Source organism: Cardiocondyla obscurior, linkage group LG14 (assembly GCF_019399895.1).
Source record: "Cardiocondyla obscurior isolate alpha-2009 linkage group LG14, Cobs3.1, whole genome shotgun sequence".
Lineage (NCBI taxonomy): Eukaryota > Metazoa > Arthropoda > Insecta > Hymenoptera > Formicidae > Cardiocondyla > Cardiocondyla obscurior.
In genome coordinates this window covers 21,934-1,163,196 of record NC_091877.1, presented here as the reverse complement: position 1 = coordinate 1,163,196, position 1,141,263 = coordinate 21,934, and the positions used below count along the sequence as shown (strand labels likewise).

Genomic DNA, 1,141,263 nt, shown 5'->3' with positions numbered 1-1,141,263 from the left:
AGAAGTCGACGAAGATTATACGTTGGGTTTTGTAAGCAACTCTGTGTGTTAATTACGCTACACCAACGTGACAACATACCGCTTGCGGCTTCCGGTCGCGGCGCAGGCCAATTTCTGCAACGGCAATCGATGACGGGACGATCGCGCAAACGCATCATCATCGCGCTAGATATGGAACTTTTTAAATGCGCCGAGACAGGCGACGAGTTATTGTGCAGTTGCGAGTAATACGAGCGCGTGCAGTCGTAATGCCAAATTGCGCCGATCGCCGACGTTAATCACTCTCCTAAATTTGTTTCGCGTTGAGGAATATTAGAGGTCAACGCAACCTGTTGCACTTTAGCAGCCGAGGCGCCCTGCCGATTTAAATAATCGCGCATTAGTAAGTATACCTCTATTCTCTTCTCTTTTGCTTTTCCGACGCGAAGAAAAATTGCGCTCGATTCACTTCCCTCTTCGTTCGCGAGAAGTTTGTACGTATACGACTGTGTGCCGAGCGAGATACTTGAAGAACGATCCGTCTTTAACTGGATCCTATTGCGCTGATTACCGTCGCGCAGATTTATTCTGCCGTTAATAATTCATCCGAGTATGCATGCGCGAAACACATCCGTGTACGGAAATCCGTTCGCTATCAGCTTTAAAACAGCGTTCCATCGAATTACGAGATATCTCGCACTGTATAACGTGCCGAAATTAAAACCTCGCTCGGTACGAGTTTCGCTATTTATAATGAAGCTTACCAATAATTTCTCAACATATACTATACAGTGGACTCAAATCTCTCGCGCTTATTATTTCGTTGCCTGTTTAACGTGAAAAAAAAAAGAGGAATAAAAAAAAAAAAAAATTAACATTAACGTATACTGAAAAGCAGATCTGGCGTTTGCTGCGGCGACGGCAGCTAGAGTACACGATCTTAGCGTCGTATGCGTCGAGTTTCACATGTGCCGCATGTATTATATACCGCGCCGGCCGGATTGCCGAAGACTGATTTTCCCCACGTTCTTTCATCCCTTGCCTCTGCCGCCTAGGGTTACGTACGCTAGCCGCTGTCGCCGTAGAAAACGCCGTATCTGTTCTTTGGTGTACTTTGACGATTATCGCTCGTACGCGTCGCGAGAACTCTCGCGTTTCCATTTTAGGTTTATAGATCTACGTATTTTTCACGTTCCCGTTTTCGGGAAAAGCTTCGGCCTCGCCCCGCGACCGAAACGAGGACGCGGCACGACCGTCGGAAGGATCGACGGTGCCGTAAAATCGGAACGATGGCGCCGTGACTTGTCGCGGATAATTTTGCGACGAGAATACTCGCGATGCACCTGGAAGAGTACGTTGCGCCGGGTCTCGAACGGTCGTAACGTCTTCCGCGGTCTTTGACCCTCTGCCCGGTGTAACCCAGAAGCTCGTAGACGAGACCGCGAGCGTTTCCAATTTGGTGCGCGAATCGAGTGACAAAAACGGAATACTAACCCGCGTTCTATTTCAACGTTTTTTCAACTTTTTATTTATTCCAAATGCTGTCTCGCGCGATTCGCTCAGGCGATGTGTCGAAGGGATGGAGAAGATACGCTGGAAAATTCGCGTAAAAATCTTTATACGCATTTAACTGCAAAAAAAAAGATTATCTCTTATCGTGAAAAAACCTTCTATTTCAAAGGGTAAATTATTTTTTTTTAATAATCGCGAGCTTTTTCCCTAAGCGGCCCCGCATCCATCGAGGGAATCGTTTTCCGCGGTTACCGTAATGGAGAAAGCACTGGATCTATGCCGAGAATTCCGTTAGCCAGGCCGAGTATCGCGTTTTAGCCTCGAAAACTCCCGAAAGTGAATAGAAAAAAAGAGAAAAACAACCGCGAGATTCGCTTGCCGAAGTGCATTTCGGCCGTAATGCTGCAATGCGCCCTCCGTTATGGTTATGATTTAACGGGCGTTCGCGGCATACCTCGCGTGCGTGCGTCGCGAGGAAAACACGCGGGGAATGGCGCGCGCGTATTCTGCGTTCGACGAACTTCTCTCATAAACGGTATAAACGCGGCACGAAAGTTGCCGTTGGCTGGTGCTCGTTTCGTGCAATCGCCCGAGGTGATGCGAGCCGTCGCGTTGTCGATATTGCGAACGGTCCCCCCTGAATTTATGGGAAAAGGGAGAAACGCGCATAAATTAGGGTGACAATTATTTCGAGGCGGACGCGAAGTTCCCAATGACGGGCAATTAATCCGCGATGGATCGCGTCGCGGAAAATACCACCGAATCTAGACATTCCGCGCGGCAATCAAGCGCAAAAACTAGCCTGAAAGCAAGGGGAAAAAAAAAGAAAGAAAAAAAAAATATATATATATGTATATGTTACCGACGTAGAATGGCGTTTGCGCTCCCCATTTATTTTCACCAACGCATCGTTGCGGCTTGCGAGTTTTCGTGTAATCCACGATAGCGAATCTCATGTAATAAGCTTATACATGCTTCGCGCCGCCTTGGTTCCGACAGTTCGTTTTGTTACGACCGGCTATCACGTCGATGCATCCTCGCACGTTGCTCGTTCGCTTCTGCAGCCGCGAAAGGATAAAGGAGCGTTCGCCGCCGAACGATGGGAATCGAAATGCAATTTCTTTTCCACGCTCGCGTTTTATTTTCATATCTCGTTGTGTGTCGCTAAAGCATCGCGTGGCGAGCTCGGTGCCGTGCACCGGCGGTGTGACGGTCTCGCGTTTTTGCGATGCGGACCGGAGACGCCGGGCTTTCGCGTGCTCGCGTGACCCGAGCGACACATCGCGGGTTGACGGAGGGCGCGGGAGGGACGAAAGGGAGGGAGAAAGTGCTAACTCACATTAATTGCGTTTTGAGGTAGACGCGGGCGAAAAGTTTGATTAAATTCGCCGCTTTCGTTTCTCGAGATTCTTAAGCACTCTATCTATCGTCGTGCGTAATTATCCGTTTCGTAACAAGTCGTCGGGAGAAATAATATTGCTCTCTAAATCAGATCCAAGATTATAATTTTGTTTTTCTTTTTTTTATTTTTATTTTTATTTTTATTTTTTATAAGTGGAAATCCAACGAACGAAGCCTGCGCACGCTTCGAAAATTATCTCGATTTTCCCCGCTTGTTTTTCTTATCAATCGCGCGGTGTAAAAAAATAAATATAGATTTCCTACATAAATAAAGAAGTAAATATACTTTAAGATTTTTAAATAGATACTTTCCGTGCGATTGACGCTAGATCTTGGTTTAAAGTGTTTTTTAGAATATCGATTTCCAATTGATTCGCTTTATTTCGACTTTACGTCGCTAGTTCAACGCCACGCTAAATGCAACGCTGAGCTCTTTATGAACAATTCGCGACTTTGCAATTTGAATAAACGAGATCGGACGTGTGTATAATAATTCTAACAATAAGCGGTTCGATTTATGGTATACTTTTAACGCGGTCAATAAACCGCGGAGCTGCGTATATAAACGTTCGAGAAGTATTTTACGATTGGTTTTAATTATGATGATATATACACATGCGAATGAAAATATGATGTTTTCACCACGTAACTTCTATTATCGGTTCTAGCTGACGGTTTCACGAGGGGTTTATTCTCGCGAATAAAACACGAAGAAAAAAGAAATCAGCTGAATTCTAATAAATTAAATTGCGTTAAATTGGGAGTATATGTCAGGAATCGATTTTGCGGTTCGTTTTATTTAAACGCTGTTTCGAAAATATCAAAGAAACAATTTATACGCCGCACCACGGACAAAATACAATTTTGAACGTGTTCTATCTCGGGCTATTGATTTCCTCCCGATTTATCTGCGCAAATAATCTCAGATAGGGTTTCTTTATGCTCGTATTTTAATGCCGCGGAATATTTTTCGCGTCTCTCTCTTTCTCTCTCGAAAGGTGCAGATCCTCGAACGGAACTTTTCGAGCCAACCTTTTATTCAGAAGCGAACTACTGAAAAAGTAGACATCTTATTAGCGCGGTATCGGGCGCCGAATAAAATTTATTCGAGTTTATTTCTGTTTTGTGGAGATCTCGTGTTTGCAACTCAATTATCTCGAGATTATTTTGGCGATATTCGATCGGGTCGCCATTCAATACCGTCTGCATTGAGGAAGTCTGCCGAGATGTACCTCTGATCAGCCCGCGTTCGAAAAATTGCGTTAGAAATCCTCGCAGTCGCCCGCCGGGGGGACAGGGGGGAATGGGACACACGCGTAAAGTGGCGGGGCGCGCTTTTCTCGGGGACTAGTCTTGATTTAGCGACGTGAACGAAGGACGAGGGAAGCCGAAGGTCGAGAGGAGAATCCAGCCTTCCAGGACGGTGCGACGTTCGGTGGAAGCCTTACGTTTAGCCGCTCTCTCCGCCTCTCGATCGCGCTCCGTGGAGAGCGCCGCGCTTGTTTTTGTTCACGTGGCGCGCGCACAGCCGGCCTCCGGCCACGCACGCCACACACGCAATCGTCGTCACGTAAAGGCGAATTTACACGGTTCTTTCCTCGACGGACGGCGGGCGGGGTGAATCATCTTGCAGCGAGCGAGCTTAGAGACCGTCAGCGACAGTTCGTCCGGTGATCAATGACGCGTCGGCTCCGCTCTCGGCTCCCCGCGTGCCTAAAATCGCCGGGACAAAAGCAGCGAATTTGAAATTGTAATATAACGTGACCAAGCGCCTCGAGCCGGGACAAGAAGTTGTAAGATTCTGAGATTATTTCTTCGGCAGGTAAGAGGAGTGGACGAGGGAGAGAGAGACTCGACCTAGATGAATCATTGCCATTGTCACGCGTAATTGTAGAGAGCTCTCGCTCAGGTGCGACAGATCGACCCCACTCGCGAGAATACCGCTTTTGATTTTTGATCTTTCTTTCCTTCGATCAAGGCCGTCATCTGTCAAAAGCGTGGTGCCGTGTAAAGTCGCCTTAAGTATCGACGGTCCTACGTCTCTCAGCGTCAGGACCCTCGTCGCGGCCGTCAACCAGCAGAAGCGGGCGAGAGACGGCGGGAACGGAAAGGACGGGGGAAAGAGGTGGAGGGAAAGGACGTGGAAAAGGGGAGGGGGAGGGATACGACAATGCCCCACCCCGGTTTCTGGTATCGATCTGCCGCAACGAAAGTCGAGATACCGGCGTTGGGAAGTATCAGCCGGACGGATAAGTCCAAATTATATCGGGCCCGATATATGTGTGTACAGAGACGAAATGCGCGTGTAACCGGTGCACGTATACGTATACGTATATATCTCTTAGCGCGTAATATAGCCGCGTGTACGGCACGCCGCGGTCCTTCCAGCTGCTACCTGACTCGACGAAGGCCAACCCGGTCTCGCTGAACGACTTTTGTCTCGAAAATGTCGGTTGCCCGGCGCTCGTCCCTCGGTGCCTTGCGTCCGGGCTGATTTTGCCGCTGTTACCGAGAGCTCCCGGCCGAGCCGAGCCTCAAAAAACATTCGTGTTATCGCCACGTCGGGAATTATTGCCGCCAGTGGACCGGCGCGCTCGCCGGACGTCGCGCGGCGTGAAACGCAGTCGGGAAGGATGCGGTTACAAAGCCAGTCCGCGGTAGATAAAATCTTGTGAACCGCTGCTTGGAGAAAAAAAAAGATAAAAAAAAAGAAAGAACCTCGGGAGACGGTGTTTTTCAATCCGCGGGATTTTGCAAGGTAAACATTCGTATCGTACTCGGGAGATCGAATCGTCCCGAGCGGCGAGAGGCGGAAAGATGAGAATCGACGACGGGAAAGTTCAGGAGCACGTTTTAATAACATTCTACGCGCGAGAAAATTGCGATTAATTATATTAAAGCTTAAAACTCGGGCGTAATTAACCGCACGATAGCGTAGGATCCGAGGGAAAATTTTTTTTTTTTTTCTCACCGGACACTCTGGCGCGTCGTTTCATATCGAGGACTCGTGTATGACGGCATCAAATTAAATCAACTGAATTCTGACGAGATGTAACGCGCCGTAAATATATATTACGCGACACGTGACACTTGACACACGCACGCACACGTACGCGCCCGCGTTCTGGAATAATGCCGCGCTTTATCGTTTTACATGCAAATCGTGAAAGTTCTCCACGCTATAACACAGGCAACAGATCCGATGGATCGGTGCCGTAGGATCGCATTATAGCTCGCTGAATCTCTCTCGAGTGCTCGGCGGACTGTTGATTTTCGCAATTCTCGTGCGATAATTTGCAAAGGATTGAAAAGCCGACGATGCGTGCGCGCGCGCTCGCTCGCGCCGTTAAAAACCATTGAAAGCATCGAGACCATTGAAACGTGATCCCTGCCGGCTGAGAGGCAAGCAGGCAGCGTGGCAAAGCCGACAGCTGCAGGAGTGCTCTCTGTAGCAGGTATGATGTAGGCTGAGGCATGATGCGAAATTATGGCACCGCGATGTGCGCACAGTACACGCAGACCAGTGCGTGGTCCCCTCCGCGCGCGTAACCCGGGGCTCGCGTCGTCGCACGTGCGTATGAAAAATCGCGCTTTACGACCCGCGAAAGGCGAATCCGCTCTCTCGCAGCCGAGCGAGATGCAGACCGGCGCAATTTCGCATTGTTGCTGCGCGCTAAACGCGCGAAAAAAGTAAAATAAACGCCGGCGATGTATCAACGCCCACCGTCGCAGCGCGATAAAGGTGGGTCGATTATACGGGTCGTTCCAGAGGCGGTGGCGGCCACGACTAAACCTGCACCGCCCGAAAAAGTGATACGCGAAACGTCGACGGTGACTATTGGCTCGCTAAATTAAGTCGTGCTATTTCCGGGTTAATTTTCGAAAGGCTTCCGAGTTTCCGCGCTGACGCACAGTTCGTTACGTGATTATTCATTACTGGCGATGAATGGCAACATCCAGAGAGATATCAGCTGTATCGCAGCGTAACGCGAGATCGCAAGATGACGCAAAGTTAATGATGCTGCACAAGCATCGATATCATTAATGCATCGTCGATTACAATGTATATAGAACCTCACGTTCGCAAAGGCAAATTTTCGTAACTTCAACACGAAAGTGTTTGTCAAAAGATTATTGGAAAACGCAAAAGAAAAAAAAGAAAAGAAAAAAAAAAAAGAAAAGAATCTCTCGTTGTCTTTCGTGTCGAATCGATATCGAAAGATATCGAAATAAAATTTTTTTAATTTATTCCAAAGCTGACCATTCGGTGAATGCCCGGTCGCATGAAGGATTACGTTGCGGGACGCGTCAATTTTTGAAATTAAACTTGTTCGTTCTCGAGTCTCGGCAATTTTCAGTGTCCCACTTGAGCGGTGCAGCATACGGCCGCGTCACCGCTCCGTGGAGGCGATGTAGACGCGCACGCGCTCGTGTGCGTAGCTCCCGCTCATCTGCACTTATCAGTTAACACATTCCTTAATTAAACGAGGCAGTCGCCCCGACGTTAGGGAAAACGAGTAACGAGGCAGCGGAGTTCGGACTGCTCGTGTGCGTGCACCAGATATACGCGCGCCGTGTACACACACGTAATCACATGGCGGCATAATTATTGAGTGTTATCCGTGCTCGTGCACATTTTCGCGAAATGTCTTGAATTATCAAGTAATTTTGAGGACATTGTCACGGTTTAGAAATTTTTTCTTTTTTTTCTTTTTTTTTTTTTTAGAGCGCAGATGCTTTGCGTTAATAGATACGACGAGCACGCCACGTGTTTGACACGTTCGACACTGCGCTCCGCATATGGAACGTCGATATCGATTCCCGCGGCCGAAATCCCGTGTGCGTGACGCACAGAAGCAAGCGAGGCTTCGATATCTCCTCTCGAAAATAGATGGTACAATAATCAAGTCGCAATTCGATATCGGTTTTTTTTTTCTTTTTTTTATTTTCAACTTTAGCCGAGATTCGTAAGTCGCGCAAAAGTCGTCGTGTACGCGAGAGCTTGATGTTCGTTACTCGAGTGCCAGAAATGTTTTATTCTCTTCTTTTTATAATGCAGTTTAACAAAATTAAAAGGAGCGGTAAATTTTCTTTTTACTTGGTGAGCAGTTGTTAAGTGTAGCCTACGGGTCATGTAGAGCTTGTACGTTAACCGTCTGGCGCTTAAACATTGTTTGCGAAGTAGTTACGTCTGCTACATATAATATCAAGAAGTTGGCCGAACTCTCACGCCCGAACTTTCCGCACAATGCGTGACTTCAACCTGTATGCGACTACAATCGACATTTTACTCGCTCTCGCAGCCCGAGCGCAATCTGGAACGATAACAGCATCCCGCGGCGCTTAATCGGTACAAAGAAAGAACCTTCGATAAAAATCAATGTAATGGTGTTCTCCAATTATTTCGCAGTTTCGCGATATCGAGGCACGATGCTGCAGAGGTTGAGAGTTACACGCGAGAGCTCCCGTAACAAGCCGCCTCAAATTTACCTTACCTTATAGAATTCTATTTTAGCAGGGCAAGAAAGAAGCGCCTCCAATAAAAAAGTTGCCTCCTTTTATATTTGCATTTTTCAAGCGCAGTAGTTACTTCAACGAAAGCGGCAGGACCGCAAGTTTTAATAAAAACACGTGACTGCTGGATTTAGATACGCGCGGAGAGATGCTTGAAGCACGTGCGCCGCTCTTTCCATCATAGACGAGTTCGCGACGTCATTAAATTCGCGACAGGAAGCGAAATTGCAATAAAACCGAATTCCTTTTCGCCTTAATTAGTTGGCCAGTCGCGGGAAAGTTTCAGAAAGGCCCTCGTGAAACGCGCGGCTATATGCTTTGAAATCGAGTCTGCAACCTCGTCAGTTCCGACTGATACTCGCCGTCGCTTTGCACCTCGATATAAAAAAAAAAAAGCTGGTAAAAATGACGCGCGCGTCACGACTTTCGTTTTTCGTTTTACGCGGGGACGATCGACCGGCGACCGGGAGAAGAGAGATGCGTCGGCATGTGGGATAACGAATCATCTCGCGGAGACTCGTTGATCTTTATGGGCCTATTACAGGGGTAGGCCTTGAACACGTGTTCCTCGAGCTGCGGGGATCAGGACTCGCGAGAGCGGCTTCCTTTGTCTTTCCCCGCTCCGCGAGGAAGGGATTCCGCCGCTATTCCACGTAATCGGCCGAACATATTTCAATCGCGGTGACGCAATTGGTTACCTGGCGGCAGACGATCTACCGCGAACATTCACAAAATTCACCTTTAACCCCGTTCGAATTCGATTTCGATGAGCGGGACATTCTTAGGTTTGAAACGGCGAGCTCTCTCCGTGGGATTCGGCTCGACGTAATTCACCTGCATTACGAGCCATCGATATTTCGATTCGAGCTCGGGTAGTTGACAGAAAGTTTGCATGCCAACTACTTTCGAGCACCTTCCCTCTTTTAATCAACTCAGTTTCATCGACTTTTCTTTTTTAGTTCACGTCGTTACGTGTGCGGTGCATTCATTCTATTTTCCCCCCCCTTATTATTCTGTAATTTTATTATCGGGATATAGACTCGTAGGAATTGGGAGGCGAGTTTTTCTTTATTTTTCTTATCGCGATACATATAATCGTTATCGTCCTTCATATTCCTTTCGTTTCTATTATCATCGGCACGTATCCGGCACCCGGCGTAGTTATTAACGTCGAAAGCGCGGCCGTTTCTTCGCAAGCAATGCAAACAGAAATGGTATTTGCATCCGCTGAATAATCATCAGTATTGGTTTATGAATACTAAGAATTCCGCGTATATCGAGGGTCGCGATTCCGAGCGGCGCGGCGCGGGCGTCCGCGTTTGCGTCTGCACTCGCTCTCTCGTTCGAAGCCGATGATCGATCATTCCGTCGAACAAGTGGATACGTCTGTGCAATTCCGCGGAGGACGAGGGAGATGGAGAATGATAAAAGGAGGCAGAAACTAGGAAGAGGAGAAGCAAGGAAGCGCGGAGCGAAAGGGAAGCGAGAGAAGCCAGAGGGCTGATTTATGGGCGATGGCGTTTTCGCTGCGTAACTTCCGCCAATTTCGTTTCGTCTTGCCGCGACGTCAGGAGCCCCCGGTTTCCGGTTTCTAACCTGTACGGCTGACTGCGACTCACCGTGCTTTAATACGGCGCGTTACCGATGCTTCCTTGCAAAATGTTTCGTAATGAAGTATCGAGAGTCAACGTTGGATCAAGATACGATCTGCCTTCGGGTTTCCAACGTTGGCTAGTGATTTCACGAAAGCTATAACGATTACGGATATTTTTTTGCGTTTGCTACCATTTGATAGGAATTTACCGCGGAAAAGTCTAATGATTAATTAAATAACGACTGATGATAGGTGACGTTGTTAGTAAGTGATACTCGCGTATTTAATCGTTTATTTCTTACGGTTTTTTTATAAGCTGTGGATTCGACCGCCGCTCCTTGCAATTTCAATCTATTAAAAAGCAAACAAATATCCAGTTATATGAAAATTTTTACGAAAGCTTTTTTCAATTATCTCTATTGTTATTGACATTTTTTGTCATCTCTACCTATGATCGGCTCGCGCTGGTCTTTTGTTTGCTGGGTGACTTTTTAATCGTATCGTGCCTCTTTCGGTACTTGAAAAATCTCGATTTTTTTTTTCCCCGTCGACAGCGCGATTGTTACTTCCCCGATGAATTGCGCAAGTCAAACGCGCGGCAAAAATTTAACGAGCGAGGATTTCCGCAGAAGCGAATCGTAACGGAACGAAATCTAGGCCTGTTCGACTATGATTGTGAGAATTGGAACGCGCGTGCAGATGCGAAACGTCGCGGAATTCGAGAGGCCGAGATAAACGCGTATTTCCCTTTTCAAACTCGCATCTCGTCACACCTGGGTGACAGAGTTAATATTTTAAGACGTTAGCGATCTCCAGGAAGGTACGACATCGTCAGCAATAAGATTTCCAAAGTCGCAGCTGTCGCTTCTAAAAAAGAAACGAAAGGGAAGTGTCGCGTAAAACAACTCGCGCAGTTTCGCGCGATAGAGCGATCGTGATAATCGTGAAATTTTATTGTTGCATTGACAATTTAATTCGCATATAATTTATGGGACGTAAACCGACGTTTAGTATCGCTAATTACTTTTATTGTTGGACGTTATTAATTGCTTTCTCTGTCCACCGTATTAATATCCGCGAGAATATACACATTTTCTTCGTAAGCGGCAAGAAGTGTCTCTCGTATAGAATAAACGCAATGATTTTTACAGTCCATTATTTTTTTTATTATTTTTTTTTAATTTTATTTTTATTTTTTAATTTTTTTTTTTACTATAGACAGGTTAATCTCCGTTTCAGAGAAACGAACTTGCTCGAGGAAAATGCTCGTTTATATCGATTATATATTGCGACAGGTATAAACGCGTTTTGCGTCGCGGTGCTTCGCGAAAATTGTCGATTAAAACTTTGAGGTCGGCCATTAGCCTTCACCCACATTACTCAATCGTAAGCATTGCGCGATTGCATCAACTGTTCTCCGGCCGGTCCGTCGCGACTGCGTGACGTATCGAAGGTGTTGCTCACGGAATTAATTCATGCATTAATTATCATGAGTACTTAAGCCCCTCGTTCCTCGATATACATCATATACGCGCGCGCATACATTATTCCGCGTGATCGCTACTGCGCGAACTGCATTTGCAAACAGTGTCGCGAATTTTATATGCAGACCGGCCGGCAAGAAAAAGAGGAAACGCAGTCGCAGTTATAAATTTTACAGAGACGGATAATAATAAAAAAAAAATAAAAAATCCAAAAGTCACAGCTACAGCAAAAAGTGAATAAAGTCGCGCGACGAAAGCACACCGTTTAGTAATGGTAATTTTGATAAACAAGAAAGATATTTGTTCTTAATAACGTGGATTATTTTGTTATTCGCTAAAATTCACACCATTTTAAATTGCATTCGCTAGTTCTGCTATATTCCTCTCCCCGAGGTTTTTATTATCCTCTGCGTTTGCCCCGTTACTTATTTTATCATTTAAATTAAATATTGCGGTAATTACGGGAAATACGCATATTCCGGTATTAACAAGAGATAAAGTAATAACGGTAGCGATGACAGGACCGTATTACAACATTTCCGCTAACACGAATCGCCTGTATAGCCTATTCGAAATAGAATATTATACAACGCGGGGAAGATTCTCGTAATACTTTTTCGCATAATTCTACTCTAGCCGACAACGAAAAGCTTTTTAACGAAATCTCAAAAATACTGACGATAATTATTATACATTAATGCATCGAGAAAAGAGATACGTGGCCATTGCTTCGCGTTGCATTAGAGATGTTTCTCGTGGAATAAAATTGCGCGCATTAACATGACTGTTTAACTACATCGGTAATGACAGCCAATGCGACAAAGAGAAAAGCGGGCGAACGCTGCCGTTACATAATTAAAGGAACGGAGTATTTCGTGGAAATGTATTGTGGCGATAGCATTGCGCCGGGAACTTTCAGTCGTAATTAGTAGGATCTCGTAATTGATATCAGGCAATTTGATATTCTCATTCGGATCGGAAAAATCGTGCCGAACAACGATATCCCCCTTTTCGTTAATTCTTATCGCTATTACGAATTACGGAATTATTAATTGTTCTGATAATTCGATGTTTATATCTTCCAAGCGTGTCGGATGCCGCGTTTACGTCGGCAGCGCGACGTTTGAATTTATTACAAATCATCATTTTCATTTACGGAACATAATTATCGCATTTCTTCGCGTCGATATTTATTTTGCAACCTCGATGAAATACGTTTAATCCGAATCGGCTTGCCCGTCGATTTTAAACAATTTAATTTGAGCGATGTATAACTAATATATTACACGGTATTTAACCTCAATTTACAAAAAACTTTTTCTTCCGTAGCGTGAAAATCGTTTCGAAATTTTTATTAAAACAAAAGAGCGATAGGGAGGGGGGAGGGAAAAATCCGTTTTAGATCCCGTGAAAATCAGTCGCTGAAAATTTTATGCGGTGAGCGGGGCCCGGTGTCAAAAGATTTTTCGAGCGTGCATCAAAGTCGGCACAATGGGATTTCTCGATGACGAAGATTCAAAGTGTACGGGGTCGAAGATGATCACGCTCGCACGTCAAATCGTGGATCGAAATTGCCACTCTCGGGGAAGACACTGACCCAGATACCGACGTACATGGGGAAGGTCGTATGTAAACATATGTGTGCACATACGTCGGACCTATATATTATATGTATACATGTATATAGATCGACGGGTCTGTACGTACATACTCTCGAGTGAATAATACCCGAGCCGGGGCGCGTGCACGCGTATGTCCACGTACGTTTCACCCACACACGCACTTAGGCGGACGCGCACACACACCCGCGTGCGACGGGTGGCGTATAAAATAGAGGTTTACGTATTTTCTTCGCCCGCTCACGAGAGCTCGCGTGTGCGTCGCGCCCGTTTATGTGCACGCTGGTAATGGCAATGTACGCGCGCACGTCGTGCAATACGTATCGCGAAATGTTTGCCACGTTGATTAACCACGCGATAGGAACCTTTGAACAGAAGCGAAATTAAATTTGGCCACGCTCGTCGGTGAAGGGGTGTAACAATGAATGTCATCGTGTCTTTAGTAAAAAAAAAAAAGAAAAAAAAAATAGGGAGTGATTAAAGCGTTGCAATTTGTACACGTTTCATTAAAAGTGTAAGGAGGAAAATGAGAAAGAAAAATACTGCGCGATGAATTTTGATATAATCAACAGAATTCTGTGACATTTTTAAATTTAATTTAATAGTATAAAATTATAAATTATCTGATATATAAAATTACGCTGCTATCAGAAATGTTTCGCGACACGCTTGAAATTTTAGATTATTACTTTTTAATTACGAAATTCGTAATTGAAGAGAGTCTCGCGGGTAGATGATAAGGATAAAGTTACCTGATGTATTTTATATTTGTGTTCGTGTATTCGAAATTTATCGAAATAAGTAAAAAAAAAAAATTAATTTTTTAAAATTGAGGATCTATAAACTTCACAGACGTCGTGCATGCTCGCTCGTACACGCGCATTTGTACATATATGTATACATATGTATATGTATGTGCATCAGCGCGTAAAAACGTAGTGCTTGTGAATGAAACTGTAGTAGTAAAAGAACGTGCACATATGTGCGTACGTAAAGTTATATCGATGACTCAGTCGGTCTCGCTGACTCTCGTTACAACTCGCGCAATTTACAGGCGCTTTCTCAAGGGATCGTTGAACTCCACTGAGTAACTGTCTCTTTCGGAAGATTTTTTTTCCTCTTTTTTTTTTCCCCCCTATTACAGTAGATCAATACGGAAGTTAACATCGCTTATTTATTATAATTAACGCGTAACGAAAATTTTAGAGAAGTAGAACAGCTGAAACAGACTTGACATTGGCGATAAAAGATCTAAGAAAAAACAGAACGCGTGACGCAGACGTGTTTGAACGCGATTACTGTAATATTTACCACCTTAATTCATACACGTTACGTATTGCAATATGCGTCATTTCCTTTTAAAGTGCAATTATTAGAAATGTGAGAGTTTAAACGTGCTTTCCGCATTGCTCGATCGAGGTTATAATAATTGTATTTTACGTTTAGTATACGGCAAGAATAGATTCGCGGTTTTTCATTTTGGGCATAACAATTGAGTTGTACATGAATAAATGAATCGTGGGCAAGACTTACCATGATGGCCACGATAATCAATGGTTGTGGTTGATGGCATTCTACTGTCTGTATCAACAGTTAACAGCGGCAAAATGGCCATTTCGTGTTCCCTCGCTCGTCGTTGCGTGCCGATCTATAATTTAACAAAATGCACCGCTTCAAGTGATCGATAGTCGAAGATAATTATTATTCCGCACTTACACTCGCAAATCAGACGCACGGGAGTTATGTAATTGTGTTCCGCTTTGATGAGCATCGACGAGGCGCGTAAAGGCGTGTTCTTAATTAGAGAGCAACGTGATAGAAAGTTATGTAATATCTATGTTGTTTTTTTTTTTCTCCTCTCTCCCTTTCTTTCTTTCATTGTCGATACCGTCGGTCGTGTCTTATCGTATGTCTCTTTCCGTTTGAGATAAATGAAGCAAATTGCGTTGTCGGATCTACGACCGCAGCAGCGCGATAATGAAATCGGTATAATTTACAATTCAATACTTTATAATTCCATTTTACGAGGCACAAAAGTGAGCGGTAAAAGATTAATATGCTGACGCTTTGCGTCGCGGTATTGCCAATAAAAGTTATTGTTATTGCGAACGATGCCGCTAATTTAAATATCCGTGCGCGAGCGCGCGTTACGTGCGTACGTATATAGTATGCATATATGTGTGTGTACTCGCGATTGACGTTTGGATGACGGACGTCACGTTATTCATGAATTATGGATACAATTGAAGCGCTTGATATCGCTGAAACGTCGCGATGCGGCTTTTCCGCGTTCATACGCGACCGGACCGTGGGGAGGTGAAGAGGAGGCACCTTTCCACGCTCGATTGTGCTAGGTCGAGGCTTTTTGGCCGTTATCAATGCCGGCAGATAAGAGCTTTCCTCGTTAATTAATGAATTAATGCTCCGCTAGATAAAATCGGCCGAGGTCGGGCATGCCATTGAATCCCGAACTCTTCAATTTGCGTCACAGGGGGCACATCGCCTTCTACGTGTTAAAAAAAAAAAAAAACCCAAAGGTTGTGTCAGAGTGCACGTAATTAATTGCACAACAGATTATTGATTATTCACGGACGTGTCAAGAAACTTGAAACGCGCAAACGATATTAGATAGCGGCAAACTCTTGCCGCTAATGACATGGTTTTTCTCAAAGATACTTTTCTTAAGAGAGAAAGATAGATTATGGACGACTTAGTTGTTTGCTACGACAAAGATTTATTCAAACTTCCTGTTTGAACATGACTACTTCAATTACGCGAAGAACATGTCATATAAAATGTTATATTTGAATTAACAATATATGTATAATATACAGAAAAATTCTGAGGTTAGATTTCATTATTATACGTTACAATATAATTATAAATTACATAAATTTTTAATGACTGTTCATGCTCTTTTTTTTTTTTATCGTTTTAATATCAGGTATATTTGTTATTACGTACGTATCTCACGCTCATCGATAAGTAACACGGAGCAAAGAGCTTTAGGAGAAACTTAAGATAGCCGGGAATGTAAAGTTTGTGAGATTCCGAGGTATTTCTTGCTCAAGTTTGTTGAGAATACAATCTTCCTCACATAATAATGTTCCACGAGAGTATATCATCTCCAGGTCTGATTGTGAGTGGTAATTTGGTTTATGGGGCAACATTTGGATTGTATCCAGAACGCGGTTAGTGGACTCCGTACTTCACGGAGACCTATTTTCCTCGGTATACTTGTTGAGCGATATCAATGTTAATACATGCGCATCTTTTAAAAGAGGCTCCTTTATAAACGCGAGACAGCGTAAATTTTGTTCTCAAATTTGGGGTTTTTATTTTTTTTATTTTCTTAAATCTATTTAAAATTCTGTCAGAAATATTATCATTAATCGTGTCAAAATATCTCGATCACAACTTCGAACGTGGAGAAAGATTTAAATGGACCGACAAGTATCTTAAAACGACTTGTATACAAGATTAGCAAACGATTTATGTACTCCGCTGGTGCGCTATTTGTAACGATGATTGTTCCATAAAAAAAAAAAAAAAAAAAAAAAAAAGAAAAAAAAATCCATGTTACGTCGAAACCATAGAAACACTACGTGCGGATGACGGGAAATTGCATGTCGGTTTCGCAAGTGGCTCGTAAAAATCCGAAGTGCTCGGCGTTTAAAGGGACCATAGCCGGTGGTATTGCTCCCCGCGCTGGAGAACGCCGCCATATATACGATTGTCTCGGTTAGATACACACGTATGCGATATCCATCCTATCGATCATAATTTCTGTCGAAACGCGGAGTGGATGCGCGACCGAATAGCGACTTCGCAGCGACGAGGCAGGAGCTAACGCTAACATTGACTCGGCATTCATGCATTAGCTTACGCCAATGTAAACGCTTTGCTACATTCATGTGTTTCCTTTTCCGCGGCGAGCGCGATCGATGGCAAATATTACTTTGGTCAATTCCAGCCGGTAGTCTATTTACTTGTTTGTGGTATCACTTTGCCGCGCCGATAGGGAAAAGTCGGGAGAGAGAGCGAGAGAGAGAAACGAGGCGACGTTCGGGGGAAGACGAAAGGGTTCGGGGGAAGAGAGGGAAAGGAACGGGGGCGAATACCGATACGGATGTGATTCCACACGGTTTATATGCATGATGCGCTTTCGTGCATCGACTAGCGCACGCGTAGTTACGAATGCCAGATTCAGCCACTTATCTCTCCCAACGAACCTTTCGGCCAGTTAACTGTTACAATACGTACGTGTAATGATGACGAATGATTCGAAATTAGTCTCAATTTCGGACCGCTCGAAATCACGACCGTCACGACAGAAGTACGAAGTGAGAGAAGGTGTTTACCCATTTATGCATCATCGCTTACTTTATTTCTCTAAGTAAAAATAGAAATCGATGCCTTCTGACTTCTCAGTGTAAAAATAAGTGGAGTATTTTTAGACTTGGCGCGGGTATTTTTTAGCGTTAGAGAAATTATCTTCTTTTTAATTATTTGCAACACCAAAACGATGATAATTTAACCCTTAAAAAATTGTTTTTTTTTTTTTTAATTTTTTGCCGATAAAAACTGTTTAGCATTGTCGCTAACGATGCAACGCATTTCTGTTTCAGGTGCGATGGAGTCTCGCGGAGCCGGCTTCTACTATGAGTTGAGGCTTCGTAATTAATCGTGAGTACATGAATACTTAGCGCGAAGCGCCCGTCACGTACGTGTGCCGAACGAATGCCGCGAAACGATCGTTAAGCGATGCCCGGCACGCACGTGTATCGTGCATATGTAATATCCTCCAAATTGCAAATTTAATATTCGCGAATTTTATTGCGGCGCGCTCTCGCTTCCTCCGTTTCGTAATTTACGCCCGACAATTACGATCGCATTAATCGGCGGCGCTCTCGCGGCTCATTAATCGCGTCTTCTTCCACCGTGAGAGACGATAGAAAGTCAGTCGCATGACCCGCGGCAATTTTCGTAAGTGTACGCGCGGACCGTTTCGACGCACGATCGTTGATCTTTTTCTTCGTAACGCGTAACGAGCGGTAGGTGCGTCGGGAAATACGGGTCACATTAATATTTCACTATCGGGTTTTCTATTTTTACATTGCGAGCGTTGCGCGGGAACTTTATATGTACACCGGTGTGTGTCGTACCAACTTTTTTTTTTTTAACTCCTCATAAAATAGCGCATCTTCGAACTTCCGATATGACTATAGAATTATATAAAATGCACGTGTTACGATAGGAAGAGAGAGGGACGATAGCAATTTCGTTCTGGTGTTTACGAAGGATTTTTAAGTTTATAAATAATTAAAAAATTTTAATACGTTATTTTCTTCATACGCATATCATCGTGTATAATAAGTCATTATGCTTTATTAAGCGTTTCCATATACGATTTTATTATCGAGTAAAAAATCATTAATGATTATTTTGCAATATTTCGTGGGGGGTTTATCTCGAGCGCGCGCTCTCCGCTGCGGACCGCATTTATCCGCTGAATAAAGTGCTGTTTGAGCATTAATATGACTTCATTCCGCAATCGATTTGAATTCGATTTGCCTCGAGCGGGGGGTTGAGAGGGGGGGGATTTTCACCGTGGGCGTCGCGGCATTTTCGAAAGGGATTATACGGACGCCCCGGTCCGGCGTATTTCTTCGTATCGATCGCCGTCGCGAGTACTCCCACGTAATTCGCTTATTACAGCTTCCGCGTATCTCCACGTATTCCCCACGGTATAGCCGAGTTCGCGGAAAAAAAAAAGAAAAGAAAAAAAAAAAGAGTGTACGCGTTCGGTCAGGAGAAACACCTACTCGCGTTCGTGCAATCTCGCTCGCTGGCTCGTTCTCTCGCACGCCACGTTTCTCGTTTCTCGTGCTACGCGTTACGAGCATCGCCGCTATAATTGCAACCGATGCGACGTATGTACGCTAGCATGACACCCGGTCGTCCCGTTGCGTACCCGCGCGCTCTCTCATATCGGTGCACCACGGATGTGCATGTGCATCTGCGCGTGTATTCGGCGGACGCGTGGGGAAGTCCCCGTTAACGGCGATGTGGCGCGTTCATGCAACCGTTGTGCTCGCGCCGGTTCGAGAGAGAGATAGACCCCGAAGAAGGGACAGGAAGAGAGGCCACCGGTATAACCCGATGGAGAAAGGGAGAGAAATATCGGCGGCCGTTCGAAAAAGAGAGAGAGGGAGAAGCGACACGCGGAGTAGTAGTAGTCGAGGGATGGTTTTGCTCTGCTGGCTCTGTATTGATTGCTGTGCTGCTCCTCCACCTCCACCATCTCTTGCGACGATCTCTCTCTCTTTCGCTTCTCCTTTCCTCCCCTCGCTGCCGTTCCGCGATCCCTCTTGCCCGCGCGCCAACGTGGCCGCCCGTAATGCCGGCTCGGCTCTCTGCGAAACCATCAAGATCCGAAGTCCTCGCCGCGCCACGTATCTCTTCTCTCGAAATGCCCCCGACGAGAGAAGAGTCCGCCTGTAATTGACGCAGATAGGACTACCATCTGCTACGGCACCACAGACGGCCGGGGAGAGAGAGTGGACCTAATGTCCGCTGTCCTCGGCGACGTGTTCCATCTAAGGATTCATTGAATGGGAAATCAAGCCACCACTCTTCGCGACGCTGTCTAGGCTCGCGTGCTTCGTCGTCCCTCGGACGAGTGGCAAAGAACATTGTCACATCTTAGCGAAACTACTTGACGCATTTGTCGAGCCATTTCGATAAGCTTTTACCTTTGTCAAGCCCCGAAACTTCGCCGTTCGCTCTCCCCCGGAGCTCTTTGTAACGTTGTAATCGCGACGTCATCTTATCACGCAGTTACGTCGGTGCACATATTTATGTACGCCACCTGAAATTTTTGCGCGGTGTCGTTTTATTCTCTCCTTTATTGTACCGCGTCCCGCCTCCCCCGCGAGCTTTTACGAAGCGAAAATTCTGGCTCGTCAAAATATTATTATATTCACGTACATCTGGTTTCATTACGGCAATTAGCCGGGATAGCGATGGGCTTGTGTTGTAAATTGGCGTTCTATTTAAATTCGCTAATTACTGTTACGACATAACGATGATACGCTCGCTTCAGAATGAAACATTCATGTTGCAAGGTCCACGTAGTTGTATGTTTTTTCTTCGCGCTTGGGGGAGTGGAATCGGAGATAATTAACGTATATGAGAGTATTATCTGATGCGGCACAGTGACATCGATGCAACCCCTTCGTAATTACGTCTCTCCTTCAGCGTTGATCGCGAATCCGGAAATTTGCGTAAAAATATTTATGCCGAGCTTTCGCAGCGCACTACTCGGCTGCGGGGAGAAAAGATATTGCCGGCGTAATAATCATATTTGGCTTTGCTTCAAGGAACACGTCTATCGCGCAATCTCACGCTTTTTCTTTTTTTTTTCTTTCTTTTTTCTTTTCTATCTCGCTGTGTTAAAATAGGAAAACATTAGATACAGGTACCGCGTTCTGCATTACATTATTAATAAGCACGGACATGCGAATGTGTCATTAAGTTGCATTAGCATTCTAAATGACGCAACTGCGCAGTGTTGCGTCATTAACGCGGTACCGAATACCGTTTTTTTTTTTTTTTTTTAAACGCTTCCGGAAAAATTACGAGTTTTGGAATAACATTCTCCCTCTGAACGGACTGATTAATCCGGTATCCCGGGTTAAGCCGGCGCGAGATATTCATGGATTAATAAGGTCGAGATATCCGAGGCGGAAAGCGGAGGAAGCCCGAGAATAAACGCAATAAGTTGAAGTCGAACGCGCATTGTCGGCGCGAGGGCGTCGCATTTCGCGAACAAACGGCGCGTTTCTTCCTCGTCACCGGGGCTCTTTTCTCTACCACGACAACGACCGTGTTCCAGCCTGGCACCCGAGCTTTTCCCGGCCGAAGGAAAGGAGCGTAATACCGGTCGAGAAATCGATGGTCGTCCGTGTCTTCCTTTTGCTCTCGGTTCACCGCCCCCGCGTTCCCTTGCCTTAAGGCGTCCACCTCTCCTTCCGCGCACCCTTCTCAACCCCCCCCCCCCTCTTTCCTTCCTCTTCTCTTCCTCGCCAATTTACGAGCATCTCGAAGTGTGCCCGCCTAGCTGAAAACCGGGTGGCGTCGCGAACTCGCCCGGATATTCCGGACGCCGTGCAGATGACGATGTCGAATCGTGAATAGGTGTCTTTACGACACCTCGACATTGTCCGCGCGTGGACAGTTAATTTCCGTTATTGTTTTTCCGATCGCGATAGTTTAGTTGGAATAATAAAAAAAAATAATAATAGAATAAAAAATACAATTAGTTTCTTATTACGAGATTTTTTTTTTACGAAGTATTAGTGTCACGAGTGTTATAGCTACTTTGGATTAAAGTCGAATACATGCTCGTGAAAGAGTAATAAAAAAATATCAATATTTTTAGTTGCAAACCCGACTTGCGATTTGTGCGTGATATATACGGGAAAGAAACTTTTGAAGAGATGGTAGACGGTGCCTGCAGCAGTAATTGCGAGCTCGGTCATACCGTGTTATTCGGCGCGCCCGGGAGACGCGTCTAATTATACGTTCCTCGGATGTAGGTGATAATTTCGACTGCGGATTCTGATATCTCAGTACCATGCGCGAGGACTGAGGTTTCGAAAAATTATAAAAAATTGCCAAAGCCACGTAGAAGCATTTACGGAATTTTTTTTTTGTTTTTTTTCCTTCGATTTTCTTGCACATAAATTTCTTTGCGTCACTTGCAAATTTTTCGACACCGTTTGCACAACGAATTTTAACAGAGCTGCATTCGCGAATTTTTAAAGTTATTTAATTATATTCGCGGTATTTAAAAATAAACTCATTGCGATTAAATTGCGGCTTTATTATTAAAGCTGAAACAACTTTAATCGAAAATTGGATAATATCAGGAAAATTTGATAATGCCGGAGCAGAGAATCGATATTACTTTAACAACCGTCTATCGTGACAATCTGTTTTTAGAATTCGAAGCATTTAATAGACAGAAAATCATTCCTCCGTTATATTGATAGATTTCATCTCGAAATAAAATATAAGATAATGCAAGAAGCACTAATTTTGTGTAAAAAAAAAACCTTAATTTGTTTATAATAAAAGTTTAAGGTACAACAATTCAGATAACGCGTCATAAAAAAATTAGAAAATAAAGTACGAACTTCGAGCCAGGAGCATTAGTCTTTGAAGTGTTAATTTTAATATTTAAAATAGCTGAAGGTACCAATCTAATAGTCTAGTCTAATAATTATATGAAACTTGGAATTTTTATTAATTAAAGTCGATGACTTTTCGCTTTTACTAACAAACAAAGGAGCAGTAATAGTGGCAATAGTAGAAGATATTGAAAGGACGCTTATTCGGAGGATAATTTCCGGTGACAAAGGGCTTCCACGCGGCTTCTTTTGTCAATTACAAACGAGAGGCTTCGCACGACATCACCATTCACGAATTTGAAAGCGCAGTAAAAGCCATTATAAGAGTTCCTTTTTGTTAACTGCTTGGGATGCAAAATAATCGCGCAAATTCCGTGAATATTGAAAATATTATTGTGATATTTGTTAGTTCATAAAATTCATTAAAAATCTTGCACGTCGTCAAATGTCAATTTTTCCAGGATTATTAATTGCAATTAAATGCGACAAGAAATTACAAATAAAAACGACACCGAAAAATTATACCGTATTGATTTTCAAGATGATAAATTAACCTTTTAAGTACTGTGGACCGTTACCGTGAATCTGCGTATGCGGCGCAAATGACGAATTAAAATAGTCACCTAATGGTACATTGTATAATCAATTCATATTTCGGCACGCGGTGCGCGAACATTTATTGCGTCCACTGCTATTGCGAGCCGCAACGCTAGAGTATTTAAACCTGAAGAAACTTCGCACTTGAATAATCAGAAGAGGGTAGCGTAAATAAGAAAACGAAAAAGAATACGATCTGGTATATATTTAATTACAGATTAATTTTTTTTTTTATTGTTAAACATCTTAAGTGTCTCGATTTAAATGTAAAAGGGACATTTTACGATGATCCTCTTAGAGGTTGGCTTACAAAAGTAAAAGGAAGCCAATGAAGAAAGATACGCAGAAAGCGCGTAGACGCGCGTGTTAAAAGTATCTCTGAAATATTTAAATCGGATTATCTTACTTTCTTTCTCTCTTTCACCTAACCGATTCCATTCAATGGTAAGTGCTTTCTTTATCCGCCTTCATCCATTAGATTAACGAGAATAAAGACGCGGAATTATTTATACGTTACTTTCGCCATCATTCAACGGATCGATCACGCGACCCTAGAAATCCTGGATGCTTTGCGAGTCTCTCCAATAAGACCGTACGAACCGATAAGAACCGAGGGGCCAACTTGAATCAATACATCGCCGATAACGATCGCGTGACGTCGAGGCACGAATGAGGGCTATTGCGACGTGTAACCAGACCACGAGTGAATTTTCCCTATCGAGTTTATTCCGGTTGTGACATGATAATGTGCGAAACAGGAAGCGAATCGTGCATTAGATTTTTTTTTCCCGTCACGGGGAATACACTCCATCGGCAGACGATCGATTACGTGTCACGCGCGTAAATTCTCTCGTATATATATATATTTTTTTTTTTTCTTTCGAAGACGGAAGCTTGGAGCTTCCTGAATTTCGGCGTTACGCAAACTCCGAGTACATTCCTCGCATCAACGACACCGCCGTGACGCCTTCCGTCAATGTAAAAAAAAAAAATTCGTCCTCGACGGTGTCGGAATTAATTTGTCGAGCACGCGAATTCTTTGGCCGTTTGAAAACGCATTCCGGCCGCGTGAATAGCGACGGAAAATGCATCGGCGGCCGCTTGCTCGCGGCGGTGCACGGCCGTATTTAAGAAGTAACGAGTTAATAACGGTAGTAAATGCCAGCATTCCGTTCGTACCAAGAATCCGTTTATCGGCGAACGATGCGCTCGCGCCTTTTGAAATGACAGAAAGCGGGAGAGAAAGAGAAACGGAGATAATTCCACGCATAGGCGTATACCTTGACGTAAGCGGTCGCCTTATCGGCGCGCGGACTGTCTGGCGGGACAGCAACGGAGGCTCTCTCGGCTTTCCAGAGAGAGCCCGAATGAGCATATGAAAAATGGAGCCATCCCGTTTGATTAATTAAGGCAGTCGCGGCGGCATTAAAAATCACTCCGCCCTGCGTATGATAACCGCGTCGGGTGTATGATAATAGCGGCGCCGCCACCGGCGGTGCATCGTCTAGCCTAGCATCGGCCTAACCTAACTCAACGTTGTAACGATGTATATTTATACAACAGCTGGGCGGTGGAGGGAACGGTGGAGGAAAACGGTGGAGGTGCGCCAGTCAGCTGATTGAAGCACTGGAGGGGAAAGGATGGAGGGGAGAACGACCTTTATTTAAAGCGCTGCTGGAGGAAGCCTTTCTTCGACTGGTAAACAGTCGTCGAATGCAAATGTGTGCGAGCCACGCTTGTGTGTGAATATATACGAGTGCGCGCACTCGTGCCACCGATGTATATAAAGAGACCTTTTTATCTTCGACGAGAAAATATTTCCACGAAAAGAAAGAAACGCGTTTTCCACAGTCGTCTGCTTAATTTTGCCGGCCGTTTAAGCGGAGAAACCCCCCTTCTGCATTTTACGCGCCGATATTGAACGGTTAAAATGGATTAGATTTATTTATTTTACGCCGTGGTACTCTTTCGCGGCTATTTAATTAATTTAAAGTAGTAGGGGACTGAGGGGAATTATTAGCGGTAAGGGAAAAGAGAATTCTTCAAAGACGCCGAAGGCTCGGACGGCGCGGGATAGTCGATGCGTAACACGCGCGTTTGACAAAGTGTTAATTGCCGCAATTAGGAAAAGCCTATCTCCGATCCGAGACTGCGACGCGGTTTCCGTATTGTAGGCTATTGTTCACAGCAAATTATATAAGAAACAGCGGCATTCTTCTGGTATGATTTTTATCAACAAGATTATTTAAGGGAAATTTGATTATTCCCTATGATTACGAATTACGATCGCTCACGATGTGAAATTAAGATTTAATGGAGGAGTAATTGAGAATTTAATCGAGTAGTCTATATTCTCTGAATTTCGCTCGGAATTCACGTGGCTAATCCTCGGCATATATACAGTTAAAGTTTCATTAATTTAATTTAATAGCGCTTTTTACGAAGAGTTACGACATTGTTACGAACTCGTTGAATAATATGGTCTATAAACGCGTTAATAAAAAGGGGAAAAAATGTATCCCTTAAAGTTTTATTAAATCTCGAAAATCATATTTATTAAGTAAACAAGATTTTTTAATCCTCACCGCTATAATATAACCGACCGATACACCCAGCGCGTTCTCTCGTTTCCTCTTTCGTTCCTCCCTCCCCCTCTTTTCCCTCGAAAGTAATAATCCCCTACGTCGCCGAGACTACACGCCTCGCCGAAAATTTTCCCGCACCGAAATCTCGATGCACCGACCGCCGCCGCAACTCCGTCGTAAATATTGCACGCGGCGCGAAACCTGTTCCCGTCTCCCTTTCCCTCCCCGTCGGCTCTTTCGAGATAAAAAACGGCGAAGCGCGGAGTCCTTGGCGATGCTGCGTCGATCGCGTCGGTGCGCGCGTGAGAACCAACTTCTGTAACGAAACCATGGGTGGATGTTTCAGGGGACTGGCATGGAGAAGGAGAACTCCGCATCGGGCGGGGGCGGCGGAGGTGGCGGAGCTGAAGCGGCGGCAGCGACTTCGGGCGCCACCTCTACCTCCGAGAAACTCCAGGCGGACCAGGCCAATCCGTTGCTCGATCCTACTGCACTCTTCGGCGGTAAGTCATTTTCGCTTGTTCCTTCCTCTCTCTTTCTTTTTCTTTTTTTTTTTTTTTTTGTTTTTTCTCTCCTATCATTTCTCTTCTTTCCGCTCGGTTCCGACGACCGCGCGCGCGGACACGCCGACGTAGCGATAAGCGGCATCGTTATGCAGAACAGTGAAGATTAGACCGGGGAGAGAGAAGTCTGATAATAGGAGAGCGCTCCCCGCGCGCTCTAATGACTGGGATTTCTTCGGCGCCGTGCTAGTTCTATCCGTAAAATATCCAGCATCTACATTGTAATCGGTTATCTTACGATACAGCCCCCGTCTGACAGTTAATTACGGGAGAGATCGGCGAAACTAGCGTAACGTCAGAGATAGCAGATTCGAAAGGAGCGAACTCGCGAGTGGTCTGATCACAATGCGGATGACTTTCGTATCAATGGCGCAACAATGGCGTTTGTTCATTAGCTAATGATCTCGTTTGCATCTCATTGCGGGCAGTTCCGCCTCTCGTTCTCGAATATCAGGCCCGTTCGCTCTCCATTTATTTTTTTCTAATTTGACCGGCGTCCATTTGGGAGCCGTTCGGTTTTATTTGATCCGCGCGAATCGTACGTGATATTGTTTAGACAAAACAAGCAAATATTTTCCGTATAACGGACGGTTTGTGGATGCGCGCGTTCGGTATTTCGAGAGGGTATACGCGTAGTTTCGATGGCATATTTGTTGCCGTGAGTTATCGTGCTTGTCCAGGAGGAAGTTTACTCCTGGCGATTCCGGTTTCGGTCGTCGAAGCACGTTTCCGCGACGAGTCGAAATCGCGGGAGTACAAAGCTGACAAATTGCGACAAAGAAACTAAGAAATAATGCGACGAAGCTCTATTTCTTCCGGCAGGATGCACCGCGAGTCTTTTCGATGCTGTTTCTTAACAATCACAAGTCTTTCTAATATCGACTTCCTCTTTAAAATTGTACATTTTATTATTGACCATCTCTTTTGTTTTCACTTAAATATTTACTTGTTAATTAAATTTAAATACTTTTTTTATGCCATTTAAAAATATTTTTTTTTTTTTTTATTCTGGGCGATAAAAACGATAAAGCTCGTCACGCGAATAAGCTCTCCGATGAAATCGGGGATTAAGCGAGATATATTTCACGGTCTAAGATTATTTTTCCTGCGTGTGTGTACGTGTATTACGGCGTTACGACGCCGTTGCACTTGCCGTGGATTTACAGGGTCGTTCGAAAGCCGGACGCGTGATGCAAAACGGGCCCCAATGCGCTCTCGCGCGTCAACGCGATATATATCAGTGCCGCCTTAACGAGCGAAGGGTCTCCTTTCTCTCCTCTCTGCCCCGGCCCGAAATCAATTAGTCCCGCGCGCGCACATCCTATCCAGCCTTTCTCTCCTTCCAAGGTTATCGAGGCTCCTTCCGTCGATCCTCGACCGCTTCCTCGCGACAAAGAAGAACTCGCGCGTCCAGACTCGTTCCGTGAGCCGTTTCTAGATACATCGTCCTAAACTTTTTTTTTTTTTTTTTTACACACGCCCGAGTGAAAGCCGCATTAAAGTGTGAGAAATGGAATCGGCTGGCAAATTGTGATCTCTCAATGGTTTAGTATAAAAGTTATTTAGTTTGAAATTTTCAGCATCAATCCTTAACGAGGCACGCTTCTACCTTTTCATTTTCCATTGCCGGGAAAAATGACTTCTACTGAGAAATGTTTAAGAGTTTAATTAAATATAATTCTGAACGTGATTATATCGGATATTAAAATAATTACTAAGATGCTTATAATTATAAGTAACTAATAACGACTTGCAAAGACTATACCTATACATGTATGTTTGTTTGGTAAGCCACGTGCGTTTCCTACACGAGGATGAAACAATCGATCGTTAATGCAGCTAGGGGTGGGTGGGTGCACTCTGCGCTCCTCATTTCTCGGCTCGTCTCGATTTCATCCCGAAAGCCTTTCTCGTTCTCTCGCCGGGCAGGATCTTCGTCGCTCTGGACGAAGACGGGACCTCGCCGTTTATTTCGTCCCTTCACCTTCGACCCGCCGTCCCTCTTCGTATTTCCTGGACCGCCATCGAGCCGCGCTCGCTCACCCCGCGGCCTTCGGGCGGGATTTCTCTCTCCGAAGTTGCCTTCTGCCGTGTTTTCTATCTTCCTCGGCCCTGCCTCCACTCCACCCGGGGTTTCCTGTCCATCGCTGTCATCCGTCTCCGTCTTCGCCGGCGACTTTTTTCGTCCGCGCCATCTCGCTCGATCCTCCACCCCGGTCGGTTTTTCTCCTTTCTCGCTCCGGGTTTAGGTCCGTAGGGCTTTGGGGACGCAAGAACGAACGAACGAACGAGCGAGCGAACGGTCGGACGGACGCAACTGGCGAGGTGCTCCTCTCTCTCTCCTCGTCGTTCTCTCGCTCTCGGTCGGTCGCAGCTCGTTCGTTCGTTCGTTCGTTCAGCTTGCTCGCTCGCTCGGTCGTTCGTTCGGCCACCCTTCGTCTCCCTCGCTCTTCACCGGTTCTGTATATTTATTGATTGCCACCTCACCTCGCCTACCACGGGCAGACCGAGGTCTGCGGCAGTTTCCCCACCTCTCCTCCCGCGTTCCTCGTTTCCCTCGTCCCTGGTTCATTCTGCAGCAACAGCAACAGCAGCATCGTGCGCTACGAGAAGCCTCTGTCCCTCTTTCTTACTCTCTTTTCGCGCTATCAGGCTCTCTTCGCTCTTCCTCTCCTCCCCTTTCTTTCTCGCTCGTTCTTTTGGCTATCTCTCGTTTGCGCTCGCCGACCCACACTACGTCCTGTTTCATTCGAAGCTTCATTCGCCTTCTCTTTCACGTTCTACCTTTATCCGTGTCTCTCTCTTTCCCTCTTTCTCTTCTCCTGCCTCTATCTTTCTCTATCCGCAACCCCGTGGTGCTTTTACCTCCTACGCTCGATACAAACTCGTTGGACGCGGCAGAGTTTTCGTTTGAAGCTACCATCCGGGGCTTGCGATATATACTCGCATCCATACCGTCACCGCCGCCGCCGCCGCCGCCGCCGCCGCCGTCGTCGCTTCTTGACGTCGACGTCGACCTCTCGGCATCGTTAATATCTCGAGGGCGGAGAACTCACGGCGGTATCAGAGCTGCGGAGTACGCCGTGAAATGAGAAGACGCCGTCATTTAAGCAAAATAGGGAAACCAAAGGTCTGCGCGGGTAAACGATACTTCTCCGCCGTGCCACAATTTCTCTACTCAGTCTCTGTTATCTTCTTGCTCCATTCTCTTATGTGATAATTATTAGGGATCATAGACACGCGCGAGCACTTTCTTTCCTTTTTCGATTTCGCTATACTCCAAATTATCGCGACAACGTGAAATCCACACGTAGCACTTGACAAGTAATGGCGCTGCTAAGAAGTTCGATGATCGTACAAGTAAGGCTTCTTAAGAAGTCATTGACGGAGTGAAATTTTGCAAAGTGCTATATTATACAACGTCAACGGCACCAGGGCCGCGCTCGCGCATTATCAATTTTTTTTTTTTTTTTTCTTTTCCATTTCTTCATCAGCAACACTCTGACTTTTCGCTTATCGGAGTCTTTATCGCGCTCGTTTGTCTCCCGCGCATGCATCATCGTTAGCCTGTGTCGTATGTCGCAAATAAAACGCTGTCATTCGTGGGAAATAAAAGGCGAAGAATCGAGCGCAGGAAAAAAAATTACTGTCTCTCTTCCTTCGTTCTCTCTGTCCCTCCGCCGCCTCGTTCGTTCTTTGTGTTCCTGTTGCGTTCTCTCTCCCGCATCCCCGCGCCGCCTGTTTCTCCTCCTCCGCCGTCTCTCTCTTTCGCCGCTCGTTTGCGATTCCATTGCTCTGTGACCCTTCGCGACCTGACGGTTTTACCACCCACACCCGACACGAACACCGCCGGGCGAGCCACGGTCTCCTCTTAAAGCTCGTTTGTTGTCGAGCTCATCGTGCCGCCCTGCGCGCCAGCGAGAGCTCGATCGAAGACGCGAACGGAGACGCGATTAAAACCTGAGTGACGCAATAAATCCTCGTGAAACATTTCCAGCGTTCTTCTCCGCTTGCCCTCTAGTCGCACGAAAAATCGTCCCTTACTCCAGAACCAAAGTATTGGCTCCCGCCGGTTCTTTCTTTTCCCCAATTCTATCCGAATATTTGAAAAATCGAGCGTTCACTCTCTTTCCCGAACTCGCGGTGCCTCCATAACGATAACGTCGCTTATAATGGGAAACGCGAGTTTCGTTTTCGCTAAAAGTACGCCCGGCCGCGATTGACGCAAATGCGAGATGGAAATTGGACTTTTAATTTAGCGTGAAACGCGCCGTAAAAATACGCGCTGCGGATTTGTATTTTTACCGTTTGCTCAATGTTAAATAATCCATTAAATGTTATTAAGCGCTGAAACAATTTACGGCATCGATACGACTCGATAGAATAAAAAAAAGGGAAAACCTTTTTGGATCGCTCCTAATTTTCATCCTATTTGAGAGACGTAGAGAAAGAGGGACAGAGATTTGCTTTTATCAGCAAGTCTTAACAGCTTTATTTTATTTGGGATAATCGTTTGCGCGTGCAAAAAAAAAAAAAAAGAAATAGAAAATTAAAAAAAAACAGGAAGAAAGAAAGAAAGAGACACGAGTAGTTACGGCTATTATAGCAGGTATCTACATGGATTGCGCGTTATTTGCATAGATTACATCTAGAAAGATCATTTGCATAGTTTATGTGTGCGCGTAAACTATTGTCGTTTGCGCGTGCACGTGGCCGGCGCGAGGGAATGCGTAAATGCGAGTACATACTTTAACTCGGCGCAAATGACGCCCCTCGTGTTTGTATTTACGTGCGCGAGAACGATAGTAACGCTGGGACTTACACGCGGCCGCCGGCTATGTCCGCGACTAGGGTGTAACTATCGCGAATCCAGGTGTACGACACACAACGCACGTCGTATCTTCAACGCGCGAGAAAATGCACGAGAAATTTAAAGCACGGAGGAAACAAGCTTCATTCCCGCGATTTTCTTTATTCTCGATCCTAATTGTCAATCCTTGATCGTTGGGGATTATTCATAATAATTTTAGTAAAATCGATATTCGACGATTATTTATATACCGTTATTAATATATTTACGTTGCGCCTGACGTAACTTTTACGTGACAATGATAATTCAATATTAGAGTACAAAATCAACATTCAACGTCAATCTGGACTTATCCATAATTCATAATTCATTACCTACCGTTGAAAGCAGATACCGTACTCGATAGTGTTGCCTGCCGTACGTTCCCTTGATTGATTACGTTTGAAAATTCTTTTAGTTTAAAGTGCTTATAAAATTCTTTTACCGAATTTAATTCCACAAGTTTGCATATATATATATTTTTATATTTTCCGTGCGGTCTGATGTTGCGCGGTTACGGATTAATAAAACGAAAGCTTTGCGTGTGTAATAACAACGTAAAAATTTAAACTACGCCACTGATACGAGCGCGCGCTCATCGCTCTTTCGTTTCCACTTGCCCGGTGCTCGCGCGGCTTGATAAATGCGTTTACCGTGCTTCGAATTCGTACGTACACGCGCCTCTCGAGGCGATGGGAAAAAAACGACCGCGAGAGAGAGAAAGAGAGAGAGAGAGAGAGAGTCGAGAGAGGAAGAGGCGGAGGAGCAGAAAGCTGCAGGGAACACATACGCCCGGCGAGATGCGCGACGTGTGTGTTGCTCGTGTGCGCCCTATGAGACGCATTCATCCGAGAAATACAAAAGTATCAATCGACTTTCGGAAATATACGTTTCCGCGCCACCCTCCGTGCATCTCCCGTTGAAACATTAAGCCGCTGAATTATGTAACTGTGAATTTTCTTTTGTGCGATCGCCCTTCCGGCGAAAACATTCCGCGTGTCACGGCCGGCTCGGCCAGTAAGCTGCATAATGCACGTGGCGTCGACTGGACCTCGAACCGCCGATATTCTCTCGATGTATACGCTCGTAGTATCTTGTTTGTCGAACGATCTTATATCTGGAGCGAACGAGAGAAGACGGGAGTGATCGGCGGGGACGGCGCGAGAATCGTGCCGTTTTCTGCCACGTCGAGAACGAAAGAAAATACACCGTGGATATTAGAATGAATTGCGGGGAAATATCGTACATGTGCATTTTCTTTGTACCTTCGATGCCGAAGGGACCGCCGTACTTAATCATCCAATCGTTTTTTATATTTAAAATTACAAGCGCCGCGCAATATTAATAGATTTGACAGGCTGAGTATTCTATTTACGTCTCTTCTCCTCTATTGTTAGACAGCGCTCAAGTTCACGCTAGACAAATTAAATTAAATTAGAGATAATTCTCTGCGCAATTGAATCGCAACATCGTCGAAAGCACAGATGATGTTGGCTTAAAGAGATTTAGAGCAACAGCTGTTCGAAATATATTTCACCGCTGAGGCTAAGCTATTCGAAGCTAAAAAGTTTGCGGAAACGAAACTTTATACATAGAATAATTTATTCCCAACTCTTTCCTGTATGTATGTTTATCTAAACGTAATCAGATATGTACAACTATACAGTAATACTGCCCTATGGTACCTAACTTTTTAAACGCGGAAGATAGAAAAAGAAAAGGGGGAAAAAAAAATCCCCTTACCGTTTTACTCATTTGCACGTAAGTGACCCTTAACCTATTAATTATTAATCTATTTGCGTAGCGTAATACCGTTTACGGTATCGCAGACGTTAATCAGTTATGCCTACGCACGTGGCTAATCCAACCGGGGTGTCGAGGCACTATATCTTAATAAATAATTGAATTCAGACCCTTAGGAAGTCCAGTCGTGAAGTTAGCGGGCAATTAAACGTTGCGGAGAGACAGGCTCGAATTTTTCTGCAAAATATCCGTGTACCTTTCGTTCGCGGTACGGGGCGTGTGCGCGACGAGCGTACGAATCGCCGGGTAAATCTATTTTCTTCTTCAATTTCGCTCGGCCTGTCCACCTGCCCTGTGTTTCCCTCTCCACACTTTTTTTTTTCCTGACCTAACCACGCCGATGAATCGATAGTCCCGCGGACCTCCTAACTGAAATTTCGTCAAGTTTACATCGCGACTAATAAACTTACGCGTTCGGCTCACCCAGTTATATCCAAGAAGGAAATACACCAGCGGCGAGAGTAATGCGATTAGGTGGCACAGAAACGAGTTAAGCCCGGGGCTATCTTAACACCGACCCTTTCCACCCACGATGATTCGAGTGTAAATTCCAGAGATTTTACCGTATGCGTCACGCGAAAATTCCTAACGTTCAACAATAATTCGTACGGGACATTTTGCGTTTTTTTTAATCTTTAATAACTATATTATTAAGTGTTTAACGGGCGATTAAAAAGTTACGAAGCTGAGGAAACCACATTTTATAATAATATAAAAATTGTCTGAATTTTGCAAGCAATTTAAGAGTTTTTAATTACGCGAAGCCGCCGGTAATTTGCAAAGATAGTTTAACGCAGGATTCTTTCGTAATTTACATATTTCAAAGCCGGTATTGTTAAAAAATAAAATAAAAGGGGGTGAACATAGAGAGAGAGAGAGAGATACGCGCCGTGATTTAGGTTTGCGGTCATTTAAATACTCGCTTAAACAATGATTTTCTTCTTTTCAATCGGCGCGCAATCAGCTGTTCGATGTGTCGATCGTGCGTCGTTGGTCACGATTGGTTCGGCTAGACGTGAATACGACAAATCTCGGTAATCCCGTCGCGATGCATCCGCACGATTCTGGTAAACGGGCAGCAGCCGGCAAGATTGCCGTTGCCGTTCCTCGCGTCCCGTAAACGAAATTAAACGGATTTGGAGGCGAGCCAGCCATCGTGTCGTCGTCGCTCGTCGTTATCTACTCCCGTCCCGACATTCCGATCTTTCGATCGATCATCCGCCGACCTCTCTTCGTCACAAAGAGCCTGCGGAGGGTGGTGGAATCGTCGCCCCTCGATCGGGATTGGACGGTTATGACCCGAAATAATGACGAGGCCGCGTCGCGAAGCAACGGTGGAAAGAGAACGCGGACGCGAGCCCGGGATTTTCCTCGTATCGACTTTGTATTAGGTCGAACGCAGTAATTGCGGCTTTTTTTTTTTTACGAACGTCAAAGCGCCCGCTTAAATTCCGAGGGTGGAGGATCGCTCGGGCCTGCGGATTTCAGTATGTTTGATGTCGCCCAACTGTTCGTCGTAACTTGTTACCGGCGGCCAATGGACGGAAAATGCATCTCGCTTCGTTGTAAATTATATTATACGAGTTACAGTTACGCGCTAGTTATAAACATCGGAACGGCAAGTATAACCGCGGAACGTTATCAAACTTGCACGCGGCAATGCTGGCGGACGAGAGAAATTTGACATACAGAAAAGAGAGAAAGAGAGAGCGGACGGCTCTCGAGAGATGCTGGACGACTTCGAAAATAATAACCTGCCGCGGCGAAGTTGTAAAATCGCAATTTTCACATCTACCACGAACGCGATTATCGTAACGCAGAGTTGGCCGCCACGCAAGGTCTCGTTAAATATTTTTTATTAATTTTTGAGCGCCGCGTGTCCAAGCGGGCTGTTTCAAAGCCGTAATTGGGGACGGGGCCGGTTTATTAAGACCTCGTTCGGCAAAGCGGATTTTGCTCGTGACGCGCGAAATAATGCACTACTAGAGGCGCGATATTTTGTGCCACGCGTTTGCGGGTGAAAACTCGTTACGCGCTCGGAGTAGATAAATTATACTACATCTTGCTTAATGAGCTAACCAATATTGAATCCAATGGCGTCTCCATATTGTGCTTGAAACGTTTGGTATTTCGTTCTACATATTTCATTAATTTTAATTTATATGATTTAATATCGAATGTGTTTAAATATATAATAACGTTTAAAAGTGTATTTTTTACAATTTATTTTGCATATCAAAAATCTCTATTCGGTAGAGACTCGAGTTACATGTTGAATTATTTTATTCCGGTGGAAGGTTGGTAAATTATTTTTATTGCGTGTCAATTGTTACACATAATTTTATTTCCACGCGTATATATTTCTCTCCTTATAATATCAAGAAGAGGAAAATTACATTGCGGGAGAATAATTTATTTGCGTCATAAGTACATTGAATGTTCTATGTGTATATAATATATATATATATATATAAATATATATATTGTATATGCACTATACATATATCGAGGAAGAGGGAATACGAGACAACCGTCGAGATTCCAAGTGAATTTATTCCACTCGCGCACAGATGCCGGCAACAGTTTATTTTATAAGAACAGTACTTTTGCGCGAGTTTGCGACTTATAACCCTTTGCTTCCCTGGTGCCGTGAATTACACACGTGAAGCATAGTTCCAACATCTGCTCGTGCAGAGATTTACGATCTATAAATTGTTCGATTTTTTTATCGTATTGATTTTGGCACGGTGTGAATGATAGTGAGTTTAATCGGAAAGCAATGATGCGACATTCGGAAAATCTATGATCAACATAGCCGTGACATGGATAGAAGTTCAATATTAATTGTCCATACCCCGAAATAATTTAATATTAAATGTTGCATTTTTAACTTGCTTTTATTTTTTATTTTTTTTTTATTTCGATAAATCTTTTTTTCTAATATTTCACGTACTTCGCGACGTAATTCTTTTTCAGAATAAATATATTTCTAAATTACTGGCACCCGTAATACTAACGTTGACTCGCATAAATAATTAAATGACCAACGCGCTTTCTCGCCGACAGGTTTCAGAATGAATATCTCACATCGTTTATGCACGGCATGTCTAATTGTTGCTCTTAGCATGCACGTGTTTGCGGCCACGGCGACGAGTTGATTTTCGTGGAACTTGCTCTTGTCGTCTTTTCAGACCGTAAGATCCGCGTCGTTACGCGACGCGCCGTTGGTCCGGGCTATTTTCCTCCTGGCGCGTTCCTGTCGTCGGGGCCTGTGCACCGAAAAAAAATTCCAGCCGTATATTCTGCGTCCCGAAAATAGCGACGAGAAGTTACGTTACGCTGTTCCGCGATGGTCGGGAGGTAGCGCCTGGCCATTTTCATGATCCGACGACGCCGCAGTGCGAAGAAATTACGGGCGAATAAATGCGCGTTTCCTACGTCGCGTTTCAACTCGCGGAAAATCGCGGGATCGTTAACGTCGATCAATGAAATTAGCGTTGTAAAATGACCGTGGGGAACTCGATAACGCGCCCAGCTGTGAGTTTTTTTTTCCTTCCCTCTGTTCGCGTTTGCACTATATACTTATGCGTCGGACATCGCCGGCTAATTAAATGTATTTAATTATCAAAGCGTTATCGATTTCCTAATCACCTCTTAAAAAAACAACTACCCTGCAGGCTCCTCAAATTTCTATTTAAATATGCGGAAACGGTTTCTGTGTACATTATTTTAAAGTTACCTAAAGAAGACCTCGGTAATGAAACGGAATCCAAGAGTCGCGTTAATTTTTTCTTCATCGGCAAACCTCATCTCGGGGCTTTTTTTCTTTTTCATTTTTATTTTTTTTTTTATTTTTCCTCTACCTCGCTCTTTCAATTCTTGCTCATTTTCACCGCGCGGGCGAGCAAGCACCGAAAGTATCGGGTGTACACAGGTCTCTGCCTGCTTTCTCCGGAGCGAGTAAGGGCCACCACTCGTAATCCTCGGTCCCTTTCCACCGGTCGGCTGCCGCGCGCGCTCATCAGCCCCGCGTATATCTATAATACGCACGTCGCCCCGTCTTCTCCACCTCGCCCTAAACCCCAGGCCCGGCTCCGACCCCTCCTCCACTGGCCGGAGCACCGATCGATTTAATAACACGGCCATTTTCCCGGCTCACGGACCGAACGAACACGCTCCTCTCCTCTCCCGACCGAGATGCTGCTGCAGCGCGACCGCCGCTCTCATCTCGTTTCATCTCTCGCTTAAGCCCGCGGCGCACAGAGCGTGTTTCGCTGCCGTGTCGGAATTCTCTCGCTGTGCGTGCATAACCCGCCGCATATCGAGATACGCTCCTTGTATAGACGCGCCGAGGCACCGGCGTGCAATCGGACCCATCGGGGGCCAATCACTGCGGCAAAGATCGAATTCAATCATCTTGCATTACTTGCGTTAAATCGCTATGTTAATTATCACCATTATCGGACCGGTATCTTAGACTGGTCCCGTACACCAAGCGTTAATCCGTAAACGTTTCACGACGCCTCGCTAATTATTATTCGATCGAGTTACTCGTACGAGTTGGTAACTGGAATAATCGTTTCCTTATGGATTTCCATTAATTTAGTTTAATTCGTCGGGCTTCGACGATGCTGCTGAGGGCACTGCTGCTCGCAGACCTCGCCGTGCTGGGAAAGGATTAAAAATGCGCCGTCTCTGCGGTCGCAGCCTCGCTTATTATAAACGGCGCACGACACCGCGCGGCGGCTGCAGCTACGGTTTTATTAGAAGCGGGGTCGGAACGTTTGGTAGAGACGAGCAATTCCGATTTAAGCCGCTGGATGTCAACGATCTACCGGTCGGGGGCATTCTCGCCGGCTTGGATTGGCAGGAGCTAAATTTGCCATGGCATCCGATATATCCGCGGATAAACGTACTGCCAGGACCATACGTTTAAATTATATTCTCATGTATTAACTATCGATTGTCGTTTCCCATTTTGCCTCCACCGTGTACAGCCGGTAGTGCTCTCTTGAAATAAAATGTTAATTATTCGAGGACCGTACAACGGACGGATATCCTGCGCTAATTGATTTTTCGAAGCTGACTTTGATTTCTTCTGATAACACGTTCTGATTCATCGAACCTACGCATGTAAAATAAAGAAAAAAAAAAATTTGCTGTAGTATCACGACCCGACATTACTTTGAAACTCGCGAATGAAGTGCCGACAGAACGAGGCGAGCGAAAGTCGTCGGGAAGTTTCCTAATACAATCCGCTGTTTTTCTAGTGTTTTACAAGCTGCGTGAGCTTTCGTTCTCGTATGGGAAAAAGTTACAACACCGTGTCTTCGCTTTTTTGACGTATAATGAAGATTCGAATGATTCAGCAGACGCGACAGGGAATAAATTGCATATAATTATTACGAAGACATATTTTTATGACGCGCGGACGGAAAGGAAATACGGAACCCCGTTATTCTGCGGATATCGAGCCGGGAGGGAAAAAAAAGAAAAAAAGAAAAGAAAAGCAAGGGGTCAAAGTGACCACGAATATTTGCAAGAGCGCAACCGATTTGCGTCGGTTGCACCGACCAGCCGGGAGGGGAAAAAAAAAAAGGAGCCCCTCGTCGCTACCGGAGGCTCTCGAGTCCGTCGATTAGCGAGGGAGAAACAATGTACGCGGGGGTGAGAAAGAGAGTCCTTCATTAGCGCGGCTACGAAAAACAGGAAATTAGCGTCGCGACGCGACGCGTCGCGTCGCGCCGCATCGCGCCGCATCCGAACGAACGTGGACGGCGACGACGGTGACGTGTGCCAACCGGACGAACGGCGATGACCCCACCATGGGCCGGAGAGGTCCTCTCTTTCGCTCTCTCGTGGTCGCCAACGTCGTCCCTCCGCGCTTCTCCGCGATCTTCCCCTTCCAACGCGCGCTCGTACGAATGCTTAATCACAAATCGATAGACGTGACGCATCGCCGCGGCCTCTGAGATACGTCGACTTGCCGCCGGCTTCGGCTTATCTGCATTTCCAACCGCCTCGTTCGCGCGTGACTGCCGCCGGATTAGGGATCTCGAAACGGCCTGATCACAATCGCTCGCAAGGTTTACCTCCACGAATCTTGTCTCAGTTCTCGCCGCGCCGCGCCGCGCTCTCGTTTGCTCGATGGGCAATTAATTAACGTTTGGACCCAACGCTCGCGGATACGTTTGATTCGATTCGCTAACGCGCGCCGTGGTTGCATCGAATTTCCTCGAACCCGCGAGAGAGTCTGCGCCGCGCGTCTCGAGGTCTCACGGAGTGACGTGTCCGGATCTCTTTCTCGCCGGTGAAAAGTGACGTAAGCCGCATGTAAAATCTCGGGAATGCAGTCAGGGGACAGCCCGGTTGCTTCATTTCGTTCAGTCGCGCTGTGGAACTGTTAACGCAGGTACCGGAGCAAACGTGGCTACCACGACGCTATAATGACGAGAAGGAGAGGCTGCGCGCGAGCGAAGTGCAGTGCAATTACGTTCGAGGATAATGGTTCGTATTCGCGCGCGTACACCGTCAACGTTCAGCGTTGCGATTCTCGCCTGCTTCTCTCCCGTCACGGTACAATTACGATTCGCGTTTGCCCCGCGGAGAGGATCATCTCCCCGGGTCTCGACTGTGGCTTATTCGAGAAGAGCCTTCCTCCGGCCGTATTTACTTTACAAATATCACACGCGTGTGAGATCTACTTCCGACTTTCGCAGTGTCGTTTGATATGGCTCTTATCTCGAATAACGGGCAGGTATCTTAAATGTATTACAAGGTTTTTTTTTTTTTTCTTTTCATTAAAATTCAGAACGGGTAATAGACGTCGTTTCAAGTGTTAAAATTATTACCGACAATTATATATTTTATTTAATTTTTTTCACGGGAATACGCTCGTCGTATCAGGATTATCAGAATAAAATTTATTAATTTATTCGAGACCGTTTGCGCGATATGGGTAATTTCTGTCCGGCGATTATAGGTCATGAGACACGTGGATACGTGTTAATGTCGCTTCATGTCGAGTGGAAAGGCAGCGAAGGAACGCGTAAGCGTTAGCACCCACCGGCGCTCCTTCCAACGGGCGTATATTTTATCGGCTGTCTTTACGAGCCCCGGCACGGCAACGTTACATCAAGCTATGTATGTATCCGAAAATGGCGGCCGCGTTTAATACGTTAGCTGGTCGACGGTTGTTCGAATAATGGATTGCCGTTAAAGCATCTAGATTAAAGAGGAGGGCACGATACGACTTTCCGCTCGTCGTTAAGTCATTAAGAAAAGAAAATTGTTCCGCGCGTTATTGTAAGGTCGCCGCGGATAATCGAGGTCAGAAGCCGGGTGGTGTGCGCGGGCCGTATTGTATGGCAGCCAGGCAATTGATGGTGAATGAAATTACGACGGGGCTTAGTGAATTAAAAAGCGCAAAGGGTATGGCTGGGCTATTGATTGATACTTTTTTTTTTTTTTAAATATCATTCGGTTACCTTTCTTTCTCTCGGTTATCGAATCTCTTGGCACATCGACATTTTTTGGAGCCGCGCCAACTTTGAGTCCGCGATTTACTACTAACGTTGAACGTTGAAAAGGAAGATTGGATAAATCAGAGAGAGAGAGAGAGAGAGAGAAAAAAGAAAGCCGAATTTTTAGCGTCTCGTAAAAATGTTGGATCCCTCGTCTACGTTCTCTCGCGTTTTGCGCAAAAATGGAATTTTAAAGACCCATGGAAAATCGACGACGAATGAGAAAGTTCGATTCCACGTGTTTCATTCACGTGGCGGTGCATTGTAAGCACATGCGTATGCACGTAAAACGATTATGCGGCTGCAACGGCGACGATGGCTGCTCGCCGGGTGAAGCAGTCGTATGAGCCGGAGTACGGAGTTCAACGACCGGTATAAATTAAAGCGGCGCTCGGATTTCAATGCCACGGCCTTGCTCAAGGCCGTCGCACTCGTAGAAAATCAACGGTACATTTGCACCGGCATTCGTAACAATAAATTGCGCGAATACGACGTGTGCGATCGAGTAAAACCCACCCGAAAAATGAAAACAACATTATAAGATAAATTTAAGTTTCTGCAAAAATTCTTTCCGCTTCTTTTGTTAAAAGTGTCATAAATTTTGTCATAAATAACGTCGTAAATTTCAACAATGAAAAATAAGTTATTTATTATCTAAACAAGATCTCTAATAAATTAAACTTTTCTAATCTTTGGTTTAAGATTTTAAGGGAATGATTTAGATTTAGATTTCGGCAATGTCACGATTGATATCATCGAGACGAAGTTCTTTCTGGCATTCGTGTATTAGTTTCTATCGCATCTGCGCCGGATGCACGTGCGTTCAATTTCTAAAATTATAACACATGCACGCACGATTTACTCAATTACATCATTTATGTGCTCTTGCGTTACGGGGTGCTTCGTTATGATTATTATTAACGCGCGTAACGGTTAACGCTATTCGATAGAGAGTTTAATTACGGGGTTGTTAAGGAGGCTGATTTATTTCGACTCTCTCTCGGCGCGAGTAATTTATAAGGAAAAAAAAAAAAAAAAACGAAAAAAAATGAAAAAAAAACTAATAATTCGATAGGACACGTATTTGCGCTCGTTACCGGGCGTGCCTTCGCCTCGCGTCGAATATACAAAATATATTTCACGCGGATGGAAATAATATTTCGCAAAATTATTGCGACGTGTTTAACACAATCTCGAGCTCTTGGCAAACATTTACGGTGCATTTGCAACGAAATCATTTCCCGATGAGCGATGTATTTATTCATCGCGCGTGAGGATTTACGTGCTCGGTTCGTCTCGGTCTGCCGACACAATTTTTCCACGAACGCGCAAATGTATTCCGTTGCACGATAGATAGAGCACGATAAATTAGCATTATTACTCTAACGTGCGGCATTATCACGTAAACAAATGACATACACATTGCTCACGGGTAATTAATTAATTTACTCAAATTGCCGCGGGCAGGCTTCGATATGCAATACGGTCGTATCGCGCTTAGGCATCGATATGACTCTATGCAAAACAGTTGTCGTGTACTGTGTGTTCAGTACCGCAAAATCAAAGGGATCACGATTGAATAGAGTAATACAGAATTAGATTCCACAAAGCTCGAACGATCACCGCGCTCTAACGAATATGGGTCTTTAAATAAGTTGCAAATTGAATTTTGCAACTTAAAAAGATCTATTTATACGAATATATTATAAATAATGAACGCAATGTACTGTCACAAAAATGATAGAAATAGAATCTCATTTCGCGGAAAAGTAGAAATGACTCAGGATTGATGTTTCCGTTCTAGTGACGGTGGCTGAATCTACCGGACAGACCATTTTTTTTTACGACTTTATTTTTGCCTCGAACATCAACGCGATTTCCGAGACAGCGTCGCTCGTCGACGCATAGACTTACGTAAGGAATACCCACAAAATTTTGCACCCATTCATAACGGCCTCCTCGATCTTAATTTTAGCATACTGGCCTCGAGGCGACAGTGCAGCGTCGTCGCTCTTCGGCGGGATGCCGGGTGGTTATCTGGGAGCCCCCCATTTGCCTTCGGCGTACGCTATTCTGGGCCGAGGGGGCTCAGCGCCTGGCTTTGGGGGCCATACAACCTCGGCGCCACCCCCGTCTCCGTACCCTCACAGCAGCATCGGTACGCTCAGTGTGGCCGCCAGTCAAGCTGCGAGCTTGGGTAAGTAAATTTTTCGCCAACCCCTTCTTTTTATTCAGTACACTTTTCCATGCAATTCCCATCGAATCACGATCTTACACCGTTGAAAACTAACATCGATAGCACACCTTTCGCTAGATTGTTCTCGCGATAAACATAATAAAATGTTAACCGGGTTTCGACTTCTCTGAGTCTTGATCGTTTCCGAGATTGCTCATTTATTTATGTAGAACGACGATATTTCTTTTGGAAAGTTATTTTATTAAACCTTTTCTTTCCGATTATTTGTCCGAGAATTGAACGACGGGTCGTGTTTTCGAGATCGATGTTTTACTGACCGAGCGGATTTACCGAAGGGCAACGGTTCACGTTACAGGCATGAATTCAGCGGCAAGTGCATGGTGGACAATGGCCTCTCATCTGGCGGCGCAAGACTACCTCGCGAGGCTACAAGGAGCGACAGGACTCCCAGGATTTCCGCCCGGTGCCGAGAGCCTCCTGTCACCCTATCCCGCCTCTCTACTTAATCCCCCGTCCCTCTCGTCCCACAAGTCCAGTAAGTGTAAGTAACAACAACGATCAACAATGCTACAACGCTCGAGAAACGCTCGCTTCCGTATGCTTAATCCTCGATCGTCAAGTCCTATCGAGATAATAACGTCGCTCGCAATAGCCGGATGGTATATTTTTAACCGATATGTCTTTATCCTTTTTTTTTTATTATTTTTTTTTTTTTAATTTTACATTAAACTTGACACGAGACACGATTTTACTTCTTGGTTCTTTTCTTATTTTAATTCTGTTTTACGAGCAAGAATGTTTGCGTATTTTACTTATGTTCGCATTTTTTTTTTAAATTTTATTTATATCTGAAGTTATAATTCTAAAGTTTCTCCTAAGTTTCAAGTTGAACAAAGTTACTTGTTAATGTGATAGAGACTTGAGACTCTTTACGAACTTCGTGAACTTTCCTGCAATAATTGACAACCACTGGATCTTGGATTGATATAACGCGAACGTTTCTCCAACGGTAATTCGAATTAAGATCGTAAATGTATAATTATTACGTTTATCACGACCGAGCAGCTAAGTCAAGCAAGAGTCACAAGACGCCAGCTAGCAGTAGTAGCTCAACGACACCGAGTATGACGAGCAGCAGTCTGCCGGTGTCCACTCAGCCACCGGTGACGTCCTCTCATCACAGCACCCCGGTCAGCAGCACGCCAAATTCGCAATCGAACGTTGTCAGGTGAGTGACCACTTGTTTCGCGTACTACATTCACGACGCAAGACCATAGATTGGTGTTATAAAAACCTGTATTTTCACGCTATCGTTTTCGCGACAGTTCTGCGAAGGAAGGAAGGTGAATAATAACTACATCAACGCGATAATTCTTTCACGACGCTCTATGACATTTTGCCATTAAAATCTTAACTGTAGGTCCAGTTTTTAGACCTCAGTGTAATTGAATTCATGAGCCTCGTTGTCTGATTATCATCGTAATACAATCTACTTCGATTATCGTAAAAGATAAGCAGTTTGACGGAGTATTGTTTTTTTAGTGATCCTAGCAGTATATTGGGAGGTGTGCGCCTACCTCCTGACACGGAAATTATCAAGTATACGTCGAGTATAGTCGGTCCGAAGGTTCCTGGGACGACGAATCGTGGCAGAAAGAAGACAATATCTTTGGACACTCCTAGCGTCAGCGTCCATCCGCCAACCGTCTCTGCTCTTAGCGGTCATCAGACAAATACAACGTCATCTACATCACTAATGATGGAACCGAGAAAATATAATCGCACAGGGGTACGTACAGCAATCGCACGTGTTGATTGCAATCCGGAAATATATACGAGAAACCTAATCTAATCTAATTTAAGCATTAAATTTTGTCTGTCAGTTATTATTCTGTTGCAATAAAAATTAATTATAACAAATTTCAAAATTTGCTCTTTTGAGCATATTATTTTGAATCTGTAATTACGCGGGATGTATCATGTAATCATATATTTTTTGTTTCTTCAGACCGACTCGAATGAATATAGAGATTCTGTGGATCGAGTAGAAGTGATTAAACTGCCGGCCCATTCAACGAACGGCTCCGTTCTGTCGGCGCCGCCGACGTATACTAGCAGTGGTAGTAGCGGTAGCAGCAACGCGAACAACAACATCAACGATTCGGACGCACCCCTAAATCTCTCTCTGAAGCCCGCCACAACGAGCAGTAGCTCGTCGATTTCTGGTAGTCAGCCGCTCAGTCAGCTCAGTAATTTAAGCCAATCGTTACTTGCCTCTGATCGAACGTGTAAGTATAACAACTGTGCGCGACATTTTCAGTCGTTACTTTAAAATTATTATACAATAATGTAATAATTTCCAAAACGTCAATTTTTTAGAAGTATGAAATTAAGATAATTAAAAGTGTATAAATAATTGCAGCGAGACGAAAGCCCGGACCAAAGCCGAGAAGAGTACCGCAGAATTCGGTACCGGTACCGGCGTCGCCTAATCCCTCCTTGGCACAACTTTTCGCCGCTGCGGACTCGCCACAGCGACCGAGTAGCGGTAGCGAGGAGAGCGAAAGTGCGAGCAGCACTGCCACCCATCATAAAGACGGTAGGCCGCGAAATCTCGGCCGCGGTGTATCGAAGCCTAAGAAGAACACGGTCGCATCGTTGTTGGCTCAAAGCAGAGCTCTAGGAATTAAACCCACTCAGACTTTGGATCCAAGTGTGCCATTGTCTCATCAAGTGTCGTTGCTGAGATCGAATATACTGGCGGCTCAAATGCACGCTACTAGCCAGAGTGACGATAAAAATCAGGTAAAAGCCAGTTATCAGGCTCAACATGAAATACCTTTGTCTTACAATCAATTTATCATTATATTTACATCGTATTTTAATAGAGTATTATTTTTTTTATTCTCTTATTCTTCTGTAATTATCTAATTTCCATATATCTTTACGATTATCTTTTGTTAAAGTACTATCACTTGCTAACGAAGATACAGAAGAAGAAGCGACCTCGACCAATTCGGGCTTCGTGGGCGAGGAGCCATGTTCGTTTTTCTTTTTTTTTTTTTTTTTTTTTTTTATAATTTTTTTTATACTTATGATTTTGCACTAAAACCATTCTCCCTATATAGAAATCTTTGCAGGAAAAAATGAAAAACAAGTTACTGGAGGCCTCGGGAGAAGAGAGTAACATGGACGTGACCAGCGAGAGTGGCAGTAATACCGACGTTGTCACGGATACCGATGACGACAATACGGAAGGCACACCCAGCGCAAAGAGGAGAAAGCTCAAGCCCAGCGAAAGAGACCTTCAAATACCGTTAGAACGCGGCTGGAAGCGTGAAACGGTTATCAAGGGACTAGGAAAGACGGGAGTGATAAAAGGCGACGTGTCGTATTACAGCCCCTGCGGGAAAACTTTTAGGAGCAGTCCCGATCTGGTGAAGGTTGGTTGCAACATATTACGACCAGTTGGTGTACGTTATCAAAAGTGATTCGCATGAAGTTGTTCGAAGTTCGAAGTACTTTGCTAAACTTTCTATCGTTGCTTTCGCTATTATCATGATATCTACATCGTAAAATATAATAAGAGGACAACATAATTATATAAAAATAAGATTAAATTTAGATTTACTGAGCTTTCTTTTAAGATAAAATCTCTTTACTATTTCAGTTTCTGGAACATCAGAATCCAGCTGAGTTAACAACCGCCAATTTTTCGTTTTCCTCACGTCCATTGGTCGGAGAATTCCTGCAGCCAACGATGGGTCTAGCGGAAGCTGAGTTCGTCAGACTTGGAGCTCAAGAAGTAGCGCGAAGACTAGAAGAGCTCAGAGCGGTTGGTGGCTTTAGAGATGTTCGAACAAACAATCAGTACGAGAGAGACAAACTGGCTTACGCGAAGAAACTCGCGAAAGAAGAAGCGCAACGGCACAAAGAACAAGCTAGGTAAGACGTTTCATTATTTTAATATGATGGTTGCTGCTTGTCAAAGTAGAAAGCTATCAAAAAAAAAAATAAAAATAAAAAATCTAAATAAGTAGTTATTGGCATATGTTAAAAGATAAAAGAAAAATTGATACATTCATATTACTGCATAAAATTATAGAATCATGAATGCTTGATAGCAGTCAAATAAATAATAGAGTATTAATTTCCTTATTACGCGCAAACAGGTACTTTTTCGCTTACTGTATAATTTATTCGAGCTTAATTTGAAGTTTTGCGATTGCAAACGTGCACATGTTGATATTTTAATTAACGTGTATTCATAATTTTTTACTGTAAGATTATTAATGTGCATATAATTATAAACGTTATCGAGTAAAAATCTAAGAGTAAATGTTATGGATCGGTATGTTAATTCGAACTCGAGTTTTTTTTTTAAACGTTTATAAAATTTATAGACAACTAGTCACAGACAACCTTTTCTTAATGATTTGTTTGAACGTTTTTATCGTTTGGACATTACGTAAACCTAATGATCCTATTGTAGGCTTATTAAGGAGCAAGAGAAGACTGAACGCCAGGAAACCTTGAGACGAGAACGAGAGATCAGAAATCAACAGCTGCTCGAGGTAAGTCGACGTCCACCACCGAGTTTCCTTCACGTTTGTCTCGATCTCGTTGTTTCATTCACACAAAAAACTGTTCTCTTATTCTATTTGGGATACCTACGTTTTTTTGTATTTTGTCCACCTGTCGTGCGTGTCGCATGCTCTCTGTGTGTGCCGTATTTATATATATATACATATATATATTATCTCCGTATATATATATACGTCTGTCTATATATACATATTATATACGACTTTTTTTAATGAATATTCTTGTATAGAGAACTCTTTTCTTATACTATATACGCCCAATGAACCTTTTACAATCTCTGATGTCCCAAAATACACGAGACACCTATAGCCAACCAATAACCGCTAGCGATAGTGACAGGAGAACCCAGCATGTCCTCCGACCTTAATCCTCCTACCCGCTCTATTTGATTTTGTTACTCTTTTTCATTTCGCAAAATTGTTTAATCATTCGATGAAAGTCGTTGAGAATTTAGCGCAGTCGCGATTTTGTTTTTATCGAACAAATAACTATTATAGAAGAGAAACAATGAAACAAAAAAAATTGTTTTATCATACATATGAACGGTTTAATAAGAGGAAAAGTACAATTCCTTTTACGAGCCTTTGTTTCCTTTCGGCGTTTGCTAAAATAAACGCGACAAATTTTTAGTTATTTTTTTTTTGTTTTAGTTGCGAACGCGAGAATCGTGAATAAATTAATATGGATACCAATATTGGTTTAAATTCTAAAATTCTTCGCACGATATTCGATATTTCATACACCGAGATCTGTTTTAAAACAATTCCATGTGTTCTCAATCGATAACGCTGATGGTTTTATGTACGCCGTAAACAGAAATATCGTCGATACGTTTTGTTTCTCATCATTTTTGTCGACATTTTGATAATGAGACAAATAAATAATTACATTTCATTAAGAATTGTTTTTGGCAATGGGAATATTAAATACATGACAAATAAATATCCGGTTATCGAAATAATAGACATCTATATGGAATCGTACTATCTGAAATTTCAATCTCGTGATCGAAATTATAATTTTGATCGATATACAATTCCATTTTTATGTTCTAACTAAAAAGGTAATTGTTTGTTTCATTCATATCAGACGCTTTGAAATTCATATCAAATAATGTATTGCACAGTAATCATTTTTATTCGTCACCGATTATCTATTTTTTTTTTTCTTTAAGATTAAAAACGAATTTTTCGATTTTAATTTACGTCCTTGGAAAAAAAAAAAAAGATGAGGATACATTTCGATATTGGAATACGTGTTTTAATAGGATCGACGTTATTCGGGAAATTTCTCTGCGCGAGAGAAAACCTCGACGAAATAGAGGCGCGCGATTGTAGAAATTTCAAAAGTCCATCCATTGTGATAGTCCTCCAAACTACCCCATCGAAATTCTCGCGCAAGCCAGATTATCACCCTGTCCCCCTCAATCACTGTCACTCGTTCGTTCATGTTTCCTCGCATTCACACACGCATTCCACATCCACACGCACATCACTGGCCCGAACATACACACACAGCCCGTGCAATTTGAAAGAATAGAAGGAGACGTCAGACGACACAATAGTGTAGTAACTGTAGCTACACGTGGACTCATATGTAGTGGAAAACGCGAAATAGGGATGCCCAGATCGTATATAACCGATCCTAATCGATTTTTTCTTTTTTTTTTTTTACTCCCACCTCGGAACGTAGAGAACGAAATATGAAACGGGTGTATATTATCGATGCACATTACGTTTAGACGAGCTAACTGAGCGTAACTTAGCAAGTTATTGATGTAATTGAAAGCGTTATTATTTTGTTATGTGTGTATTGTGTTGTTACGTTGTGTTTCAATATTACAAGAGATAGTCGAGAAAATTATTTCGCATTATTTGATAGTCTTCATAAATAGTCAACAAGTATGTCGCGTGATACTTTTTCTTTTTTATTTTAAATGGTAACCGCTTTTATGTGCTTATAGTATTTAAAATTGGCTTTACCGAAATTACACATACTTTAGTCTTTTTAAGGGTGGTACGCGGAGTTCATAAAAAACGTAATTATTAATTAAAGTTAACGCGAGCAATGAGACGATTACGGATTAATTTCTCGATGATATCGTTTTATTCTTAATTTGTTCTTGAAATGTTAAATAAAGCTACATTCTAAATCGTACGTTTCGTAAATCGGTGATACATCTTGTGTGGGAAATACTTGAAAGCCATTGCAATTTACCCTCGTGTATTATCGCATGATCAATGTAAAGTGATCTCCGTGTATCGCCCCCAAACTTAATCCCCGCTGGTCGACCGGGAACGACCGGTCGCACGTGGTTGCTAACCGCCCATCTTCCTTCCGATTAACGCGATCGATTATATATTGGGCATCCCTGTACAACCACCACCAACGCAGGGTCGAAAGCGGCTCGCGTTCACGATCAAGCAGAAAATGAAGATCATCCAAGAGATCGAGCGCGGCAAGAGCAAGAGCGACGTGGCTCGCGAGCTGGGTCTGGCGAGCAGTACGGTCGCTACCATCTGGAAGAATCGCGAGAGCATCGCCGAGAGCTGGCGCAACCGGGACATGATGCATCAAGCGGACGTCGAGGACGTGCCGTCGAAGAAGCCGCCGTCGATGTCCCTCGCGCCGACTACCGCCGCGCTCTGCAACCCGGTGTCGTTGACAACGATGACGACGACGAATGCGATCACGACGACGCCGTCTCTGGCCTCCGGCGTGGTCGTGCCGCCACCGCAAGTGCAAGTAGTACCGCCGGTGCTACCGCCGCCACCCTATCCCACCCTGACCCTGCCGCCGGTGTCGGCGGGCCTTGTGCCGTCATCGCAGCCGTCGACGCCAATCTCCTCGTCAACTACCACGTCGACCGGCACGACGACCGCGTCCATGCCGCCGGACAATACCCAGCAGGCACAGACCCAGACGCAGAGCCAGGAACTTCTGGAGGTAAGATGTCGTATGACGAATTCCGATCTCCCTTCCCCTTACCCTCGCCCGGATCATCCTCTACGTCTACGATCTTGTCTGTCCGGACCCGCTGGTTCCCCGATTATCTTTTCTACTTCATTGCTGTCCCTCACGTAATACCTCGAAGCTCGATATCCCGACATTTGCGCCACTTGAATCCATCATCGGCCACATCATATTCACTAATGAGTGTTGTCATATTGTCTTGTGAGTCGTTATTACTTTCCGGATGACCCCGTTTCTCTCCTTTGGCTTTAATTTTCCTCCGCGATCCGGACACGGTTTGCGATATAAGGGCGAAGAGATCCCCCGGAGGTAAGAACCACCGTGAGTATATCCCACTCACGGCCCGCGATTCTACATGTGTTTGCGTGGAGTGAAATAATGTAAGTGCTTCCGGTACTCCCGTAGACAAATATCGTGTGAATTTTATCACTTTACGTCAGCCTTCGTCGTCTCTTCAATATTCTTTTCAACGTTTTATTTTGAAAAATTACATCTACAGTAAAATAATTCTATTGACTCGATAAAAAAAAATATTAATTGTCATAAATTTGCCTTTTTTAAATTTTATTTTCGAAAATTATATAATTTAAAACAGTCTCTGATTGTGAGATATTAGTCGTCTAAATATTTTAAGTCTACGAGCTGAAACTAAGATAAATCGATTTACGTTATAAAATTCCACGTTTTTTTAATGTAATTGTGAACTCTATTATCTAGTCATTATACTTTTCCAGTCGTTTCATGATCCTCCAATCCTACTCATTATATTGTTCAAAAGTTCTCAACGTGATGACGTATCGCCAAAATGAAGAGACGAACTACAATTGGCGTCGTAAATTTACCCCCGTCTACTACTTTATATCGCGTTATAATTAAAAAAGAAAAAAAGGAAATACCACACATACACACATTTACGCATATAGATGCTCACCATCGTGCTTTCGTAGGGTTGAACGTAGGTCGATCTCTTCGTCCGAACGGATTTCGAAATTCTACTTTTATTATCAGTCAACTGATCAGCTTTGTTAGCTGTGCATTTCGTTTTGAAAACAACGTTTAATTGATTATATCAACGCATAAATTAATAAAGAAATTGAAAGTGAGTTTTTCATTAAAAATATAAAATATGAAACTGTTATTATGAAGCAGAGATTTTATTTTATTTTAATTTTTTTTTGTATCGATGAAATTAATTATTTAGTTTGTTAACAAATTTAGTTTGAATTCACACATACTTAATTAATACGAGTCATTTATTTAAACGTAAAAGGTTGAAAATTAATATTTATCATAATTGCATTGAAATTTACTTTGACTCCTCATTAAAAAGAATCCCAGCGGTAATAAAAATATTATTTAAAATAAATTGATTTACTCAATTCACGTGTAATTTAATTCAAAGTACATTTTTGTCACTCACGTTCAATTTATAATCCGTTAAACTTTCTTAAAGGACAGAATTAATTCCGGGCGAGGAATTCGAAATCCGTTGGATTTAGATAAAAAAAAAAAAAATATATATATATAGATATAGCTTTCGTGTTCTCGTTGACTAGCGTATCTTCCGAGATCGACAACGGAAAGCGCGGTTCATCGAGAATCACGGGATCCAAATGCTAGATCGACACTGCGATCGAGGCACGTTAAGGCTGACGATATACGTAGGGCACGATATACATATATGATAATATATGAACCAACTGTCGCAATGCTATCCTGTGCCTAGCTTCTCCTGTCACTATACAAAATAACAGCTAGCTACATGATTATCCAGCATGCCATACTTTTCGAGGAACCTGTCTCTAGTATTCGAGTATTCGCTACACGAGTATATACAAGAGCTTACCTTTACCTTTCTCGTTGTATTACGAACAAAAATGACACACGAATTATCCGCGTAATGGATATGTGACACCTATACTTTATATATACATATATATATATATATATAAATATAATACACGTGTTATATATATTTTTATTACTATGTATATTATCTACTGTTACATTTTATATGCCTAGGTGACACGACACGATAGCCTTAATATTTTATCAGCTTAAGCGATGGTACACATCGTACCGTTGATATAATATGTGCATACATAGGCGAGTATTGCTTGGCTCCTTGCATGCTCGGCTGAGATTTTTCACTTTTCCACGTTATTCTTCTTACTTCTCTTCGGTCTCTGTTCATATTCTTGTACAATGGTGTTGGTTTATAATAACAGTTTACGCTCTCTCATTATCTCTCATATTATAGTTAACTCTTATTCCACCTATTTTTATATAATCATTAAATATAATTATTTTAATTCGTGTACTTTTGCTGTCGAGTTTGCTCTCAAATTTTTCACGAGCGATTCAATCTTCGTTATGCTTGGCTGCTGTCTCAGCGTATACGCGTCACTTTCTTGATGGGGTTTTATATTAAATCGCATGCCTTTGCTACTCTTTTTCTCTCTTTCTCTCTTTGTATTAAGGATTTTTTACGAGGACCTATTGCGCTAATTGAATATGCAATGTTTATCGGTATGTAGAAACTGAGCGTGCGTTATCTCACGGCTGTTACGATGGGCCTAGCATTATCCGATGATAAAGAGTCCACGAGAGCGCACTAATCGGATCGCCGAATCGACGGAAACGAACATAAACTACGTGCATTATTTAGCAGAGCAGAGATATCAATTCAATTTTTTTAGCATGAGCCAAGAAAAATGCAAAGATTTAATTCTCCAATGTAATCAATTTTGTTTTTCCTTTTTATCACGTAAACGTATTAACAAAGTAGGCTATTCTTTCTTCAAAATCGGAATAAACTCTATAAGCATTTTCAACACGATGTTTAAATATTCGAGATGGATTATTAAAAAGTTACGGGCACCTTTTTAGGAAGGATTCGCCTCAAATACGAATAATGTGGCATTAAAATATAAAGATGCATCCGTACTAATTTCCAGCTACATCCCCGAACTTTAGAGTAGTGCTTAATCCCTGATCTGCGCTATTTAGACATCGCTTTTTACACGTAGCCTTCGAATTACAATTACACTGTGAATATCACGAAATCAAAACTCGAAAAAAAATAGAGAAAAAAAATATATATATACCAAAGATGAAGAAATAATAGTTATATGTATAGTTAGCTACACGTTGAATTCCGATTTCAATAAGAGTTCATGTTCTATTCCGGAATATTATTTACGTATCGGAAAGCGGAAATCGAGGCGGTCGCTTAAAAATTTTATTAAAGAAATTTTTTTCTCAATATATTTATTAAATTATTTAAGAATTCCAATATTATTTTAATTTTTGGGAAAATTATATATGTATGTATATTTGCAAATTATTTAAAGCTTCTCTAAATTTTTTATAGACAAGTACGATTTTATTTCATGGTTTTTATAGACTTTTTAAACGTAATAATAAATTCTTAATGAGCATAAGCAAAATTTACGTTTGACGTAATTAAAAATTGAAACTAAACTTTGTAACTAATAAATAAACTAATTTCTCTGCTCTTGCAACCCTCTCGATTGTCGCTGTAAGAAGTCAGTAGGGGATACGGGAACTTTTTAGATCCAATTGTCCAATTATCAGTGCCAGTAACAAAATAATAACTTTCGTCGTTAAAACAATGTCCCTTTTTCTTGTCGTAAATGCCGAGCGGTTTCGCGAACGGGAACAAAATTACGTAAGTTTTCTCTTGATAAACATGATTACGGATGCGAGTGACGTGTGTATGGCGTATGCGCAGGCACGAAAAAAACGAGAGGAAGAGATGCAGAAGATCCGACTGGAAGAACAACAAAGGAAGCAACAGGTAATTCAACAATCGTTACTATGTTAATGCTCAACCTGGCTCTTCTCGAGCCGTCTAAAGTTAGATGTAATACGCAAACCAACGATCACCGTGATACCGTTTCTTAAGTGGTATTAAAAAGAGTCTTTTAATTTCTCAGGAACGAGAGCTAAAAAGGCAGCAGGCGGTCATGCTGAAAGAGCAGGTGAGTTCTCGTCTAAAAAATGTATTGTTCTTTGCCAATCGTTTCGTCGCTGTAGTTTAGCGTGAGTGTTTGCGTGAGTGTGTCTCTCGTAGACGTTGAGATGCTCTGTTTTACTTTTATCGTTGATTTTTTACGATGATATCGGAAATAAATTGATTCTACGTAGACGTCGGATAATCGGAAAATTCTTGTTTCCCGAGAACCGTGCACACGATTATTATTTCAGTGTAAATACATGAAACGGAGTCTATTTCACGTTATAATTTTAATTAATTATCATTATTACTGTATCTCGAAAACGGTGTTTGCTAGTAGTAAAAACTTCATGTAATTTGCATGCAATTTTTTTTCGTAGAAATGTTTGAATGGAACATTTGACTTTGATACGGTAAAATTTTTTTTTTACGAAAGTATTAATTTGATATGAATATTAATAGAGATACGACTTAAAGCCGAGTTGAAATTATTTGATATTTTAAAACGAAAAGTTGAGTTTCTTAAAAATTAAAAATCTTCCTTTGCGAACAATGGTCTTTTGGAAAATATACATTATTTCCAGTTTTGAAATATGACGCGTTAACATTTACACGGTTGTTTTAAAATATCGCGTTACTTATATTCACGTATAAAAAAATATAATGTTATTATTTTACAATTTACTTCAGTGTTTAGTTTCGTTATGTATTATTTTCACTCAGAAAAATCTAACATTATGTGTTTCGGGCCCACAGCTCTAACTCATTATTTATATTGTCAATATTCATCATGGAAAAGTAAAACTGCTGATGCGATTAATATATCATTTGCGGGGAAGTGTAATTCATTGCATATCATGCGCGGGATGTCTAATCTTCATCGGATTGAATCTCGTCTACGGATCATCTGATGTGATTTTAAATTCCTTAAATAATCGTTGGTTTCTACTATTTTTATTTTTCCCCCAAATAAGCTTAGATTTAACGAAAGTGAAGATGAGGCATCCCGCAATCACTTATCGCGCTCGCTTTACTTGAAGTCGGAAAAATAAATCCAGCATAACATTCCCGCGCATTGCTCAACAATAATCTTGTCGCGAAAGGGTTGATCACGCTGCCAATTTCGCGACACGATTTAACTCTGTGGCAGACAGATAGACCGATAAGTAGAGAACATCTACACGGTAGAGGAGCGAGGGAAAAATTGTTAGATTGAGTGTGACGGTTTGAGCACTAGTGGACTGTGGATGTGTTTTGTGCCGCAGATGTACATGCAGGAGCTCACCAAGCAGCGCGAGATGCTCTACACCGTCGAGCTGGTATGTCACGTACCCAATCTAGCGTCTAACAGACCGGCATTAACAAATTAGCGACTTGCTCTCGCAACTAACTCGCATCGGCTCCGCGTTACATCGCAACCTGCGGCGTGTACAGAACGGCTTATGCGTTACATTTCCATCAAGTTTCAACGGGCGTAAATTCGCGATTTAACGATAGCTTGTTATGGAACACGTGTCGCGATTTCACGTATTGTTCAACACCTCGATACACACCGTATCTTCATCCGTAACGCAATAAACTCGCTTACGTGATCGTATCCGCTTTCAGCTTCCACAAATCATTGCAGTTCATAAGCTTACATCTTAAGAGAAAGAAAAAAAAAAAAAAAAGAAAAGAAAAGCACACGTTCACACCTGGGGTGCTAGGAAAGCTGTAAAATTTATCACTTTTGCTATACGAAAACGCGTTCGATAAAAACTTCTCTTGAGATTTTTGAAAGTTCCAAGTTTGATCCGGTTGAGAGAGGCGTTTCGGGTAGTTTCGGTTTCACTAGATCTGGTTTGTTAGAATTGCACGGTTTTTTACGTACTGTAAATGTAATAAAAGAGCGATTTTACGCTACGACGCGCCGGATTGCTCTCCTATCAGTGCATCCGTTTAATAATATTGTTCGTAATGTGTAATGTGCGTGGAAGAGTATTTGGGGCGATTGTAGAGTTTGGCCCGTGGTCCATGCGTGACGCAGGCATAAAGTGGAAAATTACAAGAAACATTAGTTTGAATATAATTTGAATATTAATTGAAGTTTTTATTTTCCTTTAAAAATTTTAATTAATTTAACATTTTGAAATTACCAAATAATACATTTTTAATAGAAGAGAAAGAAAAAATTGTTTTATTTTTAAATAGATTTCTTTAAGAATTTTTTAATTTAGTCAAAAACGTTTATAGAACTTCTTGCGATTTTCCACTCCACACACATATTACGCTTTATTGGCAATACCTAACGGAAAATCTATATACACTACATTCGCAATTTTGTTTTGAGACGATATTATTTGCATGAACGCGCCAATTAATTTTGCTGTGTGTTATTGTAATAATGTACGATGACCGCAGGAGAGGGAGAGAAGGAGGCAGCATATGGCCCTGGTACGGGCGCTGGAGAATCGTCGGAAGATGGAGGAGAAAGAGAAGAAACGCCTGGAGGCTAGAGCCGAGAGGATAGCGACCAAGGAAAAGCGAGCGGAACAGAGAAGAGTCGAAATGGAGTTGATTGAACAAATTCGCAAGCCCGTAGAGGATATGGAGCTGACAGGTACGAGAACAAAGAGTAACTAATACTATGTTAAGAAAACTTTGTTTTTATGTCTAAGAACTTGAGTGTCAAAGTTCATGCGTTTCTAACGAGAGTTTTAGACTAAACGTTTTTTTTTTTCTTTTTTCTAATTCTAACTCATGTTTCAGATCACAGACCACTGCCAGAAATTAAAAGAATACCTGGACTTAAGCTTCCCGGACAAGCATTCGCAGACATTGTCATGGTCTTTGAATTTTTACATAATTTCGGAGAGACTTTAGGATTTGGTAAGATAATTCTACATCATTTATTAGAATAAAACTCACTCATTGTTTTATCTATGGGATTGTTTTTTATCGATTTAATTTTGTGCAGATATGGAATCGTTACCAAGCTTGAAGAGTCTTCAACTCGCTCTTCTCAATGATGAAGAAGCCGAAGAAGAAATGCTGTCAGTTATGACGCATCTGTTGGTGTGTGCCATTGAGGACCCGGGAATTCCGCAACCAGCTAGACATACTACTGGCTTGGGTCAGAGTTTGCGTCAGGCTGACATCACTCATGCCAATATCAGTGAAGTACTACGAATTTATTTGTACGCGAACGCAACCGGCGAAGTAAAAGCTCTAACAGGGGTGTGCCTTGAGCGTGAGCGCGATAAGAAATTTGCCGATCATCATCAGAACGGTGGCGATTACGCTTCAACTTGCTCGGGGAAGAACGCGCAATTTTATGAGCACTTACATAACAACGAAACGTGGAAAATGTCGGAAAGATTGCGAGACAAGCCTTTCCTTGCGTTGAATCCAACGCATAAGGCGCAAATGCTCGCTTTTCTTTGCAACGAGCTGCTGCAAAATAAGGCTGTGATCAGACAGATAGAGGGTAGCCTCGAGACGGTAGCTCAACTGAGAAAAGAGAGATTTGTATTGGATACTAAAATTAGAAAGTAAGTTGTACGATATATAAAAATTAAATAAAATTGATTAATATAATAATTAATAATTTCGTCAAAAATAGTCATAAATAATTCTTTTTTAAAAATATATTAGGAGAAGCTAAATTAAATTAATTAAAGATACGTTACGGATTAAATTGTACCTCTGTTATATAGGCTTAGACAATTACATAGCCGAAAAGTCCGAATGGAAGCAGTGGGCGTTATTGTGAACAAAATTGGAGACACAATTACTATCGAAAAGAAAGAAGGTGAGGAAGAAGGTAACACTACATCCACTGCGGTAGGTACGACTCCTACACCGGACGAAATTCATCATGAGGACGAAGTAGAAGATATGTCCGAGAATGAAAGTGAGGGTACTCAGCCAGAAGAGGTACATTATAAAATATTTATTTATTTATTTTATTAATTAATTGATTTCTTTGATACTCACTGTAGAAAAATTCTTTTTTTAGGAGGAAGATAAAAATTTGTCTGGCGAAGAATTGGGTAAAAAATTGGATAAGTTATTAAAGCAATCAGAAGAACAACTGCAAAAGCTGAATAGCTCTTCCAAACAGCTTCGTGCACATATATTCGGCCAAGATAGGTATTGGAGGAGATATTGGGAATTAGCATGCGCTGGCGGGATCTTTGTGGAAGCTATGGAAAGCGCCGAACCAGAAATTCTCGAACTCCAGGCTGACCTCGACGAAAAATATAAAAATATGCCGGTAGAAGAGAAGTCTGAGGTAAAGCAAGACGGTGAAAGCAAGATGAATTCTGAAAATCGTGAAAATGTGGCACCGAACGAAGTCAAAGATGAGAAAAAGCACAATTCGTGTGAGCAGAATGAGGATATTAAATCTCATGGAGATAAGCTAAAGTCCGAAGTCGAAGAGATTAACTGTAAGAAAGAGACTGTACAAAATTGCAGCTCGGAAAGTTCCGAGAATATTAAAGGGGAAAAAAGAAACAACGATGTTGATAGTACAATGACAGATGCGAAGACAAATGTTACGTCTGAAGAAATAAAACAGGAAACAGAGGTGATTATTACGGATGTCGATATGAAAGAGGAAGTAAAGAAAGAGAACGAAGAAATGGACGAAGATATTAAGCCTCTAGTAAAATCGATGGAGGATAAGATTGTAGAAACGATACCGAATGGCGACAACAAATTCAACCACGTCAATAATCTGCACAACGGGAAGGAACTCAACGGCTCATTTATTTCTAGTGAGTCTCTATAAATCTTTACCCAGGGCAGACTCTTCAATATTTCTAATTAATATTAGTCATGTCGATTATTTCAGATAACAGCAACACCGAGCCTAATTGGTTTTCCATCTTGCCGCGCGAAACGTGCGATACTCCGGGACCTAGCACTAAGCAAATCTTTGGTATAGCCGAACCGACCGAGCTTAGAATTCCAGTATTCCCACCGCCAGCTAGTCCAAGCTACGATAGATGCGACAGTCCAGCGCCTCTGATATTAACTCAAGATGAGGCAGTACAGTTAGAATATTTGAAAGTGCACGGTTTACCACCTCCTGGTGAAGCCAAACCAGTCTCAAAAGGTAAGCTGCATTAATTCGCGAATATTAAAATAAAAATACGAATTGTTTTTCAAATCTCTAATTAAAATATAATTTTATACAGATTTGAGATACGGTTGGTGGAGGATAATAGACGTTGATACGTTCCAAGAACTTCTTGAACATCTACATTCTCGCGGCGTTCGAGAAAAAGAGTTGAAACGCACAACGTGGGCGACAATGGAATCCTTTCTAGCCGTAACTGGTAAAATTAATGTGGATCCTGGCAATATCGCTGCCACAGAACTTCAAGCGGAACCAGATGACTCCAACACGCCCATTCCAAAGCCTGATAATCCGAGCAATTGGAGCGAGCAAGTTGCGCTACGAGTAGATGCTCAACTCTTGGAGCAAGTGGAAGCGCTTGAAGATAAAGTAGCTAATGCTAGTATGCAGGTGAAAGGCTGGAAGCTACCGCCGCGAGCAGGAACAGAGGAGGCCGAAGAGATTGAGAAATTAAATGAAATGGAAAAGATTAGCGCAGTCGAACAAGCGCGGCAAAGGCTACTATCTTTAGAGGCAGCTATAGAAAGGAGATACTTGAAACCGCCTTTAGGTGTTTGGTAAGATAATTTTTATTTATATTTTATTTACGATTACTGGACTAAACCATGCGCTCGTTACACGCGCGTTGCTTTTCGAAAGATTCTAGTTCGCGCGCGTTATTACATTCGGACATTTGTTAATTATAATAATTTTTTTTACAATAATTAAAATTGAGTCATCTACGGTTAACGGCGTGCTGCCGTTCACTTACCTTTATATTTTCCGGTTAGGTTGGGTTATTTTCCATCTGTTTGTCCGTCCTTCCTTCCTTCCTTCCTTCCTTCCTTCCTTCTGGTTGTAGTATTCTGGTTGTAATATCCTGATTGTAGTATCCTGGTTGTAGTATCCTAGTTGTAGTATCCTCGTGATAGTATCCTGAATTATCCTGACCTGTTGCAGCACTTCAAATCACTAGACACTATATTACACTGCTCTGCTTTTTTTTTTTTTTTTTTAATCACTATCACTAACACTATCACTCGACAGACGAACGACCGAAAGAATGACGGTGATTACGCGGCGATTTTTTACGATTTAAATTAAAAAGCGCGACGAACGATTGTTTATTGTATAAATTTGCACTTTAAAAGATCCAAAAATCATCATTTAATTCTTCGGTCATTTCTCGTCAGCAAAATGAACAACGCCGAGAGTTTGCGAGTGAGACGGGTCGCGATACGAAATGTTTCCCGCGCGCATTTTATTTTCCTCAAGTTTTAAAAAAATTACTTGTTCAAAACGAGTTAAGAATCTTGATCGCGGCGAAGACGGGCGAGATGCAGATCTCACTCTCTGACAATGGAAGTCGCTGGAATCCACTGAAGGAAGTGGCGAGTAAAGCGGATCGAAAATCGCGAACACGGCAAGATTCAAGTCGGACGCTTCGAGCGCTCCGAGCGCTCCGAGTGTTCCGCCCGCGATATAACCTGTTCTTTTTTTAAACACTTTTTTGAAACAAAAAACGATGAGTAGAATAACAAAAAGTACAAAAAATAATCGTTCGTTCCCGAATTAACGACGTTGACACTTATTTCGAATGCGAGGCTTCCTATTTCCGGTCGAAAATACGCGTAATTGCGGAGCGATTAGCAACACGTCCGCGCGCCCGAGTCTCCGCAATTAAACTAAAATGGCCACTAGAGATTTCGGCCCTTGGAGAGAAAGAGACAACCATGTATGAGGGAGTGAGACAGACGATACGATTCGATCGTCAATTTGAACTCTGTCTTTTTCGCGCGATCTCTCTAGAAGAGAAATCTCCGCAATCAGACTGAAATAAATATATGAATAAATCTTAAATAAAATATGATTGATTAGAGTGGTTTTTATTATCGCTCTTAAACTATTCAATTAACATTTAAATTGTTGTTTTAATTTTATAGCACGGGAGATCCTAACTTAGCAGCCCTTAAGGCGGAACAAGCGGCGGCTGCTAATGCAAACTCAAATAATTCTGAGCAGAATAACCAGGCGCCTGCACCGCCAGAGGAAACGACGCCACGAGGTCTAAACACTTGGCGGGAGGCGACGGCACGAGCGCATACATCGGCGCAACTTGCTATGGCACTCTACATGCTCGAGGCCAGCATCGCTTGGGACAAGAGCATCATGAAGGCTGTGAGTCTAACTACAGCTAGAAACTCGGTCTGCGCCAAGCTACGAAACCGCTGCGTCTCACTCAAAGCTACCAATCAGTACAAACAGCTATTGACTACTTCTCAGACCTCTGTGGGTATTCGCACTAACTTACTAACCGAATCGTTCTTTGCTATCCCTGTTCCCGATACCTTTGTCCTGTCCTTTGAATGGCTCACAGAGCGTACGTCGCCTCGAATGGATATCGACAGGTGTCTACTCGATCCGATGACCGGAGCCTAAATGATATGTTTCTCACGCGACAATGTTTTTACAATACATGCGTTTTCAGTATCATTCCAAAATTTTAATATATATTACGTGTGCGAAGAATAAGGCAATCAAATTTGCATACATCCGTTGGATTTCGCTCTGTTCTCGCGATACCTGAGCATACTTCTTTCATTCATTGTAATTGATGCGCGTCCACATGAATTATAAACGTGCGTTTGTCGATAGAACGATTTCAAAATTATAAGTTATTAAATATTGGAACACATAATGTCTACATACATAAATTCAATCATAATAAATCGTGAAATGTGCGTTAAAAATGTACATTCAATGGTGGTCAGAGTTTAACGTAACGGTTGCATGCAAAACTGCCGCTTACTAGTTATTTGTTGTTTTTTTTTTATTTTTTTTAAATTGTTTAATACTTTTGTTGTGTAACTTTTATATTCGCATAGCTTTAGTTGGCTTTTTTACGTTATATGCGTTTAAAGAAAAAAATCCCATTACTATTCTTGTTATTGATATGATTGATTTATTATGGCTGACATTTGTATTGTTGCACGAATTTAAATTATATTAATTTGAGTGCATATCTTATGTGATACATGAAAATCAAAACTTAAAAATATATTCCGGTTACTTATTATTTTATGAATATTTATTTATTATATGATTTTAAATTAATTTATTATAAATATTTTATTTAATTTAACTGTTATTTTTAATCGTGATTTTGTGCTTATTAATTGGATACACATAGAGCTTTAATGTTGCTTTCGAAAAAAAATGTGTAAATGCTCAACTAACAATGCTATAATCATGCTATTTTAGCTATACGAAAGATTAATTCTTTTATCCTCTCTTAAATGAGATGTTTATTTAATTTGGTTGCAGAATTGCCAGTTTTGTCATAGTGGAGACAACGAAGATAAACTGCTGCTCTGTGATGGCTGTGACCGTGGCTACCATACTTATTGTTTCCGTCCAAAAATGGAAAACATTCCCGATGGTGACTGGTGGGTAACATTTTTTAAAACATATTCTCATATTTGTTTGATTTTAATTTAAATTGTGTAAAAAACTTTAAATTTTTTTGTATTTAGGTATTGTCACGAATGTATGAACAAAGCAACAGGTGAACGCAATTGTTTAGTGTGTGGAAAAAGAGCGGGTAAAAACCTGGTTCTATGCGAACTTTGTCCTAGGGCTTATCACACTGACTGCCATAATCCAATCATGCCAAAAGTAAGTAATCGCCGAAATATATCCGTATTCGAGGCATCTTGTTAACAAAGTAAAGAAAAAATTATGCTGCTATCAAGCATAGATTTTATTGTATAAAACACGCTCCGTTTACAGATGCCACGAGGAAAATGGTATTGCTCTAATTGCCACAGTAAACAACCAAAGAAGAGAAATAGTAGTCGAAGGAGTCATACCAAAGGGGGAGGCGCCAGAGAAAGTGAAAGTTCTGATCATCCACCAGCTAGGTGATTACGTTAAAAACAAACAAACATTGTCAAGTTGCTGGCTTAATGACGTTTCATGCGAAGTATATTAGAACAGCTATAATGAATGATTTGATAATATTCATCGCAACCGCAAATGGCGGACAAGTATTATTCCCAATTAAATAAAGTAATCTCAAAATGAATCTAACTGTATACGAAAACTATCTGTATACACTGTACTCATGCGATTACCTATTTAATCCTCGGCCCGTGTCGCAATATCGCCGAGAATTTTTGTCGTCTCGAGGAACTTTTCCTTTCATGCAGGGTGTTCTATGAGAAGCTAGATCCAATATTTTGGTCTTTAAAGACGATTGTCGCCAATAGGTTTTCTCGAGTGATTTCCCTTCCTTCAGTGTTTTGTCTCAAGTTTCTCCGCCGGGACACCCTGTACATTCATGATACATCGTTGTCTAGTGTATTTGCGATCGCCGACTCTGGGATAGGTATTTTCTCAGAAATATTCATCGTAACAGTAGATCCGCCCTCAGATCGTATATGACGAGTCGGAAAAAAAAAAAAAAAAAAACGAGAGAGCGCAAGAGGGCGAAAATAGAACGGAAAAGTAATAAAGAGTGAACGAGAGACAGAGAGTCAGAGAGAAACGCAAATAATTCATCGGGAGCAGCGTACCCGTCTCAGCCGGACACACGATTGAATCTTATGCAATTCGTCCTTGCGCATTCGTCCAGAGGCTTTTATGACGGGAAACCTCCTGCAGAACGGAAGCTAATCGTGCAAATAATTTCTCTGTTGTTTTGCGCCGCAGTCCAACGCCATCAACTGCATCGAACACGCACGTAGAGGATGTCAGTTCGTCGGAACCGCCGACACCTACCGCCTCACCACGGAAGGAGGGTAACAATCGGACGCTCACGAAGAAGCAACAACGAGAGCTGGCGCCTTGTAAGATACTTCTCGAACAGTTGGAGCAGCAGGACGAGGCCTGGCCGTTCCTCCTGCCAGTGAACACCAAACAGTTCCCGACCTACAAGAAAATTATAAAAACTCCCATGGATCTCAGTACGATTAAGAAGAAATTGCAGGACTCCGCGTAAGTTGTCCAATATGCGCCAGCGATTAGTTAATGAACGTATTATCTTTAGCTGCCTTTCTCTCAAAATCTCTTGGTTTAAGACGGGCTCATAGATCTAACATGTATACAAACTAATCGCAAAAAAAAAAAAAAAAAAAAATTATTAACCGATCGTCAACTTTGGTCGGCAATTGGAAAGCTGGAGTTTTTCACAACGAGTGCTTCTCGATGCAGGTACAAGTCTCGCGATGAGTTTTGCGCCGATGTCAGGCAGATGTTCATCAACTGCGAGGTATTCAACGAGGACGACAGTCCTGTGGGCAAGGCCGGCCATGGGATGCGCAGTTTCTTCGAAATGCGTTGGACCGAGATCACCGGCGCACCGCCTCCGCACCCGCAAACACATAGCTGAGGTTCGGTACGTTCGCGCAACACATGCAACAGCTTCGCTCACTTCTACTATTAGGATATGCGCCCGCGTCACGGACCGCGATAGATCGACGGCTGTCGAAAGGGTCTGATCCACCCTCTATCACTTCACTTCCGAGCATTAGTCGGTCTCGTTCTAGCGGCCGATCAAACTTTCCATTGTACTAATAGTAATCGTTGTAAACGCGAATACGCTCTCGCCTGTCGTATCATCCATTCTTGTTGTTCATCACATACGTGAGTGCGTTCTTCTCGCGTTTCATATGACGTTCTAGTACTTCGAGTATACTGTGACACGAATGTCTCGTACTTTATTTCCTTGTTAGCATCTACGACGCGGTTTTTCGTCAAACTTACTCATTGTAAAGTATTATAGCGAGACGTTCTCAGCCGATCGGACATTCGGCTTCGGAATATTGCTGAAAATGCGAAGGAAGTACTTTGCACTTAAGTCGAGGATCTCGATTTGCGGTAACAAGCATCTCTCGACGTTGACGTGATTAATCAGATAGGAGTACACATGCATCGTTTCGATCCTCGTTGATTGGAGCAATGCGAATGGTCATTGTACTTACCGATAAACATGTGAACATTTGCCTAAGCGACAAAAATGTAATTTGCGATTGTATTATACGGGCTTAATGTCGGCACGTCGTCGGCAAAAGAAATATTTTGCAAAGTAATAAATGTGAAAAAGAGAGAAGTTATATATGTATATATTAATATGAATATGAATATAATGTATATGTATACAGAATCTATATACATATATTGTACACATGTCACTACATGCATACATTTGAACGTACATTTGCCCACGGATGAGCACGATAAGGGTATTATTCGCCGTAGAAGTAGAATAGACAAAACGATGAGTGAAATTAATGTTTGAATTTGTAATATGATAGTTCAAATACCCAGAATAATTTTTATTCCGAAATTATATATAAATATATATATACAAAGATTGATTTATTCTCGACACGAGGAAAGAGACGATCGGATAATTTGCGTCCGACAATAAATAATTTGACGAATAAAATTTATTTTGGCTATCCGAATGTTGTATTACAAATTGAAGGAAAGATCTTAACACCGTTTCGCAGAACCACTTTGGTTTCTTACGTCTGTTGCATTTAGGTCCGGATATCTTTAATTTGTGAATTGACAAAGGACGTGCATGATGTACACGGAGCGAAACTATTCGTAATATAAGAAGAAAATATTCATATTTTCACACATCAGTATTCTAAGACTATTTGTCTTCACTGTGACTGTTGTATTGATTCGCGAATATTTAAAATCTGGCAAACTAATAAGTATAGGATTTAACTGCAATTACTTTTTTAAAGGTGAAGAAATTTAGGCGGTTATTGTAAATGTAGTCAGTAATTCTTCCTCACTAATTGATTAACTGTGTGTCGAGTCTTGCGTACTCTGTGTATGAGTGATACGTTGAAAACTTTTTGTAGAAACAAATTTTTTTTAGAATACTCCATCTACTTGATTTTACGCAACATAACGTTGTTTCGAATTATACGTTGCGTGTTCAGATCCAAAATCTTTCACTGCCGTTATAGAGATTCGCATTGCGTTTTAAACTCGTCAATCTAAAATATTTATTATTTCAATGTAATTAATTGAGTGTTTTATGCGGAAATATTGTTCTCTATCCATGAAAACATAAGATTGATTTAGTTTTCTGTTTTTTTATTCGTCATATATCACAAAGGTTCCGAATCAACGCAACATATACACGACAAAATTATTCTGGGACGACATTACTAGAGATATTTGAATGTGTTAAGAGGAATGTATTGCAGCAGCAAGCGCTTTTAAAAGAACGAATTCTTTTTCGAGACTAACAAACCTGATTGCGTTTTTATTGTCATTGGAAAGATAGACTTTCGTAATTACACCGTGCGTAGTATTATTATAATGTAAGAATTGTATTGCAATTTTACTTGCATCCGTCGAGCTCGACGACGCGAAGGCTCGAGTCGGTTCTCTTCTATCAGCACATAATTTTTTTTTGAAACGACAATCGGTCGATTGTCGAAAGATTTTTTTTAACGAAGTGTCGTAATGTCACCGTAGAACAAACGTGAAGGAAATAGTACGACGTGAACGATAGATTATCAAATGGCGGAGAGTATATCTTCGATTATTAATAAACGTAGTAGTACCTTTGTGAATGCGACTATCTTACGCGAGACGGTGTCGACGATGTAACGAAAGCACATTAACACTTGTATCTTGTTTTGTATGTAATTGATGTACATTATTGCTCGTAATAGCAAAATAGTTGGTAATAGCGAGAGAAAAGAGGAGTTCAGCCGTAGTGTGACGTATTAAAATGGTTACGGTTTAAAGAAAAAGGAAAAAAAAAAAAACATTCGTAGCGTGTAAAAGTATTAGTTAGAATATAAATGCCAGCAAAGAAGCGACTACGAAGTAAAAAGTAATTAATATCGTTCGGAGTGCGACTGAAACGGGAGCGTCGTAACTTTAAAAGTGAACATCCGGTAAGATCGCTGACGAGATTGCGCGATGACTATAAATTCTATAACGTATAAATACGTCAAGCGCCGAGAAATACCCTGCCAGTTTTATTTAAAGGATTTGTTGAGTAGATTAAAATCCAAGAACTTAGAAAATCTTATAATTATAAGAACTTGGAAATTCAATTATTAGCGATTATATTTCTCAACATATAGTGTTTAAATGCGTCACGAAGACGCACGGCGTGTTAATTAGCAAAAATCGTAAATAATTGTATTAATTTTCCCTTTCGATTTTTGTTTCTACTTCTCAATACGTCTGATATCAGTTTAAGAAAAAAGAAAATGCAAACGGGGTTTTCGCAACATACGATAAGTTTTTGCGATTGATTTATGTATAAATTCATTGACGTAAAGCGCAGATTGTGGGGCATTTTGTCGATCTTACCGATTGTTCTTTATGAGGCCACTGGTTGTGCCGCTTGGAGCACCGCGCCTCGCATTGTCATACAGTAGCGGATACGTTTAGACATCTCATACATTCAGACGACAAAACCGACACGCAACAACAGAAACAAATAATTTTTTAAAATTTAATTATTATTTAAATAGTACAGTTAAATTGTTAGTACGAATAACGACGCTTTTTATACGAATTTTAGTTTTTAAACGTCGATCTTACGATATATATATACATATATATATATAGTATAAATAATGAAATAAATAAATATATATAAATATATATTATATATATATATAGTATATAAAAATGAGAGACAATGGTAATAGTAATAATAATTGATATCGATTTACGGAGCAGATAAAGAGAAACGAAGGAAGTGTGTGGGAAAAGAGTAACTGAGCAAGCACGAGAATGAAAGAAAAAAGAGCGAAAGATAAATGAGAATGCATGGGTGCGAATGACAATGAAAAACAGAGAGAAAGAAAAAAAAAGAGAGAGAAAGAGAAATGTTTAAGTTAGGTGATTGTTTGTCTATCGTATACACGAAGGCATACGTTAGGTAGCCTCGATGCTATTTAAACAGACTTAATTAATGTATTGCAAATGAATTAATAAAGTGTAAGCGAAGCGTGTATCTATATAGTGCAATTTTTTTTTTTCTTTCGCCAATTACGTGCACAGTTAAGACCTCCTGGCATTTGAAAATAAAACTTTACAAGTATAGATTGATGTAGGCTTTAAAAAGAAGGGCAAAGACTTTATAGATCTATAGGTCAATTTTATTTTAATATTAATCTTGTTAAATTAAAATAAATTTTAATACTAAATCTTGATGACCTAAATATATTTTGAGAAAATCAAATGTATTAAACTTGTTTAATTCGTACGTTCAGATATTTTAATCATTCTTAAATTAAAACTGATTTCAAACTTGATATTTATTTTATTTTTTAAAGTTCTTAGACAATGTTAATGACTCGTTGCGATTTGAATTTGCCACCCTCGCGGTACGTGCAGTACTTATCGGTGCAACAAAATTGACTTTAGAGTGGCAATCTTGACTTCAGAATGGATCGCATCGGTTACTTCTGGAGGCGCAAATCAAACCGGAGGAGTCTTCAAAAGTTGGAGTTTAGAAATATCGTACGTATGTATAGTGTGCTGGAACGGCCTAGCGTACGTGATTTTTCTCGTCTTGATTTTCTTCCTCGGCCGTTAAAGGGCGAGTTCCTTCTCAGCAGTCCTCGGCGACCGGCGTTCTACGGCACATCTACGTACGCGCTTCGTGTGAGATTCGACGCACACCACAGTAAGGTTACGTACGCTAACAGCTATCGCTCCAGCTATCACATCTGCCTTTCAGTGTACCTACGTATACATATATGCGAAGAGAGCGCTAAGAACTTGCTGAACGTAGAATCAAAGGCAAACGTTTACTCCCCGTCGTGGTAAGAATCTCTCAATTACTGTGACACTTTTTTTTACCTATAAAATGTAATGTAATATCGTCTCAATGATGCGTCGAACAGAAAAAAGCAACGATAACAGTTTTTATCTTTATTTAATGCATCGTTGAGCTGTTTAAATGTGTTATTCGTCGATTTATTTGATTTGACATTGATATACGTAATACTTAAATTTCTGGTTTGCTTTAGAATGATTTAAAGTATTAAAATTATGCAGAAACTTAAAAAGATTGTAACGAAATTGGAAAGGATGAATAAATGCATTAAAAGTGGAAAATTTTTTTGAATTGATAGTACGGTGAGCAACTTTTATGGGGTTGTCAGCCGTGTGCAGATGTTCGCGCCGGATACGCAAGATGGCAGAATCATTCACTTCCGTGTCGCGTAAGCAAGCTTTAGAAGCTTCAGGACTACACACGGAGCTAATTCTTTACGATATTATGTCTCCATCCGTTCTCGTGGTAAGAATTAAATAGGAATAACCGCTTTTTTATAATGGTAAAAATAATTTTCAGAGCATCTTTATAACTTATATTTTTTATTTGCATGTTACAAGATCGTCGTGGCTGTGCTGCTGCAATTCTGCCGCTACGCATCGAAACGGTGGGCAACATCGTTCGCTTCCTCGTCGCGTAGACTGCAAACTTTAGGACTACCCACGGAACTAATTCTTTATGGAATTGCCATTGCCTCGTTCGGTCTCGTGGTAAGAATTAAATAGGAATAACCGCTTTTTTTATAATGGTAAAAATAATTTTCAGAGCATCTTTATAACTTATATTTTTTATTTGCATGTTACAAGATCGTCGTGGCTGTGTTGCTGCAATTCTGCTACGCATCGAAACGGTGGGCAACATCATTCGCTTCCTCGTCGCGCAAACTGCAAACTTTAGGACTACCCACGGAGCTAATTCTCCATGGAATTACCATTGTTACGTCCGGTCCCATGGTAAGAATGAAATTGGAATGACTTGTCGTCAGAGCTGTGTTGCTGCAACTCCGCCGCTGCGCATCGAATCGGTGAGTCAGTAATTTTTGTATTTTTTATTATGCGTTTCGATGTCGAGATCTTAAGATATTGTACAAATTGTACAATGAAATCAAAATCATATATTTTAACAAAATAGTTTAATATATAAAAGCGAACTTTATAGTGAAGAGAAAAGCTAGTTTCATAATGGTTATAACGTGAGAATTTGCAGCACAGCGAGGAGCAAATATTTCATACTCTGCGTTATAATAGTGAATAATTTTAATAACGATGAAAATTATGTACATATTTACAAGGCTTGTAAACACTTATTCGTAATATGACACGTATATTAAGGGTCTTAATTATTTGTATGAAACACGCGCTTTTCTACTTGATTAACGGATACAAACGCGGCATGCGCGGCTGTTAGTTTCGCGTACTCCGAGTCGCGACGTAAAATGTTGTACTTCTAAGTATCTATAAGAAAAATATATCGAAAGGGTATACTTTGAGCGTATCGAAATGCCGTGTGCTCACGTTTATTCGGAAATAATAATACAAACGCACCCGCATAGCGCACATTTTTTTGTGGTTATAGAAAGAGCGAGGCCCCAATTTCTCATTCGTTGCATATCTCTAACTGACGTGAATGATTGAAGAGAATCAAATATCGCGCAACTTTAAATAAAAATTGGATATCCCTTTAATAAAGCGAAAAGAATGCTGTAAAAAATAAAAAAAGTATAAAAAAACAGCACAATGTTCTTCCTTCTTTTTGTTTCTACATTTTCGAATAGAAAATTTTAAATAAAATTATATTACACCAGTTAATATTATTTAATGACGAATTATGTAAACTCTTATATGTATAATGCTATTGATAATTAGCTCTCTTCCGTTATTCATCTGACGGATAAATTTAATCCGGCTTACGCTCCGGCGTAAAAAGTAAGAAAATTGTCGGAAGCTATTTCCCACGCTCGAATTTGGTTATTCTGGGGCTCTCGCTCTTATCTTTCCAGGATAAACCGCGCCAAGTTGACGTCGCGAGACGCCAAAGAATCGCAAAGGTCCCCGTCTTCTTCAACAGATATGTGTCAATTTTTCCCTGCTCTCTTTTCGCGCGCGTGGCACCTTTTCCGCTTTACAAGGGAAGTACACCATTTGTTCCGCGAAAAACGGAATTCCGTCGAATATCTGTGTCGCATATTTTCCACCGTGTGAAAACGCTCAGAGGGAGAGGCGCGTTTCCCCACTCGGGCGAGGACGGGATATCATATGAAGCGATGATCATATCGAGAACCTTTTTTTTTTTTTTCTATCGCATGACCCTTTTTCTTTCTTTCTTCTTATTTTTTTTTTTCTTTCCGAGTATTTTTGCGGGTGAACTTATAGGCTTCGCCGAACGCGTAATACGAACTTTCATCACAAAAACATTTTTCTTTTTATACTTTTCACTCGTATAAGGTAATAACTATGCCGTACTGTCTGGTTTGGCAGCTACTCGTTTCCAGTCAAAATACGCTTTTAGAATCGAAATATATCTGACCAGCTTTAATTGCGTATCGATCGGCGCCGACAGTTGATAACGCGTGGATTACCGGTGGTGATTTTCCGGTCTTTGTGCTATTTTCGTGTATTTTTGTATTGCGATATTTGTTTGCATATATATATGTGCATGCATGTAGGTAGTTAGTACTCCTTTTTTCTTTTTTTACGATCAGATTCTCGTTTACCCTTACGCAAAAGATTACGATAAAAGCACCTGGAATCGATACAACAGCGACGAATAAAGTGACCCTAATAGTGCTCGCCAGGTAGCTGTAACTTTCGACGGAAGGAACTTTATTCCAAGTTATTATTCGATAAAGTTGGCGAGTAGTATATTATCGACTGCACGTGGCGTTCACCATCGGCAGAGCGGGATAAAATTTCAAAACGATGATTTTGCTTATAAAAGTAATCGACGCCACGCAAATTTGCGCGAAAAAAATAAAAATAAAAAATTTAATAAACGGTTACCTACATTTTTCATAAAGTTTTACGTATTGTGATGAAAATAGATGCAGTTTTTGGGTTTGAAGCAACTCAATGCCTCTTTTTTTTTTATCCAGTTCGGTTCACGATAGCGATTTGATTCTACCTGGTTTTGTACGAATATAGATCCATTGAAATTGTCACGTTACTCGTACCTACTCGTTGCCGATCGACGCCTGGTGTAATTCCCTTGCTTCGGTGTGTAGTTACCGAGAAAAAGAAAAAGACGCCGATTTGAGCTGCGCTTGCCGATGTCGTTTGTCCGATACCGGCTTGGAATTACGGGATTATTGTTAATTACGATGACACGTCGGGGACGAGCGGTGAACTGGCGTCCTCTCCTTTAGGCTCGGTTAGCGCGCACTGTGCCGGGAATATTTCAATATCGATCGAAAATACGATAGTAATTTCGTACGCGTGACATATTCCCGATATGAGATTAACTATGCCTTACAATTAGTCAGAAGAGGGACGACAGCGACCCGATTAAGCGTTTCGCGTGGTTATCGAGCGGGATTCAACTCGATCGCGCTACGACGTCTGTGACATATGACCACGGAACTCCGATTTGTATAACGAAAGAGTCATTTATAAAAGATACTTCGGAGCGAGTCGCGAATCAATTGTTGGCGCGATGTCACACGGCGATAATCGCGACAGTGATTGGAAATTATCACAAAGAGGTTTTTTTTTCGCTGAATGCTTCTTCTCCTACGCACGTTTAAAGATATTATTATACCGAGATAACGTTATTCAGTAAAGAGCTACTTCTTTAGCGGCATTCGACATTTAATTCCATACCGACCGTGGAATAAAAACCCCCTGGGCAAACACACCCCCTGAGCAACACGGTTAATGAAGTTTTAAAATCGAAGTAAATTAATTTTGAACTTAGGCGATTACATATCGAGATTGAAACTGGTTACGTTAATTTCACAAAATATTTTCACGTTAATTAATAATTTTCTTTGCGTTATCATTATTTTTTTTTTTTTGTAAATCTTACACGAATGATTTATCTACCGTACGCGATTATAAAAAAAATTAACTACTCGCGACTGCCCTCGTGGCTGTTATAATAGCCCTGGTTTGTACGAGAGGATCATTGAATGACCTCCCGGAGGGAGACGAATACGGGCAGAGGGACAATAACGATTTCGGTGGAAGCGTAATCACGGGGACCAAGCTCGGCCCAAGAAAAAGATCATCCGATTTCAGGAAGATCGTTGTTCGGCGCGCGATTGCCGTATGAATAGAAATGATATGTCGTGAAAATAGAAAATTCCTTTGTAAAGACCGTAGTAAGGATAACATCGAATCATATCTCGAAAGCGATACAAAAGGCGTCTTCTCCCGTGACGTTGCCCGGTAGAGAGACTTTGGACGATCTAAATGAGCACGCGGGGAGCGGGATCGTTTGTAGATCTATGGATCGCAAGACGATTGACCGATCGATCGATCGTCAGTCAGTTTTTTTTCCCAGCGCGGGCACGATAATACATTTAGAGCGCACGTAATTATTTTTTTTTTTTTACGTACGCCACGGCGACGCGTAAATGGACGTACACTTATTATATGTATATCGCGTTATTAATGATTACGCGGTTTAGGAATTAGTAGTAGATAGGGTGGAAAAACCGATCTCCTAACGTTTACAAGATTTAGGAAGCAACGTGGAAAAAATGGGGGAGGTGGGAAAAGAAACGGGCGAAAATATGTGGAAAAAGAAAAACCCTCGTCGTTATTATCGCGCGGCTGCGATCGATGTGATCAGGGCGACGACTAGGATCGTCCATTGGACTGCAACACTTGCGGATCCTGGAACATTAAAGACGAACTTTCGTTAGCTTCTCTTTTCATTATCTTTCACCTTGTAAAGTCGCTAATTGCCTTTGTTCGCGAGAGTGAAAATATCCTGGGTTCGGATGAAGCTTTGACACCGGAATTCTCTCTGACGTCGAAGAATTGGATCGCTGATAAAGCCTTGAAGAATTTTTTTTTAATTGAAAAGACCGTGCTCGCGCAAAACGCCCGGGAGTGCAGCTTCGCGAGTAAAATGCGGCTGTTGACAATGCACTTGCGCAAGATGCGGACTCGCGGGGAGGACTAGCGAATTTGCGATATACATCCCTTAACGGTTAATTCGGACGCCGAGCTATATCCCCCGTATTCATTTCGCGAAGCCCTCGTTCTTGCCGTAATTTAGTTCAGGATTTGAATACAGTGTGGCTGTAATTAATCAGTTTTTATTGCGGGACCCGGGCGATAGCGCTATCGCGGATTAGAGCATCGAGTAATTAGTTCCCGTTGTGATTAATGCCGCATACACGATTACGGGGATACGTTTTAATACTTGGGGCATTAATCCGAGACTCCTCATTACTTGAGCTGGGGCCGGACACTTTTCGGTGTCCGGAAACGAAGTCGCCTCGCGCAATATTACGGAAGTATACCGTCGCGTTTAAGGATTACTCTTCATCTCGAGACAAATAATATCTGCGAGAGTTGCAGCGCTTGAAAATTCGGCGCATGGCGCGGAGCATATGCATATTTACAATCGGTTTAGATCGCGAAATATTTCCAACGGAAAGCAAAAAAGTTCTTTACCGCGGCGAATTAATCGCACACGTGTACGCGCGGACTGCGGAATTACGCGCAATGTTTTTCCGGTCGACGTGAAGCTCTCGAAAAACCGCACGCGTCGAGTGGAACAAAAAAAATTGGCCGTAATATTTCGGTACGAGGGTGCGGCGATCGCTCTGCTCTTTGCTGCTCAAATCTGACAACGGAATAATTTACCGGGCTTCAAGTATTGAGAGTTCATAACCGACGGCTCGATCTAAGTGAATTTTTCATCGCCCACACCCCTGTTTGCAATCGATGATTCACCGCGACTGCGAACCGCAGAAGCGCAAGGGGGTTCGAAAGAGAGTCGTGAACGCACGAACGTGGTGAAGAATGCAGCGAGAGAAGAAGTGCTAAGTGACGCGAGAAGTAGCAGCGCGAGGGGTGGTAACTCTTTAATTGAATACACGTTTCATCCCCCGTAACGGAAACTACAGGGCTATAGCTTCGATTCCTGGTAATTACGGTTATACCAATAATCAACGCCGGTGCACCGGACCTTAATTATTTTAACTCTCGCCGCGAACTTTTAGACAGGGTAAAAGTTGAATTCAGCATTTGGGAGGGTTAATCGATAACGGGGGAACGTTGCGCAATTGCGGGCGGCGTGCGGGGTAGGAAAGTAACGGAGGCGATATCCGAAGGGGGGCTGGCTTACCGTTCGTCAGGTCCTCGCGAGTGTGGCTCTGTGCCCGGGTCTCGCGGCTCTCCATTATAGGCGTTTTCAGAATGCTCTCGTCGCCCTCCACGCTCTCCTCGTTGCTCTGTAGATAGACCGTGGCTATTGTGGCCAAGCACTTTAGCTTCATGTCGCCCCGCCTGAAGTGCTTGTTCGCGACACGGAATTTCAAACCGAGCCTCGCGGTCTCCAGACCGTTTCCCTCGTTGACGATGTTAGGCCCTGTCAAATAGTCGGTGCTGGCCTGAAAGACGATGCGCCGCGTCTTTACAATGATTTGCGAGAGGCATAATTTTATTGTGGCGAAAAATCGAGATGCTCCGCGTGGATGATACAGACGGGAAGGGAGGTAGGTGAGGGGATTGATGGGATCGAGCAATTAAGTACATTTTTATTTGGGACGTAGACTCGCGACCTGGATTACGCAGGCATCGACGGCACCAATTAGGCGCGTGGAAGATAGAAAACAGATACGCGATTCTGTAGAATGCAATTTGAAAACAATTAAGAACGAGAGATTGCGCTCTTTTGATCCCGGATGCAAATTTTTTCGTGAAACCAATTACGCAAAATTGCATGAAGCGCCGAAGCAAGATTCTAATTATCGCACGATAATGATAATAACATTCATCAGCAAACGCGCGCACTGCGGAGATAAAGTTATTTTAAAGTTAATCTTTAATTCGGTTAAGCTACGCGTCCGCAGGTCGAAAAATTTTACTGGAATATAACGCGGTAACGAATTTTCTATAAAAAAAAAAAAAAAGACGCAGCTTCGTAAATATTAACGATACATAAATGGGATCAGATGAATGGAAAATACAAGAACGTCAGAGATCGATATCCAACGTTGATACGAGAGACAGTCGACGTTTCACCTTTAATTGATAACGGTGACTAGTGCTTTATCAAAATAAATGTTTAATTAGAACATTATCGAGAAATAATTCCCGAGATTAAAGCAAATAAATACACGCGGCACGCGTACGCATATATATTTTTTTTTTTCAATGAACACAGAACGAAATAACATGCTTCGATTTATTTAGCAAATTGTATATACCGCAACTTCGTTGTACTCAATTTCTTTCTATCTTTTTTCCCGCTTTCTTTTCATCCCACTCATTCTTTTCGAGTACGCATTTCGTCGCGTCGGTTGGAAAAGTTTAGCGAAGCGTGAAACAAAGGTTACAATTATTTCGTCGACAATTTAAGTGTCTCACTTACCGGCTCGTCGTTGATGAACCAGGACAATAGCGCAGGTGGTTTAGAAGGTGCCGACGTGCAGTTCATGTGAACGACATCGCCCACCTGATACTTGGAACGACCACCGGTTATCTTCGGTCCTTCGTTAGGTAGAACTGAAACGTTGCCACGACCCTTTCTAGTGCTATTGTCGTACCCTCGGATTAGATTCCCCCTTATCTTACCGCGCGCATTTACTGTACGTATTCATTTATCTAGTTTCGCCTCTCGCAAATTACGTCCGAGTAACCGTCGCGCCCTAACGCAGTTTATTCGAGGAATAAAAAACCTTCGGTGTCTCGAAGCGTTTGTAGATTTAGATTTTTATCAGTAACGCCGAGTCAATGCGATCGCGGGGGGGTGGGGCTCGAAATGAAAAGCTGTCTTCAGCCCTTTTCAGGATTTTTCCCCGGCTTAATCGAACACGCTCGCGTTTATTTTCCATGACAATACTTACCGACTACAGTCATGTCCCCGTGATCAGAGACCGTCTCAAAGGCGGGAGCTTCACCCGACACCTCGCACCGATACCTCCCCGAGCTCGTCAGATTCACGTTGTTCAAGACAACCGAACTCTCGGTGGACTCGTCCCTCTGAATGCAAATTCGCGATTACAAGCTGCTGCGCCCGATCGAGCGTGACGCCGGGGCCTGCGCGATGCACAGCGTAGCGAACAAACCAGATTCTATCGGGATCGAGCAAAAAGCTCCTCGCGTAGTAAAGGATGTACAAGACGCATTATGCATGCCTGTACGTTTAAACGTAGACGGGTAGGGGAGAAAAAAAAAAAAGGGAATTAAAAAAGCTATTACTCTTTCTTCCGCGCTCGAGCATCGCGCGACTCCGCTCGCCGTTAATTCGAATAAAACATTAAAGCGAATCAAGTTTGCGCCACCGAAGAGGCTTTAATATAGCAAATTTATATCAATACCTCGGGAACGATGTATGTTATCCGATAAACTTTCGCGGTAAGTGTCTCGACCGCGTGCAAACGGCAGAATATTACGCCTCGCGTGAAGAAAAGATCTCGCCTGACCGTTCTCCGGTTTGAGCACTGTCAGGTGGCAAAGGCCAGGATTCCGTTCGCCGGTATTCTAAACGTCCCTCGCACAAGCTCGTACTCACGTTTACGTTTACGCCCGGCAGCGGGAACGTTACCACCATGGGCGCGTCTCGGGGCGTGTAGCGATAAAATTCGTGGCCGTCCTTGTACCACTTCACGGAGTACAATAGCTCTTTGTCCAAGTTGAAGTTGCACTGCATGCGCACCGTCTCATTCAGCACGACGTGCTCCGGTATCTGCAGAGACGTCATGCGTAGGGCGACAACGACGACGACGACGCCTGCAAAAGATTTCGGATTGTAGTTTGCGGGAGGATTGCGCGCCGCGCAAGTGGACCCTGCGGGATCTGGACTCCACCCCCGTTTTCAGCCCGCACAGCTGCAATTGCAGCTGCGTGGGAAACTTGGCGAATTCACGTGGGGCTCATGACGCTTGACGAAAGAGAGATAGAGAGAGAGAGATACTTCCGCGGGAGCTCCTCGGTACGATCACGATGTTGCGCCGAGCTACAATTTCAATCTTCAACGTAGCACGCGACGCGCGATCAATTCGACGATAATATTCGTATGCGTAATGAGTGCAGCAAAGTTTGTCGACAGTGAGTCACACGTGATTCACGGTAATGAGCGCTTTTTGAATCATACAATGTGATTCATATTCGGTGCGCTTAACGAGAATAATATCTGCATCTCGCGGGCGCGCTCGTTCGGCATTTCATTCGGTAACCGAAGGGAGATCGCGGGGAAACATTATAAACACATTTCTTTTCGGACGTATTTCCTGTATTCTGTTATATTCGTGCGTTTATATACGTTTACGCGACGTGCTTTAGCGGAGAAACACGGCGAAAATGAATTGATCTAATAGAACGGAATGTTCTTCCTAGAACCCGCGATTGCATGTCGAAGAGCTGAAAGGCGCCGTGACTTCGATATCGACTTCGGCGAATAATTGATAACCAAAGAACCGTGTCGAGCGCGGGCTCACGTATGCCGTTTTAAAATTGCAACGACCTTTGAGACGTTGAAATTTCTTCGACAATGTACTTTCTCCGCGCGTGTTTCTTTTCTCAAAACGTATAGCGAACCTTTAAACGTACGGGCAACGTAACACAAATACGCGGCACATATAACCGAACGACCTAGACTGGCAATCTCTTTCACCCATAAATAGTTGTATTCTAAACCGAGGAGAGTGTTGGTTTTTTTTAATTGGAAAATTTTTCATTTCTGGATGGGTGCCTTGCTCGGGGCCAAGGTTTCGCGGATTTTAATTGAAAAGGGATTTAATTTGAAGCACAATTGCCGAGATTCGTGCGTCACGCAAATTGAAAGCTCGGTAATATATTCCGGAATCAATTTTCGCAAAAGAAGGGAAACAAAAAAAAAAATCGTGAGCTCGCTAAAGTTTTTATTTTAGAGGGGGAAGAGAGGAGGGAAGAGAAAAATGTCCGGATCATTCCGCGTACTACAAAGTTTGTTACGACCGAATTGCAAACAACCAAGCGTTCCATGCCGTAATTGTGGTCGAGCGCGCTGTGCAATAATGAAGCGGGGCGCGCGAGACGCGTTTGCCGAAATTCTTTCCGCACACACGTGCCTTCTAATCATACCGGATGCTTTTGTAAAATAATACAATCGAGGTGGAAAAAGAAGAACGAGTGATGACGCTTTGCTTTCGTGAACATGGCGCTCGCTCATGCCATTAATTAATTCTGCTTTCGCACGCGGGTCAAAACCAGGATTCGATGATTACGTTATCGCGCCGATGTTCGCCGATGTTTAAAATTCCGACGGTGTCTTAAATTAAGCCGGCTAATGAGTGAACCGGCCGAATGAGATTGCCGTTTACATCGCCGGTCTTTATCGCGGCTATTCGCGCGTGCGTTGCGCACGTGCACGCGTTGTCATTGATTCGATAAGCATCGGTGTCACGCAACGCGACGTATCGCGCATCCAGGAATCGCTGTTAGAGCCGCCCGAACGCGACGGATCCTTTTATCGGTAGTAATTAATTTTTTCCCCGGGTCGTGTTCGTTGATCTCCGCCAGGTACTCGCAACGTGCGTAAAATTATATATGTAGTATATAAAAAAAAAGTACGACTACACACAAGTGAACAACTTATTTTAACGTGAGTGGCCGTGCCAGCGATGGTGTCATTCGTAACTCGCATCGATTGGAAATTGTTCACATTTTTTTTTACGAATTCGAAATAAATATTTCTCCGGCGAGAATCAAATTTGCATCGAGGTGCATTCCAGTGAAAGATAGTTCGCAATAAATTGTATTTTTTTTTTTTTTTCAACAACTCTTCACTATTTAAATCGCGAAAAAAGTGCCGTTGTTTCTCCTCATTTAAAATTTATTTATTTACAATCGAAAAAATTAGGAATTGATTGTCCGGCAAACACGCCAATACGTTTGACATTTGTTTCGTATCGTGGATTGTGTGTGTTCACGGGGTGGGAGAGCGTTGGGAGGAAATCCGGAAAAATATCGGGAAAACATCCGCGTCTGACCGCCGCGCTGGGGGTGAACCGGAGTCGAATTTCCAAGCGCACCAGGTGTAAGTTTCCCTGTTGCAATCTTGTCTCGCACCTGATACGCCTTACGATTTTTTGCTCCCATTGTACCGTGACTGGCGGGAAAGATTGCGAGTCTTATTTATCGGTCTTGACATTGCCAAGTTTGAACGGTGGGGTATGTCCGTAGCTAAGGAAAGATTCAACGCGCGCAATAAGCACCTCTCCCATCGCTTTCTCCCGTTTTCCCTCCCACACCTCCCTTTTCTCCCCCTGTTATGCTTTGTATCTCGAAGGCGTAAAGCGTGACAAGATTAACGAGATAAAGGGATCTGAAAAGGCGTTTTATTTCCCGCCGTTTCGTTTATACCGCGAGCGAAATGATGGTGTTAGGTGGCGAAATAGAATGCGGCCGTATTGTACGCCGTGAACAAACTTTAGTATCACAGATTCTTCGAATCTTTACGAGGGCGTTAAATATTAAATTTAAACTAGCAATGTTTAATTTTTCGTCGTCTTTATTTAATTTAGTTATAAACCTTCACGGCGGCGTTCTGAAATATGCGCTCGCATATACCCGCGAATTAATTTGATTACAGACGATAGAATAAGAAAGTTTTCATGATTAGTTTTACGATTAGGTTTATTTTTAGGTTTATTTAGTTTTAATTGTTGCCGGTGTCGAAGTCCGTGCCGGCTGACCGAGAATCTGCGCGTGGCGGATGCGCGTGAATTTTCTCGAGAGTAAAGTGACCCTCGTACTGTGCCGAGATTCGGGACGGGCCCGTGCCAGCTGGCCGAAAATCTGCGCGCCGCGATGCGCAATAGTTTTCTTGAGAGTAAAGTGACGCTCTTACTGTGCCGGAATCCGTGACGAGGCCCGTGTTCCGTGCCGATATAATGACTGAGATTGTTTAATATTCACGATAAATGAACGTCTAAAGGGTATATCTAACGATTTATTAATATTATTCGCTTCTTATGCATTTTTGTCGCGGCTGTCTCTTTTCTTCTAAGGGTCGAAATCTCGAACGATCACTTCAGTCTAATTGCGGAGGCTCGGGCGTGCGGATGTGTTACTAATCGCTCCGCAATTACGCGTATTTTCGGCCGCGGATAAAAAGCTTCGCGTACGAAATATATGTCGACGTCGTCGACTCGGGAACGAGCGATTATTCTTGTACTTTTGTGTCGGTCTATTAATCGTTCTGTGCTTCGTTTTGTGATTCGAAGGAACGCTTTGGAAAGGACAGGTTACGTCGTGAACGGACCAGACGGAGCGCACCGAGTGACCGACATTTTCGACTCGCTTCACTCGCCACCTCCGTCAACGGGTTTCGTCGATTGCGACTGCTAGGATGTGAGAGCTGCACCTCGACCGTCTTCTTCGTCGCGACCGAGGCTCTCAACCTGTTTCAGACAAGTGACTGGAGGAACTTCAGGAAGATAAGTGCGCGGGAAACATTCCGTGTCGCGGCCCGTCTCATTCGCCGTCTCTCTCAACGGGTTTCGTCGATCGCCATTGCCGGGGTGTGAGACCTGCACCTCGCCCGTCTTCTTCGTCGCGGCCGAGGCTCTCAACTCGTTTCAGACAAGTGACTTTGGATGAATTTGAGAAAGATAAGTGCGCGGGGAACATTCCGTGTCGCGGCCCGTCTCATTCGCCGTCTCTCTCAACGGGTTTCGTCGATCGCCATTGCCGGGGTGTGAGTCCTGCACCTCGCCCGTCTTCTTCGTCGCGACCGAGGCTCTCAACTCGTTTCAGACAAGTGACTTTGGAGGAACTTAAAGAAGATAAGTGCGCGGGAAACATTTCGTGTCGCGGCCCGTCTCATTCGCCGTCTCTCTCAACGGGTTTCGTCGATCGCCATTGCCGGGGTGTGAGTCCTGCACCTCGCCCGTCTTCTTCGTCGCGACCGAGGCTCTCAACTCGTTTCAGGCAAGTGACTTTGGAGGAACTTAAAGAAGATAAGTGCGCGGGAAACATTTCGTGTCGCGGCCCGTCTCATTCGCCGTCTCTCTCAACGGGTTTCGTCGATCGCCATTGCTGGGATGTGAGACTTGCACCTCGCCCGTCTTCTTCGTCGCGGCCGAGGTTCTCATTCGAACAATTAAACGACGCTACGAATATCGAGTGTGGAAATTTGTACATCTGATTGTTCGCCGCGCTGCCTAAATTGAAGTGCTACAACACGTCAAGATAAATCAGGATACTACCACCAGGATACTACAACCAGGATACTACAACCAGGATACTACAACCAGAAGGAAGGAAGGAAGGAAGGAAGGAAGGACGGACGGACGGACGGACGGACGGAAAATAACTTGACCCAACCTAACCGGAAAACACAAATGTAAGTAAAATTAATATAATTAACTAATGTATGAATTTAATATCGCGCGCGCATGGTTTCTTTCATGAATTAAAAATTGCACTCTATATTTAAATAACTCGACTTTCGCAATTGACAAAAAAAAATAAAATTGAAGATTCAGATAATCGTAGCGGAGCACCTGGTATTGGCTCGCAATTATTCGAGCTCCTTTTACGTATCTGCCAATATTTATGCATTCTGCATTATTGTTTACAAACCCATTTGCGAAAACAAAATAGCACCGCGAAATGCAGTAGTTGTTTTTGAAATAATTCAACGTAATGAGAAATGTTTGAAAAACAGCATTATCATAATTTAATTTATTCCTCAAACATTGAACCCTTTGACGATAATAATCTCTCGGTCGGGAGTCGCAAAGATCACAGGACCACCCAGCGTTATCCGCACGGAATGTGTGTTTTTTTTTTCTTTTTTTTTTTCTCCCTCTCATTTTCTCTGCCACGAGACAATTTCGAATCGCAGAACGGGCAATTACCGGGCGTATGAATATTTAATCGGACTTTCGGTGACCGGTTGTGCTCAATGCAGCTCACCATATAATCCCGCACGTCAAAATACACACCCCGCCGCGTGATCAGCAGAGGGTTAAAATGTTGGCGCGCCCCGGCGAACTGAATATTTATGGCTCCGCGCGCGCGTACGTGGCCAACATTGTTCTTCATTACTTTCGCGCGTGAAATTCATGACGTCGTCCGCGAGAGCTGCACGCTAGAAACCCCGAAGAATCCAGTCCGAGCTTTTTTTTTCTTTTTTTTTTTTCCAGCGAGTTAAGAGATACGGGTTTGCGCACTTGACGCAAATTAATAGTCGGTATTCTCTTTTTTTTTTTTTTCCTTCATCCAGATAGCCCCCGAGTAGTCCGCGGAAGATCGTGGTATTCGTTATTCGCTGTCGTCCGCAAATTGATACGGATGCGAGCCGCGGATAAGTTAAAAGAGTTACGAAGGACTGTCGGCGAAGAGAGATTTATTGGATCGACCATCTGGTCGTGTGTTTTTTCGCCGGAGCGTGAAAAAATCGTTACTCAACGGAGCGTTACCTTCTCGAGAAATGGCTCAAGTTAAAGCACCGACGTATCCGCGGTATATACGGAAAGAAATATTGTTGAGAACTCCGTACCGCGGGAACTTACCCGGTTATTTCGTAGTAAGGGCCAAGGTTGCCATAGATTTTTCACGTACCTGTCGTTAGACCTTTAAATCTTTTCGCAACTCGCTAATCTACGGCGTTAGGTTTCGTATCGAAACTCAATTAAAATGAGACATCTCGTGAAACATCGATCCGAGTTTAAAATTTAAGTCGCGTGAAATCTTAATCTGGCCTCGCCACCACGTGCGCTGAAAATTTAATTCGATCACCTAATCGTTTTCTCAGCATCCCCCTTCCCGTCTAATAGTTTACTCATTAGAGGGTATAAATAAAGAGACGGGCATCCGATTGCGTCGTCGTTGCGTGTTCAATCGTTTCGTGTCCGATCGCGTTTCACTTTCTCTTAAGCGATCTTGCCGAGATCGTTTGAAAGTCACTTTGTAGGTATCGCCGGATGGCGCGCGACGGCTTGGGGCTTTCGGGGCGAAATAAAAAAAAAACCGCTCACGAATGTCCGATCGAACACAGCCGATAAAACGCCTTGCGAGATAAATTAGTCCCCCCCTGTCCGTATAAATATTCCTTTCAACTGGCGGAAATAAGCTGCTGCGATAAATTCAATACCGACGGCCCGGCGGTACTATTCCCGACGCCGCCGCCGCCGCTGCTCCTTGAACCCGATAATTGATCCTCGCCGTATGTTGCCTTGTTATTTTCCTAAAGCACCGCGAGCCGATAACGCGGAGTGAAATATGCGCGACGGCCTCGGTCGATTTTACCAGTTAATATCTGCGCCCCTGAATTTAAATCCCACGCCCGTCGCGGAATGATAGAGCGAAAAACGAGCGGCCCCGGTTATCGCGCGGGGACGGAAACAGTTTCGCGAAACGGACGGGACAGACGTACCTACATGTACGTGACGCTATGATAATTATCGCGCACCGGAAATATCACGATGTCAAAATAATACGCTCGCTGATATCGCCGTGTGATTTCAACAGATGCTGCCTCCCTCGTTTGACAAATTTTTTTTTTTTTATTTCTTTGTTTTATTTTATTTCTATTTTTTTTTCTTTTTTTTTTTTTCCTCCCCGTGTTGTATTCTTCAATGCGATACAGCAGTTTTGTGCAATTGTTGATTCGCTATCAATAGCTTTTATTAAACTCTCGTATCGCGTCACGTTGTTGATTGGCAACAAAGTGATTAAACATATAGGAAAAAAAAAAATAGCTGACGAAGTAATATGCAAAACGTATGGCCACGAAAGTGAAATGGCGTAACAATAAAGTGAATAGATGGCTGTTCATCTTTTGTGTTACAAATAGCTGATTGTTTCGAATTGTTCACGTCACTTGTTGGTTCGCTGTTACACGATCCTTCATATAACGTCCTAGTCAATGCGGTTCTTCCCGCTTTTCATTCCGGCAAAATGGATATTTGTAGTCCAAGTGTAGCGGCGTACGCCCGCGAGATGCAGCTTCATTTTTTTTCATCCCGCTATATATTTAATAAAGTTTAGATTACTGATAGCCGGCCGATACCTAATTTTCCGCGCAAACCGTAAGAGTAAACAATTCTTGAAATTACCCTCGGAGCGAAACGATTGCGTACCCGGGTAGCAATCGCGGAGTCGATTGAATTGTTAATCTCTCGGAGTTCCAAAATCGATTTCCGTCTCTATCGCGGACCTTAAGCACTCGGGCGACTCGTTTATTTTTCGCCGCTATTGAATCGAGAACTAACGAACCTCTTTGAGACGGGAGCGTTTTATACGGACGTTAGCCCGCTGCTCATCTGGCGAAATTTCGATATTAATGCGAAAGCACAAGACGACGCGGTTTAGAGCCTCCTTCCCCGTCGTTATCTCGGTAAGACGGCTCCGTATTCAGTCGACCGTAACTTGAAAGATTCTGACGCGCCGCGAAACGAAATCACCGCGTCGAAATAAACAGCGTTTCTCTTAGTTTGGCACTCGGGCGTTCCCGCGTCCTGAGTGAAAATCTAGTCGTGCCTGATTTATCTTCTTCCTCATCCATCTCTTCTACATACGAGAATTACGAGACGAAGAAAGAGGAAGGGAGAGAGAGAGAGAGAGATAGCGATTTTATTTGCGCGGTCTCATAGCGCGCGGTGAGATACACGTCTCGTAAGCGCGAGATGCCGACCGGGCCCTAAGACGCGAACAAATCTCCGGCTCTTCCTCGCGCATGTAAATACAAAGCCGCGTACGCGTTAAGCCGCTCGGGCACGCGCGAGAAATAAATTGGATAAAAGCGGGCGACGATTGCCGCGGCTTCTCCCGTCCCGACGCGACGCGAACGCGACGAGGATGTTGCGCGACGTGGGTGTGTGCGTGCGTGCTCGCCGGCGTCTGTGCACGTATACGTGCCCGCGTTATCGCGATCCCCGAGCCGCGATATTACTCCGCACTCTGCAAATTTGCCTCGCTTCGCGCTAATGAAACATTTACCATTACCGGCTTGTATCTTTTTGGCCCATCGAGAGAGCGACGCGCCGCCTTCGCCCGCGCTTTGCCTCGGCGACGCGACGTGACGCGGCGCGTTTGTTAGCACGTGCTCGTGACGGACGCGGACACGGTCGATTTAATTAAACGCGATTGGGGAGGCGTACGGAACAAGGAGGATCACGCGACAGAGAAACGACGAAGGCGGCGGGGTCGGTCGGCGACAACGACGAGCCAACCTGCGGACAAGGCTTGCATCCGCCGAGAGAAGATATTTATTAATTCGCTTGCTTATTCGTACGTCAACGCCGCTGCATCCATCCGGGCGAGGAGCTACTCGCGGGCGCGCGCGTGATTTGCCACTGTAAATCAAGACCGTAATGCGAGGATTAATCCCCGCTGCTGAACGTATCGTCGGCGAGATTATAAATTTGTTCGCCGCGCGGCGCGGGGCGTTAATCCGCAACTACACCTCCGGAGACTTCCAGATTTTAGGAAATCCCGACGTTGCGTGATGCTCGGAATAGGCGGCGGAATGTGTATGCACGCTGCAAGTTAGATTTATGTGTTTATTTAAATGGGGCTTTAGGCGCCGGCGGCGCGGCGCTAATTCACGCCGCTGATAATCGGTCACGTTTATTAAATAGTCATTTCGGATATCTGTACATTAGAACGTGTATCGCGTGCGCATTTATCTCGTGCGGGGAAAACGAGTCACGGGAGCGGGAATTATTTAAATGGCCGATCCGCCGAAATTATCGAAACGCACTCGAGCCCGCATCTACGGCTCTGATGTTTCAGCATGCGCGTGTGGCAATATTTGTAATTGAAATGCATATGCTGCATTAGTTCCATTATTACTCATATTATGTATTATTAGTCTATTCGAGCGTGTGATTATTTTAATATCCGCCGTGCGAGTACAGCGATATACGAATTAAACTCGTCGTCATTTCGTAATAAAGAGGCGAGAGGAAAATCCGACGTGCGTATATCACTCGGCCGGATTTCGTGGGTAGAAGGAAGGAAGGAAGGAAGGAAGGAAGGATGGTAGGGTAGGTTGGTAGGTGGAGGAGTCGCGATCGTTTGTTGCCTTATTATTTTATCTGCTCACTCGCTCGCGCGCTGCGATAGCTACGACCGTGCGCGCTGTTTTCCCTCCTCAAGCACACAAATATTGGAATTTCCCGTGTAATAAGGGCTCAACCGAGGAAAAGAATCTGCTAAAGTCAGCCATCCGTGTACGAATGGATACGCGTTGCGGGAATACAATACAGGCGTCTCGGGGAGTGCGGTATAAGTCAAAGTTAAGGCGAACGGCGAATCGGAAAACGGGATAAAAGATAAGCCGGTTAACTCGGGTTAACAGCACGAGCGAAGGGAAAAAGGGCGTAATTATGCGTTTTATTTGCGGTCTTCGTCGAATCCGTAACCGTCTCGTATAACGTTACGGCGATATAGCGCTTCACGACGGGCGGAAAAAGTGATAAAACGATCGAGTTGCTGTAATTAATCACGGCGCAGCAGCGCGAACAGCGGGATGCCCGGGTAAGTACATAATTTTGACGTGCCGCGATGATAATGCTTTCCGATAGATTTGCTTCGCGTGTGTAATTAATGGCCCGCGAAAAGGAACAAGTTACGCCGCGCCGCGTGCTTCGCCGTTGTCTGCCAACGGGAATCCTTTCAAGCTAGACGAACAAAATACACGCGCAATAATTATATATCCGATGCATGAATAAGTCTTTTTACTGGTGCTTCTCGCTCGTTGAGCGAGCAGGCGGCTTGTTAAATTACTTGTGAAACATTTTTACACGATCTCTGCGAAACTTTTTGGTAGTATCTCTTTTCTCTCTCTCTCTCCCTCTTTCTCTCTCTTTCTTTTTTTTTATGACGCCATCTAAAAAATCCAGTTTCGAGATCTGAGCAATTTTCGCTTCATTTTATTGCCACGCTTAACTACGGTTTCGGTGTTAAAAAAAAAAAAAATAGCTTAAATCAAGACTCGGAATATGAGCATACAAGCAGGCTGTAAAATTATATGTTTATATCGCAAAAAAAAAAGTAAAAGAGGTATGTCCGGGACGGGAACACGTGGGTGTTAATCATTCGGACAAACGGTCGTGTTAAACGGTACATGCACTCCTTATCCGGGGCATCGCGATATTTTTTCGCGTTTTTCCACATTCAAATGATATGAAATTAGAGGTGGCGGTGGTGGTAGGGGAGCGACTGGGCAGATAAAAAAAAAATATTAAATTTACCGCCTCCTAGAGGTAAATTAAGGCCGTAAAATAAGCCCGAAACCGGAGGAAAATTATGTGCGAGGAGGCGTCGTTGGGAGTCGAGGGCGGGTTACGCACCGCATTGTCGAACCAGGTGAGAATTGCCGAGGTAGAGAACGGGCACGCAATCGACGTCCGATACCTCTTTTACTTGCGCGTGCATATATCTTTTTATTTATTCACGGGCGTATCGTAAACCTCCGCGATGCATGCGGAGAGAGTGATAAGCAGAATTACCTCGACAAGTGATTCTGTTTATTTTAACGACGCGGGGAGGGGGACTCGCCGCTTGGAAACTCGCTGTATGCGAAGCGAGCGAGCGCGAGATACATACGGGCTCGCGAATATAAAAAATACAACGCGCCCGCTTTGTTATCTTCCGACAACGACGAGTGCGGCGACGTGCGTGATCACGTAGCGCGGAGATTCGAGATTATGAGACAATTATTAAACAAAGCCCGTCCACCCTTCTCCTGTCTGCGACATCCGCTATCGATTTATGCGACCGTCACCTTTGGATAAAGCGAGCAAATAAAAAGAATATAGACGGAAAAATTCATTTAGCAAGAGAAATGGAGATTATCGCAGCTGAACAAGATTCTACATTGATAATGGTATAAAATTTAATCTTATCGAGCATTTCGTATCAAGTCAGATTCATTTGTATCTGAAAATGGATTGAATTAAATAAATGAATTTATTAATCAATTCCCTCTTAAAACTTGATGGGGTCCCCGAGCTTTCATAAGAGCTTTTACAAGAGTATCGTACCTTGGCGTGAAATTGTAAAATCCGCGAGCACGAGGATTCATGAATCAATATCTGATTCGATACTTTTGTATCGGGGTCCGTCAGTTTTCCGCCCGCGAGAAATGACGGGACACTCGTGACAGGCTAATAAATCTCGTCTGAACATAATTAAGTTTGCCGGACGTTTTATATATTAAATTATGCGCGACGTCGCGCGCGGTACGCGCGATAAAAAATGTAGTATCTTTGATTACTGTTTTGCATGGAGATTCATCGAGCGAGGAGGGAGCTGAAAGTGGAGGGGCTCGGGGAGAGGAGCGACGCGGGGAGCGAGCAAAGTGTCGGTGTGCGTGGTATTGTTTTATTTAAGCGGAGTCGTACAGTGCCGCCGCCATTCGGTCGGGCTTTATTGGAAATTGAGCCAATTATGGTACTTGGGTTAACGATCCATTGTAACACAGTTTCGCGCGAACGCTATCTACCGATTCCGAAATCCTCGTGCGAGATCGCCGCCGTAACGCGGATTGCCTCACACGGCCGTGCCCGTTCGCGGTGGGCTCCGATTGGGAAACGTCCCTCGAAAAGACGCATCGTCGCCGTTCGCGCTCGCGGGAAAGGAAACCGCCGGCCGCGATGACGATAAGCGAGAAGTCGTGTTCTTTCGGTTTCGAACCGGCGGAGCCACGATAGCGTGCGTTAACTCTCAGTCCCACACACTTTGCCATCAGGTTTTGGTTCCAGCGTCGCGATCGCGGTTCAAAGTTCAAACTCGATTTAACTTTGAAATCGGGTCCGCTCGCGTTGACCGGTCGATGGCTAAGTGCCGCCGCCGCCGTCGACCTCGCTGACGCTCTTCCGCAAGTGTCCCGAGTATTCAGGCTCTTTAATTGTCGTGGCCGCGATATCGGCTGGGTCTTGACATTTTTACGCGACGTCGCCCACGCGCGCTAATGCGGGGCGAGTTTATGCATTTAACGAGGGGTACGCAACGCATGGGTTGCTTTTTTTTTTTTTTCTCTCCTCTCTCATTCTCCTCTCCCGCCCTGGTTCGCCCGTGCGAATGAAATTTTCGCGATTTGCCGCGGTATGAAATACTTTGAATAATCCGTGACGCTTGTTGGCCAGGGAATGCAAATTTCGCGTTATATTTCTTTTTCTCTTTCCTCGACTATCGTTGTTATTTTAGGCTCGCCGCTACGTAGATTTCGGTCGTTTCTTCGCGGATTAGCTTCAGAAGGTTCAGGTTGGATCGAGGGGTGAAATGAGTTAATTTATAAATATTCGATTCGTCGTTTCCGTTTTTGGACACGTTCAAAATTAAAGAACATCGAGTCGTCCTAATGAATAACAGATGTCATGTTATTTTGACGTAAAATATTACATCCCGTGTACACATATATATATATATCTAATTTATACATATAGATATATTTATGGCGTTCTGTTTTTCAAGATTAAATATTACTGCCGTTCTGCCGAAAATTAGACCCGTTCGATTTTTAACTTTAAAATAGTTATCAATCGGTAGAATATATTTTCCCACGAATAGCCAATATGTAAATTTTAGAATGTATAATGAAGCGAAAACATTTGTACAAATAGCTCTGTCATCCGATAACCGGTCACGCGTATCGTCGAAAAGTGTGTGCGCAGCCGCGATATGTTAATTCTCGCAAACACGGTAATAATAATAATTTGCAAATTGCGCGGGTCAGATACGCGCCGTAGTTCGGCGCGCTTTAAAATAGTATCGCGCGATCTCGCGAGGCGTATCGCAATGAGATAAACGAGGCGAGGTACGGTAATTGGCCGTTATAAATAAAACGTGATCGTAAAGACGTTCTTAGAAATCTTAATCTCACTTAAACGAACGTAACGTGACAATGCGCATTTAACGGCTGGCCGGTAAGACGCGCTAAATCGTACGGGTTTATTCCGACTACGGTTGATGTGTAGTTGCGAGCTGAAGGGGGGCAATTTCCGAACGATAATCGCTGTTTGAAGCTGTCGATCGTCCCATTACCACCGACCCCGTCCGTCGATTTACAAACGATTAGTTACCCATCGCAAACTCGAGCACCATACGCGAAGACGCCGCTCGCGTGTCGAATGTTTTAATTAATTAAGAGATCGCGGCGAAAATTTCGCGCGGCGGCGGTGGCGGCTCGCTAAAAATACGTTCGTCAAAAGAGAATTGGGTTAAAGCGGTCAACTAAATTCAATTCAATCGCGAGGGCACGCCGGGCGGGTTCGATGAACGCCGAACATCGAGGACTGAAAATAAAAAAAAGAAGGGTGGTATTTTGCAACTTCTTTAGTGACAATTTCTGAATTTTGTTTATGGCGATCGATGCGCACGACGAAGCGCGGTGAAAGGGCAACCCCCATCGTTCCCGAACGACAATGGTTTGTTCGAAGCCGCCGCCACCGTCGTCGTCGCCACCGCCGACCGTTCCATTATCTCGACCGATTCGCAAACAGTAGTTATACACTCCACAAACTCGGTATTTCATAGGTAAAGACGGTCGGCGGCGGTGGCGGCCATGCCTCGCGATCGCACGGCGAGTGTTTTAATTAAGTACGAACTTAAAACAAAGTTCCGTCGTGGATACTAAAAATGCGCTCGATACCAGACCGGGGGAGTTAAATCAGCCAACTAATTTCGAAGCGAAACACCGCGGGTTCGATTGGACCGATATAATGCGAAGGAAAAAGTACGGAGCGGCGTGGGAGATTTCGGCGATTTTTCTGCCCGGCTGTTATTCCAATTTATTCAGGCTGAGCGAAAATAATTCGCGAGCCACCGTCGCTGTGTAAACCGAGACGCGGCCATTTAAATTCCATTTGACTCTTCGAGATTCTCTGCCGGCCCGATAACTTCGCCGTAATTCAATTATATCGACTCGCGAATTTTTGTTTATCGCGATCGAAGAGGTCTTTCGTAAACGCGACTAGATATTGTTATTCCCGGCGCTTTGCATGGATATACATAAATGCATGGCGCTTTGTGTACTAGCTTTTATTCGTCTAGCTTTTATTCTTCTGGTTTTTATTCCTCCATGTCACGTTGCATTTTGCCGCGCGCGAGCAAGCTAGACGAGCCGTGCACAAGGGTATGCATTTGTCAATACACGCGTACATATCCGGCCCCTCTTTGTCGGCGATTTAATCGAGCGATTTCAAGATAATTGCGACATTTGCGTCGAGCGTTTAGCTGGTTCGTTAATTTACTAATTCGCATCTCATATAATGAACCTCATCGCGGTGGGCGAGCGAAGTAGCTCGAATTATTTTTTCGCGCGGCGCTTTATTTCGCAAATCAGTTGCGATTCATGCTATTGAACTTGGACGGAACAATGAAAATATGCCTGGCACGTCAAACGCGCGTACGCACGAAAAAAAAATGGAATTTCGGTACCTCCTGCTCGCAGGGAGGGCTTTGTTCCCGTAGATTCGTTATTGTCGACGCCGATTCACAATAGTGACCACATCTTCACTGCACGGACTGAAGATAGTTTTACGTTCGCGATTCAATTTAACTCAATCCTATTCAGAGTCTTTTTTTTTTTTTAATCTTATAAAATTTACCCATCCGGCTTATGTGAAATATATATTTCTAAGTATTAAAATCTTTTAGCATGTAGCGTGTTATCAATGGTTATCAAATCACAACTATTTGCAGTTCTGATTATACATACATTTCTCTCTCTCTTTCTCATTCTCTCGCGTCGTTTCTCTACCGATTTCGGTGTTAAAAATCCACTCCGAGACTTTAATAGAACGTCGCTTTATTCGATTGTGAAAGTTATACGCTTATCCGAGAAGAACGAAGTGCGCCTTAGAAACCTAGATGCGACAAAATCCGTCTCTCTCGATCCGCGTCTCGCGCGGTGTAATATATTGCACTTTATCTGAGAAATATGACCGATCGCGTACCTGAATGGATCAGCAGCGACAACAATATGAGGAGCCGGGGCAGTAGGACGGCGAAGGCCGCGCGCAACATCCTCGCTCCCGCGAGTGATCCTGGTTCTCCAAGATCGCCGGGGACGCTCCGCGATGATGATGCGCTCGGCGCGGCGCAACGCAGCGCAACGCGACGTGGCAGGCGGAGATCGAATCTATCTCCGTACCTTCGCGACCGCTGTCACTGCCGATAAGTCGTCATCGTTCTTCACACAGGACGAACGGGAGATAGGATAGGAATCGAGTCCACAACGTGATCCCGGTAAACACTCGACCGTCGCGAACTCGTACGCGCTTTTCCTTTCCTTTTTGTTGCCCGTTTTTTTTTTTTTTTTTTTTTTCTTCTCTCTGAAACGCGTCGGTGAGCAATCGATCTTTCCACGTTGACCGGCCGCAACGAAGCGCAACACGCGCGCAATAAGACGCGACGCGGTACCCGCGCGCGGGAGGCGCACGCGGTTTCTCCACTCGCGCGCGCAACGAGAATCGCAAAGGGTAGCGAGATCCGAATAGCACGATGCTGACGGCGTCGGCGGCGGCGACGGGTTTTTCAAGTACTCGCGGTGACTCGCGGCGACACGCGACACATAATTTCCTACACAGCCGCCCCTTGACTAATTGAAAATCTATATACGGCCGCGTTACACGGGTTTCCACCTTCCGCGGAAAGCAGTCAGTACTGCGGCATCGGTACCGGAGGAGGACGAGGCGCCGAGGCGCACGCGAGAGGGTCGGTGCGGCGAGTCGAAAGGAACGGGGCGAAGGGGAGGGGGACGTACGAGGGAAAGAGAGGAGAGACGGAAGGAGTGAGGAAGAGAGAAAGAGAAAAAGAGAGAGAGATGCGACGAAGTGTCAAGGAGGTGGTAGCGACGGCAGTACTGCTGCTGCTGCTGCAACTGCTACTGCTACTGCTGCTGCTGCTGCTGGTACCGCTGCCGACTGTGGTGCTGGTGGTGGTGGAGGTGATGGCAGTGGTTCTGGCGGTGGAGGTGGTTGTGCCCGATGGTGGCGGCGCTTGAGGAGGGTAGAAGACCACCTGGCAGCGCGGGGCGAAAAGCGGGCGAGAAGGATAGAACGATCGGGTAGAGGTCGAGGGGAGTCCACGAGAGCGAGAGAGGGTAGCGGGACGGAAAGCGGGGAAGTAGGGGGCGGGCAGGGTGAGTGAGTTCGAGTTGGTTCCTGGGCGACTGCGCCGTTCTCCAAGTCGATGATCGCTGCAAAATCTTCCGTCTCTCTCTTTCTGGCGCGAGGACCGCCTCTCTCTTTCGGTGCGTTTCGTACATACGCGTTTCTCACTTCCACGTTCGCGCGCGCGCGCGGGTGTAGGTACGTGCGTGTATGCGCAGCGGAGGGTGAGAGCGCGCGCCCGCGCGTCCGTGCGGGCGCTAACGAAATTGGCGAAATACGCTCCGGTCGGTGGAGCGCGGACGGAGGCTGCCGTCTGTCCCTCTCTCGAACTCGCCGGCGTATCGCGTCGTCGTCGTCGTCGTTTCCTCACATCGGACCGCTCCGTACCGCCGCGCGCCGCCGCTACCACGACGTCGGGTCTCCGCTGCGGGAAAAACGATCGGCGGACGAGAGGATAACGCGGAAGTTAGTTGGCGATCGTCCGGGGCGATCTTCCGTACATCGGGCTTAATCCTGTGGCCCGGTAATAGGATCGACCGGCGATCCCTCTGGGAGTATCCGGCGCGACTCTCGAGATTTTCGAATTTATGGAGGAATTGCGGGCGTACGTACGCTTCTTGGACGCTGCCATATGGAATATGCTTCTCGCCATAAATCCGAAATTCCGAGTGGCTCGAACGACGTGGCTCCATTGTTGGCCCGAGAGTGTAAGGAGAGTCATCGTCCCGCGATTGTCCTGCTAGACCGCCCAATGACATTTGCCAGAGAATTCAAGATATATTTTATTTATAAATCAAATCTACTTCATTTCTGTCCCGATTGAATTTGATTGGAGAGAAAAAAAAAAATTTGCCCATATGATTCCGATTCGTTTGAACGATATATTTTCTGATACGTACAACATTCTCTCTAACGCGTCGTGTTCGAAATAATACGTATATATATAGATAGATAGATAGATAGGATTTTAATGCTTGAGAGGATACCGTTTTAAGCCTCGGTAGGTATCGATATCTGATTACCCACACGTAATACTAAATTGTTTTTCCTTTTTATTCCTCAAAAAACTTTATTTAATTTTTATCACGCATTGCGTGCAACTTGAATCGATACATTTCAAAATTACGAATCCGTCAACGTCAACGTAATAGCGGTGCCTGTTCCGGCGACGGTGCGCGGTACAATTACAAGTCTAAATCGCGAGTAAAAGAAAACAACGTTACGTTAACGAACGTAATTAATGTATGCCAGCCTTCGCGACGCGTAGCTACTCGAGATATGTAGCTACACAGCCGGTACTCCGGGAAATCTCGGGATGAGTATTATTCCTTATTTGAACCATAAGCTCGGGGTATCAACTCGCCCGCAGCGGCGTAATGGGCTTCTTCTACGCGTTACGTAAAAAAAAAAGGCGTAAAAAGAATAAGAGGTAGGGCGTTTCATGCAGCCACTCGCACTCGGGGGGGTAGAAAGGGGGGGAAAGGAGCACCCCCATATATAGCGAAAGAATTTCTCTCGCATTTCGAGTTATTGCACTTGACAGGTTTCTCGCCCCCGTACTCACTCCGCCACGTTACCACGGCGAGTGCAGGCGAGCTTGCGGCGAGAAACGGGAAATGGGAGGATAAGGCGAAAGTTAGTTGGTGATCGTCCGTGCATCGAGCTTTAATCCTTTGTCCCGGTAACGGGATCCTGGCGTTAAATCCCTTCGGTCTCGCATCCGCGGAGGATCTTTCGTACTTGTCCAAATAAGGGCGGTAATTTAACACCGTGGAGACGAGCGAGAGCGAACGGTCATTTCCACCGCTCGCTCGGAATCTCGGCCGCCGTAAAATCCCGAATTTCGCCTCTCAATTGACTTCAACATTATTTTATCCTTCCACCAATATTTCGCTCCCTTTTGGCTTTTAACTGCTGTACACCTTTATACGAATTGCTGATAGATTTTTTTCTTTTTTTTTTTTTTTTTTTTATTTACAATTGCAAAGATTGAAACGATAGATTTTGAACATCGACGAATTTCGGACAAATATAATTTTATTTGTTTGCCCGATAAATTCTTGCATTTTTTTTTTCTCTTTTTTTTCCTCTCTATTTCGATTTTGCATTATTTAATTTTTAACAGCGATCGGTCTAGCGGTTATTTTTTAAGGCGGAAGCACCCAAAGCAATCGTTTCAACCACCAAATTCCAAATAGGGCACTTGATAGACTTTTGCGGTTTTTCGCTTTTCTATCTAGCCTGCCCCCTTATAGTTCTCCTGCGCTTGCTGAAATAACGCCGGCGGTCTTGTAATACTGGAAAGATCGAAGCGGCGATTTTGTCCGTCAGGGAATTTTAAACGTGAGTAATCCGGCTTTCTACTTGAGAGATTCCTACATTTTTCAGTCTGTCCATTGCGCTTTCACGCTCTTTAATCTTCAGCGGTAATCGGGACCGCTATATAAATAGTTACGTTTGGAGAAAAGTAGTTGCTCTCTGCATAGACACAAGGACTTTTTAAGTTTCTTTTTTTTTCCCCGCGGTGGAGAAAATTGCACGCAGAATCTGTTAATTAATTTTGACGATCCGACGATTTTCTAACTTTTGGAAAAGAGGAAATTCTGCTAACGACATAGAAGCATAATATTGGCGCAAACGGTATACCACTAGTGTTAAACGTTATTCGAGGATCGAATCAGAGTCGCGTCTTCGTCGCGCTCTTTGCATAGTTACACGTTACATAAAGCAGGTGGAAGAGTGTTTCGCATAGTTTCTCGTTGCCACGAGATACGCGCCGTGATATTATAGAATCTCTTTCGCATTTGTGAAGTTATCGCGCTTGGCTGTTCTCTTTTTCTTCCTTCTTTTTCGCTCTTATGCAAATAGGATATTCTTATAACGCAAATTTCTGCCTTTCTCACATATATATGTATTTTCGTCGTGTTTTCTTTTTATTTCATAAGATTTTATTGATAAAAGAAAAAAAAAAAACAGCGTGGACAAGTGCCAGAGGCGCGTGTTAAGATTCACCGTTGATCGTTCGAAATGATTTCCTGTGTATCGAGCTGAATCCCGTAATCTGATAACAAGATCAGTCGCCGCGGAGTTTTCAGACGATTGGAATTTCGTTGGCTTTATTTAACACGCTCAATGTTGCGCGGATATATCTCGCGAAAAGATAAAGAGAGGTCATCTCAATGCTTGGAAATTGTAACAATCATTCCTATCCATTGACTCGGAAATAGAAGAAAAATATCTATGGTGAAAAATATCCTCCAAGTAGGATATCATATATTCTTTCAATATTTGATTATCTGTCTTCGAGCGATATTAAGACTCCAACAAATAGATTCCCATCCTCTTCGCTCGATTAAACATTAAGAGAGGGCGACGGAGGAAAGTTGGAGGCGACTAAAACTGATCGACGAGACCATTAAACCTGATATTCGCCTGCGATCGGACCCGCGAATTTTTGTTTAGACCGTTATGCGAAACAATCCGAGTGGAAATTGAGTTTAACCATTATTTAATGACTAACTAATTTGTAGTTTATCTCGTGGCTGTCTAGCAAAACTGTCCAGCACCGAGCCAGAAATATAACTCCTCCAAACGCTTAAGTAATAAATAATTATTACTAGTTAATAATGAGTTAGAAAAAACTAAATATATGAACATTTTTCGCCGCATGCTATTTTATTGCGCTTACTGACCTATTCCTACGCGCGCTTGACTGCCGCGGCCGTTGACCTCCGGGCCCGCCGACCACGCGGCCTCCCCTTACCACGTGGAGGCCCCGCGCTAAGGTAAAATGACCACCGGTCGAGATAAACATCCACGTGCTCCCAACTGACCGCGGCGGCCGGCGGACTCGGCAGTCGAGCGCGCGTCAGTACACGCAATAAAATAGCACGCGGCGAAAAACGTTTAGATATCTAGCTTTCCCAGTTCATTATTACAGCCAGCACCAAGCTGGTTACTAGCTAAGGAATTTAATCAATTTAATAGCCACGAAATCAGAACGGCTAGATGAACTTCCACTCGGGACGCATCCGAAATTCGTTAGGTATCGCTCATTTCGCGTTGCGTCGATTAAATAAATTTTCGCGAGCGAAGTGAGGGCAGAAGGAAAGAACGCGGTGAAAACATTAAAGAGTTTCCTTCACACTCGGGAGTTTCCGTAACTCGATAGCTTTCTCGCCTTAGCGCACTCCCGGCCGGTTCTTCTTTGGCCGACTGGCGTCGAGCTGCACAGGATAAACGGCCAGTGGATGAGACGATAACGTGAAAGTTACTTGGTGATCGTGTAAGGCAATCGTCCGTGTATCGTGCTTAATCCTCTGGCTCTCTGGTAACAGGATCAACATCGGGGGAGAAGAAACTTTTTGGAAGGCTCGGACGCGCGCTTGCCCGCGCGCTTGCCCGCGCCGATTAAATGCATCGCGTATTTACTGGATCGTCGCGCAGTCGATTCGCCGTCGAATAAATATTTCAAACGATATCGCAAATTGGTTGAAAAGTCGGTTCGGAAAGTAGCGGAAGAAGATGTCGAACGTGCGTAATTGATTAAACGCGATTTAATGAATTCGCAAGCGACAAGAGAATAACGACCTGTTGAAAGTGACGCTCCGGCACTTTTTTTTAAATTCATTTTTTTTTTTTTTTTGCCTCCCTTTGCCGACCGTCGCACTCGTCAGTCATTTGGCGATTTGCGCATTTAATTATGCATATTGAAATGCAGACTACGCGTATGAACACTGTGTATTAGAGGCAAGGTCCATTATATAACAATTGAAAATAGCACGGTACAAACGTGTCGGTTTTATATCCTGTAAAATGAGCGCCAATCGATATTCGAAAACCATTTGATGAAATGATTGCCGTCGAGTGGATTAACCGGAAGTTCGGAACAGGCGATGGTAATTACAATAGATCGCTCGCATTTGGATCTCCATTTATGGATGGATAACTCTGTAACGTTCTCAAATTTCTGACAGCTTCGAAGTGGATTATGGTTAGGATACTTTTGTAAAAGAGAGAGAGAGAGAGAGAAAGAGATATCAGTTTGTGTAGAAAGCATATATTACGCGTAATTAGCAGTCTAATTCACAACTCGTAATCGATATATTTGAAAATAACTAAAATCGACATAAAAATACAGCTGAATAAAACGGGTTAAGCCAAATTAAAAAAGTTAATGTTACATTTCGAGTATCTACATTGATGAGATTTGTCACGTCTTTAAAATTTAAACAATTTATTCGTTTCATTTTTAGTCTAAATTTAAAATTTGATTTACGTGTACACTTACATATCGCGTAAAATCACGGTATTAGAAACCCTCTTCTAGAAAGAAAATCAAATTAACGAAACTCTGTTAAAAATGTATTGAACATGATTTATATTCAGCCAGGTTTAATCTAACCGAGAAATTTCGGCGTCTACACCGGGGGGAGAGCTGGGTCGATGTAATGTCGCTCAGATTGCGGACAGAAAATTTTGCGCTGATAAATATTGCATAAATATAAGATGTAAAAAATGCAGGCAGCCAGCGGGTTGAGGAATTTCCTTCACGTTCCGAGATGCTGGCGCTGCTGCTTTCGACGGTGCCAGGCGGCGTTGTAACTCTTCGACGGACATTACCGTAGGGTTCTGCAAGAAACGCGGCCGGGCCCCGCCGCCAGACGGAACGATCCCGCATATCGATCTTAATTCCGCAGTCTGGCGAGCAGATAAGCTCCCGGATGCTTAGCATTCAGACGATTTGAATTTTTAGCCGGCTAGCCAAATTTAGTCGTTTCTCTCCACCGCTCCTCCCCGCTCTGCACTTTCTCCGTAGAAATCGCCCGGTGCGATTTGCTTCCGAGCTCGTCCTTGCAAATACGTTATTCAGACGCGAATCCCCGAATACCGGCGGATCAAGATATCCGGAGACACCCGCGTTCCGTGTCGTACGTAAAAGAAAATCAATGAAGGAGCAGAGACTAGACTTTTGTTGCTCTGTAAAGCGTGGAAAAGTCGCGCGGCGCGCGGATCTTGTTGTTTTAATGGAAATTTTTATTTTCATCAATGTTCCTTTGATGTGTGCGGAGTTTTGCATGAAATGATCTTCACGTGCCGCGGAACCGTGGATATTTAATCCGCCACCGTCGGAAAGAAATATATTATTTAATTGAAAACTGTTTTTCTTCTCTTTATTCAGCTGGCGCGGACACGTGGCATAAAAAATGTAACGGGTAATCAAAGATATGTATGTCGACGTTTCGCTTCCTCTCGTTCCTCTCTTGTCGCTTTTACGTCAATGATGTCCACCACACGTGGAACGTCGACGCGGGCATGACGGCCGGCATGAAAGTTAGATGGTTATCGTCTGGGGCGATTTTTATGTGCATCGTGCTCGTCTGGTTGGCTCGTATCAAAATTAACACGCAGACCAATGAAACTTTCAGCATCGATTTTTTTTTTTTCTCTCCTCTCCTCTTGAAACTTCGCTACATTTCGAGCCGAACGGGAAAGCGAGGAAGCGTTTCAGCGGCGATAACGAATTAAAAAAAAAAAAGCAAAAAAAATAACAAAAAAAAACGCATAATGAATTTTTTAATTACAGCCAATCTTCAAATTGAAACATTTTCATTAAGTCGGACTACACGCAGAGATACTGTTAAACTAATTAAGGAAAAAAAGTGAAACTCGCGAGCGGGAACCTCGCATGATGGGGAAAAGAGTATAAAGTGAATAGCTATTTTATTCGGAAATTTATCCGTCCTGATTCGCAATCCGCGCACCTCTCACTCCGGTCGCGCCGCTTTCATCTTTTTTAACCAGCGTTTGTTAATTGATATGAAACAAACAAACGAAATAATATTGCGAAAAGTTCTGTACACACGATATCAAATATTGAATTAAATCGTTTTTAAAGTAATAACATGCACGCGGGGAGCGGAAAAGCGGCAGCGATATCGTCTGTAATCAAAACGGTTGCCATTTACGGATAAATTTTCGATAAAAATCGAAAGGTAACGCGGTGGTTTTCGGCTCAATTAACTAATTCGCGAAAATGTCACTCCCGCGGGGATAATTTTATCGAGGGCCGCGCTCGTCGCGGCTAAAGGGAAAGGGAAAGGACGGAAGACGCCGTCGCAAAAGGTACGCATTAATTCCGTCGCTCGTTGCGCTTGCATCGTTTACGTGTTGACGATGTAAATGAAGCGAATTGCCAGGCACTTACTGCGGAGCTATTTAAGAAATCATGAATCCCGGGGCGCACCGGCGTTTCGACATAGACCGTTCCCTTCATTTCTCTCTTCTTCTCTCATTATTTGTGCGCATTTCCCGATTCCGCGATCTTGCCGTCGAGGGCTCAAGTTGTCAGGAACGAGCGATAACGGACCGAAAGCCCGCGATCATTGTAATTCATTCGTCGTTTAATTCATGAACGTAATAACGAATGCACCGCGCCGGCGATAATGTATTTATTCCGCGATTTACATTTGGGGGCGATTTAAATTATTGTAGGGACAATTATTGCGCTTATATCGCTCGTAACGCGTAAACTCATTTCCATGCGGCATTTCGTATCTCCGATGAATGTACACGTCGCGTGACTAGCGCACGATCGCACGGAGAATAAACTGCTGGACGATTAAACTTGGTCGCTGAATCAAAGGTAGACGTTACGTCCGTCGTGCGCTCGTCGATCAAAGAGTTTCGCTCGCCGTAATTTTCTTTGTTTTCTTTCGTTTTCGTTGTTTTGTTTAATTATATCGTTCGAACCGCGGCGCTGAATTGTTGCGGCTATCGCGACGGAAGTGAAGACGTACCGCCTAGATTGCGTCCTATCGACACGAGGGAACGTATTGTCCGCAAGTTTAAGACGCGGCGACTTACGGGGGCTGACCTATCGTTGACACGCCGATAAAATTGCGCGGCGACGGCGCGACGCAGCACTTACGCCGGGTGGGGTTGCTTAAAAAATTATGCGAGCTTAAAAGTTGCCGTCCCCGAGAACTGGAGATCGTTCTCACGGCGGCGGCCTCCTCCGCCGCGCCTTCCGAGAGAAAACCGGGATGTTAAACGGGACGATAACGCGAAAGTTACATAATGGTCGTCTGGCATGATCTGTGTTCTTAATTCCGGCCGAATAAAAAGCCGGATAATGGCGGAAACTTGCTCGCATGCTTCCTCGGAAACAAAATGCCCTCTTCCCCTTCCCCCCCTCCTGAAGACGAACGTGCCGCTATTACCGCGTCGACGAAAAAGCATTCCTTTACTTCCGTGCCGGTCCGGCCGATGGGTTTTCGTATCGCGATATTTGCGAGAGAGCGAATGGACGAGGCCGATATGTAACATTCACGGCTACATTTCCGAAGTGCTCCGCTGCCGACTTTAAACTTGAATTGATTGTCGCTGTAGCGCGATCTATTGTATCCGTTCTCTATCCGCGGGGTTAACTCCGCTAAAAACTGCGGCACCGTGTGAGAAATTGATTGTTCGTAGAATGCCCCGAAATTGATCTTCAATCCCCGCTACGCTGTTTGATTAATCGATCCTGAGATAATTCGAAAACAATTTATTTTTTTTTGCAAATCCTTTTTTTTATTCTCGCAAGAAAATCCCTTTTTTTCTCGTCCGCTAAGGAGTTGTAATCGAATTTAATCGTAAAAATACGGTAAATTGTCAAAAAAAAAAAAAATTAAAAAAACCAACCTTTTCTTTCATATCAGAAAAATTAAATAAAGACACTTAATGGTCTAGCGTGGGTTGTTTCACGGCGTCGCCGTTTGCTCTTTACTGTGCTTTTCACCGTAGGACGCGATTAAAAAGCTGCCGCGGCGACGTCGTCGTTTCTTAAAGTTGTCTCGCCTCTAAACGCTAATGAAACGGCTGAAATAAGTTGCCGGCGCTCGCCTCGGACGACTTACAAATTTACTGTATTTTGAGCAGCCGCTTCGCAGTCCACCCCCGGCTCTATCTTACGTAATGTGAGAAAAACGAGGGTGGCGGCCGAGGCGGCGGAAAAGTTGGGCGATTACGGTATGATTTTTTTTACGCTGTTAGCCGACTGCTAATCGATTCAACGCTACTCTCGTAGGCTTATTTTCTAATACGCGATTACCCGCCCGTCGGCATTGTTCTTTACGTAACATCGAAGCGAAAACAAAATACCCGATATCGAGTCGTCGATGTCATGTCACGGCTTATAAGGTAACTATTCAATTAGGTACGTTGCCCCGCTGGTCAGCACTCCTAAACCGAGCTCTACGCCAAAGTCTATTGATAATACCGTAATCCAAGATAATATAATGAGAGCGAACAGTCGAGTATAACAGAATCAGGTTAATCAAGTTGGTCGATACAACTTGGTCCTCCTTACTTAGAATCCCGACGTTAGAGGATAACATCATTGTCTACATCCGTTAATAAATCGCGCATCGTGCATTAAATTCATTGCACGTTTTATTCGATACTCGCAATTTCTCCACGGTAGATAAGATTCTCTACCTCATTTTTTTTTTTTTTTTCTCTCTTTTCTCTATTGAAATATCGCGCGGTCGCTTTGATGAAATTCCACGGCGCGATAATTTGCGCTCCGATCGCTCGGCAAATAAAAATCGTCATTTTGATAGAACGCGACCAAGAGGAAACGCATATTTACTGCGACTTATAAAAAATTACCGTGCATCACGGTGAGAGGAAGAAGCGCGTCGCGTCGCGTCGCGTCACGTTCGCCTCGCGGGATGCAAGAAGATTTAATTATATATCGTACCGCAGCAGCGTCGTCTCGGTATCTTAATTCAGTAGATATCTCTCGGAACACAGGCGGAGCGACTCGGTGCGAGAAGTAAAGGCAGGCGGGATTACGAGGGATGTGTAAGCGTACGCAAACTCCGGGGCGAATGTCGTTGTTTCCCCGCGCGCGCCGAGATAGTTATTTTCTTGCGCGAGGAAATTCGCGCTCCTTCTCGAATAACATTCAATGATACGCTGAAGCAGTAAATCTGACGAAGATACGATCGTGGACGAACTCGCCGCTTGGACTGATTCCTCGGAAAATGGCGGGGCCGCGTAACAGCTCGGTGTAAAGGAAAGAGGCGAATGAGATCGGTGTGATTTTACGTTTTACTTCGTACCTCTTTCGCCCTCTTTTGAGCCAGCCAGCCAGCCAGCCGGTTTCGGAGTCGGGGTGCTTTCTCCCGGATACCCCGGCTGGATCACACGCGGGTAAATGGACGGACGTTAGAAATTCCCTCTTTTCGTCGTAAACGCGACTGAAAAGGAATCGCAAACAACACCTCGTCCGAAACATTCTTGTCTCGCCGTTGCTTTCCGCTGCTAACGCGGATTTACTATTTCCGCTAAATTTCACTCTCCGATTTATATAATTCCCCTTGTATCGTGCCTCTCGTTTAAATCGTAATATAAATTGCGGCAAAACAATCCCCGGCCTGCGTTAATTTACGGGCGCGAGTTTACGCATAAACTTTCCGCTTACAGCAAATGCAAGGCGGATTACGTGCAACGTGCACCGAGGTGTAACCTTAATACTTGATAACGATCATTTACTTTTCTGGCGGCCAAGTGTTCCCGTAATAGCCGTTTGATAGCACCGCGTATCTCTTTATCGAGGAGAAAGGATTTTTCCGAAAATTCTGCCGCTCGAGGCCCCGTTTTACCTCGAATCTTTTATCGCGACGGAAATCGGCGCGCACGAGTGCTTAGCGAAATGGTTCATTCATCGCGCGATTCGCGCTGATAGCCGAGGAGAGTTATTCTTTCCTGCAAGGTTATTCCTGTGCAAATACGAAGGGCTGGCTGGTTGGCGGCTGGTGGAATGGATCGGGGCACGTGCCGGGCCACGCGCGAACGGTATCCTCTCTCTCGATCTCTCACGCTTCATTCTTCATTGGATTGAATTGGCGGTATACGCCAACTGTTATAGCCACCGTTACGCTCATTCTATTATAGCCTCGGGAGACAATTATGGGCCAGTAATGGGCCGCGCCCGAAACTGTTATTGTGGCGCGTCAATTTCTTTCGGCGCTTTTTCCTTTCCTTTCGACGACAGACGTTCTGACAAATTCGACGAAACTGTCGCGTCGCGACTGACCGTGACAAGAAACGTCACCGACAACCGAGAACACCGTTTAAAGAGAAATTGACATCAATCAGACTTGAGTGCAAGTTCTTTTTTGAAGGTCCTTATTCTTCTCCCCTTTCTTATACGCGGACTGATGAAAAGAATCGGTTTACGTTACAAAAAAGGAAAAAAATAATATATATATATATATTCTACTTAAAAATTTAGTGCGTCAATGCATCGTTAAATTAAAGTATATTATAGACGGAATGATAAATTATAAATTAAACGCAAATTTTTGTTTATGCATACGTCTCATTACTCGAAGAGAATTGCTAATTCAACAGGTAGATAGAATCATTTTATTTAGAAAATAATTGGATAATATGTGTATATATTGCTTTGGAATTATCTGCGCGGGGTATTTAGAAATGTACAATGTTGATCAAGTATTTACAATGCATATTATGAATAATGACTAAGTAAAATTAATGCGGCAAATAATCTCTGATAATCATATACGTTTTAGTTTATGTAATACGGATAATAACGAAATCACGAAAACTAATTTATTTTTTATATCGGTTTTTTTTTTTTTTTTCATAGTATTTTTCGAGCTCTCGTATATGATTTATCGAAACAAATATCCGTTTGCGGAATTAAATTCTTTGTAATCCGCTGTAACAAAATACTTGTAATTTAATATTTTCATTATATTTTTAATATGCTTTTCTATTACATTATCTGTCGCTTCTCGTTTTTGTAGCGATTAAATTTTTTTTTAAATCGATTGCTCAATTAACGCGAAAGCTATTTCAATCATGAAAATCTCGATGAAATACACGGTTCTGCTTTACAACATTTCGGCGGAGAAACGCCGGAAGGACTTTCGAGAGCTAAGAAGACGCGTTCCATTGTAATCCTTCGCATCGTCCTCTCTTATGCGCACGGAAGTTGGAATTTTCGAAGTAGCGGAGCTAATGCGTCCGTCCGACCAGAGCGCGGTTTCATCCACTAAGTTAGCCATAGTATTAAGCCCCCGAGCTAAGAAAATGTTTCAGACTACAATTTAGTGGTTCGAAATATGAAAAGAAATTTGCAATGTCAATTACGTTCTTTCTATCAACAAGTGATATTAATTCATTACCGTGCTGCAGAAATAATAACTTAAATATATATATATATTTTTTTTCTTTTTTCCGAAAAATATCTCGCAAGCATAAAGTGCCATAGCCGCTTTATTGGAAAAAGATATTGACATACGCGTATATCACATAAAACACAAGTAAATTAATATTTATAAAATTTGAGCAAAGAGTAATATTAATATTTAAGAATACAATTTTATTTTTCCTTCCACCTACGTATGTTGCCTTAGTAGAATTTGAAAGGTCCGCATTTGACCTCTCTATATCTTCCTTAGATTAAATATTATATAAACTGCCGTAGCACAGAGAAAATAATACTTACCGAGTTTTTCAATATACGTATCGTATCATATAAATTAGAAAAAAAAAGAGAAATTTTTGAAAAATAAACTTTTCCACTTTTCTATAAATATAATTATTTATTAACGCATCGGTTTTATGCGGTATGCATCAACGATTAATCCTTAATTTTAAATCCACTGTGATATTTTTATTTCAAAGTTTTTTTTTCGGTTTATAATATTTATCTCCGGAATACGGTGTTACAACGCACTGATTGTGGAGTATTATGTATTATATCATTAATGTAAGTTATATTAAATTATCATAAATTTATAATGTTAAATCGAAACAGCGCACTGAATAATTTATTCTTAGCAAAATACAAAATTCATGACGACAAAGAATAAATTTTCAATATTTTATTAAATATTGAATGCATTATAATACAATATTACGTCTTGTCAAAATTTCCTCTGCTTATACGATACGCGGTTGAGTTTTCACATATTCGATAAAATATAGGGCGGGCGATGTTTAAAATTCGAAAGTATATTTATCGATATCATACGTATACCTACAATTATTTGTTACGCCATTGTTCCATTTACGCGATAAGCGATCGAAATTTTTCATTTTACTTTTTTTTTCTTTTTTTTTTTCCAATAGCAAAGCTAATACTTTACGAGTATCTGACGTGCCGATACGAAACCGTAACATTTCATACCTTGGATGGGTTCCGGCTTCTGACTTCTAAGATCTCTATTTGCATCTTCGTCTTTTTCAATTTATATCGCTCGGTCAAGAAACAAGCACTCAGAGGCGTGCCACTCACGAACAATTTGAATATTTCCTACAGCACTCAACCGTTGAGAGGATCAATAAAATATGGCAGTAATTGGAGAGTCCCTTTGCGGAAACGGCAGCATCCGTCCTCTTTTTGATATCAGATAGAGCACAGTAAAATCTTTTGTACATGAAATTAGGTCGCGGTACTAGTTTATTAAATAACTGTCCAACTAAAATCGATTTGTCCTCGGTTAGGATTTGCAAGGAGGGAGGGATATGCTAACGCTTGATTTTTAATTCAAGTAAACTCTGTCTGAATACCCATTAGCAATGCACAAACGTGATATTCTCTCTGTGCGTCAATTCTATATTAACAGCTTTGGAATTGTTGATATCGCCACAACATATCATCGTGACTTCGCCGAGTTTTTTTTTTTTTTTTTTTTTCTTTCTTTTTCTCCTCCTCTCGTTTTGTCTTCCGACTTGAGAACCGGAAAATAAAACCTTATTCATTTTCTTCGCGTAGTTTTGTATCGCGTGTCGAAATTCGTGAAATGTTGCCGTTCCGTTAATATTTCGCGAGCCCGCGCAGCTATTATTATATAATCTCGGAATATTATTCATGAGCCACGAAACTTTAATTACAACAAAAAATAGAATTTATATAGTTTAAACAGAACTCAGTCTCGCTCGAGATAGTTAATCAAATTCAAACGTGATACTATCTGGAGAATACGAGATACTGATCGATCCGCACTAATATTACTCGTCTGCTCATTTGCCGATTCTGTCCGAAAGAAAAGAAATACGTGCCTCGATTATATCTATAAAATTACATACGTGTAAGAAGCTACGTACGTATTCATATTTCGTGGTAATGCTCGATGCCGTACGTTATCTTTCCGTCGTGACGCTACTCCAACTGAATTGTTGGCCTTTATTACGAGACATGGACGAAAAGCAGTTACGATATCTCTTCCTGTGTACACGATTACGGTGTTTGCGCCATTTCCGGAACGGCGAAACGACACTAGGCAGTCGAGTGCCGTGTTAACGGGATTGAGTTAATTCGAAGTCAAGATAGTAAACTACGTTCCCGTTCATAAATACGAGTGGTCCGTACAAGTGGCTACTCCCGTTTTCCTACCCTTTCTCTGTCTGTCTCGTCCCCGTTCGTGCGGCTGTAACACGCGCAAAACGCGACAAGTACCATTTCGCGTAATAAGACTCAAAACAAAATAGCGCGCCGAAATATCAATTCGCTCCAGCCTGTTGAGTACGGTTCACGTCAGCTTTACCGCCATTATAAACGCCGCCGATTCAGCCGTATTATACCGTGGCCCCGTATTCAAAACGTAACTATTCGTCATTACAGGCACGGAAAGATTTTTTTTCCCCCGCGAATATGAAAGATTTTTTTTTTATTACCGCGAAACACGACCAGGCGGCCAATAATCCCATTCACCCCGGGCTTTTTGTCCCTCAGTCTTGACGGAATCTTTCGACTGGATGGAACTCGGTGGGATAGAATTGTTAGAAACTTGTTAGAGTTATACAGGATGGTTTTCTTTCTTTTTTTTTCTTTTTTTTTTTTAACGTCGTCGCGCGCACAATTGTGACGTTCAAGTCTGAGCACCTTCGGGTTTGGGCTTTGTATTCAAACGCAGGGTGACGCGTTCAAAGCCTCTACGCTGCGACGCAATGGTATTACCGCTCGTCGAGCAGATGCAAAGCGCACGTTTATAGTCGAGCTAAGAATCCCGGTACTAACGTTGCCGCCGCGCGCTACGGAACTATAATAATCCTTACGTGAACGATACCTCGCGTTCGCACAGCTGCGAGCTCTGCGAGCTAATTATACGCCGGGGCGAAGAGACGAGCGACAAGACGAGTCCGGCTGCAATTTTTATAAACCGTAATTTTCGATAAAAGCTACTCTCGTCTCCTCTCGTATCTCTCAGCGTCGCGCCTCTCTTTCATTCGGTGTGCCAAGGAGGTCTTCTTGTTTTCTCGAAGCCAGCTCCTTTTTCCGCCCTTTCAGATTGCACGTAGCTTTAATTTCTCCTCGAAGGTCCTTCGCTACTTTTCTCGATACCCGAGTCGAATCGAGCCGGGTCAGCGGTAGTGCCGGTGGCTTCGTTTCCGTTTCGACGAGGAAATAATAAAGCTCGATTATCGAAGGTAGAAATTAATGTCGCGCGCCTCGGGAATTTATTGTTATTAACTCGCAGCTATATTTATACCCGCATGAGGTAAAATTATGCGTGTTTTTTTTTTCTCTCACTTATTTAGCAACGATTAAAGCGAGCGCTAGTCGATAAGTTTTACGGGCACGCTGCGTTATTCGAGTGTCGTATCGAAAAAAATGTTATTTGACGTATTTTAAATATAAATATAGTCCTCGGTATTTCTTTCGTTAAACGTTTTAATATTTATTTATTATTATACTTGGGCAGTCGAAACTTCCGAAAGAAAATAAAAAAAAAGAAAGAATCACGGTTAACCGAGTGTAAATTTAACGTAATATAAACGAAATTACATAAATTGATATGTGCGAATAAATCTGAGCGTTTCTTTACATCTCGTTGTTTAATATATTTAAGAACGTTTCAGCATTTCGATTTCTGACGTTGGCGGTTACACGGAAAGGTGAACGGAAAATATCGAGATCGCCGTGAAAACGTAAACTCTCTCGGTACACCTACAAATACGAAGTTAAGTAATCTGTGACGCGATATTTCAGCGAGTATTAGCGATATGCGAAGAAAGCACGGATAAAAGCGCGGCTAAAGAAAAGGAAAACTAGGAGGAACGGCTCTTAAGGTAGAAAGCATTTCTCCGTAAAATTCCGCCGTCTTAAAACGGATAGACGGGAAGGGTCTTTGAAAATATGCAATTAGTTAATCTCTACTTTCCCTCTTCCCTCCGTGTTTTTGTAGCAAAGGTACGACAGTCAGTGTCCAATTAGCTGATTCGCGAATAATGTTTAAAAATCAATGAAAAAAAAAAGAAAAAAAAAAGTCAAACTTTACATTACGTGATGTGTATCGTTCGAGTTGCGTCGGATTCTGCGGAGAACGGTAAAAGCTCTAGGGGAGGTCGATTAATTTTTCTTATCGTGGCCCTTTCGAGATTCCGCGAGTATATTTTATTTCCATTCCGTAGCGGCATTGAAATTTACAATTGCACAGGCTGCACGTACGTTTATCCGGCGTGTGTACTTTTAATTAGTCTTGGGCTACGTTTTTGTTGATATTTTAGGCGATTATTAACGCGGCGATTCCCGGGATATCCGGGGCTCGTGCCTTCCTTTTACGAGGCGAAGTTCACCCCTAGCTACAACGCCTAATGGATGAAATGGCTCTACGTTTGGTATTATTGCGCCACCGCTGTTACTTTTCGCGAAGCGAGGCGCAGCAAACGTCCAATACGCTCCCATTAGGCTGCTCTCTCGACGGCGAGCGAAATAATGAGTTAAAGTAGTACGACGAGATGAGGAGGCGCGTCTCTCTTTCCATTTTCATGGCCGCGCGCGTTCGGGATACCAGGTAATTATTTACGCCGTTCTCATCTCCGGCAGCCAATTATCATCGTATCATCGCGCGGCCGGGTGATAACGCCGGTCGAATTTTCCGGCGCGCTTTTCGTGAGGCAGGATAGTCCGAGATACCGCGAACGCCTTTCCTCTTCGCTTGCGGCAACTATTCCCGTAACTTTCTGCATTATAGCCGTGTTAACGAAACAATTGTCAGCGCATTACACGGGGGTTGTGTCTCGAGTCGCTTTTTCTTACCCCGGCCGAGATTTCCTCGGCGCGGCGCGGAGAGACGATCCCCCCATTAAAAGTTGCTGAAAATTCGTGATCTCTTGCGCCGTATCTTTAATTCAATTATAAATTTAAGCAGCGGAAGTTTCGCAGAATTATGGAACAGACTTATCGATCCCGCCCCCCCGCGTAATCCCGCTTGAAAAAGCTCCGCAGCTTCGCCGTCGAAAATTACAGACTTTGTTATTACGAAACAACCCGGAATTGGAACATCGCGCCGCAAAATTTCATTTCGCTCATGTTCGATGAACGCCGTATTCCTTTCGAGAATTAACGTGATTCCAGGACGTCGGGCTATTTTTCTAAGCACCGCGTTGATATAATCCAACGGGTGTGCTGACGTTTTTTTTTTTACATATCCGTTTATATAATTATATCCGCCACCGAACGTAGGACGTGCCGACGAAACGAATCGGTTATCTCGACAAATCACATAAGTCAACATCTATCAGAGCGTATTATAATTGTTCCCTTCGGCAAAGTGATCGCAATTTCCAAGATATCGCGCTGCGCGGGCTAATTATGTAACGCGATATATATAATTACAATTTACTAATGAAATTATTGATCGGGCCGGTGCTCACTTAGTCAGAGAGATCGAAAGGTAATAATTTTTACAGGTGCACGCGTGATCCGCTCAGTTATTTATCGAGAGACGCAATTAATTGTAGCGCTACTTCGAGCGCAAAAACATCTCTATTTCTCGGAGTGAACAATACTCTAATTAAAAATAGATTAGCTCTCCTGAGCGCAGCATGCGATTGCAATAGCGGAAATCAGAAGCAGCATCCAATTCGCAATCGACAGACCCCTGATGGGGCTGATTAAAGTAACATCTCCTTCAGCAACTCTCACACACATATGTCGATCCCTAGAAAGAATCGACGCGGCAAGAAGTGTATACGAAGTTTCGGGCTCCGACTTTCTTCGCTGTAACTTCAACGTTATCGCATAGTATGAGCGAGGAAAACATCTTCTAATTAAGGCGTACATCTTTTACGAGTGTCGAATAGTGTTCTATTATTTTATTATTTTTGTTAAGTACTTTTTTTTTTCTTTTTTCTTTTTTCTCTCAAATCCGCGCGCTAATTTTGGTGGAAAAAAAATACATGAATTAACTACGGTACTCGCGCGCGATTGCATCGCGAGGCCAATCGCCGATCGAGTCGTCGATGATCGTTTCAATCGGTTCCGTGCTTCTCGAAAAGTATTTTTCTCAGTGAAGTACGCGAATGTTGAAGTTACCCGAAATAAAGCCTCGGTCGCACGAAGCAGCCGTTCGTGGCTCGGGCCACGACGTAAAGGAAGTTGCTCAACGACCGTTGCCTTTACTGTTTATACGATCCCCAATCCAATCTCCAGTCTGAGGATCTTTGAGAGAACGAGTCAACTTTCGGAGGAGTGTCACGACTGTCGGGCTCGCTCCTCCGATACTCGAGAACGAAATTACGATAACGAGGGATTTCGTAGCACGTTACACGATCCTGCGCCAGCCACCCTTTCTACCCCCTTTCCCTCCTCTTCTCGTACCTCCTTTCTCTCTCTCTCTCTCTCTCTGTCTGTGTCTCTCTATTTCTATCTGTCCGTCTCCTTTATACCCTACATTTATTCTTCGTCTCTCGGCACGGGATTCTTAAATTCTTGAAAGTACACTAACTTCTGGAAGTTTTCGCGAAATCTGGAAAAGAGATAGAAAAAAAAAAAGAGTAAAAGAGAAAACGAAGGTAGGAAAAGGACGAAAGACATCACCCCTGAATTGGCGATAGTAATTGTAAGGATCTACTCGACATTTTGCCGTTCCTTCGAAGTTCGCCGTTGACGAAATTGGGGAAATATACAGCAACTGCAACAACATCAGCAGCAATACTAGTAGGAAGTGGAGAACGCAGTAACCATTGAAATCGGTACGGTTATTGTTTCCACCGGAGTTTCTAGCGTCGGCCTTCTTTGCTCGCTCTCTCTCTCTCCTCGCCTTTCTCTCTTTCTTCTCTCTTTGCTCGCTTCTTCAGTCGTGACAAAATTGAGGAAACACACGGTGGTCTCTATGTATGTAAGGGGCCAGCAACGGACCGGCGGTGCACGGCACCACTTGTTGCAAAAATGATAATGAAGTAATAACGGAAGAAATCGCTTACGCGATCGTTGCGGATTTTCCGCTCTTCCGCTTTTGCGGCGATACCCGTTACGTGGCGAACGTGCAACGCCGGGCTAAATCGTAAGGCGGAAATTGCGGAAGTGGCCGAATTTATGGAATCGGCTAGCTCGGCGCTCAAAGACCCGGTAATAGAGAGGATAATGACGAATATCGAGCGGCTGAATTCCCTCGTTTTGTTTCTTCTGTTTGTGTTCGCAAGTCAAAGACAATTAAAGACTTTCCCTACAGCGTGCCTTACAAGTGGCGGCGTGAAAGTCAATGCCAATAGTGTATACGTTAGCGCGGGTCGTGCACGTTTTAGACATTGCTCAGAATAAATCTTTATGGAGCGCGAGAAGTGAAAATAACGGTCGAAGCGTAAAAGAAAGGAAAAAGAGAAAGAGAGAGAGAAAAAAAAAAGGAGAAAGAAACGAGCTAAATCTAAAGTCAGAAAATTTTCTAGGAGAGAAAAATGAAAACGTAATCAACATAAAATCGGGCGTGCCTTGTGACTTTGATCAAGGTTTTATTGTTTCTGAATGCTTTTGCGATTCATAGCAGCCGTATTTGCGGAGAGAGAAAGAGAGAGGGAGAGAAAAGGAGCGTGGGAGGACGGGCGAATCCTTAATTCATAAGAAATATCTGCGTGATCGTTCGTGATTTTCTCAGCTTTGCCGAGACGCGGGAGCTTTGCATCACCCGTGTTATTCTTCACCGATTGTCGTCGGTATATCTTTGCGGCGAGCGTTGAGACGGTTGAAATCCCCGCCCGACGAAAGAAAATTATTCGCGCTGAATGCAAACCGCGTACTTTAATCTGCATTTTAATCTTTTAAGTCCCGTATTACGTAGCACACGCGGGCGTTACACAGGTGCAAAGTTTCCGTGGACCCCGCGAGGCTAACGCAACTTGGACAGCAACCAAGATTTGTGCGTCCTGGGAGAGATCATTATTATCGATCTTCGATGTCGAGATTAGTTTAGGAAGTTCCGTTCGGGAGATTTGCCGTTAAAAGCGGGGGCTTCGGCGAGTTCTCGTCTTTCGCTTGAAACGTCCGCAATAATGCCTTCGATGCGCCGCCGGTTGAGCTAAATCCACGTCAATCAATCCAGGAATTAATGCAAATTTTTTTAGTCCCGTGGGGGTTTCGGTATAACGACGCTAGTAAAAGCCGGGAAATTAGTTAAACAGGCAAAATCAATAGCGACGTCGGCTGCGATGTGCCAGAAAGAATGCCTTTTACCAGAGGCTCTCGATATCTACGCGGACGCGAGAGACAGACAGTAGGGCGCGTCTCTCCGCGGATGTATTTTACGGTTGCCGGGCTAATCTCGCATTGGCGAATATAACGCCGGCGAAACTGACACGCGGGCCGGCGAAAAATTATGAGATAACGTCGGTGAATTTCGTTTCGCGTGAATGACGGCAGAGTTGTAATACCTTAAAAACCGTAATTGCGTGAAAGCGCTCCGCGGAACGCATCCGACATGTGAAACTGTGTGAAAAATAGAATCCCCGGGAGGCGGATAAAGGGAAATGTTTCGCGAGTATTTGAATATAAATCACGCTCCACTAGGTTCCCGAGTGAAGTCAATAGGCACGTCGCGCGGCCGAGTTTTTCCCCGTCAAGTGTTTACCTTTCCTTAACAGCGGCGTCGTTCCTATCGCGGGTATCAGCTCGACCGTGAAACCGTCTGATAAGCTTCTTTAACATATAATATCCTCGCCCGCCCGTCGAAGATAGGACATCTTGAGAAGACAATTTTGAATACTGCCCCGAGCGATGATTTGATAATAATTTGAGATATGCCATAGACCATTACTCCATTACATCACGTAGCGTTGCGTTAGCTGGTACTTAGGAAAGTTAGATTGTTAAGCGCGTTCGAGAGAAATTGAATTGCGTTCCTCTTCCTTCTGAGGAACGAAGAGAGAGAGAGAGAGAGAGAGAGAAAGAGACTCGACCAGTGAGAGAAGGAAAGGGTAGGTCCACGTCAGGGAAAAATGTAAATACGCGGATAAAGATCTTAATCCGTTGATGGGATATCATAAATGTCCGACGGACACGTGCTAAAAATGATAAACGTCACGGTAGGAACGGGTAGAATAAATATCACGCAATTTTGTAGCTACGTTTGGCTTTAATTTCTACATATGAGACTGTTCCTCCGCGTTTTAATCCGTATTTATTATTTCATTTATTCATGCTAATAGCGCGTTTTTTTTTTTTTTTTTTTTAAACACATCGTAAAGCACGCCGTGTACTCTCAGGATGGACGTCGCGCCGTTGTCGATGCCCGATATCTCGGCATTCGAGTCTAAACTCTTCGATATCTGGTTAAGTAAATGCTTAATATTATAAGGTTAATTTTAATAAACCGACGCACGCGCGCATGTAGAAACGCACACGCAGCTCGCGTAAAGAATTATTAAGCGAAAGTCGTAGTAATGCTTTTAATCGTATCAATTCGGTTGCGATTCTACCCACGTCCATATTGCAAGTCTGTGTATCGCGTAACACGCTAATTCTAATAATATTATCGATTCTGTCTATGACGCGAGAATAGTGAGCAATTAAATTCATGTATTGAAGCACTCAGTGCCGATATTCGGCGGGGAATAGCGGACGCCACAATGTTTGAGAACTGCTGTATCGGGCGACACATTGCGTTATCTAAAATGTATTATACTATCGGTTTATCGATCAAATCCGGAGTGGTGGCGCGTTACCCCTTTATCTCGTATTCGTAGCCGTACGTGTTCTTAAAAGAGCTCTGATAGCTGCGCATACGTATCCCTCGCGCTATCACGCGGGCACGACGAGTTCGGAAGATTTCACCAAGATACAGGAGGTTACGTGTGCGAGCTTAATTTTACGAGCGCGAGGAGAAGCGTTTGAAAATCTCGGTCGTATCAGCCAATCGATATGAGGAAGGAGAGAAAGAAAGAGAGAGCGAGAGAAAGAGAGAGAGAGAGGCCTCGACGAGTCTTCGCTTCAAAAGAAAAAAAAAAAAAGAAGAAGAGAAGAGAGAGGAAAAAAGAAAAAAAAAAGAAAATCACAGTATTTTCCTTTCGGCGAGGGTTCGCGAGATCGGTGAACGACTTACGTATCGCGAGTATCGCCGTCCGCACCGTACGTTTAAAGTAACGCGTGTAAGCCGCGGCTTTAAGCGCTTATCGCGATTAACACTTAGTCCGGAACAATTTCAACTGCCGGCATTGTCGCGCGAGGTGGAGTTTTTATATGGCGAAAGAATGGCGCGGAAATAGAAACGGAATTTTCGGCCGTTATATTCAGTTAAACCGTGTGGAGTATTATTTGTATATACAGCAGAAGGAATAATTGTTACATTTACAATTGTACGGAGCTTACAGACACGTAACGGGAAGGTATTGGAATAATTTAACAAGTAGAAGTAAAAATTCTGCCCGCTTCGTTTGTTAAAACATAATACGGCCGTCTGCGAGGTGAGAGTGAATAGCTAAAGTCGTCTTGCAGCGAAAGATTAATCGAAAGTTCTGCCTCCTAAAACAGCTTGCCGGCTGCCTGATTCCTTTCGAGGCCGCGTCATTGAATCGTCGTCCCTCCCCCCCCCCCTTCCGAAGGGAAGCGGTAATTTGTGCTCGTTAAATCGCGTTGCGCCATCCCTTACACGCCACTTTATGCAGCATACAACGGCGGAGAGCGCTGGTTTTAAGTATTCACCGGCAAAGTCGCGCAACGTGCTGGCGCACGAGAGAGGCCGGGAAAGCTCGCTCGCGACTAACGACCCTCGTCGAGTAATTGGGGTACCAGTTGCACGCGTCGGGATAGATTTCATCCCCCGAAGGCGGATACTGTGGCAGCGGCAGCTAGAATCGCGAGAATACCGTCAGCAGCAGCAACAGCGGCAGGAGTGGCGGGGCGGCAGCATGAAATCATGATTCTGTTATATCGGCGTTGCGTATATGTGGCACGCGTCATACGTCCCGGCCGCGAGAAACCGGCGTGCATGCATACGACCCAGATGCGACGTCGTTACTTATTAACGTTTCTCAAGCGTCAACGGCGAGGGTGACGCGCCCTTATTTCTCGCCCCGTCGTTTCTTCCGCGCGAAACTTCCCTCGGCCACGAGAACGCTTATCTCCTCTCCTCGGTTCTTTACGACGCCGAAAGAAGGATTCAGTCCCCCGAGGACGCATCCGGCGAGGGCGGAAAAGCGAGCGATGATCCCCCCATTCCGGGACGGAGAGAAGTTAACTAGGCTAATGTAATCTGGAGGTCCATCTTTATTCGTCCAGGGGAAAGGCCTCTGAATTTTTCAGCGATCGAGCGCGGCGCGAGTGTTTATCGCTCGTTCGTGCCAAATCCGGATCGCAAGGAGCCGGCCAGACTTATATAATTTTAGAACAAGTGATCCCTTACTCTCGGCGGGGAGTCAAACTTGTCACCTTGTCCTTTGTCGTTCTCTCTCTCTCTTTCTTTCTCTCTCTCTCTTGACTTCCTTTTATTATGCAAAACGTCCTCGCTAGACACATCTGAGTCTATACGATATACCAGTCTTTCCCTCTTCAAAGTCGGGGTTGAAAATTGTAACAGCTCAGTGAAAGTATTCGCTCGGTGAGAACGTCAGAGTGCCCGGTCGTCGAATAACATAGAGGTGAAGGAAAGGAGACGCGAGAACCCGGAATCGCGTGTCGAGAGGGACTCTCGAGGAATAATTTCCTCGTGGCCGCATTGGGAATCCACAGAAGAGCAACGCAACGTTCGTCCGACAGTACACCCGGTATAAGCGCCGCACGGGACGCATGCGCTTATTTATTAGCGCGACCGAAAATCGATATCCGCCCGTCTCGCTCGCACCACCGGCTAATATTTCCTTCGGCTTCGCTTACCCGCGCGAAAACCATGTAATTCCGCAGATCGCAAGCGGCAGAAACGAAGCTCCGCGTCGTTTCTTTTTGTGACGTTTACGGCCTCCGGTGCATCGACACAGAATTGCGCTGAAGAAAGGGTAGCGCACGAAACCGAGAAGGGGTGGGTGGAACGAACTAGAGGAAGAGAGAGAAAGAGGGTGGGCTTCGTTATTCAAGGAATACCGGATCTCTTAATCCGGGCAAAGAGCCTTAAATATTCATGTTTCATCTCCTCGCGAGCGCAATTTTAGCGGCAGATTTACAGCCGTAATAATGAGTTACAGGGCATGTAAGTAAATTAGCACGACGCTCGCGCGTTTCCTCGACTGGCAATAATAGAATCTCGGAGTAATTGAATGATCCGTCGATTTTTTTCCTCTCTCTCTTTTTTTTTTTTTTAAAAGTTAAACGCGACGAGTTTCTCGCGAAGCTACGTCTTCTTCGAATATATATCAGTTTTCGAGGCGTGAATAATTAATTAAAAGCCGGATTGGATAGATGAGCGGATGACCTGTAATATCCCTTTACGTATGCAATGTAACATGTAGCAACCATCTGAAATGCATTGTCCCGTAACATTGCGCATTCAGGATGAAATTACGTTAGCATCGAAATTATGGACAAGTATTTTCTAAAATTCGCGGAATTAGGGATGTAATCTCGCGAAGTAATCCAATTACAGATAAACCAACTAAATCTCGCCGTCTAAAAATCCAATATCGTGTAAAAAATAATTGCATTTTCGATCCGCGATTCGTATTTCTGAAAAGGTTTCGAATGAAATTTAGATTATTAGACGATCGAGCGATCGGCGGGCGCAAGCCGTGTATCGCGTTCGCGGCTTTTTAAATCGAATCTTCTCAAGCTTTTTCGCGTCACTCGGTGGCGGCGTCATATTTCTTGGTCGCGCGACTAAATTTCTTCACGGTAGACCGCTTAAATAATTTCGTTACGTCACGAACGCTGCGACAATTCCAAGCTTGACAACGATAACCAAAGTAATTCGACTTCGTTCTTCTCCTTTCTCTCTTTCTCGCTGTCTCCATCTCCGGCGAAGGTACGAGACGACGAGTCAGCGGCGTGTCCCGAGACTGAAATTCCACTCGGCGTACTTCGAAACAACTTGGCATTGAGCGACAGACACGCGTCTCGGCTCCGCATCGCCGCCCACATCGATCAACCATCCGCGAGGCAGGCGTACAAGCAACCCGGCCGCGGAAATACACCCGCTGTTGAACGCGAAATCAGAGCGCACCGCCGAAAAGCCGATGTGTGTCATTGATCCCATAAGCGGACTTAGCGAGGTCGAGTGCGCCGTAATCGAGAACGGGTGGTTGAGCGGGACAACGCGGTAGGATAAAGTACTTTATCGGGAGATACGCGGTAGCGTGCTCGCGCAATGTCTGCCATATAATGGATATATCAAGACTTTCGAGAACCTCGGTCAAAAGAAGCCGGTGGATAAAGGATATAACTCGGTAGATCCGCGGGACGTCGTGGACCCGTGCCCTTTGAGACGACGTAAGGATGTGCGGATCGTTTAAAATCGCTAAGATCGACTGAATCGAAAGTACACAGTTATCTCGAGCATTATTAGGAACACTGGGTTTAGGCTGCTCCGGGGAATTTCGATCGCGCGCGCGCGCACGGTAGGGAAGCGGCCGGCAAGATTCCGCGTGCGGCCGAGCGTATCTCGGACGGGCGGTGTGATTCCGACGCGAGGTGAGGCGAGACGAGGTGAGGCGAGGCGAGGCGAGGCGAGGCGAGCCGTTTCTCCCTCGCTGCACCACGGGAAAGGAGCCACTTACGCGTCGGCTCGGCCCGATATCGCAGGAATCAGGACGCGCTTGTCGGAACAATTTCCGTCGACGGCCATAATATCGCCCGGTCCCGGGATAGGAAGCGAGAAAGGGAATGGGAGAAGATGGGAGAGCCGCGCTGACTCCGTCCGGTCCGGCTATTCGTAAAGTGCGGAGATACCTCGCTCCTCGCCGGATACGGCTAACTTTGACGGGTTCTACGTGGGACAGAAGGGAAATCGCGTCGAATTCGGAGCTTTTTATTCGTTCTTCCCCCTACGATCATATCTTACCCTTGACGTATCTTTCTACCCGTCTCTCGCCTCGTTCTCTTCCTCTTCTGGGCCGGTGGAGCGGGCGGCAGGATATCCTCCCTTCGCGCGATTTATCGAGTTTTAATTTCAATCGCACCGCCGGCGAATCCTACGGGTATACCGCTGCGATTTCCGGCGCCGCCATCCCTCGATCGTGTCTACTTTTATTCGCGCCCCGGTGTGCGCCATTCGATTTCAATACTCGGGCGCTCCTCCGCCCGACCGTTCGCCGTCGCCCTGCGCGACTCTTATTATTTTCCGCTACTTCGTCTCCGTCATCTCCCGTGTTTGCCGCCGACGTTTAAGTTGTATCTTAACAGGCGTCCTGTAATTTACATTATCGATTTCAAAAACACCCCTGTCGGGATCCGCAACGACTTTATATTCAAACGAGGTAAACCAGGTTAACCCAGTTTTAAGTATCGTAGGAATCTCAACCCGTTTTCGCATCAGATCTACACGTAAGAGCGATGAACACACTTTCGCCGGCGAGCTCGTTCAATATTGTCATTCAAGATTCTCAATTTCATTCAATATTGCGCGAGGTGATCGTAAAACAAGTAATCTCCGTTGAACTTTTTTCCTTTTTTTTTTTTTTTTTCTTTTTTTACGAACGCGGACGGAATTTCTGAGGAATGTCTGACAGGGGATTGCGCGACGAAGAAAACGGCTGCTTGCCGTTCGCCGTGACTTCCATCCGGAGAATTGCGGATTTGTCTGCCCTTTAAGTCCATCGGCGGACTTGTGGTCCACCGCCGCTATACTACCTCATAAATAAATCGCGATTATGCTCCGTGCTATCCCGGTGCGGTGACGATGCGGCTCGCTCGGATACGAGCAAATTAGGGCGTGATTAAGCGAATAATTAATAACAAATCCGAGTACGCGGTACGCGGCGACCAATAACGAACGACGACGTCGCATGTCGGGACTAAGAAGCATTATAATATCGCATGTACGGCTGATTTGATCGTCATTGAAAAACGGAACGGCCCCGTAATCGCTTTGCTCTCTCGAGCGTGGCATGCGACGTTACTTATGTAATGGCTCCGCTGCACCACCGTCGAATGCATTATTAATTATTTCCGTGCGCCCCCGCGCGTGTATCCATCTTCGCCGAGTAGAGCGTGCGCGCATTTATTCGCGGCCCGAGCCGAGTCTCGCCGCCGCCGCGGCGTAATATATCGGGACATGATAAATCTCTCGCGAAAAACCGGGGGATACTCCGTGCCGGACCGGAGCGCGTCACGGCACGATGACAGCTACAGAGCGATTTTTTATACCGCCGTGCTAAATCGACGCTCCATTCCGCCGCTCTATGCGATCGCGGGCGTTTGCCTCTCCGTGTCTCTCAGCGTGGCGAATTGAACGTTTCGTTAGCGAGTTTAACGCGGCACGGCCGCGCCGATATCGCCGATTCTTCTTCTCTTTTGAGACTTCCCCCGTGGAGAAATTCACCTCCAACTGGCCGAAGAATTTGTCATCAAATTTATGATCTGCAACAGTTCCGAGACACCCCGTGTATATTGCACGTATCTCCGCATTTTCTACGCTCCTCTCTCTGGAGAGCCGTTCTGTAAATTCGATATCTTCCTCTCTCCTCCCCGTCGCGTCCTCTCGTTCCCTTTTTCTCTCGCTCGGGGTCTATATATGTGTGCGCGAGCTTTTTCCGGATACCGCTATATTTTTCTTAGATCCGACCTGCTTTGCGATGGATAACGTCGCGACGCACGTTCCGATCTCTCTCTTCTTTTTTTTCTCTTTCTCTCTCTTACTCTTGCAATAGCAGCGTAAACGCATTAGCGTAGCTGAATTACCGTTGCGATAAAGCAATTACGTTAACGGCACTTACGCCGTTTAAGATTCATGGCGTAATCGTCCCTCTCGTTTTCGGGAACGGAACGCCGCCGGATTGCGGCAAACGCCGATCACGTATTCACCCTTTAACCCATTTCGATACCAGCTGCACCATTAAAAAAAAAATAAAAAATAAAAAAAGGAAATCTTATACGTATATGCCGAATTCTTGCATGCTCCCGTTACTTCGTAGGAGAAAATTATTAAAATCCATTTCGGCATTTAATTGAATGATGATAAACCACCGTGAGGACTTTTTATTTTTTTTTTTTTCTCCTTTCCTTTAACGGGAAATTTGGGCCATATATATGTGTGGCACTAATTACGGTTTATTTTTGAAAGCTAATTACGCGAGAAGCTCTATCATTTCTCTTAATGAATCAGCGCGTGGAAATTACGCTGATTAAAAACTCATAAACTGCGCTTGGTGATGAATAGCCGCGCGTCGGCCGATAATTATGCGGCTTATCCCGAAGTATTTTCGAAAAGCGTTATCCGCTTTTATCACGGAGATTTCGCCGTCGTAACGCTTCCCGACGTCGCTGAGGGCACGAAGGGGTTAGAGAGAGAGGGGGGGAAGGGGGAAAAAAAGGGGGGGCGCACGGTTCGTTCGCAGCTTACGCCAAGTTTTGACGTTGTTGCGCCCCCGATTGAAATATGCGCCAAGTGCACCGTTGGAGCTTTTTAATCCAACGGCCGGGAAAGTATCGGATACGTCGTTACGGAGTAAGATGTATAGTCCTCTTCTCCCCGTCGTTTTCGGCCGGAGCGATCGATCACCCTGCGGTGGCGTATCGTGTTTTACGAGCATAAAAATATTTAAGATAGCGGCCGATTCTCGCGCGCGGCGAGAATCCTCGCGCCGCCGCCGTTCCACCCCCTAATTTATTTACCCTTCGCTCGCCGGTAACGACGCGCCGGGGGTTTACGGTGTCGCGCAGAAATATCGCTGGGTCGAAGCGCCGGATATGCACACTTTTCCGACGTGGCTTAAAACGCGTAATCATTGCGGTCTTTCAATCCCGCCGACCGCGCTACTCCCCCGTCGGCCGTTTATTATCCCATTGTCGATCATTCGCGACGAATTGAATAACACACCGGGCGAACTGATGAATCATCAAGCACGAACGAACGTAATGCCAGTCTCGATATTTTCATATAATTCGAATTACGTTGCAAAGCTGCACGTAAATTACGTAGAAAACGCGAATACATTGGGGAGATTGTTTTCTGCATTGATTTAAAATACTTTCCTTTTTTTTTTCCATTTTTTTATATTTTTTATTCATTTTTCGCATCGTTACTTCGTATCCAGCCTCGGTGTATAGGAATTTCATGCTTAAAATAGATATATGAAACAGATTACTGTAAAAATACCATAATGAATGGTATTATTATGTTTACAATGCATGCGCTTTCCTGAGAATATTTTTACATTATTGTTACCTCTCTTTCATCGCGATACACGTTACACGAAAACCGTTTCAGATTCTTATCAAGTACGGCCGGGGCGCTTTTTTCCTTCCCCTACCCTCCCTTTCTTCGCCCCCTCGCAACTTTCCAATCTCAGCTTTGATAAAACACAGAAGAACAACTAGCACCGGGACTTGCGCGAGAAGTTACTTGCATTACAAGTTTTTGTACTCGTAGACATTCGAACAATGCCCGACGAGTGTCGGTCGAGGATAGTCTATGCAAGTTTAAGTTAAATATTGCTGCAACGGGCAACTTCCCGCAGACAGAGGGAAGTTGCGCATTCCAATACGTTCCAATTAATTAAAGCAATCAATATCTGTTTTAAGCAAAGCTGGAGATAGTTACGTTGTAAAAATAAAGGGCATTGAACCGAAGTGGACGACCAGAGAGAGAGAGAGAGAGAAAAGCCGTTTTCAACGATTTCGCGCGGGCGTACAAGCTACGGGGCATTAAAATTATATCGAACGTCACGCCACCGTCGATTTCAATAATTCTAATCATAATATCGCCATTAGAATTTAAAATGTGTCAGTGCACCCGATGCTACGCGTATCTAAATATAAGATCCATAATTCCACCGATATATACATACAGCGTAATCTGCGGTTTTAACAACGCACAGAGATTCCCAAAGCTGCCGAACTACTAACGAATGAAGTTCGTTTTACGGATTAATGTGGACTCGATAATTTACGGATTTGCAGATCTACATACCTAACAACTCGTGAATCGAGTAATTTACGCATTCACGATGCCACGGGTTTACCTATTATGCGGAGTTTAATATCGACGTCTAATAATACCAGTCAGCGATCTTTTTGTCGCTAAGTTTATTCATTTTATTTTTCGTTCCCTCCTTTTTTTTTTTCTTTTTTTTTTCTTCTTTTTAGTAAAGCAACAGAACTCGCGCCAGTTTCCGCAGGGTGCAGCACATCGCTTTATGTCTCGGCGCACGTAACCTTTATTACGATAAAACACACGGGGGAAGTACGCAAAACAGAAATATGCGAGCAAGCGTGCAGCGTCCATTCCGTACGGACGAACGGCGTCATAATTTCCGCGTTTTTGTAACCGACCGGCCCCGGCCGCGCCGGCCGGCGCTTTATTTCGGCACCATTGTCGGTCCGGTTGCGTAATAAATAGGATGCTTGATTCCCTGTAAATACATTTCCTTTCGTCCGAATCATTTCTGCCGGCACGACGGCCGAATTTCGGCCTTTTGTTCTGGCAAATCGAGGAAATCGATCATTATGCGTGTCATAAACGAGCCGTTCGTTTTGAAAATCGCGTAAATCACGCCGGGGGAAACCTTGTTAAAGCGGATGGATCGCGTCAATTTGTATTCAGCGGTCCGCGATCGGCGCGAACAAAGCGGGCCTACTCCTTTAAAAAATTTCGAAACAAAAAAAAAAGAAAGACGGACAAATCTACAGCGCCGAAAAAAGTTACAATAATGAAGAAGTACTTATTATTATACATATACAATTATTAAATGTTGTATATAAATCTCGTGCGTAACATACATATGTTAATTAATACATTTAATGAAATTTAAGGTAATACGTGCGACACAGTTTTAATTTACTCTTTATGGTTTAATATTTGTAATTATCTTTATGCAATTTTTCACATTTAATAATGAACATTACAAATATCCAAATTAAAATATTAAAATTGAAAATGGTTTTTTGATGACGGGATGTTTAACCGGAAATTAGCATACGTCGGATATATAATATGCGCAACACCAATTGGATTCGCAGAACCGGAAGGGATTAAATTCATTAGCCCGCATCCACATTCCGCATTTGAAGGTAAATGCGGCGGTATCGCTCTCGCCAGCGACATCGGATGCGATCTTCATATCGGGCAAATAAATCGCCGCGTCGAATAGCTGCGTTTAACGTTAAACGCGGAACACGAAACGCGCCCGTGGTTTGATTTACTTTCGGAACAAACTGCTCGAATCACTCGCCGTCGCCGGACACGTTGCAGTTGTGCCGTGTAACAGCCGCATACATTATCCACGCGATGAAAGTAACGTCGTCGTTACGGATGCGGAGATTCGGCAGTGCGGCCGTTCTGATGGCTCGCGGAAGACAGATCGGTCGTAACATCGCGTGGCCCGACCGCACTGCGGTCGGCTCAACATTTTCCGGCGTGTTAACCCTTGCACGGGGCACCCCCTTGCGCGATACGTGTACGTCCACCCCCCCACGACTTTTGCGCCGACCGAAACGAGCACGATACGAACAACGATGCCCTGCCTCGAAAGTTTCCTGGGGTACCTCGCGAACTATATCGAATGCGCGACAATTAAAATGAATATCGTATTACCTTTCAACGTTTGAAAAAGTTCTTACGCATTTCTCAAGCGTGATTTATTTTTACGAGAGATCCGTGATCGTTTGCTCTCGTTAAACCTTCGATCGAGCCGGTGCTAAATAATGGAAATGACACGGCGATACCTAATCCTCGCGGAGTCTACTCATTTTACGACCATGCCACCGATTATTCCCTATTACCGGCGATCATTGTACCTGCAAATTTGCGCCAGTTAATTTATCATATTTGAAAAGCGGGGGCGATTTATCGGGGTGACGTCACCTGTGTCGCGCGTTTCGTCGGCAGCAAATCGCTTTGATGTATTACGGTTGCATCGCCGGCGATTGACCCGCGATCCGGCGCGTTAATCCACTGACGTGTATAAAGTTTGTCGGAGCGATGTCGCGAAATGTTATTCACCGAGCAGGGCCGCGCGCCGGCGACCGGGTTTTGCGAAATTCGCGCGGGCGTGCGCGCGGCTTTATGTAACACGCGGGTTATTTAGTTTCATCTCTGGCCTCTTCTCTCCCCGTCGCGCCCAGCAAATCGCCGTGTCACACCCGCGGGAAAGTTCGTCGGCCATGCGATAATCCGTTTCCGCCTCCGTCAAAATTGCGCGGCCCGGCGCGGGTGAGACTGTGACGCGCGTCGCCCGTAATTGAACATAATTGAAAATACGTATCGTTATTTCGAATTACACCGGAATCGGCCGGTCCGGGACGACGGGGCCAGGGAGGAGACGTTCATTAACCCGGCATTAAGCGTTACGTAAAAGGGGATTGCGTCGACGTTAACGGCATTTACGTCGTTAAAACTTGGCGCCGTGTTCTACTAGCTTGCTCTCGCCCGCTCTCGATATGCGCGCTCATATTTGCGTGCAAGCTCAAAGACGGGGTTATTCGCGCACGGACGTCGTAGCTTCTTCCACTTCTACTTCCCTCCTCTTTCTTCCCCCCGGTCTCTTATTCTCCTTTTCTTCCTAACTTCCGCGCTCTTAAATAAGTAAGAGACACGGAGGTACCAGCTCGCGCGCATACTACACTCGCAGCAGTGTTATCGGTTGCATTCGCAAAATCCGAGCCGCCTTTCAAGATTACCGTTGCCGCAGCGGGGGCTGCGAGCGCAGCCTCGGAAATTGCTTGAATTTCGATGTAGAAGCCCCGACCGCTTCTGCGACGCCGGGGATCCCGTTCCGCCCGAATTATCGCCGGCGAATAATTTGAATATTTTACACGCGCCTGTAACGAATATGTATACCACGCCTCCGGCGAGAGACGCGGGCGAGATGGGAAAACAATCGGATTCAGAAGCGGTATCGCCGATAAATCCGCTTTGACGTCCGGGCGCGGAGCGCCGCGCTTCCGCGCGCGCGGACATTTGATTTATAAATACGCCCGCGCGTTCGCCGTATGCATCTATTCGAGTGATAAATAATGCTAATAACGCCGTGCCGCTATTCGAAATATTTCAGTGTCGGATTTGCGCCAGGGTGGGAAACGCCGACGCCGGCAGGGATAACGCAAAAGTCGCAGCTCGTCCTTCAACGTGTCGAGATACGAGAGGAAAGCCGTCTTCTTCGGGTAAGTCGGCCGCCTTGTTTTCCGCCGCCCGATGCCTCGCTTCGAAATCGAGCCCACGATGGCCGGCCGATCACGTTCACGTTTACGCCGAATTAGCACGCTTGAAATATTTACGTGCCGTCTCACGTATCACAATTGCGCGCGTGAATATTTAAATTACGTTCGATTGCATCCGCGCCGCATTTAATTACAAACGGCGCGCGATAATGACAGCGATAACGCGGATTATCGGCGACACGATGACCTTTCCACCCTCGCCCTCCGTGACGCTATAAAAATTCGCGATGCCGATCGCGACGTGATAGTTGACTGCTGCCGCCCCGTCACGTTCCATCGACTTTCGAAATACGTTTCATAGAAAAATGGTCGGTAGAGATTGCGGAAAGTCGATATATTCGCGCGTGTTATACGTTTCGCTCTCTCCCTCCCTTTTTTTTTTTTTTTTTTTTTATTTTTGTAATCTATATCTCTAGTGCCGATTGCTGGCATATTCGTCGAGAATGCGTTACATAGTTCGTGCCATCGATGAATTCGATGCATACGGAAAATATTTTGTTAAAGCATTGATCCTGGACACTGGCGACGCGAGAGAAATTAGTAAGACAACGGAGATGTAATTGAAATATTACGAGATAATTTGTTTTTTGCAAGTAATTATTTTCCGATATCTTGCGACGTGAAATATTCTCGTTTTCCTTCCTTCTCACTTTTTTTTTTTTTTCTGAAGTAGCGTCCTAACTTGTTAAACGATTGTTTCTCAAGAAAGGACGATTGCCAAGAGGAAGAAACAGAGTTTAAAACGTGCTTAAACGCGTTAGGTGACATTAAACTTTTCAAAGTGCGCACCGGCGCGATTCGTCGATCTGCAAGTTGGTAGTTTCGTAGAAAACGGGACTAGCAGCAGGACGCGAAAGGCATGGGGAGTCAAAGGGCGACTGGGATAACTCGCGACACGCTTTATTCGCCGGTGCATTCTAGCGCGTCGCGCGAGCATAAATGCAGATCCGCAAATCTTGTATTAAGAAGGGCGGGCGAGGAGCGTGCAGACGACACGCGGAATTTACGGTCGGCGGAGCCGAATTTTTGAGACGTGGCGGCGCCGGCCCAGGATTTCGCAGGCGACCCTTTTGGCCCACCGTGTATTCAATTTAACCCTCCACGGGCTGTCGGCCCCGAACCGAGTCGGCGCGGTCGTGTACCCGGTGTCTCGTAAATAAACGCCCGAGGAATGTTGCGGATGCTCGCGCGGGTATAAAACGGACGTAAAACAGACGTTCGCGAGCGTGAGGAGGACGTGGAAGGTTATAAAATGATCCCGGGCGTGCGGCGCGCCCGGCCGAGGCATGTAAAAATGCGGCGAAATGTCGCCCGCGTCTCTTATGGCCGGTCCGAGCGTTAAAGGGATGTAACACGCTTCTTTTTTTACTTCCGCTCGACGTCGCGCGCGCATATTGAAAGACCGGGGTAGCTCGATGAGAGGAAAAAAAGTGATCGATCTCCTGTATTATGCGCGTCTTCCGAGGGTGAAGGCGGATCCCGCGCGGGAAGGGAACCGGGGCTTGATTTCTGCTCGCAAATTGTCCGCAGCCCCGCGGCGAGTGAGTAGATGCCATTAATAATGCAGAAAAACACGCAAGAGCTTCTCTCCCCCTTGCTACCTCTCTTTCGTGATGGTTCAGAGCCATGGGCTCCTCTCGCTCATGAAATTTGTAAATACCATGTTTTTCAACCAAGCCATACGGTACATCTACACCGTATTACAAATGCAGAGCGCCGTCGGTCGAAATGTGTAAAGTTACTTAAAATAAGGCGAAATATTAATGCGCGGTGGATAGACGGTATTGTTGTTGCTTCAGCGTCCCGTCGTTATTCCGTCACTATCGCGTCGCCGCGTTGCAAGGCAGCGGGCCCGATATCATCGAGATTTACGATCTTACGGAAGGCTCCGATCGTCATCTCGTCGGCGTAATCGTCATTATTTATGTACGTCACCGCGCAGCACAGCTATCCGCCCGTCACTACGTCCATTCGTTTCTCTCTACCCGACTCTATTCCGTGGACAAAATTAATCTCGCGCCAACATTCAATATTTGATTCCGGCCGGCATTAGTATTTTGTCATCATGAATCTGTGATGTAGTTCTCAAATTAAGTAAATTAAGTACTCGCGGTTTATCAATTCCTATACTCACTTGATCCGCAGCGTTATCGCGACACCCTCGAATTTTGCATTAAAATATTATTTATATTGATCCACGCGATGCCGCGGAAACAACGTGTTCGCGTAGAAATTTTGTAATTTCGATAATTGATATTACCTATATATATATATTTTTTTTGTCTTTCACCTTGCGCGCAATATAACCGTTGAACCTTTGATTGAAACCTGGGGGATTGTGTCGATTAATATAAAATATGTACCCACCCCGTTTGAAATTAAATTTGCGTGGAACAGATTTTTCCGGCGGAAATATTAATCTACGTCAAATGAAACGCCATGAAACGCACAGACTCAAAATAATTCCGCGCCGTGATATCGAAAGCCGCAACATTGTTTTATTATACATAGGGTGAGCGGGCGGGCGGGGTGGTTCTCGTATTAAATGTAATGTTCTGCCATAAACGAGTAACAAAACAAATAAAATTTCCGGCGATGCATATATGTATACGCCGGGCGACAGATATGTGCGTAATTATCGATATTGAGATATGTATATATACATATATTTTTTATTGTAAAACGAAATTACAATAAACGTTACGCATGATTTAATCGCAATCGTCGTACAAATGAACTCTCTCGCGCGTTACACCGCCATGTAGGTAGGAAACACGCGAATGGTTAGCGTTATTATTTTTCTGCCCCGCCGTCACACATTTTTGCGCATTGCAGCTGCATTTAATGATTCATGAATCTTATCTGATGCGACGTTAAATATTTTAATTTAAAAAGTTAATTTTTATACACATATCCGTGACACGTAACGTACCCGGCCGCCAACGTGGCTGATCGCCGAGCGAAATCATGACCGGCTAATACGTTTTGTTCAATGATTTATGGTTCTTCCGATTCCGTATTAAATATTTGCGTAATTAACTTTTATATTTATTAACGGACGGAATAGCTAAATGCTCGTGATGTAATTGTTGTTACAGCCAATATTATTATATAACGCGTATTACGTTATCATGTAGTGCCGGGCGATCAATATTATTTTTCATTCGTAATCACGTCGCATTTTCGCTGAATACTACTGCGCACTAAATGATTTATGAATCTCGCTCCACACAACATTAATAGTTGGTATTTTTAATAACGGCTGTTTGTAATTGTAATTTAAAATTTTATCGGGATTATCTGTCGCTGCGGGACGAGGTGTCTGAAGCATTTCGAACCTCTAGATATTACTTGAAATAAACCATAAATAAAGTTCATACATAGCCCAAGTTTATTTGGAAATGCATATGCGTGTAAAATTTTTATGTTGTGCATTTTTTTTTTTTTTTTTTTTTTTTTAAATTCTCGTAAATACTGTCATGTATTTTCGCGCCGGTTTTTCTGACAGATGGCAAAACATATCGGCTGATCTCCGTTTTTGGTAATTTTTAAAAGCCCGATCTCGCCCCCCTGTATCTCGCCAGAGTTAAGCGGTGATATATTAATCTTACGATGGGCGCGCGCCTTCCTTCTCCCTCGCTCGACATCAATCGTTAGCGTAACCGTGCCGGCGAAGTGTACACGGGATAATGAGGCCGCTACCCAATTTCGCGATGTGTGAACTCCGCATTGTTTCCCGCACCGTTTTCACAGGGGCAGCGCAATTACGACCCGGACCTTAAATGGCCCACGGTCGTGTCCCGTTCTGCGTCCGGCGTGGTGCGCGCGAAGACGGATTTCCTCTCGTCAAGTACCGCGCGCGCGCGCGCGCGGTTTCTCAAACGTAATTACTTTGGACTCGTGTCTACTTTGTTCATCGACGACGAAATCTTATTCTGCGCTAACGAGCAAAGCGAAACTTCCAAGCGCGTCTTCCCTTCCCTTCCCCCTCTCTCCCTTTGGATTTCTCCCGACCGCCCCGTTACACCCGCGCCCTTTTTTACCCCCTTTTTTACGTTGTAACGACGTTCGGACAAAGGACGTTAACAAAAGTAGACGAAAAGGGAGGTGACAGTGGAAGACGTCGGACGGGAAGCGCAGGAGGAGGCGGAGGGGAAGGAGCCGAGCCAAGACAAAGATAAAATAAAACGAGGATAGTCCGGCGACGACGACGTCGTCATCATCGTTGTAGGGCGGCATTTACCGTCGCCGGGAGAACGCAAAGTGGGTCATCTCGGGGAAAAGTCCGTAAAAGCGTGAAACGCAAAAGTAAAACGACGACGCGGCGCGCGGTACGGACGCGAGGGACCGGCGCGGCGGGGTGCCGTTGCTGCTGATATACTTCCGCTGATGATTTGCATAAAGTTCCGCCGCGAGTCCCGACGAGAGACCGGGTCGACGTCGACGTCGACGCCGACAACGAGACGAGGGACGAGAGAGCAAAATTTTGCCTCTCGCTTGCCCGATTTTTCGGCCGCTGATCGTTTCTATGGCAACCGCGGCCCGCACGTACCGACCATGATATCTGTCATTGCCGGGATCTACGATTGTTTATTGCATTTCTGCAATCGCGTTACAGTATATTTTATAGTAAAACGTCAAATGTCACGGGGGTGATTTTTATGTGGGATTTATGCCATCGCGACGTTTAAAGGAACGCCTCCAGAGGGACTGCATTACGAGATTGGGTTTCAATCAATCGCTGTACCTATCAGACTGCACGCTCCCTCATTTTCCCGGCGTCGCTGTTCATCGGCGACCGTTCCGACATTGCGTGTCTTATAGTGTAATCGGAAATTAGAAAACTTGGCCGCATTACTTTTCACTTAGCGCGCGGATGCGCCGGTCGGAATTTTAAAACCGGGGGTGGAAATTATTTCGCAAAAATGTCAAGGCGAGCAGATGGAAGTTTCACCGCGTGACTTTTCGGGGAAAGTCTCCGCGCGCTTGGATGTATTTTTACGAGACGTGTCTTTAAACGTTTCTTTAAATTTCAGTTTAAGTTTTTCGTACATTAAAAAAAAAAAAAAAAAAGAAAGAATGAAAAGAGAGAGAGAAAAAAAAATTATTATTAGGAACAAAAATAAAATAAAATTCGTATTTGTACAGAAAATATAAAGTTGTCTATATTTCTAATTTACCCTCGTAATTTATTTTCATTATCGTGCGTTTGTTAAGTTTTGGCGACAACTGACAGCGAGACGAGATTGCCTTTTTCCGCGAACGAGCGAATATTTCCGGAAAGTTACGTAGCTACCGAGATTCGCGCGATAAAAGCAAAGAGACGCAATGTAAGAGGAGGCTAACGTAATTCACTGGTAACGAACAGTTCGAGCGAGTGTTACTGCGCCACGCGTAAGGAAAACCGGGCGCAGCCAACTTTCTTCGTGTCGCGATTAATTCATCCTCGCGCGCGCACTCTTCGCTTCGAAACTTCGCCGGCGCGATGAGAGTTTGTTTTCGTAACGCTCGCCCGAGAGCTTTGCAGCTATCCAGTGTACACTCTCTTCTGCCCTTTCGTTTCCTCCGAATTAACTCTCAGAAAGTGTATATTTTAATCTTTATAAAATTTCGTATAATTATGATTAGCAAAACTCTACTCGGGGAGAGAAAGAGACAGAAAAAGGGAAAAAGAAAAAAAAAAATAAGAAAGATGTTCTACAGAAAAATAGAATAAATATATAAAATAATTATACCCGAGTGGAAATTAAGCCTAATCGTTATTTAATGACTAACTAATCCATAGTTTATTTCGTAGCAGTCCAGCAGTAAGCCAGAAATATAATGCTCAAAATATCTAGGTATTAAATAATTATTACTGGCTAATGACGAGTTAGAAAAGCTAAGTATCAACGTTTTCCACCTCGCGCGCGGAAGGTTAATACGCGGCGAGAAACGTTTAGATATTTTTCTACCTCGTTATTATGACCAACGCCAAGCTGGTCACTAGCTAAGAAACATATGTATGTATAATTTTGCGCGATCTAACCACTAACTGCAAAATTAGAATAGATGAATTTTTACTCGGATATTTAAACGGGTCGGATTCACGATCGGAACGCTCCGTTTTAATTTTGATGATAAACTTTAGGACGAACACGGAATTAAGTTTTTTTTTCTTTTTTTCTTAATTCATGTCAAATATGATAGATCACTGCCGCGCGATAGCTTGCGCGACGCAAAGGGAAATATTTTCCGCCAAAAGAGCTCGTTCGTTTTGTTAACCTGGCCCCATCGTTGAACAACAGGATTTTTTATAAACAATAATTGCAGACGAGAAACAGGTATCGACAGCCGATGCGTATACTGTCATGCGGAAATATGACACGCGTTTTCAACGCGAATTACGAGGAGCGCAAATCCTGGGAGGGAGCAAACGCGAAAGGGAGATAGCGGGTGACTCTTTTTTTTTTTTTTTTTTTTTTTCCATGAGTAACACAGACGAGGTTTTTCGAAAACTACGCCCCCGATAACAATATTTTTACAGGAAAGCAGTATCGTGCGTTGTGAAAAAAATATGCGCGCGAGACGGACGAATGTTTTATTTTCATTTTTCACAGAAAGAGCGAGCAAACGCGCAACTGAAGCGATCCGCGAAACGGACGGCTTTCACGGGCATTCCTTTTTACGGGCGCGACATTGCAACCGATTCATTCGATGTGTTCAGGAACGCGGTTCCTTTTTTAAATCAAAAGAGAAAAGAGATCGAGTAAAGGGAAAGAGAGAGAGAGAGAGAAAGAGAGAGAGAAACGTAAAAAGGGACACGGACCAAATTGCGTCAAATACGGGCGTATTTGTCCACGGGATAAATTGCGACTGCAGTTTTGTCGAGGCGAAATGTAATCGTCCTTGCTTCCGGCGCCCAGCACTGAAGACAAACGCCCTTTTCGTCTTTATTAATTCCACGGCTGACGTGAATGTCTTTTCGGTTAATTAGAAATATTAGGAGATCGGCGAGTCTCATTTTATCTCGCGATTCTATTTTCAATTCGGATTTTACGAAAGCGCGATCCGATGCTGCGCTTTGAGCCAATCGAAGCTAGAGAAATCAGGCTATGAATTTATTTGTTGTTGCACGGGGGAGATCGACAAGTCGATCGATATCGGAATATAGCAGCGAGAAAAGCCCTCGTGTTTTCTCCCCCTTTTTTTTTTTTTTTCATACACGAATATCGAATTGTAAGCGTCAATAAATATTTTAGTATGGCTTGCGCAATTGTTCGATCAGCCAATATTTGCATGTCACCGTTGCAACACGTGCCGCGCCGTTTTTTTTTCTCGCGTTACCGTATCGTGTTCATTCGAACAGAACCTGACGTCATACTAGCCGGGGATGAGTATTTCGATTTAATTCCGCCGATTTTCAGCGTCGCCCGAGTCTTATACGCGTTTAACTTTCGTTACGGGCGACTCGCCTTTGTCACGGAACGCGGAGCTTCCAATTTCCTAGACAAAGACAAAGGCATATTCTCGCGCGTAGCGCATTTTTTTACGCGCCTCGCTTCGTCCCAAGAAATTTCCCAACGGCAATCGGAATTTACGGGGTAGAAGGGGAGGAGGGGAACAAATATACCAAGACCCGTTAATTTCCTAAAGAGATTATGTTAACGCGAAACAATTGTATCGAACGGGATACCGCTCGGAAATATGTTCCGTTCGTTTTCTTTTGTACGGCGTATACGCGGCGAATAAAACCCCCCGAAAACTGTTTCCTAGCCGTAAAAGTTGTCGAGTAACGTAATCCAGATAATTCGTTGGCCCGAAACGTTATATTATTTAGCGTTTTAAGGGATAAGCGTCTGGATTTGGCGAGCGGTTTGGCTTACTTTATGCTCACGAGGCGGTTTGTTAAAACGAGCTACGAAATCCCGGTGTAATTGGCGGCTCCCAGGTCGACCCTCGGCGGCAATTGAGCTTCCGTATATCGAGCGTCGCGCCGCTCCACGTCCTCGACACTCCCGTGGCCGTCAAAATTGGGCAGCTGTCGTGGCTGCCGTCCACCTCGCTCGCTTGAGGGTCACGGACACGAGCGAATTCGGGATGGCAGATGTGCCCGCCGGGGCCCGCCGAGATAATTGCCGGGTCCGCGCGCCGTTTCCGCGCGTTTCGTGCATGCCACTCCGACTCGATTATATCCACCCTCACATTGTCTCCGTCCAGACCGTTGCCTTCGCTGTTATCCCGGCGATTGCTCGCCCGCTTTGTCGTCGCGCCACAATAAGCGTTCGATTACTACGTCGCGACGATCGCAAGATCGATTGTTCAACATGCGAGCCACCAAGTTGTCGCATTGTCGAGGCCTGAACGTGCAATGCACACGTGTTCTTATCCGCCGATAAGAATTTTTTATCGTTTCTACTAGACGTCGTTCGTGTCTCGCATTACTATTTTTTTTTTCTTTTTTTTTTTTTGCTTTTCGGTTACACATAATTTATATATTTTTCTGTATTTCTTATATCTCGAGTCTGATTATCTGACATCTCCGTGAGTTGGTTCAGATTGGAGTATCTGCGATAATTGTTCGACGGCGAAGAATATTTATAGCAATGATATTATCACTGCAGCCAATTGCATTTCTTTTTATTACACTCTCTGCGAGGGTACATTAATCTGGCGACTCGCGAGAGATTAATATCCCGGACGAACTTACGTGACGTTGAAGTTGCGCGTTTCTAAAATTAGATTCTCCAAAACGTTTATCTTTTCTTTTTTTTCTTTTTTTTTTTGGCGCAACGCACTCTGACACATATGACATCGGGCCAGTGTGCACAAATTAATTTGACGCGACGACCCGGGCTAGCGCGACACGCAAATGAGTCAAATCGTGAGTTATTAAAGTCGCGGAATTATTAGAGTTAAATTGTACGGCGCGTCGGGCCGAATCAGATGCAGGATTTATCTCGCAAACGCAAGAATCGCGAAGAATGATTGCAAGATTTTTTCCCGGCGAGATTCGAGGTAAGGGGGAAAGAAGGGGGGGAAAAAGGAGGGCAGCAGGGGGTGGAGGAAGGCACGGGTGCGGTCGTCTATTTATCATCCGCCAGAGCGCATAGAAGTTAACCATCCCGAACGTTTAGAACGCAGAGAAGAATTTAAATTTTATCAGGGCGCACGTAAGACACGTAAGATAAATTATCATTCTTAATGCAGGGCCTCCTCTCTGCCTCCTCTCAGGGCCTTCCTCGTTTCTACACAGGATATCCCGAGTATCTCTCTCTCTCTCTCTCTCTCCCTTTCTCTCCCTCCCTGCTTGTCCCACGAGTCCTTTTTCAGGCCGGTATCGTGAATTTATCGTAGAAAATACGAGAGAGCGTGCGAAAGTCCCGTTCGCCTTTAAGCCGGCATCGACTTACGCATGACATTTCTATCGAGTATCGATTTATCGGTCCTGTAACGGCGGAGACGATACGGCGACGAACGGGGGAACAAAGGTCAGCCAGTTTACACGTTCCTCGAGTGAGTTATCGGCGAGCGCGTATAATATAGATATCGATATTCGGCGCCATAACCGTCGCATCAAAGTCAGTCGCGGAATACTCAAGAATGTCAGGTCCCTGTGCATTACAATGCTGATTTAATATACGTGCGGCGTTCCTCCGCTCATTGCTGAAATGCATACTGCATCCGGCACGACGTCTATTGCGACTGCCATCCCGCGGCAAGGCAAACACGCGTACATGCACGCGCCGGGGCGGCTCCTAAAGCGGTTCTATTAATCTTTTGCCGCACCGTGCAAATTTTATTATCTTATCGGGGGAGAACCCTGGGTCGCGCAACGTGTCGTAAAGTGGGTAATATCGAGGTCGAAATCTTCATCGTCAATTTTTAACATCGCCACCTCTCACACAAAATCCATGATTAACGCTCGATAATTCCTTCCGCACGCATTTTCGCTCTCGGTAATTTTATCCCGATATTTGGCGTTAAAAAAAAAAAAAAGAAAAAAAAGAAAGAAATTCAAGAAAGGAAATTCAAAAAAGCTGCCGGCTAGTCGCCCGGAAGGACCCGTGAATTTTTTTTGCCAATAGATGAACCTGTTACCGAAAGGGTTAATTTCCCGAAAGTGCGGTCCAATGAGATCCGGTGATTTTGTTAGGAATCCGAGCGAGCGGAAAGTGCGCGTCGCGCTTTTTCTCTCGAGCCCCGTTCGTACGCTCATAAGTCTCGATCAGATAAATTACGGGCGCTCTTAAAAAAACATTTTTCACTACGGCAGCGGTAATAGCTCGCTATTGATCCACTCTTCCGCCCGTACAACTGGAGAACTACCGGCCGCGACGGCGAGACGTGGCGAGGCGAGGCGAAACGAAGCGGAGAGCGCGGAGCGGCTGCGGGTGAAAGTTTTCGAAAAATTTCAATCTTTCAAATGGAACGAATGGACTTGGGTCCGGGGTAATTGTACGAAATGCGGGCTCGACGAGATGCACGCCTAAACGAGAAGGGTAGGAAATAAAAGCGTTACGACGGAGACCCGTTTTCAATCGACCTGCGCGCGTCCATATACGGGCAATAGACGTATAACGTATTGCACCGCGTAGTAAAAGGCTCCTTAAAATGGCTCGTGGCGTCACAAAACGCTACCTCCGCTACCTCCGCCTTGTCTCTATTTAGACGTAAACTCGAACCTCCGTTAAAGCAGCTCCCTACTAATCCATCGGGCTTAACTCTCGGAAATATCACCCTTTGTACTCGGCGCCTCGTTTAAGTGGCGATGTAACCCGCCATTTTTTCACGCGGAAAAAGGGGTGTCGTTGCCATGCAGATAGCGTTATCTGCCGTTCTTTTGTACACCATCTCCATTGCAAACTTGGAACAGCCTCATTAGCTCGCTTCTTTTTTCAACCGTCTCTTTTACGTTGGCAGGCAATCAGATTTTCGGGCATTTAAAAATTATCGCCTTGTCTACGAGACGTACCGCATCGCACACTGCGACGAGCGCGTACCACTACACCCGGCCGCCTCGCACACACCCGCACACGCACGCAGACTCAAACTCTAAAGTTGAATTAAAAGTTGGATAAAATCGCGCTTGGGTTTTCTCTCGCCAGTCAGTCGAGCGAGCGCTTGTAATTGTAGCGAAGCACGGTTTACCCAAGCAAGTATCTCTGCCGATTAAATAAGGAACGCTCGATATCGCGGCATACATCCGCGCCAGAATGCACCCTCGTTGCAGATATTTAGACGGCTCCGCTAAATCGTTCCCTTCCGCGTCTATTTACCCAGAGAGCCTGGTAAATACAGAGACATTCGGCAAACCCTTTTTCCCACGACAAATGTACCCGTCGTCGGAATTCTGAGGCGGAACGAAAAAGCGAGATAGAGCAAAAAGGAAGAAAGTGTGTCTACAGCGTGTATCAAAAATCGCGCGACGTCTCTCCCCTTCCTCACTCGCGTTATCTGTATATTTTCTATTCGAGCGAAAAGTATATATTCCGGCCCCGTAATTAATTCATAAAGCGACGTTTATTACATTAGAGACCGTTCGGTCTTCATTTGAAATTCCACGTTTTACCGAATTAGATTCGACGAATTATATTCGCGCTCCCGAAACTGTCACCCGAAAATTATTCCAGCACGTAAACCCCTATTACTCGAGTCGCCATTTCTCGCGCGACGACTATAGCCCTCGATTACAAAGTTTGAATCCGTGACGTTACGATTCCGGAACACCCGATATACGTGCGGAGAGGAGGAAGAAGAAAAAAGAAAGAAAAAAAAAAAAAAAAAAACAAAACCGGGGATCGAATGCTACGCGTCCGCGGATGCGGGAAGAAACGGGAAAATCGAGCGGCTACGCTTTAACGATTTATGCAAGTTTCTCGCCTTTCTTACGTTTTCCGCGCGAGAGCGGTTGCGGGGAAGGGTAAAAAAAAAAAGTCCACCGCGGCGGTATCGGACGTACAAAAAGTTCCTCGGCATTTCGAACACGCCGGAGGTCTTTATCGCCGAGGCCGGTCACGTAAGCGGCGCACGTAGACAAAAGTTCGAAATCACATGTAGTGATGTGCGCATCCTCCGGCATACGTGCGTCTCTCCTACGCTTTCTCTCTTCTGCTCATTTCCCCGTTTACCCACGGTATCCCTTTCTCGCTTTCATCCTCCGTCTCTTGCTCGCCGACGTATCTGCCCTGACGGCACACTCGCGGCGCCGCGCCGCGCCGGGCTCGCGCGAGCTGCCGGGATGTGCGGGTGGTATTTAAGCGCATATGGGCGCACTCGGGGTAGAACGTAAACATGCAGTCGCCGGTCTGCGGAATTTGCAACATACGGCCGATGCCGTGCAGGGGAGCTAATGGCCGCGCTAGCGATCGTTACGCTATCGATGTACCCCCAACAGAGTGGCGAGGCGTTACGTTACGAAGCCAGTTGCTTCCCTCAGCTCACGTTGCCTCGTGAAAGCCGTTTTCCCATTGCAATGCGTAAGTCACCCGCCCGGTGTAAGAGTATCAATTAACGCAACTGGGTTTTGCGCGTAGATTCAACGCCAGATTCGATAAACGTCCTTTACTCGCGCGAAGATGAAAGATTAATCGAATCGACGATTCGACGGCGAGTTAGCCGCGTTCGGATTTATCCCTCGCCGATGTACAAAAATAGTGGTCCCTTAAGTGATTTCTTGTTAAATCTCGCTCCCGTTCGCTCGGTCTTTTCTCGCCGGTGCTTGCGCCGCGTTGCAGGCGCGGTCAGAGACGTGAAAGGGCAGAATTCTTTTTTTTTTTTTTTGAACTCCCGAAAGGCTCGTCGATGATGAATTATTCCGGTCGACCGCCGTGAAGCACGCCCGCGGAAAAATATTAAAAAGCGCCGCGAGAACGCCTTGAAACGGAATCGCGCGTCTCGCGCACGAGGCGCCGGGTATCCGGCTCCGAAGAGTGACCTTTCAATTATCGCGCGATAATTAAAATCGAACAAGTTCGTCCTAATTGCAGACGGTGCCGAATTAATTATTTGCGCGACGCGACGTTGACGCGACGCGACGCCGGGCACGTCGCGGCCCAGGAACGCGAGATCAGACCTGCGACGAGATCCCGTAATCATCGGGGCCGGAGCTCCGACAATTAGCGATCCCGTCGCATCACGTGCACGGCGAAACGAGGCGAGGCGTTGATTCGAGCCGAACTTAACGGCTATCAATGTCGATCAATATACATTACACCGACGCCTGTTCCAGGTTACGATAGACGGACGCTCATCCGCGCGTGCGGGAATTCGCAAGTCCGCGTGACGATAAAACGCTAATTGATATCCGCGCAACAATTAGCGCCGAATTAACCGGCGCGGAGGTGTGTAACGGCCGGCGGACACGCGGCGGCGGCGGCAGCGGCAGCGGCAAATCGATTGATTCAACAAAAGTTTATCGAATAAACAGCACGGCCCATTTAATTAACAACGACTTCCGCCGCGAGCGGTCTGTTTATAAACGCGGCCACGCGTGCGCGCGCTCGTTGCAGAATCGCGTTCGAAGAGTCGTTTACAAAACGACGGCCGGGAATATCGAAGGGGAGGCCCGCTCGCGCCCCCGCAATCCAGCCGTTTATTAAAACGGCATCGGGAATAACGCGGTTCTCGCGGCCGGATAGAATTACCGACGACCGGGCCGTTTCGTACTATGACGCGCGCGAAAGGGCACAATCGACGCTTCCTTCCCGAAGAAAGAGTGCCGTTTAATTAATGCTCCGTATTTATCGCGCCGGACGGCTGAGTTATTGCGCGGCGTAATGACGTGGATTTAATTGCGCGTTGCGAACTATGGTATAATAAAGCCGATACGCCGCCAAACGACGTTGCACGCCGCAATTTTTACTAAATCACTCTCCGCCCCGGACGTCGTGAAAATCCGGAGCGCGATTAATGGTACCCGCCCCCGCGTTTTCTTCACGTATCGGTCAGCGTCGTTTGTCATTAAGACCCCCTTTTCCCCTCGTTTCATTCACGCAATCGGTATCCGTCGCAATTATCGAATTACTGGCTTATATACCAATGTAGTGATAAATATATGAAAGTACCCGTGTTTTTCAACGCACAGCGCGAAGGGTGAACTAGCTCCCGCCGTCGCGCATTTTATATACGCTGCAATAACAATTAATTAATGACGGTTAATTGTGCGAGAGTAGAGCCTCGCTTATACTACCGCGGCGAAACAATCATCGGAACGAATGCCGGATGATGAAATTACAAAACTTTATCGAATGAATGCAGAGAGCCACTTAATTAAGGTCCGGCGGCGCGCTCCTACGCCACGACCCTACCAGCGCCAAATTTAAAAGTGGGATAGAGATGAATTAATTAGTCTGCTCCAATTAGCGGCCGGTTAATACCGAATAACGCGCGCGGTAGTTGTCGATACACGCGTTAAGCGACAAAACGGCCGCGAAGGCGATCGATCCTGCATAAAAGCACACCAAGCGAACGGCATATCGCGATAATTGGATGTATTTATGCGGGGGAGGAACGCGGATTATACCGGCATGAAAGAAACCCGCGTTCCCGTATAATTCGGTGGAAATGACGGTTTAGAAATCGCGGAATTTCGACAAGACATATGACGCGTGAAATGGAAAATCTCTAGCGCGAAAATTCCTTTTTTGACCCTTCAATATTAAAAATTTATTGGAATACTAAAAAGCAAAAAATTTTTTTTTTCTCTCATCTGTAAATCAATAGAATCTCAATATTAGCTAAAAAAATTGTCGAAAATATTGAGATTAAATGTCAAATTTTTTTTCTGCGTTTTGTTCAAATTGAAAAATTTATTTCAACTTGGAACTCGTGTAATATCGTTTAAAATTTTTCGACATTTTTTTTTGTTTAATTTCGCGCTAAAATTTAGATAAGTACGCGATATTGATCCACCACGGAAACATGACAGCCTTTCAAACAATATGTCTACAATTGTTTCGCGGATGGGGAACTATTTGCGTTTCAATTATTTAAATGGCTCATTCGTGTCTGTTCGTGCGTCTTGTAAGCAAAATGGGAAGGAAGGTCGGATTATTGTTTCTGTTTGTAATTCATTATCATATATTATCATGCAGAGAGACGCTCGGAATACATCGTTATCCGCTAGTCATTCGTCTCATTGCCGCTATTGTGTGTTCACTTAGCTTCTTACCCGCTTATTACAAAGATCTAATGTAGTACCAATACTAATGCGACACTATACCAATTTCCACATGGCTTCTACACCAGCGAAAATTCTCGCGTTCTATTATAAAACCCTTGAAACTTCCAAAGGAGAAAAATTAGAAAAAAAAAAAAAAGCAAAACTTAACGCTAATAATTTTCTCTATTAATGCGAAATTTTTTATTTCTTTATTTGACGCAATCTTTAAAAAGAAACACTTATTTATCACTGTTGCAGGACAGCATACACTGTCAAGGTTAATGCTCTACGGCCTGGTCTCCTACGAATCGACGCCGTCTGGTCGGCGCGTCTCGCCGGCTGATTAAAAATTGTGCGCCAATGATAAATCAATCAATCGACCGCAATTAGCCGCTCGCTCGTTAATACCAAGCGCGGAGCGGCGCGTTCCATAAATGTGACTCGCGAGAGAGACCGGAGGATGAAGAGAGGGAAAGAGACAGCAAAAGAGGTAACGTCAAAGCACCGATTAATTAACATCCACAGTGTTATCTTCTCGATTAGTCGTTCTCGGTGGTATGTACACATCCGCGACGACGGGCATGCGGTAACTTTAAAGTTAATCCGCGCCTCGGTTTGCCAACTTAACTCATCGCGAGCGCGCGAAGGACCCGGGCTCTGTCCCCGCGCAACTTTTCCGCGGTTACTTTTCCGCTTAAAATAACTTGCCTTAACTCAATTATTTCTCATTAACTTAGCCGTTGCGCACGCGGGCTTCTTTTTTGTCCCCCCGGCCAACTTTTCACTACGGTGCACAATGGCCTCGCCCGCGCTGGAAGGAAGGCGGACGACGTAGACGGGGAGGGTTCCCGAGAGAGGGATGGGAAGGGCAGTCGACTAGGGCTCTGCACGCCACGTCGGGCTCGGGTATGTGGGCTACGGCGAAGCGCGATAAGTACACGACGGCGGAAATTTATTGCGCTCTCAATGGTCAAAATTAAAAGTTGAGAATTAAGGATTTCGAATTTCGCAAAAGATCGAGCGTCGAAAGATTCGGGAATTCTTTTCTAGCCCGAGAGCTTTGGGAATACAAAGAGTTCTTTATTCGCTTCTAAAAATACGGCACGACTTTTTTTTTTTTATTTTTCTCTTTTTTCTTTTTTTTTTTTTTAGATGTTGAATTTTGGAAAAATTGAACGGAGACTTCTTTCGTCGCATTATTCGCAGCCACGCGCAAGAGGATCGTCCTCACGCTTGCGCGGCGTAACATTTTCGTCGTCCTACGACATTTCGACCGCCACCTTTGCTAGGAGGAGCCGGGCGAGATTTACATGAGTAACGCTCATCGCGGCTTTATGGAGCGAAAGTGAGGCGTTCTTATCCGACTTTATGACTCAGCCGAGAGAGCGACTCCGCGGAGAAGTCCGAGTGAAATTTAGCGTGTAATATTGAATGCTGATTAGGATCGACGAATAAGGGAGCGGTGGGCTCGCTGGGAACACGGGGACGGTAATCTCGCTGTTTAAAATCTAGATTTATTCGGACGCTCGATTGTTGCGACGCGAATGTGAAAAGGTCTTTTGACCTTTTGAAACGGGGGAGGAAAAAAAAAAAGAGAGAAGAGAATAAGGAAACGGCGAAACGGGAGAGCTAAGCTACGGAATATTTGCAGCTGCCTTCGTCGATACGGTCGTCGAAGGCACAACTAATGCGCCTTTGAACGGAACGGTCGTTTCCCTTTGGTGGAATCTAAATGCCAGTGACAACGGCGAGGAAAGAAAGCGAAATAAGAACGCGCCGCGGGAGGGAGGAAATTATCTTTGAAAGTTAAAACTGGCGCTCGCGCGCGGATCGATTCGCGCGCTGCGAGAGCTCTGCAATTTAACTGCGCGATCCATCCCTCCGGACGCCCCTCGCTTTCCTGCGAGCGCCTTCGTATTCTCCGGTAAAAAGGATCCCGCGATCTTAATTCCAGTTATTAAATCTTTCAGTCGACGCGGACGAGCGCACCCACGCTTGTGTTATAGTCCCCCATGAATAGATGTTTACTTATTACAATTATACTTTATAATAGCCTCCCGCGCCGCGCACTTCGCCGGCAGAGAGAACGAGAAGCGCAACTTCTTCCTGCCTCTCAACTTCGCCGGAGTGCAGCTTTGCACCCTTTCTGAAACCCGGACGTGGCCGCGTCGCCGGCCGCCGGACCAAAGTTTGACGCAAACGCGCGCGGCCGGCTGTAATAATAAATATTATATTCATACGTCACTCGGAAACGCGAGCAGAATGACCGGGGACGTCGGGGCGGAAAATAGCGCTGCGGGTTTTACCATCGAAATAACTTGGCATTCGAGTCAATCAGATAAATCTCTTTGATCGTCTAACGATCCTCGTGAAAAAAAGAGCGTAAAAATAATAATTACTCGCGGACGGTCGGGATTTCCATGCCGACGTATGAAAATACAATAACAGGCATAATTGTACGTTTATCAGAGTTATTGATACGGACTGAGTTTTAGATAATTAAATATTATACAGCTGGAAACGGTATTGCTGGATGTGTCGCGTATTTTCGCGCAGTAACGGTGTTTACAATAAAGCGCAGTCAAGCTCTGTTGCAATATATTCATAATTTATAAATAATTTCCCAAACACGCTTTAAATGGAACGTCGATAAAAAAATGCCAAGTGCGGAAGAGCCGTTTGATCGCGCGGGAGACACAACGTACGGATAAATTTCGTCGAAATCTCAATGGAAGGGTTAACGTCAGCGAATCTCGCGGGCTTAACGCACATCAGGCTCCGCATCGCATGCAACGTTCTCGTAATAGCTGCCGGGCGAATCGCTTCCTACCTGCAACACGAAAGCGAGCGTGGGTTTACGGATGCGTCTTTGCGCGGGTTGCTCGCTCGAGCTGCTGCTACCCCCTGCGACAAGGTGGAGGGTGGCCCATCACCCTGCCTTATACCCTGCCCACCGAACTTGGCACAAAGCGGGCATTCCGTCACTTTGTAACGATAAACTCGGCGTAAGGTTTGTCAAAGCTAATTGGATGCGACTCCTCGCGTACATAGTGTTGGCTATGCAATACTCGAAATGTACAAATTCGCGCGAGCATGCGCGCGTGCGCACGCGATTCATTGACCCGGATATCGTCGGGCGTCGTCGTTTTCTCCGGGGATACCCTGGTTCGAGATTCGTCATATCGGCCCTTTTGCCAAGAGAGAAAGAGGAAGAGAGGAAGATAGAGGAAGAGAGAGAGGAAGAGCCGCTGGACCGCGATCGAGCTCTCTTGGCACCGAGTGAGAACGCGATTCCCGAACGCCGCTGCCAAATCGAATTTTTACCATACGCCGCGTCTCCTCGTGATAAATACGACAGCAAAATATTTGCGATATTCGAAATTCCTGTTTGCACGCCAGAACGGGAGAAGTTTCGCCACTCGCTTGCCACCCCGCCGATCTAAACTCGAGAATCGCCTTCCTTTTTTTTTTTTCCTTTTTTACAACTATCTTTTCGCAAAGCGCAATTTATCGAACGTCGACGATAAGTATCGCGGAACACATTCAAGATGCTTACTTGCTCGAGTGAATTTTTCAATTTCATGTAGCGCGCCGTAGTTCGAAATTAAAACGCGTCACGTTTTTTTTTTTTTTTTCCCCTCTTTCCTTTTAGCCGCAATTACGTCGCAATATATATATCACGAAACGACTAAACGCCTCTTCCCGCCGCCGCGTGTGCCAGATCCATACCATTACGCGATAATCTTCATTTAAATAACAACGTGTGGAACTTGCCGAACGCCGTTTCGCCATAACGTTTATTATCTTTCAATTATTCAATCGAGATCAAAAAGGGCAATAATAGGGACGCCGCCAAAGGTAAAGAATCGTGCCGCGTAATGTTAAATACATAAATGCAGGAGCCGCGATCTTGACTCGTTTTACTTCGCGGCCGCGCCAACATCGCTCGCACCCTCGCTCTCGTTCTCTTCGCGCGCACACACATATATATACGTGTGTTTCGTGTACAATACGGTATAGCAGCCGTTAACTCCATCTTCGCGTGTACCGCGGCTGAACGAGCCCCGATAGCGCTCAGTCGAATAACGGTACACGAAAAGTGGCCGTCGCGCACGGTTATAATTACACGCGTAATGATAAGAATATACGTCCTGATAAGGCGAAATGGGTGTACGCTTATCGTCTCCGCTCGATCGCCGCGGATTACATCGCGCTTATTCGACGTGCTTTTCGCGTCACCCAGTCGCGCGATCCAAGCCGGCCGCGTTTTTCCCTCAGCTATTTTACCCTCCTCCCCCCCTTCCCCTCCCCCCCCGGCCCTCGCCCGCGATACCGCGGCACACCGACGTCACGTCTGCAATCGTCGGTGGATATTTTTCATTTCGCGTCATGTCCCTCCCCCCCGCTCGCCAGCAAACCCTTCGCCGGGCGCTTTAAAAAGTATTACTTATCCTGGATTTTATCCGCCCGACTGATCCCGGGTCAGATCAATCACTTATTCGTGATCGATCGCGCGGCGCTTTAAGGATGTTTACGGGGGAGGGGAAGACGAAGGGTGGGAAGGTGATACACTCGTGTGCGATTCCCGATGACACGACGTGAAAAGCATGTATCGGTATTCCGCCTGCTTATGTATGAAATTATTTTCTCCCTCGGATATAATCCCGCTTATAACGCGAGTAGATTAGCGACGGGAACGGGAATTTTGTGATATTTCCCGTCCGCGATAATTATTCGGATAAATAACCGGCGAGTATACGCTCCGCTGGGCGTTCGCCGAAATAACGAATAGCGCGAGTCTGCATTTGCTGGTTTTTTGGATATCAAGAAACGAACGACGCGGCGCGTATCTTTCAAGTAACGTCAAGTTCGAATCTTAATTTCTCGCGGAAACAAAGCACTTATCGTGCTTCTCGATAATGAAGAGGAAAAAAAAGGAGGGGGAGGGAAAGAGGACGGCGACGAGTTTTTCGCGAAACGCGCTTTCCCAGCTTATTATTTGCGTTAAAACGAATTTTATGTATTCGCGCTCGCACTCGCCTCTCGAGTACTTAGCAAGTTCGGTACGTGCTTTATGACTACGGGGAGAGCGGAGCTGCAGCGTGCAACAATAGCGCTGCTTTTTCGTGATAAAGGGTTATGACCGTGGCTTGAACTTTTATAAAGGACGTGCCAAGTTTTGGAAGGCCGCAGGCGCCAAACGCGTCTTTGGAACATCGAGGGACTTCCGGTTGAGCGACGAGTGCGCGGCCGGAGGTGGGAATATCGAGGGTGTAAACCGACCAGCGTGCATTATCTATGCATCCCGATGTTTCGTAAATGCACGCAAATATGTCACATCCAGCTACAGCCGCTGGAGTTTTCAAGGAGGAGCGGGCGAAGGGACGGAAGGAGGATGGGGAGGTAGAGAGCTCTGAAATGCCGCGACGTCTCTCGTTTTATCGAACGGGAATTCAGGTCGTCCCCGGGTAAATGCCTAAAATATAATTTCACGCACAGATTTTGCACTCTGGTCGGAATTACTATTTTTGCCGGCGGCCGCGAATTCAACGCGGATCCACGATTTTGCCTCGCGTCCTAATTAACAACAGCGCGCAAAACATATGCATAGGAGACGAATATAAAAGCCCCTGGGAAATGTGTGCGCGCATTTACGAACGTTTTGAAAACTCACGCTCTCGTCCCTTTTTCCCTCCGCCCCTCGCCTCCGTGTAACACATTTCTCAGAACGTATTTCAGTGCTCGTCTCTCTTTCGCCGGCTTGGCATATTTTATACGTTAGAATACGCGGATGCGGGGGAGGATGTTCGAAGCGCTTCTATTGTGGATGCGTTTTAAACGAACATTAGCTTTGAACAAATGTTGTAACGCTTTTCGATGCGCGGGACCGGGGGGAGGCGCGTAATGGCGCGTATCGCGTAATTAGCGCCGACTGCCGGCGTTTAATGCCGAGTTTCGTCTCGTCTAATGCGAAGACCGCGTTTATTGTTATCGCGAGCTGACAACACACGGCCGCATTCAGCTCTAAACGCCCAGATATACGAAGACACGGCGTGGCACCGAATTCCGTATTCAAAGTTCTTCGTCGCGACTTGCTCGCTTCGGGGTCCCGTCTCTCCGCCGCCATCTTCAAGATAAACGGCTCATATATCCCAGATGTAATTCCGGACGCGCGCGGAGAGACGGGCGCGCGCGCGGAACAGTTTCGGCGGAAAAACTTGGCACGTTCAAGGACGAATGTTCGTTCCGCGCGACACAACTAGCGCACCGCCTCGCGTTTCCCGTCGCTTTGTTCTTCCTCGCGGCGACGACGACTTCCGGCCCGACGTTTTTATCACGCGGGACGTCCCCGTGAAAGGCGAGCTCGTCAGGAGGCGCAATTTGATGTATGGCTTGTTGGGCCAGGTAAGTTTGCTCCTCGCAAGGATGTCGTTGACCCGCTACTATTACGCTAGATAGGATTAACCCTTCCGCCCCACCGCCCACCGCCACCGCCACCGACGTCGCCACAGGGCCGCCTATACATGTGTACATATACCTGTATATAACGGTGTATACCGTGCCAGCGCTGCTGGAAGCGTGCACGGTACGCTCGTTAGTAGCCTCCGAGTCGAAACCCTGAAATTTCCATATTCGCAGTCGCGCACGGCACGATGTGGCCCGGCGCTCGGGATTTTTACCGCTTCATCTGTTTGCCTCTTGACTGCCGCGCGCCGGCCAGTTTCCCTTCCGCACGCGGCGAACGCAATCGAGTTATCTGATGTGTCGCGCTAATCACCGGAATTACTCTCTAGAAGAGCCGGCTACTCGCGCGCTATCATCGCCGACGGGCGAATTAACGCGAAATACTTTATTCATTTCATTCGGGAAATCTGTCGGTCGACAGAGTTCTTTGATTAATCAACGTAGTTAAGTCCTTAGATCCCATTAGCGATACCCGATAATTCGGAGGGGTGTACTCTTACGCTATATTGGTCAATAACAAGTAACTACGTATCCACGTCAATTTGGTTCGGGCTAACTATCGCGTAATTTCATCATGTTCATCATCGTCTCGAAATTACGTTCTGCAAGGCCGCATCCTTGTATACCATCGTGCCCGTGATTGTCGATGCTTCCGTTAATATCTTTCTCCGTTCCGAGTATCGAATAACTTGGTTACATTCGCTATCGAATCCCCGTTACGTCACCACGGCGGAATTAAATTCCGTGAGATCCGGTTTGTTCGGCGAGGCGGCCGGTAATTAGCGGGGCTGTTTGATTAAACGCCGGCGTCGTCCGTCGCGATAGCGCGAGAAAGAATTGCGGCGTTATCGCCGCTTTATCGCGCCGCTGATATGACACCCCGACGATAGCCAGTTCTTAGCTGCGCGCCCCTCGTCGCCGTGAGAATTAGGATCTGGAGGGGCCGCCGTCCGCGTCTATTATCCACGACGACCGGTAACTAAGCGCGACGGTTAACGCTCCGTTGTCCGTTTGTGCGGAGTATCGGGTAATTTCATTACCGCCGCGCGACGCCGACACCTCGACGCGCCCCGCGAGCGGATTACCGTACTCCCTGCGAGGGAAGGGTGGAGGGAACGCGTCCCTGTCGGCGTTGACCGGCGATGCGGCTAGTCACGGTGGCGCGATAGATAGACCGCGACAATGGTATCGGGCCAACGGTGGGCGTCTATCTCCTGTCGGATCTCCTGTACCCCGTCGTTAGTCCCGGGGTGCGCGCGCGCGCGCGTGCCCTTAATCTGATCCGCGTGCCTTGCAGCCAGACGGGAGAGGGTGGAAACAAACGACTCGGATCCCCGAGTATTCACGCGCCTCGCATACGCCGATCCAGGTCATCCGCATTGGCCGGTCCACCGTCCGGATCATCGTTTCGCTCCCGTTTATAAACGCGAATTACGCTGTCGTGTAAAGGGAAGTTTCGGAGGAACGGGGCACTCCCGTTTGCGTGCCGAGCCGCGATGGCGCATCCGGACATGCTGGCCGAGGGCTGCGGAAGAGACGGAACGAGGGAGAAATGTATCTGGGACGACGCGAGGGTGAGAAGGCACGGCGGCGCGGTTCTGATTACTTCGGAGGATCCAGTCGCCAGCGGATTTACGTGCCGGAGCTCAAGGTCTCTTCGTGCTTCCGAAATAAAAGCGAAAAGTAAAGAAAGAGATCGTCGTCCGGAGGGAAAAATGTGTCGAGCTCATAATTATTTCTTTTCCCGTTCCTCTTTCTTCGCGTTCTTTTGGGACGCGCAATGTTTCAGAGATGTACGGATCGTTGGATCGCCTGAAATTAATCGACCCTCGGAACGAGAGAAACGCCGGGGGAAATACGCGAATCAATTTGATGCCCTTTGAATTACGGCCAAAAACGCAATTAAATTTGCCGATATTACAATAGAAGTGATAATTAAAAACAGACTAGCAATTATTATTATTATTGTCGCGATAATTTATACCGCGAGAGTTTTCCCGTCGCCGCAGTGGCTCTAATTAATTGCATATCGCGCCGCCGCTGCGTTTTAAAAACGTTCTCAGGTGGATCAATATTTTGACAGATCAATAACGGGGTCTCTCGGAGAGAAAAAAAAAAAAAAAGGAAAAAAAACGGTGGCGCCCGCCGCTAGGCCCCGTGTACTATAAATCCGTCACATGATAGTTCCCAGTTGTACCTGACGTCCGCAAACACAACATTGCTTTCCATGCTCCCGCATATATCTGCTTCTCTGCATTTTCGCGGCCCCCTGGGAGCGTGAAACGCGCTATCGACCGCGTGGGAGCATTTTTCTAGGTTCCCGCTCGTCTTTGATTTTTGATATTAGAAATTCTCATTACGTAGCTCTCGTATTTTACTTGGCGGCGACCTCGCGCGTATACACACGCATTCGCGCACCCACACTAGCCGCGCAGAGATATCTCGGCCTTCCTCTACGATTACATCCCTGCCGCTCTCATTCGGTTTACTACGCCTTCAGGTGCAACCTGACGCCGTACGTGCTAGATGGAATTCGATATAAGCGTCGCTTGAACACGGAATCATTTAACATGAGGAGGAGGTAACTGAAACATTTCCAGCTCTTATTTCTCAAAGGCCTGATCCTTTTGCTTCTTACTACGAAGAGGTAAAAAAAAAAAGAAGAAAAAAAAAAGAAAGAAAAGAAGAAGGAAATTCGTACTGCAGTCAGTCTCGAAAGCTGCGCGGGACACGATACTCTCGATCTGTCTATAATGTATCGTCTTTGACGATACATCACTGCACTCCGCGGCGCGCGAGGCAATCTCGATGCTCGCAGACGAGATTTCACGCGTGTTCGTATATGTTCGCACACACGCGCGGACCGTGTGTCTATATGTACGTACATTTCTCTCCTCTCGCTCGCGTATTTGACTTCATACCGCATAGCTTAAAGTTCTGAAGAAAAACGTTCCGCATAACTCGGCGCACTTATATCGAATTCGCTCGAATGTAGACCGCATTACGTCACCATAGAAAGAGTTTAACCCGAAGTTTAAGAGGTATCGGGCGAAAGGCGCGGGGGCGGGCACTGCGGGGTAAAGGGGGAGAGGGTTAACTTTTCGGGGCCCCACTCAAGTCGAAACGATACAAGGGAAATCTTATCGCTCGCGAGCGAGAGAGAGGAGGAAAGAGCCCGGGTCGATATCCCATCTGTTTCCCACGGTTAGAGAAATGCTTAAGTTTAAGTGCGGATGTGCTCTTACTCGCGGGGAGGCTTAGACTTAATAGAATACGGATACTTTCAGCCAAGTCATCCGATATCGTGCCGCGAGATATTGAAGGGTCCCTACCCTGCGGAAATATCCCGCGACGATCCGGAGGAGAATCGAGTCGTAAATAAATGATACTGCAAACCGATGACTGTAATAACGCAAATAATTATGTAACGCTATACCCGGCGGATTTCCGTAACGTGGAAAGCGATTAGGAGTGCGATATGAAGCGCGTATTTATAAAAAAAAATATATATATATCAGGTTAATATCGAAGACATGTAGCGGCGTTCTTTATTTTATTTTATTTTATTTTATTTTATTTTATTTTATTTGAGAATAAATATTTTCCGTCGCGTTATGCGAGTGCGGGTTACATGGATCTTCGTTACACAGAGATTTTCAATACCTTGTAAATACATAATTTCGCATACTATAACATGATACATATTTTTTCTTTTTTTTTTTTTTACGTATTAAAATAAAAAATAATCAGTATGCAATATTTATCATTAAAAAGAATATTAAAACGCTATTTTAACTTTGCGTTCAATAGACACGGTTTCTGTTGTTCAGATAAAATTATTCCAGCTCGTCAGCGGTCCAGCTTACTCGTCGCTTGTTGCAAGAGGGAAGCGTCGCCGCTAAAAACAGTCGAGATAAAAGATTCGGTATTTCGATATCAATTTGCGAGCATTCTCGTCGCATTTTACGTTAACAGTCCGTCTTGCGACAGTGCGTAGAGTGCAACTTCCGCACCCTCCTACTTTGCGCTCCCGCCCTCCTTTCTCTTTCCCTCCTCTCTCTCTCTCTATCTCTATCAAATTCGTTCGGGCTCGTTCGTGGCGAGGTGCTCCTATCTCGGGTCTCGTGCTGCTCCAACATCGGGTACTCTCGGACGCGCGTGCGAACGACCGACAGAGAAAGGAACCCGGGCGTGCGAGAGAGGGGTTACTTCGCCTCCACCTCGAGGGTGGGAGACGGCGCCCCGCGCTTTGAAGCCTTGTAGGCCGCGCCGCCACCGCCACTACTCCGTACTCGCGATCATCGTGGGGCACGGACGCGTTCTCTCTCTATCTCTCCCCGAATGTCTCCTCGCCGCTGCTGCCGCCTGCTATTTCCGCGCGACGCGTGCTCGCCGCACGATCTAAACGCGTGTGCCCCGTGAGTGTCGCCGTGCAAGGGTTGACGAGTGCGCGGTGCCCTAGTGCCTCCGATCGGTGAGAAAAACGGTATGGTTTGGTGATTGAGAAAAGAAAAAAAAGGGAAAAAGAAAAAAAATAAAAAAAAATAAAAAAATAAAGAGAAAAAGAAACGATCGTACAGACTCGACGATTACTTCCTCGACGACGTGTCTTACGATAGCCCGACTGTCCGCGGGTGGGATTTTCGATGTGACCGCGCGAGGGTGGATTGTGAAAAGAAAAACGGAGTACAGTGTGCCAACGGGGGGTGAACGGGCTCGATCGTCGATCGTCGGCGATCTCGCGCGTGCGGCTTCGAGCGTCCAAGCGCCAAACTTACGACTCTATCTGGTGTCTCTTTCTCTCGGCAGAGTTGAACGACTGCTGCGGTCAGAGGCGGCAAGAAATCGGGTCGGATCATCATGGACTGGACCCGGGGGATTTGTCTGGCCGGCTTGTTATTGTTCTGCCTCGGATGGATCGGAGGTAAGTGTGCGCGACTGGTTTTTGTATCGGCCCGGCCTCGTGCGCTGACGCATGAATCGGGGTCTTTGTCGAACGGCAGGCTCCGCCGTTTCGCCGCCGTGCTGCTCGATCGATTCGATTAATCGCCGACGATCCGCGTCGGGAATTCGCGGCGTTTCGGACATCCGCCCGGGGCCCGGCCGTCGCGCGACGCTGTTTTGCTTTTGTTCGCGACGCGATGTCGATGGCCTATTTGCGGCCGCTATTATGAACGGCTGACGATAACGCGCGGTGTTAGCCCTGTTATCTGAAGGTAGCAATCGCAAATTGTTCCGCAACGGGGGTCAACACTTATCATCCCCGGGCGTTCCGCCTGATACAACTGTCTCCCACGATAAATACTTGAGCGGAAGCCGCCGTTGCTGCGTTTCGCTCGTTATCCTTTAAACTTGGGGAAACGTTCCCCATTTAACTTTAGTAATTTTTGACTTCGACTAGAATATCGCGTCTATATTCTCTCACCCGTAAATTCCCCGGCCCGTGTCCCGCTCACCGGCGCCCGAGAGTTTTTCGGAGAGCCTACGCTATTTTCTCGCCTGCCTGTTCTTGAAATTGGGAAAGTTATGAAATAGGAGAGATATAGTTCGGAAAAGGCCGGGGCCGCGTCCCGGGATATTACCGATTCTTGCCGCACTGGCCGTTCGAAAGTAGTCGTACATTTATTCCGCCACGACGAGAATGACGTTCTATCGGTAATAAGTAAAGCGCTGACTTTCTGAATTTTTAAGCAGAGACCCTCCCCTCCCCCCCCACCGCCGGTGACTTATGCATTCGTGTCTGCAAAGTGTAACTTTTGAATACTTAAGTATTGGAAATGGTTTAAGAAGCGATAAAGTACTTTTCGGACGCGCGAGAATATTTGTCGGCCGCGGGCGCGCACTCGATTTCTGATATCTTTGTTTAAAAAACAAATCACGGAGACGTGAAATTGAAGACAGCGCGCAAGTTTCACCGCGCTTCGCCGGCATATTGAATTTTAAACGATCGCTTAAAACTGCCCGGGGCTCATGTTCCACTCGGAGGTAAAAAAAAAAAAGTCGCGCGTCGAGATCCGCTAAAATGTTGCCAAGATCAAAGCGAATCGCATCGGGAATGTTGTCGCTTCGTTTCTCTTAATATACGCGGGCACATAAACATGCGCTTTATGACAGACAATCGTCGGCGAATCAGAGGAATATCTGGCTTACGAATGTAAAATGTGTAAAAGGGAGAAAAGGGCGAGGTAAAAATCGTACGCCGGTTTTTTGCCCATTTCTTTTTTTTTTTTTTCGAGCCTTTCCGCAGCCTCTGGCGTTTTTCCGACGCTCTTCAATTCGCGAAATGATTGCGGCATATGAGATATGCATTTCCGAGAACTCGTGCCTCATCTGTACCCTCGGATCCTACTCTCTCGCAGCTACGCGCACTCCCACGCCACTCATTCCGAAACTCATTTCGCGATATGGGATAAACAACAGCATTGTCGGAAAACACGAATGAAGCCCGAACGAACGTACCTCCACGGTGCCGTACGATCCAATTACTAGCGCGTTGCGTCGATTGCGTATGCAGGTGTGCTTAATTTAATGGAGTTCCGATACTGTCGCTGATTACTGATACGATATCCGGCCCAAGTAACCCGCTTTATTTTCGTTCCGTCATTTCGTTAATTTGAAAGGAAACGAGCGCCGACAGGGAGACGCGGAGAAGAAATAGTTTTTTTTTTTTCGCGCGACCGGGTTAAAGAACCGTCCCGTAGAGTTATCTCACTCCCCTTCACGGTCGATCGCTAACTAACGCGAGGGACGGTGATTAAAATGTCCAGCGAAGTAACGATACTTAAACGCTCGCTCACGGTTGACTTGACTCGCCCCGTCTCTCCCCGAGCTAATAAGTATGAAACGGTACGGCCGAGGGTTACGCCGATCTTCACGCCTGATACCGGCGGGGCAAAAAGAAATTTGTCGCGTGAGATCGATAAGAACGCGGAGGGGAAGGCGGGGGGAGAAAGAGAAGGTGAAGGGCCCCCCCGAGTGCATCGAAGAGAAAAACTGGGGTTGATATCCGCGGGGGGTTGGCGCACACGTCGCGCACGGCGCGTATCGCGGTAGGTACGTACTTACGTACGTTTATCGTGTATGAACTTCAATTTCGTGATGGAAGTGGATTAATACAATTTAATGGCGTCCCGGGAGAATTATATGCGCGTCGACATCTCGTACCTCGATCTGCCTGCAAATACGTGTACATACGTGCAATCCGCGAGTGTGCGCGCGCGGGGATGTGCGCGCACACACGGGCCCCCGAGATGTATATCGGGATTGAAGGGAAAGAGGGGGGCACTGGTACTCGGCGTGCTTAATGATAATGGGGATAATAATAATTTAATTTAACACTCCACGAGAGAAGGAGGTCGCGCTCTCGCATTGAACCGCCAGTCCTCTCTCCCTCCCCTCCTCCCCCCTCCCCTCCCCCTCTGCACCAAAATTCCACCCTCGCAGGGTGCAGTATGCAAATATCAAAGAGTTGCGTCCCCGTCTCACCGTTTCTCTTAGACGTCGCTCAGCTTCGGTCTTAATCTTTCCTGTTATTTATCTTGACTGTTTGTTCCCGGTCTTTTGCGACTATAGCTCTCTGTAGTTCTTTATCTCATATACCGTCTCGTGTAATTTTTGTTACGATCCTTGGGAGACTCGTTTCAGAAGGCAATTAATCTGCATTTATCCGTGTATCTTTTCGCTTGTCTTATTAGACGGAGTTTACGCTTCGTTTCTCTCTCTTCTCCCTTTCCACTCTCTCTCTTTCTCTCTCTTTCTGTATTGGCATAATTTATCGCGCATACTGTTTGGCAGTTATAATGAATGTATTCGATCTTTATCTTTATTCGATAATAACGAGGTAGTCGTTTTTCCAATATTGTCCAATACTTTCCGGTGTCGTTTGAGATAATTATTCGCGCGTGTTCTTAAAGAATCGAAATAGTCTCGAGTTTAATAAATTGAATTTTTTCTACTCTCTCTCTCTCTCTTTCTCTCTCTCTTGTTTCTGCTACGCTACGTTTTACTTGTGATAATAATGAGGGACTTTGTGTGTCATTACCTAATGCCTTTTTATAATCTGCTTTCATACCTACATCGCTTTTGCACTCTAATTTTATGACCATGTTTCTCTTTATTTTTAGGGACGTAGAACGCCTACAGAGCGTGTAGCAAATATCCCTTTTTTTGCTGACCCTCTTTTCCTCTTCGGGTTCTCTTCTCCATTTTCTTTTTCGCGAACTAGCGACTCACGTAGGACGAATATAAAAAATGCGTATGTATGGTGCCGAACAAAAAAACGAAGAGGCGACCGCGCGCTTATGAGAAATGCAAACGACGTCGCAGGATCCGAGGAACGACTGTCATGGTCGCGTTCATTTCTGCTTCTATTTCCATACGCTCGCTTGTGTACGCTCGCGGCGCGGAAAATATGAAGTCGCATCGCATGGAAAAGAGAAAAGGGCCGCGTGCAAGGGACGCGTAATATGGTGTTTAACCGATCTCCGGGACCTTCTCGACCGGGAATGCCGACCCCGCGCCGCCAATTTTTCACCGCCGTATTTCTCCGGCGATCAGATACGGGCCGCATATTGCTCGACGTCCGCGACACGAGATTCCGAATAAATCCGCGCCCGAGGCCCGTCGATCGCGCAACAAATCGCCCGCCCTACGATACTTTTACAACGGTCCAATTATTAATATCGTTTTTTTTTAACCTGTTGCAAAAACCTATATAAATTAAAATTTGCGAAAGAAATTACACCGTTTCCTTGAGGTTTCGCACAGCTCGCGGGGCATTCGCTGGAGTGCTCAATCCGCGCTCGCCAATCCGCAATTCCGCACGGATATTTTCAAATCACTCAGATGCCGAGTCCACATATTAATTAACTCGCTGCCCATGAATACCGTTTCTATACGGGTTAAGTAAACATGAAACGGCGGGACTGTCGGGGCGTTTCGGTATGTTCTGTTTGCTCGATTGTTGAATCGGCAAGGCTGAAAAGCCGCGACCGCGATAGCGGCGCAAGCCGACATAGCGCCGGGTGGGTTGACGAAGCGAGAGAGAAAGGGAGATGGCGAAAAACCGGACGCCGGGGGGTTAACGGGCACGCAGCGGCGTCCGTTGTTACCGTTGTTGCTATCGACGAAATTACGATACCCAGCGGGCGGGTAGGTTGGCTGCGGCGAAACTGCTGATCCCCGAACGATAGTTTCGAGACGGTAACGCGCTATTCCGCTTAACCCCCGCGAGCGCTCGTCGGCCGTCGGGTCGAAAAATCGCGCCGTTTCGCGCAGACATCGGCGCTTTTCCCGCCGCAGACTTCCATCGCGAGCGGAAATTGCGCGTGCCGCTGACGAGGGCACAAGAGACGCCCCGGTAGATGTACCTCGAAATCGTCGCGCGACATTTAATCTCGCGCCCGTAGCAAGACGTCTTCTTTCCATCGCTTCTCACGATCAATTCTTTTTGTCGAAGGGAGCCGATCGCGTTTAAAGTTTCAAATCCACGTCACGATAAAAAGCACCGCGCGCTGTCACGCGCAAATAGCGCATATCGCCGAACAGTTGAGCGGGTGATAATTTCGCGATATCGGAGAGCCGCGGTCATCACGATCGTCGATCGTCTACGGCTCGTTCGCCGCCTGGCTTTAATTGCCGCTCGTAAAGGTAGTCGGAGCGGCCGAAGTGCCCGTGATCAAGTTAACGAGGCAACTTTTACGCTCATGAAGAGGGTATATTATCCCGCCGACTGCATTATGTTATATTATTCCGCCCGCGTATTCGGCGGCGCGAGCATTATTTTCGCCAGGGATGCGCTCGTTCGTAACCCCGCGGTAACCCCCCCGTAACTAAGTATCTCCAGACGCGACTATCTGGATCGTCCTCCCGCGTGCGAGGCGTCCCCAAGTTTGTCCGCACGTTCTCTCATCCGCGGTGGATTCTTCGGCCAACTTTGGGACCGACTCCTACCCCTCCCCCTCCTTCCGTCCCCGCGGAGAAAATTCGGATTCAACACCATCTGCGTGCCCGAAACTTTTTGATACTCGACATTAAATATCTTTGTAAGCCTCGAATTAAAGTTCTATTTAAAGTTAAACTCGCTCGCGAAATTAAAAGCGATGGACAAGTTATCGTTATACGCGCGCCCGCGCCGGGAGTTTAATCGCGGAAAAATTTCTATTTTCCCCGCGCATATCGCCGGGGAAAAAAAAAAAAAAAAAACTTGTTTGATAAAAAATATTAATCGGGACGGTGGCGCCCGCGAGACTACGACGAAGCGGAAAACTGCGCGTCCCGGCGCGGAACTTTGCGACGAGGGGGATTATTTTACAAGCGCAGTTACGTCCAATTAAGCGATTAAAACCGCCGCGACGCCCGGCGCGTCGCGTAATGCGTTTTAATCTATAAAAGTTAATTTCACGCCGGGCCTCGTTGTCGGACGCACGCTATAGTAAACGAGTACACCTACCGGGTCCCCTCTTGGCATTGTTGCGAATTCCCGAAATTGTACATTTGCTGAAAATTAAAATGAAAAAAAGGGGGAGAATTTTAATAACGCGAAGGGGAGACCAGTCGCTCCGGTCGTCGATACTCTTATTCCCGGTCGAAATTAGGGGCGCGTAAACGTCCAACATTCGCATACATGAGATGTTTCGGGCCCGCCGCACATCTGTTCGCCGGGCGCTGCGGGGGATTCCTCTTAAGTGCGTAATTGATGTGTACAAGAGATCGACTGACGCGGCGATACGCGATGATTCATGGAAGGCGATCCGCGTGACGCCTGCGGGGGACGTTCGAGCGGAGGCCATCGATACTTCCGCGCGCTCGGCGTGTCAATAACCGACCACGAATCCGACACGACCGTTATCGCGAGGGCGATGCATCGAGACGCCAAAGACAACCGGGCAAAGTATCGAAGCCGGGCGTTTCGCGATTGATAACGAGACGCGAGCGTCGGAAGCGGGTGACATTTGGGGCATTTCGAGATTTTCTCGAGGCATGCGTGCATAACCCGACGAGTTGGAGAAACCCACGCCGTCGTCTCTCTTCCGAGCGAGATTACAACGCCCGAAGTAAGTGCATCGCGCACCCTCCGATCTCGCTCGAGTGCGCGCGATAGTTCCGCAGATATAACGACGCGCCATTCCGCGTGCGGCCGGCATTAACGCGAACTCGCGTCTGACACTCAACCCCTGATGAACAATTATCTTACGAAGCTTAGGTCGCGAGAGCGAGAGACGTTGGCGAGAGCGCGAGGGGTGAGAGAGATCCGCTCGTGAACCGTCGGGAAATGGGTCGCTGTAATGGCCACGGTAAAGTCCTCGTGAAAGTTGCACAGTTGTTTATGGCCGCGCTACACGCACTAAGCCGGGGGCGGCTGGACCCCGCGCGTACCCGCCGCGCGAGTCGCGTACCGGGCGAGCAGCGCGGATTTATTCCTCCGGCTACCCTCCGCCCGGCCCTCCGCGATGGTCGGATATAAACGTAAAAGTGGTAAACGTCGCGGTAAAACATCGGGGTGTATATGTCTCGCGCGCGTGCACGTGCATACGTATGCATATCCGCGCGCGTTAAATCGCGTCGCCGCGACCGCCGCTTGATTAAGGGAAATGTTCGAACGACGTGGCCATTACCGCGTTACGCCCCCGGCCGAAAAGAGGTATATTACCGGGTGCAGCGGTATCCGCGGATCGGTTATGATAACGATACGCTGCTGCGGTGCTGTTAACGCGCGACGGATGGGACGGCGAGACGCGCTCACGGCCGTTATACGGGCGTTTACGAGCGATGCGATAGCGAAAGCCAGGCATTGTGAAGAATAGGATATCGAGATATGAGATATAGCATTAGCGTCGCGCCGGGAATGAGGTAAATAAAGGTCTCGTAACGAGATTCTTTTTTTTTTTTTTTTTTTTTTTTTTAAGTAACAATTTTTCTAATAACTTCTCGACTCATTTATGCATTTATCGTTCACACGTTAAGCGGGCTAATAATGTTATCGCGCCGCTATATTGACAGAATTGTGATAAACGACACGCGACTTTCGCGACTAAATTTAGCGACGCCGGCACGAAACTTGATTTTTGCAACGGCGTTTCCCCAAACAGAATTAGTTTGTAAACGGCAAGTTCCGTGCACGATGACGGGACAATTAGGGAGAAATATCGAGATGAAAAGGGATTGTTTCGTGAGTTGTACCCAATTGTATCTACTGGATCGTATCAGTGGGGGCAATTAGTGTATTGTATTAATTTACGGCGGATACGGCATTGCTTTAATTAAAACAATTTCAGACAGTTCGTCTACGGCTATGAAACGCAAACTCGAAAATTAACGAGAACGACTCGGTGTCACCACGGCCCTCGCGCTTGCTTCTCGTAATTGTCCGCGTCTTGCCTTCCGTGAATCGCTTAAGGTGCCCAACTATCTCTAAGTCGCAGTTGTCATTTAGGCCAATAAGCCAAATTGAGTTCTTTGGAGGAAAAAAAAAAAAAAAAAATACAACTTACGAGAATGCGCGAGAGCGCAATGCGTACTAAAAAAAAATTGTAATCTCTCTATCTCTTTAAAGAGATTTTTTTTTTTTCTTTAAAATAATATCTCGCCTTTAATATAATCAAGCTATTTTTCCGACGAATTTCCGTGTGGTCGCAGACGTGAGCGCTACGCTCTGCGTAATCACGTCTTTGCGTCTCACGTCGCTCTCTGAATCGACAATCGGGACATTTGCATCGTCAGGCGCAAGTCGGGCGCGATAATAACCGGCTTCGTTAAAGACGCGGGACCTCGTCGCGATGATTTAGTTTTACGCGCGGCGGCCGCTTTATAACACCGGCGGAAAAATATTTCCAGCATTTAAATCCGCCGTTTCGCGGCTTATACATATGCATCGTTTTACGAAATTGCAAAGGCAACGACGACGGCACCGCGGGGAAGGGCGACGCTAGAAATTTCGAATTTAAACGAGCCTATTTGGATTCCGACAGCCCCGCCATCCATTTTTGTGCAGAATGTCCGGCGCGGCTGGTATCCGACAATCGGCAACCGGTAATCAAAATAATCGCCGGCGGAGCTCGTTCGACCCGCGGCGGAATAATCCCCCGGAAACATTTCTGCTTGACGTCGGGCACGTTACGCGTAAAGTCGCGCGGTCCGCGCGACATTTCTCGGCCAGGCCCCGCGAAACTTCCGTTTAATGTTTCGAAATAAAATTAGCGCTTTGCATGCCGCGTAATTTTATCGCGGCCATTTCGTTCCCGAAAAAGTTATTTCGATGTAATCCCGACGAAGACGCTCCGTCGAGTGTTCGGGCGATCATTTGTGGCAGATTTAAGCGATTTCGCCGGAGAAATGCCGCGCGAAAAGACGCAATTATATACGATGTAAAATGGAAATGACAGAAATATCCGAAACAAACACAGTCGGCGAAAATGTATATTTATGCGTATTTATATAAACGCTTATTTGCGGAAAATTGGCTGCCCGGATTTCCGGGCTGATAATTACGCGGTCAACCCCGGGGTCGAGCTTGTTTTTCCCGGCAACCGTAAAAATCCGTGGGTTAGTTACCGCAGAGTTGATTTCGGGACGCACGCGCCTCTTGCACGCATCGTGTGAAAAGCCGCTAAATTAATCGAAGGGTCGGCCGATCGAGCCGAGAGCCGTTCAATTAGGACGTAGTTGCTGTTGTAGCTTAATGAAAGATGCAGTTTACTCGGGCATAACGATCCCGCGGAACTGGGTTACCGATCTGCAGAAACCGTCGAATAGATTAAACCGCCGGCAATGTTCGCACCATCGTGCGCCGCGTTTCCAACGATAGAGCGGCAGGGTGATTCAGGTCCGCGGCTGCAATATTGAACTAACAATAAGTCTTCAGGAACTGAACGAACGCTTGATTATCCGTGCCGCCGAACTTCCCTCTCCTCCCCTACGTCGTAAATGGACTTCCACGGAGCCTCTTCCGCGCCGCGTCTCGCCCAATCGCACGTTTATTATAATAATAAATGCTGTGAAATTTTTAATGCCGCATTTTATGGCGTGCACGCGCGTCCTACCTAGGGAATAATAACGCCGCGGCTGTTAATAACGCCGACGAGGGAGCGACGCGCATTTTTATCACCTGGCACCGGCTGACATCGAGGGGCGAGGGAACGACCGAATTAAGAGTACGCGTCACCTGGAACAATCCCGCGTAAATTAGCCGGCCTGAAGTCGCGACCGATTAATCTCGAATCGCGGGCCGCGCCTTTATTCATTCCCGCAACGGGGCACAATCGCGGCACCGATTTTTGGTCCGATCGTCGGCGCCATCGACCGGTTTTATATACGATACAAACGCGCCGAAATTAAGCGACGGCGTGCACGGAATTCCGATCGCTTCATCGGGATTCGACGCAAATATGCTATTAAAACAAATGGGATCGACCCGCGCCGGGCCACGCTCGCGACGGAAGAATACGCTTAATTACGAGCCTTAGAATTCAATTACGGGCCACGTAGTCGCTTGTAAATTTCCGGCCGGTTACCGGAAACCCCGTGTAACCTCGGCGCCCTGCGATAATGCGGATACAATCGTAATTGCGTAATTACGACCCGTGAAGCGTAAATTTCGTCGTCGCGGCGCGCTTGGAAAATTTGTCGACGAAACAATACGGCGAAGCATTCGTTACGAAACAATTAATACGTTTGTTTTCCGTATTTGTAAACGCTAAAGATCCACGCTCGTGTTGATAAATTAAATCGCTCGCAAACCTAACGATTTTTTAGTCGACTGGAACATACAATGCGCTCGCTCTGCGCGCGTAGTTTTTTTACAAGCAATATTTTTATTTTAATTTACATTGATGAGATCTTGTACATTGCTAGTACAGAAAATTATTTTTAGAAAAAACTAATAATTGTTGAGTTCACTTATGAGATTAATTAAAGTATTGGTGGAGGTTAATTATCAGCCTTTCACTTTTTAACACACTTGATACGCTGATACACAAGCTTCATTGTATGCTCCGGGTCAGATGGTCTTGATTAGTCTCACAATTAGCTATCTTATGCATCACATCACACGTCATATTTTGCTCGCGGCAAATCGACCATCTCTTAGAGAAACGATCTCTTTGAGTGGAGCAAACAGATGATAATCATCCCGCTGTCGTTCATTACCGTAGGAAAAGCATGAGGTACACGAAACGTTTCTATTTATGCTCTAATGAATTTCATAAATACATTTCGAATTATTCATTTACCCACGCAATATTTTTATACCATTTTTTCCATATTTTTCATATTTTCCAATAGCTTTTCTTTTCCTAAAAATATCCATTAACCGTTATAATTGCTAATTGGAAAAATCAGAATCTCAAAATTACGATGGAAAAGCGCAGATTCAACCCGCCGTCAGGGGGAAGAGAAACGATTAATTAGAAAATGCAGGGTTTTAATTGCAGATCATATAAATGTGTGTGAACTCGCGCGTCACGGTAAAGTACGGTAAACGCGGACGACAATCGTAGTCGCGCATAATCACGTCTAATGACAGAAATTCCGCGTCAGCGTCTGTCCGAGGTATGTAGAAAATTTGGGAAAGCAAAACGACAATACGCGCAATTCGTCACGAAGCACGCGCCGCCGGTGATAAATCGCCCGGGTCCGAAACTCCCGGCGGGGTTAAAGGCATTTAAATAATTTGCGAAACTATCTATAATTAAATAGTTTTTTTTTACTTCGATTCTGTTGCCGCGAAGGATATTTGCGACGTAGCTTAATCGCGTTATCGCGGAGTGAATTATTTCTTTCCAGAAACTAATTACGGCTTTTAGCGATAACGGATCTGTTTAACCGCGCGCGCACTCTCTTTCTCTCGCTTTTCTCTTAATTCTCGAAAAAAACCTTGACTCAGAGGATACGTCTTGTTTAGATAATAATCCTATCACGCGCCCCCGATTCCGGCAAAAATTTAATGCAGAGGAAGGCGGGCGATGCGTCAGCGGCAGTAGCAGCCGAAAAAAAAAAGAAAGAAAAAAAAGAGAGAGAGAGAGCCCGTCTTCACCCACGTCATGCGTCACGCATGCCTCATTATACTTCTAGATAGACTTTTTACCGGAGAGTTTTCCCTCGCGTCGAACCCTTCGACCATTCTCAAAGACAATATCATGCAAGCGCGCGTCATCTACCATCGGGGGTCTCTCGTGTTACCCGTAAATTGACTCGTTTTCAATTAACGACGATTTCAGGCGATTAAAGCGTGCCACCGCACTCCGACCCTTTCCTTCTCGACGATGACGAGTACCATCTGTCGCGCGTTGCACTTCGAGCGCACGCGGCTCGTGACGTTGGAAAAGTCGAGCCGGGGCGCGCGACCGCGGCAAACACCATCGGCGTCCTCCGTAGGGACCTGGGGGCTTCGAAGGCGATAAAAACTCATGGAGGCGAGAATTTGAGTTACTGTTCGCGCGGGGCGAGGTCGACGAGGATCGATTTGACGACTCGTTGCTCTATAAATGACGTTCTTACGATGGGATCGCCTTTCGAGCGGAAATATGACATGTCGTAAAGAATAAAAAAAATATATATATATATATATTTGTGTATGAAACGACAAATAACTTTGGCCTCGTTTGTCAAAACGCGATATCTGTGGAATATTAAGGGATAAAGGTCCCGCCTGCGCCCATGGCCACTTTCGGTCTCGCGTGGGTGCGTGCGCTCTGTCTATCTTTCGCTTTTTTTTTTCCTCTCACGTACGAAACAGCTAGGGGTGGATATAAAAACGCTCACGCACGCTGTCGTCGAAAAGTCAGATGTCCAAAAACGTTCGTCGACAAAGTAATATACCACATTCGGGGTTGAGAGGAGAAGCGTGGCTGTCGACGTAACGAATAAATTATAAATATATTTTTTTTTGCTTTTTTTTTTTAATCTTTTACACGTTAAAATATATAACTTGCTTCTCGTTTATATAGAAATTTAGCTGATTGTTCCGTGACGTTGTTTTGTCACTCTTCAACATTAATAAACGATTAAGTTAAAATAAGCTTTGGCGCGAATGAAAAACAGCGAAGTTTAGTTTTGTCAATTTTTTATCTTATTCGTTATTCGTTTGCGAGTCTCCCCGAGAAATTCTTGAAAGTTAACCGACTACCTTATCCCGTTAGAAAATTGTCGGCCCGCAGATATTTTCCGCGTCCGGGCAACGTGCCGTCCACCTCTGCGTCGTCTCGGTCAAACGCGCGTCGCGCGACGTTCGTATGTCGTGACATGGTGGTCTGGGTTTTCTCTGTTATCGCTGCGCGGATCCCACAGCGAAGCCCCGCATGCTTGCCGTATGTGCGAGAAAGAGCTCACGAATTACTTCCGTGTTTATAAAATAAACGGGAGCAGCGTGGCGGATGGAACGGAGGGTGCCTTCTCGCTCTTTTCCTTTGTCTCTCTCTCTCCCCTTTGCTAGCTAGTCTGCTTTTACGCGCAAGGGAAAGTATAGCATGCGACCAGAAAGGTAGAGAGAGAAAAAGAGAGTAAAAAAGAGAGAGAGAAAGGAAGGGAGAGAGGAGGAAAGAGATATGCATTCCTAAATGTTTTCCTCATGGACGGTGCCGGCTGTGTTTTCCGCAACAATAGCGGAGACCCGCGCAAGTGTTATTGACGGAGCCGCCACGGTCGACAGAAGGCAGCTCGGACGTGTGATTACCGTGAATTGGGCTGCGCTACGCGATACGATAATAATAGGGGTAACAAACAGTCAAGAGTGTCCATCTCTCTGCGATTTTCGTCGGTCGGTGGCGCGTTGCGGCCAGGCGAAAACCGAAACGCGGAGCGAAAAGGACTGCGATATTTTTCAGCTGATCAATGGCATTAAAAATTGAACGGGAGATACCCGTGGTAATTTACACGACAGGACAACGTCCAGGAAAAATATCAGTTCGTTCTATATCGCGGCATGATACAACGTCCGGCGTTCGCAGTGCGATAAAATGCAATCCTGATACAACGTTTTGTCGCGCCGGCTATTTGCGGAGAAATTTCCGGAATGGTGGCTTCGATTTTCGTCGTAAAGAATTCATCCGGTTGTCTCTGAATCTGTTATTTCATAATTGGAGCAGCGCTCGTTACATCTCGTTAACGTCGATCGATTTGATCGCTGCGAAAATAAAATCGGTACTCTGACCTCTCGTTTCTTTTTTTTTTTTTTCTTTTTATTTTACACCGGCGGGGAATAAATTGCGGGCTCGAGGGGTGATATTACTCAGGTGCAAAGTCTCTCGGAGTTACTCCGATCGCGATTAAGGTTGCAAAAATAACGTTTTTCAACTCGAGCTGAAGTGCGCATTCCCGCCGTATTTTGAATCCGCTCGAGGTGGGATTTATTTGCATTTTTTTCATCCCCGCGAATAACGCATCGTCTGGCCGTGCCTCTTCAATTTGCAGGTATCAAGTGACACGGGGCTCGATAATGTCCCTACCCTTGGGCATTAACGGAAAACCGGTTTGCCTGGCGCTTTGGCGCGGCGCGATTCGCGACGAAATGGAACAATTATTACTCGACGTGGCGCGGCGATTATTAACGGCGCTAGACACATCTCGCTATTTATTTTTTTTTATTTTTTTTTTTTATTTTTATTTTTTTTTCTCCCGACCAGGTGGATTCCGAAATCACGACGAAGCTGCATTGGGACGGCGGAGCAGCCTTTGAAGCTGTAAGCGACAATCGCCCGCGCGTACTGGTCTCGTTTTGCAAAAGTAATTTTTTTTTTTTTTTTTTTTTTCGTAAACGAGATTGTACTTTTATTTGGCGTGTTATAAAATACACACGTTCGATGTACAGGGCGCACGTTGTAACGTTTCGCGCGTACACATGTACGCGCGTCCACGCGTAAATACGGCGCCGTTTAAATTTGCACAGGCTAAATAATCAGATCGCGCCGGGCATTACATTAATTATATTATTAGCGGCGAATCATCCGGGACGGAATCGCAGACGGGTAATTTTGCGTGCAAGCGCGTCCGATTACGGCGCGGGTATTGTGTAATACAACGCGGCGACGCTTGCTGTTGCAAAATATTTACAAAGGAGAGGATGCACCCGGTAGTCGATCGATGCTGTCGCATTTATTGATACGCCGTCGTCGATAGCTGCGCTTTTGCGAACCCTCCGTTCCCTCCGTAGTGACAAAAGAGGGAAAATTGGTGACAACCGGCGGTATTGTTTCTTTCGTTGGGGGCCACGGTAAATTCACGCCGATTGATTCGCTTTTAATTTATGCAATTCTCTCTTTCGACGGCTACTCAATCGCGCGGATCCTCGCGTTTCGGATTAGTTAACGGCGAGTCCCTTATCCCGCGGAAATAAAAGTCGCGAAGGAGGAGAGCCGTGCTGGAAATATGCCGAGTCATTTCCCTCCACGTCGGCGTCAGCGAGGTGTGTTTCATTGTATCCGGATTGGCAATTAAATTTTTTTTTTTTTTTTTCTCTCGTCGGCCGGAGAGCGTGAGAAAATTCATCGATAATTCCGCGACGAGTTTTCCAGGGAAATCGGCGGAAATGCCCGGTAATTCCTCGGGCCCCGTTAGGATGTAAATTACACCCGAAGCGATCATCTGTCGAGTTAACTGAATTCTCTTTCTCTCTCTCTCTTGCGCGCGCGTTACAGGCAGACGGCGGAGAGTCGCATTGACGCGAGAGGGACAGCAGGAAATCTAGAGACAGGGGGAATCATTAAGCGGAGTTAGTCAACCCGGACTCGGACTAAATTGCGACAGCCTCATTAACGGCGTGCCGAAATTGACAGTGTGGACTCAGGGCGTTCTGTTTCTCGAAACAATAGTGGCGACGCGCCACTATTTTCGTCCTCCGGATTTAGCGAAGCTTATTTTCACATTTTGCTATTCATATTTCGAAACGCGTGCACTCTTTGCCGCATCACGTTCGTTCGATAAAGAGAAAAATAAAAGGAAAAAAAAAAAAAAAAGACAAACTTGATGGAAACGAGCTCAAGTTATTTTATTGGAAGCGCCATGTTATTACGTATTCTGATATATCGCAATCATCAGGCATTGCAAATGAGAGAGCTTGAAATTATAGGCGAAGCGGTATCGACTACCTATCATCGCGGTAATGCGCAAATATTAATTATTAAATTATTAATATGCAAGCACTAATTAGTAAATTACCAGTGTGTAAATATCAATTATCAAAGGCGTCACTTGTCTTCCGCGTTGCATAATCCATATCGTTTATATAACCCGGCCAGGCAAGATGCCTCTTATCGCGCACGCTCTCAACATTTTGACGCTTCCCCGCTTCCTCCACCCTTCGCTCCCAAAAAAAAAAAAAAAAAACAAAAAAACGATTGGCTGACGCAATTGTCGTCCGTCGTAAAAATTGGAAAATATATCGCGGGTAACCCAGATACCCTCCTCCCCTTTGACATCGAGTATCGCCGCGAAAACTATATCGATACCGGACCTCCAGCGCGGCGGGGAGAGATCCATCGAGATCGTCGCCGCGTCCGGTCGCATTAATGACCGGATTACAGGCCGCGGCCTATTATTATTCATAACGTATTATGACAATTCCATTGTGCTTACACCGGCCGCGGCGTTTTAACGACGGAGCGGATCGCCCGCGCATTGCTGCGCGGGTATTATTATGTAAAACATCGCGATGTGGCTTAACGTGCGACGGACGCGTTGTATCAACATCGCGCGGAGAAGCTTTAAGTGCTTCCCGCGCGCCCTTAAAAGCTCTCTCCTCCCGTTTCTCGTCCGCTCCCCTCCGTGCATCGCCCTTCGCGCGCGCGTTGCATCCAACATATTGTACGCTTCTATAAAACCGTCGTTTTCGAACTTTTTTTGGGCGACCCCGTTTATATAAATGGGGACGGGGAAATGGCCGTGTTGCGAGGCCGCTTTCTCGGATACGCGAAATAGGATCGTGTATCGGAGGCAATCAATTTGGACGAGCTCGGGTCGCGGGGGTTTCCACGTGCCCTCTAAATAATTTGCGAGCGCGCCGATATACGCCGGGGCCGGGTCCGGATGTATAACAACCGTCGAATCCGTTAATAAAATTCCCCGGCGAAGTCGCCGCGAGTGCCCCGATAAATTCCTAAGTCTCGCCCAACGGCGGAAATCGTCCCGGGACGACGCAATCCTCCGTCGACGATGTAACGGGCGTTACAAGCGCATTTTCGAAATTGCGAGCCAGACACGAGGGAATAATAATTCACGGCGGGTCGCGTCAGGTGATTACTGAAAATTCGCGGTATTTGCTTTACCGTAATATGATCGCCGCAACGACGTCTAATCCCGTCGCAGGACGATCGCGCGCGCTCGTCCAGATTTCCACCACGTTGCTCTAATTATCGTGACTTTTAATGCCGCTTTAACGGCTACTCGCGGACTGTTTTTAATTAATGACACGTCGCGAGTGCCAATGCGCTCGTTATTCTCCCGCGCGGTGGCCCGAGGACAGGAGAATAAGTAAATTAAAGAGCGAGGTATCTCCTCCCACGTACGCGGGAGCGTTCGCGCGCGACGAAACGGCCGCTCGAGCGTGAAAATTTTAATTTCGGATAATAACTCGAACACACACGCGCCTTTCACGTTACCGCCGCGCATCCCTAATAAAAGGTGCTAATAAAACATCGCTAATAAACCACCCCACGCGGCGCGGAACGTAAAACGACCCGCTGTGTTCGTATCGGTCCTTTGTGCAACGCATACACGTCAACAGTATCGCGTGTTTTACGTCGCGAGAGCGGCGAGAGCTTCGTTAAGGCGCACTTCGTCCTACCGGCGAACAATAAGTGTCGTCGCCCACGACGCGAGTCATTTCCCACCTTTCCCGGCAATTGTCGCGCCACTCTGCCGAATTAACAAGGCGGAATTATGGGTTACGCTATTTTCACGAGGGGGAAGCGATTTCATTGTTATACACGATTAATTACGAGGAATATCGTTTTACGAAACTTGAGCCACCGGAAAATGGTTACGGGTAGCACGCTTTAATATTATTCGGGCGAAAATGTTAGGGGTGGCGGTGCAACCCGCCCTCGAATTCGCGGTTTCAAAATGCCGATCGCACCGAACACGAATGATTTGATGACTCGTTGGTTTACCGCCTTGTTAGGGACCGGCGCTCGTTTCCCTCTTGATCACCGTTCGCATTACGAGGAAACCCATTTTCCCAGTGCTCACTTTACCGGCGAGCGGAAGGTTCGCGGTTTGTCATTTTATAATATTCCCAGAGTAATAATCGCGATACGTTTCTTTTTTTTTTTTTTTTCAGTAACGATCACAGTCGCGACAGCTTTATTGCGCGTATATATACATATAACGTTGACCGATCGGATAAGTAAGAAGAAAAATAAATTTAAAAAAAAAGTATGCGCGCTTAGCAGACGAGACAGTTGTGACGCAACCCTATTATCGCGACGTTCATCTATGTAATGAAAATGCGATAATCGGACGGACGGAGCGCAAGATGAAACACGGACGCACATAAAATTAGACGGGATCATAGAGCAAAAGTCTCAGAGCTCGATTCTAAATACGAGCGCAATATTGCTGAAGATTGATAGCGAGGTTTGTTCGATCGCGCGGCAGCGCGGCGTAATGCGAGAGACGAAATCGGGCGGTAACGAATGCGTAATGAAAAAAGAATTGCATATATAATACAATATACATATATACCGCAGACAGCGGGGTGAAATAATATACTGCGGATATAACAAAGAATGTATTTCTCGGCGCTTGTTTCGCGGGGGAGATTTGATCCGAGCGCCGGTCGGCTGGACAATGTGGATCCGGTTTTACGTGCCTTGTCACGGCTACTCTCCCGAGAAGAGAGGAGTCCTTTTAAACAATGCACTTTACAATGCGCAACGTCAATAAATATCATAGCCGCGAGCGCGTGGAATATTTTCCGGAGCGCGAGCAAGAGCTAAAATCGCCACCGGCCAGGCGAATGTTATCGATGGCGCGCGGACCCCGATATACGCCGTACAAACTGATAATTGCTCGGTAAATTGTACCCGGCGAAAGCGTAACGTCGTGAATATTTAATCGATATTAAATTTATATTACATTTCGATAACAATTCCCTCGGCGTCGCGTCGAGGGCGGCGGTCGACATAATTATTTTACAGCGATCGCCGATACGAACGAACAACCGCGAATATCGGCTCGATTCCACTCTTTCCCTTGCCCTTTTCTTTCTTTCGCTTTTTCACTCTCTTTCTCTCTTTCTCGCGATCTACGTGCTCCGTTGCAGTTTATTGTGTATATCGCGTTACTTGTTTTGCAAACTGCGTCGGAGAGCTGTCTTCCCTCCGTATTACAAAGTACGATATTTATTTCGAACGCGCGTTCTAACGAGACATCGATCGCGCGCGAGGTAGAAGGAGAGGAAAAAAAATTCTCTCTGACATCAGAAAGTGGTAAGAGAGAGAAAGAGAAAGAGAGTTGAGTGCGGTATTTTCTGTATCTCTGTGCTGTCACTTCTCGCTGATTCGACACTCGAGTTCTCGAGACTAGCTTCCAAGGTGTGCACGTTCGAGTGCGCGCGGCGGGCTGCAACTGCTTCTCGGCGGAAGAGAATTGCGTTAAAAAATTAAATTCAATTACCCTGTCGTATTCGTAAGCGTTACATCGCGCGTGTTCTATATTTCATCGCTTTGGAACACTTTCCCCCGTCCCTCCGCGACTGCGATAATTAGCGCCGGTTACTCAGCCGCGATTGTTCAAAATCGATATCAAAACTAAGTTGAATAAACCCTCCGATTACCGTCCGCCGCAGCGGTGTATAAGTAAGAAATGAAAATCTAATAAACCGAACGTGCGATTAACCGATAGGCGAGCTTACGGTCCGCTCGACGGGCTTCCGCTTTTGTCAACGGACGACGTTAAAGCTCACCGTCGCCGATAATAGTATGGAATTTCAAATGTTGTTCGATTGACGGATCAGCAGCGGCTGCAAACGTCTCCGCTCGCGTATAAAGACTTCTAGGAAGCGAGGAATAAGGTTCCCACATTAATACCGTGGCGTTGGATGTTACAAGAGCGATTCCACCGCGGCGCGACACAGTTTCTCCCGCATTCGAGCGATATTAAACGTCATTTCGCCCGACCGCGTCAGACTCCGCCAGACACGCTCTCTCGCCGTCGACAATTTTATTCCCCGAGATCGGGCCCCGATAAAGCCGTAAAAATCCCCCGGTGATCGCTCGCGTGACCACTTTCAATTTTTGTTCATCAGCCATTCGCTGGTGGCGTTAACCGAGGGGGTTTCCGTTCTCCGGTCTGAATGAAAAGTCAAACGACCGAGTGACCCGATTCTATGGAAACTTTATATACGATTAATTTTACATGCAGGAATAATATCTAAGACGCCGCCGTCTACCGCGCTCTCGGCGAAAAAATGCCGTAGGGTCCGCGGGAGTTCTAAAGTCATCGCCTGTTTTTACGCAAAGTAATCCGTGCGCACGAGTGTCTTCGGATGCCGCAGATATAACGCCTATCGCGATACGTACCGAATAGCGTTACGACCGAGCAGATATTTCACGTGGACCGTATACACATAATTTCGAGACCGACGCGATTGTAATCTCGGCTCGCGGCGCGGCCGTTCGGGTAATAAAGCCCCGCGATACTCTTTCTTGGTATGCAAAATAATGCGATACGCTAGGCACTTTTGCGAGAAAGGTGGAAGAAGAGAGAAAGAGAGAGAAGGGCGGCTCTCGCGGAGCCCGATGGCGAAAATGGGGAGCTTTCGTGCGCCCGCTGGCGCGCGCGGGGGCGACGGGGGCATGGAAGCTCGGAACGCCGGGGCGAATTTATCGCGTTATTATTGTTATTCTTGTTATCGATTATCCTCGTACAATAAGCGCCGCTCCGTGGCTATGTACACCCGCCGGCACCGTGTCTATGTACCGCATAATGTAGTGTACGCGATACCGTACCCGTAAGCCGAGCCGAGAGAAACGGGGGCGCGAGCGCGGGACGTGTCGTATGGAAATAAAGGAAATCCCGCGGTGCACGCGAAAGCCCCGCGCCTACGATTTTTGCGGCACGAGCTAGGAAAAGTGAAAACGCGCGATAAAAGCGAGGCCGGCGTAGAAAAAAAAAAAAAGAAAAAAGAAAAAATATATATATATCGATGGGTGCAACGCGCGCTCGCCTCGAAACATCTTCAGACGAGCAGAAACGATGCTCACTTGATGAAAATTAATTACGTAAACAAGGAGAAATCGTAGGCGCGCGTGCGTCCCGTTTCGTTTCGTTCGGCTGCTCGCTTCGTTTCCCTTGAAGAGTGCAAGCTCGCGTTTTAACGTCCCGGGGTAAATGGAAATAAGAGCAAGACGCGCGGCGTAAAACAAAGATCCGGGAGAGACAAGATTAAAGAAACGAGAAATTCGCGCAATCAAAGGACAAAGGAGCGGCGGGGCGGGGCGGGAGGGAAGAAGACGAGGCTAATTGCAACGGTGGGAGTCTTATTATCGGCGCTAATTCTAAAATGCGTTGTTCGCGTCATTTTAATTTTGTTCTTACGATATTGCAAATAAAGGGCCGGGCAAGGGTGGGGGGAGAGAGAGGGACCTCGCCTCCTCCTGTAATATTCCTTCCATTTCGTTATGTAATGCAGCTCCGTAATCTCTTGCATCAAGCGCGGGAAAATATTCTCTTCTATTTTTCCGCCGGCGGAATTTTTCCGATGTTACTCCGGCGGATTACACGGCGTTGTGCTCCGTTCCTTTTATGCGCCCTTTTTTCGTTATTATTGTGAATCGTATGCGTTCGCGTCTCGACGAAAGGACGAGCGCGCCCGCGCGCGCGGAATGTCCTGGAGCACTGGGATATTTCCGAAACACGTTCCCCGGTCGTCGTTCACCGGGGCCTTTATTCCAGCACTGATAAACATCGTGGATACCGGAGCGGGTTAAGATTACATAAAAATAAGCTTCGCTTCGATCTCTTCCTTTTCCGCCGTTTATAGATATATCTATCTGGCCACCGTATGGAGATTCGAGGAGACGTTCCGCGGGGCAAAGTTACGCGCCTTTACGGTCGCGATAAATTTCTTTTTTTTTTTTTTGCGTGGCAGCCAGTAATTTGTCGCTACGGGGAAGGGCCTTGTCGCGTCGGTGGCGTGACCGGCGCCCAAAATTTCAGATTGAAGGGCTCGGGAGAAAAATGGTGCGCGATAAGGTCACCGTGGGGAAGAGAGAAAGGAGAGAGCGACCGTGCTCGAGTTTTTCCCTGTTCCCTTTTCCCGGTCGCGATACGCGGCGCAACACGGCCGCTTACTCTTTCATTACATATTCCGTGCCAATCGCGCGTCTCGAGATAATGCGGTACATACGCACCGGCGGCGGGGGTCGGCGAGGTCGACATTAATTCAGGGCTCGATGCGAGTTTAATCGCTCGCACGGTAAACGATAGCGTAATATCGGCGATCACGGATAACGGCGGGCACTCGATGAAAATTAATCGCGAGACAGAAAGGAACGTAAACTTCGTTTACGGCCACGCTTCGTAAATCCATCGCCCTTCGCTCTACTCGCGCACTTTTATCGTCCGATTACGATGCTCGGAACATGCTTCCGTTCCTCTTAACAGATTATAATTAAATCATACGGCTCGCGCAGCCAATAGCTCTTTAAAAAAAAAAAATAAAAAAAAAATAATAATAATAAACGATTTATTAGTATATATACTGTTAACGGCGTGTTATGTTATTAATATTATGTGTCTCATACATACGTGGGGGTGCCGCGATTACCGTATAACGTTTTTAATACCGTGTTCTGGGAGTTAATTAGAACTGAAAATATTAATATGGAAATGTCGAAAATGCTCCAACGCTTTTTGGGTTATGAGCAATTAAAATCGACCGATATTCTGTCGGAACAAAGGTAAATTTCATTTTTCGAATAAACGAGCTAAATTTAATATACTGCAGCAACCTATAAAATATATTGTAATCGATGTGAAACGTAAAAAGAGTAGAAAGTGCGTAGTCGATATTTATTTTGTATGTGTAACAGCATTTGCCGGTTTTCCTGAATCAGCTGGCTTGTTGTGATTTTCAAGTAACGTTACGTACTCGCTCGGAGCGGTCCGCAAGACCGCCGTCTTGTCTCGTGCCGACAAGTAGCATTTGTCGCACGCATGGGTGAGTCCCAAGTGGGTAGTTAGTGACGCGTATCATCTCATTATCTCGAAAACGTTATTACGACGAACACCAAAAGCAGTCAAACATGTCTCGATTGGGTGTCGCTCAATTTTAATAACTACCTCTGCCGCGGTCAATACCTGGGTGCTTGTAATAAATAGCATTTTCGCGAATAAAGTGTCGGTGCGATAAAAAAAGAAATAAAAAAAAAAAAAGAAAAAGAAAAAAGTGGCAATCGAAGGCATCGGGCAACACGAAACATATGGAATTAATTATTTGTAGTTACTCGCGCGCTATAATTATTTTCGATTATATTAATTATATGGAAACGCTACTGTGATATTTATCTTACTTTTCTAGTTCAATGTAATTATATATATATACATATAGTTCAACTCATATTGCATTACAATGATGGACGATAAATTATGACGTAGTTTTATTTCAGCTAACGATTCTGAAAATTATATAGAGTACATACGATTGGTACACTTTGAACTAAATGTAAGAATATTACAGATGAATATAACATTTTAAATGTATCTTTCAAATGAGCGTGAAAGATGAACAGGAGGTCAAATTTAATCTTTCATTTATCGCTCTATTATACATGCGAGATTAGAGCTTACAAAATTGTAATATATCACGTTTAATTACCGGTGACATATTTTAATCTATTTTTAATGTTAACTGTATCTACGTAATTTTATTAGAAAACGGAAAGAATATCACGACGTTATGGCGTTATAATAATATTACGTCAAATTTTTAACATATTAAATATGACACAAATGTCTTTGTAACGTAGGAACTTTTTTAATTAAACAAACGATGAAACTTAAAAAAAGAGACGGGGAATGTTGAGTTAAGCTGCAAAATTAAAATTTCTGCCCTTTGAAAATAAGACTATGAAATTCGCTCGTGGTATCATTATCCTATGAACGGAGTTCAAAATCTGATTGATATTTATAATATAATCGTTAACATTTAAGTGCACTTTTTCATTTGCCCTTTTTTTTCTCTTCTAAATTTCTTTTTAATAATATTCGAGAGATTTGTTTTATTTTTTTTTCCCCCTCGGTCTCTTTACATTTTTCTGCAAGTAAATATTATATAAAAATTCTTGCGCTAGAGAAAGTAATATATTTTTAAAGGTTTTTTTCAATATATACGTATAGCACGAAGATAAATAAAGGAGCGGAAAACATTATGTGAATCCTCGAAGAGTACTTTACCAAATTCATTTAATAAAATATCGTGCTTGCAATTAATAATTGGTGTTTAATATTTTATTATAATAAACTTTTATTGATTATATGGAATATTTATATCTAATATAGTACCACAAGGTATAGAATTTTTTTTTCTGCTATTAAGTATGCGCGTGTAAGCATAGTTACGTGTGACATTGCCCGAGCCGCGGCAACTTTTCGGAATATTATCGGTCAACTTGTTTCGCTTGTAATTCGAAAGCTATTGCGACCTCGACGCTTTCGTGTCAGGATTTTCGACTATAATTAATGTTGAGGACGCGCGGCCAAAGTGTCGTAAGCGGGGGACGCCGTGTGTATTATTATCGCTATCACTACATCATATCACGAGTATCGGAGATTTCGCCGCAGCGTGATGGACAGAGGGTGATTAATTGCGCCGGGCGTTGCTTTCTTCGAAAACGGGGCGGCGAGAGAGAAAGAGAGAAATCCTCTCTCCTCGCCGTGGAATTTCTCTCGTCGGACGCGCCACGCTCAATTTCCACGCACTCCATTCTTCCCGTCCGACGGGTATCCCCAATTTTCCCGACCGCCCCACGGACCACCCTTCACTTAACGCCACTTAAGAGAACGTTACGTCAGCGATCGCACCGGCGATCGTTACTCCGCCGCTCTCCCGTGCACGTCGTTGTTCCGATAACGGAGATCTCTCCATCTCTCTCTCTCTCTTTCTCTCTTTTTCCCGCACGTCATTATTTCGCCACAATACCGGCCCCGAATAGCGGCGGGCAGGGGGGAATAACCTTTGTTACGCGCGAAATGGAAAACGGTCGGACGATTTTTCAACGTCGATGCCCGGTCCGGTTCGGTTAAGGTCTCTACGCCGCGCGCCAGGTGAACTCGGGGCGACCTTATCGACGACCAAGTCCGATACGGATTTCCGGTACGACACCCGGTACACGAACGCAACTGCGGTGAGCGTCGGATGTGTGCGCGCCTGCGTGCGTGTGCGGTTGTACGGACCCAGCCATGACACAGGAGCCAATATTTGTGCGGGTGGTTGGCATCAGTTTCCCTGGGCCGTCGGATCCCCTCGAAAGCGACCTCCTCGTATTTATCGTGCAAACGACCGTCGATCTCGACGGAACTCGGCCATCAATCTATAAACGCTTAACTTGAAAATTGGAGCGGCCATCGTGACCGCGGCACGTCGGACGCTAGAAGAAAACCGTCTTCGCGCGCGCACACACACGGGAACAATAGCACCCTCCCGAAACACGCTTCGAGAAACCTACGTAATGACAGTAAGACGATACTTCGTCGAGTATTATTATCCGTGAAAGGTTGCGAGAGACCTTCCCCTTTTCCCTCTCCCCCCCGCGATATTGAGATCGGCATTCAATTATAGAGACAACGGGCGAAAATCGAGAGTTGAGTTTTGAGCAAAGTGAATGAATAGTAGATATCTCCTTATTTCACTTCTGGATCATTTCAGTTAGAAACTCGGTCACCGAGATATTAAATAGAAATTTCGACACTTCTGGTAAAGAAAATATCTGTCAGAAGGAGACCGCCGGCGGAATCCCGCTCAGTCATCGTTATATTGAATCCGGGAAAGTCCTCGATTTCAATCTCCGCTTTCGAAGAAAGGGTGTTGCTGCCCGGCGATAGACGATCCCTCGCGGGCCTGTGCGCCAGTCCGCCGCTATCACTCGCTCGTTACTCAGAATCTTTCATTTTATGAGATTACCCCGTCGAACGTTAATCCATTTTGCGCGACTTCTGCTCCCCGGGCGTCGTAAAAATCCTCTATTGTGTTCTGCCGTCTTGGGTAAAAGGGTCCGGCGGGACGCCTTTGTAAGAACGTCAATTCCTTCGAACGGCGGAATTCGCCGCGAGACTTATCCGCGACGAAATCGGACTTATATTGCGATCTTTTCGGTCGAGTTTGCGCGCGCAGATGTAAGAGTTACATCCCGAGGTCGTGCGCGAGTCCGATCCCGGGGCTAAGTTTGGATTCGGCTCGTAGCACGCTTGTCTTAATACGGCAATTAGGATTAGGATTAATGGGACGACAGGGATTAGAAAGCGGGAGCTTCCGGGCTCGGCTTTGACTTCCGCGACCGCGTCGGGAATAATTTGCATAGGCACTCGGTGAACGAGAAGCATTCGCACGCGGAGGAGAAAAATATGGAGATAATTAAAAGAAAAAAATATAAAAAAAAAAAAAACATAAGAATAAAATAAAATTCCGCCTTTAATTGTACGTTCGATTAAAAATTCCGCTCGCGAGAATGCCGGCTATTTCGAATGTGTACGCGCAAATACGTCGCACGGACCCCCGACGTAATCCGCGCGCAATCTTTACTCTCCCGCGCTCTTTAAACGCACCTGCTCCGGCAGGATAACGCGGTGACGTGGGAGAACCATTGACCCCCGGCCGTTTTGCAGCTCGCGGCTTAGGCTCTGGCCGCGTCCCGTGCAGGTGACGGCGGTGTAATTATATATCAAAAGCGTGATTAAAATGCGAATGCAATATTCACGCGCGCCCGCGCTCGCATCCGCTAATCCGCCCGCCGTCCGTTTCGCTCCTCCTGTCTCTTCTATCCAATTTCGGGGAGATTTTTACTTTTTCAAAACGCTCTTTCTCTCGCCGGACGCGGAAGGTCTATTATCATCGCACGGGACGCACGCTTCGCCGTAGTAAATGATAAATAATAAAGCGAATACAAAATTTGCCTTTTTCCACATTAAAATAACTTACTGCATTATTCATCGATATACCTTTCTTTCCCGCCTCCCCCTTTTCTTTCTTTTCTTTTTTTTTTATTCTCTTTTTTTTTTAAACTTCACAGAAAGCATCACCTGGCGAGACGCGTGACACGTGAAGCGAAATTCGCTCGCACGCGTGAAACCGGGCAAAACATTGGGGGCGATTTAAATCTCCGTCGTATAATCTGAATTACAAATACAAGTTACGTGTACGCTCGATCCCATTCGCTTTTTTTTTTTTTATATTGCTCGTGAAAGACGCAATACATCGCCGTGCGTTCGATAATATAACGCGACGAAGAGTTGACTTCTACGTGACGCGAATGTTACATCCCTAGTTTAATCCCCCTTTTTTTTCCCCTGCCTTCTCTCTTTCTTTCTCGCCCTCGCACAGTCACTCGGTCCTCTCCCTCGTGCGTTTTAGGGATTTTCGTAGAGCACTCTTCGTCAGGTAACGCTGATGTTGTTACATAGTAGCCGCGATCGAGCGAGTGAAAAGGTGACGAGAGATAAAGGTCGACGTATTGTAACGCCGTCAGCGTCGTCTTTTTTTTTTTTTTTTTTAACGTCGGGGAAAAAGGGAAAGAAAGACGAGAGAAGGAGCGAGTTACGTTGCGCCCGTTTAAGGCGACCCAAATAATTTCCCGCGCACCTAAGACGTCGAGATTTATACGTCTCCTCCGTTCGCGGACGACGAATGCTCGTTAAGCGTATCGCTCAATCAAACGGCACGTAAAAAGCAACGGCAATTGCCACGATCGATTACCGATAGTCGTCGCTCGGCTGGCCGATCGCGTTCGGCAGGGCGAGTTGTTTTCCCGTCCGGTCTACGTAATTAGGTTTAATGTCCGCGAACGAAGCTCGGGATAATTCTTTTCCGACCGGCCGTCAGTCATTTTTATCGGTACGCTAGTCTATGACTCGAGAGCAAAACCTGAGAGTTTTCGAATTATCATTTGATGCGAATCGACAGATTGTGTATTGACCGCGTTATTTCGGCATTTCTTCCCTTCTATATCGCCGGGGAATAAGTATGCTGCAAGCGAAGCGGGTTTCATCTTTTCAAGAGTGTACACGTATAAAGTATACGAGCGCACAGTAGAAGGCGTACTCCAAGCGGCGCGGCGCGGTAGTAAATCTGGTCATCTTCCGCGAGTAAGATTCGCCTGTAATCCGGGCATTGTGCCTTTCAAATATCGGACGCAAAAAAAAATGAAAAAAAAAAAAAAGAAAAAAAAAAATAATACCGCGCATTCGCCGAGCCGTATCTTCGGTCAGCGACGAAACGTCGATATGAAACTTGGAGTGCCGGCAAATCCATGCGCAATTTGAAAATCGGCAAGTATTCGGCGACTCTTTATCTCGACGGGGAATATTTTTGCCGCGGCGAAACTCACATTTTCCGATCTCCCTTCCCGCGACTCGGAAAAGTTTTTCCAAGTTTCCGCGGCGTCGCCGAGGAGAGAATCGGCTGGAAGGATCGAAGGATTTACAGAACGAGAGCCGATAGATCGTCAGATACGGTGACAATCGCTCGTTAATAGCCCGCGTCATTTATCATACTCGCGGCTTAAGCTGTTCGGCAGTATACCGATGTGTATCGATAGCGCGCAAACTATCGCGTACGAAAAGAGCGGATTCCTAGATGAAGATGCGATTGCGAGCGGCGGATCCCGCAGCGCGCAGTGACAGTAATAGCGCGGGCGGACAAAAGGGGCCTTCATTCAGAATCCGCGGATCCGCGATCGCAGATAAAAAGGTCGTGTAAACACCCCCGCCGACCGTACAACCGGCGGATTCCTCCGCGTAATATCGCGATCGGGAGTGATTAATGGCGGAGGCGCGCCGTTTAACCACCGCTTTCACATCCTGACACGGGGTGGTGGGGCCACCCCCTCGGGAGTGGTGGCGAATCGCGGGGTCGTGGGGGCGAGAGAGAGGTCTTTCGAGGGGTGAAGGCACGGTAAGAATAATACGAGGTCTATAAAGGAAACGTAGAATGGCTGTACAGATAAAGTGCACAGGAAATCAGCCACTGCCCCCCTCCCTTCTCACCCCGGCCAGCGCATAATATCCGTGCTTTATTCGCAAATCCTCGCGCCACGGAGCGAGCAGAAGAGGGAACGGGATGGGTAGATAGCGTATATCACGCGAAAAATATAGTTACATTAACTGCAATTTATAATGGATTTCGCCGCCGCGAATTACTCATTGTTCTGCGAGAAGCGTACGGCCCCCGCCGCGCTCGCCTGCTTGCTCCTCTGATTTATACTTCTGGTTTACCGGACTATTAACGCCGCGCAACACTGTTAATAATCGCCCCCGAGTGCAATCGCGACTTTTCCTTCGACTCCGAGCGCATCGCGATCGATGAGGCGGCCCGGCCCGGGCGTTTCACGTTTTCGATGGTCGCCGATGAGTTATTCCCCTTTTATTATGCGTGGTATTTCGGGCGTATAAAAAGACTGCCGGAGCGCATTTTCCCCGCTAGTGTCAATAGTTACCGAGTCTCGCAAACAATTAAAGTCGTAGATTTTTTTACGAATTAATAATGACCGCGGGATCGATTAATCCGCGGCCGGTTTTCGCCACGACAGATTTATGCAATATTTAATAGCCAGCATTCATTATTCAACGCATCAGAAAATAAATTCTTGTTCGATGAGAATGAAATGTGCTATTAATTTAATAGCACAACTATTTTTGTGGGAGAGGAGGAAAAAAAAAAAACAAAATGTGTCGTCGCAAAGGGATGGTCGATTTTAAAACGAATTTTGCGTTCAATTTTAATAACTAGCACATATCCTCTCGCGCGCGCGAGCGCGACTCTGATGCAAAGGGACGAAAGGAACAAATCCGCTTTTCACGGTAATAATGGCACGTATCCTTTCGCTATCAAGCCGCGATATTGCAATTTCTTGCTTGGATCGTCGACTAAAGCGCCTGCAACACGTTCTCCTGCACCGCGCTACATTTTTTTTTCTTTTCTGTTTCGCGGCACCGTCTCGCGAGAAACGCGTAATGCACTCTGGCAAAAATCGTTTTCGAATTATTTTAATTCCTCGCTATATACGTGCCAGTCGGAAATTCGGTGCGCGGAGGTACATTAAAATCACACATTTAAATAAAATACGATATCAACGTAAAAAAATATATAGCGCCGTCTGTTTTTACATGCGAGCTTCAATCGTCGACGAATAAATTTGGAATTTTTGTAAAAATAATTTTTCCGTTTGCCAAGAAATTTATAACTGCTCAACGCTGAATGTTCATTGACGCTTGGTGCCAAATTTTAAGACAATTACATTTGGATTGCCTTTATTGTATTTGCGGACTCGCCGTGCAAATATAACGCGATAGCGCCTAAATTCGGGATGTTTAATACCGTCAATCGAGCGTGCGGAAGGGCACAGACAAAACGGTAAACTATCGTCTATTAAATTGTAGAACTTGGAGCCAGACCCCGAGCTTGCGCGAATCATGCTTTTACAGGTAAGATCGCGATTTGTCGTAGGAGGTGCACGCTCGCTCGCTCGCACGCGCCGCTTCGCGTTAATTAATTTGTTAATTAATTCCGAACTACAGAGAACGCAGCAGTCAGATAATTCTAAAATTTACTTACGGCGCGCGCGCAATCTTTAGTTACGAACTAATTTATTATGACGATGATTTCTAGCGAAGAGGGAAACGTCGTCCCGTTTAAAAGCTCACGCAAATCGGGATCCAACCGCTGTCTGAGAATCACGACGGACGAATCGCCGGAAGTAATAAGCGGCGTTTCGTTGGCAGATACGCTTTACGACTCCGCGTCGTCGCGCCGGAACTAAATGCCGAGTGGTCGGTCGCGAGCGCGATCTCTATCTCTCTTTCGATTTTTTTTTTTATCCTTCCCTCCCGCTCTTTTCCGTAAACAAAAATGCGGAAACTGCAGCGCAACTACAACGGGAGTCAGCTGCGGCTTAATTAAAAGCGGCGGAGTCGGATTATTTTTCTTATTAGCCCCTTAAGGACACGCGCACTACGAATGTGCAATCCGCGTTTCGCTGCATTTCCATCTCCTGATTGCATGAAGAATGCATTATAATTGGCCGCGTCGTATCCACGATGTTTTTATAACGAGAGTAAACGGCAGAAATATGATCGTTAATGTAGCCGCGATCTAACAGCCATATATTCCGTTTCGACTTCTTCGCGTCGTGCTTGTAAAATCGAAAAAGAAAAATTTTCCAGAAGGAAAACACGAGTCGTACGTTATTCTCATGTAAATTTAAAGAGAGTTTTCTGTCTCGAATGTAGACGATGTTAACGCGTAAGGAATATTTTAAATCTTAAAATTAAAATGATTGGATCTACATAATGTCTTCTAAGAAAAGCTTTCAGGAAACAAAGCCCTTATTTAACTATCCGAATAAGGTTTTTTAAAGACGTGTTTTGCCACGTCAGCGAAAGAAGAAGGATGATTTCAGTTATAATAATAACACTATTTTACGACGCAAATCGCGAATGCGATAATATGAAACAAATGTAGGTCAACTGAGTAAATTTTAGATGAAGCGGCTCCACTAATTTTATAATATCGTTCACATCGAAAATAATCTCTATGTTATATAAAAGGAATTTAAAAAAAAATATGAGACTTACCGATCTGCATGAACTTCAGCGGAGTTGAAGAATTCAGCCGGTGACTGTAACATAAAAAGAAAAAAATTAATGTAGACATGTGAATTAATTAATAAAATTAATTTAAAAAAAAGTAAAAATTTTATTTTTAATTTTTAATTTAATTTAATAATGATTTTATTTAAAGAATTACTTCTCACCTAAAAGTTGCTCCGCCGATGCAGGATGCCCGTCCCGGGCCTGCTCCTCCTCTCAGATGGGACGTGTCGAGCCATCCTTCCGCGCACAAGTCACTCGCGAACACCCCGACCGTGATTTTACAATCGCGAAAATTACCAATCACTTTCGCGCGTTCCTGTCCGGCACTCGCGTTTGGAATGAAGCCACGGAAAAAATTACGCCCGGATACTATACGGAACTCCCGGAACGACCGACGAACCGGCTACAGTTCGTATAATTATTAGTTTCGGCGGTAACGACACTTTTGTTGACGGCGGTGGATGCAGCAGCGTCGATCTGTAACAAAAAAAGAAAAATAAAATTTAATTGTATGCTCCAAGTATTTAGTCTAAGTATTATTTCAAAAGATCTCAGCGCTCATCCTCTACTCCTCCCCCTCTGACTACTTCTCTCTAACCTCTACACGATTCAACGTGTTACACAAAATTTTTAATACCGAATATAAATTGCAAAAAAAGATATAACACAATTCGCGATTTTTATCCTGACGAACGCGAGGCAGAGGCGCGTGAAGGCCCTTGCTCTTTTGTGCGACTTTAACCTTCGCTGAAAAATGGGAAACGCGACCGGATGGCGCGCCTAATCATATCTCGTCGTCGGCCGACGTTAATTTGTTAATTATGCTAGTTACCTGTTGCGTTGTATAAGAGCGAATTTTTCGTCGAGCACCGATGCGGCCGACGCGGACAAATTTGCATTTCCAGACAAAGACCGGCCACCGAGCCGAGACTTAACGACGATAGAAATTGCTCCCTGTCGATACCGGATCGTCGAAGGGCTTCGATTGTTACCGCGAGGTGAATATTAGGGAAACGGTAGAAATAAATGGTTAGACGAAGTTGAAGCGTCGACCGAGTGTTATATATTTAAATGGCCCGTAAAATAAAATGTCGAGAAGCACGTGGTGCGGGCAACAATACAAATGGAAGTTTGCCCACTTGTCAGTCAAAGGATGGTACTGGGCAAACGAGAGCGGTTTCACAAGGAAAAGATACCACCGACCGCGAATTGCGTGTAACCGAAAAATTGATGAAATAAAATAGTTTTCGTCCGCTTTCCCGTCCGTATCGCGTACGAATCTCTCTCTCTTTCTCTCTGCAGGCTTTCCGCACAGTTTATTTTTAAAATTTCTCGTTTTTTAATTCAGCAAAACCCATTGGAGTGTTTTATCAAGTGCAGTATTTTACGAAATCTTACCGAAAAAGTATTCGGGAGACGAAAAGAATTAAAGTAAACATACGGCATATGCGACAAAAGCTGAATTTATTTTGCACACAAATTATTAGTACAAAAAAAAATGAAAAAAAAAGTAACTAAAAATATGTTTGCCTTAGTATCAAAGAAGAGAGAAAAATATAGAGTAACTAAATGAATTACATTTATATCATTTAATAGAAGCGAGTTCTCGAGCCGGAGAATTCGGAATGAAATTCGTCAGCTGTCATGGTGATTAAAATATCACGCAATACACCTATGCGTTTTATTTAATCTCGCGCTTCAGAGCGCTTGGTTTTATTTTCGAAAAACGTCAAATGTGCATACTGATAGGAATAAGAGAACGTCAGAATGATCTACACGTTATACTAATTATAAGAGGGAAATGTTTTACCTTCCGAGTTGTATTTTATCGAACAAAACACGCGATAATATATAAAAATTATTTCGTATCGATATGCATATCAATACGCGGAAATGTTGCAGCTGTAATTTACCGAAGACGGGTATTTAAACGGACGGACGGGGTTTTTATGTTCACGCTTATAAGAACGCGTACGTAATTTCTGAAATAAATTTCGGCCGCCTGAAAAAAAAAAGAAAAAAAGGCACATAACGTTTTACGTCATCTCGACTCGACATACGAAATAATGTGTATTATTTTTTGATCTGTTTCAATAGCTTTCTCGTATATTGGAATCGACGCGTGACAACAGCTCAATTTTACGAATTCGACAAGCCGCACGGATCGCCAAACAGCGCCAGTTTCACTACGCAGTCATCAAATCGTCCATTTTGCCTGCGGAATCGTGCCGCTTCCCCCGCGATCAATCGAGATTTAATCCGGCCAGTTAGCGCGCATCCGACTCACGGTGTACCTTTGGCAAATACGAAAATCTTTTTGGATTCCTTCGCACAGAGGGGATGCTCGTTTATATCTAGCCCGTTCAAACGGCCCTTGTGCAACCAACTAGCACTGCGAGATTGGATCCGAGAAACAAAGGGCCTTATAATATATGTATTACACGAGTTCTCAACTTGTGACAGTTCCCTGAATAATTTTCGAAGTATCTATCCTTGCTCTGAGACATAGGCACTATATAATCTTGCATCTCTCCGTATACGTGCAACATATATGCGAACATGTGGACGTATATAGATATGTAATATATATGTATATATTTTATATATATATATATATATATATATATATATATATATAAATTTATATTATAACATATACACATTGCATATATACAATATATATATTTTCTACATACATATCTACTTTTCTGTGCGCACGTTACCTGTATCTGAAATATTTAATCGCGGACTCGATTGGCCGCACGCGATTTCACCCGGCAATCCGACTCACGAGATAGCTGGAACTCTCAAAGCCTCGTGCTTTCATCCGAGTTGAAGCTTTTATCCGCGACGCGCATATATTCCTCTCGGATATCTGACGCGCCGCGCCGGAACTCGGCGTCGTGTTCCTTTCCTCGTTCGACGATAATATTTAATTTAATCCCGTAGCAGCTTCCCCGGGATACGCGCCGTAAAAATCTTTTATGCTCCGTAAAAAAAAAAAAAAGGAAAATAGCAGGGGGAGATGGAATGTGTCAGGTGAAAGACGGATACCCCGCGAGCGACGCGACGGTATGATTTTCGCTTAATTGGGTACCGCGAGTAGTTACAGTTTTTCCGAGCGCGACCTGCGGGCTCTCGAGGGTGTGCACATCGGGCAATACGTCGAGAGCCCTTCCCTCGAGATTAGCATTAATTTCAACAATGAACCCCGCGTTACGCTGAAACTGATTAAAAAAAAAAATAATAATTAATGTCTTAACAATCGCGCGCCGAGGTACAATTTACTACCCGCTTTGTTTCTTTTTATTTTACCCAAGATTCTGTAAACGATTAAAATTCTGTCGCGCGTCGCTTTTTCTCCGTTGGGTTTTTTTTTTTTTTCTCCTCTTTCTCCTCCCTCAGATTTAAATCCCATATAAAGATGGAAAAATACGATCGAGATCGCATCGACGCGCGTCGGTGGTCCGGTATTTTTCGTCCGGCATCAAATCGCAAAGTTACGGCGTAATGTCGTTGTTGAACACCCCGTGTACAACCCGCTCGTATATCTCTGATACTTACTCGCGAGCGAACATGATTGCGTCCCGTATAGATAGGAATCTCGCCGCGCGGTTTTATCCGGCAATCGGGCGCACATCGAGCGTAAACCTTTACACTGTTATCCTTAACCCTTATTTCCACGTCGATCGGCCTTTTTCGGTGAGATATTGATTGTATTCGATTAGCCGCGGGATCGTTTGGAACCTAAATAAGATAAGGAAGACATCGGCGCGACTGTATTTAAGCTCATTCCGACTATTTAAACCTTCAAATGACAAAATACAGAATTTCCGTTCGTCCGCCGGGCTATTTTAGCTTCGATTAATTCTTATTGTATTACGTAATTAATTTTATTACATTGTTGTGTTTGAGGAAATGCGATTTTGCTCGCCGTTTTCAGCAGCAATTACGTTGCAGCCGAATTTAGATAACTGGATTTCCATTGTGGAGTCAATTTTGATTACAAAAGCAGATTTTATGTTAATTCACTGACAGCCGGAAATGCAATCCTGCATTCCGGTAATTTTCACAAAGTATAAAGGAATGCCCGGCGAAATATAATTCGCGATGAGATTAAGCTTGTCGTAACGGTCGAAGGGCCGTTTCCTAATCGCGTGCGTATGCGCCGTGCTTAAAAAATCGCCGCTCGCCTGCACTTTTAATTCCGCCAATCTCATTGATTTATGCTTCTGATTTACTCGACTATTAAAACGCCACGCAACAATATTAACTTGGCGTTTTACGATCTTTTTACCATTTGCAAAAGCCCATAATATTTCCGCGTCCGATCGCGCCCGCGTTTTACGCCGCAAAGAGAAAAAATAATTTCAAATTAAGTTCCGAAAATATATTTTAAATTAAAAATATATCTGTTTGGGGGAAACTTTCAAAGAGCAATACGAACCGGTTAGCGAAACTGGATATCAGACGGGCGAACAGAGCGCGCACGCCTGTATTTTTACGAAACGCCCGCGCGTGTGCTTTGAAATTTAATAACGTTAGCTGTGAAATTTGCCTGTGGGGGACCAATTTTTTATACGCACTCGTTAATGTAACGAACTATTCGAGCCGGTCTCGCGCAAGCCCGAAAATTTGCTCCACGCGTAGGAACCAAGCGTGTGTGAAATTGGCGCGCCTGAAATCCGCGGCGAGAGTTCTAGCCCGCCCTTTCCCCGATAATCGACGGGGACCTCGAAATTGGCGCGCCTAAAACGTGGACGCACCGTAAATCGACGCGCCTAAAATTCGCTCTCGCAAGCCTTTATCGGCGGCACGAGGCGTGAAATCCGCGCCCGGCCGGATCTCATGATACACCCTGCCCGTCTCGCTGCGCGCCCCGGCCGCGCCGTGCCGGTCGATGATTCTAATTCGCCTCGGCGTGTTCACCCTAGAGCGGCCATGCACGCAGGTACAACGCGCCCGCCCGCACACACGTCGCGCAACACGCGGGAAAAGGGCTAGCGGGGGTCGAGGGGAGTCGAGCGGAGGCCGGGCGGAAATTCCGGCCGCCGAGCGATCAGTTTTGCGGATGCGACGTATCCGGTGATTTGGCATTGTTGCCTCGCGGCGAGCGCAGCGTCAATGGGCGCACGCAGGTAGAACGCGAGCGAGTGAGAGAGGATACGAGCCGCGCGGCCCCGTGTCATCGCCAGGTGGATCCTCCTTCCAGCTGTACCCCGCATCCAACCGCGCGTTTTTTTTTTTTTTTTTTTTTTGCATTCTCTTTCCCCCTCTATTTCTCTTTCTCTCATTTATCTCTTTCTGTCTTTTTTTTTTTTTTTTTTTTTTTTTTTTTCGAGCGACGGGGGGAGGAAGGGGTTTCGCATTCGGGGTTTTTTAGCCGGCCAATCGAGTTTCGCCCTGGAACCACCTCTTTGAAGTCCCACTCGCGGGAGTGAAGATACCACGTCACTCTCGATGGACGGCTTCAAAAGGTACCACCTTTTTGAAGTTACGCTCGACGGTACGCGTCGCGCTTCCCAAACGGTCGTTCCTCCGAGAGAGAGAAATTGCGGAGAGAGAGATTCAGAAGTCACCGGCGATCCGCAGGCGATTAAGTCCCTTCACTCCGGCGCTTATTCCGGCCTACGCTGGTCGCCCATTTCCCTTCCCCTCTCTTGCTTCCCCGTGCAAAAATATCGACCATTTCCTACACCCGCCGCGACGACAGGGAATAATAACAGGCGGAATGGAATAAACGGGCGAGTTTTTAATTTGATCGTGGGAAAATACGATATGGAAATTACGGAAGACGGTCGATAGGCGAGATATAATGTCGACACCGCCGTAACTATCGCGCGTTTATACGGCCGTTATAGTTACGTCAGCATTGTAAATCGTCCTATATATTATCCATTGTACAGCGTGAACCGCGTAAACATAATCTATATTATTAAAGGCGGCGCTTTCGCGCCGGGACGGTTTTATCGCGATGGGGCTTTATTGATGATATTGGCCGCTTCGCTGCCCGTTGCGCGTTTGTTTGCTCGTCGAAACCCGGGCTAGGTTTCATGGCCTAGGCGTCGATCGTAAAAGACGTGGCGCACCATCGACGACAGGTATTAGTCGTCGCCTCCGCCGCTTCGCGTTTATGATTTTTCCGGTACACACCGTTCCCCACCGCCTCTACGTCGCGTGGCGTTTTAAGCACGCCCGTTTCGCAATCGAAGCCCGTGCCGACAAACCGTCGCACCGGGGGCTACCGCATTCGGTTTCATTTACTCGCTTTTCCGTCTAATTTATTTGCACGCTCCGATTTACACGCGGCAAGGTAAATCGCGCGACTTCAAACGCACAACGCGAGAGATCCCCTTTTTTTTTTTTTATAACCGAGGCTCAAACACCCGGCTCTCAAACGCGAGCGAGCGCTCGAACGCGCCCCCGTTTTACGTAACGCGATCCCTCGATAAGGGAGGCGGAATGAGAATAGACGAAACAGACTAAACGCGGAGCGGCGATCTATAAGTTAATTAATCCGTTAATCTACGATTACGCACGCCGGGCGATTATCGTTAATTAGTACCATTTATTATAATGCATTAATTGTTTACAAAATTATTGTTCGGCGCTGCTGATACGCGGCAATTTTGTGCTGATTACGCTCCGATTATTAGAGAGATTATGGCGCTTACAAATGATCGTCGATTAATACAGAAATTATTCAGTTATTTAGAGATATTTCCGTTTGTTGAGTCTCACGAGTGACGGTAAGAAAAAAAAAAGAAAAAAAATGAAAAGAACTTTTGCGATTCGACCCTTCATGGGCCACGTTCAGAATTGGACGTCTCGCAATCTTGCGGAAGTCGGAAGAATATCTGGGGATGATGGAACGGATTGATAACGCGGTGCTCGACGGATCGGAGCGTCATACCTATTTACCATGAATGGTAATCAGAGCTCGCTATCGCGCGCCGGATGAAGGCTCTCCCGGCTCCCGGTAACGCCGGAATGTAAAATTTACGTAAATTCCCCCCTTCCTCCCCTTTCGCCGCCGCGTATCTGCTTAGATTCCGCAAGAACCGGAAATTCTCTCGCCCTCTTTCCGCGTGAATTCTTCTTTTTTTCTCCCCTCCGCCGCTCGCGCGGATCCGAAACTCCCTCATCATTCCCGTTAATAAACTGCGTGCGCCACGACGCATACGATATTCACCGCCTTGCTTATTCGCGTTACAAAGTAACCGTTACAACCAAGATTTTAATTGCACCCACTGCGGCGCATAGAGATGAGCGTGATAAAATTTAGAACGGAAATTCGGCCGTAAATTCGGAGGGAGCGTTATTAGTGCTGTTATAACGTGCTTTTTATTGACTGCGTGTTAAATCTTTATACGCGATGCGTATGGTAATATTTATATTTGCAAAATAAATTAAAATATAAGCGACGACTGATACGCATTCAATTAGAATCTAAAGATTTATCAGGGTAAAAGCGAGATAAAAAGAGACGACGTCGAGATATGAATCGTAACGTGAGAGAAATTGATAATTATGAACAGCAAATCGAAACCCTTTGTTCCCTTTATAACGATGACGTATAACACGCGATTAGTGCAGTCAATAAGTCTCGCCATGGTCCAGTCAGGTCGCCTTTTTTTGCCCAAGTTTCCTCGAGTTGGCTTCTCGCTTCCTCGCCAAAAAAAGTTAGCGAGTACGAAAGCGTGTTCGAGTCCTCTCTCTTTCTCTCGGTTTTTTTCTTTCTTTTCTTTTTCTTCTTTCCTTTTCTCTCGTCGAAAGCTTTCAATTAAAATTTTCTTTCCGCGAGGCGAGCCGCGAGACGCGAGTGCCCTTCCTCGGCGCATTTCACGAGTCTCTCGCAACCAGCATAGTAGCGGAAATAGCGCAGCCCCGCGATGACGGCGCGACGGTTATTTACCGGACGACTGATCGCATCGTCGCGCGGCCCTCTCGGGCTTCCGCGGACTCTATTACAAGGGCTGGTAAGGCGACGAGGAAAAACGGTGTCGGAGGAAAAGGAAAAGGGGGTGGGTATTCCATTACCCCGTCTGTTTGATCCCAGGGCGCTTCTGGTGTCGGGCATCGATTCTCTCTCCGGGGCCTTTTATCTCTTTCTCTCTTTCCCGCTACCGAACCCGCCCCCTTGTCCGAGGGTATTTAAAAGTACGACGTACCCCATACGTGCGTGTGTGCGGCAATAGGTATCCATTTGCGGACTGTAACATCCGTTCGGCCACGAAGAAGGAAAGGGGCTTTACTCCCTTTATCTCTCTCTCTCTCTCTCTTCCCGCTTCGGTCTATCTGGGTTATCTATCTACCTCTTTCGCGGCGGAGAGAGAGTGGTCGGTCCGACGTCGATTACCAGCGAGAAATCAATCGCGGACAAATACGCTCTCGTCGCCGCGCGCTCGCTCGACTCGCTTTATTTACGACCAGGCGACGCGACGCCGATGCATCTCGACTACGGGTGTATGTACCGCATCGCTTTCCCGAAAAGCCAAATCCGAAGAGCGTGAATTTCGGTAGAGAGTAATTACGTAGCGGCGGTCGGTATCTTAATTGATTGATAGATGCCTTTCATCGCGAATGTAATTATGATGAAACATTTGATCAAAAGGTTGCAATAATGACGAGCGTAAATTTTGAAACAAACATTCGCGGCGGCAGCAACAATAACGGCAACAACGGTGAATTACTTTGATAACGCGGCGTTAATTATTATTCTCCGGTTTGCAATGGGAATAATTTTACAACTATCCGGGAGTAGGAGCTCGAAACGAACGCAGTTGAACAACCGCCCCGTTAGGAGGAAACAAAATTTTACGCGAGATTTCGCCGAATTAATCTGCGAGAGCTCCGCGCGTTTCTTTTTACCGCGGCGCGAATCTAATTCAAAGAGACGATTCAAAAAGACCGAGGCACCGACGACTTTTCTTGCGACACTCACCGCGCCTTCTATTTTTTATCCGCGTAGGTATATAGTCGCCAGGTCGCGGCGACGGTTCAAAAGTGCATACGGAAAAGTTAGAGTTTCGTAATAATCGTCGTACGACGAGAGCGTCCTGCATAAAGAATCGTGTTTGACTTGGTGGAAAAATTATAAGCGCCGCCTGCGCGCGTGCATGGTGCGGTACGTGCGACTTCAAGTGCAGCGGCTTGTTTGAAATATTTATGCATTTCTTACCGCATAGGGCCGCGGCGTTGGGTTCCTAGCGCGAGAAACGAGCCTGGATCCGATGCCGCCGTTTCGAGCGGCCCGCAAAAAGTAGCGCGCGACGATTTAGCGCGATTACACGTTGCGGGGGTAAATATGAAGCTGCCGAGGAAATCGCGCACCTCTCGGCGGAGCTGTACCGCTAACGACGCATTTAACCGCCTGTTTATGCGCCGCGACGCCGCCCCGCGATTATTCTGTTGCACTCCTCCGCGAATGTGCCTCCGCACGCGTGTCTTGGACGTTTGCACGGCTCGCTGGCTCGAACTTACGTTTCGGAAAACTGTGCAGAAATTAATCTCACCCCGCGTATACGGACGCGCGAGTAAAGCCGAGCGCTTGCTTTCGGAAAACACGTACGAGCTGTATCGCTCGCGCGTTTATCGCGCGCGTGAAACTCTGAACGCTCCGTCCGTGCGGAATTACGGTTACGCGGCGGCAAATACCGACGTGGGAGAATATATTTATGCGCATTCGAACGGCAATTCGTAATCTAAATGATTGCACGGCGCATAATCGCGACAAATATTTGCTAAACGTGGCAGGCATTGTACGCGAGGTGTGTTTAAACTAAATTTGTATATGTATATATATAAGCTTAGGACGAAATCAAATAGCGCCGGATAAGTAGGTAAGTAATGTCCGAGACAAAGTTTCTTATTAAAATAAGAATTCCCACTCGCGAGGGAAGTAAGTGCTTCAAAAATATTGTCGTAAAGTTCTGACTTTAATTCTTTAATAACTTGCGTATCGGAGACCCTTATGAAATAAAAGTAAAAGCTGCGACATAAAAAAATCATTAAAATAAAATACGGCACGGCACGAAAGTTTATTGATGCGAATAGCGATTTAGTGCGTTCTGTGGAAAATTGCCTCGTTTTAATTATAATTAAAAGACCAGTTTCGCATTAATTTTATTTTTGTTCAACGTCGAGAGCGCAGGTCGGTCGGTCATGGATTCGAACGTTCGCCAGGTCAAAAAAAAAACACCCGCCCGTAAAAATATCCTTATTTTCGTAAAAGTATAATTAAATTACAGCATATATAATATATCATTTATATATTTCAGTCTTTTGCGTCCTCTCTAATTGACGCGAACGCGAAACGTAGACAGGCGTTCGTTTTTCGAGAATCTGTTTCGCGCGTTAACGCACTCTCGCGATTCTTTCCGCGGTAATTCGACGCGCGAGAAAGATAGCCGCCTAGATCCTCCGAAAACTTCCTATCGAGTTAAAAAATTCTCGTCGTTAATTGTCGCTTCCGGCGGTTCTCCATTTCTCTTTTCTCTCGCGCGGCCGGCGTTTCTTCGCCGTTGCAATAATAATAATAATAGCAGTAATAAAGGACAACGACGTGGATTGCGCGAGCGCGAATACGAGCGTTGTACCGAAGTTCTCTCGAGTGCCCCTCGTCATGCAACGACGCTGAGTATGACGGGCGCAGGGCGGAGGTCGCATGTCGCGCGGCGATAAGTTGCCCTTCCCCCCCGTCACACGTTTCCAAGTTCTCACGCCTTGCCTCGAGTTAGTTCGCGAGGACGAGGAACGGCTGCGAAGAGTCCGCCTAAATACCGACGAGGCCTTTTAAAAAATTAGCGATCGTGCAGCGACACGCGCAACTCCCTCTCTCTCCTTCCGGGCTCGAAACTGTCTTTCCTCGGTTGTGCAATCTGCAGGAAGTCTCGGGGAAGGGGGGCAAATCCCGCAGGACGGCCCCACGGTAACGTGTCATTTTCTCGTCCGCGTTTTCTAATACCACGCTCGGCCTAGCCGGAGATAGTTTTACGGTAAGTGGAAGTAACGGCGACGTTATATCGATCCCGCTCGAATTCACCGTCGTTCGACGTCTCAATTACGTCTATGGAAATATCCGTCCCAATAATTCGCGACCGGGTACGGGGGAACGCCAGAGGGGCACGCGAGGGATACCTTTCGTTACCTTGACTCGTCCAACAACCCCTTTGCCTCCCTCCCTCCCCCCTCCACCGTGCAGGGCGCTCGATTATTGACGTGCCTGCTGCGAGGTGTTTGCCAAAAACCGGAAACGGGAGCAACGTGCCTCTTTCCCTTTGATCTTTAAATCACGAGCGACGGACGAAGGGAGTCTAACACGTTTGTCTTTATTCTCGCTTTGCGTTTGACTTATTGTTTGTCGGTTAACATTTGACGGAGGAACGCCGACCGATTTGCATGAATCGCTGTAGGCAGGCGTGTATACACGCCGCCATGGGTCCGTATATATGAATTAATATATAAGTTACTCGCTAAAATTGAACGGGAGGGTCGCGCGAAACTAAGAAACTCCACCGGCAACTTCGCCGTCTGGCACCAATTACGTGTATCAGCCTGCAAATATCCTGCATGTCGCCTTTATTACAAACAATTCGAGACACCTGCACGCGCGTGTGTGCGCTTCCCGCGATTTCTTTCGCTGTTACGTTCGCCTTATCATGGCACGATGGCCCATCGCTTCTCTAAAGCGCTTCGGAGAACCGACTTGGAAAGGGAGACCCGCTAATTCCGTGGCTTTCGCGTTAAAAGTGCAAACCTCTTATGTACACTTTCAATTAACACCCGCGTGATAACGCGTTATATATTACATAGAAATGCGCGTCATCGGATACTCTGTAATTTATTGTCACCGGCTCGAGTAACAGAGCAATATTCACGCGATTTACCCAGGATACTAATGTATTTTAATGAATGGTTGCGCTGTATTTGTGTTCTTTTTTTTTTTTTTTTTTATTTTCCTCTTTCTCTCTTCTTCAAAAACGTGAATTCGAGGCGCGACTTTCCTAAAATGGGAAAAGCCCTGCTTTTCACGAGCTCTCGTCTCTGATATTCGACCCTGACTGGCCCTCGGCTCGCACACGTGTCACTTCGCAAAGCAACGCGGGACCGGGCGCGCGCGATATTGCATATCGCCATGCGACGCGCGCCGTTGCGGCACGTCGAGTTCCGGGGCCACCCCGTCCGCGGATGTCGTTCGACGTTTCCCGTCGCGCGACGTGCGTTGTTTTCGGCCTCGCGCGGATATTGGCGAGGCGACGTCCCGGCCATTCATCCCGCAATGACGTTTAAATACTTCAGAACGTGGCGCTGGCTCGTTATTGCACGCGGGCTCGCCCGCGAGAAACTCGCGGACGTGAGATGGATGAGAAATCGCGCGCTCGCGCGTTGTCAGTGCCTCCCAAACACTTCCGCGACGAGAAAAGTTGGCGTTTCCTCGTCTCCGCTTCTCGGGACACGATAGGACCCCGGGTGTTCTCGTTTTAGTACAAGGGACTCGGCAATTTTTCAAACGTGTACGCTGAGGAAATAATAGTCACTTTTGGGCTCGAACGTAATTTGATGAATGATATATATTTCTAACGATAAATGTGATTCAATCATTTTTATTGTTAAAACTGTCATAAAATTACGATTCGATCCAGAGGTGATCAATTATTTTTTCTCTCTCAGAGAATTAGATGCGAATAGAAACGAAAAGAAATGCGAATTTTAATGACGTTATTTTTTTTTAATAATTTGATTAATGATTATTTTAATTTAGACAATCTGCAAATATTTTTTTACTGCATTTTTAAGGCTAGTAGCTATTTTTCGTAAATTGATTTGTGATTTTATCATGAATTTTCAACGCGGATTTAACACCGCTCTTTTTTTTATAGACGAGATGTTTTCCACGGACATATATGTATAATGAAATTATTTTGCTAAAAGTGTATTTTGATAAGCTTATTTTTACGCCGCATTACTTTTTATTTCATCCTTCCCATAAATATCTCCACCCTTTCATCGTTTCGCTTGATGGATGGGGCTTAAGAACTTAATTTAATTATAAAAATTTATTTACTGATGGATATTTCCGACACGTATTAAACTATTAATCAATCAAAAATCAAAATATCACTCATATTCATCATATATTCATTAAGACGACGGTGAAGATACTTTAATTTCTCAGAGTATCAGCTGTGTTGATGAACCGTTTGATGCGCAAAGGCGAAGTTTACACGACGATAAATTTAAATATAAAAATAAATCTATAAAAATGCGTTCAATATACTGTTCGCTGTCAAAAAAATTTTTGCGCGATTAAGTTTTCAAGTTGCGTAATTAAAAAAAAAATATATATCTATTATTAATTGAAAGAAACATTTCTAACAGATTGAGTTATTGTAAAGTTAAAATTTTTTAATTAAAATATTTTTCTTTAATCGCGCCATCGAAATAAAACATGTAGAAAACTGTATGATCCCTCGTTAATATCGACATTGAATGAATTTTGATTAGCCGGGCGTGACTCGGCTGGTCATTAATTCACTCGCGCATAAGCCGTTAAGTTCTAACGCTGCGGTGTTGCGGGTGTTATTGCTAATTTAACGTCTGTATTTAATTCATGCCGATATCCAGATCGGACTCGATGAAGAACAGCAACTGTTTTACTACGCCATCGAATAAATTTTCAAAACGCGTTCCACGCGTACATCTCACGAGAAATATAAATGCGAGATACGAGATCCGCGCTGAGAAACTATCTTACATCGTGAAATATTGAGCATATGATCGCATGCTGCACTTTTTGCCGACATTTTTCGCGGCACGTATCCCGCCGGCAAGTTAGACGACGTTAATCTTTTTTTTTATTTTCTTTTTCTTTTTCCCTTTTTTTTTTTCCCTTCTCTCTGCGCGATATCGTATTCAGACATATGTACCGGGGCGAAATCTTCGCAGTTTACTGACGAGCTGACGCACGTGGGCCGCGCGCGTGTTTATGCCTCCACAATAAAAACGGCGAGGCACTTGTAACGCGAGACTCATCGAGGTTTAATGGTTTCAACGACAAGACTGCGAGCGAGTCTCGCGTTAGCGGGGCGCGTTAACGTGGCATTAATGGCTCGTAATTGTATATACGTTAGTTAATTAATTACCGCGCGCGCGTTGCCCCCTCTCCCCTCTAACCTAACCGTAAAGTTACGTTTAGATACGTCGGAAGTTAATTTCAGAGCGCGGAATGCACGATATATCAAGGCTCCGCCAGGATTTCAGATTACGCAAGGTTCTGACAATGTTTCGGGCGATTCTCCGCGATGCATACTCCTGCATGCGCGCCCGTTGCATCGCGCAATACGGCATATTTGTCCGTTTCGTTGTGATTACAACACATCGCGCCGGAATGAAACGCCACGCGTCATCCCCGGGATTTCCCAGCGCCGCAAAGACGCCGGAAAATCGCAAGAGACCGAGGAATCTCGAACGCGTCAATCCCGAAGCTCTCTGCGCCCGTAATTGGCAGCTCGCGCCCTGAAGCGGCGCCGTTTAAGAACGCACTTAGAATGCCCTCGCAATTTTATCGGCGCGATAAGATCGCGCGACAGTCAATAACGCGGCGAAAGGAAAATTTTTCGCTAACTCGTGCATTTTTCAAGCGCGCGGGTGCCGGGTAACGCGCGCAAATTCAACGTGCCACGCTAAAGCGAAAATTCATATCGCGATATCCATCTTCTTCGAGGACTTAAAGTATCGGCAAAGATGACTGTAAGAACTCCCGGAGAATGGACACGGAAAGTTTTAATCTTTTCAAACTTGTACCGGGTGAGTGGCTCGAACCTCCGAACGAACTTCCGCACTATCGACGACAGCCACGCGAGCAATAAATCTGTCCAATACATTGAATTCGCCCGCAAAATTTTTCCCGGATTTTTCCATCCGTCGCGGCCGATCTCCTCGCGATGGAGGAGAACGGTACCCGCTCGCACGGCACTTCCCGGAGTTGTCATTGAAAAAGTTTCATTGTACACGCCGCTCGTTACAACGTCGCTCATTAGCGTCTTCTCGGATATCGAGCCGTGAGGTATCCTGCCGCTCTCTCTATATATTTTCCTCGCGAAAATGCGCGTGTCGTCGAATAATCCGATTTTCCGCTTCCGAGTGGACGGCGATATTTCGGAGCGTTTTTGCAAAAATAAAACGCAGCCGGGAGTCGCGTAATCCGCCCGGCGACGTAACAAATACCGTTACGATTGATACACGGAATCCCGGAATGCTCTAATGAATATCCCGCGACAGAATTTTAATTAGAGGTCCATTTTAATTAGAGACAGAACGTTTAATAGAAATTAAGGGAGACGTAACCCGCCATAAAAATCGGCTGCAGCTTCGGGGGAGGGAGGAGGGCGCAGTTAGGGGTGACATACGGCAGGGACAGGGCTTGCGCCGTTAATGCGGGCGAATGTATGGCGAGGGCTCCAAGTTCCGCGGCGAAATTAGTTTGGGAAACACTGTCGTACGTCTCGAGCGAGGCGTGGGGAGGGGAGAGGGTCCAGCGGAGGAAAAAATTACTGCACGGGAAGTTCCTTTCGTTCTCTCTCCTTCTTCTTCTCCTCCTTCTTGCCTTCGTAGCACGCGACTTGCTGTCGGGAATGCCGATTAGCGCCACTCGAGGCGTCACGTACTCTCGTAGCAGTCCTCGTGTTTCCTTTTTCTCACCCGCCCGGACGACGACGTCTCTTTCGGTCGTGTGTTTGGAGAAACCTCTCTTACGCGAGCGTACGCGGATGGGATACGTGAACAGAGAGCAGTCCCTTAAAGTGGAAGCCGGACCGCACCTTGCCGTCGCACGAGCAAGTTAAATCGCGACGAGTATCAAGTGTTGCGTCATATTAATAACCCGTTAAAATCGATACCGCGAGCCGCTGTTTCGTAATGGCGATTCCTAGTTTCATTTATCGATGCCTTTTGTTTAAACTAACACCGAATTTTTGTCGGTATTATATTTAACCGGAGTCACGAGTCCAGGTGTTATTTATTTAGAAATGCTGAAAGTGCAATCGAGTGGCCGCTATTTTCTACCCGCGCGATATCGCCGTGGCGTGCCGACTAATAATAGTCGACGACCAGGAGTCCCGAACTATTCCTAGGACGTGCGACGTCACATCTGGAGCGCAACGTGGTCCTTATTAAGGGTGTTGTTGGACGAACTCTCTTAGGGCAAGTCAGCCAGCCAATCCCGCAGGTCGGTCGCGCGGATTCGAACGTCGACAATTGACCCCGCGTCGCAAGGAAGAGAAGCAGGGCTTAAGTCGACTTAGGCTTAAGTAGAGAAAATCGCCCGAGATAAGCGTAACAGATTGAAAGGGCCGGAACGGCGCGGGAAATTCACCGCGCGCAAATCAAGCACATCCAACGAGAGAAACGCGCACCCTATCTTTCTCTCTCACACACATACTCTTTTGCCGAAAGGGTCTTCGCTGGAAGCCCGTAATCCTGAAATCACTACGGCATATTCCCCGAGAAGTTTGATTGGCCGAACAATGCCAAGTCGTGCGTGTCGCCAAGTGATCTATGCGAGTTGCGATCGCGACCGTTTCGCCGCGGTGTCCCTCCCTCAAAGTTTACCCCCCTTTCCTTCCCGACGAGCTCGGCGGTGAAGTAGTTACAAGTTCTGAATGTGGGAACTTTATAACTTGTCTACATTAGACGTAATAATAATATTATCATAATAACATCGCAGTAATAACAGTGCGCTTAATTTTGTTACGCGCGTAGTATCTGCGATAACGTTACGCTGTTATTGTAATTGTTGCGATATTAGCAGCGGTTACTGTATCGCCGTATTCTTCGGATCTCGGCAGGTCCTTGCGCGTAAAAAGTCAGCCTCGGCGCGTACGTACCGACTTAACGGAATCCTGCGAGATCGGGAAGTCGCCTCGCCCCTTTCGTGCATAATCAGCGACGATTCTCCGGCGAATCGAACCCTAACTCTCTTCCCTTCGCCCTTTGCCCTTCTGCGGAATTCAGATTCGAGCCACTAAAGCCAGATTAAAATAGATCGACTTTGCATTCGCGCAATTTTCTCCAGCCTTAATTAGCTCCTCCTCGGATATAGCGACTGGTGCCGCGTTTGCATTCGAATACAGAGAAAACTGATTGAAATCACATCGCGATCGCGCCAAGTAACAAACGACACGGGCGAATCATTTTCATATGATTTGCAAAGCGATGAATTTTGCGTATCAAGGAAAGTAACGTAATGGTCATAAATTTGTAAAAAAAAAAAAAAAAAAAAAATTGTTTAGCCACGGCGATTAGGATCAACATTGAAAATCGTAATCGGCGGGAAAAACGGTAGAAAAACTTACGTTCGGAGGAGCGAAGTCTGGTTCGATGTAAGAAAAACCGCGAAGCAACAAATAAAAAAAAAAAGGAAAGAAAGAAAAAAATATTCATCTACGCAGGGAAAAGAGCGGAGAATTGAATGCCTCGCGCAACGTTCTATTTAAGTAACGTACAATGCGCATGTAAGCAGGGGTGAAAAGAGTTAACTCGGCGCGAGGTTGAAGGGGTGGGACGCAGGGGGGGAGAAAAAGAACGCCCCGAGGCTCCATGTAAATGCAGCGCGTAGACGGTAATCGGGTTTATTTTTCTTCGAGGGAAACGCGAGTCGTCGAGCGACCTATCGCGCCCGGTTTTGGCTCGCTTTGAAGCCACCATTTTATTTATCTTTACGGTCTTGTTCAGTCTCAACTGGTGACTTCGAGCTGGAGAACGTCGCGCGAAGAGCCTTTCGAGCGCGGTCGTCGGATCGATTGTTATCTCGACGAGTTAGGAACGATTCCATTCACCCTCACAATGGCCGAGGCACCTTACCGTCCGTGACACGCCGGCGCCAAGTTCGCCACCGCGATTACGACGATCGTCAGGCGTCTGTGACGAAAATTACTTTTCCTCGGCAGAGATTGTCCTTTTCCCGAACAAATATTACATCGCCGGCGAGACCCGTTCGTTTTTTTTCTTTTTTATTTTTTTTTTTTCCCCAAGTTAACGCTGCCCTTTTCTTATTACACTCGCGGCGCAATTAACATACGCGAACAACGCACGCGATTGTGTATTACATTTATCTCGCGGCTGATTACTTACGAGCTCTCTCTCTCCCCAGATCTTGCCCCGCTTTCGAAATCCAGAGCGGTAATTGCGAGAGTTTATTCTTTAATCTTTAAATAGCTGCATTACAATTATCACTCGGAACGATAAGATAAGTAATTTAATACACGCGCAGCCAGTTTCTCATTTGAATTATGTCGCGACGAAATTACTGTAATTGCCGCCGCGGCGACAATTTAATACGCGGCCGTATTTAATGAGTAAGCGAACAAATATTTTAATGCGAATATAAATGATTACATTTACATGATAATTATGCATTGCGCGGAATTCTTCATTATTCAGCTCGATAAAAGGGCCGCGAATGCGTCAGTGCCAAAATGATTAAAGACTAAGCGTCAGGGTTATATATTACATCATTACCTCCAGCACTATCATTAGCATAGCATTAATCTCAATTGTGATATTAGGGCCTGCCCGTCGTAAAACATTCGAATTCACGATTTCTATCAGAGCCAAATGACTCACCACCGCGGTCGACACGGAAGAGAGGCTCGTATGACTAAGCCGCCGAGTACATATGTCATCCTACTTCGTCCGAGGAAGTCCCTTTCGTCCTAAACTCAGCGAAACGGCGCAAATAAATTTTCGGTCGCGCGACACGAAAACAAGGAAGACACACGAGAGTTCGCAAAACACTCGAAATTACTTCTTAATGAACATTTTAGAAGACGCCGATTAATCACTTCAATCAAATATTATAGGAAAGGTTAAAAGATATGAATACCTCGAATGTAGAAAATGGAAAAACAAGAATATTAATTTGTTTGCACAGTTTTTGGAACTCGCGAGGCCTGTCGTGAATATTACTTAATTAATTCCATTTCGAAGGGAAGCTGTCTTCGACGAGAATTGTCCGCGGAGCTTAATGCAGATTTTACGAGTCCTTAACGGGATCGGATTTGTAGTCGGGACGTTTGTCACGATTAAACTGCGACTCGCGATTAAACATGTAATCGCGAGAAGGGAAACGCGACTGATCCTCCGTGTACGCTCTCGTCTAATAATTCAGCATCGACGGATGCGGTGTATCGAGCCGTAGGTGGTACGCTGCGAAAAAATAGCCCCGCGCGAAAAAAAAAAGGGGGGAAAAGAGAAAGAGAGGAAAAAAAGAAAAAAAAAAGAAAGAAAAAAAACTGGGTAGGAAGATAGAAAGACAGGGCGTGCGCGCGGATATCGAGAATTTATACGATCGCGCGAGGCAAAAGTGCGGGCGGGCGGATGTCACGGCTGTATGAATATGAATAAATATGGAAAATGGACTTAAGTCGGCTAAATCCGCTGGCCCATATTTGGTCGGTCAATCGCTACCCGCTTTTTTTTTTTTTCGCACGCGACTTTTATTCCCTTCCGCTTTTATTTTTTATTTTTTTTTCCCTCCCCAAACGCGCAGATTGGACGCGCGGCGCGCGATTTATATACCTCTGTGCACTCTTGTAAGCGCGTTCCATGCTACGCGCGTTGAACGTGCTTACGCTAACACCGTTTTTTTTTTCCACGGGGGTAGGGAGGAAAAATTGTTTAATTGAGCCTTTCGCAGCTTTCGCAGGTTGCGCGACCGTTAAAATACACATGTATGTATTTATTTTTTTTTTTTCTTCGTAGCGTTTAAACGGCACAGTTTTACAGATCATTGTTATTATATGCGAAAATGGCTTGCAACAAATTCGATTTATTTTAGTAAATAAGAGAGAGAGAAAGAGATTATCCTGCAAAAAGACTTCACAATCGTCTGGTTATATATTAAGATGTATATACGCTTAGCGAACGAACAGCAAACGCAGACATTTCAAACATATCAATCACTACAAAAATAAGACATCCAACAACACACATCCCCGACGAATGTTCGCGGTTGCTGTGTTTGATCAGCTCGCTAAATATATACACAATTTTAAGGAAACGAAAGCTCAGAATTATTATTTGTAAAGCTGGTTCTTTAAATTCGAAATTATACAAATGAACGAATAATAAACGTACAAGCACGTTTTAAAAATTTAGACGACTATGAATTTGTATTGCGCACCGCCTTGCAGTTTAATATTAATTTTATTTCGCTCGCTTACTCATCCTCTCTTGAAGGTAAATAAAACTCTCAATATACGAGACAGCGACGTAAATGAAATTAGAGAATTGTTGAAATTAGTTTAAAAAATAAAGAAAGAGAGACAGAGAGAAAAAAAAAGGGAAGGAGAGAAAAGTGATATGCGACGTATTATCGTTGCTCGCCGATTTTCCTGACAAATTAATAAGACGAATCATTAAAATTAAATGAAGAAAATTTAACCGCTAATAACACGAAGGAACAAAGGCTGATAAATGCCTTTTACTTCGATCTCCTTTTGCTCGCCTTTATTATTATCATCTCTATTATTATTATTATTATTATTATTTCATTATTATTACGAGAGCAAGAACTTCTTCGGAGTCTCTTCTTGGACTCGACAATTATAGACGCGAGGTTAAATATCGCGGTCAGAAAACGTTAAAAATCACATAAAAGCTGTTTTTGATCAGTTTATCATTAATGTAAAAGATTTATACATATTTGACGCGCGATATCTGACAAGTAACGCAACAGCAACTTTTATAAAATCCTAAAAAAGAAATATTGTAACTGTTTCAAATGGTTTCTGGTTATAAACTTTGGACGACGCTATTTGTAGGGTAAACTCGTAATTTATTGAGTACGTTTTTAGAGCAACGACGACTTCACATTTCAGAAGCCCGCATCATTGTGGACTCAAGTCCACTCTTTTTTTTTTCTCTCTTTTCTTTTTTCTTTTACTTTCGCTAAGATTCTCCGTACAAAGACCGCCCGTGACCCGTTTCGCTTTTGTAACCGGAAGGGCAAAACTGCCCTTCCTGCAAATGCAACGTCGCGTTCAGTTTCGCGAAATATTTTATTTACGAAGCGGCGTGTCATCGTTCGCGCGGGATCGGCTTTCCTCTCGCTCGCGTTTTCCGTCTTTCCGGGGGAAGGTGTGCGCGACATCTTTCGCTAGAGAAAAGTTCCGCTCGGTCGTTTGCGCGTCCTGGGAAATTTCTCCTCGACGTGAAAACTCGAAGATCTCTGCCCTGTTCCTCCCTTCCGTCTCCGCGGAAGCTGCACTTTTTGGCGCTCCCGCGTAACGCGTCCGAAAGTCGGGTAGATAGAATATCGATCGGCCGCTCTCTAATGGTGGAGCACCATTTATATCTTCGTCTCGCGGTAAAAAGTAATGTCGCCGCGTTATTGATCTCTGCGGAAAAGAAAGCTCTTCTCTTTCCCTCCTCCCCTCGCCCCGTCACCCGCAGCCTCTTTTCCTCCGCATCCGCGTCCCCTCGTTTATTACTATTGCGGCAACCGGAGCTTTTGTCCCCGCGCGTGTCCGCACATGTGCGATAACGCGCGACGGTCGTCGTTCCGCGACACTTTGTGGACCAAGGAAAGCGTCCCGTCACGCGATTAAGTCGCAGCAAAATTACGAATACCACCTGTCATTCGTGCGAAAAAAATAACGCAACCTCAAACGCTACGCGGCAAGAAATTACTCGAGCGACGTCTCGTTATTTTGCGACTTTACTTCGTTTCCCTGTCCTTAAAAATTTTTTAATTTTGTTTTACGATTACTGAATCATTGAAGTTTATTTTCTCTCTTCTCCACTTTTGTGACGTTTTCGCGCTGTATGTAATTTTTGGTTGTAATAAAAATATTGAAAGGTTGAAAAAATCAATTTTGCCGAGTTTTTCTTTTCAATACCCTCCCTCTTTTTTTTTTTGTCTTTCAACTAGTCAGCGAACAAAAGCCCTACTGCCCTTTGGTCGCGAAATCTTGCACGCTCGTTGATCAATTCCTCGGAGAGTACACGCCGCTAAAATCCTTCTACAACGCTATCGCGCGCAGCGTTTACTCGACCGGACCAATCTCGCGACTTAGGAAAGCTGCTGCATCCCCTCGAGCGTCGATAATAAACGAGATGACGTCAGTCCCCACCGTGAAATCAATAAATATCAAATCGCACGTGAAGCTGCGCCAATTGCGCCGCAATCGGGGCGGTTAATATTTCTAAAGGAAGAGAGAGAGAGAGCAGGAGAGAGAAAGAGAGAGAGAGAAGAGAGAGCGATAGAGGACTGGGATTCTATCACTCACGGATGTCGGCGAGATTTCACGAGTGTGATTTTTAATGCCACTGGATTTTCGAGTATGCACGAATTATTCAACCTCACAATCGAGATTCCCGATAGTCGATATAGATTTGCTGCGCCTTTTACGAAAATTCGCACAAATTCCAAGCAATCTCGGGAAGAGTATTAGGTCGCATCCGACGTGCGCCATAAAGCTCGTCCATCTCTTTACGTGTTACACAACTAATTTTTTTTCTCGCGCATTAAAATTTAAAGACCTTAATTTAATTACTTCATAATTTTTCCTCATTAAAAATCACACGTGGGCCGCGTAAAAGTTGAAAAATGTCCGCTATATTTAAATTTTATTTCAGATTTGTTTGACGCCCGTATTTAAATATTTCTGAATTTAAACTATGCAGTAAATTTTATTTTCCCGGTGTGGTTTGTCTGCAAAATTGATGTTTATAATCGCTATAAATATTTTTTTATTTTATCGTTGTTTTGTTAATGTATTTTAATATTTTAAAGTGCAAATCAAGCGCTTGGCTTGCGGATTCGAGTTGTCGAAAATTGAAACGTGGGTCAGTCTCTCTCGACGGTACCGGGCAAGTCCGAGCCCGAAGATTGAAACGCCGCGCGAAAGGGTTAAACTGGCATTTCACGACGGCGGTTTGCGAACCGACGCGGGCGGAGGGTCGGTGGTGTGTATTCCGCCAAGTTTCGCGATGCTCGGCTCGCTCTCGCCCGAGTCGTCGGATGCTACATGACTCCGAGAGATGCCGGGCCGAGATAGATTATCGTCGTGATTAGATCTTAATTCGATTCATTTGTCTAACTCTCGCCGACGCCACGGAACGCCGAGAGCGAGAGCTCGGGAGAAGTTGCAGACGGGGGGAGGAGAGAAAGCGAGAGAGCGAGATCGAGTTTCTGATTCACGAAGTTCGGCGTCTGATACATTCCGTGCGGTGTATTAAGCAAATTCCCCGTCATTACAGCGATTCCGTTGCCGCTGTAAACCGCTGGGCCGCGCGCGTGCCGCATAAAACGCCACCGGACCTGTTGATCTCGAATCATCTATTTTCACCGGCTTTGTCAGGCCTCTCTCGGTTCCTTTAAGTCGATCTCGCGAATTCCAGAAAATGACCCCTTTCCCATGATTACGCGGCGCGCGCGTGCAATTTTCTTTATCGCATCTACCAAAGTGAGGGACGGCGGCTTTTTTTGCCGCGATGGCCATTTGCGGGCGCGATACGAGGCACGCGAAAGTCCAGCCGCGAGTTGATCGTAATACGAAGTGTATAAATTCTAAAGGCTGTCTTTGCTACCGTATCTCGCGGCTCTGACAGTAGCGAGATGTGATATCCACTTGGAGTGTATCGTAAAAGTGCCGTAAGTGGCGATTCGGCTCGTTCACGTCGTTATTTTACGCTTGACGGGACGAGAAGCTACGTTTTAATTTCCTATTCTCTTAAGGAAATTTCTCAACTTCGCCGTTTCTCGATCCTCTCTGTTCTTACCGCTCGCGCGTTTAATAAGAGCGCGCGTTCGCTCGCGCTATCGATATTACGAATTCACGCGAGACACGTCTCGACTGCGCGATTAACAAAAAGGGCATTACAAATTAAAATCGTCGCTCGCGCGCGCTGAGAGCAAGTCTAACAGCGAGGCACGTCTCTCGTGCACGGGATCGGCTTTTCTTGCGCGAGCGATCCTCCTCAGGGAAGATCGCCCGGGCGTCTTCGGGGGGTTGGCGCCGCCAGCTCCCCGCCGCCTCGATAAGAAGCTCCCGGCGTCGTAACACGGAAATTACTGCAACAATAACTCTCGGTACCATAAAACATCGTCGCTAGGCGAAGCCCGCTATCTCGCGCGCGGCTACCCGAAACCCACCTCCCCCCTTCCTACTCCCCGTGCCCTCCGGGGCGAGGGCACCACCCCGTGACTCGCCATCCACGTGGGTGACCCGGACTTAATGTCTCTCGATGATATCGATCCTGGTAGCGGCCGGCAAGCGGAGACACGCGCTCGTGCGATCTACAGCGCGTCGTTTATTACTATTATATTAAATGTGTCCCTTCCACGAGTCCCTACGGTGGACGGTCCCGCGTGACCGTCCCACTGCGTGAGCTGAATGGCAGTGGGTCGAGAGAGAAAGAGAGAGAGAGAGAGAGAGAGAAATAGAGAGAGAACGGATAGCCCCGTCTCGCTCTTGTCGAGAGACTTATGGTGGTTTCCTATCCCCTCGGTATCCCCGCACCAGCCATCGATTCGCCACCGTGCACGACCGGGGTGTCTCCAGCCGACCGCACTTCCGTTAACGACAGATAGCGAGTGAGCAGATGAGGCGTGTGCGCGGCGTCGTTCGAGGAAATGTCGAGGGTCCAATAATTCCTCCGAGGTGGAGCGCGGGCGAGATTAACCGCTGATAAGGTATCCCGGTATCCTCTCGCTATTTCGAGGCGCGCATTCGACGATACCGTGAGGGAGGGATCTTAAAAGCCACCGAAAGGCTTCCCCGCGTCGCGTACAAACCCTCGAGAACGATCGTACACGCGCTTATTAGACGAGCGTGTTTTTCCGTCGACTGGAGACGCCGAGGGCTTAATCTCCTCCCGTCTGGAATGGCCCCGATTGAATCCTCTCAATAACCCCGCACGCCGTCCGAGAGTTATGGGGGAGCCGCCGGGGAAAGGAACAAGTTCGTCGCGGGGGAAGGAAGTACGCTCGGTCGAAGTCACCCCGGTATGACTATCTCACCTCCGCTATCTCCCGTGCGCGTACGCTACGCCGAGCACACGTCCGCGTTCACTCCCCCCCCTTCCCGCCTCTTTCCCGCTGCGTTCGTCCCCGGGGTGCCCTCTCGGTTAACAATGCCCTTTCGCCATCGGGCTGCGACCCTCTAACCCGACACACGACACCGCTTGCCCTCGGCGCGACGCGTCGCACGGCGCACGCACTCGGCAGATTGCCGGCTTCGGATAGTTTCCCCGCGACGGTGTACGATTTCCGTAAAGCAATACTCTCAAAGGGGTAAAATTAAGCGATCTAGTCGCGGTCAGCCTCGCGCGGCGACAGCGCTTTCCTCTCAGCCTTTAATCGACCTTGTACCCCCGACCGAGGTGGTTATATACTCGAGACGCTTTGGATACCGAGAGCACCCACGAGAAGAATCCCCGATTTCGATCGTAGATATACGACGCGCGCGACGCTCCACGTATCCCCTTTGTAATCGAGATTACTCCGGCGATTCGGCGGTATTCGAAGGACAAATTGGCGATCGAGATCGTGGCCGTAGGCTGCGAGACCCTTCCCACTCCCTCGATAAGCGTGTGCTGGGTTTGAAGTTTCCGTAATGGAAGTAGGTTACATATAAATTATTTCAATGGAACCGGCGCGCTTATTGGATCACGTTACTTTAACAATTTTTAACGCGGTAATGGTGAGTTTTGAATTAAAAAAAAAGCCAAAAAAAAAAAAAAATATATCGCGCAGCGAGCCGTCCACCGTGAGGAGATAATTTCTGCACAATCTATCGCTTTTAATTCTTCCGTTTTCGCGCCGTTTTCACGCAACAAAGGCCGTGCCGTTGAAAAAGCTATGTTACTTTAAACTCGCTATTGTAAAGACTCGGAATTGACTTTCAGCGATTCGGAATGAAATGGAGGGAACGAGGCGACAGAGCAACAAGCGAAGAGCTCTTCTCTCTCTCTTTCTCTCTCTATTTCATTCATATTATCGAATAAATCTTCAATACTCGCCCCGATCTCTCCCTTCTCTCCTCCCGCCGCACTCGCTCTGTACGTCTCTTTTTCGCATTGTTCTTGAGCGCGCGGCTACAGATATGGATATTGGAAGCTTATTGCAAAAGAATGATCAACTTTTAATCAATCGCGAGTGGAGCAGTCGGCAGAACTTTTTCGCATTTACATTTATTTTTCATTACATTTCTGTGTCTTTACGTAGTTTCATCGTTTCTCTCTGATAAATACGGGCGCGCGGCAGAGCTTAAAGGGAATTTCAAGTGGACGTGAATTCTTAGCCGAGGAAAAAGCGGATCGCGGCGCGCTTAAGTCGCGTTTGAAACTGCGTTCCCGAGATGAGATACCCCGAAACTTTTTACGTTGCTCTTGCGATTGCTTACATTCGCGATGAATAGAAGAGAACATAAAATGGAAATATAACGATTTCTCTTTTTAATTTCGTGGCTTGCTTAATTGTTACAACTTTTGCAGCCGCTCGCGGGGAGAACTCGACACGGTTGTTGTCTTTTTCGCGAGCCGTTACCGATTTCATCTCGTCAAATACGTCGACGAGACCCCGTAATTAAAGCTTAAACGTCGTAAAATCGTCGTACGATCGGAACGGAGATCCGCGAGAAGTGACACGGTAAATTCTTCGTGAATTATTCGACATTCGGAATTATTCGAACAATCCGCGGATGACGGACGTCGCGATAATTCCGAGAACAATGTATCTCCGTGGGCCGTGGGATGTCCGGAGGGCGGGGAGGAGGAGGGGAGGGGGTGGGCCGCCGAGTTCCGGATTATCGAATCGCGAGATCTCCGCGCTATCTATCACTATCGCGAGAAAAATGGGCGCGCGCTCCGAAAATTCCCGCTTGTATCGCGCAATGCAGATAAGCAAAACAAACGTCGCCGAGCGGTGTCTCGGCAATAATGGAATAACGATAGCGCAGGCTGGCCGAACTGGCCTGGCCGATCGGCTCGCCGGCTGGCTGACTGCACCCGTCGAAAGGAATTCGTGCGCGAGTACGATCTCCATCATAGCCGGGCTAGGAAATTAAAAGGTTATCCATGGAACGAACGGTTATTTTCACGGCATGGGGCGCGCGCGCTCACTTCGGAAGCCGCGATTGAAAATTCCGTGCCGGGGGACAGTAAATCGTCGAGTTAACTACATCGACTGCCCTTCGACACGCTCCCCCCCTGCCCTCTTCCACCCTTTGTCCTTCCTTTCCCTCTTTTCTGCCTCTTTCGCCGAGTGTCCGACCTGGATTGCGGGCGAATGGGATATCGCCGGCAGAGAAGTAATGTTCTATCAACCCCAAGAGGGGAGGTCGGGGGTGCGCGCGCGTTTATTAGCGCCATTTTTTTGCCCGGTTCCCCGCGCCCTTATTTGCCTAACGAAAAATACCCGGCTGTAAGGTAATCGGACCTCTCGATCGGCCGCGAAATTGCCGTGGCACGGCACAGGGTCGGATTTATCGTTGTTCAGGATTCCCGGGGCGATCGCGGCTGTTACGTGGAACGAACCCCCTCTTATCGTAACGAAGATTTATCTACGACGAGGCTCGTGTGTAAGGCGTTTTGTCTCGCGCAACGACGAGTTTGTCATCGGTATCGATTTGAAATTGAGCCGGCCGTCCAATCGATTATACACTTTTCACAAATCTCTCCGGCGAGCTTGGCAATTATCGAAAATTCGTAATTTACAACGTATTACTCGCTAATATTCGAGGAAATATATATCTAGCTAAAGCATTTTCTTGCGGCTCGCTCGCCGACAATGGGGGGTCCGCAAAACAATTGCGGAAAGAGAGACAAAACCTTAATTTTATTTTGTACAGCGGATGCACTTCTCGAAAGCACAAAGGCCATTGTGGGGATTTTCCTTGTCGCGGTTCTCGCCGACGCGCGATAACCACGCGACCACCGGGGGGTGAATCCGACCCTGATCGATACACTCGAGTTGTTTATACCGCGTGGGATGTGTACGTGGTTTTCTGTGCGACGCCGCGCCGCAAATGTAAAATGCCCGGCCATAAAACTCCGGCCGGCAGACAGCTGCGATCGCGACTTCGCCGCCGCCGCCGATATAGTAATGCCGCCGGTGAAGACGTATGCGACGTCCGCCAATAACGCGCGGCGAAATCGAGGGACTGTCCAAATATTGTCGGGACGGCGCGGGAGGATCCCGGGCTAACCTCAGGGGTAGGATTGACCGGTCTTTCCGCTTTCCCTCCGTCCTACCTCGCCGCCCCGGCCTCCTTTTTATCTTCTGATTTAAGTCACGAGGACCCCCTCGGCTGAAAAATCCCCGGTGAAAGGATCGCGGGCAATCAGTGTCGGCGAACCGATGGCGCGGAAAGCTCGAGCCCTCCCCGGGATAACTTATACGAGAGACATTCGGATCTTTTTTCGGAAAATACTGCAGCCACTTCTGCCGACGATTGCGGACCGCTTGTTCCACGGCGTCGGCCTGGGTGGGCGCGGCGTTTTCACTTTTATGCGGACAATGTTACGCGAAAGCGGGCGAAACGGTTTTAATTCGGTTTTGTTTCGAGGCGCTCATGACCTGATTGAGTAATAATTGTCTAACAAATTATTCTGAAGTTTTTTATTTTTTATTTTATTTTTACTTATTTATTTTATTTTCGGAAACAATCTTTTAACGTGAAAAAAAAACACATCGATAATTAAAGTTGGGGAAAATTTTTAAAGGCGCAATTTAAAACTTAAGTGAATAAGAAGTCGAATAAATATCTTTCTCTCGGAAATTTTTAATACGCCGAGATCTTTCAATTTGTCATTCTTTGGAGATAATTGACATTTTAATTGGGAAGATTCTATCATTAGGCCATAAAACACAAATCGCTTTCATTACAAAAACGTCGATTTGACGTCGAAAATTAGAAAATCTCTATCTGATTCGAGCTGCAAGATTAAACGAGTACCGAGGTAGCATTTTTCGGCAATTACCCGGCGGGGCTTTATTTAAGAGAAGCTTAATACTCGAGACTTAATTAACAAGATTATTCAATAACAAACTCCCCGAAAGTTGCAACCGATGGAAGATTCTCGCCGTAAGAAAAATCGATTCAACAATCTCGTTAAGCAACAACACAACCCGGCAGCTAGTTTTTGCCTTTCCCTCCTCTTCTCACCTTCTCTCTCTCTCTTTCTCATTTTGTTCGCAGGTCGTGCATACAGAATAGAATACTTAAAATAACGCATCTTAGTTAGCGAGTTAGGATCGCAAGTTTTGTTTGGTTTTCTCGAGTGACAAAAGGACAACGAGTGGTGGCAATAATTAGCACTTTCCGGTCCCTCCGCTTGAATAAACCACGCGGCGAGATGTCGCGACGCGACGAGGATAAATAATTTACGAACGGCTTCTCGATAACGAGGCGGGACCCTCGCGGAAAGTTCGGAATAACGGCCGAGTGACGGTTTTAAAAGGCCTGCGATGAGACTTGAGAGAAAGAGAATCGAGTCGCCATGACGACCCCACGATTTCGCCCACGCTCTCGTACGAGCGTCGGGCGAATTGAAGACCCTTCGGACTGAAGATGAGAAGGCCCGGCTAAGTGCTCGACGCTTGGGCTGAATTAATGATATCGACGAATGGCCTTCAATGACGGACGTCACGAAGGACCTACGTCTTTTTCTCTCTCCTCTCCTCGAATAAACGAAAGTTTCGCGCAATCGCGGCGTTTCGGATAATTTGCCCGCGGCGTTTATTTATTATTTAAGCGCCGGCGACGTAAAGTTTCAGGGAAACTCGCGAGATACCGACGAGAAGTCGCGCGCCATAATCCTCCTTTACAAACGACAGAAGTAAAAGTGGGAGACCGGCATCTTACTTAAGTTTATGCATCCACTTTGAGATATTACGCGAGTTGTTACCGGTATTTAAGGAACGTCCGTAAAAAGTGTGTATAAAAAAGAAAAGAAAATTAAATTCAATAACCCCCGTCGTTGGAAAACACGGGGCGTAATTAGACCTTTATCTCGTTTAACGGTCAGAAGAATGAATTTATTGGGCGGAAAGATTGAAAAAGAAGTTAAGGGACTCTTCAGAATTTATCTAACGCGGCAATCGTGATTATTGCCATAAACTGACCATCCTTCCCGTCGGGGAGTGGCTTTGTGCACGGACAAGGGTTGTACGCTCCCGTGGGGTAGCGGGATTAAAGAAGAGAAATTAATAAGGGAAGATTATGGCGGAGTACGATGATAAAGGGTGGAGGAAAAGTGAGTTTCTAACGCGAAACGCCCGCATAAAATTATATAACGCGACTTCCCCGCCGCTCGCGAGCTCCGCTCGTAAAAAAAAGGAAACTTTTCCCCTAACGTTCTACGCGATAAAGATTCTTCGCCCGGAGATGATGCAGGGAGTAAGTACCCTCGTCCGGTTAATGCGACATTGAGCGCCAACGACGTTTTTCCCGACGATGAATAGCCGGAAAAATGAACAGCCCCTCGAGGTGGTGGATTTGCCGATTTTCCACACTGTCTCGCGCTGAATTCGCGTGGCCGAGTTTTGCGGGCGGCAGTTATCGGGTAACGCGATAATGAGTGCCCAAAGTATGTCGGGAGCTACCAACCGTGGACGGTTTTGCCTTTTACCAAAACATTACGTGGAACTTATATTTTTGCTCCCAGCGTCTACAACGAACGAATTCGCGAGATACGTCTTCGGCGTATTGTTTAATTAATAAATCGGAAACTTCGTCGAACGTATCGAGGCTCTGGGGAAAAAAACGCGCGCGCGGCGTAAGAAGTTGAACGGCGTAATCCGAGTTGCTTTTGGGATAACAACGGCGAAGGGGTTAAATCGAGCAACTCGCCCGCGCGAAACCGACAATCGCGCCCGTTAAAACTAATCACCTGCCGTTATCGAGAGAAATATTTGCGCTCATTATCGGCCTTAGCCGCGTTTCGAGAACGACAGAGCGGGATATACAGAGTGACACGGACGCGAGTTAGCTGGAGCCAGGATACGCCGGGCTTCCACCTTATATCTCGGGATATCAACTCTCAGATTGGGAACAGGCCATGACTTTATTTATTCGCGACCGCACGGGATAAGCGGGTCGCATCTAATCCCGGGCGCTTTCCGAGCTCTCGAGTGCAGCAGCCCGAGGAGAGTATCTACCCAAGAAAACTCGGCTCTTCCCCCCCCCCGCCCCCGTTCTAGCCGTCTGACGATTCGCCATAGGTATTCAAGTTCAGATATTTGGTCAATATCATGTGATGTGATTTTCCCCGGTCAATACGATTGACTTTAAATCAACAAAAAATTCACGCCTATTACAATTATCCAACAATTAATTAAATATTTATCTCGGATTTTTCAAATGCAATCACGAAATATATTCCCCGTTTATTCGCGAGCGTCTTTTAGTTGTCCGCGATTAATATATAAAAACACCTTTTTCCGATCTCTATTAATAATTCACGCGAGAGTTATCGTAAGGATATTCCCCGTTGCCGTTTCCGAGTCTTTTCACTCGGTCGAGCAGCACGCGGTAGCGCATTATGTTAATTTCCCTCGCACGGGAACGGCGAAATCGGCGGAATTATACCGGCGCCGTAAGAAGCCGGCGGGCGATTGCTCTAGGCGGCGGGGAGAGCTCTTCGAAAATGGGAAACAGCGCGGGCACTTCTGCGGAGACGGGTTGTTTCGATTGGCGAGCCGTGCCGATTCACTCCTGCAGAAACCGATCCAATTATCCGTTACGCCTCGGGATCGCGGACCGCCGCGTGAGCGAGCGACCGCTTTTATCGCCTCAAATCTGCGGCCCCGCGACACCGCATCGACCCTATCTACTAGCTCGGTGATGATGGTGGAATACCGTGTACTGTACACTGTTCGTCCAGGCTTTTCCATACCGCGCACGGGAACGTGATTTGTCGAACGGTTTACCCGAGAACCCGTGGCAAATCGTGGGTTCGGGTTCGACGAACCGGATCGCTGTTTACGAGCCGCGTTCACTGCGTTTCTCGACCTACCCACTCCCCCCTTTCGATGAAACCGACGAAGGGCAGCTTCCGCTGGCTTTATCGGCGATAACACACGAGAAGGGGCAGCGGCAAAAGTGAGAGCGGAGGAGAAGAAAACGATCGAGAGAAACCCACCGAGAAAAAAAAAAAAAAAAAAAAAAGTAAAAAAAAAAACGAGAGAACCGGCTAGCTGGAGGTGGTTTGATGGCGCGCAAGAGAGAGCAAAGGAGAGTAAGATGGATCAGCCGAAAGTGCGAGAGCGTCGGGGCGACAGTGAGAGCGCGAGGGTGGAAAAGTAAGGTCGAAGAACAGTAATGCGAGAAACGGATAAGAGGGAACGAAGGCAGAACGAAGATGGGACGGCGAAGTCTGATAGGGACGAGAGCATCGAGGGACCAAAGTACGCGCGACGACTTCGTCGTCGAGAAAGCCGGCGGGAAGGATGGATCAAGCGGGAATAAGCGAAGAGCGTGGCGCAGGGGTGACGGGACGTGTCGGCGGAGGCTGTGAGGAAGGACGAAATAAAAGCGCGTCGAGCGTGAAAGTAATCTCGTGACGCTAAAGCGTCCGCGAACGCGACGGGCTATAACCGCCGCCCATGATTCCCATTGACGTCGCTGCGATATAACGGTAGTTAGAAGTGTCAAACTTCGAAGAGCCCTCTTTACAGCGCTCTCATCTCGCGTCTTCCGGCGCGCGCGCGAGGCCTTTTGTCTAATTAAAAATAATTTTTCTCAGCCAAGTTACGATCCACCCGCGGAAGTGCCGTTAGACTTGACTGCGTACAAGTTTATTAATTATTTTCGCTTACATCCCGGCGTACTTAAAACGTAGATATTTCGCAACCGACATCTGACGAGCATAAACGTCACGGAGGGCGGGAATATCTCGGCGGCGAGGCCTGATAGATTAGACGGGAAGTCGAGTGTTATCGCAATCAGCGCGCGAAAGCGGTATAAAAATTAAAGAGCAGGGGCGAATTCCATCTCTTTAAGTGTTAAGAGATTAATTAAACCTCAATCGTTGAGGCACAACTCTCCCGAGGGGAAACGCGGGCGAGCAACGTAATTCCCGTTATCATTAAACGTAAGAATGAATACAAGAGAAGCGGAAAAACCGCGTCGAGAGGTAAAGAAGAGAGGCGCTAGGAAACCGGAGGAAGGGCGGCGACAGGAAAGGGAAAGAACAGGCCAATCCGGCCGAAAAACAAAGACCGGGAGCGAAAGGGAGAGAAAAGGGGTAGGTGTCGAGGGGAGGAAGAGGGAGAGTGGTGGAGGATCGCTCGGGAAAAGATACAAAAACAGAGAAAAATAGCGAAACGCCGAGGGAAACGGAGGAAACGGAGGGGGGGGGGGGAAAGGATAAAAGGATCGGGAAGAGGAAGCAGGCGCGCGAGAAAAACACGTAGTCGAGCAGGACAGAAAGAGTAACAAAAGGGCGACATCGGAGAGCGCGGTGGTGCCAGGCGGCGGGGGGGAAGGGGAGGAGAGGACCACTGGGGGCTGAGAGGAAAGCGGAAAAGAGAGAAAAAGGAGCACGCGCGAGCGTGCTCTGAAGGTGGTGGTGCCGGTGGAAAAACGCGGAGAGGAAAAGCCGAGAGACGAAGGACCGGCGCGACTGTGGTCGTAAGCGGCGCAACAAAAGGACGCGCGGCCAAACGTATAAACAAATTAATTACAACTCGCGCGGCGGTGAGATGCGCGCCGCACCGCCGGAGGTAGGTACAAAACGCGAAACGTCACGTCGAACAATGAGCTCCCGATATGCCCGATAATGCCGCGCAATCTCGACGATAAGTCAGTCAGTCATCCCGGCAGCGACGGCGGGGGGAGGCTAGGCTCGGACTAGCGATTGTCGTCAACGAGTAATCGCAACGATAAAAGTCAATAACGATGATTTAATGAGTCGTACGCCTATATATAATTTCCGCGCCGCAATAAAATCCACATTCGTAGCTGTTAAACGCAAATGAAACGTGCCTCCTCGTTTTCCTCCCCCTTTCCCCGCCGTTCCTTCTCCCGTTTCTCTCGCTCCGCTCTTCGTCTCTCCCTGCGAATTAGCTTTGATAAATTGCAGACTATCTCGGTATTGTTAACGCTGACGGCGTAAACAACAGCGAAATATGCGGATTGACAGCGGCAGATCTCGCGCTGCTTCCCTCGGAAAAGAGAACCATAATTCTACGTCTGCTTGTTGAAACGCTTATTATTTCGACGGGTACAAAGCGAAAGAGCTCCGGGAAGACGGGGGAAAGAAAGATGAGAGAGGGGGAAAGATGGAGGAATAAAATCTTATCTTGATTCTTAACAAATAGGGCTATTTGGAATAAGTGAGTCTGCTGATGCAAGTTCCAGGGGTTCATAGTAGGATATCTACTCTGTAATTTTAATGCCCCGACTTTATTTCACCAGGCATTTCGGCCTGTTAAAGGATAATATATTTTTTAATGAGCAAACCTATCATTACTCACTCGTCTCTACATAATATATATTAACGATCCTGTAACGACTATAATAAGTACTGATGGATCTTTAATAAGCGTCAATTAAGTAGGTAAGGGTGGAGTCCACTTTGACATTTTCTTGTCGCCGAACACTACAAAGCTCGTTAACCCAGTCCCGCGCAAGGGAAAAATTCACCGTTAGCCAAATAGTCGATCAAACGTCGGCAGCAGATTAACCGGCGCGAGCACGGTGGAAAAAGGGAAGACGGGGAGCGTATTAAAAAATATGGCAAACAAAATGAATCATGTCGCGAGCGATACCGCTCGGGCGCGTATACTCCGAGCTTGTAAAATCGCGCGCGGAAGACAAATCGACGGTGGAGAACAGGGCAAAAGGGAAAAGGGCGAAATGAGCGGAAAAGAGAGACAAATTGGAAAAGCCCGGAGAAAAGGAACGGGTTCGCGGGGGCGACGTCGGAAGCTATCGGGAACAATGAGGAAGGTGAGTCCGAGCTCAAAGCCAGGAAACTGTGCGTCGGAAGGCCTGAAGAGGAGGATGTCGGGGGAGCGGGAGAATAGCCGCGGGAGAAAAGAAGAGCGAGAAAATAATTGAGGACGAGAAAAAGAGACGAGCGAGGGGGATGTTCTAGACCGGGGGACAACGCGAAATAAGCGCGCGGTAAACGAGCGGGCAGGAACGCCTCGGTGCGACGAGGCGAGCACGAAAGGGAGCGAGAAATCTATTTATTATTCTGCAGCGCGCGAGCCTCGTCAGGACGAAGGCCCAAGCACATAGCAAACTAACGAGGACAACAAAAGCGCGTGTGACGACTGACCCAAGAGATCGCGCGCGGTTTTGTCCCGTTTGTGATTTATTTTCCACGATTAAGTTAAAAAAAGGTAAATCTTGCCGCAACGTTTCCGAATATAGCTATCCTCTTTTCGCGAATTTTAGCGGATTGTTAGAGACGTGTTGTCGAGTGTATTTCGACTTCGAGAGTAGCTCGATAAATTTATTTTCGCCCCTTTCCATCCTGATATTTTACTGCAAAAATGGGAAATAATCTTTTTGCGAAATAAATGTAAAATCGTGAGAGAGAAGTTTGGGCCTGGTCGACTAGTCCGCGCCTTAGGTGCGAGTACTACTATTTTTCCGTCTGATGGCAGCACCTTTGAGAAAAAAATTTGTTCGGGCGAGCTGCCGCTCAGTCTCGTTTGAGACGTGCAGCGTGTAAGACGTACGCGGAGCTACCAAAGCGCGAGCGCCAAAGCGAAAATATTTTGTTAATAAGTACTATTGCTTATATTTTTTATTAAGAACTTAATTATATTTTTTATTACAGGCTTAATTAAATTTTTTTACTAATGCATAATTTTTTTTAATATTAAAAAACTTTTTTTCATAATTAAATTTGGTTAAAGTATGAATAAAAAAATTAATTAAAAATAAATATTAAATACAATTATAACGATTGACATAGAAATTATATTAAAAACACGATCAACGTTTATTTAATGCTTTTGAAATAATAATCTGCAAAATCCGTACCGATAATTACTTCACCGGCGATGTTCCCTTTTTACGCTCGCTTAAACATAATTTACGCTTATCAAAAAAAATTATTATATATGAGACGTTGAGTGCGCACCATTATTTTCGGTTTGCCCGAAATTAGACCGAGCCGTATGAGAAATGTGGAATATAATATTCGCAAATCGATCTAACTAGATTACGAATGGAGACGACGAGTGTAAACCGAAGCGTCAGGCAAAAGGGTGGCGAGACACATACGGAACACCGAAAAGAGGAAAAGTCTGTGTGGGTGACTGAGGGTGACGGGAGCTTGACGGTGTAGGACCTCGAAAAGGCACGGAACGGAAGGGGGCAAGGAGGAAGGACGAAAGGGGGAAATAACGAGTGCCACGGCGCCATCCGTGCTGCGGATATATGATTCATTCGGTACCGCGTTACGAATGATAACTCATGCATATTGAACGGAGGCGGCAGGGGGTCGGGTTTGCGCTCCGTGATTTAGTCGGCGACGGTGCAAGACGACGGCGATGACTATTCGGCAACCGGCGGTGGAATATAGCGAAGATAGCGTAACGATACGACGGCTAACGGCGGTTGGCGGTCGGTAGTTGCGGCGCCGGGGGTGACGATGACGGTGGCTCGAATCTCTCGATGAATAAGGGCGCGAGCTCGAGGGAACGTCCCTTCTATCAGCGGGGAAGCTCTTTGGCCCCCAAAGAGAGAGAATCGGTGCGCGCTTCCGACTCGGCGGTGCCGTTAATTAGGTCGGGCTTCACGACGACGACGACGACGACAACGGCGATGACGACGCAGGCGAGCGAGCGGGTAACGAACAAAAACCAATTTCGACTTAGTTCCCTGCGAAATTTCGACTTGGGAGCTTTCTCCGCTAAATGATAATATTTGGTTGCGCGTTCGTGTCCTTCTTTCTCGCGCCGTGTCTCTGTCTTTCTCTCTTACACGCGCACACGCTTCCTACGTCGACCTTTTCGGTAATTTCCTGGCTCTCGCTGTCGCTACTGCGGAAGCCGCCGCCGCCGCCGTCGCCGTTGCTGATGCATAGGATACACGGAGGAACGAATTCACCGTGTGAATAAACGCGCCCGAATTTTCCGCAGGTAACTTCGTCGCGCCGCCGTCTTCCGCTTCGAATTTAGAACGAATCCTCTTCGTTGCCGCGCCGTCCGCATAAGAAATCGGTTTCTTCCCTGACGCGACTCGCATTTTACAACTCCGCGAATGTAATATAAAAAAAAAAGTATTTCCTTTCTTCTGATACACTTTCGAATTTATTAAATTTTATATTATGCAAGCTAATGTACCAATTACTCACTTATCGTCTTATTGTATGAATAATTGTTGGAAAAAAAATATTGTATAACTTATGCATTTATCTATTTTATTATACGTTTTACCATTCAACGGAATATTTTTTATATAAATATAACATTGAATAATTGTGCTGTAGAATGCTAAAAATCTTCGTTCTAGTGAAACCGATGGCTACTCGTGCTAAAATACAGCTTTCGCCGCGTCAAATATTTTTCGGCGCCTAACAAAAATGTTTTCATAAAAGTCATAAGGGATCGATAGTTTTTGCGATGTTTCAAGATTCCCAAAAGCTCCGGATCTTCCCCTCCGCCAAAAAAAAAAAGGGGGGGAACGGGGTCAACGTGAATAAATATCGCCCCGCGATATATTTTTTTATCTCGTTTCTTTCGCTTGCCGTTGAAATTTCACCTGCGCGAACTTCCGTTGGGAGCCGCGAATGATAATATTTTCGGTCGTGCTCGGCTTTCGCAATGAGATTCGCGAGTAACTTCGAGTTTCTCGATAATAACGAAATATATAGGGGGGATTCTTTCGCGAACAATGCACTCGGCATGCATAAATAACCGCGGTATAAACGACTCTTTTTTTTTTTTTTTCACCCCCGGGACAAGGTTTATTCGCGGTCTCGGCGCGGGGTCGGCTCTCTGAAAATTTCGGGAAAACTTCGTCGGCGCGAACTTGGAGTCGACCGTCCTTTTTTCTCAGGTGCGCCGAGCAAAAAAAAATCAGTTAATATTTTGCCGTGTATTCACGTCGCGTACTCAGTCACGCTGGAGAAGCTTACGGTTTATCCGTTAAAAAATAACGTGTACGATATTTCATCGAAGCTCCGAGAGTTCAAAAGCACGGAAAAGAGACACGACAGCGAAAAAGAGACAGAGTCAGGGGAAGAGAGAAAGAGAGAGAGGAGGGGGAGGGGGAGAATTTTTCAAAAACGCGGGTTAAACCTACATGGCTCAACGAGACGATTGTTTCGCGAAGGAAATTGCTTTTTTTCGCAATTTCGACAGAGCGCGTCGACCGTCGATCGATAATATCTACGTTCTGGGGAGATCATCTGACCCGTTTCACCGTTAAAATTAGAAAAAGTTTATTCGACGAGATCAACTGATTGACAATTTCCATGAAAAATAAATAAATCGCTTAGCTCGGAACAGATACACCGGTATACGACGGCAAATAAAAACGAATTTTCCGAAATGCCGGGCTCTGCTATTTTTACATATATTCCTGTAAATAAACAATGAAATTTGATTTTCCATGCGCTGTTGTTTTTTTTTTTTTCGGAGCTTCGATTTCAGCGGGGCGGCACGTGTACGCGCTCGCGAAGGAATAAAAAAATAACGGTGCAGATAGCAGCGTAATCAATCACGCGTACGATCGCACGGAGCCGTCTCTCGCGGCGAGCAAAGCGTCCGTTTAGCAGTTAATAAGCGTCGCCTCGGTGGCCGTAAGCTCCTCAATAAAAGTCTTTAACGCTGCGACGTCTTTAATTAAGTCGACGACGACGACGACAAAGGACGGTTACTAGAAGCTCGGCCTCTCGCGCGATACTTTTTCACCCGACTCGTTACTATAATGAATCCAACCGTGATCCCATATTAATTGGCGGCTCGCTGCGCCGCGACGCGCAACGTTAACGTGGAAGGAAAAATAAAGGAAAAAAAAACCCCGATGTAAAACTGTAAAGATCAAGTGGCGGTGAGAGAGAAAGGAAGAAAGGGGAGCGAGCAAAAGGAAAAAAAAAAAGAAAAAAGAGAAAGGATACTAGAAAAAGTGCTCCTTTATGCGAGGAGAAGTTGCGCGTTTAATCCTACGTAGATTTCCGTGCTCGGAAGCGAGAGACCGTCGTATAAAAGAACGACGATGGGAAATAGGGGGAGCGCATGTATTTAAGGCGACTACGGAAGAAAAGAGACGCGGAAGCGGTTGGTTTATGAGAGTCGAGTGCGTGCGGACGCAACTGCCGTTCTAATGCCGCGGTAATTCCCCCGCGGTTATTTACGTTGATTAATAAAGGAAAGCCGGGGAAAACGGACGAGAATTAGCGGAAAGAGCCCCCAACGTTTGTCCGCCGCAAAAGAGCTCTGAGAACGAGATTGCGATTGGATTCACCGTTTTATGATGCCCGGCGTTATATCCGGCCGGGATTCCGTCGCGAATGGCTCGCTTATGCTATTACTACTGCGCAAGCTGCAAGCTAGAGAAAGGCCTAATCATCTTACCCCACCCGTAATCTTTCGTGTAATTTTAAAATCGCGGACTAAAATCCTCGAGCGCCGGGAACTCCCTCGATATCCGTGCTTAACGTTGACTAGCGTCGCTCAGTTAATTATCAAATGATAAATGTACATAATTCGATATTAAAAATCGGACGATCAGGCGAACATGAAAAATTACAAGAGAAACGGGGGGGGGGAGGGGAGGAAGGATATTCATATTTTATTAAGTCACCTCGATTCCTGTGAATCGCGCGCGCGACATGTCATTGATATTCTCGCGAGAGAGTTCCGAAGACGGTGGAAATACCGGCGGTACGGGGCGGTCTGCAGCAAAAATAAAAGTGCCTTTTCATGTCGGAGTACGGGAATAAAAGATGTCCCGTTTCCTTCCGCGGGAATGGCCCGCCGACCTCCGGCCGGCGCGCTGGATACCGCTGCGGTGGCACTCGGGGCCTTGTAACAGTCGTGAAATGGAGAGGGATGGAGTAAAGTGAAAACGCGCATAGAAGATACCGCTAAGATGCATCGCGGCAATTGAAACGTTGACAATAGCGTCCTTTATGTATCTTTTTCTTTTTTTATTTTTTTTTTTCTTTATTAATAGACTAGAAGAAATTTACTGGAAAACAAAACTCGAATCGGCAGTCGTACAATTATAGATTCATTAGAACTGTTCGCGACTTTCCTGAACGGAGTCTGCTTTGTCACGACGATAATGACGTGAAAAAAAATGGGAAAAAAAAGAGCAATTCTTTTCAAAGGTGTTTTACGAAGAATGGCTCTTTTATGTGTGCGTATATGTGGAAATAAATTTCATAAACTTCACGGTATAATTTAAAGTTTAATAAATTGAAAATGAAGAACGTCTCTCCGTCGCGCTTTTTAAAGTTGAAGAAGCTACGGAATCTGCCGGTCGCGAAGGGGGACTGCAAGATTGAGACGGTCATGCCGGTACATTAATTCCTAATACCCGGCAGGACGTCGGCGTAAAGAGCATTAAAGAAAAAAAGAGGAGACGGAACGAGAAGAAGGAGACGGGACGAAAAAGAAGCTACGGCGAAAAGGTCAAACAGCTTTTAGGAGCGCTCTTTTCGACGCGGAGTGCGAGAATGTCTGGCGGTGCAACGCGGATTTAATACCGCCGTAATTCTCCGCGGTTACGTAAGGCGATTAAAACAAAAAAGGATATAGAGAAGAAAGCACACGGCGAAATGGCGGTCGCGGCGGGTGACGGCGGTCCTCCTCCTGTCGCGAGATATCCGGCGGAAAACGCGCGCGGGTCAAACGGTGGCGAGCTAAAATGCGATCCTTCGCGAGCAGAAGCGCGCCGGCGAAATTCCGATTGATTTAACCGCGAACGGCCACATTAATTCTGCGCGCTGCGTAAGACGTGGAAAAATCGAGCATAACGGCGGGGCGACCCCCGCGAAAAGGTAATTTGATAAAATATCGCGGGACCTTCGGGCGTCGCGCGCCCCAGGCAGACGACGCGGAAAGTCGCATTAATTTAAGGGCGATTGTAATGTCGGCGCGGGAGAAAAGATTACTCGAACTTCGCCAATCGTCGCTATATATTCGCCTGCTCGCCGCGGCTGACTTCCTTTTTTTTATTTTTCCTTTTTTCCCCTCTCTTTTTCCTTTTTCTTCTCTCTAATTATGGCAGCGAGCGCGTCACGCGAATATTTCACGAATCGTCACCGAGATTATTAATATATTCCGTCCACTCCGGAGCTTTTATTTATTTTCTTTTCTTAATTCGCGATGCAACCTGCGCTGGTGTCATACTGCCCAGGGCACCATTATTCTTCCCACCTGGCTAAAAATTGTTCTCGTTTTTATTGGGCGCTCGCGGGCGGCTCAATTTATAATCTGTTTTCATCATTTTTAAACTAGCTTTACTCTTGCCTTTCTTTTGATTCTGAATGTTTTCTAAGCTGTTATTTTAAAATCCCGGTAGGAAACGACGGCTTGTTTAAACAATCGCTACGCTGTAAATCGGTCTCGTCGGCTCATTTTCCCCGGGCGTGCGCATAAATCCAGTAAATTACCCGTATTTCTATGAAAACCTATCGGCGAGCGAAACAGACACCTGCGCGATCGCGAGCGCGTGATGATTGCGCTACATATTGCACAGTAATTACGATTCATTAATGATAATTCGCTGCGGAAGTATCTCTCGCTCTCGTGAACCGCGTCGACCCACGTGATGTACGATCGTAACATTTCCTATCTAGAGTGAGAGAGAGAGAAAAAGACAGATGCACGCACGCGAACACGTGCGCTTTCATTGCGCCGAACTCCCGGTATTTTGCAAGATCGTTACGTCGAAAACGTTTCACCGCGAGCGGAGGAATGCGCGGGAGAAATACACGTCGTATGTTCCCGGAGTGTATTTTTCTCGGCCAGAGAGAACACCCTGGCACGTAGCATGAGCGGCATCTCGGTCAAACCGGTCGGTTCCCATCTCCGGGGAGATATAGAAAACGCAATTAAGGGCGAAATTAAGTTCGATCGCGTATGCGCCGATTATTGACGAAGATCAATGGCCGAGTGCAGCGACGATACGCTAATGAGAATCGATGACAAATTATGACGTCGAGCTTGACGTTAACCCTCGACGTTACCGTATGCCGCGACACTGTATTACCATAATATACCGTAATACCGCTAATTGCAATTTCCTTCTAAACGTGGACGTGCGACCGTTCTGCATGACACAATTTTTCTTTTTTTTTTTTTTCCTTTTTTTTGCTCTCTTTTTCTCTCCCGCGTGCTCGCATAACTCTACGTAATATTGTTTTGGCCCTTTATCGTATCGTGTCTCACGGGTGCATGTGGCGCATTGTTATTCGTTAGCGGTAACGAGAAACTTCAGTTGTAACCCTTTTTTTTTTTTTCCACAGTCGATTGTACCGATTACGGCCACCGCGGATCAGCGATTCACCGACAATACATCCGGATGTTAAATTATAATTGATCGATGCGATACGTACGTTCGGGGGCGAGAGCTTTTCGATGTTAATACGCACGCACGACATCGATGTTGCGATCTACGATAACGTCATGCATCTTTAACGTATTCGCTCGCTAGATATATGCGCGTGGACAGCCGTAATTACATTGCGGGGTCACGAGCACAAAATTCGTATCAGCTATGCGCGGTCGATTAAATTTCTCTGAACGCGTATTAACGATTGCGCGGCTGTCCTTTCTTCTTTTTTTTTTCTCTCTCTCTTTCTCTCTTTATCCCTTTCTACCGCCCGCTTTGATAAAAATCGTGTCGCGCTGGCGCGACACATATTTTTGCAGCCGCACCTTTGTTTATTATTTACCGCGGCCATGCGTCGTAATGCAACCAACGAGCAAAGTTGCATTAAAGCCGATGCCTCTCATACGGCACGTCGCGCGCTACCGAGTGACGTTTATAGCGAGCGAACTGCTGTTTTTTTCATCATTGATGCTTTCAACGGGAAACGACCGGTGTCCCCTTCCATCTGACTTATCGCTTCTTTATCGGAAAAAATCAGCCGAGAGCAAAGTGTTGTGAAAAATGAGAATGACGCAATTTCTGAGACGTCTATTTTTCTCGAGAGCGCGCTCAGTTTGTGTAACAATTACGGAAAAGAAAAAACACATTTTTTAGCTGTTCGTTTAAAAGCTAAAAAAAAAATCGAAGGAGGTTAACCCTCGTTACCGCAAAAATAATACCCTGCACTGTGTCTCTTGGAAATTTAAAACGTACTAGAATAAACGGGACCCGATTATAAGCTGCGAAAAAATAAATTGTGGGACTCACCAGTCTGCTAACTTCAGCGGAGTTGAAGAATTCTGGCGGTGGCTGTAACATAAAAAGAAAAAAATTAATGTAGACATGTAAATTGATTAATAAGATTAATAAAAAAAAAAAAGTAAAAATTTTATTTTCATACAGATTTTATTTAAAGAATTATTTCTCACCTAAGAGTTGCTCCGCCAATGCAGGATGCCCGTCCCGGGCCTGCTCCTCCTCTCAGATGGGACGTGACGAGCCATCCTTCCGCGCACAAGTAACTCGCGAACGCGTCCGGGTGAAGTTAAAATCCCGAAAATTATTTAACAAATTTTTCGACACTCCCGAATTAAAAAGAATCGTAAAAAAAACGCCCGGTAACTATCGGCAGCCCCGAACGACCGACGAACTGGCTGCAGTTCGTATAATTTCGAATCAACGTGCGGCACTGAGCGATGCGACGCAGCGGAGTTTCTCTTGACCTGAAACAGAAAAAAAAAACAATTATATAGTAGATATAAAATATAATTAAATAAAAAAGTTAAAAAACGTTATTAAAAATCCAAAGGAAAAATTAATATATACCCATGGGTTGCTCCGCCGGGGCAGGATACCCTTCCTGGGCCTCCTCCTCCTCTCAGGATGTCCGCGGGATGTCGGGCTGGTCCTCCTCCAATAGTAGAATATTACCTGAAACAGAAAATATACAGTTAATATACCTACTGTTCTGTTCAATGTCTTATTAAGCGCGTATTGTTTATCGTACCGCGCGCGTATGTTATGGTTGCGGGTGACCGGACGCACATTCCAGCGCTAGCACACTAGCACGCTAGCCCGCAACGTCCCTCCCCTTTCTCCCCGTGCTCCCCGCGCCTACTGTTACCTCATGATTCTACGACCAATTCTCGTCGGCGGAATAAACGACACCAAGAACTTGCACCAAGCGATAAACGAGACGGACCGCGATATGTAATGTTCCCCGCGCCCTCAACTTCCTCAAGTTCCTACTTTGATCTCGAACGCAGCAGCTTCGATGCTCGCCGTACCGTCGCCCGACTACTAATACACGAAGTATTATGGCAGAATAAAGAACGAAATGATTTACCTTTATCTGTCCGATCGAATGTCGGTGATTAACTAACAGCGGTGTTCTGTGAAGAACAGGTACACGACGATAACCCGAGAGAGATGTTCTCCGCGTGGTCGGCATGTCCTCTCGTTCACAGACCACAGTGGAATGAGTCACGTAGGCCCCTCGCGCGATCGCGATCAGGCAATCACGGAGCGTTGTGATTGGTCGGCGCGCTAAGGTGTTCGCTCCCACCCGACCGTCGCTGAGCGCCGACGATGTAGCGCGAATATTACGTACGCTGATGATTGCAGGTGAAGCGCGAAAAATCGCGTCTTTGCCCGGAATATATTAATTAATAGGAATAGAAAAATTACAACCCTCCCTTTCTTATTAAAAAAAAAATATATTATTATTAAATTTAGCCTAATTCGTTGTTACCGTTTTTCCGTATCGCAGAGTTGATTCCCTCGGTTGGCTATCACTTTGTGTCGCGGGAATAAATGTTTGCGCCCAAGGTGTTTTAATTTCATATTTTTAAACGACGCGGTACACGACATACTTATCAACGCCACGATAATATTTTTAGAGTACTCCGCTAATTAATGTGAAATAATTGACGACCGTCATTAAATGTATTACGCATATGTTACACAATAATATATTAAAGTGAGAATTAAAATAATTGAAAAATTAAAGAGCCGTGCTAACGGTGAGACTTAATATTGAGAAATGCACGCAATCGTATCGAGTATCGCGCGTACATCCGTAACGTTGGCCATTGAACGAAAATTATTAAATGTGAAACAGTTATCTTTTTACGCGCGGAAAGAAACAAAAGAGTAAATGACGCGCGCACGCTTTGTTATTACCTAGTGGAAATAAATTTTTGAACGCCGTACTTTATTTCTGCACGCGCAGAGTTTAACCCGATATTTATCGGGGGTAAAAGAGAGGCCTGATGTGCCGTTGATGATAAAATCTGGACGTGGCAAGTGGGTCATTGTGCGAAATTACACGTCGCAGATGTCACGAGAGGCTCAATTTCAACTATTTGCATTGCGACGTATGCCCCAGCCATAGAATGAAATTAACGTTGTTATAAGATTAAACACAGTCTGCGGCGGCTTGCCGGGACGCGGGGCGAACGTGTGGTGCTTGTATCGTGGCGCACGTTGAGGAGTTAAACATTGCGCCCCGGTGGCGTCTTGCGTTTTCCGTAGTAATTCCGCGCGCAATCTTTGCTGGCTTAAGATATTTAGAGATCCCTGTGCTTTCAACTTGGCACAAAAATTAAAAAAAAAAAAGAATTATAAAAATAATTGCTACATTATTTTATTATAATTATAAAACGTAAGGTGCGTGAACTCTTGCGAAAAAAAATATCACGATGTGGGTCTTTCTCTTAAATCCCAAAACCTGCGAAGTCGATGAAACAGTGGTCGATTGTTCGGTCGCTAATAGCCGCATTATCGCCGATAGTTATCGCACGGACGCTTTACGGCGCGCGCAGGACGCGATAACGATAACAATCGGCCGTATTGTAGTCGCGGACGATTAAAAAGCGCATTACAAGCGGCGTTATTGCAGGAGGAGTGTTATGACGATTTCATTACCGTGGAATCCTCGTCGTGCGCCGAGTTATGCCCCGTCGCTGGACGATGTCCGTGCTCGCGTTTGCGTCCGCGAGCCTTTTATTCGACGGGACGTAAAACATCGCGTGTACAGCGACCCCCGCTAGGTTAATAGCATCGGCGCGAAACCCCGCGCTCTCCCACATTCGCAGATTGCAGCCGAGTGTTCCCCTCGGTGAAAACACGTTCACCGGGCATTTGTAGGTCTCGTTTATAATAGACGGAAGGAACGAAAAAAAAAAAAAGAGTACTCGCAGCCGCGGCTGATTCCGCGGGTTTTGAACCCACGGCGAACGGCGCGACTTTAATTGACAAAATTTGAAGCTAGTTTCTTCCCCTCGACCAAAATCCCGACGAAATTTCGCGGTCGGATTCGTCAAGAAGTTCCGGGGGGGACTTTCGACGTACACCTCGCGCAGCAGCTCTCCGCTTGTACATGACAGAATAGGCACGCTTCAGAGGGTGGCGAAGGGACGGGTAATAAGTGCGCCGTGGGCTAGGGAGGGATGATAACTGCAGCCGGCGCCCATTAACGCGCCCCATTGTACGAGCGTTGTGCACGCACGTACGTGTCCGCGCTCACGTTAAACAGACGAGCTTCCGAGCGAACGAGCGCACTGTATTTCCAACGATAATTAATTTCGCCGTTCTTGGCTGAGCTCGATACGGCCGTCGCGTCGCAGATTCGGTCCTCCCGCAATTCGCGCCGCTACGAAAATGACGGCGACACGACGGAATTCGCGTTCGCCGTCCACGGTCGCGTCTCTCCCGCAAAGAGAATCTCGTCCTCGTCCTTTGTCTCTCGTCGTCGAAAAAAAAAAAAAAAAAAAGAAGGAAATAAATAAAAGCGTGAAACGTATCGCGCGTTAACCGGCGAGTTTTCGTACATACGTCACTCGCGGAACGACGTCCGCGTCGACGTAATTCAGACATATCGTCGACGTCCGCTGCGCGTAGATGCCGCGAATATATTTTTACGTTAGTTTAGCGCGCGTTAATTCGCCGCCGCGCGTCCACCTGCGACGTTCAACTCCGCCGGGACGCGCCTGCCGGGGTCGTGACATGATGAAAGAATAATATACGCGAGAGGAATAAGGAATAAAATACAATATGTCGCGTGGACAGGGCAAATCCGGCAAACTGTCAATATACGTAATAAGCTCACTTATTTATACGCTTGCATAATACGTGCACCTTTTCTTTTTTCTTTTTTTTTTTTTTTTTTTTTTTAACTCGCACGGAATATTTTATTACGCCCAACGAGTCCGTTCTTCCGCATTTCCGCGCGTTTTTAAAGGTAAAACCTTGTCATTTACCTCCGCCGACAATTGTACCCGCTAGTCATGGTTATTCATCTTGAATCTTGTCGATTCTTTTTCATTACGTAAAGTGATTTCGCTCGATCTCCAAACGGGTTTACCTTTTTCCGCGACAAGCACGCGATTATACTTAAGAGCCAATCGAAGGAATAAACTGTATTTTTTATGAAAACAAGCAGGTTTATTTTTCTTTTCCCTCCGCGCTTCCTCTCCTCCCTCCCTCTCTCTCTTTCACAAGACGGCGGGATACGGAAAAATCTTTCTCCCCTTTTGCAAACTGAAAAATCCGGCCACTTCATCGTCACGTAGAAAATTACAGTTAATTTTTATCAACGCCGCCGCTGAAATTTCACCAACTTCGCGAATCGAAGAGCATTGAAGGGGAAGCAGATTGCGAAAGTTTTTCGAAACATTCGACCCACATTCCGCTGCTCGCGGTAACGCACGGCACGGACGTCGTATCGCGGGGCGTAACTATTTCTTACGAGTGGAGAGCAAACTGGGGTCTCGGGGAATTATTACTTCGCTTGTATCTACCTTTTTCTTACGCGACAGCAACTCGTCCGCCTCGCCGCAAATGTCGTGGGATTTCAAACGTCACGCGCGGACCGAGGGTCAAAGAAAGGTAAGGTAAAGGGAATCGAAATTTTTCTCGTTACCGTCCGTCCTCGTTAAGACGCTCGCGGTATCCGGCGGTCATTTTTTAACGGCCCTCTTCTCAAGCACGTTAATTTTCGCAACGATCTCGACGAGCGCCGCTGCAACGGCCATAAATAAAGCGGCGAAACGACGCGTCGTGTATCCGGAATTCCGGAAAAGGGACTAGTGGGGCCTCTTAGTGCAAGAGAAGAGAGAGAGAGAGAGAGATAGTTGATGCGAACACTCAGGGGAAGGGCAATTCCGGCGATGTCAAGTACCACCATCAGTCTCTCGCCTTGAAGTATTCCTGTCTTCGAGTGCATCTCTCCACGCAAGCAACCGTAATTCAGTTACGCTTGCCTGTAATTGTTGTATACTCCGAGGACTCAATTTTCGAAACCCACAACCGCGTCGCAGACATTTACCATTAAAACGCGTCGCTTAATTTGTCGCGTCGTGCCGCGATATCGCGTTACACCATTACAACCCGCAAATGCCTGGTAATACTATCGTCACAAATATCCCGCGATAAAATCGCGTCAAGTTCAAGAGATCGCGATTCTCTCACTTTCTTTCTCTATCTCTCTCTTTCCTTCGTTTCTACTCTCTCGTTCCCTTGCCGCGCTTTAAAAATTTATCCCCGTCTTCGCGCTTTGTTGAAAAAAAAAAACAAAAAAAAATAGCGTAGATTCGCGGCACGGTTATATCTAATTATTACGCTTAATAAGAGGATAATAAGCATTGTAAGGGTGCTCAAGATGTAAATGTTTCTGCCGTGGAATTTTTAATTAACGTAACTTTTCACATTACTGCAAACTGCAAGACGGCGACCATTGTTACGGACTACATCACGTCGACAGACGCCCGCGTCTTTGCAAGTGTTATTCTATTTGATTCGGCAGTTATTCTCTCTGCGGAATATCAACGGTATGTCGTACGAACAATAGGAAGAATGGGTTTAAAAGCGGAGAGAAAAGTTTATACAGCAAAAATTCGCGAATAACAAATAAGGCGTTGGAACTTCGTTCGCGTATCGCGAATTGTACAATATAAAATGCAATAGAACTCGCCTCTCGCTCTTTCTCTCTCTCTCTCACGCATATATATATATATATATTTACACCCGTCATTTCATCCAAATAAAATTAAAACAAAGCTTTATCCGCGAACAATGTGGGAGTCGGGCCGTGCGTAATTGTGAAGGTACGTCGAATCTCTCGCATTTTGCGAATTTTTTAGATTCCCGACTAAACGGAGAGAAAGAGCGGAGCTGATATCGAAGTTTGGATACGGTCAGCATCGCCGCGATTCTCGATAATACGGTTAAATCGGCGGAAATTTATAGACGCCGACCCCTCTGTGTACGATTCATCCCTAAGAGAAGTGAAAAAAGGAGAGGAGAAAAGGGACGACGGGTCCCCGGGCATGCGATCAAATTCATTATGTTCGCATACTTTATGCAGCGGAAGGTCAGAGTTTACGTTAAATTAACCGGCCGTGCTACAAGAGCTCATTGCGGAGGGAAGGAGAGGGACGAAATAGGTATAGGATCGTTAAAAGACAATTTGTTAAAGCCGGTCTTTACACGCGAGGCTCTTTTACCTCTTCGCCAAAAAAAAAAATAAAAAAAAATAAAAAAAATCATAAAAAGGAAGAGAAACTCGAGTCGACGTCGCGCCGAATTACGTGATACGAAAAGTAAGACGTCTGTATCGCACGCATACTTAAAAATCATTTCCTGAGAGATTCCTTGCACCCCACTCCTACAGTGCGCTCTTGCATGACGGCACGTTATTATTCTAACAAAGAGAGAAAGACACCCGGGAGTGACATTTGCGATTTAATTTGACAGCCGCGATAATAATAACTTCGGTATCGTTATAAATGGTTTGATGGAGTAACCGATCTTCAGAAATTCATTAACCACGACATTTAGAATGACGAGCGAAGGTGGTATTAATACAACCGGGGCTCGTGTCGAAACGTCACTTGTCATTTAATTTCGGAATTTACCGTTCTGCCGCGCAAAATTATACGAATACGTCGGAGAATACCGTCCAACAAAGTGTTAATATAATTCGCGTGAGCGTGCGGGTACTCGTATTATTTTATATTAAATCAAGGGCGACGCGGGAATGCCCGGGGAGAAAAAAAAAAAAAAGAACGGAAAAAATGACGAATCGCGTCCCCGTACTCCGGATATTAAAGGTTGGGGGCTTCATCGCGGCCCCGGCAGTTTTATAATAAAATAACAGGCGCGGGGGACATTTATTAAGGAAGTTGCTCGGCGGCGTCGCGACGCTTCGAGGCGTCCGCGCGAAAAACCCGCGGCGTGAATAAGCAAGCCCGATAGATTTCGCTTGCGTTGCATCATATTATAAATCCGATTTAAATATCGAATTCTATTTCTGCCGCGACAACGGTAAATTATATAAAAGATTTTCTCAGTTAATCGTCCTCGGCGGGGGAAAGTCGTATATTTAAATATAATATGCAAGAATGTTAAATGCACCGTCGCTTAATAGCAAAAAGCCGCGTCTGCGAGAGCGAGAATAATACTGAAATACAGGAATACAGAGGGTATAATGCAATCAATTATGTTTACGATTGGAATAGATTTCTGCTGACGAAAAACCGATAATGCCGTTAGCGCGCACCGTATTCGATTCCCGTTTAACGCGGAAATATCATTCGTGACAATTGCATTAACTCTGATGCCGCAAATTAGCGGTTTAACTATTGGTCAACTATTCCAGGCGCGAAAGAGAAGAAAAATGCTCCAAATAATCGTTTATTTAAAAGGCGAATGAATTATTTAATTTAATTAGCAGCATTTGGTGGCGGTGTTTAGGAACGAAGAGAGTCATTAAGAACGCTGTCTTAAAAAGAGATATGTGTTGACTTAACTGTCGCCGCTTTTTCGCGATGCTAATTTATTATTTTGCGCCGCAAGAATAACTGTTATCTTTATTTTCATCATTTCGTTAATTATTTTTATTATTTGGACAATTTTTATTACTATCTATTTTACCCGAGTAATATATATTTCCTCGAGACGCATTATAAAAAAAGAAACCTTGACTCACCAGTCTGATGCGCAGCAGCGGAGTTTGTACAGCTTTATCGGTAACACTGCAAGATAAAAATAAAAATTTAAATGTAGAAATACTGAAAAAAATTGCCGCAGTTTAAAAAAAAAAATTTATACGCATCTTTAATCAATTAATTAAAAAAAAAAGTTTTTTAATATTAAAAGAAAAATTGATTCTTACCTAAAGATGAGAAAGCTCCGTTGAAGCAGGATGCCTTTTCTTTTCTCAGAATGAGATGTATCATCCTTCGGAGCCCAGGAAACTCGCGAACCGCGACCGTGAATTTATATTCGCGCGATAGTGCACGCATTCCCGTTTTAAAAAGTCGTGTAAAAATTTCACTCGTCCGATTACTTAACGATATTCGCGAAAAAACCGGCTGCGGTTACGGCACTTAATTTTTCTGTTGGATGTTCATCGAAGCGAAATTTATGCTTCTTCTTGAACCTCCTCTCAAGATATCTGACGTCTCAAATGGATTGTAATTTTTTCCGGATCTGAAACAAAAAGTGTTTTACTTGATTAGCGCCATGATTAATATTCGCGGAATGAATATTCCCGGAAAAGTTAAATTCAATCAAAAAGTTAAAGTAAATCACGAGTCTGTAACTGAAAACGCGAGAGAATTTGGCTAAACAGATCTGCGGGAGGATTTTTACCTCGATTTACTGGCAAATTTGTCGCGCGGTCTCCGCGAGCGTATTAGAAAGTTTCGTTTCAAATGGAACGTAGGAACACGGGAAAAAAAAAAAAAAAGATATAGTATTGATATAACTCTCGACTCTCGACGTGTAGCACGCACTTCCTTTGTAAGCGTAAATACACGCGGACACGCATGGGAATTCCGCCGTTCGTTTCGACGTGCAACGCGATCCGACGGCTCTCACGATTATCCGTGTCACGCATCGCCACGTCGCTGTGCCGTAACTACATTTTACTATTAACATACATCCCACTCTTCAAGCCTCGCCGGCTGCAAAGGGAATCCAAAAGGGACTGCGCGCGAAAAGGGAATTGATTCTTTATTTTATAAACTGCCGTCCGCGTTAGTGAAACAAGGGAGGGGAATTTCCCTCAATTTATTACCTGCATTAACTTCAATTCTCATAATTTAATTTAATAGACTTTGCAATTCCGGGGGACGGGTCTCTCGGGTTTTACCGTGCTATTGTCTTACTTGCAGGAAAATATGGTCACCCTGCCGGAAGCTGTAAGCCAGTTTCCCCGTCTTCGCAATGCGCGGACGTAACGAAGCGCAGGAATTATTTCTTATCCCTTGTCGTTTCAGAAATTGCACGGCGCGGTCATGGGCGCCGAGACGCAGTCTTCTCGGCTTTTCCACGGTCGGCAAGGGGAAAGTGGGGGGAGGGAAAAAAAGAGCGCGCCTGGTTAGAAATACCGCTTCATTATAATTTTCATGAAAGTCCTGTTACAGAGGCAGGAAATTTTACTGTACGCTATTAGCAGGATAATTGAAATAATCGCGAGAAGCAGTAGGGTAGTCGAGGGGAAAAATTCCGGCGGCGCCCATGCTCGCACTTATTCCACGCGCTTATCCTTTGTGCTTATCCCTTGTACTTATCCTCTGTCCACCGTAAAGGCGGCAATCAAAAGTACATTTTCACTTAACCCGCTGCACTGGAAATTCCGAGCCGGTACTTTGAAGCGGTACCACGCTCGTATTATTGACGTCTTCCCCATTAAAATTTACGCGGTGACTCAGACGCCTTCGCATTGTCGTATATTGAATTAAAAGGGAGAGAGAGGGGAAAGGCAAAAAAAAAAAATTGCTTCATTACTCGACCTCGCCAATTATGGACCGGAATTTAAAAAATCATGAGCAATCCATTTAATTGATAAAAATAGCTGCTTTATAAAAAAAGGGCAGTTAAGTAAATTGCAGAAATAAATTCTAAATTGCTCTGACACACATACGCAATAATTTATTACTGTTACTTTGGGGTTTTTCAATTTTTCTTTGGTTTAAAACAATTGTTTCTTTTTTTTTCTTTCTCTTTGAAGTACTCTACAACCGTGCAACTTTTCCTTCCGTAATAATCACCAATCAATATTTCGCGAGGTACGTTTTACTGGAATGCGACCTATTTACCGTCTAATAATAATCAGTGCCGGGTGTCGCCGGTGTAAAATAAATATTCAATTCACCTCGCTCGCGAACAGGAGTATGTCAAGAAATTAATGCCGTGTTTATAAACGTCGTAGACGTCGCCGTTGTTCGCGGCAACCACCTGTTTACCTGACGTTATCGTCATCATCCTACACTCTGGAGCCCCCGCCGACAACTGCGCTCGCCGCAGATTGTCTCTCACCCTCACCCTCACCTCCCTCCCCTCTCCTCTCCTTTCTCACGCGAAGCACACGGTAGGTTTGGGTGAATTACGTGCCTCGTGTTCTCGCGGAATATTCCTGGTGATGCGAATCGTGGGGAGTATCCCCTGTAAAAGATACGCTTTTGCCGTACACTTCTCGTCGCCGAGGCGTTTCTCGCGGCTCTCTTTGATCTCGTTCCCTCTTTCGGTGACGTCAGGCATTTCGCGAGAGAAACAGCGATCTTCCTGGGTCGCTCGCTCTCGAGTCTCGTTGAAAAGGAGGGTCCCACGATCCATCACGTACTTTGCGACATTCGACACGCATTATTTTTACGCTTCTTTAAAGTTTCTTTAAAATAGTATTATAAAACATAATCGAAACTTTATAGAAAAAAAAAAAAAGTAGTCCGCGCTGGACTGTAATTATGAAATTTAGTGGAACGCATTAAATAGGAGATTAGCATTTGATTGATTAAATTAGCAGAAATTATTTTGCCCCACTCTGAGAACGAGAGAGCCAATCGAAGAACAATCGAGCGGACGTAACCGATTAAAAAAAAAAAAAAAAAGGTAGGAATTTCTTTGCAAACGGCGTAAGAATAAAGGGCATTAATTTCAACAATCTTTTTCAATGTACAAGGAGGTAAAGAAGACCATGAATTCGAAACACGGCAACGTGCCTTGTTCTCTTTTGCCGTTTTAATTACGAACTGCTATTACTCTTCCACCTGATATTTGTTTTCAACAATAGAATTAAATGTTCCACAAAAACAGCTGCGAAAACTGTTACTCCAATTACCCGTGTCTAGTTTAATTTCCTTGAGCAAGATCTTCCCGTTGAAAAGCCGTTGTCTCGCGTTCGCGTAACATCCAACACAAGCGTATACGCCGTTCTCTCTCGCTCACTCTCTGTTTGCGCCTTTTCTCTGATCTCACATCCGCCTCCTGTGTGTGTGTTGCAGAAACAAACGGCCTGAGGATGCTGGAGCTGATAGTGCCGCAGCACGCGGTGCTCGGGCAAAATGTAAGCCTCGAGTGTAACTTTAATCTGGACGGCGAGAAGCTGTACTCGGTCAAGTGGTACAAGGACGGCAACGAGTTCTACCGATTCGTACCCCAGGAGAAACCACCTGCTCTGAAGTTCATCCATCCAGGCGTCACGGCAATCGTAAGGAGATAACTACTTTTCTCACCCTGCCCTCACCTTCCCCTGATACGAGCGCATCCTGCGTGAAGCTTTTCGCGAGAAAAGTAAGCGAATCGCGCCAAGACGCAAGTCGCTGCGTTCGGTGAAAAGGAAAAAAGAAAGAAAAAAAAAAAAAATAACCCTGCGACTAAAGCTGTTATAAAAATTATGAATACATTTGTTCTATGCTGCTTCTAGATTTAATTAAAATTAAGAGCGCGCTCCAATCAGATTTTAAAATTCTAGTTTTCCCCACCCGGGGAGAAGAAGGCAGGAGCTCGTTGCGCCGGCAGTTATGAGCGACGTTTCGCAACAGAAACTCCGCTTCCCGTGCATAAATAAATAGGTATCGCATGCAGAAGCGACCCACCCGAAATTCCCCGTCTTGGGACGGGTTGGCGCGACCAAAATGGCTTTCCATTCACGTCAAGACGTCGGATTAATGCTGCATTACGCGCGCCGAGCGGCGAATAAACAAAGACGGAGGCGACCACCGGCACGCGATCTTGGCCATAATGAGCCTTAATATTAACATTAATCACCGCGCGAGATTGGCGCATAGGAGCTCTCCTTAGAAATTATCGGTCTACGCGGTCGTTATCGCTGTTTATAATTACATCGATTAGTATAATGAATCGTGAAATGTGCTACCCTCCCCCTCCTCGCGCGCGAATGAAAATTGCGAGGATGCCGACGACGATGACCCGAGCCCGGGCCACGCCTCCCTCCGTCGCGTTCTTCGCGAAACTAATTTAACGCGGGGACGTTGTTCGTTAAGCGCGCCGTCGTCGCGAGCACGTCTAAAATTGCCTTTCGTCGTCGCCGTCGTCGTCGCCGCCGCAAAAGATAACGCATTACAAATTGATCCCGAGGGAGCCGCTCCTTCCTCGCCCGCCTCTTTCCTGCCCGGTGGCGTCTCTTCCTCTTTCGGGCTAATGATATTTCCAATAATTTCAATTCCTCGCCGACTATATCACTCGCCCGCGTTTTCCGCGCCATTGAGTGATACGAAAAAATCCCGGTCCTCCCCGCGGCGTGAAAACCACGGGCCTTCCGTACGTGCCCCCGGGGAGGCGACGGGGTGATTCACTGGGTCCACCGGCGGGGAAATTTCGACGGGAAGTCGTCGAAGAGAGGTTCATTTCGCGAGAAGGACGAGCATACGAATACGTGTATATATGTATATATACGTGTATATATATCTCCCTCTCGATTTTATTCGTTCATTCATCGAGATTTAGAGGGGCGAAATAAAAACCGGACACTTAATCCCGCTCGTTTTCCCCGAAGGTAACGTTGGAAACGCGAAATTTACCGCGGTGTAAGAAATTAATGGGCGGGCACTGTGGAAATAACAGTTTAATACTAATATGAGACGATCGAGACTCCCAGCGTGATTCTCCCGCTATTCTATTTCCCGCTGCTGGCGGAGCGAATAAATTGCGTTAGAGAAGATTTTAATTCCGGCACCGTGTATCTTGGCGAGTCGGTTGCCACAGTTTTCAGCCTGATGAATTGGCTATTATGTCGCAATCTCTCTTCCGTCTTTCAGGTCCACGAGTCCAGTCAGCGAGTGGTCGTTCTACGTTCCGTAAACCTCATGAGCACGGGCCGCTACAGGTGCGAGGTTTCGGCGGAGGCGCCGTCCTTTCAGACCGTTTCCGATCATTCGGACATGACGGTGATCGGTAAGGAGCGCAGATTCATATTAATTATTAATTATGTTAATTGGGAATTTTATCTCGCGAAGGAAATCGCGCGATAATGGCAGTCCGCGTCCCCCGCGCGACACCTCGTCCTCGCTGTCAATGTAAATGTCGCCACCAATCACCGAAGGGAGGGAGAGAAGACACTGCGCCGGCTAATCGCGGTTTCATTCCCGTTTGAATTAAAATCGAACCGTGAAAAAGAGATTTGTCACGGGCTGGGCGTAAAGATATGACTCGAAACGGACTTTAATTCCGAGACAAAGATTTATACGTGTCATTTAACGAGAAGGGATTTCAGTTTCGCGCTCTCAAGGAGAGGGCGAGAGGATTTTCTGCCACGGGATTAGGAATTTTAGCCTGCGGCTTTGAAGATTTCATAAGCGACTTAGCGCGAGAATTAAAACGAATCGCAGTTTTAATACTTTTTTCCCCCCTCTCCCCCCGGAAGAGTTAATTAACGTCGTGTCAGCTTTGATCTGTCGGAGAAGAAACGTTATCTGTCCCTCAAAAATATCGACCCGCCAATGACGAATCGCCGACGATTCGTCTCGCGACGGTAAGCTTCTGACTTTCGGTCGAACCGTTTTTCGCTAATCTCACCTTATTATCGCTACCACGGAAGCGTTTTCCTTCAGCCGCGGACGTTGATCAACTCGAAACCGATATTTCCTCAATTATTTACCACAGTTTTCCCATAAATTCGCCAACGTGAAATCCGCCCGCGCGCTCTTTCGTTTACCGTCGTTTTGAGAGCTCGAGCATTGAGCGGCGCTTGCGCAACAATTTTCAACAAATTGCAGCCCGAATTAATAATATCGACCGAGGGGCGACTACGTGGAGACTCCGAGGTCGTTTAACATAAGTCTAAATAAGATCCGTCCAGCTGACTCTTCCGCCCGATTCTTTCAATCCAGGGATCCGATTATTTATTCTGTCTGCCAAGAGACAAGATCTCGATCGCTCGGATATTTTTTTTTCTTTTTTTTTTTTATGTCAACCGGTTACCAGCTTCATCCGCGCACCTGTATACTGCACATAAAGTTAAACGCGTTATATCGAGTGCAATGATTACGGCGAAGTGTTACGCCATTAAAATTTCCACGCCGGTATAAGCGTAAACACGTTAAGCCCGCCGCAACAAAATTACTGGCTCGAGCGGTATTGCGTTAAAATATTCGAGCGAGCGTGCAAGTTAAAAGCCCGCCGCCCCCGACCTGATCGAAGAGCGTCACGTCCTTTTTGTCACGGCGGATTATTTCATGCGCATCTACATATTTCCAGCCTTGCCGGAAGAGGAGCCCATTATCAGGGACCGATCCATGGAGCGAGGGAAACAACGTTATCAAACTGGCGACGTCGTGCGGTTCAATTGCACTTCGAAGAAGTCGAAGCCACCTGCCACGCTCAGCTGGTTCATCAACGGCGACCCCGTGAGTGCTCGAGACGCAAAGCGTCTCCTCTCTCCCTTCGTACCCCCCCTCGTGTACCGCAGCCGTGAATACCTTCTCGGGCTGTCGGAAGCGTAAAAGTTTCGCGGCAACGTCAGCCCGACGTCCGAGATAAGCCACGATCCCGGCAAATCCGTCTAGAGCGGTCTGCGGATTCACGCACGTTTACGCACGATACAGCAGAACAGTGGAAGGAGCTTCTCCGGAAATTCTAACTGTGACGTTATTTTAACGTTTAATTATATCTCAATTTTTCAGAAATAAAAAAAAAAGAAGCGGTGATTGTTATCTCGAATTAATTTTTGTAATTAGAAGCTCTCACAGCCTCATATTTTTAGTCCCGACAATTTTTTTTTTTTTCTTTTTTTTTATTTAAGAGCAATTAAGCTTTTAATTGACGTTTGAGGTGAAATCCGAGATCGCGCGGATCGGGGAATTCCGACGGTGAAATATTCATCCGACGTTCCTGCGAATGTCAAAGTTGAACCTTCCACGTCTATCTTAATAAGGACTTTTTCTTTATAATACATCACGCTTTAACGTCATCGTGATACACGCGCTGCCAGGTTACTCCCGTAAATGCGCGCCCTTTGGTACGACTACGAGTGTAAGCGGAAAAGTCATAACGGTCCCTTCTATTTCTTTCTTTCTTTTTTTTTTTTTTAAAAAACGTCAAAAGTTTTCCACCGTCGCGAATTTCGTTCTTTCGCGAAAATAACGCACCTCTGTAACGACCGCGAACGCGGCCGGCTAATGTCTCGTTGACCCGCGATTACGCGCTAACAAAGCTCGGGGATTAATTTTGCAAAGTACATTCTATGGCGCGCGCGTGCGGCGCTTTTTCATTTTTCATACGCGAACAAATAATTGGTTCTTGGGTAATTAATCTTCGGCTGTTGCAGGCGCGAGCTTGCGCAAAATTACCCGATTGGCCTTTCAGCGTCTGCGTTCACTTCGCGTTACTTCGCGGCTTATTAAAATTGGGATTACGCTTAATCGGCGCGCTCGAATCGATAATCTTAGATCAAGAGATAATCTCCGTTACATCTAACGTTCGACGTGCGGGCACGTTCGATATTTCGCGTCGAAACTCGACGAGGGGAAAACCCGGCGGCTTAGCTGGAAAATGCGTCCCGAAGAAATGAGACGTTGAATAATTCCATTATCGTAATTAGAATTAGTGTTGTATGTTAGGGCGCTTCTTAATTTTTGTCACAGAAGTTGTAACGAAATTTAATGAGAGAGATAACAATCTCCTGCTGAACGATATTAAAAGTTTATATAGTGCCTCTCAGGGAGAGCTCGCGGGTCAAGAGTCAATTTTCTTGGAACGAAGTAGATTAGACAGATAATGCAGTGTATTTAATTTGCGATGATAAGCAATGACGCTGTTATTACATTTTATTAAAAAAATAAAAAAATAAAAAGTGGAAAAAATATTCTAACGAAAAAAAAACGCCCCGAGAATATAATAAAATTAAAATAGACGATAAACGTTGCTCATTTAATTTCTGAATTTTTATTCCGCCTCCGAATTAACTGTTTGGCTACCAATTTTCGCCTCATCCACTCGCTCTGTCGGGCAAAAGTTATACGTTTTAAAGTCTCTGGAGAAGAAGATCCTTCCGCTGTTCTTTAAGCTACATATGAAAATTTTAAAGACTCGTCAATGTACCGCGGGACATTTAAATGAATACGCAAGTGTATTCCCGGCCGCGAGGTTAATGCCCCCCGCCGTCATCGTCATCGTCAAGAGAGAATATACACTCCGCTTCTTCACTTCGATTAGGTCGACCCGCAGTTCTTGAGGCACCACCCTGTCGTCGTGGACGAGCGGGACGGTCTGGAGACCATCACGCTCGGTCTAGAGTTCCGTCTGCGCTCGAAGCACTTCAAGAAGGGAGACTTGAAGATCAAATGCCTGGCGAGGATATATACCGTATATTGGAAATCGAATGAGCTCAGCATAGAGGGTGAGAGGTCTCTGAAGATACCGGTAATGGAGAGCAGGGAGACAAGGGCGCAAGGGCACACGCACGCCGAACATATCCTAGGTAAAAAAAAAAAAAAAAAAAAAAAAAAGAAAAATTTCCCGGCCGGCCCTTGACTCGAGGGGAGATGACGTAGCGACAAGGGCGAAACGCCTGCTCCACGAGCACGGATTTCTTTGTCGCGTCTTTTAATTCAGCTGCCCTTGTTAGCCCTGCCGCGGAAAAGAAACGGATCAAAATTTCAAAAGGAGAAACCCTCTTTTACATTTCGGACTCAATTATTCGGGATGTAGAACTAATTTACACTTAAATGCTCTCTCGCTCTCTCTCTCTCTCAGCAATATTTCAACGTGGCACGGGATAAAGAGGAATCGCAAGTCAAAGCCTGATAAATAAAATTAAACCACCGCGAGTTTTGCTCACTGTATTATTCGAGTTTTAATTAAACGTCCGTGAAATATTAATTTGCTCGCGGCGATATTTTTTTCGAACAATATTACCGGACATTAAATTATTAACTTTTGTTGGGACACTTTATTTACCATAAATATCTACGGATTGAAGGGTTTATCTTTAAAAGCCATTACCTATCCCGCGCATAAAGAGGGATAAGAATCGTTTTCCGTAGAAAAAAAAAAAAAAAGAAAAAAGTCCTAGCGTTTTTCACAGTTCACGTCGTTAATATTGATTACGAGCCCGCAAAAAGTATAGGCTTTGTGGCCGCGCGAGAAGGGCTCGGCGACCGAAATAATGGATCCAGCCCTTTCGCTGTTAACATCTCCGGCTCGAAGCTCTCGTCCTGACGCGCGGATAGTTTAGCAACTCAACGTCGTTTCTCCGCGATACGCTGTTTTAGTTCTATCGCGCAAGCCAAAGGGTAAACACGTAACTCGTTTCGCGCAAAACCCACTTCGGAGACGGCCCCCCCCCCTCCCCCTGGAAGGGCGGGATTTCTCCCTTTACGAGCACACGCGGGAACGCGGACTGTCGCGCGCCTGATCGAATAAAAAAAGGAATCCAATTTCGCGGATTCTGCGTTGGCGGGCCTCCTTTTAATCCGGTCATTTTTTACGCCGCCCAACTAAGCGCAAATTCGTCTCGGCCAAATTCACTTGGCCCGAGCCTCAATTCCGAAGTTTAAACTTTGAATCTTCCCTGAATATTTATGAAACGTCTCCCCCCCTCCCGACTACGAGAGAAACAGGGGGTTATACAGCTTTTCCCTCCCTTCTTTTTTTGCAGCAAGCGGAGGTACAGCGTCGGGACCGTGCGTCGTGCTGGTGATCATGGGATTACTGATGCTGCGGTAAGGCACGAGGGACGCCCTTCGCGCTCACCCCCTAGGCCTGTGGAACGCCACCCGCCCCACCCGCGGCATGATTACGTAATACGAAATTACCCGTGTTGTTTATATTTTTTATAATTGCAATTAGTGGAATTAGAAACCACGTAATAATTGTAGGCAGACGACACATACTATCCGACTACTACTACCACCACTGCATTAGACCTTACTCGAAACGCTCGGCGGGAGCTTTCGCTGTGAAGAACGGAGTTCTTTTTCTCTCTCTCTCTTTCTCTTTTGTTTTTCGCCGATAGAGAGAGAAAAAAAATTTTGCGGCGACTCGATCGTTCGATTTTCGCGTTCACGAATTACTACTACGTCTCTGTGTATGGACAGTGGGCGAAAAGGCATGGCGAAAATCGTTATCCCGTTGTTATAATATTCGCCGAGGGGTCGACACTGCCAATACCGATCTACTATTTATCGCGAAAATTCAGAGCCGCGCGACTTTTTACACCGCCTGCCCGCGGCGACTCATGCGTGGAGTGCATAAATCGATTTTCCTCGGGTGCGTAGTACACACACACCGGCTGTATCCAGCCAAATATTCCGCAGTGTGCGGTTAAGCGCTTATCCGTCGTTCAAACCGCGGCTCCGCATTTTATTGAATTTTCATTAACCGGAGTCCGAAACGTCGGAATGCCGCAAGTGCGCTTTGCCGAGTTTCAAGACAATACGCTGTTAATTCGCAAAAATTTCTCGAACACGCGGGCAAATTGAATTGGTTTCGATCGTCCCTTCCCAAGCGTTTATCCGAGCATTTATTACCGAAATCTTGATCACTTGAAAATATCCGGAAAGCGTTGCTGCGACGAGAGATCAATTTATCGGCGCGCCGCGCGATCCGTTTCGGGCGGTGGATATTTAGTTAAGAAAACGAGGGCGATGCTGTACTTAACACGGCGCCGTGTATGTACGCTGCTGCAAATCAATAATATAAACACGAATCGAGGATCTAGCGCGTATGTACGTACAGCCGGGCAGCGACGCAACGCAAACAAAACAAATCGTCGTTTCTGTTCACCTACTCTGTAGCCCCTAACGATCTAGTCCGCTATTAATCGTACGTTAACGAGATAATATCCTAGGTATAATTGTACGACCGTGTGTGACTGTGTAGCGTGCGTTAACCAAAGATTTTTCGGACTTTTCACGCATTCCTAATTGTTAATTAATTATGGTGGCACGGTGTGTAGAGGTTTCGTCAACGAAACTTGCCACGCTCTTTATCTATGGTAGCTCTAAGAACACACGCTCTCTTGTACATATGTACATATATACATACATATTATATATATATAAAGTCGTAAGTCGGGCGATACATACTTGTCTTTAATTTAACGTTCCGAGGCGTTACGCCGTAATATAAGGCTACGAAAAAGAATCATTAAACTCTACTCAGCAGAAATATTTTCTTTAGTAAACCGCGTAAATAAATCTCTCCCGAAATGTGTTGTACATCGATCTAATAAAAATAATGAAAGATAGTGATGTTGAAACACTTACCACCGTGTTAATGGTACCAAACGTTTCTTTAATCCGTTTTCTTTAATCCGTTTTCTTTATTCCGTTTTCTTTATTCCGTTTTCTTTAATCCGTTTTCTTTATTCCGTTTTCTTTATTCTGTTTTCTTTAATCCGTTTTCTTTAATCCGTTTCGATCTGAATTAATTAATTGTAAAAATTCTTACTGTATATTACAAGCAAAGTATATAATGATAATAATAATTTCTATAAGTAGTTTATCTTACATCAATGATCTTTATAATTCCATTATGCGACTCCAGCGAAGGAACGAGCGAAATCAGCATAAAGCAAATATCATAAAACAGCCGCGTTAGACAGACAGCGTTCCGTAAAGAATGGATGCTTTTTTGTGTTAACGCTAGACGATTTAGCCGGGGACTTGGCGAAAAACTTTAAAATCTTCTGCTCGTTGGGGGTCTCCGAATCCTCCGCCTCCTCCCATTCCACCGTCAGCGCTTTCGACTGTAGAATCTGCTCGGCAGTGGACCAACTAAACCGGACGAGTTGCGGAAAGCCGAATACCTTGTCCACGTTCGCGGACAGCCAGGTTTTAGTCATTGGATCGTTAGGATAGCCGCTTCCATACTTTGCCTCGATATTCTCGCTCTCGCGAAACCGCCACGCATGTATCGCGTGATCCCGCGACACCTTCGCGCATATGCTGGCCGCGCTGACGATAGGATAGGTCGCGTCGGCCTTCTTCGCTACGACTATCTTGATACCGGGAAACACGCCCTTCAGTCGCGCTTGGTAGGACTCGGGCTTGCCGACAGTATCCACGTAGACTTCGGTAACGTTCACGCCTGCCTCGATCGCGCCCCGGATCAATTCGGTGGCGGATACCATGGAGACTTCATTCAAGGAGATCTTGGTGCGACGGTACATGCTGTTGGAGATTACGTTCGGCGATATCACGTCGATCGCCCAGCCAATACTGTCCTTATGCTCACATATATCATCGAATATCTTGTCTCGCGTTTTTTCCGTCAGACTCTTGGAATCGGCGCAGCCTAGATCGACCAGCAGCTGCTTCTGAGACAACGGAATGTACGAAATACCATAGACCATCGGACCTAAGACCGGACCACGACCTGCTTCGTCGACTCCGAGTTGACATGGCTCGTCCTTGCAGATTTGGGGAACCTATTTTTGCATCAATCACCCAGTATTACGATTAGATATTTATGTCTCCCTTTCTATTTATTTTTTGTTTCAATAGCTTTTGTAAAATTTTTGTAAAATAAAATATAATAAAATTATTCTATATGCAAAATATATCTGAAAAAGATTTATTATAATTACAAAAATGTCCAGAATACCCAGTTATTCAAAAACATTTCAGGACTGACGGATTTTCCGGAATTATCCACGGAATTAAAATTCACCAACATTTTATGTTACTTTTATACTAAAATATTATCACAAAAATATTCACCTCTGAAAAGTGAGCCTTATTGATGCTGTGGTCACTTTGTTCGAAGAAAAAATTAAAGTCCTTCGTGGAAGTGATGCTATCAACAGCCCCTCTGCATAAATCCTCCTTTTGATTGCCGCTATTTATCGAATTTTCATCGTTTTCATCCATTGTTACAATTATATGCCGGGCGGGAAAGCGCGAATGATTAACCTAACCCAATCTCTCAGCCAAGATAACCTCTTTTCTTGGAGGCCACAGACTCCAGCCTAGAATATCTTTATATAAAACGTAAAGTTAATTATCGCTTTCTTCACATTTTATACCAAAAAATGAGCTATAAGCGTAACAACAATATATATTTATATCTTACGTTAATAACAGCTGTTCTTGTCTCTCAAGTTCCGCGCGATCTGAATTTCACGGAAGGTTACCCAGACTGATCCAGCTGGCTCAGGACGGCTGGAGTTTGTTGGAGCACTTGGAACGCCCGGGCCCGCAGCCGATGAATTTGTGAACACGCTATCTCGGCGTGACGACGTTCGACCGTTCGACGTGGCCCGTGGCACTTCGTCACACAAGTGGTGCGCGATGAAGCTCGCGGCGAGGTTATTCTGCCTGTTCCTCGTGTTCGCCGGCTCGAACGCCGGCGGCCGGGTCCTCGTCTTGCTCGACAACCTCGCGACCAAGGAGACCCACTCGATATTCTTCAAAATGCTACAGGGTACTGGCACTTCTCTATTCTAGTCGACGCCGACAGTCCGGACCGCTTTCTCGGCGTGCACTACGCGTCTCCGTGGATATTACACGCGTCCGCGTATATACACGGGGAATAGTAACCGATGAGTTTTTACAAGTGTCAATCTGTCTCAATTTTTTCTCATTCTAATTTAAAGACTCTGGATCAAGTAGAACGTTGACTGTTTCTGGACCTTCGGCAAAATGTCATTTTTTAATTAGTTTATGTCATTTTTTAATTAATTTCATTAAAAAATAATGTTTTTACGCTTTAAAATGGTCGTTTCTAGTGCGACAGGTCTAATTTTTTTTTTTATATAATTCTATGTTATTTTATTACGATATATATTAATGTTTTACTTATATGTTTTTTTTTTTTTTTTTTTTAATATATAATTATTTATTTTTATCAAGAAATGATTAAATTTATTTAATTGATAAAATTAGTTGATAAGATTTAATAACATGTTATAAAATTATTGCAGATAGTCATTATGAGCTCACTTTTAAGTCTGCTGATGATGCAGCCTTGCAGCTGTCTAAGTATGGCGAATATTTATATGAACATCTGATAATATTCGCTCCTACAGTGGAGGAATTTGGTGGTGCTCTAAGCGTAGAAGTAATAACAGAATTCATAGACGGCGGTGGGAATGTTCTACTTGCTGGCTCTTCTCAATCTGGCGATGCTATACATGAATTAGCCTCAGAGTGTGGCTTGGAAGTAGATGAGGAAGGTTCCACTGTGATCGATCACATGAACTATGACGTGTCAGATGGTGGCTATCATACTACTATAGTAGCAGATGCAGCAAATCTGATAGATGCTCCAGTTATTGTTGGCAGTAAAGACATCCCTCCATTATTATATCAAGGAACTGGACTGATTGCAGATACAGATAATCCTTTAATTTTACGTCTACTGTCGGCATCTACCTCAGCTTACACCTATTATCCTGATCAACCAATCAAAGAGTATCCACACGGCGTTGGCACGAATACTCTGCTGATAGCAGCTCTACAGGCGAGAAATAACGCTCGAGTTTTGTTCTCCGGCTCGCTATTTTTCTTCAGCGATGAGGCGTTTACTAGCCCGGTTCAAAAGGGGCAAGGTAACAAAAAAAAGACTTAAATTCTTCCGCAAGGAAAAATTATTTTTTTCACTTAGCTTTTAAAAGATTTGTAACTAGCTATCGTTAATAATGAAATTTTGGTATCCAGAAAAAAATTATATAAGATTAAAAAAAACCATTTGCAGGTGGTCAGAGATACCCGAAGTCCGGTAATCAGCAGGTGGCCAAAGCGATGGCGCAGTGGGTATTTAAAGAAAACGGCGTTATACGCGTATCGTCTGTTCACCATCATCGCGTCGGCGAGACTCAACCACCAGCCGCATACACGATCATGGACGACGTCGTGTACTCGATCGAGGTCGAGCGGCTAGCGAGCGGCAAATGGGTACCCTACGAGACGAATGATCTGCAGCTGGAATTTGTACGGATCGATCCGTTCGTGCGTATGACCATGAAACCAGTGGGAAACGGCCGCTACGAGGGAAGGTTCAAAATCCCCGACGTCTACGGTGTGTACCAGTTCAAGGTGGACTACATGCGCATCGGTCTGACACATCTCTACAGCACTACGCAGGTCTCTGTGCGTCCTTTGCAGCACACGCAATACGAACGCTTCATACCTAGCGCGTTTCCGTATTACATAAGCGCATTTTCCATGATGGCCGGCGTGTTTCTGTTCTCCCTTGTCTTGCTACATTATAAAGAGGACACGAAGGCAAAATCCGAATAACATCTCGACGCACTCGCGGATGTTGTCTACGTCCGATTGGATATCTTTTTTCAAAGGCTGCGGTATCACCTCTTTTCGTTTCCGTGAGAAATGTGATACAATAGGAGAACTCGTCTTAATAGAAAAAAAAAAGTTCCATTTTAATACCACTTATTTAATGTTCTACGTCTTGGTGTATGCGATTCCCGGTATCGATATTGCATGCCGAGTACGGCATTTTACGGCGGCACGCTGTATTGCAAAAAGATCGCATTCCTATATGTACATGTAAGATTTTATAATGTTTCTTCAGAAGAAAACGGAAGATTGAGGAAATATTCATGCAGTTTATATTTGTTCCCGCATTTTTTTTTCTTTTTTTTTTTTAAGGACTAGAGCACTGTATATAAAAATCATTGCAATAGAGTGTATGTAAGACTGTACCAAAAGATCGCTATGATAATTGGAAGGAATAAATGTTAAAAATTATTTCTTATTATTTAATTTAACCCGCTCAGGCGATCTGGCTGTTCTGACTGTCTGGTTGGCTGGCTGCCGGAAATAATCGTAGCATGGCGTAGCCAATCGGAGAGAGGGACCTGCTTCGGTTTCACTTCTTTTTATTCACTCTACTCAATTCTACTCTAGAATCTGGAGTAAACACTGCCTCGACGCTCCGTTCGCGACAGTGAGTCACGTGTATACGAGTACAGGTGTACGTACGTACATATGTACGTATAAAAAGTGACAAGATACGGCACTCGATCGCCGCATGGCTTTTGCCGGTGAGAGGGGATCGGTTACCCGTCCATCGATTGATTGCGAAGCAACTTTTCATTAGCAACGGTTCGGTATTGCTTACGTGAACGCCTCGATCATCATGCAATGACGGTTTTTAAGTACCTCTGTGGAACTACTGGAACTGCCAGTGAGTATAACTACGTGGCTAATCATCTTTAGAGCAATTTTTCTTACGCATTTTTTTTTCTTTTATTGTATTCTGTATTGTGTATGCGTAGCACGCGTAGCAGTTACGTTAAAAAAAAAATGAGATCGATAAGATTTAATCGGCAGCCGCAGATGCCCAGGAAGAATGAAGACCGGGAAATCGACCTACACAGATATCTCGAAATGGAAATTTTCCCGACGAAATAAGCATTTATTGTCGCGCTTCTTTCCTCTTTTTATTTTTTTATTATTCTTTTTTTTTTTTTTTTTTTTTTTTTTACGGTAAAGAAATTTAAATGTAATCATTCCGTTTCGTACACGAAAAATGCAAGAAAAAGCATCAATACTTTTGTTTTACACAACATAATTTATATACTCGTGATAACGATAATGTTGACAATATTTCTAAAAAATAAAAACAATTTATAAAGAAAGAGATTTTAATATTTGCCGTATGGGATACTTAACTATCATTTATTAATGTAAAGAAGTCAGTTTCTTACGATGTTTTGAAGACAGATGTGACAGTTCGTTATTCTCATAATTATTTTTTTATCGCGTAGTTGAGTAAATGTCTCTTATCTCTGAAAGATATGTATCAGGTCAAAGGTAAATCGAGGAAACACTTTATCACGTTGTATTTTACAAGCGAATATTGTTTTTGCATATTATAATCTGTGCTAGAAACCAATTAATCTTGTACATAAGATAATATACATTGATAATCTAATTATCTGAAGCATGCAAAAGCAGGTTAATTGTGATAATTGATCGATATTCTTGATTTTTTTTTTTTTTTTTTTTTTTTAGGAACGTTGCAGCTTTTACAATCTCCTTCTACCAATGTACACAGAAGCCTGCGTTTTTTCTTTCGAAATGAATCCAGTTTTGTGCCTAAGAAAGTACTTATTGTGGAAAAATTGTCTCGATACCACTTCGAAAAATTACGAGAACCCAAACTCAACGAAGACCAGCTGAAGATGAAACTGATCAAAAAAGGTTCAGATTATGACACCATGCTTGCTAGCCACTTGGCCACCAAAAATGTAGAAAACCAAGTTATTCAGATTCTACAAAAGATGAATGTAGAGTATAAAATAATAAATAGGTGAGTTTAAATCTTTCTTAGTCATTTAATATTTATTGGTGATAAAAATATATTGCATTTTTTTTTAGAACAAATTTACATCCTTCGCTTTTTACATGGGCGGATTTGGTGCTACCAATTGGTGGTGATGGAACGTTTCTCTTAGCCTCAAATTTAATATTTAACAATAAAAAACCTGTAATGGGCATTAACTCATATCCTGAAAAATCAGAAGGCTATCTTTTATTATCAGCAAAGTTTACAAATGCCATACCAGAAATTTTTGAAATGCTAAGAGCTGGACACTACAGTACGCTCATGCGAAGACGAATACGAATCACTTTAAAAGGAGAAGAAATATGGCAACCTACTTTTCATATGCACGAGAAAGGACGTATTGCTGACAGGTATATTATATTAATATTATAATCAAATTAATATTTTATATTAGTTTTTATTTTATATTAATTTTTGTTTTATTAATAAATAATTAAATTAATTAATATTATAATTAAATCATGTATTATTTTATTTATTGATTTATAAGTGGTTTCGGCGATAATTAATTTTTTATTAAATATATAATTAATTATATATACTTACAGATTTTGTACAACCGAAAAATTTGAAAGTAAAGTTAGCGAATTACCAAAGGAAAGACGTTTACCTTGGTTAGCGCTTAATGAAGTGAGTTAATTAGTTTCTCGATACATATGTATATATTTAAAGTCGAGCGATTTGACTTACTTTTTTATGCATATCTCAGCTCTGGTATTTGTCACCAGGTTTTTATGGGCGAAACGTTATCAGCACGAACTAGTTCTTTATTTATAAAGTTTGATGAGGACCAAAAGTATCACAAAATAAAGGGCTCCGGTCTGTGCGTGAGCACTGGGACAGGATCGACGTCTTGGTACAAATCTATACACAGTTTAAATCACCAAACTGTACGAGAATTATTAAACCTCGTAAATAATAAACAGCAGTTTACCAATGATGAAATTGATACGATCTGCTCGACGTTCAACAGCAACTTACGATTCGATGCAGGTATGTGTGTCATGTAAATTATAAGGTTAGATAAACGTTAAAGAGTATACTTTTTTTTTACAGAGGATTGTAAACTGTGTTATTCTATAAGGGATATGATTATTACCAACGCGATGCCCATTTCGAAAGACGTACATACTCGTGGTTTCTGTAAGAAGGCTACTGTGAAATCGCAATGCTTTGATGCAAGTTTAGTTCTCGACGGTGGAATAGCAGTCCCTTTCAACTTCGGAACCATCGCAGAAATAGAGACTTATCCCGAAGACTCATTGCGTACCCTTACTCTTCTTGATTAAATTGAGCGGTTTTAAACGAATTTAAAGTATCCAAGTAGCATTTTTGTGATAATGTGAAACTTTATAGTCGTGTAAATATTATTCTACGTTCTATTATTTTTATTCAAATTACTTTGTACGAACATTTAACTTGTACAATATTTAATAGCAGTAATGTATTTTATGTTGAACATTGAGAGGTACACCTATACCAAATAAGATTACCAAATGTTACATTAATAATCTAGCCTTAAAAAAAAAAATTGGAAGTCTATATTATTGTTTCTTTTATACACATTACCAATTTTATTCCGTACAAATATAAACCAGTAAAATTTTTATACTTATCAATGTATTTGTTTACCGAATTAAATAAACTTAGCATGTATTTTTTAATTATCCTTATAGTATTTTTAATTTATTATTAAATAGTAATATATAATTATAATTAATCATGCGCCCTTGGTAAGCGATAAATTAAAATTAAAGTGTCGAAAGCCGTCAATCCCGAGGTTTTTCGGCGCGGAAGCTCTAAAAACGTTTGAAAAGTATTAGAAGTTTAGGAAGAGTAAGGCTGCTTTCTTTTTAGTAGACACAGACGACACGAGTGTCATTCTGTCTTTTATTGTATTGAACAGAATAACGAAAACAGAACGACACTTGTTCTCGTTTGCGGCATTCAAACGCCGTTCCCGCTAAATTCGTGGTCACGCCTCTTTTGTAATGGCCGTGACGCCGCTAATTCCATCTTTGAACGAAAGCGCAAAGTTCGAATTGATATTCAATCGACGGTAAAAGAAATGATCAAACGGAGAAATGCTGGAAACGTCTGACAGCACGATTCTGAAATGCCCAACGTCAGGCGTGACTGAAAACGTCATTGTGCTCCCTTGTTTATACTTGGTGATACGGTTTGATACGGTGTAACCAAATGATTTTTTTTTCTACTGTGTAAGGGCCTGCGGCACGATGCATGTATGTGATATCGTCTCGTCGATACACTATTCGATTACCTGGCTGCATTTATGAAATCTCCCGGCCGCAAAACGGTAAGTAACAAAATTAAGAAAAAAAAAAAAGGGGTTTAAACGAAAACGATCGAAGCACGATACGTCTTTGTTTGCAATGCCTTGGGTGCTAGCGAGAGCGTGTAAGCGTTTGATTTTATTACGAACTTTTCACATTTATCTGTTTGCGTCGTAACTAAGACGTAAACAACTGTGCTTGCAGTTTGGAGGTTAAGATTAATTTTTGGGATCAAGAACTGGAGCTGTGTAATATTTTTCCTAAATTCTTTTAAAAAATTTGTATTGGAACGATTCAATAAAATTATATTTACGTGATATATTACGCCTGTCTGTGCTGTAGTTAATTCTAATTAAATTCTGCACGAGATTTGTATGGCTTGAAAATAAATTAATAAAATTGTACTCTAGATTTTAGATTGTAAATTATTATTTGATTTAATTCGTAAAAATTATATTTTATTTAAAACGGTCATATTAATTTTATTATTAATATATTTTTATATATTCTATGCATACCATTTTAATCTACAACGATATGTTATCAGATATCTTTAATTTAATTCGTGAAATTCTTTATAAAAAAATGTGCTTGTGTTTTTTTTTTTTTTTTACTGCAGGTCGACCGTACGACGACGGTATTAAAAGTGTATCGAAACGATGGCGGAAGATGAAAGGCAAATAAGAACGGCTGCTGAAGCTATATTAAGTGGGTCTATCAATTCCCAAAGAAGTTCAGTTACACACCATAGTATAACACGACCGACGGATATAGTTCTCACCGAAGATTTGATTGCCGGAGCAAGACACAACGGCAGAATGTCAAATGTTAGACGTTTTTTTTGCCTTTTTGTCACCTTTGACCTTCTTCTTACATTCCTCATGTGGCTCATTTGTACAATGGTATGTTAGAGCCTAAGATATCTAAATCTAAAGAAGTTAAATTTTTTGCTAACATGGATAGATAGACGATTCATTTTTTTACACGCCTAAATTTTGTTCGATTTCATAGTTTTGCTATTTACAGATTGCAGGTGAAAGTTTAAGTACAGCTTTTACAAATCAAGTGATACACTATAATATAAAGTCATCTTTGTTTGATATTGTAGTAAGTATATTCTACCATTAATTTGTATTAAAATTAATAAAAATGACGACAGTGACGTTCAGTTCGTCATAATTTTTCATTGTTCATTGAAAACAGAGATTTTACGGATTTCATCTTCTCAGATGGCAGCGATTTGCAGGTTCACGGTCTTGTTGCTCTTTTACGCGCTACTGTATCTTAATCACTGGATCATTGTAGCTGTGAGTATATTTGGCAATTAAATCTTTTTTTACAAAAAATAATTTACTTATAATAAATGGTATAAAAAACAAAACATGTAAAACAAAGTAAAATATTTTTTGACAGACTTGAAAAATACGGAAAGCACAGAAAAAAATATGGAAAATGACAAAGATTTTGTTTTGCAGATATCAACTGCCACAACATGTGCCTTTTTAATTGCCAAAGTTTTTCTTTTCGACGTAAGTTAAAGTATTTTTTATTTCTTTATTATTAACTTTTATTTGATTTATTAATGTACTGTATTTTTAGTGGCCATCAGCTAATCAGCCAGTATTTCAAGTTCTATTGATCTTAACATCTTTCATATTAGCATGGGCAGAAGCTTGGTTCTTCGATTTTCGCGTAATAGCTCAAGAAACTCAAGCAAGAGATTGGATTCGAAGTAAGTGGTCTCTTTCTAAACAGCCTCATTTTTTCTTATCTTTAAACTGTGAGTTAATAAACTATATAAAAACTAATAAACCTGAACGTTTACAAAATTTATAGATTTTTCGGATGCAGAAAGAACTCCATTATTACAAGGCATTACTACTGATCGACAATATTTGGCACACGTTGATCACATGAATACATTTTTCACGCCTGTGGAATCTCCGACTCATTCTGATGATGAAGATATTCCTAAAAAACAAGAGGATTCAAGAAAACTCTCGAGATCCAATGAAATATTTATGTTCTTAGCAAAACTTACACCTGAAAAAGTTAGTAAATTTTTTTTTTTATTGATCGATTATTACTTTATAACAAGCATTAAAAAAAAAAGGAAATTTATTAAATCTCTAAATATTAATATTCTAACTAATTAAATGCTTTTTTTTAGATTGATGAATATAAAAAAAAAGTATCTAAAATGTTACAAGACTGTCACGACTTATTAACATCGGCAGAATGGAAAGATATAATTGTTACAAACGACGGCGATGAAATGGCCTGTATGCAGCTTCCACCTGAATGGAAATTAGACGGAAAGGTTCTAAAAATCACGGTGAGTTGTACATATATAGCATAAACTTAAAGTATATAAATATAAAAATTAAAACAATTTACTTATTATTTAAGGGTATTGTTAACGCGCCTGCTAGTTTTCTGATAGATTTATTGTATGATGATGTCGAGGAACAAACTTTATGGAATAAGCTCGTGACAGAATCAATGAAACTGCAGGTAAAATTACAGTTTTTTTTTTTTACCTTTTACTTTTCTTCTATATTAAAATGTTTTACTATAATTAAATTTATTTTTAATAGAATATTGACGAAAACACAGATATTGTTTATCAAGCAACAAGCCCTTTTGGTGGTGGGCTTATTACAGCGCGAGATTTTGTTATTTTAAGGCATCGTAAACAATTAGGAAATTATTATATCACTTGTGGTGTATCGGTTCCTACCGCGTCAGTTCAAGTTCGCCCAAATATGACAAGGTAAGATTTCTGAAGTAAATTATATAAAAAATAAAGAAATCGAGAAAAATTAAAAACTTATTTAACAAGTGCTACAAATTATTATTATTTTTTTAGGGGTGAAAATGGTATAAGCTGCTTTGCAACAGAGGAGTTACCTGATGATCTTCATAAATGTCGTTTTACTTGGATTCTTAATACAAATTTCAAAGGTTGGATACCACAAACTGTTGTAGATAGGTCTTTGTCTACTGGTCTAGTAGATTTTATGACATATTTGAGGGAACATTTGAATGATATGTAAAATCCATCGATCTAGTTTTCTCACCAAACTGATAAACTATATTATTTACTTTTTTTCTGTACACTATGTTACAATTTTATATCATTTTTTTTTTTTTATTTAATAAACTTTTCTTTTAAAATAGAGTTTATTACTAATTAAAATCAAATATATCAAAAAGTTACTATTGATGTTGACCCATATTTTTTAAACATCACGTAAACTTATTTTAATAGATATATACTATTTTTCACATGATTTATTTCTAATCCTAAAAAACGAACAAGAACATATTACTGTATTTAACTTTTCTTTTATAAAGTACGTTGTGTAGTAGTTAAGAACATATATTGTTATGTGCTTTTTATAAGTGCCTACAGTTAAATATATCTTTTAACATACAATATATGTATACATTACGAATATTGCATACATAAGAAATACGTATTATGTAATGATCATAATAGTATCTGGTATGCGTTTATCATATATCGTGCAAAAGTAATGTCGTGATATTTAAGACGTAACACGAAAACGTACATTTCTTAATTTTCTTTAGTTGTATAATAAATCGTAAAAACCAAATTGATATATGTATATATAATATGCATTTAATACAGTCATTAAATAGATGTCCATACGATTGATAGGGTGTTACTGTACATTCGATTTATTTCGTACAACTATTATAATAATAAGAATGAAGAAACGCACATTATATTTGCATACATCTAATCAGCTGTACTTTATATTTTTCGAAATTAGAGTATCTGTGCGATTCTGTATTCATTCCTGATTAGATTTTTAAAATTTAATTTAGTCTTAAGTCAACAATATCTAAGATAATAGGATATGCACGATGTCCGATAAGCGTTTAATTTGAAATGATACGATATATACATACAAATTTAAAATAGTCAATTTACGAACATACTTCCAAGATTATGATATTTTTTTCTGTTTATATCATCTCCGTTATGTGATTGATATTACGTAATTTTGTTATTTAGTATATGATAATAAGCGCAAAGTGTTATGAAATAAATATATTAGAAAGTATAAAGATAAAATAAAATGTTAAAAAACGTAAAAGATAGTATAATGATCATTATATCAAGAAATAAGCTGTATTTCTAGCTAAAAAAAAGTAATTTTAAACCTAATAATTGGCCTATGTTGCTATTATTAAAAAAAAAATGAATATAGTATATAATTTGATGATTTGTTAGAAATCTATTAAGGTTAATAAAAGCGTGTATGCGTGAGAGAGAAATATTTTGTGTGTGTACATATGTGAGATCGAAAGTTCTATGATAATATTACTTTTAAACTATTTAATGTTTAATGTATTTCGATTTTATACGTAATATCCATCTAATCAAACGTCTCTTTGTTTAGATATTTTATACATTGTGATCTATATTATTGAAAAGACTGTATAAATTTGTCATGCAAGTACATTACAAGATATGCGTACGTTCGAAAATTTTCTGTAAAAAAGGGAGGGATAAATGGGAATAAAAATACGATTTTATTTATATAGACGTAGCACTATATACATAAAATAGCAATTTATATTAAGATTTTTTACGTATCATTTGTCTATATCTATAGTGGATAATCCTGAATTTTTCTTATGAAAATGCCTGTGTGACAAGATGGTACTGTATTAAATAAGTCAATGATGTGTCCCGACAAGATAAATTGGGAATAAAATAATTAAAGATGACTTTATAAGTCCGACTTTGGTTCGGATGTAAAGATTTTATTCTTAGGCCAATAAATGCAAAGGAAAATCATACCGCATTATTTTCTTCGTGTAAAACCTCCAATATCTTAGGTAAGCTCAACGAAATAATAGCGATGCTATTTTGATCGTAAATTTTCATTTATATGTATTCGTGTAAAGTTCGTTCTACCGCCACATAAATTATCGAACATCTACCATTACTCATTGATTGCTAAATGCCCAAATATGTGAACACTATGGTGTATACGGCACACAAGAATGGAGATAGCAAGATTAATGACAAAACGGATAGAAGCGGTAATTGCGGTAAATCCATGTACTCTAGTATACATTAATTAACATGATTACATGGCAACTCGTACCGATATTGTCTTACAATAATATTACGCGACATAATTAAGCTCGTCGGGCCGTGTAATTAAAATTAATATAATTAAAATTAAAACAAATAAATTAAAAATTTCATATTAACGAAATATATACAACAGATAAAAGAATTATCTAGAGTTGTAATATCTCTTAGACGTTATAAGATGGTTTAAGTTGTTAAATGTTGAGCGATGTAAAATAAAAAAGAAAAAAAATTTGTCTGTTTGAATACATATTCTACGGTTACGAGATAATACCTTGGTTCATTAGTGGCTGCTTTGAATTTCTCGATATTGCGAGCTAATTTTCTCGTAATTCAAAGCTCGATACGGATGGTTTCATTAGTGCTTATGCAGTAGAGAAATGCAAGTGCATTCGATCAGGGTTTAACACAGCATTAAGCGTGTCATAATTTCCACCTTTTTGTAATATTAATTATTCGTTATCCATACTTGTTTCACTGCGTCATAAAGTTATAATAGCTTTTGCCCCTATTTTTTATGAATCTCTCAAATATTAAAATAAAGGGTAATATAAAAAAATAACTGGCTATCCCTACTGGCTACTATCGTAACCGAATGACATTAGGATAGGTGATAGTTGAGTTATTATTGTAGTAACAAGGATTACATCATCTGTCTCCATTACCGCGAATGCGATATTCGTGTGGACATTAGACATGCATCATGGATCATACATGGGACGTATCTGGCAAAGGTACAATGTCAAACCACGAATATCATTCGCGATTCCTGGAACGGATTTTATTCTATACTCTTTTCCTGCAAATTAAGTACTTTGCATACGCGTTAAAAAAAAAAAAAAAAAAAAAGAAATTTAATTTCGGTGGTTGATAAAGTTCGACAATTTCTAATAAAAAGAATTTCCTAGATGCGTCAACGATAAAAAATTCAGACAATCATATTTTTCTGTATAAATAGTTCATCAGGAGACAAATATTACTTGCATCCCTATTTTTTTTTTGATAGCTCGTCGCAAAGAAAATCATTAACGATATTTCGATTGCACAGCCCAGCAATTTAGAATATCCAACGAAGAAAATAATTTTTTGTGACACTGCACCCGCAATCGCGTTTATTTCATATCATGCGGCGCAACATTTTCCGCTGCAGCGAAATAAACTCCATTGCAATGGAAAACTCGAGAGGTGCCCGAGTTCCGCTGACAAACGCTAACGTGGCGTGCAAAGGGAAAGGAACTCTTCAATTAGTAAAATAAAAGCTCAAAGGGAAACAAAAGTGCAGCGAGGTAACGGTGAAAAGCCGACGTTTCAGAGATGTTGATTAGACGAGAGCGAAACAGCGCGCGATAAAGTCAAGCTTCACGCGTATTTATTACGTACATATTGTCGTAGATTACATTTAATTAAAGCGATGGAAAGTAATAGACCCACGATTCGAGTTCGACAAACGCGCGGCACGTGACATCTTTTCCAAGCCACAATAAAAAAGAATTTTCCACTAACAGAAGCATCATATTACATTACGGATTTAAATTAAGATTTTTAAAGAATATTAAAAAAAAATATTTAAATAATCGTGTTCCTACGTTCAAGTTCTTTAATTTTTTAAATTATTTTTTTTTTTTAGACTAGACGCACGTTCAGTTTCCTGAAAAATCTGTTATCAGTCGTCAGCGTTGGACGAGGGGGCAATGTTAATGGGAGATTTTCGCTTTTCGCGCGGGTGGACGGCTGCAGGGGCAGCATCCGTGTGAGGCAGGTGGCGCTGACGCAGGGGTTGGAGATTACGGCGGGTGGCCGAGCCAGTCGGTTCCGCGCTTCACGCGTGTGCGCATCTAGCGCTACGTTTTTTTTAACGTGCCGTCGCATCCAGCGGGCTTCGAACCAGCTCCGAGCGAGAAAGAAAGGGACGGGAAGGCAGAATTGTACGAAGCCGGAGGAGACGCGCCGATAAGACGTTCGCGTTGACGCTAGCGCGGCGGCCGGCGGCCGGCGGCCGGCGATTAAATCGGTCGTTCCGATTTATTATTCGCGCACGTAGATTTTCTCGTGGTTTACCTAACGACGGCTTGGACTCGGGACGCCGGCCGAGGAGGACGATGAGGACAACGAGGATGTGAGAGCGGCCCAGCACCCGGAGCGTCCGGCACGCGATGGCGCGGAAATGGTAAATACCCTGAACGCTTGTTATCTACCTTTGATGATTCGAGGGGCCTGTTTCTCCACGCGCGTTTTCATCGTCTTATTGCTCCGTTCCCCGCGACACGCGCCCGTTTTGCGCCGCCGGTTACGAGCTCCCTCCCCTTCGATCGCTCGCGGAAATCCTCGATTCACTCGCGCGCTCCGATCCGCTTTTGCGCTTTATCGCGATATGCAATGGGTGTGAATCGCGGATAGTATATCCCGCGCGAGTACATCGCGATTATCTTTGCAGTTAGAGTTAAATTGTCGAACGAGCGTCAATTATCAATGGTTACAACTTATCAAAGAGAATCGCGGAAGCTCGTGATACGTAAAAGTGCTTTATCATCGGGGGGAGATATATTGTCTTAAATTAGAGAAAGTGATAATTATAAGAGATATGTTCCTCTTACGTAGGGGTCGGAATTATAATTATACATAAATGTTATATAAAAACGTCGTCACTTTAAATACATTTTGTCTTCGTACGATTATAAAACGATTTGTAATTTAAATTAGGTTTGCACCGAAATAGAATATCAGTTTAAATTACAGTAAGATTCTAATACAGGTTCGTGTTGTATAGAGTTGAAAGAATTGGCTAATGAGTGGTTGATTATTCGACGATTTTTGTATATTAATTTTAATATTTATGGTATTTTGTTTAATGCACGTATTTCTCAATGTAATGTATTATTAATTTCTACCGGTGGCTCGACTTTTGTGCAACGATAAATCATTTCCGGAGTAATATATGTCACGCATTCGTATAAAAACTTTAACGTCAAATCTAATTCATCAAAGTACTTTCCCCCAATATTACAAACAGGATAGTTATAATCCGGAGAGAAATAGACTTGCTAATTTAAGGAATCGTTATGAAATTAAGGGTGATTAATTCGCCGTCGGTACGATCTAATGGTAAAGCAATCAGTCGCTAATATAAACATGCCGCGGTAATTAAGTAAAGTTTCTTCTAGAGTGCGGCAAGAAGTCGTTACTTATCTTCCCATCCACATGTCTGTTGTATCAACTTTTATGCGAGTCTTTACTCTGAATTGACCGAATAATAATTTCGTTATCTGAACATACGTAATATATACATACACTTCTTTAATAAGAACTAATTTTAAACTAGTAAAAAAAAGAATTTTTCGTTAAATATCGACCGTGGGATACTTGAACAATTTATGTAAAGGAAAAAAAAGGTCGATTTTTATTGACAGGATTATGTATTAAACGTGAGAGATCAGGTGATAATATTGAAATTTATACTTGAAAATTTAACCGTGTCTTTTACGTAACATGAAGAATAACTCCGACGAAAATGTGCGTACGCGTGAGTAAAATCGATATAAAAGTTTTTTTTTTTCAAGAAGTAAAGCAGGTAACGCGGCGAAATTATTATCTCCATGGCCCTCGATGTCGCCTTGGACGCGACATTGTCCAACGTCATTCAGTTTCAGTTTAAACAATTGTCATCCAGCCATTTAATTGCCACTCGTTCAAAATTTCGGCCCGCGGTTATGCAAAACGGAGCCATTGCGATGCCCTTTGTCGGCGAGAATTCCTCTCAACCTTTGACCTTCACCGCCAAGTTATATAGCATGATAATACATATGTATACAGGGTGTTTAAAATTCGAAGCTTTATTTCGGACACCTTATACCCTCGCCCGCGCGACTTGCGGCACGATGCACTCGTTCGGTAACACGAAAGGCGTAATCGCGCGGTTTCAAATGCATTAGCATCGGGACGAGCCTGAAAAAGCGACGCCAGCCCTGTTTTTGCAGCCCGCGTTTCCGCGGCCTGATAACTTAGTTTAAAACTACTTCGTGTAACTTACCAAAGGCTCGGGTCTCGCTACTCCATTGTGCACTCTGTCGACATTCGCGATTTTCCACACGAGCGCTCGAACGCAACGAATACGAAATCAAAAATCAATGGGTGCTTGTTGAATTTTCCCTACATTTAATCGGGTTTACAATACACCGTTAAGTTCGCGATATCGTAGGAAAATAAATTGACGAGATATCGAGCGGAAGTAGTATCTATAATAAAACAACTTAAACGTGATTAAATTTCTATTATTATTCCTTGTTAATGTTAACTGAGTGGCAACGAGAACTTGCGTATTTTATAAAAATAAAAAAGAAAAAAAGAAAAAAAAAACTTAACGCAGTTTTTAAAGTCGACAGATGTTACTTTAATAAAATTTCTACCACGCGTACGAGCGAGTTAAGTCTTCCAATTACATCTAGCAGTCGCGGAACACAAGAGCTGAATGCTTAACGAGAAGGCGACCTGAATTCGTCGCATTTATTCAAACTGAGAAATATATATATATATATAGATATATACATATATATACAATGTAACATATATTATATACGCGATTTGCACATTACATTTACTTTACGCGGATTTCAGCCGGAAAATTTTCAAGCGCTACGCCGGGCGCGTCGTGCCGCGAATCTTTCTTCGCGTCTAAACATAAACCATGACGCCGGGATTCTTTGCGAGTTTCCGCAATCGGATTGGGGGAGTTCGTTTCTGAAGAGTGATAGTCTATGCGTCTGTCAGGCGTATGGTAATAGTTCACGTGCAGTGCCCTTGGGGTTGTCTCTCCGACGGGCGGACTATTAATTTAAAGTTGGCTTTAATTCAAAACTAATCTACGTAGGTTTCACGAATAAATACTTGTACCGGAAATTTTGCGGCCTCTCTCGGGGGAAATACCGTGTGCCGCGTAATATGAGAGGTAATACCACCGCGGTTCGATCCTCGGGAATGTGAAACGCAAATTGTTGCGAGCGACGAGATGTGATTGTCGGCTGAAGATATCATTGGATACTTCGAATTAGAACTATCGCTCGCTTGAAGCATTCGATTGTTCGCGGCAACGTGCGCAGCGTCGAGAATAATAGTAATTATATTTTCGCCAACTTGTTATAATTTTTTTTTTTTTTTTTTTTTAATAAATATACCATTGAGGCATCTTGTTACGTGTTGTATATTGTGAATTATTACACACGCGACACGTGTCATTAATGAACGGGACAACTCAATAACGCGTCGTCTTCAGAAATGCCGCGTGTAGCGTCACATGAATAGGACGTTATGCAGAAGATTTCATCGTATAGAGAACATTATTGTCTTTTTTACGATGATTAAAGCGGGAAAAATAAAAGGGACAGAACCAACAACCTGTTGGAGCGCATTTTTTTCAATACACATGTTCACGAAAATACCTTTCATCGACAGAGTGAGTGTTTGTCAGAATCTAGATTTAACTTAGCGCAAACACGCTCCCGGCTCGAGCTGCAAGTGACATACCTGTCGTAAATGAAGCGCCAAATTATCCGTATCGTGTAGCGTCTGATATCACAGAGATTTAGAAAGAAAAAAAAATTGCTTCCGAATCGTAACGCTTAAGTTGTAACGCGCGATCCAAGATACCATCGATCCATGCATTTCGCTCGGCGTGACGTACAAGTAAACGTGACTTTCACGGTTGCTCTATGAATATGCATCGCTTAATTATATACTCCGCTCGGGGCGTTTGTAAGCGATTTTCTTCTGCAGCCAGACCGGAATTTCAAATAGCGTTGTCGCGTGTAAAAACCCTCGATCTTACCTCGCTGAAAATTCAAGGGCCCGTGCCAAGTATTTACCGTTAAATGTGCGATTACGCGGCTCCCGGCGCGTTTTCTTTTCTTCGTATCGTCTGCATTTCTTTCATTAAATTTCGCGAACAAAAGGTGCACTTTAGTGCGTCACGGCTACTAATACCCCGGCGTGAAATTTTTCCTCGAACCCCCTCCGACGATTTAATTATCAACGCTCCCATGTTATGCAAGTAAATTCCGCGAGTGGACACTCGTCTGCCGTTGAACGCGAAAAGCAGCTGGATCGAAATAAAATCCAGTTTATGTCGATAATCGGAATGGCTGTACTGTACGATTAAGTTCCACGTTCGTCATTCAGAACTGCTTAACCGCGTTAAGAACAATGAGCTTCATCGCGGAAGCTGCTGACTTCATTAACGCGCGCTTCATCAGCAGCAGTCGGGGTGCACGTGCGCGCACCGCTGATTTATTCAATAAAAAGGAACGCGAAATTTCTTTACGGTTCATAAAGTTGGTTTTTCTTTTGACTTAACATCTCGCAATTCTCTTTCACGGCATACTCCGACGGAAGGACCTTCGCCGCGCGACCGCGCCGCGAAAGGCTCTTTCTCCCTCACCCTTTTGTCCCTATTTCTTTTTTTTTCTTTTTTTTTTTTTTTCCAACATCTCCTTCGAGAGTTTCGCGCGTCTTTCTCTCATTTCCTCGTGTTTTCTTCACCCTTTTGCCCACCCCCGCTCAAGGTCAATCAACGGAGAATACGTTACCATGGCGACGCATTAGCTCAGGGTGACGTCCCACCCCCATCCCTTTCCCGTGTATCATGCACATGCCTATCAGCCGTAATACCGGCGTAAGCACGTCCTCGGCGAGAGCCGAGATGTGACATAATTTTGACGATGCCGTTGGCAAAAACACGTCGCGACATCCGACGTAGAGTGAGACGCGTAATTTTGAACGATCCGCCCCGAACAAAAACGTCACTCGCGACGAATAGATTCGGGGGAAAGCTGAAGATTATCCGTCGCGGTCTCGCGGTAATTAATTTCGCGCGAGCGACGCATATCGCTCTTGTCTCCTACAGTCTTAATTGCCACCGACAATCTAACCGACGAGCAGTGTTTGCACGTCGCATCTCGGGAAACGTGCGAGCACGCCGATACCGCACGATAAATACCGCAAAATTGCATTTCCCAGAAGATTACGCGGGCGCGAGGGTGTAAAAGCGCACCGATTGGAGAACGTTGAATTGTATTGTTCGCGAAAGTACATCTGGGACAAGTTGAACGAATTCCAGGAAGATCTTTGCCAAAGAAATTTTATCGTCTTCGCGGCTATTACGCGACGGAATATTTTTTAAAGAAAATACTGGAAAAGACACGACAAATATATCCATAAAATAATCAATTACGCCATCGTTAGATAATAAATTCCGAGTTTATGCCTAGCGCGACGTAATTCGTTTTCCCCTTCTTGAAAGTTTGAACAAATCGAGTTCAGTAATACGTTATTATTAGTCATATTTCGATATTCCGTGAAGAAATATACGAAAAGTTGAGTCGCTGCTAAAAATAGAGAATCGAGCTTCTTGATAGAACTGTCTATTTCGCATTGTGCAACTCGAGTACTTAGATTTTATTACAAAAGTAAATTTTATTTATTTATTCGCGATGGTTTAATGCGGAAAATTTTTTGAATCGACCGTCGCTATTGAATCCAGATAAAGTTCCTATTATTTTACGTGTTCGTACTGTAAGCAATAGTTTCGTAACCTGGGGGATACATGGAGGTAACCAGATTAGATGCGTGCCATTGACATCGAAAATATCAACCGACCACCTGTAGAAACTATCATTCAAGCCAACTTACTGTCATCGCTAATAATTATAGCAATTTACTAATTACGCATAGACATACACTAAGTGCATACATTTAGCCGTGATTGCTTTTCTCTTTTCCGCAAAAGCAAAAAAAAATTTTTTTTTAAGAAATTAATCGAATAGTTCCATCATTACTATAACAATTTAATATTTATTTAATAAATATCTGAAAATTTTCAAAAATTTAAACAAAACTAAAATATTCTTTGCGGTACTAAGCTTTTTAAAAAAAAACTTGGCAAAAATGTAATATATATTTTTAATTAAAAGCTCGCACGCATTTTTTCGAATATAGAACTATGTTGAATTAATACCATTTTAAGATAATTAAAAAGCCGAATTTTTAGCAAACTGACAGAGAGGAAAGGAGAATTTATTTAATAATAAAAAAAATAGAAAAAAAGATTGTGCTTCCACCTTTCGCGGAAAGCAAATATAATGTGTTTGAGACATATCGCGTTTGTCGCGGTACGAAGATCGGAAAGCAAATAGTAGAAAAGCCAGAGAAATGCATGAAACAATGGAGTTGACAAGTGCATTGTTTGTTTAGTTTACGCTACAATTCGGTACAACTCTGGAACTTGGAAAGTCGGACGCCGAACTTTGCCAGCTAAAATACCTATCGTTCGTATTCATTTCGCACAACCGTTTCCGCGACACGCATATTTATAATATATTAGTATAACCAGTTGCTCTCAGGAAATCAAGATTACCGCGAGTTTGGATAGATATCGAAGAGATTACATGCGTTAAATTACGCGGCACAAAAATGTTGCAAGAAGCAGGACGGTGCCATTACGTGAACGCTTTAACAGAGAACGCCCGAGGCGAGAATCCGTATTCGCGAAACGGGAAATAGAAAATATCATTCGGCACGACGTACGTACAAACCCCCAGGATCGCTGCATGCGAGCGAGAAAGTAAACGCGCGACGGAGAGGAAGAAACGTCAACCGATCACACGCGATATTTCCCGTCGAATTCGACGAGCGACGACAAGGCGCCGTCGGATTTTTACGCCGAGACGAATTTTTGACGTCGGTGAAGTTAACCCAACCCACTTTTTAATCGATGCTTTCATCGCTTTAATCGGCGGAACATTTTTCTAAAAATGATAGAACAATTTAAAACTCTTGCGGGGGCTACCAGAACTCTAAATTTTTTTTTCTTTTTTTTTTAAATTAAAAAATGAGAAGCTAATTTCATAGACGTGAATTTTTGACCTCGCACGCGCGTCCCCTTTTACGCCCTTTCGCGTCGCTCTTCTTCAGAGAGCTGACGGGCTTTTTTTCTGTCTTTCTTTCTTTCTTTCTTTTTTTTTTTTTTTTTTTAATTTTGCGCGCCTTTGTAACACGTGACATTGTTATCACGCTCTGGATACCGCGCTCGATTGACAGGTAATTGTCGATGCATTGTGCAAATTCTACGGCATGATTATAGCTACGGGCTACAGCACAATGGATTCGCTGCCCGATGATCGTTTGTTTTCATTCAAGGCGCTGGCGTAGAGACGGCCGGCATCGCATTTTTCTTAGGACCATGTCCATGACGTACGTATATAGTATATCTGCGAACTCAATGTGAAGCCCGCGCACGATGGCGATACCACTCCCGCCTGTCTCGCTATATATTCTTATTAACGGTATATCTACGTTGGCTCGCGGTGGTATATACCACTTACTTATTGGACGCAAACTCGCCGAAGCTATTCTTCACCTAAGCCATCTTCTCTCTGTTTAGTGCAACATCTCTCCATTGGATTACTTAGAACGGAGAATCGCGATGTTCTATCTAATCGGCGATTCTAGGAAAACCCTCGTGAACCTATAATCCACGAATATATTTCGTCAACGAAATCTTACTTTATCCTCGCAAACTTGCAGTCGTATTTAATACAACGTTAATAATCCCGCTCGTGCAATTTTTTTTTTCTTTTTTTCTCTCTCGCTTTCGCGTCCGCAATAAAATTAAAAAAGCTAAAAGATCGAAAGAAAAGATCGGATATGCCCGATAATGTGTTTTGTTATTCTTGATTTTAGTTTTCTAGAATCCAATTTTTCAGAGGCCTAGTTTTCCTTGGCGAGAACGCGACGCTGGTGTCATATTTTGTTATATTTTGCAAAGCGTATATCCTAACTAAACGTCTGTTTAGAACTGCGTGAATTAAAGAAGATTACTTATCGCAAATAATAATGAAACGCACGGATAGCGGCCTCTTGCTTGACAGTTCGAGACGTCAACGATCGCGTATCCACCTCCGTCTGTCACGCCGTGTTGAATGTATATGCCATTTGACGCATACAAGCCTGCACGCGACACAATCATGTCTGCACTGATTGCCAAAATTTTCAGTCACTTAAACACGTCCCTCTACCAGCCAAGTCAAGCGTAGTGCAATAAATTTCTCTAAATAAAGCTACCCAAAATAAATCTTATTCATTTTGAGTACACCGCTACAAGTTGACTATTAACTAACATTACTAATTAACGGAGATATATTTAATTTTCAATCGTAATTTCTAAAGAAACAGGTCAAATTAAAATAATTAATAATAAGCGCTTCAAAAATTAAAACGTAAGTGGATTAGAAAAAAATCAGAATGCATTACGATGTCAGTAAAAATCAATGATTGCCAAAAGGTAGGATTTACCTGATTAGAATCAAACGAAAAATGGTAGACTAAATTATACGATGTTACTTAAATTTTTTTTTCTGTTTTTCTTTTTTTTTTTTTAATTTTGCGAGAAGGAAACGTCCACGTTTTCGCCTGTATTTTCGGATACCCGGGAACTAAAAGGGAACTAAAGTGGCTGCGTAAATAATTACCGAACTATCGGGTCAACGCGCCCACGAATTCTCGCGCAAAATCGTATTTCTCTTCACGTCGTCGTCCAAGACTGTCGCCTTATCGCCCCCGTCTGTTCAATGTATCGCGAAGGAGTAGATCTTATCGACGGCAATTTATTTTCGCGAAAGAAGAAAACGACGTCGTGCCGTACAACACGCTCCACCCGGGCTGATCTCGCGGGGGGAGGAAAGGGGGGGGGGGGTTTCTTTTAGCGACGCGGAAAATTCGTCGGGAAAATATATTCGCGCATTGGCGATTGCTTTCACGTCGATCGTGTATGAAAATACGTTTCACCACGTAGCGGCGCTGGAATTTAATACACGTGGTATCATTGTCACGCATCGTCGATACGATTTTCATCGGGGGCAGTCATGACGCATACCGGGCGTTAAAGCGACTGGAGAAGCAGAAACTATTTGACGCTTTTGTTACAGTAATGCGAACGACGTGAATTCTATTTAAACGCTGTTCATCGCGCAAACGAATCCCTACCGAGAGGAAATCGATAAAAGTGAATTTTCCGAATAATCTACACGTTGGAAAATGTATTCGAGTATCCCCTCGAGATACTTTTGTCTTCAAGTCGGCGTGAGATATTACGACTCGAGTCGCGGGTGTTATTAGTTCACGTTACTTTCTCGAGACTCAACAAGATAAGCCCGGCACGGGTACCTCTCGCGATATTAATCGCTTATTAATTATTCCTTGGCGACGGCCGGTGGGACACGCCGAGACATTTTAGCCTCGTTATCGCGGGCTGCGACTATCGCGCGCGACGCGACAGATGTTATCGGCGATAATTTATCTGCCAAGCCTGGTGGGGCGGGAAACGATGCAGCTCCCCCGAGGTGCGCGCTTTATGACTCGACGCGTGAGAAAGCTGCCGACGGTGAAAAATTCTGCTCTTTATAACCCCCGAGCGCAGCCTACGTCGCGCCACACTGACAATAGCAAATCGGCCGTCGACATTAACACCCCGCAGTCACGTTTTCCTTCAAGATCAGACCTTGGCTGTACCGTCGCACGGGTTCTCGAAATAACTCACTCTTCTTCCCCGAGACTCCCGTTTAAATTATTTGCACGCGGAGCGCGTTTCGAGACACGGCCGGGCATTAATTCGAACGTACCGCGTTCCGCCTTTCCTCGTTTTGGTGCACTACTTTGGGAAATTAGGCAATATCTCAGCTGAGAATTTTCAGCTTATTCCGAGTTAGCACATCTCGCTTATCGGGGCAATTTATTTTAATAGACGTACTTCGTTCTTCAATTTTTTTTTTTTTTTCTTTTTTTTTCTTTAAACTTATTTTACTGTACGTATTTCATTATTCCGCTCTTATTAAGTCCTCTCGGGGACGGTCGAGATGTGCAAAATTGAAACTTACAAATCGGGGAATAACGGTAGATTAAAAGTCACTGTAATTCTTAACGTGCTGTTCGTTGGATTGAAAGGATACCGGCGATATTAAAAAAAGATTCAACGTCGTATAAGTATGCGTATATCGGAGGAACAGGATCAACACGCTTCTCTAGTTTCAATGCCAATAGCATCGGCGATACTGGTTCATTAGTTTGTTCACGGTCGTTCTAGTTTATTTACAGCCTCGAGGCAACATTTATTTTACGGCCACTGCTTTTTCACAAAATTCACGCTCTAACAGAATACGAGGCCTGATCATGTAATAACCAATATCAAAATTAAATCTGCCGAAGCGACAGCCGCTACGATATCCAGAATCGATGGTGACTTTTTAAGAAAGTTAAACTACTGGATCGTTTCGTTTATATTTAAACTTTTATAAATCAAGTGTTAGCGTTACACAACGCTGTGTGATTAAGAATACTTTTCTTTAAATATCAAGTTTTAATCCCGCTACGTTAAATCTGTTTTGTACGATATACTCTGTGATAAAATACCAATTTTTCAGCGACAAATGCAAAAAGGAGATATCGATATTTAACCATCAGCGCATAATTACCGGAAAAATAATCGAGCCCCGCGAATTGGATAGCATCGTTTTATGACGGCGCATAAAAATTTAAGTAAAAATCGTGCGCTCGCGCCGATGTTACTCGAATGCCAATCACAATGTATTTGCACGTCGGTTACGTGGCTTAAACCCCGCATGCGGATACATAGCAACCCGCTGTTTGTGCGAGCTGCGAGATGGCCATCGATCGTTACGGTATTATAGCGTAATAAATTTTAATAGGCAGGGTCGAAAGCGCGCTAGTTCGCCGATGCGTAAATCGCGTTATGCTTGCGGATGATCCTGTTTCGTGCGAAACACCCGCAATTACCTATAACTTGGTTGCGGGTATCGTCGTTCAGTTTATGAAAGCGGTAGATATGGTCTACTAGAAAGTAAGCAAGTAAGAGAAAGAGCGAGAGAGGAGGAGGGAATTTTCAATCCCTCAGCCACGCGAGCGTTTGCTTTAAAGTCCCAACGTTTTAGCGCCGATTGCTCGTCCGGCCTCACGCTTTTACGCAGCTGCGCCGCAACTTGAACAGGGTCAGGGTGGGAATATTCCGAGGTCTAATAATTCTTGGGAGCGACCAGTGGGAGTTTAACTGAGTACAGAAATGTTAAAAGGAACGTATCCCGCTTCTGTACATGCGTCGTTTAATTTTAAAGAATTGAAAAATGTTATCAAACGCAGCTACACTGTAAAATATTACTCGAACGGGATTTTAATCCGATTCATTTGCTGAGATATCTAGTGTAGGAATTCTTTTCCCTTTTTTTTCTGTAAAATACTTTAACTGTTTTTTTTTTTTTTTTTTATTAATCCTAAAATCGACAACTTCTTTAAAATTAAGACGTTGCTAAGAGCTCGTAAACTATTGGAAGAATTCGTATAGATTTTTGCATTAAAAAAACGCATTTTTTAAGTGCATTGTTTCGCACATAATTTATGCATAACCATTTCGTAAATAAGTCAATGAGTTTCAAACACATCTTTTTTTTTTCAAATAAACATTAACGTAGATAAGCGAAATCTGTTTTTGCGAGGCTCATTGGTGCACCCGAATTAATTCGGATTTATTGAGCGCAGTCATTAGGACTACCCGGCAAGATAATTATTACTTCATTATCTATTTATTTATTCATTGAAGCGCAATCGATTTATACAGATGTGCATTCGTATGTTCCTTTTTAATTTGCATTGATGATGTATGCAAATCAATAATGATAGTTGCGCATCGAAATATGAAATTCGTAAGAAAAATCATTTTTCATCGTTTATAACAATTATTAATATTTAATTACGAAACGACACAATCGCAATGATTTTTCTTTGTGATTATTCACTGTTACTTAATAAATTAAATAATAATGTTAAACTAATTAATTATCGCGTATCATTTTCAACGGCCGCATATCGTTATAATTACGTTATATTTCTAAATGTTAACGCGCTCCCTTTTTATATTTATAAATGGAAAGTGGATATTGGTGGTCCAGGTAATACAGAGAAAGTTCGTAACTCTTTTCAAGGACTCCAATTACTTCGTTACTGGCTAAAGGCTATTTAGATAACCGTTAACGCGATTATAAGTTTTCGAAAATGCTTCGAACGCGGATAATCTCATCAATAACTGTATTAATCCCAGATCGCTAATACGCGGGCACGTACGATCTCTCGCGCTGCGAGATTATGTATAATTTTCCAAATGACGCAATCACGATCGAAATTATTATCGTAAAAAGAAAATTATGTCTTTGAAACGCTCGAAAATTTTCTATATATTCTTAGCTGCGTTTGAATAAAAATATAATGCCGGCTAATGCACGAATTACATCTCTTTCATTTTTAATAACAATGCGTTGTGCAGTTTCGAAACAACAACGTATTATATATTTTTCTTCCTTTTTCCTCCGCGTTACAGTTCTGAGCTCTGATCTACTTTGTAATATCTCTTTATTCTTGCTTATCAGACACTCTTTGTTTCCAGTTTCTAGCTCCCCATGTTTCTAGTACAGTATTCTGAGCTGCTAGCTGCAGGAGCAGATTTTTTTTTTTCTCTTTTTTTTTTGTTATTATTACTTTTCCATTTTTCTCTCTATATATACCGATTCAAAGTCAACTCTTTATTTTATTCTGTAGCACGTGTCGTTCTTATATTTTTAATCTGCCTTAACACGGTATTGCTTTCATAACGATTTTTTTTTTTTTTTATGCGATAGGGTTGTCGGCCGTACGCCCAATCTCCTTTGTGGAGGACCACTTTTCCCCTGTCTTCTACCCCTGTTTCCCATCGGGATTGGTTACCACGGTCTTTCGCAGGATTGCTTAGATTACTAGGGTTCACTAGGTAGTGAGATTCAGAATTGGATAAGATAGACTAAGCGACGCTAGTAGGAAACAGCTACATAATATACCGCGTCGCTACCCTATTTGAACCCCAAAACGCGTTACACCGCGCTTTATTCGAGAAATAAAATCGACTTATAACATCGATATTGATTAACTCTAATTCTAATAACACGGTTGATTTTTGTTTTTGCCAATTTCAGACACAGGCAAACGTCTTACAATTAGTTAAGTACGACTGTGATCGAGCGTAATCGATGTTACTGAAAGCAGTTAATATTTAAAATTAGCTAAAACAATTTATTTATGCCTGAATATATGTATTTGTAAAACAGGTTAAATTTATAGCGCATAAATTTCGCTTCTTCTAGCAATCTTTCGGAATGTATATTTCGCGGGTTGCAAGAATAGTAGATAATAAATTCGAGCCGCAACCCCAAAGAGCTTCATTAAAACAAGGCGGCCTCAAAAGAACTTGTTTTTTTTTTTGTTCTTTTTTTTAATTCTCGGAGCGAATAAGAGGTCAAAGATATATTTCTTACTTGAAAGATCTGCAAGTATTAAGCTCTAGCTCTCTGTTTTTTTTTTTGTTTTTTTTTTTTTTGTTTCTTTTCAATTCCTTCTTTGTTCTTAAACTTTTTTCTGTATGCCTAATCTTTGCGACAGCAACGGGCGTTATTCAAATATCTTTTATTCGCGAAGACCTTAGCACGTAGGCGTCGAAGCGAATCTACGTGTCACTGTCAACTCGAATACCTCTCTAACTTTAACGTATCTCTCAACTTTCCTCGATCCAAGCTGACTGAGAAATTTCAACAGAACTGTATCGCGCGCGCAGCGAGATATTCTTGAAGTTGGAAAACGTAATTATGTCGTTGCATTACACATTATCTTAGTTTTTAATGCATTTGTTTTTTCAAAGGTATTTTTGTTTTACATTTATTTGTCTCGCAGATTATAATTTACATAATCTATAAACGACGGCGTCGATTTAGTTATTAATTAGGACATCGTCGCAAAGTTAGTTCGGCTAAATTTAATATTACATACAGTTTCGATGCCTAATTTAATATGCCCCGACATGTTCGATGCGCGGCGATTGTGATTCAATCGGTAAACAGATGTATGAACCAATTAACAAAGTCGCCCAATCTTTTCATTTTAGAGCTTGTAAACAGAATTCGGTTAACGCATTAATTACGCGTTAATTATTGACGCACCGTTTATTTCCGTAAATTCACCAACGCATTTCCAGTTCCGAGTTTACCAGAAGGACACAATTACACATTATATTATTCCGCGTATCCTTCTTCTCTTTTTGCTTTTTCAATGATGTATATCAGCGCAGTGCAACACGGTACGTATAATTTACTTCTGCGTACCGCTCGCTCTACATGCAGCGAGGTAAATTTCTGTCGATACGGAAAACGGCTTCGTCAAACCAAACGCTTCAAGGTATAAAGAAAAAAAAAAAAAGAAATAAAAAATAAAAAAGAAATCGATACCGTATCACTGATCGGATTTACTTACCGGATTTTACCGGTATTTATAGGAACGCGAAAAAGGTAGTATTACGGTTTGAATATCACTACCTCTCTCCCGGGATTCGAGAACATATACCTACGGACTTGGAATTAGGAACGCATTAGAGAACTACGGAAATATACAGTACAGCAATAATTAACATGTACGCGACCTCCATTAAGTTGAAGACATCGTAATGACGTGCGCGTCGTGGATTAAACCTCATCTGGAGAATCCTCTGAACATTCAAATTCGTGGTGTAATATTCAACTCCGCGCGATATCACGTTTAATATAGTAACGCCAAGCTTGAAAACAAGCAAATCAGATATCTCCTAATCACGTTAATAACCGTTCGATTTTGTTAATTCTTTCTATGTGTATTTAAATAAATTGTCAAATTGTAAAATAAAAAATAAATTTAAAAAAAAATAAAAAATTAATTAATAACAAAATAAATTTCGAACGAGCCACAGCTCGCGCGAATAAACCTGTCGCTAGGTCAATTGGCTGTATCAGTTCAGTCGGAGTTGTAACTTATTAAAAAACAAGCGGTGTCTTAATGAAAGAAGAATATTTAGTCAGGCATGGTTAACGCTAACCGACACCATCAAATGGTGCTCCTCGTCGTCGAAGGACGCGTGAAAAGCGTAGCACGGGCGAGAGGATCGTCGCGTAAGCGATCGGTGGGAACGGAGGCAATCGAAGTGTAATGATATAATTCGATCGGATGAACGAGGGAAGGCGTTGCCGAGAGATATGGACGAGAAACTGCGCCGCCTGTAAAAGGGTCATGACTGACTACACAGGAGCTTTCGAGGCGGGAATAGGTTGGGTCGCTTTAACGAGATCCCGGCGTCGGCTAACGAGACTTCCATGGGGATTTAGATAGCGTGTATAACTAGGCATAGCCGCGTTAATGACGCGACTTGGTGTCACGTTTGGTATCATTTTATGCTCAATTCGTTTTAGGATTTCGCGTCGGATCCTTTAAGCAGTGACGCGCTATATTTATGAATCCTATTGTCAATTACAAGACGCTCTCGAGACCTAAAACGATGACTTAATCTAACTGCGGGGCGTAAGGAATTTTCTTAGAAGAAAATCAATTTGCTTTATGGTTTTCAATGTTCTCGCGTGAGCTTGATTTTGATGGAAAACTGCATGCGAACCTTGGACAAACGTGTGGGTCGGTCCATACAAATCTCATAAAGAAAAATGTACGTATAGAAAGAAAATATTTGAATACCAGGGATAAAAATGTGTGATAAGTTTTCGAAACATTTTTCTTTTTCAAATAACATAATATTAGCTTATCATTACCCTTCGCGAGCAATGTTTCAATCAAAAATGTCGAAAATAACCGCGAGCAATTTCTGTTTAATAAAACAATATTTTTTTGTAACGTTAAACAATTTACGATTGTACGTTCTAAATTTCTCGAAACTAAACTTTTTTTTTTCTAATTATTTTTTGACAATTTCATGAATTCGTGGTTCAACGTCAATAAACTGTTTATGCTGTCGATAAAAAGTATATTCCGCTTTTATAAATATTGTATTCTGTCTCTACAAACCTAAAACAGTAACAAATTAAATCTGAAACTGGATAATTATTGCAAACTACGACTTTACGTCGTATTTTATATTTTACAACAGAGCAATCTGACCTTAGAAAAAATTAATGAGCACTCTAATTTATTTATTTATATTTTCGTTTCATAAGAGACAGACTTTGCAGAGGATTATTCATTGCTTTGTATTTTCTGGCATGAATTATGCCGTAATAAGACTTAATTCTTCTTAAATTTCATATTGCGGTCGTCACGAGTAGGCATCAGAGGAATTATAAGGTACATAATTCACCGTAAATTTACGCTAAACTCGCACCTATCCTATTTTTCTCACGTTTGCACCAAGTGCTGCTCAGCTGTGGTGCCTTAGTTCATAACTCGTCAGAATTCGTTTACGGTTTCAAGTAGAATTTTGGGTTACGCCCAGACCTTCCATTTCGCTAAATTTGCATATCACAATGTTATTCTGCCGCAATACGTACTTTGCCATTTGAATTATAGATCGAGAAACATTTAACGTTCTAATTAAACATTTACTAAGAGAGAGAAAGGAAGAGAGAAAGAGAGAGAGAACTTAGAACAAAATCAAATCTCGTGCTCGTTTCCGTGAGCTCATATATCTTTTTTTTATTATTATATCTACTTAATGAGAAAATGGTAAAGAATGCGCTTTATCGATGTGGTAAAACGCTTCCGTAAAAGAGAAAACGGTACTAAAATATTAATTTTTAATATAGAATTAAACCGAAATAAAATCTGAAATTCGTTGTCAGCCCAATCGCTAAATTTCAGTTGACTCAATGATATCTCTGGCGTCAAGTAATAATATTCTATGGGAATTTAAGTGTCCTGTATAATTAGCGGCACAGTAATGACTTGATTCACCTTCATTTTGTAACGCGTACTATCAACCCTGTGCAAGATTACATTTGTGGATTCAAATTATCTGTCATACCGACTATCTGCGGGTATGATTCGATTATGCCGCTTCCGGAAAATCTATTTTCTCACGTTAAAACCGCGCAAAATATCAATGACTGTTTAGATCGAATTAAAATAGAATAAAATTTTAAAAAGTTTAAATATATAATTAACAGATTGAATCATAAAAAAATTGCCGTCGACACGTTGAGAAGGCAAAGTTCACCGAGAACGGGGCCGACTTACTTTCTCCGTCACGTGAGAAAAGACGATGCAACAATTCAAGGAACTTCTTCGGAAGTTTATGAGACTTGCTTAGCGTAAAGCACGCGAGTTTTCTTGTTGGCAAACTTCTCAAATACGAAATATTGCGAAAGATGTCGCATAATTATAGTGCATGAGCAGAACTTACCGCAAAAATAATACTTCCGTCTAAATCAAAGTAACGGTATATGTTTATAAATAAATTAAAAAAACATTACAGCAAATAAGCGAGTAATATATGTAACCGAAATAACAGTAACGTTAATTTTATCTCGGAAGAAAGTAAATGATAAAGATACAAAAATCGAGAAATTCCTGAAAAAAAAAAGAAAAAAAAAAACGACACGCCTAAAGGTTTCTATCGCACGTAATACGAACACAATCATATCGGATGTTAATTATGTACAAAGGAAGTAGATGGAGGTGCAACAGATGCTCAGCGATCAGTGACTAATTAAGTGGAAACGCGAATGGAGCCCGGAGAAAAAGAAAAACGTACGGGAAAAGGAAATGGCGGGACGGAAGTTCCTTTACTTGGACGGAAAAGTTCGATGTTGCACAATGGTAACGAGATGCTGTGCTCGCCAACTCGCATCGTTTTTATCTCTTTGTCCGAAGAATCTTTTCCTTATGTTCTCTTCCCTTTCCGGATTTGCTTCGCAACGGGTTCGCGTCGCGACGCGTATCTCGCTAAAAGCGAAGGAGGATTCGTTTCCGATACAATTTCCGCATGAATTCGCCCCGGCCATTGATTACGCATCGATATCTCAGCGATGTGATCCGGCATTTCGCACAGTAATTTTACAGCTTACCGGGCACTGGCTCGTTAATTACTTGCGATAAACAGAGCAGCGTTAAAATTAAAGTTTATACGTTTCCGTTTAGTATATCCTTAAGCTTGGAGAATTAAAATAAAATAAAGAATAATAATAATTTGAAATGTATACATTCGTGAGCGGTGATAATTTAGTGCGATAAATTAAAACTGTTGACTGTGTCATTTAAATATAGATACTGTTACGTGATCGATGCGTGCAAATGAAATAATTGCCGCGTATCTCGGAGCGGCACAAGACGCGACATATTGCACTAGTCGCATGCGTTTAGACAGATTTACGTAACGTGCACGCGTGAATGTGCGTCATGTCACCGCGACGTATAAATGTATCCGCCCTGACGTTTACATAAATCTGCGTTACATGCGTGGCGCATTAAATACGCGAGTGCACCGTGTTGCGAATTGCCGTACAGACACATTTTGCAGTGTGGCATACGTCTGGCACTTTTGCGCGAGCGGATGCACGTAGTACGCCTGGCGCACATGCGGGCGAGATTTCGATATTCAGAACACATTGGCTTGTAAATCACGAAGGGGGGAAGGGAGAAAATTTATGCACCGGAACGTATGTAATATTTACAGGTGCGACAAAAGACTGGCGCGCGCGGCAGCCGCGGACTCGCCGGTGTTCTTTAATCGACCGGCGTAATCACGTCGCGCCGATTTCGCGGCGCGACGTAGAACGCATTCGCGAGTTGCACTCGTGCCAGCATATATAATTATGGACCCGGGTCCGGTCGTACGTAGGAATCGAGGCGCAAAACAATCCGCGGCAGCGGGACGAATAAATAATCGTAGGCACCGCAATAGCTTGACGGCGGCGGTTTGGAGTTTTAATGGCGGATCGTAGGCGGTGCCTGGTATCGCGGGTTAGATTATATTTGCTTGGGATGTATAACGTTGTAATTTATTGCGCAAAGCGGCCGCGGGTACAATACGATGGTGTTGCACGAAGCATCGCGGAGCGCAAAACTTACTCAACGCGAGCCGCGTACATTTCTATAACCGCAGCGCGTCGCGCAAGGTCTGTATTACATTTGCATTCCGCGCGTATTCACGATGACTTAACAATTGCGTGAGATATGCACGGACCGAAGATAAGATCGTAGCGCCCAAGCATTTTCATTGGAATTTTATTTGGAATTTAGAGTAATATTTCCCTTTAAACGAATATACCAGGATTAATTTATACAATACATAGATATGGATTCACTTGTGGCTGACCAATCCCGCGTTTTACTACTTGGTGGAAATATCCCGCGAAAAAAGATAGAACAATTTTATCGATAGAAATAATATATGTATATGGATAATTATACAAACAATGTATAACGCGGAAAAAAAATATTTAATGTCGTCAAAATTTTTTTATTTTTTTTTTACTCGTGTAATAAGCGTTAAAAGAAAGTTAGTGATATCGAAGCATGAAACTGGTGCTTTATCTGAAGCTGGCTATTCGCGACGGTAATAGTTCGTAGGTCACGCACATCTTCGACCTGCAAAACGGCCATTTCAGCGGGGAAATTTATGGACAAGCTTTCAGATCGAGTTCGCGAAACTCCAGCGTGAATATACCGACGTGGACGACGTACACTGCTGTTCGCTTAAATTTCATTTCTGCGAGTTGCCGTGATAAAGATGTACATTGTGAAATCACGCTGGTGACGAAAAGGCACCAACGCGTGCGTTACACGCGAGAACGTAGGCAATGCGGTCAATTTTTTTTTATTAAATCGTACACTTTGATTGTAAATAATAACGATCCTTTTTTTTAATATAAAAGTGCAACAGTTGTCGCGAATTCGCGATCAACGTTTATATTTCATAAAATAGTAATACGATGCGTGAAAACGCGTATATTACCAACGAGAAAATTTATTTTTGACAAAATTTCCATCTCACTTTTACCGAAAAACTACTTGTTTTCTTTTTGTACAATAAAGTTTTGATATATACGAAAATTTATTCACGCGCGTACAAACTCAACCATAAATTTCCGGTATGTCTCGAATATTTGCCGCGAGTAAACGGCAAAATGTTTGTTGTTTATCAAGTTTAATTTGCAAAATGGCTTTAATTCTAGATTGCGTCAAATAGGTTGTTAATTTAATGGGTCATCACCTTTGGAAGCTTGACGATCGCTGACAAGGCACGGGAATATTGTCTTTCATTAATTCTTTGTAAACTTAATAAGACCGTCATCAATCGGGACCGATCGATTTGAACGCAAACGGATCGAGATAGTGCCTCGTTATACGATTCTCTAAAAAACTAAATCGCCATTTCCCGTTCTCTCGAGCGGACTGAAATTTACAATTGTTTATACGACCTTAATCTTCGTTCGCATTAGCGTTTATACATGGGGGGAGGGAGGGGAGAAAGGGAGACCGAGTTAAACCGCACGCGAAGCCACATTGTGTTCTTAGCGTATGTCGAGCAACCATGGTCCGGTACGCGAAATCAAATTACCTATGTATGTTGTAATCTCGTCAAACATTTTGAATGAGAAGCCAAATTGGTTCCTTTGAACTTCAACCTTTGGCCGCTGCACCCCGAAGGAAAATTATTATCGTCGATGTGCATTATAATGAGAAAAGAAATCGCTTAAAAAAACAAGCTAAATCGTATTTTTTAATATTTTTATTTTTTTTATACTGCCGCGAGAATATTCGTAGCATCAATTTTGAATAGGGAATAGTTGAGATAAAACGAAGACAGTGATAATTAAGAAAAGTTAAAGAAAAAGCGAAACCTCACTGTATTGTTTAGAATAATTTTTGTTATAGTAACGTGGATGCGTGAAAAAATCTCTTACGCGTACTTTGCCAAACGTCGTGTCACAAATCATGTCACAATGCGCAGTTAAACGTAAAGTGAATCTCCTGTTACATTTCGGACGACCGTCAAGTGGTTATAACGACACGCGGGAAACGGCCTCTAAAAGAAATCTATTTTCATCAGCACTTAAGGACCGCAGTATGGGACTTGGCAATCGAGTGACGCTTGTCACTCGAGACTTCCGGTCAAAGAGGCCGATGACACCTGCCCGTCTAAATGACTTCGGTTTCCGTACAAGTTTGCAACCGGGACAGATTGGACGGTGCGAACATCGCTGGAAGAGGCTCTTTGAGGTCGCCTTAGTAGATACGGATCAAATTTCCTTTGAAACCTGCACGACTACGGATACCGCAAATTAGCTTTTTCTTCCGTTCTTTTTTTTTTTTCTTTCTTTCTCGGTATCATCTCGCGAGGTAGCGCGCTGAAGCAGCACCGTGAGCGTACGGGAAGGCAAGGGGAGGCGAACTCGGGGTATCTTTGCTTCGCCGCTAAAAGCGAGAAAAAGTCGGTCGCGAGAGCGGAAGAAGTTTCTCCGTCGTGATACATTGACACTTTATATCCATATACATAAAAGAAAGAAAAAGGAAAAAAAAGAAAAGAAAAAAAATAACAAATATATATACGTTCGCTATATAAGTTCCCCTCTCGGTAAAGATACTGTCCCTTATCAGCTCATTTTCTGGCGCGTCTGCAGAAAAATCGGGTCTGATTTTCAAACACGGCGAATCTTTTAAATTCTTTTCCCTCGCACTTCTTTCTCTCTAGTTGTGATTTTACGGTCGCTGTATACATTTCTAGGACTATTATCACAAATCACGCGTAGCACTTTTCTTGCCGAGCAGCCCTTTGCAAGAATTTCTTAGAAAGTTCACCGGGAAAAGCACCGAGAAAGAGGGCGAGCTACTACGTGCCGCGCAAAACGTCGATTTTGGCTTGAGAGTGCATTTCATGCGGAATTCTGAGAATAATATCGCGAAATAGGGTGAGGGGGCAATATTACGAAAGTAATATATGTGTATGCCAATACTGCGATCAAACGTCAATATTAATAACCGTACGTTTTAAGATGCTTTTGTGCAATGTTAAACATTTTTCGGCGATACAAACATCGCGCTGCGAGGATCGGAGATTTCGCGTGCTGAAACGATTTTTATTTTCGTTGATATTCCTGCGCTGTCTTGATAACGTTACTCACTACAATTTCAAAGCCGCAACGCCGTAATGCCTTTTATTTGGTATCTCAATTTTTGTTCGAGAGGAGGAAATCGATACGTTCTAAATCTAACAGTCTCCGTATTTGTCAAATTTATAATTAAACAATAATAATGATAAAAATTTCGCATCTTTCGAAGAACAATTTTACGACCTTTATACCGATTAAACGAAGGAAATGCTCGACTGTTAACGTCATATCGTTCTAATTGACGACCGCGGGAGCAAACATTACAGAATGTACGAGTTCCAATGATCATTTATCGACTAATGCTCGCTGTCAGTGACAAGGTATTTGAAATTTATCTTCGTACGGACTTGTGCGCTGAGAATACGCAGCTATATCACGTCGTGGGATCCACCTTCGACCTTATCTCCGCAAAAAGTGCATCGTTCGCGACGGCCTTAAACCGCTTTACAGACGAGCTCGTAAATTTCCTTCTGCTGATTCGTCCGTTCGCTCGCACGGACTATCAATGGTCTCTACTAACGCGGACGTGCACGTGCACGAGATTACGATTTCGTTCCCGTCGGATGCCCCGTAATTTATTGTCCTTATTGCAGCAAATACGACTTTCGGCCACCGCGCGCGAGAGCCGGAAGTTTTAATAAAAGCGCGCGAGACCTCGTCCCTTATATTAATTCGTTCCGTAATATAATCGTCCCTTAATACAAATTATATTAAGATAATTATACAAAAATTGTTCACGTTATATTTTTGCAAGTAATACTTGCGTTTGATAATTTTACATTTCTCTGCGTTTTCATCCACGAACTTTAATACGATAATTGCTTTCTTTTTCTATTTTTTTTTTTTATGCGATAAAGAAAATATTGACCAATGAAAACCTGGAACTTTAAACAAAACTTTGAAATTCGAATGTGCGGGGAGGCTTACTTCGCACATCCATCGAGGTGTCTCATATGTCAGCTCCTCTTTCGCTTCTCGCGCCGACCCGGCAATACGCGGATATTAAATTGGAATTACTAGCGTTAGAGTGAGTGGAATAAAGTTTCGCCAGGCACAAGTTTCCGCGAATAAAAGTAATTTCCATCTCGAGGCGGTAAACTTTAAAATAGCAGAACGTGGGGATGATCGAGGCAGAAACGGAATCTTCGTTTATACTTACAGGGGAGGATGGTTTTATTCTTTTTTTTTTTTCGTTGTATAATCGCACCCAAACGCAAATCAAGGAGTTAATTAAACTTAAAGATTTTAAATGCTCTCGTCTTTTCTCATCTCGTGCTTCGACAATTCCCTTTAAAAGACCATAGAATATACTTTAATAGACGCATAGAAAATACTGCACATAGGCTTGATCTATGGGCAACAGTATCGGTTCGTCGAATACGCGCCGAATAAGAGCTACTAGTTTCCGTTTGTAACTTTTCGATATTATTCCAAGTATCGGAAACAGCCTTCACCTCGAAATACGTCAAGAAAATGGAGTTTATGCTTTTACCTTCTCAGGTAAAAGCACGGTAAGCTAAAGTGTCGATATCTCGCGAGTGTCGCGGGTTTATGTACTTATCGTCGTCAGTGCTAACATCAGATGGAGCGTTGAATTTTAAAGCTCCCCGTATACGTGCGCAAACTTTGATGTACTACGGCCTGTATTTTTTTTTTTTTTCTTTTTGCGAAAACTTTTAAGCCCCGATGAAATCTTTGGAACGAGGACGTTCAGTTTATGTTGTGATTCAAGGTATCGATAACGATCTGAAGCCATCATTGGTTGCCGTCGTCGTCAGAGACGCTTCCAAGATTTGCATTAATTTCAAACTCGGGGGAAATTAAGAAAATCAAGTTAAAATTGCATCAGCGCAAAGAGACACAAAAGAGTGTACTGATTGCGTAAGCACGATTCGAGTTGGATTTTATCTTACCGCGATAACAAAAATCCGCGAGAAAAAAAGAAAAGAAATTTTCGACCGACATTCGCCGAAGTAATTTATTACCGTCGTGCTCGTGTTCGTCGAGCAACATTACACGCACCTTCGAGATGAATAATTAATTTGTAATGAGAAAAGTGCACGTCACGTCACTTTTATCGCGACGATCTTATACGAGAAGCGCTCTTAATCCAGACCGAGGAGAAAAGTGCGGAAAAATCGGCGAGCAATCACCGAGCATCGCGCTTTTTTTTATACCTGTTTCTCAGCGCCCGAAGAACCACGGCGAGAAGAGAGATTATTTTTCTTTTTTACCAACTAAAAAAAAGAGACGCGTTTAAAAAAAAAACTCCGAATTTCTTTTAAATTCTCTCTCTTTCTCGTCACCCTGCGCTGTCGTTCGTACGATCTTGTCATTTGCCGAGATAACAGCTCAAACGTGTTCCGGACGGTTAGTACGTATTGATTCCTTCCTGTGGCACTTTCCATCCTTTCCCCACAACCACAGTCCATCCCCTCGACACCCCGTCGACAGAAAAGCATTCTCCGCCCTAGGATTCTCCTTGGCACTGCTGCCACTGACGGCTTTTCAACAGATCGCCACTTTTGATCTCGTGCGTCTTGACGAGTAATAAGAACTCCGGTTAAGCAGATTTTCCGACATAAATAAGCGGACTGCTCGAATAAATACACGTGGAATTGTGCCAAAATTAGTCCCCATTTTGCGTTCGAGCGCGCGAATGATTCGTTACCGTAATATACCTAACAACTGGACGCTCGCTTCCGTATAAATCTTTAAAACTGTATCGCGAACCGGCGCCTATCTCGCAATAAAGGAATAACGATTTAGTTTTTAGTCCTCGAATGTGTTTCAACGAGACGTTAATATGTTAATAATGTAGAGCAACATGGAGCAATGTGTACATTGTAAAGAGGATACTCCAGATCTAGAAGAACAATACAATGGTACCGTGGAACATGCTAAAGTAAGCACTTTAGGCCAGCATAGATGAAAGGTAGTTTGCAATGGCGCAAGAAAGGTACATAACAACTCGGAGTACACACGCGAGTACATAATGTACGAAACATGTGTAGCATAACGTCAATTTTGTTTGTATTAAATATACCTAATTAATAGAATTAAAAGAAAGAAAAAAAAAAATAAAAAAATACTTGCCGCGTATGATTGCTCTCAAATAACGGACAAGCCCGCAAAGATTTGCGCTGGCTTTTGCTTTTAACCTTTTGTCAATTAGACTTATTAAAATTTCATTAACAATTCATTTGCGTCGTTACGGGAAAATTTTAATCAATCATCCACGTTTGTTTCACGCCCGCCGAGACGTGTGGCTTCACTGATTTATCTATCTCAATTAGAATATAATAAATCATTATTTTTCCCCTCCCCCTTCTCCCCCAAAAACTATTTTCCCTCGGTTATGAAAATAAATGAGTAATTTATGCGCGGTACGACAGGCAGCGTATATTATACAACAACGCGAAACGATACTTTGCGCAACTTGTGGTTATTGACAATATCGTAGTTTACACCGAAACCTTATTTAGTTGAATAAATTATCTCGTTAAGAACTTTGGGCCTTCGAGCACTAAGCAGACTAATAGGCGTCGCAAGAAGTGTGTTTCAAAACCGCCGGGGCCTTTCTTCCTACGCAAGAGGGATAATAAGGTCGTTGAGAAAGACAGGGGGAAAGCAGGGTGTTTAAACAATTAGTTTACTAATTTAAACACATGTATAATGGCTTGCCGAGCGTACGGGTGTATTTTTCTTACCGACAAAATACGCCTCGTCGAAAGAGGTAGGAACAAAGGAATTAAGTACTCGTCCGAGTTTAATGTAACAATGCGATTTCAGATAATAGTGATTAAACAAAACGAGCTATGAAACATGGTTTTTTTTTATCCTTTTAATTATGCCTATTTAATTAAAGAGAAACACGTATAAAGCTTGTACACGCGCTCCTTATTATCTGTCATAACGAGCCGCATTTCCCCATTCGACTCCGTATGCAAAGACAATACGCAGAAAGCGGAGCTCAAATCACGGATTCCCATGTTATTATCCTTAATCCTGTAAATTACCGCCGTATTTCACCTGGGATAATTCACTAATAAACCGAAGCACCCTAATAAACATCGTATTTGCCAAGTGTGTTGAGGCTCGTTCGGATAATTCCTGTAATTACCCCCTATGCAGGGCTACCTTTAATTAAAATCTCGCAGGATAATAAATACGTTTCACTAATTATCGTGGAATAACTAAATCAGTAATATTCCGTCGCGCAAAAAAAAAAAGAAAAAAAGAAGAAGAAGAATAAAAAAATATTCTAATAAGTTAATCAAATTTACACGCATCACCCGACGGCGGCGACATATTTACCGCTTCTGTTTCGCTATATTTTTCGGTTCATGCGCGAAATAAAAGTACCATTTGTTATTTCCTACACACCGTATACGGGAGACCGTATTCGTTTAGTCTGGATTTTATTTACGGCGACCCAGAAATCGTGGAAATTCATTATGGTTTTTACAACGGCGAATAAACCTCGCTATTCGTAATTCATCCGTTCGCTCGTCGACATCCGGCGCTGAGGCCAAGCCTCTGTTTTTAATTAAACGCCCGTGGTGTCCCTCGACGCATCTTTCTCGACTTTCTCCCTCGCGCTCGCGCTCGCTGCGTTCGCCACGCAAGCCTTTCTGTTTTTACAGGCATCGATCGTCCCCGCATCGTCGGCGAAGCCGTAAATTTAAAGGCCAAAGCGTTTGGTCGGAAACTGAATTTTCGATTCCACCCAACTTGGAATACCCGCAGGAATATTTATACGCGATTGAAGACCTCTTTATCTCCGTACCGTTTTAAAGTCACATTTTTTACTAAATCGGAATTATATGTCACAAAGCCTTCCGTAGCCTCCTTTTTTTTTTGTCTTTCTTTTTTTTTTTTTAACCGCTCGCGATTATACGTTTATAATATTTTTATCGATAGCATTGCAAAGGTTCAACGGGAATAATTTACATAAAGCTAAAAGCAAATACCGCTTTAACCGCACAAATAATAATTTTACTGCTAACACATTTACTTATGAAGAAATCTGCTTCGAGCATAACGTAATGATGCGTAAGAGTGTGAGATCAAATGCACTCTTGCGTGCGTGTGTGCGTGCGTAGATTGACACGTTCAATATGTGCTTTGCAATTTGATTTTCATATCGCTTTGATGTAACCAATCAGCATTGTGTATGATCTACGATATTAAATTCAAACGGCCGAAACGATATTAAATGAATACTCTTGTCGCATTGCCACGTACAGGATCTCAAATTATTTTTTTTTTTTCCTTTTTTTTTTGTCAAGAGCGATATTGCCCATTGTGACCGCGTATCGAATGCACGCGTCCCGGGTTTGACATTTTGAAGCCTGGAAATCTGATGCAACGCTTTTTATTACAACGTTGTTGCAGAGCAACACCTATCACGAGAATGCGTTTCATAAGGTTTCACTAGAATACAAGCGTTAATGTTGAAACAGAATACAAGTTACGCTGCTGTTGCGTACGCGGCGCTTTGTCGTACGCGGAAAATATATTTTATCGCATTACGTGTCTTATTTGTTGCTAGTAAAACGTAGACCATACCGAGAGGGTGAAAAAAAAAATTACTCCAGATTCATCGGAGGGTGATTATTTCACGGCGCAAATACGACGCTGCACGATGAGCTGGCGCGAAGGGATATTCGAGAGGATGCAAAAAAAAAAAAACCGAACGGATTTCACGAGAGAGCGTGAGAAATATCGAGCGCATTGGTACGTTATCACAACGGAATTGCGTGTCCAATGTGTCCGTATATAGGTACGTTGCGGAGTAACCGCGGCTGGATAAACACAAATTCCCATAGCTTAACATCGCCGCATTTTGAATCGCAAACAACAGATAGATGTTCGATTACACAATGGCGCTGCCATTCGCGTCGCTGTTATCGAATGATCTCCCATTATGACAAGGATTGGTCATTAGCACGTTACGTAATTACGAATGCATTATTCCAATACGCTTGCCGATATCCAAAAGATTCCTTAGGTAACGATAATGTAATATAATCTCGTTAACAGCGTCAATTAACGTTAATCACCGACCGGCGATAGAAATCAAGGTAAGACGTTCTCTCGAGAGAAATGGTTTAATGTTGACGTCTCTCCGAGACGCGCCATCATGCGCGTCGCTTATTATCGGCGAGGACGCAATTACTGGACGGTCGTGAGACGCTTGTAAAGATCGAGCTACGTACAACGCGTACGTTATTTGGAAACTCCATTCGCGACTTTAGAACGGACACGCGAGGGAGTCCATTTGATCGGGCTCGAAAGTAACGAAATTTTATTTGCCGATCCGCGACGCAAAATTTCTTCGGAGAATAACGAGCGATTTAAGAAAATATATTAATAGTCAAAATTATATTTTCCGACGTAATGATTCTAAATCCGGACAGAAATCACGTTCACGCAGAAGCGAGAGAAAAAAAAAAAAGAGAGAAAAAAATATGCGGCACGATTATTTTTCTTGAAAGTAAAACGAGAAGGCTTGCGTTGTGCTTTCTCTAACGGCTATATTTTTACTAACTAATTATAGCACCGGTTTGTGCTTGCTTGGGTTTTATCAATGCATAAAATCAGACACGTGCAACTCCTTGATAATAACGCCGCGTATATTGTGCGTAACAGAGAGGGATATTTCAGGCAGTTATTTTGTTAATAAAATAATAATAACGTGAAAGAATTATCCTTGCTAACGATCGTACTCACGGCTATTTTTAACGTTAGCTGAAACGTGTTATGTGCAATCAACGCGTAATACGACTAATTTTGAACTTTTGCACAAATGCATTACCGGAGCTAAGTACATGTGTGTAACATAGGTATACATACAAGGCGTAACGTACAAGGCGTGTCCCGAAGGATATCCTAATTACCCACCTAATCTAGTTAATTGCAATTAATGTGCAACTATTACGCGCAGCTGTTAAGAATCACACGAAGGTTATTAATTTCTTCGAAAAGTAAATATTCAATTATATTATTTACAAAAATGTTTTGCGTTACAGAATTGAATGTCGATTTCATTGTCTTGCCCTTTGCGGCTACTTCGCACGTAAAATTCATACAAAAATGTCGCGTGCATCTTAAATTTTCAACGCAATAATAATTCTATTATTTTCATAATTCTCTTTTTTTCAAATAAAAATTTTCATAAAAGATTTGATTTACGTTTATATTATTGCTACGTTTCCCGACAATATAATATTCATTATCGAGACTGCTCTTGAAATGTAATTTTTTTCTCTGGAAACAGAGAATTAATATTAATAACCGGGCAATTTCGTGTTTCACCGTCAATCGATTACATAATCTGTGTTTCTGTCGTTTTATTTTGCACGCACATACGAACGTCTTTATAAAGATTACAAAGGTCTATACGATTTTAATTACGAAGCGCATAATGGGCCCTAGCGCGGAATTATTTTATCAACGAGAGGGTGAAAAACAGAGGAGAAGAAAAAGAAAAAGAGAGTAAAGATAGGCTGAACTTTGTTGGGTTTCATGTATATTCCCGCGTTAAACCCTCCGTGCTTTCAGCAACGCGGCAATTTACAGCGACATTATCGTAAATCAATTATCGTTGTACCAGCGCGAACGAACGGCAAAGAATTTTTTATTTGGTCAATTCATCTATTTACCTCTTAATTTTTAATTTAATTAGGCCAGAATTGACAGAGATTCAAAAAGCTTCGCGATTATTTAGAAAAAATTAATAAATAATAATAAACTGAATTAACGAAAGACATTTCAAGACAAAAAATATATGTTTAATTTTTTTTTTTTTCTATAACGATGCGCATATATACTACACCTACTATTTCAAGTAGAATACTTAACGTTTATCTTGTCATCGGAAATAAATCCTTTCGAGAAAAAGCTCAGCTATTTTCGCGTCGTATCATAATTTACATGATATATTGCCTTATATTTCACTCTCGAGTGGTCTCATAACGGCTTTACTCCTTGTCAATTGCAGAAATCGCTTATCCGCGAAAGTAGTCAAGAAGCAGCTCGGTCATTTATTTGTACCGTAAGCTAAATAAATTTTTCTCTTTTTTTTTTTTTAATTAAAATAATTAATATGATACGTTATAAACAATTTATTGCTCATTGCTCATTTCACAAAGCATCACCACGGAAACGTATTTTGTAACGCATACTATCAAACTTCGAATGAAATGCTAATGGGTAATATTATAGGTAATATTACTTGTAATCGTATATTGCATTCGAGCTACTGATATACCGCGGGCTGCAATTGTCTTCGGCATGGGTTCCTATCATGGCTAACTGACGACGCTGTATATTTCATTCGGCTGTTGGAAGACAGGATAATAAATTTACTTAACTGCCTTCCGTCGGCAATTTCATTGGTCATTGTAAGCCGTTGTAACGCGAGACACGCCGTTCTATTCTGAATGATTCTCCTACACCGCGCGTAAGAAGAAACGCAATTTCTCTCGGGTTGTAAAAATAGAAAGAGATTAAATCGCACAGTGACAGCGTGTATAATTACTTTTAGTAATTGTGGCGTTCGTAGATTTACTCGGAAATTAGCGAGATAATTTTTTTATTTTTATTCGTTTCAAAATTTTCACATACGCGTTTTATGATCAAGGTTGGGCTAATAAGTTTTTAATTTGAAGTTGTCTGTTACAGAGAATAATAAATCTTTTTAAAAAGTGTAATATTTTTACGGAATGTGTAATTATACAATGGCACCATCAGCGAGACCGAAAAAAAAGAAAAGAAAAAAAGGGAGAAAAGTAAAAAAAAATCTATTTCAAAACCTGCGAATTTCAGTTTTCCAGCCGCAACGTGTTATTGCAATTGATGGGAGCAATTTGTCAATCGAAAAAGAACGTATGGGAAACTGTACGAATACGAGTTATATTTTTTCAATCGCGTGCGAGAGAAAAGAGACATTTTCTTTTTAAATAAAAGATTATACAGTCGTTGAAGGCGACGGTCGTTAAAAATTCGAAGCAAATTATTTTACATGTAACCTTTTATCGAACGTTACGTCGTAAGTCTCGAAAACAATAAATTCACTCAAAAAAGTAAAAAAGAACATTTTATTTCCGCGTGTATTGTGACTGTAATTAAAGTACGAATTTAATTTAATTTAATTTAAATTAAATGTTTACCACGCGCGTGTGATTATACAATAATACGAGCCACGCGTGCGATTTTTCGAAGCCCTTCACAACACGAGTGTCTTTCTAATTGTAAGATAAGCTTTCCTACATTTCCCTGGCAAATTCATGTACGCTTTCTCCTTGTTCTAGCAAAAAGCAGTGACAGGCTGTCACGAAAAAAGTTTTGCAATCGTTATACGTCCCTCTCCCTCCCGTGCAGGATTTATTTTTCTCACGGGAAATGGATTAAATGGCCGCGCCACGCCGCATCTCGAACTGTCTTTCATTCGGATTTGCGTGTGAAACTAATTACAACGTCGCGCGCGTCCGTCCGCATCGATTGGTGGCGTTTTATTCGTACACTCGGCGGCCAGAAATGGCCCGGCGGCACGCGGTAAATCACAGAAGCGACCGGCAAAGCAATAAAATTGCATTTCCCGCCCGTGGCGCGTGTGAAAACGCACGCAGGCAAAGCTACGCGTGCGAGTTCGCCCTGGCTTTGTTGTGCGTAAACTCTGATTACGTAGTCTTAACCCGATTATACGCGGAAAATTATCGGCGAAGTATACGCGCGCTCGCCGCGAGGAGAGGGAGGGTGATGGATGGAAGTGATCAAATCACCCCTCCGTAGTGAAATATTATGTAGAACAGAAGATACATCAGGATTAACGCGATCGTGCGTCACGTCGCGTTCACCGATTGTGCTCATTGTAGCAAGGATACGCCGTGAATTAAGGGCCTTGTGTGCGAAACAGCGAAGATAATCCGTCGATACTAATCTACTAAGTTCTTTTTAATTCGGCGCGTTATCGTTCGTTACGCCCCGTTATCGTTAACCCTTGCTTTTGAAGCGTTGCCGCACTAGCGGCTCCATTAATTCTAGTTCACACCCAGCTTATATCGAAAACCGCTGAGCATTAATGTGGCATTCAATCAATACCCGATCGTACAAATCGCAGAGATCGCGGAGATCGTAGACGGGGAGGGGAGGGAAGCCCGGGTAATAATTTAATTAATATTTAGCAATGCGAATTAGAAATATGTGAAGGAAATATTTTATAAACGAATGATTTACGACAGCGTTGCTATTAAATATTTGGAATAGCCGAGGTCATTGTACAACACGCTGCATTCCTCACTTTATTTAATAATTCTCTAAAATATTATGAGAAAAAGAGGCGTCACGGCGCGTAAAAAAAAAAACTTTTGCATTTGCAATTGCGTGGAATATATTTTAAATAATAATAATTATTATTGTATTAAATAGAGTGAGAAAAACAGTCATCGAACAATTAATCTTTTATTCGCTGGTTAGTGTCCGAAATAACTGGCCGTGGCAAATTTTTAAAAAGAAAAAAGAAAAAAAAAATATCCGATACGTTGAACGTGTGAATATCGCGCTGGCTTTTTTCGTGGATAAAGTTTTATCATCGTGGCTCAGCTAAAGACAGTACAGTGTAAAGGGATCGTGAATGTTCAAAGCGAACGAGCGAACGAGTTTCGTCGGACGGCATGGGTTTCGCTGACAGAGCATGTGTCCAGCCGTTGCTACATATTTGCGGGAGAAACACGTTCGATCGTTTCGGATTCCTCTCTTGCGCATAGGCGCGTTTACAGTGAGAGAAAAGCGGCCACAGGGACCGTAAATCTGTAATTTTAGCGCGTCGAGCATACGTTTACGATCGTATAAGCCACTAACAAATAAATAAACAGCAAACTTTCTTCTAAATTAATTTAGCAGAAAGTTTATTTAATTAAAATCGCACGATTCTCGGTAATTTTTTATGTCAGCTAATTTATTTGTGTTAATTAATTTTTATATTCTTCCCACCCTAAGTAACCAGCTTTTCGGTATATTTCCTAAATACAAGCATGGATCCGTCGTGTTAGACGTTATTTCTTAGATTAAAATATTTTTAAAGAATCCGAAAAAAAATTTATGAAACATTTATCAATATTCTGGATGGATTATTTTTCTTTTCTTTTATAACTTGAATTATTTCATTAATTTTATTTTACTATAACTTAAAATATTTAAGTATTAAAAAATAAAAATGTAATGTTTGTATGACGAAGTTGTGAGGTGGGATTTAGTATCAATCGCGTTTTTACAGATAGCGATATCTTTTGATTTCTAGGTGACGAATTTCAGCACCTAACATCTGGCCACTCGTCCTGAGGGACATATAGATCAGAAATAAAGATGGCCTTCCACTGGGATAAGCTCTCGCCAGCGGAATTCCAACAACTTCAGGATCTGGCAGCTTGTAAGTAGGAAACCGAGAAGGAAGTGCCGAAACGTGTAAAATAACGCGGATATATCACAACGAAGGGCTCCCCGTGCTCTTTTTCCTTTTTTTTCTTTTGAATTTTTTTTTTTTTACAGATCGTAAATCCCGAAGTCCGCGTTGCTGATGAAGTTTTAACAAACTTTGACTCATCTAGCGTCGGCAAATTTAGCACAAGTAACTTTATATACACCTGACTTAATTTTCGCTTAATAGACGCTCTTAGTAATTTGTGGACACTCTTAACGAAGATTAGTCTCTAAGTTAATTATTAATATGCAAGCTAATTTCTATAATATTCGTAGCTGTTATTACGAGATTTATTTTTAACGAAGATAAAATATTTATTGTAATTTTGTATTTATTTATTTTTAATACCGATATTAATGCATTAGTTTAATTTTTTTTTTGTCTTTTTTTTTTAATCTCTACGTTTTTATATCGCAATTTTGAGTCTACATTTAATTAGACGATTATTCATACAGCATCGCGCGAATAAATCAAATTGCGTGGCGTAATTTTATTTGTTATAAATCGGATCGAATGACCGCGATAATTTTATCGCGAGTTTACACATTGAATACAAATAACTTTTTCATGAAGCCCGTTGTATTCTTTAACAGTTTCGTTGGAATGAAAATACGTTACACGCAGACTGTAAGATGCGCTATTCTGGTGGCTATCGTCGCACGAATTGTATAATCGTTACTGCAAATTAAGTTATTTGAACAACAAAAGGCAACGAAATGAACATAATTATTCGTTCACTGCCAAAGTGTAAACCAATACATAAGTAAATATTCTCAAAATTATAGTCCCAATGATACTACTTTTTAATTACAGATAGCACTTAACTCGATTAAATATAATTGAAATGACATGATAATTGACTCTGTTCAATTATGTAGAATGAAAGTCAACAGCTGAAAGTTTGTTGAATGAAAGCTATTAAAAATACATCGGGATCGATATAAAACGTAAATATTGTCGCATCAAAAAGGGGTATCAAATAATCAGCAATTTACACACTTGAACTTTTTAAAATAAAAAGTGCATACTTTACACCTCGAATCTTCCGCACACAAATTCCTTATTTCCCCCCGAATATCTCCTAAATAAATTAATCTAATAAAGTTCCCGAGAGAAAATCGAATCTCTTTTCGTTAGAAAGTGTTTGCAATTCGCTGTTTACAATCCATTTGTGTGGACATTCAGTTATAAAATGATTGCTCAATAATCGCCAGCAGTTATGTAGGGTGACCCGACATCGAGGCGGAAACATGAATTTCAGCTGAGCGCGTTAATCATCTACCCGTCCGAATACGATCCATCGTAGCCGTCAATCGACTCGAAAATAGTAGACGCCTAAAAATATCTCGGCCCGTTAAGTGCATTATGACGTCGGTGCGGGTAGATTAGGCCAATGGCCTCCTATTATTAGTCAATTTATCGTCGTTGTTTCTTCTGTAAACAGTTGAATCCAAGATGGTTGATCAATCGCACTCAACCCTCCCCCCGCCCTCATCCGCCCATCGTTCTTCACTGTCTAATCTATCAGACGCAAACTCGATCGTGTCACATCCGCTGACATGTCAAATCGTACAACGAGAAGGAAGATATCTCGCGGAACGTTAATTTATTTATACTAGAAGAAACCATGCGAACGCTTCGCGTGTGCTATTTTTCGAAGGGTCGTACGCGTCATTTTAATTAGGGGCATTAATTAATTATAATAATTTTTATCCGATAATTACAACTGAGTAATTTATGGTCGACGACGTGTTGCTGGTTTAAGACACTTAATTAACAAACTACGTAAAAAAGTCATGCGACTTACCGAACTGCATGAGCATCAGCGGAGTTGATGAGTTCTGTCGGTGGCTGTAACATAAAAAAAGATTTAATGTAGACATGTAAAGTATTAATAAAATTAATAAAAAGAAAGTAGAATTTTTTATTTGACAAAGATTTTATTAAATAAATTTATCCTTACCTATGAGTTGCTCCGCCGATGCAGGATGCCCATCCCGGGCCTGCTCCTCCTCTCAGATGGGACGTGACGAGCCATCCTTCCGCGCACAAGTAACTCGCGAACGCGTCCGGGTGAAGTTAAAATCCCGAAAATTATTTAACAAATTTTTCGACACTCCCGAATTAAAAAGAATCGTAAAAAAAAACGCCCGGTAACTATCGGCAGCCCCGAACGACCGACGAACTGGCTGCAGTTCGTATAATTTCGAATCAACGTGCGGCACTGAGCGATGCGACGCAGCGGAGTTTCTCTTGACCTGAAACAGAAAAAAAAAAACAATTATATAGTAGATATAAAATATAATTAAATAAAAAAATTAAAAAACGTTATTAAAAATCCAAAGGAAAAATTAATATATACCCATGGGTTGCTCCGCCGGGGCAGGATACCCTTCCTGGGCCTCCTCCTCCTCTCAGGATGTCCGCGGGATGTCGGGCTGGTCCTCCTCCAATAGTAGAATATTACCTGAAACAGAAAATATACAGTTAATATACCTACTGTTCTGTTCAATGTCTTATTGAGCGCGTATTGTTTATCGTACCGCGCGCGTATGTTATGGTTGTGGGTGACCGGACTCACATTCCAGCGCTAGCACACTAGCACGCTAGCCCGCAACGTCCCTCCCCCTTCTCCCCGCGCTCCCCGCGCCTACTGTTACCTCATGATTCTACGACCAATTCTCGTCGGCGGAATAAACGACACCAAGAACTTGCACCAAGCGATAAACGAGACGGACCGCAATGTAATGTTCCCCGCGCCCTCAACTTCCTCAAGTTCCTACTTTGATCTCGAACGCAGCAGCTTCGATGCTCGCCGTACCGTCGCCCGACTACTAATACACGAAGTATTATGGCAGAATAAAGAACGAAATGATTTACCTTTATCTATCCGATCGAATGTCGGTGATTAACTAACAGCGGTGTTCTGTGAAGAACAGGTACACGACGATAACCCGAGAGAGATGTTCTCCGCGTGGGCGGCATGTCCTCTCGTTCACAGACCACAGTAGAATGAGTCACGTAGGCCCCTCGCGCGATCGCAATCAGGTAATCACGGAGCGCTGTGATTGGTCGGCGCGCTAAGGTGTTCGCCCCCACCCGACCGTCGCTGAGCGCCGACGATGTAGCGCGAATATTACGTACGCTGATGATTGCAGGTGAAGCGCGAAAAATCGCGTCTTTGCCCGGAACATATTCTCTCTCAGGATGTCTGCGGGATGTCGGGTTGGTCCTTCTCCAATGATATAATATTATCTGAAACAGAAAAATTGCAATTAATATACTATTCTGTTCAATATCTTATTAATATATTTTTTTATCTTCTAATACGTATTATAGAATAAAATTCAATCTAATGTAACAAATTATTGACTCATTAATTTTTCAGATTCCACGCGGAAGCTTCAGGATGTTTTGACTGAATTTTGTGGAAGCAACACGACGCCGAGCGGCGTGCCGAAATATCATCCGGACGGAGTGAGTCATAAAAATTGGTCCATATTTTAGTCATAACCGATAACGTATACACATCTTAAATCTGAGAGGGTATTTCCTTTATGGAAAAAAAAAAAAAAAAGAAGATGTATCGCTCTAAAGATAGGATGAAATTAGACGGAAAGTGTACATCTAACGTATATCATAAAAAAAAAAAAGAAAATATGTTTTGCAACGTTATCTTAATTCGATCTTTATCCGATATTACAGCGATACTTTATTTCGCAAATATTATTTATTGTAAAATATACGTTTTGTAAGAACGTCCGTAAGTTTTCTGTGTAAATCGATAGATGTGAAGGATTCTGCCGAACGCGATTTCATTGCCGTCTCTCGTCTCAGGTGCACTTCAGCCTTTCTATGAAATGAAATTGAATGATCGGTACGCTCGAGAGTGCACTTGAGCGACAAATATCTACTTAAGTTATACGCAAGCTGTTTAAACAAGTTTTCAGGAAATGTGATATTCCACGGAAACCTGTGACAGATACGTCAAAGGCAATTTATAAAGTAATTAGTACTTTCAGCTACGTTAAAAACGAGTTTGCGATTTTATAAAAAAAAAAAAAAGAAAAATAAAGTACGCCGTGGCATCGTTGCAGCTGTTCGCTGATGATAAATTTCTTATCGTCGTGGTAAAGAAAGAAGCTATTCTCTCGAAGGGAATAACTTCTTACCGCTTTATCTGTCTTGTATCGACTCAAGTACTGTCAGATTATATAAGCGTAGTTTATGTTTTGAGCGAAAGGTATATACGCGAACGACACATAAATGCGATAGTATAATACTTTTCGCAGACAACGAGAAAGCTTGTTCCGTAAAACGGTAAACTATCCTTGCTGGAATACATGCGGAACACGTACCGATGCTCATGGACGGGTTTCAGGTTATTGCGTGCTTGCGTTATACATATAAGGACAGACGTACAAAAGAGCTCCGTTCGACGGCGCATTAATGATCGACTCGAACTCCTCGCGGTAGTCGCGTGCAAAGTTATTTCTCGCGCGGAAAAATTTCTTTTCGCGACTAACACGTGCGCCTCAATCGTTAATTTAAAGTGCAGCTTATGTAAAAGTGCGTTAAAAAAAATTTTTTCCTCCCTCCATTTCCCCGAAATAATCGTCAAGTTTTTTTCCTCTTTATCCGGCACGGACGTTCGAACAACTATTCATTGCGCACTTTTTCGTCAACAATGCGAAAATTATGACGAGTCGCATTGTCGTAGATTGTTAATGTTTCGCAGCGCGCATAGTTTATAATGCGAGCGCGCATAAATTTATCTCGCGGATTTCACGATGGAACTAAAGCCGTTCCTCAAACTTCAACGCTATGAACCATTTTCTGACAGTCGTTTTACTTTTGCGTGCGAGGTATTGCCGGAACAATATGTAACATTGGCTCTACATACGTTTGTAAACGTAAACAGGCGGGAGTGCATTTAGCTCTTTCAAGGAATATTAACTCCAAAACTAAAACAGATTGCTAAAGTTTCATTTTTTTTTTTTTTTTTTTTTCGGTACTCGCCAACACCGCGTGTTTGCCGTTTGTCACAGTTTGTTTGTCGTAACACGCGTTGCATCGTGATGACGTATCGATTGGAGCTTTTTTTACGCGCGTCTTTCTCGTGACTAACAGTGCAAGCCTTTTGCATACACATTTCGCAGCAAGTGTCACGAGTCTTGTTAAAAATATTCGTACGGCTAATGCATCAGTGAAATATGCGCGAGAGTCATGCGAACTTTACTGCGTCAACTCTAGTTCTATATTTTTATTCGTAAAAAAAAAACTAATAAAAAAATTTTTTTTAATCTTTTGTTAACACTTCCATTCGATAACGAGACAGTTATTACGTTATAACGAACGGTAAAAGACGACGTGAAAACGATTTAAACGTTTTCTGTCAAAATTCCTGAACACTTATAAAATTGTCCCGGGAGTTACAACAGGAAGCCTAACTCCGGCGATAGTAATTCCGCGACGCGTTCCAAGTTGGGGTCCCTTTGAAGAGCGATCTAAATTACTTTCTTCTATATCGCTGGCGTCTTTCCGCAAATTCCGACCGCGCGGCACTTCCAGAGGAAATTTACTGCTCCGCCACCGACTGCGGTATAATCCACCCGTTCCCGTGTGACGTTCTCGTATGAGCGAGCGACCGAAATTTCAAGACATCAGTCCTACCGTAATTATTTTAGAACGGCAATAAAGCTCGAATTTCTCGCGGGATCGTAAAAAGTTACAGCGTCGAGACACTTGGATTTCGCGCTAGACACTCGTCTAAAGTTCCACGCTCCTCAAAGCAGAGAAGATGACTTGTGCAATTCATACGCATGTACCGTAATAATGCCTCAAAAGCTTTCTATCGTTCTATAACGTAATACGTGTTGCAGAGACACCAACAGAACTTGTTTGAGAGCATAGAAATTGCATTATTCTCACTAAGAGTGTTACAACGCTTACTCATCTTATTGCATACATAATAACAGTTAAAATCCATTAAGATTCAGCCATCGTCGCGAGAAAGATTTTGCAAAATTTTATTTAAAGCAGCGACCGTTCCATCGCGCCAACAAACATTAAAAGAATTAATTAATCAATCAAATTTCGGGTATAAAGTTTTATATTGTCTTTATAAACCGGGGAAGTAAATTTACATCGTCTGAAAACTCAGTTGATTATCTTCGCTAACGTGATATCAACACGAGATCCCGTTCACAAAGCCGCTGAAATCGGATCGACCGATATCGTGTCAACATTTGCAACTGGGGGATCCTTTGTGCAACAGAACGCAAACTTGGAGTAACCCTTTCCTATCCCCCACGGGACGCGACAATCGACATCGAATGCTAAGGGGTTACGTCGGTTACGATCAAGAGAGCCCCGGAAATTCCCCTGCGGACACGGTCTTTTGCCATGAAGCATAACCGATGTCGAGAACTCATAATTGGAGATTCCACCAAGGGACAAGCGTGCGTCAACGTCCGATAAGAGGCCACGTTCAACCGCAATTCTGTCACGCAAAATGCATATGGCACTCGACTCCCACGATTATAATTAGTCGAATTTGCGATTTGCTAATAGCAAACGAGATTTATCTCCGAGCAAATGAAATTGTTTTGCAAATTACCGTCCATAATTACGCTAATACCCACGACATTAACTTACGTATACAGTATTCGTTTCAATTTGTAATTTTATTAATTAAATACTAATAATAACAATCTTAATAAAAGATCGTTGCTAGAGGAACTTTAATCGATACGGCAAAAAATCACCGCGGATTTAAAAGTAAAATTAAATAGAAGGGGACTAAAAGCCCGTGACCCGACGGATAAAATTCGAGAAGTACACTTGCCAGTCTAGCTACCGTTGACAAAAACAAAAAAATCTTGAAACGAAAGTAATCGAACAAGTTAGATCACGATAAAGAGCTACAGAAAAGTAAGAGGAAAAGAGAAATGAAAGAGAGGAGTTAGTTACGTCGACCTAAAACAAGAACTTCCGAAGAACATGTAACTGGATCTGTAATTGTTAACGATGCTTCGATACGACGCGGATAAGATATTTGCCTCTCTGGATATTTTCCAACTATATAGAAGTCTATTACGAGGCTTCGTTATTATTGCAAAAATTCGCAATTAAAAGTAAATTTAATCGATGCCTTTAATAAAGCGCAAAACAGTATTGTTTTAATCAAGCGCATTCTTTTTTTTTAAGCACTTGAATCGAATTAACTAAATACGGCCGGGCAAGGGCATCCTCGTAATTGAAATCCGACGCGAAATAGACGGGATGGATCATTACGAGAAATCGTTATCCTAATACAGCTTTCCGTGCTCAGGTCGATTGTCTTACTCGCTATCTCGTCGCGCAGAGAATAGTATCATTACGGAGCACATAAAACACATTATTTCTACTCTCGTTTTCTTTTTCTCTATCTTACGTTCTCTCATATCACCCTAAAATTTTTTTTCATCTCTCGTCCCCGCGTCATTTACATTCTATTTCTCTCTCTTTATTACTTAGGTTGCATTAAATGTTATTAACGTCATTTGAATGCTAAAAAGGAACGAATTGTCGACTTCAATAAATTTGTGAATATTTCTATAGCTCGTCAAGCATAATTTTATTTATTTATTTATTTATATATATATATATATATATATTTTTTTTTTATAACGTGTTTAATGAAAGTACGATAGAACTCAAAATCATTCGCAGTTACAATGAAAGAATGTGAATATGTTGATTACGAGCACGGAGGAAATGTTTTATTCGCAACTCTTTTCACGTTTCATTTTCCGCAATACTAATTAAGAGGCGTTCGTTGCAACGGTTTTCATTTTGATGAAGAGAGAACGGTTAACTCATTGTTGCTAATTGAATGAATGCATCTTCGCGATTGTAGATATATTAACGTTCAGTAATGCGGGTAGCTCGGAGTTACGTAATGGTTCTCCTTATCTTCGCTTTGTATTCCGCGTAGTCACGCGAATAAGGGCTACCTCCCTCTTCGTATTACCTGTGAATTTCTTTATCGCAATTTTGGAGTGTTTCGCGGAAAGGCGAAGCGAATTGCAGGCTCTGTACGCGAAGCGAAGTAACGAATGTTCCGCGTAGAGACGTACAGAGAATAGAAAATTTATTTTAATTTCACTATTATCGTGGGTTCTCGCGAGAATCTCTTATAAGGCGAGAAATTGCTATTTCACTACGATATACGTATCTCCTTGTATCGTGCATACGTGCGAGTATTACAAAGACCAGCACGTCGCCGCGTAGCATTCATGCTTGACTATCTTCCTTATGTACACCTATGCACACACGTATATAACCGCACGAGGTGCAGACACGGATAAACAGCAAGGAACAACAAGGCGAAGCGCGAGAGGGGTGGCTTCTATATTAAGCTTTGTGAACGAGATATTCTCGGCGAAAAGTTCCTTACGAGGGTCGGTAACGGACAAGGACATATATCAATGCCGTGACAAGTCGCCTAGGATCGCATTATCGATGTCACTCCCCAGTAATGCACCTTGCTGCATCCCACGCCGACGCGACAAATCGAGTGTTATTTGACTTTCATGCGAGAATGATTAACGATTTTCGGCTTCCGCGACACCCGACGAAAAGTTTGATTCCACGATTCGGCAGACCGGACGTAAGTAAATCGGCGCGAATAACGTTTTACTCGCGGTCGTTTATCCTCCCTCCTGATTTCGCATGCGAATTTCGCGAAAGTTACGCTCTCCTATCGAAATCTTTGTATAAAATACTGATCAAATATCGAGGTAAAAAGGGAAACGTAAAAAGGGAGAGAGAGAGATAATTTAATGAATAAAATTCGTTTGCCCGAGAGATACACGTCGGTTTGTACAGCATAGACCTACATCGTTACCGATAACTTAATATTCAAGCTTTCGAAACAAACTCTATAACGAGATCGAACCTGGAACGTCGTTTGTAATTACGTTATTACGATGCTCTCTGACTGCGTGACATATTTCAAACGATTATCCCAGCAACCGGGAGAACTACGCGCTTCCTTCACTCGAGGGGATCCAAGGGACTATGTAACTTCTTATCGAACCGTCCCCGTGTATGTGCAGACGTTCCCCGAAGCTCGTCCTTCGGCACGTAAGTACGAAGGACAATGAGAAACGGCTGCTGGGGACGTAAGGCATGGAAAAACGGGTCTTCGTGGGCCGCAAGGGTGCGGTTGCCTAGCTACGTGACGTCATCTCTGACGCACCGAAAGGGAAGTATACCGACATCGGGGGGTGCGACAAAGAGCGGATACCACACACGCCGAGGTCACTGCGTCATCATCGCACGCACACACGAATCCGCGAAGAGGGTTCCCGGCACGGATTGAACGACCACTCTCTAAGAGCGAAGTTCGGATCGAAACCAAGTCCATCTTCGCGCGGCGGATCGACCCGCTGGCCCGAATGCAGCCGGCGAATAGAAATCAGGATAGATTGGCTCCTTCACAAGAGCATTCGAGCCGGCGTGAGTACAAACTCGCGGTGATCTAATAGATCCCTATCTAAGGAAAATCTCCAAAATCCACTCGTTGCCTTATTTGCGGTGAAAAGATTATTGCGACGACTATTTGACTCAATTAAGTACTTAAATTGCAGTTTGTCTCTCTAAGAACTGAAAAATTCCCATTTAAGGAAGATGCACTTATCGGGTTGCTTAGAACGTTGAAAGAAGCTATTATTGCCCGAGCAAGAAATCTCCTTACTTACTTACCGTTCTTTTAATAATAATAAAAATAGAATATTTCAATGAGGGACTTGAGTTTAATGCTTTTTTTAATCCCTCAATAGCGCGAGCGCGTTAATTTAGAATTAATTTATGAATATTTAGTTTATTATTTTCTTTAAAAATTATAAAAAGATTAAAATCGGAATTTTATAATTAAAAAAATAAAAGAAAATTAATATCTATTATTTAAATGTAAAAATTCTTAGACGTATCGTGTAAAATATCGCTCACATTTTTATAAGTGTTGAATAAACTGTTACGTGAATACATACTCAGTATTGTAATACACCGTAAATGTGTCGGTATCGCAACGTCAGCTACTGAAAAACACACCGTCCTATCTCTTTAAGAAAGCTATTTATCGTAAAACGAAATTTTTGCGCCGTCAAATTCACGCCATCGTTTTACGATGCTCGTAGCCTCCGATATACGAACTCGTAAAATATTGCTGCTCAGATTTTTCCTTGGCTATTCGATTAAATCTATTTTGCACGACAACATTTTTGACCCGCAAGTTCAATTGCAAAATTAAAACAAAGGAGATAGAAATTTTGCTTTGAAAATTTTGCCTATCAAGTACACGATTTATTAATTAGTTGCATTCTCTTTTAATTCATCTCTTTCCGCTGATTACCGTACCTGTTACTATATCCAGAACAATAGCTCCAAGTTTTTTTTTTTCCAAGCTACAAAAGCGTTCTATACTGTACCGAATATCACTTTATTTCTTTTTCATGTTTTATTTTTTTACTCTTCCAGCAAAAATATTCGTTCGACGACATTCGCGAGCGTGTGTGTGACGCGGCGGAGACCGTTCTTTGGAAGAAATATACCTCATAAAAATGTGACGTTCATGCTGTTTTAAATTTCACGAGTACGACAAAACGAGGGAAACGTGCATTCGCGGTGTCAGTGATGACTTACGCCGAAACTTAGGTATCGCGAGACGACCGGCGAAGTCGCGGTTGTGCCTCTCGCAAAAAGCGATTAAAAATTCAAGCGTCATCGTTCAGAGGCCATTCGCGATTATCGATCCCCCGCGGAGGGGAACCGATAACATTTTAGAGGTGGAAAACGTGATAATGGACGGATATTACATTTTCTTCGGGTCGTCTCACGTTACCTTGCCACGATTATAGACGCCGATGCCAAGTTGTTCACGCTCGACGGAGCGCGGTATGCTCCGGTAAAGGCACCTCAAAACGCAAAAGCTAACCCGGCTCGTTCGACGGTTTTCCACGCTTGCAACTTGTGCAAGGTCTCGAATATAAAACGAACATATCCCTTGTCTTCGCGTAAACGCGCCGCTACGTCTTCATATTAAATTATCGGGGTAAAGTCACGAATGCAATAACGTTCCGTTACCGGTAACAAAGAATTAGATTTCGCTTTTTTTTTTTTTTCCATTTTTCAAGGTGCGCGGCCCAAGTTTCTTTCTCCCTTTATTTCTTTTTGTCTTTATTTCTTTCTTCCACTAGCTACGGATGACTCTAGAATGTATAAATAGTTCTCTGCTGTACGGCCTTTTTCTCACCGTAGGCGAAACCTCGTGTAAGCTTTATTTTTTTTTTTTGTGTGGGATTATAAAAAAAAAGTAACAAATAAAATACTGAATAAAGCAACCCTTCCAGAAACTAAATAAAACAATGGGGATTATATTAAGCCTTTTCTAAATACCGAACGCGCATTACTTTCCGCCAATTGTATAATTATCCGAAATATTAACGCGCTTGATGAATCTTATTTGATTACCTCTTAACGATATCGTATATTTTTATGTCATAAAATATCATGCATTACGTGCATATCTTGTCATCTTTCTTTCCAATGAAAGCGTGAAGTTTAAAGGACAAAATGAAATACTTGAATAACAAAGGACGTTATTCATATTAAATTACTTTTTTTTATGCATAATTAAATGGTCAAATTTGCTTAGACGCTACAAAGAGGAGTGCAAACAAAGCAGTGGTCTTTTTCATGTGTTCAAAGAAAAGAGGTCAAGCTAGCATACTGTATCTTCCACTTAGCAATATACATTGTCTACTTTTTCGCATAGTATCCGCCTCATGAGTGTTTCGTCGGAAGAGACCACCGAGTGGTCACTCAAGCGGTGAAAATGAAAGCTTTTTCTCACAGCTGGGCCGCGAACTATTTCATTAATTTGAAACAGGTGTTACCTTCGCGCAGGAGGAACATTTTCCATTCGAAGTGGCGCAAGAAATTAAGGAAAGTTCCTTAAAAAGGATTATTTCCAAGGAACTTTTTATTTAAAGTATATCATACGCTTTTATGCGTACCATTAACTAAACGGTGTTAATAATATTAGTTAATGGACAAAGTTCCTTGCGCGGTACAGCTAATTCGATCTTAAAAGCAAGATAATCCGGAAACGATGTAGCTATTGCGCGATATTCGCCCGTTCTAACGCGCAGGTGAGCTTTAGAGCACCAAAACAAGGGTGAAACCGAAAAGAATTCGCGCGGTTAAATCTAGAAAGTAATGTCACGACGGGTAAACTGTGATGTTAAACCGAAGTTTATATTCCGATTTTTCCACTTGGCCTAGAAAGCTGGTAACGCAAAGAAGATTTATAAAACCGTTCTTCTCATGCTTCGCTGAATATTGTTAGTCGCGTTGCAATCATCCGTATAAATCTCGCCAAATCGCTTCTTATCTACATAATGTCTTAGTATTTTTAATACGATTGGGAAGAGACTCACGAATTTCAAAATACCTTCGAATAAGACGGCAATCAACCAGGGAAAAAACATGCAACTGTGCGAAGAGGGAAAAGAAAACTTTTTTAGTTTTTCAATAATTAATAAGCTTCTAAATTATTATCGCGTAAAAAATTTATATATCTCGTATGCGCTTTTTTTTCTTTTTTTATTAATTTTAACAATTTATTACGGCAATCGTCGTGAAACTTGCATTTGAAATCAGTACGATAGGTAATAGAAATTCCGTGCATAATTGCGCGAGTAAATTTATATACGTTTACGTATTTTAAGTGATTGATTTATTTTTGTACTAAATTATGCTAAGCTACGCTAAAGTCCGTTCAGTGATTTTGTTATAAACCCGCAGGATTACGTCACGTCGCCGAGTAAAAAGATCGATTGACAGCAGCACGGCTATTATTTGCTGGTGTACCGATACAGTAGCTATCAATTCGGCGACAGTGTCGACGGTGGCGAAGGATATATTGTAGCGTCAAAGGGATAAACGGCGGACGATGAAAATGTCGAGAGGCAAAGCGGTTACTCGTAAACATCGTGGCAATAAAGCATGCGGACGATAAAGAAAAACTTGTATCGCCGAGTGCTCGAATGAGGTTTTCTCACAGCGAGAAAGAAAAAAACGAGAGAGGAAAATGCGAGGAAAGAAAGAGAGAGCTGTATAATTCACAACTGTTTCTCGGTAAATGTATCAGCTATCGAGAACACTCGGAAAAGGGCAATTGCTGAGCTTACAGAGAAAATCTCGCTTCGCCCACACTCTGTTATTCAACGATGGAGTTAATATTTACCGAATATTATGCCCAGAGAGTATTTCGAAGAGATTTGTGTTTCCAATCAAGACAATAGCTCAATATAAACAGGGAAAGTTTTGTTCAATAAAATTTCAAACTACGGTTTTGCGCTTTAAGATTTTTCCAAACGGCGTGTCGCGCTGCTGAAGCGCGTTTACATATAAATCATATTTATCGCGTTCTCTTATCAAAGTAATATGAAACAATTTCACGGAATTTCTTCCAAAATCGTACGTAATTTAAAAAAGAAATTCCTCTACAAAGGCCAAAGTATCGTACGGACTAAACTTGAAAATTATGTTCGTACACGCGATCTCGGCTCTTAATTAAACAAGCTCCTCCCGAAGCAAGTCGGGCTGTAGTCACGCATGTACTCGAGAGATCATAAATCATTCGGATGCGACTGCAATATCTCCACTCGCTGCTGTAACGATGGCTTCTCTCAACGCGCGGAGATGAAAACACGTAAACACATGTAACAACTTTATTGCGTTCACGACAGTGCACCCTTGAAATCTAGGAGATTGGCAGTCAACGCCGGGCAAAATACGGAGCAGCTGGCAAGAGCTTGCACCGCCGTAATCAGAAATGAAATTTTTCGCGCTTTTTTTTCTCTCTCTCTTTCCCTCTTTATCTCTTTCTCTCGGCAAGAGGAGCGGCATTTCTCCCTTGCCGAATATAACTCGAATGTATCATCTCGAAATCGATGAAAGAAACGTGCAGGTAAAACGCGAAAGGGCGAGAAAAATATTATATAAAAGGAGAAGATCAGGTAAGAAAAGAAAAAAAAAACTACGAGCACGCAAAAGACCGGAGGCTGTACGTTTGCTGTTCGTCTTCGAGCGCAATAAAATTCTCCGCTGCTTTTCTAGCGACGCAAAGAAATATTTGCCGTCTGTTCGGCTAGCCATGCGCGCGCTTTTACCCGAGCAGAAAGAAGAAACGCGAAATTAAAGCGGCACTCGAGGGCTGATTCGCCAATCCGATTCCTTTTCTTCATTACATTCCAGACGATCTATCGTTTGCTCTTATTGCTGGACGGACGAGAAGATTGTAAAGTAGAGGCGCGATCGATTCGACTCGATCGGTATTAAATGAGGATCAAGGATGAAGCTGTCTCCGCCTTTTCATTCGCTATTTTACACTGCATTTCGGTCTCTCGGTTTTATTTGCATCGATTTCGCAAGAAAAGTTATTTATTTGCTAAATAAATATCAATTCGAAGCAATAAATGGATTAACAGAAATATATGTATATTGTACTTATTAATTTAAAGTAAGACTATTTTTCTCTGCATGTCGTATGACAGTTTTCTTGCCAAGTATCACAAAAAATTTAGGTGTAATAAAATGCGCACACAATTTATCCGGAGAATATCAAAATCATACCACAAATTCTAAACATTAAAAAAATAGCACGAGCGAAGGAACATGAGAAATCTAGAAACGCAGTGCAAAATACACGAAAGTATCATCGTGCAATATTATTGAGTGTTACAACGAAAATTTAAATGGAACAAGCGTTTTGTCGGGATTGGATTTTCATATAACATAAAGTTTTCATTTACAAAGCGGACAGGAAATGAAAAGAGACGAGCGAAGCACGAAGAAACGAAATTAAACTAGACTACTGCTAATTAAAATTAACCTTTCTAATTCATTATCTGGCATAACTTCTTCCTTCAAGAAAAAAAAAAAATATTTCTATTATCGTTGATTTATTACGTAACGTGCGTGCGGACTTTTGAAGCATTAGAACTTAATTAAAATTAGACGCCAAGTCTTTGCAAACAGTCTTTACCGTCCTTGTATACTTTGCGCCGAATACAATTTTTGAAAACTCGTCGTATGCATCACACGGTACGTATGACGTCATCGTATCCATGGAAACGAGAAGGGAGACTTTATCAATGACGTCACTACCTGCAGTTCAGTGCTTGCTCAGGATAGCCGAGGTCGTTGCCCTCGGAATTGCATCTGGCGTGCAACTGTGATACGACGTCGATATCTCTTTAAACTTGCAACATTTGTACAATCGCGTCGATGAACTTATGCGGTTGACCGTGGAATCTTTTTAAGTTTATCTATTCTAAACTACCTGACACCTCTAATCTTGTTCGAAAAAGCTTTCCACCGCAGTAAATTTTTCCATCATCACGCGAAATTTTTATTCGTTAGAAAAAAAAAAGAGTCATTCGCTTACGTGGATCGTAAATTTTATGGTCAAAAAGTGTACGAAAGCCTTTGCACTTTTCATAAAGCTTTAAGGATAAAAATTTATTTTATTTTAGCGCGCTTCTTGTCAATTTACTTTTTACGACTTATATATATACATATTCGTATGTAACTCTTTTGAGTGAAACAAAGTGCACATGTGCATTATAGGGTTACCGAGGAGAAAAAAAAAAAAAATCCTAAATGGCTCACGTATACATCGTTGAATAACAAATCTGAAAATCAATCCCACCATCTCCGAAACTGACACGAAATAAACTATATTAATAAAAAAGACAAACTTAAAAATATTTTATAATTTCATCAAAATAAACAGTATCTGATAAAAGATTACAAAAAAAAAATGCTTGATTAATTTATGATTCAACAGTTAAAGAAATGATTTTATGAAAGTAATATAAGCATGGATATTGCAAAATAATACAGGAAATCGTGAGATATAATTCCCTACATGCATAAAAATAGAAATTAGTAAACTGGAAGTACAGAATTTTTACGAATTTATGAATAAATGCTTTAAAAAGCCGAATACGGAGCTGGAGAGAACATTTCCAACGATTCTTATTATAATGCGCAACAGTTGTTTTAAAATTATAAAGATGTTGTTAAAATTAAATTTTCAAATAAATTTCAAAAATTCTCACAAAGGAAAAGTTGCAAGAGAAAACGGGAGAGAAGTAGAGAAAAATGTTATAAATACTATCTTGAGAAAATTACAATAAGAAACATAAAAACAATTTTAAAAAACGTTAAATGCGATTTGAGCCAGTTCCTCCAGTCATATATCTCGTACGTACTTTCGTAATTATTTCACTATCGTATGTTTCATTTAGAATGGTTCATTCATTTCGAAGACAAACGTATATCGTTTATACCTTGATCTCCGGCGCAGTTGAAACGGGTGAAATAATTTTATTCTAACGATATACTCATTTGAGTATATCGTTAGATAATGCCGCATGTAAATTATCTCTAAATTCTTTTATATTTCTTTTTTTTTTTACTGGTATTTTTTTACCTTCTCTTCATTTGTATTCAATTCAAATTTTTTTTTTCACGTCCGGTCTATACCTTCAAACTAAATACCGTGCTCGGTCGTAGCTTTAAAAGAGAAAGAACAACTTCAATTAATTCGTACGAGATTTAAAAAATGTTTTGTCATATTCTCGCGGATACGTTAGAAAAGGATTTTACGAAAAGAAATGTTTTTTCAACGTTCCACTTCCGAAAGTTACTCTCCGCTGAAAAATCGTTTACGATTAAAACCCTTTTTTTTTTTTTTTACTATTTTTGGATAACACGTCGTACAAAAGCGTGATCTCCGTGTGAGTTTATACACGCGTGCAGTTTATCGCCCCACCCGTGGATCATACGCGTGCAAAAACAACGCTCCTACGCACAAACAAACACCGAATTAAGTGCGTACGAAATTGTATGACGGCATAGTCGCCATTGCAGAAACAAACACAGTGGTCGGCTATTTCGAGAATATCGGTCGGCTGTATTGTATATTTAGATGATATGTATTTGCCTGTCGTGCTTATGGAATTGAGCGCATGGTATACACACGTATTGCTCTCTTTTTACGTTACCGCACTTCGGTGCCAGTGTCGTTCAACTATCCAAAATTAGCATGTGTTATATAAGAGATAACCGCAGTTTATATTTATGTACCGAGTCTAATTATGTTCGTCATACGCAACGTTACACAGATATTTCTATCTTTAAAATTTTTATCTTTAAAAAGCCATGTGTAGAGGGAAATTAAATTCACGATGCCGTTTTTCCGCGGTGCTAATTGCCTCTCCACTTCGTGCCGCGAAAGTAGATACATGCCAGATTGGTTGTTATTATTAAATTTTATTATTTCGCTTCGTTCAATTATTTTAATTATTTTTAAAATCTGAGTTATTATTTTTCCTCGCAGATATAAAAGTAAAATGTGACTTACTCCATCGATGCGGCAGCACAGCGGAGTCTCGGACGACTTGCGAAGGTGATCCGGTAATAGACAAATATAAGATTGAATTGTAGAAATGTGCGAATAATTGTAACGACGAAACAATGACTTTCCCCGCATTTTTACCTGAACGGAGAAGGATATTTTCTTGCTGGATTATAATCTCAAGAGCACATCCACCGCGGCAAGATAAATATATATAAAAAAATACTTTATAATGTGAAATAGAGATACGCGACGTACTAAGAGAACGTGTCGAACGCACAACGAATTAAATGAGCTACTACGTCACAGATAATTACACCTATTCTATGCAAAATTTCGCTCCGTGAATACTCTCTACTCTCTACTCGTAAAGATTAGCGATAGTGGGAATCCGAGAAGCCAATCCGCGGCAAAATCGGTAGTCTCAATCGTGAAATATCACCAACTTTTGGCTGCGTACGGCGAGAGCTCCGCTCTGTGCGTAACACGTGGCGCGAGTGACCTAACCCCACCCCCCACCCCCTAGCGCTCGATCACGCGAAGCACGTACACCCTTCGCTCGCTCGCCAAGTTTGTTTATATACCGCGATCGACACCCGTACGCGTTATAATACATTTTATGCGTACATTGAATATTATGTCGGATATTTAACGCAAAATACCTAACCGACGAATTCTTTGCGGTGTTTGTCGATTGAGTCTATCACTTGTAGTTAACGTAACTAGCTTAAAGGAAATTAATATAATTATGTATAATAATATAAACGCCTGTAAATTGCATACAAGGAACAAAAAACGTTTAAAACGCTCTGTGAGATGTGTACGTATATCTATAGTTTATTGCTAAAAATTATTGAATGTAAAAGAGCTTTTGTTGTTTTTTTTTCTTTCTTTTTTTTATTAATATAGGAAAAGGAAGATTAAATGACAGACTCGCGAAGCGGTTGTAATATTTAGTATAAATAAATATAAAATTAAATGACACAAGTCCACGCTAATCGAGACTAATTATATTTTTATCACGCAATCTTTATCATTATTTTACTCAACCTTTTAGCATTTTGTGTAATTAATTTTTATTGTGCAAAATTAAGTTTATCTTTGGCGTAAATAATTATCGTTCCGCGACGATTGCTCGAGCAAATAGCAATAAAGTATTTTGTAATCTTTTTCCCAATTTTTCACTCGACTTCAAACTCGATTCCGTCGTACAGAGTTTGCAGAAGATATTGAATTTAACGGCGAGAAATTCAGTCTCTTTCTCTGTCACTGCGGGACAATAGTTTTTTAAAGAGACGACGTGTTACACGTGTACCGTAAATGAAAAATATTAGATAAAATGCATATTTCGTTAAGATTTTATGATGGCAGGGAAAGACTCGAATTTAAATTTAGCCGCGAGAGAAGCTTAACTTGCTATTCAACATAAATATTCTATGTAATTTTCTGGTAAACGAACGTGGTAAGACCACATATTAAAAAACCAGGTCAAAAGCACTTTGCAGCATTCCCGTACAAAGTCAGAGCGATATCTAAAACGTTAAAACTTGGAGCTAACCTCGGTGTTTCATTTGTCGCGTACGTTTAATTCCATTAGATATTTCTGACGGAAATAAAAATTTATCAACGTATACTTTTTTGCTTGATTTATAGTAATATTAAAGAAATAATAAAAACAAAACTTATTTTAAATAAACCTTTGAATATTTCTTACGGTATTAAATCCTTTGTTATCGAAAGTATTAATAAAATCAAAGTCTTTGAATTTTTCAAAGAGACAGTAATGGAAAATAAAAGTTTAAAAAAAAGCCAAACAATTTTATTCCGCGCAATCTATATAAAAAGACAATTTAATTTTAATTGCATAGTATATAGTTGGAAAGGATCTGGTAAAATTAATTAAGAGTTAAGAGTTAAGCTCGCAATCGACGTCAAAATACCAGAGTCGGTCTCGAATGACTCAGCGTCGCTAAATACTCGGGAATTAACGTTATCATTACGCATAAGCGGCATAATTAACACGCGAAACTTACTCGATTTACGTAATGGAAATAGATAATGAAAGCACGACGCACGGAATTATTTCCGGTGAACGTATAATCTTCCTTTTCCCGGTACGTGCTATGTAGAAATAAATGGTTTCGGCGGCAAGCTGCAGTAGTAATTGCCTTACTTTGGGCGAACTTTGGCTGCCCGGCCGGAGGCGCCGACGGACCGAACCTGCTACAAAGGATCTGCGTTGGCGCTATATCGAATTGAATTAGCGAAACGACTATGCGATATGCTCCACCGCTCATACTCTATGGAATGCGATTCGAACGACGTTATAAGCCAAAGCGTAAGACAATGACCCATAGAGAAGGTCTCACACGGTAATAGAACTTTATAGTTTCCAAGCAAAGCGCGAAAGATATAAATCCAATATAGAATCGGTAAGAGAAATCAACCTTCCCTGCAGCGCTCTTACTGTTAAATCGAATTAAAATAGATAAACAAATTTATATTTTATTCAATATTATTCGTAATTCCATATCAAATAAAATAAAAAAAAATAAAGATAAGCAAATTGTTGAACCAGAAATATTCGTTTTTTTTTGTAAAGTAAGCCTCGTGACTTACATGCAGAAATAATCGTTTGTAAGCGCGTAAAAAGCGCCGCGTCTATACAAAGAAGGCACGCGAAAAAATAAAAAATAAAAAAATAAAAGAAAAAAAGAAAAAAATGTGTGTGTAATGTGATATATCCTGATCGCGAGAATTGTACAAGTGAGGGTGAAAAGTTTATTATGTTTGAGCAGGGTGTGGATACCGTAAGAGCTTTTAATTGAAGCTACCCCGCCTCGAGAACAACCGTCGGGATCATCTTATATCTAGGCGTACGGACAATTGAGCTATTCTCGATGCCTATAAATTGTTTACACTGCCACCCAACCTCCCGTTGAATAACCGCGATCACGAGTGCCGATGTGTGTGCTCGCGCACTTCTCAAACCGCTCTTAAGTATCCTTTACACGTGGAGGCTCAGCCTGTCTCGAGCACTGAGCGGCGATCAGAAGTTATAGATTCAATTCGCTTTAACTGAAAGTATCGAAAGGCACATCCGACGATAAACTTTATCGGCGCGCCGATAAAAGCGTCTACAAGTGAGTAAAAAATAATCGCACCCTCCTCGCGCTGGTCCGAGAATTATCTCGCTTGTAAAACTTCTATCTCCGAGGAGGGTCATACGTAAGAACCGCTGGCCGTTACGAGTCCACGGCGCTCTAAATCTACCGTGTACATCGTCATTTGAGAAATTGCATCGCCCACCCGTAACGAGATCAGTTAAGTAATGAAGCTTTAAAGACGCCGATAGCTTGCCGCGCGGAGGAATCACACTTCCGAGGCGCGGAATAACGCCGGTACGACGCGATATAACGGAGTAATGTGTAGCTATCACTTTCGACGTGAATCCGAGAAACCACAATTTCGCGCCCGCTCGCTGAATCGAGGGACGTGAAGGATGAAATGAACAAGTGGTGGGCTCCAAGTGACGCGATATCATCGGCCCGTGACACGGCGTGGTCTTGATCGCGATCGAGGTCAATCGCTATTTTCGATCCGGGAAGAATGCGGTTACGGTATTCGTGATTTCGCGGCGGTAGTATTTCCCGCGTTTTCGTTAGCGGCGGGTTTATTTTTATTGCACAGCCGGCCACCGGTGCACACATAAACCCGTCAATACTCTCGTTCACTAAACCGTGATCAAAGTGTACGCAAATGCCGTTTTATAAATTATTCATATAAGCCGATCGATGTTCCACGGCGCTGGAGATTCGAAAAAATTATCGTGACGTTGATAAATAAGCCGATACGTGTTTCGTATTAAGCTTCATTTCCAGCTTTCTGTCAACCGTCAATTTTCAGATAAATTTCAAGACAGCTTTTTGCGTAATGAAAATTTCACGGCGAGATTCACCTCTTCCACGCTATTCATACGGTCGTAATATGAAACTTATCTTAATCGCGATAAGCTCCAAACCAAAATCACAATCATACACTCTTTAGTAATTAAAGCTGATACGTAAATTAAATTTGCGAAAGAAATAAACATGCCGTTGCGATATATAAATAGTATGTAAATCAAAATTTTATCGTATTAATTAGAAACGATAAGGTACAACGAGTCTCGGAAGTAAGAATTTATATTGCGTTTTCTTTTTTTTTTTTTTTTCGTTGAAAATTTCAAAATAATTTCACGAATTAAATCAGTCTAGGAGAGAAATCTCAGAAAATATGTCATCTTCGAAACGACACGTTTTCACTTAACTGAGAATACACATTTTCTTCAATACCGTAATCGAGCGATCGGGTGATGCGTCGCGCTGTCTCACTCCCTCGCCCTGCGACCTATTTTTCCGTCGGAGTTATGACGTCGTTATGGTGACGTCACTGCTGCACTGACGTCACCACCACTCCCTTACGTGACCATTCAGGATGACCTCGTTTCTCTCCCTTCGAATTTCACCCTCTCCGATTCGTTCCCTCCCTAGCGGCTCTGTCCCTAGAGCTTAATGGCCACCTCCCGCGCCATTCATGTGAACATTTTCTCGCTTAACAGATGTATTTTATTTCATAAAACGATTTTGTTAAGCGGTCGGATAAACGCAAGATGGCCGTGACGCCCTCGACATAATATAACGCGTCTTCGGGATCGGAAATTTTTCCACTAGCTCCTTTAAATAACTATTACTTGTAATTATGTAAGGCTAGCGCGCGTGTTAAGAAAAATCTTACGCATGTCAGTGTGTCATATAATTGTATAGAGAGAAACGAAGTATATATCATGTTTAATTTAATTAAAATTTTAATAAGAAATGAACACCGGAAAATAATTGTGACTGTAACAAATTTACGTGTGGCTACACGTTAGTGGATTAAAGCAGTAAGACTAGATGGTTAGAAATATTATAGAATAATGCTGAATCATTTTAGTTGCAAAATGTCGATAATAGAACACGTTCGGCTGTACGCTATAACTACGAGATTGATGCACAAAATAGGATTATAGCCAACAGACGCATGCACGTTAACGGTTCAGTAGTAAATCCAGATATTTCGTCGACGTAGGAAAATTACGTGAAAATTCGCTAGAGATCGAACAAAAATTCACTGTTGGTTTTATAGTCTTTTGTAAAATACATAAAAAATATTAAATCTTATTCAAAAAAAAAAATAAATAAAAGAAAAAAATTACAGAAATTTATCAAGTTTTTTTTTTTTTTTATCGGAACCTTTTAAATTGTATTGATAAAATTTATCTTACTTTTATTTTACTTCTTACTATTATTGATTAAACTGGAATACACACATAATGACGTGAATTAGTCGCTACAAGAAACACGAAGTCTTTTTGAAGTTTACTTGAGTCTACTTATAAAACTTATGTTCAAAGTAAGGTCGAAGAATTTCCATTTAATTTACCACACAATACCGCGAGAACTGCAATGATCTTGCAAATTAGAACGGAAGAATGACTTATCCCGCGAACCAAGATGTTTTTATTAATAATAACAATAGCCTAATAATAACGGTTCGCTATTTCTCGATTATCGTTAACTTGATAATCGAATGGAGGCAAGGACAAACGTTAATATTTTATAATTATCAAACTAAGAATTATTATTATTATTATTTTTCTTTTCTCAGATAAAAAAATAGAAGATAAAAGATAATTTAATAATTAATTCTTTTCCAGCCAGATATTATTATTAATTAATTCTTAACGTTGTACGAACTACGCCCTTTGCAATCATTTTCTGCTTGCAATTTTATTGTTTATAGCGCAGGTTTAATGGAGCAAAAAAGGTGACACTCCGCGTCCTTGGCTAAGGTATCGATAAATGTCACAGTGGTTCTCTCGAACCTACTCAAATAAAACTCGAAACTAGGTTAACGTTTCACAAATCTCATCTTGAATAGGATTGTTGGTTTTTGATTCGACTAATTAAGTATTCTAAAAAGTTATGATTATATACTGTGAGACATGTATATTTAAGTTAATTAGTAACTTTATCCCGGCGAGCCGTTTTACTAATTAAAAGCTCTTGATTTTAATTTTTTGCATGTCTAAATAAATTATCCTATTTTAAATCGAACAAGACGACAAAGAGACCTTTTTTTCCTTCTTGCAAGTACACACTTTTTGCTATTTCAAAACGAATTCTACAAAAAAAAAAAAAAAAGAAATCATGAATTTCAGTGCCAAATAAATTTTTATCAAGAACGAATGCGCTTGTCCGTAGTTGATAAACTCAATGTCTATGCAAATTCGCTAGTCGAACAAATATAGGCTATGTGTCTTCGAAATTGGCCAACTTTTTCGCCCTGAAGAAGTTCGCGCAAAGACGCGCGAAAACTTCGGCTTCGATTGTGCACCGCGGATGTCATGTGTGACGCCGCAATTCTCCCGCTTTTCTCTCTAATTTTCTACCCGGAAAGCGAACGTCATCCAGCTTAATTGGCTCCTGCTTTAATTAAAGTGAATGAACTGGCTGCGCGGAAATATTCCGGATTTTAGTTACACTTTCGACATTTGGTGACCGACATTTTATCAACTATAGTACAATGTAACTTTATTTATGTTATAATTAAATTCTCGCTTTAATTTTATGCATATTTATAGAATCTCTGCGGCATACATTTATAAATATGTTTACCGACTAGTTCATTATCTATAATATTTCGTGCGCGCAATGCGGGAGTTTAACACCGATAGTAAATTTATACTTTTTATATATATACTTCACACTTTTCATTTCGAGCCATCGTGGATTGAATAGGTGCGTTATAATCTTCAACCACAATCGATTTTATATACCGCAGTGATAGGTATATAAAGATAGTTGATTTACGTTCTATTCAATAAATACGTCCACATGCCCGATAGACTTTTTGTTAAATAAAATTGAACGTTGTTTAAATTCAATATTGCAATTGCTTTTCTTTTACGAGGCGCGCGCTATATACTCGAAAGAAATGCAATAACCATTTCATATCCTTTGAAATTCATTTAACCGTGCTGTTATTTATTTTCAATTATAAATCTTTCGAAAATATTTTATTTTTTTTTTTTTTCTTTTCCCGAAATTAGATTTTTCTTAACAGTTGCGAGCGCCAACAATGCAGCATTGCGATTGCATGCAGTTTTCCGTTTCGAGCGCGACTGAAGAACGCTAGTGCCGCTTGAAAACTTTCGGATAGTTTTGCTGAAAGACTTCTCCCTTGGAAGACAGCTTCGGCGCGTGCACTTCGCCGTGAAACGAATTCCGTGAATAGCAATCAATGGAACACGGTTAATCGCATTAAATACTATCGATTCCATCCAGAACGTGTGGAATCCAAACACGCGTCGCCGGATGTAATTGTAATCAGTCAATTTACGAAATGTGCACCTTGCGGGATTCATTGTATCGACAGAAGCGTCACGTTTCGTTGGGCTTTAATCTTCCATCGAATAAATTTCATTTGGATCGAATAGAATCGGAATGAATACGAGAGACCGCGGCTTACGTATATCGGATTAATTAACGGCGGCACTTTTTTTCCTTTCTTTCTTTTTTTTTTTTTTTTTTTAGACGGTAGTGACGGAAATATTTTTAACTGCATAACTATCGATCGCAAAAAAAATGCGGCACGGTAATTCGATTACTAGTTCATTTAGTTTTTAATCTACCAATTCTTAGCTTTGATATATATGAATAATTGAAAATATATCCAAGTTACCTTGAGTAAGATAATTTCTGTGATTTGCGTCGAAATAGATTCCGTCGATATAATATTTTATGAAATTAAACGATGCTTTATTATTGCGTTAGAATTTTAACCGTTTAAAAAAATTACATACACATATTAAACAGCGTTTCTCTTTTAAATGTTCCAGGACATCGATTACGAGGGTTTCCGGAAATTCATAAATTCTTATTTGGAAATCGACACGCCGGATGAATTATGCCGACATCTTTTCCTTTCGTTTGTCAGAAAGAGCTCGCGCGGAGTGGACGGCAAAGCTTTCAAAGTACGTATCACCGCATGTTTAAATTAATAAAGATCGCACAGATTTCGCCGTTGCCTCGTGTAGATTACCGTAAGCGTGCAAATTAGCCGCGAAGAAAAAAAAGAAAAAGAGAATTTATATGAAGCTGTATTACCAACCCGGGACGCGCATTACAGTCGCAATAGTATCGCGTTGGGACAGGAAAGCGTTGTTGCGTCATGCGAGAGCGCGCTTTCGGCATAAAAAAAAAGCGACGATAAAAGATATTCGTAAACGAGACACACGTGCCTGCTCGTGCTGGGAATTAAAAGCCGCGTGTCGAATTAAAAGTCCGCGTTTGTTGACTCCTAGGAGATGGCCGTGCTCTCCTCGACAACCGCCTGTGCCGCAATTACATCGCACACGACTTCGAGCAGTAACGTTAATAGCACCGGCGTACCGGGCGGACCCTCCACGGAAAGCCACGTTGGATCCTCGCTGGCCGACAAAATTCACGGGATTACGGAAAAATTGCAAGCGCTCGGCCATCACAGAACGGAAAGTGAAATCTCGAGGACACGAACGGGTAAGGCGTGCTCGCAAAAGTCACTTCGCATTGATCTCTTCCGCTACTATCTTTTTTTTTTTATTAACCCCAGGCTTCCGACTGCCTCGATTCTTTTCTAGAGTATTCACGCCTTAGCAGTAAACGATTTTTCGACTGATAAGATCGATAGCGGTGTCTAACCGATGTTAATCAAAGTCAAATTTGTCGGAGCTAACAATGGTTCATATTATATCAGTAATATTTTAATTTTCTTTATTTTCCTCCCCTCCGAATATTTTTCTTCGCGATTTATGCTGACAACGACCGAACCTTTCGTTTCTCAGGCTGTATTTTTACGAATACCCTTGCGATTGAACAAAATAGGTCAGCGGTAGACAAAAAGAAAATGACAATTCCAATGGTATAATTTCTTTTTTTTTTTTTTTTTTACTCCGCGTCATATATCGGTGAATTCTATTGTTTCCTTCAAAATGGCGGATGAATAACAATCGATTCGATCCAAAGAAATTTCGAGTGAAGACTCTTTTAAGCGCTAACGGGCACCATTCGTTAAAATAAATTCACTCTGTAAATATCGGCTTGTGGTTCTTTAACCAGTTGATTTACAGAGACATTATGCAAATATACATGGTAAAACCCTCCCGCCTATATTTTTAATTCCTAAATACAACATTGTAGACGATAAATAAAGAACAAGAGAAAATACGGAAAAAGAATATTATTTTCCCTTAAAAATAGAGTCACTCTTGCGATATGGCGCCCTTAGCAGAAACAAGATACCGGGACGTTCCGTATAAACAGATATATTCCACGAAAGATACGAAATATATAGTTCTCGAGAACATTAGGCTGTCGGGTAATGAATATTTAGCCAATGAATCTTTCAAGATGCCGCGTCCCGCGTATAAAAGCTAAATCAACCTGCAGAAAACCCATCGATCATGCTGTTTGTTTTTCTTATGTTTCACGCAATCGCATGGACGATTCAGGAAGCGTGCACCCGATGTTAACGGTCACCCATACGTCGTACAGCTGTCACGATGTACTAGAGAAGAAGAGCACGGATAGCAGCCCAAGTCAAAGCCAAATGTCCCGTAATTCATCCAGGAAGTCGAACAATTCTCTCCTTGTCAACAACGGGAAATTGGAAGGTAGGAGCAATCGCTGAATCCAATACATAGGGTACATTCAGCGCAATACTGTTCGCAAACACGAAACTGTATTTCACCATTGAGATTATCGCAGAATAGATTTCTGCTCGGTCTCTCCCGTCATAGCGTTAATCCCACCGTCATATATTTCACCCGTTCTTCGCCGTTTATTAAGCCCGAAATTATTTCTCGCTAAATTAACGTGGTCTTAATACGCGCGCGCGCGCGCTCGCGATTCTTTTTTAAAGAGTCCTCGTTTCCTATATATCTCAGATATAATCTCCATCCGCTCTCCACTCTTTTCATTCTAGATGCTTGAAAGCTTACGTTCATAGGAGCTCTCGATAAAGAATCGGTCCTTCGTGATCGAGAGCTTCTTCGCGAAGAACATCCTGCATTAAAGTTCGAGCAGCTGTGTATGGCTTTGCCTGGAGATTATGCCCGGGATTAAGGGACGCTAGATCGTGCCGCTTAAAAGATTTCTCTTCCGCCGTACGTGAACTCACGTATCCGTGAAATTCAGTGCACGGCGCGGAATTCATTTTTGCCGGAGAGATCGCGGTATGACAAAGGGTCCATTTTAGTCGCCATCGATCTTACAGTGGCGCATTACTCTTCTCCTCTCTCACAAACAAAACCTGAGATCGTAAATGCCGCGGTAAATTACGGGACTCGAAGGGACGTGACATCTCTTTTAGAAGTGTACTTCGCCAGAATCGGGGCCGACAGTCGACGTAATCGAAAAAAATAGCGACCGCAATATATCGCGCCGATATATGTATACATATTCCGCCTCTTTTATATCGCTTTTTACGATATCGACGCAGCCATCTCTTTGCTTCGTTACGTACTTCCGCGAATTTCGCCGTGGCATTTCGCATCACTTTTATCCGCATCTCATACTTGCTCGATATACTGTGTACCCGAGTACAAGCACTCGCGAGTGCCGATAGAAAAATTATTTCGCGACGATTAAAGTGAGAAAATTCGATAATTTCCTTAGGGACGAGATCAATTATTAGTTCCGGCAATTTTCCAAGGCGCGTGACATGTAGATGGTAATCGATTTATATTACTCCAGCGAGACATCAACATCTCGCTGTTTACGTCTGCTCTAAATGAAGACGGCGCAGTAAGTGACGGAAATAATCGCACGCTTACGTTATGGATTTAAGGGAAAATATTTATTCACGTCCGCGGCGATCGTGGTATCGATCGCTTTCATAAACTTGCGTCGTCTCAGCGGAGATACAGGAAATGGATATCGCCGGCTTAAATTCGGATTTTACACGACAATCTATGCGAGCCCGAAAAAGACGGGTCAAAGCTTCACGAAATGTCATGACGTACGAAAAGCCTCTGTGCGCGATTGAGAAAACTCGATCCGGTTCTATTTCCGTATCTGTTTGACGAACGGGTCTGATCTTATCGCCTTTTCGTGAAACACATGCTCTTCCGCGTCGGAATATACCGTCAGAGGTGATGAAATCTCGAGTTAAAGCCTCCCGCGCAATTCTCGCTACACGTTACTTGTGAAAAATGCAAAGAAGAACCTGATACGATCCGAAAATAGAGAGAGTATATGACGAAGATTCCGATAACGCTACGATACCCCCGAGCCATTTTGAAATTGTTGCTGAGTCGAGTTAAGCTACACCTTAGAATCGTCTTTTACGAATCAGAAGATGAATAGTCGCCTCCAGATGTTCTCTTCGTAATAAAAAAGGTCGTAAAGTACATCATGTAAAAAACATAAAGACGGCAGGAATAAAAGGAGTGGAGGAATTGTGTCAATCGGCGTACATAGAAATATTCGGCTCCGAATGCGTAATGATAAAATTTAATTACTTCGCAATACCTCAACAATGAAATTTTATAATATCAGAAGAAACCATACGCACGCTACGCTCGCCCTATTTTTTAAAAGACCCTAATTACAATTAAATTACAATAAAAAAAAAATGATGCGACTTACCAAACTGCCTCAGCGGAGTTGATGAATTCTGCCGGTGACTGTAACAAAAAATGCAAAATATTAATTTAGGGACGCTGATATATCAATTAATAAAGTTAATAAAAAAGAGTAAATTTTTTTTTATTAAAGATTTTATTTTAAAACATGATGCTCACCTAAGAGTTGCTCCGCCGATGCAGGATACCCATCCCGGGCCTGCTCCTCCTCTCAGACGGGACGTGTCGAGTCATTCCTCGTGCTGGTCACCTGCAACAAAAGCCCAGATAATTAATTAGAATCGCGCGAGACTGTACGACACTTCTGAAACAGAAAAATCACCTCGGAGAGATGAGCGCGTAAATAAGGATGTAGCTTACTTTAAGGAAAGAAGACGTAGCCACAAGTGTTCTCCTCGCACAGAGAATGGGGAGGACAAGATAGTTTTCGTGGCGGAAGGTTCTCGTTGCGCGGAAATACGCGTTACGTTCGGCATACACGTGCTTGCTGTACAGTGCGTAGAGTACGTGTGTGCTCGCGCGACCGCTGGAGAAGGACAAAGCGAGAGTGGGAGTAGTGGGGGTATATTCCTAGCGCGCGGCACGTAGGCTCGCGCTCGCTCTCACTCTGTCCTCCCCCGCCTCACCCCACCACCCCCAGCGCCTATCTATTCGTTACTTTCGTTCGAAATGATTGTAATATTTAATTAGTATATCCAGACAAAAATACAGTACCTTCCCCAGGTCGTCCTCGATCTCGAAAATCGCGAAGACCGTCTTTGCCTGGACATATTAATTAAATATTAAAATTAAATCGAAAAATCGCCGACTTAACAGCCGACGTTGACTCTCGCTTAGCGTGAAGCAATCCAGAACCCTATTTTTTTAATCTATTTTTTTCTCCTTTTTTTTTCTTTTATTAGTCTATATTTTTAATATCTCTAATAATTGACAATTCTATCATTTTATCATTCCACGAAAAAATCGCAAAAAAGGTACTGCTAAATATAGAATAGACCCGAATGCCATTTTGCGTTTCCTCAATTAATTAACTACTAATGTATCTACTGCCGTATTGATCCCGAATAACGCAGAGTGGGACAGCGCGCGCTTCGAATTATTCGCGCGGCATACAAGCGAGTTTGCGTAGCACATGCACACGTGCCAGTGTCACCAAAATAGCTGTACCACCGGTATCATCCGGAATAAATGACGTCACAAATGTGTGAGAACGATACCAAGTTCTTGAGATCACGTCTCAGTGACTTTCGAGTCGTGGCGGAAGCAACAAGTGCTTAATTATTAACCGTTAGTATCAACACGCTTCGATAATCAAATTACCTTCTTATTCGGTTCTAGTTTAACACAGCGATATAAAGAGATTAAGTACGTTCAGTATACAGCAAGTTGTTCCATTTTCGTTGCTTTCAATAGTGAAAAATGGTCCAGGTACCAAACGTATCGGGAGTGAAGCTGAAGGAAGGTGAGATAAAGTATTACGATCTTTGACGATTCAACGTGTAAAATTTGTGCGAGATATTACCACACTGGTTATTAAAAGAAGAAATGTTTCTTTTTATCTTTTTTTTTTTTTTTGCAATTATAAATACACATAATTAATATTTATAGTGTTATTTGCAAATTTTTCTCCTCCCATGATGTGCGGTAAATATGTCAATTTATTTACGCCCAAATCAATTAAACCATATAATTTATGCTACAGCCCACAAATAATAATTAGTTCAATTAACTGAAGTCGCTCATTATTCATCATTATGATAAATTTTCATTAAAACAGGAAGCGCGACCGAATAGTAACTATTGTATACGGATAAATGAAAATTACGTGTCATAAAGTTTGATAAACCGTTCCCGCTAAAAGAAGAAAAATAATGAGGGAGAAAATATTCCCGCCCGAAGTACAGATGATATGAACGTTATTAAACAATGAAAAATAATTTAAAAGTTTTCATTCAAAGTTTCAAAGTTTTAGAAACGCTAGATGCTTACGGTGATTAATCGTTACATATGCAATCGATCGAAACCCTACCGTTCTCGTTACCTACAATTTTTTTTTTCTTTTTTAGTATCGTTGCCAATGCTTTCTCACTTGAAACAAATTAAATTGTTTAAGTAAAAAAATTACTCCGCATGGATAAAGCGCGTGACTGCATTAACTCGCACGACGCATCGTCTCGCACGAAAGTTTATTTTTAACTTGTTCATCGTCAAGCAAAATTATTCTTGCGAGACGCGCGATATCGTCCAAAAATAAGAGCGGAGAAATCGAACCATCGAAAACTTTTAATGCTAATTTCTGTATTAATGAAAAATACGTAATTATGTATTCATGAAACGTATTTGGAGTTACAAATCTTTTAAGACAGGATTGTAGATATACATCGATGTTTTTGATGTAAAACCAATCTTTAATAAATTATATTTTGAGAATGAAATTAACGTTAAATCGATTATAATAAAATTAATATTTTATAATTATGATTTCGAAGGCAATATGATGCTTATTAAAAAAAAAAATTGAAAGACATATTTTTTACTTTCTATTTTGTATCGTCATTTTTTTCCATTTCGATTCAGCAAGAAGTCGTTTCCTCTTATTCAAAATATAAATTTATTGATATTAATTTTTATTCACCGACGATTCAAATTTCAAAACCGTAACAAAATCGAAGAATAAATTTTATCGACGGCAATTCAATCGATATAAAGCCACGTTGAATCATGCAAAATTACGATGGCTCGGATATAAATAGGGAGCCAGAAATACGAGCTAGACGTCGTCGACCTGTCTGAGCCGCCTCTAAATTCTAATAATCTATTGTGACAAATCCAATTAATCTTTTACACGTATTGACAACCGTGCCGCTGCAGTCGGAGCAACAGGTCTTTTAAATGTTTAGCTGCAATTATTCAAAGCCTGCGTATTGTATGTTTATCTAAAAATACGGCTCAGTCGTTCTGCCGAAATCGCATCGTCGGATTTTCCCGTCACTTTAACACCCGAGTGCACCATGAATTTTCCACGAAAAATGGTTCAGATCCATCATATTGTAAGTCTGGCGATTCTCACTTCTGCCCGACGTCTAGATGCCTTGGCATCGACTTTTCAACGAGATGTGTCAAAAGAAAAATCTCGATAAAAATGTAATTCAACTGTATTGAAACGAAAACGGCAGTTAATTTCTACGATTCATTCACGATGATGTGCCGGTAAATTAAAAGATAATTCTTCTAATAACTGAATTAATAATAATAATAATATTGCATTAAATATGTGACTTTAATCGATCGGTAGATTATCTAGCGTTAAATTAAATTAAAAATAAATTTCTCCTTTTTTTTTTTTCAGAGATGAGACACCTTGTAAGAAAACAAAGCACAATAGATGTTCAGTCCGTTAAAGTCAGCCTCAAAGACATCGTTTGTTATCTCTCGCTTTTAGAAGCCGGTCGACCCGAGGATAAACTGGAATGTAAGTAATTGGCACGAAACAATGATTATCTCGGAATTCGCGAAACTCAGTTTTCATGCCGAAATAATTCGTTAGCGGATGATTGACGATACTTTGAAACAGACCCGGCATTGTTTTCCGTTGCCAGGATCGATGCTATAACGGTTACACGGTTGTTTCCTGTATAATCAAAAAACATGCCCGCGCATAAATCACAACGGAGTCGTTCGTTTTTAGGAGGGCGTTATCAGAGCGATATTTCACGTGCGTGTGCACATTAAATAGTGAAAAATTGTTTCGCGGAGTATATGTAACATGGCTGTAAATATTTTTCAAAAGCCTGAAAATCTAGGCTTTAATCTTTCTAAAAAATCGCGTGTTTACTTTCCAGTGTAAAAATTATTAATATCCACATGTGTGTCTCTTTAAAAACAAATTCGAAGGTATTTTCATAGAAAAAAAATAACTGCGAGATATTATTTGAGATACAGATATTAAAATAGAGTATTAAAGTAACAAGATTTAAGGAAACCGCCTCTCTTAACGTAAATGTACTCTTTGACTTACGAAACTTTAAAGGAACGCGATTACTTTAATCAATTAAATTAAAAATATATAACCGTCGAGAAGAAATTGAGACAACGTATATGAGAAAACAAGAAGAGAATGATAGACGTAGTAATAAAATTTACGAGGGGACTCGCGTGTCGACCGACAGTCATTCTCGATTTTCTGTCACGGTTGTTAGAAGTCCATTTTATCTGGACTTGTAGTGCAGCTGCAACTTGTTGCGCGGCAATTTCGGTTTGTGTTAACTTGATAATCCTTCTATTTTTTTTTTTTCAGTTATGTTCCGGCTGTACGATACGGATGGAAACGGCGTCCTTGATACAAACGTAAGTAATATAAAAATTTATCGTTATCAGTTAACGTGGATGACCACGATAAAACAGCTAAACGTACGAATAACGACCTGTCTTATAATATCACTCGTATTAAAAAAAAAAAAAAAAATGTGTCACAAATTGTCACATGTCTTACGGTTTACGATTTCAATGCATCGTTATATGATAATAAAATCAGAGCTGAATAAATGCCGTACTCTGACATTACGTGATGCTGAAATGATCTAACGATGAATCTGTAAGCAACAATGACGCGCGAGAAAAGATGTATCGTCGCTCAGTTAAAAAGAAAAAAAATTCTAATTCGAATTTACACCTGCGAAAACGGACTTTTTCCACGGCGAAAATAGATTGACCTTTGCTGCTTAAGTAACAACAATGGTATAGAATAGCTCCGGTTGATATTAATAGAAGAGATAAATACTTGTTCTATACTGCTGGCCGCACCCATAACAGGCACGTCAATTGACATGTACCCTATGCGATCCGTTACAATGTGAATTAGGTAGAACGAGTGTAATTTCCGGTACTTTGGTGACGCGCATTATTGACCTCTTTGCAATTGAGAGTCCGGAAAACGGTATCAGTTGACTAATCCATTGTTATTATGAGAAAAAAAAAAGTCTACTTTATATTAGTACTTCTTAATCATTACACGCTTATCATGTGCGTCAATAAAACACTGTCACAATACTCTTCAATTTTGCTTTTCTTTTTTTTTTTTTTCTAAAGCGCTAATTAACACACATTGTCATCATGTTAATTATTTTAAAATTAAAAGTCTTTCGAGTCGAAAGTTTCGACATTTCAATAATTAAGAGGCGTCTGTTTTTCGCGTAAATTTCATGGTAAGAACTTTGAAACTTCATTATTTCGCGAGATATTGATTTTTAAATATCGCGACGGAGTCTCACTTACGGAAAGGCAAAATAAGCGTTTTAAATTTGAAATTGTTTATAGCGTCAGGTGTTCGATGCATTTGTCATTCCGGTGCGAGGCGAGAGATACACGTGCATATTGATGTATACATGTATAGAGCGGCACCGCGATTTATGCGTTGACATGAAATTACGGCCAAGAAGGATCCCGGGAAAACGACGGTCGCCCGCATAATGAGTTTCACGTTGAATAAATCATCGATATCATGGTGTACAAATTGTGTGGTACGATGATAAATATTCACATTGCCGGTAACAGAGTCGCGGGAAAAGCAGATGAAAATAAAAATACGAAAAAGACGCTGCCTTCGTTTACATCGATTCAACTACAGCAAATAAACCGCCGAACAAGTAACGAACACTTAATAAAACATGTGTTAAAGTCGTAGCTGACGTTCGTACAAAAAGACGTGTTTTCGAAATAAATTTGTGAAATATCTTCTACAAAAAAAAAAAAAAAAAAAAAAAAAGAAAACGATGCAATCGTTCTATATCGCGTGCTTTATACGTAACTCAAACGCGCATCGTGAGATAATTCTTTATTAATATTACTGTCACATATGTCCAGGAAATGGACTGCATCGTGAATCAAATGATGAACGTCGCGGAGTACCTCGGTTGGGACGTCTCAGAGTTGAAACCGGTAAGAACAGAGCCTGCCCTCAAAATTAACTTACAGAATTAGACGATCGTCTCTCTCCATTGAAACTATTTTTATTTCAATTATTGTTTTAACGAAGCTGCAATAATTGGCGAGCGGAATGCGAGATTGATACGCAGAAATTATAATTTAATTTTAGATCCTGCAAGATATGATGATAGAAATTGACTACGACGCGGACGGTACAGTTTCGTTGGAGGAGTGGAAGAGAGGTGGCCTCACGACAATACCCCTGCTGGTTCTTCTGGGTTTAGATTCCCACGTGAAGGAAGATGGGAACCATCTGTGGAGGCTGAAACATTTCAGCAAGCCCGCGTATTGCAATCTCTGTCTAAATATGTTGGTTGGCCTCGGCAAGAAAGGGCTTTGTTGCGTCTGTGAGTAAGAACTCCTTGATATTGCTACTTCTACCTTGCAATATTAGAGCGAGTTAAGTCAAAAAATGCGAAAACGGAATTACGTGAAGAACATAGCCGACGTCTCTAAGAACGGGACACGTTTCATTCCAAACTAACAAATGTGTATGCGCGAGCGTTGTAATAAACATCGAATAATTAAAATCTCTCTTTTTCGAATCAGTTTGCAAATATACGGTCCACGAGAGGTGCGTGCAAAGGGCGCCACCCTCCTGCATAGCCACTTACGTGAAGAGTAAGAAGACGTCCCAAACAATGGCTCATCATTGGGTCGAAGGTAATTGCCATGGGAAATGTTCCAAATGTAGAAAGACAATTAAAAGTTACAACGGCATCACCGGCTTACGTTGCAGATGGTGTCAATTAACCGTGAGTGATTCTATTATATGTAACAATTTTATTAATTAACCGAATGAATAACGTGAAAGTACTATTCGCTAACTAACCATGTAAATGTTGTCACGAAATTATTGCAGTTGCATAATAGATGCGCGTCGCAAGTGCGAGCAGAATGTACGCTCGGCGATCATGCGGTGCACATCCTTCCTCCTACGGCAATTTGTCCTATTGTCCTCGATAGACAAAGGTCATTGTCGAGGGACAGCAAACGTGGTAGCAAACATTGTCAGGATAGCTCATCGGTTAGTTCCGTAAGTACGAGATACAATAATTCACATTAATTATTTTTTATTATTCAACACCCAAAATCTCTCGTAAAAACAAAAAAAAAAAAAAAACGAAAAAAGAATATGAAATGTTTAATTATTTAAATTATGATTCGAGCTCTTTAGATTAATTAATTTGACCGTAATTAAAAATAATCAAACATTGATTTGGAAAAGTTATATGGTACAAATTTAATGATAAGAAAATTAATGCAATTAATTTAATAGGGTAATTTCCTAAGCTGCACTAGTTCGTCGAATCAACAACCCGCTATGTCCTTTCAAATTACACCACCGGACGGAACGACGCCGCTTTTGGTTTTCATTAATCCAAAATCGGGTGGCCGGCAAGGGGAACGAATGTTACGGAAGTTTCAATACATTTTGAACCCCCGGCAGGTTCATAATCTAGCGATCGGCGGGCCTATGCAAGGTCTGCAATTGTTTAAAGATGTGGAAAATTTTAGGGTGATTTGCTGCGGCGGCGACGGGACAGTTGGCTGGGTTTTAGAAACTATGGGTACGCATCGATTTAATTACAAATGCGGATGTGCAATTAAATTCACGTCGAGAATGCGAATAAAGTGAATAACTGTTACTGCAATGGCAACGCACAAAAGCAGTACTTTGTAATCAATTATGCAATACTGCATGCTAATTGTTATTCGCGCGCGTATTAAATCCGATAATAGATTCATCGACATATAGACCAGCAAATGGCTAAATTTTAATAGACCCTTCCCTATTAATCAATTACACATAATAAGTTCATCATTTCGACGTTGCTTTTCGATGTCGCTTTAATTGATTATTAATAATTTAACGTTTGATGGCAACCACATATTGTAACTATTACAATTACATTTACGTTTATTTCATCCAGATCGTGTGCAATTCGAGAAACAACCTGCCGTGGGCGTTATACCACTCGGTACCGGTAATGATCTTGCCAGGTGCTTACGCTGGGGCGGTGGTTACGAAGGAGAAGCGGTTCACAAGGTGCTTAAGGTAAAGTTAGCGCTCTAATATACGTAATATATAAAAATACTAAGAAAATATTCCTTTCATATTTCCATACTATCAATGAAGCATTAAGTGTTTCATCATTTAATATTAAATTGTGCCTATAATTTGCAGAAAATAGAAAAAGCAACGCAAGTAATGATGGACCGCTGGCAAATCGAAGTAGATCAGAAAGACGAGAAAAAACCGAATCAAGATAGTATACCGTATAATATTATTAATAATTATTTTTCGGTCGGTGTCGACGCTGCTATATGCGTGAAATTTCACATGGAGAGAGAAAAAAATCCCGAGAAATTTAATAGCAGAATGAAGAATAAGTTGTGGTACTTCGAATACGCGACCACGGAGCAGTTCGCCGCCAGTTGTAAAAACCTCCACGAGGATCTCGAGATAATTGTAAGCATAGCCCGAATTTATGTATGAAATCTATTCAATTAATGAGTCGGTATATATATACAATATATATGTATATCGAGTGTCAAATAGAAGCGGAATTGAAATACGTGCGCGGAGCAAGAATTAATCAACCGATTCCATTCTAACATCGTTTATGAATACGTGCAGTCAAATCCGTAATCAATCAATTCAATGGAATCAATGAAATTCGTGACGCTACGTGCATTTCATCGATTGCAGTGTGACGGTACGCCTCTGGATTTGGCACACGGTCCATCTCTACAAGGAGTTGCATTACTAAACATTCCTTTCACTCACGGAGGTTCGAATCTATGGGGCGAATATCACACGCGGCACCGCCTCGGCAAGCGAAAAAAAAAGCGACCCGACAAAGAACTCAGTACCAGTAGCTTCAATTCCGTAGATCTTACAGCCGCTATTCAAGGTAAGCTCAGCGCGAAATATTCGCAAAGCTCCGCGAATCATGCAGCAATGTTACACCTCGTATACGGAGAGGCGTTATAAATAAATAAAGAAGTATTCAGTAATATTGAGGACTCACCCATTATCCGCAGACATCGGAGACAATTTGATAGAAGTAATCGGGCTGGAGAACTGCTTACATATGGGGCAAGTCAAAACCGGACTCCGACATTCGGGCAGGAGGTTGGCTCAGTGTAGTAGCGTCACCATCATCACGAGCAAACGATTCCCCATGCAAATCGACGGCGAACCTTGGATGCAGGGCCCTTGCACGGTGAGCTGAAACAGAATATAATACGTTAATCGTAACGAATACACATATATTTATTTTTTAACGTTACATCTTATATTTAATTTGTAAATTCTTTGGAGAGATCAACGATATTTCTCTGACCCCCAGATTCGCATTACACATAAGAATCAAGTACCAATGTTGATGGCACCACCGCCAGATAAGAGTAAGGGCTTCTTCCGATTCTTAAAGAGGTGAACGCAGCAGCTTTACGTTTTAACCGAAGAAAGATGGATACTGTCAAGTAAAAAGATTAATTCCACCTATCTCTACCCTCGTCATCGTCGGGCACGTTTATTCCTCTTTATCGCGATGGAAATGTATCGGTTCCGTCGTAGTCGCAGCTTTGATACACACAAACGCAAAGGATACGGGCGTCAAAACGCCTTAGGTATTCTTGTGTACAGTATTTTTCAAAATAAACGAAATTTTATGTCCTAATCTTAGATCACGCCAAGCGATAGGCGCGACCGTCTTAAGCCTTTCTAGAAATTTTCAATCCGTTCGTTTTGCCCTCAACTGGCAAAGTACGGACACGTAGCGAGAAAAAAATAATGAAAAAAAAAAAAAAAATAAGCTCGTCGACGCGAAGACGTAATCTTTCCAGTTAAGGGTCAAATTATTTCGCGCAAGTATCAGTCGCGCAGCGAGTTCCGAATTTTGAGTCTATCGCTTCTTACATGTGCAAATCGACTGGCACATGTATTTATGCAACAAATAGATGGCATATTAACGCGGCGAGTATTGTGCGGCGTCGTGCAAACGAGAGTGGAGTTATAACGGCCACTTCAAGTTAACACGCATGTGAATAACGATTCTTCTTTCAAGATCTATCGCCGAAAAAAAAAAATTAGCGTTAAAAAGAAAAAGTGAAGTAGATTGGACTAGACTGGTCGATATTTTCGCTTGTGATACACGATATATTCCTAATTCTGATTCTCCTTTGCACGAATCCGTCCGTCAAACACGAGTCACATACTTTCCTCAATTAACTCTAGGTTTTTTGTACCAAGGCTTAGCCATAAAACGCTTAGACATAAATCACGACTTATTTATTTATTTGTACTACGTATTTATTTATTATTTTTATTTATTTTATTTTATTTTATTTTATTTTATTTTTTTTCGTATTTTGTAAGTCAGAGCAATATATCATAAGCATATCAACGAGTAAGTGCAATTGCGTAGCACATTGTAATACTTGGTTGTTAAATATTTCTAATTGCGAAATTGCAAAGTGAATATCACTTCAACTTTCGCTATTTAAATAGAACATGTACCTGCGTTTTTATTATTTTAAGCTGTTGTATTGTTTTCAATAATTGTTCAATAATACTTTTCACATTCATATGTCTGCACTTCGTGTCCGCAAAAAAAAAGAAAAAAAGCTACAACCGAATTTCTCTTTTTATCTGGATTAATATACGTTGTCTTTTCACATATATGAACATCTATATTCTCTACAGTATACAGTATTGGTCGCTCTATGCCGATCTGAGTAACAGGTGCTTTAAAACGCTTTTCTTCTTCTTTGCCACCGTTATTCCAATTTAAACTTTATATAGTAAAGACGACCGATTCAATGTTATTTCTTACAATTTCTGTAAACGTTAAGAAAAAAAAAAACAAATAGTCCCTAATGTAACCATTAAGTGTCTCGTCTATTAAATTATATAGATTCTATATTTCCGTGCTTTGTTAGACATATTTTGTTAGTACGATATGAAATCTGAGATATATCAATTTTAAATCTAATTGTAGTGAAATGGAATTTTATGTTTTTGTAATTATATATATATACATACATATATACATATATATACGCAGCCAAAGAAATAATATATACAATTTAAAATCCCGCAGGGACCATCTCGATATATAAATAATAAAGATTTTAAATTTTCATATCTTCGTGCAGACCGAGATTTTAATCTTTTGTAATATTCAAATCGCCATTCTTGCGACATCTTTACATAGCTGCTATTTAGATTTTACTTGCGTCAGGCGTATTACGCGAATAAATTAATGAGCAACGCGTGGAAATTGATTCTAGTGCAGCAACTACTAAGTATAAAAACCGAAGTTTTACATAGCATAGTTTACATTTATGATAATTCGAAGTACAACATTACGCCTCCACTACGTAGATGGTTTAGCTTACTCGTCACTCACCGGTCACTCATGATCGTCATTGTTTTCTCATCGCGATTGCACAGATGATTTACAATTAACGCGGTCGATTAGTCGCTAGGTAAATCGAAATACTACGCTTAAAAAATAAAAATAAAAAAACTTGTAATCGATGAAGGAAGAAAAAACAAGATTTAATTAATTAGTTTTCGAGTCGTTACCTATTAGCAAGCGAGCTTTAGAGGAGTGAAAAACGATAAAAAGTGAAAGAAAATTACCACGGGAGTTTATCCTTGTGGACTCTACGTCCCTTCAATCTGTGAATACTAACGGCACAATAACGACGATATTGTTTTTCTATTGGATTGGCGCAGTGTCTCAGTGTGCTTTGTCGTTGTGTAACATTATATATGATACGAGAAGAAGACCCAAAAATTATTTGATACACGGCAGTATAAAGAAATGTAAGACGTTCGCAGCGAGATCTGTTGGGAACTTGAAGGCACAGCTTTTACGGCTACGATTAGATCTCTAATACTCAACAAAAGCCTGAATTTAAAAAAAAAACCTGTCGATAATGTTCCAAAGATCTCGTTGATATTTGTCACCAGAATATTTTGCCGTGAGGAATGCAGTCACGGCAAGTGAATTGGATATAAAAATTAACATTTGATTAATTAGAATCGTTATATTGACCCTGCTTTGCTAATGTAATGTACAGAATAAATAAAATAGCAAAGACATAATAATAATAAAATAGAGACAACTTCTGTAAAAGCAATGTAGAATATTTAGCAGAATTATGCAGAGCATTTGTCAAAAATATAAAATTAAATCAGGATAGAAATTTATTGCTGATGAAACAAGTGCTTAAATTTATTTTAAAGAAGTTTTAACGTTTAACAAGATTTTTAATTTTTTATCTCCTTTACTTTTTTATAAATTATTGCGTTAGAGTTTTACCATGTCGTTCTATAAGCAACATTAATTTTTAAAAATATATATTTTGTCATAAAATCTTAATAAAACGTGAACGTATAAAACTTGGAAAAAAACAAAATTATTATATATAATTAAATTGTATTACTTACAGTCAGATTCACTTCTTGTCTCTGCATTTCCGACGAATATACGTGATCCAAAACGATGTCTAGCATGCAGAAGGTACGCATCATCGTTGAGCGCAATTTGTGAAGCAGCATTAGTTGAATTTACTGCCATCTTTTTGGGTCTACGTACGTTTGAGCACTACTGCCATTTTCCAAAGAATAGACACGCGAACGAAAAAGCCTGTGTAACATAAAAAATAATTAAAATGTAAATTTATCGTGAATATCTTATAAAATATATCCACAATCCTTTCCCCACCGCAGCAAAAAAAAAAAGGTAGCTTTTTCAACATGAAGAGGGCATGTATTAAGATATTTTCAACTTTAAATCTATCAATATCATTTTTATGTTAAAAATTATACTTACGATCGACGGTTACGTGCGCCGCGCAAGAGACTCTCACCCGCAGCTTGGCCGATCGCCTGAAACATTTGATAATTCTTAATGAATCTCGAAAAGAAATGCCAAGCTTACGAAATTCTCCTTCGCTCTACATCGCCCGTCCATAAATACCTTGATTCGCGACAAATATCGCGTTGAAATTGCGTCTGACGACGACCCGACGACGTTCTCGTGCACGATTCTCGTCTGTAGTGTGCCGTATGCCGGCTGTTAAGTGAGTCTGGCTCGGCTACTTCAAATTTCTACCGCACGTTCTCATTGGCTGAGAGCGCTTGCATTTCCCGCGTCGACCAATCAGATGGACTGACGTCCATTTCGCAAGTATTGGTGCGTTCTGTTATTTACAGCAAATGCTGACGTTCCGAAATAAGTGGCAGAGAGTGTCATCTCGAAGTGTATATGACGTCTTTAATCTCGACGTGCTTCCTGTTGCGGCTACTGTGATCAGCGAGATAAAGCACCCGCAGTAGTGATGCGTTTAGTTTTGCAATCATACAGCGGCTCAAAAATGCACGAAACTAAAACGGAACGGCACCCGTAGTGTACTTGTGTGACGTCATAGTGCAGTGCTCACAGTGGATAACGGAACGCACCCACTGACAAGTGGGTGATGGCCGCCTGACGTTTCACTTTCGTTGGACTTCGCCGAGCTGGTTTCGCGTGTGTTTCGCGTGTATGCGATTGCTACGTCGGTTGGTGGAACAAAGCCGGTGATGACCACACGGCTGCTCGACTGATTTATTCGATTCCGTACGAAAATCACGGCGAGAAACAACGGTATTTATGCCCGAGAGGTGAGACCGAGTAAAAGAATGAACGATTCCGGAATGCAGATACTGCTGGAACAGGCAACCACACTGCCGGCTGGGGTTAGGAATCATCCGTGGTCGACTTTTTAACTCGTTGTTTTACAGGGACACGGCCGGCGACATGAGCAAGACCGGGGAGGACAATATGAGGCATCTCCACTATCAACAGACAGTGTAAGTTCCTCGAGCGTGCTTCAGAGCTTTTTCACACTCTCGAATCATCCTACTTTGAAATTTGATATGAAAGGTTGTATGTATGGCACTAATTGATATTTCATTATATTTTATTGAAATATATTATGGCTCTATGCTTCTAAAATAAATCTCAAATAAAAATCAAATTTTCAGTTTATCTGAAATAAATTTTTAAGTGACCTTGCTTAGGAATTTTTTTCTTTTTTTTTTTTTTTAGTGAATTTGTATTTTGTTTGTATTGCATATTATGTTTTTTTTTTTATTGAAAAAAAGATATCAATTATTATGTCTCGAATTTTGTAAAGATTTTTATATGTAGCATTTTATTTCTGCAGGGAGTTCAGTGGACGGGAAGATCAACATTCAGTTGAGTTATGTAGCACAAATGTAACCATTATCTCTTCTCCTGGTGATCATGATCATGGTAGTTCTAAAGTAAAATTGAAGAATATTGTTGATTTTACATGGGATCATCACCTTTATACTGGCCAATTGCTAGCTGTTCATGTATCTGGAAAATATTTAGCTTATGGTTTAAAAGGTAATATTTGATGAAATTAAGATTCTTTGACTGCATTTTTTATTTATTAATATTTTTTTAATTGAAATATGTTTTTTACATATAATGTTTTAATAAATTAAAACAAATTTATTAAAGTTAAATATATATTGATAAAAAATTCAAATTATTTATATTTGAATAAATTTTTTATTTTCTAGTTGGTTCCGGTGGTGGGGTAGTTCGTGTTGTATACAAAGAGTTAGAACATAGAGCTCTGCTGCGAGGAATGCGTGGTGCTATTCAAGATCTTGCATTTGCCCATGTTTCAAATGCAATTCTTGCGTGTATTGATTATACAGGAACACTTTTTATACATACATGTGAACCTACCCCTTCTGAACTAAAATGTACTTTAGTATTACAAGTAGACGCTGAAGACGTTTCTCCAACTAGTCACCGAGTAATTTGGTGTCCATATATCCCAGAGGATGATACCTCTGATGGAGATGAAGTATCAAAATTATTAGTCGTAACTCGTGGCTCTAAAGTTGAATTATGGTCGGTTGCAACAATAGCAGCAAGATTTAGTTCAATAGTAGAGGTATATATATATATATATATAAATATATATTTCTGTAATATTTGTAATATAATCAAATTAAAAAAAATTTTTTTTTTTTTAGGCAACAGATCCGAGTATTAAAGAAAGTGGTAGCATGATGGAAATTAGTCAACATTCTGGAACTATTGTAGAAGCTACACTTAGTCCAGATGGTACTGCATTAGCAACGGCTAGTACAGACGGTGAAGTAAAATTCTTTCAAGTCTTCCTTCATAATAATTCCCACAATAACCAACCACAGCCACGTTGTTTGCATCAATGGATGCCTCATGGAGGACGACCTATTTCTTGCCTGTTTTTCCTGGATGATCATAAAAATTATCAACCTGAGTAAGTTTGTTTTAATTTTTATAAAAATTTATTAATAAACTGAGTATAATAAAAATATATATAAAATATATAATATAAAATATATAAAAAATATATATAAATAAAAATATACTTTTCAGTGTTCAGTTTTGGAGATTTGCTGTGACCGGGTGTGACAATAACTCAGAATTAAAAGTATGGTCATGCGAATTGTGGACTTGCTTACAAACAATCAAATTTGCTCCAAATCCTTCTACGGGCAAAGTGCCGGTATTAAAAGCGGGATTAGATCTTAGCGCGGGTTATCTATTTCTATCAGATATACATAATAAAATTTTATATATACTAAGTCTTTCAAAAGATAAAGGTGAGGCGCTAGCATGCATAAGCACGGTATCAGAGTTTCTCCTGCCATATCCAATTCTAAGTTTTGGAATTGTTGACGCCGATCAACGTAAAATTCGGCCAATTAGCGAATCACTAGAAGATCTATGTGAAGAGATCGAAGAAAACGATGAAGAACTCGTTATTTACATGTATCTAGTCCAACCAAAGTCATTACAAGAATGTCACATTGCTTTCAAACCTGCCTCTCAAGCAAGAGGGAACTACCAAGGTACACTTACTCATGATTCACTGGATTATACAGAGGATATGCCTGATATGGAAACTGTTACTCATAATGGCATGTCTGAAGAAAATTGTGACCGAGAACGGTCTTTATCTACTACGATCGAAACAACAATTAATCATAGTGGTGGTGGTTTAAACTTAATGACACCAGATGCATTTAGTTCACCCGCAAAAAAAGAGAACAACGAATTGGAATCTAATCCAGATAGTCCAGATTTGAGAAAAGTTTTATCTAGTAGTCCTATTGCACAAGCAGTGCAAGCTTTGAATGCATCTGATCCGCCGCTTGTAAAAAACGAAATAGAAGAACAAACTCCTGCTAGTTGCGGTAGCAGTCCATCTAGAGAAGTGAGAGAAATTATGTCTCTTACTAAACCAGATGAAGAAATTGATATTGACGTCAAAACAGAACCGAAAACCAATGCCGATGAAGATTGGTCTAATATCCCAATGGTTTTGCTTAAAGACGTTAGCGTACATGCGATGCAAGAGTCAGAAGAATTTCTTGAAGACGATGAGACTAATGTGCAAAGGCAAAAAATAAAAGATGAATCGAAAACGTTAGCCCTCCCTAACGACGATCCTGGAATATCAGGAAGCTGGCGAACAGCTAACGATAGTATTGAATTAATGAACAGTAAATTGATATCTGTTATAGATAGTATTCAAACTCAGTGTGAAGAAATAAAAAAATTACGTACAGAAATTAACATATTACGACAAGAATCGCCAGTATCCACGCAAGTAGAATCTGCATTGACAAGAATGTCTCAGCAGCAAAATGCGAATTTAGAACAAACTCTATATAATCAAATGGGTCGACAACGTGAGTTTTTAAATACGTTTGAGACAACGATGAAAGATAAGATTGAAAGTACCCTGCCACGTACAATTGAAGACACGATAAAACCTTTAAAACATCAAATCAGATTAGATACAAATAAAATGGATGAACTCTTTCAGAGGAATATAATTGAATTAATAAACAGTTCTCAAGTAAAAGATACGTTATCTTTAACAGCTTCAAATGCTGCCAAACCAGCTCTGGATGTTGCTTTTAAAGAAGCTTTCACAACTGTTCTTTTACCTAATATGGAAAAAATTTGCCAAATTATGTTTAAACAAATTCAGGATACTTTTGTTAAGGGCACTCATGAATGTAAGCACTTTATTTCGTTATTTTTGTCAGAACAATTAAATATTTTGCTAACGAATTATATTTAACATTTAATTTTATAGATTTACAACATATTGATACAATTATCGATAAACAATATCAACGTCATAACGAACAACTAAGTGAAATGTTATCAACATTGATACGTGAAGAAATTCAAACTGAATTGAATAGAACTTTAACAACTATGCAAGATAATACTATTCGAACAATCCGAGATTCTATTCGAGAAAATCTAAATCAACAACTTACAGAAATTTCGAGTGCACGGTAATTTATTATATTAATTAAAAATTTTAATTACTATATATTATTATGTAGATAAATACGATTAAAACATTGTTTTTCTCCAAATCTCGTAGATCAAGAGCTACAACTCCTGCTATACCCGTAACCGCTGTAGCCGATGCTCAAGCACGCGTCATGTCGCTTCTTCAAAGAGGTCAACTAAACGCTGCTTTTCAACAAGCTTTGAGTGCAAGTGATTTAGGATTGGTAGTGTTAGTATGTGAAAAAGCAGAACCTGCAAGAGTATTTTCATGTCCAGGCGCCAATGGACAACCTTCAAGATGTATTTTACAGCAGCCTGTTATTCTTTCTCTTGTACAACAACTGTCGGCTGATTTAGGACATCGTACAGAATTAAAGCACAGGTATTTATGTGTTAAACATTTTTTAAATTTCTGTTTTATAATATAGAAATTAAAAATTCAGAAACATTACAACATATTTTGAGGTTATTAACAAATTAATAAACAAATTAATTAAGCTTTAAAATATTTTTTCAAATAAAAATTTCCTTTTTTTTTTTAGGTGGCTAGAAGAAGCAATATTGAATTTAGATCCAAGTGATCCCGTAACACGAGAGCATATGGGTACGGTGCTAATGACTTTACAAAATCAATTAGCAACATTTGTAGCAAGTAATCCGAATCATCGATCAACGCGTCGTATGAAAATGCTCGCTATGGCTACGCGTGCATTATTAAGTCAACATCCTTGACCATCATGTTTATGAGATTATTCAAATACATGATGTAAAACTTTTTATGTTTTGTTTAAAGACTACTGTCGTCTAAAAGCAATATTAACAAAAGTCGTGTTTAAGACTGGCAGTCATTTTCATGTGGAATATAAAGCAGATATAGATATGTGTGAAATCATTAGCACTTACGTTACTTTAACAAACATTTAAATTCAATTTAATTCTATTTAACATGTATTTAATACACAATAAATTTTCATTTATTATGTACACTGAAATATAGATATAGCGTTTGCTTTGACAACGGCGTACGGCTAGTGTACGTGACTTCCCTCGGCGGCCGGTGCTCCACGGCACATTCGTGTGAGATTCGGCGCTCATCAAGGCAAGATTACGTACGCTAGCCCGGTGGCCGTCGCCGCAGCTAACACCATATTTGTTTTTCAGTGTCATGTGCCGCGGAGTGAGGAAGAGCGCGCCCAATACTACGTTATATCTGCGCTCTAGTGTACCTAATACTTTGATTAAATTTTTTAATTATTTTTACCTAAACTATATCTGATTTAATTCTATAATAAAAAAAAGTTTTAAGTTAAATGTAATTTTGATTTGACGATAGATTAGTGCTAGAAAATGATCAGTGCTAAAGCTGAGGAAAAAAGTAATTTTTTCGTTCTATATTATTAAGTTCTGCATGAATGTTATGTTCTACAGTTGCGACAATTAAAAATATATTTTTACTTGTAATTTTATAATAAAAATTACAATAATTCTCTAAATTTTATAACCTAAACATAGTGCATGGATTTCATAACATATTATATTTAATCGTATTTGTATGAAAAATGCGTCTGTAAAAAATTTTTATTAAAGCATTTAACTTTGAAATTTTTTGATCGGAAAATATTCTATTTTTATGACTAGCAATATGTGTGAAATAGAAAAAAAAAATCTGTCAGAATAACACGCTACATAAAAATTATATTTAATTAAAACGGATAAAATTATTTTTCTTATACGATTGAGTTTAAATATTTGCACTTAATAAAAGGTTTATATTATTTAACTATGTATAGTAATAGATCTACTGAGATTTAAAAGTTGTAAAACCTTGATATGCCAAAGAACCACTTTCATATATATTTCATGGTTATGGCTTAAATAAAATAAAATATCTTCAGTTTTTTAACTTAAAACTTTGTATAAAATTTCTTAGTTTTTTTTATTGCAATAAAATAAAGAATTAGTTTTTGTACGTAATCGTACACGTTTATTATAAACACATATACATAAACGCACGCGTGTACAATAAAAACAATTAAATTTTCTATACCTATTTTTTTTAGATAGGATAATTATAAAATATGTACCGATTACACACGTGTACAATTCTATGCCCTATGTTCATTCTTTAGTTCTGCTAGTAAGGCATCTTTAATATGTGACGCAATTTTAATTTTTCTTTTTCTTTTTTTGATTTTACCAGATTTTGTATCACTTTTATTAGACGTTGTCATTTCTTTTTTCTTTTTTTTTAAACAACTAAGTGGATTTGGTCCTCCCTTTTTTCTTTTCTTCTTCATTTTAGTTTCCTTTTCTTCTATCCCAGCTTGCTTTCGTAATTCCTTTATATTTTCCTTTTCCCATGTAGTCATACCTAAATCCTTCTGCTTAGTTTCAGCATATTTACGACTTGCCGCTGAAGGAGAGTCTAATGTAGGTGCTTTTCCATGTAAATAAAGTAAAGGTACTCCTGGGATTATTCTCAACTTATCCTGAAGCTCACGGTCTTGTGTTGCAACAATATATCTGTAATATATTTTTTTTTAAACTTATATATATTCTTAATATTAAATTACTTATTTATTCTTTATTTATCATTAAATATACATTAAATCTCAAGCAATTTTCTAGGCCTTTACAATGTTATATCTGATATAGGATATGAACTACATATAAATTAAATACCTTGCATTATTATTTTTTCCTGTCATAGATTGTAAGCATTTTGAGCCACATATTGGTGTTTTTTCATGTCCACATCTGTGTATAGCATATTGTTTCACTATTTGTGTGGCACCATTTACTTTTGAAGAAAATATACCAAGTTTTTCTGTTTCAGAGATGACACATGCTGTTGTCAATAGCTTTATTTCAGATTGAAAATACTTCGCTAGCTGTTCATGTATATTAAATTTGTTCTAGAATATAATAAAACATAAACCTAATTAATAAAATAAATTATACATTATGAAATTCGGTAATAAACAAAGAGAAAATAAATTATAACCTGCAATGCTGCAAACGCAAATGTGCCGTCAATAAGAACTTGAAACGGTTGACGAAATTTATAATTATTCACGTAAAATCCAAGAGTTTTTCGGGCTTTTTTACCACGTGAAGTCTTCATTTTATAAAGATAGTTTCTCAATTATGTTATGTATTTTCGAAGTTATTAGATTTAACATTATAACTTTCTCGTGCTTTTCCTATTTGCACCACAACAATCTAATAAACTATTCAAAATTTACCGTAAAATAGAGTAGACGGATTATATAAAAAAAAGTCGAAAGAATAGTTGCATCGTTAAAAATCTTAGAACATGTGTACACTGAAAAGCAGATATAGCATTTGCTGCAACGAGCGGCGACGGCGGCTGGCGTACGTGACTTCCCCCACTCTCGGCCGCCGAGTACGGGGGGGGGTAGTAGGCCGCGTTCTCCCTCAGTCCTCTATGACCGGTGCTCCGTAACACATCTACGCGCGCGCTTCGTGTGAGATTCGACGCACATCACGCCAAGATCACGTACGCTAGCCGCCGTCGTAGCACCGTGAATGCCATTTCTGGCATTCCGAGTTAATCCGGGCGCGTTCGCGAGTGTCCAGTGCGCGAAAGGATGGCTCGACACGTGCCACCTAAGAGGAGGAGGAGGAGGAGGAGGAGGCTGAGGAAGTGTATCTTGCACCAGCGGAGCAACCCCAGGGTAAGTATCAATTTTTCTTCGAAATTAAATGGTTCATTATTTTTTCATTATTTTATTTAATTAGATGTAACATCTACGAAATAATTTTGTAATTTTTTTGTTACAGATCAAGAGGATCTCCGCTGCCGCGTATCGTGTTCAGTGATTAAAGTGCCGCACGCCGATATTAATGATAATACGAACCGCAGCCGGTTCGTCGGTCGTTTCGGGAGTGCCGCTAGTTTTCGGACGTTTTTTTTTCGGCATGGCTTTATTTTAAACGCGAGTGCAATCTAATTTTCGCGATTGTAAAGTCACGGTCGGGGTGTTCGCGAGTTTCTAGTGCGCGGAAGGAGGACTCGTCACGACGTCCAAACTGAGAGGAGGAGCAGGCCCGGGACGGGTATCCTGCATCGGCGGAGCAACTCTTAGGTAAGGATTAATTTTTTAAATAAAATCTTTATTAAAAAACAACCTTTACTTTTTTTTATATTAATTTTATTAACTATTTTACATGTCTACATTAATTTTTTTCTTTTTATGTTACAGTCACCGGCAGAATTCTTCAACTCCGCTGAAGCTCATGCAGATTGGTGAGTTGCATGATTTTTTATTTCGTAGTTTATAATTGGGATCGCTTAAAAAATAACGCGTACGGTTTCTTCTAATAAAATCAAATTTAATCAGTAATATGTCTGAATAATAAATTCGAAATATTTTAAAATATAGCTAGGCAAAGTACGGCGATAAAAATAAAATTAAATTAAAAACCAGTGACTTCGTTCTTATATAAATTTCTGCATTCTGTTTTTATTTTATCTTTGGACAAACATTTTTTATTCAAATACTGATCTCTTGTATTAATTTTATATTATTTATTGTTAGTTACGAGATGATACATACTAGATTTCAATCCCTGTAAATAAAATCAAATATTTAACATTAAATTTAGTTTAAAGTGAAAATAATTGTTTACAATATATTAAAATATATTTTATACGTACGATTTCCCAGGCATAAAAATGCATAGAAGTAAGCTTTTGCGACGGATTAACCATGTAGACATTTATACTTTGTGATTGATCGATAAATGGTCCACGAGAAGCAGCCATTTCGAAAAGAATCTTTTGTGGCATTTCCCAAACTGTCTTATAAAGCAATTTTAAATCTTTAGGTATACCTTCAATGTCCTAAAAATAAAAGATAGTTAACTTACATACGAACGTATCTGTTTCGTATTTATGCAATATAAAATATCACGTTAGAATGCAGTTAAATTAGATAACAAGATATTTACTTGTATAGATCCACCGTTAGTAATGATTTTATTACACATATTTTCATCCCAAAGACCTTTTTCGATTAGATCTCGTAGCAAACGTGGTTTAACAAATGAATATTCCTTTGATAACGCATATATCGTATATATATTACTCGTGTATGGCTCAACTGATATATTATTTTCCAACATTTGTGCCATAAATGGATCTGACATTTGCGCTATTAACAAAGAATTACGCACTCCATGCTTCGCAATTTTTGACTTTAAAATATCCCAATCCCATAACTTTGTTGGTTTTACATTCCACATATCGTACTGTAGAATCTAAAAAAAAAAAAAAATTATACGCCCAAATGCCATAACTTTTAGTAGCTGATAAATAATAAAACATTTTTTTTATATTACTTACACCTTTACTAATTGGACTGCCTTCATACGATTCGTAAGGACCTTTCTCAGTAGCCATTTCCCAACTAGCTTCTAGAGCACCATAATAAAGAGTTTCAAAAATTTGGACATTAAGTTCATTAGCTTCTTTGCTTTCAAACGGGTATCTCATTAAGATAAATGTATCCGCTAATCCTTGTACACCAATACCTAAAACGTTTAATACATTTTTTTAAAGCAATACATATAAATATCAATTGCACATAAATAACTTACCAACAGATCTATGTTTGTCAGATGACACCTTGGTTTCTGACATAGGATAATAATTGATGTCGATCATTTTATCCAAATTATAGGTGACAATTTTCGAGATTTCCTTAAGTTTATCAAAATCAAAAGTTCTCTTAGTAGAATTCACAAACATATTAACGGCGATTGAAGCCGTATTACATGTAGCAACTTCATTTGAATCTGAATATTGAATTATTTCGGTAGAGAAACCACCGCATTTAATTGTACCCAAATTCTGATGGTTTGATTTGCGATTACAATGATCTTTATAAACTATAAATGGCACATCTGTCTCTAATTGTATCTGCATAATGAGACCCCACAAATCCCTAGCTTTAACTTGTTTTCGGAAACGTTTTTCCTTTTCGTACCTAAATTTAAACACATATTTTTTTATAATATATATAAATTCTATATAATTTTAAATAACATTAGAAATATAATAACCTAATATACAAAGCCTCAAATTCATCACCCCAAACGTCAACTAATCCAGGACATTCATGTGGACACATTAAACTCCATATCTCATCGTAAAAAACACGTTTCATAAATAAATCAGAAGCCCATAATGCATAGCACATACCTTTAGCTCTCAATTGCTCTTCACCTGTAATGTTTAAAAAAATATTAATATATTGTATATATATTGAGTAACAAAAAAAAATAATAAAAGATAATAACCATCATTTCTTTTTAACTCTAAAAATTCAAAAATATCAGAATGCCATGGTTCTAAATATACAGTATATGGTCCTTCATTTTTGCCATTTTTAGAAACAGTCGCAATAGACGTATTATATGCTTTTAACATAGGCACCAATCCATTTGATACACCACCAGTTCCTCTTATAGGCGTGTTCTTCGCTCGAATACAATGTACATTGAATCCTATTTCACCATTGTGATGACAAAGAAGAGCAAATCTTTCTAGTGTATCTAATATTCCATCTATGCTATCACTAGACATTGTCAGTAAAAATGAGCTGTAAAAATATCGATTTATTTAGATATGAATTACAACATCCAATAGATCACAAGTAAAAATAGTTACCTAGCCATTTGTTGTATAGGAGTACATGCAGTACTTATTGCTTGAACAGCATGTGTGAAATATTGTTTTGACATATAATTGTAAGTTTCAATAACTTTAGTGATATCATGGCCATGAATACTTACAGCAACTCTCATCAACATATGCTGTGGTCTTTCAACAACTTTTCCATTCAGTTTCAATAAATGATTATCCTCAAGCATTTTAAAAGTAGCATAACTATAATTAAAATCTCTATCATATATTATTGCAGAATTTAATTCATTTGCATTATTTTTTATAATTTGATAATATTCTTCACTGATTATAGGAATCTGTTTATTTGTGATTAAGTTTTTTGCATGATATAAATCAGATATTACATCTGTAACATACAAATTATTAACAAATATTGTATTAATAAATTATACAATATTACATATTGTATAATTAATTTATAAATATTGGTGCTTCAAATATCTTACCACTAAAGACTTTTTTTGTTTCTTTATGCAAATTGGATATAGCTATTCTAGCTGCTAAGGTTGCATAATCTGGATGTTGATTGATCATAGTTGCTGCAGTTTCAGCTGCCAAGTTATCCAATTCAATTGTTGTTACTCCAGAGCATAAATTGGTTATAACTCTTAGTGCAATTGCAGACTGTAAAATGCAAAAATTATATTTCTTCTAAACCAATAATTATAAATTAAACTAAGCTTTTAAAAATACATTTAACTCAATAATGTAGTAGAAAATGACAAAATAGCAATATAGAAAAAATATTCCTTTCACTTAATAAAAACAAATATATATATGCAAGTGCTCACTGGGTCTACATAATTCATATCCAAACCATAACATAGCGTCTCGATTCTCGCAGTTATCTTGTCGAAATGTACAGCTTCCCTACGTCCATCTGACAACAAAGGAATAACTTACAATTAGACAGAAAACAGACGAACGTACACAGTGACAGTTTTGAGTAAGAATGTATAAAACTGCAACGAATATAAATAGGTTACTTTGGATTTGGTTAAATTACCGCGTTTAAGCACGTGCATGTTGTCCTCCTCGGACGCTTTCGAAGCGTCGTAGCTACACGATTGTACGAGGAATATTCCTTGCCAGCTAGCGAGTGACCGGCGCCGATTGAAAATGTTACGTTACTTGTGCGATTTACCCGCGAAACGGAAGTGACGCGCGCTCGTTCTGCGTTTCTCCCGCAAGTGTTCGCGAACGCTTGCGATTGGTCGCGCTAGGTTCAGTCAGGTTGTGCTCTCGTTCCGCTATTCCGCCAAATGGCTGCATCCTGCATCAGTTTGCGCCTTCGGCCTTCTCTCTCTAGTGTCTCTAGCCATCTCTAGCCCCGCGGATGCCGTTCTTACGAATCTGCCGCGTTTCTAAACCTCGTCGATAAACAATTGAGAAATATGGTACCTCTCGGCCCGTCGCCGGGACATCAAGCGTCCGTGAACAATTCCTCCAGCGCGGCCGCCAGCGGTACAAAGAACACAATAGTGGTAATGTCTATACGCAAGCATTATTTCAATTTCTGCACGATAAAGAATACGTATAGGTTAGATTATCGCCATTTACGTACCGGCTCGAGTACAAACGAAGCTACGTACGCGAAAAAGCAACGTAGATTATTCGATAAAAGACAGATTCTCGAAGCTGTCCCCGATCTTGAAACATTCCGAGATTATTGGACTCGCATTTGAATTAGGAACAATTAAAAATTCTACTTTGCGTACGAACGTATCTGTGCATTCACGTTACAGAGATAATCTTGTAAAAAACAATATAAGAGTATTTTCGTATCTTGGCTTTTCTCTTTGTAGAAGTCTAATTATACCTTGAAGTATACTTTGGCGGGCCATACCAAAGCAGTATCATCTGTCAAGTTTAGTCCCAATGGAGAGTGGTTGGCTAGCTCAGGTAGAGATAAATTTTATAGAGAACTGGTTACAAGATTCAAGATATACTAGATATACTAATCTTTTTATATATCTGTCCTCTCATGTATTCAGCTGCTGACAAACTTATCAAAATATGGGGCTCCTATGATGGAAAGTTTGAGAAAACTATAGCAGGCCATAAACTAGGTATTTCTGATGTAGCATGGTCTAGTGATAGCAGGTTATTGGTGTCAGCTTCAGATGATAAGACTTTGAAAATATGGGAATTAAGTTCTGTAAGTAATTTGTTACATTCCTTGAAATAGGATGAAAACTAATGCATTAATATAACTGTAATAGTTTTGGCAATTTTCCAGTTATATTGAGAATTGTTAAAAATTTATTGTTAATTGTACATAACATTTCTGTAATCTTGAAATTTAATTTTTTAGGGTAAATGTTTAAAAACGCTCAAGGGTCATAGTAATTATGTTTTCTGTTGTAACTTCAATCCACAATCAAACCTCATAGTTTCTGGTTCTGTAAGTCACATACATATAAATTAAATATACATTAAATAAACATTAAATTAAATTAAATTTAATTTAAAAAAAATTAAATTAAATAGACATTAAATATATATATATTTTAAATATTATATGTAAGATTACAAAAAGAATAACGAAGTTCTAGGCAATGTAAAATTCGATAGATTAATTTTTTTAGTTTGACGAAAGTGTACGAATTTGGGATGTGAGAAGTGGTAAATGTCTTAAAACCTTACCAGCACATTCAGATCCTGTAAGTGCAGTACATTTCAATAGGGATGGCTCTTTAATCGTTTCGAGTAGTTATGACGGATTATGGTACGTATTTTTTTTCTTTGCGCATTTACATATCACGTTAATGTGTGCGCAATTTGTAGTCGAATTTGGGACACTGCGTCAGGACAATGTCTAAAAACTTTGATAGATGACGATAATCCCCCGGTATCATTTGTCAAATTTTCGCCGAACGGGAAATATATTCTGGCAGCAACGTTAGACAATACATTAAAGCTGTGGGATTACAGTAAAGGAAAATGCTTGAAAACATACAGTGGTCACAGAAACGAGAAGTATTGTATTTTCGCAAACTTCTCTGTAACAGGTGGGAAGGTAATTACTGTGAAAAATTAATCAGTTTCAAACGTGTCGTGATTAAGAATACATGACAAGGGAGTTTGAAAATTATTTTAATCTCTTTTTCGTTCGTAGTGGATTGTATCTGGCTCTGAAGATAATATGGTATATATTTGGAATTTACAAACGAAGGAAATCGTACAAAAGTTACAGGGGCACACAGGTAGACTTAAAAAAAATTAAAATAATAAATATTCGAGTAAAAATAAAATAAAATCTTTTAATTTCATATATATATAAAATCAAATTTTTGCAATTATACATTTTTTTACTATATTATTTATTAAATAATCGCGTGTATCATTTTTAGACGTGGTACTTTGCACAACTTGTCATCCAACAGACAACATTATAGCTTCAGCTGCTCTTGAAAACGACAAAACTATTAAATTGTGGAAAAGCGATACATAAGAATAAGCGATATATAAATTGTAAATTCATGTTACTATGTACTGTACAAATCTCTGTGTTTTTATGTTAAAAAATAATTACATTGTAAAGCATAGATCATAGACATTAGATATAAAGTGCTATTTTATATCGAAATAATATTTTATTATTGATGATGTTACAAAAACTTTTATGTTAGAGTTAATTTTGGCACGTTAGCGTCTGCATTTACTGAAATATTAGAAATAGACGACTTTGACTGAGCAGTATTAATAATTCAAATCTCATCGTGATTGTACAAAATATGATTAAGTTTTTCGGCAATCTCATTTGCATACTTATATAACATATTGCACGAATTTTAATATCAGCAATTTCTTCAATTCTGCGAAAAATTTTATCATTTATCACTTTCTTATTAAAACAAAAAATAAAATAGAAATAATTCAACAAATTAATGATACAATTTAATTTAAATATTTTTTTAATAGTAAAGTAAAAGTTCTATAAATGTTTTAAAACAAAATTTTCAATTAAATTAATCTTAATCTTCTAAAAATTAAAATTTAATGATTTGCAGATTATAATAAAGTTTAAAACAAAAATTTAATGTTTCTTCTCCAGTATTATTATTCTTTTTCTTTTTTTTTTTTTTTTTTTTTTTTTTTTTTTTTTTTTAACATACATTTCGATGTTATATACATAATGAATTAGCAAAGCTAAAAATGTATATTGACTTTTAGTGTAAGGAACATATAAATATTTGACACAAATTTTTTCGTATAATTCTGACTCGTTGAATACATCCTGTACAGTCACGAGTAATAATAGTTAATTAATAAGTTTATTAAGTTTAGATCTATAATAGATAAGATAAGCTTTACACCATAAAAAATTGATTAATTGTTAATATTTTTATATTTGACTGCAATTGACCAATTTCTTACGTCTTAAGCTTACTATTATAGACTTAAACTAATACCCCTATCTATATAGTATACATAAACTATATTTATAATACAGAAAATATTATATTTATGTTAATAAACAATCATAAATATATGTATTGCGCTCTTTATATCTTCCTTACATAATCATTAACGATTTTAATTTACTAATAAATTTTTTTAATAAAAAAATATAAATATTTTACATGTAATATTCACATATTCTATTAGACATTACAGTTAAATTTATACTTTTGTAAAAAAAAAAATTAATCACTATAATTGCGATTACGATTTCTGTAATCATAATCAGTAATCTTGGTTTTTTTTTTTACAAGTAATCGTACTCGTCTAGTTATTGATTACCAAAGTAGTCATTACTTACACAGCTCTAATTACAGCCAAGATTGCCAGTTTACATACATACGACCCAGTATATTTAAATCTTTCGCTTGATCTAGTAAACAGTTCACCTGAAATACGAGAGATCAGTAAAATCAATTAAATTAAAAATTAAAAAATACATTATAAGAAAAAAATTAACGATTCTCATTAACATTAACCTGCTCTGTAGGCGTCAGCCAGTTTTTTCTCATTATCTCAGCAGATGCTCGTTCTTGTTCGATTTCATCGTTGCCGCTAACAATAGCGGAATATCTCGCAAAGTATTCGTCATTGTGCGCTTCTTTTAATTGCTCTAACGTGATGACTGACGGATGGATTCCGTTTAATTTCTTAGTAATAATTTCAATATTTTTAGACGACCATGCTAAATCTGCAAATCATAAAATATGTTAATTGTTGCACTTTTTTACAGGATAAATTTAGTACATACGATATTTTCTTTTAAATATATATTTTCTATTTTTCCGATTTTTCTTACCCGCATGAATATTTTTATCATCGTTTCTTGCTATCTCGTTTTTGACGCTTAATGATCGCTGAAGGAGTTTGTGGCTGAAAATATCCATGCAGGCGAGAATCGGACCCTGGTCCTCACGCAAGGCTCGCATTACGTGACTCATAATCGTTGCTAGGAGGTCTCGTTCCGTGAAGGGTCGTAGTAACTCGAGAATTTGTGGTGTCAAGCGGAATGGCACGAGCTCCGGTATCGGTGAACGTATGCCGCCGCCAAAAGCGTGGCCGAAATCGATGCCAAGGCAACGTCCAGTTTTAACGCACACCAAGGTGTTTTGCAGATTGCGATCGCCGATCCCCGCGAGCCAGTGTGCTATGCACATAGTCGCGTAACTAACAACGAAGTTGCGTCGTAACGTTACGAAACACTCCGGAGATGAGCTTATCGCATCGAACGTGTCGCGTAGAGCCGTCTGTTTTGAAAGGCTTATGAAGTATTTCATCTTCTCCGTTACTATCCGCCGGTCGTATTTCAATACGGCCACTTTGTACAGTTCAGTGATCTGATTCGTAAGCGCTGCGTTTGCTATCCACGTCGCGTATTTCTTGTGGATGTCCGCGTGCTTTGTATTCGATGCAGAAAATTTTATTAGATTCTCTAAAGATTTTGTGTTGTCAATCCATTGAATCAGACCGAATGAACTGGATAATGGAATAACCTGGAAAAATAACTCGTGTATCACAACGGTAGAGACATATAGATACTTATATTATAGAACAAATTTATGCGTATAATACCTCGTACGTGTCGATAGCCAGGCGTCTTTCCCTGCAGCTGGGATCGCTACGCAACGTTCTGTTCATAGTAGAATACAGTTGCTGCAAGCCTCGGTCGATCGTCAAATTTTCACCGAATTTTACTAAGAATTTATACTCTTTACCATTGTCACCCACTATACCGATTTGAATTGGTTGACGCAACGACGGCATAATTTCCACCTGCGACTCGAATCGCGCAATTTTCACGTGATAGCGCGATATAGGTTCTTTGTCCCCAGAGTATTGTCCAGGTATTTCAATATCGCCACTGCCGATGTATTTGTTCAAGAACGGGCTATAATCCTTTAGCTTCGCGACTTTAGTTACATTAAATTTTCGGAGGTTTTCGCTCAATATTCTTAGAGTGTTTAGCGCGGCATCACGATTATTAAGATCTAAATCTCTTATTAACTTCTCGTGATTCGCAATTTTTTTAAAGATAACGCCTTGTTGTGGATCCTCTTCCGTCGCGTTAGAATCCGGATAGATCTTTTGTAACAACGATTCGATGTCTATTGTTTTTCCTTGAGATAAATCTTTAATTGCCTCGTCAAGATAGTGCTTCAGATACAATGTTGGCTGTACCACATGTTTTATCGCTCGCAAAAATCGTTCATATTTATCCGCCTTGTCGCGTAAGAGCGTACGTATCTCCTGGATTCTCTCATCCTGAAGAATATTAGGATTTCTTTCAACGGCTAGGTGGTACGTGTAAATAATCGCGTCGGGATAAGTTTCTACGAGCCTCTTAACGATTGGTATTATCGCGGTTGCGATCGACGGCGTTTCTAAGTGGAAAAAAAGCAGGTCTCGCCAACGCAGGAACAGCCACGGTCGTAAGTTCGCACACTCTTGAATGAATATTTTTCGTACTTTCTCATCTTGGAATTGTTCAGGTCTCAGCAAACAGGGGAAATAGTGCGTAGCTTCGAAGTAATCGTGATACATGGATCTCAAAGTAGACAGCAGGAACTCCTGGAATATATTGTTATTTTTTGCGTCGGTGCTCATCAATCTACTGTAACAGTGTTTCGCTAAAGCGCAATAGTGCTCGCCGATTTTAGCAGTGGTCGTATTTTCACAGCAAGATCGCAAGTTGTCAAAGCTGTAGCGCAGTAAATGTTCCCGGATGTCATCTAAATTATTACCCGTCTGCTCTGTTATTCCTATGTTCGGAAGAATCACGGCGTTATACGCTAGCGCGTTGGCAAACGCATCGTTCTTTCTACTCAAAATTTCGATCCTCGAGGCCATTGTGCCAATACATTCTTTAATGGCAGTGCTCGTGTCAGCGTCGAGCTCGTTTCTCTGATTTAATTCGTGCAAGCTCCTCCAAGAAGTAGCGTATTTTTTCATTTTTTCGTACTCATCCGTCTCGATATCGGCGTACAGGCATTTTACTCTAGCCTCAAGCCACGCTATTGATAATTTGAGAGAACTAATGTCTTCTTCGTTAACCAAGTAATTCAGATATTTAGTTTTTCGCACGCAATTCAAATGCTTTTCGGCAATATGTTGATGCTTTTGATTCAACGCTGCGTCGACGATGCTCGATCGAAGCTCATAATCGCTTCGATATAGCCGCTTTTTAATTTTCTGTTTTGTGTAAATTTTCTGAAATAATGTCGAGGAGTATGTTCGACAGGCAGCCAATTTGTTCCATTGCACAAGATTATCTTTGATCGTGGGCGTTTTCATCGACCAAAAGTTCAACAGTTTCATTATTCTGTCTTTTTCTTCGTTTGGGCATTGAAGGACCTTAAGTGAGGCATCTAAGTCATTTATGATTTGCAGCTTGAACAATTTACGTATTCCTAATTCAGTAGAAAGGGGACTCAGCCCAACTAATTGTTTTCCTATCATATCTAAAAAATCGTTTAACAAATCGCTCGCTTTTAGCACGTCCTTTGCCAACAGAAATAATACTAGATTTTCACCTGTCGCAGGCATAAGATATTGCAATTTGGTTTTATCGTTTGTCCATTTTTGAATAGTAGTTATGTTGCAATTACTCCATTTTTCATTTTCCAGCATATGTACGTAAGAGTCGCAAACAAACGGAATCATCCAATTCCTCCACGGATCGTTCCACATATCGTTTATATTTGTGTTTTTCGAATAATTTTTCGCAAATTTGTCAACCTCTGACCAGTCACACATATTGTTTACAGATTCTAATAATCCTTGCAAACAATGTTCTTTGACTGACTGATAATCAGTTTCGTGGTAAGCTTTTGCGAACGCATCTCTCGCTCGAATCCAATCACCGTTTGCTTCTGCGAAAGCTGCTTCCTAAAAAAAAAAATAAAATAAAATAAAAATAAATTAATTAATTAAAAAATAAAAAATAATACTATTTTCACAAAGAATAATTTTTATCGTTGATTCCTCCTGCAAAATTTTTTATATTTTATGTGTAGTTAACAGAATCAATAACTGTTTTAATTAGTATGAATTATTATCTCAATTTTATAGCAAATTTAATTTTTAAAAATTACCTGCACATCACTACCGAAAGATTTTCGTTCTCGAAAGATACTCAGAACGACATCGACGTCATTCAATGATTTATAAAGAGATGCCAATTGTGCCCATTTGCTGGTGCTTTCGTTGCGACTGTAATCATCATCTAAACGCATTCTCTTAGGTAACGTGTTGCTCTCAACGGGAAGTAAACTACGTTCTAAAAGAAGAACGCCGAGAGCGTTTAAGTGATTTGCTTTAGACGCTTTCATTATATCTTGCGAATTGCAATCAGCGATTGTAGCAATAGTATCTCGATCCAATTGTAGCAACGTCTCCAAAATAACTGCATTGAAAGAATTGTCTGTTTCGCACGACTCGTGTAGAATTCGCTTTAAATTCTTTACAACGATTTCACAGAAATTAGATTTTTTCTTCTCGTTCACTTCTTTGATCAACGAATAGAACAGAGACACGGTCATGTCTTTGCAAATTAATCTGTCCAATTTAATTAACTGTTGAAGTGGCTTTATCAAACTTTCGTGAGATATCTCAACGTCGGGAAAGTTTCCGATTCTGTACTTTCTGAAACGAAAAAACAAAAATAACATTGTGCCAATTAATTTATCAAAAATAATCGTTTGATGATTTTACCTGTACAATCTCACGTTTCTTCTTTGTTTAATGATTTTTTGCTTCCTTATTTCTGCTTGTTCCTTTTGTCGCGATTGCGAAGTCTGCTCCTCCTGCAAAAACCTAGGGAATCTTTTATGCCTTCTCACAATTTGCGATGCTTCTCTTGATGTAGATGCGACCGATGTTGGATCGAATTCAGTATTGTGCAATGTATTGTCATCGTTGTAAAGAGTCGGTTCAGACTGCAGATCTTGCGTTGCGCGTAACTGAGACATGCTATACAAATCACTATCAACGCTTTGAGAGAAAGTGTTGTAGCTAATCTGGGAGGCAAGCGAATCGACGAACATTGGCGTCCTAAAGCTGAGATTTCGTCTTCGCCAGGAAACAAATTTATCTATCTCGTATTCTTCGAAGTTGCAAATTTCCTTCGCATCACACATTTTTCTAGTGTAGTCTAGTGTTTTACTTGCCAGTTGTAGCATAATCAATATCACAAAAGGCGCGAACACGTCCTCTTTCGTCGTCATTTCTGACGAATGCATGTTTAGAAGTGCGATTAGTCGGTCTTCCGAGCTCTCTACACACAGATCCGTCTCCTGTGTCCAGAATTTGAGTATTCTTTCTTGCAAATCGGGAGATGGATCCAGCAAACCAGTCAGGAGATTTTGCTTACTAATAGACAGAAGATTCTGCAAGGCCGCATTGTCCGCCGTAATGTCCGCCGAGTATCTTTTATAAATTCTCATGAGTGTATCGTAAACTAATTCCCGGCGCTCCGTGGTATTGTCATTGATGTACAGCAGCATCGGATCCATGTAGACCTGTAAATTCTCTGGTGAAACGATCATCACTATATCGCGAATAATTTGCAGTGTTATTTTCACACATTTCGACACTCGATTCGTTAGTATCTGCTGCAGCTTCATGTGACGCAGATTATCCACGACTTCTTGTATGCTTAGTCTTGACATCATTAACGCAAACACCTCGAGACAGTAGAGCTTGCCCACGTCCTTGGACATAGCACTAATTATCACGTTAATGTAATCTCTGGCTAGCTCGGGATAAGTTTTGCAGAGAACAGAGATACAATTCATTTGCTTATACACGCGTTTAATGTGCACCAAAGGAGAGCCGAGAATATCGAAGATTTTTTGTTTTAATTCTTGTTTCTTGTTCTCTTTTTCAATTTCGTTGTCACTGCTGTTATCCAGAGCGCGTAGATATAAGCCAAGACATTCGCAGCACTGCAGAGGTACCGGGTCCTCATCAGGTAGATCTTTATTGCTCAGTGACGTTAATAAAAAATTGACGACGCTTTTCGCGACGTCATCTTTAACGATGATCTCCTTCATCTTATCATTTTTAAAAAGTACCAGGATCAGCTGCACCGTGTTCGAAGTAGACTGCATTTTCTGTTTTAAAAACTCGCTCGACACTTTCAAGCAATCGTGCCACTTTTCTATCATACTTCTCATCAGGCCGAAATTATAACTGTACACACAATTATTGTCGGACTTATTTATTAATATTTTTTCGACGAATATCTCGAAGAGATCTTGAACCGCTTTATTTTCCTCTGTAGTACTCGGCACGGCCGTATCGTGCCAGTCCATCAATATCTGCAAAATGTCTGTAATTATGTAGTTCAAGTCGTATCGTTTAAGATAATCGGTGACGGTCTTAATAATCGGCGTCAGCATAATCTTGGCGTAAGACTTAAATACCTCGTCCGCCGTGTTTGTAATGATATTTAACATAAACAGCTGAATGTTCTGCTTCTGATTTCTGTCATGCCGCATGGCTGTGAGGAAAGCCGTGAGCCACTCAGGCGAATTGTCGTGCGGTATACTTTTGTATACTTTTGTAATATGCCGCAATAAGACGCAGATATAAGGCATACACTCGTGCTTATTAAAGTCGTTGCTCTCCAAGGCGATGTTCGTCGTACCGCAAACGGGATCGGTCAAGGCGGAACGACTGAACTTAGATGGCAACACGACGCATTTATTGAGATCGTAGGCGTTAATATCTTCGCTCAATGTACAAGTCAACAAATCGTAACTGTGAATATAATTACATTTTTGTGAACGTTCATTCCTACCGGTTTCCTCGGATTTGATGTTGACGGTGATTTCGCGGGTCTTTGGGTATTTCTTGATAGTTTGATTAAGATTGTATTGAACGTCACAGTCTATAATATTTTGCCAGATAATTAAGTTCTGCTCGGCAAATGCCCACGTTATAATTTTATTAGGCTCTTTGATTAGGCTTATAATCGCCAGAACGCAATTATATGCGGAACAGTGTAGTAAACGCATGAGTTCCCGGCATTCCGGTCGCATTACTCTTAATTGTCGGATATTTAAAGCAGTTTTGTATAATATTTTATAAAAATTCTTCCCAATCAAAATATTACCTTTCGTATCGTTTATCATTATTTTATCTTTATCCACTCTGGCAATCATGATTGTCATTAGCTCAAAGCATCCAATTTTCGACACAATTATCTGATTGATTGCATCGTCATTACTGGTAGGCGAAATAATTTTTGTGTGCATATCATTGATGTTATTTTTAAAAAACTGTTCGATTACAGTTGAGCTGCAAAGTTTGAACACCGGTAAAATAAACTCGCGCAGAATGTCAAGTCTTTCGATCTCTGAGGTATTGATTTCCATGAACGAGCAATAAGTCTGTTGCAGCGATTCTAAAACGTATTCGTTGGACATGTCGCAATAGTATTCGCACAAATGCTCTTCTAATTTCTCATTGAGAAGACGTTTGCCGGCGCTGGCGGCAACGTGTACTACAAATTCGAGTATTATCTTCGATTTGGTCGTCGACAGCAACACTAGCAGCGTCTCAAAGCAGTCGATCACTTTCATTGCATTCACATCATGGCTCGTTTCGGAAAGGTTTGAGCATAGCGATCGGGCGCTGGTTTTTAGAGACCGTAAGCTGATCTGTAGATCTTCGCGATCCGTCACGTCCGTTAGACAGATAAAGAAATTTTTTAGAATCTTTATCTTGTACTCGAAATCATTATTTATCGCAAATTGATCTCGAATCCACTGATAAATTTCATGGTTCTGCACGATCTCCGTAGGATTAGACTTGAGATGCACCACTATGCTATAAATATTTATTAATATCTCGTTGCGAATGCTGACATTACAGACAGCGTTCCTTAGAGAGGAGAATTGTTGCAGAATTGCATTGATCGTAGCATCGACGTAAGTCTGCAGTTCACGCCTGTGATGTTTTAAAAACAGCAGTAAGTTTTCGGTCCATTTTAGCAGGAAAGGCGGATGATCGCGCAGTATATCGAAGACGAGGGTAATCACGCCCACATGTGTTAACATAAATTTGAAGATTACACTCTTGAACATATTTAGAAAATATTTACCGTGCTTGATCATTTTAAAATCCATGTTGGTTACCAAATCATCTTTCAATATTAAGTTTATCAATGTCTCGGTCATCGACCGCGTGTCATCGGGTATTATCATTTCATTTGTCGATGAAAGTAGGGAGAACTGAAATTCCACCAGAGCTCGCAAATACGCGATCATTCGCACGTTTAAATCGCGACAGACAGACTCTCCTATGCGCTTAGTCACCAAAAATACGAAAATTTGCGTAATTACGTTCTCACCGTCCAGGAAAGCACTCTTTTCCAAAACCTTTTGGTCGAGCATATCGTATTTCTTTAACAAAATCAGACCGTTTACGTGCTGAATTAAATCGTCGTAATAATTGTTTTGCATGATCTCGTTTAGATCAAGAAGTTTTGTGATGTATTTTTGAACGGAACTTAAGAAACAGTTCTTGAAGGTATTTGGCAGTACGTAGTTGTATCTCGATTTCATAGACTTCATTAAAGTTTCCAAAACACATGGCAACTTATTTGTCATCTCGATGTTTTTAGTATCAAATCCGATCGTTCGTGGATGCATGACACATTTAATCATTAACGTGGATAATGGTTCATCCCATATTGATTCCGGCAGGTCGATCTAAAAACAAATAGTTTTCAAATATTAAAATGTAACATTTCCCAATTAATAATCGATTATTTATTCATGATTAATAAAAATATTCCGCTTTAACTATTACACAATTTATTAATTAAAAATTAAAAAATCACCTTAACAAATCTTGATTATATTTAAGAAACAAAAATTAATAATCAAAACAACTTACTTTAGCGTTTAGTAATACTTGCATGAAGTTTAACGTAGTCATTAAAACTTTGCATTGCAGTGCCTGTAGCTGTTCTAATTTTCTCGACTTCATAGACGGTCCCGTTGAAGGTTGCGTGACCGTCAACCAAAATTGATAAGCAAATTTGCGAATGCAGAGGAAAATCGGTTGCTCGCTCATATCGTGAACGGAAAAAAGTTTTTCAACCGGTAAAAGATTCTCATCTATTAGCCACACATAACAATCTAAAGCTTTTATCAGTGGCATCATATTATCAATCGTAGAAATGTCTTCCACGTTTGATTCCAAGCCTTTCAAGATAATGTCGTTTAATCGATTTATTCCATAAATCTCGATAAAGTCCTGTGTCGTTTTTCGCGCATGATTGCCATTATATCGTGACACATTAATATACAATTCCATACATTTTGCACGACAATGCTCGTCAAGGCTCCCGCATTGCGACAGCAACCAGTACAGAGTGTGTGTTAAAGTCGCATCATAAAACTCGTGAGGCTTTCGACGATTCTTATCAGTCTCCTTCAAAAGATCCGTCTTTAATATTATTACCTTTTTGATATTATTTAGCGCGTTTGTGATTGACGGGTCGTTGCAGCCGTTCAAACTATAAACGAAAGAGTAGAATATATCCAACCAGTAAATTGACACTGTGTAGTCATCCTCGAGCAAAGTCTCATAAAGATGGTTGAAAGCTACTGCGGCGGCTACACGTTTACGTGTTGATGGATGCAACGCGAAACTGTTGATTTTTTCAATAACGTTATCTACGTGTGAATTTGTTGACGATTTCAGTTGCATCTGCCTGTTAAATAAATTGATTTATTAGTCACTTAGAAATTTCATTACAAAATAAAAAATAAATAAAAAGATAGAAAAAATATTATAGATAATATATAATATATAGATAAAAAGAATAGCAGGAAGCGTCGTAAATGTGTACAATGTAAAACAGATGCTCACTTTAATAGTATTATAAAGTCAAACATCACATTGAAATACCTTATTGAGCAGCGCATAAATTCCGCCAAGCACACGCCGGAGAATTCACGTAAGGCGAGATTAGAGTCGTCGGTCAATCCGTTAAATAACGAATCGATTACCGACGACATCGGCGTGGACTCATCGCTCAGCCAATGCATCAACTGCAACGCCAACGGATGAAAGAGACCGTAAACGATCGCGTCGGGATCGCACCCGAGAACAAGCACAGCCTCGCATAAAATACCGTAAAGAGTAGCGTAGCGGTCTCTCGAATTACGAAGATGTTGCGTTGAGCCGATGAAAAGGGCTATGATTGAATGTAGAACCTCGCAGGCCGCAATCTTAGTTAGCCGATCGCTGGAGTCGCGCGCCAGCGCAATTATTCGAGGTAACATCCGATCAAAGTAAATGCTCAGTCGCGCGTCTGGCAACGGCAGGTCGTACTTAAGCAGTTTTTTCTGATCCCAGGATGCCCCAGTGCTGCGGGAAGCACGTTCGTGTACAAAGCTCGTCAGGAGATCGTGATCGAACGAGCCAAGGAATAGCAGCACTCGTCGTTGAAAATTTCGTAGCGTACATTCGGCATCGTTCGATATCTCAATAGAGCTTTCCGTGCTACGCAAGTATGGCTCTAGGTACACAATAATTTCGCGTAGCAACTCGTTCGTTTGGTCATCTCGTGATTGCTTCTGTGCCGGTGTCGTCCACGTCTCTAAAGCAATGAGCGCGTTGTATGCAAGTTCCAAATTGCTCAAACCAATTGTAAATGCGATCTTGAACATTGGCAAGGTACGCAATATCGTCTCTTGAAAATACACGAGAGGTGCGTTTAAAATCATGTAGAGACATGCGATTAATAACTCATTCGAAAATGTAGAAATTAAATCCAAAATGTGCCATAAGTAATTAGATAAAAGCTCTTTTGTTCTTTGTGATTCTGCGCTGTTCTCCTCTTCCTTTCGTGATACATGAATAAAAATTTTCATGCCAGTTTGAATCAATTTATAAAAGCCGGATATCAGCGGATACTTGTACGACAATTGAATGGTTTCGCAGAGAAATCTATGCACCGTGCTAGCGAACAACTGCAGCTCGGACGCATCGATTACATCGACGTAGAGATCCACAAGATTTATGAATACGCGGAAATCTGTCTGATTTTCGGCACTTTGGGTGAATGCTACATTGGATAGTACGGTATCTTCATTCTTCTGTTTAACTTCTATATTCAATCGGTTAATCAGCGTGATACATACATCCGTTATAGTGTTCGCCACGTATTGCGCTAGTTGCTCGTGACCCTCGACGCGATACTTATCGGGGTTTAATAGTTCCGTCCACAATGACAAATAGTTTTTGTAACATACTGGCGATTCTTCTCGATTCTGCTCTTCTTGCAACTCCACATCGAGAGCTAACGTATGCGAACAGCTCCACGCAATACCATCGTAAACTGACAATAAAGACAAGACATAAATTATCTAAACAAAATTAATTGAAAATTAATTTACTTACTTATACTGTCAAGATATCGCTGCAGCAGACTGTTATCGATAGTTGTAAGATTGTTGAAAGTTGTAGTCAACGCTGAAATGGCGCGTTCACTTGCAAAATCGGGGTATCTCTTGATTATATAAATACCAAGCTTTATAAGGACGTTAATATTTCCTGTTGTAACGTCAAGCATGTGACACAGTATTTTCGAAAGCGCTTCCAGATAGTAACAGACGTTCTCGATCTGCTCTGAATTGCTGTTCTCGCTTATAAAAAATGCAAATAAAAAGACCAATATAAAAATATTCCAATCTAATTTTAATATAAAGAATAAAAAATTGTACTCACATTATTTTATTTATATTTCTAATATCTTACCTAATACACAGCGGAAGAGCATAACTAGTTGTAATGGAATACATCTGTCCTACATCAAGTTTAGTCATATGCACTCTGCACGGCGCAGCCATTTGACTGAAGCCATAAATCATTAATCGCAATGTGATAAGATCTAAATTAGTATTTCCGAATTCTTGAAGGAAATTCTCCATAAAATCCTAAAACCAAAATACATCATAAAGTTAGAACTAATTAAAAAATGATATTTTATCAGTTAGTTTTCTTTAAGATTTAATCTGTAATATATATTTTTCTATATATAAAAAATTAAAATGCATCGTATCTTATCGGTTTTATAAATTATCTTACCGTTAATATTTTTTCGTTCTCGCTATTTTTAGTCATAAGAATATGTCCGATAATTTGATAAAATTTTTTCAATGCATGGCGTCCTTTATCACCACAATTCGTCGTTTCGAGTGATAATTTCCGAAGGATTTTATGCCAAAATTTATAATCGGTGTATAGGAGATTTTCGAACAAATTTATATGACGACTCAGAAAATCAATCGCTGATTGTATTACTTTTCTCTGTGTTGAGTGCAAATTTTGCTGCTCAACTAATTGGCTGAACTTTTTAATCTGCACGTATAATTTGTCGGAAATTTTCTTTTTTAAATGATCTGGCGGTTCCATACCGTCTAACATATCCGCGAGAGCATCAAAATACATGTAGTACTCATTAGATTTTTCAGGCTGCACACAAGATATATATATATGTATAATATCACATAAATTATTCTTTTAAATTAACAAATTACTTCGCATTTAAGTTTATATATTATTATCATTGATTATCTTACCATAATAAATGCATCTTGATGAATTTGTTGGAAAATTAGCAAATTTTGACTTGGTGAGCAAATGTTTTCGTTATGCTTGATTATTATACCAAGTACACAAAACATATATTTTCTATCTGTTGAGGTGATATAAATTAATATAATTAAATAATATATATATATACAATTTTAATTAAATGTTCTTACCTTTTTCATTAACAATATGAAAATGTGTAATAAATGCATTGATTGTCTTATCCAATTCTAAATTTTGATTCTTGAGTAATTTTATCAATTTTATAAAAGCTTCATAAGCATTTTTTTTAATAAAATTATGACATGTTACTATCAGTGCTTTCTGACACACGTTCTGTAATGCATCATAACACAGAAATATCATTATAATAAAACCATAAGATTGTATAAAAATGTAACATTATATTTTTCTACATTTACTTTCAAATGTTGTAAAAAAAAAATTAAAAAATTTAAACTATAACATATTAAAATTTTAGGGCAATCAATAAGATTTATCTCTTACAGATTTACCACTCCTTTTAATCCTTAGATATTAATTATTAAAAACTATTAAAATCTGTTTATATGTATATCTGTTTAAATAAATGGTGCATAATACCTTAATTTGACAAATATATCGAACAAAATTTGAAGTTGTATAACATTTTTCGATAAATAATTTCAAGAATTTAAATGCTGCTTTAAGTGCATCATCAGATGATGTTGTTATTCTATTCCTATTTTTGGAAAGTTCATCATTAAGAAAAGTTAATAAGCCATTTGTTTCATCAAATATACTGCATACAGAAAATTCTAAAAACAAATAGACATATAATCGTTAAAATTATTTAAATACAGGTAAATGAGAATTAATATAACAGTATAATGATAAAGCAAAGAAATGTCTTGTCATTAGCAAAATAAAATATAGCTACAAGATATTTTCACGTGTTAATTGGTACTTACCGCATTCTTCAAACGATGCGTTTTTGAGGACCTCATCGTCGTCGAAAATAATCTTTAAAATTCTGTAATCATTGCGTGATATCGCCGATTTCAATTCTTTCACGACAGCTTGTAACGAATCCATTGTTCGTCTCTTAGAGATCTATCTTTCACATCAAACCGCATTCGTCTGCGCTATCTCGCTTGAAACCACGTAGGCATTTGAAATGTGATACCTGATACGGGCTGCTATCGTCATGAAAGAACATTGTTTATTGTATGTATGCATATAAGTCTTTACGGTCCTTACCGGCACGTCAAGAAATGCCAAGAACAGTCAGGAATATTACAACAACACTGCACAGCAAGATCTACTAGTATCAAGAAAGTGCAGAAATGAACATAACTGTCATCCAATGGAAACACAGAATTAAATCTGATATCTATGTAACGATTCAAAGAATAAAATTTTGTAAAATTAATTATTACATCGAATCAGGGAGCTCTAAATTAATGTTTAAAAGAACTTTTAATAACGCGAAAAACAAGCGTAAAATATCTTGCGACTGTTCTCGATCAATAAGAACACATGATTAAACTTAACCTAACTCTGACTCGCCCGATTTCAATCCTCGATGGAAACTTAATTCATTTGACGAGCGTCATAAAAAGAAAAAAAAAATTAGCTGTCAAACCATCAGTTCGGTTCGATTCGAATAAATTTCTTTAATATTACGAAACAAAATATGTAACGTAATTCAACAAGTGCTTGTCATTAAATTAAAAAGTTGACATGGAAAAGAACGCGGACGAGTTGATTCTGAAATTGATTTCCGGCACGTATGAGGAATTCTGCGAAAGTATTGTTGTGTTTTTAAAAGTTGTAAGTATTTAGAAGCGTATATAACGTAATATATTTCTTTTCTGTCTATTCTTTTAAAAATTTCTTAAACAACATATTAATTATTGTGTAATAAATATTCCAGTATGACAAAAAGACCAGCTTTGAAGAGCTGGATAGCACTAGCTCGCGAGAGAAATTATGGAATAGATTATTTTATTATTTAACAGATTATGTTCATATAGATCAGCATCATCATTGTTTAGCAGCTTTGAGAATACTCAGGTAACTTAATTATGATATATGTATACTTTTATATAAAATGGATTTATATAAAATGGAGTACAATGTTTATTAGTAATAAAAGATGATAAAATTAAAAATATAGCAATTTAACAGCAATATTTTATGTATATTTATATATTTCTATGTTTTAGCCGCGATAAGACTAAACTAAATGACTTGATCACTGATGATGTGATAAAGATTATATTACAAAATGCAGGCTTGACAAAAATATGTGAAGGAGAACAAATCTTATGTACAATTGGTAAAAATAATTATTGAATTAATTTCTAAAATCTATGTTTTAAATCAATAGAAGTAGATTTGATCAACTAATGTTCAAAATTTATATTTATTTATATTAATATATGAATTTTTTTGGTTACAGTTACAATAGAATCATTGAAGTTATTGTGCAATTTATTATTTAATAGCACGAAAATGCAACACTCAAAAATATTAATATCTTCTTTGCCATATCTTGTTGAGCGAGTAAAAAATTATACGGATGATATTCCCAATGATGTTAAATTATTTGACTTAAGAATACTATTTTTACTCACTGCACTAAACACATCTACGAGAAATATAATTAAAACTGAATTGTATGGTGATGCGTATCTTATTAAAATAATAGAAGAATTTGCAGAGCAAAACCAAAAGAATAAAACACGTGTAGTTAAGGTAGAAAAATTAAATATTAATATATGCAAACATTATAATCGTGGAAACTGATAATACTTTTATATCGCATACTTTTAGGCTGAAGAGATAACGATAGTCTGCGAAGTTTTAAAAGTTTTATTTAATTTATATATACATTCAGATGATATTGGAGTTGAGGATCAAGAAAAATTAAAAAATTTAGTATTAATTTTATATAAATTGTTAACTTTTAAATATCCGATGCAGCAAGACGATATTGAAAGGTAAAATATATTTGTGATAACTTTGTTATTAGAACAATTTTAACATTTAATATTTTATTTCAGTAATATTGTAAATTTGCTGACCGTGATACCGTATAGCTGTTATATACCAATTGTACAGGCCGCTGAAAACAAAGATTGTAAAGATGTATTCCAAGAGATGGATATGAGCGCTATATGCGTTTTACTTAAGTTTTTGGAAAAAAGACTAGAATGTAAAACACATATATTAGAAAATTTTTCTCCAATAGTTACAGTGTTAGTCAGACTTGTTAAATCAGAAAAAATTATTCGTAAATATATAAGATTGCAGGTAAAATTATTTATGCAACTGTTTAAATTAAAATAAGGAAAAAATAGTTTAAAATAATGAAATTATATGAACACATTTTTATAGATTCTACCTCCATTAAAAGATGTCACGCATCGTCCTGAAGAAGGCGCAACATTAAGGGCTAAATTATGCAAATTATTAACATCACCTATTACACAGTTGCGTGATTTAGTTGCAGAACTTTTATTCGTTCTTTGTAAAGAAAATGGTATTTAATCACCATACTAAAACAAATCAAGTAAAATAATTTTATCTGAGATCAAAGCGTTATATCATTGCCAATTGTATTTTATAGTTAACCGCATGGTAAAATACACGGGATATGGAAACGCAGCAGGAATGTTTGCCGCTAAAGGATTATTAGGGCGTGAACAGGTAGAAACGACGTATTCTTCTGATTCGGAAGATAGCGAAACGGAAGAATATCAAAAGTATAAAGAACAGTAAGTGATCGGCGAAAAATAATCGCTCTAAGAGTACGCTCTAAGAACTTGTAAATTTTTATTTATTAATTTATTGTTAAGAATCAATCCAGTAACCGGGTGTCTTGAACATCCTAAACCAAATCCATTTGAAGGCATGACGGAGGAGCAAAAGGAATACGAGGCTTTAAAATTAGTAAATCTTGTTGATAAATTAACAAAGTGAGTAGTGTATATTAATATTTTATTTATTTGTCACAGATCAAAGATATGCGTAAAGACACAATCATATCAAGATTTAATGCTAAATAATAGCTATCGTTTTCATATATTTATAACATCATTATAAATTAGCAATATATTATTACCAGCTGCAAACGCCATAATAATAATACATATTTTTCTATACGTATAAAAAAATATATATTGAGATAATGTCGTTGCTTAGGGAAGGCGTCGTGCGTCCTTGTCGCATCGGCGACGATGGAAAACCAGAGCCGATAGAACATGTTCTTGAATTACAGAACGAATTACCGAAACAACAGTACGGTAGAAAGGACTCGGACTCCGAATAAATATATTATATATCTCCAAAATACAGGACGATCTCTATATATATATATATATATATACTATATATCTTGTAGATGTATCTTTCTGAATAAAGATATATGAGAAAATGTATCTAGACTGGTAAGTCGCTTAGTTTGTTCTAGTATATTATAAAATATTTATAAATACAAATTCATATATTGCATAAAAATTGAGTCAAAGATTCAAGTCGTTTTACAAAAATAAAATCGCAACCTGAGGTGATTAATAAAAAGAATTTGATATTTAGTCGATTACTTTATTGAAAAAGAACAAAGAACAACATTACAAATTAAACAATTGGCAGGAAATTAAAAATATATAACAGTTTCCAAAATTACATGAAATATTTAAACATTACAATTTTGGTAAAATGTGTTATGTGCTTTGTGAGCATCACAATATATTATTATTGCATTGCAGCCTATGCGCAGACAAGAATGTATATTTCTACACGTTTCAAATAACTGCATAGTGATATCATTTGAGAATATCTTAGTATAGGACAGTACATATGAATTGACAGGTAATGGCAAATTGAGTTGATATGATGAAGCAATGTACGATCAACAGAGAACATTTATTTTATTTTTTTTTTTTTATTTTAAGGCTAAATCCGTCCATCCTATAATAAAATATTTTCAATATAATACATTTGACAAATATATAAGTAGCAAATGTTCCGTATCTTTAATTATGTAATACAGTATGTAGATTAAAATATTTTTTTTTCTTTTTTTTTTTGTAAAAGTGTATATAGATGTGTATACGTATAATACCATAAATTTGAATATTTTATATAAAAATGAAACTAAAATTTGGTACAAGATAGAAAAAAAGCTGACTTGCCGCAAATAAAAAGAAGAAAAAAAAATAGTAATAGAAGAGAGTTAGATCTGTGTTACAGATATTTCGGGGACTAGTCTTGACAAACTTTGGAAGATTAAAAAATTATAAAATCATAAACTAAAAAGAAATATATAGATACGTATTCGAAATACTTTGATATTCAAAAGTAGTTTGACAGTAAAAGGATGGGATCATTTAATACAAAGGCTGAGTAGTCTCAAAGGGAACTGATTTGTGTGTACACAGTCGATCTCTGGACGTGTATAACTCTAAATAATACGTTACATTACAAGATGACCATGCTTCTTGGCATCCCATTAGCATATAAAAAATATATTGGTATACACGCTTTCCATATTGCATTACAATTTACCTCTTTTTTTTCTTTTTTTTTTATATTTTTTTTTTATTATTATTTTTCTTTTTATTTTCATCACTTGTACTATTCTTATACAATTTACATTTTGACGTGTAATGTGATGTCGGAACATTTAAGATCTTTTCTTTTTCCTTTCCACAATAACTCGTTCTATGCAAAATACCAATGGAGGTCTCAAGAAAACATGGTTTACACACAGTAATCCGCAGTATCGATTCAAGACAGCTGTTACAATATATTTTGCATGTGTACAACACAGGTTGACTCGTTAGAAAGTTCATTTCAGATATACGTAGTACATATTATTCAGTGTTACTTAGATAGACTTCAGAAACGACGCTAGAACTAATTTTGCGTAGAGAAATGTGACGGAGCCAGGCTTAACTTTCGGTAAAGCACAACCGCGCGTTCGATGTAGACGCTTATTTCTTTCGATTACGCGATAAGCCGCAAGTGAGCTTTATGAGCCTTTATGAACTTTTATGAGCTAGCAAGAAAGCTTTTACGAATCCAAAAAAAAGTCGCTTTACCGTAAAAAGTTCTCTCTCAGTCAGCCTCGCTGATCACTACTTAAAAATAAGTGAAAACACGGAGATCACCGAATGGATATATATTCGAGGGGTATGCTAACTCGACGCAAGTTTACGCTCTTCAGCATACCAAATTGGAATGCAACTGTATGTATGTAACGTGGTTTTCAGTGGTCAATTTGATATGTAAACAAAGTACCTCCAAAAAGGAACGTGGTAATATCCAAAAATAAATATTACACGTGTATAGGGCGATGGCAAAAGCGTTTTCCTTACCCTTTCTCTCAGCCTGTTAAGTATTACATCGAGTAAACTAATGCAAAATAAATAAAGCTAGTGCTGTTGAGGAATGAAACCAAGTAACAGTATATACGCCATTAACATGCCATTCGCGATACTTATTCCCTAAAGATAGAATATATATATATATAATATATATTTATATATATATATATTAAATATTTGTACTTTAACTGACTAAGCAAGGATTTAATCGTAATTTTTTTTTTTTTTGTCTTCTTACTCTAAGAACTTCGACACTCGCGCGCAAACTTAAAAAAGACGAATAAAATAAACTTATAAGGAATAAAACAAATTGTAAGCAATAATATACATGTTATATAAATACTCTGATTAGTCTGTTTTGGCACTAAAGAATTTAATTTTTCTACCTCATAAGGTGACAGGTAAAATGATCGATTTGGAATGCAATTAAATCGTTCAAATAAAATTAACTTCAATACTCATTAAGAGCTTAATCGCTTTTTTTTTCTGCCTTTTCCCACGAGGTTGTATGACAAGCTGTATAATATTCCTTGTCATTCCACCTCAGCTTGAGTATTTGAAACGTAGAAAAAAAAAAAAAAATAAATATATATTGACAACAAAAAAAAACGTAAAAATTAAAGCGACGGCGATAAACGTATGTGTGTATCTGTAAAGAACACAAAGTGAAATGAATTATAAGATAGAAACCGATCGATAAAGTCTTATCTATCCGAATAAGATACAAAACTGTATGACGAGAAATTCATAAAACCAATTAAACAAAACAATATATAAATAATACAAATACACCGAGAACATCTCCGATTTCTCGGATTGCCCAAATAAAAACGTAATAGATCAAAATTATATATATATATAGCAAGCTCGTACCACGTACTCTGACAATACTTGCCGTAAAAAAAAAAAAAGAAAAAAAAAAAAAAGATCTAATGCATTCACATAAGTATGCCATAATAGCTTACTCATTAGAAACAGCCAATCGAACACATAACGCTTGCATAAGAATAAAAATTAATTATATGTATGTAAGACGCGATGTATATAATCGAATAAGGAATAAAAATATTATTACAAAAATAACGCAGAACGCTTACACATAATGAGCTACGATTTTTATCTTTCTCCTATTCTTTTTTTTCTTTTTTTTCCTTTTTTTTGATCATAGATTGTTGACTCTCTTTTTTTTCTCTCTCTTGTATAAATAGAACTTAAATAATGCTGAAGGCATGTAAAACTTAATCACGGACTTTTTAGTATAATAAGCCATGTCCAGTAAAATGATGTAAATGTTAATTCAAAGCGCAATTCGTTAAGATAACTTTTCTTTTACGCTTTTCATATAATAACCAGCTATATAGTGTTAATTGGCCATGCCCTAATCAATATAGCAAAGTCATACTTTTTTTTTTTTTTCTTTAGGATTCTAGGAAGACTATGATTAACCGTAGGCTAGAATTCAGTTTATGTCGTGTGTCATGTTAGTCCTATTATTATTAATATAATTGTAGCTGTCTTGTTAATGCTTGTGAACGTCGCAGTAATTCTTATTGTATAATATATACGACTCTTCTTCTTTTTTTTTTTTTTCTTTTTTTCCGTTTCCTCTTTTGAAATCAGGAACATATTCGTGTGTGATATATAACAATGATTTCTCATCGGATACACGACATATTTTACGATTGACAAGTATTGTGTCTCACAATTTTTCACAAATTGTACGCGAAATTAGAAATATGTAAGTTAGAACGACCCGAGGCGCTCGTAAATTCGTCTTCCTCGTGTTGCCAAGTAAAATATAGTTTATATAAAATAAAACTGCAAGTTTCGAAAATAATTTTGCAATTAAAGAAAAAAAAAAGGACAAACGTAATCGCGCAATCACTAACTCCGATTTACAAATTAAATAGGTGGCAACTCTCTAGAACTATTTAATGAGAAGGAGAACGGAAATTGTATTTTTACTCCACAGCAAATACTACATCGAAAATTCGGCCATAACAAATATGTAAATTGAAATAATTCCGCTCGAAATTATGTCGGAGAACCTGTGGCACCTAAAAAAGGCCTTGGAAGTTGTATAGCAATAAAAATAGTACTGTTAAAAGTAATACACACAGAAACCTATCCCATGCTCGAAATACCATCTTCGATTTTACACCGCCAGTTGTAAAACTGTTTAGTGTGGATAGTTATTATGAGAGCTTTTCAATATTATTTAACAATGTAAGCAAAGTTTATCTATTACGTACAGAGTGACTATATAATTCTATACATATTAGGATAATAAGACTTTTGAGATTGTAAAAATCATCAAAAAATCTATCACAATTACCATTTACGTAACAAGTAATTCTCGTTCTTTTTTTTTTTTAATATATATTATTGTTGTAATTTAAACATCAAGGCAAATAAGGGGTGAATTTCAACAGTGGCCTAAATTAGCCAAGTAGTCTTCCACAGAGATAAAAATATGTAAAGAGTAAATCTATACTAAAATATTCAAGTATATATAAGGTGAGCGTAATATAATAATTTTGTGAGGTAAAAGACCCTCTCGTTAATGGTCATCCATTCGTTACACTATGAGTTTTTCTTTTTAAATATGACTGGCAAAAATTTTGCAACATGTTCTCTCTTTATTTTGAATATCTTTTTTTTTTTTTATTTTTTTTATTTTTTTTTTATTAATATTTAACGCGTATCAGATAGATACGATTGATGGCCCGCTCTGCATCAAGCGTTTATTGTGCTTGTAAAAACACCTGGCTGATGGCAATCAATAATATCTTACATTGATACGCTTCTAATTAATATTTACCTAGCAACAACATCAGAGACTCTTTAAGGACACAACTTATCCTGACGATACTATTATCACAGGCATTATTTATATAACTCTGCTAACCATGACTATTAAATATTTCAGAATTAGTTTTTCTTTTCTTTTTTTTTCTTTTTATATATAAAATTAAAACTTCTAACGTTATACGAGAGATGAGTACGACTGATTAGCTTAGGTGTATGTATGTAGGCTTCGTGCAATTTACTACAAATGCCGATGTTATGCGTGAACTTTAAAGTAGCCTCCTATATTACTGTCCCCTTTTTTGCGTTTTTTCGTTCATCTAAATCGTTTTCATTTGCTTTACATGAGTAATGAAACCAGACATTATCGATATAATTTTCTGTATGCAAACCGAATTTGATAAAGCTAGTCAAGTATAAATATATATGTGTGTATATGTATATGTATGTATGTATGTATAAATACGTACATACAAATACATATAAATGTATGCTACCTAGCATTTGGTATGGCAAGATAATATTTGTAATTAAACGTTATTGTAGATAATGTAAGGTAACACAGTATAGCAATCTGCCAAATATCCGATGTATGTATATGTTGTATACACATTGCATTTTAGTTCAATCAAATCTTAAGGCTGATCATGTAAACAACCCTAAAAAATATGTGTATTTCTATATATGTATGTGTCTTATGTGATTTTTTTTTCTTTTCATGTATCATGTTAATATATACATAAATAGAGGTTGTTTAGCAAACTGTACGTTATTCCCTTTTTTTACATAGATAAAGTATCGTCCCTATATGATATACCGGTGGTATGTTATGTACTTACGAATCTTATATAATATATTACATAAAATCGCCCCCTCCTGCATTGTAAAAAATGCATGGGAACGATTTTTGTAATTTTATAACAAATACATTTACATGGTATGGATACATTATTCACTAGCACCACGAACCAATAATTCACACACGCATATATATCATATTCATATGGTGGACCATAATAAAGCATCCTGAGTAAATATTGTAACCATTATGTGTCTCGTCTAATTTTAACAATGCACAAATGGGATCTACTCGTTTGTCTCGTAAGTGTAAATAATTGTTTCACTTTTCTTTTACGCTCAAAGTATCTTTTCTGTACGACACTTTTTTTTATATAAGATATTAAATGTTTGATTTTCAACATATCATAATCTATTCCTTGCACATTAACGTTGCTTTTATATTATGTTCTCAACTATCAAACGCGCAGAAAGAAATCAGGAACATAGCTCTCATTAAGCTTCGTGCCTGCTGCAATGAGGAGTATTGTTTCTCTCTTCTTTAGAAATACGATATGATAAGAGCAGGAAGTACTACCAACTACCTCGCAGCATGCAACATTCTTTTTTTTTTCTTTTTTAATGTTAAGCGAAAAATTTTGATCCTTTTATCGTAAAATTTATCCTGCTGAGTTTATTAGTTACTTAGAAGCTCTTAAAGGAAAACTTTTTAAACGTAATCTGTGTACTTATATGCATCTTGAAGCATCAGTTAGGACTAAGAAGACAAACATCCTTGATTAATAAAAAATCAGGACGAGAACGCCTTGTTCCGAGCACGAATCGAAACCGGCACTTAGAAAGTGCCCATCGGAGACTAGAATAATTTGATTTATAAACATACTTAAAATACTGACATGTCAAAAATGATGTACAACAACCAATTTTGACGGAAGGCCATTATAAATTGCTTTCTCTACTACAAGCGATCCAACTAACTAGTTGGCTGCTTACTGGTTGATATAGCTTACTGCTTCTCTCTTTTTATAACTGGTTCCATTTAGTTAATTTAATTTACTTTGGCAGTTTACCAAAATGCAAATTGCTAAGTTACTATTATACTGTTTGGTCGGAGACGTACGTTATCTTTCTGCTTTTTTTTTGTTTTTGTTTTTAACATTGTTACTTTCATTAAACGGGGACGCATTATATTTTACAACTATTAAAGCTGCATGCTGCACTTGTTTCTATTGCTTCAATAGGCCCAATATTCGAACGTAATGCCTTGGGCATGCCTTTTTTTATCTTTCGTTGAGAGCAGTTTCCAAAGAAGTTTCCACTTGCAGGAGGAAATTTATAACATACTTACTCGTCTGATGCCACTTCACAATATATAAAGAGTGTTTAATACAAGGACATGGTGGTTGTTTTTGGCCAGTGTTACTATGTATCCTTCCGAAGTTATTTTCAAACCACAACATCGAGACACCTGTAAAATATATCGTTATAACGTTTAAAAGAGTTATTACTTTTGAAATTTATTACATTTATAAATATTTTAACGAAAGACATGACGAGATAAAATGTAACATATTTTTTAACAAGGTATTATACAATTTAACTTTAAATATTAAACCAGTACGATAGATTATTGTTACTGGTAATTAATTAATTTTAAAGCATACATTTAGAATTAAATTGAAAAAAATATAATACTCTACCTTTACATATGGACATTCAAATTCTGATACTAAAGAGCCCGCTCTGGAGAAAACAGCTACATGGAAACGATTACCATGTGAATCTCCAATTAATACATCTCCTGCATCGCTAATATCAATCCCATTTGGGAAGTTTGTTACATTCTCACAGCCAATACGACGCAGGAATTTACCTTCTTCGCTGAACACCACAACACAATGTCCTTTAAAGTCGCAAACAAAATATTCTTTGCCTAAAAAATTACATAAAGATTTATATGCAATTTACTATTAATATTATAAAAACATTATTTTTTATTTAAAAAACCGTGTTAAAATTGCATTATTTTATTACGATTATTACTATTAAGAGATTATGCTTACCACTGATAGCAATATCACTTGGTTCTCTCATATAGTCACTACAATCAAACCATCTCAAAAGGTCTCCTGTATCACTGATTACGAACACAGTTGGCGACACACTGTCAACAGCCACAATATGACCCTGGCTGGTAACAGCTAGGCCAGCTACGATATCGATGTAACGAATAGCAATCTTCTTTATAAAGTGGCCATTCTTTGTAAATATCTGCATTCGAGATCGTTCGTTTCCACGATCGCAAACAACAAATTTTCCGTTATTTCTCATAACAGCTACTTTCCTGGGATACCATAATTGTCCCTCTTCTTTACCAGGAACACCAAATTGAAATTTGAAAGTACCAGTCTTATCAAAAATCTAGAAAATCACACAATACACACGGATTTATATAGTTTGCACTTTATATAGAATTTAATTTTTCACAGTAAAAAAATATTTAATATTATTAAATTAAATATACCTGAATTCTATGATTATTTGTGTCCGCGACTATAATATCCTCATCAGTCCCAAGACAGAATCCATGAGGCGAATTAAATTGCCCTTTACTGGGTCCTAATTGTCCAAACTTGCTTCGGATATGCATAGGCGTTAATTTTGTATTTTGCGTTCTTTGATGAGCAGGATAATTCCCTGTTCCTGATCCGGTTACGTGATTGGCAACGGTATTTCCTACTACTACAGGCATATTATGCATAGAATCACCTATTAGATCATCTAAAAATAAAATATCAATATTGGTAAACGTATGCAAGTAATTAAATATCTACATTAAAAAAAATAAAATTATTTTTTCTTAAACATTGTAATTTAAGATATAATAATTATATAAAATACGCTATATAATTAAGAAATGATTTTACCAGCACCCTGTGAAAGTATCGGCGAAGTGGAAGAGGATAATGATTGAAATCCTCCATTTAATAGACTATTGGCAGCCAAAGGACCTAAGTTTGGAGTATCTACAATAGCTGGCGAAGGTCCACGTCCCAATACTAAACCGCCACTACCATTTATGGTGGTATTTCCAAGATCTGTATAATACCAAATCAATTAAATAATAAAATTAATAATAATTAATAATTTAATTATTATAATTAATTAGTAATAAAAATTTGATAATTTTTTTACATATACTTATAATTCTTAATTAAAATTCAATATGTTAGATCAGTGCTCGGAATAAAATGCATATTTCGGCCCGATTCTAAATACTCCTCCTCCGTTCCCACTACTATAGCTCGAAAGCTAGCGGCCGAGTTGCCGATCGCGCGTGTAACGCTATGTCTCATTACATTTGTAAGATACAAACGCACCTGAGACATAGCGTCACACGCGCGATCGGCAACTCGGCCGCTAGTCTTTGAGCTATAGTAGTGGAAGCGGAGGAGTATTTAAAATCGGGCCGAAATATGCATTTTATTCCGAGCATTGTGTTAAGTAAAAAAACAAATAATACGTATATTTACATAGCACATTATTTCAGTTTTAAAATAAAAGAATGCTAAATCTGATCCTAATTTTGCATTTTTTCAAAGTATTTCTACTTTAAATCCAACATCAAAAAAATTAAATTTATAATTTAATTTAAATCATCATAAAATATAAATTCCCCATTTATAAACGTAATAACTTTTGTCAATATTTTTTGATAAAATTGCACTCTTATAGCTTTTAAATGGGGAGTACAGGTGGTCCAAAATATTTCTTGTTAAAATGTGTTATTTAAATAATAAATGTGTCATTTAAATTTAAATTTTAATAAAAATGGGTGTAAAATAAAAGTAATTAACAATAATATGTAGCATTAATAATGTAATTTTATGAAAATATCGAAAAAAAAATTTTTTTAACATGAACCAACAGTTTTTAAGATACCTGTGAATTTGTGGGAAAATCTGGAAATGTATGGGATTATGTCTGGAAGAAATAAGAGGAGGACATTGGTATTACTACAGTAAATTCATAAATCTTTAATGTTGTATGTCTTACCTTGATTACCGAGAGTGTTCCCTAACTTCGCGAGAGCTTGCAAATTGTTAATGGCATGGCTTGTAGAGCTCAGATCTCCAGCAAATAAATCTGCTAAAGTAAAAGATGGAGTTGGACTAGGATTTGAGCTAGGTCCAACTACACCAGTATCGCCCACCATTTCCACTTTCTCTGCTAAACTAGCGAGTTGCTGCAGATTGTATTCTTGAATGCTAGTCAGTCCATGAATAGGAACCGTACCTGGTGGAAGAGGTACAGGTGGTGGAGGAGGGGGAATATTCTGAGGACTCGAAGTTGGCGGTATAATATATGAAGGTTCACCTTCAAAGGAGGAATGCGTAGACGTAGGAAGTGAAATGGGAGAACTTCTGCTGATAGAACTTGGACAACCAATTGAGGTGGTATGGACTATTTGCTGATTATTAGAGACACTCGATACCGTTGTAATTGGTTCAGGATGGGCTTTCACTTCTAGTGTACTTTCAGTGTGAAATTTTCCAAATACGTCCTGTAATAAAATATTTTATACATTGATTGTTATAAATATACATATATAATTAGATAAAATATATTATCGATAACGCATATATATACCTTTACAGTTTTTTCGAATTGATCATAATCAGTTTGAAATTCAATGGAAAATGTTACATTGGGTTTCGGTGTATTTTTAATTAAATTCATAAATTGTGTTCCTACAATACGCCGAAGTGCTAAAATTTCCACTGCATCGCCATGTTCTAATAGCCTCGATGTGAAACGACAAGCATCTTCTATTTTTTCTGCAGTCTTTTCAACGCTGTAATAAAATTTTTATTATAATGCAGTGCAGTATTTTACATTATAAGATGTTAGGTAAGTAATTATTCCGATTAAATAAACAATTAAATAAGTATATACCTATGAAAAACATCCATAATTTCAAGTTCTCTGTTCGAATGCAATTTCTCAAGCTCAACTAATGCGTTGTCTTTACACTTTTCTAGTATGGCCTTGTAACTTTGAAAAGTTTCCATAATTAAATCTTTCGCTTGATCATGTTGCACTTGCAGCTCACTAAGTGCATTTTCCAGTTGGACTGTAACTTGATCGCATTCGGCAATTTTTGCTTTACTTTCAGTCATTAAGTTAATTATTTCCTCTTTTTGTCGCGGTTCTGCATCAGTCAGTCGTTCATATTGATGCTCTGGTGCTTTATGTTCCACAAGCAAACACTCATTGCAAATAGGTTCCTGATCACACAATTTAACATTTTTTTATTTCAAATTCTATTAATTATATAATAAAATTAACATAATTACTTGAAATATACATAAAAAAAATAAAATAAATACACGAAAGTATTTTTTTATACACGCGTATTTTTTAAGTAAATAAATGCATCAAATACTGCTTGCAATTTTTTTTTCTCTCGAAAATTATCTTAAAAAATATGAGATAATACGGCATCAAAAATTATCGTAAGAACGAATTGTTTCTATACTTGCCTGGCATGTGTGACAGTAGAATTTCATATTTTCGGTGGGATGATTCTCACAGAATATTGGTTTATGTATTGGAATAGCTTCGTTGGATTGCTTCAAATCTTCAAAGGCAATTACTTTGTGATGTTCAAAGCAACGCATAAATTGATGCGCGGTGTTGCAGTTAGGGCAAAGAAAATTCGCGCAGTCAGAGCAACGCGCCACAGCGCTCTCTTTGGCTTTACAGGAGGTACACAGTACTGCCATGTTCTCGATTGCAGACATATCCAATATATTGGTAAGAACATAATCACACACGAGTGATGAGGCGCCCTTAGAACTAACGGAAGTCTCTTGCTGGCATACTGGACACCTTAAGACAGAATCTACCTTAGAGTCTCCAGCTTCATCCATAAGCAATTTGTCCAGACAGGCCTCGCAGAAGACGTGCAGGCAGGAGAGCACCCTGGGCGAGCACAGCTTGCTCAAGCAGAGGGCACAGCCCTCGTTGCTGGTCTCCCCGTTGCCGCACGCCATTTCCTCCAGGGCATCGCCGGGATTGCCGCCGTTGTTGTAACCACCGACTGAACTGGCGTTGTTTCGCTCGTCGAATATGTCGCCGCCGTCGATCTCCTCGGTGCCAGCCGCGACGATGATGCCTCCATTAATGCTGCTACTACTGCTGCTGCTACCACTATTGTTGCTACTGCCGTTGTTGTTGCCGCCGCCGCCTCCGCTGCCGTTTCCGTTCGTCACCGTGGGCACCGAGGTAGCCCCGGATGGCACAGCCACCGTCGACGATGCCATCCTGCTCGCGCGCCCGCGCGCGCGATTCACAAGGCAGCAGGGAGAAGGGGAAGAGTGATGTTCACGACGTTCTCCGACCGTAGCTTCTCTTCTTCTCTCTCACGCCTGTCGCGGGAAGAAATTCTCGCTTTCTCGACTACCCTTAGCTTCGCTTCTTCCTGTTCCTCTTATCGCCGTCAGTCAAGGGAACGGACCTTCCGTCGGAAGCCACCAAAGGCTTATGGAGCCTCACGAAGTACGAAACGCCCGAAACATCGCACTGTCGGTGCGCCGATGCGCTCGTCCGCGCGAGAAACAAAACACCACGGGATCGAGATCGTCCAGGCTGGCTCGGTCCTTGCTGCACGCACCAGGAAACGCACGCGGGACGCGCGCGTGAATACGTGTGTGCGTTCGTTCGTGCGCGCGCACACCGCGTCAACGAGAAGAAGATAAACCTTGACGCGCGTTCGCTTTTTCTTAGAGCTTTGATCCGTGCAAACGGCTGCGCGCGCTTGCGAGAGATAGAGAAAGAGAATAAATTGCGTCTGGGTGTATGCGTGCGTGCGCGCGACTAACGGTTGTCGCGTCGATATATATATATATGTATATATACGTACGTATAGATATATCGCGCAATTTCTTATCTCGAGAACGTGCCTCCACCGCAGAAAAATCCCGGGCCCGTGCAATCGTCGATTTACCGATCGCGCGTTTGAACGTGCCTTTATTTACATCACGTCACCGGCCAAGCAGTACCGTCTCCCTCGTAGTCCTGTCCCTCGCGGATAGCACTTGAAAATCCCTCGGCGCTCAACGCCGCAGCTCGCGCATCAAGAGAACGCTCGTGCACGTTACGTCAGTGGCGTCCCGAGGTGCGTGCGTACGTGCGTGCGTACGTGCGTGCGATGCGGCACAGGACCTCTCTTTCACGTTCGCCGACCACGGCTGTAGCTCGGTCTCGTTATCGACGCCTTGGCCGCCGAGTATTTCACACTTCTTCATACGTGGAACAAACGAATATATCATTCGAACCGAGAAGAGCTCGTCTCCCCTCGATGCGGCAGGCGTCGGTCGTTCGAAATTTAGATGGGAAACTCTCGCGGATTTGCCGCAACCCGCCGCAGCCAATCGCCAAGCTTGCACGGAGAGACGCCAGTCGGCTCGTAACGAATTCTCTTAGAACTAAAAGAAAAATTTCATTACCTGATGGCCTGTGATGGACCAATCAGGTGTAACAGGATTCGCCGAATAGAGGTAGCGTGGGAAATCATGAAATACAAAATTATATAATTATATAATTTAATAATTTAAAAAGCAACTCCATTTGTCACTTTATTATTGAGATGTTTTATTATTTTCATCAATTTCATCATCTACGATTTCTTCTTCAGAATTTTCGCCACTTCCTGTAAATGTTTCCTCGTATAAAAAAGGTGGTGGTAGTCTTGTGATAAATTGCGTTGCCTGTGTTTCAAGAAGAATCTGTGGCACGGATGCAACAGATTCTTCATTTTTGTTCTCGCAGACTTCGATGGATGGTGCATTAAAGATTTTTTTCTCTTTCAGAGCTCTTATAAAATCGTTATTTTCATCTGACTCATTGGATTTTCTTCGGATAGATATGTTATTTTTAATTCTATAATTAGGAGAATTTAATTTTTCGTCATCTAAATTATAAAAAGTCTTGCTTGACGGTGTTGACCATATGTAGTAAGAAGGCATTGGCGGTGGAACAGGTATAATCTGATCGTTTTTGTCGTCTTTGTTACTCGATGCAGAATCTCTAGACGCATCTTTATACATACGTTGTAATGCCTTGAATTCTCGTTCGGACATAGACTTATGTTTGTCAATTAATGCTTCTTTTAATTCAGCCATAAAATTTTTTACTAGAAGTTTATCCAGTTTTCGTTGCTCTAATGAATATTCATCCACATTTTCGTCAGAGTTTAAATATTCCTGTTTAATATACTCTTCAAACACTTCATCAAGGATTTGTGGATCCGAATCGATTATTATTGGTAAATTGGAATTTTGATTTATCATGGTATCGTGAGCTATAGGTTGACCATGCCTCAGTTCACTAAATTTTGATCTTGCCATTAATAAAATAACAAATTCTGCCAAGCTTCTGGCCGTATTGATCTCTTTAAACGCTTTATCCAATTTTTGCATCAGGATGTCAGCAATTTCATTATCAATACCATTATCCTGATTAATGCTGTCTTCAATATTTTTAAATGTTGAAAATACTTGATTGTAAGCTAATTGCAATTTATAAGAAGCCAAATCCAGTTGTACTGTTGGATCACACCACTTAGCTTTATCCTGTGGTCTAAAAAAAAAAATATTTAGTACATTATCCGATGTAACGAATATATTTACCTATACTCACTTGTATCGAACTGGTTCTGTTTTACAAGTACGATATGCGTCAAAAACTTCCGACAATTTAACTCTATGTACCACCAATTCTTTAACTAAGACATTAATTATATTACTTAATTTAATTTCAGGAATTTTTTGGCAAGATGCAATCCAAGTAGTGCTATCATATGCAATAGCTAATAAATATAACATTTCTGATTGCACCAAAAGATAGATGTGATACAATTTCTAAAAAATAATAAATATATATATATATATATATATATATTGCAAAAATTATTATAAAACATATTTCGAAATTACATTATTTTTTTACCTTTAACGCTTGATAATCGACTTCGTCTGATATCACAAATGCATCATCCTCAAACTCTGTAAATAAGCCTTCACTGAGCATATTTGGCGGTAGCAATTTTGCGAGTGACAACGAACATTTGTAATACAGATGAGAAATATTTTCCATAAATTTTATTAAAGTATTTTTTAGAGACTCGAGATGTTGCAATTTTTCACCTAAGAAATGACTAGTACAAACAAACAGAAATAGAATACCAATAATATATTTATATTTAAACGTTTTTATTTGTGCATTTGGAAGATGAGCATTTCTATATATATATATATATATTTTATACTTACGAAAATTGTTGAAGACATGTTTCTAAATCCGATTTTATTTTATAATTACGTTGCAAAATTTTAAGGCCATCTTTACACATAAGAAGTAGTTCATTTTGCAACAATATAATATTTTTTAGATTTCTATTTGCATAAAAACGTAAGTATTTGATATAACCGACATAACAAATTGCAGACGACGCAAATAACGTTGACAATATCTTATATTTCCACAATGAAATATATATTGAAGAAACTAATACACCTCCAGATAAAATTAATTCTTGCAATCTTATTCTGCAAAAAACAAAATTAATAAATTAATAAATTAAGAATTTCTCTATTAAATCATTTTTTATCATAGATTCCATAAAAAATAAAAGATTATAACAATTATAAAAAATTATAAAAATAATAACATATAAATGTGTTTTATGGACTACTGCTTTAACAATAGATTTTAAAAATTAAAAAAATTTTGCAATTACTTTTTAGAATTAATATTGCACTTTGTTTTAAAACCATTAATCATGGAAAAGTGATCATTTAACAAAGTTTCTGCATTCAAAATAGTGCTCAATTGTTTTTTAGAAATGGTTTCTTCCTGTAAAAAAAAAATAATTATAAAAAGTATATATATATAATTGTGTAATTTTATATTAAGCACAGTTACTTTTAAAATAAAAAATACCTGCATTATCCAAGAATAAAAAGAAAATAAATCTGTATAAATCTTTCTTGTTGCATTCTTAATAATATTTTTAAAACCCTAAAAACATTAGAGAAATTATATGTAATTTATGCAAAGCCCGTTAATCTCTTGCATATGCATCTCGTCAATAGTATAAAAATATTACAATATTCCAATAATGTTCCTGTTTTAAGTTTTCCTTCGACACAGGTATACTTTCGAAATCGGTATAACCTAATTCTGAAAGATGCTTATGAAGAGCACTACCCTGCAACAAAAATTACAAACAAAATTTTATTAATATTTCTTCAGGTTGGTTTTTTAAAAGCTACAAGTTTTGAATTTGAGAAATTAAATTCATCGTACTTGTATTATAATATCCTCGTCTTCTTCGTTGATGTCACACACCTCCATCGTAATTATTTAATTATTTTACCTCACTGTATATATCAGCGATGTTGTATATTGCAAAACGTGTATCTTGTAAAACACAAAAAAGAAACTGCGCTTCGAGGCGTCAATAAATATATCGAGAGGTTAGAGAGACCGATCTTTCTAACTTCTCTCGATGTATTTGCGACAAGAGAGTCCAACTCGGAATCGCGGCTTCCACGCGTTCAGATACAGAGGCTCGTCCGTGTGAAGCCAGCGTTTCAGCTGCCGTCGGATAGAAGAACAGGCCAGACCTATACACTGTCTGTCCTGTTCTTTCGTGGCGTCGCCGGCACATATCGCAGATCCGCTTCTCGGTAACATCGCGGAGTCTTAAATAATTTTAAATAGTACGAAATCCGAGTCACCGAATTGTGTATTGTACGACATTTTCAAGATATAATGTAATATAAATTTTTAATGTACAATGCAGCAAAAATTTTCCGTCCCACTTAAACAGACTGCGGACTGTCGGTTGTATATACTTTTCATATTTTCTGCAAGTACAACCGGTGTGGTTAAAAATTTTTGATGCATTCTACACATCACTCACACCTAGTTTAAATTATTATAAAACAAGGAAAAATTGTTCGAATAGGACTTTAAAACTACTAAAATACGCGTCGCACAATCCGGCGTAACGCGAATCTCAAGCAGCAGATGCCAATTTCCCGAATTGCGTGCAGTAGCGCACGCACTATCAGTCACGGCTAACGAAACAGAAAACGACACTCCGCGAGGGACCGACGAATACTCCGGGCTGTACAACGATCAATTAAAAAATAAATTGAAAACGCGAATTATAACCCGAGAGCGCGAAACAATATTCCGATCACGAGAAAAGCGACCTTGTTTTATAATAACTTAAACACAACACCCCGTATAATATACAAAAACGCAAAACTGTACGCTCACACTCACACTCGCTCACATAATATTCACCGCGCACTTCATAACACTATGACTCATATTCACCGCGCATTTTATTACAATATCACTCATACTTAGTTTAAATTATTATAAAACAAGGAAAAATTGTTCGAATAGGACTTATAAAACTACTAAAATACGCGTCGCACAATCCGGCGTAACGCGAATCTCAAGCAGCAGATGCCAATTTCCCGAATTGCGTGCAGTAGCGCACGCACTATCAGTCACGGCTAACGAAACAGAAAACGACACTCCGCGAGGGACCGACGAATACTCCGGGCTGTACAACGATCAATTAAAAATAAATTGAAAACGCGAATTATAACCCGAGAGCGCGAAACAATATTCCGATCACGAGAAAAGCGACCTTGTTTTATAATAACTTAAACACAACACCCCGTATAATATACAAAAACGCAAAACTGTACGCTCACACTCACACTCGCTCACATAATATTCACCGCGCACTTCATAACACTATGACTCATATTCACCGCGCATTTTATTACAATATCACTCATACTTAGTTTAAATTATTATAAAACAAGGAAAAATTGTTCGAATAGGACTTATAAAACTACTAAAATACGCGTCGCACAATCCGGCGTAACGCGAATCTCAAGCAGCAGATGCCAATTTCCCGAATTGCGTGCAGTAGCGCACGCACTATCAGTCACGGCTAACGAAACAAAAAACGACACTCCGCGAGGGACCGACGAATACTCCGGGCAGTACAACGATCAATTAAAAAATAAATTGAAAACGCGAATTATAACCCGAGAGCGCGAAACAATATTCCGATCACGAGAAAAGCGACCTTGTTTTATAATAACTTAAACACAACACCCCGTATAATATACAAAAACGCAAAACTGTACGCTCACACTCACACTCACACTCACTCACATAATACTTCATCGCGCATTAGATCGCTCGCAGGATAGTCCACGACGCTTCCGTTAAATCCTCGATCTTGACAAAAGAAATATGATGTATCTTGATGTATCTTGATGTATCTTGATGTATCTTGATGTATCGTCGATGAAACTTTTATTTAATTATTACTCCTCAAGGCGCTGACTAATCGAAGTGACCGTGAACTTAAACTTGAACTCCGGTAGAGAACAGTTATCCCCCCTTTACACATCCGTTCCCGACTACATTTAGGCGCGAAATGAGGGTAGCGCGGTCGTGATAACGGTACTTATGTTGAGGGGGTAATTAATTGGCGCACTAGGGAAAAAACGTTCCCACCTATCAGGTGATAAGAGAAGGGTTGTAATTGGTCGGCATGGGGATGATACCGCGAGTGTCCAATGAGTGTGAAAAATTTTGTATTGCGACCCGTTTATTTTTACCGTTATGCGCACTTTTTTGGCGCCGTTCATTCCGCTGACAACAAACTTTTTGAAAAATAGCGGATGCAAAGCGTGCGCATGGTTTGTTTTAATATTCAAAAAAGAAAATAATTTAACCGGCTATGGACAATTTTTTCCCGCGAAGCATACTCGTAAAGGCAATTATTTAGACATTTGTCGGTATAAGAAAAAGAGAGTTCGCAGTTTTACAATAAGTTAATCCGTAGAAAGCGAGAGTGATAACGTGCAAAAAAGCCACTCAATTATTTCGACGATTATTGTGAATAAAAATTAGACATGCCGCTTCTCATCCGCGATATCGTAAAGTCAAATAGAGCTTTAGTGACCAGCACGCGCGAGTGATTTTCAGATACGCGGTGTAAAACGAACCCCGCCAATTAAATTATATGTAGAAATTTAATCCGCTCATTAACAATAAACGATCCGATCGATAGCGTTCGTTTTAATCTAGAAACGTGAGATTGAGTTATCGCATAATAGCTACGCGCATTAAAGCGCGTTTCACCGATGCACATATCGGCAAAAATCTTAAATAAATTTATACTCGTTCGCGATCGAAATCTTTCTCTCTACGAGCCGAAATCTCTGACGGTCAGTCTAATTGCGGAGCCTCGTGGGTGCGGACGCGTCGTTAATCGCTCCGCAATTACGCGTATTTAATTATAAAATCATTACAAAATCTTTTTATTTTACTGTTAAGTTTATATTTCTGCTCTCATCTTATAACTCGGCGATGCTAGTGTGAAGCGAATCTGTGATAACTGCCGGCGACGCCGCGAAGAAGTAGGACAGACAGTGTATAGTTCTGGCCTTTTCTTCTATCCGACGGCAGCCGAAACGCTGGCTTCACACGGACGAACCTCTGTATTTGTACGCGTGGAAGCCGCGATTCCGAGTTGGGCTCTCTGTTTGCGACGGTGATACCGGGAGTCGTTCCCGACAATCAAGGAAACGGCTCAACGCTTCCACGCACCATCGTATATGGTCATACGGTAGAAGATTTCAGTAACATGCCTCAACAATAAATCAGAAATTTAAAAATGAAATAAAGTTAAATAAAATAAAAATAAGATAAGGCAAAATTAGGTAAGATCACGTAGACTAGATATGACTAAACGATAAATATATATTTACTACTTTCTTCAAATTCCATATCATTGTGCGTGTGTGATTAATATACATATAATAATTATTGTAATTATATAACTATTAATAATAAGTAGTTACAATAATTTTCTTATTCAATAATTACGAGTTAATAAAATAAATCGTTAGATACTCCAAGTTTTCACCGTCTAATGTCTATTCGAACGAAAATGCACATTAATGGGAATGTAATTAATAGATATTTAAAAACTTTCTTTCATTTATAATAAAAATAAAGTATCTATAAAATCCGATTCCATCTCCTGCATTTCAGAAAAAGCTCAGAATTACGTTAAGCCGAAATACATGTTCGATTTGGAGGTTTTTGAGGGTGGACTTTATAGACAACTTGTGCATATAGTTATAGTGCCAGCTAATTTTCTCGCAACGTGCCTTAGTACTTAGTGTTTTAGAATTAAAAGTTAATTAATGTAACGAATTAACTTAAAATAATAAGAATACAGTGCTTTTAACACGTAGTGTGATTTACAGTTTAATTTCGAATATATCATTTTGATAAATAACGAGTGCCAATTATTAAGATTGATATTTAGTGCTTTTCTATGGCCATTATTTACTTTTAAGACGGTCTTTGGACTACGTGATTAACGACGAGGCATTAAGCGTTATATATTATATCATTATGCATTACTTTATGATTTAATTATATTGTTCAGGTAGTACATAAGAAATATCGTCCCACGGATGGCGGTAAAGACCTTGCTTTAACCTTTTCTGATCCATGTAATGGCCTAAAAAAAAATGCATTGAATTAATAATTAAAATTAGTTATATTCGTGTATTAGTTTCTTATAAACGTACAATAATGTATATGCTAATATATGTAAAATTATAGTCATACCGATAAATCCTATACTGCGACCGAGGACGAACAAACTGTTTATGGCACCTATTTCAATATATTCTTGCGCCTCTTCTCTCGTAAAGCTGCCACTATTCCGTAGCATATCGACGAAAGAGCATGCGATAATACCATCCACATTGAGAATTAAATTAGGCTTTTTGCTGGTCGTTATCTTTTCAACTTCTAGAGCATATTCAACCAAAGGTTTTGTCGGGAAGTTCTCCAGCACGAATTCCTTAATAAGTTTTACACGCATGTCTGGATTGTTAATTGACTTAACCCGGTGACCAATACCCATGATCAATTCGCCTTTCTTACGTGTATTATTTACAAATTCCTGTGGATGTAAGCCAGTATCGTACGCTTCAGAAAACATACGAGCTGCACCATCTAAAGCACCACCAAAACGGTCTCCCTGCAAATTAACGAATAAATAGAAATATTGAATCGATAATTATATCGTTTTCTATGGTTTTTTTTCTACTTACAATTGTCAAAAGTCCGGAAACAAGAGAGCTAACTAAGTCTTTTCCGGCACGTGCACAAACAATAGTATTGTGAGCTCCGGAAACTGCCGGGCCATGATCGGCCGTGAGCATCAGTGACATTTCGAGAAATTTACAATAGGTTGGAGGTAGACAACGTTGAAACCATAGAAGCGAAACAACGCCACCGATACCTACATTTTGTTTCAGAACTTCAGTTACAGGCATACCTGCATATAACAATTCCTGTCCACGTTCATCGCAAATTGATGTCATAAATGACGCAGGTTTGCGTATTAAACCAAGTTCCTGTTTAATTTTATAAAAAACAAATTATTTTATACGATATAAAATATATGTAAAAATGGTTTAAATATTTTAATTAATAATTCTAGTATATAAATTCTATAAAAGATTAGTAAATAATCAAAACTTACCCTGGCCCATCCATAATCCATTGGTACCGTTGGCACTGGAACTTCAGGTTCCGGAATTATTGTGCCATTCTTCACTAATTGTTCGTAAACAGTTTGTATAAGATCACCAAGATTATCGAAACTGTTTGGAACGTATGCACCGGCCTTCTTCAATGCTGCATTTTTCGCAGAAGCGGTTTCAAGATTTGAATTTGCTATAGAGCCGGCATGGCCAAACTGTACTTCAGAATTGAACATGCTAGCACAAGTACCAATGCACCAAGCTATCAGTGGCTTCGTAATTTTTCCTTTCTTTAATGCTTCGCATACTTCGTACTCTTCGACACCGCCGACTTCTCCGAGCAGTACAATTAGTTTTGCCTCGGGATTTTTTTGGTAACGCATAATATGATCCATAAAAGTAGTTCCCGGATAACGATCTCCACCGATTGCAATACCCTCTAACACGCCGTTGGAAGCTTTGGAAATTATATTATTTAATTCGTTTGACATGCCGCCGGAACGAGAAACATAAGCGACACTGAAAATAATATTGTTAATAATTAACCAATCAATTTTATTGACTATTATTAAAAAATTTAAATTACGTCTATATTGTACCTGCCAGGTCGATATAACTTGCTATGTAAAATGTTATCCATCATTCCGCCAGTGTTTCCAATTTTGAAACAGCCTGGCTTTACACCGCCCACAGTTGCCGGTCCAATTATAGTTACATTTTTCATTTGTGCTGATAAAATCAGTTTTCTAGTCATGTTTTCAGGTATACCTTCTGCAATTATAGCAATCGTTCTAATTTGCTGAAATTGTAACGTTTCCATGGTGCTTTCAAAAGCAGATCTTAATGAGGCAAACGTAATCATTACATCTGCATCTTTATGTTTAGCCATAGCGTCTTTCATTTGTTTGTAGACGGGAATAAGAACCTATTGAATTAATATAAAATAAAATTAATTTTATTTTAATATCCATGACGATAAAGATTTTATATAGAAATATATTTTGTAATATTACCAGTTCTTTTTTCTAATTAAAAATTTACCTCTTTATGACCCCAGTAAAACTTTTGTTTGTGATCGCCAGTAAAAGGATAAACGATAGCAGCGACAGATGGCTCGGATCTTCGACAAACAAAATCAAAATCCAGCATACTTTGTACCGCTCTTGTTTGCATACCCCAAATAATGGATCGTGTGTTATTGCTAAAAAGTTGTTTGCTGCTACTTGAGTCTACTGCATCTGCAGTTTTTAAATTGGATTGTTCCGATGATGAATGCATGTTATTTTTGGATGATGCGCATGGCGGTCCGACATCCTGTCCAGAAGGTAAGAGAAAATTCGCGGTAGAAAATTCTTGAGCTTCTGGATCGGGAATGGGTTTTTTTCCTAATGCCATAGCGCATATAGCTGTCATATGTGTCTCAGGACCAAATACATGAACGGGAATTCCTAAACGTCTACCAACTTCTCGTATAATTCTATTAAAACAACACACTTTTAAACGTTGTTCATATATATACGTAATATTATATTATTGTAATTAATATTACATTTCTAAAAAAAAAAAACAATTTTTTTTTACCTTAAGCCCTCCTGGTAATTAGGCCCAGCTCTTCTCACAAAAATTTTAATGTCATGTTCTACCAGCTTAGATTGATATTCTTGGAGAGCCTTAACAATGCCTTTAAATGTCGCGGCTACATTCGTAAAATTAGCAATACCACCACCTATAATAAGTACTTTTCCATCAGGATGTTTTACTTTTGTCATCAAACTCAATATAGTTTTTGCGTATTCGTAAGTTTGTTGTTCACTGGGGGCACCAGAATATTCGCCATAATTGGCTAATTCCCCAGCTGCTCCCAAGTCGCAAATCGTATCTGAATATATCACAGATGCACCTATAAAAATTAAATACAATATTCAGATAAGTAAGCAAAGAAATTATAAGAGGCGCAAGTATTTTTTAGTGGTGATCGTGTCTACCAACCACCGCCAGCAACCATAGTCCATATGCGACCATCTGGATTAAGAATCGTCAGCTTTAAACTCGCGCCAGATTTAGCATCAAGATCAGCTATATAGGCTTCTTCCGGATAAGCGTCTCTTCCAAATGGTGGAGGATAATCGATCTCTCCCCAATCTGGCTTACATATAAAGTCCGCCGTTGTGTCTAATTTTGCCGCAAGGTCGAGAATATAAATTGCAGTGTCCGTTATCACTAGTGGATTGATTTCCAAATACGTGAAGTATAAATGAACGTAGAACTTGTAAAGAGATTCTATGAATTCAGCGATCATTCTACAATACAAAAAAAAAAGTATAAACGAAAAGCTACAATACCTGTAATATAAATTAACATAATTAACATCATTACACTTTCTTGTCATCCATCACATTCGTCAAAAGTTTATTGATCAATGTAGTTCGATCAGGTATATCGCCACCAACCGGTATATCTAACTTTAAAGCTTTAGCATCGACATCTCCAATATCAACACCTCCCTGGTGATGAAATAATATTGTATCAGCAGTACGGTGAGAGTAGATACAGACGTAAGCTTCTTCTTCCTAAAATATAAATATAAAACAATAATCTTTGTACTAAATCTGTGTAATTTATTAAATAATAAATTTAGCTGTTAATACATAATAAAAATTCAAATTTTTTAATTATTAGCTAAAAATGAATATCATTAAAATTTTACATTAAACTTAATCAGCTACTGAAACGTATCACATAGCGATAAAAGTGTCCAAACAAGGTCTGACCATTGAAACAGAGATAGATAAAGTTGAAGGTCAAAAGAATATCGATTAGGTTTTTTGATTGAAAATTATCACAAATGCACAAGCGCCAAATAATCAAACGTTAAATTTGGTTTCTAAGTAATGAAAGTTTTTTTTCAAAGTTGATTAATAGTGTCAGTTTTACTGTGCGCATCCAGAACGTTTCTGTTTTAAACTACCTGATTCATAGATAATATAAATGCTTTCCATAAAAAAAAATAATGCAGCCTTTTGTTAAGACAATCTTAAAATTTTATGAATACATCGCATGTAAAACGATAAAACAAAGCTTACCGATTTGTGTGGTATAAATGGCTCGATAATAAAAGTTTTTAATTTTCCGACTGTCTTGCCGATACGCTGCTCCTTATTCATATGCTGTTCAATCCATTTTTGTACTCCGCTTAAATCTGCATTTACTTTAATTAATCCAAGTTTTCCTCGTCGCTTGATTAACTGATCTGGTTTAACAACTAGTCTTTCTGTTTTCAGCCACGGGTGATCATTAACGACATCGATCCATTTTGTATTTTCCGTAATAAGTACAAATCTACATTTTGCTGTTTTCGTTCCAACAGAAAGCTTACGATTGATCAAGTCCTTTCCGGTTGCTTCTCGAATTCCCTTTGCTGCCATTGTTTAGAAATTTCTGTCAACAGATAAATAATTATATTGTATAAATTTTTTATAACATTATTTGTTTTATCTTGCTGTACTAATTATATATATTTTTTTTTGCTATTAATTTAAATTACAAAATATAGTTTCATCACTAATTATTCTACTAAAAAAAAAAAAAATCCATCTTTTTTCGCACCAAATTAATGATTGATAAAATTATATATATTTATGCCTAAAATAATATACCTAAATAATATTGCTTTCTTCGCTCGTAATTAATCATATTATTAATTAATAACATCGATATTAACTAGCTGTTGAATATTCAATTGAAAAAAATTTCAAACAAATATTAATTTAAGTATTAATTTCACAAACCTCGAAAAATATTTGACTTAACGTGAATATCACAGTTCTTGCTATCACTTGCGGCAGCTAACTGAATGTTCAATGTGACACTATACCAATATGTAAAATTGTTCCGTCCTCACGCGATATCGCAAGATATCGTATGATTCTCTGAAGATTTTTTTATGTAATGTCTTTTTATCTCTCTTTTCAGTTCTCGTATCGCGCATACATACGCATAAATATATTAATGAACACACATTACTTATGAATCGCAAAAAGAACATTAATATATAATGTTTTTTCTTTTTTTTAATTTTTTTGTAAATTGATTCGTGTAAGATTAATCAGTTTAAATAATTATACTGTATTATTGAAAAATACAATCCATGAGAATAGCGTATTAAACTTTAGGGCAATTTTATTTTATTTAATAACTTTAAAAAGTTACACTTAAAAATATATATATATATATTTAAATAAAGTAAAAGGTTTGACAAAATTTTTTTTTAATAGAACATATGGTTTTTGTAAAGTTATGAGAAAGACGCGTGATTATGCTCTTGATATGACTTTTAATGAACGCTAAGGTTATTTCAAGACCAAGTTTTACATAAACAGCCTTTTAAAATAAAAAGAACATAGAACTCATCGCCTAAATTTTATTTTAAGAATATGCAGCTACAATAATACAATAACTTGATAAAAACTTCTACCTTGTTAATGAATAGAGAAAACCTTTCTAGCGAGACACACTCGCGGTATTGCGCAACACAGGCTACTTTCTTTTTAGAGAATACATTCCACACTTTCGACATAAATTGACAAGTTTCTTTCTATTTAAAATGTAAATTAAATCCAATAAACACACTTCGACGCCGCTTGAGAGAGAAAAGTCGGTGTACTTTCGACAAAAAAAAAAAACGCCTTCCTTTCGATTAATTAAAATACTTATTCATTAAGTGATAGTAACTTAAAACCATTTATAATTTTGTTTAAACTGTCGCAAAAATCTGGTTGACGTGTGCTCTTAATTTTAATCGAATTATTTATTCACAATTTTTACAACAATTGTAAAGAATCTTTTTCCGCTAAACTTGGACAATAGCTTCGTTCAACGACAATGAGAGAAGTGATACATTTGCGACTCTCGTAAAAGTTGTAAATGTGTGTAATGTGTGCTTTTAGATTCAACCAAGATATGAAACACACGCCGATGGATTTTACGATTTTTTGAGCAAATGCAAATCTATCACTTCCGCTGATTCCAGCCATTCATCATTGGCAACGTTCAGCAGAAACAAGAGAACACAAAACGTATACTTTACAATTAGTTTCTGACGTGTTGCATTTTTATCATTTCTTGTTTGCGTAACTGAAAAAGTAGAACAAACTTACGCACACTGGTATTACGTAACTAATTAGCATTTCAAATATCACAGCAAAAATCGATAGATAAAAAGTTTTAACTTTAGTTAAGATTCTCACGCAAAAATATTAAAGTTTCATTGGAATTAATACATATATGTATATGCAACATTATTCTTTTACAAATTTATAAATAAATGTAAAAAAATTAAGTCACTCAACGCAAGTTTCAAGCGTTTAAAAAAGAAAAAAAAGTATTAACTTTCTTTATATTATATAAACGATATTATATAAATAATTTTCCAAACAAGTTTTTAATAAAAAATTTATATAATATACATATAAAAATTAATGTTCGTGTATTTTCTCACATATAAAATAAAGACAGTTGTCTTGCTTATTAAAAAAATTTTTACTCTAGGAAGCTAGTCACTGTACTCGGTTCTTTATAAGCGTTTTATTAAAACTTTTGACTAAGTTGGTATCCTTTAAATACTTGCAAATAGAAGCAACAAATGTACATCATTACATATGTAATAAGCAATACAATCCTAACTGTATTCATGTTGTTATCAGATATACTATTCATCCTATGCCTTATTTGAATAAAACTGATATTCTTTCTAAGGCTACCTCTCTTATGCAAACTTGGTTTTTTCCTTTCTAATGCTTATATCATGCTCTTTCATATTCAATTAATATATTGTTTAAGTTATATCACTTGTTTAATGCTAAAATTTAAATTACAGCTTTAAATAATTAAATAAATCAATAAAATCAGTATAAAAATTATATTAATTAAAGTTGCCTACCTTTAAAAACAATCAATCAACTTCATTATGATATAAATAATTATTAATAATTAGATAATTCTTTTCAAAATTTCGATAAAAAACGATGTAATAACCTATTAAATTAATCACATATAAATTATATTTTCAATAATTAAAACAAGCAATAAAATAATATATATCTTAAATATGTGTAATCAATTTTGATTAACAGAATATTAAATATTAATGATACATATTATCGAGTGCCGAAAAAATATATTCCTTTGCTATTACTTTTTTTTTTCATATTGCAAATATAAGAACAAATGCTCTAAACATAACTTTATAAGGAACATATTTTTAATTACTTTCATGTTATTTTAAATATAAAGTTTTTCTTTTTTATGTCTTATTACAATCTCAAATAAAAAAATAACACGAAATAAACTGCGAACCTTTAACAGTGCACGATGAAAAGTTTGCTGGAATTTATTACAGCGATATGTGAAAGAGGTTAGAAAACCAAGATAGTTGTGCATTCAACTTAGACCACTATTTCTGTGCGGCATTTAATTGTATATTAATAAAGATTTTACTTACAAGCAAACAGCTCCGTTAATTTTGCGAACAGGTAATATTTGATAAATCCTGAATAATTCCAAGAGCGACACGACGTACATTATCCGCTTACTCTGCCATAAGATTGCTTGAATGTGGTTGACATTACACTTCTGTATGTGTCTCGATGTATGAGAATATTGCCAATACCGGAACGAAACATAACGAAAATTGTCTCGGTCGTTTACGATTGAGAATATGTCAAAAAGCGATATTTCTTCATTCCAAGAGCATACATGATTATCGCTTAGTAATAAAAACATGCAATAATAAATAATATTAATTAATACTATTTGTATCGCATATATATATAACTTTCTAAAACGTCAAGTTTCACGCTGTAAAGTTGGCTATGAACGCCATCGAACTGTATTTGTAACGTCAGAAGAAACGTCACATCGTACGATCATACGTGGAGCCGGTTAGAATTAGAGAGGTGCAATTTACAAAAAAAAAAAAAAGAAAAAGAAACACGAACATTGCGATTCCGATCTCTATAAGAATCATAATGTGCGCAACGTATCGTTCTCATTTTTAGTAGTTAAATTAGTTTTGATATTGTACGTTATAAAAAATTATACATTTTGTTGTTACAAATATTTAAATAATTAAATCATTACATTAATTATGTTATGTAACATTTAAAATTATTTAATTATAAAAAAAACAGATATTGATTATAATTTACGAACAGAATTATAAATATATACTATAAAATGCGAAAAATTAATTTTGTCTTTACAAATCTCATGCTTCTAAAAATTACATATTAAATCATATAAAATCACGTTATACATCATATACAGTGAAGAAGGGGCGACGATAAGCAACACGCCACCTGATAATGCTCAATTTTATCTATCACGTGTCTCTTACAGCTTACCACGCTTTTATTTGCGTAGGTATTTTAATTAATTACTTGATAATTTTTACAAATCCTCGAAAATAATGCACGACTTTTCGCCTCTGTTTCGCATAATCTCTACATCAGCTTTTGGCGTGACAACTTTATTTTTAACATTATAATATGTCTGATTTTATATTATTCGTAAACCGCTTTTTTTTTTCATCAAATCTTAAACACATACCGTTATTATAAATGAGTTTCGTTCTTCATTATAACAAATAAAATAATGTATTTTCAAAATTTATAAAATACATTTCTCTAACTAAATGCACGCTCTTATTAGGTATCCTATAAATTCTACATTTTTCGCAGCATTACTTTTAAATTCATAATCATTGACTTTATCATTAAACTTTTTTTTTTTTACATTTTCTTAATGTACATAACGTTTAACTATTTATTGCGTAGACGCCTGTATATCATATACAATTGCATTCATTTAGTGTCTGCTTTTTTATAAATTCAATATTCTTTTACGATATTTAGTCCAATTATTGTATCACGATAAAATATACAACTATCCATTATTTTTTAATTTCACGATCGTATCGTGTACATTCTCTATCACGCTATATATATACGGACGTTCCATTGGATTGACTTTTAACATCGATAAAATTAAATTTTGTATATCCTGAAAAACAAAAATTTAGATATCAATAATGGACAGATCTAAAAAAAATACAATATAAAATAAAAAATTATTACCTCATTATATGGGGTACCTTCAGGGAATGTTATATGTGCACTAATTACGGCAAGAGCTACACTATCACCTCGTTCATAAACGGTATCAAAAGGAGATTTAAAGTAGCATAATGCATACAAGATACATCCCAGCGACTGAAAAAAAATATATAAGTATAAGACACGTGTTAAAAATACTTATAGTTCAACAACTTTCAAAAAATAAATTTAAATAAGGGATAAAAATTTAGAACATTATTAAAATATCGAAAAGCTAAGTAGTAATTAGTTCTCTTTACCTCCAAACAATTTCTACTAAAAACTTTATAATTTAAAACGATACAAACTCTTGATTAAATAATTTCGTAAAATCAATTTTTTAATACAATAACGATCACCACCAGGCCCTTCTCGCGTTTGAGTTTGTAATTATCTACATTAAAAAAAATTAAACTACTTAAAATTAAACATTAAAGTATCGCAAATTTTACCCAGATATCTGTTCGCTCATCAACCATACAATAACTTTCAACGTTAAATAATTCTGGAGCTCTATATGGCATGGAACATCTTTCTGCTGCTAAATCTTGTAAAGTCCGTGCAGCTTGTGTACCACATATTTGAACTCTGGCAGTTGCTACAGAACCTAAAAAAAAATTTCATGTTTAATAAAAATTCGTATATATGTATGTAAATATTATAATAAAATATACCTAAATCCATAATAATAGGGGTTCCATCATCACTAAGCATTATATTTGCAGTTTTTAAGTCTCTATGAGCAAGAGGCTCTGGTTTAGCCTCATGAAATGCTTTTATACCTTCACAGATTTGTAAAAAAATACTCAAAATGTCTATAGGACTACTGTAATCACAATTTTTTGCTCGTCGTTCTAAATCATTTGCCAAAGTTCCTCGCTAGAATTAAATAAATAAAATTTATTAAAAAATAAATTAGATTTAAAATATAATATTTGTAAAAAAAAATTGTTTTAATTTACATGATAATATGGTAAAACAATTAACATTTCACTTGTTGTATTCATGATTGGGTCTGCTGTACCCTTACAAGCAGAATCTATACATTGTATCACATTTGGATGCTTTATCAGTTTATAATACTCAACCTCCTTCGCTGCTAATTCTTGGTCTTCTTGTCCATGACAAATAATTTTTTTTATAGCATACCTTTTATGTGTGACAACATCTTCAACTAAAAGAACTGTGCTAAATCCACTGAAAAATAAGTATATAATTAATTAAAACAAACCAATTAGTAAATTTTCTATTAAACTCACTAATTATTAAATAGTGAATGTAATAATAGAATAATAAAGATAAGAATTATCTAATAAAGATAACAGGCTTCAATAAATACTATTACTCTCTTTTGTCATTTAAAAGTTATCTACAAATAATTCCTATAAAAATAATGTCACACGACGTACGTTATAAATGAAATAAATTATATAATTATGAATAATTAACACTAGAACAAAAAAATGTTGTTAAATGCGAAAAATTAATGCTTAATAAAACTTGCCCATCTCCGAGGTGCTCGCATATCTTATACTTCCTCGAATTCACCGTAACAATTTCCTTGGTGCATAAACAGCCCATTCTAAAAATTATATTCAATCCCAAACTATTCATTTTCGGTGTTAATTATCATCGTAATAAAAATGAAAACAATTTGGTAAAAACTTTCATCGAGCGCTTCTTAACCTGTCCGTAGCGAGCGAAACAGACTTGACAAATCGGGTTCACATAGCACGAAATGTAGAAATTACTGTAATGATTAGATTAGCCAATCACGCCTACTCGTCAAAAAAATAAAATTGCTGTGATTGGGTTAGTCTTTTAGAACCGCAAATATCTATCAATCAGACAGCGCAGCTAAGAAGTTGCGCAATTGAGAGCGCACTTTTATGACGTCACGCCCAAAATGTTGCAAATAAATTTTGGAATGGAAAATAACCTTTATTGAAAGTATAGGAGAGAGAAATCAAGAAATGTTTTATATCTTTAAGTGGGTTGCGATTCTCGTCGTTTATTGAAGCGGTATCGGCATATAATGGAACCGAATTATTTTCGCGATGTCGCGAACGCGAAATATAGTAAAAAACACGACGAGCATATCGAGTACGGTACAGCTGGTTTTAGAACGAAGTAAGCACGAGTTTTTTAATAAATCGTAGACACTTGTTGATTCTAACATATGACGATCTGTAGATATCACAAACCGTCCTAGAGACACTTAAAATATGTATAGATATCCCAAAATTATACTTCTGCTGTCTAGAAATATAACGTATCGATTAGAAAATGTTTGTTATTTAATAATTATTAAACATTTTTGTTCTATAATTTGTACTAAATTTATTCTTTAATATAAATAAGATAAGGTTTAAAAAGACGTTGCATAATTAATAATTATTTTACGTATGATTTAGGTCGAATATTTTAAATCATGTTTTGTACAGAATGGGTCTCTTAGCTGTATTACGTTCTAAAGCAAAAAAAGGTGAGCCAAATGCAATATAATATCGTATTAGTTAAAAATTTTTTAATGCAATATGGTAGTTAAAAAATAAAAAAATTTTTTAATATTTTTTCTGAATAAATTTTTTATTTAGGTGCCATAGGTTTAATGATTACTGCAAGCCACAACTTAGAGCCTGACAATGGTATAAAACTTGTTGACCCAGCTGGTGAAATGCTCGAGGTTTCTTGGGAAACGATAGCGACAAATTTAGCCAATGTGCCAGATAGTGAATTAGCATCGATGTTAATAGAGATATCTACAAAGGAAAATATCGATTTGTCAGTACCGGCCACAGTAATCATAGGAAGAGATACTCGCATAAGCAGTCCTATTTTATTAAATGCAGCATTGGTAGGAATTAAAACTTTACACGGCGAGGTCACAGATTTAGGATTAGTCACAACTCCACAGCTACATTATATCGTCGTGTGTACAAATACTAAAGGTTCCTATGGTGATCCTACATTACAAGGCTACTATTTAAAACTAACAGCTGTATTTAAAAGTATTCGAGGTAACACGATAAATAATGGTAATTACACGAGCACGTTGATGTTAGATGCTGCAAATGGTGTTGGTGCTATTGCAGTGAAAGAGTTGCAAAGACACTTGGAAGGCATGCTGGATATCAAGTTATTTAATGATGGCTGTGGAGATTTGAATTATATGTGTGGAGCAGATTTTGTTAAAGTACAACAAGCATTGCCATTAAATGTACCATCTGAAAGAAATGTTAGATGTGTTAGCATAGACGGAGACGCCGACAGAGTAGTATATTTCTACATAGACAAAAATGACAAATTTTGTCTTCTGGATGGAGATCGAATAGCAACGCTAGTCGCCTCTTATTTCAAGGAATTATTGGAAACAAGCGGTTTAGTCTTACAATTAGGCTTGGTGCAGACTGCATATGCCAATGGTGGTTCAACCGATTATATTTCAAACGTGTTGAAAGTTCCGGTAGCGTGTGTACAAACTGGAGTGAAGCATTTGCACAAAAAAGCATTGGAGTTTGATATTGGAATTTATTTTGAAGCAAACGGACATGGAACTGTAATCTTCAAAGATACTGCTAAAGAAATTATTAAAAATTATACTAAAAATAAAACACATTCAGCAACAAAAAAAGAGGCCGCTACGAAATTGAGAGACGTAATTGATTTGATAAATGAAACGGTCGGTGATGCATTGAGCGATATGTTGTTAGTCGAGACGATTTTGCACGCTAAGGGCTGGAATATTATCGAATGGCAAAAAAGTTACAATGATCTTCCGAATAAGCAACTCAAAGTCAGAGTAAAAGATAGAAATGTTATAACGACAACCAATGCCGAAAGATATTGTTTGACTCCAGTTGGTTTGCAAAACAAGATCGACGAAATTGTTTCGAAATATCCAAGAGGTCGATCTTTCGTTAGGTATAATATATTTTTATAAACTTGATGAATGCATCATTTGCGAGGTGCATATTCAAAGATTCAAATTATTGTTCACTTTTCAAAATTTTATTTAAATATCTTGGGGTATGGGAAACTGTAATAAAAAAAAAATCACTCAATTTTCTTTTCAGGCCTTCTGGAACTGAAGATATTGTGCGAGTTTATGCGGAATGTGAAAATTCATCAGACGTTGATAAACTGGCCATAGAAGTAGCATCGCTCGTGTACGAGCTTGCAGACGGTGTCGGGCCACAACCTAATCTATCGTGATAAAATTAAAATTAATTATATATAGTTGTTACTTAAGACTGATCAATGTGCTTAATTTGAGTGAATTCCTTTAATTTTAAAGATAGAAAAAAAGAAAGAAAAAAGAAATAGTATCAAGAATTAACTTCCCATTTTTTTTATCGTATTATATTTTTATCGAGAGAATACTGCAATCAAAACGAATTAAAAAACTAATAAAATTAGTAAGTAAATATTTTTTAAAAATTACGTTTAACAGAATGGGCTTAAAATAGATGAGTATAATTTACTAAAAAAAAATTTTTTTAATTATTGCATTATATAGTTATTGATAGTTGTAGATATTACGCAATTTATACATACGTTAAAAATATATGCATAATAATTTCATACTTTATTTTCTGTGTGCTCACTTCTCAATATATGCCGCCAGGCATTATTATCCGTCTTCCAATTATCATTTCCTGGACGAGTTCAATGATAATGAATACTCCTGGGTATTATTAGTGAATCCCATTGAGTTCATCTCAATGTCCATCGGTTTGTCCCGTTCATCCCGTTTGTAATCTATTAAAAAAATTATATTATTATATAGATCGTATATGAGAGAAATTGCCCACTGAATTGTGGACTTCATAAGTAATAAAACTAGCTTATCATATATTTAAATATTTGCCAATAAAATTAACGAAATTGTTAATAAAAAAATTATTAACAATCGTAAGTGAAGTACCTGTTGTACTTGTCTTTATTTTTATTGAATTATTACGATTTTATTGACTTGCAAAATTAAACTTATGTGCGATTTGAAATAAAAAGTATATATTCATACATATATCACGGACATAGTCTGTATGGTGTACAATGCCAAGTCGCGTCAGCATTGCACAATGCGACCGGGCAAAGTCTGTTAAAACAAAACCATCAATAAACATTAGTGGACATGGATTTGATACGGGCAAAGTCAACGCTGCTCGCCCAGAAGTGGGAATATATCAGCAGTTATTATTACGCTGCAGACATAATCCGGGACTTAGCCCATTGCTCCAAGAGGGCAATGTCGAAATCGAGCTATATCCATTAATTACATTTAAATAGGTTTTGTCCAGTCACGTTGAGCGATAAGCAACGAGCTAGCGCAGCTTGAGCCTGAGCAACGCAGACACTGTACACCACGCGGACTTGGCCCGCGACATACATACATATATATATACTATTAAAGAAATATTTTATAATATATTTTAGACAAATACTTTGTAAAATTAGAGAAAATGCATTTTCTTCAGAAATATAGCAAGAGGCATAATGCATTTTGATTAAGTAGTTAATAGGAGTGCTGTACAGGTCGACAAATTAAAAAAAAAAAAATTTCTGCGACTCTCTTTCGTTAACATCAAGATACGAGCTGCTCTGGAAACACAATAGCGTGTCGTAGAACGTGGCGCTTAGTCTCGTCGCGAGAATACGAGGAAAATTTTAGAATTTAATTTGCGGAACGAGATTCGGCGGCGGTAACGACATAAAATGAACAATTCGCAAATTGCAACGGCAAAAGTTAGCAAGAAACCAGTGCTTCAATTCACGCATCGCAGCATTCGTTTTCATCTTACGCTCTAATTCCATCTCATAAAACATCGATAAAACGCAGTTAATTTAACGAAAACCATGATAGGTTTTGGCATGTTGTGAGAGATGCAATATATTAATTTCTTTTCAGTCTATTAAAAAAAATCACTTTGTTTTAACACATTTGACATCGTCTATTATTGTATCCAATCAGTTCGGTCATATTAAAATAGATTAGTTCGAACACAGAATGAAATTAAATAATACTAATAATAATCCGATATTATACGAAATTTTTCGGCAAAATTGTCTCGTAATGAAAAATATTTTTCAATAATAAAAAAAAAAAAGAATAAAAAAGAAAAGTGTACGAATCACTTAAATTGAGGAAACAATAGTCGCGTTCAGTAGAAAAGATTCCTTTGCAACTGTTGCAGAAATCACGAATCTGATTACAACAGTTGCAAAAGTAACACTTCTGCTGAACGCGACCAATGTATATCCATTTTAACAATATGTTTGATAGAAATCTAGACTAAAAGTTATAGTAGTTGCATCTTAATGAGAATTGTAGTGCGAATGTACATAGCAGAGATGGAATTAGAATCGATGCACTTTCGTCGCAATGTATAACACGCTGAGATTCTCAAGAAAATGCGGCCGCTTTACTTATTCACGCTTCGATAGTTCTTTTTTCTTTTTCTCGTTTGACAATACTACGTTTTGTTCGACCGGACATTCTCCATTCGCACTTATTAAGTATAGTGATAGAACTTCCCTTCCCTTCCCACCCCCCTCTTTCATCCCTTGAGAGATAGGCGCTCTCGAGTCTGTCTCAACAGATAAAATATAAAGGTTCGCACGCGTTGAACATACCTTTTCCTGGTTAAATTCAAAGCACGCCAGCTTTGAACGCAAACGCAATTTGTGGCGCATTTTCCACATATCGCAGGTTGCTTTATTCGCCGATCGCCGCATCTACGGGTAGCCATCTACGCATAGCGAGAGTTAATCGTCGTAATCGGTTTCTTCAATAATCGCAGGTCGACAAGCCGCTCGGATGCCACCAGGATATGTTTGGCAACGCTTTCATCGCACGTTCACATTACCGCCGTTTCGGTACAGGCCTAACTAAGTAAACTGCTGGAGATTGACTTGGCGTTTTGCATTGTTAATAAACTTTTTTTTTTCTTGACGCATCTTTCAAAGTGACATACAATCTTGTATGGTCCAGTGCTCGAAATTTGTAATTAATTCCGAGCACTGTTTCATACCGTATAAAAATATTTGTACAAAAAATAAATAAGTAAAAATTTTTCTCGTGTACATTACTATTCACCATAATTCTAGAAATGACACAAAGTTACAATGCAGAACGTCATCGAATTAAGAATGAACGTTAAGTAACATAATTGCACGCACGCTGGTTATTACTAATCGGCTTGCTGTGCTCGCTTCTACGAATGACACAAGTTGATATATTAGTTGATGGATAGCTAGTATTCTATTCAATATCGATATGCTGTAACTTAATACTCTCTTCGAGATGACGTTACGTAATGTCAAAGTGAAGACACTTTAGCAATCATAGTAAAAATAATATAAAAAGACGAGACAAAAAGAAATAAAGATAAAGTAGCTTAAAAGTAAAATGTATACTTTGTTTTTTTTTTTCACATAAACTAAAAGTATTATTACGTTACTTAATAAAATAAACCTTTGTAATTGTTACAGACAGACGTTGACAATTATTGAATAATTGAACTGAGTGGCAGTATTATTACATACAAAAGACGAGATAGAAAAGCGATAAATTATATTATTAGATACTATTGTAAAGATTGCTTTGAAGGATATCCATATCTGCACTTTATTTATTTTATATAAAGGTACATTGTGATAACTGCTATTTATTCTCTATCTTATAAACATTTGCAAATATTATTCAATTTCTTGTGTGTAAAAAAAGGTACAACGGATGTTATTGTAGCACAAGTCATCTTTTGTAAAATAAATGCTATGGGATAAAATCGTCTACACACTATGACGCGTTAAGAGAATTAAGTTGCGGAAAAAGTGTTAAACTTCTAGATGTAACATCGAGTTTCATGAGCCACGAAAAAGGGAGCAAGGAAAAAAATTGAACGTAAACTCCATGAATAATGTAATGCCGAAAGTTCTCTTCAAAAGTACATAATGGACTAACATAGTAAGTATATCAGTAATAAATTGAGTAATTGATAATTTATAGATCGATCTCTATACTGTGTTTAAAAAAAAAAAAAGAAAAAACTGGGCTTAAATTTAACTGATTGTTTATATGCTATCTCTTGATAGCTGTATCATTATCGTACTTTACGACACAGTTAAACGATATTAAGTTCTAGTGTAAGTATTATATAGTTTTCATTATAATTATCATGGACTTAATATGACGGACGCAGAGGGCGATTCCTAGGTAATAGAGTCCGATAAGCGAATGGTCGCTGCTAAAAGGTGATCTTTTGTTTACAGTTTCTTTTTTTTTTTTTTTTGTGTGTGTTTTTTTGCATTTTTTGGTCGCCTTTCGCATGCGCTAGCGCGCTTAGTACACTTTTAGTACCTTGGTGGCATCGCATCTGCCGGACCTGGGAAGCTAAAAGGTCAGAAAATGAAAAATCGCAGAATTAATTACGTTACCCTTGCTGCGCAAGGAGCAAGAAGAAAGTATAAGATGTGACACTGGCGTGCGTGATAATCATAGAACATAGAACACAGTCTATACGAATCGAAATTGTAGATTTCGATAACGGTATGATGTTAAGGAAGTCTTGTGGATATCCGTTCTTTTTTTTTATCATTTGTTTCACGTCGCAGCGCATATAACACAGATCGAGAGGCACAGTTACCAGATCTGGACGTTTTATCATCTTTACCGATGTATTTAATCGATTCACCATGTATGTACATTGCTAAATCCATGTCTTTTTTTTAGGTCGCACCAAAAGATTGAAATTCCATCACTCAAAGATGACGAACGTATTTACAAAATATATGTATATTGCAATTATTTAGCACATTGTAACACATTAAAAAATTTGAAGAACAATTGGATTTATATAAAGTAAAAAAAAAAAAAAAAGAAAACTAACTGCACATTCATGAAATTAAAATTGTCGACAAAAGGAAAGTTAACGCCCAGTTCTGACTAACTGTCATACATGTAAGAAGACGATCGAGACGTCGCAATCGGGCATTTCGTTTCTCCGTGCACCGTCGCCGCAAGTGCATTTAGAAACTGAGTCGAGCTCTATGGAGAATAGAAAAGTAAAATCTAACGATAGTCGAAATTTTATTATCAGATACTTGCCGCTGAGAGCGCAGAGGCTACGACGCAACGCATTATTTCGTCTTTTCATTTTCATCTTTTTTTTTTTTTAAACAAAACGTTTCTCGAATTGAGAGAAAACGTTTCAGATCGCGTTCCAGAAAGCTGTTAGAGGATAGGAAAAAAGCAAATGCGAAGGACGTGCATTTGTAGTATAGTTGATTGCAACTTTGCGATGTACATACAAGAGCACAGGATAGCACGACGGTCAATTCGTATACGGAAAGTGTGCAGGAATCGAAGATTTTTATCTCCAAGAAGATGTTCCCGAAAACATTCACGAGATATCCTCTGTATCGCGGGAATGCCCGCAGAGATCAGTTACGTAATCGATGTTCCGTTCTTCTCGTTTTTACGGAAAGGTTTCTACCTCTTTGAGCGCATCTCGCCATTACGGAATTGCCGCAGGCTGACTGCACAACGCTTCTTGGATGGACGTTCTGCTCAAAAAGCTTTATCGCAGAGTACGTAAAAGAAGAGAGGTGATATATCATAAATGTACCATAGTGATAGCAACAAGTCCTTCAATCATTGTAAGTCATATACCTTAAATATAAAAATGCACAACAGTAAAAAATTTTTATTTGTAAAAAAATTCTAAGCTCATTTGTAAAAATTAACTTTTTAATTAAAATTTCTTTTTCTCTTTTATTAATTCTTATATTAATTCTTTTATAATAATTAACTTTAAATAAAATATTAAACTGTTATTGTAACCGGTGACGTCGTAATTATCTTTAACTGCCCCTACATTGAGATTTGTTCAAGCAAAAAAAAAAAGTAAAATATCTACGTTACAACATTCGTAGATGATAATATAAAATTGTCGACGTGTAATCTTTCCTTCATATTTATCAAATATTTGTTATTAATAACGTACAATCGTTAGACTTGGGAATGGGACTTTTAGAAAAGTGATTTTCAGCCTCTGTTCTCTTTTACACTCATAAGATAGGGAAGTCGGTTCCCATGCGTGTATCGAAGGAAATCAAGGTTCATATACGCATAAACGACACCGTGACGCTGCAAAGGTGAGTACCTCCGTTGTCGCCGAGTGTCGCGCTAAGTGTCACATCTTATACTTTTACAGAAATATTCAACCTGCATCGAAATTCGCATAGAAACTGTATGTGTGTTACATATAATTGAGACAATAACGAGGGAGTAGTGTGTAGCGCAAAGAAAAAGTAAAAACGCCAGATTGATAAGCGTACGCAATAAAATGATTCTTTTTCGCTTTGTGAACGTCAACGTGTGTTACTTTTCATAAGTCGCAGTTTCGTCTTTAAGACAAGATCAAAAATGTACGAGGTATATAAATAAAATGAAAAACTTACCGTCCGCCACCACGTGGAGGACCATATGCGTCCGGTCTGTCATATCCCTCGGCATAACTGCAACACAATACACAACATATCGTTAGCTATGTATACGGAGGAGCTGAAAGAGGCGACGCGATCTGGGACACTTGTAAGAAATCAAGTAAAGATTTTTTTTATTTTTTTTTTTTGTAGAGGAAAGAAAAATACGATTTGCAACTTACCCGCCTGCGACCGGTGGATATCCACCACTACCAGGCACGGTACTACCAGGTCTTCTACTAAACATGTCAGCTTGCGGTCCTGGACCAGTACTGTAACTAGGTGCTCCTGTACTATAGCTAGGTCCAGTGCTCATCGGCCTGTCAAATAGCATATCATTATCGGAACCATTATTCTTTTCGTAGGCCATCGTATCTCCCTGATTTACCTCCCCCACCTCCCACCCGTCATATTTTCTGGCCCGTCCGGATAAACCGGTTAAACACAATTACCTTCATTACTTAGTTTTATTTTATCCTGGGTAACATTAACATTTTTGTTTTGTAAATTAATAATAATTATTTCCCTTTTTTTTATACTGTTACAAAGCTGTGGACATAGTTTTATCATTAAAAAAATGTTTTTACTTAACGATAAAATAAAAATCCTTTTAAATTCGAATAAAAATTACTTGTATACTTTATAATACATTTTATCAAATTGTTATTCCCTCAATTGTAAATGCATTTGTATCCAAATTTTTAGTAAACGATATATTAAACCGTATATTAATACCAATATTAATAAACTTGGCAATAAATTGATCGAGAACAGAAATTTAAATAAACTAATGTTTAATAAGAGCTGGGTAAAAAAATCAGATTCTTAAAAATAAAAAAAAACCCTACACTGAAAATTGTATAAAGTATAATAAAATTACGATACATTTGAAAATAAAACGGGAAAAAATAATAGCGTCTACATTACCAATGACTCTCATCATATCCCACGTCAGTGTATCCAGTTCCATATCCAGTAGTAGCAACAGCACCACCACCGTTTCTCATCGGTCCAGCTGCACTTCGATCGTAATCGTTTCTTGCTGTATAATCAACCGTGCGACTGGCACCGAAGTTATCAGTGCGACCATAATCAACTGGACCAGGTGCTCCACGATTGAAATCACCAGCCATGCCGCCGCCAACTACTGTAAATAACACTGATATTAAAAATCTGAATTACATAGACATTCCATGTTTGTTTCACTTGGAAAGTTTGCGTATCCCTTTCATCTGTCTTACAGAAATCGAAAATCAAAAAATTAATAAACTATTAAATAAGTAAATTAATACTCCTGCTGTCTACTCACCGTGACCATGTTAAATTGCAATAAAATTAAGATATTAAAACGCCGAAAAATGTTATATGATACTATTAAATAAAAAGGGACGAAGTCACATACTTTTAAAGCTGCACAAACACCACTCACCACCGTGATTACCATAATCTGTTCTAGCACCGAAGTCAGCGCGACCGTAGTCAGCTGTCCGTCCGTAGTCCGTTGCGCCAGTTGGACCGTATCCTCCCACAGCACCAGCAGCTGGCCCGTAACCGCCTCCCATTCCTGGCGCCGTCGAGGTGTAACCCATCGTCGCGCCACCCACGTTCTGGCCATAGGCACCGCGATCAGCATAGCCCGCACCGAAGTCCGCTCCACGGCCGCTAAAGTCACCAGCCCCGCGATTGTAATCGGTGTAGCCGGTTGCGACGCCACCTGCAGCAGATCCATCGTAACCAACGAGTTGGATCGGAAGAACTGTAAAGCACGCCGAGATATGGGATTTTTTTAATGTACACTATGTCAAGGTTCACATCATGTATTTTGGGAGCATACCAGATGTGCAGTATAAAACAGACACCATCAATCGGATCGTTTAGATAGGCAGAATTAGAATAAATTAATACAATCTGATTGGCAGCATTCATTTCGCACTGCGCGCATCTGGGATTCACTCATCTTTGTCATTCCAACAGACTATTTTCTCAAATGACTACGTTATATCGTTGCAGAGGATTACCAAGTAGTTTTCCAACCAGGCAAATCTATTTTCTACGCTGATTGATGCGGGACAGAAAAAATTAAAAAAAAAATATATAAAATATTAGCAAAAGATAGAAGAATATTATGAACTAAATGTAATAAACGGGGCGGCACAAATACTGAAAGCAAATTAAATGAGAAAATAGTTTTGTCGGAATTCACGGTACTCAGGTGTAAGCGATACCAACCTCTTCTATCATTGTATGGTCCAGGACGAGCGTCTCTACCACCGTCTCGTCCTCCCCTACCACCTCTCATTGGTCCACCTCTTCGGTCATCTCGGCGACCTCCTCCGCCACCGCGTGACTTCCCAGTCGATTGTTCCACGTTGATTGTCGCTCCCTTGAAGTTGGAGTTGTGAAGTGCCTTGATCGCCGCCGCTGCATCCTCCTCTCGCGCCATATGAACGAAGCCGTATCGATTCATCACGTCGCACTCGGTCACCTCGCCGAAACGCAGGAACAACTGCCGCAACTCATCGTCACGGCAATTTTCCGGCAGTCGGCCGACAAATATCTTTGTCTTTCTCTGCGAAATCATATACAGTATTTAGTGTTACTATTACTATTACGTTGAATATCATAAGCAATAATAATACATCATTATAAATGAAACAGACTGTTTCCACCAAGGGTTTTAAAACGTCGCGCTACTGTGCGCATATGAGCCTCGTTCAAAATTTGTATCTCAGAAACCGATCATACATTCTTCTATGGAAAGTATGGTGTCTGTTCGAGACTTGTTGTTGCTCAGTCAGGTAAAAGCACATTTTAATGGAACATAAAATAAAGCTAATAAAAAATTCACTGAGCTAATATCCACTATTAACAGAATCTAATTCATTTTCTTAATAAAATATTTAATGTCTTATTATATCCAGAAGGGTAATGATCAATTAAGTGAAAAGAGATGAAATATTAATTGCTTTAATGATCTTACCGGCTGATTAGACGACACCATCTGAAACAAATGTCCATCAAATTAATCCATATTTATAATGTATATAAAAATTAAAATATTTTTATAGTTTATATTTCCGTGATGTTATTCATATTGAATAATTCTCAAAAAAAACTTCAAGGTATAAATATGTGTAAAAATAGGAAGTAGATATTTCTGTCATTTTAATAAGTATCTAAATTCTTACCAATTGGATCTTTTATACTATTTACTTTGTCTTTTCAACTAAATATGTAGGTATATTGGTTTCATGTTCGATATATAAAACGAAAGCCGTTTCCAACATTTATAATCTCTAATCTTGGCTTTTACTAATTTAATTTAAAAAAATAGGAGATAAAACAAAAGTAAAACCGTAATAAATATATTATATTAGTGAATATGAGCCTAAAGAATTATCAAGTATTATTAAGAGATGACTGAAATTCGCGTGCGCGTGCATAAAGAATGATGGCTAAAAACGGTAGCCGGCTTGCTATCAATATATACGTATTTACGGGGCCTCAAGTCTAGATCGATTCCTCGCGTTACATGCGCGCGGCTGCGACGCTTCGGCGGAATATCAAGAGAAAACGAGGGGGGAAAAAAGAAAAAAAAAAAAGAAATAAAAGCGAGGAAGAAAAGACAATCGCGTAAGGCGACGCAACGAGGGGAAGAGCAGAGTGACGAAATGGCGGTCAAAATCGTCAGAGTCGGGTCCATTCTGAGGGGAGAGGGGGAAGGACTGCCAACCGTCGTCTACCACGAGAACTCGGGCTCGCGTCGCCGTGACGCTGTTCGTTGAACTTATTGATCCCCCGTGGGTTTATGCGGCCCGAGAAACGTGCGGACGACGCGATCGCGCCGATACACCGCGCGAAGAAACGAAGGGCAATGGGGGGGGAAGGAACAAAAGGAGAGAAAAAGTCGAAAAAAAAAAAAATGATATTACCGTTCCAGCCGCCGACGTCTCCGTGGTAGCGTGATAACCGACAGACGTGTCCATCGATAATCGGGTAGCGGGCGACGAGGGGATAAAAGTAGAAAAGAAGAAACTGAAATCGACGGTTAGACCGACGTGCGAGTGCCTATCGTACGCGAAATCTTTAACACTCGGAACTTTGCGCAATAACTACGTACAGCACTCCGCGACTCACGTTGAATATTACTATCCACGTACTACCTAAATACGTATACGAGCTGCGACGCTGATACTCGGCGTACCTGACGCCGTTAGTTATGCGGGACAGTGCTGCCAAAAGCATGCCTCGTCTTCATGTTCTTATGGGAAGTTCACATTGCGTACCACGGGCGACGATTGGCTGCTGATGAGCGAGAGTGGGAGACTTCCGGTTTGCAAATTCGTTGTAATTTTATATAAAGTTATTCTAGAAGCGGTTAACGATCATAGTCTTCATGGGTTCAAGAGGAATTTATTGGGGTTAAAATTAATTAAGACCAGGATAAGTTTTATTTGAACGATAATTTTATTTTAGAGAAATTAAGGAGAGCAATACATTGTATTTAAAAAAAAATATCTTCTGGACGTGACAAGATATCCAAGGCTTATATCTTTAAATTTTCCGCGAGGTTTAGTTGCTTTCATAAACCGTCTCGGAGCTAATCATTTAATTAAATGAGTCACTAGAAAGAATAGGTTATGTCAATTCAGCAGGATGCGATTGTGGTACGGAAATTCAAGACGTCAACCACGTTGTGTTCTCGTGTCCGATTTATGACGAACAAAGATAAGGATTTTACGAGGAATTTGATAAAATAGGAATTAGTCAACGGGAGTGGAACTGGCTGAGAAGAGAAGAGCTATCAACGCTCAAAACAATATCGTTTTGTGACAACTATTAAAAAATATTAATTTTATTTAAACCGACAAATATTTCGTCACAAATTTAACTGAAATTGGTAAAAAATAATTTTTTAATATTTCTATTTATATGACATGCTTAAATTTTATTTTTAATTATGTACTTATGATATCTTTCTGTTTGTCCAGGTTCATGCAAATTTTGATTAAAACAAAAATGATTCAAGCAAACGAAAGTGATATCATTAAAATCGGCGGAGTTCTGAATAATCCTGCCAGACCTTTGAAAGAAAGATTCCGCGCTTTATTCACTCTGAAAAATATTGGGGGAACAGAGGCAATAACTCAGATTCATACATGCTTCAAAGATCCATCAGCATTGTTAAAGCATGAGCTTGCATATTGCTTAGGTCAGATGCAGGATCCTGCAGCTATTAATATATTAAAAAGTGTTCTGGAAGATGTGTTACAGGAGCCAATGGTACGGCATGAAGCTGGTAGGTGTTTGGCATATATAATTTTTATCTAATCCTTACTAATCTGTTAAAAAAATTTTAAAACTGATTTTTTTTCCAGGAGAAGCACTGGGTGCTATTGGGGATTCCAGAGTAATACCATTGTTGGAAGATTATAGTAAAGATCCTGTACCTGAAGTAGCAGAGACTTGTGAATTAGCCTTGAACAGGTTGAAATGGTTGAAATCTAACAATACAAAAGATTTACAACAAAATTCATACTCTACTGTTGATCCTGCTCCACCAGCAGAAACAACAGATGTGAATGTTTTAAGAGATATTTTACTGAATGAAAGCAAATCATTGTTTGAGAGATATAGAGCAATGTTCTCACTGAGAAATCTAAGGACTAAAGAGAGCATTCTTGCTCTTACTGAAGGTAATTATATTAGTTTATAAATATAATATCTAGTACTAGCTGAATTTTAATTTTTTATTTTTATTTAAAGGTTTGAAAGCTGGTAGTGCCTTATTTAGGCATGAAATAGCATTTGTGTTAGGACAGATTCAAGATGAGATATCTATACCAGCATTAAAAGCATCATTGGAAGATACAGATGAAAACGAGATGGTTAGGCACGAATGCGCGGAAGCTTTGGGTTCCATCGCCACTCCCGAGTGTTACAGCATACTAGATAGATACCTTAATGATAAGAAAATAGTTGTTCGTGAAAGCTGCGATATTGCCTTGGACATGTGTGACTATAATAACAGCGTAGAATTTCAATACGCAAATGCGCTAGCTAAGCTTCCCATTGCATGAAAATGTGAGTTTTCCAAGTATTTTATTTATTTTATATATTGCGAATGTTCTATTTCGAACATGAATTTTGTACATTTATGCAAATATTTAAATGGGAAATCCAGTAAAAAATTGTTACATTTCTTATATCTTAAAATATGTGTGCGTGTGCGTGTATTCCTTAATTGTATTTTTTTCTGAATGCGCTGTTCGATAATTAGACTCGACAAATGTAATTAAATGCAGTGATCGGATTTGTAAGAAAGATATGCATGTTGTAATCGCGTAAGACTTAGCTTTTTTTTTTCGAGAAAACGGTAAAATTGGTAGACGGAATCGCGATAGTCGTGAATGCGGGTGTACCGCTAACAGCAAATGAGCTCGATAAGACTCGCGATACGAACACCGGGCATTACAAACGAAATCGATCAGCCGTTCTGTTTTTGCATTAATCGTTGAAACTTAGTCCATTCAGAGTCTCTCCTTTAATCGCGCCCGGAAACGTGTAGTCGTTGTGAATTCCCCGTGATGGAATTTCAAAATTGTCCGTGTTCAATTTCATGAATATCGCGTGCTGCCCCGCGCATTCATTGGCATATATTCGTTATTTTCAATCGTTGCGAACACACAATCCTTCTTTCCTTTCGTGCAAAAACAAGATTAATATTTTTTTTTTTCAGTTAATCACGCTTTATAATGCAAATGCGTCAGTCTCCGTTCGGAATATTCAACTCGACAAGAAGGAGAATCACCAGCAAGGATCCGTACTCGATTTCGAAAGAGCGATACTGAAACAGAACGTAATGGAAATAATTAATCGGGCTCAATGAAACAAGTCTGACGCGCTGCAAATATTAGACAAACGGATATAGCTCGTTCAAGCTTCGGGCACTAAATATGCCGAGGTAAAAGGGCGCACTTTGTTCGCAAACGGAGATAAGATCGCGCTGTAAACGTTACCTTCAAACGTAATTTCCAAAATAACGCTATGCGTCACGATACCTAAAGTATCGCAGCGCCGAGAGATTGCGTATATAGCTTTCCATCGATCGGCGCAGCTGATAACGATTAACCCGCCGTTAAAATATTATTTCGCACATCGTGGAACGAAATTATGCATTTTTTATCTTCCGACGCAGAAGATACTTTGACGATGATTTATTTTACCTGGCAAACCCGCGCGTCGAGGTACTCGCTGCGTTACGGCTCGCTGTGAAGTAAGCCGATTCTCGTCAGGGTGGGAGTCGGGGGTGGTCGATATTAACTGCGAAGCAGTTCTTTCCCCGACGAAGAACGCGGTAACGACAGTCACATGCCGGCTGCGGTCGAGAGTGCCCGTGCTTTTCATCAGCGCTTCACGTAAAGTAAGCTCTACCGCCAATTAATTACAATAATAATTAAACAATTGCAGCAACGAAATATCTTTACAACTGCACCTTCAAGCGTTCGCAGCTTATTTTACTTCGTTTCTTTTACCAGTAATATTTTTTTTTTTCATTCGTTCAATCGCGGGTTAGTAAGATAAAAGTTTCTTTCGCTTTAAAGCTCCTCGAAATTTTTCGTGAATTTTTCGAAAACCACCGTTCGCATACGGTAATATTATAATTTAATATCAGCAACGCCACGCTATCGTCGATTGTTCGTTATTGAAGTATTTTGTTACTGTCATGCATGTCACGAGGAAATATAAAAGAGTACGCACATTTCTCTCCCCCCATATTATGCAATCGCCTTTCGTGTGTGCTACTTTTTTTCCACGGGGTTTCATGTCGTGAGAGATTTAATGATAAAACCGGGCGACTTCCCTCTCGCAAAGCTTTTGCGGCTTTTCTTAAAAATCGCCGGCGATCGAGACGTCGACGCAGTGTTTAACGTTAATAATCGTCGCCTTCTTAGCGATCGGGATCGACGACGCCGAGAAATCAAATGGGTACGTGTTATTTTCGCGCTAAGTACTCGCATATTCCGGCTGTATACGTAACATTGTACATTCACGAGAGTATAATAAGTATATATTTTTAATATAACAAGTGTACGTATTTTTAATATAATAAATGTACGTATAATACGAGACGAGAAAGCGGAAAGCGTTGCGCGCGACTTGATGTATTATTGCTGATTTTTTTTTTTGTAATTCACGTACGAGACAGTTACACACGCGGAATAAGTATGCAGTTTGTCAATTTGTCTTGACCGCTCACTCATTCGCGTTGCATCTTTGACAGAGACGGCTATCTTTGCAACGTCAATCGCGCGCGGTACTTTGAAAGGTACATATGACGTTTTGTACACTCCGGAAGCCGGAAGTAAATCAAGTGTCAGTCATTCACTGTCGATTCCGGAGGGAGTCGTAAAAGTAGCGAGCTGCCGCGGTGGTTTGACCGACGTCTAGAAGGATTTGAGCTTCACCCGTTCGAGTAATAATTTAATAGAAATATATTAAAGCGAGTGAATCGGTAAGGCTTCCTCTGACGTCACGATATAATATACTCGCGGGTGCGATAATTGAGGGAGTAAATCGTACGCTTTGATTAGGTTAGGATTAGACATTTTGCATTTTTGCGTCAGTTTTTTAATTATTTCAGCAGCAGAATCGCTGCAATTTTTGAACAATAAAAACCTCAGCATTACGTGTCGATCGTTAAGTTGGCGTACTCTTATGTCAGCATATCCGGTCTTTACAATTCTAGTTAGTCAACTTTGTAATCAAGATCGATCTATACCTTTTTCCTCGATACCATTATCATCGTTACGCCGCTATCAGTTTCTTTTTTACTCCTTAATTATTTGAAGACCTTTTTGCTGGAAACGTTTTTCTTCTTTTTTTTTTTTTTTTCCGCGACACGTAAATTTGCGCAGGAAGATATATAGATGAGGGGCGCGAATGTGAAAGTTCAAAGGTAAAAGCGAGAGTATATCAATTTTATGCAATTTTATTTTAGCGTAGCGGATCGCGTACACGTGTACTTGCTGGATATATTCTGTATATGCCACTGGATCCATCGATGAAGGGTGAGATACCGGATTCGCGGGAGATGACGACGGACAGTCGGTGGTTCCTGAAGGACGAGACGTAGGGGGATATGTCCGGCTGCTTGTCGTCATCTATGACAGGCTCGACAGACGCGGGGCCGCTGCAGCCCCAAGAAGATCCGCTTCCCGTTGCACGACCGCCGTCGAGCTATGACGCGGAGGGCAACGGCTCGTCCGCGCGACGAGGTGGCCGTCATCGTCACCAGCCACGGCGTAGAATGACGTCCGCTCCGCCGTTCGGGCAAACCATCCAGCTGACACCTCTTTGGGAGCATGTGGTAAGCGACACGTTCGAGATAAGAAAATCTCACTTTTATCTTACGTTATTTTACACGTTTTTTTCCTTTCTGAATGCAAATATGATTGAGTTTAATGAATCAATTGTCTCTCCGGGTAGATACGTACGCGCAGATTTCCGAGCGAGGTCGACACGCAAGCCACCTTCGTCGAAATCTCTGAGAGACTTCGAGATCCGGAATGGGAGGTGCGCCAACACGCGCTGAGAGTACTGATAGACGTTCTGCCAACGTTGAACGTCGATGTCGTTGACAAGATCATGCAACCAGTGGTACCGGAATTGATCAATAATTTGGGACACCCAGCACCAGCAGTTCGTAAGGGCGCTCTGGACACGCTACGGGTTTACTTGGTTCATAGTTCCAATCGAGAGAATATGCTCAAAAACGTAAATATGTTCGCAATGCATTAACATTTTTTTTTTTTTATTAATAGTAGAAAAATATGACGACGTTTTCTTAATATTATAATAATTTTTTTTTATACCGCAAGTTTTTCGAAAATTTCTATACGTATTATATTTTTTATACAAGTAAAGTTGTAAAGAAAAAAACGCTATTTTTTATTTCAGATTCTTCACGACGGATTAAATCGTCCAGACGCTCATAATCCGTTTCAGACAAATGTGACGACGGGAGTGATTCTAAGCGCACCTCTACTGCTCTTTCCATCTTCCAACAGCCCTCCTCCGACGAAGCAAATTCTCAAGGAAGCTACCATTGCTTTTGCTTCACGATTAGTCCAAGTGCCACATCAGGAAGCCGTTCTCAAGTCTCTCATGAAGATCCGTGATGCAGTCGGCGAAGAAGAATTTGATAGCTATCTGGCAGATTACGATGACAAATTTAAACAGAACATTGACGTTCTCAACAAAATTTATAACATTAGACCGAGCAAAAAAAAGCAAGAGAAAAATTACTCGCAGGATATTATGAAAGCCGAAAAGAAGGAACGCGCCTTTGATAAGATTTGGGACAGTGATAGTGATACATCCGGTATTGTCGAGGAAGAGGACGAAATGCCGAACGCCGGAGGCACCATACCACCGGGGAGAGTTGTTCTGGAAACCGAGATCAAGTTTAATGAGAAAACTGCCATCACGATGACAATCTTGGAAGAAAAGGATGAAAATGACAGCGAGGATAACGAGAGACAGAGAAACGAAATTGGTAAATACGCGAGGAGCGACATGATCGAAGATCCGTTGTCTGCCGATAAACGTAAGACATCCAGACGTGTCCACTTCGGCGGCGAGATCGTCAAGTTAAGGACACCCGACAGCGACGAGACGGAGTCGATAGAGACAACACCAAAGACGAGGATACCGCTTCCGGTATCGCCGGCTACTAAAATGCCGGAAATGACGAGAAGACGACCGTCGTCGCAGCCCTGCAGTCCTCACGCAGAGAAGCGAAAATCGACAAGAGCCTCTAGATCAGCGTCCAGCAGTCCTAAGAGGGAGTACACGCACAACGCGCAGCTGAGTCCTAAAAAGAGCATCCTCACAAGAACAAGTAGCCCTCTTATTATTATCAGTTCGACAGCAGATGAAACTAAAAATGCAAAAAAAGCTCGAAGAAACGAAGAAGCGATTTTAGAAAATAAAATTCCACGCGTAATAAATAGCTCGCAAGAAGTTGACGAAATATCGAATAAAGAAGAAAGTTCATCGTTAGGAAATAATGAGCAGAAATTATCAAAAGTCCAAGATAATGTGTCCAAATCAATTCAAGTTGTAGCAACAGAAACTTTGAAAAACACACTTTCGAAGGATGAACAAGTTACAGAGAAAGACGTGGACGTGATTGACTCGAAGAAAACCGATGTTCGTCAAGTCTCATCAAAGCAAGAAAAAAATTACGCAACGATAAAGTCATCGTGTCCAGAACAAAAAAAAAAGTTTCGAGAGAATAAAGACGAAGGTATCGAGATAGAGAAGGGACATTTGGACGATCAGAATAACTTCTCTCGAAGATCTATCAGTTTTCCATTCGGATCGCCGGTTAACGAGTGCAATGAGCGAATAGATCGTCTAATCGGCGGTGATTTCGTCGATGATGACGATGACGACGAACGGGACGTACGTACCTTTGGCATGGTACCGGACGATCGTGCCACGACTGTCGTGAAATGTGGCAAAGATTTAGTTAGAGATGGTGACATCAATGGGCGAAAAAAGTGGCGCAATCAGCATGACAGAAAGGAGGAAAACGCGTCGGAGGGAAACGGAAGTGTGACTTGTAGCAGCAGCGAGGGCGAAGGTAAACCGCAGGAACCCAGCTGGGAGGAATTGGGGTTGGTTGGCCAGGAGGTATTGGACGACCTGCACAACAAGGTAAGAGATTGTATATTTATAGAGTTAAATCGTTGCGTCAAATATTTTACGCACGCTTCTTTTTTAATACGTTAGTTGATAAATATGAATCTCTTACACAAACGAATAATTAACAAAAAAATTAATATTAATTTAAAAGCCGATAAATTTTTTATATTACGCCGAATTTAATGTGATATTAATATTTAGCAATTATCCGTACATTAATTCGAATTATAAAAGTATTAATATTCGACGCTATGACTCAAGCCAATTTTAACTAGGTCATAGATTTTAATGTATTACAGTCGAGAAAAAAATGTGAATGTTCTTTAAAGAAATTTATAGGATGTGATTCCGTGAAAAGTCGCGTGAGACTCATTCGGCATCATTTCTGCCGTGTACTGGTAGGGTAATGCCCTGCTTCAAGCTGTCGCGATACTCGGCGATTAACGCGTTTATTCGAGGACCCTTGACTTTAGGACAAACTGCCGGTCCGATACATTAAGTATGGTGAGAAGTAGGTCGATCGATTTTCGTCGCCGACAAAAGTTCGTCGCGTGACGTAACGTGATTTAAGCTCCATCAATTACCAGGATTACGTGAGCACGCGTACAGGCTTTACGTATTTTTCTCTTCTTTTTTTCTTTTTAATTGCACGAACGGAGTACCCGCTCTTCGCGCTATCGGTAACTTACGTTAATTCGAGTCATGATGAATATATTACAAAATTACGCTTGACAAGCTGCAGTTGTGACAAGATCATTACGCTCGATCGGTTTTAATTAATCGACAGAAGTAGCATATTTGTAGTAAACATCTGGCGAGTAATCGAATAACTCAAAGTCCAGTCTCAATTTCTCGTACAATCTCTGCACCATCGCTCGATTTAACTGACTAAAATATATTTTGGAGGCGTTAGGATAACCGTTGCTATGCCTCCACCTGGGCTTGATTTTATTCTGCAATCCCAACTTATTTATTGCATACACTTGATCTCGCCATAGCGATTCTACCTGCAAAATTAATTGATATTCCAGAATCTTTGAAGTAATTATCAATGTAATATTTTAACAGAAATTTCAATACAGATTTAACATTTTTAAGATAAATATTTATTGTAAAACGTCAAGAGATCGCGATAATTAGAAATTTCAAATGTAATTTTTAATACCTTTGCAATAATGTCGTACTTGACGAGGCACGGTGTGCAGAAAAGATAATATGGCATCCAGTGATCGTCGCCGTAACTACCTAGATCAGTCTCGATCATGTAAGAGACGAACTCTCGAAATGTTGGTTCCACTCCGATCGGTGGCGGTACACCCTTACGTTGAATTATTTGATCCGGTCGTGGCTTCGTGAAATTTTTCTCTGAAAGTTTACCGTTCTTTAGTTTTTTCACAAAATTAAAACTTTGCTGCGCTCTCTTAATTTAAATGTTTTCTTAACGAATTTATCGTCTTTACGACAATAAGAGATTTTTATTTGCGCATTTTCTTTTCCTCCCGTGACTTACTGCGATATTTCCGCACGATCTTGGCTCCATACTTGCGATAAAAATGAAGCGTTCCATGTTCCCGTCCAGCGACGGAATTCTCCAGTTTGTCGCGATAAGCGCTCAGCAATCTTTCGAATGGATGCCGCACAATTAGCAATTTTTTACTCGTGTCTAAAGCGCGATCGGCTTCGGGATACTCGAGTTCCGGTATCACTCTCCTCGCAATAGTCGATAGCTGTTCCTTGCCGTTATTTAACGTCTCCTCGGACACGTCCATCAAGAGGCAGAGATTGTAAAGCCAGGTCGTGCTGCCGGCTTTGTATACCGGACAGTACGATATATTGTGTACTCTGCACATAAATTATCAGTTACGGATACCTCAACTCTTCAGCAATCGTTAACTATAAAAAAAATTTTTCTTTTCTTTTTTTTCTTTATTTTTTGTATCTACCTGTCCATATAAAATACGGCGTATTGTGGCGCGGGCGGGTGCTTGAACGGCGAATTGTCTACGAGCTTTCGGTAAAATCCTAAATTATAATTTTTACACACTGTTTCGATCACCAGTAACCGCCGTAAGTTGTCCGCTTCAGCTTCAATCTGAAACAAAAGACCCAGAGTTATACTTGATTTCCTTGAGATTTGAAATCTCGCGAACCGTGACTCACCATCAACTTCCTCAGATCGTCGTTGGTAGGAACAGGTCTACTCTCGTTGCCGAGAATGGCGAGAGATAGTCTCAGTGTCAAGGAAAGGACTCCGATACCAATGACGATTTGTAGCACTCGAAAGATTGCGCGTTTTCGTTGCCGCCACATGATCGTCGACACGGCAGAGATGTCACTTACAGAATAGCGATGAGAATCATGTGTCGTTTGCGACTTGTCAGGACCGGCGGGATTTTCTAAACTCCACAGGAGAAATATTCTCCTTACCTACTACTGAAGCTGACCGGTTTCGTGCACCGTTTCTCGACAGTGATGGATCTAAAGTCTATTAGCCCCAACCAATCCGTTTCATACGAAACGATTGTAATAAAGCGCTATTACGATCTATCTTTTCTTACGACTTCAATAATTTGGCCGGCTGAATTCGTTACTTCGCACAAGGAACTGCATCGTTTTCTCTAATGTCTCGTCATTTCCAACGTTGATTGTAGATGTTAAAAACGTGCCAATCGTACACACGTAGCGGTGTTTTAATTTTTAGTCTACTAAGATTTTTGTTTGGTTTATTTAATTTTAACAAAATTGATGAACGGGTAAATCGGTCCGGTGAATAGTCCACTCCTGTATGAAATCGGAGTGGGAAACGTCACGGCCGAAGAAATCCAAGTTCGTTGTAGCATACTAATTCCGTTAGCTCAGCTGTTCGAACGATGCGTCCCTTCGATAGAGAGCTCAAGCCAATGCTGGGCAAATTTTCGAATTCCGTTGATAATCGAACGAATTTATCACTGCAAAAGTCAATTTTATTAATATACTAATGAGATCTAAATTATAATAATTATATAAACCGCTGTTAAATCTGTGAGTGAACGTCGTATTCGTAACTACAAGCGATTGTCACGGTCGCAAGTGCACCTTATGTTCATTCAGCTAGTAACATCAAGGTCGCTGCACTAGACCTTTTTATGAATGCACGTGTGACCTCGTCGACGCGTGTCTGTGAAAAGAGGCATGTGAAAATGAATACCGATGCCACGATCGATTTCCGTGGGACGTCGTTTGCTGCAATCCCACGAAAAAGAAAATACATGTATATAACATGTATTGTATAACATGTACCTGTACCTCGACTTTTCACAATGTCGTATTACACTGCATAATTGATCCGCGATGTCACCCGTGGGCTCTGCCTTGTTCAGCTAGCTGCTTTATAATCTAACGCGTAGTCGATTAAGTAAAAATATCAAGTTGGACTTCTCGTCATTCAAGTATCTCTGAAATTAAATTCATGCACGATTAAACAGCGGCGCGTGATTTTTCTTTCGAGAAATAAAAATATAAGTGCCTTACATCGCATTTCCATTTCTCTTTGTCTTTCTCGCTCGTACACGTACTTGACTTTTAACACCCGGTGCCCAGGGAGATAAGCATTCTTTAAGGACGGCGGCCTCTCGCTAATTGATTTATGAAGAAAACGATAAATAACGTTCCTTCTGTTTCTCTTTCCTCCTATGAAAAATAAAGTGAGATTTATACGCGGGAATATATGGTTTGCGCCATGCGGCGCGATACGAGTTGCTGCATGGGGCCGGCTGATATCGGCGCCCGTATGAATATTCCGCAGGTGAAAAACGACGTGAGATCTACCTCGTGGATCGTTATGCCGCGGACGGGCGCATAAGAGAGGGGAAAACCGCAAGAAAATAATTAGGCACGTGTTGCGTGCCGCGTCGTTCAGGTCCAGGAAGGCGTCATTCCCGTGTATATGCAAATCGGTGGCAATTGTACCCGTCGTGGCCCGTAAGTGCAATTTTCAGACTGCTCTCTGATTCATTGTGGCGCAAGTAGGCTGATATACGTGGGGTAAATACGCCTCGCTGACACACGTTGCGTTTTGCGCAGCTTGAAAGCGTATCCTCGTAGAAGCGTGGACGTCCGAAAAATATAAGGCGTAATCACGACTGCAAGAAGTATGTAAAAGAGACGAATTAACGGCAAGTTCATATCGATTTCCGCAGTTATAACTCGATAGAAATGCACGTAGGAATGCGAATGGATTACGTTCAGTTCCGCTGCGACGATCGATAACGCTGACTCGTGAATTTCCAGCGACACTGCTCACTTCGTAATTGTACTTCCTGTATAAGGGAAAGGGACGTTTTACCATAATTTCTTATTGGGTAAACAAAGCGGTAAAAAAATCGCGTTTTTAGAATTAACCTGCACAGATGCATATAATGGTTTAGAGATGACTCACGTGTACAATTAAAATGGCTCTTTGGCAATCGGATACTTAAGTATTTGACCAGTTAATCCTGAGAACAGACGGATTAATGCGGCTTATTCTTATCACGTGTAATTGTTGGGAGATTTGCATGCGCACGCGAGACAATTGCCAAGTTTAGAGGTGGCCAAAGTCAGGAGTCAGGGACGCTGTTCCCGCCCAACGTCAGCGCCTTCTGTGATCGACAGCAAGAAACTCGTCGTTGCGTATTACTCGATGGTAAAAAAAAATTATCCAAATAGTAACCCGATACGATCGCACGTCCTCTTTTTTGACTTTGTTAGTGCTGCAGGAATAAATGGCGGAATGTATATTTAAGTTACATATACATATTTAGAGGCGTTGAAGAGATGTTTAACTTTTAAGTATTACGTACATTCATAGTTCGTTGCTAAAAAAGAACCTCTTATCTTTAACGTAGAAGAGTAAGGGTGAATAGAATGAATCTTATTATATGCAGTATAGTTGTCATTTTTCGTCTGACATCTTGTCACTTTTCCAGGACGATTGGCGGGCACGAGTCAGAGGTCTGGAAAGGGTTGCATCAGCTTTGCGGACGTCCTCGGCACTGATTGCGATAGAGTCGCGATTAGGATCGCTTTTGCATGCGGTGCTCGGCGGCGAAAGGAGCTGTCGAGTGGCCGCCGCCGGGTTAGCGGTGGCGAAGGTGAGCTCGTAACTCCTTGCCACCTCAAGATCGTCCTTAAATACTTCGAGATCTCGGCTAATTCATTACCGAGTGGCAGTCACCGGCGGATAAGGCTGGGCGAGTTTAGTTATTGCGTTATACATATACATGTATATTATATGAAAATAGTATCTGCTTACTTCGACGCGTAATCTCGACCAAAAAGTCTCGAAACAAACGAAGCTCAAAATTCTCTCAGTTTCCGAGACTTGTTACGTTCTTTAAGCCGGCTAAAAGTCTCGGTACTGGGAGTTTATCAATATATCCGCATTTCCTAGATTCCTATAGAAGCTTAAAGCACTTTAAACTTGAGTTACGAGTTTGAAACAAGGACACCTATAACATGTGTATCTACTACACTAGAATTGCATAGAAGATACTATTAGCGGAAAGAAAGTAATTCTGTAAGTTATTCCGTAACTTTTGTTTCGTAATATCAAAGGTTCATGACGCGTGTATAGTATGTACAGCGTTTATGTTATTCAACTTTTTCAGAACTTTTTTTTAAACGTTTGCATAGATACGTTTTTAGAATCTGATATATATTACAGGTGGTAGTTGCCGGTGTCTCGGAGGATGCTCTAAAGAAGAAATTGCCACAACTCGCTTGGGGTCTCGCTAGACAGGGTGGTCCAACTGCAGCCCAGCTTACTCGGATTACAATGCTACGGCTCAAACCCAGTCTTGTCTTGGAACAATTGTTGCAACCTCATTGTCTGAGTGCCAGAAATGCGAAGGTAATTAAAATGCGATCATTCGTGGCTATTTCGTGATTAATATATATTTATTATACGAGAGCATTGTCTAAAGAAACATTAGACGTTAAAAATTTTTTTTTTTTTTTACAGACGAGAGAAAATGCGCTGCAACTATTGATCTTCTCGCTGGTAACATTTCCTAGCACAGAGTTTAAGCTGGAAACTGTGGTCAATCGAGTGGCACCGATGATTGCGGATCGGCGGCGTAGAGTACGTCAGGCTGCGCTCGACACTTTGGCTGTTTTAGGCCAAATCTACGACTCCGAGGTAAAATTGTTTTAATTGCATTTAATTTATTCTGGAGCTTCGATAGCGAAATAAACGTTTAATTTATTTATAGGATGTTATCGAAGCGGGAAAACGAGCAGCCGAGGGAAACACCGACTCCGAAGCGATGGTGGCTGCCATCAGAGCGCGGTTGGCTAGAAAATTGCTACCCTTAGTGTCAGCCGATGGTCTCGTGGTATACGGTTTGCAAATTTCGTCGACTGTTCAGACAGCTACTGGTAATAATAACTGCGGGAATAAATGAGCAAAGCATAATTAATGCATTTACACAGATAAAATTTCACGATAAAATACAATCGTACGAGACGGTATTCTAACGAAGATACTTTATTGTACGAAAGTCGCGTTAGTATAAATGGAAACTTTGCTTTAATATTATTTATTATTTAACATTTTGTAATGTGAAAAAATCGATTAGAATTTTTTACATTATTGTAAAGAATAAATTAAATTACTATTATAGGCCCCGATATCGATTGGATCATAGCGGGAAGCGGTTCAGTTTCGCCGGGTACCGGTCGTACCAGAGGACAGATCATTGCCACATCTAGATCAGCACAGGGAAGAGCGTCTAGGTAATAAAAATTTAAAGAATCGTTATGCGGTTATTTGATAAATCTCGGCCACACTTGTCTACAATATTGTATTATCATTTCAGAAATGAAAATTTAAACAACTGCGAAAATCCATGGATAGAAAAACCCAATCTTGTCGCACTAGGTGTCGGACTGCAAACCAAGACCGAGAAACCAACGGCATGGCAAATATTAGCAATGCAAATTAGCGTAAGTAGTATTTTATATGTTGCATTTTCTTCTGTTACATATATATTTATTTGTTTCCCTTCACTTCTACAATTTTTTCTTTCTTTTATCTTTTCAAATTCCTATATAAATAAATTTTTGTATCGCGGTAATTTTACGCCACGCGTAAAATTTTTTTTTTTATTAAATGTGCTTTGTATCGTTACTCGTCAAGTACTGTATGATCTTTGCATTGCAAATATCAAAATATCAAGTGTACAACAAAGTAGGAAGTAGCAACAGAATAATGGAATTCAAGTTTTATTTTGCATATCACTGCGAGCGTTCGTAAGTGTTCCTCAAGTGTGAATTATGAATAAAGAGCTTCAAACACGAAAGGCACTAAGTCTCTGCGTGATTCAATAACATCATATTTTCGCAATTTGCATTTGCGTCTTGGTTAATATCGCCGAGGAATATTTAAGATCGTTAAGTTTTACAAGCTCGTCGATGTAACATAAAAAAAATTTACTACGGATCTTCAAAAATTTAATATTTTGACGGCATGTCAACGACACGTAGAACTCGTTTGTTTTTTTTAAATCAAAGTCGATAGTGTCTCGCAGCATGAAACGCAATATTTTTAAGATGATAGGTTATTCCAATTTTTCATTTTTGATCTTTTACGCATGAGTACTTTGTGCCTTAATATTTCGTATTAGATTATGTTGCGCTTAAAAATCACGTGTTTGTTAGAGACATTGCAGGTTCGAGTATCGTACGATTTATGCAAGCTTAATGTCGTATTTAAGCGGGTATCTTTTTTATCTATTACAGACCGGCAATGAAAGCGAGATAAAAGGACTGAACAGCCGAAACGTAAATGCGGGTAATGTATTTTAATACACTTTTTTTTTATTAACTTTAAAAAAATTTTACAAAATAATTTAAATTTTTTAGGAGTGCCTTCAAATGCAAATTTAAGATTTGAAGAGCAATTGCGATCATTTTACACTCCGCCAAAGCACGATTTTGTCGGAACGGATGTTAAAAGTCATAAAGAAGTCTCTGATAATTTTGACCAGAGAGCACAAAATTGCAAAGACATTAATGAAGTCTCTAAAGAAAAGGTAAGAATTTTCTAAGTAAGAATATCAAAATATTTTTTATTACTTATGGTTAATTTATGTTAAAATTATATGATAAAATATTGCAAATAATTAACATATACATATATTTAAATATTAAATACAGAAGTATGTAAATTAATCTATGTATACATTTATAGGAAAACGCTGTTCTTAGAGGAGAATCTCGAATCCCAGTATTACTGCCAGCACGTGAACGTCCCAAAATAACATCGCAAAATCGTGAAAAGTCTGTCAACTTAGAACGTATCAATTCAAATACTTTACGCAAGCAAACTACGGACCTGTTAGATAACAATAGAAATCGAATAAATCTGAGACATGAGAATGTCGGGTAAGCATTCTTAGCATTTTATAATAAAAAAATAATAAAACGTCTTAATTCGATATATTAACTTAATATGCTGCATTAATATACATCAGATCGTATGCGGCTATATATCAACGGCGGAAACGTTTTCAACAAGAAGAAAATCAGACTTTAAATCAGACATTTGATTCGCATTCTCATCGATCATCCTGTTACACAAAAACTTCAGGAATAACAAATAGAGAATACAGTGTAAGCTAAATATTAATAATTATTTTTCTTTAAAAAATTTTAATGAAAATTTTAGAAGATAATTATGTTTATTTTTAACAATATGCATATTACAAATGCAAATTGTGTTTATTGCTTTGCAGGACATCACAGGAAGCAGGGAAGCATTGATTTCGGATGATAGTTTGCACGACAGATTCGTGGATACCAATAAATTTACGAACGAGAACGAAGACACGGATTGTGCAGAGGGACGTCGGCGTTCGTCATCCAGAAATATGCAGCAGCAAACACTTGTCGAAGCGTGAGTTTATCAAATACAATTCTTGTACTAACACAAGAATCTGTTCATCCCTCGGAGTAAATAACGCCTGTGCATTCTGTAATTTCCTGTAATATTATAATTCTAATTAAACTGTATAGATACACCTCGACGCATGAGCGTCAAAGGAAGTTCACAGACAGAAATACATATCGGCCACTACGAACCGCTCCAAATCCGTCAACTCGTATGTATCACGATTCTCAAAATATGGATCTGCAAATATCTACGGACAATGCGATGTACTGGGTAAGTAAATAATTTTGTTGTCATTTTTTAATTTATAATTATTAAAATAAACCGGGCAAAATTTTAAACAAGAATCTTAATTTTAAGATTCAAATCTACTTATTCCAAACTTGGCTTTGAATACGGCGTACTAAAGACTGAGTGTTTCTGGATATTGATTTATGTAAATTATCGTAGCCCAAGGATCGTAAGGCGAAGGATACGACTGCAGCGCGGCCAAGGACTGAGACTGATTTAATCTCGCCGAATCTGCAGGAGAACGGACGTCCTTTTTCAGAAGGCTTCGCTAATTCTTATCGCAGGAGGTTGCGATCATTATCCCCGTCTCAGCTGCGCCGATCGCGGCAGGTTGTGAAGCTGGCTTCCAACAGATTTCACGCCGCGTCGATGTACGACATGTAAGTCCTCGCTCCATGAAGTTGAATGTTCGAAATAAGTCGTGTCGACACGCGATTGTTGGCCGAATTTTCCCCGCCCGTAACTACTTTTTTTTCTTTTTATTTATTCGTTTTTTCTTTCTTAAACGCTCCAGCAATCCCAGACAAGATCGATTCGGTCTTAAAATAACTGGCGAGCCAGATGCCAGCACGTATCGATCACGTAAAATGATATGCGTAAACGTCGCCCACTAAACATCGGCAACGAGCTTGTGCTTTAATTTCCAATTAAATGAACAGATATCTAAATCTGTAATGAATCGCGCGGTACAAGCAATAAAACGATCGAAGTCTGTTAGCTTAAAAAATACCACGTTTGCGATAATAATTTAGGCCGCAATGATTTTAATGACGATCTTAATAGCGCGTAAGGTGCGCGACCTCGTATTTCGCATAATCTTGATCCTCCCGCTTGACACATATTACTCTTAACTTAGTTTATGTAGTGAGATCCAAATTGCCGATAAAAGGACAAATTTCAAGTTGCTAAAAGTTGGCTTGCGTGCCGATTTTTACAGCCGATACAACTCTGATGGAGACCAAATTTATATGTATAAGCGCGCAATTTTTCCATTTCGTTATTCTATCGAAATCACGAGGATTGCGGTCTACATTTAACGCGCGCTCGTGAGATTTACGAAAAAGGTAATTCCCGACCTCTCAAACTGGTTCAAGCCGGATCGATAAAATTAAAAAAGTAAAACAGGAGAAGGAGGTGAGGAAAGAAGCGCGCGTGCCGCACGATAGGAAAATGCCTCGTCTTTTGTGCAGAGCTTGTGTGACTCAAAATATGCAACGATCGGGGGAGCGTGCAACGGGCGTTAACAACGCGGGTGCTGCGTACATACGTGGCATGTTATAACATGCGGGATCATTGTAGATTATTGAAACGCTTTGTCGCACTATCGTTCGTTCCTCCTCGCTAGATATTTCACGTCTGAGCCAGCAACAGCCACTGATCACTATTTAATATCCCGTAGTATTCGTTGTAATAGCAAAAACGCTTTATACATCACGAAAAATCAGCTTTTTTAATAATATTCTTATTGTCGCAACTTGCATTCTCATTGCAAAAAGAAAAAAAAACTGAAGGAAGGTTTGTCTCTACGAAAGCAGAAAAGCAAGTTTTTGAGGTAGCCTCTCGACTCACCGCGTTGATTTCTTTGAAACATCGATCTTTCACGAAATAATTTGCATGACTAAACCGATGAGAGAATCGGAAATTTCACGTGTCAGCAATTAGAATCAATTTCTACTGGGAATTAATTATGAGTGAGTAACAGTTTCGCCCGAATAATAGTTTGCATATCAGTGGTATTTAAAATGTAATTTTAATAACATCGTGATCTCTTTGGAATTATTAAGAACTTAAGGTAGACTCCAAGGCCGCTGAGGGGGCAACCGATAAGTGCGGTTGGCATCTGACACAACCTCCTTTAACCGCGTTTCACCTCGCATGACTCCGGCAACCCTTCTTTCGTGACTTCGTAAAGGGAGAAGGGTGAGTTATGGTCAGTCTGGTTTGCGGGTCTCGTGAAAGGACTTGGAGAGTGTGGTATCCGAGTCTTCTTAGAAACGTTAATGGTAGAAAATATCCTCGATAGATGAAAAGATTCGGGACTAACAATCTTAGAATATTTTATCAACCTAAATCTTCAATATTCAAATTTGTGTTTGGCTGCGTTATGTCTTAATTTTTATATTTATTCCACATTTGTTTTTTCCAGTCGTTTGAGTATCTTTTATTTCTCGGAGAGGTTCTTTTTTTTTATATATTCAGAAAAAAAATTTAATCTGCCTGATCTGATTCTTTATCGAGTTTTATTTAAATTCTCGTCTTTTTCTCTGCAGTTAAAAAGAAGCTAGAGGCCGAGAGAGGGAACGGACACGGGGTGGGCGCAACGTGGGGGTGGCGACGGTCAGCGTCGGGACGCTCACCGTCTCCGCTATGCCACCAGTCGTGCGTACGTCGTCGATTGTTACGAGCACATATTTCTTGCAATTAAATATGTCCCCTTGTCGTCGATCCTCGCCTGCACCCGCCGTGCCGTCTAGTTTCTCGCTTGAGGTCCACTGCGATAGAACACAAGGGGACCAGCCGATCGAACCCGTTTGACAGTTCACGCGCCAGTGTCATCGACCTGTGTCATTTAAATCGGAGGCTCAGTCAGACAGCCAGTGCAACGTGCGTGTTGTGCGTATTCTGACGACACGTGGATCCCGCGCGGTTCCTCGCCTTACGCAAGATTCGCCCTTGAAAAGTCGCCACCTGCGAATGATAGCGCGATGATGATCGAGTCGTCGGTAGCTCGACGCGTCTTACGCGACAGTCGTAAGATAATTGCGTATTCGACCGATTCGCGGGAAATGTGTGGTGACCCGATGCGACTTTCAGGCCGCAAAGTGTGTCGTTAAAATTGCGTCGAGAGGATAAAGATGGGGCAGAGAAAACGATACGCGAGGTGGATGAAAACCAGCGGATTCGCGGGCAGAGTGGACATAGCGTCGCATGTTTTCGAAGCACGAGTCTTCTGGACACCTGATCGATAACTTAATCTGCGGCTCGATCTTCTCGCGTTTCTGCGCGCGTTTCGCAGTTCGAACATTCCGACGGATTGATTTTGCACACACAACACACGCCCGGACGCACCGAGAGCGATTCGGTGGCGGAGCGTTCGCCAATAGTTGAAATTGTCATTAGTATCGATTGATTCTTCGGTGCCCAGCGCGCTTATTTCCTTTTACCATTTTAACGATTGCAAAAGGTCGAGACGGGCAACCTTTTTCTGCACCCGTGTCTCGTCATGCCATATAATATTAATTAGCTCGTTGCCTAAAATATTAAACAATATTTTAATATTAAATAAAAGAGATGAAAAGGTCAAGGTGAGACCTCCGATAAACGCAATAAAATCAGACGTAGAGTCCAGGTGAACGGTAAAAAAAAAAAAAAAGAAAAACTTTCTATGACGAAAAAGTGATACCTATTTGTATTTATCTAAAAAGAGGGATACCTCGCGAGCATGATTGTGGAGTAGGACAGCAACAAGTCGCTCGGACCATGACATCGCCGATCCCGAATCTATTGAATTCGAAGGAGCGCGCTTCGCGGCCGCGACCGAGAATTGTCGCACGGGATGATCTTAATGTCTTACGCGTGGCCGATTGAGATGAGGGAGGAGAATGGTGCGATCGTCAACGAGGTACGGCCGACGAGCAGGTCCGCTGAGCGCACGATCGCGAAAGCCATCCTCTTTTGCTGCCCGTGCGTCTTCCGGTGCAGGAAATCGGTCGGCATCGGCCGCGACGGTGACGTGGATGACAACGCGTCCATCTCGACCATCATCACCACGGCGACTACACCGGTGATCGCCTTTAGGCTGAACCGAAACAACGACACGGTGTACGTTGATCATTCGCGGATCGAATTCCAGATGTATGAAAGATGTTGGATGAATGATGCGCAATTAACTGTAAATTAATATCTATAACGTTACCGATAGGTGTAATACTCGATTTTTTATAAAAGAAAGATAGATGCGATATCGATCGAGAAGAAGCTAGGAATAATGAGCTCAAGTAGTGGAAAATGTTACGTATAATGTTTTATATTTAAGTCCACTGAACTAGGAAACGCTTTAACAGAAGCTTATTGAGTTTAGAAAATCAGGTAGTTTGAAGGGCAGCTTTAGACTGTTTATAATATGTTAATTTAATATTCTTTAATAAGTACGAAGGACACGTTAATTTTATATGACGTTCACGTTGTTTTAACTTATCGCGTGCCTTATGCGCGATTTCGACGTGTTTCAACTTCGAACTTAGAAACGTATGTACAAATATGTAGCTGAAGCTCGCGTGAAAATACCCTTTTGCGCGCCGATTCTGTCGTTACATGAAACATTAATGCAGTTGCATATAAAATTACTTCCGGATCGATTTCTATTTATGAATCTTTTGCAGTGATAAGGCGACGACGGTGAACGAGGAGGAATACAACGTGCGGAACAGACGTCATTTTTCATCCGAAGAAAAGGGCTACCACGTGCAAAGCTCGAACAAGGAAGAATCTCGGTACCAAGGTACGGAATCCTCCGCAAGATATTTGCAGAACGTTTGATATTGTTAATTTTCGTCTATTTAAATATTTAATCAAGCTACGTCATTTTTAATTATTATATATTACAAATAATCCACAAATTAACACTCTTTTTTTTTATATTTGTTCTTCGTGATACTTGGTTAATAAATATGACACGTTGCACGTCTCAGACGGAATCACTGATACCAGCGTAATTCGGAAAAAAATACAGAATAATTATAAATTAAATGCATATAAAGTTTCGGTCCCGCAACCGAGACACGCGGCTGGGAATACGGCGAAATGGAACAAGAGGTTCTTCACCTCGTCGCGCATGCATATAGACAGCGTTAGGCCTAGCTAACGCGCCGATTGCGGTAATCAATATTCTGCTGGTCAAGTCTAAGGTACGATCGAATGTCGCGCTACAGTGGAAAGTCGAATCAATCCGTCTCATTTTTGAAATTGCAAAAATATTTTAATCAGATCTTTCATCGAGACGCTCGCGATATTCTCAGACTTGCGGGTAAACTAAGAGAGCCAGTATTTTTATTTAAATAATTTATCAAACGCTTTATTTTTTAAAGAGCCGGATGCTGGATCTTTAGAAAATCGGCTATCACGTGCATTGTAATATTTATGAATATTCTAAATTTCCAGAGTTTCTACGTTCCTTCTCCATTGGTGCACGCGAACGTCCGAAAAGTGCGAGCAGCTCGTCGTCCGACGTTTCCAGGCACGATCAGCTAGGACGAGGGGAAGGTCAGGAAGCGACATTGCGTAATTACAATGGCAATGATAACAGCGGATCGTCGACCCCGCGAAGCCGGGACGCCGGCGATCCGGCGTTCGACGTTATCACGCAACAGACAGCGAGTCACGACAGCGTCGATTCCTTTTTCGTAAGAAATCACCTTTTTCTTTTTACCTTTTCGCTTTTGATAGCGCAACTGACAAGTCCAACTTGCGATCCGCAATTTTTGCATATACAGGGTGACCCGACACAGACGAAGAGTAACTCGATAATAAACTTTTTCGCATATTTGGATTTGTTACATTCTCAGCGAAAACTTAAGCGGAGTCTGTCACTTGACGCAACATTTTATTTCCCAACATTAAATAATACGGTAATTAAATTGTCAGATTAAAATCGAAATAGAGTCTGTTGGAAATTAGCTGAGAAGTAATTTAGCTCGATATTTAATTAATTTTTTTACTGCACTTTTATTTTTTGAATATTTTTTTTTTTAAATATGAAACTTTATAACTAATAACTTTTTCGAATAATTTTAGACGCCGCTGGATAGCAACAAAGTGGAATATCCGATCGAAAAGGCGACCGTCCTGACTGTGACTGACGCATCAAAAGAATGGAGCAGCGAGGATGACATGAAATTAACGAGTCGAGTCGGATCGATTTCGAGACACTCAAATCACAACGAGCTAATCGACGCGAACGACGAGAATTGCAATAGAAGCACGGAGAGCAGCTCCGGTATTGCCGAGCAGACAGAGAATAACAGATCGAGCGCGCGAAGAAGGTCCATCGTATCCGCATTATCGAACGAGCGCATTCTGTCCTATGAAGACACAGCGACATTAAAAGAATCGTTACAGTCAACTGCACTCAGTCCCAAAAGATCAGAATCGCTATACCTGTCACCTAATCACAGTGTTCATCACTCACCGATCTCCAGCTCACCGACCAAGCGGAATTCTCGATGCGGTTCACGCAATTTGGTCAGTAGATAAGTCATAAAAAAAATTACGAGCACGAAATACCGCGTTTCTATTGCATATTCTTAGTAACTGCAAATAATACACGCAATTTTTTTTTGTCGCGCATTTTAAATTGTATTAATTTATTTTTCTTTTTAATAATATATATTTACTCGATGAAATTTTCTATTAAACAATTCTGCAAATATTAGGCCGAGGATTCCAGAGATTTCAGCGAAGAGAAATTAGTAGCTTCCGTAATATCTAATGAAGATGCTTCCATTCGAGCATTGGAAATTGTTGGCCATCCTCCTATAGACAGCATGACCGGAGATTTACCAGCAATTATCATCGCGTCAAGGCCCCATTCTCACGAAACTGTCGAGAGTACGAGAAACGTCGAAAATGCTACTCCGCATAACAAAATTAATAATCAGGAGGTATGATTTATTTTTATACTCAGTCCACCTTTTTAAAATATTAAGATACAATTGATTTGCAATGTTAGATACAATGACAATTGTTCGATACAATTACAATTTCAGTCTACGGAAGAAGAATCCAGCGTAAACGAGGAAAGACAAAGTAAAGACAGCGTGAGTGAAACGAATACAGAACCAGGAATACTGAAGATCGAGGTACACTTTATATGGCAAGAAAAAAATTTTATTAGAACAACTTACGTTAATAAATGAACAATGGTTTTTCTCTCGCAGCCTGAACCCGTAGAAGATGTCGAATCGCGCCGAAGAATGCCTTCGAAAGTACCGGTGCGTAATCCGAGCAGAAATCGAATTCCTTTCAATAAACGAGCTACGGAAAAGCTCTCGGAAAAATCTAAACGGATGGTACAGCAGTGTTTTACTCAACTTGAGAATAAAGACTGGTACGTGTTAATTTCGCGAAATCAATTCCCTATGTATCGTCACGAGATTGCGTGACGTGTTATAAGGCATCTGCTGTCAAAAGAATCAATGAACGAAATTTTATTTGGAATTTATTTTTAGGGAAGTAACGATGAAGGGTTTAAAAGCTCTCTCTCAGATTTCAAAGCAGCATCCGGAGAGCTTGGACGTCTGCGCGGCCGGAACAATAGGAAGACTTCTCGGACGGCACATAAAAAATCTTCGTTCGCAAGTAGCACGAGCGGCGTGTCTTGCCGCCAGCGATGTTTTCAGCTCCCAAATCCGGGGTATTGATCAGGTAAGGATCGTCGCATTATATTTAAAAAATTCGTTTCATATTTTATATTACTGAACGAACGTTAATCTTTGTCTTGTAGGATTTAGACGACATAGTTGGACCGCTGCTTAACAGAACGGCCGATACGAATCGATTTCTCCGAGCGGACAGTAACGCAGCCCTGGATCAGATGGTTCAACATCTTCCGCCTCATAAAACTGTCGGTATCATCGTACTTCGGGGAGCAAGGTAAATTCGCAGTATTAAATTGTAATTAGAGAAACATTCTTTTGCACCGACATAATATAATTTTTTGATTGCGATTGTTCATCTAGCCATCAAAATGCTATCGTTCGCGCGGCGACTGCACGATTGTTATCAGACATAACCGATCGCATTGGTGCTGAGCATATTATGATTTTTCCACGTGATGTAAGAGATAAGTTACTAAACGCAGGTGCAAAACTGTTGATGGATGGAAATCTAGATGCGAGGTAATTAACTTTAATATCTTGTCATTTTTATTTTATTAGCTATTAATTAATTATAAAGTAAATAATATATGTATATGCATCCGTATAATTTCACATCCGCGCTTGAAACCGATAACGTTGTCACGATCATAATGGTGAGTGTAAATTTTCAGAAATCATGCGAAAAAAATGTTTCGACGACTGACTCGCTGCGAAGGCTTTCGAAAAGCGCTGATGGATGCTGTGCCGGAAACGACATTAAGACACATCGACAAAACAATGAAAACCTTGTAGTCGATATCTCTTAATTAAATTAGTGCAATGTAATATAATCGTCGTGTTACCGTTGCTCGAACTATCTCAAGACTGTTAATCACACAGGATGTTTTTACGATCCGCTAAAAGTCAATTTACGGCGTAGACATGAATTTTCTATAACGTACAACTGAAAGATATTAACAAAAGACAAGACATTCTCTCTTCTCCGTATTGTATTTTCCTCCTCAAAATTAAATGGAGATATGAGATTTAGATGAATCAAGAATCGAAAGAAATACGAATGAAACGCCAGGGAGAGTGTCGTTATGTCACGACTTCGACTTTGTTTTTCAATCGACAGATTTATTACGACGGAATTTTGATACTTGTAACTTTGATATATACACACATGTATGATAACTTTTTATATAATTGTATAAAGGAGTGCGCTTTAACATAAGCGTATTTGGAAAACTAGTGCCTTCACGTCGGTGATCGTAAATTACGCAATAGTAGCTCAATTACATTGTAGTGTTCGCGAATCGTGCATCGTCGACGTGACGTACATTGCCTCGTGTCTTAAAAAAAGTAAAAAACGTTATCCCGCTGTTGTCTTCACCAACTCTACGTTAACGAGTTGCAGGAAGAAAAACATATATATGAAAATTAAAGAAAAGAATTCATTGCTAACTGCAATGAGTCTGTTTCAAAATTGCTAACGTTCTTATGAATTAAAAGTTTAAATTTATTAACTTTATATTTGTTTTTTTTTTTTTTTTTGCAAATTTAATTATTACTCTTTAATATTTCGAAGCTGTAAAAACACCAGAAACAATTTATAAATTTTATAGAAAAATAATCAGATGCTAAAAGTCTATCAAAAATTTATGCATATAATATGAAGAGTTTATTCGAATACACAACTCTGATTTCTAAACTGTCGTTTAGTATCGTCTATCAGAGATCAACTTGTATTTGTATAAATAATAATTTATATGAATATATATATATATAAATATATATTTATCGTTATACAAATTATTACTGAAGGCACGTACATATACTACTATTAATAAATTATTATTGTTATATCTCATTGAGTTTTTATTTATAATTAGTGACCATAACTACATGAATTCAATTATATCCATGCCGATTTTAATAATTTTAATGTACTATTTTTTCAATTTTTTTTCCGCGATAAATACAAAAAAAGTTTTAAAGTTTTGGGTATACACAGCAATAAAACTTGAATAAAAAAATATATTCTGCCGTATTTTACTTACATTTGTTTTATTCTGCAGTATTTTTATTTTATTTTATTTTTACTGATCATCGAGAGAGGCTAGAAACATCAATGACATCGATTTTGATAGTTTCAAGATATTCCGCTTACCAAACGCTCTCGGCGCTACCGTCCATTTCGACGATCAGAAATACGGGTCAACGCGCCATCGTATGTCAGACGGTCGGAGATTTCAGTAACATGTCTCAACGATAAATCAGAAATAAAAAAATTAAATTAAATTAAATTAAATTAAACACGACGAAATAAAATAAAAATAAAATAAAATAAAGCGAAATACGGCATAATATAAATAAAATGATGCAAAATGGAAAGAGAATTTATTAAAATAATAACACGCCAGAGTGCGCAACCCAACTCGACTCTGACCCGATTTTAACCCTGGATGAAAATTTAGTCACTTGCGGCCAGTGAGAAATGGCTGCGGTTTTAAGGAGAGAATTTCGCACCGTGACGAGTGTTCTCGCCGGCAACGGGAGCCTGCCGTTACACGTAGCCGCACGGTAAGCACGAGAAGCCCGGCATATAAGTATTTATCAGCGTTTTCTCTTTTCTGACATATTCTCGGCGACCTATAGTCCGTGACTGCGACGGACGATAGCTCGGATCGTACGATCAGCTGGCTATGTTATTATTTTTCCACAGATCTCTGACAAGATCGTCGATTCGATGTGACATCAGTGAGGGATGGCTAAGCAAGCTCCTGGTGAGGAAAATCGAACCTACAAAGGAATCCCACTCGCGGATGCTCTCCGACAAGGAGCTTATTTATGCGTTACACACCCATAACATACGGCCAGACTCAATTGACAAATATTTGGTCAACTAGTGAGTGGACATCTTTGTGACCTTGCCTTCGAGTGCGTGTTAGTTCACTGACCTATAAATTCAATGGAATTGGATCGATTCATCTGAAACAGTCTGGCCAAATTGGACCCTCTTTACCTCTGATAACCTTACATTTTTTAATAGATGATATACCAAACTAAAGTTTAAGATTAGATCGCAACTTTGACGACTGTTTAATTCCAAAACCATTGCAAGAATTATACTGAAACTTTACATTCTTCGTCTCATACTCGTTTTAAGCTTCCTTGAATGCATCATTTATTGAAAAATTTTAAGTTCTAAAAAATGGTCAAACTCATGTAGCATTTTCTCTCTGTGCTTTTTAATGCTTCTAAATTATTATTTTTTTTTTTTAAGATATACTTAAGGCTTTTTTAGAAAATTAAACTATTTTAGAAAATATTAAAGCTTGTTTAAAATTTAGAAACAATATATATTATGTATATATATTGTTTCTAAATTTTAAACAAGCTTTAATGCAAAATGTTTTCTCATGGTTGATATTATTTCTTTCTTTTTCTTTGCTGTTTCAGTGAGGAGAATGTTAATCTTATACATTCAAAAAAATCCGAATTGAATTGTGAATTAGTGGGCTCATGGACAGTAGAAGTAGGAGATTTGGATCAAGCATTACATTTATGGCAATATACAGGAGGATACGAACGCATAGATCATGCACAGGCTGTGCTTTCCAAAGATGAAGTATGGAATAGCTTGCTAAATTTTACACAAAAGCCCAGAGATGTAGTGGCAATTGTTAATTAAAAGAGAATATTAATTTTTATAGGCTTACAAACGACTGCTCAAAGAACGAGGGAATTATTTGAGATCGCGTCATTTGCAATATTTGCTGGCATTCAGTTATTGGCCACCTCTGGAAAAACGAAAAGGCTCGAACAAATATGAGATACGCAGTTACAGTTTGAAACCTGGCACAATGATAGAATGGGGAAACAATTGGGCAAAGGCTATTAATTATAGACGTAACAATGATGAACCATTTGCTGGTTATTTTTCACAAATTGGTAGATTGTACAACGTTCACCACATTTGGTGTAAGTAAAACTATATATACTTTATGCTATTTTAATGTTTTAATTAAAAGCGCGTCTTTTGATTTATTCGTCTTCCTACACTGTATAAAAATAAATACGGCCATTCACAAAGTAGCTAACAACCGAACGCGACTGACTTATTGTTATCGTTATTTTAAGCAATCTTGTGCAATTGCTGTTTAGTTACCGATTATTGTATTTCTGGATACCATCCATGTGTAATGTTTTTACTTCGTGCAGGTTACAAAGATCTTCAATCCCGTAAGGAGACACGCGAAAGTGCTTGGAGATCACCTGGTTGGGATGAATGCGTTGCTTATACAGTACCTTTAATAAGAGAAATGCATTCGCGCATATTAAATCCAACTTCGTTTTCACCTACACAATAAAATTTTACGGGTGCGAACACAAATGCATTTGTATATTATACAAGTTATTTCTTATAAATACATATATAAATATATATGTATGGACTGTAATATTGTAAAAACATTTGTTACATGTATACACTGTGTAGATTTAAATATACGAGCTATTTAAGCGTACAAGAAAAAGCTACAAATTTTTGTTGTGTTATAACTCGCAAGACGTAGCTTGTTATTGTTGCTGTTTGTTACATTGTACATTAGCAAAAAGCAGAATCGCTGCTAAACGTTTGGTAACTGCGTGCGATTCGAATCTGGCGTCTAACATGTCTGTAATGCGACTAATGTTCGAACATATTTACGAGATTACCAAATAGAACGAAAAAATTTTGGAATGTTTTGGATGAATTATGTTTATACGTTTGTGAAAATTAATGACCATAAATAAAAGATAAAATAAAAACATATTCTTAAATTAATTGTATTGTAATAAAAATATTTGAATTAAAATTTAATATTTCTTTCGTTTTAACGTCATCTAAAGCATATATATTATGTTCAATTTTCATTACTATTATAAAAATAATATATTTTTAACAGTAATTTATGAAATTATTTTATATATATATATACATAAATTTATTTAATTATTTTAACTGAATTATACATGTATAACTAAATTGTTAAGCTAAATACGTCAAACTTTTTTATTTGCTGTTCGATATGTTACGAATGACTAAACTGAATGGAAAGATACGTTTTGTATATTTGATCATTATTGCACATGTGTTTTACCGTTCCTCTTCATTTAAATTATAATATCAATATAATTAAGACAGTAATCTTTGATTTTGTCATATCTGACGCATAAAATAAAAAAGTAAATGTTATCGCATTTACCGTATGTAAGAAATGTTACGGTTATTCAGAGACAAACGTCAGATATGAATCTGGTATAAAAAGGTAGTAAAAATTCTTGTCCTACCTTCAATTTGATTTTTGATCTGGTTGGAGTCAATCATTCATCATGCTGCCATTAATTTTTTTGGTAATCGGCATTTTTGCGCAGCGTAAGTAAAGCACCTATAATAAAACATGAAAAAAGTACGTGTATAACGTTTAGAATATTCTGTAATAATATTAATTTGTATATAGAGATATTCGCTGATGAACCTGAAGCGATTGTCGGCGGAACCGCTGCTGCACCACGCGAATTCCCACATCAATGTTCCTTGAGATATCGAGGTAGTCATATTTGTGGTTGTTCCATCATCGGTTCGACTAAGATTTTGACCGCCGCTCACTGCACGGACGACTTGTCCCCCAGCAGTTTAAGAGTTGCAACTGGTACCTTAAGCATCACCGGAGGAGAAATCCACGAGGTGAAGACCATTGTTGAACATCCGCAATACTCCAGACGTGTACAAGAGGCTTGGAAAAATGACATTGCAGTGATCACGGTAAGTCAACTGCGAGTAATCTTCCGAGACAATTCATTTTCGTTTCATAATTATAAGAGCGCCAGTTTATAATTTCTTTTGTCTCAATTTATTTTTATTTTATTTTATATTTTTTATGTTATATTATTAAAGATTATTAAACAATTTTGCTTGTATTGCTCATCTGTTTCGTTCGTTTCAGCTTAAGTCACCGATTAATTTCAATGAAAACCAAAAGCCAATTGCTTTGGCTACCTCTCGGCCTAAAGCCGGAGAGCAATGTACTCTCTCTGGATGGGGTCAAATTAGCACAAACGGACCACCTTCTCGTGTTCTTCTTAAAATGACTCAGCAAATATTGCCGCAAAACGATTGTCAGAATCAACACAGAACTATGCCTTTGACCGGTAGTCATTTGTGCGCAATCAATCGTTACGGAATTGGCGTTTGCTCCGTGAGTAATACTTAATTTATTAGTAGAATAATTTATCTGATCGACTAGTCCATCAGTTTTGTCAGACAGTCTATTATTGAGATACACATAGACACACACACGGATTAGTTATTAAACTAGTGCATCTGTCTGTATTTTTAGGGTGACAGCGGTGGTCCGCTCATCAGCAATGGAGTACAAATCGGCCTTACATCCTGGGGTCTTCCTTGCGCTCAAGGTAAACCTGATGTCTACACCGATGTCGCTTATCATCTTGACTTTATCAAAAGATCTTAAAAAAAGGATATAAAGACCATCTATCTGTCTACTATAAACGATACAAATATATTCAATACATCACGTTAATGCACCGAAAAGATACGTTGTTACGATGCAGCTGAACATCGATGATATATCGATCGCCTCCTTACACAAAATACTTTTATATGTACAATATCAATAAATAATAAACAAATATTATGTTTAAATCTGTTGAAACTATGAATTTTTAAGCGATATTAATAACAGCTTCTTCACAAATTATTAACTCCTTTACAATTCCACTTTCTTAATGTATAAAAAAAAAATAAAATAAAATAATTTACATGTTGCTTATGATTCTGGAATTGCCTGTATATCTTATATAGACAATTAGAGAAATCATCTACAGATATTAATAATCAAGATTATAATGTTACGTTTAATTAAAATAAATTTTGTCTTATACTACATTATTTTTTGAGTATCTAAGTTTAATATATAAAAACGTCATCTGAATGTTAGAAAGACAAATAAAAATAATCGCTAGATCTTTTATCAAATTATTTTTTGCATTAATTTTTTAGCGTTAGAGATTCCATATTTATATTAATATATAATAAACTCAACAATGTAAGATAAATTATTTATTTCGTATATTGAGTTAAATATATATAATTTATATCTTGCATAAATTAATAATTTCGATTATTAGACATTAAAAATAAATAATTTTAATTGCTTTTTTTTACGATCCAAGAGATATAATTTTTAATTAAAAATTAAAAAAGTTTTATATTGCTTTCAATGTAAATTTTTTTAAATTAATTAACAAGAATACATTCAAGTAATTATAATCACATTGACGATGACATTTTTTATTTCCCTTCACAGCATTCAAATGAACGAATTCTACAGTAATAATAGCAATAAAGAAACACATATGTTTTATCATTATCTTATGTGTATTCTATCATTCCTCTTCATTTGAGCCATAATAAAAGTGCGACGTAATTAAGTCTGCAAATTTTAATCTTGACGTAATCTCATTAAAATGCAGAATACGAGTGTTATCGCGTCTGTAAGAAAAGCGATCAGTCATTCGTGAAAATTGAGTTTCAGATATGAATTTGCTATAAAAAGGGAATGGAAATTAATGTTCGTGCTTTCAGTTTAATTTTTAATCTGACCCGGGTTAATTGTAAATTATGCTGCCGCTTATTCTCTTGGTAGTTGGCGTTTTCGCCCAACGTGAGTATAATATATCATATGCTATTGTATATAACATATAACAATTAAAATATCTTGTTCATCAATAATTAATCATATCCACACTGTCGTTTATTCTGCTATTCTAAGGCTAAGAAACTTACCATGTATTCGTCGTTGATTTGTAGAGACACTCGCTGAAGAGCCTGAAGCGATTGTCGGTGGGACACCCGCAAAATTAGGCGACTTCCCGCATCAATGTTCCTTGAGATCATCCGGTAGTCACGTTTGTGGTTGTTCCATCATCGATTCGACTAAGATTTTGACCGCCGCTCACTGCGTGGATGGAATCGCTACACCGCCTTATAATAATTATAAGGTTGCGACTGGTAGCATCGATATCAAAGGAGGAGAACTCCATGATGTAAAGACTGCTCGCGTGCATCCGCAATATACCGGCAGGTCTACAGATGCTTGGAACAACGATATTGCAGTGATCACAGTAAGTCGATCGCAGGATTCTGAAATCATAATTGCAAAGTCTTTAGTTTCAAGAATTTATTGTTTTTATTTTAGCTCAAAGCACCGATTCAATTCAACGACAATCAAAAACCAATCGCCTTGGCTACTTCTACGCCTGCCCCTGGAGCGCAAAGCACCTTATCCGGATGGGGCCAGATCCGCGGACCGATTGGACCACTTCCACGTAGTCTTCTCTATATGCACCAGGTCATAATGGATCAGAAAAAATGTCAGCAGCGTCACTATGATATGCCTTTAACCGGTAGCCACTTGTGCGCGTTCAATCGCTACGGAATTGGTGCTTGTTCAGTGAGTAACAATTTTTAAATTTATTTAATTGAACAGAAACGAGATAATAGATTAACAAAAATTGTTTCTGTTTTTTTTTAGGGTGACAGCGGTGGTCCGCTCATCAGCAACGGCGTACAAGTCGGTATTACTTCCTGGGTCCTTCCTTGCGCCAAGGGTGAACCAGATGTCTACACTAATGTTGCTCATCATACTGATTTTATCAAAAGTTCTTAAAAAACGCATAAAGCCAACCAATAAGACGTCATCAATCTATTCGAGCGTAGTCAACGAGTTGAAAGGATACGCTTTTATAAAGTCTTGGATAAATATCAACGATATATTAGCTGCATTTTTTTTTTTTTAATAAAATGTATATTAAAAATAAAAATGTATAAATAAACTGTGCAAAATTAAAGACATGATTTTTAAGCGACATTAGTATAAAACTTTTTAGACTTATACAAAAGTTTGCAGACTTCCATTCATCTGGTAACTCCGCTTTTTTAATAAAAAAATTTTCTTTTTTAATTTATTATATTTGTTCCAAAGAAGCTGTATTAAAAATTAAAATATTGTAATTGCAATGAATTGTAATAAAGATTATAATAAATATGTATCCGATAATAAGTTGTATAACACATTTCTCGTCATGATAATAATTAAAAATGAAGTACAATATACAATGTTATTTTTTAATTAAAAAAAAAACACATCAGAAATTATTGATAATAAACGAAAAATTTAATTAAAAAAGTTTCGTTACATTATCTAAGATTTAGATTTTCTCCATGCATTTCTTAATTAAACTGTTCAATATTTTTGACGTAATAAATTATAATGTATTATAGTAAATGTCCAAATAGTTGAAAAATTTAAGATTATCCATAATCGATTATAATTTCTACTTTAGTATAACAAATTTTATATCTCTACATTAGAATATGAAAGAAACAGTAAAAAGTATATTTCTATCATTAGAAAAAAATTATTCTATAAAAGTAATTATTCTATACATTTTTCTCTGATACGAAAATTAATATTTACATATAAGAATAATGCAATCCTTCTAAATTTTTTAAATACATTAAATCCAAATTTACATATATACATTTTTTTAAATATGTTATATATATTTTTGTCACTAATAATACTCTGTAATTAATTAACTCAAACACGTCAAGCGACGAATATTCTATTTACTCTCCGATATTCCACATTTTATCCAGACAAATGATCAGTTTCACAATAATAATGAAGAGATACCTCATGTTTAATCATTATCACGTACATTTTATCGTTCCTCCTCATTTAATTAATGTCATAATTAAATTTAGCATTATTTTATTTTATTGTATTTGTCTCATTAAAATGCACGATGCGTCATGACATTTATTTACTGTAACCAATGTAACCAGCTGTTCGCCGAGGTCAAAATATGAATCTGCTATAAAAACAGCGTGTAAAATGTCATCCTCACTTTCAGTTTTATTTCTGATCTGGTCTCAACTATACTGATCATGCTACCGTTCATTTTTTTGGTGCTCGGCGTTCTTGCTCAGCGTAAGTAAAACATAATATTCTATGTACATGTAGTCGTAAATATTCTCTCATTATCGTCTTTAATCAACATTTATCTCATCAATCGTTAGTACTGTCAGTCATTTGTTCTGCAAGAGATTCCATATATAACATTTACCACAATATTATATAATAATGTTAACAACTTATAGAGACGTTCGCTGAGGAACCCGAAGCGATCGTTGGTGGATCGCCTGCTGCGCCAGGCGAATTTCCTCATCAATGCTCCCTAAGGCTAAATGGCGCCCACATCTGCGGTTGCTCCATCTTGAGTCAGACTAAAATCCTGACTGCCGCTCACTGCGTGGACAATATGTCGAGTCCACCCTACAGTAACTTTAAAGTAGCAACCGGCACCGTTCAAGTCTCTACAGGAAAGCTCCATAACATAGCGAGAATTGTCATGCATCCACAATACAGTGGCAGACGGGAAGATGCTTGGAGAAATGACGTTGCAGTAATCACGGTAAGTCTTCGTCTTCATATCACGGTATAAAATCCTATCGTACGTTGCAATTCTTCGTAGCTTTGAAAACTCGCAATTTAATCTCTTAAATGTTCAACTATTGACTTCTAGTTTGTAGATCTTCCTGACATTCTCATTTATTCAAAATCGCTTATTTTAGTTGCAATCTCCGTTGACGTACGACCAATACACGAGACCAATCAGTCTGGCCTCTTCTGTCCCGGCTAGCGGTACTCAATGTACTTTGTCTGGATGGGGTAAAACCAGCACGAATGGACCGCTCGCCAGGACTCTTCTCAAGATGGATCAGTCTGTGGTATCGCCATCCCTGTGTCAGCAATATCATCGTGGTATGCCCTTAACCGGCTCTCACTTGTGTACACTGAATCGCGCCGGAATTGGTGCTTGCCAGGTAAATTTGAAAATCTGTCGGTCAAATCTTTTCGATCAACACGATGATTATTTCGCCAGTTGTTAAAAAGACATGATATTATATGGTGAATTAATAAAAACTATCTGCATTTCCAGGGTGACAGCGGTGGCCCGCTTATCAGCAACGGCGTGCAAATTGGTATTACTTCCTGGGTTGCTCCTTGTGCACAGGGCGTACCTGATGTCTACACTAGTGTTCCTTTCCACCTTAGTTTCATCCAAAGAGCTTAATAAAACTGCGTAAAGCATGAGACCTATTGCGATGTCAAAATATGCAGCAATGCAACTTCGGTTGCTATGACGTTTTTAAAAAACATTTGCGTCTCATAACTAATATTAATAAATATATTAATGCTGTAATTAATTGCATTTTTTAATTATAATACTTTCCCTATTTATATATGTAAGTTTTAAATAGCGCACGTTGAGAAGGTAACGAAGCATTATCGATCAAACGATTTAGTGTCGCAACACTCGCAATGCGAGTTCGGATCGTAAACTAATTCAGTTAAAAAATTATTTTTACAATATTTTAAAAGAATAATCATTTGTATTATGAAACACTCCGGTAAAGTAACAATTTTATATTTAAAAATCGAAATAATACGTATCGCTTTGAGAGTAATTTATTATCAAGTACTGCAATCGCGATTGTAGATACGGATATTTCCAGCAAGGAAATAGTGGAAATTCAAGATGCTTCGCTTACAAATCAATCCGAATCAGAGGAGAAACTCGACAAGTATAATTTATTCTTTGGTAAACAGTTACAATCCCCGATACTTGGTTACCATTATCAACTTCTTGATTTGCCGACAAATTGTATACCGTCGACAACTCTGGATACATCTTTGCTGCATGTAAGCAATATGTATTTTCGATATGTATTCGATATGTTAGATGTGTATTGTTATATATAAAAATTATATATTATTATATTTACTTAAAGATTCCCGTTTACGCTCATCTAAAGATTTATGACATAAAGCCTGTGCATTTGCCAAAGGCAGAATCAATTCTGTCTGCATTGCAGCTACAACTTTCGTGAGTCTTTCCTCTGCTTTATTTAATATTTAATTATTATACAAACTTTATTTTCAGAGAATACACAGTTCTCAGCAAATCCTCAAAAGAAATATCATCGACCACGCGATTAAGCGAGGAAAATGAATTATCTGCCTTGTTACAGCATTCGAAACAGTATAAAAATTACGAATCGGAAATAAATTAAAATATGAACTTATTTATTCTCGTCGTAAATTGGAACGTACGTGATTATCTTTTTAAAAATTCTAAAAATTATATATTGTACCATATAAATATAAAAATCTTTTTCATGAATTTAACTTACCGATGTTCTGTGTAGTAAGGTTTACCGCCGCATTTTAGGTAAAAAAAAAGGAAGCTCCGTCTCATAGCCATAACCAACACGCATACAATTTTGCTTCTAACCAAAGCCTATTTTTTCCGGCACCTCGTTCATTGCGATCGTGTTGTAGTAGTTGTAGTATCGCTGTCAATGACTCGTCGTCAATCAATTCTTTAATAATAAAATCATATTTAAGAATACGCATACCAATATTACACTTTAAAATTTCTTTACCTCTCAAAAACATGTTCTTTTTTGGCGACTAGCTGGTCGTCGCTGATCTATACCTTGAAAAGGTTAGCTGTGGACTTCACCGGACTATGCCTGCAAGTTGCAGGCTGCAACTAAAGAGCGAACTTTACGAGCGATCCAAAAGACTCGAGAAAACCGGTAGAATGTTGGATTGCTTTGACGACAAAATACACATGCAACAATAAATCTAGATTAATCCCGAGACTTTTCTTAGCGGCAAAGATACGAGCCGAAACGTTTGCGAAATAACAGAAATTTGAATGACTTGAACTTTGAAACGAGCGACGGAAGTGTCTCGAAACTAGGACGCCAACTTCGGTCGGCAGCGGAAAGCTTCGAGTTTCAATATTACGCGATGGTAAAACAAGGTTAGAGGTTAGAGCTGCTCAGCTGTAGTTACAGCAAGTTGTAGACCCTGTCGGCCGTCGTGCGCGCGAATCTTTTCCGTCCTGCGATCCTCCCGATCCTTCACACAAGTTCGCACTTGAATGTGGAGCTCGTGCGTGATTTAGCGATCTACCTCCGGGACCGGGACTATCCAAGTAATCCGAGTATCCGCACGATAGGGAAACCTGGATCTCTCGAAAGCCTTCTCCATTTTCCAACTAATCGGCACATTCAAACGACTTGCATGCATGACGTGTGCATAAAACATAAAACTGAAAACTCAAATGGAACTGATGAAACTTTTCGCATTCGTCTCTAGTAATCTAGTTGCCGTTTCTTTATTAGAGTCCGACCATGTGTTGAATGTCTCGTGTAAACAACAGTTTTGGTTATGGCCTCGTCTCCGAATTTTGATTTTAAGGAGCAATTAGATATTAGTTTCAAAGACACTGCAACTTTGAGTTCATTATGCAGAAATATAGCTTCCGGTATGTATATTATATTTTATTAAGCCTTTGAAACATTATACTATTCATGCACTTGTGTTACAAAATTAAAAATGGAATTTTAAGAAAGAGAGATAGACTACTGAAATTAATATATAAAATTTAGGAGTAAAATAATATGTATATTTCGTTTTCTTGAATTTTATTATTATTTTATTCCAGATTAATGTTTAACTCAATTTAATAATTTTAGTTTAACTTATATAAGCTTATGTATTACCTTTTTACAGTCATTGTTTTATTTCTTTCTTTAATAAGTATGTTAAAATTTCCAACTTTTAATATACAATTTTGTAATGTATTGAGGTTATAATTTAATATTATAAAAATAAAAATTATAAAAATGTTTTGTTTCAGAAATAGAATTAGGTTCTATGAAACTTTGTACATTTGTAGAAACACTAAGTACCTATATGACAGACCAAAATGTTCTTACAAGGGAGAAAGGAGTTATGGCACTCTCCTTGGTTATGTCACAGCTACCTAAAGATTATCTCATTGAATCAGAATTAAATTTTATTGTAACATTTTATTGTGACAGAATGAAGGATCACTATAGTATCATACCATCTGTACTAAATGGTATTCAAGCAATTGTGAGCATTTGTCTGCAAAGTCCTTTTATCTTTTATATTATTCTCCTTTTTTATTAAACTTTTTTTTTTAGGTAAACATGACTCACTTACCTCAAAACGCATCGCCGGCTCTATTAAGAGTTATGTTTGAACACATTCAGTGTCAATCTCAGTTGTTACCTGAACGGCGTAAAATATATTTTGTACTTAAAAGTTTAATAGAAAACAAATTAGATGATCTGAAATCTATGGGGCCAGATTTAGTTTATGGTATTATCAGCTCTATGGATGGTGAAAGAGATCCAAATAACCTCCTGTTATTATTTAATATGCTACCACATTTCTTAAAAGAATTTCCTTTAGGTCATTTAACTGAAGAGATGTTTGAAGTAATGGCATGTTATTTTCCAGTTGATTTTAATCCTGTAATTATATTATACTTTTATCTTTCTATTTTAATTTTTTTACATAACGTTTATTAATGCACAAATATATAATCTATCAATATTTTACAGTCAGGCATGGAGAATCTAAGTATATCTCGAGAAGATTTGGCAGAAAAATTAGCGCCCTGCTTATGTGCTGTCCCAGAATTTGCAAATTATTGCCTACCTCTTATAATCGACAAGTCATATTCCACACTCAAAGTTGCTAAACTTGACTCCTTAAATTTATTACGCGAGAGTGTTTCAACGTTTGGACTTGCGAATATAGAATCGCATCTATCAGATTTATGGATAACTATAAAGAAAGAAATAGTGCCAGGAAGAGACATTGAAACGAGAGACGCTGCTTTGCAAGCATTGATGTCTTTAATTAAAATTATATCAATTGATGAAACTGTTTGCAAAAATTTTGTTGATAAAATAATCGCTGATATGAAATGGTCATTATGCGATGTACAGCATAGCTTATACAGACCTGCTCAAACGCTACTGGAAACAATAGCTACAGTTAATAAAACGATATGCATAGAAATCTTGCAGATTGTAATACCTTTATGTATTGGACAATATTCTACAAAGAATTCATTAAACGACAAAACTGTACTAATAGACACGTTAAATAATTTTTTGAAAATATGTTCTAATTACAACTTTTGCATTCAAGGTAATTTCGTCATGATATAATATAAATATTATCATATTTGCGCTATTATTACTGTTTATTTAATTGTTAATTAATTTAATTGTTAATTACTACTATTTTATTTTAATTTAGATGTTCCAGAATTGTCATGGACAAATATACCTCAAACATATTTAGATGGTTTGGTAGAAGAAAGTATCGAACTAAAAAGTAAAATATTTCTTGGCGTAACAATTCAAAAAGCGCATTTAAACGACGTGCAACGTTCTGTACTATATAATGCGATATGCAATGAAATTGAAACCGGATGTGATAAAATACAAAGTACATGTCACTCAGTTATTATAGATTTTGCTGCATTATATCTAGAGGAAATATCAATATTGGTTAAGGAGAGATTGTTATCAAACACTGGTAAATCGAATGTTAATACATGATTAGTTTAACTTAACTTATTTTTGTCAATGTATTAAAATGTGTTATTATATTAACGAAATGTTTCAGATAAAATGGAAGTAGAATTGCTAAAACGTAAGATAAAAGCATTGTCAGCAATTGCAAAAATACGGGAACTAGGTTTTATCATACTCCCAAAAATTGTTACAATGTTAACAGACAATGTTAATTGTGATATACGTATCACAATATTACTGAATATCCAGAAATTAATTGCTTCAAAAAAATCTGATTACAACATATATCAATTTCTATATAAAGAATGCCACATTATTGATAAATTAATTTCATATGAGATAAATATCATTAGTCATAAAATGACGATATATAATATTTGTCAATTAATTATACGAAATCTTACAGTCGAAGAACAGCATGCGATTGCAGAGAAATATGCTGTAGCTTTAAATACGAAAAGCCCTGAAACTGATCTAACTATAATAATGAATCTCTTTATTTCTTTACGAAAAGATATCAATTTGAACATTAATAATAATATTGTAGAAAATTTGTTTAATTTAGCAACTGTCAGTTGCAATCCAGATTCAAGGCAGATAAGCTGTAAATTTTTATCTGTTTTATTAAACAAAATGAAACTGTCTGATCTCGATAAGATCGTATCTTATCTTGAAGATAAAATAAATAATAATTTAAGTATGGATATTGACATTGAATTAAAGCAGCATACAGTTAGTTTTCAAATTTGGATGACTAAAGCACTAGTTATGAAAGGCTACGCAAAGTCTCAATACTTTTTAGAGAACGTACGTATAATTGATGGAAATTATTTTAATTGAATGTTCTTATAATATAAATAAAATAATTTATCTCATTTTTATTTTTACAGATTACAAATTTATTAACTCGTGACGATATAGGCCAATTTATAGGTGAACATTATCAAATTTTAGTGAATAAGCACGAGGATATTTTAATAACGGAAAATTTCTGCGATGTAAAAATTTTATATAAACAAAGAGTGTTCGAATATTTATTACGACAAAATAATAATTTTACAAGTACGATCAGACAGAATTATCTTATTGCTTTGGTGCATTTACTAGGACAAATACCTGAAGAACTATTATTTTTGCATTTAACTGAGGTAAGTTTTAGAGTGAGTGAATTAATTATATTTTTACACTAAAAATTATATTATAATTAATGTATTATCTTATTAGTTGGTGCCGCTGTTAATCGAGTCTCTGTCTCTCAACAACGAGCGTTTAGTTCTTTGGACATTGACATCATTTAAACTTCTACTTGATACGAAACACGAAATATTTTCTGATAACTTACAGTGCGTTATACCAAGACTTTTACAATTATCAACGTATCGCTTAATGGTAATTATTTATATTAACTTCAATTTTTAAACTCTTATTATATCTATATAAATCTTTATTTTATTCTTAATAGGATATTAGAATTGCGGCTGTAGAGTGTCTAGCGCATTATGCTAATTATCCCGTTATTCTGATCAATCCGTATAAGCAGACTGTATTGGATAAGTTGGGAATAATAATCGACGATCGCAAACGTTTAGTTAGGAAGGCTGCAGTGGACGCGAGAATACGATGGTATCTAGTGGGTGCATCTGGAGAACAATCAAAAGAATAAGCAGTTATGGTCCGATTTTATATAGATACAACCAATACAATTTTAAATATTTTTTGCCTTACTTTACGTACATTTTGAAAAATCTCTTATCTAAAAAAATTTATGTTACGCGTGAATTAACTGTTTTTTTTTTTTTTATTAGGGGAATAAATTATGATTTTATTACGACGAAATTTATTACGTATGCGACACGATATTACGTATGCGATTTAAAAACGATATAATAAAGCGCGCAAAGCGCGCGCTCTGTAATCTCTAGTAAAATGTAAATTTCTCATTACTGAATTAACACGGTATGTCGATGGCTTTGTTGCAATTGTCTTTATTTAATATATGTTATTTACGTCCGCAGTATATTTTCCGTCTCCTAAAGCATTCCTACGTCTGTCTATCCTATACATATGTCTTAATTGAATAAAGAAATTGATTTTTGTAAATGGATTAAGACCCGCAACTAGCGTAGATGCGTTCAGTGTAGCGCAGGCATGGGCGACGGTAAGGATATCATTGTAACGTTAATTTTTTTAATTACGATTAGAATTATGATTTTAATGGACGACGTAGTAACGCAAAAATAATTTTTTTCATAAATTTAGAAGATTTTTTCTATTTAATACGAAATATGTCTATATTTGTCTGTAGGTGTGGCGAAGAATGGTGCGTATAAATATGACGATGGTACAAAATACATCGGTGACTGGAATCGCAAAGGGCTCAAACACGGTGCTGGTTTGTTAGTCTTTCCAAATGGAACGCGATACGATGGCGCGTTTCAAAATGGATTATGTTCTGGTTTGGGAGTCATCGTATTTCCCGATGGAGCAAAGTAAGTCACGTTGCAAATTTATTTCGAAAATATTTTACTTTAAAACATTATCGAGTATATGTGTGAACCTGCTTATACTTTTTCTTTTTCCGTAGGTACGAAGGAGAATTTATGCAAGGATGGTTTCACGGTCACGGTGTGTTTTGGCGAGCCGATGGAATGAAATTTGAAGGGGAATTTCGTGGAGGACGTGTATGGGGCTTAGGTACATAATCAAATTACGATAATTCATTGTTAATTGCTTCGTAATTTAAATGGAAGACTTACCTGTAATTTTTCTTACCTATAAAATCTTACATGTAACTTTTTTATTCGACATGTATAGGTTTAGTAACATTCGCTGATGGCTCGCATGGATTTCCGAGGAATGAAGGTTTTTTTCAAGACTGCAGATTAGTAAGGCGACGACGTTGTCCTGATATAATCCAAAGAGCGCAAAAAATTTCTATGATGGCACGCACTCAATGCAGTTAAACTGAAATAGAAAAAATCGTAGATGTATGGCCAATAAATATGTATATAATCTTCAACCACCAAATTGTATTATTCATTAATATCTAGTACTGTTTAATTAAAAAAAAAAATTTAATTATAATTATATATAAATATACAAATTATATATGTCACGAATGCGTACAGAATTGGAAAAAGAAATGCAGATTAATGTTGTGCGAAATTGAAATGCGATGTCGATAGTACCAGTTTCCTGAGTGCAGACTGAAATGTAATTGTAACGAGTTACGCCCCAAAAGAAAAAGTTTAAGAGGGAACACAAGGCTAGACTACTTTCCGCTCGGAGAGGCGTGGTCAAGCCGGATGTTCCAGTTTTGAAGACGCGAAGGTACGGCACCAATATACTTATACATAAAATTCGCATATGTAATTAAATACTATAACAATATAAAAAAAAAATTAGAATGTTAAAGTTTAAAGACATTGAACTGTAGAAGCCGTGATATTTTTTTGAAGTTCGATATAATTTTATAAAAGGTGACTAAGTGTAGAGTTTGAAAATTTTTAGAATTTAAATATTATTAAAAATATATATAGATAATTAATAAATGTTTAATATAATTTTGCATACTGTTAAACACAAGGAAAAACCTTTTAGATATTAATAAATCGGAAGCGTTATAGGTTTCAAGGGTTTCAAGGGGAGTCTCCCACTCAAGGGAGTAAGGCGTTCGGCGTAATGGCGCAATGGTGCAATATTAAATATGTCCTTGACACTATATCCCACCAAGGTAAGCTGTGGGTACCGAAAGATTTTGTACGGCTCGTCGTTTGTCCGCCAAGTATAAAAGTACCGATTGTCACGGATTGTAGCATTCGTATTTCAGCTCAGACACGATTGAAGTCATCGCAGCATCCACGCAAAAATCGCACAATAGCATCATGGCAGCTAAGGTATGATTATCTGTGATAAATTATAATATATACAAAATATATATGCGGGAAAAAAAAATTTGCATTCTTTTAATTAGAACTAAGGTTTCAAATACTTATCGAGAGTTCTATTTCAGTTGTTCGTAATCGCCTGCATTTTGGCTGCGGCTAACGCCGGCTACATCGGTGTGCCGTCCGCTCTACAGTATCAGTTCGCGCCGATAGCGCATGTTCAACCCCATGCTATCACGTCGACATCCGATAATATTTTGCGCAGCCCGGGTAACTTGGCACAGGTAGCCACGCAAACCAAGACCATTGATACACCTTTCTCTAGCTCGAGCAAAGCTGACATTCGCGTGACGAACCCGGCTGTCACTGCCTACGCTCATCTCGCTCATCCAGCTCCATTGACATATGCCGCAGCCGCTTTCCCGGCGGCTGTACGCCCAGCTGCTCTTGGAGTCGCTTACTCCCCAGCTGTTGAAGTGTCTCATATGAGCTACAGCAGCCCGATAGGAATCGCCTATGCTTATTAAATCAATCACATGCATATCAGACATTTTATATGACACACACCTACACACACATATATGTATTTATTCGAAAATGCTCAACATATGTAACTACTTTTACGCCTGATAAATTAACATTTATTGAAAGAACATTGTAAGTAGTTACGCAATAAAAATTTATATTCTATAAATATGTCTTAATTTTTCAATTTTAATACCCCATAAATGATTTTTCTTTAATCTCGTAAGACATTTAATAATTATAAATGGTAAGATATAGCAGGAGCCGTAATATATCGTTTCGTCGTATATTACTTTAATTTAGGATTAATTGAACTTGTGATAAAAATGCTTTTTGCGATAGAATAACATGCAAGTATTTTTATATATGAAACTTTATTATTTTATTAATTAATTAATTTTTTTTTTTTTTTTTGCGGAGTTTTATAATGACAATTTCAAGTAAAACGAAGAGAAAACTTTTACAGAAATAAAAAAAAAAGAATCAATCTGTGAATACTGCCTTCAGAAAGAATTGTGAGATGCATTAACGAATTGTATGTATCCAATAAAGAGTAAAATTAATTCTGTGATGGTAGGCTGATGGGTTGGCGGCGGGTTTCTTATATCTCATTGAAAGTAAAAAAATTAGCCTAGCTTAGGTCCTAAACCAAGAGGAGCGGCACCCCACGCGGCAGCGGCTGGAGCACCCCACGCAGCAGCGGCTGGAGCACCCCACGCAGCAGCGGCTGGAGCACCCCATGCGGCAGCGGCTGGAGCAGCCAGTTTAACAGCAGGAGCAGCAGCGGCCCATGTAGCAGCGGGAGCACCCCACGCAGCAGCGGGAGCTCCCCATGCAGCAGCGGGAGCTCCCCATGCAGCTAAAACAAATTTATATTATATTAGAATTATAATAATTGCGGATAAAAAAAAAAATTTTTGCAATTAAATTATCCGTAAGATTCATGTATGCGTTGCACGTGATAATTTTAACAAATCTAAACTCGTTAAAGCGCCGAGTAATATACTCTTGTTTTAATGCTATGTAAAATTGCACATGTTCTTTTATAATAATAAATTATCCGTACCTTTAATAGAAGCTGGGGCGATGGCAATTGCAGGTCTGGCTGATGCGATCAAACCAGCGTAGACATTTGTAATAGCCAAGAAGGCGAAGATTACCAGATACTGCAAAATTTTATAACGTTTGTTTAATTCTATGCATTAAAAGTTTTAGGTAGTATTATATCTTATTTACTGAAAAATAATATAATTAAATAACTTTAAGCTTGTCTTGTTTTTAATTATGTATCTATAAGTTCTAAAAAAAATATTAATTTTCTACATTGACAACCGCGTACTGTTTTAAAATTAAAATGTTGGGGAAAATGCAATGTATAATTTACAAAAGTACGTACATATGTAATACACATAATTCTATAAATATAATAACTTACTTTGATCATGATGTCCTTTATCTATATTTCTCGTTGAAATACAAGACAGATTGAGTGCTCTTGTCTAATTCTAACAGCCTTTTATACGCGTGCAGTAGCAAACCTGTCTGGTGTACACAGTACATTTTTTCCCAAAAACTTCTTTGTACGTGTACGCATTCTACAATATGTTCATAGTCAGCTGTTATTGCATCACATGGTTGTTCAGTTATGAATACATTTTATATCCTCTATAATCGATATTAATTGGCCTCTATTTCCTCGCTGCAATTGTGTTCCATCGTCACATCAGAAGCAAGAAACTGTAAATTTGTTTCTTTTTTTACCCTGTAAAATACGTTAAAATTAATAACTTTTTTCATACAACTTTTGCATTATATAGTAATTTAATAAGATAGTAAGTTATAAATTTAATAAGATAAGTTATAATTTATTGATTACAAAGTTATATGTATCTATGTATAGTTTCAGAATATGCATACAACTTGATTTCCTATGTAATGTTTAAATTTATGCTAATTGCACTACAATGTCAATACATATCTCGTACTTTTCATTATAATTCTTGCATCATAAATGCTGCAGCATACACCAATCTCCTCATTTACGATTGTCTGATGCAAGTTTACATCAAGTTGCACCGGATTCGTCTCTTTATTAACGCATGTTATAGGAGTAACTTGTGTCTATCTAATTTTTCTTAATAGACATTCGCTGCAATATGTGCGAAGAGCAAAAGTTTAAGAGAAGTGCACGAAATAGCTTTTAAATTTTGCGTTATCTTTAAAAATAATTTGCTTTTAGAATCCAGAAGATATGTCCGTAAAAAATATATTTTTTATAAGTTTGTAAGAAATAAAATTATAAAAACGAATAGCAGTTACGGTTTTTTTTTTCAATTTTGTACTTTTGTAAAGTATATCGTTCTAATTTTAATTTTTCGAAAAAAATGACTGATATACTTCCATAACTTTTAAGAGCATATCGTATATTGCGCAATTTATGACCTTGCATAAGATACATTTGAACCATGCTCCTGTAAAAAAAAAAGGTGAAGGTGACCTACATATGTGTGTCCGTACGACATAATGAGCCTGAGAATTGGAACTTAACCACGCCCTTTTATATCAATTTTATATAAAAATGAATAAGAGTTCCATAAAATTTGTTAATTTTTATAAATGTATAATATCAAATTTATATTAAAATTAAATTTGTAAAAATGAACAACTTTATTTTAGTTTTATTCGAATAATTTGTGGATTTAATTTATTTAAGGTTCTACATCAAATTTGTTATAATTTATTAATTATATTATCAAAATATGTGAAAGAAAAAGGAATTAAGCAAGGAATCACCTATGAAAATTTGTTGTAGGATTAATCCATGTAAGGTTAAGATAAAAAACATTAGAAAGAGTTCATGAAATATATATTACTTTAAATTTTCTTAAACATTTTTTAAACTTTCTTAGATTATAATTCATTAATAACATGTAAGAGTACCATGATTTCATTGCAATATGTATTCTGTAAAATTAAATTTAAATCCAAAACTCCGCTTACATTAATTAATAAAATGAATAAGTAGTAAAAACCAAAATTAAAAATAAATTTTAAAATAGAAAAAACTTTTAGTTCTAATAAATTCATAAGAATAAAAAAACTTTTATCATATTTATCTTTAAAAAAATGCTTGTTGTATATACCTGAAATAGATGAGCTATTATATTCCTATATTCTTCGATATATTTTTTATCATCCAGATAAAGTTTTCAATGTAATATACTCTGTTAATATATTGTATATTGTCAATTATTTTTTTGTGGTCTTTCACCAAAAATAGCAGTTCCCACTCTCACATTTGTGCTGCCTAATTCAATCTAGAATAAAAAAAAAATTGTTAGAAAAAAACCATAAAAATCAATTAGCAATACTCATTGCAAATAAATCTTACTGCTTGTTCATAGTCATTAGACATTCCCATTGATAACTCAATATTTTTTATATCAATTCCTAATTCATTGTGCACCTTTTCTCTGCATTTTGTTAAACAAATAAAATCAGGATTTGGTCCATTTGCAATATCATACCCATACTTTCCTATTGTCATAAGGCCAATAAATTTCAAATTAGGACAGTCCTGTATAACATACTTAACAAGATTTGACACTTGTGCAATATCACAACCATGCTTTTCTGTAATTATAGATATCTAAAGTGATCAAAAATTCATTTAAATAACAATCTATTTAATATAAAAAATATCTTATTACCTTGTTCTTGACTTGTATTAACTTGTACCATAACATTTAACTTGCTGTCATTACTTCTTTGAAATTTGGGCCATGAATTATTAAGAGTGTTTGCAAGTTTCTCACTATCAACAGATTCTATAATATATAAATTTGGCACACTTAAAATCTTGTTGACCTTATTCCTTTGCAAATTGCCTATAAAATGCCATTTGATATCTTTGCATTGTTCAAGGATCAAAGGATTGCTGGCCTTCTCTACCAACTCATTAACGTAATTTTCGCCAAAGTGTCTTTGGCCAGCTTCGTAAGCAGACACTATCTTTCCTGTGGGTTGCAATTTGCTAACAGCTACCAGTCGCGGTTCAAAATATTGATAATCCTGTAAAAATCGAAATAAGTATGATGTAAGTCTAACCTTAATCTTTCCATCATTCTCTGTCCAATCTAGCAGACTTTAAATGATAAATATAGATCTATATAACGAATAAACAGTAAATGGACTGAGTACAGAACGAAATACCGGTGCTCTCTTTACGACAGCGAGTGATATTTTGTCGAAGACAGATTTTAAATTTGCTGCGACTTCTGCTGCCATGGTGAATTTAAATATTGCCATAAACCATTTGACAGATAATCGAACGAGCTTCTTAGTCGTTTAAAATAAAATTAATTTCCGTGGTAATAATTATAAATTATTATATATATTTTTTTCGGTGTTATTAGTTATCACGTATCATATACTGTAAGTCAGCAAACTTTATCGGTTTTAGAACTTGGAGCTCGTGACTGCCAGATGATCACCTCTCTTCTTTATTTGTAGAGTTAAAACTCCCTAGACATATGATTGCTCCGGTTGCTCCAATGGCTCCAATGTGAAAAGAACTTCATTACCTCGCATGCGTCGTCAGCAGCTCAATTTGTGATAAGTGATTGTCGGCCATTGTGATTATCAACATGGCGTAATCCTATTATCAATATTGCGTTCATTTATTGCTATTTCCGTCGATAGTAGCAGCAGATTGCAATTATGAAGATAACCATTGAAATTTTATCCGTAAACACTAGCAGAAAAGTAAGTCCAAAGTTCATTTTGCGCGTCTATTTTTATCGTACATTAATAACAGATCCTTTCTATATTCTAACGCGTTTGACAAATTGCAGATTAGTCGAACGGTAACTCGGCCAAAATTCTAAAAAATCTTTGAGTGCTGCTACTAATTTTTTTTTCTTTGTATTATACAACTGTACAGACAATAGCACGTATATCGACTGTTAGAGAATAATATGGATAACAAAGCATCATTTTTTGGCATGTTATTTTGTGTATTATATTATTAATTAACGTAAAGAATCCAACCTTGGTGCTGGGTTTAAAATTTGATACAAAAAATGGGTACCTCGAGGCAGCAGGACAGATCCCTTGGTAGCGGAATTTCGTTGCCACAATGGATGAAAGGGAAAATGGATAATAGGTAGGTTTTATCTTTCATAAATTTTGCCATCACCCACATATTTAGAAACACATTCTTATAATAATCAATATATTCAAATGATTAAAATAATAGCTATGATAATATAATTAAAACATCTATTTGAAATTATTATTGCATTATTTGGTTGCACATATTTGGTACTTTGCCAAATCACCTGTATTATTTATAGTGAAACAGTTGCATATATTTTGGTACATAAATTGTTACTGTGCAGCTATGTTACTTTCTTTAATGACATTCGTTGTCTCGTTAAAATCTTTCAAAATTGTTTTATTAATGTAATTTTAAACCTATTTATTAATAAAAAAAAATTTTTTTTAATTAAAATAAAGAGAATTATTAAATTAATCCAAAAATTAAATATTATTTCGATCTGTGTATAAATTATATTAATTACTTTAACTATTACTACTTATATTACGTTACTTTATACTTGGATTTTTTTTTAGATTTGATTTTGACGAAGCTGCATTCAGTCCACCATCTTATGACGACAGTTTCTTTTATGCAAGATATCCGAGATCACAAAATACTCAATCACAACATGGATTGAAGCACATTGTAACTGAGGTTTTAAATGAGAATATTTCCAGCTCAACAAATCAAATAACGAACGAAAAGTCTATTTCTGATTTAAAAGAGGTCAAGCAGATTGATTTTAGTAAGCATCCTTTGCCATGTCAGCCGTTTATACCGGTTGTAAATAGTAAAGGTATATATTATCAAAGGTCTTATGTTTTTGCGAAATATTTAAATATTCATTACATAGTATATAATTAATATATATTCGTTCGTAATGTTTTAGCTGACGATCTTAAATCTCATAAAGCTTCAACGAGTGGAAATGTAAAACCTAAATCACAGGGAACAGACGACGGTTTTCATGGTGAACCGGCTCTTTGTGGCAAATCAATCGTTCATGTAGCTAGCCAAATGATGTCTGGCAAATTCACCAAGGTATTCACACCGGACTTGCATTCGCAACAAACAGAGAACTCGGTGAAAAACGTCAGCAAATCGTTACCAGCGACACCATTGACATCGCCGACAGGAACTCCAGATAGTTCACCAAAAGCTCGCAGGAAGATTCACGCTAATCGTTATTTTACCGGTGCTTTTATACCAGATAAAGAAAAATATCAGGGCAATTGGATTTTATCAAGCATATTAGGTCAGTCCAGGGAAGTTATTACAGCAAAAATAGACGAGGAAGACGAGCTCTTTCCAGACATGGAGCCACACAAGCCGCTTAATCGAAAGAAATCTATATCCTCGCAAAATCTTACATATATCGGAAAAGAAGAAAAATCGACGGATAAATCGTCCGTTTACGCTAACGTACTCGAAGCTAAACCATCTGAATTACGAGAGATGAATTTTTGGTCGCCAACTTCCATGTAAAATTTTACATTTTGTTTAATTTTAATTACAGAGTTATTCATCATGCTTCTACCAAAGCATATTAGATTATTTAGATAAATTTAGTTTAATTCCATGTTGTTGATGCACATAGCTGTAAATTTAGCTCATCGTATTACTAACTTGACATTTTCGTATGAGATTGATGTGAAATCATGTATTTTAATTGTCTTTCTACAAGTTTTTAATCTTAAAAAAAAAAGAGCAGTAAACTTATAACAGTATTTGTCTATTTAAAGTACAACGCAATTATGTTATATAAAATATACTTTTGCCTTTTTTCAGCTTATTTCAGGAGATATATATTTTAATAATTCATATTATATTTGTGTAAGTATTGTATTTATCTAGTTATATTACGACCATACTTTTACTCTCACAAATGTTTAGCAAATCTAATATGCAATGCGGTCTGTTAATTAGCTGTTTTACCTATTTATCAACATTATTAATATCATACATTGCAATCATTGTTTTTTTTGCGCGCTATATGCAAATTATGATATAACCCAAATGCATCAAATGTTTCAAATCTTGTAAACTTGAAGATGCATTTTATTAACGTCCAACTCCTATACTGTAAAATGTGATAATACAATGAACTTGAAACTCGGAACATTATATGAAATACAAGTTTTATCGTACCTACACTTATTATAAATTTAACTATTGTAAATTTGCACGAGAAACGTCGTTGGTTAAAGACAGGTTTTTATTCAACACAGATGAGTTACAAATTTATGCGGCTTATGTGAACTAATGTATATCAATAAAAGTACGAAATAACATTTTATACTTACGTTGGTTATTGAAAATTAAATGGATGAATGTAATTTCACGTAAGCTTTTCACGTGAAATTTCACGATCGATAATCCTGGCGAATAATTATAAAATAGACGTGAAACAGGCATCTTTTTTTTTATTAATTTATAATTTAATAAATTTCTGGAAATATATATATACATATATAATTTTTTAACCGATATATTACAACATTAAATCAATATTAATAATTTATTGTTTTAAGTAATTAAAATATAGACATTTCTGTGTTAAAAATGTCTATACAAATTATTTACAATTGTTAAGAACAACTGGCAGTTCTTCAGACGATAATTCTTCACATTTATAATATTGCACCGCTTGTACATCTGTAGATTTTTCAGAAGGATATATTCTATTAATTTCCGATATCAATTCTGACGTTGAGTCTAATATTATGGAATTAGCAAATTTATTTTGTGGAAGCATTTGCTTATCTAGTAATTGATTTATGGCTGCTTCGCTTGTATCAATTGCAGCAGCTGGACCATAATCTGGCCTTTTTGGTGGTTCCTCTGTATAATACAAAAAAAAAAAAAAAAAAATATATATATATATACAATAAAAATAACTTGTTCTTTTAGATATATTAAAAGTTATATTGTATATCCATACACAGGATGTTTTTTAATAATGCTCACTGTATAATCATATAACAATAAAATTTAATTTATTTATAATACAGTAAATTAAAAAAAAAATATCCTGCATATATATGTAAAATTATAAATCTTACGTTTTAGTATATCACATGCTATATAATCAGCAGCTCTGAATAACTCCACTTTTACAAGAAGTTCCAGTAACAATTTTAACGTTGGTCTCTTTCTCCCCATAGTGCTCCATTCCTCCAAAAATATTTGAGCCGCATTGCGCTTGTCTTTACATGCGGCTTGCTCGACGATGCTAAATGTGTAATCATTGGAATTATAAAAACTTAGGATTACGAAAATATTACGAAAATTAAGATTACGATAATTAAATTACCTGATGTGGTCACTACTAAATCGAGGAGTATTTCCTTCTTTAGACACAGTTGACATTAATTTCTTCCACGAATCAGAAATGCTTAATATGCTTGCCAAAGTGTACAGCTCTGCCGGTTTTAATTTTCGCATTTCCATATCCAAACATGTGTCAGAAGACATTTTTCGATCATAAATATCTAGCGAGGGAGTAACAAAAATATATATACAATACTCTTAGCTTAACCTAACCAGCAGCCAACGATACGAATATAGCTGCTATTTTCATTGGTCAGCATAAACTATTAAGCAACAGTCAACGCGTCACAGCGCGTCAGTAAGTCTGGTAAGTCCGTTGTTGGCAAGCATTTATTGCGTTGCATATTCTCAGATAAGATTGTTAGATTAAAGAAAGAACAATACTTTCATTTATTCGATTAATTAGTATCTTTTTGGAGTTGCCAATTGTGGAGTCGCATGTGCGGATCACTGCTAGGAAAGCCGAAATACGGCGAAGACATGGAATCCGCGGCAGCTGCGATTCTAAAGCGGGCAGTGGATATGGATAAGAAGGAACAGTACACAGTGGCATTGGTACTGTATCACGAAGGCGTACAGCTACTTTGCAACGTAATGAAAGGTATATCGAACATGAGTTTATATCTTCTAGCTTTGTTCTTTGAGAAAAGGATTGGTCATGTTAGTTTTACGAGTTCAGTTTAGGATACTTCGCACGGATTTTGTTTTAAAAAAAATACTCAAGTGATATCTTTGCGTAAATAAGAATTTCTAAATTAAAAGTGTCGCGAAGTACCTTAAACTGAACATTTATCACATTATTATTACCTCATATGCCAAAAAGAATCAATAATGAAACAGAGATAAAGAATGATAGCACCAAAGCAGAAAAAAAGGAGTATCTTGCGCGAAAGGCAGATGAATACGTTAGCAGAGCCGAGATTATAAAGAAGTTGATTGAAAAAAAAAAATTAGATGATGTACACAAGAAATCAACTGAACCTGAAACAAAAAAATCAGCTGAAATACACAGGGAATTAATCAAGATTGAAAGTGGATCGACAGGGTATGGCTACACAAGTGTTTTTGGTAGGTTTTTGGATGATAATATCACATATGTCGACATCGAAGATCCGTACATACGGACTTCTCATCAGGTACACCATTTTTTAATACATAAATTAATTTAGATTGACATTGCTCTAAGTCCTGTATTTTTTTTGCAGTGTCAAAATTTGGTCAGATTATGCGAGTTGATAGTTCAAAAATGCCGTGTATTAACCAGGATATCTTTACTTACGACTTATGAACAACAAGAAGCTGAACAAATTTCGAGATTGGCCGAGCTGAAAGAAAGTTTAGCATCTCGCAATATTTCCTTCAACTTCTCATTTAATGAGGAGTTACACGACCGACAGATCACGTAAGAATTAACCTAAAAAAATTTTAGTTTTTTTAGTTTCTTATATTATTCATTATATCATTAATTATCTATCTTTCAGATTCAGCAGTGGATGGGTGATTAAAATTGGACGTGGATTAGATTATTTTAAACCATCAAAGGGTAGATTTGTTCTTGGTTCGTGTGATCTGGAATTAAGACCATGTAGGGAGACTACTATAGATATATTTCATATAAGTCACTTGAAAGGCGAAACAAAATCGGATGAATTTAATAAATAATAATATAGGTTAATACTTTTTAATATTTTTTATAAAAGATTGTTAATATTTTTATACATTTTGTTTTAATTAATGTATTATGGCACATCATATTTTAGTAGGTGATAAAATTCATATTTTTACATTTATTTATTCATATCATTGACATACGGTGTATATAAAAATAAGATACACGGTCGGTCTCGTTGCTCATGCATTTTACGAGCGAGACACTACCGTGTTGTATGATATATAATCGTAGATTCGACAAGATTTTTTAATAATACTTACTTGTTTTACATTATTCCTCTACAATAAAATATTGTAGTATAAAAAACTATATATTCGCGAGTATAGAATATATTTACAGTTTTTTTTTGTGTATAATTTCTTATTGAATATCATAAATTATCACAAATTTTTTCCTTTTCAGAAATTTCTCAGTCCAATGTACTGTGATCCTTGGCCTTTGCAATCCCGATTTGCTTCGCCGCCTTCTTACATGCTCGTCTCAGAGATCTGGTGTACCTTAACAAGCCTACTCCCGCTTGTGCTTCCTCATTTTTTTCGTCCAGTTGAGTTTCATTTATTCTACATGGTCCTGACAAACAATCCCCGCCGCCAACAGCGACTACTTGCCGCGCAATTTCCGGCTCGACGCAAAGTCGAGTCAACGCAGCTGCTGCGGTAATTTCCATCCGTTGATACGCATTCTCCAGACCTGGTGGTCTCATCCGAAGAAAAGAAACTAATGCCACAGAGGCTCGTGCTTTCGCTAAATGCCATCGACCTTCGGGAGTTCGTGCCAATTCGCCGATTAATGCAGCAACTTGTTCCATAAGCCACACGTTACTGCCGGCAGATTTTTTCACACTTTTTAGAAGCTTTTTTATGCTGTCTTCTTTTAGTATAATCGTAGCGCATATCCTCGATTTGGAAAGCTGATTCAGCGCCGCGGCAGCTAACAATAGAGTCTGCGCACAATTGGTGTTTTCCACCAGTTGATTTAACGCTGGAATCAACGAGTCTGCAAAGGGTTCGAGATACGGTAGACCTCGTGCATTGGTCCACAACGCTGTGATTTGCACTACCAAGGCGGTGGCTTCAGTCTTTTCCTTCTCGGAAAAAGATTCTGCGCCTAGAAGATCCGTCAAAATCTCAGGACCGCCTTCTCTGGCAAAATATTCGATCGCAGTCGTAGAATTACACACGCTGGCCAGAGCACGTAACGAAAGCGCAACAAGATCGTTTGGTGTTCGACCGGTGATAACTAGATACATTAAGAGAGCCTTTATGCCAGAGCATCGAGCTATACTGCTTCCTGCACGAGGATCTGATAATCCCAGAGCTGTTAGAGCTGCCAGAGCGCCTCTAGCAACGCTACTATCTTCTTGTGGAGCTTCCTCGAGACCTCGGACTATTTTCTGAAAGGATTATTATATTGTTAATTGGGAATTATTTTTATTAAATATACATCGCGAAGATAATTTTACCAACCTCGATGTAAAAGTCTAAGCGTGTGTCGACCGTGCTGTCGACGTACATCTTCATATTCTGCAATTGCGCAAGAATACTTCGAAGACTACCTTGCTGTATCCTACGAGGCGGAGGTGCACCTAATTGAGAAAGGACCGAGAATGCGGCTTCTTCTATACTGCGAAGAAGCTCCATTTCGAATCTGCCGCTTTCCAGCTGAGTTATTTTTCTGCATTATTAATGTAATTATAAAATTAATTATTATCTATTTAAAATCATTACTTTATCAATGTTTTAACTTATTATTATCTCGTTCTATAGTTCATAGATTTTACACACAATGTTAATTAAAAATAATTATTTTTAATTATTTATTTAATTATTTATTTAATTATTTAATTGAAAGGAATTATCTTTAATCATAATCATAAACGTAAGTAGTTACGAATATAGAATATTCCGATATTATCTAAAGATTTTAAAGAATTAAAAAAATGAACTTACTGTACGATATTTTGATAATGTTCCTCAAAGTGCTGTGCGCTAACTAGAAGTTTGCTTGCAGCAGCAGTGGCCGCAGAAGACAACATCTTCAGATCCCGCGCATGAACCTGGCCGGACAATACTCGGGCACTAAAATGCGGCAAATTTTTGCTTTGAAGCGTGTTGCTGCACTCAGTCTCGGTCATCGTGGCAAGATCGGTCAGCCATGCTCTCATAGACGATGATTGACGATAATTTCTGGAGTTTAACACGTCTCTGCCGACGGCAATCGCATCTGCGGCATCGATGGAAGTCCTTGACTTCGATAACTGAACGCTGTCTTCTGGCGGCTCGGATACATGTAGAAAATCACACAAGCTCTCTTCCTTCAACAAGACGGAGGTTACGGAGGAGGGTACTTTCGATGCGTCGTCGCAATCTTCGTCAACCCTAGAAAGGAACATTTGGTAAGTACAAAAGAAATTGATATAAAATTTCGAAACGAGAAAATTATTTTTAGAATTCACTTAACGTTCTATTTTTTTAGATGTCTTAAATATATTTATTTTTTATGGGAAACTTTTATTAAGCTACACTACCTTAAACGAGCCATAGCAAACTGAATATCCCGACAAGATTATTGTCATTCTGTTACTGAGAAACGTATCGCAATCCAACGTATTGGATCTGTTGTCGATCGCTTTTTTTTCCGAATGAACGGAAGTGCCGGGAGGCGATTAGTGAAACGTAAGAGCTGACTAATCAAACCGCTGCGAAGAACATTCCTTTTCCCCGCGCACGCGATGACTAATCTCACGCTCTTTCAATGCGTTGTATTGTAAATGCGTCCACCTGCGCGGTCTGTGTGCCCGGTGCACGATAGAGCTGGATTCTTTGTAGATTCGTTGTCACACGCCGAAAGCACAATCCCGCGGTTGACTCAAACCTCGTTCGAGGGCCAGCTTCGCGCTCATTCATTTATGTATTCTCCTCGTGCGGCGCATCGCATTGACTCACGTACGGCACGAATGTACACGGTGACGAACAGAAAAGCACGACCGTAAAAGGGAATCAGACGATTGGTATCCTAATCTAACAAGGAATGTAACACTTAATGAAATACTAGAGATAGAGATAACTTCTGTAATTTGTGGTAGGAATGCTCTGCAACGCTATCGTTTTATAAATTGTCTAAAAAGTATTTAATACACGAAAGGAAACGCTTAGAGTACACGCACGGACACCCGATTATGTGTAAAAGAGCCGATAAGTGGATCTAGCTACACGTGCAATAATACGCACGTGTTTGATTCGGTACCAATTTTATATAATCGCGCTTTTCAGCGTAGCCGTACGTTCGCCGGTTCGCTCTGTAATCAGCTGGCAATAATGTGCAATCTAATGACTGCCTCGCCAAGTCCGGGATACGCAATCGCACGCATATTTCATTTATTATTAACCGGCTCGAATTCTTTCAAGTTGGAATTCTTCAAGTCGTTACACGAAATGCTTTAAGAATCGATCTTTGTGCTTTGCGTGCCGTAGTAAGTCGATTAGCTGTGCATACGAGGGCGTGATACGCATACAGTAACTCGGCGATAAGCACTGAGGCACCTTCACGGACCGAGCTGATAATCATTCATTCGAGGCCAGCGAGTCTTTCGAGTTATGAAATCCGAGAAGAGGAGCCCGATGCATCATTGCTTATGACACAATATAATCTGAACGATATAATCTACGCGCATTCTACGCACATTTATTCTTTGCTATTTGAAAAGGTGCGCGCAGCGGATGACGAAGTAATTATCTTACATATCGCGTTCCTGTGTACCAATTTGTTCCGTTTTGTAATCTTATCGCGACGATATTCCTCCAGTCAATGACACAATTTCGAAAGTTAACGTTGAAGATATTAATATCGTTATTGATAATGCAGTTTTTCAAGGAACTACGTGTAAGCGCGTGTTGAATCAGAGACCAAATTATTCATACTTTCTGAGTCAGCGACGTGCTAAACGTTTCTTTACGAGTCTTAGCGTTGGTTTTTTTTTTTCCTCTATCTAATTTGAAAGTAATAACTTTACCTCTGGTAACGCGACGGGGTTCTCGTAGATTTTTCGTAATCATTCTTTGCGGCGAACATCTTGGAATTTTTCGGTGTAGATGTATGCGTTGGCATAGGAGGAGACTCCTCCTCTGGCCATGGAGAAGCTTGGATCCTACGTCTCCGTTTTCTTCTCAATCTCCGTTGCGGGGTCGCGTTTTCGTAAGTCTCCGAACAATCCGATCTCTCCGAGTCGGAAAATCCAGAGTCCTGGCTTTTGAAGTCTTGACTTGCAGGACTGTAGGATCTGTTTCTTATCTCGCACTCTACTTCTGCTTTATCCGGCTCGTCCACTGCCATTCTACATGTTTTAATATCACTTCAGATTATTAATAACGAATTATATACAATTTTTATTAACATTTTCGAATTAAAAAAAATATTTTCTTTAGTGAGAGAATTCTTATTATCTCAATTATTGTTTTAAATTATATACTTTTTGGCATTTAAAATTATTGTAAAATAAAAAATATTTAAAAAGAATTTTTTAAAGAAAAGAAAGGGTAAAAGAATATTAGAATTTAGCAAAATTATTTTTTTAACAAATATATTATTTTACGTACCTGTGATACGTTATATTTTCGTCGCATATAGTTGAAACCCGACACGCATTCTGTTTAATATTCTCGTCACTTTTATTACAAATGTGTATCGCGGTAATATTTATATCGTCGGCTGTATCATTTTCTGACTTAGTCGAATCTTCTTCTTCCTTTTCCTCTTTCTTGTCCGACACTCTTTCGTCAAAAGAGTAACCCGGAGAATCGTTTCTTTCTACAGAACAGCCATCCTCTAAATCGTGCGAGGCCATTTGGTCCCAAAACACTCTGCTTTGATATCTCTTGAATGCACTCATTTTGTTATTTTTTATAGTTTTCACTCAACAAAGTTTGTAAAACTAGTCGAAACAAAAATTAAAGAAAAAAAAAAAGAATAAAGCAGTAAAATTTTAATTTTTTTAATTCTTTGCCTTTCTTATTATTTCAGGAATACGTCGTTGAGAAGCGAAAAAGTCCGATAAACGTTCACGAGACCTCGGGGTGGCCAAGATGCGCTCAGGATGCCCTGCGTTTTAGCCCGATGGGGTGCTTTCACGATCCAGCGGAGCGCAACGACCCTCCCACGGTCGCGTGGCTGCTTGGAGAACGCCGTATGGTGTCCGTCGCAACCCCCACAGACCGCTGCTTAATGGTACGAGTCTCGCACGCGACACTATGCTCTTCTTCTTTCGTAAAAAAAACCTTATTCAAGGATGCAAACTCTTCGAGGAAATTCTATCAGATGCCTTCAGTCGGAATTAAATTGAACAGGAATCCCATTTTTAATTTTAGTCACTAACGAGTCGCGTTTCAAATCATCGCGGATGCTATATTGCAGTCGAAACTTCTTCTCCCAGTATCTTTTGCGATAAATTTTAAATTACACACACGTGCACGTGCACGGCGTGGGCCGCGCGGGTACGGCGAGTGTGACGACAGATCTAAACGCGCTAGTACCCCACAATCGACTAACTCGGAGTCCCGACTTCCGACTTCCTCGTCGTTTGCGCGACTCGGTCTCTTCGCGTCCCACCCTCTCTCCGCCCCAAAGCCGCGTAAGCCAAGTTGTATGAAAACGCAAGCGGGCCCCTCGCTCCCTTTCCTCCTTTGTCGGTGGGGCAGCCGGCTTGCACGGGGGGGCATCCGTTCCCCCGTGCATGACTCCCCTTCACGCACACGACGGAATAACACGCGTGTCCGTGCGTAACCGTCAAACCGTAACGAGGTGCGCGTTGCCTTTGGCGGGAAGACCTTTAATTATGTTTCGATAGACAAGGTAATCAGGGTTCAAGTATGCAAAGTAGTTAGTTTTGCGTGAATGACAGATCTTGCAATTCTTCGTAGTTGTCTTATCGCGGATTTCCGCGACGGGACGAGTTTTTAAAGCAGCTAAATATCTCGCCGAGGTAATAAGATTTTATTTTGTCACTCGTTACAAAAAAAGAAAAAAAAAACGGTATGTGAAAAAGAGACCAGAACCGTTTACATTTCAATTTTATCAGCTATAAAATACACATAAAGTACAATATTAAAATTAATAAAATTAATAGTATTTTTAAAAAATGTCATATACTTTTGTTGCGAATCGCTTAATTGGATGCTTGAACCAGAAATTTAATCAACGTGAGAAAAATTCGAAAGCAGGCTCAATTTTTAAGCGGCCTGCAAAAAAAAGAAGAAATAATGCACTTAAATATAAGTCTGAAAATGTAAATGAGGTAAAGCCTCATTTAGAATTGTGTACCCAAACATCGTTACATTTTTACGGTATCGATTGACAAGTAGGAAATAACAATGGCCTTTGACAAGTCTTTCGTACAAGTCTGGGCACAGTAGGAGGTAGGAAGACACTTCCGTTTTATTTTTGAAAGGCGATAAGTCTGTCTCTTTGGAGACTAGCCGTTCATTGGCGTAACAAACGCGGGATAAGGTCTCAAGCTGATCTTTAGAGCTCGCTTCGGAGCTGGAGATGTCTACGAAATCACACCAATGGTGCTTTTAACTTCCAGGTGTACGATTATCGATCCCCCGAAGACCGGACCCTCGGAACAACCATGGTACCATTCACCATAGCGATACAGCGCGGAGGCACGCGCCCGTTCGGCACATCTGCGTGTAAAATGCCTACGGTGACGCGTCACACGTGTGCATGAGACTGGCTGAATCACTCACACGTAAGCTGCGCCTTGCTTGGCTGAATTTTAAGTACGTGGAAATTTAATGAATTACGCGATAAAGTTGCAAGTGCGATTATAAGTTTAAACAGTCGCAAGATTAAAAAAAAAAAACTATATATATATATATAAGTACAAAATAAAAATTAATTATATGCATTTAAAATACATATTAAATTAAAATCTTTTATTTGATTATTTGCAGACTTGATGAAAAAGTGAGAACGATCAAACAACTAGCTCTTTATGGGAATTGTGAATCATTCTCCAGCAAGGGTGAACGATCTGTCGAAGAAAATGCCAAGGAAAAACGGCTCATTCATTTTGCGTTCCCGCTGCTAATTGACGAAGATCGGGGTTATCGATAAGTGGCGAGCACCGAAGCCACTAATGGGCGATAGTAATGGTATAACAACGTATTTCCTTGCGTCGCGGCAAGAACGATCTCGCTGTTTTATCACGAGATTACGCTGTTTCCAACGTGATAATTCGGTCATGGTACGACCAGTATGCATCCTTATTGTAAATGCGTACAAAGTCCAACCACGCGGCTCCTAGATGCGCCAAGGGGTCCTTACGACCCCTATTATACCGGCCACGGATGGGGGACAGATGTGTGCAAACCGTTAGTTAAGCGCGTCCGTGTAAACTTGTACATCTGTGACGCTTAAAACTCGACGACGTTTCGAATTTAAAGTATATGTCGATAAATGACCGATGAATAATCTCAACAACGGTTGATCTTATTATAAAAATAAGATGAGAACTTTTTTACGCTAACATTCTTTTATTAATTATAAATTATTAATTTGCAAAAGACACGTTAGTTCAATTTATACTCTTAGATCGAGTTTTAATGTCATGAGGACAAGGCTTCACAGGCTTTAGATCTTGAGAATATGAAGCTCGGTTTAACAATACAAGCTGATTAATTCTTGTGGAAGACTCATACTGTAACTGACAGCGAATAAGAAACTTAGTTTTAAAAGACCGTAGGCTTAGTCCAGCTTTCGTATTGGATATCGGACTGCGTACATCGTACGTTATACGTCGGATGTAGTGTAAATCATTTATTTTTCTTCATTTGGAAATGATATTCATTTAAGGAGAATCTTAAGGGGAACTCTTTTTCTTAGATCTGGCACTAAGGGGATTTTTATTATGATACTGGCGCATGTATATATACCGCGATCGTGACAGACGTTCGCTTATAACCGTTTATGTTGTTGCAAGGTGCATTATTGAGATCTGTGATTTTAATTCTTGAGCATCAGCTACGCAATTTTTGCGGAAAGTAGTTTTTGCAACTATTTAAATCATCTACAAAAGAAACAAAAGTAAGTTATTAATTTTATTGATTTTATTTTAAGTTTACTTTAGGTACGTGGATAAGATCTCTCTCTGGAAATTAATATTTTTAATAAAAACTAACTAAAATAAGACGGTTAACAGTGATATAAAATTTTGTTAAAAGAATTTATTATTTAATGAAATATCGTTCGTATATCTGTCGTATATCTATAAAAAAGAGTATGTTTGTTATTATATTTTAAAAATTAATAGTGGAAATATTAAAACGCAATATGTGTACATACTTTTACTAAAAGAGAAATTTAATATGTCAATAATTATTTTTATGCTAAAAATTACCCGAATTTTATAATCAAAATAACTTGAATATGATTTAAACATCTGTTTTAACGGTAATTATAGTGCAATGTCGATATAACATTTAATTTACGATAAAAGTTTGCTTATAAAAAAATTGTGCATAATGAAGAAATTGTATTTTAGATGGATAAAGCAGCTCTAGATGATCGAGCAGCCAAATTAAACCCGAATAATCCGGAGTTTAAACAAAAGACCACTAGGCCAGATCCATCAAAGGATAATCGGGACAATAGGGCTAATCAGTTGAACCCTAATAACGAATTATATAAGCCGAAACAATAATGCATAGTCGTATTCATGTCATGTATTGCGTGTTCAAATAAGCACGCCTGGAAAATAAAAATGACAGCTTAGTATTTTAAAATCTTAAATATTTTTTATTATTTATCTGTATTCCAGCACACTTCCTTTCAGCATTCCTATTTAACTTGACGAAAAAACGAAAAACTGATTAGTTTAATGACGATCTCAATTATTCAGTGCGACAATATAATTAATAAACAAATGTTTCTGTCTATTAAATAAGAAAACTATTAAATTGAAGTAAAAACAATCCGCCGACTTTAATCTTTTCGTTAAACATTATTTGTAATATGTTTATTGCCAGGTTGTTGAATCCAATATCCCCAAGTAGCGAAAAATTCGTCACTTCCTTCATTTTGCGTCGGACCGCGGAACACTTTTATTCTAACTCGTGAAACGTCATCTACAAATATTAAATGCGTACTTTTACACTTATGCTTGTGAATATTATAACATTATTATATTATTGTATTTTTATAATTTAATGAACTGTATCAATTTAAGAGTTTGTGCGCTAACTATCGATAATGAAATTCTGGCAAGCTATTACCTTTTTTCAAAGTCGAATGATGCATTGCCTTGCTTGAATCGTCGCAATTAATTATTGTAAATATCGCTATTTCAAGCAGACAGAATGCAAAGAAAGTACACTGTAACAAAATGTTTCTTGATTATTCAAACGATTTTTTATAAAATAATACGCAACAACGTGTCTAGCTAACAATAAAAATTAAGAATCTTGCAGTTTGTAATTTAACTCACCGTCAATCTCATTGCGATCGCAGAACGATTAACTAAATCTCCAAATGAAAAAGAGAAGTTTATATACTACGGCGTTTGCAGGATCTGAAGCGTGAACGATCTTAGTTTTCTATCTTGCGATTTGAGAGACCGTTTTTCTACAGAGAAAGCCATATTGTGCGGATCAGATTAATATAAAGAATTTCTCTGGAACACACAGCAAGTTTGAATGTCTGAGAACACTGTAACAATTAAACAAGTGTTTTTCTTTAACGTAGAAAAAGCAAAAGTAATGTAAAAGTAAAATAACGCTCGTGAAGCATGCGCTTAATTTGTAACATGTATTAATTTTATATTAATAATTATATTAATTTGTAAAATGTAGTTTAATCAAAATTACACAAGTTTTTATACCTACACGAATAACAATTAATTAAATCCTTACAGCTATTATTTGTGTAATAATTATTGAGTTTTTCCATTTAGATTTTATATTATTTTAGTTCGTTACTTGCATCTAACTCTTCTTTTTCAGTGCTCAGTAACAGCTCGGTATAAATTTTCATCCATTGTTTATACGGAAGTGTACTCGGTTACTTTAGATCGTATTTGATTTTGCGTTATCGCATTGATTACGTTACCAGGAACTGGCAACTGCATGTTATCTTATTATTATTATGTGTTGAAGCGTATCAGAAGAACTTTCGTGGAGCTCACGATTTGTAGTGACGGTAGCGCCGGGAGCGTTTGGTAAGCGGAATATCTCGGAACTACCAAAATCGATGGTGCTATATATATCGGCATATATATAGCACCATCGATTTTGGTAGTTTCGGGATGTTCCGCTTACCAAACGCTTCTGGCACCACCGTCGCAAATACATCGAGAGTGGTTAGAATCATCGATGACATCGATCTTTTCTACACGAGTTATTTGGCTCGTCGTCGAATTAGACGTGGAGGCGAGCGTCAGTAGTAATTAACAATGCGACAATGAGGAGACTCAATAAGTTTTTCGCGATCTGCGTCGTGTTGCAGTATTTGTACCATGTATGCATCACACATTTACTCATAAACGTAAAAAATCAGGTAAATGAATATTATTAATTAATAAATAGAATCTCAAGACAATTGCTTATATTACTGTTAGTACTAATGAGAAATTCGTTTTACAGGGCGGTGATATTCTTCTAGAAACAATCTCATCTAATGTTACTGAAGATCTGATTACTCTCGAATTTCAACGTTCTGATGGCACCTTAGTCACCCAACTTATAGATTTTAAAAATGTAATTATATGACGAGCATTAAGTGAGAATTTGTAAAAAAAGAGAGAAGTATTTTTTTTCTACTTATTTTTGTTAACATTTGTGATTTTTTACAGGAAGTTCAAGTAATTAAAGCTTTAGTACTTGGTGAAGAGGAACGCGGTCAAAATCAATATCAAGTCATGTGTTTTGTGAATCATTTTTATAAAGTAGATTTTATATCGTCCGATGCGATGTCGAAATTGCGGCAGAAAAATCCAGGTACCGTACGCGTTGCAGAAGAAGACAGAGGTCATGTCAATTATACTATGGACTTGTTTTTGGACGTTTCTCAGTCCAAGGAAATTTCAAAACATGTTACTACACTCTGTGCTGAAGCAGCTGGATCTACTTACACCAGAAACGACGATATAAAACAATGGATTCAACGACCGGGTAATTATCTATAAAATATATACTAAAAAATTAATGTGAGTTGTACAAAAACACCTTTATTAATTAGTGTAGCAGTAGTAATTATCTCACTCAATGACATTAATTTTGCAACATTTTTAGGTTCTTCAGAAGAATTACTCATGGCAGCTGTATATAATTTTACAAATGTGCCACAATCGAACGCGAACGATACAAGATCATTGGTGGTATCTAAATGTGCTGATACATCAAACCTTTGGGCATCTTGCACATGTTCTCTTGAATTATGCATCGGCTGGTATCCATGTGGTCTAAAATTTTGCAAAGGAAAATCAGACGGCAAAAAGACAGCAAGTACCTACCGATGTGGCATAAAAACCTGTAAGAAATGTTTTATATTCTCGTATTATTCTAAAATGAAACAGAACTGTTTATGGGATGAATGACATATAAGGACACTATAGATCGAAATTTTAAATGTCAATATAAGCGTGTTACAGTGCAATAGAAAAGAAAATGAAGGATTCTAGAAACAAATTATCCGAGAAAAAAATTCTCTAATTACTCTCGATATTTAAAATCTGAAACATAATTCTCAAAGAACAAATTTTTAATCTTTTTTTTTTTTTTTATTAATTTGAATTTATGTACATATAGATAATTGATATACTCTTCTTCTCTATATGAATTAAAGACGTATTTATTAATCATTCTCTCTTTTAAGTGGATTTAAATGTAAAATTTTCTTGTTTTATATATGTTACTGTAGATTATAGTGTGAAACCAAAGTAAATCGAGCAAGAATATTTGCAAGATTATATATTAGATTTATGCGGGGAGTATTTGAAAAATTTTTTTAACAATAACTGGATTACATTTTTAAAAGGTTTATGTTGGGTAATTAACGAATAACTTTTATTTATTTCTCATGTACGAAAAATCTGTATGTAATGATGCAGATCTTGAATGGATATTTGTAACATTTATAATTTTCTTTTACATCTAACTTATATATTTTTTTCTCATACATTCCAAGATTTGTAATAAAATGTCAGAGATTTGTATTTGAATTTAACATTCCCGATTGTTATCAAGAGGCACGGCAGTGTCTCGCGCCAAGTATAGGCACAGCGCACTACCGTGGCTCTTATACGCGAGACGAAGTCTTGAGAATAATCTTTACCTCTGCAAATATAACAAGTGAAAGCATTCCAATTACATATCTGATAATTTTTGTATATCTAACACTTTTTCAGCCCAGGCTATATATGTTACAAATAATCCATTCAAAAAATAGAAATGTCTTCGATTTTATTTCTCAAACACGAATGTTAAGCTGATTTGTACGTAAAGAATTTTATACGTGATTTGTAAAGCTGCCATTTATACACATTGTATGTGTATACATTGAATGTATAATTGTACATAATGCACATACATACATACAAATAACAATAGATACCGATAATCTAGGCATATAAATTCGTGTATATATGAATGAATTCATGTTAATAGTTGAAAAAAAAAAAATGTACAGTTTACATGAGATTTGCAGTACCGTGCAAGACTTTATAAGAATATTATCAATTTATATTAATACGTCAAGTATTTAAAATTTGTATTGTCTTTGCACGTTTCAATAAGAGAGTTTAGTGAATCATCGCGAATAAGACTGCAAAATCTGTCCATTTAACATATAACGGTTAAGCCATTGCTCTCTGAAATCCCTCAGATACGTACGTTGCATTTACAGTATATGAAAAAAAGATTGTTCGAAACGAGGGTATACATACGTACACTTACGCTTGCAATTCGTCGTAAATCGACGTTCGCGAAATAATTACGAAAATATATGTAGCAGTATTTGGTACCATTTTTAGTCAGTAATTATTATACTGCGAATAGATGTACAGTGTATTAAATGTCGATGAAAATGTATACTCGACACGTTTCCCCAAATAGACTCCGTCTATTGTCGTGTCCTTCTAGCAGCTGATTGCTACGAATGTAGTAATAGTGATAAATCGAAACATTTACGATACGCTGTGGAGTAAAACTGGGATTAAATGACTGAAATAAAAATCTAACGATTATCTTTAATGTTCCTTTTTGGTCAGATCACAAATATGACAAAAATTACTTGTCACTTTAATCTTTTACCGATAACGCAACGAGTCGAAAGAAAAATCTGATGTTCTTACTTGAAGTTACATTCGAAATATAACTACAAGTTGCTATTATAAAAAGAAATCTTTTTTTTTAATCTCTCAGTCAAAATCCCGGTTTTCCGCTGTGAACAATTGATTAATTATGCCGAGCGACGCCAGCCTTGTTTGTACGTACCGTTTATTACAACGGTATAAAATACACGTCGCACAACTCGGTTATATTTATATGTAAATCAATGGGGATTAATACAGATAAAATGTAACCGAATAAATGCATTGATAAATAGTACACTACATGTATAGAAATATGTATATAGATTCAGAGAAATTTGGTGATTAGTTCGAAGTTTTACTTTGATATACTGTTTTTAGCATCGATCATTTTACAGTATTGGCTTTGTGACGAGATTAAAAAGGGCAAAATGTGCAATAACAATTTCTAGATAACGAAAAATTATATTTAGAAATATTCTACTATAGAGTGAATATTATACAATATTTATAATAATTTATTTAATGTTTGTTTTCTTTATACGTGTCTGTTATTCAAGAAATATATATTATATTTATTTGGTAAAAGATTATCTACAGCTGAGGGACTTTTCGATGTAAGAAATGTCGTAATTATGTAATGGAAAATGAGAATATTTAATCATTGTATCAACCCCCTTTGATGTAACTTATGGGTATCACTATACTATGTATGAGTTCAGCTTTACACATAATGTTGTATCTTATACACATATTTTTTATATATATTTAATAAAAAGAATTAATATACATACATGTGTGTGTTTTTTAATGTTATGGAATAGTAATCCTGAAAAGTCCTTAAATATATATATATATAAATATGTATATATGTATATATATATATATGTTGTTAAAATATATTTGCGTAATATGTTACGTGGGAAATAATAATTTTGTGCGTTACATACATAATAAATGATATGCGCCACACAAAATGCATTAAAAACATGTTACATTTTTTTGTGGAAGAATATTCTTTAAAAAATATATGCAATTAAATAATTGTTCATAATTGATTCTATTAAGTACGATACATTAATAATCGATATTAATAAGAATGTTAATTAGTAAATAATATAATAATAGCAAAATATTAAGTAGAATAATAATTTAGTTTTATCCAAAATTCTTTACACACCTGTATACACATCGAAGACCGTTTGCACCATTCGCATTTCTACGAAACTCGATGTGCAGTTTGCACAAGTTGCTAAAAATGTCACTTTAATGAGCAAGAAAAAGAAAATTTATTTACAACAAAAACATGTATTTAATTTTTGTAGAATTATCGTTTGTAACGATTAAAACCACAATTAATTTGGGCAATCGAGTTTAGTGAGGTAGCACCAAAAATAAATGCTCCTACCTTGCAGTAAATGCGAAAAGACTTACTGATGCAAAACATTTCTTGACATGTGAAAGTTGTCTAATATAATAACGTAAATTTATAATATCTCTTGCTATCGCTATTATATCTCTGCTACTGTTATTATCTTTGATAATGAAACTAACGTGACATCTATGTGAGTATACACTTCTCTCTGTAATTTTAATGTTACACTAGTTGTGCACCATCAGCCGCCTATCATTACGTTTTCCGAAGTGATTATAAAAGATCGTGATAAGATTAAATCCCAGATAATTAAATATCATGCAAAATTGTTGCAATAAAACGGTATTCATTGTAACGAAATGCGATTTCTGATCATATCAAGCAGTTTATCATTTGCATCATGTTATTATAATCGTATTAAATTTTTATCACATTTCGCTTACGGCATTTTGTTGACAGGCGACAATTGTACGCCGCTGACTCGTATGAATGTAATTTAATTTCAGTTCCACTGAAATCCAAGAGATCGTGTTTATACACAAGGAATACTCGTAAAGAGAGTTCCAAAAGATAAAACTAAATATTTTCCGTGCTGGAAGTGAAACAAATCGAGTTGCAAATAATACCTTTTGCTTAAGTGACGAAGGTAAAATAATTATTTCCAAGATTAACGAGGAGAACGTACCTTTTATCACGAGAAAAAAATGCTTCGAAATATTTTGAGTAGCACCAAGCACACGACCGTTTTGTGTTCCGTTCTTCACAATCGCGTGAACGAAGAAGCCTTTGAAATTTGTAGTCCACACGTTAATTCGACTCGAAATCTGTAGATCGTTTTGTGCACCAGAAGAAGAACACTAACTACTGTAACAAGTCTTGCGCACATCTGCAAGTATAACACTGAAATCGTCGTCGGGTTTGGGCACATGCTCCATATTCTGTTGTTGCTGCTGCTGTGACGGCTGTGTCTGCTGATGCTGATGCTGCTGATTCACTGAATGATCTGTATACTTGGACACCTCCATCCCCGGATGATACTGCTCCATAGTATGACCGATTGGAACGTTCGAGCAACGAGCATCCTTGTTTCCCTGCTGATCGTCAACAATGCACTGAGAATTCGGTATATCCATCTGAGATTGCGGTGGTGTCCCGTAGTAACGCAAATCACTCGCGTAGTTATGGTTGCTGTCCAGCATACTTTGCGCGGACAAGCTCGAGTGTGCCACGCTCGTCGGATGGGAATACTTGAAATATTTTTCCAGCTGGAGTGTCTGCTGCTGATCGTCTTCGGCGCTCATGCTGGAATCAATGTGACCGCCAAGAATTGCATGCTGCTGGCTACTACCGGAGGAGGCATCTGTTTGATATTCCTGATGATGCGGCTGATGTGGCATTTGGTATCGATGTGTCACTGCGCCTGCAAGAAATAAATTATAGGTCAGACGAGAATATAATACAAAATTTATCATTATTTATTAGAAATTTTAATTCCTTGATCTTTATAAAAAATTTGGAATTATTTATTATCATTTTTTTTTAAGAATAAAATTTTATTAAAGTAGTTTTATTTCTAAAAGTCTTCAAATAAAGCAAAAGGAAATATTACCGGGACAATTGTCGGTGGCCCCGCGGAGACCTATAGGCTGTTGTCGACTGCCGGTGCATTGGACCGAATTATAATTGCTCTCGACAGTAGACTGCATCGAATAGTTGGTGGTGCTCTTGGACGTTTGCGTGCCGCTGCTGTAATGCTGCAACGATTGATCATGCGGCGAAGCGACCGGCGGATAAAACGTGCCCGTGACGGAACCAACGTTGTCGAAACCGGAGCGTAGTTTATTGCACGATACCATCATACCATTTGCTATACCCACCGCGGCTATACTCGTACTGGATTGTCTCTCAAAGTTTAAATAACCCACCTAAATAAAATAGAAACATTGCTTGAGTGTTATTCGACTATTCGATTTTTGGCTCGTTATTAAAATACGTACAGATTTTTTATACGTTAACGTATCTGTGTAACCGCCGGAATTCTGACACGATGATATGCTAGTATTACCAGCGTGACCCGTGTGCAGCTGATTATCGCTACCCATAAATGTATATCGTTTCTGATCGGTCATGTCGCCGTGCTGTTTCGAGGTGCCTTCCATCAGATCTCGTTCTGAATCCGGATTTTGACTGGACGACAGATGGCCATCGCCTGGAAAATTCACAATCGCTTTTCGTGTAATAACTATTTTCCAGTTACATACTTATTACGTAAGTAAAGTAAAATCTGCATTTTATTAATAGCTCATAAACACTATTGTTTTTAGCTTGCAAAATATAAGTACATTTATTTAATTCGACTAAGTTCCGGTTTTAAAATAGTACTTACCATCGGGCTCGGGACTGGCCACCGGAGATATGTCCGGGGTGTGAATGATAGGCGTGTAAGGACTGCCGTAGAGTGAATTATTTTCCGATTTATACTCCTGAATACTCTGCTGTTGTTGCTGGTGATACAAAGATGAGATCGGAGAGTGGCCACCCCATGGGATCTGAGACATGCCTTGGTAACTGTCCATCTTGGACCTTAAACACATTTCGATTACACTTATTTACGCATTGTCGCTTGCTGATAATGTATAATTACAGTCCTTGCCGAGACAAATACAGAATAAATATTAAGATATTGCTAAATTATAATGATTGAAATAACGTCGGTGCTTTGTTGAAAATAACTCGAGGGGGAAATCTCCGAATAAACCGCGGTGGTTGGCTCGCACGTACCTTTATTAGCGGAAAGTACGGGCCGTATCGACTTACATGGAATGATGAATCGCCGGGCCGGCAGGGTTGGACCTATTGCCCGCGGTGTTGGTCGCCGAGGGAGGCGAGGATGGTGCACCGGGTGTTCGTTTCGCGTGTTTCCTACGCCGCGGCCTGTACTTGTAATTCGGGTGTTCCTGCATGTGTATCACTCGCAGCCTCTCAGCCTCCTCGACGTAAGGTCTTCTGTCCTGCGGCGTCAATCCTCGCCATTTCTTTCCTGAAATTCGAACAAAGCAAGCCGTCAAAGTGAGGAACAGAAAAAAACAAGCCGAAATCGAGAACAATTAAACGACACGTGGTATGTACAGAGAATACAAATTATCCTTACCGTCGGTTCGGAACTCTCTGTGCCGCAGTTAAAAGAGAAAAGAATATTAATTAAATTTAATTACATATATAAATACAAATAAACCAAAAAATTAAGTTTGTATTTTTTTGCTTAGAAGACAAATTTATTGTATGATTTTTTTAATTTTAATTATACGCAAACGGTCTTCGGTGTAAAATCGCTAAAATAATTATGCGCGCGAAGGCGCGCGTGCTCGTATAAATCGCTAGATAAATTACGTTTCTCGACAATAATGGAGCGAGGCCGGAGCCACGATGTATGCATCTCGATATCCCGAATCTCGATGAAATCATCGGCCGATCCCTTTGGCTAACGACTCGCTTAATTCGGCTTACGGGGAAGAGAAAGAGAGACTTTACTTCTCCCTCTTCCTCGTTGGCTCCGATATACGTGGTGCAAAACGAGCAAAGAAATGATCTCTCTTTGCCGTCGCACACGGCGTGCATATACGTACGGATATACGTATTTACAGGTGGGCTTGGTCGGCGGCGGCGACGACCAAGCCTGGAATCTGCCTTAGTTACGTTCAATATGCCAACATGGTAGGTCTCTAGGAATATCATTAAGCAAAGTATAAGGGTTAATACGAACGACATGTTCGCGACGAGAAAAAAAGAACTAAGACCGAAGTAGATAACGCGGATATCACATCTCATACATAGATAATAATTTTAAATATATTTATATATATATGTATATTGAAAAAAATAAATTAATAAATATATAAAAATGTGTATTAAAAAGTATATACAATCATGTGTGTGTATATACATATACTATATGTATATCCAACACGCACACATATTATAGTTATGCGTACAGTCTTGTAAAGGTACATAGGCGCATGGGGGCGTAGATATGGGTGCGCCCATGCCTTCAGCCAGCCACAAGGCACGAACCATTATTTCATATTTCATATTTCATTTTGTATATTTCAACTCTGCGGAGAGAGAGAAAGAGAGAAACGTTGACCCAGAGGACTCGCGCGGAAGAGGGAGGGTCAGAAAATACGAAGAAGAAAAAACCGCGCGAGCCGATCGTTGCCGAAATCGCACGTGGTCGCACCCTGGTACCTTCCGCCCTATGGATAATAAACAGTCGCGACAGCGCCTTCGGTATCTTTCGAGGATGCTTCTGCGGTGCAGGAAAGCGGAAAGAGAGAACGGGGAAGGAAATAAAGGATCCTCGCGAAAGAGAGAACGTTTTTGTCAGCCGACAATGCCCTCCCGTCTAGCGACCTGTCGCTCCTCTTGGGTTCGAGCCAGTCCAAACTCTTCAGCCTCCTTGTCCCGAAAAAAAAAAAAAAAAAGAAAGAAAAGGAAGAGAGAAAGAAAGAATGAGGACTACCCGACGAAGGAGACACGAATGAGGTTTTTCGGCTAACAATAAGTACACTTAATTTAATATTCCTGGGCGCGCGAGCCGACGAACGGCGAGTTATCCCTGGCGGTGATTCATCATCACACCCGCGCACGCTGCGTCCCACCGTGATGTCCTCGTTAAGTATTCTAATGGTTGGCGTGTACCTCTAATTTACTGCGCTTAGGCCGCGGCCCGGTCGGACGACTTCATTAATTTCGATGTTTCGAGCAAAACGCGGGGTGCGCGTCAGTTTAACTGGTCGAATTGTTACATCTTTCACCGTGTATCAAATTACAACGCCTTTTCTTTTTCTTTTTTTTTTTTTTTTTTTTCTTAAATAGGTACAGTTTATAAAAATCCAAGTGTATATAATAATTAATATAAAATGATGAAATCGTTCGATCTTTAAATCCGTCGCGAGTATTGCGAACATGGATAAATTGTAAAAATGTTCAACGCTAATAAGCTTTCCATTTCACGGTTTCTATCGGCTCGCGTAGTTTCATCTAACTTGTAAGAGATTATAAATTAGCCAGTCGGGCATCGCGACAAATTGCGAGAGCACCAGCGAGCGAAATCGCGCATGTCGAAAGGTCCCAATCGCGTAAGAATCGCGCGTTGACATTTTCCAGAAAGCTTGTTCGTTCTACCGCCTAATTAACGATTCCGCGGTGATTTACGCACGTGCCCGTCGGTAATTCACTTGGGGAAGCGATCGGCGATTAAGCTTGCTCGTTCTTCTCATTCTCTCTCTGCCGAGAGCTGTCCAGCTAGACGCCGGGATTTCGGGATTTCGTTATGGTCGCAAACCGGCACATGACATTTTCTCGAACGCGGCATTTAGAATATAACTACGATAAAACGCACGATCGATCGAGTCGGTCAAGCCAAGTATATTTTGTCGGTTTTAATTACGTACGAATTTCCAGGAAACTTTCGTCTTCCACGCGCCTGATGTCGCGCTTAAACGGCGATTAATACGTTGACTCGATAAAAGCGTTATACCGTCCTCGAAAAAAAAAAAAAGAAAAAAATAAAAATCAAAAACTAGAAAATGCGAAATAAAATAGACAACTGTGATGTGTGCGCAACGATGCGATGCATCACAGGGGAGACGAGGAAAAGGAAGAGGAAGAGGAAGAAGAGGAGCCAGAGCGAGAGACCCACATGCCCACATCTCGGTGTCGGTGGAACCCCGCCCAACCTGGGTCGCCCACTGTCACCATTAATAATACGTCTCCGGTCCCGTGATGTATCTCATCTCCCTCGGCAGTGGTGTGTGCAATGAACGCACACTAATGCATTCACCTGTACAGATGCAAGAGGCGTCAATGCGATACCGCGTCGCTGATACAACGTTACGAGCCCCAGCCAAACTTCGCGGGACGCGCCGCGAGAAATTTTCCTTACATAGGTCACGCGGAGAATCCGAATTCTCTCTAACTCTCTCGCGTTGATTTCGCACGCGCGGTCTGTCAAGAAGAGACAGAAGAAAAAAAAAAGAAAAAAAAAATTGAGTTCCAATCAAAATCGCCTACGCTGGTCGCGCTGCTTGTAAATCACTCGGTACGTCGCAAGGTATCGCAATGCGTCGCGTGAATTATCATATCACTCCATCTGTCGTTCTTTTTCTCCTCTTCTTTCCGATCCGATCCGAGCCCGAGCCGTATAGGCGTGGTGCGGACGATCCTCGCCGGAGATCACGAGAGGGACAAAAGTCGAAGTCGCGGGATGAATCGACCGTCCACGCTTGAGGGCTTCCTCCTCCCTCTCTCGTCCGCCTCCCCCACGTGTGTATTTTCATAAATATAATAATTTATTTCGAAACCGAGCGAGGATCGTCCGCGTGCGTGGCCTCGCCGTCATCCTCGTGGCCGAGGATAGGTGGGTCGGCTTCGTGTAAGCTTCGTCGGAAGGTAAGGGTGCGGCCAGACTCCGCTCTCGACTCCACCTCATTACCCGGCATTCTATGCAGAGACCGCGCTTATAGCTTATTATTGCCTTAGCTTAGCCAACCCGTCGGTTCCTTCGTCCTTCTCGCAGACGGATACATATGTACGCGCGATCGTACTCGTACAATCCGTGCAACACCGGGATTGCTGGAAGACGCGCGTGATAACGCATCGAAATACCGCGTCGAAATCATATTTTAGGAGGAGAAAACGTCCGCCGATGTTTTTTTGTCACTTTTATTATGCGAGCCGCGTTATTCAGCGGTTTCATTAATCATTTATTCCTGTTGACGCTAGTATGACGTTAGTTTGACGTAAATATGTTTATGACGTACACGTGCTCTTGTATATTATACCCGTGCGCCTTTACGATCGGATGGGACGAGGGGTACGTCCGTCCGTTTGTCCCGGTCTCGTTTTACATGTATGCGCAATTGTTAGGTTCCGATCTTGTCTCGCGGTTCGTTACGGAAGAGAGGCGAGCTAAACTTCACCGCGCGCTCCTCGTGCGTAATGCCCTCGCGCGAGATGGGCATTTTTGTACGATCGGGACGATCGATCGGAGCAGAGTATGCGTAAAGAGGTTTCGCTCGGAGAGATTTACCCTCCGCGACTGGGTGCAACATCCGACGACTTGGTCGGCGAATACCTGAGAGAGGTAACATGTACGTATATGTACGCGCCGCGACTTTTTAAATGCCTTCACCGCTCGGTGGCTTCTCGCAACGTAACCGTGGACCAAGAGAGACCCGAGTGCAGCGACCTGCGCTAAACCGATCCCCGAACAACTTTACTAGTCGATGATTGCCAGATTGATGATGGTGGCGGTTTAAACGCGCCCGATTGAAACGAGTTTACTAATGCGCTCGTGTACGCGAACGGTATAGAGAAACAAATGAGTTTCGTGATCGTACGAGAGGCCGATCTTGTCTCGGATTAATCGAGCATCGCTGTTGAAAAACGAACAAGTTTCTCCGCGAGTCGGGCCCCCTGGTCGACGAAGAGAGAAAATCAAAGAATGATGGCGCAACAAGGACGTGCAGGTTTAATTGAAGGATCCAGTTTCATTATCGAATTGAATTAAAAAGATTGAATTTCTTTCTTGTGTAAATTTCGGACATGTGACAAGGAACAAGAGATCCGACAAGGAGACACCATTCGCGAGCAAATCATTTTATTCGCGAGCGTGGTCCGCGAGAAGTCGATTGTTAACATAGGTCGTTGTGTTTCGAATTTACAATAAATTAAAAAAAAAAATAAAATAAAAAAAAAAAATTACCACTATATTCTCAGTGCGTAACGTTTCCACCTTATCCAACCCACCGGCGCGGCGGCGCCGGCGGACTGCCGTGTCGAAATCTCGCTCGATGATCCATTTTTCTGTACAATGCCGTATCAGCGATCGAGACCTATATATCCACGCTGCATTTAGCCGCGTAGCAGGATGTAGGCTGCAGCTTGAGATCGGCCTCCCCCCCGACCTCTCTTCTCTCTCCTCTATGAATATTTTTACGAAAACGCAATTTACAGAGTGGGCAGAGCCGATTCCAGCCTCAGAAGTTCATCCACCGTGCAGCCGAGGTGCTATTGTTCGAGAGCCGACCGAGATGGAGGCGAGGGGGAGGAGCGGTACGAGGGAGGCGGCGAAGGAAGAAGGGGAGGATGGGATATTGGGAGAGTGATATGTATATGCGCGTACGCGAAGAAAAGTAGGGCCTTTCTCTTCTTCTCGAATCGTTCTTACGCACTTCCACTCAACAGGCGCGTCTATTTAGTTTCAATCGGCCGGCAATCTTTTTCCCCGATCAATCCCACCTCGCGGCGATTTAAAAGGTCACTCGCAACTCGCCGTGGCTCTTATTACACATTTTATTATCCCAATAATATATTTATCGGAACGATTGCGCGGCTGGACGTTTTTTACGCGCGACGCGTTTCGATATCGTTGAAGAAAATTTCTAGCCGAAAGTACGCGTATAATTGTCGGGACGTCAACGCTCGGGATCCAATGCTGCGAAGAGAAACGGCGTGCGAAGCCGGGCCGCTGGTTTACCTGCGCGTGCAATAAATTTCAATCGGCGCACCGTCCTTTAAATCGACCAACGAGGTCGACGTTATCGGCCCTTCCGCGGCGAGTACCATTATACCGAGATACTGTACACGCCGATCCGTCGTTTAAAGGGCCGCAAACGGAAGGCGGTCCGGTATTTTACGAGAAGACGAGCGTATCCTCCTCTCGCGGAGGGAAATATACGGAGTGTCCTATACGTTTCTCGGTTGTAGCTTCCTCGGGCGTGCTTTCGAAGCAGCATCTAGTCGACAATAAATATCGACGATGTCGAAATAGAATTTTGACCACTCGACTCTTGAATTAAATTTTTGCCAGGGTACGGCACGGAAAAAAAATAAAATAAAAAATAAAATAAAATAAAATAAAATAAAATAAAAACAAGAAGCTGGATTTCGTTCGGTTTACTCTCCGGCGAGGAGAGATCGTTCTAAAATCGACGCAAGACGAATAACAAAGCCCGTTTGACGCTCTCCCCGATATTTTCGAGCAATCTAAATCTTTCTCGAGGGGAGAGGGAGAGGGAGGGAACATGCCGTATACATGTCACTCGTAGAGAAGGTAGGGAAGTAATCGGAGGCACTAAAGCACACGATATCGCGTTGGCAGTTAGAGGCCTGTATCTCTGACGCTGTCGACGGTGGTACAACGCGGGCTCGGGTATTATTTGCGGGCCGCCACATTTGTCGTAGGTGGTCTCGCGACATGGTGCAGTGGCGTCGCGTGGCGTTTATACGCGTCGTATTATCGTATATCGTTCCCCGGGTCTTTGCGCGCGGCCGTTTCGTTCGATCTCCGCGGATAAGACCGTTTCTGCTAATTAAAAGCGGAGCCGACGAGGTCCGTACGCAAACGGCGGGCGATCCGGAGGATCCCGAGGGCGGGCTAACGGTCGGGGGACCAGCGGATTGATAAAGATGCGCGGGCACGCGTGTCACCGGATATAAGGTGCCCCCATCGGCGTCGTATATCGTGCGCTGCGTGCTCCGGCATGTACGTACGTCGACGCGTTCGACGTACACGTACGTACGCGCTTCGCCTTTTGCACACACGTGTGCGCAAACGCCGACGCAAAACACGCTCGCACGCGCGCGCCCCGATGCACGCGCGGGTGTTCCGCGCGCGCGGATGGATGGGCTAAGTGGCTAACGGACATACGTATGGACGGACGGATCGACACACAGCACGCGCATGAATATGTAGGATGTCTGGAGAGAAAGAAAAGAAAAAGAAAAAAAAAAAAATAGACGGGGAGGGAAAGAGTGGAGGCGGCGAAAGACCCGGCGTGCATAATAATCGCAGCCGCGTCATGCCAATAACATCGTACCGATCGCCTAATGTCCGATCGATAAACTCGACCAAGGTTTCCTTATTCTGTACGCCAATAATCAGCGCGGTGGGAGGAGGGGGGGAAGAGAAAGAGAGGCACGAGAAAGGCATCAGGTTGATGATTTACAGGTTCGCTCGTCAGCGGACGCGAGACGAGAAAGACAAAGAGAGCAGCATGGTGAAAAGGGGAAAAGAGGCGCCGAGGATCACAGGCGGGGAGGAGGAGATGGCGAGAGGTGGAGGTGAGCACGTGTGCACGCAGCGAGTGTAAACACCCTGTGCCCCGCGCGGGGCACACGAAACGAGTCAGGTAAAGGCGAGTAGGTGGAGGAGAAGTTTACAATTTTCTGCACGACGGCCGCGCTCGATCGTTCAAATGCCAATAACGTTGCGGATGCCAATTGCCGATAATTCAAGGTGTACTTGGGCACGATAACGCGCCGCGTAGGAGAGACAAGGAGAGAAAGAGCGCCGGTCAGCCGCTGACAGATCGTTAGGTCCCGGATGACGGGGCTCTCGGCTTTAACGCGCTGGGAGACACACGCCAAGGTTGACGAAGAGAAAGAGAAAGGGAAGAAAAGAGAGACGAACCGCAAGAACCAACCGCGTCCGTAAAGCTCACGGGATTTTTCGCGAAATCGACGATTCGCCGCGTCAAATCATCTCTCTTATCGCTTGAACGTCTGTATCACGTCCGCTTCGAGAGTCATTGGCGCGGAATCGCCGTGCGATAACGTTACGATCGCAGTTACATTTGCAAAGAAGAAGTCAAACGCGGAACAGCACGACGCGATAAGAGGCGCGATTTCCCTATCTCAATTGCACAGGTGGCTCGCGACAACTGACGGGACCGCGAATCACATTCGCCGGTGACCGATCGCACATTTTTTTTGACGGAAAAAGACGGGCGGGCAACGTGGAGTTGTCTCTTTCCTCATTTAGCCGCTGACTCTCGAAAGAACTCTCGCCTTTCTTCTCGGCTCATTAAAGATTCAGCTTCGACTCTAGCGCGTAATTGAATTAATTCCACATATTCGCCCGACGCGCGGCCGCAATTAATTTAATGATAACGCGCCGCGTGGAGGATCTTTTTTCTTTTTCCCCCGCTTTCTTATTCCCAGACTCGGTTTCCCGGCGGAAAAGTCTCTTTCCCGCGAGTAACGCGCCAACATTGTTTCCGCGTACGTGTGTTTTTAAAGAACGAGACCGTAATCTCGTACGTCCGCCGTATCCGGCGATAGACAATTTTCCTATAACGAGGTAACCTCGATGCACCTTAATTGCATTTTAAAAGATACGATGTATTTTTTTTTTTCTTCTTTTTTTTTAATAAATAGCCCGATCTATTTAACACAAGAAACTGAATACATTCGAGGGTCCATTAAAAGCCCCTGGATAATCTAGATCCGCAAATCATGAGAATCTATTCGCTGGGAAAAGCAAATAGCGTTCTCCTTCGCAACTTGTTAATATCGGAATCGAATAAAAAAAAAAAAAAAAAGACAAACTTCTCGAATAATTAAAATATGTAAATGAAAAAGTTTCCAAGGATAATTAAAATTCTTTTAGTTTATGCATTCATATTCGATGTCTTGTTTACGTAAGTCTAAGCCTCGTTACAAAATAAACTAACAAGTGTAAATGTCGTCGCGGCTATAATTAACTTGTAGAATCCCGTCGCGTCGAGTCGGTTTAGCCGCGAGACAAAAGAGTTGAAAGAAAAACTGCGAGCACTTACCGAGCATCTTGCTGAGATCGGCGTTGTGAAGATCGGGATTTTCATCGGCTAGCTTCTTGCGCTCGACCTTCGCCCAGACCATGAAGGCGTTCATCGGTCGACGTATCCGCTGCTCCTTGAGGCTCCTTTGGGCAGTGCCGCCGCCGGGATGGCACATCTTTACTCCCGCGGGAATCGGCGAGATGCCCGGCTGATACTCCAGCGACGGCCCGGAACCCAGCCAGGGCATTTCCTCGAGTCGCTGCTGCGCCGGCCCGGTTAGCATACTCGGTATCTGCTTTCGGGAAACAAAGCATTCCGTCAAACTGCAACGTTATACCCCGCTTCGCGAGCGACCCGTATGGTTCGAGCGTGTGAAAACAAATTCCGTATCGTAAACGTTTTACGTAGGTGCGTTTACAACGCGGAGATACCGCGAGTTTATTTCAAGAGCGACGGGTATGTACGCGGAATCGGATCGAAAGGCCGTACCGAGATGATTTGGGTGTCGATGGGCATCGTGCCGTCGTTGCCGTCGATACTGGAGTCGATGTCGTAGGCTCTCGACGTGGGAGTCGCGTAAAGCGAGGAATGGAGCGCCAGGAGTCCGGGCGAGCCGCCGTAACCACTTACCGCCGGCGGTGGGGTCACCTCACCCCTTTCGTAATTGTCCAGCATCCTGAAAAAGGGCAAAATTAGAGATGTTTAAATGGAGAGAAGCGCGTGCGATCGGACGCGATCGGCAGAGCGGCTTCTCCGAAGGGGATAAGAACCGAGCCGGCTCGATCGAACCGGGACTTGACATTCCCGGCGACGACGATCGCGACCGTACCCGCCCGGTAGTAATTGACTCCGGCGTTTCTCTCGTTCTCGAGAACGAGCAAATGAAATCCCCGTGCGATGGGTCGCTCCCGTGCCCGAGCAGACCGATTGATCTGTCAACCGTTCCGTTAGGAAAAAGAGTTGATCGACATGAATGAACCATTCAAGGCCACTTAATGGAATTCCCACGATTGTCCTTAAGGCATTATGCGACCGTGCACCGGGTATAATAGTACGAACAGCTGTCTGTCGCGCGAGCAATCGCGCGCGCAACATACATTTTCGCAGCTACATGTAAGTACGCGCGCGACGTACCTAATATACATGTATGCGATATTTCGCAAATGTGTGCGAACGATCCCTGCGCGCGAATGTTCCATATAATGGCCATTGTTTCACTCGGAGTTTGGCGAGATGCTGCGACGTCGGGTCAGACAAGAAAAGAGGGAAGAAAATAAAAAAGAAGAAAAATGAACGAAGCGCACCGGCATTTTCATTCAATGAACCTCGTGTCGATTAGGCGCGCGCTTTTGTTACTTTATATTGATAAAAAGAAATACATAGTTCATGACGGAGAGAAAGAGAGATATCAAGGGAAAGAGTCACGTTCCGTCGCTGATAAAACCGGCGGCACGTCTCGACGTATCGAATACGGGCGCGATACGAATCGCGGGTTACCGAAGGGAACGCGCTTTTACATCGCGATTGAATAGATTGAGATTTACTCGAAGCGTTTCGGCAAATTTTTTTCGAAGCCCTAGATATTTTGATTGACTCTAGGCGGCTTGAATAAAAGATACGCAAGGACGTGGATTTTATTCCAATTAAAACAGCGAAAGAAATTTATACGCGAAACCCACGTCCGATAATCGCTTTGTTTCCGCGTCATAACGAGCTTCGCGTTTCAACGATATTTCTCGGATGGACAATTTTCTAACAAACGAACGAGTCTCGCAGATCTCTTTATCGGCCCGCTTGGCTTATCCACGCGCGGGATTATTGAATCTATCGTCATCGATCATTTCTAATGCTCCCGTAATGTACAATTCTCCCGAATAACACTTGCGAGGTATGAGAAAAAGATAACGAGACGTTATTAAAATGATCCTCGCGTCGAGGATAAAAAAACAAGGTCGGAATTTGACGACTGCGGCGATCTCTCTCGAGTCGCAGAAGCGCAGAAAAGTCGTGGCCGCGCAAGCGACGGCGAAATGAAAAGCAGCCCATTACGATCCGCGAGGATTCTCCCCGAGTTTCGTCGAGGATCGGCGCAGCTGCACCACCCACGCGTATGATAGATACGCCACTGCCTTCAGCATTGTTTCTTTAATGATTCATGTCTGGGGTGACTGCACCAGGAGTAGAGGAAACAGTCTCCAACCGCGAATGCAATGAGCCGCGCGTCGTTTCGAAAATATTAATTCGCCAAGAGTGATCGCCGGACGCTGATGCATCGCGCGTCCTTTGTCAAGCTGCGCGGTTCGCGGCGTCGCCTCGCTTCGCGGAACACCTCCGTATCTTCGTTTCGCGCAAGATAAGACGCAGAAGCGTCCGCAAAAATGTCATCGACGATAGCGAAACGTTATTAATGAGGGATTAGCAGCGATCGCGTAAATTAGCGCGGTGTTGACGGTGAACAGTTCACCGCGCGATATAACCCGCGCCTACGAATTCTCTCGATCGCACCTCCGTGCTGGTGCAGCAAATGGCCCGGGAATCGGCGCGAGGTACGTTCCGTGACGCGTGTCAAGGAAAAGCGACGGTTATCCTTCCGCACGCCGACGCGTCCGGCACGTTAGACGTTACAAATAGCTCGGGAGAATCGGCGGGCCGCGACCTGGCCGAGCGCGAGCAGCGAGACACGCCGCACGCACGTCAGACTCGGCCGAGCAGGGAGACAAAGAACAAGAGCCGCGCACCGATCCCCTAAATCGGCATGTCCGTTGAGCCTCATGAATCTCCGGCGCGACTTGTTCGCGAAGAGAAGAAAAAAGGTAGCCGCGGCGCACGGTTCGGCACGCAGCGCAAACAGCTCGCTCTCGGGGCCCCCGTTCCCTTCGTCATTCTCCTCGTCGACGAGAACGACACACTTGCCTCCCCGGCTAAATTATTCCTCTCTTACCTCCTGCCCCGGTGGAGGAGAAAGCTTTCGACGAGCGCGCGCATTTTTTTATTCGAATAATCGAGCCGAGCACACCCTTGCATTGCCCGACGACGAGGCGAGGCGAGGCGAGGCGACGAGGATGCGACGCGGTGCATTTCAGCCGCGCGGAGACGAGAGTCGGCGAAACGCGTCGCGTGGGTGGGAATCGATCTGTATTCGCGTCGGTACGCGAAACACGCGCGCGTGGCGCCGATCACGCAGCTCGTAAATCGATTACGACCGGTGGACGTGGATCGGCGCTCCCGATCGAAAAGTCTCTCTCCCCCGTCTCCTCCCCCCAATCAACGCCGAGAATAACGATATCGCGGACTCGAGACGAATAATTTCGACGTAGGCAAATCGTGTGGATAATCGCGAAACGGCGCGCGGCACGGAACTTCCCCGGGCGAGGGAACGAGAACGGGGAGCGTAATTTTATATAAGCCCCTGATTAAACTTTCAAATCGAATGCCCAATGCGGTCCGGTTGGTAAGCGGAAGTGACGACCCCAGCCGCTCACCTCTGCACTACTAACGCTCCGGCGCGTTTCAGATTTGAGAACGAAGAAAGCGCATCCCCGAAACCTTTACGGGTTGTTTAAGGCTGCGGAACGGACGCCGCCAAGTCCCGCCTCGTATTATACCCTTCTCTGACCTCCGTGCCAACGGCGGAGCCATTACGTACGACTTCCTGCGACCGAGTAAGGAAGAATCGAAGATTTCTTCACGGCACCGCACGGGAAGAGGTGTCCGCGCGCGCGATACCACCGGAGATGGGAGATATACCAGCGAGCGACGAAAAATTCCCAGGCTAACTGCGGAGGACGAGGAGACGAGGTGGCATGGGCTCGAGCCCGGTATACGGTTGCGTTAATTGCGGAACTCGCGTGTCGTGGTGAACTCGTGGCACGTAACGGTTCATAAAAATCCCACGAGTATTTCTCTGATTTGAACGAGCTCTGTGACGCCGACTGAGGTACCACGGAGGATATATACCGCGGGTCGAAAAACGAGGCCGATTTTCTTAATAAATCATCCACTTGAACCAAGCGACACATTGGGTATTCAGGTTCATCCGCCGTCGTCTCTCTCTCTCTCGTCTCTTGCTCCGGTCACGTTACGTTCCGTTCCGTTTTATAATGCAAATTCGATACGAACCCCGGTTGTGTCTTTGTGCTCGCTATAGATCGCAGAAACAATAACGGTGGCATTCAAAGCGGAATCTTTTCTCGCGCATGATACATTCGAAGAAGCCGTTTAATTAAATACGAATAATGTCGAACGATTAGCCAGACCGCCGCGATTCGCAACAGGTATCTCGGGGACGACACGATAGTCAGCGTCTTTTACTCGCGTGTCCGCGCAAATTTCGTACGGCTGAAAATAACTATAACTAACGTTAATCCGTAATTAACTGCCAGTCATTGCTCAATCGTCAAGTCACCCAATCTGAGTCACTGCAATCGCAGGGATTTGCAAGGTCGCCGCCGACACACGACAACACGGCACAAGGGTCAAACGCGTGACATCACCGGGCTCGTAATCGCTTTACGATTTTGCATTCGAATGTGTCGAAACAAAAACCTTAAAAATTCCGAGCTCGAGCGGAAAATCCGAAACGTCGCGTCGACTAAGCAGAGTAAAAAGAAAAGAGCAGCGAAAACTGTTCCGACAATTCCGAAGTCGACGACGAGCAGTCGCGAGAAACGCCGAGGCGCATTTATCGCGATGGCGTAGCGCGTATCGTTCGCGGAATTATTGACGTTTCGTTGATATAATCGACGTTTGTAAATTGAGCCTGCTCCGGCTCGATCGACCGGATCGGCGCATAACCGCGTCGTGGTGTTAATTCTTATCGCCAAAGAATCAAAGCTTCGCGACCTAAGGTTACGCCGAGGTCTGCGAGCGTAGTATTTCAAAAAAGAAAAAAAAAAATTTTAAGTCGCTGGAAAGAATTATTCCCTCATTTATTCACTGGCCATAATCTTATTTATTATTTGAATTAAAATTGTCTTAAGTTTACGAACTTTCTTAACGACATTTTTGCGTAAAAAAAAAAAAATCGCAGGCAGATCTAAAACGTCAGCGCGTAACGTGCGTGCGTTCGTTCGTATGAAATAACGTGACGTGGTACGCGATCCGTGCGACGGCTAAGAGCAACGGATGGGAACCGGGCGGAACCATTTTAATGAAGCTGATTTTCGTCGTCGGAGGAAGCGGTCGAAAGATTCGCCTCGTTAATATTTTCCTGAATACGAAGGTCCAAAAAAATCGCGCGCGTCTTCGGCGTATTAATAAATTATTAAATTTTAACGAGCGAATTAAATAACGAGAGGCTATTTTATTTTCTCACATCTACCGAACGTCTTTCATCGTTCCATTAGATTTTTTGTCTGATGCTTCGGATCTTGCAAGCGCGCGATCGAGCAACGACTAATTTTGCACGAGTGCAAAATTCTTCGCGAGCCACCCCGCGAATATACGATATGTATTGCAGGAGGGCACAAGCAAATAAGACTGCGGGCAAACGAGATAAGAAATAGCTGAAATTATACGATACGTTAGAAACGCACGCCGCGGCCGGCAGCGCGCATGCTATTTTCCCAACCTTCTCCTTAGCAGTCCCAAAGGGTCGAAGAGAGAAAGAGAGCGAGAGAGAGAGAGAAGGTTTTATCCTCTTTACCTTCGCAGTACGATGTAATGATAGTGAAACATTGAATTTCGAGCGTAAACTGCAATTTAATGGATTTCCAACACAGTGGTGTCGTGGTGTCCCGAAGACAGGCGGCGGAGAGGCAAGAGGGGAGAGAAAAGAAAATTTCGAAAGAGCTCGGAGAAACGCACGTCCGCGTCGCCTCGCGCATATCGCCCTCTCCTCGTTCCGAGGAACTCGCGCGCGATAGCGATTGCCGATTATGTTAACCAAACACGCGCGGTACACGCCCCTGCAATTTGCCTGGGGATCATCTTCCCCTAATCGCCGCGCTAATAACAGGATTACGAGGGTCCTGACCGCGCGGTATGTATACTTATCCCTAATTCGCCGTATCGTTATTAATATATACGATACAATTGAGAATGGGGCCCGGGCGGTTCTCCTCCATCCCTCCGTCGTCTCGATAAGTCCCGCGATACGTTGCATACGTGCTGCAACACGTATGCGAGGCCGTCCGCGCGCGTCCCCCGAAATCGCCGAAATGCGGGCTCGATCCCTCGCTAACGTATTTGCAGAAAGCTGCGGACCCGCGCGCGATATATCCCCGAAAGTCGAAAAATCCGTCGCAAAATCTCGCTTAACGAAGACCGTGATCCGATCGCTTTCGCGAGGTGCAGCCGCGCTCGAATTTATTACACTGTCAGCGCGCGGGATATTCATGAAATAAATATGAGAAAGAACCGGAGGGTAAAAGGAAGAAGGTAAAGCTGTAGACTTACGTGTAGTGCGAATAAGACGGGCTGGCTTGATCGATGAGAGCGGCGGTTGACAGGCCTTGCGCGATGCCAGTCGAGGGATCCCTAGCTGGCGAGGAATTCTGCGTCGCCGCTGCCGCCGGTATAGCGTGATGGTAGCGCTGGCACATTTCGGCCAAGTTCCACCCATGGGCATCCATATATTAGCACTGCTTCGCTTTTCTTTGGCGTACCATCCATTTCACACGCGTTGCGACTTGCGGTGCACACTCTCTCCCAGTCCTTCTGTTTTTTTTTTTCTTCTTTCTTTTTTTCTCTCTCTCCTTCTGCCAGTCTGCGTCTTCTTGCTATTCCTCGTCTTTGTTTCTTTCTTTTTTTTTCTTTTTCTTCTTCTTTCACTCACGCTTCTTTTAGTCTATGTGTCTAAGTACGAGGAAACGGAACGACACTCGCGACGACGACGTTGCGCATCGTCCTGTCGGCGAGGAGCGTCCTGTGAGCGGCGCGATCCTCCGATGACTTCGCCTCGCCTTCGGAAGGCACGTGCACCGCCTGTTAATCAGGAGAACAAATCCATTTACTTGGCCGTTAAAAGACACGCGCACGGTTTTAAGCCACGTCTGATAAAAGTGTCCGTTTAATTTCTAATCACGAGCAAGTTAAGAGGGGGCTCCGGCTCTCGTAAGCGGAGGGCTCGAAAAGCCGTGTCAGATAACGATCGGCATCTGGATCGGATATCGATCGACTTCTATTCGTGCCACGGCGATTGAACGTTAATAAGCGTCGTGCAAAGGTATCTACGAAATGACTATAATCACCCGCCGCGTGAATTATCGCCGCACGAGAACGATCGTCAAATCGCACTCCTCCCTTGCTCGTAATTGAGGAAATGAACGGCAAAAATTCGGAGGGTTGAAAGACCGCGCGATCCCGCAGAAATGCCTGATCGCGGAAGGATAAGAGAAATTAAAATACGATAAAGATAAAATATGCAAAGGTAGCGGATATATGTTTAAATCAACCGTGCAGCTTGTTTAACGTTTAGATATAAGCTTTTGGATATCTTGACGAGCGATGAAGATACGCCGAATGTTGCCGTGAAAATAAAGTAAGCGGCGCGAGCGAGATGTTGTTTAGTGGACCGATCCGATCGGCGGTAAATTAGCGGGCCCGCGATGCCGCGAACGGTAAAACCCGCGCCCGCGTTTCCCTCCCATCGCGTAAAGGTGGCAATTAAGCCCGGAACGTAACGCGCCTCAGCACCGAAACCGCCGCGCGCCGCAAAGAAACCCGATACACGCGGGGCTCATTACGTTCGCGCGCCACGCTCGATTGCGACTTGCGACGACCGACTCTCGCGGTCAACGCGCACTTTACGGTTTTGCCACGCCTTCCGACATCAACGTAATCCGAGATTTCTCTCTTCCGAGAGCTATCCTTTAACAGAATGGAAAACTCATACGCATAACGCATTTACGATTCGTATCTTCTACGCGCGAGAACGATTTAGAATTATGCGGGCAACTAATGGAGCTTGAAATAAATTAGAAAAGAAAAGAAAAAAAAAAAAATATAAAAAAAATTAAAAGATAATAAAAATAAGCTTCCCGTTCGAGTACGCGGGTTGAACGGCACACAACGCACGACGTGCTCGCCGTCGGGGACATTGTGTAACGCGACGAAAATCGCAAAGTCGCATGACGGTCGCGGTTGTTCGTATCTGACGGAGGTCTCAATCCGCGATACTCTCGCACGCGCGCGCGTGTACAAAACTCACACGCGTTTAAAGAGACGCATGCACGGGCGTGCACACGCGGTGAGACAAAGGCGAGACGCGTAACGCAATAATAATCATAATGCCAGATCGATACAACACGCGACGCTCGCTGGTCGCGTCGGTTGGCCGCGAGGATGCCGATGACACGAAAGCGAGGAGGAATGCGCGCGTAACGACGCAACGTTGAAAAGTCGCTAAATTATTAGTATTTCCACGGCGCTTGTTTCATCCCTCGTTCCGCCTTCCCTCCCCGTACGTTTCTTGCCTCCTGCGCGGCGATACGCATCTTCGAATCGCGCAGGACTCTCGTACGCGTATAGAAGCGAGCGCGTGACGTGCGTAACCGCGACGGACGCGCGTAATGAACGCGCGATTGTTATCGCGCGCGATAAAAAGCGCGCGGATATATCTCTGGATAAATAAACGTACAAATCAATTTTACGTCACTTCTTCGACACCGCCGATCTCGTGACTCCTCCGTATCGCGCCGCGAGGCAAAGGCCGCGGCGTCGATCCGCGGATAATCGGGAATGATTTTCGAACGCGATTAGAGCGGGAAAGGCTTCGCTCGAGTCTAATAGTTATTACGCGTTATCGGTATATGAGATTAAACCTAAAAGCAGATTTCCCTTCTTTCATTTCCTCCCCCGAGAACGAATAATTATAATATCGATCATCTCCGTCGACGTCTTTACGCCGCTTTCGCCGGGCATCGATGGGTCCCCCACGAGCTGAATCGATCCGATCGAAACGGGATTATCTCCCGCGGGCGATGGACGGCACGTGAGTACGTGCGGTCTAAACCGACCGTTAACGAAGGTTTCACCGTGGATTTTTTCACAAAATCGCATCTACGCGCTTGCACCGCGCCTCGCTGCCTCTCTCTCTCTCTCGCGCGCGTCTTTCTTCCCGGCCGTTTTTCTCTCCTTCTCTCTCGTTTACGCCCACGCGCGCGCGGCCAACCACGGAACCGGCCGGCGGGTAAGAGAGAGTGTATTTCTCGCTTATTATCCTTTCCTTCGATTTTCTACCGAAGGGAAAAGAATACACCGAGGGAAGGTGCCCGGTCTACGGGTTATGTGTGCGTGAGCGCGCGTGGTGTGTGTCGGCGGGGTATCCAAGACGTGTGACTCACTCTTACACGCGACCCGCCGATGTACTCGCCGGAGATTTACAGCTCATTACCGATTTCATACCCCGGCGTCTCACGATCGACCCGGCCGCGGACCGGGATTCGAGCGGCGTCGAGCGGAGTCAAGCGGAGCCGAGCGGAATATCTCGCGCCCGTCGTCGTACCGGCGATACGTGACACCGTGCGCGACCGATCGGGTTACGCTCGTGGAAAATGGCTCTTCTCTCGCGTTTACCTTTGTCACCTACTCCCACGAGGAACCGCTAAGGACGGGCGTCTTTCGTCTATCGTGGCAGGACAAAATCCAGAAAACGTTCCGTCTTTCCACGACGCGATCGGCTGGGAGAGAAACCCCGGAAGGGATATATCCGAGGTTGTACGTGGGCCGCGTTTAATCTGCGGGCGAATCACGAGGATCGCGAAGAAGCGGAGGTGTCACTGTCGAATTACGGCTCGGCGCGTAGAAACTCAGGAAGGATAACGTTGCTTTACGTAAGAATCCCAACGTTGACGACGAACCCAGGAACACACACAAGAGCTAAACGAGCGTAGCGTTCACTACGGGGCGCACGCGGTAGATCGCGGTCGCGGATGTCGGCCCTCGCAGAAGCAGGAGCAGGAGCAGCGGCAACGGCAGCCGCAGGAGCGGCGGCGGCGGCAGCGGCCGTCGCTCGCGTGGGAGTGTGACATAATACCGCGCTCCGTTTCTTCCTGCGCGGAGATTCTCTCTTTCTCTTCACCGCTCGCCACTCACCGCCGGCATCGTCCACGTTCCCCGTCTATCTATCCCGTCGACAAGAGTTCCGTTCCAGGATTATCCAGGATCCAGCCGTCCGGTCTCTCGGTTCCGATCTCACCGCCGCGAGTAACGAGAGACGTTTCGGTACCGCGCGCGGCCACTCCGTATGTCACGTGTCGATCTATCTCTCGCTCGCGCGTCCGCGTATCAGCTGGCCGCGGTAACCAGCGGTAATCAGCAGCGCGGCGGGCAGTCGCGGCACGCGGAAAATGCACGCGCTGCGCTTCGTACGCTTTGGTCCGCGCGCGACAGCAGCCGGCCCATCCGCTTGTCTTTAACACCCTTTCCCCGTTCCCTGCACGGTGCGGCTGCACGACGACTCGAGCCGAGCGCAGAGCCACAGACTGAAGTCGGTGCTCCGCTGTCGGACGCGCGCGCTTCGCTGCCTCCGCTCCGCTCCACTCCACTCCGCCGAGGTGAACGGAGGTGACTTGCTACTCGGGCCGGATCGGGGCCCGGCGCGGCGCGGCGCGGCGCGCTATGGCGAACCACCACGAGCATCGAGCACCGCGGCCGGTCGACCGTACGACGCTCGTATACGTGTGCGCTGTTCATGTACGGCGTGTACGCACGCGATCCTCGCACGTGTGGGTCTATATACGCGCGATCACGTGTTGGTGGACACGGGTGTACCTGGCGGGAGAAGGTGCCCCGCGCGAGTACCCCCCTCGAGGGCACCGTGAGCGGAGGATCGCGGATCCGCCCGTGCATTGGCGGCGTGCATCTTCCTCGCCGTCGTCGCCATCGCCGCGAAAGTTCCGCAGCGGTGGGACGAAAAATGGACGTGAGGTCCGCGAGGAAGAGAGAATAAAAAAAAAGAAAAAAAAAAATGGTATATACGCGAAGGCGTATTTAGCCGAAGTAGGCGGTGCCTCGGGCGACGAATTTTGATTATGTCCTTCGATGTTAAGAGAGAAAAAAAAAAAAGCTAACTTGACGGACGAGAGGAGAAAAGAAATGCGACCTATCTTTTACACGCCGAGCGCGCTTCTAATTAATTATTATGCCCCTGGAGATTGGATTGAGTTTAATCGCCGGAGCCGCGCAGCGGGGCGATTCGTCCCGCCTCTGGTCGAGCGTGCTAATAATTTCGCGCGTGTAATATGTTAAGCGCACGATCTATCGCGTTTCGACAGTCGATCCTCGCCGCGGCTGAGAGCGTTATCCGCAAATGTCATTGGAATATGAGAAATCGATGAAGACGGAGGCCGATTCGCACGCCGGCGGCCCGGCGAGAGCTCGGTACGCGGGAATGCGAGGCGCGGATTCCTGATTTTGCCTTTTTAAATTTTCGCCCTCACAATGCCGCGTTTACGTAATCGAAATGCGTAGGAAGTCACGCAGATTGATTAGCACACGAGAGGAGAAAGGTTGCGACCATATAGATATCGGCTGGTGGCTCCATGCGAATCGCTCGCGCGCGAAGCCGCGCCGAGACCACGTGGGTGTCATCACACGCGCGTGAAAAAAAACCCTCCCGAGAGATTATAGACGCACGGCGTACTCTCTCTTTCTCTAACGTCTTGACGCGCAGTGACTCTCAAAGGATCGCGCGTCACCTGCGTGGAAAATTCGATTCCCCTCCCCTTCCCCGTGAGGGGAATTTTGCGTTTTCATTTTCTTCAAAAAAATTTTCGACGACCGCTGCGGAAACAAGAAAGCGAGAGAAAGAGAGAGATCCCCGCCCGCGATCCCCGAATTACGCCGCGGGAATAAAGCGCCCGTCTTACGAAGGGAACGAGCCTTTTCGCGGCAGACAATGAGGTGCTGGGGAGCAAAAAAAGGTTTGAGAACCGCCAGGCTAGAGTGTTAGAGGAGTGTAGGCACACCGCAATATCGCCAAGGGACGGTGCATAAAGGATCCCGATAGCAATGACTATAAATTCGCTCTAAGCGCGAGTCTAAATATAAACTACGTACGAGCGACTCAGTGTTGTTCCCCGCGAGTGGAAAAAAAAAATAAAAAAGAAACCGCATATTTTTATCCTGTTATTATTACTATTAATGCGACCTTTCGCGATTACACGTTTTATATTCCTCCCGGTGTTGCATTAATGCAACCCACCTGCCTCGCTTTAACGCTTCGTTAACGTCGGACGCTTCGTTACGTCCAACTTTTATCCCGTGAAAAGTAAATGTGTATAACAAGGGAAAGGGCAACGAAGGGGGAGGGAGGGAGAAAGCGCGTTAATTATTCCGTATGCGCGAAATCATGCGTCGCAAATCAACGTAAACAGGCGCGCGTTTCCTTTTACGTGAGTCCAAGTTTTCTTTCTTTCCCGCAGCAAAGAGTTAGGTGAGATCAAATTTCCTTCGAACGGTAACGCGATAGCTCAATAGTTGGAGAAATAATTATCGGGAGTTATTTCTGATAATCGTGCGCTTAAAACGTTGATTTAACGCGACGCTGGCCAGCAGGTCTTCAGAACCGAAGAGAGAGCCTGCGGTCTCTTTCTTCCTTTTTTTCTCCCCCGTATGTTATTCCTAAATTAGACGTCAGTTACGTCTTAATTACAAATAATTGAACAACGGTTTGCTCCTCCCTCCGAGAAGTCAATCGCGACTCGATCTGCGATCCGACTGATATCATTTTCGTGCAAATTAGCACACGCGCGGGAGGTTTCGCGCGGCCGATACGCTGTAGTGAATGTAAAACCGAGCGTGCAAACTGAATATTTAAAAGATTATAAAGCAAATTGAGAGGATATCGCGTCAACTTGCCACGCTTTGCCTCGCGGTCTACCCTTTCGACATGCTACTCGCATGATCGATGCTGATAAATTCTTAGCGCCGATCTCTACAATTTAGCGAGTTTACTTTCAATTATTGTCTGCGTCGCTGTGAAAGAGATGCATGAGCAATGACATCACGGAGAAGGCGCACAGACAGATTTTGTATCGTTGTAAAACTCTAACAAAATGTACAGACTAATTTTTCTACAAATAAATATATTAAAAAAAAAAAAAGATCTTTTTGTATTATTTGTTATCCATATCTCGCGAGCGATATCTTTATCGGCTGTGCCATCTTTCATTGAGCATCACCTGCGTGTGTTGCTACGTCTTAGAATGAAATAGAGGTGGAACAGAAGCGATGGCAAATGGAAGAAAACGACGACCACGAGGAACCGTAAAATAAACTGAGAGGAACATCACGCTCGGGCGGCCGTCACTCACCTGAGCGACTGGTATGTATATGAAACGATATAAGTGCATTGTGCTCGTTAATGCGCTGGCAAGCGCGTAATGCTTACGTATGTGCATAAATATTTATGCTATTCGGCTGAACAATCCCTAAAACGAAATAAAGTCCCGCAGTTGCGGCGGCATTGCTCGCGTATTATCGCCGATACGATATCGCTTCTTATTATCAGTCATCGATGACGCTGCTTCCTCAATGCAGATTATTCTCCTAATCTCGACAAGTTTTTTGTTTTGTTTTATTTTATTTTCTTCTTTTTTAACTTCTCAAACAAACGGGTTGGAAAAATTAGAAAAGTTAATAACTCGCACGTACCATAACGCGAATGCAATGAGAAGAACAATTCCGATCGACGAAGTCGTAGAAAGAATATATTTCTTCGGACGATCATACGGATGCGATCGCGGTTATTTTTTAATATACGAGGATAAAAAAAAGAAACGAATTAATGAAATAATACACGAGATACCTCAGGCGAAATAAAAAAGGGAGAAAATTCAGCTGATGAAGGAAAATAGAGAAAGATCGGAAAAAAGAGAGACCAGAAGCGAACAAGACCAAGGGAGACGGACTTGTTCGAGCCGAACGCCACTTTTCTCTACGGCGGGAAAGAGAGAGAGAGATACGACGCACACAGGGAAACCGGGCTTCCCCTCTTCGCGAGTTCGACGTGCACGTGCATCGAGAATACGCGCGTGTGTGCACGTGTACAAAGTAGGTCCAGCGCGGCGCGGAGGAGAGCGAGACGGATATCGCCGTCCCCTCGCGGCTGGCACGACCAATCCGCGCCGAGCGTGAGCTGCGTGAAGGCGGAACGCGCTGCTCTTTCGCGTATATATTCCGCGGTATTTATTATTCAGTTTGCAAATACGTGGCAAAAATGATCTCTCTCCCGTGCGGGCGCGCGCGCGTTCGCGCTGGATGTTGGCCTGACCGCGACTCCTCTCACGGGCTCGCTCGGACCCGGGAGGTGGAGCCAGAAGGCAAAGGAGCAGGGTAAACGACGGAGATATCGCCCGTTAATTTGTTAGAAACGCCACCGGCACGGCCGATCGCACCGCGTACGCCTTGCCCGCGTGCGTGGTGCACCGCTGCGTATATGCGTGCGCGCGTGCACGCGTTTACGTACGCGCGGCACCGCTTTTACGGGTGCGCTCTACTACTCATTTCGCGAATTTGCGCGAATCGCAACGATGCGCGAGATACCAGTCTTCCTCGATAAGATTAATATCCGAATAATACGCAAGTTTATTTTATTTTTTTTTTTTTTTTAACGAGGATTAGAGTTACGATGACACGCGGCAACGATAACGTCCGCGTTTGTCAGTCGCCGCCTTAAATAATGCGAGCGAGGCAGGCTGCGCGTTCGAACGGAAAAAGGAGCGTCGTTGTCGTTCCATGCAAAACACCGTTTTTCTACGAACGCGTGCATTTGCACCATGGTCAGTTACGCCTTCTCCACCCGCGTGTGTTCTCCGCCACGCCACAACATTTCCGCAGTTAACACACTCGTGGCCGATATCATCTCCTTTCTTTTCGCCCCCGTTTGCCTCGCGCCGTTCTTTGATGTTCGCCCAGTACGCCCGTGTCTCGGATTCCAAGGAAATACGCGATTTAATCGCGCGATCGTAATTACTAAATTGCGAATGCCCGTCCGATCGTGATCATCGCGCGTGTCGCTGCGATTCTTAATCGACGATTCCCAGACTCGCCTCTCATCGGAGGGTTTAACGCGTATTATAAAGAATCTAATCGCGATTTACCGGGAATACTAAACGGAAGCGGTCGGAAGACACAGAAGTTAGTATTAGAGAGCCACCCGGCAAGTGATACGTCCCGTCACTGGTCAGACGTTTATCGAATCGAAGCCACGTGGATTCCGCGGTGACAGCTCTCGCGCTGCCGACGATTCGCGAGATTCACTAAACTGATTTTTGGAAAGCTGGAAACACTTGTAATTCCCGTGAAATGCGAAACTGTGGCTTCGACAACGTTTCACCTGATTAATTACATCATGCATGGGAACGTCTTCATTGTCAGTTGCGACATTGCGAGTAAAAATGTCCTTGTCAGGTCTTACTTTTTTTTTTTTTTTTTACGATTAATTGTCAACAACATAAAAAAACGTTAAATTATGTAGCACCGACTGATTATCGTAAACGCGTTTCGCGCAAAGTTCCTCGTTCGCGATATGAAAAAAGAAGAAAAAAAGAAAAGAGCCGCGCGGTTCAAAGTTCAAGGCACTTTACGCCCTACTTCCTTCGCGACTGCGTCGTTCAAGCCGTAAAACGGCCTCTCCCCGAGGATAGGCACAAATTAGAATCCCATGGAATTCGCAAAAGTTACAGTCGAGTTGGCAACCGGTCCGTGTGTGAACGTAAACCACCTCCGACTTTTCCTTCCGCAAAACGTATTTTCCTCTTTTATTTCATTACAAGTATCGTAACGTATTCGTCAGTTAAAAATTCGTCATAGTATATTGAAATAAATACTCAACGTAATATTCAGCGTAATATTCAGCGTATTACGTTCTTTTATAACGCGTTATCCTACGCAGACGAGACACAGAAACAAAGATCGGGCGGCCACGCGCGACTTTGACGTTACGACTCCCGCATATTTTTTTGCCGACGGTAGCGTAGAAAGTAATAAAAATTAAGCTGACATTTACTCTGCATTGCGGAAAAGCGGCAACAATAAATTCGATACGATCCAATACGATCTTATTATCAAGACAAAAACAGAAATCAGCTTCGCTTATTTACACGGTTCGTTACGGTAGCCTCTTACATAGAATTCGATGTAGAAAAATTGAAGAGATTCCTTCCGCGAGCCATCGCGTTTCACCCCAATACGACAAATCGACGCGTGCGTTTCGTCCTTTCGATCGAGGACGTTAAAGAGCCGATTTTCCGAATGCGAGCTGCGGAGAATGCGAGCGGTAACTTACTTGGCGCAAAACGGGAACATTGTGAAAGCCCCAGTGCGGCACGACTCTTCATCCTCTTCGTCTTCGTCCTCTCGGGCGCCGCTCGACGTCCCCTCGCGTTCCTCGGTGGCGGCGGTGGCGGGCCCTCCTCGCTAGGAAATAAGAAATTTTCTTGAGAGATGCGAACCTCTCCGTGCGAGGGAGGAGGCCTAGCCAAGCGAACATAGTTAATTTAGATTGTATCGCGTGAGAAGCAGGAAATGACGAAATATCCTGAGTGCTGACTTATGCACGCCGCCTCGTGTGTGCCTCGGCCGCGCCGCGCTGCTCCTCGACCTCAACCGCAGCTCTGCTACGCGGTTCCGACACGCAAGGATGATACCTTTTTATTTTTTTTTTCTTCTTCTCTTTATACATATATATATATTTTTTTTTTTTATATTCCGATGTAACATCGCCACGCTGCGCCGCGAAATTATTTCCAAGACGTTTCATCCCGTATAACGTAAAACGCATCGAGTCGTGTCGCGATAGGTATCGAAAATTCGGCGGAAGACGCGCGAAAGGCGCCCGTTAAACTTGTTACAGAACGTAACGCCGTCGACACCGTGAGAAATTCGGTACGACTTCTTCGCAGCAAAAAAAGAAAAAAAAAAAAAATTAAATTCGCGGAAAGTACGTCAACTTTTAAACGTTCGGACGTAAACTGCGTGCCGCGAAATTTTATTTTAAAGATTAACCGCGTAATGGGACCTTGGTCTTGGACGAATCGGATCCGACTCGATTAATGATGTAGGATAATAATCATTTCATCGCTGTCTCGATTGTCGATGCGCGTATGGAATTGGGCATGGCTGCCAGACGGTCTTCCAGGTCGTACCCCGTGGAAATCTCGTCGGCGCAGTAAAGGAAGTGACGCGGGAATAATTTGTCACACGTGATTGGAGACGGCGCATAATGAAGGCTCGAGTTCCGAGTACAATCGGTGCCATCGATTTTAAACGACCGTATATATGAGGACACACGCACAGTACATTCTTATACAAATAAGTCGCTACGACAAATCCCATTCCCGCATAAATAGCATAAATTTGCCAGAGGCAAGGGGATGAAAAAGCTCGTAAACGCGCATTTTCCAATTAATTATTTTCTCATAGACAAAGAGAGAGAGAGAAAGAGAGATACTTATCGTCGATTTAAATTAAATCCATCCGATTCTTACTTTCAATAGTGTTGGTGAGAAGCGTGAGAATAAATGTACGATAACGTGCACACAAACGCGCGAGATACGCCTACTACGGGTGGTGATAGATTTCTTGTCGGCAAGGTGCAACGAACATCGATGCGCAAGGTCATTCCATACTTTGCTGTCGCAAGGTGAATGAGAAGACACTCGTCTGTAAGGCGTTACAAGTCTAAGTAGAGAGACGTGGGTGCCGTGCTTAATTCCGTGCACGAAACCGGGTTCTTTCCGTCACACTCCCATGGCGCTTGGTCACCTGAAGAGTTACTATGCCCAATTAACCCTTTGAGAACCGTACGCTCGCCGGGCATTGCCACTTCCGACGTTGCAACAGTTTTTGCCATATGATTTTAGCGAGCCCATTATTTAAGCCATGCGATAAAAGAAAAAGAAAAAAAAAAAAAAAAAAAAAGAAATATACATTTGCGTCGCCTCGCGTATCGCGAATAATTTTGTACGTTCGCATAAAAAGTATTACAAGTTTATAATTCAATGGAAGAAAAATAATCTAGGAATAATTCCAGTCGCTCGATCCGATTCGATCGAATCGCCGATTCTATCAACGCCCCTTAATCGATAACGACCATTACGGTTGCGTGCAAATATCGAGCGCCCGTTTCCAAGCGAGTTCTCGACTGAAGAGAGAAATAGAGAATGAGGAGAGGTCGAGAACGACTCTTTAATCTCTCACCTGTGACCCAGACGATTCGTAATAAGTAAGTGACAAACAACTCGACGGAAGCGAACAGGAGGAACGATTCTTCGAGGAATCGCGCATACGTTTAATCGTCACGTTTCTTCGTTGCTTAAAAATTACGGGGCAAATATTAAACAAAGATATTGAACAATATAATTTTTTTTTCTCTGCTCGCAAAGGTTTCGCAGCTTCACAGAAATTAACAGAAACGCAACGCTTCATCTTGGGAGACAAAGAAAAATACAAGCATTTCTCGACTTATTTCGCGACGAGGGCGTTGATGAAGAAAAAGAAGCAGAAAATTCATCGAGCAGACGAACGATGATTGCGAGCACGCTACCGTACGCATCGATATTATTCCAGAGGGGGGGTCTCATTAGCGATCCAGGAACGTCTATCCTGCGCCACGAGAAGTAATTATCTGTTACAACGCAGCCGCGTGTGTATGTACGCCGCGGCGTATAACAGCAGATCAGCGCAACGATTAAACTCAAAAATAGTTCATGGGAACCCAGGTAAGCTAATCTCCATCGCATTAGTGTTGTTCCATACGTATAAAATGCTTTCCGAGGAGGAAGCAGCATGCACGCACCTTTACTGTTTGCGGGGTCATCACTTTCGAAAGACCGCGAACGTCTCCCTCTCGACTGTTTGCGAATTTCATCGCGAATTACCCTCAGAGATACCCGCAAAATTTATTTTAATTAGATAAATTCAGCCCTCTCGCAACTTACGTTTTTTTTAAGTACTATCGAATTATTTGACAAATATTTAAATCGTAATTTTGCCTCAAACTAAAAAACGTAAAAATGACGTTCACGATTCGGCAAAACTAATCCGTCAACGCTCGCTACTTTTTTTACGTTGACCATTTTTTTATTTACTTTCAATCGTCATCTAAAGCCCCCTCTGTTTCGAACTCGTAAACGTACGTGATGCTCGCTGGTGTACGCGATCGCGTGCGTTAAATCGCTCGACGTCCCTCGAAATGTACGAGCACTTAGTGAAACTCGGCTCGGGTGCAACACGTCGCGAACGTCGTGGAACACCCTGTATAATCTAGCTGCCGTACCTCTACGGTACACCTACCTACCTACCACCCGCAACAGGCCAGGCCGGGGCAGAGTCTTAGGCCAGGCCAGGCCGAGCAAGAGTCGTGTAAGAAGGGGTTAAGAAACTCTCGAACTGAAGTGCCTACACCGGAAGCAGGGGCCTTGCTTTCTGGGCTAATAACCGTACCCACATCGACACGCGGGATCTGCGTGCGCGCGTACACGCTTAGACAAGAGAGAAAGAGAAAGAGAGAGAAAAAGAAGGCGAGAGGGAGACCGAGGGGAGGGGGAGGGACGGGAGGTCGGAAACGAGGGGTGGGAGCGAGAGGTGTAATATAGCGCGGCGGGGCCTCTTTTTATGCGTGCACGTATGTGTACAAGCGGCCCTGGTGTGACGCACACACAGGTGCGCGCGGGGCCCCTTATCAGCATGCAAAGCTAGATTTTATGTGCGATCGAATGCCGAGCTGACGGGATTCATACGCAAATCGCAATCGAGTTACATGCACGCGAGTCACTCGGGAAAACGCCACGACGATAAGCCACCGCGCCATCATCGCGTCGTTACGACTCGATACCGAAATTAATGTCTGGCTCCGGTACTAGGACCTTATTACGAGTACACTTCTGTATTTTTTTTTATATTTTTCTATTTTTTTTCTCTACCGCGGAACGATTTTATGCGAAATGTTTCGATTAACAAAAATCCATATCGCAATTTTGAGGAGATTATCCGAACTTCGTCCGGCATAATTATTGTTTACTTATCATATTCGAGTACATTATGCTCATAATAAATGCACACTATTTTCTAAACTGTATAATTAGCAGCTGCCGGCTTTACGGCGTCAATTGTTTCTTACGCTGCCATAATTATAAATATGATTTCTCCACTTTGCGGCGCAGCTAATTTTATAAAATGACGGATCTCGCTGCTCAAGTGGATCTTCTCACCGTTCGCGGTGAGATTGATTATCGCTCCTCTAACTGTACAACGACGGATAGGTCTCGTAAACAGATAAATCTGCAATTAAATACGAAATTAACCTGAATATGAAGCATGCGCGATTAGGTATCTCGCGGACAAAGTAACGTTACAGGACGCAGGTCCTCGTAGATAAGCAAAGTTCGCCGCAGAAATTTCCAGATTAACTCCCCGTGAGTCTATTTCAAAAATAAAAGTTTATTTGGAAAATTTGCAGTAATCGGTTTAAACAGAAAAAGCGATAAAGCGTTAATCGATAACGTGCGTTTCAATTTTTTAACAAAATTTTAACAAAAAACCTTTTCGAACAATACCGCCGAGATGCAATCCTTCAAGTAAAAGATTAACCGAAAACAGTAGCTGGTCCAGCGGAACGACAAACAAACGCACCGGCGTAACGTCGCTCTCGTTGCAGAAATAACGAAACCCTTATCGCGCGCGCGGAACGGTATCCCGTTTTACGCTTCTTCCGCTCTCACGCGTACGAATACTATGAATCTCGACACTCGTGCATAAGACTAGCATAGCTACGATCGACGAGCGTTCTCTAATTTTTTTTTTTTTTTAATTTTATCCTAATTTTCGAGAAGTACCTTCGATTTCCCGGCATACATTTTCATCTATTATCTCCTTTTTTCGCACTTTCCTTTCCCGCAAAGTCATTCGACACCGTCACGCGGAAAAAATGCAGTCGTGCTCTCTCTAGTGCCTATATATATATGCATTTGTGTATTCGCGTGCGCGTGTGTGTGTGCAGGGAAGGGAGCGGATGTCTGATGTGTAAGGAACCGCTAAAATGGTGTTCGGTCTTATCCGAAGATCTAGAGCGGCGATGCGAAAAGAGGCACGCGGAGGGCTATACGTAAGGTAAAAGGGGGCTCATGACTGGCTCGTCGGTCGGTCGGTTGGATGGTTACTTGCTGGCTTTGCTGCTGGTCGTTTGGTTGGGCTGGTTAGTGCCGTTACTAGAAAGAGGCCACCTAAGTTCGCAACAAGTGCTGAGTTATGCCTCGAACTTTCTTTATAATGAGACACCGACCGACAAAACGACAAACGTAATTAAAGCGGGCAGCCACCGGAGGTCAGGATCCCTGAGATTTTCACAATGAGAATTGCCCACTCGCCCCCAGATCTCCTCTTTCTCTCTCTTTTTTTTTTTTTTTTTTTAACTCTCTCGTTTACCACTGCAACGTTTTCATTTACGCTGATATTATCGCGCATTTTAGGATATTTGCAAATGTCGTAGAATAGAAAGTTGACCGAAACTTGCCGATTTAACATCGCGTCGAGTGTTCCGAGTTAAATACATATGTACTTGATTGCATTGATTTATATTATTTTATCTGTTATAAATGTATTTTGTATTTGACAATTATTTGAATAAAATTAAATTAATATAAAATTAATGAAACTTTATATCTTAAGTTGAACGACCGTGGCACATAGTAATGATACATATGACAAAATATAATAAAACGGGACATATGAAATACAGGGGAAGTGAATTCGGGACTGACTTGAACTTATATGGTGGGACTCTTTTTTTTTTTTTTTCTTTTTCTTTTTTCCAAACAATCGCGAATGCAACCTTGCCCCGTTTTACGCCTCCCCGTGACACAACAATGGAAACGCAATGGTACAACACATTTCACTTTTTCGCAACGCGTGTACCAGAGGGGGGCCTAAAAGTATTGCGCGATTTCCTTACCCGCGAGAGAATTCACCTCGTACATACAATGTAGATTGGATTTGGCCGTGTACCGTAAAAGCCTAATTAACATCTTTCGAAACCGAGGCGCGTCTCCCTGCTGATTCAATTTCTATTCGCGAGCGAGAGAGGGTGGCTCAAAGCGCATAAAGATAAAAACGATGAGCGACCGAAGGTTTTTCTGCATCTTCCTTTCCGAGTCCGAATCAATCCGGCCTCTCGCGCGGCGAAATGGCCGCGTTATCGGGAACATTAATCCGCCGAGGGTCTCTCGATACGTTTCAGATTATCCCCGCTCGCGCGCGCGTATTCTTATTCTCGCTTTTATTTTCATTGTTTGAACGATCGGGATGCGCATTCCGCGATGCCGACGGGACTAAGCAGATAAGATAAGTGCTCGAATATCGGTAGTCGCGTCTCGCTATCGCTCGCGCGGAGGATAAGCACGCGAAATGCCGAAGCTCTTATTTATCGCGGCCCCTCGCGCGCGAAAGCGTCGCCCCGTGAATAACTTTTCCGCGATACCGAGGCGCGTGCACCTTCGAGTCACATTAACGCCTGGGTAAAAAGGAGAAGAGAGAAGCCGCGAGTTACATTCCAGTCGCGCGATTTCGCCCCACCGGGATCCGGATGAACGACACTCTTCTACGTGCAACGTGCAAGCTCGGCCGAGCACCCACGCCACGCCACGCCACGCCACGCCAAGCCGTGCCGCAGCTTATTCACGCGCCGCGGGGGCCCGCATATAAAACTGCTCCCGAGTTCGGGGCGAGGTCAGGGATCACGTTGCCCACGCGATAAGGATCTCGCGTGAATGATTGCCGATGATATTTCACTTAGAGGATCGTCGCCGACCGATCGCGGCCGCATATTTTTACGGGAAAATAAACTTTCGGTACAACCTGTTTCTCTCTTTTTCCCTCGGTGCCATTTTTTTTTCTCTCGCGAATAAAATTATTTATTAACTAAATAAATGAACTTACATATCTATCGACGTATGTAGTAAATAATGACGAAATAGTCCCGCGTAGTTCTTGGACTCGATTCCTCTGAATTATTTATCGTAAAATCGCGTACTCTATTCGCACCGCTAGTCTGGGACGAATTTTCCAAGCCGAGGCTCGCCACTAACTTACGCCTACGCGAGCGCTCGGTGGCGCCACCTCTTGTAAATTAACCGAGTTAAATGAAATTCGTAATCGCGAAGACGTTAGAAATTCGGCGCGCGATTGCACGGCAAAGATACTCGAGAATGTTCTCCCGTGGTTTCGTCACGGCGAGCTATGCTTTCTAGGTGACGATCAGTCACTTGGCGATCGCCAGTCAATTCAATCAATCAACTAAACGCGACGCGGTCGCGATCAAATTATAAGAGTAGGGTTATTAAACTCACCAGCGTCGTTGATAACCCCGTCGTTGATTACGCACTGCTTCTCCTCGGCGTCGATGATCTTACGTCGAAGGCTGCTTCTCCTCGGCGTCGGTGATTTTTCGTCGAAGGCTGCGGCTGCGACTGCGATTGCGGCTGCGGCTACGTTCACGTCTGCAAGGGATGAGGACGAAAATGTCACACTACCAGCTGCAAAGCGTCGAATCCAACGTCGGATATCGGCGATCTCGTTTTCTGAACGGGTGCAAAGCGCGAGCGCGACCGTTCTCGACTGACGAAAAGTGACTAACTGCCGCGAGGGGGAGACGGGGACGAACGAACAGTTGACAAGCCATCGATCGGGCACGTGATCAATCGATTGTCGCTGCACTTTGCGAAATGATCTCTAACCTCTAACCCATCTTCCTTTCTTTTCTTCTAAAAATATTAAACCCGAAATGAGCTTAACCGAGTAAAAAGGGAATCTTTATTTCCCGAGTATTCATTTGAAAAGCAATATTTTCAGATACGCAAATCGTGTCGACTCAACGATATGGGTATTCGGAGCGACCGCGACGTTAATAAATCCCCGTTTAATTCTATTAGCATCCGACAACGGATCCGAGAGACCCGTTTTTCCTCCCCGGCTCGACGCGAGCGAGGCACGTTAAAATCGCGGCTCCTGTGTGCGTAATGCGGTGGATGCGCGCCTACGGTCGTCGGTTTGTTCCGACTCTCTTGACTCGATTTCGCGACCGCAACTCTCCCTGGGAAGATATATCTTTCCCCGTGCGCCCCGGCAAGGCGGCTCTCTCTTACCTACGCGCTTTCTCCTCTTCTTCCGCCGACACGTCGACGTTCGAGATCGCTCCTTCTCGCCCTTTTCCACGAGCGGTGGCCCTTCTCGGATGCTCCGTCCTCCTCCGACGCCGGACGGCGGCAAGGACCCGCCGCGAGATCGGGGGACCGGGAGGCGAAGCCGAGGGAGACGGCTGGAGCGGGCCCCGTCGCGGAGACAACATAAAGATTTAAGACTGAGAGATGCGCCAATAAACATGCTGCGCCCCTGCCGCAGTCAGCTCGCGCTTCTTCGCCGTCCGTATGCTCCGTTTCTCTTTCGATTCCGCTTCGCGAAGTCCCGCAGATTCCGCACCCGCTCGCTGCTCGCAGCCACCGTCCACGCGTGTACACAAGTATGCACTGGACGTACCCTGGGCTCAGCCTCGCCGCGGCCCTCACCTTCCTTTTCGTCTTTCGGCACCGCGACAGAAATCTCGAGAGTAGATCCTTTCTTCCGTTTAAAATCGGCAAATAAGTGTCCAATTAAACTCACGGGAATTAATTGGTCCGGCCGCGAGAGGAAACGAAAAATCCCCGAAGCACCTCGCACGATGTATATATATGTATACACTTATACCTGTGAATAAAAAATAATATATTATGTAGCCTATGTAAATCTAAGGTACCTCTCTTTTAATTAAATTCATTAATTACCCGGTGAAACATTATGTCCGGCGATGATCCGGCGCATTCTCGACGCGATCGCGTCTCTGAAATCAATTAAAAAAAGAAATAAAAATGGCGTTTCTTTAGATAACGAGACGCGGGTACACCTGCCAGCCCCTTGCGGACGGCGGAAATAAAAGCTTACCAATACGAAAGGACGTATCGTATACCGCGAAAGTAGTAGATCGGGACGAGCAAAGCGACAAGGGACTTGAGAGTCCGCTGCCGACTCCTCTCTCTCTCTCTTTCCTCCGAGCGCGTCCTCCTCCCCGACTTATTTATTCCTTTCTTCGTCGCTAGCTCCCTTTCTTCCTCGACTTCTTCTTTATTTCTGTCCTTTTGCCCGTTTTCTGCTTCCGCAAACGACAGCCGCTTATTTATATCCCGTCTTTGCATCGCACGCGGGCGCTTCGCCGAGCGAGGGTGCACGCTTTCTTTTGCGTTCTGCTCGCTGCTGCCAAGACTCGCCGTCGCCGCCGTTTCCACCCTCCTCCCCCTCCCTCCTCCCCGTACCCCTAGCCCCGCGACGCCACGCGTAACTTATGTTACGTCACGTCGACTCGTACATCATATCCCGCGAGCACCTCAACGGCTTCATTAATTATCCGCTTGTTTATACCTTGCGCCGCGGGCCCTTGTCCACGCTAATTTACTATCGATGCGTAGCTTCACCGCGCCTTCCGCCAATGTATCAATTTTTTTTTCGATACCCCACCTTTCCCCCTTCTCCCGCCTCCTGCCGATCTTCATTGCTCGATTCTTCCGTTCTCATTTTCCTCCGGCTCGTACATCGAGCGTTTTTTGCCCGTTACGCGATCGCGATTACATCATATGGTACAGGTACGCACTTATGTGTCTGTCGACGTGACGTTAGGATACTATGTTTGCTATCGTCACTTTTAAATGTTTCTCATCCTCGACGAGGATCGGCTATGCGAGAGATACTCGCACACCGTTCGCGACAAAAGCGATCGCAGGAGAGAAGCCGGGAGCAAATAAACGATGAAAAGAGGAACAAAACCCACATTATGTGGCATTAACATACAAAGTATGTCAGCCCCGCGATCCACAGGCATAACATAGTATCGCGGGGCTCGCATACTCCGCTTCCCGACGCAGCGCCCGCAGCGGCTGCGAGAATGAAAGAGGGAGAGAAAGGACAAATGTATTCTCGTCCATGTATGTCCGAGAAAGGGAGAAAGAATGAGAGAAAAAAAAAAAAAAAAAAAAAAAAAAAAAGAGACGGAAGGAAGGAAAGAAGGAAGGAATCGCGCCGAGTGTGCGGAACGCGGGGGGTAAGAAGGGTGGGATGACCAACGTGGGTGCCCTACGTTGGCGAAGAACTCGCGCGACAAGGACGAGAGGGAGCGGACGAGATAATAGCAAATCTCGCAAGACACTCACGAGGTGCTCTCTTTGACGCCCCTCTCATCGATCATTTTGCGATATATCACGAGTACATATTTTCGAGCACATGAGATATTCATCACTTATTACAAAGAAGAATAGAAACGGTGGTTTATCAAGTATCAGAAGTGATATCTCAACATTAACATTAGACTTATCTTTACTTTAGAAACTTGAGCTCTCTTCTCTTCATATTTCGTTCGTTGAGATCAGGGAAGAGGAAAAGAGAGAAAGGAGAACGAAACGGCGTTTATGTTGCGGTCCTCCGTAGGTCCCGTCCCTTCGCTTCGCTTCGATGTCGTCTTCGCAATGTGTGTGCCACGCGGTGGCGGCTCGACGCAAAAGAGGGTTCCAGGAGCCCGGGGAACGGGACGAGAAGAGTGGAATAGTAGAACGGGCGGGTAAGGAAAAGATCCGAGAAGGCAACAGCACAAGGCGGTAGTAGCAAAGAAAAAAAAAAAAAAAAAAACGAAGCGCATATATCGGACCAAACCGACGACGACGACACAACGCTGGGGACACGCATACACGTACACGTTTACGCATATATGAACAAAAGGAAGGCTCTCCTTCGGTGTCACCACCATTCGCTGGACTCCCGATCGGCTACCGCTAGCAAGGGCTGCGAGCCGCTTGAGGACGATAAAACTGTCGCATGGTCCTATAGTGGAAGGAATAAATATCGAATGAGACAATGGTATAACGTGTAAAAAAAATTTCATCTAATTTAGGGATAAAAATTTTTAATACAGAGATTTTTAAAGACGTAAAAAATAATCTTCAATAATAATTTTTTTTTTTTTTCAAGAAAATGCAATGATTTATTTCTTTTAAATAATTTAAAATAATTACTATTGAAAAAAAGAAACTAGAAAATGAAAAATATGCATCTACAATGAGACTATCATATTAATAAATTTATATAAAATATATGTAACAACTAATAAGATCTAAGTAATGAAACTCATAACGCAATGCTATGTAAAAGCTACTATAAAAAGCCTTAAACAATTATATACAATAAGAATTATAAAATACTTGTAATTGCAGAAAATTGGTCTCAAATTTTCCACATAAAGCATGTCACGATACAAAATATATTAATTCAGTAAATAAATTTTGTTTAGTAATATTACTAACGTGAAAGCTTTTCGTTTGTTTTATTAATACGCAGTAAGTATCCTTTCGATGATAAAATTCCACGGCATTTGAGATGAATTTGATATCTTATCAGCCAGTGCAAATAGGTGGTAGAACCAAATATGTTATCTAGTACTTCTTGTGGAAGAATTTCTACAAAAAAAAGAAAAAAAATACAAAAATTAGAACGTTATACTTACAATTTTTTTTTAATTAAAAAATACTCACGACAAGGATCACTGTGTGTCAACAATTGAATGTCATTTTCTTTGGTGAATTCTTGCAATACAGGTGGTACCACACAACACGTAGCTAAATTTATTTGTACAATGTTTGGCTTCACCTGTAATAAATAAATGTTACAATAATATCTATATGAAAACACATAAAAAAAAATAATTTATATAATATTATTCTTACATCAGCCCATTGGAATAGTTCGATGAAAGTATTTGTATTAATGTCACTTAATCCAACACTGGATAACTTTTCAGCTTTCACATACTCTTCTACTACAGACCATATCTTTTTCAATGATGATAACATATCATCTGAACCCTCAGCACTTTTGTAAGCTATCACTAAAGATTCTATTGTGTCTGTGCACAGTGCTCCAAACGCTATAAGATATAAAATATATTAGAAATACTCGGGACAAACTTATCACAATAACTCGAATTTACCTTGATCCATTGCTTCCCGTAATGAATTAACATCGGGCGACGAGATGAATACTTTTACAGTAATTTTCAAGTCTTTTCTATCTACATCTTGCAAACTTGTATCCTTCTTTCCATTGATCTATAATTGTAATTGTTTAAAAATTTATTTAAAAAAATACTACAATATAAAAAAAAATAAATAAATAAATAAAATTATTGTACATACGACGGTGGTGTTGTCTCCTTTACTCTGTTCATCGTTCAGGATGATTTTTAGGGTTTCGATTAACTGAAAATGATCAATATAACGTTGATAAGGATGCGACATAACCTCGGCCTTAAGAACAATAAATCGATTCACGTCGCGTAATAACAAAACAATTTTGAATACTGTAATGTGCCACAAAGTATGTAACCTTACGCAATAATTATCAACTGACCTCATCTGTGGAATTTTGACTCGCCTTCTGCCTCGCTTCGCTCAGCGAAAGTACATTTCCAGTATTTACGATGAAACTGTGCGAAAGCATGGTGCGAGCAACCGACACGAGTTCCTCACAGCAAGTATAACCTATCGAGGGATAGTGCGTGGCATTTATACGCTTACATGCATGGATACTAAAGTGATGTCATCATGACTTTTCAGTTTGTTAGTGGAAAAAGCAAAAGTTATCCAGCAAGTTGACAGAATGCTGTATGATGCCACAATAACCCGTATCAACCTCGAGGCATAATTCTTCTCCCCTCCACGATCTTTTTCCTCCTTCCGTCAGCTGTATTATTCTTTCCAAGTTTCTTTCACCGTCTCTTGAACGTTAATTGTAGTCATTAGTTTATAATTTTAAAAATATATATCGCATGCACAATACCTCTTATGAAGAATATATATTAGAAATTAATCGTTTTTATGAGCGCTAAATACAGAAATTAATATATATGTACAGTTGAACTTTTTCATCAATCGAAACACGTGATAGATATATAATCAAGCTCGGATTATCTGAATAAAAAATTTATAAAAATAATTATAAGATGATTCGATTAAATTGCTTTCTTTATCTATTTTTATATATTTTCTGTGAATGCCTGTGCCATATATTTATTGTGATCATTGCCTGCAATAAGTATATCTTTGTACATAGAGTCTTGTTAGCCTCTCGTATTTTCAATAATAATTAAAATATTATAAAGTAATTCAATGTAAGATATACGTACTTTAGGAGGAATTAATCCATTGACATTCTAAGAGAATATTTTGTTCAACTTTTGTAATGTAATTCAAAAAAAAAAAAAAAGAAAATCTATCAATATTAACGTTAGTATTATTTAATTAATTATTAATATATGTATATCATATATTATTTATATCGAGTTTGACTTGCATGGGTTACTAATAAGTAAAAATCGGATATATTTTTTTATTTACCTGATTGTTGTTACAAATAACTGTGTCTCACTTTGTAACATAAAGAATTAATATTTGCGAGGAAGGAAAGGAACGATCGCAAACTCGATCGCGTGATGTAATTCGCTTCATAAGCATGTAATTTCGTTATCGATGTGCAGCCAGTGTGGCACACGGTGCAGCTGCGAAAGTGCAAAGTACAGACCAGTGGTCGCAGGTTTTAGACGGGCAACATACGCACCCTAGGTGCAATGCCGTGTCCGTGTGTGCCCGTAGCGCCTGCTAATGCCTCGGACGCAGAGAGCCCAACTCGGAATCGCGGCTTCCACGCGTACAAATACAGAGGTTCGTCCGTGTGAAGCCAGCGTTTCGGCTGCCGTCGGATAGAAGAAAAGGCCAGAACTATACACTGTCTGTCCTACTTCTTCGCGGCGTCGCCGGCAGTTATCACAGATTCGCTTCACACTAGCATCGCCGAGTTATAAGATGAGAGCAGAAATATAAACTTAACAGTAAAATAAAAAGATTTTGTAATGATTTTATAATTAAATACGCGTAATTGCGGAGCGATTAACGACGCGTCCGCACCCACGAGGCTCCGCAATTAGACTGACCGTCAGAGATTTCGGCTCGTAGAGAGAAAGATTTCGATCGCGAACGAGTATAAATTTATTTAAGATTTTTGCCGATATGTGCATCGGTGAAACGCGCTTTAATGCGCGTAGCTATTATGCGATAACTCAATCTCACGTTTCTAGATTAAAACGAACGCTATCGATCGGATCGTTTATTGTTAATGAGCGGATTAAATTTCTACATATAATTTAATTGGCGGGGTTCGTTTTACACCGCGTATCTGAAAATCACTCGCGCGTGCTGGTCACTAAAGCTCTATTTGACTTTACGATATCGCGGATGAGAAGCGGCATGTCTAATTTTTATTCACAATAATCGTCGAAATAATTGAGTGGCTTTTTTGCACGTTATCACTCTCGCTTTCTACGGATTAACTTATTGTAAAACTGCGAACTCTCTTTTTCTTATACCGACAAATGTCTAAATAATTGCCTTTACGAGTATGCTTCGCGGGAAAAAATTGTCCATAGCCGGTTAAATTATTTTCTTTTTTGAATATTAAAACAAACCATGCGCACGCTTTGCATCCGCTATTTTTCAAAAAGTTTGTTGTCAGCGGAATGAACGGCGCCAAAAAAGTGCGCATAACGGTAAAAATAAACGGGTCGCAATACAAAATTTTTCACACTTATTGGACACTCGCGGTATCATCCCCATGCCGACCAATTACAACCCTTCTCTTATCACCTGATAGGTGGGAACGTTTTTTCCCTAGTGCGCCAATTAATTACCCCCCCCAACATAAGTACCGTTATCACGACCGCGCTACCCTCATTTCGCGCCTAAATGTAGTCGGGAACGGATGTGTAAAGGGGGGATAACTGTTCTCTACCGGAGTTCAAGTTTAAGTTCACGGTCACTTCGATGAGTCAGCGCCTTGAGGAGTAATAATTAAATAAAAGTTTCATCGACGATACATCAAGATACATCAAGATACATCAAGATACATCATATTTCTTTTGTCAAGATCGAGGATTTAACGGAAGCGTCGTGGACTATCCTGCGAGCGATCTAATGCGCGGTGAATATTATGTGAGCGAGTGTGAGTGTGAGTGTACAGTTTTGCGTTTTTGTATATTATACGGGGTGTTGTGTTTAAGTTATTATAAAACAAGGTCGCTTTTCTCGTGATCGGAATATTGTTTCGCGCTCTCGGCTTATAATTCGCGTTTTCAATTTATTTTTTAATTGATCGTTGTACAGCCCGGAGTATTCGTCGGTCCCTCGCGGAGTGTCGTTTTCTGTTTCGTTAGCCGTGACTGATAGTGCGTGCGCTACTGCACGCAATTCGGGAAATTGGCATCTGCTGCTTGAGATTCGCGTTACGCCGGATTGTGCGACGCGTATTTTAGTAGTTTTATAAGTCCTATTCGAACAATTTTTCCTTGTTTTATAATAATTTAAACTAAGTATGAGTGATATTGTAATAAAATGCGCGGTGAATATGAGTCATAGTGTTATGAAGTGCGCGGTGAATATTATGTGAGCGAGTGTGAGTGTGAGCGTACAGTTTTGCGTTTTTGTATATTGTACGGGGTGTTGTGTTTAAGTTATTATAAAACAAGGTCGCTTTTCTCGTGATCGGAATATTGTTTCGCGCTCTCGGGTTATAATTCGCGTTTTCAATTTATTTTTTAATTGATCGTTGTACAGCCCGGAGTATTCGTCGGTCCCTCGCGGAGTGTCGTTTTCTGTTTCGTTAGCCGTGACTGATAGTGCGTGCGCTACTGCACGCAATTCGGGAAATTGGCATCTGCTGCTTGAGATTCGCGTTACGCCGGATTGTGCGACGCGTATTTTAGTAGTTTTATAAGTCCTATTCGAACAATTTTTCCTTGTTTTATAATAATTTAAACTAAGTATGAGTGATATTGTAATAAAATGCGCGGTGAATATGAGTCATAGTGTTATGAAGTGCGCGGTGAATATTATGTGAGCGAGTGTGAGTGTGAGCGTACAGTTTTGCGTTTTTGTATATTATACGGGGTGTTGTGTTTAAGTTATTATAAAACAAGGTCGCTTTTCTCGTGATCGGAATATTGTTTCGCGCTCTCGGGTTATAATTCGCGTTTTCAATTTATTTTTTAATTGATCGTTGTACAGCCCGGAGTATTCGTCGGTCCCTCGCGGAGTGTCGTTTTCTGTTTCGTTAGCCGTGACTGATAGTGCGTGCGCTACTGCACGCAATTCGGGAAATTGGCATCTGCTGCTTGAGATTCGCGTTACGCCGGATTGTGCGACGCGTATTTTAGTAGTTTTAAAGTCCTATTCGAACAATTTTTCCTTGTTTTATAATAATTTAAACTAGGTATGAGTGATGTGTAGAATGCATCAAAAATTTTTAACCACACCGGTTGTACTTGCAGAAAATATGAAAAGTATATACAACCGACAGTCCGCAGTCTGTTTAAGTGGGACGGAAAATTTTTGTTGCATTTTACATTAAAAATTTATATTATATTATATCTTGAAAATGTCGGATTTCGTACTACTTAAAATTATTTAAAACTCCGCGATGTTACCGAGAAGCGGATCTGCGATATCTTAGCCGACAACGTCACGAAAGAACAGGACAGACAGTGTATAGGTCTGGCCTGTTCTTCTATCCGACGGCAGCCGAAACGCTGGCTTCACACGGACGAGCCTCTGTATCTGAACGCGTGGAAGCCGCGATTCCGAGTTGGGCTCTCTGCGTCCGAGGCATTAGCTAGGCGCTACGGGCACACGCGGACACGGCATTGTGTCTAATGTGCATATGTTTGCTCGTCGTGTGCTACAAATCAGCATCAGCTGATGCATTACAAAGTTCTTTTAATAATTTGTTGCACAGAACATCGTCCGGCTAATTGTCAGAAGTGAAGCAGAGGAATATCAATTCCAAGTTTGTCACTTCCCGTAATTTTTGTGGAGCTACTAACGAACAGAATAACGAAATTTGATCGACGATATCACCGTCTTATCAGTGAGTAATATTATTTTTTTATTATTATATAATAACGTTACACGGCACACAGAGACGATTTTGTTCTCTCTTTTTCTTTGCTTTTTTATTTTATTACAGAAATGCCGATTGACATTGCTGCATTTGCGTATGCCGCCGCGGTGGCCGGTGGTGGGGTCCTAGGTTATGTCAAGTCCAGTGAGTGTTCCGTTCTTTCAAGTTTCATTTTATTCGCTTTCAAGTAAAACCTCTGAGTCACGATAACGCAGAGACAATATTATTTCCTCCTAAAATAATTAGTAAAAATTAACAACAGTACTTTGACGTTATTGTGATGTTTTTTTTTGTTATTATTACAAGATTATTTTTAATAATTTCTCATTGATTTTCACGTTGATTTTTTAAGGTTCCATTCCTTCGCTGGCTGCCGGCCTTCTTTTCGGCTCAGTACTAGGCTATGGTGCTTATCAGACTTCCCAGGATCCAACTAATGTCGGGGTATTTTTAGGAACCAGTGCCACTCTTGGTGGTTTAATGGGATATCGATATTATAACAGTGGAAAAATAATGCCAGCTGGAGTAATTGCTTTATTAAGGTATGATGTATGTTAATTATTTATGTTAAATTTTTTTCATTATGTTTTTTTAATGACAATGTAATTATTTTCAGTGCTGTCATGGTCATAAGAACAGTTTACAGATATGTGTCTCCACCCTTGAAGACTGAGTGAATGTTTAATTAATTGTTGAGCATGTTATATGCATTTCTTAATTTTAATATTCTTGCCAGGGGCAAGAAGAAAAAGTACAATATAATTAAAGGATTTATAGAAATTAATATTTAACAAATATATACATATTTTTTTTTTTTTTGGAATTCAAACGCTAATTGTGTAAACTTTATTGCGTCTAATAACGAATGATAAATAGTTATTACGCTGCGTCATGCTCGTCGAATATCTTGATGGTTGGTTCGATTCTGACCTCGGTAACTCGTAGGTAAAATAAGAGCAACGACGGGTGGTCGCAGCGGAGTGTAGGAAGTGCAGATGCGTGCAACGACGTGACTGGTGGGCCCAGCGTGTCGGTGACAAGAATATCTCACTATTCTCACTGCCGTTTTGGTCGGTTGCGCTGGGTTGCGCGTGTGGACGTGAGGATTATTGAGTGGTGCGAGAGCAAGAACCTCTAGGGCTACCGCTTTAATTAACGTGATCTCGCCGGCAACTTCCGGAAGCGCCGCTCCTTGTCGAGACACGTCGCAGAGCTACCCTACGTGGACAGATTAAATTATCGTTATTAAATAATTGAATAATACGTATCCCGGTCTCGTCGATCGCCTGAGGGTTCGGTGAGTTAACTTCCTTCCGTATCACCGGTAAGATAACGTATTTCTTTCGAGCTTTACTGAAAGATTCATGCAAATTTACGCGTCAGCGTTACACACTCGTGCTGTGGTCACGCGGAGGTGTGTGTGTGTGTGTGTGTGCAATGTTCGAGGTTAAGTTTATTGTATCTCACTTCGTGTCTTGTCTCTCAAATGTTTTATTTTAATAAATGTAATTTTTATCGTCTCAAGCTCAAAGTTTTTTTTTTTATTTTAATATTTTTAATAAAGTTTATGTTGCTATATCTTTCAAATTGTACAAAGACGATATTCTGATTTTGTTCTTCTTTTTTTTTTCAGGAATATGAAATGGCAAGAATCATAGTGTGTGTCTCGTTGGTTTTCCTAATTGTATGTTGTAGTATATTAAGCGCGGATGAGAATAGCGACAGCAATGTTAGTAACGCGATACAAAAACCGGCTTATAAAAGCCCCAAACCTTCCGGCTTTGTTCACTTAGCAGAGCATTTTGACAGTGAAGAGAGATTCAAAAAGTTTTGGGTATTATCTGAAGCAAAAAAAGACGATATTGACGAAGACATCGCTAAATACGATGGTTAATATAGAATTTTTTTTGTTTTTGTGCATAGATTTATTTTGTGTATAGATTTAATTTAATAATACTAATTTTTGGTTGCTTATTAGGAATTTGGTCCATTGAGGAGCCCAAAAAGCATGGGGAGGATGGGGATCTAGGATTAGTGCTTAAGAGCAAAGCTAGACATGCTGCCCTTTCTACTTTATTAACTAAGCCATTTTATTTTGAAAGCAAGCCATTGATTGTACAGTATGAGGTTAATTTTCAAGAAGGACAGGAATGTGGTGGTGCCTATCTTAAGTTACTTACATTAGATGATGAATACAAGGACTTGAAACAGTTTCAAGAGAAAACACCATATACTATAATGTTTGGGCCTGATAAATGTGGCAATGATCACAAGGTATTATTACATGCACTTTGATTATTTTTACTTTATTTTATTTTAAATGTAAGTGCTTTTTTTTATTACAACATTTACAAGCTGCTGTACTAGTTTAAGTTTTTTTTTTTTTTATTAAAAGAAGAAATAAACTTTAAACTAGTGTAGTCAGTTAAGTGGGGGAAAAAAAAATTTTATATTTCTATTTTACCGAACATATTATAATTACTAATATACACATTTTTTAATCTTTATTTTAATTTTTTTTTTTTAGCTCCATTTTATATTTCGTCATAAAAACCCATTGAATGGTACAATCACAGAGAAACATTGTAAAAAATCAAAGGATCGTATGGAAGATTATTTTAAAGATAAAAATCCGCATTTGTACACTTTAATCGTACGGCCTGATAATACTTACCAAATCAAAGTAGATAATAAACTCCTAAACTCGGGCTCGTTACTAGACGATTTCGCTCCTCCTGTGAACCCACCGTTAGAGATAGAAGATCCTAATGATAAGCAACCTGAGGATTGGGACGATCGAGAAAAGATTCCCGATCCATTGGCAGAGAAACCTGACGATTGGGACGAAGATGCTCCGGCACAGATAGTCGATGAGGAAGACGTTATGCCAGAAGGATGGATCGAAGATGAGCCACCCATGATACCGAATCCAGATTCGATCAAGCCCGATGATTGGGATGTTGAGATGGATGGCGAATGGGAAGCTCCAGAAGTACCGAATCCAAAATGTGCGGATGTTCCTGGTTGTGGTCCATATAAACAGAAAATGAAGAAAAATCCACGATATAAAGGAAAATGGCTGGCGCCTCTTGTTAACAATCCTAATTACAAGGGAAAATGGAAACCTAAACTTATACACAATCCCGATTACTTTAATGATGAACATCCGTTCAAGATGTTACCAATTGTATGTAAAAAAAAAATATATATCTCTTAATTACGTAAATATTTATTATAGATATGGTACTTGAATGTAAATGAAAATGTTTTAGAGCGCCGTTGGTTTTGAGTTGTGGTCGATGTCCCCCGATATATACTTCGACAATATAATTGTAACAGATGATGAAAAAATTGCAAAGAAATGGGCAGATGATACGTTTGAAATACGACGAGTTAAAATTGCTGAAGAAAACGTAAGTATTTTTTCTTAACTTAACATTTTTTTTATATTCTTTATAATTAAACATTAATTTAATAGAAACACGTAAAAATATAATATACATGTGAAAATCGTTCGATTTTTCAAATTTAAAAATTAACTCTCGAAAATGGACAAATAATTTTTTAGTATGCTAATTATAACATGCAGGATTCTTTGTGGGGTCGAACGATGAAAGCGTTGAATTATAAGCCTGGATGGTGGGCATTATATTTTTTATATTGCGCGATACCAGTTGTAGCTTACATCTGGTATCTGTGCAAACGAGCGTGTGAGGTACAATATTGGTGTAGATACAAAAAATAAAAGTTGAACTAAATATTGAAAGTACTTGCTTAGTAACATATTAAAATATATTATTGCACGTATAAGCGCTAATAATATACATACATATATTCCTTTCTTTGTTAGTAAGTCAGGCGAAATAAATATCGAGAATAAGCGGTAGCAGTTAATTCGAGTCGATGTAACAGCTTTTTAAAGATAGAATTACATGTAAATGTACACCAATTTTGATACGATTTTATTTTGATAGTTAAAACTTTATGTACTTCGCGCATATAATTAAAACTTTTTGTATGCTTGTAATGTATAGCATTTTATGATTTGAATTGATTATTTCATACAGCTGAGTATATGGAGCCGAATCGCGAAATTTACTGAAGACCATCCATGGATGTGGGCAGTATATTTGTTACTAACTGCAATACCAGTAATACTGATAATGTATTTTTGCTGTTTTACAGAGGTATAACATCTGGTCAAAGTAAAATTGTTTAAGTATTTTTACGCAAAAAATAGATTATTGTTACAAATATATAGAAGCCCTAAAGTAATTTTAATAACATTAGATGTCTTTTAACTAGAATATTAGCTATCTATTGTGTACTGCTACTCTATATATACAAATATTTGAAAATAATTATTTAAAAATTACTATAAACTTTAATATTGTTTTCAATATCTTAGGATAAAGAATTTAAAGAAGAGGACGAAAAACCATTAGGAATGATTGATGATCTCTACGATACTGTAGAAGACGAAAATCAACAATCTTTAAGTCCTGAGCCTGCTGAACAAAAACCTATTGTAGAAGAAATAGAAGATACAGAGAAAGAAACTGGAACAGAAGAAATAATAGATATTGATAAGGTTAGTGCAATTTTAAGTATTTATTTTATAGCGAGAATTATAATTTATTTTATTTTGTTGTATGTATAGTGGTTTTTCTTTTTTTTTTTTTTTTTTGTTATAAATCGTTCTTCATTATATGAAAGCACATACATAATTTGCAGGATATACTCAGTAGCGAAGGACCACGACGAAGAAAACCAAATAAAGAATAGGAAAAATAATTTTTTAAAAGTTTAATAAAATGATTGCGTTAAGATATTTATGTAATACTGTCACATTCCACATTACACTTGCCATTGTGGATAGTAGGGTTACCAGTCACTAGCAACTTCAGTCACTGCAGTGCGATCGATATTTAATTATTCGTCTAAGAATATTGACATTTGATATCTTATATGAAATCTTATTAGTATATTTGAGAAAAATATTCTCAGATTATGTTTTTGTGTATCGAGTGATGTATGGTGTACTCAAAAATTTGCAATGTGGAGTGTTTTCCTTTAAAATAAACAACGCCTTAAAGATACAGTATTTATGTGTTTTTAGCTACAACGTCGTTAAATATTGTAGCGTTATAAAATAGCATTTTATTCAGTTTATATATTTAATATTTAATATTTTAACGCAAAAAATTAATAAGAAATAGTAAAGAAATCAAAGAATTATGAATGTAGTATATGTGAATGCAAGGCATATGTAATTTACGTTCTAATGTAATGTTAAACAGATTTAATACTGTTTAATGATTACTATATTCTTCAATTACTATGGCAGAGTCCTAATTTAATTGCAATAAAAACAAGATAAGGTCTGTATTTTTTAAATCTACATGCATATGTATAATTTCTCGTAACAGTTATAAAAATAATAATATAATTGACGACATAGCTTTTTTTAAGCCATAGACGTAAAACTTGTACGGCGTTTATTAACCGTACCATAGTAGTTGATAATAAATGATTTGTTATTATTAATTGTTTGGTGTAATATTTACGAACTATTATTAATGTGTTAATGAGTTATTTAAATTAGAAATAAGTCCGTATCCATGCATATTATAATCAGGTACTACGTTGTTTGTATTGATCAATTATGCGAAAAAATTATGAAATTCAAAGAAATATAGAAAAACTAAATATATGAAAATTGAATAATATAATATTACCTAACACATACTACGATTTTTCATTGTTTTGTTCAAAAGGTGCGTGTATGTGTACGCACACCACGCTAGTGTCATGTAACATATACTCACCGTCAGGAATGGCGTTTCGTGGTGCTACGACAGCGGCTAGCGTACGTGATCTTGGTGTGGTGTGCATCGAATCTCACACGAAGCGCACGCGTAGATGTGTTGCGGAGCACCGGTTACAGAGGATTGAGGGGGAACGCGGCCTACTACACCTCTCCGTACTCGGCGGGCGAGAGAGAGGAAGTCACGTACGCCAGCCGCTCGTCGCAGCAAATGTCACATCTGCTTTTCAATGTAGAAATATAGATTATAAGCATAAATCTATATTAAATAAAATGTATTAAGGACTAGTGGCAGATATACTGAAGCTTTGATAACATGATTTGCATGTAGGCACGGCACGCTGTGACAGATGTCCAGGTAATTTTGTGTGTGTCGCCATGCATCTTGTACATAATACATCACCGCAGGACCAACAATGATGCTGAAATAATATAGTTACAAATAAGATGATTGAATAACTTTGGGAAACAACTTACTTACAATGTATTTAACAATTATACCTTTTTATTAAAAGCATCGAATGTTGTAGAACATCCACATTCTTCCATGTTTCGCGACAATTTCCATTCTAAAGCAACGGTCTTTAATTCATTTTCTAATTGATTCGCTTTTAGTTTAATTCTAGTTTTCTCGTCGTTATTTGCAGTATTCTCTATTATAGTCTCAGATAAAGAATCTTTCATAAATTTATTATCGAATTTATGCTTGCCCTTTTTCTGAGCATTATTCGTATTTAAAAATTGCCCTAAAGAATTGACTCGCTGTTGAACATTAAAATAATTATTATTAATTTTTCATGAAAATAAAATTTAAGACATGGTCTTATTATTTATCCAAAATGTGATACATACTTTTAACAAGAGCTTTACATGATCCTCCAAAGAACTTGTGTGATCGTGAATCGTCAGAATTAAATCTTCGCACGTTTCTCTAGGATGTATTCCGTTTTCAAATCTGAAGTACAAGCCTCTCCAAAGACTGTAATAATAATATATGGTTTACTTAAATTACATGGCTAATATTAAATATATAAATAATTAAACAAAAAGTTTCATATTTATTACACAATAGATTGAGGTGCCAATTTTGGTTGAAGAATGTCAATAGATTCTTCGTTATTATAGCGAGTGCTGTAAATTGGATTTAGATATTCATTCATATTATTCGCTAAATAACCCCACAATGAATATGTTCGTTCGGATAATCTAAAATAATTTATAACATATTATTTTACGATGAATTAAATAAAAAAAATTATATAAATTATAAAAAGAGAAATCGATATTAAAATAAAGTGTAATACCTTAACATTTGGCGTTCTTTTTCAGAATTTCCGATAAATGTGCCGTACTGACAACTATGTACATGATCGTGTAACGTTAAGAGAAAATATTCATTAAATTGAAATTTATGTGGATATTGCTGTAGCAATTGGTATGTTGCGTCTATAAACTGCGTAAATATTGGTGCAAGTTCTTTACCATCGCTATTGACATAGCCACAGCGATCACTAAATTTATGACCAAACGACAGCCAGTCCTTTTCTATTAAAGCCTGTAAAAAAAAAAGAATATATTAACAATTTTAAAGTAAAATATAAATTTAACGAAATAATTATTAATGCAGAAACTTGAACAAATAAATATTGGATTATTTACTTGAAAGCCTTGGGTTGTTCTATAAAATGGATCTAACAGTAACGCAGCCAGAGAGCACACTTGCGCGGTGCGATCCCATCCATCGCTACAATGGACTACCACGCTTACGCCGTTCGAAACTGCTCGTGCAATAAACCAAGCAGTTTCCAGAATAGAGCGAATATGCTTTAACCAACCGCTGCTTTCTAGGCCGCTTATAAATGCACTCATAGAGGTTGATCTTTGCACTAAATTTAAATATATCCAAATTTAATAATTGTATGAAAATATTTTATCCAGTACACAAATTCCAAAAATATTTTATACTTACAATCTAAGAGTTTATTTAAACTCGTTCTCATTACGTGAATATTCTCTATTCCGAAAAAATGAAATTTAATATTGTCGTAAAAGTTTTCATTTTCATATCCTTTTCCCGCAGCTCGATTAGCAAAAGCGTTAATCTAATTCAACAAAATAAAAAAACAGTGAAAAGTAAAAATTATTAAGAATATTTAATTTAAAAAAATTATATATTTTAATCCTATGTATCCTCACCCGTGGTCTCGTATCGACAACATACATATATCGTGAATTAGGATTTGTACATAATATGTTATGCATTATTTCTTCATCTTCAGGACATCTTGCACTAAATCCTGAAAGTGGTTGACTACAGCGGCAGATAGCAGCCTAAAAAAAATTTCTTTTAATTAAAAGAATTTTATTTAAACATTATGCTTAGTCTTATATTCAAACCTTATTTGAGTACAGATATGTTAAAACTGGTAACCTTCTTCTGCTTCTGAATTTTGCACTACCTAATAAAATGTTTTTCGTAGATGTACTAGGAACATATAAGTACTTTGGATAAGTATCACAAAGCTGAAAAAAATAAGTAATTTATTTAAATACGAATTTATAAAATAAAAAATTAAAGTATTATGTAATAAGTATTTACTTCATAGTTAGTATTTAAATACGAAAGTGACCATTCCTCGTTTGGAACACCTTGCCGTTGAAATTCACTTTGTACATTGAAAAAATTCCATCCAGCGTGTTGAGGTAGAATATCTTTATTCTCTTGATAAGTGAAGCAATATAAATCTTCTATACCTGCTATATTAAGATAAACCAATTAAAGCTTTAACAACTTTCATTACCTTAATTATAATTATTCTAAAATATAAGTATACATTGCATAAAATGTATACATAATTTTTTCTTTATTTTTAAAAGGTATTTAATGCAAAAGTGAAATAAATATGATTGCATCTTACTTGGACAGGATAATTTTAATAATGTTTGATAAATTTCATGGCAATCCCTCTCCTTTGGAATAACAAATGTGACAATAAAAAATTGTTTGCATTTAATATGTAATGGGGATCCTGTAGTAGTCAATGGCTGCTTCTCTATATTAGCAATATGTGTATACAATACCTGCAATTATATTTTATAAAAAATATATTACTCTTGTCACACAAACTCAGCAATAAAAAATAATTGTTAAATTGATATAAATTACCCATATCTTCTTCTTCCCACTTCTATCAATAAAAACAAGATGTGTTACTGTTAGATATAGTGTCCCAATGGAATGATTATGTAAATGAATACTATATTTATCTAACATTCTTACATTCTCTACCTGCAAAATAGAAATTTCTTTTTAAATAAATATACGATATTGGCGAATAAAAGCAGGGATATGTATTTTTAATGCTGATGTATTTTTAATATAATATATACAATAAAAAAGTGAACATTAATAGAAAGAAAATTATATGTAACATGTGGTGTTATTAATTCGTTATCAATGAATTTTAGAGCAAGACAAATAATCAAACTTCATACCTTTAGCTCCATTTTTGTAGCCTCAAATAAAAATTGCTCGTGCAATATTAAACGGAGAAGACTGTATTTTATTTATTTAGACGATTCCACAATTAATACATACACACGTACGCGTATACATATATCATCCAAACTTCATGGCAAAGACAAATTAAACAGCAATCGTTTGTTCCGTAAACGTATGCGAATACTTGTCAGATATCATAAGGTAATAGGCGTTAGATATTTTGCTTCCATTCCCTTTAAAAGTGACAGATGGTGACAGATTGCAAATTACAATACGTGTGCAACAGTCGATCTTTTTAACCTCTCTCTCGATGTATTTGCGACGATAGCGCCGGGACCATTTGGTAAGCGGAATATTTCGAAACTACTAAAATCGATGGTGCTATATATATGCCCATATATATAGCACCATCGATTTTGGTAGTTCCGAAATATTCCGATTACCAAACGCTCCCGGCGCTACCGTCACCGCGAGTATATCGAGAGGTTAGAACAGCTGAGAAAAATTGATAACATCAATTTTTTCTGATTTAATAAATAGAAATAAAATGGGTAACGCTACGGCGAAAGTAGAAGCACACCCGGAAGAGAAAAAAAAATTGAAACCTTGCTGTGCTTGTCCTGAAACTAAGAAGGCGAGGGATGCATGGTATGTAGTATTTTTTTAAAATCACGTTCGAGACTTGTGTAAGATTGTAAATTAAAAATATTGTGACTCTATTTAATAAACTTTTTAATTTATTGTGTGTTTTATATTAAAATTTTTTTAAGTCTAAACTTTAATTTTTTTCAGTATTATAGAAAAAGGCGAAGAGAATTGCGGCGATCTTATAGAAGCGCATAAAACCTGTATGCGATCAATGGGTTTTAATATCTAAAGAAGAGTAATAAATATCTAGATACCAAAGGCATACTCTAAAAAAATCTTGAGAAGTCTCAGGGTATAAGCATAATTACATGTTTATATGTATATGCTTTGTAAATATTTTCTTTTTAAATTTAATAAGAAATAAATTATGTTTGTGAAATTTCAAGAGTTTAATTTATATAAACATATTTCGTTTTCAAATGCTTTGAGAAATATGAAATGGACAAGTATATAGAACACAAGGTAATTAAGAGAAATAAAAAGCAAGCTTGTCCTTTTCGAAAAGACTTGTCAGCTTAAAAGCCTTTTCCATCGTCGTGTCCGTTAGAGTAGGACAAGAGATTAAAATAATGAAGTCATTTTGGGAATTCTAACAAAGCATATATTTTAATTTGATGTGGCTAATGCAAAGGTTTTTACTCTTGCATAACAATTCCACAGCTTGGTTTCCCTGAACACTCCAAATAATAAACAGATTTTTTAATCGATATATGGCGAAATCTCCAGTACTAGCTGTAATTTATCTTTTTTCTTTTTTTTTTTTTTTTTTTTTTTTTTTTTTTTTTACAGCTTTATAGCCAGTCATTAATGTTATTAAATGTGGTCCTACTGGGCTGAAAGACAAACTTACATTTGACTGGTGCACCATAAATCCCGAAGCTAAAAAACAACAATGCGACATTCTCGCAAGACATCGCATTCTCATAGAATAATCGCAAATATATATTTTTTTTTTAACTATAATAAATTGATCTTAGATATATCAGTACGATTTGTGAAATATAATAAGAGAGTAATAATAAGAATTTTCTAACTCACTTAATCGTCAAGTGTATAATATAAATAACAAGTAAATGGACTTATTTTTTCATCTATCTTCTTGTTCACAGCATTGCGTTGGACTTACGAGCTATGACATAAGTAGTCTAGAGTTGATTGGATAATTAAATAGAATATTTATAATTAATATGAAAGTTAGTTGTACTTTATGTGTGAGTAATTGAAATGCAATATAACGTAAAGTGTGCAGGTATGTAATATATGTGTGTATGTCTGTGTGTGTGTGTGTATATGAAAAATGCGATTTTCTCGTCACTTTTGCAGACACTCCAGATTCTTTTATAGAAGCGTTTTAACAATGAAAATGTGTCAAAGAATATCTTTCATATTGTTATATAAAATTTATTGCAAGATATATACCGTACAGCTCTCGGCACTTTTTATATTGACTAAAATTCGACAATGCTTTGATAGAAATTTTTGTCACAGATTGTAGGATGTAGAATAAGACAAGTGCTGAGAACACTGTGTTGATTCTGGAGCGTTTCCAATAGTGTATTTGTTAGACAAATATGAGTAATTAGAGTCATATTGATAACAGCATCACAGCTACGAAAGTCTCGTTTTCCAAGCTCTGCCACGGCTTTTTCGATAATGCAACCGATCGGTATAAGACGATTAGTCGACTAAGGGTTAGCACAGCCTGTTCGGTGCGACGAAAATTGAGCAGAACACTTTGGACAAGAAATGACGTCTATTTAACGCTATTTTTTCACAAGGGTCCTTTTCTTCATTTTCATTTGATAATTTTTTTTTTAATTTACGCACACGTAGCGCGACAAATTTTTATTTAAGATTAAGAACTTTTTTGTTCGAGAAAATATTAAATACTCGATTACAGCGACGCGACGAGAGCCATTTTTTTATATTCAAATATTAGCTCCGCAAAATTATTCACCGCGTCACAGGCTTCGCGCGGGCATAACAATTCAAGAAGTCAGTCCATTGTTAACGACTAGAGAGATGCAAGAATATATTGTTAAATAATATGATCTGCAACTATGTATAATATACTACAATGGAATAAGTTTACTAGCGATAGAAGAACATAGGACATCACGGTCACGTAACTTTAAGGATGTCGGATAAGATTGGTTTGAGGCAGTAGTCTATAGTCTTCGCTCGAGGCTTAATCATTTTTTGAACCAGCAACTCTCACCTGTCTTGAGGAACTCGCATTGATCGTAATACTTTGCTTTGCTGAAAACGAAGATATACGGAAAGTGAAATTACCGTGCGTATTATTATAATAAATATAAATGTTGTTTAAAAATCTGTATTACTTGATACTGCGCTTCTGTATCCATGGTGCCGGTTACAGCTACAACTTGATACTGTCTGGCTTTCATTGCCGCTGTAGACTTCCGCACAAGCCTCATCGCGCCAGGCGCACTGCTTGTGCTATTGAAATGTGTCATTTGTGGCGGGCTATGACTCGGATCCAGCACCAGCATGGTTATCGAACCATCTCTTAACTGTTCCACACCCATAATTGTTCTGCTGTGTCCTGAATTTATAAATATTGAGTGCTTTAACTTACCTTTTGAAAGATACACGCAAAAGAAAAATGTTCACCTTGATGTTGGAGATATAGAGGTGGCTTGAATTCTTCACATCGTTGAAAATATTGCAGAACCCAATTGAACAACTCGGGATGACTGCCGTCCGCGCTGGTAGGTCTATGAAAGTCGACCAGCTGACACCTGTGCAAAGTTAAAAAAAAAAAAAAAATGCGTCGTATGACTTGATAATGTTCGCGATCACAAAACTTACTTTATCCTCAAACTAGATAGCAGCGTGAATACTTCTGTGGCGCCAATCCATTTTCTAGTGTTAACGAGTTTACCGCCGAGTTGTTCTGCGCCTTGAATGTCAAAGCCCTGTGCCCACGCCCACTCGATCATTTTTTGCAATCTTGATATCGATGGCATAGAGCTACGTTGAGGATTTTCAGTGGAACTATTGCCACCGGCTCCAGAACTCCATGCTTTGTAAACTAGATCGTTGTATCCTGTATGCTGTAAAAGAGACGAGATTAACATCTGCATATTTCTGTAACCGCAGCCCCAACCCTTATCGCCATAAGTTGATGCGTAATGGTCCACAGTGGAACACATCCAGGTATTTATTACATTACTGCAAGCTTGGCTAATAGCTCGTACTTTCGGGACCAGCCCTGCAAAAGAATTATGATGTTATTAAGATTCGCGGATAAAAAGCTAAGCTCTTTTTGCATAAAGAACATTGTAAATTGCATTTACCACGTGTACAAGAACTTCCGTCGTCAATACCGCTACTTTCGGCGACTCTTAACTCAATTTGTCTTTCGAAGAAATCAGCAACCGTCATTTCGCCCGCATACACAGCCCGCTGCATATTAGTGACACTTTGTTCTCTAAAATTACCCTGATTATCCATACCGTACTGCGCTCTGAGCATCTCAAATTCACGTTGTTCGCGCAGTTTTCTCACTTCCTTTTCTCTCCTCTCCATGTCTTTCGCTAACATACGATCGGTCGACGCGTCCGGCGTCACAGGCGATGGTGTGCTTTTCTTACTGAAGTGTTCTTCGATGTGTGCCATTAGGTCGTCATTATTTTTAAATAATGTACTAAGACAAACTGGACAGGCAGGCGTCGAGTCACTACCGACGGTAGCCGTATCGGATTGTGAACTAGTTCCGTTTGCAGGGCTAACAAAAATAAATAAATAAATGTTTAACAAAAATATATCGTTAATTCACTGCTGTTATATAACGCAATGTTGGCGTCATAACTACGCTATACCTAAGTATATCTTTGTGCTCGATATTGACATGTAACTCAAGATCAGAAGAATTCGGAAAAGATGTAACGCAAAGAGGGCAGTTAAAGACTCCTTCCCGCGACGGCGGTGATTCTGGTGGAAAGGACGGTGAGGTGAGATCAAAGTGTTGGCGATTGATATGCTCTTCCAGCCTTAGCGGACTGTCGGAACTGTAGGGGCACATTGGGCACTCCTGTACTGGAAGTTTAGGGGAAGCGTGTGAGCGCAGTTGCAGATTTAGGCCTGAACGCAGTGGTGAACCCTGGCCTGCTGAACCTTCCAGCACTGTAGAAGAAATCATATATTTTATATTCCCATTTTTACATCTAGCAATCTAACAGTATTTATTCATTTACCTGCATTGGCATTATTACTGTTGTTATTGTTGTTATTGTTATTTACGTTGGGATTTGCCACTTGGACGTCCGGCTTCCTCGACGATAGCTGCTGCTGCTGCTGCTGTTGCTGTTGCTGCTGCTGCTTGACTCGTTGCCCCAGAGAGCTGCCCCAGCCGTTCTGAAGATGAGGCGGTCGCAAAGACATCGACGGCGAAAGCGCCCGGCACTCGTCGCGCCTGTTGTGCTCGTCCAACAGGGAGTCGTCGTCGATAAATGCCATCATGTCGTTCTCTGGGGTGCTGTAAACACACAAGCGGTAACAAACACGTAACAAACGAAATTTGTACGCAAATTGTGTCTGCAATTAAAAAGCACATATTACAATGTATTTAGCGAATTCTCCGGGCGTTTTTCGACCCGTCGTCGTTTCGTTGACATTTGCCATGTGAACATATTCAATCCAACGTCCTGTATCGTTCACTTTACTGATGTACACTACCAGTTGCACGTGCGTGCAATCTGTTGTCGTAAAAGTAACCGTTTAAATCGCTCGAGTCATATGGGAGACGGCCTGTTCGGGTCCGTTGGCGGGAAATTAAACGCCCGACGATATTACCTAGTTTACTGGCGGTAACTCTGTTACCGGTGATTTCGTCAATAATTTACTACGTGTCGGTAAATGTAAATTCGTACGCAAAAGCGCGTCATTAAAGGATAATCCCTGATAATAAATGATGAATTGTTGACAATCGCAATTGGAAAATGTTTGCAAACGTAAGTATCGCGTGACTTTAAAGGCGTTATCGATTGATAGTGACATTTCATTTATTTACTTTCTTCGACGTTTAATAAAAAACGTGCGTTTAGAATCACTCGCGATTCGCAAGTGAAAGCGATATACACAAGTCAATCTCGAAAATAAAGAGATTTTTAATTACGTCTTTGTGCAAAAATAAGGTAATTAACTAACTTTAATTGATCCAGCCACAGCGTCGCACTCAGCGACGCGGAGGCTGAGATAAATTCATAACTACCGTCCTGGAGAACATACCTCGGGGTGAGATAGTCCAGGTGAGCGCTGTTGACGTGGACCAGCATCTCCGTGGGCGAGATCTCGCCTAGATCGCAGAACGGACAGTTCGCGGCGCCCTGGAGATGATACTGCACCATGTGAGAGCGCATCTCCTCATCGTTGAAGCCCTCCAGGCCGCAGATCTCGCACGTGTAGTTCAGCTCCGGCGGTTTACTCGACGCCATTTTCAGGATGTCCGTGGTAACGGTCCTTCCAGATCCTTCACCCAGAGGATTCAGTCAGGAAAAATCAATTTTAAGAGGGTACGCGAGAATTTACGGCGCCGGAGGGTGGCCGTAAAATTAGCCGCGGCTAAAATCCACGCGAGCTGTCCCGATCCGACGGGGAACGGCATGTACGGCGTCGTCGGACAACGCGCACGTAAATATCATTTATTTGCATCGCATACCCTACGTTTTATTAATTATAGACCGATACGGGAAAAAATAACAAATTCGATGCGGCGCGTAACGTGACGCGCGTAGATATAAAAATAATAATAATGATAATAAAAAAATTAAAATAAAAATACACGGCAAAAATAGCAGGTTTATGTATGGCTAAGATATTTTTGTGAAATTTATATATGTATATTCGCAACTGTACGTAGGGATCTTTGCATCAACGTGTACGTTCGTATTAATTAAGCGAAAAGTAATAATGTGATGAAAGGATAAGAATTAATTATTGCTGTTTACCGCAATTACTTTTTTCCTAAGTCTCTTTCTGGTTTCTAACGTTAGCTTGCAATTAGTTATCCTTCGACGGAAGAGGGAAGTTAAATGGGAAAGAAGTTAGACGGAAAAACCACTTCGACGACGAGGGTGAGGTCGCAGGATTTTTAGATTCGTTCACGGCGTGATGGATTAGCACGCGTTGACAGTTTACAATGGACAACTTGATATCACGAGCGCGATTACGATCGCTCGACAATGAATATGATTTCACAGCGAGTAAATCCGTAACTTCCGGATAATCCGTTTGCATTTTTGAGAAGCAGTTTTAGAGAAAAATCTACATTAATTAATTCGGCAAATAAATAAAATTACATAAAACCATGTTAATCAAATTGTTTTTTCGTTCCTTTCTTCATTAAAATTTTTTTTTTTATAGAATAATATAGAAGATGAAATTTAACTCGAATGGAACGGCAAGCCAGATTAAACCGGACTGATTGGAAAACACATATACACAATTAAACATCACGTTGATATGAATGTATCCAGATAGCTCTGAAAATATTGTTGGAAACCATTCGCACCTTGAAAAATTTTAAATATTCTTTAAGCGGTCTGCATAAAATGCAAACGGATAAACCCCTCGACGTTGCACGGGTTATCCCTTCGTTGTCGGAAGCGCGATCGAAGGGGATCGAGGAGAAAGGAAAACCGTCCCTTTCAACGACCGTGAAATGAAGCTCGACACGACGCACGCTGATAGCATATAATAGTCGCGATCAATTATTTTTGTCGTAGACTCCTTCCGGGAGTCTTTACCGGCGCTCTAAACGTGGCGTTCGGTACGACGATCGCAGCATCTGATCGGTACTCTCTCTTTTTTTTTTTTTTCCCGGTATCTAAACCACTATCATGCGTCCACTCGTACCTAGAGATATTTCTCACCTCGGCGGTGTTCACCCCCCGTGCAGCGGTGGCACGGCTATCAGCCGCGTCTCGTCTAACGCCGCGTCGCGACGTCGGTGCGGCGAGTCAATCGATGGACTCTCGCCAGCCGAAGGCCAGCGGCGGCAAGTCCGCGGCAGTCCATAACGCGTGCCCCGCGTGAGATGTAGGACCGATTGAAGACGGGACACATGTAAACGTCGCCGCCGTCTCGCGGCGACGGCGACGTCGAACGTCGGTAGCCCCGACGAAGGGCGAAAGAGAAAGGGAGAAGAGAAGAAGGGGGAGGGGAGAGCGAAACGCGACTCTTTTTATTTGTTCGCCCCCGGCGAAACTAGGCCACCGAGTGACTCGCGCGAGGAAACGGCCGTCGTTGGGTTGGGTTGACCCATTTCCGGGTCCCTCGCACCGACGAGTACACGCGCACTCGGAAGCCGATCGCGCTCTCGCCCCTTCACGTGCGGCCGGGCATCCGCCAGACAGCTATTCTTCAGTCGTCCTGTTCAACGACTTCCCCGCGGATCGCGTTCTTCCGCGACGCTCACTCACCGCACTACCGGATCGATCATCCGCGCTTTTTTTTTCTCTCGTGGTAGGCCCGCGGTAGCGGGACCGCCGATCGCCTTAACGCGCCGCCCCGCCGCTCGGCTCCATATGACTGCACCGCGTTCGTTTCGTCCGAGAGATCCTACGACTCACCTGCCACCTGCCACCCGTTGCTGACTTCACGCTGCATGCGCGATGCCGCCCCCGCAACGCCACCAGCGCCACCCGTAAGTTTGTCGGTAACCGCTCATTTATCGAAAGCAGACCCAACTATCAGGTATCGATCGCATCCTTCTAATTTATACAATTACGTTAATCATTGCACACGATCCGTCACATATCGCTAGAAATAAGGTAAACGTACGCGGCGCGATGTCGATTTTAATTCTCGAGTCGGTCGAGGTACTTTAGATCGAAATTCAATACGCGGTGCAACGCGGGACTGTTCTTCCTAACGTCATTTTAAACGCGTGGAAATTCGTAACGGAATAACGTACTCGTATCTCGGCCGACGCGACGTCTCTCTCACATTGTCTCTAACCTGTTCGAAATTGTAATGACAGGTCGGCGCGTAAGAAGAGGACCGCGACGGAGCTGGGGCATTATCCAAATGGGCGGCGGAATGGGACGACGGTTGTGTGCTGCATTACAATGCCACGTCGACTGGCGTGTCGCCATTATATCTCGCGAGTCGCGAATGGCGGCGTTTTCGCGCAAACGGGCCATCGTCGCCTTCGCCTCGGAGGTGCGTCGCGACGCATCGGAATTCCGCACTCGCGACACATTCGCGCTCAGGGAATTAGATTTCTCACGGTGCCGCTTCATCGGCATGCAGCCGACGACGCTCGCAAGATGTTCAACGAACCATTTGCCTCGCCGTCTCTGGTCTAACAGTCTCACGCTCGAGATAAATAGATAATCCGAGGTAAGCTCCAAGGAGAATTCACACGAGCTCTGTTTTTCTGCTCGGGATCGTGGGTTTAATTTTGTATAAAACATTGGTGCATATTTTTTTTAGCATCGCGATCTGGGTGAATCCAACGTCTCGCGCCGTTTCACCCGCTAGATGCACACGACGCCGTCCAATTAGACGACTCGTCTGCACGAGAATAATTAATAACCATTCCGAGTACTTGAGCGAGTTAAATCGAATCGTGCGAAGCCTGCGCTACCAGGCTACGTTCTTGGGATTACAGCGTTCGATATGAAGACAGTCCGTGGAAAACGTTTATCTAGAAGAGATTAATGAAAAAGGTTAATATAAATAATATAAAATATATGTTAAGTATTATAATTAATATTTATAGATGTACATATAATAAAAGAAAATATTTTCAGTTGGCGATTGAATTTTACGGCTAATCGCTCGGCATCGAGACATCGCCGGAGGATGACATTCTTGTGCGTACCACCGCTGATCGCCGCGAGCGAAGATGACTGATTTCTATGTCGTTAATTATCTATGCGTGGCCGTAGTGCGGATGCTCAGATAAGGCAGTCCAACGTCGTGGCACGTCGGAGGTCCGTTCAGGCCGCGGTCCAGCGACGCTTGAATATTTATACGATCATGCGCGATTAACATAGCGGACGTGTCCTGAGAGAGCTTCGATCGCGCGTAACCGGTCACGCGTTTGTTTTGCGTGATTGCTAGATGTCCAGAGAAGAATGCATTCGTAATATCGTCTTGGAGCGTCCCGGAAGAACGACAGATGGCAACAAAAATGTTGGAGTATCGACCTCGATATAAAGAAAACGTTCACTCTGTAAATGCATCAAATGCTGCTGTTTTGAGAATCGGGCAAATCTAGGCTAGCTAAAGGTAAGAAATAAAAGAAAAAGAAACAAAAAAAAAAAACGGTGCCGGACCAGTAGAATGAAACTGTGCATTCTCAGCTTGATTTACTTAAAATTACTAACTCACTTTTGCATAACACCCGCCAATTGTGCAACGAAGGCAAATGACACACCACGCCGCTATTATCTACATCGGTGTTGGAATAACGGCTTCCCCATTTGTTACAGGAACAGAGCACGATGGAAAGAGAGAGAGACAGGGATAAAGAAACAGTATAATAGAAGCAAGGCGAAAATTAAAAAGGGAGCGAGGAAGAGAGAAATACCAAGGACCGGTCGTCCGCTGCCCACGTGCAGATTGAAGGCGATTTATCGACGGAATAAATTAATAAATTACGGACTGAGTATTCGCTCCGATCAGTCAATCAAATATCTGGGGACGACGGCGAACGTGTTTTCAGACACCCGTCGCCCTGCGAGACGTTGATAAAAAATGAATGGCCCAGTCTCCGACCGCGCGATAAATCACAAGAGAGGTAAGAAAACACCAACTATGCACTTGGACGAAATTCCCGACGTATAATTGACTCGTACACGCCGTATCGAAACAGTGCAAACAGTGCACCGTAAAGATCATTCATCGTACTTACAGATACGATCGTGAGCGATGTCGGGTCTAATCTTATCTCGCTGAAGCATTCGAAGAGTCCCCTGCGCTTGGAGTCGACCACTCGAAGTATTCTCAAATCTAAACACGAGAGCTGTTTGTACGAGATGTCAGGAGCCCTCTCCCGAGTATCGGGAATATATTACGGATTTAACGTCACGTCGTATCGCCCGGCTATCAGCAGGAAGTTACCGTACCCTGGGTTATCGAACCTTTCCCTCTTCTCAGAATACGGTGCCGACCGAAGGCCCACGAGGCGAATGGGCCACGGCGACATTAGATTTATGGACGCGGACTGATTTTCGTTCTGACCTGCGTGTGCTTCAGCTCGACTTAAGACGAGTAAGTACTTGAGAGAAGATATTACGGACGAGATGTACGCTCATCTCTCTTTTTCACCCGCTCTCGTATTCTCCCTCGCGTTACTCGATTTCGCTACTTGCGTGCGTAACAAAGAACTCGCGACGAGAACTCGTCGCGCGAGCTGTGGGGTGGAGGGAAAAAGCGGGAACGGGCAGGAGAAAAAAAAAAAAACAAGGCAGGATATCGTGCGGGTGTATGGTCGAAGATGTCACAATAGCGGGTTGAACCGCATGACAGCCGTGCGCGCCACGCGTCTCTTCCCACCTACACACGCAATTCCTATCTCGCCGTCTCACTCGTCAGCCTTTCTCCTCGCACTCGCTCGCCTTCGTCGTTCCCGGCTCTGTCCCCTCTTGGCGTGGCGGTCGGGGAGTCGCGGCGCTAGTCCTCCGGTTTCTTCCTCTCACCCACTCAGTAAAAAGCTCCAACCCGTGGCTCGTGGCTCGAGTAAGTGCCACGAAAAGCTCAGTTGCTCGCGAGCCGCGTTCGAATGCACGTCTCGGTTTTACGCGAGTGCCACGCACGTCCCGTCCCGACATGTGACTCTATCCGCGTCCGGCGTCTTATTTCCTCTTTCTTTCTTTATTTCCTTCCTGTTTTTTTTTTCTCCTGCAGTGAAGCACGCGCGTGGCAGTGAGATGAGGTGAACGCGTGGCGTTAATCACATTACGCTGTTATTCCGAAGATTCGAGAGAAGAGTGCTCTTCGCATAACGCATGGCATCGAAAATGCGCCGCACCGTGATGCTGATGACAATAGCGGCGATCCTCGTGGCAGTCGCCGGGAATCCCTTTCTCGACGCAGCGCAAGGTAAACAATTTATTATTCCTCCTCACGCAACAACACTTTTTTCGTTCTTGTCCGTGAGATTCAAGAAGTCGGGATTAAAAAAATATAAATAAGTTCTTTTATCCGACACGAATAAATGAGCGAAATATAAAGTCAATGATAATAATTTCATCTCAACCAACGACGTATTTCTGCGCCGGCCCGCAAAAATACGAGCCTCAGGACAGATTCATTGAACCCATTCCTCCGGAGAGTGTACGTCATCGTACGGCAAGAAGATATCAACGACAACTTCCCGCCATATGTGCGCTACCCCTCCCCCCGATCCCCCTTTCGCGCTGATTTTTCTCGTGCCCGCGTATTCTGCCACCCGCATGGTGATTTTTTTTTTTTTTTAAACCTCTCGCCTCCCTCTTGTCGAAAACTATCCGAGGTCCACTCACGTTGGTCGCATTTTTGCTCACATTTCGACCAAAACGACGTAAAATTGATATCACTTGGACCATCCGTTCCCTCCGGGTCCTTCTCGTGGTGAGGAAACGAGCGAGACGGCGGATCTTTTTTATCGCGATTCGAGCTGAGTGTCTCAAGTTCTCACGGATCATCGCGCGGCAAAAAGTTTCGCTTCCTTCCGCAACACAGTCGCCCGCGTTAAGATTCCTCCGGCGACACTTGACAGTTTTTTTTTTATTATTATTTTTTTTTTTGTAAAGTTAAACTTAAATCGCGAGTCGTACACTCGTCCGTTGGAAGGGTTTTTTTTTATCGAGATGAAGTATTTTGTTTTTCACGACGGTGCAGTTCCTCTCCTCTCTTTCTCTCGGTTTCTACGTCTCCCTGATCTTTTTAATCTTCCCTGAAATTACACGTGCACGCGCGTCCGTGTGAACGGGGTGTCGCTAACGGTCGCTGGCATCTCTACCTTCGGCCCGGTTCCGAGGAGTATTCACGCGTATGCATAATAAGAGAAAAAAGAGAGAAACGCATAAGTGGAGGCATTGGCAGCATAAGTATAACTGCATACAAGAGCCAAAGGTGATAACGCGTCGCGATTCTCCCTCGCTGCTCGTTCAATCGCGCTTATCGATGTGCAACGCGGAAAACAACGCAGTTCGCGGAAGATTTACGTAAGCTAGTATTAAAAAAAAAAAGTATATATATTTACACGAAAAGGAGGATGTAAAAATAAAGATTTGCGCCCGCGTATCAGACATGAATAAAGGACGGAAACGAATTAAACGTTCCATTTTTATTTTTGTTCAATTAACGTATCAGAGTATTTTTATGCTCGTCGAATTTTTTTTACCGTTCCTCCCGGCTTAAAATATAATTTTAATTGAACCGCAATTTAATGCACGCGCCACGAAAATATTACGGTATCATCGGCTCGTTCTCGTGAATCAACGGCGACGGATCTTTCATTTATCATTCGTGGCTCTTCCCTTCGCGACAAGCGCGATGCGCCGGGCGTAAACAGCGCCGTAATATAACATCACCGTATGTGAGCGCGATTTAGAATTACATCCATGTGTCGCAAATGATTAACATGTTACGCGTCGGTTTTGACGAACGCGCGGGAACGCCGAGGCAATTTCCTTACATACGAATCAAAAACGTTATACGCTGGCACGTATTACAAAATTTGCCGATTGATTTATAACAGTCTAGCACGCGCGTGAACGATTATAAATTCATTACGTAATTATTCTATTCTAATGAAACACGGACACGGCACCCTTATCATCTCGAAGAGAGAAAGAGAGTGAGAGAAATTAAATATCAAGTGAAATAAGCGCAATTTGATTTGATTCTTCTTTCAATTTCAGTCAAATCTAAGAAAGTTCACCAACCGAACACATATCTTTTTTTTTTATTTTATAAACAGTCAATTGAAATGTATTTCTGCGTCAAGCGGCAATAATTAAATCCTCGTCAACGAGGTGCCAACGTTCTCGGCGTTAATCGATCATCTGCATAAATAATCACGGATTTTTTCGATAAGAAAAAATCGCGTACGAGAAAAGGGAATCGTTTGGAATTGATCCGGGCGTAATGGTAGCGGCGGCCGATGGTCGTTTTACGCACGGTCCGCGTAAAAAGCGGCGGGATAATTGGCAGTTTGTCGCGCGTACGTAATCTCGTGGCTCTTAGTGCCGACGGGAGTGTCGATCACAGTGATCCCCGGGTGTGAATTTGACGCGCCGCCGGTTCTAGGCGCGTGAAATCGCTCGGAGTTGCGTTATAATTTCGCGCGTGTCTCGCCGCGGCTAGGAAACTGGAGCGGCGACTTGCGTAAGCCGTAATATATGCATAATGCACGGGCGCAATAACACCCACAGTGCCGCGGCGCTCTCTCGATCGCCGATCGCGATCGATACTCTTAATTAGCCATTAACATCCGCTCATCGCCGCCCTCGATACGCCCTCGTCGGCTGTCAATACATTATTATGCGCCGGCTCGTGCAATTTCCAAGTAATTCTAATGCCGCGCGGCATCGGGAGGAGTTCCGCGGCTGATAGCGCTCAATGATTCATTATACTTATTTATGCGCTATATTATATACTTTTGAAAGCTAAGCCTCGAACCTTAATCGGCTAGAGACCGCGCGAGAATTTTCTGAAAATGTTGTACGATTATTGAGGTCGTTAATATTAATTATATGACTACACGTGCGAAGTGAGCATAAATTGTCATTCCGTTTCTCGATTTTAACGCCATTAAGTATATATATATATGTACCTGCGGGAGTTTCGTAAGTTTCGAGATTTCATACGTTGTCACGCGCCATACCCAACCGATAATTTTCACGTCACTTGTGCATATATCATGCCCAACGACTGGCAATTAAGTCGGTAGCACGCATTCGACTTTCGGAAATTCTGAGGACAAGTGTTAATATCGCACGTGCGTTGTAATTTAATTGATCAATACTTCTCGCGGGTGGTTATTTTTCATTTATTTTTTTAAATATTTGATTAACTGATTTCTTTTTTTTTTTACCAGAAAAATTTATGTAACAAAATTTTATCATTATTTCCAATTCGCAAGTACTTAGGAACATAATCTGATGATACATTAAAGACTATCGATCGAAAGGACAGTAGTTACCGCATAGATCATAATTAGAAAGACGCTGGGTGGCTTTTTGTAAATTCTACGGCGATACTCAATCGCGTTCGCCAAAGGACCGGTTGTCGCGAATATCTTGTCCACATTGTGGAAGGGGAAGGGAGGCAGCAGGAAATCTTAAAAAAGAGCGAGAGAGAAAGAAAACAAACGCGAGGGTTAAAAGAGAGAAGGATTGTCAGAAGACTCCGAAAGACTCCGCTGCGAAGATTACTTATATGTACTCTTCCATCGATATATACCCGTTCATGGTGTATATTGCGTGAGCGGAGAGATAAATAAACACATAAAACCGCGTGACAGCTTCGCGTTGGATAAAAACATGTCGAGAGACACGTATCTCGATCCCCCATGCCCCGCTGCCGTCGATCCCTTGTCGATTTCCTTCTCTCTTTCTCTTCTTCGCGCCATAAAGTGCACCGGACTCGCTCGGTCGGCGAGTTTGACGACTGTATTAATTATGTGCACAGTTTCTTCAGCTACGTGTGGCCTGCCGGCGGCGTCTAATTGTGCCCCCGCCCGAGGATTATCGCGCCTGTATTTGCGAATAACTACGTAACGCGCTCATAATCGCCGATAATGACCATGCGGATTACGAAAGGCAGGGCTCGCCGCGGCCGAGAATTGATTACGGGACGATTAATGAACGCCAGTCAAATCGACATTGAACATACGAGAGGATCCTTTTTTTTTATTCGAGGAATAAAAAGAATTTTTTCTCTTTAGACTCACGCGTTCGATTTGGTCGCCGCGAAATTCACTTACGCATCTTCCGAAGACAAGTGTTTAATCTCACGGGAATAAATAAGAGAATCTGAGGTAAATTGGGAAAAATTCGGGTTCCTCTATCTTTCTTACGCAACTTAAAAAAAAATAGTTTTTTTGTTTGGACTTTCCGTCTGTTCAAATAAATATATAAAAAATTAAGTTTTATCCTACTGTCGCGATTTTGCGAGAAGTTATAATATATTTTATCGGGTTTCTCGAGCCAGTGTGCGCGTAGTAAGTCACGATCATGGGGAGAGTGTGGAAGAATCGTACGGGGCTTTTTTTTTTTCGTTGTTACAAGAATAACGAAACGACGCCGACGATATCTCGACGCCGAAAGATGCAGCTGCGAGTGCAGTTATGCGGCTGTATATGCAACGAGGAGTCGCGGATCGTGTATACACGTCGCGCGCGCGAAGGAACGAACGTTGCGCGACACATTCCCGTCGATCGACGTCACCTCGGGTAGTTGGTTTAAATTCGTCGGGGAGACGCGCTTGCTGCGTTCTGAGAAGGATTCACGGCGAAGTTTTACGTCTGTAAATTACGCGCGGGGGACACGCTTATTGTCTCGGCCACGCATGGACCGGAAAGACAAATGATATATACTCACATAAGTGATTTATATATTACGCATGCACCGCATAAATATCGCGACGCGTTATTGATATCTGATTTTTTTAACGTGATTATCACACGAGCAGGCAGTATTTTTTTTCAACGTAGAGTTCTCGTCTCGTTGAAGATTGGCATCAGGAGTTGCTACGTGAAATCGTACGCACCACGTGTAAATTTAGAACGCGTCGTTTCGCGTTTGGATTATGGCGCGCCGACGGATTTACTGCAGATGAAATCTGTCATTATCGGCGCGGGGAATCGTCGTCTGGCCATTAGACCCGTTTGACGTGACGCACGCGAAACAAAGGGAAGAAAAGCGAGAAACAAAGGCTCGAGTGAAAATGTCGAATTAAATTTACACGTCCTCTGAGGCACTACGATCGCGCGAAGCAAAATCCTGTGAACGCACCGGGCTAAGCGCGAAATGAGAGCGCGCTCTCTGCAGAAGTGTTGCTTTTGAAACTTGTAAAATTCGTGAATTCTGATTAGAGCGGGTTTATTAAATTCGGCTAAAATTAAAAGCGTGTATCAATCGGATTTATTTTGATTTTTAAAACAGTCGAAGATGTGGACCTTCTGGTGAACGCAACCATCGTCTGAGTCGTTGCGCCAATGTCAGAAAGACAACGAACTGCGCGAGACCGAATGCCTTTAAGCTTCATCAAGCGCATTAATCGCGTTTAAAATACCACCGGTCCCGCTCCACAAAAATTTTATATTAATCAAATTGAACGGTCCACTTTATACCGAGCGTTGTTTGTCACTTCTGCCCGTCGTCGCCGATTTCTCTCCCGAGAGCCTATTATTACTACATTATCGATAATCGTACTTTTGCCCTCTTATCTTCGAACAATCAAGCGGGTCTCGATCTTCTCTCCGCGATAAATTTTAATGCGGCGTATATGGAAAGAAAAAAAAAAAAATATAAAAGAAAAGAAAACGAAACGTTCCGTATTCACAAGTGGCACGAAATGCACTCGTCGATCCGATGTTTCCTGTCAAAGTCACGAACATTTCGGCTTCTCGAGTAGCGCGCAACGGGTGGGATAAAGTGAAGGGGGACCCCGCAGTTTGGATCGGTGTAAACGCCGGATGGCCGCGAACGACTCTGGCTATTTTCGTGTCGTCCGCAACGGGAGCCACAAAACGCCGCGTTTAAAGGCGCGAGGCGCAACTTGTCGCCGCGAATTTCACGTGGAAACTCCAAGGCTCTTGCGGCGAGGATTCGATTAAACGCACACCTTAAACGACCCGCGCGCGAGCTTTTACGACGGACGAAATGGTTGCGAAATGCACTTGCAATACATAATGAGTAAAAAAAAAAATAAAATGAAATAAAATAAAATCGAAAGAAATAGAATAAAGTGAAAATCGAATAGAATTCTTTCCTGTGCGGTTAAAGTCACGGCGATAAACTATGGAAACGGAAATCTATAAAAGTAATCGTGCCGAGCGCGGAGAATGTGATTTCACAGATCATCCCCCGTCGCCGATATATTTTGGGAACGGACGCGAATAAACTGCTCGGTGACAAACGGATAAGTGCCAGGTGTCGGTGACCGAAACCGATATCTAGCCAAACATTCGTAATTTATTCTGTAATAGGAGAACGTTCCGCCCGAGACTCGGGTGCCTCGCTCGGGAATGCAAACGTTTCGACGCCGTACGCAAACTGACGGTTCTCCATTCTCGTCAATATGTCGACAATTATAATTTCTCGTTAGTATCGTAAAGTTGAAGTTGAAACGGTCCTGCACTTTTTGAATAAATTAATGCGTTGAGTAATATTTATTTATGCAAATGCCTATCTCATTAATATATGCACAATCGAATACATCGAGCACCGGAGATATTACGTTAGACTTTAAGAAACGCATTTTACATTTGTACGTGCACGAGGGGAGTATATACATATACATAATCGGAATCGACCGATTCTACGAAGCGAGAGAGAAAGGGAGCAACAATTTGGCGTTAATTGGTATCTATTAGCTTCATTGTAAGGCAGTGCATAACGTCGGCGCGGTCGGCGGTCCTTACGATTTCAGCCGTCATTCAAAAGACCCCCCTTTCACACAAGTCACTTTGATCGAACCCGCATGTTAACCCGGTAAAGTCGTTAAAGATCTTTCACGTCGGATGTGACACGGGCGGGAGCCGTTGACAACTATTCACGTCAGAAATGTATAAACGGGAATTAACAGCGCGGCCACGTAATTATCGTGACGATCGAGGTGCCGCAAGAGCCAACAAACTGTCCGCGCTAGCGATAAGCTTAGAATTCGGTTCGATCCATTCTTTTTCCTTCGAAACAGGTTCGAAGTCCGCCGTTAAATGCGAAGGCGAGCTCTCAAACGCGGTAAGCAGGATATCTTATTCGATTGTTCGATCCAAGTGACCCGGACAATTCCCTTATTTCCCCCCCTCGGTCGTTTAATAATTGAAGACGCTGGGAAGAAAGGGGACGCACGGAATGCTCCTCGATTGCACGCTATATTGCAATCGTGTTGGATGGAACGGAAACTTTAATATTTAAGATCACCGGCGAGAAATATGTTCGCGACGAACGTCTCGACTTCTGTTCTATTTTATTTTACGTTGTACTAAAAAAAATTCTATTTTAAATATTGTCTCGTTTTTGTAACGCTAGAAGAAACCATACGCGCACTATTTTTTTAAAGACTCCCAATTATAAACTATAAAAAAAAAAAATTAAATTATGCGACTTACCAATCAGCGGAGTTGATGAGTTCTGCCGGTGACTGTAACATAAAATAAAACATTAATGTAGACATGAATATTGGTTAATCAATTTAATTAAAAAAAAGTAAAGTTGATATTTAATAGAGATTTTATAAAATAAATTCATGCTCACCTAAGAGATGCTCCGCCGATGCACGATGCCCCCCGGGCCTGCTCCTCCTCTCAGTTCGGACGTCGTGACGAGTCCTCCTTCCGCGCACTAGAAACTCGCGAACGCGACCGTGATTTTATATTCGCGAAATTTATTAATCACTTGCGCGCGTTATTTTTCGACACTGCTGTAAAGAGAAGATCCTGAAAACAAGTTACTGGCTTACCCAATCTGCATACAGCGGAGTTGTAGATTTCTGCCGGTGGCTGTAACATAAAAAGGAAAATATTAATGTAGACGTGCCAGAAAATTAATAAGATTGATAAAAAAAAAGGTACAAATTTTTTTTTAAATTAAGATTTAATATTAAAAAATTCATGCTTACTTATAAGTTGCTCCGCCGATGCAGGATGCCTCCTGGGCCTGCTCATCCTCTCAGATGGGACGTGTCGAGCCATCCTTCCGCGCACTAGAAACCTCGCGAGCGCACTTCCGTAAAAAATAATCGTATAAAAAAACGTCCGTAAACTATCGGCACTCCCGAAACGACCGACGAACCGGCTGCGGTTCGTACGATGACTGATATCGGCGCGCGGCACTTTAAGTTCTCATTAAACGATGCGAAGCAGCGGAGTTTCTCTTGATCTGGAACAGAAAAATTAAAGAATTATTTCGTAGATATCACATTTAAAGCATTTTATTCCAAAGAAAAATTTATTCTTACCCCGGGGTTGCTCCGCCGGGGCAGGACACCCTTCCTGGGCCTCCTCCTCCTCTCAGGTAGCACGTGTCGAGTCGTCCTTCCGCGCGATGGACACTCGCGAGCACCCCGACCGTGACTTTAATCGCGAAACTTACATTAAAACTCGCGTTTTAAATAAAGCCATGCCGAAAAATTACGTCCGAATACCGTACGAGACTCCAGAAACGACCAACCCGGCGCGAGCACGTGGTCGTCGCGTAGTGCGTACTTTAACGAAAGGAGACGCAATCGCACGTACTCTCCTCGCACGGAGAACGGAGAGGAGAAGATCTCGTATCGCGAGGTATTCGTCGAACGGAATTACGTATTAATTTCGGCACGAGCACGCGGTCTGCGTAACGCGTACGTACGTGTGTGCTCGCGCGACCGCTGGAGAAGGACAAAGCGAGAGTGGGAGTAGTGGGGGTATATTCCTAGCGCGCGGCACGTATGCTCGCGCTCGCTCTCACCCTGTCCCCCCCGCCTCACCCCACCTCCCCCCGCGCCTATCTATTTGTTACTCTCGTTCGATTTAATTCATGCGTCACTCATCAATTTTTTAAAATAGGAATTGTCGCAGCGGCATGTGTAAAATTGTCACCAGAAATTAATTGGAGGGAAAAATAATGGATTAAGATTATTTTTATATATTTTATATTACAGACGGAAATGAGACGAGTCGGATAAACGAACTAAGCGAGGGTATACGATCCCTGATTTTTTTATCGCTGTAATTCGGCGTCTCCAAAATTTTGCCTATATGTGAAGCCTCCGGAAGGAAGGGAGGAGGGAGGGTCCAGAGTTTTGACACTACATTCCCTCGTATAAACCTTTGTAAACGGATACTTTCTCCTCCCTCCTGTCCCTTTCATACTGACGTAATGCAGGACACGCGTCTGCTTCGTGTCGGTAGAAAACCGGAGGAGAGCTTCTCGAGAGCGTGGCCCAAGGTTTATCGAGCTCATATAGCCTTCCATCTGTTTTCTTGATACCCGAAAGTAATATCCATCTTCGTTTCTGTTACAGAGATGTCCTGTTGCTCGCTGGCTGCTGGATCCTGTCGGAACGTATGCTCCAAGGTATACATTTTAAAAAGTACATCATATCACCTCTACAAGCGCTCTTAAGAATATTTCACAAGACGTCGGCCGATCTGTAAATTCGCCGGTAAATTTGAGGCCGTTACTCGAGATTGCATAAAGATGCGCCTTTTACGTCACGGTAAAAAATTGGCTGCAGCCCCCGGCTGCGGAAGGTAATCTATTAATTATATATGCGCGTGGGAGGAGAGGTCCCGTGGGAATTTCAAAAAGACAATCTCGACGGCATAATCGTCCGAATGTGATATCGCCCAGCTGATAAATACTCACGGGCCGAATTCGGAACGATAAAAAGGACACGAGATATGTCGTGTCCGCGGATATATTGGGATTCCGGAAAATAAAAACGGGACGGCGAGAAGAGAGAAAAACAGAGATGGAAGAGAGAGAGTGAAAATGGATAGGCTGAAAAAAAAAATAAAAAAAAAAGGCGAGGGGAGAAAGATACCTCGTTGCTTCCTTCGATGAGGGTATCGCGACGTGGGGCGCGTCCTGGCCGTAGCTCCTTTAGAGATGACTGCGGGAGCCTCCTCGTCGAAGATAAGATCGGAGACACCGGGGAGCCCGCTGCGAGATTTACGCGAGACCCGGGGCGCCCCGTGGGTCCATTCATACGCAAATATTACGAATTGACGCGTTCAACGCGGCGGACGTACCGAGCGTTATCAATGATATCGTGTCTCCGTGCAGTTTATTCGCCGCGGGGAAAGGGAGGAGTACTTTAACTAAAACGTAACCCCTCACTGATTTTTCGATCACGGGCTGCACGTGTAGGAGACCTCGTCCAAGAGGGTACTTTATCGCCGCAAAGAGTCGCAACGTAAGTTTATTCGCGATATCAACGTGCTTCGAAGCCTCGAATCTGAAAAGAAAAAAAAAAATAAATTTAGTTGCAAAGATATCCAGCGAGGTATAGGTCTCCTACGAAAAAGCCCGTTAGCATGACTTCTCACGGTTCTCCACGTTCTCTCGATGGTTTTTACAATGATACTGCTCAATTAAAATGTAAGACACGATATAATGCGAGGCGCAGAAAAACCCGGAGAGAGCTGTCTCTTTGGATCGTCTTGACTACTGATGAGCACTTCCTTCTTACTCATTTAGCGACGAACCGGAAATCGTGACGAAAGCTCCGAGATATGTGACAAGTTATTCTTGAGACGGATAGGAGAGACTTCTGCGTTGGAAATACCAGGTTGGGCGTTTTTGTTTTTCTTATCCGGGTTAAAAGTATTTTTATTACAATATTTCCTCGCATTAGAAAATATAGTTTTAGTAAATTAATTTTTGCTAACGTATCGTACATAACGCGATTTAATTGGCTGACTGACACCTCGCTGTTATTTGCATCGCTCAGGAGTTCGGCAAACGTGAGCACGGAGCAAATTATGAAAGCTCACGGCTCTATTTTCGGTATCTTTTGATCTTGACTTTTCTCAGAGACCGTCAAACGCTTTGATTTATCTAGTCCGAGATATATGACCTCCGAAATAACGTTTACTTTAGATTTTTGCGGACGATGGGGTTTTCTCTGTTAATTTCAATTGCGATACGGCAGATATTATTTTTGAAGTTGTGTCATTCTTATTGTTCGTTATTATTAGAGCACTTTAAGCTTCGGACGTTCAGTATGAAGTACAAATTTTTTTTTATTCGTTAACTTGCTTTCCGCGGCATTAAAATCGCCGCGAAAAATTTGCCAGTGGAAAATGTACCCTTTTGACACGGGAACATGACCCGGCTGCGCATACCTTCCAAGAATATACCGCGACGAAAATACGTACGTCGTTTTCTCAGCTCCACATCTCTTTCACCTCCGACATAATAGCTTCACTTGATAGAAACACAAACATTAACCGGATTGTTAAATTATAAAACAATCTTTTCTCCAGCGTGGAAACTAATAAAAATGCCATCGGAATTATTTAATCGTTGAATATATCTTGTTTGTACGCATTGCTAATGCGTTCGATAAAGCGTGCTTTGCCATCTCGACTGAGGCTGTATATTAATTAAAAAAAAAATTTGCTACTCGTGAAAAAAAAAAAAAAAAGTAGCACGAACAAGTGATCGATGATTAATGCTTTACGGCCGAGTGTGACCTTTGACTGTGAGCCTATCGCCAGAGCCTGCCGAGACCCACCGCATGCTGATGGATGGCCGTAACTCTTAACCGTGATGGACATACAGAGTGGATCCGGTGTGTCCTCGTGGAGGACAGCGATTGAATCCGGGATGAGGACGAAACGAGCGAGCGATATCAGGCCTTAAAGACAATTGTTATTCAGCGACAGGCAACAGGAAATCGCGGGGTCCCCGTGTGCTGCACTCGTGTCCTTGATTCTTAATGGCAGCTAATATCCCGCACCGCATTTCGAATTTGGGAAGTTCCTCGACGAGCGATTCGGAACGAGCGTTAAAAGAAGCTGATGCTTCGAGATTCAACTTACCAGAATAATTTACGTCTTTATGCAATGAGTTTTTTTTTCACGTCGCTTTATTACCATTTACATTTTTCCATGTAAAGTAGGTGATTTCTGAGACGTGTTACTTTGAAATAAGTTTTATTAACGCCGTAATATTTCTTCGTAATTATTTTGTATATATATCGTTTTTTTTTTTTTAATATATTGCGTGCTAGAAAAAATAATTTTATTACAATTTTACAGATATCTTTGGTAGTCCTGGGTGCCGAAATTGAAGCGAGGGAAAACGCCACTCAACGTCTACTGGAGTTTTGTTCCATGGAGCTGGTGAATACTTTTTTCGATTTTTATTTCCAAGACTCGATCCCACGCAATCGACACTCTCTTATTCTCTTCATTCAGTTCGGATCTGGATCGGAAGCCTTTCGACAATGGGCGCCTTAAACGATTTAGGATGTTTGTAACGCGATTCCATTTTTTTTTCTTTTCGCGGTGACGATTTTATGAAAGATGATCTCGAGACTCGCTATCGTGCGACCGATTGATTGTGCTACTTCACTTTTTTTGTCATTTTTTTTTTTTTTTTTTTATTATAACTGTCTTTTCTTACGTTTAAATCTTTTCTTTTTTTTTTTTTTAGTTGGATTTTTGGTCCTGTGTGAACATGACGTTAAACGGTAAGCATTTTAATGGTATCTAAGTGTGCAACAACGATATCGCAAAATACTGAGTTATTTAAATTGTTATAGAACTCAAGAGGAGCGAGAATTGGACCGGTCGTGGATGTTGCCGTCTCGCTCAGAATCCAGTGTGCCGCACGACCTGCGCCCTTTCCGGTTCCACAAATGATCTGAACGAATCTTGTCGACCGAGCGACGAGGCCGAGTTTTTCTTTTGTCTGGAAAAGCGCGGAGAAGCCGAGCGATGTTGCAGTAAAGTTTCCAACGATACATGCAGAGCTATTTGTAAAGATATTTTTTACAAACCTGGCAAGCAATCCAACTTAAAATTGTACAGCAGCAAGGGCTGCTTTCACCAGATTCCCAAGTGTCTGAAAAACATAGCTGAAGTGAAGCATGCTGAAGATCCGAAGCAACGTTAGTTAACAATTTTATAGAATTCTATGATTCGATTTATATGAAACAGATGCGTTAATTAATTGGCAAATCATTAATTATTTAAAACGTTTGTTGTCGTCGAATTTAGCTATTTTTATTTCCGCAGATTTGCACTGTTGCGAAGAAGCCACGACTCCGGCATGCTTGGACACGTGTCGCAGAACTCTTCACACCGCAACGACCGATCAAGAAATTATGGATGCTTTGGCGGAAAAATGTAGTCCTGTATTACCACAGTCGCCGATGTGGAGCTGCTTGCTAAAATCGGGATCGACGAAGCCAGCGCGATTACCGTTAGATGCTGGAAAACTGGCATGTTGTGCAAAAGCAACGAGGCCACCTTGTCAGAATTTATGCTGGCGAGCCTTCCAAGCTGATTGGGAAACCGCCTGGCCTCAACTGGACGTACAATGCCTCTCGTCTAGTTTAGAGGGTGAACTAAGAAGGTGTCTCGAAGACGCGGATGATTCCTGCGAAATGGGCTGTTCCGGATTGTCTTATTGTGCACGGTTTAACGACAGACCTACAACTTTATTTAGGTAGAAATTTAATTTTTAATAAATTTGCGTTTATTATAATTAAATATTTAATTAATAAATAAATAATGAATTTTTTTCTAGAACGTGTACAACTGCGGCCGACGAAATGGCCAAATGGGAGGCTGACCATTGGTCCAGAGGAGGCATTATTCGTGGATTAGGTGTGTCTGTGCGTGTCGCTTCTTCCTGTCCGGCAGAGACTTTACGTGCAGCAGCCTGTCTTCTGCAACTGCGACCTTGCGAAACCAGAATACACGAGACGCGACTTTGTCGCGAGGATTGTTTAGAATTGATGGCGAGCTGCGTCGATTGGAGCGCAAACACCGGGCCTCATACAGCGGCTACTTTATGCGCCAAACTGTCACCGGGGAGACCGGACGCGCCGTGCGTCTCGTTAAGGCCATTTTTAGATGATCCATCGGATGACGAAACTGTAGTTCATCCCGATGAGGACATTACAACGCCCTGCAAGCGAAATCCTTGCCCGCAAGGCCAGCTGTGCGTGGTTCAACCAAATAGTGCCAAAATCTACCGTTGCGTCCCGGCTTGTTCCCTTGGCGAGATGTCAAAGCAATTAGTACCGGTCGGATCCTGGATCCAGATTCCGCGGTTTGATCAACAGGGTTGCCTAAAAATCTGCCAGTGCACGACGCACGGTCTGCAAAAATGCCGTACGCTCAATTGCTTCAATTTTAAATCCTGCTGGGTACACGACCGATTCATTCAACACAAGGCTAACTTCTACCTCGAGTGCAATCCTTGTAATTGTTACGAGGGCGAGTTTACATGCTCCAAGCGAAGCTGTGGCGAACTGAGAGTGCCTTCGTTACCTTGTGACTGTTCGGCTCATTATGTTCCGGTGTGCGATAGACTAGGATTCACCTTCGCATCTGCTTGCCTGGCGAAATGCGCCGAGCTGTCGGCCAACGAAGTAGAATTCGGCAGCTGTTCCAGTAGGGATCCTTGCATGCCTAATCCATGTGATAGCTCGGAGCAATGCGTCCGTAGGCCAAGAGTCTGCTTGTCGCGTTTGCACAAACCGTGTCGACAATACGAATGCATACCGATAGACTGTAATCCTCGTGATGAATCCAGCGGACCAGTTTGCGATCGAGAAAATCGTCAGTATCCTTCAGTATGCGCGATGATTCGAGCTGAAGCCACTTTGAGTTACAGAGGACCTTGTTTAAAAGGATGCAGTCTTCGTGGTCCGGTGTGCGGTATTAACGGCGAGGTCTACGCCAATGAATGCGCGGCTTGGGCCGGAAGAACTGTCGTAGATTATCATGGTCCTTGCGTGGCCGTAGGTCTTATAGGAGATCAGGCGAAACCTCGTTGTGGCGACACCGTGCAATGTCCTGCTTTAGAAGATCCATATTGTATCGGAGTTACTCCTCCTGGTGCTTGTTGTCCTGTCTGCGGAGGAGCGGCAAGGCTGTTTTATTCAAAGAAACAGGTACATACACTCACGAGATATCTTTCAGATTATCAAATTATTTTTTTAGACATTTTTTTTTCTGGCGGACTAATTTAATTTTTTCTAAATAATTTTTTTTTTTTTTTGCAGCTGGACAGAATCTACTATATAATGGATGAGGAAAGTGACAAAGATTCCGTCACTTTAGAGGCTCTTCTAGTTGCTTTAGGTCGTCAGCTGCAAGTGGCGCAATGCGCTGTTCGTGGCATGATGACGCCCGATCGTGATATCTTTATTATCGTGCAGCCCGTTATGAAAAAGTTGTCAGCGCTACAATTGCGAGCTTGCGTGACGGAAACAGAAAAACTCGTTACGAGGATTTCGGAGAGGAGTCCAAGAATCGCAGCGGAGGTACCTCTGGGCTCGTTAACCAGAGCCGAGATAGCGCATAGTTACGTTTCTGGTGCCATAAAAATTCGTGCTTGGTCGGCGACGATTATTGTTACCATCTTTTTACTAAATATCTTGTCTTGAATTATGATAGTGTCAAAAAGAAAATGAGATGCATCGCTTGTTCTGTCCAGTCCAAGTATTTAAATTATTAAAGTCATTACATTTTAATCAATGAAAATATGAAAATGAACGAAATCATAAAAATATATGAGATTTATTGTCGTATGGTCAAAGTATAGTTGCAGCTATGAGCGATTAATCTTGTTTTCTGCCGCGTTTTCGATGCAGAAAGCATTTACCTAATCGTGATGTCATTCGCGATAACGAATGTCTATAGCGTGTCTCGTGTCTGTGATTCTTCTAGTGCCTTCTAATAGCGTACAGCAGAATGTATTTTATAGTTATCAATTAATACTGCCAAAGAGGAAAAAAATATATAAGAGATAGAGTGGATGTACAAAAATATATATAAGATCTCCTGCGTGTATAATCTGTAATATCGTCACAGGTAATCAAAAACTGCTCATAAATTAAAAATAAAAAGATTCCTTAAGTTTTATATACATATACAGTGTTATATTTTAAACAAGCTATTTAAATTTCTCAGTCTCATAATTACTCGATGGTAATAGAAAAGGTAAAACAAAAGTCTTACGAAAGTGCACACCGGTGTTATTTGAACGAACAAAGCGAGGATCGGATTATCCGTGGACAGTGGTTACTACGCTGTCGTGTTAGAATTTGGATGAGTAACATTGTTCTCTATGCATTTGCGGCGACGGTAGCGCTAGGAGTGTTTGGTAATCGGAATATCTCTGAACTACCAAAATCGACTTGCGACGGTAGCGCCGGGAGCGTTTGGTAAGCGGAATATCTCAGAACCACCAAAATCGATGTCATCGATCTTTCTAACCTCTCTATCATTTGTTATTAAAGTAAAAGATACACTAAAAGACTTATTTGGCGTTTGCTGCGGCGACGACGACTGGTGACGAGGACGGCTGGCGACTGGCGTACGTGCTTCCCCCACTATTACTTCTCCCGTCCTCGGCTGGCGAAAACGGGGGAAGTAGGAGGAAGACGCGTTCCCCCTCAGTCCTCAGCGACCAGTGTTCCCGGCTCTGTGGCATGTGTGCTTAGTATATCCTATCTCGCCCCTCTCTCTATCTGCAACGTGTCTGCTCAGCTGTGTGAGTTTGCGTGCTGTACAGTACTTTATTTTCCCGCAAGGAACACTACTGTTTCTCTTGGCCAATTTTCGCTTTAGTTCGGCCAAGAGTCTCTGTTTTTGTTACGACGCTTGATGTATTTATGCTACTTCGTAATTTGCGGTGTATAATAATCTTTATTTTGAGCAGTGTCGTTTTCGAGTAAGAATGTCTGTTCTATTTTTTATATACTATACAGAATGCAGATTACATAAATTGCATTTTTAGCTGGCTATCGTCGTCTTCTTCTTTTGAGGTTCCCTTTCTGGCTATGTGTATTAGACTTATTTAATGAGTTCCTGCCTGTTCTGTTACAATGGAAGAAGAATGTTTTCAGCCAGTCTTGAGCTCTCAGGAGGAAAACAATTTTCAAAAGTTAAACACCGTGTGGATTTTGTTAATTCCAGTTTCGTTACTAGTAGGTATACCTTATTAGTTGTCTCATTTAGAATATATAAAAACTGAACTAGATTTACTGAAACTTTTTTATTGTAGATGTCTTTGCAAATGTATGGACTTGTATATGAAATCCTTTGGCTACAATACGAAATCATATATGATACATATTTTATATTCTTGTATCTACACTGTGCCTACTGGTTATCAGTTATGACAATAGATCACATTGTCAAGGCAAAACATTATAACTTGCGGATTAATGGGTACCTAGATTTTTATCAGTCAACATATCAAATTCTAAGGACACCCCTTTTTATTGCATCATTGTGGAACGTGTACTATTTGTTACTAGCAGCAGTTCTACATCAAACCCATAAAGTTGACTATGAACAATATTGCAGAAGGTCAAAGTGGTTTACACCACTCAATTTTGTTTATTATCCGTTTTTATTGGAATACTTGATAACCTTTTTAGCTTATGTTAAGTACATCAGTAAGTATTACAGAATAAAAATAATATTTAGAGAGATTAAATTAGATTGATAAAAAAGATTGAGCATTAAAAAGTTTCTTTAAATCTTAATACTACATTTAAAAACGTAACAATGTAACCAGATTAATTAAAATATCTAAATTTATTATTTTTTATTGTGACTTACTTGCATATGTTTTTCATGTAGAAAAAGTTAGGGAATTCAATCGATTACGTCCACCGCCCGACGTCACTCGAGATGAATGGCTGTCGCCTTTTACACAGGATTCCTATTCTGGAATGGGAGAAATCGGATATCGCCAAAGAGGGAGAAATTTGGAGGAACTACTTGAAAAGCAGGCAGATTTTATAAGATATCTGAAGGCTTACAATATGAAGTTAAATCATAAAATAGAGCTATTTGCAGGTAAACTCAGAGAATTAGGACATGAAACAAACTTGTGATCAAATCTTATAAAATGATAAAATAACGTTTATGTTATCAAAAATCGAGATTTTTTTAATGGGATAAATATGTTTTTTGAAGTAATATGCATGTATATTTACATGAAATCTATCAACAATTATGCTATTACTGCTAAGGTTTATTAAAAATTAGTCATAAGTCATTGTTTCTGTTTCACACGTAAAGTATACTATATTTACTTTTTTACACGTATACTATTCAAATTTATTCTATATCTATAAAATATGTATTATTATAAGCAGTCGATTTAAATAGAATTAACATTACTATGATATTTATTGATATCATACAATGCGTTATACCAAATATGTTATGGCCAATGGTACACAAAAACTTTTTTTTTTGTGTAGCAATATTTGTTAACAAAACTAAATGCTTGAGTAAAAGATAGAAAGATGTTACGATAAAAAAGCAACTATAAGTTCATTGTCAACTCAATAAAATATATGTATATTTTTTTCCAGTAGCAACCATCATTTTACATACATTATTATTTCGCATACATGGGGCTATATAAATAATTAGTAAAGCAGCGGTTTTGTTTAACAAAACTTAACAGCGTGTCGTTTTACCTCACACATTACGATATTACATCAAAAATTTACATATAAATCTCGATTACGTTAATAACATTAACTCGGCGTGATATAATATTACACTGTATTTTTTTATTTATTTTTGAGTCAAAAAGCAGCCGTTTTTTTATTGCAGCGGTAAAAAGCAAAATCAATAAAATATGCTCGCTATATCGAGAATCACGTTTCTCTTGCTTGTAATATTTACTCGCAAAATCAAAATAGCGTTTTTTCTCAGCGTTTCATTACAAACTTGATAAACGTATATATATCATATACAGCCGCCTCTATAACATGCATTCGTACGAATAATATAGTATAAGTAAAAACTACGTATGGTGATAATTATATATAGGTTTATACGTATCTGTAGTTTTCTTAACATAATAGTAACGTCCGTAGGAATCTCGCAGCAAAAATAATGCAGATTTCGTTTCGCATTCGTTCCTCGTACTACTTCACAGTCTTCCCGAGTATGTTGGAGAAATTATTGCCTCGCAGTATCACTTTCAGTCGCGAAATTTTTTTTTTAAAGCATCTTACGTTTCTGAGCAGCTAAAATCATTCCTGTCTATTCCTTACATATGCTAAGACTGTCTCTTCTTAACTTACACAATGCGCCAGTCAAGAATATCGCAAGCAGGTTTTAATTTTCTGACATTCTTTCTAAAGTTCTCAAAAGTTTAAAAAACAATCTAAAATCCACCAAAAAAAATTGTAATTACTTATGTTATTAAGTTGAAAACAAATAATGCGTTTTCTATCTTTTTAGGAAGATTTATTCTCGTACATAATTGTCTTTGAGAAAACGTAATATACGCGATCGTTGATCAGTTGATATATGAGAGAATGATTGGCAATTAAGTTCGAATTGATGATTTATCTGTGACGTCTTGCAAATTAAACGAGGAAAAGATGTCCTGATTGCCGACTGGCGTAGGCTGGCACAATGTGCAATAATAGACATCTTTACTTTAGAGCTATATTATTTAACACAGGTCTACTTATGTGTCTCTCATTAAGTATGTATATATAAGTCTATAAATGCCTAATAATACCTATGTCATTTGGATGCGAGTCTGACACAGCACGCGTAGAAAATTAGCAAAGTATCGTCGAGATTTATCAGCCCATACTTTATACAAACTGTCTATTATTAATAGTAAAATGACGAAATCAAGTTTTCGACACAGCTTTTTCTCTAGTTCCGGTGATTTCTCTCGAGCTTCATCAGTTATCGAAATCCAATCGCGCCGACGTAATTACATATAAAATAAAAATTCACGCGTTGAAGATATACGTTTCATACTTTTTACAATACTTTTTTATCATTTTGACATTAATATTAATATTTCTCATAATTTTTTTTTTATTAGCAACATTAATTGCCAACAAAATGTTTGAGTTTCGAGAAAGAAAATTGTGCCTTTCAAACACTCGTTTCGTAGTTATAATTGTAACAATATTCAAGGACAATAGAGAAAATCCTAAAAGTCGCTTATTATTAGTATTAATTATTGACGATCGATCGGTGCGATTGGACCTTGTACATACGTGTATAATGGAAAGAAAACTATTTACAAAAGAGTCGCGTCCTCTGTCAGACTTGGCAGATCCCCCTTTATCGTACACGTATAATTACGATATTACAAAACTAGCTTACACTTACATGGAACACTCAATTCTACAACACTATATAAAACGTAGAAGCTTGTACACCCCGTTGTGTCTCGAGAGTAGGCTACGTGTGTTCGCGTGTACGACACCATATCCACTCCAGCACCCGCGTTTCCTTCGCGAAACGACAGCGCGATTGTCTTTACCGTCGTGTCGAGTCCCATCATTATCGTCGGAAAGCCGTCTCATTCTCTCGACCTACTCGCACTCTTTTTTATTTATTTTTTTTTCTTTTTTTTTTCTTTTATTAAGACTTGACTGCAAAATTTGTACTACGCTTAGGCCAGCCGTTGCTGCTGAGCTAGTTCGAACGGGCGAGAGTTCCCTGTTCCTCGCGTTGTGAACAATACGCAACCGCGGCTTTCGCGCACGTTCCCCATAAAAGTGTTCCTCATTATTGTCGTGTCTAGTAGTACTTTGTTTTTTTTTTTTATATATTTATTTATTCAGACTTTGTTGCAAACAAAGATTAAGAAAGAATATATCCCGCGAGAGGCTCGTTACGGCAACCTCTGCAAATGTTAATTTTGCCAATTGGACTTTAATCCGACTTCGCGAAATTGGATAAATTGTACGGAAAGGTTTCACTTCGAATTTACATATGTTACGTGTTACAGTGGTGACATGCGTTCGATGGCGCATCCTGAACTTTTCGTATACGCAGATACGTCGTTTAATTGCAAATAAAGCGACACAAAGTTATACATAAGATAGTTCGCAAGGAAACTGACAAACTTTTAGAATATATTTTAGAACACACGCTGAGCAAGAATGTTTTCATTGTATAATTAAAAAAAAAATTGTTTAAATCTCGGTAAATGAATTGAATGAACACATCTATTTTCTTTGCTTAGAATAAACTCTAGAACACATTTAAAAAGTTATGTCAATTTCCTCACGAGACACTCTCATACGTTTAACAATACATATCGCGATAATAAATACGCGTTTATCGTTTATATAAAAATCTCGCAAAATTAAATCTATATATTAGATTTTTTATTTACTTCAGTTTTCATAAACGTGTAAGATTAATTTGTTTAACTGTCAAACGATATAAAGTTTAAGCTTCCAAAGGTATCCTTTCATCGCTCAAGTTTATCTCCAATTTGGTATCAGTCTTTAATTCATTTAAATCAAAGCGGTGCAATCAAATCAATCCGAAGCGGATAATCGGAGAGTGGAACTATAACGCAGTATTAAAAAAATTTAAAAAAAAGAAAAGAAAAGAAAAAAAGAGAGGGAGAAAGAAAGATGGCAAGAAAATCCTCTCGAGTCTGTATATATCTCAATTTTTCTGTAATTAACCCTGGGATATACCAATTTTACTTCTACGCGAACGTGAGTCTCGTGTGCGTCTCGAAGGTTTGTTCGGGATATATCGAAGGATTAATGATCCGAGCGTCAAGTGACGTTTGCGTTATCCGCGTCTCGTCTGCGAATCGCGACGGGCAACGGTGGCCGGTCCGGATGGGGTTTCGCGGTCGAGGCGAGCGAGCGAGGAACGCGGTGAGGCGGTGGTCGATTGCATGACGGTCGTCGACGCGGTGGTCCCGACCCTCGGTGTCACCCTCGTCCCGGTGTCGGCGACAAGGTCGTAAAATCACGCGTGTGCGCCGCCGATCACCGTCGCGTTTCCGGTCGTCGTCGTCGTCGTCGTCGTCGTCGCCGACAGCTGTTCCTCCGCCTCCATCATCTTCAGCTTGCGCACCACCTGTGCGTGCTCCTCGAGCAGCCTGGCGAACTCGCCTCGCCTAGTCTCGGCCTCGACCTGGATCTGCTTGATCCTCTCTCGTGGACCGCCCGGACTATCCAGCGGTGTCTGTGACGCTGAATTCTGCGAGCTGCTCTCGCGTGACAGCCCGTCCAGGTCGGAGCCATCGCTGAGGATCGAGTGCGAGTCCACGTCGTCCACGATGAGGCTGTAGAAAAGAGCGGTATGTAACTTTTATGATTCGAACGAAATAAATTAATAAATTGTGTAAAAAAAGAAGTATAGCTATAAGTAAGAAAATAAAAAAAGATGCTGACTCTTTATAGATTAAAAGAAAAAAAAAAAAAACGGCGAGTCATGTGTTGAGTCACGATTGAGTCATGTGTTTTTATACCAGCGACTATCTGCTGTGTCGTTGATACAATGTGTCTAGAAGCTAGAGCAATCACCGGCAATTATATCAGTCTATGTTTTAATTTGTTTTTTTTCCACCTTCAGAGCAATGTTCAATATGTTGTAGAATACTGCTGATCGTTTTCCGTGTCCAATTTATTTTCATGTTTATTTATTCCGCTTTTTTTTTTGGTCCGTGTGGGCTGATGTATCCCGTGGGCTCGTACCGCGCGCGGGTGGTACTGCGGCTGCAACGCGGGCGTAAATCCATATCGTATCTGGTATCGACGTCAAAGGAAAATCCGATACATACCGTATATACACTCGGCGATAGCGTATCCATGCAGTGATGATAATACTGATCATTATCGCGTGGTATCATCGCGTATACGTGCAACAATCGTCAATGCAAAAAAACGCAAGGTTAATTTCTGACAAGTACTTCACTCAACACGTTGAACATAGCGGGACTACTGTCGCGAACTCGTCCTATCGAACCGCAGTTCGATTTCCAATCGCAAGGAGGCCATCATTCGCACGCTAATAAGGCCCGTTTTTACGAACGCAATTTAATTTAATTAGGTCCGGTTTCACCAGCGCGATTTAAATTGATATAATTGATATTTAGCAAAACTGATGTATTTTTAATATCAGTTTTATATTCCGCAGCTGCAACTCTGAAAGTTAACCGGTCAATTAATTTAACTCGCTTTTGTAAAACCGTAAAGACGTTTCGTGATTTTCTACGTAGCGGTTTTAATTTGTGACGTGTCCGATTGCTTAATTTTATTTGCTACATTCATAAAGGATTTCTTCTGCTTATAGGTGTGATCTTGTCGCAGCATGGAAGCCACCCAGCGGCGTACGTGCCTCGCGCGATGTGACGTCACCAAGCTTGCGCGTTAGAGGTCGGTCAGTCGAGCCTTGCAGTGCGTAATGAGCGGAGCTCTCATCGTTCGCGGATGTAAAGAGGCTGGATTCAGCGATTAAAGGTATAAATGTTAACGCGAATAAGACTCTGGATCATCGCTTTTTACGCGTAGAGCATGTGTGACGTGAATTCTCACCGGATCATGGTTCCGTACATTAATTGCCACGTGGCAATTATTTTAGTTCGTGGTGTGTCTGACCGCTACATTTATTTGCTGCGTAATTAGTGTCGTACTTTCTATAATTATAAAAAGTATTCTCTCCGTGCATAGGGACTACTTTGTCGCGGCGTAGGAGCTCTCGGGGCCGTGTTGCGCGGTACGTGCCTCGCGCAACGTGACGTCATCTTGCTTCCGCAGCCAGAGGTCGGTCACTCGAGCCTAGCAGTGCGCAGCAAGAGGAGCTCTCATCGTTCGCGGACGTAAAGAGGCTGGATTCAGCGATTAAAGGTATGAGTGTTAACGCGAGTAAGACTCTGGGTCATCGCTTTTTACGCGTAGAGCATGTGCAACGTGAATTCTCGCCGGATCACGGTTCCGTACATTAATCACCACGTGGCGATTTTAGTTCGTGGTTTGTCTGACCGCTACGTTTGCTGCGTAATTAGTGTCGTATTATAAAAAGTATTCTTTTCATGCATAAGGACTATTTTGTCGCGGCGTAGGAACTCTCGGGGCCGTGTTACGCAGTACGTGCCTCACGCGATGTGACGTCACCAGTTGTGTTGCAGCCAGAGGTCGGTCACTCGAGCTACGCAGATTGTTGATAATGGGCCTCTCGTCTATTGTGGCTGCGAAGTGACTGCATTTAATGCTTAAAGGTATGTAATAAGAGTATATTCTTTACTCATAACTACGATCTCTTCGCGGCAGCTGGGATTTCGACATTTTCTAACCTCAATCTTTTTTTCTTTCTGTTTAGACTGAAAATCCAGAGCAGAGCCAACGCACGGTCGTCACCGATAATAATGAGCAAGCAAATCACAGCTAATTCATCATGCTTGCTTCGGGAGCACCGTTGAAGTAAATTGGTACGTTTTTTACATTATTTATGTATACGAAAGTGCTGTACAATGCCCTGCGATATATTTTAATAGAATAATTAGCCTAGATGCGATTATAGCTTTTATTTTATTTATATTTGCAGCTTCCACAAGTGTCGAATGCTCTGAGGGAGATTCACCTAACAACCTGGACATCCTGAGAGGAGGATTCACCTAACAACCTGGACATCCTGAGAGGAGGATTCACCTAACAACCTGGACATCCTGAGAGGAGGAGGAGGCTCAGGAAGGGCATCCTGCTTCATCGAAACAACATTGAAGTAAGAATCACTTTTTACTTGAAAACTTAACAGTTCTTTATTATTTAATGATATTACTTTGTCGTGCCAACATAAAAAATTAATTAAAATAATTAACAATTAGATTTTTTAAAATAGTGAACTTGACTTAATTTCTCTAAAATTAAATTTTTGTAAATTTTGTATGTTTCAGGATTATCGCGAGTATCGTGTTCTCGTCGCCGATATAATTAAACGAACCGGTTCGTCGGTCGTTTTCTCGGATGTCGTGAAGTCAACGGGCGCTAATTTTTTACGTTAACTTTTGCAAACGTGAGTCTCGTACTTAATCGCGCGAGAAGTGTATTTAGTAAATTAATTCTCGCGATATTAACTTCACGGTCGCGGTCGTGAGTTTCTTGTGCGCGGATGGAAGACATCCCAAACTGAGAGGAGGAGGAGGCTCAGGACGGGCGTCCTGCTTCAGCGGAGCAACATTTCGGTAATATTTTTTATTGATTTAATATTAATCATTTTTCAATATTTACCTCGATAGCTTTGTCATTGTAGTAAGATTTAAAATAGAAAATTTAATAATTAATACAAAAAAAAAACATTTTATATGAAAAAAAAATTTAATTTATTAAAAAAAATTTTTTTAATAATAAATAACTTTAGTTTTCACTGTTTCAATGAAAAATTAATTAAAATCGCGTACTTTGTTTACAATAATAAATTAATACTTTCGACGTCTCTACAATTTATGTTTTTTTGTATGTTACAGTATCATCGCTAATGAGTTGCTGAACTCCGCTGCTGCGCATCGAACCGGTGAGTAAGAAATATTTTTTTACATGCTCATTTCAACGTTGGGGGAAATTGTACGAATCGTACAAAAATATAAAAATTGTATTTATTAAAATTTAAAAAAATAATAAAAATCATATCGACATTTAACTCTCGCGACGCGGAGTTTATCGTTCGTTTCATTGCGGGTGGGATAACACGATCGAAATATCAGTCTTGGTCGGACTGACTATTAAATAAATAGCATGTAGAGATCGATTGAAGTTTCACGCTCGATCGATTCGTTGCAGTAGGTCTGTCTAATTAGTAGTCTCGAAATGCATTTACGACACGTTGAACTGATAACCGAGACTTCCGTCGTGAGCTCGTCCCATCGAGCTGGAACGATTTCGCCGAAGGTAGGTCGTCATTCGCACGCGAATAAATGGTCGAAATTATTCGCGCGTATTTCCTCTGAATTTTCACGTTAGGTTTCTGCGACAAATATAAATTAAAAAAAAAAATAAAAAAATAAAAACAAACACGGAGGATCGTGTTGGCGAGATAGATCGTAGAGAATGATTTCTTCTGCCTGCCGTCGCGCCCTTGGCGAGGTTCGCTTTCGCGAAAACTGTCCCGGGTATCGATCCGGGTGCCGAGTGTGTGTCTCGTTTACAGGCCCCGGTATCTTGTTGCACCCACACTCGATCGCTTCCACGTTACACGTATAGCTAGTCCGCGGTACAATCGAATCTAGAATTATCCCTCGCCGCGCGTTTTAGGGCGTTGTTTACTTGGGCAACGGGGATTTACGAGCTTCCTTGCGCCGGACCGCCGCTGATATCACCGGTGGAAAAAGACGGGCGCGTTATCGGCGATAGGCGCCCACCGCGTACGCATAAAATAGAAAATACACAGCCGAGGAAAGGCTCGTCGCCTTGACTTTCCGCGCTGTAAACGCCGCGGCTCAGCCATCGCAGTCGATTATACTTGGAAACTTTGCTCATTTCACCGACGCTTATTAGCGACGGGATTATCGATGAGGCGAAGATCCGGTAAGAATCAAATAAACTTTCGAGAGACTCGATCCGCCCGACGAAATGGAATATATTAAGGGAACACTTTTTGCGCGAGAATAGAGTTAAAAGTTTAATCGCAGTGTTCGGCAAAATAGAAACGAACGAGCCGGAACGTTACTCGACTTCTGAGCGCTAATTAAAGTTCTGTTTCAGCAGGGTCGGGGCCGCGCCGACATTTTCAGTCTTGAAAAACTTGGATGCGTACAATCGCGACGCGTTATTAAAATTTAAATTCAATACGACGGTAGTAGGTGTACGTCGAGAGACTGAGGCGCGAGAGTAAAAAAAGAGATCCCTTTGGTATTGTAATCAATTTACTCCGGTCCGTGATATTTGTTCGACCGAGTACAAATGCAATTGCAGTCTCCGAAGTAAGATTGTAAAAAGTAGAAACGCGGACATTGTGATCTCGGCGGTCCGCAGTTTCTCGTAGCGACGGCTATTCACCCGGGACAAGTAGCGAAATCAATTTTCCGCGGGTTGGAGGATAACGCGAACGGAAGATAGAATATATATTCGCCTCGTCAGCGGGAATGCCTGCCGCCGCGGTAATCACAAACCATTTTCATGGCATGCTGCCGCGTCGGCGGAACGGGGTCGAAGGAACGTCGAAAGGGCAGAGGGCGACGATCGAAGTGCGGATTAATAATCGGCAGGGGGTTGAGATTTTGCGGATTTCGCGGATTTTCCCATGGGCCACCCGTACGCAGAACTGTATTCGCGAGAGCATATCGCGCTTTGTCTCGTAAAACGAGATTATATATGTTTTTTTTTTTTTTTTTTTTTTTTTTGTCGGAACAAAATTTATTCAGTATTTGATATTTTGTAGAAAAAATATTTTTAAAAATTACTTTTTAATATTTTTTAAATACTTTGCGTTAGTATATCACGTCGTTATTGTACTCCCTGTATTTTTTGATAAATCATTGCAGTATATACTTATGAAAAGAATAAGAGATATTAATTTTTTTTTTTTTTTTTTTTTTGCTTTTTACTGAAGTTGATGACGATGCTTATGAAATTATTACTTGAATACTGCTGCGTCAAGCATGACGTGCTCGTTATAAAAAAAAAAAAAAAAAATGCCGATCTAAGGTAGGCAAATGCATTTATGACGTCCGGCACACTATCGACGTTCGCCTAGAGAGGCTCTGCGGCATCGCGGCCGCAACGATTGTCGCTTGCGTCAGACGTTACGTCACTAGTGCCGGCACAGCCGAGTGTTGCCGCGGAAAAGTATTGATTTTTCGGAAATCGCAAAATACAAACGATAATCGCGCGAAACTAGCCGTCGTTTTAATCGCAAAGATACGAATTCTCCTCAAACGGCACATCCCCCTTAACTATCGACGATAGGGAACGTTGACGCGTACGGGAAACTTCGAAGTGGGCTCGACTGATCGTGAGTCCGAGAATAGTCACGTTTAACGTTTAAAGTTCTCGCATTCCTCTTCCGGGACGAACGGGGCTTGGATATTATTCGCGAGATTACGCCGGACGGACGGGATGCGTGAATGGGTGCTTGATTGCGCTCGAGTAAACGCGCAAATTCGATTTCGACGATCGCGGGAATGCAGTTCAATTAACTTTTTCTTTTTTTTTTTTTTTTTTCCACACCGCGATAATAGGCTCCCATTGTTTAACCGTCCGATAAAGAATGGGTCGCACGTGTCGCCGAGTAGTCCTTTGAAAATTCTCCCTTCGCGTCGTAATCTCCTAACGGCATCTTAAACGTGACGTCAAGGACCAGGGGGGATCGTCCGAAGTCATGAATGGACGACGGCGATGTCTAACCGGGAAACGAAACCGACCGCGTTTCGGGCGAAATTTAGTGCGGAACTTTCCAATCTCCGGCACGGCCGAACTTTGCGAGAGCCACCGGCGTATATCGATCCCCGGATTCACGAAGTGGGAGGGAGGAGGGTGGAGTTAAAAGCGCTATTACGTACGCCGAAAATATTTCCGCATCCCGTGCTCGCCGGCAAGTATTTCGTTTACGACCGGAAGTGCATACCGACGCGATTACACACGCCGGTTTTGTGTTCAACACACGAGCTTAGATGCCTGGAAGATTGGCCGTCAGCGGCGAGCGTGCCTTAAGTTGCTACAGCGATCGTCCTTGCAAATGTGCTAGTTACCTACATCTCGTTCGTCTGACATATGCAATAAAATTGTCATTGGGAATTTATTCGCTTTTAAAAATTAATTAATAAGCGGCTCGATACCGATTAGAATGGAAAAACTGACTAAAGATAGGCCGCGGCACTTCCGCTACGCTTTTTTTTTCTTTTTTTTTTTCCTTTCATTCAGCGTCTACCTATGACGCGGCGATAGAATTTTCTCATTGCATTACTTATAACCGTTTGCATCGCTATCTGACGGAACGACGTCAACTCGCGGTATGCGCGCGAATACGATCGATGCCACGCTATAAGCGCAATAAAAATAAAGCCACGCCGCTAAGAATAAGATTGCGCTCTCCGCTGCTCGCTGGCTTCCAAGGCAATTCTTTTTTTTTTTTTTCTTTCTTTCTTTCTTTCTTCCTTCCTTCCATTCACTGCCAGCCGGCCGTGCGCTATCGCGAAATAGCTCGAAATTGCGAATAGCGAGTCTCGGCTTCCCGCCGCTCTTATCGTGTCGAGAAGACGCGATCGATACCTCTACTCTAAATCCGTGCCCGTTATTCTGATCACGAATCTCATGACCTGTTCTAATGTCGAATTTTATTCGTGGAAATATCATATCCGAGCCGTAGACGCCGACGGGTGGGTCAAATAATTATATATTCGACGGTAATTGCGCGAGGAAAATAGACTGATTAGCGCGAAGCCGCTCGCGCGCGCCCGTCGAATCGAAACGTGCTCTATTTGTTCGCAAAGATGTTTACGAAGCCCTCGAGGGTGTTTATCGGCACGGCGATGACTTCTCGTACGAATATATATATACCCGTGTATGTCAAATTACTTTGAGCCGACCAGTCAGAAGTTGACGAGTCTGAAATTAATCGACCGAGCACGAATCTCTTTCTGCCGAACCTCGTGAAATAAATTGCGCGTCCCTTTCCTCCCCCCTTCCGCTAACTTATTTACGTCGCGGAAACGCTTCTCCTCTTAATTAATATTACAATGCCGATATTCCGAAGTAACGCCGGGAGTCTAGGCATCGATGTACAAGCCTGCGCCGTGAAATATTAATTTCCACAGACTAAATATAAAAATAATGACGTTCTACAAAATTTAAGCGTTTCTATTTGTGCGGCCGGACAGCTCGTATCGATGTACCATCCGAGTGCCTTGCCGTTCTATTTGCCGACGCCCACGTCGCGAATTTGCAAATGTCACGAAAAACCGGGAGGGTGTAATTTGTTGCTGCAGAAACATTTCTCCGTTTAATTAGCAAATTTAATTAATTCTAAGATCGAGTCAATAACTCGTTATACGGTACGGGTGTTAACGATGAAAGTTTCGATTTATGTGTGTGGCATATACGACGGCACATCTTTTTATCTTTTCCTTCAACAAATTCTCTCTCTTTAACAAATGTATGAGGTCGAAGGTCAAATAATTTTTACTACGGTTAAATATGAATAAAAGAAAAAAAAAAGTTAAATTTACTGTAGCTTTATTGAAGAAAACTCGACTTTATTTAAAAGAAAAAAAAAAAACTCATTATAAAAGCTCTCATTAAGAAGTTACATGTTCGTGAGAGGTTTAGATTAATATAACAGATGGCTAACTAATTTCTCATTCCTGCATCTCGCGCAATAATGAGTTTCTAAAGGTCAGGTGGAAAACACACACGCACACACACACACACACACACACCTTCGAAAATCCTTGAAATAGCTGGCCCTCTACGGCAAAATCATCGACGCGTATGTCGTAGAGTAGGTAGATGTAGGTGCATATGTTTTTTGAGTGCAGTCGAGACTTTGCGTAAAACAAGAAAAGTGAACAAAATAAATCGTCGCCGCGTGATTCGATGAAATAAAAGATAAGCTGATTAAATTTATTATTGCACTAGCTATTTCCAACATTAAAATAACTAGTCAACAAAGTAATCGTTATTCGCAAATAAACGACAGTATTTTACACTTTTTAGAGAAATTGTGTAACTTTGTAAGAAAAAAGAAAAAAGAAAAAAAAAAGAAAAGATAAGGAAATTCGTTAAAATATCGCGACAAGATTTGAATATTTTAGAGACGCGAAATGTAATTTTGTGTAAAGTTGAGCTCACCTAAATGCACCGTGGATCTCTCTGCCCGATGCCATCGTCACTGCGATATCAGGTAGCGATCCTGTAATTAATGAAAAGGCATCAGTCTTCGTGTAAGCATTCTTGAGAAAAGATCTCGCGGGGTCTTCCGCATATCTCCGTCACGGCGTCATTACATCCGTTCTCATTCCTTCCCTTAAACAAGGCGACTTTTCTTACGCTCGTACAAATCGCTTTAACGTGAACGAGGACGACGCTCTTCATCTTCCGCGAGTTTTCTCATGCGAGACGAAACTGCTCCTCGGCAAAGAAAACAGCGCGATCGTTATTCTCAAACGCGAAACGAATCCGCATCGGTTTCGTCTTTTAATTGCCAGCTAAATTCAAAGGTTTACAATTAGGCGCGAACTTAAAAGGCACGTTCAAAGAAAGCCCTTAGAAAAGTACGAGGTAAAAGGCAAAGGATTGAGCGACCGAGAAGTAAGAGCAACGGCGGGGAAGAGAAAAAAAAAAAAAAAAAAAGAAGTTTATTCCAATTAAACAAATGGCATTTAATTGTTTGACAAATAACTTGGTGATATTTTTCAAAAAAATTTGTCAGCATTTCCACCGAGAGAAACGTTTGTTAATGCCTCGACGTTTAACATAACTGTGAAATTGATCTCCGTACTCCATTTGCGACAACGCTCGCGTCTGTTAGATTACCAGAGGTAACGTCACATATTTCCAGCCGCGGATGACGTGTTAGTGCTTAAGGCTTAACGACGCGCGAAACTCGCTCTGTAATTTGCCCGTCGGAGACAACGTCGTTGCAATTCGGGCTTGGACAATGAAGCCGTTCTCCTCCTCCGGGATTGGTATAATACCGCCGCTATATACCTCCTCCATTGGCGACGTCACGCGTGTCCGAGAAAAGGCCGTCGTGCGCGAGGTATATATCTCGTTTATCCAGGAGACAACGAGGCGTGTGTCCGCGATACGTTTCGTCCGGGAGGCTCTAAATTCTGAACGCGATCGCTCCCGTCCGTCCGATGAAAAACGACCCGATCGAAGTGACAACGAAAGCTTTATTCGAAAGCTCTCGCGGGACGAGATCACGACTCTCCCCTTATGTAATCGCGTAATCGCGCGTTAATAATTACGGTACCGGGTGGCGAGAGCTGCCGCGAGGCAGACGGTTTTCGGCAGAAATTACGCGAAAGCTCTGCAAGGAGCTGATTTATTAACCGGCTACTCGAAATTCGTATCTAAAAAAGGAAACGAAGAACCGCGAAATCTCCGTGGTTCTATCCGCAATTTGTGATCCACAGTTTCTGAAAATTGCGAAATTAAACGGCTCGGATATTCGCTCTCGAAGTCTTCATCCGTGCGGAGAAATGCTACCACCTAAATATACGACACTCGCGATTACTCTCGGCGAACCTTTTTACTTTATAATAACGTTCTATAAAACTTGATGTAACAGTCTAAAATTAGTTCGTCGGTCTCGTAGCAGGTCGATATCGAGCGTGCTATTAGACAGATAGGCAGAGTCTTAAATTTGGCACGATAAATGGACAACGTCGGTCGTGCTTCATTGATATTTAACAATCGTGAACGTGGAAAATGCTAGGTTTCGGGGATTTTCGAAAGGCAGAGAGAAAGAGAGAGAGACAAAAAAGCCACTCTTCGTGTCTCAGAGAACAAGCGGCCAGTCTATAAATTGTTGATTGTCCTGCACGAATGTCGGGAGTGACGTCTCGATCGTGATAGATCGATTTTCTCGCTTGGCAATGTGCATCCGTCGACTGACACTGACATACCGTCGTTTTCTTTCATCTTTTATAGGACGCGCCCCGCACGCGCTCGATTTTTCTATGCAAATTGCAGGCTCCTCTCTCTATTTAATGAAGATCGATTGACCGTCGCGCGTAATATCGAGTCATTTATGACAGGAATTTCTCGAGAGGAAGCTGTTCTCGTCTCTGATTACTCCTTTCGTCCCTGGAGCATTTCCCCATTTAGACTAGTTTGCTAATCTTGACGAGGTACCGACTAGAAATTTCAGACAGTTGTGGGAAATGCCACTAATATTCGACTTATCTCATCGTTTATCTACAAAGTTCTCTCTCATCTTTTATACTTAAAACGTGAATTTAAAAAAGAAAAAAAAAAATGAAAGATCTATTGATCTTCTTGACAATTACAAACACGTTTTAATTTAGGAATTAATAATGTTTAACTATGAGAATTCGAGAGGACAAAAAGAAAAGAAATGTTTCGACCTTTTTCGCTCGGAGTAGCAATCGTATATATTAATTGGTACAGCGGAAGCGCGGTCGGATTATATGACGGCACAGCATCACAGTGCAATGTTAAAGGTCACCGTTGTACAGGTTCGTCCATAAGTCATTTTAATGTCACTTTTTCTCAGTAAAATTTTTTACTAAACTTTGTATTAAAAAAAAAAAAAAAAAAAAAAAAAATCTGCGTAGAGCTCTATAATTTAATTTTTAATTTTTTTTAAATTGATTTTTATTTGTAATTACTCTCGCGATACGATTTTGTATGAGATTTTGTAATGGAAAACGTTGTACTGCTACTTCGGATATTATATTATAATTCTTGAGTAATTAGATCGACGGCTGAATTTATATTTGAATTTGCATTCGGGGAAGACGTTGATTCAGAGAATTCTCTATCGAGAAATTGTATAGAGACAAAGTTTATCACGCGCGACATACGAGACATCTAGTACATCCTATGTATAGCATTACGCATGACATATGCATACAAATATTATAATTAGTATCGATTTCCGCGTTACTCGTCCAACAGATATATCGAATTCTCGTGGATTGAATCCATGAATAATTCTTACGCGACACCCGCGCTCGACAATGTTGAGAGTTACATTGCGAATCGGAAACGCGATTAAATTAACATTGTGAATTGTAAATTGGAAATATGCAAAATCACATAAAGCGTCAAAGGCATAAATTAAAAGTAAATTTTACCGAAGAAATATTTGATAACGTAGAAAAATAGGGAAATAAATAAATATCCGCGTTTATATGTTGTCAACAGCACTTAATTAAAGTAGAATGCACGCTCGTGCGTCAGGTATCGTGATATAAATGTTAGTTTATCTGGTATATCTTTAATTAGGCGTATCTGACTCAATCTCGAAACCTTGACATCGTGCACCATCACTTACGTTGCTTCATTAATGCAATGCTTAATTAAATGTCACGTGCGACGATCGCTCGTTGCAACATCTCAATAAGCGGGAACTCCTCGTCGAAAATAAATATGACAATTTTTATCCGTTTTGCAGTTTCCCCGAGCTCAATTATTATTATTATTTTTAGACTCGGAATATCGCAGTCTTGTTTACGGAGATATTTAAATTTATGCAGTCAACTTTATAATGTTTAATTACGAATTTGAACTATGTATGCACGTATGCACGAGTTTTTGGGATTGAAATATTATTTACGTGCGCGAAGTAGAAAAAAGATTTCGGCAAGATGTTATTTTGATATTTTAATAGCGTGCAATAAAGACTTCTTACAAGTATTTTTATATACAAAAAGGTTCTTGGGGGAATAAAAGGATAGAGTATAATATAAAAAGAAAAATTAATTCTTTTCGAGTCAATAAATTTTTGAACGCGGGAGATTAATATTGCTTGCAACAAATCTCTTTTATTAAAATAGTGAAACAATAACGGAACTAAAAATATCATTGACGAACGAAAAATGTATAACTAATAAATTATATTCCGTGTTTGATACCGCATATGATGTGTCAAAAGGACAGCAAACAAACACGTTAACAGTAATTTGATCATGAGAAATTTCGTTAGCAAGAGCCGTCCGGTAATGACTTACTCTGACTGAACTGAATGAATAACGTTTCACTATTGTTTTAACCGCGATTGCCAATATGCCCTGAGAGCTTTGCGCAGGGAATTCGCATTGCTACACAGTGACAGAACTGGCACACGTCGAGAGGGAGGGGAAAAAAAAAAAAAATTTTACATTCTTCAGTCGCGAGGAATAAATGGCAATTAAATTATATTTTATTACTCAACAGAGTGAAAATGTAACTAGCTTCGAAATAGCGTCCACAAACTTAACTCGTGAAAAAGATAATTCTGTTTTCGAAAATCGATTACCAACAATACGATTAATTGTTAATTAATTGCCAAGTCATATATTCATTTCGTATCAATTGATCGAATAACACACGCGTTAGATAATTAACCAAGTTTGAAGTCTGCCGTTTAAATTTGTCGGTCTAGACGTATTTTTCCTTCATTAATCTCAGGTTTTACTTAACATTTTTTTATATGCGACGCACGTGTAACCCGCAAATGAGACGAGCAATAAAGGAAGGCGGTAACAAAATGACGAGCGGAATTGCAGTGAGTTATTGACTGCGCGATGGTCGTCGGGGATCTCTTAGGGTCCAGTTGTAACGTGTCTGTTAGGAAGTTGTATAATGGGGTTTAAATAAATATTAACGATTGCGGCACGCGGATTCACCTCGGCGTAGTGGGTCGTATCGGTCATACGGCTAGTCGAAATTCGGGCAAAACTTAAATTTAATCGCCTTCGGCCCGCGGCGCATCGCGACAGCCGGCCGATTTCTCGGCTTCGCGACGCCAATGTAAATTTAACGTCGTTCACGCGGGATCTCCGCGAGAAGACCGACAGACTCATTTCGTGACTGACACTCTCGTCCGGCATGCGGAAAGCGTAATTTGCGTTTATAGATGAACAGGTGTTGTTGCATCCAGGAAGACAGTAGAGTGGAAAGAAAAGTAGAAATATGAGAAGAAATTAATTTATTATTATCCTGAGACAAGCCCGAGCCTCCCGAAGCCTTTTGAAAAAGAGAAACAGTGACCTCGAGGACGCGGGAGGGAAATAATTTACGTCGTTAGAGAAAATTTAATTGATAGAGCGAAGGAAGAAGAATATATAATAAAATAATCGACACGCCCAGTTCGGTTTAAGTTGAATCTTATCGCGCGTATTTATGTAGCGAGAAAATATATTTGTTATCGGGTATATTTGTCATGCATTTACACCGCGCTCGTGTATAATATAACAAATAGCGGAAAGAGAAAACGGACAGGATATGTAATTCAAGTAGAGGCGGACCGGTTGCGGTCAGGCATTTTTGCCGGGCGCATCGTTGCAGTTTCTACTGCGGGGACTTACCCTGTTTTGACAAGTACGCGATTTCTATTTTACTTTTTTTGGTTCGTTCGACAAAATCGCGCGACGAGTCACCCGGGTGGAGAAAAATATTGAAAATAAATACAGGATGCGAATTATAAAAAGAAGCTGAAAAAAAAAAGTCTGAGGCGGGAGAGAGTAGCGTATTAAATAACGCGCGACACGTGCGACAATTATATTACCCGTTCGTTCTCGAGTAATTTATGAACTTGTAAAAATATGTTTTCCAGATAAATCGCGATTTAACCGACGGTAACCATTTATTATTCGGCACAGTCGAGCGAGCGCACGGCTTTCTCGTAATAGAATATTTTTATCGCGCACGTCGCATTTCGACCGATCGGATATTCTAGGAAACAGCGGATACGAATATACCGATCGCAAAGGAAAATTTCCGATTCATCCGCCCCGACTTAAACTCGAAATCAATTATTCATTACGCTCAATGGAGCAGCTGAAACAAATTTTGCTCCATCTTCCACGGCCGCCTTACGTCAAACGAAACTAATAAGCTAGTCTGCGAGCGATGAAAATTAAGGTAAAGCTTAAATTTGAATGGGATCGATCGCGGCCGCGCTTGAAATTTTATTTCAGATACGACCGAAATACTCGGCGGTATTATTTCTCGACGTTAATGAAATTACGACGATTAGGTTCTCGTCATTTTATTATGGAATATTTCAACCCTTTTTAGCTGCATTAAACTGTGAGGTATCAGTAATTTTGCATCGCGATAAAAAATTGGGATATGTATGAGGCTAAATTTTTTTTTTCTGTAGCGTTAACTTTTAATTACTCTTATTTTTACTTTTCTTTATTATTCAAGAATTTTTTTTTTTTTTATATTTGATTAATGGCTAATTAGGCTCATATTTAACGGATATAATAAATAATTCCCGATTGTTTCGTAATACGAAACCGGAAACGGCTCGAAGCACAAAGCTAGACATTGTGCAATAATTAATTTCGTCGAAAAGATTAAATTTGCCAGGATGATTATTATTGTATCTAATTTCTACGCGCGACGATTCCACATCTCGCACGGAATGAAATCCGATTAATCGAGTTACAGCGGTAAAAGATTTAACAGATGTTAATTTCGACGTCGGTTGAAATTACAAAATTATCCAGACACGTACATCGGAGTCGCATCTCTTTGATTACATTTTCCCACACTCGGCCAGACGACTAAGCAACCAATTTCGTTGAAAATTCGATTAAAACGACGGATTAAATCCCGATCCCGGGATTAACGGACGTTAACCCGCGCATCGTGCACGTAAGAGGAACGATCTCGCCTACGACCCGGCCGTCGTCATCGTCACGTCGGGTTGGCACTATTAAGGGCGGGTAAGGGGTAAACTAAGGGAGTCTCTCCGGAGGCCGATCGATTGCACGCAAAAGTGCCCTCATATTTCGCGCAAAGGGACGTAAATATGATATGTACGCGGACACGTATTTCCTTTTTCGCTCACCTCTCACCATCTGTGCTCCAATGCTCCCGGGATCGTCTTGCGAGAAATGCTTCTCTATGATCGCCGCCGTTTTTTCCCTCTTTCTTCCCCTTTTTCCTTTTCTCCTCGGCGGCGCCGTTCGGGCCCTGCGAGATCGCGCGCGAAAACCAGTGCTCCTTCTTCTTTTTTTTTTTTTTTATTTCCACTTCCTCCCACGTCGTTCACCACCCGACGCACCTGACTACCTGAGAGACTTCGAGAAAACGGGTCTTCGCCGAGAACACGATCCTCGCTCGTCGAGCGTCCCGCGCGGACTGAACTAAACTGATCGGCGGACGGCGGCGGGCATCGACGCGAGCGCGCCTCCGCTTCGACGTCGACTCACGACAGTTACGACTGCATAGTGCAGCCAGCTTTGCAGCGCATCCGCCGCAGATGGAAGATGGACGATGGAAGGGGTTGCAGCCGTACTTTATCGGGTTCGTTTGCTCGCCCGCACGTTAAACGAACGTAGCCCGACCTTTTCCCTAATTAATTAATTTCTCATCGACGCGAGTCCCGAGTTGCCCCGAAAACTCCGGACTTCCGGCGACCTGAGTCCCGTCCATCGGACCGCCAGCGTTTCCGCGAGATCAACGCTCGCCGATCGAGATAGGGTTGTCGTTTCTGGTTTCGATCGGACCTGAAGCTTCTTATCGCGATAACGACTCGGCGATCAGAGATAACGCGTAAAAGCGAGGCTTCGTCAAACGCGACAAGTGCACGTTGTAGGTTTATAACGAGATTACTCTCTTCTCGGTCCAGCATCCTTAAGCCTTTTAACCCTCCGTCTTTGGCGGACGACGTATTGTGTTCCACATGCAGGCCACATGTTTCTCGCGTGCTAACCGCGCGTCGAGCCTAAATATCGCACGAAGACGCGTGCCGACAAGAGCTCGCTCCCGTTGCATGAGTACGTAAAATTCCGAATCACGTCACGGGCTAACGAGCGTCTCCTTCGTTTAAAACTGTTTAAACAGGGTATTTCTTAATTACCAGGTCGTCAGACGTAAATTAGAAATAAAATAAAATAAAAAGATTAATTAATTTGACGCGAAAGAACTGTCGCAGGCCGCTGTTGCGGGATTACCGGTTCAGTTTATCGAATTACCACGAAATAATTTGTTATGAATTGTTTAGCCTAGGCTCTTGGCACAAAAATAGGTTGAATTTAGTCCGTTTCCTATGTGCTCAATAAATTATAATCGAACGAAGCATCGAAGGTGACACGGTCGTGCTGCATGACGGCCTCGCACGTAATAAACCCTGACATACTTGGTTTGAATATCAGGCTCCAATTTCCGATATATAATTCCGCACGTCCGCCGACGTAGGCGCACCGCGCAAGACTTTCCGTAAACGCGTTACGTTACGTAAACGTAAACGCAATAGAACGCTACGTTTTTGGAGTTTTAGGAAAAACTCGATTTTTTGGAAAATTGAATTTCCTCGGGGACAAGGGACTGTTTCTCCGAGTGAGGAAGGGAAAAAGTTTTTCGCCGACAACCTAAGAAACGAGAAGGAGCCGACGGCGCTGATACAGAGAGACTATTACTTGTCGAATCTCGCGGGAGAAACGCTCGCAGCGTTTACGCGAATAATAAATGATGCGAGCTCACGCTCGCGCTGTCGTCGCGGGACGCGTCATTAACACGAAAAGAGAAAAATTGCCGGAACCGACGGGTGTTTTAATGAGCGTAGACGTGGCGGTGACGAACGTCATTTGCATTCGAGTTTCACCGAGGATAATTGTTCAATATACGCGCAGCCCTTCTTCCTCGACTCTCTCGTTATTCCTTGAAAGATACGAAAATTAATCGATCAGACGCGATAGCGTAAATTATATGCAGATATTATTTTATACTAAATTACACAAAAAATTGTCCAAAAAAATTACGTTGCAATTTTTATATATTTTTTTTAAATTAAATTATTAACGAAAAAATTATATGTTATAGTTGTGAAATTTAGAAATATTGTTATTTTAAAATATATCGTCGTTTCCCTGCGCTGCAAATTTTGCTAGCTCGAAAGTCACGTTGAATTTATAATCCTTTGTCTAAGATTCGCATCTTGACGTGGCCGACGTGATAAATTTCGATCAGGACTTATGACGCCAGCCTCCTTGCTGACAAAGTTCGTGACGCGAAGAGAATGCGATTTATCGCGGAGAAAGAAAATAATATAAAAGTCACGGAGAGAGGGTGAATAATTAAAACAAACGGTGTCGCTCTTTTTTTTTTTTTTTTTTTTTCACACTTTGAGATTTACAGTACACGCCGTTATTTATTTCGGTGTACCGCGACGCTGCTGTAAATGCGCGCGGATTTATAGGCACGCGGAATAAGTCTAGGGGGGAAAGAAAAAAAATATATATATATGAGATTAAACGGATTACTTTGTTGTTCTACTTGCGAGGCATTGGGAGGGGAGGGAGTTGAAATTTATTCCAGAGGAAAGTTTTATAAAAAGACAAAAGTTAAAGGCCGGCACGATTTATCGTTCTCGAATCGGAAATGCAAAAGCGAGAAAACGGGCGAGATGTATAATTTTCTTCATTTAGTTTTCCACACTTAACGCTACAATCTTCTTATAATCTTTTTCTCTCAATGTCCTTTTTTTTTTCTCTGTGTCGCACCGGCACCGGCTATCTAGACAGAGAGAAAGGGGATCGATTAAACTGTGGTTAAAGTTAATCTATGTTAGTGGCATCGACCCTTAAATAAATAAGGCTCTCAGTATCAGCCACATTTAGTACTAAATGACGGGTACATAAATCAGAAACGTTTATGACGGGCAAATCCATTTTGATCCTTGAGCAATTGCTTCAATGACGTCAATGTACATGACGTCTACGTATTTCGCAGTAAGTGTAACAAAGTGTATTAACGTGATATACGTGCAACAATCTGTTAGGGTAGAACCTTGGGAATGAATAATATTTAACGTGAGATACGTGAGGATACGGTGAGATAACGTACATATTTTTTACTACGTAACACATTGGCTTGAAGTAGAATATTATATTTTTATACGATTTCTTTCGAAAATTAATTTTCATAACTCAATTACTTTTTTTTTTTCGTCTTATTTTTATTTACTGTAAAAAATTTAATAACACTTTTGATAAGTCGATGACAATATTTTAATTGCGGACAAATTAACAAATAGGAAGTTGTCACCTCGCGCTACTTGACTTGACACACACACACACGCGCACGTCGCGATTTAACACGGACACATTCACGCGTGAATATATGTGTGCATTTATATATATTCATTCATTCTTAACGGTCTTCGGAATTAATATACGGTCCGAATGCTACGGTAATTCGTACGTCATGTGAGAATACCACCGTGGGATGGCGTAATGAATGAACTATAGTGGGCTTCAGGGTCAGCGCGGGACGGGGAAGGGAAAAGAGAGAGTGATAGATAGGCGGCGGAAGGGAAGACGATGGAAAGCACGGCGCATAAAGTCCGCGGCTATAAATTATTTCGGTTTGCCCGCTAATTCCGTTACGATACGGGATGGTGAATCCGTCGCTCACCGCCGCGCGCGCGATTTTAGCCGGCGGTATCGCTCGCAGTACTTATGGGGCCCTTACACGGACGGCTATCCGTAGGTAAACACATCGATACGCTCGCGAGCGAGCCATCAGCCTGAACACATCACGTTATCAATCAGTCAATTACGATGTTCGCACGATCATGAATATCGACGGTGCTCGCGCCGGACGGTGTCGTGTGAGAGCGCCTTTAACTGGCCTAATTCTTACAGATTTATCTTTAACGCCGCACGCTCGCAAGGATCAAAGCGATATTTTCATCCGCAAAAAAAGAAAAAAAAGAAAAAAAAAAAAAGAAACATTTAGAGTGCGCTTGCTAGAGTAGTTGGAAGATAATTCTGCCGCTTTATTAATTTCAATATTGATTCAAAAATTTCACGTTAACAAAATAGACACATGGATATTTTATTTAAAAACTTGGGAGTTAATGGGTTCTTGTGTGAAATGTTACTATAAATTGCCAGAAGCGTCTATTTTTTCTCTCTCTCTCTCTCTCTTTTTTTCCTTCTTACGTGACTGAAATAATGGGAGGACTGATCGCTGGATTGCTCCATAAATATTAGAGTCACGGTTTTCTGGGCGATCCGACTATTTAGGGAAGTCAATCAGAAAACGTATTTCCCGGACGTGACAGTTACACGGGGCCGATTTCGCAACCAATTCCTGTAACATCGGATTATACGCGGGACGAATACGCGAACTCGATTACGAAATCGATTACCTATTTGCACGGCTTGATTAACTACCGCCATGTGTAAAGCGACGAACTCGATTATGCGCGCGCCAAATCGGATTTGCACCGCCACGTGCACGCGAAATCGCACGATCGCGCGATAACTGTCCGGACAAGATTTCTGAAAAGTATAAAATTGCCGGTGTTATCTTAGACACGAGATCGGTTAACTTATCAATGCATACGCGTCTCATTACCATAATTCTGCACTTAGGGAAACTATAAAAATCTTTGTAATGTCGTCGATCAATCAAAAAAAAAAAAAAAAAAAAAGAAAAAAAAAGCACCACGTAATGATTATACGTCAAAGTCATCGTATTAATAACTTCTCAAAGGCTACGTGAATAATTTTAGCTGTCAATTAATTTGAAGACTCAGCACATTAATCATTTTTCTCTAGATGCTGAGAAAAATGTTGCGCAAAGTGTTTTAAGAAACTTGCGATTTTAATTAACGTCTCTTGGGAAAATAACCGCAATAATTGTACGTAACTTTCGCGAAATGCAGATCCTTCTCGACTGCATAAATTCTTCTTTTTTGTCCTCGATAAATTGTACAACGAAATTTAGGATTTGCAGCGATGCGCGAAGTAGATACAAGGTGTTAGCCGTCTGGAATTCGCTAAATTATTTCGGCTGTTCGCTAATTTCGTCGTGTCATAAAGGATGTGTCATTCACAATGCATTGTGAGCGTTGGCGTCGCCGTCGCATGCGACTTCTCGCCAAATTCCGCCGGTTAATTAATAGCCAATGCTGCTGACTATTCTCAAGAGATGATTAATTCTTGCTCCGTTAATTCTCGTATATTTTTATATATGTATATTAATTGCCTTAAAACGTTATTTTCACAAGATCCTGTTGAAATGCTCGTGAATATTGTAGACTTCAAGTTTCTTAAAATAATCAATTTTGTATTAAATTACTTGAATTATTACTGTTCTTTTTAAAAGCATCTTTTTTAATGCTTTTTAAAAATACATTTCTCTGAAAAGGAAGATGAAAATTTTATAAAATCCTGGTTTGTAGTTTGTTTCTTATCTTTAAATATTCGCAGGTGTGGAATCGTGTCTACTTTTAGTTAGCACCAGTCGTTAAGGATAGAGATAGATGTGTCGTTTATGCAGCAGGCGAGAATTTTGAAAAGATCAATGAACCTACGATTCCGATTTAATCCGCCGGTTTCGTCGAAATTACACCGGTTATTCGAGTATCAGAATAAATATCAGTTGCAATTAAGGAGAATGTATGTCACAAAAATATTTTAGGAATATTTTAGAGATATAGGAATAAAAAAAAAAGAGTATATTTTTGGTAATTAGATATTCCAAACTTAATAATTTTATTAAAATCGTTTCTCCGTTACATATCCTCAAATTTAATACAAAAATCGACCGAAAAAAAAGAAAAAAAAAAGAAAAAGAAAAAGAAAGTTATATTAGTTTCCAGTTCAACCTGAAGAGTAATGATTCGAACGCTCTCACCCTCTCGGCTTATCGTCACCCTTTAGCTCTCGATCGTTTGCGCTTCGATTGGCCGGCTATCTCGGCAAGTTGAGGTCTATGTTCGGCATTCCGTACCAGCCAACAGTCAGGGTCAACATTTTCTTCGAGGCTATCTCGGTCGAAAGAGCCGGGCGAGTAAAACGAGAGTAAACACCCTTAGACACTGAAAGGGAACGCGAAAGCTTTTTCCCAGTGTCGTTCCGCTGCTCCAATCGCGCATCTTTTTCTTTTTTTTCTTCTTGCAAATTATCGACGTTCTAATATTTATTTTCCCGTTGTCATCAACGGCTGTATTCTCGCGACGAGTCGCGGGACATTTGGAATTCGCGAAGAGAATAGGGAGGGCGATAAAAATTCGCGTCTCGACGATTTTCTCTCGTCTTTCGTCGCTTGCCCTCGGTGAATGGCGCGGATGTAGAAAGCGACAGCGTTTATAATTCTCGAGTGCACCGTTCAATTTGCAGCTTATTCGAGAATTCTGAGTCACACGTCGAAAATCTGGGTTAGCTCTCAACGTCAATTTTCGCGTAGCGCGCTGCGATTTTTGTTAATATTGCAAAGCGATGAGATGACGGAATTTATTAGCATGATTAATAAATAATAATTTTAATAAATTAAGATGATGAATTACGAATAATATTAAATTTACATGCGCGCGCGCATGTGCATATGTATGTGTAACGACAAAAACTTGTTTGAGCTGTTGTAAAATAATTTATTTAAATACTTTACGTTATTCTGAAGCGTTACAATTCGTCTTTATTACATAATAACCGTGAGTTAGATTCTTTTTACATTACATGCATCTTTTACATTTAAATGCATTTTTTTTAATTAACATTAATTAATTTTTTCGCAAGCAACGAGCAAAACAATAATTGGAGACATTTTCAAGTTACTTTTCTTTATCTCGGCAACAGCAGCGCGCGATTATCACTTTTATAGCCCGTTTATCATCGCGCGAGCTCTTTCATAATTAAGAAGATCCCTTGTTTTCGACGCAACGAGCGGTCACGAGCGATTTTCCCATTAACCGTGGCACGCGGCCGCGAGAGACCATTTAGAGCCGTCCGATTACGACGTGCGTCAGTAGATAATAATAATCGCCGTCGAAAGCCCCTCAGACTTCGTCGTTAAGTCCAATCGAAGTTGCACGAGTCGTAACGACGACAATCTTTGTGTGTCCCCGGGGCTGACTGATGCGAATTATTGTTGTGTGCGCGATTTGCGGTAGCGATAACCGCGTGCGTCAAAGCTGATACCGTATCTTATCGATCGCTACTTCTTTCTCAGGATTACGATCGCGTACCGCGAGAAATCATCTCCGGAGAATTCCACGCGGTTAACAGCTCACGTCGTCTCATTCGATTTGTTCCAGACGAAAAATCTATAGTAAGTCGAAACGTATTCGCTTTTATTTTTAACGCTAGCAAGGAGAGAAAAAAAAAAAGAGAAAGGACGGAGGGAGAGAGAGACAGGGGTGGGCGAAATGCGTGCCTCTTGAAATAGAAACTGAATGATGCAATTTGAAAATTTTATTTTTAATTACAATACTAATTAAATGAGAGAACCGCGCGCCACGTAGGCATACGATTGTGTCTAGAGCTTGATATAAATTTTTATTATTTTGGAAAAAAAAGAATTTTTTTTCTGGCAAGACCGCGTTTAACATCGTTACGGTAAATGAAGAAACGTGTCAAGGTATCCTTGACGTAGCAACGATACCTGTCAGCTTAAAGCATCGGTCTTCCGCGGTCAGGCCGCTTACGCACGTGATTCGCGCGTAAACTACTGCATCCTATTATTCTAAAAAAGATTAGCCGAAGAAGCACGGAAAGCGCGATTGAATTAACCATTCGAAATCGTCACGGGGAAGATCCACGCGTAGCCTTGGTTCCGCGCGACGACCTTGAGCTGACTCAACCGCACCAGATACCACGATGTATCGAGGTCAAACGGAGAACGGTACGAAGAAAGAAAAAAAAAAAAAAAAAAAAAAAAAAAAAGAAAAAGAAAATACAAACGGGCTCTCCCTTGGTCTCTCTCTCGGTCTCTCTCGATCTTTCTCGTCTCTGTTTGTTTCTTCGATCGAGCAGAGAAGAAATCATCGCGCGAGGGCGTCGCCGGGCGGATTCCGCGCATTCCAAATCGAGTTAATAAAGTCGAGCCTCGTTACCCCGCTTTCGACGTACCACGCTAATAGCGCGGTGCCTCCTCCTCCTCCCCCTTTACGATTCGCTTGATGAAGGGCTATCTTTAGCGCGTGAATGCTTTCGCGCCGTTGAAAGTAAATCATAATAGCCGTCTCGAGATAGGCAGCCTCCGCGCGCCTTCGCCGCGGCGGTCTGGGGATGCTCCCCAGGCATAAAGTACCGCAGGAATTCCAGGACTTTGAAATAAAAAAAGATTTACGCAAACGCGGAGTCCCGGGCACGTTGCCTTTAGCTTTCCCCCGCGATACCCGAGAGAAGTCGAACGGGGGAGACTCCTTGAAAATTAAATGAACGCGAATTTATGAATAACCGCGTGTCGCTTTTCAATTATTAAAAGAGCAAAAATTATTATCTAAATTGACAGCTGACCTGCGTTAATCTAATCTGAAATCAACACGATTTGCAGACACACGAAAATTTGTACGGTGAAAGAGAAGTTTTTCGACGAAAGCTTTTTATTATCTATCTCATCTTTCTCATTTAATCATTTTTGCGCAAAGATACGTTTCTGAGACTCGCTAATCTAGGAATATAAGAGGTTAATACATAAGTTTCCTTCGGAGTGCCAAATTTCCTTAAGAGCATCGCGGGTACGTTGAATAAAGTTTCGTAACATCTATTATCTAACGTTTCTGCGCTGGGTGTCATTAATTTCCTCCGTTAGGCAACTTGTCGGCGAGAGCCAGTCGACCAAAAAATCTCATCGATAAGCGCTATCTTTCTTTCGATTTAGCGGGGCTACCGTTTTCCGATTGAGTCTCTTTTTCGACGAGAGGCGAGATAAGTTCGATCAATAATGCATTAATACCTCTCCCCGCGTGCCGTGCAGTATGTTGCAGAAACGGCAAGTTGTTACCGTCCAAGCGGTATCTAGAATCGAACGGAATTTTTCGTGTTGTCAAAAAAAAAGAAAAAAAAAAATGAAAAAAGAACCGTTTATTTTTTTACGCAAATGTAAATTTTGTCCGCTATAAAGAAGAGCGTTCATTATTTTTACGTGTTACAATAGAGGATCCAGCTTGCAAACTTCACTCGAGAACGTCCCGGCGGAACCGAGAAAGTTCATAAGCTACCGACGAGTATTTTTGTTCACGGATATTATCGATTGCATTATATACGGAGCATGCCGAAACTATCAGTCTTCCTTCTACTGACAAATTCAGGGGAATTTTTTTTCTCCGGGAACCGATATGTTTAAACTTACTCCTTCGGATTTAACATTTCAACATTTTATCATAATTATTATCAAATATTATAATTTCTGTGCTTAAAACCGAAAGCAGTTCAATACTTTATCTACGCGTTTATTTCTTACTAATTAGTTAACATTATTTAAATTAAAAATCAGTTACGTTTAAAGAGAGAAATACTTCCTCATCTGCTAATTGGTTAAAAAAAGAAAATTGGTTCAGTTGCGTATTTTTATGATCCGGTGCGAGTTTTAATATTAATTAAAATGTTTTTAGAACCGGGGGACGAGGGGGGTGGGGAAAGGAAGAGTAATGCGATGATTCTGGGACACTCTATACACATTTTATTACTTCATCTTCGCGTCGAGTAGTTTTCCCCGTTTCTCATTACAGAATCGACCCGTGGGAGATTTCGCTGGCGTGTTTTTATCGAGCGTTATATCAACGTGAACGGGAAATGATCCTACGGGATCGTGCGAGACGAGATATTTTCCCACCGCTAGGTAAACCATACGCGGAAGTCCAGCTTCTCTCTCTCTCTCTCTCTCTCCTGGCGACGATAATAATATCGTGAATATATTTCGCGTACGTCGTAACGGCGCGTCCCAGGAAGCGGATCACAATTTTCTTAAAGGCCTTGATCCCCGAGTGAATTCCGTAATAAAATCTATTTTCCTCTATCCCGCACTCCCTCGCCGCGTTGATGTAAACACGTTAATATCGGCGCGGTCGTACGAGCCGCCTAAATTCCGTAAAGATACCAGGATGATATATTTGCGGCCTCGCGGCGGGCGGGGAGAGATTGTCTTCTTACCGCAGCTTCGCAGACACGCCGCCACTATTTTTACCCGTCGTTGCTTGAGAGCAGCACTCAAGATCGACGCGACGTTACTTATATGTATCAAGCGCTGAGAAACTAGAGCGCGATTGTCACCGGTACACTTCAATCGGGTGCGTTAATTTCTGACGGCGACCACGGCGTTCATCGTCGCAAGTTGAGAGCCCATCAGAGCGCCTTGTACTTGGCTGATAAGATTCCCCTATTCGCTCGCACGTTCCAGGTGGTAGTTAAAACAATTAATTAATCGCCGCGGCGAGAGCTATTCTCGTGCCGATATTTTTGCCGGGAGAAGTAGTGGATTTTTTTTTTTTTTATCCCCCGCGAGGGTGTACCTTCTCCGCGCGCCAGAGCTACGTCCGTCATCTCGTCACTACGAGTTGCAATCTCCGGCGGATAAATTTCACGCGACCACTCTCGTGACGTACTTCGCGATCGTTATCGCGAGCACGATTGACGCGTACCCTAAAATCATTGACGTGGCCAATCGGTTGGCATGCCGAAACGCGGCCGCCTGATATCTCATCGGCGATGACGCGAGTCCAGTCGGCGGGTGAATGACGTTTCTCGTTTCTGATTTACTGCAATGCGTCACGTCGTAGTCGGGGTGTCTTGTTACCGAGCCATTGCAGACTGTTGTCCGTTCGGTTCCGAGTAGCCACTTTGCAAATTGCAGGCGAAGGGAAGCGCGATAAGAGCGACGCGAAAGAAAAGGTTGAGTCTAACAAGTAAATTACAAGTGGGCGCCCGACGGCTGAAAAAGAAAAAGAATTTTTTCGAGACTCTGTAAAGATCTTCTTCTGGGAATTTCACCGACGGTCCGATCGCCGAATGTATTTGTTGGCAGTTATTCGCCGGTGGGAGATAAATTTTCATCAGAGAAAAATTGACTCCAGATTCGCGTGCGAAATCACGGCCGTGGAGAAGGACGCGGTTCGCGGCGAATGTTTTTAAACAACGTGCGAAAATACAGTAAGCGAAAACCGTGGGTTTCGCGCGTAAATACATCCGGCGGCGATTTACGAGCGGCCGGTTCGCAAGCTCTACACTTGCGGAAGCTCATCCCTTTTCTCGCTAACCGTCTATTGTTCCCGCGAAGCGCGCCGAAGAAGTCATAAACCAACGACTCGTAAACTTGTCTCGAGTCAATGAAGACTTGGCCGACAATCGTCCAACGCGCTTTAAAGCTCTCCACTTCGCGCCATTTCGAATCTCTTCTTGACAGCCGATGAGATAATTCGATGATTTCTGCTAGAAATTCCAAGCTCGTATAAATGTCGAAGCAAACTGTTTAAAAAACAAACAAAAAAGGAAAAAAAAACCCATGTGATTCCGCGGAAAGAAAATATTCGAGAAAAAATATATTTGATAAAAAATAATGGTGTCTATTACGGGGAAAAAAAAAAGCGTCCTAGAAATTATCATTTTTCCTTTCGGCTATAAAATAACCACATTTTAGTATATTATCCGTAACAGCGGAGAAGTAAACTTTTTTCCACTGTCTCACACATGCAAGATCTAAAAAAAAGAACTTAAATAATGTTAAACTTAGCTTTAAAAAATTTACATTTCGAAAACGGTAATATCTTTCGGCAGGAAGTATTCTTGAGATTATCTGGCGGGGTTTCTCGATCGATCACCGGCTGATTTAGTCAAGCTAACAGATTTATATTGCCGGTATTCATTTAAGCAAGTGTGCAACGTGTTGTTTAAAATAATGTTTTAAGATTCGCTACACGAAGGTTGAGAGAACGCGAGGGGTGGAACGCGTAAATGATTTTCACGGCGGGTTCGCGTCGGTTAACAGCGCGGAAAGAATCCGTCGAGTTTTCGTCGGTTGCTTTCGCGGCCAAGTCTTGGGGATTACGCCACTGGCTTCCCCCGGTGGAAGAGAAATCGGTAAAATAACTCGGACCGACCGAGTGGCCGGCGGTGAGGGTGGCGGCAAACCGTAGGAGGGGGGAGGGGGTGGGCACGAAGAGCGAGATTATACGGGCGAGGAGAGGACGTGAAGGAAGACCGCCCCAACCTAAGCTCTCCTCACCGCCAAAATGGCGGAGGCCTGGAGGGTTGAAGGTGGTGGTGGCACACGTGTTTGACAGCCTCGGGGCAGTAGCGTAACGGCCGTTCCGGATTTGCGTTGCTATTACAGGAGTTGTAACTCGGCTTTACGGTTTCCCGTTAAATCACCTGGGCTCTCTCGTTTGCGAGGAAAGCAATTTGCGCACGATGAATGCGGAGAAGGAGCTTTTAAAAGTGGGATAACTCGCGGGGTGGCACGCGATTTGCGTTAACATTCTTGGGCGAGAAAATGGACACCGGCGCGGAATGTGATTTAGCCGGCTGAACGATTATCTAAAATCGGGCTGTTATTTCCTGATAAAAGAGCCGCGAGCCGGCTAGGAGAGTTTTAAAGAAATACGATATCGTTGTGGGGTCGATGATTCGTTCGGTTTTGGAACGTTGCGGGCGAATATCTGAAGTATCGTTAGCCGAAGATTAAAAAATAGAATATATTTGAGAGATTATTAATAGAATTGTGGCGCTCGAAGCTCTCGATATCAATTAAATATAATTATTTTCGTAGACGATGCGTCAAGCTTAAAAATGGATTTAGTTATTTTCCGCCTTCTACACAAACTTATAAATTAAGTATAAAAAAAAGGTAGCCAAGGAGAAAACAGGAGAGAAACAAAGAATTCTTATTTAATTTTATCAAATATAACCGGAGATGGAGGGGCTTAAGTGGCACGTCCAACTTAGAAAGAGCTTCAATTATTTTGTCGTCCACCTCTTTACCGAAGCGAAGGGTGGCTCGCGGCTTTTCTGTCGCGAGAAGCAATGAAGAATCTTCGGCGAACTTTCCGGTGGACAGTTTTTTTTTTTTTTTTTTTTTTTTAACCGAGGGAGGGCGCGAGAGACAAGGGGGAGGTGTTCTCTCCAGAGGAAACTTTGCAAAAACGACGACTACGAGCATCCGCGTCGCAGATAACTCAGCTCGGCCGCGTCTATTTGATCACGGAGGAAATATTTCCTAGAGAGAAAAACTCCGTCGGCGAAATTCTTATCAGCGCTTTCCCCTCATCCCTACGCCTCTGCGCGGAATTCACCCATCACTAGCACCCCTACCACGTCTGTCGCCACCGCCACCGCCGCAATCGCCCTGTGTAAGGCCGTGTAGCCCTCCCCGCTTCGTGACGTCATAACACACACATACACACACACACACACACACACACACACACACATACACACATGCGAAAGGGAGGGGGGTGGTTATTTTGAATTCTGACGTCAGAACGCCGACTGCCATCCAGTGCTGTTAACCTGCACGTTATCGCGGCTTTTTCCGGCCGGTTATTTTTCGTGGCACATAAACAATGCGCGGAATATCGCGAAATTATCTGCTCCCGTCAGCTGCGAACGTTAGGGGATGGCAGAGTGAAGCATGAGGCTTAAAAAAGAAAGTCTGCGAACTAGAAAGATAGTTCTAGGGTTGAGGAATCGATACGCATACCGGTATTCTTAGTAAGTTTAATGATTTAACAAGTAAGGGTCTTTAAAAATTGTTTGGTCAATCGAAGAGGATCTTTTCGACATAAATTTTCAGAGCGAGTTTCAATGACGCCTAACACCTCGCCAATATTTAATTAATATTTTAATATTGTTCCACGCGTATCTTACGTCAACAATAATTGCAGCATTATACTTGCTGTCAAATACTATTTATATCCTTTTTTTTTTTTTATTTTGGCAAAACAAAAAAAATATAAAATACACATCCACTCTCGAAGTGACGAATAACGATTTGTTTAACTTTAGCAAAATCCTACTCGCGCGTGTTTAATCGCGCGAAATGTTTCATCGCACGCAATTCCCTCAGTCGGTTTCCGACCTTTACGTTCGAGTGAGATTAACGGCGGGCGTCATCGATTCGCTACGATGACGTTGCTGACAATCGCTTTCGTCATTAGCCACCCTCGTGCCAGGTGTATCACCTGGCAGCCGTTCGGTAAATTCGCGTGATGTACAGCGGAGTAGAATTGTTTGCGAACGACAGAGGGTGGGTGAAGAAGCATTTGAAGAGGATATACCGATTCGCTCAACGACCCCGTCACGGGATTATATCGTAAATGAACGTGGGCTCGAGTTGTACGTCTAACAAATTTTAGACTTTAAAGGTTTCAAGAAAATAAATTATAAATTACTAGAATTATAAATTTCAAATTCTTGATCGCAAAACTTTTAAGGAGATTTATCCGCGCACAAGCGTTTATTTAGGTATTAAAAGTCATGTAGCTATAATTTTTTTTAATTAAGCTTTTCCTCGTTAAAAGTAGACGAAATATTTATTTAAAGGACAGTACGTTTTTTTTTTTTTTTTTTTTAATGTTTTAAATTGATTTGACATTTTGTGAGAATAGTTATAAACACAGGGATGATTTTATTTATGCACAGCGACAGAGATTTAACTAATATTATGACGTAATTTAATAAATGCGAGTATAATAGAAAGCCCTTAAGCCGTCCTTGGTCCTTAGGGTTATTCTGCGGCATCTTGTCCTCGGTTATAACGTTCAACGTACAAAATTAGAGCGAGACTGTTCGTAGCCCTTGTTAACAAGCTCCTTGCAACTGTTATCCTTGAGGTAGACTCGGTAAAGGGTATATCGTCAAATCCGGATTGACCTTTTCGAGATGCACGCTAATTGTCTTCAAACGAGATCCGATGATGCACGATATACGAGAAATGACGATTCACAGATACTGCCGCTAATGTGATTTTGAAACGACTTTCTTGCTAGCAAAAAGCAGGCATTTACATTTTGTTTGTATCCTTCTCGCACGTCGGGAAAAATTGCGCTCGGGGGGGAAAAAAAAAGGGGTGCGTGGCGCCGTTCACGGGATTGATGACGAAAAAAAAAAAAAAGGGTGCTCCGCTGCCCGTCGGAAACCCGACGGCATCTGTTATCGGCTGTCTTTTAAAACGACAAGGTAATATATCAGGGGTACGATGGTGTAATTGGTTTAGGAATTTCAAACGCAATATAAAAACGCAATTCCTTCGAAACTCGAGCGAAATTCGCCTTGAGGCTCGCGTGAAACTCGACCCTTTATTCCCGACCGTCTCTTCGATAAGGCGCTTTGAATAATCTTTTCGCGAACTGAACGGATATGTGCCATTCTCGTGCCACAATTTCTCGAAAGTCATTTTATTTCGACGATAATTCAAATGCCGTTGCATAATTAATAATTATTTCATACAACACGTAAATTCTCTTCGTGAAATTGACAACTCTAGATGACGTTTTGAAAGCGGGCGCTGTTATTCCATGGATTTTCCGCCGTTTCATTCTCGTTACAATCAGGATATTACCAAGAGTTCATCCCACGTTTCAACTCTGTATATAATTACGTGATTCAACATATTGGCAAACTTGGAATCAAAGCGGGGCTTGTCTTTCAATTATGCACGTATGCTCATTGTCAGTTATCTCGCCGTTCTCGTCTCTCTCTTTTCTTTTTTATTATTTTTTTTATTTTTTTATTTTTTTTATTTCAATTACATTTCATTTACGTCGCGAGATCTCTGCACGGCGCAGAAATATCTCATCGTTACGTACCACCGCGTCCTTATCGCGCCGGCCGCGCGAACGAAAACCACCACGCACGTGCGTAATCGTCAATCGAAGATACACGCGCGACAGTTTAGCGGCGCCAGACGACGATGACTCGCGACCGGAATCGCGGAACTCGACGTTCCCGTTTCCCGTCTCCGGCCGAGTCGTAGCTTGCAAGCTATTGCTATTTTCGATAATCGACGCATCGCGGCCGCAATAAACCGCGGATTCCCGGCGCCGCTCCGCGCCGCGCGGCGGCCCGACACGTGCGCCCACGTGCAATCCGGACCGGAGATCGTTCTCCCCCCAGCGAGAAGATACTTCGCCAAGATATTCCTACGTTCAAGGTAAAGTTCTCTTCCTCGTGAACGTGCTGAGAGAGAGAAAGAGAGATAGAGAGAGAAAGAGAGAGACAAAACTTAGCCTCAATTATAACTTTATACTATTTCTATCGGTAAATATAAGATTATAGATGATTTAATCACTATGGTGCCGGGGAACACGATTATTCATTAAAAACATTTTTTTAATTAAAACATTTGTGGCCAAAAGTAAGGACGTATTTCTCCGAGGGTAGACTCGCATGCATGAATAATCGGCCACGAAAAAAAAAAAAAAAAAAAGAAAAAAATTCGTGACCCATATACCTCAGCGGGATTAGCGATTTTACGAGCTGTCCACATCCGTCGCGTCTTCCGTCGCCGGGTCCTCCATTAAACTCGTCGGCCGCGGCATCGGGGATCCCGCTGGTCCAGACGATTTCACCGCGACGGATACGGGCACGGGGCGGGAAATCTTTCAGAAATGAGCTCGTTAAGAAAAAGATGTACGTTTGTTCGGCGAGTCAGAAATAGCTCGCCCGATGGGGGAAAAACGGTTTCGAAATTCTAATTGGTTCGCGCGAGCGGCGTCCGTAATTTATTAATAATAAAACAGCAGAAAAATAACTCAGCGTGAGGTAAAAATATTGTACGATTGTATTAATCAAGTTTTTCAACGTTTTATTAGTACGAGGTACGTTCGACTTGAGATTACGTCGCGAAGATAGAATATAAAACGTGATAATAATGACGGAGAATTTATTTATCGTTCTTATTATTTCTTATTTTTTTGCAATGGACAGTTTGAGAAAGTTTAGTGGACGATATTTTTATTTTTTTTTTTTTTAAGCGTCGATTTAATGCAAGAACTGTATAGTGATTTACAAATCGTAACGTAAAGAAGAACAAAGTACTAATAACGACTTCGGCGGTCTCCTTTATTTCGGACGGGAATAAGTTGTCGAATAATACTTGCGTAAATACTTAGCCGGAACTAACGAGTAGGATCATCACCGTCCTATAGAGCGGCGAGGTATCCTTGTCACTTTACGAGCCATAGAGTCCTTTCATAACTAAATCCACTTAATGAACTCTATTATCACACGCTGAAAGCCGGTCGTATCGTAAATTTAATTAATTAGTTATGTATTACTATGCCGGGGCGTGAATATTTTGTTACGTTTTACCTCGCAGGACTCGAGGGAGCGAGATACGTATAAATACGTGCATTTTTCTTTGCAGTAAAAAAATATTCATTCAAATATATGACACGCGAAAAAGAGACTTGCGGCAAGCATTAAAAGTAGAGCGATGAAAGGAAAAAAATAAAATAAAATTTTACGGTCTATTGCTGGCTCTTAGATTGCAGATTTTCGTGGTAGCGTTACCGTACGCTAGCAATTTACAATTCGATGTCGCGGCAAGAGGGACCATGTTGTCAGTAATACGTACACGATGCTCGCGAAACCTACGCCAGTCCCTCTTTTTATTGTCGTCGACTACGTGACGTCAATAGCCACTGATCTTGGAGCTTATTTTCGAAAATTATAACGCCCGCGGCGCGGACGTTAGGACGATTATTCATTTGACGACGACACACGACCGTCATTTCCAACTTTTTATTATTCAACGTACGACACAACGTTCTCTATTGCGAAAATGTAATTTGCCACAATTATAAAATACGAAGGAAAAATTATCTTGTTAATATCGGGATACTTAACATTTAATTAACGGGACATTAAGTATGCTTACTTTGGCGAAGTTTGTGCACGTTAAGTTAATTAAATATTCTAGTATTTTTTAAATGCACGTTCTGCTTAACTAAAGTAAAAGAAATTTTTAATAAATGTATAAAAATTAAAATACATTATTAGTAACGTTAATGCGCTTGTTGAATTTTTTAAGAACGTCAAAACGCAGTATCGATCGCGACGAAGTACACGCGAAGCTTAAAGATCGCCTACTTAGACGTAATAATGCAGACGTTAGGACAGAACTTACATAAATCAGGCAACAAATTTCCGAGTGAAATATCGGCTCTTCGTACGGTTTTATGGATTCTCTCTTCGGCGATTCTTTATCGCGGATATAATCAGCAAGTATTTCTCGGCCGCGTATAAATCGCCGTGGTTTGACGGGATGCCGCTATCGTTATCCTTGGCCGCCGATCACGAAATACGGCAATTGTCGGCGGCAATTGTCGTATTTTCCCTAACGAATAAGAGAGAAAGAGAGAGAGGGAAGATCACGGACGTGAATCGCGGCAATTGTAGCAACGTGCAGTTTTCCAGCCCACGCTTCTCCTCATTTTCTCAACTGGCAAAGGAAACCGCACGTTCGATACTCGGGCTAATGACGCAGCCAGCCTCCCATCGTCGTTGCCGCGTATTATTGTCGAGTCTTTCGCGTTATCGACGTTAAAGTCGCGCGAACTTTCGCCTAAAGTAGACGGGGGCAATGAGTACCCTCGGGGAAAAATAATTAATCAAGCTGCACTCGACGCGGTTGGATTAATCGCGTTGCAAAAATTTATACGCGAGTAGCGGGACATAAATTGTAATTGATAGTGTCGCCCTTTGCTTTCGGAAATCAGAGGTCTCATCTCTAAGTGACTCACGACGAGATTCTGCACGCCCACGTGATTTCATCTGGATTAATGAGTCCGACTTGATGATATCAGATATCACAAGGCCGTTGTGGGAAAGGGGAACGCGAGACGTCGCTCGAAAGTTACGGCGCTAGTTAATCGTGTCAAAGGATTAGCGTGACAACAGCATTCGTCTTATTGCTGCTTCTTAACCGAAATGACTTTTCGAAACTACCACCGAATTATTAACCTCGCGAACTAGGTCAGCTTGGTGTTTCGAATTATTTGCCGATGAATCCGATCCGCTCGCTCGCCAGTGGAAGCTCGCGCTCGTAACGTCGGGATTTCTTTTTGTCCCTGAAAGTAATTTAAAATTAAACGGCATGCAAGAGGCGATAAAGGATAAAAGAGACGGATCGGTGTCGCGGATAGGGGCGGCTTTTGACACGAGCAGCTTCGTTGAAAAGTGCGTAACGCGACCTTCACAAAGTCCCCGGGGTAACTACGCGATGACCTAATATCACATATGTATGTATACCATCTTTATCGCGCGACGGGTTACGGTTCGCAAAAAGCTCCGGGCGGCTTGCCGGTTGACGCAACGCCGGTTTTAGAGTCCGTTAATTTAGCGGGGTTGGGGGGGACGGAAGGGGGAGGGGGAAGAAGAGCTTTTTGCGCACATTGATTAAGCACATCACGTGATGGAAGCGTCTCGATTATAAATAATCCCGTTCCAGCGGCGTGTTTTGCCACGCTCGGGCGCGCGTATGCAGAACTGCTCGACGTAAGAACCGTAATATCGCCGGTGCAATATTCCGCGCGCAATGACAGTGGACGGGCGGCAGCTTGCACCCGCCTATAACCGCGCGGTGTTTGGGCTTAGCATCGGCCGGGGCGCCCTGGCACACATATTTAACCTCGTTTTTGCTTTGAAGCCGACCCCGTCCCGCTCGGGAGGGGAATCTCTCTTTGAGTCAAACGCGACTTGGCCCATTTCAGCCGATCACCCTCCGACCGAAACGCTCTCCCTCGATCTTTACACCGCGCGAGACGTCGCCGCGAAAATGCGTCCCTCCGACACTACGAGTTTACGAGCCCAAGGTTTACTGCTTCTGAGCACGTCGTCTTCTCGCGTAGCATTCTGTCAAGGCCGACAACGAGATTTTGCCGGGTAAACGATCGCGAGATGTCCCAAGGGGATATTAAACTTGTATGAATAGACATATACTTGGGAAAGAACTTAATTTTCTTTTTTTTTCGTCTATTTTCACAGGGATTTTAATGAATAATTTCATTCCTCGCGCGATCAACGTTTTGAATTTAATTGCCGCATTTTTTTTCTCTGCTGTGACATAATTGATAATTAATTTGGCAAATTTTTTACGATTAAAAAAACTTTGAGAAATAAAATTTTGTAGGAAAATATCCGCGATAACGATGAAAGCAATGCAAGAATTATCGTACATCGTTAATCGTTACAATTAATGGCGGGATAGATTGTAATAACGTTACATTTTGCTCTATGACATTTTTCCTTTACTAAGTGCATATATTATTCAGGTTAAAATAAACATAGCTCTCTATTGCCATTTAAATTATTTATTATCTTGAATTATAAACAAAGTGGGTGTGGGTGGACATGTAGTCGCGCTACGAATTTCAATGTGCATTAAGTACAGGAACATATATTTAGAATGAGAATACATTCGTTATTCACTAAGTACCTTGTTAAGTACTCTTTTGACTTATTCATATATGGCACACAACGTCGATTGCTTAACAGATTGTGCAGCTTTCCTTACGTCTAATTTTAATCTCTACTTGGGACAAAAATAGCAAAGAGTCTCCACTTTCCTCCGGGATATTTTTCTAGAAAAGACAAAATTTTTTTTCTTCTCAGCCTATCGTCGAAACGCGGAACGAGAGTTCGTATCAAATCGTTCTTATTTATTTATTTTTTTTTCTTTCTCTCTCTCTTTCTCTCTCTCTATTACCACACTCTTATATATGTATACAATATGATTTATGACAAATAATACTAAGATAAGTATCGGAGGGCCTGCGATTTTCCGAACGACGAGAATCGTGAGATAGCCGCTAATTCTCAAATTGTGTGCTCGCGATTATTTCCGGAATCCTCGTTCTTTCGATCGATCGCTCGGACAAGCACAGGCAAGCCAATTTCACGGCTCAAACTCGAGGCTGTTACTGTAAAAATAGACGACGACGACGACGACGAAGCCAGCTCGGCTGCACGATTGCCGAATGGACGGTTAAAATACGTCGTGATATTTCTACCCGATTACTATCCGAGACTATAAACGAATCACCACCACCAGCAGACCAAACGGAAATCGATACTTGTGTCAGACTCGATCTACGGGTTGCCGCTCTCCGATGTAGGATATAATGTGAAAGGGGTGTAAATGAAATAAATACGGCGCGGATTACTCGCGACCACGGGCAAGTCCTTCTGAGACGAGCTAATAAAAATTTAGCTACCAGAAGTCCGGGCGGTTTAATATCGATCCACGCGGGGGCACGACTAATATGATCAACAGAATGTGACGCGTGAAATTGATCGCGAAATGCGCGCTGATGGAACGTGAGACTGAACGAGAGATGTGCATTTTGCGGAAATAAATAAATGGAGAGATTGGATTAAGGCAAATTAATTAAGACCTCTTCGTCGCGTCACCGATCGGCGATTATCCGCAGCGATGACGAATCGAACGGCGCTCGCGGACGGGGATGATAGGACGCGTAGGCGCATTAAATTCTAGTTTACGATGAAGGAACGTGGTCCATCGATGCCGCGAAAACGGGTCCGAATAAGTCGGACGAATTACGAGTCTTGATCGCCCCAAGAGAATTCCTCGCCGGAAGTGACCTCTTCGATTTGCGGTCCGTCCTCGACCGCCATCGGTCCTGTTTGCGGCTTACTTTCCGCTCCTTCTGGCTCCTCGACGAACGGGTCTTCGCCCGTCTCGATCGGTTCCTCTTCGGGAACATTCTCTTCCTCGACCTGAAAGTTCGCCAATTTCCTCTTTATTCAATCCATTCGGTGAGATCTTAAGAGAGATACTTCATTCTTCGACTATCGACTCTCGAATTCATTTGATACGTAGGAATTTAAATTATTTAATTAAATAAAAGTTGACGAAAGAATTGCATGTGACTTTTCACTTACTCGAGTCTCGTCATCCGTGTTAACGTCGCAAGGCTTTTCTTCCTTCTCCTGATCGGTTATTTCACCAAGATCCGCCAGTTCGTCGGCGCAGGCAGTTTCTTTATTCTCCTCGTCGGCTGCGCCCTGCGCGATGCCCGTCTCCTCTTGCTCTTGTTTCTGATTTTGAATTTCTTCGAGGTGCTCCTCGACTATCAGTCGTTCTTGCTCATGGATAAGCGCGTCGAGCTTCGCCTGATTGATTAGTCTGTTAACAAGAAATGAATTAAACGTAAACGTCACATAAATAACTAATTTCTCTATATAAATATCAAGCTGTAATTTAAATCGCTCATTAAATTATTAATGTAGATAATCTACGCAGTTATTTTTAATTCTTTTCTATCGACAATTGGTATTAAAGTAAACGTTTACTTTGGCGCAGAGATTTTTTAATCACGAGTGATTCGTGAATCACGACCGGCAGCTTTTTTTTTCTTTTTTTTTTATTTTAAGTAACGAACTTACCTTTCTCCTTCTTCTATTCTCTCCGTCTCTTCGTGTTCAGCTTGTAACTTTGCCTCCTGCACCTTCCTCTCAGCTTCTTGCTGCTCGATTTCTAGTATCTGGGAAAGCTCTTCTTTCCGTTCCTGTGCAAGCTGTAGCGCCTCCCACGCTTTTCTCTCCTCCATTTCAAGCTGCAGTCGTTCCTCTTCCGCAGCTTTTCGCCTCTCCTCTTCCGATCTGGAAAACAAAGTTATTCGCAATTAACGAAATTGCCTCAACGCGACAACCAAGCGAAAGACGTAGCGAAAAACGTGCGTAATAAAAAAAATTATTCGTAAATAAAATTAAATGTTTGCATTTAAAAGAATTGGCGATCGAGATAAAGTGAAAAATGTTAGGAGAGCGTTAGAAATAATTCTACTAATTTTTTCTTTATTAATTAATTTTTAAACTCACTTGGGTTTTTTTTATGAATATCTAAATATCACGTAATGTTTTTTTTTTTTTTACGCTATTTGAATTTCTCATCCTAATCTCACGCGGCGACATGATGACATTTGAATAACATTCATGCGAAGCATTATGACATTTGAGCACAATCTCAAATGAAGCACTACGTCAGTAATGGAGTCTCGAATTATAAATGTTTAGAATAGCTAATTAAGAAAAACTTCCCACGTGAAGGTTTCACGTTGAAAATTTACCGAAAGCATTTCAGCTGCATCTAAAATTATCGTCACCGATATACGTATATTATCAAACTTGAAATTAGAAAAGCTGACACAGTATGTACGTCAATTTTAATTATCCTTAAAACAATAATAGTATTTTGTCATTTTGTGTATCGAGTCGTCGCATTTTCGAACCAAGTGACGTTTTAGAAATTCGTAAGAAAAAATTAATAAGATATTAAAATGATCGATTATCGCAAGTTATTTGGCTTGCAATTAATACAATGCTGGCATTACATAATACAATCGCATCGTATAAGATTTAAAAAATAGAATTATTATTAAAAAAAAAAAAATTAAAAAAAAAAATTATCTAGTATCCGTCTACACACCGTTCAGCGCGGTTCATATAGCGAGACAATTATTACTGCCTAATAACAAATTAGAAAAGCTACAGATATCTAAAAAATGTTTTTCGCCGCGTACTAATCTAATGCGCGTACTGACTTATGCCAACGCGCGCTCGACTGCCGAATCCACCGGCCGCCGATCTTGCCGGCCGCCGCGGTCAGCTGTGATCACGTGCACGTGTTTACGTCAGTCCACGTGGTGGAGGGCCGCGCGGCCGGCGGGCCCGGAGGTCAGTGGCCGCGGCAGTCGAGCAGCGCGTAAACATAAGTCAATGCGCGTAGTAGGCTACCACGCGGCGAAAAACATTTAGTTATCCAGCTTTTCTATCTCGTTAGTTTCGAGCGTTGCAATTTTTGGCTCAACGCTGGACAGTTTTTCTAGACATCCACGAGATAAATCACGAATTGGCCAGCTAGTCATTTGATAACGGTTAGGCTAAATTTCCACTCGGGTGAATTTTCGCGCGATTGACTCGTTTTGTTGAGGCGTCTTAAGCAAAAGTCACTTACTGCGCTTCCCGAGCTGCTTTAGCGAGATACGCCTCGGCCCTCCTCATTGCATCTTCCTTGTCTTGCTTCACTGCAATATAGTCTTCATTAGAATATCGATAATGGAGATGAGATTTCACGGCGGAAATTCATGATGCATATTTAATACTGAAAGTGACGCCGCGATTTTATTCTTACATTTGCTAATTGTCATTTGTCGGGTAAACACAAAATTAAAATCATCTTGATAAATACATCAATATATAAATATCATTATTATTTGATTTTGCTGTTTTATTAATGAAATGTTTGAATAATTATACCCAAGAGCTATTAATATTAATATCAATATTAATTTCCTAGCCTTCGTCTAATGAATTGAAATTGATGCTGATTAATAATTAGAATCTTTAGATAGAACTCCGAAATTAGAATCGCAGCTCCGCACTGAAAAGTGTCTTAAGAGTACGTCTTGAATTTTCTGATCCGCTGCAATTGTGTTGCTGGTGTCGACGTTATCGTTACGTAAAATACGGTAATTTAGATAAAACTGTTACGAAAAGGGGAGATGGTCTATGAGGCAATTCTGGCGTGATTTTTACGAGGGTGATATTTGTCATAAAAAAAACGGACAAGAGGAGACACTGGACATAATCTAGACCAAGACACATTAATTCTCGTGCGATCGATACGGGAGATGCTGTTAACGGCGACACAAGTCAACGATCGGTCCTTTGCCTACCACGAGCGATTCCGAGAGAGAGATATCCACCGAGGCGTAACGGCCTCGTTTCCGGTTGCCGAAATCAAATACTTCCGGCCGGTAGTATCGGCGAAAATGTCAACGTACCCTTCTCTTCGTTGGCTTCGTCACTTACTGCCTCCGTACTTTCGGCCGGCGCGGGCGTCTCTTCCGCGACTGGTTCCGTCGGCGCTTCCGGTTCCGTTGTCGGCTCCGGCTCTGAAATAGGCTCTGGTTCTTGCACAGGTTCGGGCTCCGGTTCCTTTACGATTTCCGGCTCCTTCGCGAGTTCGGGTGCAGGTTCCGCGACAGGTTCCGCCTTGCGCTCGACGGCTTTCGCCGATTTGGCCGATTTTGCTGGTTTCGATCCTTTCGCCGGCTTCGACGGTTTAACAGATTCCGCAATCGGTTCTGATTCTTTCGTAGGCTCGGGCACCGGTTCGGATATCGGCTCGGGCACCGGCTCGGTCACCGGTATAGGTTCTTCTTCCGGCTTCTTTTCCGACTCTGGCTTCTTCTTTGCTTTCTTCTCGGGCTTCTCTTCCGATTCCGAAGCTAGGATGTGTAAGGGTTAACATAAACGACAAGTAACACAAGGGAACTTATCTGAAATTTACTGTTTTACATCGACACTTACTTTTTTGTTTTCCGGCTGTTGAATCGTGGCCTAACGCGCGTACTAAAAATTGTGAAAAGACATTACATGCGGGATGAAAGAAAGGACACAGTTCTTAATTATGAAATCATGATGATTAAAAATTCGAGTGTCCAGGGAGTTTCGAAAATAACAATTTTATCGAAATGTAATATGTATGAAACATGAAAGTTTGGCGTAGGAAAGTAATTTTTTTTTTTTTATTTCTTACTCTCGTAAAACGTTTTAACGTGAGTTGCGTATTTCTGTGTCTACGATCCGCGCTGTACGAAATGTATTTCTTTTTAAGAACGTCCCCACAATAGCAGTTCTTTGATACCGGGACTTTAATTCCTTCGTTATTTAAAAAAAAAAGATTATTTCGTGTGTGCCTACTGACCCTTTCGCATCTCTCGTTCTGTCATTGGTTCACCGGGAGCTGTGAGGTACATGAAACATAAAGGATCGATTAGCGACAGAGGATTCTTTCAAAGCCCGCGACATTAAAACCAAGAAAGCGATAAAGACTTGGCGGAGAACGGCAGTAGAAAGCGACTGATGCTGTGATTACACACAAAATTAATTTGAGAAGCGATTGATGGAGGCATGTTCGTTAGTCGATTAGCATCGTGTGAAACAAATGCGTACGATTTTATTTCATATATCTATTGCACATGTATACGACGGATGAGCAGAAACGAGAAATAAGTTGTAATAATATTAGATATTAACGATGGAAGCGTTTTGAGAATTAAGGATGAATTATCGAGCTCATTTCCGATAGCGCGAAAATATTACGTTCGTCGGTATTTAATCGTCAATGAGGTCGGCAATTAATGAGATCACAGTTCGCGTCTTATCTCGTGAAGATGAATTTGTTTGACCGTCACGGTTCGTTCAGCGTGACGTCCGATTAGAGATCACACTCTGTCACATCTAGCGATTGATTTGTCGGACCTTTTGTCTCTGAAATTCCAAATTATTTACAATCAAATTTTACAATTAGCTAATTTTATTGTTATTTTTTTTTCGGCCGTACGTATTCCTAATCTAGATTTATGCTGTTAAATTATTTATCACATCAGAAATCGGAGTAGTTTCGGGAAATAATTATTAAACGAATTCTAATTAAAGTAGTTTTTTATTAAAGTTTGAACTTTTCAGCATTAAAGAAAAAAAATGTTTATTTTTAAATTGATCTTTTTAAATGTGAAATTAAAACGATTATTCGGGAGTGTTTTTTTTCTGTCCCCCCACTCAGATGTGCTAAATTTAATGAATTCCGCAAATAATGGATTTCAGAGACAAAATGAGACGTCGTTGGTTAAACTATAAACGAAGCACATGAAGAAGCTTACCTCGGAAACAGTGCATTTATTCATTACGCAGCTCGTCTACGTTTCTCGTCATTATTTCTCCCGTGCAAAGTAAAGTATTTGACTCTGAACACTCTCGCTTCTATCGAGCATTATTATTTTATTCGTACGCTAATTTTTTTTTTACTTTTTTTCTTCTCTCTTTTCGCTTCTATTTTGCAAGCACAAAAACAGGATTTACAAAATCGAAACAGTAACGGACATCGTGATGCAATACGTGCAACATTGGATTAGTGTCTACATTTTTATCTTCGATTTATTTTACTTTAATAGGTGCGCGCGGGTCTCGCGAGTTTCGGTCGCATTAATTTAATTGGTATTTTTTTTTCCCTTCCTCTTTATCGCACTCCGTTCTTTCCTTCGTGTCTGTTACACTCCGCACATAGATCATATCGGGCACGATCGTTTCTATGGTCACGACAATTTTACATAGCCGTCGCAATTTCATTAAAGTCCGCCAAGTAAAAATTGAATGAAGAGTCCTCGGGAAATACAACACGTCCTATGATTATTACGAATGTCGGCACATTGGACTTTAATGAAGCGGTCGATCGGGCACACGACCGGAATAGAAGAAAGGAAAAATAAATAAGTGGAGACGGATATTAGATTTTTTTTTTTTTTGATGGTGACTATCTCCGATAGAAAAGCTGCGCGCAATGAAATAATTATATTTAGAGAGACTTTTTGTCAGGCTTGCGAACCGAATATAAAGAGTGTGTTAAAAAAAAAAAAAAAAAAAAAAAAAACTTAACGAGGATAATACTTTAAAGCTGAAATATATAAATTTCTTTCTGCTTCTCGGTTGCCAAAATAAAATTAAAAATAAAATAAAACATTTTGATTGATATTAATCTTGTAAAAAGTTATTTTGTTGCAAAAAGTCTCGGCGGATTTTTATATTTCTCGCAATAACTTTATTTCAAAATACTCTATTATTAAAAATAAAAATTTATACAATTCAATTCAATCCCACATGAGATCACACTCGTATAATCAAGTTTGAAAATATTTTATTCGCTTTCTTTATCAGTTGCTATTCTATGAAATTCTTGTTAATTTGGAGTTCGTTAATTTTTAACGTCGATTCTATTGAGCGCTGTATGATTTCGTTTATCAACATTTTATTAATTCATATCTCGTTGACGTAAGGCGCGCTTCAAAAGTTCGAGAATAAAATTCTCGTGGAGAGATAAAGAGCTCGTTTTCGGTTTGCAATCCTGCAGCTTCTGCATATCGTCTGCCGTATTTTTCTTTATTCCTTTTTATTATTTTTTTTATTTTTTCTCGCGCGCGTATACGTCAGTTCCGGAACGTAAAAGCGGACGGCATCGGCCACAGTTCGTACGATGATGAACGACCAAGTCGGAGTCACTCCTCGGCGGCGATCTCCGTCTCTTCCGCCTCTTCCTCTTCGCTTTTCTTGCTCGGCTTCTCATACAGCTCCGGCACCTTGTCCCTCCAACACTTGCCTGAAACGTTCAAAAAAGCCGCACTGCTTCCTCTCTTTCATTTTTGTTCTTATCCGCGGGCGCCGCAAAATTCTGCTTTTGGCGCGCGATCCCAGTCTGGTGTTCCGCCTGGAGTTTCCGTCGTGTAAATGTCCTGCTCTTACACACACACATACACACACACGCTCTTTCTCTCTCTCGTTCCTTCGTTTCTTTTGATTTGGCTCACAATTTTCTTTTTTCTTTTTTTTTTTCTTTTTTTTCTTTTTGGTCACCATGTCGTTTTCGCCATGTTTTTCCCGATTACCGCAATTAAAAAAAAAAAAATAGTTTCGGTCCGTTGGTTCGCAAAAAAAAAAAAGGATGCGAACCGTCGCCGAATCGGATGAATCTCACCGATAACCGACAATTGAATCGATCGTCCCGGAAAAGAATATATATAATTCAATTCTTTTCGTAAGTAAATGGCGAACATCGATAATTCAATTATGTAATTTGCGAGCGATTTATTTTTGGATCTTGTCACGGGTTGCATAATGAAAGAAACTGGTCAATGAGAATTAACATTCATGCTTTTACCGTGGAGATCGATTCAATCACATCTTTTCCGCAAAATTATAATAATAAAATCGCGCTGTGTCGGATGTCGCCTGGCGGGGTAGTTATCAAAAACGGATGCTGGGTATACGTGGAGGGTAAGTGTATACGTTGTATGATTAGACACAATACTATTGAACAGTAATACAGCCAAAAAAAATAAAAGGTAGACACGTACAAAAAGTAAGATCAATTGTCGCGTGACCAACAATAAAACAGCAAAAATACCAGAGAAACACACGTGCTCGCTAGCACAAACAAAAGTTTTCAGACAGTGTGAACCAGAGGTGCCAGCCAATCCAAGAAAAGGGATGAAAAATAAAAAAACAAATAGAGAAACGAGAGGGCAGGGGGGGCTAAGGGCGGTAGTGGAACGAGAAAAAAAAAAATAGACAAAAAGAGAGTTGCACACAACGGCGTCGTGGGGCCGTCTTTTATTTTTTTCAAAATCTATTCAAAAATCATGGTCTCGAGCCGCGAGAACGTAACGAAGTTTCTTCAAGTGTTCACTTTTTAATTAATATATTTCTCTAAATATTTTTGCGCAAAATGTCAAAGCAGGATGTACTTACAAAAAATACATCTATAAAATAATATCACAGGCTGCTACTTGAAGTCAATTTTGAAAAACTACCAAGGAAAGAAATTGTTCAGTTTAAATTAAAAATAAAAATTGAAATTTTTCTTTGAGAATCCTTCGTTTCGTTCTCGGCAATCTCTAACTACGTGCTTTGTGTACGGATCGTGTGTAACATTGTCGTGACGGGATCGGGTACGCCGACAGCGGTTTCGTTCTCGAAGTGGTGGTTCCCCTTTGAGAGCGAAGCGCCGGTCGCCGATGATCCACGTCTTCGTTGTCATTGTCATCGTCGTCGTCGTCGTCGTCCTCGTCACCGTGACGGATTACTCACAGGCAGTCGCGGCCGCCTGGCGGTTCTTGCTGTAATAGCTGAGGAAGTTGACGTCGTTGCGGATGTCGGCCGGTCGGAGGTCCGCGACTTTGTAGTACGGTTTCCTGACGGACTGCGGCTTGCCGGCGACGTACTTGATACACGCCAAAGTCCCAAAGTGGCCCCGGTCGGGCACTTCGTACCAGCTCAGATAATCAACCTCCTTTTTCGCGTTGCTGCGCCCGCTGAGCAGCCGGCGGACATAGTCGTGACTTCGCATACGTTCCGGTACGATCTCCTCGATGAAATCGCTGGAAATTACGAGAGAACCGCTGATTATCTTCACATGTAAATGACGTTATTCTGCATCGACTTGAAAGACTTGAAGACTTGAAAAAACGATGTTCTAAGATACTTGAAATATTTTTGCACTTTTATCTCCGAGTTGCAGTTATTTTGATTGTCGTTTCTTTAAAATAATAAATTAATTTAGTAAAGCAATTTTTTTTTTCTTTTTTTTTTTTAACGATTAATAATAAATTCAGATAATTTCATTGCTAAATTTTGATCAATTTAATTGAGTAATTCGTTGCACACCATTTTGTTTTCGTCGGATACCTTGCCACTGCTCTTGGCACGAACACGTGGACACGTCGGAGAAGAGAATCCACTCTTGCGCGAATCTCCCTCGCTTCATCGTCGAAAAGCTGCAAAAATATTTGGGAAACTTATATTATTTGCCTAAACGAGTCGATCGAATCTAACTAACGTAAATTATTTTCCGTAGTTTCCTACTATTTTAAGGGTAGGTTTTGATAATGATTTGATAATAATTTGATAATGATGATCTGATACCTTAATTCCGATTTTTTAATATAACATCAATTACTTTAAACAAAACATTAAATTTAATTACGTTAATAAATTTCGAACAAAAACGCAGAGGTTTCATCATCGACTTCAATATCGACTACTTTATATATATATTTTTTTTTAATTTATTCTACAAAAATACAAAAACGAAAGCGGATTCAAAAATTATCATCCGCAACTTCGTATCTGTCGTGTAAAACAAAAATAAATTCCCATTGCAACGACGCGATTCCGCTTACGGTGTTCGATGTGAATGAATGTCGACGAAAAACAGCGACGACGACAAAACTGACGGGCGGTGATCAGTCGTGACTGATGACAGCGTTATCTTACCACGTGCTTTTTCGTAATGATAAACTGATTTAGATCGGAGAGAAAGAGAGAGAGAGAGATACACAAAAAGACAGAAAGAGAGAAAAGGGGAGAAGGAGCTAGTGAATATTAGACAGATTAGTGGACTTACTATGTTGTCTCGGGAATTTAGGTACTCTTCGATGTAGGATCGGGTGGACGGCCTCGGTAGATAGCGTATCCTGTTGAGCTCAGCTGCGAGGATGCTGGGTCGCACGCGCGTTCGCACTCTTATCGGTACCATCGCGCCAGCGTAGTACACATTATGGATCGGCGATCGAACTACGGTGACAAGCCTCTTGTGTGCCACGTATGGCATGTGAGGAACGCTCCTCAACTGGAGTTAACGAACGTCTCGTTTTTACTAATCGCGCCCGGCAGCGGCGTGCCGCGTAAGCGAATATCTCATAGCGAGCCAAGCGGTTCATCCTTTCGGTGACGATTGCCATTTTTTTAATTTGTAAATTGCTAAATGTTTTACGATAACTAACTATAACAAAGTCGAAAATGTAAACTTGTCGAGAATTTTATTAGAGCAATTATGGTAGAAAATAAAATTTTTTTTCTGAATAGAATAGTACGAGAAGTCTCGAATAATTGATTTAATTTAAAAATAAAACAGGAACTTAATATTGCGCTCTTGCTCAGGTTTAGAATTAATTTTGAGATGGATACTAAATTGTAAGCAATTTATCGATAACTGTATGAATATTTTTTTATCTGTTAAATCGTCACCAAAGGATTAAAATTATAGCGAGGCGTAGCATTCGATGCGTTCCAGCGATGAGTAGCGAGCATGCCAAATGAACGATGCGCACGCGACGTAGATCGCACACGATAAGTATCGATGCGTAATTTTGTTAAAGAGCTTGACAAGAAATTTGAACGCGATCTGTCAATGAGGACGAGGGGGTAACATTAAACAATGCGTTACATTACCTTGAATTACGCGCGACACCGTGAAGATGATTATTACTGCGATGAGGTAGCGCTTTAGAATTAGTAAACATCGAGATCTGAAATTAATTAATGCGAAACGCATGAAATTAATTAGCGTGAGAGCGGCAAAGCGTCGTTACATCTATTACGCAAGGTGCTTTTTCTGGTATTACTGACAAACTGCGTGATATCATGTTGCTGTGATAACACGCCGTATGGGAATTAAACATACTTGATTATATACATATAGAAAAAGTATCAAATTTAAACAAAACAAATTACATATTTATTATTATCGAGAAGTGTTATTTATTGCTATACGTAAATCGAAAGAATGATCGACGTTTCTTTCTTTCGTTTGTGGAATATTTCTTTTTGAGTTTAAAACTAAAATTATTAAATACCAATACTGCAAAGTTAAATTAAAAAATTTTATTTAATTAACTTTTATTTTATTTTATTTTATTTTTAATTGAAATATTTGAAATATTAGTTGCGCATTTTTTTTTTTTTTTTTTACGAATGCAGTTATTCGAGAAAGACAATGTCGATCCAATTGCGGAATTACGCAAAGAGTACAAGTCAAATCTGATATCAATCGCGTCGTAAATTAAATAGTACTACCCTTTTGGGAATAAAAAAAAATCGCTAAAGGCGTCTTACTAAAATTCTTTTAAAATCAAATTACACGTTTCAGTCTGCAAAAGACGATTTCAAAGTTTAGTAGTTTAAAGTCGGACTGCCAAATTTAAGTCGGTTAGAAGAGAAATCAATTAAATGCAAATAATTTATTTGGGGGGGGTTTTTTTTTGTCTCAAACAAAAATTAATGGAAATTGAATTTTATACTCGGCTGCTTTCTATATACATATGGTCTTTATATTTTGGCGCAAACGATATTCCCCAAATCGAATCGGACGATTGGGGAAAAAAAATCTACGACGCGACGATCAGAATCGACGATCGCACCTGTTGCGCTTCCGGTGGCGAATGTCGAGCATTCGCCGCGCAATTATAAACCATCAGAGACGGGAGTACCTACCTGGATGACGGTGGAGACTGGTATGATGGTAATGGGTCGATACTGCATCGCGTTTATAGATATGGAAAGGGCGTTTTGCATTTTTTTTTATTTTTATTTTTTTTATTTTTTTATCCGTCGGTTTCCAACAACGGCGGCATCGGTGGCGGCGACAACGGTGGCGGAGATGTTGGCGGTGAGAATCGGAGGAGTCACATGTGACAGGCAGAGTAAATAGAAAGAAGAACAACTCGGTTAGCAACTCTCGGACGGCATCTGCGTTTCGTTCTATCTTCTTCGTTCTCACTTTTCTTTCGCTAGCCCGTTTGCCTCGCTCGTTTTGCGCTTTTCTCACGGCGTCTCGGGACAGAATCGGGCGGGATAAAGAACAGAGGTCGTCGGAGAGAATGAAAACGGGAAAAAGGTTACGCGGTGGCTCCTATGCCGCGATATAGATTTCTTTTCTCGTCCGCGATAACCGACTTGGCCGATTGTCGCGTTGTGTGTCTATCGAGATGACGACAGCAACGACGATGATAATGACGATGACGATGAACGTTGTTAGTCATGGTTAATATAGCTCACTTTGTGATAAGACTGCCGGATAGATAGCAATTCTTAATGTCCCGTCTATAACATCACACCGTAACCATAATTTCAGAAGACAAAATAATCCACTTTTCTTTTTCTTTTCTTTTTTTTTAATATTAACACATAATGAAACACATAAATTATTACACGTTTAAAAATATATTTGAATAATTATTAATTAGAAACAAGAACGCTTTTCAACAATAATATAGGGACGACGTAAGGTACCCGTAAGGACAGTTTAGAAACGCGGCTCGCGAAAAACTCTCCCTCGGCTGTACGAAAGGTAAAAACATCCCCCGAGAAAAGGGAAGGCATATCGCGAATTAGAATAGGAGCAGATATTATTAGAACACAGACATTAAACACACAAACGATTGCATAATCCGTGAGATCTACGGATATTCGGAGGTGATTCTTAATCGACAACTCGCATAGAATGATTAACAATTCTTCAAAGTGTAGTTTCATGCAATGATTTATTACCACGGTTGTGTACGTACAATTTTTAATTTTTTTCTTTTTCTTTTTTTAAAATTTTTTTTTCTGTGTGGAAAGCCGTCTGTTTCATATCAGCGACGTCTCTTATCGCACGAGTTGCTAAACTCGGCAAAAATATCAGGTCTGCGTACTGCTCTCTCGATGTTAGCGCGACTAGCTCTTAATTTATTTCTAAATGCGACTGAGTAATGCTCTATCTCCAGCTCGGGCTACGGTAACAGCAGTAATTGCAGCGGGATGATAACGTCAAGAATATAAAAAGCTTTTCTGCCGATACGCTGGTGTACATTAAAAGCGCGAAAATTCTCCTCGGGTATATTAACAAGAAAAAAAAAAAATATATATATATATCAAGCGTACAAAACTGACACGAGGAGAGAAACCAAAAGGAATTCTGACTCGGCATGCGCGGTAAAAAGGCGATATTCCGCTCTTATCGACATCGACGACCAAATCGATATAAAGTATATATATATATTCCGCGAAATTCTTTTCGAATTGACACATAATTATTCACTCTTAGTTCGATAAACAGGTATATGTATAGCGCGACAAGATCCTTCCGCGGAGAAGGAAGAGAGAATTCTTATTCGATATACTTAACACGCTTTCGTCGTTACTGCCGGTAGATTTAACTTTGCAATCTCTGTGAGAGGAAATCTCCTTCGATAACTCGTAGGATTTGACTTTGTAATCTTCGTCGAAAAGGGAGGGGAAAAGTCTCGACGTCGTCATCGACGGATCCGCTTTAAAGCGTTCTCCAAACTGCGCCGACTTTTGATTTCCGTAGCATTTCTTGCGCCAGCCGGTTTTACCAGCGTTTTATTAACGCGGCGTGTTCGCCGTGGTTGCGTTTACCGTCGCGTGTTTTGCATACGCGAAACGGTGGGGACCGAGCCACGAATAGCCGAGTCTGTGGCGTTTCGCAGCGGCGGAAATCTGTTTTCGGCGCGATCGAGAGATCAGCCGGCGCGGCGAAGAGAAGAGGGTCGTCGAAGATCGATGAGAGCGGAAGCGCGATCGGCGAGAAAAGGGATGCGCGCCGAGGGGGGTAGAGGGTGGAAATTTAGACTCGGTAGGAGTAGTGGCGGTAGCTGGTGCCGCCGGGCAGACGACCGGAAGCGGTGGACTCGTAGGAGGAGCGGTAGCTCCCGGGTCCGCCGCCGGACGATGTCCTGGTTGATCTCTCGGTCGAGTACGAGCCGTACGGGCCGGTCTCCCTCTTGACGACGCTTTCCTGGGTCTGGGTGGTCCTCTGAGGACGGCTGCTGTACGGGTCCGCGCTGGAGGAGCTGCTCGAGCTGGTGTTGGTGTACGAATAGCTGTACTGCTCTTGGGCGGACCTCACTCCGGCATCCGGATAGTCGCGAACCACGTAGTGACGAGGCGTCTACGGATTCGGGGTTAGATCATGGTCAACGACAATGGGGGAGAACAGGCTCGCCTTTAGTAAACGGAGGTTGCGTCCGTCGACGAGCGGTAGCGCCTTTACCCTTTACGGCTAATTCATTTTTTTTTCTTTTTTTTTATTATTTTTTAATTTGTCTCATTTATTCGAGCCTTACCATGACGCGAAAATCGTACGTATAAATAGTGCGCCAGACATTAATTCTCGTCTCGGAACGATCCTCCCGCTTCTCCATCCGCGGGCCGCAAATGGATTGCCGGGTCGGGGAATAGGGTTGCATCAAACAAGTCTACATATTCTCTTCATACGTGTGAGGTTTCGTGATCGATTTATCTGGCCGGAAAACAGGTTGATTATTAAGACCATTTTTAAAGCGAAAATATAAGTCTTCTCGACAATCGAATTCTTAAATTAACACTTTATCTTTGACTTAATCTTCAATAAAATTTAATACCGATCTGAACTTTAATTACGATAAAAGCAGGTAATGTTAAATTTTGAAATGTCAAATAAACAGTTTTATTAAATCAAATGTAAGATTGGTAGGCACAAATAATATTCAGAAATAAAAATCAACACGGACTACCGCGTAAAAGCTACAACTTCTTCTAGCATTGTAGTTTCGCCGTTTTTTATTTTTTCCTCTTTCGTTATTTTTCTTGAGTGTTTCGCGGCGAGATGGTCCTTCCTAAAATATCGTTTGGCCCTGTTCTCCGGCCGAGAGAGGCACGTGACGCGCGAGATGAGGGACGTCGAAGGTGGAAGGTGGGTGAAACAGGTGCATCGCTGCGTCGTCTGGCTCGAGGGTGTACGCGACTTGCTCGCGCTACTCGCGAATAATTAACCCGCGTCATCGTATCGCGCTCGCGGTGTCAGTTCATCTATTCTAAAAAGGGAGGAAGACTCCCAAAGTCGTTTCTCATTCCCGTGAACCGAGCCCGATAATGCCGACCAGATGGCTGGCTGGGCTCGCGGCCAGATAAGAAGAAAGTTGGCGGAATCAAGGCGACGCTGGAAGCCTCGACGGGCTCCGCGAGCGCGATTAACCCTTTGCTGCATCATCTCGCGACGAGATAAACATCCGCCGCGTCCCGCTCTAAAATTTCAACCGCAATTATTAACTGCATTCGCTCTCGATTACGCCGCGAGCTTCAATCTCAATTTCAATCTTCCGATTTAAGTTTTTGAATCAACGAGACTACTTTTCGCGGCACGAAATTTTGCTTCTTTTTTTTTTTTTTTTTCTTAATATAATTACGGCGTATTAATAGCGAACGATAAGAAATTACGGTGCAAAGGGTTGAGAGACTCGCAGGGAGGGGTGGACGTGAAAAATGATAGACACATGGCGCGAAAGACTTCTCTCCCGTCGTCCGTTTGGAGACGGAAAGTGTGATGGATCTCGGCGACATGCTTATGATAACAACGTCGGTCTATCTGCAGACACACAACGTGCGGGCCAATTATAAACGCGGTGCGGTATGCAACATACGCATTATTAATGTCTCCTTGCCGAAATATTCAGGACACTCCGAACGTTAGGCAACGATACGTGGACCCTGCCAAGAAACGCGTGGGTAACGTGTACGTTGTACGTATGTCTGTGTGTATATGTATGTACCGCGACAGGTGCACCAGGGTGTGCATGTACACGACGAGAACGTTACACGCATCTGCGTCCCGTCACGTGTGCGCTCGGTGTCCCGTTCCGAAGCTTTTTCGACCTTCTTCGAGGCGTGAAACTTGGTGGCGGATTGCGCTAACGCTCCATTGAACTTAATTACGATTTAATCGGAGTCGCTCGATTAGTCGGGCACGTTCTCGCGATTGCAATTCGGCACGGTGGAGAAACTTAACTCCGATGCGAAAGCTCGATTAATTCGACGAACGAGTTAGGGGCTAAACGGGAGATTTAATTGTGAACTCAGTTGCGAATAGTCTAATTTTGTTTTTCTATTCTTTTTTTTTTTTTTTTAGTTCCGCTGAAATTTAAGGAAGTTCGTAAATTTTTTTTTTTGCGTTTGTAAGAATCAGAAATATAAAATGATAATGAATGCTGGTGATTTTTTGAAACACTCTTATATTGCTCATTTAATTCTCGATACAAATAATCGGTGAAAAAGAAAACACTATCAGTGTTTAAGTCCAAGACCTTTCTAACTACACCTAGAATCTCTAATCGTTATTAAATTGAAATACTATCTCCTACGCAAATAAATTTAATTAACATTCCGCGAAAAGTATAATTTTCACGTGAAAACCGATCAATCAAGATTTTATTAGCTACGCTTATCAAAACGCATTAAAAGTAGTTAATGCGGTATTAAATAATGATCGTTGAAGAAAGTTACGATATCGGGCCGTGTAATAATTTCAACTTTATATCTGTAGCGGTGGCAATTAAAATTCAAAATGTACGCTCGAGAGGAACGTTGATATTAATTTTTATCCTCTCGAAGAACGTCTCTACGGCATGTGATATATTTTCGCCTTTCTTCCTCGTGTATTTTCTCTCGTGTTTCTCGTCGTTAGAATCGGTACCAAGACGGCGTCTGCAAGGCGAGTAGGATCTTGGTTCGTCCGGTAGCGGGCGTGTTGGCGTGTCTGACTTTGGTAGAGGGTCGCGCGAGTACGCCCTTTTCGAAGACGTGGCCGCGGGTGGCGAGCTCGGCCGCGGCGTCGAGGCCGATCTTCGACACGGCACCGCCATCCACCAGCTGGCGAATGTGATCCTCCTTCGCCACGTCCTTTCCCCGCACCACACCCTCCTTGTCCGACAGGGTGGCGTACTGATAGAACTCCGTGCGCGGGTCTTGCTTCTTGCGGCCCCAGACGGTGAACGGGTCCGGCACCAGCGACGGTCGCGGCACGAGCGGTACCTTTTCCCACGGAAAATAGTCTTGCTTTTTGGCGTCCGTCTGGAAATTCGTGTCGGTCAGAATCACCCGGTCCTTAATCGACCGACCGAACAAAATTGATTAGCGGCCCTTCGATCCTCGAGTCGCGAAGCGAATCCAGAAATTTTGTTATTTATCCGGGCGATAAGATTTTTGTCAGATTCGTCAAGCGATGGCTCGTCGACATCTTCGAGCTTCCACACTACTCTCCTATTACTGTTCTCGTTTGTTTCCTTTTTCAAAACGCAACCATCGTCGTAGTACCGCTCGTGTGCCGTTTGCCGTTTTCCTCGACGTTCCCACGCGAAGGGGTTCCGAATAGTAGATGAATAGACTCAGATACGTCGGATAATTTTTTTCTCAATTTTTCTCGACGCTTTCCGCGCGTTCTAAATTTCCTTTTTTTTTCTTTTTTTCCCCCTCATAATTATTATAAAAAATTATGCCCGCGTTGTTTATATATGTCTACAATTTAATTTTTTATTTTTTTGTTACAGATACATCAAACCTCCGCTGCTGCGCATCTATCAAGGTTTGTTGCATGGTCATTTTTTTTTTTATTAAATAAGTTTTTTGGGTGGGAAATATATATATACACATTAAAAATTATTTTAATAATTTAAAAAAAATTAATTGACACATGTAGAAATATAATGATAATAATAATTTATTTTAAAAAAATAATAAAATAAATATTAAAAGTAATAAAAATTAAACTGAGATTTACTCCAAGCTTTCGTCTCGCGTTCTTATTAATAAGAATTAATTATATTTCCAATCTCATTAATTTTACGTAGACGATTATTTATTTATCACGTTCCTTCCGCGATGTCCGGATATATTATTTCCGGTTCAAAGAAACTCTTGCCGTGTCAACTAGTTTTCCATGTTGATAGTTTCGTATAGGCGGATTATTTCGGTATTGCGCGTCCCGCGGCAGATTCTATACGGATTGCCGAGGAGATGACGTCTCTCGCAGCAGGCCGTGTCCGTGTGCTGGCGTCGGCGGGCGTGTATGAATTCTCGCGTCGACGAAAATCCGACGGTGGGCGTCGAGCGTCGTACTGCCGGGTGCGTCTAAATTAGGGCAGAGTAACGCAACACCGATTCTCTTCTCGTAGCCGCGAGAGCGCGGCGGCGACGTCTTAATAATCGTCACGGGCAATAATCTGGAGGGCGTCCTACGCGCGCGATTCCTCGCAGCTGAATAGCACCCTAATTTTGCTGCGCGTCGACTGCCAAATCCGACGCCAGACTTTTTTAATCGTGCCACCAATTGCGACCGTGGCAATGTGCTCGAAGCACGCAGATGACGATACCTTAAAATGCGGGCTAAGTTCGCCACAACGTTATTGCGGTTGCGATTGCGGTTGTTATTGCTGCAGTCTACTTTTCCAAATCGACAAATTAGTGCTGCGTCACTTGGTGCGAGGTAGCATTATTGTGCGAGTTACTGTACTGATCTAAGGTGGCGTTCGCTTGAAAAGTACGGGATAATTTCTGCCCGAAGCTTACGTCGTCCCCTTTCATTTCTTCGCAAAACGACGGCGCCTAAAGACGTTTATTCATTCTGTAGAGCGCGGTTGATTTTAATCTTTATAAATAGACGCGTACTAAGCACGAAGCGGCTCGTGCCAGCGTTAAACAACGCGGAACGCTGTATGGCGGCCCGATATCTCGTCGGGCTCTTAGGACGTACGGTGGCGCAAACCGGGATAATTCGAAGATCCCTTCTCGCGCGTAAAATTCACTCCGCCTCGAGAAAAAGCGCGGAATATAATCGGCAGGAGACGCTTAACGTCAGAAAATCCAAAATCATTATAAATAGAGCCGCCGGAGGGCAGGGAATTTACAGAACGGAAGCTATTCATAGCGTTGCAGCCATTTTCCGGGACTTGGACTCGCGTTAAACTTAGACGCGACCCGGCGAATCTCAAATCCGGCCCGCGCAGAAAAATCTATTTACTCGACGATCCAAATCGGGTCTTGAGTAGGATTCGGTAGAATACGTTTAGAGACTTCACGTCCAAGAGCGATATTCAAAAAGGAGCTTTCCGTCAGACTTGGAGCGCAACGAGTTTGCTTCTCGTCGCCAAAATGTCTGGCGATGTCGCAGCATCGACGACGTAGATTAACATTCTTCGCGTCACGAATTAATTTTCCTCGAAATCTTTTTTTTTTTTTTTTTATATTTTACAAACAAAAATATATATCAGGTAAAATTGCGCAGATAACACAAGAACAGCGATGAACCGAGAACTAAACGTAGCTCTTGAACGAACGGTTTTCTTCGCAAAAATTCTTATCGGCGTTGCGCCATTTATCTCGTTTCTGACCGCTTTTTTTTTTTTTTTTTTTCTTCCTCGGACTAATGATCAATGGCGATCCCTAAAGCTAACCCAGATACCCGACTCCTCGACAATTCTAGCTATGCCTAGATAAAGCTTCTCGCCAAATAGTAACGGAGTCGAGCTCCTAACGAATAAAACGTGTCACAAACAATTAATTAAAAGGTAATAATGTATGGTAAACGTATTATTACAGAAATATAATAAAATATCAAAATCAACGGTCCACAATAAAATTCGCAACATGACCGAGTAGTCAATCATTAAATATCTACCGTTTGTTAGAAGTACATATCGGTTGCAACGGTTCTCTCACAACGGCTCGAGTTGCGATTAGCACAAACGTTATGCGGCGAGTCCTCGTCGCTCGCACACGATTAGGTACTTCCCCCGATTGTTGCGGGGTCATGGACACTGACAACGTAACCATGAAACAAGAACTAGAGCTATTCCCTGGACACAAGGGTAGCCGTTCTAAATACGAACAAGAGAAGAAAAGAAAAAAGAAAAAAAAAGAGTCACAGCGATAAGTCACAAGTATCGCAGGAAGTAAATTCATTTATACCGACGTACTTGATTTTCTGCTTACGACTTTCCCTGCAAGTGGTCTCTTTGCAATACCGCTTGAGTAAAGAATAAAAAAAATTTTTTTTATAGAAGCAGGGATCCGCCCTGAATTGTAATAAAGGCTCCGTTTTGCGAGTTTGACCTCCGTACTCGCGTTACGATTGACGTTAACTCAGCTTTTAGAGAAAGCTTTCGGTGTACCCCTGAAATTCTTGCTGGCCGAAGGGTCGGGCATCGTTTTCCGGGACACCGATTGCACGTCCTCGAGCACAGGAGCGGTAGTATAGTAGTAGTGGTAACATAGTAGTGACAGTAATAGTAGTGGCAAATCTGGTAGTACGGTGCTAGTATAGTAGTAATAGTGGTGAGCACAGTGATCGGAGTAAAGTGTGGAAGTCGAGATTCGGTCTCGGCGATTATCTCTTCGACGAGTCGCGGCGTCGAGCTCGACGACGAGCGGCAGCAACGAGGGGCGCGAGTACTCGAAGGGCGTCGGGAACAAGTCAAAGAAAGACCGCGAGATAACGCCGAGACGTATATTTCCGGTCGCGTTGCTCGCTCCCTGTCGTCGCTCGACCTCGTCTACATGCCGGAGGGAAAACGGGGAATCGAGTGCCAAGTTCTCGCCCGTCGCGCACCTTCGACGTCTCACGGGATCGTCGGTCGTCACCGACGTCAACGATAATCGCGAATGCGGGTCAGCGTTACTCTTTCTGTCACGCGGTTAAGTTCTTATTTATCTTCCTGCATTGCGTCCTTTGATAGCAATTTTTTTTAATTTTTTTTTTAGCACCTTTGATCCTTGTAAGTTGATTATTTTAATTATTTTAATTAAATGTTATTTTTAATAGACACCGAGAAATCAATATTAATAAAATAAACAAGAATATATGTATATTATTGCATATGAGATAGAAATGTATTAAAAACATACCGTCAAAATCTTTTAATTAGGATTTCTATAATTATAATTGTTACGAAAAATTTTCTCGCTCTCAACTTGCAATCTATATATATTTATATATTAAAAAAAAAAAGTCTGATCGAGAAATTACTCGACTATTTAATTTACGCGAAATCGTCATCGTCATATCGCGTGTCGTATAAAATAAAACGCTGACCCCATCGAGCGATCGCGCGCAATAATTACCCCGTCAATCACCGATTAATTATTTAACCCGTTTTCGCCCGAATCGATTATTTCTCTTTGTACCAATTTTTCTCGTGACGGTGCCATTAAAACAGCCGCACTCGACCTGATCGAGCGCGATTCTCGCTTTGTCACCGAAAGCCCACGCGTGACAGCTACTTTCCGCGTTTCGGATTCAACAAGGAAATCCCCGCGGGATCAAAATTGCCGGAAAATCTCGGAAGCGGTCTAGTCTTGGCGGGTGAGAACAAATCCGTGAAACGACCGGTGAGACGTCGCAGCGCGGTACAGCGAGGATCATTCGGGGCCGCGGAGTCTGCGCCGCGAGAAAAATTCATCCTCGACTATATAACTGCATATTTAAAATAATAAACAGCGTCGTTTGGTACTAATTATAACACTGTCAATGGTCGAGTCAATTAGATTTTTCTCACAAATATAAAATTACAAATATAAAATACATAAAATGATAGTCGAGATAATTGTATTATTCTCTTAGCGCAGATGTGACGGAGACGGTACGCTTCCTGTCGCAAACGGGACTCTCTCTCTCTCTCTCTCGCTCTCTCTTTTTCTCTCTCTCACTCTCTCTCTTTCTCGACGTTAGTTTGCCACGGGTAGCCAAAACCATGATTAAAGACATACTTTCCAACCCGCGTTTTCTCGGCACAAAAGAAACCAACCTCAGAGTCTGAGAATACTGACCGTGACGGTGTATGAGGAGGCGAGGGGCCGCGAGTAGGGTCGCCGGGTCGTGTAGAAGTCGCTCTCGTAAACCATGGCTGCTTTGCCGGTCTCTTCGATTTTCTTTCAAAGGTTACCGAATCAGTTAAAGTCGATCGTAGAATCGGAAACTTAATCGGGGGGCGCGTTTTCTTCCTTCTTCTTTTCTTCTTTGCGCGCGCGTGCGATTAAGGGAAAGGGATACGCGACGGCGATGCGGCCGCGATGGAGGTTCGTGCGATTCTGGTTCTCTAAGCCTCGGCACCGCTTCTTCTTCTTCTTTGCCTTGGACTCCACTCTTTCGGCCCGGTCCCTCCACGTCGCGCCCGCCGCGTCCACGCACGTATGACTCGCGAGAGCGAAACGAGAATTGCGTCACTCCCTCTCCGTTTCGCTCTCCTCGCACCCGATGCACCCGCGAAAAAAATAGAATCGTGCTGAGGACGCAGTTACTCCCGTTGACGTGGCCCACGCTTCATCGCGATCTTCAAATCCGAAATTTAGCGGATTTACAAGACGAGCGACGTCTTGTAAAATAAACGATTTGAAATCTTAAGGAATTTTGCCGATTGATAATCCAGCACTTCAAACACGGTCCTCCCTTTTCTTTCGCGCTGGACTACCAACATTTTTTTTTCCGATTTAAACGTTTAATTTACTTTTCCGTTCTGTTTATTCGGCTTCCGAGACTCTGACTCGAGGCCAGAAAAAAGTTTGTGTATTTTTAAAAACGATATTTTCAGAACGAAACACTCGTGCATTTTGGAACTGGACAATCATGTCAAGGCGATCGTCAGGCATTCTAAATTCTTTTCGATTACAGATCGGTATTTATTTTTGTCCGGCCACGTAAAGTAGCTCGCTTTCCAAATTGATATTATGAATAACGTGCCTAAATCACGTTATCCCGACGACAAAACGAGCGCAGCGGAGAACGCGCGAAGAGTGACGATCGCGGTTTGTTTATTTGCGACAGTAATGTATACAACAATAAATTCACGTTACATCAAGTATTACATTGGCATCTTCCCAGGATTTTGCACAATGGCCCATAGTTCGGGTGCAGTGCCAAAAAATACTCCCACAATGTTTAAACGCCACGCGCGGATCGTACGATTTAGGGACGGAGAAAGAGCGCAGTTTCCCGAAAATAAAATCTAGTCGTCATACGGGTGGGAAATTGATTCCTCCGGAATCCCTACATTTATCCCGTTCGACGTTGCTCGTCGAACGGCGAAATAACGTTGTAAAAAGTCCTCCTCACCTTCGAACCGAAGCCTTAATCTCGGTGGTGTACGGTTGCAGATTTGCGCGGCTGAGAATAACGCGGGCCAAATTCCGAGACGCAATAAACGGAAGATACGAGCGGCGGAACGGCTTGCGATTTTAACAAATCCGTGAAATATGCCGGGCGTTAAAATAAACGCGTTCGTACACGCGGCTATTGGATGGATGATATAGTAGAAATAATTACCGTTCGTAAAAAAGATTTACTCGGCCGGCCATGGGCGAGCAGTAAATCGATCAAGCTCTCGCGACGTGTCCGAGGTCCACGAGGGTCCAGCGTTGTAAATCTCGCGGAACGGGGACAAAGACTTCTCATCTCGGGCGACAAATATCTCCGCGACGAACGATTAAGAGGAACCTTCCTGCTTTACCACCCATTCGTAGTCTTCAATTTATTTCGAATTGGCTGCACGAAATAAAAAATCCTTTCGCACGTTTAAAGTGCGTACACTAGTCTACTTCTTTCCGGTCAGTTTGAAGTAAAATATGTAAAAAATAAAAAAATTAAAAATTGCATTACCTACGAAACTTGTTAACAATATTAATTACGTTGCTCAGGCATTTAAATTTAGACCGAATAAGTACGCAATAAGGATCGAGGAAGATAATGTGGAATTTTTAATTATGATTAATGATACATATCCCCGAACTTGCACAACGTCGGTATAACAGAAAAATTGGAGTTGTGGGTTCGGGGATATGCTAAGAACGTATCCTATCTTCGTTACTCATAAGGTATTCGTTCTTATCTAATTGATAATGCCATCTAATCACAGACGTCGGAACTAAATATTCAGCGAATTCGGGAAATAGTCGAATTTACGAATATGTGGTAAAACAGCAAAGTTCAGCTTGCCTTTAGTCGTAGAGAAATAAAAAAAATTAAATGGAAAAATATTACGTATTATATTAATGCGTTGTACTATATAAAACATACGAGTGTCTTAATACTGGAGCTAATAATTAACAATTAATTAGTACATTGATATCTGTATAGATATCGTATCTAGAACAATATAAGTGAAAGCAAGGATCAATTAAAATTAGCAAGGGAATATATATCAATGCTTTTATCTCGACAAAAGTAAATGAAAATTTCAATAAAAGCATCTCTTAATGTAAAATTTAAAAATATTACTTTAACATTGATTGTTCTACCGTTAATAACGCAATTAACAATATATCGCGATACTCTTTCGGATTACGTAAATAAAAATTCTATAAAAAAAAATGTAAAAGAACACAAGATGCACTTGTGTATTTCGAAGACTTATTTTTCCGACGTATATCTTTTACGTCATTCGCAAAGAATTAAAATCCTCGTTTTAGCATAAATGTAATTTTTTTTTTATTTTTTATTGAGATTGTATCGCATTTCGCCACGATCGTGCATTTGTCATGAATAAGTATGACTGACGAAATTAATAAAAAAAAAAACTGAAGAAAGACGAACTGCAAACTGCTTACAAATATAAAATCATATTAATCACGCATCGATACATGAACATGATTGCATACTGATCGAACTAATGCTTGCAAAGTATTCGCAAGATTCATAAATAACACTCGACATAATTGATAAATAAATTTTTTTTTCTTTTTTTTTACATAAAGCATTATCTCGCGAAAGCATTAGTTGCTTTCTATGTCCTCAAGCGGTAAAGTAAATTTTTTTGTTAACATGCGTGCATAGTTATCGTTAATTAGCTATGAAATTAGAAACCCGACACGTCATTAATTACAAGGCGTCGATAGTTCTTCATTAAAAAATATCATTAATTATAAATCCGTATTATAATAATTTAAAAGAAAAAATTTGATATTATATTTTTGTTCCACTTACATTGTAGATTTTTAATTAAAATTCTCGTTCAAACTCAGGCTTGCACTCTAGATCTCTTAAAGTAAGTTCCCATGCAGTCTCTGCACGCGCCGTTTTATGTCAGATATGTGCGCGAACGTTGCCTTTGTACGCTATGTCTAAATCAAACGGAACAGCGGTATTAACTGTTCCGATCGCTATCGCCGGCCAACGTTCGTGGCCGTGACGGCGGTTGAAAGCAAAGAACCGCAACAGCGGTTAGTCGTACTGCAGTCTACGTCGACAGCGGTTGATACTGCGTGTGCTCTTGAAAATCTCGAGCGGCCGCGACTAACAATAAGTGAACTCCGTTCGTGCGTTGAACTATAAAAGATATGGACGAGAACCAAGGTACGTCTTGGAGTTGAAACACGAAACAAGAACGCCATAAGGAACTTTACATACCGCAAAGAACTGAAAATCGACGAGCTCGTTGGAACAAAAAAATTTCATAAAATGCGCCGCCGTACGTTTCAGATTAATAGACGCTTGTTAACAAAAATTTTTCCCGTTAATTTTCATAAAAACGTCATAAATACTTTTCACGTTGACATCGGAATCTTGCAAATGACGTCATTCGCTGCAGGCGATAAGCACGCGAGTTTTGTCGCCACACCGCGAGCTCCAAGTGTTATTTTTACGCAAAACTCGTTTAAAGAACGTCACATATTTATTCTTTGAACCCTGGCGCGTCATGCGGGATCGTCGTTTTTATTTCGTCGCGTTCGCTCCCACGTATCAACGTAATTTACCTTGCAATTGGAGAACTCGTGGCAACGAAAGCGCATCACAATTGTGCGTCTCATGCACCACGGTGCACGTGCGAGGACGTTCTATTTTTGCTCCACGAATTTTCATGACGAGAACCGAGGCGCCGACGCAACGCTCTTTGTATCCGACTTTGCGGTACTTTACAGATTAAACGTCGTAAGAAACGCTCAGCGCTGACGAAGCTTAACTTTATGTCTAACGAATCATTGGAAAAATCTATCGCTTGTTTATTTTTACATTGTTTCGTTCGGTTAATTAAAATTTAGTCATTCGCATATGCTTCTTATATATTTTTTATTAATGCAATGATGATAACGATATTCCTTGACCTAGACCTAGACAAACTTCTCGTGTGACATCAAGAACAAGTAGACCGTTCATTCGATTCGCAGAGTTAACTCCGCAGTTATTAGTAAAGAAAAAGAAAACGTAAATCTTGAAATATGCAGGTTCCACTCGTGGTCCCCGCAACAGGTTTGTACAAGATGTCTGGTTGAGCAGGTACGGGACTTTCTTGTCGACTGGAATTCTATCTATCTTTAAGAACTTAATACTATGCAACCAGACATCTTGTACATTTAAATTTTAAATGTCGAAAAGAGACATGCAGAGTTTAAACACTGAGCAATCAAGATGCAGCGGCGATGTAACCTTACACCTAGAGATTTGTTTCGTAACGTTATATTTACTCGTTGTTGAACGTTAATTATGGATCGACAGGAATTCTATTGACTTGCAAGTCATGCTTTGTTTACACATGCCAGCGTGTTCGTGTAGCCACGCAAGAACGCGAGAGTACGACTTACAGGGTGTACAGGAATATAAACTTTATCTCATGAAATGCATTAAACACTTTTTCTTTTATCTTGCATATTCAGAAATTAATTTCTTCTGCTTTTACGTTCATACTGCAAGCAGATAATTAGCGGTAATTAAAGTTTGATAGATGTAGAAGATGATACTAAAAAAAATAAAACAAAAAAAATGTAAATTAATTTTTTTAATGCTCCAAAGATTTATTTTACTTAGTGATGTTTAAAAGATATTTGTTTTAATAAAAATTTAGTTTAAAAATATTATTTAATTACTTCTCGATTACTTTTTTTTTTTTTTTTTTTCGTTGAAAACTCTTAAAGATTTGAGAAAAAAATAAGACTAAGGTTTTTATTCTAGACACCCTATATATCGGCTAACCTTAAGAACGTCGTCTCGTGTTCGAGAACTAGCGGAGGAAGTGAAGGAAATGAGAAAAAAAAAATCGGAACGATCTGAACGGACGAGAATGCATCTTGGCTGATCTACTTGCCCAAGCTTTAAAATTTACAAGTCGAGAATCTGAGAACTAAAATTTATCATAAACTAGTCTTATTCCTCAAAGTAAAATATTTATTATTTTCTACATTTTTCCTTTTTTTCTATATCTTTATCTTGTTCGTCCACGCGCAAAATTAATTATTTTAATAATTTAAGAACAACAGAAAAAATGTATAACACAACGCGAATATAAAAATAAATTTTCAATCATTGCATTAATTTTATAATCCAACAAAAAAAATAATAACTCTACCCACATTAATAAAACAGTACAGTATTCCTAATTTAACCGATTAAATTAAAAAAAAAACTATAATGAAAGTTACGTCTTTCTAAGTCTAATAATTCGAGATTGTTTTAAATACAACCTCGTCACGCGATGCCAATTGATTTAAAAGTTAAATAGCCTGCGTGTAAGAAACGTGGAACATTGTCGAGTATAGGATGCATGCAATTATCACCCCTAGCGAACGGGGAGGGTTGAACGACGCGCGGCGCCTACGGCGCGACGTTCTCCACCCCAACCTAATCCGACGCACGTATTCTGCGACAGTGGAGAACGTTTCCGTCCACTACGGGTCATCGTCAGTGGTGCCCGCGACACGTGTCGCGGCATGACGATAGGTAAACTCACTCCCGCCAGCCTTTCCTCTTTCGCGAGCGCCTCCGGATTCTCGGGCGAGGGAGGAAAATTGAATCGGTGAATCCGGGGGATGCGACGCCGCGGCGCTATTTCCACCCTCTCACGCGTCATTTGGATCGATCTCTGCGGGATGTGGCGAACCGGCTGCAAATGCGACCGCGTCGTCATCTCACCCCTCGGGAAACGTTTTGCACGTTCACATGCACTTGGCCGCGCGATCTCGGACGCGTCCACGTGTCCGCGACTCGATGTGGAGGTTGCTCGCGGTACAAACGTTTCCTTATGCTTGCAGAGACCGACGCGTCCGCACTGTGCATCGATGTGTCAAAGGTGAAATCGTTGGCCGGGGAACCGCGGAAGTCCGTAAGTCTTGCCACTCTTGCTTTTCTTTTCCATCGCAGCCTGGTGTCGTGTTTAAAATTAACTTTCCCATTTTGACCCAGGTTTAGATATTTAAAACCTCGACCGCAAGTATTTTATTTTATTTTTTTTTTCTCGTTGATCACTGCTTAACTCTTTGGATCCGAAATGTTTCTGTAAAAAAAATTAAAATGTTAGAGAAATGCAAATTATCTGTTATTTATATTGATTAGAATATATAGAATATTGTGTTATAGATCGCAATTAGAAAGTTATCTGTAATTCGTTGGGACGTCAAGGGGTTAATATTATTTCTCAAAACTTTAAAAAAATAATTATTGATACAGTCATAGTTGCCTGTATATTCTTTTGCGAGTGGTACAGGCTTTGGTATACGGTGTTTGGTTTTTACAGCAAAATACTGTTGCATTAGAATAAGTATCTTGTATATAACGAGCGCTCTTTCAAAAATCGACGTCTTGTATGCAAAAAAATATTTCACGAAAGTTTTTGCGTCAGCGAATTTCTCGTGTGGCATTCCTTTTTACGAGTCTCTATGTATGTGTGCGCGCGAGTGCACCGTTTATATTCTTAAAACAAACTGTCGCAGGGTACATTCCGATTCTTTGATAAATTTATAATAATGCATGGTTGGCTATCTGAATAGTTTACAGGTATGCCCATGGTGTGTGGTTTTATTGAATTTTGTTCCATCATTCCGTCCTGGCTTTTCCATGTTATCACTGATTGGTCTACGAGGGTGGCAGAACACACTTCATATTGCTTACGATGCTTAATTATGTGAGCGGTATGGTTTTCTGATTTTACATATCGTAAATTTGGTTTTTTTAAGAGATTGGTGAAGTCCGTACGTTACATCAAAAATATCGAAATGTCCAAAAATCAGACTCCCTTTTTTTTCTGGTATTAAATTAATAAAAAAAAATTAATAGAAATATTTATTGGAGATTTCGCTGCAATTAATTACGTCGATATAATCCAGCGAGACTATCATTATTCTTTATTTCTAACCGTTACGTAAAACTGATATCTTAGGACTCTATTGTATAAGTCGGTCGTAATATAAATTTATCAGAATTCATCTTCACGCATCTCCATATTATTATGAAAACTCGTGCCGACAGATGCTGCAAGTGACGTTTATAAATTACGTTACGATTTATATGTACACGAAGCATATGTCATTTACATTTGTTGAGCGACTAAATTACTGAGCAAAGAATAAAAGTAGCTCCGTAAGATTTAACAGAGATAATTTTCTGAAAGTTGTTGCTCTTGTTACGCAGAATAAATATTTTTTTATGCGTAATAAACCATTCACCTTTCACTTAAAAGGAGAGAAGAAAGAACACTCTTCTCACAGCGTGGCTGACTTCTGATCTTGTAATTTCTTTGATAGGAGTGTAATACACACGATGCCGATCCCGGTGGATGGACCCCGTTGCTGGTTCTGGGCGGTGCGACTTGCTGCCTGGGATCAGCATTGCCAGCAGGATATAACATAGGTGTCATGAACAATCCTGCTCATGTTCGTAGTAGAACCATTACGTAATTCCACCAACCGCAATATTACCTGAAATTATAATTTATTATATAATTACTTGCAGCTTATGCAATCGTTTTGCAACGATAGCATTCGAGAAAGGTACAACGTACAAATGTCGAGCTACGAGCTCCAGATACTATGGTCCACTGTAGTATCGATCTTCCTTATCGGAGGTGTATCAGGATCTTTAATCGCCAGCTGGCTCAGCGACAAATTCGGAAGAAAAAACGCGCTGTGCGCTGGAAATCTTTGCGGTATTATAGGAGCTGTTCTGTTTTTACTCGTGCGAGTCACGAACTCGGTTGAACTTTTTCTCATTGGTCGAGTGGCCGTCGGTGAGTCGAGCAATTTTTTTTTTTTTTTTTTTCTCTCCACATCGACTTTCGAATTTCCGTGTAATGTATTTTTTTTGAATAAATATTTGTAGGACTTTCCGGCGGTCTAGCTACTGCTTTGCTCCCGATGTACATGACAGAAATAGCGCCTTTGAAATTAAGAGGCGCCGTCGGAGTCTTATGTCAGCTGGGCATCACCTGCGGCGTGCTGATGGGCCAGATCGCCGGGCTCGAAAATGTCCTAGGTACACCGGAATCCTGGCACATTATGCTTGCATCTTTCTCACCACTCTGCCTCGTTGCCTTATTACTGACTATCGTTTTGCCTGAAAGTCCGAAGTATCTGTACATAATTAGAGGAGAGCAGGGAAAGGCTCTTAAAGGTACGTGAAATATTTCACGGAAGATCATCCGTATTTATAAATTTTAAATTGTTTTTCTATCAATATTTTACCTTTACTTTTTTTTTATCTTGAATTTTGATTTCTTTTAGAACTCAGTCGTTTACGCAATATGGATATAATGCTTTTACAAAGCGAGATTACTAGTTTGCAAGAGGAACTAGCAATGAGATCAACAAGCGAGACGTGGGATATCAAGCGTGTGTTGAAAGAGCCGACTGTAAGACTACCTTTATTCTTAGTGTGCTTCATGCAATTCGGTCAGCAGCTCAGCGGCATTAACGCTGTTTTTTACTACTCGAATACGATATTTCTCGGGGCTGGTTTAGGAATTACCGGTGCTCAATACGCGACTCTAGGCACTGGTGTCGCGAACATTGGAATGGCAGTTATCTCCGTGCTGATAATGTCGTTATTCAGCAGAAGAAAAGTACTTTTCTTAAGCTGTTACTTATGCATAGGATGCCTTATTGTTCTGCGTCTCTCTATCGCACTAATCGTAAGTAAACAATATTAACAGTATTAAATATATTTTAATGGTGTAACACGAGTCTTTGCAACATTAAGCGATATTCCACGTCTCTTTTACAGCACAAAGCTTCCTTCATGCCATGGGTTTGCACCGTCACAGTGTTAGCGTACGTCATATTTTACGGCATCGGTCTCGGTCCTATACCATTTTTTATCGGCTCTGAATTATTTGACGTCGGTCCTAGATCCGCCGCTATGTCGTTAGGCAGCGTGTTCAATTGGGGAGGAAATTTCATCGTTGGGATGATGTTTCCCTTGTTACAAGCTGCGATAGGCCCGTACGTCTTCCTAATCTTCGCTGGAATCATTCTGATCTTGGTGCAAGTAAACCAGTACGTAGTATTTTTTTTTTTTTTTTTTATCATCATCAATCAACGCGCGATATTCTGCATTCGTGACGTGAAATTATTATCTGTTTCAGAGTGTACTTGCCCGAAACGTTAGGTCGTACCACGACAGATATAGCGGCAGCCATGACTCAAGGTTTCAAATCAAGACCGAATGTTAAACTCAATGCGAACGCTTGATATAACTCGACTACGTCCTTTTTATACAATTTTTTTAACGCAATCAACAAGTTGTTATACTCAGACGCAAGTGACGATTCGTACGTTGCTCACGACAGAGTTCATACGATCGCGTTGAACTCTCGTAAAGAGAAACTTCTCGATCCGGGAGTAATTTATTCTAGCGAAATTCAAACGCGAACGAATTTGATACACTATTGACCATTTGTACATATTCTATTCCGTAAATATCGGATAGCGTAAAGTAGTATCTCGTGCACACGCGAGGACGATTGAATCATTGGAATAAGCACGGCAAAGATTTTTACATTTATACAATATCGAACGTACGTCCGTAATTCTATCCGCAATCGAGAGATCACTGCCAGTACGTAACATCAATTTTATTCCGAATAGATTTGCAATATTTATTGTTCGGCATTCTTGAAAAAATTCTATAAAACTTCCGCTTTGCATATATATCTATTATATATACATATATAAAATTTATACATAACTCTCTAATATCATTTGGCTCGTGTTCTAAAATTGCTGTACACTTGATCCAGCTTCTCGTAAAACACCAAGCACAGAACAGTATGCGGCGCTATCCTCATCCACGTTGGAAACGTTCCTTTGTACAAGCCGGTCAGACCTTCGGTGCGGAATATCTTGACGAGCGCATCTCCGAGTCCATTGTAAAGGGTTCCTTTTCCGGTAACGTCCGTCTCTGTGTATGCATACGTTCAAAAAAAATTTAGTATAAGCAGTCGAGTTTCAGACATAGCAATAAACGCATAATCTACGCTTTTTTTTTACGAGATTTAAATAGTCTAGTGTTAAGGACAACTTTTTATCCTCTGAAAATGTTCTAGCTAATCGAGCGTGTTTCGCGTTACGTTCGAGAAACTTTATTACGAGTTCTATACACGAGGTACATTTATAGTTACGCGTCTTAGGATCGTATTTATAGTCACCGCTTTGTATTTATAGTGGCGTATGCCAAGTTAATGCGTTATGTGAGACGTGTCGGGTAAACGCGCGACAAAAAGTAATATTTTATCGAAAAAAATGGGGACGTTCTGCCGAATAAATTCGCTCTGCGATGAAGACTCATGTGGAGTTTAACTTCCGTCGCGTTTATGATTGCAAGTTAACGCCGACACGCAATCGTGGCCTTTGGTAAATCGCGCTTAAACAAATTTCAACACGCGATTATTTCAACGTATACTCACGTTGATTGTATAATCGCGTGGCCAGGACGTCGAACGGTTGCATGGTGACGGCCACGCAGCTACCTCCGATCAAGGAGGCCAGAAAGGTTAGCAATATCGGGCGATCTGGAAATATCTGAAAGAAATTAAGAATCCTACGTTGCGTTACACCGACAAGTGTGACCCTCGAGTCTCTCACTGAGGTTTATTGAATCACCAATCGGTGCCTTCGTACATATCCAGGTCGAAAAAGAGTAATTGCTTTCGATATGCTTTCCAGTTTTATAATTGAAGTAGACGTAATCGGTATTATTTTTTTTTTTATAATATAAAAGCAGGTGAAGAAAATTGAAGACCTCAGTGTGGGAAAGAAGGTATCGCTCTTTAGAGACTACTACTTACATTTAACGAGCGTAGCCAGTCCGATGCTAATCCGAAGGTGGTCAGCTGCGTCGCCGAGCCGACGAATACACGCGGCATGCTGGCATTCCATCCTCTGTATAAAGCCACAAAGCCACCCTCCATCCATAAGGATTTAAAGGCGTCCCACGATCCTGAGTGATTGTGCTGAAAGCCCACGGCGATGGATTGCGCAGATTGCGCTTGTAACTGCGTTTTGACCTAAAAAAATATTATACGATAATCCAGTTAATTGTAATTTGCGTGCTGCATAGGCACCAATTACTCTCTCTCTTTCTCATTATCTACATTTCTAGGCAAAAATGTTTATATCTTGTATCTTTATTACAAAAAAAAAAGAAATTGTCTAAAGACATTTGTGTGCGTATACTTCCGAGAAACCGTGCTTTCTTTCTTATTTTACATTCTACGTTTCTTTTTAATTAACATTATGATCAATCTTATTCAAAATAGAGCACATTTCGTCATACGGTACCAGGTACAGTGGGCTGCCGAGGACGGCACCGGTACAACCGGCGATGCCAGACACCAGAGTGGTCCGCAGAATATCGGTGTTGCCTTGCTTGTCGACGATTAACTCGTAACGCTGAGCGGACTTGTATACGCCCAGTCGGATACCGTTGAGCACGACTTGGAAGGCGAGCGCAGGCACAAGTCCCGCCTGCAGGGCGAGCACACCTTCGTGCTTGGCGATAAGGTACGCGGCGTGCAGTGTGTTTTTATATATCTTCGTGTACGAGCCTCGCGCCTCGAGTTCTCCCTGCAGCTGCAGCCGCACCTTCACCACGTCCACGGGGTTCGTGAAGAAGCCAGCACCCACGGCCGACAGAGCGCCGAGAGCGAACTCCACGCCGGGTCTGAAAACAGGTAAGAGTCAGTCGAAAGTCGTTTTATTTCCATTTTTTATTCGGTCTATTGGGATTCATTAATATATTTAAAATCTATTCTAGTTCTTTCCTTAATTATTCCTTATCTACATAAAAAATGCTCGTGTGTTTCTGACTAAAGAAAAAAAAAAAAATTTTCTTTTTTCATTGACTTAATATTTTTTAAATGCCAAGTTATCTTAATATTGCGGAATAAATACATAATTTCATTCTTTCTGCATTTTAAAATATAATAATCACTTGTGACAATAAAAGACTCGCATAAGTATATTAAATTAATAAAAAATATATTAGAAGTAAATTATTTCTATTATTAGTTTCACGAACTTAATTACAAATTCTTCTTGATACACCGTTTCTCATTGTCTCGTTGTCGAGCATAAACGCGATTGTAAAACATGTACAAGTATGCACAGGTGTGCACAAGTATTTCCTTTGTTAAATAAATAAGAAAGAATCTCTCTTTGTCCTCGAGTTTGTCGGGACAAGTTTCACAAAACTTTACGCGTTCAAATTAATTTAAATTAAAGCCTAAAACTTGAGAACTTTCGTTTTTAACGCGAGAACGCTTCAGCGGTCGTTCGAGAGAGGGGAAAAAAAAAAAACGTCGTCTAAACACCACGCACTCGCGTAGCCGCGTCAGTGTGACTGGCCGGTTGATTGTTACGTAACACTGTGAATCACGCGCCGCCGGTTAGGCAGCAGACAAGGCGAGATCGGATCAAGAATAGTTTATGATCGAGGACGGTGAAACCTAATGCACACAATGCTCACGTTTTCTCGACGACCGCACTCATCTCTCGCCTAGGTAGAGTTGGAGAGAGACAGACGACCTTTTGAAGCTACCGAACTCGCCGCGGATCATCGGCGGTTTATAACAGACGCAGCGCCGGCGTTGTCGCGTGCGCTTTACGTTACTATACATATATATATCCAGCAATCTTGACGTAGTTTACATCACGTCTTGTGCATTAGCAGCGTTTACATGCGCGATAATGATTCCTCAATTATCGGCCTCCGTTGCATGTAGGGCTTTTATCTTATCCTTGGATTTCGAAACATTTCAAAATTTATCTCGTACTTTCAGTTAGTTTCCTCAAACTAATCAACATACTGATAACTCGTTATCTTGTAGTTTATATTATAATAACTTGTAGTCTTGCAGTTTCTAGGCTTCCGACGCAAAGAATTTATTTGTGTCCAGATATAGGTCTTTTTATATACGTTAATCTCTATATTGTTTTCACTTCGTTCAATACTGAAAAGTTAAAAGATAAAAATATATAATTTATTATTATTAAAATTTAATATGATACATTACAGACTCCTTAAAAATAAAAAATTACACAAAAAACCTAAAGATAAAATTTATTACAAATTACAAGTATAACTTGTACTAATAATGTAATAAAAAATTTTATTTCTTATCAGCGACGTTGGATATACAATATAGTAATCATTTTTAAAATAATTAAAATAAAATTTAATTATAACGAAATTATGTACACTTTATATATGAAGAAAAAGATATTTACTGGACAAATAATCGATGTTTTTGGATGGACGTCGATGTTTCCGTCTCAAAACAATGTAATTAGGCAACGGATAAACTTCCACCGGCTTTAGAAATCTTTGCAATCTCTTCTTTAAACTTTGCAATAGTTTCTTTTGCCAGTGTCAATTTTTCTTTCAAATCTATCACTTCGAGTCTTATTTTATTGCGTGCCTCCATAATATCTTTCATTGTAGATTCCTTCAATGCTTCAACTGCAAGAATAATTACAAATTGTTAAATTAATAAAATAAAAAAAAAATTTTTTAATAAATAAAATGTTAATAAATGTAGATTAATCTTTAGCTAAATGATCATAGGAATTATACAATCTGTATTATGCCGCCAAACTCCAAGTGTCATGGGCCTGCTAGAACTCAGTAAATGTTGCATCAATGCTGTTGGATCTTGAAATACTATCTCTTCGTAAAATTCAGAAACTAGATTCTTCTTCCCTAATTGTATTTCAGGCGTTGATTGAAACAATTTCAATATGTGATATATCGTCACCTGAAATTAATTTATTATTTTTACGATCGACAAAGTAAGCCGAATTAATAAATTTTTTTTTTTTATCGTGACAAGCTCGTTTACTTACAGGACGTTCGTTCGGATCGTGAAAATAAATCTTAATGACTATTTCAAATTCTCCCCAGCCTGTTTCTGTTAACTCGTACGGTGGCTTCGTGACGATTCGATTAGGATTGTTGTAGCTCTCATGCAGCTTGAAATGCACCTTTTTCACATAAGTGGACATGTCCTCATTGTTGTATGGCTTGACGTACACAGTCCATTGATGTGTATGTCCATCTTCCTCCCTCTTTTTTCCAAAGTAACGCGATACATTGCCATAAACTATAGGCTTAACCACGGTAACTCCCTATAATAATTAAATTACTTAATAAAATAACACATTTTCTGTACTTTATGTACGCTGAAAGGCAGATACGACGACGGCAGCTAGCGAACGTGATTTTATCGTAGCGTCGTGCGCGTCGATTTTTACATGTACCGCATATATATACCGCGCCGGCCGGTTTGCCGAAGACTGATTTCTCCCCGTTCCCTCATCTCCTACCTCTGCCGCCTAGGATTACGTACGCTAGCCGTTGTCGCCGCAGAAAACGTCACATCTGCTTTTCGGTGTACTTAAAAACGAGAAAAAAAATTGACTAGATTTGGTAGAATCTAAGAGCATACGTCAATCAGATTTACTATTTTTACAACAACTACAAAACAGCATTTCTGCTGAACGCGACCATTCCGAGATAGTTTAGAGATAATAAAAAGTATAAAAAAGTAAATTTATCAACAGGTACAGCAATATTTTAGGTTACCTTCACTCTACCGCCAGAATCGGGGCCGAATTCGTTAGTAGACGCCATTACTCTTGCGATACTTCAAACCGTATACCTTTAATGAAACTGCGATCCCAAGGAACTTGAAGCATTCCTTCCTTTAATTATACTTCCGAGGTCCTTTTACAAATTATCGCATTTACTCTAATAATTGAATAACGCTCCAACGCCGGCAACCCGTACACTGGCGGCTCGTAGCGGACTTCGTTGAAATTCCGAAACCGATAGTTCGAACGAAATCCACTACGAGCTTCCCACCATTTCTCCCGCCAAATTGAGAATAAGTCAAACATTAAAATAAAATTCAATAATACATCTGAATAATTAAATTAAATATTTTTAAACTAAAATAAAATAATACATAATTAATTGTAACTTTTTTATATAATTTGTTGAAATATCCAGCTTGCAAGAAATTCTATTTTCAGCGGCGTAAACTTAATATCGAACAGGAATCCCTAAATCAGTAAGTAAACGCATAAAATTACATGTGTTATTTATTATATGTTTCTCAGCGATCGAGATACATATTTATAATCGAAATCCGTAATCTTGCTACTTATTATGCATACAAGATCGCAATGTACATGTTAGACAATGAACTGAACTGTAACATGTTCCGTTAAACTGATTGGAAGTGTTATCGAATATCTAAGATATTGTATTAGGTCTCGAATACCTTTACGTAGCCGAGTGTTATTATCAACGTCACAATTCTTTTTTTTTTTTTTTAATTTTTTTTTTTAACTTGGATCCGCCTCCTGGAAGTCTCTAAGAATCATCCGATGAGTTTTCAAAATAACGTTTGAAATATGGATGTAAAAAAGGAATACGTCTGTTTACAGATTCGCGAGTTAACACTTCGAAGTATCTGCCAAACGAAAGGGAGAGATACATAGAAATGTATATGATTCTGTCTTGAAATCACCATATAATATCGTACAAGTATTGTCTGTCGGGATATACTTTTCTCCGAGGAGAAAGCAAATACTTCAAATAATGCACTGGTTGGAGAACATGCGAGTCCATATACGCTTGTCTAGAAAAATGATCTTTTGTCCAACAAATGCGTATACGCACGTTCACCAGACTTTGTTTTAATCAACGAATCATCCCTGTATCACATATGTTTTTCTCGTTATACTTACCTACCTAGATGTCAATCAAAAAATATAAAAATCACAAAACGCACATGTGCTGCGTGTATATGATCGTCACACGAGACCTGCGTTGGTTGCAGAGGCGAAGACGATCTTCCATCCGTGCCTATGAATTTCATAGAATACGCTGCCGATCGCGCTTCGTTTCTAGCTCGCTTTTGACACATCTAGGAAGAAAAGGGCTCGGATGCGCGCTGATTCATGTACGCGAGAAGGGGCGGGCGGCAGCCAGCTGCCGAATCTATGCTGCTTCAGTGTTCTCGGTATATCAACGGTAGGGAATAGCTCTGCGTCGTGCTTTACGAATATCGTTGTTATCACGTGCGTAGTAGGTTCCCCATCCCTCGAAATTTCTCGTCTAGATATCCCGGGATCTGAAAATTGAAAGTTCCACAATGGGCATTTTAGCGTTTGCCGCAACGTGCGCTTGCGAAGAAAAGAGCAGCCTGCATATAAATGCAGACTGAAAAGGATATATTTCTCTATCGAGGATACATGCTCTACAGCAGATTTGCCACAAAGAGCTTTATTAGCGTATTAAAACAATTGAAATCAGCAGCAATGCTACAGCTTCGATTTTTAAGCCGTTTATGGATAACTTTGCATCAATGTGCTTTCGTTATTTTTACGCTGGAATACATAATTGCCCATATATAAGTACAATTTGCCTTGCGTAAGGAGATACCAATCCATTTACCTCTATCATCTGCAATTTTACATTCTGTTAATCTTTTACAATTAATTAATTTGAATATAACTAGTTTCGTAAGTTTTTAATTAAGAGATACAACCTTGAAAAATATATATCATTCAATTTTATCATGATTCAGTTCGTTACTTCTTTCTGAACGATCAAAATATAAGTTTAATTGCATATATAATTATTTCACAACTGTTACAGTGATTGATTGAATATAAATTCCATAGAATGTCGTCATCATATCGCTGTGAACGAGCTTATAAATATACATTTAGTACCATAATGGTTCCGCAATAACGCTTATACTTTCTGAAAGTACAGCATATGTAAATATAGATTAACAATTATCCAGCAGAAATATGACTACAAATAATTTTTTTACAATTCAAACAAGATTAACGTCATGAGACATCATATAACGTTATGATTTCATATAATGCAAATATAATAAATTTATAATAAAGCACACAAATAACACATTTGTCCCAAATCCATAAAAAAAAAAAATAAAAAAAATGCATGCGATGAATTTCTAATTTATGAAAGTGATTTGTTTTTTAACAGGTACAAATGACTCTAAGGATATTTTGATTAAAGACAAAAAATTAAATAATTTGTGTTTCCAGTACAGTTAAGTGTCAAGCATTTCGAGAACATTAAAATATAAGCACAATGTATATTTCGTTGGTATAGAGTATCAGCGTCGGAAAATTAGCAAGCAAAACGAGAAGGTACTTGCTCTTATTATTTCTATTTTCAGCAAGTAAAGCACTTTCGAGGGAGAAAAACATAATTGTTACGACTTTATTATGATAAATTCTACCTTTGGTTTCGGCCGATGAGTGTCCACGGCGTTTATCCCTAGGTGAATCGTGTCCATTTTGCAACCGTAAGCGACCGGTGTTAGCTTCATAATAGTATGCAAAGGTACTTCCAAATACGGTAGTTCATCTGAAAATAGGAACAATTTGAACCTACTATATATGGAAATAAAAAATGAATATCTTGGATACTCGATCTTCGTGCGCGTTAATAAGATCATATTAAAAGAGTCGTAAAGCGAGAATAAATATAGCTATTTCACCGAACAATGAAACGAACAATTACGTCATTATAATCCGTTTTTGCGTGGACGACTATATTTATCGCTTATTTTCTGAACAGATTTCAATACGTCGAAGGCCGAAAGCTGTTGTTAGCGTTTCGATATTCAAATCTCTCCATTCTTAGACATCATAACGTGGATATTACGTATTGAGCTAATGCTGCGGTTTGAATCATTTGCTCATGCAAATAATCGAGAATAGATTTCAATATCCTATGATATAATGAATAATAATACATTACAATATTTTATTTAAAAATTTTTACTAACCTGCATTTTTATCCAAAAAGTACGCAAGTAAACACCGTAAGACCGCTTGATGACTAACGACTAAAACGTTACCCTGTCGTTCCAATTCCATTATTACAGGCTCCAGTCGTGCAACAAGATCTTCGTAACTCTCCCCCCTCGGATAACGATACGAGAATTTGTTTTGATCTCTCGCAGCAAAGTCCGTAGGATACTTGGAAGCGATTTCTTCGTAAGTCATCTCTTCGCAAATACCCTAAGATAATTCACGAAGAAGATAAAGGTAAAAAAATTGATTAATTACTTAATATATACGTATAATATTTTAACTTACGGCATCAATTTCGTTGAGAGCTTTCCACCTTTCCTGCGGTGCCTGCACGTCAGCCGCGGTTTGAATAGTTCTTTTCAGCCAGCTAGTCCAAACTCTTAAACCCTGCAGATGTTATTTAATTCATATAAAATTGCTTAAAAAATTAAGTGCATGTAAGATGGTCAAAGTAACCTGCGACGATAACAGCTCTTACATTTATGTATGCATAAAATATGCATATATTAATAATTATATAAAATACAGTTTTGATATTTTACATTTCAATTTTCTTGTACAGTTGTATTTATTTTACTATTATTAAAAACTAAATATTAGATTATAGTGATCAGAGATTAAATAAAATTTTTTATCGGCATCTAATATATATAATTATTAATAAATCGATAAAATTGGATATTGAAAAGGTCAAGGAAAATTACCTGTATGTTCTGACTACTGATATAGTCTGCCAGTGCCTTAGCATAATCATGTCCTCGCTCGCTCAAGTCTGAATCGCCGCCTATCCTGCCATCGAGGTTCATCAGGCTCTCACCATGCCTGGTCAAGTAAATCGTGCGTGGCACAATATGAATGTTCATAAGGTAGTAAACTATTCTACTTTGTATATGGCCTTCGTGCTTATGAACCAGCACCTTCTCGCCGGTGTTGTATATTTTCATGAACGACAGGTCGCTCTCGCGCTCTTCGTCCAGCGGCTGATATCGCTCTTGATAGTGCTCGATTCGCTGCATAAAGTCCGCGAGCACATCTTCTTTCTTCATATTCGCGTAATCCGGGCTACTCACTTTTACCTTGTAAAGAAATCATTCTTATAAAATATTTATATATCCATACTACATAATTAAATATATCATACATTCACTAAACCTGTTATTAACATCAATATTAATATAAAAGACTAACATAGTAAACTATTAAAAAAAACCAATCAATATAATTTTTCTAAATGTATCTATTAAGTACAGGATTGTCCAATTGCTATCTGGATGTTTCTTGAATACATACTTCCATAATGTTCTGCTCAACAATTTCTGGATCATTGCACACCGACTCAACGAAGAACAGCTTAAAACCCATCTTGCGTACAACGATGTCGCGTATGAGCTGACGTCTCTCGACCGTGGAGTTGGTGGCGTCGAAAACGGCGACCTCGCCGTCGCCACTTTCTAGCCACTGACAGACGTCATTCAAAGCGTCTTTCGCGCACTGCGTTCGTATCGCCATAGCTTTTATGTTATCGGGACGGAAGAACTCGTGACATTGATAGGCCGTGGTGGCATGCCGCCTATACTCGCCTAAGTTAAAGACCTTTGTGCTGATGCCAATCCAATTGAGATATCGACAAAGCTTCTTAGATATGTAGGTCTTGCCGCGAGCCGGCAGGCCGACCATCGCGATCACATGTGGCTTATTCACGAAATTAGCTCGTTCACCTATAAAAAAAAAAAAAAAAAGAGATGTTGAACAAGAAATAACTTTCAGAAAATCAAACACAAGATTTTTTTACGTGTGCACATAAAGTTAAAGTTATATATTAATTTAATTTTTAAATAAAAAAATATATGCACTTTTAGAAAATTTTAACGTAATAAAAAAAGTGTTACATTATATAATATATAGATTAAAATTTCGAGATCGCTTATAAAACTAGATCTAAATATACATCAAAACGAAATACTAAAAAACTGTTTTCTGCCTAAATCAGGCACCTCTCATTTACTAAATGAGCGTATAATACGCACGTGATGTTCTATCATTAATTTCGTAATTATTCCAACATTGTCATTGAAGAATATTTGAGATAAATAAATATAACATAATACAAATATATTTTAAAGAATATCCAAGATACGCTTGAAAGAAGATAAGATATTTTAAAGTTTAGATCGAAGGTCTCTTTGATTCTGTCAAGTCGCATAATTAATGATTCTGTAATGATATCTTTATTAATGATTATAATCCATAATAAAGATCGTAATCCAATAAATAATTCTTTCTGAAAAGTTTAAAGTAAAGAATACGAAGTCTGCAGTAAGATTCCGGTTCTTGCGTGCTTCAAAAGAAAATAACAATTTTAAATAATAGCTGGTCTTATCGATTCGAAATCGAAGATACGAATGCATCTAATAATTTACGATCATTTATCATGTGTAATTTTTTTTTCTTTTGTAATATCTCGTTAATACCGTTCTTTCTTCACGGATAAATGTAATGCGCCTGGCTACGTTATCTTACGTCCAATGGATTTATCTATCGAGTTTTACTTCCTTATAAGGAGATAATATGCATATCGCTGTATCAAATTGTTTATCCTCGCGCGTGAAGGAAATGAGACAGTTAATTCCGTCAACATGGACAAAAATGACGAGTTTATTTGCTTTTCGACGTTAAATACTCTGACTGCCTTCGACTGTTCAAGGTTACTCATAAAACAAAAAGTGATAATTTATCTTGCAGTCCCAACGCGATACGCCATGCGTCAAGTACGTTCGTTTCTTAGTCTTCTTTTAAGACAACGATCTGTGAACATTAACATCAATTTTTCTTCGCTGTAGATTAGCTATCGTTTCGATTTATATTTTTTATCTTCTCTTAATTCCTAAAATTATAAAAAAATAAATTAAATCAAGATTGAAATTAATCTGCCTTAGCTGAAACGAACAAGAGACAAATATTTGTTTTTTTTTATCTCATTACTTTTTTTTCTGTTAAAACGAATATACGCTACAGTGAAAAAAAAATTGCATAATGTAAAATAATTAAAAATATTTGCAAAAATGAACGAACTTTCGTTTTTGCCGAGAATCGAGGCAAACAAATAGGATTTTCTTTTCCATACCGTGCTTGGAAAATATACCCGAGCGGAAATTCGCGTGGCTGCTCTTCGGAAAGAAAAATATATCCGCGGTTACCCGTCCGCGGTCGCCGCTCGGGCGCTCTGCATCGACGGGATCACGCCGATCACCGTGACGACGAAACCGGTGCAACGCGACACCGAGGAGAAGACACCCGGTACATTGACCGCGAGATCGGAGGCCTTGAACTTCCTACGAAACGCAAACGCGGGGCCCACGTTCTTCGCACGTGTTCGATCTCACGAGTGCGTGGGGGAAGGGTGGCGAAGGGGTTGAGACGGGCGGGCGGCAGGGAGACGGAGGTAGTCCGGGCGTCCCGCGCGATCGCGCGAGAAAGAGGGAGACAGATAAAAAGCGAGACGGCGAGAAGACTCAAAATATTACCTCGTATCGGGAACGGCTTCGTCTGGATGGTGTCCGACGTCGGCGGGGTGTAATGCATCTCGATTTGGGAATCGGTCATCCTACGCGGTGCTGGTCCGACCCGTCGTGAGGGAGGAAGGGAGACGACGCGAGACTGGGTACGAGGCGGCGAGCGAAAAATACAGTGGAGATTTGCGTGCATTCATGCGCGAGACCCCAAAACCCCGAACCGCGCGCACCGTGCCGACTACGCGTACTGACCGCGATCCAGGCACGAACGACGGACGGTCGGGAGAAACGGCCGCCGTCGCCACCACCGGGTATCATGCGTCACCTATCAGAGCAGTGACAGGGGGGGACCGGGTCCAGGGGGGGCCGGGTTAGGTCTCGGCGATAAACTGAGGCGCCGCGCCATGTCATCGGCTCTTGCTTCTCTTGCGTGCGCACGATTTACATTTTCGAACCCAGGCCGTCAACGATCCTCTTCGTTATCTTCCTGAAATGATGCGTTGATTGACACGAGGGCTTATTCATTTAATTCCTTATCGGCTCGAGATCAACTTCCATCTTGTAGCTCCCTTAGAAACGTTCGAGATCTCCCCAGGTTGACTTTTGTTCAAGAAATTCTTTCAGCTGGGTTCAATTTATTTCAATTAATCACCTGCAATGTCGATTAAAAGCTATAAAATGCAGTAATAAAATGTTCGTGTGCATTCTAACATTTAGGATGAATATCTACTTACGTGAGGTACAGATACAGCGTATCTATTTGAAAAATTCATGCATGTGGTATACTTACATATATGTAAAATTATCGAAACAAAGATACGTACTTGTACTACACATTCCGTAATACGAGATTTATTAAGTATTTCAAACACATTATGCACTTCCAGTTGATTTATTTTTTCAAAAATTCCGTTACTTACTACGAGCCGTGTAGGTTCTTCGGCTTGCAGCTTTATCCCTGTTCCTAAAGCGTGCCGCAACAAATTCCTTAAGCCGAGTGCAACAAACGCGAGAAATTTCAAGCCGTAGGAAATTGACCAATCACGGCCAAGTGTTCCGACGGCATTCGGCTGCCATTTTTCTTGAATTCTTCTAAAATAAAATAAAAAGAAAGCAATTAAAGTAATAAAAGGACGGAATCTAAATGAGAAAAATTGAAAGGAAAAATAGAAGAAAATTAATCTACGTTGATTTATTTAGCTAATAATCATTTTCAATTGAGCGAGCATTAGAATAATGGCGCTGCTCGTACTTCCGCTTTCCTCTCTACGTTTCCTTCGCATCGCGGCCGTTCTTAGTATCATTCGAGCCGTGGTCCGCCTTTCCAACTTCTGCTCCGCGAAGGCAACGAGGCAAGGCACGTTTCTCCCGGTCTCATTTACTAAACCGACCAAACCGGGTTCGGCATCATTCGGTATAAACAAGTAAGTGGTCCTTCCGCTGCATTACCCAAAAGTATGCATCCATTAAATTCAATTCTGTCTGCGTTTCACTGTTTAACTTCTCGTGGCTTTCTGGTTTTTCACGCGGCGTTAAAAAAAAAAAAAAAAAAAAAAAATGCAGCACCGAGATTGTCGCAAACGAGCTATTTCTTTTTACCTCAAACTAGCATATTTATTTTAATAGCAGGGTAACATTGCGAGATAAAATCGATCAAGTTTTGCCTTTAGAGCCATTGAGATGGCAAAAACAGTTTTCTGCTCGAGTTGCTATGGTTTTTCCTCTTCGGATCGCTGCTTGATTTCGACGCGGAGTTGAATTGGATGGAAGATCAATGCGGCGTCTCAATTATGTGCTACAGAATCGCTATTTTCGTGTAAACAATTTTTTTTAATTGGTTGTCAGTCACCCTTCGTCACGTAATCGCGCTTTGACTATACCAGACAATCAAAATAGTCGCGTTACGTAACGAATCGGAAAAAAAAAAAAAACACCGTCGCAAAGATGCTAGTTTCGGAGGAATGCTTCTCGGCGAGGAGGAAAAGATATCCGAACTCGTTCTTTACTCAATGCTATCAGATATCCGTTACATTTTCTCACGTGGGAGAAGGCTCTCATGAGATAAGACGTATAGGTTAAGTCGTTTTATAAATTCCGTGGCCTCTTCGCCATGTTAGAAGCTTTGCGCTTGCAAGCGCGTGCGACATTTATTCCCTTTTCTTCATCATCGTCGTCAACGAGAAATCCTCATTGATCCTCATTTTCGAGGAAATTCAGAAGTGGAAGTTTTCAAGGTTAGTAATCGCGAGCTCGCGGACTTTCCGGCGTACAGGAATTAATTTCCCGGCGAAGTCCGAGAAACCTTCGTGGACGAGCCGACGAGGAAGTCGTGAGAGGTCAGATTTTTTTCTCGAGGTTGACTATAGGCTTGAGGTTGAAGGTTTCGTAATTGCCAAGGCTAGTCTTCGAGTACTTTAACCGTTCAGGGCTGCCGTCGCGAAAGGAAGGTCGATCTTGCACGTGTACGGCTCGGTGCCAAGTTTCCGCGGCGAATAATGGGTTTTTGCGATAGGGAAGATGTAACGGGACTTTACGGTGCTCACGGCAGTAAGTCGATCATTGTTTCAACCTTCGCGTCTCCTTCGCGAATTCGTGGCGCCTGGTCTGGGTCGGCACTCGTTCTACAAGCGAGACGCGGAAGACTTAACTACGTGATAATTCATAAATAATTTTATTTTAGGCGGAGAAGTCTTGCGTAATGAAGAGAGACGTTAGCCATCGTGTGGCGAAACAAAATCGGATGATTTAATTTAAGCTCGCTGGCCAAGAATTGCCTGTCTGTAATCAGTAATGTGAACATTATATAACGAGCTGTATAATATTTATTACTATTTATTATATTGCATAGTCTTATTATATAATTACGTAATAAATTGCAATATATATTATATAATTATATAATATTTCTTACAATTTATTATGTAATTATTTGTTTATGGATAGTCAAATATGTTTCGTATCTTTGGGGCTTTTAAAAATACGTCTTGTTTATTTGAATATGTCGGTATGATTGCAGGAGATCGAGTGAACGTCAGATTGTAGCGATAAAGTTTTTGTAGGATTAGGTCTTGCTATATCAGCGCTGAATGTACGTCTGACTAATAAGCGTTTACTGATAACAATGCTCGTGAGGGTGCTCGTTATCTTCGAGAAGTCATGTCGCTTCCTCTTCTCATCTTGGCGACGACAAAGTCGGATTCGCTAAGTGCAGAAAATTAAAAAGCAAGGAAAAAAATCCGTGGCAATGTCTGATAATGCTCAACGCAGCAGAATGTATTTATCAAAAGTATCCACTGCTAAGGATTTTTCGTTTTGCGTCTTACAATCGTTTACGATAATTCAATGACGCAAAACGTTGAAGATTAGGGTTGATTGATTAAGTTGCATTATTTTTTTCACCTCGCGGTTCGTCATCAATTCTGATATCTGATGACGCAGGAGAAACAATTTTTTTTTTTTTTTTTTTTATTTGCATTTAGATAAAGAATTCTCTCTTGTAATTTAATTGGCACTTTGAATTATTTCGCTAACTGAAAAACTGTTATTTGTATGTTAAGTTCTTGTAAATTTTTTAACGTGAATTATCAATATTAATATTCGTGTTTGCAGTAACTGCGCTGGCTTTTTATTTTTTTTTAATTTCGCATTGAGGAACTTTAGTATTTTGTCAAGATAGTAATTTACGTGTAGCTTATCGTGTCTTGAATTTGTAATAACTTAGATAAATCATTAATTTACATATTTGGGGTTTATAAATACCACCAAGTAATAAATTCTTCGATTTATATTGGACTTTACATTTATAAAAAAAAAAAAAGCAAAACTTATTTATCCAAAAGATTGTTTCGATCGCAAACGAGTAAATTTTTAATGATTTATCATTGAGATCTGTATAAAGTTTATCGAAATCATTAACCAGTGTCAAACTGAATAATTCTAAGCGTAGAAAAAAGAACTTTATTATTATTGTCTCAATAAATTATACATCAGGTGCTACGTTGTTAATGTAAAGGTTTCTCGACGTCGCAATCTTTTTTATAAGTAGAGAGCATCTTATCTAACTACTCCACAGATGTTTTCAATCGAAAAGATCATTCACTTTGCGCGCATGTGTTTTACAAAGCTACAAATTCATTGTCGCGAGCGATAAGAGCTGGTTTTACGCAAGTGACTAGGAATTTTTGTCCTCTATTCAGTTATCTCGCTGCTACTCCGTCGTTTCGCGTTACACTTCTCATTCGCCCGTTATTATAATTCACGTCCCGTGCGTTTGACGCAGTTACTGTTGCGCAGCTAAGCTGAGCCAAGTGCGTGCGTTCTCGTGTTGTATCAAGAAGAAGGTATAAATTATATAACGTATAATTAAAAAGAACATTGCGGTTTATTCGTTGTATTTGGAAGTGAGGCGATGCAGAATTGTCGCGGTCCCAATTCGAGAATATTCAGTATAATTTATTAGAATATTTATATTAATTATTGTATTCTTTCAGGATACACAAAAAAAGCTGCACTAACGAGAATGCATCCGACCCATACCGCGCTATATGCTTTCCGACTGACTCTGAATCAGGTAAATTGCATTAAGAATTTTCGGAATTCAATACTACGGTAATCTACTTCAATTACCACCTACTTAATTTGCATTTCCACCTACATTTGGTTAACTGTGTAAATATTAATTTTTTTTAATTCTGAATTAGTCTCATTTTAAAGTTTTTATTTTCAGGTAAACAGTCCAGCTTTGTACAAAGCTAGGGCTTTCGATCGCGGCACAGCGACCTCCGCAATTTTCCTTGCGACCCTTGGACTGTCTATGAGTATGTTCTCATTGAAACAAATGCGGTCGTCGCATCAGCGTCGTCTGAGAAGACTGTGCTAAAAAAAATTGTCATCAATTGTAATTCATCAACACGAAAAATCAATGGTCAACTTGAAGAAAATGAGCTCGTCGATCATGGAAACGTGTCTGCGCGACGTCTCGTCCAAGCAAAAGACACTATTCTAAATGCGAAATATGGCGTATGTCGGGTTGAGCTATGCCTCCACGTCTAGAATGAGAGCTTGCGGTTTGTAGTTATATTACGAAATTTGCAATTCTGTACAAGTTTCGCGGCGTGCTTCTCTGTTAAGCGCGCAAACGTACGTCTGAAAGATCATGTCCTCGTTCTGCAGACGTGCGTGCAAGACCGCGCGCTTTAATTACGTGGAATTTAGTACTTGGTACAGGCAGAAGTTACAAGCGCATTAGTTTTCTCATCGAAAGCGGTTTTTAACTTTGATCGTATGCTGCGCGAAGTCAGAGTCATAGCTTCTTCCTTTCTTAAAAATATTAACTGATTAAAAGGAAGAGATATTCTAATCGTGCTAGCAAACAAAGAAGTGATGCAGCAAATACAACCTCATCTTGTACGCGATCTTTTCGAGGAAAACTTTCTAACAATCAAAGTATCATAAAAAAGGATGCTTTGTGTTACTTTGCATCACAATTTAGTTTAGTTTTGTTTATTATTTTCGAAAATAGTTCCTTCTGGTGCATAGTTGCAATTTTTATGCAATCTTAATTTTATGATACTGCGATATTACAGTGCGCGCAATTTACTCGCGTTATTCTTGTTTCTTTTTGACTTTGCATGGTGCTTTAGCATTTTTCGTGTCGTTTATTTTGATTTAAATATACATTCGGACATTTACTCTCACGACTCCAAACGAAAACGAGTGATTATCTAAGCCAATCGAATTAAATATATCCTACGAAATTATTTACTTGCGATTATTATGCTTAAAAGTAAATTTTATAAATTAGGTATAATCGAAAGTTTTCCTTGAAAATGCTCCAAATGCTGCGAACAAACGCGAGCCAAAGAGTTTCGCCAAGCGGATGTAAGTCCGTGAATTTAGTTGAGAATTTTAACGTTATTAGATAGAATCGAGTTGTAACTTAATGCTAATCAATCTAATATCATTGATAATGCTCATCCCGTCTTCGTCCCTGCAAAGATCGTAGCGAATTACTCCAATTAATTGTTAAAGCACAAATGATACATGTCGCGCATAGATTGATTGTACGCATATTATTACACCTATCCAGCACAGATCTCTTCGTGGCACAATTAACCCGAAACTCAATTTAAACTCTCCTCGATACTTTTGACAAACTAAAACGTGATTGTAATGACATTTTTCTCTATTTTTTATTTAAACGAGACGAACACATTACCGTGCTGTAATTATTACAATATATATACACATACATCTGCTACCATTATATCTGTGTATTAATTTGTACTGGTGTCATTTTGGAGCATTTGTAAGACCATTATTTTTAATAAAATATTGATGCAGGTAATTAAAACTAACTTCTACTAAAGATTTTTTGTTACAGGAAGAAAGAGAACGATTAGGACACAAGATTTTGTTAGGAATTAATAATATGTCCAGGAGGAAGAAGTGAATCGAAACTATTTTCTTCTCTTAATCTTAACGTGTACATTTATTTATAATTATTTATACAGTCTCAGGCTCGATATTCCATGTCGTACAACGTCATATCCATACTCGCATTCTCTCTGTCTCTTTTTCTCACATTCTCTTAAAAACTCACGTCTATGCTGCAGAAAAGAAAGCTGCGAGCCAAGAGCTTTATCAATTATGCGTGCAAATGATATAAAGACAATCTCTCTCTCTTTTATCACGCAAAGTAATTCTTTATCTGTTTCCACAGCATGGATGCGATTGCTCATACAAGAAATATAATATCTATATATTTATATATATGCGTATATGTAATTAGAGAATTAAAAATCGTCGGGCTGCTCGATTCGAAAGATCGTATACGCGTCAAATGTACAGGAAAGGCAGATGTGGCATTTGCTGCGGCGACGATGGCTAGCGTACGTGACCTCCTCTCTGCTGCCGAGTGCGGGGGTGTTAGTAGTAGTAGGGTGCGTTCCCCCTCGATCCTTTGTGACCGGTGCTCCACGACACATCTACGCACGTGCTTCGTGTGAGATTCGACGCACCCCACGCCAAGATCACATACGCTAGCCGCCGTCACAGCACCACGAACGCCACGAACGCTAAAATGCTTTGCTACTCATATTTCAATAATCGTGTTACAAATATACGGAAAACGGGTCGCTGTGGTTTTGGAAATCCATTCGGAAAGATTTCTCTCAAATTCGCAGGAAAGTAAAAGTACGCGTTTGATAATTTTCTATCACGCAATGTTCGACGTCTCGAGCTTTCATGTTATTTTTATTTTTATCTTTCAAGACTAGAATTCGGGATTAGAGGATTAGAAATTTTCTTTAGCGATCATATTACAGTACCTTGAGAGCGAACGCGAGATTACTCATCGTGATATTTCAAGTAGTAAAATAAAAAGGATAAAAAGACACACTGGGTATTCATAGTAATAATTCAGATATATGTACTATTTTTTACCGTAAAACAAGGTAAAATTTATTCATTTGGTCCAAGAGATCTAAAAAAAATTATAAAAAAAATACAACATATGAATTAAATATATTAAATATGTATATTAAAAGATTTCTTCATGCATAGATCTTGCATTTTTAAAAACGTCTACGTTCGTTATCAAAGAAAATATACATAACAGAGTGAATATACTTGTCGTGCTAAACTCTTGCAAGGAATCGCGTTAAATTTACATAGTCCGAGTGAGTCGTATAGCGCGTATTATTAATTTACTAAAAAATACATGTCAATGTATTCCTGATATATATATATTATATACGTTGATTTTAAACATATATTATTACGTTGCGATTAGAAAAAACTTATATGACGCAAACAATTTTCAAATATTCTTGTCGATACATGCTATCGTAATCTTCCATAACAAATAGCGTAAAGTATAACATATATACATGTATGCATATATACGTGTGTGTTCATGTGTATATGTGTTCGCGTGGATATAGAATATTCAAATAGACTCCTTTCCTTACAACAGGCTAGTGAAGTCGACACACACACACATACATAATATATTATGTATAATGTAATATTGTATCTGGTAAAGATCTGGCGTATACTGCAGTACGACTGTAATAGTTGTTTGCCTGAATAAGCAATAAAAATATGCAAAAGACTGAGCTCTGATAACGCGCGGTACATATATACATATATATATATATATATATATTATATATATATAAATATCACTTTCTCTATTTCATTTTCTTTTTGTTTCTTATTACGAATCGGCTAAACTCGGATTATGATCACCCTGGATATATCTTGTACGCCAATTGCGGTGCACATGCACACGATACAAGTGAGTTGAGGCGAACCTTCGCGCGTCTCGTTCGCGTTTTTGCGCGTCACCTCGCTTTTTTCTCTTCGATCACAACGAACCATGATAGGACATCAAATTTTCAATATATTTACTATGATATTTATACTGACGTGCAAGCGAGTCACCGTTTCAATTTTGTATCATCTAGTCCGCATATTTCACACGTCGTGGTCGACCGCAATTCCAGAAAGTTACAATAGTTTCGACGCGAAGAAAACTCTGTTGGTTGTGCTCGAGCCTTAATTCTCTTCCAATTGTTGACTACGTCTTCCAACGAAAAAAATCGTCTCCTTCTTGTACGCGTCACTGTGCTATCCTCGTTCGAGGAAACTCTGAACATTGATTTTAACTTTCACATACCGCACGCAACGAAGAAACGAAATCGATCGATCGATGATATCGATGACGATGATAGCACGGATATTATCACGTGTTCTTTCCTCACGAACGAACGGGTGGCGGATGCAAAGACTTAGGACATTGAGGAACAGGGTAGACGGGGTGAGCCCATCTGCGTGAGTACCCTGTCGAGCCACTGCAGCGGCCCGTTTAAATGCAGCTCGATCCAGCAAGGAGTTGAGGTGACCGTCTGTCGGCGATATTCCGCTCCCCAGCCCTTCACGAAACTCATCCGGATAGTGCACATACGCGTCAGCTGGTACACCGCTTCGAAGCCCTGCGAAACTGACTGTGATAGCAACGCCGCGAATTCCTGGTTGTTGAAGATCTTCAGATTGCATCCTGCATGCCAACAAAGTAAATCTTATACCTCTGACAGTAACGAACAACAATAATTTTATAGTAATTATTATATGTGATAAAAAATAACGAAGAAAAAACCTTATAAAATAGAATTCTTATTAAAAGATACACATAAATAATCTTAAAAACTACTTATTAAAAAAAAAAAAAAAATTTCAAGAATTTAAGTGAGTATCAATGCTTTGTTACAAGTTATCAAACTTTTAACAATCTTTACATTAATACACGTAAGTTCAAAGCAAGAAACTTTGAATAAACTCTTAATTAAATAACTTGAGATTATCTTTAAACTAAAGAAAGGCGATACTACGTCGAAGAAAAAAGCAAATATATATATAATTTAACTGAAGAAAGTAGTAACTCCTTCGCTCACCTGGTGGTATTTTGCAAACAGTGGCCGGATGCCATCCGTAACGTTGATTACAATTTGGACTCTGCACAAAGATACTCGAGTCGGACAGACACTCTGCGAACACCTCGCCGCCGATGTAATACAGTCTGACACCCTTGCCGATGTGTCGCCTGGTTTGTTCCACCACCGTGTTGCGATTCACATTGGATAGCAAGCCGAGGCAGAAGCGCTCTGAATTGCTTGGATCGGTGAAACCATCCACGGTTATACTTGGTTGTGACGCATGGAACGTCTCACCCACTCTCGTGTTTAGCTCGTAATAACTAATTGAACACCTGGTAAAGTAAAGCAAAAATAATTAGAAGTGACGCGACGAAGAGGATCACAAAAGAAACCTCGCCATAGACATTATGCAAATTAAATCTTAAGTTTAAAAGTTCTGCATTTTAATAATCCTACATTAAATATCAGTCTTCATATCCGATTAATTTTTTTGGATATTAATTCTTTATGTCTATAAGAAGCTTTGCTTTGTGGCCTTGCAATTGTCCCTGCTGCTAGGAAGAGAATTAGAAATTCTCGTGATCGAAACTATCTTGTAGACAACGTGCAACGTGTCTTCGCGTCTCTGTTTATGTGTTTAAAGGAGATATATTGCGGCGGGTTGTTCATTAATCAGTCTGAGCGCTCACCAAAACGCGGGTTCGCAGTACATAACTGGCTGCGCGTCCACAGGACTGGGTGACAGGCGTGACAGAGACATGTTATCGTTGTGATCCATATTGTCACCGTCCTCGCTGATGTAGCCCGGCGGCGGCGTATCTGCTGGAGGATCCATGGATCCTGGGGCGGGATGAGGCGAACCCTGCACGCTTCCCAGGCTCCCAACACTCGCCGGACTCGTTGCCTGCATGCTCTAAACATAAATAATTCTGTAACGCCACGTTTCGAAATCTGATAGCGCCTTCGCTCATTATACAGCGTGGAATATTTTAAAAATAAGAATAAAAAATAAATTTCTCATAAAAAAATATATTTTAAAGAGAAGAGCCGGGGCTTGTTAACACGACTCGTTGCGACTACCGACCTGCATTCCTTGGTACGGATTATTTGGTTGCTGCTGTTGTTGCTGTTGCTGCTGCTGCGGGGACTGCGGTATGCCCTGCTGCTGATTGTGCTGGTGATTCAGCGTCGCGTGGAAGCTCGTGTTCTCCGGTACGCTGACGCTAAGCTCCTCGAGGGAGGTGTTGTAGAGGACGGTGTTCTCGTCGCTGGCTAGGTTGTGCCGCGGCACGAGAATGGCCGGCAAAACTGCAAAGTTTCGTGCGCCGTGATATAGTCACGCGATCTAGTCTCGCTATGCTTACGGTCGTAACGGCCGATTAACATCCCTCTCCCGAGAAAGAGGAACGGAAATAGTGAGAGAACGAAGGAGGGAGGACGGATGAAAGAAAAAGATGGGACGTAATTTCGAGCAAAGCGGATGTCGATGATCGCCCTTTCACCCTCACTGGAAGGAAGTTAAATTTTATCTTTTCATCTAAGGCAAGTAGTTCACTTCCTCCAGTTCTTGTAAATAAATTGGTCACTGGTCTAATTATTGAATATGTTTAACAAAAAAAAAAAAAAAAAAAAAAGAGCCTGCTGATTATTTGATATTTAATTCGTACCATAATTATATTCAAATTTTTTGGGTGTTTCAAGACCATGAAGGGTTCTGTTCGCCTTCTTCTATTTACCTGGCGTTTGTATTCGTTGATAATGGTAAGGATTCACGCAGACCTCGTCACGCTTCTGAGTGAAGGCGTACTCGCAGTGCTCGATCGCCCTCAGCTCGTGATGCGACTGCAGGTCTGGCCAACGCCAGAGTCGGCAGTAAATCACGTGCGGCAAACCTTTACCGCGAACACCCTGTACGCCGTTGTCGCCGACACCGCCCGGGCTAGGCCTGCAAATAAAAATAAATTAAAATCAGAACTTTGCATCACTTGCGGAACTGTAAATCACTGAGCGAAAAAGAGACCCCAAAAAAGCGGGTCGCGCTGCAGAATTAAAACCCGATATTAATACCCGAATTAAATACTGAAAATAAACGATGATATTTATCGGCAATCAAGATCAACATGAACATTACTCTTCCATCACGGCCGGAGGAAATCCTTTAATGGATTTTCATAAATTCGAGACATTTATATTCCAATTTATCAAATTTACATTATAATAATATAATACATTTGTTAAATTGATATTTGTTTTTCAATTATCAATTTATTAAATTTGTTATTAAATTAATTAATATATATCTCCTTTCACAATATATATCTTTCTTTCTTTCTTTTTTTTTTTTTTTTTAAATTTGAAACTCGCATTATAATGAGTTTATTAAATACGTATTTCTGTAATGCCGCATAAATATTTCTCTCTTTTGCATTTATCGAAATTTTTCAAATGTCCGGTAAGAAAAGAAGAAAAAACATTGAGATTCTCTCTACGAAACTGCACATCCGCTGGCTTTCCAAGTCAATTCGGGTACGGGGATTTGCGTCGTGCAACACGCCGGAAGTGGCGGGTGTCCGCGAGGAAAAAGAATCCGACTGGAATTCGCTGTGTAAACCGTCTCGTGAGGAAATTTCGTGAGTCTGATGCGAGATTACGCGTTCTCCAACCGCGGATCAGGTGCGTGAAAATAAGATACGAGGTGACAAAGGCAAAAAAACCGTAATTGACTATACGGACGAGTTCCCCGCTTACTTGTCGAATGCATCAGCACCTCAGAGAATTGCGCAATAATCGATTCTAAATTTTAAATTGCAGATACGAAAGACGTTCGCGCGGCTCGGGCGCGTCTCGAAAAACGTTCTTCGAAAAGTTTCGCCGGGTCAATTAAAAAAAAATCACGAGGCCAACGTTTTTATCCTAAAGCGTGCGCAACTGCGTTACTTGCTTGTAACGCATCAACGTTTAATTTTCCTCATTTTTGCTAATAAAATATAACTTTTTTGTTTCAGATAAAAATCCAGAGGAGGACTTTCGTCGAAGGAGCACCCAGCCTGACTCCCCATTGAAGTGGTCAATGCTGAGAAAAGAAGGAAGAGGACCTAGGAAAGGCATCGAGTATCGGCGGAGCAACCCACTAGTAAGAATCAATTTTTTTAAATCTTTGCCGTTTTAAAACTTAATTTTATTTAGTTAAAATTAAAAAATTAGAGACGCGCATAATTTTTTTTTTTTTCTAAATAATTATTAAGATCTCTACAATTTAATTTTTTTCATTTATTTGTTACAGATCATCTTACTAACATTGCCGAAAAGTGTCGCACGCCGAAACTATACGAATACGAACCGCAGCCGGTTCGTCGGTCGCTTCGGAAGTTCCGCAGAGTATTCGGACGTCATTCTTTTATATAAAAATTTTTTAACGGGAGTGTCATGGACTTAACCGTGCGAATTAATTAATTTTTGTGACAGTAATATATCGGGCGCGTTCGCGAGTGTCCAGTGCGCGGAAGGATGACTCGACACGTCCCATCTGAGAGGAGGAGCAGGCCCGGGACGGGCATCCTGCATCAGCGGAGCAACTTTTAGGTAAGCATAAATTTTTTTAATTAAAATCTTTATTAAAAAACAACCTTTACTTTTTTTTATATTAATTTTATTAACTAATTTACATGTCTACATTAATTTTTTTCTCTTTATGTTACAGTCACCGGCAGAACTCGACAACTCCGCTGAAGTTCATGCAGATTGGTAAGTCGCATGATTTTTTTTAATTTCGTAGTTTGTAATTGGAATCTCTTAAAAAATAGCGCGTGCGTAGCGCGCGCACGGTTCCTTCTAGTTATACTTATAACGAGGAAAATGTTATACGAACTCTCGACGCTGGCGAGGCGTAGATAATCGCTGAGAGACGACGGCGGTTATCCCCAGCTTCCGGGAGAACGTCGATGGTCCGATCCGGGAGAACGAATTTATCATTCGCGCGAGGATAACGCGAGATGAATCGTCGCGATAGGCACCGATAACGCGCACGTATTTTGCATGTATGCACGAACGGAAAGAATTACGAGCGAAATTACGCGGGGATATCCTTGAAACGATGTAAATGACAGTAATGGCAGACTTGTCGGGAGCGAAGACCGCGTGCTGGCGAAGCGAATAATTATCGTCGTGGAATTAAACGGTATTTAATTGCAAAATTCTCGCGCTGAGCGCGCCCGAATGATTTCGCTCATTCTGTTACGCTCGCGTAATCCCGCGCGACTAAAGAGCGGAGCAACGGAGTAACAAAGCTCGTTTAAAGACTATTGATACCTCGTAATTAAGCGCGAGCGATTTGCAATCAAAGCCTCGGCGTTGGTAGCAACCGGAACGCGCGAAACGCCGCGAGGGTAGCCCAAGGCGCAGAAAGATATCATTTCCAACCGCTGAGATCATCCGCGATCGCGTTTTCAGTTTAAAAGTAGCAATAAATTCGAAGAGAACATTAAAAAAAAAAAATTGTTTTTTTATTTGTGCGTTTCTAGATTTAATTCTAGTATTCTGCATTTTACATTTAGATTAATTTGATCCAATCCAAAAATATTGACGAGTTGTAGAATCTATTTTTTTTCTTTTATTTCCAAGTAAATCTGGTAGATGATTAAGTATCTCGTTCGCATATATTTCGAAAAAATTAAAAAAAAAAATTAAAAAATAAATAAAGTGCCAGAGATGTCTCGAGAAAAGCTTGAAAATTATACCGTCTAATTCTAATCCATGTAAAGACTAAATGGATAAATAAATTTAGCGTCGCTATGCAAGATCGTTGACGTTAGACAAGAGACTGCAGTTCAAGATCGAGTTTATGAAATTTATGATGAAATCAGATGTGTAACGTGTCTGTTGACGCATAGATGCATGACGTACATCATCCAGCCTTGGATTTTTTTTTTCTCCTTTTTTTTATTTCTATTCGTTTATATTTCTCCTCGTATAAACGTGCGTGTTTGCATGCGTGTCACTTCTTGATCTCACTGTTTCATATTAATTTCCTATCGCGTTTTTTTTCTTTTAATTTTTTTTTTTCTTTTTCTTCCTGCTCTTTACTTCGGCCTCTCTTTCTATCGCTCTCTCAGCGTTACACTCTCAATTATCATTTCTGCATGACAATTGCACTTCGTTACATAATAATTCGAGCATACTCACGCGATTCACTCGCTCGGTTCTCGTCCGGGGCCTCCGGATCAAGGCTGATCTAAGCGAGGCTCGCGGAATATTTCGGTGACTCGAGGAGATTCCGGATGTCGCGCACCGGAAGAGATAGAGAGCCCGGCTCGCGCGAAGAACATTTTCGCGTCCGCACCTGTCTCTCGTTACGTAAGAGACCGACGGCTTGAACCCGTCGTCATTCACCGCGACACGTCGAGAGCTCAGGTGCTCGTTGCGAATTTAATGATGTGCGGCAAGACGACGCGAGGGTTGCAACGAAATCGCTAACATCCCCGGGGTGTCTTCGCGGTAGCGTCGTCAACCGCGTTAATTTCTCGCGCTAACTTCCACGTAGACCAGGCGCTAAGTTATTTATCCAGGTTTCGACTCGGCGATGATGCGGCGATTAAAATGTTTTTCCTTGAAATAAACGCGGGCTAAAAAATTCCGTTTAACGGGGCGGGGTAAAGTTATCGGTCCCTTACGGAATTACCCTTCTCGCCCTCGATCGTTACGGCGAGATAATCGGTAAAACGCACAGAATGCCACTTAATGCCCGCGAAAGTGCGGGGAATCTCCTGCACGCACGAGAATACCGCCGGCATGAGAACCTCCCCGGTTCCTTCTCATCAATCCTCGCCGCGAGTTCCGGCCTCGGAGGATGCTCGCGATATTTCAGGAACTTAAATATCCGCTCGGCGATATTGCAGACTTCGTATCGTCGTCTTTGCATTTTTATTTCTGTGTCTCTTTCCCTATCTCTTTCCTATTAACCTTCGGAGTATCGACAGAAAAAAAAAAACGTGTGCTTCCAAAGCAGATATGCAAATACGGGTTTTTCTTTTTCTTTTTTCGATGCGCGGAGTTGCGTACCGAGGTATTCATAGCTTCGACGCGTAAGAATCGCCACGGCGAGTAAAAAAAAAAAAAAAAAAAAAAAAATTATGTTAACACTCGCCAGGGTATAAACGCGTTCGCGAAAACGTGGGTCAGAAAAAAGTAAACCCGAGGCGGGTAACGGAGGGTTAATGATCAAGCCTTGCCTCTCGTATTGATTAAGAGAATTAGACCGCGGTCTAATTAAACCTTACCCTACGGCGCCGAAATAATCGCCTCCACTAATAACGTCGCAGCCGACCGTTTCGATTTGCGTCTCGAGGTATTTCAGAGATCGATATACATATAATTCAAGCATTTAAAGTCACATTTGTACCGCGTTTCGCTTGTGGACAAATTAATTACGTCGTTCGCTCGTTTGATCAGTCGAACACGTAACCAAGTTTTCTCGTCGATATCGATGTTAAGAATTACGGCCTGATCCGGGTGACTTACGCAAAGTCTGCGACGATCAAAGAGTCTATTCGAAATATCCGAAGGAGAAGAGAACAATTTTTATTGTTACAACATTTTTAAGATCGCAACGAGGCAAATCTTTCTGGTACCTCGTCGAACAGTCTCGTGGATGCTCTTTATATTCTAGTCACGAGAAATAAAAATCAGGACTAGGTATTCGTTGTCTCAAACGTTACCTGAGTCGCAGATTTCTCGCTGTCGCACGTATCGCACATTAGAGATAATGAGTTTAATCGTCGTCGAGGATATGACAAGTAAGTACGCGTGTACTCACGTTTAAGGAAAAAAAAAAAAAAAAAAAAAAAAAAGGAGGGGAAGGAAAGAACAACGCGCGGCACGTGAATCACACTAGTTATACATTACACATATCGCAAGCCCGGTTTAATGAACACCGTAGAAAAATAAGTTAGAATCCCGTCGAGAAGAAACACGTTCGTTCACCCGCGGAAGAGATAGCCCGGACTTATCGTTCTCGTTTTATCACTCGTCAATAACGCCGCGTTCCGTTATGTCACGTTTATTCCTCGCGCGAATTTTTCATCGTCCCGGCGATCGTAGGATCGCCGTTCAAATTCGCCGGCTCGAACTGGGATAATTCGAAAATGACGGTTTAGCACGCATTCCTTTAGCATAATCGCGACCGATCCGCCGACCGGGACCGTCGCCCAAAGCAAGTTCGCGACTTGTGTAAACAGCGCTTAGCTTGAGCACTCCGGCTCGAAAAAGTAGTTAAGCGGCCTAGCGTAAACCCCGCTACTTGACTACTAGGCCCCGGCTACCGGTTTCCGCGTAAACCGGGAATTATCGCAGCTGTTGTGGACCGCGGGAGAAGAAAGAGGAAGGAAGAGAGTGTGGGATACCACGGCGCTTCGAGATGCAACGCGCGGAACGTGAGAGACGAAAGATGAGCGAAGGGAGACTCCGGCCTTTTTCCCTTTTACAAAGCTTCTGCCGCGTGACTCGGCTATCTTCGCGTGTAATTCCCAGCAAAATTTCATCTCCATAATGTTATCCCCCGATGCTGCACAGATTGATACGTCGCAAGAGCGACTTCCGTAGCGAGACGAGAAAATACGAAATGTAGCAGGTGATGTACGAAGTACGGGACAATTATTTTTATTCCCCTCGTTTCTCGTAATTAAAAGAATCTTTAGAATTCCGTTTTCGTTACTGGTTGATACCGAATATTGACGCACGTAATAATTAGCAATAATAAAAAGCACCGATATGCGCGGCGCTCAATAATTGAACGTTTACATTGCAAGAAAAAAGATGCCGCGTAGTCGCGAAAATTATTATATACGAACGCACGAGAATTATAATTATTTTAAATTGTGATAAATTTTTTTCCCTCGTCGAGGAATGAGAGGCGACCTATTTGTACGAGCACGCGGATCAATTAATCCAACGTGCGAATTGTAAAACACCGATGTTGCCCGTTAATCCGATCCGCGGTGAGCTCGAGGAGGAAAACTTCCCGGAATCGTTCTCTAATCGCGGATCGTCTCGTACAATGATAATTCCCACTAATGTCCTTGCAACTCGCATACACGAAGGAACGAAGTAGCGTAATTCTCCGCTTCGCTCGGCGCTTCAAGGAGATACAGCTTATCGTGCCGGTTACGTTACGTTGGCTCTTCTTATCGACCCGGCCTTTTTTTTCCTTTTTTTTCTTTCTTTTTTTTTTGTTCTCCTAGACCTCTTTCTTCGTTCGCTTCTTATTGGCCTGTTACCGGCTGCGAAATAATCCGAATCTCCTCTAAAGCTCTATCAGCTTCGAGCAAGCGAATTAAAAATTGTCAGCCAAAAAGAATCGAATTAATCTCAAGGCACTGTCATCTCGCGTCTACGTATTAAAATACCCGGAATTTCTCGATCAATTTAAAATCAACGTAAAACTAGAACTAGTGTCGCGGAAAAACGACAACAATCGGGTTAACAATGAAAGCTCGACATCTAATAAAATCAAAGTCTCCCAGACAGCTCGCTGTTAAATACTGAACTATTCATAGAATTTCTCACGCAAATAAAAAACGGCTTCTTAAATATTTAAAGCCCAGTCTCGATTAACACGTACGAGAATAGCGCTAATAAAGATTTGTTATTAAGCATCTATATCGAGCGTGTCGTTATCACGTCGAATAAAATAGGCGGGGATCGAAATAGACAGGATTGCTAATTCGACCGCTGTTTATTAACCGAGGGAATGCACCTTCTTAGACGCCGCAATAAGCCGCGTAATCTCCATAAGCCGCCGAGGAATATTTTACTACGCGCTTTGAAAATACAAGGCGCCGCGCGTGCTTTTATTAAAATATCTTGGGATACAATCGCATCGTAATCGTTTTTGTTCACTCGAGAGAAGGTACGTCTCTTTCGCGAGCGCGCTAATGAAATATCGGCTATGCGCGTCAATAATATCGATATCCGAGAGGGAACTAATGAAAAAAGCCTCCTCTTCCTCTCTCTCTCTCTCTTCGTTTCTGTCTTCCATTTATTTTCCACCGTCGAACGAGGCTATTACAACGGCCTGTCGCGAGCGAAAAGCACCAGAGAAAAAACGCTTTCCCGTCGTTAATAAAACCGCTCGTATTGCTCTCCAATTGCCGAGAGTAAGCTTTCAAACGTTACGCGAATTTCATGGCTATCCCAAAAATATCGGGGGGGAGAGAGAAAGAGGGGGGAAGGGGGGACGCGAAAGATACCCGGAGAATTTGAAACGCAAAGCACGTCAGCCCGCCGGCCGATACGTTGTTAACTCCAATTTATCACTACGACGTGTAATTAAACGAAATTCCGTCGACAATGCGAAATAAAATTCACCGAGGTATTTACGGCGCATTCGCTATCGATTCGAAGAGACGCATCGCGTTCGCGTTTTTTTTTCTTTTTTTTTCCGCATTGTCTTTCTTTCGTTTTTTTTTTCCTGCCCTTGTTCGCCGATGCTCTTACGTTTAATAAACGGTTATATACCGATGTATATAGCCTGGGGGGTCTCAAGCGACTGATACCGTTCCACGACACGCGAGTAGAGAGAAGGAAACGTCGCCTAGTCGTATAGATTCTATGGAACATCCGTCTTTTTATCCTTTTATATATATATATAACGGAGCTGATCGTTTCTCATTTATTATAAAACGTAGAAGACCCCAACGATACTTGCCAAAAAATCCGCGAAACCTCGTGAATTCTTAGACACGCGCGATATTAAAAAATTAAAGGATGTATCTCTAACGAAGCCGCGAGCTGTAAAAGTTCTCTTTCTTTCTCCGTCTTATTAAAATTTTCATAGAACTAATAAGGTGGCTGGATCGATTTTGCGAAATATCCATATAACCGAAAACGTTTTTTATTAAAAATAGTACAGGCTGCATTAACGATGAATTTTTCCGCGGTTTTTCGCGGTGCTATCTCACCTTGGAATCCCCCATTTCTTCGCCTTCGACAGTGATTCGATTCGTCGTACGCGATTCCTTTCACTGAAATCGAACGGGCATAAGGTCAGCCACGATAATCAGTCGCGGTGCGAACGAAGTGCCAAGTAACTTTTACCGCGCGGATAATGTATTAACAAATCGCTAATGCCATTACATACGTACGGCACATTTCGCCGTTATTGCGCGATTAAGCGGCCGCGGCAAACCGCGCGGCGCGCAACAGGATGTGCCGGAGAAAAAAACGTCGGGGCCCTTTACGTAACCCACCATCTCCCTTGCGTCGCAAATCACACCCTTCTTCTAATCTTTCACCGGTCGAGACGTTGTACTCGCCGAGATCGGTGGCCATTAATCCTCGCCGCGACTCATTCGCGTCAATTGTCTTGCGTAAACGTCAATTGACTCCGAGCACAAACGGCGAGAGTATAAATTGATGCTGGATACAAAATTCAAACTTTGAAACGAAGTCTCTGTCTAAATTGAACGCGACGATTTTCTTTGATTTCCCTCAAACGGTGGAGAAAAAAAAAAAAAAAGGCGTACGTACTTAATTATTTCACATTTACATTAAAAAAAATTCTTTTTCGCGTATTTAAAAATAAAAAAGCTAAGAAATTTATAATATATAATCGGCGAATATGTATAAGTATAAGTACTTGAGTATTAAGGTGTTGATTGAGTAAATATGTGTACGCATAAATATGTTTTTTTTTTTTTAATTAATAGTTTTACTATTTAAAGACGTGACAAACACGATGTACACAAAAAAGTACGATGGCGTATTTTCTCCTTTATCGTCCGCGTAAATTTATTGTCCGGTTTCCGCATTCGTCGTGACGTAAAAGGTGGAACTATATTCGCCCGTTAAGAGCGAATGCGAGAATTGTAGATTTAAGAAAAGCTCTGCTCGAATGGCAAACTGGATAAATCCGCCGTCGAAGCTTCGCTCGCTCCGGGATGCAAAGTGTCTCCGAGAAAGAGATGTCTCAATCTATTTCTATAAGATTTCACTTCGCGATTTAAAAGCGAGAACGAAGCCGTTAAACGAAACCTCGTCGGCGAGAAATGTATCCTTTCGCTTGAAACAAGAAGAAATAGTCTCAGCGACGACGTGTGCGCGTTAGGCGAACAAATCGAGAATTCTTTTCCCTCCTTCCCCGATTTGATTGACCCGATTGTTGAATCGCGTGGCGCTGATTAAATATTTTTTAGCGACTTGTAAAACATACATTTTGTATAACTATGCGGATCACTGTCCATTTTTTTTTCTGCACGCGCGGCACTTTTTAATTTTTTTGAATTTTTTAACTTGGGAGTTTTTGATCAAATGAACAAAATTTCGATCCCATAAACGACATCGTATTGCAACGAAGGAAAAAGTCAGATAAATTAGATCTAACACTTACGGAAGACAAGAAAAATAATTACGTAATGCAAATTCAACGCGACCCACTTTTGCTCTCGCGGAACAGTTAAATGAAATGACGTTCGAGTTGATTACAGTCGATTACGTTGTTTAAGAAAAAAGAAATAAAAACGTGAGCCGCGCGTAGTACCTCTTATTTACCTTTGATTCGATGGTACCGAAATAAAAATCGACGTTATTTTCCCGACGTGCATTGAGCACTGAATGCTCCACGCCGGATACTCCGAGTTTTATTTGGATAATGTGAAAATCGTGTTCAATGTCAAAGCAGGAATTAGACGGCTGTATTTAAACAGTATGCTGAAATAATACGCGGTAAAAATATTCCAGGTGTGGAATTTTATATTTAACGGTACGCGAGAATAGACGTAAATGGTTAAAAAAAAAAAAAAAAATTAATAAATAAATAAATAAAAAAAGAAGAAGAAGAAAAGAGATTGATCAAACGAGAAGAACTCGTAGCAACTTTTGCTGCATTTTTGTAGACAATATTTTTAATTTTGTAAAATAGTTTGCGTATCTAACAATCGATAATTATATATAGCAAGACATTTCTGTCTCTCTCTCTCTTTCTTCCTAGAGAGGAACTAAAAATAGTTATCTTCCACACATCATTTTTTAATCAATTAAATACTATACTTTATAACTTAATATCGTCACTTGGATCAGAGAGATACAACGCGGTAACATTGTGTATACTGTTGCTGCATTAACCCCGCATCGTGTAATGCCGTTTGGCATAGCACGTTATTAGATAGCAACCATCGTGCGTGCGTGCGTGCGTGCAAGCATAAAATATAACATTCGGGAAGTTGAACAAAGTTTAATTTCCTCGATAGCTGGGAACTCTCACTCGGTTGTTTGCTGGTTTTGCAAGCGAAGTGACGCGTTATGCAACCATATGCAAGCGCGATCGCGCGTGCGTACGTAAATTTCGTTGGGTCACGATCACTCGTAAAATTAATCGAAATTTTGTTTCAGAAAATCTGCATATTTCCGAATTTTTCCAGTATTAAATTAAACGCGGGAGAAGAGAAAAAAAAAATCTCTGAGGTATCGCACGTTTGAACAGCGCTCTATACATCCAAATTTTTTTGAGGCTGTATTTTTCGAGAATAAAATCGAGAAAACCGTACTCTTCCCGCTCGCGATTTTACGGAAATATAAATAAAATGTAAGATAACAATCCCTTCGCGAAATCCGGATCGCGCGAGGGTGATCCCCTCGCTAGATCGTTATCTCGGCTCGATACAAATCGCTAACGCGCGCGCGAAGCCGTAAAAATAAAAAAAAAAAGCTGCGTGATAACGTATATACGGGAGGTACGTATGCATATACGGCCGTTTTAAATCGGGGTACATCGCCGGGGAATGCGTCGCCGTATCTGGGTCGCCGGCGTCGATTGCTGCATACACCGCAACGTGCAGGTAGTCAAATATATCGAAATCCGTGGGACGTGCTGACGCACTTCGCGCATTATCTGCACGCGCGCGTCCCACTCGCACGTGCCCCGAGACGCGCGACTGCAGATTCATTAGAGAAGCGGAACGTGTCGCACGCGTTCCCATGTTGTCGTAGGGCGCGAAGCGGAAACGGGGCAACGTCTCGTACCCCGCCAGACCGACATCGAACGATCCTCGCTCTATCTCTTTCCCATCTCTTTCTCTTTCTCTCTCGCAAAAACATATTCCATGTTCAATTCTGATACCTTAGTTGTGATCAAAGATACCGCTTAGCGCTTTCACTGCCGGAAGCGCTTATTTCTTACGGAAAAAAAAAAAAAAAAGCGGAGGAGACTCTCCCGTTTTACACACGCGAACGGAATATTAGGAAACTCTGGCAGTACAGCGAACTCTGAATATCGAGGCTGCGGAGATACGTATTTATTAATTGGCTGTCGCGAATGTTGGGAAGATATATTCGTTCAGTCGCAGTGCATTCGGTAATAAAGGCGAAATCGAATTTAGACCTTTCCCCCCTTGGGAAAGATATCGCGGTTGTTGTCGGAGCTAAATGACTGCAAGAATGAAAATTGCCTAGCGGTTCGGAGACTGCGAGCTGCATCGGGGAATCTGGATAAGAGGCTAACTGTGGTTTAGTAGTTTCCTAATCTCAAGCCGCGAGCGATCTGTCCCTCTCTCCTTCGTTCCCCGAGACGTGGACTTAATAATAGATTCTCGATTTGGTTGTTATGCGGCGTTCACTGTTGAATCGACGTGGACGACGTTGTTGACCAGCTGTACGCCAGTGGGAACGAGCACCAGGTTACGTACATATTTTTATATCGCGCGAAAGAAGAAAAAAAAACGCACAATGAGAGCGCGCGCGGATCGATAGACGCGCGTACGCACGAAAGCAAGATTATAATAAACCGCCCGACGGTCGCATTGCACGCGTAGCGATGCGTTATCTACGCACGTCGCAGAGTCACCGGCGAATTTCGGACCTCGGTGGGAATTCGAGAGGTCGGCGAAGCGTTTACCTGAAAGGAGTGCCAGCTCGCGCGTGTGATTCACTTCACCGCTGGACCGTGTCACGGATGCCGCTGCGAAAGATCGTCACATATGACCACCTCGGATCTCGCCGATCGTCGCCGAGCGGTCGGGATTTTTTTTTCGGGTCATCGAGAACCCCGGGCTTCCCGCGGCCGGATCGCGCGGGATCCTCGCGCAGTTTTTTTCGTTAGACTTTTCTCTCCGCGGTATCTCGAACGCACGCACCTTCGCGACAACGACGTGACGTCGTCGATTTCGCCGCGGAGAGGACTTGCCTCTCCGGTTCGAGATCTCCGCGCGTTTGAAAGCCGCTCGAACGGGCGCGCGTCGCGTCCCCGCCCGACTCCGATTCCTCCGCGAGGAATCACGCCGCCTTTCGCGACGACGGGCTTTTTCCCCTCTCCGGGCGGCCTCGTATCCTTGGTCGAGGAGGAGACTCCTCGCCGACCGCGCCGGCAAACCAGGACTACTATTAATAAAGTTGTCATGCGGTACGCACGCCGCGCCGATGCGGCCGCCGCCGTCGTCGTTGCAATCGATTCCTTACGGCATCGGCCGTGTAGACATATGGTGCATAAAACGACGCGCGAGCGAAGCGCCACGTGATGCATCACCCTAATGTGTACAGGGTCCTTCAGGCGAACCCGTTTCGCGATCGAATAATCGTCGTGATTAATCCTTTTCTTCGCGACCCTCCAACTTTCCTTTCCTCTACATTGGCGAACGTTCGCGGAAACGGCGACTCCCCGGCGGGAATACCGATAAATTTTTTCATACTTCTGGGGAATCTCTCCGACGAAAGCTATTCAGAAGGATGAGGAGACACCGAAGTCTTGAGGATTTAAAACAAAAAAAAAATAAAAAAATAAAAAATCTTTCCCGGAAGAGGAACGAGCCAGTTTCATTTCTTCGTTTCTTGAAACACGAAACTGAGAAAATATTTTGTCCGCGTTATCTCACGTTTGCTATGATTACGGGGTATCACGTGACTGTCAACGCGACGATAAGAACGCACCGATGATAAAGAAAAATCCTTATTATAATTAATAAGATACGTAATGGCGCGGACGGTTGCTAGATACGTAGACTTAAGTAGTCACGTGTAATTACGTAATTGGCAGCTAATTAGCCAACCTCAGCTAAATATGTACTGAATATTGAGACAACTTAGCGGTATGTGCACGTATACGTAAATAACGAAGCAAATAACAAATTAAATAACAAAATTAATATGAGTTTACAAGAAACAAATACGAGTCTCCTATCTTAAAAAAATTGATGTAACGCGTAAATTATCTGTTAATTGTTACCGCTTAAAACCGACGCTGATTAGTTCTCTCTCGCTTGGCTTGCTCTACGCCGAGCGAGAGTCAACGTCGGCTGTTAAGTCGGCGATTTTAAGGTTCTTTTTAATTTTAATATTTAATTAATATGTCCAGGCAAAGACGATCTTCGCGATTTTCGAGATCGAAGACCATCTGGTGGAAGTACCGTCTTTGTCTGGACATACTAATTCAATATTACAATTAAATCGAACGAGAGTAACGAATAGATAAGAATAGATAGGCCCGGGGGGTGGTGGGGTGAGGCGGGGGGTGGAGAGCGAGAGCGAGCGCGAGCCTACGTGCCGCGCGCTAGGAATATACCCCCACTACTCCCACTCTCGCTTTGTCCTTCTCTAGCGGTCGCGCGAGCACACACGTACGTACGCGTTACGCAGACCGCGTGCTCGTGCCGAAATTAATACGTATTTCCGTTCGACGAATACCTCGCGATACGGGATCTTCTCCTCTCCGTTCTCCGTGCGAGGAGAGTACGTGCGATTGCGTCTCCTTTCGTTAAAGTACGCACTACGCGACGACCACGTGCTCGCGCCGTGTTGGTCGTTTCTGGAGTCTCGTACGGTATTCGGACGTAATTTTTCGGCATGGCTTTATTTAAAACGCGAGTTTTAATGTAAGTTTCGCGATTAAAGTCACGGTCGGGGTGCTCGCGAGTGTCCATCGCGCGGAAGGACGACTCGACACGTGCTACCTGAGAGGAGGAGGAGGCCCAGGAAGGGTGTCCTGCCCCGGCGGAGCAACCCCGGGGTAAGAATAAATTTTTCTTTGGAATAAAATGCTTTAAATGTGATATCTACGAAATAATTCTTTAATTTTTCTGTTCCAGATCAAGAGAAACTCCGCTGCTTCGCATCGTTTAATGAGAACTTAAAGTGCCGCGCGCCGATATCAGTCATCGTACGAACCGCAGCCGGTTCGTCGGTCGTTTCGGGAGTGCCGATAGTTTACGGACGTTTTTTTATACGATTATTTTTTACGGAAGTGCGCTCGCGAGGTTTCTAGTGCGCGGAAGGATGGCTCGACACGTCCCATCTGAGAGGATGAGCAGGCCCAGGAGGCATCCTGCATCGGCGGAGCAACTTATAAGTAAGCATGAACTTTTTAATATTAAATCTTAATTAAAAAAAAAATTTGTACCTTTTTTTTTTATCAATCTTATTAATTTTCTGGCACGTCTACATTAATATTTTCCTTTTTATGTTACAGCCACCGGCAGAAATCTACAACTCCGCTGTATGCAGATTGGGTAAGCCTGTAACTTGTTTTCAGGAATTTCTCTTTACAGCAGTGTCGAAAAATAACGCGCGCAAGTGATTAATAAATTTCGCGAATATAAAATCACGGTCGCGTTCGCGAGTTTCTAGTGCGCGGAAGGAGGACTCGTCACGACGTCCAAACTGAGAGGAGGAGCAGGCCCGGGGGGCATCGTGCATCGGCGGAGCAACTTTTAGGTAAGAATCAATTCTTTCTTTCACAAAAAATCTTTATAAAAATAAAACTTTACCTCTACTTTAATTTAAATAACAACATCTCTACATTAATGTTTTATTTTATGTTACAGTCACCGGCAGAAATCTCCAACTCCGCTGAAGAGTAAGTCGCATCATTCATTTTTTTTTAATTTGCAATCGGGTGGGATCTCTTAAAAAATATAACTCGCGCATGGATTCTTCTAGCGTATGTTTAAATATGCGACGTGCGTAATTAATCATTTTATTTTCAAACTTAAAACCTTCAAGACCACACGCATTAACGTGCACAAATAAAACAAATGAATAAAAATTGTAATCGTAATCAGAGAGCACTCGAAGCGAAGTGCGATTCGCCAAACAAGCTGCATTTAACGATATCTATTTTTAGCAATGTCCTTTGCGATAGATTCGATATCCGCATATAAATTAAACATGCTTTACGGCCGCCGATAACTAACGACGATCGCGGGAGATAGATAATAATTATTCCCGTCCCGTAATTACCTGAATTCAACGTCAAATCTCGCTACGATGCTCATGAATATTTTGCGCGCATAATAATAACATAATAATTACACGGCGCGCGATATTAATCATGCACTTCATTGCGGCAGATGCGTGTCGCGATATATTTTAACATTCAGCAGATAAAACGAGAGATCGCGTTTAACTTTGTGAAAGCGTACCCGCGTCTCGATGCCGCGCTCAATTACCGCGGCCGAAATTATAATTTTCCACGGGCAGATTAAACGTAAGCGGTTAACGTCGCTTATCAATTAATCAATTAGAAATTTGCTTATTGAAAATTTCCCTGCTCAAGTCGAGCACTTCGCGCGCAAGCCGCGCGGCTCGTAAGCTTAAGCGTTTTCGTGAAAAAAAATTGCAGATAAATACCGCTTCCGTGCGAGATAAGAAATTGCTCGTCTTTTTCCACGTTGTTTCACGCGGATGTACGAAGAAAAAAAAATAAAATAAAATAATAATAATAACGAACGTCGGGCGCCGCTAATTGAGACGGTTATCTCGGTAGCTGAGTGCCGAGTTCGTGACGATACCATTTTTCCACGCTCCGATCAACATCGAGAGTTACGGATAATTTTACATTCGTATCGCTATCTCGTAAAACCTCCGTAGTCTTGTTCCCCGCAGTTTCTTAACAATTCTGATCCTTTTTAGAGCCTCGATACTTAAAACGCGGTCACTTAAACCGACCCCGGTCGTCGATGACTTCTTCGCCGAATCTCATCGATATCAGAGTGTTGTTGATACCGATAGCCCTCGTCATCGATTCAGCGCTCGCGTTCATGTCAAAGATTACTTATCGACGAAACTGTCTTATATTATTCACAAATGTAAGCTCTCCCGAGCCCGCAAAAAAAAGCAGCCATTAGCGGTCATTAAGGCCGCCGGGTCCCGGCCGTAAGCGGAAAGCGGCGTTCTCCGCAAATGATTCTTTTCCCGTTTGTTTTGCCCGGTGTCTCATTAACGACGTTTTTTTTCTCCCTTCCCTTCCTCCCTGCGGAATACGTCGCGGGGCACACGCACGCAGGCACGCGCGCGGAAATCGGAACGACCGCCGCGTGAATTAATTGCCATTTTATCCCGGGAAGCGAGCCTCGTCCGCGGAGGAGCTCGATCGTTCATACGACCCAGTCGATTCCGAACAACGTAACGCACCCGCGTTCGTTTACTCCCGTACATATATCCGTCACGAAACACGTGAGCCGTCACGTACGTGGGGTGCACCTCGCCGACTTCGACATCACGCTCGCGTTCCCATTTTCTGAATTTCAGCTAGCCCGCGATCGATCCGTACAATCGGCGGCGGCCGCCACGTCATTTATACAGGAATCACATTCAATTTCGCGAAGAGCCCGAGCGGCGTTTTCTTCCATAAATTACTTTCTTATCGCGAGGCGGAAATTCGGTGCCGTTTGTTATTCCGGGGCGTTCTCGGAAACGAGGAGTTGTCCGTCACACGAACGCGGCGTGCGCTAATGGAAATCTCGCGGAAACAAGCGTTGATATTTCCGCGAAAGAGCGCGAGACTTTTGTTCGATCGGGAGAACTACGTGATTGCAAGATTTTTTTTTTACGAAAATGCGGAATATATCGGCGAACGCGCGCTCCTTCCTCCGTCCAGCGCGATAACGAAATAAGAAAGTGTACGCGGGCGCGATTGGAATCAACGCGTGTCCTGTTATCGCGGACGTGCGGGTGCGTGCACATCCGCGATAGTTCAATTAGAAAATGCCTTCGGGCGTCGCGTCTATTTTATGGCCGCAATTGATTCTATCAAGGCGAGATCAAAGCGAAGAGAGGCACGGGACTGCCGAGTCTTTTATCGAGTTACATCAATACGGTTCTTCTCTCATCGCGTCGAATCGCGAGAGCGCATCGAGAGGTCCGAGAGGCCGTCGTCGATCGTCTTTGTCTCTCGGACAAAGGCCGCGGCGGCTTTAACTTAACTTCCTCCTTGGCTCGAATCCCAATAAAGATTGGAACTCTCGGGCCGATCAGGGCCGCATTATCATTCAGCGGAGGCAACGCGGCCGGGGAGAATCTCCAAGCGAGAACCGTTTGCTCTAGGTCAAGGTTTACACGGGTGTATCTCGCGCTTTTAAGCTTATCGGTGCCTTCGCGCGCGCGGTTCGTAACGCACTTCGCGTTTACGAGCGACCGACAAGATCTTTTCCGCCCACGCGGCCGGGGTGACTAATAGCTCGCGTTTGGGAGTTCCTTTGAATGCGAGCTCAGGTCGGAGCACTTGCGTCATCGTCGCGACCCGCCGACAGAAAAGTCCTCGGCCCCTCGATTACCAATACGACGAATTGTACCCGACGTGAGAACGCCCGTCCGCACAAAATTTCAAGCCGACGGCCACCGAGAACCGCCTTGCCCCGCGGTATAAATAAAGCCATCGCGGTCTAAATCGCAATACATTTTTTTTTTTTTCTTCTTTTCTTTTCGATCTTTCTTCGTCGTATCTCGGCGGATACAAAGATCGTCGTCGAGACCCACCTCTCATTTGCAATATAACGGACTTAACGAGACGAAACGTTTTTTGTCGATAAACTTTTTGAAATCACGAATTATTCATGATCGTATTGATCCCCAGGTTTTTCAGGTCAGCCGAACTGATCGGCTGCGTGATATACAAGTTTCGTTAACACGCGTCGATTGCCAATATTCGTTTACGAACGGCGCTCCGCCGTCGCGGGTGGTTTCTCATCGCCGTTAGAGGGGGAGGAAAAAAATATTTAAAAAATGCTCGCGGGATTTATTTTTCAACGGGAATTATTTTCTCCACGTGCGCTCGCGATAGTCATAAAATAAATTAATAAAATCAGCGCGAGTTACTTTCCCGAGGAAAACTAAGCCCGGAGTGCTCCAGCGATCAAATTAACGAGACTAGCCGGCAGAAGTTGAGGCAAATGAGTTAACCGACGCCGGAGCAGATTCGCTGCCGGCAATCTTCCGGCGCGGTATTAAAAAATAAAAAAAAATAAAATAATAAAACACGAGGGAAAAAATTGACAAAGTTGCAAAGTGGAGTTGAGAAATTTGCGGAGGACGTTGTCGCGGTTCTCGACTCGGCTCGGATTAATAATTCGCTCGTGAAGCGGTCAGCGGCCACGTGCCTGCCGCGTGCACGTGCCGCGGGGTCCAATGTTTACCTGTGCATGCATGCATGCATGCATGCATGCGAGCATGCATGCACGCGTGCGTGCGTATCGCGCCGATCGGCCGGTGTTCTATAAACGTGACCCGTTTGTCGCCCGTGTCCCTCCAGGCAGGCCCGAAAGAAAGATACGCGTCTTCCCACCAGAGGCAAGCGGGTTCCCTATCAATCCCTGCATCGTTATCAGCGCGCGTGTCGCGTAACGCGCGTATGCGATTCCGCGCGGATGAAATCGGACGCGCGCGGCGAGACGTCGGCGATCTTTAATAAGAAAGGAGACGCGCGACTGGTAAAAGAGGAACGTCATGTGCGTACACACGCACAAAGCCATCTCGCGCGCGCCTTCCGCGCGCGTATTTGAGTATATATGTATGTGTGGCAGACGCGACGCGCCACACACGCGCGCCTATACATGAAGCAGCGCTCGCGCGATTTCTCTTCTCCTAGTCATCTTTCTCTTTCTCCGTCCGCATCGTTCCGGCGCACTTCCCCCCCCTTCGCCGCCTCTCGCTAAGCCGTCTCATCTCTTTCTGTGCATCGTTGCACCGTATTATCAAAATATGGGACGCGCGGAGGATAATCGAGCGATATTTCGAAATGGCTTTAGGCGCCACGTACCTGGGTATAGTTATGCACTTGGTGTTGCAACTCTGCGTCGTTATGGCCTTCTCGAGCTCCTCGAGGCCCGCGGACTTCTTGAGCTTCTTCACCAGACTCTTAACGGCCTTCTCGCTCCATTTGTCCTCGCTCTCGGCCTTCTTCCAGCCCAGCAGCCGCTTGACAATAGGCGGGTTAAAGCTGGGCAGCATCGAAGTCATCATTTGCCCTGAGACGAGCTCGCGCGACCCGCATCGGGGCCGCCCCGACGGCTTTTGTCGTCGTCGCGGGTGCGCGTACGAAGCGTTCTCACGATCGCGTTTGCCGCGCGCCTCCGGTAAACTCCGGTTTCGCCCTCTCTCGTCCTGTCGCGGCTGCTCGGCGACTCGCGGATCGCCGCAGGCCGTGTGAGCGCGCGCGCGCGCTCCTCGATAACCGATCGCGAGTCTCGCTCGCGGTGCCCCGTACCCCGGTACGCAACGAGGATCACTCGCTCTCGCACGCAGACAGCGGATATTCTGCCACGGCCGCCATAGTGCACCCTGCACGCGCGGCTCGGCACGGCTCGAGCAAGATCGGCGATCCTCGCTCGCCGGCCATCGAAATATAAAATAACTAGATACGCATGCATCTAAAATCTAGCTCGTCATTTGCGATTGGAACGCTTCGAGTTACAAGCGGCCAATAAAAAATAAGTTTCACGCGAAACAAGCTCTCTTATTAGATGAGCGTTTCAGCGGTGTTCCAAAATCAGAATACGTCTCGTATGCGATTCAGTATAAAAAATCGTGTGTCGTAAGCTTAAGATGGCTTCAGCAAGCTCGAGCAGGCTTCAGGCGCTTCAGCTGGCTTCAGTCATTTAACTGTATTTCGATTTACTTTTTTCTCAGCGCGTGAATTTATCTTGCGCTTTTTTTCATGAATATAATATTGAGTTCAGTTTTGGAATCTTATCGCAAATATTTTTCTCATTAAGAGGGAAAAATAGTGAGTTAGAAAAGTGATTATTTATTCTGATTTATTTGGTGTTGTGAATATATCAAGATGGGAGGTGGAAATTTAGTAAGTATTATAATTTATTTACAAAGAAAAGAAATTATTTAAAAATCAAGAATACAATTTGTCTTATATTTTAAATAACATTGTATATATTTATAGAATTCGAAAAAGGCATGGCATCCATCTAGTGTAAAAAATATGGAAAAGAAAAGAAAGGCAGAACAACAGAACAGTCAAGAGAATATGAGGATAGCCAAGTTAAAGAAAAGCATTGAAATGGAAAGAGACATGGAAGATTTAAAAAGGAGATGTGCTATTGAACAAGGTGTAGAAGAAAAGTATGATAAGAAATTAGATTGGATGTATAAAGGACCAAATCAGATAATTAACAGAGAAGAATATCTGTTGGGAAGGCCAGTTGATAAGGCATTTGAGCAAATGCAACAGGCAGAAAAAGATGTGGAGCAAAATAAAACATCAAAGAATCATGTTGAATATGGTGAATATAGATACTGTATAAATATGTATATATAATTGATGAACAAGTATTTGAATAACAGATTTTTGTAATACTAATATGGTTTCAGAATGCATTCCACCATCACTACGATTTTTCTCTGGCAATGAACAAGTGGATTTGGCTAGAAAAATGCAAGAAGATCCTCTATATGTTATAAAAAAGAAAGAAATAGAGACCAGAAATCAGCTTCTGAAAAATCCTGTTAAATTAAAACAACTTAAGGAATTAGTAAGTACACTGATATAGATATTTATATTGTTATATTTTTGCAAAATTAAAAATTCCTTTAATTTAAATTTTGACAAAATTAATTGCTGTATTGTTTATGCCGAATATTTATATATACTGCACCTACCTTCATTAATATATGTATAATTTATATAATTTTATAGCTGGAGCAACAATCTACTAAAAACAAAAGTCAAAAAAAGAAAAAAAAATTGAAAGAGGATAGTAGTGAAGATGAGGTAAACTTAGATCTCTTGTTAACCACGAAATATAAACAATTGAAAGATAATATTAGTACGAAAGATTTGATAAAATCGATGAAAAAAATAAAGCATAAAGAAACAAAAGCGTTAAAAAAGCGTTATCGCGATTCTGAAAGCGAAGAGGATAGCAATAGTGACCACGTTTCTGTTAAAAAAAAACGGCACAAACGGCGAAAAAAGCAAAAGAGAAATACGAGTGATAGTGAAAGTGACAGTGATAGTACTGATAGTAGTACTGATAGTAATAGTAAAAGTATTGTTAAACTGCAGAAAGAAGATAGTAAAAAGAAACATGATAAATTGTATTTAAAGAGCGATATAAAACTAGACGATTATGAGAAACGGGTCAGAAAAACAAAAACCAGTGAAGATAAAAACTCAAGGTATGAGGAAAGTAAAAGGTATAAAGAATATAGTACAAGCAGTAAACGACGATATGATAATAACGAACCAAGAGATAGTTCAAGAAATAAATACGATGATAAAAGAAAATACTCGGCAACAAGACAAAATGATACAATGGTGAGTTTTTAACTTAAAACAATTTTTCCGCGTGCGCGTTCACGTAAAAAAGAAAGTTTATATTCTACATGTATTTAAAAAAAAAAGAAAAGTTTTTTCTTTACATTTATTTAAAGATAAAAACGTTTTATCGACGTTTTAAGAATAAAAAAAATTTAAATTAATTTTTATTTCAGATATCTAATAGTAAAAAAATCCCGACTACTAAATCTATTTCCGGCAGTGATAAATTTAAGGATAGAAACCAAGATAAATATAAGTCAAAAGTAGGATCAGGTCTTACTGAAAAAGAAAAGGAACAACGACGTAAAGAAATGATGGCAAACGCAGTGTGGCGTGATAAAGAAAGGGAGAAGAATGTAAAAGTATATCGCGAACAAGAAAAAAAGGAAGAACAAAATACGTCATACAATAAGGATTTCATTAGGTATGTAATATATTTTTTTTACTCTAATATAAAATTAAAACTGGATCTCTATTGCAGGAAACAACTAGTTGTCGCGACGGAAATGGGTACCGTTGCATCTAGAATTAAAGCTAATATAAATAATATACAACGTTTCGGTCAAACAATGAATACAAATTTTGCTAAAAGATGATTTGTAAATTTGATCATAGATTTTGTGCAACAGTGCTGTAATTTCCATGTATAATTTATACATAATCGTGAAAATGTTTTAAAGTATATTTTTACTATGTGGGAAGTAAGTATTAAAATTTTGTCGAATTATTGTATTCTCGCTTCATGTGAATATAACGTTTACATAATGAGATATATTACACGTTTATATACAATACATTCTTGCAAACATTAAATAACAAATTTTCATATCTAATTTCAACAATTAACAATTTCGATATAACTATGTAATTTTACACATTTCACGAGTCGACTCGATGACATCTGGATCTCCAACAGTTGTCATGCAACCGCCGGTTAAGACATTGTTAACTATAGCCCTGGCAAGATATCCTGTACTTACCGAATAATGCGCGGAGAAAAATGACGATTTGTCATCGACATTTGACACATTATGATCCTGTGAATATACCATAAATATACAAAATTGTACGAAAATTTAAAAAATTAATATTTTTCATTAATATAGATTAATTTTAGTTTAACTTATTTATCTTTTTTAAATTCTTAAAGCTAAAAGTTAAAAGATAAAAAGTAAATCAGACCAGTAATAAAGTTAATTTACATCGATAAAAATGGGTTTTACAAATATATATACACACGTGTATTACCTTGCAGTACATAATAAAGCTATCTTCCACAAGTTGATTAAGATCCAGCTGTTTTTGAAAGCTTAACTCTGGATTTCGAAGTAGAATTGTGGACATGATACTTAAGAGCTGTAACCATGCAATTAAAATAATTATTTTTCTTTTATACAAATTATAAAATGTAAATGCTACAACTAAAGAAATAAAAGGAACAAAAGTTAATTACTTCGACTATGATTTGACGATATTCCGGTAGTTGCACATAATGCAATAAAGATTCCACGAGTAGAGCAAATGTAAGCTCAGAGCGAGTCATACTGGACAATGTTGTTTGCTGAGGAAGTTCTTGTCCGTTTACTACGATACCACCGGGACAGCGCATTAAAACTTCCCATACTTGATTGTAGAAATGAGGTGGTACTCTACACAAGCAGCCTTCAATTTTTCGACGACCAAGCACCGTCAAACTGTTGATGAAAGGTATAGTTAATTTACAATGTGATAGATTTTTTTTTAACAATGCTCGTACAAAGTAGAACGGGAATATTATTAAATATTAATTATTCGACATTACTTTTCCTTATGAGCCCATTCTTTTACTGTCAACACTTTGATAAGGAACTGTCGGACTTCGTAAGGGCTATAATTCTCAATCGGCTTAGCGTCTTTTACAAACATCTGTAAGTAAAGTTTCATAGCTTCCAAGACCCACCTAAACATATGAAATAATAACTATGTTTTTTCGTATAACAAGAGATAAATATGATTAAAATATTGTTTTACCCGATGCGTATTTTTAATATGCCTTTGAACATTTCTGGATTAGTGCCGATAAGTCGACCGCAATATAACAGAATTTCTTGTTGAAGTACAGCCTGCACTGTGTTATGCGGTTGTATCGTGGAATACATCACCGATTGTATTTCTGCTGGTGTCATGGGTTTGTCAAATACTGTTTCTTTTTGACCAATTACTCCAACCGCGATCTGGCACAATTAATAATATATTGTAGGAGTAAAAAAAAAAAAAGTAAAATTTAGAACTTGTACGTATTTAATTATTTAATTAATTAATTAATACCTGTTTGCCTTTCACCAAAACACCGGTAATAAAAGGACTAATGCTATCTACGGTGTGGTTCAATAGACTGCTACAATAACGCACGGCCATCCAGAATCTTAAAGATCCAGCTTGTTGATATAACGATCGTAAATGATCGCGAACTAAAAAAATAATAAAAACGCGTGGTTAAAGATAACGAAAATTAAAGTTTAATAGAAGAAAAAAAAAGATATAAAATACCTGTCATTCCATTGATTACATAATTAATTCCTTCTCGTTTTACTAGAATGCCATATAATTGACACTTAGCATACAAGCCGATGCTATTGCGAAGTTCATTTAATACGTTGCCGAGAGATTCATTTAACATATACTGAAAATATTTACCAATTGTTAATTACAGATGCTTTTGTTCAATTAAAAATTGAAATTAAAAATGATTCCATACGGAATAATCCTTGATAGTTTCGGAGTAAGTGATGGCCTTTGGAACATCAGTGAGACTTTGATAGCCAATATAATCATGCTGCAGTTGTTTAAATTGTGTTAAATCCAGATCAGTCTCCATGATGTTTACAAAGTCCAAATGTTCTGCGCGGAATTAACATAATTTTATTATAAATATCATATACTAAAGCGCGAATGCAAATAGCTCAATTAATGTTTTATTTTAGATTAATATTTTTTTACTTTACAGAAATCGATATTATATAAATTAATATTACCGATACAGGAAGATGAGATTAGATTTTGCAATCGGCCAATGCGTACTTTTGTTTTATCACAGTAGCCTTTTTTTAACATCGCGAAAAGGTCTAACATCTTTTTAAATTGCGGATCTCTAAAAAAATTTTTTCCAATATAAGCTAACGTTCGAGTATAACTCATTCACAAGTGTACAAACTTACCGCATATGTTCTTCTCGTATTAAAAGACATATAGTAGGTCGACCGGAGAGACGCCAATACTTGCCTACGAACTGTAATTCCGTTTTGATATCATCAATCAGCAAAGCCATGTCTCTATATAAATAAAATTCAGAAACTTCGAAGATCAAAGGGTAACAAAGCACTGTCATCCCGCAGACTCTATATATCTGTACATAGAAAAAAAATGTATTTATTAATGGTATTTTACAAACACTATTTTATTATTTAATAGTATACTTATTTAATAAATATAAAAAAATGAATAAAATAAAAGAAAGCATATGCGATTCTTTTATTTTAATTTTTTAAGCAGAAAATATCACATACTTTGCTTGTACCTAAAGAGCCTATTGGCCGTGCAGGTCGCCCGTGAAGATCCAATTTCTTGTTTACTCCCAATTTTTGGTAAACCTTTACTAGCTGCGTAGATGAAAGAATTTGAACAGGTTCTACTTCATGCGGCGTTTGCGTCTGAATACCATACGTCGCCATCATAGCTTGCAATCGCATAGATTCTGCGATCAAAACTATTTGTACTACTAGATCTGTATGAGTACCCTGGTACAGAGAATAACAATGCTCGTAAATCACATTTGGTATAAATTAAAATAATATAAAAATATTTTTAGTTATATAAAAAAATACAATTAAAAAAAAGATTTATTTATATGTTTAATCTGCATAAGTTTATAACAAGCTTGAAAAATATGAGAGAAATAACAAATTGCAAACAAAAATCATATGTCAGGCATTTTATTACATTATCACATGCCGAGTTGTAATAACGTATAACTTCACTAATGATGCATAAAAAATAAAAATCTATACATCGTTCAACGTAGTAACGTATTACCACCGAAATATTCAACTTGATATTACAAATGTAGTTATAAGTATTTAAACGTGTAATTTAAATACTTAAATTTTTAATTAAAATTACATTTAATATATGCGCTATATATACGCACAGTCCGAAATTATTCTTTCGTTGAACAATGTATAAATATTTATTATATTATATCGTACTATCATATATTGCAGCAAACTTATATTTCAAATTACTTACAATGGTAGGTTTTGCCTGTGTAGAACATAATAAAAATTTATTAACTTTTGATCATATAATTATTACTTTTTGATCATAAGTTATAAAAAATAATAATTTAAAAAATAGTTTAATACTTTATAAAATTATTATCAGTCAATATAATTTAGGCCTGGCTCCCGTGAGCGCCTATAGATATAAAACGCGCAAAAATGACATTAAAAAAATTTATGTTATGAAATATATAATTTTTTTTTCCTACCTGGAAAGCGGAATATCTTCCTGCTCGTCTCGGTCGATTGTACGATGGGAGGTATCGGCGAATCGGATCTAATTCATTAATGTGCAAAAGACCAGCAGTGAGCAGCTGTGCAATTACAAACATAGCTTGATTCCATAAGTATATCGGAGTAGCTTCTTGATCTCCAGTCCTAATGCCTCTTCCTTCATCACTGGGTAATCGATAGGTGCTGCATGGCTCATTCCTTTCATTTTCCAAATTTTCCACGGGTACATAATAGTACATAGGAATTACTGGATCTATATTGCATAGAATAAATCGATGGGTAATCGATATCCCGCAGGTACGCTGAAAGGCAGATATGGCGACGGCAGATAGCGAACGTGACTTTAGCGTCGTGTGCGTCGAGTTTCACATGAACCGCATGTATATACCGCGCCGGCCGGTTTGCCGATGACCGATTTTTCCCCGTTTTCTCATCCCCTGCCTCTGCTGCCTAGGATTACGCACGCAACTAGCCGCTTTTGCCGCAAAAAACGCGATATTTGCCCTTCGGTGTACCATCTCCCAGCAGGCGTTTCGTAAATTAGATGCTTATTTTCTAACAAGGAGAAAAAACTACGAACCTCCATTAAAATCCTTATAGACTCTTGCTTTCAATAAATTTTGATACTCTTCCACTTGCTCCGTTAAACTCTTGAATACACCGTCTATTATCATAAAGATATAAAATAATGGCCATTCGCATTCGATGTTATCGAAATCCTACTAAAACAAAACAGTTATTCTGTTAATTATTCTATTAAAATATATAACGTAATTGCAATAAATATTGTAAATTTTAGAACCTTGATTTCGCCAGATTTATAATATCGTCGCTGTTTGTCCTCCAATACAGTTTTATAACCATCTCTCCCGAATCGTTTGAAACCATAATTCCCTTTTAGTCTATGAATTATGTTCGATTTTGTTTCGTTGTACAGTACTTCTTCATGAGTTGCAAAAGCAGGGAAGGATATTGTCGAAAGCAGGGCTGCATCCACACTCTAGAAATTATAATATATTATTATAAAAATTAGTCTAAACATTTTATAAGTAAGATTAGATTAGGTTGTTTACTTTTGAGCTGGATTCTCTTGGAAGCATAGTTTCGAAAATGCTACGATTGCGATTGTGAGCATCAATATCGACATATATCACGGACCATGATGCACCTTTCTCCCCGAATAAATTACAGCCATTAATTGCTTCCAATGCACTCTTTGCAATTCCAATAGAGCTTGCGTGAATCTCAGGGGTTCCGTCGTTATATCGACTTCCACGTTCCCATATACCGTAATCAGGTGTGCGATATGCTCTCTCAACATAATATACTAAATTTTGTACAAAGGCCACCTCATCTTGTATATATATAATTTGTAGTCCAGACGAAATCATTTGCACTAAGAATATTAAGTAAAGAGACACGACATCGATCTAAATTGAACAGATAGTAATATTTTTTACGGTTACATAACAATAAAAAAATATATCGGTCTTAATCATATTTAATTTTAATATCAATATAAATAACTATTTTCTGTATTTGCAATTGTTTAAAAAAATGTAAAGATATATATGCTCAAATGTTTGGGTAAAAAATAATTAAAAAGCTACTGTGATAACAAGACAAATTGATTGAAGCATGGTTCATTGCAAGCATGATTAAATGTACAATATAATATTTTAAAGGTTTAAACATACTTAAAAATGTTGCTGCAGCCAAAGATAAATCCAAGTTTTTATATAACAATATAAATATAATTTACTATATCTGATTGTATGTATATAATATATATATGTGTAAAAGTTAAATTTATCGAATGTTTACTTGCAAGTGATGATACTCAGCATCTTGATAGATCTCATCACCAGTATCCAAATGGAACTTACAGTGTAATGCAAATCGATCACATTGATTTTTTTTAAATAGCTCTATTCTAGACGATTGTTTTATCCAACATTCCAAGATTCCTCGCATACATTTTACCGCAGACTGTCCCAATTCGTATGATTTACCGCGATCGTCGTCTATACGTCTGTAAGCTTGATACAAGCTCCATATGGCAGCAGCGCAATATATACTTTCGCGTACACTGCCAACTTTACGATCGTTCGAAATTTGCGGGAATAAACCAGTTATACAGCTTTGATATCGTAATAATTGCCTCTTAACAATTCCGTAGTATATATCCAATTGTTTGACCGTATCTTCGTAATTGGATATCTTGAGAAACATATCGGCATCGATATCTATGACACTACCTTGACGTATATTTCTGTTCTGCAGAATCCTGAAAAATTAATTATTAATAATTATCTCCTCTTCATTAACAATTTCTCATTTCTTTTAATCTCGAAAAATGACAATAACTGACCTCTTTACACTTGACGGTGGTGTCAACGAAGTAGCCATTTTATACAAAGTATATAATTAACTAATTTTAGTTTAATATTTTTATGGCAAAGTTCTCAAGCGTATATTAAAATATACCGACAGTACTATGAATCTATAATTATATACAATATAGATTTTTATTACTTAAATAATTATTACTGATTACGTGCATCCTACGACGGTCTCTCCGCGACTAAAGTCACCCGTTACGATTACATTACCCAACATTTACCAATTCGTGCGACGAAGAAATACATATTTTTGTATAAAGGCTATCTTACATTGGACGCGATAAGCGGCAAACGATATCCAATGAGAGATCTGATTTTGCCTCGAAGGCTGACGTAATAGCCGCGCAGTGGAGGATCCTCTGATTGGATTCCCTACATGTTCCACACGAAACTGATTTTCTATTGGCTCCTCTGCAAACTTTAACCAGTTTATTTTTGGGTTGGTACAACTAACGACACTCTCTCTCTTTTTCTCTCCCGTGCTCACCTCTCTGTACTCTTTCCACCCGTCGTTACTTTTTATTATACTTTCTAGAGTATTTTATATCCATATTTCAACGAAAAGTAAGATAACTACTCTGCTGCTTCTTATGCTATTCGTTTTATATTGTGCATTTAATCATGCGAGAAACAAATAGCCGAATAAAATGTACGAGTCGACTAACGATGTGGAACTCAGGCGTAAAGCTTTAAATAAGCAGGTAAGTCTACCTTGCGTCTTTCATACTCGCGTCTTTCGAAAATGTATTTATAAACGTTAAAATGTCACATGTAATACAGTCGCTATCACTGAATTATTTCGCATCTGCAGTGTGTTTGTACATGTACACTTTTATTTTACTTAAACGTAGCTTGAGCTTTCTTTTAATGATTGCAATTATGGTTATGACAACATATACATATGCATATTATTGAGACGAGCTTTGGTTCTCCTACATCTTTATGAAAATGTTTGTCGTAAGAGATCTAAGAATAACGTTAGGACTCGGATGTTATTTTATTGTTTAAAATGTTGCTTCTTTTTTTATTTATTCAAATTTAATTATAGTTTTTAAGACAGAAAAAAATTATTCAAAATTATTAATTACACATTTTATTTGTTTTTCAGGGAATACTAATTTAAATTGTGCCACTATTCATATAAATAACAAATATTTTCCATTAAAATGTTTCCTAGTATCCAGAGAAAGGACTATAGAGTTCTGGATTTAGTACGTCAAAGAGAGATACAAGTAAGTATTAAGATCTTCAGTATATTTCTATGTGCTATTATTTTTAATTATTTTTTAATTTTTTTAAATTTAATATTTAAATATATTTTAATATATTCGCGATTTTATATAATTATGATGTATGCTTAATGCAGGACTCAGTGACACATACAATTCTACAAAAACTACATGTTACTGAAAATTTAATATCACGTTTGGGTTTAGAAAAGGAACTGAATGGTCATTCAGGATGTGTTAATTGTTTAGAATGGAATGAGAGTGGGCAGTATGTATTTATATTACACTTCTACATTTTTGTTGTGTTAAATAATTTTATTAATGATGGTGTAATCTTATTTCTACAGAGTTCTTGCATCAGCATCAGATGACAAAGATATTATATTATGGGACCCTTTTCGTTATGAAAAAAAATTAGTACTTCATTCAGGCCATCGCGGAAATATTTTTTCTGTAAAAGTGAGTTAATTATAATTAAAAATTTTTTTTTATGTGAATATTAGATTTTGAATAATTTTTTCAAAGCTGTTTTATACATGAAATTATTTAATCCTTTGACTGCAAAATACTCGCGGTCCGTACGGACGGCGCGCGGCTGCCGCTGAGCGCGAATTTGCGTCCACAGTCTATCGTCTATATCGATAGATTTCGCTGGACGCATATACGCGCCCATAGCACTCAAAGGGTTAAAAAAAAATATATTACTTTCAAGATTACGCGAAATATTTATTTTAATATTATTTGTATTTATTTTTTAGTTTATGCCAAAATCAAATGACAGTGTACTGGTGTCAGGTGCAGGGGATTGTAGAATTCGAGTCCACGATCTTACACTGTCTGAACCCATATTCACCTGTAAATGCCACAAACAGCGTATCAAGCGTATCGCTACTGTTCCCAGTATACCATTTTTGTTTTGGAGCGCGGCTGAAGATGGTCTTTTTTTACAATACGACATTCGTACGCCACATGTGTGCAAGAGTAACGATCACACCGTTCTCGTGAATTTAATATATCATACAAATTGTTATTCAGAAGGCAAATGTATTGCTGTAAATCCGAGGAAACCTGAACTAATAGCCATCGGCGCTAACGACGCTTACATCAGAATGTATGATCGACGAATGATAAAACTCTCACAGGTTCTTTTTATTCTTGATTTTGAATTAATAAGTTTTACAACCGCAACGTAACGTAATTCCAATCGTTTCCACCTTGAAATTGTAGGTCCCGCCGTCTCCTTCTATTCACGATAATTCGAACGGAGCAGATATTAGCACGTATCGAGCAGGCAAAGGCGATCCGGATGATAATATTCCACTGGGTTGCGTGCAATACTTTATTGCAGGTTTGATTTTCCAGCTTATATAAATATTAAAGATGCTTTGCCTTTATCCCTACTTATCTTTTTCACTGATATAATAAACAGGCCATCTTCGCTTTCGTGACAGCACTAGGAGCATTACAACCACATATTTGACATTCAGTGATGATGGAAATGAGCTGCTTGTGAATATGGGTGGAGAACAGATTTATCTGTTTGATATTAATGATTCAAACAATTCCAAAACCTTTGTTGGTTCATCATGGAAACATTCAGGTAATTTTCGATGTTTTTGTGCTATCACAAGTAAATTAATATTGTGTGTATATTAATTAATACTGATTAATATTGATATGTGATAGGATTGATTGAACAAGATCAAACAATTGATAAGTATTATGAAAAGTCAAACGACACAGACGATACGAAAGATTTTATAGATAAAAATATAAAGTTATTACCACCACACGTTGAAGAAATAAAGCGTTTAGTAAGTCTGTACAGAATTATCGTATGTGTACAAGTAAATGAGTGAAAATTGCATAGTATATTAAAAAGATTAAAAATAAATTGTAATTTATATTAATATAATGCTTTTTTATTTACAGGCAAACGAGGGCTTTGAACAGAAGAAATATTCACTAGCGATTAACTTGTATAATAAAGCAATCTCGAACTGTCCAACGGCAGCGGTATTGTTCGCTAATCGAGCAGCTGCTTATATGAAACGTGCTTGGTAATTATTCTCGCTGATAACAGTATGTATAAGATAAATATTTATAAAGTTGAGTATATACATGTATATAAGCGTGCGTAATTGTGATATTCCTAGGGATGGTGATATTTATGCTGCTTTACGAGATTGCAAGACGACATTGCTTCTTGATCCAGAACACGTAAAAGCTCATTTTAGGTAAAATCAATTCATACCTACATACACTCGCGGGCGCGTACACGCACGCACACATACACGCGTAAAATAATAATTACAAATAAAAATAAAAAATTATGACACAAAATAGATGGTCGTATATAAAAATTTTATTATCTTTAAAATCGCAATTACCGTGAAAACTTGCAGCTTTGTATTTGCATTTGCATTTTCAAGTAGCTTAGCATATCTGAATTTTTCAATTCTTAACCCTTTACATTTAAATGTATATTATTGAAATTCATTAATTTATTTACACGTGTGTGCAGATTGGCACGTTGTCTGTTTGATTTAAATCAATCAATTGAAGCTGACAAGGTCCTCAAGAATTTTCAACAAAAATTTCCAGAATACGCATCGAATTCAGCATGTAGAGCATTAAAGATGGACATAAAAGAAGCTATCGATAACGCCGGTAACATTTTTATCATTTTTATATTACTGACGAGATTTAAATGGATTTTACATCCGTATACATATGTCACGATTTACTTGTCATTGCTAATACTTAAAAAAAAATTTAGGTAAAGATATCACGCAAACGAGGCAGACGTGTTTATCGCTATCAGAGTACGAGCAAGAATGGAGACGCAATACAATCGACTATAAAATGAGATTTTGTGGTCATTGTAATACTACGACCGATATAAAGGAAGCAAACTTTTTTGGAAAGTAAGCGGTGGAATTTTAATAATTATCTTTGCCTCAATTTCTGAATTCTATTATTAATGTAAAATTTATTTTGATGTTAACTTTTTTTTTTAAGCAATGGTCAATATATAGTGGCTGGGTCGGATGATGGTTCATTTTTTATTTGGGATCGTAACACCACCAATATTGTACGCGTATTACGAGGAGATGAAAGGATCGTTAATTGCTTACAACCACACCCATCTATGTGTTTATTAGCTACTAGTGGCATTGATCCAGTAATCAGATTATGGAGCCCATGGCCAGAGGTAGTTTAAAATTTTTTTTTTTCTTAGTTTATTGCATATATAATAAATATACGTATATACATTGCAGGATGGCAGTGTGAATGAAAGAGAAATTCAAAATTTAGATGATGCTGCATCAGCCAATCAAATACGCATGAACAGTGATCCATTCGAATTAATGCTTATGAACATGGGATATAGATTCCCTGTTCCCCAGCATGAATTTAGTGACGAAGACAGTGAAGATCAACATGATCAGCCAATAACACCAGCTTTAAACTGTAGACCAAGTTAAATTTTGCAAGAGACACACAAAAAGGAACGCATTAACAGTGGCTAGGTAATTGAGAATTTATCCTAATATACGTGCTATGTTACACTTCGATCTTAATTATTTAATTATTTTTCACTGATACGTCTCGAAGCACTTTTGTTGTATAATAATGTAACGAGCCAAACATCTTAGTAGGATCAAAGGTGAAAATAGAATCTTATTTATCAGGCATTTTGTGGATATATTGTTAACAAATGTAAAAAACTTGAACAAGAACTATTACATTTCAAGATTCTTATAAGATGTAGTTAATAATATATCATGTTATATCTCTTTGTATAAAATGGATTTATTTTTATTCCCTACAGGATATAATAAGAGAGAACATAAATGTCATAAATTTTATTTATAGTATAGGCTTTTGGAGAAATTTAAAATTTTTGAAAATTTAATTATATTATTAAATTAATTAGCGCCCGATGATACAAGTTCCCATAAACTTTGCAACGTGCTACCTTCTCTTGGCTCTTCCGCTGCAAGTCCTAAATAAATTGAAAAATTTGGCTTTCTTTGCCCTGTTTCCCCCTCAGAAAAATAATATCCAAATACGTTCGATATTTCAGCTTGATTATCTTGTATCTCGGTGAAATGTTCTACATTAATCTCTTCTTGCAAAGGTGCCTATAGCGAAAATAATTGTTTTCAAGTAAATATCGATGAAATATATATTAATTATATATTTACTACGAGGTACCTGATGTTCAAATGTATATTCCACACCAAAGATGGGAAATTTGTCGAACTCTGAACGAAGTATCGATACTTCTTTATGAGTAATATGGAGTTGCTGTAAAGGGTTGACACGAAATCCTAAAACGTACCCTCCGCTGGCTTCTGTACTTAAAATTACCAAAGTTGGTCCAAATTTCGAAGTTCTTATAGTAATCTACAGAAAATTTATTTACGTGATATACATAAAGTTTCTTATGTCTCTGAAATTTATTTATTTATTCTGACATCTTTAATTATTTTGTATGTAAAGTATAAATCTTATATTAATATTCCAACAATTTAATTTATTATCGTTTACAACATGCTTATGCATGTAGTGTAATACTTACATTTCCGATTGTAAGATAAGGAATCGATACGTTAAACTGATGATTTACATCCGCATACCATACTAAACGTATATTAGTTATGATAAAAGTCCCGATATTTCCCTTTAAAACAATTATTTCTTATAATAAAATATAATACTATAATTCATATAAAAAAAGATTTTACATTTACAGTCGTGCAGTGAAGATTAGAAATTAAAATTATTCAAGAGAGACCTGTTCAATAGATAAATTCCAAACGTCCTGTACGGAAGAATGTACTTTTTCTTGAGGTAATAAAACCAATCGATTTTCACGTATAATACCGCTTCTCAATTTAATTTCTCTATAGATTTTCGACGATACGTAAGCTCTGTAACAGATATTTTGTAGAAGCAATTACTATGACTGCCAACAGCAATCGTGTTATTATCGAACGGATCACTAGTATTATCACCTGTAAACACCTATGACAGAAGTATAATGCCTTGTACTTTTGGTATCGTGATTCGTGAATATAAATTCATACCGACAATTTCGAAACGAAGTCAGTACATGAAGAGCTTGTACATACGCGCCGTGAATCTAAAAGAAAAAATTGCTCCAAACCGCTGTCTAGCAACAGGAGTTATATATTTACAACAAAATACATTCTTACCGTATGAAGAATTTTTGTATTCACTGCGACAAATGTATTATATCCTATACCTACGTACAAATCGTAACGAGATTGTTAAATACATCTTATTTCTTTGAAAGCAATACTTATAAGTTAGATAAAGAGACGTTAAAATTATATGTTTTTATAAAGTTTATACTCCCGAAACTTAGGAATGAATATATAAATACATGTTTCGTGTTTTTTATATATGTGCTCATAATCTTATTTTATACTCAAGTTAATCCGTGGTAAAGATAAAGAATGCCATATGACTCTCAGGTTGGTGACAATCAATCTTCCTAAATCCCCGGCGTTGCCTTTTGTATCTTCAATCATATCAAGTTTATCGACGGTGAGTTCACCAGGTCGTAACCGCATATTACTGCCGTACAAAAAAAAAAAAAAAATAATAATAAAAAAGATACAATTTTTTTTTCTCGACAAACGACACTTATGGTCGCTATTTCAGCGGCTTCTAACAGCTCGGTAATTAAAAATTACTGAATATTATATAATTACGAATGAGAAATGTCAAATTTGACTTCGTTGTCTTGCCACATTACGCTCGTCCAGGGTAGATAAGGCGACACAACGACGTTGCAGTAGACAGCGAACTCGTGGACTCTGACTGGCATTTGTGGAAATCAATATCATGTATGTTGTCATACCTACAGGTATACACAACAATAATGATGTAGAAGGTATTCCGCTAAACGTGCAACGCAAACGTAATCTCGTATCATATATAAAAAATACGCAAAAGAGATATTAGTAATAACAATATTAAAGTGGAAGATGAAAGCAAAAATCGTATATTTATGTCTCGATTAACGTTGCGCCGTCGCTCGAACGTTACATACATAAAACGTACATAAAAAAAAAAAAAAAAGAATTTACATAGGTTTGCTATTACCACTGTTACATTATTGCATTACTCCTCCGGCCAAGGCTTGCCTACACCCTGCGACGCGCCCATCCTGGACGGATCTTGGCTCGGATAATGAATGGGGGCAGTTCCTGGAGGGAAGATTGGTGCGGCGGCCGCGGCCGCGGCTGCAGCTGCAGTTGCCATTTGAGGCGGGAACATGAATTGAGGAGCCACCGGTGGCGGTGGGATCATCATCGGCGGCATCATACCGGGGGTGGGTTGCAGATTAAAGAAGTTGTTACCCATGCTTTCTGGTGGTGGCGGCAACGCGCCAGGTAATCCCGGAACGGGCTCGAGGATCTCCCGCGTAGCTTCTGCCGCGGATACAGTCTGCCTTCCCTGTGAGCGGCCCCACTTTATGGTCAGCCGCCTTCCGCCTAATATTAGTTTGTTGAATGTCCTTTCCGCTGCCGCCTCGGCGGCGTTTCTCTGAGTGTACTGAATGAAGGCACACTGCTGACGCGGCACCATCGTCACCGAGCGGATCTCACCGTACTGATAGAAATGATCTCGTAGCTGTTTCTCTGTTAGCACGTCGCCTAGATTGCCGATGTATAACGTTGTGATCGTTTTGTCCTCGGGCGGATCTAGCTTGGGCATGGCTGCAGCCCTGCGCATCAACTTGTCTGCCACTGGATCGTTCACTCCGTAATAACGATCTTTTATGTTTTGATCTGCCAACGGATCGTCGGGATCTGTTGGTTTCTCGTGCCGATAGGGACACTCTTCGCCTCTCTTACATTCACCTTTAACCCAAAAGGAACAAATGTGTGGTCTGTTTCTCTTATAATAAGGGCTCGTCCTAGCGAGTTTCATCAGGAGATCACTAGCTGCTGCAGATTTGCCAACAGCACCAGCCGGTGTTGTTGGATCGATTTTTCCAATCTCATTGTCTATGTTTTGTACGTAGTATTCCTTATTTACATCGGAACGTGGCAAATCGTCTTTAATTTTCAAAGCGGCATCGCGGACCTGGATAGGCAAGCCGTATTCCAAATCCAACAAGCAAGTTTGACATACATTTTTCAATCGACTGCAAGTTTGACAGACCTCGGTTTTCTTAAATCTCATTCTCGCTCCCGGACACCACCTGAACACTGTAAACGGTCGCATGCATATCTTGCATTCCTTTCCATATCTCTCCTTAGTCTGTAAAAAAAATCGTGGATTATTCATTTATTAATCTGCTAACATAAAATTTTTTTTTTACAGCTCGATTATAAAATATCCAGTAATGAACGTTTGCTTTGGACACTTTTGATAATTTACTTACCATACGAATGTACGGATTGTCTCCTAAGCATGTTTGACAAAGTATTGGAAACTCCTGTAAGAAATGAAAGCATGTAATATAAGGTACTTTCCCTCATGACAGAAGCATAAGATTAATAAAATTACTTACCGCATCCTCCCAATTCTGTCTGTTGTAAGTATTAGTGGTTTTCGACGTAGCCATCGCGCGTTAATAATAATATATTTTATGTAAACAATGTAGAAGAAGTTAAAGAGACACGCAACGGAGCCGCCATTTGCAATTGACAATTCACGTCGCTACATCTAGCGCAGCTCCGTTTACGCGGTTCCACTGTCAGGTTAGCCAAATACAATCCGACGTAGCGACGGTCAGTAATAAAAATTTAAATGTTTGGCGAAACTGCAGACGACCGACGCAACCAGGATATAGTGCAGCTGGAAAGAAGGAAAGAACATATCTAATGTATAGTTTAAATTACCATGCTACTCAAAGTATATGGAGAGCGAGAGTTTTGCAGCTCTTTAACCGAGTCTGTGTTAAATATCTTATAAATCCTCGGCATTGAGAGTGGCCGAAAATTAGGAAACCACAACGCACTTAGGAAAGGAAAGGAGGAAAGTGTGGAAATGATTGACAGATTAAGATTACTGGACATTTAAATGGTTCGCAGTAATCGCCGCTGATCGCCGCTTAGTATTGTGACGCGAGAGCTCCACGTTGCAAGCTCAAACTGGAGCTTATGAAAATCACAGGTTGTAGTTTTGCCGATTGACTCGAAGCGTTAGGATTGCCAAAATCTTCTTCATTCATGTAACATGTAGTTTTTTCGTAACGGCGGATAAATTAGGTTAAGATCAAATAGATTTACAATTTTCTACTCACCATCAGTACTTAATTAACCGTCGTAAAATTAAAGCTTAAATTTAATGCCAAGTAAAACAAGCAACTAGTAACGATGAGGACTAGAAAAACTATTGCCATTCTTGGAGTGGGTTTGATCCTTGCCTGTTGTGTGATGATCTATTTGATGACAGATCTAATCCTTCTTCCACCTGGACAAACTTCTAAGCTGTCTGTGAACAATGTAAGTATTGGCAAAATTATTCTTAGTATAGATTCTAATCGTATTTTAATTAGCAAGAACACAATTATTATTTAAATTAATTTTTTTTCTCTTTTTAATCTCAAATGTATTTTTTATATTTTTTGAAATTATATTTATTTCAAATTATAATAACTATTTTTATTTTTTCTAGAATCAATGGCTCCATTTTGAGAACAGACTGGCAAAATTAGAAAAAGACTTTGACAAACATCACAAGGTTATGAGCGTTTTGCAGGAGCAAGCAGCAAAAATCAAAGATAATTTTGTACCTAATGTACAACCAATCCGTCATTTAAATCATTCCGAATCTAAGCTGTCGCGTTCAGGAAAAGCTCTCACATGCAATTTCAATATTCAAAAAGTTCCTGAGGTTGATATTCAAATGTTAGAGTTGTATAAGCAACTAAAATTTGATAATTTAGATGGTGGAGTTTGGAAGCAAGGCTGGAACATTGTGTACAACGAAAAGCAATGGCATCCCAACAGAAAATTAAAAGTTTTTGTTGTGCCTCATTCGCATAATGATCCCGGATGGTTAAATACATTTGAAAAATACTACATGTTCCAAACGCGGAGCATATTAAATCATATGGTGATTAAATTGAGTGAGGATAGGAGACGCAAATTTATTTGGGCAGAAATGTCATTCTTTAAACTTTGGTGGGACGATCAATCGAAAGAGACGAGAGACCAGGTGCGTCGTCTTGTACATGACGGGCAATTAGAGATTGTAACGGGAGGATGGGTGATGCCAGATGAATCTGTATCCCACTGGATCGCTCAACTCACGCAATTGACTGAGGGACATCAGTGGTTAAAATATAATCTGGATTATACACCGAATTCGGGATGGGCTATCGATCCATTTGGCCTATCTCCCACTATGCCGTATCTCTTGAAAAATTCGGGCCTAGAAAACCTCTTGATCCAGCGGGTTCATTATTCGATAAAAAAAAAATTAGCTAAGGACAAAAATCTTGAATTTCGTTGGAGGCAATTGTGGGACAATGACGGCTCCACCGAGTTTTTTACTCATGTCATGCCATTTTACAGTTACGATGTTCCTCATACGTGTGGCCCGGATCCGAAGGTGTGCTGCCAATTTGATTTTTACCGAGTACAAAACTTTGGTCTTAATTGTCCATGGAAGGTACCACCAAAAATTATAACTAGAGCAAATGTAGCGGAAAGATCGTTGCTCTTGTTGGATCAATATCGCAAGAAAGCACAGCTGTTTAAAACAGACGTGGTACTCGCACCACTAGGCGACGATTTCAGATATACTCACATAACCGAATGGGAGGCTCAGTACGACAATTATCAAAAGCTGTTTAATTACATGAACGAAAATCAACACTTAAATGTCCAAATACAATTTGGAACGCTAAGTGATTATTTTGAAGCGGTCAGAGAAAAGCGCAATTTAAATGAGTTTCCTACTTTGTCTGGCGATTTTTTTACGTACTCCGATAGAGACGATCATTATTGGAGCGGCTACTACACTTCTAGGTAAAAATCCATCGTACAAATTTTAGAAAACGATATCTTTATACTTTATTTACGCTCAAATAATTCTAACGTGATTTATATTTAAATCTTTATAGGCCTTTTCACAAAAGATTGGATCGCGTACTACTGGGTTCTTTGAGAGGATCGGAAGCATTAGCAGCTATAGCCTGGGCCAAAGGTAACGATCAGTTAGTAGAAGGCAGTCTCGCGTCCCGGTTAGAGAAAGCCAGAATGTGGCATTCTCTGTTTCAACATCACGATGGAGTTACCGGAACCTCTAAGGACAACGTAGTGATCGATTACGCCCAGAAGATGATAATGGCTTTGAATAACTCAGCTCACGTACTTCAGCAATCTATAGCGCATTTATTAAGAACTCCTCAAGTATCGACTATATATGCTGAAGCTGTGTATTTTTCGCTAGATGAAACCAGGTATATTATTAATAATTGTAATATAATTAATTTAAAACCGCAAAAATAGCGACAACTTTCGCAATTAATAACTGAATAATTACGATTACTTGTAATCGTAATTGTAGTGATTTTTTTTACAGCTCCGATTTAATTAATGTTCTAACGTGAAATGTGTAATCATTTTTTTTGTAGATCGCACCATACAAGTGTGGGTGAAAAATACGTTCTTAATCTTGGAGACAATGAACCGTCGAAAAAAATTATTTTTTATAATTCACTTCCAAGACAGAGAACAAAAGTGCAAACTTTACTTGTTTCGACGCCATTCGTCAGAGTTACAGATCGACGAGGACAGACAGTCAAGTGTCAAGTGTCTCCCGTTTGGATCGGTCCAGCTGCATTGTCCTCGGCTAAATACGAATTATCATTTCTAGTCACTGTACCAGGATTCGGTATTACTACGTATATAGTTCACGCATTACATAAAGCATCGTATACAAAGTAAATATAACAATCATTGTATAAAAAAAAAATTTATTTTTCAAAAAATTAATTCGGTTTTTTTTTTACAGGGAAGTGTATTTAGCTAACGTCACCATTTACAACACTGACATAAGATTTCCGTCGATACCCGGTTTCGGTCATTTTACGACTTTGCCGAATATGCAAGAATTTTCGATTTCTCAACGGCCAGAATTATCTGCTTCTTTTGGGAAATCTGGTTTGTTGAAGGCTTTAAAAGTAGGCAATACCGTATTTCCAGTGCATCTAGACTTCGTGAAATATGGTACCAGAGGTTCCGGAAAAGATAAAAGCGGCGCCTATTTGTTTCTGCCTGACAAGCAGGAACCAGATGTGGTGTTCATGGATGGCAAAGCGATCGTTCATTTGATAACTGGACCAATTTTATCAAAAGTATTCATAGAATTGCCGCACGTGCGGCATACTTGTGCGCTGTTCAATTCTCCTGGCAGCGATGGGCTCGGGTTGCACATAATTAACGAGGTTGACATAACGGAAACGCAAAATTATGAGCTCGCGATGCGTTTTAATACAGATATTGCATCCAGCGATCAATTCTTCACGGATTTAAATGGACTCAACGTAAGTACATTGCGAATATAATTCTAAACGACTGGCTTAAAATCTTTAAAAATATATTTTAGTGTAGAATTAATTTTCCGATGTTATATTTTCTTGTCAAGATAATCGCGCAACGTAAATTTTATTTTATTAATTTTAGATAATCCGAAGGCAAAGATTCCGCAAGCTTCACACACAAGGAAATTATTATCCAATGGCAGCAAGTGCATATATAGAAGATAAAAAAGTTAGATTGACAATCGCTACGGCACAACCATTAGGAGTAGCTTCCATGGCATCTGGTCAACTCGAGGTAAATTAGTTAATTATATTTCGTTACTAAATTTTTTTTTTTCGTATTTTAATATATAATATAAATGTATAAAATAATTAAGCTAAAAAAAAGCGCATTAATAATAATTTTCTTTGAATAAAGAACTATACTAAAAACTTATTAAAATTAGATTAAATCTAATTTTAGTTACACCTTATTTTTAACAAATCTATGTGATTTTTACAAATAGATTATGCAAGATAGAAGATTACTTCAGGATGACAATCGAGGATTAGGGCAAGGCGTAATGGACAATCTATTAACAAATCATATGTTTACGGTTATTCTGGAAAAGAAGGAAACGAATTGTCCTTTCGCAGTACCGATGAACCATCCAGCAGGATTACTGTCTTTAAGTGGTCACTTAGCCTCGGAGGAGTTATTGCATCCAATCGTGGCGTTGCATCCTCACAATCCTTTACCTTTCAATTTGCACGCTCACTTCTCGCCGCTTCGATACGACCTTCCAGTAGACTTGAATATTGTCAGTCTACGAGTGTTTCCCATTCCCGAGGGTGCCGGCAAAGGTATCGGTATGGTGCTACATCAGTCAGCTTTAGACACTTGCTTTAACAATTCTCTTTTACGACACTTGAACGTTTCGGAATCTGGAGAAGTAGATTTGACAAAGCTCCTGAATGATATGGAAGACTGGACCATAAGTAAAGCGCCCCTTACATTTCACAATGTTGGGCCATCGCTAAAATCACCCATTGTAAATTTGTGCCCGCATCAAATACTGCCGATATTATTTCACAAGACGCAGTCCTAATGGGGGAGAAACGTATAAGGTATGCATACACTGGTTTCCATTTATCCACATAAATTTTGCTTGCTCAAAATTATATAGTCCAAGTGCGCGGAGGCCGGTGGATTTGAATTGTCTACTTTATATCTGGAACAATATCAAATGTATAAAATTACGATTATTTGTTGGTGAAAATTGTATTTAATACAATACTGGATTATTTACTTTGTTAATCTTTGCTTGATCCTGTATAATTTTTATATTTTATGCACATGCATTTGACCGAAAGACATTTCGTAAGATATTATCAGAATTAAGATGAATATTGTGGATGAACGAACGTAATTCTCAACGTATCCTTGGCTCACCAAATGCAATTTGAGTTTTGTGTTTCGAGCAAAATCGTATTACATGTAAAAAATAGATTTAAATAACTGCATTTAACAGTAACGAATAGAGCAAGGATGCAAATTAATAAAAAATTACCTTGTCGCAATCGAATAATCTCAGAGCTGTAAAAAAAAAAGTAATCACTACATTTACGATTACCGATTACGACAAGGCGAAATAATTGTAATTGGTAATTATTTTTTTTTTCAACTACAAGTAATCTTAATCATCCAGTTATTGATTACTATTACTACTTTTACAGCTTTGAATACTCTGATACTAGTCAATTATAGACTGTGTAAAAGATGTAAATTTCGGTTACACAGCAATTTTATATATATACATACTCCTGTATTATATTGTATTGTACACTTGTATTGCATTGTATATACACCTTATATTAAAATATATTGAGCAGTTTTAGGACGTATGTATGTATGTGAATGGTTTTAAGAAACTTGCTTTATGTATAACATAGTGCAGACAACTTTGACAAGTAATGTTGATATATAGACTTAAGAATGTCAGTGCATCGATCGCTATTTTATAAACGTAACAATAATAATATGATTCCTTACCCAAGAGCATAGAAAAATTGTATTGCTGATGGGTTGTGTTTGAAAACAGTTAAGACAACTTTTAACATCTGATTTTGATATGCCATGGATTCCAAAGCTGACATCATAAAACGACCGAGCCCCTTGCGTCTGATTGACGGTTCCAATTGTAATTCATAGCTGTATGCATAGATACATATATTAAATCTTTTCCATAATATTATGTAAACGTTATTTTCAGCATATGCATAATTTTAAAGGCGAAATATACGTAGTATACCAGTATAAAACTAAGTCGCCGTTGTCGATGTCAAATCGGAAGTGTGAAAAACCAAGAAATTCGTTATTGCACAACGCTAGTAAGTACCAAGCCGTTTCTTCTGTTAATTCGGCTCGTTTTTCAGCTGCATTCCAGCTCCACCTGGACCGTTCATACATATCTTTCATGTTTCTCTCCATAATATCCATAATCCAAGAGAGACATTCCGACTGTGCATCCTTTGCTTTAAGGCAAACGAGCTCTATCGCGTTATTGTCGCTTGTTACGAATTTTTGAAACTTTTGCAGGGAATCCAAAGGATTAGTCAGAGCATTTGCCTGATCTATTAGACGCCGCTGCATCGATAGTTTCTCCGCTATGAGTTGACGTCTTGTTTTTCTAGCTTTTTTCTATGCAAAAAAAAAAAAAAAAAAAAAAAAAATGAGAATTTAATAATTCGTTCAAAAACAAATGCGGCAATTTGCACGAGTATTTTAAATATGGCAAATGTTAAGAATACGATTTGTTAATTTTAAGCAACAATACGTCAAATAAGTTCAAATTTATCGAAATCAGGTGTGATAATCGTATTCTTAATAATTACCTTAAACCGCAACCGGACAACTCACCTGCATGATTCAAATTCGATTAAGCTGGATGTATGCCTTTTTTTTCTTTTTGTAATTTTTGTATGAAGAGCTTGTGCGCGACTCCTTTGAATCCTTTTCAAGTTATAAAAATTTATCAAGTTTGATTTAATCTTGCTTACAGCTTTTGCTACGGTGCAGAACTATAGAGGTTAAGTATATTTCGTATGGCGGCATGCGGAACATGGGCTCATTTTAATTTTTCGATAATCCTGGATTGAAACTGGCGGGAGCGGCTGAGTTAAATATGGTGGCCGATGATGCTGCCGACTATCGCTGCACTATGAACAAATCTAACTTCCGTCCCCACCAGTCCCCACTAAAAACGATAGGAGTTTCTTCACCACCCTGTTTCTGTGTTCTGTGTCGCTGCAGCCTGCAGGCAATCAGCAGTGAGAGTTCGAGAGCAAGCGCGACGCGAATAGGATTACAGGAGTCGTCGCCGTCGGTCGTCGTCGCGATGCTCGAAGGAGCGTAGGAAGCGCGCGAGGACAGGGGACGGCGAAAGAAGAGCGAGGGAAAGGGCGCACGCGCGAGAGTGAACGTGTGAGCAAGCGAGGAGGATCTACGGTCGGAGGGTGACGACAGAGAAAGAGCGAGAAAGTGAGTGAGCGAGCGGGTGAGGGGAGAGCAAGGCGAAAGATCCGCGGATGCGGCGGGGTGTCTGCACCCGTGCGTGAATCACGCTTCAGAAACGCTCTCACTCTTTCTCCCTCTCTTTCTCGTCGCTCGCCCTCGTCGTCGACGTCCCCGAGTGCGCCCTGTGCTCGCGACATTGACCCGTGTCACCGCCGGACGCCACCGCCGACGGTCGGACAACCAGCCCGAAGCAGCAGCGGGCCACCCCGAATACCCCGATCGAGCGCGAGGGGAGAACGGCGGCCAGCCAACCGACCATCCAGCCAGCGGCGTCTCTGGGCGCCGATCGAGGAGAGCGACACCCACGAGGAGGAAGCCCACCGAGTCGCGCTCCGATCCCGCTCGTTCCGCTCCGATTGCCATGACTCGTCCTGTGCGGGTCTTGCAACCGGTACCCGGTGTTCTGTGATGAAAGGTGTCCTCGTGGCACGGTGAGAAGACCTCCAACCTGCGGACTCTACCTGCCGGGTGTGCCTTCCCAGGAATCCTCGCGATTTGCCACCGGGATACGGCGACAACGTCGTCGTCGTCGTCGTCGTCGTCGTCGTCTTTGACAGGCCGAAGAGGTATCTCTTTCTCGACGAAGTACATCCGCGGTACCGAAAGTGAAAGTAGTGAGAGAACGACGATAAGTATATATAGACGTGCACACATTGACGAAACGCGGGTTTGATTAAAAGTATAGAGACGCAGCAACGGAGGATAGACTGGCAACAAAGGACCAGAAGCGGATACAACATGTCAGATGAGGAAGACAAACCCCCCGCACCCCCTGTTCGATTGACATCAAACAGGTATATGTCATTATCTACTTAATATGATCTATAGCATTGATCTGTCGACAGAGAATTGAATGGCTGCAAAGTAATCTTGTTTTGATTTTTATATGAATTATGTAATAAAATGTGTATATAAAATTTGTGTTTAAAGTAAAATTATCGAGACAATTGATTTCTTAGCGTTGTTTTTACGTCAAAATTATTGCACTTGATTTACGATGTTTAAAAGTGTACATGCACACAGATACACAGCAGTTGAATACTAGTATAAGTTGCCATAACTTTTGTGTTTCCTATACATAAAAGTCTGTATTCTCCAAAAATAGAGAGGCATTAAGCTTTGGGCTGCTAAAAATAATATCTCTCGGTGGCTTTCTGTTGTGGGAGACCATCATTAAAGATGTCTAGACGTAATGCCAGCATTACCCTAACAGATTTGAGAGACTACATGCTGTCAGGACATCTAAATATATCTACATATAGTCAAATTTACGTGTGTGCTCTATTGACGCTTTCGACAGCGAAAGTATCCTTAGTCCTTAATATTCATTTATGTAATAAGACATAAACTATTTTATATTTTATTTTTATGTAATATTACAGTCAGGTATACAGTGATCGATATTTACATGTATCATTTGTAATGGTTGACAGAATAATAATTTAATTTGATAAATATTGCGTCACGTTTGAAATTAATCCACTTAGTAATTATATCACTTATATTTCAGGGGGGAATCAACGCCTAATTTACCGGTGGACATGCGCCCACTGCCTAAGGAGCCAGATTCTGACGAGCGCAAGAAGAAGATTCTAAAAAGCAAGATGAAAGTGAAGGAGAACAAGGACAAACCTAACATAAGTTACCCCACTAACTTTGAGCACACTGTGCATGTCGGATTTGATGCAGTTACCGGTGAATTCACGGTAGGTTCTTTCAACTCGCGATTTGCACAGTTTTTTCACACCCATTATTTAAAGTGCACTCGCTTAATGCTTCGCTGTTGTATCACGGTGCGGATTATCTATGAAGAAATAAGAAAACATAAGTCTTGTATTAGAGCAGATGTTCTGTCGGCACCTGTCGTATACATTGTAATTATTCTGTATTTTTTTATGTGAACTTATACGCGTCACATAGATCTTCCGCATCTGATCAAAATCAAATATAAGACACATGGTCCACATCGAACATTTCGAAAACGGTACTTTGGTAATTTGTCCGATGCTTCTTATACTTTATTATTTTCACATGACTAAACTAACAAAACACGTATTTCTTTCCAAGCTGCCACTGAAAGTAAGTAAATTAATATAAATTAGTTTGCTTGTACTTCATATTTTACATACATTTACACCACGTGGTTCGACACTTTCTTTCTGTTGCGGTTTTTATGAGAATTAGATTTTACAATTTTTTAATTTTTATTAGTACATGAAGTTTTTCGTTGATAGTTGCTTTTGTAGATTGATATAAGCTTTAGTCGACGTTGCATACAACAATATTTATTTTTTTTTCTTACAGAATGATTATCGACACTGGATGAAAATTATAGAAATTTTATAAAATTCTGTTTAAAAATTATATTAACTTTAAACACTGTGCATGCATTCACAAATTGTAGTTTTAGAAAGTTAATTAATTATAACGATAACTTTTATTATATTAAAAAATTTTTTTATAGTTTTTAATACACATACACATTAATGTTAAAATTAAAAATATTCTTTTTAAGTTTCCTGTTATACAAGAATGACTTAGGCTCATAGAAAAGAGTTATGTCAAATGTTTTGTGAATATTCTGAATTAGTTTCTTAAATAACGAAACAAATGTAGATATAATGCGGAATTTCTTAACATCTACGAATTATATGATGTAGAGATGTTTTTTTATTTTTATTTTTTTATATATCTAATAGTTGCATGTTCAAAAATCAAATTTAGAATTAGTATATTAGATGCATTTTTTACAAATTAATTATATTTGACAGATTCATTAAATTATTATTTATGTTTAGTGGTATACGTGCGATAATCATTTAATAGTACGTGTTTGTTCTTAGGGTATGCCGGAGGCGTGGGCAAGATTACTTATGTCCAGCAATATTAGCAAGCAGGAACAAAAGAAAAATCCGCAAGCTGTGTTGGACGTATTAAATTGGTACGACAATAGCAGTAAGGAAGCCAAAGGCTCTAAGTACATGACTACAACTAAAATGGTTGTTGGTAAGTTCTGATATCAATTTACAAAAAAAAAACCCAAAAAATAATTTGGTTTTAATAATTATTATAATTACTGTATTATTAATACAATATTTTTGCAGCTCCAATCGAAAGGGCGAGTAGTCCGCGAAGTATGGGAATGAGTATTAACACAGGCGTAGGAAATATTCGCGGCCAGGCGATGTCTCAGGCATCTGGTAGTTCTCATTCTCAACATTCGTTAAGCAGGTGAGTCTTTTACACTTTTATGCGTTGTACTTGACCCTTGGTTGCCTAAATATTTTCTGAGAAACGGCAACGTTACAGAGTGAGTAGCAGTAGCCCGAGTAGTACGCCTACGGATGCGTGTGCAACTAGTTCAGAACAGGAAGATGAGCCGCCGCCTCCGCCGATCTCCGCCCGACCAGAACGCACGAAATCGATCGTAAGTTTTGTATTCTGCATGTTTGAACACGATTAAAAAATATACGTCTTTGATTATTATATTTAAATAACCGGGAACATTTTATTTTTACCGTGCAGTACACAAAACCTATAGAAGAAGAACCGCCTTCTCCTCTGACGACCACGCTAGGTTCGCCACAACGAAATGGCATGCAGCAACAACAGAACCAGTCGCAATTAGATAGAAATAAGAATCAAGCAACACCGACGTCAACAACGACCGACCAGACGCGACCGGCGCAAAGTGATAAAGCTAGAAAGAAAAAAATGTCGGACGACGAAATATTAGAGAAGCTTAGAACGATCGTCAGCGTGGGAGATCCTAACAGAAAATATACGAAAATGGAAAAAATAGGACAAGGGTAAGCGGAAAATCAATAAATAACTTCTGGTATTAAATATAGAACTGTACTGATTAACGATCGTTTTGCAGTGCCTCGGGGACAGTATATACAGCAATAGAAACATCTACCGGCATGGAAGTTGCAATAAAACAAATGAATCTATCGCAACAACCAAAGAAAGAGCTTATAATAAATGAGATTTTGGTTATGCGGGAGAATAAACATCCTAATGTTGTAAATTACTTGGATAGTTATTTAGTTGGAGAAGAATTGTGGGTCGTCATGGAATATTTACCTGGTGGCAGCTTAACAGACGTTGTAACTGAGACTTGCATGGATGAAGGCCAAATTGCTGCAGTCTGTAGAGAAGTTCTACAGGCACTTGAGTTTCTTCACTGTAATCAAGTTATACACAGGGACATCAAGTCCGACAATATTTTATTGGGTCTTGACGGCGGGGTGAAATTGACAGATTTTGGTTTTTGTGCGCAAATCTCGCCGGAACAGAGCAAACGAACGACGATGGTTGGTACACCGTATTGGATGGCTCCGGAAGTAGTAACGCGAAAACAATATGGACCTAAGGTAAATGCATATATTGATTTATGTGTAACAATGAATATGCATTACATGCATCGATTATAACAACGTACGATGATATTGCAGGTTGATATATGGTCTTTGGGCATAATGGCAATTGAAATGATCGAAGGCGAACCACCGTATTTGAACGAAAATCCTTTGAGAGCATTGTATTTGATTGCGACGAATGGTAAACCGGAAATTAAGGAGAAGGACAAGCTATCGGGTATATTTCAAGACTTTCTAGACCAGTGTTTAGAGGTGGAAGTGGAGAAACGGTCTGCGGCTTCCGAACTACTAAAGGTAAGAATTATTAATACATATAATGTAGAAATGCAGTCTCGGTATGTACGCGTATTTTTTTCATTCGAATCGATTTAACTGGGAATGTGTTTTTAAATTGAATTTGCAGCATCCTTTTCTGAAATTAGCCAGGCCACTGGCTTCGTTAACACCTTTAATAATGGCAGCGAAAGAAGCTGCTAAAGGCCATTAAAAGACGGTGGCGTTTAGATTGTAGATTCGTAAGACGCGACTCCAAGAGTTCGGTTATATGAAAAAAGAAGGAAATAATAAATCACCCTCCCAAAACGGAAACGGCACAATAATTCAATAATATATAATAAATAATGAATATAAACGTATATATAAATTAATAAATATACATATATATGTATGCATACATATGTGTATATCGTATGTGAATATTATATTATATGCGACGTGTCGTATGTATACACATAAGCATGCATATATTTATTAGTTCATTACGTACGCATATAGATCATATAGATAGATAGATAGAACTTATTCGATATACCGCGATGGAGTATCGAAGAAACGGTTGCAAAGTTTTTAAAAAAAAGAAATGCTCGATTTTCGCATGTTGCGAGCGCGGACACAAAGTTAAATCAGAAAGAGCTATGAGTGATCTGACGGCAGAAATCTTGTTTTCCTCGATAAAGTCCACACTTATAATTGGGTGCAATGGGCTCACAAAATCTTAACTTAGTTTTTGAAGGAAATAGGAAAAGACAGAAAATAAAATGTGTATGTGCTTTACCGTATGTGCTGTTGCCTGTGACGTGTTCTTGCCGCAATTCAAATGGATTGTCATCGAGGAAATACAAGCAATTGTCAGTTATTTTCTAAAAATATAAAACTAGTATTACTAACTCTAAAAGGAAGAAGAAAATTCAAAGAGTTGGAGTTAGCAAAAAAAAAAAAAACGCATATTATTTATAGCGAGAACCTTATTAGATAATACTACAAAGAAATGTGAACACGTATACATAGGACCTATTCTAATATATTATTATTGTTTAACGAGAAATCGTAAAGAGAAAAAAAAAGGAAATGGTTAGTCTTCGTGTCGGACTTGTATTTTTCGACGGAAGTTACGATGAAGCAGAGCAATATGTTTTTAATGTGTTTAGTGCGACGATAAATCATGTGTAAGCAGATTTTAGATTAGAGTAATTTGTTTTAAAGTTTTTGAAGATCGCATTTTAACCACTGAATATTTTATTCAATTCAAATATTTTCTTATACTGAAAAGAAAACTGTTTTAGTCAATTCCTTGTTTATAAATATTGTGAATTTTTACGTTAATGTTCATTGTAAAAAGAATTGGTTTACACGTGCTCTAGCCGATTGCGTAAGAAATGCATATCTCGTTTGTGGCCGCTAATTTAGAGCTTTATGATGAAGAAATGAGTATGTTTTCTCATTTATATCGTTAAGAACAAAAAAAAAAGAAAGACACGTTAAGGCATTGAACTTACTATCATGGTTTACTATTTAGTTGATAAGACCATTTTACGAGGACAACGCTTGTCCACCTCACGTGTGTTCTTCGCTGTAAGTCCAACGTAATTGTCTGTAACGTGTCTTGTAAAACCGAGGAGAAAGGAAGGAATGAAAAATCAATGAAACTGTAAAACAAGGTTCAGACGTAGGAGCATTTTGTGACACTATAAAGTGCCTGTCTTGTCGTTTAGAGACGTGAAGAAGAAAAAAAAAAAAAATGAAAACTCGCGATAGATTTCTTATGAACCACTGTATAACGATATATGTAATATTTCGTTTTAGCACCATGAGAAGGAAGAAATAATCGAACATGCATATAATGGAGTTTAGTTGACGTTTTGTGTAGAACGAATTGTGGTTCCATATGTATGGTTGTATTTGCATCGAACATTATCGAGATATGTCTTTCCTAATATTGTATTATACGTCATCCAAGTGTCATCGTGTCATCGAAAAGTGAATATTTAGTTATTTTAGACGATATCATGGTTTGTAGATTTTTTATATCGTCATTTCTTTCATTATTTTTATTTTCGTAAATCGTATCCATTACTCGACCAGGATATCCACTGCGCGAAACAGTTTCTTAAAAACAAGATCAACTATGTGAGTAATAAAAAGAATGACCTAATGCAAACTGATTAGCAGAATATTTAAATTTTATAACGTTATAATATATACTCTTTTATTATAATAATTCCTTATAAAAATCGTTGAACAGTTTGGTATAGATCGCTTTTAGCCACAAGATAGTTGAGGAAAAAAAAAAATTTGTCTTCTAAGAAATATAACTATTTAATTAGTTATATATTTTCCATACTTACTATTTTCACGCGGTGGATAAGTAGCTCGGTCGACGAGATTTTTCGTTATATATATATGTATAGGACTCGTATATAGATTAATATTAACTCAAATCTTGTGAGAATATAAATACGATAGTTAATCGAAAAATTAACGATACTTATATTGCGTATGAAACAAGAAGAAGAAAAGAAGAAAATCCGTATATTATTTGATAACGAGAAATCGTATACTAAGGCATATTCGACGAGTTTATATTGTTTTCTTCTCCTTCTTTTTTTTGTAGTATCATTTAAAAGAAGCCTGATTAGATTTTTATAATATTTGACTGTACTTGATCGAGATAGGGAGAAGAAGCAGCTCAGTTTGTATTAACGCTTACGACCGAATTTAAGGCTGGTATACCGAAGGAACTTAATGCAATGTATATTTAAAAGAATCAGGGACTATGTAATAGACAGAGTATATAAATTAAATTCGTACTCTTGAAATATTTCGTAAATGTGTAATGCAAATGCTCGGCATTAATCTCCGTTTCGGCATCAGTCTCTAAAATCGGTCGGACTGTGACAAGTTAAGAGACAAAGTAATGTGCGCACGTCTTAGTATTAACGAGAAGTATGAGTGTGTAAAAAAGAAGATAATGGTGCGATCCAGGGTTAAAGTTGACGATCAGAACATTAATGACGTGGGGTCCTGCATTTTCACAAATATCTCGGGGGCAATAGAGAGGTCTATCTTTCTGTTACTATTTTTCACAACAGTTATTTAAACAATAGTACAGCTATTAGTAGATAGTGTCTAATTATTTTTATTTGTGAACCGGATCGCGCAAGTTGCAAAATTGCCTGCATGAAAAAAATTATCACCTGATCGACTCATAATCTGATTGAAGCGCATTTTAGCATGTAGATATGTTCGCTGATAGCAGTACTGGACGACCTTTTTATCGTGTAAACAAAAGTACAAAAATTGTACCAGACATGCCTTATCGTAATAATAGTAAGTGATGCACTACGAAAGTACTCATTATTTTTGACATTGACAAACGAACCACAAACGTAGAAAAGAAAAGAAAAAAAAAAAAAGAAATATAACGAGACTTTTGGGGAAAAATACGGGCAGGCGGATTTTTTAATATAATAGAGAAAATGTGGGCAACTTTGCATTTGTTTGTGCATTCATGTCTTGGTGATCGTTCCAATTGCATTTAATTATCCGCTACAAGCATTATGTATATTTTATCATCATTTTAGATTTTTTTAAATAGGGTTCCTAATGCAAATCATGTTAAATGTTTGTATGTATGTTTTGCTGTAGCATTTTACGATGTTTTTGAAAATGCTTTGTGATCTCCGAGTGCAAGAAAGAAGTAGGCCTATAGTAACAAAGTCGCTATTTTACTGCAGAGATTGAAGAAAGAAAAATCTTCGAACCTTCTTCGTTGGAGGAAGGTTCATCCGACTTTAACTTTTGTAAGAAAAAAAAATGCGTTTATCGCTATTGGAAACCATTCGACAGAAATCTGGTCTCTCAGGTAGAATGTAATATGTGAAATTTTTATGACAATGAAAATTTCAAGGCGAGGAAATGCAAAAAAAAAAAAAACAAAAAAACAAAAAACAGAAAAAGGGGTAATGAATTGTAAAAATAATGCCTAGAATTTTGCGTATATATTGTATTATAACACCTTTCAGTTTGTTTTGAAACGTTACAATATAAGGAAACATTTTATAACAAACATGGTTTTCATACAAAACTCTTTTCTTGCCTAATAGTATTAAGAGGAACGATAAATGATGACTACCATATTTTATTCCTCGTTTAAAATATATGATATTTACATAGTATGGCGTTTGTTGAAAAAATAACATCTTTTAAACATTTTTATTATTTATAGAGTATCACGCTTTCACACCATGCGGTATATATTCATCCTATGTGGGTGTTAAACTTTGTTGATACAGATATGTACCTGTACATTTGTAATATTGAGAGTAGACAGTATACAATGAGATTCAAGAATACCGATAGATACGGAGTTGCTTTCTCATCGTAAGTGAAAAGTCGGTCAGAAATGCTCTATATTCATACGAACAGTTTCCTTTTATAAAATAGCGTAGAAGCTTTAATGAAGAAAATTATATTCACAGACAAATTAAGAAAAGCATATGTAGGTAACATTACGATCAATCGAATGTAGTAAATTACGTAAAAGCATTTGCTGATAGCATATCGTCGGAAGTGATAAAAAAAACTAAATATTTTTTGTTATCGTAACAAATCACTTTACAAACAGCCTATTTGGTATCTTGATGATTATCATTAAACTCTTTTTACAACGCATAAATAAAACGAAAGTATCTTGATATTTATAAAACGAGATAAAACTTTTTTTTTCTCAAAAATAAAAACTCGTTATATAAATATTAGATATTAGGTAGAATGTAATAAGCGCGCGACGGTTGCTGGTTTTACGTAGACTTTTTCTCTTCTCCCGCCGAGTGGAAGCTTATAGAGGCAGAGTTGATGCAGAACCGCTTCCTTGTCGGCTTTGGCCCGTCATTGAACACGTGTCCCAGGTGTGCGTCACACTTTGAACAGGTCACCTCGGTCCGCACCATATCTGGGTTTGCGATCAGCAGTAGTAGATTGCCACCGACTAGTTGACGTCGTTTAATTCGACGCGACGCGCGATTTTCAGTGGTGTTGTTTTATTTTCAGTGATGAGAGTGAAGAGTGGTAGTAGTAGAGCCAAGGATTGATCAAGGAGGGCGACGGGAGAAAAAGAACAATAGAGTGTGATTAGACGCAGACCGACATACTTTTTTTTTTCAATACAATTGTCAAGAGATAACAGAAGCGATCTAAAAGATTTAGATTGAGGAAAAAGTTGAACTAAAAAATTAATCCAATTAAAAGACAACTAACATCCATATAATAAAAAAAAAATAAAAATAAAAACGATGAAGAAATGTGTACATTTATGAAACGGCTTCGTTCAACATACATTTTTACAATTAAATTTTTGCCCATTAGTTGTCACTAATTAATTAAATTGTACGCTAGGCTGGCAATATTAAAAATTACACCATTACTTTACTGGATTTCTAACATAGCTTTTCATATGTCTTAAATATTTTTTATTAAATGTTATTTTATATTATAGCAATATTGCAAGTTTATATTTTTTGGCTGTGAGTATTAAAACACACACTTGCAAGTAATTATTTATTATCTTAATTAGCATAACTGTAACGACAATGTAGAAGCGAAACTATATGCGTTAAGAGTTTGCAACTACAAAATTTATTATTCGATTTACTTTTAGCTAATAAATGTTATATTTTACACTCGCGAAGATGTTGCATCAGACGATATATCAGATTAATTTTGTGTACCTTTTTGGTCACATTTCCAATGTTTCATAATGTACGGCTAGCGTTATTAGTTTAATACAAAAAGTGATGTAAGTCTAACACAATCACACTCTAAGCAAGTAACATGCAGGAACTGAGGAGAACAGGAAATTTTTTCAAATATACATAACAATATATGTATTCAAAATAGAAGAAGATAGTGGGCATAGACAAATGCTGTATGTATAAATCTCATTTTACTTATAAAAGAGTACTCTTTTAAACAAATAGTAATGTATACTAGTTTCGTAAATGAAATAGATGCAAGAAGAAAGTAAAAATGTAACTGTAATCTTTATTAATAATTTCATAGAAAACTTGATCTCATAAAAAATGATAGAATATAAAGAGACTTCTACTTCAAACAGTTGTACTAGAAATTGAAATATGATCAGGATAAATTCGGTAATGTTATGCAAGTGTAAATATGATACATGTTCTGGTCACGATATGTAAATAGCAAGCGGGTACAATTTTTTAAAACGAAAACTCGTTCACAAGATACGGTGATTGTATCTTGGACACGTTCTAAGTGATTTCAATATACCCGCGCACTATTGTGCAACGTTTGACGTTAAGATGAACAGTGAGGTGTAAATCAAAGAGTGCCATTCTACTTAAGAACGCGAGCGTAATTACAAGATATATGCTAACGAAGGGTAGATTTCGAAGCGACAATTGCTTACCATGAGTGGTATCTTTGGTGAGTTTAACGCGCCCCTGATCAAGAACCTCGTTGAACGCAGGCCACCCGCATCCGCTGTCATACTTGGTGTCCGAGGAGAACAATTCCTGGTCGCATACGATGCAGGTGTACGTCCCCTTTTCGTAGAACTTGTTGTAGCAGCCGGTGAACGGCCTGCACCGAATAAAGCATGAGAATGAGTCACAGGAGGGTTAACATCGGGTGAACGCTAGGGGGGTGACAAAGGTGAAAGAGGGAGAAACGCAGCCGTGACACATATAACTTATTTTTAAACTCGCTGGCCGTGAGGCCAGCTCGCTCTGCGGACGTACAAAACCAGGCGCTCTTGAAAAAGTTATTTCGGTATTTCTCATCTAAGATTAAATACGCGGAACGTGACTTTGCGTTCTTATCTTTAATTCATGATGGTCGCGTAATCTGTGTCACATTGCGGGTTCATATGCGGGAACGTGGAACATTGATCTAATATCAATAACTATTAATACCATATTGTTCATTTTGACGTATGTAAAATCATGCAAAAAAAAAAAAAAAAAAAAAAATTATATCGGATAAAGACATATATGTATATCGGTATGCGTTATTTTTGTGTACTTCAAGAAACGCTTGGCTCGGAACTTATGTGCAGGGTCTTGAAATACCAAGCGAAGCGAAACGTCCGACGTTGCGTAAATATGGAGCAGACGACGCATAACATCCGCTCGTATCATCAATATAATTAGCACAATTCGACCGTGCCCCATCGTGTTATCGCCCGTTGCGCAATCTCCACGTTGCGTTTTCATCTATTATTGCGCTTAATGCTGAATCAGCTGACTCGTTACGTCTCGTCAAGCCTGAGGCTTGTTTTGACTGGGCGCGATAAGCATCTTGGAATCGAATTAACAGAAGTGGAAAGATGATGCTGCGCTTCGCGAGGGAATCTTCTCGGGGCGAGTAGCGAGAGAAATATTCCGTTCTTGTCGACACGTTATTGTCTTCGTCGTGAGCGAGCGTGAGCGTTTTAGAGAAGACGTCGGTATCGATACGACTCTGAGAGACTCGAGATCTCCGGTGCCGTCTCACCTCTCCGTGCCTTTTTCTTGTGTCACATGCCACTGCAGCGGAGTCAAGCGCTTCCGCGCTTCCTCCTTGTTAACCGCCGTCGTCATCCTCCTGATCGTGCCGAGCGTGAACCGCAGAATCTTGATGATATACCGGGACACTCCCGGGATACGAGCTCTCAAGTGACGACTCCTTTCCCTTTCTGGACGAGCCGCAACACACGCACTCTTGGATAACCTCGCCGTACCACACCGTACTGAACCGCTGACCGTACTGAATCGCGCTGCGAGCTGCGACACTATAGTATAGTCTATACGGCCATGTTCCACACTTCCACAGTCTTCACTCCGTGCCGGCTTCAGTTGATTGGCGCTCCAGTCATGTTCCAGCGTGTGTAGATCGTTCTAGAAATGTGCCGACGATATGTAAGTGCCATATTGATTTCAGACATCATAAAAAAGAAAAAAAGTAAAAAGAAAAAATCTTAGCATATTCCTGAATCAACAATTTTAATTCTTTTTACTGTTATATTGATATTGTGCGAGTTCGCCGATGGTTTTCACCATACCGACTGTACCTTTATAAAATTGTAGTTCGCTTCGCAGTCGTTGGTAGCAGTGCCTGCAGCGAATGCCAACTTTACACTGTACGTTCGATCGATGAAACGGATGAGCGGCTCGAGAGGATCGCTCCACCGATATTCCTCGTAAGTTAATTAATAGTTTAGATCCGTAGACAAAATATATCTCTACGCGATGAGAATAAACCGCGTATACGTTTAATGATCGAGAATTAGTTAATCTGACCGAGTCCGCGTTTATTTCGACTTGTAAACTTTAAATCTTTGGTTACGCCGTGGTAGGGATGACGTCATGGCGCTTTCGGGCCACCGCAACCGTTGGCGGCAGGAGCGCGCTATCGGCAAGCCGTTTCGTTGCGCAATTGGTCAGCCATGCCGCATGCGCCGGTGCTCAGCACGGTCGGCACCGAGCGCGTCCGCCATCTTGGCAGACAGAAGGAGGCCTGCTGTCGCCGTCAGCCGCCCGACGTACGCCGTCCAGCTGAGCTGTTAAAAGCTGAGCGCGAGCTACCTTAGCTCCGCTTGCTGGTGAACGCGGAGAAATTGCGGCGGGCAATCGTTCGCGTCGCGAAAGCAGAAACCGGCTGAAGAGGCGGAGGCGGCGGACGAGAGGAGCAGGAGAAGGACGAGGAGAGGTACCGGAGGGCCGGAAAGGCAGCGCGGCGGGCCAAGTATAATATCGGGGTGAGCGAGACGTCACGGACGCCTCGCGCGGTAGCGCCCGGTCTCACTGTCGCGTTCGCTGTTCGTGTCGTGGCCGTGCTCGCGTTCGTGATCGTGCCGTGGTGTCGTGCACTGTGAAGTTAGCCGGAGTGCTCGCCATACCCCCGCAGTTTCGCTCCCGTCCGTTCGTCCGCGTCAAGGACGGCCAACTTTACTCGCTTCTCGCGGCCGCCGTCATCGTCCTCGTAACCGCGCGATATCTCACGTCGTCCTCCGTACCGCCGGCGCGTCGAGGGTGGAGAAAGATCTCGATCGCGCGAGGGAGGCCCACCCGACATCGTCGTTTAAACGTGAACGTGAGCTGACTACCGCTTGCTAACCACTGTGACAGCAGGGCAGTATGGCGGGACAGACCATCAACGACAGGCTGCTAGCCGCGAGGCACAGCATCGCCGGCCAGGGCCTCGCCAAGTCCGTCTGCAAGGCCACCACGGAGGAGATGATCGGACCCAAGAAGAAACATCTCGACTGTAAGTCTCTTTCAAATCTCTTTTTTTTCTTTCTCAAGTTTTATACCACTGAACGCATTAACATTTTGAAGTTTATTACATTGTCAAGTTCAATAAAAAAAGGAATAGAAAAAAAAAAAAAAATAGTTGGCGATAGAGTTTCTGACATAGGGAAGGTGGTAATTTCAAAGTTTCTCGTAGAACGACAGGGTGTTGCCTTCTTTGATTTTATGTCTGTTTCCACTGTTGATTCTACGGTGAGGGTACGCTAGGAGCGAGCCAGCGTAGGGAGACGGGCGAGTCGCTCACCTTTCCTATTTGCCAGGACTGTTGAAAGAAGGTGAGCGAGCGACTCTCGTCCCCCACTGGTCTCTCGCGCGAATCCCCGGCGTCAGACAATTTCTCGGTCAGGCAAGGCATGGTCGAACGAAACCGACCGCGGTTTCAATTCTCCTTTCCACATTGGCACGTACGCCAACGTGGCAATTAACCCTCCAGTCGTCGCGCAAAGTTTTCAAAAAGCCCGACGTTTAATAAAAAAAAAAGAAAAGAAAACTCTCTTTTCATATCTTACAGAAATTCGAGAGCCTAATTGAACGGAATATTCCAACTCGCGACGTAAGAAATGTACTTTTTAATTTTTTTATTATTTTTTTTTTTTATTTCGTATCGAGGACGTGTTACGAGTCTTTCACTTTACGATTTGTCGATTCGCGTTGCGAAAAACCACGCAACGACTGAAAAGTTAAAGCAGTCGAAATCGATTAAACCGCTTTCTGAAAGCGCACTCGCGCTTGTAAGAGTTCTATTTCGCGCTTTCCGTCGCGCGATCTATTCCGCGAGACGTTTTCTTCCACCGAATACGCGAACGCGTGACTTCGGAATGCTTACCTGAATGGACGCCGCGGAGTTTCTGGAGAGTGTAATAACAGTAATTGCGGTGCGCCGAGAGGGAAATTGAATCCGGAGACCTGTCCTTTCCAGCCGAGTCTTTCATGCACGCTGCGCTCAAAGGACGAGGACGCGGAGTATCGTCCGGACGTTCGATAAAGGGGGGAGAAGAAAAGGGAATCGCGTAGGAAGGTTAGAGAGCGCGTTGTGAAAAAGGGACAGATCCACGCATGTTCGACATTCTGGAAGGCCTTGCCCCGACCTGCGCGATCATTAACGTGCTATTTTTGACACTTGGAAAGTAAAGCCGAAACGTGTGCTTCGCGCCATACGCAAAACGCTAATTAAATCAAATAGAATGGTTGCATTGACCGAATCTGGAACAAATTCTGCATAATTAATCTCTGGAACTCCGCGGAAAATTTAGGTTGCTCTGAACTTACGCCTCAACTCCTTATCCCATACGGATTTTTAGAAGTATTTTAGAAGTATAAAGAACTTGGTAGCAAAGTGAGAGGAGAGCACAATCATCGATTGATTTAAATTCCTGATTTTGTCAGACATTTGTAAGCAGGAATTTGATCTTAAAATTTCAGATGAAAAAGAACGTAAATTCCCAGTAAGCTGCTTTTACTATGCGACGATCGGTCGATGCAAATATCACTCGCATAAAATTCGAGAATAATGCCTATTATTGATGGTTACGAAAGCGACTTCGACTCGCGTATCTTTTACTTCGAGATATAATCGTTATTTTGCCCGTGATTAAGTACGTACTTAGTAAAATATGTTTAAAAAAAAATGTCTTTTCCGCGTTTTATCTCTGAGACATTGATAATACCTCTGGAGTGTTTTGCGCGTAAAAATAAAGAAGCGCGATAATCGAGTACTTCACATTTATTCGACCGGTATGTACAAATTATCGCGCCGTCGAAGCAGGAATAAAATTAAAATAATGACGAAACCGTTTCTTCTTTTCTACGCCAATGCCTGATTTACGCCTGATTTAGATATGAATTGTTTTGAAACCGTTCCGAGAGATAAGCGATATCTATAAAAGTCCCTTCGAAGGGATAAAATGCGCCCTTCAGCAGTGCCTTGAACTTTACTTCAGAGTTAATCCCACTCAGGGTAGTTAAATTGAATCAAGGGCAGTTTTTTTCCCTCCTCTCTTTTTTACGTTGTTATTTAAATTTGCGTGTTAACGGCGCATAAGTAAAAAAATTAGTAAGTCTTAGAAACACATCTAGCTGCTCTAGAACTTTTTATAAAAGACGGAAAAGCCGTTTGCGCCGCAAAGATTATTCGTTCCCTTTTTTTCTCCACGTGCACTTTAAAACAGCGTTTGAAAAAATAAGTCGAGACAGGTTGCAGCGTTAATTAAATAGATCTGTTTAAATGGTCATCCAAATTCACGTGGTACTCGCACAAAATTCCGGGTTACGAAGGCACATGTTAGCCGTGTAAACTTACGTATCTCGTGTGCGCATCTCGCATATAAACAATGGCGAGTGTACGTATATCCCCGTGTTTGGAATTAATCTGGGGAAGGCGACTTCGGGCGCGCTCCCTCGTTTCAGAGCAAACCGATTTCCAAGGTGACGAAGTCTTTCGCGGTAGCGACCGGCTGTTAGTCATATGAGCCGTTTGACGATTACATATCGCGGGTAATTTCCTTCCGTCGACGCGGGCGAAACGACGTCGAAACGGATGACAGCAGCGGTTTTGATAGTCGATTGATAGCGAACGGGACTCTCGCGTCTCCTCAGTCTCTCCTCCCACGATCTGACCTCCCCGCGGTGTGCGTATCTCAATGAATCCCATTCCGCATTCAGCAAAATCGATCGTCGTTTATTTCAGGCCTACTTCTACTCCTTTGCCGGGGTCCGGCTTCTATCTCTCTTCGCTCACGTAAAAAGAAAAGAAAAGAAAAAAAAAAAAGACTGATTGGCGGGATAATTATTTAACAATGACGTCATTGCGCTCATCGAGTTCTTAGAATGCCGCGCGCAGACGCTGAATGAAAGGCTGATAAAATCTTATTCGATGAACTTGCTTTTACGTAAAAGTGGCGGGCCGGTGTCTCTGGATAATGGAAGGTAACGGTAATCTCTTGCGTAGATTCGCGATTTGCATACACCCGCGATTAAAATAAACGTTTTCGCGTGATATAATCCTTTGATGGGCTGTCGGTGAATCCCCTCGTTGAAAATTAACGGTATACTTTGTAGTTGTAATGATTCACATGAGAGGGTGGATATAGGTATTGCAAAATGTAATATAATATAATATCACAAATTAAAGCAGTGAAAACAATTTAATATCGAAACGCTATTGGGGCTGTAATTTGAAATACGATATAACGCGGCAGGTAATATTGAAATCTATATTTAATACATATATATATAAGTTATTTGTTCGACTGGACGATAAAGATGCTGTTATCTCTTCCGGTTTACACTATGAAGCGGTATACGTTCTTTTTATTTGTACCTCGTATCTATTCTTTGCAATCTTATATGTCAGAAACTTGTCACGTTTTCTTTTATATCTCTGCGTGTCATTTTTATTTTTTTTTTTATTTTTTTAATGGATTTTCGAGTAAAGTGTCAATACGTATTAATGTATTACGTTAACGAGAAAAGCGTTGACGAAAATAGACGAGTATATTCTACGAATAGACATCAAATATACCTTATTCTGACCTGATAAGTCGTGAAACCCTACGGACCTCGAGCTCCATTTAATTATCGATCTCGCTGACGCGTAGTTGCACGGAATGCTTTATAGATTTACGGGGTGTGCCAAAAAGTCCCGATTCATCGCTATGGAAAATATCACCCGGAAATATTCTCCGCACGCGCCGTTACGATAAAATAAAATTTTTTTTCAGAGATTTTAGATTACTGCGTTTTCCTTTTTTTTTTCCGCCACGCGATACGATAGTTGGCGATTGTTTCAATTTATGAATCTGTCCTAATTCGAACGAACACGCTTAGAATTCTTTATATCAAGCGCGATTATCAGCTCTTCCTTCTGCCTATTTATCACGTCTTGTTTAGATCTTTCGATACAATGTATATATTCGCGAATGGAATAATATTTAATGTCGAGTCTTTGCGACTCGTCGTAGAAGATTCTTATCAATTTAAATTAAATTCGTTACTATCGAGAGACGTACAGACTGTGCGTGGCAAAACTTGGAGGTCTAAGTCACATCGTGACTCGATAAAGTAAAGACGATAATGCAGAATTATGCATTCTTGTGCTGCATTTTTTTCAAGAATTCGTATAATTTGTAAAGTCCGTAAAAAATCTTTTTTTTTACAAATAAATTATGCTGAAGTATTGTAAAATCACAGAAAAGACGTGGAACAATATCGATAATTATTAACTCTTAATTTAAATAAAATATATAACATAACGCAATGTGTAAAACATTGCGTTGTACTTCTTATGATTTACGTTACATCAGAATACTTACTGTAATACAAAGCACATACAATCGTCGATGACACAGCCGTTTTTTATTTTTTTTTCCTTCTATTATGTCTAGAAATTATCGCGACGCGAATGACGGTAGCTGAGAATTTTCGCATAAGTTTTTTTTTTTTTTTTCTTTTTTCTCGCAGGCGCATTGAGCAATTCCTTTCGCTTGTAATATCCGAGAAGTCGCGTAACGAACTCCCGCAGGGAGAGTGCGACAAAGGGTATAATTAAATGAAAGATCCGTGACCTGCGTCAATGATCTGAGCAATTAATAAAGAGCCTCGCTCTCCGAAAGAAAGGCACTTTCGTGCCTCGTGCCGCTCGTTCGCCAGGTCGACAGACACAAAGTCGCTACTGACCGATCGATAATCTTACGGAACCGAGATATTCGTTCGTTATAGTTTTGCATAAAAATTCTCATTTTATAAGCCTGTTTACACCTTCACGAGGTTTTAATTACGAAACGGTAGAAGCGATACGAGCCGATATTTATGATAATTATTAAGATCGTAAAAATTGTATTAAAAAAAAAAAAACAACAATAACGCAACGTAGAATTGCGTAAGATAACGCGATCTTTATGCAAGCGGATTTGGTAGCGGTATCACACGTATCACAGAATCTCCCAGGTAGCGTAAGCGCGCTAAAAATAACACGCCGGGAAATTCGTAACGATTTTCTCCCGCGACACACATACATCAAGTAATTAAGTTGCGTCGCGGCCTGATGATCGTTGCCTCTAACGACTATCGTTGTTTCGAAAGTGTTGTTTGCTCTCAACCGGTCTCTCTGCATCCGCAGAGGAACGTGGAGTGACTCGAATCGGGAACGGAGCCCATGCGGTGTTAGCTCGCGGTGTGAAAATCGAGAAGGACGAGCGCCGGGTACGCTAAACTGCATAATTGTACGCTATAGCGAGCTATCCGCGAAACACTCGAATGTGGAACGACAAATGTTACTCGCAGCTTTTAAGGACAGGTGCCGCTAAAGCTGCATTACATATCGCCCGCGGATAGTTTCGCTATGAATCATCTGCGAAATGCATATATGTAGGTTATTCCCCCGCTAGTTAGGAATTCAAGATCCATTATCGATCTCTTTTACTTTCAGCCTCGTTAAATATCTCCTTTTCCTCGCGGCGGTTTCTCTGTTTTCTACGGTCCTTGTTCTCGTAGCTCTCTGTGGTTTGAAGTAGGTACTGTTAGAAATTTCATGCGTCTTGGGTTACCCGGGACGTTCGCTCGGTCCGAATATATGCTTGATAATTCAAATCACGTGTCGTACAACTTAAAATAAAAGCCCGTTAATTTTTTTTAGTGGCGTAAATCGTCGTCCGGTTGTTTCAACTCGGTATTACGTATTGACGCTGATTTAAAATTGTCTCCTCTTTAATATTATTCATCTCGAGTGCGATTCAATCTCGAAGAGCCTTTTGCTTTATTTTTCTTTACTCGCCGTGTTCATCCTACTTCCGTCAATCGGTTTCGCGTTCTTTTCTCTTTGCGAGATGTCGGTACGAGGGTCCAGCTGATAAAATGATAGGCACCGTTTCGAAACGTTATGTAAAAACACACCGCTTTCTCGTCGGCGCAAAAAGAGGCCTCTTAAAGTCATTCACATCTCTCAAGGCCGATATTTTTTGCATTGCTCGACCTCGGTATGTTCAATCGATGAGACTATTTCGCTGTCACAGTCGCGCGAGTCATAGACATGCGTTTAACGTTTAGCGAAAATGAATCTTTCATAGTCATTCACTTGCCTGACGGTCAACGTTCTCTCCGTTCTTTGGACAAGGTGTCAGAGTCTTCGGACTAATCGATATTGTCGCACTGTTATAGCCCACGACACGCTAAAGCTAGAGCCACATCGTCGCTTAAAGATGCGATTTTTTAATCTCTGCCTCCCTGACGAACTAATTTAATTTGATTAAATCTCGATTCTCCATTCGGTCACTCTCGGATGGTTTTGAAAATAATACACTTGATTATGCGTTGGCAATTAAAGTCTTTGATATTTCAAACTGTTTAGCATTATCAGTTTATCTGAAACAAATAAAGTGAATTTTACAGCGAATAAAGATTCAATATTGGCGATCCGTATTATGTAGAGCTGTCACGGTCAATGTTCTCCCTCTGTTGCACACCGTGTATCAGTTGATAGACACTATGAACCTCTCGTGTCCATTAATGCATACGAAAGGTCAATCGATAGCGCCTTTATTTTTCGCTCGGAAAAACAACAGCGCTCCTTTTACGCGAGATGATTCGGCGAACATTGCTTTCTCAGTATATACGCGGCAATATGAAAGAATTCCTTGATAGCGCGTGCAGTGACCTCATTTCTGAAATTTCTCTGTTCCACGCGTATAAATAATCGCATATAAATCAATAAGGAAAAAAAAAAAAAACACCTCAAACAAATCTTTTTTCTCGACGTGCGAATTGTTCTGATAGTCGAATTTTCGATACAGCAATTTCCTGCCGCGTGAAATAAAATTTCACCAGCGATAAAATCTGGAGCAAAGTCGTCACTGTTCTTTCGCAGTAGCGATATTAATTTTCGTAAGGTGAGATGTTCTTTTGAGAAACTTTATTCTTTACGAGATATATGGTTCAAAGTTGATAAACGTAAAAAATTAAACGAACTCCCGTCTCGCGTATAACAATCGTTTTGTCAAACGAGAGAGAGAGAACGTCACTTGCGTTATATTGACCGTATGAATGTAGAGATTGTCCGTGATGTATCAATTGCATAACGGATCTACCGCCGTTTTGCAATTTACGATCGTTCGTCAAATTGAATTTATAATCGATCGCCTTATCATACGCTCCACTTGAAAATGGAATTTATTAATGCATGCCTCATGCGACTATCGCCACATTTGCATAAAGTAGGTACCGGATTGGTTTCCATTCGCGGTGCTCTCATTGCCGTTGACTTTATTACAGGCAATCGAGTGCATTTGCACATTTTTAGCCAGCTGAAGCAATGTATCTCTTTCTCTTCCCCTATTTTTATTTTTTTTATTTTTTTATTTTTGCCAGAATAAGTTAGATGAACTGAAACCCTGAGAGTTCGCAGCAAGGGACGGAAATAAACGTTGCGAAAACGAAAACTGGGAAGGGAGGGATCAACCTTGGAATTCCATAAATTTCTTTATAAGTATCTCGTATCTATTTCAGATTTCACCGGTGTGATAATTATCTTTCAATCAATTTTAATTAACGCATATTTTATTTACGGCACAAAATCAGTTGGAAAAATAACGTGAAATAAGGTACAAAGTTATTAATAAATTTTTTTAACGAAGTAGGGTCGATTTAGTCGCCGTCGCTTTGAGATCCGCATTTCGCGCTAAATGCATTCGTGTGTTTCCCGACCCTAACACCGCGCTTTAATGCGTGAAAATGGAAAAAGAAAAATCGTAAACTTGATTACCGTGTTTGGCGCTCGACAATGTGGGATGCGGAGTGCCTCTCTACGAGTGTTCCGCGATTATAGCTGCGAGAGAATTCGAGCGTGTCGGAATAGGTGTACCGTGTAGATTAAACTTACATGTAACCGGCGTGCATCATGCGCGCGCGAAAAGGTCTTTGTGAACCGGCGGCCGGGTTGATACCGCGAGCGAGGAACGAGAAGGAAGCTGAAATGAGTAAAAAGAAAAAGGAGAGACGAGAGAGAATGAGAGAAATTGAATATACCAGGGACGAGTCGTGACCCCCGGGGATACAACCGCCGCCGAGAGAGAAAGAGCCGGAGAGAAGGGCCCTGGTTGGCATTCTTAACTTCGCGTTAGCGCAGTTGACATAAAGTCATCCCGCATGCAAAAGAAAATAGCGAAAATTCTTTCCACGGGAAAAACGACTCGCGTCGAAATGCACTCGGGCGTTATTTTTCCGCTTCGAGATCGCGAGTATATCGATCCGGTTTTATTAGATTTTTTTTTTTTGGAAGGGGGGGGGGAATTATTTAATTTTATACAAATTTTATTTTTCCACGGAAAGGATTCTGGTTTAATGATGCAACGTTTGACGTCACGATTTTAATGCTTTACCAAGCTATTTCGGTAGAATTTTAATCGGCTGCGTAATGGAAAAGTTAGCCGTACTCGTAATTGAGATGATGTTACATGTTTTTGCTTATTATATGAATACGCGTTATTTTATTTCAATTTATATTTTATAATACGATACTTCAATAATCTAATATCGCGTGGCGTATTTTCCTCCGTCGTTTTCTGGGCTAAATTAAACTCCGCTCTGCGGAAAATGTTCCATCCAGGATTTTAGGTCGGGACGAATATTCCGTCTATGTACGTATCCGATAATCCTCGGTCTCGATCGAAATACTATGCGGTTTTCACATTCGATACAAGTCTGCTTTTTGTTGCTCGCACTGCTGCAATCACTCGCGTAACCAAAACGTGTTATCACACACGCCCCCGTCTGCGTCTGGAGATACATACATGGCAGTCAGTCAGTCAGTGTACACCCCTTCTCGCTTAGATAACGATTGTGTTTTTACCAGTGCATGAATTTAACATTCTCCGGCGATTGCCAATTATGCGGCATTATCGGATAATTTATTAAAAACCTTTTTTTTTTTTCTACTTCTCTCTCTCTACATCCTCTTATCAGCGGCTGCCAAACATGTGCATGCTGTATAAATTAAATGCAAAATTCGCTCGCAGCTGATAAATTTTTAAATATTTAATGTCTCTTAGCGACTTTATTTGTTACAATATTAATTACGTTTGATTCAATATAACGCGATAGTTTTTAATACCTGAGATATAACGGCGAGAAATATGGCAGCTAATTAAATTTATGTCACTGTTATTTATTAATTTTAAACTCTTATCGTGTGTCATGTCTTTATATACCTTATTGTGCGAAAGATAACTGGTTTTCTGTAAAAAAAAAAAAAGAAAAAGAAAAAGAAAGCATTTTTTGTTGTGTTTGACGCAGGTTCGCATCTGGTTTAATCCAGGCGCGTTGAAGTGACAAAAATCGGCACGCACGTCGTGAATCGCACTTTGAATGAACGTCCGAGAGACGACGTCTTTTAGACAATCGACGATGATGCCAGGCGGCTACTTGGCCGCTAAATCTGTTCGTTGTTTGGGAGATTATAATTAGAAATGGGAAGCTTGTCGCAAGGTCGAGTAACGTGCCGTTCGCACAGTAGATCACGGTTATTCATTGCACTTTTCGGTTTCACACAAACGTTAATTATTATTCAACGCTGTAATAAATCTCGATGAAATATCTATTGCCCTTCAAAACTCTCAAGCCCAAAATCCTTAAATTCTTTTTATTCAAGACCTTACGAAAGTTTTTCTTTCTCTCACGTTTTCTCTGTTGCGGGCATTTGAAGGCTTCGAATTAACGGCGAGATAATTATCGCGTCTAGATAACACACTTATCTGTAAATCTTCCAATTAAGGATCAAATTCGGCAATCACCTCGCGATAAACCGTATGGAAATGTTGCAGTTTGTAGTATGCGGCCGGGATTCAATACTTGATGTTGATTCACTGCTTTATTCGCGTTTATCCGGTGCCCCTTCGCACTCTCGCTCTCGCTCTCGCTCGCGTTGCACTTTCATTTCAAGCCCTCTCTCGTTCGTGACTTCGATATTGCGGGATCATCGGTCGGCCGGGCGAGAGAGATACATTAAAGGCGTGGGAAACTATCTGCGGCGAAAACGTTGCTTAACGTTCCATCTTTTTCGCGTCGGCTAAATAAAACGTGGCTTCTCCCCGTTGTAGACGAGATGTTTAACGAATTACGAATAACCGCGATACGAGTAATGATACCGCGCGGTAATTGCGAACCGGCATTATTATAGCTTGAACGCTGCTATCGCGGGTTAATAAGAATTCATACCAAATTGATAAATAATTGATAACTCGCTGTAATATATTAAATATTAAATACTCGCGGGTTTTTCGCGTTTCGGCGCTTAGGAGGCTTACTTATATTAACATATTCTATTTAAATTTCATGAAAGATGCCGCCGCTTGCTTTTAATCGATTTCTCTCTTCTCTTAATCGACTTGAAATAGACTTCTTCCTCGATAAAAAAAAAAAAAAAATGCCTAATGTATTCTCGAGGTTTTTCCTTGATCGACCGAAGTCTGTACGATGCGTTCTCCACTTTAATAATATGCCCGTAGCAACCGTAATTTGTATAGCCGACGGGTATGGATCACCGTGTCAATGAAGAACACCGAATATCATCACGTTTGAAGCCGCGCGATTGTTGACCTTGTTACGCGCGGTATCGCATGTCTTCCTCCGACGTGGACCCGGTTACTTTCGTTAATCAATCGCGATTGATGGACGGCGCGTAGATTGCCGTCGTTCACTTCGTGAATTCGTAGTCATCGTTGTTGCGCCGAGATTGACTTTTATCGTTCACGCTTACTTCACATTTGGCAGATTCACATTCGGGCAAGACTCCGGAGTCCAATATATACAGGTCAGAGTCACCGTCGTACCCGCGGTGATCGATACCATCGACTATTCCCATTTTTAGGTGCTGACGAAAGTAAGCGGCTGCAGAAGCCCCGAATATCGAATTTTCAACCTCTTAGACGACCCGTATTTTTTTTTTTTTTTTTTAAGTAGCGTTATGTATAATTCATCGGGTGAAGTATCTCAATTTTGCGTGGCGTTAAAGTTAATCGAAAAATTAAATCGACGGTCTAACTTAAAGTGATCTGTAAACTTACTTGTAGCAACGGGCTAACGTAAGACATCATTTTTTTTTTTTTTAATTTTTTTTTTTTTAATTGCGATCGTGAAAAATATATCGGCTTCCTTTGATTTTCTTATTTTTAAGCCTTCGGTAGGTTATCGTGGTTTATCAACGCTCGCTCCCGGTCTGCACATGACAATTTAATGAAACTGCACTGCCAAAGTTATTTAATTATTCTTTCAATTATTGTAATTCTTCCTGTGCGCTTATCGGAACGTGATGTTTGCTTTTGAAATTAATGATAATCGCCGCGGCGAGCTGCAATTGTAATTAAAAATACAGGCTGTGGATCGTAATTATTAAATCGTTCCGTTTGCTACGCATACACGCTGATAAAAATGCGAAGTTAGAATGATGCGAGTGCTGAATCACACGAGTATTTGAATCATCTTTGAAGATCTGAATCATCCGAGTAGGGAAAACTGCAGTCCGCGATAATTACAATGCGTGAATGTCTTTGGAAAAAGAATTTTTGTGCTGATATTAGCGTCTGATATAAAATAATTAAGATCGTTAGAACAATTAAACTCATCTCATTACCCAATTACGTCCTCTCTCTTTCACTTTCGTACTACTGAATGAATTCGGTTACTCCACTTTTGGACAATTGCATCCGCTAGTCTCTTTTTACCGGCAACGTTACACTTTTTTCCATTTATATCGAGTACAGAATTCATCAAGTCGAGATAAAAAGCGGTCGATAATTCTAATTTAATCGCTTAATTATACTTAACGAGTTACGCTAGGCAGCTGTTGCTTTGTTGTAATGATTCGAGATTGATTCGCTTTTACCTTGTACTTTCACGCATATACATAATTGCCGAACTGTTTCCGTAAAAGTTCTTTTTCGAATTAACAGAGATACGTTTCTAACGAAATTGCTGCTTGAAATCTGAGAACGGGGAAAAAGAAAAATGACACGCTTGTGAGAAACGCTGACAATACGCGACAGCGTTGTCGTCAGTGATGGAATTATGTGTATGTAAATTACGTTGTAATCTTATAAGGTTGAGGTCAGTGCTTCTTATTGCAGGCCTGCACGGAACGTGAGATTTCGCACCGTCTTATGGTTCTATCTTAAAATCAAAAACATATGGAGATATCGTGACTTAGATTTATACTCCCAAAACGGAACTTAAAATAAAAATAAACTCCCTCTCTCAGATTTATACTTTTAAAACGGAACTTAAACTAAAAATGAACTCCTCTTTTTCAGATTTAATCCATTGCACGAATGAGCCAAATGTCTCCATACCGCAGCTCGCTAATCTCTTGATAGAACGTTCGCAGAACACAAACTGGACGGTGGTCTTCAAAGCTCTGATCACTGTGCATCATATGATGTGCTATGGCAATGAGGTAATTATCCTTCGAGCGCTCGTATGACCTGCAAGGTGCCTGTATATTGTTTCGAAATAACTTTTTTATTTACAGAGGTTCACACAGTATCTCGCGTCCAGCAACAGCACGTTTCAGCTTAATAATTTCCTCGACAAGAGCGGCGTACAAGGTGATTATTTTATAAATAATTATGTTAACTTTGCGTTATCGGGAATAAAAAAAACATGCTAAGAGGAGACTAATCTTGTAACAGAATTAAGAAATCAAGAAATTATCATTTTTATATTAACTAAACCATTGCGACGTGCATTCATCGCAGCATGATAGATAACGTATGGCTTTTTTTTCGCATTTTTATTCATAAAAATCGTACGCCGATATTCGGTGTAGAAGACCTCGTGCGTTGATACCGGGGACAAGCTGATTTGATATGCACGCGTCGCACGGAAAATTGCAACACGCCGTAATTTGAATAACTGATCGCGGACACCTCGATTCCAAGTCGAGTCGAAAACTTGTTTACGAAAAAGCTAATTTTATTCACCGATTGGATTATCATTAAATGCAACTTTGGTCAACTGTTACATTAATCCTCGACAATTTATTAATCGCTTAAATAATTATAGTTTGTTCATACAAACTTTGTTTTAATTTAAAAAAAAAAAAAAAAAAAAAAGTTTTTGCGCTATTAATTTCTTTGCGTTTGTGTATCTATCAATCATATGGAAAATGCGAAATCTTTCTCTTTTCCATGTGTTGGCAACTATGTGTATGATTTACTAACCTGGACTAACTTTCTATCTCTTTGGGCATGAAGCAGGAATACGCGTGGGTGAGTTCTAATCACAAAACCCTTGTTTCGCATTAATAATGTGAAGAATATTACTAACCAACTAAATATTAACTGTGCTTTGTAGTTCTATATATGTGATTTTAATATCGTAAGAGTGAAAGAAAAAAATTAACGTATACTTAACTTAACCTAACATTTATTTATTGTCGTACCATTACATATTGATAATTATACCCAATTTTATATAATTAGCCGTGCAGAATATTTGAGAGAAAAAAAAAAATTATAATTTCCAATCGGCACCGAACGTGCATGCTTGTGTAATTTTATAAAATTAATGCAATCGCACCGGCGCACTTCCGACTTTCTAATTTCACTTTTAAGCATTGTTCCGTGGCGATACCTTTTAATGCTTTTATCTCGTCTATTGTATTTATTGTAGACAAAAGTGAATGAGTCATTTTTGTTTTGTACCAGGATATGACATGTCACCCTTCATTAGGCGCTACGCTAAATATCTTAACGAGAAGGCTCTCTCCTACAGGACGGTAGCGTTTGACTTTTGCAAAGTGAAAAGAGGGTGCGTTTCAAAAATAATTTTTGGTCTCAAGCCTTTTGACGTTCTGTCTGATTTTTATTTGAGGAACGATTTAATCTTTGTTATGTAATTGACATTGCAGGAAGGAGGACGGCACTTTACGCATAATGAATGCCGAGAAACTCCTGAAAACTTTGCCGGTGTTGCAGTCGCAACTCGACGCACTGCTGGAATTCGATTGTACGGCTAACGACCTCACGAATGGCGTCATAAACATGGCCTTCATGCTCCTCTTTCGAGATCTTATCCGGTTATTTGCCTGCTATAATGATGGCATCATTAATCTGTTAGGTAATATCACTCAATATATTGTTGTTTTTTTTTTATTGCATAATATAATTGTACATTCACGCAGACTTTATCTAAAATAAATTCAATTAATCGACCGATTGCAATTGTAATCTTCCAGAAAAGTATTTCGACATGAACAAGAAACAATGTCGAGACGCTTTAGATCTTTACAAGAAGTTCCTCATACGCATGGACAGGGTCGGGGAATTTCTGAAAGTCGCAGAAGTAAGTTGCACAATTTTTATGTGAAGATAGATAATGTTTAAAGATTATAAGTTACTCATCAAGCTTTTTTTTTTTACAGAATGTTGGCATTGATAAAGGAGACATACCAGATTTGACAAAGGTACACGCATTTAAAATATTATATCATTATTTTACTGTACTGTGATAAGGTTTTATTCAATCACCTACATTTAATTATCGGCTATTTTGAGAAACTATTAAGATTGAGTGAAAAGAAAATTAATATTTAATCGATAAAGTAACATTTTTATTTGTTTCTTCCTCTTACCTTACTGACAGGTAATATCTCTGATTATCTTAAGAGGTAGAATTAGTGTGGTCTAGTATAGAATAACATAGATATTTGGCGCGATGTTTATTCTGGGAGATTTTGTTAGCATATATTATACTATTAATTTTATTATCATGCTTTTATACGCATGCACGAATTTAAAAATAAATATGATTCCGACAAATTCTCCTATAATAAATGCATGCATTTTAGTAGAGAGAAATCTCTTCTAGACGAAATGCACAGCTAAATTTTACGTTGCACCTCATTGAAAAAGTTTAATAACGCTGTATAAATAATGCATAAACTGGTTTTTTTAGGCACCGAGCAGTTTATTGGATGCCTTAGAACAACATCTTGCTTCTCTGGAGGGGAAAAAAGGTTCCGCCGCAAACACGCCGACGCAGTCAGCAAGGTATGTCGACTTTTTTCATTTATTTGATTCATTTAAGTCTCATATAACGATCGATGTAGGGATAATTTTAAACATCCTATGTTGAATGCTATTGAAATCGATATATACTTCTCCCTCTCTATATACTTCCTGAGTCCATCGTTTTCGTCTCATTGTTCTTTCATATCCGATAATCAGAAACACGTACTTCTACACATCTTTACAAGCTTCTTAAGCTATGAATACTCAAACATTACGTTTACCGCACATGCACATATAAGAATTATGACACAAGATTGCGTTTATTTCGAATATTATAAGTTTCACATTATTTATATTCATAAATTATCAATTATCATTTTTTATTTTTTTAAGCAAATATCACGAAATGCTTTGCAAGATAGTAGTTTTAAGCACTATCTTTGAAAAGCTATTTTCTCTTTTTGAATAGCTTATAAAAGTTTTTGAAATAGTGCCTTCTGGATAAAAAAAAAAAAAAAAGATTAATTTTCTTCGATATTTAATATTTAGTTCTAAAATATTTTATTTATATCCTAACCTATTTTAGGTATCCATGTGCTCCTAAATTTGGTATTCAATTTTTATATTTATGTGTATGTATTTCTCACTGAAAATATGTAACTGTAATTACGCTATTGTATTTATCGCTCATACACATAGCATGAATTTATAATAATATGTTTAGATAATTGACGTTATTTTCCTATAGTATATTGATTATGGTGGATATTGAGCATGCTATGATAAACCGTCAATTACCATTAACGTTATTGACGATTTAATTTCACTTCCTATAACTTGATAGTAATGAGATAATATTAATTATAATCGTGTGAGTGTTATAATAGTGAAGTTTATTGCGACAAAATTGCATTTATTATTCATTAAAAAAAAAATTTTAATAATGGCATATACAATTAGTATTAAAATATTCTAAAAATAGTGAAAATATTATATAAAAATTACGTACATGTAATATTACGTATACGCAAGTATTTATTTGTATTCAATCGCTTATTATCGTAGCAAAATCAACCATAGTCACACATAGTATGCTATCAAGAAATAAGTCTTTAGACAAATATGTACTGTGTAATATAATTTAATGGAGTACACATGCTTGATGCTATGTTTTTCTATAAAATGTAGAACACCTGCATACATACATTAGGAAATATAGTAATAAAATTGTAAGAAAACAGCGTGTAAAAAAAATGTGTATGCGTGTATGCGAAAGAGAGAAGGCGTATATGTGAGCGTGCGAGTGTTAATGCACACTATGCATTTTTTACGCATTGTTACATCTATACGTACTACACCGTTTGTTTTTTGTTTTTTTGTTTGTCTCTTCTCCTTTATTTTCAATTATCAATTTTCCTTTACGCTCCTTTCTCTCTCTTTCTCTCTCGCCACATTTACAAACTCGCTGAAACGGACCTTCCGTTATTCTTCTTGTCCGTCCTCTAATCTCTCCATCGACACCACAACATCCTATCATCGCCCAAAAGCAGCAATAGAACCAATGTAAAGTCGGGAGTGTCCGCCCTGTCTTCCACCAGTACCGCGTTCGGAACAGCAGCCAGTAATGCACGGCTCGAGCAAACTGGAAACGGCCACATCGACGAAGCGTTGCGACAGCAAGCTCTCGCGGAAGAAGAAGCCGCTATGAATCAATACAAGGTACCGATATTTTTTGTGCAGTGCCAGTTATTATCATATTTGAATTATTAATGAGATATCTTTGGTGGAAAAATTTTTTAGCTCAAATGAAAACAAATCCTGTAAATAAAAATTATATTATTATTATTATAATTAATTCCTCGTGTATGTATTACAGGCAAAAGTACAGTCGCCATCAAGTACTAGCACGAATCCTTTCCTCAGTTCGCCAACCAATAACGCTAACCAACCGATCGTGGACTTGTTCGGTGCAAGCACCGATAATCAGGTACGTTAATCTTTATACAAGAAGACGTTTAATCTAATCTTATTGAAAGCAAGGTAATTAATACATTTTATTGCAACAGCAATCGTCTCAGAAAGCGTCGGACGATTTGCTGCAGCTGGCAGGCAATCCATTTGCAAACATGTTTGGAGCGCAGTCTGCCACAGTAACCACGCAGCCCTCCGCTCAGATGCAGAATAACATGTGGATGATCAACGGTACTGGTGAGCATGCCGCTTTTAAGTCGATATAGTTTCAATAATCATCGCTGCTTCATCCGTCACCGCGCTTATTTATTATATTTTTTCCCCCTTTTTTATTTTCTCGTTTTCTTTTTATTTTCCATTTTCTTTTTTTTTCTTTTAGGTTTCGCGCCAACTGCGCCACTGGCAAATAATAACTTTGTTACAGATAATAGTTTTTCCTCCGTATTCGGAACTCAAGAACAGGAACCCAGTAAGTGCTTCACTAGCGAAATAGTCATAAGCGGGGATTATGAGTGCATTCACGCGATTGAGAAATTCCGTGCACTTTAGTTTTCTTTTTCTGCCGTCTTGTACATCTCTCTTCCTCTTTCTGTCGTAGAACTTTTACGGTCATTTTTATGATACTTTTGCATCATACATCTTACATCTTAGATAATACGCTTGAGCAGTTACAAATGCCGTAACGTTACAAGTAAAGATGTATCGAATAAAATAGCGTTTATAACTAAAGAGAAACGTTTATAATACTTTAATAATAGTGATAATTATTTATTCTTGTAAATTTTTTTTATATATATCACGTCATAAGCGCTGATTATTCGATATATTTTTCAAGTGCAATATAGATACGCGATATGATAAAAAAAAAATGTAACCAAGCGTTACATTGCTTTAACATTTAAAATTCCTTTTTCTCTTTGACTAACGTTAAATAACGTATTAAATGGGTGACGGTATAACAATTGCGAGACTTTTTACATTGTTATCTTATCCGAATGCAAAAAAAAGGAGGAAGCTAACTTATGCACCTTGATCACTTTCTGCGCAAGCTGGCGCCCCAGGAGCAGCCGCGTCCGTACCTAATCCCTTTATGTCCGATTTCCCGTCCCTCGGTACCACCGGCGGTCAGCAGGCGACGAACGCGGGCGCTTTCGGGCTCTTCGATCAGAATGCCGGCGGAGAATCAGTACAGGCAGCGCAAACGGGAACGGCGCAACCCGGAGACCTTTTCAGTGCCGGTCAAGCGGATCTTTTCGGGAGCGACGGGTCCGCCGCCGCGATGCTGAAGAACCCCGCGAACAGCGGCGACGGGGATGCTGCGGCGGCCGAGGTGGTGGCGTCTGCGGTACCTCCTACCGTCGGGAAAGCATCGTCCACGGCTACGCCGCCACCTAGACCACCGCCACCCGCGACCGCCGTTGCTGCTGCGAACGGTGCCGCACCGCGTGCAATGTCTCCGACCCTTGGTGGTGGAGCGCCACATGGTAGGTCAGCGGCGGCGACGGCGCCAACGGCGGCAGCGGCCCCGGGCTCCGCTTCTAGCAAGAGCGCGTTCGATGATCTTAACGACAGTATCCGTATGGCACTGGGTGGGTCTCCGTCACGGCCAGCGCCCATGATCCAGCAGCAACAAGCTGCAATGACCGCGCAACAGCAACCGCTGCAGCAACAAATGCCGCCGGCAGCAGCGGCGGGCGCTGGTATGTTTGGCATGAACGATCCCACGACCGGTCAACCCGTGATGTCCGGTGCGCCGATCGTAGGCTACGGTATCCCTACCCAAGCCCAAGTCCCCGTGGGGTACGGTTCGCCGGCAAAGCAGCCGATGTCAGGTGACGGGAATGCTTAAACTAATTCACGCCGAACGCATGAGAAGTCGCACTTAACTGTTTTCCCTCCATCGAGTTCAAGCATTTTTATTTCTCATTTTTTTCTTTTTTCTCTTTTTAATCCGATTTGTATTTTAAACAATGTAAAAGTCCGTAAGATATCTAGAAAGTATATAAAAATTTCAAGGAACTAAAAAAATTTCTTTTTAATTAAAAAATAAATTAAAGAAAGATTTTTTACACATGTAACTGATATGTTTTTGGGACTTTTGTATTGTCCAGAAATCGCCTATATGTATGTTGCTCGATCAGTAAACTGTATTCAATATTTACACTTAGTAAGAGCATTAGATAATTTAAATTAATTTTCTGTGTTTTAACGATTAGATAAACAGCTGTGCTATGTATAACATTCTAGATATCGCAAAAATCACGTGAAGAAAGATAAACGATTACATTATTTTGCTTAAGTGTATTCATATAAAATGTGATAACCCGTGATCGTTATTTCTTTCTCATGCATAATTTATAATTCAATTCGCTTATAATAATCTACATGCTCATGACTAATACAATGATTAATACAATGACTAATACGTAATTCCGCGTTATTTTATTTAAATAATTTCTGCATGCTGTTAAAATAAGATTTTAGGAATAGATTAAAATTGTTAGAAATTAAATTTCTTTAACATTATTTTTATTATTATTATTAGACAATACTTTGCTTGGCAATTATGCTTAATTCTATAAATTTACGTAAATTTTACGATTTGTTTTAAATTTATATTTTTTTTTTTTTGCGGATTTTTGTTTAACGTAGACGTTATCTAGAAGTTTTTACTGTGTGATGCCAGTATATTTTCAAGTGTTTTGAATTTAATTAATTATTTCAGCCGCGGGTCAACCAGTTGGTGCTGCTAACACTGGCAAAGTTCTGACCGGTGATTTGGACAGCAGTCTAGCGAGCCTTGCGCAAAACTTAACAATTAATAAGAGCGCGCAGCAGCAAGTAAAGTAAGCGAATGCTTAAAATCTTTTTAAAATAAATATGTTTATAAGGATGAATAATCGGATACGTACATTAATAAAGATGAATACATTTATAAATGCTGTATTTTATGTAACATATAGCTAACATAATTTCTTTTCAGGGGAATGCAATGGAACTCACCGAAGAATGCAGCGAAAACAGGCGGTCCTGCCGGTGGATGGACACCACAGCCCATGGCAGCTACTACTGGTGCTGGATATCGGCCCATGGTGAGCCTTACTTTCTCAGTTTTATTGTCATAAAGTACTTTCAGCATGTTTCTTTTGATTGTTAGTACTCAAAATCATACACGCACACACTGCTCTCGCACTACTTTTAAAAAAACACAACACAGCTTCTTTGTCATCAATAGAACTCCCAGTAATTCTCACATTTAGTACCATAGATGATTGATCGTTAATTCTTTACGGTATTGTCTCAACGGTATTCTACTATGTCGTAGGAATTTTACGCGGACTAGCAATTATTTTACTTTGTTACCAATTTACCAAGTATGTAGCATTCTTTTTAGCTAAACATGTTAAAATGTAAGTGTACCGTTAAGTCATTCCGTCCACCGTGGGACTCTTCTGCTTTCTTCGTAATACCGTAACGACACTTTTCTCGTCAATTAGCACCACTTAGGTGAGTGTATCCTGCATGCACGGCATATGGCATGTTATCGGCTGTGTTGCAGGGCCAGGGAATGACGCAACTGCTACCTACGACCACTACGACTATAGGTTTCCCTTCACAACCCGCGATGATGGTAAGTCCCATGATCACGAGCGTCTTTGTTTTACACACAATGTGAAATCAGTTGTTAACCACAATAAAGCGCCAAACTCATCTCACCTCACCGGATCACGAGTTTCTGTACAAGAATAGCATACGATAACACGAATTGTCACTAACTCACTCTGTCAATAATGACAATTATTTGTACAAATCGCATAACAATCTTTGTTTTGCGAGGCGAAGCAGCAAATTCGATGGACAGATAACAGTCTGATTCGATATTCCATTCCGTTTCCTTCTATTATGTGCTTATGCATCAATATTTACTCTTAGCGCACGTTTAAAGAATGTAGTAGATAATATTTTATTGCAGTTATTTACATTTTTATAGATTGACTTTTAGATTTATTTCCCTGCGTATTACGCTGTAATTTGCTTGAGGTGTTAATCTATAATGTAGAAAATGTAGATATATTTAGGTAATATAGATTAGAATATTATTATTAATTAAGCTACACACTTTATTTTCTGCGAGGAAAACGTAAATGTAAAACGAACAAGGAATTGAAAAAAAACTAAAAACGAATTAATTTTTTAATGTATTTATTTGTTATACTTTATCTTATACATAATACGTATTTAACGAAATATGTAATTTTATCGAAACAAATGCTTAAATTTTTATTGTTATAAAAATATTAATTGCAAGTAATCTCAATTTTATTTTGATGTTAAGGAAGGCGTTTCGCAGGCACACGCATCCTTTTGTATATACGTCTCATTTCTCTCGCTCTCTGGTGTCTGTAGGGTATGCAAGGTATGCCGATGGGCATGCAGGGTATGCAGGGTATGAGGCCGATGATGTGCACTATCCCAGGTGCTTCCGCCGCCGGTGGCGGAATGATGGTTACGGGAGGAGCTGCGCCTATGATGGCAATGCCCGGCGCGAATCCCATGATGGCTGGTCCTAATTTGCAACAGCAGCATCCTCAAGCTCAACCCGCTGCAGCAGCTCAGTCACAAGGCAATGCTGTCCAACTCGATCCTTTTGGTGCTCTGTGAAGGGATTAGGTACCTAATCTCATTTATCATTCTATGTGTCGTTGCTGAAAAGTGAAATAGAATGATCGATGATAGAAACGCGTGATAAAAACAGCTAAAGATAATGCAATAATGTTATGATAGATAAAATTTTTATACTGCGGTTGAATTTTCTTCATTCCTTGTATCTATTTTATCAGAAATGTTTATATATATATATATATATATATATATATATATATATATATATATATATATATATATATATATATATATGTTATTTGATTAAATTTTATTTAAGCGAAAATTGGATTTGCTGCTGTAATTTTGTATAATTATGTCTTATTTCTTAACTATTTATTTTATTACTTCTTTTGTACAAGTTCACATGTATATTTTTTTTAATTATTTAAATAGGTGACGGGATTAATGTACGATAATCTTTGTGGCTTACATATTTGTGATTAATAATAGGTGTCTCATAACATTCAGTTTCAGAATTTTTAATTTGTTAATCTTAAAGATAATCTATAATTTAATATTATTTTATATATAATCTTTATTTTTTTAATTATAAATTCTTTAATTATTAATTTTAATTTTAAGTAAATACTTGTTTTATATGAAGTTATACAAATTACATTGAATTTTGTATGAAATTATAGATTATCTAAAATAGATTTTACAATGAATGAAATCAGATTCTTCTGTGTTACTAATAATAATGCACACGTTCACTTCTATTCTATCATTACGCAGCATTATTATCAATCTGATTGATTCTATTGGCAACAAAAAATATAATATTTCAAGATTAATTCGATAATTATGTAAATATCGATTATTAGTAATTAAAAAAATAGGTTACGTTATTAAGTTGAAACTTTTTGAGAGAGAGAACATTTTATTTTATTAAAATGGATTATAAATGATTGTTTCAGGATTCCAAATGGAATTAAGAAGACGGAGCAACATTTTGTAAATACCGTGTAATGCCTAGAATGAAAAGAAACAAAGCTAATGTGTCCTGCTTTTTTCTGTTAGGTCCAATCAATCTTGAATCATTGATTGTCACTCGAATCATCTCATTATGAATAGAATCGACAAATTGTATCATACTTTCTGTAATATGCTCGCCGAATATGCAACACGTGTTATCCAATACAAGGTATTTCCGTGAGCATTGGCGGAAGTTAATGTTGTTTAAGTGAATATCTGTCTACTTTTTTTTTTATATATAAAAAGGGACAAATTGAGTCTGAAACTTGAGTTAATGCTCACGGGAACCGCGTGTAGGCAAGGCGCTTTTATTCCGCCTTGAAGTCCGTAGCTGGGCATAATGATGTAGCTTAGATGAGTTATTCAAATGCGAATTGCGTTTAGAATGACACGAACGTACTGAATTTTCCTGGTGAGGATTAACTGTGATAGTATTGCGCCGTATGCTGCGCTGAACAGTTTTTCTTCGTTGATACGTCGAGTAAGCCTATTGTCAAAGATGCATTTTCTAAGTTCGATGAAAGATTTCCGTAATTATGTAGCGATATTTAGGTTCGGCTTAGTTTTTACATTGGGAAGTAAGCGATTGTTATTTTGGTAGTACATCAGTGTACGAATTAGTATATTAACGTACTATCGATATACCAACCGGGAGTGTATCAAGTGCGATCGGTTAAGAGTGTATTATAGAAAAAAGAAAAAAAAAAGAAAAAAAAAACAATACTGTGAAGATACTTGGTTCGTAATGGTTCTAAACGTATTCGCGTTAGATTATATATACGTAGCTAACGATTGCACATACCAATGCTCGTGTTAAACGTTAGAAAGAAGCCGGTTAGGCGCGAGATCGCAAAAATCGAAATAGAATTTCGCATCGGGCATATCTTCTTATTTGTAATATAATATATATCTATATATATATCTATATATATATATATATATATATATATATATATATATATATATATATATATATATATATATATATATTGTTCTGTGAATGTACGGATATGTGGTTTCAGAATGATGCAAGGGAGAAAGAGAGAAAGCGAGAGAATTTCGAGGCAATTTTCTTTCGTCGAAGTATTAAGTTCTAAATAAATATATACGATAAATATATATTATAAAAATATACGATAAAAATCACAATATAAATATATATATATATATATATAAAGACAGAAGGAACAATGAAACGAATAGGTGGACTCATTAAATGTTCTTTATCTGTATACTATTTGTGGATATCTTAATTAGATAGATAACGAAGTATGTTAAACGAGTTAAGGCCAGAACGCTGACGCAACTCAATTACTAATACAATGTGAATCTGTATGATTCATGCACGGTACTATCGATGCAGTCAATATCCTGTTGCGGGCGTTCCGTTTTGGGATTTTGTCGGTACACCCCTCGATATCCGTCAAATTATAAATGTCGTTGTAACCAGAAGATGAAATTCTATATATAGCGTATATATTGTATAATCTATCGATTATTTAATCCGCGGTTGCTCGAATTTTGATCTGAACTGTGGTTGAAAGAGGCCGAGAAGAAAGTAGAGGGCAAATGAAAATTATAATTCATAGCGACTATAGCGTGTGCAGTGCTAGTCGACAGAAGTCTGTAAAAGATTACAAGACACTCACAAGCGATTGACCAAATTATAATGGTAGACGAACTCAAATTCTTTTATCAGAGCAATATTTCCGTTTAAGTTTCGCGCATATTACCTAATAATGTTTATCAGTCGTTAATTATCACATGTATATGCTCTCACCTTCGTTACTGCAGTTTTTTCTTCGTTCGGTTTCTTCTATTTATTCTTTTTAATGCTACGTCTCGCGCGAAAGGGGTTGATAAGGTTGATTTTTTCAATGTTGATTGGCTTAATTTGTGATTTTTAACTTTCCCAAAATCGTGATATCCTTGCCGACATGAATAGCGAAGAAAATATATAATTATGATCAGCGCTGGTTGACATTGGCTAAATTGACCTTTGAGGGATTGTAGCTGAAATTGTAGATACTGAGTTTTTATATGGATCATGATTTAATATTGAATATTTTCTACCACTCTTAGCGATGTGTTTTTTTAGGAATGTACCATAGTAATCATTTTCATTCTCTTCCTCTCGATTTCTGCAATTCCGCCAGCGTGTATGTATATCGACAAGTATAAATAGATGTATACATATTGATAGGATAGTTGAAAGGAAAGTTTTTCGAGTGATCAAATGGGAACGAATATATTTCTGTAAAGCGAATTTGTTTAAAGTGAAAATTAGTAGCATCACTCGGGCGGATGCTGATGTAGATGCGAGGCGGAAGAAGCGGCCAGATATATCATCGGACTTTGTATCAACGAATCGCTTCTCTTCCTTCATCAATGTACATTTTCGTTATTAGTTCATTCGCTCTCTTGATTGATTTAACACTTCGTGTAGTCGGAACGTATTTTTGTATAATATAATATGAACATATAGGATCTTCTCTGAGCGTAACCGGCCGCCGCGGGGACAATTTAATGTTAGCTTGTAAAATCGGTAGCTACGAGTCGAGGTTCGACCGCGAGTTCTTCAAGGGTCGCCGATAGATCGGAAATAATAACGCGAGTCGATGCGATTAATATTAATGTTATTAGTAATGCCACTAATATATTAGTTATTGATTGAAAAGAATTTATTTTGTCACAAATATATCTGAAATAATTATTTTCTAAAAGTAATAGAATCAAAATACGTCTAAGAATACGTGCATTCTGTTGTCAATGTATACTACGTATAGCTCTATAAGCAGATGTAATTTATTGCTCAATTTTTTTTAATGCATGCTTAACTTTACTCACTTTCGTACAGTCATATTATTTTCTTTTTTTTTATTATATATATTTTTAAAATTTATTTGTTAAACATTGCGTTTAAAACTATCGGCGGCCGAGTGCAACAGGACAATATTACGTATATTATTATCGTATTATAGGGAAGTGTGAGATGAGATAATCCAATTATATTCTATCTCTTTTGCTGTAAATTAGAAAGATATTCTTGTCGCAACTTCTTACCGGCCCATTTAGTTTAGGTAAAGCCCGGCCGCGTAAGGATACACATTGTACATTGTATATTATTAATATTTATGGAAAGGATTATTTATCCGAAAGTAAGAGACGGCCGACGGGACCGACCAGCTAGTGTTCCAGAAAAGAGGTAGAGAAAATGGAAAATCGACACCACATCGTAATATTTTTTTTTTTTATTGCAATCTAGTAGTATGCCTCGTGCTTTCCATTTTTTATTTTCCTTAAAGAAAAAATACCAAGAGAGAAAGAGAGAGGGAGGGAGAATGTTTAAAGTTGCCGAGCAAGCTCTTTCCTGTTATTTAGTTTTAACTTAATTCCATTTATGCTTTTGCATTATATATATAAATATGTAAAAAGCGATTGAGGAGAGAGAAAGGATAATTATCCATCACGAAACGATAATGATTTCGATTCAAAACGGGTATGCAAAGGTTTAAAAAATTAATCAAGTGTTTCGACAGTTATTTGTAAAATCAAACACTTATTTCACAAATATATTTTTGCGCATTATCCTCTGTAATGCAATATACAAGTTACTAAATTTGTTGTGTGCTTTGTTCTTTCTCCTTTCTCTCGCTCTCTTTTTTTCTCTCTCCTCTCATTTTGTTATATATTTCTTTTTTGTGATACTTTAAAACACCTATCGTTTCGAGTTTTTGCGCTGTAAAATCGAATGTTTACGATCGAATACTAGCGTATCGAGACTTAAAAATTTGAACAGACACTAGGCGAACGCGAACGTTTGTCGTCGAAGCGGGAAATAACTCATAATGTAACAATATTACGTGATATTACAACGTGATGTATTATTATTGTCGGTCGTTCATCACACACAACCTCGATTATTAGTAGCGGCATTTGCATAACGATCAATCGCTATTAATATAATTTTAATAACAGGGAAGAACGATTTGGGATCTCGTGTAAGCGCGCAATGACGAGCCGACAATGCCTTTCTCGTTGTACAAATGTCGAGGGAGATGAAGGAATGAAAAGGAATCGTAAATCGCGATTGTGGTGTCAATATCTCTTTGGCGGCGTAGCTTTACGAAATACGAATACAAATCAGCATAGTCTTCGCTGTAATAGGAAAAGAAAAAAAAAGAAAAAAAAAAAAAATTGAAATGAAAGAGTATATGTAGAAATTCGTAGATAGTTCAAAGAAAATTATATATATGGCATATGTGTGCTAGGTACACATGCTAAAAATTTATGCAGTATGTGTGTGTGCGGCATGCGAAGCGTAATCGAATCGGCTATCAAAGTCTCGCGATTTCGGACGAGACCAAGACTTGACGTGTGTATAATTTTAAAATCTATTTTAACAAAAAAAATTAATTAAGTTCCTGATTCAGAAAATAAAAAGAAATCTTTTAGCATTTGTTGAAAATTATTCTTAACCATGGTTGTTTTAAATTTTAAGTTTAAAACGAGTATGCTTAAAAAAATAATGTTCAACGTGTGTGCACATGAAAGATTTTATTTTACATTCCATTGGTTCCGTAAAATATCGAGCGCTAACGAAGATGTAATTATTATGTTTTTGTTATTTATCGTAGCATTTTTAAATATCTATTTCTTGCGTCATTATCGTCTTGTCTCGTCCGAATTGAATGACTCGTCGTCATGTGGCTGCCTGCTTTCACATTTGACCACGCAAACACGTGCTTGACGATAATCAAGAGCAAGCGCGAAATATATCACTATCCTGCGTTCAAACAATAACGAAAGGGACCGCTCTACTTTCTATAGTGTACCCGACGTTTAAGGTAGTAAGCAACGTTATTCGGTTAGAGAGGTATATACGAGGAGAGACGGTTTTGCTTCCGAGTGTCGACGAAGTTCAGTTTAAGGACACTTTTATTCCGCTTAATCATCCCTACGTGGCATATTGTCAAAGGGAATGGCAAAGGGCAACGATGAAAAGTCGAGAAGTTTAGGTTTTCGGTGCGTAGAACTTATTATCGGGAAGAAAATTCGAATTAATCTTGGGGAAAGTCAGATATCGACGCTGTAAAATGCCTGTTTAACGCCCGATAATGATCTCCGTTTTTATTCGCGCTTAGGGAAACGCGGCAAATGTATTTCCACGTTTACAGCATTGTATCTCGGTTTCTCCGGGATTCACATCGGTTTTTAATATTCGCTATTTATGCTTGAAATTTAATATCTTCGTTACGCGCGCTGCGACAGTTTTTAATTATTAAGGCCGCGCGTTGAGTTAAGTTTGGCATGTTTCCTTCTTTTTTTTTTTTACTCGCGTGAAACGCATAAATAGAAGTTACGTCGAGTGAACGGGACGTTTTGAGAATGGCACCGCGGAAAGAACACATTCCAGAAAGCGTTTTCTCTCTCTATCTTGCGGCAAGCACAGTTCGGTGCACGTCACATGTTAATTAATTTTGCGAATCAAACCACTATATGCCATAATCTCGTTTCGTTCCGTTTTTCATTTTTTACACTCTTCCTCATCCACCCTCAAGTGCAAATAATGTAAATGATATCGACGTGTTTAACGTTTGATGTCTGCGTATATTATAGTAATAATCGTTGCTGTAGATTCTCTCGAGAGAAGTAATATACTTATATATTATTTACGATTATTATTTGCGACATACTTTATATTACATTATTATTAATGCCAATTATACACTGCAGATATGTTGTTGTAATATTTACTATGTAGCACATCAATGGCGTTTAATAGAGAATATTTATTGAAATTATTTACCATAAAACAGGAAGGCTCAGTTATGTTAAAAGCCTGTTAAATAACCAGATCATGATCCTGTTATTATCCTAAAAAGTTCTTAATATTCCTGTTTCAGGATCACATGCCAGATCCTCAGAAGTCCAATATCCTATTTCCATCACGAAGGCTCCTTCCACCTGAGCGATATCCAGCTCGGGATTCAAGCTTATACCAGCGTCTTCCATCAAATCCGACCCTTCTGATAACGTGCTGGTCGGTCAAAACATCGATCTCTACTTCAGCGACAGTGACATCGTAAATGCCGTAAGGCTTTATCGTATCGCTTTGTGTGACCACCAACCTGCCAGGGTAAAGGTAATATATAGTGATTAATGATTTATACAACATATTATACAGTATTTCAGATCAGCCGCCGAGAAGTACGAGAAAGAAGAGAAAATTTCAGAATATAAATTAGATCCTGATTTTTTTTTTATTAACTTCTGCTTTTGTTTTCAAAGGATCATGTTATTTTTATTTGTTAAACTGGTCAGAAGTATTCGTTCGGTGGTACATGGTCCATCTGCACAAATAAAAAATCGGTAATAATATAATATAATTTTATCATAATAATACTTTACAAGAAAATACACATTTCTGGACTAATTTATAAAAAAGAAATTTTGAATAAAATTCTACGTTATTTATGTAATTGTAGAACATTATTTTAATTTCTTTTTTTTTTTTTACTACAACAGTTAAATATTTTATTTTAATTTAAATACTTTATTATATCACAACTTGATATATAAAGTTTGATTATTTTTGTTGCACATTGTTTAAAATACGAATTGGCATTTCTTGCGGCGCGGCCGCTGTCGTAGCACCGCAAATGCCATTTCTGACGGTGAGTGTACAATTTATATCATTGCTTGAAACTTACCCAATCGATACCATTCCTCTGTATTCTCTGTTTCCGCTCTAGCGGAATTCAGTGCATTGCGAATTGCAATCGGAATTACGCAACTCATACAATGCGGTGGTTCACCGATTGCTACAAACAAATTTTTACATTTTCTTTTTTTGATTCAGGTTTTTAAACTTTTTTTTTTGATATCTACATATATGTAAATGTATACACACACAAATATTCTTCTTATAAATTTTTTCAAGTTTAGTTTAATTTTCATTAGACTAATTTAAATAAATCATTTAGACATGCAAATTTTATAATTAAATTTTATACGTAAAAAACATGTAGGATATATTTAAATTTTGTTTTTAATTGTAAACAAGTAGAAATTTGAAAAGGGAATTTTCTGTAAAAGTTTTCGGTCTCACCTTTCGAACGAAGAACACCAAACGTATTGGCCGAATTCTTACGCAAAGAAATGCGAAAATCCTCGGGTATGTCTTTTGCACCTGGCGGTTTATAATTCTACGATAAAATAGAAATTATTTTTTTATAATTTAATCTACATTTAATATTATAGCAGCAATTATTATGGCGACGATGTTTTAACGTTATCAGTTTTATCAAAGCTCAATGAAGATGATGTACCCAGGTTCTATCATTCGTTAATTTTCCCGTTTCAGGGTCATACACCACATCTTCCGATGTCCAGTATCCTGTTCCCATGACGAAACCACCTTCCGCCTGACCGATATCGATTTCCGGATTCAAGCTTATACCAGTGTCTTCCATTATATCGACCCTTCTGATAACGTGCTGGCCGGTCAACACATCGATCTCCACTTCGGCGATAGTGACACCGTAAATGCCGTAAGACTTGATTGTATCATCGTACACAGGTGCAAACCTGTCGAGGTAAGTGCAATGAATATTATTTAACAAATTAAAATAAAAGGTATACCTATAAATATATTTACATATGAGAGGCGCATAAATCAATATCTTTTTGACACGCCGCTGCAATGAGTTCTTGCCAAGTCGGATTATTCATTTCTTGCTTTATCGGCTCGAGTCTTTTCAAAATTTCTTTACTCGCTTGGATCGCTGCCTAAAAATATATTTCAAATTTTTACTTGGCGGAATTAATTATTTCTACCTGTAAATGGCTTGTATATATTTTTATTACGTTCTTTTTATATTATAGTATTTTATTAATTAATATTTTAGTACAATATATAAATTCTTACGTATGTGCAGCTGTCGGTAGCAATGCTAGCTACAGTGCCCATATTATTAGGTGATACTATACTACAGCTCGGTTTGACGACGACAAAATTTAAATCGATTCCTAGCGTGTAAGCAGTTACTTGAGCGACCTGCAAGAAATATTTTTGCATAATTAATTGAGTACAGACGAGAGTTAATTGCACAAGTTGTATTACAAGCGGCAATAGGATAAAACAATTCATAGAAATTCATGCAATAATATTTTACAACATCTTGAACAGCGTTCAAGATGCACAAAAATCGAGGGAGAAGGTCGGCGTACGTTCGTTTCTTAATTAATTAAAATTAATTAATGCTTTTTATTTAAAATATATATATTTAGGGTATTCAAGCAACTTGAATATGTAATACCATACCTTCGTATTTATTCCCTGGCCACATTCAATTCCGCCATGTATTACGCTAACGGTACCATCGTTACCGCACACAGAAACCATGGCATAGTATTTCCCAAAAAGATTTAACAAAAATTTCATCGTCACTAGAGCGATTCCCTTTTTCTTCCAACGATTCTTAGAGTTAAACGTATTAACTTTTTGCTTTCGCATCTCGTAATCGGCCGATTCCGACAAATCCTTTATCATAGTTTCTAGCGCGGCTTTATCCGTGTCGTTCATATTCGCTAGTCTGACTTGTAATGGATCCTTTTTCATTACACTCGCTATGTGTTCCATTATGTTTTCGATCATAGCCATTCCTTCCGTGGTACCTGGCGCTCGGCAAAATGTATTTGACGGTAAATCGGTTTTCACGTCGAATCCGTTCAGCGTCCAACTGTCGGTCGCATAACAACTAATCATAAGAAAAATAGAAATCGATAATGTTAATTAAAAAATTCAGATGTCATTAAAATATTAATTAATAAGACATTAATTTCTTTTTTTAACATTCATCGTTAAATACTGTAAAATAATTTTTTTTGTTTAAAACCGCGCATACTTGTTGCATTGATTCTATGTCGGATACGTACTTTTTAAAAGCGTCTGCTAAGAGATCGCTTTCGGAGTCGTTAAAAGTACTGCCGCTGTTGCACCATTGCTTTGAGTCAAGATATTGAATAACTCCCTCGTTATCCACCCCAATTTCATATTCTTGGCGTGCAGAATTACGTTTACCCTGTGATTGCATATTGCTCTCTATTGTCATAATGAATCGCGCTGGTCGATTCAGTTTATAACAAACTAACGCGCAAGCACACGCAATTTGCGAGCTTCGATTCACTTTTGCCCCGTATCCACCGCCGAGTCGCCTCACGTAGACATTGATACTATAATTATCAATTTCAAAGGTTTAATATATATATATTTTTTTTTTAATCGATATTCTTTCATATATTTATTTAGTCAAAAATAATATCTTTACTTTAGATCGTTTAATTTTTGATTTAATTAATGATAGTCGTCTCGAGAGAGATTAACTAATTACCTGTTATTTTTAACATTGAGGCAATTCGCAACTGCTAGTTGAACAACGTGCATCCATTGCGTCGCTGAATATACATCCATACCGTCCTCCACAGGAACACATACGCATGATTGAGTTTCCATGGTATATTGATACTGACTGCCGCATTCAAAAACGCCCTTTATCACTTGCTTAGTATTATTTCCTGTAAATCATAGAAATCAATACGTATTTTTTATCGTTAGTTTTCAGTAAATTAAAATCAATTTTTACCTTTCTTTTTCGCTGGTATATTGATACTGTGCATTAATCTGGTATCATCTTGGGTGGCGAGCGCCTCTTTAATCGTTATTATAGGTTTGGTTTTTAGCACATTGCTATATTTAATTTTTACCAATTTAACGGCATCGTTCGCTAAATTTTGCGTTTCCGCGGCGATCACGCCGACTGGTTGGCCAGCGTAAAGGACGCTTTTATCGGCGAATATAAGATCGTCGCTTATCAGTTTTTGTAACTTAGCAGCTTTCGAAATACATAAATTTGTTCCCGGTATGTCTTTGGCCGTGTAAAACGCTATTACACCCTTTAAGTCGAGCGCTTTGCTTGCATCTATGCTGTCGATGTTACCGTTACTGATTTCTGTGAGAACGAAAGCACAAAATACTTCTCTCGGATACGGAGGCAAATCATTGCAATATTGAGCCTCGCCCGACGTCTGCTTGATAGCGTCATATTTCGTTGTAGGTTTATTCACCGGCCACAACGTTTTATTTGTATCGTAACTTTGCTTGCCTGTAAAAATTATATCTATTACATATTTAACGAAGATAATCAGTTAAAGAAATTATTACAAATTAAAATTAGATTAATCTATCAAAAGTATCTGTATTGTACTTTTTACGTACCTGAAGAGAGACCTCGCTCTAATATGAAAGCCCCGCTATAAAGTCTATTGTTTAATTTTTCCGGTTTAATGCTTAGTACGAATTTATAAAATAATCCTTCGGCGAGAGTTCTACGAAACTCCGGCGAATAATCCGGTAGTACGTGATCCGGCTGCAGTTCATTATGCAGCGTCTCCAGAGCAGATTTTAACACTTGATTATTTAGGATTGATTTGCCTACTAACATCAGTTCTGTATTCACGGCATGAAAAAAGGACTTGTTGATGCCTCCATAAATAATATTCGGCTTCTCCAGCACCTGATCGCGAAATATTCGACAAATATACGTGATAATGTTACGATATGTACGGAATTAATTTTTTTTTTTTTTTTTACGTATCGCAAATATGTTAAATATTAATAATATTGTAATAGAAACGTTTGTGGTTTCTTTACCTTGGCACTGCCGTCGAGTTTAAAAAGGAAGCCAGCGTTGACGAAAGCGTGAGCGTTCTGAGCTCTTGGCATGATTTTGTACGATCTGAATTCGTACTCGTCGGGCAACGGTGGCAACACAACGCTGTATATGACTTTGTGGAGCATGTCAAGCTTTAGAAACTCCAGCAGCGTCATGCTACGCTTGGAACCAGGTGTGTCGAGCACATGTACTTGAGTACCGACAGTCTCTAGCATCAAAAATATATCGGATGAAAATTCATTGTGCTCGTGCTTGATCATTAAATTCCCAGCGATACTGCCAATATTTCGTACGGGCACATGTGCGATCAAGTTTGCATGCTGAGCCAATTGATATAAATATTTAAATCCGGGTTCGGGTGAATACTTTTGAAAGGTTTCTATCAGCGTAGTTAGGGTTGTATTTCCGCCTAGGGCTAAATATTTGTCGGTTTTTTTAATGTTACGTAATTCCGCAACGTCGTTTATGTCTATGTAGAGATCTTTTTTGCCTGACCGATAAACACCTGCAAATTAAATTTTGTATATTGTGTATGTCATTTAATTATTTTTTTTTTTTACTTTGACTTTATTATAGAAATTAATATTTTTGCAGATTGTGGAGCACGATATTGTGGAGTAATAAAAATTAGTAAAATTTTAGAAATATTTTTTTTAAATAGAATTGCGATAAATTTCAGTATACACATTTTTTTTATTTTAATTTATTATCGGTTATCTATATAGAAAAGAAATTTACCGTGCGCAGTATTTCCTCCGTTTAATATGTACGTAGCATGCGGTTTTTGTTGAAATACTTTAAATAAATCTTTAATCGAATAAACTTTAAAGAATTCCCCGTCCTCTAACTTTATATGTAACATAGTATTTTCATCAGAAAGTTCCTTATCGCAGGAACTATCTGCGTAAGGCATTTCATACTTCGGACAGGTTTTAACTTTATATAATTCCTGCAAAGCGATTTAATATATACGTATAACAAAATTTAATTCACATAAATATTAATTATTGTATGTAGTAGTGGTTAAATAATTAATTTGTTCTTTTTCTAAAATTTTTCTTACCAGAAATAGAATTAAAAAAAAAAATTAATTTTGTAATAGTAGTAAAATTTTTGCAAAAACAATAATATTAATTACCTCGATGTCGAGAACGTTTTTCATTACTGATGAAGATGCATCATTAGCAAATTCCTTAAACGCGTCCAAAATCGAACGATAGCCAGTGCATCGGCAGATATTGCCACCGAACGAATTTTCGATTTCCTGCATTGATAACTTTTTATCATGCACAAGACTGCAAATTATAAATAATATGTATTCCCAATTTTTTATACGTTTCGAAATGCGAACGTGATGTTTAAATTTAAATAACATTTTTGTTTCAACCGGATTACACCCACGTTCTACAAAAAACTTTTTACTGCAATTTTATATTTCTTTATTACACGTTAATTAGTTTCTCAGATGAATACCTATATAAATTCATCACCATGCCGGGAGAACAATATCCACATTGCGAGCCATTTTTGTCAGCAAGCGTTTTTTGTATCGTATGATAACCAATTCGTTTGTCACCTAAACCTTCGATAGTGAAAATATCCCATCTGAAACGTTTACATATTGTTGTATTGAACGTTATTTTTTTTACAGCTTTTTACAGACTAATTAGTTAACGAAATAAAAAAAAATTTTTAATATCGATACACTTGTTAATATTTAATATTAATGTTTAACATTTTTTTTTCTATTTATTGCTCTCATGGTGTTAGTCAGTTCGGTATAAAGTGGTTTAGTTAAAGTCACCATTAAATAATAAGCTAAACTGAATAATTTTAGAAGTCAGATAATTTTTTTTTTATTTTATTAATACATACTCGTCGCAGATCAATATCGGTACAAGACAGGAATTCACGCCCATTGTTTTGCCTTTGATTTTTGCGGTTACGATACAGGCTCCGCAACCACCCTCGTGGCACATCGCTTTTGTACCGCGAAGTTTCGCATAATCGCGGATATAAATATTGAGGGATGTCCCAACTGGTATGCACTTTGACACTAAATTTATCGTCACTTATAATTTTTTAATATTATAATTAATATCATATTAATTTATACTAATATTTCAATTAAATTTTTATAAAACCTTCAAAGTATGAAATTTTTTTTTAATCGCAATTTAAACTACTTCGCGGTTTAAAAGTGTTGAAAAATTTATTCTTTTAATTACACATTTAATATAAAGAAATCATACCAGTATGCGGTACACCATTAATCGTAAAGTTGACACAGTTTTTTATATCCTTGGAACTATATACAAATTAGAATTGTTAACATTTTAATGTTGCAATGTTAAAAAGGAAACATTTAATACTAGAGTTTCTAACAAAACGTTTAATATGTTATATACATTTTTTACTTACATTACTTCTGTTTGCATTTTTTTCTTTTTATTAATTGCTTCGTTGTAGTATTGACTTATTATTGTAACTGTCTACTTGTAGTTCAAGACTATTACTAGTTTTAGTGCGTCGTGACAGTGCCTTTTTTAAAATCGAATATACATATGAGTATGTGTCACTACTATCTAAAACGCACATTATTTTAAGTGCATATTATTTTAAATTACTTCTTACAAAACGCAATAACAAGCCTGTCTATGTACACGGTGAATGTATTGGCTTTTCTCATATGTTATATCAATATAATAGTTTCGTCAGTTCGCTTAAAAATTTAATCGCAAAATAAACAGTTTAAATCAGATAATTGTAATATTATCGTAAATACATGGTATCCACTATATTGTGGAAGACACTGAACAGAACAGAATATTAACTGCAATTTTTCTGTTTCAGGTAATACTCCACCATTGAAGATGGACGAACCCGACATCCCGCAGACATTCTGAGAGGAGGAGCAGGCTCGGGACGGGCATCCTGCATCAGCGGAGCAACTTTTAGGTAAGCATGAATTTTTTAAATTAAAATCTTTATTAAAAAAACAACCTTTACTTTTTTTTTTTTTGATTAATTTTATTAACTAATTTACATGTCTACATTAATTTATTTCTTTTTATGTTACAGCCACCGGCAGAACTCAACAACTCCGCTGAAGTGCAGATCGGTAAGTCGCATGATTTTTTTTTAAGTATGCGCATGGTTTGTTTTACTAATAATAATATAATTAAAAGGTTATGTAGAAGCAATTAAAATTAAAGTTCGTATAATATTCTAAAAAAAAAACCTCTAAATTGGTTTATAAATTATTGACATTATTTTAACGTACGAAAGAAATCTAACGTGTTTCATATTTTTGATTAAATACTTTAAATAAGTTTCTTCTGCAACCTTGAAACAAAGAAAATGTCTCTTATCTTATCGTTATATGCGCCACTTTTTGGATGGTGTTGCAAAACGGTTGCGACACAAATAATAATCCATAAAAGCATTGGAAACAACCAACTAAACTGCAGTTGTATAATAATTATTTTAAAAGTATTATTAATTAAGGTTAACTGTTTGCATTTAGACGATACGCATGGCTAATATTAATAAAAGTAACGTTGTAGGTTATAAAGTATTATATAAAAATTAATAATAAAATTATTTTTACAATTTTTGCGGTAATAAATAAAAGTAATATTTAATAAAAATTTTGAAATAAAACACGTTTTCCAGGCGATTCAGTAACAATAGGTTGTTTAAAACGTAACATAGAGTTACGTGCGCGACAAAATATTAAAAAGACATAAATTTTAATGTAATGTAAATTCTTTTTTTCGTCGTTAAAATGACGGAATATATGAATAAATTATGTTGGATACAACTTTTAAATTTATACTACTTGAAGTGCAATTACGGAAGATAGAAAATTAATAAGTTCAAGTTTTAATTTAAGTATTAATTGCAAATCTTCTTTTTTCTTTTTTTTTTTTAAAGCACCATGTCATCTTTGTTAGTTAAACTATTTAAAAGTATGCGTTCGTTGGTAAATGGTCCGTCTGAAAAATTATTAACGATAAGTATAAAATATAAATAATTCTAACCGCGAAATATAGCGTTCTTTCCATATATTATCGGCTATAAAATTACTATTTGAATTTCTTTTCTTACCTAATTGATACCACACATCTTTATTTCCCACTTCTGCTCTGGCGGAATTTAATGCGTTTCGTATCGCAATCGGAATTACGCAGCTCATGCAAAGCGGTGGCTCGCCGGTTGCTGTAAATAATTTTTCAAATTTCGTATGCATTTAATAATTATTAAATTATTCAATTTTACCTTTTGATCGAAGAACACCGACTGGATTAGGCGCGTTCCTTCGGAAAGATACGCGGAAGTCCTCAGGAATATCCTTTGCACCCGGCGGTTTATAATTCTACGAGAATAATCGAATAATTTATGGTCTAATAGAATTTAGTAAAACGGAGCAATCTTGATTTTATTAGTCGTATCGAACCTCAATGAAGATAACGTACCCAGGTTCTGTCATTTGTTAACATTCCTGTCTTAGGATCGTATATTAGTTCCTCAGAGGTCCAATATCCTATTCCCATTACGAAAGCTCCCTCAACCTGACCAATATCGATTTCCGGACTTAAGCTTACACCGGTGTCTTCCATCAAATCGACCCTTCTAACAATATGCTGACCCGTTAGCAAATCGATTTCTACTTCGGCAATGGTAACACCATAAATTGCGTAGGGTTTGATCGTATCGTCTTTCATACTTGCATACCTGCCGAAATAAGCATAGCCCAAATTAAATAAATAAAATTTAATTAAAATTATTACAAGTAGCGATATCGTTTACTTTCAGAAAATGCAGTTAAAATATTTAAAGTAACTTTTATGGAAAAAAAAACACAAGATAGTGTGATATTTTTAAAATAACGTTAAAATTTAGGGTAATTTAATATTCGTTTTGTATAATATACTTTTGTATTAATTGCGATTCAATATTCTTACATATGACGCGCCACTAAATCGACGTCTTTTTGATACGCTGCGAAAACGAGTTCCTGCCAGCTTGGATCCTTTAAATCCTTTTTTATCGGCTCGAGTCTGTTCAGAATTTCTTTGCAGGCTTGACTCGCGGCCTAAAGTAAATGCAGTATATCGTTTATATTAATTATTTATATTAATAAGTTTATTATGCGTGTATCGCGTTATTTTCTGAAGCATTAAAGGTAAATTAAAATCATACGTATGCACAGGATTCGCTAGTCATACTGCCTCCGGTGACCATATTGTTTGGCGTTATTACATTATTAGACGGTTTAACACTGATAAGAGATAGATCGATTCCTAAAGTGTAAGCCACCACTTGAGCAACCTAAAAAAAAAATTACGTTCTTACTTTAGCGGGAATAAAATACAATTAATTAATTACTTGTAAAATGTAGGCAATTAAAAAAAAGAAAAGAAGTTTACAAGCTTGTGCTCTTAAGTCTCTTAAGCTCTTAAAGTCGTGAAATTATGAATTTTTATTTAGATTTCGATTTTATTAAATTATTTTTATTAATATGAATCTTTCTCGTATACATAATTTAAGACTCATTTTTTTTGGCTTTCTATTTTTACTAAAATTAATTAGACTAAACTAAATTTAATTTAATTTACGACATACCTTCGTGTTTACACCTTGTCCGCATTCTATCCCGCCGTGTGTTACACAAACCGTGCCGTCGCGGGCGCAAACGGACACCATTGCATTAAATTGGCCGAAATTCTGGAATGGATATTTCATTGGTATCATGGCGATGCCCTTTTTCTTCCAACGATTCTCGTTGTTAAACGTATCAACGTCCCGTTTACGTAGATCATAGTCAGCTGATTTTGAGAGCTCTTGTATCATAGTTTCTATCGCGGCTTTGTCCACGTCGTTCATATTCGCCAATCTGACTTTTAATGAATCTCTTTTCGTAACTTTTGCAATATGCTCCATTATATGTTCGATCATGGCGATTCCTTCAGTCGATCCAGGCGCTCGACAGTACGTGTTTGATGGTAAATCGGTTCGTACTTCGAATCCATTGAAGCTCCAATTATCGTTAGTGTAACAGCTGTGAATGATTAATAAGAGTTAATGCACAAATTTACAGAACTTGCGACGTTAATAAGATTATTTTCAAGAATACTACTGGTGCTAATTAATTTTCTTGAACAGTCTATTAAACAGAGAAGCAGCTCTTACTCTATTTTGCTATATTTTCGATACGTACCTTCCGTAATGATGGACTACGCCGAAAGCGTGGCCGTCGTTGAAATTGCAGCCACTGTTGCACCAATATTTCGTGTCAAGGTGTTGTATAACTCCCTCGTCATCTATTTCGACTTCGTACTCTTGGCGCGATGAAATTCTCTTTCCCTGGGATCGCATGTTATCCTCGAGAGTCACGATAAATCGCGCCGGACGATTCAAGTTATGACATACCAAGGCGCAGGTACACGAGATCATCGCGTTTCGCGAGATTTTAGCTCCGTATCCACCGCCAATTCGCCTCACGTGGACGTTAATACTAAGACGAAATTAATTATTTACAAAATATATTTCCATTAATTTCTTTAACTTAATTTTTTTTTTTTTTTATAAAAGATAAATGTACTTTAATTTCAATTTTTGTACAAAATAATTTTTTTTTTCTTCTCTTTTTTTTTTTACTGATTATTGTCTTTGCTGACCTGTTATTTTTGACACCAAGACAATTTGCAATCGCTACTTGGGTGAGGTCTAGCCATTGCGAGGTTGGATAAACGTCCATACCATCTTCCGCGGGAACGCACACGCAAGTTTGAGTTTCCATAGTGTAGTGATATTGACTTCCGCAACGGAAAACTCCTTTTATCGTTTGTTTAACATTTTTTCCTGTAAAATAATGAAAGAAAAAAAAGAAAAAAAAATTAGAAAAAGGGTCATTGCCTTTTTCTATCTATTTCTATATAATTTTGATGATTAGCAACGGTTACTTTTACAATGTTTCATTGTAGTTAACAGTTCTCAATTACATCCATTACCTCGCGCATTTATTTTTACCTTTCCTTTGCGCTGGAACATTCACAGTTTGCAGGAGTCTAGTTTCGTCTTTCGTGAGGAGCGCATCTTCAATAGTTATCACCGGTTTCTTCTTTAAAACGTCGACATATTTGACTTCCACTAATTTCGCGGCTTCGTTTGCCAGATTATGCGTCTCGGCAGCGATTACGCCGATCGGCTGGCCGGCACAAAGCACGTCCTTTTCGGCAAATAATAATTCGTCGAACATTAACATCAATAATTGACTGGCGGCCGAAATACACAAATTCTTGCCAGGCACATCCTTAGCTGTGAAAAACGCTACCACTCCTTTCATAGCGAGTGCCTTGCTCGCGTCTATGCTCTCTATCTTGCCGTTACTAACGGTTGTAAGAACAAATGCACAGAACACTTCTCCAGGATATGGTGGTAGGTCGTTGCAATACTGAGCCTCGCCCGACGTTTGCTGAATCGCCTCTAACTTTATCGTAGGCTTGCTCACCGGATATATATTTTTATCAGTGTCGTAGTCCTGCGTACCTATAACCAGATCGCTTTCAATACATTTTGCAATTCTTCAAAACCAAATGATACATAAATTAATTACCCGAAGAGAGACCCCGCGTTAACAAAGAACCACCGCTGCGTATCTTCGAATTGACGTTCTCAGGTTTGATACTCAGCACGAATTTATAGAATAATCCTTCGGCAAGTGTCTTCCGGAATTCCGGCGAGTAATCCGGCAACGCGTGATCGGGTTGCAACTCATTATGCAACGCTTCCAAGGCTGTCTTGAGCACTTGCTTGTCGAGAATAGATTTGCCCACGAGGAGCTGCTCCGTGTTTTTTGCGTGCAAAAAATGCTCATTGATCCCACCGAAGATAATATTAGGTTTCTCCAGCACCTTATCGTAAAATATTCCATATATATTGAATACGAGAATGATTAATGGTAATGCGATATGAATAATTCGGTAGGACTTTATATTACCTTGCCGCCGCCGTCGAGCTTGAAGAGGAATCCGGCGTTGACGTGAGCGTGAGCGTTCTGTGCTCTGGGCATAATCTTATAGGATCTGTATTCGTAATCGTCGGATAACGCCGGTAACACCACGCTGTAAATAATTTTATGACGCATGTCCGTCTTTAAAAACTCCTGCAGCATCATATTCTTTTTCGCGCCGGGCGCCTCGAGGATGTGTATTTGAGTACCAGCTGTCTCGAGCATTAGGAATAAATCGGACGGAAACTCGCGATGCGCGTGTTTAATCATTAGATTGCCGGCGATGGTGCCGATGTTGCGCACGGGCACGCTGGCGATTAGATCGATGTGATGAGCTAGGTGGCGGAGGTACTTGAATCCGGCCTCGGATGAATACTTTTGAAAGGTCTCCATCGCTACGGTGAGGGATATATTTCCACCCAGGGTTAGCGACTCATTAGTCTTTTCAATTCGACGCAACTCGGGGATGCTGTTTATGTCGATACGGAGATCGATTTTGCCCGTCCGATAAACACCTGCAAAATTATTCTCGTTATTATTTTTTATTATTATGATTCTGTATTTTATGCATTTTTTCATTTTTTTTTCTTTTTTTTTTTTAAATATAAATTTGTACCAGTAACACCAGTTATTACATGTAAATTGTTTGATGATTAAAATTAACGTAAATTCAGAAATTTTATTTCAACCATTATTTATTAGCAACGCGAGACCATTATTATTTCAAAAGAAAATATGATTTATTAAAAATAATAAATAGGATTTGTTTTATATTTTCTTTTATTACTTTTTACGGAATAAATTTAATATTGAAGACAATGTAATAAAACGTATTTAATTTTTATATATTTTTATAAAAGAAAAAAAAAGTATATCTCTATATTTTAATATTAAAACATATTTTGATTAGTGTAGAAGATTTATTGAAATTTTTTAACTGTTATTTTTTTTATTTTGATTAATTTTTTTCTATGCACGTTAAAGATAAATTACCATGGGCTGTGTTTCCTCCATTTAATATGTACGTTGCATTCGGTTTCTGTTGAAATACCGCAAAGAGATTCTCGATCGAATAAACTTTATCGAATTCCGCGTCTGCCAGCTTTATATCCAACGTTTCCGTATTTGCATCCGAGAAACGTTTGTCCGTACAATTACCTTTGCACGGCATTCCGTTCTTCGGGCAGACTTTAATTTTGTAGATCTCCTGTATAATCAATTGCATTTATAATCACTATAATTTTATCTAATCGAATAGTGCGCAAGTAGGTACTATGTAATATTAAAGATTATATTAAAGATATGTTTGTGCACGTAAACAGATTTCAATATAAAAACAGAAATAACCAGTTCTGAAGTATAAAAATGTAACTTTCAAGGATGAAAAAAGATATTTCAAGCACCTCGATGTCGCGAATGTCTTTCACCAACGATGAAGGTGCGTCGCTCGCGAATCCTTTGAATGCGTCTAAAATCGGGCGGTAGCCTGTACATCGGCAAATATTACTGCCGAACGAATTTTCGATCTCCTGCATGGTTAATTTTTTATTCTGTACAAGGCTGAAAATAAAAGACATAAATTTTGTTTACACTTTAAACACGCCAAAGAAGCCTTGTTGCTTTAGTTATATAAATAGCAATATAAAATTGATTTATTTCACATTGCGCACATTGTTTGTCATTTATATGTTGCAATTTAAATGTATAACTTCGTTGTATAACATTTAATAGCATTTAATAGCATTTAATAGTATTTAATTGCATTTAATGGCATTGACAGTACATTTTTTAATTTTTTTATAGATCTTATATTAATTATATAATCATAATTTATGAAGTCACTATTTATAAAGCCAATAACAAATTCTTGAAGAAAGTTTGTGCATCTGAGATCGCGTTATTAGCGTTAATAGTTTAATTTTTTTTCCGCGATTAATTTTAATTTTTGTATTTCACGCACCTGTAAAGATTCATTACCATGCCGGGAGAACAATATCCGCACTGCGAGCCATTTTTACCAGCGAGCGCGGCTTGAATCGAGTGATAACCATCTCGTTTATTTCCTATACCTTCGATCGTACTAATTGCCCATCTGTAATTTATTTGTAAAACGGAGACACTTTGCGATATCGATATAAATTTAATGAAAATAATGCAGTCATCAGAGGTGCAATAAATAACATTCTAGGAGATTTAATATGTTACAGATTGCATATTAACAAAAAAAAAAAGACGTATCACAGAGTTAATCTTTAGATCTTTAACGTGAAATGGAAATGTTACTCCTCGATTGATTTACGCGTACCCGTCGCAGATAAATATCGGTACGAGACAGGAATTTACTGCCATTGTCTCGCCCTTGATTTCCGCAGCCACGATGCAGGCTCCGCAGCCACCCTCGTGGCACATGGCTTTTGTACCGCGGAGCTTCGCATAATCGCGAATATAGATGTTGAGAGACGTGTCAGCCGGTATGTCCCCCGATACTGGAAACGAATGTGGTCATTATAAAATTAAAATGACAATTGCAATTCTTAATAGATATCACCGCGCACAGCGTACCTCGTCGACTTTAAATTCGCAATATTTCAAAATCTCACGTAATTAAATCCCTACAATTTAATATTAAAGTTATTGCAATTAAATTTTCGCGACCGGGTGTAACGGTTTCTATACGTATACACCGATGTAACTACATTTTCCTGGCGTTATACAATTGTATTCTACGCTCATAATTAAATTCTGTGATTTCTACCGCTGTGCACTTAGAATTATTTTATCGTTTAATAGAATCGCGACTTTCTACAACTGTATTATCTAAGATTGAAAAATACGTACTTGTGTGCGGTGTTCCATTTATGGTGAAATTAATGGATTTTCCGCTACTCCTGCAACGAAACTCGGATTAAATTAAACGAAACATTAACATCGTTATCAATTCAGGAAGATTGATATGTAATACGATAGACATATAATTACTTTCTTCTGAAATACATTAATTTCTCTTAATATATAATTTAGTAATATATTAAAAGGAACGTATTAATAGATTTTTTTTTTTTTACCGTAAAATTTTTAGCATAAAATATTACTCATGCATCGGAATCACTCGTTCTGCAGATTCTTATTATTTATTGCGTTTCCACGCGCGCATAATTTATACACTGGCGTGCATTATACATTCCTTAGCAATAAATAGACTTACATTATCATCGGCATCTTTCGTCAATTGCTTGTGCTATTGCTCTGGTAACCCTCTGTCCGTCGATATACGTACGTGTCTTATCAGATATATATGCGCCTTTTGAAATACGGAAAAATGATAATTATCAAGTATCATTATTCTTTTTTTTTTTTTTCTTTGCAGCGCGTAAGAGAGTATTGCAGCGAGGAAAGTAAAGTCGTGAGTTCAAGCCTTTAATTGATCACAGATAAGCTCGTAGATATGCAACATTTATTTAAACGTTAGCACAGACAGAGGAAGCAAAATAGTTTCACTTTTTTCATTAATACCGAGCGTCGGAAAATGATTAAATTTTTTTTTATTTATTATTTAAACGGAAATAACTTACCTAATATATATTAGTAAAAGGAATATATTATATTCATCGTGAATATTTATTTAAAAAAGATAACATATAGTTTATAAAATTAAATTAAAATTATATTTTTGCTGCTTGGACACTTTTTCCGCTGTTCGAAAGATTTATGTCATTTATGCCGTTGATAGCAAGATATTTTCATAATTTGTCAGCTATTTCGAGACAAAGTATAAGATCTTTAGGTATTTAAAAAACATGATAGAACGCGGTTGCTGACGTAGATTAAATTTTGCGTGTAATGTCATATAATATCTTTTATTCAAGTGGTTGATCTATTATTACTTTTAAACGTGGCATGTATTATAATTATTAAAATTTATATTCTTTGATGTTCTTTTTATACACATACATGTACGCGGTACGTATTTTTAAAGTTACTCTAATACGACTAAGTGACGATAATGATTTGCTATCGAAAATCGTAAAACAGAATTGAATTAAAAATAAAATAAATAAATAGATAAAAGTGAAATAAGTTGTTGTATCACGCACAAGCGTGATGATTAATTTTTTCGATGTAGGATACTTTGCAATGCACTATAATGTGCGATTTAACGAGTTTACATAATCTCACTTGTCATTCGTATATTCGAGGCCTGTATTTTTCACGAAAAAAAGAAAAAAGAAAATTATTGACAGCGCAATCACATGATCAACGGTTGCATCAACAAATGAGGAAACAATTTTTTTCCAATTTAATGCTCCTAACAATTTAATGCTCGTTTTTGTTTCTTCTAAGCAGCGGGTTTAACACTCGCATTTGTCGGCAAATCATCATTGACGAAGAACCTTGTTCACTCTATCTATTTAGCATATCATATGTAATCACAATTTGTAACGCTAATACATTGAGATTTACGTATAACATGGTCTGAAAGTACTACGTCGTAAAGACTACAAGCTGATGTATGATGACAACTCACATCCGCACACAGCGTTTAATCTCGTCTTTACTGCAGGTTTTGTAACGTAATCAGAACTATCACTGTTCAAGCGCTCTGCAAAGAACGCGATTTAAACTGAATCTTTGAACACTTATTTTGCGGTACATACGAAATCTTAATCCTTCGTTATTAGTAATATTTACGTAGAGACATTTAATAATTTAATAATAATTTAATTAATTTAAATTCATTTGCTATTTTATTTATAAAGCAACGTAAGACAAGATAATTTTACAGAAAGCCGTGGGAAAAAAAAGAACGTTTGTTTCTTAAGTGAGCAATATTTTTTTTTTTTTTTATGTACTTGCATTTAAATGCATGAAATGGTTTGATTGCATTCGCTCAATAACTTTATTGTTTTTTTTTTAAACTTTCTATAAAGTGGATACACGTAAATGTGCACGTTAAACAATTAAAAAATGTATAGAAAATTGATACTGTTATCAACGATTTCAATATTTGACGCTGAAAATATAGGAAAAGCACGGAGACAAACATAAAATGTAACGTTGTTAAATGTTATATCAATTTCAATTTTTGATAGCCATTTCCGTTATCTTAAACGGTATAGGGAGATAAACAAAAATACGAGAAATAGCAGAAAGCTGTCAGAAAAGCAGGAAACGGGGTTGGAACGACGACACGTTTCAAAGATTACATTTTATAATCCGGATTTCAACGCAACGATTGCATTTAATATGAAAGAGTGCCTTTTATCTACGTTATTAAAGTGTTTTATTACTGTTATCTAATTCTTTCTTTTTTTATCGTACTACACATCGGTGTAAGTTACATATTTCAGCAAATATCGGGATTCCAAAGTTTTTGTTTTGAATTTTATTCGAACAGTCGATTTAGCTCGACGTTCTTTCTCGCACGTCTAATATTCGCGTTACTACGAAGCACAAGCGTAGATAATATCGACATTAATTTTAGCATGATGAGGCAAAACGTCATTGTGAATAATTATCTCAGAGTCTTTTGTAGAATATGGATGTTGCACAACAGAGAAAATTATAAGCATAAAATTACATTGATGGAGATAGAACGTAAATATGCATGAGTCAAATATGTAATATTTTTTTTTTTTTTTTTTTATATCGATAGTTTTATTTTTGTTTCGCTACCAATAACAAATTGGGTTATCTCTCGAAGACCAAATTCACTTTCTTAACCATTTTATCAATGTAAACGATATAGTTGATACGTGATTTTTATGTAAATTTTTATTTAGCTTCTTAATATTATATTGAATCCAACTTCTTTCATACTAACTTGCACATTTTTTTAATTGTCGCTTAAATTAAATACCGTTTAAATAAAAATTCCATCGTCATGCCAGAGGTGAGAAATCGAATTCTACTCGTACAGCGTGCACTCAGCAATGTTGCATTAAAGTTGAAAATCGCTGATGTCATTGTTATGCAATAGGATAACATAGAGGCGTAACAGCGTTTATTTCTTTTATCTTTTTATCTCACGCAACCAAGTTTCATGATAAAGTAGCAAGTTAACGTTAAAGACGGAAATAGCTTGTAGATAAATTGAACGTTAATTCTTCGAGAGCTCATATATCATTTATATGTAAAAAGTTTATCACTGTATGCATCGTATAAGATTCTGACCTTACTTATACAATCTTAACTCGCGAAATAGTTAAAATTTTTTTTTGCATCTCATTATGAAAACAATTCTCTCGGAGAATCACGGACGAAGCAAAAAGAATAATAGAACGAAGAAAGAACGTCTTGAATATTAAACTTGCGTAACAGCGTAACATTAAAACGCGACATCGTCACAATGAAGATCAAATAATTTTATTAAAACTGTCTCTGTTACAGCGAAGCTAAAATACCCTCGCGTTTCCTTTCCCGCCAGTACGAATAATATCCGAATCCGAATCTGCTAGAAAAAAAATTATATATGTTTCCTTCTTTTTTTTTTAATAACGCGTCAAATTAATTTTATCAAATTAAAACCGCGATAATTTTCACTTTATTCTCGCGCGGACTGAAAATGGTTGAATTATTACGAAGCGTTCCGCGTCTCCGATTGTGACGACCTCGGCGAGGCGATCGAGCGTAGAATAGTTGCACAGTAAAGAAAGCATCCGGCATAAATCTATATTATTCGCATTCGCTAAACTTACCCTAAATTACTGGTAGTTGTGCCCATAACCGAGCCGCGACAGCTGCCGTCGACGATCTAGATAGACGCGGACAGTCGCGTCTTCGATTAACTGTACACGAAATAGTTAAGGCTAATCTGGCTAATAAATGTACGCTCTGCCAGCTGCGAGCTGCTAGCACTGAGTGAATGTAATCTTTGAGACTCGTTCACCGGCTCTACTGGTTTGGACCGCGGTTATGACCGTGTAGTTTTGCAACAGCACTTGTGCTTGCTCGCGGTTCTCCTACCATGCCTCTGTCAAAATAGTAGGAGTACAGCGTATTGCCGTGTCACACAGGACATTTCAATTATATCGTATTACCCGATTCTAATCGTCGTGTTTCAAAGCGTTTTATAGCGCTCTCGGATACGCGAAAGGGGAAGGGCTGAAAATCAGCCGTCGCTTTTATTTCGCGAATTATCGTAACTGCGAAAATACAGCAGGACGTGAGTCACTGAGTATTAGATTTGTACAATTAATAATTGTTCTCGACCTACTGAAAACAGCACTTATGCAAGATTTAATTAATGCAAGGCTATAAATAAGATGTTATCTGCGTTATTGTGATACACTAGACAGTGATAGCTACTATTATATATAGATCAAATATTAGATATATTATAAGGAATTATAATGACTATAAGGAAGTATGATAATGACAGGTAAAAAATTAATTGCAACATCGTTTTTTAGTAATTTTGTTTAAATTGTTTTATTTTCAATATGTGTTACAAGATAAATACGCGCTCGAGGAGACTCGAAAAAGGGATAACTCGTTACACGTCAAACTTATTTAATTAGCGTTCACGTAGCGATTAACGATGCTTCTACGCGTTTCTTCGCGATATGCGCGTATGTCGCGGGGACAATTCCTTCTCGGTCGCCTCTTGCCATTTCACGGGATAGGCCAGCCGGTGGCCTTTGTTCCATGTGTAGAGCTCCTGAAAAAAGCGATATGGATGCTCAAATGCAATGCGACAGAATGGTAATAGGCAACGTACCTTGGTCTTATGATTGTAACTGACTGCCGTGGTCTTGTGATACGGGTTCGTGAAAGACAAGTTTACCTCCACCGTCGCATTTTTGTAAAGATCGAAGGCGAATCTACGGACGCCGATCAAATGTGATTAGATAACGGCACCACGCGACGTTCGCGATTACAGCTAATGGAAATAAAGGCACGACGCGGCGGTGGAATTAAAAATAGATATCGCGGATTATCGAGATCTTGAAAATCAAGTGTTGCAAGTTTCACGAGATATTTATGCCTCATGCGATCGTGACTTTCAGAGAGATCGATCATTCGCGTTACCGTATCTCCATGGTGTCGTCGGTGATGCTGCGTATAGCGTAAAGCACGCCTCCCGCAATAAACATCTCCTCGAATCGACGATGATCGATGCTGATGTTCCACGCGTACTGAATGGCCATTTTAACGGGATCGATTTTCGCAACGATAGTATTTTTACCGTTGCAATTGTCCGATGACGGATAAATGACCCACAAACCTGCAGAAATGTTTCGCGTCGTGTATCAATACATATTTTAAACATTATTAATTATGTTATTCAATTTTCGCGGCGCTCTAAATATTTCAATACATTTAATTATTCTACTTTAATTCGTAACGAGCGCGAAATATATTATTTTCGTCCCGTTGCTGGTTTTACCGTTTTCATCCACATTGAAATCCGTATAAGTGATATTCCGTGCGTAAAGATGGTTACGGCCGTCGAGCTCCAAGCATGGGAGCTCTATCTCGCAATCATTTTTGAATTCGTTACACCGATGGCGATCCGAGAATATATCTCTCTCCAGATCGTATCGAAGGACCGATGGTCGATTAATGGGATTATAGAAAAACGATTTGTCGTAGACCACGTGTTCGTTGCCCTAAAAGAGAACGTCGATCGTAGTTTTAATTCTCCAGTTCCTTCTCGTTGATTAAAAAAAAAAAAAGAAAGAAAGGAAAAAAATATAAAAAAATAAAAATCACCCTCTTATTTTATCGTTATCAGTTATTAAAAATTTTCCGAGAGTGGCGCAAACTATAATTAGATATGTTATTTTTAAGCCCACCAACCTGGAAAGGATAGGGTAGTTTTAGGTCTTTGGTCACGGTGTTGTTCTTGAAGTATTCCTTCGACTTGTATTCATAAATGTAGGACGTTTCGTTGTGACGTGTAACCCAAAGTTTGTCGGGTATGATATCGTTACCGGAAGACGCGTCGTGCATCCAGCTTCCGTAGTGATCGTTCCCTTTCAGCACCGGTTTTCCTATTGCCTCTATGAAGCCCTCTGCGAATTTACCAACGTTGGTTATTAACTTTCGAGTCTCCAAGTTGAGGGGGAGTTCGCGTCGAAAGAGCTTGTTTTTTACTCGCGGTATTCCAGGGTTCGTGTTTGACGGGGAGTGCCGCCAGTTCGTTAATTGCGTAAACTTCCGCGATATTGCGATCCTTCAGTCATTAATGCAGTTCTCGACTGTGTACTTGACCCCATCGCTATGTACACTATTGTATATGTATAGCGAAGGTAGATAAAAGTTAAATCACGAAAAAGGTGCCACTCATGTAAAATTGATTAATAAAATGCTAAACGAATATTAAATACATTCGTTTTAAAATCAATTTTGCAGTTTTTTTTTTCGTCTCTTTCGTTGAAATTAAATCAGATGCGTTTAACACATTTATGAACGACACTTTGAAAAATTCATTCCGTAGAGATCCTTTCCGTTTCGCGTTGTCTATTTTTTTTTTTATTGTTTCATTTATACGTCGGATCGATTGACCAAAGTTTTCAACAAGCGTCATCCGACCTCGCTGGATTTGTAGACTGATTTATGTATATTACATTTGTATATACTCGTAGAATGGTTACGTTATATATGCATTTACATCGCAGCTTTGCACCTCCATCTTTTGAAATTAATTGATCGACCCTGTGCAAGAACGCTGTTGGAATACGTTAGTTAGAATTGATTAAACGTACCGGCTAGCCGTGGTGGTGGCCGCGTATTATTAATAACGCTCAACGGTTGAGCGTGGACTTGGTCCATTGGGTCCGTGTAGGTGCATTTTAGACAAGTCTTACAAGTTTCTTGCGGTGCGCACAATTCCTGCTCCTGGTCGACGCTCATTGGCATCGGGTGGCCGTACGTTACATGCTCGTCCTTCCCCAGCTTATTTTTCTCGACGTCTTTTATATCGTCTAACAATATTCATTACCATCAATTAAAAAGTTCGATAGGAGAATTAATATTTAAGGGCAAATCTTAAGATTAAAAAAAAAAAAATACTAAATTAATTGAAAGAAATTGAATTTCTTAGACTTTTTTTTTCCTCATAAAATCTCAAAAATTGGGAACGGATAGATATAGAAGACATACGTGCTTTTCGTTTGCGAGAATTTGTATTAATTGGATTATATTAATATTTAATTTCTTATATCGTTTAAAGATCGCATCAGAAGTGACGAGCTTTGTCTTATAATACGACATTACGAGATAACGCGAAGTAATAGCAGTATATATGTTCGTATCAAGTTCGGGGTCTTGCTTCTATATCCTTCGCGTTGTAATTAATTAATAGTTCCGTAATAGTTGTTCATGATAGTTCTTCGTTATATCAATGCAATTAGATGCGAGATAGTACGAGTGAAACGAACCGTTTACCGTGAAAGCTCCTTTGACGGTGTCAAAGTCGTTTTTCGCCACGCAGTAGTAAGTCCCGTGATCCGACGGCGTCACCCTCGCGATTCTCAGCTTCATCTTGAGCTTTTCAGAATAGTTCACGTATCGTAAGAAACCTTATTTGTTGCCAACGTACCGTGGGAACAATTTATTATCGACATTTTATGTAACGAAAAATGCAAAACACTTTCGTTGATATGAAAAAAAGGACTCGAAGATAATCATATGGAAATCGATATTACGCGAATTCGGGGAAAGTCCATAGAGACAGGTTTGACCGGTTACCTTGTAATTATCGCGTCTGTCGTAAACCTCCGTTCTGTACTTATCCGACATTTTCAAGCGGCGGCCGTCGCTACGCTCCCAATGCACCACTGGCTCGGGAAAGCCTTCCACATCGCATTCCAATGTCGCTGGATTTTGGTTTCGCACAAGTACCACTCGGTTGCGTATACGAATAAACGGCGGAACTGGAACGCGATCGATTATCAATTCTACCCACATCTGTGCTTATCGATTCGAGCGAACCTAGTTCTTTCGAAGTTATTCTAATAATATCAAAACCCGAACAATACAGACACGTTATTTTACAGATGCGCGAAAAAATACATTTTTTTTTTTTTTTTTTTTTAATTCATAGACTTGAAGCTTTTTCTTGCATGTGAATGAAATATATTATAAGTAACGTGAAATGTGATACTTAAAATATTTTATGTAATAGCTTTAAAATCTTTTAAATTATCAAATAAAATGTGTATGCTATTATATTTATATATAAAAATTTTTTTTATATACACATTTTATTTCTTTTTAATTTAATTTTAATTTGTAACAAGCTTACATTTGACTTGAAGTTTGAACCTCTTGGTCTTCGCTGGAAATATTCCATTATCAGCGTTGCAAGCGTACTCGCCCATGTGTTCCCGGGTCACAACGCTGATGTTAAACGTATGGCCCGTAACAGAGTTCACTAAAGTCGTAAGATTTATGGGAATGTTTGTTAATCCCGTTTTATCCGCTCGCAGCTTATTAAAGAGAGTTAAAGAGTCCGTTCATACCATGCCAGGGACCCATGGGTATCATGGAGCCGTCTATTTTCGTCCATTGTATAACAGGTTGTGGCTTCCCACTCGCTGTACATTTCAGCCGTATTTTATTTCCCTCTTGCACAGAAATCATGTTACTTGTATTTAACGGTGGCGTGATCTCTGAAATATCCAATGTTCGAAAATCGTAACGCCAATCGTGGAACGTGCATAAAATTGCAATAAAAAAAATTACAAAATAATTTCGCGAAAACAATTAAGACAGTAATCTTTACCTGCGATGGATGGTGGTATTAATATGTCATTTTCGTTGTTGTAATCATGAATGTTTACTTTGTACGCTTGTATGCCCGGCTTCCCATCTTTTCCCGGTGCTCCTGGAGGACCAGGTTGGCCTACGTCTCCTAAAGTAAATTAAGGGAAAATAAACGAAATGAAGGAATAACCGAGGATAGTATCGTTACTTACCGTGAGGTCCTGGTGGTCCTTGAGGACCCATTTGACCTGGTCTCCCTGAAAAAATAAAAAATATTAATCAATCATTTACCTGTAAAATATTAAAATAAATGTGATTTTGCTACATGCCCGCGACATAACATAAATTAAACATTAAAAATGTTCGAAGTTAAAGTTTCAATATTAATTAATATAAAATTGAATAATAAAATGTATAAACTACTATTGTTAACAAGCATTATAAAATATTTAATTACGAAAATATTTATGAGAAACCAAAATAATTAAAAAGAAAGAAAGGTCTCTAATTAATTTTTGCCACTCGCGTCTCTAGCCACGTTAAACCTTCGATTGAAATATATACCATTGTGAAATAATTCTACGTACCGTCTGTTCCGTTTCTTCCGGGCAGCCCCGGCAGTCCGTTCATCCCCGGCTTGCCGTTGCTTCCTGGTACGCCGTCCAGGCCACTTCTACCGGGAATACCGTCCAAGCCGGGTTCACCGGGTACCCCATCCCTACCGTCAAAGCCTGGTGGCCCGATGTCACCCTTAGACCCTCTGGCACCGGGATGACCCGGTGGTCCTTTCGGGCCGTCCATCCCCGGGATGCCCGGCAAGCCTGGTTCTCCAGGTGGACCTGGAGTTCCTGGCGCACCAGGTAATCCTGGCGGACTAGACGGACAATACTTCGTGGACGAACGGCAAAACTTCTCGATCACATCGTACTGGAACGTAAATAAACGAATCTGAAGAATATTCAATCTGGTTATAAAAACTGTGAGTGTCTGTCTTATATTAAAATTTCTAAAAACGCAGAACGTCTCTGCTGCGTTGAAATATTTCCGCGACCCGATTCTCCGCAAGTATTTTAGTTGTATACTTTTAGAGCCTTGAGTTATTTTCGAATGTTTAAATAAAATATTAAAATAAAAAAAAAAAAAGAGTAGCGCGTGAATAATAATTTTTATTTTAAAAATAAAATAAACAGGGCCTTAAGCGGTGCTTAATTTTCTTATCAAGTTCAATTCGTGTTAAATTAATAAAAGTAATGCGTCCATATTTGCACGAGCGTTATCGTTATTTTAGTGGCGTTATTTTAACGACGTTATTTCAGCATCATTATTTTAATAGGGAAAATGGGTGTAACAGATACTTAGCAGAGCTATCTCCGAGTATCTTCTACATACGGGATGTTCTATGTAGACGCTCGTCGTGGAACTCGTTGAGGAACATCGCGACAACACTCGGCAAGTTTGAGGAGAGTATTCAGAGAGGATGTATCGCGAAACAGGTAACTAGTTCTAACAATCACTGAGAACTGACTTGTATTCGTGTGTCGGCGTTAAACCAGACCCAGTCCTGACCTCCGGCCACCGTTGGCGAAGACGCGGAGCCGGATACCATCGGGGAGGCGGTTACCTTCTTTGTACCTTGTATCTCCTTGTCATCTCGGATCTGCAACCGAGCGGCCCGAGCAATTCCGCGATATTAAGGGAGAAGATTTGAGATACCCTCGAGAAATTAAATTGGGAGTCAAAGCTCCCGCGCTTAGGAGATCTCGAGAAAATTAAACGCCGGGGATTTAAGAAAACGAAATTTCTTTCGTCCGCGAACTTTTGAAATAATTTTCTTCTTTTTTTTCCTCCCCCCTACGTTCTTCATTTCGTGTGGCTGATATAATTGCATGAAACTTTGATATATCGCAACGTCTTCTATTTTCGTTGCGAGGATCAATACGAGGTAATTTAAAATGTCAAAAAGTTCTCTCCGTTTAGAGAGCGAGAATTTAAAAATGAAAATTAGATTCGTGTTGATTTCCTTCATCTTTGCGAAGAACTCTTCCCAGCTGTGTATATACATACATACCCGGCTGGACAAATCCGAAACGGCATTGTCTTCGGCGGTCGGCAGCGCGCTGCTGCGTCTTCGTCGCGGAATCGCCTCCGGCTGGTACTGGCTTTTTATTCGACGGAGATCGCTCTCCACGTTCGTAACGTACTTATACAGATAGACAGACGCGAAAAACTGAATGATAAATTGCAGCAAAATGAGAACGAGCAACACGCGCGGCTGCAGCATCCACCGTTGAACTAGTAATGCACTCTTGCTGTTCATGTTGACAGACGTGGTTTCACTCCTCTGAAAAGTCGCGCCTGAAAAAAACCGTTCTCGCATCGCGGCAAATTACCGTAAATTCAACAAAAATGCAAGTGAGTAATTGAAAAGCTAATGGAAATTCTAGATTTCTTTCTTTCTTTCTTTTCTCTTTTTTTTTTCTTTTTATTTTTTGTTTTTTTTAATTAAGACCGAGCGAGCCAGAGAGACGCGTCGATGGGGGTGAGACAAAGAAAGGGTTGGGACTTTTCAAATTATTTAATTAAGTCACTCGATCGGTTTTACTAGAGTTATTATTTCTGGTTAATAACGTAAGCGGGTGCGTTGCACGAATGTGCGAGGCGACAACACGCCGACGTGTATATTAGCACGAAGACGCGGCGCGCGGCAGAGCGCAACTATTTCAATTGGATATCTCTGGTGCACCGCAGGAGAAGAGAGATCGGGGGAAGAGAAGCACATAGATCTGTGCCGTCTGATTGGTTACTATCAAGCGGAATTGACTATATATTAAACTTCTGCAACATCCGCGCGTCGCACGTTCACGTCTCCTCCGTCGCTCTGCCGTTCGCCCGCAACACTCGATCACCGATCTAACGTTAATTTCCTTTTTTCTTTTTTTTTTTTTTCTTTTATTCCGTAAACTTTTCCAAATCGTCCTTTCGCAGCACTTGCCACTGAAAAAAAAAAAATAAAAAATAAAATACTCACAGTTTATGCTTAAAGATTTATGTTCCCTTTTTTTTAATTTTACACATGCAGCGCGACGCAGCCTCCGTAGTTCTCTCAGCGCGTGCGGGAATCACGCTCGCGGTCGCGTAATCGAAAATTACAGTTTACACGGCGGTTTGCGGTATCCGTCTGTCCTAATGTAAACTAATATATAAACTGTGAGCCGGTGTGCCGTCGTCGGCTCGGCTCCGACGAGACGCATGCGTGAGCATTTCTCTGTGTATTACAGCGCGGCCAATTGTCATACATTGCACGTGTGGGACATGCGTGGCTTCGTGGTGTGCGCCGACAGCCGGGGCACCGCACGTTCGTGAATGCACGTTCCGTTTTGTTCGACGCCACAGTTACACCCGAGCGCGTGTCAATGGGATGCGTTCCAGTCTTAATTAAAAAAAAGGGAAGAGAAAAAGAATCGATTTTACGCTACAGTCGCTGTAACAGCCTCTCTCTCTCGCGTAACGCCTCGTTACAGCTTCGGCCAGCGGCCGAATTACCGCTCGACGGTAGTTAAATCGAGACTCCGTACTTCACGGGAGATGTATAGATTTCCAATGAGTCGTGCAATTATTATTCCATATGAATCTGTAATTGTAGCTTGGCGCTCGGGGCGGAAAAATAAGGAGGCGGTATTCTGTGAAAAAAATATTTAATACTTTAATGGATTGGTCTTTTTATCAAAGGATTCGTGGACCTTTTGATAGCTGAATAATATCACAGTACAGAGTCTTCTTAGGATTTACATAAGTACATGTAAATCGATTTTCATGTATAATATACATAATATATATATATATGCATATACATTTATTTACAGTAATTATAACTTATATTACGCAATTAATCGTTAATCGTGCGAATCAGTTTCGCTAGTACTTGGACATTGCCTATCTTCACATAGAGCAATTTCTATATTGTATTCAGGATTTTCTGTTGCATTTATGTTTATGTTGTACTTTGAAGCCTGTGAACAATTAAAAAAAAATTAATTACTCACGTTTCTTCTCACAAAAAAATATTCTTCTTACCAAGTCTAATGACGCCAGAAAATATCTGGCCACCTCGCAAGAACCTTCGTTTTGTATAATCTCATCGAAGCTAACTCTTCGTTTACGACTAGTCTTCAAACTCTTTATAATTCGAGATCCGTAATCACGAATGCAAAACGTCGATCTTTTTTCAGCGTCGTCCAACTTAGGCTGCATCATTTCGTGCCACTTGTTAACACTCTCCTAAAATTGCGATTTATTTTATTACTTTATAACCAGAGTTTTCTTTATCTATCTTATTAATTGCTAATCAACTTACCGACAAGCAATGCGGCGAGTCTGATTGAAACCAAATGTCACAAAAACTTTCGCGCGGAGATAACATGTCCGTAGGACCATCAAAAGAGTTTGGACTATAAACCTCTGAAAACTCGGCATCGATTAAAGCTGTTGCGTTATCGTTAACATTCATCGTTACATCGTCTATTAAAGACGATATATTATTTTCGACATTTGGTATTACATTCTTATTAATATTTTCCTTTGATTTTTTATTATCGCTTAATTGAAATCCTAAAAAATCTGAATCTGTATTTGTCACGTCTTTGTATTTCAAAGGATCTTGCTTTCGTATAAACTTTATACATTCATTTACGTTTTTCATTAACATATTTTGCTTATCTGAAAATTTTTTTATTTAATATAGATTAATAAATATGTCGACGAATAATTTTAAAATAAATTACAACGGATTTACCTTTTTTAGAATTCTCCAAACTAAGATTTCTTTTCGTTTTTGGTTTTTTACATATTTTAATTTGTTTTTGCTTCAACTTTGATTTGGTTTTTAAAATTGATTGCTCCAATATTTTACTTTTTTTGTTTTTATTTAAAGGAACATTTTCTTTGGAATTGGCAAAATTGGCATTCGTTAAATTTTCATTTGCATCGTTTAATGATGTTAAATCATCCATTGACGAAGTTCTGAAACAGTAATTTCGAAATTTTAATACATTAAATTTTATTAAATAAAAGTAATATTACAAATAATAAAAGTATACCCTCTTTCTTTTGAATTTACTGATTCGGGAGGGCTGTCTAATAAACTCCCGATATCTATGCTTTCAATACTATTATTTAAGCATTGATTTTCCATATTATTATTATTCAACGAGATAGTATTGTCCATATTAGTTATAGTCTGCGAATTTGTTTCATCGAGTGCATTTGAACATGTCTTTGGAGTACTGGTCAAATTCGTATCGTGGCAGCTATTGCTTGAAATATTCGTTGGCGTTTTGACAGGCGAGCTCTTACTAGATTTTAATAAAGAGATATTTTGTTGGCTCGACTCCAAAGACGTAATCAAATCAGAAACTTCTTCATCCGCCGAATCATAGTCTCTTTCAAATTCAGTGCTAGTATTAACAGTTTCGTTATTGTTGCATGTAGAAGATTCTGATATCAATGCGTTAGTAGAAACATCACTGCAATAAAAATCTAAAACGCAAATAATGAATATAATAAGAGATGCTCAATTAAATCGTAAATAAATTTTTAACTAATTCTATACCTTGAGGAGCAAACTCGTCCACTAACATACCGTCCATACTTATACTTTGATTGCATCTGTAATAAATTATGTCATGATGCAACGTATTCAAGTACAACGAAATTCAGTTATTTTAATATAAGAAATGACACTTACCGAAAATCATATTTTTTACCGATAACTTCTCCATTTATATCATAAATATCAATAGAGATGTGTTGAGCAATACCTTTTTCTAATTGAGTAAATCTACGGGTTTTTAATTTAACAAAATCATGCTTTACATTTTTTTTAATGTCAATATTTTTTTCTACTTCTTCTTCAAAGTTGATAGTTTTAAATTTCGAAAAGTTTTCAAAATTCTTTCTGTTCCTTCTCTTAGTAGGACTCTTTGGAGCTTCTTCTTCTTCTCTAAAAAAATATTATTTCAAATGTATAACTTCAAACAATTAATTTTTAATTAATCAGCAAATTAAAAGATTTTTTTTCTGTTGTTGCATTTTTTAAAATATAACTTACTCGTGCTCTGTCAATATATTTCTACAATATTCTGTTTTATCCCACAGAGAATCAAGTCTGTGCACATATACTGCTGTAGAATTTTGTAAAACAAGACCAGCTTCACCAAAACTTCTACTGCATGTGTTATTAAATAAAGAGTAATATTTTTCCAAAGTCTGCAACAATATAAAAAATCTTATTAAATTATATACATATATATTGCTTCACTGTGACAAGTATTTTTACTAGCATACCTGGGAAAAGGGAAAGTTCCATTGTGCTATCTCTTTTATTGGCTTTGTAAGCTGTAAACCAATGTCTTGTATCGTAACCATTTTTGTCGTGATCTCACGAATGTCGCAAATCGTGCAGGAATCATAAATTTACTGCAAATCACTGCTTCTAGAATTACTTTGTCACCGACCACACTATCTGAAAAGTGATAAAGCGACGTATATTTAAAAAGAAAAATCGTCCGTGAGGTTGAGGCAATCAGTGACCCGTTTATATATTCCTTAATGATTACACGAAACAAGAAAAAAAGTAGGTGAAATGCATCGTAGGTTCGTCACCTTAGTAGCGTCGAAAACGCGTATAAATCCAAATGATAAAATGAGAGAAGGGCTGCTACACCGAAGTATCTCGTTCAATCTGTTGCTTTCGCGAATTCGTGCGAATGTAATCGTTTAATTAGGAGAAAGGTTTAGAAAACTTTCTTAACCTAACAACAATACAGTTCCACGGACGTGCAGTTGAGAGTAGTTACTGCAATGGTGCACCGCCAGAGGCATTGGAGTTGCCGATCATTCGCGGACGCGACGCTAGCGTCACTTTCAGCCTATAATGTTCCTCGCGCTCCATAGAATCACGATGGCATGATGGCCGCTCGGCCAATTAGCATCTTCGAAATTTGAATCCTTTACTTCACGTTAGTGCGGAATATTTCTCCACTTGAGGTGCACGGCTTCCTAACGTCGCGTCGGGTTACATTCAGTGCAGGATGATTTCTCTTTGGATTCCGACTGTTTTAATTAACGAATAGTAAGTAAATCATTTCTATACATTGTTTTCGGGAAGAAATAAAAAGAATGAGTGTGAGGGAGAGAGAGAGAGAGGCGAGAAAAAAATGTTCTGCCTGTAGTAGCGATCGGGGCTTTCATCTCGTTGCTGAAGTCCAGCCTCGGATTCAGAAATTAGACGGGAAGCGTGAAAATAATACGCATGCGTCGCGACGGGATAAAAAAATCGCGTTTCAACGGATCGCGCTAAATTACGGCCCGACGTTCTCTCGAAGATGCTTCGTGTCGATGAATCGCGGGTAACGATTGAATGAAAGTTCGGTTATTTCGGAGTGATTTTCGTTGCGCGACTCGGTAATTGGATTCAGGTGTCGGGCAGAGGAAACCGCGAAACCGCGTTCTTGAAACTGCCAGGTCGCGGGGGTGGCGGACAGCGCGACGACGGGGGTAGTGGGTCACAAGGTTGGAAGCGGTTCGGGGGCGAGAAAGCCACGGGGGGCAGAGGAGGCGCGAACTGACGGGATGTAAGGAGGCGTGCTCGATACGTGTATGTGTGTGCGCGGCTCTCCTCGATTTAGGCACGGCAGTCTGACGGCGACCGTGGTACCGTTGACTGGTCGAAGCTAACCTCGCAGCCCAATCTCGAGCAGGCTGAAAGTAGCCCCGAGTCACCCTCGCGCGCTTTTCCATCCGCGTTTCTCATTTCCTTCTCTTCTATTTCTCTCTCTTTCTTTCTTTCTTTTCTTTCCTTCGTTCCTGTACCTTCTTCTCGGTTACTCTGTCTACCTTTCGTTCTCTCTTCGCCGGTTTCTTTCTCTCTCTCTCTCTCTCTATCTCTCTCCTTCTCTTTCTCGATCCCAGCCCGTCTTCGGACACGCGACACGCATACACGTAATCAGCACACGAGCGCGCGTGACACACGTTAAACCACGAAGTGAGAAAGAGACAGACGGACCCGTAGTGGACGTACGTGTCGCGGAGGTGCGCGCGCATACAATCGGCGGCACGGCAGCGAGACAGGCAGAGTAGACGGGCCGCCCGCAAGCGGGAGCGCAGCGGGAAGCGGAGTTGAACCGGAGTATAATCGTTGTCGTCGTCGCGGTGTTAGTCTCGTGTCCCTCGTCCCACCTCGTTGTCCGCTCGTCGTTCATAATCGTCGTCGTCGATGCGCGGATGCCGCCGTCGCGGTTCGCCGGTCGCTACCAGCGGTAACGCGCGCTACCATCGTGAGCTATCGGACAGCGGTGATCGGCGCTGCGGCCTTGCCTATATGAAAAGAGGTATCAAGGAGAAAAGGCCGTCCCGCACCGCCGCCGTCGCCGCCGCCGCCGTCGCCGCCGCGAGCCATCGCCGTCGTCGCGTCGTCGCCGTCGCCGCCGGCGCAGTCGATACCACCAGCAGAGTGGGAGGAAGGTCCGACGAGACCACGAGGAACTGAAGAGCGCCGCGAGCGCGACAGTCCCGCGCTCTCGGCACGACGACAGTGGCACCCCTTCGGGGTAAGAACTTACGTGCGTGCGTGCGTGGGTGCGTGCGCGCGGAATACGAAACGGATAATCGACCGCACCGTCGCGAGTGCGTGGCGCGCGTGTTTCGACTTCCCGTTGTCTTCGCCTCGTTCTCGCGAATCGCCCTTCCCTCCTCTTTACTCTCTCTCTCTCTTTCTCTCTTTGGTTATTCAAGGAGAGCAGAGTGCGCTACGATTTTCTCTCGTTCGTTCTCGCCCACCCCTTCTCGCATCTTCGCATTTCCGGTGGAATTCATTACTACTGAGCCCGGCGGATCGACATCTCTCCCAGCACGTCGTCGAGTCGCCATCGGCGCGCCATCCTCGCCGTCACCGTCCCAGCGCGGCTGCTGGTGGAGGTGACGAAGGTGGTGGTGGACGATGGTGGTAGCGACGACAAGCGGCGGCGAGTGGCGACACAGTGGCACCTCCTCGATTCTAGGGAATCGAGTGGTTGGTCGGTCGTGGAGAGCGCGAGAGGTGCGCGAGAATGTCCGAGAGAGCGGCTTGAAAGCGCGGATAAATGTGTCGGTCGCGTTACAAGACGTGAGGCGCGAAGCGAGAACGAGAGAACGAAGTGAAAAAGAGAAAGAGAGAAAGAGGAAAAGAGTGAAAGAAAGAGAGAGAGGAAGAGAGCTAAAAAGAGTGAGAGGGTGAGAGAAAAAGAGCGAGAAAGAGAGAGAGAGAGAAAGGAGGGAGGGGGGAAGGGGAAGAGTGTGCGTGAGTGGAGGGAAGGAGAGTGTTCGCGAGCGCGCGCGGGGGCAGCCGGAGGAGCGCACGGTACAGCGAGCGAGTTTATTTTTAGTGGCAGAAGGTGAAGAAGGCGGGCGAGGAGCACCGCGCGGAGTGGTATTAAGCGGCAGCACAGTGGCCCGATGAAGCGGCGTATGTGACATCGGGTTTTCCTCTCTCTTGCCACCGTCGAGGAAGAAGAGACACCTCGCAGACATCTTGCGCCACCGTCCACGGTGAGTAGTATGTCGCCACACTGCCGCGGCCACCCCCCACCCACCCCGTCACCGTCGCCTTCACCTCCTCTATCTCTTCGTCGTCGTCTCCCCCCTCCGCGTGCCTCTCCTCTAACCTCGCCACCCTCGTGCGCTCCTTCCCCTCGTCAAGGATTGATTCGCCATTCCGCCCACCAGGATACAAGCCTCTACTGTTTCCACTACCCCTTTTTACTCATCCCTCTCATTTTTTTTTCTCTCTTTTTACTCCTCTGTTTTATATTCTACCTTTTGTTTTCTTTCCATTTAAATATATTCGCTTCTCTATCGCGATCTCTATTTAACTGTGTTTACTCCTCTCTTTCTTCTTCTTTCTCTTTGCGCCTCGCTCATCCCCTCTTTTTACTATCACCCCCGTGCCATTTATCCATCCATCCATTTACTCATTCGCGCACACGTACGCTCACATACGCGCGGGACACCCTTTCTCGCTTCCTTTAGCCTCCGTCTTTTTGTCTCTTTTTATCCTTTTCCGCTTCTCTTTCTCGCTCCCGTCGCGAAGGCACCCACGGGGGAAAGCTTCTCGTTGTCGTAGACCATCGTCCACTCCCCATCCCCACCAGCCTCGCGTCGCCCTCTCCGCTTTTCCGTGGAGTTACGAAAATTATGTAACGCGCTCGATCCGGGCGTTTCTTGTTCCGCTTCTTCTTTCTCATCTTCCTCTTCTGGATATCACGGTCCGCTCCCTCTCGACCTTCGTCTCTCCCTGCCGTCGTCGGTGTTCCTCTCCCCCGTGTTGTACCGTTCTTCCGAACATTATTTCGGGAGTGCCAGCAGACCTGCCAGCGAACTCCGAGAGAGAGCGAGAGATAGATAGAGAAAGAGGGAAGAGAGAGAGAGAGAGAGAGAGTGAGTCTCCCGCATGACGCGTGCCCCGGGATCGAGCAGGCGCATTGTCGAGGGTAACCGACTTTCGATTAGGGATGTAAACCGGTGTGCGGCCGCCACGAGACTCGCGAAATTTGCTCGCCGCGATTCGCCGCGATGTCCCACCGCGTCCATTATCCCCGGGTGCGCGGTACTCTCCGACGTCGCCCACCCCGAGAGAACCGCTCTCGCGGATCCCCGTGACGAGTGACGGACGACGGAGCGCTTTTACACCTCCGAATCCTCCCAAAACCTCGGCTGGTCACGCGGCGCAAACGTGAACGCTGATCTCACCCGCGAGAGGAAGAAAGAAAGAAAGAGGGAGGGTTAATCGATACGTAATGTTTTAGAAATTTTCCATTCGCGATTTTTACATCGGAAGTGCGTAAAGGCCGACCGGGTTTTTCTCTTCGTCTCCGCGCTTACTTATCGCTTATATAAAGTAAATCATTCGTCCGATCGCGAGGCGAGTTAACGCACGGCGATTCTCGCAGGGCCCCTCCGTATTTTCGCGAAAAAAAAAAAAAAGGGACCGGAGCCTCGCCAACGCCAGCTAATACGACACGCGTGTATCGCGTGTCTCACGTGGGTGCGATCGTGGGCTCTCCACGCCTTCGCGTCGCGTGCATGCATTATAAAATCTCTCGCGTTGGCTTCCGGTGGCGTAGAATCCCCGCCGAAGGGCGCGAGGTCTCGCGAGAGTGGCTTCTCCTTCTCCCCCCGCCCTTGCACCCCGCGACTCTCACCCCCTGGAAAAAGCAAGGTGAGACGGAGACCGAGCTTTTTTTTTTTTCTCCTCCCCTCTCCCCGCGGTCGCCGCGCCGCCAGCTTCTGGTCAGCTCCGACTGTAATACGCGTGAGGCACAGTCGAAGACTCGCCTTTGTCCCGCTTTCGTGGTATCGACCCGGTATACGGGTGACCTAGACTCACTTGCCGAGGAAATATACCCCAACCTTTGACAGCCGCTCGTCCGCTCGCTCGCTCGTTCGTTCGTTCGTTCGTTCCTTCGTTCATTCGTTCGTCCGTTCGTTCGTACGTTCGTTCGTTCGCTCGTCGCTACGAAACCGGCCCCCGAGACGAATCGATAGAGGGTCGCTAATAATTACGCACGTGCGAACCGCGGTAGCGCGCCCGACGACAACGAGGACAGGGAAACGTGCGTTTGTGCCGGATAGGAAATGCCGAACTGGGGGACCGTTAAGTTTATTTTCGGTGCTGCCCGACGACGACGGTCGGAATTTGGTATTGAACCACTCCGCGCGCGTCTGACCGCACGCGCGCCTTCACTCTTCTCGCCGTGCGATTTTAGCAGGAGCGCGCGGGGACGCGCCGTTTATTTTTCCGCCCGTCGCGAGGCATCAAAATGTTTGGCGGATTACCGTACACCCCGCTGATGAAATTCGAGCATCACCGTGGCCGCGTCCACGACGTACGTATCGCGGGCCAGCGTTTCTTGGGGGGGAAATGGATCTCTCGAGGCCCTGTCAGGCAAAATTTTAACACTCGTAATGATAGATGATGACTGGTGGAGATACAAACGACCGTGGGCAAGCTACGCTAGGAAAAAAGAAAAAGGAGATTCTCTTTCTATCTTTCTCTTTCTTATTTTTTCCCTTTTTATCCCTCGAACCTCTCTTTTTCTCTCGTACTTAATTTTTTCCCGACGCTGAAAATGCGTGATTATTTTAAAGAACAATAAATTTGCATATTAGGGTAAAGAAAAGTTGGCGAGCTACAGAAATACTGATTCATATCCAGTCGACTAGTATTAAACTTCTGCCTTTCTAGAACTCCCCGGCTAATGTTAACATTGACGCTATCGTTACATCTCTCACGAATATCTTGAATACGAGAATAGAAATTGATTTTTCGCAACGAAATGGTATCTAGATGAAACGTTAAAAATCTTAACGCACCATTGGAACGTGTTTCTTACGCCTGTCTTTTTAATCTCGCTGGTCGGTGCTGGCACTTTAAATTTTATTTCTATTTTTTTTTTTTCCTTTTTTTTCTATGAAATAAGATCGTAAAATTAGGCGGGGTAAATTTGCCGCGGTGCACCCGGCGCGCGTTTTGCCAAACTGTCACGGCGGAGGAGACAGGTTGAAAACGATTTTTCCCGGGACCAGTGCCAAGATATACCAAGACCGATTAAGGGTTAATAACATCGCCCGGATAACGACTACCGTCGAGTGTTCCCGGTCGGTTGTTTATAGAATGTAGAATTACGGCGTAAGACTTCGAAACCGCGGCTCATGCCTCGTTCCCGGGAGATAGAAAGCCGAGCGTAGCTCCGCAAGTAGAAATAGACGGTCGTTGTCGGACACGCGCCTCGTAAAAGCCGAGAACGGGGGGGTCGCCTTCGATCCATCGGTTAATCGATGCCGTACGCGCCCTTCATTTGGCAGCCGATTACTCTTTTCGTACCCGGGGAACGATTCTTTCGCTCAATATTTCATCCAATATTGCCGATCAGCGTTAGACGGATTTTCCCAGATAAATGCATCGGATCGTTTGCATTTTGCCTAACATAAATTGTTATTATTATCTTTGGTTGCGTAGAGAGTCGATTTTAATTTGTGTATATGTTTCCGCGTAAAGGCCTCATGATTTACCGTGTCTTTCGAGGTACACGAAAACCGTGCGTAGGCCGCGCGTTCCCGTTGCAGAAACGTGAAAGCTAATGTGTTATCGGCCAAGCCCGGTTAATAATTCACGCTCCTCTATTCTCCGATCACAAAGTGCGTATTTCGGGCACACATCTCTTCGCGCGTATACGTAAATACGCTCGCAAAAATGCCCATTAAAAAAGAGTAATAATAAAAAAAAAAAATAAAAATCTTTACGTACGGCGAATCGTTCCTTAGTCTTTAATCGCGAATTATAAATAACGCACTTGGCGATCTCTTTCCGTTATCGGGCTGTGAACTGGTTAAAAATATATACGTAGCGTATGACATATCTAACGGTTATAAATAAATCGAATAACGCTTATATCGTCCGCCAAGTTGTGACTATTATTTGTAACACGCGCGCCGTGTAGGAGCGCGGATGCACGCGAACGCACGTCGCGAAACGAGCCAACTCGCGACTCCAAAAGCCAATTTTTTGGATACGATTCAGCGAGCGACGGCGTTCAATGCCGCGAAAACGTCGGGGAGGATAGGGATAGAAGGGGGATCGTTCGAACGTAGATTGCGCGAACCACCGATTAATTAAAAAAAAAAAAAAAAGAAACCATTTTCAGCTCGAGTTAAATGTTGCTTAATAACATTTTCTGTGTAAATTTTACTTCCAACTTTAGTAAACAGCACGCTGAGAATATTTCGCCGGTCTTAAAATAAAAACAGGTTTCGTTGGATTAGCAAATTCATATGTTTAATTCGAAATTAATTTAATTATTCTGCGCTAATGAACGTCGATATTAAAATCACCGTATCTCCGCAAGTTGTCTGACAAATTTAACGTCCCGTTGAGATTAAAAAAAATAATTTTTTCCAAGCTATTCGTTCGCGTGGTTCCTAACGAAAGAAAAGGAGAGAAGAGGGTCCATTACGAACATATCGTGTATTTTAATTCGCCTCGCCAATACTTTTCAGCACCCGAGCACTCAATGGCCCCGCTCGAAACCGTTCTTAATAGCTTTAAGAACCTTAAGAGATTTCTCCCATCTCTGTTTTTCACATTAAAAACATTCTCGAACGGCCCCGGGACACCCGATATAGTCTCCACGTACGCGATTAATACAGCGGGGGGCGGAGAGGGAGGGATTCGATATTTACTCGTGGATGAATAAACCGCGCGAGTCGCGCTCGAGAAAGTTTAGGAGAAAAACGAGTTAAAAAAAAGGCGAGGAAGAGGGAGAGAGGAGCTGGGTGCCTCATCGACGCGACTGTATGTATATTTCTAGCCGCCAAACAGTGGAAGAGCATATTACATGTGTCTTAGTTATTTTTAATCCCTGACGAGATGTGTGCGCGTACCAGACTCTCGCCCTCGGCAACCCTTTCTCCCCTCCTCTTCCCCGCGCGCGTCGCTATATTAAAAGTTGCATACCTATTTGCTGCCTATCTTACGAATTTTTCGTCCCGATGGTCCGCGACGAGCGCCAGACGATAAACGGTTAAAAATACTCGGCGGGTATTTTTCCCCCCTCGTAATTTCGATAGCGTCGTACGCCAAATTTACGGCACAGCTCGACCCTCCGATCCCACAATCCTTTCCCCCTTTTCCGTTTTCCGTTCGCAGCGTAACAGCTATCATCGCGAGCGACGTCGAAACAAACCTGCGATGTAAGCGCGGCTCATTCCGGCCGCGTTCGTTTAACTCTTTCGCATCCGGCGTTTATCGCGACTGGGCTTGGTACTCGTTTTAATTACGTCAATTTGCTGGTTGAATCATTCAGCACCGTCCGCGGTTAATGACGGCGAGCGAAGCTACGAGTATTTCGCGAATAAAGATGCACCGCTCGCGTGGCGTTAGCTGCATTTAATTTCCGTGATTATTTATATCCTCGAAATTGTACGAGAAATGATCCGGAAACGTTCGCGAGATCGTTGTAATTTCGTTTGCACGAGGATAATTAAAAAAAAAAAAAAAAAAAAAAAAAAGAGCTTATACATCTTTGAGCGAAGGTCTCCGCGCTGAAAAGATCAATGCGCCCGCCCGTCGAAGCGGGCTTATGAATGCCCGATTGTGTTGAAACGTCTTGGAAATCCATTTATCGCGTTCGTTGAAATATTTCTCGGATGATGAATCGCTTCGTCCGACAGGGAACGGGTCGCGGCGATCGGTAATTACCTGCGCCCGACGTACTCGCGACGAGCGACGGCGCGAAAAGCTTTTCGTTTCCGGCGGCGGCTTTAGGGCGAATTGAAAGAAAATCCCGGCCTGGAACGCGTACGGAACACGCACGCGGGCGCATGTCGAAACGCGCATTAATTATTGTTAGAATGTTTCACATTTCGCCTTGACCTTTTCTTGCAAACTGATATCGAAGTCGTCGCCTCATAGGATATTTAATATCCAATAAGAGCGACAAAAATACACGCATATAACTTGCAAAAGAGTTTTCGCTTCGTCTTCCGATCAAAAAAAAAAAATAAAATAAAATAAAAAAATTAAGAAAAAGAAAAAAAAAAGAAAAAGAAATAAAATAGGAATTTTGGGACGTTAATTCATTTAGATTGATTTCGTGTCAGTCGATAATCTCGCGGTGGTACGTATCCTGCAGTCCTGGAGCATCCTGTATAATATCTTTGTGAGCGCGAATCGATATTCGAAGGTAGGATTCCTTCGTGTTTTCATAGGACGGCACGCTTCCGTCTTTCCGAGGGGTTAATGAACGGTGATTTAACACGTTCAGTCACGGATGACAAACTTGCTAATGAGCTGCGGTTGTTAGCGCAGTTGCGGCGCGTTAGGAATTGCGTTAAAAGTATTTAACGCACGTTTGCACGCACTCGTATATGTGTGCGGGCTCCTCCTTTCATCGCGAAACGATCGTTGTCGTACAGCTTGCCATTGTACCGTTTATGCGATTACGCATTGCTATTGTATCGCGAATCGGCGTGCTGCGCTCCCATTATGCTATTAGATATCGGTCTTTCTTTCCCTGAAAGACCGCAATTATTTGCGTGGGACTATAGGCATAATAAAATACTTATCGCCGTTTCTCACGATCGAGGAAAAAAAAAATTAAAAAAAACGCTGTGCAATAATCACGATTTAATTTCGACTCAATTCTGGATTGAGTTTCACTCGCGAGATATTTATTGCAGAATTTTACTTGAACTCGCGCGATTCTTCATTATTTATGCCGTCGTCTGCGGTTGGATTATAAAGGTTAAACTCGGCGGGTTCCTCAAGATTTATGGCGGACGACAAAACTCGCCCGGATCAAGGCAACGCGGTCTAATCGTCCGCTATTTTAATCCCGTTACTAATAATACCGTCTATTTTGCCGTTCGCGGTGCTCGCTTCGGGGAGGGACCTTAATCGAAGTTAATACCCCTGCAAAGGTTGACGTGGAACTTCAATTTCGAGCGAAACGCTGAATAATTGATCCGGCGATTGAATCGATCATGCGCGGCCGAAGATGAAGCCGGGAGGCCAAGCTCTCTTACCGATCCGTTCTGCGTTTGTTAGCAAAAATTACATCCGCGTCTATAAATTGCCGACGCGGCTCGCCACTAAATTATTATCGCATCTTTCGAACCGCCGAGCATTTCACGTGTCGCGCAAAATAATCCCGGCCTCCTCCTCCTCCTCCTTCGCCATTCCGCAAACGTTCGAAAGGAACGAACGAAAATTCATACGCGAAAATATTGAGATGTTAATAGTTGCCGAGTTACAAGTGATCCGGGAACGAAACTTTCTAGCGAATTAGGCAACAGCTTATACTCCGCTTGCATCTCAAATAGACTTACCGCGGTAACCGGATTTTAGTTTGAAGGCAAGTTCGAACGATACCCAAATTTAAACAGCGAAAATCAGTAATGCGGAAAAACATCCTTCGAAGAAAATGGTTTCCCTAAACTCCGTCCGAGAATCTCTCCTTACTGTCAATAGAAGCGCGACGCCTTTCCGACGTATAAAGAGGGCAGTGGGTGGAGGATCGAGCGATAAAGCGCAATCGATGGATGATAAATCTCGGTCGATCCTCTCAATTTAGTTCGCGCCGACCTTTTTGCTCGCCGCTTGATTGTGTTTACACTCCGCCGTCGTAATCTGATATATCGTGCACGTGGATAAAATACAATGTACTTAACCCGAATCAATTAGTCCCGCGGCTCTCGCGTCCAGTTGATTCACGCGATCCATTCCAGCCGGCGGGGTACCCCGCCGATCGATCACCGGTGATCGATCGGCCTTACCGAATTTCTAAAGAAGGGCGAAAGTCTCCTGCAAAAATTTTCCCTTCGGAATATCTCGGGCGCGAATAAATAATTCTCCCGCTACGATCACTCTGAATATTGAACGCGCTTCGATACAACAACGAGATCATTCAATTACGTCGGTATTAACTTAACAAAACGGGATGGGAAGGTAAAAATAAATTGATCCATTTAAATGGCCGTGATGCATCTGGGGCATTTATACGATTTTCCTCGCATAATGATTGAATATGAAATACCCATCGCCTTTTTAGTGACCAACATTCGCCTTTCCTGCTAATTACGGGCGGGTAATTATCCCGATTGTATCGCGGACTTTTTTCGCACCTGGCCATCTTCCGTTCCTCTCGCGTCGCGGCGACGTCCGCTCATTCGATTCCGCGTTCTCTCCTTCTCCCTCGTACGCCTCGGTTTCACCTCGGAATTACGTATATCCCGCGCTCTAAATTCTTCACACGTTCCCGGCCGTCTCCAAAAATAGAAATTAATTTCACGCAATGCGTGCGCGTCGCCGCGAGCCTATTTAAATATCACAGAGCTATATCATAACTGAAATGTCTTATCCTCCTTCTGTCTTTCTTACATCTTTTTCCGCCTTCTCCCTTTTTTTTCCTCTTTCTCTTTGAGGAGGCTTGTTCCTGGTTAATCTCGGCCTTCTTGCAAAGTGGTGCGAGATTGATATATGCATATATATATATATATATTTTTTTTTTTTTATTTTCCTCGGTATTAGAACTTTTAAAAGCTGATAATTCACCTCGTTTGTAAGTTATTCTCGTCCGGGGTTTTTTCGCACTATTGTATCGATACACATGCGCATGTAATCCAATTTAACATGTAAATAGGTGAGGTTTATTTATATCCTTTACTTTTTACACATCGTAGATGCGTGTAAAAATAGGGAAGAGCCGATGCTGCCGGCTGGATCTCGCGTTAACTGTTAACGTACACATTGTCGTACTATGTGCGCCCGATTAAAAGGCATCCGTGCAAAGAGCGCGTTGTGCAGAAAAGATTACGGTGGCACGATAAAAGTCCGTTAATCGTGCGGCGTCCACGTTTTTATCCATCCGCAGTTATCGATTATCGCGAAGCTCTGGCTAGAACCACGAGATGATTTAAGCCTTCTAGGAACACTTTCCGCACTTCGTTCCATTAATTTCCCGCCCGATTATTTGCAAATAAATTGCGTTCGAGGGGGAACACCGCGTCGATTATTTTGTAAAATAAACGGTAAAACGATAAGCGACGTTTCTTCGTATCGCGTTTGAGATATACCGTAATCTTTCGCTCCGTCCGAGAAATATTGGCCTTGGGTTGGAGCGTTTGATTTTTCTCCTCGGTATAACGTTTCTTTCGTCGCGAGATGCCTTTTTCCCTCCGACGGTTCTCTCCGTTCCTCTCTTTTATTCAGAGCTATTTTTCCAACATCTACATCGCTTCGCGTCTGCGATCTACGAGTGTTTCGGTAAATTTAGCCGCATCGACGCTCGGGCGCATAACGTGAAGATATGCTTTTGACATCGCCGGTGATGTATAGTCCTCATATGCGAGAGATGAGAAGGCTCCGGCGCGCTTGTGCTCAAGGCTAAATTGCATTGTTTTCCGTGTACACAAATATTATTTTGTTATCGCTGCACCCGCTATTAAAATCGCCGGCTTCGAGGGCGCGAGAAGAAATTAGACTGCCCGCTCGACGTCGAAAAATCGCCATCGAAACGCGCTATTTTTTCTTAGCGCAAATATTTGTCCCGGTCCCAAAATGTATTTCACGTTTTTCCGCGTTAAAACGCTACGCGGGGTTATCCGACCGCGGCCCTAAATGACTTCTCACCGCGCAATTTTTGCAGGGGAAAATTTGCGGTCGAATTTCGTGGCGAACGCCGGGTGGAGGTTTTTGTGGACCTTCAACGGGCTTTGTACGTCGCGGGTTAAACAGCCCGTCGGCGGGGCGAAGCACCCGTGCGCACGTGCGACACCGTGCAAATCAAAATTCTACGCGCTCGTCGCAATTTTGCGATTACTGGGTTGACGTTAAAACGACCGGGATAGACTTTTATTCGCGCGACTGTCGTTGTCGCCGGAGTATAATGAGATCGAGGTGTATATTCCGCGCGTTCTTTGTCAAGCCACGAGCCGCGTCGTGTCAATGCATATTGCATTTTCTGCCGTTATATTGACATGACCTTTTAAAGGATTAATCGATATGGTCGCCTCGCGCAATAAGGTGTTCCGTCGACGAGAAACAAGGGCCGCGAACGCCGTCGCCGTCGCCGTCGCCGTCGCTCTCGATAGGAATTATCGTTAAATCAGGTCGCGACTATTATTTATCCTCTTTCCACCGTGGGAATTCGGGTCAATCGATCCAATATCTGTTACATACTTACATCGTTAACAGCATTAAAAAAGAAAAAAAAAGAAGAAGAAAACCGCGGCGCGTATGCGTCATGTATCAAACATTTCCACTTCAACCGCGCGGACTTTAGACGCCTCGCGCCTCGCCGTCGACGAATATTCGTACCCTGTACTACGTCAATCTTCAATTTCCTGTAACTGTCGAGGACTCCGATTAACACTGAATGCACTAAGGGTTGGCATTAAATTTGCACGAAGCGCGAAAATCACACGTATGCAAACAGAAAAACGTACTAATTAAAAAAGCTTACATAATTGTTCGCTCACTCTGTGCTTATTATTAGCGGTAATCGAGTTTTTTTTTTTTCTCTTTTTATTAAGCAACGTAGACGGTCACTTCTCGCCACGGGCGTCGAAGGAGACCGCCTCGACACTGACTTCTGTAGAAATCGCGAAAAACCTGTCCGCCAACGCGATTTCTCGACTATTAACGCCGCATATAGCCATCGACCGGCGGTTCCTGTAGTCTTTCGTAATCCCTCGCGTCACTTACGGCAATCGAATCCGATTGAAAAGCGTGACGCGTGCCTCCGTGCGAGTCGCGAATGCCGATCGCGTAACCTGGCCGCGGAAACCTCCGAGAAGGATCGCGCACGCCTGAGATCGACGCGATGCATTTCAAGTACGGCAACGATCGCCTCTCCCTCCTGGTCCGTTGCATAATTTTGCCGTTGCCGGCACGCGATGCAATTCCACCGCGAGGCAATAACGTTCTACGCAATTATTTTTCCCGTGACGAATCGTGCGTGCGTCGACGGTCAGGGTCGCGTCGTTATCACGCTCGGATAATTCGTTCGTCGTCTTTTGAAAATAATGGGCCGCGAAAAAAAAAAAAGACGTGCACGAGACAGCCCAGGATCCTATCGTCCCAGCGGGAGGCGCCGCGATGGATGTTAAACCGAATTATTCCGCGAGAGGTAGCGCTTTTTTTATAAGTTCAACTACATTTACCTCATGAATGCATTACGGGCTCCGTATGTGTTGTATTGTATAATTTGCGATAAGATAAATTATCGCAGAGGCGCTATCTAAATTTTTACTTTATCCGCGCTCTCGCATTCCTGTATTTTCTTCGAGATTGCGCGTGCGAGAGTAATTTTTTTATATATATATTTTTTTTCTTTTTTTTTTTTCCTCTGTTCCCCTAAAGTTGTCGAAGCAAAAGGCTGGAAAGGTGAAAACAGGCGAGCTCATATTCCCTTTATGATTCTTTATTTTCCGCAAACTGCCATTATGAATACAGCGGATATGTGCATTCATGCAACGCGCAGCAATTTCTCTGCCGACGATTATTACGAAGTAGTTCCCAATATCTCCGCGTTCGTCCCGCGGAAAGAATCCGCTCGCGTGTAGGATTGCCGCACGCGAAGCCATGATAAGCGGTTCGTTTGCATTTCCCGCAGCAGATAACGCTGATTCATTTTCGAAGCAAGATTTTCTCTCTCACCCTCTCACCCTTTCTCTCTCGCGCCTTCTCTTTTCCTCTGCGATTTTTTTTTTCCGCAGTCTTGCAAATACGAAACGTCAATCTAACGTCAATCTCCAAAAGAGATCGATCGGCTCTTTTATGTACGATGCAATATCCAACTCATTACGAGACATTTATTCAGAGTTCGAGTGGAAAAGCTGTGCTTAAAGATTGTAGCGTATCGATTAAAAAAAAAAGAGAAAAAAAAAATAGGAATGTGCTTTAAGCAAGAGTAATAAATGTACGTGAAAATAAACGGTCGCGAACCTTTTTACGTAAACGTCAGGCCTGGTCTTGCCTCGCGTTACTTTTATGAGATTTATCGATATTACTATTGACGCTCGTAAATCGTTATTAATGCCGATGTTGACATTGAAAACATAGTCGTCGGGTGGCGGATACGATGTAATTTTGATTACGGTACTTCTGCGGGCGTCGCGTGTCCGTCGGTCGCGAGAAAATACCGGGGTACGCTTTCGCGTCCAGCGTTCGGAGGCTGGCCGGGGAAATCGGAAAAGCTCGCCGAAATTATAGGTGCTCTTGAATCCGTCTCGCTGGGTATCGAATACCCATTACGTGGCGTATATCGTTGCTCAACGCCGCCAATTTTCACAAACAGACGCGCGGGGACGATTGACGTCAGATCGCGTCTTACGACAGCCGACGGGTTTACATGACAATTATTTTGACGCGTTATCGGAGCACACGGTTGCGACGGTATCTCGAGATATCTGTCAAGCCTTTTATCTTATTCGGGCAGACAGGCAGCTCGCGCTGAGGAAGGTCGTCTTCGCACGCCGCCCGCCTGACTTTATCTCGCGGCTGAGAGGCTTCTGTGCGAGACACTTGCCGCAAATCGAATTCCTCTCCTTAAATATCGTCGATTTGACCGTAAATTTGCGAACGTCAATCAACCTGGGTAACTGATGGTGCTCGGAGTTACGTGACGACAGATGCCAACTGATCTCGCTCAATGAAATGGTTCGAATTATGCTTTAGTTAAAAGCATGTCGTTATTTTTAACTTACGTTTTGTTCCGAAAATATATAGTCTTAACAGAAAACACGCGGACGAAGAGCGTTCATTATTAATATACATATATTTTTTTTTAGTAAAATTAACAACATATTGAGTAGGAACAGTTTCAAATGCTATCAATGCGGCAGCGTTACGCTTGCTATAATAATTCTCGCGCGAACACGGTTTCTCATTCAAATCGGGGGATTCGAACGGCGGCGATCTATCGGCGAGGTACGCAGCTCCGGGATGCTAATGAGTTTCATCGTCGAAAATAAAACGGGCGGGCGGGAGCGCGCAGTATCCTGTAAATTATAACTATAGTAATTCTAGACCGTAACTCCAAACTGATGGATCGCGTATCAGTGAAGCATGATAGGTATTTTATGAATGAGTAAATATCAAAGAGTTTGTATGCGCGTTAAATTTTAAATAAATATTATCTACCTAATTTAATTAACGAATAGAAAGAAAAGAAAAAAAAAAAAAAAGAAGTAACACTCAAGAATTATTCGTTCATTTATGATTTAATTATTATTAATCGCATTTGTATGGCCTCTTGATTATTTCGTGTAATATATCGCTCGACTTTAGCGAGCCACTTTTCCACCTTGCTTCAAAACATTAACCGTTATTAATGGACATTTTTCCTCCGATTCATGATACTGTATCTTACATCTGTATGCAAATTGGAAATGTCCTGACCTAATTTCGAAGCTGCAGTAGTGTAGGTCAACGCGCATAGATCAGTAGTGTAGATCGATGACTGGCGTTTTAACCTCGCCGTCTACAACCCTTTCTATCAATAAGGTGCTGTCTTACTTTCTCTCTCTCTAATACAACGTGTCTTACATACATTTCGCCATAATAAATCAATATAATTTTTTTTTATAATTTATTATTTTAATAATGTATAACGTTGAGGGTATCTCGAGCTCGCCGGTGAACTCGGATGCACCTTGTATTAGAGCATAATTTGCGCTCTCGGCCACTCCATCACGTTTTAATTAACGCAATTGAGATCGTAACGTAATAGTACGATGCAAATTGGATTTACGCACAATTAAGTGGACACGATAGGGAAGAATGATTCTTGATCGCCAGATCGAAATAGATCGCGGGAACTCGTCAGCGGGTCCGACGTCAGCGGCGTTTACGTCGGGGCTTTAATTGTCAGTCATTATAACGAACGCGCGAGGCGGCGCTCCGGGATCGCGAGCTCAATCCCGCGGAAAGTATCGGTCTTGGCAAATATAATAAAATTATTGGCCGCGTGCGTAAAGCCGTGTTGAGAATTACGCGCCTCGTTACGCACCGCGAATGTTTTCCCTGATAAACGGCGCCGCGGCGGCGGCGGGTGCTTAATTAATTAATATTAATCACACACCGTTGACGCGATTCTCACCCCGCCGGGGTGACCCATAAACACACTTTCGAATCTTTATGAATAATCGACGCTTCGCGGTGCTCGCCGCGAGCCGCGAGTGACGGGGACGGTGCGGAATGCGAGGCCGCATCAGCGAATTCGCGAGTGCACAGATGTTTCGTTAACGCAATTATAAAGCGCGACGGCGGCCGCACTCCGCGTAGCTTATCGCCGCAATTAGTCACGGTAAATGAATGCTGCCGATGACGATTCACGGACGGACGGGATCGTGACGTAAGAATGAGGATTAAACTCGCTATGCGGCCGACCGCAGCTCTACGAAATGTCAAAACGGCATCTAAATATACGCGCGTATAAGAATACGAGTGCACGAACACGGATAAATATACAAATAAGTGTGTCCGAATCGGGCTTCCGAGACGAAAATGCATGCAACTTATATCTATTTATTATTCATTTTTTGGTTCCGGGACGGAAGGGCCGTTAAATATACAAATTAGAAAAGTTAGTTTCGTCTACGAGCCGTCAGATTAAATTCCAACTGCGGGGTGAAATTAAACTGAATTATGTAGAGATTTTTACCTCGAGATAAGACAAGGAAGTTTGGGGATCGCTCGAGGTAATAACTTAACTTTAAAATAAAATAAAAATAAAAAAACTCGAAAAAAAAAAAATCCCGATATCGCAGCTTCTCATATTTTGTACAACTTTAAATAAATACGACATTCGAACGCTCGGACGTTACTTCGAAAAAATAATTTCGGCGATTACGATCGGCGAGAATTCGGCCTGAATGATATTCGATAACGGATAGAACGATAAGTCGATGTAAACGAGATAAAAGGACGTTGAGATCATCCCGTAATAAAATATGACAGATTATTATTGCGATTATTTCGTAATTTAATTATAAACGTATTACGCGATTACGTTATCGTTGTATTACAATCTTATCTATCGGTTCAGCGTGACGTGCACAACAATCGTTGCTCGGTAGCTTTTTTTTTTCTTTTTTAATTGTATAGCGCATCGCAGGTGCAAACAATTTTATATATTAATTGACGTAAATATATATTTTTATCTTTTTGTTGTGTAAAGTGCCGTTCGTTTATACCTCCGCATAAGACCGGGAATGCAGTTGAAAAAAAAAAGGGAAAAGAATAAAAAAACAACGTATAAATAATTTTAAATATTCTGCATAGTTTTAAATAATTGTTGACATTTTCTGTTTTATGTGCGTCAGTCAAAATATTATATTAAACTAAAACATTAACAATTACGTGTAACTGGAAATGCGAAGTATTATTAAAAAATTGATTAAGCAAATTAAAAGGCCAAACTGACGAGCATAGAAGGCACTTAATATTTATGAATTTATCGTCAATATCAAATGACGCAAATGTAAACGTTTCGATCTTATCAGGCCCCCTCCCCCCCCCTCTCGGTACATCGGTTTAGTTGAAATATAATGACAAAAAAAAGAAATTAAATTAAAATGCTATCAGAACGTTGTTGGAATATTAAAAGTGGACGGAGTAAAAAAAAAAATAACTTTGGAGCGAAACACGTGACAAGCTGCAGATAAATTATCTTGAATGACAAAACGTAGAACTTTGGAGGCGAAACGAAAAATTAATTATAGAAGTTTGTTTGATAAAAATTGTACTTCGTTGGGCAAATAACATTATTAACGGCTTTAATCTCATCGGAATTGATTGCAACAATTTATTACTTCGATTTACAAAATACGGGACACGCGACGGCGAGCGTTGCTCTTTTGCGCGCACGGATCGCACCATTAAAATTAAGAACGGGATTTCTGGGGCAGCACCCTGTGTACAAATGGCGCACGAATGGGTGCGCCAGTTCAAGAGAGAATGAGCGAGAGAAACAGAAGATAGCGAGAAAAGGAGAGGAGAACGGAGCGCGTGCACGAAGACACCGCGACGCTATTTTTAATCACGAGCAAGCCTGCTAAATGGAATTACTTTGTCTTTTGCTATTCCGCGAAATGCATCCGCCGCTGTTAACGCGCCCGATGAACCGTCGACATTTTTATAGCGACAGGGCGCTCGAAATTTCGCGACGACCGCCTTACGTACCTTTCACAATACGCTTTTGCCAAATTTATAAGAAACGCTCTTCGTGTCCGACGTCTCTTACGTTCTCGGCGTTGTTTCAACGAATCTCGAGACGCTTCTTGGTATCTATTATCTCTACGGATACTCGCGGGTATTGTCTAAGAAATTTGGAATATTTACATACGTAACGACACGCGTCATCACTTTTGAGGAAACTGAAATATTATCTTCTCTCGCTTGGAAACGCGGAGGAAACACTCCCGTCACCCCCGCGAGCCCGTGTGTGTCGCACGCGGTGAAGATCTTCCGCATTAATCCAACGAATCGGGCGGGCAAGTTTCGACGCCGCGTACTCTTCGATCGTGGATGATGCAACGGTCTAATTAAGATTTAAGTAACGTCTCTGAAAACGGCAAATTGAATTTCTCAGCTCGGTCTCGCCGGTAATTCCTTTCTATTTCGATCTTTCCGGGAAATAGTTCTTGTAAATGTATATACGTACGTGGAGTTACAACTCATCTGTCTCTTCTTGTATCGTTCTCATCTCGAGTATCTCAATTACACGCAACGCGCGTTCGCATTATTCACGGCTTTCTATCTATCTGACGTCAGCACAGACGCAGCCGAAATATCTCTCGAGGGAACGCGAACGGAGTTGAGAGGAAGAAGGATGGTGGAGATAATGCAGTTTTGTCTCGACACTTTCTCTGTTATAGTCGTTACGATGTTTCCCAATTTTTTTTTTTTTTATCTCTCTCCTTTATTATCTATCTATCTATCTATCTCTATCTCTCTCTTCTCGACGTGATAAAATTGTGCTACTTACCTCTACGAGAAGCTTATGTCATTATGAGAACAATCACCGTTCCAAGGAGAGCGAGATAAAGGAAAAAAAAACGAGCGAATCGAATGAAATTGTTCCTTCCTGAATACGTCTTGCACGACGAACAAAAGAAAAAGAGGGAAGGGATAGATCTGTGTAACCTTGATCATTATTCGAAACGATTCTGGCGAACGACGCTGTGACGTGCGAAGATCCGCGCGAGATTGATTAAATTTGCGCCAACGGCCGATCTTGCCTTTCGTCCTAATTTTCGAACTTTTCTTAGAAGCAGGAAATGCATCGTTTAAAGGAACCAAGTCGCGGGGGAAGAAATTTAGAGAGAAGGATAAAGGGAAAGTACTCTTGACGGTTTATAACAATAGAAGCGATATGAATTATACGGTTCGCCGGTTTTGAGGCCAAGCTATTGTTTTATTAATACATATTCACGTGCTTGAGTCATAAACCATCAAATCTTCGAAATAAATAGGCATATTTAAAGCTTCTTATTTATTTTTATTTATTTTTTTCTTTTTTTTTTTACAATCTCTGCCGGAGAACTCGATCCCAGATTCGGACTTGGACCTTCTTCAATCCGCATTTTTATCAGTCCGACAACTGGGCCATCTCGCAACGATTTATTTATCTTAAAAGGCGGACGTGAAAAAGTAAACTTAATTTTTTTTTTTTTTGCGCGCGTTATAGAGTCTTACGTTGCGCAAACAGGGAAATTTCGTGAAAACAAACGATTTTGTGGATTCGCTCATCGGAGGGAAGATGAGTCAGGATCGTTGTTAGTACCGATTGTCGAAGGGGGAGGAGGGTGCGAGTAAAACAATTTTCCGCAACACCACACACACCGCACACCGAATTTTCTGACGGGTTGACAAACACCGCAGAATCCGGCACCGCAGAATTCGATAGTACGCGAGAGCTATGCTCCCATGTTCTACGTCACTTCTCTCGGGAACGTAAAAGAGGTGCGCCCGTGCGTGTATTATCGGCGATTACGTTACACGTGCGCCCACGGCGAGATCGACGGGAGAAGAGGAGGGTGTATCAGGGGGTGGCGGGGAGGGGTCCACCTTTGGCTGGCGATCGGCACGCGTGCGTTGACCAGCGACAATGCGTCGACATAGTTAACGCACTCTGTAACGAGAAAAAGAGACAAGGATATTTAAAGATAAATAGGCAGATAAGAGAAATCTCAATTAAAAAAAAGAACTCGGAGATTTTTGCTTAATTATTATTTTTTGCATTAAATTATTAAAATAGTAGGACATTATTTTTTGAAAAAAATAGAAAAAGAAAAAAAAGAGATATTGCAACTTTGAATCGCCGACTTTACCTTCCACTCATTTAGTTATCGGTAATAACTTTTTAATCGGAATCGATTTGAATACTTTCCGTAATGCTTCCCGATGTAACTTCCCTAAGTGTTATCTAACAGCCCGAGGAAAGTGCGAAATACTCGAAAAAGAGTTTAACTCCCTGGAACTTGAAAAATTGTTATCCGAGAGTACAAAAGTAGATTGTACTCTCGCAGATATTTTTATCGTAGCCGGCTGCATGATAATTTGCGGGGGTGTCCTCGCGGCCAAGAAAGTGATTTTAACGGGGAAAAAAAAAGAGAGAAAAAAAAAGAAAAAAATTTTGCGTTTAAGCGTGAAATATCCTCGCTGTCCCGCAGTTGTATACAAAGCGAGCGCGATGCTGGCTAAGCGCGGAAACGTCGTAAAGTGATATTTCGCGGTGGATTACTTCGTAATATCAACGGCCGTCCCCGGAGAGACCGCGCGCGACTCCGACCTCCGTACATTTCCGCGCTTACGTGCCTCTGTGTGCGGTAGCCAACGATTATACACAGCGGAAGTGTTCCGACGGACGGCATCCGCCGATCCAACGTATCGCAGAAAGGCTGGTAATTGGAGATATTACGCGTACGACAATATCACCGCTAGCGGCAACGCGTCTCGCGCGCCGTCTCGAAAAGTTTGCGTGGCGTGCGCGGCACCGACGGGCGGATAAGTGTGGTCGATACGCCGAAATCGCGACACGCGAAACTGTTGTACGAGGGGGAAAAAAAGAAAATTAAATAAATAAATAACGAGGAGAATATAAAAAAAAGTCGCGGATTGATCGAGCGAGATGCGTGACACGCGCCTCGTTGTGCGTAACGAGCGAGCGGTTGACACGCGCGACGCGGTTACGACTTACGCGACGATACGGCTCTCGTATTATTCTAAGCTTCTCCGCTCTTTTAAGTGAAGTAAATTAAGTGGATTAATGGCACGAGAGGGTCGCGGTAATCTCCGTGACTCAATTTGGAATGGAGCTTCGAGGCGGATTGCTTTAATGAGAAACACACCCGCGAGAAGTCCATTGATACGCGCGGATTCGTGTTACGGGCAAATATTTTCGTTTCCGCCGTTTATATCCCGTTGCTTAGATTACCTCATTGTGTATTGCATTTTACTACCTTTCCCGGTATACCTGGGTATCATATTTCACCGTTTCCCGGCCCGTGCTCAGCCGCGAGGCAATTTTCGACAACTTGGCGCCCCGCCGGAGGCCTTGATTAGCGTGACGCGATATTGTGCGTTAACGAAGAATATCATTTGCGAAGGAGAGACGTTGCGAAAGTATTCCGCCGGCCGAGGCCTGGCGTTGTGTATAATAAAAGTTGCGATTTCACGAGGTGAAAAACGGCGGAGCCAAGAAACGCGAAGTCAACTCGCCCGACACGTTCCGCGGCCTCTAGTCGTAGTTAAATAAGCTAGAAAAATCCACAAACGCGAGAAACTCGACGTTTCCATTAGACTGACGTCACGTGCGACGTGTAGGAAACTCGCGGATACTCCAAGATCCGTTTTTAATGAGTCAACCTATACTCGAACTCGAATTCCAATTCGCGGGTGTACGTTTCTTGGGCGCCACGGTTCTTTTTATTTCTTCAAATTGCTTGACGATAACGCAAAAAGAAGAAGAAGAAAAAAAAGAAAAACTTGCGCGAGAAATCGGCACGAAGAGGAAAAATTAAAGCACGGGCTTCATCGCTGCGAGAACTTATGCGGAAGCGACGCGATGACGGGTCTCACGTTTTTTTTTTCGAAGGCCACGAATAATTAGCGGTAACGTAATTGATGTGTCGTGCGGGCGCTACTTTATTCTCGTTGCTCGTTCACGTTGCTTATTACGCGGTAAATAGTTTGGGTTTTACATATACTTTTGACTTCAAAGTAGAAAAAAAAAAAATAATAATAGTAATGTGCGAGTCCGTAACTTGAAAACGCGCGCACGTGCTTAAAATAATCTCCGTTATTGTAGTATCGAATATAAAATCGGAGCGGGTGGGTAATTAAAGCGATTCCTTAACCCTTTGCGGAATTCTGTTTCGCATTACGCAAGCGACGCACACGAAGGAAAAAAAGAAACACGAGAGCACTGAGTATCATTAGTTGAACTCTCGTGCTCATTGTCAGTGCTGAATGAAAGTTTCGCGTACGTTTATGCAGACAGATAAACGTCAACTAAAAAAAAAATAAAAGAAAAATTATTATTTTTGCCGGATATTTTTGCAGCAATTTATTAACGCAAAATACTTAAACTGAATGAGAAATGTGACGTAAAACGCTTGCTTACATGTAGATTCCTCCTGAAAAAGCCGCAGCTTAGAAGAGAGAAAAAAAAAAAAATTTATGATTGTCCGTCTCCTCCTCTCTTTCTCTCTTTTCTCAATTTAGATATTAACATATTCAACAGCAGCCTCTTTAGAAGTTAAATAAAAACAGTGATGCAATCAAGGCTTAGCGAATGGTAGAACCATGAATGATGCATCGGAAAACAGATGCCTCCCGACGTTTATCGCCGCGTGTTAAAGAAAGGTGCATTGCGCGGGATATGCTATTGCAATTTTATTTTACCGTCACGTGTTCGCGAAAGATTGTCGCGATTACGAGACGAGAGGCCAGCAAACCCGCATAATTTCCCCGTGCAGTCAACAGCCGTTTCCGTATTCTTTCCTACGTCCGGGCCCTCCGCCGTTCGTTTCTGCTGTTGGAAAATTTTTTTTTTTAACTGCGCAGTCATTAAAGACTATCTCGCCTGGTAATTTAGCAAATTGAAGGACGCCGGGCGGCCTGCATTTCGAAAAACGCAGCCGCGGGCGGTCCGTACATTATTTCTCGCAAATTTGTCAGTTCGATCGATACGGGAAATTATTCACCGATCACGCCACATTCATTTGCAACGGAATGACGCCGTAAATTTAGAGTTTACCTCATCCGCCTTGTCGGCGAGGCGTTTTTCTCGTTTCTTTCCGAACGCAATGTCGCGCATACGCGGGAGATGGTGAAAGTATTGAACAAATATATGCGTCATCCTTGGAGGATAATATGTCGCTCGCTTAACGACAGTGTCACGAATGCGAGTGAACGTCGGCGACGCGTTTAGCGTTTACGTCGACTCCGCCCGAGTGGGTCGGATACAAGGCGGCTTAGAGGAGCGTCGTAAATATTTATTTAGATGCCTTTTTCTCTCCACCCTCGTGCCTTATCCGCGAGCGTGCCTCGCGAGCATTAGGGATGAGCTCGAATTTTGATAAGAAAATGGTGACGCGCCAGAATTCCGAGAACGGCTCGCGCGAAACAGAGAGAGAGGAGCGTGTTTTACGTAGGACGCTCTTTTACATTCATGAATCATTCCGCGTTGATTTCTTCTATCTCTCGCGCAGCACGAACGTGCTCGATGACTAGTTGTGACACAACACTATTTATTCTACGATCGCGTGGAACGCGCCACGGTTTCCGTTCCCTCCTTCTCGTGCTGGCAGGTGAGACTCACATTTTTCGACGATCCAAATGACTGATCGGTTAACAGAACTGAATTTGCGAAACACGTTATTTCTTTCTCAAATTTCCTTACCTCGAAATGAGGTATTCGTCAGTAATTTAGAGAGGAGCATAAATTATATTAAAGATATATGTTTTATATATGTATTATGAAATATCTTTTAATTGAGCAACTCGTTTAGAGTCGTCGGCTGTTATCGCAAGGTCAATTTGAGAAAAATTCTCCTGCGAAACTGCCGTGAGTCCTTCATTATCTACTTCTTTGAGCGAATAACGTAAACGTTTTCTTGTGAGTTTTATCGTGAAGGAAAACGAGTTAGACTTGACGAAATAAGGGACACGAATGCCGGAAAAGATTTTCCGAGTTTATTAATTTTTTTTTTTCTCAAAATTTCGATCAAAATTAAAAGGGAAAAAAAAATATTCACAACAAAAAGTACGTTTATTAAAAATAAATAAATAATTCAGATAAAATATAATAAATCTCGTAAATTGAAATATTTTTTTAAGTGAGGAAAAGTCATAAAAATATTCAATTTTTCGATTCCCGGTTTTAGCTCCCGGTAGCGGTTTTAATGTTTAATATCGCCGATCAATAACACAAAATAAACTGCGCGTCGAGATGAGGTGTTGATTTCAGTAAAACGAATATCTTCTCTTCTTTTTTTTTTTATGCAAGTATTGTTTTAAGAGTTCATATTCTCTGCGCATATCTCGGGAGTTTCTTTGATACTTCGTTCCCGCATTAATATTCATGAGAGGCACTTCCGAGTCTTCGGCGAGCGTCGAATTTCCGGCGGTCTTACGGACGATCTGACGTTTGACGGGGCATTTCTCATCTCGCGACGGTCGCCGGCGGTGACGACGGGCGGGTGCAGTTAATAAAAAGTTACGGGGAAAACGGCGTCGCGCCCCGGACGGGATTAACGTGTTACGTGACGGCCTGGGACGCGGGTGAATAATGAGAGCGGCTCATGCAAAAGCGATTAAACTCGTTTAGCTAAGAGCCGTCTGAGCGGATAATAAAATCGCGCGGGGTCTAATTCGATGAACGTGCGTAAGCGGTGACATCATTTCGCGACCTCCGAGCATCTCCCTCCGTCTGGCCGCACTTTGCAAGCGCATTAATGACGATACGCTCCCGTGGCCGCGGTCACTCGGCGCTGAAACAACGCCAGCGACGACCGGTCCTCGTCCCGGACACCGCCCGTTCCTTCGGCGCAAAAATGTTATCGTCGCGATAAGACGTGGCGACATTATTCGTGCGCGCGAGTTCTTTTCCTCCTAGAGCAACGAACCACCCTTGGCACTTGGGTCGCGACCCTATCTTGACCCGCGGCGTGATTTGTCGTGCGATTCGACGATTTGATCGTCCTCCGCTTTAGTTCGCCTTTCGAAATCGATGAGACCCGGGGCGATCCTATTTTTTTTTTTTTTTTTTTATCGCGACCAAGAGCGAGAAGGTGGAGAGATCGCGAGGTAGTCGAGAGCCGATGCATTTTGGAAGTATTTCAAGTCGCGAGATCGCGCTATAAAAGTCGTCCCCGGTGTGGTTTCGCTACCCAACGCACGCAGCGAAATGCAATTACCTGTGTACGTGTGTATGTATACGCACGAGTTGAGCGCGCGGGCGCTCGCGCCAAATGTCCAACGCCCGTTTTAATGAAAAGCGACGGAAACGTTTCGCGAACTCGGGAAATTGCTTCTCCTTACGCAATTTCGTCGGGATCGCGTCCCTTGGATCGCGCCGTCCGGATGAGTGGGATAAAGCGAAATTTCAACGTCGACGGGAGATCCTGGGTAGATTACGGAGTCAAAGTGGCTTCAAAATTGATGATTACTAAAAGTCACTTTAATCGCCGTTTTTTGTCGTAGCGATTCCCTTTGTTCAGAGCCGAGCGACTCAAAGGCGAAGCGCGCGCGGAATCGATTTCTTTAACAGCAAGCTCCTAAGCGGCTCGTTCGATCTCGATCAAACTTTGCGTAACGTCGAAGTAAAAGGAACTCGGTTATCGCTTGGTTCGAAATAACGCGCTACGGGCGAGGATCACGTGAATTGTACATGGATGTGAGTCGGTGCATCTCGCGTGCGGGAAACGCGTCCGTCGTCGCGTCGCGACGCCCGGCGTCCCGATGTCTCTGGTCGTCCCACCGCTGATCTCTCGCGGCAAACCAACGAGCTTTTACCGAACGGATTAAATTTCCGTGTGTGTGTGTACTCGGATCGTTTCTCCGCCGGAATGGAATTAAGTTCTGTCTCACAAGAGTGATTTTTCTTTCCTACGTAAGAGAAAAAAAAAAAATTCTTTTTTTTTCCTTGGAACGAGGAAATTCGAAATTGTCGCGCGCGAATCCGCGGTGTACGAGATAAAACGGCGGTTCCTAGACAAAAAAAAAAAAAAGGAGGAGGGAAGTGGTGAAGATAGGACGATAAAAGGGTGGTAGAACGAGGGGGAAGAGAGATAGATAGGAGTTGCACTCGCATCTACTAGAGGGCAACACGAATCAATTATTTCTAGATTATTAATTCGCTAATGGGTAATTTCACTTGGCACACTTGCCTCGTCGCGGCGATCGAAACCTAACTTCACGCTAGATATGCCGTCCGTCGCCGCCGGCCCGCCGCTCGTTCGTCCGACAAGGTCTCCTGCCCGCGATACGTCACTCACGAAAAATCATGAAATCGTGACGGTAGGACAGTCTTAAAAAAGAAAAAAAGTGAAAAAAACGGGTGTTCGACCGATTGATTTTCGCCGTGCGCCTCGCCTCTTCCCAATACGTACACAAAAAGGGAATCATCGAGAGGTAAACGCGCTTCTTCCTCTTCCCCTCTTCTTTTCTCTTCTCTCGCCCCCGCTGCCGCACCGTCCGACGCGCGTCGTTATTTTTAGAGCACCGTGTTTGTATTCCTATCGAGCGGTGGAGTGACAGTCCGTCCTGTTAGCGGTATTTTCCGTTCCGTCGGCGGCCGCGTTCGCGGCATTCGTTCTCGCCCCCGGGTCTCACCTCTGGCGATCCACGCCAACCTTCTCGTCGCTGCTGGGCCGCCCGCGAGCCCCGCGCCGCGCACCAAAGGTCTCGTTTCGCCGCCGATACCGCGCATAACCTCAATCTTCGGTGCGGCGCTCCAGCTTGGCCGCGAAGAGGGGCTGGAGGGGTGCTTCCTCGCTTCACCTGACGAAGAGGACGGGGGACGAGTGTGCTCTCGGCTCTTTAACTCGGGGGAGAGGGTTAACCGACCTCGGGAGGATTAGCGTGCGCGAGAGGGCGCGCGCGCGCGCTCGCGGCAACGCGAGTGCCTCGTGATCTCGCCTCCTCCGAACTCGCCGATTCTCCGCGAGGCACAGGACGCGTATGCTCGGGTGCCGTGCCGGGTTAAAGGAGTTTGACATTTAGCGCGAAGCGCCGCGGTAGGGTGACGTGGTGTGCGCGCGTACGCGTATACGTGTGCTGCGCGCGCGAGTGCTACGTGACGTGTACATGTGTGTAGGTACCAGCACGGTGAAGCGATGTTGCTCCTTTCGACGTCGCTGCACACCCCTAGAATCAATAATCGCGTTGCATAAGCGACGAGAACGTCCGTCGCGAGTCGCGTGCCCTCGTCCTCGTCGCCGTCACCGTCATCGTCATCGTCATCACCATCATCAGATATTCGTTTAAGTTACCTGACACGCGGCCGCGCGTATATCGATTGCGTTCGCGTTTCGATTGCCGGGGCACCCACTGGTCCGAGGAGCTGCTCGTCGTGCACGCACAGTCGTCGTGCAACGATGTGCGCTACACGTCTCGTGACGGTAGACTTCAACCACTTAATTCTTTTCGCTGAAAAGCATCGACGTTGACTCAGTAGACTGTAATTCCCAATTAGCTGGTGGATATAGAGATAGTTTAAGTTATAAATGAGCTCAAGAATGACATGTATAGGATTGTAACGTGGCACATGTGTTTATATCCATTTTATTACCACTTTGTCAGGTCGACAATTGAAAACTTTCTCTTATGTTTCAGCCGTTGGCTCTCCATTTACTTGGGGGCCAGTGGAGCAGCGACGCCAGAGAATAATACGAGCTGTGGTAGCCTTGCGGAAGTGTAACAGTAGTTGGCTTCGGCCAACGAAGACAACAGGGACATGGCGACGATAGACGGCCGGCCGGCCCAATATGGTGTCTCGCTTAAGCAACTCCGTGAGCTCATGGAGCTCCGGGGTCGCGAGGGTGTCAATAAAATCAATGGCTACGGTGGTGTGCAGGAGATTTGTAAAAAGCTATATACTTCACCTAATGAAGGTAGGCTTGTCGACTATATCTCGCGACCGAACGTTTTTAGGAGTAGACAGACCTTACAAGTTTTTTCTCAATCCCCAGGTCTTAGTGGGTCAGCAGCAGACATACAACATAGGCGAGATACATTTGGTTCCAATATGATACCTCCAAAACCACCAAAAACATTTTTACAGTTAGTATGGGAAGCATTACAAGATGTCACGTTAATCATCTTAGAAGTAGCAGCATTGGTTTCATTAGGTCTTAGCTTTTATCATCCTGCTGATAATGAGGAAACGCGTAAGTATAATGTGATATCACAAATTTTTATCTATGAGTAGTTCCTACCTAGTGTAGTAAAGAAATTTTACATAGAATTTTTATATTAAAATCTCATACATATATATGTTTGTATATTAATAATAATAATAATTGTGAAGTAAAGCCTTATTAAATTTAGCTTCAGAAATTTTTCAAAAAGATTTGTACATATTTTCTTCACTTAGCTTCGACGGCAGCAACAGTGGACGAGGATGAAGCAAAATATGGTTGGATTGAAGGACTCGCTATATTGATTTCTGTAATTGTGGTGGTCTTAGTGACGGCGTTTAATGACTATTCCAAGGAGAGGCAGTTTAGGGGTCTTCAAAGTCGGATAGAAGGAGAACACAAGTTCTCGGTTATACGGCAAGGAGAAGTGAAACAAATCTCCGTGTCAGATATTGTTGTGGGTGACATTTGTCAGGTATATCCAGTTATTAATTCTTAATTAACTTTTTTATACAATTTATTAATTAATATTAATCTCTTAATCTCGAGTTATTTTTTTTACGATATTATTGCATATTAGTGTAACACAGGCAAGCAAAATTTACATTAAATTAGCTGTTTGGCAATATAGATAAAATACGGAGACCTGTTGCCTGCAGACGGTGTTCTTATACAAAGCAACGATCTCAAAGTGGATGAATCCAGTTTGACTGGAGAGTCAGATCATGTAAAGAAAGGAGAATCGTTCGATCCTATAGTACTTTCAGGTAAAAAAGCTTCAGTTGAATTATTTTCTTATTGCTAAAATATTTTTTATACGTATATATATATATAAAAAAAAAGTTTTAAAATGTTTGAAGAATTCTTACGCGATAAAAAACTATTTTGTGTATTTTGATTTATTGAAAAGGTACTCACGTGATGGAGGGTTCCGGAAAAATGTTGGTTACTGCAGTAGGTGTTAACTCTCAAGCGGGTATTATCTTTACCTTACTGGGTGCTGCTGTTGATCAACAGGAGCAAGAGATCAAGAAAATGAAAAAAGGTATGTGCAATCGTCACCTTTAATCGAGCGACAACTTTGAATGATTATACATTTATACAGATGTTACTAAATTCTTAGAGTAATGTATTTTCTTCTACATTTAAATTTATATAGTACGTGTTTGTACGAAATTCTCTTAGGTTTTATTAGATTAATTTCGAAATCGATATCCTATTCTTTCCACTCTGATGATTTAGTACACCTGTCTCTCTGCTAGCAACTTCTGAATTATTCAGTAAACTGTTGAAAAGTCAATAAATGAATGTGTCGAAACGTGTTTGTAGTACAAGTATCTCGAATAACGAATCAAATTTACGGTGATTCGTCTGTAATAGAAGTTGTTGGCATTCTACTGTATCTTTGCATGATATTTACAAAATGTTTCAAAATGAGTATAGACGAATCGCAGTGGACGCATGGATTTGACGTGAATTGGTGTGATAATTTTTTATTACGGATTTTACAAATAGTCATTTCATTTACTTCTCGAGTTTTTTTTTACTTTTGACATTGCATTTGCACCAACAAATGGATTTCCGTCTTTTTATTAACTCATTAACTAGCTACAGAAAACCTGCGGTTTGATCCGTTAACGTTTCGAGGAGAAACATTTTCTGTTTTTAGAAAGTATGAAATATTTCGATAAAGCTGCAATAAATCAGCAGTTAATGACAATTCCATTAATACAAAAATTTTTCCCTCATTTAATTACGCGGATTAAATATATTAGGCACTGCAGGCAAGCAGTAAAATAATACTTGCAAATTATATTTCTTTTCGCGATTTTATTAAAGTATTATTACATAATTTTACCATTACGAAGAACCTCTTAATTATAATTATTTAATTATCAGAATTTTTTCAAGATGCCATTATTCAATTGTCTTTTACTCGTAAGTCATTTGTGTTCTTGTTTCTCTCTATACATATAGCTAAAATGTTTCTGCTGTACAGTGTTCCTGCTATATAACGTTTTCATATTTTTGTCTGATATGTGTATATGAAGTCTTACATTCGGTAATTTCAAAATTAATTAAAGTTTCATTATTATTCCACGATCTTAAATCACTTTTACAGAAACTGTTTTAGAAGTCACGTACTTTTCTAATCACATTCAATTATTACTAAAACTTTATATATTTTAATATTATTTTAAAGATCAAATTTAAGAAAAGTGCGTTACTTTTTAAGACATTTTATTTAAGGAAATATATGTCAAAGACATAATTTCTTATTTTGATGACCCATGCTCCTCTGTATGTCTTTCGTTACTGCACAACCTGGAAGGTGAATTTGCATTGTTCTGATTTGTACGTGCGTACGTATCTATATGCGTGCGTGCGTGCACGTTTGTATTATTCAGGAATGCATTTTTGTACACTTTTACAATTTTACAGTATTAGTAAAAATTTGTCCGTCTATCATAGAAGCAGCAACTGTTTCTGATTCTTTATGTTTAACCTTCTGGGCTGTACCTACCTCATTACTTAATGTTAAGTACCCTTTTGCGAGAATTAACGAACAAAGGAAGGAACAAGTTTTAAATATACAAGATAAATTCTTTCGATGACGCGTCTTATTACCATTGGCATACATACTTCTCGATAAATTGCTAATCAATTTCGTTTTGCATGTATTTTTTTATCTAGAGGCTAAAAAGCAGCGGAAGAAGAAGTCATTACCAGGTGAATAATTCTAAATAATATACTTATATATTCTTATTGTTTTTTTATTTCAATATAATTATGTGTACATATATACACATATATTTATTAGCGAGACAAAAAAAAAATCGATCGAATATTTAAGGCAGACAGCGTTTAGTCTTGATCTCTCACTTCATCTTTTTTTATTTCCTTCAATCGTTCGAGTAAGTTTTCCTTTTTTTTTCTGTGATACTTCGATTCGTTATATCTATAATCTTAACGTAAATCTGCGTATAAAAAAATATTATATCGTATTAGCAATAACCGATTAAAGTCAGTTCTCCCTCTTTGTTGACCAAGTTTTAAGAGTGCACTCGGACCAGGAATACGTGGCGTATATTTTTTATAAAACAATAATGTAAAATTGAAATTAATTCGAAAAATGTGGCGAGGGTAAAAGCAGTACGTTCACGTGTTTTGTTTAAGAGACGTGTCCTCGACACATCACTTGTTACTAAACGCTGTATCCAGGGCCGAGTGTAAAAAAAAAAGAAAGAAAAAACGGAATTATACTGTCCACGCTTCCGTATACCCTACTGATCTTTGCGTGTTTTACTGGCAGTGGTTTATATGCATTTGACACGTTAGCGGCTACCTCGTTCTTGCATTAGCTTCTCGTTTTTTGCATTTTAGAAATGATATAAACACCCGTGGTTTTAAATCTGTGTTTTTAACGTGTAACTGCTGTGTCTACCATTTAATCATTTCTCATTAAATATCTATCTATTAATTCGAGTAGCATCCACTATTTTACTAGAATGCTTTTAACAACTTGATATATACTCTAGGTTCTAAATTTAACGATCGAGGCTCGATTGACGTTACGATCGATTAGCATCCAAGTCTATCCAGAACCTTTATGGTGATGCGGTGGAGATTGATCGCTCGAGTCGATTGAGCCTCGATTGGCGTGTAACGATAGAACATGGTCTAATCTTGGCATTGTAAATCAAGGAGAGGAGTCGGTAGAGATTACCGGGAATAGTCACGTGACGGGAAGCGGAGGTGGCGGAGGGGGTGGCGGCGGCGGCGGCGGCGGCGGCAGTATCAAACACGAGGGCGGCGAGAATCATCATGTGGCCGCACCCGCGAGCGCCTCGGAGAGCGGGAAGAAAGAGAAGAGTGTTCTGCAAGCCAAGCTAACTAAACTCGCCATACAGATCGGTTACGCCGGCTCAACCATCGCGGTGCTCACTGTCGTCATTCTAATCATACAGTTCTGCGTGACAACTTTCGTAATAGAGGGTAAGCCGTGGCGAAACACGTACGCCGGTGATCTGGTGCGGCATTTGATCATCGGTGTCACAGTGCTCGTAGTCGCCGTACCTGAGGGTCTTCCTCTAGCCGTCACCTTGTCGCTCGCTTATTCTGTCAAGGTAAGATTGCGATTTAACGATTTTTTGTTAATTAATTAATTAATTTATTTATTTTTTATTTTTTTTATTTTTTTTTTAATTTTTTTTTAAATTGTTTATTCATGAACCTCCCCTTTGAGACCGTCCGTTTCTCTGTATAGAAAATGATGAAGGACAACAATCTGGTGCGTCACTTGGACGCTTGTGAGACGATGGGCAATGCCACCGCCATTTGCTCGGACAAGACCGGCACCTTGACCACGAACCGTATGACCGTGGTACAATCATACATATGCGAGAAGATGTGCAAGACGACGCCGAATTTCTCGGACATACCGAGCCACATCGGTGAGCTGATCATACAAGCCATCTCCATCAATTCGGCGTACACGTCGCGGATAATGGAGTCGCAGGACCCTACTGAATTGCCGATGCAGGTTGGCAACAAAACCGAATGTGCCTTACTTGGATTCGTATTAGCCCTGGGCAAGAAATATCAAACTGTGCGGGACGACTTTCCTGAAGAAACCTTTACGCGGGTGTATACGTTTAATAGCGTAAGAAAGAGTATGTCCACTGTTATCCCTAGAAAGGGTGGTGGATTCAGGCTCTTCACCAAGGGCGCTTCCGAGATCATCATGAAGAAGTACGTATAATTTTATTTCGATTTTTATACATCATATTATGATTCATGTATCATGCAGTTTTAATAATGTTTTAATAATTAAACAATTTCTAATATGCATAAAAATTTTACCACACTTTTGGAAAAATAGAAAATTTATTATTTTCTAGTGTACTGTTCTGCGCGAGGATTAAATTAATTCTTTTAAAACTGAAGAAGGATTAAAAAAGCAAATTAATTTCATTTCAGATGTGCCTTTATATATGGTCGCGAAGGTCATCTGGAAACGTTTACCAGAGATATGCAAGAGCGTCTAGTGAAGAATGTGATCGAACCCATGGCATGCAACGGGCTGCGTACCATCTCCATCGCTTATCGCGATTTTGTTCCTGGCAAGGCGGAGATCAATCAAGTTCACATCGACAACGAGCCCAACTGGGACGACGAGGATAATCTAGTGAATAACCTTACCTGCCTGTGCATCGTCGGTATCGAGGATCCGGTACGTCCCGAGGTACCGGACGCGATCAGAAAATGCCAAAAGGCCGGTATCACTGTGCGCATGGTTACGGGTGACAATATAAACACCGCGCGGTCCATCGCACTCAAGTGTGGTATCTTGAAGCCGAACGAAGACTTTCTCATTCTCGAAGGCAAAGAATTCAACCGCAGGATTAGAGACAGCGGCGGCGAAGTGCAGCAACATTTGCTGGACAAAGTGTGGCCAAAACTGCGAGTATTGGCCAGATCGTCACCCACCGATAAGTACACCTTGGTCAAAGGCATCATCGACAGTAAGGCAACCGAAAGTCGCGAGGTTGTGGCGGTAACTGGCGATGGCACGAACGACGGTCCGGCTTTGAAAAAGGCCGATGTCGGTTTTGCCATGGGTATCGCTGGCACGGACGTTGCTAAGGAGGCGTCCGACATCATCCTGACAGACGATAATTTCTCGTCGATCGTGAAAGCGGTCATGTGGGGCAGAAACGTCTACGACAGCATCGCTAAGTTTCTGCAATTTCAACTGACTGTCAACGTGGTCGCCGTAATCGTCGCCTTCATCGGTGCTTGTGCCGTGCAAGACTCGCCGCTTAAGGCGGTGCAGATGTTGTGGGTAAACCTAATTATGGACACATTAGCGTCCCTCGCCTTGGCCACCGAATTGCCTACGCCCGATCTACTCCTCCGTAGACCATACGGTCGCACAAAACCACTCATTTCCAGGACAATGATGAAAAATATTCTCGGTCAGGCCTTGTATCAGTTGGGCGTAATTTTCGCGCTTCTTTTCGCCGGTGAGTACTATACTTATCCTCTTTTTCCTCTTCCCTTCCTCGTTCCGTTGTTTCGTTTTCCGCAGTTTCTCGATTCCGCTCATTCGCCTTGTTAAATGTTTAACGTTCGATGTTTATCGAGCGAAACGTTCTAAAGCTCTTTCCAACGATTGCCTCAGGTGACCTGATGCTCGACATCGAAACAGGCCGCGGAGTGGCGGCGAAGGGCGGCGGGCCCACGCAACACTTCACTGTCATCTTCAACACGTTCGTCATGATGACTCTCTTCAACGAATTCAACGCCAGGAAAATTCATGGTCAACGCAATGTCTTCCAGGGAATATTCACCAACCCCATCTTCTACTCGATTTGGATCGGCACGTGTTGCTCGCAAGTAAGTTATCAAATATTTTTACTACACATAATTGTGATAACGATAATATTGTTCGCGAAACTTTTTTTTTATTCATAAATTTTCTGTATTTATATTGAATCGGTATATCGATAAATTAATATTGTCTTAATTAACTGCAAAATAATTTTGATCAATCAATTTAGTTCAATTATTTAAATAGCTATATTTTTTACATTTTAATAAAAAAAAATTATTTGTTTGCTTAGGTGCTTATCATACAATACGGTAAAATGGCATTCAGCACCAGAGCGCTAGAGTTAGACCAGTGGTTGTGGTGCCTGTTCTTCGGAATTGGTACGCTAATATGGGGCCAAATAGTTACGACTATTCCTACACGCCGAATTCCCAAAATTCTTTCGTAAGTTAAAATTACGTACTCAAAAATGCATACACACGTACACATGACATGAACACGATTTTTTTAGTTTGGTTTTTGAGCACGAGGTTTGTTGCAAAGAAAAATTAATGAATGAAAAAAAAAATCACTTTGCTCACAACGTTTGATGCTTTTATGAGAATAATTTATTTAAATATGTGATAATTTTCAGATAATTTTGTGCATATTTGTCTCGTCAGTCAGTTTGAATTGTCAGTCTTAATAATAAAAATTTTGAAATTTAATTACGTGTGAATATACATGTAGATACACATAGTAAAACTATGAAAGTGAGTAATTAATTGATAAATAACTAAAACTATTTTTGTTACATAAAAATTATTTATTCGTTTAAAGATTAATTTTTTAGTAAGTAAATTTTTTTTATGTAATTAAAATTATATAATGATTAACATATCAGTAATGTGGTTAAATCATAAATGAGTAACTCTATTAGTAGCTATTGTAATTTCCCATTATACATGACGTTTAAGTTTTTGTCTTACTTATGGTAGAAACCTTTGCATGAATCTTGAACTCACTCGTGTTTATAACATATTCTCTCGCACACATATACGCTCGTGCGCCACGCGTGCACATACATACACATACACATACATATATAGTACAGAAATAGTTTATGTCGATTCCTAAAGAATGTTGTTTCCCACTTGTAAGCTCGCGTGATTGTTTTACTTTGATCCATCATAAAAAAAACTCCAATGAAAGTAGTCACAAAGTACTTAATTGTTACATATAAAATGTAACAATGTCCGCATAAAAGCACATTGATAAAAATTGGCCTTACAATTACAAACTTACATTTAAACAATTTAGCAGCCTAGTTTAATAATTACATTCGTAACAGAAACAAAAGAAAATTACAATTAGAGTCTTAACTTAAACACAATATTAAATATTTTTCGTATTTAATTAGATTTGAATAAGGAACAATTTTAGAAATAATTCTGAATTGAAAATTATTTAGTGTTGTAATTGTCAGCAAGCACATATATGTGTCATATGTCTGATCGCGAAATCGTGATGGAATATAAATAATCGCGCCCGCTCGGACAAATTCCATCCCGGGTTTATCCCTCGCTCCTCCAATCTGTACTGTAATTTGGCCTTAATCGTTGCATGATTACAGCCGTCTTCGAAACCTACGTTCTTGTTTGTGTAATCGGTGTCGAGCGACAGGTGACTGCAAACGCACGATGTCGCGAGCTAGTCGGGAATTTGGCAGTATAAATTTTGAACGTTTCGCGGGACGGACTATAAAATTTAAGTGACGAAAACGCAAGGGCTTAGTAATGCCAATTATTCGATAATTAATTTAGACCGACGTAAAAAGCATTCCGACGATCGCGCGATCGATAACGCTTATTAACACACGCTCTTTCATTCGTTTCGATTTATGGGATTTATCCTGGTCTCTCAGCGTTTTCTTCCCATTTTCTTTTCCATTTTTTTGGGGGGTTTTTTTTTTTAGTCTTACATCATACTTTTATTTTTTTTCTTGTTTTTATTTAACGTGCTCTATTTCTCTCTTTCTTTATCTATCTATTTTCCTCATTTGTTGCACGTACACGATAATAGTTTTTTTTACTTACAGTAAATTCGGATAATTCTCACTCGTAACGTTACAAGTGAGAATTATCCGAACTTACATGTAAATGAAAAACAACTGTCATCCATACTCGTCCCTTTATCTCTCTTTCCTTCTTTTTTTTCCTTTTTTTTTCTTTAAGCTAACTGCTTCTAATACGCAAGAAGAGCACGGCTCGAATGCCACCGCATGCGAGAAATTTGTCCCATGTAACAAGCGGGAGAGACGCAGGCGAGTTAATCCCGAGTCGAGAATATACACGCTTTTTTGCTGCCGCTCTATGCACGCGAGTCGAGAACACTACTAAAATGTTACACGAGCAGAAGGGTCAGCTAGTCAAAGGTTACAGGGAGTGGTTCTCGCGAAGCTTTTACCGCCGAGTACGTAGTACGAGTACATATACACCGCTTGTATGACACAACGAAACTAGCCCCCGCGCTGTAGAGGGTATGTGTATATTGTTTCGTAGGTGAACGGAAACCCGATATACATTTCCCTTCCGATATATCGTGCCGCGCGTTCGTCGCGTCCTGTTTCACCTGCAGGACACGACGGCGAGAACCGATGAGCGTACGAGCAATAGAAAAGTGAGGCAGTTCTTGTCGGGGTCGGTCCTCGAATTCGTGCATTTCTGATGTTTGAAACGTGGCATTTTTTTTTTTTTTTTTTTAATCGTTTATCCTATTATTTTATTTTATTATATATATATTTTTTAATTATTTTGCGCTGGACGTTGTTAATTGCTGTATGAATTTACGGACCGACCCAGACACACGTCGTTCATCGACGAGTGTCGTTCTCCACGAGGAGAGGGCTCGTGCGAGAGCCTATAAATAACTACAACAAGCGACACGTAGTCGTTTGGCACTACGCGACTTTCGCGCTTGTGCGTTGATCAACAGGTAAGGGAAGACTCGCACTTGCTTTTTGCCAAGGCATTAACCTGACGCAAAATTAATGACGCTTTAAAAAAAAAAGAAAAAAAAAATACTAACGGAGAAGACGATCCGACAAAGGTACATCGCGCGAAAGAAACAAGCCAGTTAAAGGTACGGAGTGGCTTGTCAAAGTAAAGTATCTTCTACCGAGAAACTGCCGTAGGACTTTAAACTTAAAAAAAAAAAAAAAAGAAACTGACTCATTATACATGCAAAGAAACAAAAAAAAAAAATCATGCATTCTCTCCATCATCTTGCGCGCATATTATCTTATGTATTTTCTTCTCTTTTTTCTCTCTTTCTCGCTCTCTTCTTTCTACTTAGTTTTTCTTCGAGCTTGCTATAAGATAGAAAGCTGACTCGGCAACGGTCGGAGAAAAGTTTTGCCTCTTTAATGCTTTACACTGACTAATGCCTAGCACTATATCTCACGATAAAACATACATTTTCGCTCACAATATATCTCCACTTGCACCATTATGCATCTCCCTATTCTTTAACCTACATGAAGTGTCTACTAACGACTTGATATTATCGTCAAAGATCGGGAAAGCTTTTATTCTTTTTTTTTTTAATTAATTAAACACCTCTTGCATTTCCTAGAATTTAATTTCTAGATTAGAAGATTCAGAAAATCTCGAATTAAAATGTAAAAATTTATTCATATTAAAAAATGTATGGTTTGGGATTTTTATCAGTAGAAAATAATTTCTGCGTGTCGTCATCAGGACGTCGGTGGACACTATATATTTTTTTTCCTCATCTTTCTGTCACACGAGCGATAAGAATCGATCACTCGCTGGTCAAGCACTCACATGCACGCACCCGCAATTAACCACCACCCCGCCGTATCGCTGATAATCACCTAGCTTTGTCACCGAAAATTTAGTCTTTCGCTCACGTCATCGAACCACGCGTAACGTCAGCACGTTGTAATAGATTAGGAATTTCCCGCTGAGGAGCGAGGGGGAAAAACGGATAACGGTGTCGGGTGCAGCGCGCCGAAGAAAGTGACCCGCTTGCGAAACGTAAAACATAAAACGAAAAGAGAACATAAAAAATTAATAACGCAAAGTATATCATACCATTGTCTCTATTTCATTCAGTTAACAGGAAGAATCCGAGTGATGAAGAAATGGTTTTTCATGTTTTTTTCAAAAACAGATGGGGCCGCGGCCAGCCGGACGATATCGGTGCGATCAATCTAGGAGACGAGAAATTCGACCCTGACTCGGATAAAAAGCCGCGCGCAGGACAAATTCTATGGATCCGTGGTCTAACACGGCTACAGACACAGGTAACTATCCCTATCTCTCTTTCTCTCTCTCTCTTTCTATCTTTTTCTGTCACTCTGTCTCTCTCTTTCTCATTCTCTCATTATGTCATCATTCGACAAGATTCAATATTCTCTCGATTCCTCTTTATTCACGAAAACAGAAATGAGAAACCCAACAGAAAAAAAAAAAAAATTAATTAAAAAAACTATTAAAAAAAAAATAGAAACGCCCCCGAATCCAGCAGGTTCAGGTGGCGAGACCACACGAGTCACATACGGTCTTCTTGAACGTTTACATAACTCTTAGGACTCTTACTTTTCTTTCTCTTTTTTTCTTGTTTCTTTTAACAGTGCGCGGGCGACCATTCGACGTTTAAAAGCACGTCGAACGTACGCGCCGCGTATATATTTCTCTGTTAAATCATCATCAAAATACGTATACAGAGTATATAATTAAATCCACAACTACTTGTATACTACTACCAATACTCTACTATTACCACCGACGACGACGATAACAGCGAGTTGTTTCAGTTTTATGACCGTTACCTTGGTTTGCATTTTCATTTGAGTTCCACCGTTACCGCGTTAGAGATTCGCGACGCGTCCCTTTTTTTTTTCTTCTTTTTTTTTTTTTTTTTTTCTCGACCACACTTCGAGCCGATAAAATCAACGACCGTGTGCGATAAAAATGCCTCGGAACGGAAGTTTTGAACACGCGTTTAAGTAGACGGATCGTTTACCGTCTCACCTATGAAAGCACGCGGAAAACGATCTTTCGCTAAGGGAAGAGCCGAGGAACCGAAATGTGCCACTTTCACACGAACCACACCCTTCGGGTGGCTCTTCCCTTCGGAGACGCGATATATGACCGTGGGTCTCTTACCAATTAGGTACAAACACGTGCACAGATTCATGTACATATATACATGTTTATATCTTTATATATATTTATAAAAAAATAAACTCAGTGTGTAAGTCTTATACGCCGGTAAGAAGCTAGGTCTAATCTGTCATGTCATTATCTCAGGTAGGGGAAAATCGGTCGCGCGGGCATTGATCGGTCCGTGTCGGTCGATCGGCCCACGCGATTAGGGTGACAGGACCGAACGTAGAGAAACGGCAGACAAGAGACGATAACGCGAGTAATAAAAAAAAAAAAAAAAAAAATAGAAAAGAAACCGTTTTACCTCAACTCGTTACGACTCGACCAGCGTCACTGATCGCGCATGCACGACTCTTCGACGAGAACGACGCACTGATAGGGTTGACGCACATACACATTACACACATAGAGACCTGCCGTAGTGAAACGCACAAATTAGTGCTTGTTCTCCGCCCGTATCTTCCCCTCCTCGTGTACGCGAATGCTGGCGATGTGGGAGGGACGAGAGGGAACAGCTGGGACCAGACGATCTCTTCGTCCGTCGGATTTGCATGACAGATTCGCATGCGATCGAGATAAACGTATATGCGAGACGTCACACGTCGGACGTGAAAGGTTCCGGTGATTTTCTTAGATTCGAAGATACGAAGGAGAGATTATTTTTCTATTTTTATTCTCGCATCCACGTTCTTCTTTAAATATTAAATGAGAACTGTCAGCATTCTCTTTGTGTCTTTAAATCGAATGACATTTTAAGTTAAAAGATCGAGAATGTAAATTCGCAAAGTTGTACAGGCCGATGTTTCGGTCAGCTTCGTTTGTCATGCAAATCGAGGACGTTCCTCTTTGTTCCCGGGTTTCCCGATCGCGGTGCACCTCCCACATCCCTCAGAGAAGATCGCGAGTGTCGTGACCAATGCGTAGGGAGAATAGAACCAACCAGCATCACCGATTTCTGATTGAGTCGGATTTCCTGATACTACTTCCTGGCGTCGACGAGCTATCGACCTGAGCACATATATATATTTTACATATCTTGCGCGTACATATATATTACATATATATATTATATATACGTTCTTATCCCGTACAGCTTGCATCCACAGTAGTTTTTTCCACAGACAGCCGGAACCAACTTAGCAGTGGTCCACGCAGTCCTTAGCCAATTTCTCTTTCTTTCTATACTCTCTCACACTTTTTTTTTTTTTTCTCTCTATCTCTATTTATTTCTCTCCTTTTCCCTCCACCTCGACCGACATCTTTCACGCTCGATTTCTCCCCTTACCCTTTGTGTATATTCTATATACCCCATAGACCTCCCGAGATTACGTGTCAGAAACGCTCTCGTGCTCTCCCGTGAGGGGGAAAACTCCCCGAAAGTGTGTGCACCACTCTTCCCCGAGTCCTGTGATCGATGTCTATGTTTCGCCGATCGACGAACTCGGGAATAACTTCCCATCTCCCGGGGGAGGCTCGCTCCCCTCCGAAACAGTTGTTCCGCAAAGTGTAACTTCTCACCGTTTAAGTAACGTTCTGGACAATTCGCAACGATGACGTTAAGCAGGAACGTTAAATCGACCTACGTGTAAGCACCTCGTGGTAAACTTTCCTCGCCGAACTTTCTCTCGCAAGACGTCTTTACACACCGACTCCGGCCGTATGATTTTCCACACTCGCCCCTTCCCCCCTCCATGTTAAAACGGGCTCTTACGTAACACGCGCGGGAAACTCGCGTAAGTAGGCAAGCCCTCCCGCTACCCCCTTTACTTTATACGTAACGGTATCTAAATCCGTCGCCTGCCGGGCTGCCCGTAATTAGCCGGCAAAAACGAAACTTTTCGCAGTGACGTGATTCAAGAACGATGCGTAAAAGATTCATTCCACTTCGCTATTGTCCTTAGCCGCCTTAGCCGGCCGCTATCGATTTTACGTTTCAAGTGGAAAGGCTCTACTCTGTCGCACAAGTTAAAGCGGACGGTGCCGAACGAAAAGGGTTTCGTACGCGCGCCGCGTTTACGCCCCCGTTAATATTGAATCGCAAAAGACTCCATCCTGCTGCGAAAGTTTACACGCATTTATGTATTTTTGTGCGACTAATTTTGCGACAGCGGTGTTCACATGGCCCCGTCGCAGTCTGTAACTTATAGCGTTCCAAAGGTAACGATCTGCGGTCCGTTTCTCGTCGAAGAATCCCCGAAACACCCGAAAAAACTCATTCTATACGATGATTGCGCAGCGAATTTTGTTAATAATGTCGAATATCTATCTATATCTAACCGTCAATTACTTTGGCGGCTCGCGCTGTGACGCGACAAAGAAAACAATTGTCGCTGGTCCGTTGCAGCTCCGTTCAGCCGGTCACGATGCGAATTAAGAATTAAAAAAAAGAAAATAATAAAAAGTAAAAAAATATATATTTAAAAAATCTAAAAACGTAGAATGAATGCACGAGTTGCACACAACGTATGTAAGAAATTTTTTAGTCCATCTAGAAACTCGCGATGATACGTATATTTCCTTTCTCTCTCTCTGTCTGTCTCTCTACCAAATTTTCTCTACTCTTTATATATATTATATATATATCTATATAACTACACTATACGTACTTTCTATTCTCTTACATTCTCTTCCCCCTTTTTTTCTTTGTAAACTTCGTCTGTCTCGCACAGTCAACGGTCGTTAAGTGTTAAATATCACGAGAAGCACACGTTAATGTAAAACGGCTTATCGAAAACAGAAAGGGAACAGAAGTAATATAATAAAATAAAATAAAACCAAAAAAAAAAAAAAACAGAACAGAAAGTCGAACAGACGATTAAGAAAGACAGAAAAGAGATAGGACAAGAAAAGAAAAAAAAATAAAAAAAAATACAATTACCATGGAATATCACGTGAAGCTAATGATGTAAAACTGGATGTGTCACCTACTTTCAGACGAGCAATAGAACTCTGGTGCAGAATGTATCTGTGACAGGCAGATCCCCTTCTCAGGATTACTACATGGTTAGTCCGCAAGTCCACTATCATCCGCAAGTTTGATCATTGTTTGACCGTGTTAAATAATAATCTGATTAACCGTTTCTCTCTATATTTATCTATACGTATATATTTTCATCGTCTTTCTTTGGTTCCTCTGATTCTGATATTCTGATTTTTCTTTTCTTTTTTTATTTATTTTTTTTTTTTTGCGACACTTTTTTGATCGATATGTACCATGTATTATGATTTCCTACAAGCAGACCTTTTTCAGTTTGCCTTTTGTGTTCTCTATCTCTCTATCTCTATCTCTATCTCTAACTCTAATACTATTACTACTACTACTACTCTACTACTACTACTACTACAACTACTACTACTACAACTACTACTATTACTATTTATCTGTCTCTCTACACACGTCTCACAATGTCTGCATTTTGTTTAACAAGTAAGTGCTTGCGGACTGCGAGTTTCGATTAATATTTTTCGCCCGTGTGCTTATTATATATATATATATATTTTATATATAATATATTAATATATATTATATATAAATATATATATTATACATATATATATTATTACATGCGACACCCGTTTTTGTGGTTGATTTCAAACTATCCTCCACAAATTAAAGGAAAAAAAAAATAAAATAAAAAAACGAAAGCCAGAAAACCGGCAGCCAGCATATATATATATATCGGCGTCAAACAATTTGCATCGCCATGATTATTGTCACTGCGGCAGCTAATTATATTGTTCCTGTTGTCTCTATCTTTTTTTCTCTCTTTTTTTTTTTATCTATAACACCATTTACACCCGCCTATTTTTTTCTTTATTTTTTTTTCTCCCGCGGATCCTGTGTCGCGTAATACGATCGCACGTACACCATTCGATCGTATACCGTCACTCCCGATGTCACCAGCTCCTGCGACCTCCGTGCCTCTGCTAAGCGGAAACGCTGATGCGGGGCGCGTGTTCGATAAACGTCACGCTTCCGTTTATAAGGGAGAAAAAAAAAAAAATAGCCGGCCACTATCCACGTGGCCGGACCGTCACTAGCTGTTGTTGCTGTTGCCGCGAGAGACACGTTGATGGCTTTGACGTTCGATGGATATACATTACGATTACGACCGTTTTGGCTGCCGTCGTACGCTTCTCTCCACCGTACTCTCTTCTTCACTATCTTTATGTTCTTTTATCAACTTTTTCCCCGCGTTTCTTCTATCTCTCCCCTTTCCCTCTATTTTTCTCTTCCGCTCAAGTCCTCTAAGGTGTTGCATGTACGTGTATATGTGCGTTCTTTTTTTTTTTCTTTTTTTCTCTCTCTCTTTTTTTTTTTTTTTTTTCTTATTTTTGGCGCGTTCGGAGGCGCTCGTCAGCTGACCGGAACTGAAATGGTCAAGGGCGAGTCGCGCAGCTTTCGGAGTGACGTGATCAGAGATGTACGGCGCTAACTGCGGTGTGTGCTACCCGTTTCCTCGATATAACAAGAGCGCTGTTCCCAGAAATGTTAGTTAAGGTTGACTGAGGTTTCGGTGACTCCCAGTCGAGATTTACGTCCACGCTGTTCATTCTGTCTTCGCTTCTGGTTCCGGTACCTTTCTTCTCTCAGGAAGAGACGGAGGATCAGCCGAGCCCCGGTCGACGTTAACTAACGTTCCAAGGAACGGCCCGCCAAACACACATTGGATATACACTGGACAAGTCTTCTTTTTTTCTTTTACTTTTATTTTTTTGTTCTTTTTTTTTTGGATCTGTGTTCGCTTTCTTGTGTGAGCATCGTCTTATATATTACCTTTACTTTAGTTTTTTTTTCTTTTTTTTTTTTTTAATTTTATTTCCGGCGTACGACTCGCTCAGTCGGCCGGACCTTTTCTACACACACGCCGTGTACATTCGCTTCCCCTTTTGTCTCTTATTTTTCTGATTTGTCTTTTAATTACTGCAGTGTGAGCATTGCTGTGATGACTTGATTAACACGTGGTGTACGATGTTATTACCGTACGTTGTATATCGATGTGCGCGCGTGTGACATGTATTTTTTATTATTGTGCGTCTTTAACGTGCACAGTGTGTATGTATATATATATATATTTGTATATTCAATATTATATTGCATTGTGCGTTCAGTACCGATGCGAGGGACAAACAACTCGCTCGGACACCGAAACGCGCTAATAAGAATTTTTTTTTCTTTTTTTTTTTTTTATACGGCGTTCATATGGCAAGAGTGCGCGCTCGACGGCGCGTTTAATTTGGCGTACCGTTTGTCGCGCGAGTCTTACACAATTTTTTTCCCTCTTTGCACAACCCTTTACAGACCGCACATGGAGATATATCTTTCTACTCCCGCTCACTCGAATCCGCGAAGTCAAGACGCGACCAACAGCATCCGTGCATTATCTCAACATAGTCTTCGAAATTTTTTTTAACACGTTGCCGATCGACTTTTTTTTTTCTACATTTGGTTGGCCGACTGGAGCCGTTGAATACGAATCTTAGTGTCCCGTTTGTTAGGATGAGAGTGTCGCTCGGTTTCGGGAAAAGTTTGCTAAGATCTGATCACACGAATTATCTCGAGCTCCGACAAGTGTAATAAAACAGTGGACCAGTTGGTATATTTGACGCGAGACGCTACCGCGTCTCTAGATTTTTATTTAGTTAACGTCTTGCGATATTTATTTTATTATTAATATTTTTGTTCTCTTAATAAGTTTGCGTAATAAAATATAAAGACGACTGTTCAACGGTGATTAAAATTGGAAATAAAAATTAGCAACTGTTTCACGGACTTAGTACTTTTCAGATTCTTGCCACGCGTGAAAACCGTAAAATCCCGAATCACTTGAACGACACTCAAATCGCTAAGACGACGTGCACTTAAAGATTTTCCATGACTTCAATCGTGCTCTCGGTTTTCCTCTTTCGGTATCTCATTAGAAACTTTTCTCTCTTTCTCTCGCTCTCCTTCTTTCGCTCTTTTTTTTTTTACCTCGCTCTCGCTCTCGAGAGGGAGAAATCGTCTTTGAAAATTCTATCTCTTTGTTTAGAAGATTTGCAGCGTGAAAAGTGGCGAAAAAACGCAAAAAAAAAAAGAAAAAAAAATAGCGAGAGAGATCGCGCGCCACACGGTTCAATCCGTTCGTAGACACGTGTGCAAAACGCGTACGAAAGAGAAAAGAAATAAAAAAACTCTCGCGCACTTTTCTTACACTTTACTTACACACCCGCAATAATAAAATAACGCTAAAAGAAAAAAAAATGGAAAAGACGCGATAAAGGTGGAAAATTAGCGAACGCCGATGCAATCCGCGAAAAAAAAAGAGCTGCTAAGTGTGCGCGCTAAAAGAAAAAAAAAAAAGTAGTGTTTTATTAGCGAAGATGTGAAAGAAATAAGCGAGTGCCGAGACTGATGGTTATAATTTGTGGTTTGTTAGCCAGCGGAACCCATTCGAGAGACTGAGGTATAACGGGGCGGCAGTTTTGCCCGCCGCCACACTTATCCTGTCGGAGTACAAACAAGTACGTAGCTCATGTAGATGAAACGCCTGCCGTACATATAATACGTTGTTATAATCATCAAAAACCCGCCAGTACGCGTGTACGCATATATATTTTACCTTACTACATATATAATCTCGTCATTACACGACGGATCGTCGACGTGCGTAACACACGGTGTGCGTGCACGATGAAAAAACGTGTCGCCGTCTTGATCTCTCCCTTCCTCTTTATCTGGGCCAGAAACGTTTCGCATTCTGATGTCCGAGGGGCGCGAGTCCGACGGTGGCAACGCGACCTGAGACGTCCCTCCACGAGCGAGTTTCCAACCCGTCTTAATATTACAATATTATATCCGATATAATATTTCAATATTTCGATCCCCGATGTCGCCGAGGAGCGTTCCAAGTCACGTCCGAGTGCCGCCGGAAGATTCGTCTCTTCGAGATCCTAGACGCTTTTTCGTTTATCCCGCAACGATTCCAGAATCGCCCTTTGAGGCGGATCGGTGATCCCGTAACTGGACGGAGATTCCGGCTCCGATTTTGATAATGACGATTAAATGACGACGAGGCTCGTCGTGGCGGCGATGTAGACGTTTTCCCGTTTCGCCCGAGAGGCGTTCTCAGCGCGTGTCTCGATGGCGATGTCACGACGGCGACGATTCGAGATGCACGGACTACTATTTTACATTGAACGAAGTGTTACGTCACACTAATGTGTTTTCTTTGTGTAGCCGAAGGGCGCGGGTCGCGGTCGGTGGGCCCTCCCCCGTCACGCCGTCCGCCGGGGACCGCGTATTACCCGGCAGATCCACCGGCCGGCCCGCGCTTTTTTTTTTCTCATTTTTTTTAAATCTTTTTTTTTCTCAGTAGCATAGTGTCTGAGTGTGCTGTGTGTTTCTGTAACACCCACGATCCTCTTCCATCCCCCTCGTTCGCTCCGTTTTCGTGTGTGTAACTTCGACGCGATTGCTCTTGGCGTCGGTCTTATTGAGAGTGTCGCTCGTATATTTCCTTGATATCTTAGTGACCGACTACATTTCTTTCCTTTTTTTCACTCCTCTTTTTTTTTTAGTAGTGTCACCAACTTTATTGGCTCGTTCGTTCGTTCGTGGATACGGTAGATCGTGCTAAATCGATTTCCATCAACGTGAGCGATGACGCTAAAAAGCTTACTTTTCCCTCCTCTTTTTCTCAAACACATCTTAGCGACTAAAAACCGCTTTTTTTTCCGCTTCCATTATCATCGATCGATCCACGGTCTTTCCTCTCGACGTCGCAGGAACGCCAGGAAACGGCTTGTGCGTCGATTTTGATTTTTTTCTTTTAGGTCGGTGGTCGATGTCGTAGTAACCCTCGAGAATTGAGGTAACGTGTCGTAGATCTCGATAGTGTGCTGTGTTATTAAGTAGGAAAGAAGGGTTGCAAACTTGAATGAAGTAGCGTTGCTGCATCGTGCGCACAGTTCCTTTTCTCACGTGGCAGCTTCCTTGATCCTAAATCCGTTTCTATAAACGTGAATAGATTCTGTAATTATATACTCGGTTTTTTTTTTTTTTTTTTAATTTTATTATAGAGTCGACTAAGCTGAAATCACTCATAATTTGATCGTAACATTAATGAATTATGCGCTCTTAATTTTTTTTTTTACTCAACTCGTATATTTAGAACTTTATTCGCGCGTGTAAACTTTCTTTTCATATTAAATTAAAAATGCAGATTTTTACGCGGTTTATGTTGCTTTTATATACAAAAAAAAAAAAGGATAGAAACGAAGATTTCTGTAAGGAACGAGAAATTAAAGTGACCGTTTCCGCGGCGTCTCGCCACGGAAGGAATAACCAGTGGTTGTATCTATCTGATCTGTCACCTCCTTCCTCCCTCTGTCCTCTTTGTTAGCGTGCGTGTGTGTGTGCGTGTGTGCACGGTTGGCCAATTTATGCATCGACTTTAATTTTTTGTTTGCCCGAGATAATCTAACACCGCCGTTGTTTCGTATCGAGTGCTAATTAGAGGATTTTAACACATTGTACCATGTAGTCTGTGTTGTGAAAGAAAGGAAAAAAAAAGTAAAAAGAAAAAGGAAAAAAAAAGGAAAAGGAGTATCAATCGAGCAATTGTCGGGCATGCATTATTCGCGATCTCGATCGCGGAGAAGAGAAACGCCTCTTCGCGTATCAAAGAGTCGGAGCCAGATCGTGCAGATTTTGAAGCAGAGAAGGAGAGTCTCTTCGTAATTTCAAATCCGAGATGATGATCTCGGCCGAGATTGTTCACATTCCTTTTCCACTCGAGTCTTCTGCATTTTTGCTTTCTTCGAGTGAAACTTATCTTGAATGCTGCCTTGTCTGATCTGGCCTTGACTGCAAATTATTTTTTTCTCTCTCTCTCTCACTCTTTCTCTCTATCTCTTTCTCTTTCTCTCTCGCGAAATGACTTATACACGAACTCCTGCAACAAAAGAACGAGAGGCCGTTTCAATTCGAATATTTGAACCGTCTCTCTAAATCTTTAGCAAGAGAAACATATCTGATCACAGCGTATGAGATTTGCGTAGTTACGTAGAGCAACGTTAAGTGTTGAGACCGCACACAGTGTGTTGAACTGGCTACTATGCGTGAAGGTATTATTACTACTGCCACCATCACCACTACAATTATTACTATTATTAATATTACCGCGATGATTATTTATATATGTAGGAGAAGCAACTAATTCATCTTGTCTCTGTCACGAACGTGCATTATATTTTAATATCCGTTAGTGCTCCTCCGCTTTACTTAACTGTTTCTTGTACTACACCAACATCACCAACCACACTGTATCTGTCTCTGTCTGAGCTTCTGTCTTACCCTTATTATACTCTTTCGACACTCCAAGCCGTAGAGGAGCGGTTACAAGCGTGCGAATGCTTCGGCAGACTCGCTCGCGAACGGTTCAGGACTGTTGCGGACCATTCCTAATTGGGTAACTATTGCGAAATCGTTTGGCATTCGCGTTGACAACCCCCCCCCCCGTCCCTCCCCCCGTAGTCACGGGGCTCTGTTCGTTTTATCTATGACGCCGAAAGGAATTACGGAGCAATCGCTAATGAGAAGAAAACGTTAATCTTTCCGCCGCAGATTTTCTAATTATTTGACAGACGTCACCGTTTATATAAAATCTTAATTGGAACTTGAATTATATTTTTATACAGTTAAAAGCAATTTAATATGGATAATGTAAAAAAAAAAAAATTTAGATTACGTTATTTTGTGAACATTTTTATTTCTGTAATTTTTTTTTTTTTCTTTTATGTAGAATATAAAATCAGGTAAATGGGATTGAAGATAATGACTTCAAATATTCAATAGAATATTTGACGAATAATTTGTTACGAACGAACAATTTCGTTTCGTTAAAAGTTAATTTGATTTTTAATTTGACCGATTTTTTTTATCTCTTTTTAGAAGCACGAAGTTAAATTAAATCTAATAACGAGTTCTAACGATCGCTAATTGATACTTGAATTAAATTCGAATTATTAAGTAATAAGAGCGAAAGCACTTCGGTCTTTTTTGCCCCGTTACATCGCAGCAATTGTCCGTTCTCTCGTTAGCGATTGCTCTCGATTATATCCCGGATTAGCAAGGAATGTTGACGCTTATTAGCGTCCGAGGTGACGAAGGGTGGCTTTCATCTGGACGTCCGCGCGTCGTTCCGTCGTGTTGGTCCCCGTTCCGATGATCACGAATTCCATCACGAAACAACCCCCCTACAAATCGCCGTGTGTAGGTAGGTACGTACGCATAAAATTGACCTAGATTGCGCATGCAACGGCGGTAACTGAGCCCGTATAATTGCTCGCACTACTCGGTGGTACAACAAGATCGTAAGCAAGTACCCGAACGTATTGTGTCCCTCCCGTTTAGCTCAGTCTACCACTGTCGTTTAGCTCACGAATTCGGGTGAAATGCAACCAAGTCGACAGGCGAAGATACTCACGTCACGGACAAAAGAAAAAAATAAAAGGAGAAGTAAACACTTGCGATTACTAAAAAGAGAAAAAAAAAAAAGATTACAAGTAAAAACGCATCTCTGTATAATCATTAAAACACGACTACAGCTACCAGAACAACGACAAGACCAGAGTACGCCGACACTCAGGGGACACTTAATAAAAATAAAAGGGGGACACATCGTAACACAAAAAAAAAAAAAAATCATAAAACATAAAACAAAAAAGAAAAAAAATAACGAATATACGGCGTGCTTGTGTGTTGCTGGCTTGCCTCCTCGCTTCCTGATAGAACGTCCTTCCCTGTTTTTGCAGCTTCGAGTAATCAGAGCGTTCAGGTCGACTCTGGAAGATCTGGAGGAGCGTCGCTCTGTCCATAGTTTACACAGCTTACACAGTATGCGCAGTTCACGCAGCCACACCGGGCCCCGACCACTCTCTGACTTCACATACATTGACGAAGACCCGACAAACACCACCACCACCGCGCAGAACGCCGCCTACAACAAGTCCTCTAATAGGAGTGCCGAGCCGATGAGTCAGGATCACGAGACAAACTACAGAGGATCCTCCAGGATGCAACAGTCCCTCAACAGCCCCGCTTCGCCGTTGTTGCTGAGCGTGACCGGGCCAACCAACGCGTACAATCATCATTACACCATTCCTAATACCATCACCGACAGTAGATCCCCATCTAATAACGCCCTTAATCAGCCCCTAAGTCCCAATCACATGGCGCCGATGAGCAGCAATAGAGACAACACCGGGAATTCCCTGCTTCTGAGTTCCAACAACTTGGTCCTACCGGAGCTGACCAAGCTCGTGCACGAGACCAGTATCTAAAGACTTCTTCTCTCTTCTCTGTATATCGTTTCATTCCATCTCTTTTTCACTCCTTTTCGCGTTTTTTTTTTTTTTTTTTATATTGGTTCGCAAAAACTTTATTTCCTCGTCATATATATATTTTTTTTATTTGTTCGTCTTTTAATTCGACGTCTTCATTCTCTTCATTCGTTATTCTTCTCCCTCTGCTATGTAGAGGGACTTGTACATATTCTATTTCTGTAATTTTTCTCGCCCTCGCATGCTTTCACGAGATTTCGCTCGATTCTGCAGCGTCTCATTCGATCTGTATCGCCAATAATTATCGTCCACGTAAACAATATGGGCACACTCTCGCGCATTCATTTTCTACTTTTCTGCTTTTAAGATACATTATCATCCGTCTCTATTTCTCTCACCCGTTTCCGAGAGCGTACTTATCGAACGATCTTACTCGTTTCGGTTGTCGAGTTCTCGAATCCCTCTTGATTCTCTTTATCTATTCCGCCGTCCTTTTCCGCATCTCCGACGAAAAAAAAATAAAAAAATAAAACTTTTCACCACTCACGGGGACGGCGGACCCGATCTGATCTCAACAGGGTCGAAACGCGCTGATTTAGAGAATATGCCTACACACGCGAACAAAACGCGGCATTCGCAAATAGCGGGCTTTATGCTAGAATTAAACGCTGTACTTAAGGCGCGAATGTGAATCGAAGATGAGGGAAAGTTTAAAAAAAAAAAAAAAAAAATTGATTTGCGGATATCTTGACGGTTTGCGAATGGCGCGTTCTCGTGCATGGGCTGTACACTTATATCAAATAGTATACAGGGGTCCCGCTTTTCAACCGCTTCTTTCCAGTACCCCCCGATTCTGTGTTCACCGGGTAAAAGTACTATTTTCGTATTTTATAGAATAGCATTCTAGTTCATTATTTTACGACGGGTTGCGATTTGATCGTGCGAGCTGCAAAAATAAAAAAAAAGCGGGACGTTACTAATTACCGCGCAGCTAACAAAACAATACTCTCAGACACTCTTGAAAGTAATTAACGCTAATTAATCTGGTGCTCTGTAACAGTCAATTGTGTCTTTAATTACATCGTGGTTCGATGATAGATTTTTATCTCGAGTAATGTATTGTACAACATTTTCAAGTGATACCGTAAGATATTAATAAATAGGATGTTAACTTTCTTTTTTTTTTTTTTTTAATTTTCTATATAAAGTCTTTATACGTTTCGTTGAAATGATAATGAGCAGCAAACTGTCGCAACTCATGTAAAGTCTGATATTAAATATAAATGACCAAATCGATTAAAAAGTCTCAGAAGAATAACGATTGTCGTCGAACGACGATGTCTGTGCATGAAAATAGTATTTTATCCGTGTACTTGACAAACGTAGACGGCGCTTAAGTGCTTGTCCGCTTATCAACCGACCTCGTACCGTTTACTTATTTATCTACCTATCTTATACTACTGACTAATAATTGGTGATTCGGCAACTAAATGTTAACTCTATTTAAGTCTTTACATGTGAACTTTTTGCAGGAAAAAGTTCTAGAAAATTTTAATCTCCGTTTTCGAGACAGAAAAAAAAAAAAGTCATTTTTTAACGATTATTATCAAATGTCATTATTAATAAATTTTTATTATACTCATATACTTCGCATAAATGCATTAAATATATAAATTATATATGATATAATTACATACATATAAGTATAATAATATATATTACGTTTATGTAATCTTGGTAAAAGTTATGCCAAAGAATCGATTTGTACATAGTATTTTTTTTTCTTTTCTTCGAGAAGAAGAGCGATCTGCCAATTTGCCAGTCAGTAGTGGTCATCCGTCACTCGTTTGCTTGCCTGTTTGGGATTGAATGTGAATGTGTCTGTTCATCCGATGACTGCGCGATGTGACCGATGACGGTCCGATGGACCGTCGAGAACGACAGTGACGTCACCGACGACAATCTACCTCGACAGAGATAAATCCTCGCGGACTAACACTTCTAACTGCTCTCCGCGAGTGCGACTAACTAAAAAAGAAATACCTTTTTCCGCCTCCAGCCCGAGGAGGAATAAAAGACGCGCGTTTCGGCACCTCACGAGCGATCAGTAATCGCTCGATCGCGATCGACAATCGAAAGATATCTGAGAAGGTATCCATTTATCACGAATCTTCTCGCGTATATATATATATAAATATATATATCAGAAAATGTATACGCGACTCGAGGCTGAATGTACTTACATCTTCACCATCACGCCTCGATCTCTTCTATCTTCTCAATTTCACCGTCACTCTCACGAGGGGGTCTGGTTCTACGTGTTGCTGATTACCAATCAGTAAATTAAGAATGAAATAAAAAAATTAACAGACCTAAGAAATAAAATGTGAAAGCGAAACATATCTCTTTTATAACTTTTGATAAAAGACCATTATCGAAATTTTAATTGCCGAGAATTAAATTTTATAAAATATCTTTCTCTTTTTTTTTTTTTAACTTGTTAATGTTGAATATACATTGATATTTAACTATCTTAAACTATCTTTAATTTATAGCTTTTAAATGTGCCATAGAAAAAGTCTTAAGTGTTGGCTCTAAATAAAAATAACTCAATTAATTTTATCTTTATTTTTAACATTTTTATTTTTTATTTAAGTAAATGTAAGCGCTTTAAACGTGACAATCTAAATAGGTCGCTACACGATACATCCAGCCCCGCCTCGAGGTCCTCTTATTCTCGGCGTATCCTCCCTCGTTTCGTGATCTATGAGCATTCATTCATCCCTCTATTTCTGTCTCTTTCTCTTTCTCTCTTGTCTATGTCTCTTGTCTGTCTCGAAGAACCGAGTCCTGCCGGACGATCCTGGCGAATAGGTCCAATATCTTTTTTTTTTCTCTCTTTCTCTTTTTCTCTTTCTCTCTCGACTGCTCGAAATTAATCGCGGGGGCTCAGAGCGTTGGGAATCGTCCGACAAAGAAATCCCGTCCCCACTTTTTTCGTTCGAGTGAAAACGAAGAAATAAGTAAGAGGAAAAGTTGTCTAGCTGAACGTACGATGAGGAAGGAAATTAATAGTGCGACCGCGAACTATATATACACACATATATATATATATATATATATATATGTTCGTTACCAATGTTCTTTGCCGAGCGTCGAGTGTAATCGAGCGGCGAATGAATATTATACGCGACGACGACGTACGACGATGTCGTTACGGACAGAGAGAAGGAGGAGCATTCTCGCTCTCGATATTGTAAATGTAAGCTATTTAATTTTACTCAACTTGTTGCGCGCGCGCTCCTCTTTTATTTATGAATCTTGTAACTTAAAAGCAAGAGGAGAGGCTCCGCAAAGGGTCGCGAGCCCGCGCGTCTCCCTAATAAATGCGTCGATCGGCACTCGAGGGAATCGTCGCTGCGTATGCTTTCGTCGAACGGACGGTAGAGACCCGATCGCTGTTCATTTCCATTTTCTTTTAATCGTCGCGCGCGACGACGTGACCCGAGAATGTATTTTTCCTCCCGTATTACGTTGCATCGAGAAAAATCGAACGAACGAAACTTACGCCGGTTTCGATTCCCGCTGGTCTCGCCACGTTCCATTTTCCTGCGAGAAGGGGGGGATCAATCTCCTCCGCTTAGAATGAAGGAATGTACTTAAATCGTCGGATCTCGTTATCTACGTTGCTTTATTTGCCCCGCCGTCGCTCCTCCTTCGGTTCTCTCCGTCTCTTTGACCTGTGTCTTCCCCGGGAAGTCGAGGTCACTTGAAAAGGCGGAAAAAGCTTTTCACTTTACAAGTGTAATTTATTTTAAGGTAAATCGATCCTGGGATAATCGTAGCCACGCGAAACTATCGCGCGACGAAGGTAAAAATGAGTGTTTTTAATTCATTTATTAGAGACTTTATTGATATTTAACGTTTGAGAATAACGTCGCGGTGTCGCGATTATCCCATCGTCACGGTTATTACTTTCCTCCTCGATCCCTTTTCTCCAGCCTCTCGTTCGAGGATCGACGAGATACGCGAGGTTCGATCGCCGGAAGACGGAACGTGGTACTGCCGAGAGGACCTTGCCTCTTTTTTTTTCTTTCTCTCTTCCCTCCCGCTTTCTTTTTATAACTTAATTCGGAAACGATTTTCTTCGACTAATTGTCGTTGATTTTAAATGTGTCTGCTACTGCCAGCGCGTTAACCCACGTCGAGAAAAATAAAAGTAAAGATACAAAACACAATGCAGAACTAGAAGAAGTTGTGAAAAAAAAGAAAAATGAAAAAAAAAAAAGAATTCTTAGTCGTTAGGTCTTCTCCTGGTTGCGATGTTTCAACTGCCCCCTGTATAACACGACGTAAGGGCCCCCCGCTGAGCAGACACGAATGACCGAGCACGAGCGGGTTGATATGACAATCATCATCCGTGCGATGAAATCGAAAGTTTTAAGAGTTACGCACCGTATAGTACAATTAACATAAGTTACAGTGACATGATTGATTGATTGCAGGCGAAAACGTATTTTGAAGTAATCGGGAATGATCGAAAGTTGGACCGGAAGGTGATGAATCTTCGAGTAATCAAAGTATCTCCAAAATTCAAAAACGATGTTCGGTAATGGGATCGCTCTTGAAAAGTCGAATATTGAGCACATATGATCTACGAGGGAGAAGTAGAGTTGTCTCTTCGACGTGACAGGACATGTGTGACTTCAGACTCTTACGCTGGGACTTCGCTTGAGTTATTAAGATTTCGGAGGGATCGAAAAGATACCGCTCACGAGCGGTCTCAGGAACAAGTCCCCGGACGCATCGGCGGGCGGTCCTTATGACGTGGGCGCATAAATCGAATCCTGGTGCATGCCACTCCACAATTACTTCAGTAGCATCGAGTTAGAGGTTCCGTTCGTTCTTGCGGTCGTGTAAAGTCCGTATTACAGTTCTCGTAAAAATAATTTTATCGCTCGCGCCGCTAATCGGCCCGACAAAGTTATCAAGAATGAGGCCTGATATAATCTCACCGTAATTTATTTTTATCCACTAATCGATATCCAATTGTAATATTCTACTGTCTAAAAAATTTTAAAGTTTCTTGGAGCTTTAATCTGGTTTTTTTTTTATTTTCTTTTTTTTTTTTCTTAATATCTTTTAATTAATTCTTGTGATCTTAAAGATGCACGATATATAACTGACCTAAAAATAAGGAAAACCAAATAGACACCCAATTATTTTTCCAAGTATCGAATGAAATAAAAGTAGAAGTAACCATTCGATAAAGGATTAAACTAGTGACAGAAGTAATACGGTCTTTACGGAGCCCGAAACGTGCCGCAAAGCGACGCGATCTGTGTTGTTCGAACTCGGGTCCGCCGGTATTTATTTGCGGTATATTTATTTCTTGACGAAATCCCCGACGCAGTGTCGGCTTTTCCTTCAACCGGTGCGATAACGAAGAATCTCATTCACGATCGGCGTCGCTTCGCGCGCGAGTGCGTAATTCGTAACGTGTCACAGCTCGCGATAAGGTACGCGCGCGTTCTTGTAAAATATATAGTAGGTCCGCACAAAGGCTGTGGGTCCGTATTAAATATCGCGATTTGTAGCAAACGAGAGAAGACATCCTGGTTTTTAATATCGACGCATTACAGTAGTCTGTTAATGAAGAACTTTAAGACAGATTATATATATATATATGAATATGTATAATATAAATATATATATATATATAATATTATAAATATGTATAGTTGAATATATCAATTTAACGATATGCATAGGGAATATATATTATTATTATTATTAATTATTAATTATTATTGTTATATAAAATAAAGTTTAAGACAACGTTAATCAAATAACAAGTCCGATAGAAAGAGATCAGCGGAGAGGGTGGTATCTTGTGAATTTTCCTTGTTTACCCGCTCGTCCTCTTCCTCATTTCCTTTTCCTCTACCCTGTTCTTCTTCCTAAATCTTGTATTATTATCAATTACCACCCCCTCCGCTTCTAAAAGCAGGCGAGCTACATCTTCGATGAATCGTATTAATCGCTTTTAGTCTCTCTGCGTGACGACGATTGAAAGGAGCTAGAAATAAATAGTAAGGAGATAAAGAAAAAAGGGATAGAAGCACGGTGAATTTTTAAATGTGAAAAAAAATATGGTAGAAAACGGAAGAGAGGGGAAAGAGAATAAAACGTGTGTATGCGAGTAGGAGGGGACCACAGGCCACAGGTCCCGCGAAGACTTTTTTTTTTTTTTCTTTCTCTCTCTCGACTAATAATTACTTACTCACGAAAACAAGAAAGCTGCACAATGATCGATGATGATCAATAAAGCGACACTAAATCTTTTCCACGCTTGGCTTGTTGCTGAATCAATTTCTCTCTCTTTCTCTCTTTGTCTTTTTTTTTTTTTTTTATATCTCTCATGACCCCCATACTTGATTATCGAATCACACTCCGTCTTTCTCCTTTTTTCCCCTCATTACTCGCATTTCTAATCCTGACTTCGGTCGTCAGTGCGTCTACATTTTGACGATAAGTTCATTTACGACAAATGCGGACGAACGCATATTTCTCTCTTTCCGATCGACCGCTTCCGACGTTCAAGCCAACTGGAAAGTACGGCGGTCAAAAAAAAAAAAGAAATATATCACGTATCCGACTTGGACGACGAGGAGAATCTACGATTATTATCTTCGAAGTAGGATATATGCTCGGTTAATTCGCGCGACGTTAATATATATATATAATAATAAGTATCTCGCGCGACTGCAGATGGTCTACCGCGACCTAAATGTTTTATCGATAATACTTCGCCTTAGAGACATACGTGAAACAAATTGCAACAAAACGTCGCAGAGTGTGATCTAAATCGAGCCTTCGATCGATCGACTAACGGCGATCTCACCTTACTTTTTACATCTTTAACATCTCTCCTGACTATCTATCTCTCTTTTTTTTCTCTCAGTCAACACCACATTACGACTCCGCACATGATCTTCTTGATGATACCTCTCATTGACATGTCTAGTGCACAATGACGGGTAACGATAGAGATTTGTTCATTTTTTTGTCTGTAATTTTTTGTATGTCTTCGTTGCTTTCTATCGTAGTCAGATGTCCGTTGAAATGCAATGTCGTAAATTAATGCTCGGCATTAAAAGTAACATCTAATTTTGACTATTATTTTTTTTTTTTTTTTATTTTAAAGAAAAAATAATTTGATATTAAAGATAAAATATATTATTATTGCGTTATTTTTTATATATAAGTTAATGGTAATATTTTATTATATGGAAGTCATATTGAAATTGTCTCATTGCATTTTAACATACGTCATTCGTTGTGGTTTCTGCCGTCTGATTTTCGACGGGATATACAACAAATAAATTACCGATCTCGTCTATTCTACTCTGAACGCAACAACTGACTTTGTGCACATCTTTTCTTCGTAACTCCATTCTGCTCACGGACTTATACCGACTCTGTATATCTCTCTACGCTTGTCTATCTGTACATTGATTCACTTTGGCACGGCACTCTCGCTCATATTTTTGTCCTTTGTCACCGAGGCCGACTTGCACCGACAAAACTTTAAAAATTAACTCCGATTTGACGATTTTCTCTCTATCTCCGTCCAAATTTCAACTCTATCCGTAGCGTAGTTAAATAAAAGAAAAAAAAAAGAAGTTGGATGAGACGACTAGATTGATCAGGATTAATGCGGTAATATTCTGACATTTGTCTCTCATCGCACTAATTATTTAAGTGACAATTATATCGTGAAATGATAAATATACGCAAAATAAAATGTGATCCTTTTTGTAATAGATAAAATTGTTTATACATTTGCTGTTTTATTATTTTTTTAAAGAACTAATTGATTAAGAGGATTGAGTTAATCTTTTTTACGATGCTAGGTCGCTGTTAATTATTGAACATGAACAATATTGTTTGAAATTTAAAACATTGCAACGTAATTCGCGGGTAATGATGCAATCGATTCCAGCTTCCGATCGAATTAACGGATTCGATGCGCGGTTCAACCTGTAGAAAGGATAAAACAATAGGCCACTCTACATAATTAACCATAATTAATATACACAACGTAATTTAATTTATGTGGGACTTTATGTAAAAGAATTTTTAATTGTGAACGTGATTTTAATGCAATTTTAACGGGAAAGTTCATCAAAAATGGAAATGTCTCACTGACAACGCGTTTCCGAGCGAGAAGAGTCCTAACACCGGTGAGAAGACGCGACATCACAATCAAATCCGATTACTCTCACAGCCACACTGATTACTTGCGCAAACATCAGCATTTCAATGAGACAAACCGACGAAAATGTGTCACTCTTAACCCTCAAGCTCGGATGCCGCGCGAAAAGCCGACGGGGCGAGAACTTTGATCTTTAATTGGCACGATGAAAATTATTGATACAGTAACATACACCGAAAAGAAAAGAATTAATTGCGAGAATTATATATAGTGTAAAATTGAATATTTCTGTAACAAAGAAAGATTTTTATTATTTTTAATTATGATTATTACGTACGAGATACTTTAAAGACATGATTAGGCTGACTCGTTGCGTTACAACAGATTAAAAGTATGCAAACTGTAATTTTATATTATATTTAATATTAAAAAAAAAGAATACATTAATATATGTTCACAAAAAAATCTCGTTTCATCGTATCAATTAAAAATAATACTTATTCAATCAATGTACATGTGTTGTATGCTTCTATTTGGATAAAGATCATATAATTCCGATTACAAGTTTCTAAAATTTAAAAAATGATTATTTGTTAACAAATTGGTATATGCAAAAAAAAGACAAGAAAAAAGAAAAGAAATTAATTACACGAGTGCACGAGCATTTTCGAGCCGGACGCGTCTGCGTTTATAAAAAAAACGAAGCGACCGAGGCGAATGTGTGTCGCTTGAGGGTTGAAGAGGCGGTTACACTAGACCCGATCGTTCCACCCTGTTGTAACCATTATGTTATCCTTTACTCTTGAAGGTGATAGGTGGCGAGTTGCAGGAACGTTTGATACCGGTACCCTACAGCAAGAGTTCGACAGATCAAGCTGTAAGCGCTCCTCTCTCTTGCTTTATCTTTTCTTTCTCTTTCTGACTATCACTTTCTTTCTCTCTTTTTTCTGTTTTCTGTCTCGATCTCTTCCTTTTCGCTCTCTGTGTCACTTCGCCCGTTTGCTCGCTCGCAGCTGTCTTTTGAAACCCCTTGGCTTTTACACGCTTCTTATTCTATCGATCGTCTCTCTCCTTCCATCCCTCTCGGAATTTTTTCCACCCGCTGTCCTCGTTTCCTTCTCTCCTAATTAGCGCAAAATGTACGTATAGTTCAGAAATGTATCGGCGATTTGTAAGATCCATTCTGTACCGAAAAGTGAATCTTAGAAATTGCAAATTCACCCTGTGTTATACCTACGAGCTTTTTCATCTCCCCATCCTTTTCTCTTCTCTCTTTCTTTCTTTCTATCTCTCTTTCTATCTCTCTCTCTCTTCTTTCCCTCTGTCTTGATCTTTCTGTTAATCTATATCTACGTTTACTTCCTGCTTTCTACTTTGTATTGTTCTACAATAGGATAATATTACGGCTTGTACTACTGGACCGGGCAGCCTTTCCTGCCCTCGACGTCAGTACGAAGGAAAGGTACATGTCTGTGTTAATCCTTGACGTCTCAGGCTTTGTTTGATATTTAAAGCGCGGCAAGGATTAGCGATTTTCCGAGCCTCTGCGCCACTCTGTTGCTTATAGGAGCTTTCGTTGGCATTGATTTTACTTTCTCTACTCGTTTGTCACATAGAGAGCTACCGCCGCAAAAAAGACGCCGCTGAAAATTGCGAGATTCCTCGCGCGAGGAATTTCACAAGTATTACATCGATAAAGACACGAGCTGAACGAGGGCGATTTTTTCTACATACGCTAAACCAAGACGTTAGAACGCTTTACGCCAAAATTTTATAATCAGCCCTCTGGTGGTACAAGTCCGTCGCTTCCTACTCTATTGTTCTAACTTAACTTCCCTTATCGTCCTGCCTCCGCCTCCCCCTTCTCTTCTCCTTCATACCCCGCAGCACTCAGTGTCCTTGTGTTATCGTAACTTTACATCGTGTACTCGTCGTGTGTCTGTATCTCATTTCCACTCTTCTGCTTTCATTCCAACTCCCCCGTTCTCGAGTTCATCAGGGATCGAGACTCCCCGTTGTCGCTCTAACGGCATCGATCCTTGCCGGACCGACACGGGCGCGAATAATATATTTTCTCGTCGATCCCTGTTGCGAAATTCTCGAACCTTTGCGCAATCACCTCCTCGCGATTACTTTTTGCTTCCTCATCTGCTACACTCGATCCTGAAAAAAAAAAATCGCCGCGTCGAATAAAAGTCGACGAGGAGTGCTCGCGTACTTGCTAGAAGAGCCGAGCTCGTTTTAATGTAACTATGCATCCCGGGACGACCTGCGTTAGGTTCCCTTCCGCGCAATATCACACCGAGATACGGATCACACGTTTGTCGTTTGCATGAGAGAGACGTGATGTCTGAGCGATGCGAGCTTTACGCGCGAATCTGTGGCGTACGTAAAAGGAAAGGAAAAAATAGAAAAAAAATAGGAGATTAATTGCTTCTACCCCTGACTGTCGCTTACTCGTGTCGCTGCAAATTAAATGTGTTATTGTGTGCAGATACGCCGGAAATAGTGTTGCATTGTGGTTGCAATCTTGTGTATTTGCGATCGCGCTGATGCTTAAGAACCTTGCACGTTGCTTTCGTTGTGCATCTTGCGCCGCGTACGAGGATGCCAGTCCGTTGCGTAGAACGAAATGCTTCAGCCCCTGTCCGACATTGATTCTTTTATTAGTCTTACCGAACGTAAGTCTTTGAGCGAAGTGAAAAATTAAACCTTACTTGAGCGCAGCTGTCTCTGCTTTCTTACGCAGTTCACACATCGTGTCACGTAATTTCTCGTGAAAAATACCGGAAACATGTATTAAATCGAAATTAAAATCGACCGTGTTATCGTCGGATTCACATTTCGATGCTGCGTACACGTAAAAAAGAATTCGTTAATATAAATTGAAGGATTGTCTCTTTGCGATTGGCATCGAAAGATGAACTCGTCGAAGTGTCAATTTCGATTTCTGATTTTAACTCAGGTTCTTTTTTTTTTTTTTTTTTTAAATCTTAAAAGAGAGAACAGATTCTTGATTAAATTCTATATCTGATTTTTTGCTATACGATTTAATCGATTGCGACTGATTTAAAAAGAATTTGCATCGCTAACAAAACTGCCGATAAAGTTGAAAAGCCCTCGTCATCATTGGCTGGTCAAAATTTAAGTATGTGTAAATTAATTAATGACTGAATTATTTTTGGCGAGTAGATCTCGTCGCAATTGTGAGGTTCTCCAGCGACGAGACCCCGCATTACTTTCTTTTCTTCTTCACCAGAATGTTCTTTTCACATACATTACTCATAATTTTTTCCTCTTACGTGATCTCCTCTATCCAAAAAAAAATTTCTTCAGACACGCGACGAAGATCGATTGAACGTACACGTTTGTCTTTATGTCGATTAGTTGAGTAACGCTATAAAAAAAAAGAGACAAGAAAGAAATTTTTTTAAGGCAAAATTATACGATCTACATATTTGTTATCGTAATAAGTGAAAATATCACGTTCAACGAGCAAAATTGTAATTTCCACAAGCTAAAGCAATTGATATTCGCGAGTGCCATATATCTGCGAGTCAAATCGAAGAATTGAATTTTAAAACAAAAGATACGATATTTAAATTATATCCCACCCGAAAAATGCTACTTTCTACTCTCCATTTCCGTCTTTTCTCTCTTTCTTTCTCTCTTTTTCTCTTTCTTTTTTTTCTCGCTACGTCTTTTCTTTCTTTTTTCATACTTTCCTCAACTATTCGTCCTGGAAACCTATCCACTTGATATTCGCAACGATAGATCGCCTTTTTCCGTTGAGAGAGCCATCGTCTATTGCGATACGTATAATCGGCAGTGCGCTTTAACTTGGCATAGCGTGCATGTTGTTTCGAGCCAGACGCAAAAGCAAAAAAAAAAAAAAGAAAAAAAAATAGAGCAGATGTGCATTTCGCGCGAGGGCAAAGACGCGCGCTCTCGCGCGGCGCGCCCAGCGTTTCTAAACTTTGGGCCCTAAGGGTCCTAGGAAAGGGTCCGGGGGTATATTCTTCGGGGGTCTGTAGCTGAGGCACCGTCGCCCACCGCTTGACTGCCACCCGTCGTCATCTCTGCCGCCGCGGAATGCCGCGGCGACAACGGCCCTTCTTCGCATCGCGTAAGTATTCTCTATCCTGAATGTTGTGTGTCGGTGATAAGTGATAGCGTGCCCGTTAAAATCGGGCGAGATGCACGGCGCGTTGCGTGCGTTCACCGCCAGCGATCATCGAGGCGCGGGGAAAAGGCAAAAGGGAAACGGAGGAAAAGGAGGCGAGGGATAACGGAGGGGTTCTCTTCCGTTCTCCAACCCGCTGCCCTCGCTCCTCCTGCGGACCGTGGGACGGCTCTTTTGGAAGAATCGCCTCCAAAAAAAAAGAAAAAAAAAATAGAAAGAAAAACGGTAGTCAGTTTTACTCTACGAAGATACGTTTGCCGGGCACGCGGACATGCATGCAAGCCAGTCGCAGCCTAAGCTCCTACTCCGCTGCCTCTTATTTTTCTTTTCCTCCCATTTTACTTTTTCTTTTTTTTTTTTCTTTTTTTTTTCTGGTACTGTACGGGCTGCCTCGACGTGTATCGCTCTTGCTATGACGCTCGTAATTATTCTTCGCGCTGCTTGCCGTTCTTGATTCCTTTTTGCTGTGACGTTTCTGCCTGATTTGCTGTGTACGTATTTATCGTTTTCTATCACGTATATGTACATACGAAAAACGTCGATAAAGAACCGTCATACAGAGTGCATCCTGTTTCTTTCTGGCGTCACGGAGCGTATATTGCCAGAGTTTAATTGTCGGAGGCACGACGAACGCGCGATCGCGTGTCCTTCGTGGCCTTCGAAATAGGAAATACTCGTCGCGGGACTGGACCGTCGTACGGTGAGTCGAAAGAGCCTACGTGTAGAGACCGAAAATGTCTAGACAGAAGGCGGAAAAAAAAAAAATAGTCAGATAAGAGATATCTCGACAGAGAGACGAAACATAATTCCATCAGAGTCTGGTAGCATTCCACCGCGTCGCTTAAGACACACCGTCCGATATTTTTTAATCGGCCCGCGTCATCTTCGCATGTCGAGGGCCTGATTAATTCGCGACATTGCGGAAAATAAAACGCTCTAGGGTGGAGCTGAGAGGTAAGAGCTTACTATTCATACGATCCTCGTTTCGCATTGTTCACTCGCTGGCGCGTCACCGCTGAATTTACGTCCTAAACCATCCTTAAAGTTTTTCACGATACGCCGTATCTTACTTGCTAGGAGCGCTTTTTGCGGTGAAGAATTATCTGTGCGCGTTCTATTCGTGCAAAAGTAAAAAAGCCGCGCGCTGGTCCCAGTAGAAGAATCCCCGCTATGGTCAGTCGCGTTCAGTAGAAAGTCCTTGAAATGGCAGGCGAACGGTCGCAGTAAAGAAGTCTCGCGGCGATCAGCCGCAGTGGAAAGGCGCTGGAATAAAATGACGAGTGGAGAAAGCCGCCCTGATCAGCCATCAGCTGTGCTATTTTAACGAAACGATTCGTTATTACATCGAGCTGACGATGTAGTCCCGCAAAATGATTACGCTCGCTTATAAAACGTCGCATGCATTCTGCAACCTAAAAAAAAAAAAGAAAAAGAAAGAAAGTCATCGAGATTAATTAACTACCATGACTGTAATTGGTGCTATTAAAATTTTCTTTGTAATATACTTGTAAATATAAATGTAATTTATAATGTATATAACATATAAAATGTTGTGTAAATGCTGTAAATAACTAAATAACGTATGGCAATAATTAATGTTACGCACTAATTATTTTAATTTTTATGAATTATATATTATACAATGTTTTATCGTTATATGTTTATTATATGACGCATTAAATTGATTTTTCTACTTTCAAGTTAATGAATTAATACGAGATAACGATTGGATTCAAGGACTTTCAGGCTTTACTAATTCGAGTCTTGACTCTCTGTCGCTTTCTGTACAAAAGAAAATGAACATACTGAATCTCTTATATCTCTGTATGTCGCGTTGCTTGATTAAGTGGAAATCCAGACTCTATTCTTGTTCTCCTTTACTTCTCGCTTTCTCTGTCTCACTGTCTCTCATTCTCTTTCACTATCCGTTTATCTATTCTGTCTCTGTCTTTACGCTTTTCTGTCTTCCCTTCTCTTTTTCTCCTTTCTTTAAATCATTAAAGTTTCTCCAAAGCTGTGAGAGAAACAGAAGACGCACTCTGTATAATCGCACAAAAATTGTCGTGCGTCGATCCGTTCCGCGTTTTTCGGCGTTAATCTTGCCAAGAGTTTTCTCGAAGCAGCTTTTCGGTTTATTTCGGTGATAATTAAAAAATAAATTAATAAATAATTAAACGATTAAACAAGAGTGGACGCTCGTGAAGATTCACAAATTTTCCGTTTGATAACTTCGAGGAAAATCAGTTGTCCGGAGGCTGGGAATACCGTCGCCGGATTGCGCAACTTGGATCGCACGCGCGAAGCTTTTCGATTAGCGCGATCGACTGTAAAATCAATGGTCGCGCATGTGACCAAACCGCGTAAATTCAGCTTTGCGATCTGTCGCGTGTTCGCATATATATTAGCGCCTTATAGAAAAGAGCGCAATCGTTTTTTTTTTTTTTAACTTTGTGTCTTAACTTTTTTTTTTTTTTTTTTTTTTTAACTTACCTCGAACTCGACTGCTGGCAGCAGCTTTCGCAGTTTCTTATGTCGTCGTCAACACGCAGAAATAAAGTCGAGTGTGAATATATCTTTGTTATTTTTTTTTCTTTTTTTTTCCCGTCGAATTTTTTTTTTTGTTTCTGAAATGACTATAGTGTCGATGGATGCATGTGGTGTTGCGCGGCAAGTTGCAAGCACAGTTGCAGAGCGGCGACGTCGGTACGCACAGTGCATCTCTTTGCAGGCTGCATTCCGAGTTGCGAGGTACTCGAGTGAAAGCGGAACGATCAACGTTACTCGAGTCGAGTCTGCAAAAGTGGTAATCGGAAGTAGGAATATGTTCCTCGACGAGTTTACGGCTGATTTTTTCTTAGCAATAGTTTCAATGACGATCCAAGTAATTTCCCAAGCATTTTATTGGAATCGATTATTTCTCGCGGATGTTTCTTCTCAGATTAATATGTACTGTTTAAAAAAAAGAAAAAAAAATATATTGTAGGATGTTGATCTCTTAATCCTCAATTAATTAGCTTGTCGTTAACTTACGATGGATCAGAAATTTAATTACTTGACAATCACTTTGAAACTCTCGCTAAGAATAAATCGGTCGTTGATTCCCACGTTTGCTAAGCTCCACAGGATGTTTTGAATTGTCGAAACTGACGCTAGGAGAAAGACACACGGTGTCTCGCAGAATTAACATTTTGCGGACGGGACGGTGATTCGTTAACTCTGAAAGAGAAAAGGCAAGGATCGCACTTGCTGTTTCTTACTTTTAATTTTTTTTTAATTATATTTTCTGCAGAATAATTGCGTTAAAAGTAACAGTAGCGAGTTTAATCTCGTTGAACGATAAAAGACATGCCCGTCTTCAATGTGTTAAGGTAATTTTTCACCGCCTTTCACACACGATCGAAGAATCACGAGGGGGATATTGCTTTCTTCCACCCCTTCCCCCTCTCTCTCACTTTCTCAAAAGTAAGTATACCAAAAATCGATAAGATCCTCATTAAAACAGTCCTGGAAAAAAAAAGACCCCTCACTCTTTCCTAAGCCATACCGACGCAGCTGCTCCGAACTTTTGTGTTCTAACAATGCCTTGTTCCGCAGGGCGATCCAAAAAAGCCCCCGCTAGTTTTGTAATATCTTGTGCCATATCGCTGCTTTCTGTCTTGTTTCTACGTATTTTACGTTTCTCAAATGGCGGAATGCAAAGTGAATGCGAATCCCGTGGTGAATCGGGTGGAGTAGCGAGGAGAAACGATCGGGCCAAATCCGATTTGAAAAGAAAAAAGTCTGATTAATTATCTGAAGGACAGTTTGCCCGGTGAGCAAATATTTTATTCGGGTCACGATTCACCTATCGATTCCATTCCTCCGCCGTTGCTATACATATAAATATTTGTACAGGATCTCCCAAGACTGTCGCGTTATTCTTCAACGGAGGCCTCTTCGATTAATACTCGGAGCCGACTTTCTTGCATTCTAAAAAAATTTCAAGACAATTAAATAATAATAAATTTTAGTAAAAAAAATTGTTCTTTCTTTTCTTTGCTTTTTTTTTCTTTCTTTATTCATTATCTTAATTGTAATAATAAAATTCTCTTTCGGGGGATAAGTGTCGGCTCTAAAAAGAAGACGCGTAAGGTGACAGTCATGCGGACGATTCGCATTTCATACATCGCGTATATACGTTGCGCACATATATACGCGATATGTTTATTATCGCGGCGTTATGAATCTCGCCTAAACGTTTCCTCTCTATCTCGAGTGCGTGTGCCGGCAGCCTGCAACTTGCTGTTGCGTGTGCCAATGTCATTCATCAGCCCCATCGGCGGCCGCCGCAGCAACGGCGGTGCCGATCGTTCCCCCCAGAGATCAGACTGATCCGACCGGTGCCCCGGCTTTCCAATTTACAGATCCGCGTAGTGAACGCATTTCGGCAGGGCCTAGATACGCGCTACGGCGAGCACAGCAGCACCACCCTGGCGGAGGTACTGAGGAAGCAATCGTCCCTGAGCAAGCGACTCTCGCAGACGAGCAGCATCGAGTACGCCGACAACATACCGGACGAGCTCACCATACCGGAAATTGACGTCGAGAGGCTCTCAAGTCACAGTCACACCGAGACTGCCGTTTAGAAACGACGCCGCCGCGTCGTCAATAGCGACGCCTACTACTACCACTACGAGTACGCCGGCGACGACGACGACGACGACGACGACGACGAAGTCTTCGCCACCCTCTCGCGCCCGTCGTCTCCCCGTCTGGCCGTCGATCGCTCGCAAACAGAGCTGGGGGCTCACAGAACGAGGAGGATAGGACTGTGAGAAAAGAATATAGGGGAGAGAGAGAGAGAGAAAGAGAGAGAGAGGAGGTACGGGGAGAAAGGAGGAGCGGAGTAAGGTCCGTTCACGAGGGTTGATTACGAAATGAAGGGTAGAAGGTCGCATCGGGGCTGAGAGGAATCGGGGGCACCGCGTGGCCCATCGCCGGGTCGCCTCTTCTTTCTTTTTAATTTTTTTTTTTTCCTCTCTCCGCAACGAGGATGACCCTCCCGAGGAGCCGTTTCCCAGGGAGTAACCGGTCGTCGACGCCGGATCCGCCGGATCCGCGCAAGAGACATCAATTATAAATATTAGCCCAAAGTAACGCACCACTGCCTCTCCCATAAGCAGTTTCAGTTGTTATATACGCCTCCCTTAAGTTCCTTCACCGTACCACCTTGTGTCTCTTTTTGTGATTTTTTTTTTTCTTTTTTTTTATCTCTTATCGCGTGTATGCGCGTGTGTATGTGTGCGTGCTTGTTGTAAATCCTTTCGTTCTTTGACGCACCGCTGTGTGAGGAAAGTGCGACGACGGCCGCACGAAAGGAGAGACGCGAAAGGGAAGGAATAGAGAAGAAAAAAAAAAAAAAAAAGAGGAATGTAAGAGTTGAAAATGAGAGGAGAAAGAGAGAGAGAAAGGGAGGGAAGAAAGAGGGAAAGAGAAAAAAAAGATTAATAATTAAGATCAAATTTTCAAGATATATAGATAATCAAGTTATGGTACCCTCGTCGGTGGGTTACGTACCCTCGAATTGATACCAAGTCGTTGACTCTTTTTTTTTTTCTTATCTATCTCTACGTTCGTTTCTACCTCCAGAGTTTCTTGGTTCTCTCTTTCTTCTTCTTCGCCGCGTAAGATATTTTTCTCCCTCGTTCTCGATCTTTTCTCGCGCGCTTCATATCTGTCCGTTCCTCTTGCTCTCTTTCTTTCTTTCTTTCTTCTCGTATTAAATATATTGTTATTTCTGAGATACAATTATCATCTCTCTCCTCTCTGTCTTTCTCTTGTCTCTTCCCTTCTCTCCTCTCTATTTCTCTTTCTCTTCTTTCCTCCTTTTTCTCTCTTTCCTTTTTTTTTTTTTATCCCAGAGAGAACATTGATATTTCTCCTTTTCTCGCCTTTTCCACCTTTCGCGACTCTTTCGCTTTCTCTTTCCCTTTGTCGCTCTCCCGATCTCTCTCTTGCGCGCGACTTAAGGACGATCTAGTCACTAGGTTATATTACTCTAAATACTTCCGTGAATATACTTTGCACTGGGGGTGCCTTACCAAGAGAAGAGAATTTAAAGAAGGAGGACAAAAGAAAAAAAAAGAAAAAAAAGAAAAAAGAAAAAAAAAAGCGAAAAAATAAACGGGTGTGTGTAAATGCAATTTGTTTTCTAGCGTTACCATTGCGATAAACGAGAAGAAGGGAAAGAAACGATCTCGCGAAGAGGGACGGGGAGAAAGAAGGTAAAGAATTATTACGCGAAGTCGCACCGCGATTTTTCTTCTTTGCCGAAAGATCATCGGAATCGAGATCGCCACAACATTGCCATTATTACGCTTAAATCGATACGAAGATCCTGATAGTAAAGGCGTAATCACACACGCTGCGCGCACGTGCTTTAACGATATAATATATATTATATATAGACATATATGTATGCAGCGAAATCGGGGGGGTAGGGTGAGAAAGATCAAGAGGAGAAGTTGGGAAGATGGTCGTGCGGAAACCGGGCGGAAATACGGCATAAACGCACGCGAGCACGTACGATAACGCGGGGGAAAAATCGCGATTTTAATCGACGGACCGTTTCACTCGCTTCATCGCCAAGGGACCTAAAGTGACCTAAACAAGAGCGGGAGGACAGTTTCACCCCGACCTCTCAGGTCAGAAAAAAGGGGAGAAAAAAGAAAAAAAAAAAAAGAGAGAAAGAAACAAGCAAAAAGATTTTCGTTTATCCTGCGTTTACTTCTTCTCTGGATCTTAATCCGATACAGAAAAAAAAATTAATAAAAGAAATTTTACTTGATTAGTACCGGTCGCAAAAGGTAAATTCGCGCGAGAGCTGAAACTGTATTAATTATTTTTTGACCCGACAAACTGCGCGCGCGACCGGCGGCTTATCGCGACTCGAAATGATAATTTTCGTTACGCCGTTCGCGTCGCTAACTCCCTCATCCGCTACGCACCGCGTTGTACAAATTTATGCCGAATATTACGATCGCTAATTACTTTCGATGGATTATGAGATTTTTAACTGTTAAATATGTGGCGGCGCTCGTCGATCAAATCCCACTTCGACCGAGGTTTTCGTTCATCCTGTGACTACGATGTTATTCTCAGGACCTATCGATTTCACGCGTGTACGAAACGCGTAACTATACATATATATACATAAATATACATATATACATAAAGAGAGATATATTATATATAAATATAATTATAAATATCATTATCACACGAAGGGGATAAGTTCGTATCTCGCGATTACGACGAAACGTGTTTCTTCACGGCCGTACGAAAGGCATACGCGAAGAGAAAAAAAAAAAAGAAAAGGACGAGAGGGAGGGAGGGGGTTACAAGAATTCCGCGGTCGCTCGATTACGCGATTATAATCGAGAATCGCCCACCGGACCCCGATGTAAAAAACGTATGGCAATATGATTTTATTATTATACTTCGTCGTGTAAGTTTTACGTTTTTAAGTGCAAGACCGCTGCCAAATAATAGAATAGCGTGTAACGTGTGTACGAAGTTACATCTCCATGAAGTCAGTAGCCGTATTTTCTAGTTCTAGCTTATCGTTCATTTTCTCAAACGCTCTTTCGCAAGAGAGAAAGAGAGAGACAAAGAAATTAAGTAGAAAAGAGAGGGAGAGAGAGAGAGATAAAGAGAGAGAGAAAGAGAGAGAGAGAGAGAAGAGAAGTGTAGGAATAAAAAAAAAAAAATGATAGAAAGAAAGAGCACATGGATGTACGTTAAGTGAAAATAGGAAGGGAAAAGAAAAATAAAAAGAAATGTTTTCGAGTCTTCGAAGTACCTAAGTCATTACAAGAATTAACGATGAAAAAGATAAAAAGAGTATAAGTAATGCAGAGTTCTCTTTAGGTCCGTATAATATATACATATATATATACATATATACGATAGGACTTCTCTCTCTCGTTTGAAAAAGGCTTTAAGAGGCCTATTTATTGCACCTTATTCTAGTCTTAAGCACTCTATATGCCTTACACTGCCAAATAATAAAGACGCGTATTGTTACATATACCTTTGTGTTACCACACACGTGCACACGCATACACCTACACGTGCCACGCACACACAACACACATTCGGACATACAAATATGCACCATCGCTATTACCATCATTGTTCGTCCTAGCGGCCGTCATGACACCGTCTTATTGCATCTATCTCATTTGGCGTCGCCTCGTATGCAATTTCTTTCGAATCACAATTTAGACTGACGTCGTCGTACTGCCTGTTTATTAATTTCGCGCTTACATATGCACACGATGGGCTAGTGTAGGCTAACTACGTAAATTACGCGTTCACGCGAAAGATCTCGTTCTAGTAAATCCTTGGGAAAAGAAATAGTCTTAACTCGAAGCGGTTCTCCAGGCGAATTTATTCAGATCTAACAAAATAAGGAGATCAGATGTCTAAAAGACGTAGACAAAAAAAAAGAAAATTAAAATAAAAAATTTTTTCAATAACTGGTAGCGAAAAAGATTCGCGTGTCTTTTGGAACTTCTGTCTTTAACAGAGTCAAATTATAAAACGGTTGCGCGACATCGCGAATTCACCACCGGGGTGTAACGTGTATAAGGTCGATTGTCCCTGATCCAATTTCGTTTATTCGATCTCTTTTTTTTTTTTCTAGTCCAAAAATAGACGTCGCGAGAGAGTAAAAGGTTCGGAAAGAACGAAAATGAAGTGGAACAAGCGGTATTCGGATTGCAAGATTAAATCTAGATTAAATCTTTGATATGCATCCTGTAATTGACATAGAGACACGTCTATCTCTGCACATACACATACGTACATATGTATACATACATATATTGCCCATATTACTCTTGGTCATTTCGCCATTGTCGACCTTAGTTTCCGTTTCCGTTTCCCTCATTATCGGCAAAGAGTTGCGTAAGTCATCCCGTCCCTTATTAACTGAGAGAGCATCGAGAATATTTTTATGCGCCATTAACGCGTTTCTTATATTGTATCTATGTACTTAAAAAAAAAACGCATTTTTCTCGCGCAGTGTATTTAAAAGAAAAAAAAAAGAAAAAAAAAAGAAAAGAAACAAACTATCGCGTAGCTGTTACCTTCGACGATTATGTTTTAACGCGGTTCAACTAACGAAGACAAACGATTTACGCTGCGATAGCTGAAGGGTCGTTTCACGGGACGATCCCGATTAGAAAGGGATAGAAATGCGTTTCCTCGGAATCCTCGATTCTTTAATTTTAACGACAGCTTCGACGATCTCGCAATTCTTCCGCCTTAAAAAAAAATATATATATATAATATATGTCCTCCATTCATTATACGTTTCTATTATTAAGTGTTGAATGAGAAGAAAAAAAAAAATGAAAAAGAAATAAAACTTGTTCGAAATAAATTTTGCAAACTTTCTTTCGCCTTTTATTTGCTTGCATTGCAAGACAAATTAATTATTACTTGTTAGAGATCTCGTCGTGTTTCTTCGATTGGCGACAAGTCCCCGTCGTAATTTTTAAGTAAAACGGGAAAGTATAAATCTTTATCTTGTTTCGGCTGGGTTGAGAAATCTGTCGTTAAAATTGATGCGAGGCTTCCCTGCAAGCTCCACAGCTAAACACAACGCGAGTAACCGTTGTCGAGCAGTTTGTTTCGCAGTCGCAGATTTTATATTCTTGTCCGTGTGTGTCGATATATACATGATAAGAATTTATTTGTAAGCGAATATAATTCTTTCACCGTTTTCGAGCCTTGTAAATCCGCCAGAGCTGCTGGAAAGTTTTAAGATCAGCGTGCTTACACTTCTTCATCTTCTTCTCACTTTCGTAGGCTTTCGGGCAAGAAGAGGAAATAAGGATAAAGGCAGAAAAACCGTCAATGTTACCGTCGTTATTCGAGACGACCGATATCCAATATCGGCACCGCCGGCCGTCGTCCGCACGCGCATTTTTTTCAGATATTATAAGCGACGTTGTTAATTACCTAGTAAAGCAAGTGCGGATCGCGGATAAATTCCGGCTCGCTCTTAATCCCGGGACCCGATTGCACCTCAAGCTCTAGTTGGAGTTCAGCTCTCGTGCGTGGCAGTCACACGTATTCCGAGCGATAATCATATTCTTCTTCTTAAATAAAAAAAAAAAATAAAAGAAAAAATTAAATAAAAAAAAAGAAAAAAAAAGACAGAAGAGAAAATTAATTTTTACAAAGAGAACGGCAATCTCGAGAATGAAACTGATTGTCTTATCCGGATTCTCTTGTATTATCACGGCGTTAAATGAAACGAGAGGTGAGGGATTTCTATCTTTGAGATCGAGATGCAGTCGGACGGACCCAGTGGTGCAACGTCGAGCGATGCACTTCGCGGTCGCTTATCGTTTTCAATCCGTGTCAAAGTTCAACATCCGCGACGAGATTCTTACACGCCCGCCGCGTCGCTATTAACCGCGATATTAACCCGCTGGCGGTTGCCACCGCGTACGGGTATTCATTCTTATTCATAGTTCCACTTCCGATTGCAGCGGAGATTGTTGCGAGGTCGCCGGCTGGCGCCGGTGCGTTAAAATGCGTCGCGGTTGTTGCGTATCAAATGATCTCCCTCTTCCCTCTTCCCACCCTCCCTTCGTGCGTATGTGTGACGCGTGTGCGTATGACAGCGTGTATATCTCTTCCGAGCTGCGTTTCTCGAGCAATCGTTCGTTAAAAAGTAAAAAAAATGAAAAAGAAAAAAAAAGAAAAAAAAAAAAGAAATGTTCCTTTCTTCTCGCTCGCTCGAATAAAACTCTAAAGTCTTTGTAAATAGCATTAAGGTATATACATATAGAGTGTGTCTTACATAAGGTGTCCGTCCGATTAGCTGCGGGTAGGCGATAAGAATACAAGACGAAAAGTCAAGTACCATTTTTGCAAGATTAAATGGTATCTTGATTTTTCGTCTCGTATTAAAAATTTGTATGATGCCTGCCTACTGCTGTTCGGAGGGACACATTACGTCAGACACTCTGTATATATAAGACAAAATAGTACGCTTCCCTAGAAAGTATAGTTGTATATCGAGCACGCGATTTGGATTTTTTTTTTTTTTTCGAAGGAGCCAACGGGTTAATATCACGCGCTACACGATCCGCGATAAATGTCACGGATAATTCTCTCAGGATCTTGTTAACGCACGTGTTTTGCGGTTTTTCTGTCCTTCTCTTCGTTCAATTTTTTTTTTTTACTTGAAATATCTTTTTCGGTAATCGACGCGACGCCCGCTTCTCTGAGGCAGTAGCGCGAACGGAGTTTCATCCGCCGGGAACGAGAGGAGACGTTCCGGGCTCTCCTCGCGGCTATCGCGAATAATCTCTCTCTTTCTCTCGTCGTGCATTTCGCTCCCGTCGGTGGTTTCACGTACGGAGAAAAGTTAAGGATCGGCTAAACGATTTGACGAAATAAAAAATTCGCGACGCATTCACGTATTTGCACAGCAATTCGCACGATTATCGCTGCGCTCAACGACGGTGGGGTATATTCGCGCCTAGTGTGATTTAACGGCACGGCCGCTGTACGATTACTGATAAAATTTGTCGGTAGCTCTCGGGGGGTCTCTGTTGTTATCTAATTTTACGGGGTACGGCGAGGGATCGTCTCGTGCGCGCGACGAGAAGAGTCGCCAATTGTAAAATTACTTAATTAATTAAGTAAGCAGCGAGTAACATACATTATTTATTGCGGTTAAAGTGTGGTAAATTTTAGGAAAGTTATGCAATTATGTTTCGCCGAGTGCAAGATAAGAGTTAATAATAAAGAGGAAGAGAGGATTTAAAAAAAGAAAAAAAAGAAACAAAAAAAAAATACACACACACAAGAAAAGAGACAGAAAGAAAGGAGGGTTTGTTTCTCACGTGCAATCAATTAATCGAGTGTGAAGAGAGCGACACTTATATAATAATCGTATGAACATTAAAATTAAAATAGAGGTAATGAGTGTGGGAAAGATTAAACTGGATTTTGAACTTGCGAAAGTCTAATTAAACGTTAAATAAATAAAGTACACGATTATTCACAACTGTCGAACGAGTGTGAATCGATACTCTAATTTTTTTGTTTTTTTTTATTGGGGAGGAGATGATAGAGGAGGAATTGTTCACTGCTACTTACGCTTTTGATCTGCACTTTTTCGAATAGCCGTTTTTTCATCCATCGTCACCCGCCGATATTTTACTTTTCCGTATTAGACGAGCATAATAAAGTCGTGGTAGATTTTGGATGCACCGATTTTTCAGTCGTTCAGTTTCCGTGATCTATCCGCGAAGAAGATGTCGAGGAGCATTTCTCGAACAAAGATATTAGAGCCCCAGACGTCGCCGGGCGCTTTATAAATAAAAAATAGAGGTATATGAATGCGAATATAAATATGAACATAAATGCAATTATAAATATGAACATATGAATATATGAATATAAATACGAATATACATACATGAACATAATTATATAAATACAAAGACAAATGCAAATATAAATAATATAAATACAATTACCAATATAAATTAGATATAAAATGCATATACAGTTATCTTACAAATAAAAAAGAAAAAAAGAAAAAAAGGTCGTCCCGTTGTAATTAATGCAGTGAAATATTTCGCATTAAATAATCGGGACACTTACCCTTTTTTTTCCCTTATATATAGTATCCTTATATCGAAGCAAATAATATACAAGGCATGCTGTATTTCGCTTATGATATAGGAAATATTTTACAGCATTCATTAAAATGGGTTACTCTGTATTTATAGGAAATATCTTAGGAGCCGCGCGTACCTCGTTCGAAACGTTCGTTAACGCGAAATCGTTAACTACGATATTGTGTGTCGTCGAAAATTAAAGAATTTTGGCGAATTAGGCTTCAAGAATGTACATAGCTTAAATAATATACATCAGTCGCGTTGCTCGTCCCGACGTTTAGCGAATTTTATCACAAACAAATATTTCATTTAGGAGCCCAGTCGCGCCAAAATTATTTAATACTGCAGAAATCAAAAAAAAAAAGAGAAAAAAAAAGAAAAAAAAAAGAAAAAAAGAGACCAAAGCTCAGTCAACTTAAATCTGACTACATTTTAATGTCGTCGAGTGCGCATTCCTTCCGAAACACTTAATATGTATACACATATATATGTAAAATATATGTATACATATTTTCATTTATATGCGCGGAGAATTGCATAGAAATACACGTAGCTTTAACGTACTTAAAGAAAAAAAAAAAGAAAAAACGAAAAAAAAAAATTGATAAACTGATTTTCGAGATTATGCTTAAATATTACCTCCTCTCGAAGATATAAGCAATTACTCTCATTAATAATTTCATAATAATTGTTGATAAATTGCGATTTAGAATAGCGATTGATCTTCGTAAGCGACCGATATAAACAATTGTTTGAAAGGTTTCAAGATTTAGGCTTACAAATTTATATAGCGGTGGATAATTGACACGTTGATTACTACATTTACATACATTATTGTGATTTCTGGCGTTGTTAAAAAAAAACCCGATTATCTTAGTTTTTCGATTACCTTGCTCTTTAAGCCAATTGTGTTCTAATTTTTTTTTTTTTTTTTTAATTCGACGAAGTATTTTAGTTCCGCCTGGGAATCAGCGTGTTAAATGACACAAGTGTTAACGTCTCGATGGTAGTAATCCGCGAGTTCACTATTGTTAGCGTAGCTTAAGGTTTAGTTCCTTATTAGAAAAAAAAAGAAAAAAAAAAGAAAAAAAAAAAGAAGAAGCGAGATTATAGTGTTCTATTGCTCCTTATTTGTTATTTATTAAAAAAAAAAAGCTTCGATGGTAGATAATGTAAAAATGTAACAGAAACGACGAGGAGATACCGAGTGTAATAATCTCGAAGATGAACTTCCACCGATACACATATGTGCATAAAGCATGGCCTTGTAAATGCTCCTTTTTCGTTACAGATCTAATTCGCGAGTCATGAACTTGGACACGATTAAGCGACGTATTTGAATCATTTTCACTTGCGAAATCATGCAAATAATATTTTTTTTTTGTAACAAACATTTAACAGTATCTTGTCAATTTAAAATCTAATGCCTGCTCATGAAAATTGAGTAGCGTTTTAAAATTTATTTGTGGTAATTAAATTTCTTTTATTTAAATGCGTCACGCGATGTAACGACGAATATATTCGTCTCTAATGCTATTCTATAAGTGAATAATTTCGATTTGATGGGTACGCAAAAATGTAATTCTCGGTCCTGGTCATGTTCAATTGTTTTTTAATTTAAAACGAAAGTTAGAGAGAAAGAGCAAGAGAGCGAGAGAGAAAGAGAGACAGAGAGAATGTGTGTGTGAAAGGGAGATTTCCTACATGTCGCTCGACGATGTCACCGCTGCTAAAAAAAATCGGACGTCCGATTTTTTTTTTTTCGGAAGCAACAATGGTATTAAATATAAATATATATATACATACGTTGACGAACTTGTAACTACACACACGATTACATACACTAGAAAACGATTCTATTATGTAAGAATTACTTACGCTAGGACCTCTGTACAAAACTATTAACAAATCCGTAAGAAGAAAAACGCTGTGTATAAGAACAGAATATTTATAAGAAACTAAAAATGAAAAAGATATCTTTCACTACTTTCAGCACTACTTTCAACATAATCATTGTAATAGCCACTCTATTTAAGGATCGTTAAAAGAAAGAAGAAATGAAACAACGGATTTCGTTATCATAGCTCGAGCTTCGTGCGAATTTTCCCGCTTCCCTGTCCATTATTATAACGAACTGACTTCATGGAGGATATTTATACGACCGTAAGAATATCCTACTACTACAACAAATGAATGCTATTGAAAACAATTGCGCCAGAAATTATTTTTCTCAATGTTAATTCTTGTGGACGAGAAAAGGCGTTACTTTCTGTATATTCGCTGGGCAAGCCAACTTCATCGCGCGCGTATGCACGCGCGTTATTTATCGACTTTGATTGTCAAGCGTTCAATTATCCGCCTGTCAAGATATGATCGAAGCAAGCAGAGTCCGATAATATTAATGATCAAAGAACAAGTCATTTAAGCACGTTCCGAGAGCGCGATACGAGTTTTCCATACATATATTGAAAAAAAAAAAAGATTAAATAAATAAGAAAACACTATGCAAAGTCGATAAATGAGCGCTAAACTTCAGAGTCCGAAATTATCGAAGTTTTAAGAGATTTTTATGTACTTGCCCGAATTAGACAACGGGACAATTATTATTGAATTAAAAAATAATAGTATATAGTTGAAATCTATATACATGGCTCTGGTATCATTTATTTAACTGATTCATTGCTCTATCATTACATATACACTTACCTTTTCACGACACTTCATAAAAATTTTTTCTTAACGTCCATAATTACTTTCCAATTTTAAAACAAAATTTTACTTCGTAAAGCACACGTATACAATTAAACTGAATTCCATCACGTAGTAGTAAAAACGTCGCTGCAACTTTATAAAAATTTGCAAGTATTAGAAACACCCCATGAGTTTGAGAAAATTAACAACGTAATATTAAAAATAGCTATAATTCAACATAGGAAATGTACCTTGCAGCTTAACAAGTCCACAATTAAGTAGAAAAAAAATATATTTGTATCTTCAAATTCATAACGCACTAGGTATTATCGTAAAAAGCCAAATATAGGTTTCGTCGGACCGAGTTTATTTTCATCTTCCAGTCCTTTCATAAGTGCCTCATTCAGTTTGATACCAACGTCTTTTCCGACCTGTAAAATCCAAAATTTTAATTTTAAATAACTTGCCTTCAACAAATTAGCGTATCATATATGCAGAGATTATTATTACCTGCAACATCTTAACCAAGGTATTAGGTAGCAAGCTACCATATCCTAGTTTGACCACAGACGTCACTTTGCTGTCTGGCATCACGGACATAAGGATACTAGCTGTACTGCAGGATTCTTCTTCCGACGTTGGATCTATCACGAAATTGTCACCGACCTATTAAAAAAAATTTTTTTTCAGTAATTAACATATTTATAAAATAAACATTGAATTTTTATTGCCTAAAATGTACAGAACAATTAATAAAAAGTTGCAAAAATTAAAAGTGTGCTTTTATATGAAAAAAATATAAGAACTTAGTTTCATATTAATTTTTTATTTTACAGTAGTTTAGTTTCCATACCTTGCATACTGTTACTACCAGTGGATAATTTGTAACATCCAGTTTAATGCAGTCATAAAGATCATCCGATATCTGAATATCTGGTTCGCCACCGTCAAGAGTTGCAGTAATCACCCTTGGAATTTCAGTATTGTACAATGCCGCTTTTACTGCAGCGCCAACGGCATCGAATAAATTCCCACCGCATTGAAGAATTAAAATGTCTACATACATTCTCCAACACTTCTTATACGGTATTATGCACAGCTGTTTTAAGTCAAAGGCATTTGGTGTCTGATAAGCCATAGAAAGAACATTGCTTATCTCAGTTGCCAAATCATCTCCACCTTTACCTTCAAATGCTGGTGTTGCATTAGCAGAGCTAAAAAAAAAAAAATTAAAAATATGGCACTTGAATATATTAACTTAAATATAATAACAAGTAATAAATGTATGCCTACCAGTCCACAAAGAAATCTAATTTGCCCTCGTGTGGTTTTTCAGCGTGCGGCGTGTCGATTTCCACTTTTACACCGACTAATATATCTGTAATATTGCCTATACGTAATCTTGCTGATCCATGTGCATGTTTCATTAATCTGGTTTCGATTTCGATGGAGCGATATTGATGCCTAGATCTGCCATCGTTCCTTAGGTCAAGCTGAAATTAACGAATTAATTATTATTCGTAACGCAATTTGCAAAGATTACTGAATAAATTCTGACAAACGCGGGGATGCATGCATATCGGATTATTGGAAACAGTAACACGTGTTTAATAAACTTACGTCTATTCCGTGAATGATAAACGTCTTCTCGCCTAAACTCAAGGGGGTTTCAGCCATCTCTCAAAAATTGATCTTGTCAATTTAATGTTGGTTTTATTTGATAAACGCGATCATGAACGCGAGTATCCGTTAGTCTCGTTACGTTTATGCCGGTGTAAGAAGACGACATAACCTTTACTAAAGAATAATTTTTGCTACTCTAGCGACAGTGGTGCTCACTGCTCACTGCTCATTCGATTTCTCAAGGTGATTTTGGACTAAATCCGAACCTCGATTTTTTTTAAACTTTGTCTTAATTTAAAGAATATTTTGCGAAAAGGATAATATCAAGGTAACAATATATTATTAATTTTATTTATTAACATGTGTTCTTTTACTTTACTTACTACTGTACAGGGAAGTAATTATATTTTTAATTTGAGATTTATATAGGAGACTTGTCGAAATTATTTACATGGAATTCACTGCCCTTCGTTTTATATAAGGCTGTTAAGTCTTTATTGTCGGGATACATTATCGGTCTGTTTAATGTTACTTTCCACCCACCATTTCTTTGCCAATCCTAAAAAAAAATTAACAAAGTCATACAAAATATATAACACGCTTTACTGAAAGCTGACATTCAGTTAAAAATTAATTATTGCCTACCATTTTGTTGTACTTCAGATGATAGTAAACACAATAGATTGCAAAAATACCCATCACTGATCTAGTTATAGCGTGTCGTAATATAAAGGCTCCATTTTTACTCTATCAACAGGAGAAATTATTAGTTTTTCGACATGATAAGTGTATGTCAGTGTAATTCTTGATATTATTTAGCTTTGTTACCAAAAGTGGTTCCATCATATTTTGAAATTTATTCATAGGTGCCATGTAGAATCTCCTGATCGGATTGTACATCTGTTGATAGTAGTTCTTTGGTAACACCGGTTCTTCAGGTGCAAGTTTCTGAGAATCCAACCATTTTTTTCTCCATGCTCGCTCTTCGTCCGTCATTCCCAGCATCCGTTCCCGTTCGCGCCCGACACGGCGCAATATGGACATAGGCCTTTCTCCATAATCGGCTTTCGTATCCGGGATCTCGGGTACACTGAAAAAATTAATTAATTAAATTAGAATAAAATATATACTAAACTATTGCGCAAATGCAAATAACCGAACGTTATTAAAACATTATTTTCTCAACTTTTTATAACGAAAAGATTGAATAAGGATTGCAAAGTAAATTGTTACAATTACGTGAGCTTGGAAATGTATAACGTAATTATTGGTACGTGAAAACTGATGAATGTTATCAAGGTTTTATTAATATATTTTTTGCGTATAAATTAATTATTATATATTCTACAAAGTGCAGGATTTTAAATGTCTACGAAATAGAACGTAAATATCGTACCGTGCCATGATTCCCTCGAAGATTACGTGAGTTTTGGTATTTTATAAACACCAATTCTCCAAACTGACAGTAAGGTTAGCTTTACTTAGTTCCCTCTGTTACGTCACATCGCACCCAGGAGAAGTTCCAATCCGCGCCATCTCTTAAACGGAGAACTAAACGTTTCAAACTGACGTAATTTACCATAAGTTACTTATCTTGCCTTATTTAATTTTATTTTTATTGTGCTATATCGTTAACGTATTTTTATGTTCGTCCATGTACTTTTAAAAGGAGACTGTGCAGCTAAAATAAAAGAAGAATTTTTATTGATTACTAATCTTACGATTAAATGCACGATGTGGTGTTAATCAACACGTTTCCGTCGTAGGTATATCATTTATTTATTTATTCATTTATTTATAATCGACTCTCTCACAGTATATTTTGTTCATTCATATACTTTATCTTTCGAAAATCAATTACAAGTGTCATTATATCTATTAACTAGAGGGTATAGGTAGGTAAGTTACAGGCTTTTTCACAGTATTGACTCTATATACTATTTAGATGTGACTAAAATCTGTATCTACAAATATATTATCTCGTACATCGTATGTGTGCACAGGGTGTCCTCCCAACTGTGTTTGACTTCCTCCTAGCAACAGTTACGAGCAGCGTCTCGAGACGTCCCGATTGAAACAAATTAATTAAAGAAGTTAACATAACAATTTGCGGACGAGCCTGTGGAGAAACGTATGTCAATTCATTGAGCGAAGACAATTATGTGATCAATACGCGTAAGTTCCGTACGAATTCTCTCAGAATTGCGTATCTCTGTATCAGAAAAAGCTGCCTTTTGTTCTTTCCTCTGAGACACACTTTTTTTCCGTTGCAGTATCTATTGTCAAAAGAAAGCAGACACCTTGTACACATATAACAAACATATATATGTATAATGTGGACCAGAATCGGCGGAATTTATAGCAGGAACGCGTCGACGAATATTAGGATTACATTTTTCCTCAACGAGCACGTCAGCCGTGTGTAAGTACAGATATTTCCAAATTAAGTACGTTTGACAAGCTTGCACGTTAGAGGTACAAGCAACAAGGGCTTGACCGGTGGATAATACGTTACGCAAATCTAAAATAAGATACTTAACGAACGAGGATGTTAAGGTAAGAGTTACCTCAAATTCGAAGACGCGTCCCTATCCATCCAACTCCCATTTTCTCGCCTCGGGTCCGCTCTGTATGTATAATTAATAACATCTTTATTTCTCTATATCAATATTTCATTTTTCTTTTCTCTTTCCCACGTGGGAGTCAATAAATATATTTTTCTTTTATTCGAGTCCTAAGGGCAGAAAAAAATCGTCGTATTTTTTGAAGTGAGAAGTAAGTCGTGTGTACATCTCCTATTGGGAGCTTTGGTAAAAGGTTTCTCTTTCTTTTTTTTTTCTTTTTTCTTTTTTTTCATTCTTTTTTTTTTTTTTCTTTAATTGGTTATACGATATTATACGTTAAAAGTAGATTTATACTTGATTTGACACATATGATTGAGGTTTCGAGCAAGTTTGTCCGCTGCTTAGCTCGCATCTCACAGCCTAGAGGTGATTTAAATCCAGAACGCCTCGTTCCATTTTAAATGGAACGCGGCGCAGAACGCCGCCACGACAAATGCCAAGCCCCGCAGTTATTATACGATTTACTAACATGATGGCAACCGAGTTTGCGCTTCCGTCGCCCGAAATTTACGTTCTAAAAATTCGCGACGTAAATAATTTAACAAAGAAACTTCTTTCGAGACCGGGAAAAGCGACCCGGGAATATTCCACGGAGATCAGAATACCTCGATCGATCTCGCGAAATAAGACTACATATTCTCGAGAAGAAAGACGTTTCTCTCGTGTTTCATATTTTTATAACTGTCCGAAATAGATTGCAGAAATAGAACAATATCTCCAACAGCATTTAAGATACTCTCCGCCGATCAACGGGTAAGACGGAGTAGTTGCATCGCAGTTTAACTCTCGCTTTTATTCATCGTCTGAAATAGTTATCTTATCTTCTACTTTGCAGCGGTGGAAACTTCTTTATAGCCAAAGTATTGTGCGCTTTTTTTTTTTTACCTATTCATAATGGGTTCGCATACGTGTTTCACTGTTTCCGCCACTGCTCGCTTGTTCAGTCTTTTGCGATCTATCTTACAAAATGCAATTACAGGGAGTTACTCATAGTAACGGAGATAGCGTATCCAAAACGCGGTCTAAGAACCATTCTGTTTCCGCAAAGCGAACATAAAACCGCAAACGCCGGACGCATCCTTGCTATTGCCGATAGCACGCACTATCAGCCAAATAGAATGAAAATCGCGTAAGCAATTTCTAAGGCTATCGAATTTCGCTATTAAACTAAGAAGAGCGAAGGAGCTAAAAGCGACCGTCAACTCGATTTTATTTTTCTAATTTTTATCTCACATAATTTTCATCCTCCTTGGCTCACATACGCGTACGTTTGTGTGCCATGTGGTCATTGTGCATTTAAAGTAAATACGATATAGTAAAATATTAAAGCGGCAGCAGAATACTGCAATACTGTTCGATCTGTGTAAAGGATTTTTCATTTCCTCTTCTTTATTTTCTTTTTTTTTATCCTCCTTCCCTCTTTCACATTCTCTTCAAATTCTTTCAACGATAAACATGCAATCACTTTCCTCTTTTTTTTGTTCCTTTTTCTCTTTACCTACGTGCTTATGTACAACATGTATATAGCGATTTATCCGGCAACAGTTCGACTCGCATTTGTGATAAACTTTCTCATAGTGTCAACATGTCTTGTATAAACTATGCAGTGCCAATACCTATATCGAATATAAGTACACATAAAATATATGCAATCAATACGTAACGTAATAAAATTATAAAGTATATGTCGTAAACATTGTGGACGAGAAAGAGAGAGATGTACATATCTATATATACATATACATACACACACGTGCGCGCGCGTTTGTGTGTGTGTGTATGTAAGAAAGAGAAAGAGAGAAAGAGGGAAGGCAGATAATAATGTGTATGCATATACGTTCCCTATACATTTACATTTATATGTATCTAATTTTTTTATTTCTTGATACGCGTCCGTCGTGATGCGATTGGTATGGAGATATATATTGCTTGTAAATAACCATCGGATTAATGTTGAGACGAGTTTTCACTTCCAATAGTCGTGAAGTCAAGGATCAAATCTTTTCGCTTCAGGATAACTGACGCAATTCGATTCCACGTTAAAATTACGTTACGAAGACGAAAGTAAAACAATTAAACGCGTGGAATATATGTATATATAGAAAATCTTTTCTCTCCCATTCATTGTAAATATTCTTCTTTACCTATGCTATCGGGTCAGCAGCGATATCGTTTCACGCTCACCCTTTCTTTTAATCCAATACACTTTCATATAATTAACGTTTTCACGTTTCTCTTTCTCTTCTTTTTATCTAGCTACAGGTATTGCAGGACAGTGCATGTACTTTACAATGAACAATGTGAATGTACATACATATATACATATATAAGAATGCACCTAAAACTATCGCGTTTTAATTTTTTTTTTTTAATAAATTTATTTTATAATAATATATTTAATAATTGAATATTTAGTAAAGTCTAAAAACGAATTTAAGAACAAAATATATTATCCATATAAGTTAAACTTATTTAAATTCTATGAGTTACATCTATTTTAATGTCCAATTTTGGGACAATCATCTTTTAATGACTGCGATTGACAGAAGACGCGATATTCTTTCGGCACATTCTATATATACGATCAAATAATTCATCTCATCATTTCGCTAATTGCAAAAACTTTTACAGATTCGACAAGTCGTGGTGCGTAATTCCGCATAATTCTTATCGTAATATAATTTACGGACATTGATTAAGTAGTATTAATTATTAATAAATATTACATTGAACGCTGTAGTCTCGCGGTCATCTCTATCTCAGTTTTTTCGAAACTTTTAATCGTTAAAAAGAATATAAAAAATAAATTAGAAAATTCTCACAACTTTTATTGTTATAAGAATAAAAGTAACGTGGTTAATTTCTTGATTTTTGTTAGAATCAAAAAGCAACTAGCTCTAGATCGGTAATATAAAAGTTTAAATCAATTTCGTCTCTTTTAGAGATAGAATTGACTTTAATTAGATTAACTTTTTCTTCCTCTTTTTTAATAAAAAAAAAAGTAATTACCACGGTTATCTCATCGGGGTAATTTAATTAAAATGCGTTGATTTATCAATGATATCAAAGAAACTGAGAGAAGTGACTACTAGAGTGATCATTTCGCGTTCGCTGATTAATTAGGTACATTAGAGAAGGCCTATCTAAATGAAGCGTGGCCGGAAACGGGGCTACGCGTGAAACGTGACATGCACACGACATTTAATGCGATTAGAATTATCTTACATATACTATCGCTATATGTATATATATATATATTTTTTTTTTATTTTTCGATGAGATTCGGTAAGGATTGCCGCGTATTTTGGCATTGAGTCTTTCGGGTTGCACTTCTTGCGTCACGATTCAACTTCACTTGGTGTTATCGATTAATAAGTGGTAGTGGCATCTTGGACCAGTAGGCCTTAAAGACGATACAAACGCGCGCGAACATGTGTCTGCATATATGTTTTGCGTGTATTTATGTACGTAGAGATTTCCGCGCGAAACTGGAAAAAAGAACGGGGTCTCAATCCCCCGAAGGAAATGCAATAATACTTCGCGACACATTCGTCGTCGTCGTTTTCTATTATCAAATACACATATATATATATAATCATAATAAAAGTCGGCGCTATTCTAGGCTACTCTATGTTCACCTATATCAAGCAATAAAATTATATACGTACCTACTACTCTTATTCTTTCTCTATTAACGACAATGCATGTAGAAAAATGAGCCTCTCGCGTCTTTGGTTAAACGCGAAGCATTTAGAAGGAAGTCTGGCAGTGGTTTCGTAGATGCTTCGACCTTAGCCTCGGACCAAATTTTGATTATTCCCCCCCTCCCCTTTCTACCGTCCTTACTTTTGCTCTTTCCCTTTCGTTAAACGTGATTTTAGCTGTCGGTTGCAAGAAATTGAATCAAAGTGACGTTTACTCGGATCTCTTTGAGCTACAGCTTTTTGTACCAGTGATTTTTGAGAGTGTGTTCTGTCCGATGAAGTTAAAATTGTCGAATCTGTATCTGAGCAGCGCGTGCTGTTTCACGCGACCTCCCCTGACATGTACATATCTGACACATAAACCTGCACGTTCTACGTTCGGAAATTCATTTAAAGAAAACCTATCCTTTGGCATCATCGCTTTTGGCTTCATCATTCGGACAACGATCGTAGTAATCCATGGAATAAATCAGCTTCAGTGAAACTTCGTCTTCTATGTCCGATATGAACAATCGCTGTCGTCGTCATTATCCTCTTCACTTTAACGACTTTCAGAGCGCGCAACGCAAGTAATTGCGCAGACAATGGCACAAGAGCAGTACAGTCCTTAGGATAGTGTCGTTTAGGTCACTGAGAAGTAAAGAACTAAAGCTCTGCTTCCACAAGGCAACGGTATCAGTTCCCGTTGCTTCAGTTCACGAGTAGATGGTGATCACCTCACGTCCGCTACCCCGCACCATCAATACTCTTTCTAAGCCTTCGGTGAGCACCTCGAGAAATTCCATATCTAATTTTTAGCAATCAAGGAAAATCACGGTATATTCTTTTTTTTTTTTAATTTATCCTCTGAAACACATCATTGCTTATTTTAAAATTTACTTATTAAATTATAATTAATAATTTATCGTTGTAATAAAAATTAATAATTTTATAAATAGTGTAGTGACTGAAAGGATACAGTTAGATTCACGCTCCATTTTCGTATCCCTCGGTGGTCCAGGAAGATTTAAAATAACCAACTGAGCCTCGCTGCTCATTTTACGAATTACTTCATTAAGTTTTAATGAAGTATGCATACGTCTCACGTCACCCTCGTCACTGTTACACAATTGTTCGTTAAAAAATAAACGTCATTAATATTAAAATAAAGAAAATTAATTGTGACTTACGGAGTAATCGTAGGTTTTTTAATCTCAGGACTTTGGCTCTTATTTTCTAACGCCTCGTTTTCTTTCGCTTCCTTTGCCTCCTTTGCTTCCTTCGCCTCCTTTTCCTCCTTCGCTTCTTTTGCTTCCTTTTCTGAATTCTCTTTATTCTCCGCCTTGGAAGAGCTACTAATCAGCTTTGTCTCTTCGTTGTTTTCTTTAGCCTCATCTTTCTCATTTACTTCTTCAGCAACATCTTCTTTATTATTTAATTCAGTTTCCTGCATCAGCTTCGTGTCGTCGGTCACGTTTGTATTCGGAGTATTCGGCTCCTGGAACCTCACCTTTGTTGGTACTTTGGCATCCACGTTGTGATGATGATCTACAATCGCCTGTACCTGTACCATAATAATACGATTAAATGAATAAGCAAAGGCTTTATTCTATACAGCAGGGGATAGTCAGTCGAAAGGTAACTAATAATCTAGTATTAAAGCGCTATGGCCATCAAATCAATACTATCTATGTAAGCAATCGTGCTAATTAAGCCGAAATTGAAAAACGCGAGGAGTTCCTGAGATGATGATGGATAGGAAAAAACAAACCAACATAGCCGCTAAATAACATAAGTAATTTCGTAAAGTTTTGTTTCCAATTTAGTCATGAATTTTAAAAGTAAAACATTTTACTTTTCATAAAATTAGGAATTAACAAATATTCAAGCTTTTAATTTTTACTAAATATTATATATCTTTCATTAATTTTAAAAATATAAAATTTTTACGAACTTTTAATGCTTAATATATTATTTAGTCTATTTATTAAAGTCTTATAAATTCAAAAATATTTAATAAATTTATAGTAAATTGTAAAATATTGCTATCCGCGGCAGTTTCTTCCATCTTAATATTATTGAAAATAGGAATGAGATGTTATATGATATCATGTAAAAGGAATACGTAAAATCATCGGTGCAATGGAAACAATGATGGGGGAAAGGCATAAACTGGAACTCCGAGGGTAATCTGACAAACCAGAGGTAATTTTTCCTCGGCGGGTACCTCGTTGAAGTCCACCAGTGTCTGCACCTTTATCCATGAAGAGCACGCAACAAACAGACACACACCGATCAGTAACACCGTCACCATTTGTCATTATTTAGCATTATATATGCTTGTATATATTTTAGTAATTTCAATCTATTTTCCCCTTAATTTTTTCAGAGATCGATACTTACCACTCCTAGTGATTGTTTTTTATTCAATTGCAATTCGCGTAACATCTGATTTCTTTGTTCCATAATCAAGGTGCGTTCATACGTATATGCGGAGATATCGGTGTTTGTCTGTAAAAAAAAATATAAAAATATGAAATATAAATAAAATAAAAAAAAAAAAACTTTGCGAGATTACTAATAAATAAAATTACCATTTCAACAATTTCGACTTCTGCTTCAATTCTCAAATCGTACAAGAATTTCTTTAGATCCTTCTTCATCTGTATTGAATTATCCTCCATCTGCGCGACCGTGAAAATTCTCATTTTGCAGTTCTTCCAAGTGCGATGTTGCTTCAGTAGGAACGGCAGTAACATTAATAGGCCACCGTCGTGTACGATCCACCATACGTCAATATTGCCAATTATCTTTTCGGTAGAATCCGGGAAAAAGTTTATGCCTTTAGGCACCAGCAATGCCATTTTTGCAGCCGCAACACTTCTTACAGTTTGCAGAAAGACTCGCCAGGTTCTTTCTTCTTCCGATTGCCGCCAACCGTACGGCCAACCCAGTATCACTGTATTCGGTTTCAATCCGCCAAGTCCAGTGTTTTGTATTAGCGAGCTCAATCCTTCGACAATGTTTTTCGCGACAAGAACATCGACAAAACCTTTTACTTTTTCCTCCGCTGCAATCTTTTTAAGGCTCTGCTTGGCTGCTAGCGCTTCTCCCGAGTTCTGAGTGTAATCGCCAGAGATACAGCTAACGCTAATGGTGAGACCCTTGCCGGCTTTGAGCTGACTCGCGAAAGCAAAGAGTTTGCGGTATTTAGGAACCAAGTCGTCGGTGAGTTTAGCAAGGACCAAGATCTGCGGACGCCAGTTCTTCGTGTGTGGCGGGCCTTCCTCGAGCCTAAGTAGCGAGTATCTAGCAGCAGATAGCGCCAGACCACGAATACCGTCACCCCATTCCTTTTCAGCGCCGCGATATTCGATATATTTGTAGATACACCCGGCCATACCCATCGCTACTAATGCGTAGTACCAGCTGGTCATGAACATGATAGCAATGCAAAGCGACAGGCCGAGGAACGACAGGCTCCAGTGGTAGTATTTGAAGCGGGGCCGCCAATTCGGCGTACGTAGTAAGGTTTGCAGCGCGCAAGCGAGATTCACAAAGCCGTAGCACATAAGAAAGAACATGGATAGCAACGGTGCTAGGTAATCCACGTTGCCAAGAAGGATGCCACCTTGGCAAATTAATACAGTGAGCACCAAAGCGCGAGTAGGTTCGCCTCGACTGGAACTGGTAGCAAATGGCGTCAGGAAAGGAATGATGCCGTCTTTGGCGATTGCCTGTAGCAATCGCGGCGCTCCTGTTAAAGATTGAAGGCCAGCGCCCAACGTGGATAAGAACGAACCGATCAGGATCACCCACTGATTCGGCCACGCCATATTCGCTACCACCAGCTTGCCACCGATACTCTGACCAAACTTGTCACGGAGTAACAGGTTGTCAACGGTCCCGGCGAATAAGAGAACGCTGGATAGATAAACGGTGGAAGTTGTCACGATCGCGCAAATTGTGCCGATCGGAATGGATTTCTGAGCGTCAGCTAAATCACCAGATCGATTGGAGCCCGCCATGATACCTGCACATAATTTTTTTATTAATTATATTTAATTTAAATTAATGTTTCATAAAAATACTGTGCTTACTTAATTATACATGTAAAATTACATAAAATAATGCAAGACAAGCAAAATTATTTATAGAATTTAACTCGATATAATTTTAAATTGCTGTGGTTTAATTTGTATTTTAAGTCTTGTAATTTATGTAATATAATAAAGAAACAAACATGATTTATTAAAAATTTCTGCTTACCCGTTACAGAAGGGAAGAATATGCCAATAAGTATAGTGAACGTCGTGGTAAGATCGACTTGAACCTGGTTATAACTTGATCCGGTTAAGATATCCATGTCTTTCGGATCGTGTCCATAAGAAATAAATTGAGATTCCTCTTGGAAACTGCTCCATATATTCTCTGCAAGAAAAAAAAAACAAAGAATATATTCCATCATATTTATATATTATTCTACTGATATTACTGATGTATTTCAATAATTAATATTATTTTTTTAAATAATGGTTATAATTTTACCTAGAAATACGCCACTCGCCAAGCCGCGGATACCATTCATGATAGTAATGTTATTATCTTGATAATATGGATCGCACGAATACGGTCTTGTGTTGTTGCAAAAAAGTTTATGCAAGGGACCGTCGATTCTTTTATTGCAATCGGTTAAAACGTTGATATCCTTTAATAGCCTTCTGCCGAGCACGCACAATCTAAAATACAAAGTCTTTATTGTTTAAAGCGCACTATCTTTCACATTTATATCTCACAATCATAATTACAATAATAATTTATTATCCCGGTATTATAAATGTAATGGTATTTCGACAGTAATGATCACATAATAAGGAAATTAATGTCGTAAATTACTTTAGAGACTCGTTGCCATTAAAGTTCACGAAGAGCCCGACGTAAACAGCGATAATGGATAAAATGACGCAGGCCAGTGCGACAGTGGCGAACTTATTAACAAACTTCACGCCCACAAAGACAATCGTGCCCATTATCATCAGCAAAATGGTGCCATATACTCGGAAATTGTTGTACATAATGTTCGCATCTTTCGTGAAGTCGCCAAATATGCTGAGTGACGGCGCCATGTAAGTCTATGCAGAAATATTGTAAAATTAATTTTTCCATCCTATAAAAATGTATTTTCTTTATTACTGAAATTTTAATTAAACGACAAAGTTTACCGTGATATTTTATGCACGCTAAAGCAAAGAAATAATCCTCAACTGATTACTAATTTTTAACATTACAGTTAAGCGCTGCGATATTTTCACTTCTCTTTCGAGGTATTAATTAATTATTGCAATTAATTAATAAGGAAAGCTCTTATTAACGTAACGTTATTAATTAGTTGATACTCACGAGAACGATCTCAACGGCACCGATGATGTACATTGCGGCGGCCAAAGTGGTACCAGTGTAAAACAACATACCCACTGCACCACCGAATTCCGGTCCTAAGCTCCTTGAGATCATAAAGTAAGAACCACCGGCCGGCACTACGCCGTTAGTGGCGATGGCACTCATACTGATCGCCGTCAGCATCGTCTGAGCGTATGAAGAAATAATCGTTAGCGGTTTACATTCCCCAAAATTAATTCTCGAAAGAAATCATTAATTTCTTTAAAGGCACATTGACAAAGATATTTAAAAAATTTTCGTCCTCTTAGAGCTGTATATTAAAAAAAAAATTTGTATATTCATATATTTTAATTACTTTTATTCACATTTTATAATAAATTCTTTTTCATTTTTTAATGCCTTCTTAGTAGACGGAAAGTCAACTCTTTTCGATGCAGTTATACGCTCGGCGGGCGAATATACTCACGACACAACAGCAGCAAAGCACGATGAGGAATCCCTGGATAGCGCCGGCTGTACCAACTACCCATGTCAGCCGGATAAAGAGGATCACACCGAAGATGTTCTGGATACACGGTAAGTAGACACCTATGAGGGTACCCATCCGTGCTCCACCCCCCGTAGGTGGAGCTGGTTTGTCCGGGTCAGTCGCAGCAGGGATGGTGTTGCTGTAGTTAGCCAAGCTGTTGAGCAATGTCGAGATCCGCGGCCGATCCTCCATCTCCTCCTACAAGGTGGATTTATCTTAATCTTTGTCTATCCGCCGATCGCGTATAATTACGAGATTTAGACGCAAGGTATATTTTTTTTCTTTTCTTTTATAACATTTCAACGAACACACGATATTTTAATCGAGAAAAACAATTCTTTGAATGAAAAATTACAATGCGAGTATTTTATTCACGTTCCGTTTAAACATCGACAGTATGGATACATTTATATATTTGAAAGATATATCACGAAAGATAGTTTAAGAATTATGGACTTTGCGAGTCGCGGCTGTCCGATCATATAGACTTTCACTACTTTCGTACGGTTGTGTATCAATTTTTCTACTTTTAACCAACCGTATATACATTTAGATATCCTTTTTTTCTTATTTTTAGCACGTAGACTTTTCTATTGGATAGATTGCGAAACAATTCCGGGGATTTAAGGCGTACGACCGATCGTTGACTCTTATCACTCGCGCGGTTATACGTATAGCGGCGAATTGCGACTCTCGCCCATTGCGATCTTACGATTTCCCGTGAAAGATTCTTTATTATGCCGAAAGGAACGTCACAACTTCATTTGCAATTTTATTGACAAACTTTTGCGGGAAAGTGTCGCGTAACTCCGTCCGTCGGGACGCTTTTATGGAAATTGTTAGCCCTTTGTCATGTAAGTTCCCTGCAATCTCGTTACGACGATATTACACGTTGTCGATCTAATTTCGCGACGACTAATTTTCACATCGGGCATTCTGCCTGCATATCACATAGAAAATACAGACTGCATAACAAATGTAGCGAAGAAAAAGAGAATACGACCTTATTCCTTTACTTAAAAAGATCCTTTAACACGCGGCAATTTTCTTCGAGAAATTGTAACGCATTTTTCCCGTCTTATCTCTAATCTACTCCCGTTAAAATAATACTTAAAATAATTTCGTCCTTTTTCGTTTTCGTTATTTGATCAAAGGCAGTCGCATTAGTTATTTTTTAATTAATTTGATGAATAAAATCCATTAATTTACGCTTTTTATGAATTTTAATAAAACTATTTGTTTCGTTAAAGGTTTTCACATTTATTTTTTTGCTTTTTCTTTTTGAGATTAATACATTATAATTTTTTTTTTTTAATATTTCAAGAAAATTTACGCCCAATAAAAATATACAGCTATTACTTGTACGTTTCTCGGGCTTATTTTCGATTGCGGTAGTATTCGAACGAGAAATACGATAGTGCCGAGCTAAAATAGAGTGAATTATCGGATTCACCGAAAGAACAGGGCACAATACTTGCCTCGTGCGAGATTCATAATTCGATAATATAGTAGTTTTAAACCGAACTAAGGAAGATAAGAAAACTGGGCCACGTGGAAGCTTGTCGGTTGCTTTTACGGTAAAGAAAGTAATAGAGTCCTTCGTTAAAACTGCAAGCAAGAACAATGACAGGAGAGAGGATAAGGGAGGAAAAGACTTAGCCCCCGAGTGCGCGGCTTAACTTTCGTTATGAAAGAACAGCAATTCAGAAAAGGATTCTTAGCGGTTACAAAATTCCTGTTTTCTCAAAGGTTTAAGGCATTGCAAGACGCTGTTCAGGAGAGACTGTGTATCTCGTATAAAAATATAATTCCGTAACTTTATAATGGAAAGGGATGAAGAGAATTGATCATTTTGATTTTACGATAAATAATCTTCGACGAGATAATTCCGTCTGCAGGTCTGCATATTTTATAATAATACAATATGATAATTATTATAGTAAACTTCATTAGTTGCGTCAACGTAGATAATCTCTTCGAAGACGTTAAGAAAACGAGCGAGTGATTAATAAAGATGACACAGACGCTAAAAGTTAACAAATTAAATTATGTACTAATTTTTTTTTTTACAACGTATAAAATTTTACCCTTTCACTTAAGTATGCTCGTTAATTTTAATGCGAATAAACACGTTTAAAAATATAACATTGCGAGATAAAAACTCAATTTACTAGACGTTCATTTTTGTACTTACACTGTAGAGATACAGATTGGTCTCATATCCTGATTTCTTCTCGGAGTTGGTGCTGCTGACAATGGGATCGCCATCTTCGCCTGCGCCGCCTCCATCGCCTGGAAAAATAAGAAAAGAACGGGTAATTAATTATTTGTTGTTTTGTCTAGGTTTTAAAGTTCTTGAAAAGAAAATTTTTAGTCATCGAAAAAAAAAAAAAAAATACTTAGAGACTGCTGTTAAGAGAAACCGTTAAGCGCGTTTTGATGAAAATTCGTGTCTCTTTGCGAGAAAAATAAAATAAAATAAATTAAAGTTGTATTTCACGTGCAATTTAGCTTGCATTACTCGAGCGTACTTAATTTTTCCACATTAGCATCTTTTTCACGTATTTCATACGCGAGAAGAAAGCCAGAGGCTGGTGAGCATCTAACGACATTGCGATACTGTTAAAGGGTTAACTCCCAATGTAACATCATCCCGCGATACAAATGGCAACGTTCCAACTGGCACGTACGGTCGTTAATCGACCTGACAGAATTTTTATCAACGCGAATTCAGAGTCGGTCTCGCGAGGAGAGCCCCAGCCTCTTAGCCCATTTGTCTCTCTCAGCGAATCTCGACTCTCTCTCGTTCTCTCTCTCGGTATTCCATCAAGATGTTCATCCCAGCGGAGATATATTTCTTATCCAGCATGAAGAAACCGCAATACTCGAATACAGAATTCTATGATTGATTAATCGTTTCCCGAAGGAGTCAATTCTACCTTTAAACTCGTTTATATTATTTAAAGTCTTAAAAATTGTAAAAAAAAAGAAAAAGTTCATCGATACGATTTTTTCCCCGAGCTCTGAATTATCGTCGCGGAATATTTAAAGATAAATATCGATTAATACAAATTAGCGCGGAATGTTAAAAAATTTTATTTTAATAAAAATATACGAGTGGACAATATTGCCTGGTGAAGTTTCGTGACTTAGAGAAATTACAACACCTAAGCGAGTTTCCTTTGTTGGTGCAGAAATTTAAGAAGGATAAGCGTAAAAAATAAACCTAAAGGAGCGCGCAAAAGGAAGAAGGAGAGAACGGCGAAGCGGATTATGCAACCATTCTTACGTCGCGCCGGGAAGAAGGGGTTCTCACTTGGTAGTCATGAGAGAAAGCTCCTCTTATCCCTGTCTACTTGAGAAGCTTCAGCGTGACATATCAGAGCCGCAAATTTCGCTCTTAATCTACTTGGGGAAACGGGCGAATATAACGCCGCCAGTAAAATACGTTACGCGATGGACATTACGCGATCGGCGTAAACAAGGCAATAGCTCTTATCGCTGGTGCATTTTATAGTCACGCTTATGGCCGGCAGTTTTCCAAAATCGTTTGACAAATTAAATGCCAAATCCGGTTTGGTTCGATATCTTTAGTAATTATGCCGCGTGAACGGATATACATATATGTATATGTGTACTTAGAATTATTTACACCGCAAAGTATACATATGCACGCCTAATGGCTAGAAAATTGAATTATCCTTAGCACGACTATAATCTCATTTATATCGAAAATGCACCACCTTGCCTTCTAGGGCAAGGTAATTGAAACCTTCGGTTAGATAGAGCGATGCCTAGTTTTCACTAAATCGCGTAAAGTTCGTGATCTTCAATTATTGTCGATCGTCGCGAAATCTAACTTGTAATTAATCGAGCACGCGAGCATTAACCAGAGAAATTTTCCGAAAAAAAAAAGAAAAAAAAAAGGATGATAGAAAACTGTTTATTAACGATTATTGACACGAATAATTCTCTGATATTTAATAGCAGCTTTATCGGGGAATAAATTTTACCATTAGAAAGCCATTGTTCTATCCACGATCTGAATCACTGCACTTTATCTTGCGCGATTTCCGCTGGTTTTATCGGTGGTGTAACGTAACGGAAAAATGTAGAAACGGCAGAAAGGCGACATGCAATAGGACTACGCGAAGTAGGTCGATGGTTTCGCGTGCAGTGCAATGCCAAGGCTTCTTTGTATACGAGTTGGAGGAAGCAAATATAGTCGAAGATAGTCGACGGAAGAAAGAAAAAGAAAAAGGAAAAAAAAAAAAAATAGATATGGAGAAGTCAAATAAGACGGCTGACGCACATCTGAGGGAAAAAGTTTGAGATCCTCGAGTTTCGATTATTGCCAGATGCTTCTTGGCTGCCGTCTGTTAACTCTTTACATTATGTTGCTCTTCCTATCTCGATCTCCCGTGTCAGCCTTTTCTTTCCGTAACTATTCTTGCCCCTTTGTTCCACGGAACCGCATTTCGCTCGTAAATTCCACGCCTATGGCGATTCTCGGGATAACTCCGTTGGAGCTTCGCCGTGGTCCAGCGATCTCGGGTCGGAATCCAGTCCCACGAGAGCGGACGTGATCGAGAGGTGGATTTCGACACGCAAGGAATTCCGAGCGATCCGTTTTCACCAGCTCTTTATAAAACGCAACGCGGCAGGGACCGCGGACAAACCTCGGAAAAGAGGTGAGAAATCTAAATATTAATTCGTAATATATTTCCTTCCCTTTTTTTTTTTTTTAATATTGAAAAAGAAATTTCATTCATTTTTCTTTTATCTCGATTATTCGAATAAACAACCGGTGAGACGTCTTCATTATTTAAATGGAATATTAGATATCGTGCGGCTTAGGCACCGGGACTATTCAGATGTCAATATTAATGCAGGTATCGCACGATATGTTAAGAACTCAATATCCAATACATGCCGTAATCGAAACTCAATATTTCAGTTTGAGCTATTTTTTTAAAATTACATTTTTTTTAATGCAAATACGTTTCGGCGAAAAATAACGCATAATCATTTTGTAATATATTTAAAGATTTTTTTTTATTTGTACGGGAATAAGAGACGATTTTTTTTTTTACTAGCGAAAGAAACTTTCCGCGATTGCCGAGATTGTGTGACGCGTAGTCGCATTAATTTGTAATTACGAGTAATCTGCATGAAACATAGTTTATTCGTTTAATTAAAAAAAAAAGTTCTATCATAATACTTTTATCTAAAGAACTCTTTTGCTACTACCGTCAAAGTAAAAGGATAGAATGAAAGAGCAAGAGAAAGGCCGAATAAAGATAAAGAGTGATAGAAAGAAAGAAAGCGGGGAGACAAAAAGAAACGTCATTTTTCTGCGGCCAAAACGCGATAAGGGGAAATATATTGCAAGTAAATACACGTGTCCCTGATCAAACTGCATTTCTTTGACGGATACTGCGGCGAAAAACGCGGAGATATGATATCGCTCTGTCACGTAAAAATGGAGTTCCCTTTCGGGAATATTTCCTGGCGATCTTACTTCGGATACCCTCGGCATAAAAGCTTCAAACATCTCTAATATCGAGAAATAAATTCTGAGTAAAGGAAAACACGTCGCCGCCAAATCTTTACTCTTTTTACGCTCTCGAAATTAGGTATAAAATATTTATTTGAACGATCGAGATGAAAGCTGTCGTTAAAATTAAATAACGATTATTACTCTCGTCTGGCAACGTACAATTATCCGCGTAGTCAGGAAATTTGCGTTAATTGTGTCAAGTTTTCCGCGATCATTCGATATCATTTCTAGATTTACTCTCTCTCGCGCACGTCGCGTGCACATTCGAATAATTATGATCGAGTGTCATTCGCACGGTTCCGTGATCGCTCGCACATACACGGGCACATGCTGGTTTATATGTAACATGGACGGTGAAGCTAATTGCGGACAAAGCGTCCGATATATCATACCTTGAATTGATCCTGATAATCGGACGTAAACAGAGTAAGAATTATACGACTTCGGAATACCTAATGGACGAGCTGGTCGTCTTTCTGAGTCAAATAGTGATAATCGTAATATTTCATTGAAGGGGCTGTAACCTGCAGGCCACGCGAACAAATGACGACCGTAAGACCATAAACCTTCCAACGATTGTCAATATCAGGTTGTTCGGTTGACGTTCTATTATAATGATTTACAGGCTCCGCAAATTGCTTTAATAAAATTTCTTTCGCAGAAAAATTTTTATAATAGATCGTAAAAGAGCTTCCGCATCATCTGACCTCATTCTAGATTTTATGCACGTATCTTATTTCTCGTTCGATCACACTTTAATTACCGTAACTTTAACATTTAATTCGTGATGCATTCTAGATTTTGTTTTTAAGTAGAATAAACGACTTAACTGGTTTTCAGTAAGCGTCTTGTAAAAAAAAAATAATAATAATCCTCTTTCTCTCGTTCGTAAAAAAAATAGAATTAAAAAGAAGATTGATTTTATGAAAATAAAATTTATAAAAGTTTAAAGTAGCATAAAAAAAACTTTATAATTTCTAAAAAATATTTCAAATATGAGAAAATATTACGATCAATCTACATTAAAACTATTATTCTTTAATATCAGTATTATTAAAAAAAAAAACTAATTATTTTCAATATTTAGATAAAAGGTATACGGAAAATTAATGAAACGTCTCTCGTGCGAGTATTTAAATACCGAAACTTTGTAACAAACAAGTTAATAAACACGGCGACGGAAATGTGACAGAATATGACGAAATTTAACGGTCGCAAAAGTGGAGCAGCTCGTTGTCGCGACACAGGCGATATAGCTGTATAAGAAAGCCGTGTAAGGAACTGGAGCGGGACGCGCGAGCGTCGTGTCTGGAAAATACAAACTTCACTTTGTGCTTGCACGCGTACCATTTGCCAAACCCGAGCGAATTTGGGACAATCTCGTGACGTGAATTAACAAGAACCGAACTCCAATCGCTTATTAATCCCGATGACACTTGGATGCAAAATAGGTCCTTGTTCCTGAGATTGTTTTCTCAATTGCCGTTTGTTCTTACGGTCTCAATTTGCCCGTAACTTCGCCTGTATGCATTAAACTCCTGGGTATTGTCGATCGTTTAAATACAAAATGCCAACTACAGATTTTTACATTATCACTAATTACATGCTGCCGTATCATCAATCAAGCGCTTAATAAAAACACAAGTTTCTTATAACGTCCCTAATTAAAGGATTTCTTGGTTAGCTTTGTGAGATTGAACCCGGAATGATTGTGTTCCCATGAAAGTCGAAGCTGCAATTTACTTTTTGTCCGCCTCAGCAAAAATTAACGGCTCGGATGCGCCGAAGATAACACTAGACGGCGTAGTCTGGTGAAGACAGATCGACTTACGTCGCCGGCGAGATGGTCGTTTTACCGTGATAAAGCAATAGACCAAAATACGCGCGTCTTTTATCTCAGAAAATATACCGTCGCCGAATATATATCGATGTTATCGCATTTCCGTAAAAGTATCGTAATCATTTTATTTCTTTTCTGCCGCACAAAACGCTATTCAAATGCATTCGACACAAAAGAACTTTTGCAAAACGATTTTGCGTGGACGGCGCATTCGGAAACAATTTTTATTGGCGATATCTGTGCGCGACAACGTAACATTTTAAACAAAGCAAAATCCTCCGGTGCACGATTCTCTGTGGAAATTGTTTGCTCCGCAAAAAAAAATATCAATTACGGATCTTAAGTCAGGCTTAAAAGCATTATTTGCAATTAAACTATGTAATTATAACATTTGTAATTATCCACGCGTCAATGCGCGAGATCTGGTTCGGGCTAGATACACTTCAGCGACCTAAACGAGGATCTGGAAAATCAGGCTAATGCACCGGCAGCGTTAATTAAGGACGATACGTTGTCTCTCGTAATTTTTCTTTAAGAGACGGCCTCTCGAAACCCGCGATCGACGTAATTGTGTTCGTTAAATATTCCAAGAGCACGATTCCACCTTTCACCAATTAAATCCACCCTTTTCCACGAGCCCCAATAAAATAGAATTATTATTATCCTCTATAAAATTTATCAGTTAAAATAAATTGCAGCGACCAAGTATTTTCGTTTTACACTTGCGAGCTTGAAGGCTACAGGTAAAAAATTCCACGGCGTCTAAGTATTCGATTTAAAACTCGCGAGATCAAAAACTCAAAGAGCTGAGAACACTCATAAATTCAGAGTCGGAAATATAGATTTATGGGAATAAAATATATACGCGGGCGGCTCTCAATTTTCCTCGAATGTTTTTCTTTTTTTTTCTTTCTTTATAAACTTGATTTCTCGCGCGAAAAAATTTCGTTCAACACGGTCGGCACGAATTGAAATTACGGCGCGTCTATCTACGTCTCGATTTCATAAATTCCATTTCCCGACGATCGTAAATAAAGTTAAACAGGCGTGGGCGCGTTTCGGGCTGAGACGGCGATACGGGTGGCAGTCGAATTGAATTTCATATTTCAAACTTATGGCAATTACTGCGCGATATAGTATTTTATCGAGTGGGCGGCGGCTGGCGATTATTGGCCATCGATTTACGTTTGAGCGGCACGTGTGCACTCAATCGTACGTGCAACATTGCGTGTTTCATCACATGTTGCGTACACGATAAGATATATCGACAACGAAAAATTTATGCGCCATTAGACAATATTGAGTGAAAATTCCATATTTTCAAGTCGAATACATAACGCACAAATTACGTTACCTATTTTAAACTCACGTCGGTAATAAAAGGCAAAGGTGTAACAATAGCAAAATATTCCTGTCGTGTTTCTATTACTTTTTAATCTTGCGCTTTGTCAATAGGGAGTATTTCACCCTCGCCCGTTTTTGCAGCCGTCTATTATCGCCGCGCATAAATGATTCAATAACAAACGTACCGTTTTCGTATCTACGTGTAACCATTAAAAGATGAAGATCTTACTTTGCATAGATCGGCGATCTTTAATTTTGGCGAGATAAACGAAGGGATAATAAATTGGGCAATGAAACTGTATAAACAATAACGCAGTTAATGATCGGCAGAGTCTTTATACGTTGCCTATCTCTTGGCTTTGGCCCGCTCGTAAATTGCAAAGTCGACCAAGAATTGAGTTAACCCGCTCGTGGATATCTACATTTCACGTTAAATTACCATGACAGCGATTACATTCCTCGTTTTCGGACTAAAGGAATTCTAACACTAGTAACATCGTTATAAATTTTTTTTTTAATTCTTTTTTTTTGTGTTATAAGTACTACTTTTAATATACAATATTTCTAACTTTTATTCTCCTAATTTTAAAGCTAAATAATCAGATTAATATTTTTATTTTGAAGCTTAAGAAATTTTTTGCGAAAATCTCGTAGCTCTTAAAATTAAAAGAGATGGCTTCGTTGTTGCGTTCTTTTTTTTTTTTTTTTTTAATTATCGAGAACAGTCGCGGATTATCCTTGAAAAGTTTGTCGAATCGCGAGAGCAACGGGCGAAGAGACAAAGTCGGAGATGAAATTTAAATAATCGGCAATTACGAACGGACGAAGCGTGAATTTCGTGCGGAAGCACGACTGCCCTCGCTTGAGCGCGCCGACGTTATGTCGACGTAATTCCCGATGCATGACCGCACCGACGTTGACGACGCAGCATCCGATCTGACGCTGCAACACGCGTCAATCGAGAAACTGTGTGTCAACAAGCCAACCCCCGACAAGCCGCCTGGACACATACACGGACGGCGGCACTTCTTGGCAAAGAACTCGCCGTAAACCGCGGTCACTTCAATTTTCGCAAAACTCGGACTTCGCGCTGGGAGCCAATCAGATTAATCCCGACACAGTTTTGTAAACTCGGAAAATTCATTTGGAAATGGAACGTGTCTCTCTTCGTCTCATTCAAAAAGCAGTTCCAGCTGAAGATTCCAACTCAATCATCCTGCCCCCTCGCCTCGGATTCAATTTAATTACTTCATATTACTTAAATTACTTATTCTAATTACTCGTTTCGAAACCATTTATATAGTACTGAACGAAAGACGGGGAAAGAGAAAAACAGCCGATCTATAGATCAGACACATTACGGAAATATCGTAAAATGCCTCCATCTCTTCGCGGTTAGCAAGTAACAGAGATAAAGCTTCCGCCGCAGAAGTCAATGATGTGTATAATGATTCTTCTTTTTACGTCGGTTATCGCGAAAACGCGAATAGTATTTTTCACTGAACGATGCGGCATTGAAAATATCTCGATCGTCGCGTTATCTTACCCGCTCGTAGACCGATGTATGTTTATAGAACAGTGCCGTTCGGCAGATCAATCATGATTACGTACACATAGGCGTTGTCAATAGTCTGAGGAACGCGTAAATCATGGGGGCGCGCCGCAAAACGGTTTACATCAATCTGTAACCGTAACATCCGATTTGCTTAATCGCGGACGAATAGAGTGCATAAAGTGAATGCACCTTCGGGACATCAATCGCTTGCCTCGATGACATCGATCACTCGTGATACATCCTCCGGGCACATAAAATTTAACGTGCAGTTCCACAAATGCGTCGGAAAATTATATATTCAAGTTAAATAAAGTTAGAATTCATGCGCTTTCTCGCTGAATTTTCATCCGCTTTGTTTTATACATTATTCCTTCAAATTGTATATTTTTCTGTTTTATTAGTATATATTTTAAAGTGTGCGCGACGTGATATATGATTTTTAAAAAAAGTATAAAATATTAATTTTTGTTAAAATTTGAATTTATGCCAAAGATCTATGCGACTCAATTGCGATCAATTGTAAGAGTGCCTTTTATTGCGGATGTAAGACCAAATTAATTGGGATAATTTCATTAAAAGTTCTCACGTTAACGCGTGTTTCAAAATATGCTCTCATTCGTTTAACTATGAGATAACGTGAAAGTTCTTCAACTCTCGATGATATACATATCGCTAAAAGGTCACTGCGCGCTTTTTAATTCGACTTTATTCGAAGCAATAATTCGCAAGCTCTTCTCAACTCGACTAAAAAGTTTTCCAATGTCAATCGACTCCAAATACGTCACAGCAACCGACGGAGGGCAGGAAAATTAAAGATAGAATATCGAAACTCTCTCATTTATCGTGTCTTCGATGACGAGATGTAAACAAGCAAGTTTTTCGACGGTTTTGTACTCCGTCGTGTGTATTTCAACGTTGCGCGGTTTGCGGTTTCAGTTTTTTTTATTTAATCTCGTCGTATTTTGCCGCAGAATCGTAACTCTTCATCAAGCACAAACTCACGTAGATTGCGAAATTGATGCAATCGAAAGATTCCGTCGGGCTGTTCAAAGCTCCAAGCTGTATCTCAAGCAAGTAATTACATTACGCGGAGGAAAGAAAATTTACAACCGCGAGGATTGTTTCTACCGCCTCTGTAAATTGGAAATTTATATCTATTATCGCGTAATTTAATTTATTAAAATTTATTAAAAGTTCTTGCAAATAGAATTTCCATAGAATCCGAGGTCCGTTTGATTCTAAATTTAAACGGTGTATTCAAAGGATACCAGTGATAAAGTACCAACGTTTGCCTTGTTTCGGAAGACTCTTAAGTCGGAATAGATTTTAGAATTGGTATCGAACCGAAGGCTTCACGTTATTCGGGTGTCGTCCACGAGACGAACTCTGACCTTTGATCGTCGTCGCTGGCGAACATTCGGAGCAATGCTTCACGTTTTGCTGATCAAAGGACGTCGCCTCCCTCGCCCCGGTGCATTTGCATGCACATGTAGTACATATATGTGTACGTCACATACGCATGTAAGTTGCACATCCCTCTTTCCCCTTTTTCTTTCCGCCGCGAGTCCCTGCAGCAAAGTTAGTTGCTGACTGTCGCCGTTTTCGCGGCGTTTCGTTTTTCACGGCGCCGAAAGAAAATTACCACATCGCTGACAAAATCACATTTTACAGTTCCATTGCGTGTAACCATTCTTCCAGTTAACTCCGCAATAGGTGCAATCAGCCTTGGTAACGAAATTTTCAAACTTCTATGCTCCGTATTGAAGAAGGGAACAATTGAAAATTTTTGCGAAAAGCTTTAAAGCTGCCGTATCGCCGACATAATTAATTTCAAACTTGAGACATTGTTCTAATAACGCAATTAAGCTACAGAATAATTTCCACCCCCTCCCTCCATATTAAAATGTAATAGCAGCTCGCAACGGAATGCAGATGCTCAATTCAAACTGACTGTAAAGTTTTGATTATATCTCTTAACATTTCAAAGCGTAATATATAGAATCAAAGCTAATAAAGTAGTTTTAGAATAGTTAACTAATAACGTGAAATTTTCGGCGAAGCTGGAACATGAAGATGACCGTGATTCTATTGTTCCCACTTACTCGTCATTTACTCGTTATAAATTATGTAATTTCATACGTATCAAATTTTCTTAAAATGTTTGATAAATTTGAGTCTTTTTTTCAGGATATTTAAATAAATTAAATGTACGCATGAAATTTTTATTCCCAAACGTAACGTTTCGGCGATAAATATATGATCGTTATTGCTTTATTATTTTAATTATTATTCGTCTTATTATTTATGTAAGAGTTTATTAAATTACTACACATCTCTGTGATTTAGTTTTATAATTCAGACCTTTCCTTCGACGTATATAATAAGTTTCGCCAGATAATCAATGTAATATTAATTTTTAACACAAGCGTATTAAATTTTACGTAATATAATTATTAGTTTCGCTTTTTAATTTATATATGGCAGGCGAATCTGAGCGGAGATTACCCATAAAACGAGAAAGTCCCTCCCGTTTTATTTCGCTATACACGAGATCGTAAATCTGATTAGTACCACGCACGGATTGACACTTGCTAGTAAATAAGTGGAATGAAAGTATAAAGCTTCACTTTACCAGACGTCAGACAATCGGATCTATAGGGAAGCTTTCGGCATTAAAAACACGGGGATACTCCGGACATATATACGTACTTTTCTCTCTGTCTCTCGTGTGCACTATCGATTCACCTCGCGGCCTTGTGCTTAATTGAATTAGTATCGGGCTAAAAAAGGGTGACCTTGAGTCAATTAACGACGAGACAGATAAGACGGAGTGGCATTTCTCACCACTCGCGCGGGAACAAAAAGAGAAAGTTCCTCTTTAAGTTGCGATTATTCTCCGCAATTATGGTCCACTCAGCGCTCATATTTCGTAACCGTATCTGAAGGTAAGTAATGGTTATTAATACGCAGACACCCGCGGGAAGTCAACGACGTCTTTAAAGAAGAAATTACTACACTTTTGAATTTTTGCAATTTTTCTTCTTTTTTTTTTACCCCCCAACGAGATTAGTTTATATCATTTCTAATTTTGTTCGGTCTGATAGAACAAAAGACATTTAATTTTTTTATTACACGAGTTTCAATTAAAAACTCAATAACCAGTACTAAAGATCGTAAAGTCTCATCTCCCGTTACTGCTATATTTTAATTTCTATTTTTCTATAAATAATATACTTCTATTTTCATCAAGATATACTATAATTGTTAAACCCGTTCAGCCGAGATATCTTTTCCCATATAATAAATACAGCTGCCCTACTTAAAATCTTTGCGTCTATTTTTAAAATTATAGAGGAAATTTTCAGTGTGTTTCACGCGCACGGAAAACGAAGCGGATTCGAGCGGGATCAAAGGCGGTATCGAAAAGTATGCGGTGATGCGTACCAGCTTGCGGACGTGCTGGCGAACCGTCGGGCACGACGATCTTGATCTGCGACTTCGGCGTGCCCTCGCTCATGGTAGTTTTGACACGTCTTCGATTTTCGACCAACCGGGGGTGGGAAACACGAGGCCCCCTCTTCTAGTTGCCACCCAAAGCTCACCCAAAGCCGTGGACGCTTTTTCCGATACCCGCGCGAGTTACGGGATCGTTATCTCGATCGTCGTAAGATCCTCTTCTCGCGGAACGTCCCCTTTCGATGACTTTTCCCTTATTCGTCTTGATTACTTCGATACGAGCTTTAAGCTCAGGGGAAACTGCACTTTTATTCTAACTTGCATACAAGATCGATCGTCGCAGCGTTGATCTCTGGGAGATCCCGATCGATGGCCGTGCCGAGTTCCCGTTCTACGAGATTAAAGAATTCCTGGCGAAACGAGCGAAACGAGCGAGACAATTCGTCGATCAAGCCGTCAGAGATGGTGGATTTAACCGAGCTACAGAATCGCGAGATCGTTGATACGCGATCAGAGGGGAGGATATATATTCAGGGCCTATATTTTCGATTATATCTTGTAATTAGAACTGCTGATTGTTATCGTGCCAATGTCGGAAAATCCGTCGTGGAAGCCTCGGGGCGCGGAGAGATCGGTAACGGTCGATATATCAATCCTGGTCTCCAAATTCCCGCGGCGGCACTCGGGACGTAGAGAAGAAGGCGCGGAAGCTCGTGAAGTAGCCAGGATGCTCCTCTCTCGCACAACAGCTCGCTAAACTTGGCGCGACTTACTTTCCGCCTGAATCCCCCTCGTCAACTCTCTCGCGATCTGGGAGGAGCCGTCGTGCGTCGCGCGAACACGGGTAGCGAGAGCGGCGTACGGCCGCGAGGCGGGCGTTCTCTCAGTCTCTCAGAGGGTGCATCTCTTCCTCCCTCCCCCCTCTTCTCTCGCAGGCGGTGTCACAAGGTCACGAGATCACTGGGTTCTGCTGGATTCACGCGCGCTGGCGTACGTACGTTCGATCGATCAGTCGGTCGGTCGGTCGGTCGGTCGCGGTTCCCACCGACCGGGAAATGCCTCGGTGATCGGCGGGCTGTGCGACTGCGCTTGCACACGATAAACACACGTACACTCGGGGATACGCACGCGATCGAGTCACGTCCCTGGATTTTCCTCGAGACTCGATATCAATCGGCCTAATTAATTACGAGAGTTGTGATGACGTTACCGTGACTGACCGTTAATAGAGGTGGACGTCGCGACACAGATCCTGGGGTTCGGATAACGGCGCGCACGAGAAAAAGCGCGTCTGACTATAGCGCGGACCGTAGCTACTGCGCCGCAGCTGATTAGAGCGCGGACAGTGGCTACTGAGCTGAGCGCAGTGGTACAACCCGCGAAGTGTCGGACGTACTGACTGCTTCCTTCTCCGGCGCGTTGCGGAGTCACGGGTCACCACCCTTGCGCGTCTCTTCCTGGACCAAATCTCCCTCCGTTCTTCCTTACTCCTCGCGCGTTTCCAGCCTCATTCCTCCCCCTATCTCGCTCCTCTCTATCTTTCTCTCTCTTTTCCCCTCTTTCTCCTTACACGCCGATCACTTCAACGTGCCGAACGTGCAACGATCGCCCGATGCTGACTCGCACGACGGCGGCTTTCCCTCGCAGAAAACGTCGACTGCCGCGCGCGCGCTACTGCGAGGGGGTCGGTTACGGCGACAAAGCGTTCTCCCCGGCTTTTCCAGGGGTTCCTCTCCTTCATCCCCTGTACCCCCTTCATCTCGCGCGCGCACGCTTTTACACCCTCTCCTCTCGATCATCTTCCTCACTCCACCTATCTCCCCGCGACCCACGATGCGTTTCCCATCTCGCTTCATCTCGGCGCGCGGCCCACCCTCGCCCCTCTTGCCCTCGGAGGACCGCGAGGTGTCCCGGGCGTAGTGAGCAGCTCTCACCCGCTTTTCCACCCTTGTACGGCGCCTGCGCGTCCCGGGGATGTTTCCCCTCGCTCACCCCGCTCCTTCCTCCTTCTGCCTCCCTGACCATCCGCCTGCGGATGCCCTCTCGGTCCCTCTTTGGTCCACCCCGCCCTCCTTTCTCCTCTCATCTAGCTGCTCCGCGAACGCTCGCCTCCTCTCTCGCCTGTTACCCGCTTTTCCTCTCTTTCCCTCTTTTCTATTAGATGGTCGCCTTTTTTATCGCCCGTCCTCTTCCTCCTACCCGGTGTTATCTCGCCGGACCATACACGCTCATCGTATATGAGGTTGCCCTTTCGGAAGGCATCAGGTTTTTTTGTTCCGTCGGACACTTACGCATCGAATTTAAATGCGTGCGAAATGCGAAAGCGGGTCACGGTTTTATCCGCCTCGAAAGAAATGAAACGGACAAGTGAAATGAAGCCGAGTGTAAACAGTTTTCGTCGACCTGGTTTTTTTCCATAGAGAACGGCAGGACACAAAGCCGAATAAAAAGATACTTGCAATTTGTCCCTAAATTTCGTTTTAAATTTAATTTCCACTTTTCCGTCACTCGCATAAATTCGTAAACCACCGCGCGGCAAATCCTCTCATTTGTTTCTCGCACGGGATGAGAACGCGCGGCGCAAATTAATTATTAGTATTAAAGACGCGGAATTGTTGCACCTACGTTGCGGTTACAGCACAATAAATCGTCTTTAAATAAACAAAGACGTCAACGTTCGATCGCGTGATCTTTGCGAACATTGTTTAACAAATGCAAGGCACGTCTGCTTCTTTTTCCTTTTTTTATCCGGTAAATACACGTGCGCGTAAAAAAGAAAAACGCTCGCAGCGCCGATTATTTATGTTCACACCTACAGAGTGTTCACACGAACCGAGGCTTAAAGCTCAACTTTAGATGGAAACACCAGCTTTAAGCGGAGCTTCGCGATATTAAAAAAAAAAGAAAAAAAAAAGGGAAAGAAGAACGAGATACGGATAATATCTCACAACCGTTCACAATAGTTCTGTTATACGATGCGTCGTTTGTAAATTTACGGCAAATACCGATATCTTTAAAAGCACGATAAAAGATAATATAAAATTTGAAAATATTTAATATTTAATTTATTATTTAATTATCTTCAATAACGTGTTTTTATATATTAAAATGTTCCTTATTTTTTAGATTAATTTTCTTAAAAAAAAAAAGAAAGGAAAGAAATTATGCTTGTGCAAACTTGTACATATTCCGGGCACGACAAAATCAATTATTCTCACTGCATTTTGATGTCGAGTATAACGTTGCTTCACACGATGACGTATACAAGGATGACGCACGGGACAATGGAAATTATTTTGCTAAAATTAAAATGCCCTAGGGAACTGCCAGCCATCACAGATAATATAGCGCAGTTTTACTATAATGTAATTTTATTACACCACTGGCAGTAAAATTGAGCTAACCGCTCGTAATTTCGATGCAGTATAGCACGCATATCTTCCTAAAGTGTTATCCACTATCGCCGCCGAACTATGAATTTTAAATGCAGGCCATTTTATCTTCTCTCCCTTACCCCTTTCCTGCCGTCCGTAACCACCGAGCCGAATAACGAGGCGCGAGAATCCGAGAATTGAACACGGGAGTTCAAAAAATGATAGGAACCGTCCCGGGCTCGGGCAAATTTGACTTGCATCGAAAACCATTCAACGAACTGACGTAATCCATTGTTGCGAAACGACAAAAGACAATGAAATTTTACGCGTTCGTACGGACGATTCGATTGCAGTCTGATTTTTATCTATTTTATTTTAATAAAATACACAATACAATATTGTTGTTTAAAAGCTAAACTTACACGCGCATGAATTTCTCCCGACTTAGTTAAGGACCGTTCGACTTCAAATTAATCAATAAGATTATCGGCAGTAGCCTATGTAAAATCTAGGACGTCTTGTATATTTATTCAGAAAATGATGACGCGGTATAACGCGAACAGATTCAAAAATATTATTGCCGGGTAGTGCAACAGTAATTTAACGTTTCATGTGCGAATACGAATCGGCGAAATTTACCCATGCACAACGACGGCTTCGTGTTAAAATTTGCACGGTGAGTACGTTCGAGTAAATTAGCGAGCGCAACCCAGTTGTGAAATTTCATGTCTACGGGCTTAATTAAAGCGGTGTTATGTATATGCAGTGACGAATGGCGTGTTTTCGAAAAAAGAAAAAAAAAAAAAACCCTCCTCGAGAAAAAAAAAAGAAACTAAGAGAGAGACATAAAAAGAATCCGTTTTACGCTCACATAAAATCAGTTATACGTGCATCTCGCTGCGAGATGCAATCGTTAAAAAGTTATTACTGATTTTTGCACGTTCCGCACAGAAAAGCCACCATACGATAAGAAAATAATACTTGCTGGAGAAGAATAATGAAACTGATGGCAAAGTTCTGTTCGCCGGAACTTCTCGTGCAATTATCGTAAAGATCGTGAATCGCCTTGAAGCCGCATAAAGATTCGAGCCATCAGGCTACATATTGTACCAAGCAATTCAAATAAAAGTTTCGACTTTCCGTAACTCTTATTCCCACTTTTGTACAGAGAAACATAGTGACTTAATAACTCAAATTCAACTCCGGCTCCTATCTCATATTTGCGCCAGCAAATTTCTATATAGACTACTTTATACATATTTAAAGAGAGAAAAAAATTGCCCACCCGCATTTTATTATCAAGTTGACATTTTTTTATCTACATATACATATAAAATATTTAAAATCCATTTTTTCAGAAAACTGTCATAAAAGCATTAAGAAATTATCTTAATTCTTACTTAAATTAAAACCTTGCAACGCCGAGAATACTTTAGTAATTTGATGACCGTTTAATTTATTATATTAATGATAAAAGACACGACCGAAATGATATGCTGGTCTCTATTGCAAATAGCCACAATTTTGTGGAATAGCGATGGTCGCTGCGATCGATACAACATGCGGTGCACCTATATCGGGAAATGTTGACTGAGTTGCAGCGGACCTTCGTAATTTTCGACAGGAGTTTGCAGAGCACGTGGAACGAACTAATTCGATTATGGACAATCTGACCGCGCCGAGGGAAAATTTAAAGTTCACTCGAGCAACGAGCACGCGATGTGTGTTGTAATTGCCGATTCCGTTATTATTTCATGAACGTAATGCATATAACAATGTAAATTAGTCGCGCGTAACATGAAACATTGTGCCGCGCAGAGATTCGCTATCGAATTGCGAAAAATTGAATGATCGTGATATATTGCGTTTTAATTATGCGTCGCGCATGTTTATACAATTGTCATATGCTTGCAATGTAATAAAATAAAGAATCAACAATAATTTAATCATATTAAATCTCAATCAATTTGTTACTCGCGCTGCGTATCAACACCGTACGTATGTGCCAGCGATACGCTACACGTATAATAACGTTGCCGTATATGCTACGAATACCGTATCGGAGTTTATTTAATCTCGAGCTCGTACTCTGTTAATTTTCAGCGGTTAATTTGCATTCCTAGGAGATTCCAAGGAAGAGAAAGAGAACGAGGCCAGAAAATGAAAGGGGGGAAAAACAAAGAGAGATCGATGGAGGGAAATCTGATCCGTGTGCAACTCTTGTCGAGTAATTTTACTAACTACATGAAATCCACCCAGGAATTAATTCGTTAGTAAGCTAAACTGCTGGCGTCTACTTAAAGTTTATTTCGCTTAAATCTATGTTCGCTTTAACTGCCGTCCTGCCATATCATTATCTTTAAGCGGGTATAATTTACTGCTTTTAGAATTGTTGTATAAAATAACACTCTCACGGCACCAATTATTAATAATCGATCCTACCTGCTAATCTTATCCTATCAGTAAAAAGTAAATTATCTACCTATTTTTTTTTTTTTTTAAAGTTACATACTAAATAAATAGTGATATTACATTTTGTTCTTAAAATATATTTCAAGATAAAAGAACTCACTATTTTTCGCGGAGTCTAAACTTTTTTGCAGTAATAAATATTTTAATTGAAATTATCACAACTAAAAAAAAAAAAAAAGATAGAAAATAATGTAAATAAAAAATAATTGAATGTGCGAGTGATTTAGAATCCTATTTTCGAGATGCTCGCGAAAAATAATTGGAGAAAGAAGAATGATGGGTATTACGGTTGTTCTTTGCGAAAGAGATGGCTATAATTTAACCGTGAGAGGCGTTACCGCGTGCCACTCTTCACGATGCTCGTGTGAAACCGCGATGCTGAGGAGTATTCGGGATAACGAGGAGAATATAGGGCAGAAACTTTGGACGCGTTACGAACAAGTCTACTTGAATTGTAGTGCTAGCTGTTCGATTTTTAGCGCCGACAGAAAGCGCATAAAAGTGCCAACGTTGTTATGCGGCAAGAATTATCGCTAATACGTGGACAAAAAATAGTACCGAGTGCGATTTCACTTAACGGATAAGTATACTAAGAAAGAAAAAAAAAAAAACAAGCATATTTTGGCAAAATTAATAAATATAAAATCAAATAAAAATTTATAAAAAAAAATTTAATTAGCATAATTTATAATTAAAAATTTAATTAATAAAGATTTTACGTTTTCGCTCCAGTTATCTCATACATAAAGGAATCTTCCAATTTTATTCCGATCATTTTATTGTAAATTATATTCGATCTCCCCTAATTTTGTTAAAAGCATTGAAAACCTAAAGTATCGTAATTAAATATCGCGTTAAAATTCTCATACACGGTGAGCTTCCCCGTTTTTATTTTCACATATTACTTTCGCTCGTTCGTATTTTTGTTAAAACGCTTAAATATTTGAAATATAATAATTAAATACCAAAGATTAAAAGCAGGCAATAAAGTATATTCCTTAACAGATAACGATCTCGCTCTCGTGACCTTAAATAAACCCTTCCAGCGGAACTTTAATTTCTCCGAGTCGGAGAGACAATTATAAAGATATTTAAAGTTCAATGTTGCCGGAGTAGACTGAAATCATCGTTAAAGAAATATCGTTTGCGAGTTCGTCAAACGGTCTTTAAATGAGAAGTAAACGAAGAAGAAGGTGTGATTAATTCGGAAAATACGCGGAATCCCGTTTCTCGGCTCGAATCTGAAGCTTCTCTAGATGCGCCCTATTAACGCGCACCTCGCGCAAGTTTCTGCGAACCGTAAGAAAGCTATGAGCTCGCTCGATTTTCTCTGACGAAGAAGTGGATGCCGTCGTACTCTCACCCTCGCTATTGTACGTCATTAGGCGAGCAGCGGGGCACGGAAGACCGGCCTGTGCGGCGGGTTTATGGTGGTCGGAGCATCGATGGCGAAAGATGCCGGGCAAGCGGGGACCAACGACAGCCTGGGAGTGACGTCATCCCCGGGTGAACGATGACGTAAAAGCCGGGGTAAAGTTACGTTACGCAAGCGTGGAGGGTTGCGCGCAGCGCGCGCTCACCCACTGCCCTACTTTCCGCTTCGCGCGCGCATCATCCCCCGTACTTCGGGGGGATGAGCTCGATGCTCTTCGTCCTCTTCGCGTCTTTCTCTCCTACCGCGCGTGTCGCGAACGGTACGCGAACCCCCCGCGTGTCGAAGAGGAGAGTTAACTCTCATTTCGAAAGGCTTTCTATGTAAGCCCTATTTATTTAAGCGTTTAGCCGCGTAGAAACGTGGAGAATGAAGAGTTCTATATCGAAAATTTATCGAGATAAAGACCTTCTTTTCTTTCATTTTTTTTTTTTTTTTTGTTTTTTACTCGGTTGTATTTTAGTATCGCGAAACATTGGAACGTTTTATTTTCCATAATACTTCTAAAATATAAATATGCAATTTTATGTTTAAAATTTATCACGTTTTAGTATTATTTAATGCGAGTCGTATTTGTTTCAATATTTATTCGGTATTTTAACAGAGATGGCAAATAAAACTTCTGTCGAAAGTTATTAGAGATATTTTTCAAATTCTTCCAGGTCAACATAAAATATTTTTATGTATAATTCTTTTCAATGTTTTATTATATATATGTATATATATTCTTTAGTATTGAACTTAATTTCAAATGACACTTTTCAGCTAGTTTTTTTTTAATTAGAATTTATCTAAAAAAAAAAAACTAATATTTGTTAAATATTGAAAAATATTTTTCAGAGACATTTTTGTTAATTTTCTTACTTTGCGTGTAGTAAATCATAAAATGTTTATAATAAACTGCACTTTAAATTTTTGATAGCTTCTGGTATGGTTTTAAGAATAATACTTTAATGAATTCGCGTGATATTGTGTAAAATCATAAAGCTTTGGATGTCATGTTTTATTAAAAATTTTAATAAAGTGGTTTTTATATTCGCGCAACATTCTCCTACTACCGAGGACAGAGTACGAATTAATGCAGGGGACTTTCAGATAGATCGGGGAAAATTGGTGAAAATTCCGGAAAATCTCGAGCTACGAAATCGTCCTCTCTCATCTTCGGGTATTCAAGCTCCATTAAGTTCAACACTGTAGGAGGTGCCCTGCGGCTATGGACCCGGGATAAGAATCGCATCGACTTCTCCTTATCTGGGTCAAAGGTATGCACAGCACGTCAGGCATGTGTGTAAGTGTATGAGTCGGTGAGATGCACGTGTATACGCGCGCACATTGCATCCCAGCGGTAAACAACATTGACACTGACAGCTTGGCTCTCGATCTGCATCATTAATATACAATACGTTCGAGCCGATTCGCGTATATAAAGATCCACAACAGGATGAAGGTATGACTATCTTCGGAAATATGAGGATTAATAACTTCGGTTTAAACAACTTGGAGAGACGATCGGGGGATTAATATTAGAAGAAAACTGGATACGGCTTTTGAACGGTTAAGAAGGATCTGTTTATCGCGATAAGCTCTGCTTATAGATTGTTCCAAGTAAAGCGTTGTTCAACTTGAAGAGATGGAGAAGCGCCCTTTAATTATTTCGGAGATCAGCGATTAGTGGTTAAAGGAAATTCCATTGCGGATTTGCCCGATTAAGAGACACTTACCGAGCGTTACAATAGCTTGTTAATCCAATCTCTGAGACATGAAACCCATAATTAAATCTCTTTCGTCAAAAAATTAATTAATAAAATCGAACATTTCGCTAAAGCGTTACTGGTATTAAAAAAAAAATCTAAAAAAGTAAATGTAGTATTTCTAAAATAAAGTTAAAATATATATATATTTTTTTTTTAAGAAAATACCGCTTGGCTTTTTAAATTAATTCGTAGCAACTCTTATGAAACTTTAAATTAAACTTGAAGAAATAGCTGTAAGGCAAACGATGCTTGATACAAAAATCTAAAAAGCCGTACATTTTTTATTCCGACGATGAAGGAACAAATTATAATGGGCTGGTCACCTCACTGCCGCATCTTTATACGGTTTATCGCATATGTCGCTTAAATGTACAAGGTCGATGGTGAATTATCGACTGGAAATTGCGAGGGACGGATTATCGGGCACCGAGGTCCTTAATAAGCGTTCCCTCACGGCAATTTGCACGGATGGTGTTGCATCAAACGGGTGACATTAAAACGCGCAATTCGGCCGTACGCATTATGCAGGATGGTCTATATCTGGAGATACGAGAAGAGATATTTCGAAAGAATAAATTTCTGACGGAATTATTTAATAAAAAAAAAATTCAGAACCGCGACGAACTTACTGCACAGAATAAATTTTTCTCTAACTAATTTTTAATAACTCATTAAAATAAAATTCAAAATTAAAATTAAACGTCTCCTAATTCTTTCTTTTATATAGCCGTAAATAATTTATGCCTGATTTAAATGTACAATCAACAGTAGTGTCGCAATTAGGTAACAATGAAATCGTAATTAGCAACATCGGTCGACTGCAAAACCGATTCATTATCGACTATAATGATTCTAATTGACCGATTAAACAATACGCGACTGATTTTGCACACAACCGATTGAGAGGTGCCAAGAAAAAAAATCCGAGGAACTCGAAGAATGCCGCGAAGAATTGAGATCACAATTCTCAATTTAGTCGCGATTGAAAAACTCAGATGAAATAACTACATCACAGAGGTATTTCAGATAATAAAAAAAAAAAAAAAGAAAAGTGCAAACGATATTGCGCTACGGCAATAACGTGATAAATCTAAACTTGTTCATAATAATATTTTAAAAAATCACGATTAAAGTACAATATCGCAAAAATGAATCTTAACGATTTCAACTAGTACTTAAAATTCTCGAACCAATTTTACATCTAATTTACGTTATTACAAGTTACTAATTAACGATTCAATTTAGACTTAGCTTTTTGTTCCCGAAAAGTGGGACGCGGAACTCCGAAGATGTAGCGATGTAGTATTCTGAAAAGCGGGATTGTGCGCACGTTCCTCGGAGGTGGTGGTGTACCTCGCACATATGTTTAAGATATCTATCGGATAAATCGCGTCAAATAACTCGTTCGAAGGATTCATCTGGCGGAGCAAATAGTTCGATCCGCTGTCCATTCGCGTCGGTGACAAGCTCCGCTCGCTGTTCTCGTCTCTGTTCCGAGCGGCAGATCGATACAGCGGAGTCTGCGTCTCCAATCCGCGTGTATATATACTTTATTACCACGCGGTGCACCCCGGTACATACCCGGAGTACAGGGTGACCCCCGCGACGACAGCGCGAGCCGCATTTCAAGGAGATTATCGCGTCTGTAAAAGGGGTTTATCGTCTGTTCCCGACTCGCCCGACGCTCTTTGACTAAAATAAAAAAAGTGACACCGAGAGACTTCATCAGGGCACCGCCTGCTTCTCCGAGTTAACTTACTCGTGTCAGTATACCGATATACATTTAATCCGAGGATCCACGGTTGAATTCTAGGATTAAACGTATATCGTGAACTAATAATATAATCCCACTTGAAAGTGTATATAAAAGAAAATCCCAGTTCAAGAGTGCATGTTTATGTTACAGTAATAATCGTGCATTTACCTATTAAGAACTTTAAAAAAAAAAAAATTACCGTCGCTGTTTAACTATCGTATAAAAATATAAAAATGCCGATACGATTTTTAAAATCATGTGTTGAATAAATTTTAATAAAAAAGAAAAAAAATGTATATTTTATCCTGTGACTTTCACCATATATATAAATATATTTTTTTTTTTGTTATGATAAATGCATTTCCTTCATTTTATCCAATTTAGAAACAAGAGAAATGTCATCAATATACCACAACTGACAATTTGTCACAACCTGCCAATATTTCGGGTATAAAAAAAACTTCCCTCACATGATTCGGTACATGTGTCGATGCACAACTCATTTCTGTTCGATTCTTTTTCCCTTCTCTCTTCGCTTTCCTTCTCAATTATTAATTAACGAGACACTTCTCGAAATTAGCTCGTGCTTTTAACTATAACGACTTGTATTCAGTCCAAAAATTAAAAAAAAAATATTCACAATTATGCAAGAATATACGTTATAAATGCAATATCACTTATACTCATTGTTGGATTCAAAGTAAACAATAGTAAACGATTAATAAAACGAGTTAAATTTTTCCTGCACGTAAGTTAAATTTTTTGACAGATTTAATCTGTGCATTTATAAACATTTTTCTAACTAAACAACGATAACGGAGTAAAAATAAATTGTTGCAACTAACAAATTAATTCTGCGACGTGAAGTGTTTGCGTGCGTATTAAAAAAAAAATTTTTTAACAAAGCGAGGCAACATCAGAAATTTAGGTGTGTGAAACGGCAACGTATTATCACAAACTGAATAATAATAAAAATAGCAAATAAATATATACAAATGAATTCGTTTGGTTTGCTTTGCCAATTGAATTTATAATTAATTCAGTGTACTGTCGCGTAGTTAAAGGCAAATGCAATTACGATAAAGACAGGCCGAAGGTGCTTTGAATAATTCAATAAACACAGATACAATAGGCAGACGTTTTCCTCGCTGGCGTATATTTTCCAACCGAAGAAAAAGACGGAACGCTTTAGCGTGATGTTAAATTAATAAAAAGAAAAAAAAAAAAAGAAAGAAAAAACGCGATAGAGGAACTCGTAAATCAGTGGCATTTAATGTTTCATACACGCGACGATTTCACGCTGTTCCAAGAATGTCACGAAATGTCTCGATGGCAAGTCTACTACTTTCTCTCCTGCAGCGAGGGCTAAATATTTGACGGAACAAGCGTTAGAATCGTCTAACACGGTTTAATGTTATATGGCGCTCGGTGGCTTTGATGGACATCGATAATATCCGTCTGCGGCCATGAACGTTTTTAGCTAACTCCGGCGAAGAATATGCCAAAAAATGTGAACGTATCGCGTTACGAACACGGCAATTCAACAAGACTTTTATACTTTCATTGAATGTACATTTACAGAAATAAATGCACACACGATATTTAAAATAAATAGCGACAAATTGTAACAATATATTAATAGTAATTATTATTTAATTTATTAATGACAAATAATAGTGTTGCTAAATTGATGATTAGCGGCATTTCATGCATAATAATATACTAAATGGAATGTCTGTAACTACACAGAGGTTTGTTCCCTACAAATTCCTAAATCCTTTGATCAATTTGGACCAAAAATTGCATACTCTCTACAACTTTGCGAAAAGTATATATATTATCATGAAACCTGAACCATGCCGCCTCCTTTAATTTTCCTCACTTTATGATAATTCAAATTTAGTGTGCGTGCTATATTAAATAAGCATGCGTTAAGAAGTACATACTAACAATCTAGATATAAAAAAAATTTGAGCATGTTAAACTTAAAAATAAAAATAATTAAATAATAATAATGTAAAGTAAATTTCAGAAAAAAAATTAAATAAATTGATATGTCAGATATATTTTTATCGCACAAATTTTATAACTTTCTATATAGCATATAGCCGATTAATCGATCATAGCGGGCAGTCTTTAAAGAAAACTCGGGCTCAGGGCAACGCAGTAAATATTGACCGGGGCGCATTCTCCAAATGCAGCTAGGGATCAATGAGTATTTTACTGCGACGTAAACCTAGACGATCGTTTATCGATTCTCGCTTATCGACTTTCGGCTTTTACGCGAGTATGTCCAGCTACCGCTTCCTGTTTTTATTTTCGTACCTTAATTGTCGCATAGCGATCGAAGCTCCGATGATCTAAATAGAACGCCGGCGATAATTTTACGCGCTGTTAATTATTTCGAGCGTGTTTACTCGAGTCACGTCACCGCAGCGTTAGACAACAACTTTAAACAGACGGATCGTGTTTTATACGGCTAGAAAAACGAGAGTCCACGCGACGCGAAAAATAGTGGATAGCGTGAAACACGCGCGACGTTCAGCGTTTCAAATCGTTAAAAGTCGAGAACCTGCCCGGGAAACAGAAATTTGGCATTTAAAAAAGTAGGGGCTGAGCTCTTGACATTTCAAATATATGATTTAGTTATTTGAGAGAAAGAAAAAAAAATAAAAAAATAGTGCCGCACGCAGTTTTGTGCGGAATACGTGAAATAAAATCTAAGAAACGCACGGATAGCACGAACGGTCAATTTGCACGTGGCAAAAGGGTAGAAAAGGGCAGCGATGACAGCGACCTAGAATGGGAACCGAGGGATGTTCACCCCTTTTTACCTTCTCGCGCGCGGGTCCGACGCTTTGTATCAATTTCTGTAATCGCAGCGCTCGCAGGGATAGCCGGCGAGGATAAACGGTCGATCGAATGGAGGCAACAGTGGAGGACAGCGGGTCGCCGAATGATGGAACACGGGGAAAAACAATGGGGCGTGTGACGGGCCTGGAGAGAATTGGAGCGTGCAAAAAGGGAGATCAGTCAAGGAAGGTTTTCCCGAAATTAAGGTCTTCTAAGGATAGGAAAATCTTCTACCTCGCGAACAGATCTACTTCAAAAACGTTCTAAATAAAGTCACTATTTCGTTATCCGTGGACACGATAAATGATGTATTAAATATCGCAAAGCGTACTCGAGCGTATCTAATATATTAAATACCTTACATTTCTAACTACTTTCTAAATATTTCACCGATCATGTGTCGTTCATGTGTCGCTCGTTTGAGTTTCGCGTCGTAAAAATTAATGAATTAAATTAAATATTGCAGAGCGCGAGAAAGATGCCGAGGTTACTGCGGATCGATCGCATATGTAATGGGAATCGGAGAGTCAACGAAAATAACCGCGACATTGAATGGACGACGAGAAGTCTGAATGGCGGAAAAAAAAGGAAAAGTTATGGCGATAGAACAAATGCCGGAAGAGCGTCGTTAATTTATTTGTAACGCTACTCCTACAATCCTGTAAGCTTGAAAAAAAAAAAGATTGTTTCCGCAATAATGTATCAAAGTACCGGTGTTACGTGCGTCTCTAAAACGACTAAAATATCAATCTGCAAAAGGAAAAAAGTCATGCACGATAAGCTAAGCGAACTAGCCGAGAAATGGAATATACATATGGAAAGAACTTTGTATTTTAACGAGTGCCTATCGACAAGTTTTTGATTCCGACCAGGGGTAGCTTTTCGGATATTTTGCCCGTTCGAAAACTTGGAAAGAGCGATGCTAGTCGTCCAAGTATTATATATGTACAGTGCATCGTCGCATAAATCTTCGAAGATGCGGTCGAGTGCCGATCATATTTCTTGAGCACGTCGGAAAAACTGGCTCGAGGTCGGTAGAGGTTTTCGATGAAAATTCGCCAGCACACATTTCCCCCCGCGTTCTCCGCTCTGCCTGCTCCATTATCCCGGCAATATCCGGCGCAGCATGTGCTCCTGAAAATCGGGTCGACGCCGGGACCGATCCGGGCACCCCTCGTCGAGGGAGTAAATTGACAAATTGGGCCAATCAGGTATAAATGCACCGCCAATCGCGGCAAACAGCGATATATTTTTTTTTTTTTGCTCCCCAGTGCGCGCTTTGTCCCCTGAGAATATAATTCTTCAAACGCGCTAATGATAATAAATGTAATCTCGGACCAAAATTTACAAGCTGCGATCACGAGATGTGAATTACGAGGAATCGCGGATTAAAGAGTTTTTTTCTTTTTTTTTTTTATTAGCTACATAATATTGTACTTTAAAAATTTTTGATTTAACTTCTATACGTAACGTTTAAATATCTTTAACTATAAAGTTAAGATATTTATAACGTTTAAATTACGAGTAGAAGAAAAAAAAGGGGGTTAAGTCTCTCAAAATTTTTTCTCAAAGGGTAAAGGTTTCCTTAATTTGTAGAAAATATATGTGTACCCGCTACTAAAATAAGGCCAAAGTTTCGCTTTAAAATTTAAATCGAGGAATAATTTACATTCGTATGCGGACGGTGGTCAAATAATATTTACGTTGCAATGCAAATTACGTTGTACTCTATTCAATTGACGGAATTTTTCCGCTAATATCTACGAAGTTCTCAAGGCTTAAGAACATTCGCGTTTATGGAATACGTGGGAGAATAGCCGAGTTCGCCTGGCGCTTCCTTTTTTTTTTTTTTCATTAATATGATTAACAAAGTTATGCTATATGTCGCCGGTAGTTCGGGCTGAATGTTTCATGAACAGCCTCTGCCATTCGCGTGCGTGAAATTATCGCAACAAACCACGATAGAGAAGAGGCGCTTTTTATCATTGGCTGTTTAATGCCGTGCAGCGATAAGCGATGTAATAAGAATGTCACCACCGACCGTGCCACGGTCGCTATCATTCCGCGGCATCGTTACCGAGTTGTCTGCGCTCTATTGATTTTCCTCGACCTTGCTACGCGGCGAAGGCATGAATTACCTCGATATACTCTTTCGCCTATTCGTCTGTTTCCATCTTTTCGTATTCGTACGTGTAGCCAACGGGCTTCTATTCAACGCGCAGGTACCGCGAGACGGATCTACATTTTCCATTAATTTTCCGCCGTCGCTTTTCACGGCGACATCTTTTACCCGGCAAAGACAGTTGTCACAGTATTTTGAATCGATAGATAAATCACCGTGTGTATACGTAAATTTTAGTATTTGACTCTAAACCGAGCGATGATAAGAATAAAAAAGGGAATATATTTTTTAATATTAAAAATTAATTTTTTTATATTCGCATATAAGCGCTTGTTGAAAATATTGGCGTTGTCTCCTTAATAAAATTTAGATAGGTTTAATTTTCTCTTCTCGACCTATTTTATGTTTTGTCAAATGTAAATCGTAAATCAGGCTGTATATTACCGGGATGTTCCCAACTTTTACTCATATTTTATGTATGCGTCGAATTATATTTTCCATTCCAAGAATGAAGTTTATGTAACATAAGCCGCAGTGTAACAAGACCAAAGTTTCGAGTGTCACTGGCAAACCTTTACTCGTTCGTTAACATTTTCCATCTCCGTTTTCGACGTTCCATTTCTTTTTTAGATTGCTAAAACGCGATCGTGTGTATCTTGCGCACTAATTCTGAAACTTGGAGAAATCTTAGTCGGAAATTAATGTTCGGAAAAATCGCAATTTTCGTGGAAACTGTGATTAAGCTCTGATCTTCGATCAAATTATATAGAGCACAACGATAAGAAAATCGAGTTGTAACAAGGACACTCGAAGCTCGTTTCTCGTTCTGGAGAGGCACGCGGAATGCGATCCGTTTAACGATTGAACGCTTCGGAATGGCACCGCTAATTGTTGACTTCGTTGAGTATTACCATCGCGATGGGAAAAAATTAACGAACGAGATCTAAAGCTCGCCGTCGTTTTATAGAAATTTCCGTCGTTATTTTTGCCAAGCAAGAAAGTTGCCGCACTAACGCGTTTATTTTCGCCAGTAAAAATGATGTGAAGCTTGAAATAATTTTTTATATTTTGACGAAAAGCGTTCAACAATAAAATTGTTAGGTGACAATAAAATTGCTGGTCTCTGTCGTTCTATTACATCGTTATTTCCTCATTTTACCGTCAACCAAACGAATACCGTGTTATGATTTACGAGCATCAGTATTATGTAGAATAATGTAATATCATTTGTCTAGATTCACCTTTTATTAACGCTCGCATTTATTTTTTCGTTCTAAATATTTTCGCAAGTATTTCTTTTTCGCCATGTACTCATTTTCATTCATTACTATTTAAAAAGAAATAAAAAAAAATTTTTTTCACGAAATTACACGACCGCATTCCATAAGAAAATCGTCGCTTGTATCAGCGACAACTAAATTTTCTATTTCAAGTTACATGATTGCATTTGCAAGCCGTCAGAACTTATAGCGATCTCTTCTCCATGTAACAATCATCTTCACCACATCTTGAAAATCAGTGTCAAGACCGTCGTTGCGGTCGGAAAATACGCGGAAAGGCGATAAAACTGCAGTCTTTCCTCTTACGCGCCTTTTTCGAGAAATGCTGAATTTAGAAAATCTTGGCAGAAAAAGAGCGAAGCTCTTGGTGGTCCCGTAATGCAACGTCGCTGCTAGAGCATCGTGTATTTCTTTTTTAATGTCATCGTAAATATACGTTTTCTGATCATACATCTTCACTTTTAAACGATCAATTAAAAAAAAAAAAACAATTGGCATACTCTTTAGCATCGTGATAAAAATAATGTAAATTATTTTTCAGATAATTTCCAGTAATTCGCGATTAAAACTATAACGAGAATTAGTTACGTATCGCGAGATGACGGCAACTATTATGGCAAAACACGTTGTAGAAATCAACTGTCGTGCCGTTTAACATCTATTGTCGCGTCTACGTCAGATTGCAAGTAGTGCAGTCGCGAGACGAAGCCGGCTATGAGAATCGGGAATAGGATAAGACACGTTTACAGCAAGCTCGATCGACTCTTTACTTTGTTGAAATATCGATGTGCCGTTCAGTAATACTTTATTGCCCGTTTTACGAATAGCTACAAATTTCAATCGGGTCCCTACAATCTCGTTTCAAGAATAAATTGACAAAATCGTGAAAAGCTTCAAAAAATTTTTTCTGTAATTTTATTTATTAAGTAATCGATAGTATTTACTTCGATTTTGATTGTAAAATTCCGGAAATTTCATAAAACATGGACGGCAGTCAGGAAACAGTAGCTTGTCATTAAAATTGCGCAAAAGAATCAATCGCAAATTCGTAGAAGGATCGATCCATCGTTAAAATTTGATCCAGCAGAAGTAGGTCATACCACTTGTGCGGATCTCAATACTCGAGCAAGCTTTGTACATCTGCTCACATTTTTACTGAGCTTCCGAGACTTCTTACCAGCGGGGGACCAAGGGATTAATCGAGATTAACAGCGAGGTCAATTGAAAATTCAATGGTTGCGCGAGGCATTCAGTGCTCGTTTCGCGCGAAAGATCGCCAGACGGACAGTTACTTCGGGATAGGGTTAATCCACAGAGATTCTATACTATTGTTCCCAGTGGCCCGCATTTACATATCGTACAACGTCAGCTACGATCCGAACGCGGAGAGAGCGTTAAGTAGTAAAGCCTTACACTTCACCGACGAAAGGAGAAGTTAAACATGGAACGTACTCTTAATCTCAAAATAAAATTTCGAAATTAAAATTATGTGTCAAATCGAATTAATTGCACGTGCAATTAACATCATTCTAAATCTTCAGCGAAATTTTGCAACAAGTAGAATTTTCAAATAAAATTTTCAAGCTCATAAAATTTATTTCTCAGAATCAGTGATCGAGAAATTTAATATAATGATAAATTTGCCTGAAACCGAATAGCTACCGCATTTAGTCGCCGAGTTAAAATTATAAAGGGAATTAAAATCTTTCCACGTGGAGTCCTCCGTTCACGGCGAATATTAAATAAATCAACAGTTGAATAAATCAACATTTTCAAAGTTGCACGATCGAGAGAATCCGCGCGAGCGTTATTATTACTTTCGTATGATCTCGCCGGCGAAACGATATGCATTTCCTTTCTTCATTAGCCCCGGTTGCCCGCGAACGCTGATACGTATCTCGAATTTGCTTCTCTTGGAATCGTGTGCGCGCGCGTTAAGCCGAGAAATCCGAGTGGGCAAGAATAACCGTAATCATCGCGAGCCAGCGGGATTTTCCGCTGCAGGTGTGCATTAAAGACGAGCTCGCTCACGACACGGAATGACTTCCACGTGCCAAATTCAGAGCCGCGCGCAAAATAATGGAGGAAAATGCATTATCCGGCGATTTAGTTAACGGCAGGTTGATAAAAGCGACGTCTCGCTTTCACACGCCACCGACACCGTAGATCAATTAATCGCCGGTCCCGCATCGATCAACGCGTCTCGCAATTAACAGATTCCTTCGTGTCACCGTAGTATTCGATCATCGTCAATTTACAAGATTCTATCGAAATCCCGCGATCGCGCAATTTCGTGAGGAAAAATCTTTAAGATTTCCTCCCCCCCCCTTTTTTTTTTTTTTTTTTCCTTTCGCTCTATTTCTGGAAAACTATTTATAGTTTAACATGTGATTAATCATTGTCTTTCCTTTTCCATGATAAGAAATTACTTTATGGAAGAAATTATTATGGAAGAAGAATTATTATGGAGGAGAACTCTCCGAAAAGTGTTATGCAATTTAGATTGATGCTTCTTAAGCACGCAATTTCTTTGTACCTGCTTAATTTTCAGCCGGTCTCTCTCTCTCTTTTTCTCTGCGATGCATTGTAAGCAACGGTTAACGTATCAACGTAGTGCATCGATCATTTCCACAAACAATTTACGGATATCATTTGCAAGAGATAATCTTATATAGTGTTAAACCTATTTAAGAATGAACGTCTATTTTCCTCTCAAGGGTCACGCGTCTATTACAGCGCATTTCACACTATATTATGCGGAATTTGCATGTTAAATATACGAGCGTAATAATAACCCCTCTTAGAATTATCTAATCGTTAGCTTCAAGATTACGCTATTATCACGCATCACCGGTCAGAGTGAACTGTATAAAAGAGAAGAAAAAGAAAGAAAAAAAAAAAAAAAAAAAAAAATTACAACATCGACACATAAATGACACATAAAATGCCTTTCGGACCTGCGTCAATATTTATTAATACCTTGATCGACCATCGCGTATCGCTCATTATATTAAATTAGTGAACTTTCGACGATATTATCGACCGCACGCGGCAGTTAGAATGTAGTTGGCTTTAATAAATAAATCAAAGCTAATAAATTATGCAACGACACGTACGTGTCCTTCGGATTTGCGTTAATATTTATCACCTCCGTTATTGTTCACTAGTAATAATAAATTAACGTTCGAAACTTTCAATGATGTAATCCGTGTTAGACAGTTTCGGGTGAAATTGGTCTTGTCGAATAGTTGGGTTCGACCATTAGCCCTCCCTTTCCGAACGGTTAACGGATATAGCGAGACAAAGAAGGAAGGGGAAAAAAATGAGAATTACTTGCCTTCGACAATCTCCTTCTTTGCTAGGATCAGAGGAATTGCGCCGGAAGCACTCATGATGTCTCTGTTGCAGCTAACGTAAATTCTATTTTCACACGCGTACACACGCACAACGAGAGAACGTCAGTGCTATAGCAGCAATGACACCCACAGTCTTCTCAGTCCTCGGCGACGCGCGGGATCGATTTATCGAATGACAGTTTCTATTTTCGTGCGGATTTCGCGCGCGAAAAGGAGAAAGAAGAAGAAGAAAAAAAAAAAGAAAATGGTCCGAGAATCTTGGTCGGAGAATAAGATTCGCCTCCTTTTCCCTGCCGTAAAAGTTCCTGCCTCTAAACTCTCGCAATCAGCGTCGGATCTTCGATTTCAGCGATCCGCGGAAAAAAAACCGTTCGGATCGAATCGAACGCACAGTTAATTCTGGAAGTTTTTACACGACTGAACGATCCGGTAAAAAGTACCGTTGATAGCTAGGCAGAGCCTTCGACAAATCCGGAGAGCCTCGATGAATCTTTAAGTCCGAGAACTAATCTATAACGTTACACTTGAATATTTTACGAGAGGTATATTTATTTGTCACTTTTTTTAAAAAAACTCCCAGTTCCTCTGGAGTTTCTTTTTCCTGTCACTCAGCTGATATAATTAAAGTTTGAAATAAAGATATCTTACTACGTTACATTTATTGAAATTATTATTATAATTACTGTTGCCTGCTTTTAATTATTCACAAGTAGGTATAATATTATAATTACGTAGCGAAATGTAGCTACGTGTATATTTATTGGCATAATTAATATATGCTTTCTCTCAAAATCCGCATATTAAAATAAAATAAAATAACATTTCGAACGATTAAATTAAGCGCATATTCGAGACGGAAGCGCAGGAAGATCACGGGCGATAATTCCTCGATTTCTTCATCCCGTTCTATCGCGTGAAAATGTAAATAAGATTTCCGATCGATCGTTATTAAATTGACTTTCAATTCGCTAATGCTTCGCGAACACGGCCGAGCACTCGCGGCCGAGCAGAGATTTCGGTTTTTCTTTTTCTTTTTTTTTTATTTGCAACGTCAATAAATATACCGCAGCTCGAAAAATCAAATCAAAGTTAGCCCGGTGGAAATAAAAAATTTCACTCAATGGAATGAACAAGGGTAGCTAAGAGATAAAGTAAATAAAATCCGCGGAAATAAACGCGGAGCGACTAAGCAAGAGCGCAAAAAGAGCTAACAAAAATTAACCGTTAAAAATAAAACGACGCGCACGTGTGCCACGCTTACGGGCCGCCATTCATTCGTTCAATTTTTATCTTTCACCGTTTTATCTGCTTGATTAGAAGAGCGTGATGCCGGTTTACGTTGCGAGCGGTGCGGTACCACGGGCGGGGGGAGAAGAAAGAAAAAAAAGGAAGAGTTAATACACGTCTCCGCTATTTCTATTACAACGTCAGCGGTCGATAGAACGTAATGCTCATCTAGCATGTATCACGCCACACCGTCATGTAACGTTACACAAACCCGTACACGTAAACAACAAGTGTTCGTAACACCGCCACCGTCGTGACTTTCGACCTGATGGAAATACAAGAAAACCGTCAGATTTAATTAGCGACGACCGAAACGCACGATAGCGTGATATACGAAGCTATATACCGGAGTATTGCGTGCCATTTTACGTTAAACTTTATTCATCGCGTATTTTCACGAGCTCTTAATTTTTCCCAACTCGTTAATTGAGCTGTGTATCCCCCTTTTTTTTTCACGCACCTCGCATCACGAACGAGTAATAATACTTTCTCGGGGCTTGATTTAAGATGCACCCATTTCGTCACGTTTACGCGGCTTTCTGGATTAATTAATTTCTGTACGTGAGCGGTTCGCTTTCAGTTAGCGCGCGTAAACTGCGTTACGAAAATTACGTAAATTCGCACGTGATGAAAATCGCGAATATCGCGTAGACAGTCAATGCCGGGCGGTTATTTCGGTTCAGTTGATCGTTATGTTTCGTTCGTTTACACGGAGCATCGATCCCGCATGTGACACTGCGCATTAACGTGCAAACGATCTTTCACATGTGCTTTCTGTCTTTTTTCCTCTCTCTCTCTCTCTCTCTCTCTCTCTCTTTTGTTCTTCTTCTCGATTTTTAAACGAGGTCAAAGATGAATTTTCGAAACTTTAAAAATTTTAAAATAAAATACCAACTTTAAAGAGGCGAAAACGTTGCCGTACAACAAACAAATAAAAAAAGTCCCGTAGTTGGTACTGAAAATTGACAGCGACGTCTCCCTCCCAGATGATAAATGGTGGATAAAACGATCCGTGAGTTCGAGTTCGAAAAGACCGAAAGCAGGACCGTTCGCCGTCACGCGGTGAATTATGATCCCCAGAGAAACGTGTCCCGTCGTTGTTTGTGGAAATACTACACGGTTCCATTAACATAACGTAATGATAACGTTACTGACAGTTGGCAGACTTAAAATCTCGATAAACATTATAACAAAGAAATAGCAGGCCGGTGATTGCGATAAAAGAAAAATGATATCGACTGCGTAACGAAGAAATAATACCGTCGATAATAACGTCGGTTAGGGAAGTATTAGCGGTAATAACGAGTGCAATGTTCCATGCGAAGGAACGATAGCACGACGACGGAATTCGTGGAAAATTAATAAATTAATACTCGCATGTGCAACAAGTCGTTCTAGTACGTCGCGTTGTGCCACATTCGTTACGAACGTTACGTCTGTGAAAGTGAATCGCCACGGTATAACCGAACTACCGCGATTCCTGATTAATTAACCGAATAAAACGTGAGCTAATGCGCATTCCTTCTATTTTTGTATAGATGTCATCGATTTCTATGTTGTCCACCAATTCAAACAGCTACTAGTAGCGATCTAAATACCGATACGGTTATATTTTCGTACATCGTTCTTTCCTTCCGCTACCGGCGTGTCATTATTTTTATTAAAAAAATTATTTCTCAATTCCTCTTTTTTCGGAATAATTTTTTTTTTAGAATATCAATGTTCGTCAATTCTATAAAATCTTTATCAACAATCAGTATTTTCATTCACGTTTATTTGACTATAAAAAATTTATTTATTGTCTTTATTGAGACACGTCAGCTTTTTTTTTTCTATTCAATAATTAGTTTATACTTTAGATAATAGTATTTAAAAATAACAAGTTGGAAAAATTTTTTTGCGTTTCGAGAGATCCTTGGGAAACTATCGTCCGATAAGTTTTCAGATCTTTTTCACGCTACGGGCAAACGATCTATAAAGAAGTTTGTAAGCTCATCAAGTGATACTCGAGACAACTTTCAGAAACTTTTCTTCAGGATCTATGGAAGATCGTGCATCGAGGATCCTGGAAAGGCGGCCTAGTTACACCCGGATAGGCTCGGAATGGGAATGGATCGATGAAGCCGCTGCCTTTTCTACTATCGACGTCACGTGATCTTCCAAGGATCGGTTTTGACTTTATTTAGATCACGTTTCAATTTGACAAGTTACTTCTTGAAATATTTAAAAAGTTATTATCATTAAAAAAAATATTCAAGGATTAATAAAATTTACAAAACTTTCCTGTCGTATAACATTCTCGGTAGTAATTTAAGATATTACGGCTAAAGTTTCTAAAATACTTTTTCAAGCTAAAAAAATGTTAGAAGACCTGTTTTTGCTTTGCGTATTAATATCGTTCGAAAAAAATTTTACGAGTATAATTTCGTGAAAATAAAAAAGTTGTGCTCAAACTCTAAGATTAAAATTAGATTTTGATTTAATAATATCGTAAAATATTCAATATTAAAATCTGCTATAAAAACATGTCGATAATCCTAATGGGAAAGAAAACTGTCGTAAAAAGGCAATGAGCTTTAATTTATTCCAAATAATTATTGCTTCGAGGAAAGCATTAATCGTAATAAAAATCAATTAATATCTAATATAAATCATTACATATACAAATGCCTTTCTACGACTAAATATACACTGAAAGTACAAAATGATATAAAAGAATATATTTCACACGAATATCGTATCTTTACTATCTTTAATATCTTTTAATATTTTATACCTTTTTATTATTTTTACATTATTCAATACACGTTATTGTTTAATTAAATTATTTATTAAATTTGGCATTAAAAAAATATATGTATCGTATATGTCATAAATATTCTTTAATACGTAAAAAGCTTTCAAGTTTTATTAAACCGTTCGACATTTACATCATTTCATATTTCAGTTTATAAACTTCCCTTATAGGATTTTCGACTCACCCGAAATATTCCTCCGTTCAACAGGCTCTCCGGATCTTTTTAGGGAATGGAATCAAGAACCACCTGCAGGCCGGGAACCGGAAGAAACCGGACGTTAGTGTCCTAACTATTTCGAGTCTTTGCAATCAGCTGGAACAAACGAGCGAACGCACCCTCTTCATTCCGTCGACGACGCTTTACACTCTATACGACGATCTATGCCCGAGCACAACGTAGACGTAGATCACTTACGATCGATCTGGAATGTCGCCCTCGGGCGGGACACCGCGAGACCGCCGTTCTCCGGGAGAGAAAAAGAGGCAAGAGAGGGACGAGGAAGAAATAGACGAGACGAGGAGACACGGAGGTGTCGCTCGTAAGGATCGAGTCACGCGGCGTAATGACAATGAGGATCAGGATAAGCTGTCGGAGCGACAGGAGACGACGCGACAACCAGGATCGACACACGCACAAGTGGTTTTTCGCGTTTCGCGTCGGGTGTCGGGGGTTGGCCTCTGCCCCACTCACCTGGTAGCCGCGTAGGGTGCGCACCTACTACTACCCGACCAGAGGTAGGCTACCACCCGCCAGCGACCGACCCATCCTCTCGCCACCTAACCGCCACCCACTCCTTCACCCTACCGCTCGACTCGCTAACGGCGAGTTAGGAGTTCTCTCTCCAACCGTAGATACGTTATGTACACACGTCCATATGTATGTGTATCTGCGAACATATTGACTACCTACGCGTACGTGCCAGACGCGGCCTGCGGGCTGTTAACGCGTTCCGCTGCCATTTGGCAAGGCGAACCGTCGTTTCACTAAATCTGATCTGGATGGCTCACCTGTTAACCACCGGAAACTCGAAGCTACGTTTTTAGCGATACCGAGGAAAAAGCTGCTCCAACGACAATACACCAGCTGGTGAAAAAAGAAACCGCCGATATAACGATAATCTTTTCGTTCATATTTATTATGAAATACGTATGTGGATCATCTCGCTGCGGGATATTCATTTATCAGAATTTTGTAAAAAAAAAAAAAAGAAAAGAAAAGTTCTTGATAACTAAAATAGTTTGTTTTCAACAAAGAATTCAAGAAATACTATTTTACTATTTTATGCACAATTTTACAAATTTAAAAATTGACGACAAAATATTATAAGAAAATATATCTATCAAAGTCTTTTAATCTTTACAAAATAAACGGGCTTTTACAATATATATATTTTTTTTTCCCCTCGTATTACAGACCGAATACTGTGTAATCGTCTGAACTGAAAGCGAGCTATTATTGTTACGAAACAAAACTGTGACGAAATTAATAGAGTATCGGCGCAATTTGTCCCGAAAGGGTGTCCGCGCGTGGAATTCAATATCTCGACGCGAGCGCGGCATACCCTTCGAGGAATATATGTCAGTCCCCGGCATGTGACATATGTACCCGGTGCGTATATCGCGCAGGCCACGATCCTAGGGCACTTAATTTAAGAGAGAAACGGGGAGAGGGAGGAACCATTGCCCGTACCCCAGTTGCTGATTGCGACCTCGCTTTCCTTTCATTTAACGACGGTGCCGTATCCTGCGCGAAAATTGCAACCTGCACTCGCCGCCATTAATGGCCTGCCCCCGCAGAAACTCGCCTCGTCTGATCACAATCATACCTATTCCACTTCGTAATCGAACTTGGCGCGCCAGACGATCCGTTTGACAAGTAACAGGCGAAGGCATTCTACCTTTCGGTAAATTTTGCGAGAGTAATATTCACGTCTCCCAATTTCGAATCGATACAATCTTATTTCTACATCTGTTTGGCGTTTCAAGGCGCAGATGTGCCAAACTGACATTTAGCATTTCAATTACAATTTCGAAATGAGAAAGGACCGATTTATTCAGACCTACAAGTCAAATCGCACGTGAGAGAAATGTCATTTCTGGTTATACAAACGACGCGACATTTACATAAACGAGAGAAATATTTATCACAGTCGGGAACAACAGCGACATTTCGATCCAATTTAATTATAAATTGATAAAGTGCAGAAAAGTAACGAGCGTTATAAATTAATATTGGCAGACCAATAATTTGTACCCCGCGATCCCTGTCGAGATTCCAATAATTTCGTATGTTCGTTCAATATGTAAGCTGGCCTTCGTAATCGCTGATTGATAAAACGGATAATTATGCAAATTATATCTCATGAAATTAATGACGAAATTAGATCAATGTAAAACTGTCTTCGTAATTTCTAACGTACTTGTTCGCACCGATTCTTCACTTTTGCCCGTTAAAAACTTTCGTTTATAAAATAATTTTTATACATATAAAAAAAAGAAAAAAAAATATTTTATATATAATTACGTTTCCACATTACCAATGTAGTAAAACGATAAATAATAAAAATTGCTTCAATTGTACCGAGCCAACAAATATCTAATTTAATACTGTTGCTTTAATTAATATCTGGTTTAATATTAGCAAATATTGATAATTTAATGAGAGAAATTAATTTTCACATTTAATACCGTAGTGTATTTATAGTAAAAAGTCAGCTTTCTTATCGAAGAACATCGATCATTGTTACCTAATAGGAAATTAATTTATTCCTGCAAACGTTTCGGCATATTGACAGACAAAGTTTGAAAGAGAGTAATTTTTCAACTTCCGCTCGAAAAAGCGAACCGAAATCTACGTAGCGTCACGCGATCGAGGCTTCGCAAACGCTTTTCGACCGGCCTTCGAGGCTCGAATCTCGGCGCTCTCGACGAGGAAAGAGAGGCGTAGGAGAATCGCATGCCAGCCGCCAGTTAAGAATCGAGGCCTCTTCGAATCTACGAATAAAACCGCGACACACGACAGTAAGGTCATAGACAATGAACCTCGTTTCCAGTTCAGGGTCTAACTTGGTCGAAGATGATGACGACGGTCGCGCTGGGCTACCAGCGTCACGTCCCTCGTGACCCTGCGATCGGAAGAGAAAACGATCGATTGCGGGGAAGATCGGATTGCGCGATTATACACCATTTGCATTCGCGTATATATACGTTCTATAGACGTCCCACGTGTCGGTTTTACTATGTACTATTCAGTTCTAACTCTCCCTCGCCCAGCGGGTATTATGATGGATATGTACAAGGTGATCTACATATAAAGAACAAATCACCATTCAAATCAACTCAATATTAGGTAAAAAAAAAATAAAAATAAAAATAGAGAAATTCTAAAATATTTCAGAAGCTGAATTAATTATAAAAAAAAAAAAAACTGTTTAATAATACTTAAGAATTTGAAATTCTTACGATAAAAAATCGCCACGTTCCTTTTTATAATAAGAACCGTAAATTATGCGTGTGCACGTAATCATAGCGTTTAAATCGCGTAAACATTATCATATTAAAAGCTTTTTTTTTCTGTTGTAAGAAAATAAATAATGAATAACAAACAGTAAGAACGCAGAGATATGTTTCTCGGAAATATCGCGAACAAATCTGATAACGAGCTCGCGTGACACGTCGCATAGAAAAATGCGATTAAATGCCGTCGTCGGATTTAAATAATGCAGCGCGCTTGCAAGAATCGAGATCACGCCTGCGGATTTTCGCGCGATAACGTGACGGATCTCGCGTCGCGTCAAAGCCTCACGAAGGTCTAGGATAGAAATTGCGTGCCGTGATCCAGTTAACCGACCGAGGCCCACATTCGCGAGCGCGAGAGATCGTTTACACTCCGCGTGTTCGAATAAGGTCGCAGACAATGAACTTCGCGTTCGTTACCTTCAAGCTACACGAAGCAACCGACGGCGGCGAAAACGTCTATTGTCGTCCGTGATCGAAACCCGTAATAATAATTGAAAACACGCCGTTCCTTCTCGCCCTCGTGCGATATTCCGCGGGAGAAGAAGCGCGAAAGGCGGAAAATGCCAAACATCGCGAGCACCACACCTTGGCATTTTCATTTTATTATTTTTACTTTTTTTTGTACCATCCATCCTAACATCGCTAATGGGTTATCGCTCTAAGTGCTGTTACATAAAGGATATGAGTCATCGATAAGGGAGAGATGATCCGTCTCAATTTGTTATTTTCGTGTTGAACGTTTTGTGCTTTATTTTCTCCCCGGCAATATAAAAAAAAAATATTTAAAAAAAATATAAAAAAATGCAACATAAAGAAGATTAAAGACTTTGCTGACGAGATTATTATAGAAACTCACTTAGAAGCTCGATAACTTTTAAAAATCTCAGCAACTTATTTTTAGTTTGCTTTTTAATATACAACTTTGACGCTACAGTATAAATTACTGGCAGAAGACCGTGGCAAGAAAACTTGATACGAATTCAGAGCGTTTTCCAAAAATTTCGATTAATTTTTATTTTAATTTGCAGTTTTATTTAAAAATATATAATATTTCTTCATTGCGATGTAGTTTGCTAAATAATTTTTTTTTTCTTTTTCTTAACAAATTGAGGCTTGTCATCTATAGTAGTGACGACAACCTTGATTAATTAGATTAATTTGCGCGGCATCTTCTTACACGAGGAAACGCGATTAAATGTGTCTTGCGCGATATAATTAATAAGAAGTAAAAAGGTTAAAAAATTTAATAAACTTCTATGTGTTCTTTCTCGAAACTTAAAGAGCGAGGAAAGCACAAAAAAAAGAAAAAGCAGGGAAAAAAAACAAAAAGAAAGCAAAGAAAAGAAAACAAAGTACAGAAAAGAAATCGTGTATGCGATACAGCTTCGTCTATTTTCTTCGTGAAAACAAAGCGGAAGATGAAAGTATTTCATCTTACGACAGGATATTAAATGTTAAAAAAAACCTCGAGGATTTCGCGATGCACGCACTTGCGTACATCGCCGAGAGACCGCTTTCTCGTATGAAGAAGAATATACAATATGCAATATCTACTTTGTTATTAATCTTGAAATTGTCAGAGTTTTTTCCCGGGAAAAATAAACGATTTTCTCAACGACAATGGAAGTGCATCGTTCTTCTCGAAATCACGTTTTTCTGCTGGACTTTTTCATCGTAAAAAGTCATAAGTCCAGCAAAAAATAAACGAGTACTAACTGATGAAATATCAAGGAACATTATATTTCTACGAGACAAATTCAACGAAACGTGTTGTTTAGATTAAAAACACAAATTTATCTTGAACAAATATATAAAATATACTAAATTAAACTTGGTGGAACAGCGATGCGAATCCACCCTTGTTTCACGGCGAAAAAAGTGAGAATGTTTTAAAATCCGTATTTATTTACTCGCTAATAGCTTTGATTTTTCATCCCGCCTATCGAACTATTTCGTGTATTCGCAACGAGTATTTCAACACTTATTATTACATCGAGAGTAACGACGCTATTACGATCCTGTGTGAAAGCGATTACGTTACAATTAATTATAAACTAATTATATTATCCTTTATTAATTATAAAATAATTATAATTTCCCCTCGCAGAAAATTTTCAATTAATACATATTATGCCGATGATCGAAATCAATGCTATTATCATCTACCTGGCAATTTTATTCGAATTGGTTAGTACTCCTTTAATCTTTCAAACGGTTCAAACGATCGTAATTAATTGCCGAATATACATGTGTCACGTTCAGTATAACGATGCGCATGCACAATAACGAAACCCATCGATCAGCCACACCGGCAACAAATTCGCGTTGTTATGGCTTAATGCTAAAACATTGAGGGCTTCAGGAATTATCTATCGAAATAAGCCTATTATCGAATTAACTGCATCGAACTTGGTGGAATGCATTCGATCGTGTGATTTCAATAGATGATGTTCGCCATTTTACATATTGGAAAATCCTATAATAGCTCGAAATATGTCATTACTACTAAACAATAATCAGATGTCTATGTATACGTGTGAGTTCACACATAAATGTAGCACAATAAAAAATATTACTTTAAATAATACACACGTAATTGAATAAAATAAATATTATTTAAAGATTTTAACTTTTTAATTAATTTTTTTTTAATCTTTTGTTTCGTTCGTTATCGACGTATTTTTTATTATTTATTCGTTCTTTCTTTTTTTTGTAACTAAAATTTTACCTCTTTTGAAAACTTTTACGTATTTACCTCTCTTTTACCAAAGAAATTTAATTAAGATGATTAATTTTTAACTATGTCTAACTATTTAGTACCTGATAGAATTTCTCAAAGATAATTTCTTATAAACATCTGTTGTAAGAACCTAATTATATTTGCACAGACAATGTATGCTAATAATTTATTCATTAGAAAAACGCGGACATAAACGTATTAAAAGATATATGTATATGGTGTGCGGGACTAAATTAGGATAAGCTTGCAATATTCGAGATTGTTTAGGTCCGAGCAAACGTACATGTGGTAATCACTATATTATGCATCAACCTTGAATGTCCAGCTATTATTAAGTGCAGTAATCATTCGTACCGTATGTTCGTAAATGTGTAATTAAAGCGATAACTTGTCGTTAATTGACATTTCCCTAAATAGGTTTATGCAATTCGCATCGGAACGAATGGTTTTTCATTAGTTTACATTCTTGTTCACCGGTGTTTTTCCGTAGCTGTATCCTTCGCGCATAATTGCATTTAAAGCACGCATTTACTAAGAGCACGCCTTTATAATTCATTTTTTTGTACCTTAACTGGTATTTAGATGTCACGTATTTACAAACCCTTGAGATTTTTAAAATTATTCAAAGCGTTATTAATTTATTAATCAAATAATTATTATTAATTAATTAAAATTTTAAGTTTAAAAATTAAAATATACTGCATTGATAAATCGAGTATACAAATAAAGTAATAAAGATTTAATGCAGTTCGAATTATTATGTACTAATATATTATATGTTTTATACTTATTATAATTATTAAAGTTCTCACTCAACGATATTATCGGAAAAATAGTTTCTGTTATATTTAGCATACCGTACTACTTTTTTTTTTTCTTTTTTTTTCTTCTAATGAATTTGATCAATACGCCGTGACGCCTATCTCATATTTATGTACCGATTTTGATTGCGGAACATCGCGGCAGCTTCAATCGACTTCCGGATGGGCGCAACACAGAATCCCCGGTCCTGACCCGAATCGTCGATTGTTGTTCGGCCGCGAGCAATAAATTCGCGAGTGTGTAGAAACGAAATGGGAACTGTCTCCTCGACCTAGTTCGAAACAGCGCCGATTACACGCACGGGTTATAAGCATTTCGCGTCCGGAGGCGTGCTTTTTCGAGCGCGTATTCCTTTTTTTTTTTTTTTTTTACGACGCGAGCGGAAAGACAACACGTCGACTTGCGTCGAATTAGCAAAGTTATCTTCCGCGAAGGTAACGTTGCTCAACGTTATTGCTTAAGTAGAGAAAAACGCGCGATTGATTATACGAGCAAATGTTCATTGCAGCAACGCAACAACAAACGAAATTGCACTTCGTTGCAAGTACAATTAGATCCTGCCTGTATTCGTGTATTCTAATTAAAACAGCGGCCATATTTTCATTCGCGGATACAACATTTTAACTCGTTCCGCGTAGTCTTTTAACGATACGAATAATTGAAGCCTTTCTTCGGGTTCGCCTTGCGCTTATTGCACGTAAAACTTTAATGCGATTATTATTAAATGCTGTGGATTACTTACACGCGCTTGGAGATATCGTCACCAGATGTTCCAACTGCGTACCATTCAGCTGCTGATCTGTAACAGAACAGAATAAACAATGTTGTTAATTTACATTAATGAGGAAATATATCAATCAATATGTATGCCATAAATATTTATGTAACTCTAAAAATACCGGATTTAATATGAATTTCAGTTCGTCAATTTATGTCCTGCAGAAAACGAAAATTTCTCGATTTATTAGTATTTATTAATATTCATTACACGATGTATCATTATTCGTTTCATAAAATTAATAGATGCTAATTAGGGGTCTATTAATGTAAAATAATAGTAAATTTATTAAAGGCATTATTTTTTTTAACCGAGGTATTCAAAATACTTTGAATTTCCAAATACGCTCGACCATATCTTTCTTCTTTATGCTTCCGCATCATACATGTCTTTAATAATTACATAGTACGAATAATATCTTATAATTGCGTGTTAATGACATAATTCCAAGTTTCCTCACTGTGTCACGCATTTAGTAAATAACTAGCTAACTTTAACCTTTACACACGTGTCTTAGAAATCAACGTGCTCTCATCAATTTTCTTGTCGGAAGCGTTGCGATGTGATTAATAAATTCAACGCTTCCCCTCGCTAACGACCTGACGCACCCTAATGGGATATTTAAAAGTCCTCTTTCGATACGCATTTAAACTTTCATCGTGATACAAAATATTTTTTTAAAATATTTTATATCAAACGCCTTCAGATAATTAGAATTTTCAGTAAACTGAATTAAATTATACTAAAAAGTTATTATTAAATTATTAAATTATATTAAATTGTACTAAAAAAGTTATACTAAAATATTTATAAATTACATGACGCTAATTATAAGTTTGATTTATCTTCTACAGAACAAACATTTGAATTAATATATTACGCGCTTAGAAGATGTGCTTGGATATTTAATTATCAGATTATTTTTCTTTCTCTCACTTCAAAACCTGAGAAAAAAAAAAAATCATTACAACAAGATGTGTAAACCCGACTTAAAGTATTTTACTCGACGGATCGAAGAAGGTGAAGTTGAAATTGGATTATTCTGGCATCGGCAGTGCCAATATTTATTTTACTACGAACTCGGTAGGCAGAAACGAATTAAAAGATATTGGATGAACGCAATGATTAAACGATATTTGCACAATAATGCACGTATAACACGATAAATATTTAATCTGGAACTGCGTCGAATTATATTGCCAAAAGCGCAATTATTTATCGCACGGTGCAATAGCTGTCGTTAATTGAATAAAAAACACAAATAATTTTCTCGCTCGACAGTTATTACTTCATTTTCATAAGACGTAATAGCAAATAATAAAAAAAAAAAAAAAAGAATTTGACTGAAACGTAAAAGAAAATTAAAAAATATTTTTTTTTTATTTAGATTTTGTTCAATTTTATAGTCAAAGGACAAACCGGTAAGACTGCTTATTGCAATCTTGTTGCAAACAGATAAATCATAGACGTGCTGCAAATCCTTTCGGCGCGATGTTTGATCCGCGAACAAGTTGCATCGCTCCGCAATGAAACCGCGCGTTTGATCCGCGAGCTGATTCCGTGCATCGACGCTTCTTGATAAACATAAAGTGTCACGTATAAAGCACTGGCGCAAACAACATCGTCCTGTAATCTCGACAATCAAAAGGGATCAACGTATGATGTCCAGGATAGGTGCATCTCGCGGACGAACCGCACAAACCACTCGCATCCCCGTTCGTAAATGAAGCGCCTTGTAATCTCGCTGGTATCAAGGCTACGGCGAGGCTACTCGTGTCGCGTACGCGACAAGAGATGCAGGTATTAAAATTATTTTTTTAGAAAATATTATTTCTGCGTGTCTGCGAAAAAATAAAAATAGCGTCTACTGGAAAAAAAAAAAAAGTACTAATCGCATTTTTTTTAATTTTTCTCATCGCTAAGTTTAGCGCGAACAAATCCGTGAATAAATTTCTGTTTATCTTTCTCGCTCAAATTACCTTTAATAATATAGAAATCGAGAGAAACGCAGTGTTTCGATGCAAATTTATTTGTTAACAAATACGCGGTACTCCCGCGTGCTGTTAATAGCGGCGGAATATAGCCGAGGGATGCATTCTCCCGAGTGGACGGATATAGAAGACCACAATCGTGTCCCGTAAATGCGAGAGAGGGATGGAATCGCCTACGATTAAAATATTTAATGTCAAAAGGCACTTACGTCGTTTCGCGGAATGATATCGTGCTCTAGGACTGCGAGGAGTACAAAGCATTAAAGTCCAACTTAAGAGCAAGCCGGTAGTGAATGCGCGTGCATTGCATAATACATTTCTATCGGTGATAGAGTTTAAGGCGGGGTTCACAGGGTTTCATCGACCGATTCCGTGCCACAGGGTGGAGCTTAAACCAGACGACAACGTCAGCATCTTCTTTTCGCAAAAACCTTCGTCCCTTTTATCTAAATCCTAGTTTTTAAATACTGCAATTTTTTGTTCACTCGACGCACCGAGAGCTACAGCCTTTCCATTTTTCATCAAAAACATATTTTTCGACGAGAATTAACGTCAAAAGAAAAAGAATGTTAACCTTCTGCGTTCTATTTTTCATAATTATAAGACGTTCATTCTTAATTAAAATAATTTATATGTAATTTATATTTTTAAAAAATATTAAAGAGATGCTAATCGTACTAAAATCCCGATTTTTTTATTTTTACACGCAACTGTGCTTTAATCATTTGAATTAGTATTTTAGAGAAAAAGTACAGGAACTATTTTTGTCAAGTAGCTAGGAATCACCCTGTGCATAATGGCTAGCTTCCCAAGGCTTTTGTCGATAGGAATCAGCGATACTAGAGCACTCTGTATCTGATAAATCGTCGGCACCGTATCGACTGTCGGAAGCCGGAAAGGCCAGAACTGTTTCGAATGCGCCAACAAATTTCAACCTTCGACCTATCCTTATATTACCCTCTACTTCCGATATTTTACAACACCTAAATTAATAACTGTGTTACAAGAACAGAACCTCTAAGACAAAAAAAATATAAAAGAACGGTACATCTAAATATTAATTATAAATAAAAATTTATATAACGCGCGATTGTTGCGCTGCCAACGCTTTCTCGACCTTCGTAGGTTTCTCAGAGATTCTAAATTCGAAATTTTTAACGAGGTTCAACCGCGATTACATAAGCCGTGTATTTCTCGCCAATGAGGTTGACATCTTCCGCGTTTAAATGCACAGGCTTGAGTGCAAAATGCGACGTGAAAGAGAGAGAGAGAGAAAAGAAAAGAGAGGCGGGGAAACATATACACATGTACGCATGCAGTTCTCCAAGTCTCTAACGATTATTTTATTATTGGCCTAATTACGGAGTTATTGTTTCCACACGCGCGACGACAAGTCAGTTAAAGCTCTCGCATCGCTTTATAACTGTCCGACAGACGTATCGTCAAAATGATTTAATCGCCAGCTGGATTTTTTGCTTCCAATTCCGCTTGTCCGACGCAGCGTATTATGACATTTTAACCCCTTTAATCCCGACTGAAATTCCTCCGTTTAACTTTATTGTTACGGAAATTTCACACTTATTTTTAAGAATCGAAATTTTTATTTTTATATACCGATACGCTTTAATGAAATTCTATACGATATAAAGTATAATTTCAGAAATCGATAATTAAAATTATAACGTTTGTATAAAATATAAATCATTTATGTTGCTGATCGTGAATAAAAATACTTAAATACTTAATAACCGCTGAAATTGTAGCGTAAAAAAAAAAAAAAAAAAACGAGCCGAATGAACAAGATAACAACTGTAATTGTCTGGAGTTTTATTTGCTTGTAACATGGCAATGAAAAACGCGGTCCTTAATTGAGCTTTGACGTTCGTGCCGAAACTCGTGTAGCGTTTAATGCGTTAATATATTTTTAGACGGCGTGCTGAATAAACGCTGTTGATTCCTATCTCCTTTTCCGTTTTACCTCTCTCTTTCTTTTCTTTCACCAGCCTCGTCTATTGTGCATTGTGACGGGGAATTCATGACGTATCGCTCGGAATAAATGTCAATTGACATGCGGGGTCCTCGTTCTCTCTCGCCGGAGATGCCGCGGCGCGCATTCTTCGCGTCGAAATGCGCCTCGCGTTATGTCAAAACGAGAAGATCATGAATGAAAGCCCGCCGCTTTTCGTGGTACGGGAATATACCGTGGAATTGGCTGCGAGATCAAACCAGTATTGTCCGCTTAAAGCTGTCCCGCGTTACGTAAAAATCGGCGCGTTACAACTCGCGGCGATGACTCTTTCCGCGCGCCACGAACATTAGAATTTCAAAACCGTCCCCCTCACGTTCGAGCCGCGGAAATATCGGAAATATTCAATGAGGATAACGCAGAAAATCTATGCGAGAGAGAGAGAGATATATAGTTCGCGAATGCAGATCGAAGTTTTCTTATTTACACGCTTGATTTACGGATGCCGGATCTGATTTGTGTTTTTTCTCACGTCACTTACGCTGACGGGACGAACGGGTGTTTAGCATAATTTCAGCGAGAGCGCATTCAGAGCATTTCGCCTTCTGACACTGCGCCAGAATAGCGAGATGTCGGGTTATACATAATATAGAAGTGACAGTATCATTTTATATATATGGGAGCACGTGTCCTTTGCGACACTCGGAGTCACTCTGACGTCTTTTGTGTATATTTCACGAAATTATACTATTTAAAAAAGATACGAACATTGCTTTTCGTATATAAGTATATTGACCGTACCTCCGTTATTTTTTTTGCAATCAAGCAATCTAATTATTAAACAAAAAAAAAATTAGTCTTATTCCCTTACGTCCCTAAAGAAATTATACCGTAATACATTGTAATTATTTTAAATACAAAAAATTATTTAAAAGTTAAAATAAAAAATTTTAAAAAAAAGTTTTTAAAGACTTGTAATATTTTCCGTGCAAAAACCATCCTCCAGTTTCCCCTTGCAAGGGTGGGTGAGCGGGTAAGAAAGTTCCTAACTAGTCGCATCCTCTGGCTTTGATTACTCGAGGGCGCCACGTGCTTTACGTGACATTCACGTGATAAATTTCCTTGTACGTAACCGTGTGCACACGTGTGCACGCCCGACATACATATATGCAACTATTTTCATTGCACATTTCGCGCTAAACATAGCCAGCTGATGCGGTTTCATTTTCCTAATATGAAAATCGGTTTCAATGTCAATGCAGAGCAAGAATATCGGTCGCGTTTAACACCAAGCACGTAATCAGAAAACGAAGACGGAGTAGCAGTAATTAAAGTAAATAAAAGTAAATAAAGACAGGTAGAAGAAATATATTTTTTACGTTTTTTGTAATATCGCAAAAGTGATACGATCGCTGGATGAAGTTACGGAATTGTCAATTCTACTTCAATCATTATTAATTCTACTTTTATAATCGACAGAACAGCTGCATATTCTCCCTTATTCCCTTCGAGGGGATCCTGTCGCGTCTTGTCAAGACTTTTTTCGAATTTAATCTTTCTAAAGCTAAAGTTTCTCTAGCGAAGGTTACCAGTCAAAGTCAGAATTTTTTTTTTCTTTTTAATTAAATTTACACCTTCGTCGGTATCAATTTGAATTAAATTCGTGAAATCGATCAAATTTTATTACTGCATACTTATTCAAGACGCGCCACTGCGGCTGCAGCTGCAGTCACGAAATGTCGAGCAACGCGCAGTCTTCTTCCTGAGAGTGTTTATCGCGTGCCAAATTAAACGATCTTTACGGAGAAACGAGCTCTGACGCGCATAATCGCGCAGCGTAGGCGAAATGCAGATCGCGGATATTCTAATCCTGGATCGCGTTTCGACCTTCTGGACGAGACTTCCATGACTCGAATGATTCACTGACACATATTGAAAATCTAATTTACAGTGCATACAAAAAATATATGTTGATGTTTAAAAAAAAAAAATAAAACACTAAGATAAGATTATTGTAAAATATAATTATAAAACCTGGAAAATTGTTTTTTTTAATTAGAAAAAAAAAATGCCATACCGTCATCAATATCATTTTAAAAAATTGTAAATCTACAAGGATTTCAAAACTTTTGTGAATCATCATCGTTGATAAAAAAGTAAAACGAGCAAACAGTGACTGAACGCTAAATATTGATATCAGTTCTAACTATCGTGTGTGAAACGATAAGATTTCATTGCATGAGTCGAACCTATAAATTTAGATATATGTCTTGATATAATTACTTTTTAAACATACATTTCAAAATTACTATTTCGGCATTAAATAATTAAAAAAAAAACAAACCCAAAAAAAAATAACCGTGGAAAAATTATAAAAATATTTTAACAAATTATCTTTCCTAAAATTTTACTTTATTAAATCACTCTTAATTAATTTTTAATTAAACAATTAATCTCAGTAAAATGTTACATTAAACTAATTAATTTAATGAAGACGTTTCAAGAATAAAATAAATTAAAAACTTTTATAGAAATAATATCGCGATGTTAAAAACAAGACGATACAAATAAAAAAGAAAAAAAAATTTCTGACTTTGTCATTAATTTTAAATAAAAATCTAACTAATGTCTTCGAACGTTACCGCATCTAATAATAATTTCGGTCATTGCCACGGCGATAATTACCGTCTAACGTGCCGGTGCACAACATTGATTCGAACGATTTTGCTGGCGACATAACGTGACGGGCGTTTATCTCATTGCAGTTCGCTGCGCTTCGCTATGTCGAATAATCCGCAAGAACGAACGCGGTTTTCTCGATACAAATGCGCGCGTGATGTAACCGAATAACTGATACACTACATCAGCCTTTCTCCTTTCGCTGTCGTGAGAGAAAAACCAATATTTAAAAATCTCTCACAAAAAATATCTTACGAAACATCTCGTGTCTATCGCGAGATAAGTATAAATAATAATTAAACTCATTGAGGATCAATAATCGAATTAATAATTTTAACGTGAAATAATAAAGCTTGCCTTTCAATTAGTTTATCGTTAATTATTCCTTATATTCCTTATGAATCTTGTATAACTAAAAAAAAAAAACAAAGAAGGAATAACAATGTGTAGCTTCAATTAAAATGTCAGTGCCACTTTGTGTTGCTGATCATTAATTTATGCCGATGGCCGATCCGCCAATGAAATCTAAAAGTCACGTTATTAGACGGAAGTCTCGACAATGCTAAAGTGTCATTTATTAATATTTTTTAAACGATGACTTCTCGATAAAAATAGAACTTCGCGATGCAATTTGAGAGTGACAAAAAAAAAATTTTTAACGTGCAAACGTTTTTTTTTTTTGCATCTCGCATATAGATTTTTATACAAGTTTAACTTATTAAATTTAAACACGTGTAACGATTTATCAAAATGATAGATAAAAATAAGCCTACATTAAATTAAAGTTTACGCAAAATATATGTTAATGAGAGATACGCAGACTGATTAAGTTTGTCTGGTTACAAAAAGTTTCCAATTTATATATGTAAAAACATTTTTTTCTTTTTATTCCGCGAAATAAAGTCGTGAAATAATTTTGCTTGACAAAAATACATCCTTAGCTGCTTTTCTGAATTCGTCGAGGACTATATATCTTCCTCAAATTTGACGTACTGTTACCGCTTACGAAACATTCTTTATTGATTGCAGTTACTTCGAGCTTGTAATATGATCATTATTAATCTCCGCCGTAACATAAATCGGCTTTGGAATGTAAGTCTCTTTTGATAAGGCATTACCCTTTAAGCATTTTACATTATTCTGTTCACTCAAAGAGTTGAACAACTTTTGAATTCTCGCCCGGCACGAGAAAAAATGTGAATACGCGACGATGATAAGCTATCGGCTGGCGATAGGCCATTACTTATTGTAAAAAGTTCTCAGGTTATTGAAAAAAATTTTCAAAATTATTGCTTTTAGTACCACTTAAAGTTTTTGTAAAACAGACATTCTAGACATTTTTAAGATTGCTCAAAAGCGTTCGATAAAACGTACGTAAATTGTCTTTTGAAAAATATTCTTTACAACATGTTCAGCTACTTGTATTACCGACTGCAACATTTATTGATTGGGATGCACGTAGCTAATCTAGATATAATTCTGATAACACGTTCTCTCATAATTTTCCCCTTAAAATAATTAAAATTTTTTTAAATAAAACACTCTAAAAGAAACTTTAAAGAATCCTGAATTAAGAAAAAAAAAAAAAAAAAAACTGTGATGCATTTTAAATAATTATGCAAAAAAAATATTTTTTAAACTTTGAAACTACAAATTGCCACGACGTTCTATGCATTTTTACATCTCGTACGTATCTTGCATTATAATACAATTGTACGTATTGTATACGTATGTATTTTAGAATGCAAACAAAAATAATTTACATCAAGTACAATTGTTTATGGTTATGCAAATTCATATGACAAGGTCAACGTTATTCAGAACAGTTTTTGCAAGCGAGTCACGATTGATCAGCTTTGTAGTTATATAATTATATCTATTGTTCAACCAAGTGTTTTTGCAGCAACGTGCAACGATTCCTTTCTACTGTGATTCGTAAGCCCGGTTGCGACATATTTCTGAAGCCTTCCGGAAAAACATTCTCCGCTTCCCGAGCCTTATCAAAGTGCATTGTTTCGCAGGGAACTACTCGTTATTCAAATATTTATATCTAATCGTGTTCAAGTTTCTCCGAAAAGTAGCTCCGATACAAAAAAGAAAAAAAAAAAGAGAAAAAAAAAATACGGAACTTGCGTCCCGGTACACCGAGAGCTTCGTCTTCGCGAAAGTGCCGCTTCTATTTTCTATTCCAAACCGAACACTAAGTGGAAAAACAAAAGGAAGAAAAAAAAAGAACATCGCATGGCTCTGGGTTTCGACCCGCGGACAAACATGCGCCGTGTTGTCGAGGCACCGAAAGCGACGCGAACCAAGCCAGCTGTGAGCGGCCGCAAGCGCGCAACATGGTGGGTTGCATGCATTTTTATGTCTCGTGTGCAACGGCGGGCGGCGTAAAACATACATGCAGCTCGCGCGCGCGCACGCGTCTTCTACAAGGAGCACGTGGACGCCTCCTTTTTCCCCTTTTCTCGACGCGAGCGAAGGTCGGGCGCGAAAATTCCACCGGCGTGCATTATATATTTATTTTTTTTTTCCACGCGAAATATCCCGTAAAAATAAGCAAATGGAGGCTTACCGTAATCGTGCACCGACTGCCGACTGTAGCTCGCGGCGTTGCTCGCCGGCGTCACCCGGAACCTCTCCATGCCCGTCCGTCTGCGTGCCGGCCGTTGTTGCTAGTGTCCCCGCTGCCAAGACACGAGGGTGGTGTGGAAACTGTCGAAGAGCTCGTCCTCCGTGTCACTCCCGACACTGATAACGACGCACGATACAAACGAATTCGGCACCTTCGCGCGCGTTCACTCGCGTGCGTACTCCCCATTCGCCGACGTAAGGTTTCGGAAAGCGACTGTGCGGCGTGCGCGTCACCGGCGAAGGAACTCCGCCGCAGCGAGACCGGCCCGGTGTTATCTTCACGCGAGACGGCGCGACAGGAGTGGGGGTAAGGGCACTGGACTGGAATAGCAGCGACGTTCGCGGAAAGGAGAGAGAAATAGCGGACGAGGAGGGAAAAAAAAAAAAAAAAAGAGAGTCTGTTGTCCTGGGAAAAGAAACGGTCGAGCCTGTTTGTTTATTCGCTCTCTCTTCGAGTGGACGTTGATTGTTAGGGAATTTTCCAGCACCTCGATTGAATCATTTCAACTGACACACGGTAAATTGTTTCCTTGTTTAATATCCGTCGAGCAGCGAGGATGAAATGAGCCACTGTCGTGTTGCGCCGCTTGAAATAAAATATCTTATTCGTACCGGAATGATGAAGCGTATATTTCTATGAACGTGAACACAATTCGAGGAGAAAGATAGACAAACAGGCTCCAAGGAAAGGAAAATTAATTAGAAAAGAGGCCGAACGCGTAACAATACGATTCAATAAAAAAATTAATTTTTTTTAATTTAAAAAAAAAAAAAAAAAAAAAAAAATAGGAGTCGAATAAATCGTTTCACTTTAACGTATAGTTAATGCTCGAGTCTTATGTAAAGTTATGAGGACTTTAAAAGAGATGAGATACGGGTTTTCTGAACAACAGGCACGAAAAGGGACGAACAGTAAACCAGAAAAGAGAACAAAAGGAACAAGGTGAGCGTTGAAAGAAACTAGCCAAGCGATCGGGTTGCGAGTATTGAATTCAAGACAGGGACTTTTCCAGCGAGAGACGCAATTGATGCAACGGCTACAATTCGCTTAATGCCGCAAACGCTGCGCGGCGCACTTCGCCTCCTTTCTTTCGGCAAAGAAAGAGAGAAGGAGAACGCCTGGTGGCATTAAGTGGACTGCGGCCAGCGCGAATGATTTCATTCTTATTCAATGCCCGACGAAGACAAAGTACGCTCACCGTCGCAATGTATCTCGCGCATCGAAAGAGTCGAAAGTCGTACGTGAACTTCGACGTGCTCGTTCTCGCGATCGTGATATCGGCTCGCCCTTTCGTCGGTCCCTTAACCACCCAACGCGGGCGTGGGGGTGCAGTGACGTAGCAAGCGGACTCGTAACTCTGCGTCGTGATTCTCGCCTAAGTCATAAAATAGCTGCTTTCCCGGCAGCGGTGCCGTCGCTCGTTTCAACGTCGAAATAAAAAAAAATAAAAAAAAAAGAAAAAAAAATGTTGCGTCGCGCGAAACGATTTTTTTTCCCTCCTAGAAAAATCGCCACGGGCTTTGTCCGTCCGCGCGACGTATGTCGCGTAAGAATGTTATCGATTATTCAAGCTCTCCTGCTCTCCTTGTCTAGACTTCGAAAAGCGAATACCTTCCGCGTTGTCCGATGCATTCCGCGTGCCCCGCCGTTCGTCGCGTCGAAATAATGACGTTTCCTCGCTTTGTCTCGGGGAGAACTAGCTCGCGGACGCGCTCGATAATCAGATCCGGTGCCGTTTTATTCTACTCTCCTTTCAACGAGGGGATAAGAATCTAAAATCACTTACCACGTCAAAGGTGGCCGGAGGAGTGGGGAAGGAACGGAAGGGGAGCGAAATATTTTTACCGACTCGCATTATTCCGGCGCGTCTGTCCATCTCGGCGTTTATCATCTCACGCTCGCAGTGGGATTTCGCGGAAGGGCGCGAGTCAGTCGAAGCGCGTCCGAGGACGAAGAAGCGGCGGCGAGAGAGCGGTGGCCGCTCCTCTCCCTTTGTCTCGTCTCCCGGCCTTCCTTTTTTTTTTTTTCTTCTCCTCCTGCCGGCCGCAACCCACAGGAACGCGAGCGGCGTTTCCCCGTCTCTCTTTCGCTCTCTAGTTGTCTTCTTTCCTCCCTGCTCCGTCCGCCGGCGTTTCAAGCGCGAAACAGCTGATAGCCGTCCCTTTAATCGCGTCGCCGAGTCGCGCGAGGTGAGTCGCTGGCGACCGCTGGGTGGACCCCGACCGACGTCGTCTACGTGCTGTGCAGGCGCTAACCGGCGCAGGTGAGTATCCGGGGCGTCCTGGTGGCGTCGTTTCGCCGGCCGCGACGAAGCCGCCTTTTGTAGGTTAGGGAGGATTTTTCCCAACCGCCCGCGATGCAGTCTCACGGACCGGACGGGCGGCACGTAAACGCGTAACGGCCGCCATGTTTCGAAACAAACGAGAAGTAACTTTCGCCCGACGCACTCGACCGGGTTTAATCCGTTCCCGACGTTCTCGCGCACGGCGTCGAAGACACGCCGCGTACCCCGCGACGCCGGACCTGAAAGCGAAAATCCCGTCAACGTGAAATTCGACGCGTAACGCGTGCATACGTACGTTGGAGTTCTCTGTCCTTGTTCCTCTCTTGCTTTTCCGTCTATCTCTCTCTCTCTTTCTCGGACTCGAGTCACCGGGTATCTGCTCGAGGGTGTACCTTCGTTGTTCGCCTCGTCGGGGTCGCACTCGTACGTTTAATGCTTGCTTGAACGTACGTCGTCACTTTCGGCACCGAGTGACGACGCTTCTCACGCGACACGAGCTCACGGAGACGCGACGATATTGCGAGCATCGCATCCGAATTGCGCGCTCGAAACACGACCATTTTGTCACCCGGCGAACTTGGAATCGGAGCGTTCCGAGCCTTCCGAGAGTTCCGAGCGCGCGGAACGGCGAAATTGACGAACGTGCCACCACCAATGGCCGCCGCCGTGTTTTCTGTGTACGCATCGGAGTGCGGCACTCTCGGAAGCCGTTGCAGAAGCTCACGTAGAAGGCGATAGCTGGTTTTACTCGCGACCGTGGCCGAGACGCCGCGAGACATGGGCTCGAAGAAGCACAAAAAACACAAGCGCGAGAGGCACGAAGGTGAGAAACGGACCGCCGCGAATTTTCCCCTCGAGGTTTTCCTCCAGTTGTAGCTCGCGTTCCCGGGATTTCGCGAACGTTCTCTCTCCTTGAGCTCGTCGCTTTGAGGTCTCCTCCTCTTTCTACCGTTCGTCGATTGTTATTCAACGAAATTATCCACCCAACTGTTCACCTACCGTCTGGACGGAACGAAGTCTGTCACAGCGACACAGTGGCGAACCCATGTCGAAACGACTCACCCTCGTGGACGAGGAAGGCCCACTCTGTAGAGCACATCTCTAGAGCACTCCTTCGTGAAAGAATAAAGCGCGATAAATTAGATTTATAAGAATATTCTGTTACTGCAATATCATTACATCACATCAAGCCAAACTGTGTACTTGTATGTCAATCATGATAAAAAAAAAAAAAAAAGGATTTGAATGAAAAGATGAGAATGCCTTAAGAGAACGACAGATTTACTTGTTTCTCAACTCACGAAATGCTCCGCGCTTTCCTGTAATTTTCATTGGGATCCTTCTCATACTCATAGTTTAATAATGCACAGGAATTTTGACTTCGTTTTCACCAAGGACAAACTGAGAGTGAGGTTGGAGTAGAAGTGAGGTGGATTCGAAAGTATAAACCGAGCGTTCCACACAGCAACAGGCGTGACGTGGAAGTAAGTGACGAGTAGCAACGGACAATGGACTGGTTGCACGACAGAAGCTAGCTATGCTTCGAGAATTATCAAATGCCCCCCCCCAAACCCTTTCATTTTTTTTTATCTGTTGAATATGTTGAAGTGCAACAAGATTTTTGCCCTGAGAGTTGTTCTCCCTGTCACAACGAAGTAGTATACATAAGGCACAAGGTATATATATTCAGATATACACACAGACAAGCCTGTTGCACTTCAATCGTGTAATTCCTTTGGCTGTTATGTATTCGTGGCACTAAAAGCCACACATGCTTCGCTTGGCCTCTTAGCGAGGCATCTTCAATTTTAATGATTGCTCTCCCTGATTATATCCCCACCAATTATTTGATATAACAATTATAGGAGATTATTTTATATATACATTAAGATTTATTTGATTTAAGTCGGGCTACTTCCATCTCGCTTCCAGTTTGTTGAATGTGAAAACAAAGTCGCACTGTCCTGTTAATAAAATCATTTTTACATTATCGTTTACAATTCCCACTCGCCCGTCTCCTTAATATTCTATATTTATCCGCGATTTGCATCTCTTTTTCTCTCTTGGTATCCTCGTGTCATGCATCATCTAATGTCATATTTTTTTTGTGTTGTACTATTTTGTACTCTCATCCTGCATAATCATTCCACAAGATTTCCTAATTTTGCTGCATGTAGCACATTTACAACATATCATACATATGGCTTTTTTAGAGCAACATTTTTAGTAAGCTGCTTAAAAATATTTTTTTAATACTCGGAATGATAATTAATGTTGTTGTCTTTTTTTTTTTTCTTTAACAGAGGGTCAGTACACAACGACGGACAAGCCGCCTAGTTTGAAATTAATTTTGAAAGTAGGTGGTAGTACTGGAACACCTGAACACGGTAGTGAGTCACCAAGTCAGACTGCGATGCTGTCGCAACATTATCAACAGCAGTTGGGTCTCAATTATTCCGTCAGCCAAGGAGATACCGAATACGACAGATATGTCGGCCATAAAAAGCTCAAGAAGAAGAAGAAAAAGAAAGACAAACGGCACAAACATCATCACAAAGACAAGAAAAGGCGAAGAGAAGAATCGAGTCAAGAGTCAGTTGGCGATGCTGATGAAAATATTGTTGAATCTGCACCTAAAAAAGCTTGTACTAATCAGAATCAATTGCTGCCACCAAGACCGCCGTCTTGTGGCGAAATAAGAATTGGCGCTGGTAATGTAAGTTCTCTCTCACCTCACCGTGAGCCCAGAACATGCGTCCTCAGAAAAATAGCGGAACGCACGCCTCTTCAAAGGTTATTGGAGCACTTGCTGAGGTCCATGGAAAAGCGAGATCCACAGCAATTTTTCGCTTGGCCGGTCACAGACAGCATTGCGCCTGGTTATTCTCAAATAATCACAAATCCGATGGATTTTAGCACAATAAAGCAAAAGATAGATGACAATAATTATCAAAATTTGCAAGAATTCGTGGACGATTTTAAACTCATGTGTGATAACGCCATGACGTATAATCATCCTGATACTATCTATTACAAGGCAGCGAAGAAATTATTGCACGTCGGCTTAAAGATGATCACTCCGGAAAAATTACGACAGCTCAGGCCAGTTTTAATGTACATGAACGATATCACGAAAGAGGAACTCGGATTTGAATTGGGCAACGAAGATCTTAATAGTCCAGATGCGCCTGCAACAGAGGAACAGATAGAGCGAGAACGCGAGCAGGAAGAACGTAACGAAGAAGCTGAAGAACTCAGAAAAGAAAATCAACGGAAAATAAGACTGGCTAATTTAGGTAAATTTGAGGCGATACCGGACGACTTGACTCCAGAAGAAATATTAAAACAGGCTAGAGGTGCAGCTAAAGCGGCTGCAGAGAAACTCAGTTTAAAAAGAGTGAACTCAAAGATGGGTTTTTTGCGACAAAAAAAAGACGGCACCACCAGTCTACAAATCATTGTTCCTGGGGATGGAATTATTCCTGGAACAAACCAGAGACCTGTGTCACTGGGACAACTAATAGGAAAATTGAATCACGGTACCGGATCCTTAGCTGGATTTCGGGAAGATCGAAGAAACATGTCAAAGCCAGTGAAACCTCTTTATTATGGCGCGTTTGGTTCGTATGCGCCAAGCTATGATTCAACGTTTGCAAATCTTACCAAGGAAGAAACCGACTTAGTCTACCAAACATACGGCGATGAAACTGCTGTGCAGTACGCTGAATCTATTCTAGATTTCGCCAAGGACTGTGATTATACGTTAACTATGGTTGACGATCTGTTGGATATTCTCACTGGCGGCGATCACAGAAAAACAAAGAAATTCCTTGAAGAAAAGCGAAGATTGAGAGAGGAAGAAGAAAAAATCAAGAATTTACTGGAGAAGCCTATGCAAGATGTAAATCGTAACATTCCGTTGATGGATAATGTTAAAGTTGATATCGATCAGCTGAAGACACTGTCAGATATCGGTATCGATATAAACTTCTTAGAGAATTTAGGTAATTGTATAAATTTATTATATTAAATAATAAAAATAAACATTGTTTTTAATAATTAATATATATATATATGTATAAATATGTCTAATTTAATTTAAGTTCTATTTAAATATATTTTTTATATTTTATTTTTTATCTTAAAATGTATTAAATTGATATTTTATTTTATTACGTTGTCAATTGTAATTTAATAATTTCAAGATTACTTTAATGCTCTTTTTTATTTGCAGAAGAAGAATTTAAATTTAGCGAGGAACGCGCCACTCTACAGAGCCGTCTTGATGACACGTCGCAGATGCTGGGTCGCCTGAAGCAAGTGCAGCATGAGCGTTTGTCAGCACCACCACCGGCTCATCTATCCAATGTTCCGAAGGCGACAGATGCAGAGGTGATACTGGCCGAAAAAATCACGGATAATCTCACTGATATAGCGAAGAAACTGCCACCGTCGGGAATCGCGCCGGTCGACGGATTGCGTAGGGCAATGGGTATAGCACCCTTGGGTGGACCGGAACCTATGGAAGTCGATCCGATCACGCACAACCCCACTATAGTCGCTGACAGTTCGCTGCTATCAAATCCGAACAATGGCAACAATCAGGTGCTGTCGAACCTGTTGCCGACTCCCTCACCGATTCAAAACTCGAACCTACTGAGCCCCACCAGTCAGCAAAATCAGAATATCAGTATTGTAACTGCGACTCAGCCACCGCCGCCGATTCAGATGCAGATCGGTATGACGCACAGTAGTCAGACGCCACCGTCGTTATTGAGTGCAACAGAGCCATCCGGTGTGGCTGATCTCGAGTCAGAATTACGTGAATTCCTGGAGAGCGATCCTACACTGGGTCACTCGCCTCTACATGACGATAAAACTCTGGAAGACATTTTATCTGAATCTTAGTGCGGGGTAAAAATATCTCGTTATATATAATTTATAAATAGACATTAATTATAAATATATACAGAATTCTGTACATTTTATTATTGATACGCTACTTTCGCATATACAATTAATAAATTGGATCATATCCTGTGTCTGATTTTAATCACTGTTCTCTTTGTTTTAGTTCTATTATATTTTTTTCAACGAAAGTGCGGAAGAAACACAATGAAAATAAAAATTAAGATGTATGTAATACGTGGAACAGAAATGGTTAAACAAGACTATTAGTCTTATGATAATAGGTAATCATGTTTTATGTTGTTATATAAAAAGATACATAGAAGAAATTTTAAATATACATAGTAATTGATATTTTTTGCGCGGTTCTGTAAAATAAATTTTCTTTTATGTTTTTCTAGGCATACCTATATCTATTGTTCCATGTGCAGTAGCTCATTTATTATACAATGCTCGTAACGTACGGTGGAATGTAATTTACATATATCGATACTCTATACGCCGCATTATCAGAACACAATGCTGGTCGCGTATGCACTATATACCAAAAGATGCATAAAGGAAATGTACAATGATGCTATCGATTATTGATAAGTACAGCCCGTTATCGCTGCATTCCGTTTTCCAAAGCGTAATGGGAAGACGGACGGCAATTCGTGATGAATTTAGCTCGTGTGATCGAAAATAAAATCAATCACGGCGCGCTCGTTGAAGTCGATAATGCTACGAGATACGTTGTACACTATGCTACTCACAGTCTACGAACGTTTCCAAGTTTCAAGGAGATTAATATGAGAGTAAATTCGCAAGGTTCGAAGTTCTAACTTTGGAATTACAGCCGGAAGTATAGAAACTCCGAGTGCTTTCACGAGGATCGATGAGATTATAATTTAAGGTACAATCATGAATTTTCACTCACGGATTTAGGTACTCCTATGGAAAGATATTTTAAAATAGCCCGTGACTTTGCATACCAGTTTTAAGTGTATAAAATTTAATTTCTAAGCTTGAAATAGAAATAATTGTTGTTGTGATTTATTTAAGAACAAAAAGAAATTGTATTTTAATTTTACTCGAGAATTTGCAAAAGTACAAAGAGCAAAGCAACGAAAACTAAACGTTTCTGTGATAGCAATTGTGTTAATTCGTTTGTATATCAGTTTCAGTTGTAATTGGTTGCATTTACGTGCGTTTGTATACGAGCAGTGCGTAATGTTTTTCCCATAATTTTATGTCACGCGTACGGATCTGCCTGACAGCGGGATTACGTAAATACGAGAGTTTATTTTTGGAAATCAGGCAGCCCTTTGCGGCACGTGCTCTTTGAACTGAGTTTAATGATAAAAATAACTTCCTATGAAAGAGGCGTTATCACACCGACATCGAGTAACCGTTGCCAAAGATAAAATTGCAATGAATATTAATTCACCGTGAAACATTTCATGCCTCATCCTTTACATAAAGTTCAGCGTCGAGCAAATTTATAATTACTTTTTTTGTATTTAAACTTGATTTTCAACAATTTAAAAATAACATTCTTTTTTTTTATTTATTTAAAGAATTTAATTGTTCAGTATTTATTGAAATTCGTCCGTTTTTCTTTTTTTTTTTTTTACAGAATTAATACACTTGTACGTATGTACATATGTATACTAAAAAATGTGAAACACCAGCTTTTGAAAATTTAATAATTGTATCACGCATTTTTATCGATTGAATTCTGCCATATCGACCCGCGTATTGTTCAATGTGAATTGCCGCTACATTTGTGTTATATTCACTTGCAACGCAACGTCGAAGAAGATGGACGGGGTCGACATCGAGTCCGGCTGTGTCGCGACATTTATTCGTAAGTACAGCTGTAATCTGTATAATAATTAACAATCTTGTGGCGTGAGTTTACTGCGCTTATGTCGATAACCCGATTGAAACGTATATCTCAAGATTTCTACAAGATTCACGTCCGCACTCGTCGCGAACGAAAGGTGACAATCGCATCGTCGAGCGCCGCGTTCCGTGATTTTCCCGCCGACTCAGCTTGGATCATTCATTCGGATTATAACTCGCGAAGGTAATTATACTTCTCTTGTAACAAAAATGCAAACGGCTTGTCGTTTCGAGTGTGAGAAGTTCGCGAAGGCGTATGTGCAGCGTACAGTGCACAATGTCGCGGCGACATACCAAGATGGTCGCGCGACTTGCCATCACGAACTTTTGTTTCTATTCGCCGTGTTAAATTTTTCCTTATATTAATTGACGTTGCAGGTCGTAGATTGATGTGTATGTACCCGGCTCGTCGTTCGCGATGCGATGAAGTATGTAACCAGCAGCGCAGTGCCAGCCGTGTAAAGCGCCACACGTCAGCCACTTGATAATTAGTACAGCGAGTAATTACGTTTGCGCAAATGAAATGATGCGGCAATAATGACCGTGCACGAAGCAACGACCCGGAGGCGCGAGAGAGGAAGAAGACAGCCCCAGAGTATCGGCGCCGACAGAGCAATCACTGGTGAGTCATTGATTATGTATTATTTTATGACCTGCGGAATTTATTATTTCATTACCGGTGGAAATTATTATTTTATTAGCTGCGAAATTCATTATTCATGACAATCGTATTTTACATGCCGTTTTACATCGCCGCGTTACGCAATGTATTTTATACAAATGCGATCAGATATAATCGCATGAATCAGAAATTCTATGATTTATAAATTTGATAAAAAAAAATCTAGAGCGTTTATGAAACAATTAAGAAAATATAAAACGTATATTTGATTTGTTTGTACGGCTATGATGTTCGCATAATATTTTACAGTTTTTAACTGTACGGCAGCAGTATATGAGTTAGGTTTACCTTTCGTAATTATTTTTAAAAAAGAAAAAATAGTGCACTTGATTAACAAGTGGTTATATATTTCATTAGTTAACAAGTGTTGCAAATTGTTCGAAATGTATCCGTGTATGAATGTGCGCTGGGTTAATAACTTGCGAAGCGCATAACTTATACACATTGTCATGTCGGATTTCAAAAGCGTCTGAAGTCTGCACAGACCGTAGACACTGTGCTCTCGCTGACAAGTTAATTAAGCCACATTCCGCTGCTATTTCGAAAATGCGGTGGATGTGTAAATGACGTGTGCAAGCGTGGTTTTCACGCTGACGGCAGGTCGTCGTTTTACATACGCGAGATAGAATTATTTTAGTTCGCTCACGTTTCGGTCTCACATTTTTTTTTAATTGTCGATAGGTAATCATTAAAAATATTACACATAAATTCCTGATAACCTTCCCAATTAATCACGTTCGATCATTATTATTGCCATTGGATTAGAGTATTGTATGCTTTTACGGAATCAGATTTTTTTCAGAATTAATCATGAAAAAATAAGATTAATTAATTTAATTTAGTTGGGCTTTTTATTGACGCAATATTTTTTGAAATTATATTATTTTTATAAAATTATATATATTTAATAAACAAAGTTTCTTTTTTAAAATGATAAAATTTCTGTCGGATCGTATTTTAACATTAACGTACTTAAGAAATAAATAGAGTTACATCTTACTTATTAAAGTTGCTTTACATTTTCTGGTCGTAATGTAAACGGGGAGCACTATCGTTGAAGAGGCCTTATGATAGTTTAATTACGGAAGATCACTTCGATTCGCGGTCGACCCTACATATATTCACTGACGTGACACAGGTATACGCGGAAATGCGTTTCGCGTGTAGACGCGTACATGCAAATACCGTGGTCCGTTGAAAATGAAGTCCGATTTACATACGCATGTGGATGATTATAGTCGCAAAGTGCACCTGAGATATTTTTACGTCTCTGTCGACGCACCCACGGAAGAAATTGTCGTTTTTTCCACATTGATGAGGAAAAGCATGCAGCTTTCCAGCGCCATAATTTTTTTTTTTTCTTTCCTTTTTTCATCGCGTATTTTATTTGGCACTTTATTTTCCCCACGAGAAACCGCAGCGTGGCAGAATAGCTGATGACTAGCGGAGAAATTTTATTACTTAGTTTAAAATATATAGAAGTTTCAGTTATAAAAATTTCGCGAATTAAGACTGCCGCGAAAATAATCTACCACGTAACATAAATTTTCGACAAGCGGAACTTGACGAAGTTATAATATATATATTCTCACGTTGAAACTTTGAAGAGATACTCGGTTAAATTTTCAATTCAGCGATGAATAAATTAAGTTAATAGAGTAAATTAATGCTGAAGTGTATTTGAAATCTTCGTTACGGCAGTTTTGTGAAGAGGTTTATTTTATTAATTCATCAATGTGTTATTATTGAGGACTTAAATTTCTGATCGCCAATATTGGACGTGTTCAAGCTCTCAGTTGTGATTCATTAAGAAAGAATTATAATTAAGGGGTACGGTGGAGACTTTTCTCTCGCGCGTTTCACGTTTATTCCAGTAAAATTAGTTATACATTATCGCGCACGAACTGCTTCGAGTAACCTCATTAGAGAATTGAGAATAATGAATTAGTTATACGGCGCAGAGAACTTTCCGCCGCCGCAATACACTGATAAATACGAATAATTTAACGTATAAACTACATTTCGTCATGCGAATCAATTCGATTTTATTTCTCTATTATAAACCGCTTAAACGTATAGAAAGAATTATTAACATTTCAACATTTTGAATAATTATATAACATTTGATAAAATATATTGAGGATTATTAAAAAAATTATTGTTATTGATGCTTTCTTCTTTGAAATTAATTAAAACTTGACGGAAATTGGAAAATTCTTAATACACTTATTCCAGATTTATATTCCTCTTCTTATTTTGTTCTAATTAAAATTAGAAACAGATAAAGTGCGATATGAGCTAAGATCGAAGATCTAAATAAAATACATACATATCTACGTATCCACTAGTCACAAATTTCTTAAAGTAAATTGTTCGATATGATAGCAAAGCCATACATTGGGTGGGCGAATTATAAAATTATAAAAAAAACTTAAAAGAAACGACGAGAAATTTATTTTATAAATTAAAGTTAAATTCTTTTTTATTGAAGATTAAATTAAATTCTTATTAACCGCACCTCCTTTTTGTTAACATTTTATTAACGTTATGTTACGGTTAAATTGTAACGCAATCGTAAATATTAGATAACATTATTTTATGGTAATGATGTGTTTCGATAATAGCTTGAACACATCAAAGATATGAAATTCTCTTGGCTAAGGATCGCCATACGGTCTCTCGTATCAGAGAGTTAACTAGTGCTTCAAAGTTTAACAGAAACTGTAACTCCGTTCTAGTTCGTGGCGTATAACGAGACGTGACCGACGAAAAGCTTTGATTTCACCTTCGGCAGGAACGAAGTTTTATTCGTTTGCACCTTGTAGTTACCGCGAGTAACATCTTTTACGGGTTTTCGCGTAATTTAGAATTATTGGATTATTCGCTCTTCCGCTTCGTGCTTTAAAATATCGCAAAAATCGATACATTACCCAACTTTTGTAAATAACATTAATGGCACTGCAGAAATTAAAAAAAAAAAAAAAAGAGCCATAATTTTATTTGAACTATTATTTATTATAGCACTGTATTTTTTATTTTATATTATTTGCTCTCGTCAGCTTATCTTTATGTTCGTTATGTATTTCGAATTCCTTTCTTTTTTCGAGATTCGTATTTGAAATAGGATAAAATATCCTGCGAGCGTGAAATCACTTCGTGAAATAACAGGGCGAGCGAATTTTTGGCGGTAAAGCTCGTAGACAAGCTAAAGCATTCGATGCTGTACACTCGCTGTTTCAACAATAAATTTGCTGAGGCAGCAGGTGTATAAACCTGCTTGAAATTGACGGATCGCGCCGATTGTGCTGTGCGTTGCCCAGGGAAAAATATAATAAATTTCTAACTCTATCCGTTCCATATTAAACCTGCTTTTATTATATTATTTGTTTATGAAACAAGTAAATGAGTAGTATTATTTTCAATTATACCCTGATGTATAATAGAATGATATTTTACTAGAATTTATATTTATTGAAATTTTTATACAGCACAGAATAATTTAATATTTGATACAAAATTTGAATACTAATTGATATTAACTAATCTCATAGATTCTCTTTAATATTAAACTTAATACGTTTTACACGTCGTTTAACGATATAACTGATATAAATTTTATTTTGTACAAAGTTTAAAATGTACGTACATACAATTATAAATTAAAACGTTGCCTCGTTACGCGACTTTGTGCAGACAAGAATAGGAGTGATAAACGATTAGCTTTTCCCACTTGTTAATTAAGGGCTATCAATCAGTTTGGTTTTATTAAAATATTGGCGATATCGTAGTGGAGAATATCCAATTAAGTCGTAACGACATAAGCTAGTTTTACTTTACTTTAAAACACATATCTTTAACGTCGTCGGCGTGGGAGCGGTGAGGGAGCGGTAAGGGGTGAGGTCTGGTGAGGCAGTGTGAGGCACTAGCGCGCCGACCAATCACAGCGCTCCATCGATCGCTTGATCGCGAAGGATCTACGCTGCCTGTTGCGCAGACGAGATTTATACGCCGGTCCACGCGGTCCACGCAGAGATCTTTCGAGACGGATATCGAGGCACCTGCGTGTACTCCAGCACGGTTCATCGTCGTGCACCCATGTCTCACCTCGCCCTGAAGCCCTGCGAACCTCAGTGTCTCGCACAAGGACACCGCCGATGCCCACTCACCGACACTCGACCGGGCACATGTAGGTGAATCACGTTCTTTATTCCGCCGTGATAGTTTCGCGTACTTTTAGTCGGGTGACGATACGCGAGCATCGGAGCTGCGACGTTCGCGGTCGAAGTGTTATAGGAACTCCGATTCTAGATCAAAGTTCGTCGCTCTTCCTAATCGTAAAGACGACCGTAGGCGCGGGGAGTGTAGGGAGAAGGGGGGGGGGAGGACAGTACGCAAGCATCGGAGCTGCGACATTCACGGTCGAAGTGTTATAAGAACTCCAAGTCTAGATCATATTAGTTCGTCGCACTTCCTAATCGTAAAGACTACCGTAGGCGCGGGGAGCGTGGGGAGAAGAGGCGGGACGGTGCGCGCTAGCGTGCTAGCGCTAGAGTATGCGTCCGGTCACCTAGCACAATAACACGCGCGCCTATACACCCGCACTCATAACATACGCGCTCGGTACGATAAACAATACGCGCTCAATAGCACATTGAACAGAACGAAATATTCATTGGAATTTTTACTGTTTCAGATAATACTTTGCCATCGAAGGAGGATCGACCCGACAACCCGAGGACATCCTGAGAGGAGGAGGAGGCCCAGGAAGGGTATCCTGCCCCGGCGGAGCAACCCATGGGTATATATCAATTTTTCCTTTGGATTTTTAATAACGTTTTATAATTTTTTTATTTAATTATATTTTATATCTACTAAATAATTGTTTTTTTTTCTGTTTCAGGTCAAGAGAAACTCCGCTGCGTCGCATCGCTCAGTGCCGCACGTTAATTCGAAATTATACGAACTGCAGCCAGTTCGTCGGTCGTTCGGGGCTGCCGACAGTTACCGGGCGTTTTTTTTTACGATTCTTTTTAATTCGGGAGTGTCGAAAAATTTGCTAAATAATTTTCGGGATTTTAACTTCACCCGGACGCGTTCGCGAGTTACTTGTGCGCGGAAGGATGGCTCGTCACGTCCCATCTGGGAGGAGGAGCAGGCCCGGGATGGGCATCCTGCATCGGCGGAGCAACTCATAGGTAAGGATACATTTATTTAATAAAATCTTTGTCAAATAAAAAATTCTACTTTTTTTTTATTAATTTTATTAATACTTTACGTCTACATTAAATCTTTTTTTATGTTACAGCCACCGGCAGAACTCATCAACTCCGCTGATGCTCATGCAGTTCGGTAAGTCGTATGACTTTTTTACGTAGTTAGACCTTTCGAAAAATAGCGCACGCAAAGCGTGCGCATGGTTTCCTCTAATGTTCAAAACGCGGCAACGAAAGAGTAATACTACAGCTTTAAGAAAATAGAAAGTCGATAGTTGACTCAAATATTAAGAACGAGATGAAACGAACGGGTAGGCGTAACAACTTATAAACGCGGCCTGTAAATAGCAGCAATTACGTCGAGAATTCTCCTGCAAAGACATCGCGCGCTGATGACATTAGCATGCTACCATCTGGCATCTTATCCCGAACTTTTAATAGCGCATTTAAATTTTTCAAGCACAATCGAGCAACTCGTCGGGCTGCATTTTGAAAGTTAAACGTTCCCACGATGCTATTCCTTTTGAAAGTTTAAATTTTAGTCGACAGTCCTCGAAAGCACTATCTATGATTGCCTCGAAACTTATTTCAGTCTAATTAATTTTTATCAACTGCTCGAAAAAGTAATTTCTTTTTTTTACCGACGTTTATAATATCGTACACACAATAATATACAAATTATTTAAATAGTTTTCTGCGATATTAGCAGCTTTGATTTTATAGAAACAGATAAAATCGCTGCGTTTCGCGGATAGATTATTCTCGTTACAATAATTGCGAATAAAATTTAGATTCCGCGTCAGTTACTGTTATTGCTACGCGCTCTGTGAAAAAAAATTCAATTACTCGCCTGAGGATCCACAATCTTTACTTAGTCGACTTGGCACAATCTTTCAAGTCTATCCTTTAAATAACACTTTTCTTTTGCCGGCCTTAAAGACAAAATTGCAATTTGCCGCGACGAACATTCTCGCAAAGAAGATCTTGGGAGCTTGGGGAAGGGTGCGGTTTCTCCGATGCGACTTTGCATTTTAAAACCAGTGATCTTACTTTCAATCAATTTTTTTTCTTGCGCTCGCGACTGCTTTACATAAAAAAAATTGCACCCGTCGCCCCCTTTTTTTTTGCACCACCGGGGAAAGATCGCGCACATAATTTTGACGGATTACGTCATAACACTCGTGCAGACCCAGATATTTCATTATCATTTTTAAATCGATAACGCGGTTTTTTTATTTGTAATAAAAAGATTGAAGATAGGATTTGTCGAACCTGGCGATTAACATACTTATAATCGTAGTAGGTTTTAATTTATTGATCGGTTTTTTTACACGAAAAATTTAGACAAAACAATTGTTATAATAATTATTTTTTTCTATCTCGCTACCGAGAATTTGCTGCTTGATTAATAATCCTTATAAACGTAAATGAGTTTGAACGGCTGATTTGATAAGAACGCAATGGAGATTTACTAAAAGTAATGAAATCATGATCAAATAATAAGACTTTCTCAAACGCTATAAAAAATAAAATATCCATCGAGTCGTTTATCTTTCTTTTTTTTTTTTCGATCAACCTTCGGTATCCTATAAACGTTAAATCGGAACGTGAGCACGAAGACAACTTGACGAGAGGTCAGAGTTTATGTTCTCGAAGAGTAAAAAATGTTGAATGTCTTTTAACATGCGCGTGATCTGAATAAACTTACGTCTTTCATATTTATTGTGCTCTTTCAATGGAAAGTTTAAAAATGAAAAAACGAGAAAGTTTTTAATAATAAAGTCAATTTTTAATTAGCTGAACTTCGCGGAACAAGTTTGCGTTGAAATTCTCTTACTTTTCTATGCCTTTGCAAACAACTAAAATATTTTCTTATAATAAATTTTATTTATGACGTATTAAATTTTGTATTAATCCACAAAAAGAATTTTTAATGACCGGAGAAACGTGATAGTTTTTCGCGGAATCAGGAACATAAAGCACACATCGAAGGATGTCTAGATAACGATACAATAGTCCGTTCTCTTTCCTTCTCTGCTGTCGAAGGACAGAGAGAATATTAACGATCGGGGGGGTACATGCGATAGCATTCTTTGAAATACCGATAAGTATTGGAAGGAAATCGGTGACTATTCGATAGCCAATATACGAAGGAATGACGGCAGGAATTGCGAAATGAGAAACAAGGAGCTTTAATATTTGTAAAAGTTTATCGACGGATACGGTTGAAGAATTTTATTCGCGATAGAATTACGCGTGTATACGAAATTTATACCGACGACATTTAAAAGTGTCTAGATTTTTGCGTCGTAATAAAATTAAAATACCTTCACGGCTTAGCACTAATTTAAATAATTAAATTAACGATTTAAACCACTTTGAAATAGAAAGGTATTTATTTTAATAGCCCAGGAACGTTCAAATAGGTTTTAATAATGTTAATAATATTAATAAGTCTACCTATTGTGCATTTGGTTGTTACTTATCGCACAATCATAACTCAAAATCCATCAAAACTCAATCTAACTATTCGAAATTAGTTCTAACAAAGCCCTTTCATTAATACTTGCTTTAACTAGTTAAATCTTGATTTTGGTACACAGTTAATTGTAGATCTAACTAGTTAAAACTGACTTAGAGCCAACTACTGAAAAAGCTCTGTTATAAATTTGAACTTACAGCAATTAATTATTGAGATAAATTGTTGACTCTTATTTTACATATTGCAAAACAAAAACGTATATTACAAGCTTTTTTATGGTAATATAATGTACAAGAAAGGCATTATTAAAATTATTGAATTTTCCGGGACCGTGGAAATCTGTATTTATCCACACGATATTTGCATAGTGAAATGGAATGGAAGTAAAATATTTCAACGAGTACTTATCGCGATAAATCTTAGCGGTGTGACGTGTCAAATTGAATAAATTAAAAAAAAGAATTAAAAAAACGAATAGTTTTTAAAAGAGCATATACCCGAGAAGTATTTAATTTCGAGCTTGTTAAATAAGTTATCGCAAAATTATGAATTATACATACATAATCTTTGTGTATGTAAAACATATAATATATCTTATTATTTTAATTATCACTTTGGGTTGAAATTTACTGCAATATTATGTTTCGAGACGTATATCGCTCAAGCAAATTTCGCATTCCCTCTATGATTTACAAGGTGCAAGTACTCCAACGCGGCTATTTAAGGATAAACTCGACAGCATAAACAGTATAGCGTGACATAGACGGCTCTAAGGAGATAAAGCCTAATGCCTTCTATGCATGATGTTATCTTTATCGTCGGATTTGCTAACATTGTGAGAATAGCTGCAGCTGCGTATTCGCGTTTCGCTCGTGCCTTTTCTCTTTATTCTTTTGATTCTGTCGCTACAACTTTAAAAAGAAGGAAAATCAATTAATATGCCACATTTCAAGTAAATAATATTGGCAACAAAATTGTTATTTGATGAGTTTATAATTATAAAGTCAATTTTTTTAAATATCTTTTTTAATATTAATATATTTAATCATAATATTTGCTGATATATCTTTAATTATTGCGCGATAAAATGCAAAACGCGTACAAAATAGCTGCAGGAAAAAAAATTCTATTATTTCTTTAAACGCATGATTTTTTATCTTGAAAAAATCGAACGATCCTCTTGTCTGTTTTAAAACCACTTCGCTCAATATTCTCATCATCAATCGTTACGTTGTCCTAACGTTTCCTATCAGAGTCGTTGATGTATTAGTTCAATTATTTGTTTCTTAAGTTTTTAAATCAATTTATAAGCTATACGTATTTTATATTAGACATTTATGTTAATAACACAAAATAATTATATTCTTATGGAGATTTTTTAAATTATATTTTTTTATTTTATAATAAATGTTTCATTCCACAAGAAAGTACACGAATACCTTTCGTAATTTTCTGTGATAACTCATAAAACATATTGTTGCGCGTTATTCCATTTTCACTGAATGAGCACAAAATTTTTGTAAACGCTCGCGGTATTTTTTTGTTTCTTTTATTTTTATTTGTATTAAAGTAAAAATTTGTGCCAAAAATGTTTCGCGGAATATCTCCATTCGAATATATTTTGTAAAATAACGCAAATATTTTTTTATTAATGGAAATTTTCGCTCTTCCGAGAGATCAACGTTGCAAGTTTCACGTTATATATTTCAGTTGGGAATTGTCGTTATATATTCGGTTAGGAAAGTCGAGAGGACGATTTTTCTTTTCTGTGTAAGTAGGACAGCTTTGATCGTATTAATAGATTTTATTGCGAGCGAATGGGGTAATCGATTGATACCGACTGCATCAATCAATGGACAAAAGTTACAACCATCGCGGTAAATCCACCCCAACTTCCTACCACACACACTCTCTCTCTCTCTCTCTCTCTCTTTCTCTCTCTCTTTCTCTGCAACAACATTTGCGGGAAACCTACCGACCCTAAAAGGATATTCGGGCGAACGACGACGTGTCCAGGAAATCCACTTTAACCGTACAAATCCGAGTGAACCGAGCGTGGCAAAAGGCCGTCTTTATCTACTTTGCCCTCGACTATCTAACGCAATTTTGTAAGATGGAATTTCATTAGTGCAGTCTATAATGCGAACGAGTAATTGTCCAAAATTACCTCTTATTCGAGATATTTTACCGCTGTCGAGTAACTCTCTAACGAGTAATTATAGTAAAAGCATCGCGTACAAGCAACAGTTACTCTCATGAGTCTAAAATGCGCCAATAGTTAGTGAAGTAATTATTTGAATATATGATAACGTTGAATCGTTGAATTTTACGAACTAAACTTTCGGTGTTAATAATTAAAAATCCCGAGCAGCAATAATTTATAATTTACGAAAGGAATATAAAAATTGATTTTAGATTATTTAATTTATTTAATTACGAATAAAAGTTGAAAAGCGAATTCGAATTGATGCATTAACGAGACAGATTTTCGATTGTAATAATTTTTCTCTTTGTGTGACACTTTTTACGAGAAAAGTGAATTTTGGCGATGAAATTAGAAAGGCGGAAATCGTGACGCTTCACGCTCCCACGCGACGTACGTCAACAGAAATGTATGGGGTGAGATGTACAGGGCGTGTAACCCACGCTCGAAGGGGTGAAAGTGTCATTCATACATACACATAAATCTCAATGTCCAACATCTGCATCTTCCTTCACGCGTATTCTCGTCGACTAAAATCTATTTATGTACTACAAAAGGTTTCTATAAAGAAGATAAATCGAGATATTTGTTGTCCCATATGTAGTTTTTTTTTCTTCTTTTTTTCTTTGCATCAGATTATTTCTAAAATAAGTATTTGCCTCGAGCATGATGTAGGCTTTAACAAATAAGCAACTTGTAATTAAATATATAAATTCAATTGAAGTAAATTTCAAATTCGTGTAAATTGCAATTTTAGCAAGACTAAAATAATAGTAAAATATTTTAAATTACACAGATTGTAATATGTAATATGCAGAATATGATACATTAATTAAAACATTATTAGTTTTATCTGCACAGGAAATAAAGCAAAATCATCATTTACAATTTTTAAAATTTTTTGCACTAATAGTGATTTGTCATAATTAAGTAAAATAAAATTTAAATTATATTAAAGTAAATTTTTCCTGAAATTATCTATGCTTGGAAAATGTCATTCCGTTATTCATTAACTTTTTCATGTTCAACTCACGAAAAAGATTGCTTTCTCAATCACTTGTATCTCGATATTCTCGCAAGAAGAATCGGCTACAACTTGCGCAGAAATTGTTCATAAAAAGACATCCAATTACCTTGGAACTTCGTTTGTGACATACACACAGAATTTTTTTTACTAATAATATACAAAATATAACATGAATTCAAATATCGAGCCGCGAATTAATAGTCACATCTTTTATTTCGTCAAGTTTCTCGTACATTTCTGTTACGTACGTAAATTATATTATCATTGATCTTTCCTTCGTGAACTGCGCTAAACTTTTACGATGAAAGAAGTGAAAGATGTCGTGAGGGTCGGACGATCCATCTGACCTAGGAGCACGGGGCTACCTGCCTGCGACATCCGAGGTCGTGGCACCTACGTAAACGGTACCTGCTCCGCTCGCAAGGTGCGTGGAGGTGTCCGTAGGAGAAGCGCGCGCTCCCCCGCACCTGCGGCCACGCTTGCGCGTCGTATTACGTAGCTTAGGGTGGTGGTGACGGGGCACCAGGAGAGGGTGCGAGGTAGCCTGCTACGGCCGGGTCGACGCCGACGGTCGTCAGAGCGGCGTCGCGACGCGAGCCTTCCGCGTCCGTCGATTACCTTGGGACCGCGTTATTCGCTCGCATCCGGTTCAGGTGTTACTCGCAACGTCACGATACCGGAAGGACCGGGAGGGATCCCTCGCCTCGTAACATTACCCGGCTAGATATACCGCAACGGTACCGCTGTCACCGCAGAAACATTCACGCGACACCGAAGGCGCCACGGCGGCGTAACAGGTACGCGTTATCAACCATCTTTCCTCCTGCGGCACCCTCTTGAATCTCTTGAGAATTCAACGGGCGCGGAGGAGCCCGGAGCGATGAATTATCGTGACCCGTATCTCGTTTGAGTGATTCGCAAAGTGAGGCGTTGCATTTTCCCGCGACGGAAAGCTGCACTCCGCGTTCGAGTATCCTGTTGCGTCGCACTACTGCGACGTCCTGCGCTTTATCGCGCAACATTGTTATTGTAATCGACTAGAATATTGATAATGATCAGACGTGTAATTGATCGGTACGATTGCCTAGGATGGGAATAAATATTCGTTAATTTAGATCGTCAAATCGTTTGACGTAGTTCTCACTGTCTCGATCCGTAGCATGAAGATTGACCGTTTTACCTTTCTGTTGATAAAAAATTACAGATATGTCTACAAATTATTGATAATTGATTCTATAAGTATATTTAAAATATTTTGACTGTAATTGTTAATTTCTTTTGGTTATTAAAAACAATTTGTGTTTAAATTTCTTGAAGCAATAAATTCTTAATTTCATTTTTCAATCTAATAAGAGTTCTTATAAAAGATCATAAAAAATGGTTAATTTTATATTTATAAAGTCATTAAATAACAACTATATTATTTCTGACGTTGACTTTGATTAAAAGTATAGTCGTGTTTCGAAAATAAAAGTACATTAATTTCTATTCGTCATTAAGCTAACGCTGTTATCAATTATTTTGTGACATAATTATTATAATAAAAATGTCATGGTTTGAGGAAATAACATGTAATTCTCATAAAATTTTTCGAGCGCGAGGCAATCGAACACAGGTACGCTATATTTAACTTCATACTACTGGAAAGTAAATAACCCGTCGACTTCGTTAAATCAGTTCTATTTTTAAACGAATTGGAAATAAGTTTTCTCAAATATCATTTAATTATCGTTTCCAACAATATTTGTAGAAATTTAGAGCCTTATGATGAACTCGTCATTTGTAATAATTTAAAATAAATTTCCACGTATATTAGAAATATTTTTATTCTACGGATTCGATACATCTGTTTTTTGGTAGAAAAATTACAACTTTATAGGGCACGAAATAGAATCCAATTATATAAAAATACAAAAATGTGACGGAGTAGCAATAAAATTATAAAATATTAATATTTTATATCGGTAGAATAATAATATTGCAATATCAATAAACGGTGACATCGTTTTCTTTGAAAATCATACGCTTTTAAGGGAAATTGAATTGAGTTTTTCGTCTCGAATATTTGGCAGGGTGCCGATATTGCCACATATACTGTAGTTGCTAAGGTTAATCTGCATGACAGATTGCTAAAAAAAAAAAACATTTTTTAACCTATTTTTCTCCAGAGAAAATTCCAATACTGTACTTTACAAGTTTTTAATATTTTACCGTCGAATTTTCGTATTCCGAGAAAATTAAGAACTTGTGGTTCGTGAAAATAATATTAATTTTTAACATATTTCAACGTTCGGGTTTAATGGGGAAAACTTCCAAGTACTCAATGCATTTGTGCTGAAAATTAACATCAGCTTCCTAGGTTATTCTGTAGATGACAATTGTTCACGTGCAATCAACTGATATAATGCGAAATCGCAATAATCATTTGCCCAGCGTGCTTTCAAGTCGATACAAACAGAAAGAGAATAATATTTCAAATTTTTTTTTTTCTTATTCTCTTTCCTTTATAAACTTCAGAGAATATTGAATTACGTTCTCGAGAAACGCAAATAGCCGTAACTTCAGTGATTTCTAATAAAGGTCTAGAATAACTCTTTAAGAGACGCGTTTTCTCAAAATATCAGTCATCGAGTGAATACTTTTCGAATTCTTTACGAATCTTTAAAACACGAGCAGTCGCGCTTTTCTTTCCTGTCGATTATTCAATAGCGTCGATAAGTATTGCATTGGATACAAGGGTGCTTACGTAATAATAGTTACTCGAATGAAGATAAGTCGCACTAGAACAGGAGCTAACATCGATCGTCCTGAGAAAAGAGCATTCAGATAATGCTATCTCTTGGTAGAGGAACACTATGGTTAAGTCGATAATAAATATCAGAGAACAAGATATAATAGAATATTACGATTAATTTTTAAATATTTTTATTTGATTACTTTAACAGAATTTTACGATTAAAGTACATCGTTTAAATACATATTTTAACACGTGCGTAGTTATAAAAACCTTTGGCACGATCGCCACGTGGTACATAGTATTAGAATTTATATACTTGTAGTGACGATAAAATTTTATTAAAAAGTCACTTATCATCATTTTTCACGCGCGATATCACTTTATATTAACGTTTGAAGGATAATATTACGGGACTGCATTATTCTATCGTGTGAAAGATTATTCTAAGACAGATTATTTTCTATGTAGTAAAGAACTACGTCACCTCGCAAGAGGTGAGATTACGATGAGATTATTACCGATCAGGAACGACAGTTGTTCAGGAAAAACTTAACTAGGGATAAAAAGTCTTATTTTACACAGAAACGTGGCGGATTCATTCATCATCGTTATCCGTCACTCGGATAAAACTTCCCCTCGTCTACGTTATTTGTATTCGTTCCGAGCTTGAGTTAAAATTTCGCAGGACAGGATTTTACGATGAACCCGCCGTGCTGTTTCGCATAAAGAAACACATCGCGGCTTTTCGTTCCCCGTAAATTAGGCCGCCAATGACGAAATTTTGCGCGAAGAAGTTACGCCACGCCGTTTCGGAAACGCGCTCGGTCATAAATCGATTACGCGGTAACAATATTAAAAAGCTATTCATAAAGTTTCGCTGCAACGCCGCGGCCATGCCAATATTTTCGCTCTCGATAAAAGTTGTGTATTCGCATGAATATTGATATTACGGCGCGAGCATAAGCGAATATGCGGTTATTAACTCAAGAAAGTAAACTCTCGCTCTTTTCAATATTTATGGTAATCGCAATTGCGAGCTACCTACATCCAGGGAGTAAATCCTCCGGTTACGTCGAACCACGAAAACATCGGCTAAACCTTATGGGCTAAATGGCCCGCAGCGCTGGAGGCATCGTCGTTACATAAATACGTTCCATTAATATGAGCCAAAGGGCGATGGTGCAACTAATTTTCCCCGTTTTACGAAACAAAGGGAAAGCTTATGAAAGCATTTCGCGTAAGATTTAACCACCTAATCGTGGCGGCTTCTAAATAAATTTACAACATTTTTTTTTGCCATTCTCTTTTAAATTCTTTCGACGCAGGAATTCTTACGTAAAAAAAAAACCTTTTGTCTATTTTTAATAATTTATATTATATTACTTATTTTATTTGATAATCTTAAGAATGAATTCTGAACTAATACTTTAGATAGTTTCGCTTGATCCAAGTAGTAAAAATTTGAATAATGCGCCTGGAAAGTATTTTCTCTCAAGTTACAAGGCTTTTACGTTTCTGAAAGTTTCAGTGGAATAAGTCAATGCGCCGTCAGCCAAAACTGTATTCCGTTAAACTTACTGTATGCATTTGACCTATCTTTCTCGTACTATTTCTAAGACACAAGATTTCCTCGATTCAATCTCGAATTCATTGCTCTTTTCGTTTCCACGTAATCTGTACTTCCATCCGTACTTCTCTCTCGTGCAAGTCATCAATTTTTGCCAGCTTGAAATGTCTAAAGGTAACTCCGTACCGCACATTGTCGTCGAGTAAGTTGTTTGAGGTTCACGAGGCTGACAGTTGCGTATTGAATTCCTGTTTCGAGTATTCAACAAGTATCCCTTAGATACGATCGAGTCGATGCATCTTGAAAATTCCGAGTAGGGCATTGGGTCAAGTTCTTAGCACGCGCGTGCTGAACATTCCGCAATTTAATTGATCTCGTAACTTTCTTTCTCTTTAAAACAACTGCGAATAGGTACCTATGTAATGCAAAAAGTAATTTTTCGAATTTTCTTAAGAATTCGGTTTTTGAGTATAAAATTACAACAAAGTTGAAAGTAATTACAAACAATTTTTGTTCTTTTTTTTTTTAATTTATTGTCAAACGTGGGAAACATCTAATCGTCATATTTTCGTAAAATTTAATCCTATCGCTTTGTAAATAATTAAATGCACGTGTTCGCACAAAATGTCTTTAATACATACTTGATGATATGTCGTAAAAATTAATAATATATGAGCTTTTTACCATATTACAATATTCGTACAATGATATCGAGTAGGAATAAATTTTTAATAGTATATATCTCGTTTGAATAGAGAAAAGTCCAGTTCCTTTTAAACGAAATAAGTATATGAGCTACGATGTTACCTACATTTTAAAGAACGTGTGTCTTGACGGCCAGAAGGAGTTGGTGCAGGACGAAAATACGTGCGCGGCATACTTTATGCACCGACTGAACTGAGATTTTATATTTCTGTCGTCACGTCGAACACTGTACATTATGCAACAGTGGAAAATCGTGAAATTTACTTACATATGATTAAGATATTTAATACAAATATTATTTCATTCGCGATTTTAATACGATTATAAAGATAAAAAGACATGTTCTATTATTGTACGACGTTTATATAAAAATGTTTATATTTGTATAATTGTTCGTACCTCTCTAAAAGGTTTATTTAAAAGATTGCGTTTTTAGCATTCATAATTAACGTTTAAGTTCTTTTCTGCGAAAACAAATGTGCGCTTTATCCGTTTTTGTAGACTTAAATGCGAACATCTAGCTGGGAAATTAATTATACGTCATTAGCGTCGTAACAATTCAACGTCGGGTTTTATCACGAGACGTACAATCTTGGTTGACGGTGAGGGTAATTTTTTCGGACTAAAAATATGCTTGCTTGTACCGTCAATTGGAGAGTACCATTTGTGGCAAGCGCGCGAGGCTCATCCAAGAGTATTTCTCGAGAAAATGCCGTGACCAATTAACGTCAGCATTATCCCGTTTCGCGAAAGAAAGACACATCTGACAGTAGAAAAACGGGCAGGTGCAAAAAAAGAAGTTATAAATTTGATTCAACATCAATGATTAGTTTCTCCGGGCGTCAAAGGGAATATCTTTTATAATTTATAATTAAAAAGCAATTTTAACTAAAGGACATTTTTTTTATTTTTACTTTGTGTAATTTTATCATATATGCTATTTTGAAGAGAATATATTTTGGGATATTATATTTAAAATATTATGTTATGTACATACAATCTTTTTTTTTTACGAACAACATGAAAAGCGGGAATCTTACTATGCGTCATTAGGATACCGTGTTTGAGAGTTGGTGCTTTTTAACTCATGATAGTTTACGAAAGTGCGAAATGCTGTTCGCCAGCATCTTAAGAGGAATGCGCAATCTCAAGAACGTAAACTTTTACGTGAAAGAATGTCCTAGCGATCGTAGAGATCTTGATTTGTAAATTTGTAATTGTGCTCTGAACGTATTTGAAGCGCGTTTGTTGCGAAACTTGGAGCGCGAATTCATAATGAACTTACCGCGCGGAGTCGGGAACATCGCTGTTGCATTCTTGCGGCTGCAATTGCTGTTGCAGCACAGGCAGCCGCGAGAGAAGGATGAGGAAAGGATGCAACGTTAGTGTTCGTTTCAGCATATAAAGAAACACCAGAATAGATTCTGCCTTCGCGTCGCTATCTACATCGCCGACTATCATCTTTGTGCTTCGTCGGGCACACGCGCGCGAGCGAGTTATTCCCGGCGTTCGTCGCCTTGAGAGAGGAAACGTAGAATTGCAGTTTCTCCTAATGAATCGACACTCTACGCTTGTAAGTGTAAATAGTCCTCGACAAGGGACGCGATTGACGCCCTCAACTGCGTTGAAAACACACGCTCGTATAATGTTTTATATCGATTTTACTTGCATTCAAATTTCCTCTTACTTTCACGCGCAGCTCGGATTCTAAAGCAGCTTTTTAATTATTGAATTGCAATAATTCAAGATTATACTAAGAGTATTAATATTGACGAGAAAATGAGAAAGATAAAAAGCGAAGGAAAGTAATAAAAAAGAAATGTAGACTTTATATAGAATGATTAATTTTATTATTTAAATTGAGAAATCGCGCTTAAAAAATATGCTATATACGGTATTATAAATTATATTTATACGTATTAAATTTGGACAATATCTAAAACGTGATTTGTCCAATTTCACGTATTAATCGTAGATTGCAGCTGCCGTTCTCGAAAAGCAAGTGAGAGCTTTTTATCTACCTCTCGACGTCACTCAGTTTTCTCATTTCTTTCTCCCTTAACTGTCGTTATTCGCCGCCTCTGGTTTCCGGTGGCTTAGTTTTACGTGTCATATACCTCTTGTCTCATGTAGGACAGGGAATAGACGTGGTTCGCTCGGCACGCACAAAAGAGGCAGAAAACTGCTGTTACCCGACCGGTCTTTCAATTCCGAATGAACGAACGAAAATGGTACCCTTTCAGATAAAGTGAGCCGAAGGACTTTTTTACCTTGACTTCGATGGGACGCGAGGAAAAGTTAACGTAATAACAGATTCACTCTGATTTCTTACATCACTCTACATCTCGGCTGCGAGAGATAATCCCTTCAGGAGCCGCATGATGGAAATGGCCAATACGTCCATTTGCTTCATGACGCTTCGATCGATTTTGACGAATAGGTGGGGTACAGTTTGAGGTATCGATTTTGATAACGTGCCGAACACGTGACCAAGCCTTTCACTTATCACTCGCACGCAATGCTGATTTAGCAAATATTGTTGAAAATAACACGCCGCTCGAATATTAAGAAATAAAAAATATTACCGTTGCAAATAATACATTAAGACTTAACGGAATTAATATACTTTTTTTTCGTGATCAGTTTCGACGTTTGTTCCCTGAAAGACCGAACGGCTTTTTTGTTTTATTGCACCGCGCAGCCCTTTTTTTGGGAAACGACGAGGAGATTTTCCGCGCGAAAAATCTCTCGTAACACCTGCTCTAACACGGGGCAGCCACAATTACACGCCTGAAGCTTGCACGGGGACATTATATTATAAGATAAGGTATTGCGACACGGTACCAGGGACAACGAGAGATCCTCTAGAGCTTTGCCGTGCATTCTGCCCGAGGTGAAAATGCTGGGATGAACATAAAGTGTTTCAGATTTATCTTATATTCCTTTGAAATCATATTTCCGACGTTAAATATTTCTCAGTAATTTAGCTCCGAATGGAAAATTTATTAAAACAAAATTTGCTCGGGATTAAATGGGAAATAATGTTTTGTAATGGATTTACAGCTCGGGAGCACGGCATGCAAAATATCTGGGTTGTTCTTATTCGCGAGTCATTTACGAACCGTCGGTTTTTCTCGACATTATCGTTAAATGCTCAAATATTTTATTCCACGTGGAACAGAAGGTAAATGAAAGAAAGAGCGGTAAATATGGGATATCTGATGTAATGTGAAACAAACACAGTCTTCTTTGCACAACTGTTCGCGCGTGGCTGAGTGCTCGTTATCTCTCGTTCCTGCCGCGCGAAATTGCGTTACTCCGGAAATGCTCTTAACGATCAATAAACAGACGCGCGCTCGATTTCGTTAAAACCGATCGCTTTCGTCAAAGGAATATCGATTAATTTAGGGAAAGTTACCGTGATTAAATTTCACGAAAATAAATCCTGTTAAAAATAATGCGACGTCTTGTATTTCGCGATTAAACGGACAATCGCTGACCTTACTCGGAACGTATATTCAAAATTATTAACTAAAATTAATTAAATTATATTTTAATAAGTTAATAATTGTAAAGTGTGAATCACTATTTTTTATCGCAATTGAATTACAGTTTAAAAATGAATAAAAAATTAATTTTCAAGAAATATGTGAAGAGACTTGATATATTATGAAATTAAATTCACTTGTTATACCGCGGTAATCTGCATTTTTTTTTTTTTTATGATTATGAAAAAGAAAAAAATAAAATTTCTCTTTTTTTAGAAATATATTTTTACTTTTATTCCACTGCACCGATGATTCTCTGAAATAATTCTTTCGCGCTGGGTATATCGTAGACTTCCGAGCAGATCAGTCGATTGTTAACCGACGATCTTTCTCACCGCGATCCGCAACTGTGTCTCTTCGAAATCCGAGATTAAATTCTATTCGATATTGAAGCCGGATCTACGTGTCCCCAATTCGGCTGTACACGGTTAACGTCTTACTCGACCGTTCCGCTGGCTGCGGCCGTCAAGACAAATTTCCATGCATTTGGTTAACAAAATTAGATCGCGGATAAATGAACGAGATCTGATAATGCATTTAGTCTTTTGCATGCATACGAGATGCAAAAGACAAGATGATTTTTTTTTGCATTTTACCCAAAAATAGATAAACTTATAAGAGGGAAAAAAAAAATTTAATTTGCGTGACGCATGGCTTGTTCTAGTAATTATAAAATAATTAATGCATCTTTATGTTATTATTTATTATCAAATACTCTCTTATCTGCCTTTCTGATTTTATTAAATTAAGTGTGATTAATGTTTGATCACGCCGAAGTATTATTCACTCGTTTCAAGTACCATCTCAGATTACCGTGTATTAATCAACGTTAATTAATGCCTAATTAGGGAGTTTTAATCTGATCCACGTTAAAGATTTTTGCAGAGATTTTACCGGTAATCCGTATCATGTAATCTAATTAGCGAATGCAATAATATAATATTAATAAGAATACTTGACTAATAACGCGGATGAAACACGGATGTTTAAATAATTCGAACGCTTTACAGCGTTACAACGTGAATTTGCACGATATGAAGGGATTTGGAATTAATAGACGGATAGATACATTATCGATGTGCCTGAATGGACCGCAAATTATTGCGCGCGAACGGGATCATCGTGTCTCTGATAAGAATAACAAGCAGTTTGCGTTCGAAGCGCGTGGCGCGCGCGTTATCTGGATTCGATTAAGATTTAACGCGTCGCCTCATAAATCATTTCCATCCTGAATGAAGAATGTGTGTATTTTTCAGGAACAATCGATACGACGTCGCGTACATATGCGCACATCGTGTACGACGAAAAATAACTCACGTACCGAGTGTCAATTTTTAGACAGATTGCTCGGCTGGTAGGAATTTTCTATGCAAAATTTTTCGAGGAAAAAAAAAGATTAGGCCATACAGAAGCTTTGACATATTTTAAAATTTCTTCTCGATACAAAATACTTTACGTAACGGTAATTTATATCGCTCTCGTGCAATTCTATTCAAGTGGCTGAATTCGCGAATCGTACATATACTGTAGACGCATCGTATTCCGTCTCTGCACCGGGGGATCCCCAGATCAGATATCTATTGCGAAGCCTGGATTTCCCAGGGTAACTTACGGGCCGTTGGAAAGACAAACTTGCATAGTCGATTGAAAAGCCGGCGACAGAAATAGTTGCCGCGAAATACTTTTGCAAGTCGCGCGAGCGTATGTGCATGGAGTGTTTATATGGGCGCCGCATCGAAAAGGCTGAATACATTTTACGAAAAGAGATGCACCATCTATCTTACTTGAATTTTGATCAAGATGATACTTTCTTTCTTTTTTTTTTTTTCTTTTTTTGATAATAACCCGCGACGGAAATATTGTCTAGAAAATTATTTCAGATACTTTAATTTCGAAAATTGAATATCTTCTTCTATCGACGCAGAACTTACGTTAGCTGCAAAGTGCTTAGCGCGATAATGTGCCCTAGTTATTAAAATCGAGAAACGTAGAAGAATAAAAAGAAATTTATGATGCCGTAACAAAGTTACTTTATATAAGAATTTATAAGTGTCGCAATAATAGTTGGAAAATTTTCTGTTACGAGTTAGAATTGAAAAACAGAAATTTTATTAGCTTAATTAAGATATTCATAAACGTTTACGCACTTGCAGAGAACTTTAACTTTTTTTCTTTCTTTTATTTTTTGGTTTAAACAAGATTGTGCAAGCTCTACTGAATTGCGTGCAATGCAAAGTTATTTAAATTAATTTAAAAAAAAATGCATAAACATTATCGTCGCTTGAGCAGCAATAAAAATTACTTTTATTCGTAGTTGTATTAGATTTTGCCTTGGCAGCAGCGTGATTTTACGTGGACGATGGTTAGATGTCAGTCATTTTACTGCATTGTTGTTACATAATCATGAAGTATCCCCATGAGACATGTCAGATTACATGCGTCATGTTTACTTAGAGTGTAACGAGAACTGCTTGCGACCGAAGCAACGATAAAGTAAACATTAATTAATATCGGTACATCATATATATAACTCGCGTTATTGTAACACGCGCGTTCTATTAAGGGATACACGTACAATTGTGACATATGCCTACCGTATTCTTTAAAATTTTATCAATTTTAACAATGACAACGAAATCGTAAAACAACAAATATTACACTAATATTTTTATATCAATATAATATTAATATTTTTATAATTATTATAGCGAGAAAAATGAGCAAAGAAAGATATGTTGAGTACTTTTAATAAAATTATTATCTTTGCGCTTTGATGCCCATTTTCGATGACGATACTCTGTTTGCAAATTTTAATTATCGCGATTGAGTTGATTTGGGTATTCGGTTTTGATCGTCGATATTGTTTCCCATCGCACGAATATCTTCTTTCGGTGCCATATGTTTGTTTATATTGTATATGCGGAAAGCACACAATCGGGCAGGGGGCAAAAGGAAGAACCGAGGTCTAACGAGAGTGTGGGATGAAATTGGTGTGCTGATTGCATAGCGAATGGATTATCAAACTGATCGATAACCAATTCATCGAGAGTGTGTCGACGTTACGAAACTTTCGTCCGTCGTTGTGAAAAGTAGAATGTAAAGTTTGAAACTTCATACTAATAACATTTTGACAGAATATTTTTATCGCATCTTACGCTTCTTCGTTGTCTCTCGGTTCTGTCTATCAAACTGTCGAGGCGTGCTTCGCGAATACGATTTTACTGGCCGATAATGCATGAAATCTGCGTGACTTTAAACCATTAGGAAATGTAGGGAACTGGAAAAATTAAACGTATGGAAGCAGATTGCAATCTCAGAGATTATGCGAGGGTATTTGTCGATGACTCTTGGTCATCAAACAGAGTACATTCATCGGGATATCGCGCTGCACACCTGAAAAGAGCGAAATCACTCGAAATGGTGAATAATGATAGGCTACGATATAGAAGACGGCATCACAATGCTAAACAACACAATGAATGTATCGCCATTGTGCGCTGGCCGATGAAAGACCAGTAATAAGCGATAATGCGAGTACCGGCAATACGAGCGAGATAGATAACAACGAAATAAAGGCATGGTCTGACGAGCGTCAGATGAAAACGATCGCGAGAGTTATACACACCGAACGCGTGCAGAAAAATCGCTCGGCCAATTCGCCGTGTTCCATTGAGAGAGTGAAATATTCGTAATACGATAAGATCCGTCTAGTCATCAGCGACGAAATGGCTGCGCGTAAAATAAACTCAATTAAAATACACATTATTTTAAATATTAATCTTTTATATGTATAGATAGTCTGAGTATAAAAGTATAAAAGAAAAGATTATCAGTTATATATTTTTATAAGATGTTCGCTTTGATCTCGAACGCGATGAATCGGCATTATCGCGGTTGATCGAATTTATTCCCACCTTCCGATGGTGCCGAGGATATTTGGCATCGTATATACATACGTGAGAAATCCCGAGACAAACAAAAGTATCAAACGCGACTTCGGGCCGAAAGACAAACGGGCCGCCACGATGACGATAAATCAGAGCTCACTTGAGTTATCGAACACGCCGGTTGCAATAGGAAGCGTGAGGAACATTCTCATCTATAGAACTCATTCTCGTATATAGGATTCTTAAGATAGATATAAGAAAGATATTTCTCTTAGGAGACACACAAGTCCCTTTCAAATTAATAGTTCGATCTTTTTAGATTGAAACCTTGGATGTAAGAAATAAATTGTAACCGAAGTTTCACGTTGTAAAGTCTGACATTTTTTATGTATAACGTTATCTTTTTTTTTTAAACGAAATAATTTTTTAATGGACAAATCGGTGATGTTTTATGAAACGTCTACATGCCTAGATTCACGTGATTAATTCAAAGCTAAAGATAATTCGTATCTTCGAGAAACAAAAATAGAGAGACGAAAAAACGTGACCGAGGACGTGAAAATATGGATCGACTGATAATCAATTTAGGAGTCGCTCGTTAGTCATTCGCATAAAAATGTCGATGATACGTCGTGAGAAAAATTGATATTTTCCCATTACGATATTCTCGGTTATTCAATCGATAATCCAATGCTTGCAGTTTGCATCAAAATATGAAATTTACGTGAGAGAGAGAGTGAGATATAAAATTTAAATTTTTACTTGAAAAATCTCGCGTATTAATGCACGAATTTCCGCGAGCTCGACAATACGTGTTTCGCATCGCAAATTTCATATCTTCACGCGTCACTTATCACACTTAATTTTAAAAGACAAATTACAGCCTCGCTATCACCCACACGTATTCGCGTATAATCAAATGCAATGAAACATTATTGCAAAGTTATTATTATTCGATAAGCTTATAAATAATCCAGCATCTACATTTATATATAAATCCACCCTTGGTCGTTATAATAGTGTCAAGCAAGACTGTTATTTTAGTCTCGTGCACTTTGTAAGTCCGCTTTAAATTCAAATGGCGGACGTAAAGTATATAAAGTAAAGGACACGTTTATTTTTACTATTACGAGAAAAGACTAATTTAGCGTCGAGAGGTATATGAAATCCACGAATGGAAGCTTTGAAATATACACGTTCAATATTTTACGTTATAGCTGCGATATTAAATGTCTATTAATATCGCGATAGTACGCGCGTAGGGCCAGCGTCTTATTTGCAGGAGATGCGGTTGACCGCAGGTCAGACGGGGCGCAAACAGACGGCCGTCGGTCTTGCGGCACCGCGAAGTTCATTAGCGCACAAACGAGATGCAGTAAAATTAACTGCCCGGCGCTGTCGACGTTTGTCGCCGCAATTCGCTTTTCCAGCGTCTCGTATATGATGCATATGAATATCTCGTTTCTCAATTCGCGATAACGGACGACACGCGCGATGAAAATGCATCGTAAAGTACCGCGCATGACTATCTTACTCGCTCAATGACTATCGTAAAAACTATATGAAATACACGCCGGAGACATTTTTCCTATCTCTTGGCTTTTACACAGCACAGTAGAGTGGAGCGAAAGTAGGTAACTAGATACTGATAGATCCGTTACGTTCTTATAAATAAAAATATTTTCTTATCCATTCTTTGTGAAAAAAAAATTTGTGCAAAGATTAGGTTGCTAATTATGAAAACGAATAGCAGCAGGTTTTATTTAAAGGGAGGAGCGTGTCTTGGATATCGTTAATTTGTTAATTTAATAAAATAATTTTGTAAAACGTGCAAAGCACAAGCGTTAAATTAATTAAATCGTGCGTTTTAACATAATCGCTGTCAAAAGCAAGATCGCTTCCGGGATTACTTTGCGTAAATTATGTATATTTATTGTCTGACATTGTCACGTACAGCATGTAGCAAATTTGGTGCAACAAATTTTCGGGGGGAGGATACATTCCGACTGAGATATAAACGAGGTTCTCGACTTGGTGAGCGTTAAACGTTAATTGCCATTACGTGGGGTTGTTGCTAATTGCGATGTCACCACAGCGCGGCGCGAACAGGGTCACGTCGCGAGCTAAAGCGTCAAATATTTCGAGTGCCTCCTCGCGAGATTGATTTGGAATTAGAAAAACTTCCGAATTGCCCGCGGTGGGAGAAATGACGCTCCCACCGGTGATATCAAAGCGATTAAAAGTTATTAAAGCCGTGGGAACGCGGGCGCATGGAATTCATACAGGGTGAATATAATCGATAGATATACTTTTAGATATCCGGAATATTTCCAAATACATTCCTTAATTTCACCGTTTAAATTTATATCCCCGAATAAAACTTACAAAATGCCACTGACACGCGAGAGGTCGTTAGATAATAATTATCAAATGCCAAATAAATTAAAATCAATTTCCGAACTTATCGAGGACCCGAATGTCGCTGAAAAGCAATTTCAATTAACACGATTATAAGTAATTACACCGTTCAAAATTGATCTTGTAACATGGAAAATGTCCCGATGGCGAGAAGTGGAAACGATTAGTTTAACAACCTAATTAATTACCGCAACCCCGATGATTTTAACGTGCAACTTTCGCAAAAGTAAAGAGAATTCCGACTCGCTGTTAAAATTCCAGCGAATTTATTAAGACTGAATTGAAATGCTGATTGAGGATAGTTGGATCGTTCGGCCGACGATGTTAGCGTATTATTGTGGTTTAGGGAAGCATGATATCGGATAGCAAACCGGATCATGGTGCACTTTGCATCGCGTGCGTTTATGACGATCAGATATGGTAGGAAGACATTGATGGTCCGCACATCCCTTTCACCTTCGCTGTTCGCTCTCGACTCTCCACCACCTATTCCGTGGCACCCCGTCCATCGTGTCTTGTTACCGTGAAATGAACAGCGAGCCCGAGTCGCTAGATTATCTTCCCATAATTAGATTTCCATGCGATTGAGGCGTATTGTTGACGCGTGCCGCTCTTCGTGAATGGATCGCTTTGACATACAATTTTAGATTTAGAGAAGATACCTCAACGTTATAAAAATTCACATTTTTCCATTTTAATAACTTTTTTTTTTTAATTAATTTGGAAATTACTTTTTATTATCCGAAGTATATGATGGATGAGGTTTAATAATTTTCTTGCCTCTCTTTAGTTTAACTTTTGAATACCAAATTAAAGTACATTATACTTTGAAAAATAAAATAATTGTAATGTTTGCAAATTAATTATTTATCTCTGAAACTTTAGTTGTTTTGGAAAATTCCTTCGTAATATTTAAGCGTTAGCTCCCATGAGATATTTTCCAAGGCTTTATGCGAACGGTGTACAACCGTTAGAATGAAAACCCCCCGAGCGAAAGGTAAACGCGCATTGAGTTTCGAGGAACATATCTGCTTCTTGTGCGCCTGCGGTCAAGTTTGCGCCTGGCCGGAAGTTCCACTGATACAAGCGTCGAATAATGTGCAGAGAAAGCGACTCCTCTTTCCTCCATTTGCCATATAGTGGGACATGTCCCCAAAGATATCGTGCTTCAGAAACGTGAAACAAAACTCATATTTTGCGAACAACATTTCTCTTAAATTTCATGAATTTGTCTTGCGACATAACATATTCCGTAAAACAGTTTGTAACGGAGATTGATGTCAGCAAAAAGCAGGGGGAATCTAAATAAATACCAATTTAATGCATATATATATTATTTTTTTTTTTTACTCTATCGCGTTTTTATCAATTTTCTAAAGAAATGACGAAACTATTAACGAGACAAAGCCTGATAAAAAATTCAAAGAATTATTTCACGTGGGTACAAGACGCATATTAACTCGAACTTTTTCATTCCCTTCGTCCTGCGCATGTTAAAGGAAGAAGGTGACGGTTGATCGCCGAGGCGTAACGTTTTCCAAGACGATGGGTGTTCCGTCAGCCCCACACTTCTCTCTCAAAGCGGCCGCATTCGTCGCTATTTCCGTGTTGAGACGACAATTTGCATGAGATTTGCATGAGATCTTTTTGCGACTTTCATCCTTTTCGGTACTTCTGACGCGACGTCTTTAAGAACCCCGTGCTTAATAAGATATAAAACATGTAACGAGTTAGGAATAAAACGAAATAATAATAATAAACGAATACAAATATTTGTGCAAAAATAAGGTTGGCTTTCAGTTTGCTTTCATTTCTAATAAAATAAAGAATGAAAAGATATATTGAAATTAAGACGAAGTTAAAATTTCAAGTTGAAACGCTCGTTTATAAGAAAAAGTTCGTAATGAACTGTAGAAAAGATGTGCACGAAAGAGATATTTATCTTATAAAAACAAGCGCAAAAGTTAATTTAAATGATGTCCATGCTTTTTCTCTCGTACTCTAAACGTAAATTATCATTATTAATTTTACTGTTTGCATATTGCGAAATTGTATTACTCAAATAAAATTACATGTGTATATTTATATGCATATATACATATGTGCACTGTGCATTGTACAGTGACTCAGAAGAAAATGCAAATATTCCGTCTATCTAGATTCGAGCATATAATTTTAAAAGAAAAATATCTTACATTAGGATCGCTACAGATCCGATAACATTGCTCCGATGCATCCATAACTTTTCGCGAGAAGGAAAGTTTCGGAAAATACGATCGTGCAGGCTATATTTTTAGCTATCGCTTCTACGAGCGCTCTACGAATTTCCAAGGAGAATACGAACGTTGCGGCAAGCAAAGAAGATAGGAAATAGCAAATATTACCGCAAAATGTCGTGCAAATACAGCAGGTGGAATCATTCTCGTTAGAAATTTATAAACGTGAGGATCAGGGAAACTCTTGCTAAAGAAAAATCCACATTATATCGATTTAATTCGTAGCAATTAAGAAGAGAATTTCTCTTTCGCTCGGTTACCAAATTACTCGATTCGATGAAACGTGTTATTTAATCCTTTTGACCTCGTAACAAACTCCCTCGCAAAATTGATAGATCTGGGATTTGTATAATGTAAGAGCGCGATTAGAACCGGAAGAGACGTAACGACGCGATTACTAGTTCATCGTTGGAATATTAAATTAAAAAACGTAGCGCGAACGTAGAATATTGTCGTTGTAGCAATTTGCGAAAATTGCAACAAAATTTGTGTTACAGTTTTATATATTATTCAGAGAAAAGAAATAACAGCTATATTTGAAATTGACTTTGTGATACAAGCGCTCGAATATTTCTGCGCAATATATTTGTATGTTCCTTATTGCGGTCGTATAGTTCCAATAATCTTCATTTCATCGTTCTTTCTCGTGCAAACACCTGCAAGAACGATACATTATTGATACAACGCGCGCAGACGATATTTGGCCGGTTATCGACTCAACAAGATGCCATAATACGATATTTGCACTATGTAGAAAACCGCTCCGGGCTAGAAAAATAATTTTTTTTTTTTCTGTACGTTTGCTCCTTCTTTCAACTTTATTAAATAAATTAATAAATGAAATATTAATATCTTTAGTTATTAGATAAAATTTCTCACTTTTAAATTCTATCAAAGTTATATTAAAATTGTTGGTTACATTAAGTGCTATCTGTTTAAAATGTATCTTACGTAAAAGTAAAGAATTGCAGATATCGGTAGTTTGATCGTCGATATATTTCGTTTCTACCACTTTAGCTGGTCGAATAAATTTAATCGGCGACGATGACATTTATCGTGTTAAATCGATGGAAATAAGAACACGCCGATAACGAACCGAACGGGCTCAGCAGGGAAGCTATGCGCACTAATTAAAGCGTGGAATAGCGCCGCTAATAGATACGCGCGCCGGTTATTACTCCGGCATTTCGTTCAACAACAGGAACGCAGAATTGGCTTAGGGATGTCGATGAATGTTTCTCTTCTAGTGGGGCTCTACAGGTGATACCATCAAATTAATCGTTTTCATGTTACGTACGTTAAAACATTTTGACGAGTTCTAACTTCGAAACGGCGAACTAATTGCAATTGCGTGACTGTTAAGCGCATGCCACTCGTGGTTAGTAACGACATACTCGGAATTATTCGTGCAGCTATAACCGTAAACCGGAAACGACAGCGGAATTATGTGCTTGAAGTTAACACGTGGCGGAAATTATTTTAAAGTAATTTTTTTTTTTTTTTCTGTCACTTGTACACTACGTACTAAAAATGCGATGTTCTTTTTTGTCTCTTGATAGTCTACTGCCTATCGCGTGCAGTGAGTTTGTAATAATACGAAAAACAAAATTACGAAAAAAAATTTGCAATTGATAGAAAAATATTAGAACGTTTAAAGTTTGTTTGCTGGTTTGATAAAGCTATTTTAATTTAACGATAAAGGTCGCTATGAAAGAAAGACGTTGTTGTCACGCGAAAAACATGGTTTAATCAACAGATTTGCCGATTACATTTTGTCGTATTCTACACGACAGTGAACGGGTAAAAATAGGTGTAGTAAAAATAGCAACGGGTAGAAGAAAGTTTAACAGGCAGAATAAACTACAGTGGGTTTTTATTTATTTTTAATTTTTAAATTACTTTAGCTGGATTGCCGATATTCATAATCTCATTTGTAATGCGTGTCATTTATGTTAATACATTTCTATATTTATTATTACGGATTAATGGAAGGTAAATGACGAAGTTGAATTTTTTTAGCGTATAAACGGTAAACTCATTTAAGCATAATGCGTGGATACGATAAATTACGTTTATTTCCAATAACATAAAACTAAATATTAAAGTGTATGCGTCGATCTATAATACTTTCGCGCATTTACGTCAAACGTGCGTCTTATGCATGCACGTTTTAACGAATCCGATGTTCTTGACGGATAACGAGGGACATAATTTATTTCCCCTTAATCAATTGCGTGTATGCGAATAATCACGAGAATTATTCTTGACTTTTTAAGTACTTGACAATTTCCTTTACATTAAATTTTAATTAAAATTGTGTTTTTTTTACAAGCAAGAGAGAATTTAGAAAAAGAAATTATATTTCAAACGACAGAAAATCAATATCGTACAACTTAATTTTTTTTTATCCTTCTTGACAATATTAGTTTTTATATTATTTTAGTTATTAATTTATTTAACTATTGAAGTAACTTCTTTATAATTATTTAATCTATTTTTATATTATTATTTTAATTGAGAGAAAAGAATGTAATGTACGGGAATGTTTTGTGAAATTTTTAATTCGTCACCGGCCAGCCCCGTTTTCCAAAGAACGAGAGAGTATCGTATTTCATGCCGCGAGCTCGTTTGAAGCTTGAAAAAGAGAGACCGGTTCAAGGACTTTCATAGTCGCGGATAATCACGCCCTGTTCGTTCCAGTTATAATAAAATAGCTCAGGCTTTGCGAAGAAAAAAAAATAAGCACATATTTTTAATTATATTTTGCGTGTCGTTAAATTTCTACTCCCCCAGCTTTTGAGAGAAACCGTTTTACCGATTTAAGTACCATGGATATGTTTTCTTCATTTCCCATGAGAATTGATAACGTGCCGGATCTCGCCCTTGACCCGGCTTATAAATGAACATGAGTAACTTGAGGTCCCCTTTTATTCTTGTCTCGATTACACTTTGCCTTGGCGCTATACGCGACAAATATATGCGATCGTCAATATACCATTCATATTCACATTTTTCATACGTCGGGCGATATTAAAAAGGGATTATCGAATATTACTTTTACTGCAGCACAGTTTATTCTTAAAAGCGCGCCCGGGATTTAATATGCGACGCGAAAAATAATAGGTTTTTCGTGCATTCCATGCAAAACTCTTATTCAGTTAGTATAAATTATTATTTTCCGGCGAATTTAAATACGTCTATAAAAAATAGAGAAAAAAAAAATAAAATAAAAAAATAATGCTGGCCTGGCAAAAGACTTCTGCGCTACTCGAGCATTAATATCGGATATGTTCGGGATTCGGAGGTGAAGGGTAACTCGAAAGAAATATCGCGAGCATCTCCGAGCGTAATCGCCGTCGCGGCGCGTGGCATCGCGGCCTTGACCGGCGTCGTCCTCCTCCGACGGATTCCGACGCGATTACACGGCTGAACTGCAGATGGTATTAGACGCACCGTACAAGACTTTCCGTAAACACGTTACGTTACGTTACGTACGAACCTTAAACTTACGCCGCACTTATACTTGAACTTGGGTCAACGCACGTTTTTCTTTGTGCGTTGACCCAAGTTCAAGTATAAGTGCGGCGTAAGTTTAAGGTTCGTACGTAACGTAACGTAACGCGTTTACGGAAAGTCTTGTGCGGTGCGCCTTAGTTTCTCCCCCTCTTATCCTTGCGGATGCGAAAACGCACCGCGCGATCCTGAGCGCAACCGGAACGCAATGCAGGCGAAATCGATAACGGCGTAACAGCGTAGTTATGAAGCGCAATTGCGAGAGCCACGGGCGCGGGCAAGTTTGCCGAGCCGCGAAGAACGCACGGTATGCATTGATCCATCCGGTAAATTAAGCTCTATTAATATCGCATGCTGCACCCCTTCGACGAAACGGGAGAAGAATGTTGCTTCGCGGTTACCTGAATCGAGCGCTTTCGAAATCTTGCGAGTAATATTGAATCAACGTGGTATCGATAAGTTGATCGAAGTTTTTATTGGCAATGATAACGAGATATTCGCGATGACTTTTGATTTGTACTGCGTTAAACTATTTATCACCTTTTTTATAAAGAGAAAAAAAATGGAAAGTATTACACTATTTGCTGCATCAGGCAAACTTATTTTGTAAAAATTGCTCATATAAATTTAATTAGATGTTGTAAACGCATCGTATTTGATACGATAACTACGGTCGTTCCTACGGTCGTTAGGTAAAAATTTCAGTATACTTTTGCGGATATTAAACGCGTGTACTTGTTGCGCGACAACGATGAAATAAAATAAACTCGCTTTACATATCGAGCGTAAGAGCCGCGGCGAGTCTTCTCGCGGTGAAACGGGTTCTACTTTATACGAGCAACTTCGCCGACGTCGACGTTAACGTAGACGTTGCACGGTCCGTTTAATACATCGTCATAATTCCCATTCGCACAATGTAGGCTGCCGTTAATAGAAATTCCCGACAAAAGTTCTCGCAGACCCGACGAGAGCTCGGCGAGCCCGCATTGCTAATTCCGAATCGCGCAAAACTTACCTTTCTTCCTTTTCTCGTTGCGATGTTTTGCGTAGGGCTGCCTCTTTTACACCATTCATCCCTTCAAGCTCTTTACACCTGACCGCTCGGCGTGGATCAGAAACTAGGTAACGTTACAGTTTTGCGAGAAATAGGTACCGTTGATGAATAGCGTGCACTAGAAGAGATTTATATTAAACGACAAAATATAAAAAACTTGAAGAAGACTAAAGTACTTAATTTTTACGAATTTACTTTTTTTTTTTTTTATTTAATTTATATGTGCGAAAAAATAATTTGGTTTTTTAGTCATTCGTGACAAATAAAGCATTTAAAAATTATAAACTATAGCTTTTTCTTTAAATTTTAATTTAATAAGTTTAATCGCTAAAATATTTAATGCTGTGGAAAAAGTTTCATCGAGTACAGCTTCCTCGAACAAAAGTTCGTCTTTTTATTTTTTTTTTTTTATTTACGTCGAATAAATTACAAAAATTAAAATCCGCGGTTCAGCGATGGTACACCCCGAACATGCAATATCACTGGCGTCATGCAATCTTCAACGGCAATCGAGGTACCTCAGGCTTGAAAGCCGTAATAGTGCATATAATGCAAGAGGTGGCTGCGACGCCGAAATGAAACTTTTTATTGACAGCACAGCGAGGAATGTTAATGGCCGCTGGTAGAGAATTACGGAGGGCGGTTAGAAGGAAATTAAAATTTCCCGCGATACGGGAAGCGCGAGTAACCTCTCGAGGTAGGGAGATAACCGATGAATCCGTCGGTGGCGTAAAAAGATAATACTGAAGAAACTGTGCACAAGGAAGATTGAACTTTTAAAGGCACATGAGAGAGCTATCGCGCGTCCGACGGAATCGAGATAGAACCAAGTGGTTAGCTGCTACTTCGGGAGTTAAGTGGCCAAGCTCTTTTGCTGTAGGTGAGAATACGAAGGGAAAGTTGAAGTAGGAGCAACCGTCGCCGACCGTCTCCCCGCGTTAACTTATATTGAACGTGCGCTCACACGAAAGAGCGAGCTTAAGAGAGCCTTCAAATCACGGACGCGATTCTTTTTCGCAGCCATATCAGGCTGTGCGCGACGAAGTCCATGTAATTGGGGTCGCCTACGAATGTCCGTAACTTTGTTGCCACTTAAAATTAAATGAAACATCCGGAGGTGAAAATTCGAGTTTTGATTTAAATGTCACCCAGTTTCTAAGCAACTTTCTTTCTCTCGAAGAAAACGAGGCAGTCTTTTTACAGTAAAAATAAGAGGCTAAAAATTCACGTTTGATTCACTTAATTTTTTTTAGCTTTTTAATTATTTTGTGGTGGAAACGTTAATATATTATTTATTAATTAACGCGTTATAAACTGATGTAACGATTAATACGTAACATTACAAACGAGCGAGGTGTAATATCGAGTCGAAGTAGTATATGTCCGTATGCGGTCAGACATCGTTTCACTTTGATTGGTATACAGAGGTAGATTTATTGTTTTAGTCTTGGCGCACGTACATGTAGACAGTGGTTACTACAAATTTATCGCAACGAATACGAATATAAAATATTTAAATGTGCAGGTTTATATACGATAGAAAATTATAAAAAAAAAAAAAAAAAAAAAAAAAAGAAATATTGCCATTCCAATACTCCGCGTTTTAGAGTAAATTCACGCAAAATTTGTATTTCGAATATTTGTATTTAATTTACTTTAAAACACTTTATGTCCTCTTGCAATTAAAAATGTTATGCAAACGTGAGTTTAATATGCAGAAACACGAAAGAATTAATGTATTCACCGAGCGGCTCATCGGTTTGAATAAATCGCTTACGCTGTGACAAACCGCCTCCACTAGCATTATCATTAAGTGTTGCATCGTACGGGGAGGATGAGATATCAGATATAAATAAAACCGCCGTCGTGTTACGAAGCTTGTTCAAAGGTCACTGATAGACGTAACGGTGTCCTGGCATTTTCATCGGATTTTTCACAAGGTTGATTATGTTCGTTATATAATACATTAAGGCTTAACGAGACCGTGACCAGCGATTATGGCGGAATGAAGTGGGGAGTTAGATAAGCGGATAATCTACCACGCAATCAACCGAGTGACTGATCGTACAGCAACTCGGGGAGAGTTGATCCTTCTTAACTGACTCACCTGCTCGCCACTCGGCGAACGTCTGAAATATGCTCCGCGACATTAATCCGCACGCATTCAACGTGATCTCTGCGAAATTGGTAATCGAGGACAGATTTAGACTATCATCTCCGGGATATAATGCGCCTTTAAGCAGTAGGATTTTCGCGTATAGAAACGATCCGGGGAGAGAGAAAAAAAAAAGTATTACATAGCGACAACAATCACGACTCGAGGAATTCAATTAATCTAAACGAGGCGTCGTGGCTCATATTAATTACACCAAAAGTGGGTCGCTTCCATTAACAGTATTAATAGTTACGGTAACGATCACGATACACGTTAAGAATATCGATTCGACAGTGAATTATGTAGGCATACGGGATGTTGAAAAGCTATATAATATAGGTCATTTTATTTCAGTTTAGCTGTTAAACAATTCTGTAATTGTTCCGCTTATCTCGCCGGTGACGTCGGCGTGACGAGCCCGTTTTCGTGCTTATAAAAATTGTTGCCCGTTATACGGGATTTTACGGAGGTAACATATCGAGATCCCGCGAAACTGCGATGGAAATGTATTCTCTCCAGCTGGTCTCCCGAGATCATATAACTGCGGTCTTGTGCGGCCATTAAGGCACTCCGTATCTCGCGCAAACTGCAATTCAATTACACGCGCGTTGCATAGTCGTGGTCTGTTTACGCGGCGAGCTCACAGACGCATCGGTTTTGTCCGGTATACCGTTACGCCCTCGCATCCGCGCGTCTATTAAAAGTTGAGGCTGCTTGTCCTCGCGTCTGACTCGCCGAATGCCCGACCGATTATGCACGCCGGCGACTCGAGGAGCATTATCGCACATATGCGACACGCGGGCCGGATCAGTAATTTACAAACTTTACTAATACGAAACTGCGTGACACGTTCCCCTGCCTGTATCGTTTTATCTGTGCGAATATATCGCAACCAATAATAAACTTGGCGCATATCCGAGGGCGCATCGCGTTGATTCGCACCGGTATTATGTAGAACAGCAAGTTTCGGATAACGAGAAACATTCCGAGAAGTAATAAGGCTATTTTGATATCTCACTACATTCTAGAAAACTTGAAATTTTCCCGTGGAGTAATTTGAAACACGATACATAATCACTTTTATAATAATAAATTTTATTATTAATTAATTAATTTAAAAAATTAAGAAACAATATTAAAAAAAAGATTTTTTTTTTTATTTTTAACAAATTATTACTTTATATTTTTATACACTTAGTAATATTTGAATTACATAAAGGATTTTGACAGTTTAGATAATGTCTGTTTTTTTTTTTTAATGACGCTGGTCTAATGGAATACGCACACGCATAAATACCGCTTTATTAAATTTATGAAAATGTTAAATCGTGGAGAATTTGCGTCAAGTATGCGCGGAATGCGTCGGACTTGGCGGAAACTAGCTGAAACGAAGTAGAGAAAGTATTTCGAACCGCAAAGGGTTATTCGTTTATCACATTCCGATTCTGCGTTTCTGCCCGGTAAATGGATTTTCAAATAACTTCTAACATTCTGAAAACGAGGAGAAACGCGAAGTGTCCGGAAGTGCATCCAATTGCATCGCGGATGCCCGAGAGACGAAAGTATTCTCCACACGGGATATTCGATAGAATAATATTCTCATGAGTCCCGTCGGTAGTTTCCCAACGGGATTACTGTCGTTCAATGAATTCAGAACCATCTGCGAATACTACGGTAGAATGTGTTCATGTAATCCCAGTCACTGTTCGCTGGCGCCTCGGGACTGAGCGATCATAATATGATTATCATCTTTTCGAGCGAGTTTTATGATTTTGATTAAATAAAAAATAAGAATAATAAAAAAAAAAAAAAAATTATTAACAACAGAATATGAAACCAATATTAAGTAGCCAGATAAATATTTCACTGAATATAATCGTTTTTAATAATTCAGAAAACTTGACGTTCACAATTAAAAGACAATTAGCGGTCTCGTATTATAGTTCTAACGACTTGTCGCTAAAAGAATAATGATTTGAAACGCTCTATTTAGACAAACGCAGAAAAATAGCTCGTACAAGAACACCATCGAATCGGTACGAGGCACTGACGCTCAAGCGCAACGATCATTAACGTCGATTAACGCGTAACTCCCCGTTACATGCAACGCGCGTAAAGCATCGTGCGTGTCTGGTAATCCTTTTAACGTTGAGAGAACCGCAATTACCTGGCTAAAATTCTGAATAGACTGCGTCGAATAGCTACGATAAGGATCGATTCGGGTCGATTGAACTCGGGGGGAGGAAGGGTGTACGCCGTGGCGCGAGCGGCAGTAGCACGAGTCCGTGCGCGATCCGGCCGTTTATTGCGGGCTCGATAGTCATGCTTGAGTACGCCGTGAACGGCCGTAGACTCTCGAGCCGCAAACGACGTCATTAACGCGAGATCGTTATACAGCCGAAGCGTTTTCATGATTTGCGAATATAACTCGCGACACTCTCCCAAAACCGCCTGAGAGCGCACGAATTATCGCACGGTTGGCGAAATCAATTATGTCACTCCGCGGGAACGCTTCATTATCGTATATAGCGCGACGATCTGTCGCGCGTAGATAAGCCGGAGAGTTTATGCGAAGGTTCGACTTTGTATACGACTTCCTCAAGTTACACCGTCGATAAATTCTTTGAACAACACGAGACTTTTTCTTAAGGAACCGAAAGGTTCTGGTTGTTACAAGCCTACGAAGATATAGCTCTTCCTGACGTTTTATAGATAAAAATAAGCACACGCTTATTTATCTTTTAAAGTATTACGTAATATTCTTATACAGAAATGCACACGCGCGTATTTATAAATCTCTATTGTTATTATAATAAATTAAATTTAGATTAATGTGAAATTCTAATTTCGCCAAGATAAATAATTTTAAGCTTATCCAGTTTTAGTTGAGAATTTTATTACGCAAATCTGCTTATGTACTGAAAGGTTAAAGCGGAAAAGCTCCGATCCGTATTATCTTACAAAAAAAAAAAAGAAAAAAAAAGAAGAGAAAATATGTAAAATTTAAATGAAATGGCGTACGTTATTTCTTATTTTATAAAAAATTTGCATTTTGCTAAACCTTCTGTTAAAAAAATTAATTAATTAAAGACTTGCTTAGTTGTTATTTAAAATAACAGAATAATGTCGAAGCTACTATAAGTTTAATGTCTTATCGTAGTTTTATTGTAATTTTTATTTCCTTTTTTTTCTAACATTTTATTTGTCTATACATACAATCGGAAATAAATAAGGAAATAAATCCCTCGACGTTAATTGCTTAATTATTAACCGAGTATATCGCATCGACACGTGTATCTCGACTATACGTGGTAAGTAAACGTTTACGCGTATGACTTTACGGTCGTTAAAGCTCCAACTTTAAGCCAAGTTTCCGCGAGGTCGCCGGATGGCGAATCGTAACCTTGACACATTACGGTTAGATATCGCGGCAGTAGTGGCATGTCGTAGTTGTAACTTAACTCCCAGCCAGGAACACTGTAAGCAAAAGCGCCACGAACGAATCGTTTATTCGTGGCTATAGCCCAAGTTAAATTAGTTTTGTCGTCAGAAATTAATCTCTATGATATAAGTCCACGTAGTAGCCTCAATATTATCGCCAGTTAAATAATTCCACTTTCATTTCGCGCACACTTTCCCACTTGGGCAATTCGCGGAGATAAACGAAAAGCTCGGAAAGTGTGTTAGGTCTGCGAGATCCGCGGCCGAGAAAAAAATAAAATAAAATAATCAGCCAAGTTTAAATCAGTTTTATAAGACACGTCGTGTTATTATCTCGTTTGCAGTCTCATTTATACTTATCGTTTTTTTATCTATAACATATATTTATTTAATTGCAAGATTTTATTTTCAATGAACTGCTATCACCGTCGCGGTGTGTCTCACTTTGCGAATCTGGTAACTTTTCGAGCTATTTCCGTTTTGTAGATGTAACGGGACGCAAATTTAAAAGGTTCAAATTGGATATCGAGAAATAAACAAATGAATTAACTTTCCTCTCGATTGAACTCGCTGACCTGTCACTTGTGCAGCTACAAAGGAAAATGCAATTCCCAGAGTGACACCCTTTGACCGACTTTTTCGCTCTCGTTTTCCTACGGTCGTTCCTTCGTCAACTAACCCTATTTCAAACCACGGCGCGATTCGTAATTTAATTTCTCTTGGATAAATTACGGAGTTTGTCACCCTTACGTCATTATTATACCGACTATTACTGAAATTTAATTAGTAACTTTTGAGTCTATATATTTTTTTTTCTTATTTCCAAATTATCTCAACATACGTTATTCAACATTATGTGAAAGAGATTGATGAGCCTTTCTATTATTTTAAAACAATTATATGTGAATTTAATTCTATTACGGTTGAATTATAAAACTCGTGGGATTTCGGGAGCTTGAATTGGAAATTAACTTACGCTGCTTCAAAACATAATTTTTTTTGCAAATAAAACGATGAATACGATTGTATAAAATTATTCAACCAACCGAGATAAATCCACGTTCGTTTGTGATCTGGCATTTGGTTTAAACTTTATTTGCATATGAATTTACGTTGTAATGACGTTGATTGTTTTTAATACGCCCGAGGGGAGGTTGCATCTCATCTCTTCTCTCTCTCTCTCTCTCTCTCCTCCCCTCTCTCCTGATTTTATATAGACGCTTGTGTCAAATTTACACCATGATTATCTCAGAGAACACCGGTGAGACAAAATGCCGCGTGACTGAGTAGCTGCGGGGTAGCTTTGGTAGCGTTCTGATTCTGTTGCATCAGGTCGCGTCGCGAGTGCGAGCAACAGGCGATCGTCAACGACCTCGTCTTTCACAGTCTCTAGAGTACAAAAGCAGGAACGGCACATCGATCATGCCGCACTCAGAATTGTATGCATCCGCCATTGCTCACGGATTCAGTATAATACCACTGTTAACGGAGTCAGGAGCATACGTATGCATGAGCGAATAATCGGTTACAAAATATCGACGGCGACCCAATTTCTATCGTTAAGGCGCATAAACTTTTCTATTCGGGATTCGAGTTGCGTCGCGAAGTTAACTTTATACGTAGAACTAAATCATCTAATTTTTGTAACGAGTAAAAAGTACTTGGAATAATAATGACAGGTGATAGTAAATTACTTCTAACTACTAGATCGCTTTATAACATGTTTTTCCATATACATCACGTGTATCAAATTTTCATTAAGTAAAACTATAACTGTTAAACTTTGCAAACGTGAACTGCAACTGCTGTTCGCCTATATACATTTGTTGCATATAGACCTACAATATATAATATAACGCGCCGTTCATGGGAATTGGGATCGATAAATATTCAATGAATTCAGATTTTCGATATTACACATACAAGAAAATGATGTCTATGCATTTACTCACGCGGACAAAAACATGGAGATTTTTTTTTTCTTTTTTTTTTCTCCATTTGCGATATATTGGACGTTGAGCTCAACTTGGAATTACATCGAATCGATTTTAACTCGTAGTTACACCATCGGGACAAAAAAATTCGACGAATTATCTCGTGCTTTTCACGCAACGCTGTTTATTAATTGGCATAAGAGCCTGAACGTTCGTCAATAGATAACTATTTTTTTTAACGTGTCTATATATTAGCGAATACGATCTGTAACGATCAACCTCATAGATCCACTCGATTAATTTTCGTGCCGATGTCTGAAATTCCTGAAGATCTACAGGTCGCCTGTTGCTCCGCTCTCGCCATCGGACAGAGTCCGACCTTTTTACCGTGAATAAATCAAATTTTTTCCCCTCCCCCTCTTTAATTTGTCCGCCCATGCATTTACCCTCGGCGCACTACGCTTCGCGTACGTTTACATTCGGCCGTTTCTTCGCCTGCCGTTCGTCCCTGCCACACTTCCGCGACGATCAATACTCACCTGCACACACCGTGCACTCCGCTGCCAGCTGGAGGAGATAAAGGCGTAGGTGCTGCTTCGCAGCTGTTCTGGTGAATAAGTTTGCGGGGACGCGTCAACTAGTCGTTGAATCATCTCCGTCTTACGTGACAGCGGTCACGCGAAATCGTAACTACGGTTTTAATTCGGACTCATTACTATCCCCAAACGAGCGTCAACCTTCGCTTCTTCAAAATAATATACAAATCGTTAATTCCGATTAATAATATAATTAATTAATTACAGCATTAGCTGGCAGTTGTCGTGTGGTTTTAACTTCGCGACGGCTATCGAGTTTAACATCGAAAAGCATATCGTGGAAATTACATTTATTCTCATCTATCGCAAATTATTTGTATCCTTTTTTGCGGGAAAGCGTTTTTCACCACGCATTTCAAAAGAGGATTTATGATAGTAATCTTCTTTTTCAAGTTGAAATCCAAAGTGCATCGCTTTAATTCGTATGACTGCAATATATCATTCGCGTTGGATAAAATAAATACTGACGTTTGAGCGAAAAAAAAAAAAAAAAGGTGGAAATTTTTCACTTTCTTCGGGCAGCCGCGCTTTTCTCGTTGCAACGTTATTACAAAAGCGGAACTAATTTGCTTGTCGAAAGCGTATAGAATATTCACGTACAAGCGTATTGTTCTCCTAAATGGCGAATCGGGATTATGCAAATATACAACGGATTGTTTATTCTCCACACAGCGTTCGATGTTAGATAATAGGCCGTTTAAGCAATGTACTGGTTACACGCAATTATCTAGTCACGCTTGATGTTTCGGCTACTCGCCGAGGCAAGTTGAATGGAATTTCTCTCGTATTAATAGCCCTAATTTTTTTTTTGGCGAAATAAATTTTTTCCCGAAATATCGAACGTGTATGACGGACGTTATTCTTTATACAAAACCGGGGAAAGCGCTAAAAAAAGAGTTACCCGAAGGCGTTACTTTTTTCATCCGGAAAATATGAAAAGAGCGGCCTACGTATTCGACGCGTCACGGCGTATAAAACATCTTATCCTCGTACCCCAGCTGTACGAGACGTGTCATGTGTTATAATAGTGATTTATCGTAAAGTTCGAAAGTGGCACGCGACGGACGTTCCGCCACAAATTATGAACAGCATCACTTGTCGCGCACTATGCGACACTTTCACTGTCGCGAACGAAACAGATGAATCTTATACATATAAATTACCGAATCTTTTCAGAGCGAATGCGCGGGACGTGAATATTTTTTTCGAGTTTTATTTTACGAGTAAACGCGATTTCGTAGACTCAAGGTCTTTAAAAATGGACGAAAAAAAAAAATTGAACGAAAAGATTTATAAAACACGTTACGCCAACGCAAAGTCGAATGTCGTCACTTGGAAAATTTCGAAAGGAATAATTTCAAATAAAATTTTCTACTCGTATACGTATATTTGTATCGACACGAGATTGAAAGAAACTAATCTTTCGAAAACCGCGAGAGTAACATTTTAATAATAATAAAAAAGCAAAACTTTAGAAGTACTTATATAGGAATCTTAAACGGGTTTTTTCGCTCACCAAAATTCACCGATTATTTGCCGAATCGAGAGATGGAAAATGTTTGCAAACTGGATTCGTGCACGCGCACGACGTTCATGCATACTAAATTAAACGCATAATGAAATTACGCTAAATTTTACAGAACGGGTCAATTCGCAGTGGACATGCGCGTAGCTTTTCAAATCGCTTCGAGCAATTCTCTTATGCTATTTTAATAAAAGTATTATTTTCTGAGGCACGTTATCTAAATAAAAAAAAAAATTATTATTATAAACTTGTTTAATTTGCATAATTTTCTAACAAGTTTATTTTTAGAAATTGTTAAGAATTCTTCGCACTTTATTAATATTTTATATTTGCGTCAAGTGCAAAGTTAGTCCCGTGAAAAGTTAGGTCGTCTAAACTCGACGAGCTTTATGTAATTTTATTTCCAATTCTAAATAAACAAAGTGCGTATTAAAAGCGGAGAGTTGTGTTACGTACGTCAAACTTTAGTTTATAAAGAACGGTGAATATATCGCGTAGATGAAGTCCGATATGTGTAATGACGATAATCACGCGTCGATCAATGGCGCGCTTATACCTTTCTTCCGCTTCCCGCCTTGTACGGACTTTTCTCTATTAATATCCAGACGTTAGAGAAAGTGTTTGCTATCGCAGGTCGCGGATATCGTCGTCGTCGTTATTAATAGCATTTCCGTTGTACACACGGTTGACATAAAATAAAATGTTAAACGTGCGAAAAGGAATACTTTTGCAATTCATATAATTTTCGAAACTACGTATAGTCGTTTAAAAATACGAAACGTGGTGCTGAGCAACACGTGTCACCTGGTATATCTAATAATAAAGTTAATACCACGGGAAATATTAACTGAATTTAACGTAATGCGTACCTCGTCGAGCACCTTGTTCCATTCTCATCGTACAACGTTTTCATCATAATTCTTTCGCGATTCCGCCAGGCGTGTGCTCGCTGCAGTTTAGTTTTTCAAATATACATATTATTCCAGCGATTAAAAGTGTATGCACTTTTGCCAGATAATTAGTCTCGATTGTATTCGCATTGAATTTCCTAATTGCGTTTAAAGAAAGTTCAACTTCGTTCTTTTTATGAGAGACGACTTAACCGGACGGATACGGCCGTGAATAAATATACGAAAAGTATAACCGATCGCTACGAAGCGTACTTGTAGATACATTCGCGGAACAAGTAAGTACTCAGCGGTAATGAAGGATTAACGTTCGTACGCACGCGAGAATGAGATGAGGGTTTGGCCGGCGGGGAGGTATGTCGGAAAGTAATTTAATCGCCAGCTGCGCTAGTCTTTCCGGCTAAGAAAATATTTTCGCAAGCGGTATGCATAACCACGAAAAAGAGCGCAAGTGGAATTTTACAAAAACTAGGTTGCGTCTAACGATGCTTGTGATGTCGAATATTTTTGATGGGGGGTAACTTGGATATGTGCTGCCTGATAGTCAAAAAGCAATTTTACGAATGGAAAAATATCTGACCTGATGAAAAATTGCGAACAATTCCGCAGCACGTTCGGTATATACTTTTATATATTTATATATTATCAAATCTACGGAATAGCTTTGAAACAATTACTATGAGATATCACTTTTATTTTAAAACAATCATTAACAAACTTACGCGCGTTCTTATATTTTTATGAAAAGTATAACGTATTAAATCGTCAGGCAGCAACGAAACTTTCTTTAATAAAAAATTGATGTCTTCACTTTTTATCTTTTACTATTAAAGTTATTAAAATATTCAATATTTAATTATATTAAAAATTCACAACGAGTAAATGGCTCCTACGATATTCCGACTGTGAGTGCTAGCTACTTTTTCTTTCTTTTTTTCTATCTTTTAGAATTCGCTCCGATTGAACTCTAATAGCGTACCATTTTTGTTTCTCTAAACCGATAGAGCGTCACGTCATTCCTATCGGTCTTTCGGTTTCAATACATTTCGATCTTCCTTGACGTGGAATTGCCGATTTACAAATAGGTCGACCTATTTTTACGGATTTATGCACGAGAAAGAGGGAGGAAAGGGGTGTAAGTCATAAAGAATATTCCGCATTCTGGAGAACGTAGCGTACTTCCTGTATATGCGTGTATGCGTCAATGCTTATGTAAATATTAAATTGAAGACACGGTGCTTTGAAGAGAAAAAGAGAGAGAGAGAGAGAGAGAGCCGTATTTGTGCGCGTAAAGCAACGCCATTCAAGTATTACATGAAAAATCGATCGTTTCGACTAAAATGACGTCCGGCGAAACTCCATATTTATCGATACTACCTCGGATAGATCAAACATATACGCGGTCATGCGAAGGGAAACTTCGGCGCCAATGCGTTTTGCATTGCAGATAATATGCATCATGCATGCGTGTTGTAGGTACGTGTGTGTTTGAGCTACGATAAAACGGCGAAATATTCGAACATACGCTTCGCTGAACGATGATGTATCCGCACGCTCGCGTCTGACGATGATTTATGACTTATTAAATCGTTTGAAAATCAGCGACGGCGCTTAAACAGTTTGCGTAAGTCATTATAACGATGCGCCGTAATTACTGCGATATAAAATAAACGGGTATTTATTCGTCTATACGGTCATAATCAATCGTAATTACTGATTTCGAAATTTTGATTATCGCTGGGTTTTTTCTCGTAACGTTGGATTAAATCGCGCAAATGGGAATTAATACATTATGTGAGCGTTGTTTTCTACGGCTATTCGCATTATATTACGGTATCCCATTCAAGCGTTCCTCGAACAATATTAAGGCTTTCTAAAGTATAATCGATATCAGTTTCTGACCAGACTAATGGCGATTGAAAATCTCAGAGGGATCACAAACGTTGCAATTTATTTCATGTCTGCCTCACTTGCTCCTTCTGTTCTCTTTACGGTGATACGCTAACGGGTTAACGGAATAGCTTGCAACTCTCATCTCTTTTTTTTTCTTTTCTTTTTTTTTAATCAAGAAACAAAATTTTTAATGTACAATGCAGCAAAAATTTTCCGTCCCACTTAAACAGACTGCGGACTGTCGGTTGTATATACTTTTAATATTTTCACTAAGTACAACCGGTGTGGTTAAAAATTTTTGATGCATTCTACACATCTGATTTATCTGAAAGCAATATAATATTAGTACAAATAAATATATGTAGTATATGTATACAGGCGCGCGCCTGTATTTTAATTAAAGGTAATAAGACAATTCTCTTATTTAATTCACTAAATAAAGAATTTATATAAAAGAGCATGCGACTTGCCAATCTGCATGTACTTCGGCGGAGTTGGTGAGTTGTGCCGGTGACTGTAACATACAAAGAAAAATAATTATATAGACATGCCAGTTAGTTAATACAATTAATATAAAAAAGCAAAGGTTTTCTTTTAATAAAGATTTTATTTAAAAATATAATGCTTACCTAAAAGTTGCTCCGCCGAAGCAGGATGCCCCCCGGGCCTGCTCCTCCTCTCAGATGGTAGATCGTTGTCGTCGAGTCATCTTTTCGCGCACTGGAAACTCTCGCGAAATACTATCATTAACACTATCACTCATAATTTAAATTATCACATATTAGTTTACATTATTACACATCGTTTAAATTATTATTAAAACACGGCACCCCGTATTATAAACAAAAACGCGAAACTGTACACTCACACTCACACTCACACTCACTTACATATAATACACTCACTTACAATAATATTCACCGCGCACTTGATTACATTATTATTCGTAGTTTAAATTATTATAAAACAAGGAAAAATTGTTCGAATAGGACTTTAAAACTACTAAAATACGCGTCGCACAATCCGGCGTAACGCGAATCTCTCAAGCAGCAGATGCCAATTTCCCGAATTGCGTGCAGTAGCGCACGCACTATCAGTCACGTCTAACGAAACAGAAAACGACACTCCGCGAGGGACCGACGAATACTCCGGGCTGTACGACGATCCATTAAAAAATAAATTGAAAACGCGAATTATAACCCGAAAGCGCGAAACAATATTTCGATCACGAGAAAAGCGACCTTGTTTTGTAATAATTTAAACACGACACCCCGTATTATATACGAAAACGCGAAACTGTACACTCACACTCACTCACACTCACTCACTCACATAATATTCACCGCGCACTTTATTACACTATCACTCATACCTAGTTTAAATTATTATAAAACAAGGAAAAATTGTTCGAATAGGAATTTAAAACTACTAAAATACGCGTCGCACAATCCGGCGTAACGCGAATCTCTCAAGCAGCAGATGCCAATTTCCCGAATTGCGTGCAGTAGCGCACGCACTATCAGTCACGGCTAACGAAACAGAAAACGACACTCCGCGAGGGACCGACGAATACTCCGGGCTGTACGACGATCCATTAAAAAATAAATTGAAAACGCGAATTATAACCCGAAAGCGCGAAACAATATTTCGATGACGAGAAAAGCGACCTTGTTTTATAATAATTTAAACACGGCACCCCGTATTATATGCAAAAACACAAAACTGTATACTCACACTCACACTCACTCACATAATATTCACCGCGCACTTTATTACATTGTCACTTAGAGCGTAACTTATCATAAAACAAGGAAAAATTGTTCAAATAGAAATTAAAAAATACTAAAATACGCATCGCACAATCCGACGTAACGCGAATCTCTCAAGCAGAAAATACCGTTTCCCGAATTGCATGTAATAGTAGTGACCTTTAATAACGGCATGACTCATTGCGGCAACGGCAACTAACGCGCTAGGGTAAAGTGCGTCAGGCCTTACCGCGGATCGCGTACGTGAGTCCTGAAGTACCGAAAGAAACGAGAAAACGAGGGAAAAGGAAGGCATCTTCATGCTCTGTTCTGTTCGCGACCGTGCATGTGAGAGAGAACGCACGAGTGATCGCTAAGAAATCATTAGAGGCGCCTATAATGATTTCTTAGCGATCACTCATGCGTTCTCTCTCACACGCACGGTCGCGAACAGAACAGAACATGAAGATGCCTTCCTCCAACTTTTCCCTCGTTCTCTCGCTTCTCTCGATACTCCAAGGTTCACGTACACGATCCGCGGTAAGGCCTAACGCACTCCACCCTAACTCACGCGCGTAAGCCGCTGTTACCACAGTGTGTCAGGTCATCATTGCCGGTCACTATACACTATTAGCACGTCTTACCAGACAGAAAATCGACACTCCGCAAGAGATAACGCGTACTCCGGCTGTACGACGATCAATTAAAAAATAAATTGAAACGCGAATTACTATATCCCGAAAGCGCGAAACAATATTCCGATCACGAAAAAGCATCCTTGTTTTATAATAAAATAACGTTCTCCGCGCACTAGATCACTCGCGGGATATTTACGACACTTCCGTTAAATCTTTAAACACGACCCTGAGACGTAAGCGCGGTCTAACTGTCACTTTAATTCTTCGGTCGGTGTAACGAACGATACAAAACTTGCACGAAGCATCGGTATAAAACGCGCCGCGATATAAAATATTCCTACCGCGGTAGACACTCGCGGGATAGTCCACGACACTTCCTATTAACCTTGAATCCCGACACAAGAATCTAACTGTCACTTCAAGCGAGGTCCACGTCACCTTGTTGCGCGGTCAAAAGTCGTCGGTAGAATGACCGCGAAAACTTCCCCCAACCCCTTCCATGTTTTCCCTACTATCGCGCGGGATATTCTTTCCCCCCTTGTGTTACCCCCACCGGGGGGTATTCACTATCCCGCTTTTTATTTTTACCGTTATTCAAAACGCGCAACCACCTTTTTCGTTAAATTTTCAATTTCGACTCGAGAAATCGATAACGCAATAATTATCGAATAGAACAGAATATTAATCGTAATTTTTCTGTTTCAGATAATACTCTAGCATTGAAGGAAGGACCGACCTGACATTCCACAGACATTCTGAGAGGAGGAGGAGGTCCAGGAAGGGCATCATGCATCGGCGGAGCAACTTTTAGGTGAGAATTAATTCTCTTTTATAAAATCTTTGTAAAAATATAGCTTTACCTTTATATTAATTTCAATAAATATTAACATGTCTACATTAATATGTTTCATTTTATGTTACAGTCACCGGCAGAACTTTACAACTCCGCTGAAGCTCATGCAGTTTGGTGAGTTACATAATTTTCTTTTCGTAGTTTGTAATTGGAATCTATTAAAAAATATCGCGCGCGTAGCGCGCACATGGTTTCTTCTAGTATTTCTTAAAAAAGAAAAAAAAGAAGTTCTTTTTCAGCAGACAGTTTTAGGCTACGTGAATTTATTTTGTACATTTGTCATGCGACGTTTTTTATTTTTTCTTAAATCAAATTTACATTGCCTAGTTTCTTATCACGTTTAATGATGCTCGACAAGAGTAGCTCCGCGAACCAGCGAGACGTCGGCATATAAATTTCTAACGCTACTGAATTTGTCAGTCGACCAGAATTCATTATCTCTCGCGGCTTTCTTTAATGATGCACGCGGAGATGCCCTAATTTTATAGATTCTTTTACTGAAAACGTATTTAAAGGCGCGCCGAACGTTATTTGAATTTTATAGAATTTGATCGGAACGCATTCGACATTTGTGCGAGGCTCCTAGCGCGTGTAAAGAAAAATCTCGCAATTCATATTTATACACAGCGTATTCCATATTTTTACACAAATCAACTTTCACCACGGTCGCGTTTTCCCTCCACCTTCGTGCAATAAAATCGAAGACACCATTTTCACCGACAGTGAAGGCGAATTGCTTTCGGTCGTTAAACGTCTCGCCCGCTTTTCCGCCTGCAACATTTTTGCGGGCGGCTTTGCAGAAAACAGATATACAAAACGAAATAGTTTGAAAATAGAAAAGCTGGATTACGATTTATTTCTATATCAAAGTCTGACAAAATCCAATGAATATCAGTTCGACGGAAAGAAACTGAGAATCGTGGAAACGAGATATTCGTTGCCCGATTTCACGGCGATATCGACTTCGCGAATTTTTCTCCCGCTCACTTTACCATTCTTTGCCTTTTATGTAACAATAAGAAGCGACAACGATGAGAAACTCGCTTTTGAACGCTTCGTACAACCTCGTTAATCTTAACAAACATTTTTCATTATTAAAATTATTAAAAGACGCGGACTAGAGTCTTCAAGTGCCAAATATATTGCGTGTAGCGTTCGCCGCGTGAAAAACGCTATCATGTATTTTTATCGGACTGCAATAGCACTTTAAAAAATGGTTGCAGTATATTTTAACGATACCTTTTGCACCGGAGAATCAGTAATACAAGAGCTATATACGAAACAATACGTGGATTTTCTCGAGAACAATAAAGTTCCATGATGCAACAATAGATGTATAAGATGAATTTACTTAATAGGAAAATATCTTGGAAAATAACGAGAAACGGAGATTAAAGTTGAGATTTTAGAATACTCGTGGACCAACAAATAATATAATTTAACACTCAACGACTGTCTAATATATGTATAGTAGTTCAGAATTTGAATTTATGTAAAATGTTAGAATATTATAATTATTTTTTTTTTACCGCCGCTTGCAAGAGATTTATCACAGTATTCGAAATGTTTTTAATGCGAATGCAATTTCTCGCGACGTGACACGGGGAAACCTTTCGTTCAATACTGCTTCCTGGCTCAATTTCTATTTCCAAGTATGGGGGCTTGTCAGAAGTTATTCGGTAACAATTTTACGGGTCGAGAAATCCAGCTTGTCCGAGAGAGCTCGACTTTGCTCAAGTGGTCGATCAAACCACACAAAAGTAGTTGGTACATAGTTTGGATTCTTGCAAATTACAGCCATCGCAAGAAGCATCTCGTATTTCTGTAACCGATTAATAGGGATTGATAAACGAGACCACAAACTTGACGCTAGTGTAATTAATTATATTTTAACGACTATTATCTTTGAAAGTTAAAAGAAAAGGAAATTGAAAAATGTATTTTAGAAAATTATATTTATTATATTTACAAATTACGACTTCGAACTATTACAATTTTTTTTTTCCAGTAAACTTTAATAGCGAGAATTTATTATTGCGAAAGTCGTACAGATTAAAATTAATTATGTGCAAGACTGAGTTCGCGAAGATAATTTAACAATTTAATTGAGTATTGATTAATTATAGCGTTATTCGGACTTCCCTCGTGGCGAATTAATTTTAAACGCGAAAGCGACGGTCGCAAAAAGATGACACACTCTGAATCTATAAATTTTCCGTAATTCCGAGTCTCACGAACCATTTTGCATATGGAACGAGTACCGCTAGTTCCATTTTGTAGCAGCCCGTGAATAATCGTTAGCTCAGTTCGCTCCGCGCCGTTCGAACTTCATCGCGCTTTTCCGACCGATGTAATTCTGCTGATCGAAATCAAACTTTTTACCATCTATTGTGGATAGGATCGTTCCTCGCGATCTTAATTTAAATCGCGTTAATTACCCGGAATCCTCAACGACGACGGCAATGACGGACAAATTGGCGTCACTTAACACGATGAACAATGAACTTATCAAGCCGACTGCAAATCCATTTATCTTTCTGAAAGCGACGACCCACGGAGGTTCAACCGGCCGTGATTGCAAATGATTTTTTCGCTAATTTTTACTTGCCCGGAAGCGAAGCTAAATGAATCGCTCTCACTTTTCTGCTTCTCACGGTGTTAATAAATCACGAGACTCGATTTTAAACTAGAAATATTTCTCTATTTCTCTCTTTTAATTTTTTTTTTTTTTTTGTAAATTATTATGAATTTATTTCTTAAAAAATGAGGATAATAAAAAACTTTAAATTTTATTTATTAATATATATTAATACACATATACATAAATACTCTTACGTTTTATGCGTGCAAATAATAATACTTTTAATATATTTCACAAATAGCTCGATATTTTCTTTTTAACGATCGTACTATCGTGTCACGAGAAATAGATATAGAAGTTATGACGTCGTATTCATCAATCATGGTTAATGGACGTTTCGTTGCGTTATCTGCGCGTTATTCTGCAATCGTTTGAACTAGAACGCGGGACAAGCGACCCCGATCATTTTTACATCTCCATTACACAGAGCACTGCGATTCGCAAATAGATTTTAATTACTCTCCCGATACGAAAAGTCAAACGGATAATAAAATGAATAAATAGGAAAAAAAAATTTTTATTTAACGCCAATAACGAAAGTATATGATTCGTTCATTGTAACCGACAATGAATAAATAAAAATTTCATCGAGGATCTACGTAGTCGTGATAAGAGCAGAATCACTGCTTATAAAACGCTCTCTTTACTTAATAATAATCTTAATAATTACAACCAATTTACTTATTCTTTTCTTTGATTTTTCTCTTATATAATTTAGATACTTAAAAAAAAATATCTTTTTACCTTCCTTCCTTTGCGAAGATTTTATACCGAAATCGGAAATTCACTCTGATTTTCTATGTAATACGATGTCGATTACGTTCTTTAATTGAGTTGTCGGATAGAACGGTGATAAAGATTTTAGATTAACATGGTTTAATCGCGTCACTCCGCTCGCTTTGCAGTGACTCTTGTGTCCGCAGACTCAATCTTTTCTTAGTCTATAGAAGGTCTAGCATGCGCTCGCAAACCGGCGCATCTTCAAAAATCGATTTAGCCACTGCAAAGTCCTCTATCTTCCGCGTGGCAGTCGTAGATAAGAATAAAAGGTAATGTTTCGGAAAGCTCGCGTAAAAGCCACGGATGAATTATTTTAACACGAGACATGACTATGAGATTTATCCGAAATTATTATTTCTATTTTTTTCGCGTTCCATTACATCGTATTATATTGCAATTATAAGGCACAACAGAGAGGAAGAGAAAGAACGACTGCAAAGTTTTATCGCGAACATATATGTACGTTGCATATATCTAAAATCCAGTTTGGAAAACATTAATATCGACCGTGTTATTTTATTACCATTTTACTCCACGTGTTTGCTCAGCGTATTATTGCGTTACTATTTCAGTTTGGTTTTGTGATTTTGCTAACCGCATGATAAACAATTAAAAGTTATTGTTTTATGTTTTATAAAAGTATCAAAGATTTTACAGAAAGAAATTCTTTATGTATCTTTCTATTTTATTTTTGTTGAAAACGAGCGTATCTACAACAGTCAATCCAAAAACCGTATATATGAAATAGGAAACTTGTTACGTTACATATATCTTACAATATCCAACTGTATCTGAATTGAAGCCATAATTCATGCAGTGGTAACAGAACTCAATGGCAAAAATACTTTCGGCCGCACATATTTCGATATCTTGACAATGAAATATATAGCTGGTATAAAAACTGCGAACACAAGAGTTGGAGTGGATAAAAATAGGCAGCCACAAGGATTTTAGTATAATGTAGGATCTTCATAAATATCTTTAGAGTGGAGACTCTATTTGTATAGTCACCGATAAAAAATATGTCATACCCGTAACAAATTTGTCGAAGAATACGTGCCCGATGCTGCATGCCGACAAAATTTAAAATGGTTGAAAAACTGATAAAGACGTTCTATTCAATTCTTGAAAGAATTTCGATACAAGTTTGCCACTGTTACTTATTTTTAATAAGACATGATAAATTTATTATTATTATTTTTTTTCCTTTTTTTTTCATCCGGAGAGTAAAGTAATATACGTTTTATTGTTCTTTACGAACATGATTAAATTCCGTCTGAACGAGTTAACAAGAAACTCGGAATCTCGGTTTGAGATACACGCTGGGCGAGGGAAGGCGCGCATTCCCAGCCGGCGAGTTAAAGTTGAGGAGACGGTTTTAACCGCATTCGCGAAATAAACCCGGGAGGTCTCTTCTTCGAGTGAAATAATCCCCGCGTTGGCGGACTCGTTGCGACGAAGCTACGTCGCAAGAAGGCAAAGAAAAATTAGTTGATTAAATCCGTCCTGACGAACGTCGGTCAGTTTAAGCCGCCACACGTGTCGGTGCTTAAAATAAAATTCTAAATGGGGGTTTAATAGGAATTTATTATACGCTGGAATGCAGATATGGCATTTGCTGCGCCGATGACAGCTAGCGAACGTGACTTTAGAGTCGTGTACGTCGAGTTTCACATGTGCCGCGTGTATGTACCGCGCCGGCCGGATTGCCGATGACCGATTTTCGCCTCGTTTTCTCATTCCCTGCCTCCGCCGCATAGAATTACGTACGCTAGCCGCTGTACGTCGGTGTACGTCGTTAGATTTAATTATCCAGTTGCGATTTGTAGGCCGTCGCGATTTTTTACATACGCTACGAACTTTCGCCTGCTTTTATTTTCTTCGCCATCTTGGCAGCTCGACAAAGAGGCCTTGCCGAGAACACCGAGATTGTTCAACAGGTAGCCTTTGGTGCCTCGCACTCTTCTCTCATCTCTCACCCTCGGTATTTTTCTACCGTTCTTTCATATTTTACATGCTACGCAGACGAGTTGTCACGCCTACGTTCCGTAGATTGCTCTTTGGCGCCGATACCTTCCACGCCGATTCACCCTTTGACATCGAATTCGATTGAATTTTGGCCGGGCTTGCTTGCACATGTATCCTCACGAGCGCGATAAACGCGTTTAAATAAACCCATTCGTTTTTCCGCGACACGTGTCGATTTGTTTATCGCTCAATGATTTTTACGTAGCTGACTTTTTATTATTTAAATCCATCGCAACAAGCACGTTTCGAACGAATGTGTGTCAAAAAATTGAACTTTCTAACTTTATTTTAATATAGTATAATAAATTTTATTAAAATAATCAAATATTTAATGCAAATAATTAAGAATATTAGTAACATGTATCTTTAATATAATTCTACATATAATATTCACGATTTTTATCACATATGTATTAAATACATCTTTTCTCTTTTATTTGTAAACTTGATAAAATTCAATTTAAACTACCGCTGAATAGTCTATTACTTTTTCACAAAAAGAAAAAAAAAAAAGAGATTTTTGCAATATTAAATTGCTGTAAAAGAATAAAAAGAAACGACGAGATAACAGAGTGGTAAACGGTACAGTTTATTTATTGTGCTATATTTCTGTTTCAATTTCACATTTCGAAGTTAAATACTAACACGAGTTGCAGAAAAAAAAGCACAGCTAATTATAACTGTGCGCTCTCATTAACGAGACGACTACGGTCGTCTAGCACTTCATTTAATGATCAATTTCACGTGAAATGTACCACGAGCAAGTAAATAAAATGCAACCTGATACGCACTGGACGTTATGCAATTAAATGCGGTTTGCAGAATTACAAAAAAAAAAAATGTGTGGCAAAAAGACAGCTCACAAAATTGTATTTCTGTTGCATTTCCGATTTATTGTCACACTTCCATTTTATGATTGATAAATAAATTTAAAATTTTTATTGAAGAGAAAAGTAGGAGAAATAAAGATTTTTTTTCTTTTTTTTTTTTCTTTGTATTTTTGTAGCCGCTACGGCAATTCTGATCCGTCGATTTTTCGTTACGCAACAGTCTTGATCTTTTAATTTTTCGTCACACGACAGTCTTGGCCCTTCCATTTTGTCACAGTGTAATTCCGAACACATTTTCTTAGTTCTAGTTTAGCTTTTGACTGATACTTTGAAACTCGAAAATGATCCACGAACAAGCGATTCTTCATTCTTGTCTTATTTTTCCATTTTATCGAGTGACGAATAGCCGCGGGATTTTCCAACGACGTTACGGTGCATTTTGCTAATAACGGTGTTAAAGTTACGTCGTCCGTCCTCGCAAGATCTTGAAATCCTAAATGTTTCGCATTTATTCATAGTTGATCGTTTTAAAGAGTCCGACATCTTGTCCTCGTTGATGAAGCGTCCGGATCCTTTGCGACACGTTTGGAATGTCGCGTATGACTCGCGTGACAAAAGTTTGTCGTCGCTTATTCTCGTTTCATCAAATTTATTTCTATACGAAACGTTCGTACGAGAGTCGATCACATACGTAAAGTTAGTTCTCTTACTTCTGCAAGACGTGACGCTGTCCAGCAGACTTGAGCTCGATTCTATAATTATTTTTATTGATTAAACCTTAATGTTTTTCCTTTAAAAAAAATTTTTTTTTTAATAATGCAATAATAAAGTAAAAAGAATATTTGAGATTAATACTTAATAAATTAAATCGACAATAAAGTGAAGATCATCTCGCTAATACCTATCTCGCGATGATCGAGGATCCTGTTCTCAAGGCAGTCAGAGTAGTATAACGGCGTTAAGGTATCGTTGTCCTTGCTGCACGTCGTTCTCCTAATTCTTGAACTTGTTATCGCCTCATCCCCTTCAGATAGCCCGGGCTCTTCGCATCGCGGCGATAACCTTCGAAGAATACCTCCGGAGCATCGATCCTCGCCGAGCGTGACTTCGCGCGGAGCACGATTCAGCTGTTCGATTAGATCTCGAATGTAAGACAGCATTGGGGTGTCACCCTCCTCCTCGCTGATCTTCGCGACGATTCGCAATTTCTCAAGGGCCTCTGTGTGTAAGCACACCTCATTTTTAAAGCGATCGTATATTGAACTATCTCTCCACAATTTGGTTATATCTCATACTTAAATAAACTTAAACATTTTTTAAATTGTTAAATAACTTCGGTATTAAATGGTCATGTAAATTTTATACGGCTTCGAAGTATGTGCTATAAATTCGTTTATTTTTAAAACAGTTATTTTATTTTCTCTATTTTTTTCCACAATTTTTCGGTATCTTAGTTGTTTGCAGATATTTCACTGTGGTTTACATTTTGACGCTTTCTCACAGACACGGTGAAATGAAAATTCCCCGTGATAAAAACATCAGCGTGCACGTCAGAGAAAAGTGTTACATTTTTCATTCTTTTTCTTTCGTTTTTCCCTTTTATGCAATCAGACATATCTGATATAACTTGAAGTTTTAGATATATTTTTTCGAGTAATACGGATAAAACGAAAAATCGTGGAAAATTGAACGTTACTTTTTCGAGAGAAACAACGGGGGGGAAAAAAAAAAGTGGCAAGATACCGCAACGCGATATTATACCGTGGAAGAATTTTGAAGGTTGGAAGTTAGTTTATGAAAACTTTGCTAAAAAAATTTTAACAAGAAAAAAGGATGCGTGATATCGCCTAGCGAACGCGTCGCAATTTCGTTCGTTACGAGAGCTCGTTCGGTTCAGAAATTGAGCCGAAGAAGAAAGAGAGAGATGCCCTCGGAAGGACTTAGAACGACAGTTTGAGAAATAGAGTCATCACCGGCGAAACGACCCAGCATCGCCAGACACTGTGCCCGCAGCAGGTCGGCATGGAAGGTCCACTTCTTCGAGCTGGCCTCCACCGCGCATTCCCGACACTGCGCCGCCTTGCGCAATCCCTCGTCGTACTTCCCCGTCTCCAAATGGCAGCGTCCAATCTCGTGGTGCACCCAGGCCCGCGGCACCGGATGATTGACGTAGATCGACAGATTTTCCAATGCGCGTGCAGCGGCCTCGAGATGACCGAAGCTCAGATGCACCCTGCCTAGAGTCGCGAGAGCCCGTGACAGGAAAACGACGTTGTTGGTGCCCTTCGACAGTCGCACCATTATCGCGACATTGCCGCACGCTCGATCGTGCCTTCCCAAGATCGTGTGGATCAAAGCTAAATATTGGTAGGCCGGTATTTTATATCGATGAGAATTTTTCAAACCGGAGGATAACGTCAGCAGACCCTCGGCGAGCTCTAGACAAGTTTTCATATCGCTGGCGTTGAAATTAACTCTTGAATTCCGCAACGTGGCGGCGCGAAACGCGAGCATCAGGGTGCGTTCCAGCAATGTTCTACATCGCATCAGTTTGTCGATTAGCAGCTCCGGCGCGGAACTCATTTCGCGAGAGGTTTTCGTGCAACCGTCGGGATATCTGGAAAAGAAACGCTTTGATCGTGGCACTAAACCGTTTAATAATATTTAAGTTTTTAATCCCTGAAGATAATTAAATGATTTCATCAAACTAAATCTTTAGAGTATAATTAAATAGCGTCGCATATCGTTTACTTTAAATTGCTTTCCGAAGGAAACTTTCTACCTTCTCAACTTTAAATTTAATTCAAAATTTTATTTCAAAATTGCAATCTCTACGATCAATTATTCTTGAATTAATTTTATACGTCGAAAGATTGAAGCGGGGGGACAGTGGCTTTTGAAAATAAATGCGGTCTACGTTTTTAAAATCATCTCGTGGATTATAAATATGGGCTAATTTATGTATATTCTTACTTAAGACTGTTGGGAATAATTGATAGATTGACGGGAGTAGCTTTACGAGGTTGGAACGTCGCGTTTTTGTGGCTCGATATTGCATTACCTCTTGTCGAACTTTTATCCGAATTATTCCACGAGCTTATCATCGCTGCGATACGTTGCGCTGCCACACTGTGACTGCTGTCGCGTGGACACATAACAGATGCCCGATGAAATAACACTAATGCCGACTCGTACTCGCCACTGTACAGTTGGTGAAATATTAGGCCCTCATTAGTTATTCTCGTCATTAAATTTTCATCATTAATTTTGCGCGACGTATAAATGCATTTAATAAAATGTAAATGTTTAAAACAATTATCAAATAATTAAATAATATATAAAATAAATTTTACTCCGCTGCGATATAACATCCGATAAATTTGCATGCACGTACGAAATATGCGGCGAAAATATTCGCCAGCATTCTTGCTTAAAATATTAATAAATAAAATACTATAATTGTCGATTTATTAAAATTTATTATACTTAATATAAAAATAATTTAGAAACAACTGCGCAAGTAAAATAATCTTTTTATTCGAATTTTTTTTATAAAAATTATTAAAGATAAGAAAAAACTTTTTTTTTTTTTTAAATTATTTCATTGTTTATACACGTCGATCAATCTATATCCGTGCAAAATATTGGCACTTTTGACGTAACTAAGTTAATAGGAAAAACGTGATCACTTCTACACATTATACACATTCATATGTGCAGATCCAATTTCCATTTGAAAATTACAGGACGTCAAGCCGATACAATAGCTCTTCCTCCTTCATTGTTACACGCGTTTTGCGATTCGATACAGTCGCGTAAAATCTTCCCTGATAGAGCAATATTATTACAGAGACCGGTCGTTATTTAGGTTCGCGTTACGAAAAAGGGGATGAAAAAAAAAATAGAAAAAAAAATAACGACAGCCAGGGGTTAATGCGCTTTCGATGTAGCCCTGAAACCGGCGATCGATTCCGAAATTATTTAACACGGACCCTCGAGACCGGCGTCACGCTCACGTCAAATTAGTCGGGCTAATCAAAAGTCATGAAATATGAAGTAAATTGTGCGATTAATGCCATCCAGCGCTTAATATCGTTAACAGGTATCGATCACTTCACCGTTGGCACAGCTCGTCTGCTTGCCGATGTAAGGCTTGAGCGTATTGTCGGTCATTTCCGCAGGGCAGCCTCTTCGAGGCCGCGGTCTTTATTTGAAGACGCGCCCGGCACTCCGCATTCTCCACCGCTTTCTTGGTAACATCGAGATCGTGCAGAGCACTGTTAAGCTTCCGCGTAACAGAAGTAGCCATTCATATCACCCGTACCCGAACGTGAATCTGTCCGATCGGCGATATCCGCGGTATGCGTTTTTCCGACGGAAGTCCCTCGCAACCAATTTCGGTCGTTTAAAATCGATTCAATCGATTCAATTTTTTTTTTTTTTCCGAGTTTGTGGAGTTTTAGGAAAAACTCGAATAACTCGAATATCTCCGTCGACAGGCGTCGGAAAAATAATATAGAAGTCTGTGGTTATTTCCGGTACGGAATTTGCGCTTGATCTGTCATATCGACGCCGTGCAAGTTTGGTGACGGCTTTAGCTTTCCCTTAACCCACTTACGCAAATGTATATTTATACAATATCTTTCGTACGTGTCGGCGAAATAGTTTTCTTTATTAAATTTAATGCATATTAAGTAATTAAGTAATTGTAATGGTACGAGATAAATAATTTCTGCAAGAGATAAGCAATAATAATTTGAAAGCGAACGCAAACGCCATTATAATTATTATTACGCGGTAGCTTTGAAGCACCTCCGTGCGCAGGAGCTAATCTTTGCGATCTATCTTCGTAATCTGTCTTCGTAAATTTCGTACTCGTCCAAGACAATAACGCATTGCATAGCGACCCACTTTTCGACGTAATAAAAGGCTATCTCATCTCGCATTATTAATTTTAACGCACGGGTTGTAGACCAAAAAAAAAAAAAAAAAGAAATTTGCAACGTAATATTTTGATATCACGCATTAAACCTGCGTATCATAATTAGATTATTTTAATTAAAACCCCAAGTCGCAAGTGCACGTATTTCATTAATTATATTCAATTTCCGACGCACTGATGTTTTCCTTTTCTCTTCTCCGCTCTTTTCGCTGCTCGATATTACCATATTGTTCCCGCGCGCTGGGCTAATTAATTATTCTTGCCAATTATCAATACCGGCCGCGGTGGAACGTCGCGTACGGGGCGCTTGGCAAATGGCGCGGGTAAAACGCGAGAGGGTAAGATTGGAATTTCAGACAACCGCGGTAACGACTGAGAAAAGAGAAAAAGAAATGAAAGAAAAAGTTGAAAACCGAGGGGTGTCGTCGCGGTAAGGAGATTTCTTCTCGCGACGCTTTCAGTAATTCCGCGGTCGGCTGGAATGTTGCTCATCTCGGATTGGAAAGCGTGACGTCGTTATTGGAAAAGCGACCGTGCGTCATAACGAAATGGTCCTGTCAGGCGTCGCCAGATTGAAACGCGAGGATAACGAGGGAGGCGGTGCGACGGTGCACGGCGCGAATAAAAAAAAAAAAGAAGCCGCCGTACGCGATTGTGATTACGTAAAGTAGCATGCTGTAACGTCGGTCGGGAATTCTTGACGCCGCGTTACTTCGACGGTTCGATCTTGACGCTTTCAAAGTTCCGGCAAAAGTAGTACGAGCCCATATTATAATGCATATTAAAAATGAACATGCATTTCGATTATATCTCTGTTCTGTCACGGTGCGCAAAATTGAGAAATCACATCCGTCGGGATAAAATAAAAGCTGCTGAGTTGTACGATTTGTAAAAATTATATTTGAAAAAAATAGATACAGATAGGTTTTTTTTCAAGAATCTTGAATAAATTGGACGCGCGTTAATAACATAACTGTTGAATAACTCCCACTCGTGAGGGCGAATTACATTTGTCCGGGAGGATAATTCGCAATGGATACCGCGCAATAGAACGCGAGAAGCACGTCGGTTTGCACGCCGATTGAAGTTTGATTATTGGTAATCTTGAAAATTGACGAAACCTGGCCGCTCGTGCGTCAGGGCGTTCTGCTTCAGCAGAGCGAGCCTGGCGTCCCTCTCCGGATCCTTCGGCGGGCTGGGTAATATGGTTCTTCGCGTGGACGGCATTTTGAACTTTCGATCGATCGGCTTGCAGCCCGGCATGACGGAGAGTCGCCTCACAGCGGGTACGAAGTCCATTCGCCGCCATAGAAAATCCACCTCTCCCTTCATCTCTTTCGGCATCAGGTCGAGAATAAGTTGCTGCCTGGCAGCCACCCCGTCAAAGTCACCGCTACGCTCGACGTCCAGCTCGTCCACGACCCTTACGGCCCTTTCATAGAAATCTATCTGCGGTAACATTATGAGACCGGCCCTCGAATTAATCGGCTTGTCAATAGGGGTCACTTTGCTTAGTCCTACGTCAGCGGGTCAATTGTGTCGCGTAATGAGGAAAATTGGTTTTTGCGAAAGAGAATCGTTACATTTATTTTTGCAAAGGTAGTCTTCCATAGCGACAATTTTCCCCGGCCTTCGTATAATGTAATATAAAGATGCTGTGGCTGCAAACGCGGGTGCGCAACAGCCGAACGAAAAAGGAGAAAAATATTTTTTAATCATTGTCGGAGCAAAGAAAATAAACAATGTAACGAGATGTAAAGAGTAAGAAAATACGATAAAAAGAAAATATTAAAATGAATTTAAAGGAATATAAAACGAAAACGCAAAACTCGGAAATAAAGAGGGGGGCAAAAGAAAGAAAAAGAATTAACCTTTATTCGTTTAGTAAATATAACGCGACTCGGAATAATACGGCAAGGAGTGTAGCGCCTCGACGTAGCGATGTTAGACTTGATCCATTAAAAAATTTAAACGACGCGACAGCACGGATTGCTCTGAAGAGAGGAAAAATTAGTGGAAATCGCTGACGGCGACAGGGAAGGTCGGTTTAACTCGTCGTTTCCTTTTTTTTTTTTTTTTTTCTCAAACGCGTACTCTCGCGCGCCGCAAGCTAATTTTAAATAATATGTGCGTATTGATCGTAGAATAAATTCGACCTTAACATGACGAGGCTATTACGAGCCGACTTGCAAAAAGGTGTGAATTTTATTTTTACCAGATAATCGATATTGAGCTTTCTGGCGTGCGCGAGCGCTGAAATCGCAATGTCTCTCGCCTCGCTCCGGTTATTTTGATAAATCTCCATTCGCAGCATCAAATGATCGATGTTCAGAATCCACTGCTCGCAGTTCGCCATCTGCGCCATGTCCTGCCCTTTTTTAGCGTAGAATCTCGCCAGATCGAAGCGGCGTATGTCGACGAGAAACTTACAGAATTCGTGATGCAGCCAGGCGAGCTCGAGCGGCGCGGATGCCATAGCAAATCTCCTGTTGAAACCGCAAATATTGAAATCATTTTCGAAATATCGATTAGCCGAAATGAAGATCATCGCGTTGGAATAGCCGCGGGTATAATTATATAACTCTAAATCACACATGTAAATTATATAAACGTTCCTGATTTACATAATCTTTAATCGTATAAATGATGTAGCTTTACGCTAAGTGGAGTAACAGCTGTTATCTCAAGGAGCACATTTTGTCAGAGCGTTAAGGCCGGAGTTCGCGAAAAATAAATAAACGACGAAGCTGTTTCGATGAAAGCCCTAGCGTCGACGTTACTCGTGGAACAAAATTCTAATAGCATGAGGGTGAAAGATAAATGTCACTTGCATAAAACAAAAAAGGATACCGACGAGATATCACATATTCTGATGCGAAATTTGTTCGTGAATAAATTATACCTCCGGAACATCTTGAGCGTATTCTTCCGATTTACAGTCCGCATCCACGCGAGATCGCAGTCTCGAGGCAACGTCGCGACTCTTATTCCCAAATGGTGCTTCACATACCTCGTCTTCGTTTCCTCGTCGTCTAAGCACGTCAAATTACGCGCGTCGAGGTACACCTTTGATATCAATTTGTACAGTGCACTCAGGCACCTTTGTTTGAGCGGAAACGTCTTGTCCGAGTAAGCGTCAAAGGTGTCTTTGATGTGATCCGCGAGTCTGATATAAAATCATAACGTTAGGCGAAAATATACAGTTTTCATAAACTTTACCAGAAACGTTATCGCTATGTGATTCCGCGTAGCGATATTAAATCGAACGCATTTTGCGCGTATCAATTTCAAGATTAAAATTCAATTTCAAAATATTCTTAATTAATTGTATATCGATAATTCGTTTTAAGCAAGCCGCCGCCGCCACCGACTTGAAAAAAGTTGGGTAGTCCTTGTTGATCCTCGCGGTTTGCAGGAGACGTAAGAGAAAATCCGCTTTTACGATGATGATGTTCCTTCGCAATTTTCGCTCGCGTTCTATCGTCATTCTGCGCCTCTCTGGAATCTTACGTCGTCGAAGGAGGGTGACGTAGAACGGCCGTCTCATACGTAGAAGATCCTGCAGATATGTCGCATTACGATAGCACGCGCTCGCGAGGGTAAGGAACTCGGTAATTGACCTCTTGTCCGACGAAGCGGCCGTTTCTGCTCGGCTCACGATTTTCTCAAGAAAATCTTTATCGATCGTCAAGGAACCCATATCCATTTTTGTTACGACGCGCAGCCTTTTCATTCGCTCCTGCCGTTGCACCTCGGGATCGTTCACTGTGAATATCACCTCGTCTTTCGTGAGCCCTAAATCGTGATATCGATTCGTCAAATCGTTAATTTCAAAAGGATTATATGTAACAATTATTACTCTCTAAGAACGAACCAAAAAAAAGCCAAATATCTAAACGTTTTTTGTCGCGTACTATTTTACTACGAGTTCTGACCTATCTCTACGCGCGCTCGACTGCCCAGACTGGTTGTCGCCGGGCCCGCCGACAGCCGCGGTAGAGTGAGTGCGTCCGTGTGTTTACATCGGCCGGCAGATCTTTGCGTTTCAAGTTCGCCAGGTGGAGGACGCGCGGGCGGCGGACAGCAAGAACCGGTTCGTCCGGCGAATTCGGCAGTCGAGCGAGCGTTGCGGTACGTGCGTGTGTTTATATCGGCCGGCAGATCTTCGCGTTTCAAGTTCGCAAGGTGGAGGACGCGCGGGCGGCGGACGGCGAGAATCAGTTCGCCCGGCGAATTTCGGCAGTCGAGCGAGCGCTGCGTACGGTCAGCACGCAACAGTAAACAAGTGCGCGGCGAAAAACGTTTAGACATGTATTTAGATTCACGGTACGCGCTGGACAGTGACCAAATTTTCACTCGGGTATTTTGTGATAAACAACGCAACGATTTTCTGATCAACGTTGCGTAAGAAATATCGATCGTGTACTCGCGTCGATCGCAGTTACTTCGCTTTGGCGGAGCGAGACGCGATAAGATAAGAACTAAGGTATTTCCCCTCGCTCTGTCGTCGTGAAAATAAATCTTGTTCCGTAAAGATCACAGCGTTATTCCAAGGCGACTGTTCTTTCGCGATTACTCTCTACAAGTATATTTGCCGAGTGCTCGCTGTCGAGTTCGAGGACTCGTCGCCGTGATATTCCGGGCGGGCACGATCGTTTACCCATCTTTCCCGACGATATGCACCTTCGAGCTCGCTCTCTTCCTCTTCGGGCTTGCCGATCACGAGCTCATGACGCCACAAATGACGTATCCATGAGTAGAGCAATAGCAGCGCGATGGGCGACGTGTTCCGGCCGATGCAATCTTCAATGGTCTCGTTTGCCTGATAGACGCCGTGCTCAAAGGTCACCCCGTGCCGTCGCGCACCCTCGTAAGCGTGAACCAGACTGTGACCGAACTCACCGATCTGGAAAAGTGCCTCCATCCGCATGTGCCGCACTTTATAATGACCGGGATCTATGGAGAAAAATAGAACGGTGCGAGAACATAGACGTCAAATGTGCCCGTCATTTTTTTATTTTTTTATTTTATTTTATTTTTTTTTTTATGAATTTATCGAGCAAACGAATAGTTCCCGTCAATACGTCATCAGTCGTCGTCAATTAAGTATCCTACACTGAAATTTTTTCAATTTTAATCCGAAGCTTTTTTGCGGTCGTACCTATTTTCATACATTTCTCCGACAGTTTTTCCGCCTCGATATATTTTGTACATTTAATGAGCGCTCGGTAGAGACCGATTAACGTTCTGAGATCCTCGGCGTCGGCAGACTCGTATGCTTTTTCAAAATAATTTACAGCCAAGAGGTATCTGCCCAAGCTAGCAAGTCGATAACCCCATTCGCGATAGACAATAGCCTCTCTAAAGATTTTCGGAGGCTCTTCTCTCTTCAGCGCAGACATGACGATACGTAAAATATTTCTACATAGAAAGAAAAATTATAATTTCATATACGCGTTATAAAATTCACCGTAGGAAAAAATTAATATAACGTAAAAATAATAAATGGCCGACGAAAATGTTTACGGAAACCCACATTTTTCTCGGACAATAATTTTTTCCTGACGGCTTATTTAATTTTCACATAATTGCTCCCTTTGGTATTTTATCCGTAAATTATCCTAATCACATGTAGATGATTAATGCGGTTTGCTAGAAGCGTATTATCTTTTACGTTACATGATATTCAAATGACGGATTGATGAATAGATCGTGATAGACAGAGCGTATCATATGAAAATAGGCGAATATAAGCGACGATACATAATACATTGCGACTCTCGCAGATTCCAAAATGCAGCTTTGCAACGGAATGTAATTTGACACAGGCCGCAAAGTGCTAAATTCGGTTTATTCCGGCACACTCGTGGACGTAAATTAGTAGATCAATATAGAGAGAATAACACTGCCATCAGTCGTACCTATTAAATGAATTACATTGGATTGGAACATTAACGTCATTACAATAACATACACGTATGCAAACGTATTAAAATATATAAAATTGTGCCTTTTTTTATATAAGCGTATAATTTTATATTTTAGAAATGAAATTAAAGATACATATATTTGCAACGACGCCAAAGGCAACGTGGAGATATTTGCTATTCGCGAAACCGGGTCACGTTTCATCGTGTTTTTCTCTGGAAAAAAAAAAAATCACTGCGTTCGTGGAGCCTACTCGCTCGCTTTGTAGTAGTGCACTGTTACACACGACAATTAATACCACAAAGGAGGCTCTTACGCGCATTGTAGTATTTCAGAAATGAAAGCGGATTATTATGAATACTACTTTAGACTGATCCCTGAATACCCCAAGGAAAGTCGACCGAGAACTTTTTGGTCGCCACGTTTTAAATCTCAAAGAGAATATTCGACGGAATATTCAACATTTCTGAGATTTTGAGCCATTTCATTATTAAAGTCTTGATTGAGGTAGAGGTTAATTATGATTTTCGTTACAAGAGGATGTTATTTAATATTTTTAATAGCGTGAGCTTAAAATATATTCGAAAAAATGTAAAAAAAAAAAAAAAAGAAAGAAAGAAAAAAGTGCTAAAGTAATAAATCTTTTTTTTTTTTTTATTTCTTTTTTAATCGGTTTTGTTATAAAGCGTTAAAGAAATTGCTGTTTTAGGTAATCAACGGAATATTATACTTTTCAGATTGTCATAAATCAGTCAAGACGAATCCCTCTCGTAAATCATCACGGACCATCGGGTTAACGGTGCCCTCGAGATGCGGTGATGGCCTTGTTGTATAGGTTCGCGCAGCTGCACGATCGCAGTGGCACGCGGGTCTTCTCCTTCGTCGTCACTAGGACCGTCGTGCGCGATCCTGAGAGAGACGTCACCAGCAAGGAACTGGTGTGCGGCTTTCAAAGATGGGCCGTCGCATTTTCGCGCGGGGAAAAGGTAACTCGATCAACAATTTAATATCTCTTTAATTTAGCACTTTAGCTTATTAATCTTTTTAATTAAACTCTTTAATATTATTAATTTATTAATTAAAAATAAAAACTATCTACCGCGAGATATACAGAGAAATTATTTTAAATTTTCTTTAATTAAAAAAAATTTAATAACATTCGAATTTAATTGCAAGTATCACCATCATTTTATGTTTGCTCTACCAAGGTCCTTGGCGTGTATTTGGTATGGCGTGGCGCGTCAAGAAACCTCCGCGTATACGTGGACTTCACGTTTACGCTGCTGAATCGAGAACACTTCTCTATGAACGAAAGCTTCTCCGGCAAGCGTGTCAAGTTCACCTACGAAGCACCGGCCCAGGGCAACCGCAGCTACATTGCCGTCGCAGATCTTTACAACCGTAATTTCGCCGACACGAACGGCGAGTTTCAGCTGGAGTTGTCCATGGCGAACGTGCGAACGGTCTACATGACAGAGGTCAGGATGCCGACGTCGGTGTTCTCGGCCGGTCAGACGAAGCCGAGCAAGCTAGAGACCGATTACTTCGCGTTCGGCGGCTTCGACTGGAATCTAGTCATCTATCCTCACGGCAAGGACACGGACGGCCGCAGCCAAGACCGCGTGAGCGTCTACCTGATGAGATTGTCGGGCTTCGATCATCGGTGTAGGGTCAGATATAGCTTGGCCTTGGGCGACGGCGAACGGCGGATAGACTCCGGACCAATCGAGGACATATCCGACGCCGAGGGCTGCGGCTTCGGGTGGAACACGAGAGTGAGATGGTCCGACATCGCGCACAAGGGCACGCTCCGCGTATCCCTCGAGATGCTCGAAGCCAGGACCATCTGCGAGGTCGCGGTGCAGGCACTGGGTTCGTCGGTCTTGCCGGCTGCGCCGTGCTACGATCGCGACAAGCAGGCCTGGGCTATTCGCGCCGATCTCAACTCCGACACAGTCAGACTGCATTTGGTGTATAAAGACATCCATAATGTGCCGAGGAATCATTTAAGGTTTGCATTCAATTTTTAATTTTTTTTTTTTATCGTCAAATTTGAATTTAATTACGTATTATTTATTAATTATTAATTATTAATTAATTACGTATTATTATTAATATTTAGTCATTTAATAAATTAATTCTTTAAAAAAATAGGCATTTTTTAAACATGCCGAATAAAGTATATCGAAAAGATTGTAAATTATGTTTAAGATATAACCTTTGCGATACTTTTTATCCGGATAGATATGTTAGTTGGTCGGCATATCTGTTGAGAGACGAGGGACCAACCATCGCGGCGATTGGGCTGCCCGGCGAACCGTTTAGCCGCTACTACGTTCAAGAGTCCGTCGACGAGGGCATCATTATGGAGACGAACGTAGATATGAATGAAGTGAAAGAGAATCACTGTCCATATCTCACCGATAAGGGCCAGCTAAGAATCCGACTGGAATGGAACGAGAGCCACTTACTCTTTCAAGCGACCTACCACAAGTACGACGACGTGTGTCGCGTACACAATCAGCAGATGCGGCGTGAAATCATGTCTCTGCAAGCGGAGAATTACAGTCTTGAGAGGCAGCTGTTTAGCTATCAGAAGAGCTTGGCGTATGCTCAGGCGCAGCAGCAGCAGCAGCAGCAACACCCGAATCAGCAGCATCATTCGATGGTGGGCCATCAGGGGCACCTGGAGCGATCGGCGTCGAGCGACACCGAATACGCTTGACAAGTGGAACGTGAGTTATCAAAGTCACCAACACCACCGAGTTACCGGCGCCAGTTGCCGCCGGCGGTGGTGCCGGAGGAAGATCAGCGGGTGCACCAGAACCTGGTAAGAATGATGGATCGGCGGTTGAGCAACGTACAGCTGCAGCAACAATTCTACGAGGAGCAACGTTACCGTCACCGGCACAGCAACACCGGCAGCGGTGGCAGCGGTGGCAGCGGCGTCTCTTCGCCCAGACGAAGCATCGATCGCAACGGTCAGGAGTATCGTCGCAGCATCCTACAGCAGCCCAGATCAAGCGTCGGCGCCAGGTCCAGCAACGGCGTAGGCGGCGCTTACGAGAACCGTGCCACCGTCAACAACGATCGGTATGCCGGCTACTATCTAGGATACGTCGGCCAAACGGCTCACAAGCGACGGAGAACTACATTCTGGGAGACGCTCACGGGGCTGGTGTGCTCGCTGGGCGCTCTGGCCTCCAGAGCGGCGAAGATGGCCGCCAGACGGGGAGATCCTCTCTGAGGGTACGGTCGACGGCCGCAGACCCGCAGAAGCGATTGCGGGGATGGGCAAGCGCGCAGGAATGTGACATGGAACTCGTTGAGCATGCATATATACGCCGCGTTCTGTCTTATGTATGTGCAATATCTCACGCTAAGCGGATTTCGACAAGTATTGAAGGCAGGGATCACATAACGATCGAGGAAAAGATTGTATAATCCTAACATAAAGCCCATGGCTGGTACATACATTAAATTTTTTTTTCTAGTTTTTTTTTTATATTTTTTTTTCAATTTTAATTTTATATTTTAATATTATTTTACAGCTTTTAATTTAATTTTTAATTCAACAACATAGTATAATTAAAATTTAAATTTATCAGTCTTAATTCTTTTTCGTTACGATAAATTTTTTAATAATATATAACGCATCATTAACAAGATTGCAAGAACCTTCTTTAGGTCTTGTAACGTTCTTTCAGTGTACTTCGCCGTAATTTTTTTTTTTTTTTTTCCTTATTACACACCAGACTCATAAAAATGTATCGTTCGACTTTTTCAAGGATACGTTAGAGATATACAATACAGAACGTGCGTTACATACGCGCTATATATTGTCTGAACACGGAGTCAGCTTTTACGCGAGACATGCTTGCAAACGGTTCCAGATTTAAACGATCTACCGTACCGATTTTACGAGATAGAATATCTCGTATACATGTAACGCAGGAACACGGTAGAGAGCAAAAGGACTTGGGAAAGGATCGTAAGGCGAAGTCTAGGGTCGCGTTCTCTTCGACTCTACACTGACACACACACATACAGACACACGTTCACATTTCCACAAAGACACGCACAGACACATGTCTACACATGTACACGAACACGAATCTATCTACTTGTCAATTTACTAAAGAACCTATTTTCCTCTAAAGACTTTTTTCACCTATTGTGTACATCGCCGTGGAAATAAGAGGATATGCGCGTTGGCATAGTCGCCAAGCCAAGTAACAATACTGTAATTATCGTAGTACGTATATTAAACAGAACTTTAGAAGTACAGTCGATGTTATATAAGCGAGGAAATACGGGAGAAGTAAAAAAAAAAAAAAAAAATTGAGGGAAAAAGCGCGAACTCGCGCTTTTTTTAGGACTCTTAAAAGGATGCATCGCGATGCACGTCATATGCCTCCCGCACATCAGCGCGATTTACGTCGCAAAAAAAAAAAATACGCGATGTCCAATGACGGCTTTGCTTTTCTGTAGAAAGAGAAGTTTCATTGAATATCGCGTGTCATCCCGCGACGTGAATCGGGCTGATGTGCAAGCGGCAATACGATCGTTGTGCAAATTGAGTTCACTCAGACGCTCTAGTCGATCTCGTCCCCCTTCTAATTAGTCTTTTTACTACGAGCAGTAAACGTGTCATTGTTATATAAACTACGTTTCCATTTGAGCTATCGCTACTTACCGTACAATTAAATATTTAGTCCAGAGATTGAGCATAATTCTAAAATGACTATTTGAGATGTATGTGGATTAATAGGAATTGAGAAGTGTATATTTCACGAACTTGCATTCATTTCGTATTTTCGTAATCGAATAGGCTTTAATATTTATCACTCCCGTTCACCTTTGTAAAAACTGAAACAAACGGAAAGTTAAAAAAAAAAAAAAAAAAGAAAAACACAAAAAAAAAATTGAAGAGAGAGAGACTAGCTTTCCTTCAGATGGAGATAAACTCTCGTTTACTTTACGTCTAAAAACGACGTATTGGCAAAATTAGCGACGCAAATATGAGCCACATTTTCGAAATTTTTGTCGAAGACTTTCTGACTTTTAAAGATTAGGAGTTCCGAGTTTTAGCAGAATAAATTTCTTTTACAATCCTATCTCTCGGGCATCTTAAAAGAACCAATCAAGAACACTTAACGAAATAGCACATTAATTAAAAACGTTTAAATTGAGAACATCCTCACGGTGTGATCTTTAAAACGCAGACTGCACTCGCCTTTCGTTAAAGGCTGAACGCGATCAGGGTACAGCTATAGCTATGCAAACCATATACCATCCCCGCAGATATATACATATATATGTGTATATCTGCGACACCGGCAGGTAACATTTGATCGATACAGTATCACCGGTCCACACGTTGAATGTTCTCCGGGAACACGTACACGCACACTTACGTGCAACCAAAACGTCCTACGTCACAATGTGTGCACATGAGGGTACGTGTACGTGAGTTTTCAGGTGATACATCGCTCACAGGGATCTCTAGTAAATGTCAATCTATCAGCAGAATTCGTAGCACTGAAATCGCCAACGACACATTTTTGTGTCAATTCTAAAATCAAAGTCTTATAAAAAAAAAAGATATATATAAAAACTACACATTCTGGACACATTTACATTTTTATTTGACTCGAGAGAAGTCTTTTGACCAGAATGCCAAATTTTTTATTAAAAAAAAAAAAAAAACAGTTTTTTAAAGAAAAATTATACTAGGTGCGAGACTAATTTTAGAATAAATTGGTAAGAAACTTTTATTAAATGGCGCGGAGTGTGTCCAAATTAAACTTTAATCTTAAAAAACTGTTTCTTTAATAACATTAATAAGAAATGCTTCTTAATTATTAATTCACTTCACGTTTTTGCACATTTTAAGTCGCGCTTATTAATTAATCTTCATACAATACAAAGAATGGCACAAAAGATTGTCCATTTTACATATCACGTGTGTTTAGTTAAAAATATCGATAACATTAAAAAAAAAGAAGATTGTACAGCGAAAAGTGCAAGTATTAGTAACAAAAAAAACCATTAAAACACGACGATAATTCAAGCGGCTCTAGAGAAAAAAAAAATAATGTGTCAAAATTGCGAAAGGACCAGATTCGCAATAGTAGCTCGTAACAATACGCCCGTATCGCGCACAATCCGCGTATTAATACTGCAGTCAATTTCATCGAGATTATCAATCCCGCTGGCGTCCCAGTGAGAGGATTCCCTCAGCACATCCTGCGGTCGGAATAAACATCCGGCCGCGGGAGAAAGCTCTCCTTTCCACCCCCAAACTTTCTACGCGAACTCACGTTCGCGGCAAATACGTATTATAGCAGCAGCAGCTCTGACAATCGCACCATAATCTCATCTCGCTACGATGGGAATCGCGAATGTTTGTCCGCCGACGTGATCTCTGGCGTTTCCGCTTCGACACGTTCAGGAGGAGGTCCTAACGTCGTGCTTCAAATCGCAGAAAGAGATCGGATTGACGGTCGCCAAATTTCTATTTTTGACAAAAAGAAAAAAAATATAAATATCACCATACATCAGATGCATATTAAAACTGCGACAGATAATCGAAAGACTTTTTGTATCGCCGTAGCAAGAACTCGCGTTACGTAATCGTTCTGGTAGAGATTTTTATTCGTATATCAATAGCAATTTACCTAAACTTTCTCGTTACTGCTAAGTAACAAGTTTGTCGATAATTCCCGTGAGATACTTGAGAAATTGAGTCAAGCTCGGACGGAGAAACGTTATAGCAAAGTAGACGGTCGCGAATGATACTTGATACCCGGTACATTTATTGAGCACAGATACACGGTTGCGAACTTGTCAATGTTAAATTTCTCGTGTAGCCGGCACGGTTCGACGATTCAGGCGATTAATTTCATTCTCGCAAGAATGGTATGCTGACGTAGCGAATGACAGGCGGAATCTGTCTTATTAAGCAATCATATATGCTGAACAAGCAAAAAAAAACACGTTAATATTGAAAACAACATGTTGCAAATTAAATTGAAATATGCAAGTAAAAAAGAGACATATATTTTTAAATTCTATTCAAAGTTTTTTTTTTTTTTTTTTTTTTATATATCTTTTAGTTTCTGACTATTCTGACTAATTTAACAAGAAATATCTATTTTAATTTAGGTTAACAATGTTTTTCTTTTTTATACCACTGTCAGATTCGATCAAAGTCAAATGTGAATAAAATATGAATTAAACCGAGATTTAAACTTTCAAATTGATCGCGCTCAATCAATCCGTTTAATTGATTTCCAAATTAATAATAGCAAGCGGAAGCGCGAGACGCCTCAGCGAACAAATTTATACGCGGAAAATAATAAAAATGCTCTATAGTAATAGCGGCTACGCGTAATCGCGCTTATTAGTTCGTACGTGTGACACAGATCGTTCGATTCCGCAATCGATCACGAATTCTTTCTCGCTTGCGTTTTATTCTATCCTCATTCACTCGTTTACTTGCTGACATGTTATTCGTTCCTCGATGGAATATTCACTTGTACACCTATATGTGTATATACGATTTTTTGATGTGTACATCGTCGCTTCCCGCGCCATTGTGTCGCAGCCGATCCAACACAATTTCCGTGATTCCGTAACTCGCGATTCTGCGGCCCTTCGAGGCCCGGTCCATAGGCCGTGATCGCGACACTTTTCCATATTACAATCGGTGATCCGTTGTCCCACGTGACGGCATTTTGTACTTGCAAATGGCAATCGCTTCGAAGTATCCTTAAAGGTACTGCAACACATCAAGCGTACCTCGAGTATCAATCCGGCGAAGCTAAAAAACAATCGGCAGCAAATCGGTTAATCAAGTTCAATGTGAACGTGCATTTGCACTGAATTGCAAATAGCATATGGTTAAACGAGCCATGTATATATGCATATACAAATATATACAATATATACAAGCCACATATGTAACAATACAATTTGTATACTACATGTACATACATTTGATATCGAACGCACCGTGTACGGAGTGTCACAGGATTCGCATACATCGGGACACGTACTGCGATTTTCCGGGCTGGGTCAAAATAACTTTTCCCTTTGACGAAGTTGTGTCCGAGTGATAGTTTTTAAATGAGAATAGTTCGAAGCCGTCGAGTAAAAGGTGACGCGTGATGAATCCTTTTTATTATTTCTCTCAAGGTTTTCTAATAATTGTGCGTGACACGTAAACGTCGCTATCTGAAATATATCTTTCTTCACTCAATAAGAAAAAATTACTAATCTAAGATTTATTTTTTTTACATATATATAATTGGAAGCAGATGTGAATGGAACTTTCATGAAAAAAATTTTACTCACCGATTTATTCGAAGGTAACTTTACTAAAGAAGAAAGGATTGCTGCTTCTGGCTCAAAGAATCGTATTGTGCTCTCCCGTGCGTGAGTTTTAGGACATCCCAGTATATTATTCATTTATCTTAAATGATGAAAAAGTGTAAACGCAAAAGCAAAATCGACGTGGTCTTTCTTTTCTTGCGGCAAGTGAGTTTATCTTTATTATTTATGCATATTTTTCGTCCACTAATTAAAATAAAATATATATACTTATACATACACATATATATATATATATATATATACACAGGCAACGATACTATGGCGCAACATGAAGAAGCTTATGTCAAGTATAGTTCGGCGTTTCCTTTTTCCGCCATCATCCGAAACGAGGACTCCTTTAAATTAATGTTATATATCTGTACACAACCTTCGTGCACCCTGCAAAAGCACATTTTCTGCGACTTTTTTTCATCCGTGTAATTCTACTAAAAATGATTAAAACAATATATATAAGAAAAAAGAAAAAAAAATAAAAATAAAAATGCGAACGCAAAACACACTTTCAAACGCAAAAACTCTCAAGAGTTTTGAGACAAATACTAATGTACTTAAACCATCTGTGAGTCTGCCTCGTCTTTTATAAAGTTCTTGCTATATTCAGTCTATCGTATGTTCAATTCGTACGTCCATCCATGTAATCCCTTTTATAGATAATCAATCAATTCCGACAGCTGCAATCCATCTGCCACGAGAAAAAGTAAGTACTCCCATACGATATTTATACTGTAACATCAATCTTTAATTAAATATAAATTAATATTATTAAAACCTTATTAAAAAATTTCTAATAAATACTAAAAAATTAAACAAAAATATTCATGTTGCTGTAAAGATGTAAAAAGATTTCTTTTTTTTTGTATAAACAAAATATTTTTCTCTGTAATATACAATGTTTTTTTTTTTTTTAATACTCCTATTTTTCCAGCAGCTAACGTACTTTTTTTTTCCGGGTTAGATAACCCGTTGGACAATATATTTTTTATAAAAGTAAAAACCTTCAGCCATCAATCATACCAAATGACTTTACGCAACAGGTTAGGTGCTTGTGGAGGGGACTCAGCTCTTTCATCCTTTCTCATCGATACTTGCGACCGCTCGTTTGAGATTGCTCAATCGAGATTGTTCGTCTAACACACGCGCTAATCACGCCGAAATATTCACGTACGAATGTTAGCCGTACGATTATTTGCCGTACGTATATTCTCTCGCTCAACAAGTACCGTCAAACTTTATGAACGTAAACAAACGCAAAATGGTTGAATTAATTATGGCAGTATCGAGACTCGTGCGATATATCGAGTTACGAGTGAACCACGTGGGTTACATAACCCTTTTTCGGAGTCTCCTGAATTCAGAGTGCGGAGCATAGCATTCTCCCTCCTGCTAACTTAACACCAATCGATGTCAGTCGTGCATCCGTGACTGTTCGAGGTCGATGTGTAGACAATGTCTTCTTTAAAAATTTGAAATTTTATGTAACAAAAGAAACAAGACAGTTTTTTAAAGAAGTGCAACCGAGGTTTTTTAACCAAATTCTGAAATATTATCGACAGATTTAAATAAGAAATCTCTCAAAGCAATCGAACAGTTACACTTAAAGTTTTCATTATTTTATTTGTAACCTGAATACATAAATGCATTTTGCAGTGAGTTTTGTAAGTATATGATATTTTTTATGTATAATTTACAACAGTAGCTCGTCAGTTTTCCGAGTGCAGTGGAATGACATTTCAATTTATTATTTATATTAAAATGCATATGCATCATCGTTTTTATCTTTTACTTTTATCTTTGCTGATAGACTTTAATTACAATTTTTTTTATCGTGAAAATGTGATAGTAATTATCAGTCCAGTATTATAACAGTAAAATGAGGTTAAATTTTGCAGCAGTTCGATAGAAGTGATAAAGAAGCAAAGGTATTTATTGCGCGTGAAAAATAACTGAATATCAACATTCAAGAAGGAAATTGACAAAATGCTGACCCAACGTTTGAGCAATAGAAGGTTGTTTGTCGATTTTCTTGCTTTGATGTTTGGCTTGGGAGCTTGGATCGGTGTGAACGGCGTTTACGTGCAGCTACCTCTCATAGTGCATAAAGCCCCGGAAGGATGGGCATTGCCTGCGTATATGGTGATGCTAGTGCAGTTTGCTAATTTAGGCCCCATATTGTACACCTTGTACATAAAGTAAGGTCTATGTTTCATAACGTACTTTTGGATGATTGCGCAATTAATTTAATATAAATAATTTTTTTTTTAGGTACACTGCTTGGGCGTATGATAAATATATAATTTACACCTTACTGGCTGCAGGAGCGTTAGCCTGCATCTCACTGAGCTTTCTGCACAATCGTACTTCGATTGTATTTAACAAGGAACACTCAACTGCTCTCCTGTCGATGATGTTCGTGACCGCCCTTGTTGGATGTACCAGTTCTGTGCTTTTCATGCCTTATATGAGGAATTACCGTGAGATTTATCTAGTATCGTATCTCGTAGGAGAAGGACTAAGTGGATTTGTACCAAGTTCAGTTGCATTGATTCAAGGTGTTGGTAATAATGAGGGATGCATGAACATTACTAAGCCTGGCTCAAACTCTTTAGAATTCGCGCCCATTGAATCAGATCCGAGATTCTCCTCTGAAGTATTTTTCGTTTTTATCGGAACTCTTTTATTCCTCAGCTATCTCTCATTTTTATGTTTAAATAATCTGCCGTTAGCACTCGGTGAACGAGTCAAACTTCCAAATAGCATGGAAATGTTACCCACCGACACAACGGCACCTCCGAGTTACAAAGTTAATGCCGGCTGGAAAATGCCGAAACATACGTACTATTATTTATTAATTATGATGGGTTTAATCTGTTTCCTTGGTAATGGTACTTTACCAAGCATACAATCTTATTCTTGTTTACCATACGGTACTGTAGCGTATCACTTGACAGTCACGCTAGCCTCAATAGCTGGCCCATTAGCTATGTCTTTAGGTTTCTTCATAAAATTACCGAAGGTGAAGCTTCTCAATATGCTTATGGTAGCTATTTTAGGACTTTCCGGCTTTGTTTTATATCTCGCTGCGAAATCGCCTCATCCTCCCTTGCAGCATTCGTGGGCGGGGGAACTGATGGTAGTTCTTGTATGGATAACGCTCTGCGGATTAATTGGATTCGTAAAAATGGGTATTACGACGTTGTATCGACCTGATCCTGGCAGAGGTCTTTATTATACTGGTGTTGCGACACAAATCGGGTCGTTGATAGGCGCAATCACAACATTCAGTTTAGTCAATTACACAAAAGTATTTCAGTCGTATAACCCATGCGCGAATATTACCAAAAATTAACGTAGTCTGCACCTAGTCCTCTTAATTATTTGCATATTGTTATTTTTTTTATTAGAGAAAGTAATGGCTTTTTGTACATTACAATTTTGTACATTACTGAATTTTTATCAACTTTATCAAAGTTGTTTGCAATTATTAAACATACGGTAGTTACAATTCCAATTAAATTTTATGAATTTAATATGAGACCAATACTCGCCTAAGACATGGATGTACGTATAAAACGTTTGTCTCTTTTTATGCATTTCTAACAATTTTTTTTTACAGTTCTTTATTTGGAGCCTGAACAAATATTTTTTTTAATTATTTTTTTTAACAGAAAATCAAAGTCTTCTTATCAAAATATTGAGTGCACTTTTCCTGTCACAAACATAAAATAATATAATACATATTTATAATTATCTGTGTTGGATACTTAATATTTGAAAAGCTCAATTTTCACTATTACGTTTATGATAGACGGTACGTTAGGTAGTGCTCGAATTAATCATGCGCGGAAACTTAATGTGTCTTCTCTTTTGATTGCATAAACACTTTATCTGATAAAGTTTATTGAACAGATTAAGAATTGGCGTTGAAAGGAGGGACAGTTCTTTTACTTCATAACTTTAATTACATCTCCATGACTCTGCTTTTAATAAGGTTGTGCAACAGAGTTTCGTTCTTGTCTTCGTCTATTCTTTGAAAAAGTGAATGTATATTATATATACATCTGTGATATTTTAAGAATATTTAAACTTTCAGGTATCAGTAATGAAGTGAGTGATCGATTAATTCCGTTTAGAGTGCCGAATACCGATTACATGTTGTACTTGCTGAGCGAATTTATAAAGTGAAACAAATCGTTTATTGTCGAGCAGGGATAGAAGTAGAGGAACCAGCGATACGATGAAAGATAGTCGGCGAATTGACCGTTGTTTGGAACATGTAAAATGCGGTCGCATAATCGTCCATCTCCTCGTGATCTTGTTCGGCGTGTCTACTTGGATCGGCGTCAATGGAATATTTATCGAATTACCACTGCTCGTTAATGTTACACCGGAAGGTTGGAATTTGCCCGCGTACATAGTAATAGTAGCCCAGTCCGCGAACGTTGGTCCCGTAATATACGCTTTTCTGTACAAGAGCAAATGCCAACCGAACGAAACGTTATGTATTTTGTGCCTACTGTGCTCGCAGATTCTCGCCACGGGATTGCTAATATTCTTTTACGATAAAACGATTATTATTGGTACCAAGAAGTACAGCTTGATTCTACTGATATCGGTATTTTTTAATGCATTAGTCGGGTGTTTCAGTTCGGTATTGTTCATGCCTTATCTTCGTAATTTTGATCATGTTTACATCGTATCATATTTCGTCGGGGAAGGCTTGAGTGGCGTATTACCGAGCATAGTAGCATTAATACAAGGTGTCGGTGAACGTGAAACGTGTGATATCCTTACAAATACAACGAAAATAATTTCACTTAATGCACCCGACTTGAAATTTTCGGGCAAATATTACTTTTTGTTCCTAGCTCTTGTACTTGTATTATCGCTCGTTGCATTTATCGTTCTACGATATTCCTCATTTGTACAAATGAACAGAAGCTTGCGTCATAATTTGCTCACGCAAATTAAAGTAGACTACAGTAAGCGCAATGAGCCGGACATTACCGTTAACGCTTTTCGCAATAACAACGTTGATCATGCATTAGCCAAGGAAAGCGATAATGCAAGCGGTGTCTCATTTATTAAGACGAACAGCGTGTCCTCGTTTAGGAAAACTTACTTGTATACTTTGATTGGGATATGTTGCTTCTTCAGTAATGGATTTTTACCAAGTATCCAGTCGTATTCTTGTTTACCCTATGGTCATCTTGCCTATCAGTTAGCCATCGTTTGCACCCAATTCATCAATCCGCTATCGTGTTTTTTAATACTTTGGATCATGGTGTCAGACATAAGAATCATTAATTTCTTATCTCTGACATGCTTAATTGCCGGATGCTACGTTACTTACGCAGCTCTTTTATCTCCTACTCCACCGTTGCAAAAATCAGTAGTTGGCGTAGGATTAATTATTTTTTCCTGGACCATTCTAATGGGCGTCGTATCATATTTAAAACTTGTGATATTGTCCCTCCTGAAACATATATCGTCGTCAAAGGCGCTCTTCAATGTAGGTTTAGTTATGCAAATAGGCTCAGCAGCCGGTGCAATTATTTCGTTCGTTTTAATTAATTTCACCGATTGCTTCGAGATGTACAATTTCTGTTCTGTTTGAGAATAGCTGCTAAAACTTAATTCTTGTTAAAATAATAATAGCACGAGTTATTTCGATATACAAATCAAAGGGGCAACACGTAATAAAATTTAGCGGACAATAAGGAGAATAAGAGATTTTTTAAAAATAGTGTTAAGTAGTAAAAAAAATATCTTAAACTATAAATTTTAGTAAACAAAAATATATTTGTTCTAACTGGTTAGAACAGGAATTCTAACTTATTTAAATAATCAGAGCAGTGTACAACATGTTCTATGTTAACTTGAACAAAGTATTCCAGAAGTTGTATTAAATTGAAAGAAGTTGATTGCGAGATGTTGTACATAGAAAAACAATATATGTAATGCATCCATGCATTTACACTTTCTTGTTATGTTTTTACTTATGTAGTACAAGTGAACATGCCACAAACACAGTATATTTTAGTAAAACTGTATTAAAATAATGTATTAAAAGTGTTATTTGAATTTATTTGTTATTTGTTATCTGTAATAAATTATAACTTTCTAAATTCTTCGTGAATATATCATTACATAACTGTAAACTATACAGAGATGGCAAGTCAATAATTTTCTTTGACTTCAAGAATTAATTTCGGATACGTTCTGCGAACGGCAACGTTGCGTTCTGTACTATCTAGTCAGAATAAATTTTATTATATTTATTTATCTATTTATTTATTTTTTTTTTTTTTTTTTTTTTTTTTTTTTGCCAACATGGATACACATGTATAGTTCTTTCACAATACCTTGTGTAGGTGTCACTACTTATATAGGTTAAACAGCTGTGCTCTAAGGATGTGAAGCTTGATGTGGTAGCCGTCAAAACGCCGTTTGATATGGTTTGATAACAACAGATCGAACATTGATAAACGTACGCGTCTACAACCCTTGATCGCCTCTGTCACATCCTGCTAGTCTCGGGCAAGTCGAATGAAAGTACGCAGATTCTCAAAGCGGAAAGAAAAATGGATGACGAGAATGCAAGCTGCACGCACGACAGCGAGGAAGATGCACAACTATCATTGCTGGATCTTCCCGTGGAGGTTCGTACGTGAAAACGATAAAGAACGTCGATTGTTATTTATATATTTTACGCGCGTATAACCTCTTTTTATTTTTACTCTGTTTTCGTATGCCTTCATTTTTGCTGTCGGAGTGTTCGTTTGATCGTGCGCTTAATTTATTTATCACGTCTCATTTCAGATATTCCTGCATATATGCTCTTTCTTAGAGGCGTCGACGTTAGTACACGGTTTGAGCCTGGTGTGCAAGCAATTCTACCTGATTTTAAAAGATGACTCACTGTGGAAAGCGCGAATTAACCATATATGGCCGGATGCTAGCTACCCGCTCTTGCGTCCTGGTTAGTTCACGTTGATAACACGTTACGCCTCGCACGAACAACGCATTTTATAAAGAAACGAAACATTGGTTATTTCGTTCTATGCTAGCACTGTTTGACTTGCACATGCATATGTTGCACATTGGTTTACGTCGCGTACAAATTTTACTCCAAATTAATTTACTCTGTTCTTGGAACAAAATAAGCCTGTTTTCTTATAAAATGTTATATAAATATGTTTTTCGTTTACAAGAAGTTGATTAGGATAAAACTTGAACAGTATTGGAACGATCTGATACATATAAAGTAAGAAACTAATAGATTTACAATATGCTTGTCTTATAGATAGATTATTTGTACTTGATATTAAAATATTAATCAATTTTTGATACGAAGTCACATGCCATTGTAGCAAGACCTGACAAATTATTTTGGAAATTGTCATGCGTTGAGATGGAAAAGCAAATAGCACAATGGAAACAGCAGGATTCTATGGAGAAACTGATAATTCCGAATTCACAGTACAGCACAATAGATGCGCTATTACTCATGCACGTAGGTAGTATATTGTGCCAAATGTCTCGAGATATTTCTCTTTACAAAAAATATATATTAATGATGTAATAATGTGATAATAATGTCTCTTCTTCTCAGGATGGCACTACTTGCATAGCAGGCGCGAGAGATCGAACTTTGGTTTATTGGAAGCTTCCCTCTCATGAAAAGCTATCCTCTCACGAAATCGGACACTCCGTATGCATAGATTCCGCGCATAACGGATGGATCTGGGATTTAACGGCGATAGACAACACGATCTACAGTTGTAGTTGGGATCAAAGCGTCAAGTCATGGATGCTCAGAAATACTGGTCTCGTGCAACAGAGAACTTACGAGATGTATGTGATAATAGAAATTATTCAAAATGTAGATTCGCGTTTCGGTAAATAATTCGTGATTCTAAAATTTGCTATACTGAATTTTGTCAATTTGTATGTATTATTATTTAGTAACGTTAAATGTTTCTAGGAGCGTGCCGGGTGCATTGCTGTGCGTGTCGTCGTGTCCAGAGCGAGCCCTCTTTGCTACCGGCTCGTACAGTAAGACTGTGTTCGTGTTCGATTCGAAATCTGGACATAAACCGATCAGACAGTATCGACCGCACACCGGAGCCGTAATTAAGCTGGCTATGAACGCGGAATATATTCTAAGTGCTAGCGAAGACAAGACGATTTCTGTTTGGGATCAGAGAGCCGGAAGGACTTTGAAATCTATCACAGTAATTTCATTCCATATCTTTATATGTTGATAAAAAAGACGCGGCTGTGTTATCGTACACTGAAAAGCAAATATAGCATTTGCTGCAACGAGCGGTGACGGCGGCTGGCGTACGTGACTTCCCCCACTCTCGGCCGCCGAGTACGGGGGGGGTGTAGTAGGCCGCGTTCTCCCTCAGTCCTCTGTGACCGGTACTCCGTAACACATCTACGCGCGCGCTTCGTGTGAGATTCGACGCACATCACGCCAAGATCACGTACGCTAGCCGCCGTCGTAACACCGTGAATGCCATTTCTGACTGTGAGTGTACGTTTTTTTTTTTTTCCCTTTAGATTTCAACCGAAGCATTTCCTATGTGCATGAGTATGCAGCGGGATTGGGTTTGCGTCGGTGACAGTACTGCGAAACTGCATGTACTAAATCCAAAGAACGATTTCGAGCTAGTGAAATCTTATTCCACGGAACATACAAAAGGGATAACAGGAGTGCATTTAACCCACGGATGTCTGATAACGAGTTCCACGGACGGTACTGTTAGAATTTCGAGTCCTACAGATCCACCAAAACCCATCACTAGTTTACTTTCAGGATTTGGAGAGATTGCTAGTGTAAGTATCATGAATAAAACTTGCCGAAATCATTGTATAATTGTCTTGGAAAAAAAAACTTATTTACGTGTAAAATAATATAATTAAAAAAATTAAATTTTTACAATTAGGTTTTATTGTCTTAAATGGTGAAGATGGATTTTTCTTCAGTTGATGACGTAAATTGATAAGTCGTCATATTTTACATCTAAGTGTTGTATCTAATTGCATCTTTTTGTTGCAGATGGATTACCTGAATGGTATTCTTGCGATTTCTGGTATCGACATCACAGTATGGCGCCCGAAATCAACGTATTCAATAAAGTACCAATAAACGAAAAGTTCTATACGTGTTCTATAGCTATTCTACAGCTATATTGTGCTTTGATATGTAAAATAGGTTGCTTTCTTTTTTATAAAACACAAATCGACGCAAACTAACACATCGAGTATAATAGTTTACAGTTAAATGGGACTTGATATATCACTTCCAGAATCGAAGTTTGTCTATTGAGCTTAAATTAAATTTTAAATTAAAAGTGACACGTGTTGGTTTCTGTTCGACTATGTTCTCTAAAAAGAAAGCAGCCGTAATCTTAATTTGTTAAATTGTGGTCTACTATTTATTGTAATGTCTACCTATACGACAATCGTACATTCGTCTTATTAGCTGTCGTGAGTTATGACTCCGTTTTGATATTTACATTTCTTGAACCAATGGCAACTACCATAATTTCCAATAATTTATTTTGCAGTTAATTTACGCGATACAGATTATGACACATTACATGTAGATAGATAATATTGAACATTAATCTTTCTTATGGTAACATTTATTATAATTATTACGATAAATGTAGACCAGCCTTAAAGTATAATGTAATATATACTAATTCACGAAATTGATACATATTATTTCGTTGAAAATTAATTTTGGTAAAAGCTTTACTAATACCGCAATTATAAGCTGAGCTTGTAATTACAGCGTGTTCATAATAGGATCTTTTCTCGATAATACCAAGGGAAAGCATATTTTTATAGTATAATTAAGTTCCATAAGCATTTAAATATATTTTATATATTATATTATCGTATGTTGTGTCATTGTTTGTCGTTTTGAAAAATTTTCTCTGACAAGGTGTTGTATTTAATATAATTTATTTCCACCATGTAAAACACATTGTGCGCGTGCAGATTCGAGAACCGACGGCATTTAGAAGACTTCGAATACCGGACAACTGTTTATAATATTTATAAACAAAAATATAAGTCATGTATTCGAGAAAGGGACCCACAGTTTTTCTCATCCTCTAAGTCTATCGTGATATTCACCGCCTGGAATTGTCACGAATTGGAATTCGAATTTACCGGGGACGTCGCGCCGCGTTACGTCACACGACACGCCATGTTGATGGCGTGACGCGATTTCAACCAACTTCACGTTGATGATGATTAGTTTTTTCGTACCTTGCAACGAGTCGTGTCGGTGACCGCTTTCGTTTTGTTCTACGAAGGTTTAGCCGAGTCTCTTCGAGCCCGCAGGTCACACGTGCCCACGAAGCTACGTTTCCGCGTCCCCGTTCGCATCGCGGTTGTGCGATCCGCAGTTTTGTCCGGCTTCGCGCGCTCACCGGAGAGAGCTCGCGATCAGCGAAGAGGTTAGCGCTCGCAAACGCCGACGGTTACAAAGTTCGTATTCGCCAGTTACCCCGATCTGCACTCTCGCGTGCACTTAACTGCAAGTCGCGAGGTTGCGAACAAGATAGAACTTGTCGCGTTCGTCATTTCTGATACCAAATACGTGCGTTATAATTATTGGAGAAGAACAACGTAACGGGACTGTCTCGGTTGTTACTTCAGACCTTCGTAGTCGGGACAAAATGTCGAGTTCGCGTCGCCTTCGACCGAAAGTGCAAATCGAGCTTCCGTGTCGGTAGATTGTCGCGGGAAACTTTATGGCAATCGTGTTCCAGTGCGGATGACAGGGTGTGAATCTTTGTGGAATACGGAATTACTTGTGAAATACGGAATAGAAAAGAAGAAGGATATACAAGCGACAGCGGTCCTCCCATGGTCCAGCGTAGCTGATTGCTGACAGTTCTACCTAAACTCGCAGCATCGACGGAAAACGGTGAGTCGATTTTATCTTTATTCTGAATTTATTCGCTGGATTTTAGAACGGGGATATAAATCATAATTAACAACAATGCGCTTAACGTTTATAAATCGAAATATATAATTAATAAATAATACGTAAAATGCGAGTAAAAATTTAAGTATATATATATATATATATATAGCAACGAAAGTGAAAATGCCGTTGCAAAAATGGAGGGAGGGTAAAGAGCTAAAATGATAAAACAGGACGGTAAAGGTAAAAACGAACAAGTCGGTAATATTGGCTTTTGATTTCACCCGTTTATTCACGCAAAACAAGAATAGACTTGGATATCCGGTGTCGTTAATCGTACTCCTTGTACACATCTTCCGTCCATATACATACAATATCGCGCATCATACGCATCCACGAAATGCATATACGAAACCGTGGTGTATACACATTACATATTATATGTATTTATAATATAATTTTTTTTTTAATTAATTGAATAGGATACGATTCCTCAGCCTTTTCTCATCTTCGTTCTCGAATTCGATCGCGCGTATATATAATGCGTGTCTAAGTACGCGTGTGTGCATATATGTACATACACGCGGATATTTTCCTCTATATACCTTCGGAACGCGTGCGACATCCGCACCCCGTCCCCCGTTTTCTCTCGCGTGCCGATAAAAATATTTCACGCGCGTGTCGTTGCCGTGTCGTTTGCGAACGGAAAAAAAGAAAAAAAAAAACTGTCCAACGAAAGTCGATGGTGTCTGGCAAAAGTATGCAAACATCGTCTGCTCGCGTGTCGGATTTATTCATATCGCAATGAAAGAGCCGAAAGAAAAAGAAAAGAAAAAAAAGAAAGAAAGAGAGAGAGAGAAAGAAAAAAAGAAAAAAAAGAAAGAGCGAGAAGCTGAGAGGAAAAACTTATCCGCAGTCGTGCTTTGTTTTTGTTTTTTTTTTTCTTCCTTTCTCGCGCGTGATCGCAACTTGCAGCTCGCGTCGGCAGGTGCGAAACGGAAAGCGGTGGATTATCGAAAACGAGTCGTTCGCGAGAAGCCTATTTCGTTCAGCTAACGCAGTTTCCTCTCGCGAGGAGGAAGATTTCTCCTTCGACGGCGACTCTCGCTAAGGCGAACCCGTCTGCCCAGGCGGATAATTCTGAGATCGCGAGACATATTTTTTTTTTTTCTGCGGACAGATTACGCGAAGTGAGACAAGCGGACTTCGAATCTCGCCTCGAAATGTCCGAGCCCTCCAAGATCGCACCTGACGATCGTAGACATGGAATGATTTCAATACTGATTTTGGAATGCTTCGTAATTCTCGCGGTCAGAGTGGCGATTAGGCGTCGCAAAGAACGGCGGGATATTTTTTTTTTCACGTGTCTCTTTGCATTCGTTTTGCTTCCTTTATCGAGGCTCCTCCTCTTTTCCTCCTGCTTCGCATATCGCGCGGTTAATGATTCGATTTAAGCTACCCCGCCGCGAATTTGCGAACACCGTTTCCCCTCGGTTAGGTACGCACGCTAATACTTTTTGCTTCGCTATGTGTCACTTATGCATAACTTAAAAACGTAAAAAAATAAATAAATACTACGCGTTTCGTGCGCGACTCCGTCCGCGGATCGTCGGACCAGCACGGAGGAGAAAAAAAAAAGAAGAACGCTCTCCGTCGCCAAAGCGCTGGTGAATACAACGGGTAGAACTTCTTTTGTTACTCAACTGTCTCTTCGCAACAACGTTCACGTATTCGACTCGCGTATAATTGAGTTACGGTTCGATATCGTCGGCGTATCTTCCACCGTGCCGCCCGCTGCGTTTGTCCCGGTAAAAAAAAATAAAATAAAAAAAAAGAACGTCATTATAAATTGCAATAATAACAACAATAATTCTACTATGACGTAATATAGTTCTCTTAATAACGCGGTCCCCATTTGAACGATCGACGAATCTCAGATCTATTTTCTTTAATGTTCGATTTTTAAATACTTAGCCGAATACTCGCAGAAATTTCCCGCGTTTGTTTTTTATTTTTTTTCGCTGCTTTTTTTTCTTTTCTTTTTTTTTTTTTTCTGTGTACTTTAAAATTATTATGCATATATTTGTGTAACGCGATGCAAAAATTACCGACATTCTCTTTCGTCTGTTCACGCGCACGTTTTCTCCCACGAATGGTTCGATCGTTAACTAAATAACAAACGGATGAAAGATGGCGATAATAATAAAAATATAATCGTGGCGTAAAAGTAATCGAATAATAATATAATAATATAGATTATCGTTATTACTATGTAATGATGGATGATGACGATTAATTAATTATCAAATAAAAACGAGTAGCGTGGTGCGCGAGAGCGCAGATATTTTATCGACTAGAATTCGTATGGAATCGCTGTGTGTACGTGTAGGTGTGTTTGTATGGCGCAGTCGTATCGTTTCGCTCCCTTGTGGCTCGTTATTTAGTATATTATTGTGTAACTTTGTGCCTCATCGTGTCAAACAACGACGCGACTCACCGCGAAGAGGATCGCCATCTCTCTATCGTCGTTTTTTCTCTCTCTCTCTCTCTCTCTCTCTCTCTCTCTCTCTCTCTCTCTCTCTTTCTCTTTTTTCCTTTCCTTTCGAATTCTCTCAATTGTACTCTCATCGCACCGCTAGTACTCGCCGATATTAGAACAGAACGACGTTCACGGATGTCCGTCGCTACGGCCTCGGACACCGAAACTACGTCTCGAGTCGATTAGACGACGAATCGCACGTTCCAGATGTAACAGCAGATAGATAGTCCCCTGCGAGTCCTCCCGGATTCTCGTAGACGTCGTAAGTACCGCCGTGGCCGTTCTTCAGGTCATCCGCGATCGCGGCAACCTCCGAGATAAAAGCCTCCGGGAACGCTGCGACGAATCGTGGCGCGATCTCCATAGGATCGGAAGATCGACGCGCGCGCAGCATCCGTTCTCCAACGTTGATGTTCCCCGTCGTTAGGTTTCCCGACGGTATCGAATTGAATCTCGCGAAGCACCAGACTCCTCCAAGTTCGCGGAACGACCGACGATCAACGCTTCTTAGCCCTCCTCTTCTTTTTTGCAGTCCTTCTCGAGAGATCGCGTTCTGCATCGATCTCCTTCTTGGTCTTATGTATGTATGTGATCGTGTAGGCGCGCGCGTTTTTTTTTCTTTTTTTTTTTTCCTTTCTTTTCTTTTTTTCTTTTATCATGTACACGCGCACGCGTGTGTTTGGAAAAATGTGTATATCGTGTGATGTGTCTTCTTCGTGGTGCGGCGCGTCGATGCTCCGACCATGTCCCGTTTACTTCTTGCGACCTAGGTACTCGACCATCTCCTGCAACCTTTCCTTCTCGTCCTCAAGCAGCAGCGCTTGGATGCAGCTCGTGAAGTATTGTGTGCTGAAGCAGTCTTGCCTGTAGGGAAACAGAGATCGGAAATAGTAAAATCGAATAGGGCCGCTGGTGAAACATAGGCGCTTAATCGCGAAACTTGGTCGTCAAGCGTGATACATTCGGACCTGTTTAGATTTATTTGTTTAAAATGGACTTGTTAAGAGACGAAAAAGAAAGCTTTTTACTTTGCGAAATGTAACGTTAATTAAAAAAAAAAAAAAATGTTTGTCACAACTGTTCTAAATACATTTTTATTTAATATATTTTTATTTTTGATTTTTGAAAAATAATTTAAATTTTGAGACTTTTACGGATAATGTCAATGAAATTAATATATTTAAGCAAACAGGTCCGTGAATTAATAGTTGTTAGTGCATAGATATTGGGATATGTGTAGGAAGGTATTGATTATTTCACACTCTACATCAAAATGTCGTATATCAAAGGTAGAGTGTGAATTGTCACACTTAAAAAATATTTAATACGTTCACAAAAATATTTCAAAATTGCATTTTTAAAAAACGGCACAAAATCGCAGCCTTCACCACCTAACAAAAATACTTTCTACGTTGATTTGCCACCTTAGTATCGTCCTGGAAAAAAAAAATTAACAACGATCGTTGCAAAAAACATCGACGAGACGCAAAAATTGATTAAAATGTAAAACGTTTACAAGTTTGCTGCCAAAAATGGTCCAAAAATCGTTGTTGCCGAAAAGGCAAAAATGAAAATGTGTGAATGTGAATAATGTGAAGTCGAAATGTACGAGATGATGGTAAATGTTATGTCGCCAGCGATGCTGTATTTTATCAAATCGCATTACAGACGTACTTTAAAATAATAGAATTGCAATAGATAATAATATTTCATATTAATTGTTCCAAAAGCTATTTTAATAGAATTTTAATAATTTCAAATATAATTTTAACAACACTTGGTTATTATTGCAGCATTGCTCGCTAACGTAAAATATTTTTTGTTTCTTTTATTAAAAAAAATTTTTTTAATTTAATTTTTTTTTCTCTCTCTTATATAAAATTACCTAATATCTCATACTCATTATCTCGGTGCGAAGATACTATAATATGCGTGGATATTCGTCCAGGAGATGGTGTCAAAATGCAACGAAAATATAATTGAAAATAATGGCAAGGAGAGTAACAAATAACAGTACCAAAATAGAATTTAAATAAAAATTCGGTCGATCTTGCGATTTATCACTTCTCGTTTACGACTTTAATCTCTCTCTTATTAAAAAAAAAAAAAAAATTAATAACACGTTCGGCAATGCATTCAAGTCCGCGAACACGTTGTTTAATTACGTTCTTACTAGATTATTATCACTCATTAATTTTTAAAGCGTATGTACATAGTGTCTGATTCAAATCTATCTCACTTCGCGTAACGAAACGCAACTTGATCGCTTTGATCGCGTAACCACGACTTTTACACAATTCGCCATTACTCGCACCGTGCAATCGAAAACGCATCGTCTTTTTTTTTTTTTTTTTTTTTTTTTTCTACGAACGTTGACGTTACAAGATGCATACGATACGTACGTACGTACGTGTGCAAAGATTGCGTGAACAAATCCAAGTTTCCAACGGGTGGAGGACGTATCAGGACGAGAGCAGACGAGGAAGGATAATGGGAGAGCAAGCGGGCACAGTTAGTTCTTTATATTTGCGAAAAGCGGAGAGAAAAGAAAGGGGGGCGCATAAAAGGAAAAATCATAAACTAAAAAAAAAAGGCTACCTAAACCCCGGGATCAGCTCCATGGAGTTGCTTGATCCACATTTGGATCTTTCCGATCTCGTCCGTTAGCAACAGAACGTCTAGGCATCCTTTGAAGTAATCCGTGGTGAAACATTCCTTCCTGCGTAGGGTTAAAAAGAGAAAAAGAAAAGAGTTACAATGGAATCGTGTCACGTAGGCGCAAATTGCATTCGCAGGCGGCAGCTCGTGAGCTCGGAAATCCTGAAAAATACCTTATAAATACGGATAAAAATCTATTCCTCGTAATTATATCAAAATTAAAATGATCGATCGCGCGATCGAAAAAGAAACTTCTTGCGGGCAAAATAGACGCGTCGGCCGCGCGATAACGTTAAGAGTTTTCACGAGTCACGATACGTCGACGCATCTGCGTTTAACTATCTTCTCACATCTCGAGAAGGCAAAACTTTTTTCCTAAATTTAGCGCTACGTGCCGTTATGTGCATTCGAGCTCTAGCTCGTCAAGTCAGTCCCTTTTTCACGTTGATCCCACTCGTTCGTCGCACAATAGTTCTTTTGAGACAGCCCGTTAAGCGGCTTAACGCGGCTCGGCACAAACGGCAGGTAGCAGCGGATGTGCGTTGGTATTCGCTCGCACGAGCTATAAATAGAAGAGAAATCTCATTCCATTTCGATACGCGTGCCGACGTATGGCGAACGCGCGCACGTGTATGAATGAGCGCGTGTGCGTGTGCACGCGCGGCGATACACCGAGCAACGAGCACGTGTGCGCCGCAAAAAAAAAAAAAGATACACACAAAGGTACGTATCCGTACGTCCACCTTTGACCATTGTCCGGCCGCCGACATTTTTCAGGGTAGAAATTCACGCGGCGGAAGTCATTCGCGAAATCGTCAACGCTCGGAAGAGACTTCTCCCGTTAGTGCCGTCCAGACTTTTCGTCGGAAATGATCAGCTCGCGTTAACAAACCTCCCGTGTAACCGCACGCGGAACGAGATCGATAGCTCGCCGCGTCCTCTGCGTAAATCGTTATACTTTTGTTACAATCACGCGATTGAAAATGATTGCGAGTATCTCATCCTCGTTGACTTGCGCTCTAAATTGCCACGTAATAACGGAACAACAGCGGCGGAACCCGTCGCGATCGCCGATCGTCGATTCGTGATAACGTCCAGTCATTGCGAATAATGAAACGTACTTGCAAAGCATGTGCAATTGCGGCTCCCGGAAGAGGTTGTAACAGTCCTCGCAGATGCGGTCCAGACGGGCGAAGATGCTCTTGTCGTACACGCCCTTGCACTGAATGTCGAAGAACGACCTTTTGCCCAGAGGATGGCCGCTAAGGGTGGCGGCGTCCGCGCCCAGGCCGATGCAGGACGAGATCAGCAGCAGCGTCAATGACCACGTGAGAACGGAGACCAACACGGGGCAGGACGATCCCGCGGGCGACGACCTCGACGGCGATGACGTCGACGTCGACGACAATAGCGTCGAGCGATACGAGGAATGATACGCGGCCGATGGATACATCGCGAAATCGTCGTTGGATGATTGAGTATTTTGCTGCCGATGCATCATCTGGAAAGGAAAATCATTAATTAGATCATTAGATTAAAACTTTTTTTTTTTTCTAAATGCGAGGCTTAAAATATTACGAAGGTACTGTAATACGGATTGGAATTTTTTATATTTATTACGAATTACATATTGTTAGGGTACTGTAGTAAAAAGTTTTCGCGGACAATTACGACTGACTTATTAGCGCCAGCTGCCGAAAATTTCGTATTTATAGCGACCTCGGGTACTTGCTTCAATACACTTGTGCGCGGATTATCAAAGTGATTCATTGATAATAAGAAAAATGTGCGTTCTATTTGTTTAACGATATGTGAAATTTTTATAGCGTCGTGCTTACACGACGCGTTATTGAAGAAGTAATATTTATCATAAAGAGCCAGATATATAACGTTAATTAAATATTAAGTTATTTTAAATTTATTCAAATTAATCAAAATTAATAAGCGCGGCTAAGCCAATTCATAATTTTTTCGATAAACGATTAGAGGCGCGATAAGCGATAAAATTTAATTGACAAGGTGGTGATGCAATAACGAAAGTATGAGAAACATTAACACGTTGTTACAAGTATATTTGAAATATCGCAACAAGCGGCATACATTAAGAGTACACAGTCTTTTTTTATATTTATTTTAAACTCCTTTCCACTGATACGTTCGCAGTAAAAACAGATATTTCATTGAAAGCCAGCTGCGGCTTTCTTTTCAGAGAATGAATGAATCTAAAACTGGGCCTCTCTTGTCGTAGGTAATAAATTGTTGATTGTTCCGTTCACTTAGTCACGTTGTTCCTCGAAAGCTCTCCGATCTTTTCGAAGAATTATTCTCTATTCCCTTTTTATCTTTCAATTAAATCTCTCTCCGCCGGACCAAAGCGTCGTGTGGTCGAAAAAGAAAAAAAATATCTCGCGGACGTGAGATCTTTAAAAAAAAGATCGATCTTCTAGAAAAGCTGGACATTTAATTTCGCGATTCAACGTTCATCGAAGAGAGCAAAATCATTCATATACGTAACGATGAGACATACGCCGCGCGTACCAATATATCCCATCACCTTCTTGCCCTTCTTCTCTTCTTTCTCCTTCACCGATTGACTGGCCGGGCCGACCTGCAAGCCCACGCATACGCCCATGACACACACGCACACGCACGCACAGAGGTTAAGATGTAAAGCAACTCTTAACCAGTCCTGCAGCAGTCGCTGTGAATGGACCACACGCAGGTAGGCTCTACCTGTAAACGTCCTGAACCGACAACTTCATTAACTGAGGCCCCAGCACATGATCCACCATAAGGGGGACGGGGAGGGGGTGAAGGGACAGGGGTCCTTTCTCACTCTCTTTTCGCCTCCTCTCCGCTTCTTTCTCTCGTTCATATCATCCGCAGACCTCCTCCCTCCCCCCGTCCCACTCGCCACCTGCACACACGAGAGCGAGCGCGTTTCGCCCGATTCTTCTTTTTTCGGAACATAATCACCGCTCCCGGGTGGGATTTTATTTTTAGCCGCCAGGACGATTCTCGGAACTCTCCGGCAACCGCTCTCTTCTATATATCGGCGCCTCCACCTGGTAATTGGCCACAGGCCGATAATTTGCCCCCCAAAGTCGCCCGCATCCTGACATCGTTAAGACTCTCCTCTTACTCTCTTCCGTTTTCTACTCCCTCCTCCTTCGCTCCTCTCTTTCTCTTTACTCTTGTATGGATTTCCAAAGGCTTGTCTTCCACAGGAAAGAATGGACACCGCGATCTGTCTCGTTTCTCCTCGGGAGTCGACTTTCTCGGAACGTATCCGGTGAACCGGCGATCGTCGCATCAAAGAGAGCCAAAGACTCTCAATCTCTAGATCCCCCTCGTTGCTACTTAATTGATTTCATTGGGCTCGAATCCGCCGTCAATCTCCGCGGCCGTCGCGTAATAGCAACGGCTTAGGGAAACGTTTTTGAACAAGGTAAAAAGTAAAATACACGTTCCCGTGTGCGCGTGCAATATTTCTGTTTAATTAATTTGATTGTAGTCCGTGGTTGTCTCTTAAAATACGATCTCAAATCTCGGCGTGTCAGGGAAAGTGAGAGGGAGGGAAATAAATACACTATGCTGATTATTCGAAATGAATTTTAATGTTACTCCGCATTTACGTAGGACTGGCATTTTAAATTAAATATTACAATTATTAGAAAATTAATTAAATACCATAACGTAAAATGCCCTGGAATGATAAATTTCCCCTCAATCTCGCCCGTCTTGGAACAAGAACATTTCGATGCGAGATATATTTTCTAAATTGGCAGATTTTTCGCCTTTAATGAAGGCGAAGAGACGGGGGACGTCTCCACAAATATACATCCGCGCCGCGTACGTAAGTCTCCTCGATTATCCTTATCGCGGTTCTCGTTTCGTCTCCGACCAATCCGGGATAACGCGTGTGAAAAAATCTGGCGATCCGACGTGCGGGACGCGTAAAGACATCGTAAATTAAACCCAGTTGCACCGGTACATTTTAAGGTATGGGGGAGGTGGGGACTTAACTCTCCGCTTGGCCCCGATTCCGGTAATGGCGACGGACGTCTCTCTCCCTCTCTTTTCTCCTCCCCTTCGGTTGCAAGCCCGTGGGGCCTCTTATCTTAAATTTCCCGGTGCATTGACAACCGGACCACACATGGGCATAAAGTGCACCGATATATGCGCCGTGAGTGAGTCGCTCTCGCCTCTGATACCGCGGGTCGAATCGCGGGGACGGTAAATGAGCCGGCTTTAAAAAAACGGTACAGCGTGTGTGTAAAGGCAGGGGGTCCGGTCGTGGGGCCCCGATCTCGGGCGAAACATTCGACTTACTTACAGGGCAGATTACATTATATTTTGCGCCAGTCGGGCGGAGAAGCATACGAAGCCGTAAGGGTCCGGCGCGTAAATAATGGCGCTTTTTAACCGGGCGATGTAGCGCGCGTATGCGACTTCACAAAGATATCGGCCGTACGATAACGCGTCGCAACGTGTTCCCCGTAAGTTACAGAGCGGAATCGGTTAGCGGCTAATAAAGTACGGCGGAATCCCACAAGTCCCCTCGGGCGTTTCATCGAAAGTTCCAACTTTCGACGACGACGAAAAAAAAAAAAAAAAAAAAAAAAAACTTTATTGCTCTTGTATTTAATTTGATATAACATTTGTTAGAATTTGCTGCGTTTATTTAAATAGATGCGTTTATAGCTTCGATGAATAAACTGTGCCGGACGGTATTTTTAGTTTTCACGAAAAATCGAGACAGCCGCAGCTAATTGCGCAAGTAGAAACGCATTTCGCAAAAGGTTCGTGGAATCGTTGCGTCGTGTCGATATAGCAACGTCTCGATTGCATTTCTCGCGAAAAATCGTCGCTATATTTAGATCGAACGGCCTGTGGGCGTAACACAGAGATCGGGTCAGTACAAGTCGTACGTATTCCGTTCTCTGTACAGAGATTATGCGTGTAATTCGAGTGAGAATGAATGGTCGTTCCGTAATATCGCATGGTGACGCAAAAGCGAATCGAAATGTCGAATAATAAAACGAAAGCCAATCGTCTTCTTATTCGCGATGCATAAAATACAAATAAAAGATAAATTTTGATATTATAAATATAATCATCGATAGGCTTATCAATATTATAATTAAAATTTTTCTATTTTAATAACCAAGCACTAATTTTTTTTCTTTTTTTTTTACCGTAATTAGGTTAATTAAATTATTCTAAAACAACCTTTTTTTTAAGAATATTCAAATACCATAAATTTTACATGTTCTTATTTAATACTGTTTTAGGGTATTTAAATTTATGATAGAAACGAAATGTTTAAATCGTGATTGTACGCTGTACGAAATCGCAATTTTTAAAAATAATTAAGGAATTGCAAATTAAGGTATTGCAAATTGATGTTCTAGACAAGTCTGTCCTTTTTATAGATACCATTTTAGATGTGATTTTGACGCAAGCGTATGCACCTTACGTGTACATATAACCTAAGATAAAATACGCAGAGGGTGTCGGGGCGAAGGGGATGCGCGAAGGGAGGAAACGGTCAATGGAGACTACTTGTTCCCGCGATAGATGAGTCTCTCCTCGGCTGAACCACGTACAGGTGTGCGATCTGCGAGGGCTCCTTCGGCAAAAAGCCACGCGCTCGTTCGAATTCGGCGGTCTACTCCGCGGCGGCTCGTTTATAGCATACGGTTATAGTATACGAAACGTCCAGCTACGTCTTCGACGCGCGAAAGCTCAAAGCTCGGAAAAAAAATCTAATTGCATGTAAATCGCAACGTTAAGAACCCGAACAATTATCTTAGACTAATCTTTGTAAACGCCGTTCTTCGGCCTGGCAAATTCTGACGACTCGTTCACAGTAGGACGCGAAAAAGAGCTTTCGAGGGTGGACAGGTCTCTTTCGTCTCTGAACTCCAGAACGTCTAATCTCAATCCCCCGATCGGTCGGGGCTAGGTCAACGACCTGCGCCCGTGAGGCTTGCCCGTCATCGCGATGACATTAAGAGGATCAGCGGCGGCTCAGGTAGAGAATACACGCGTGTACCGCGCGGACCCGTCATTACCTCGGGGAGGGGCATAAAAGCAGGATAAACAGCGTACGCCGAAAGAGCGGCGGCTTGAAAAAGTCACCGTGCACCGACGGTGGGGGGAGGGGCTTCCGCAAAAAAGCACCGCGGTAAGGAGGATAAGAAGAAGCGGCGAAACGCGTGCAATTACCGAAACGCGTTCCCGGGATCTCTCTCGAGAAGGGGGGGGGCGGGGGATTGGACCGCGTGTCCTACACGCTCTCGTTGATGGTGACCGGCGGGAAGTCAGCGGGGAATCGGGGGCTCGATCGAGCCCCGGGAGGACAACGAGCGAGAAGGAGAGAAAGGAGGAGGACTCCGCTCGAGGAGCCGCGCGGCGGTATTGTTAGATATATAGCTCTCCTCGCCAGGTGGTCCTTTTCTCGTGCCGGATGACTCAATCCCCGTGAGGAGTTGCCGGACGGGATCCGCGAGGGGACCCCTCGTCCCGCGACGGGGCCCCCATGAGTGCGTGTGCGACCGCGCGCGATCGCCTCGTTTGCGATATGTATGGACACGCGCACGAATATACGCACCGGCCCGACCACCGTGCGGCTGGGTATACGCGAAGCCGACGTATGCACGCGAGTGTGTCCCACGGTGGACCCATCGTCGAACAATAATGACTCCGCGGCCGGTCGCGGTGAGCCGATTTTCAGCCGTCGCGAGAATAGCCGTCGAAAATCTCTCTCTTTCCAAGAGCCTTGTCGTTGGGACACGAAACTTACGCGTCGGGAAATCGAGCCTCGGTGATTTATCGCATTTTCCTCCGACGTGCGTATTTCGTGGCGTAATCGTTGCCAATCGTCCTCGGAACCACTTAGCGGAATAACGACGCCCGCAAGGTAACGAGAATTGCTGCCCTTCGGTATACAGTATATCTCTCTCGCGGGAGTTTAACCGTTGCTTATAAAACACGCGCTCGTTTCAATAATCGCTACGTAATTATTACGCAATTACCGCAGAAATTTAACGGCCGTGAAGGCGGCAATCATCGCGCGAGTGCGTAACTCGCGTTTTAAATCCACGTGTACCTTCCCAGCGCGGGCTCGTACGGAATCGATCGCTCGGCATTGTAAAGTAATCTCGGTGCGAACTTTCTTGATTATCTAACGTAACGGGCTTCGTTTGCGCTTGCGATGCACGGATCGGGGGAGATCCGGTGGAGAGGAGAGCGTCGAGGTACAGCCGCTCGTTCACCGCGTGCCGCACGCGCTCACCGGAGCCTGCGGTCGGATTGTGGTTTTTACACGCGTATGTGCGACGCGGACGGTGCGGGAGGACGAGAGACGGGAGCGAGAAAGAAAAAAAAAAACGAGAGGAAAAGATCAAGATGTCGAGGCAACCGAACGAGAAGGCGAGAGGAGGGACGGGCCCTCTAATTAGGCGGTTGACCGCCGCCGGTATACCATGTACCACATAACATATGCCATACGATACGTGTGCTACACACACTGCTGTATACGCTTCGGTAGGCAGGAGAAAGGGAGGCGAAGAAACGGAGACGAAAATACTGAGAGGGCGGCGGAACGAGGCGGTCCCCTCCTCAGGAAAGAAAGGAAAGGGGAAAAGAAAAAAAGTAAAAAAAAAAAATAAAATAAAAAGACGACGGGAACCGTAAATCAAGCAGCAACGAGGAGGCGCTCTCCTTCTTCTCCGGAGCTCCGCCGATCTCTTTGACGTCCGCGGACCTACCTGCCTACGGTCCCGCTTGCATGCGTGCGTATGCGTGAGTGATAATGCGCGCGTGTATGCAAAAGGCCCACCGCCGCCGCTGCCGCCGTGCTTCCTTCGCGTGATTCGAGCTCTCGATATGCACACCCGGAGCGGTGCGTCGACGGTATCGCCACGAGTGATTTTTCTCGATGAAAAACGTATTATTAGAGGAGAGAGGGATCTTTCAACCCCCTTAGCCGAGAGCGTCGTGGCGTTTTTTTTTTTTTTTTTTTTTACACCGGGTGGTCTGTAGTTCAGTCACATCTGTTGGTTTTTTCTTTTTGCGACAAGTGTCAATAGAAAGATCATTCGTACAATGCTGTACAATTTTATATTTGATGGATAGCTACGTTACTATGATTTTATTTTTTATTTCGATCGTACACGATAGTATGTCATTGTCATAACAATATTTGTTACTCATAATTTATACAATCGCGCGTAATCGTGCAGCGTAATAATGCCAGGCAATTATTTTTCTCGCGGCAAACACGAACGCGGTAATGCTTCCTTTCTAAAAACGTTTCTTTTGCGCGCTGGCTAATAATCCACCTATACGTAATAGTCATTTAGCGCGTGTCCGATCGTTAGCGCGACGTAAATCGTTGAGGCATTCGTTCCGCAAGATCGGGGAGAGGTCAAGCCGGACACGTGTTGCACAGAAAAAATAATGCCGCCCATGCGAGAAGATAAAGAATAAAATTCGGAGAACTTGGCCCGCGGCGGCGCGGGAGATTGTCCGATCGAGGCCGCCGTCAATTATTTTCGCGGAAACGGATCTCCACGCGGCAGGAAAAGCGGATTTCGCTTTTGTTTGCCGGCCGTAATTCGCGCGAGGAACAAACGGCGGTGGCACCAGGCACCGTGGTAAAATCGATGACGTCAATCCCGCTCGCGATAATTATATAAGGACGGCTCTATTGGCCTTTACTGACCTTTGCGCGCTCGCGCGATGAATAAATGCTAAGCGATTCCGATCGGTATAACGCCCCACGCGGCCCGTTAATCGAACGGCCAAGTTTTTTTTTCACGGGAGATACTTGGCACAATTGCGCGCGGCGGCCGTTCATCGCGAGCCCGGATGGAATATCTCCGTCGTAGAATCGATTTTATCTCCCGATCGCCTTCGGCCCCTCTCGTGCCGCGTGCGTCTGTAATTAGCGACGATGATGTTACCTTCCGATACCAAGTCGCGGTTATATCACCCTGCGGTTAGAGATCGAGAAGGAAGAGGAGGGAGGGGGAGGGAGGAAAATCTAGAGTTTCGCTAAAAAGAGAGATCCCTCACGGTGCAGGATCGAGCGGATACATGTCGATGTATTTCCGTAAATTAGTAACGCGATCCCCACAGCGCGAGTTATTTGATTAGCCGCTAATTAAAAATTTCGCGCCGCCCACCGCGAGGATCGCGCCCGATAAAACAGAAGATTCGTTCTCGTCCCCGCGCGGACGTTATTGTTAAAAGTGATTCAAGGTTGGCAAATAGAAACGTTGCGCGCATTAAGGCCATTTTATATAAATATTAACACGCGCACATAGGTTTGATCCACGAGCGGTCATCTGTTTGACCAAGAGTTCACCGCGTTCGGGCAACGCGACGGTTAAAAATTTGAGATTTTTATCTCGCGTTACAATGATAATATGCTATAATTAACAGGCTGAATAAAACAATATTATCGCCGGTTAAATTCTCATCGCGTGTCTTGAACCTAACGCGTAATAAATAATAATGTTACGTTCGAAAACCTCGCTTTTAAAGATCGTATCTTTCTCTATTTTCTGCATCGCGGTCGTTATTTTGTGCCTAGTAGTCTCGTTTAGCAGTCGTAGCAGATAAGACCACCGAGATTGGCAAGCCGACCGGATAGGATCGTATAAAGCTCTCGCGCCGTGAAAATACATTCACCCGTGCCGGCACAAAGAGTGTCCGGTAAACGTCAATCATCTGTCGAGTCAATAACCATATTTCTCATCGATGGGACGCGCAACTCTGGTTGCCGTAGCACGCGGCCGCATTATCAATTCATATTGACGCTACTATCTACCGCCGATATCTCAATTAATTACTGACCGCATATGCGGGTTCTCGCGGCCGTAATTTGCGTTACTCCGGGAATTAAAGTGCGGCGGTGGCTTTTTCGTCCGCGGCCAATAAATCCATCGTCGTGGCGTTACGCCGGCGCGATTTATCACTTTCACGAGTGCAGCCTCGGTTTTTTGAACCTAAAATTAGAGACGGGAGTCTAGTTTGTTGTACAATTTTTTCTCTCCCGCGGGGGCTCTTCTTTCAGCACGGAGATACGAGATAACGTCACGGATAACGTGCGATTTATTGCAGCAGGCGTGAAACACGGCTTAGTGAAATTCTCTTTCTTTTTTCTTTTTTTTTTTTTTTTTTTTTTTTTTTTTTTTGTCGCTATTATTGTCCCGAAGGAATTCCCGTACGATTCCTCTTCCTTTGAAAATTACTATTATACTGTAATATCTCATAATCTTTTGTACGGAAACGAGAGAGTAAATCTTGGCGGCCGCGAGACTTACGAGCCGCTATCGATTTTGTCCCTTTTTTGTGCGCGATCGACGCGGGCCTCTCGGCCTCGGTGCGGCGCGCACCATCAGGCAACGCGGAATTAATGAGCACACCTGTGGACCCGCGTACACGGATGACGTATGTGACGCACGTAGCCGCCGCGCCGCGTCGATGGGCTCACACGCGCGTGCATTCGTGAAGGAATGCTCAACAGGTGTGCCGTGGATCCTCTGCGCGCGCTCACGCCCTTCCTTTGATCGTCCAAGCCTGTGCATACGCGCACGCACGCACACATTGTAAGAATCGCGACAATAAATCTGCGGGAGGACCGTTTCCTTTAAGAGAAACGAACGTCTTTCTTCGAAGTGCTATTTTTTTTTTTTTTTTTTTTTTTTTAATTTTTTTGCTTTACGATCCGTCCACTTTTTTTGCGCACCGAGGTTTACGGAGTATTTCCCGCGTATGAAAAATGAAAACCTCGCCGGTGATGCTCCTTTTAAGACTCGCTTTATATTTGCTACGAAGACAGACCAGGCTGGATTTCGCGAGTCGCGTACAAAACGGCGCCTTGTCCTCAGCGAGACCGTCTCTCGCCTGCCTCTCCGCGGCACGCGAACGGGTGCAACGAACCTCTTCGCCGCAGCCTTCGTCGGCAAGAAACGTCGCGAAGAGAAGCGGAACGTCGGAATTATAAACGCGTCGTACGCATCCGCAACGTTCGGCGAGAATTACGCAGCGGTTTGCAATTAAAAAAGGGGCTCGAGACGAAACGTCCCCTTGACTGTCGCGTTCGCGTATATCTTTTTAAAGCCCTTTCTCACGCGCGCGATAATTTTTTTCTCATCGCGCGATCGCTCGGTGGCTTCGCGAGGTTTAATTTCCTGCTTATCGACGAGCCCGACGATCTGATTTTAACAATCGCACCGGTCCGACGATAACGATCCGTAAATTATACCAGCCCGCGAAACGGCAAACGTTCTTTGCAACGATACGTCGAGCGAAATAACTTTCTGTAACGCAGCGCCCGTCCTTCTTTCGCCGTTATCAAGATTCTTATAGAACGAAGCCGGACTATTCCTTTTGCGTCCGCCACCCTGTACTCGAGGCAGGCTCTCCAAGGCGAGACTTTCTACCGTCGAACTCCCGCGGGTTTTAAGATCGAGCGTGCACCGTGTACGCTCGCAACAGAGGGCCTTCTGTCTTTCCGCCGCGCCGTGCACGCGGCGCGAATACGTCGAGTAGACGCGGGTAGCAAGGCGGGCGGAGGCGGAGGGATTCGCGCGATTTATTTACACGGCCCGCTGAGAGTACCTAGGCTCGCGCGTCAGCCTCTAGAGATGCGTTAACCCCGTTGCGCTGGTATTCGCCAGCAGCCGCGCTCTTATCAGCTAACAACCGCGCCGCGACCACGTTTCATCGGCCTTCCTATTATCAGGAGCACGTCGCGCGCCTGGAAAAAATGGCAATAAATTCGCGCCGGTAACACCGTGCCGCCGAAGATGCGAAGAGCGTCAGTGCGCGGATTTTTTATTTTTTTTTTTATTTTTTTTTTTTTACTTACAATTAGACGAGATAGATACCGTTTATTTTCTGACTCGAGTGCTCGGTAGTCGTCGAATAATATTTTGCAGAATAATCGATTTGCCGGAACATCTATCGGCGAAAGAATGCGCGTACTATCTCGCGTATATAGGGCAGAACCGGCTCTGTCGGCTGCCTACTCTTTCTTGCACGTTCCACTTGCGCGTCGCTTAGGTACACACGATGAAACGTCGCTCTGCCGACGCTAGGCGCGGATGGGCATCGAGAGGGACGTTGTCTAGAAACTTCTCTAGAAACCGCGAAAGGTCGCCTTCTACGCGACGTCGCCGATAATTTCTCGCAAGCAGGTAGACGAGCACGGGAAGCCGATCTGGCGAAAGGAATTATTATAAAAAATATTCAAACCGATAGAAGACCATTGATCGCGATTATATTCTGGACTTTACCTTCTCGCTTCGCGCCGAGTGTTTTTGCGAAACGTAATCCAAAGCGACGGCTCTTCCGTCACGAATTAATTTCCTTTACGAGTTATTTAATTAAAGGCTTTTAAGAAACAATCTTCGGGGAACTTTCAGTCTGCGAAGGCGATGTCTAGATGGCAGCAGACCAAGCCAACGAGAGAAACGGGATGGGGTCTTCGCGCTGCAAGAGGGACCGCGGCCGCACCGGCACCGGCACCGGCACCGGCCGTCACTACCACTTTGCGGCGACGGCCGCGATCCAAGTAGTGGGGCATACCGGTGTCCCGGCAGACAGCTTGGCGTCCTACGGTTCGCATTACGAGAAACCGTGCCTTTCTCCGTCTTTCGCCTCCTCTTGCCTCGTGTTCGCGGCCGCGGCTCGCGGTACACCGGGGTCTCCTCCGCGCGCGCTTGCTCTCCGCTCCGTCGACGTCGTCGGGCTTGGCTACCACCCAAAGAGGAGCGCACCTCTCACCCGCCCTTCCGCCCCCGGCGTTCATCCCATCTTTAATTACGTGACTCTGTTTTTACTCAGGAAAGAATTAAGACACTCGGGCACGAGATCGGTCTCTCATCCGCGACGCGCGTGTCGGAAAATTATTATCCGAAAGGCGCACGCAATTTATTATCTTTTTTTTTTTTTTTTATCGTCGATCGAAAGGCGGCCCCGCTCGAGGTTTCGATTTCGAGGATTCATCTTTTAATCGTGCGCAAATCGTTGGCGGCTCAAGGATAAATACGCGCTGACAATCCGAACGTTGGTAGAAGCGATCCGAGCGATCGCGCTCGCTCGTGCGTAGAGGACGGGCGTGAGATCGTGCGTATCTCCCATACGTATTCTCCGATACGTGTAATTTACGCCCGATCGAATGGCGGCGCGATACCGAGACTCCCCGAGAAAGCTTGAAACGGATAAATCACAATCCGTGAGACGGGATAAATTATTGATCGTACGGATCACGTATGTAACGCGAATATTCTAGCGCGGGCAAGGACACGGCGACCGTCGTAGGAGCTCGGTTTCCCGTCTCCGAAACGTAGACGCTAATCGATGGTCATTGATGGCTGTAGTAGGATCTAAAAATAGGCTCGTCACGACACTGCTGCCGAGTGATTCTAATTCGAGACGGTTGAGCGCCGTGAAACTTAACGACTTCAACGAGATGGATCTCCCGCGAAGCGTGATCAACCGGACCGAGCTCTCCAGAGAATTAACTTTTTTCAATATCATTTCTTTTATTCGTTTAATTCCTTTTTTTTATATAAATAATTAATTAATTAATTCGTTTATATACCGAATTAAATATCGCAGGCTGTGATCGCGAAATTATTAATTGCCGTTGTTCTTACTCTCAACGATTGGTAGTCGCACGAATTTTATACGAAAAGCGCACATTGCGGATTTAATTGCACTCGACGTACAAACTTTAGTCGTCGCGTAACTAGAACACATCGGGAATTATCTTTTTGCGTTTCATACGACACACGACTCCATTGATTACACTTCGCCTAATCTGCTGATGGCGATAACTTACGACCCACGCCTTCTCGATTATAAGCGGCAGCTTCGTCTCGCGATTTTCACACGGGGGTCAATAACATTCGCGAGGGACGCCTTGCTCGGCGCGCCTAAACATTTCGACGAGCGCTCTTTACCGCGGGGGAATATACTCGATCGAGGGGCGGAATCGCGCGGCGTAATGCAATTCCCGCGGCGCGACTCGTAAAGCGAACTGTAAAACATCACGCTGAGGTAAATGCATTCCCGTTCTCTCGAAATAGCAGCCGGTGTCGCGTACGCGATGCCGATACGCGTTGGAATAAAGGACACCGCGATATTTGCGGATTTCTCCCTGGAAAAGCGTCGACGTTTAAAAATGTAACAGTGAGCGACCTTCGAAAAAAAAAAATTACGATATTTTTCATCTCTATTTTTTTTTTTTTTTTTTCCTTCTTTCTTTCGTCTCTCATGGCTGCGTTCGCTATCTGCGGATTTAATCAATCCTAAGCCTTTCCGTCGCTCTTCGCACACGCCCGCGGGTATTTGCAATGTACTGCTCGTGATCTATCGTTCACGTTTCACTCGGAAAAGGAACAAACGTTGACGATGTATTTTGTAATTGTGGAGCTCGATTAAATATAGGAACCTTTATAACGCAATCGACGTTAAGGATATATATTAATCAAATAATAATTTAAAATTTATTTCGAAAAAATTAAGTCGATAAAATATTTCTTTTTTTTTCCTTTTTTTTACCGAGAAAGATAATCGTGAAAGACGAAGAAATTCCGTTTTCCTTTCCGCGATTCTTTGGCAAATGGATCAAGTCGACGATGAAATTACGAGGTCATAAAACAGTCGCACGCTCGACTTCTTCTGGGTCGGCAGATGTTTAGGAAAGGGCCCGTTACGTCTGGAGCCTGCACTCGTACTTCCGGGAAGACCACCGAACGCGTCAATCGTTGCTGACCTCCATCGTCGTTTTTTTTTTATTTCTTTTTTTTTTAATTCGATCGTTTTTCGAAGCAGTCGTTTCGTTCGAATTTTCGATCTATTCGCTCACGCAAGCCATAGTTCTCTTCCTTAAAAAAGCGTAAGATCAATAAGCGATTCCGGAAGAAAATATATATTTATTCTTTCTCTTTCCGATTTATTATTATTAAATTTTTTTTCGAGATCTATCATCTCGAAGAACGAACAGTAAGAGATCCGGGAAAACCTTTTTTCCAATTTTTATTTCCACTAATCGGTCCACCACTAATGAATTAATTACTCTAAGCCAAAGAGACAGAAATTAATCGAGTTTCGCAAGTACGAAAAGTATCGTCGGTCTTTTTAAACGGCCTCATCAAACACGCCTCGGAACGTGAATCTTCCACACCTGTTAAGGCACTCGTCGCATTTAGGCCATGTTTAACGGGCGTTAGCTTACGTACTGAAAAAAAAGAAAGAAAAAAAAAAAGAAAAAAAGATCACGTGAGTTTGCGTGTGTACGTGTGGGTCGCCAAGGCGTGAATCGACTGACGTTTGGCCCTCGCCCGGCCATACGAGAGCAAAAGATTCTCTGAATGAACTCTAAAGATAGACACACCCCGTAACACACGCCCTTCCCTTTCACCGTTTCGTCTTTCTCGACCTTTTCTCGAACGCTCTCTGGTTCCCCCATTTTGTCGGTGCGAGTTACGTCGAATGGCACTATCGTTTTTACCTTGCATTCGCGTCATTCAACAATTTAAATCCGCAATAATTTCAATAAAAATGACAAACCTAGCTCTCCGTAATTATATCTTCATCGATCGATCGCGTAAAAAATCCTTTCAACGTGAAGATTGCGAGCGACGCAATAAAGCTCGAGGTGATTTTAATATTTCTAACATTCGTCTAATTTTGCATCGCGCCTTTACGATTTATTACGAGTGCAGAAAAAAATAATTACATCTCGTCTTAACGGTGAGATACGTCGCGTGGGCCGTGATAGAAGGACAAAGAGAACGGGTGACTGAAAACGAGCAGAGGAGGCCGCCCCGCGCGGTGCGTGCACGCGTGCTTAGACGCGGTCGCCTTAGCGCATAGCATTGCTTTCGCTTTTTTTTTCCTTTTTTTTTTTTTCTTCTTTCCTTTCTTTTTTACCGAAGCCGAGGAAAAGAAACTTCGCTCGCGTCCGAATATAAATATTGACCGCTTAGAAGAAACGCTGGCGGAATTGATCAACTCCGACCTTCATTGTGAAGCTTACCGAGAAGCTGCGCGTTATTTACCCTCCGATCGCACATTTCATTTTCATGGAAGATAATGAAAATGTGTTTGAGGTAAAAATATAATTTAACATCGCGAAAGAAAAGAAAAAAGGTCGATGATAAAATAAATTTGATTTCGCTAAATCGCGCCCGGGATCGAGGTACCGGACGAAAATAAAAACGCCGGGACACCATCTGCCACCCTTGAATCACCATCCAGCACCGCGCAAGTGTGCAAAGGTCAAGTGCACGAGGGGTTAACGGCGCACTTTAGCACTTGAAATTACGCGCTCGCTATTTAAGTGAAAGCAACGCGCGTATCGTAAGACAAGATTTCCCTTTATCGTTAAGAGATATTACGGGACGTTATAAAATTTTATTAATCTTAAATTAAATAATTTTAAGCGCAATAATGTTGGAACAGATCTTCGTATCTCGATCGCATTGTTAAATACGTTCGTCAAAGGCGAGTTCTTCGGGAAGAAGATAAAAATGATAAAAGCTGCGGAAAACAACGCGCTGCTGATCGAAGTCTATTCGACCACCTGTTTGCTTCTACTTCTCCGGTGTCGATACGAACAAGCGGGAAAATGCGAGCGTATCGAGTCCCAGAGCACATCTTTGCTCTCTCCAAGATTCGCGCGGGATGCTCTTTTTATCGGGATCGATATAAATTCTTGACAGCTGTTTTGTAACGCGAGCTTCGTAAGTTTGAAAAAAAATCGCGAACGCGAACAGAACGCGAGGTCCAGAAGAAAGGATTTGTCGGCAGGGGGGTTACTTTGAGAACAGTCGAACTCAGGTCTGAAAATCGGATATAATCGAACGGCCAAACAAGTAAAATTCGTGACAGCCGGGTCTCGCTGTCATATCGTCACGCGTAAAAAAAAAAAAAAAAAATCGCTCTCGGATTATATATAACATGTATCACGTCGGTATTATTATGTCGATATTGTTAGATACGATCGAGATACAACCGAGAGACTTCTCGAATTTCGTTCGCGGGAAGGTTTCAACGAGTGATGCAACGGGACTTACTTCGTAGCGTTACTCGCTCTTGAACTCGGGGTCCTGGGCTTATCTCGGCGCTCTTGGATCCTCCTGGATACGCCTCCTCTCGTTCGCGCGTCTAAAAGGAAACTAAGTCCCTTTCTCTGTTTTGTTATCTCCCGCGCTTCCCTCTCTTCTTTCCTTGGATTCGCCGAATTAGGATTTCTCCTCTTTTTTTTTTTCTTTTTTTTTTCTTCGCTCACTTTTGACACTCTTGCCGCTTACGATCGACACGCGTTTCCGAACAATAGCCGAACGACGTGAACACTGGACCGAAGACCGCGAAGGGGAACGAAGAGGGTGACCTCTTCTCGAATTCTCGCGGACGAAATCAAGCGCGCGCGTACGGCGTTTGCGGAAGGATCGCGATCTCTCTGATGTAGGCGCGCGTCTTATCAGCGTGCGTTATCTCGGCAGGTTAACAGTCTCTGTTCCCTTTTTTGCGATGCACCGGGATTCTATATACGTCTCTTAAAACGGCTCTCTCACGCGATATCGTAGAAACGTGGGTGAGTGTATAGTAGTGGCGGTAGTAGTAGTATGTAGCAGCGGTAGTAAACGACGGTGGACAAGAGAGATGCGTCGTCTCTCGTGGAGGCTTGAGCTAACATTAACTAGCGCGGACTGCAGCCGCTTATAATATGGCCCGGCCGCGAACCAATGAGATCCGCGCTTCTTTGCCAGACCCCCACCGGCCCCCCGGACCCCTCTCTACCGTCACTCCACCGTCGTTCTCGTGCCCCCCTCGCGCTGCTTCCCGCGCTTTGCTCCAGAGAGAGATCTCCTCCTCCCCCTCGTCCACTCCTCATCCTCCACCTTCTCCTCCTCCGCTTCTGCCGGCGTCGCAGCCGCCGCAGCCGCTACTCCTTCGCTCCCTACGCGCACCCTTCCTTGACTCGCGTCCACTCTCCCTTCGTCCGTCGTCCTCCGTTGTGAGAGAGCGTCGAGACCCCCCGCGTGTTATTCCCGATTGTCGTTCCTCCTTCGTCCTCTCGTCTCTTTGTGCGCGTCCGCGCGTACCCTCCGTCGTTCCCCGGACGGAGCCCCCTCTTACTCTCTCTCTCTCTCTCTTTCTCTTCACGCGCGACTTTTTCTTTCTCCACGTCCCTTTTCTCTTCTCTTCTCTCGCCTTTCCTCCTTTCGCGTGTGTCCTTCCTTTCGCGCGCCCCCCCTCTGTCACTGTGCATCTTCGTCGGTCCCGTTGGTTCTCCTTTTTCCTGCCCTACGGTGGCCGCTAGCGTACGCGCGGAGAGATAGAGAGAAACGACTACGTAGAAGGTGGACGAGAACGTGGAAAGAGAGAGAGAGAGAGAGAAAAATAAGATCGGTTCGCTGCGACTTTCAACGTGGGTCGGGGACCGGGAACTCCCGGAACAAACGGGGCCCTCCGGTCGCGCCGCAGCATGCGCCGGAGAACGCGGTTACGCGAGCGCGACTAGTCAATTGTTTTGCGCTACGGCAACGAAAGGGTCGTGAACAGGTAGGGCGGCCTACTCGGCGAGCAGCCACTTCCTTCCGCGTCGCAGTAAAACCCGGGTGTTCGTCATCCATGCTTCGATAAACTTTAAACTGCCAGGCGAGCGAGCGCATCGCACGCGCAGATTTTACGCGTTCCATTTTCTTCCCGCGGATATTTTCGCTAACTGACCTCGTTGCACGAAAGTTTATCTCCCTGGCGGCCAGCTGAAATCTCGAGAGCCGATCGGCGGCAGCAGATCAGCGATTAAAACGGCGACCGAAAAAATTGGAGCGCCGATGCGCTCGCTCAAATAAAACTAATCCAGCCAGCCGGCGCATCGCGAAGACGCGAGAACGCTCGTTATGAAAATCACTTCGCAATTAAGATACTGTTATGAAATTCCATTATGCAATGGCATAATTCTCCGGCAAATGCGCCGCGTGTAGAATGATTTAAGCGGAAAAGTGACTCGTAAATTATTTCCCACAAATTCGTCCGTGTCGCAGTACAAATTAAATTGTATTACTGCTGAATTAACTCAACTTTTTCTTTTTTTTTTTTTAATTTTTGTTTTTTTTTTTTTTTTTTTTTTTTTTTATTTCTCGAATTTTGCGCATTTAATTTAGATTTCAATGATCCTTATCAAACCGCCGAAACCAAAGTCCCGATTATAAGTATAACCCAATATGCGTAACGCTTTCACTCTACGGATTTCTGACGCAACTTTATCCGACGCCGGCTGAGAATTCGGCGTAGAATAAACGTCAGAGAAAGACGGAGACTATTTTCTGCGAACCTATTCCGACGTTGAAATTAGGCGAAAGAATTTAGGCGATTATGGCCCGCTTCTGCCAATGCAGATAAACTTGAATCCCGGGTTAGCTCACATTTCGTTTTGCTCTAATTGTTAAAGCTCGAGATACGAAAGCATTTAAACTGAGATTAAGGGTGACCTACCTCGGGAAAAATTGACCCTTGGGAGAATTTTGAGCCCGACGTTAGCTAGGAATTCAACGTCGATGAATGACGAGGAGAAGGCGATCCTGTTTTTCGAACGTAAAGTTAGGTAAAAGGATTCGGGCGATTATGAAGGAAAGGTTTTGGGACACGGACCGGTTGCGCTTTGTGCAAACTCACTTAACGGTTGCATCAACCGAGAGAGCGGAGACACTGATTGCGGATATACGTGGCGTGGACACTGTTAAGAATGTTGTACATAATGACACGGTGACTCCTCTGCCGTTTCCTCCCTCGCTCCCCTTAACCCGCCCGAGGCAACGAAAAGAATTCCAGAGGCGAAAGCAATTCTATCCGCTTGTCCGTTTACCTATTTGACATTAATGCATTTTCATCTATGGTAATTAACTCTACCGACTCGGTATATCGTGCCGCGTGCGTGGAACATAAAGAGAGCATGAATAAATTCATCAAACGTCAATGAATACGAGCCGATAATCGCGAGTGCAGCGAAAAATAAGTACCTGCCCGGGAAAAAAAAAAAAAAAATTATAATTATCGCACAGCTAACACACGCGGCGCGGTTACGTAACGGAGCTGACTATTGTTTGGTGCTTCATTTTCAATCAACGGAAGAAGGTGAGGGACCAGTGCGGTGACATTTCTCATTAGAAATGCAGAAACTCGAATTCACGAAAAAATAATGAATTTCGTTACACTTGAATGAGCGCTACCGATATATATTAATAGCTCGACTTTGACTTTTACCGCACGAAAGTTAAACATCGTCGTTAATAGACTCGAAGCTGCGTCCCGGTACGATATTAGATGCACCTTGATTTACGTATCGTCGTGCATAATCGCCGGCTATTTCTGGCCCGCCTCGGCGACTAACGCGAGATAAGGTTGATAGAGATAAATCTTCATTGCGGTTTTAAGGTCGATAACTCGCGTCGCGCGTTGCGGAAAGAGCGTAATAAAAGCGCACGCGGAGCTGAAAGGGAAAATGACGTGCAGGAACGAGTTTTCGGATCGAACCACCGAGCGGCGGCCAATAACGGACGAGTTTTATGCCACAAGCCGAACAAGAGATAAGATGATAAAGTAGTTGAACGTTCATTATGATAAATACTTAGGTTTAGTCGATTCGCCACTTAAAAGTAATCGCGCAATATATTCTTATTAATAAATATACGCGCCGAACTTTCTTACTCAGCAAAATTTTTTTTGATGAACGAGAAAAATATTAAATTCTATTTTAATATTATTAATCTATTTCATCATAACTCAAACTCAATTATAAGTAAAACTTTTAATCTATTAATTTTTTGTGGTTGTAAAAGCAATTAGAATTATATTTTGCGAATTTAATTTTTGCAAACTAAAAATCCATAAGAAGCATATTATTATTATTTTTTTTTTTTTGGTTAATTGCAGTGGCTTTTGAGTATTTTAGCGAACGCGCAGCTCAAACTCGGCCGGGCATTTTCTTGGTCGGCTTTCGCGATTGTCTTAACTAGGAGATCATAGCCACACCGCGAACGAATTCTCACTTCGTGGAATGAATTCCTGGAGGTTCCACTGAAGTCCCTTGAGGGCTCCTTTCTTTTTTTTCTCTCTCGGCTAACCGTGTTAATGATCTAATCGACGGTGATCAATTTACTTTCAACTTTATCATCAAAAATCGTTCGCATGTATCTCTTAATGTAACTGAAAAATATTAATGTATTTAGTTAAATGATACTCTACCAGTAGAACGAAGGAAACGGAAAAATTTTTCTCCCCGATGACGTTTCCCTTAATTAGGATACTTCTCATTGGAAAACACCAAAGATGAGTTTACTCGGATGACGCAACGAATATCTACGTGGCTTTAAAATCGCGCGATCTCTTATTACGTCGAACGTGACGAGTGACGTTTAGACGAAATCAGATAAGCTCGGACATTCATTAGTTTCTGGAAAATTATAAAGACGTTTGCGTGCACGAAATTCATTCGCGATCGTCGCTCAGCTAATTTTGAACGATTCCTTGACGTAAAAAGAAAAAAAAGAAAAAAAAAAACCTATTCGGTAATCGTTAACTTCGTGCCGCTAATTACTTTACAATTGCCGGATTTTCTCGCAGCCACGTGCCGGGGTGTTCCGCCAACTCTTCTTTTTTTTTTTTTCTTTTTTTTTTCTCTCTTACGTCGAGCGCGATAAGACGATTGCATAACGTTACCGCTTCGCGTCAAGAAAAACTCGCGGGGATGATTCACTTAACTAAGTTGCTGCGTAACGCCGGGGAGGAATCAATTAAGCGCAATTATATTATTACTCGTCGAGTGTAGCGACCGATAGCTTCGTCTTATGCGGAAAGCGATGACACACTTGGAAATAATTTTCCGAGAGACGCGACTAATGACTTATTAAAGCTAATTTTGAGTTACGGCGGACAGAATCTTAACGCGTTCATCCGGAATCTCACGCGTAATTGATTACAGCATGACACGTTCTAAAGAGAGAAAGGAAAAAGAGAAATCCACGCGATGGGAGCCTCTTTGCCGTCGATAAATTTTTCATTTACTCGAAGCTCGAGTCGCCGGGCGTCGAAGCTGAGGTTCAATCTGACTACATTGTCGCGAGTAAAGTACAAAATAAACGTCGTTGAAAAATTTCTTAACGACTCCGTTGATTGATTTTTATTATCGATAATTGGTTTACATCCCGTCGCTTGTAAAGCTCGCACATGACCCGATCCGTACGCGTGCACGCGCACCTTCATTAACCTGTCGCTGCAAATAAAGTAAAGATCGTGATGTGAATATTTTTCCTTCTTTTTATTTTAATTTTTTTTATTAATTTATTTTTATTTTTTGAATTGCAAGAGTATAGTGTTGAGAAGATTAATGTGACCACCGTCGTGGATCGATCGGTGAGGTCGCAAAAAAAAAAAAAAAAGAAATAAAAGAGCTCGCAACATGTTCGCATATTTTTACGTAAAACGTTCGCACGATTGATAAATGGCACAGACGCGCCTCCCCGGTCGTTTATCGAATTTTTAAATAATTTTTTTATCTTTTAACGAATATAAATGTACAAGAAGAAAAGCACCTGCGGTCTCACGCGCACACGCGTATAGAAATCACACGCCGAATTGTCGTCGCCGTTACATCGTCCGCGATAATACACATATTGTATAATCGTAAACTCGGAAAAACGATCCTGTTCTTTATCTTCTGGAATTCCAAAGTTTTGTCAAGTCTCTATATTTTATTAATAGAACACCTTGTATTAATCCGTGAACGCGGAACCTGACCGATTGATGTATCAACACGTTGCCTCATCTTCGCTCGGCCTTGCAATGAAAAAACGCAGCGGATAACTGTATTTCAAGTTTCCTGCGATTTCTCGTTGCTTGAAGATACCGCTACGGCATGTCGCGCGTAATCCCGACTAGGCCAATGATAAAATGTGTCGATTATTTTTTAATCGCGCCGCGAACATGAGGACAGATTTCAGCAGTCATCATTTAATCGAGGTAGTTTTACAACAACTGAGCGATTAACGATTTAAAATTGTCGCTCGCATAAAATTCGTAAGCTATTTTATAAAAGTTTAACCAACTGCTTATTAAAATCTTTAAATCGAAATACAAATGCAAACGAAGAATCCGAGATAAGACGCGGTTAACGCGTGCAATCAGCGAACGAGTCTCGTTTTGAAATTACTGTTATTATCTCTGAACGGTTGGATCGCTAATTGCAAATTTAAAGTTTGTTTAACGCTAAGTGATGTATTACCCGCTGCACCGCGCGACATAAATAACTCCGTTATCGTCGCGGCTGATTCATGCCACGTTTCCACCGATTATCACGCGGCAAAGTTAGTCGTGGGCGCGAGAGATCGAATCTTAATCCCAATCTCCTCTCCTCCAGACGCACGCTGTCAATAACGGCAATAAGGAAGAATTACCGTGGCCGCGCGGTTACTTTCGTTTTGCGAGGCCTTCCGCGGCGCGTTAACCCGAGCGCGTAGGGTTTATTCCGGCGACGCAAGGTTGAGAATCGATAAAATATAAATATGAAGTGCCGGCGGAAATGAGAGAATCGTGATAATATCGTCGTGTCGTGAACAAATGCGAGAGACGAAAATTTCTCTGGTGCGTACGTACTACACTTTTGGTTAAATGCTGCTTTAATTACTTAAAAAAAAAAGTAATTAAAAAAATAAAAGTAAATATTGAAAATAAAAGTTATCGAGTCTTTTCCCTTTTGGCGATTAAGTTTACCGATGATACGGCAGTCGAGCCGAAATCGCAATCCGCTTACCTTATTTGAGATCATATCGCACATACGTTAGCGAACGAGAGCAGGGAGAGGCGCGACCGAGAAACGGCACGTCGCCAGCCCGCCAAATTCGCAGACGTTTGTAAACTTGGAAACGAGGTCCGGGCCGAGTCCCCGCGTGCTTCGACGCGGTTTCTTTCACTTCACTTTTTCCCCGAAATATTTAATAATCTAATCTAGCCCGTGAAACATCCACGCGGCGACGTCGTGAACGTTCAGGTTCGAGGAAGAGGCTTCGTCGGCGACGCGTTTATCTCGCAGCGCGCTCAACTCGTCATTTCGAATCTCACAAACGATCGCAAATACATTTTTCCGTGAGAGTCACGTAACGCGCTGGTTCCTCGACAATGTCTCGCTCTTCAACTCGCCACTCGCGATGATATTCCTTGAGTTGCTCACCAACGTGAGGGAAAATCGCGCGACCGGCCGCCTGCTCGTTATCACGAAGCACCGGCGTTTATCATTCTCCATGCTTTTCGGCGCCGCGTTCATCCGTCCCGTTGATCAAGTCCCAAGCTCACAATCAAACGTTAACTTCCGCATAAAAAAAAAAAAAAAAAGAAGAAGAAAAGAAAAAAATAAGAAGCCAGAATTTTCCAGAGATGCGACGAATAACTTAACGCCAGGCCGACACTGTTTTTCTCCGCGAGTGAAAGAGTTGTCGCGAATGGAGGCTTGGTCACTTCGCGCCAGAGATGGTCAGCCGAGTACCTCGCATAGGAAGAACCTTCTCGTGTCAGGGACCACGCACGGCTCTCTCTCTTTCTCTCTCGCTCTCTCTGATAGGTTATAATGTTCGTATCCGTGCCAGTCGGCGGTCGGTCCGACCGATTTTCTCACGCCCACGAAGCGCGCCCGCAATCGCTCTCTCGAGCAACCGGATCACGTACCGCGGAAGGAATTTAATTCGCCGAAAGTTGAGGCGCAATGTTTGTTTCGCATTGCTCGTTTGCTCATTCGCAGCGCGTCATTTACGTCTCGGCCGCAAAGTCTTTTACGTGAATTTACAATTAGCTTACACGCGATATCTTGAAAGGCACCACTGCGGGGAAAATATTTATTCAACAATTTCAAAGAGTTGTCGAAGAATGCGGCGACACTTGACGTTATCTTCAGTTCGCGGATTTCTTTTCTCTTTTTTTTTTTTTCTTTTTTCTTCTTCTTCCTCTTCTTCTTTTCTTCTCTTTAGTTTCAAAGGCACAGTTCTCACGAATAGATGTAACTCGATTAATCGCGTTTGATTTACATTCAAGGCGTCCCTAATGGGAAAGTTCTTCGAAGACGGTTTTCAGAGGTTCCGCGAACTCTGGACCACCGGAGGCCAAAACGTATCGCGCGCAATCGATAACTCGCGGCGTTTAGCAAAAGACCTCGACTTCTCGCGCGGCCGTAATTCTGCCGACGCGTAACGGCACGTGGAAGACGTACTTACTCACGGTATACCGATTTGGATAATGTCGCGGAATGCGCGAGTATGTCGAAGCCCAGACGAGATCCCGGCGGCCGCGACGAGCGCTACTGACAGCTTTATTCGCCGTGTCATACGCGTAGGGGTCCTGAATGTGTACGGGCTTAGGCTTGCGAATTCTCCTCCCCTCGCATGGTCGCGTCCCTCGGTAGGTACCAAGGCACTTAAACAGTTGAATCGGGGACCCTCCCGCCGAGCGACGTGACGGGAACGTTAACGCTCCTCACTGGGCAGAGGCCCAGCTTCCGCGAATAGCCTCCGCGATTCAGACGACCGGCCTGAATCCGTTTGTGCTCGCGCAAAATTGCAGAAGCCTGTACGTCGCGCTGACGACATGAGCCATTTCAAGGGACGTTTAAATAAACAAGAGAGAGAGAGAGAGAGAAAGTAAAAAAAAAAAAAAAAAAAAAAAAAAAATAAAAAATAAAAAAGCAAATCTGAGATTGACGCAGAGGGATAGAATTTCGGCGAGTTGAACGTGCGGTGATATAAACACGTGGAATACAATGAATGAACTGATACATATCGGTGAATGACTGCCGGCTCTACGTTTATCTTTCGGTGATAGTGCGATATTTTTATCCGCGCGATGTTATTAGTCTCCGAATGCATAATCAGTTACGTAATCGGAACTCCAAGTGATTATTTATTAACAACGATTAGATAATATTTATCTAATCTTCGACAAGTCCCAATTGCTTTCGCAGATTTATTCCAAGCCCTGGCGTCTCGCTCGCGAGGTAAATGGAAAAATAGGCCCTCGCTTAAATTAAAATAATAACGAGAAAATAGTTTGCGTGCACGGCGTTGTTTAAAGAGTTTCGTGCTTCTGATTCCTCTTACAACCCGGGAAGTCCGAAGCTTTACGATTCAAGGGAGCAGATGCTTGCCCGCTGCCGTGACGAACGGCTGCTGGACGCGCAGCATCGGCAGGAAACTATCGTACGGGAGTGACTCATATATACATTACAGACGATGATCTCGCAAGTCGGAAGATGCGCTGCCCGTGGCGAGAAAAGGAGAGAGAGACGGACAGGCGGCGAGAATCAAGCACGGGATACAAGCAATTCATTCATCAATGGTTTATCCCAAAGGGAATGTTTGCGCGCTCAATTCAGCGCGCTTCTAGGAAACAGGAAGATACATCAGCCAGATGCCTCCTCTCTCCACCGGTCTTCTGGGTTAAATATTTCTATTCTGCGCGAGAATACGCGTTCTCTCTGCCGCCCCTCGACAGTTTCGCGATATAATTCCTCGCGGATCGATCGGTCTCTCGTATCATAGGCTTCGAATCTCTAGCAGCTTAACAAAATTTAAATAATAAATGAGATAAAATGTAACCTAACTCAACTGGTGGGATTTGAAGGGAGAGAGGGGAAAGAGAAGAGAGTTCTGTCTCTTTAATTTTTTTTTTTATTTTATTTTCTTTTCTTTTCGTCAGTGGTCGGTTCTCGGTTGCGAAACGCGAATGTACATATATTCAGCGTCGTACGCCGGCCAGCATCGTCAGCGGTCTCTTCCTCTGGGCTTTTGCCGTGCCGAAGAGAAGGCGGACAGACACAGGCGCACTTGCGATCGTAGCGGGCACGTATGTACGCACGAGGACGGGAGATGCCGAAGGTGGAGAGCGAGAGAGAATTTCCTTTTGCAGCTTATGCGGCGGGTAGGACGCTATAAATAACTCGGCAGCCTCCCTGAGAACGGAAAGTAGCTCGCCTTCGAGTTCCGTAACGAATTCTCGGGATTGCTTTCTGGATCAGTGGCCGTTCGCGCGAGCCGCGCAGCTGTCGGTCCGGGCGATTGATGAATCCGCCGGCGGGACAAGCCTAAATTGCAGCCCGCGTTTCGGTTTCCGGTGGATCGAGAATCGCCGTGCGATAAGCGGGTAAGGTCCGCAGCGGAAGTTGCGATCCGGAAAAAAAAATTTTATCGGAAGAAATTATCGGAATCGGCGATAAAAAAGATATGCGATACACACGTATCGTTACGTTTGCCGGGCTGCCATATCGTTGCGCGCTTTTGTATTTCTTTCACCTCGGGGGATCGTGATTGATAATTATATATAACCGCGCCGCTATACTAATTTCCTTCTCCGTTTACGATTCGTACGGCATTGAAATAATCAAGTGAAAGAATAAAATTCTCAACGGTATTTAGATACCTGAGCCGTGTATCAACGAAACGCAGGTGCAGCTCGCGTACAAAGATAAAAGCGCTGTATCGGATATTGAATCACGGTTTCACTGATCGAAAACCTTTTTCCAATTAATTTAACGGTTTTAACTTTAATTGGTTTAATTTCCAAACGGAATTGATAGAGATAAAAAAAGAAAAAAAAAGAAAAAAATTTGTAAAAACTCCTTTTTCGCATTTAACGCAATCGCTTGTGCTTCGAATAAACGTAAGTCGATATCTATATCAAAACACCTGCGCGTGAGAGGTCGTAATCTCGGGATTGTCTCGCCACCGAGATCAGCACTACTCGGAAGAGAATTATCTGCTCGATGTAACTCGAAGACAGTGAGAGAGTTTGAGCGAGCACAAGCAGAGCACGCGGTGACGAAAGGGAATCGTCGATGTCACGACGACGTAACATTCGCGCCGATATCGATAACAGCCTCGCTGTTTCGACAATTTTACCTAACACGCGAGAACCATTCGGAAGCATACGGTCAGCTAAATCTTTCTATTCCTCTCCGTGGAATCGATGACATCAATTATTCAAGTAACGAATTCCAACAGCGACGCGATCGAGCTTTCGCAAATCCGAACTGATATTTCGTGAATCGAGAAGAATCTTACGCCGCATCTTATCGCTCGTATCGCGGATCTTTTATTCGTTGGAACCGCTGTCAGCCGGTCAAGATCACGTCGGGATGACGTCGCGGTGACGAGGGAGACGCGTGTTTCGCGACTGCACCGAGCGAAATCGAGACCCAGGCATCGCGTGCGTGCGATGCGACACGCACGTGCAATCGTAATTAATAGCTCCCGACTCGGTGGCAATTAATTAAAATAATAAAGGCCCTTCGAATTATGAATATTACGCAAAATATAAATCGCAGCAATCGGGGCGGTAGGTACTTAATATAAAAAACGAAACGATTAAACATTATTACTTTTTATTTGAAATTTAACAAACGTGATATTTTGTTATTGAATTGCTGCTTCGTTCTTCGACTGCGTCAAGTGAAACCCGATGCAACGAGACGATTTACCGATGCAACGCCGTCGGAACGCAATGACCAAGTCGTATCGGCATTCGCAAAGTCAAAGTCTCATGGTTTCATATTAACGCGTTCCGCGCGCGCTTCATTCAGAACCGCGCTCGCTTCGAACGTTGCAACGAGCGCATCACGCGAGATAACGACATCCGCGAAAGCGACACGTGCTTCGTATGACGTTACACCCGTGACATATGTATACACATATAAATTTGTATCGTAATTTGGCCATTTTTACACCCTGTCCGTCATGCGTCAGGGTTTTAAGGGCACTTGAAGATTTTCCAATTTTTTTTTTATCTCGAATTATTAAGTGTCTTGTAATTTTCTTTGAGGAAAGTTCAACCGCGCACCATTTCTCTCGCCTTGACAAGAAAATTATTTCCTTTGACTATATTTTACTGTTTGCAATTTTTTCTTTTTCTAAAAATTTGCTGCGAAACGATGGGAAAGATAAAAAAAAAAAAAAAGGAAATCAAGACCACGGTCTTGCGCGATTTAAGCGAGCTGCGTAGCCTTTCGTCGGATTCCTCGCGGTATCGTTCACGCGCGACCGTGCCAAGAAGCAATTGAGGAGAATTAAAGGGACAATTAGGCAAGCCGGAGCTCTTCGGGCAGACAGTTGGACGCACCGAGAGACTTAACTGACATCGGCGCTCACATACGTCTTTTTTTTTTTTTTGTACTGTTTTTGAAAAAAATTGTAATTATTTCTTTCGTTACCGGATCGAAGTTTTTTTTGTTTTTCCAATTTCGAGCGGTGCTTGAAAGCTCGAGCTTTCCAGCCGAGCGATGTTAGCTGGGCTTGAAGAGGATCGTAGGGGATGACTCGTCGGGTCCCTCCTCGCGTACGCTTATGCCGGAAGACATGCTCGCGACGAGTTTAAAGGCGATCGCGCGATTCTCTCTCGCCCGTCGTCGACGCGATCTCATTCCGTTGGCCACATCATCCGAACGGACGAGCGAGCGAGCGAGCGAGCGACAATGGAATCGCGCGGTTTCATTTTCTCCTTGCCACTAGTTTGCGGTTCGCTTAAATCGCGGCCGACCAATTCAGCCGCCGCGCTCGCGCTCAAACGATTCTTCGAAAGCTGCGGTAAATATGCAACTCTTCTCCCGAGAAGGGTCGAGGCACGATGTAATACAAGAATAAGACGTCTCGTGAGAAATCACACATATGAAAATGTGCGTTAATGACACATTTATTTTTTGTTTTTATTAATTTTTTTTAAATATTTTTTTCTCTCTTTATTTCTTATTTTGCATTCATGTGCTTCTCGCGCGCGATAAGATCAACGATTCGTTATCACAAGTGCGTTAACATCGTTTCAGAGATCTTATCTCCGATGAAGATGTCGAAAGTTCTGATGCAAAGTGCAGCGCGTGTTTATCAGACACTTGGTGCGCATTGTGCAAAGCGCGACGTGAGTGAATGGTAATGGGTACGTCTCAACTTCCATATTCATTACACGTCGTCGCATTATTTACATATAATTAAGAAGAAAGAAAGAAAGAAAAAAAAAGAAGTGCTAATTGTAGCGTACAGCTTCGAGCGAGATAATTGTTGCGAGCTTGCAAAAGTATGCGGTTCGTTAATTACGCCGTTCAATTTTTTGCTTCGAATCTTCTTACTTTATCTCGACGAAACGACACCTCGCGCAAGTAGGTCGTGCAAATTATCTGCATTTTTTTTATTTTTTATTTTATTTTATTTTATTTTTTTCTTTTTTCTATTTTTACGCACCAATACGCCGCGCGTACACACGAACCGCGTTGGCGATGACGCGTCGCGCGCGGAGGGGAATAAAAAAAATAAAAAGTACAAAAGTCACGCGAGTCGACGATCGCATCGGATTATTATCGGTTCCTCGTGATTCAGTTTCTCATCGGCACGCGCGCGACCGGTTTCGTAACGCTCGTTACCGGAAAGCTCGACCGGCAGAAATCATTAATAAAACGCTGACGTACGGACGTGCGCGTCCGTAACAGCTTCCTTTTTTTTTTCTTTTCTTTTCTTTTCTTTTTTATTCATAATGAGTACGACGAGCGGTTCGCGCAGTTAAGTAACGCACGCTAAGCGCATCGCGCTCAACGCGTGTGACCTGAATTGTTTATGCAGTCGCGTCTCGCGATCGAATCTGCGAGAGTAATTTATCCAGCCGCGGAAGAGGCTGCGCGAGCGGCCTTTTTCCCTCGTTTCGTTTACTTAAATAACGGTGCCGCCATCCGAAGAAAATCAGAGGTGGTTTTCTCGATTGACTTAATGGACCGTTTCTCATTTCAAGTATTCAAGCCGCGAGATCGTCTACGTTTAGCGATTCACGAGCCACGTGGAAAGATCTACTTAGCCCGGGTAGTCGTGTGCAACTAAGAACGACCGTGTAGACATAATTTTAAATTCTACAGCACAATACTGCCATAAATTAGTCTCTTACCCGACGGCGAAATCGTTTATGCAAGTATCAAAGTAGTAGTATTGAATTTCTAAATGCTAAAAGAGGCAAGCGGGGCTGTCAATTAAAATCAAGGGATGTAAATCACTCGAATGTTTACGACACGATAATTTTGTTTTTTTTTCTTTTTTTCTCGCAAAGAACATCTAACAGACGTACATTCGCGATATTATTTTTTAATTTTAGGTTTGTATAATAAGGAATAATTTTATTTCTCGAGCTAGCGGAAGATCGAGTTTTAATTTTAATTTTACGGTAATATTTTACTTTAAAACTAGTATTTTCCGATGCCGTATCGGAAAATTTTGTTTTGTAATGGAAATAATATTGTCATAGCGTAAAAAAAAAAATAAGGGAAAAATCGACTTGAAACAATTCATCGATCGATCGTCCACATAGCGTGTGTTACAACACCACGACACAGATTGTTAAAGCACGTACCGCGTTTTAATCCTTCCGAATACTGCTTCCGATGGTGATGAACGACGATGCTCTCCTCGAGCAGATCCCTCGATCGTGTCTGACGTTCTTCTGGTCCTTGCGTCGCGACGCATCCCGTCTAATATACACCGCTCTACGGGGTGTCCGCCACGGCGTTTGTACCCCCGTCATCGCCCCCGCGCGCGGATCCTCAACGATCGCGTTATCGCCGCCCTCGCGTATCCATGGCCGGTGCCGCTATTACTATCGCCGCGCCACGAAGATGCCCCAATTGTACGATCCAGACAGAAATAGAGTCTGCAATCTTCCGAGTAATGAGTAACCGCCGTCTACTTTTTCTCATGTTCGCCGAGGGCGAGCCTCTTGATCTCGTTTCAACCCTCCCTCTCTCGCGCGCGCCACCCGTTCTAAGGGTATTCCACTCCGCCAGGGAAACGTGGTACGTTCATTCCGTCCTTCCTCTGTTTACTTTATTTACTCGCGATGATCCCTTAATGCCGCGGCGCGCCATGGTGTGGGTGGATATTAGCTTTATGTACACAGAAGCGGATAATCAGCGACAATTTTAGGGCGCACGTGGAGACCAACCGCCGATGCCTTCGGTGCAAAATTGTATCTCCGTCCACGTGTCGGTATTGCGCGAAGACGACGCATGTCCGCGTCATTCGAAATACTCGCCAATGGATTTTCCCATCCGAATTTTTCGTCGAACAAGCTTTGAGATTGACGTCAAATGACACAAAGGGATTTTTAACATCCAGCTTGCGTTGCAAGTGTCATTTCCCCGGCTCGACTATTTTTTTTTTACACCGTAAGGTAATATACTTTTTCAAAGAATATATAAATAGATATGTGTGTGTGTGTGTGTGTGGGTGTGTACATATATATATATATATATATATTTTTTTTTTGGTCAATCACGCATGTAGCAGATATACGATTTTTTTTCTCCCCTTTTTTCTTTAGTACCCTGCGACGCCCTGTCCTGTAATCGGAGTTCATTTTTATTAGTTACACGACGTGAGCGATACATTCGTCTATTCGACGTAAATTGTATGGCGCATGTTCCTTCAAATCTGGCAAATTAATTTTATTCACCCTCTGACACATGTAGCGCTGTCATTATGCTATTTTTAAAAATGAAACGTGTATACGCGAGGTGAGTTTGAGGGCTTCAAATGTTCCGCAACAAAAGTCCAAATTAACAAATCGACCACGAACTTACTATCCGACATTATCTGGCAAAGCACGTAGGATAATTAAAAAGATTCGTGAATTTTATGATAGCTGCGACAGTTTCGCGATAACGATCATGCTTTATCACCCGAGAATGTCCAACTAGTTTCTTAAGCTCGCTTCTTCCGGGCGGAAAACTTGCTCGTACGTAAGCTGCGAAAAACGTGTTTCCCGGCAATTTTACAACGATGTCATAATGAGATTAATGATACAGCCGACCCTTCTTAAGGAATGCAGGTTTCCACAAACTAATCTCTATCACGCGATTGGCAAAAAGTCCCGAGCGATCGACAGATGAAAAGGATGCGCTGTTCTTGTATGACTAATCACATGACGTAAACGACTTTTGCGCGAAACGTACTTCGGATCTTCGCAAAAACGGCCCGATTTTACTGCAATTTTCCAATTTCCCGTCCCGTGAGACGACCCACACACGTTCTCGGGATTAGAGAACATATATACCCCGCGTTCATTGATATAATGACACACGAAGCTCGAACGTGTTAATTCGGTTCAATCGAAACGAGAAGATAAAAGTTGCACGAATTAGCACTGGCCCGGTAAGTGCAGAAATAACTGTGGACTTTGCGCGGTACGGCACATAATACCGTCTGGTTATTCTTTTTCCTCCTAAAGCAGCGGAGATTCCAAGCTCGTTCCTCCAAGTCTAACGCGAGACGTTATTTTCGCGGATCGCGACAGCAAGTAAAGGATAATATATAATTCTGCAAAATCTACCAGACACTGAAAAACAAATTTGCTAGTCTATTACAATTAGCTTGAGATAAAAATTCTGTCATTTACTTATCTAAAAAAAAACAATTAATTTGCCGTACTTAATTGTGGAAAAAAAAAAAAGATAAATGTAAATTAATTATTTTCTGAAGTTTTAAGGGCAGCGAATGCGTGCCGCGATAAAAAATGCAGCAACCGGCGTCGAATGCCCTCACATTCGCGTGGTATCCCCGCCGATTCCACAACATATTCGCCAGAGAAAAATTCGTCTTGAAATCGGGTGTGTTTCCTGCGTGCGCGCGCGGTGAAATCGCGGGTTTTCGCGCGAGGCAGCCGCGATTCCAGGCCCGCGCGTTGCATAAATTCATCGCACGGAAAGCCTTTCTAATTCCTGGCGTGTTCCCCGCGTGTTCCGTCGGCTTCTGTGCCGCTTCTCGGCCGCGAGTACCCCGGGGTACACCACTCTCTGCAAGCAGCACGGCCGCACCCGGTGCCAAGTGTTTTTGCGCCGTTCGCGACGCAGGTCGATCGCGACGTTATTCGCGATCCGCGCGCAACACAACCGGAAGTGAACTCTCTAATCGCTGGTTACATTTGTTAAATATTTGCCTCGCGCAAAGTAGAAATCCAGCCGAGCTCTCCGAGATTCTGCAAATATTAAGAACCGCGCTTACTTCCTTCGCGCGTTATCTTTCAATTCTCGCCTCGGTGAGCTGTCCGGGCGCGCTATTCTTCGCGCCTATATCTCGCGGAGAATCTCTTTCCGTTATTTTTTCACCCGGGGACCCGAACTCGATCTCGATCGGTGACCGGAGATCGCGCGTTAATTTGACCGTAAAAGAAACGCCGCGCGAGCGCGCGGCGCATTCCTCGCGATGAAAATTACTCGGCGAGCTATATATAGATCGATCCCGCGGCCGTTCCTCTATATATCTCATTATGGTAAATGAAAGTCCTCTCCCCCTTCGTCCCCCCGGTGGTGCGGTTACACCGGAACGATAGCTGCCATATGGGAAGCTTTTAGAAACGCGCCCGAGCAGGCGAGTTATGCGCGGCGATACGAATCTCTCGGCGCGTTACGTCGGGAAAGAACACGGTTTAATTTCCATTCACTCGCCGAAGCGCAAGCGTACACGCCACGCACTTGGATAAATTCGATAAACACGCGAGCGAAGTTGAAATTCCGCTCGCGCAACGAACGCTAAGGACGTGACGAGTCGCTCGTATTCCGCGCCACGATATAGAAATCCCCGGGATCGCTGCCAATCGCCGACCAAAATATCAAGAGAACGTCGAAACGACCATCCTCGGCGCAAGACGCTTCTTCTGCGTTCAATGATGAACGCTCCAACTATTTATTTTACCTTGTAGCTAACGCCGCAAAAAAAAAAAAAAAAGCAGGCGTTATTTATCGCCGAGAATTTTATGAGGAACGAGTTACGCTAATCCTATCGCAAACCAACTAACCGATCGCTAAGTGGCACAACGACGCTGCCGCTAGCATGCGACCACTGCTATCGGACGCGAACGATCTTCGCAAACGTCAATACTTTGATGTTGCCGGGCGCAGTTTTAGCTCTGAATTAAATGAATTAACCGAGTCTTGGTCGCGATCAGACTTCAACGTTAACGCCGAACGTAACGGAGAAACTTCAGGGAAAAAAAAAAAAAAAAGGGACTAATTCTCTTTCGGAAGATCACACATCGTGTCTCCAACTCCTAGAATGAACCTAGGGCGCATCTCTCTGATGAGGGACATAAAGCGTAATTGCGAGTTACATTGTTTACGGTGACGAGAGACGTTTCGCGAATCAGCCAAGACATCGTTCGCGGCGAACGACGTGGCGCGTACGTCATCGTCGAGACCCACCGAGATCAGGAAAGAAAAGACCCGCAGCTGGCAGGCGCTGCACAGCTTATACATGCATGCGCGTACGCGAACGGGCTTTCGTTTTATTTGATTTCTGCCGCCGCTGCCACGCTGTCTAGGCGACTAGCCCGAGCTACGTTCTACTCTCTCCCTCTCTCCTCTCTTTTTCTCTCCTCTCTCTCCCCGTATATCTCTCTTCCTCTCTCCTTCCCCTCTTCTCTCTCTTCCCCTCGCTCTGGTTACGCACTTCTACCTCCTCTTCCCTCCACGTCTGCCATCGCGCGCGTACACACACTTCATCTTCCTCGTTTTATTTGCTTCAACTTCGTCCTCCCTCCCCTTTCAATTCCCTCTCTCTTTTCTTACTCTGTCTTTTTATCATCTCTCCTCTCGTTTTGTCTTCCTTGCTTTTTTTTTTACTTCTCCTCTTTGCAATATTCTTCCTCCTTCTTGATTCGGTCTCTCTTTTTTTTTATTTTTTTAAATATTTTTTTCCTCTCTTCTGTTCTTTACTCTTTTTGCAAAAGTTTCCCGTGCACCCCCTCGTCGGCATACTCTTTCGAGAGATCGGAGATATAAATTTCGTTGAGCTTGAATACTAAAGATAATTTTAAATAACTTGACAGATCTGAATGTCCTTTTAACGATATGCAATTTATATTAATATGTAAATAAAAAAAAGGAGGAATATTCCGATTGGAGGAAGGTAGCTCGCGAAGTAAAAACAACCGGTTGCACTTTGAAGCGACTTCGAAATGGCTCTCTTCGGTTTCTACTCTTCTCTCTCTCTCTTTCCCATCTTTTCTCATCGCTCGTTTTCCGTTCGTTAAGATGCCGCGGCAAGAGCGAGGACGATTTCTCGGTAAGATAAACGAGAGTCCTCCCGCCGCATTCTCACCTCTCTCGCACCTGTAAATCTTGTTGCGAGCCCCGACGCAGAGCGTGCACCGTAGATACGTTCTAACACCCACCAGCTGGTTTGGGTGAAGATCTCCTCTTGCTGCATTCGCCAGTTTCGACACCTGACGTAATCAAGGCCTCCTGATATCACGGGAGGGTCAACGTCGAATCATCCCTTTACCTTCGTGGAACTATGACACTCGACGACTTGTTCGTTTCGCGACGAGTCGACGACCAAGTTATTAATAATTATTAATTACCGGAGAGGTATTCCGTACGCGTTGACGATCAACCGAGTCGTGGATTTCGGTACTGTATCGATGACTGCGAATTCTCTGGAGAACGACGAATGCAGGAAAAAAAAAACCCTTAAAAAAGAAACGGAACAATACTTTATTGAACCCGCGCTAGTCGGCGTGGATAGCCTTCCTCTTGATTCTTTGAAACAATAGCCTATTATCGTGGGTCCACAATGCGATGCTGCGCAGTGTGTTAAACGGAGGGCCGATATCGAGGGCCAAAGCACAAGGGCGAGTCTTGTCCTTTTCTTCTTCTTTTCTCGTTTCTCGGCTCGAATTGCGAATATACGAGACAAACTTTACTGCATCGCGCACCGCAGAAGCGTTTATGCGTGCTTCATTTAATATATTTAAACTTAGACTTTTGCCAGAGAAATTTGTTTTTTTTTTTTATGCGCAACTGGAGGTTCACAATAAGCTTCGGATTTCTGAAATTGATATCGTCATTTATTTTCCCTATCGAGGAGTCGACGCGAACCCTCCTCTTCTGCACGAGAAATAATCTCGTGTACTTTCACGCTGGATCGGGCATTCGTTAAATTGTCGCTTAAACTTTCCATCGAATGTACGGCAACTTCTCAGTGGCCGCTCGCGAACATATTTATACGCACATACGTGTATATACCTGGGAACGTTCGCTCGTCGATCGGGGCACACTTGCCGGCTCGCTTTCCGTTCGCGAGCGACCGGGTGAAATTGTTAATTGAATTACGAAACTGTCGTCGGAATTACGCGGAGGCGCGCTGGAAACCCCCGGGTGAAAAAACAAAGAGGGAACAGAGAAGCGGCTTTCGCCCCGTAAGGAAACGTTCGACGACACACGCGGGCTATTTATAGACCTCGCCGAAGGCGAGTACATTTCATCCTTGCGAATCAAGGCTCTGAAATTAATTTGTTTCAAGAAAAATAAAAAAAAAATATTAAAAAAAAAACGATACGGTCGAATAATTAATAATTTAAAATGTTCAATATTATAAAAAGAAATTTCGAAGGGTCCGCGGCTTCCTCCCCCCGAAATCTTCCTATTTGAAGAATGCAGTCGTCCTCGCGGCCGGGAAACGAGCGAGTCGCCGGCGAGGATCGCGTTCCAGCCAGCGCGATAACGAGCTGCGCGATGCACCGTACGTTGCGAGGTGCCAAGCGGTCTACCGGTGCAAGACTCGAGCAAAAACTAGTCCAGCTTACTAGCTGGACACGCCCCGAGCGGCTTCTCCCGCGTGTAACTTCTTCCTTTTGCCGACGCCGGCGATTTCCCATCCCGAACGAGGGGGCCGATTTTTCGTTCACCGTGAAAGGAAGCCGATATACCCCTCCCCGGGCGATGGGAAGAAAACCAGCGGCCCGATGCCGATGATCGTCGAGTTAGCGCGTCCTACGTGCTCTCTGGACACGGCCGTGCCAGGAATGGCCTTGGGCCGAACCGGCGACGACCTTGGCACGTCGTATACTTTATATAGACACATACAGGCGTGCTCTTTTATGGTAGAGACGAGATACATCTTTTTCGATCGCCGTTGACCGCGCGAATATTAAATGCCGATTCGAGTGGAAATTTACTATAAATTCCGCTAACCCGCGTGCATTATCCGATTTATATTTCGTTGCTCGTGGGAGAACATTGTGTGCAGTATTCAATTACCTAAGCGGGTGACTCGTTCGATCGGACCCACCGATAGGGTCTCGCGATCGCGTTATCTTTAATTATCGCATCGGTGCGCATCGCAGGAGGGAAAAAAAAAAGAAAAAAAAAAAATCCAGCGCCTCGAAAGCCCACCGTGGACTTGAGAGATTCCTACCGCGGAAGAAAAATCGTGTCCGAACGACCGCCGCCGGCGGCCATCCGGCGGTCGATCCGCGCGCGGCCGGGTACTTATTAATTATCGCATAAATTGCGAAACGCCGGAGGTGCGCGCGCGAATGCTTGGGCTCCTCCGTACCCGCCCGCCGGTTTGCATGCAATTTTCCACGGCGGTGTTCGCGAAATCCGATTATCCCCGCGATGTTTCAGTAATTGAACGTGCGCCGCGAGCGGGGCGAGGGCCGGTTCGCGACTTAAACGGCACGGAAGACCATCGTTATTCGATCTAAGTCACGAGCAGAAAATTAGATAGCGGCGGGGTGCGCCGCATCTCGCCGCTCGCAGTAGAACCGGTCAGTTATCGGACAGGCGCGGCGAGGACGTGTCCTCTCCCGTGCGTTTAAATACACGTACAAAAGACTCGCGTGGCTCGAGGGGGCGAGGAGGAAAAGTCGTATCGCAGTGACGATGCACCCGAGCCTGGGCGTGCTGCTCATTACGTCGTTGCGCATCCTAAGCTCCGTCGACAAACCCGTACATTTTTACAAATTTTATTCAATTTTTTATTTAACTTTTTAGCCCCTCTTTGTCGATCCATAGTTGACATTTCTTTTTTTTTTTTTTTCGGAATAAAGACGCAACTGTACGCTCGAACCCTGCTTCGTTATTTCCAGCGTTATCGCTAGGCCGGTTGAATTTTCAGAAGCGTCTCTCTACTCCGTAGATGTCGATTGTGCCTCGATAAGAAATTCAAGTCTTTCGCGAAGAAGCGTACGATTACGTGCGTTGCCTTCGATTTTTTTTCGCGTTTTTACAGCCGAGGCACCTTTTATGAATAAATCTTGCTATTTCTTCCACTTCTCTAGTCTCAAATACGTTTGCTTTCTTTTCGACGCTTACGCCGAAGCTCCCGTACGCTTAATCGCGGCGATATTTTACGCGAACGAGGGAATCGTAGTAGTAAAATTAGTACGCGAGCGTTAATTAGACGTTTATCTAATGTTTCTCCGTATTATAAATGAATCCCGTAAGTGGCGCGTGGTCTTTTTCGAGGCCTTCGGAGAAACACATGCGGCAAAACGAAGTGGTCAACTGATGCGTCCATTAGGCTATCCGGTTTGTTATCGTCATTTTGTTCAACCCGTTCAGGTTGCAGATAACGCTCAACGAGCTAACTCGGTGAGAATTATTGTGGGCGAGAGACGGCCCCGGCTATTTCATAAATCAAATCTTGTTTTCGCCTTTCTAATTGGAGCTATAATTTCAGATTAGGTATCGAAGAATAGATGGCAAACAATATACCATACGATAATAACGTACGCATGTATTTTAATTTTTTTTTCTTTTGTTTTTAATTGCATTTTGTGTTATGTTGCTGCGTGAAGTTTTTGGTAAGATACTGTACTCCACAACGAACCTTACATCACTCCACGCGTTAGCCGGCGATACAAATTTACGCTCGCGTGTATGCATCTCGTATGCAAGAGTAGTTGATACACGAACGTCGGCAGAAGAGGAAGAAACACGGGAGGGATGGTCGGCAACCTTCATTGAAGATTGGCCGGCAAACTGGTAAGCTGGTCGCACGGCTATCATTGTCAGAAGCGGGAGGAAGCAAGAAGAAGAAAACACAAAAGTCGATCGGAAAGCACCAGAGAAATTCGAAGAGAGATCGTGAATTTCGTAGCGGGCAAGAGCTTGGGTTTAAATACTTTTGCGCGGCGCCAGTTTTTAATTCGATTTACCGGGTGAAAGATAAGGTCGGATAAAAAAAAAAAAAGAAAAAGAGAGGAAGAAAGAACCATACGAAAGAACTAGACAATTACATTTACGTTCCGATCTCGAATTTTATTGACGCGATAAGAATGTTTTTTTTTCAAGCTTGTTTTACGATTTCGACCACGTTTTACCTTGAGATTTTCGCTCGGCGTTACCTGGATAGCCTGTTAGGACCGCTATTAGTACTTGGATCAAAGCTTAGAAGAAGAAAAAGAGACACGAGTCAGCCTGAGATAGCGTGTTGACGCAGTTCGCGCGCGAGCGGCTTTTTTTTTCTTTTTTTTTTGTTTCCCCGCAGAATCCTTTCATCTAGACATTCTAGACGTCTATAATTGTCGTGCCTCTTTTTACGCGCCGACTCTATCCCATGCATGAGTTATATGTCATCATCTCGTCATGGGCTCCTCAGACATCTGCGGGTTCTGTCTGTCCACGTTTATTTTTGGGCGCCCTTCCCGCTCCGTTCTTAGATCTTTTTCTCGTTTTCGTGACACGTGCCGTCAAACCAGTTCTCCACGTAGCAGTTTCGAGAAAACCGGACCTTCTAATACGTCACACGTTTACGGCAAAACGTGTGACGTATTTTATGTGATCCCGGCCCTCGGGTTTTTTTTCCTACTTTTTGCGTCAGTCTCTCCTTTTTTTTTTTTTTTTTTTTTTATTTCCTTTTCTTTTAATCACAATAATTTTTAGCGCTTTTGTGCCATTCTAGAAAAAGACTTTCCTGGATCGCGCAAAAATGCGACGGATCACTAAAGCTTAATGAGCCGCATGATTCTTGACACTGTGAGACACTTCTCTTTAAAATCAGATAATTCAAAATATTCTCGTGAGGGCTGAACGGGACACGATTTTATTAAGTACTTGTTACAAAGCGTCTTATTAAGAATTATTAATAAAATATTGCGCCGGTAATATTCCAGTAATAAATTATAAAATAATACGACAACGATAGTAAAACGATTGGATAATAAAGAAAATGTCACCAGCTCGTAAACCAATCTGAGCTAATCGTAAGTCGTGATTTTCCTCGATACTTTTAGAATTCCACCTTGGAACTCTATACGTCGTAAGACTAAGAACCTAGAGAGTCGGCTTTTTCTCGGAGCCGTTTGCGTTATCATTTAGGTATGCGGCGATAATTATACGGTATTTGCAAAGGGATTTCCTAGCTCGCGAGCGACGCAGATGTACAAGTCTTTCCCGACTACGCTGCTCCTCCACTTCTGATCTTGTTCTTTTTGGTTCATCGCGCACGATTACCCGGTCGGCGCAGCCCTTTTTTTTTTCCCTTCTCTTCTTTCCATCAGTCCTCTTTATCGAGTTTGGTATCACGATTTCACGGTGCCGCGCTCGCGACAATTAACCCTTTTACCGTTGAATCGCGCGACGAATGTGGCAGCTATATCCCTTGCGAGAGTATCCCAATGTTTGATCACTCAATATCTCTGTGTTACAAAACGCTCTTAGGCCGCCAACAAGTGCAACCAGCCGTGTCCTAATAGACCACGCGGAAAAAAAAACTCGAAATTTATTTAACGGGATAACGAGTTCTAAAAGTCGACGAGATTCAAAATTCTATAGACAAAAAAGAAATTAAATATTATATTTGAATGTAAAAGTACATTTAAAAATAGTCTACCTTTTTTTTAAAGACGCTTGTCTTTCTTTTTCTTTTTTTTTTTTCTGTCTCAAATATTGAAAAATTTAGACTACAGCATTTTTTTTTATTTGCAGGATTGTTGAAAGAAAAAAAAAAAATGAACGCTCCAAGCAGCGCACTTTTGCTGCACTCGTTAACTGACGTCAAGGATCCGTTGATTTCGTCGCAAGGATGCTCCGGTATTTCGATCTCGACGAATTGGGTACTGACGCACGGTGCCGCGTTGAGCTCAATTGCCGACAAATCCTACGCAATATCGAACTTTGTTACGAGCGTAATACCGAGAGAGCTCACGGAGGTCCCGAAAGAACTCAGGAGCGAATTGAAATTTTTTGTCTACCGGGATCTAGCGAGCGGCGACGATCTTCGATCGATTAAGGAAGATCGGGGTGAAATCGTAGCTGCCTGGAGATGCTCACTTTTAAAGAAAACCTTCGACGAGTTCTTCGAGACGTGGAGCTTTCCCAAGTCCTCTAAATTGGACGGATCGCTGCGGTCACTTTTCCTGCTCGTTCGCGTCTACGATTCCAAGTCAAACGTGGAGACGTCGATCGAGCAAACTTTATCTCATCTGCTGGACCAAGCTCCGCGGAATCTTGTCCGCGGATTATCCGTGGAGATCGAGTCAACACCCTTCGGCAATCCCGCGTTCATCGGCTCGATCGCGCGCGGTGTTATCAGTAACATCGTCGGCGAAGAGGGCTGCGTTATCATGACAGACGCATACGCGTTTCCCGGCAGCGAGGGTGGTCCCGTTTACCTCACTCCATCGAACTATCTATTCAGGTAATTAATCGATTTTTAAAACTCAATGCCTTTATTGATCGTAAATCATCGTTATATTTTTAATAAATTAATTTAATAATAAATTATTTATTGTATGTAAAATCGTTTCCATATCGAGTATTATATTATTTTTTTTTTTTTTTTTAGCGAACGCAGAAATATCAGCGGAATGGTGGTCGCGCCATTGAGCTGGTGTCGTGGAGAACGGGTGGATTATACATTTTTCGCCAATCTTACGTCATGTGTGGAGAACGTTTTACAGAAGAAAAGTCCTCTTTATCCCTCTATCAAAGAGTGTGAAGATACAGAAGGTAGGTCGATACGCGGTAATACGTTATTGCGTTATGTGAGCACACACAAAGTCTTTACATTATTATTAATTTTTTTTTTTGCAGCAGCAGCAGCGTTAGATAAAGGCGTCGTGCTCGTTAGATGTGGAATTAATTGGGGTACTGGTATCCTGGTGCATAAGCCCACCGGCACATTCCTAACATGCTCACACGTCGTTGCGGAGGTAAAACTTATAATAATTTTTTTTGAGATATAAAAAGAAATAGTTTCGTATCTATATAAAGGAAATAAAAAAAAATACACAAGAAAAGTGTAGTTAGGCACGAAATGCAAAAATACTTAACGTAATTAATAGCAAATTAAAATTTACAGGCACCAGAAAGGGAGATATCGATCGTGATGAAACCGAACAAGCTTAATTCACGTGTCGAAGCTAAATTATTGTACAAAACTTCAAAAAATCAACTCTATGATGTCGCCGTATTGAGAGTAAATCCACAAGACGTGGATTTTTCTTTAAGACCTGTACAATTCTCTCGCGCTCCGATTTTAAAAGGTAAAACATTTCATTACATTGTATTTTTTTTTTTTTTTTTTTTTTATCAAAAATTATGGGAAGCGACGCATTAGCCAGTAATAATTCCAACCGCTTGAAATTGTTATTAAGTATTTGAAACGAGTAATGGTATATTGAAGCTTACGTTTGTAGGTTTCTCGTAATAAAGAGGAAATTAGCGATATATCCAGCAGCGCGTTAAACGGTTTCCTGGCGTCTTAACGCCAGGGACATTGACCTTCTTCCATCGGGACAGAAATAGCGTATAATTGTGAAAAATTGGGTCAATTGATCATCGTTGGGGGATGAAATTGATATTTGGCCTCCTTCTTCTAACTTGGAAACCGACACATAAGTCATTCCATTTACTTGGTCGCAATAAAAGTCTATTGTCGCACATTCTATAAGAGTTTTATTGAGTGCGTTACGCGAATAGTGACGCAGAATTTTCAAAAAAAAAACACCCGTCTTACGGGCAAGAACAAAATTAAGTGTTAATTTGAAGAAATATTTTTATTTAAGATATAATGATAGAATTAATAATGCCTACGACACCTAGAATTGGTTTGTATAATTGTGTCATTTCGGACAATTTATAAAACTGATCTAATGTACATTTCGCGTGTCCGTAGGCGAACCGGTGGTCTCCATAGGATTTCCGTTCTCTTCGTCCATCCGGCCGACTGTCAGCGCTGGCGTGGTTTCCAAGTCGATGAATTGCGTGCTTCTGACGACCTGTTGTGTCCAAAGCGGTACCAGCGGCGGGCCGATCGTCAGCCGAACAACCGGCGACGTGCTGGGAATGGTCGTGTGCAACGTCCTCTCTTCGGATGGCACCGTGCTCTACCCGCGGATGAACTTGGCGGTGCCAGCTGCTACGCTGGACGGGCCCCTGCGAGAATACTTGCGTACTGATAGTCAGTAAACAAATCTCTCTAAATTGACCCTGACGATCTAACGACTATACAATTTGGACGGAATAAAAGCCTTCCACGCTGTACAGAAACTAATGCTATATCGAAACTGATGCATCCAAGCCAATTTTTTTTTTTTTTTATTGTTTCTCCAAAAGCAGTCTAGTAGCAAATAATATTAAACTGATTGTGTTACAGTCGTAATCAATTACGACGAAATAATGTTATTTTTAATTATTCTGTACGTCGTTTTTGCAGCTAAAAAAATAATTGACGAAAAATTAATTAATTTATCTTTGCAGATACTGAGGTGCTCCAAGCTTTCACTTGCGACGATACGGAGGTGCATAAGATTTGGAACTTCAACCCTTTCCTGCCAGCTAAACTGTGAAGAGAAATTGGAATATACATTTCTGGAGTGTAACGCAAGCTCCGAGTGCGATCAATTAATATACGGTGAAGGTTTTGCGATTTAACTCGCGTGTATTTTGTCGCGAATTTTGTAACAGATTGTTGTGGATAAACATATCGGACTATTTGTATTACGGAATGTTCGTTTCTGAGTCACACTGAGTCTGCTGATTTTAAGCTTTACACGTTGCAAGCATAATCTTGCGTCGAATCTCGTTGAATAACGTACGCCATTGACCGAGTTTAATGCAAAGAGAAAGTTTTTCGTGACGTCAAGTGCGGCGATCAGCGAGCAAAGCGACACGAGTCAACGATCCTTCTCGGTGCATACTCAAGTCGAGCGATAAATAATATTCATATTTATACGTTGTCGGGTTTAGACAGTTTAGACTGTTCGAATGATACTAGGTGATGGTTATTAAAATTTTTAATTTTGTCTGTCATCGATGCAACAAGTTCGTGTTGAACGTGTAAAAATTTCGTGACACATTTTACACTGTTACGCATTCCATTGTTAATTAATATCCAGACAATCGAAAGACTGGATATGATTTTCAAGAAATTAAATAGAACAGGTTGAATTGTTATTCGAGTTTACTTTACTTTTTTTTTTTTTAATTAGGTATAGCTATATGACGCTGTCATGATATATTGCCTTACACCCTGCACTCGATGCTTACGAAAGAATCACACGGTCAGACGGTCGCAGGTAACGTTTCGTGAAAAGTGCAGAGTGACGATTAGTCGGGAGATGGTAAAAAGCAATTGCAATTGCTTTGCGCGCAACGAGAGGACTTTCGAGCAACACGACGACGTCCACTTTGGACGGAGAAACGATAAGCAAGTTTCAGAAGTTAAATCTAAGGATGACTTGACACGTCTGAGAGGAGGAGCAGGTCCGCCAAGTTCATGCAGATTGGTAAGTCGCATAATTTTGTTTTTTTTTTTCGTAGTTAGTAATTGGGGTTTCTTAATTAAAAAATAACGCGCGCGTGGTTTCTTCTAGTAATTTAAAAACGTGACTTCTCGTATGTCGAATAAAATATCAAAATTATAATCAAAGTAAGTCGATAGAGAAAAATATCGGCAATGTAGAAAATAGGAGAGGAATGAAATGGTCTTTTCGTAAGAAAATCAATTTATAGCGCACAATTGTTGGACATAAAGGGCGCGCAACATGTGTGCATTTAATATTGCATAGGCACAGGGAAAACTGGATTGTCAACTTTACAATTTATTCGTGGACGGTATCTGTTCGATATTTTTGCACAATATATTAACAATTGTTATTCTGTCAACTCGATAAAAAAATACACAAAATACTGATATATCGTATTAATTAATATTAGAACGACTGGAGCCCTGCCCAGGTCAAAGTCGATTGCAACAAAAAAATATATATTTATTTATTTATTTATATACTCTTTTATGTATAATAATCTGGGTGGAGGGTCAGCGTTGATAATTCTCCTCCCTTGATTCTCGCGAAAGGTGTATATACAACGTGATTACGTTGATCTTTCGTTTCATAAAGACATAAATTATCCTTGGCCTTACAGATTGGATTATTTTACAATTTCATTTGAAAATAGAATCTGTATATATTCAAACTCCATCTAATATTTACAGAATTAAAAAGACACCTCGTTCTAAAGCTGTATTGAAATGTTCTCGAGATTAAAAAAAAGAAAAAAGGGTTTAAGAATTAAATGTAATGGTTGCATCGTGTTGTATGTATAAATTGACTTTACTAGATTATCGTCGATTCTTTTTAATTCAGCCATCTTTTGCAGGAGACATGCCTCACATAATCTAGAACAAATGTACAATGATATCTGCCGGGCGAAATATTTCGAAAGCACAACGCTCACTGCGCGAGAGGTGTTCCTTTTCGTCTGTAAAAATTCGATTGTGCTCTGTAATAACATTTACGAGAATAAACATTTAATAACGCTCATGTGTGAAACACCCGTCTCGCTCCTCCGAGAGCTCGCGCGCCTCTACTTATCGTAACAAGAAAAAGGCCACTTTTCAACATAAAAAACTATATAACGCCACGCCTTACAAAAATACTCCGCTAAAAATACAGATTTTTAAATGGACGTACATGCATTATTGATACTCAACTACTGCAATTCAATTTCGCAACCATTTTAGCAGAATCATATTCAACCTCTAGAATATTGTTTGCCGTTAAACTTTCATCATAATTACTGACTATTTATAGAGGTAATAATAGATTTTTTTTTAAATTTCCTAATATATAGAGGAAAGAAAGAAATAATAAAGATTGAATTAAGCTAAATAAGGTACTAGTCGATACCTTTGAAATTTATAGATCTCCAAGTCAAAGTTGATCCTGCCGTATCGTAGTTGAGAATAAATGTCACGCATGCACCAAGTGCTCAAATTGTACAGTATCAGGTGAGCTTGCCGATTTTTCACAGTTTTAAATGTTAAACAAGAATTTTTTTAAATAAGATAACATTAAATTATTTTTTCTTTTCAGAATAATAATTCTGTCGTACCGATAAAAATTGTAAAATATTTTTTAAAAACGTATAGATAAAACGGAGAATGTTTTAAAAGATTATTCAAGCATTGAGCGTGCCAATTCGAGCACCACGCGTACGTGCACGCATACACACACATATACATACACATCCTAGCTATTGAAAGTGTCCCGCGTCATCGTTACACTCTAAGCAACTTTGACAAAGAATGGAATGTGTTGCGTCTTTTATGGTACACGGATAACATGAACATTATACTTTGTTAGCAATTATATTTACAAGACTTACAAATCACACACCTAGTAAAAAATGACACAGTCTGTGCCTATTGCAATTCGCTTTATTCGCTTTCGCCCTATTCTCGATGCTATTAATTCATCTGACCGTTATATAACGATCGTTTCGTTACTCTCCAAAATTTCAGGATCCCAATACCAGTTCACAATTCCTGGTTTGAGAAATTTATGAGAATCCATGATCGGAGATTCTCATAAGTCTGGAGGATGCAGAAAATTAAAAACCTAAACACGGCGAGGTTCTTAGATGCAAGGACATGCGAAATTGCAGACTTACGATTAATATGCGGTATTTTCTTTTATCAAAAACATTCACAGAAACATTTCTAAATTTTTTTTTGTCCTGAATTAAAAAGTAACAATAGAATATAACCTGCAGAAATCTCCGAATTTGAAAGATTTCTTTAAGATCTAAAGGATTTCATCATCGAAGCTTTTATTAATCCGTGCGTCTAAGACTCTCTTTTTCTTTCTCGCTTCACAACAATTTATATCCCCTCCTTCTCAGAAATCCCGTGATCCCGAATATTTTCATATTTGTGGACCACTAGATTACAGAATCTTAATCAATCCCCCACACGTTAGAAACATCTCGCTTAATAAATAATATACACGAGCAGTTACGAAGTGATCCGCACTGTTACGTAAAACTGGTAAACTAATTTACGTTTGTGTCTCTATGTATTCTCTTCGCAGACTCGTGAAATATATCCAACTTGCTTATTTCAAGTTCGCATGCACAACAGATCTGAAAAATTCCTAAAATGGAATTGCAGTCCTAGCACTCGGACTTGTCCTCCTCGACCAGTTGTTGAGTGTCCTTGCCCGAGTCGATCGGCGTCGGGTCTAATTCTCTCCTCTTCAAATGTAGCTGCGGCGGTTCTTTATGCTGTATGCTGGAAGGTTTCATTTCCGCCGGCATTTCATACATACTGCCGGTGCCGGTGCCGTTCGTCGTGCCACTCTCCATATTCACCGCATCGTACATTGGGTTACTGAAATCTCGATTTTTATTGCTAACGTCGTTCAAGTTATACTCCACGTCGAGAGGTTCCTGTAAGTACAATATAAAACGATGCACGTTTAAAACAGACAAACATAAATGTATTAACTTTTAGCATATGCACTATAATATATGATTTATTCAACATTAAAATTGAAGCAAGCACGTACCATTCTCTCATGAGCTTCCGCACCAAATTCTACGTTGCTACCTTGACGGAACGAAACACTTTGAGTCCCCGTGAGGCTTCCGAGACCACCAGGTTTGCCACTATAAAATAAAAAATAAAATTTAATTAAAAAAAAAAAAAAAAAAAAATTATTCTTTTTCAGCGTTAATAAATTTTGAAATTATCGTGCTTACAAAGGTCGTTTTTTCAGAACCATGAAGATCGCGGCAACACTTAATAAAATCAGTAGACAAATGACTATGGGAATAACTATAGCAGCGGTGGATCCGCCCGCACGAGCTGCAACTGCCGCCGTTTCGCAAAACTCGCCATGGAACTCTTCTCGACAGTTACACGCCAGCTTGTCGTCCAACTCTTGACATCGTCCACCGTTCTGACAGCGACATATCCTAGGTGCTGGGAGCGGTCTTTCGTTGGTAGCGTCGCAAAGCCTCTCGTCATCTTTCATTATACGTTGGAAAAGGCCAACGTTGTCTGAACAAAGACAACGATGTCCACCAGGAATTGTCACACACAGATGAGTACATTGATCGTCATGGCATGGATTTCTTAGGCTAGTATTGTATCTCAGCTGATGATAAATTCTGACGCCTCCGGGACTAGGGAGATTCTTGACGATAGTCTGTGGCACTCCTCTGCCAAATTTATCTTGTCGAATAAGTTCACCCGTTTGCTTAGTGGTCCAGTAAAGATTATTTTCAAAAACATCCAATGCTATTGGATTTTTCAGTGATTTGCCTTTTAGAACAATTCTCCTGTTGTTACCAGTTAAACTAATCGCTTCGATGGTATCTAATTTACTGTCGGACCAATAAAGCGTGTGCTCCATAGCGTAATCGATGGTAAGCGACGAAGGACTAGCGATTCGTTCTATTACGAGTAATTTGCGTCTAGCTCCGTCCATCCAGGCTATCTCAATCTTTGGTTGATTACCCGAATCGGCCCATACAATCTCTCCGCGCTCGGGATCTACTACCACCGCTGTTGGTTGTTCAAGATTCGTTGTAATTATGCTACGGCGATATCTCCCGTCCGATGTAGACATCATAATTTGACCGCGAGGAGTAGTTCCCGATTGATCAATTTCGCTCCAATATAAATTGCTAGAGATCCAATCCACTGCTAAACTCGTTGGCCTGGAGTCGGCTATAAAAATTAATATTATTAGTAATTTAATTAATTAATAATAAAATTAAATAATACGTACTTTTCATATTGAGATCCTGAGCGTGGCCAATTTTGGCTTCGCCTTCTTTGGCGTTCACCATGAAAGACCGTTTGATAGTATTGTCGTACGAATCAATCCAGAAAACGTATTCCGATCTGGGATCAAAATCGACGGCTTGTACCCTCTTCTCGTTGTCTATCACGTCCATTTCTTCTCTGGTGCGTAAATCGTAAGCTCGTAGCTCCGGCCCGTTGGCGAAAAGCACGACGACGTTATCGTCTTCGGCACGGCACACGCCGCTGTGCCTGTCCGATAATTGGAAACCTTGTCGACAGGAACAGGCATACGTGCCGTTTAAGTTGGTGCAGATGTGAGAGCACTGGTGATTACCAGTTTGACATTCGTCAACGTCCACGCAATGCTTTCGGTTGTCCTGCGAGATTATGTAGCCAGGATAACAAGTGCAGATATAGCCGCCGTCGATGAGATTGTGACACTCGTGTGCGCAACCACCGCGGTCGTGGTCCGTACAATGGTGGCTGTGATCTGAAAAATACGACATAGCTAACGTCGATCGTAGAAATCGACACGACAACGAAAACGGTATTAAAACTCACGACATCCTAATTCGTCCGATAGATCACCGCAATCATCCGCGAGATCACAAAGTTTTAGATGGTCAATGCACTTCTTATTCGCGCAGGTGTATTCTGTGATTGGGTCGCATGGGCGAGTGTGCTTCACGCACATTGTCATGTTGTTCTCGTCGGAACCGTCGCCGCAATTGTCCATTCCATCGCACAGCTGATACCTAGCGATGCACTTGTGATTGGCACATTGGAATCGTCTGTTTGTGTCACACTGGAAGTTTGCTACGCGAAGAGATAACAATAGTTTATTTCTCCATTCTTATTATATAATAAAAAAAAAAAAAAAAAAAAAAAAAATAGATTATTAGCAATAAACTTACCGCACATAACAGGACTTTCGTCAGAATTGTCACCGCAATCATCGGTGCCGTCGCAAATGTCGTTCAACGAAACGCAAAGGTTGTTGTTACATTGGAATCGCGATTGCGGGCAGTATCTTCCTCCAGGGTATCTCGGCGGGCAATTAATTTCGTCGCTCATGTCGCGACAATCTCGCGCTCCGTCGCAACGCAAATACGACGCGATGCAATGACCGCTCGCGCATTGGAAACTGTCGCTCTGCAATTGAACAAAGAATAATGTAAAATACAAGATCATAACGCAGCAGGAAAAAATAATAAATTATTCGGCGTTAATTCACTTATACGTACCTTGCACACCCATTGATGGCATTGATCCTCATCGCTGTTATCACCGCAGTCGTCCTCGCTGTCGCATCTCCACCTTGACGCGATACACTTACCATTGTTGCATTTAAATTCTGACTCGGAGCATTGGCGATACTTGTCTTTGCACATCGCGTCCGCCTCGTCGCTGCCGTCTCCGCAATCGTCGGCGAAATCGCACAGCCACTGTTTCGGCACGCACCGGTTGTTCGCGCATCTAAAGTCCATTTTAGGATCGCACTTGGGACAATTCTCTGGACGTTCGTCGGAGCCATCGCGACAATCGTCTTTGCCATCGCAGAACAGCCATTTGGGAATGCATCGGTAGTTCGCGTGTCCCGGACACCGCTGCCATCCAGTCGTGCAGTTCTTTTGCCGGCACATGTACGCCGGCTCATCGCTATCGTCGCCGCAATCATTGTCCGAGTCGCACATCCATAATTTTGGAATACACTTGCCATTCTTGCAGCTAAACTCGGTGCTCGGATCGCAGGCACGATTGTCTGAAATGTTAGTACGTTTGTTTAGTAGATTTGTAGGTTAGGTTAAATTTGTAATAGGAAAGACGTAATGTGATTAATACAAGTTTGAAAGCTTGTAATCTCAAAGGGATAAAAGAATTAATAATTTGCTGGTGCTATAGTACCATATAAGATACACATATACGCTACAACAGCAACAAGAAACACTTAATATTTTATTTAATATTGTTAAAATACTTACGACAGATGGCAGGATCTTCGTCGCTGCCGTCTTTACAGTCGGCATCCCCATCGCATTTCCAGGAGTCGTGTACGCAACGGCCGTTAGACTTGCACTTGAATTCGAGCTCCCCGCATTCGAGAGCACACTTAACTTCGTCACTTTTGTCACCACAGTCGTCAATTCCGTCACAAATCGTCACGCTCGGCGTACAATTTCCGTTCGCGCACTGGAACACGCTCGGTCGACAAATTCTCGTCGGGCAACTCGACGACTCGTCAGAACCATCCTTGCAATCTTTTTCTCCGTCGCATCTGTGTATAATTTTTTTATGTAATATTTCCGTCAATTAATTATATTGAAAAAAAAAAAAAAAAAAATTCAAGTCTTACCTCCAATACCAAGGAATGCACTTCTCGTCTGGTGGGCCACAACGATGCTGACCGGCGGTGCAGTTCGCGATGCACGTTTTACCGTCTTTGTCGAGAATGAATTGATTCGGGCATTTGCATTTGTAGGAAGTCACTCCAGGCTGACCGTATCCTTCAAGCAGATACGAGCTAGCAGGCGGCGCGATAAGACAGAGATGCGAGCAGCCACCGTTGTTCTCCGCGCAGGGATTATTATAAGGCAGCTGTCGCAGAGGGTGATAAACGTGGATGTCGTAGGGTCGATGGGTGGTATTGCGCAATATTTGTAGCCGCGCGCCGGAGAACTTTTCTGCTCTGCTAATCGCTTTTAGATTCCAATCGGTCCAGTAAATAAAATCGTCGAATACAGTGATGGCGAACACGTGCGGTACCGAGGCGCCGGACAGAACAATTTGCCGATTGTGGCCTTCGAGATCAGCGAAGGCGATGTAATCCAAGTGAGCGTCAGCCCAAAAGATTCGATCGGTGAAGTAATCGATCGTCAGAGCGTTCGGCCAAGCGATATCGTCCTCCCATGTCAAAATTCGAGTAAAGTTGCTACCGTCCATGCCCATTTTGCCGATGTACGCCTAAATTAAATATCGTGGATTAAAATTTCATAACTTTACGTATATACTATTTGCGAAATCTAATATGAAATCTACCTGAAGATGCCACGACGTGAAGTATAAATATCCAGTACCGGGATGAACCGCGATTGCGCGTGGATCCGCTATTCCGCTGTATAAGGTTTTTCTGTTCGTGCCATCAAGTTCGGCGACATCCAAATGTTTCGCGTGACGATCCAGCCAATATAATTTTCGACCAACCCAATCGACAGCAATACCCTCGAGACCAAGACTGTCGTGACGAATAATTGGTTCTTTTTCGCCACCGTTTACCGATGCTCTAAATAAAAAAAAAAGAAAAGAAAGAAACATTAAAATTTAATAAACTCTTAAAAATAAAAAAAATAGATACTCTCGATCGTGTTTCGGTATTAAGAGAAAAGAAATGCGGTATACCTATAAATTGTTTTCGCAGTGACATCGCAAAAGTACAACATCTGCTGGTTGTAATCCGCGTCGAGCGCAACAACGTTGATCAAATCTTGATGCATCAGGCTGTAGTTAGACGCATCGCTCGACATGTTTCTAACGTAATACTTGTTCGTGAATATGATCCATGGTTCAAGTTTATCTCTTCGCTTGCACGTATGCTCGTCGGCCTCTCTGTCGTACCAGCGCTCGTTGCACTTGCAATAGAAACCACCGGGCGTATTCTCGCACTGTTGACTGCATACTTGAGGTGTTTCGATGCACTCGTCGATGTCGTCACAGGCTTTACCGTCGGCCAGCAACTTGTACCCAGGGTTGCACTCGCAATAGTAGCTAGTCGGGGTATCTACACACTTATGTCCGCATTGATTCAATTCGACACGGGCGCATTCGTCCACGTTGCAATGCAGCGGCTCGTCACTCTCATCGGCGCAATCTGGCTCCTTGTTACACACCAGCTGTGAATCAATGCAATTGCCGTTCGTGCACATGAAATCCTTCGGATTCGGGCACGTTGTATTCTTTCCTTTGGACGCTGAAAGAATTAACATTTATTGTCGATTTGCAATATCGTGTTAAAACAAGATGTATTATTTTATTATGTTCTCTTGAAAGTTTAGTTATATTTCTCGTATTCATATTTTAGTATACGATCATTTGATTACTTACGACATCCTACTTCGTCCGAATGATCGCCACAATCATCCTGGCCATCGCAACGAAACTGTTTGCGTATGCATTTAAAGTTCTGGCAAGTAAATTCTTGGCTATTGCAATTTTTGTATTGATTGTTACAAAATTTGCCCTCGTCACTACCATCGCCGCAATCATTATCGTGGTCGCACAACCAATTACGGTTCAGACACCGTCCGTTGTTGCATGTAAATTGATTATCGGCACAAGGAGTTGGTGCTGGACAGTGGTGTAAAGTTACATTTTCATCGGCCCCGTCAACGCAATCAGGATCTCCATCGCATAGCCATTTTTTCGGAATGCACATAGCGCGATTCCACATTTTGTTCGCGGTACAAGTAAACTCAGTTTCCTCGTCGCACTTCCTGTTATCTGATTAGAATAAATTAATAAAATATAGTAAAAAAATTTTATATTGCGGTAAGATAAAAATATTACAAATATCGTAGTACAAAATTCTGAGTAAAAATAATTATTAAAACACTTACTGCATTGATGACGCTCATCTTCGTCAGAGCTATCCAAACAATCGTTGTCTCCGTCGCAAATGTAAATTCGAGGAATGCAGTTACCGTTGTCGCATGTGAATAAATCGCCGAAACACGTTCTACCTTCAGATTGACAATAACCAGGAGGCTCATCGCTTCCATCCAGACAATCGTCGTCTCCGTCACAATACCAAGTAGCCGGAATACATCTAAGCAATTTAAAACATATTTAAAAAATATAAGATATTACTTAATTACAAAAATTATTCATTAAACGTGAAATTCTACCTATGATTAGGACATCGGAAGCTATTTTGAGGACATGTTCTCTGAGCACAATGAATTGGATTCTCATCGCTGTTATCACCGCAATCGTTGTCGCCGTCGCATAGCCAGTAAGGCTCCACGCAAATATTCGTCTTCTCGCACTTGAGATGATTCAGTGGGCATGTAGTGTTGCGTGGACATCGCTCGTGCGTCTCGTCGGAAGTAACATTGTCCTTGCAGTCATTAATTCCGTTGCATACTTGAGATTGTGGAATGCATCGATTATTATCGCAAGTAAATTCTCCTGGCGCGCATGGTGGATAAAAGCAACCCTCCTCGTCGCTACCGTCCCGACAATCGTTTTCGTGATCGCACACCCATGTTTTGAAAATGCATCGACCATTTTTGCAGCGGAATTCATTCGGGCTGCACGAGTGATAAGCTGAAACATAAAAAAAAATTTTTTTAATTGATAGATTTTTTATTAATTTAATCATTTAAATATAATCTATTTAAAATTATTTCTTTTAACTTTATCACACTTACAGCAGTAATTAGTATCTTCGTCAGTGCCGTCATTACAATCATCGTCACCGTCGCACGCCCACATTCTGGAGATACATCTACCGTTTCTACAAGCAAACTTGTTCCCATCACATGTGACATTCTTTGGTACGCACATTCTATTTTCGTTCACTAGTCTGCTGATGTCATCGCATTTGCATTCCGCAGTGCCGTTGTGACTCGGATGACAGGATTGATCGCAGCCGCCGTTATTAATATTGCAAGGATTAACGGTACATTGTTGTCTAGCCGCGGAAAAAACGTGAAGATCTCGCGGAGAATCCTCTAATCGCTTTACTAATTCGAATTTGTCAGCTCCGGTATGCTTTTCCGCTCGGTAAACTCCACGAAGTTGAAGATCCGTCCAATAGATATGGTCTTTAAATACAGTAATAGCGAAGGGATAAATAGTAGCGCTAACTAGAATTTCTCTGTTGTTCCCTTCGAGATCTGATCGCTCGATTTTCTCACGCACGGCATCGGTCCAGTAAAGCATCCAATCGTCGTAATCGATCGCTAGACCACTTGGTTGAGAAAGATCTTTATCGATGATGGCGCGTTTTAACGATCCCGCCATAGTAGTCTTAAAAATTTTTCCAGACGTTCCGAAACGACCCCAATCCGTGAAATAGAGCGAACCATTACAGGGATCGACGACGATGGCACGTGGACGATCCACGCGTGCAATCATTACCAAATTCGATCCGTCAATATCCATTGCGTAAATACTATTATTAGACGAATCTGTCCAATATACTTTTTTCTGAGTCCAATCATATGAAATACCTTCGGGATTAATTCCTTTACTGATTAACGTATGCAAATCGGAGGAGGATGGTCGATCCGATGGCGTCCACGCAATCTTCGCCCAGGGACGAATCTGAGTGAATAGCAGCTTTTTATCTTGATAATCAAAGTCCACTCCGACTACATTCGTTAGATTTCCGACAGGAGCGAAGGGCACATTAGTATTGTGCGGATCTATGTTAATAGCGCGAATCTCAGTACGCGTGGCGAACACCAAATATTCTTCAACATTTTCACAGTTGCGGCCATCAGAAGAAAGTTTTCCGACAGCACAATCGCAAGTGAACGATTTAGTATTATCCTTCGGGAAAGCGAAGCACAGCTGAGAGCACCCACCGTTTGCCTTAAAAAATAAGATTTATTTTCATTAATTAACTTTCTCTTTCAATTTCCGTTTAGAAATTATATTTTCAAACGTGTTAAGTATTGTTAAAAAAATAGTTTTACTTTTTTAAACAAACAATTACGCTTATCTTAATCTATTTTATTTTAATCTATTAATAATTTATTTTACCTGAGCGCAAGGATTGGTGAAATCTGGTGGCTGGCTATTTGGATCGAAGATAGCGATGTCTCGGAGTTTTTGTAAATTTGTTCTGACAGGAATAGGAAGACTAGTATTACCCTTCAATTTGCTTGCTTTAAAAACTGTGGCCAAATTCCGATCTACCCAGTAGACGTCTCCGCCGAAAATAGCAACACCCATTGGATTCGGTAAATTCCTACGAATAATCTCGCGGTTTCCACCAGTGTAGGATACTTTTTGAATCGTGTCCAATTTCGAATCCACCCAGTAAACATCGTGCGTTGCTAGATCGACTGTTAAATCGCGCGGTGTGCTAATACCGGATGTCACGATAGGAGACCAATTGCTACCGTCAAGGAAAGCCTTGCCGATTCGAGGATACTGTCCATAATCGATCCAATACAAGTATCGTTTGATAGGATTCACGGCCAGCTCTCGAGGAGCGTCCGTCGTCGTTTTCACGAGCACTTTTCGATTAGAACCATCTAACCAACAGACTTCAACGTAGTTGTCGTGCGGGAAGACGTTAGCGAAGTATAAATTGCCTGCAATCCAATCAACCGCTAGACCACGAATTCCATTCGAACCAATTCCTTGCTTGACTACCTGCTGCAATTCCGTACCGTTTGGTCGTATTCTAAAATATAATATATATATATATTAATAGCATCTTGATTATTATATCTCTGTAAAAAAGAATTATAAATTTAATTTATTTAATATTAGTAGAAGTAATTACCTGAAAATGCCGTTCCAAATGCCTCGGTTAAATTCCACCCAGTATATCCAATTGCCTGCGTAATGTACATCTACATGGAGGATATGATGACCTACTCCAGTAATAGGTATCATCGCGTCTTTAGAATCCTTTAGACTGTAACCTCGAGCAACATCCAGCTGAGTTACTACCGCGAAAGTCTTGTAAGGCTCGCATTCGGTGTCTGAAATTTTCTTATATTCCATCCCGCAGGCACAGATGCGTGTACCTCCAGAAGCAGGTAAGCAAAGCTGTTCGCAGTTTCCATTATTCAGTAGACAAGGATGAGATCCGGTCGCACGTTTTTTATAAATAGCCAGTGTACGAAGTTCGGAATCATTATCAATAATAGTAGTTGGATTATCGCCGTTAGGCAAATCGACACGTTCGACCTTATCGTAAAGCGGATCCAAGTAATACAGGCGGGACTCGTGAACAGCAATCGCCTTAGGCAATGCCATGTTATTAGCTGCCGTGAGAATAGTGCGGACGTTTAGACCGTCCGTTGACATGGCCTTGATAAAAGCTGGATTTTGGCAGGAGAAATATAACGTCTTGCTGGGTACGTCGATAGTAATTGCTTCGGGACGTTCTAGATTTTCTGCAAGGACCAGCGGATTGCTGCCGTCCATATTTACACGTCCGATTTTCTGAGGTACTCCGAAACCTCCGTCGTCCACCCAAAATATTTGCCCGTCAATAGGATCCACGCACATCGACTTTGGTTTAGATACTGACGTACGATTTCCATCGTTTGCTAAAACGATAGTCCGGTAGCGAATCTTACCGTCCAATTTAATAGCTTCTATATTAGATGCAAACTTGTTGCCAATAAACATATTGCGTCCAAGCCAGTCCAAAGCCATAGTAGATGGTGAGCCGACAATGCCGGTATCGCTGTTCGGATTTGGGAACTCCGTTCGGTTACCGCCGTTGTAGGGAATGGAATAAATCGTACCATTTTCATTGTCGCTGTCTTTGCCTACAAAAATAATCAAATTGTAAATAAAAAATTATAAAAGAAAATAGGAAAAATAATAAATATCTACTTTTTATTTCTCTTCTAGAGAGATCTCGCGAGAAGGAAAATGTTCAATTGACGATTGGCTTTATTTATAGACTCTCTCACTTTCTTACGAAATTTCTAAACAGTCACTTCAATCTAGTCGCGGAAGCTCGGGCGCGAGGACGTGTCATTAATCGCTCCGCGACTTGGCGTATTTTCGATCGCGGATAAGAAAATCTCGCATACGAATAAGTGACTCGGGAACGAACGATTATTTTCTGTACTCGTATGTCATTCCACTCATCGTTTTGAGCTTCGTTGCGCGCCTCGAAAAAGTGCTTCGGAACGACAAGATTACGTAGTGGACGCGGCGCACGGAGCGTCCGGCGTGAATTGCACCGTCTTCGGCATTTTCGACCCGTTTCGCTCGCCATCTACTTCAGCGGCATTCAGGAGATTCCTGCGGCCACCATCACGAGTACGAGATCTGCACCTCGCCCGTCTTTTTCGTCGCAGCCGAGATTATCATCCCGTTTTAAACAAGTGATTTTTGAAGAACTTAAAAAAGACAAAGTGCGCGAAAAACATTTCATCTTAAACGTAATGTTCGATATATCGCGCGATTCGTCTCATTCGCTGCTTGGTACATTGAAAAGCAGATATGGCATTTGCTGCAACGAGCGGCGACGGCGGCTGGCGTACGTGACTTCCCCCCTCCTCCTCTCTCGGCCGCCGAGTGCGGGGAGGTGTATGTAGTTCCCTCTCAGTCTTCGGTAACCGATGCTCCGCAACACATCTACGCGCGCGCTTCGTGTGAGATTCGACGCACATCACGCCAAGATCACGTACGCTAGCCGCCGTCGTAGCACCACGAATGCCATTTCTGACGGTGGGTGTACAAGTTTCGTTTATTCTACCGACAAAATATGTTCGTCGCGCTTTTTGATTTTACTAGTAATCGTAAAAAAAAAAAAAAAAAAACAGTCGCGATAATCTACCATCATTCTTTCGGTCGTTCGTCTCTCGAGGGATATTGTTCGTGATTTGTGATAGTGATTATAAAAAAAAACGCAGTGTAACAGTGTCAAGTAATTTGAAGTGCTACAACGCATCAGGATAATCCAGAATACTGCCACGGAAGGAAGGAAGGAAGGAAGGAAGGAAGGACGGAAATTCTAACTTACCCTAATCTAACCGGCAGATACAAAGTAAGTACAAAATTATTATAATTAACTACAGTATCACCGAATGTAATAACGCGCGCGAATTAGGATTTTCTAAAAAAAAAAAAAAAAAAAAAAAAAAAGCAGCGCGCGTATAATTTCTTCTAGCAGCATACTATTAAAAAAATTACTATACCTTGTAACCAGTAAATAATGCGATCTTTTCTATCGTATTCAATAAATCTTCCGCCTTCCACGCCTACGATAGGCGTGATGAATCCAGTTTTTGTGTCTTTAGGTGTTAAAGAAACGTCAATAATTTGAGAACCTCGTAGAACCATTAGATACGGTGTTTCTTCTTCCACGCACTCTTCCTCAAATCGTAATTTATATCCAACCTAAAAACAGACAAAAAGTATTTGATAGATTAAAATGTCTGACAGTTTTTTCATTTAACAAATTTACAATTACTCACTTGGCATTTGCAACTGTATCCCTTCGGATTACTGGGCGATAAAAGACATAGATGTTGACAGCTTGAGTTAGCACAAGGATTCGGTGTAATTGGTTGCAGTACTGCATGATGTACGTGTATGGAAAGTGGCTGCGAGATTAAATGTGAGATCACGGTCTGATCAATGCCTTTAAACTTGTGTGCAGAAAGTACTCGATTGAGCTGCCTGTCGGTCCAGTACATAGTATCCTCAAAGAGAGTAAGTGAATGCGGATGTAGAAGATAGTGCGAGCCAGCTAGAACCTGAAGTCTCTTGCTGCCGTCATAGAGACACGTGTCGATAAAGTCTAACTTGCTGTCCGCGAAATATATTCTGCGATTAGCTATATCGAGAGCTAGACCGTTGGGCCAATAGATCTTTGTACTGATGATAGTCGATCGATTTGTTCCGTCCATTCCGATTCTTTCGATTCGTGGATTTTCGCCCCAGTCGGTCCAGAATAGCCACCTCGCACCAGGACTTGGATCCAAACACATTCCACGTGGTTGCGTAATATTCTCTTTTACAAGAATCATTCTTCCAGAACCATTTTCCTTAGCTACTTCGATCGTATTTAATTTTGAATCTAACCAGTAGAGGTTCTGACCGATCCAATCGTAAGCCAGTCCTTCCACTAGATCTAATCCGGTGCTAATAATATCTTGAGGATCACTACCGCGATCTAATCGCGAGATGCGCTTCAGTTTCATGTCGGACCAGAAAATAGTGCCTGTATGCATATTGCTGGCAGTCGCCACGACGTTCTCTACGTTGATAGGAACACGTTCTAGCGCTTGTTCCTGCAGATCAGCCACCAAAATAGTATGCCTGTTGGAAATAATCAAAAACGCAGCGCTGTGATTGAACGCTTTGCACATATGCTTATCGATATCTAACGCGTAACCATCCACGCAGTTGCAATAATAGCTGCCTTTCGTATTCACGCAAATCTGCGAACACTTTCCTTGCGGCTCGCACTCGTTTACGTCTTGGCATGTTAAGTTGTCGTAACTAAGTTCCTCGCCAGCTGGGCAAGTGCATTGCGCGCCGAGTGGCGTTTGAATGCAACCGTTGGTACACAATCCGCCTTGAACGCCGCATTCAGCGAAATCACAACCGGGTCCTTCGTCCGAACCGTTAGGGCAGTCTAGCTTGTCGTCGCATACGCTGGTTATATTAACGCAACGATTCGTTACATTCGGACATTTCCATTGTTGAGACTCGCACTTGAACGTAGGAGGGCCACACGCGTGCAGTTCGGTATCTTCGTCAGAGCCATCTCCGCAATCGTCTTTTCCATCACAGATATATGCTTTAAACACGCATCTCTCGTTCCGGCATCTGAGGCGCATACACAAAATTAAATATCAGCGAATCAAATAAGAATAAAATGTATATTTTTATTGTTCGTACTTTCTAATATTAAAAAAAAAAATTTTAATTAATAAATATGACTAACCTGAAAAATCCAGTCTGGCAATCGACTTTTCCACACGAGTCCGGCTCATCGGACTTGTCGGGACAATCTGCGGTGCCGTCGCAATACCAGCTTCTCGGTATACAAATAGCTGAACTAACACACTGGAATTGTTTGTCGGTATTACACTGATCTGGTGCCAGCGATGGGCAGCCAACTTCGTCTGATCCATCATTGCAATCACTAATGCCGTCGCACTTGTACGATGCTAGGACACACATCTTTTGATCCGCGCATGTAAACTGTGTACTAAGACAGGTAACTGGTGGACAATCCATTTCATCTTGTTGGTCGAAACAATCGCTATCTCCATCGCATACCCACGACTGCGGTATACAGTGGCCAGATCGTGGACAGGTAAATTGAAAGTACGAACACGTTTTCGCTGCACAAAATTCACCTTCGTCGGAACTGTCGCCGCAGTCGTTTTCGGAATCACATTTCCAAGTTGCTGGGATGCAGCGATTATTAACACAGGCAAATTGATTAGCGCTGCAAGTCACATTCGGGCAACCCATCTCGTCGCTGTAATCACCACAATCGTTTTCGGAATCGCAGTGGAACGTCATCGGTACGCAACGACCGGACTTGCATTGAAACTCATTTGCGCTACATGTCGGTTTCGTGCAGTTTTGCATTTCGTCACTATTGTCGAGGCAATCGTTTTCACCATCGCACACCCAAGATTTCGGGACACATCTATCAAAAAAAAAAAAAAATTAATTAAAAATTAAAATTAATGTGTAAATTAAAAAAAAAAAAATCGAATTTTACATTTAATTAACTGTAAAATAATCTGTTGGCGTTAATAACGGCAATATTAAATTATGACCGACATATTATAAATTATATTAAAAAAAAAAAAAATTTTACTTTACAATTATCGAGCAATTATTAATTAAAATTGAACTGGAATCATTACACACCTCTGATTTGCGCAAGTAAAATCCCAAGTATGTGGACAAGCCTGTAAAGGTGGTTCTCCATCGGGATCTGCTGCACAACTTCTGCCATTACTCTGAAGACGTTCGCCATAAGGACATCCGCATACTTGAGTAAGCTTCGGCACGGGTTGCATGCCAGGAAACACGATAGAGTCGGAGCGTGAGGAATTATCCGGAATAGCAAAACAAAGTTTTTCGCAACCACCGTTATTAATACTGCAAGGATGCGTGTTCATCGTTTTTTGGATATCACGACTAAAAACTTTTACGCCGTAAAGTCTGTTGGTCGCGGGTTCTCGTACTAAAATAGCTTCTTGTTCACCGGTTTCTTTGTGTAATCGAATAATAGCATCAAGACGCCAGTCGGTAATATACATCCATTCCTCATGAATAGCAATAGAAAACGGATGTCGTATTAATCTGGAGTTTACCGTTCGTACATCCGTACCGTCCAGATTTGAGTGCTGAACGTGATCTAAAAGGGCGTCACACCAATACAACCGATCTTTGGTAAAGTCAATCGCCAGGCCATTCGGCCAGCCCAGAGTTAAATTTCTGAAAACGACTAAGTTAGAGCCATCAGCGTGGGCCCTGCTAATATTGGCCGGACGATCCCATTCCGAAAAAAATATATAACCCTGATTTGGGTGAATTACAATCGCGCGAGGACGCTTCAAATTTTTTAGTAGCGTTCGGCGGTACGTAACATTTCGCGTGCTGAGCACGTTTAATGTGCCTGAAAAAGTAGAAAAATTTGTGTTAAAAAATTTACATTACAAAGTAATACGATTTAAAAGCTCAAACGCTTAAAATCTCAGTAAGATTTCGCTAATCAACGAACCTTTACGTGAATCGATGTAATACAAATTCTTCGCAGCCCAATCGACCGCGAGTCCTTCTACACCTTCGTTTTGACTAGCTAGAACAATTTCACGTCCGGTCGCATTCTGGTGCACCCTGTATATAACGTCTTGTAGAACATCGCTGTAATAAATGTACTGATCGTGTGCATCATAATCTAGTCCAACGAATCGGGCTCGCCTGGACACAACTGGTAGAATAGCATCGCTAAAGCCTTCCACTACGGGATTGAGAACTCGACCTTTGATAAACCTCTGCTGCGAATACATGAGGAACTCTTGCACCAAGTTGCAGTTTCTCATGTCGTTTGCTAATCGCCATCCAATGTGGCAAGCGCAGCGATAGCCTAATCGATTGTTCTGATCACTTGAGGCCGTGACGATGCACATGTGTTGGCAGCCACCGTTATTATTGCCGCAGGGATTAGAAACGCTGGGTTGCGCGAGTGGATGCAAAACTTTTATAGCTTTGGCATCGCGTATCTTAAAAAAAAAAAAATTAATAAATATATTAAACTTTTTGTTAATTTTTTCGAAATTAAAAAAAAAATACTTAAATAATATATTTACAAAACTAAAATATTTAATTTAGACCATTAATAATAATAATATAATAATAAAATTAATAATAAATTATACCTTGAATATACTTTGAATAGAGTAATCTCCCTGAGTTTTGTCGACGCTCATTACGGCCTGCTTGGTGGCGTCCGTCCAAAATATTCTGTTTTCGAATAGAGTGAGTCTGATTGCGGATGGCACTTGAGAACCTCTGAGAATCATTATTCTGTTATGACCTCTGTAGTCCGCCGTTTCGATATAATCCAACAGAGAGTCGCACCAGTAGATTCTTTTGGCAATAATGTCAGCGGCCACGCCGGAGACTTTGTAAGCCGCTTCGGAGACGACAGGAAACGCGTTGGTACCGTCCATATTAGTGCGCAAAACTTGTTTGCTATCGGCAATAAACATGAGGCCTCGCGTGGGATCTAACGCGATGTCGGTCGGGCTGGTGAGATTCGAGCCGACTACGATTCCGTGATAACGTCCGTCTAATTCGAACACGTCCACCTTTTGCACGATCGAGTCCGCCACGTACAGTTTATCGCCGATCCAATCTATCGCGATAGACACAGGTCCCCAAGAGCCCGCCATGCTGATGTCCACCTTGGCCGGCGTCTCGCTACGCTCAGGATTGAGGGATTCAGAGTGAACCTTTCGCGTCTTCATGTCGCTCCAGAAAAGTAAATTTCGCGAGTACAAGTAGTCTACCCCGCTCGCACCGGTGGTGTTCGCGATTATCCTCCGGTCTTCGCCGGTCGCGCTCAATCGCCATATCGCGCGGTCCTGCGCGAGCAAGAGCTCCAAAACCGAGATATTTTGGGCGCGACACTTGTTGTGCCCGTGAAGAATATAGCCGGGCGCGCAGTGACACGTGTACCAGCCGTCCGTGTTCTCGCACAGCTGTTCGCAAAAGCCCCATTCGGAACACTCGTCTCGATCTGCGGAAAGAAAGAAAGAAAGTCCGATGAGCGAAAGACGATGCAAAGACGACGGGCTTCTTTAATGTATTTTTCTACCTCAGGATTCTTCAATCGTTGCTTCACTCCTATATTGGATAGTAAAAGTTTCAATTTGTACGAACGAAATAACTTACCAACGCAGGTTCGCGAGTCATTAGCAAGGATTCTTCCATCTGGGCAGTTACAAGTACCTCCGGTCGGAGATGCTTGACATTTATGTTGGCAACCAAGTGAGCCGCACATACTTGTCGCTATAAAGTAAAGAAATTTTATTCCGTTAAATCCATCGAAGAATTTCCTCACCTGAATGAACGTATCTTTATTCTGTATCTTAATATTTTTACATCTATAATATAATTTGAAATATGAACTCTACAGTCCATATTTCAAATAAACATTTTATATTCCGACGACGAGAGTTAATTGCGCAGCCGAGTTTCGAACGTGCGTTTTCATTTTCGTACAATACACATATTAGTTGGTCTGTCGTTGCTACAAATTAAATTTACATAACTGCTGACCGTGGTTGTTACGTGAATTCACAAATATTTTATATAATCCATAAAAAAAGAAAAAAATATTTAAAAAAAAAGTGATGCAGCGCACGTACGAGCGTTTGTTGCGAATTTTTTCGGTCTTGATATTGCAATAAAATGTATAATTAAATAACACTTACAACACGCCGCTTCTTCGTCAGCTCCATCATTGCAATCCGGTTTCTCGTCGCATAACTGAGATCGATTAATGCATAATGGCTTTCCGTCCGGTGTTCCTTTCGGACACATAAACTTGTTCCCTGGACAGACCGTCATTGTGCAGGATTTCTCGTCAGAGCCATCCTGGCAGTCCTTATAACCGTCGCATTGATATGCCACAGGAATACAGAGCGCATTGGCGCATCGGAACTGATCACTCGTGCAAGGCGGAAAACCTAGACATCAACAAAACACTTGTTACTTATGCTACGATTTTTTATAATATTTTATTCGAAGACGTTTGATAAAATTAACAGCTGAAATAAGGCAGATTTAAGAGGAGAAAGAAAATATAACGTTTTATCCGTTCGAAAGCAATGACAGCTGAAAGAATAAACCGCGAAGAATAAAAACAGCCGGGGAAAAAAAAAAAAAAAAAAAAAAGGCCCAGTTGCAAAATCGTGAACTCACTACAGTGTTCCTCGTCGCTGTTGTCGCCGCAGTCGTCCCAATGATTGCATCTCGCACTCTGCTCAACGCAGCGTTGCGTGGTATTGCACCTGAATTGATCCAATCGACAGGCCGGTTTCATATTATTTTCGCATCTCTCCTCGTCCCTGCCGTTCCGGCAGTCCAGGTAGCCGTCGCACTTCTTTTCTTTGGGTATACAAAGCTCCGGTGTGGTGCCGACGCATCTGAAGTCGTCCGGCTGGCACTTCCTGTACGCTACAACACACATTGAATTTTCTTTCACTCTCTCGTTTCCACATATAATTCATTTTTATTTTTTTTACGCGATAAATGCAAACACTCGACGCTAGGATATAAATTTAGATAATTTCTCGGGCTATTTAAGTAGAATTTATCTCCTATAGCATGCATCAGAAAATCTGTAGAATCCAAAGCGTTGAATGAAGACGTTGTACGTATTTTAAAATATTTTTATCGACAGAAAAAATTTTTACGGCGTGTTCGTGTCCGCGGGACGTGACAAATGGAAGCATGCACGCCGCTTTCGTATAACATGTGTTCAAAGGTGATGACGCTTTCGGGGTCCAAATGGTTTCGCGTGATAATTCCGTATTAGCTGCACATAATGCACGGTCATATCTTAACGATCACCTAGTGCGACACGTTCGCGCCGTTGATAAACACGTAGAATAGGCTCGATATGGCAATCTGGAACGTGATTTTCCTCGCTTAGTCCGCGCGATATTGAAGGAGGGAAAGAAGAGAATAGCGAAGGAGAAAATAAAATAAAGAATCGTACGGTTTTAACGGGCAATCGAGCTTTAACCGCGGTACGTTTTAACAAGATACATTACATTACCGAATTTTATCTAAAATAGTCTTCTAAAAGATCTCAAGTTTCCTTTTCAATTAACAGATATCAAAAAGTCTTGATAATAAAATTATAATCAATTACGGTACCGAATAAATTTAATAAAAATTTCCAGCTTTTAGAAACTCTTCAACAATTTGTTTTAATCGTGAGAATAAAAAGTTTTAATGGGATATTATTCAAGAAAGGGATCGTTATAAATAATATAAATATGTTTCGGAAAATCAAAATCGCAAGAGAGAAAGAGAGAGAAAAAAAAAAAAAAAAAAAAAAAAAACTGTTATCGACGTCAGTAAGATATTTGTAAGTCTCGGTCTTCATTTTTACGGCTTCGATGATCGTAATGTTACTGATATAACAATGTGCATTGCGATGTGTTATCACGACAGTGCGATAATTCAGTGAATCCTAGCGTAAAGAATCCGCCTAATCGCCGCGCAGCTGCCATTTAGGCATGCTCTTATGCACGCGGCCTTGTCAACGACGATAATGTTATCAAGTAATATCCTTCATCAGAATGTATCCGCGATAATTAATATTTTATTCCAATGAAACCACTTGATATCGCTGAGGCCGTTCTCTTAAATCAAAAGCTGCTCTTTTCCCCTCGTCGATCACGAGGATAGAGAAAATAGAACGTGAGCGTTTCAGTTACAAAATAAAATTAATAGTTAAACCAATTTTGACGAGCTAAAGTTTCGCTTTCAAGATCAACGAGCTGCGCACCGCATATATCTGTCGGCCTTTAATCCGGAGATTTATTTTCACGTTGGCGCGGGCTGATAAATTAGCTGCTAAGCAAAGAAGAAAAAGATAACAAATTATTTCTAACAAAATGAAGATTCAAGCGAGAAGTAGATGAGGCCGCGTAACCCAGCGAGAAACGTAACGTTGTGTTGTGTCGAAAGAGACACAACACAACGTCGTCGTAAGTCCGTTCTACATGAGACGTGTACAGAGTTTTTCTTCGGTTGACGCCGCGTGCGATACGATAAGAAGTAAACGGGAAAAGGTGGACGTTGACAAAGGATTGCAATTTGTACTCACTGCAGCCGTCTTCATCAGTGCCGTCGACGCAATCGACGGTCATGTCGCATCGTTGATGCGGCGGTATACAGTAAGTCTTGTTGAAACTGTATTGGCCGCACGTGATTTGGCCGATCTCGCAGTCGGGCGGCGCTGAAACCGAATTTGAAAAGAAATTAATAAATTAGTAAGGCTATTATGTAATAAATTAGCAATGCTATTATTAATTAGTTAATAATAGCTTTACATCGATAAGTCTATATCGAGATAGGGACACAATTCCTTGGGCAATGAAATCTTAAAACGCTCCTCTCGAAATGTCTCCTCGATCTCAAATTATCTAGTCAGGGAAATACTGACACGTTTTCGCATTATCAATGGTGATTCGTCCAAGTTCCCGTACAAAGCACGATAAAGGATAATCTACATAATCACCGAGAAGCTAAAACCGTACAAAGCGACGTTCGCGTCAGCGATAATCCGTCAAAGAATCGACTCTTAAATTATTCAAATGCATGCAAAACGCTCTCGGATTTATAAGCTGCTTTCAACAGCTTCTATTGCCGACGTGATAAGAAGACAAGAGATTTAAACTATAAAAGAAAAAACCTCCTTAAAAAAAAATATATATCTAAAAATTAAAAAAAAAAAAAAAAATAAGGAAATAAAAAAGAAAAAAAAGAAAAAAAGATATATAGCAATATTCTTTCGGAGATCGATGCAATAAGAATTCGAGGACACGCAGAATCCCTAAACAGATACCCGTGCAACGTGTTACGTGCGAAGGGCCGCTCGAATGACGCGGCGAGCGCAGATTGCGCCAAGCGCTATAATTGCGCGAGTACAATCGGTCGGTCGTCGATTCGCCAGGCGATCGAGGGAAGCACCCTCCGGCGTTTAATACCGGATGGCACGGTAATCACGCCGTGTCGAGGTATCGCTTTAACGCTGGCCTTTCTTAAACAATCCCGTGCAACCGGGTCCACCACTTTCGAGACTACATCGCGGGAAGTAAAACGCGAGACGGCGTAAATCCCGTTCGTTTCTGTTGTCCGGCGCTTCCGGTAAAGCTCGCGTTTGAACCAATTTCGAGACCTTTAAGTGAAGTGGCTCGAAGGCAAGATCTCGCCCGCATTAAATGAAGGGGTGATCCAAAGGGGGATTAGAATATCGCGGTGAAAGTTGTCGAGGCGCGGAATTGGAGCCGATTTTCCACGCGAAACGAGGCACAATTGTGCCAGTGGATTCGTTTCATCGAATGGCACGCGATACTTTTTTTACACGCCGTCCTCGAAAGAGGGTCACAGCCTTGCTTCCGGTTTTGCATTGTCACCCGCATAACAAACGGCCGTCACCTGGTAGCGGCCTAGGCTAATGGTAGATCCCATGGAGGAGCAAGGGACAGAAACGTTCGTGGAGAATCTTGGATCTGAATACACCTCGCGAGGCTATAACCGATATTGTTCTGTGAATTGACAGTCGGAGAATAAATTTCTTTTGTCCGTATAAAAATTTTGCGCGTGTTCAAAAGATTGTCGAACATACCGTTAGAGAGAAACGACGTTATTTCATGTAGTAGCGTGTAATGGAAAAAATTGAACCTTAGTTCTTTTTTTCTTTTTTTTTTTTAATGGTACAAGAATTGAAAGAAAAATAATTTCCTTTTTATTGCACATTTATGCTTCGTGGAAGTATCTTAAAAACTGTCGTAATAGCTTTTCACGTTGTTTTCCACGCAGTTATTTTTTTCATTGCCTTGAAAGAGGTTCCCAAAGAGACGTTTTAAGCGACTGAAATTTCCGTCGCTACACTAATTTATTGACAATGAGTCTTCTTCCTTCCGCTTTCAGGTCTCGAAAATAAAAAAAAAAAAACATTAATTATCTTCGCCCGCACGGAAAAATAACGCGAAACATTGCATTAAACTTCCTGTAATATAAATCCCGATGATAAGGAGCGATTGCAAAAGCGGTCACGTAATCAGTCGCGTGGAAAAAAAAAAAAGTGCCGGACAAAGAGACTAAGCACTTCCGAGAGGAAGCCTCGGATTTTCGTCGCGCACTTCCGGCACGAGATTTGTCGCAAGCCATACATAGCTTTGAGACAATCCGTTCCATTCGTAAACAGGAAGAGCGCATCAAAAATTGGCCGCTTCAAGGCTGTGATCATAAACGCGTGGGAATAAATTTCAATCGCGTTTAAATAATTTAATTAAAAAGAAAAAAAAATTAATAATTTAATATACACGACACTTTCGATTAAACATCAAGAGTTTTAATTTCCAAAATATTTCTCAACTTGAATCGCTCGGTCGAGACTCAATTTCCGAAAGAATATTGAAATTACAGACGTTATTGTTGAGATTGAAGCGTTAATATGCGCAAAATAAATTTTCTTTTTTCCTTCTTTTTACGCTCCTCAAGGTTTCTGCGGCTCTAAATTCATGCTCGCCGGCTAAGAGTACTGAATGAAGACGATGGCATTCATTCCGAAAGTTCTTTCACCGCGAGCTGTAATGGGGGCAGCAGGCGATCGCGGATTATACACGCATCCCCCTTTATTATTACTTAACGAAGCACTTCGCCATTAATTATTCATCACCGCGAACAGTGGAGCATATTTTAAGTTTCACGTTCTGTAGACATGCTCCAGTTTCATTTTTGATTATTCTGCAAAGTGTATTGTCACGCGGAAAAAAAAAATGCAATAAAACAATAACAAGGAGAAAATAAAGAAAAATCTATGTCGAGCTCTATGAGCCTTTACTAAATTAAATGCAGTCAGCAAAATAATAATTTATCAAGTACTCTCTTGATATTTAAATATTGCAACTTTGTTAATTAAAGAAAAAATTAATAATAATAATATACCTATCAAAAATCAATTGGCAATAATAATTTGTGCTCGGGTAGCTACTTATTTCGCGCTAAAAGATAGATTGTCTCGTAATTGGTGAGAGTTAAGGCAAATCCAACGCTATTTATTTTTAGGACTGAACAAGTAAAGAAAGAATGTACCGATACTTACGACACGACTGCATTTCATCGCTGTTGTCGTCGCAGTCTCCGCGGTAATCGCACACCAGAATCGACTGTATACATTTGCCATCGTTGCACCTGAACATGTTATTCCCGCAGCCATCGCCTGTAACAGAAAGCATGGAGCATGAAGGGATCGGTCGGGAAGCGATATTGCTGCCGTGATAGGTGAAAGGTTCAATGCCTGCCGGGGAACTGCCGTTTCTAGGTGTAACCGTTGCGGAGGATAGGATTCTTCTGGGCCTTTTTTATTCCTCTCTTTTCTTTTTTTTTGTTTCGCGAGCGAATCCTCATCCGATGAACTTTCGCGGCGGCGTTTATTTCGTCACCTCGCCCGCGGTCCGAGATATCGAAGGGTGTATTAACAATCGAGCATGATTGTGCAGCGAGGCACCAACTTTCCACCCGTGGAATTTCGGACTTGTGTCGTAACAGGTATCGCTCAACGTATCACACACGGTTAGAGAGAATTTTAGATCGACATTATTTAGATAAATTACTTTGTATTTAATTCACCTTAACGTTTTGAAATGCGATCGAGGCCGATCTATATTTTTTTTTTTCAATTGAAGAAACTCGTCGGGAAAGTTTTGGGACTCTTGAATGCAGTGACACGATGAACTTTTCGATTCTCCAGATGCGAATATTAATTTATTTTTGAATACAAATTACTCATTTGTAGAAATTATCATTGAAATGGACGAGTCGAATTAAACTCTGGCGATTTAATTTCTTTTCACAGTCTGACGCAAAAATAAAAATGATTACTTCTGGATGGGAATTTAATTCGCAATTTTTTTGTTTTGTTTAATATATTTTGATAACGACAGGAATATTGCAAGCAATATTTAATTTCTTGTCTTAATCGTCTTTTCTATAAATGAATCTTGTTCATATTTTTTTTTTTATTTTTAATGGAAGATAGACATTATTCTTCATTTTTAATAAAAGGCAGTTGGTTGTTTTCCGGTAAAAATACTAGCGTCATGAATTAATATGAAATCTTAGAAATATCAGCCGCAAAAATCTTCTCATTAATATTAATACGCAGAAGAATAAGTTAAATATATGATTGATAGTACAATGAAACCGATCGTATATAAAAGATACGTCGATCAGAAGTAGTTTCGATTACAAGGCAAAAGTTTCCTGCTTTTATTTTTCCCGTCTATGGTGAATCGAAAAGCAGAAATACTAGAAAAGATCTTAACACCGATGCGAGACTCACGGGTGAAAATTAAGATCGCTTCAAAACGTCTTCCTAATTGCGGTAATTTACGCGCTCCATCACAAATGCAGAGGCTAGATATAATTAGACGAGTATGTAGATAGACGGATACGTAAACGTTCACATAATCTTTATAAATTATATGAGTTATATAATATCGCGTCTCTTTGCATAACGTTGAGATGGTTTCTCGGGAATCACTTTTCTTTAGAGGCGAAAATGAGTAATTAGTTTCCACGCCGTGTGTCGCGGAAACGTTTCGGCGCGGCTTGATAAAGTTGCTGCGCAGCATCCGCGAGGTGTGATAAGAAGAGGCGCGATAACCGGCTTGTACTCCGTCCAGGTCGCATTGTTCGCAGGTGACTTTTTGTTCATCGGCTGAAGCGGGTAGAAATTTGCATAACGGCGCGGCATTTTTCACGAGCGTCGTTATGTAAATGCCCGCCTATTAATATTCGAGTGTCGTCGTCATCGCGCTGCTCGATGACGCTTTTGAATTATTAGCGGTAATAAAGATAATAATAAGCGCGCGCCATGCACGTCCCGCGATGTCAATCGTTCAAAGAGAGAAATCCGGATTTATATCGTAACTCGCACGTTTTTTTTTTCCTGCAAACGCGAGCGTGTCGTCGTTTCCTGAACGACAGAAACGCAAGACGGCCGTTGCGAGAAACGAATAATTTCCGAAACCTAACGAGATTCGAGAAAACTTTTCGCAATCTGGCGCTCACCAGAATTTTCAAAATAATAAAAGAAAACTAATAAACGACTGACGCGCGAAATTAACATTTGACATTTCGCATAAAATTGTAAAAAAAAGAAAAAAAAATTATTAATGTAAAAGTTAAATAATTATATTAATTGCACAATTGTGATGATCGCGACAGTTTTTCGTTTTCCAGTATTTTCATGAAATGGAAACCTTTTAAGAAACCCGCGGCCTGAACCTTCTTCTTTCTTTCATCTAAATTCCGTATAAAGAAAAATCATTTGCAACTGTCCTATTTAAGTTAATAAGTTTCCCTCGATTGTATCCACGCGGCTTTTTTATTTTTTTTTTCTTTTTCTTTTTCCAAGCCGATCTCGCGTTATGAAAGGAAAACTGATCTCCTCGCGTAAAAGGACCTATCGCGCGGTGATGGCAATCGAGGTCCGTTTACGGAGACTTTCCCATCGCGGGAGGATCCTTGATACATTGTCCTTGGACGAGAAAGCGATCCTGCGCTGTGCAATCGGCTGACAACGTTGTGATTAATGCTTGAAAAAGAGAGAAAAAAAAAAAAAAGAAAGAAGAAAAAAAAAAAGAAAAAGAAAAAAAAAATCGGTCACGCTCAGATGAAGCATGTGATATACATATAAAATAGAAAATGTCGCGTCGGGCGAAGTTTTTCCTCCGCTGCATACCTTTCAGAGCATTCGTTAACGCGAACGTGCCCTGAATTCAAATTTCAATGTGCCCTGAAACCTTCTCGCAGGTACACGTAGAATTACCCGGTCGCTTCGAGGCCGCGTTCCATGCACCGCGCGGTTCTCGCCTCCGTATAACGTTACTACTTCGGCGAGTAAGCCCGTACATCGTTGAAGCTAGAGAAAGTGACGAAACAGAACGCCAGTTTTCCGCGACCTCTCAGAAGCGGGGCGATCAATTTTCGAAAAAATGATATTAATTCGATACACCGTCTCGGGTCTTAATAAATAAGCAAATCGGCATTTCGGATGCGGCGCATAACCGATCGATCATTTTCCGCGACGGCGTTCGATGCAGAAGCGAAGCACGTAGATCGCTGGGATCTGCGAAGGAAAGTGAGGAGAGCACGGAGGAGGTGAGAGCTTGAGGTGTGTAAGTAAGCCACGTTCTGTGTATGTGGGTGCCTCATCATCGCGAGAGAAGAGACTAGAGAGAGAAAAAGAGAGAGAGAGAGAGAGAAGAAGAAAAAAAAAAAAAAAAAAAAAAAAAAAAGAAAGAAAGAAACCGGGAAAAAGAGAAAGAGAGAGAGAGACGCACAGAGGAGGCTGTGAGAGGTGAGGAGCGGCCGCCGATTAGGGGAAGGGAGACAATGAGAGTAGAAGAGAGACGCTGATGGCACTAGAGAGGAGAGCAGAGGAGAGGAAATGGCCCCGGCTTGGAAGTGCAGCGTTCGTGCCAGGCTGCGCGGCCTGGTACGAGCAGAGCACCGACGGCAGCCGGGAGGGAATGTGCATTGCGGAGTAGGAATGCAAATATCGAAGACGGATAGTCGCCCATGATACACCGCGTGCACGAGATTTTTATTTTTTTCTTCTTCTTCTCTCTCTCTCTCTCCCGCCCCCTCCTCCTCCACCCCGCGATATTTATTTTCGTATTGCACAGATCCGGCACGCGGATCGTTAGATCCGCCAGCGGAAACCGGGAAAGCCCCCGCGCCGCGTTCGCAATCAATTTTGAACATCGCATTCCGCAATTTATTGCTCCGCTTCGCCCGACGTTTCATTCAGAAGCGGCCTGCGGATCTCGCTGAGAAATGAAGCGATGCATCAAATCTTATATGATGTGAATTGAACAATCTCATAAAGCGGCGCGGAGGCTTTTTCTTCGCCATTTAAAGTCAAATGATAACACGGTGATATTTCAGCGCGTAGAATTCCGCGCGAGACACCGGGGGGAATTATTAATTCGCTTATCGTTGTCTCGTAAGGTTTGCCGTTACATTTAAGCGATACGATTCTCTTTAAATACCGCAAGGTATACAAGTGGATGATTAAAGTTTTTGGCATTATTATTTTAATTTTTTTTTTGTCTTTTGCGCTGTATAGTATTAAAAAGAAAAAGTTGTATATAATAATGCGTATAATTTTATTGTGCCGGTATCGTAACAGCGATTTTTAACGTGCAGAATTCCGTGAAAAATGCAAGAAGCGAGTTATTTTTATTTTATAACGTTTCTTATCTTCAAGCTTTGCCGATAGAGCCATTTCAAAACATTTTGCAACAACTTAAACGAATAAATATCACCGTGATTCATTGTATAGAAACGTGTAAAGTATTTAGAACCGATTGTTAAAGTTTTTGCATATTATTTCCCAATATGCTTCACATTTCGTTTTAATTGGTATCAAAATCGAGTAAACCCACCTACGTTAAATCACATCGGTTGACATTTTAATGATATTTTATTTCGCTTTACTTTACGCTTTATCTCATCGCGCCGTTGCATAATCAAATTATCAATTCATAATTAAATCCACTAAATAAGCATTTTTTATCGTAACACACTCACCGCCGACAATCATTATAAATTTAGCTGCTGGTAAAAAAAAAAAAAACTTTTTTTTTTCTTTTTTAATTAGAAATGTGCAACCGCGCGTACGTAACGCCATAAAGGATCGCTCAGAGGCGAGATTGTGTTGATTGATTATTTAGTATCAGTCATTTAGTATCAGTTGGCATAATCTGCCTCGGTATCGGGCGCAGATGCTCAACAGGCTTCAACAATGTGATATAACGTATTGTTAAGTAACGTATCGGGCACGCCATGCCGCTCGTCCTATGACATCGGCACGCAGCCGCGGCGTTCACCTTCGCGCTCGCGTGAGAGGCGGATGCTCTTTCAGCGGCTCTCTCGCTCGTACCAGACGGTGCAATAGCCAGCCGGCCTGTACCGCTGCGTCGACACGTCGCCGGCGTCATACATGCATACGACGATGAGCGGGACGCAAGGCGGGGTGCCGGATTCGAAGAGGCCGAGCGCCGACCTTAGTCGGTACCAGGCAGAAAACAGATCTTATATTGACCTTAACTTAATCGCCGGAGATAGTTTCCGCAAGGTTTCCGCTTATCGCTCGCCCGCGTAACGGAGGATCGAGCCCGTCCCATTGCGCGAAAAAAAGCCGCCCGTCCGTTATCGGTGCAATTATTTATTGGGACCGAATCGAGGCTCGAGGCTCGAGGCGCGAGCCGCGCGGCGCCAAGCGTGCGCGACGAAGATCGGCCCCCGTGCATCGTTAACGTATAATACATGCGAGGCAACTGGTGCAGAGCGTTTATCGTATCGTAGTAACGGCTAGATGACAGATTGGGTTCTTAGTGGGCTTAATCAATATCTCGAGGTCTCGTTGCGTAAAGGAAAGAAGTGTCTATCTTTGCCCTACATGCCAGATGAGCGAGGATATTACAATGCAAAGTCGAGGAATTCAATGACGAACACCTTCCACCGCGCTGAAGCGAGAGGTTCCTCCGCGGCTTCTTAAGAGAAGCGTAAAAAGAGACGACGTGATTCCCTGCACTTTGCACACGTCGCAAAAAAAAATCAAAAAAAATAAAAAATTACATTTAATTGTACTCGAGTATATGTTGCGTTCGTGCAAATATTAATATTAATACATTTCTGTAGATATGTACTTTGTGCGGTTGATATAGCGATATCTTTTTACGTTACGTCAAGTTATTAAAAATGTAATCTAATACATTCAGCCATCGTCGCGTACGCCGTTGATAGGAAAAGGGACAAAGTGCAAAGAGTAAACATGTAGGAGGGACACGACTTTCAGACACGTATTCCGCGACGCGCGAGTATCATTTTCTAATAATAATCGGAGGAGATACGGAGGAAATCAATTGCAAGCGATCAGTTACAAGACAATTGTACAAGTCGTCGACGCGTCCAGAGGAACGTTCGGAGGAATTGGTACAGCACGGCCTGGATCGCTAATTGGATCACTCAGATCAACGAACGTCGTGCGACACATATATTGTCGGCAAGCCTAGTGTCATTCAGCCACTCGGCGTACATCGGGCTCGTAGTACGTGATACAAGGCCACGATGAAATCCCCCGATTGATAATCTGCCGAAGAAAAATCTCTCGCGGCGCCGATTCCCATCCTCCTTTCCGCGAGTAGGTCAATAAATTAATAAAAATCGTTTAGAACCATCCGAAAGTTGGCCAGGTTTTGAGAGAGAGAAAAAAAGAAAAAAAATATACGAGATACCCAGATCGTTTTTTCTCCATTCGTAACATTTCAATTGACTAATTAGAAGTCGCATTTTAAATTTGTTTTTAATTATAATTAATAGAATTTTTTTTTTAATTACAGGGAAGACTGTAGATGGTCGAATTAAGCAGCCCACCGTCGACAAGCGGAATTTCGTGAAAACTCACGGACGATGTGCAACGAACGGCCAAGGGTGCATCGACACGCGAGGTACGTGCAATCTCTAAGTCGATTGTGAGAGAATTAGCGAAACGTTTAAGGTAATTAACGCTTGGCGTGCTAATGCCCCGGTCGTCTGGGCACGTTACACGTCAACGAACGTAGGCGCGATTTTCGTTTCGAACACTTTCCTACGGAGGAAATCGACGCGGAGGCCGATTTCCGAACGTACCGGAGCTGGCAGAGCGCGAAATAAGCCGCGTCGAGATATAATCTGAATCCCGCATACTTAATATTACACCGTTGGGGGCGACGAGCATCGAACTCCCCTTTCCTGCCCCCTTAGCTTTTCGACTCCGACGTAACGTCGTTCAGAGAAATAGAAATTTCGTTCTCTGCAGTCACATCTTCGATGTACGGGCCGGAGAGATGAAAAACATGTAATTACAAAAGCACGAAATAAGTGGCTGGCAGCTATTAGTTGTCATTATCCGTAACCATTGTGGGAAAAATGATTGTTTTAAGTGGCCGCCGAGCGATCGCCGATTATTAACCCGGCGCGCTGGAGAGAAGCAACTTTTCGGATTTCAGCCGCGGGAAGTTCGACGAATTTCTCTTTTTCTTTCTTCTCCTTTTTTTTATTTTATTTTATTTTATTTTTTTTTTTTTTTTTTTTCATTTTTCTTTCCCGAGTAAATTCGATGTAGATCCGGCGTCATTTCCCTTCGGGCCACCCGGTATGGCGAAGCGACACGTCGCACTCGCAGCGAGATCTGTCGCCGCGCGATTTTCGTGTGACTCTTCGGTGCCATTGACCTTCCTTCGTTTCTGTGCCACTTCGTCGCGTTAATTCGATCGATTGCGCACCGCAAATTATCGGGCGCGCCTCGTATTCTTATCGTGCGACGAGATCTCTCGCATAATTTCAGCTTCTCCCCGCCGGGTCCGAATCGGAGATTCCCGAAACGGCTCTACGCGGCGATTTTTATCCGCGAAACTGCCTACTTCTCGAAAAAATATTCAGCCGCCTGCGTGCCCGTCGATCTTTCTCCTCTCGTTTCGCGTTTCGCCACGCTCGGGCCCGCCGCCGGGTCGAGTAGATCGCCGACGAAAAGAAAGAAAAAGAAAAAAAAGAAAAAAGAAAAAAGAAAAAAAAAAGGGAAACAAAAAAAATTCATCTCTCATGACGAGGTGAAATTTTTCGACGCGGGGGAACGCGAACGCGGCACGGAGAACCGCATCCGGATCGAATTCGGATCCGCGCGTTCGGTTTACAATTTTATTATGCAGAAAGCATGTAGGTTTGCCCCAGTTCTCGCGCCTAACCGATTACGCGAAATTAAATCATTACGTCGTACGGAACACATTTTTGTGTCACGCTCCCGCTTACATTACGGATGCAATAAATTTTACATCGACATATCGCCCGATGACGAAACCCCCCTCTCCCCCCGCCGCGGTGCTCGTTTCTCGCCCTTTCCTTCGCCGCCACCGGTTTCGCCGGGAAAAAACGACCGAGGAAAAATCGTAGCGGGACACCCGTTATGCAAGCGAGTTACATTGTAAACATTATATCACGAGCTAATGCGGGATTGTCATTGCCGTTAAGGGGATCTCCTCGCCTTCCTCTCCGCCGCCGCCTCCTCCGCCGCCACACGTTTATCAGCCCGGCACACGTGCAGGCCTCGCCTTCGATTTGCCGCGCTCGTTCGAGCGAGCGCGAATCTGCATTCGGTCGGGGTTTAATGTCCTGCAATTCGGCGTGTGTGCGTGTGCAGGTAGGCGCACTCTCCGAGAGTGCACGCGCACGCACGCACGCACGCACGCACGCACGCGAGGTGCACGTTCGTGAGAGGCAACGAAGAATTCGCTGAGTATAGAGCTCCTCGTCCGCTAGAAGAAGCGAATCTAGACTGCGGACGCTGCGCGCGTATATACAGGGTGGCGCGATTCGAGCCCGTTGTGATCGATCGCGGTATCAAAGGGCAAAGGGCCCTACATTGGCGTCTCCGACCAACGTCCTCGCGGTTTTTTCGGGTCCTTAACGAGACCAGAGTTATCAAGTCTTTAACAAGCAGGCGGCGGAGACTCGCTTTCGAGGACCGTCTTCTTCGCGAATGAATCTTCGTTTAAAATTAACTGCAATTTGTTCTCAATGCTTTCAGAATTAATATTCGTCTAACGACGAGTGAAAAATATTTATGTAATAATTTTAATGATTACGCGCTGCTAACCTAATCAACGAAAATTTATGACGGTAGGCGGAAACAAAGGGTTTGAAAGTAAAAAAAAAAAAAAAATATAACACAATAATAAATCAATTAATTAATAATTTTTAAAAAATGAGAATAACTCCGGCGCATTGGCAAATCTTTCTCGCGATTGATTATGTATCAGTGACAAATATTTATTCAAAGTCACCCCTAAGAGAAAGATTACCCCAGTAGCGCAGATAACAGATAATGCGAGTGCATGAATAATTGAATGAGCGAATGGAACAATGGTGCTCTTTGTGGACACGCGCCATTCATTAAGAAATGTCGTTGAGCGGTATTTTCAACGAACAGCTACGTACATTCGTTATCTCACGTCTGGCGCGACCAGTTCTTAGACGAGAATTTTTCGAAGAGACACTTTCAAGGATTCGCGGCCGTGCGATCACTTCCAGAACCGCAGCTTTGTAACGCGGCCTAATTGAATTACAAGATTACGTTTAATCTCCCGATTTAATTAAACGGCGGAAGAAATAAAAGGGAGCTTCAATTTTTAAGCGTGGGATTGCCTCTTCAAAACGTTAATTCAAGATCCAATTACCGGGGATACTTAAAGGTGAAGATAAAAGAATTGCAACGGTGTACGTCGCGGCAGATGTTCGTAAAATTAAAAGTCTTAAAAAAGAAGAAAAAAAAAAAAAAAAACACGCTAGAACTATAATCAAGGCTCTCCCCCTTCACCTCTCTCGTTCTCTTTCTTTCTTTTTATCTCTACTTGGCAAACACTAGGCCGCGATTCGTTGAAACACGAAGAGCCGTTATACTCGCGCGCTACGAGTTTACTTCTGGTCCCGTGGGTGAAAGTTGATGTTTCCCACGCGGGGTTGGCATCAATTTGCCATCGGCCGGAAAAATCCGCCGCGATCTCTCGCCGATATGCAGGTGACCCTCGGCGGTACGGTAATTCACGGTAAATGGAATTATTAAAGTCATCCGACAAGTGGAAATGTACCGTTTTCATCGTAAATTCTACCCCATGGCGTCGCTGCTCGAATTGCGAATGATATGATAATCGCGAGGATCCGCGGCTGTGAAGCAACTGGAGCTCGCGAGGGATGCAGTTAGAGGAATCAGGAGATGCTTTACCGAGCATCGATTTTTAGGGGGAAAAAAAAAAAAAAAATTCCTTTTTATTGCTTTTAGAAACAACTTTGAACATTTTTCTGAAGAGAAAAATCACGTGAAATCTTCTGAAAAGATCTGAGAAGATTTTTTTCATCAAGAATTCAGATTCTTCAAATCTTTTAAAGGCATCTCGAGCTAGTCGCTAGAAAGGATCTTGGATTTCCTTTTCCAAATAAGCTCTGTAAATCGTGCAACGCGTGTCTTTGGCGGCGTACAACAATGCACCGTCTATCAGACTCGTCCGTTACCTTGTATGCGGTCAGTCCGTGAAATCGCACGAGGCAGTTTGATAAACGTTTGTTTCTCTCTCTTTCTGTCTCTCCCTTTCTCTCTATCTTCCCCCTTTTTTTTTTTTGTGACGAATCATCCGACACGTTCCTCTTTATCGGACAATTTCGCGATACGCTCGCATACTTCCTGCAATCTGTCGGCTTAAATACGCGGTAATAAAACGTACTCCATCCGAATCCTCCACTACAGATCTGCAGCGCGACTCATTTCTTTTTTTTTTTTTATTATCTTTTTTTCTTCTCCCACCGAGACAGATTAGATACTGCAACGTATAATCACGACGAATTCGTTTTTCGACGTTACCAGCGCGGAAAAAAGCGCATTTTACGCCACGCTCTTCATCGTAGTTCAAGAATTATTTTTACATTTATATAATCTACATTCCCAGAGTATAAATTACTCCAGACCTCTCGGTCTCTTTCGATTACAAATACAGATATAAATCATTACGTCAGAATAAACATAGTAAAACTAATCTCCACGGCTTTTAAACAATAGATAACCTTTCGACGCCCCCGCCGTTTCCGCGGAAGAGCGCAAATTCGTTCGGGCGTAATTAACGGCGCGGCGAATTAATTCAAGTCCGCCGCCCAGGGGGGGCCTGCAGCGGCTTGATGTATGCGCGCGGAGAGAGGCGGATCCATTTTTTCTTTTTTTTCTTCCGCAGGTGCGAAGGTGTTCGCGCGGATGTCGGGAGCACGGGAACGTGCGGGGACACGTAATTGTGCGTGCCGCGTTGCGCGGGTATATGCGTACCGGGTGGTGCGATCGCTACGATTACGACACGACGGCGATGACGACGACGATGACGACGACGGCGAGCGCGACGTGCCCGCTGGAAAGCCAGGATCCCGCTATACGGTCGGCCGCTAGGCCGAGGTGAACGAACCTGAGCCCGCCTACTGACTTTACCTGCCAGCCGCGAGGAGAGCCCAGGCTATCTCACCGCGAGCACGAACACGAGGAGCAGGCCGGGAAGAAGGACAAGCCGCCGTAGAACGGGCGGTTCTTTCGCTTCCTCGCGTCTAGAAAGAAGGTGAGACGGAGAGAGATAGAGAGGAAGAGAGAGAGAGAGAGAGAGAGAGAGAGAGAGAGAGAGAGAGAGAGAGAAGGGTCTCCTCCTTCACCTATAATAAATTTATTCGACGCCTTACGTCTGTCCGCGCCACGCTGGCCATCTCGAACGGGCGCTCCCAAGGGCCCATAGGCCTTTGAAGTCGCGCAGAAACCTCGTATCAATGAAAGTTTGCCTTCGCGCGCGACGTACGGGCCCGACAACGTCCTCGCTCGAGGACCGTACCGCGGGTAAATTCCTCGAGTCCGGTCAAATATTGTCGCTCCCTCTTCGCGAATGGTTTTCCTCCGCTTCTTTCGCGGGTGAGCGAGGCGTAAATATTTGAGTCATTCTCTCTAATGTAACGCGAAATAAATATTTGAACGCACCGTCGTCGTTCTGCTCCTAGAGGCGATAAATGCGATCGGTCGCACGTGACGGCGCGACGTCTGGACGAAATCGCGGCAGCCGCTGGCTGATCGTCGCTCGAAGACGGCGGAGCAACCGCGGAAACTGCAATTCGATCGTTTTCTATAAATAGAAGCGGACTCCGCGCAGACCGCCGCGACGATCCGGAGGTCGTCGATCGCCGCATAATTTTTTTTTTTAATTTTTTTCCCCTCCCCTTGCGTTCATCCCGATCACGACGTCGCCGTTTGCGATTTCTTCTTCCTCGTTTTTACGAGAGTTCGCGCTTTCGGTGGCCGCACGGCGGCCGTTGCCTATCGGCCGATCGTGACTTCGTGAGTTTCCGCCGATGCCGCTACTCGATTTCGTATTCAGGAAACGTCGTTTCCTCCGACCGCAAAAAAAAAAAAAAAGAAAGAAAATGTCGTCCCATAAGAGAGACGTGAAATTTCACTCGGGAAAATTTTGGGAGAAAAGCATGGAGATTGAAAATTCGGAAGACTATCTCTTCTATTCGTGCTCCCGCTTTCGATCGCGAATTAGAATGCTTCGCTTATCGAGAAGGTCTCGCGGATAGAGCCAGTTTCATAAAGCGTCTAACCTTGAGATACATGTATAAATAACCAGTCCAGTAAATATAGCGCTTGAAAATAATCTATCGTGCTTTTCTTGACCGACGATAACTACTTTGACGTTTGTAGAAAAAAAAAATAAAATAAAATAAAAAAAGAAAAAAAAGAGGAAGATGTTTGCGGCAACTCGTGGCGTTTCGTGCCAGCCAAACTGTTATCGAAAATTAAAGAGCTGCTGCTTAATCGGATCTTCGCACACGGAGAGATCGGCTCTAGATACGTCAAAGGCCCACGACGACTCCTCAAGGGGGAAAAGAACTTTCTCGCCTTGCGCGAACGTTGCGGGAATCAGAGCTTGCAAACTCGCGGCGCTCTCGAGTACGAAGGTCGTTTCGTTGACCCACTGATTCGTCCCACTTGTCTCATCCGTGGCCCACAACGGCGTGCACACGAGCTTTTTTGTAAGGACTAAAAGAAACGCTCTTCTCGAAGTACAGAAAACGGTCGCCGGGAAGACCGACGTGAAGAATTTACTTCGTTGAAGCAATTTTTTATCAAAACTTGTGAGAAAGCTAGCATTGAGATTAAATAGAATTTTTTTTATCTTCAACTAATACACGTAAATTATTTAAATTATTCTCGGCGAAGGAAAAATCGCGGAGAAATGTGATAATTACTTTAGATTCTGACAAACAACCGAGCAAAGGTTCTTCTTTCTTCTAGACCGCGAAACGAAGCAGCGAAAAAAAAATAAGAATAAGAAAGAAAGCGTAGAAATAAAATTAATTGAGTATTTTTCCTTTCTTTTAGGACGCGGAAAGAACCCGAGGGTAGGATCCGATAAAGTTTTTAAGTGGCCGACGCATTCCGGATTGAGTAACGAGTTCATAGAGGAAGGTCAGAGATTTAATTTAACCGATCGTGAAAACATATTGATATTTATCCGCCGGTGTTATCTTAGCGATTGAATGTGTGCCGCGTGCGTGAAAAAAGTACGAGTGTGGACGAGAAGAGGAAGAAAAAAAAAGGAGGCTCTTCATTAATATTACTCGCGGAACGGCATCACGCGAATCGGCGACGTGTAGATTGCGATCGAGGCACAACACGTCTTGTTGGAATTGCGCCGTTAAATTTTTCGAACCCGTCGACGACAACAAACGGCAGGTGAGCCGTTTGATTGACGTCGCGTAAACGAAAACGGATATACCGAGTTTCGCGAAAACGTTCGATTCGTATTAAATTCGTATTAAAACGTCAGTCTCCCGAAACTCGGGACAAATATAGCTTTCACGTCATCGCGGCTCTCAATAAATTCGTAAAAAAAAAAAAAAACCATGCAGCGTGAATATAGATCTCGATAATAAATTAAGGATTTCCTGCGGATATTATTTTTAGACAATAACGTTTGTCGATTTTACAAACGAAGGACTGTAATTAATATTTAGTTTGCAATTTAACATGTTTAAAAAAAAAAAAAAAAAAACATTTCGTAAACTCGTCGACGTTGCATTTCCGCTTCTTTCGTAACATTTTTTTTCCTTTTTTATTTTTCCTTCGTTAGGTCGAAGTAACCTGGACGTATATCGGGGGTATCGGTAGATCGGATAACGTAAACACGCCCGCTTCTGATATTCGACGTGTCGGAGATTACGGGGAGGTATACATCGCAGCGTTTTATCTATCCCGAAACCATCTCGCTTTTCTTCGCGCGAGCAGCTTACAATCCCCCATGGGTTGACGAAACGTGAAAGACAGGACCCGTCGTTATCAAAGGCATTGTTTTCCCCGGGCGCGCAATCCAAACACGAACGTTGTGTCATACCTTTTCTCGAAGTCACGCGAAACCGGTTTCTCACGGGGAAGCGCCACGATCCTGGCGCAGGATGATCGGCGGGAAATATGTGAAAACTCGGGGTGGAAGGGGAGAGAAAAAGATCTCGGACGGAAGAAGACGGAGCCCGGTTAGAGCGATTCGGCGACGTTTTCGGTCCCTTCGCCTCGATGGAAACCGGTTTCCGCCTTTCGCGCCTCTCGCACGGCCGTTTCCTCCTCCGCGATCGCGAGGATCGTGATAGAAAAAAAAAGGAGAAAAAAAAAAAGAGGGAGGAGAGTGTAACCCATTACGCCGCGGTGACAATAGACAGCTAGTTGCGTTCGCGTTCAAGGTGACGAAAAAGAGACGGGCCCGGAGAGTGACCTTGGCTCCGTTGGACGGTTCCCCGAACTTCCAGGCGATCGGAGCCGGCAGGTGGGAGACCCCGAGGTGAGCCTCGTGCTCGAAATGGAAACAAAGAGGTTTCATTGCCGCGTTTAGCGCGGCGATCTTCCTATCAGATTCGCGAGAAACTAATTAACAAGTTAAAAGGTTCTCGTGGCCTGTCATTGTCGGCTTATCATATTCCCCGAACGAGAATCCGTTCGAGGTAGACAACAGGGTTCCCGCACGTCAAAAGTATTATTCTCTTCGGACCGGAGCTATCTTTTAACTCGCTTCGAACTTTCGTTTCCGTTATTCAGACCCCGCGGAGTGAGCATCTTTTTTTTTTTTTTTTTTTTTTTTTTCCAGCCCGCAAGGATCCTCGTATCCAACTTTCGCTCGCGGATTATTATCAGAGGAAAACGGTGAATCGGGAGGTGGAGGATAGCATCGTCGGCGATTTCGTCATCGATCAACCCGGATGATCAAGTTGAAATTCAACTAAACGAGAGAGGATCAATATTTGGCTTACCGAACTTGTGAGCCTCGATCTGTAAACTTCAATCTAATCGCAAACTCTTCAGTTCCGACACGCAGACCTGAAACTACGGTACTCCACGCGAGTTGATTAACGGGACGCGGAGGTGAAAAAGTACGAGCTGCGATCAGCCGCGTCCGTCTTCGCGAAAGAAATCCGCGCGAGTCCTTGTATATATTTACGCATTTTTTTACGGGACGCGCAAAAAAAAAAAAAAAAAAAAAAGCAGCAACGATGTTTTCGCCCGGCAGAGTCCGCGCGGAAGCGATTCGGCCACCGGCCGACATGTTCAAAACAAACGACGGCGGTCCCCCTGGGGGGGCGTTCCGGTTTAAGGTTTCGAGAGAGACACTCACCCGATCTTATGGCCACGACGTCGTCGACGCCGCGAAGAACGGCGAGCGCGACCGCGGCGACGAGGATACTCCTGGCGGTCCATCGCACAGCGGGCTGATCCCCGGCACCTCCGGGAACGCGTTCACCACCGGAAGGGCCGATGCGTGGCCGCACAGCCATCGCACGCCGTACTCTCCCTCCCCCTTGCCCTCGTTCCCCCTTGTCGCGTCCGTTTCTCTCAGTCCCGCGCTCTCTTTTCGCCCGCGCACCAACGACGTGACGGAGAAAGAGAGAGGAAGAGAGAAAGATCGGTCACTCGCAGGCACGCACTTTGCACGGAGATATGTGTTGCGCGCTTTATCCCGCCGCACTTCCCTCAGGCTTCCCCGCTCGTGGAAACTCCCGTGCTTCGATCTCCCGCGCGCGAATAGCCAAGTCTGAGGCGGTCGTGGAAGAAGTAGAAAAAAAATTTTTTTTTTTCAAACACCGTGTGCACGCGCAAACGGGATAAATTAAAAAAAAAAAAGGGGTACAACGACGACGCGGCACGAGCGAACGCGAGCTCAATTCATGGCTCGTGCGTCCGACGTATACACGGTCGCATTCATCGGGCGACTGACGCGGCGCACTGCCGACGGACCCAACATGGCGCCGTTTCCCTCCGCCCTCCACCAGAGGTCTAATCGTCCGGTCGGTAGCGAGGTGGGAAGGGGGGCCCGTCGCCGAGTTTGGTGGAGAACGCGCGAGGCTCGCTCCGATTTCAAATTCTCGGCGGTATTCGCGACGAGCCGTTTCTGGGCCGAGCGGCAACGTGGAACTTGATTTTAATTTCAATAGATTAATTAACCTACAAAAGGAGAAAAAAGAATCGACTCACCCGGCCGATAAGGTTTTAGTTTCGGGACGAGGATTTCCTTTCGTTCAGAAGCGCGAGTCTCCTGAAATTAAGAGAACAAATTCTCAAATTAGAACGAGAAGATTAATTTTTTTTTTTTTTTTTTTAAACAATCGTTATACAATTTTGTCGTATTTAAATTTATGAAAGAGCTGCACGTGTTCTATTCTCTCTTCTGTTTTTTTTTCTTTTTGTTATTACGTAAATTTAAGCTTGAAATAAAATGGAACATATATTGTTAATCGAGCGCGTGGTTTGCCGATAAGACAACATTTTTAATCAATAATCGTACGACATTCTTTACTTTTAATTTTATTTTCAGCCGATCAAGTCAGACGGCTGGCACTCTCTATAAAGTATTATTTAGAAACAATGACTGCGTATCTTGTGCAGACGTGCGTTTTACGATATTTATATCGCCTTTTTGCTTACCGTTAATCTTCGGAGTGACACGTACCATTGATAAACTAATCGCATTAAATGCATCATCAGCGTACGATTAAACAAAATTAAATTTGTAGAAAAATTATATTAAAGATTAACTAGACAGTGAGTAATGAAGCGGTATAAATATTTATCGCGATAAAACATTGGCCATTAATAGTATCAGTTTTAAATATAAATACTTAGCAATTACGTAGAGCAACATTTTCAGAAGTGAGTCATTAATTACATTGCTAAATTGGAAAATATACGTATGAGCGACGATTTCAAAAATTAATGCGGCAGGGACGGCGAGCACAAGAAAATTACTTGGAAAATACCGGCGGGCAACTTCTGTCTTGAAAATTTAATCAACTGGAAAATTGTGTGCGCAATCTCAAGCGTGCGAAACGAAAGTCGAAAGGGTCGCGCGCGCGGCTTTTCATGGGCACAGTCCCCTAATTCAGACGACGCGTTTTATGCGATTATGTGCCAAAGGAGAGAATTATTTCCGTGGAAACTTTCTCACGTGGACTGCAAAGCGCATAGCATGCGGTTTCTTTATTTACGATAAAAGAAATTCAAGTCGTTCCACTTGCTGAAAGTGACTCGAGTTAAAACGTCATACGCTTACGTTGCTTTTTATTTTACTATTTGTAGAAAGAAACAAAAAAAAAAAAATCCAAGCTGTAAAATCAATCGCAAATGAGATTGCGGGCTGCCACAGACACCATAAATGATTCAAGCAACGTCGGTACTTGTTAGTTAAATTTGTCAGGTAATTATTTTAATATTTATGGCAGTTGATTTAATAGCAGCCTGGAACCTTAACGTTTAATTACATTTACAGCAATTTTTTTCTTCTTTTTTTTTTTTTTTTTTTTTTTTTTAGTGTACGCCGTTTAACTCGACGTGATGATGTATTAACTGGTATGAAAGACGACAGTCTATAAAATATATTTTGATCAGTCACGTAATAAGTTTCAAAGTAGAAGGGTATCGTCGAGAACTAATTTTTACACTTATTTATTAGCGTTCCGTACTCCGCATCGCTGATTTTTACTGCTGACCCCGGTACGCAGAAATCCGAGAAGACTGAAATTATGCAATTGCCACTCGCTCCTCGCGTTGTCGTCAATACTTTGATCGTTTTATATCCACTACCGCGACTTGTATTATTATCGGCACGCAACACTTTATATTGCGATCTCCGAACGCTTCCGTTATCGTTAATTATTTTTCAGCGTCTCCTCTCCGTGATTCTCGGAGCTCTTGAATTCCCCGAGGAGAGCTCGCTTTGAATCGTTTGTCACACGTCAATTATGTAGAATTTGGAAAATTCCGCTCGATGTAACCGAAAATTACACACGCCGCCGTCCGCCCACCGCGAGGCTTCATTATGAGTTTGTAAAGCGGTCGCAATGAAAGATGCGTGCAATCTGCGTGATGACCGTTCGCGTTCGATGACCGTCTTTAAATCGCGAGGTGAGGAAATACCGAGGAAATCGTTGAGCACGCATGGCCACCGGCTTAGCCTTGCCGCCGTCTGACGAAGCGGATTTTCAGACAAACTGTCTTAATTGACGTCCAATCATGTCCGGTCACCGTTGTCTTATTTTATAAAGGGCCGGGGAGGGACTTTGACTTCGAACTGACAATTCGCAGCGGCAAATCAAATATTGACTCAAAGAATAAACTCGATCTTCCCGTTCAACATTTCTTCCATTGAAACTTAATTTTATTTCTTTATTATATTTTTTAACAATTTTTTTTTTTTTTTTTTTTGACGATATCGCTTCAGAGTACGGATAATGCGGGTGCGGACGTAACATTTTAATGTGCAGATTAAGATTATCTTCAATTAGTCGTACGGCTGATGCTGGAGCGTCGTCAATGAGCGGCGTACACGGACGCGGTCGGCCGTTCTTTCGCGTGGAATTCCCGGTCCCTCCCTCCCGTTTGTCCCGAGAGGAGAGGCTTGTACCCATCCGTGCCTTTTGATTCAGCCCGATACGTTGCGCATTTTCTCGCGAGCACGTTTATTAGCGAACACCGTAAATGCCACAGCCGCTGCCGCCGCGCGACCTTTTCTATTGTCTCGGAACGTAAAAGCTCGCGACGTGATACCAAAATGATTCTTCGCTTCTAAGACGTCCGAATCTCCCCGAGTCATCACGTACATTGATTTAACCGCGATCTCTTATCTCTAGTTTTTTAGTTAATCGCATGCAGATTGTATTCGGTAGAAATAACTGGCGATTGCAAAAGTGACAATTGCTTTGTCAAGAAATTAATATACGTTCTTTTAAAAATTAATAATTACGTACTTAATTGTCAACAATTTTTATTTTATTAATTTTTTTTCATTTTTTAATTAAATTGTTGTACGTGTTCCAATACGAGTTGATGCAAAATTCTACGTCGACTGATAATTCATTTACAATTCCGGCGAGTATGGTACTTTCTGCGGTGCAATAATCGGCGAATAAGAACGCGCTCCGTTTAATGAGCTGCGGATAAGTTATACATAATTTTCTGCAAAACGGTCAATAACCCAGCGTTAGCCTAGTTAAAAAGCGTTCAGGTTGCGGGAAGCCGGAAGGAGCGATCGCCACCGACGCTTCCGACCACGAATCGGGACACGTCCACGGCGAGATCGGATCGGCGGCGGGTGCGGTCAAAGGTCAAGCCGCGACTTCGCGACGTTGGGGCTTTGTTGCTGCCGCCGTCCCTCCCCCTCGTGCACGGGTTCGGTTGACGTCCCCGTTACGTCGCCATTAGTGCCCGGGCGGTTTACGCGTGCGCGCACGTTGCGTGAGTGAGCGAACAGAGGAAAGGTGGACGAGAAGAGGAGAGCGGACGCGCGAGCGAGAGCGGCCCGGCCGAGAGAGAGAGAGAGAGAGAGAGAGACGGATAAAAAGGGGGGACCGAGCGAGAGAAGGAGATGGGCACTTGGTTATTTTGCTCGCGTGCTTGTGGGATTGGGTGTGGAGTTGTATGCGCGCCGGCTGGTACGGACAGGTACCAAATGCCACAAGGTCAAAACTCGCACACGGCGCGGATAGCTCGGCGCGCGCGATTCCCTCCACCTACGGTCCTCGCGGATTCGCCCCGAGGACCGGCGCGACAACGCGAGGAGCGGAGCGGAATAACGCCGCCCGCCGCCGTCGACGTTCATTCATCGCGGATGAAATTGCTTCATCGACGCGTTTCTCCGCGTTACAAAACGCGCGCTTGGCTTCCGTAAATTTCCGCCGCGACCACGCGGGGACGACGAATTTTTTCTTCGCGTCCGCTACCAGATCGACGCGGTATCTCCCTTTCTCTTTTCTTGCCGATTCGATTCCGCGAGCCGGGCGCGGAAAAGAAAATTAAGCTCGAAAGCCACGGCGCGCCGTCGCTGTTGTTACGATTATCGCGTTAACAATTACGCGTTTATTCGCGAAGGGATCGAGTCGAAGCGGACCTTTGCGCGTAGCGGCGTCTCGATGCCAGTAAGTGCGCCTACGCGGCGAGAAAAAAATTCACTCGGCGGAAAAAGGTCGTTGAAGTCGTTTCATCTCGTTTACTTTCGTCGGCGATTAAGCGGCTGGAATTGATTTTATTTCGCGAACGGCGGAAAATTGAACTGGAACGTTCGAATTGGTTGGTTAACGAGTGAAATGCGTGCAAGTGTTAGTGTGCTCAGTCAAGGATGATAGAGCCCAGGTATTTTACGGGCATCATCGGAAAGTAATATCGACGCCGGGCAGGCGTGACGTCAGGAGATTTTAATGCCGGGTCATTATAGCCTGCGCGTTATTTTCACAGAACATTTAATAGCTTTGTCGCTCGATTACACCGAAAATTGCTTTATCTTCGCATTAAACTTTGCCTTACATTTTTTATTTTTTTTTTTTTGTCCTTACGCTAATTGCGAATTATAAATGCAGAACTAATGTCGGTTCGAAGGAGACGGTAAAAATTAAAAATGAACGATTTTCCAGATCGATTCCGGGAAACAATAATTGGATCTAATTAGTACTTTACTTACATTAGTGAAGGTTGAAAATATATCTGCAACGATCTCGCCGAAGATTTGGAAATCTGAAATAATTTTTTTTATTATAATTTTTATTCCGGGAATGTTTTAAAATCGCGCAGAAATTAAAATAAATTAATAAATGTGAATTAATGAAATTTGATTATTTGCTTAAATAACCTCATTTTCTGCATTTTGTTTTAAGTGAGGTTATTTATACATTTGAGATTATTTTATGCATCGTGTAAAAGGTATACTAAAAAACCAAATTGTATTTCGATAAATATCGTAATAAGAAGTTACAGGGATACTTTAAGACAACGGAATTTACCTGAGAAAAATTAATATTCTTCTTTATTATCGATACGTCAACGGTCAAGCAAGTAGCTCCTCGAAAGAATGGAATATCTGTCTGTCTACAATCGCTTTATTAGTTCACTTCACTATACCGCCTATTATTTGATCAAGAAACACGGTCGTGTCCTCGCGTCGAGTTTTGCAAATTAAATCGGCGATTAATTTCCGTAAAATTATACTTTTAAATAAAAATCTTAGACTGATTTATGTTACAGTGCAAACGAATTTTTTAACTGAATTTCGATTTAACTCGCCAGATGGAGACGCAGATTTGAGCTACTTTAGCTCCCTCTTCGGGCGGATTTCTGCCGCTTAGAATCTGACAACCTGACAATTTAGAACTACCAAAATCGATGGTGACATATATATATCAGAATCGATTTTGGTAGTTCCACAAATATCCGTCTACTAAACGCTCCCGGCGCTACCGTAGCAAATACATCGATCTTTCTAACCTTTCTCGATGTATTTTAAAATTAAAATAATTATTAAAATAAAACGTAGGCACTCTACTTAGCTTTAATAAAATCGAATTAGAGTCTAAAAATTAACTTAGAACAGTCCCTCTGACCATTCCTGGTGCAAGAGAAAAATTTTCGACTGACACAGTACTCCAGATAGCACTAACACTTTGCAGAGTGAATTCAGGTATGTCATGCGTTAGAATTTAATTAGAGTACCCTCCTCTATCGTGAGGGACCGATTTTACATTACTCGAGAGCCTCAGTTAATTAAAAAGTGAGAAAATTGTCAAAATATAACTTTAACTCAAAGTGTCACTTATGAGATTTTTAGTTTTAATTTAAAAATACTTCTGCTTTATTTACAGGTTTGGCGCTTTGGGGACGAAAGGTTCGCGACGGAAATTAACCAAAGAAACCGTCCGGAGACCCGGGGAAGCTGCAGAAGTCCCTCTGACCATTCCTGGTGCAAGAGAAAAATCCTCGACTTACCCAATACTCCAGATAGCACTAACACTTTGCAGAGTGAATTCAGGTATGTCATGCGTTAGAATTTAATTAGAGTACCCTCCTCTATCGTGAGGGACCGATTTTACATTACTCGAGAGCCTCAGTTAATTAAAAAGTGAGAAAATTGTCAAAATATAACTTTAACATCAAAGTGTCACTTATAAGATTTTTAGTTTTAATTTAAAAATACTTCTGCTTTATTTACAGGTTTGGCGCTTTGGGGACGAAAGGTTCGCGACGGAAACTAACCAAGGAAACCGTCCGGAGACCCGGGGAAGCCGCAGAAGTTCCTCTGACCATTCCTGGTGCAAGAGAAAAATCCTCGACTTACCCAATACTCCAGATAGCACTAACACTTTGCAGAGTGAATTCAGGTATGTCATGCGTTAGAATTTAATTAGAGTACCCTCCTCTATCGTGAGGGACCGATTTTACATTACTCGAGAGCCTCAGTTAATTAAAAAGTGAGAAAATTGTCAAAATATAACTTTAACATCAAAGTGTCACTTATAAGATTTTTAGTTTTAATTTAAAAATACTTCTGCTTTATTTACAGGTTTGGCGCTTTGGGGACGAAAGGTTCGCGACGGAAACTAACCAAAGAAATCGTCCGGAGACCCGGGGAAGCCGCAGAAGTCCCTCTGACCATTCCTGGTGCAAGAGAAAAATTCTCGACTTACCCAATACTCCAGATAGCACTAACACTTTGCAGAGTGAATTCAGGTATGTCATGCGTTAGAATTTAATTAGAGTACCCTCCTCTATCGTGAGGGACCGATTTTACATTGCCTGAAAGCCTCAGTTAATTAAAAAGTGAGAAAATTGTCAAAATATAACTTTAACCTCAAAGTTTCACTTATGAGATTTTTAGTTTTAATTTAAAAATACTTCTGCTTTATTTACACGTTTGGCGCTTTGGGGACGAAAGGTTCGCGACGAAAACTAACCAAGGAAACCGTTTGGAGACCCGGGGAAGCTGCAGAAGTCTCTCTGACCATTCCTGGTGCAAGAGAAAAATCCTCGACTTACCCAGTACTCCAGATAGCACTAACACTTTGCAGAGTGAGTTCAGGCTTCTAAGTTAAATTTCAGACTAAAATTCTGTTTATTTAAGTGTAGTAGAGTGTTCTAAATACAATTGAATTATTCTGTTAACTGTAAATAATTTTTTATTTCAGATTTTTGGTGATTGGTGTTCTGCGAGGGTCACAGATTTTTCACTGCATTTGAACAAGTTGTGAAAATAGTTCTGCGTTTTTCTCGAGTGCCCGGTTGGATTTTTCATTAAATTTAAACCTCCCTCTTGCTGCCCAAAAAGTTCCAAGGCTCTACATCGACGGGAACTATTTTTTATAAGTGTTTTAAAAGTGACAGGTATGTGTTTTAGGTTAATAGTAAAGTTACATCTAAATAAATTATTTTCAGGCTTATAAGTTAAATTTCTAACTTAAAATCGTTTTTATTTAATGTATTACAGTGTTCGTGTTACAATTTAATATTTTTTCTAACTGTAAATAATTTTATATTTTAGTTTTTTGGTGATTGGTGTTCTGCGAGGGTCACAGATGTTTCACTGCACTTCTATAGTCTGTGAAAATAGTTCTGCGTTTTCCTCGAGTGCCCCGTTGGATTTTTTATCAAATTTGAACCTCTCTTTTGCTGCCCAAAAAGTTTCAAGGCTCTACATGGACGGGAACTATTTTTTATAAGTGTTTTAAAAGTGACAGGTATGTGTTTTAGGTTAAAAGTTGAGATATTCATAAATAAATTTTTTTGGAGCTTCTTAGTTGAATTTCTGACATAAATTCGGTTTACTTAAGTGTACTAGAATGTTTTAAATACAATTAAATTATTCTCTTAACTGTGAAAAATTTTATATTCCAGATTCTTGGTGAGTGGTGTTCTGCGAGGGTCACAGATGTTTCACTGCACTTCTACAGCTTGTGAAAATAGTTCTGCGTATTCCTCGAGTGCCCCGTTGGATTTTTTATCAAATTTGAATCTTTTTCTTGCTGCCCAAAAAGTTCCAAGGCTCTACATGGACGAGAACTATTTTTTATAAGTGTTTTAAAAGTGACTGGTACGTGTTATAGGTTAAAAGAAGTGTTATTCTTAAAAAAATTATTTTCAAGCATTCAAGTTCAATTTTTAATTTTAATTCGGTTTTATTTAATGTAGTAGAGTGTTGTAATTACAATGTAATATTTCTTCTAACTGTAAATAAATTTTTATTTCAGTTTTGTGGTGACTGGAATGCTGCGAGGGTCACAAAAGTTTCACTGTGCTTCAGAGCTCTGTGAAAAATGTTCTGCAGCATTCACGACGGTCCCGTTGGATTTTTTATTAATTTTGAAGCTTCCTTTTGCTGCCCAAAAAGTGCCAAGCCTGTACAACGACGGGAATTATTTTTATTAAGAGTTTGAAAAGTGACAGGTACGTGTTATAGGTTAAAAGAAGTGTTACTCTTAAAAAATTATTTTCAGGCATTCAAGTTTAATTTTTAACTTTAATTCGGTTTTATTTAATGTAGTAGAGTGTTGTAATTACAATGTAATATTTCTCCTAACTGTAAATAAATTTTTATTTCAGTTTTGTGGTGACTGGAATGCTGCGAGGGTCACAAAAGTTTCACTGTGCTTCAGAACTCTGTGAAAAATGTTCTGCAGCATTCACGACGGTCCCGCTGGATTTCTTATTAATTTTGAAGCTTCCTTTTGCTGCCCAAAAAGTGCCAAGCCTGTACAACGACGGGAATTATTTTTATTAAGAGTTTGAAAAGTGACAGGTATGTGTTATAGGTTAATGGAAGTGTTACTCTTAAAAAAATTATTTTCAGGCATTCAAGTTCAATTTTTAACTTTAATTCGGTTTTATTTAATGTAGTAGAGTGTTGTAATTACAATGTAATATTTCTTCTAACTGTAAATAAATTTATATTTCAGTTTTATGATGATTGGAATATCTGGAAGGCCGCAGAATTTTTACTGTGATCTATTCTTGGTGAGGGAGATTTTTGCTGCTTTCTCAAGAGTCTTGTTGGCATTCCATTACAGTTTCTTCATTCTATTTTTGCCCCACAAAGTTTGAAGTATGTAAGTTTATGGAAAATATTAATAATTAACTTATAAAAAGTAACATGTATGTTTTATAAATTATAATAAAAATTTGTTAAAATTAATGATTTTGAATGTTCTAAGTTAATATTTTGACTCTAATTCGATTGTATTACAGCTAGTAGAGTGCCCAAGTTTTATCTAAATAATTATTTTAATTTTAAAATTCATTGATAGAGTTATATTTTGAATTTTTTCTCACTTTTTAATTAACTGAGGCTTTCGGGCAATCTGAAATCGGTCCCTCACGATAGAGGAGGGTACTCTAATTAAATTCTAACGCATGACATACCTGAATTCACTCTGCAAAGTGTTAGTGCTATCTGGAGTATTGGGTAAGTCGAGAATTTTTCTCTTGCACCAGGAATGGTCAGAGGGACTTCTGCGGCTTCCCCGGGTCTCCGGACGATTTCTTTGGTTAGTTTCCGTCGCGAACCTTTCGTCCCCAAAGCGCCAAACCTGTAAATAAAGCAGAAGTATTTTTAAATTAAAACTAAAAATCTTATAAGTGACACTTTGATGTTAAAGTTATATTTTGACAATTTTCTCACTTTTTAATTAACTGAGGCTCTCGAGTAATGTAAAATCGGTCCCTCACGATAGAGGAGGGTACTCTAATTAAATTCTAACGCATGACATACCTGAATTCACTCTGCAAAGTGTTAGTGCTATCTGGAGTATTGGGTAAGTCGAGGATTTTTCTCTTGCACCAGGAATGGTCAGAGAGACTTCTGCAGCTTCCCCGGGTCTCCAAACGGTTTCCTTGGTTAGTTTTCGTCGCGAACCTTTCGTCCCCAAAGCGCCAAACGTGTAAATAAAGCAGAAGTATTTTTAAATTAAAACTAAAAATCTCATAAGTGACACATTGAGGTTAAAGTTATATTTTGACAATTTTCTCACTTTTTAATTAACTGAGGCTCTCGAGCAATCTAAAATCGGTCCCTCACGATAGAGGAGGGTACTCTAATTAAATTCTAACGCATGACATACCTGAATTCACTCTGCAAAGTGTTAGTGCTATCTGGAGTACTGGGTAAGTCGAGGAATTTTCTCTTGTACCAGGAATGGTCAGAGGAACTTCTGCGGCTTCCACGAGTCTCCGGACGGTTTCTTTGGTTAGTTTTCGTCGCGAACCTTTCGTCCCCAAAGCGCCAAACCTGTAAATAAAGCACAAGTATTTTTAAATTAAAACTAAATATCTCATAAGTGACACATTGAGGTTAAAGTTATATTTTGACAATTTTCTCACTTTTTAATTAACTGAGGCTCTCGAGCAATCTAAAATCGGTCCCTCACGATAGAGGAGGGTGCTCTAATTAAATTCTAACGCATGACATACCTGAATTCACTCTGCAAAGTGTTAGTGCTATCTGGAGTACTGGGTAAGTCGAGGAATTTTCTCTTGTACCAGAAATGGTCAGAGGGACTTCTGCAGCTTCCTCGGAACTCCGGATGGTCTCGTTGGTTAGCTGCCGTCACGTATCTTTTGCCTATAAAGTTTAAAGCCTGTAAAACAAATAGAAATATTTGTTTTTCTGACTTTAAACTTTAATCAATAACACATACCTGTCACTTTTAAAACTTTTATAAAAATTAGTTTCCGTTGATGCACAGTCTTGGCACTTTGTGGGAATAAAAGACGGTTTAAATTTGTTAAAAATCCAACCGGACACTCGAGGAAACAGTTGATCTTCCACAAACGAATAAAATAAGCATAAAATATTTTGCGTAAAATATTCACCAATGGAGACACAGCATTAATACTGGCATTCATGAAACGACTCGATTAATAAAATAATGTAAAAATACTTAATAAATAGTATTAAATTGTTGTAAATTAACGAGCAAAATACGATTAAGTATAAAAACTTATAAATAACGCAAAAAACAAACGTAAAATGTCAACCGATTAATTTCAACTAATAGGAACACAGCATTAATATTGACATTCATGAATCGATTCAAACAATAAACTATTGTAAAATTACTTAATAAATATCATTAAATTGTTGTAAATTAACGTGCCAAATACGATTCAGTTTAGAAACTTATAAATAACGCAAAAAAGAAGTGTAAAATGTCATTCGATTAATTTGAACCATTAGGAACACAGTATTAGTACTGACATTCATGAAACGACTCGATTAATAAAATATGGTAAAAATAATTAATAAATAGCATTAAATTGTGGTAAACTAAATTGCAAAATACGATTTAGTATAAAAACTTATAAATAACGCCAAAAACACGTGCAAAATGTCACTCGATTATTTTCAACCAATAGGAACACAGCATTAGTACTGACATTCATGAAACGATTCGATTAATAAAATATTGTAAAAATAATTAATAAATATCATTAAATTGTTGTAAATTGACGTGCAAAATATAATTTAATACAAAAATTTATAAATAACGCAAGAAAAAAGTGTAAAATGTCATTCGATCAATTTCAACCAATAGAAACACAGCATTAGTACTGACATTCATGAAACGATTCGATTAATAAAATATTGTAAAAATAATTAATAAATAGCATTAATTGTTGTAAATTACCGTGCAAAATACGATTCAGTTTAGAAACTTATAAATGACGCAAAAAAAAAGTGTAAAATGTCATTCGATTAATTTGAACCAATAGGAACACAGCATTAGTACTGACATTCATGAAACGATTCGAATAATAAAATATTGTAAAAATAATTAATAAATAACATTAATTGTTGTAAACTAACTTGCAAAATACGATTTAGTATAAAAACTTATAAATAACGCAAGAAAAAAGTGTAAAATGTCATTCGATCAATTTCAACCAATAGAAACACAGCATTAGTACTGACATTCATGAAACGATTCGATTAATAAAATATTGTAAAAATAATTAATAAATAGCATTAATTGTTGTAAATTGACGTGCAAAATATAATTTAGTACAAAAATTTATAAATAACGCAAGAAAAATATGTAAAATGTCATTCGATCAATTTCAACCAATAGGAACACAGCATTAGTACTGACATTCATGAAACGATTCGATTAATAAAATATTGTAAAAATAATTAATAAATAGCATTAATTGTTGTAAACTAACTAGCAAATGGAATTTTCTCTTGCACCAGAAATGGTCAGAAAGACTTTTGCGGCTTCCCCGGGTCTCCGGACGGTTTCCTTGGTAAGTTTCCGTCGCGAACCTTTCGTCCCCAAAGCGCCAAACCTGTAAATAAAGCAGAAGTATTTTTAAATTAAAACTAAAAATTTCATAAGTGACACATTGAGGTTAAAGTTATATTTTGACAATTTTCTCACTTTTTAATTAACTGAGGCTCTCGAGCAATCCAAAATCGGTCCCTCACGATAGAGAAGGGTACTCTAATTAAATTCTAACGCATGACATACCTGAATTCACTCTGCAAAGTGTTAGTGCTATCTGGAGTACTGGGTAAGTCGAGGAATTTTCTCTTGTACCAGGAATGGTTAGAGGGACTTCTGCAGCTTCCCCGAGTCTCCGGACGGTTTCCTTGGTTAGTTTTCGTCGCGAACCTTTCGTCCCCAAAGCGCCAAACCTGTAAATAAAGCAGAAGTATTTTTAAATTAAAACTAAAAATTTCATAACTGACACTTTGAGGTTAAAGTTATATTTTGACTATTTTCTCACTTTTTAATTAATTGAGGCTCTCGAGCAATTTAAAATCGGTCCCTCACGATAGAGGAGGGTACTCTAATTAAATTCTAACGCATGACATACCTGAATTCACTCTGCAAAGTGTTAGTGCTATCTGTGGTACTGGGTAAGTCGAGGATTTTTCTCTTGCACCAAGAATGGTCAGAAAGACTTCTGCGGCTTCCCCGAGTCTCCGGACGGTTTCCTTGGTTAGTTTTTGTCGCGAACCTTTCGTCCCCAAAGCGCCAAACCTGTAAATAAAGCAGAAGTATTTTTAAATTAAAACTAAAAATCTCATAAGTGACACATTGAGGTTAAAGTTATATTTTGACTATTTTCTCACTTTTTAATTAACTGAGGCTCTCGAACAATCTAAAATCGGTCCCTCACGATAGAGGAAGGTACTCTAATTAAATTCTAACGCATGACATACCTGAATTCACTCTGCAAAGTGTTAGTGCTATCTGGAGTACTGGGTAAGTCGAGGAATTTTCTCTTGTACCAGGAATGGTCAGAGGGACTTCTGCAGCTTCCCCAGGTCTCCGGACGGTTTCCTTGGTTAGTTTTCGTCGCGAACCTTTCGTCCCCAAAGCGCCAAACCTGTGAATAAAGCACAAGTATTTTTAAATTAAAACTAAATATCTCATAAGTGACACATTGAGGTTAAAGTTATATTTTGACAATTTTCTCACTTTTTAATTAACTGAGGCTCTCGAGCAATCTAAAATCGGTCCCTCACGATAGAGGAGGGTACTTTAATTAAATTCTAACGCATGACATACCTGAATTCACTCTGCAAAGTGTTAGTGCTATCTGGAGTACTGGGTAAGTCGAGGAATTTTCTCTTGTACCAAAAATGGTCAGAGGGACTTCTGCAGCTTCCCCAGGTCTCCGGACGGTTTCCTTGGTTAGTTTTCGTCGCGAACCTTTCGTCCCCAAAGCGCCAAACCTGTAAATAAAGCAGAAGTATTTTTAAATTAAAACTAAAAATCTCATAAGTGACACATTGAGGTTAAAGTTATATTTTGACAATTTTCTCACTTTTTAATTAACTGAGGCTCTCGAGCAATCTATAATCGGTCCCTCACGATAGAGGAGGGTGCTCTAATTAAATTCTAACGCATGACATACCTGAATTCACTCTGCAAAGTGTTAGTGCTATCTGGAGTACTGGGTAAGTCGAGGAATTTCTCTTGTACCAGGAATGGTCAGAGGGACTTCTGCAGCTTCCCGGGTCTCCGGACGGTTTCCTTGGTTAGTTTTCGTCGCGAACCTTTCGTCCCCAAAGCGCCAAACCTGTAAATAAAGCAGAAGTATTTTTAAATTAAAACTAAAAATCTCATAAGTGACACATTGAGGTTAAAGTTATATTTTGACAATTTTCTCACTTTTTAATTAACTGAGGCTCTCGAGCAATCTAAAATCGGTCCCTCACGATAGAGGAGGGTGCTCTAATTAAATTCTAACGCATGACATACCTGAATTCACTCTGCAAAGTGTTAGTGCTATCTGGAGTACTGGGTAAGTCGAGGAATTTTCTCTTGCACCAGGAATGGTCAGAGAGACTTTGCGGCTTCCCGGGTCTCCGGACGGTTTCCTTGGTTAGTTTCCGTCGCGAACCTTTCGTCCCCAAAGCGCCAAACCTGTAAATAAAGCAGAAGTATTTTTAAATTAAAACTAAAAATCTCATAAGTGACACATTGAGGTTAAAGTTATATTTTGACAATTTTCTCACTTTTTAATTAACTGAGGCTCTCGAGCAATCTAAAATCGGTCCCTCACGATAGAGGAGGGTGCTCTAATTAAATCCTAACGCATGACATACCTGAATTCACTCTGCAAAATGTTAGTGCTATCTGGAGTACTGGGTAAGTCGAGGAATTTTCTCTTGCACCTGGAATGGTCAGAGAGACTTTTGCGGCTTCCCCGGGTCTCCGGACGGTTTCCTTGGTTAGTTTCCGTCGCGAACCTTTCGTCCCCAAAGCGCCAAACCTGTAAATAAAGCAGAAGTATTTTTAAATTAAAACTAAAAATCTCATAAGTGACACATTGAGGTTAAAGTTATATTTTGACAATTTTCTCACTTTTTAATTAACTGAGGCTCTCGAGCAATCTAAAATCGGTCCCTCACGATAGAGGAGGGTACTCTAATTAAATTCTAACGCATGACATACCTGAATTCACTCTGCAAAGTGTTAGTGCTATCTGGAGTACTGGGTAAGTCGAGGAATTTTCTCTTGTACCAGGAATGGTCAGAGGAACTTCTGCGGCTTCCACGAGTCTCCGGACGGTTTCTTTGGTTAGTTTTCGTCGCGAACCTTTCGTCCCCAAAGCGCCAAACCTGTAAATAAAGCACAAGTATTTTTAAATTAAAACTAAATATCTCATAAGTGACACATTGAGGTTAAAGTTATATTTTGACAATTTTCTCACTTTTTAATTAACTGAGGCTCTCGAGCAATCTAAAATCGGTCCCTCACGATAGAGGAGGGTACTCTAATTAAATTCTAACGCATGACATACCTGAATTCACTCTGCAAAGTGTTAGTGCTATCTGGAGTACTGGGTAAGTCGAGGAATTTTCTCTTGTACCAGGAATGGTCAGAGGAACTTCTGCGGCTTCCACGAGTCTCCAAACGGTTTCTTTGGTTAGTTTTCGTCGCGAACCTTTCGTCCCCAAAGCGCCAAACCTGTAAATAAAGCAGAAGTATTTTTAAATTAAAACTAAAAATCTCATAAGTGACACATTGAGGTTAAAGTTATATTTTGACAATTTTCTCACTTTTTAATTAACTGAGGCTCTCGAGCAATCTAAAATCGGTCCCTCACGATAGAGGAGGGTACTCTAATTAAATTCTAACGCATGACATACCTGAATTCACTCTGCAAAGTGTTAGTGCTATCTGGAGTACTGGGTAAGTCGAGGAATTTTCTCTTGTACCAGGAATGGTCAGAGGAACTTCTGCGGCTTCCACGAGTCTCCGGACGGTTTCTTTGGTTAGTTTTCGTCGCGAACCTTTCGTCCCCAAAGCGCCAAACCTGTAAATAAAGCACAAGTATTTTTAAATTAAAACTAAATATCTCATAAGTGACACATTGAGGTTAAAGTTATATTTTGACAATTTTCTCACTTTTTAATTAACTGAGGCTCTCGAGCAATCTAAAATCGGTCCCTCACGATAGAGGAGGGTGCTCTAATTAAATTCTAACGCATGACATACCTGAATTCACTCTGCAAAGTGTTAGTGCTATCTGGAGTACTGGGTAAGTCGAGGAATTTTCTCTTGTACCAGAAATGGTCAGAGGGACTTCTGCAGCTTCCTCGGAACTCCGGATGGTCTCGTTGGTTAGCTGCCGTCACGTATCTTTTGCCTATAAAGTTTAAAGCCTGTAAAACAAATAGAAATATTTGTTTTTCTGACTTTAATCAATAACACATACCTGTCACTTTTAAAACTTTTATAAAAATTAGTTTCCGTTGATGCACAGTCTTGGCACTTTGTGGGAATAAAAAAGACGGTTTAAATTTGTTAAAAAATCCAACCGGACACTCGAGGAAACAGTTGATCTTCCACAAACGAATAAAATAAGCATAAAATATTTTGCGTAAAATATTCACCAATGGAGACACAGCATTAATACTGGCATTCATGAAACGACTCGATTAATAAAATAATGTAAAAATACTTAATAAATAGTATTAAATTGTTGTAAATTAACGAGCAAAATACGATTAAGTATAAAAACTTATAAATAACGCAAAAAACAAACGTAAAATGTCAACCGATTAATTTCAACTAATAGGAACACAGCATTAATATTGACATTCATGAATCGATTCAAACAATAAACTATTGTAAAATTACTTAATAAATATCATTAAATTGTTGTAAATTAACGTGCCAAATACGATTCAGTTTAGAAACTTATAAATAACGCAAAAAAGAAGTGTAAAATGTCATTCGATTAATTTGAACCATTAGGAACACAGTATTAGTACTGACATTCATGAAACGACTCGATTAATAAAATATGGTAAAAATAATTAATAAATAGCATTAAATTGTGGTAAACTAAATTGCAAAATACGATTTAGTATAAAAACTTATAAATAACGCCAAAAACACGTGCAAAATGTCACTCGATTATTTTCAACCAATAGGAACACAGCATTAGTACTGACATTCATGAAACGATTCGATTAATAAAATATTGTAAAAAAACTTAATAAATATCATTAAATTGTTGTAAATTGACGTGCAAAATATAATTTAATACAAAAATTTATAAATAACGCAAGAAAAAAGTGTAAAATGTCATTCGATCAATTTCAACCAATAGAAACACAGCATTAGTACTGACATTCATGAAACGATTCGATTAATAAAATATTGTAAAAATAATTAATAAATAGCATTAATTGTTGTAAATTACCGTGCAAAATACGATTCAGTTTAGAAACTTATAAATGACGCAAAAAAAAAGTGTAAAATGTCATTCGATTAATTTGAACCAATAGGAACACAGCATTAGTACTGACATTCATGAAACGATTCGAATAATAAAATATTGTAAAAATAATTAATAAATAACATTAATTGTTGTAAACTAACTTGCAAAATACGATTTAGTATAAAAACTTATAAATAACGCAAGAAAAAAGTGTAAAATGTCATTCGATCAATTTCAACCAATAGAAACACAGCATTAGTACTGACATTCATGAAACGATTCGATTAATAAAATATTGTAAAAATAATTAATAAATAGCATTAATTGTTGTAAATTGACGTGCAAAATATAATTTAGTACAAAAATTTATAAATAACGCAAGAAAAATATGTAAAATGTCATTCGATCAATTTCAACCAATAGGAACACAGCATTAGTACTGACATTCATGAAACGATTCGATTAATAAAATATTGTAAAAATAATTAATAAATAGCATTAATTGTTGTAAACTAACTAGCAAATGGAATTTTCTCTTGCACCAGAAATGGTCAGAAAGACTTTGCGGCTTCCCGGGTCTCCGGACGGTTTCCTTGGTAAGTTTCCGTCGCGAACCTTTCGTCCCCAAAGCGCCAAACCTGTAAATAAAGCAGAAGTATTTTTAAATTAAAACTAAAAATCTCATAAGTGACACATTGAGGTTAAAGTTATATTTTGACAATTTTCTCACTTTTTAATTAACTGAGGCTCTCGAGCAATCTAAAATCGGTCCCTCACGATAGAGAAGGGTACTCTAATTAAATTCTAACGCATGACATACCTGAATTCACTCTGCAAAGTGTTAGTGCTATCTGGAGTACTGGGTAAGTCGAGGAATTTTCTCTTGTACCAGGAATGGTCAGAGGGACTTCTGCAGCTTCCCCGAGTCTCCGGACGGTTTCCTTGGTTAGTTTTCGTCGCGAACCTTTCGTCCCCAAAGCGCCAAACCTGAAAATAAAGCAGAAGTATTTTTAAATTAAAACTAAAAATCTCATAAGTGACACATTGAGGTTAAAGTTATATTTTGACTATTTTCTCACTTTTTAATTAATTGAGGCTCTCGAGCAATCTAAAATCGGTCCCTCACGATAGAGGAGGGTACTCTAATTAAATTCTAACGCATGACATACCTGAATTCACTCTGCAAAGTGTTAGTGCTATCTGTGGTACTGGGTAAGTCGAGGAATTTTCTCTTGCACCAGGAATGGTCAGAGAGACTTCTGCGGCTTCCCCGAGTCTCCGGACGGTTTCCTTGGTTAGTTTTCGTCGCGAACCTTTCGTCCCCAAAGCGCCAAACCTGTAAATAAAGCAGAAGTATTTTTAAATTAAAACTAAAAATCTCATAAGTGACACATTGAGGTTAAAGTTATATTTTGACTATTTTCTCACTTTTTAATTAACTGAGGCTCTCGAGCAATCTAAAATCGGTCCCTCACGATAGAGGAGGGTACTCTAATTAAATTCTAACGCATGACATACCTGAATTCACTCTGCAAAGTGTTAGTGCTATCTGGAGTACTGGGTAAGTCGAGGAATTTTCTCTTGTACCAGGAATGGTCAGAGGGACTTCTGCAGCTTCCCCAGGTCTCCGGACGGTTTCCTTGGTTAGTTTTCGTCGCGAACCTTTCGTCCCCAAAGCGCCAAACCTGTAAATAAAGCAGAAGTATTTTTAAATTAAAACTAAATATCTCATAAGTGACACATTGAGGTTAAAGTTATATTTTGACAATTTTCTCACTTTTTAATTAACTGAGGCTCTCGAGCAATCTAAAATCGGTCCCTCACGATAGAGGAGGGTACTCTAATTAAATTCTAACGCATGACATACCTGAATTCACTCTGCAAAGTGTTAGTGCTATCTGGAGTACTGGGTAAGTCGAGGAATTTTCTCTTGCACCAGGAATGGTCAGAGGGACTTCTGCAGCTTCCCCAGGTCTCCGGACGGTTTCCTTGGTTAGTTTTCGTCGCGAACCTTTCGTCCCCAAAGCGCCAAACCTGTAAATAAAGCAGAAGTATTTTTAAATTAAAACTAAAAATCTCATAAGTGACACATTGAGGTTAAAGTTATATTTTGACAATTTTCTCACTTTTTAATTAACTGAGGCTCTCGAGCAATCTAAAATCGGTCCCTCACGATAGAGGAGGGTACTCTAATTAAATTCTAACGCATGACATACCTGAATTCACTCTGCAAAGTGTTAGTGCTATCTGGAGTACTGGGTAAGTCGAGGAATTTTCTCTTGTACCAGGAATGGTCAGAGGGACTTCTGCAGCTTCCCGGGTCTCCGGACGGTTTCCTTGGTTAGTTTTCGTCGCGAACCTTTCGTCCCCAAAGCGCCAAACCTGTAAATAAAGCAGAAGTATTTTTAAATTAAAACTAAAAATCTCATAAGTGACACATTGAGGTTAAAGTTATATTTTGACAATTTTCTCACTTTTTAATTAACTGAGGCTCTCGAGCAATCTAAAATCGGTCCCTCACGATAGAGGAGGGTACTCTAATTAAATTCTAACGCATGACATACCTGAATTCACTCTGCAAAGTGTTAGTGCTATCTGGAGTACTGGGTAAGTCGAGGAATTTTCTCTTGCACCAGGAATGGTCAGAGAGACTTCTGCGGCTTCCCGGGTCTCCGGACGGTTTCCTTGGTTAGTTTCCGTCGCGAACCTTTCGTCCCCAAAGCGCCAAACCTGTAAATAAAGCAGAAGTATTTTTAAATTAAAACTAAAAATCTCATAAGTGACACATTGAGGTTAAAGTTATATTTTGACAATTTTCTCACTTTTTAATTAACTGAGGCTCTCGAGCAATCTAAAATCGGTCCCTCACGATAGAGGAGGGTACTCTAATTAAATTCTAACGCATGACATACCTGAATTCACTCTGCAAAGTGTTAGTGCTATCTGGAGTACTGGGTAAGTCGAGGAATTTTCTTGCACCAGGAATGGTCAGAGAGACTTCTGCGGCTTCCCGGGTCTCCGGACGGTTTCCTTGGTTAGTTTCCGTCGCGAACCTTTCGTCCCCAAAGCGCCAAACCTGTAAATAAAGCAGAAGTATTTTTAAATTAAAACTAAAAATCTCATAAGTGACACATTGAGGTTAAAGTTATATTTTGACAATTTTCTCACTTTTTAATTAACTGAGGCTCTCGAGCAATCTAAAATCGGTCCCTCACGATAGAGGAGGGTACTCTAATTAAATTCTAACGCATGACATACCTGAATTCACTCTGCAAAGTGTTAGTGCTATCTGGAGTACTGGGTAAGTCGAGGAATTTCTCTTGCACCAGGAATGGTCAGAGAACTTCTGCGGCTTCCCGGGTCTCCGGACGGTTTCCTTGGTTAGTTTTCGTCGCGAACCTTTCGTCCCCAAAGCGCCAAACCTGTAAATAAAGCAGAAGTATTTTTAAATTAAAACTAAATATCTCATAAGTGACACATTGAGGTTAAAGTTATATTTTGACAATTTTCTCACTTTTTAATTAACTGAGGCTCTCGAGCAATCTAAAATCGGTCCCTCACGATAGAGGAGGGTACTCTAATTAAATTCTAACGCATGACATACCTGAATTCACTCTGCAAAGTGTTAGTGCTATCTGGAGTACTGGGTAAGTCGAGGAATTTTCTCTTGTACCAGGAATGGTCAGAGGACTTCTGCGGCTTCCACGTCTCCGGACGGTTTCCTTGGTTAGTTTTCGTCGCGAACCTTTCGTCCCCAAAGCGCCAAACCTGTAAATAAAGCAGAAGTATTTTTAAATTAAAACTAAATATCTCATAAGTGACACATTGAGGTTAAAGTTATATTTTGACAATTTTCTCACTTTTTAATTAACTGAGGCTCTCGAGCAATCTAAAATCGGTCCCTCACGATAGAGGAGGGTACTCTAATTAAATTCTAACGCATGACATACCTGAATTCACTCTGCAAAGTGTTAGTGCTATCTGGAGTACTGGGTAAGTCGAGGAATTTTCTCTTGCACCAGAAATGGTCAGAGAGACTTCTGCGGCTTTCCCGGAACTCCGGATGGTCTCGTTGGTTAGCTGCCGTCACGTATCTTTTGCCTATAAAGTTTAAAGCCTGTAAAACAAATAGAAATATTTGTTTTTCTGACTTTAAACTTTAATCAATAACACATACCTGTCACTTTTAAAACATTAGTTTCCTGTCTTCACTTGATAAGACGGTTTAAATTTGTTAAAAAATCCAACCGGACACTCGAGGAAACAGTTGATCTTCCACAAACGAATAAAATAAGCATAAAATATTTTGCGTAAAATATTCACCAATGGAGACACAGCATTAATACTGGCATTCATGAAACGACTCGATTAATAAAATAATGTAAAAATACTTAATAAATAGCATTAAATTGTTGTAAATTAACGAGCAAAATACGATTAAGTATAAAAACTTATAAATAACGCAAAAACAAACGTAAAATGTCAACGATTAATTTCAACCAATAGGAACACAGCATTAATACTGACATTCATGAATCGATTCAAACAATAAACTATTGTAAAATTACTTAATAAATATCATTAAATTGTTGTAAATTAACGTGCAAAATACGATTCAGTTTAGAAACTTATAAATAACGCAAAAAAGAAGTGTAAAATGTCATTCGATTAATTTGAACCAATAGGAACACAGTATTAGTACTGACATTCATGAAACGACTCGATTAATAAAATATGGTAAAAATAATTAATAAATAGCATTAAATTGTGGTAAACTAAATTGCAAAATACGATTTAGTATAAAAACTTATAAATAACGCCAAAAACACGTGCAAAATGTCACTCGATTATTTTCAACCAATAGGAACACAGCATTAGTACTGACATTCATGAAACGATTCGATTAATAAAATATTGTAAAAATAATTAATAAATATCATTAAATTGTTGTAAACTAACTTGCAAAATACGATTTAGTATAAAAACTTATAAATAACGCCAAAAACACGTGCAAAATGTCACTCAATAAATTTGAACCAATAGGAACACAGCATTAGTACTGACATTCATGAAACGACTTGATTAATAAAATATTGTAAGAATAATTAATAAATAGCATTAAATTGTTGTAAACTAACTTGTAAAATACGATTTAATATAAAAACTTATAGATAACGCAAAAAACAAGTTTAAAATGTCATTCGATTAATTTGAACCAATAGGAACACATCATTAATACTGACATTCATGAAACGACTCGATTAATAAAATATTGTAAATATACTTAATAAATAGCATTAAATTGTTGTAAATTGACGTGCAAAATAGCTTAGCTCTTCTGGGTCGCGAAATATTTCAAATTTTCTAAAAAAAGGTGGCACGAACTGACCGTGCCACCTCCTTTTAGAAAAATTGAAATATCTCGTGACTCAGAAAAGCTAAGCTATTGCGCTTTTTTTTGTTCGACGCGGGCTTGCAAGCCCTTCAAAACAAGCTTTCGATCAGACCCCTACGACGCCTGTGGACCGAGATATTAACGATCAAAGTTTTTCGGAAAATGTGAAATATCTCGCAAACCAGAAGGGCTAGGCTATTGCGCTTTTTTTTGTTCGACGCGGGCTTTCAAGCCCTTCAAAACGAGCTTTCGATCAGACCCCTACGACGCCTGTGGACCGAGATATTAACGATCAAAGTTTTTCGGAAAATGTGAAATATCTCGCGAACCAGAAGGGCTAGGCTATTGCGCTTTTTTTGTTCGACGCGGGCTTTCAAGCCCTTCAAAACGAGCTTTCGATCAGACCCCTACGACGCCTGTGGACCGAGATATTAACGATCAAAGTTTTTCGGAAAATGTGAAATATCTCGCGAACCAGAAGAGCTAGGCTATTGCGCTCTTTTTTGTTCGACGCGGGCTTTCAAGCCCTTCAAAACGAGCTTTCGATCAGACCCCTACGACGCCTGTGGACCGAGATATTAACGATCAAAGTTTTTCGGAAAATGTGAAATATCTCGCGAACCAGAAGAGCTAGGCTATTGCGCTCTTTTTTGTTCGACGCGGGCTTTCAAGCCCTTCAAAACGAGCTTTCGATCAGACCCCTACGACGCCTGTGGACCGAGATATTAACGATCAAAGTTTTTCGGAAAATGTGAAATATCTCGCGAACCAGAAGAGCTAGGCTATTGCGCTCTTTTTTGTTCGACGCGGGCTTTCAAGCCCTTCAAAACGAGCTTTCGATCAGACCCCTACGACGCCTGTGGACCGAGATATTAACGATCAAAGTTTTTCGGAAAATGTGAAATATCTCGCGAACCAGAAGAGCTAGGCTATTGCGCTCTTTTTTGTTCGACGCGGGCTTTCAAGCCCTTCAAAACGAGCTTTCGATCAGACCCCTACGACGCCTGTGGACCGAGATATTAACGATCAAAGTTTTTCGGAAAATGTGAAATATCTCGCGAACCAGAAGAGCTAGGCTATTGCGCTCTTTTTTGTTCGACGCGGGCTTTCAAGCCCTTCAAAACGAGCTTTCGATCAGACCCCTACGACGCCTGTGGACCGAGATATTAACGATCAAAGTTTTTCGGAAAATGTGAAATATCTCGCGAACCAGAAGAGCTAGGCTATTGCGCTCTTTTTTGTTCGACGCGGGCTTTC

General features: G+C 40.6%; 83 protein-coding genes, 7 long non-coding RNA genes and 1 pseudogene across 207 annotated transcripts in view; 44 read left to right on the top strand and 47 right to left on the bottom strand.

Annotated features, from left to right (window-relative positions):
• The window catches only part of LOC139108123 (bromodomain adjacent to zinc finger domain protein 2B), a 136,635-nt gene extending 68,539 nt beyond the window's left edge, over positions 1–68,096 (top strand). Inside the window, exons 3-32 of one of the 14 annotated variants that reach the window (XM_070666178.1) lie at positions 17,732–17,789; positions 25,826–25,982; positions 42,193–42,414; positions 42,770–42,955; positions 43,480–43,642; positions 43,740–43,757; positions 43,957–44,203; positions 44,423–44,702; positions 44,837–45,219; positions 45,381–45,455; positions 45,555–45,857; positions 46,085–46,359; positions 46,907–46,988; positions 49,414–49,965; positions 53,747–53,812; positions 53,952–53,996; positions 55,237–55,290; positions 56,372–56,570; positions 56,720–56,839; positions 56,928–57,501; positions 57,667–57,886; positions 57,969–58,731; positions 58,791–59,072; positions 59,155–59,653; positions 61,019–61,364; positions 62,400–62,521; positions 62,609–62,750; positions 62,865–62,995; positions 63,786–64,070; positions 64,287–68,096. In XM_070666178.1, the coding sequence (XP_070522279.1) occupies positions 25,835–25,982; positions 42,193–42,414; positions 42,770–42,955; positions 43,480–43,642; positions 43,740–43,757; positions 43,957–44,203; positions 44,423–44,702; positions 44,837–45,219; positions 45,381–45,455; positions 45,555–45,857; positions 46,085–46,359; positions 46,907–46,988; positions 49,414–49,965; positions 53,747–53,812; positions 53,952–53,996; positions 55,237–55,290; positions 56,372–56,570; positions 56,720–56,839; positions 56,928–57,501; positions 57,667–57,886; positions 57,969–58,731; positions 58,791–59,072; positions 59,155–59,653; positions 61,019–61,364; positions 62,400–62,521; positions 62,609–62,750; positions 62,865–62,995; positions 63,786–64,070; positions 64,287–64,464 (6,960 nt within the window). In that variant the 5' untranslated portion in view covers positions 17,732–17,789; positions 25,826–25,834 and the 3' untranslated portion in view covers positions 64,465–68,096. Of the gene's footprint in view, positions 1–17,731; positions 17,790–25,825; positions 25,983–39,125; positions 39,202–42,192; positions 42,415–42,769; positions 42,956–43,479; positions 43,643–43,739; positions 43,758–43,956; positions 44,204–44,422; positions 44,703–44,836; positions 45,220–45,380; positions 45,456–45,542; positions 45,858–46,084; positions 46,360–46,906; positions 46,989–49,413; positions 49,966–53,746; positions 53,813–53,951; positions 53,997–55,236; positions 55,291–56,371; positions 56,571–56,719; positions 56,840–56,927; positions 57,502–57,666; positions 57,887–57,968; positions 58,732–58,790; positions 59,073–59,154; positions 59,654–61,018; positions 61,365–62,399; positions 62,522–62,608; positions 62,751–62,864; positions 62,996–63,785; positions 64,071–64,286 lie in introns of those variants that run through there. The other 13 variants (XM_070666180.1, XM_070666186.1, XM_070666177.1 and 10 more) reach the window with 13 other exon arrangements.
• Positions 68,097–68,692: 596 nt separating this feature from the next.
• On the top strand, positions 68,693–69,557 carry LOC139107840 (uncharacterized). Its single transcript, XR_011546573.1, has 3 exons — positions 68,693–68,896; positions 69,209–69,375; positions 69,471–69,557. It is a non-coding gene; the product is annotated as an uncharacterized lncRNA (long non-coding RNA).
• Positions 69,558–70,148: 591 nt separating this feature from the next.
• Positions 70,149–185,677, bottom strand: LOC139107836 (cell adhesion molecule 2-like). 3 transcript variants are annotated; one of them, XM_070665700.1, is made up of 7 exons: positions 185,238–185,677; positions 185,059–185,102; positions 77,599–77,816; positions 76,931–77,066; positions 76,456–76,589; positions 75,208–75,472; positions 70,149–73,742 (listed from the first exon to the last, which is right to left on the bottom strand). In XM_070665700.1, the coding sequence occupies exons 2-7, from the start codon at positions 185,066–185,068 to the stop codon at positions 73,669–73,671; spliced, it is 837 nt and encodes a 278-aa protein (XP_070521801.1). In that variant the 5' UTR covers positions 185,069–185,102; positions 185,238–185,677; the 3' UTR covers positions 70,149–73,668. The 3 variants fall into 3 exon arrangements, with proteins under 3 accessions (XP_070521801.1, XP_070521798.1, XP_070521799.1); XM_070665697.1 differs by lacking the exon at positions 185,238–185,677 and having other exon boundaries at positions 185,059–185,138; XM_070665698.1 differs by lacking the exons at positions 185,059–185,102; positions 185,238–185,677 and adding an exon at positions 92,981–93,266.
• On the top strand, positions 152,918–247,656 carry LOC139107837 (fasciclin-3). Its single transcript, XM_070665701.1, has 6 exons — positions 152,918–154,207; positions 239,435–239,640; positions 241,211–241,346; positions 242,649–242,797; positions 244,605–244,869; positions 246,049–247,656. The coding sequence occupies exons 1-6, from the start codon at positions 154,144–154,146 to the stop codon at positions 246,114–246,116; spliced, it is 888 nt and encodes a 295-aa protein (XP_070521802.1). The 5' UTR covers positions 152,918–154,143; the 3' UTR covers positions 246,117–247,656.
• Positions 247,657–247,720: 64 nt separating this feature from the next.
• On the bottom strand, positions 247,721–249,584 carry LOC139107833 (ribonuclease H2 subunit A). 2 transcript variants are annotated; one of them, XR_011546572.1, is made up of 4 exons: positions 249,465–249,584; positions 249,113–249,369; positions 247,902–248,820; positions 247,721–247,812 (listed from the first exon to the last, which is right to left on the bottom strand). XR_011546572.1 is itself a non-coding variant. In XM_070665694.1 (3 exons), exons 2-3 carry the CDS (start codon positions 249,260–249,262, stop codon positions 247,972–247,974), a joined length of 999 nt encoding a protein of 332 aa, XP_070521795.1. In that variant the 5' UTR covers positions 249,263–249,369; positions 249,465–249,584; the 3' UTR covers positions 247,763–247,971. The 2 variants fall into 2 exon arrangements, 1 of the variants encoding a protein (XP_070521795.1); XM_070665694.1 differs by having other exon boundaries at positions 247,763–248,820.
• A 32-nt stretch (positions 249,585–249,616) lies between these two features.
• On the top strand, positions 249,617–252,100 carry Ost48 (dolichyl-diphosphooligosaccharide--protein glycosyltransferase non-catalytic subunit Ost48). Its single transcript, XM_070665702.1, has 3 exons — positions 249,617–249,815; positions 250,315–250,941; positions 251,088–252,100. Exons 1-3 carry the CDS (start codon positions 249,683–249,685, stop codon positions 251,630–251,632), a joined length of 1,305 nt encoding a protein of 434 aa, XP_070521803.1. The 5' UTR covers positions 249,617–249,682; the 3' UTR covers positions 251,633–252,100.
• Positions 252,101–252,229: 129 nt separating this feature from the next.
• On the top strand, positions 252,230–255,370 carry LOC139107828 (NAD kinase 2, mitochondrial). Its single transcript, XM_070665683.1, has 6 exons — positions 252,230–252,539; positions 253,370–253,667; positions 253,736–254,053; positions 254,252–254,333; positions 254,432–254,696; positions 254,760–255,370. The coding sequence occupies exons 1-6, from the start codon at positions 252,497–252,499 to the stop codon at positions 254,990–254,992; spliced, it is 1,239 nt and encodes a 412-aa protein (XP_070521784.1). The 5' UTR covers positions 252,230–252,496; the 3' UTR covers positions 254,993–255,370.
• A 378-nt stretch (positions 255,371–255,748) lies between these two features.
• Start1 (Steroidogenic acute regulatory protein-like) lies at positions 255,749–260,831 on the top strand. The gene is made up of 11 exons (XM_070665682.1): positions 255,749–256,020; positions 256,617–256,899; positions 257,024–257,104; positions 257,227–257,304; positions 257,473–257,526; positions 257,597–257,729; positions 257,834–258,048; positions 258,168–258,332; positions 258,407–258,511; positions 258,595–258,770; positions 258,867–260,831. The coding sequence occupies exons 2-11, from the start codon at positions 256,657–256,659 to the stop codon at positions 259,051–259,053; spliced, it is 1,437 nt and encodes a 478-aa protein (XP_070521783.1). The 5' UTR covers positions 255,749–256,020; positions 256,617–256,656; the 3' UTR covers positions 259,054–260,831.
• A 2,107-nt stretch (positions 260,832–262,938) lies between these two features.
• On the top strand, positions 262,939–338,485 carry Dgk (diacyl glycerol kinase 1). Its single transcript, XM_070665676.1, has 18 exons — positions 262,939–263,301; positions 296,430–296,558; positions 299,998–300,086; positions 322,007–322,141; positions 322,472–322,685; positions 323,657–323,818; positions 329,139–329,261; positions 330,087–330,136; positions 331,652–331,726; positions 331,884–332,121; positions 332,324–332,529; positions 332,637–332,810; positions 333,054–333,345; positions 333,709–333,833; positions 333,963–334,247; positions 334,488–334,692; positions 334,823–335,004; positions 335,131–338,485. The coding sequence occupies exons 2-18, from the start codon at positions 296,495–296,497 to the stop codon at positions 335,218–335,220; spliced, it is 2,709 nt and encodes a 902-aa protein (XP_070521777.1). The 5' UTR covers positions 262,939–263,301; positions 296,430–296,494; the 3' UTR covers positions 335,221–338,485.
• Positions 338,486–339,263: 778 nt separating this feature from the next.
• Ge-1 (Enhancer of mRNA-decapping protein 4 homolog Ge-1) lies at positions 339,264–345,092 on the top strand. The gene is made up of 9 exons (XM_070665671.1): positions 339,264–339,458; positions 339,579–339,647; positions 340,004–340,209; positions 340,389–340,771; positions 340,854–341,122; positions 341,242–342,893; positions 342,974–343,181; positions 343,274–343,564; positions 343,725–345,092. Exons 1-9 carry the CDS (start codon positions 339,448–339,450, stop codon positions 343,912–343,914), a joined length of 3,279 nt encoding a protein of 1,092 aa, XP_070521772.1. The 5' UTR covers positions 339,264–339,447; the 3' UTR covers positions 343,915–345,092.
• A 47-nt stretch (positions 345,093–345,139) lies between these two features.
• Positions 345,140–346,730, bottom strand: LOC139107839 (rRNA-processing protein UTP23 homolog). The gene is made up of 3 exons (XM_070665703.1): positions 346,187–346,730; positions 345,865–346,097; positions 345,140–345,705 (listed from the first exon to the last, which is right to left on the bottom strand). The coding sequence occupies exons 1-3, from the start codon at positions 346,304–346,306 to the stop codon at positions 345,288–345,290; spliced, it is 771 nt and encodes a 256-aa protein (XP_070521804.1). The 5' UTR covers positions 346,307–346,730; the 3' UTR covers positions 345,140–345,287.
• Position 346,731: 1 nt separating this feature from the next.
• LOC139107841 (uncharacterized) lies at positions 346,732–347,496 on the top strand. The gene is made up of 3 exons (XR_011546574.1): positions 346,732–346,880; positions 346,987–347,291; positions 347,409–347,496. It is a non-coding gene; the product is annotated as an uncharacterized lncRNA (long non-coding RNA).
• Positions 347,497–347,653: 157 nt separating this feature from the next.
• Positions 347,654–351,049, bottom strand: LOC139107823 (ribonucleoside-diphosphate reductase large subunit-like). Its single transcript, XM_070665677.1, has 11 exons — positions 350,901–351,049; positions 350,686–350,774; positions 350,341–350,518; positions 349,877–350,240; positions 349,507–349,808; positions 349,270–349,432; positions 348,805–349,193; positions 348,551–348,738; positions 348,157–348,465; positions 347,864–348,049; positions 347,654–347,775 (listed from the first exon to the last, which is right to left on the bottom strand). Exons 1-11 carry the CDS (start codon positions 350,917–350,919, stop codon positions 347,731–347,733), a joined length of 2,232 nt encoding a protein of 743 aa, XP_070521778.1. The 5' UTR covers positions 350,920–351,049; the 3' UTR covers positions 347,654–347,730.
• Positions 351,050–351,148: 99 nt separating this feature from the next.
• On the top strand, positions 351,149–354,002 carry Wds (WD repeat-containing protein wds). Its single transcript, XM_070665693.1, has 8 exons — positions 351,149–351,378; positions 351,700–351,796; positions 351,889–352,052; positions 352,209–352,298; positions 352,483–352,622; positions 352,682–352,913; positions 353,013–353,100; positions 353,248–354,002. The coding sequence occupies exons 1-8, from the start codon at positions 351,289–351,291 to the stop codon at positions 353,346–353,348; spliced, it is 1,002 nt and encodes a 333-aa protein (XP_070521794.1). The 5' UTR covers positions 351,149–351,288; the 3' UTR covers positions 353,349–354,002.
• On the bottom strand, positions 353,130–368,222 carry LOC139107815 (DNA-dependent protein kinase catalytic subunit). 2 transcript variants are annotated; one of them, XM_070665666.1, is made up of 16 exons: positions 367,921–368,222; positions 367,574–367,767; positions 367,144–367,306; positions 366,958–367,073; positions 366,464–366,850; positions 366,134–366,312; positions 365,777–366,021; positions 364,280–365,714; positions 363,260–364,082; positions 359,069–363,072; positions 358,450–358,999; positions 355,931–358,243; positions 355,158–355,851; positions 354,838–355,049; positions 354,660–354,747; positions 353,130–353,712 (listed from the first exon to the last, which is right to left on the bottom strand). In XM_070665666.1, exons 1-15 carry the CDS (start codon positions 368,042–368,044, stop codon positions 354,670–354,672), a joined length of 11,517 nt encoding a protein of 3,838 aa, XP_070521767.1. In that variant the 5' UTR covers positions 368,045–368,222; the 3' UTR covers positions 353,130–353,712; positions 354,660–354,669. The 2 variants fall into 2 exon arrangements, with proteins under 2 accessions (XP_070521767.1, XP_070521766.1); XM_070665665.1 differs by lacking the exon at positions 353,130–353,712 and having other exon boundaries at positions 354,588–354,747.
• Positions 368,223–368,225: 3 nt separating this feature from the next.
• On the top strand, positions 368,226–371,492 carry Ric8a (ric8 guanine nucleotide exchange factor A). The gene is made up of 10 exons (XM_070665681.1): positions 368,226–368,782; positions 368,886–369,025; positions 369,178–369,290; positions 369,414–369,709; positions 369,788–369,954; positions 370,018–370,267; positions 370,352–370,496; positions 370,584–370,731; positions 370,813–370,932; positions 371,159–371,492. The coding sequence occupies exons 1-10, from the start codon at positions 368,693–368,695 to the stop codon at positions 371,283–371,285; spliced, it is 1,596 nt and encodes a 531-aa protein (XP_070521782.1). The 5' UTR covers positions 368,226–368,692; the 3' UTR covers positions 371,286–371,492.
• Positions 371,493–374,914: 3,422 nt separating this feature from the next.
• On the bottom strand, positions 374,915–384,268 carry LOC139107820 (B-box type zinc finger protein ncl-1). Of its 2 annotated transcripts, none has more exons than XM_070665675.1 (9): positions 382,494–384,268; positions 381,907–382,238; positions 381,601–381,805; positions 381,007–381,514; positions 379,884–380,048; positions 379,475–379,731; positions 379,014–379,371; positions 378,651–378,883; positions 374,915–378,418 (listed from the first exon to the last, which is right to left on the bottom strand). In XM_070665675.1, the coding sequence occupies exons 1-9, from the start codon at positions 383,274–383,276 to the stop codon at positions 378,314–378,316; spliced, it is 2,946 nt and encodes a 981-aa protein (XP_070521776.1). In that variant the 5' UTR covers positions 383,277–384,268; the 3' UTR covers positions 374,915–378,313. The 2 variants fall into 2 exon arrangements, with proteins under 2 accessions (XP_070521776.1, XP_070521775.1); XM_070665674.1 differs by having other exon boundaries at positions 379,878–380,048; positions 382,494–384,267.
• Positions 384,269–384,589: 321 nt separating this feature from the next.
• LOC139107824 (vezatin) lies at positions 384,590–387,603 on the bottom strand. Its single transcript, XM_070665678.1, has 8 exons — positions 387,322–387,603; positions 387,122–387,223; positions 386,956–387,033; positions 386,753–386,868; positions 386,286–386,561; positions 385,963–386,170; positions 385,654–385,874; positions 384,590–385,593 (listed from the first exon to the last, which is right to left on the bottom strand). Exons 1-8 carry the CDS (start codon positions 387,367–387,369, stop codon positions 384,594–384,596), a joined length of 2,049 nt encoding a protein of 682 aa, XP_070521779.1. The 5' UTR covers positions 387,370–387,603; the 3' UTR covers positions 384,590–384,593.
• A 3,199-nt stretch (positions 387,604–390,802) lies between these two features.
• Atpcl (ATP-citrate synthase) lies at positions 390,803–399,282 on the bottom strand. Of its 2 annotated transcripts, none has more exons than XM_070665672.1 (11): positions 399,130–399,282; positions 395,714–396,068; positions 395,007–395,200; positions 394,620–394,930; positions 394,212–394,530; positions 393,672–394,107; positions 393,230–393,555; positions 392,630–393,149; positions 392,196–392,501; positions 391,705–392,122; positions 390,803–391,594 (listed from the first exon to the last, which is right to left on the bottom strand). In XM_070665672.1, the coding sequence occupies exons 2-11, from the start codon at positions 396,053–396,055 to the stop codon at positions 391,503–391,505; spliced, it is 3,264 nt and encodes a 1,087-aa protein (XP_070521773.1). In that variant the 5' UTR covers positions 396,056–396,068; positions 399,130–399,282; the 3' UTR covers positions 390,803–391,502. The 2 variants fall into 2 exon arrangements, with proteins under 2 accessions (XP_070521773.1, XP_070521774.1); XM_070665673.1 differs by lacking the exon at positions 399,130–399,282 and adding an exon at positions 396,419–396,646.
• An 834-nt stretch (positions 399,283–400,116) lies between these two features.
• Positions 400,117–402,549, bottom strand: LOC139107834 (serine/threonine-protein kinase 16). Its single transcript, XM_070665695.1, has 6 exons — positions 402,285–402,549; positions 401,743–401,977; positions 401,455–401,659; positions 401,233–401,387; positions 400,763–400,897; positions 400,117–400,688 (listed from the first exon to the last, which is right to left on the bottom strand). Exons 1-6 carry the CDS (start codon positions 402,392–402,394, stop codon positions 400,572–400,574), a joined length of 957 nt encoding a protein of 318 aa, XP_070521796.1. The 5' UTR covers positions 402,395–402,549; the 3' UTR covers positions 400,117–400,571.
• Positions 402,550–402,729: 180 nt separating this feature from the next.
• On the top strand, positions 402,730–405,371 carry Nst (phosphoglucomutase 3-like protein nst). Its single transcript, XM_070665680.1, has 4 exons — positions 402,730–402,910; positions 403,195–403,265; positions 403,378–404,704; positions 404,857–405,371. Exons 1-4 carry the CDS (start codon positions 402,816–402,818, stop codon positions 404,993–404,995), a joined length of 1,632 nt encoding a protein of 543 aa, XP_070521781.1. The 5' UTR covers positions 402,730–402,815; the 3' UTR covers positions 404,996–405,371.
• On the bottom strand, positions 404,770–415,417 carry LOC139107829 (uncharacterized). Of its 9 annotated transcripts, none has more exons than XR_011546571.1 (9): positions 415,201–415,417; positions 414,249–414,269; positions 413,498–413,837; positions 412,698–413,024; positions 412,196–412,415; positions 411,451–411,588; positions 411,245–411,301; positions 405,368–405,541; positions 404,770–404,986 (listed from the first exon to the last, which is right to left on the bottom strand). XR_011546571.1 is itself a non-coding variant. In XM_070665688.1 (8 exons), exons 1-8 carry the CDS (start codon positions 415,252–415,254, stop codon positions 405,526–405,528), a joined length of 1,173 nt encoding a protein of 390 aa, XP_070521789.1. In that variant the 5' UTR covers positions 415,255–415,417; the 3' UTR covers positions 404,770–405,525. The 9 variants fall into 9 exon arrangements, 7 of the variants coding, with proteins under 7 accessions (XP_070521789.1, XP_070521785.1, XP_070521786.1 ...); XR_011546570.1 differs by having other exon boundaries at positions 405,388–405,541; XM_070665688.1 differs by having other exon boundaries at positions 404,770–405,541.
• A 128-nt stretch (positions 415,418–415,545) lies between these two features.
• Positions 415,546–419,407, top strand: Nero (deoxyhypusine hydroxylase nero). The gene is made up of 5 exons (XM_070665696.1): positions 415,546–416,168; positions 416,260–416,567; positions 416,647–416,964; positions 417,035–417,352; positions 418,008–419,407. The coding sequence occupies exons 2-4, from the start codon at positions 416,264–416,266 to the stop codon at positions 417,346–417,348; spliced, it is 936 nt and encodes a 311-aa protein (XP_070521797.1). The 5' UTR covers positions 415,546–416,168; positions 416,260–416,263; the 3' UTR covers positions 417,349–417,352; positions 418,008–419,407.
• LOC139107817 (TOG array regulator of axonemal microtubules protein 1) lies at positions 418,602–440,776 on the top strand. Of its 3 annotated transcripts, none has more exons than XM_070665669.1 (28): positions 418,602–418,691; positions 420,270–420,638; positions 420,758–421,045; positions 421,229–422,992; positions 427,927–428,091; positions 428,664–428,849; positions 428,961–429,137; positions 429,211–429,376; positions 429,622–429,733; positions 429,817–429,943; positions 430,739–430,790; positions 430,862–431,031; positions 431,190–431,383; positions 431,473–431,611; positions 431,734–431,894; positions 432,014–432,161; positions 432,339–432,559; positions 436,562–436,680; positions 437,340–437,581; positions 437,672–437,806; positions 437,973–438,419; positions 438,611–438,838; positions 438,944–439,036; positions 439,115–439,284; positions 439,406–439,601; positions 439,681–439,829; positions 439,916–440,074; positions 440,227–440,776. In XM_070665669.1, the coding sequence occupies exons 2-28, from the start codon at positions 420,411–420,413 to the stop codon at positions 440,345–440,347; spliced, it is 6,357 nt and encodes a 2,118-aa protein (XP_070521770.1). In that variant the 5' UTR covers positions 418,602–418,691; positions 420,270–420,410; the 3' UTR covers positions 440,348–440,776. The 3 variants fall into 3 exon arrangements, with proteins under 3 accessions (XP_070521770.1, XP_070521769.1, XP_070521771.1); XM_070665668.1 differs by lacking the exon at positions 418,602–418,691 and adding an exon at positions 419,496–419,783; XM_070665670.1 differs by lacking the exons at positions 418,602–418,691; positions 437,672–437,806 and adding an exon at positions 419,496–419,783.
• LOC139107831 (carbohydrate sulfotransferase 11) lies at positions 423,035–427,563 on the bottom strand. Its single transcript, XM_070665692.1, has 7 exons — positions 426,788–427,563; positions 426,491–426,649; positions 425,141–426,414; positions 424,924–425,072; positions 424,491–424,822; positions 424,146–424,345; positions 423,035–423,987 (listed from the first exon to the last, which is right to left on the bottom strand). The coding sequence occupies exons 3-7, from the start codon at positions 425,288–425,290 to the stop codon at positions 423,757–423,759; spliced, it is 1,062 nt and encodes a 353-aa protein (XP_070521793.1). The 5' UTR covers positions 425,291–426,414; positions 426,491–426,649; positions 426,788–427,563; the 3' UTR covers positions 423,035–423,756.
• Positions 440,777–441,820: 1,044 nt separating the features above from the next.
• Positions 441,821–444,396, top strand: Nipsnap (protein nipsnap). Its single transcript, XM_070666412.1, has 5 exons — positions 441,821–442,120; positions 442,263–442,445; positions 443,000–443,168; positions 443,254–443,521; positions 443,762–444,396. Exons 1-5 carry the CDS (start codon positions 442,035–442,037, stop codon positions 443,908–443,910), a joined length of 855 nt encoding a protein of 284 aa, XP_070522513.1. The 5' UTR covers positions 441,821–442,034; the 3' UTR covers positions 443,911–444,396.
• A 450-nt stretch (positions 444,397–444,846) lies between these two features.
• Positions 444,847–446,246, top strand: LOC139108277 (chymotrypsin-1-like). Its single transcript, XM_070666417.1, has 4 exons — positions 444,847–444,956; positions 445,042–445,346; positions 445,528–445,779; positions 445,921–446,246. The coding sequence occupies exons 1-4, from the start codon at positions 444,914–444,916 to the stop codon at positions 446,053–446,055; spliced, it is 735 nt and encodes a 244-aa protein (XP_070522518.1). The 5' UTR covers positions 444,847–444,913; the 3' UTR covers positions 446,056–446,246.
• Positions 446,247–447,164: 918 nt separating this feature from the next.
• Positions 447,165–450,874, top strand: LOC139108175 (transmembrane protease serine 9-like). The gene is made up of 8 exons (XM_070666268.1): positions 447,165–447,267; positions 447,414–447,727; positions 447,802–448,056; positions 448,138–448,271; positions 449,522–449,598; positions 449,769–450,082; positions 450,243–450,494; positions 450,611–450,874. The coding sequence occupies exons 1-8, from the start codon at positions 447,225–447,227 to the stop codon at positions 450,743–450,745; spliced, it is 1,524 nt and encodes a 507-aa protein (XP_070522369.1). The 5' UTR covers positions 447,165–447,224; the 3' UTR covers positions 450,746–450,874.
• A 95-nt stretch (positions 450,875–450,969) lies between these two features.
• On the top strand, positions 450,970–452,054 carry LOC139108281 (WD repeat-containing protein on Y chromosome). Its single transcript, XM_070666424.1, has 4 exons — positions 450,970–451,082; positions 451,172–451,374; positions 451,464–451,558; positions 451,616–452,054. The coding sequence occupies exons 1-4, from the start codon at positions 451,070–451,072 to the stop codon at positions 451,743–451,745; spliced, it is 441 nt and encodes a 146-aa protein (XP_070522525.1). The 5' UTR covers positions 450,970–451,069; the 3' UTR covers positions 451,746–452,054.
• Positions 452,055–452,493: 439 nt separating this feature from the next.
• On the top strand, positions 452,494–457,074 carry Mms19 (MMS19 nucleotide excision repair protein). The gene is given in 10 exon segments (XM_070666409.1): positions 452,494–452,906; positions 452,909–453,010; positions 453,386–453,624; positions 453,696–454,028; positions 454,119–454,713; positions 454,825–455,106; positions 455,197–455,912; positions 455,996–456,253; positions 456,330–456,494; positions 456,568–457,074. Coding segments are annotated over 10 exon segments (2,991 nt in total). The 5' UTR covers positions 452,494–452,806; the 3' UTR covers positions 456,769–457,074.
• Rtp (MORN repeat-containing protein retinophilin) lies at positions 456,641–458,220 on the top strand. Of its 3 annotated transcripts, none has more exons than XM_070666421.1 (4): positions 456,641–456,771; positions 457,411–457,594; positions 457,690–457,799; positions 457,920–458,220. In XM_070666421.1, exons 1-4 carry the CDS (start codon positions 456,726–456,728, stop codon positions 458,066–458,068), a joined length of 489 nt encoding a protein of 162 aa, XP_070522522.1. In that variant the 5' UTR covers positions 456,641–456,725; the 3' UTR covers positions 458,069–458,220. The 3 variants fall into 3 exon arrangements, with proteins under 3 accessions (XP_070522522.1, XP_070522521.1, XP_070522523.1); XM_070666420.1 differs by having other exon boundaries at positions 456,657–456,777; XM_070666422.1 differs by lacking the exon at positions 456,641–456,771 and adding an exon at positions 457,126–457,263.
• Positions 457,288–462,771, bottom strand: LOC139108283 (vitelline membrane protein Vm26Ab-like). Its single transcript, XM_070666426.1, has 6 exons — positions 462,661–462,771; positions 461,503–461,666; positions 460,953–461,279; positions 460,584–460,683; positions 458,232–460,376; positions 457,288–458,069 (listed from the first exon to the last, which is right to left on the bottom strand). Exons 3-5 carry the CDS (start codon positions 460,959–460,961, stop codon positions 460,144–460,146), a joined length of 342 nt encoding a protein of 113 aa, XP_070522527.1. The 5' UTR covers positions 460,962–461,279; positions 461,503–461,666; positions 462,661–462,771; the 3' UTR covers positions 457,288–458,069; positions 458,232–460,143.
• Positions 458,912–459,686, top strand: LOC139108282 (cuticular protein CPF1). The gene is made up of 2 exons (XM_070666425.1): positions 458,912–459,001; positions 459,118–459,686. Exons 1-2 carry the CDS (start codon positions 458,990–458,992, stop codon positions 459,517–459,519), a joined length of 414 nt encoding a protein of 137 aa, XP_070522526.1. The 5' UTR covers positions 458,912–458,989; the 3' UTR covers positions 459,520–459,686.
• LOC139108276 (pyridoxal phosphate homeostasis protein) lies at positions 462,367–464,008 on the bottom strand. The gene is made up of 4 exons (XM_070666416.1): positions 463,718–464,008; positions 463,228–463,588; positions 462,909–463,150; positions 462,367–462,834 (listed from the first exon to the last, which is right to left on the bottom strand). Exons 1-4 carry the CDS (start codon positions 463,823–463,825, stop codon positions 462,763–462,765), a joined length of 783 nt encoding a protein of 260 aa, XP_070522517.1. The 5' UTR covers positions 463,826–464,008; the 3' UTR covers positions 462,367–462,762.
• A 111-nt stretch (positions 464,009–464,119) lies between these two features.
• Positions 464,120–466,914, top strand: LOC139108273 (uncharacterized). The gene is made up of 4 exons (XM_070666411.1): positions 464,120–464,281; positions 464,371–464,681; positions 465,152–465,414; positions 465,508–466,914. Exons 2-4 carry the CDS (start codon positions 464,599–464,601, stop codon positions 466,101–466,103), a joined length of 942 nt encoding a protein of 313 aa, XP_070522512.1. The 5' UTR covers positions 464,120–464,281; positions 464,371–464,598; the 3' UTR covers positions 466,104–466,914.
• Tub (interleukin 1 receptor associated kinase 4 tube) lies at positions 466,385–468,092 on the bottom strand. Of its 2 annotated transcripts, XM_070666419.1 has the most exons (4): positions 467,932–468,092; positions 467,681–467,850; positions 467,202–467,459; positions 466,385–467,067 (listed from the first exon to the last, which is right to left on the bottom strand). In XM_070666419.1, coding segments are annotated over exons 1-4 (591 nt in total). In that variant the 3' UTR covers positions 466,385–467,065. The 2 variants fall into 2 exon arrangements, with proteins under 2 accessions (XP_070522520.1, XP_070522519.1); XM_070666418.1 differs by lacking the exon at positions 466,385–467,067 and having other exon boundaries at positions 467,123–467,459.
• A 169-nt stretch (positions 468,093–468,261) lies between these two features.
• Positions 468,262–478,407, top strand: LOC139108275 (MIT domain-containing protein 1-like). Of its 2 annotated transcripts, XM_070666415.1 has the most exons (10): positions 468,262–468,549; positions 468,789–469,084; positions 469,154–469,350; positions 469,430–469,618; positions 470,023–471,307; positions 471,634–472,015; positions 474,640–474,843; positions 476,201–476,396; positions 476,571–477,702; positions 478,160–478,407. In XM_070666415.1, the coding sequence occupies exons 1-4, from the start codon at positions 468,387–468,389 to the stop codon at positions 469,608–469,610; spliced, it is 837 nt and encodes a 278-aa protein (XP_070522516.1). In that variant the 5' UTR covers positions 468,262–468,386; the 3' UTR covers positions 469,611–469,618; positions 470,023–471,307; positions 471,634–472,015; positions 474,640–474,843; positions 476,201–476,396; positions 476,571–477,702; positions 478,160–478,407. The 2 variants fall into 2 exon arrangements, with proteins under 2 accessions (XP_070522516.1, XP_070522514.1); XM_070666413.1 differs by having other exon boundaries at positions 469,430–471,307.
• Positions 469,721–474,646, bottom strand: Insc (INSC spindle orientation adaptor protein). The gene is made up of 5 exons (XM_070666410.1): positions 474,216–474,646; positions 473,633–473,953; positions 471,570–471,998; positions 471,087–471,294; positions 469,721–471,013 (listed from the first exon to the last, which is right to left on the bottom strand). The coding sequence occupies exons 1-5, from the start codon at positions 474,506–474,508 to the stop codon at positions 470,030–470,032; spliced, it is 2,235 nt and encodes a 744-aa protein (XP_070522511.1). The 5' UTR covers positions 474,509–474,646; the 3' UTR covers positions 469,721–470,029.
• Positions 478,408–478,424: 17 nt separating the features above from the next.
• Positions 478,425–479,316, bottom strand: LOC139108284 (uncharacterized). The gene is made up of 3 exons (XR_011546634.1): positions 479,102–479,316; positions 478,890–478,989; positions 478,425–478,742 (listed from the first exon to the last, which is right to left on the bottom strand). It is a non-coding gene; the product is annotated as an uncharacterized lncRNA (long non-coding RNA).
• A 621-nt stretch (positions 479,317–479,937) lies between these two features.
• Positions 479,938–483,275, top strand: Oaf (out at first). The gene is made up of 4 exons (XM_070665710.1): positions 479,938–480,168; positions 480,255–480,368; positions 480,464–480,782; positions 480,903–483,275. Exons 1-4 carry the CDS (start codon positions 480,073–480,075, stop codon positions 481,205–481,207), a joined length of 834 nt encoding a protein of 277 aa, XP_070521811.1. The 5' UTR covers positions 479,938–480,072; the 3' UTR covers positions 481,208–483,275.
• Positions 483,276–483,286: 11 nt separating this feature from the next.
• On the bottom strand, positions 483,287–521,150 carry LOC139107842 (putative transcription factor SOX-15). 4 transcript variants are annotated; one of them, XM_070665704.1, is made up of 13 exons: positions 520,814–521,150; positions 520,657–520,712; positions 519,982–520,579; positions 519,187–519,336; positions 512,130–512,260; positions 502,295–502,822; positions 496,388–496,574; positions 495,917–496,190; positions 487,113–487,335; positions 486,682–486,878; positions 486,293–486,504; positions 485,905–486,220; positions 483,287–485,715 (listed from the first exon to the last, which is right to left on the bottom strand). In XM_070665704.1, the coding sequence occupies exons 6-13, from the start codon at positions 502,468–502,470 to the stop codon at positions 485,153–485,155; spliced, it is 2,148 nt and encodes a 715-aa protein (XP_070521805.1). In that variant the 5' UTR covers positions 502,471–502,822; positions 512,130–512,260; positions 519,187–519,336; positions 519,982–520,579; positions 520,657–520,712; positions 520,814–521,150; the 3' UTR covers positions 483,287–485,152. The 4 variants fall into 4 exon arrangements, with proteins under 4 accessions (XP_070521805.1, XP_070521806.1, XP_070521810.1 ...); XM_070665705.1 differs by lacking the exons at positions 519,982–520,579; positions 520,657–520,712; positions 520,814–521,150 and having other exon boundaries at positions 519,187–519,761; XM_070665709.1 differs by lacking the exons at positions 512,130–512,260; positions 519,187–519,336; positions 519,982–520,579; positions 520,657–520,712; positions 520,814–521,150 and adding an exon at positions 505,934–506,299.
• A 1,625-nt stretch (positions 521,151–522,775) lies between these two features.
• On the bottom strand, positions 522,776–525,458 carry Gclm (Glutamate-cysteine ligase modifier subunit). Its single transcript, XM_070666431.1, has 7 exons — positions 525,304–525,458; positions 524,318–524,684; positions 524,104–524,166; positions 523,899–524,016; positions 523,636–523,835; positions 523,444–523,558; positions 522,776–523,368 (listed from the first exon to the last, which is right to left on the bottom strand). Exons 2-7 carry the CDS (start codon positions 524,405–524,407, stop codon positions 523,211–523,213), a joined length of 744 nt encoding a protein of 247 aa, XP_070522532.1. The 5' UTR covers positions 524,408–524,684; positions 525,304–525,458; the 3' UTR covers positions 522,776–523,210.
• Positions 525,459–528,627: 3,169 nt separating this feature from the next.
• On the top strand, positions 528,628–529,748 carry LOC139108291 (transmembrane protein 14C). Its single transcript, XM_070666433.1, has 4 exons — positions 528,628–528,880; positions 528,980–529,057; positions 529,266–529,455; positions 529,530–529,748. The coding sequence occupies exons 2-4, from the start codon at positions 528,982–528,984 to the stop codon at positions 529,588–529,590; spliced, it is 327 nt and encodes a 108-aa protein (XP_070522534.1). The 5' UTR covers positions 528,628–528,880; positions 528,980–528,981; the 3' UTR covers positions 529,591–529,748.
• Positions 529,749–529,851: 103 nt separating this feature from the next.
• Positions 529,852–534,017, top strand: LOC139108289 (calnexin). 2 transcript variants are annotated; one of them, XM_070666429.1, is made up of 8 exons: positions 529,852–530,210; positions 530,547–530,802; positions 530,892–531,187; positions 531,441–532,100; positions 532,186–532,326; positions 532,981–533,100; positions 533,322–533,504; positions 533,648–534,017. In XM_070666429.1, the coding sequence occupies exons 2-8, from the start codon at positions 530,556–530,558 to the stop codon at positions 533,696–533,698; spliced, it is 1,698 nt and encodes a 565-aa protein (XP_070522530.1). In that variant the 5' UTR covers positions 529,852–530,210; positions 530,547–530,555; the 3' UTR covers positions 533,699–534,017. The 2 variants fall into 2 exon arrangements, with proteins under 2 accessions (XP_070522530.1, XP_070522531.1); XM_070666430.1 differs by having other exon boundaries at positions 529,852–530,237.
• Positions 534,018–534,283: 266 nt separating this feature from the next.
• Positions 534,284–538,559, bottom strand: Mtmr6 (Myotubularin related protein 6). 2 transcript variants are annotated; one of them, XM_070666428.1, is made up of 13 exons: positions 538,236–538,559; positions 537,907–538,029; positions 537,659–537,821; positions 537,340–537,494; positions 537,138–537,263; positions 536,937–537,071; positions 536,710–536,842; positions 536,400–536,626; positions 536,045–536,295; positions 535,806–535,946; positions 535,593–535,719; positions 535,242–535,502; positions 534,284–535,162 (listed from the first exon to the last, which is right to left on the bottom strand). In XM_070666428.1, the coding sequence occupies exons 1-13, from the start codon at positions 538,245–538,247 to the stop codon at positions 535,019–535,021; spliced, it is 1,998 nt and encodes a 665-aa protein (XP_070522529.1). In that variant the 5' UTR covers positions 538,248–538,559; the 3' UTR covers positions 534,284–535,018. The 2 variants fall into 2 exon arrangements, with proteins under 2 accessions (XP_070522529.1, XP_070522528.1); XM_070666427.1 differs by having other exon boundaries at positions 537,340–537,497; positions 538,236–538,558.
• Positions 538,560–538,681: 122 nt separating this feature from the next.
• Cox17 (Cytochrome c oxidase copper chaperone COX17) lies at positions 538,682–539,269 on the top strand. The gene is made up of 2 exons (XM_070666257.1): positions 538,682–538,890; positions 539,035–539,269. The coding sequence occupies exons 1-2, from the start codon at positions 538,790–538,792 to the stop codon at positions 539,117–539,119; spliced, it is 186 nt and encodes a 61-aa protein (XP_070522358.1). The 5' UTR covers positions 538,682–538,789; the 3' UTR covers positions 539,120–539,269.
• Positions 539,270–539,628: 359 nt separating this feature from the next.
• LOC139108153 (zinc finger-containing ubiquitin peptidase 1) lies at positions 539,629–546,429 on the bottom strand. Of its 3 annotated transcripts, none has more exons than XM_070666234.1 (9): positions 546,336–546,429; positions 544,144–544,384; positions 543,111–543,391; positions 542,736–543,039; positions 542,211–542,641; positions 541,723–542,125; positions 541,525–541,652; positions 541,233–541,456; positions 539,629–541,149 (listed from the first exon to the last, which is right to left on the bottom strand). In XM_070666234.1, the coding sequence occupies exons 2-9, from the start codon at positions 544,347–544,349 to the stop codon at positions 541,105–541,107; spliced, it is 2,022 nt and encodes a 673-aa protein (XP_070522335.1). In that variant the 5' UTR covers positions 544,350–544,384; positions 546,336–546,429; the 3' UTR covers positions 539,629–541,104. The 3 variants fall into 3 exon arrangements, with proteins under 3 accessions (XP_070522335.1, XP_070522334.1, XP_070522336.1); XM_070666233.1 differs by having other exon boundaries at positions 545,787–546,412; XM_070666235.1 differs by lacking the exons at positions 544,144–544,384; positions 546,336–546,429 and adding an exon at positions 543,475–543,720.
• A 95-nt stretch (positions 546,430–546,524) lies between these two features.
• Reck (reversion-inducing-cysteine-rich protein with kazal motifs) lies at positions 546,525–565,672 on the top strand. Its single transcript, XM_070666232.1, has 13 exons — positions 546,525–547,257; positions 547,351–547,586; positions 547,671–548,151; positions 548,355–548,662; positions 548,779–549,135; positions 549,772–549,966; positions 559,081–559,133; positions 561,824–561,907; positions 562,221–562,257; positions 562,330–562,677; positions 562,805–563,237; positions 563,319–564,693; positions 564,805–565,672. Exons 6-13 carry the CDS (start codon positions 549,873–549,875, stop codon positions 565,186–565,188), a joined length of 2,808 nt encoding a protein of 935 aa, XP_070522333.1. The 5' UTR covers positions 546,525–547,257; positions 547,351–547,586; positions 547,671–548,151; positions 548,355–548,662; positions 548,779–549,135; positions 549,772–549,872; the 3' UTR covers positions 565,189–565,672.
• Positions 565,673–565,768: 96 nt separating this feature from the next.
• Positions 565,769–568,139, top strand: LOC139108158 (transmembrane protein 192). The gene is made up of 4 exons (XM_070666253.1): positions 565,769–566,477; positions 566,544–566,733; positions 566,811–567,207; positions 567,395–568,139. Exons 2-4 carry the CDS (start codon positions 566,632–566,634, stop codon positions 567,649–567,651), a joined length of 756 nt encoding a protein of 251 aa, XP_070522354.1. The 5' UTR covers positions 565,769–566,477; positions 566,544–566,631; the 3' UTR covers positions 567,652–568,139.
• Positions 568,140–570,330: 2,191 nt separating this feature from the next.
• LOC139108160 (uncharacterized) lies at positions 570,331–589,018 on the bottom strand. Of its 2 annotated transcripts, XM_070666255.1 has the most exons (3): positions 587,027–589,018; positions 580,345–580,405; positions 570,331–571,847 (listed from the first exon to the last, which is right to left on the bottom strand). In XM_070666255.1, the coding sequence occupies exons 1-3, from the start codon at positions 587,034–587,036 to the stop codon at positions 571,529–571,531; spliced, it is 390 nt and encodes a 129-aa protein (XP_070522356.1). In that variant the 5' UTR covers positions 587,037–589,018; the 3' UTR covers positions 570,331–571,528. The 2 variants fall into 2 exon arrangements, with proteins under 2 accessions (XP_070522356.1, XP_070522357.1); XM_070666256.1 differs by lacking the exons at positions 580,345–580,405; positions 587,027–589,018 and adding an exon at positions 572,346–572,620.
• LOC139108155 (solute carrier family 2, facilitated glucose transporter member 1) lies at positions 574,609–639,790 on the top strand. Of its 6 annotated transcripts, XM_070666245.1 has the most exons (10): positions 574,609–574,745; positions 575,028–575,074; positions 625,631–625,665; positions 636,090–636,160; positions 637,578–637,706; positions 637,786–638,059; positions 638,152–638,442; positions 638,553–638,959; positions 639,052–639,323; positions 639,413–639,790. In XM_070666245.1, the coding sequence occupies exons 5-10, from the start codon at positions 637,689–637,691 to the stop codon at positions 639,516–639,518; spliced, it is 1,368 nt and encodes a 455-aa protein (XP_070522346.1). In that variant the 5' UTR covers positions 574,609–574,745; positions 575,028–575,074; positions 625,631–625,665; positions 636,090–636,160; positions 637,578–637,688; the 3' UTR covers positions 639,519–639,790. The 6 variants fall into 6 exon arrangements, with proteins under 6 accessions (XP_070522346.1, XP_070522350.1, XP_070522345.1 ...); XM_070666244.1 differs by lacking the exons at positions 574,609–574,745; positions 575,028–575,074; positions 625,631–625,665 and adding an exon at positions 633,201–633,420; XM_070666249.1 differs by lacking the exons at positions 574,609–574,745; positions 575,028–575,074; positions 636,090–636,160 and having other exon boundaries at positions 625,657–625,665.
• On the bottom strand, positions 607,204–630,238 carry LOC139108154 (uncharacterized protein CG45076-like). Of its 6 annotated transcripts, none has more exons than XM_070666236.1 (12): positions 629,904–630,218; positions 619,758–619,799; positions 617,890–618,114; positions 617,151–617,260; positions 616,575–616,864; positions 612,640–612,678; positions 612,243–612,284; positions 611,714–612,160; positions 610,885–610,954; positions 609,315–609,530; positions 608,811–609,054; positions 607,204–608,645 (listed from the first exon to the last, which is right to left on the bottom strand). In XM_070666236.1, the coding sequence occupies exons 1-12, from the start codon at positions 629,976–629,978 to the stop codon at positions 608,466–608,468; spliced, it is 1,980 nt and encodes a 659-aa protein (XP_070522337.1). In that variant the 5' UTR covers positions 629,979–630,218; the 3' UTR covers positions 607,204–608,465. The 6 variants fall into 6 exon arrangements, with proteins under 6 accessions (XP_070522337.1, XP_070522339.1, XP_070522341.1 ...); XM_070666238.1 differs by having other exon boundaries at positions 617,172–617,260; positions 629,904–630,217; XM_070666240.1 differs by lacking the exon at positions 629,904–630,218 and adding an exon at positions 620,044–621,892.
• Positions 639,791–639,961: 171 nt separating the features above from the next.
• On the bottom strand, positions 639,962–642,930 carry LOC139108157 (solute carrier family 25 member 35). Its single transcript, XM_070666252.1, has 5 exons — positions 642,793–642,930; positions 641,607–641,988; positions 641,114–641,332; positions 640,733–640,847; positions 639,962–640,227 (listed from the first exon to the last, which is right to left on the bottom strand). Exons 1-5 carry the CDS (start codon positions 642,813–642,815, stop codon positions 640,025–640,027), a joined length of 942 nt encoding a protein of 313 aa, XP_070522353.1. The 5' UTR covers positions 642,816–642,930; the 3' UTR covers positions 639,962–640,024.
• Gas41 (YEATS domain-containing protein 4 Gas41) lies at positions 642,441–646,405 on the bottom strand. The gene is made up of 5 exons (XM_070666254.1): positions 644,908–646,405; positions 644,169–644,450; positions 643,900–644,080; positions 643,554–643,785; positions 642,441–643,276 (listed from the first exon to the last, which is right to left on the bottom strand). The coding sequence occupies exons 1-4, from the start codon at positions 644,953–644,955 to the stop codon at positions 643,613–643,615; spliced, it is 684 nt and encodes a 227-aa protein (XP_070522355.1). The 5' UTR covers positions 644,956–646,405; the 3' UTR covers positions 642,441–643,276; positions 643,554–643,612.
• A 184-nt stretch (positions 646,406–646,589) lies between these two features.
• On the bottom strand, positions 646,590–652,057 carry Pfrx (6-phosphofructo-2-kinase/fructose-2,6-biphosphatase). 3 transcript variants are annotated; one of them, XR_011546625.1, is made up of 7 exons: positions 651,716–652,044; positions 649,482–649,909; positions 648,896–649,267; positions 648,477–648,578; positions 648,164–648,398; positions 646,880–647,739; positions 646,590–646,794 (listed from the first exon to the last, which is right to left on the bottom strand). XR_011546625.1 is itself a non-coding variant. In XM_070666250.1 (7 exons), exons 1-7 carry the CDS (start codon positions 651,894–651,896, stop codon positions 646,714–646,716), a joined length of 1,527 nt encoding a protein of 508 aa, XP_070522351.1. In that variant the 5' UTR covers positions 651,897–652,057; the 3' UTR covers positions 646,590–646,713. The 3 variants fall into 3 exon arrangements, 2 of the variants coding, with proteins under 2 accessions (XP_070522351.1, XP_070522352.1); XM_070666250.1 differs by having other exon boundaries at positions 647,612–647,739; positions 651,716–652,057; XM_070666251.1 differs by lacking the exon at positions 646,590–646,794 and having other exon boundaries at positions 646,801–647,097; positions 647,612–647,739; positions 651,716–652,050.
• Positions 652,058–654,198: 2,141 nt separating this feature from the next.
• Positions 654,199–656,582, top strand: LOC139108174 (uncharacterized). Its single transcript, XM_070666266.1, has 3 exons — positions 654,199–654,250; positions 656,194–656,273; positions 656,430–656,582. Exons 1-3 carry the CDS (start codon positions 654,199–654,201, stop codon positions 656,580–656,582), a joined length of 285 nt encoding a protein of 94 aa, XP_070522367.1.
• A 2,547-nt stretch (positions 656,583–659,129) lies between these two features.
• Positions 659,130–682,671, bottom strand: Smox (Smad on X). The gene is made up of 6 exons (XM_070666372.1): positions 682,151–682,671; positions 662,877–663,085; positions 662,225–662,448; positions 661,830–662,053; positions 661,159–661,472; positions 659,130–660,764 (listed from the first exon to the last, which is right to left on the bottom strand). The coding sequence occupies exons 1-6, from the start codon at positions 682,351–682,353 to the stop codon at positions 660,496–660,498; spliced, it is 1,443 nt and encodes a 480-aa protein (XP_070522473.1). The 5' UTR covers positions 682,354–682,671; the 3' UTR covers positions 659,130–660,495.
• A 229-nt stretch (positions 682,672–682,900) lies between these two features.
• Positions 682,901–686,113, top strand: LOC139108243 (pre-mRNA-splicing factor CWC25 homolog). Its single transcript, XM_070666371.1, has 6 exons — positions 682,901–683,191; positions 683,288–683,627; positions 683,716–683,876; positions 684,041–684,661; positions 684,838–685,088; positions 685,146–686,113. Exons 1-6 carry the CDS (start codon positions 683,174–683,176, stop codon positions 685,258–685,260), a joined length of 1,506 nt encoding a protein of 501 aa, XP_070522472.1. The 5' UTR covers positions 682,901–683,173; the 3' UTR covers positions 685,261–686,113.
• LOC139108235 (probable phosphorylase b kinase regulatory subunit beta) lies at positions 685,379–691,948 on the bottom strand. 4 transcript variants are annotated; one of them, XM_070666339.1, is made up of 18 exons: positions 691,586–691,945; positions 691,039–691,501; positions 690,288–690,644; positions 690,017–690,214; positions 689,795–689,933; positions 689,190–689,467; positions 688,949–688,963; positions 688,210–688,440; positions 687,862–688,049; positions 687,679–687,794; positions 687,402–687,544; positions 687,194–687,326; positions 686,972–687,114; positions 686,675–686,877; positions 686,466–686,603; positions 686,118–686,358; positions 685,913–686,020; positions 685,379–685,701 (listed from the first exon to the last, which is right to left on the bottom strand). In XM_070666339.1, the coding sequence occupies exons 1-18, from the start codon at positions 691,621–691,623 to the stop codon at positions 685,525–685,527; spliced, it is 3,309 nt and encodes a 1,102-aa protein (XP_070522440.1). In that variant the 5' UTR covers positions 691,624–691,945; the 3' UTR covers positions 685,379–685,524. The 4 variants fall into 4 exon arrangements, with proteins under 4 accessions (XP_070522440.1, XP_070522441.1, XP_070522442.1 ...); XM_070666340.1 differs by lacking the exon at positions 688,949–688,963 and having other exon boundaries at positions 691,586–691,944; XM_070666341.1 differs by lacking the exon at positions 691,586–691,945 and having other exon boundaries at positions 690,912–691,180.
• Positions 691,949–692,124: 176 nt separating this feature from the next.
• Adp (WD and tetratricopeptide repeats 1) lies at positions 692,125–696,613 on the top strand. Its single transcript, XM_070666367.1, has 14 exons — positions 692,125–692,317; positions 692,725–692,848; positions 692,983–693,113; positions 693,193–693,304; positions 693,604–693,987; positions 694,073–694,193; positions 694,275–694,445; positions 694,532–694,659; positions 694,778–694,905; positions 695,002–695,082; positions 695,370–695,515; positions 695,625–695,772; positions 695,867–696,059; positions 696,127–696,613. The coding sequence occupies exons 2-14, from the start codon at positions 692,783–692,785 to the stop codon at positions 696,331–696,333; spliced, it is 2,016 nt and encodes a 671-aa protein (XP_070522468.1). The 5' UTR covers positions 692,125–692,317; positions 692,725–692,782; the 3' UTR covers positions 696,334–696,613.
• Positions 696,614–696,757: 144 nt separating this feature from the next.
• Positions 696,758–698,730, bottom strand: Bbs5 (Bardet-Biedl syndrome 5 protein). The gene is made up of 8 exons (XM_070666374.1): positions 698,593–698,730; positions 698,307–698,455; positions 698,071–698,120; positions 697,870–697,997; positions 697,650–697,785; positions 697,434–697,535; positions 697,067–697,258; positions 696,758–696,993 (listed from the first exon to the last, which is right to left on the bottom strand). The coding sequence occupies exons 1-8, from the start codon at positions 698,706–698,708 to the stop codon at positions 696,778–696,780; spliced, it is 1,089 nt and encodes a 362-aa protein (XP_070522475.1). The 5' UTR covers positions 698,709–698,730; the 3' UTR covers positions 696,758–696,777.
• A 132-nt stretch (positions 698,731–698,862) lies between these two features.
• Positions 698,863–700,573, bottom strand: LOC139108246 (pre-mRNA-splicing factor RBM22). Its single transcript, XM_070666373.1, has 3 exons — positions 700,404–700,573; positions 700,275–700,328; positions 698,863–700,150 (listed from the first exon to the last, which is right to left on the bottom strand). The coding sequence occupies exons 1-3, from the start codon at positions 700,455–700,457 to the stop codon at positions 699,005–699,007; spliced, it is 1,254 nt and encodes a 417-aa protein (XP_070522474.1). The 5' UTR covers positions 700,458–700,573; the 3' UTR covers positions 698,863–699,004.
• A 116-nt stretch (positions 700,574–700,689) lies between these two features.
• Positions 700,690–706,616, top strand: Alpha-man-iia (alpha-mannosidase 2). The gene is made up of 7 exons (XM_070666338.1): positions 700,690–701,340; positions 701,513–702,870; positions 702,966–703,304; positions 703,479–703,787; positions 703,859–704,390; positions 704,530–704,682; positions 704,894–706,616. The coding sequence occupies exons 1-7, from the start codon at positions 701,212–701,214 to the stop codon at positions 705,473–705,475; spliced, it is 3,402 nt and encodes a 1,133-aa protein (XP_070522439.1). The 5' UTR covers positions 700,690–701,211; the 3' UTR covers positions 705,476–706,616.
• Naa40 (N-alpha-acetyltransferase 40) lies at positions 705,459–707,586 on the bottom strand. 3 transcript variants are annotated; one of them, XM_070666378.1, is made up of 5 exons: positions 707,287–707,585; positions 706,679–707,067; positions 706,420–706,578; positions 705,938–705,963; positions 705,709–705,809 (listed from the first exon to the last, which is right to left on the bottom strand). In XM_070666378.1, the coding sequence occupies exons 1-5, from the start codon at positions 707,290–707,292 to the stop codon at positions 705,709–705,711; spliced, it is 681 nt and encodes a 226-aa protein (XP_070522479.1). In that variant the 5' UTR covers positions 707,293–707,585. The 3 variants fall into 3 exon arrangements, with proteins under 3 accessions (XP_070522480.1, XP_070522479.1, XP_070522478.1); XM_070666379.1 differs by lacking the exons at positions 705,709–705,809; positions 705,938–705,963 and adding an exon at positions 705,459–705,598 and having other exon boundaries at positions 707,287–707,584; XM_070666377.1 differs by lacking the exon at positions 705,709–705,809 and having other exon boundaries at positions 705,816–705,963; positions 707,287–707,586.
• Positions 707,587–707,861: 275 nt separating this feature from the next.
• Positions 707,862–716,021, top strand: Pak (serine/threonine-protein kinase PAK 3-like protein). Of its 2 annotated transcripts, XM_070666369.1 has the most exons (10): positions 707,875–708,509; positions 708,624–708,737; positions 709,454–709,649; positions 710,787–710,949; positions 711,048–711,174; positions 711,253–711,370; positions 711,469–711,752; positions 711,824–712,319; positions 712,401–712,619; positions 712,729–716,021. In XM_070666369.1, exons 2-10 carry the CDS (start codon positions 708,682–708,684, stop codon positions 712,810–712,812), a joined length of 1,743 nt encoding a protein of 580 aa, XP_070522470.1. In that variant the 5' UTR covers positions 707,875–708,509; positions 708,624–708,681; the 3' UTR covers positions 712,813–716,021. The 2 variants fall into 2 exon arrangements, with proteins under 2 accessions (XP_070522471.1, XP_070522470.1); XM_070666370.1 differs by having other exon boundaries at positions 707,862–708,737; positions 711,262–711,370.
• A 571-nt stretch (positions 716,022–716,592) lies between these two features.
• Positions 716,593–720,438, bottom strand: Selr (methionine sulfoxide reductase SelR). Of its 2 annotated transcripts, none has more exons than XM_070666382.1 (3): positions 720,120–720,438; positions 719,035–719,207; positions 716,593–717,591 (listed from the first exon to the last, which is right to left on the bottom strand). In XM_070666382.1, the coding sequence occupies exons 1-3, from the start codon at positions 720,203–720,205 to the stop codon at positions 717,404–717,406; spliced, it is 447 nt and encodes a 148-aa protein (XP_070522483.1). In that variant the 5' UTR covers positions 720,206–720,438; the 3' UTR covers positions 716,593–717,403. The 2 variants fall into 2 exon arrangements, with proteins under 2 accessions (XP_070522483.1, XP_070522482.1); XM_070666381.1 differs by having other exon boundaries at positions 716,593–717,555; positions 720,120–720,343.
• A 610-nt stretch (positions 720,439–721,048) lies between these two features.
• Positions 721,049–750,335, top strand: Lap (phosphatidylinositol-binding clathrin assembly protein lap). Of its 15 annotated transcripts, none has more exons than XM_070666345.1 (18): positions 721,057–721,871; positions 734,209–734,351; positions 734,427–734,502; positions 735,154–735,165; positions 735,604–735,706; positions 735,807–736,015; positions 736,134–736,240; positions 736,320–736,361; positions 736,853–736,947; positions 738,456–738,627; positions 738,785–738,895; positions 738,975–739,116; positions 739,929–740,711; positions 741,605–741,725; positions 741,863–741,971; positions 742,439–742,510; positions 743,287–743,550; positions 744,462–750,335. In XM_070666345.1, the coding sequence occupies exons 1-17, from the start codon at positions 721,742–721,744 to the stop codon at positions 743,539–743,541; spliced, it is 2,682 nt and encodes an 893-aa protein (XP_070522446.1). In that variant the 5' UTR covers positions 721,057–721,741; the 3' UTR covers positions 743,542–743,550; positions 744,462–750,335. The 15 variants fall into 15 exon arrangements, with proteins under 15 accessions (XP_070522453.1, XP_070522454.1, XP_070522446.1 ...); XM_070666348.1 differs by having other exon boundaries at positions 721,058–721,871; positions 735,151–735,165; positions 738,507–738,627; XM_070666343.1 differs by having other exon boundaries at positions 721,058–721,871; positions 735,151–735,165.
• Positions 749,833–758,180, bottom strand: LOC139108231 (uncharacterized). The gene is made up of 18 exons (XM_070666331.1): positions 757,677–758,180; positions 757,508–757,563; positions 757,131–757,311; positions 756,729–756,860; positions 756,394–756,550; positions 755,994–756,204; positions 755,234–755,760; positions 754,799–755,096; positions 754,167–754,685; positions 753,915–754,098; positions 753,460–753,756; positions 752,846–753,281; positions 752,450–752,578; positions 752,180–752,310; positions 751,851–752,109; positions 751,631–751,727; positions 751,233–751,343; positions 749,833–750,872 (listed from the first exon to the last, which is right to left on the bottom strand). The coding sequence occupies exons 1-18, from the start codon at positions 757,691–757,693 to the stop codon at positions 750,805–750,807; spliced, it is 3,810 nt and encodes a 1,269-aa protein (XP_070522432.1). The 5' UTR covers positions 757,694–758,180; the 3' UTR covers positions 749,833–750,804.
• Positions 758,181–759,160: 980 nt separating this feature from the next.
• Positions 759,161–770,151, bottom strand: LOC139108230 (xanthine dehydrogenase/oxidase). 2 transcript variants are annotated; one of them, XM_070666330.1, is made up of 19 exons: positions 769,968–770,151; positions 766,478–766,573; positions 766,111–766,160; positions 765,578–765,758; positions 765,233–765,364; positions 764,676–764,832; positions 764,266–764,479; positions 763,261–763,787; positions 762,877–763,174; positions 762,291–762,809; positions 761,939–762,122; positions 761,479–761,775; positions 760,884–761,319; positions 760,461–760,589; positions 760,223–760,353; positions 759,734–759,992; positions 759,537–759,633; positions 759,366–759,476; positions 759,161–759,253 (listed from the first exon to the last, which is right to left on the bottom strand). In XM_070666330.1, exons 2-19 carry the CDS (start codon positions 766,489–766,491, stop codon positions 759,186–759,188), a joined length of 3,804 nt encoding a protein of 1,267 aa, XP_070522431.1. In that variant the 5' UTR covers positions 766,492–766,573; positions 769,968–770,151; the 3' UTR covers positions 759,161–759,185. The 2 variants fall into 2 exon arrangements, with proteins under 2 accessions (XP_070522431.1, XP_070522430.1); XM_070666329.1 differs by lacking the exon at positions 766,478–766,573.
• A 153-nt stretch (positions 770,152–770,304) lies between these two features.
• LOC139108238 (gliomedin) lies at positions 770,305–778,571 on the bottom strand. 3 transcript variants are annotated; one of them, XM_070666360.1, is made up of 16 exons: positions 778,010–778,571; positions 777,050–777,336; positions 776,507–776,638; positions 775,569–775,908; positions 775,194–775,238; positions 775,001–775,129; positions 774,738–774,887; positions 774,521–774,649; positions 773,965–774,149; positions 773,655–773,763; positions 772,980–773,198; positions 772,072–772,286; positions 771,659–771,881; positions 771,301–771,496; positions 770,990–771,092; positions 770,305–770,929 (listed from the first exon to the last, which is right to left on the bottom strand). In XM_070666360.1, exons 2-16 carry the CDS (start codon positions 777,296–777,298, stop codon positions 770,816–770,818), a joined length of 2,538 nt encoding a protein of 845 aa, XP_070522461.1. In that variant the 5' UTR covers positions 777,299–777,336; positions 778,010–778,571; the 3' UTR covers positions 770,305–770,815. The 3 variants fall into 3 exon arrangements, with proteins under 3 accessions (XP_070522461.1, XP_070522460.1, XP_070522462.1); XM_070666359.1 differs by having other exon boundaries at positions 777,050–778,571; XM_070666361.1 differs by lacking the exon at positions 776,507–776,638 and having other exon boundaries at positions 777,050–778,571.
• Positions 778,572–778,659: 88 nt separating this feature from the next.
• Positions 778,660–782,093, bottom strand: LOC139108241 (rhoGEF domain-containing protein gxcJ-like). The gene is made up of 10 exons (XM_070666368.1): positions 781,642–782,093; positions 781,324–781,501; positions 781,088–781,245; positions 780,725–780,979; positions 780,590–780,645; positions 780,078–780,516; positions 779,774–780,000; positions 779,336–779,697; positions 779,056–779,259; positions 778,660–778,991 (listed from the first exon to the last, which is right to left on the bottom strand). Exons 2-10 carry the CDS (start codon positions 781,402–781,404, stop codon positions 778,875–778,877), a joined length of 1,899 nt encoding a protein of 632 aa, XP_070522469.1. The 5' UTR covers positions 781,405–781,501; positions 781,642–782,093; the 3' UTR covers positions 778,660–778,874.
• Positions 782,094–783,477: 1,384 nt separating this feature from the next.
• Pmca (plasma membrane calcium-transporting ATPase 2) lies at positions 783,478–856,374 on the top strand. Of its 17 annotated transcripts, none has more exons than XM_070666315.1 (16): positions 783,478–783,587; positions 784,401–784,563; positions 810,416–810,693; positions 810,772–810,969; positions 811,176–811,414; positions 811,571–811,706; positions 811,850–811,984; positions 813,634–813,669; positions 814,645–815,066; positions 815,207–815,691; positions 815,920–816,965; positions 817,124–817,338; positions 817,566–817,717; positions 821,447–821,579; positions 825,379–825,447; positions 833,242–838,060. In XM_070666315.1, exons 3-16 carry the CDS (start codon positions 810,537–810,539, stop codon positions 833,767–833,769), a joined length of 3,951 nt encoding a protein of 1,316 aa, XP_070522416.1. In that variant the 5' UTR covers positions 783,478–783,587; positions 784,401–784,563; positions 810,416–810,536; the 3' UTR covers positions 833,770–838,060. The 17 variants fall into 17 exon arrangements, 14 of the variants coding, with proteins under 14 accessions (XP_070522416.1, XP_070522422.1, XP_070522423.1 ...); XM_070666321.1 differs by lacking the exons at positions 783,478–783,587; positions 825,379–825,447; positions 833,242–838,060 and adding exons at positions 842,796–842,864; positions 843,381–843,449; positions 850,574–856,374 and having other exon boundaries at positions 783,748–784,563; XR_011546626.1 differs by lacking the exons at positions 783,478–783,587; positions 833,242–838,060 and adding exons at positions 828,864–828,948; positions 850,574–850,690 and having other exon boundaries at positions 783,750–784,563.
• Positions 856,375–861,506: 5,132 nt separating this feature from the next.
• Positions 861,507–863,374, bottom strand: Rrp42 (exosome complex component Rrp42). Of its 2 annotated transcripts, XR_011546630.1 has the most exons (6): positions 863,174–863,374; positions 862,847–863,046; positions 862,407–862,767; positions 862,064–862,219; positions 861,805–861,984; positions 861,507–861,706 (listed from the first exon to the last, which is right to left on the bottom strand). XR_011546630.1 is itself a non-coding variant. In XM_070666375.1 (5 exons), exons 1-5 carry the CDS (start codon positions 863,228–863,230, stop codon positions 861,880–861,882), a joined length of 879 nt encoding a protein of 292 aa, XP_070522476.1. In that variant the 5' UTR covers positions 863,231–863,374; the 3' UTR covers positions 861,507–861,879. The 2 variants fall into 2 exon arrangements, 1 of the variants encoding a protein (XP_070522476.1); XM_070666375.1 differs by having other exon boundaries at positions 861,507–861,984.
• A 139-nt stretch (positions 863,375–863,513) lies between these two features.
• Positions 863,514–864,727, bottom strand: Nd-b17 (NADH dehydrogenase (ubiquinone) B17 subunit). The gene is made up of 4 exons (XM_070666380.1): positions 864,573–864,727; positions 864,005–864,266; positions 863,822–863,923; positions 863,514–863,735 (listed from the first exon to the last, which is right to left on the bottom strand). The coding sequence occupies exons 1-4, from the start codon at positions 864,578–864,580 to the stop codon at positions 863,598–863,600; spliced, it is 510 nt and encodes a 169-aa protein (XP_070522481.1). The 5' UTR covers positions 864,581–864,727; the 3' UTR covers positions 863,514–863,597.
• A 209-nt stretch (positions 864,728–864,936) lies between these two features.
• Kcc (solute carrier family 12 member kcc) lies at positions 864,937–931,140 on the bottom strand. Of its 5 annotated transcripts, none has more exons than XM_070666333.1 (14): positions 930,721–931,140; positions 921,474–921,530; positions 877,607–877,704; positions 875,350–875,610; positions 874,884–875,069; positions 874,380–874,615; positions 874,032–874,222; positions 873,753–873,914; positions 872,078–873,516; positions 871,887–871,994; positions 871,711–871,737; positions 870,674–871,047; positions 870,463–870,602; positions 864,937–870,291 (listed from the first exon to the last, which is right to left on the bottom strand). In XM_070666333.1, the coding sequence occupies exons 1-14, from the start codon at positions 930,788–930,790 to the stop codon at positions 870,200–870,202; spliced, it is 3,441 nt and encodes a 1,146-aa protein (XP_070522434.1). In that variant the 5' UTR covers positions 930,791–931,140; the 3' UTR covers positions 864,937–870,199. The 5 variants fall into 5 exon arrangements, with proteins under 5 accessions (XP_070522434.1, XP_070522433.1, XP_070522436.1 ...); XM_070666332.1 differs by having other exon boundaries at positions 871,684–871,737; positions 930,721–931,134; XM_070666335.1 differs by lacking the exon at positions 871,711–871,737 and having other exon boundaries at positions 930,721–931,138.
• Positions 890,767–891,587, top strand: LOC139107929 (uncharacterized; annotated as a pseudogene).
• A 1,668-nt stretch (positions 931,141–932,808) lies between the features above and the next one.
• Brd7-9 (Bromodomain containing 7/9) lies at positions 932,809–939,428 on the top strand. 6 transcript variants are annotated; one of them, XR_011546629.1, is made up of 5 exons: positions 933,679–933,887; positions 935,368–937,068; positions 937,299–937,978; positions 938,139–938,256; positions 938,374–939,427. XR_011546629.1 is itself a non-coding variant. In XM_070666365.1 (4 exons), exons 3-4 carry the CDS (start codon positions 935,478–935,480, stop codon positions 937,970–937,972), a joined length of 2,265 nt encoding a protein of 754 aa, XP_070522466.1. In that variant the 5' UTR covers positions 932,810–933,043; positions 934,435–934,548; positions 935,368–935,477; the 3' UTR covers positions 937,973–938,117. The 6 variants fall into 6 exon arrangements, 5 of the variants coding, with proteins under 5 accessions (XP_070522467.1, XP_070522466.1, XP_070522464.1 ...); XM_070666365.1 differs by lacking the exons at positions 933,679–933,887; positions 938,139–938,256; positions 938,374–939,427 and adding exons at positions 932,810–933,043; positions 934,435–934,548 and having other exon boundaries at positions 937,299–938,117; XM_070666363.1 differs by having other exon boundaries at positions 938,139–939,428.
• Positions 939,429–939,598: 170 nt separating this feature from the next.
• LOC139108127 (uncharacterized) lies at positions 939,599–1,015,011 on the top strand. Of its 2 annotated transcripts, XM_070666196.1 has the most exons (10): positions 939,599–940,043; positions 940,238–940,481; positions 945,235–945,339; positions 945,442–945,736; positions 945,847–945,890; positions 988,715–988,820; positions 988,933–988,976; positions 1,006,749–1,006,997; positions 1,007,220–1,008,022; positions 1,008,256–1,010,804. In XM_070666196.1, exons 8-10 carry the CDS (start codon positions 1,006,830–1,006,832, stop codon positions 1,008,734–1,008,736), a joined length of 1,452 nt encoding a protein of 483 aa, XP_070522297.1. In that variant the 5' UTR covers positions 939,599–940,043; positions 940,238–940,481; positions 945,235–945,339; positions 945,442–945,736; positions 945,847–945,890; positions 988,715–988,820; positions 988,933–988,976; positions 1,006,749–1,006,829; the 3' UTR covers positions 1,008,737–1,010,804. The 2 variants fall into 2 exon arrangements, 1 of the variants encoding a protein (XP_070522297.1); XR_011546613.1 differs by lacking the exons at positions 939,599–940,043; positions 940,238–940,481; positions 945,235–945,339; positions 945,442–945,736; positions 945,847–945,890 and adding exons at positions 951,707–952,263; positions 1,014,333–1,015,011 and having other exon boundaries at positions 1,008,256–1,010,266.
• On the bottom strand, positions 995,451–998,542 carry LOC139108173 (uncharacterized). The gene is given in 3 exon segments (XM_070666265.1): positions 995,451–995,893; positions 996,043–996,360; positions 997,115–998,542. Coding segments are annotated over 3 exon segments (1,371 nt in total). The 5' UTR covers positions 997,725–998,542.
• On the bottom strand, positions 1,001,176–1,005,485 carry LOC139108172 (outer dynein arm-docking complex subunit 4-like). Its single transcript, XM_070666264.1, has 6 exons — positions 1,005,245–1,005,485; positions 1,004,767–1,005,039; positions 1,003,704–1,003,878; positions 1,003,094–1,003,249; positions 1,002,299–1,002,569; positions 1,001,176–1,001,532 (listed from the first exon to the last, which is right to left on the bottom strand). Exons 1-6 carry the CDS (start codon positions 1,005,483–1,005,485, stop codon positions 1,001,176–1,001,178), a joined length of 1,473 nt encoding a protein of 490 aa, XP_070522365.1.
• LOC139108134 (uncharacterized) lies at positions 1,011,624–1,014,487 on the bottom strand. Its single transcript, XR_011546620.1, has 2 exons — positions 1,014,370–1,014,487; positions 1,011,624–1,014,249 (listed from the first exon to the last, which is right to left on the bottom strand). It is a non-coding gene; the product is annotated as an uncharacterized lncRNA (long non-coding RNA).
• Positions 1,014,533–1,015,561, bottom strand: LOC139108132 (uncharacterized). Of its 5 annotated transcripts, none has more exons than XR_011546615.1 (2): positions 1,015,423–1,015,561; positions 1,014,533–1,015,131 (listed from the first exon to the last, which is right to left on the bottom strand). It is a non-coding gene; the product is annotated as an uncharacterized lncRNA (long non-coding RNA). The 5 variants fall into 5 exon arrangements; XR_011546619.1 differs by having other exon boundaries at positions 1,014,533–1,015,090; positions 1,015,423–1,015,554; XR_011546617.1 differs by having other exon boundaries at positions 1,014,533–1,015,144; positions 1,015,423–1,015,541.
• Positions 1,015,562–1,015,652: 91 nt separating this feature from the next.
• On the top strand, positions 1,015,653–1,017,975 carry LOC139108129 (solute carrier family 52, riboflavin transporter, member 3-A). 2 transcript variants are annotated; one of them, XM_070666200.1, is made up of 3 exons: positions 1,015,653–1,016,063; positions 1,016,301–1,016,597; positions 1,016,671–1,017,975. In XM_070666200.1, exons 2-3 carry the CDS (start codon positions 1,016,386–1,016,388, stop codon positions 1,017,752–1,017,754), a joined length of 1,296 nt encoding a protein of 431 aa, XP_070522301.1. In that variant the 5' UTR covers positions 1,015,653–1,016,063; positions 1,016,301–1,016,385; the 3' UTR covers positions 1,017,755–1,017,975. The 2 variants fall into 2 exon arrangements, with proteins under 2 accessions (XP_070522301.1, XP_070522299.1); XM_070666198.1 differs by having other exon boundaries at positions 1,016,298–1,016,597.
• A 155-nt stretch (positions 1,017,976–1,018,130) lies between these two features.
• On the top strand, positions 1,018,131–1,020,536 carry LOC139108128 (solute carrier family 52, riboflavin transporter, member 3-A). The gene has a single exon (XM_070666197.1). It carries the CDS (start codon positions 1,018,643–1,018,645, stop codon positions 1,020,020–1,020,022), a length of 1,380 nt encoding a protein of 459 aa, XP_070522298.1. The 5' UTR covers positions 1,018,131–1,018,642; the 3' UTR covers positions 1,020,023–1,020,536.
• A 217-nt stretch (positions 1,020,537–1,020,753) lies between these two features.
• Positions 1,020,754–1,024,514, top strand: LOC139108130 (F-box/WD repeat-containing protein 9). 2 transcript variants are annotated; one of them, XM_070666202.1, is made up of 7 exons: positions 1,020,754–1,021,067; positions 1,021,228–1,021,387; positions 1,021,763–1,021,921; positions 1,022,021–1,022,262; positions 1,022,393–1,022,642; positions 1,022,974–1,023,249; positions 1,023,473–1,024,514. In XM_070666202.1, exons 2-7 carry the CDS (start codon positions 1,021,319–1,021,321, stop codon positions 1,023,560–1,023,562), a joined length of 1,086 nt encoding a protein of 361 aa, XP_070522303.1. In that variant the 5' UTR covers positions 1,020,754–1,021,067; positions 1,021,228–1,021,318; the 3' UTR covers positions 1,023,563–1,024,514. The 2 variants fall into 2 exon arrangements, with proteins under 2 accessions (XP_070522303.1, XP_070522302.1); XM_070666201.1 differs by having other exon boundaries at positions 1,020,755–1,021,067; positions 1,021,779–1,021,921.
• A 175-nt stretch (positions 1,024,515–1,024,689) lies between these two features.
• LOC139108126 (peroxisomal leader peptide-processing protease-like) lies at positions 1,024,690–1,075,830 on the top strand. 2 transcript variants are annotated; one of them, XM_070666194.1, is made up of 7 exons: positions 1,024,690–1,025,359; positions 1,072,360–1,073,071; positions 1,073,219–1,073,382; positions 1,073,467–1,073,585; positions 1,073,735–1,073,918; positions 1,074,551–1,074,835; positions 1,075,135–1,075,830. In XM_070666194.1, the coding sequence occupies exons 2-7, from the start codon at positions 1,072,383–1,072,385 to the stop codon at positions 1,075,221–1,075,223; spliced, it is 1,530 nt and encodes a 509-aa protein (XP_070522295.1). In that variant the 5' UTR covers positions 1,024,690–1,025,359; positions 1,072,360–1,072,382; the 3' UTR covers positions 1,075,224–1,075,830. The 2 variants fall into 2 exon arrangements, with proteins under 2 accessions (XP_070522295.1, XP_070522296.1); XM_070666195.1 differs by lacking the exon at positions 1,024,690–1,025,359 and adding an exon at positions 1,070,430–1,070,603.
• Itp (ion transport peptide) lies at positions 1,027,923–1,062,165 on the bottom strand. Of its 5 annotated transcripts, none has more exons than XM_070666205.1 (4): positions 1,062,006–1,062,165; positions 1,031,678–1,032,057; positions 1,030,497–1,030,617; positions 1,027,923–1,028,762 (listed from the first exon to the last, which is right to left on the bottom strand). In XM_070666205.1, the coding sequence occupies exons 2-3, from the start codon at positions 1,032,055–1,032,057 to the stop codon at positions 1,030,497–1,030,499; spliced, it is 501 nt and encodes a 166-aa protein (XP_070522306.1). In that variant the 5' UTR covers positions 1,062,006–1,062,165; the 3' UTR covers positions 1,027,923–1,028,762. The 5 variants fall into 5 exon arrangements, 4 of the variants coding, with proteins under 4 accessions (XP_070522306.1, XP_070522304.1, XP_070522307.1 ...); XM_070666203.1 differs by lacking the exon at positions 1,062,006–1,062,165 and adding an exon at positions 1,054,402–1,054,954; XM_070666206.1 differs by lacking the exon at positions 1,062,006–1,062,165 and adding an exon at positions 1,047,662–1,049,664.
• A 627-nt stretch (positions 1,075,831–1,076,457) lies between the features above and the next one.
• On the bottom strand, positions 1,076,458–1,117,255 carry Mgl (low-density lipoprotein receptor-related protein megalin). The gene is made up of 29 exons (XM_070666193.1): positions 1,116,739–1,117,255; positions 1,101,558–1,101,674; positions 1,098,552–1,098,683; positions 1,096,634–1,096,888; positions 1,096,144–1,096,398; positions 1,095,602–1,095,718; positions 1,094,584–1,095,446; positions 1,093,926–1,094,427; positions 1,093,067–1,093,820; positions 1,092,123–1,092,839; positions 1,090,645–1,092,004; positions 1,090,366–1,090,567; positions 1,087,983–1,088,982; positions 1,087,232–1,087,880; positions 1,085,893–1,087,060; positions 1,085,368–1,085,788; positions 1,085,080–1,085,288; positions 1,084,568–1,084,963; positions 1,083,866–1,084,433; positions 1,083,506–1,083,749; positions 1,082,823–1,083,430; positions 1,082,452–1,082,744; positions 1,081,714–1,082,231; positions 1,081,384–1,081,621; positions 1,081,031–1,081,285; positions 1,080,453–1,080,959; positions 1,079,419–1,080,391; positions 1,079,226–1,079,325; positions 1,076,458–1,079,106 (listed from the first exon to the last, which is right to left on the bottom strand). Exons 1-29 carry the CDS (start codon positions 1,116,896–1,116,898, stop codon positions 1,078,831–1,078,833), a joined length of 13,857 nt encoding a protein of 4,618 aa, XP_070522294.1. The 5' UTR covers positions 1,116,899–1,117,255; the 3' UTR covers positions 1,076,458–1,078,830.
• A 12,843-nt stretch (positions 1,117,256–1,130,098) lies between these two features.
• LOC139107965 (uncharacterized) lies at positions 1,130,099–1,131,349 on the bottom strand. The gene is made up of 4 exons (XR_011546594.1): positions 1,131,291–1,131,349; positions 1,130,942–1,131,108; positions 1,130,593–1,130,759; positions 1,130,099–1,130,410 (listed from the first exon to the last, which is right to left on the bottom strand). It is a non-coding gene; the product is annotated as an uncharacterized lncRNA (long non-coding RNA).
• Positions 1,131,350–1,132,000: 651 nt separating this feature from the next.
• LOC139108007 (uncharacterized) lies at positions 1,132,001–1,133,991 on the bottom strand. Of its 3 annotated transcripts, none has more exons than XR_011546603.1 (6): positions 1,133,601–1,133,991; positions 1,133,381–1,133,547; positions 1,133,032–1,133,198; positions 1,132,683–1,132,849; positions 1,132,334–1,132,500; positions 1,132,001–1,132,151 (listed from the first exon to the last, which is right to left on the bottom strand). XR_011546603.1 is itself a non-coding variant. In XM_070665951.1 (4 exons), the coding sequence occupies exons 1-4, from the start codon at positions 1,133,809–1,133,811 to the stop codon at positions 1,132,809–1,132,811; spliced, it is 570 nt and encodes a 189-aa protein (XP_070522052.1). In that variant the 5' UTR covers positions 1,133,812–1,133,983; the 3' UTR covers positions 1,132,553–1,132,808. The 3 variants fall into 3 exon arrangements, 1 of the variants encoding a protein (XP_070522052.1); XR_011546602.1 differs by having other exon boundaries at positions 1,133,381–1,133,531; positions 1,133,601–1,133,983; XM_070665951.1 differs by lacking the exons at positions 1,132,001–1,132,151; positions 1,132,334–1,132,500 and having other exon boundaries at positions 1,132,553–1,132,849; positions 1,133,381–1,133,531; positions 1,133,601–1,133,983.
• Positions 1,133,992–1,136,925: 2,934 nt separating this feature from the next.
• On the bottom strand, positions 1,136,926–1,137,585 carry LOC139108006 (uncharacterized). The gene is made up of 3 exons (XR_011546601.1): positions 1,137,524–1,137,585; positions 1,137,176–1,137,341; positions 1,136,926–1,136,993 (listed from the first exon to the last, which is right to left on the bottom strand). It is a non-coding gene; the product is annotated as an uncharacterized lncRNA (long non-coding RNA).
• Between the last annotated feature and the right edge of the window lie 3,678 nt (positions 1,137,586–1,141,263).

Coding starts and splice junctions, on each gene's coding strand:
- LOC139107837 (XM_070665701.1), top strand. CDS start 154,144: ATGGACTGGACCCGGGGGATTTGTCTGGCCGGCTTGTTATTGTTCTGC. Junction 154,208..239,434: donor CTGCCTCGGATGGATCGGAG/GTAAGTGTGCGC, acceptor TGTGTGTTGCAG/AAACAAACGGCCTGAGGATG. Junction 242,798..244,604: donor GGTTCATCAACGGCGACCCC/GTGAGTGCTCGA, acceptor CACTTCGATTAG/GTCGACCCGCAGTTCTTGAG.
- LOC139107836 (XM_070665697.1), bottom strand. CDS start 185,137: ATGTCTACATTAATTTTTTTCTTTTTATGTTACAGTCACCGGCTGAAT. Junction 77,817..185,058: donor GCTGAAGTTCATGCAGATCG/GTAAGTCTCATA, acceptor AATCTTTTGCAG/GCGTCGTCGTCGTCGTTGTC. Junction 77,067..77,598: donor TGCCGGGCGTAAACGTAAAC/GTGAGTACGAGC, acceptor ATTTGCATTCAG/AGGGACGAGTCCACCGAGAG.
- LOC139107833 (XM_070665694.1), bottom strand. CDS start 249,262: ATGGATGAAAACGATGAAAATTCGATAAATAGCGGCAATCAAAAGGAG. Junction 248,821..249,112: donor ATAAGGCTCACTTTTCAGAG/GTGAATATTTTT, acceptor ATGCAAAAATAG/GTTCCCCAAATCTGCAAGGA.
- Ost48 (XM_070665702.1), top strand. CDS start 249,683: ATGAAGCTCGCGGCGAGGTTATTCTGCCTGTTCCTCGTGTTCGCCGGC. Junction 249,816..250,314: donor ATTCTTCAAAATGCTACAGG/GTACTGGCACTT, acceptor AAATTATTGCAG/ATAGTCATTATGAGCTCACT. Junction 250,942..251,087: donor CCCGGTTCAAAAGGGGCAAG/GTAACAAAAAAA, acceptor AACCATTTGCAG/GTGGTCAGAGATACCCGAAG.
- LOC139107828 (XM_070665683.1), top strand. CDS start 252,497: ATGACGGTTTTTAAGTACCTCTGTGGAACTACTGGAACTGCCA. Junction 254,334..254,431: donor CTTGGTTAGCGCTTAATGAA/GTGAGTTAATTA, acceptor ATTTGTCACCAG/GTTTTTATGGGCGAAACGTT. Junction 254,697..254,759: donor CAACTTACGATTCGATGCAG/GTATGTGTGTCA, acceptor TTTTTTTTACAG/AGGATTGTAAACTGTGTTAT.
- Start1 (XM_070665682.1), top strand. CDS start 256,657: ATGGCGGAAGATGAAAGGCAAATAAGAACGGCTGCTGAAGCTATATTA. Junction 256,900..257,023: donor TGTGGCTCATTTGTACAATG/GTATGTTAGAGC, acceptor TGCTATTTACAG/ATTGCAGGTGAAAGTTTAAG. Junction 257,305..257,472: donor ATCACTGGATCATTGTAGCT/GTGAGTATATTT, acceptor TTTGTTTTGCAG/ATATCAACTGCCACAACATG.
- Dgk (XM_070665676.1), top strand. CDS start 296,495: ATGGCCTTCCACTGGGATAAGCTCTCGCCAGCGGAATTCCAACAACTT. Junction 330,137..331,651: donor ACGGCGTCCTTGATACAAAC/GTAAGTAATATA, acceptor ACATATGTCCAG/GAAATGGACTGCATCGTGAA. Junction 331,727..331,883: donor ACGTCTCAGAGTTGAAACCG/GTAAGAACAGAG, acceptor ATTTAATTTTAG/ATCCTGCAAGATATGATGAT.
- Ge-1 (XM_070665671.1), top strand. Junction 339,648..340,003: donor CTCCACTATCAACAGACAGT/GTAAGTTCCTCG, acceptor TTATTTCTGCAG/GGAGTTCAGTGGACGGGAAG. Junction 340,772..340,853: donor GATTTAGTTCAATAGTAGAG/GTATATATATAT, acceptor TTTTTTTTTTAG/GCAACAGATCCGAGTATTAA.
- LOC139107839 (XM_070665703.1), bottom strand. CDS start 346,306: ATGAAGACTTCACGTGGTAAAAAAGCCCGAAAAACTCTTGGATTTTAC. Junction 346,098..346,186: donor TTGCGTTTGCAGCATTGCAG/GTTATAATTTAT, acceptor ATTATATTCTAG/AACAAATTTAATATACATGA. Junction 345,706..345,864: donor GGAAAAAATAATAATGCAAG/GTATTTAATTTA, acceptor AATATATTACAG/ATATATTGTTGCAACACAAG.
- LOC139107823 (XM_070665677.1), bottom strand. Junction 349,433..349,506: donor AGAGTTAAAAAGAAATGATG/GTTATTATCTTT, acceptor TAAACATTACAG/GTGAAGAGCAATTGAGAGCT. Junction 348,739..348,804: donor TGACAAACATAGATCTGTTG/GTAAGTTATTTA, acceptor TAAACGTTTTAG/GTATTGGTGTACAAGGATTA.
- Wds (XM_070665693.1), top strand. CDS start 351,289: ATGGTACCTCTCGGCCCGTCGCCGGGACATCAAGCGTCCGTGAACAAT. Junction 351,379..351,699: donor GTACAAAGAACACAATAGTG/GTAATGTCTATA, acceptor TTCTCTTTGTAG/AAGTCTAATTATACCTTGAA. Junction 353,101..353,247: donor AAAGTTACAGGGGCACACAG/GTAGACTTAAAA, acceptor TATCATTTTTAG/ACGTGGTACTTTGCACAACT.
- LOC139107815 (XM_070665666.1), bottom strand. CDS start 368,044: ATGGATTCGTTACAAGCTGTCGTGAAAGAATTGAAATCGGCGATATCA. Junction 367,768..367,920: donor CGCATCGTTTGAAGAATGCG/GTAAGTACCAAT, acceptor ATTTGTTTTTAG/AATTTTCTGTATGCAGTATA. Junction 365,715..365,776: donor GCGATATCTTGACAGTATAA/GTAAGTAAATTA, acceptor CTTTATTGTCAG/TTTACGATGGTATTGCGTGG.
- Ric8a (XM_070665681.1), top strand. CDS start 368,693: ATGGAAAAGAACGCGGACGAGTTGATTCTGAAATTGATTTCCGGCACG. Junction 369,955..370,017: donor CAGCAAGACGATATTGAAAG/GTAAAATATATT, acceptor ATTTTATTTCAG/TAATATTGTAAATTTGCTGA. Junction 370,933..371,158: donor CTTGTTGATAAATTAACAAA/GTGAGTAGTGTA, acceptor GTCGTTGCTTAG/GGAAGGCGTCGTGCGTCCTT.
- LOC139107820 (XM_070665674.1), bottom strand. CDS start 383,276: ATGGCATCGTCGACGGTGGCTGTGCCATCCGGGGCTACCTCGGTGCCC. Junction 381,515..381,600: donor AATTCGAAAAAACTGTAAAG/GTATATATATGC, acceptor ATTTTATTACAG/GACGTATTTGGAAAATTTCA. Junction 378,884..379,013: donor AAGTGATATTGCTATCAGTG/GTAAGCATAATC, acceptor GTAATTTTTTAG/GCAAAGAATATTTTGTTTGC.
- LOC139107824 (XM_070665678.1), bottom strand. CDS start 387,369: ATGGAGGTGTGTGACATCAACGAAGAAGACGAGGATATTATAATACAA. Junction 387,224..387,321: donor ACGAGGATATTATAATACAA/GTACGATGAATT, acceptor TTTTTGTTGCAG/GGTAGTGCTCTTCATAAGCA. Junction 386,562..386,752: donor TGCAATATTAATTCTAAAAA/GTAATTGCAAAA, acceptor TGTTTTTTGCAG/AATAAGATTGCAAGAATTAA.
- Atpcl (XM_070665672.1), bottom strand. CDS start 396,055: ATGGCAGCAAAGGGAATTCGAGAAGCAACCGGAAAGGACTTGATCAAT. Junction 393,150..393,229: donor AAGTTATATCGACCTGGCAG/GTACAATATAGA, acceptor TATTATTTTCAG/TGTCGCTTATGTTTCTCGTT. Junction 392,502..392,629: donor TGGATTATGGATGGGCCAGG/GTAAGTTTTGAT, acceptor AAAATTAAACAG/GAACTTGGTTTAATACGCAA.
- LOC139107834 (XM_070665695.1), bottom strand. CDS start 402,394: ATGAATAGTTTGGGATTGAATATAATTTTTAGAATGGGCTGTTTATGC. Junction 401,978..402,284: donor TGCGAGCACCTCGGAGATGG/GCAAGTTTTATT, acceptor CTTATTTTTCAG/TGGATTTAGCACAGTTCTTT. Junction 400,689..400,762: donor AAGGTACCCCATATAATGAG/GTAATAATTTTT, acceptor TTTGTTTTTCAG/GATATACAAAATTTAATTTT.
- Nst (XM_070665680.1), top strand. CDS start 402,816: ATGGAACCGAATTATTTTCGCGATGTCGCGAACGCGAAATATAGTAAA. Junction 403,266..403,377: donor ACGTTCTAAAGCAAAAAAAG/GTGAGCCAAATG, acceptor TTTTTTATTTAG/GTGCCATAGGTTTAATGATT. Junction 404,705..404,856: donor AGAGGTCGATCTTTCGTTAG/GTATAATATATT, acceptor TTTTCTTTTCAG/GCCTTCTGGAACTGAAGATA.
- LOC139107829 (XM_070665684.1), bottom strand. CDS start 415,254: ATGGACACGTCTGTCGGTTATCACGCTACCACGGAGACGTCGGCGGCT. Junction 414,270..415,200: donor AGACGTCGGCGGCTGGAACG/GTAATATCATTT, acceptor CATTTGTTTCAG/ATGGTGTCGTCTAATCAGCC. Junction 413,838..414,248: donor TGGTGTCGTCTAATCAGCCG/GTAAGATCATTA, acceptor ATGATTTCGCAG/AGAAAGACAAAGATATTTGT.
- Nero (XM_070665696.1), top strand. CDS start 416,264: ATGCAAATTTTGATTAAAACAAAAATGATTCAAGCAAACGAAAGTGAT. Junction 416,568..416,646: donor AATGGTACGGCATGAAGCTG/GTAGGTGTTTGG, acceptor TTTTTTTTCCAG/GAGAAGCACTGGGTGCTATT. Junction 416,965..417,034: donor CATTCTTGCTCTTACTGAAG/GTAATTATATTA, acceptor TTTTATTTAAAG/GTTTGAAAGCTGGTAGTGCC.
- LOC139107817 (XM_070665669.1), top strand. CDS start 420,411: ATGTCCGGCTGCTTGTCGTCATCTATGACAGGCTCGACAGACGCGGGG. Junction 428,092..428,663: donor CCGGGTTAGCGGTGGCGAAG/GTGAGCTCGTAA, acceptor TATATATTACAG/GTGGTAGTTGCCGGTGTCTC. Junction 439,037..439,114: donor CAGGAATACTGAAGATCGAG/GTACACTTTATA, acceptor TTTCTCTCGCAG/CCTGAACCCGTAGAAGATGT.
- LOC139107831 (XM_070665692.1), bottom strand. CDS start 425,290: ATGTGGCGGCAACGAAAACGCGCAATCTTTCGAGTGCTACAAATCGTC. Junction 424,823..424,923: donor GCCGTATTTTATATGGACAG/GTAGATACAAAA, acceptor ATTTATGTGCAG/AGTACACAATATATCGTACT. Junction 424,346..424,490: donor GATCGTGCGGAAATATCGCA/GTAAGTCACGGG, acceptor GTAAACTTTCAG/AGAAAAATTTCACGAAGCCA.
- Nipsnap (XM_070666412.1), top strand. CDS start 442,035: ATGGCTGCGGTTTTAAGGAGAGAATTTCGCACCGTGACGAGTGTTCTC. Junction 442,446..442,999: donor GACAAATATTTGGTCAACTA/GTGAGTGGACAT, acceptor TTGCTGTTTCAG/TGAGGAGAATGTTAATCTTA. Junction 443,169..443,253: donor CTGTGCTTTCCAAAGATGAA/GTATGGAATAGC, acceptor TAATTTTTATAG/GCTTACAAACGACTGCTCAA.
- LOC139108277 (XM_070666417.1), top strand. CDS start 444,914: ATGCTGCCATTAATTTTTTTGGTAATCGGCATTTTTGCGCAGC. Junction 444,957..445,041: donor AATCGGCATTTTTGCGCAGC/GTAAGTAAAGCA, acceptor ATTTGTATATAG/AGATATTCGCTGATGAACCT. Junction 445,347..445,527: donor ATGACATTGCAGTGATCACG/GTAAGTCAACTG, acceptor CGTTCGTTTCAG/CTTAAGTCACCGATTAATTT.
- LOC139108175 (XM_070666268.1), top strand. CDS start 447,225: ATGCTGCCGCTTATTCTCTTGGTAGTTGGCGTTTTCGCCCAAC. Junction 447,728..447,801: donor ACGATATTGCAGTGATCACA/GTAAGTCGATCG, acceptor TTTTTATTTTAG/CTCAAAGCACCGATTCAATT. Junction 448,057..448,137: donor ACGGAATTGGTGCTTGTTCA/GTGAGTAACAAT, acceptor GTTTTTTTTTAG/GGTGACAGCGGTGGTCCGCT.
- LOC139108281 (XM_070666424.1), top strand. Junction 451,375..451,463: donor TGGATACATCTTTGCTGCAT/GTAAGCAATATG, acceptor ATTTACTTAAAG/ATTCCCGTTTACGCTCATCT. Junction 451,559..451,615: donor GCATTGCAGCTACAACTTTC/GTGAGTCTTTCC, acceptor CTTTATTTTCAG/AGAATACACAGTTCTCAGCA.
- Rtp (XM_070666420.1), top strand. CDS start 456,726: ATGGTATCTAGTGGGTGCATCTGGAGAACAATCAAAAGAATAAGCAGT. Junction 456,778..457,410: donor CAAAAGAATAAGCAGTTATG/GTCCGATTTTAT, acceptor ATTTGTCTGTAG/GTGTGGCGAAGAATGGTGCG. Junction 457,800..457,919: donor AGGACGTGTATGGGGCTTAG/GTACATAATCAA, acceptor CGACATGTATAG/GTTTAGTAACATTCGCTGAT.
- LOC139108283 (XM_070666426.1), bottom strand. Junction 460,377..460,583: donor CGCCCCAGCTTCTATTAAAG/GTACGGATAATT, acceptor AATTTGTTTTAG/CTGCATGGGGAGCTCCCGCT.
- LOC139108276 (XM_070666416.1), bottom strand. CDS start 463,825: ATGGCAATATTTAAATTCACCATGGCAGCAGAAGTCGCAGCAAATTTA. Junction 463,589..463,717: donor GAGCACCGGTATTTCGTTCT/GTACTCAGTCCA, acceptor CGATTTTTACAG/GATTATCAATATTTTGAACC. Junction 462,835..462,908: donor CTAATGACTATGAACAAGCA/GTAAGATTTATT, acceptor TTTTTATTCTAG/ATTGAATTAGGCAGCACAAA.
- LOC139108273 (XM_070666411.1), top strand. CDS start 464,599: ATGGGTACCTCGAGGCAGCAGGACAGATCCCTTGGTAGCGGAATTTCG. Junction 464,682..465,151: donor AAAGGGAAAATGGATAATAG/GTAGGTTTTATC, acceptor ATTTTTTTTTAG/ATTTGATTTTGACGAAGCTG. Junction 465,415..465,507: donor ACCGGTTGTAAATAGTAAAG/GTATATATTATC, acceptor GTAATGTTTTAG/CTGACGATCTTAAATCTCAT.
- Tub (XM_070666418.1), bottom strand. CDS start 468,092: ATGTCTTCTGACACATGTTTGGATATGGAAATGCGAAAATTAAAACCG. Junction 467,851..467,931: donor TTTAGTAGTGACCACATCAG/GTAATTTAATTA, acceptor TTACACATTTAG/CATCGTCGAGCAAGCCGCAT. Junction 467,460..467,680: donor AGCATGTGATATACTAAAAC/GTAAGATTTATA, acceptor TGTATTATACAG/AGGAACCACCAAAAAGGCCA.
- LOC139108275 (XM_070666415.1), top strand. CDS start 468,387: ATGTGCGGATCACTGCTAGGAAAGCCGAAATACGGCGAAGACATGGAA. Junction 468,550..468,788: donor ACTTTGCAACGTAATGAAAG/GTATATCGAACA, acceptor ATAATGAAACAG/AGATAAAGAATGATAGCACC. Junction 469,085..469,153: donor ACATACGGACTTCTCATCAG/GTACACCATTTT, acceptor TTTTTTTTGCAG/TGTCAAAATTTGGTCAGATT.
- Insc (XM_070666410.1), bottom strand. CDS start 474,508: ATGAGTGCATTCAAGAGATATCAAAGCAGAGTGTTTTGGGACCAAATG. Junction 471,999..473,632: donor ACCCCGTCGCGTTACCAGAG/GTAAAGTTATTA, acceptor GTTCCTTTCTAG/GGTTGACGAAGATTGCGACG. Junction 471,295..471,569: donor CATTATCAAAATATCGTACA/GTAAGTTCATTT, acceptor TTAATAATGCAG/AAAAATAACTCAGCTGGAAA.
- Oaf (XM_070665710.1), top strand. CDS start 480,073: ATGAGGAGACTCAATAAGTTTTTCGCGATCTGCGTCGTGTTGCAGTAT. Junction 480,169..480,254: donor TCATAAACGTAAAAAATCAG/GTAAATGAATAT, acceptor TTCGTTTTACAG/GGCGGTGATATTCTTCTAGA. Junction 480,369..480,463: donor AACTTATAGATTTTAAAAAT/GTAATTATATGA, acceptor GATTTTTTACAG/GAAGTTCAAGTAATTAAAGC.
- LOC139107842 (XM_070665704.1), bottom strand. CDS start 502,470: ATGGATGCCCATGGGTGGAACTTGGCCGAAATGTGCCAGCGCTACCAT. Junction 496,191..496,387: donor TCGACACCCAAATCATCTCG/GTACGGCCTTTC, acceptor TCCCGAAAGCAG/ATACCGAGTATGCTAACCGG. Junction 486,879..487,112: donor CCGGCGATTCATCATTCCAT/GTAAGTCGATAC, acceptor AATGTGTTTAAG/GTCCAAGATGGACAGTTACC.
- Gclm (XM_070666431.1), bottom strand. CDS start 524,407: ATGCTTTCGCACAGTTTCATCGTAAATACTGGAAATGTACTTTCGCTG. Junction 524,167..524,317: donor GTCAAAATTCCACAGATGAG/GTCAGTTGATAA, acceptor GATCATTTTCAG/TTAATCGAAACCCTAAAAAT. Junction 524,017..524,103: donor AAGGAGACAACACCACCGTC/GTATGTACAATA, acceptor TTACAATTATAG/ATCAATGGAAAGAAGGATAC.
- LOC139108291 (XM_070666433.1), top strand. CDS start 528,982: ATGCCGATTGACATTGCTGCATTTGCGTATGCCGCCGCGGTGGCCGGT. Junction 529,058..529,265: donor CCTAGGTTATGTCAAGTCCA/GTGAGTGTTCCG, acceptor TGATTTTTTAAG/GTTCCATTCCTTCGCTGGCT. Junction 529,456..529,529: donor GGAGTAATTGCTTTATTAAG/GTATGATGTATG, acceptor AATTATTTTCAG/TGCTGTCATGGTCATAAGAA.
- LOC139108289 (XM_070666429.1), top strand. CDS start 530,556: ATGGCAAGAATCATAGTGTGTGTCTCGTTGGTTTTCCTAATTGTATGT. Junction 530,803..530,891: donor AGACATCGCTAAATACGATG/GTTAATATAGAA, acceptor GTTGCTTATTAG/GAATTTGGTCCATTGAGGAG. Junction 533,505..533,647: donor AAATAATAGATATTGATAAG/GTTAGTGCAATT, acceptor CATAATTTGCAG/GATATACTCAGTAGCGAAGG.
- Mtmr6 (XM_070666427.1), bottom strand. Junction 536,627..536,709: donor TTTAAATAAACTCTTAGATT/GTAAGTATAAAA, acceptor ATTTAAATTTAG/TGCAAAGATCAACCTCTATG. Junction 536,296..536,399: donor GAACAACCCAAGGCTTTCAA/GTAAATAATCCA, acceptor TTTTTTTTACAG/GCTTTAATAGAAAAGGACTG.
- Cox17 (XM_070666257.1), top strand. CDS start 538,790: ATGGGTAACGCTACGGCGAAAGTAGAAGCACACCCGGAAGAGAAAAAA. Junction 538,891..539,034: donor AAGAAGGCGAGGGATGCATG/GTATGTAGTATT, acceptor AATTTTTTTCAG/TATTATAGAAAAAGGCGAAG.
- LOC139108153 (XM_070666234.1), bottom strand. CDS start 544,349: ATGGCGTCGAGTAAACCGCCGGAGCTGAACTACACGTGCGAGATCTGC. Junction 542,642..542,735: donor GAGCACAAAGATATACTTAG/GTATAGCGTAGT, acceptor TATTTTTGTTAG/CCCTGCAAACGGAACTAGTT. Junction 541,653..541,722: donor CTATCTAGTTTGAGGATAAA/GTAAGTTTTGTG, acceptor AACTTTGCACAG/GTGTCAGCTGGTCGACTTTC.
- Reck (XM_070666232.1), top strand. CDS start 549,873: ATGGCATCGAAAATGCGCCGCACCGTGATGCTGATGACAATAGCGGCG. Junction 549,967..559,080: donor CTTTCTCGACGCAGCGCAAG/GTAAACAATTTA, acceptor TTTCTGTTACAG/AGATGTCCTGTTGCTCGCTG. Junction 563,238..563,318: donor AGACCTACAACTTTATTTAG/GTAGAAATTTAA, acceptor ATTTTTTTCTAG/AACGTGTACAACTGCGGCCG.
- LOC139108158 (XM_070666253.1), top strand. CDS start 566,632: ATGGAAGAAGAATGTTTTCAGCCAGTCTTGAGCTCTCAGGAGGAAAAC. Junction 566,734..566,810: donor TAATTCCAGTTTCGTTACTA/GTAGGTATACCT, acceptor TTTTTATTGTAG/ATGTCTTTGCAAATGTATGG. Junction 567,208..567,394: donor AGCTTATGTTAAGTACATCA/GTAAGTATTACA, acceptor TTTTTCATGTAG/AAAAAGTTAGGGAATTCAAT.
- LOC139108160 (XM_070666255.1), bottom strand. Junction 571,848..580,344: donor GAGATCCACGGTGCATTTAG/GTGAGCTCAACT, acceptor TCTTTTCTACAG/CCTCATCGTGGACGACGTGG.
- LOC139108154 (XM_070666236.1), bottom strand. CDS start 629,978: ATGGTTTACGAGAGCGACTTCTACACGACCCGGCGACCCTACTCGCGG. Junction 617,261..617,889: donor TAAATTCCCGAGACAACATA/GTAAGTCCACTA, acceptor ATATTTTTGCAG/CTTTTCGACGATGAAGCGAG. Junction 616,865..617,150: donor TATCCGACGAAAACAAAATG/GTGTGCAACGAA, acceptor CGTAATTTCCAG/CGATTTCATCGAGGAGATCG.
- LOC139108155 (XM_070666243.1), top strand. CDS start 635,948: ATGCGACCGCGTCGTCATCTCACCCCTCGGGAAACGTTTTGCACGTTC. Junction 637,707..637,785: donor TCATGAACAATCCTGCTCAT/GTTCGTAGTAGA, acceptor AATTACTTGCAG/CTTATGCAATCGTTTTGCAA. Junction 639,324..639,412: donor ATCTTGGTGCAAGTAAACCA/GTACGTAGTATT, acceptor TATCTGTTTCAG/AGTGTACTTGCCCGAAACGT.
- LOC139108157 (XM_070666252.1), bottom strand. CDS start 642,815: ATGAGTGCGGTCGTCGAGAAAAC. Junction 641,333..641,606: donor TCGGCAGCCCACTGTACCTG/GTACCGTATGAC, acceptor ATATTTTTTTAG/GTCAAAACGCAGTTACAAGC. Junction 640,228..640,732: donor CACGCGATTATACAATCAAC/GTGAGTATACGT, acceptor ATGCATACACAG/AGACGGACGTTACCGGAAAA.
- Gas41 (XM_070666254.1), bottom strand. CDS start 644,955: ATGGCGTCTACTAACGAATTCGGCCCCGATTCTGGCGGTAGAGTGAAG. Junction 644,451..644,907: donor ATTCTGGCGGTAGAGTGAAG/GTAACCTAAAAT, acceptor TAATTATTATAG/GGAGTTACCGTGGTTAAGCC. Junction 644,081..644,168: donor ACGATCCGAACGAACGTCCT/GTAAGTAAACGA, acceptor AATTAATTTCAG/GTGACGATATATCACATATT.
- Pfrx (XM_070666250.1), bottom strand. CDS start 651,896: ATGCACGCAAATCTCCACTGTATTTTTCGCTCGCCGCCTCGTACCCAG. Junction 649,268..649,481: donor TTGAGCAGAACATTATGGAA/GTATGTATTCAA, acceptor TTTCTTTACAAG/GTAAAAGTGAGTAGCCCGGA. Junction 646,795..647,611: donor CTCATCGGCCGAAACCAAAG/GTAGAATTTATC, acceptor GTAAAATTGCAG/ATGATAGAGGTAAATGGATT.
- LOC139108174 (XM_070666266.1), top strand. CDS start 654,199: ATGGGTTTTTGCGATAGGGAAGATGTAACGGGACTTTACGGTGCTCAC. Junction 654,251..656,193: donor ACTTTACGGTGCTCACGGCA/GTAAGTCGATCA, acceptor GTATTCTTTCAG/GATACACAAAAAAAGCTGCA. Junction 656,274..656,429: donor TCCGACTGACTCTGAATCAG/GTAAATTGCATT, acceptor TTTTATTTTCAG/GTAAACAGTCCAGCTTTGTA.
- Smox (XM_070666372.1), bottom strand. CDS start 682,353: ATGATGACTTCGATGCTGCCCAGCTTTAACCCGCCTATTGTCAAGCGG. Junction 662,054..662,224: donor ATCCGTACCAAGGAATGCAG/GTCGGTAGTCGC, acceptor ATTTATGTTTAG/AGCATGCAGGCAACGAGTCC. Junction 660,765..661,158: donor TGTTTGCAAAATACCACCAG/GTGAGCGAAGGA, acceptor GTTGGCATGCAG/GATGCAATCTGAAGATCTTC.
- LOC139108243 (XM_070666371.1), top strand. Junction 683,877..684,040: donor TAAAACAACTTAAGGAATTA/GTAAGTACACTG, acceptor ATAATTTTATAG/CTGGAGCAACAATCTACTAA. Junction 685,089..685,145: donor TACAATAAGGATTTCATTAG/GTATGTAATATA, acceptor TCTCTATTGCAG/GAAACAACTAGTTGTCGCGA.
- LOC139108235 (XM_070666339.1), bottom strand. CDS start 691,623: ATGGCTACTTCGTTGACACCACCGTCAAGTGTAAAGAG. Junction 689,934..690,016: donor ATAAATCTGGCGAAATCAAG/GTTCTAAAATTT, acceptor TTGTTTTAGTAG/GATTTCGATAACATCGAATG. Junction 686,359..686,465: donor GAATGGGCTCATAAGGAAAA/GTAATGTCGAAT, acceptor TTTCATCAACAG/TTTGACGGTGCTTGGTCGTC.
- Adp (XM_070666367.1), top strand. CDS start 692,783: ATGTTTCCTAGTATCCAGAGAAAGGACTATAGAGTTCTGGATTTAGTA. Junction 693,114..693,192: donor GAATGGAATGAGAGTGGGCA/GTATGTATTTAT, acceptor TTATTTCTACAG/AGTTCTTGCATCAGCATCAG. Junction 696,060..696,126: donor TATGGAGCCCATGGCCAGAG/GTAGTTTAAAAT, acceptor TATACATTGCAG/GATGGCAGTGTGAATGAAAG.
- Bbs5 (XM_070666374.1), bottom strand. CDS start 698,708: ATGCCAGTCAGAGTCCACGAGTTCGCTGTCTACTGCAACGTCGTTGTG. Junction 698,456..698,592: donor AAATTTGACATTTCTCATTC/GTAATTATATAA, acceptor TTTGTACGGCAG/TAATATGCGGTTACGACCTG. Junction 698,121..698,306: donor TTTACCACGGATTAACTTGA/GTATAAAATAAG, acceptor ATTTGTACGTAG/GTATAGGATATAATACATTT.
- LOC139108246 (XM_070666373.1), bottom strand. CDS start 700,457: ATGGCTACGTCGAAAACCACTAATACTTACAACAGACAGAATTGGGAG. Junction 700,329..700,403: donor GACAGAATTGGGAGGATGCG/GTAAGTAATTTT, acceptor CATTTCTTACAG/GAGTTTCCAATACTTTGTCA. Junction 700,151..700,274: donor ACAATCCGTACATTCGTATG/GTAAGTAAATTA, acceptor TTTTTTTTACAG/ACTAAGGAGAGATATGGAAA.
- Alpha-man-iia (XM_070666338.1), top strand. CDS start 701,212: ATGAGGACTAGAAAAACTATTGCCATTCTTGGAGTGGGTTTGATCCTT. Junction 701,341..701,512: donor CTAAGCTGTCTGTGAACAAT/GTAAGTATTGGC, acceptor TATTTTTTCTAG/AATCAATGGCTCCATTTTGA. Junction 704,683..704,893: donor TGGCATCTGGTCAACTCGAG/GTAAATTAGTTA, acceptor TTTTACAAATAG/ATTATGCAAGATAGAAGATT.
- Naa40 (XM_070666377.1), bottom strand. Junction 706,579..706,678: donor GGCGACTTAGTTTTATACTG/GTATACTACGTA, acceptor CTATGCATACAG/CTATGAATTACAATTGGAAC. Junction 705,964..706,419: donor CAATTTTTCTATGCTCTTGG/GTAAGGAATCAT, acceptor TTTTTTTTACAG/CTCTGAGATTATTCGATTGC.
- Pak (XM_070666369.1), top strand. CDS start 708,682: ATGTCAGATGAGGAAGACAAACCCCCCGCACCCCCTGTTCGATTGACA. Junction 710,950..711,047: donor TACAACTAAAATGGTTGTTG/GTAAGTTCTGAT, acceptor ATATTTTTGCAG/CTCCAATCGAAAGGGCGAGT. Junction 712,320..712,400: donor GAAAACAATATGGACCTAAG/GTAAATGCATAT, acceptor ATGATATTGCAG/GTTGATATATGGTCTTTGGG.
- Selr (XM_070666382.1), bottom strand. CDS start 720,205: ATGACGACGGCGGTTAACAAGGAGGAAGCGCGGAAGCGCTTGACTCCG. Junction 719,208..720,119: donor CAAGAAAAAGGCACGGAGAG/GTGAGACGGCAC, acceptor TATTCGGTGCAG/GCCGTTCACCGGCTGCTACA. Junction 717,592..719,034: donor CACCAAAGATACCACTCATG/GTAAGCAATTGT, acceptor GACGTCAACTAG/TCGGTGGCAATCTACTACTG.
- Lap (XM_070666343.1), top strand. CDS start 721,742: ATGGCGGGACAGACCATCAACGACAGGCTGCTAGCCGCGAGGCACAGC. Junction 734,352..734,426: donor TGATGTGCTATGGCAATGAG/GTAATTATCCTT, acceptor TTTTATTTACAG/AGGTTCACACAGTATCTCGC. Junction 738,896..738,974: donor GTGCAAGCACCGATAATCAG/GTACGTTAATCT, acceptor TTATTGCAACAG/CAATCGTCTCAGAAAGCGTC.
- LOC139108231 (XM_070666331.1), bottom strand. Junction 752,579..752,845: donor GCCAGGGAATAAATACGAAG/GTATGGTATTAC, acceptor TATTTCTTGCAG/GTCGCTCAAGTAACTGCTTA. Junction 752,311..752,449: donor CTACCGACAGCTGCACATAC/GTAAGAATTTAT, acceptor ATATATTTTTAG/GCAGCGATCCAAGCGAGTAA.
- LOC139108230 (XM_070666329.1), bottom strand. CDS start 769,993: ATGGGCACAACTACCAGTAATTTAGG. Junction 764,480..764,675: donor AAGACATTCGCGACATCGAG/GTGCTTGAAATA, acceptor TTGATTATACAG/GAGATCTACAAAATTAAAGT. Junction 759,254..759,365: donor AGATGTGTGGTATCAATTAG/GTAAGAAAAGAA, acceptor ATAATTTTTCAG/ACGGACCATTTACCAACGAA.
- LOC139108238 (XM_070666359.1), bottom strand. CDS start 777,358: ATGCGAGAACGGTTTTTTTCAGGCGCGACTTTTCAGAGGAGTGAAACC. Junction 773,199..773,654: donor AGGAGCTTTCACGGTAAACG/GTTCGTTTCACT, acceptor GAATATTGTTAG/ACGATATAAAAGACGTCGAG. Junction 772,287..772,979: donor GCCACCACCACGGCTAGCCG/GTACGTTTAATC, acceptor GTAAATTCGCAG/AGGGCTTCATAGAGGCAATA.
- LOC139108241 (XM_070666368.1), bottom strand. CDS start 781,404: ATGGTTACGATACAAGACATTGGTTTACAGCTTACAAAGCCAATAAAA. Junction 781,246..781,323: donor GGAACTTTCCCTTTTCCCAG/GTATGCTAGTAA, acceptor ATATTGTTGCAG/ACTTTGGAAAAATATTACTC. Junction 778,992..779,055: donor TTCTGGCGTCATTAGACTTG/GTAAGAAGAATA, acceptor AATTGTTCACAG/GCTTCAAAGTACAACATAAA.
- Pmca (XM_070666315.1), top strand. CDS start 810,537: ATGGCGACGATAGACGGCCGGCCGGCCCAATATGGTGTCTCGCTTAAG. Junction 810,970..811,175: donor TGCTGATAATGAGGAAACGC/GTAAGTATAATG, acceptor TTCTTCACTTAG/CTTCGACGGCAGCAACAGTG. Junction 817,339..817,565: donor TCGGCACGTGTTGCTCGCAA/GTAAGTTATCAA, acceptor TTGTTTGCTTAG/GTGCTTATCATACAATACGG.
- Rrp42 (XM_070666375.1), bottom strand. CDS start 863,230: ATGGCTGAAACCCCCTTGAGTTTAGGCGAGAAGACGTTTATCATTCAC. Junction 862,768..862,846: donor TTAGATTTCTTTGTGGACTG/GTAGGCATACAT, acceptor TTTTTTTTTTAG/CTCTGCTAATGCAACACCAG. Junction 862,220..862,406: donor TGGTAGTAACAGTATGCAAG/GTATGGAAACTA, acceptor TTTTTTTAATAG/GTCGGTGACAATTTCGTGAT.
- Nd-b17 (XM_070666380.1), bottom strand. Junction 863,924..864,004: donor ATATGATGGAACCACTTTTG/GTAACAAAGCTA, acceptor TCCTGTTGATAG/AGTAAAAATGGAGCCTTTAT. Junction 863,736..863,821: donor ATCTGAAGTACAACAAAATG/GTAGGCAATAAT, acceptor ATTTTTTTTTAG/GATTGGCAAAGAAATGGTGG.
- Kcc (XM_070666332.1), bottom strand. CDS start 930,790: ATGGAGAGGTTCCGGGTGACGCCGGCGAGCAACGCCGCGAGCTACAGT. Junction 875,611..877,606: donor CCAATCTGTATCTCTACAGT/GTAAGTACAAAA, acceptor TCCACCTTGTAG/GAGGAGATGGAGGATCGGCC. Junction 871,048..871,683: donor CCGAGGAAAAATTACCTCTG/GTTTGTCAGATT, acceptor ATTATGGTACAG/GTACAGGCGATTGTAGATCA.
- Brd7-9 (XM_070666363.1), top strand. CDS start 933,842: ATGGGCTCGAAGAAGCACAAAAAACACAAGCGCGAGAGGCACGAAG. Junction 933,888..935,367: donor CAAGCGCGAGAGGCACGAAG/GTGAGAAACGGA, acceptor TTTCTTTAACAG/AGGGTCAGTACACAACGACG. Junction 937,069..937,298: donor AAACTTCTTAGAGAATTTAG/GTAATTGTATAA, acceptor TTTTATTTGCAG/AAGAAGAATTTAAATTTAGC.
- LOC139108172 (XM_070666264.1), bottom strand. CDS start 1,005,485: ATGTCTGCGCTGAAGAGAGAAGAGCCTCCGAAAATCTTTAGAGAGGCT. Junction 1,003,879..1,004,766: donor GGAAGAGAGCGAGCTCGAAG/GTGCATATCGTC, acceptor ATCACGATTTAG/GGCTCACGAAAGACGAGGTG. Junction 1,003,250..1,003,703: donor GCCGCTTCGTCGGACAAGAG/GTCAATTACCGA, acceptor ATTTTATATCAG/ACTCGCGGATCACATCAAAG.
- LOC139108127 (XM_070666196.1), top strand. CDS start 1,006,830: ATGGCCTTGTTGTATAGGTTCGCGCAGCTGCACGATCGCAGTGGCACG. Junction 1,006,998..1,007,219: donor CATTTTCGCGCGGGGAAAAG/GTAACTCGATCA, acceptor TGCTCTACCAAG/GTCCTTGGCGTGTATTTGGT. Junction 1,008,023..1,008,255: donor GTGCCGAGGAATCATTTAAG/GTTTGCATTCAA, acceptor TTATCCGGATAG/ATATGTTAGTTGGTCGGCAT.
- LOC139108129 (XM_070666200.1), top strand. CDS start 1,016,386: ATGCTGACCCAACGTTTGAGCAATAGAAGGTTGTTTGTCGATTTTCTT. Junction 1,016,598..1,016,670: donor TTGTACACCTTGTACATAAA/GTAAGGTCTATG, acceptor TTTTTTTTTTAG/GTACACTGCTTGGGCGTATG.
- LOC139108128 (XM_070666197.1), top strand. CDS start 1,018,643: ATGAAAGATAGTCGGCGAATTGACCGTTGTTTGGAACATGTAAAATGC.
- LOC139108130 (XM_070666201.1), top strand. CDS start 1,020,990: ATGGATGACGAGAATGCAAGCTGCACGCACGACAGCGAGGAAGATGCA. Junction 1,021,922..1,022,020: donor ATGCGCTATTACTCATGCAC/GTAGGTAGTATA, acceptor TCTTCTTCTCAG/GATGGCACTACTTGCATAGC. Junction 1,023,250..1,023,472: donor GATTTGGAGAGATTGCTAGT/GTAAGTATCATG, acceptor TTTTTGTTGCAG/ATGGATTACCTGAATGGTAT.
- Itp (XM_070666203.1), bottom strand. CDS start 1,054,425: ATGTGCGATATGATCTCAAATAAG. Junction 1,032,058..1,054,401: donor GCGATATGATCTCAAATAAG/GTAAGCGGATTG, acceptor TTTCCTTTCCAG/ATGATGCATCGGCAGCAAAA. Junction 1,030,618..1,031,677: donor CAATTGCACATGCTTTGCAA/GTACGTTTCATT, acceptor AACCCTACGCAG/GAAGGAATGTTTCACCACGG.
- LOC139108126 (XM_070666194.1), top strand. CDS start 1,072,383: ATGAACGCTCCAAGCAGCGCACTTTTGCTGCACTCGTTAACTGACGTC. Junction 1,073,919..1,074,550: donor TCGCGCTCCGATTTTAAAAG/GTAAAACATTTC, acceptor GCGTGTCCGTAG/GCGAACCGGTGGTCTCCATA. Junction 1,074,836..1,075,134: donor AGAATACTTGCGTACTGATA/GTCAGTAAACAA, acceptor TTATCTTTGCAG/ATACTGAGGTGCTCCAAGCT.
- Mgl (XM_070666193.1), bottom strand. CDS start 1,116,898: ATGGCTGTGCGGCCACGCATCGGCCCTTCCGGTGGTGAACGCGTTCCC. Junction 1,095,719..1,096,143: donor TGACGAAGAAGCGGCGTGTT/GTAAGTGTTATT, acceptor TTTACTTTATAG/CGACAAGTATGTGCGGCTCA. Junction 1,080,960..1,081,030: donor ATCGGACGAATTAGGATGTC/GTGAGTTTTAAT, acceptor CGTATTTTTCAG/ATCACAGCCACCATTGTACG.
- LOC139108007 (XM_070665951.1), bottom strand. CDS start 1,133,811: ATGAATGCCAGTATTAATGCTGTGTCTCCATTGGTGAATATTTTACGC. Junction 1,133,532..1,133,600: donor AAAAGTTTTAAAAGTGACAG/GTATGTGTTATT, acceptor TAAACTTTATAG/GCAAAAGATACGTGACGGCA. Junction 1,133,199..1,133,380: donor ACTTTGCAGAGTGAATTCAG/GTATGTCATGCG, acceptor CTTTATTTACAG/GTTTGGCGCTTTGGGGACGA.